Here is a 1,100,467-nt window from a genome sequence, read left to right on the forward strand (position 1 = left end):
TGGCCAAACTGTCAATAGAATTAAGTTCAAAGTCTAAATAATTGTCCACAAAACAGTCTACATTAGCAGTCCCATATTACTAACTGGAATGTTTTACCATCAGCCCACCAAAATCACCTTGTTGTCCAAAGCTCTCATTTCATTTATGGAGACAGATGCTACTCTAGTTCTGCCGCCAAGTTGCGGAACTCCACTTAGGAATTTGCGGGCAAAATCAAACAATCAGCACTTCAGAAAGCTGTTACAAACATTGCCCATCAATGATGTGCGTGTCCCTTCCACCTTGGTGACCTTCATAAGATCTATATGTTTCTTTCAACATTATTGTCTTTTAACTAGTGCCAAGAAGCTCTGTGTACTTAAAAATAAGAGTAACTGACTGTGCCTACTGTTGATGCTCAAAGTTTAAAAAAAAAAATGTTTATGCTTTTTTTCCTAGACCCTACCACAAGATGTGGAATATTGCACAGCATTTGAAACTATATTAGGCCCAAGCTTCAAAAGGAAAATGCTACGTACCAGTATGCATCTGTTCTTGGCATGTAGAGCTGCAGATTTCTACACTTTGCATTAGATCGCCAGCTGGTGTTGGGCTTGGATGATTGCATGTTGTTGTCGTCTTGGAAGAAGTCTTTGTAGTCACGAGATAGGTGACTCCTCCCTTGGACGATAGTTCGCATGGGCATCGGCTCCATCCTTAGATTGTTTTTCGCCATGATGGGAAATGATGGAGTTACTAGAAAGAAAGAAAGGATGTCCATGCGTGTATATCTAATTAAGATAAAACTTGAACAGATACTGGTCCCGGGGAGGCGGGAGGGCGTGTAGAAATCTGCAGCTCTACATGCCAAGAACAGATGCATGGTGGGGGTGGCTTGGCCAGCAATGATGGCGGTCGCGTTGTAGGTTCGCTCCGACCAGCCATCAAATATCCTGTGCATTTATCCTGCCCTGCCTCTAGACATCCCGGCAGCAAGCCTAATACCGGAGAGACCTCCGATCATCCAGCTGGTCCTCCGACAGCGTTGGGAGCCTGAAGAGTGCGGCGGCGGCGCTGGTGAGGCCCGGTGCGGAGTGGCGTTCTAGCGGGGGACGGCGGTGATAGAGCCAGGGCCTCCTGTACTGTGCCTGGCCGGCAACGTGTGCCTTGCGGTCGGCACGCCTGGGAAGGTGCGGCAGCTGAGGGCGGAGCTCTCCATTTTCCGGTGCCGGAGTTGGTTTTCTTTCCCCCTGGGACGGCGGCGCTGGAGGGGGCTGTGCTGCGGCAGCCGGAGGGTCGAGGACAAGCGGACTGGTAAGGGCCAGGCGACGGTGGCTGCTTCTCTGGGCGAGGAGGCCTTGGGGGAAGCGGCAGCCATTTTGTGACATCTCGGGCGGCCACGGTGAGTCTCCTTGATCCTGGTGTGGTGTTGTGGGCAGGGGTGAGCCACTCCTGGACAGCTACCTCACCTGGACAGCTCCAGCCCCTACTTGGTAAGCTCGGCGGTCAGTTCGGACCGCGGTGGTGAGCGAAGGGGCCCCGGGGTCCTATGGTCGGTTGGCCCCTCCCATAGTGTTGTAGTGGGCGTCCAGTCGGCCTGGCTATAGTGGTGCCTACTGTGTGATGGCAACTCTGGTGGTGGCAGAGGAGGAAGGGGCGCAGCTATCGGTCGCCATTCAGCCGTTAGACGGAGAGCTTAGGGCAGCGGGGGCTGTGCATGATCCTTGCGGGGCCCATCCACGTAAGTCGGTGGTCGGATCGGGCCATAGCGGAGTGGGGTGCGGCCCTCTGGAACTGAGGTAGAGGTGATCCGGTGGTTGCATGGGGGTCCCCGCGACAGACACAGCTCATCTGGGGCCCTCGAGGATGAGACTACTGGTCTGGTGGGCACGCCGCTTGGTCCCTGCGCTGCTGTTCACATTTGGACCACTGGGTTGTTGGCCCTTGAGCTCGGGGACACCCACTGTTTTGAGAACACGCGTGACAAAGGAGGTGGAGGTAACACCAAGCAGGGCATCATTGACAAGTATGAAGGGGCGGGGGCTGCGGCCGGGTCAGCGGGGTCGCAGAGCCAGGTCCTTGACAATGCGGCGCTCATGGCGGCCATTACCGAGTCCAGGGACATGCTGGACGCCAAGATCGGGCCGTGGGATCCGATGTCATGTTGTTGCGACAGGACTTGCGGAATGCGGTTGAGCGTATCACGGGGACGGAGACCTGCATCTCAGAGGTAGAGTACGACATCACAACCCTAAAAAAGAAAGTCGCAGCCATGGAGAAGATACAGAGAGGTCTGGAGATGCGGGACGAGGATGCCAAAGGGCGGGCTCGGCGAAACAACCTACGCTTCGTGGGATTCCTGGAGGGATGTGAGGGAGACAACGTGGAGCGATTCCTGACTCGGTGGCTAGAGGGTTGGCTCCCCCGGATATGCTCTCTCGCTGTTTTGTGGTGGAGCGGGCCCACAGAGCTCTTATGCAGAAACCTCCCCAGGGAGCTCGCCCGCGGCCAATTATCGCCAAATTCCTGAACTATTTGGACCGTGACACTATCCTGAAACAGGCTAGGGCCAAGACCTCCCTCACCTGTGATAATGCGAATATCCTTATTTTTCCAGATTACACTCGCCTGGTGCAGCAGCAGCGACAATCCTTTCTGGCGGTTAAGGCGCGCCTCCGAGACGTTAAGCTTCAGTACGCGTTGCTGTATCCGGCCCAGCTGAGGGTTAGCTACCGGTCTCGTACACTGTTTTTCGACTCTCCAGAGGAAGTATTTAAATGGACAGATGAAACTGTGAGAGTGCGAGCCCACACGCCACCGGGTAGAGATTCAGATTCCTCATCGAGTGAGGTGGCCCGAGGAGGTAATAGGAGGTCCCGGTCCAGGCGTAGATCTCGGTCTGGCTCTGCCCTCTGCCGGAGAGGCAATCATTGGCAGAATGACTCTTGGGCCCAACGGAATATGGGACTCTGTATTTTGTGACTGGATGTCTAGTTAGGCTTGTTCTTTCTTAGGGCTGGGAACACGCTCACGCAGTGGTGGACGGGAAGGAGTGAGCCCCCCCCCCAAAGGTGTGGGTATTTACTTGGGGATTCATTGGAGGGGGTGGTTCTTGTCCCCCCGGTTGGAGACTTGGCTATGTTCCGACCGCGACAGGTACTTCCATGTTTGTAAGGTATGGGGTGGGGGGTGTGGGGGGGAATGGGAGTTGGGGGGGTTTGTTTGATTGCGTACTTATGCTGATTACTTGACAAGAATTGCGCACACTGGGACATGGAGGCACCCGTGAGGAGGGCAGTGATTCTTCAATATGCCTGGCACAGAGGGGGGAGGGCGGATGGCCCCTGGCTCCCTGCGCGTGGTCAGCTGGAATGTGCGCGGGGCGCTGGATAAAGTAAAGAGAGGGGCTATCCTTCAGTATGCCAAGAGGGTCGGGCCGATGTGCTTCTGCTCCAGGAAACACACTTACTGGGCACAAAAGCTTTGTCTGCAGCGGTTTGGGTATCACCAAATGTTCCATTCGGGGTTTACACGGGGCTCGCGGGGTGTTGCGATCCTGATTCATGGTAGGGTCCCATACGTACATGAGAAACTCTGGTCGGATACACAAGGTAGATATATTATTATACAAGGCAGGATTGGGGGCGACATCTTGACACTAGGCAGTGTGTATACTCCACCGCCGCTACAGTGGTCCCTGGTGGAATGACTCTTAACGCTCTGGGGAGACATGCCAGATACTCTTTCCGTAGTGGGAGGGGACTGGAACGATGTGATGGAGCTGGGACACGACAGGTGGAGGAGTGGGGGGGTTCCCGAGGTGGGTGGCCCATCTACAAAACTCCGCTCCCTGGTTATGGGCATTGATTGGATAGATGTGTGGAGACACCTGCATGGACCTCACCGGAAATACACTTATTTCTCTACGGTGCATGATTCCTTTTCTAGGTTGACTACATCTTCGTTCCCAGGGGCCTCACGCACAGGATAATGTCAGTATCTAATCTGCCCAGAGCCTTGTCAGATCACTCGCTTGTAGCTCTTACATTTCGCATAGGCCCGGGTCGGCAGCCAATTAGGTGGCGAATGTCGGGGTGGCAACTGCAGAGGGAGGAGTACAGGGAGCACTTGACTAAGGAAATAGATAACTACCTAGCAACCAACGTAGGGTCAGTAGAATCTCCAGGGACTCTTTGGGAGGCTTTGAAACCTACGCTGCGGGGCATTGATATCTCTTGGTGCGTGGCGGAGCGGAAGGAGCGGCAACAGGACTTGGTGCGTCGGGAATCCGACATGGAGGCATTGGAACGCAGGGGTCGGGAGGCGGATGGTGGCACAGCAAGAAGACAGCTAGTGCTGGCTCAGCAGCAATACACCGCGATACTAATGGATGAGGCACGTCAGGCCTGGCTTGCTGCGCGTAGTCGGGTATATCAATGGGGGAACAAATCAAGCAAGATGCTCCACCGCTTGTGCCAAGGTACCCTGCACGCCCAGCCCTTGCCCCGAGTCCTTGACCCGGAGGGGGGACGCCTATTCTTGAGCCCTCAGCACTTGCGGAGAGTTTCACGGCGTATTATGAGGATTTGTATGCGCCAAGGAATGTCTCACAGAGGAGACTATTCAAAGGTTTATAGATGATCCCCCCCCCTGGACTGTCTCGGATGATGTGCGGGAGAAGTTAGATAGACCCCTGTCAGATGATGAATTGGGTACGGCCCTCAGGGAGCTGAATCCCGGGAAGGCTCCGGGCCCGAATGGCTTCCCTTGTGAATTTTGTTAACGATTTTTCGTGCAGCTGGGCCCACACTTTCGTCCGGTGGTGGAGGAGGCGAATGAGAGCGGCTCGCTTCCCCCGGACTGGAGACACGCGGAGGTGGTAGTGTTTCTTAAGCCGGGCAGACCTCCAGAGAGGCATGCGTCGTACTGTCCCATATCCCTTCTTAACATAGAGGCCAAGGTTCTGGCCAAGGCTTTGGCCAACAGTCTCAAGTTGCATATTACGGACCTGGCCCATCCGGATCAGGCTGTATTCATGCCTCCGAGGGCGACCCGCCAGAACATCAGACGTGCGCACGTTGCAATATCGGCCTGGAGACAGCTTGGGGAGCCGGCAGCATTATTGTTAGCGGACATGGATAGGGCCTTTGATTCCCTGAGTTGGGTGTACCTGTTCACTTTGCTGCGGCGCCTTAATCTCGGCCCACGCTTTTTGGCCTATCTGCAGCTTGTATACGGATCTTACAGCGTCGTTGCGGGCGGTGGGGCGATCTCTCGCTCCTTCAGGATCCGGCAGGGCACGTGTTAGGGCTGCCCCCTACCTATTCGCACTCGCCATGGAGCCATTGGCGGCATGGGTGCGCATTGATGCTCAGCTCAGGGGTTTCAGACGGGCACCGGGCCTCACTGATAAGATAGCACTCTATGCGGATGATGTCCTGTTCTTTCTTACAGATCTCGATAGGTCGCGCCGAGATTATTACGTATCTTGCAGATCTTCGGTGAGACCTCCGGGCTCTATATGAATCCGGGCAAATCCACACTTTGGGTCCTGGGCGGTGGACAGAGGGTTGGAGACTGGTCCTCGACTCTTCAGCTAGCATCCGGGGGATGAAATACCTAGGGGTCTATCTCTCGGATACACCAGTCTTATCTAGAGATCGCAATCTGGCCCCGGTGTGGGAGCGTACACGGGAGGATCTCAAGGCGTGGTCCCGCATGCCCCTGACGATTTATGGCAGATCGGCCATTTTCAAAATGGTGGCGCTTCCCAGTCTTCTTTACCAATTGCAGAACCAGCCCAACCAGATGTCGCCCGTTGGTTCCAGCAGGTTAATTCGGCACTGGGTGTGTTTCTTTGGGAGGGGGTGCAGTTCGGGTGGCCCTGCACACATGTTTCCTATCCACGTACAATAGGGGGCTTGCTACGTCGGATGTCCTCTCCTACTATCAAGCGACACACTTGCTTGTTCTTAACGAGTGGTGGTACGGGGATAGAGGAGACCCGGCTTATGCGGTTGAGCAGCACCTGATGGGCACTAAGTCCTTACACACGCTGCTGTTCTCCGCCCCATTGTGAAAGTGCCTTCCATCGCCCACACAGATGGTGTTCCATGTCTGGAGGCGGGCTCAGAGTAGGATGGGGTGGTGGAATGTTATGGCCTGGGAGACTCCTCTTTGGGGAAATGGGCGGTTGCCCCATCTGGCGGCGCTACAGGGCTTCCAGGGTTGGGATTCTATAGGAATCTCGTCCCTAGGAGACTTAATGGCAGACCTGACTCTCAAATCCTTTCAAGATCTGCGAAACGAATATGGGATGCCGCGGTCCCAGTTCTTCAAATACTTGCAGTTTAGACAAGCGCTGACGCCTCACCTGGAAGGTCTGGAGTCCCTTCCCGATTTTAGTCCAATAGAGGCGAAGGTGTTTATGGGGGAACTACCCGATCGCAAGATCTCTCACATATATCAGACGCTAGTTCATCATTATTCCACTGACCTACAGCGGCTCTGGATGGCATGGGAAAGGGACGTGGGCGACCTGGAGGAAGAGGACTGGGCAGAGGCTCTGGCAAGCCCGCGAGGGGCAGCAATATCCACACGCCTACGACTGGTACAATTCAAATACTTACATCGTGTATATTTCACCAGAGTGCGACTGTGGAGGACAGGAATGATCGGCTCCCCCGAGTGTCTCCGCTGTGGGACAGACAAGGGCACACTTATACATACAGTCTGGGGCTGCCTTGCTCTGCATAGGTTTTGGAGGGCGGTGCTCTCCGGTCTGCCGGAGGTGTTGGCATGGGAGCTTCCACGCACGCCGCGATTGGCCTTGCTGCATGTGATGGAGGGTATTGGGGGCAATAGATATAAACGTCATCTGTTGCTGTTAGGTCTTACGCTGGCAAAGAGGGATATAGCTAGGGGTTAGAAGGCGCCCCAGGCTCCGACACTGGCTGCATGGAGGTCTGGGATGGACTTTTGTATGGGGCTCGAGCTACTGATCTTTATTGCCAGGGGATGCCCCCGTAAACATTTTAAGATTTGGAAAAGATGGGTGGACTACCGGGGGCTGGAGCTTGACCCGCCGCCGGAGGAGGTCGCTCTTGTGCCTGTCTGATTGGGGGATGGAGCCTAGGATCTGCAGGGTGTTGGATGGACTCAGTGTGCTGCTTCGGAAATGTAATCCTTTGGCTGTGGTGGCATACACGCAATCGGGGGGAGGGTGGGTGGGGGTTTGTTTTTGTTATAAAAAGTCAACAGCATTATTGTTGATCCATGGATGTGTGCAGTAGTCTCCGGGTTGCGGAGCTATGCAGTATATGTGACCTGTGACAAATAAAATCAGTTTTCAAAAAAAGAACAGATGCATACTGGTAAGTAGCATTTTCAGTTCGAGACATATGAGCTGCAGATTCTACACTTTGCATCGATTGTGCAGCAGTGTCTCCCCTAGCAGAGGTCACCTGTATCCGTTGTAGTAGTTTGAAAGAGAGTTTTGATGACAGCTTGGCCTACTGCAGCTTGCTGCTTGGCTTGCACATCAACACAATAGTGTTTAGTGAAGGTGTGTGTTGTAGACCATGTTGCTGCCTTGCAGATGTCTTCTAGGGGAATGTTTCCTAAGAAAGCCATGGAGGCTCCTAGTTTGCGTGTGGAGTGCGCTCTAGGAGGAACTGTTAATGTGCGTCTTGCCTTGTGATAGCATATTTGTATACATTTAACAATCCACCTTGCAATTCCTGATTTAGAAATGGGGTTGCCTTTATGTGGTGGAGAGAAAGCTACAAATAGTCGCTTTGTTTTGCGAAAGGATTTGGTCCTATCGAGGTAATAGAGAAGAGCTCTTTTGACATCTAGAGTGTGTAGAGCTCTCTCTGCTACAGAGTCTGGGTTTTGAAAAACACTGGTAACTCTAAAGATTGGTTTAGATGAAAAGGAGTAATTACTTTAGGAAGGAATTTAGGATTAGTCCTTATAACCACTTTGTTACGGTGTAATTGTAAGAATGGTTCTTGTATAGTGAAAGCTTGAATCTCACTAACTCTTCTAAGAGAGGTAATAGCAATGAGGAAAGCTGTTCTCCATGTGATAAATTGCAGCTCACATTCATGTAAAGATTCAAAAGGGGGTCCCATGAGCCTGGTAAGAACAATGTTTAGTTTCCACCCTGGAGAGGGTGGTAACCTAGGAGGAATAATTCTTTTTAATCCTTCCATAAAAGCTTTATTGCTGGTACTCTAAACAATGATATATGTTGTCTGTTTTGTAGATATACCGCAATGGCTGCAAAATGTAAGCGTATAGATGAATATGCCAGATTACATCTCTGTAAATGGAGAAGGTAACAGATAATATTTTGGATGGAAGCATCTATTTGATTATTAGTGCAGTAAATAGTAAATCTTTTCCATTTAGCAGCATAACAAGATCTAGTAGTAGGTCTTCTGGCTTCTTTAATGATATTCATTCAGTCTGGTGGCAGGTTAAGGTGACCAAACTCTAAGACTTCAGGAGCCAGATTCAGTTGACTTGGATCTGGATGCCTGATGTCTCCATGGCTCTGCGTTAGCATGGATGCTGTCAGAGACAGTTTTTGGTGTGGAACTAGAGAGAGTTCTAGCAGTGTGGTGAACCACGGTTGGTGTGCCCATGTAGGAGCTACCAGGATCAGTTTGACAGACTGTTGTCTGAGCTTGCGTACCACTATTGGTATTAGTGGGATTGGGGGAAAAGCGTACGCAAATCTGCCTGACCAGTTCATCCATATGGCATTGCCCTTGGACAACGGGTGTGGAAACCTGGCGGCGAAGGTTGGGCATTTCGCGCTTTCGTGTGTGGCAAACAGGTCTATGTCTGGATGACCGCACTTGTGAAAGAATTGTTGAAGAACTTGCAGATGTAGTTCCCATTCGTGAATCTGTTTTGTCTGTCGACTTAACAGATCGGCTATCTGATTGTTAACTCCTGGAAGGTGTTCTGCAAGCAGATATATCCTTTGTGGAATGGCCCATCTCCAAATCTGTTGTGCGAGCTGGGACAGCTGCAGGGAATGTGCGCCTCCTTGTTTTTGTATGTAGTACATGGCTGTCATGTTGTCTTTCCGGATTAAGACAGCTTTGTTCTATATGTGCACTTGGAAGGACTTCAGTGCTAGGAAAATTGCCAGCAACTCTAGGTGATTGATGTGAAGCATCTTTTGTTGAGCGGTCCATCTTCCCTGAGTTGTGTGGTGGAGCAGATGTGCTCCCCATCCTGTCAGGGATGTGTCTGTTGTCAGTACTATCTGTGGAACTGGCACGAGGAACGGCTGCCCTTAGTTTTTGGTGTTTCACCACTGCAGAGAGCGATGTGTGCGGCTGTCCACCAACACCAGGTCTGTTAGCTGTCCTTGTGCGTGATTCCACTGATGTGCTATACATTCCTGCAATGGGCGCATTTGCAGTCTTGCATATGGTACAATAAAAATGCATGAACACTCTGGCTGGGAGAGAGTGTTGGTTTTGAAACCTTGTAACTAAGGCTTGAATGCGCTGTATCCTGGCTGGACTTGGATAAGCTAGAGCTGTATTGGTGTTTATGGTAGCCCCTAGGTATTGATGTACATAAGAGGGCTGGGGATGTGACTTGGTGTAGTTGATTGTAAACCCCAAGTTGTGCAGTGTTTGAATTGTTTGAGATGTGTGTTAGACGATTGGCTCATAAAAGCCAAGTCATTCAATCAGTGCGTCCAAGTATGGGAAGACGTGGATATGTTGTCTTCTGAGATGTGCTGCTACTACTGCTAGGCACTTTGTAAACACCCGTGGTGCAGTTGTGACCCCGAATGGAAGGACTTTGAACTGATAGTGTTGTCCTTCTAGTACAAATCTGATACTTCCTGTGAGAAGGATGTATGGTAATGTGGAAGTAGGCGTCCTTGAGGTCTAGTGTGGTTAGGAAATCGCCTTGTTGCAACAATGGGAGCACTTGTTGTAAAGTGATCATGTGAAAAGGATCTGAGTGTATATACAGATTGAGAGGCCTTAGGTCTAGAATTGGTCTTGTTATTCCGTCCTTTTTGGGTATTAGGAAATAGAGTGAGTAAACCCCTGTTCCTTGATGTTTTAACTGAACTAACTCTATTGCATCTTTTTGCAGCAATGAGAGAACCTCTTGTTGGAACAGCGTTAGATGTTCTGTGGACATTGGATGCTGTCTGGGTGGTATATGTGGAGGGGTACCTGTAGGCTCTAGGAAGTAACCACACTGGATAATTTGTCTTACCCACTTGTCTGTTGTGATGGAATTCCAGACAGGTAGGAACTGTGTCAGTCTGCCCCCTCCAGGAGTGGAATGCTGTTGGGGGTGCAGAATGAAGTCACTGTTTTGTGTTGGGAGAGGTTCGATTGTTATTTCCTCGACCTCTTTCCTTGTTGTAGTTGCCTCTGTAGCTCCCTCTAAAGTATTGTTTATTAGAAGATGTTTGTGTATTTTTTTTAAAGGAAGCTGAATTCTCTACTCCAGCTTGTTTGGAGCCTCCACTGTAGAAGGAGCGACGAAAGGAGCCTCTTCCTTGGGTGGACTGCAGAGCTCCCATAGACTTGGCTGTGTCAGTGTCTTTTTTCATTTTTTCCAGTGCTGTGTCTACCTCTGGACCAAACATTTGTTGTTGGTTGAATGGTTGATTTAAGATAGTAGTTTGCACCTCTTGCTTAAATCTTGAAATGCGTATCCAAGCGTGATGTCTAAGGAGGACACTGGTGTTTATTGCTCTGGGTGCAGTGTCTGCTACATCTACTGCACATTTAATGGAGGCACTTGATATAAGCTTACCCTCTTGTATGAGGTCATATATTGGTACAAAAGGGGGTGGTGATGGACGGAGCATCTGAACCAATCAAACACTCACACCCAGTCAAAAGATCTGGGTTTGATCTATCACCGTTCTTTAGCCCACTCTGCCACCCCAGTTCAGACATGGCTATATGCAAATCAGTCTGACCCTGTGCCTCATGGGAAGAGTCCAGCCCGAACTGCCAAGCTATGCCTTCCCTGGACCGGAAACAAGCATCCTGGGACCGGTTTCGGATTCATAATCCTCATCAGCCAGGCTATCTTGAATCCAGTGGCCAAGTGAGCAAGGGACTCACGTCTGAGCATACCCTGCAACACTTAGGGCGAACAAAGCGATACAAAAGGGGATGGTGGACGGAGTGTTTGAGCAAATCAAACACTCACCCCCCAGTCAACTGATCTGGGTTTAATCCATCACCTTTCTTTAGCTCACTCAGGCACCCCAGTTCAGACATGGCCATATGCAAATTAGTCTGACCCTGTGCCTCATGGGAACATTCCAGCCCGAACTGTCAAGCCATGTCTTCCCTGGACCGGAAACAAGCATCCTGGGACCGGTTTCGGATTCATAATCCTCATCAGCCACCACCCCCTTTTGTACCGCTTTTGGCCGCCATAAGTGTGGCAGGGTATGCTCAGATGTGAGTCCCTTGCTCACTTTGCCACTGGATTCAAGCAAGCCGGGCTGAAGACGGCTGTAATGCCAGAAACCGGTCCTCGGAAGCTTGTTTCCGGTCCAGGGAAGGCATGGCTTGGCAGTTCGGGCTGGACTGTTCCCATGAGGCACAGGGTCAGGCTGATTTGCATATAGCCATGTCTGAACTGGGGTGGCAGAGTGGGCTAAAGAACGGTGATGGATTAAACCCAGATCTCTTGACTGGATGTGAGTGTTTGATTGGTTCAGATGCTCCGTCCATTACCACCCCCTTTTGTAATTCTTTTTCCTGAAGCATCTATGATCTTTGATTCTTTATCAGGAGGTGGTGCTTCACCTGATGTTTGGGAATTTGCTTTTTTCATAGCGTTTGAAACTACTAGGAAGTCTAAGGGTAGCTGTCCTTTAATGTAGGGAGGATTCCCACGAGCTGCTCTGTACTTTTTCTCTATCCTTGGGTTTAGCTCTTACAGGATCTTTAAACACTTCTGGTGCATGTTTAATGACTCCTTTATTCATTGGCAGTATTTGCACAGATTTTTGGGATTGTTCAAAAGTGTCTAGTAAAAAATGTTCCTCTGCCTCATCTGAATGCATGGTGACATTGTGATAGATGGCAGCCCTATTAATTAAGTGTACAAACCCAATATTGTCTTCTGGAGGGGAAGGTTTAGATGGATATACATGTGGGTCAGAAATATCTGGTACATCCTCTTCAACATCTACATGAGCCCCTCGCCGCCATTGCACGCAGACACATCATCTCCTACGCCGATGACACCCAACTGATACTCTCCCTCACCAAAGACCCAGCCACCGCCAAAACCAACCTCCAGGAAGGAACGAAAGACGTCGCAGAATGGATGAAACTCAGTCGCCTGAAGTTGAACTCAGACAAGACGGAGGTCCTCATCCTCGGACAATCCCCTTCCGCCTGGGATGACTCCTGGTGGCCCACAGCGCTGGGCGCCGCACCAAAACCCACGGACCACGCACGCAACCTGGGATTCATCCTGGGCTCCTCCCTCACTCTGCGCATGCTCCGTAAGATCTTTCGGTGGATCCCCACCGAAACCAGAAAAACCGTCACCCAGGCCCTCGTCACCAGCCGACTGGACTACGGAAACGCCCTATTCGCAGGAACCACAGCCAAACTTCAGAAACGACTCCAGCGCATACAGAACGCCTCTGCACGACTCATCCTTGACTTCCCCCGCCACAGCCACATATCCGCCCACCGGAGAAACCTGCACTGGCTCCCCGTCAGCAAGAGGATCACGTTCAGGCTCCTCACCCACAAAGCACTCCACGACAATGGCCCCGAATACCTCAACAACCGCCTCTCGTTCTACACCCTCACCCGCCAGCTACGCTCTGCCAGCCTCGCCCTCGCCACCGTCCCACGGATCCAGAGAACCACCACCGGAGGAACATCATTCTCCTACCTGGCAGCCAAAACATGGAACTCCCTCCCCACACACTTACGACTGACCGAGGACCATCTCACCTTCAGGAAACACCTCAAGACCTGGCTCTTCGAGCAGTAGCGACACACTCCCCCCTCTCCCTCCAGCGCCTTGAGAGCCTCACGGGTGAGTAGCGTGCTCTATAAATTTATTGATTGATTGATTGATTGGTTTGGATATTCCCAGTCTGGTGAACCTGTTGGGTAGGGAAAAGGCTCATCTGGGTCTCTCCCTCCCCCCATGCTATACTCATCATCATCATCATCATCAACATTCTGAGGAGTTATATGTTGTGGAGAATGAGGAGGTGAATTCTGAGGTGAAATGTTTAAAGGAAGAGCAGGAGGAGATACTGGAGAAGAAGGGTGCATAGGAGATGTGGCAGAGTCCTTCTTCTTGACAGGCACTGGAGGTATAGGTGCTGTATCTGACTTCCTCTTCCTGGTGGGGTGGAAACATGTCCTGTTTCTGGATCAATGTAGATCCTTTTTTGTAAAGGATGTGGTTGGAAAAGCTCCTCTTCTTGAGGCACAGCCTTCGGTGCCGATCATTTCGGTTCTGAACCTGTTTGTTGCTGGTCTTTAGCCTTAGGAGCCGATGTTGATTCCTTTGGCGTAGATTTTGGCATCGAAGGTATTGTCTTTCGAGCCGAAGCCTGTTTTGTGGACTTGGACGGATCGGAAGCAGGCTTTGTTTGTTTCGGCATCGAGGGTAGTGGAAGCTGTTTTCGAAGTACCGTAATCAGGCTTCGTTGTTTTTGGAGCCACTTTGTCTCTCGGAGTCGACGGTTTCGGAGTGTCTTTTGGAACCGGGACTTCTTTTTGTTTCGGTGCCGAGGGAGCAGGTGGTATCGGCACATGCGGTTTGCTCGGTATGGAGCTACTGGAAGGCTTCATTATTTTCTTCGGAGCAGGGCTCGATGGTGGGGCTTTCGAAGTGTTTTTTCGGTCTCGACTGGGTCCAGCAGGCAGAGTGTTGACCTTTGCCTTCGATTTTGTTGTTTGGGCTGGGATAGGGGCAGTGGTACTCACGCGTTGACCCAAAGGTATGGAGTCATCGGAATCATCTGCCTCGGATACGATCTGGAGATCATCGGAATCTTCCTCCGGGACACATGGACCTTCATCGAAGATATCCACTGGTTCCGGCGCTGATCTCTGCATGTCGCGTTGACAGGCCCTCCGATCCCTAATGGGCTTATTCGATCAAAAGGATGCACAGTCTGTGCAGCTGAATTTGTCGTGATCTGGCGCTAAGCACAGGTTACAGACCTCGTGATGGTCACTGTGTGGAAATTTTGCTCCACACTCGGGGCATCTTTTGAATGGCGTCCTTTCCATGAGGTGTAGGCCTCACAGCGTGGGTAGGCCCAACGGCCCGCGTCGACAACCGGAATTGAGCTGACGAAGTCTAGTCGATGTTTATTGGTATCGAAAGTTGTTTGGTGAAGTTTGAAGACATTTTTACGCGTCGAAGTACTTGAAAAGTATATTTCGAACCGGAGCGGAAAAGTTTCATCCAAACCCAGTGGCAGAAAAAAACAATCTAAGGATGGAGCCGATGCCCATGCGCACTATCGTACAAGGGAGGAGTAACCTATCTCGTGACTACAAAGACTTCTTCCAAGACAACAACATGCAATCATCTGAGCCCAACACCAGGTGGCGATCTAATACAAAGTGTAGAATCTGCAGCTCATATGCCTCGAACCTATTGTTACGGGTATGTAACTAGTTTGGTATCCCTGTAGTGTAGCACACAGTCTACCTCTCTCTCACTTCACCTGTATATTGTTTGTTCTTCTTTTCGGCTCACTAGATTATTGCTGCATTAGTCTCCTCCAGGCATTTCCCACTTGTCATCAGGCCCACTACGCTTGGGGTCCGAATATCTACATTTCGTTAGATTTATAGATGGAGTAAGCTTTTGCTTCTCAAGAAGCATATATAATAAGCAATGAGGCATTCAACAGCAGTCCTGTTGTTCATTTAATGAGAGCACCATTAATTTTTATCATGCCCACTTGGCTTCCCTAAAGTAAAGCATTCTTTTGACCTTTTAGGCCATTTCACACCATTGTAGATCCAATGTTCCATGGACGGTGCTAAATATGTCATCACGTTTCAAACATAATTCCCTAAATGTGAAACCCATTCTTTAGGATACTAGAAAATGTTGCAGGGGATGCAGCTGAGCAATTCGAACTTTAGGAGAAAATCAATATCATTAAAGAAAACCTACTTTTCACTGTTCATATGATGTGCCCCACTACTGCCAGTACAAAAGAAGACCAACATGGATTTACAAGATGCTGCATACCATCCTGTCACCAGTAGCAAATAACCAGCCATGGAAACAAGCTAACAGCCATTTATTTAGTAGCTCATCCACCGCATTGAAAATGACTAAAACATCAGGCCCTGAGGTGGAGGTTTGCTAACATCCATTCTCCTCAGATGCCACCATATCTCCTATTTCTGCCACACATCATGTGTACGTGGAGTCATCGCTGCACTCTTCTGAGGCAGCAGATCTGATGAACAACTTATAATAAAGATTTTAGGCAGCCTTTTCTTTGAAATTGTCTCTGGGGATAATTTGAGTCTGGGAGTTTGACTTAAGGTGGTTTTCCTCAGAACTTGTGCGAGATGTGGCATAACGCTCCTCCACTCTGAGGATGTGCATAATCAAGTGCATTAAATTGCTTGTACCGGCAGCACAAGCCACAAGAGTGCAAGACTGAGAAAGCAGTGTCCCTTACAGGTTAAAAAGAGAAATTTCTTCATCTGATAAATTTCTTATAAATGCCCCACTGTCCACTTCAAAAATGTAAAAAAGTAGGACAAATCACAGCCAGAAAAAAATGTACATTCTCACATAAGTCTGAGCTATGGATGATTCTACCCCAAGGGAGTTAATTTGCAGGTGTCTAAATGGTCTGACACAAAAGCTGCAATGAGGTTTAAGGTGAGCTACTGCTCAAACGCTTTCACGCCTAAATGACTGTCGATAAAGATATCATCAACACCATCTAAGAACCCATCTCCATCAAGAAAAAAACTTGTTAAGCGATGAGACCACCATTGATGACAACTCCATCCGTGACCTCCTCATCAACAACTTTGCACTCATCAGCTGCATCCTCATAGGCAGATCCTTCAACAAACTTTCATAACTCCATTTCCTTATTAATGATACCCTCGTCTGCAGTATTTTCATAGACCTTCTTGATGACAAAATCATAACCAGCTACCAAAATAGTTCTTGCTTCTGCAGGCCCAAAAAAGAAAGGACTGGTTGCTGTTCTGCAGCGCTACGGCTACCTTAGTTACACTTTTACTACTTCTAGGGCCATTACCCTAATAGGTCTGGCACTGCCCAGGCAGCACCAGTATAAAGATCCCTTGCAAATCTCCATTTCCAATCCATTAGAACCATTTCTTCTATCCTCTGAAGAAACTAGATTATTCATCAGTATTACGTCCCATATGGGGGAGGCAAGCAGTGATTCTGTTATAATATAGCTGTGCAAAGTGGGCCAAGTACAACACTGTCAGCAATTCACTCCCATGGGTAGCATTGGTGAGCAGCCACAGACGCCTCACTGAGGTTAGTGTGGCAATACAAGCTCAGTACTCAACAGACACTGGTCGATAAAGGCACTCACCTGTGGCATGGGCATACACTTAGGGTATGCCCTTTAACTGCTGGTATAGCCTCCAGGTCCAGGCTTCAAAGCTATATTAAAAACATAGGAATCTATCACTTTTGATAACTAGGATAGCATCGTTGAAATTAATAGTATCAGTTATTAAAACATAAGCAACATGTTTGGTTATCATTCGCCTTGAAAAGTGAGTGAAAAGATATAAGTTGCGATATTGATTATTCAGATTTATTACCAGTGAAATAGGAACAAAATGCAAGTGGAGTTGAGGACGGAGGAAGTTAACAATGATTTATATTTGCATGTGTTTTAATGTGAAATACTGCAATAACGAGTGCATGATTTCCACACTCCTTTTCTGGATCTGTGAACCTCATCTTAACTGTTTGTACACCAAAAAACATCAAATACCAAGTGTTTACACAAGAAGTGGAAATGTCATGAGTGGGTGTACACCAAATAAATATCACTGTGGTAAATGCATCATTGCAATACCTGCAAAAAAAACTTTTACATTTGTGCAAAAACTTTAAAAAGTCATTTTCTATGAATAATTATATATTATATTGTCTGTTCCTGCTAATCTGTGTAGTGTGATCAGTGAGTGGTTGGAAATTGACTCTCTGAATGACCTTTTATCAGTTTCCATGTTGGACGTAACAAGAAAGCAAGATTTGACCAGCATTGTCTCTTCAAATGTCTGCTCTTTCCGAATTGTGCTTCGAGAGAATTACAAATATGATCATGTCCTGGCTCATATGTTCTAGCTAAATAGACTTTGGTATTATCTGAGCCGAGTCACACCAAAGGGGCATCTGATAATGAGCATTAACACTCCTTTAGATTGTCGTTTCTGTTTTCTCTCTCCCACTTATAATGTAGTGTCCCTTCTAGAGATCTTCTTCCTGGTCTGTGTATGAATACAGTTCATTTAGTCTATCAAACTTTGAGCCCCATTCTTTCATGTCATCGTACGGTAAATCTTCGTCCTGCGTAGCTGATTGTAGTGTGCTAAGACTTCCAGCTAGTGAGCCATCCCCTTCTGTGCAGTACAACTTCAAAGAATCAGAAAAGAATGCTTCCTGGTTCTGGTCTGCCTCCTGGACTACCTCCCAAAGATAACTACTGAACTCTTCACTGGTGAGTGAGGCCGGCCTAAGAGAGACTTCGGTCTTGTCCTTCCGACTGGGAACCACATCTAAGTCTGATGGTTGGTCCTTCTGTGGCACGTTCTCGGTCTGCTTGCAGAGGGAAAATGTTGGGCTGGTTTGTAGAGACAATTGTAGTTCGACCATGTTGTAGGTGTCCTGCAAAGGAAAGGTAAATATAAGACTTCACATGTAACTCAAAACTTCTTGCAGCATGGATGGAAGCAATTTTGGTAAATACGCAGCCAGCAAATATGAAAAAGTAGTAAAAATAGCGTAACTGCTGCACATGGTGTTCATAATATAGATTGTGAGCCTGATTCACAAAGGTAAACGTACACTTTGGTGTAAGTTTATTCTTCTTTTGCTATTCACAAACTATGAGTTAATAATAAGTTCACGACTGCGGAAATTCAGTCCTATCTTTTTATGTGCCTAGTTCTCCGCCCTGACTGAGCAGTCTCCACAGTCATAAACTTACTATTAACTCATAGTTTGTGTATGGCAAAAAAACTGTAAACTTACACAAAAGTGTAATTTTACCTTTGTGAATCAGCCCCAATATGTTAAGATATGTCATGCTGAGTTTTATATCACTGTTAAATTTCTGGTTTTGAAATACCAATGCTTATAATATATGTAATATATATTTCTGATTGATACTTCTAACTGCAGATTACTCATCGTCTGAATATTCTCCAGGCATCAGGACATTTTCTAACAGCACCCCTGTGTGCTAGTACATGGCAGCATGCAGCTCGGCGGCAACGTTATTACACCCTAGACGTGATATGCGGTGTCACATAAAAGTGCCACCAAAGCAAGCCGATGTCAGCTTTTTTCTTTCCACGCCACCATATGCGAATCTGGAGCTACACTTTGTCTCTTCACAAGACTCATTTCTCAAAATGTAACCTTAAATACCGGTGTGCAAAGGACGTCACCTCCTCAAACCAGAGGGTTCAAACCTTGTAAGGAATGTCGCACTCAAATGTCTGTAACAGATCTCCACCAGATTTGTCTTTGATTGTTGCTCGGAGTCGGACCACAGCTCCAAGGTATGTTGTGACTATGCCTTGATGAATCAGAAGGCCATCCGGGACAGTGAGGCAAAGCTACATATCGGCAAACACCAGAAGACTTCATTCCGAATTCTTATCTCCTTCAGAGCCAATTCCAACTCTCATTATGGGGCAATCAGAGTTTCCAGGTCCTTCGACGACTCCATAGCAAATCCACGAGTTCTGTGCAGCTATGCTCCTGGTGCACCGTCGGGCCCCATAGAACTGCAAGGACTTTGGACTGGGACTCTGCCAGTGGGTTTGCCCTTGGTGCCAGCTGGAACCTCTGGAGCCATTTAGGCCCCTTCACCAGCTTCAGTCCCGATGCCTGTCATGGCATTACAATTCATGCTGGACCCCCGAAGCATTGACACTGGATGATGAAGTGCAACCCATATTGTTATCTGACTTCGAGCTGTTTCCGCATTGTTCAAGGCCGCACCCTGATCTTATTGGGCACAGCCTTTCGGAAACCTATTAGGCTCTTGCATTTTGTCCTTACCTCAAAGAAGGGCCCAGATCATTAACAAATCCTTTTGGCACTAACTTTTAATGATCACTCTGATGAATGGGACGAGTTTGCTTAGCCATATACTGAAGACAATGTGTATGATGAGCTACAAGCTGCCAGCTGATTGGATCCTCTCCAGACACTAGAATGGTCTCTCACCTGGGCCATCTACTGAGGAAAGTGCATCTTTCGCAGTAGTGATGCACGGCCTCAGAGGTTCTTGATCTCCAGTTGCCTAGTATAGAGTTACGATTTCCTCTAACCCAGATAGACCACTATTGAGCCCCTATTGCCTTTTAATGAGGCCCTCACAGACACCCTTCTTGAGACATGGGCAAACCCAAGTTACGGACCTCCAGTAAGTAACTAGATGGCAAGGAGCCACAGGTGAGCCAGCTTTCGTAATGCAGCACCTGACCTCTGAAGGCTTAGTGGTGCAAGCGACCAGGAGTAGGGTCAATCCAAATGTCGTCCCTAACGGCTAACGAGTCAAAACACCTAGAAACATTTAGAAACACCAATGTTTCCACCACCAGTCTGGCATTAAGGTCTGTCAATGCCGGCTATTTATTGGATCTATACAATCACACCCTTTGGGACTCTGTCTCTCAGTTACTACCTGCTGTACCGGAGGACTTGCATCCACTACAACACATGTGATTCAGGTTGGCTGTGATGCGGTAACCTTCACAATTCCCTGTGTATTACAATTCTGTGCATCACAGATTGCCATGGTCGGGCAATTGGCACCAGTGTGACATTCAGGAGACATGCTTGGATAATAGCTATAGGATTCTCTGGGGATTTCCAATTTTCCATAGTGGACATTCTCTTCAATGGCTCTCACCTCTTCAGTGAAAAAGCAAACTTGAGCCTCAAGCACTTGAAAGACTGCCTGGCCACAGCGAGATCCAGCACAATAGTTCCACCTGGAGTTTTGACCCCTCCACGGCTATAGTAGAGGCTTTCAATACCACCAGCAGACCCTACATCATGTTTGTGGCTGTCACTGCAGCACCCACAGACAACGTGGACTGCAGGGGCAGTAAGCAGCCCAATCAACAGCACCCAGCTGACTCAGCAGCAAAGCCTCTTCAGTGGATCCTTCCAGACACACAGCTACACTGTTGTGTAGCAGGATCTGGTAATTTTTCCAAGGGTGCAAATAAGCATTCAATATAAGTAGGTCCTGTATATTGTCTGGCTGGGTTATGCCCTGCTGTTTTATTTCCACTCTACAACACCTTCAACCACCCTCATCACAGCTGATAGAGACCGTCTGTCTTTTTTACAGCAGGAAGTGTAGGCTCTTCTGGCCAAATTAGCTATGCAGACAGTGCTGGCTTTAGAAGTCTGAACTGGCTGTGACTCCCAATACTTTCTGGTGTTAATAAACAGATAAAAAATACTTTCTGGTGTTGAAGGATGGAGGTCTTGTTCTATTTTAGACCTTTGCCCTCGCAATGCCTTTCAAAGAAAGGACAAATTCATGATGTTCCTCCCCAGCCAGGTCTTGCCTGCCCTCAGCCCTGGAGGTTTGATCGTAGCATTGGACTTGCAGGATGCTTATTTTCACATCCACGTCCTGCAAGCATTACCTGGGGTTCATGGTGCAGCAAGAGCACTTTGGATTTGCTGTGCTCCCCTTTGGTCTCACCAGTGCCACTCAGGTGTTCAGAAAAGTGATGCCAGTTGTTGCAGCAGATCTACGTTGGTCGGAGCATCAGTTTTCCTCTACCTCGTCAACTGGCTTTTAAAGGCGGGCTCCCCCACGTAGTAGTCAACTAATGCCACATTATGATGCAGATGCTCATGGACAATTTCATGTGCTACTGCATCAAGCAAAGTGGGTCCGTGGACCCTGTGTCAATGCCTTTGAAAGTGGCAGGAATGGCAGGGGACTTTCTTGGTGGCACACACCTGGTGGGCTGTTTGAATCCCATGACTGATGAACTCAGCCACTAATGAATAGAGATCAGGAATGGCAGTTACACCTAGAGGTGGCAGAAATTCTCACCCGCAAATGGAAAAACCTTGGCTCGATCTCTTTGTCTTTGCCGAGGATGCCCAATGTCAGCATTTTTTGACATTGCTGTTTGCCAGAAACCCATTCCGCCTAGAGTGGAGTTTGGGGCTCATATGAAGATCAGTAATGACCGAGCCCAAGTCATCCTACTGGCACCAGATTGGTAAGGAGAGTGTGGTACCTGGAATTCTTGGGCAAGGAGCATCTGTCCTTCGATTAGTCTGCTGCTTTGGGAGTACCTTATGATGCAGCAGCAGGGCAGTGTCCTGCTCCGGGGCGTACAGAATCTTCATCTCCCTGCTTGAAGATTGAGTGTCAGCAGTTAACTTCATTCAACCTTCTTCCTGAAGTAGTTGATATCATTTTGGCAGCCAGGCGTCCCTTCACATAATCATAATAGGCCTGCCATTGGGACAGGTTTGTAGTTTGGTGTGGTGCTCTGCAATTTCACCAACTTCAAGCCAAACTATCTGAAGTATATATGTGTTGTCTCTTGCCCGATGAGACCTTGCTTTGGGCACAGTTAAAGGTTATTTGTCAGCTGTTTCTGCTTCTTTGCATTTGCTGGACCAGCTATCTATATTTATATCAAATGGTGTGATGCTTTTTGTTAAGTACTTCTACACCCTTTATCATGCCCAGTGAGACCTGCATCTTGTCCTCACATTACTAATTTATTTATTTATTTATAAAGTTTTATATAACGCGAACATGTATAATGTACACAAAGGCCTCCATTTCAAACCCCCCAGTTAACTAGCACAAAAGCTAGAATTATCCAGAGGGGGAAGACCTTCAAGGAGTGCTAACTCTCTCCTCCTGAAACTACAGGACTTTCGCAAAAAGAGATCGTGTCACCGAGCTTTCTCTGGATCTGCTCAGAAGATGTTGAACTTGCTCGCACCGGAAATACGTAGAATCTCCTCCAAGGTGCATTCAAATTGGAAGTAAAAAGATTCCTTGTGAACAATTTCTTACCTGTAAATGGGTTTTGGATCGCCTGCCCTATTGCATTGGACTTGCACCTTTAAGACCTGGGCTGGGTGCTATTCTTCTTTAACCAATCATTGTGAAGCGCTCTGATATCCTCTGGGATCATGTTCGCGCTATATAAAACTTTATAAATAAATAAATACTCCCTTTGAACCTCTGCACAGCTGTCCATTGCACTTTTCACTTTAACCCTTTGACCGTAGCTGGAATTTCCCCAGTGCGGGAAAATTCCACGCGTGTGCAGATCAGACGGCTCCCGGCTTTCCGACGCACACGCCCACCGACGCATGCAAGGGGTTAAGGACTGTCTTCCTCATTGCCATAAATAACATTGATGAAAGCTGGAGTACACAACATTCTTTCCAGACAAGCTGGTGATGAAGACCTGAGCCTCTTTTCTACAGAAAGTGATCATTACTTTCAATTTTAGTTGAAGCTTCACCCTCCAAGCGTTGGTTAACCTCACCCCTCTGCTGGATCCTGAAAGAGCTCTTAGCTTCTACATTGATTCTACTAGAGAACATCATGTAAACGATCAGCTCTTTGTAGGATTCGCTGGAATGAATAAGGCCATAGCACTGCAGAAAAGTACCATTTCTCACATGATCATTCTCCGCTTCAGACCTTGCTACACGCTGGCTAAGAAGCAGCCCCCCATAAGTCTTGTGGGCTCATTCTGAAAGAGCTAAAGTGCTATCACTGAGTTGGCACCCGGAAAACCTGTTTTGTGTATTTGCCAGGATACTACCTGGTTGTCGTTTGACACATTTACAAAGCACTGTTGTCTGGACAGCCAGGTCCAATTAGAGGGGCACTTTGTCACTTGGTCATGCAGGACTTTTTTGTTTGAGCCAGTCCACAGACCCACCACATGGGAGGTGCTGATTTGGGATTTGTTCAAAAGGTGAGGAAGCTGCAGGCAGAAATATCCATCAGAAGAACAAGTGTAGAGTATCCACCAGAAAGAGTGTTACCACCACCCGTGTGTTTGACAGAAGTTGCATAATGGATGGGAAGAAACTGTCTTAAGCTTAAGGGCACTAAGACGGAAGTGCTAGTTGTAGGAAGTAAGCCGAACCTATGGGGTCCGCAATGATGGGCAACATGTTTTGGGGCTTTCCCCTCTCCATCTCGAGAAGTTAACGATCTAGGCTTCTGGCTCGATAACAAACTGACCATGCAATATCAAATTAACAAAACAGCTGCTGGTTGCTTTGATCTATTAAGGTGTCCAAGAAAGATGCTCTGTCTATTGCCATTCGCTTCTCTGAGGACAATTGTGCAGGCTTTAATTATTTCAAACCTTTAATATTGTAATGTCTTATATCCAGGAGCTACCAAATCGCAAAATGGTATGTATGTAGGAAATCGCTTCTTTTTAGCGATTCCTTAACATTCCTAAATTGCGATTAGCAAATTGCTAATCGCAAATTTCCCCTTCATTCCTATGGGCCTCTTGGCCCATAGAAATGAATGGGAAATTTGCGATTAGCAATTTGCTAATCGCAATTTAGGAATGTTAAGGAATCGCTAAAAAGAAGCGATTGCCTACATACATACCATTTTGCGATTTCTAAATAGCGATTCCTTAAAAATCGCTATTTAGGAATCGCAAAACGGAACTATGATACATATGGCCCTAAGAAACTATTGAAAACATGGCTTTTTCAATCAATCAGGGTTTGTAAAGCACAACTACTCACCAGTGAGGGTCTCAAGGCACTGAGAGGTGTGGAAGGGGAGGCTCCGTTGAGTGCTGGGGTCATCCGAAAAGCAAGGTTCTTAGAGGTCCTTCCTTAACTGTGATAGTGTGGGGGCTTGGTGGAGGGGGAGGTCGTTTCAGGCCTTGGCTGCGAGATAGGAGAAGGCCTTTCCTCCTGTTCTGGTCCTGTAATTTCATGGGATGGTGGCTAGAGAGAGGTCGGCTGTTCTGAAGTGTCTTTTGGGTGCATGGAAGGCGGGGCGGTTGTTCAGGTATGTTGGTCCGGTAGTGTGCAGGGCCTTGTATGCGTGGGTGAGGAGCATGAAGGTAATTCGTCTTTCGAGTGGGAGCCAGTAGAGATCGTGGAGGTACTGTATTTATTTATTCAGCTACGACGAAGGATGTCTAGGATCAGTCTTGCTACAGCATTCTGTACCTGTTTCAGGGTATGTTGCCCTTCGTCAGCCAGGCTAGCTTGAATCCAGTGGCACAGTGAGCAAGGGACCCACATCTGGGCATACCCATCCTACTTAGGGCGAAAAGTGTTACAGCAAACAAATGATGGACGGAATGATGACAATGCAAACATTCTCCCCCAGTCAAAAGATCTGGGTTAAATCCATTGTTCTTTTGCCCACTACGCCACCCCAGTTTGGACCAAGCCATAAGCAAATCAGTCTTGACCTTGTGCTCCATGGGGACAGCTGATGAGGGCTGAAAGCCCGAAACCGGTCCTAGGATTCTTGTTTCCAGTCCAGGGAGGACCTGACCTGGCAGTTCAGGCTGGACTGTTCCTATTGGGCACAGGGTCAAGAATGATTTGCATATGGCTGGGTCCAACCTGGAATGGCATGGTGAGCAAAAAAACGATGGATTTAGGCCCACATCTTTGTACTGGTGTGAATGTATGACGGTGTTCTGCATTGTGTCCATCATTTGTTCTTTTTGCATGTTTTGGATGCCGGCATAGAGGCAAACATGCCTTTAGGAGGCGCACTGAAAGTGCACCACAAAAAAAGTGGTGCCCTTTCAGTGCGCCTCCTAAGGGCAGCTCTCTGGAGGTGGGTGCAGTCTCTCACGGCACTAACCTGCAAGGGAATCTCTCTCCCCTCTTGAAAGTGCAGTTGGGCTGCCAGCCCAGACTATGAAACAGGGAGCGGCTTTGAAGCAGCTGCTCCGAATTTCAATTGAATGCGCTGCCCTTGGGGCAGCACAAATTCGGGGCAGCACATTCACGGTAATACGGCTCACTGTCCCTGTTTGCACACGGCGCAGCTATTTAAATGTGAGCCGTGTTACAAACAGGGAAAGAGCACCGTCTAAGTAATATGGACAATTGCGTCCAATAAAACCTTGTGTACTACTTAGTCTTGCTGGCTATTCAGATCAAAGGTGGAGCAGGACTGGAAATCGAAATCGAAATCACCCCTGGCAAAACATTTCACGCTGCAGGAGGCAGCAACTAGAATGTGGCCCTTGGTCATGGCAGACTAGCCACCTCTGAAAGCTGCCCTACGGCTTACAGCCCACAGGCAGTTGCCAGAGTGGTGCAATGGCCAGTCCAACTTTGATCAAGCCATTAGGGCCTCAAACAGAAATGATTAAATATTGAAGAACTCGGAGTCCCTAATGACAAGTGCTCTTAGGGCCTCAGCTGATTCTTTACCTAAAACCATAACTTGTATAACTCTTATACCATTCATGCCTAATTGAAGGCACTTATTTATTTCACAATCATTCACGTGTGAGCCATCCACTACACTTGTTGAGTGATTTGCCTTTTTGAGCTTGCAATATCTATATTATAGCATCTGACACTTTAAATTGTAATTTAATACATTTATTTTAGTTCTTGTTACAGCACAATCAAGACCATGGACTCACAATGACAATGCTTTACTTGCCGACAGTGATAAGTAAATTTACATTGTAAGCGGAAACAGTATGATGAGAGAAACAGCATAGTGACATTTCGCATTGCTTGGATTCAGGTAATGGATGCAGTTTTCTAAATTGTCTCGGAACATGGCCTGTTTTTTTAGGTCTGGTGCTGGTCAAGACTGTGTGATTTTATTAAAATGTAATGTATAAACTTTGGGGGGCTGTCAGACAGTCCTCTTCATCCACTGGTATGTAATTGTGTTATTCAAAGTTTTCAGCTGCCCACTACAGCATATGGCATGGGGCAATGAGTCAACCCGCTTTAGCTATTGGCTATCTTCCCTGTGAAGGATTGCATTCTGCCTTTCACAAGAAACGCACCCACACACAAAGTAGTTCCCTTCAGTGCTAGGGACTTCAATGGCAATATGTGCCTTTTGTGACCAAAAAATATTAGTGGCATTTAGTCACTGCCCTTTTATTTTAATTCCAAATTAAGCCCAGCAACTTTTCGAAAAGTAATGTTTTGCAAAAGCCATTTTCAATAAAGACACTGACCAAAGCAAAAGGTTGGCAGCCAATGCCGGACATATTGTCTTTGCCAATGATTGTTTTTATTTTCCTACTCCATCATGGATAATTAACACTAATAGTGCTGTGACTGTATGTTGATGCTGAACTTTTCCTTGACAGTCTTCAATAAATTAATCAACCTAAACTGTCACAGACATTGAATCTCTGCTTCCAGTTTTCGCTTTCAAATTTCCTCTATTTCGTCACAATATTATTTTTTAGTCATAATTCTTATCTCATTGGCTGTTTATCCCCGTGCACTAATCACATATGTATTTCGGTTTTCAACGAAAATATGAATGACACTTTTATTAACATAGGATCATGTTGAGCATAAAGTTGAACTTCGATTTGATATGGTGTTTACATGTGGAACAAACCATCAGATCTCTCAAGAGAGGAGGCATACAGCTTTTCGCTACATAGGTTTGCACTTCGAAATGTTGGCAAATGCTACAGCCCTTACGTGGTCTTGTTCCCCGCCACCTTCTTCATTGTAGTTGAGGATATTTTCCCTTATTTCTTCTAGGTCATCATGATAAGCCGAGATGTGGTACACCCCTTCATTTAATGTGGTTTTAGTCTTCCATCGATTCCACAGAAAAACACCAACAATCAGAACTGTAAGAGAAAAGTGAATTAATATAAGCTACATTCAAATACATGAAGTGCTGCAAACATCAAAAACTCTGAAGGTATGTCCTTCTTACTCAATAAATCACCTATGAGGGAAGGGTTTGTTGCGTGCTAAATGCACCAAATGGATTTCTGGATAGCTTTGTTAACTATGAGAGACAAAACAAAGGACTTCCACATAGTTATGGATTGAATATTGGGCTAACTTACATTTACTGAACAGGGACAACATACATGGGTGGACCATTAATCCAGTTGCTTCATATTTGCAACGTCATGCTATAAAAATATGGGCAATACATCAGATATCTGAAACAAAGTGTAATTTGCCGTTAGGGTGTATTCTTAGGCAGAATGTTTATCATGATCATATTTCTGCTTACTAACCACACTGGATCTTTCTGCAGATTTCGCACAGCGGGTAGTATTAATAATGAATAACCTTTCTCAGCTGTCTAATGCGGGAACTGTCTGATTGGAAAAGGGTTAATGAGTGTTGAGACAAATTATGCCAAAGGTCTGATTGATAGACATTTGACCTGGAGCGGCTTCTCATATACGTCTCTCATGGTTATGCTTGTGCCATTTTAATTCTAACTAGAGTACTTTAGGTTGTCAAGCAGCTTGTGCGTCAGATAGTAGGTGGGACAGGCATGAAGAGGAGGGATTGACATTTAGAAATGTACTGTTGAGGTATCATGACAAGGTTTGTAATATGTGTAGATAATTGACCGCACAACATCCAGTTTAAATAGCTACCTAGAAGTGCAGAGAAGCACACACAGATGGTGAACATCGATCTGAAGCTGAGGCCCCCATCCGTGTGGAAGACTGCCAGCATGATTTCACATTTGCGACCAACGTATCCTTTGGGGCAGTGGCAGCTGAACTTGGTTGGAGATGGCGCGACACAGGTGCCATGCTTGCAGGGTCTCTTGGCACATGGCGTTGGAACACAATGCCTTCCTGTGGCATTCACCACCATGATGGTTCCCTCTGCACAACTATAATGAGACAAAAGTATACAATGACAGCAGCGCCAAAATAGTTTCTGAGGGAGATATGAACTTCAATGTTCAACTGAGTGTTCCTAGAATAATGCGGAGTGAAGACACCTAGGTCACGTACTCCTCTTTACCTGCGATCAGTGATGCAGTCTGTTCACAGAGTAATCCAAAGCGAATTGATTTGTTACAGGTGAATGCACATTGGACTAGTTAGGACTTATTTATTTCTATAAGACAGAAATACCCGGGGTCAAAATGGCAGAGGAAGTGCACAAAGTAATGCTTTGTCTATCTATCAATCAATCGTATGCTTTATTCTGTACAAAGGAAAGGTCATAAAGATTAATAAAATACATCGTTCAGTAAAGTGAACACATCCAAAGGAACAGCATAATACAACGATCTATGAGGCATACAATGAGGCAACATACATAAATATAACAATCTCTTTACAATTCAATAAGCACTGTGATCACTTGGGTGCCATGTGCACTACGGATAGCTTAGACAAATGTAACTAAAGGGGCTATACCTCAGTACACAAGAGTCTTAGAACTCTAAAAACATGGTACCCAGATAAAAAAGAGGAACCTCAACCTTGCCAGTTTAAGCTTTGGTTAGTAAAAATTGACATAAAAAGTGGCTGCAATATGGCTTCCAAAAAAAAGCCAAGAAAACTTGACCTCCATTGATTTTCTGCTCCTTACTGCTGCTTTAAGAAATGAGCAGACACTGTGACTGGCATAAGTGCTGCCTAACAGCTGGAGATAGAGTAATGATACCCTGTAGAACAAGTTACTTACCTTCGGTAACGCTTTTTCTGGTAGATACTATATCTGCCTGTGGATTCCTCACCTTGTGGATATCCCCTTGCGTCAGCAACATTCGGAAATTCTTTTGTAGCTTCGCGCCGACGTGGATCCGGACGTCACAGAGGCACGGCATCGCACGCGACTCCGCTGACGTCACCGACGCCTACAATAGGCCCACGCCGGCGTGATGACATCAGTTCCGCCCTTTTTTCCGTGCCTTCGAGCCACATGGACGGACCGATGACAGTAGACATATACACAGTATACGCAGTATAGAAATCAAGGTAACACACAGTGTGAAGCAAATGCAATAAAACATTTGAAATAGACAAATCCTTGACCATAAAATAATACATTATATAAACCACTGGCATAGAAGAGTGGACAACGGGGAGGAAGGTGGGTCAGTGAGGAATCCACAGGCAGATATAGTATCTACCAGAAAAAGCGTTACCGAAGGTAAGTAACTTGTTCTTCTGATAGATACATCTGCCGTGTGGATTCCTCACCTTGTGAATAGAGTCCCACAGCAGTCCCCACTCCCGGAGGAGGGTGTCCACTCTTCTAAACCAGGAAATCCTGAAGGACAGAGCGCGCAAAGTGACCCTCCCTCCTCACTTCGGAATCCAAGCAGTAATGCTTCGCAAAAGTGTGGAGGGAAGACCAAGTTGCCGCTCTACAAATATCCTCAACAGGCACACCTCTAGCCAATGCCGAGGTCGAAGACTTAGCTCTAGTTGAATGAGCCCTTATACCCTCTGGTGGGTCCTTACCGGCCAAAGAGTAGCAGATCTTAATGCAGAGGACGATCCATCTCGACAAAGTCCTCTTATGGACCGCTCTTCCTTTCTTGCAGCCAGCAAAGCCAACGAAGAGCTGGTCGTCCACTCGACAGTCTTTAGTCCTGTCCAAGTAAAAAGACACCGCCCTCTTGGGGTCAAGACGGTGTAATCTCTCCTCCTCCTTGGAAGGGTGTGGGGGAGGATAAAAGGTAGGAAGGGTAATGGATTGACCAAGGTGGAAAGGAGTCACCACCTTTGGCAGAAAAGCAGCCCTGGTCCTAAGAACCATTCGTTCAGCATGAATGGTCAGGAATGGGGGCTTGGAACTAAGAGCTTGAAGCTCACTTACCCTCCTTGCCGAGGTGATTGCAACGAGAAAAACCGTTTTGAAAGTCAGAAGCCTCATGTGACATTTGTGAAGAGGCTCAAAAGGAGCACCCATTAAAAATGTCAAAACTAGATTCAAATCCCACTGAGGCACAATAAAAGGTGTAGGAGGGAACCTATTAGTGAGGCCCTTCAAAAACCTTAAAACAATGGGAGACTTAAAAAGAGAAGGCTGGTCAGGCAAACAGATAAAGGCCGACAGCGCAGAAAGATAACCCTTCACCGTGGCGACAGCAAGCCCCTGCTGAGCCAGAGAAAGGGCAAACTGGAGCACATCAGATAAATGGGACCTCAAAGGGTCTATAGATTTCTCCCTGCACCAAGCAACAAATTTAGACCACCTATAAGAATAGATGGACTTAGTGGAGTCACGCCTGGCCGACAAGATGACATCCACCACATCGTGAGGGAGAGAAAAAGAAATCAGGTTGCCCCGCTCAATCTCCAGGCATGAAGGTGTAAGGTCTGGAGGTGGGGGTGTAGAACCTGCCCCTCCATCTGAGAGAGGAGATCTGCCCTGTGAGGGCGACGGAGCGGTGGGTGAGAGGAGAGGTGGAGAAGGTCCGAATACCACACCCTTCTTGGCCAATCCGAGGCGATCAATATGACTTGGGCCCGGTCTTGGCGAATGTTCCTCAGAACCAGAGGAATCAAGGGTATGGGAGGAAACGCGTAAAGGAGTTGATTTCCCCAACTCAACTGAAACGCGTCCCCCAAGGCTCCTTGCAACGGATACTGGAGACTGCAGAATGACAGGCAGTGAGCATTCTCGCGAGTGGCGAACAGGTCCACCCGAGGAGCCCCCCACATCCGAAAGATGTCGTGAACTACCTCTGGGTGAAGCCTCCACTCGTGATCGGCAGAGAACTGCCGACTGAGACTGTCTGCACGAACGTTCAGAACCCCGGCCAGATGACTTGCCATCAGACAAATCCGATGGTCCTGAACCCAGGACCAGAGGCACAGAGCCTCCTTGCAGAGACACTGCGACCCTACTCCTCCCTGCTTGTTGACGTACCACATCGCGGTCGTGTTGTCCGTCAGAACCTGGACTGACTGACCGCGAAGGGAAGGGAGGAAGGCCTTGAGCGCCAAACGTATCGCCCGCAATTCTAGAAGGTTGATGTGAAGCAACCTTTCGTCTGGAGACCAAAGACCTTTGACCTCCAGATCCCCCAGATGAGCACCCCACCCTAGAGTGGATGCATCCGATATCACTGTGGCCACTGATGGAGGAAGTTGAAAAGGCTTTCCTTGAGACAGATTGCCTTCCACGCTCCACCAAGACAGATCCGCTGCAGTTTCTCTGGAGATCTTCACTGACTCCCTGAGATCTCCGTTGTGTTGATACCACTGCCTGCGGAGGCACCACTGGAGTGCCCTCATGTGCCAGCGTGCATGGTTGACCAACAGAATGCATGAAGCCATCAGACCGAGCAGGCGAAGAACCTTCAGGACTGGAACGACCGCTCCAATGAAAAATAAAGGAATCATCTCCTGTATGTCGCAAATACTTTGAGGAGGAGGGAATGCGCGACACACAGTAGTGTCCAGTACCGCACCTATGAACAGGTTGCGCTGTGAGGGCACCAGGTGAGACTTGGGTACATTTATCGAAAAACCCAACCTGTGCAACAACAGAGTTGTCTCTTGCAGATGATGGAGCACCTTCTCCGGCGACTCCGCTTTGATCAGCCAGTCGTCTAGATACGGAAACACATGAATCCCCGATCTCCTGAGATGAGCTGCCACCACTGCCATCACCTTGGTGAAGACTCGAGGTGCAGTAGTAAGACCAAACGGAAGGACCACAAACTGGTAGTGCTGTGACCCAACCGTGAAACGGAGATACTTTCTGTGCGACTTCAAGATGGGAATATGAAAATACGCATCCTGCAAGTCGATCGACACCATCCAGTCTTCTTCCAGCAGCGCTTGAAGAACCTGTGCAAGAGTGAGCATTTTGAACTTTTCCTGCCTCAGGTAAAGGTTCAAAATCCTGAGTCCAGGATTGGCCGAAGCCTGCCATCTTTCTTGGGAATCAGGAAATACCGGGAGTAGCACCCCTGACCCCTTTCCTGCTCTGGAACCACCTCTATCGCACCTTTTTGGAACAGTGCCAGGACCTCTTCCTGCAGGAGAAGCAGGTGGTCTTCCGAACAATAACCCTGGCAAGGAGGGTAATTGGGAGGGAATTCCTGGAAAGGAAGTGCATACCCATTCTCTACAAGATTGAGAACCCAAAGATCCGATGTTATTAATTCCCAATCTTGTAGAAAATGTGTAAGCCGACCCCCCACTGGGCCCACATGATCCGGAATGGCGGATCTAGGGCTGCTTTGCTGCGTTGGCAGGGGGTTGGGAAGGAGAGGAGGAAGAGGAGGAAGAAGCTTGACGACCTCTAGGGCGGGATCTTTGTCTGCCCCTGTACGACTTGTACAGTGTATTCTGCTGCTGCTGAGGCTGCTGCTGGGACGATCTGTAAGACCGAAAGGAAGATCGACCAAATCCCCTGAAACGTCTTCCGGTAGAACCCCTGGACTGAAGACCCAAAGATTTTGCAGTGGCCCTACTGTCCTTAAAACGCTCCAAGGCAGTATCAGCCTTCTTACCAAACAACCCTGATCCATCAAACGGCAAGTCCATCAAGGCAGATTGGACGTCTGCAGAGAATTCTGAAGATTTGAGCCAGGCAGCCCTCCTAGTGGCCACGGAGGAACCCATGACCCTTGCCACTGAATCAGCAGTGTCCAGACCACTCTGAATGACCTGTCTCGCAGCTGCTTGAGTGTCCAATACCACTTCCTGTAAATCCTTCCTGTCATCCTCAGGGACTTTCGGAATCAACTGCTTGACAGAATCCATCAAAGCATGGATATACCTTCCCATCAGACACGTAGCATTGGTTGACTTTAATGCCATACTGGCTGATGAGAAAACCTTTTTGGCACTTTGGTCTTGCTTCCTGGATTCCTTATCTCCAGGAACTTGTGGAAAAGCACCAGCAGATTTCTTTGAGCAAGCAGCCTGTATCACCAAACTCTCAGGAAGAGGATGTGAAGATAAAAATGCAGGGTCCTTTGGTGCAGCTCTATATCTCCTGGCCACTGTTCTAGAAACTGCAGGAGCAGATAAGGGTTTCTTCCAGACCTCATAAATAGGCTCAGACAAGGCCTCGTTGAAGGGCAACATAGGTTCAATGATAGATGATGGTGAATGAAGCACCTCAGTCAAAATATTAGGCTTATAATCAGCAGTGGGCAGAGTAATATTCAATAGACTCGCTGCTTTCTTAATGACAGTGTGATAAGGTATCACATCCTTTGATGGAACATTTGACACAGAAGCCAATTCCCATTCAGGTGATAGTTCAAGCCCACTGGCTTCACACAAATCCTCAAACGGATCCTCAGAATCCTGCAACTCTCCTTCTTCAGTATCTGAATATCCATATTTCTCTTCTTCCAGAAGTCTCTGGGCCTTTCTCCGAGATCTTTCTTTCACCACCGAAGCCAATGGATCCGGAATCGACTCCGACGGGGTCGGTGCCGGCGTCGAACCCGAAGTCGGACGGGGTCTATCCGCACGAGGTCGGGCAGAATCCTGCCTCGGAGTCGCAGGTATCGGCGTCGATGGCACTGGCGTCGTGCGCTTCGGCGTCGACGACACCGGTGGTGTCGGGAAATGCCAATGCGGTGGTATAGCCGGCATAAAAGGCATGAAGGGTGCAGGGGCGTAAGCCTGAAGAACCCCTAAGTTAAAGGCCATAGGACCCGTGGGACCAACAGGTGCACCAGACGGGAACATTGCCCTGGAATAGACACCAAACATGGCGTTCAGGAACTGAGAAGGATCCTGACCTGGAGTCGGAAACTCAGGATATGGACCTCGTGGCTGTTCCTGAGGAGGCGTAGTCGATACGACGTCGACCTCTTCATCGGGTGCCGGAACCGGAGTCGACAAACCCTCAGGTACTGGAACTTTGGCTCCACCAGCCCCCTGCTCCTCACCTTCATCCTCCTGACCAGAAGGATTGGATGGACACGGAGAATGGACCTGTTTCTGAGATTCGGGTGAACCCGGATGCGAAGCCTCATGTTCCGATTCTGAAATCTCCACCTCTTTACTCAAAAGTTTGACCTGGGACTTCGGTCTTGAACTAGAGTCCTTCCCAGAATGATGACGCGACTCATGGCTCTTCTTCTTGTGTTTCTTCCTCGAAGACTTCGAAGCGTGAGCCGAAGATGACTCCGAGTGCGACCTCGAACGAGACCTCGATCTCGACCTCGACCGACGAGATCGAGACTTCGACGATTTCTTAATCTTCTTATTTTTAAGCTTTGCCACGAGGAGTTTCGCCTCTCTCTCTCTCAAAGCTTTCAGCGTCATCTTCTTGCAGCAAAGACAGTCCTCGACATCATGGTCGGAGCTTAAACACCAGACACAGCATTCGTGAGGATTGGTGATAGACATAGTCTTGCCACACTCGCCACAAGCTTTAAACCCAGTCTTCTTCGACGACATCTCGAAAAGTATGAAGATAGACACAATACAATGAAAATAGTAACAAAGTTACTGTAAGCTACAGTACGATCCCTGAAAACCGTTAGCGTCGACGACGCGGAAAAAAGGGAACTGATGTCATCACGCCGGCGTGGGCCTATTGTAGGCGTCGGTGACGTCAGCGGTGTTGCGTGCGATGCCGTGCCTCTGTGACGTCCGGATCCACGTCGGCGCGAAGCTACAAAAGAATTTCCGAATGTTGCTGACGCAAGGGGATATTCACAAGGTGAGGAATCCACACGGCAGATGTATCTATCAGAAATTCTTATTTAAATTGGTAGGTACCTTGCACATATCAAGCAGGCTCAGTTCCATCAGGGGTTTGGAGACGTACCCAACCAACGGAGAGATGGACCCTTTTCTAATTTAAGGCAGTCTGTCTGTTCAAACTAGCTTTTGGGTTAGTCCAAATGCTAACCCAGAGCATAAGTGGGGCTAACCTGGCTTTGTCCAATATGTACTCAAAATCTAACTCAGACTGAATGATAAAATGGGAACTAGTGACAGAAGAATGCAAGAGCTGCCTCCAGATACAATATGCCTCTATTTGTAAGGCGCAGCATCGCGATAATTCACACCCCAGCGCCATACAAATCTACTGAGACTTCTATATGTTCAAATACGGAGCAATGGATCCCCCCTCCCAAGGGTTATGGTAGATGGAATAGTATCCCAGCCACCCTACCGCACTTTAAATGGTGGCTACTGATCTGTGGCTGCCAACAAGCCCAAAGAGTTCAAGACAATTCCCAAATAGCTAAATTCGAACACACTGCCCAGGGATTGACCACTAAACGTTTGTTTGTGAACATATTTTCCTGCCTGGGACACACATCATAATATGTGACTTCCTGAAATTTGTGAGGAAATCCAGTTTTCTCATGAAAGTCACAAAAGACTCCACAAATAGAGAGCCTTTGGGGTCCATGCCATTAGTATTGCATCATCAACGTGTAATAACACAGGTACAGACATGTTTGCTATCCTTGGAGTGTCTTTAACAACGTTAATCAAAAATAGGCTCCGATTATTGATATACAAGATGAACAACTGCAGGGCCAATTTGCAACCTTGGCATACTCCTCTTGTGATTGTAAATGTATTGGACATTTCCCTCCGACCCAAATCGTTCCCTCGTAACTGTATTCTCAAGGTGATTATACAAAAAGTTCACCAAACCCACTTCAGCCCCCAAATCTAAGAGCAATGACCATAATTTGGTTATGTTGACACAATCACATGCATTTGACAAACCCATAAAGGCCAGGTTCAGTGGACTGCGCTTGACAATGTTCCACTGTACCCATCCCTGAATGGAAACCATATTGATGGGGAAACAGGATGTTATTTGAATTAGCCCAATATTTTTCACAATTGAAGATCACCCTCCCAGTTATTTTAACAGAACTATCAATGGAGTGGAGTGGTGTGGCTCACTGGTTAGAGGTGGCAGACCCGGGAGCAGAGGACGGCCCGGGAGCAGGGTTCAATTCCCGACGCGGCAGGGTCTTGGACCAGGGTCAACGGACTCGATAATTCTCACCTCGGTGCCTACTCTAACTAGGGATCACACTCGCCAACTCTGGGCATTAGCTTGCCTCATCTCCACAACGGCCCCCCCCACACGCCGGGGATGCCTGGTTTCACCTTGGAGATACCCAGTAGGGACCATCTCACAGGGAAAGCCAGGACGGGTTCCCCAGCGGTCTACAGCGCAGAGATACTCCTTCGGGAGTCGATTCTAGCGCTTTACAAACCCACAATCAATCAATCAATGAGGGAGATGGGGCGGTAACATTTGACATACAATCGCCTTTCTTGAAAATAGGGCTTATGGTAGAAAGGGCCCAAGAGCGAAGGATCTTATTGCCTGAAAAGCTGTTCAATACATTTGTGATCAATAATTCCAAGAGGTTCACATTGCATTTGAGGAGGTCCATTGAGACCCCATCCGACCCAGGGGCCTTGCAACTTGGACTTTGCCTGATAGCTTCCTCTATCTCTTGCAGGGTAATAAACAATATAGGTGAGTTAACCAGCTTGCCCGAAGCATTTCCACTAAACTCTACTCTAGTTCAGCATAATAAAATGCACTGAAGTGTGAGACCCATTTGGGGCTAGCTACATTACACTGGAAGAGTGGATTAACCAGGCCATCCCTTTGTCTCAACTTTTTTACCACGTCCCAAAACAATTTGCTGTTGTTGGAAAGCGCTGCACATTGTAAGTGCTCCCAGTCTTTTATTCGAAGCATCCCTCCTATCCTGCAAGGCATGCTTATAAATCTTCCTAGCTACACCGACCTCTACAGGATCTTTTGGTTTGGACTTCAGTGCTGTTCTTAACCTGCGATTTGCTGCGGTGCAGTGCCTATCAAACTATCTGGGACCATCGATTTGGCTTCAACAAATGGTTCCTAATGCATATGAATAGTTCTTCAGATTGATCTATCAATGCCCCCGCACTCATTTCAAACAAGGAGTTCAGTAAAACCTTTGCATGGTCCTTCAAGATTAAGCCAAGAGTAACACCTGGTTCCTTAGGATGCCATACTAACTTGGGACCATCGCTAATATGTTGAGGAGCTGAAATAATTTATGTGGAGCTATCTATCCTCAGGAAAGGTCCTACTTCTGTTAGACCATTATGGTCTCCGTACTCCGTTTCAATGATAGCACCCTATAGAAATTTCTCGTAGCAAATATGTAATCAATAATAGAAGCCCTCCCAGATCCTCTATAAGTTGCCAAAGAAGGTCCATGTCCCCTAAACATATCGATAACATCTACAAAAATCATGTGCGGCGACAAACTGGCTTAACTCCTTTACTCTGCTGTCTGGTTGACCCCTAAAGTACACAGAGCAGTTCAACTCATGCTCCTCACAGGTTTTTAACAGTTTGTCATTAAAGTCCCCACGGAGCATGAAATGGAGATGAGGACAACCCAGCCTCTAGTGGTTTGAGATCCCATAGAAATGAGAACAGTTGAGCAAAAGGAACAAGTACAGAATTTAAAAAATCATTATTATAAAAGTTAATTAAGGGGGGGCGTGGCCAAAACGGCGAGCGAGTAAGACGTGTCTGTCTCGTCCCCTCGTCCCCACCGCCTGCCGTAACCAGGGCCGAAATCGCCCACCGATATCAGCGATTACCACCAGCGGGAGTCGGGAGTGCGAGGACTCGTGCGTGGAGTTGTTTCCATCTGCCTCAGCCCAAAATACGGAGCTATCCGAGGTGAGAGAGCCAGCACTGCAAGATAACGGCTGAGGCCTAGTCAGCGGTGCGGTTTCCCGCAGGGCCATGCGCAGCCGGAGGATTCTGCTGGACCTGGGGATAGCCGACCCTTGGAGACAAGGGGCGCAGAGATTGGGCAGACCAATGTGGCAGTGGCGTAATGAAACTTTAGGGGGCCCCCCTGCACAGTACATGGAGGGGGCTCCCCATTCTCCGGAACAGTCAAGAGCTCTCAGGCCAGCGACCTGCCATACTGCAGGGGCTCACCCCAGCCATAAAAAAAGGATTTGTGTTCCTCTATTGGTCACATCAGCCCTTTCATCGAGCGATTTACATACATCAGTAAATACTGCTGCTGCTCCCTCCAGCAAAGTTACATAACACTGCCTCCAGCCGGCCCACCAAACACATCCTCCTACTTGATGACCCACCTTCAAGCGAAGCCTGCTCAGTTGACCTCCAAACACAGACCACTGCCTTCACGCCTGCTACTAACGCCGCCATTAACTCTAGTCTCACCCCTACGAAACCTGCAGTTATGCTTTTCCGCCTGCCTTCAAAACCACCCCTCAGATGTCACTATGATCCTGTGACCGCCGCTCAGTGTTTCCCTGTCCACCACCAAAAGAAAGACTGATGGCCAGTCCCCATCTAAGCACTTTCTACCAGTAAAGACAGAGCCTTTCAGCTGCTGCCTTTCCCAATGCCACTGTAGTAGTTTAAAACATGTTAAACAATCTCTTCAACTGACCACCCCAAAACAGTTCTTCCTGCTAGTCTCTACGGCATCAAAGCCGTTCCTGATACTTTTCATCCTCTGCATGATGCACACAATAATATTAAATGTACAAAGGGTCTGATTTTTGTTTGCTCACGCCAACATTAATTTAAACTATGTACCCCACTAAACCATACCTCCTGTCAAAGGCAAACCCGATCTCATATGTAGCACCAGTCAGGAAGTACCCCAATGACAAACACCAGAGAGAATGCGCGATTCATGTAATTAAACCTACAGTGAAAATGCAGCATTTCCCCATCCGCTGTCAGCCCAGCAAAATCTGCAACCTCACAGTAGCCATCAATACTGGCAACATCTAAAGCGCATTTCCACTTCCTTCAATGGCAGCTCCTGATACATATACCTATAACTTCTGGGCGGCATCTGCCACAGACCACAGCATTCTTTGTCTCCCCAAGACTAACCGAATGCTGTTGGTGAACTCTTCTCTTTCCCCTTCCTTACTAATAACTAATGGAGGATAACAAAAAATATATAGTACTTTCTTATGCAAATAGTGTATCAAGCACTTGCTGCCTGCAGTCCTCACCAGATATCAATATTCTGCTATTGCACCATCCTGTCAACCCTATTATTATCTGGAGATGTTTTTTATCCCTTCAGTGAACTGGGAAAAGCTATACCTTGCACGAAAACAAGTCCCTTTAAAACCTTTGCTACTTATACAGGCTTGCAAAGCACTTACTTGTTTTTCTAACTGTCATTGTCAAGCAAACAGGGAACTCATTCTAGGATCGGAATTACTGCTTAGAAGTGTGGAAGTTAATACTGAGACGTAGGATGATTTTTTGCATGTCTGCCAGACACACGTTCTTCCCTGCATGCGCACACAATGCTACAATACAATTTAGCTTAACAAATTGTTCAGAAATGTGCAGAAGGTAAAGCAACAGCTAATATTATTTTTACAAAGAAAAATAGACAAAAGTCCACTTTATACCCCATAACATAAAAGCCTTAGCGTGCATAGCTTGTCCAAATCCACGCCACCTAATTCAGCCCTGCTACGTACCACGCATCTGGCGTTAGACTAAAGCATTTCAGTGTGGTGATCCATATCACTGCATGCAAAATCACGCATAACAGGCATCACACCTCCTCTGGTACCAGTGCTGCTAATCAATGCTGGTGTAGTATTATTTCCATGTGGCTGCCGTTTTCTGGTGCTTCCCCTGTCTCCTAAATGTGATGCGGTAAATTTCGTTATGCAGTACAGCTGCCTGTGTGGTAGTCCTGTAATGAATGTCCCTTTCTATGCCCACAACATTTTGACGTATTTCCGTAGTATGTCCATGGAGTTTGGTCTCGCAAGGATTTGTTGCAGGCATGCCCGCGCCATGCATCGGCAGCCCTTCGATGTCAGCTGTTTCGAGTGCGCCATCTGCAAGGACTGGTTCCTGACTGGAGCTAGGGGCTTGAGAAGGGCACCGGAGCTCTGGAGTGGATGATGTGACCCGGGATAACCTCCGCCTCCTTGCTGGGAGCGATGGGCAAAAACTGCCGCTCTGCATGGAGGAGCCGGGATCTAAGATTCCAACACAATGACACCACAGCGCTGAAGTGCCCAATTTCATTGCTGTTTTGTTGTTGGGGGAACGGAAATAACGATGAGTAAGTATTAAAGGAATAACTTGCGGGAGTCTGTTTCCAAGCTGATTCCTACTTGTTTTCTTCAAATCTATCACATGGCGGTAATAGCTACTTTCAGCAGCAGAAATATCAGAATGAAAATCTAAAACGTTAATTGTGAAGGTCCTGTAACGCCTGTCACCTAGGTGTATTGGTAACTCTTACCTGTGTCAGAGCATTGATTTCTTCAGATGCAAGAGAGATATATAGCTGCATTGATTAGGGGTGTTACATTGAGTAATTGCTAAATGCGTGACAATGGTTTCCGAAAGCGTTAAAGTACCCAGGTGACATTGTATTGATACCACACAATACACTCTTGCAGTGCATAGACATACCCTCCCCTCACTGCCATGAATTATAGCTCCGCAGAGGGATAGCGCCTCCAGTCATCTCTCATAGTTCCACCCGTTACTGTGGTCAGTCACCTCGCAGCCATCCAATGCCTGGTGGCCCTCCCGCGGTCGTCAAAGCTCCTCTTTTGATTAGAGTCCATTGAAAGGTCTGCTCTAACAGTCTACTATATTTCCTCATCCAGCCTCTCAAGTTCGGGCCTCTGCCTGCTGGTCGCAGGTCTGTGATGCCCAATTTACACACACACACACACAGAAGAGGCCACAGGTCCACCTCCGTCCAGCAGGTGTTGTATTAATGCACCTAAAGACCTTGCTCCGCAGACGAGCTGATTGTGCCGAGGGTCTAGGTTCCTACCGTGGTGCAGGGAGCTGTGGCCTAACTCTAGTCTGGGAGCATCAGAGGCACCACTGCACACACTGCTTCAGGCTCGGATCTACACTCCTGGTTAAATGGACGAAACACTTCAGCCAAGGGCAGTCTAGACCACATAGTTCTAAAACATGTTAGATCCCAGTTACACCCTACCTCAGACAGAAGATCACTTAGGAGGCACTAGAGGGTAGGTCACTGGGTCTTACTGTGATTTTGGCATCCCAGGGCCCAATTCACAAAAGTAATCTAAGACAAAATCCTAACTTTACGACTTTCAGTATTCACAGAAGGCATTTAGGAGTACTAAAGTTAGTATTTTATCTCAGTCAATCTTTAAGTTTTGGTCTTAAATTAAATTTAAGACAAATTACCGAAAGTCGTAAAGTTAGGATTTTGTCTCAGATTAGTTTTGTGAATCGGGTCCCCAGAAACAGACTGATTACCCATAGATGAAAGCAGCTCTTTTTGGAAGGTTTAATCTGACACCAGATTAGCATTTAAAAAAAACATTTCTACACAGAGTAACCAGACATTATGGGAGGCCTGATTGGACCTTGAATGAACTGCCACTTTTAAAGTGCGGTAGTAAGTGTAACCTGGCGCAGGCAAACCTCAGATTTCTGCAGAGAACATCCTATGTATTTATTTTGTATAGTTACATTAACATATAGCTGATGGAAAACTGCTTGGAGCTTGCAAGTTTGCAAAGACACCTGGCAGGCTGGTCACCATGAGGGTGCAGAGGAATACACCTCAATTAGAGCACATTTTCACACTGATTCACTCATAGATGCCAGGGTTTCAGATTGGTAAGTGTGACGGTTTCATAATTTAACTGTAATAATGGGTGACAATCACACAGTCTGACTCTGCTCAGTTTTTAGTAGCCTGCTGTTAGCGCACTTTAGTTCAGTGACTTTCTTAGGAGTTTCTAGTAGCTCAAATGGGCGTAATTTCTAATATGGATTAGTTACTTACCTGTAATCCTAGTTCTCTTCCAGGGGTATCCTCATCAAAGTCATAAGCACTAGAATATTCCCGTGCATGGGCGGGAATATTCTAGTGCTTATTACTATTGACGAGGATCCCCTGGAAGAGAATTATATGTTTCCCTCCTCTTAATTGCTTGATTTTGCTCACGAGAAAGTGTCACTTAAAGTCGTTGAAATGTCACTCATATTTACACTGAAATTATGAAAATGTCACACATCGCATTCTGACACCTTGGCAGCTATGCTATGTCTACCACACACAGCACATTTGAACATCTCATAATTCCATGCCACACAATTCAACTATAAGTAATTTAACCCTGCAACATTCCATACCACATAATTACAATCCTAAAAATAAAAAAAACACATATTTCCACTTCACTCCATACCACATAATTCCACATCACATAATAACATTCCACACAACTTAATACCACTATAAACCACATAATTCCACACTACACAACACAATTCAACTACACATAATTCCAATTCAACCTATATAATTATACTTCACACAACATATTTACACTCCACTCCAAAACACATAATTAGCCTCCACAAAATACAACTCTGCAATTTGCTGCATAATTCCTCTCCGCACAATTATACACCACGCCACATAATTCCCCACGTCACACACGTCACACAATTCATGCCAACACAATTCATCACACAACATAATTACACTTCACATAATAAAAACTCACTACCACATAATTTACCTCTACATAATTATGCTGCAAATCCAGTCTATGCCACATAGCAACATTCCACATAACTACACTTCACACCATGCCTCATAATACCATTCAACATAATTTTCACTCTACATCGCACACTTCCACGTCACAAAAATTCAACTCTACACATTTCCATTCCACATCACATAATTCAACAACAAACTACATAATTAAAACCAACACAATTACACAACACACCACATACATCCAATCTACACCACAAAATTCCACATCATGCTACAATATTTAACAGCACACCACATAAGTAAACTCCACTACATACCACTCCACAACACAAAATACCATTCCAGATAATCTCTCTCCAAAACACACAATCCCACTCCATGACACACAATCCCACATAATTCCAGTACACTCAATACCATACAATTACTATCCACATAATTACACTGCACACTGTGCCACATTATTTCACTACACGGGATCCAATCCACACAACACAATTCCACAACTAACTATGCCAATCCAAACCATATATGACTTGCATATATGCAAATGCATATATTGCAAAACCATATATTGCAAATGGTGTTTACCTTCCAATGTGTCCCAGCAGATCCTGTTCCTGGAGGAAGCTGCAATCCTTCTCCTGCCCCTGTCAGATCTCCTCTGTGCTGCCTCCTGCTCTCTGGGGCCCCCACCCCCATCCTCGTCCTCTCCCTTCTCAGAGGCTGTGCCCTGTGGGGAATGCTGTCTCTGGGGCCCCCACCCCAACCTTGTCCTCTCCCTTCTCAGAGGCTGTGCCCTGTGGGGAATGCTGTCTCTGATGGCCGACTGCCCCCCTCTGTTTGTTATGTCCCTGCCTCAAACACTATAAATCCTTTTTCAACTCTAGCAGGAAAGAAGCTACAGAGTTATCTTTTTTTATTGTTCATCTCTATAGAATTTATAGTATCTAGCATGTGTTAAAGAACTCTATCTTTTTCTAAAAATAAAGCACTGGCTGGACATTGTTCTGTTAGAGTTTACAGCACTTTACAAAAAAGCACCACATTTGTTAAAGCACTCTGCAAATTGCAAAATATTACTTCAGCAGAAGGCCCCTTGTTCCTGGACTGGAGGCTGACTGAAGAGAAACAATGTTACTTTGTTTCTCTTCAGCAGGAGGAGCTCAGGGCAGACTGCTGACACTGCAGCTGCTTTAAAGCAAGCCTCGCTCCCTACCGAAAAGCTGAGGGGGCCCCCTTCACCTACTGAAGATTGGGGTCACCCCCGCACCGCGGGAGCTGCAGGGGCGTTTGTTACACCCCTGCAATGCGGGGGTGCCTCGGACCCCTGCAAAAGACAGTTTGTGAGGCCCGACTTGTGAGAGCAAGTGAGGGAGCCGGGGGCAGCGACCCCAGCGCAGAAGACGTGTACACACACAAGCGTGCTTCAGATACAAACGGACGGATGGAAGGGGTGGAGAAGACGGCGGCCCTAGACCCGTGAGCTAACGGGGGGCCCCATATTGTGTCGTGGAAGTGGAGGAGAGGCCCTACAGGGAGGCCTTGCGGGGGGCTTGGTGGCTGGAAAGCATCAGTCCACTGAGATCCAGAAACAGGAGGCACAATATAATGAAAAGGTGAGCCTGCAGAGACCATAGCTGATTTGGCCACCGCCTTGGCCCCCTAGCACTATGCAACAAAAGGCCCACAAAAGAACACAGAGGGCTGGAGGGCCTGCGACAACCTGAGCAGTGGGCCAGGTAGTGAGGGCACAGTTTGGAAATGGTGAGTGGGGTAGTCGCCCTGTCCATCGCAACTGGGGATTCTCTGAAGAGGAGAGAGGGCCCTAATTGATAAGCGCAGTAATCCCCCTGGTGGGGCCAGGTGCGGTGACCCCCAGTGCAGACCCGATGGGGGTCTACCAGCTGAAAGCCGAGCTAGCTCCATGTGAGAGACTTGGCCCTCGGCGCCTATAAGGTGAGCAGCAACCACATCACACAGACCGGGGGTGCCCCTTTGCTGGGCTGAAGTAGCAGAGCACAGTAGAGATCCCCAGTAGTAGTCACTCTGGAATCCCAGGCAGCTGAGATTGTGATACTTCACGGGGCCCACTCACGCAGCAGGGCCGCCCTAAGACAGCAGATAGAATTAACCGAGCCTGGGCGACGGCTCATCAACGAGACAAATGAGGAAGAGGGTGATCCCCCCCAAAGACATGGCATTTGTGAGGGCGAAGAAGGACCGATCCCTAAAGGACATGCTGACTAAGCTCCCTGCTGTGGCGATTGGGGACAGACAAGCAGCGCCAAACACAAGTCAAATACAGGAAGCGGAGGGAGGTGAGGTGCCCATCACCCGCTCCTTCCTGGAGGCACTATTCTCCTCCCTGCGGGAAGACCTGCAGGCCCTCAGGAGTGACCTCTCCAGCGATATAAAGGAGATTCTATCAGAGAGAGAGGGTCTCTGCGCTAGAATACCAAGAACACACATGAGATGAGGAAGTGAAGCAACTCCAACAGGAAGTGTTCCGATTGTGAGAACAACAGATCGACCTCCAGGCCCATGCAGATGACCTGGAGAATCGCTCCAGGTGTAATAACATTGGCAATAAGGGCATTCCACCTTTGGCAGAGGGCTCGGATTTGGGTCTCTACCGGATGGAACTATTCTACGTCATCCTGGCGCCCTCCCCTGACCTGGAGACAAAAATTGATCTTGCTCACAGGGTTGGCCCACTAAGGCTGGAGTCTGCCTCTCCTTCGGACATCCTGGATTGCCTCCACAATTTTCCACTGAAAGAAATGATCCTATGCAAAGCCAGGAAGAAACATCCACTATCTTTCCAGGGACACACACCCATGTTCTTCCAAGATCTCGCTATGACCACTATTCAATAGAGATGAGAATTTTGCCTGGCTACCCTACATGTACGGAATTCCTGGATAACATACTCGTGGGGCCACCCCTTTCGCATCAACTTTCGCATGGAAGGCAGGCTGTACCAGCTGCGCTCTCTTGCAGAGACCTGCTTGGTCCTTGGAATTGAAGACTCTCCTGCTGGTACCTGCGAACAGGGCTCGGACGGGTCCCCCCGCCCCTGCAGGCACCCACAATGGCAGGAGACCCATCTTCTGAGCAGAGATTGGCATTGTCTGCTCCAGAGCCTTTCCTAATCAGTTATTTTGTTCTACATTCTCTAAGAAAGAGGGGGTAGCCACACTGATCGCTAAATCCTTCAGGGGATGTGTGGGACCTAAGGTAGCGGAATTGAAGGGTAGACTCCTCACACACACTGTATACATTGGAGGTCACTAGTGCTGTGATCTATTTACGCTACTAACACGGGGACCGGAACAGTTTCTACACTCAGCGGTGCCAACACTGCCGATTCAGTGGGTACTACTTGGAGGGGAGCTGAACCTTGTGTTGGATACAGATAGATCTGGAAATCGCTTTAGTCAGGCGGGGGCTCTGTCGAATGCAGTGGGCATTTAGCTACAGGGGACAGGGTTGCTGGATCTCTGGAGGGAATCCCACCCACATACTCTTCAGTACACCATCTTCTCGCATGCTCATAAAAAAATATGCACGGTTAGATTATTTGCTGGGGATTAGGGATATACACAATCTCATGAAGGCACCAGATATAGAGCCAAAGGCACTGTCAGACCACGACACTGTCACCCTCACACTGGAACTCCCTCCGCAGGAAGAATCCTCAGGGTCATGGCGACATAGGGAGACCCTACTACAACGCCCCACGGTTGAAAACACATCACTACAGCAATACAAAGTTATCTAGGCTTTAATGATATCCCGGAGACCTCGGTCTCCACGCTTTGGGATGCTCTGAAAGTGGTAATGAGGGGAGAACTCATAGAAATCTCGGCAGCATACAGCAATACCCGTAAAGACAAGAGGGAGTAATTGACCAATCAGGTCAGAGTACTAGAACGCATTCACAGTCGAACAGGGGCCGAAGAGTATGGCGCCAACTCCACGCAGCATGCATTCAACTTGCGGGATTGTATCTAGACAGGGCAGAATATGCAGCGCTTCAGCTGAAACATTACTTCTATATTGGGGGAGATACAACTGGGAAGCTTTTCGCCAATAAGCCGAGAGCCCAGCGACAGCAAACAGGGGTCAACTCCATTAGAACACAGGGGGGAGGAAGCTAGTGGACTATAAATCCAATGCAGCAGGATTTTGGGACTTTTATGCGGAACTATACTGAGGACAGGAGTTGGAACCACAGAACATTACTTCATATGTGCAAGAGGAAACCACGTCCAGCTTCACACCAACACAGGCGGTCTCACTAGACTACCCTATTAAATTAAAGGAGATCGTTTCGGCGATCTCGTGTTTGAAGCCCTTAAAGTCCCCAGGCCCAGATGGATACTCGGCAATCTTTTACAAAGCTTTCTGTGTTAAGTAAGAAATTGTTTATTTTGAGCACAGCCCATAAAACACATCAGATCAATACAACAAGATACATTTCAGATACTTTAACAGTTATACAATATAAAAACGTAAGAAATCAAGGTACTGATGGATTACTGTGAAAGCAATTAAAAACATTGCATTGAGTTAAAAGTGCTAAAAACGGGATGTCAGTACTGAGAAGTGATTGTGGACCTGGTAAGATAACCAAATATACATTTTGATGATGAGTAGCCTAACCGATCATAAAATGTTCAAATAGTCAAACGGAGGAGAGGAAAACAAGTTACTTACCTGTAACTACAGTTATCCAGTATTGGTATCTTTCATAGATTCACATGCCTGAATCATGCCCCGTCGCCGAGGCGGGAGTCCCAAGGTAAAATTCAAAAGCAGTGCCTTAGAGAAACAGTAGTAGGCTAAAAAGAAAAGCCCATAGGCCTAAAACTTAGAAGCCTATCTACCTCATTATATAAAAAGAACTAAAAAATAGTTTCAACCAATCAGCTATCAGCACCGTCTAGAACCTTCCCAGCAGAGGCAGTTCTCCTCAGATTTTCTTAGCACAAGTGGGAAGTAGGGATCACAAGTAAAAGAACTGTCTCACCGGGGAGGAGGGTGGGTGCATGTGAATCTATTAAAGATACCAATACTGGATAAATGTAGTTACAGGTAAGTAACTTATTTTATTATCCAGTATTGGGGTATCTTTCATAGATTCACATGCCTGAATCAGAATAGCAAGCAGTAAGCCAAGTAGTGTCGTTTGCAGACGGTGGGAGACCTGGTTTGTATACTCCCAAACACATCCGGGAAGGTCAGAATATTAATAAAGAATATACAGTTTCAGATTAAAGAATGCGGGGAAAATTAACCGTAATTTAAGAACATAAACTTCATATACAAGTATAATTTCAATAGAAATCCATAATCATATTATAGATACATATACAATGCAGTATAGATGAATACATAATTCTAACCTTAGTGAAAAAGATGTTGAAGAACAGCTTGTCCTACAGCTGTATCGTCCTGCGATGCAGATTGCAGGCAGTAGTGTTTTGTGAACGCCTGGACATTCTTCCATGTCGCAGCACAACAGATGTTCTCCAATGTCACACCAGCAAATAACGCAGTAGATGCTGCCATTGTTCTGGTGGAATGCGCTTTGACCTTTCTCTGCAGAGGTTTGTTGGCTTTGTCATGGCAGAAAGTAATAGCTGAAGCAATCCATCAGGCTATAGTCGCTTTAGATACAGCAGTTCCAAGTGTGGCTTGACCATAGGCGACGAACAACTGATTGGATCGCCTGATGTCCTTAGTTTTCTGTAAATAGAACTTAAGACAATGCTTGACATCGAGCGAGTGTAACGCTCTTTCCGCTGGCGTGGTTGGGTCCAGGAAGAAAGTTTTAAGCTTTACAGGCTGATTTAAATGGAATTGAGACGGTACCTTGGGGATGAATTTGGGATTTGTCCGTAGAGTTACGCAATCTCTGGAGAAATGCAGAAAAGGGTTCTGAGATAGTGAAGGCTTGAATTTCACTAACCCTTCGAGCTGAAGTAATAGCCAATAAAACCGCCACTTTCCATGTTAGAAATTTGAGCTCAGCCTTGTGTATGGGTTCAAACGGTCTTTTCATTAATTGAGTCAACACTGTGTTCAACTCCCACTCTGGAGGAGGTACACGTATTGGAGGAAAGGCTCGAAAAAGCTCTTTCATAAATTGTTTGATAAGAGAAGAGGAACAGAGCGAAGGTTTGTTAGTGCTTCCAGAATCTGGAAATTGCTGCAAGGTGAACTTCGATAGAGGAGAACACAAGCCCAGCCTTGGCTAGAGATAGTAAATAAGGAAGAATATCCTCCACCGGAGCTTGAAGAGGGTGGACACCACTAACCTCACACCAGTACTCTGGGCTCGAGATTTGGCAAAAATTTTGTGAAAGACCTGAGAAATGTTCAGATCTTTGAATTCTAGGAAATCAGGAGCCAATGCGTGCAAGCGCAGCGACTGTGGATCTGGATGAAGTATTTGACCCCTCTCTCTTGTCAACATCGTGAGTGTTGGAACTAGACGTAAAGGGCCCTCCTGGGATAGCAGGAGCAGTTCCTGAAACCAATATTGTCTTGGCCAGTGGGGAGCAATTAGGATGAGATGGCAGCCTTCCCTCTTCATCTTTTGAAGAACTTTTGGAATCAATGGTATTGGGGGGAAAGCGTACGCATAAATCCCTGACCATCGCATGGACAGGGCATTCCCTCTTGATCCCCGTTGAGGGAACCTGCTGGCATCGTATTGACATTTCTTGTTCTCTCTTGTCGCAAACAAGTCCAGCTTTGGTTTTCCCCAAACGTGAAAGATCTTCTCCACTTGCTTCTGCTCTAACTCCCACTCGTGATAACCCGAGCGAGATCTGCTCAGGGTGTCGGCCAAGGTATTTTGGAGCCCTTTGACATGTTCTGCTCTTAGGGTTATCTTGAATTTGAATTTAAATTTGAATTTAAAAACATTTATTGAGTGCTCTTATACCAAGCGGTTTTATGGCGCTTTGAAGATTACGACCAGCAAACAGCAGCAGGAGAGGACATACTAGGTGGCAAAAGCACTAGAAAAAAGAAAAGTTTTCAAGCTTTTCCGGAACTCTAAATAAGAGGATGAGGTTCGGAGTGCCAGGGGGAGGGAGTTCCAGAACACAGGTGCAAGGGCCGCGAATTTTGCCCCGCCAGCGTTCTTTTTCTTAGAACGGGGTATGGCCAGGAGTGCCATGTGAGTAGAGCGGAGTTCTCTGCCTGGTAAGTAGGGACTGACCGCTGAGCAGATGAACTCGGGAGCAGTGCCCATCCTGGCCTGGAAGGTGAGGCAGCCTAGTTTGAATAAGGACCGCTCTCTCACGGGCAGCCAGTGCAGTGCCTTCAGCAATGGGGTGGCTCGGTGGAATTTGGGCAGTCCATGAATCAGGCGGGCAGCCTGATTCTGCACTAGCTGCAAGCGGTGTATGGCGTAGGCCGGCGCGCCGTTGTAGATTATGTTTCCATAATCAAGGCGCGAGAGCACCATAGCCATTACAATAACCTTTAGCGCCGGAAGGGAGAAAAAAACTGGATATTTTCCAGATTATCCTGAGAGAGAAGAAGCAGGAGGATACCGCCGAACTAACTTGGGGGTGCACAGAAAGTTGAGAGTTAAGCAGAATCCCAAGGGTTTTAACTTTAGGGACCGGGAGTGGGGGGGCACCAAGTGATGAGGGCCAAAAAGATGGGGACCATGGACTGCAACCACCTCCAGTCAAGACCAGCTCAGTCTTGTCTGGATTAAGCTTGAGGTGGTTGCAGTTCATCCAGTCCTGGATGAATAACATAACAGTTTGAACGTTCTGAGCGGACGAGGGGGAGTGGGAAAGATTGAAGATTAGCTGGAGGTCATCGGCGTAATTAAACACCGTGACCTCCAGCTGCTGTAACATAAAAATGAGGGGGTAGATATATAAATTAAACAGAAGGGGGGAAAGTGAGGAACCCTGAGGGACGCCACACTCCACCTTACGAGAGGCGGCAGTGAAGCCAGCAAGGTGGACCGCTTGAGCCCTGCCGCACAGGAAGGACTCAAGCCATGAGAGGGCTGAGCCCTCTATGCCCGCCGCCCTGACACGGGTGAGGAGGATGGAATGGTCCACCGTGTCAAAGGCGGCGGACAGGTCCAGGAGGACAAGGGCCTGCGGGAGATTGGTGTCAATGCCCTCGCGAGGTCCGTCCATTACCGAAATCACTACCTTCTCCGTGGAGTGTAGAGGTCGAAAGGCCGCCTGGCGGGGAGAGAGGCAATGATTTGCCTCTACATAAGTACTCAGGGTGCTGGTGACGTGGGTTTCCAAAACCTTTCCCAAGTAGGGCAGCAGGGAAATGGGACGATAACTAGAAGGGGATGAGGGATCGGCGCCAGGTTTTTTTAAGATTGGGATAACAACCGCTGCTTTGTGAAAGTTGGGGAAGACACCATTGCTGAGCGAGTCGTTAAGGAGTGTGAGGGGAGGGGTAGGGCAAGCCAGGAAAATTTCTCTGAGGACGTGGGCGGGGCCGAAGTCCAGCGGGGAGCCCGACTTTACCCGTTGAAGCAACGGAGGAAGTGAGTCCATGGTCAACAGAGGAATACTGGTCAGTTTAGAGGCGGTGGGTGGGGGAGAGGGGTTAACGAATGTTGGTGAAGGGAGGGGTATGTTGATTTTGATCTTTGCAACCTTCTCAATGAAGAATTCATTGAGCGAGTTGCATAAATGCTGGGAAGGGGGATCGTTGCCGTGGCTCTATCGGATGAGGCTAATTCGTGAACAGTGGCGAAAATTTCTTTGGACTGGGACTCTGCCGCTAATATCCTGTTGGAGTAAAAATTAGTCTTGGCCTCGAGAATGCCTTTTTTATAGGCATGGAGGGCAGAAAGATATGCAGTTTTCAGTACAGGGCAGTAAGCTCTCCTCCAAGTTCGCTCAGCTCTCCGTGCAGCTAGCTTTTTTGTCTTGAGGTCTGGGTTAAACCATCTATTAGCTGCATGGGCCCTTTTAACCATAATCCGTCTCAGGGGGGCGAATTCGTCGCCCGATTGGGTCAGCCAGTTGTTAATGGTTGCCAGCTGAACTGGAGCTGTGAGGCCTGAGAGGTCAGGGCTGGTCTCGGCCAAGGACGAGCAGAGGGACGGCATGTCAGCTTTGCCCCATTTCCTGATCCAGATATTCTTGCGAAGTAGGGGTTTGGCCTCAGGGGCTAGGGCAAGGGAGAATGAAATAACTGAATGATCAGACCAGGGGCAGGGGGAAACGATGGGAATTGATGTGGGGACATTTAAAGCCCAGATCTGGTCCAACATATGACCATGAATGTGAGTGGGACTGTGGATGTGGGGTATGAAATTAAGACTGGTCATAAGGTCGGTAAAGTCCTTGGAGTGGGAGTTTTCAGCGGGGTCATTGGGCCAGAAGTTGAGGTCCCCTAGGACTAGAACTGGTGAATTATTTATCGCCAGTGTGGCCAGGAGATCTTGAAAACTGGAATTGAAGGAAGGGGTGAGATGGGGGGGGGACGGTAAATAAGAACACAAGTCAAAGGTGTCTGGTATGAGGTCGAGCGTGCTACCAGGTAGTCCACTTCCGGAATAAGGGGGGAGGGAAGGATCTGAAAGTGGAGATCAGTGCGAGCTATCAAGGCCACTCCTCCACCCCTCTTGCCCTCCGGCCGATCAGCTCGGATGGCAGAGTATGATGGGGGCAATGTAGCTAGAATGTTGGGCAGGGAGTCAGCCTTGAACCAGGTCTCGGTTAAAAACAGGAGATTGGGCGCGTGCGTGTCAATATAGTCAAATAGCTCGTACTGATGATTAACAGCTGACCTGGTATTATCTTGTGGGCTGTAACCCACTCCCACAGTTCCTGAGCCTCCTGTGACAGGGACAGTAACCTTGTTCCCCCCTGTTTGTTGATGTAATACATGCTGGTCGTATTGTCGGTACGAACCAGCACAGAGGAGCCTGCAATCCTCGGGAGTAATGCCTGCAGAGAGAGAAAGATGGCGCACAGCTCCAATCTGTTGATGTGCTGCAGACAGGTATTCTTGTGACCATCGAGGAGGAGTTGGCAGAAAAGTGAGACCCGGAGTCAAGTTCGCTCTCTGAGACCACCAATGCAGAGAGTCTATCATGCGCCTTGTGACCTTGATGGAGTCGTCGAATGACCCTACGGTTTGCTGCCATTGAAGATGCAACTCTTCTTGCAGAGGTCTCATTCTGAGTCTTGCCAACGGTACAAGGTTTATTGCAGATGAGCACATACCCAGAAGAGAAGCAAATGTCCGTACAGAAACTGACTTTCTTTTTGAAATTGATATTGCTAATCTTTGCAGTCGTAGTTGGCGATCTTTTGACAAGAATGCTTTGCACTGTATTGCTCCCAAAAATGAAATCACCTGAAGATGACGTAACTGTGACTTGCTTCCGTTGAGAGTGAGTCCTAATGTTGAAAAGAGATGGAGGCATGTTGATATAGCATCCTCAGTTACCTGCTCCGAAGGACCCTTGAGCAACCAGTCATCGAGATAAGGAAACACTTGTATTCCCTGAGATCTCAGAGCTGCGGACACTGGCGCTAGGCATTTCGTGAAGATCATTGGTGCCGATTTCAGTCAGAATGGAAGTACCTTGAACGGATAGTGGACACCAGCCACTGTGAATCGCAGGTATTTGCGATGTTTGGGGTGTATAGGTATATGGAAGTATGCGTCCTCCAAGTCCAGAGAAGGCATAAAATCCCCTTCGTTTAGACAGCTTAAAACCTCGGCCAGTGTCACCATTCGGAAACTCTGATTCTTCAGAAACTTGTTGAGCTTGCAAAGATCGAGAATCGGGCGCCACTCCCCTGATTTTTTTCATTATGAGGAAGAAACAAGAGTAGAACCCGGTTCCCTTCTGTGGTAAAGGGACCTTCACTATTGCGTTCTTGTAGAGCATCTTTAAGGCTTCTTTGAAAAGTAAGTGAAGACGAGGGGGAGGGGGACCCTTGGGCGGGGTAGTAGGTGGTCGTTTGATAAATTCTAGGGTGTGACCCTTCTTGACTAGGTCGAGAACCCATCGATCTGAAGTGATTTGTTGCCACTGGTGAACAAAGACTGAGATCTTTGCGCTCAAAGGGAGGTAAGTATGAATGACTGGCGTCCTGCTGAACTCATTGTTTCCTGTTGGAGTTGCGACCTTGATTGTTCGATCGCCTTCATCCGCCCTGGCAAGAGAAACTGCTCGAGGATGATTGTCTGTAAGACGACTGGCCATAAGGCTGTGATATCCTCCTCTGGATGTAAAGCCACGACCTCTGGCTCCTCGGAAAGACCCAAGCTTGTACTGGAGAGCAGCTAATGATTTTGCCGTATCAGTATCAGTCTTAATGGCTAGAAGGGCCTCATCTATGTGTTTTCCGAATAAGGAATCACCATCATAAGCCATGTCAAGGCTTTTAGTTTGTACCTCTGGCCTAAAAGATGTTGCTTTAAGCCATCCTTGGTGTCTAAGAACTGCACAGCACCGGCAAGTTGTCTGAAGTTGGTGTTAGCAATGTCTAGGGCGCAGTCTATAATTTCTGATGTGGCTCGCTCCCCATCCAGAAGTATTTTTCTTGCCTCTTGTCTAGGATCTTTTGGAATGAGGGTTATACATTCTGTTAAATCAGACCACATTTGGCAGTCGTATCAACCTAGAATGGCCAGGAAATTTGCTGCCTTAGAGTAAATCTTTTTCCCAATCAAGTCCAACCTTCCTCCTTCTTTATCCGACGGTGTTGAAATTGGCGTAGCTGGATTTTTGGATCTCTGTTGTGCAGCCTGTGATATAACTGAATCCGGTCGAGGATGACCTATCAGACAAGAAGGAGTATCCGGAGGAGCACAGTACTTTTTCTCAGTGCGTGGGAGAACCGCAGGTATAGAGGCAGGCGTTTTCATGATTTTTATCCCTTCATACCAAATGTAATCAATGATGGGAATCACTCTTGTTATTTTCCTGTATTCTTCTTTAAAATCATGCAGTAAGCAATCCGTGTGCTCTATCGTGACTGGTAACTGAAATCTGGTTGCAGCACGTTGCATCAGGTTGTGAAAACCACTGATGTCCTCAGGGGGAGAATCTGATGGCTGAGGAATAGGCGGCGAAGGCATGGGAATGACATAGTCATCCCAAGGATCCGCATTGTCAGTATTGTCGAGTAATTCACCCTCTTCGACATCAGCCTCGTCCGAGGAAGAAGTATCATGGAGTGGTTGAGGTACAGCTCCAGACGGCTGAGTTAGAGAGCTAGGGACCTCCACCTGCGGTAGCGAGATAGTACTTCCGTAGGTAAGGGTGGTAAAACAGGAACGGTAATCTGCCAACATAGCTTGCAGCTCTTGTAATAATGTGGGAGGAAGATGACATCTCTCCTTGATCAGTAACCCTTCTGGGAGGTTTCTGGTAAGGAACAGAGAGGTGTTCCTGGTAAAAATGCTTCTGGTAATCCTCTTCCTCCTCATCATCCTGACACTGTATTCGAAGTTCAGAGAGATAGCAAGGTATGTCCCTCCTCATCATCTTCATCATCAAAATCCTCATCTTCCACATACGTCTCCAGAATATGAGATGGTAGCAGATGAGATATGTTGCTGTAATCTTGCCTCTGATAAGTTTTTAATTGGAAATGAGTGTAAGAAATAGGTGTAGTCTGTGAAACTGGAGGAATGGCCGTTGACAGACTCTTCGTCGACGGGCTCTTCGTCGTTGACGGAATGGTCTTCGTTGACGGTGTCGCCGGCAACAGTGTCTTCAACGACGGGCTCTTGGTCGACGGTGTCGTTGTCATCGACAGGCTCAACGTTGAAGAGATGGACTTTACCTTTGTCGTCGATGGAACTGTCGTCGACGGGGACTTTGAACTTTTCGTCGACGAAAGCTTCGTCCCACTAGATTTCTTTGATGTGGTGATCTTAGAAGACACAATAGTTGAAGAGATGGCTGTAGTGGAGACTGTAGCCGTAGATAGTGGAGCAGCAGAAGTCACAGAGACCGTATGAGAGGAAACCAGAGTTAGGGTTTTAACCTGGATTTTACTCACGGTTCTGGTGGTTGAAGGCCTTTGAGGAACCTCTGATGACTGAGACAGCGTTGACCCAGAGGATAGTTTGGGAAACCTCTGTGACTGGTCAGAAACTTCAAGGGAAGCCTTGTGATGTTTTCTTCCCTCACTGGAGGAGCTGTCATGAGATCTAGCCCTCTTGCTAGATGTTGAGGCATTGTCATCCTCCTCAGCCGAGGAGGATTTCAACCACAAAAGCAGCCTTGCTTCCCTGTCCCTAATAGTTATAGCAGGGAAGGTCCGGCAGATTCTACAATCCTTAACAACATGTTTGGGATGTAAACAGTAGATGCAGTCCTTGTGCTGATCATCTACATGGACCCTCTTCTTCTCACAGGTCCTGCAAGCTCTAAAAAGAGCCTTCTTGCCAGACATTTTGAAGAACAAAGGTGAAGAAACTGAGTAGGCACTCAGGAAGACTCCCTTACACACGACGTGCGGTGACAATCTGAGCAGAACTGCCTCTGCTGGGAAGGTTCTAGAGGGTGCTGATAGCTGATTGGTTGGAACTATTTTTTAGTTCCTTTTATATAATGATGTAGATAGGCTACTAAGTTTTAGGCCTATGGGCTATTCTTTTTAGCCTACTACTGTCTCTCTAAGGCACTGCTTTTGTATTTTACCGTGGGACTCCCGCCTTGGCGACGGGGAATGATTCAGGCATGTGAATCTATGAAAGATACCCCAATACTGAATAAAAGGAAAGAGTTGGCAGAATAGATATGTGGAACAATTCATAAACACTTGATAGTAGGAAGGGGAGATAGGGCAGATCTCTATTGGGGTTCAGATTTGCAGATAGCCTTCTTTCTTAGTGCCCAAACGATATACAAGTGCTTGGAGACCGCGAAAATAAGGTTCAGTTGTATCATTTTGGAAGAGTCTCTCTACTTCCCAGTAATGTCTCACACCCATGTGGTTACATACAGCCACCAACCATTTTATCCTAACCTTTCTGTATGAGGGGCAGAATAGCATGAAGTGGTACTCCGTTTCCAATACACTCAGACAATTTGGGCGGCAATCGGCCTGGCAAGTAGCATTAGCCCATTTGGAAGTGTGCAATCTCAAAGGCAGAGCCCTGCACCAATATTGTACATAGACATTTTAGCTGATATGGGTGCATTCTGTTCAGATAAGGTTCAAGCCTGGGCGCACTTTTATGAATCAGGAATTTTCCAGTGAGAGAGTTGGTCTGGTGTGCTTTCCACGTTTGGAGTAGGACTGCCTCTCAGTAAGACTGTTTTATTTTTAGTGCATCTCCTTTTCCTATGGTCTCCGAGGCGGTCCATAGCTGAGGCCTCCATCCATGTGGAAGACCGCCAGCATGATTACACATTTGCGCCCAAAGTATCATTTAGGGCAGTGGCAGCTGAACTTGGTTGAAGATGGCGAGACACAGGTGCCATGCTTGCAGGGTCTCTTGGCACATGGCGTTGGAACACAATGCCTTCCTGTGGCATTCACTACCATTCTGTGCATTAATTCTTTAATATGTTTCAACCATGGTGTTCTCATGTTTCTAACAAGAACCAAAAGATCTTTCACGCACTCTCTATATAGGCTGCCAATTGATTGGTGGTCCATGATCTGGCCCAGTATTGTAGTGTAGTTCCTATTATCCCAATAGGCTCTGCGCATTGGAATAATATCTTCAATAGTATAGACCTAGGGCAGAGGTTAACTAGGTCTTCTACCGACGATATTAGACTTAAAGTTTTGTGTTCGCCAGCTAGCTCAGAGTTCACTAGAAACTTTCTCGAATAGGCAAGGAGGATTTTAACCTCCCTGGATAGACAAGAAGGGATTTAGTTTCTGACAACCATAGAACATGAGAACTTTGCTCTCCCCTAATCAAGAGTGTATCTCTAGAGTCGTGTGAAAACAATAGACAACTTATTTTACTCAGTCAGTACGTGCATTCTTAGTTTCACCAGTTTGTAGAGAAATAAGAGATGGGCGTGGTTCAATAAAAGATGTTATTTATTGATCAGTCTCTTTTCTCATACAAGAGAAATGAATCGCTATTATTGCAATACTTGTAGTTAAGTAAAGTGTATACAGTAGAGACAGAATTATAAAATAATACTGTAAAAGCATTGATATGGTTTCTGAGCCATATGATACTTTAAAATGGATAAAATAGATACATAAATATATACATTTGACTAATCGTACTCAACTGGTGCTTCTAACCACGCCTACCCCAATGTACCTGACCTAAGCCTAATACGTGGGCGGGAGTAGATAAGTAGCAGTTTAAGTTAAGTTTGTTTTGCCAAGGGACTGACTCGAGAATTTTCTGCAAGGGGTTATTCAGTTCTGTACCTGAGATCTAGAATGATGGAGGGCTGGTATCTCTTATCCCAGGTCTTGATATTCCAGCTGCCTGCGAGGGCTGCTTGGAAGCGCCGGAGCTGGATTTCTCGGCAGGAGAAAGGCAGCGTCTCGTTCTCAGCGCGTCAGGAAGGCGGGGCAGCGTCTGTGGGCTTCACTCTCTGCTGGGCTCCTCAGCACGTCTCGCTGCTCCGATCTCGTCACCTCCGCATGTGTTTGCTTAAGGCAATGTCGGTAATATTTATACCTGAAAGGTGCCGAGATTGACGTAAGGATGGACATATATACGTCAATAAGGATGTCATATGAACGGGCTCGTTCGCACATTCTTTTGCTGAAGTTCTCGGTGAAATCAAAACAATGGCTATGGGAATTTCCCAGGTCGCTGTAGGTTTGATTTGTTTTGAGAACTCCGTATGCCTTATCAGGGGCTGGAGGAATATCGCTTGTCTAATTAGATGGCATGCGTTATGACCTAATCAGATAACGCGCTTCTGTGCCGTGGTGTGGCTTAATCAGATAACGGTTTTTGCACCGTTGGATGGCTGCTAGTTAATTATTAACCAGACCAGGGTCAGGAATAGGGGAATCGATACAGTACCTATAGGAATACATCACAGTATAGGAGGGGTTTTAAAACCACTGTTAAGTGCATTGATTACGAGCCAGGTCTAAGCGTAGGGGTCTAGTAGGAGAGCTTACGGGAAGCATAAAATGTGTTTTGATGAACCTATTTTCTATTTTTGGTAGACTCTCGGCATCAGCGTAGCCCCAGATCTGAGCACCATATATTGCGGACGCTACTGCTGAGGATTAATATATGATGATGCCGGAGAGACAGCACCACTAGATGCTGCTTTATACTGTCTCGCTATGGCAGAGGCTTTCTGATGAAGGCTGGTTTTCTAACTGGGGGCCCCATGCTTGGGTGTCACTTACCCTCGCCCCAAGATAATCAAAGTGGTGAAGTACCGCTAGTGGGAGCACTGCCCCTGCACCCTTTGTGTGGAGTGATCATCAGAACTTTTGATTTTGACGAGTTTAGCTCAAGGCCCCTCTTCCCGCAAAAAGTAACAAAAGCATTTAATTCAGATTGAAGGCCCATAGGGGTTCGGAAGATCAGCAGGGTATCAACAGTAAACATTAATATAGGTATTGATTTTACCGCCACTTAATGTTTGCATTCCATCATTCGCTTCACTGCGCCATTGATGAATGAGCTAAATAGTGTTGGTGCAAGAACACACCCCTGTCTGACCCCCTTCAGGATCTCTATCTTGTCAGTCATGTCACTTGTAGAGTTCCATCTGACCCTCGCGTATGTGTTATCATGTAGGAGCCTGAGTATTCGCAATAGATCTAAGGGAATGCCATACCCAACTAGTACCTACCACAGTGTGTTTCTCTGGACCAGGTCAAACGCCGCTCTTAAGTCTATAAAGGCGACGTATAGATGGTCACGCAGCAAGGTGATATATTTGCAGGTTATCACCTTGAAGCGGAGGACCTGGTCCAATGTGCTGACCTTTAATCTAAAGCCTGCTTGAGACTCTTCCAAGACATTATTCAGTAGTAACCAATCATTTAATTTGAATAAGACTTGTCTGCAGAATTTTTTGGTGAATTATCAGGTAAGCTTATGGGCCTATAATTAGAGGGAATGGTTCTGTCCCCTTTTTTAACAAGCATTTACAATCCAATAGGTCTTGCATTATTAAAAGTTTGAGTTATTGGCGTACCAAATATTAATGCAACATTACTAGCTCAAATTTTTTTAATGTAGACCTAAAGAGTGTAGTGTGGTACAGTGAAGTGATGTAGTATAGAGTAGAGGAAATTATTACAGCGTGTAGTGGAGTTGATAGTTTAGCATGGTGTGGTGTTGAGTTGAGTAAAGTGGAGGAAAGTTTATAGAGTGGGATTGTGTGTGCTTGTATTATGAAAAAATATAGGAATATTATGTAGGAATAAATGTATGAGAAATATAGGATGGTGGTACTACATTTGCTGTACCAATGTATTTATAATGTGTTTTGTTGTGCAAGGTGACGTTACTTGTATCTGCTTGTTTAGTTGCCTGTTTAGGCTTTAAGCAGTGCATATAAAAAATAGTATAATAAGGAATTTTCTAAAAGCAGAAATAATAGGGAAACATTTTGTACAGCATGCAAAAATCTGGTAATTTCGTTGGAAAGATAGCGGTTTATAACATTTGAAGTGTATAAAGGCGCATAACAGGCAAAAAGTTAGTAAACAATGTTGCGCAAGCAAAAACTGTAGTGTAATAATGTGTACAGTATAAGGTTATTGCCAGCCCCCTGGTAATACGGAGTGTTTGTAGGGTGATAGGGGGGCCTTGGGGCAGCCTATTTAAGATATAGTAGATTTAAGAAATACATGGGGAACAATAAAAAGGTGCAAGAGTTGTGTATGGGTATATAAGATAGTAAGGCGCTATTGTATGCTAAAAAGATAAAAATAAGCATATGGAAGAGGGGAAAAAATTAAAGGGCATTTGTGTGGGTATTTAACAATGGAAATGGGCTGGCATTTAATAAACAAAATAGAAGGGGGTTGTTGGAGAGTGGGAGAGAGGAGCGCCAAGGAAAAAGCATATAGTAGTGGCATGTAGTTAAAGCAGAAGGGGCCTTAGAGAAAGAGAAGAAGCGTATGTAGTTAAATCAGTAGGGGTTTAGAAATAAGGAGGCAAAAAAATGAAAGGGCATTTGTGGGGGTATTTAATAATGGAAATGGGCTGGCATTTAATAAAAAAAATAGAAGGGGGTTGTTGGAGAGTGGGAGAGAGGAGCTCCAAGGAAAAAGCAAATAGTAGTGGCATGTAGTTAAAGCAGAAAGGGCCTTAGAGAAAGAGAAGAAACATATGTAGTTAAATCAGTAGGGGTTTAGAAATAAGGAGGAAGACTCAGGGAGGGAGGGTGAGAACAAGCAAGTAGCAGTTGGGTAAAAGTAAGGCAGTATTGTGTGCGAAAGGGATGGTGTATTATAAAACCAGCAGTGGTATAAGTAAGGGTGCAATACCTTATATGGCTAATAGAGTTCTCTTTACAACTCCACAGAGGGGGCTTTCTGGCATAGAAACGCCTTCCAAAAGTGGCTGAGTGAAATCTACAAGAATTCACTCAGTCACTTTTGAGCCCATGCTGTGTCAAAACCCAGCGCCTGCTTGAAGCAGGCGTAAGGATTGACGCAGCATTGTAAAGATAGGGCCCCCCAGAGCATTGCTAACTGCAGCAATGCGCCGCCTTTACGGCACAGATGCGTCACGCATCTGTGCCGTTTTTGCCCCATGGTGCGCCGCATTGTAACTGTAGTTCTCCAGTATTGGAAGTTTTCATAGATTCACATACCTGAATCATTTCCCCGTCGTCGAGACGGGAGTCTCCGGTACATAAAAAAAGCAATGGTTAGCAGTATAGCTAACTGAAAAAGGCCTAGGCCCATTTCCCTTTTGCAACCCATAACCTTTGTTATGTAAAAAAGGACCAAACTTTTCTCTTAGCCAATCAGAGCCACTCACCCTCTAGAACCCTCCTGAGAGAACCTTTTGTTCCTCCTTTTCGGGCACTTGTGCTATAATACTTTTCGTGCCAAATCCGGGGTGAGCCTCTCAGGGGAGGAGGGTGGGCGTATGTGAATCTATGAAAGCTTCCAATACTGGAGAACTACAGTTACAGGTAAGTAACTTGTTTTCTTACTCCAGTATTGGAGCTTTCATAGATTCACATTCCTGAATCAGAATAGCGAGCAGTAAATTACAGCACATTTTGTTTTGTCACCTTCTTTTCACCAATATGAAACCCCTGATACTTGCACATAGTAGTAACCGTATCAATATATACATAGACATATTGCTCCTCAATGACATATCCAATATCAATCAACAATAAAATGTGCTTTTCTTACCAAACAAAGGAAGGAGGGATGAGAAAGAGGCTCACCGTTATTGGAAAAGGTTCCGCAGTACTGCTTGTCCCACTGCTACATCACTTCTTGCATGAGCATCTAGGCAGTAATGCCTGGTGAAGGTATGCGTACTCCTCCAGGTGGCTGCTCTGCGGATGTCCTGAATGGAGACGCCTGAAAATAGAGCAGTTGAGGTTGATAGCGCTCTTGTGGAATGCACACGAACCCGTGCTGTCAATGGCTTTCCCACTGCTTGATGACAGAACTGAATGGCACTTGAGATCCATCGTGCGATTCCCCATTTTGATAATGGGAAACCCTTCCTGGGGGTACTAAAAGCAACAAACAATTGTGTAGATTTTCTAAAAGGTCTTGTCCTTTGCAAATAAAACTTTAGGCAACGCTGGACATCTAGAGTGTGGAGAGTCCTTTCCGCCGCCGTCGATGGTTGAGGAAAGAATCTTTTTAGAATTAAGGGCTCATTTAAATGGAAGTCTGTTGGTACTTTTGGAATGAATCTTAGATTCGTTCTGAGGACTAATCTGTCTTCTCTGAATTGGAGAAAAGGCTCTTGCGTCGTAAGGGCTTGTATTTCTTCCACCCTTCTGGCTGATGTTAGAGCTATTAATAGAGCCACCTTCCAGGATAGGAATTTGAGATCAGATTTGTGTATTGGCTCAAATGGTGGTTTCATCAGTTGTGATAAGACAATGTTCAGAGGCCTGATGGGTGGGTAAACTCGAAACAACCCCTTCATGAATTGTTTCACAATTCTTTCTGACCACAGAGAAGGACGTGCTGAGTTTCTCCTGTATCTTGAAATCGCCGCCAAATGCACTTTAATAGAGGCATGGGCTAATCCAGATTTCGCAAGCCTTATGGGATGATCTGATGGGCCTCTGCCAGCAGAGGATGCAATTCATTCTCCTGACACCAGAAGCAGAATCTTTTCCATTTCATCCTGTAAGTCCTATCAGTGCTTTCTGCTCTTGCCTTTGCCAGGATTTCTCTGCATTCTGCTGGAATTTCCAAGTGATGAAATTCTCCGTAGTCAGGAGCCAGGCCTCTAATTGCAATGATGTCTGGTCTGGATGCCGCACTTGTCCCTTCTCCATAGTCAGTAGTGCTGGTATTGGCCGAAGACGTATTGGCTCGGTATCTGATAAAAGGAGCAGCTCTGTGAACCAATGCTGCCTGGGCCACCAAGGGGCTATGAGTATTCTCCTGCACGGTTCTTTCTTCATTTTCGTGAGTACTCGTGGCAGGAGGGGAATCGGCGGAAAGGCGTAGGCAAAGACGCCTGACCATGCCATCAAAAACGCATTTCCCCATGATCCCCTTTGGTGACGCCAGCTTGCAAAGAATCAGCATTTCTTGTTCTGGGCCGTGGCAAACAGATCCACCGTTGGTATTCCCCATTTGGCAAAAAGATGGTCATCAGCATGTCCTGATCTAGCTCCCACTCGTGACAGGTCGTCTTCTGCCTGATGAGGGTGTCCGCTGTTATATTTTGATCCCCTGGAAGATGTATGGCCTTCAGAGTCACTCCGTGATCTATCGCCCATTTCCATATTTTCTGAGCTTCTCTTGATAGAGAGAGAGAGATCTTGTGCCTCCCTGTTTGTTTATGTAGTGCATTGCAGTTGTGTTGTCTGTCTGCACTAACACTGATCTCCCTTCTATTTTTGGCAGGAAGGCACCACTGAAGGTCCAGCTCTTCTTGTAATGGCCGCATCCGTAAGCGACATAGGGGAATGAGTTGTATGCACGAGGACATTGTTTCCAGAAGCGATTTGTATCTTCGGACTGAAAGAGACTTTCTTTTGCTGAATTCCTTGGCTAGAGAAACGAGTCCCAATTGTCTTTCTATGGATGGGAATGCTTTGTTTTGTGATGTAAGTGTAAAATAACAGGGACCCCCTGATTCCAATATGGAGTTCCTAAGACAGGGAAAATGTAAATACAGTAAAAACTTCCTAGGCAACAGAAACCTGTCGAAAATCAGGCTAAACAGTGAAGGAAGAGCCCCAATATATTGACACAAAATGCAATCGTTTATATAGAAAATATATGTATGTATTTATTACACGATAAAAGCAGTACATATTAGTTATTCAATAGCATTAAAAAGAAAATTAAACACAACATAAATAATATAATCTCCGTAATAGTTTAAAAACATTTCAACAGGGATAACAATTGTTATACATATAATGGTGGTCAACACGTGATTATAATAACACAATTAGTCTCGACACGCGTTTCGGCGATGGACCGCCTTCTTCAGGAGAGCCAATGTATATTTCTAAAAAACATATAACATACACATTTCAGTGCATCAAAGTCAAAACAGTTGTATATTGAGGCTCATCAACGGACATACATATAAGGTATATCATAGACCAAGGGGGGAGAGAAAGAAAGAGATATGTCCTATTACATGTTGACATGAATATTAAATGCGTGCAAAAAGAGCCGTCTCTGAAAGATGAAAGCACCAAAGAAGTATATATGGATGTAAGAGAAGATACATGAAAAAATAAAATAAAAAAACTTACGTGCTCCGAAAAGAAGAAAGTGAAATGTGCCCCAGAATATAGTCATCACATAAGTAATAAAGACATGCAACCGAACTTCGAATATATAGTTTAGAAACATGAGTAAAAACAGAAGAAAAGAACAGATATGGTTTCCGTGATAAGAATAGAAAAGTAGATAAAATGCCCCAAAGTGTCCCAAAATGCCATCTTAACCCACATATTGTGTCAAAGATATATAATCTTACCAATTTAAGAACACGTTATATGTGTTCCCTGTAATATGATATGGACTGGGTAGAAAGAAGCGCAACTGCGTGACTACAACGACAAGAAGAAAAATAAGAGGCTGTGATTACAAGAGGGTGGCAGGAAAGGCGTCTTAGCCTGTTATAAAAATTCAGTTAAATGAGAACACAGTATGTAAAGATACCTACCTAAGAACTGAAAAACTGCTAAGAACAATTTAAACGGCATTAAGGGTGGTGGCCGTAGGAGTTTAAAAATTCCAAAAGATAACTTTGAAGATCGAAAAAACAGAAAAAATGATGACATCACAGTACCTATAAAGCAAGGCATGATAGGGTCTAAAATAGGTGGCCTGAAGAGGTGTTCCATACCTGAAGCGTAGAGCTGTATAGTGCTGGGGGGTATTTGTAGATGGATGCAAGGACCGATAGAATGTACCCCAGAGTTACAGAAATACGAATCTAAGGCAGGAGCAAAAGTATCATGTAACATGGACATTGTTTAAATAATTTAATAGTCAATGGTACATTGCTGAATTTAAGACAAGGTTACCTTTAAAATATTGGGACTGGATAAATGTCCAAAAGTAGAATATGACACTGGCCAAAAAGCACCTATAGAAAAGAGGTATCATATATTTAAAAACGAATACGAAATAAATAGAGTTGGGGAATTGATAACTCTTATGAATTTTCAGGCAATATTTACCTCGGTAACAAATGATAAATGCAGGAATGTGCGAGGATTCAAAGATAGATGGCACCTCTACAATATATGCAGTATCCGAAGTGTAGAATACTGCGGGACTTGCAATGGATATTCTATCAAAGCAAAAAGGGACAGAAAAATAAACAAACAAGAAAAGAAAAAATTCACGAGTTCAAATTTACTGCTACGTGACGCCCAAAGTTTGCGAATTAAAGGGGGCATATCGTAAGCTCTGTATCACTACTTACATTGGATGTTAGCGATATACGTTCAACAGGAAGCGCTGCCAGGTCGAGAATCCGAACGGAGCAAGTGCGCCAGCGCGCCATATTTAAACAAATTCAAGGGGTAGGTTACGTGACGTGACGACGTCTATGATCAGAACATGCTGCATTGCGGAACTAAATCGTGTGGTTCTGAGGTTGTTGAATGACTGTGGTCCCGCCCTAAAGAGCACTAGAGTGCTAGTTGCCAAGGGTCACCAGGGCAAAAATGAAGAAAGACTAAAATCTATAACATAAGCGCTTGTGTTTCAACTGTGATCGAGGCACAGACAAATAAAATTCCTATGTCCCGAAGGTAATCTTGCATTTGCAGTACATAGATAGATAAATCACGACTGCAGTTCATAAATAATCTTGAAAAGAATATATTTGCATAAACAGTACTTCGAGAATGGTTTGCTTGGCGTAATGACATGTGTAGCTAAAACAGGCCAAGGCAAATTAATTTAAATATCAGGTAATTTTAGTACACTATACTCCCGTCTTTATCTCTTCTGTGATACTTATATTCTGGCTCTATGGCTGGCCCAGCCTATAATATTGTATTAGATAGGGTTTTATTAGCCCCCCTCTTTTCTATCTCAATTTAAAAAAAATTGCCTTGGCCTGTTTTAGCTACAATATTTACCTCGGTAAGAAATGATAAATGCTGGAATGTGCGAGGATTCAAAGATATATGGCACCTCTACAATATATGCAGTATTCGAAGTGTAGAATACTGCGGGACTTGCAATGGATATTCTATCAAAGCAAAAAGGGACAGAAAAATAAACAAACAAGAAAAGAAAAAATGCACAAGTTCAAATTTACTGCTACGTGACGCCCAAAGTTCGCGAATTAAAGGGGGCATATCGTAAGCTCTGTATCACTACTTACATTGGATGTTAGCGATATACGTCTGACAGGAAGCGCTGCCAGGTCGAGAATCTGAACGGAGCAAGCGCGCCAGCGCGCCATATTTAAACAAAATCAAGGGGTAGGTTACGTGACGTGATGACATCTATCATCAGAACATGCCGCATTGCAGAACTAAATCGCGTGGTTCCGAGGTTGTTGAACGACTGTGGTCCCGCCCTAAAGAGCACTAGAGTGCTAGTTGCCAAGGGTCACCAGGGCAAAAATGAAGAAAGACTAAAATCTAGAACATAAGCGCTTGTGCTTCAACTGTGATCGAGGCACAGACAAATAAAATTCCTAGGTCTCGAAGTTAAGCTTACATTCACAGTACATAGATAAATCGCGACTGCAGTTCATAAATGATCTTGAAAAGAATATATTTGCATAAACAGTACTTCGAGAATGGTTTGCTTGGAGTAATGACATGTGTAGCTAAAACAGGCCATCTCTTTCTTTCTCTCCCCCCTTGGTCTATGATATACCATATATGTATGTCAGTTGATGAGCCTCAATATACGACTGTTTTGACTTTGATGCACTGAAATGTGTAGGTTATATGTTTTTTAGAAATATACATTGGCTCTCCTGAAGAAGGCGGTCCATCGCCGAAACACGCGTCGAGACTAATTGTGTTATTATAATCATGTGTTGACCACCATTATATGTATAACAATTGTTATCCCTGTTGAAATGTTTTTAAACTATTACGGAGATTATATTATTTATGTTGTATTTACTTTTCTTTTTTAATGCTATTGAATAACTAATATGTACTGCTTTTATCGTGTAATAAATACATACATATATATTCTATATAAATGATTGCTTTTGTGTCAATATATTGGGGCTCTGCCTTCACTGTTTAGCCTGATATTCGACAGGTTTCTGTTGCCTAGGTAGTTTTTACTGTATTTGTTTTGTGATGTATCCAGGATTGCACCTAGAAACTTGATTGTCCTGGATGGCTGTAGAGATGATTTTTCCACATTTAAGGTCAGGCCCAGGTCCACAAATAACTCCATGCAAGCCGCAGTTGAAGCGTGAGCTGCCTCCTGCGATGGTGCCTTTACCAACCAGTCGTCCAGGTATGGAAATATTTGGTGTTTTTGTCTTCTTAGATAGGCCGCCACTGGCGCCAGACATTTTGTAAATATTCTCGGTGCAGATTTTAGGCCGAATGGTAGCACCTTGAATTGGTAATGGTCTTTGGCCACTGTAAAACGAAGGAACTTTCTGTGGAACGGATGGATGGGGAAATGAAAATATGCATCCTGTAAATCTAGGGAGGTCATCTGATCTCCTGGGTTTAAGGGCAGGAGAATATCTTGCAGGGTCACCATCCTGAATGACTGTTTCTTGAGATAGGCATTTAGGGACCTTCGCTCCAAGTTTGGACGCCACCTGAGAGCATCTTTTCTGATCAAGACAAACGGGAATAAAATCCTCGTCCTCTTTGGGAGTTCAGCACCGGTTCTATTGCTCCCTTTCGGAGCATTGCCCGAATCTCCCGACGCATCTGAGATTGGTGTTTTGCTTCTTGATATGTGGGTGGCGTGGGAGGAGGAAAGTGGAGGAATTCCAATGCATGTCCGAATTGTGTTATGTGGAGGACCCATTTGTCCGATGTTATCTTCTGCCACTTTGGTAAATAATAAGTCACTCTTCCACCCAGGGGAACATTTGACAAGATAGGAGGGGAAGGACCTGCAATCTGTAGGTTGTCATTGTCTTTTATTATTATCTTTTCCAGAACTGCCTCCTCGTCCTCTGGAAGTGGACTTAGAGTAGGCCCCAGAATATTTCTGTCCATATTGCTGTCGACAGGGCTGTGAAGAGGAAGAGTAGGATGTGTATCTTCCCTGTTGGTAGCCACCTCTATACGAGGGTTGTCCTCTTCCACGGGCGCCTCGAAAAGGCACCTTCCGGTACTGTAACGCACCCAAGGATTTCGCTGTATCTGTGTCTTTTTCAATACTTTGAAGGGTCTCATCCACCAGGCACCCAAAAAGATCCTCCCCATCAAAGGGTAGGTCCAGAATTTTATTTTGGACCTCTGGCCTAAAGGAAGTGGCCCTCAGCCAACCCTGGCGCCTCAAAACTGCTGCTCCTCCGAGGGAACGAAAGGCTGTGGTAGCAATGTCCATAGCGCAATCAATAACTTCAGCCAAAGTTCTCTCCCCTTCCTGCAGAACTTTCTTTGCCTCCTGCTTAGAGTCTTCCGGGAGGAGGTCGACATAGTGTGCTATATCGCACCACATCTGTCTGTCATATCTGGCTAGGATGGCAAGGGCATTAGCAGCTCTGACCAGGAGCGCTGACATGGAGGAGAATCGTTTACCTGCGTTATCTAAACGCCGTCCCTCCCTGTCCGGAGGTGCTGCAATATGTGCTGCTGGATTCTTTGACTTTTGCTGCGCTGCCTGCGAGATGATTGAGTCCGGTTTAGGATGGCCCAGTAAACACGCCGGGGCGTTCTCTGGCGCCTTATACTTTTTGTCCAGCCTCGCCAGTACCGGTGTAACTGTTGCTGGAGTTATCATGACCTGTAATCCTTCTTTCCATATGTGGTCAATAATTGGTATAGACTTGATTGATTTTTGATAGGACTCCTTAAGTCATACAGAAAACATTCTGCTTGAGTTGTTTTCATTGGCAGCTGAAATCTTTTTGCCGCTCTCTGCCTTAAGTTGTGGAATCCACCAATATCCACTGGTGGAGAATCCGCTGGTACTTGGGTGGGTGATGGTGGAGCTGGGATCAGGTAATCATCCCATTCTCTGTGAGGCTCCGTTAGCTCTCCTTCTTGCCGGTCCTCGTCGTCTGTGGTCCCAGGATCCTGTTGCTGTTGGACCTGAGGTGTCAGCAGAGCAGTGTCTAATAGGCTCTACCTACTGTGGACTGGAGTGGCCGGAATCGAACGAGGACGTGAAGGTGGAACGTCTTGAGGAACCCCTGATGGAGGAATCCTCTTTTTATAATCCGCCAACATAGATTGCAAATCCATCAACATGGATGATGGCATTGCTACCATCTCTTCCTGAGGCTCTTGTTGGTAGCGGTGGTATTAGATGCTGTGATACTCTTCATACCCTTCTTCATCATCTTCCTGACATTTTACATGGAGCTCAGATGGGCTTCTGGCATACCCAAAAGGGCCCATCATCATCCTCCTCATCTGACTCTTCCTCCTCCAGAAGGTGCGACGGGACAAATGGAGTAATTTAACTTTGAAAAAAAAGAATTATTTAAGAAGTTTTCTGTAGCGCTGTCAAGACCCAAAAGTATCAGAGCGCTTTACAGTAGGAGCATAGCATATAATCAACAGAAACATGAGATGTGAGCGATATAACGATATACGAGTGGCATAGTATAGAGCGGCGTAAATGTCACTGCTGGCGTGATCATCTTCTTGTTCTTTTCCGGAGTTAGTCTCGTCGACGAGCCCGTCAACGAGATCGTCGTCGATACCACCGTCGACGAAGCTGTTGTCAGTGCAGTAGATCCATTCCTCGCCGCCTACATAGTAATCGTCGTCGATGTTCCCGTCGACGACCTCATTGTCATCACCGTTGACGACGATGCGGTCGTCGACACTGCCGTCGTTATCCTCACCGTCGTCGACGATGTCGTCGATGTTACCGGCGTCGATGCTGTTGTCGTAGACGCTCCCGTCGTCGACACCCCCGTCGTCGACACTCCCGTCGTCGACACTCCTGTCGACGCTGGTTCCAATACAATTAATGGTAGCTCTTGTACCTTGGTCGTCGCCGTAGACGATGATTTCTTCCTCGACAGTCTCGTCGACGATGTCGATTTTTTTCACCTTCTCCTCAGGAATACTAGAGGATGGCTTCTTGAATGATGCAGGAGCCAACAGTGGTGTCTTTGAAGGCTCAGAAGAGGCTCTTTTGGATTCTTTTTCTTTCAAAGTGAGTCCTTTGCTCTCTTTTGGCTTTTTCTAAGATTTTGAAGGACTACGCCCTGAAGACCCTTGGCTGGTCTTTTTTAGGGCCTTCTCAGGACGGTCCCCTAAGGAATGAGCCTAATGAGATCTTGATTTTTTTTTTTAGATCTCCTGGATGAAGAGGAGGATTCCTGGTCACAATCACTAGAAACCACCTCCTTTCTGGCCTTGATCTTTTGAAGCCAAATTAAAAGGCGTCCTTCACGATCTCTAAGGGTCTTACTAGAGAAAGTGCGACATACCTTGCAATCCTTTGCTTGGTGGTCCGGGTAAAGACAGTATATACAGTCTTTGTGTGGGTCATCGGTGTAGAGTCTCTTTTTAGAGCAGGTGGCACAGGCTCTAAAAAGACCCCTTTTCTCCTTTCCAGCCATTCTCAAGGATGTAGATGAGAAATAGATTATAAACTTCTCAAATCTACAAGAAATAGACTGATAATTAAGCTTCTATCCAGTTGGAAATCCAGAGTTTGAGCAGAGCTCAAAGGAGACTCCCTAGCACAACGTGCCGGTAGAAAATCTGAGGGGCAAAAGGTTCTCTCAGGAGGGTTCTAGAGGGTGAGTGGCTCTGATTGGCTAAGAGAAAAGTTTGGTCCTTTTTTACATAACAAAGGTTATGGGTTGCAAAAGGGAAATGGGCCTAGGCTTTTTTCAGTTAGCTATACTGCTAACCATTGCTTTTTTTATGTACCGGAGACTCCCGTCTCGACGACGAGGAAATGATTCAGGTATGTGAATATATGAAAGCTCAAATACTGGAGTAAGTGGCGCATCTTTGCTGATATGCAGGGATGCACCAGTTATTGTAAATATGCCCCCAATTTTTTGATTTCCAGGACAAGCAGGCCAGTTGGGAAGTGTTGGGGGTGTGGTGAGACGATTGTTCTGAAGGTCGAATGCTTAGAAATATAACTTGAAATAGCCTGGCGAGAATAGACAGCTGAAATGAGGCTTAAGGACGGTTTCATGGATAGCATTCAGATAGATCACAGACAGAAGGTGAAATGCAATTACAAATGCTACAGAGGGTTTTGCGCCTAGGAGGCCCAGAGGGGTGGGGCAGTTTGGGCATAGTTTGAGCTATGAATTGGTGAGGTGATTGTTATAGGCGGTAAGGGGAGCAGTATTTGACAGTCTTTTGTTGTGATTGCGCTATTTTACCTAAATGACAAGGTCCTCACAACACGTTACTGGTTTACGCTTGTTGAGCCACAACTAACAGGATTATTCTTATCTGAGTTTATATAGCCTTCCAACTTTTCATGCTATTTATTCCTGCTTGAAGCACTAGAAAACATATTCGTTATGTGGATCCTATCCGAAATGAATCACTTCAGTTATAACCAACCATCTCTCATGTAATGTGTGACACCTTCAGCCAGTACTGGCTTTTACTTCAATACCACTACACCTGCTGGGATTTTTTTTAACCAACATTTACAATGTTACGAAAAAAATGAAAGTCCCAGAAAGTAACAGGCAGTTGGTTGAAAAGTCATGACTTACTGATAAGACGTTACATGGAAATACGTGGCAGCACTGTTTATGGTGCTACGAACCAGCAAATTGGTGATTGCAAACGCTGGATACAACTAAAGCTATGCATGTTTCTACTAATCTTGCGTCCCCTACAAAAACATACACTGTATGCAGGGCTTTAAGTGGGCCGCGTCCTGCCAGTGCTAAGCAGGTGTAGAGAAGAGAGAAGAGTCCTTATTAGGCTCTCCAATTTTTGACTTCACCCTTAGGGTGAAAATAAAAATCTTCACTTTGCAGCAGTACCATCCTTCACAGGCTTTGGTATAACCTCAAAGAGACTTGTTTTACTTTTTTCACAGTCTCATGTCAGAATTGAAGCATTTTCAATATTATATACAACGGAGCCGTAGTAGTTGCTTATTTATTTTACGCTAATAACAACTATTGACAAGGCCAATATTCCCGGCTTGTTGTAGGAGTAATGTTACTTGTATTATATATCTGGATGTAGTGACAAAAGCAACAAAATGCAAGTCAGGTAGCACACTATGCTAAACACCAATTTTTAGTTTTAAGTCACGCCCATTGGCCAGGACCCTTTGAGAGACCCCCCCGCCCCCAGTTTTTTCATCCCACTTAAAGCCCCGACTATATGGTACCTGCGTTTCTTTCGCGTTTTCTCCCCACCTGACTGTGTGTGGGTCTTAAACACCAAAATACAGTCGGGGGCTGCTCAGTGAAAGTTCTACTGTATTTCTTATCCAGTCGTTTCTTGGTCCATCCGTACCACAGGCAGGACTCCAAGCTGCCCGCACCATTCCCGGGGACGATCGCCGCTTTCCTGGGGAATCTTGGACCATTTTCTTCATGAACCATATTACCTGCCCAGAACATGCATACCATTCACTGCAAGAGCTGTTGCTGCTTAGAGAAGAAGACAGAAAGAGTCCGAACCCACACAGTGATGCAAAAGGTCCAACAACGAGAAGTTTACAGAGTGCTCAGCACCGGACACCGCAAACTGTGCAGTCAGTGCCATTTAGGACTGAAAAGAGAAATAAAAAATAAAAACCACAAATAGACTGGGACATCTTTCCCCAAACTATAAAATACTGAAAATAAGAAAGGCGCGCTGCCATTGTGAAAGTATGAGCAGGCGTTGTGCTGAAACATTAACCCCTTGCCTGCTGATGACGAGCCCAGCTCGTCATGAGGCACAGTGGAGCTGTGCTCATGACTAGCTGGGCTCGTCCTAACGGCCGCGTCCACACCTGTGCGGACGAGCCCAGCTCTGCATGAGCACAGCTGGACTGTGCCTCATGACGAGCTGGGCTCGTCATCAGCACCGCGGCGATGCGCACGGCCCCCCTCCCCCCGCACAGGAGGGGAATTACCCCCGCGGTTAAGGGGTTAAGCACGTCTCCCAGGACGAGGTATGTCTATTCTCTCTGGTATGGCTATTCCTAGAAACGCAAGAGGTTGCACCAACACGGATGTGGTGGTGTCTCCTTGGGCACTGATATAAGTGCTGTAGAACAACAGCTAATTTTTAAAGTGAAACAATATGAAACATCCAATGTTCTTATGTTCTTTTATTGGCCGTAAATGATTAGTTCATCAGTTATTATATCCAGGTAAATACGTGAATTGATACTTTTTGTTCATTCCTGGGTTTTCATTTTACATTTTTTCTTTCATTCCCAATGCATTTCGGCTACCGCCTTCATCAGGGGAATATATCTAGTAAGAAACACATTGTGTCTATCACTAACAATGAATAAAACGCTGAAATATATCCATCACCTACTGTGCTTTATCGGCAAAGGTGAGATGTTAATGTGATGGTGTTCGGAAAATACTCGTGGGCACGACGCCGTGCGAAAAGGAATAACAAGTGAACATATGTTGCCAAATAAAAGCGTGCTCGAATTAATAAACATATATAAATCACGAAATCATGCTGGGATCAAAAGACATGTGATATATAGTTAAGGCGATGGTGTATGGATACAAATGATCGAAAAGTGCACAAACATAAAGTGATTACCTGGAAAGTGTACGGTAAACTATAACGCGGCGGTTTGTAAGTAATGCTCACAGCAACGAACTAAAGGCTATATTATCACCATCCCCAAAAGTGAGGGTAAAGAGGTGCAGGCAAGAGACTTAACTCTATATGCTTACCGGTAACATGGGGAATGTCGAGATTCAATACGCGAGTGTTTGGAGCGCCATGTTTTAGTGCAGCATCCACTGCAATAACCCGCTGTTTGGGACGTTTACGTGGTGGCGTAGGGGGGGTGGTCAAGTGCGTCAGTTCGCCGGGTGAAAAATTAAAGGTATACGGACTACGTGTGAACATGAGTGTATACATAAAGTTCTATGTACAACAATGGTGAAAAAAACGGAAACAAAGGTCTGAGAATAACCTCTACGTGGTATAAAGAATGACAAATGTATCAAACAATAAGCATAAAGGGAAACTAAAAGTAACTAATAATGACCAAAAAGGATACGGAGTGGTGCAAATGGTACAGAAGAATCATTAAGTAAAAAACATTAAGGAAAAAACAGCATCTCTCATGTGTAGAACTAGGCGAAAAATGTACAGTTCAAATTCATAAATAGCACGAAAATTCAACCCTTTCGTTCATGCCATTGGGTTTCAAAGTTTGAAGGTGGTAAATCCAGACATTCTCACGTTTCAGGAGAAATTTCTTTTTGTCTTTCTCATCTGATTTTTCGATGATTTCCAAATTACATGCTTTCATCTGGCTAACTTGGTGGTTAGCTTCAATGAAATGAGCCGCCACGACTGATTTCGCAGATTTGGTTCTAATGTTACTTTTATGTTCATTGAGTCTTATTTTAAGTTTCCGCTCTGTTTGACCAATGTATCCCATTCCACAAGGGCATTTCAACATATAGACGATGTTACTGGTATCACAAGTAGCGTTCACATATAAAGGAATCTTATGACCATTCATGGGATGTGTGATGCTGTTGCCTTGCAGGATATTATTGCAATTATTACAGTTCCAGCATGGAACTGTGCCTTTATATTTTTTAACACTGGCCTTTGGTGTGGATTGTTTGATGATTTCCCAATATTTTTAGCCCTGCTGAAGGCGAACACTGGGATCTCATTGAAGATATTATGGAAATCAGGTTCAGCTTGTAATAGCGGCCAATGTTTGTTGATGATCTTTTTAAATTGAGTGCTAGCTGTGGAGTATTTACCAACACATGTAATTCTAGATTTCTTCTGTGAGCTTGTCGCAGTTAGGAGAGATTTTCTATCTTTAGTGTTAGCACGTTCAATCGCTTGGTTTAGCACAATTTCTGGATATCCTCTTTCTCGGAAACGTTGTCATTTTGTGAGCTATGTTTGTGTATTCCTCAGGGTTTGAGACAATTCTTTTGACACGTAACAGTTCGGAATATGGTAAATAATGTTTCAGTGCCTGGGGGTGAACACTCTGGTATGCCAACATTTTATTGCGGTGTGTTTTTTTGGTAAATAAAGTGGTAGAAAAACCTGTAGCTGATTTGTGGATGGTTACATCTAAAAAATTGATGGAATTATCTTGAATTTCATGAGTAAATTGAATGCGTTCATCAACAGCATTGAGCTCGGGGATGTTTTTCTTCAAATGGTTTTCCGTACCCCTCCATAGTATAAAAATATCATCGATGTATCGGAGATACAGACATAGGTGGTTGTGCCATTTTGGAGATTGTAAAATATGTTGGCTTTCATACTCATGCATGAAGATATTGGCGTAGCAAGGAGCCGCACAATTCCCCATCGAGGTACCACTCTTTTGAAGATACAATTGCTCATCATACTTGAAGTAACTGTGCATCAGTGTGAAATTCAACAGCTCCAGTAAAAAGACTTTGAAGGGTTCATCATAATCCATGTGGAGTAGGGCCTTTTCAACCGCCTCTATACCCAATTGTTGCGGTATAGACGTGTATAACGACTGAACATCAATGCTACACATCAAAAGATTTTCTTCTTTTTCGACTTGTACCTCACTGAGTTTGTTTAAAAAGTCGGTAGTATCCTTAATGAATGAATCCATGTTTTGTACAAAAGTTTGGAGGTATTTGTCTAATAATTTACCCACTGGCTCATGAAGACTTCCACATGTAGATACGATGGGGCGACACGGTGGTCTAAGGGAATCTTTATGGATTTTGGGAGTCATGTAGAATCTTGGTGCTTTAGGATTGGTGGTGGTGAGATAGTTTTTTACTCTTTCATTTATAATCCCATTCTCCTTGGCTGTTTGTAGTATTTTTTCAAGAGTAGCTTGAATTTCCAATGTTGGGTTGAAATCTAATAACATGTACGTGTTCTCATCCCGCAGGTGGGATCATACTTGTTCCTCGTAATACGTAGAGTTTAAAATGAATAATGCTCCTCCCTTGTCCGCTTTTTGACAGACAATGGTGTGGTTGTTGGCTATGGATTTTAGTATGCCAAATTCTTTGTTCGTAAGGTTCTTGGTTTTAGCTTGTTTCAAACAATTGATTTTCGATAAGTCTTGTTTAACAAGTTGTTCATACAAGTCGAGTGTTTTATGACTTAAGGGTACCATAAACTTACTGGTTTTAGTTAACCTTTTAAGGGGATCTTGTGTTACCATTTGTCTTTCTTCTATGAGATTTTCGAAAAAATGTCTCAACCTTAATTTTCTCATTAATTTGTAAAAACTAATGTCGAGCTCAAGATGGTTTGTACGTGCCGTTGGAACGAATGATGTTCCTTTTTGGAGAGTGCGTACATGTATGTCAGAAAACTCTACGTTAGATATGTTAATCACTATGTTATTGAATTCTGAGTTTTCTTCTAGTCTTTTTGGGCTGCGGTGACATTCCTTGCTTGCCTCTCCTCTTTGATCTCCTGGGTCTTCTCTTTCGGTTCAGCCAACCTCTAAAAAAAGGCTGTGGTACAGTGCTGGTGGAGGCTTGTTGTCCCTGTTGTCTACGTTCTTTGTTAGATTCTGATGCATCTGTGTCAGTAGAAGAAGTGTCTGTTTGTTGGGAATATGGGCGATTCTGCCGTTTTTTTGCGTATACATCTGCCCACGTGTATACTTCGCCAAGTTTATAATCAATAGTATCTCTTCGATACTTTCTGATCTTGCGTTCATTGACCTCCTGGGTGTGCTTTACTAGTTGTGTTTTGACATCTTCCAGAATCTTGTTGAGTTCCTCAGTTGACATGGATTTTTCTAATTCAGTCTTAATTATGGATATCTCTTTTTCTAGGTCCTCTAGAATATGCGAAAGTATTCCTAGAAACGCACCTGCAGACAATACCAGTGCAGACTGCTGAAAATAAGACGCTGCCCATCAGTTACGTCACGGAAATCCACAGACTAGAAAGGATTGCAGTCAAACATGTTCTCCTGGTCCGCAGAGGTGCGCTGTCTGTGCCCATGTTTTATTTACAGAGCCCAGGTAACCAGTTCGCAGAGCAGGGACTAAGCACACCTAAGACGAGCTCAGGTAAACAGCTTGCAGGGCTGATGCATGCTTAATTAAGACATGCAAGAGGGGAATTAAGCAGGTTTGTAAAGGGAGCCTGGGCACAATAATTGAAACCACATGACGGCCGGTGCTCGTAACAGACACCAATAGGCCATGGGCGGAGCAGTGCACCTGCCTTTGGACTATTGCTTGCCGTCTTAGTAAAAAACACGCACGTAAAGCCCAATAGTATGCCCCAAAAGGAAAAGCACACGCTCGTGCGTGTGCCATTCCTAGGTCAGCTTCTTAAACCCCATTTTTACCTACTAAATGTCTCACGCTGCACGAGCAATGCTGCACACTGCAACGCTAGGCGCGAGACCTAAACATTGGTATAATAATGGCACTTTGCCATGAGGGTGGGATTATGTTCCCTTTTATTATGCTTTTTGATAAAACATTCAAATAGGGGGCCCAAATGTATGGTTCGGAGAGGAAGAGCTCTCCCGGAATGCCGTCCATCCCTGCGGCTTTACTCCTTTCTGTTTGTTCTATTGCTTTGAGTGTTTCAGATAAAGTAAATGTAAGAGTGGAGTTTGTAACTGGGGTAGAAGTTGGGCTAGTCATATTTAGGGTTTGAGCGCCATTAACCTCTTCAGGTCAAGGGGTCACATAGCTGTTGTTTTGCTGCGGGCAATCATATAGATTGCTGAAGTGTGAGACCCAGATGTCAAGGTTAATCGTTGGGTCGAGGGGATAAGGGTTGGAGGGGTTCACAGCTATAAGTTTCCAAAACTTTTTGGGTCACCCTTCTCTAAGGCTTCAGCATTCATTGGCCATTGTTCTTCCACCCATTCTCTTTTGGCTTTCGCTAGGAGGATTTTGAAGTCGCGCCTGGTCTTTATTATTTCAGGCCTTGAACCCCTTTTAATTGCAGTCAGCAGTAGGATCTTTCCTTTTCGACATGCCTTGTCATGCCAGGACGGTGCTGACTTTCTAGATGCTCCTCTCCTCTGTTCTTTCATGAAGCATGGTCTCATGAGCTCACTGTGTATGGGGATGAAATTAATATTGTAAATATTAATTGTGTCAATCTGATAGAAATTGGACACAAAAAGATCATAAATTAAAGAGAGTTTGTAATCATCTACCACCAACTCTGCCCACTTGACATTTATCAAATTGTTGGAAGTTGTAATTAGCATAGTGTATACGACCGCCTCTAGTTTTGAGTCTCTAAATCTGGGCATTAGGAAAGATCCACTTAGTCCCTGGTGGTAACTGTCTGGTCTAGAAATAAATTGCATGTCCTGCAATTATGACCAGAGGTCTTTATCCACTAGCATATAGTAAATTCTGGATTTACTAAGGCCTCTATTGAAGGTAAAGCGAGGGGGGCAATCAGATTTGGTGTTGCCACTCGCTAGTCTTAGGCCATAGTCAGTAATTAGACCAATAATCTGAGTGCCCGTCTTTGAAATTTTTTTTATTTTCTTAGGTTCACGAGGGAGGTGATAGATCTTCATGTATATGCCCTCCAGATATTGGGAGGCAGGTATTAAAATCTCCAGCTACAATTTTTAAAGATTTATGAGCAAACTGACCCAATAGATAGTCTAGCTTACTTACGATTGGAGATTGAACATTTAGTTGATCTGGCATATATATTTACTAAGATTTTGTGTGTGGGGCCTATCCCAATGTTAATCTTGATTTGCAGGTCAAGTATGTCTTTAGAAGTAGTTTGTAGGATTTTAGCCACTGGGAACAACTCCATTCTTAGCCATAATAGGTGGCAACTGATCGTCGCCCTGCCGGAGATGGAACTGTGCTTTCGTTAAAAGCAACATAACCTGGGCGATGCACTAGCTTGGTAGCCCAAGTTTCTTGTAGCAGGATAATATGGTGAGAATCGATAAACGCTCCCCACTCGGGATCAGAGAATTTGGACTTCATGCCCGCAAAATTCCATGACAAAAAGTTTAGGTATTCACTGTCCATCGCCCCAAAAAGCAGCGTAATCATCTTGGTGGGTTCTCCCTGCAATGTTACGTGCCCCCCTTTGTCATTGTCTTTAGCTTAACCCCTATGCCTTGGCAACCCATCACTACCCCACTTAGCGTGGGGTAGAGGCCTTTCGGCTGCTGTCATACAAGCTGGTTTAATTGAGGTGCACGGTGCTGGGGGCAGTGGATAGTAGGTCAATCGATGTCTGACGTGTTGGAGGTGCTAGCACTAGCGATTTCCCTAGGGTTCACCTTCAATACGCTGGAGGCCAGATTTTGGTGAGTGGTAAGTGGTGTGACTGATGAATGATACCGGGGTTCATTTTTTATGTGATATGCAAATGTCTGGTCTAAAACGGAGTTCTAATACAATTAGGTCTTTTGCTAGGGCTGGATCCCTAAAAGTCACACCTATATAGTCCCTTTCAGATGTTCCTGTTGAGAACCTCTTGACTTTGTCCTCTCTTATAATTGATCGGTAACCCCTTTTGTAGCGAATCCAATGAGTTACTTTATTCACTAGACCCTCGTATGTTTCTGTGTGGGGTCTCTGGAGCTTTGGGGCATTGATCATGTAGAGCTCAAAACCTTGAGTGTTAAGGTGTCCTTTGTTGTTGTGACCATATGGAATTTTATTTGTGAAAAGGGTATGGGGCTTATAGTCCCAAGGTGCTTTAGAAGGAATAGCGAATTGAGCAGGCGTCCATTCCCTTAGAGGAACACGGTCCCATTTGCGTATATTGTCCTCATACATAGTATTGTTCTTAGTTTGGCTTTGTGATTGGGTAGTTAAGCTTGTATGATGAGCAACAGGGGGATTAGATGGCCCGTTAATGGACCTCTTAGAGGACTCAATTGGTGCAGTACACTTGGGTTACTATACCCACGTGGCCTTGACTAACCCCGTGCTGCTACAATATCAGTCAGTGTGTCCATTTATTCGAATAACAGTTTTGCCATTCTCTCCATTACCGCCTTTGATGATTTAACTTCCTGCTTAAGATCGTTCAATTGGTCTGCCAAGTCAAGGCTAGTCAGGAACCCACCTGCTCCTGATGTGAGTGCTGGTGTGGGTGGATGTCCAGGGTCAAGTATTTGTTTGCACAGTCGACAGTGAAGACGTACTAGTAACTACCATTAGTAGGAGGGTTTGCCACACTGAGCGTAGGTTGTTGCTGATGTTCAGTACGTGGGCTTTGGCTGAGGGAGATGTTAGCTGAGCTTGAGGCTGCGCAAGTCCCAAAGTAGGAAACTATGCTTTTAGGATTTGAAGATCGTTTCTTCAAGGGACTTTTTCCCTTTCTCTTGTGCTCTGGGCCAGATGGTCTGTGATGGGAAGCTAAGAGGTCCTCTACCTCCTCTATTAGCTTATCTATTTCAGATAATGAATATGCTACTTACCAGTATGCATCTGTTCTTGGCATGTAGGGCTGCTGACATTCATATCTATAGCATAGATCGCCGCCTAGTGTTGGGTCCAGATGATTGCACATTTTTGTCCTGGAAGAGTCTTCGAAGTATCACGAGATAGGTGGCTCCTCCCCTGGACTACAGTGCGCATGGGCATCGACTCCATCCCCAGATTGTATTTAGCCATTGTGGCGAAGATGGAGTGTAACAGTGTGAGCGATGGCCATGCTAAGAGTAAGTGTAAATTCTGCAGCCGCTACATGCGCCGGGGAGGAGGGCGGGCGATATGAATGTCAGCAGTCCTACATGCCAAGAACAGATGCATACTGGTAAGTAGCATATTCAGTTCGAGGCATGTGGGCTGCTGAATTCATATCTATAGCATAGAATATATAGTAGTCCCTCCATTATCGGCGGCTGCCTGTGCCAGCTGCAGACGTTTGAAATAGTGTCTTTAGAACAGCCTGCCCTACAGCTGCTTGCTGCTTGGAGTGCACATCTACACAGTAGTGTTTAGTAAATGTGTGTGGGGTAGACCATGTGGCTGCTCTACAAATGTCTTCCTAAGGGATATTACCAAGGAAAGCCATGGCGGCCCCCAACTTGCGGGTGGAGTGGGCTCTCGGGGGGATAGTTAAAGTGCGCTTAGCCTTTTGATAGCAAATCTGAATACACTTAACGATCCACCTGGCTATACCTGCTTTGGAAATGGGGTTGCCTTTGTGTTGGGCAGAAAAGGCAACAAAGAGTTGTTTCGTCTTCCTAAAATCTTTGGTCCTATCAATGTAGTACATCAAAGCTCGTTTAACGTCAAGAGTGTGGAGCATTCTTTCAGCCACTGTCTCTGGGTTTTGAAAGAACACAGGCAGTTCAATAGTCTGATTGACATGAAACTGTGAAACCACCTTAGGAAGAAATTTAGGGTTAGTGCGCAGCACCACCCTGTTGGAGTGAACTTGTATGAATGGCTCTTGTACGGTGAGCGCCTGGAGCTCACTAACACGTCGCAGTGACGTAATGGCTATTAGGAAAGCCACTTTCCACGTCAAGAACTGAATCTCGCATGAATATTGAGGCTCAAAAGGTGGACCCATCAGTCTGGTGACGACCACATTAAGGTTCCATACAGGAGCTGGCGAAGTCCTGAGAGGAATGACTTGTTTCAGTCCTTCTAGAAAAGGGTTAATGGCAGGCACTCTGAAAACTGAGAGATGCTGCCTGTTTTGTAGATAAGCCGCTATGGCGGATAAGTGTATCTGAATGGAAGCATATGCTAGATTACATTTGTAAAGATGTAACAAATAACAAATGATGTTGTGAGTAGATGCATCTAGCGGGTTGATGTTGTGTCCTGCACAGTAAATGACAAATCGCTTCCATTTTGCCGCATAGCATGCTCTGGTGGTGGGCTTTCTCGCCTCCCGTATGATATCCATGCAGTCGGGAGGCAAGTTAAGGTAGCCAAATTCTAAGACCTCAGAAGCCAGATCGCCAGGTTTAGCTGTTGCGGATCTGGGTGCTGAATGGCGCCATGGCTCTGCGTCAAAAGTCTGGGTGTGAGGTGCAGCCTTTGATGCGGTACCACGGAAAGTTCTAGAAACGTGGTGTAACACGGTTGGCGAGCCCACGTTGGAGCAACCAGGATGAGTGTCATCGAGCGTTGCTTTAGCTTTCGTGCCACCAGCGGTATTAGAGGTGCTGGTGGAAAAGCGTACGCAAATTTGCCTGACCAGTTCATCCATATCGCATTGCCCTGCGACTGTGGGTGCGGGAACCTGGCGGCAAAGCTTTGGCATTTGGCGTTTTCCCTTGTGGCGAACAGGTCTATCTCTGGATGACCCCACTGCTGGAAGTACGGGTGGAGTACTGATGGATGTAGCTCCCACTCGTGCATTTGGTGGCTGTACCTGCTGAGCAGATCCGCCATCTGATTGTCCTTGCCTGGGAGGTGTCCCGCCATGAGAAAGATGTTCCTCTGAATGGCCCACTTCCACATGCTCTGAGCCAGATGAGACAACTGTGGAGAGTGTGTACCTCCCTGCTTTTCAATATAGTACATGGCTGTCATGTTGTCCGTCTGGATCAACACGACTTTGTTGCACAGATGTACCTTGAATGCCTTCATTGCCATGAAGATTGCCATCAGCTCTAGGTGGTTGATGTGCATCTTCTTTCGCTGTGTTGTCCATAGTCCCTGCACTGTGTAGTGGAGTACATGAGCTCCCCAACCCTGGAGAGAAGCGTCCGTCGTTAGGATGATCTGTGGAACAGGCTCCTGAAACGGTCGGCCCTTGCAAAGGTTGTGTGGATTCCACCAATGCAGAGAGTTGTATGCCCGACCGGTCACCAACACTAGGTCGTTCAACTGTCCTTGAGCCTGATTCCACTGATGTGCCAAGCACTCTTGAAGCAGATGCATATGTAGTCTCGCGTGCGGGACTATGAAGATGCAGGAGGCCATCATGCCTATCAACTGCATGAACACTCGTGCCGGAAGCGAGTGTTGCGGTCTGAATTTCTGGATCAGCGACTGAATGCTGTTGATCCTCACAGAATTTGGCTGAGCCGTGGCCGCCAGAGTATCTATTGTCGCGCCCAGATACTGCCGCACATGGGCTGGCTGAAGGTGCGACTTTGGATAATTCAGTGAGAGTCCGAGATCGTGAAGAAGGTGAATGGTGGGGGACATGTTGGCAGCTCACTGCTGTGCCGACTTCGCTTGGACAAGCCAGTCGTCCAGATAAGGATAGACGTGAACGTTTTGTCTCCTGAGGTGCGCAGCCACCGTCGCCAGGCATTTTGTGAACACCCTGGGCGCTGTGGTCACTCCGAAAGGGAGGACCTTGAATTGGTAATGCTGATTCTGAATGGTGAATCTGAGGTATTTTCTGTGTGATGGATGAAGTGGAATGTGAAAATATGCGTCTTTGAGATCTAACGTTGCGAGGAAATCCCCTTGCTTGAGCAACGGAAGAACCTGCTGCAGCGTGAGCATGTGAAAGTGTTCTGAGAGAATGTACTGGTTTAGGGGCCTGAGGTCCAGTGTGGGTCTGAGGGATCCGTCCATTTTCGGGATTAAGAAGTATAGGGAGTACACTCCTGTACCTCTTTTGTCCACCGGCACGAGCTCGATTGCCCCTTTTTGCAGCATGACGAGCACCTCTTGCTGCAATAAGTGCAAATGCTCTGTTGACATAGGACGGTGCTTTGGTGGGATGTTGGGTGGAGTTGATGTTAACTCCAGACAATAGCCGTACTGGATAAGTTTTCTGACCCACTTGTCTGTGGTGATGGATTTCCAGACTGGCAGGAACTGCTGGACTCTCCCCCCGACAGGTGTTGTATGGTCGGGGGGCAGTGACAAGGCGTCACTGTTTGTTGGTGGCGGAGGACCGGGAGTTGTTGTTTCCACGACCTCTGCCCTTGGTGCTGTTGCCGCGATAGCCGCCTCTACTCTGCTTGTTGTAAGAGGTCTGCGCCCCACCTTTAGTGTACTGTGTTTGCTGGGACATTTGGCCTCTGGAAACACCTCTATTACTTGAGCGACGAAAAGTACTACCCCTGAACTGCTGGGACTGGAGAGCCCCCATGGACTTTGCAGTCTCGGTGTCTTTCTTTATTTTTTCCAGGGTGGTATCCACCTCGGGTCCAAATAAGTGGTCAGGGTTTACAGGCTGATTGAGGCTGGTGGTCTGTATCTCTGGTTTGAACCCGGAGATTCTGAGCCAGGCCTGACGCCGCAACATTACACTTGTGTTAATGGCCCTGGCCGCGGTGTCCGCTGCGTCCAGTGCACATTTAATAGATGCATTTGAGATGAGCTTCCCTTCCTGAATGAGCATCTCCGCTGCCTCTTTATACTCATCGGGCAAGTGTTGTAACAGGGTCTCGAGTGTATCATAGTGTGCCCTGTCATATCTGGCCAAGAGTGCCTGAGTGTTTGAAATACGCCAGATATTGGACGCTTGAGCTGCCACCCTCTTCCCTGATGCTTCAAGCACTTTAGATTCCTTGTCAGGGGGAGGAGCATCACCAGTAGTTTGTGAATTTGCCCTCTTCCGGGCATTAGAAACAACTAGAGAGTCCAACGGCAACTGGCCCTTGATGTAGGTAGGGTCGCCAGGTGCCGCCTTATACTTCTTTTCAATCCTGGAGTTTATAACCCTGGCACGTGTGGGTTCTTTAAAAATGTCTGCAGCATGTTTTAAAACACCCTTCAGCATTGGCAGAGTCTTGACAGTCTTTTCAGAGGTGGAAAAGGTATCAAAAAGAAAGTCCACTTCAATAGGGTCAGCATGCAGCTGGACGTCGTGATTTTTAGCTGCCCTCTCAATTAGAGCATTAAATGCCGCAGAATCCTCAGTAGGAGAGGTTTTGACCGTATATACTTGAGTGTCCGGGGCAGTTTGCGGATCCCCCGGGTCCCCAGCATCTGCCCATGAGTCATGGTGATCCTCAGGATCAGTGTCGGCAGGGAAGTTGTACTCCTCATCGTCCCCTTCCCCAGCCTCCACATCTGAGTAAGTGGGTGAGGTTGGAGCAATGGTCTGAGGCCTGGGAGTAATCGGTTCAACCAGAACTGGGGAATCCGTAGAAGCCTTTTTCCTCTTCAAAGGAATTGTGTAGGACTCCATAGGCTGTGCCGGCGTGATCTTTCGCTTGTAGAAGGAAAGTTTACCGGTGTCGGCGTCGATAAATTGTTCCGACTGCTCCTCCAGTAGGGGTTGTCGATGTTTAGTGCTTACAGCTGCAGGGACTGGCTTCGGCCCCGAGGGCAGTCTCGTCGACGTCTCGACGACCGTTCTGGGCGCGAACGCCTTCGGTGCCATTTTCGGCGGTAGCGTGAACTGTATCGGCGCCGTCGACTTTGGCGGTTTGGCAGCAGGCTTCGGGGTGGAAGTGTCCTTCGGATCAACCGCCGAAGCCTTTTTTCTGATCGGAAGCCTTTTTTCTGATGCGTTGCAACGAGTCCGATACCTGCTTCGTGAAGGATGCGGACGGTTTCGTCGACGCGACAGGTGTTCTCGGTCCACCAGCATGTGCTGACTCGAGTGTAACAGTATCCTTGGCCTTGTCTGGTCGACGTGCAGGATCGACAGCTTTTGGAGCTTCGAGGCCTCCGTCTGTGTCGACGGCCTTCGGCGCCGACGGTTTCGGGTCGGCGGCCTTGACAATTATTTTTGGTGCACCAGTCTTTGGCTCGACGCTCTTGAGCGACTTCGGCTCGAGGCCCTTGAGCGACTTCGGCTCGACGCCCTCGAGCGACTTCACTGGATCGACAACCTTCTTCGGCTTCGGCTGCCCCGACATGGCAGAAGACGAGGAGGCGAGGATAAGTTACTTACCTGTAATCCTAGTTCTCTTCCAGGGGTATCCTCATCAAAGTCATAAGCACTGAATATTCCCGCCCATATGCGGGACCCCGGAAACAATATAAAAAAATATATGTAAAAAACACATATCTCGCTCCACATATATGTATGTACATATATTATTTTTCTCACACCAATGCAGCTCCATAACTGAGGCTAAAACAATGTAAACACATATACATGCACTGCAATTAGTAAGGAAGCAAAAAGAAAAACACATTAGGTCAAATAACCTTTGAACTTTGTGTTTTAATGAGTAGACCACTCATAAATCCTGAAAATTGCTTGTAAATAGACATTGTTAGCCCTCAGGCTGCATTTCAAAACAATAGCATAGAAAATGAAACCATTTTCAACAAAAACTGGCACCGTGCCTTTAAGGCAGCCATGACCCCAGGCTTCCCATCATGCCTCAGGGGTGACAGTTAGGTCAGTTGTTCTTTGCATAACCCTGAAGACAGGGCTCAACCACAAGATTGAAATAGTACCAAATCTCATTTACCTGGGGAGGCGGGTGGGTTGCTTATGACTTTGATGAGGATACCCCTGGAAGAGAACTGGGATTACAGGTAAGTAACTTATCCTTCTCTTCCAGGGGATCCTCATCAATAGTCATAAGCACTGAATAGAATAGCAAGCCCATCAACCACCTGCAGGTAAATGAGAAGTACATGACCCAACCAAGCCATAACAGCCAAATAACTCAGCTGTTAAACAGATTCCTCAGGGAGGCCTGGCCCACCTGGGTATCTGCTCTCGTGTCAGAATCTAGACAGTAATGTCTGGTAAATGTATGGACAGACCTCCAGGTCACCGCTTTACAAATCTCAGACATGGGCACATCATGTAGGTAAGCCGCCGTGGCCGCTCCACCTCTAGTGGGATGCGCTTTAGGAGTAAACCCCAGAGGTTTCTGCGCCAATTGGTAAGCAAGTTTGATACACGAAACGATCCACCTGGAAATGGAACGTTTCGATGCTGCATGGCCAGTTCTGATCGATCCGTAGTTAATAAACAATCGATCAGAATGTCGAATAGACTTGGACCTGTCCAGATAGAACTTTAAAACCCTTTTCAGGTCCAAAGAGTGTAACGCCCTCTCAGCTGGAGTAGAGGGATTAGGAAAGAAAGTGGGTAAAGAGATAGACTGATTGACATGAAAATCTGGCACCACTTTCGGCAGGAAAGAAGGGTGCGTTCTGAGCACCACTCTGTTCAAATGAAACACTGTATACGGTTCTTTAGTACATAGGGCCTGAATTTCGCTCACCCTGCGGGCTGACGTAATCGCTACCAAAAAAGCCGCTTTCCAGGAAATATGCTGTAAAGTAGCTTTATGAATGGGCTCAAAAGGTGGGCCCATCAACTTTGATAGTACTAGGGTCAGCTCCCAGGGAGGAGAAGGAGGCCGTACAGGAGGGTACACCTTTTTCAGACCTTGCAGGAAGTCTTTTACTGCTGGCAGCTGGAAAAAAGAAGTTTGTGAAGGTGAACGCCTATAAGCCGTTATAGCGGCTAAATGCACCTTAATGGAGTTAAACTTCAAACCTGCTTTAGCCAGGTACAAGAAGTATGGAAGAACTGCTTCTTCCTGACTCTTCACCGGATTGTGACAATTCTGCATGCACCACATATAGAACCTCTTCCACTTGCATGCTTGTGGAAGGACGTCGTGCTTCTCTCAGAATGGACATGCAGTCCTGTGGCAGTCCTAGATGGCCGTACTGAATGACCTCAGGAGCCATGCTACCAAGTTCAGTGACGGAAGGTTGGGATGGTGAATCCTCCCGTTCATCTTCGATAACAGGTCCGGCCTGCATGGAAGCCTCTTGTGAGGAGACACTGACAGGTGAAGCAGGTCCGTGTACCACCATTGCCTCGGCCAGTCGGGGGCAATCAGGATCATTGTTGTGCACGAGTGGCTCAGCTTGCTCACCACCTTCGGGATCAGCGGAAGGGGTGGAAAGGCGTACACAAATTCCCCTGACCAGTCGATCAAAAGAGCATTCCCTCTCGTTCCTGGTCGATAGAACCTTGAGGCGAAGCTTGGGCATTTGCTGTTTACGTCGTCCGCGAAGAGATCTATGGAAGGACGACCCCATGACTGGAAAATGTCTTCTAGCACTTCGTCGTTGAGAACCCAGTCTTCTTTGTCTTTGAAGTGCCGACTTAGTGCGTCCGCCCTCACGTTCTGCTCTCCTGGGAGGTGGACTGCTTGAACGGACAACTTGCGAGCCAGAAGCCAATGCCAGATACGCTGAGCTTCCAGAGACAGAGTCCTTAAGCGGGTTCCTCCCTGCTTGTTCAAATAGTACATCGTGGTGGTGTTGTCCGTCTGTACCAGAACCATTTCCTCCTGAAGCGAGGGAAGGAACGCTTTGAGAGCCAGGTGGACCGCTCTCAATTCCAGCAAGTTGATGTGATAAGTGCTTTCTTTGGAAGACCACAGACCCTGCACTTGTAAAGGACCCATGTGCGCCCCCCAGCCTTGCAACGATGTGTCTGTGATGATCGTTTGTGTAGGAGGAGGGTGATGGAAGAGAACTCCCACCTGCATGTTCTGTTTCTTTGTCCACCACTGGAGGGAAGATTGAGCTACCTCCGACAAAGTGATCTGATCGTCCCAGCGATCTGAATGCTGGTCCCATTTGTCCTCCAGATCCTGCTGAAGAGGACGCATCCGAAGTCTGGCGTTCGGTACCAAGAAGATGCAGGAAGCCATCGACCCTAAGAGTGAGGCTATCTTTCGCACTTTCTGAGACCTGTGGCGAAGAACTTGCTGGCACTTGAGCGCTATCGAAAACTGTCTCTCCTCCGAAGGAAACACTTTTCCTACTTCGGAGTCTAGCAGAGCTCCTAGGAAGTGGATCTTCTGAGTGGGTTGAGAGACAGACTTGCTGTAGTTGACATGCAGGCCTAGACTCTGACAAAGTTCTATGCATGTCTGGAATTGATTCCTTACATTGCCTGGAGTTGGACCTTTCAACAGCCAATCGTCTAAGTATGGGTATACGAAGACTCCCCTCCGGCGTAGAGCTGCCGCCACCACTGCGACACACTTCGTGAACACCCTGGGGGCCGACTTCAACCCAAACGGAAGGACTTTGAACTGGTAGTGGGAGGTCCCCACCCGGAATCGAAGGAATCTCCTGTGATCGGGTCGTATTGGAATATGAAAATACGCATCTTGAAGGTCCATCGAACACATCCAATCCCCCTTCCTGAGATGCGGATATATTTGGTGAAGCGCCAACATGCGAAACTTTTCTTTTCGTATATGTAGATTGAGTGTTCTCAAGTCCAGAATGGGTCTGTATTCCGCCTTTTGGCCCTTTTTTCTGACCAGAAAATACCTCGAGTACACTCCTTTCCCCATTTGGGCCACCGGCACTCTCTCGATGGCTGCTTTCTCGAGGAGTGTCGCTACTTCTTTCTTTAAACTTTGTAGCTGGTGGCTTGACGTTGACATCGGAGGAACGGGTGGAGGTAGACGATGGAAACGAAGACAGTACCCATTCTGCAGCGTAGACAACACCCATTGATCTTTTGTAATGGCCTGCCACTCTGTCCTGTGATGCGCAATGCTTCCCCCCACTGGAGTGGACAACGGCCCTGGGGAAAGTGAAGGCTCATTGCTTCTGCTGAGATTTATTGAAGTTGTTGCCTTGTCGCTGATTTCCATTTCCTTTGGAATTGCGCTTGCCTTTGTATTGCGACTTTTGTTGGCCTTGCTGGTTCTGGCCCTTCTGCCAGTGAGGGGTTTGAACCCTCTGCTTCGAAGAGCCCTTGTTGTCCTGGTTTGTAGCTGGTGGCTTGACGTTGACATCGGAGGAACGGGTGGAGGTAGACGATGGAAACGAAGACAGTACCCATTCTGCAGCGTAGACAACACCCATTGATCTTTTGTAATGGCCTGTAACTCTGTCCTGTGATGCGCAATGCTTCCCCCCACTGGAGTGGACAACGGCCCTGGGGGAAGTGAACTCATTGCTTCTGCTGAGATTTATTGAAGTTGTTGCCTTGTCGCTGATTCCCATTTCCTTTGGAATTGCGCTTGCCTTTGTATTGCGACTTTTGTTGGCCTTGCTGGTTCTGGCCCTTCTGCCAGTGAGGGGTTTGAACCCTCTGCTTCGAAGAGCCCTTGTTGTCCGAACGGAACTACTTCCGGAATTCCTTTTTCTTTTCAAGCCCCACGGCTTTGAGGGTGTCTAACTCAGTCTTCATCCGCTGCATCTCCTCATCAGCACTCGCTCCAAAGTGAGACGTGCCCGAAAAAGGAAGATTTAGAATTCTGGCTTGAGCCTCGGGTTTCAATGCTGTCAGGCGCAACCATGAGGATCTCCTTGCTGTGATTCCATGCACATAACCATGCGCAGCCAGCGTTGGCCCATCTGCCGCCGCTCCTATAATCTGATTGGAGACTTGACTGCCCTCCATCAGAACCTCCTCAAAGTCATTTCTATCTTCCTGAGGAAGTTTTGCAGAAAACCTCTGAAGTGGGTCCCACAGAGATCTATCATATCTGCCGAGCAGCGCTTCCGCATTGGAGACCTTGAGGAAAGAAGCTGAGGTGTTACAAACTCTTCTCCCCCATGAGTCTTGCACCTTGCTGTCCTTATCCGGCGGTACCGTGGATGAGGAAGCTACCGCATTGGATTTTCTAGCCGCCGCAATGATTACTGAATCTGGCGGGGGATCGGACGTGAGGAACAGAGGATCCTCATCAGGAGGATGATACTTCTTGAGAATCCTCGCTGGGACGGACTTCACCGTTGCCGGAGTCAGGAAGACATCATTCACTGGGTCCATTATACCCGGGACCAACGGCAACAAAGGTTTGGGTGCCGTTCTGTGTTGTAGGGTTTCAAATATGACCGTCGTCTTGATCTGCGGAGCTGTCATAGGCACTCCTAGCTTCAGGGCTCCCCTGCCCAAGATGTCTTGGAACGAGAAAATATCCTTAGTTGGAGATATCCTCGAGCGTGGACTGTTTGTCAGGGTCGGAGAGTAATCCCTGTGAGATCGGGTCCTCGAAGAACCTGAAGAGCTACGGGTCCTCCTGGACCTAGATCTTCTACTTGAGCGTGTTCTAGAATGAGATCACTCTCTGTGACGAGATCTTTTCTTACTTGAGTGCCTAGAACGAGACCGTTCCTTGCGGCGGGGAGCCTGGTCTCGATACGCCCTCAGCCGATCTGCCGTCTCCTTGTCCTTGGCCCAGTGGTGAAGAGGTTCTATACCACTTTGGGGAAAGACTAACCGGAGGAGATTTGTGGGTGGGATCCTTCACTGGTGAACGTGACCGTGGAGGATGATCCGCTTGATCATGTTGCGACCTTGCAGGGGACTTGGACCTCTCCCTATCCGAATCGCTGTTTTGTCCATCCGAGGATCTGCCACTTCGAGATGCTGAGGAGGATGAGGATAGGCTCACTAGAGATCTAGAGGAAGACCTCGACCGAGATCTCTCTTCTGCGACCCTCCTTCTCTTGGCAGGAGGATCCTGTACTGGAGATTGTCTCACCTCCGCAGCCGATGCTGATCCTGTAGAACCCAATTGAGGCCTTAGGACTTGAGACTGGTCCAATGGTTCATCCTCTTTCTCCTGCATCACCTGCTTCAAAGGCGACCTCTCCTGTGACCTTGCAGGAGAGATGTTCACTGGTTGCGAAACGCTCCGTTCCCTGGATCTCCGCTGATCCATCGATGGTGGCTGTCTCGACGTCGACCGTGATTTCCTCGACGCCGACCTCGGGTGGCGATGACTGTCCTTCGGCATAGAGCATCTCGCCGTTGAAGGTCGTCTGCTCGACGACGACGGAGGCTACTTCGACGCCGATCGCCGGTGCTCTGTCGGCGACGGGGTGTGCCTCGAGGCCGAATGCCGCTTGTCTGAATGCGACGGAGGCTGCCTCGACGTCGAACGCCATTGATCGGGCGTCGACGTGGGCTGCTTCGACGATGTGTCGACAGAGGCTCCCTTGACGCCGAACGACCATGACTAGTCGTCGACTGAGGATGTCTCGACGCCGAAGGCCGGTGGCCAGGCGTCGACGGAGAATGCCTCGACGTCACAGCATGACGATGCTGCTTCGACGTCAGGTGGCTCGCCGTCGAACTCTTCTGCTTCGACAGTGACCTATCCCTCGACGCTGTCTGTAGCGGAGGTACCTTGGATGTTGACGCTGAAGACATCTTCTTCGTCGCCGTCGACTGCTTCTCCGACACCGATCTCGACGCAGAATGTGAACCAGTCGGGGCTTCTTTCGACGTCGACCGCGCCTTCCGACTTTTCTGCTTCTTGGGAGATCTTCCTCTCTCAGAAAGCCCATAAACCCGAATTCTCTCACGTTCTTTCAGAGTTCTGGATGTTAAAACCTGGCAGTGTTCGCAGGTTTTCGAGGAATGAGAGTCTGGTAGGCACAGGATACACACTGAATGAGTGTCAGTCTTGGCCATCTTCCTTCCACATGAAGGGCATTTGTCAAAGAGGGAAGGCATCTCTGACAGAAAAATCACCTTTTTTAAGCCTAAAAAAGGTAGCAGTAACACCCTAGGTCTAAAAGACGTCGAGTGAAAGCAAAAAATTGTAGGTAACAAGAATATTTTTTGACAAAAAGCCAAAAAGAAAGGGAGCTGTTTCACCAGGGTCCTGACTGAAGGAGCCGGAAAGAACAACTGACCTAACTGTCACCCCTGAGGCATGATGGGAAGCCTGGGGTCATGGCTGCCTTAAAGGCACGGTGCCAGTTTTTGTTGAAAATGGTTTCATTTTCTATGCTATTGTTTTGCAATGCAGCCTGAGGGCTAACAATGTCTATTTACAAGCAATTTTCAGGCTTTATGAGTGGTCTACTCATTAAAACACAAAGTTCAAAGGTTATTTGACCTAATGTGTTTTTCTTTTTGCTTCCTTACTAATTGCAGTGCATGTATATGTGTTTACATTGTTTTAGCCTCAGTTATGGAGCTGCATTGGTGTGAGAAAAATAATATATGTACATACATATATGTGGAGCGAGATATATGTGTTTTTTATATATATATTTTTATATTGTTTCCGGGGTCCCGCACATGGGCGGGAATATTCAGTGCTTATGACTATTGATGAGGATCCCCTGGAAGAGAACCAAAGCGACAGGCGTCTTCTGTTTCGACGGCGTCTCTATCGCTTTCGGCGAGACCAAAGCTTTTACTTTGTTTCGATTTGACCAATGGCGGCTCCGTGGAAGTGTCCGTAGTCGGGCCCGTAGGCGAGACCGTGGATCCAGGTGCAAGATCTTGGGTAAGGCCATGTGGCGATCCCTCGACCTGAGCCTTAGTTAATGTTCGAATGGGGCATAGCTCTTAACCTGAGCTATCTTCCGTGGCCCCATAGGCCTCATTGTCGTCTCCTACCTCGTCGACGACGTCATCAGTGTCGAGCATTTCGACGTCTGCGTCGTAGTTGGAGTCGATCTCTTCCGCTGGAGTAGAAATCGGCTCTCGATGTTCCTGCTCGTCTGCTTCTTCCCCCTCGAAAATGTTCACCGGGTCAGGGGCCGACTGCTGGGCCTCCTGGCGCGCCACGCGCCGAAGTTGAATCGTCTTCTTGGATCGAAAGCGGGAACAAGCCATACAGTTGGCTTCATTGTGATCCGGCAACAGGCACTTGTTGCACACCGGGTGGACATCGATGTGGGGATACTTAGACTTGCACACGGGGCATCTCTTGAACGGGCTCCGTTCCATGATGTGGCGTCGAAAGTCTGGTTGCGTTGACTAGGCCTCGAGCACCGAAGAGCCACACGACTCCTCTGGAAGTCCGACTCGGGAACAGAGCCGGAACAGAGCTGGGCACCGAACGCAAGACAATACCAACGCTATAGGAAAAGGCTTTCGGGCCTTAAGGAAAGTTTTTATCGATTCCGAACTTGAGAGATCAAATATGCATCTGAACCCAATGGCGGAAAAAAACAATCTGGGGATGGAGTCGATGCCCATGCGCACTGTAGTCCAGGGGAGGAGCCACCTATCTCGTGATACTTCGAAGACTCTTCCAAGACAACAATGTGCAATCATCCCGACCCAACACTAGGCGGAGATCTATGCTATAGATATGAATTCAGCAGCCCACATGCCTCGAACAGTGCAGATTTCTGCCGCACGTCTCGGGATTTTCCTTACACTCCCAGGGCCCAATACTTATGTCAGACGCTTTCCTTTTTCCCCATGATGACCATGCGAGGGGGGTAACTGAGAGAGAAAGAGCCAGGAGGAGTGCAGAATACAGCAAAAGTCACAATATGCAGTACTTACGTTTTCAAAGTGCCGTCAGCATGGAACCAAGGGGGGTGGCCCTGCCCTGCCTCTGTCTGGTGTGGACAGGTGCAGACGGACCCGCCCTTGGCCCGGGCTTCACGCTGCGGCATAAAGCTCTTCACAAGCAAATTAGCAGCCTGACTGGGCCCCTGATGCTGGTTATTATTGACCCTGACCAGGTGGGGTTTATTCATCAAAGACAAAGTAGTGACAACAGAAAACAAGTCCTGCACCTGATAGACAAGGCTGATCACTCGGACATCAAGGCCTTCTTGCTTACGGTCGACGCCGAGAATGCGTTTGACCGGGTACGCAAGAATTGGGAGGGATTGGGGCATGAGGAGCTGAGATTGTTGATGGGTTGAGTGCGTTACCGGAAGCTGTAGACGCATCCCTACAATTGGGCACACTTGATTGGTTTGTTGTAATGTACAACAGACTCCAATAGGTTCTTATGGACAATATCTTTTTAATTCAAAGATTCATCGAATAGTTCAATATGATACAGTTTGTATAATCAAAGTTCATAGTGTTCATAATTTTCAACATTATTTTTTGCACGTTGTTAAACAAAAGGTGCTCCGATGCATTTCGGGCCGGGGAGGCCCTTTGTCAAGGAGCGCTGTGAAAGAATACAGAATAACGCTCACATCAATGTGTGTGAAAAAATAAACCACGAATCATCATAGCATCAGGTAAATACATTCACATGCCAGTGTTAAAAACTGTAGTGACTAATCATGCGTCGAAGAAAACAAGGTGCATATTTCATGAAGGTACAAGGAGTGTCTGGATAAATTCTAACAATTTGGAGTGCTCGTGAGGTGTGCAGGAACGGAGTAGTTGTGAGCGGAGGTTCTTAGGGTGAAGCGGTCGCCTGGGAGTGGTAGAATTGTTAGGATGCTGGACGTGTGGTGAGGGGAAGCTGAGAAGACGGTGAATAGCAGTAAAAGTCATGCGACGGTTGAAACATGCAGCTCGTGGTGAGCGAGACTTACGTGAAAGAACATCGACCACGTAGCTAGCAGCCTGTCAAAAAACAAGACGGGGGTGATGTTAATAATCAAAACGTCATCGGGTTAGCGTTCTCAGTATGGTTGGAAGGAGCTTGAACACTTACTTGGAGAACTGACGTGCAGTGATAGTGAAAGGTCCTGGGGCATGACGGTGTGCATGCAGGGTACGCGAGCCTCGCGGGGATGGGATGTGTTAAAAACTGAAGGTTCTGGGATCACGTGGTGCGTTCCCAAAGGCAAAGGTGGTGATAAAAGAAGGACTGTGATGTCGGGGGTGAAACGATCGGCCATCTTGGAAAGTGGTTGGGGATGGTCGAAAGAGTGTACTCCCAGGCGACCGCTTCACCCTAAGAACCTCCGCTCACAACTACTCCGTTCCTGCACACCTCACGAGCACTCCAAATCGTTAGAATTTATCCAGACACTCCTTGTACCTTCATGAAATATGCACCTTGTTTTCTTCGACGCATGATTAGTCACTACAGTTTTTAACACTGGCATGTGAATGTATTTACCTGATGCTATGATGATTCGTGGTTTATTTTTTCACACACATTGATATGAGCGTTATTCTGTATTCTTTCACAGCGCTCCTTGACAAAGGGCCTCCCCGGCCCGAAATGCATCGGAGCACCTTTTGTTTAACAACGTGCAAAAAATAATGTTGAAAATTATGAACACTATGAACTTTGATATACAAACTGTATCATATTGAACTATTCGATGAATCTTTGAATTAAAAAGATATTGTCCATAAGAACCTATTGGAGTCTGTTGTACATTACAACGAACCAATCAAGTGTGCCCAATTGTAGGGATGCGTCTACATCTTCCTGTAACGCACTCAACCCATCACCAGTTTCATGACGTACTTGGACAGTTACGTCACCTACTGGAGCACCTTTAAACACTTGAACTTTGAATTATAACCACACATTAACCTCAACAACGGAACCTAGCAGTGCGCCTACGCCAACACCTACCGTCTTCAATCCACATGAGCTGAGATTGTTGCCATGATTTGGCAGGTCTGGTTGACTGAGCTGAATGCCGTTCTGTGTCTTTCTGTGGATTCCCCATTTCCCCCTTGCTTAATGGAGATCAAGGATTGAAGCTGCTGCTGTCATCCCTTGCCCCAGCGAGGAGGCATGAGGCACAGACCGACGCCTCTGTCAAGGTGATCTCAGTGCTAATAATCCCCATAGCCCTGCCCAACATTCTATCAATTGAGGTATACCTCACTGGGGGAGTGGAAGCAGATTGGCTACCAGGTATTTTCTTCTTTCCCATGTATTCCACATGGTAACCGAAGCCAAGCAGAGCTAAGCTCAGAAGTACTGATGAGGCAGGCAAGGATACAAAGAAGAATTATTCTAAATAGTACCTTTAAAGAAGCACAACCAAGTGGGGTGGCCCAGCCCAACATCCTCAGGGCTTTGACTGGTGTGGATGGGCCTGCCATTGGATGGGGCTTCACATCAGCACACCCCATACGCGTCCCGCGCACTTCCCACACTACGGGTAATACGGTTTGTTTATGAGCCCCTTGCCGGGCTTGAAGGAACCACCTCCTGGCGCCTTCTGACATGTGACAGTTCCAGGGGCTTATGAGGTTTGCAGTCCACTCAGCTCCCTTCGCTCTGCACGTACCAGTCTATTAGACTGGCAAAACTCAGCTTTTGTTCGGGGTCCCTCCCTGCTTGCTGCCATGAGCACCTGGAGTTGTCCCCCCATCAAGCTCTCCAGGCGAGCTCCATGTTTGTCCCTCATCGGGATTTCACTTGCAGCTCTCGCACCTGTTTAGAATGAGATGGGAAAAGGTGGGGCCGCCTGGATCGCCCCCCCCCCCACAAGCTCATGCTGGACCCAGCAGTGCTCTCTAACTGCAGTTGCATAGCTGCCAATGTTTCAGAATGCCTATGTGTGACATTTTCATAATTTAAGTGTAAATAGGAGTGACATTCAACGACTATGAGCGACACTTTCTCGCTACCAAAATCAAGCAATGACGAAAAGGGAAACCTATAAATATCAAAAAATTACACCCATTTGAGCAAAACTCTAAGAAGATCTTAAAACTCCTGCAAAGCACCAGAAATGGGGGGGGACTTGTGAAAGATCCCAGCACGGAGCACGCCTGAGCCAGCTTCATGAACAGAACTCAACTTGTTGTGTAGACAGTCAGTGACTGCAGAGCTCTAAGCTGTTGTGTAACGTTTACTCCTTGCTCCTGGCTGTGAAGTAACTTTGTGCAGACTGTCTGCGTACGCTGCAATGTAGAGCTGAGCAGCCTCTCTGCTAAATGTAAATTACAGGCTGAATGATGAGGCGCACTCCTAAAAAATTAAAGTAGGAAGCCAAGTGATTGGTAGTGACACTCTGTTACGGTACAGCCCGACCAGCCCCGAGAACTACCCCTGGCACCTTCCGGTCTGCCGATCTGAGCAGCGCCGCACCACGGTCCAGGATTCCGTCTTGATCAGCATTCATGGCTGCACCAGCAGTGGACTGCAGTCAGTGCAGGGTGGCGGGCTAGGGTGCTAAACACACACCACCATTCTCCGGCGGTGGCTGCATGGGTCCATCCGAATCTGCTAACTGAACTCTATGCCACAGCCCAGACCCTCATCAGTGAGGTTGTGTCCTGGCTGTTGAATGGTCAAATTAAATAATGAGATTCGGTCTCGATGTGACGTCGGTCACTTTGCTGCGGTGACTTGGTGAAACATTGTAGCCAACCCAGGCCAGAGTGAGCTGCCTGAGCCAGCCCCCAAGACTGAAGCAGTTGCATGCGCTGCCAGCTAAGACCTTTGTGCAGTCAGTGGTACGTGCCACCGAGGCAAAACGGACGAACTGACCATAGAGACAATGCATACCTAGTATACAGAATTCACACAAATACACTCAGTGAATAATGAAATAAGAAATATTGCATTTCAAACAAGACAACAATAAACCAATAGAGGTAACAAAGCCTTGAGTACACAAAAAAGGCATCAAATAACTAATACGTCAGCTTTTATGGCATACAAGGGTGGACAACAGGGAGGAGGGTGGGGTGGGTCAGTGAGGAATCCACAGGCAGATACTGTATCCACCAGAAAAAGCGCTACCGAAGGTAAGTAACTTGTTCTTCTGATGGATACATCTGCCTGTGGATTCCTCACCTTATGAATAGAATCCCACAGCAGTCCAACCCACGGAGGAGGGTGTATAACCTTCTATACCAAAAAGTCTTGTAACAAGCATTGGCATAGCCAATAGGTCTCGCCTTTGGGACCTTATAAGTATTTAGCCATGCAACAGTTGATGTTGCACCAAGGATATTGTGCTGCATAACTAAATACTTATAAGGTCCCAAAAGCAAGACCTATTGGCAAGGCCAATGGGTCTCGTTTATGGGCAAGCTGTTGCCTTTGGGGCAGGGTGGTGAACAGGAGAGTGGGGGACTTTAAGGCAGGTTGTTGGTGAATAAGAGGACTAATGTAAATAAGAGGTGCTAAAGCAAAATAAACGTGTGAGAAGCAACTCAAAGGGAGGAACAGGACAGTTGATCACCACAGGAAAAAACTCGGTTAGAAAAGGGGAGAAGGAAAACAGCAGATCAGCACGGGAGAAGAGAACAGGGAGTTAAAGAAGGAGGCGGGTGGAAGAGAACAGACCGCAGAAGAGAACAGGGAATTAAAGGAGGCGAGTGGAAGAGAACAGCAGATCAGCATGGGAGAAGAGAACAGAGTTGGAGAAGGAGGCGGGTGGGAGAGAGCAGCAGATCAGCACGGGAGAAGAGAACAGGAAGTTAGAACAGCAGGCTGGGAGGGAGAGGGCTGCAGATTAGCAAGTTTTGCCAACTTGGCTCTGTCACTTAAAAGATTGGTTTGCACCTCTGCCATGATGTGCAGCCAGTAGTTTTCTTTCCTGCCGGGCTGTGTCTTCCATCCTTCAGAGGTTGGTATATGAAGTATGATTAAAAGCTGGTAATAGCTATTTACAGCACTTAGCTGCAAAAAAGTGGTACGTTCATCTATAAAAGAAGTTAGTGGTGAAACCGTGCAGACAGCAAATGTGTATTTGAAACATTTCTGCTATGTTGTGTACTATGCCTGTTGGTGTAGGCAGGTATGAATTTGTTGACAGTTAAGTCCATAATAGGGATGACAGTCAGACACTAAAAGCAAAAAGGTTGGTATCGATTTTGTATCCTGCATAAGTCATGGCGAGCTCCGGTTCCTCTAATCTGAATTTATTGACAGTCTGCGCTAAAGATGGAGGATGTGGACCAAACTTCATTTCACACCGGTATCATTGCCCACTGGTTAACCACTTCAAAAGTCATGATGTTCAGCCCTTGACAGACCTGAATTTTAAACTGCTTTGAGAACTATGTGTGCCTCGATTGGTGGCTAAAAATAGAATACAGCGCCATTTTCAGTGCATGCCTTAATTATAGGCAAGTCATTTCAAATATTTTTCTCTAAAAGCAAAGCTCTTATTTCCACCGTTAACGAAGTTTTCACCAAATCCATATAACTATTATGTGTATGTTAAATGTTGTAAAGTTGGGTGAGGCAAAGTTGGGAAAGTGTTCTGGGAGAGGTTCTCTGAAAATGCCCAGGTTTTAAAATGTGTACCCAAAAAAAATCTTGTTAAACTTGACAGATTAACAAAGATATATCATAAAGTTAAACTAATGGTCACTAAACTCTGCACTAGGAACGCAGCAATATACTGAGGGTTCGCACGTGCATGTGACGCTCAACAGGCCCCTCCAGCTTATGGGGGCCCTCTCTATGGATACCACGATGAACAGAAATGTCTTTGAGGACGTGGCACGATGAAGACGGGTAATGCTTAGATATGGGGTTTGGGCAGGGGTGAGTGGCAAACACGCCCACTTTCTGGCCAGATTCTGCGCTTGGACAGAATCTGGCAATGCACTGTTCAAAAGTAACAAAGATGCACTGGTTCCTAACACTAGCATGAAAAATTCTCATTTATTCGTGAAACTAGCCCGCTCGTCTCATGGCATAACACAAAACAGATTGCTGCAGCGCCTCACTCACACCACTTTGGAATTTGTGACCCATGAGATTGTATGAGCGAACCTGTGCCAATTGTTTAAATGGACAGTGCAAAGTGAGCTCTAAATCTGCACTCAAATTGGGCACGTTGAGTATAGAAGTGAGAGACAGCTTGACTGAGGAGTCCGGTTCGAATCCCGGCAGCGCAGAGCAACCTGTGTTTCTCAGCAAATTGCTTAATCGCGGAGTATACAAGAGAGAGAAGCTTGACTGAGGAGCCAGGTTTGAATCCCAGCTGCGCAGAGCAACCAGTGATTCTCAGCAAATTGCTCTCGTGATTCATCATGCCTATGCTGCAAGAACAGAGCGTTACCAGACTATGGGTACTTGGATCGATCATGTTACTAGCTGAAGGAGCAGGGCGGGGTAAATAATAATGAGCCATTCACATTGAGCAGCACAGGAGAGGGAGGAGTCCCAAAAGGAGTCGCAGATGGTAAATAGCACCGGGTAATGGCCTTACTCCGTCTTTTAGTTTTACTGCCATGAGTTTTGCCCGTTCTCTTTCAATGCTCCCCATCCCCCTCCCTTGTAAGACTCAACTTTAGACTACACGTCTCTTCGCAGTACAACGCTGGAGTGCCATGCGTGTGCTGCCTGAGAATAGTGCGTGGCCCGTACCAGGAGATCAAAGGGTAGGGAGAGGAAGGTCAGTGGGCAGGGGGTCAGAGGGGAAAGCCATAAGACCGGCAAAGAGACTCCCGGGGGGGGGGGCAGAGGAAACGTTGGGACTAAGTAGGAGATGAGAGCTGAGAAGACAGTGACTAAGAAGGGAGGAAAAAGGCAAGGAAAAAAACGGGATTCAGTATTCATTAGATGGGCAAAGAAACTCACAACAAGGCACTGACAGCTTTAGGAGTGCTTAGGGACGGACTGTCAGTGGACTGACAGAGATGGGGCAGGAAGCGACAAGGCGGGATTGTGGATGGTAAAGAAAACCTGAAAAGACTGCGAGAAATAAACAGACTATCACTGTATGTTGAGCACTGTTGCGACACAGAAGGCTGCAGTGACTGAATCGGAGACATGAAGACCAAAGAGAGTGGATGCACACGTGAGCATGAAAGAGACCAACACCTGCAAGGGAGTTGGACAAATTAAAGAAGCGTAGAAGAGGGACTGGCTGAAAGGTGGCATGAGGGAGTGCTGTAGGGCAATAGGTGAGCTATTAAAAAAAGACATAGCTAAATATTTTTTTACGCGGGAAATTGAAGAGACTTTTATAAGAGGCAGTTAGAAATAGAAAATGTCCTTTAAGCATCTCGGACACGAGACGCGCTCTGTGGTGGGGAGGGAAAAAGCGAGGAATTTGTATTTGTATTTCGCATTTGTAGAGCACGTTATCACGTCAGGTCTCTAAGCGCACTAAGGAATGCAGTGTAGCAGCAAAAGTGAAGAGTTTGGCTTTATAACCTATGCTTAGAAGCAGACCCAGCCACCCTCTCCCTTGAAAGGGATGCACCAGTGTCCTCTGCCCAGTTAATGGCGCATTGTAACTTCTCCAGATAGCCCCTTTCATGTTCCCCGCTCTGGTTTCCTTCAGATCTCGGAGGTGCCGCAGACGAAGTAAACTGTAAAACGAGGCTCAATAAGATTAAAAAAGTCAGATGGCGGCTGCATGCGTTCACATGCACGCAAGCTGTAGGCCAGGGGTAGCACTTCGAAAAGCCCCTTACTATGCGTGTGCCTGTGTAATCTGTGTGCAGGGGTGTGGGGGCTGCCTGTGTGCGCATGGAAATATGAGGCACGGCGACGTGCGCGCCCACGAGATCAAATCTCCGGTAGGAGAAGCTCGTAACAGTCTGCTGTCCACATTCCCCCAGAAGTGACAACATAAGTTGTCTCGCCCTAGACAGCAAAAAGCTTTGCTTTTTGCTTTCGTCTAGGCGAGACCTAAAAAGGAGCGTGCAAAATGGCCATCCCTCCTCACCTCGGAATCCAAGCAATAATGCTTTGCGAAAGTGTGGAGGGAGGCCCAAGTTGCAGCTTTACATATCTCCAACACAGGAACACCTCTGGGCAAGGCAGAAGTAGATGATTTAGCCCTGGTGGTATGAGCTCTAATGCCTACAAAAGGCTCCCTACCAGCCAGGGAGTAGCATATCTTGATGCACAAGATGATCCACCTGGATAAACTGCGCTTGTGCACTGCCTTGTACTTCATACAACCAGCATATCCAACAAAGAGCTGATCATATTGACAGAAGTCCTTTGTTCTATCCAAATAGAAGCTAATCTCTCTCTTTGGATCCAATCGATGAAGCCTCTCCTCCTTGGATGGAGGAGATCGAGGATAAAAAGTAGGAAGGGTAATGGACTGACCTAGGTGGAAGGGAGTTACCACCTGAGGCAGAAAAGCAGCCCTGGTCCGGAGTACCAACTTTCAGCATGTATGGTCAAAAAAGGAGGCTTTGAACTCAAAGCCTGAAGCTCACTCACCCTCTTAGCTGAAGTGATAGCCACTAGAAAGACCGTTTTAAATGTCAGCAGTCTCAGAGGACAACTATGCATAGGTTCGACCGTAGAACACATAGAAAAAGTTAACTCCAGATTTAAATCCCACTGGGGAATAATAAAAGGAGTGGGCGGAAACATGTTAGTAAGCCTCTTGATAAACCTTAAGACTATAGGATACTTAAAAAGAGAAGTCTAATCGGGCAAAAAAAGAAATGCCGCCAAATCCGCCAAATATCCTTTAACAGTGGCTACAGCATAACCCTGCTGAGCCAAATAAAGTGAAAAACAAAGATCAGAAAGATGTGCTTTCAGAGGATCAACAGATTTCTCTCCACACCATCTAACAAATTTCGACCACCTGTAGGAGTAGATAGATTTGGCGGAGTGTCGCCTGGCCGATAAAATAATATCCACCATGTCAGGCGGGAGAGAAAAAGAAGTCAGGTTGCCCTGTTCAATCTCCAGGCATGAAGGTGCAGGATCTGGAGCTTGAGGTGTAGAAACTGCCTCTCCATCTGAGAGAGGAGGTCTGCCCTGAGAGGGAGACGGAGCAGAGGGTGCGACAAGAGGTGAAGTAGATCTGTGTACCACACCCTTCTTGGCCAATCCGGGGCGATCAATTTAACTTGGACTCGGTCTTGGCGAATCTTCCTCAGAAACCGAGGAATCAAGGGTATGGGAGGAAACGCGTAAATGAGTTTTGAGCTCCAACTCAACTGAAACGCGTCCCTGCCTCGGAAACTAGAGACTGCAGAATGACAGGCAGTGCGGGTTCTCGAGAGTGGCAAAGAGGTACACCAGAGGAATTTGCAACGTCTGGAAGATGTGTCCAACCACCTCCGGATGAAGCCACCACTTGTGGTCGGCGGAGAACTGCCGACTGAGACTATGCGCGCACACACGTTCAGCACCCCGGCCACATGGTTTGCCATCAAGCAAATCCGATGGTTCTTCTGAGCCCAGGACCAGAGCCGCAACGCCTCTTTGCAGAGACGGTACGACCCTACTCCTTCCTGCTTGTTGACACACCACATCGCGGCAGTGTTGTCCATCAGGACTTGAACCGACTGACCTCGGATGGAAGGGAGGAAGGCCTTGAGTGCCAAACCTATCGCCCGCAATTCCAAAAGGTTGATGTGAAACAGCCTCTCCTCTGGAGACGAAAGACCTTTGATCTCCAGGTCCCCCAAATGAGCACTCCACCCTAAAATGGAGGCATCCGTTATCACTGTGGCCACCGATGGAGGAAGATGGAAGGGCTTTCCTTGAGACAGATTGCCCTCCACACTCCACCAAGACAGATCCGCTGCAGCTTCTCTGGAGTTCCTGACTGACGCCCTGAGATTTCCATTGTGCTGATACCACTGCCTGCGGAGACACCACTGGAGCGCCCTCATGTGCCAGCGTGCAAGGTTGACCATCAGGATGCAGGAAGCGAACAGATCTAGTAGACGGAGGACCTTCAGAACTGGAACAACTGCTCCATTGTAAAAACAAGGGAATCATTTCCTGAATGTCGAGAATCTTTTGCGGAGGAGGGAGTGCTCGACAGACAGTGGTATCCAGTACTGCACCTATGAACATGTTGTCCTGAGAGGGCACCAGGTGAAACTTGGGTACATTTATCGAAAAACCTCATTTGTACAACAGCTGGGCTGTAACCTGCAAATGATGACTCACCATCTCTGGAGACTCTGCCTTCAACAGCCAGTCGTCCAGGTAGGAGAAAACTGGGATCCTGACCTCCTGAGATGGGCAGCCACCACTGCCATCACCTTGGTAAAGACTTGTGGTGCGGTAGTAAGACCAAACGGAAGGGCCGCAAACTGGTAGTGTTGCGACCCAACCGTGAAACGGAGATACTTCCTGTGCGACTTCAGGATTGGAATGTGAAAATACGCATCCTGCAAGTCGATGGACACCATCCAGTCCTCTTGTTGCGGCGCCTGAAGAACCTGCGCTAGGGTGAACATCTTTAATCTCTCCTGCTTGAGAAATAGATTCAAGATTCTGAGGTCCAGGATAGGATGTAACGTGCCATCCTTCATGGGAATCAGAAAATACCGGGAGTAGCATCCCTGACCTCTTTCCTGCTCCGGAACCACCTCTATTGCACCTTTTTGAACCTCCGTCTGAAGGAGAAGCAAATGATCCTTCGTGCAAAACCCCTGGCAAGTAGGGTTAGGAGGAGGGAAGTTTCTGAAGGGAAGGACATACCCATTTTCCACAAGATCTAAAACCCAAAGGTCTGCAGTGATTAACCTAAAATCTTGAAGAAAATGGGTAAGCCGGCCTCCCACGGGACCCACATGATCCAGGATGGTGGATCTAGTGCTGCTTTCCTGCATTACCAGGAGGGGTTGGGGAGGCAGAGGAGGAAGAGGATTGACGCCCGGCTCCACGAAGGCGACCTCTGCCTTTACCCCTATAGCTCTTATACAATGGGTTTTGCTGCTGTTGCTGTTGATGAGGTTGTCTGGATCCACAAAAGGAAGACTTCCCAAAGCCACAGTATCTTTTATACCCATAACCTCTTGATTGAGTCTGCAGACCCAAAGACCTTGCAATTGCTTTACTGTCCTTGAATCTCTGCAGGGCAGAGTCTGCCTTTTCACCAGAAAGCTTGGAACCATCAAATGGCAAATCAATAGGAGCAGCCTGCATGTCAGGAGAGAAACCTGAAGATTTTAACCAAGCGTGCCTCCTTGTTGCAATAGACAAGCCCATGACCCTGGCAACAGAACCCGCTGTATCCAGACCAGACTGGATAACCTGGCGAGCATCCGCTTGAACATCCACAAACACCTCACTCAGATTCCCCTTGTCCTCCTCAGATAACTTAGGGAGAAGCTGTTTCGCAGAGTCCATTAAAGCATGAATATACCTGCCCAAGAGACAAGTGGTGTTGGTAGATTTTAATGCCATACTGGCTGAAGAAAAGACCCTTTTTTGCAGACTGCTCCAGCTTCTTAATGTCCCCGTCTGCTGGGGCCTGCGAAAACGCCCCTGTTGACTGCTTCGAGCAAGAAGCCTGCAAAACCAGACTTTCAGGAGAAGGGTGAGAGGATGGGAAAACCGGATCACCTGGAGCAGGTCTAGATCTTCTTGAGACCGACCTCGAAACTGCAGGTGCTGAAAGAGGTTGCACCACACCTCAAGTATCGGCTCAGATAGAGCATCATTAAAAGGTAAAAGAGGCTCAATCACCGAAGAAGGAGAATGAAGCACTTCGGTGAGAATATTAGGTTTATACTCTGCTACAAGAAGCTGCAAGTCCAACATTTCTGCAGCCTTCCTAATAACTGTGTGATATGGTGCAACATCCTTAGCGGGAGAAGCTTTTTGAGAAACAAAGTCCCACTCTGGGGAAGTGTCAAGTCCACTTGCTTCACACAAGACTTCAAAAGCATCCTCAATGTCATACACTTCTCCTTCCTCTCTCTCTTCATCCTGATACAGCTCTTCCTCCATTAATCTCTGCGCCTCTCTTCTCGAGGGCATCTTTGGTTGCGGCATCGATGGCTCCTCAAGAGGCGTCGAAATTGGACCCATAAGCGGCGCCGTGCGAATCCGAGAAGCTTCACGGGATGGAGCCGGAGACTGACCATACGGCGTCGACATCCTCGGAGCCTGAAAAGACCAGGACGATGTCGCTGGCATAAACGGCATAAAGGGGGCCTGAGGATACTGATGAGGCACACCCAATTATAAGCCAACTGACCCATGGGATCCGAAGGTGCTCCATAGGGGTAAGAGGCCCTGGTGAAAACACCGTACATCGCATTTAAAAAATGCGAGAGGTCAGAACCCGGTGTTGGAAACTGAGGGTAAGAAGCCGGTTCCGGATCCGATCGAGGTACCTCTGGAATCGGAGCCGCTGGAGCCACAGGTGGAACAGCCGGAGCCGAAGGAACCTCATTATCATCAGCCGGATCAATGGTGAGAATCTTGGCGTCGTTGCCTGCTCCGGAGTCCCCTTAAAGGAAGAAGAATGAGCTGGAGTCACCTGAGGAGACACCGAAGGTGAAGGAGAAACAAAGTCCTTTTCTTGACATCGAAGAGCAGGTGAAGACGACCTCAACACCACTGACTTCGGAGAACGATGTTGAGAAGCATGTCTCCTCTTCTTCTTATGCTTCTTCTTGGAGTAATGCGACGCCGAAGAACTAGACTTTGATCTTTTTCGACTCCTTTTCTCTTTTTTCGCCTTGGCCATGTAAAGTTTGGCTTCTCACTCCATTAACACCTTCAGGGTTATCTTCCTGCACGATGAGCATCCCTCGACGTCATGGTCTGAAGACAAACACCAAAGGCAGTCCTCATGCGGGTCAGTAATCGACATATGTTTACCGCCTTCTCTGCAAGGTTTAAACCCTGACTTCCTAGGAGCAGACATGACAAAGAAAGGAAGAGATACAATCAAAAATACAAAGTATCCAAACGAAGTATGGAGAGTCCCAGAAAAAAACATTTGTGTCGACTGCGCGGAAAAAAGGGAACTGACGTCATCACACCGACGTGGTCTTCTTATGGCTCCGGTGACGCCATGCGGAGCCACGTGCGGAGCCATGACGCTATGACGAACTCGTCGGCGCGGAGAGCAACGAAAAATTTCCACTGAATGCTGGCGAAAGGGATATTCATAAGCTGTGGAATCCACAGGCAGATGTATCCATCAGAAGCGGACAGCGACTACAGTTTCTCTCGGCATCCCCCCGAATCCCTCACCATAGTTGAGGGGATACACTCTGTTCCACACCCGCCTCCAGCTGCATGGCTCTGGTGCAGTGTGGGCCCCAGTCACTCTTGCCCTGCGGCTTACCTACAGTTCTGGCATGGCAAAAAGCCTCTGGTCCCTCCATCCAGTGGCCGCGCAGCTCGCATGCTGCAGCAAGGTGCTCACCATGATAACTGACAGAGGAAATTCCAAGTCCTTGTCTTGGGATCTAGAGGTGGGTCAGCGCCGCCCAGGCGGTCCCCAGCTGCAGAGGGAACACCTCCAGCACCTCTCCCACTGTTCTCTGCTCAGACCTGCGCAGCAAATATCTTGTCTTCTACATGTATTTGCTGTTTTACTCGAGCTATCATATCACACGAAAATTTCATGTGTGTAATTTCAGCAACATTGCGTAATAGTCACTCGATTTTTAACACCTCTATATGAAGCACAGGAGAACATTTTACACTCCTTAACCACTTCGGCGCTGATGACGAGCTCAGCTCGTCATGAGTTGCGCCGCTCCCACCCTGATGACGGGCTGAGCTCGTCATGTAACGCGCGTCTTTCAAAAAAGTCACGTACAGCGGGAAAAGCCGCCGCGCGCATGCGGTTAAAGCTAATGGTAAAAAATGCTTTGTCAATTAGATAAAGAACAGAAAATAAGTAAAAAGCTAGCTAATTTTCTAAAAATGATAGTGAAATTTGTAGGCTTCTTTTTTGTATTTAACACATTTTTATTGGTTTTATGGGATACAAAAAAGGAGGGGAGGCAAAAATAGGGGGGTATTGGCAGTTCATAATGAGAATAATGCTTCTGATATACAAGTACATTTAAGAGTAAAACAAAACGCAATCAGCTGGGATATATCTCAGCCACATATTAATGATCAGAGATATGAATTAAGGTAAAACCTGGGGGGGGAAGGGTCGGGAAGGGTGGGATGAGAAGAAGGGGTATAACAAAGGATACCCCAGGGAGATATATGAATAGGAGGGAGAGAGAGAGGGGATTGAGGGATGGGTAAGGGCGAGATATCCATGGTAGGCTACTGCCAGTGATGTGAGGGTAGGTATTCATTGCTAAAAAAAAACTAGCATGTAGCAGAATGAGGTGGGTTGGTTTAGTGCTTTTGTTTTTAATACAAATAAAAAAAAAGAAAGTGGTGAATCACATCCCCCCAAAAACTGGCTAGATTTATAGCTTTATTCAATTTGATAGAATGCAGCCAAAGATTAAAGATTTTATTTTCTGTAAATGTCTGATTTAGGGATTTGTGCATTTGACCTTTGTTTATACTATATTGTACTTTGGTGGTTGATCCCATTTTACATAATGACCTTTGAAGAATTTATAGATGACACATGATATTGTAAATAAGAAATGTTCAATACTGTCAGTTTGAAGCACTGTAAATAATTTCATAATTTATCACTTAAAGTTCTTGTTGTCCCACCACTTCTAGCTACACCTGGGGTAGAATGTCAATGTGGAGCAGCAACCGATCCCATTAGACCCTACCTGCATTCATACGTCCTCCAGAGATCGGTACATGAGAAAGGATGGCTACATGGGCTGGTCCCGCAAGCGTCCGATGAGCAGCCTTCTGTTACTCCATGGGATCGTAGGACCATCACTGTAGCAGTACTCCGATTATTGAGAGGCAACTGGTAGTTATTGAATCGCACGTCTTTCATACACCCTAGGTCAAAAGATAAGGGAAAGTGTGAAAGGTCATTGTAGTATACAGCTGTTTAACCATATAAAATGTAAAGTAGAATTTCACTCCAAAAACACTTATCCGTGACAGCATAATATTGGAGATGGACATATTTGTCCAATGTACAGTATTACACCTTGAATCCTCTTGTAATAAGACTTGAAGCCAGTCCCAATTCTTACCTTTTTTAATTTTCCCACATACACAACAAATTATTCTGGATTTGCCTCTCCACTCTGAAAATTATAAATGTTCAATGCATATAGTTATTTACAAATATTTAACATCTGTGATTTAATCCACACACACCAAATTTTGAGGCATGCAATGGAGAAATCTATGACCATGTTTATACCGGTCAGAGTGAGACACAAAGTATTGATGCATGATTAGAAGTACATTTTCCGAAACGTTGAATCACAAAGTGGCAAAGCATTACATTAAAGCCCTTTAACAATTCATAAAAGCCTGCAAATGAAGACACAATATAATATGTATAGACCTTAGTCACACATTCCCTTAAACTGGCAAGCCTCCTGCTTCCAAGCCCTAGCAAAACATTGATGCACAAGAAATACTGCAATAGGGTCATGGGCGGCGCAAGCACTTCTATGGTGACTGGCCCTCTTGTATGCCCCTTACACAATAGAATGGGCAGCAGTGAAGTTTATCATAATCTCTCACACAAAAGGCCAAAATAGTTGAAAATTGATGTCCATTTCCCTATATTTATATCCCAGAAGCCCTGGTGGGACGTGATTGTGGCCTTCACCTTGCCAGCTCTACGCTTTAGATCTCAAGAGTGGCTCATCTTAGTGAAATCTGCCAAACACTGCCTCAACAAGGAGGACATATGTAACCAGGTAAGTCTTATGTCCCAGGTAAATTTATGGAGAAAATAATCTATGCCTTTAGAGGTATCAACAGCTGTGCTCATCAATCTATGCAAACTGCAGTATTTGAAAGATTTCTTCACATAAGGCCCACTAATGTTGTTATCGAGATGGTAAAAGTTGTAATTCAAACAAATCACTGATCCTGGATATATCTCAATCTGTGCAGCATTCTGAAGTTCTCCATTCGTCAAAACTCCCTTACGGCATTCTGGAAGAATTTTAGTCTCAGGCTCTGCTGCAACCTTCACTAAAAAGGAAGAGATTTAATGGCTGCTTGTTCTTCCAAAGGTATTACTCGCACTAGTGAGTCCTCTACCATGAGTTACCTTAGCCAGGGGTATAGCTATCAGTGATACAGCCGATGTACTGTCACCGCAACCCAGAGGATGAGGGGAGAGGGCCAAGACTGTCCCTGATCTAAACATCCAAAAGTAGTAAACATTTCAGATGAAGTGAAAGCATTAGGGTTCCTAAAGATTGTAGCTGAAGTGTTAGCATTAGGCATTTGAAAGCTCCATAGCTCATTTGCATAGAAAGATGCTATAATTGCCATGGATGGGTGGACCTCAAGTGGCTCCTCAAAAATGTTTACCACATTGTACCACCTTATTTATGGCTTGTTCCTGGTTTCCTCTTCCCACAATTAAATTGTGGCGTGACCAGGATGCAGGCTCTGAAGGTTAGGCATATGTCAAGACGTGAGCCAGTTTGGAATAATTACATCAGGCACAACCTTTTCCTCTGAACTATTACCTATGACTTAATTATGCTCTTTGTTAAATACTAGGCAGTAACCCTCTTGCGTGGATGATAACTGTTAAAGTACTCATAAGATATGTGCAATGGGAATCTGAAGATAAGCAGTGGTTAGATTCCCACTTGACCTGCATCCAAGGGATGTGCCGAGCTGTCCTGTGAAGAACGCTTGGGACAGCATTATTCCACAAAAGCCTATGCCAAATACCATATGAATAACAAGGCACCTATTATCCAAACCTTACAACAGCCTTATTGTCACTAAAAAGACATTAAGTTGGCGCCTTCAAATCCCATCTTTCAATGCAGGACCATAGCAACTGCCCTAGTCAAAAGCTTGCGGTAGCTTAATAAATGTTATGTATAGAAGGGCGTCTTCAGGTTTACATACTAGGCACACATCACATAAAGCATCAAACATTGCTCTATTAATACTGTTTCTTTTTCATGCCTGCCTGATTCTCTGGTAGAATATCTTCTCATCCCACCATCAGCATCTTAAAGTGAAGAACCAAAGAATGGAGTTTGGAGTGGGCACCCCGCAGTGAAATTTGTTGGTAGCAGGCAAGGTCATGTTCATTCATTCATATATATAATTTGAAGGAGCAAAATGCCCCTTCATCAGGGAACATTGTCTTTATTAATATGAATTATGTGCTTTTGCTACACAAAACAAGGAGAGGATAAGAAAAGGATTAGGATTAGGATTAGTTACTTACCTGTAATCCTAGTTCTCTTCCAGGGGTATCCTCATCAAAGTCATAAGCACTAGAATATTACCGCCCATGCGCGGGACCCCGAAAACACAATCATATATGTGCCCCACATATATGTATCTATATATATATATATATATATATATATATATATATATATATATATATATATATATATATATATATATATATACATATATATATACATATATATAATAAAAAAGTAAATGCAGCTGTAGGAGAGTAGGGTCTGCTTTCTATGGTCACCACCACTTTTTGCTTTTGCTTTACTGGTTTTCGACTTAGATGTGGCTGTGAGCCTGCTAATCAGACCCACAGTCCAGATGCACACTCTCTAAATTCACACCATGTACTCTAGGTACATCCAATTGGGAATTGGTTCACCTTGCCAGCCCCTGTAGAAGTGTACCCTAGGTACTCAGGGCATAGGTGTAACTAAGGCCTACCAGGGGCTGCAGCATGTATTATGCCACCCCTGGCTGGCCACTCAAACTGACACAACTGGCTGATCACTCAGCTGGGGCAAGGTTGTGTAATCACCCCTTGCTTAGGTATAGTATTCCTATATCTGCCCTTAAATATAGACACACGGTAACCTATAAGTCACTCCTATGGCAGGCCTTAACAAACCTGGAGGCAGAGTGCTTGGTTATGTGTGAGATGGTGCTCTAGCATGAGCTGAACCTGTCTGCAGCTTTCGGAACCATGTCCTTATAGCTGTTCTATGATATTGCCATACCATATACTCTTAAGTGCATTATGAACCTTGCGGTTAAATGCTAACTTTGGTTTGGCTTTATCTAAACATGTCGTGTAAGGTGTCATACGCTTTGGAATACTACCCCCTCGCAAAGTCTGGTGACGGGGGTAGCATTCCACCCTTCTAGAGGGAGAAGACATGTAGTTGCTGACTATCCCGGTTAAAGTTAACTAGAGCCCCAGCGTCACAAAAAGGACGCTGCTGCTACAGACACAAGTCTGACCTCCTGCTGCTGGGAGTCCTTCCAGTCACGGAGGTTTGGACAATAGGTTTCCTGCCTGGAGAGGTGCGAGCACCACCCCAGACAGGATTTTGTGTATTGGGACAGGGAGGGCTGAATAGATTGAGACATGCCTGGGGCACACTAGGTGCTCCATGCATACACCAGTTCAAACCGGTTGCTGGGGCACTGCAGCCCCAACTCTGGCCCGGACCTGGACAAAGGAGAGGGGGTGTAACCACCCCCCTTCCTCGTACCACCCATAGGAGGGACCTAGAAAGTAATCCAGCCCCTTTTAGTGGTATAAAGGTAGGAGGTGAGTCCTAGGGATTTAGATTAGATCCTGAACTGAAACTTGAAACGAAACTCGGACCTTCGACGTTCTGCTAAAGCTGAAGACTGAAGAATCTCCCTTGTGACCAAGGAGTGACCACCCTGGGCAACCAGGCACCATCCAACATATCAACAGCTTGCTTTGTCGACGCTCCCGCCGGGACCCGAGCACAGAGCCTGACAAGACCCTGACTTCCAGAGCTCTCTGACCCTCTCTTCACGTCTGCAGCATAGCTGAGATCCGTGGAGGCGACGAGACACGTGGGACCGGCCATCTTGAAAAGTCCACGACTTGCTAACTGTGCAGCTCCTGAGGAATCCTCAAAGCTGTGCACTGGGGATTGAGAAGCCCCGAATCTGAAGTCCACCTGCACCAAAGATCAGCCCTCCACACTCCACGAGTTCTGCGTGCGGCCCTTCTGCTTGTGTTCTGCTCGACGCGTTGTCCAGTTGAAGGCCCGCTGGCTAGTAGTCTCTGTGACGACAATCCTTGTGAACCAACTCGCTGGTCTGGTTGCTCCAGACTGGCCCTTGCCTCCCTGCAAAGGTGAGGCACCTCGGACCTTGCTGGTCTGCATCAGAAGCCTTCCTTGAATCCTGCGTGGGTTGCCTTTGCCAAGGCTTGTTGACTCCAATCCGGCAGTCGACGCCTCCATCTGCGAGAACCTTTGTGGGACAGCTCCTCTCCAGCATCTGGTCATCCTCGATGCCTCCTGGTCCGCGTGGCTGAAGAGACAAGCTTCACGATATCACCTGATTGCTCCTCGACGTCGTCTGGTTCCTTCCTGGTTCCACCCGGTCACTGGCTAGTGACCCAGACTCTGTCCCCTCTGCTTTCAGGTCTTCTTCATCCTCGATCCACCCGGACATCTTCCTCCTGGTTGCCTGCAGCATCTTTCTTCACAGGCTCCATAGACTTCAACGGCGAAACCCGACACATTTTCACACCTATGCACCCGCTTCCTGTGGGTGAGGTAACGCGAGTACTTCGGTGCTCCCAAGGGTATTGACTATCCAAGTGTCTAGGTTTTTAGTTGTTTCCTTCTAGCTAGACCGGAAGTGTCCTAAATCCTTCTTTTTCTAAACTCTAAGTTCCCTTTGACTCAACATTGACTCTCGCGTGTGTGTAAAGACACTGCACGCGCCGCCTGTGGGCCTCCTACTCCTAACCTAAGGGTCAGATAGTGTAGCCCCAGCGATTCTCTAGGCCCTAGGCCTTTCCTTTCCTTTTCTCGTGACGTGGTACTTATACCACTTTCTTAGTATATGGTTTGCTTCGCCCCAAGGGCCTAACTGTATTTTGTGCAACTTAACGTATTCTGACTAAGTAACTTGTTATGTGCTTATGCCTCTGATCTCATAAAGAGTTCAGAGGAGTGTGTTAGTAAATAAATACATATATATTTTATATATATCCTGTGTGGTGTTCTTTCATTTGATGTTCAAGGGGTTACATATGGTAAAACAGCTGGATTTACACTCCCTCAAGAGTCTTTTAGCCTAAGACTGTTCTGTACACGCTACCTCTAGGATAGCTGGTCTATAAGGTTGACTTTACAACCACCACCATAAGGGTTGTTTGGACTGGTGCAAGGTGGTCACTAGAATAGTGAACATCATATACCAGGCCAACTTCTCACAGCAGCCTTATACACACTAGAGCTGAATTATGCTGTAAGGACTCCCCATTATATCATAAAAGAATACATTAGAAACAGGGAAAAACAACAGCAGAGATGTTTTAGAACTGTTTTAATGCTTAGCAGTCATCACAAACTCTCACATTGGACTAAAAGCATATACAGCTCACAGGCTGCATTGCAGAAACATAGCCTAAAAAGGCTGAAAAGCTAACTCATAGCAACATAGAGACAAACTGGCACCGTGCCTTTAAGGAAGTCATGACCCCCTGCTTCTCATCATGCCTCAGGGGTGACAGTTAGGTCAGTTGTTCTTTGCGGTGACTCAAAAGCCATAGCACAAAGAGTTGACATTACCTTTTTCTTAAAAATACAGTGCTCCTTTGCCCGGGGTGGCGGGAGGGTTGCTTATGACTTTGCTGAGGATACCCCTGGAAGAGAACTAGGATTACAGGTAAGTAACTAATCCTCTTCCAGGGGATCTTCATTAATAGTCATAAGCACGAGAATAGAATAGCGAGCCTCCCCTTATCTCGCTGCAGGCAAAGGAAACAGAACGGTAATGTAACCAAACAGCTAAAAAAAACTAAGCCTGGATAAATATACTACTATCCGAAAAGATTCCTCAAGGAGGCCTGGCCCACTTGAGTATCCGCTCTGGAATCGGATTCTAGACAATAATGCCTTGTGAAAGTGTGAACCGATCTCCAGGTTGCCGGTTTGCAAATTTCTGACATTGGAACATCATGCAAGAAAGCTACTGTGGCCGCTTTTCCCCTAGTTGAATGTGCTTTAGGAGACAACAAAAGGGGTTTATGCGCCAACTGGTAGGCCAATTTTATACAGGACACTATCCATCTTGAAATGGATCTTTTGGAGGCTGGGAAACCTGTTCTCATGGAACCATAATTCAAAAACAATTGATCTGATTTCCTTATGCCCTTTGTACCCTCCAAATAGAATTTGAGCACTCTTTTAAGGTCCAAGGAGTGTAGCAACCCCTCCGCAGGAGTTGCGGGATTGGGAAAAAAGGATGGTAGGGAGATTGATTGATTAATATGGAAATCAGATATAACTTTTGGCAAAAAAGCAGGGTGAGCCCTTAACACTACCCTGTTGTGGTGAAACACAGTATATGGTTCTTTTGCACACAGCGCTTGGATTTCACTTACTCTACCCGCTGGTTATCGCTACCAGAAAAGCTGTTTTCCACATCAGGTGCTGCAATGTGGCTTTATGAATGGGCTCAAAAGGAGAACCCATAAATCTAGACAGCACCAGATTCAATTCCCAAGGGGGAGAAAGAGTTCGAACCGGGGGATAGACTTTCTTCAACCCCTGTAGGAAATCCTTAACCACCTGTAACTGGAAAAAAGAAGGTTGGTTGGGTGATTTCCTGTATGCCGTATTGGTTGACAAATGAACCCTGACCGAGGCATATTTCAGACCCGCTCTAGCTAAATAAAGGAGGAAAGGAAGAATCACTTCCTCCTGCCCCTTTGTAGGGACAAAATAATTTGCAACACACCATAGGTAGAATATAATCCACTTGAAAGCGTAGGACGCTCTTGTGGAAGGCCTCCTAGCCTCTTTCAGAATGTACATGCAGTCCTGCGGCAGATTCAAGTGTCTGTATTGTAGGACTTCAGGAGCCAGGCTTTCAAGTTCAGAGAAGGAAGGCTGGGATGGAGAATCTTCCCGTCCATCTTGGTCAGCAGGTCCGCTCTGTAAGGTAGTCTTCTGTGGGGGAGTACCGACAACTGCAGAAGGTCCGGGTACCACCACTGACGTGACAGTCTGGAGCTATCAGAATCACCTTCATGTTGGATTTGATGAGCTTGGACACCACCTTCGGGATCAGAGGCAGAGGAGGAAAGGCGTATGCAAATGTCTCTGACCAATCCATAAAAAAAGTGCATTCCTCTTGTCCCTGGACGGAGGAATCTGGATGCGAAGGCGTGGCATTTTTTTGTTTTTGTTATCTGCAAACAAATCTATTGACAGACGACCCCACTGCTGGAAAATATCTGCCACCAACTCGTCGTGCAGCACCCAGTCTGGCTGATCTTTGAAGTGCCGACTAAGCGCGTCTGCTCTTACGTTCTGCTCTCCCGTAAGGTGCACCACCACTATGAAGAGGTTCTGAGCCAGAAGCCGTGCCAGATCGCTTGAGCCTCCAGGGAGAGAGGACGAGAGTGCGTACCACCCTGTTTGTTTAGATAATACATGGTGGTCATGTTGTCTGTTTGAATAAGGATCTAGTTGGACGTGATCGACTGCCAAAAAGCTTTCAGAGCAAGATGGACTGCCTGTAACTCCAACATATTTATGTGGTAGGACTGCTCTTTTATGGACCACCAGCCCCTGCATTTGAAGGCACCCCATGTGTGCCCCCCATCCTTGCAGAGATGCATCCGTTATCAACGATTGCACTGGAACTGGTTGATGGAAAGGGACTCGCACCAACAGGTTCTGCTGTCGAGTCCACCACATGATGGACGATTTTGCTGCTTGGGAGAGCACAATCCGATCCTCCCAGCGACCCGTTGCTTGGTCCCATTTGTCTTCTAGATCTTGCTGCAACGGTCTCATTCTCAGCCTGGCGTTGGAAATGAGAAATATGCAGGAGGCCATTGACTCCAGCAGAGATGCCACCTGTCAGACTGCTGGGCGATCTGTCTGAAGCAGAGCTTTGCATTTCTGCTGCATTGAGGAAAGTTTCTCCTCCGAAGGTAAACGCTCGTCCTTTGTTTGAGTCCAGAGTCGATCCCAAATAATGGATTATCTGGGTAGGCTGTTGGACTGACTTCTCCATGTTCACATGAAGACCCAGTCTGTGGAGCAGATTTAGACAGACTTGGAAATCCTTCCTTACTTTTTGAGGCGATGGCCCTTTGAGGAGCCAATCGTCTAAGTAACAGACCTTTTCTGTGTAAGGCGGCCGCCACCACTGCCATGCACTTGGTAAAGACTCGTGGGGCAGATTTCAGTCCGAAGGGCAAGACCTTGTACAGAAAGTGCTTGTCGCAAACCACAAATCGAAGGTATCTGCGATGACGTGGAATGATAGGTATATGGAAGTACGCATCTTGGAGGTCCACCGAGCACATACAATCTCCTGCTTGTAGATGTGGACATATTTGATGAAGGGCCAACATGCAAAACTTCTCCTTCACAATGACTTTGTTCAGCAAGCAAAGGTCCAGGATAGGTCTGAACTTGTGCTCCTGATCTATTTTGGGCACAAAAAAGTACCTGGAGTAGACTCCCTTCCCTCGCTGTGTGGAAAGAACCTCTTCTATGGCCTTTTTTTTTGTCGCAGAAGGGTTATCACTTCCTGCCGAAGCAACTTTAACTGGTGAGGATGAGATTTTTTCAGAGGAATGTTCTTTGGAAGCACACGAAAACGTAGTGCATATCCATTGCGCAGTATACTTGGCACCCAACTATCTTTTGTTATGCTGCACCACTCTTCCAGATGATGTGACGCACTTTCTTCCACTGGAGTCGGCAACAGCGCTAGAGGAAGCTCCTGCTCATTGCTTCCCTGCCGACCTGGCCGTGTTAGAGGACTGCTGCTGGTGATCTCCTCTACCTCTGTTGGATTTACGGCCTTGATAATGCGACTTGCCTTGGCCTTTACTCTGGAACCATTGAGGGGTTTGAACCCTCTGTTGGTAGCCCTTGCATTGGTTGGGTCTGTACCAACGCTTAAACTCCTTCTTTTCCAAACCAACGGTTTTGAGGGTATCGAGCTCTGCCTTCAACCTACCCATTTCCTCATCTCTATGAGTGCCAAAGAGGTAGGAGCCGAAAAAAGGGAGATTCAGGATCCTCTGTTGGGAATCTGGTTTGAGAGCTGTCAGTCTCAACCAGGAGGGTCTCCTAGCGCAAATCCCATGGGCATATGAGTGCACCGACAGTGTAGCACCATCCGCTGCCGTGCTGATCACTTGGTTGGCAACAAGCCACCGTTCCGTGATGACCTCCTCAAAGTCCTTTTGATCCTCTTTTGTCAACTTCTCTTTGAAGCGGTCCAAGGAGTCCCACAAGGCCCTGTCATAGCGACCTAATAAGGCTGCTGCACTGGAGACCTTTAGTGATGATGCTGCAGAATCGCAAACCTTACGTCCCCAAGAGTCCTGGGACCTGCTTTCTTTATCGGGTGGGACCTATGAAGACGCAGCCACAGCATGAGTTTTTCTCGCTGCCGCAATTATAACAGAGTCCGCAGGCGGATCTGTCTTCAAGAACACGGGGTCTGTGGAGGTCGGCTTGTATTTCTTTTGAATCCTAGCCGGTGCGGCCTTAATCGCAGCTGGCGTCAGGAAAATGTCCATCACAGGTTCTAAAAGACCATGAAGAAGGGGAACTAACGGACGAGAGGCTGCTCTCTGATGCAGAGTCTCAAAGATAACTGTTGTTGCCACCTGAGGGGTAGACATCTCAATGTTCAGCTTCTGAGCCCCTCTCTGAAGCACATCATGGTAGGTGTTGATGTTATCTATCGGAGACACTCTAGACAAAGGGCTGTCCGATAGGGTGGGAGAATAGTCCCTCTTCGAGGATCGAGTGGAAGAAGAAGACCACGTAGGTGACCTTCTTCTTTTGCGATGGGAACAATGTCTAAGCTCCCGTGATCTGCCCGTTCGCTCCTCACGTCTGGGCGAATGCGATCTGTCCACTTCCTGCACCAATCTCTGTAGAGGTGACATATGAAGAGGACTGGCGTATTCTTGCATCCGCTGTGCTACTCCTGTATCTTTACTCCAGTGATGCAGGGGAAGGAGCCATCTTGGAGACAAGTGCACAGCAGGGGAAGCCTCCCTGTGCTGTGAAGGAGACCTATGACTTGGTCTGCTTGAACGCCTTTCTGGAGAGGCAGATGGTGAATGCCTCGTTAAAGGATGTCTTGAGGAATGAGAGGAAGAATGGCGTGACGCTGTTTCTGTTACTAGAACCACTGATCCTTCTCCAGACTTCACTGAAGTGGGTCTTGAGGTCGGGCGTGCGCCTCTCTACGCCGACATGGACCTCCTTCTCAACGTCTATCTCCGGTCTGATGTTGGGCCCTGTCTCGACGACGCTTCCCTGTTCCTCGATGTCGAGTCCCTTGCAGCCGACGCCTGAACATCCCTTCGTCTCGACGTCAAACATCGATGAGCCATCGACGGCGGAGGGGTTCTACTCCTCAACGCTGAACGTCGTCGTGCAGATGAAGATAAAGGGCATCTGCTCCTCGACACCAATTATCGCCGTGTTGACGACGGCAGAGGGCTCTTCTTCCTCGTCGCCGAGACGACGGCGGAGAGCTGCTAATCTTCGATGCCGATCGTTGTCGAGATGACGACGGCAGAGGACTCTTGCCCCTCGACGTCGATGGACTGATGACGACGGAGGGGTACCTGTCCTCGACGCCGAACGTCGAGCTGACGACGGAAGGGGACTTCTACTCCTGTCGCCGGGTTGACAACAGCGGAAGATCACGATTCTTCGATGTCGACGACGTACCTGAATGACTTTGTCTTCTCGACGGCGAGCCCGCCGTCGATGGTCTTTTCTTGGACAAATGACCCACCGGTGGTAGATTTTTCAGCGCCGAGCCCAACGCTGAAGTAGAGGGGTGAGGGAGCTTGCTTCTGGATGGAGATCTCGCCCTCTTGGAGCCCTTCTTCACCAGTGACCTGCCTCTGGAAGACTTTTCTGCCAGCCCATAAATACGGATCCTTTCTCTGTCCTTCAAAGTCCTTTTGGACAGGGTCCGGCAATGAGGACAAGCCTTAGGGTCATGGTCCTTAGGCAAACAAAGAATACAGACCTCATGAGAGTCTGACCTGGCCTTCTTATTTCCACAAGAAGGGCAGGGGTCAAAAAGAGATGGCATTTTGAGAGGATAAAATGCCCAAAACTGTCAAATAAAAAAACAGAACCTTACTTCAAGAGATGAAAGACGTCAAGAATTTCCAAAAAAGTGATGATTATTTCTGACTAAAATCAGAAAGAAGTTGAGCTGTGTAACCAGGATCCTTCCTGAAGTAACCGGAAAGAACAACTGACCTAACTGTCACCCCTGAGGCATGATGGGAAGCTGGGGGTCATGACTGCCTTAAAGGTACGGTGCCAGTTTATCTCTATGTTGCTATGAATTAACTTTTCAGCCTTTTTAGCTTTGCAAGAGTCAGCATGGTGCGAAGAGCAGGCCGGGCGTCGTGGACAGACAGGCTGCAGTTTTGCACTGGAATTCTCCCACTAGTTGTCAATGGTGCTGTACACAGAGATGGGCTAGTGGGGACTTGCGCTGAATTTTGGTGCGAGCGGCGCGTTTACGGTGCAAATGGGCCTGTTTGCTGTCGCACATAGTTGTCGCACATAATTGTCGCACATAGTTGTCGCACATAGTTGTCGCACATAGTTGTCGCACATAGTTGACACACTATGTCGCCGCGTGCATAGTTAGAATACGCCATTTGTCGCTTCCCAATCCAACATGCACGCAGGAGCATCTGAGTTCCATCTGTGAGGTGCAATGCCTGTAGGAGACCAATATCTATGCCATGCCACAATAAATATGCCAGGTCTTGCCCTGCCTTAAACCTATCATTGAGGCCCCTTATATTCCCAGTCACACATTTAGGGCTAGGTGTAGGTAATTTAAATTTACCGATTCGAAAATACCTAATTTTACCGATTCGGTATTTTCAAATCGGTAAATGCTATGTGGGTAAAAAATTGGTAAAAAATACAGAATCGGTAAGATTCGGTATTTACCGAATCGGTAATTACCGATTCGGTATTTGCCATTCATTCCTATGGACCTGGAGGCCCATAGGAATGAATGTCAGTTACCGAATCGGTAATTATCAATTCGATAAAATTGGGAAAAAGTCAAGGGTGGCAGGGTGTCACTTTGACACCTTGTTGCACCCCTGATTAGTGCTTGTGTGCACATGTGGCACACATACATGCCCTAAGGGCATGTATGTCTGTCACATGGCACAGGTGTAAATGCAAACATTTGCATTTACATAGGAATTCGATATTTACCACCAACTAATAGTTGGTGATAAATAACGAATCCTTAAAGCCCAGAAGCACTACATTTTATTTACCGATTCGGTAAATACCGATTCGTTATTTACCGAATCGGTAACTGTGCCTCCTACATAGGAAAAGTCTATTACCGGTCGGTAACGGCCGATTTCGGCCGTTACCGACCGGTAATAGCCTTCCTACATCTGGCCCTTGGTTCTTAATCCATCTTGGTTTGATATGCCACTATTTGTCCTATTTTGATGATAGAGGAAAAACTGTGATATTGTAATAAAAACAATTCAGAGGAAAGATTGGGCAATCAGTCACTGAGTTGTGGACCAAATGCATAATCATTATTAACCATGGGATATTTATTCAGGTATGTAAAAGATGATTGCTGCATTGTTGCAAATCAAAGATACGTCTGCCTCATAGAAATCGTGTAACTGATGCTAAGACTGATTGAAGACCTCAGGCAGATTAGACTGAAGGCGGGGAAGCTAACTGCAGAGGAGAGTGCTGAAAACAATATAAATAATCATAAAATGAATACAACTTATAGAAAATTGTTGTCTACATTATGATAAAATTACAAAATAATGCAATAATCTGTAGATCTTCTATTGTGTACAAGTAGTCTTGGAATCTGTGTGAGACAGTTATTAGTGTCCTCTAATCATAACTAAATATATTAACTCCCATGATTATATGTAAGAAAATATGTGTAATATGCAAAGGCTTTTAATTTGAATACAAGATGTTTAATGTATAAAATGTTACATTTTAAATAATTGCTTGTGTGTAAATAACTTTCTCATAAAAGGCATAAACCCCTACAATTAAATAAGAGTGACTTGTGTGCAGATTCACTAGATAGTTAAATGTGTAGAATTATTTTAAGATATGTTATCAATGTACTGATAAACGTAGATACATTGTGGTACTGTGGAAGCTATGGCCCTGAAAAAAGTGATTCTGGCACAAACATTATGCTGATGAGAAACCTAAGAACCATCAAGTAGCAAATTCTTGAGAAAGTCCAAAGAACGCTATTGATGCATCTAGTACTGTATGTGATATCTATTACAGTTTACAACTGTATAATGTTTTTATATGATCATGAGCGCACCAGTAGCTATCTGCTGTATTAGAAAGCATATATAGGTGACGGGCCACATTCCTGACAACCTATTACCGTGCATATTAGTGTGGGAAAGAGTTTTTTTTGTAACAAGCAATCCATGCGTAGAGAAAACTCACCTTGAAAGCTTGCATTCTGCTGTGTGTGATAAAGGTTCCCAATAACCAGACTGTTAGGATCAATCACTATTTCTTTGTAGTCTCCTAATGACTTTGTTACTTCTCTCTTTCCTCCTCCACCGTCGAGGCGCAGAATGAACTCATTGTCGAAGCGCTCCAGGGTAACTGAGTGCCACTCTCCATTGTCGATAGAAAAGGATGGAAGCTGCATTCTGTAATCACCATCTCCAAGGTTGTAGGAAACTACCAGCAATCCTTGCAGCACCTGTGACAATATCAGAGTTCTCTTTTTTAGATTGCAAAATGTATAGTGTTTTGTCCTGCACTTCCCTTTGTATATGTCAGTGTGTCCCTACTCCAGCTTTCTGTTGTGTGATGCTTGCAGCACACTGTAAGGAACAGTTTAGTCAGTGTTAGTAGCTGGACTAAATGTTGGACAGTGAGACCAATGGGCTAATGGTGGGGCATCTATATGCACTTATAAGTGTAACAGGAATTGCTGTCCTGAGATTTACTTACTGATCTCCATTTATCATGAATTGTACAATGTACTATAAGTATGTGGTGTTAATGGACATTTTCTGTGGGTTTGCCTAAAACCATGTGCCTGTAAGGTGAGTGTCCTTTATCCAAGCAAATATCCAAGCAAATAAAATGACATCATATTTACTGTCAGAATAGTACCCAGTAACAGGACATCTTGAAGATAAGACCACTTTGAACTACCAATACCCTGGTAAGTCTCATATATCAACCCATGCATATAAACACCAACGCGCATCAGAAAACACAAATTATCCACGATATATCCGCCAATAAATATCATATCAGTCAATAAATATCAATCAACACACATAGCCACTATGTATCAGCCAACACACAACAGCCAATACCTTTCGCCCTACATTCGTCTGCACCTGCATATGTTGGCATATACATATGACTAATACACATCATCCACTATAGATAGGTCATTATGTATTGATCAATCCACAGTATGTACCTATCAGTTTGTACATATCCCTGCACGCATAATAGACAACATATATCAATCAATACTCATCAGCACATACCTGACAACATGTATGCGCACATCTAAAATATTCAAGCTAGTACTTGTCAGCAAGTAAATATCAGTCTGCATGTATCAGCCAATAAATACAGCCACTAAAACCTAATAAATGCTTTTAAGGCAACACGCATAAGTAAAAAAGTTACTTACCTGTAAACTGTGGTTCTCAACTATTGGTGTCTTTCATAGATTCACATGCTTGAATATTCGCCGTCGTCAGAGTGGGAGTCCCACGGTACATAAAATAGTAGTAAAAAAAATCACATATATAAAAATATATGTCATAGTAATAATAATAATAATAGAATAGAATTTAAGAATAATAGAATGCTTCAAAGAACCATAGAAATTATTAACACATAAGGAAGCATTGAGGGAGAATCACTTTACTGGCATATCCATGTCGTTATGATAGTCCAAATTCCAGCCAATCAGGCTGTCGCACCCTCTAGAACCTTCTCCTCAGAAGCTCAGGCCCTCAGACTTTCGTAGCACAAGAGTGACAAAAGAGTGGATGAAGAGAAGAGAGCCTCTGAGGGGAGGAAGGGTGAGTCGCATGTGAATCTATGAAAGACACCAATACTGGAGAACCACAGTTCACAGGTAAGTAACTTTTGTTCTTCTCCAGTATTGGGGTGTCTTTCATAGATTGACATGCTTGAATAGAATAGCAAGCAATAGCCAATATATTCATAAAAGGTTACAACTGTAATGCATGAACATATCGCATATTTAAACAAACACTATTAATGGTACACTGATGCGAAAATGCAAAAACCTTTTATGGCAGGAGGAGGGAAGCAACAGAGGCTCACCTTACTTGAAAAAATTCAGAAGCACCGCTTGACCACAGCAGTATCTGAGCGGTCAATTACCTACAGACAGTAGTGCCTTGTGAAACATACGTCTGCTGAACCACGTTGCCACTCAGCAGATCTGATGGAGAGGCACTCAAGCGAATTGGGCAGTGGAGTATGAAAAAACTGCCCTTGTCGAGTGGGCCCTCACCGGAGTAGTAAGGGCTTGCCCATCTTTGTATGACAAAAAGAGATAGCTGATGTCAAACCATGGGGTAATGCTTTGTTTGGTCACTGGATGCACTAAACGCATCCGCTCATACACAAGAAAGGTGGTCTAGCTTGCGAAGGCAGCTGTCCGCTGTATGTAGAATTTAATACATCGTTCGAAATCTAAAGAATGTAGAGTGCGCTCAGCTGAAGACTGAGGGTTTGGAAAGAAAGTTTCATAGGATGACTGGTTCATAAAGGTGAAAGTCAGATAGAACCTGTGGTATAAATAATAGATTGGTGCGCAGCACCAGAGAGTCACTTGGAAGTTGAAGTTAAATATATTTGATGGTAAAAGCTTGAACAGGACTCACACGTCGAGAAGACGTGAGAGCGAGTAGGAGGGAAACTTTCCCTGTTAGAAATGTCGAATCCGAAATGGATTGGTTCAAAAGAAGCTTAGAGAAGCTGGGCTAATACGACGTTGAGGCGCCGAGTAGGCAGGGAACGCCTGAAGGGCGGACACATCCTGTAGAAGCCCTAAAAGAACTTGCAAATAATCCGGGAGGAATAGAGAGACCTGAATCCATCATGGCGAAAACGAGAAGTGCAGCCAGTACTTTTCAAGACGAAATGAGAAAAGGGCTGGCTTTGCCATAAGGAGAAAAACAGGTAGGGTTTGCTCTGGTGTAGCGTGCACAGAATTGATGCAGACAGACTCGCACCAGATACCAAAGCATTTACATTTTAGTTTATATTTCTAAGTAGTGGAGGGGCTTTTGCGTTCGCGAGAAACCTCCCTTCAGTCTGCGGTAATGCACAAGAGAGCAAATTCAGATTGCACAGGTTGAAACCACAAGCTGGAGGCCAGAGGAATGCAGATGGTGAATCCGTCCGTACTGTACTGTCAGAAGGTGCGGCCGAGGGCGAAGCGTGATAGGTTCGCAGCAAGGTAGGTTCGCAGCAAGGTAGTAGGAGGAGACCCATGCACCACGGTCGGCGAGGCCGTCTGAGCACAAAGAGTGGGATGTGACATGGTTAGAACCTCATTTTCCGCTGGAGACGAGGAAGAAACAGAATCGGCGGAAAAGCAAATGCAAATACTGTTGACGAGTTCATCGAATGCAGTTCCGCACGATCTTTTGTGGGGAAGGCAGATTGCATAGTATAGGCATTTGCGATTGAGAGGCGTTGCAAACAGATCCAGGGCTGGTTGTTCCCCCAGGCATAAGCTGTGGTCCAGGGTCCGTTGGTGGAGATCCCACCCGTGGTTGTCCTAGGCTGATCCGCTGAGGGAGTCCGTCATGACGTTCGAGACCCTTGGAACATGTATTGCAGAAATATCAATGCGATGGTGAAAGGCCTATTCGCAAATGTGTTGTGCTTGTTTGGGCGACAGTGATCGCGTACCTCCTTGCTTGTTGAGATAGTGTATAGTGATAGTATTGTCTGTACACGCTAACACTGATTCCTCTCGCACTAGGAAGCAGAAGGCTTTCAGAGCCAGGAAACTGGATAACAGCTCCAAGCGGTTAGTGTGCGACGTGCGTTGGAAAGGCATCCATCGGCCTTTGATGGAAAAAACCCTGAAGGTGCGCTCCCTAACCTTCCTGAGAGGCATTGTTGGTAAGGGTGAGCGGTGGAGCGTCCAAGAAGGGAGCGGCCTGCTGCGACACTAGGAGTGTGGGCCAACCAGCCCAGCGGTGTCCTCATTCGAAAGTTAAATTAGATGTCGTCGAATGAGCCAGATAGCTGTCGCCACTGCTTGGCTAGCTCCTCTAGCATTTTCTCATGTGTAATCTGCAGTTGGGAACCAACTGGATGCAGGTGGAGGCTGTGGCCAGGAATGACTTTGAGGATCTACTGAAACGGACCATTTTTGTATGTAGAAGAACCACCATGTGGGAGATGCAAGCCTGTTGTACGTGTGAGACAAACACCTTTGCTAGGCTTGTATTGATTGATGCTCCGAGAAATGTTCATATCGGAGCTAGGACTAGTTGGGACTTGTCATGATTTTTTGAAAATTAGGTTTTGATACAGTGACTGACAAGTCTGGGTGTGCTGGACTGCCTGTTGATAAGAGTGAGCCCTTATGATACAGTTGTCGAAGTAATGATACATTTGTATGCCTTGCAGACGTAGACAGGCTGCCACTGGTGCCAGGATCCACATAAAGACACGTGGAGCGGACCGAAGTCCAAAGGTAGGACCTTGAATTGAAAAGGTTTGTACCTATTGTAAAGTGTAGCCACTTCCTGTGCTGTGGACAGATTGGCACATGATAATAGACATCCTGGTAGTCGAGTGTAATTATAAAGTCGTTCCGGCAGTAGTACTTCAGGATCTTCTGGAGGTACAACATTTGAAAAGTTTGCGCAAAGATCAAAAATCGGGCGCCTCCTTCCTGACATGCTTGTTGATGAGGAACTGAGAGTAAACCCTAACTCTGTTGTTGGAGATTCGGAACCACTCAGACGGTCCCTTTGTGTAACGATATAGACACTTGTGCAAACGACCCGCGTGAATGAGGAGGTAGAGGTCCCCCTTTGAAGGTGTAGCAAGAGGGAATTTGCCAAATTCTAGAGCGTGCCCTTTCGACACAACTATTAGAACCCCCAACAGACAAATGGCATCATTGACCAAATGGAATAAAAGAGAGAGAGAAATTACCCGGTCAGCCTTTTTGGAATGGATTAAGGGTGGGTTCTAAGGCAAGTCGTTGTTTCCTGGAAGAATTGCCTCCTGTATACGAGTTGGAGCCAAATAAAGCAGTTGGTTCTGATTGTAGGATTGATACTGGGTGGAGCTCCTTGGAAAAGAGAATGTGGAGCTGCAAGCTCGAGCACCACGAAAGGGCTGCTTTCTGTACTGGAGAGAACCAAAGGCGCGGGTAGTGTCTGCTCAACATGTTGGCCAAAAAGGGATTACCCATAAAAGGTACGTCCATTATTTTAGTCTGAACCTCTGGGCGAAAAAACCGAGCGTTCTGCCAACCTTGTCTATTCAAACTGCCGCTGCTGCGAGCTGTCTAAAAACTCGGAGACGCAATGTGCACTGCACGGTTTATTGTTTCTGATGCACTCCACCCATTCTTCCGCAGGATCCTTGAAGCATCAGCCGAGGAGGATTCGGGAACAAGGGCTACCTGCGCCAACATGCCAGACTACCCCAGGCAGCAGTACCTGCCCAAAATGGCTAAAAAGGTGCCTGCTGAAACTGTGGTTGCAGCCATTTTCAGGTAGTAGTTGAGAGACAAGACAAGCAGGTGAATTGTCTGGTGTTTTAAATATTGTGTTTGAGGCGTGAAAGAACCGCCAGCGCAGATCTCGGGCTCAGGAAGAGCTAAAGACCTCTTGTCAAATAAAAGGTATCAGAGGAACTGAACGAACTTGTGTCTGTAGTTAATTGTAAAATCAAAGAGAAAAACAGTCTGCTTCTTTATTCGTAATGAGGGGAAGATGAAAGCGAGCTGCCGTCCTCTCCATGAGGAGGTTTGATCCTCCACCATCCACCGGAGGCTAATGTAATGGAGACTCAGGTGTAAGAGAGGGTATAATTTCACCATGGAACAGGACATGGCAGCCTTGTCATCAGAAAAACATAATTCTGGTCTTAAGGAACCAGAGGCTGAGAGTCTGGCAAAGTTTTTTTTGTTTTTTTTGCCAGTCCAAGAAATTATGGCGTTGAGTAAGGAACCATCACACCATCACATTGATGCAGCGGAAAAGCAGTGTACGACTAATAAATAGTCTACAAAAGCACCGTGCATATAGCCAACTGGCAACTAGGTTAACCGTCGACGAATCCAATCGTTGACTGGGTCAACCTTCGATGAGGCCAACTGTAAACGAGGCCATCTGCGTCAACACAGCTAACTGGCGACAACGCCAACCCTCGACGAAGCCAACCGTCGACGAAGCTTTCCGTCGTCGACAAAGTCAATTGTTGGACAAAGGTGGTGAAGTAATTGCTGAATTGTAATGTCTACGGGCTTGACCGTCGACGAGCCCACCCTCGACGCAGCTCTGTCGTCAACGAAGCCAATCGTGGACGAAGCCAATGATCGACGAAGTTTACCGTCGACGAGAATGACTGTTGACGAAGTACACCGTCGACGAGCCCACTGTCGACAAAGCTGACTGTTGCCAATGGGACAACCGTCGACGAGCCTCATCGTCGATGAGGCATATTTCACTGTTGTCAATGGAGCCACCATCTACGACGAGGCCATCGTCGACAACGATGCCACCGTCGACGAGCCTACCGTCGACGAGAGGGCACTCTCCTCACTGTCGTCGACGGTGGCCACCGTCGACGACGAGGCCGTCGACGACGGAAACTTAGAAGTAGAAAATGGCCTTTAGACTCGTCAACACACTCAACGTCGTCGTCGACGAAGTGACGACGGAGTCTTTCATCGTCAACGGGCGTGTCGACGAGCCCGTTGACGGACTGGCACCTTTCTAAGTGTAAAGGTGGCAGTAATAGTCTGAAAACGCCAGAGACCAGGTCCCGTAGGCGTGGAGGCCAGCAGACTCCGTGTGGGAACAATATCCAGAGGATCCTACTTCATCCTTGGAAGCCAAGAAGAAGGAATCTCAGTTCCACACCCACGCTTAGAGAGGACTTAGCATGCCCAGAACAAACACTCACCATGTCAGAGACAGGGGTCACAATAAGTCTACAACTCCTGTAGCCACAGAAGGAGACGGGCCTCTCCGCTCTCAAAGGTTCTTTGAGAAAAGCGTTCCACAGAACCTGTGACTCCTCACCTGAAGTTCAGAAAAAAAACAGGACTATCGAGAGGGTCCTAAGAAAAAGGGCAAAGCTTTCCACAGGCGAAGCAGAGTTGAAAATAAAGACTTCTTTGAAGAAAAGTAAAAATACTTGCAGATTGTAGAAATTTTGAAGAAAAAACTGAGCAGAGCTCAGGGAGACTCCCTTCACACGACGTGCGGTAGAAAATCTAAGGGCCTGAGCTTCTGAGGAGAAGGTTCTAGAGGGTGCAACATCCTGATTTGCTGGTATTTGGACTATCATAACGACATGGATATGCCAGTAAAGTGATTCTCCCTCAATGCTTCCTTATGTGTTAATAATGTTTTATGGTACTTTCAAGCATTCTATTATTATTCTTAAATTCTATTTTATTATTATTATTATTATTATTACTATGACATATATTTTTATATATGTGATTTTTTTACTACTATTTTATGTACCGTGGGACTCCCACTCCGACGACAGGGAATATTCAAGCATGTGAATCTATGAAAGACACCCCAATGCTGGAAAACCAAATATATATTAGTTAACAAATCAGCTAATACATCAAAGCAAATCAGCCAAAGCTTAAAGATAGCTGGTGAATATATATATTTCAGTCAGCAGTTATCAAATAAAACAAAATGTATTCAAAGTATTTAAGTCATTATATATTGGTCCTAACAAGCCAAACAATATAATTTATCTAATACACACTACCCAATATGTATGTAGGCTAATATGTATTGACTAATGTATAAGTCAGTACATATTTGGCAACACTTATTAGACCTCACATATAAGCCAGCATGCATGAAATACCTAGCATCTCTGGTTAATTTCCTCCGGGACCTCCATTGCGGTTTGACAGTTTCAGTGCGCTGTAGTGGCAATGGCGAATGTACTAAGCACTTTGCACTCAGGAAGGGGGTACGACAGGGCTGTATTTTGGCCCTCTTTCTTTTTATTATGTATTTTAATAGCCTTGAAAAAGCACTCACAGTACAGGACATAGACGTTACAAGAGCCGGGGGCTAGGCAGATGATGCTGTTTTAATTGCCCACACTGCTAAAACCCAAAAGCAGCTTTTAGATGTGTTTGTTGACTTCATGAGTACTGTGGATTTGAACACTAATGTTAAGACTCATGTAATGATTTTAGGACCAAAAAATATGAAAAGTTAAACTTTTTCTGCGCAGGGCCACACATTGTCCAAGTTTGAAAATGTAAGTTACTTAGGTATTTTAATTGTTTTAAAACTTCAATGGCAACCTCCACTTAAGAAGAACACTGCCAATTTGATAAGAACCTGTGATGGCGTTAATAAATATTCTTCCCGCCTAGGTCAAAGGCCATTAAAAATCATGCTGGATGTCTATAGGGTAAGTGTACCCCAATATCAAGTTTTAGCAGGGAAATTTGGGGTTATGTCAATATTGATCCTCTGTGGATCACAGAGAAAACATATCTCAGATGGCTCTTGGTTTTGAGAGAATCGATTCGCCCCGAAATTCTTCATAAGGAATGTCTGGTTAAAGAGTGTGTTCAGTTTGAACAGATGAATTATATTAGATTGCATAAAATTGGATTGTGTATCTAAAATACCCTGACTGGTATGAATTTGAGAGAATCTAACGCTCCTCAGTAGTCCCGAATTATACTTTAATCCTGTCATTATTACCAAACCTGATATTATGTGGCTCAAGGAGACTTATCTCCTTAGATCAATAGCAGAGAAGGAAGCAAAGTCCTTGACCAAGCTCCTACTTCGCAGTTTTATTATGGTGAAATCAGTGCCTGGGATTGAGCCATATATACTCTGGAAAGCCTATATTTCACCGTCGTCTTTTGACCTATTTGGATTAGGTTTGCTTCACCAGCTGTTGTATCATGATGGAATGTGGTATGAGTATACTGAGCCCCCATTAAGTACTTGCAACCTGCCTTTTAAATTCAATAATCTGCACATTATGATTTGTCCTTTGTATGCACATCTTCGACACAAGTTTTTAAAACCATTCTTTAAATCATGGTTTTTAGCAGGCCAGGCCACCCATTTTATTCTTGCAACTTCTAGATTGACATACAGTTTGTTACAATGTGTAAAGTTTCTTGTGGGGTTTATAAAGCTATTCATCAGGCACAATGTTGAGTTTTGATGTCTAATGAAACTATTAGGATATGACCTTGCTTTTTATCAGTGTTTTTTAAATATATTACTGTATTACTGTTTTTACTGTATATGTATAAAATTATTGATAAAATTGGACAACGTTTAGGACGATGATGAATTAGCATCTATCAAATAATATTAGACAATATCTATCAGCAATCATATTAGCCAACTGGAAATGCAATAGCTGTCTCATCACTTTCCAGAAACTGTCTCTCATCCTTTAGAGTGTACTGGGATAGATGGATTAGTTACTTAACTGTAATCCTAGTTCTCTTCCAGGGGTATACTCATCAAAGTCATAAGCACTGAATTATCTCCGCCCAAAAGAGGGAACCCGGAACATATAGACTAATACATATATATGTGTAAAATATAATAAAAGAGTACATAGTACTAAAAGAATTATACACATATAAATGTATAAACTAATAATATGCAGCCCTAACCATAACCAGTAGGCTAATAAAGCCCTAATTACATGGCTTCTGCAGAATGAAATAATCTATAAAATCAACTGCAAGAAAAGGACCTGAGCCTTAAATGCATTCCATAGAAAACAACCTTTTATTTTCATCAAAGAACAGGTAATAAAAGGCAATTAGCCTAAGTAGGCTGCATGAATAAATAACATCCCTGTAATGAAAAGGAGACTGTCACCTCGCCTTTAAGGCCTCAGAGAATCTGAACACTTTGCCTTTAAGGCCTCCAGGGGGACTCTGCTCCCATCATGCCCCACAGGTGACAGTTAGGTCAGTTCTTTTGTACGGTATATGAAACCTTGCAGGAACCTGCATACAGAATGCAATAATAATATATCAAAACACAATGCTACTGCTCGCCCGGGGAGGCGGGAGGGTGCCTATGACTTTGATGAGTATACCCCTGGAAGAGAACTTCCCCCCTTCTCTTCCAGGGGATACTCATCAAGAGTCATAAGCACTAAATAGAGTAGCAAGCTCATACCCACTTCCAAGCGGGAGAGCAGAAAATAAAGAACCAAATACATTGACACATAGAAAATTCAGGTAGCATGAGCAAATAAGTTTCTCAGTGATGCTTGCCCAACCTGAGCTTCTGCCTGAGTGTCTGAATCAAGACAGTAATGACGTGTAAAAGTATGGACTGAACGCCACGTAGCTGCCTTACAAATTTCTGCCATCGTTACATTCCTAAGAAGAGATGCGGTAGAAGCTTTTCCCCTTGTAGAATGAGCTTTTGGTCTACCTGACAAAGATCTGTTAGCTAACTGATAAGCTAGTATAATGCCAGAAACAATCCACCTAGATATAGATCTTTTGGACGCTGCTGATCCCGTATTGATAGGACTGTAGTTATAAACGGTCCGACCTTCTCAAAGTCTTTGTCCTGTCCAAGTAAAGCTTAAGAACTCTCTTCAAATCTAACGAATGGAGAGATCTTTCTGGGGGAGTGGTAGGATTTGGAAAAAAGGTCGGCAACGTAATTGTCTGATTAATGTGAAAATCAGAAACAACCTTGGGTAGAAAAGCAGGATGTGTTCTAAGTACTACCCTATTAGCATGAAACACAGTGAAAGGTTCCTTACAACATAAGGCCTGAATCTTGCTCACTCTGCGAGCGGAGGTAATGGCCACTAGGAAAGCAACCTTCCAAGTCAGATGTTGTAAAGAAGCTTTATGTATCGGCACAAAAGGAGCACCCATCAACTTAGTCAATACTACATTGAGCTCCCAAGGTGGAGAAGGTGACTTGACTGGGGGGTACACCTTTCTCAGGCCTTCAAGAAAATCTTTCGCCACCGGCATCCTAAAGAAAGATGTCTGGTTAGGTGACTTTCTGTAAGCGGTGATAGCTGCAAGATGAACTTTAATAGAGTTAAACTGAAGGGCAGACTTAGCCAAATGCAGCAAATAATGCAAGTCCACCTGCTTTTGACTTTGGATGGGGTCATGCCCGTTGTCCACGCACCACAGAAAAGAGCGTTTCTATTTGAAGCCATACGACTTCCTCGTAGAAGGCCCGTTTGCCTCTTTAAGGATATGCATACAGTCCGGATTCAACTGTAAGTGACCATACTGGATCATTTCAGAAGCCATGCTGCCAGGCGTAGGGAGGACAAGTTGGGATGGAACACTCTCCCCTCCTGCTTGGAGAGAATATCCGGGTGACACAGCAATCTCCTGTGTGGCAATTCCGACAACTGAAGGAGGTCTGGAAACCACCACTGGCGAGGCCACTCTGGAGCAATAAGAATCATCCGGGAGGTAGTCCTGTACATCTTGTTGATCACTGTTGGTATCAATGGGGTCGGTGGAAAAGCGTACAGTAAGTTCTGACACCAATCTATCAGAAGGACATTCCCTTGAGACCCAACCTGGGGAAACCTGGATGTGAAGAAGGGGCATATTGCGTTTCCCGCGTCTGCAAACAGGTTGATGTCTGGAGTTCCCCATGCCTGAAAGATGTTGTCTGTGACTTCGTCGTTGAGGACCCAGTCGTGAGCCTTGACAAAGTCTCTGCTGAGGAAGTCCGCCTGAGAGTTGAGGGAGCCCGGCAGATGTATCGCCACTATTGATAAGTCCCTCGCCAGTAACCAAAGCCATATGGTTTGGGCCTCCATGGAGAGTGTCCTTGACCTGGTATCCCCCTATTTGTTCAAATAAATCATATGTTGTAGTTGTATTGTCTGTTTGAACCAGAAGGGACCGAGACTTGACCAATGGAAACTGGGACTTGAGAGCTAAATGTACTGCTCTTAGTTTCAGCAGATTGATGTGATAGCCTCTCTCGAACTCTGACCATAGCCCTTGTACTTGCAGAGGGCCCATATGAGCACCCCAACCCTGGAGCGAGGCGTCTGTGATCAGAGTGTGTGTTGGAGGATCTTGATGGAACAGCACTCCTCCCATTAAATGAGACCTCTTCATCCACCATCGAAGGGAATCTCTGGCAGTCTGATGAAGAACTATTTGATCCTCCCAGCTCCCTGACTTCTGCATCCATTGATCTTCCAAGCACTGCTGGAGAGGACTCATGTGCAACCTTGCGTTTGGAACTATGAAGATGCATGATGCCATGGACCCTAGAAGAGACAATACCTGTCGAACTGTCGGGAAGCTGGTATGCAGAAGAGTGTAACACTTTGTCCGTATTGATAACCACCTCTCCTCCAAAGGACACACGTTTACATTTTCTGTGTCTAAGAAGGACCCGAGGTAGTGAATCTTTTGCGTTGGGTTTAGTATGAACTTCTTGAAGTTGACATGAAGCCCCAACCTGTGCAGAAGCTGAAGACACCTCGCCAGATGCTCTTCCAGTAGAGATGGGGGTGAACTTTTCAGAAGTCAATCGTCTAAATAAGGATAAATGAAAATTCTCTGCTTCCGAAGGAAAGCCGCCACCACTGCCATACATTTGGAGAAAGTTTGTGGAGCTGACTTCAGTCCGAACGGAAGCACTGCATATTGGTAATGGCAAACAGACACCCTGAACCTCCGAAATTTGCGATGTTTCTTGGAGATCGGAACATGAAAGTATGCATCCTTTAGATCGATGGAGCACATCCAGTCCCCTTGATGTAGTTGAGGAAAAATTTGATGGAGTGCCAACATTCGAAATCTCTCTTTTCGAATGAATCCGTTCAGCAACCTCAAATCCAGTATTGGTCTGTACTCCGCAGTGGGACCCTTCTTCCTCACTAGAAAGAAGCGAGAGTATAGCCCTTCATTCCTTTGCAGAAGTGGAACTCTTTCTATGGCCTTTTTGTTTAATAGACTGTTTACTTCCTTTAGTAGAAGACTGTAATGCTGATGACCAACACCTTTTGGAGTAACAGCAGGTGGTGGACTTTTGAACTTGAGGAGGTATCCGTTTTGAACAATCTTTAGAACCCATTTGTCTTTGGGCAATCCTCTCCACTCGTCTAGATATAAGGTAATGCTTCCTCCCACCGGAGTGGACAACAGTCTTAGAGGAAGTTGTGTCTCATTGCTTCGGAGGCTGCTTTGAAACCGCAAACTGTTGCCTGTTTCCACCTCTGCCTCGTCCAGGTCGGCGTTGCTTAAACTGCGACCTTTGTTGAGACTGGCCCTGGTTCTGCGAAGACCAGTTCTACATTTGCCCACGCTGCTGAAAAGACATTTTGTCGTAGGGGCGAAAACGACGGAGAAACTCTTTCTTCTTTTCTAGGCCAACAGCTTTCAGAGTACCAAGCTCAGCTTTCATTTTGGCCATCTTATCATCCGCATGAGATCCAAATAATGTTGTCCCGTTGAATGGCAGATTGACTATTTTTCTTTGGGCATCAGGCTTAAGGCCCGTGAGGCGAAGCCATGCAGACCGTATGGAGCATATGCCGTGGGCATAGCCATGCACTGCTAGATCCGCAGAATCCGCCGCCGCACTAATACTTTAGTTTGCAACCGGTCCACTTTCTTCCACAACCTCAAGGAAGTCCTTCTAATCCTCCTTAGGCAACTTCTCCGCAAACCTAGACATAGAGTCCCATAGGAGGCGGTCATAGCGACCCAGCAGAGCCGCAGCACTAGCCACTTTCATGACGGACCCAGCCGTATTACACATCCTCCGCCCCAAGGAGTCCATGTTTTTGCTGTCCTCCTCCGGTGGAGCAGAAGAGAGGGACGTAGCCGAATGGGCTTTCCTGGCCACCGCCACTATAAGTGAATCTGGTGGGGGATCAGTGCGTAGAAAAAGAGGATCCTGATCCGGTGCCTTGTATTTTTTCACAATTCTAGAGGGCCCTGAGCCCACTGTAGCTGGTGTCAAGAAAGTCTTCATCGCCGGTTCTAACAAACCTGGCACCAGCGTAAGAAGAGGCCTAGCAGACGATTTGGGATGTAAGGTTTCAAATATAACTGAAGATTTCACAGGAGGCACTGCCATAGTTATATTGAATTTGCTTGCCCCTCGGCACAATACTTCATTGAAAGTCCCCAAATCATCCACAGGAGATATCCTGGAAGGTGGTGTTGATGAAATTGTGGGGGAATAGTCTCTGTAAGACGACCTCGTTGAGGTGGACGTGGCAGGAGATCTGTGCCTTCTCCTAGGAGTAGAAGACCGATGAGACCTACTGCGATCCCTTGAGTGTGAATGCCTCTTTACTGGAAACCTAGATCTTCTTGAAGACCCACCAGCCGGTGGTCTTGAAGCTTCCAAGGTAAGAGGCCTGCTATCAGGCTTGGGCTGCATCTTCCAATGACGGATGCTCTCCAGCCATCTAGGAGACATGGTCACAGGAGGTGATCTACGCACCGGAGAGCCCTCCGGAGTAACCTGCACAATTTGTATTCCCATCGACGATGAAGAGGAGCTCCGAATAGACTGCGGAGATCTAGACGCCGGTGTAGGCACCTCTCTGGGAACCAATTGTCTGTCCCTCGACATCGCATGCCTCGACTTCGAACCAGAATGAGCCACAATAGAAGACTCCTTATGAGGAGAGGCTCTGACCAATGGAGACCTGTTCAACGATGCCCTCGACGTCGGGTCTTTCGACGTCGATCTTGGATGGTCAGCCAATGTCCTCAATGCCGGCTCCGACCTCGACAAAGACCTCTGAGAGGTCCGAGTGGCTGAACTAGAATGTCTCCACGCCGACCATGAAGCAGGTGGCGGAGACCTCGACGTCGACCTTCTCGACGTCGAACGAGCCTTTTCATGCCTCGAGCCCGAGGCATGCCTCGACGGCGACCTCGATCTTCTTCTTTTCTCAGGTCTCAACGTCAATCCACTTCTATCTCTCGACGTCGATCTCCTTCTCACTCTCGACGTCGTCTTCACCGCAACCGACACCAAATGCCTCGACGTCGACAGACTTCTCGACGGCGATCTCGACCTCTGCTTCGACGTCGACTTGTGCCTTAAAGGCGATGTCTTCGACGTCGGCGTACTTCTCTCTACTGGTCTCGGCGTCGACATACCTGACGGCGATCTAGACTTCGACGCTGAACTCACTTTCTACAACGTCGACGCATCTTCATGTCGTTTTTTCTTACTTCTACCCTGAGGAGAAGCAGATCTTCGACGTTTTGCCGGAGAGGAGGGCCTTCCAGATGAAATCTCACTTCATGCCCCCTTTTCATGATGTCTTTCTCTCTCCATAAGCCCCAAAAGCCGAATCTTCTCTCTTTCCTTCAAAGTTCTTCTGGAAAGTTTGATGCAATGATAACATTTTTCCACATCGTGTGTGGAAGGAAGACAAACCACACAAACAGAATGAGGATCTGTTTTGGACATTTTCTTCCCACAGGAAGGACAGTTGTAGAATAAAGGTGGCATAACTGACTACAAATTAACTAAGACTTAGTCAGAAAAGATTGAAAATACCACCAACAGCACAAACTGTCGAAAAAAGTAGGAAAAAACTAAATTCCGACTGAAAAACAATCAGATTCAGTCGAGCTCCGGTTCCAGGTTCCTCACAGAACAAGCCGGAAAGAAGAACTGACCTAACTGTCACCTGTGGGGCATGATGGGAGCAGAGTCCTCCTGCAGGCCTTAAAGGCAAAGTGTTCAGATTCTCTGAGGCCTTAAAGGCGAGGTGACAATCTCCTTTTCTGTACAGGGATGTTATTTATTCATGCAGCATACTTAGGCTAATTGCCTTTTATTACCTGTTCTTTGATGAAAATAAAAGATTATTTTCTGTGGAATGCATTTAAGGCTCAGGTCCTTTTCTTGCATTTGATTTTATAGATTATTTTCATTCTGCAGAAGGCATGTAATTAGGGCTTTATTAGCCTATTGGTTATGGTTAGGGCTGCATATTATTAGTTTATACATGTATATGTGTATAATTCTTTTAGTACTATATACACTTTTTTATATATTTTACACATATATATGTATTAGTCTATATGTTCCGGGTTCCCGCTTATGAACAGAGATAATTCAGTGCTTATGACTATTGATGAGTATTCCCTGGAAGAGAAACCCTTAAATCTATCTAAAATTACATATATACTGCCAGAAAAGCATTGATATTTTAATAGTGAAGCCACTATATAAATTGTAATCATGGACAAGCAGCAAAGCATTTTAATTATTTCATCAATTATTCTCAGCTATTTCTATAACAGTATTTACTTTGGATAATTATGATTAGATACATAAGGGGCTTCTGAGACTTTCCATTAATCATGGCATTCTTCTTATGTTTTATACATTTGTTCTTAGAAAAGTAGTGTGTGTACTGGTAAGTGACTTCTCAGAGATTGTATTGCCAAGTCAACCACAGAAGGTGACAGCATTTCTTACACACGTGTGTTAACAAGCATAAACTCATTATGTTTCCCTCAGTCAGCCTCCATTATGCAGGCAATCCATTTCTGTGCGTTTTACCTGAAGAGTGATCTGCTCAGTCTGACCTCGAGAGGAGAGACTCATGATGTAGCCGTCGGAATGACGCGTCCTGATCATCACCTGTAAAAGGGTCTTGCGAGCCGAGATGGTGGCGGGAAGTCCATAGAGAATGTGACTAGCTGCCCCAAAGGAGTATTCTCTGGGAACTAAGAAATGATGACAAAAAAAAGACATCAAGGTCGGTTATATATGGGTAAAATGAAATAGTTTATCGCTCTTCAGATTATCATTATTGTTAATACTGTTATTGATTTCTGCAATGCAATGACACGTAGAAGGCCTAGGCGTGTTGTAGGTCCTTATACTTTAATATTTTAGATTTTCCTTGGAATGAGCTAACACTAGTGCAGGGCTTTGGGGACTTGTGCACTTGCTTGACCAGTTCCTTTGCTCACCTGTCTTGCCATTTCTCCTAGGTTTAAGTGGGAAGTAGGCGCTGGCACATTGTGAGAATGATTGCCATCTTGGTATGAGCTGATATTTTGAAGACCATAGCTAGTTTGAAAATGGTACTCACAGTTCCAGTGAATGTTCTTTGCTACACAGTAATTTTGAGCTTGCACACTTTCAAAGGCAGGTAGGTACTTTTATAAATTCTTCAATATGAGATGCTGGTATCGTTGTAAATTACAGAAGGTCTTCGTATGCCTCAGGTTCCTTGTAGCTATGTCTTGATATGCATTTTTGTTTCTCAATTTCTTTATTGTCGTTTCAAAGTGCAAAAAGAAAACAAGCCATAATAATCGGCAAAACAGCATTACACAGCTAAGCTGTTTTACATCTTGTAAACATACTATGAAGCATTATCCGGTGAAATCAACCATGTTCCAACGCTCCCTCGTGCTGCAGGCTCAATATCCATCTCATGAGACAACATTTAGTCATAAGACAAGAGTGAGAGAAACAATGAAGTCCAACACAATACAGCATCAGCATCTGCTTGCATAAAAATAGAAATATAAAACTCAGGATTATCCTGCAATGATCATCAATGTTACAAACATACCCCCCTGCCCTTACCCACCCCGCTGCTTCCATTCACCCAGTAAACTGCAATTCAAGGGGCTTTCATGTTCCTGTGCGTATGTTGTGAGAAGGTCACACAGACCCTGAATGTTCCTTCGGTCATGCCACTAAGCTGCTCCGCAAGCCCGTCTCAACCACCTCCGCATTTTATCAGTCTGTCGCCCCCGGCCAAGCTTCACCAGGAGACTCCAGCACAGCTTGTACCATAATCCCACAGGAAGAGTAAGTCATCTGCAACCCTGTCATCCCTACCGATTTGCCTCATGTGTGCCTCCACAGCTTCAGCCCATTTGAGTAAATCGTTCCATCAGTCTTGTCTTCTTGTTTGGGAGGGGGGTGGGGTCTAGGGCTAATGCAGCTGAATGCTATGTGCCTTTTAGCAATTATTAACCCTAACACTGTAAATCAGCAGCTCAATCTTTTCTTTGGATTATCAGGAAGGAGGCCAAGCAGGGCCAGCTTTAGAGCTGATGGCGCCCGGTGCGACAGTCACTTTTGGCACCCCCACCCCATGACCGCCTTCTTGGATTCTCTCAATACCACCGGGCAAAAGTACCCCTCATCTCTCTAATCATAAGCTTTTGCTAAACTCAGTGACCCCTCCCGGAGGTCAGCGCCCCCTTCACAGGTCAGCGTCCAGTGCGGTTGCACCAGTCACACTGCCCTAAAGCCGGCCCTGAAGACAGGCACACACTGTTTAATTGTGCCCTTCACCTCCCATCCCATCACCTCTTGAAGATGGTGCAGTATCCCAGCCCAGTATAACATTATACCCAGGCACCGCCACTCCATATTTACAAAATCAGCCAGACTGGCCCTGCATCTAGGATAGCAAAACACACAAGATGATGGAGGGAATGTTGCACAATGGCAAAACATTCACCCCCAGTCACAGATCTGGGTTTAATCATCCATCGTTATTTTGCTCACCAAGTCACTCCAGTTCGGACATGGCCATATGCAAATCAGTCTTGACCCTGTGCCTCATGGGATCAGTCCAGCCTGAACTGCCAAGCCATGTCTTTCCTGGACCGGAATCAAGCATCATAGGACCGGTTTCTGGCTATCAGCCGTCTTCAGCCAGGATAGCTTGACTCCAGTGGCTTAGTGAGTACAGGACCCACGTCTGAGCATACCCTTCCCACATAGGGTGAACAGCAAAACACACAAGATGATGGACGGAATGTTGCACAATGGCAAAACATTCACCCCCAGTCACAGATCTGGGTTTAATCCATCGTTATTTTGCTCAACACGCCACCCCAGTTCAGACATGGTCATATGCAAATCAGTCTTGACCCTGTGCCTCATAGGAACAGTCCAGCCTGAACTGCCAAGCCATGTCTACTCTGGACCGGAATCAAGCATCCTAGGACTGGTTTCTGGCTATCAGCCGTCTTCAGCCAGGATAGCTTGACTCCAGTGGCTTAGTGAGCACGGGACCCACGTCTGGGCATACCCTTCCCACATAGGGTGAACAGCAAAACACACAAGAATGAATGTATGACATTGTTCTGCATTCTGTCCATCAACTGTTGTTTTTGCACCTGCATCTAGGATAGCACGCTGATCTGGAGGGGTAGCTTGTAGCAGCCTCTTAGATGAGCGGTACGTCATGTGCACCATATTAAATTGAATTTGTTTAAACCGTGCTCTAACTGAGACCTTTCTCCTTCTGTGTGTGTCCTTGACCAATCTTTAGGCTAAAAGGTTTCTGCACTTTCACGCTGCCATACCATCTCCACACAAAGTGGAGTCTAAAACCTAGCTGCGCGGAGCGTGAGCTGTAGATATGATTAATGAACCTACGCCCCCGTCTTAGAAAGAAGTGTCACCAAAGTCTGGGTAGGCTCAAGGGGCTCGGGGAAGGACGGCCAGAGCTGTCTGGCCATGGCTGCTATTTTGCTGTATTGGAGGAATTGACCTCTCCCCAGATCAAATGTCGTCTTTGCATCCATCATGGTTACAAGTGACCCTCCAGATGCAAATCCGACAGCATAATACAACCTCTCTCCTACCACCGGTCTAGTGCCATAATTTGCGACATCTGCTCAAAAGGGCACACTATGCATATGTCTAGTACCAGTGCATATGGCGCTCTGCCTATTTACACCCCTCACTGCTCTCTCCCACAACCAGCACATCTGATGGATCAGATGCAGAAATCAATCAAGCATGACACCGCCATGCTTCAACTAAACCCCCATCTGGGAACCATCGTGATTGCACTCCAACAAGGCCCTCTCCCAATTTTGTTCCCCACCTAGCCAATGGATAGCATGTTGTAAATGCGCCGTTAAGTAATAAAGTTCCAGGTCGGATACCTCCACTCCCCACTTGTCCCATTCTCTCTGGAGGCTTCTAAGCCTTACCATGTTGTGTTTACCAGCCCAAAGGAGCTCCACCAGCAAGCTGTCAAACCCTCTTTGGTATACCATACATAGCTACCTGCAGCACATGCAAACATTGGGGTAAGACCACCATCTTAATGAGAGATATGTGTCCAATCAAGGACAACTTCAGCATGTTCCAGAATATCATAGAGGGGTGCAGATTTGCAATCACACGCCCTGAATTTAACTTGTATATGTGTTCTTTGTCGGCGATAAAAATGCCCAAATATTTAACACAATCTACCTGCCATGTTATCCCAACCTCCGGCAACCACGCAAGTGACATACCCCGCAGTTGTCCAAGTGGGAAGAGGGCTGACTTTTCCGAGTCCAGAGAAATCCCAGAATTCCACATTTCGTTAAGTAAAATGGGACCAGACATATCTGGTCTGCGCAAGTATATCATAGTGTCATCTGTGTATACCACCACATGATCCAAGTTTCCAATAATTATGCCCCACAAATATAGTGTTTGTATCTGTCGAAGGCGACACGCCAGAGGCTCCATCTCCAATGTGAATATTATGGGGCACACCTTTCTGGTGCCCCTCTGTAAAAGGATTTCAGTGGAAACATATCTACCTACTTGTACTCTCGCCCGCGGGCAACCATACAAAAATTGTATTCAACAAATATAGTTGTGCCTCTGCCCCATCCTATGCAGGACCTGCTAGATATAGTCCCACCTCACTGAATAAAAAGCTTGTTCTTTGTCTAAGAAGGCCAGAGCATACTGGTCCTCTTCAAATACCAGTGCATGCATAACATGCGTCAGGTGGCGATGGTTTCCCAGAGTATTCCAGTGTAGTATGAAGCCCGATTGGTCTGTGTGGACCACCTGGGGGAGATGCGGAAGCAGTCTAGTTGCCAGGGCGTGACTTAGGATCTATAGGCCCACATTCAGCATGGAAAGCAGTGGATATGAACTTGTCTCTAGAGGGTCTTTCCCCTGTTTCGGTATTAGGACAATGAATGCTTCATTCATGGAATCCGGGAGTACCTACCTATCCAATGCCTCATTGTAGACCAGTAACAGATGATCCACCAGTGTCCCAGCAAACGTTTTATGCAATTCTGCCGGGATCCCATCTCCCGGAGGCAATTTGGCATTTTTCAGCGCATCTATGACCATCAGCAATTCCTGCTTTGACAACAGGGCCCCAATCGAAACACGGTAGTCCCGTGAAAGACATGGCAACTGGAGGCCCTCTAAGTCCTCCGGAAACTGGGCAAAACCCTCCTCGCTGGGCGTTGCAGTATAAACTGCCTTTAAATGTGCAGTGAAAGCATCATTTAATGCCTTCACATGATGCTTTCTGCATTATGGCAGAAAGCATCATGTGAAAATAAATCACAGAGATCCCCTTCTAGGACCCTTGTAAAAGGGCAAGTGGAAAAGATATATAGGCTCAATGGAATGAGCAATCTCCAGTGGCGTCTCTAGAAGTGAACTGGGGGAAAAGAGGGCACTGATGAAACTGGTGGCACTTCCTACAAATATGTATATATATATATTTTTATGTGTATGTGTATATTTTTATTTTTTCACTTAAAACCATAGGTTTCAGGGACATTATAGTTAGTTGGACATTTCCCTCGTACAAAACCATAGAAATTCCACCGTTATAAATAGTTCAGCTAACTATAACTCGTACATCTGCAAAGCACTGCTGATGACGTCACGTATTACATCATTCATGACATGTTCAGTGACTTCACTGATGACATCTCAAATGACATCACTGATGACATCATCCAGTGACTGTGTTTTTCTCTTAAGTTTAAATATGTATTATATATATATGCCAAGGTGTATTGAAGAATGAGTGGGTGTATAAGTGTCTGAATGGAGGATTTAGTACACGCGTGACTGACTGTTTAAGTGAGTGATTACATGTGTCTTACTGAATGCATGGGTTAGTGACTAGACTTTGTGAATGTGTGTGTCAGTCTGCCTGTTGTATAAGCTGCTGCATGGGTTGGTCAGTAGCTGTATGAGTATCTATATGGGTTATCGATTGGTTGCCTGAGTATTTGTATAGGTGCCTGGGTGTGTGTGTTTGGGTGGGTGGGTTGGTTGGGAGGTGTGTGACTCTGTGCATATATGTTTGAGTAGTTGATTCACTGTGTGTATGGGTTCAAGAGTGCTTCTGGAAACAGCTGTATGGGTGGGTGAGATTGTCTGTGGGTGTGTTGGTGAGTGAATGGATGTCTCAATGGTACATGTCCAAGTAACTACATATGTAAAACGCAGTGTGTGTGAAAGTTGAAGTATATTAATGACTATACGTGAGAGTCAGTGATTGTGAGAGTGGCTGCATGGATGAGTGTGTACTTGTATCAGAGATTGTATATGAGAATAAGTATGCATTTGTTTCTGTTTGAATAAGTGATGTGGTGTGTGTATAACTGTATAGGTCAGTAAAATGGAAGTGTGATTGATTCTTTGCATGACTGACCAGGTGTGTGAGTAACTCTGGATGACTAGTGGTGTGTGAGTGTCTGTATAGGTGTATGAGTGAGTTCTTATGATAGTGTTGTATTGATGAGTGAATGCATGTATGAGTGACTCTATGGGTGCATGAGTGGATCTGTGTGTAGACCCAGGAATCAGTGCGTATGTAGTAACTGGTATTGGCGTGTCGATGGTTTCGAAAATGGTAGTCTGTATTTTACAGTGGGTGTATCAAACGTTACATTAGAGTGTGAGGAGGTGGATCAGATTTTCAGGTAGATGATGTCATCAGTGATGTTATTTGAGATGTCATCAGTGATGTCACTGACCATGTCATGAATGATGTAATATGTGACGTCATCAGCAATGCATTGCGGGTGCGTGAGTTATAGTTAGCTGAACTAACTATAACGGGGGAATTCCTATGGTTTTGTACGAGAGACATGTCCAACTAACTATAATGTCCCTGAAACCTGTTTTTTTTTGTGAATTTCTAAGGTTTTTTAAATGCTAATTTCTAACTATAACATGCCTGAAACCTATGGTTTTTTTCAGTGAAATGCAAAGGTTTTTTAGATGTAAATTTCTAACTATAACGTATATATATATATATTTTTTTTTAGGAAAAAGTGAAGTCGGCACCCATCATGCACCCATCTCGGTGGTTGTGCGGATTAAAGCCGCCATATTGCTAAAGTCGTGAAGGATGCGTATTGGTGTGCAATGGGTGTGCAGTGTCTGGCCCGAGTAATGTCATATGCGTATGGGATCGCGTTGTGTGTGCATTTGGTGTGCGATGGGTGCCTGGTGCCTGGCCCCGCGTAACGTCAAATACATATGGAATCGCACCGGGTGCGCGACCCCTGCACATTTTTTTAATGATTTAAAACTATATGTATATAACTTTCATGTATACATGAGGGCAAGAGAGTATCTAAACTATTTATAAAAATAATATATTTGTACTTGTACTAAACTTATATTATTGTTAAATATATTTTCGCGTATTCACGTCGGGTGCGCTGGTTGCGCGCCAAGTGCGCGCCACCCATCTGACTTTAAAAGAGAGCATTTGATTGGTTCATAAGGTTTCCCATTCTAACAGTTGAAGGATCCCACCCATTTTAGTCATTCTCTCTGCAGCTTCACAGGCTAGACACCTGTTGTGTTTTTGCAGCTAGTCTGTACATTTTTGGGGTTTTTTTGGGGGAAAGATTTGGCAATGGCTTCTTCCAATCCTCAGCAAGAACATACTTCTGATGAAGAAGAGATAGAACCTCCACCTCCCCAAAAGAGACCAGAATCCATTTTCTGGACATTTTTCACCATCTCAGATGGTGAAAAGAGAGTCAACGCAAGGAAGGTCAGTTGTACTCTCTGTCCACGGATTTTGTCTAGAGGTAGTGACAAAAAATACTCTTGTGGCACGTCGAGCATGTACAAGCACCTCCAGACAATCCACCCCAGACATTTTACACGGGAGCAGATGCAATGTGCACAACAAAAATGCAACAAGGTGACCAGGGAGCTGGTCCCAGCACTACAGGAACGTCAAGTACATCATCTCGAGGGCCGGGAATACACTCAGAGTTTGGAAATTTAAAACAGCTATGCATAAACTGCAACGCCATCCTATGTTGTGGTGAACAATCTGTGGATGCTGTTTTTTCTGCAGCAAGGAGCCATCGTTGCTAATTTTATTTTTTTGTTGGAATGATTTTACAATTCCAAATGTTAAGACTTTAGCCTTTTGCTTTTTTCGGTTTTCCCAAAACACCAAAATAATTTACAAAATAGATTAAAAAAAACACACAAAAAACCGAAAACCAAAAAAGAAGACTAAAAAGAGTTCTGTTCAGAACTACATTATCTAGTTTAAAAAGAGAAATAACTGCATGCTAATGTCTGCATGATTGCTGGAGTATATGTGTTGAGCATGATTGATTCAAAGAGTGCATGGGTAGCGCATGGAAATTGTATGAGTGCATGAGTACTGCCTACATGATTGTACAAGTGTATCTGTAATCCGTGAGTTATTGCATGAGTGGATGGATAATACGTTGGTGATTGTATTAGTATATAAGTGGTGGTTGAGTGATTGAAAGAGTGTGAATGAGCAGTGTATATGTGTTTAGAGGACTGCATGGATAGTGCACATGTGATTGTAGCTGTGCAAGTGTTACTGCCTGGGTCATTGCATGAGTACATGGTTAGTGACTGGACGATTAGAGTACTGCAAGGAGAGTGTATGGTGAATTTATAAGTGCTTGCATATTGACGGAGTGATTGGATTAGTACATGGTACTGGCTGGGTAACTGGAGGAGTGCACGAGGAGTAAGAGTGTGATTGCTGGACTCCATGGGTACTACCTGGGAAAATGAAGGTGTGAATGAGCAATGTGTAGGTGGTTAGAGGACTGCATGGGTAGTGCACATGTGATTGTAGCTCTGCATGTGTTAGTGTCTGGGTCATTGCATGAGTACATGGGTACTCACTAGATGATTAGAGTACTGCAAATAGAATGTATGGTGAATTCATAGGTGCTTGGGTATTGGCGGAGTGATTGGATAAGTAAATGGTACTAGCTGGGTGATTGGAGAAGTGCACGGGGAGTGACAAAGGGTTTGCTGGAGAGCATGGGTACTACCTGAATAATTGGAGGAGTGCATAAGCAGTATCTAGATACGTTAGAGGACTGCATGGGTAGTACACAGTTGATTGTAGCAGTGCATGTGTCATTGCATGAGTACATAGGTGGTGACTGGATGATTACAGTGCTGCAAGGAGAGTGCATAGTGAATTTATACGTTCTTGAGTATTGGCGGAGTGATTGGATAAGTTCATGGTGCTGGATGGGTGATTGGAGAACTGCATGGGAAGTGACAGGGGGATTCCTGGACTGCGTGGGTAGTACTTGGGTAATTGGAGGAGTGAATCAGTAGTATGTAAGTGGTTAAATGTCTGTATGGGTAGTGCTTGGAGGAATGTAACTGCATGAGTTAGTGGCTAGGTTATTGCATGAGTATATGGGTACTAACTGCATGATTACAGTGCTGCAAGAAGAGTACATGGTGATTTTATAAGTGCTTGTGTTTTGCGCAGTGATTGAGTAAATACATGGTGCTGGATGGGTGATTGGAAGATAGCATAGGTACTGACAGGCGGATTGATTGCTGGTGTGCATGCATACTACCTGAGTAATTGAAGGTGTGAATAAGTAAGTGAGTACATGGGTAGTGACTGGATGATTACAGTACTGCAAAGAGAGTGCATGGAGAATTTATAAGTGCTTCGGTATTGGCGGAGTGATTGGATCAGTACATGGTGCTCGATGGGTGACTGGAAGAGTGCATGGGAAGTGACAGGGGGATTTTTTGACTGCAAGGGTAGTACTTGGGTAATTGGAGGAGTGAATCAGCGGTGTGTTGGTGGTTAGACACCTGCATGGGTAGTGCATGGAGGATTGCAGCAGTGCATGAGTTAGTGCCGGGGTCATTGCATGAGTACATGGGTACTGACTGGATGATTAGACTACTGCAAAGGGAGTGCATAGTGATTTTATAAGTGCTTGGGTTTTGGCAGAGTGATTGGATAAGTACATGGTGCTGGATGGGTGATTGGAGGAGTGCATGGGTAGTGACAGGGCCATGACTGGACTGGAAGGGTAGTGCTCAAGGGACTGTAGTAGTGCATGAGTTACTGCCTGGGTCATTGCATGAGTACATAGGTACTGACTGGATGATTAGAGTACTGCAAAGAGAGAGAATGTTGAATTCATAGGTGCTTGAGTATTGGCGGAGTGATTGGATAAGTACATGGTACTAGCTTTGTGATTGGAGGAGTGCACCGGGACTGACGGGGGGATTACTGGAGTGCATGGGTACTACCTGAGTAATTGGAGGAGTGCATGAGCAGTATCTAGTTGGTTGGAGGACTGCATGGGTAGTACACAGTTGATTGTAGCAGTGCATGTGTTAGTGCCTGGGTCATTGCATGAGTACATATATAGTGACAGGATTATTAGTGTACTGCAAAGAGAGTGCGTGGTCAATTTATAAGTGCTTGAGTATTGGTGGAGTGATTGGATAAGTACATGGTGCTAGATGGGTGATTGGAGGAGTGCATGGAAAGTGACAGGGGGATTGTTGGAGTGCATGGGTACTACCTGGGTAATTTGAGGAGTGGATCAGTAGTAAGTAGGTGGTTAGAGGACTGTATGGGTAGTGCACAGGTGATTGTAGCAGTGCATGGGTAGTGCTTGGGTGACTTAATCTTACCTGTTTTGAAGCAGATATAAAACTGATTGAAAAATGTTTTCACTTCTTTTTTTGTAAAGTAAATTTAAAATATTTTAAACTTTAGTAGTATGGCCTGTAAAAGAGAAGACACAAATTCTGTTATTACATATAATTTGATAGTTTTAAGAACACAACATAATTTTACAATTACATAACATATTAAGTTTGCTTTTTTTGCTGTCTTGAGATTCTATTGAATTTTACCATACACAGTGATTTCAATTTTGATCATCAGTTGACAGCGGGCAAAAAAATACAATCAATAAGATTATTAAAAAATACAAATCTGTGTTCAAAATATCTACAACAAACTCAACTATTTACATTTTCACAAATGAACAGCCTCATTAAGATTGTATATAATACAAAGCTCAAATATATCAGCACCTTCTTTTGAACACAATTTTCCAAATGCAATATCAAAGAACATTCTCAATAATTTAAACCGTATTTTTCCACATCTTCCCAATAGGCCGAATGATGTTTCTAAGAACATTTGCATTAAGGATATCCAAGATAAACGTCTGAATTCATATTGACATCTTCCCAATAGGCCGAATGATGTGTCTGAAATCATTTGTAGTGAAAATATCTAAAATATACCCATTAATTCATGTTGACATCTTCTCAGAATTTTGGCATAAAAAATATTAGATATGAATTTGGTAATTCATTAGGCAACCGACATTTGAACTGTATACATGCATCACTGCTAAGTGTCCATCCTTTATTGCATTTTAAATACACAGTAAAGTGTCCAGATGTTGAAGTAGGTCCATTGTGGAAAGCAATAGCCACTGTTTTAAAAGTTCTTCCTGAAACTGACACTTGACCTGCCACAACATTTTGGTTTCCAATTTTGTTCCATCTGCTCTTCAACGTTGCAGCATTAAAATGATATATTGTCCAAATCTTTCTATAAATAATGTTGACAACATTTCTAAGTACATTCCAAATCTTGATTAGCTGATTTCACTAATTCATTGAAAGACACTGTTTTGCAATCTGGTATTGTGAAATATATGAATCTTTCAGTGTCTATTTTAGAGGTAGATGAAAATGAACAGCTGTCACATGTATGATCCCTTCTCTAACGTAGTCCAAACAGATTTTCAATTTGTATTCCTTCATCTTTCAATACTGCAAGCCTAAACATAAGAAATTCCTGAGCACCTTGCAGTGCATTCTGTGTAAATTGTGAAGAACCAGAACATATATCTAGAATATTCCTCACGCCAGAAGCAGTATGGATTTTCGTTTTATCAGTTTTCAACTTTTCATTAAACATTGATGTAACAAAGAACAGAATCTTTTTTCTTGATTTTCCATAATTGCATGCTGTAGATTTTTTTTTAAAAACACAAAGTTCACGATTACATTAGCATAGCAGTTGATACCTGAACTATTTTCTAACTGATTTCTGACAATATTAGCAACCATGTCCACTTCCATTTTCTTTCCAGCCTCCTCATTCTTTTCAGTTCTGTTCTTCTTTGTGACCTCTCTGGAATGTTTCTCATATTTTCGTTTTGGACGTATCTAACATTTTTCATAAATAGGATATTCACCTAAGTTAGGAGCATAGAGTCTTCTTAACCTATTGTACTCTTTTACAAAATTTACATCTCCACTAACTTTTTCCTCTTCAAAATCAATCAAATATAATCCAGATAATGTTCTTACTCGAGACAATGCAACATATGCCATACCCTCTTTAAACACAGAACTTCCAATAGTTACCAAAGCACTGTCAACACTTAAACATTGAGATTTATGAATGGTCACTGCATATGCTAAACAAACAGGAAACTGTTTTCTACGAACAAACAAATATTTTACAAGCAAGAAACGAACACCACAACCTGCAATCTGTTGCACCTCTTCAATCTGATCAAATTTAATCTTCAAAAATTCAATTCCATCTCTATTTGGATAACTAACAAAGTCAACAACTTTCCCCATTGCTCCATTTACTAAACCTTTCTCAACATCTAAATTACGCCGTAATATTACCCAACAGTTTAAAGATACATATAAGGTCTTTTCCAAACCAGATGTCTTAGATATTGATTTTTCCAAAGAATCTAATTTTAACTGTAATTTCTCTGACAGAAGAATAGTTACTCCTTCATGTTCTATTTTTATCAGTGGCAACCATTTTCATTATCGGTTGTTTCTCCAGTTTCAACAGTTATTCATTGAATGTAGAGCATTCTTTCAGTGTTGGCATAAGGCAAATTATAGACTTCTTTTCTGCAATTTTTTGGTAGATAGTTTCAGGTGCACTATTTTCTTTTGGAAACAAGTTTGTTAGTAGCTGAATTTCAAAAGCTTCTTTGCCATCCTTTGTTAACACACCGATTCTAATATTTTGGAGAATTTTTCCATATTCTTCGTCATTTGCTTGTCGCATGTTCCTAATAAGTTCTTTATATTCAAAATAAGTCCAAATGTTCACATTTCCAATACTTCCCAGTAATTGTTTAGTGTCTTCATGAAGAAGGATGTTAAAAACTGGTTGGCCTTTCACAGGTAGGAGTTGTAGTAGATCACCGGATAAATTACATGTTTTCCTCCAAATAAAACATTGTAATTTGTTTTTAAAATCTGCTGCATTCTCAAAGGTACAAACGCAAGCATTAAGTTTGAAACCATGCTTGCCTCATCAATTATCAGAAGTTTCATTTTCTTCAGTACTCTTGAAACTTTGAAACAAGCTTCTCCAGATAGCTTGTGATATTCCAACTTATTTTCATGTTCTACTGGTAACATAAGTAAACAATGTTATGTAATCCCTTTGATACTGTGTGTGCTGCTAATCCAGTTGGAGCAGTTACAACAAATAAATGTGAATCCGTTGTTTTCTGTAGATAATTTGACAAACATTTAATCAAGAAACTTTTTCTTGTTCCAGCTTGCCCACTGATATACATAAGAATAGGTTTAAATGGTGTACATTGGCAAACACTCTTTTCATGCAGTAGTCTGTGTTCTATTTGTTATGTAACTTGGTGATATATTTCTTTCTGTTCAGTATTCAGTTGTTCTTTTAAGTTTTTCAAATCAATATTGTCCTGTTGTGCTTGTTGCATCACCGTTTTCCACTTCACTCATTGCTATTGCTGCTTCATTTTCAAGTATGGCTTCTCCTAGTTGATCTTGACTTTGTGCAGCAGAACTCTGACTATCTTGAGAACTATCTCTAGCTATTTCAGCTGCAGTAGTACTTCCTTGATTAATCTCTTCGTTCAATATTTGGAGATTATTTGGAAAAATTGTACATTCAATGCTATCTTTACATACATTGAACGAAACAGCATAGCAGTCAAAATCTCCAAGTAATTCAATTTCACTCCGCCAAGGTTTAAAGAGTTGCAGAAGAGCTAAATAGAAAAACTCCCTTTTATCTGGAGTATCGCAACTTAGTTTTGTGTGATTAATCAGATTTCCTTTGGTATGTTTTACCAAACATCCTTCACATCCAATTACAGCATATTTTCCTTCATTTATATCTTCCGTAACATTTTTCTTAAAGCTGTAATGTTGCAGTACTTCATACAGACATATCTTTTCCAGATGTGGACTTCTATTTCAATAGTACGTATCCAACATATTTGTTTTAAGAATATCTGTACTTTCTGGATCATTTAATGCATAGTATTCAATTTCTTGTACAGATTTCAAAATTTGATGTTGTGTCGCAGCAAGACCTAGACTCATCCAGGTGTTCCTCTTGACTTTGAATATAAACTTGCAAATGTCAATCGATCCGAACAATCGTAGGATCCAATTTCTCGATGTGAAAGCATCTTCAAGCTGAAGCTGTACAATTTTTTTTCTGAGTGTCTTCTCTTGTGAAATTTCTTTTCACATTTCTTTCAATTCTGTCTTCTCAGATTTTAAAATGTATTTTTGGGTGATTTTTGAGTGATAATATGCCTAACTGCTGACATAAAACAGTTCACTCTTCCTTTGAAAATTACTGAACGTGGAAAACTAAATCAACATTTTGTGTAAAGTTTTTCCTTTGACTTGTATTTCCGTCGACAATATTTTCCACATCGATGATTTTGAAACCGTAAAACTTGCTGTCTCAAGTTATTTCCTGTTTTTTCTTTTGGTATGGTATAGGTAACATGTTGTTCAATAAAATACAAAACAGTCTCATCACTGTCAGTTCCAGATTTTGGTGCATTCTTGATCCATAACAGCATATGAATATGAGGTGCAACACTAGCTTGATATTCCTTTCTCCAAAAGAAATCAATAACTTCGCCAATAGGTGGATTCTTTTTATTACAGATGAAAGACATCATAGCTTTAAACCTATGATTAAAATATCTGCACACATTAACAGGATCCAGGGAACACAGTTCTCCTGCCTTCTTCAATTCAATATTTTCTATATTTGAATTTGCTTGTCGTAGAAAATCAAGTAAATCATCCCATGCGTACTCAGCACAATTAAGTGTAACAAACTACGTAGGAGTTCCTAAGTTCCTTAACATACATTTTAGTACTTCATGACGTCGATACCAATATTCATTAGTGCCTCGTTGAAATGCCAGCAAATTAATTAACTGTGTTTCTAATTGTTTGTCTCTTTCTTCAACTTTGTCCACGAAAGTCTTTGCAGAAACATCCGAAAATTGAATCCCTGTTTTTAATATGTGATTCACTGCATATGAAAGTGCTGAAAGGTCACTTTCAAATAAAAGATTAAACAAATATGGAATACACTGTTTAAATCTTGCATCTTCTGAGTACAGTCGTAAAATACGATATTCTGAAGCTGGAACTGGGCGTTCATCATATCATCCACCTTTTCCAGCAGGGAACAGCTGTGGAAAACAACCAGTTTCCAAACTTTTTTCCCATACACTCATGGGAGTTCCTTTTGCTTTTTTCATCTGGAACAATTCAATAATGCCTCCTATCACTTCTTTTGAGTGTAGAGGGTGTATAGTGTAATGTTCATACATTTCTGGACTTCTCCACATTTTCTACTTGTCCACTTGAAATGTTTGTTTTATCTTCTAAACATATTTCTTGTTATTCTACATTTACAGTTTTATAGTAAATATTGTTTTGCACCAGATAAAATGAAGCCTTTTAGACGTTGGTGACATCTACTAACTCTTGCCATATTTTCCTACTCTTTGTAGGTATACCATTAACAAGAATGACTACAGGTTCACTTTCCTCTCTTTCTACACCAACAGTGTCAACATTTTTCTTGAAATCTAAAGGTAAATACACAACTCTTCCTTTTAAACCTCTTTGTAGATCTGTTGGAGGCAGCTTACCTGTTTTAGGCTCCATAAGAATTATAGCCTGAAATGGGTGCACAGATTGAATAAGGATGGACTCATATGTATTAAATCTTTAAGTTCTGGAGGTATAGCTACTAATTCTAGGTCATTATGAACAGCTCTAGCTGGCATTTTGTTCTCTTCAAATTCATTGTAACAATATTTACAAATACATTGTTGAGTACCCAACTCAAACGACCTTCCATAAACAAACAGCACATTCCCTGCATTTATCATTGTTTTCCTTTTCACTTTTTAACCCTTTCGGTGCTCAGGACGGCCCCTGGCCTTCTGAAGTCACAGTGGGCGTGTGCTAAGGACATCTGGGGGCCGTCTGAATCCCACCCACTCATTAATTCTCCCGCACAGGGGGAGAATTAACACTACACACAAGGGGTTAAAAACACATCTACATTCCGAGTTTGAATTTTATAGTGAGTACATCGGCAACAAATACAAACATAGTTGGGATTTTTACCAGAAACTACTTTAAACTATGTTATTTCTATTTCAAACTTCACATCAGTAGTATCTTCCATCTCTTCTTCAAGACCTACACTTATCAAACTCTCACTTTCTCTACACTCCTCTTGACCAGAAAAGAAACGTAACTCTATATCATCACACACTTTTTTTTTACATCCAACAATCAACCATGCAAAAGAGCTGTATTAATTTCATTTAGACATAATGCAGGACTTTTCACGTAGTATAATCTAACTAACTTCCGCATTTCGGAATAATGTACTGCTAACATTCTTAAATGATGAAAACGACTTTGACACACTTTCCTAGAAAGACAAGCCAGAGAAAGACCTTGCAGCCCTGTATTTTGTCTCACGTTGCAAGGATCCAGTTCTTGTAATATCTTTATCTTCTGTTTCACAGTTTTTTTTCTTCATATTCTCTTAAGAAATTTAGTAATATATCAATAGATTCCTGTCGTACACTACAAATACTACTACAATGCCATGTAAACACTGGAGCCTGGGTACGCCTTCCTTGAACTTCCTCAGCTATTACTTCTTCCACATTTCTAGGAACCATCTTTTCTTTTTCAATTGGACAGCCATTTTTAAGTTCGTAACAACGACCACAGGTATCAACTGTGTGAACTAATGTCTTTTGTTGAAAATAGCTTTCTTCATTAAAAAAAGATTCCGTACTAGAAGTATGCTTCCACTCTCCAGAAAATATTATACAAAAGTTAGTTCTATTTACAATTCTTTTTCTTTTACATTTGTCCTTCATAGACTGCATTATTGTATTTAAAGTTTTCAATCTGTTTAAAACTAAGATAAACAATTTTCTTTTCAATTCAAATGCTTTTCAATCACACTTAAAATCTCCTTTTTTGTTTGTAAAATGCTGATCTCTATGTATTTCTACATTTTGTAACACTATTTTTATATAATCTTTTTCGAATCTCTAAAAATTGTTTCTTCCTCCTTTCAACATTTTTTTCTGATAATCCAATTTTTTACTTTTTTGTACATTTTTCTTTTCCTTTTGTTTTACTGTATATTTTTTGTGTCTCTCTTCTTTATTTTCAGACTTAAAAACTTTCTTTACAAATTCTTTACTTCTCATACCAGAAGGCTTTTTCTGTAAGGATCCATGTTGTACTTGATCTAATTGCTCCTTTGCTGTTTTCTTTACATAGGCCCCTTTTCTTTGTTTTCTTTTTGTTTGCTCTTTTCTTGTCATTGTAACTCTGTCTTAATAATTATGCAAAATATCTGTAAAAAAAGTTTTAAAAACAATGTAGTATAATTAAAATAATTATATTAAAATATTCGCATGTTTAAATATAAAAATATATACAATAATACCACAATGATTAGAGCAGTGGAACTGTACTACCTGGATAATTGGAAGAGTGCATGAGTAGTGTGTAGGAGATTAGAGGACAGCATGGATAGTACACAGGTGATTGTAGTAGTGCATGGTTAGTACCTGGATCATTGCATGAGTACGTGGGTGCATGGGTACGCTTGGATGATTAGAGTACTGCAAGGATAATACATGGTGAATTTACAAGTGCTTGGGTATTGCCAGAGTGACTGGATAAGTACATGATATTGGCTGAGTGATTGGAAGAGTGCATGTGTAGTGACAGGGCGATGGCTGCAGTGTATAGATAGTGCTCAGGGGATTGTAGCAGTGCATGTATTAGTGCCTGGACCATTGCATCAGCACATGGGTACTGACTGGATGATTAAAGTACTGCATGGTGAATTTATAACTGCTTGGGTATTGGCGGAGTGATTCAAAAACTACATGGTGCTGGATGGGTGATTACAGGAGTGCATGGGTAGTGGACAGGGTGATGACTGCACTGCAAGGCTAGTGTTTAGGGGATAGTAGCGGTGTATGATTTAGTGCCTGGATTATTCCATGAGTACATGCATACTGACTGGATGATTAGACTACTGCAAAGAGAGTGCATGGTGAATTTATAAGTGCTTCAGTATTGGCAGAGTATTTGGATAAGTACATGCTGCTGGATGGATGATTGGAGGAGTGCATGGGGATTGACAGGGGAATTGATGTAGTGCATGGGTACTACCGGGGTAATTGCAGGAATAAATCAGTAGTGTGTAGCTGGTTAGAAGTATGCATGGATAGTGCACAGAGGATTGTAGCAGTGCACAAATTAGTGCCTGATTCATTGCATATGATTGAGTACATGGGTAGTAACTGGATGATTACAGTGCTGCAAAGAAAGTGTATTGTGAATTTATAAGTGCTTCGGTATTGGCATAGTGATTGGAAAAGTACACGGTGCTGAATGGGTGATTGAAGGAGTGCATGGAGAGTGACAGTGGGTTTGCTGGACTGCATGGGTACTACCTGGGTAATTAGAGGAGTAAATCAGTAGTGTGTAAGTGGTTAGAGGTCTGCATGGATAGTGCACAGAGGATTGTAGCAGTGCATATGTTAGTGTCTAGGTCATTGCATGAGTACATGGGTAGTGACTGGATAATTACAGTGCTGCAAATAGAGTGCATGGTGAATTTATAAGTGCTTGGGTATTGGCGAAGTGATTAGAAAACTACATGGTGCTGGATGGGTGATTGGAGGAGTGCATGGGGAGTGACAGGGGGATTGCTGGAGTGCATGGGTACTACCTGGGTAATTGGAGGAGTGAATCAGTAGTGTGTCCTTGGTTCGAGGCCTGCATGGATAGTGCACAGAGGAGTGTAGCACTGCATATGTTAGTGCCTGGGTCATTGCATGAGTACATAGGTATTGACTGGATGATTACAGTGCTGCAAAGAGATTGCATTGTGAATTTATAAGTGCTTGGGTATTGGTTGAGTGATTGGATAACTACAAGGTGCTGGATGAGTGATTGGAGGAGTACATGGGCACTGACAGGGCAATGGCTGCACTGCAAGTGTACTGCTCAAGGGATTATAGCAGTGCATGAGTTAGTGTGTAGGTCATTGCATGAGTACACGAGTACTGACTGGATGATTAGACTACTGCAAAGAGAGTGCATGGTGAATTTATAAGTGCTTGGGTATTGGCAAGGTGATTAGAAAACTACACTGTGCTGGATGGGTGATTGGAGGGGTGCATGGGGAGTGACAGGGGGATTGCTGGAGTGCAGGGTTACTACCTGGGTAATTGGAGGAGTGAATCAGTAGTGTGTACCTGGTGAGAGGTCTGCATGGATAGTGCACAGAGGATTGTAGCAGTGCTTATGTTAGTGCCTGGGTCATCGCATGAGTACATGGGTAGTGACTGGATGATTACAGTGCTGCAAAGAGAGTGCTTGGTGAATTTATAAGTGCTTGGGTATTGGCAAGGTGATTAGAAAACTACACGGTGCTGGATGGGTGATTGCAGGAGTGCATGGGGAGCGACAGGGGGATTGCTGGAGTGCATGGCTACTACCTGGGTAATTGGAGGAGTGCATCAGTAGCGTGTACCTGGTTAGAGGTCTGCATGGATTGTGCACAGAGGATTGCAGCAGTGCATAGGTTGGTGCCTGGGTCATTGCATGAGTACATGGGTAGTGACTCGATATTACAGTGCTGCAAAGAAAGTGTATGGTGAATTTATAAGTGCTTGGGTATTAACGGAGTGATTAGAAAACTACATGCTGCTGGATGGGTAGTTGGAGGAGTGCATGGGGAGTGGCGGGGATTGCTTGACTGCATGGGTACAACCTAGGTAATTAGAAGAGTGAATCAGTAGTGTGTAGGTGGTTAGAGGTCCAGCATGGATCGTGCACAGGTGATTGTAATAGTGCATGAGTTAGTGACTGGGTTATTGCACGAGTACATAGATACTGACTGGCTGATTACAGTAGAGCAAAGAGAGTGCATGGTGAATTTATAAGTGCTTGGGTATTGGCAGACTGATTGGATAAGTACATGGAGTGAATGGGTGATTGGAGGAGGGCATTGAGATTGCCAGGGGGATTGCTGTACTGCACGGATACTACCTGGATAATTGGAGGAGTAAATCAGTAGTATGTAGCTGGTTAGAGGTCTGCATGGATAGTGCACAGTGGATTGTTGCAGTGCATATGTTAGTGCCTGTGTCATTGCATGAGTACGTGAGTAGTGACTAGATGATTACAGTGCTACAAAGAGAGTGCATGGTGAATTTATAAGTGCTTGGGTATTGGCAGAGCGATTGAATAAGTACATGGTGCTGGATGGGTGATTGGAGGAGTGCATGGACACTGACAGGGCGATAACTGCAATGTAAGAGTAGTGCTTATGGAATTGTAGCAGTGCATGAGTTTGTGCTGCTGCTTTACTATTTTACAACTATTTTTAATGTTACACCTAGCCAAATACAAAGCAGGAACCATTCACATTTCTCTGCTATAAGTCTCACCACATTCCTAAAACATGAATGATATCTCTGTACCACAACACTATGTACACCTCATAAATTCAGAGAACAAACTTCAAATTAGAACCAAACACCAAATGTGGCATATTTCAACGGTACCTCTCTATAGACTTATAAAAACTAGTTTAATCAGAAATACCTTAACTCAACATGTGCAAGTAGAGACATACTTCACACACAACTCCATGCACACCTTTAAACTTGACAGACTGCACTTCCAATTTGAAAGCAACACCTAAACTTATGTGGTATACTACAAATGTATAAGTCTAAAGGTAGTGCATGTGCACTGCCTATGTGACAGGGTGATTGCAGAAGTGCAACCGTAGTGTGTAGGTGAATACATAATTACATAGGTATGGCCTACATGAATTTGAAAGTGCATCAGCACTGCCTAAATGATTGGAAGAGTGTGTAGATCCTGACAGTGTGATTAGAGTAGTACACGGATAGTGCCTGAGTGGTTGAACCAGTGTATAGTTAATGCATTGATGAATCAATGACTGTAGAAGTATGTCTGGGGGATTACACAGGTGCATACGTAATGCCTAGTGATCCCATGAGTGCTAGGGTAATGTCTCGGAGATTTCTATAAATCTCACTATATTCCTGAAAACATGCATGGCTATGTCTCTACCTTAACACTATGTACACCTCATAAATTCACAGAACAATCTTCAAATTTAAATCAAAAACTAAACATTATGTGGTATATTTCAACTATACCTAGTCTAATTACTAATACCTAAACTCAACATATATACTTCGAACTTGAAAGCAACACCTAAAATGATGCGGTATACTACAAATGTACATATCCACACACTGAAACAAACTACCATAATCAGTAATCCATATTCCAAAATACACATAATACTATACAGAATCTATTGTAACCTCTTGCGTGCTGCGATAATTCTCCCGCTGTGCGGGAAAATTAACGAGCGGGCGGGTTTGGACGTCCCCTTGCTGTCCTCTGCACATGCCCACCATGATATATGACAGCCAGGGGCGGTCCTAAGCACCAAAGGGGTTAAACAACATTTAATACATTACAACAAACTGTAATTAACATTTCTACATTTAATAATATATGTCAAATTTCAAAGTTCATGATTTATATTTTACCTTTAAAAACAAAGCCAACACATAATACACCTCACAAATTTATAACTCACCTTTCAAATTGATTTGTAGATTATGAAGTATCAGAAACTCAGAAAAGATTTTCTTATGCACTCAATCAATATGTATAGCACTTCTCTCAGCAAAGCAAAACCAGAAACAGCAAAGTTTCCCTCTCTTTCTCCACACATATACATGTAAATAACAAATCACATTGCTTCCCAGATTATTTCAAATTCTAAAATATATTTCTATTGGTTACACATATCAACCCTTGCCAGCTGACTTCTAACTGAACCCAAACTGCTTCTGGAATATTTTGAAGTCGGGACTCCACCGTGCACTGAAAGCGATGGCACCGCGAATCCATAGGGAGTTCAAAAATATATTACAAATAAGGGGTGTGGAAATTTGTCAAAAATTGTCTTGCCAATGGAATTATTTTTACAGAAATCTACTTTTCATGGGAAGATATCTGGTTGCCCCAATTATTCCATAAATCACTAAGGTGGGCCTGCATGGCGAGAACCAGCACTGTAATCAGTGGAACATACTGTGCAACATTATTTCAAGCGCTAGTCCAATTATGCAGTGCATGGTCATGCATCCTTCAATGCAACTGCTGTACAGTATGTGCGTGGATGTGTCAGTGTGCACTGCACTGCACCGAATTATCAACCAGTATGCATGTGACAAAATTTCAATTGTAGAGAAAGAGTACCTAAAGACATTCTATGCCAAATATACTTCAGGAAATGTAGTCAATTACTAGTCTGCGCTATGTGTCAGAATATGAACCTGTAGGACAGACTGGTGTTCGCCATCCTAGGGTCAACTCATAGCTGTCCAGCTTTAAAAATACTAACATGTGAACATTATATGATAAACGTGTGGATGGGAATAGCTACACTTTTTGGCAGAGCTTATTAACGATTCATGGGGCAGCCAAAATTGCGTGCAGAGGTGCTGTGGCTCACTGAGGCAGTATCCACAAGTACAAATACACAGGAGGCAGTAATAGGTAGTTAAATCACTCTCACCATTTACATTCCTGTGAGGTGAGATTATACTACTGTGCACTCACTGCTAAATCTCCACATTCTTCTCCCACACAAGGAGCATTTGCAGCACAGGCAGTAGCAACAGGGTTCTCTTGTGCAGAGTAGTGGTATAGAAATGGCACCAGAAGAGTAAGCTCCCTAAACATGAATAGGTGCAGCTCCGCAATAGATGTGCAAGTTTGTCTCACTTCGATTTGTGAAGTAGTCACTTTTTTCTTTAAACTCCGAGTCTCTGTCACTTGTTTCTCTCCTTCCAATGTCCCCAACCCCCACCTACCCACCCAGATGAGCCTGTTATCCTCTGTGAAAATCCTGTAATTCTGTTGCCGGATGCTGACATACGAGTATTGGGAAGCCTGCTGAAAGATAAGGTTTTAACGTTGCAGCAACGTGTGCAATCAGTGTGTTTTCTTCAGAAGCTGAGCGTTCTGAGGGTCCACGGGATGATGCGTGGATATTTCTAAATGGGCACATGCATAAAGAAGGCACAAAGTCAGGCACACAGGAAAAACACTCCTTGTCAAATCATGTAGAGAAAGAAAAACAAGCCTTTATGTCTACATGGACGAATGCTCACACAGGTGGCAGTATCCCTTTTCCTTAGATTTGTATGGGCTCATTTGTACTGCTGATGTAACTGTGCAACAAAAATGCAACAATACAGCGGTTGCATAAAATTAAGGTGGGAACATTGTACAATTTCATGCAGTTGTCAATAATACGTGATTGTGAGACCTACAAATGTACATTCTGATAATGTCTACTTTATATTGAATTCGGTTCTACAATTTTTGCCATTTTTAATCGTTGCAAATGACAGATGGTCCCCCACAGATGGCAGGTCCTGTGTACGTGCATGAATTATAACAGAGCCACTCTAATAATGAGATTCTACAGCCGAGACGTTTTCCTCTTAATTTACTACATAATGATACTGCCTAAACTGCATATTTTAACAAAAATATTGATTCTAGCTCAACCAGATCAAAAGTTTCTAAAAAGAGGGCAACCCATCCTGCCACACAGTGAAAAGCCCATCACAAGTAGTGACTGGTCACTCTTTCATTGCTATTGCTGTATTTGGGTGTTAATCTGAAAGTAATAAGGCAAAACATTTATACTGACAGGGTTAACGTAAACTAATGTAAAAGAAAAATGAAGTAATATGATAAACAAAAATGTGTTGCCTTCTGCAACATAAATCTAATTTTTTGTGGCCATCTAATTCAGTCAACCCTGCTGCATAATTTAGACCTTCACTGCTACTTCATCACAGCGGCACTGTTTATTTAGCACAAACTGCCAGAGCACTTTGCATGGTGGGGGTGGTTTACAGTAGGTACATGAGATGAGAAATGCAACCAAATAGAGGTACAGGCTAACAGGAATGAGCCCAAAATGTGGAGAATAACCTGGTTCCTGACAGATTAAGCCTGTACAATTTACACTGATGTGAGGCTTTTTCTCTGCTGCAGTGGCAATATTAGAAAATAAAGTGCAGTGGAGGTAATGGTAGGAAAAGGCAAGAAAGTCTGTGGGGGATGGTATTAGGAACGGAGACCCCAGGCAAAAATGTGAACATTACGATGTTTCAGACGCCAAGAGAGGCCCACGTTTCAGTGAGCTGTGTGAAATACGCTGCACACATAACATTGCCTGGAACACGAAGATACTTTCTGCCTGCTTCATTATGTGCTGTTTCTTTCATTCAAATTTAGCTTTATTGTTTAACCCCAGGAAAAAGATGGTTTAAAAATGTTTCTATTTACAGCGCACGCATAAACTTGCAAAGCTGCCTTTTCTGTAAGACTGCCAGGTGTTAAAGTTTGCTCCCTGCCCCCGAATGCGGCCTCGTCCATAAAAGCAGACGGACAAAGTAAAGGTCAATGTCTCTAAATAGAGACTCCATTAGTTGTGTTTTCACTCATCAACACTGGTGGCATTGTTACATTGCAATAGGCGTCTCATTGATCAGCCGTTTGCAGTGGAGAAGTTCCCGCCTTACTGTAAATTAACATGCCACACATTTGACCCTGCCCCCACGCCCACTGATACCAGACCATTCCATGCAGCATCACAGTTAACATACTTTTCCTAAGGCTCTGACCGCTGCAAAACCCATTATCAGATTGACTTGCCTGTTGGTGAAGCATTCACTATGTCAGAGATGACGACTTGCCGCTGCCAGTAAGTGCCCCGCAGCGCACCAAAGTTGAGTGGACTGCCCTGGACAGATCCCAAAGGACAGGGCGATCGAGTGGTGCAGCAATCAGTGACTGAGACCGTCCCACAGGGCTGGGACCCAGACAGCCGCAAAAGTGTTTCCTGCCTCGGCGCCCGCCCTTGCACTTCAGCAGCTGGGCTCCAAGAGCAGTTGGGCTGCACCAGTGATGAACCCACGCTAGAACACGAACGTGTAGCGTAAGACTCCCCCAGCCAATCACTGGCTAGATAGAGCCCATTCATGGGCTTCCAGCCAGTCAAAGGCCTCCAAAGGCTTTCTAAAAGCATTTCAACTGCCTGCGAGCCCCAGAGTGCAGACAGCTCATTTTGTTTTTATGATTTAATGTCTACTTGTCCGTCAGACAAAATAGACAATAAATCTTCTTGCCCTTCATAAAATTCTAGTTGGTTCCACCCCTGGCAAATAATTGTACCTTTTTTTTTAATAACACACCACTTCTAAACATAGCACTGACTTGGGAAATCTCACTACAATAACATATTACTTTAATATTTATAACAAATTCACATTTTAATGCCACAGTTAACTTTTAACCCTACCCCCATTCTTGGAACACTAAACTGAACTCACAGGTCAGAAGTTCAGCATATTTTCAAGTTCACCACATAATGTTGCAAAATCAAACAGCAGGTGTGGTTGACTTTACAAAATATGAGCTTATTCTATATACTGTACCTTTCAAACATTTTTTACTAACCAATAAGAAACATGCTATTTAAAGACAGAAACATGCATCCTATTTTTGACTGTACAATGTTCTTAAACAACCACTCATTCCTCTTCTTTTTCAAAAACTGCATTTTATCCTCTATTTTAGATACCTCTCATTCTACCAACTGCCTACTTCAGCTACAGACATCTTTTCAGTGCATCCAGACTTTCCTTCAAGATGCTTAAGAGTGTGTGTTATGGGACACAGCTATGTTTTCTGGTGCAAAAGATATGCTGAACACAGAGGTATTGACAAAGATCTAGCTTTGCCAAATATAAACATTAAATGGATTGGGCAAAGAGGATTAAAGTGGCACCAATTGATGCCTTTGGTTAAAACCTTTTTACATTCCAACCCCCTGACCTCATGATTGTCCACTGTGGTGGCAATGACCTAGGCACATTGACTGGGGTAGGACTGGAAATGCTAATGAAGGACACCTTTGCAGAATTGTTGTTGCTTTTCCTCCAAATTGTCTTTGTATACTCTAACATGTGCCAAAGACAGAAATGGAAGTGGTCCAATCACTTATGTCCACATATTGGGAAAGCTAGAAAAAATGTAAATAAAACTGTTTCTGCTTATCTCAGAGACCATAGGATGGGCTCCATATACAACAACAATCTGCGTTTCGATATGGATGGCATCTACAGGAGTGATGGTGTACCCTTCACAGATAAGGGAAACAGAGTCCTTCTCAACAACTTAAGGCTCTGCATCGGTACTTACACGTAGCTACAAAAATCTCCCAATAAAAATAAGTGCTCTTTTTAGACCCACCTAGTAACCCAACATATAACCTAGCTTTACAATTTAAAAAAAATATATTTATGCTTGGAGTCGCACACCCATCGCGTGCACACTAGGGGTCGTGCTGAGAGGCGCGCACACACCACGTTCACACTAGGGAGCCGCGCACCCTTCGTGTTCACAGTAGGGGGCCGCGCTGAGAGCCAAGCACCCTTCGTGCTACCACTAGGGATCTGCGCTGAGAGCCGCGCATCCTTCATGTTCACACTAGGGGGCCGTGCTGAGAGGCGCACACCCTTCGGGTTCACACTAGAGGGCGGCGCTGAAGGCCGAGCTGGGGTTGCCACTCCAAATTTTTGGGGATAAAAAACATTCACTTTCATTAATTTACATTCGCCTCGGGGACCCCATCCCCCGAGGCATGTCCACATCTCCATATTATATTTAAAAGGGGAGGGGGGCTGCGTGGCCCTCCTTCCAGGCCACTTCTGGCCCCGGGGTCCCCATCCCCCAGGGCCTGGCCTCTGTGATTGGGACCGTGGGGGGAGCTCCAATGCCACCACGGTCCCACCGGCTCCCCACCTCCTGCGGGAGCCGGCATTGCTTTTGGGGAAGAGGAGCTGCTAACATGCAGCCCCCGTGCCCAAAAGCAATCCTGCTTTGCTTCATTGAAGCGAGAGCAGGTTTTCCTCCTCTCGCTTCAACGAAGCAAACCAGGGTTTGCTATGGCAGGGCGGGAGACGTGCTTCCACCCTGTCATAGCAAACAACAATGTCCCGGGGGTGGGCTCACTGGGACATTGCAGGAGCCCACCCCTTGGCTAAAGTTTCCTATGGGAAATTGATTTTTAGACTTTTATTTTTTGAATTTCTCAACAACTACTGAACGGATTTACACCAGTTCGGGCTGTAGCCTGTAATAAAATTTCCTATTGAAATTAACATGGAGAAAACACTTTTTAAGACCCCCCCTTTTTTCTGAGCCCCCGCTTGACGAATCACCCCCAAACTTTCAGGATAGGAGCTGACCTGGATAGATTTTTTTTGGGAGAATTCCGTGAACATTCGTCAAACGACGCCAAAGTTATTAGCAAATCAAAAAATGCTTTTCCTATGGAAACTAGGTTCTAACTAACTACCTACTGGCGACCGCTAGTAGGATATATATATATATATATATATATATATATATATATATCAAAGAATCTCTACCAGTTTTAGAGATGAAGAGACGCACACGGCAAACAGACTGCAGGCAGCATATTTATTTGGACAGTTTGAGGCACCTGACGCGTTTCGTTTTTTTCCTTAAAACTTCTTCAGAGGTGTAGCCTCGGTTCGTGAGAGTTCGTCATGGGTTCCAGGTAAGGTTTTAATCATTTATGCCGGCCCCCTGGTGGACACTCCCTTTATGTTTGCACGGCAAAATGGTAACTGAAGTCCCCCATGTATTGTTAGTCCCGTAACTCTCCATTCCAGTTCGTTCAAAGAGGGGGGGGGGGGTTCCCACTAATTGTACAGGGTGCCTAGAAGGATTGCATTGACAGTTACCTCTCAGCATTGCCAGTTTCCTCCACAGGTGGTTAACTCGGCATGCTGGTTCATGCAAATCCTCGTTTCTGTGTTATTTCTTGGCATCCTGCGCTGGTCGGTGAGATCATCACTGTCTTCCCTGGGTCGTGCTATTTTCACTATTCCAGGTCTGTTTGCCTCCCTAGTTGCTTCCCAGTCTTTAATGGGACTGCGAGGGATCCATGCTTTTCCTATGGAAACTAGGTTCTAACTAACTACCTACTGGCGACCGCTAGTAGGATATATATATATATATATATATATATATATATTTTTTTTTTTTTTCGGAGGTTGAACCATCAGACGGGGAACAACCTCCTGCCCCCGCAACAAAAGGAAAAACAACTAAACAACCTTTTTTCGACGAATACCAAATTATGAAGGAGACCCGCCAAAGGCCACAACAAGGGAACCATCCTCCCCAATCAAGCCAAAAAGGAGGACAAGGCGGGGCAAAAGGGGCAAAGGGAGGCACACAACAAACAACTTCACCGATGGTAACGCGGAGTGCTTCAAACCGCAAGAGAAGATAAGTGTGCTGGAAGACAATAATATCATCAACCTGTCCAAAAGAACATTAACAGAGGATGAAATCAAGGTGTTAAAGAAGGGATTAAGTTTCTGTCCTGCAAGTGAATTCAATCTTGTTGATACGAAAATAGATCTGTTCAGATACATCCGCAAACTAAAGTTAAAAAAAATCTTTCTTCTAAATCCTAAAAATACGGTTGTGGGAACGTATTTGGAAACCGCACGGAGGAATCCTTAGAAGAACATTCTAATACCCTCTTGAACGTATTAATAACTCCCACACAAGAACTTCAAGAAAAAGGGTCACAAACTGAGGGAAACGGTACTGCAACTACAACACAAATACGAGATCCGAGCAATCTGAGGAACAAATCCAAAAGACTGCCAAATGCTTGTCAAGATGCCATTGATGTTTTCAGTGAAGCGGTGTTTTCAGATTTGGAAAAAATGGCAAAAGATAAGATGGATATGAGAACGTCTAACATCACGAGAAGGGAATGGGAGGCAATAAAGTCCCTCAAAAACGACAAATCGATTGAAATAAAACCTTCGGATAAAGGTGGGAATATAGTGATTTTTAGCAAGGAAAATTATGAACAGGAAGCACTTAGACAATTGAAAGACATGGAGTGCTACATTGTCATAAAGAGAGCTGAGTATGTCAAAAGCATGACGGAATATCAAACGATGCTGACAAAATGGAAAGAAGAAGGCATGCTCAGTATGGATGAGTTTTTGTTTCTCCAATGCGAATCACCAGTACTTCCCACCTTTTACCACCTGCCGAAAATCCATAAAAAAGCCAAGAGACCACCAAGAAGGCCTATTGTGTCAGCAATTGGTAGTCTTTTGGAAAATACATCCCGCTTCATTGACTCATATCTTGCCCCATTTGTTAAAGATCTATCCTCATATGTGAGGGACACACAAGATTTCCTCTGTATGATGGACAACATTTCCTGGGAACCGGACATGCTCTTGATAACTTTGGATGTGGTAAATCTTAACACCTGCATAGCCCATGAAGATGGTTTGATGGCTACTAAGTGGTTTCTTGATAAGAAACCAGATAAATATAGGGCACATAGGAGTATGCTGTTGAACATGATGCGGTTTTGCCTGTATAATAACATCTTTATTTTTTCAGGCCAGCTGTATAAGCAAATCAGGGGTACCTCGATGGGCTCGTGCTTCTCCCCCAGCTACGCAAACTTGTTCGTTGGCTGGTGGGAGAAGCACGAGGCATGGGGAGTGACTAATGACAGATGGAACGACAAGATTTTACTGTGGACTAGGTACATAGAAGATTTATTTATTGTGTGGCTTGGCGACCAAACCTCGGTTGAGGAGTACATCGCCATTCTAAATAATAATGACCAACATTTGAGATTCACCAGCACAATAAGTACGACCAGTGTTTGTTATTTGGATCTGGAGGTATTTATACAAAATAATACTCTACAAACTAGACTCTACAGGAAACCCACGGCGGGAAATGCCGTGTTACATGCGGCAAGTTATCATCCGAAGAGTCTGATTAAAAATGTACCCTATGGGGAACTTCTACGATTAAAGAGAAACTGCTCAGCAGATATAGATTACCAACAGGCTCAAACTGATGCTAATAGGAGGTTCCAAAATAGGGGGTACTCCAATAACACACTAAAGCTGGCTGCTGAAAAAGTGGCAATAGTAAATAGGAGGGATCTCCTGATGGTAAAAAAATGCCCAAAAAGATGAGGACCAGGTAAGAATGATCACCAACTTTAACAAAAAATCTGGTGAGCTGGTCCAAAGCTTTAGGAAAAACTGGCACATTCTAGCCACTGACAACGTCCTGAAAAGACATCTCTCAGATAGACCTCTAATTACATACCGTCGCTGCCAATCATTGTCGGACCATTTAGTCCACAGTCACTTTTCATCCAAAATACAGCCCCCGAATTTAACATGCACGAAGGGGTTCTTTCCTTGTCTCCGCTGCAAAGCGTGTAAATATAGTAAAAACGTTTCTGATTATCCAGGTAGAACGGGAACAGGTTGCCAAAACAGAAAAATAACAAAACTCCTAAATTGTAATTCGGATTACACAACCTAAGGCCTTGAATGCCCCTGCAAAAAACGGTACATAGGTAGTACCATCAACCCTACTAAACTTAGCATTTTGGAACATATGCGAGCAATCGCAAACAAGGATAGATCTTATCCGGTTGCTCGCCACTTTTCAGAACATCACCAGAGCATTAGGGACCTCCTAAGTTACTTTTGTATAGATCAAGTGACCCGCTTAGAACGAGGGGGGGACAGGGAAAAGGCACTCCGAATCTTAGAGTCCAGACATATTATTGACCTTAAAACAATGACACCTTGGGGTCTTAATAATGATGAGGAGATGTGGGTTCACCTGTAAATTCACACTTGGGATCATGTGTACCACAAGCCCGTCCAACCTGTAGTATAATTGTAATTAAAATCTATAACAATAACTGTATTCTCCAAGTACCCGTATATCTAACATGAGACAGTACAGCTCAGGTCACCCAAAAATAAATCATTGCCCATACAGGGCAACATTACCTATATGAAAAATGGATTTGTGACCCAATTTTGCATAAGAAATTGCAAAAGACAGTGGGGCACATGCATCATTCATACATTTTGCATTTCTTAATTTGCGAAAATTACCGAATCACAAAATAAGAATTGCAAAATGCTATGCTTCATTTTTTTGGCTATTGATTTGGGAATCTGTAAAAATCGCAATTTTTACCGAATCCCAAATCAATAGCGAATTCCTAAGTGCATTTTCGCAAATCCCATTGATTCCTATGGGCCAAAAGGCCCATAGGAGTCAATGGGAAGGCATTTACAAATTCGCAATTTGTTGATGCATTCCAAGGGTGCAGGGGGGGTCCAAAGGACCCCCCCCTGAACCCCTGAAATGCATTTGAAAGTGCATGTTTCACACACACATGTCCTAAGGACATGTGTGTCTGTAACATGACAGTTTAAAAAATGCATTTTTTTGCTTTTTGACAGATTTTCGCAAATTAACACGAGGGTCAACCTCGTGTTAATTTGCACTTCCTATTTCATAATTCGCATTTTTTTAAAAAATGATGCATTGCATTTAAGGAATCGCACAAATGCGATTCCTTAAATGCATTCGCATTTTTAAAAAATGCAAAAAAATGCGAATTCTGAAAAAGTGTTTGATGCATCCCAAAAACGTATTTAGGAAGTGCAAACGGCCGAATTTACCGATTCGCACCGTTTGCACTTCCTAAATAGGTTGATGCATGTGCCCCAGTATGTGGGGAATACACCCCGTACAATTAAGGAATGTGCAACTATTGTCTTGCAGTTTCTGTTTATGAATGCATATGATTAACTTTTTTCTGGAATGTACTTCAATAATGAATTGTTTGTTGTTTCAAAGTTTTTAATATGAGCACTCAAGCACTTTATCACTCGCCGTTTTAACCAATGAAATGCATAGAGTCATATACACTTTAAGATGGCCACTGCTTTTACCATTGATACCATCTTCTATGTTCATGAAGAAAGCAATGATTGATGGGGTTTAAAATGGCGACCATTTTTGTACACAAACTGACACTGACGAAGCTTGTATAGCGAAACGCATCTGTCTGGGGAGAAGGGGGTTTGCAATAAATCATTCACAAAATCGGATACCAGCGTGCTTGCCATTGTTTCAACTGTATGGAGTTGATATGTGCTGCGATATATATATATATATATATATACATATACACACACACATATAAACACACACACATATATATACATATATATACACACACATATAAACACACACACATATATATACACACACACACACACACATATATATATATGTATACATATATACACATATATATATATATATGTACACACATATATATGTATACACATATGTATATATATATTTTTTTTATAGATATACACACATACATACACCACTGGGTAGTTATAGTTAGGACCACATTTACATTAGATTTTTTGTTTTGCCCATCTCATAACTTTAGTGCTGTTTTACAAATCTTAACGAAACATTAAAAGTTAGTCTACCTCAGCTCATTCCTGAAATGTTTTGGAGTGAACCGTTAACTGGAAGTGTCAAATGGGGGGTCCCAAAATGTGTTTTTGCCCCATACAATTTTCTATAGGAAAATTAGACACAACTACAGCCAAAACTACTGACCGGAATTAAAAAAAAATTGGTTATTGAGAAATTAAGTTCAAAATAGTTGTATATTTCCTGCTATGGAGGATCGGTAGATAATAGATGGAAAGGAGAGCCTTATTTTCCCAGTAAGCATCTGTTCTTGGCATGTAGAACTGTAGATTCACATGCTTTGCATATTCCTGCCATCTAATGTTGGGTCCGGATGTTTGCTATTTGTTTTTCTTTGAAGAAGTCCTTCCAGTCACGAGGTAGGTGACTCCTCCTTTCGGTGATAGTGTGCTTAGGCATCGACTCAATTGTTCGATTGTTTTCTTGCAGAGGGTGAGAATGGAGTTAGTAAATGTAGAATAGAGATGTCCATACGTATGTATGTAAAATAGGAACTGCAACAACTACAGGAGACCGGGGAGGCGGATGGGCACATATGAATCTACAGCTCTACATGCCAAGAACAGATGCTTACTGGGTAAGTAACATTATCTGTTCGAGGCATGTGAGCTGTAGATCACATGCTTTGCATAGACTATACAGAAGTATACTCCCAAAGCGGTGGCTAGCCTGTAGTTGTTGTTTGAAACAATGTTTTGAGTACTGCCGGGCATACATTAGTTTGTTGTCTAGCCAACACATCTACACAATAGTGTTTGGTAAATGTGTGCGGTGTAGACCATGTTGCTGCCTTACAGATGTCACATAGGGGAATATTCCCTAAGAAGGCCATAGTACCCCCCATTTTGTGAGTGGAATGCGCTCTAGGGGTATTAGCAAAGTTATTTTTGCTTTCACATAACATGTCTGGATACATTTCACGATCCATCGATCAATTATGCAATGCCCGATTTAGATATGGGATTGCCTATATGTGGCGGAGAAAAAACAACAAAGAGCTGCTTTGTTTTGCGAAAATCCTTTGTTCTTTCCTGGTAATATAGTAGAGCTCTTCTAACATCAAGTGTGTGAAGGGCTGGTTCTGCTACAGAATCATGTTGAGGAAAAAACACAGGTAACTCAACTGATTGATTGATATGAAAGGCAGAAACTATTTTAGGAAGAAATGTAGGATTAGTTCCAAGAACCACTTTGTCTTTATGAAGCTGAAAGAAGGGCTCTTGAATAGTTAATGCTTGGAGTTCATCAACTCTCCTTAGTGAAGGTATTGCTATGAGGAAAGCAAACTTCCATGAGAGGAACTGTAACTGATATTTGTGCATTGGTTCAAATGGTGGACCCATCAGCCTTGTAAGGACTATGTTTAAGTTCCACGCTGGAGCAGGTGGGAATCTTGGCGGTATAACTCTTTTTAATCCTTCCATAAAGGCTTTAATTACTGATACTCTACATAGAGATAAGTGTTGTCTGTTTAGTAAGTATGAAGCCATTGCTGCTAGATGTAAGCGAATGGATGTGTAGGCTAGTCCAGATTTCTGTAACTGTAACAGGTAACAGATAATGTTCTGTACATAATCATCAAGAGGATTGATATTGTTATTGTTAAAATAGGTAAGAAACCGTTCCCATTTTGCTGCATAACATGCCCTAGTAGTCTGCTTTCTAGCCTCTTTTAGGATATTCATACAGTCTGGTGGTAACTGTAAATAATCAAACTCTATGACCTCAGGAGCCAGATCACCAGATTGAGTTCTTTGGGATTTGGATGCCTGATTTCTACATGGCTCTGAGGGAGGTGATTGGAGGTGAGATGCAGCTTTTAGTGTGGAACTACTGACAAATCCAGCAGGGTGGAGAACCAGGGTTGACGTGCCCATGTGGGAGTTATGAGAATCAGCATGAGGGATGTTTGCCAGAGCTTCCGAACTACCAGCGGAATGAGTGGGAGAGGCGGAAAAGCGGCACTGCCTTTGGAGAACAGCCGAGGAACCTGGAAGCGAAGCTTGGGTATTTTGCGTTTTGCTTTGTGGCAAACAGGTCTATGTGAGGAAAACCCCATTCCTGAAAGTATGGGAGGAGACCCTGAGGATGAAGTTCCCACTTGTGTATTTGCTGCTACTTTCTGCTGAGAAGGTTGCAATCTGATTGTTTATTCTTAGAAGATGCTCTGCAAGGAGATAGATCTTGTGGTGTATCGCACATTTTCAAATGGCTTGTGCTAGGCGTGATAGTTGGAGAGCGTGTCCCCCCGTTTTTGTAGTACGTAGCTGTCATGTTGTCCATGCGGACTAGGACAGCTTCGCCTATGAGGTGAGTTGGAAAGGCTGTGACCCCTAGAAACACTGTTAGAAGTTCTAGGTGATTTATATGAAGACTTTTGTGCTTTTTGCTCCACAATCCTTGGATTGTGTGATTGAGTAAGTGAGCACCCCAAACAGTGAGCGATGAGTTTGCTGTTAGTAATGTCTGTGGAACAGGGGCAATGAAGGGTCACCTTATGGATACATGTTGTGGGTTCCACCAATGCAGAAAGTGATGGGTGCGGCCATCAACCAACACTCGATCAGTCAATTGACCCTGCAATTGGTTCCACTGACTTGCTAAGCATTCTTTAAGGGGAAGCATATGAAGTCTTGCATGAGGAACAATCACTATGCAAGACACCATCATTCCTAGCAGTTGCATGAAAACTCTTCCTGGTAATTATTGGGTGGGCTGATACTGGGTGAGAAGAGACTAAATACTGAAGATCATGGCTGCACTGGGAGAGGCTAGTGCTTTTTAAGTGTCTATGGAGGCTCCCAGGTATGTATGTGTGTTGGAAGGCTGCAAATGGGGCTCCAACGCATTCACTGTAAACCCTATTTGGTGTAACAAGTGGATTGTGGCTTGAGTGTGTTGGAGACACTTCTGGTAAGTGCTGGTTTTGATGAGCCAGTCGTCCAGGTATAGGAAGACATGGAAGTGTTATCTTCTCAGATAAGCTGTGACTACTGCCAGGCATTTGGTAAATACTCTGGGAGCAGTGGTGACTCCAAATGGTAGTACTTTGAATTGGTAATGTTGACCCGCTATCACAAATCTGAGATATTAGCAATGAGCAGGGTGAATTGGAATGTGGAAATATGCGTCCTTTAAGTCTAGGGTAGACATAAAGTCACCCTGTTGTAAGAGTAGGAACACTTGTTGAAGTGTCACCATGTGGAAATGTGCTGACAGTATGCCGAGGTTTAGTTCACTGAGGTCTAGAATAGGTCTAAATGAGCTTTCATTTTTGGGAATTAGAACATACAGGGAGTATATATCTGACACTTGATATTGTAATGGTACAGGCTCTATAGCTCCTTTTAGCAAAAGAGACTGGAATTCTTGTTTAAGCAGGTGTGATATACTCTTGACATTTTGTGAGAACGAGGTTGAATGTTTGGTGGATTGGTAGTAAGCTCCAGGCAATAATCATGTTGGATAATTCCTAACACCCATTTGTCTGTAGTTATGAACAGGCGCGGTGCGTCCATTGGGGCGTTGGGGCGTAGCCCTACTAAGCCACATGGACGCACGCCACGCACGCTAAGCAGTAAGTAAGCAAGCAGCACAAAAAATAGCATTAGATTTGCCAATGCTTCTTAATCCTCGCTCCCACCCGAGTCGGCCGACTCAATCAGTCAGTGTGCTCCGCGCTGAAGCCAGGGGGTGGGGTGGCTGGGCTGCAGCAGCTTGAGTGACAGAGTCCAGACTCAGCTGCCGCAGTAGTGCGCTTGTGCATTTTTGGGCTATGATCAGCTCGAGCATGCGCGCACATTAACCTTCCTGGGACTCAAGGGTGCTGCTTCATACAGCAGCCAGCCTAGCCAGAGCCGCAGCCCCCGGGTCTAATATGGGGCATTGGGGCAAATACTACCTGTGCCCCCCTAGCCAATGCTGGCGCTGCATGCAGCGCCAGGATTGGCTGGTTCACCGCGGTCCACCACACGCAGATCCATTATTGGGTGCCGCGCCTGGGTGGTCCCAACACTGCATTGGGATTGGTTTAGGGGAGCCGGAGGAGGGAGGCTGCCTTCAACGGGCCAGGAGCAGCAGGAGCTGAGGCGGTGCGTGATGCGGTCGTGGAACTGGCTGCCGCTAGAGGAACTTGGAAGGTAAGTTTAGGGCCCTATTATTATGCATTACGCCAGTGGTCGGAGGGAGTATCCTATAAGCAGTCCGTTTTCAAGGCTAGATTAAGAACGCTCTTCTGTGACAGGTTTGAGCGGCCTTCCCTGCTGGCTTTGCTTTCAATGATGGAAATGTCACCGTGCAATATGATGCGGGAGGGAGTCTGGAGAGGATGATTCGGTGTCTGTTGGCATCCTAAATATCGAGCTACTAATTATTAAAGTCTTCTCAATGATTTCACTGAGTGTTCCGGACTCTTCACTCTTCCCATGGGGCAGTGTATCGGGGAGTTCACTATCCGTCCATCTCTGGAAGTCCTGATGGATTTAGCCGTCACTCACCCTCGACCCCCCTCCTTCCTGTTTTGCCGGCCGCGACTGAAGGGATGGTACAGCAGGGTTAATCTCATGACACCGGGCACGGGCAGGCTTTACGGAGGTAATCTCTCGTAAAACATGTGGGCTCTACTACGGGGTAATCTCAAGACAAGGACAGGCTCTGTGGTGGTAATCGCTCTTGACACAAGGGCAGGCTCTGTGGGGGGTATTCTCTTGACACAAGGGGACTCTGCAGGAGGTAATCTGTCATGACCCAAGGGTGGGATCTGCAGGCAGTAATCTCACAACAAAGGCAGGCTCTGTGCAGGGTAATCTCTCTCTCATGAGCCAAGGGCAGGCGCCGAGGTAATGCTTATGCACAGGAGTCCTCCTCAGGTGCCATGACCTCTAAAGTCACCAGGGGAGGCTGATTCTGGGGAGGAATCGTGACACAAGAGCCCCGGCTGGTGGCACTCCGAAGGTATCAGAGTGCTTTACATGAGCACCATTTGCGTTACAGACGGACACTCTGTACTACAGTGCTGTTCAGCATTGTATGTTCTGTGTAAAGATTGTAGAGTTAGAGACGAGTCACTCATTGCATGCAGATGTGTGATAAAATAGCGTCCTCACAGTCAGTGGCTTCGATGTGCGCAGGATGGATGCAATGTGTATTTGCCGTTTCTTTATTTCCAGAGTTAAAACGCTCATGTGTAAAATCATCCTGTTTTTATGATCGTGTTGCATTGTCCCTGTCTCGCTGTCCTCGCGCAGCCTGCTGCAGCAACTTTGGGCCAGACATAGACATTCATACTGGCAGGAAGGGCGCACAGTACAACTTTGCTTTCTAAAATTTGCTTGGAAACCATTTGTCCACTCTTTTTTCAAACATTTCTCGGGGGGGAACTCCACGAATCCTCCTTATGTTGTTAAGCCTCGCTCACTACACTTGCTCGCTAAACTCTCCAACTAAAATTTTACGCCTCACCACTTTCAAATGTCACCAGCCGCCCCTGGTTATGAACTGTCAAATGGGGAGGAATTGTTGCAGTCTTTCCGCGACAGGTGTGCTATAGTCGGGGGGGGGGGGGAGTGTGGGGATGTTTGAGAATTAACTCTTTTACGAGCATTAGATACCACTAGTAAATCTAATGGTAATTGACCCTTGATAAATACAGGATCAGTCGGGGAGGCCTTATATTTTTTATCAACTCTAGGAGTTTATATGCAAGCACGCACAGGATCCTTAAAAATGTCAAAAATTTCAAAAATGTCATATGCATGTCTCATCATGCCCTTAAGCATAGGAAGTGTTTGCGACGACCTATGTGTGGACCCTAAAGTTTCAAACAAAAAATCTTCCTCTAATGCCTATTTGTGTAGTGCCACTCCATGATATTGTGCTGCTCTGGCAATGAGTTCTTGTTAGGCTACATTGTCATCTGGGGGCTATGGCTTAGCAGGGTAAAGGTCTGGGTCGTTATCTGTTGGGGATCAATAGTATAATCTGACCATGGGTCTGCTGGTATATGTGTACCCTCTTCATCAATATCATCATTATCATGGTGAGATTGTGGAGAAACCTGAGGTGTAATATGTAAAGGACCCCGTCCATGTAGCAATTCCTTGATGTCGAGGTCTATCTCAAGGTCCAATTCGGAGAAGATTACTTCTTCCTAAGCCGCAGATGCCCCCACATCGTCATGATCAGAATGTTCACTGAAGTGTGTCTTCAATGTTTTGACGCTGTATTTCTTGACGTCACCCGATGATCGCAAAGAGTTTCCTAAATGATTTGCAGGCATCACAGTCTTTCTCCTTGTGCTCCAGAGACAAGCACAAGTTACACACTTTGTGTGAATCAGTGAGTGGATACTTCGCGTGGCACTGGGGGCAAAATTTGAATGGTGTCTATTCCATCGACAGAGAGCTGACCCGACGCGGTTAGGCCAGAAGGCCATCTACCAAGCTTTCCTATCAAAAGTAGTTTTTGGTGACCGAAATGATACATGGAGAAGTGAGAAAGGCGTATGAGAACAATACCGTTGAGGTAGTGGGGGTTTCGCGCCGAGTGGAACCGAAGAATGGTTTAGAACAGGAGCGCAGCAACACACATCCGAACCCAATGGCGAAAAAAACAATCTAACAATGGAGTCGATGCCCACATACACTATCACCGAAAGGAGGAGTCACTTTACCTTGTGACTGGAAAAATTTCTTCAAAGAAAAACAACTTGCAAACATCCGAACCCAACACTGGATGGCAGGAGTATGCAAAGCATGTGATCTACAGCTCACATGCCTCGAACATGTTACTTACTCTGTAAGTAGCATGTAGTGCGGTAGATTCACATACTGTGCATACTTCTAGTGTTGGACTGCTTGAAGAAGTCTATTTGAGCTATGAGGTATATACCTATCTCTGTTAATGCTCATGGGCATCAGCTCCATTATTAGATTGTTTTTTCTCCACGAAGGGCCAAGATGTAGCCGGAGCATAGACAGTATAGAAAAAGATGACCATGCAAAGTAAAGGTGAAAGAAGAGACTATCATCTGCAACAACGACAGGTGACACACGGAGGGTGGGCACAAGTGAATCTACAGCACTAAATACTACAAACAGATGCTTACCTCGTAAGCATTAAAGGCTATGCCTAGACTATAAAGCAGTCCGCCAAGAAGTGGTGGCTTAACCTGAGGCTGTTGCAGAATATTAAAAGAGTGCGTAATACAGCCTGACTAACATTAACTTGCTGGCAGGCCAAGACATCCACACAAATATGTTTTGTGAATGTGTGCGGGATGGACCATGTAACTGCTTTCCAAATGTCAGCTAGAGGTATGTTTCCCAAGAAAGCCATGGAATAAAGGTGATATCGTGGAATGTTAATGGTCCGGGGGCCAAAATTAAATGGCCTATGGTATTACAATATTTGCATAGACATTCACCAGACATAGTTCTCCTCCAAGAGACACACCTGAAAGGCAACAAATACCTAGCACTGGGGCTATAGCAATATTAATAAAGAACACAGTACCATTAGTGCTGAACTTCACATGGTGCGATCACATGGGACGATATGTTGCTACCAGGGACGTGGGAGGGTCGAACGTGTGCTCAGTGTATATACCTCCGAGGCTACACGGGGCAACATTTCCAGAACTTAGCAAACTAATATTCAAAATGCCCGTGGGTACTTTGATTCTGGGTGGTGACAAGAACGAGACGATGTCAGCGGAATTAGACCAAGACACACAACCCAATAGAGTCAGAGGGCCAAAGCCGATGAATGCCTTCGCGAATGCACTAGAGCTGGTGGATCTTTGGAGAAGGCATGACCCTGCTGTGAGACAATATACCCATATCTCAGCGAGGCATGGAAGTGGGTCGCGGCTAGATTATATTTTTACGTATACCACTTCGGATGGACTCTTTCAGGGAGGGTGCCACAGGACTTGAGGGATATTGGACCATTCACCCGTTGAGGTGCTTCTGCATGGCCTGGTGCATGACTGGACTCTCCTATCGCGGCTGGACCACTTTAGAGACCACGAACTTAGGGAACGGTTAGAGGAACACACGGGCTAGTACTAAGCGGAAAACATGGGCTCCATACAGTCAAATAGCACACTATAGGAGTCATATAAGGTGGTTACCAGGGACTTCGTACAGGCGACAATCGGGGCTGAGCGCAAAGAAAAACATGCACAGTGTGATAGTCTGGAACAAGAGAAACTTGAATCAGAGATGGGGTCGGATTCCGGTGACTGTACCGGAAGTAAACACGCAATTAAGCGCAAAAAGAAATAAAAGATCTGGAGGAAAACGTGGCCCATATGCATGCAATAGCAACGTAAAGGCTTAAATATGACTTGGGTGACAAAACCAACAAATTAATCGCATGGCTGTAAAGAAGGGATAGGAGTTGCAATTGGGTCTATGAAATCCGGACCTTAGAGGGCATAAAGCAGGGGACAGGCACAGATATAGCTGAGGTGTTTGCCAAGTACTATGAGGAGATTTATCAACCACAGACCAAAAGAGGACTGCAATGAATTGTTAAAGGATATGGCGCTGCCGACGCTTGATGTCGAGGAAAGGGAGGCAGCTGACTTGGATTTGACCATAGAAGAAATAGAAGGTGCCGTTAGGGACCTGCCGCCTGAAAGGCAGCGGGCCCAAATGGGTTTCCAGTGGAGTTATATAAGTGTGTGTTGGGGAAAATTGCCCTGCACATGCTCAATATGTTTCAAGCAGCAAAAGCGGAGGGCAAACTGCTGATAGATCTGAGGACGGCAACCATATTAGTTATCCTAAAGAAAGGAAAACCCCACGACCTCTGCAGTTCCTACAGACCTCTCTCGCTATCGAATGTGAGGCTAAGGTGCTGGCAAAGGCAATAGCAAATAGACTGAGCCCGGTAATACAGTCCCTGATACACCCGGATCAGTCCGGTTTTATGCCGCACAGAAGCACCAGGCGGAATCTCCGACGTCTATACGGCATAATGCCTATGGTCCAAAATCAAGTAGATGAACCGGTGGCACTCATGACGCCCCTTTGCTGGGGCAGCTGCGCACTTTACAAAACTTTTTAACATAACATAACATAACTCGGTGCCCAGATGGTTTTCAATAGTATTGAATGGCCATACCTGTTTGCCTTCCTGACCAAGCTGGGATTCGGTCTGAGTTTCCAGACATGGATAGGACTCCAATATTCTGCCCCGCTGGTGCTAGTAAGGGTTATTGGGGCAGACTCCAGAGTCTTCAAACTGTACAGGGGCACGCAAACTGATACTTTTCTTGTTGGCACTCGAGACGCTGGCCTCCTGGGTATAGGGGATCCGCTGGTAAAGGGCATTGATGTAGGAGGGGTATGGGAAGAGCGTATATCCTTCTATGCAGAAGACATTCTGTTGTATGCCCACAGACCTCAACAAACATTTCATAGACTCATCCATATACTACAGACTTTCGGTGCGTACTCGGGATACTGTATAAACTGGGACAAATCCTTGGTATTCTCTCTATGGGGGGGGGGGGGGGGGCTGGCTGTCCCAGACATCAGAAAATACTACTGGGTTGCGCAGCTCATCAACGTCAATGGGTGGGTCTTCTTGCCGACCGAGGAGCCAGCATATGGGGTCAACCGACTAGCTATGAGCAAGGGCAGTTACCAGACTGAGCTTTACAGGGAAAAAAAGGGTAACACGTTCCTTCCGATTCACACAAAGACAGTGGTCACGGCATGGCAGAAGGCAACAAAAATGGCCGGCTGGAAGGCCAAGCTTACGGAACAAACCCTACTGTGCGAGGGAGATTTTCTGGGGGAGGTAAGACACCTGGAGGGATTCAATAGATGGAGCTTTATAGGCATAGACTTTCTGAGAGACGTCTGGAGAGGAGGGAATATTATTGAATTTAGCAGCCTACGGACGGAATTTCCAGATGGGAGTGGGAGAGCACTTTAAATATCTGCGACTGTGACAAGCACTGCCTTGTCACCTGAAGGAAGGGGATCCCTTACCGGAATACACACCACTCGAAGATAGACTCCTACTTGAGCCAATGATAGCTAGTGCCATAGCCCTCACATACAGGAAGCTAGTTAATAACTCCCCAGACTGCATGGGTCCCCTAAGGGAGGCCTGGGAGTCTGACATGGGTCTGCTTGAGGACGAGGACTGGGCTGAAGCCCTGCAGAGTCCCAGAGAAATTGCTATAAGGGCACGATTTAGGCTAATCCAACTCTGTATTTTGCATAGCTCCTAATCCTCGAGGACAGTGCAGTACTGCATTGGACATTGTGTGTCTGAGGAGTGTGCGAGGGGTTGTGGCAAGAGGGGAACATTCTTCTACATACTGTGGTCCTGCCCCAAGATTCAAGGATACTGGAGAGGCCTGGCCAAAGTGATGACAAAGGTGGTGGGTGTACCCAGGTCCCGGCGGAGGCAAGATGGCATATCCTGGGAGTTCCGAGAGAGATAGCCTGACCAAAATGGGCCAAGATCTGGCTCACCTTGGCAGGAGGAGTGGCTAAAAGAAATATTGCCTGAGTATGGGGTGCAGGGGAGGCCCCAACAGTGGAGTCCTGGAAATACTATTTGGATTGGTGTCATCGGGCAGAGCACGCAATCAATATATCAAAGCAGGGGCTGCCCACCCAAATGGGAATAGATATGGGGGGCCTGGGCGAAATATAGAAACTAATTGGGCAGTAGTATGAGGGACGGCTCAAAGATAATAATGGAATCACACAAGTTAACTGTACCCTCGATCATGCGGGCTGTAAAGGTGGGCTACTAGGAGCTCCGAAATGTTGAAATTATTCTACATCTGCATATGCCAAACCACCCAAAACATACAATGGATTGTTTCTATTTGAATCATATGTTTAATGTGCAATAAAAAGAATTAAAAAAAGAAAGCCATGGAAGCTCTTTTCTTGCAAAATGAGTGTGGCCTGTGAGGGATAGGAAAGGCTCTTTTTACATGCCTGTATGCAATTGACAAGTAGCATTCAACCCCCTCTTTAGAAATAACATACCCCTTGTATGGTTTGGAAAAAAAATAAAGAGCTGGTATGAATTGCAAGAGGTTTTAGTACTATTAATGTAGTACATGAGAGCAATTTTGACATTCAAATTATGAAGAGTGAGTGGCGCTACAGATTCTGGATGTGGGAAGAAAACCAGATCTTTTCTAGTTTGGTTGAGATAAAACTGGAAACTACCTTGGGTAGGACTTTAGGCCTGGTTCTGAGAACCCCTCTATCTTGATGCAACTGAAAGAAAGGTTCTTCTTAGGTGAGACATGTATTTCACTGATACGCCCGAGGGAAGTAAAGGCCACAAGAAAGGCCACCTACCAAAAAAGAAATTGAAGAGGGCAAGAGTGAAGTGGTTTGAAAAGATGGCTTGTGAGTACTATGTTAATGTTCCATACCAGACCGGGTTTCCCATTTGAGTCCTTCCATGAAAGCCTTAATGAGTGGGATCCTGAAAAATTAAGTGTGCAGTCTATTTTGAAGTTAAGCCGCTACCATGGTTAAATTAAGTCTGGTAGACGTACAAGTGAGGCCTGACTTGTGTACATGAAGACGGTAACAGTGTCCTGTTAAGAAGCTGTGAGAGGGTCAACGTGCCTAGGGAGACAGTCATAAACAAACCTTTTCCACTAAACAGCACAGCAAGCTCTAGTTGTCGGCCAGCATGCTTCTTTTAGAATGGTCATATACTCTGCACGGAGATTAAGATATTCAAATTATAAGACTTTGGGAGACAAATCACAAGATTGAGCTGTTGCAGGTTAAGATGCCAGAGAGTGCTTTGATTTTGAGAAAGAAGGTCTGGCCGTTTGGGTAGCTTCTTGTGAGGGACTAGGGAGAGTTTGAGCAGAGCAGTGAACCAGGGCTGACGTGCCCAGATTGGAGCTACTAGGATGAGAGTGAGGGATGTCTGCCTCATCTTCCGTACCACAAATAGGAGGGGTGGGAGAGGCAGAAAAGTATAAGCAAATATCCCTGACCAATTAATTCATAGTGCATTGCCAATGGATTGTGGGTGTGGGAATCTGGAGGCCAAGCGGTTGTGGCATGGGGGTAAATATACACATTTAGGAACAGAATGAATAAGGTGGACCTAAGAAGTGTGAACTAACGAATATGATAAGCACAAAACATCAATTGCAACTTGAGATAGTCAATATATGAAAAAATCTTTTTAATTCACTTTTTTATATAAATATATTTCAAAAACAATAAATATACAATAATTCAGAAAAATACATCAAGAGGATATTGTTGCTAAAATAAATCAATGGATATCAGGTCAGAGGAAAAACTGATCAAGACAAAATATATGATTATTAGACCACAATTATAGAGGGCATGGCTAGAGAATGTGTTCCTACGCGCGTTTCGGCTAACAAGCCTTCAACAGGAAGCCATGTTTTCAAGAGCAAAGAGGTAAAATAAGACAAAAATTGATGCATGTGATATCTATTCATGTCACATATTAAATACGATACGGTCCTACTCATGATACATAGAAAACATAATGCACAACATAATTGAACTGAAAATAAACACATTTGTTGCAAGCCTAATATTCAAAAAATCTAAAGAAACATATAATAAATGCCGTGATATGAGTGAGGTACTGCCACCACAAGGTTTCTTGCACTTAGGCCTGGCAAAGTAGAAGGGATGCTATAAGGTGAAAGCGAGGCAAACATTATTAGTGAGGCGGGGGGTGTGGGGGGAATGGAAGAGAAAAGAACGGAACATAAGCATGCACTAGTTCCAATAAGATATAATAGAAAAAAACATGGTCAGAGTTACCCAAGATAAAAAAAACTGTGCCAGCAGGTTGAGCAGTCATGGCCGCGAAGGTAGGTTGTGGAGTGGTAACCCCTCACTAGGAATTTCATCTTCATGGTGTCAGCCCTGATGTCATAATCAGCGACATTGGTGCAATTCCTGCGGAGTCGCAGAAACTGCCCAAACGGTATGCTAGATTTCTGCATCAGAGGATGAAAACTATCGAAGTGTAACAGAGTGTTACGTGCGGTAGGCTTCACAAAGAGGTCCACTTCCAGGGTGTTGTTGGTGTTTTTGATGACAATGTCTAGGAATTCGACTTGAGCGTTGCTACAATTCTCCGTGAACTTGATGTTGGGGTCACAGAGATTGAGCCAGGATACAAAATGGGCAATATCATCCCTCAGGTCTGTCCAGATGAAAAAGACATCATCTATATATCTGGTCCACAGATATATAGATTCACTGAACGGTGCTACCTCATTGTAGATAAAGCGGGTTTCATACAGTGCCATATAAATATTGGCGATGGTAGGTGCACATGATGCTTCCATGCTTACTCCCTTGGTCTGTTTATAGAGTAACCATTGAATTCAAATGTATTCTCAGTGAGAATGATCTGCGGGCAGTCGATGATAAATAGTTTAGGGCAGTCGATCTGATAGCTGTCCATAAACCATTTCACCGCCTCAATGGCCTCTGTCTGGGGTATATTTGAGTACAAAGCCTCAATGTCCATGGTGACCATGGTGACCATTGTGTTGGATTCAGGGTTAAAGGGGAGATGCTCAACCCTACTGATGATGTCTCGGGTGTCCCTCACGTAGAATGTAATCTTGGACACGTGAGGTCGTAGTAACGTGTCCAAGTTTTTCGAAAGGGGCTCTGTTCCCGAGCCAATCGTGGTGACTATAGGTCTAAAGGGAGGGTCCTTGGCATGCTTGTGTATTTTAGGCACGCCATAAATTGCTGCCATTTTGGGCTGTTTGATGTTAAGAAATAGCCATTCTTTTTCTCATATGAAGTTTTCTTCTAGAGCTTTGTTGGTCACTTGAAGTATCAATTTTTGGACCTGTTTGGTCGGATTCCTATGGATGGGAATATAATGGTGTTGGTCATTCAACATATCCATCCTTTTCTGAATGTATTGATCTCTATCCAGGATAACTATGCCCCCTCCCTTATCACAGGGTTTAACCGTGAGTTCAGGGTTGGTCTTGAGGTTTTTAAAGGCTTGATTTTCCTCGCAGGTCAGGTTATATTTCGGCAGAGGAATGTACTTAGTGGCAGCAACAAGTTTGTTAAAAACAACGTGTTCAAACGTTGCTATTTCCGGTGCCACCTGCTCTAGAGTGGGTAGAAACGTCGATACTGGTTTCAGGCCTGATTTGTTGTCATCCAAGTGAATACTGGAGGCGGATCTTGCGAAAGAAGATCATGAGATCTTTAAAAAATTCGAATCTGTTGATGGTACTGTGTGGGACAAATGACAGGCCCTTAGTGAGAAGATGTTCAGTATCAGTATCTAGAGACTGTCTACTCAGGTTGAAAATAGGGATCTCATTTAATCGCGCCAATACTGTGCTTTCCTTGTGACCAGGTATCTGTCCTGGTTGTGATACATCAGTTGGCCCTGTTGGTAATCGGGAGGTGGAGGGTACAGCTAGTTGTGCTGTTGTTGATAATTGCCCCTGAATTTGGGTTAATATCTCGTCCGCCAGCGGGGTTGGGAATTTCCATTCCCTGTTGGTAATCGGGAGGTGGAGGGTACAGCTGGTTGTGCTGTTGTTGATAATTGCCCCTGAATTTGGGTTAATATCTCGTCCGCCAGCGGGGTTGGGAATTTCCACACCTGGCTAAAAAAGGCTGTTGGTTAAACCTACCTGGTCCTGTCATTTCTCTCCCTATCCCTGGGTCTTGATAATGGCTATTGCTATCGCCATCCGAGTCCGATGAGTCGGAGAAGGTGGTAACCTTTCTCTGTGGTCTGGTATAGTTGGTGGCATCTTGGGCTTCCCCAGTGGGCTCCATTTGATAAAAGTTGTCCGCCAGATAAGGATAGACTTTTTCTTGGCTTAAAAATCTCAGATCCTTTTTGAGTTTGTCTGTTTTTCTTTTGATTAAATACTCATTGTAGGAGTCAATGTCTTTTTGTACCTCCTCTAACTTTTTAATGGCCTCATCTACAGCTTGTGAGTCCTTGATTTTAGATTCCAGCTCTGTGATTTCTAAGAGAAGGGTCTGTACTACCTCCTTCGCAGTCTCAATGATTAAAATCATGAGATCACGGGAACAGCGATTAGCTATTTGCGTCCATCTTTCCAAAAATTTGCAGAGATGGACAAATAATCCCGGGATATTTCTTATTCTCAGGCCTTGTGGGATAACGCCAGCCTTAAGATAGTCCAGCATGAACCTCCCATGTAGTTCTATGCGTGTAGTTTTTTTCTTTAAGGCTGTGAGTTTAAGTATGTCACTATTATCCTGGCCTGTGGAGGATGTAAGACTGGTATTGACACTGCTTTGGCCTACCAATGAGGCAAAATCCTCATCCGAGAAGCCGAATGTTTGTAATGAACAAGTTACTTACCTTCTGTAACGCTTTTTCTGGTAGATACAGTATCTGCCTGTGGATTCCTCACCTTGTGAATATCCCATGGCGTCAGCAACATTCGGAAATTCTTATGTAGCTTCGCACCGACGTGGACGACATCATAGAGACACGGCATCGCACACGACTCCGCTGATGTCACCGACACTACAATAGGCCCACGCCGGCGTGATGACATCAGTTCCACCCTTTTTTGCGTGCCTTCGAGGCACACGGACGGACCAATGACAGTAGACATATACACAGTATACGCAGTACAAATATCAAGGTAACACACACAGTGTGAAGCAAATGCAATAAAACATTTGAAATAAACAACTCCTTGACAATAAAAATACATTACAGTAACTCTGGTATAGAAAAGTGGACAACGGGGAGGCGGGTGGGTCAGTGAGGAATCCACAGGCAGATACTGTATCTACCAGAAAAAGCATTACCGAAGGTAAGTAACTTGTTCTTCTGATAGATACATCTGCCAGTGGATTCCTCACCTTGTGAATAGAGTCCCACAGCAGTCCCCACTCCCGGAGGAGGGTGTCCACTCCTCTACACCAGAAAATACTGGCGGACAGAGAGCGCAAAGTGGCCATCCCTCCTCACCTCAGTGTCCAAGCAATATTGCTTTGCGAAAGTGTGGAGGGAGGCCCAAGTCGCCGCTCTACAAATGTCCTCAACCGGCACACCTCTTGAAAGTGCAGAAGTCGAAGACTTAGCTCTAGTAGAGTAAGCTCTTATACCCTCTGGAGGATCCTTACCGGCCAAAGAGTAGCAGATCTTTATACAGAGGATGATCCATCTTGAAAGAGTCCTTTTATGTACCGCTCTTCCTTTCTTGTAGCCAGCAAACCCAACGAAGAGCTGGTCATCCATTCGATAGTCTTTAGTTCTATCAATATAAAAACTCACCGCCCTCTTGGGGTCCAGACGGTGTAGTCTCTCCTCCTCCTTGGAAGGGTGAGGGGGAGGATAAAAGGTAGGAAGGGTAATATATTGACCTAGGTGGAAGGGAGACACCACCTTAGGGAGAAAAGCAGCCCTGGTCCTAAAAAACATTCGATCAGCATGAATGGTCAAGAACGAGGGCTTGGAACTAAGAGCTTGAAACTCACTTACCCTCCTTGCCGAGGTGATCGCAACCAGGAAGACTGTCTTAAAAGACAAAAGCCTCATGGGACACTTGTGCAAGGGTTTGAAGGGAGAACCCATCAAGTAGGTTAATACAAGATTTAAATCCCACTGAGGAACAATAAAAGGAGTAGGAGGGAGCTTATTTGTGAGGCCCTTCAGAAATCTCAAAACTACAGGAGATTTGAAAAGAGACGACTGGTCCGGCAAACAGAGAAATGCCGACAATGCCGAAAGATAACCCTTTACCGTAGCAACAGCAAACCCTTGCTGCGCCAAAGAAAGAGCAAACTGTAGTATATCAGATAAATGGGCTTTCAAAGGGTCAACAGACTTCACCCCACACCAAGAGACAAATTTAGCCCATCTGTAAGAATAAATGGATTTAGTGGAGTCACGTCTAAATGATAATGACATCCACCACATCGTGTGGGAGAGAAAAGGAGTTCAGGTTGCCCCGTTCAATCTCCAGGCATGAAGGTGTAATGTCTGGAGGTGGGAGTGTAAAACCTGCCCCTCCATTTGAGAGAGGAGATCTGCCCTGAACGGGAGACGGAGCGGCGGGCGAGAGAAGAGGTGGTGAAGATCCGTGTACCATATCGGAAACTGGAGGCTGCAGAATGACGGACAGTGAGCATTCTCGCGAGTGGCGAACAGGTCCACCTGAGGAGTCCTCCACGTCCGAAAGACGTGACAAACCACCTCCGGGTGAAGCCTCCACGCGTGGTCGGCCGAGAACTGCCGACTGAGACTGTCTGCTCGCACGTTCAGAATCCCGGCCAGATGATTTGCCATCAGACAAATCTGGTGGTCCTGAACCCAGGACCAGAGGCGCAGAGCCTCCCTGCAGAGACACTGCGACCCCACTCCTCCCTGCTTGTTGATATACCACATCGCGGTGGTGTTGTCCGTCAGGACCTGAACCGACCGAACGCGAAGAGAAGGGAGGAAGGCCTTGAGCGCCAAACGTATCGCCCGCAATTCCAGAAGGTTGATGTGAAGCAACCTTTCCTCTGGAGACCAAAGACCCTTGACCTCCGGATCCCCCAGATGAGCACCCCACCCTAAAGTGGATGCATCCGTTATCACTGTGGCCACCGGAGGAGGTAGATGGAAAGGCTTTCCTTGAGACAGATTGCCTTCCACACTCCACCAAGACAGATCCACCGCAGTTTCTCTAGAGATCCTCACAGACTCCTTGAGATCTCCGTTGTATCGAAACCACTGCTTGTGGAGGCACCACTGGAGTGCCCTCATGTGCCAGCGTGCATGGTTGACCAACAGAATGCAGGAAGCCATCAGACCGAGCAGGCGAAGGACCTTCAGGACTGGAACGACCACTCCATTGTAGAATAAAGGAATAATTTCCTGTATGTCGCAAATCCTTTGAGGTGGAGGGAATGCCTGACATACAGTTGTGTCCAGTACAGCACCTATGAACAGGTTGCACTGGGAGGGCACCAGGTGAGACTTGGGTACATTTATCGAAAAACCCAACCGGTACAACAACTGAGTTGTCTCCTGCAGATGCTGGAGCACTTTCTCTGACGACTGTGCCTTGATCAGCCAGTCGTCCCAATAGGGGAATACTGGAATCACCGACCTTCTGAGATGTGCTACCACCACCGCCATCACCTTGGTGAAGACTCGAGGCGCAATACTAATTCCAAAAGGAAGGACCGCAAACTGATAGTGTTGCGATCCCACCGTAAAACGGAGATACTTCCTGTGCGACTTCAGGATTGGGATGTGGAAATACGCATCATGCAAGTCGAGCGACACCATCCAGTCTTCTTCCAGCAGCGCTTGAAGAACCTGTGCAAGGGTGAGCATCTTGAATTTCTCTTGTTTCAGATAGAGATTCAAGGTCCTGAGATCCAAGATCGGACGAAGCCTGCCATCCTTTTTGGGTATCAGAAAATACCGTGAGTAGCCTCCCTGACCCCTTTTCTGCTCGGGGACCACCTCTATCGCACCCTTTCTTAACAGTGTCTGCACTTCCTCCTGTAGAAGTAACAGATGTTCCTCCGTACAAAAACCTTGGCAAAGAGAGTAATTGGGAGGGAATTCCCGAAAGGGAAGGGCAGACCCATTTTCTACGAGATTGAGAACCCAAAGATCTGATGTAACCGATTCCCAATCCCGTAGAAAGTAGGTAAGCAGACCCCCCACCGGACCCACATGATCCTGAATGGCGGATCTAGGGCTGATTTTCTGAGGCTGGGGTGTTGGAAGAGGTAGAGGAAGAATAGGCTTGACGACCTCAAGGCCAAGCCCTTTGTTTTCCCCCATAAGATCTGTACAAGGGATTCTGCTGCTGCTGACCTTGCCGATAGTTGCGAAAGGAAGAGCGTCCAAAACCTCTGACCCTCTTGGCTGTAGAACCTCTGATTTGAAGCCCTAAAGATTTGGCAGTAGCCCTACTGTCTTTAAATCTTTCTAAGGCTGTATCAGCCTTTTTGCCTTGAGACCAGATCCATCGAACGGCAGATCCAGCAAAGCAGCTTGAACATCTGCTGAAAAGTCTGACGTTTTCAGCCAAGCCGATCTCCTTGTGGCAACCGCAGTGCCCATGATACGCGCCACAGAGTCTGCAGTAGCCAGTCCACTTTGTATCACTTGTCGTGCCACTGCCTGTGCGTCTGATAACACCTCCTCAAAATCCTTCCTGCTGTCATCAGGATTCTTAGGAGCCAAAGAACGCATTGTATCCATAAGGGCAGGTACATACCTCCGCATAAGGCAAGTGGCATTAGTTGACTTCAACGCCATACTCGCAGAGGAGAAGGTCTTTTTAGCCACCTGATCTTGTTTCTTGGCATCCTTATCACCAGGCACCTGAGGAAACGCACTCACAGTCTTTTTGGAACCAGCTGCTTGTATGACCAGACTCTCAGGAGAAGGATGAGACGTCAGAAAAGCAGGGTCTTCAGGCGCAACCCTGTACCTTCTAGCCACACTCTTGGAAACCGCTGGTGCTGTTAATGGCTTTTTCCATACCTCCATAATAGGCTCCGTTAAGGCCTCATTAAACGGATGCAATGGTTCCACCACAGAGCTGGGCGAATGTAAAACTTCTGTTAGAAGATTGGAATTAAACTCCACTGTTGGTAAAGTCAATTGCAGAAGTTCCACTGCCTTCCTCATCACCACATGATAAGGCTGGACGTCCTTTGAAGGCGCATCAGAACCGGATGGTAACTCTCACTCTGGAGAAAAATCCAGGCTACTAGCATCAGCTAGATCCTCAAAACAGCCATCCTCCAGTTCACCTTCCTCCATATCAGGATGCGACTCCATATATCTCCGCTCCTCTATGAGGCGCTGTGCCTCCCTCCTGGACCTCTCCTTAACACGCCTCGCCGCCGGATCCACCAACGACTCCGACGGAGCCTGAACCGATGTCGGTATCGAATCCGATGGTCCAGTGGGTTGCCCTCGAGGTTGATCTGGAGCGGGCGACGCCGGTACCGGTGTCGACGAACCGGTGTCGACGACCTCGGACGAGCTGGGTATTGCCATGGCGGGGTCGGAGCCGGCATGAACGGCATGAAAGGAGCCGGAGCATATGAGTGAGGGACTCCTAAATTGAAGGCCAGAGGACCCATGGGACCCGAAGGTGTGCCAGAGGGGTACCACGCCCTTGAAAAGACACCATACATAGCATTTAAAAACGCTGATGGGTCCTGGCCTGGGGCTGGGAAAGATGGCTGAAGACCCTCAGGCTGGTCTTGTGGAGGGTTCAGATTCGGCTCTTCGACAGGCGCAAAATCCTCATCCATGTGAACTTCTTCCTCTTCTCGGGCCGGGGACGGCGCCGGAGACGGATTCGAAGCCCGAGTCGGCAACTGTACTCGCGACGCCGAAAGCGAAGCCTCACCTTCCTGATCCGAGACATCCATCGTGACCACCTTGGAACGTACCTTCTTCGGTGACCTCTACCTCGAGACCGACTCCTTACCGGAATGACGCCGGGACTCATGTCTCTTCTTCTTATGTCTCCTCCTCGACTTCGAAGCATGGTCTGAAGCGGACTTCGAAGACTACTCCTCACGAGATCTGGATCTAGACTTTGATCTCGACCTCGACCTCGCCCTTCTCGAACGAGATCTCGAAGATTTTCTTCCCTTGTCACCCTTCAGCTTCGCCACCAGAAGTTTGGTCTCTCTTTCCCGCAGGGTCTTCGGGTTCATCTTCCGTCAAGATTAACATCCATCCACATCATGGTCAGAACTTAAACACCATATGCAGTCCTCGTGCCGGACCGTAATGGACATCATTTTCCCGCATTCCCTGCAAGGCTTGAAAAAGGTCTTCTTTGTCGACATCGTGTTGAAACAAAGAAGCAGAAAAGTGAAGATAAAGGCAACAAAGTCACTAGATAGCTACTGAGATTCCCCGAAACCGTTAGCGTCGACGACGCGGAAAAAAGGGAACTGATGTCATCACGCCGGCGTGGGCCTATTGTAGTGTCGGTGACGTCAGCGGAGTCGCGTGCGATGCCGTGCCTCTATGACGTCGTCCACCTCGGCGCGAAGCTACAAAAGAATTTCCAAATGTTGCTGACGCAAGGGGGATATTCACAAGGTGAGGAATCCACTGGCAGATGTATCTATCAGAATTGTCCATCCTAACAGCAAAGGATGTAGAGTGAACAAATGACTTAAGGATGTGTCCGTAGTGGGTGATAAAAAATGAAAGGGGCAAACGGAGAGTGATGAGTGAAGAAAAAACAAGGTTGAACCTTAAAGTGAAAACAAAAGGAAAGTGAAGGATGTGCTCAGGAAGGTAAAGAACGGTGAAAGGACCACAGAGAGAAGGAGAAAATAACAACTAACCCAAGGCTTGTCTACAAATTTACGACAGCAATAAGAAAAATGATAAACAAAAGCTAACCCCGCACAGACAGGCTGTGGAGACAACGGATGCGAGTAAAAGGGGTGCCCCTGAGACAGGTTCCTAAATCAGGGAGAATTACATGGGGGTAAATATACACATGTAGGAACAGAATGAATAAGGTGGACCTAAGAAGTGTGAACTAACGAATATGATAAGCACAAAACATCAATTGCAACTTGAGATAGTCAATATATGAAAACATCTTTTTAATTCACTTTTTTATATAAATATATTTCAAAAACAATAAATATACAATAATTCAGAAAAAATACATCAAGAGGATATTGTTGCTAAAACAAATCAATGGATATCAGGTCAGAGGAAAAACTGATCAAGACAAAATATATGATTATTAGACCACAATTATAGAGGGCATGGCTAGAGAATGTGTTCCTACGCGCGTTTCGTCTAAAAAGCCTTCATCAGGAAGCCATGTTTTCAAGAGCAAAGAGGAATGACCTAAAGAGTAAAATGAGACAAAAATTGATGCATGTGATATCTATTCGTGTCACATATTAAATACAATACGGTCCTACTCATGATACACAGAAAACATAATGCACAACATAATTGAACTGAAAATAAACACATTTGTTGCAAGCCTAATATTAAAAAAATCTAAAGAAACATATAATAAATGCTGTGATATGAGTAAGGTACCGCCACCACAAGGTTTCTTGCACTTAGGCCTAGCAAAGTAGAAGGGATGCTATAAGCTGAAAGCGAGGCAAACATTATTAGTGAGGCGGGGGGGGGGGGGGGGGGAAATGGAAGAGAAAAGAACGAACCATAAGCATGCACTAGTTCCAATAAGATATGATAGAAAAAACATGGTCAGAGTTACCTAAGATAAAAAAGCTACTGTCGGGGGGGCGTGGCCAGGCGCCAACGAAGATGGCCGCCTAGACCCCGAGCTCCGCAGGGACCGCGGCTGTCCCCGCAAATATCCGGACTGTATCCTTGCCGGGGCGCTTGTCCATCTGCGTCCTGAGCCCCACTAGGATGCGACCGCAATCGGCTGAAAAATCGGAGCTCTAGCCCGCGGTTACGCCGAGTCGCGGCCGTCCGCATCACCGCGGCGGGCCGGGTGCTGCTGCTGCGCTGGATCTGGCGGGCCGGGAGCCCCTCTACCCGAGGCCCCGGCTTTGAGGCCTATCCTCGCTGACCTGAACGGAAGATAATTGTGGCACCAGTGACCATCCGACTGCGCAAACATCGGGGCAGCGCCTCCCCTGCCCTTAGGTGGGGGCCCGGTGGGGCGTGAAGCCTGTGGAGGGAGCGTTGGGGCCCCCCCGAAGGCGCCGAGCCTGAGACGGACATCGCCATTTTGCGGGCCTGATCGGAGCGGGGCCCGGGGGACAGCAAGTGGTGAGAGACGACGGGGTTGGCGCATACAATAACGAGAAGCGCCCCGGGGGGCCCTGGCCTCGAGGACACGGTGACAAGATCCAGTGGAGGTACTGCGGCCTGCTGGGCACCGAGGAGCGGAATAGGCTGGGCCTGGAGGGAGTGCCCTGGGGTGATGCGCCCCGTGGAACGGGGTTCTGGACGAGATAGTGCCCTGCAACAGAAACGCAGACGCTGGGAGTGGTGTTGAGACCCAGGTTCACTGTGAGTACCGGAGAGCCCGCCATATTGTCGGAGAGCGGGGGGTCATTCTGGTATCCTAGGGGGGATCATTCCCCGGAGTGGTGAAGCACTGGGCCTACTGGCGGCAGGGACTGTCCGGTGGGGGACTGTGACAGGACTCCACTCATTGGCAGTGGCAAGTGGAGGCCAGAGGAGGTGGACGCACTGCCGCACCTTTGTTGAGAGACGAGTGGTCGGGGCCCTCTCACCCATAGGGGGGCGGCGACCACACAGCATAGGGGGCAACTACGCCGGATATCCCCACTGCGGTCCCCCTTTTTGGTGATCCGAGATGTTGGGCGGAGGGGCTACCACCAGCTCATCATGAGGCCCAAAGAAGGAACATCCACCCAGACGAATAAACTGGACAAATACGCGATGCCGCTGGGACAAGGTCAGTCGGGTGGGGCAGCCGGAGACAGGCGGGCCTAATGGAACCATCCCTGACCTCCATTATGGCGGGGAGGGACCAACCTCGAAACAAAAATGGATAAAATCTCCATCGAGATGAACTTGATTCTTACAGTCCTGGGTAAGACCACGGTCCGGTCAAAATCAAACGAAACGGACATCAGAGCGTTGCATGTTTTCTGAAAAACGGCTTGAAGGAAGGATCAACGAGCTGATACACCAACATCGTCAAGTGGCACTTCGCCTCGAGGACCCGGAAGGGAGGGCCAGGCGAAGTAACATCAGCGTGGTGGGTGTCCCGGAAGGAACAGAGGGGCAGAGTGTGGAACTCTTCCTTGAGGACCTGATCCTCCAACACCTGAAGCCTAAAAGATTATCCAAGATCTTTACGATCGAAGGGGCTCACCGAGCACCAGTCCCAAAACCAAAGCCGGGGGCCCCGCCAAGAACTATAATAGCGAAAATACTGAACTTTAGGGATCGGGATGTAATTCTCCAGGTGGAAAGGCAACAGGGCGATCTGCAATTCGAGGGAGCCACCATCCGCTTCTTTCCCGACTTCACCTTGCAGGTCCAGCAGAAACGGCGTTCTTTTCTGGGAGTGAAAGCGGCGCTCCGAGAGCGAGGAATAAAATACATGATGTTTTTCCCAGCCAAGCTAAAAATCATCATGGAAGGCAAATCTATGTTCTTTACCTCACCAGCGGCGGTCCAGGAATGGCTTGACATGGCGGCGCCGGCTGCCGATGGCCGACAGGATCGAGGCTCATGGCGAGAGCACCGGGGTCCGTCACCCGGGTCAGCATCGGACAAACCAGATGGCGACACACAGAGTCAACGGTCGTGGCGCTCCAGATCAGCCAGCCCCCGCTGGGACCCAAGTCAAGATGCAGCTGGCCGCTGAGGACCTCCAATTTGGGACACTCCACTGCTGAACTGTAATGCATAATGTAATTGTGGGGCGGCCGCGCTTCACTGACTGCGGAGATGATACTTATAGTGGCCTGTAGTCTCCGTGACTCTGAGTTTGAATTGCGGTGCTTCATACCGAAGGGGTTGTTGGTTTGGGGGCAGTGTTGGCCTGGCGGCAGGAGTTGGGGCCGGCACACGTTTCCCTGTTAGAGTTCCTCGGGAGGGAGCGGTTCCTCACTCCCGGGTTTGGGCTGGGCGAAAGGCGCTCTGCTAATTGGGGCAGTGGGTAGTTTGAAAGCTACAGAGCAGGGAGCAGGGGAGGGGTTGGTGTTGGGGGGAGGACATGGGGGAGCGGAATGGGGGTCAGGGGAGGGGGGGAAGGGGGTGGAGGGGGGTTCGGGTGTTGGTGGAAGTTGGGGAGGGAGGGGCATGGTTTGTTTGGTCACTCTTGAAAGGCACTGAGAAGGTCAGGGGACGTGCAGAGATCTCAGGGGCTAAGCAGTCTGTGAAACGTGGATATGGCTAAGAAATGGGACAAAAGCCTCAAGATCCTGAGTTGGAATGTTAATGGGCTGGGGGACAAACTCAAACGCACAATGGTACTGCAATTCGTTAAGCGCCACCTGCCTGACGTTGTGATGCTACAGGAGACACATTTGCTGGGCAACACCTGCCACGCCCTGAATAGATATGGTTACACGCTAGCAACACACTCCGGCTTCACTACGGGATCCAGAGGGGTGGGTATCCTACTGCGGCGCTCCTTCCCTTTCCTTCCGGATCGCACTGACACTGACCCACAGGGGCGCTTTGATACAGTCGCGGGTACATGGGAGGGGCGCAGGCTGACTCTGGTGCCGCATATATCCCGCCAGGTCTACAGTCACAGGCATACACTGATCTCGGTACACTCCTCCTATCCCTCCCGAACGGGCAGCTGTTTGTAGGGGGGGACTTTAATGCGGTTGCCTCCGGTAAAATAGATAGACACCCACCCAGGGACACACCACGGGGGCAAAGATGGTTGGAAGACTTCCTTGGGACGTTCGGCCTCATGGACATATGGCGCCTAGCACACCCCACAGATACGGAATACACTTTCTTTTCGGGGCCACACCACTCCTTCTCCCGCCTCGACTATCTCCTTACCCCCATGCACCAGGACACGGTGGTGCGTGCGGCAATGCATCTAGCGAGAGGTGTTTCTGACCACTCGCCGGTTCTGGCCCACTTGACGGTTGGAGAGAGGCGGGAGGGGTGCGTGGCTCCTATTAACGCCTGGCACCTCCGTAATGAGGACACACGTAAGGCACTGACTCTATCCGTGACAAACTATTTTAACAGTAATGATGGCACAGTGGAATCGGCGATCACACTATGGGACGCATTTAAAACGGTCCTCAGAGGAGAGGCCCTTTCAACAATTGCCGGCCACCGTAAAGACAGAGAGGCGCAGCTGGTCGCGATTGAGGCTGACCTGAAGGCGTTGGAGGACGCGGCGCATACTGACGGAAATCTGGGGGTGCGCCACCGGCTGTCCTTAAAAACCGCAGAGTACTGGCCAGTGGTCACGGAGGCACCGAAAAAAATGGCCGCCTCCAGGGTGGGCAGTATCTATGACCAGGGGGACAAGGCGGGTAGACTCCTAGCGTGGCTCGACAAGAAACAGCAGGCCAGTAAGGGGGTGGCTGAGATACACACGGCGGATGGGACCGTCATTACGGAACCACGCGACATAGTTACTGAATTTGCCAGCCACTTCCAGGCAGTCTACAGCAAAAGGTCAGACCGTCCAGAGGAAGACTCGGTCGCACTTTTGGCGGACCTCAGGATGCCAATGCTCTCTGACGAGGAACGTGATCTCTTGGAGGGCCCACTCACAACTGCAGAGGTGGAACGCGCAATTGGAGATCTCCGTTCCGGCAAGGCGCTTGGGCCTAATGGCCTTCCGATCGAGCTCTACAAGCTCAAACCTGATGCTATTAGCCCCTACCTAAAACGTATTTTGGAAGAGAGTAAGTCCATGGGGATGCTCCCACGTGACCAAAGACTAGCAACGATAGTGGCGATCCCTAAAGAGTGGGAGCCCCGGGAGCTGTGTGCCTCATACAGGCCTATCTCCCTGTTAAATGCAGAACCTAAGATATTAGCGAAGGTCCTGGACATCAGACTGCAGCCGGTTCTTACTACGCTGGTCCCAATCCGGGTTCATGCCTCATCGTAACACAGCACTCAATCTCCGTCGATTGAATGGGGTGCTGGGTAGATGCCAAACGATGGACGAAGATGCAGTAGTGGTGTCACTTGATGCCATAATGGCCTTCGATACCCTCGAATGGCCATACATGATGGCAGTCCTTCGTAAACTGGGATTTGGCCCCAGCTTTATTTCATGGGTGAGGCTCCTCTACTCAAAACCACTTGCCCAAGTGGTCGTAAACAACAAGGTCTCGGAGCCTTTCGTCCTGGAGAGAGGGACCCGCCAGGGGTGCCCACTCTCGCCCCTTCTATTTGCCCTCTCACTTGAGCCATTGGCCACCTTGATCAGGCAGGATGTCTCACTGAAGGAACTCCGGTGGGCTGATGGTTGGGAGGACAGGATTTCCCTGTACGCGGACAACATCCTCCTCTACCTCTCGCAAACCCCGGAAATCATTGATAGTTGCCCTTGATATCTTTACCAGCTTTGGGAGGAACTCCGGATATAGTATCAACTGGAGTAAGTCTCTCCTATATGTCCTACATTGCACCACCCCCATACTTCCACGTGACTGTCCCATGAAGGTGGTCACTGACGGCTTCACGTATTTGGGCATGTTTATGTCACGGGACAAGACAGCCATGTTTGCCAGAAACCTGCTCCTGCCCCTTCAGAGGCTCAAGCGTGACTCCACGGCCTGGCAGAGGCTACCGGTCTTGCTGTTGGGAAGGGCGGCGCTCTTCAAAAGGATGGCGGCACAGAGACACCTCTTGTGGTCCGGTGCACCTCAAATAGCTCTTCAGAAACTGACCTTGGGGTGGTACGATGGAGGGATTGCCCTTCCCGACATCCGCAGGTACTACTGGGCTGCACACCTCTCGACTATTAACCAAGGTACATACTGCAACGGTAATGACCCGGGGTATGGTATGGACAGGTGGCTCCTGCCGGGAGGGAACTACGAGGAGGCACTATACTCGCGGCCCGGCAGACACGCACTTACAGGGCCTACTCTCCACTCGGTGCAGCTGTGGCACATTGCCCAACGTAACATGGGCTGGCACAACAAGCTTACCATGGCCACTCCGCTCTGGGCCTCCGAGCAGCTTGGTCGACAGGGTCGTACCAAGGGGTTCCGGAACTGGGACCTTATCGGGATCTCCCGTATAGGAGATCTCTGGGATTCGGGAGGGGTCAAAGTCTTCTTGTCCCTGCAGACTACTTACGAGCTGGCAGATACTGAAAATTTCCGTTACCTCCAAGTCCGCCACTCTTTGGAAAAAAACATCCCGCATGGCACGGTACCCCCACAATCATCCCCCCTTGAAGACAGATTGCTAGACGGTCAGATCCAGGAACACGCAATCTCTCTTACGTACAAGAAACTGATCAACAACCTTCCTGATCTACTCCTGGGCCTCAAAAATAGGTAGGAGGCTGATGGTCTGGTAATTGATGTGGAGGAGTGCGCTGGCCTCCACATAGGAGGTGGCTATTTCAGCTAGATTACAGCTCATCCAACTTAAAATCCTACATAGAGTATACATATCGAACACCAGGCGGAAGAAGATGGGCAGGAGCGGGGATGACGGGTGTAGGAGGGGATGCGGTATGGCTGGCTCCTTCTTTCACATGCTATGGGAATGCCCACTACTACAGGCCTACTGGATGAAGGTGACGCGCTGTATGCAGGACCTGTGGGGGGTTGAGTTGCGTCCTGAGGCGAAGCGCTGTATATTGAATATATGGGAGCCAACTGACTTACCAGGTAGGGGCAGGCTCTGGGTAACGCTTGGTCAGATGATAGATAAACGCAACATAGCAAGACTATGGGGGGCGGACACGCTTCCTCGGATTGCTGAATGGAAGCGTGACATGGATTGGTGCATGTTACAGGAGAGGACAGTTTACGTTGCCCATGGATGCCCCAAGAAATGGACGGAGGTATGGGATAAATGGAACGAATATAGAGGTGGCCTCTGTGAAGGCCCCGGCGTTCGGTGCTTGAGGTAGAAGCCTAACGGCTTTGATCTGTCGCAATCTTAATGCCATGACAATTGATGTAAATTTGTGCTTCTTGTATGATCTACTGTACGCCTATGATGCTCTTATGATGTGACCATGTTGACTCTGTTTGGTTCTAATTTCAATAAAAAATAAAAAATATTTAAAAAGCTACTGTCCCAGCAGGTTGAGCAGTCATGGCCGCGAAGGTAGGTTGTGGAGTATTAATTAAAAATGGATCTGGAAAGAAGAAAACAGGATGAAGAGACTGTATGGGTCAACCTGTATGATCCCCCAGTTAAACTAGTATCCATCTATAGGAAGTAAAGGATGCGAGGTATCTCTAGGCCATATAAATCGGGCTCACTAGGATCCTCAATAGGAAAATATGAGGTAAATTTACCTTTTTAGTGCAACAGTTAATCCGTACACGGGAAGCCAAGCAAATGAGCTGGGTCCCGTGATCTCGCCAGGCGGAGCTACGATGTCTCAGAGGAGGATTTTCGAAAAGATACCGGCTCCTCGTAATGTAGAGGGGCGGGCTGTTCTGTGATTGAAATATCCAAAAACAATGTTGCAGAGTATGCCCCATATCAAGGTGGCAAAAGGTTACAGGTATGGTACATTTCAAAAGGGAACTCACCTAAATATGCAACATAGAAAGACCTATGGTATCAGGGCAAGGGCGTAGATGTCATCAAAAGGAGTGACAGGCAGATTGTAACGTGGCTATTGGCACGAGCTGAAGGATTAAAACAATACAAAAAGAATTTTAAGGGGAAAGGGCCGTCTATGGGGTATAGAGGGCTAAATTTATTTCACGGCTACCAATTGCGGTGAAGATCTTACCTGATAGCGTGCTTAATTTGTCACCATATGCAGCATGAAAAGTCCAAACATATCAGGGCAAAGGCATGGATGTCATCCAATCAAGTAACTGGCAAATTGTAACGCGATCACAGGCACGGGCTGAAGGATGTTACAGAGGAAATTAGCGATGCAGGGGCCGTCTATCGCATATCGAGGCTAAGTATACTACACGACTAGCAATGTCGGGGGGAATCCTTACCTGATGGCGTGCTCCGTTGGTCACAAGTGTAATGACCGCGTCAGGAAGCGGCGTATGATGCGCTGGCTGTTCGGTGGCCCTCTGCTCCACGACGGGAGAGCTTCCGACGTGAGGCCAGTGCAACGTAATGTGTGTACATTTATACCAGGTAACTGCCCAAGAATTAGCGCCTTTCCGAGTAGCCCGCCTCTCTGATGCAGCGGATGTGCGTGGCCAACAGAGGGAACATAGAGATAGGCAGTGATCGCCATGAAGAGGAGTACTAGGGAGCTTGCGGGGGAGGGACGGATGTTGTCTGAATGCTGCAAGTCAGACATTAAGGTAGGACTATGCGGAAAGATAACTAAAAGCGCCATCTTGCAGTGTGCAATATAGTTCAAATGCGCCGGAAGGAATGTAAGAATAATGGAAAATGCTGAATCAGAAGTCTAAATGCAAAATCGCTTAAAGATGCCTATGGTATATTAGATACCTAATGAAAAGAAAAAAGGGCCACTGTGCTGTGTGTGTAAAGGGTTGAAAAACTCGACTGCAAGGGCAGGGGAGCTATAAATATATGAAATATTTGTGGACATAGACTGAACAGCTGATAGTTGGGCAATGGATTGGAATAAATGCCGGCATGAGTACGTGGCAGGGCAAACAGGGGAAGAGAATGTCCTGGTGGAGAGAGCTAGAGCAGTAGTATGGAAGATGCCTGCTACACAATTTTTCCCAGGTTGTGCCTGATAACCTGGTCCCAGGGTACCTCACTATTCATGCCCTGGAGGTATGTGTTTAGGGTAAATATCCAAAATACCTCTCTGCATTTTCTAATGTTGGTGCTCTGCGGACTGGTATTGATGCGGATTTTCTTTATAATAAGCCAACGTATCTCATCCGAGGTGTGTTGTTGGTCCATATAGTGCTGCACCAAAGGTGCCTGAGTTTTAGCCGTCCGTATCGCTGATTTGTGTTCCGATAGTCTGGTAGCCATGGTACGTGAAGTGTAAATTTACACACATTACGTTGCACTGGCCTCACGTCGGAAGATCTCCCATCGTGGAGCAGAAAGCCACCGAACAGCCAGCGCATCATACGCCGCTTCCTGACGCTGTCATTACACTTGTGAGCAACGGAGCACACCATCAGGTAAGGATTCCCCCCGCCATTGCTAGTCGTGTAGTATACTTAGCCTCGATATGCCATAGACGGCCCCTGCATCGCTAATTTCCTCTGTTATTTTAACATCCTTCAGCCCGTGCCTCTGATCGCGTTACAATTTGCCAGTTACTTGATTGGATGACATCCATGCCTTTGCCCTGATATATTAGGACTTTTCATGCTGCATTTGTTGACAAGTTAAGCACGCTATCAGGTAAGATCTTCACCACAATTGGGAGTCGTGAAATAAATGTAGCCCTCTATACCCCATAGACGGCCCTTTCCCCTTAAAATTCTTTTTGTATTGTTTTAATCCTTCAGCTTGTGCCAATAACCACGTCACAATCTGCCTGTCACTCCTTTTGATGACATCTACGCCCTTGCCCTGATATCATAGGTCTTTCTATGTTGCATATTTAGGTGAGTTCCCTTTTGAAATGTACCATACCTGTAACCTTTTGCCACCTTGATATGGGGCATACTCTGCAACATTGTTTTTGGATATTTCAATTGTAGGCATCACAGAACAGCCCGCCCCTCTACATTACGAGGAGCCGGTATCTTTTCTAAAATCCTCCTCTGAGACATCGTAGCTCCTCTTGGCGAGAGCCACGGGACCCAGCTCATTTGCCTGGCTTCCCGTGTACGGATTAACTGTTGCACTAAAAAGGTAAATTGACCTCATATTTTCCTATTGAGGATCCTAGTGAGCCCGATTTATATGGCCTAGAGATACCTCACATCCTTTACTTCCTATAGATGGATACTAGTTTAACTGGGGGATCATACAGGTTGACCCATACAGTCTCTTCATCCTGTGTGTCGCATCCTGTTTTCTCCTTTCCAGATCCATTTTTAATTAATATTCCACAACCTACCTTCGTGGCCATGACTGTTCAACCTGCTGGGACAGTAGCTTTTTTATCTTAGGTAACTCTGACCATGTTTTTTTCTATTATATCTTATTGAAACTAGTGCATGCTTATGGTCTGTTCTTTTCTCTTCCATCCCCCCCCCCTCGCAATAATGTTTGCCTCGCTTTCACCTTATAGCATCCCTTCTACTTTGCTAGGCCTAAGTGCAAGAAACCTTGTGGTGGCGATACCTCACTCATATCACAGCATTTATTATATGTTTCTTTAGATTTTTTTAATATTAGGCTTGCAACAAATGTGTTTATTTCAGTTCAATTATGTTGTGCATTATGTTTCCTAGGTATCATGAGTAGGACCGTATTGTATTTATTATGTGACACAAATAGATATCACATGCATCAATTTTTGTCTTATTTTACTCTCTAGGTCATACCTCTTTGCTCTTGAAAACATGGCTTCCTGATGAAGGCTTTTTAGCCGAAACGCGCGTAGGAACACATTCTCTAGCCATGCCCTCTATAATTGTGGTCTAATAATCATATATTTTGTCTTGATCAGTTTTTCCTCTGACCTGATATCCATTGATTTGTTTTAGCAACAATATCCTCTTGATGTATTTTTCTGAATTATTGTATATTTATTGTTTTTGAAATATATTTATATAAAAAAGTGAATTAAAAAGATTTTTTCATATATTGACTATCTCAAGTTGCAATTGATGTTTTGTGCTTATCATATTCGTTAGTTCACACTTCTTAGGTCCACCTTATTCATTCTGTTCCTAAATGTGTATATTTACCCCCATGTAATTCTCCCTGAATTTGGAACCTGTCTCAGGGGCACCCCTTTTACTCGCATCAAGCGGCAGTGGCAAACAGGTCTATCTGCAGGAACCCCCAATGATGGAAGTGGGGGAAGAGGACTCAGGGTGGAGTTTCCATTCGTGGACTTGTTGAAGCAGCCTGCTGAGAACGGTTCTTCCAAGCTGTTGTCCATCCCAGCAATGTACAGAATCAAAAAATGCACCCTGTGATGTATCGCTCAAAGCCAAATGCCCTGAGCTAACACGGACAACTGGAGTGAGTGTGTTCCTTCCCTGTTTTTAGAGATAGAACATCGCAGTCGTATTGTCTGTCTGGGGCACAACTACCTTGCGCTGAATGAGAGGAAGAAATGCCCTGAAGGCCAGTTGGATGGCCAACAGTTCAGGAGTCAATTCCCTTTGGACACTGAGATCCTATAAGTGCCAACCCAGCTCCCTCCAGCCAGAATTAGGTTGAGAAAGGGCTGTCCCTGCAACAGATTGTTTGCATTTGTCCACTGTAGAAAGGGATGTGTACGGCCCCAAATCAACACTAGATACTCCCAATGACCCTCGGCCTGAGACCATTGCACTGCTAGGCAAAGTTCCAATGGGAAGCATGTACAATCTGGCATATGTAACTATGGTAATGCAGGATACTATCATGTCTAGTAGGTGCATTACTGTCCTGACGTTAACTGACAATCTGGCTGTAAAAGATGCAGCAAAATTTGCAATGCTTGCTTCCTTGCAGGGCTTGGGTAAGCTTTTGCTACACAGGAGTTGAGATTTCTTAATATTTCTATTGTGTGAACGTTTTAGGCCTCCTCCCAAGTATATTGATTGCTTTTTTAATTAGTTAGGATTGGGAATGTAAGTTTTTCTATTTCAGATTTAGTCAATCGTCTTTTCAAGAAAGACTTTAAGATGGAGGGTGAGTTTAATCTTTTGAAAAAACAAAACATTTTCTTTTAATGTTTAGGTTTTCCTGGAGTGTTTCTTTTTTTTAGAATGTTTTCAGGCATTAAATAAATCCCTTATTTTAATATGGCTTTTTATGGATGGCAATTTGTTTAGAAGGATTATAATTTAGTTTTTTTGAAATTTGTGAATGGGTTACTGCATGCAAATTTGTAATTTTTTTTATTTTTTAAGTTCTGTTTATTGTTTTTCAACCAAACAAAAACATCAGGAGCATCATTACGAACAGTAATTAGTACATTATCAGCGTGTTTGCATCTCAGGTACTTATAGCATTAGTCCATATCAATTAACATATCAAGGCATATCACTATATCAGCAGAACATCAAAAAGCAGAGGACATTGCATCAGGGCAGTACACAACAGTCTCATAAATAAGCTATGTTTCCATTACATCATTGCTGTGTACGTGCTTCTACATACAATAACGTACACTTTACTAGAATGCAAAAATTTTTGTTCACAGGTGGTATCTCTATCGCTCATAGTGGAGGACCCTTCAACCATTTGTGTACACTCTGGACCTGCTATTGCGTAGGTACTTTTGTGTCGTACGTTGAAGTCCCACGTGGGTGTGATAGCAGGTAACATGTTAAGGGGGCCCAGATATCCCTGGGCCTAGAGGCACTAGGTAGCAGTTCAGCGAATGTGGTGAGTCGTTCTTGGCAAACCACCAATCATCAATCCAGCTCTTAAATTTGGGTGCCCATCCCCTGCCCCATCAGCAAGCCACCCGCCTCTTAGCCATGAGCAGTGCAAGGGCAACATATTTGCGATGTGCCGCCTGTAGTGATTTGACGTAGCCAAGCAGAGCCATCAATGGTGTGGGTTCGATGTGTGTATTCGTCATCAGAGCCAGAGCGTCAAAGACGTGCCCCAAAACGCATTCACACCCGGGCATTCCCAAGCCAGATGGAGAAAATCTGCTCCAGGAGCTCGACGTCTGTCACATCTGTCCGAGTCTCGCAAATGATACCTGTGCATCTTGGCTGGGGTGTAATGTAATATAATCTATGAAGAAACTCATAGTGTATTATGCGAAGCCTGCTGCTGGCCGAGACCCGCTCAGTCTGCGAGCAGCAGTATTCCCAATGGTCATCTGTCAGGGCGAAACCCAACTCCTCACTCCATTGTGTGCGAGATAGCATAGCCGGCAGCTCCCTCTGCATGTGCACTGCCCGATATATCAGGGAGACAAGGCGTTTAGTCATCGAACTTTTAAGTATCAGCTGTAGTGAAGCTAGCACCTGCGGCTCTGCCGGGAAGTCCAAGGTTAGAGACTGGATTCCCTGTCTAAGCCGAATATATAGAAAAACGTCAAGTGGGGTTTGTTCCAGGCCCTGAAATACATGTTCAGCATTGCGGAAGTGGCCCTTATGGTATAAGTCCCCCCCGGTACTAATGCGGGTGCGCTCTCTAAAGTTGTGAAATATTGTTTCTTGGAGAAGGGGCATACTCGGATGATAAGTGAGAGGTAATAATGGGGAAGATAGTATGGGGGCATTCAACATGCGCCCTATGCGTTGCCGTGCTGCAGTTGTACATGTGAGGGTAGTCTGCGTCTTGTCTCTGGAGTTAATCGAGTCATACAACGCTCCGTCTATTGGAATGGGGTGTGCAAGCCAGTGTTCCGCCGCAACCTGTGGCATATACTGTGTAATGTAATATAGTTCGAAATTTGGTACTCCGAACCCTCCCTGTGATTATGGTCTAATAAGTACATGCCATTGCAATCTCGGATGCATACCCCCCCCAATCCCCCCCCCCCCCCTCATACAAGATGTGTCAGTTCTGATCTGATGTCTTAAAAAGAAAAAAAGCCCCTGGATAATACGGTATATTTAAAAATAGATAGAGCAATTGAGGAAGTATCACCATTTTAATTAAGAATGCCCGTCACACTATGGAGAGGGGTAAAGCAATCCAGCGGGTAACATATTCCATTATGCGGGTCATTGCAGTGCCATAATTTAAGCGCATCAGCTCATCTCTATCCCTGATGACACGGTTTCCTAAATACCGCAGTTCCTCATCACACCACTCTAAGGGATAATCCAGCGGAAAGCGAACTGCTGCGGTCATCGAAGGGAAAATGCAAGACTTCCCCCAGTTAATTTGGATCCTTGATAGTTTCCCAAAAACAATAAACTCACTGAGGATTGGATTCAAATTTTGCTGCGGGTCACGGATGTATAGGGTGATATCATTGGCGTATAGTGATATGAGTATTTGCCGCATATTACAACGTAGAGCCTTATCATTGTGGTGTTGCCGCAGCTTCACAGCTAATGGCAAGAGCAAAAATCAAGGGGGATAACGGGCACCCCTGCCGGGGGGCCCTGGTAATTCGGAATGTCTGGGATGTGCGGCCATTAATGAGCACTTTAGCAACCGGCAGTTGGTATAGTAGCCTAATCCATGAGAGGAAGAGAGGTGGGAAACTCATCCACAGCATTACCCCAAATATATTGTCCCACTCAATTGAATCAAAAGCCTTAGTGTCATCCAAAAATACAGCAGCCAGGAGCAAGTCGGGTGAGACTTTATTTAGAATAGCAAAGTGTTCTCAAATTATGGGAGGTGGCCCTCCCGGGCATGAAGCCCGACTGATCAGGGAGGATCAGATTTTCCAGAAGCAGGCTCAGTCTAGTAGCAATGAGTTTGGCCAGTATTTTGGCATCAAAGTAAAGGAGGGAGAGCGGCCTATAGGAGTCGCATTGTCGGGACGACTTTCCTGGTTTCAATAGCAAAATGATAAGAGCCTCCCTCATGGATGCAGGGAGGCAGCCAACATCCAACGATTCTTCATACACCTCGCGTAAAATGGAGGCCATTAGATCTATGTTTGTTTTGTAAAACTCTATAGGAATTCCGTCCGTTCCCGTGGCTTTCCCTGATTGCATGCTCATAATAGCGTCCCTGCCCTCGTCCAACTCGAATGGGGCACATAAGAATTCCCGTTGCACATCGCTCAACCAGCCTAGCGCCACATATCCCAAATAGTTCTCTAGATCCAGGTCATCCTTCCTATTTGTAGTGTAGAGGTGATTGTAATGTAGTGTAAAAGCACAGAGGATGTTGGCAGTGTCACGATAAACCATCCCGTCTACGTCTTCAAGTTCCAATAAATAGTCAGAGTAATGAGGTTTCCTAATTGTATGCGCCAGTGCCTCACCAGGTCGTCCTCCCTCTCCGTAACAGCGGGTCACTCAGAATCTACCCCGAAACTGTGTTTCCCTCTGTGCTGTGTCCATATAATCCGTGAGTGTCTACCTAAACTTGAGTTTGGCGAGGCTGTTTGGGTCCGCGGCTAATTTCGCTTCCAGTGACTTAAGCTCTGCCTCTAATTTGCGAAAAGTGTTAGTTATGTCTTTTAGTACACCCGACCCCTTCGATATGCAGAACCCGCAGAGTAAAACCTTGAATGCCTCCCAAATGGTTTCTACACTGTCCACTGTTTGTTTCGCACGAAAAAATCCTGTATTTCTTCCCGCAGCTCTTCCTGGAAGACCGTGTCCAGCAAAATAGGAGCATGAAGTCACCAAGTACTGAGCGGTGTGCCGAATTCTGAAGAGGACAGTGTGAGTTTTACCAGGGCGTGAACCGAGTAAGTTCTGGCCAGGTGCTGTACTTGGAATATCGCTGGGCCCAACCCTCGGGACAAAAACCAATAGTCTAGTCGTGCCCATGATGCTGCCTGTGCTGTGTAATGCGTTCTCTCTTGTGTGTGTGGGTGGGTATGTCTCCAAGCATCAATCAATTGATACGCGGTTATAGTATCTTGTATAATTGTACGCGGTTTGGTATAGTGGGGAGGGGCAGGGTGTGACCTATCCAAGCTTGGGTTGTATGTAACATTAAAATCTCCACCCCAAATAATGTGACTGGAGCCTACATCAAATATCTTAGCCCATTATGAGGTGTAAAATTCTGGTGCATCTACATTCGGCCCATAGCAACAGGCTAGAGTGACGGAGACAGACCCCAGCCGCCCCCATGCCAGGCAGTATCGTCCCTGCGAATCCCAGGTGGCTCCCGCTAGGTGAAAGAGTATCTTGTTTTTTATAAAGATTGCCGTCCCCCTCACATAAGAAAGAGGAAAAGATTCTGTGCTCCGCCCATTTACTTGCAAAGTTGTTTGGTTTCTGAGGAGTGAAATGTGTTTCCTGTAACATAGCTATGTGCACTCGATTCCTGTCCAAATAAGCTAATATATGTTTCTTCTTCCTCGGGTCCCCCAAGCCCCTAACATTCCACATGATAACATTCAGTTTCTCAGAATCTATATCAGTCATATTTCTGGACATCTGCTATCAACCTGCACTGTATCCAAAGAATTCAGTTCAAACCATGTACTCGAACACAGGATAATACCTCAGTTTGCTTGGGATGCTCAAACACTAACTCGCCTGTTGTCCTCACTGAACTATAGAGGAAAGAATCCTGGTGTGTGAATGCCATACATAGAACAAAACATACCCCCGCTCTCCCACCCCCACCCACCGAAGCAGCCCCAACTTGGCACAAATGTTCACCTACTCGCCCTCCCCTAACCCCAACCTAAACAAAAGCAGCACAACAGTCCCTGCAAGTAGTATGTGGTGGACAATCTCGGGGGATTGGGGGCCATTCCTGGTGACAACACAGATACTTCTCGCCCATAGGGCCCACCGCAGATGGTACAGCCGGGCTCTTGAGGGCAGAGGGTGCCCGGTGCCTAGTAGAGATAGCTCAAAGTGGTCCATCATCTGAATAGTTTGTGTCCCCTGAAGTAGATCCTATTGCCAAACGATTATCATGTCTCGAGCCATAATTAGAGTAGCTATGAGCAGCAAGGACTGGATCATTGCGAATCATCTTCTGCTCCCGTCGATGAAGACTGTTGTGATGCCGCCATGCCTCCATCAGTGCGATTCATGCGCCTTACATGTTCGAGGAATTCCTACACCTGTTGTGGCTTGGTGAAAAAACGTTGTTTGCCCTGATGAGTAATCCTGAGACGCGCCAGATATAATATCGCATAGTCAATGTGTGCCTTCTGCAGCTTATTTTTGACGTCCATAAACTTGCGCCTCTCTTCCTGGACTATGGGCGTAAAATCGGGGTAGATGAAGAATGTGTTCCCGTCATATGACGGGTTCTGTTTACTTCTCACAGCTCGTAGGGTCATGTCCCGGTCCTTATAGTTCAAATGTCTTGCTATTATAGGACGTAGAGTGATGCCGAGCGGCGGGCGCGGCCCAAGGGATCAGTGGGCCCATTCTTTAATGAACTGGTTGGAGAAGGACTCAGCTCTGATTGCAGACAACAATAGTTTTTAGACGTATTCTTCCATTTTTCCTGTGTTGGTCGATTCAGGAGTTCCTAATATGCGAATATAATTGCGCCTACTGCGCGCTTCTAAGTCCTCGCTCTTTGCAGCAATAAGTTTCAAGAGCTTATCCATGTGGGCAAGCTGCGTTGTGTTTCTGGGTGAGGTGTCCTCGGTGTCCGCCTCTTTTATACGATCCTCATGCCCCTCCAACTTATGTGCAATGGCGTCCATACGTGACGACATTCTGTCCACCGTGTCCACAATGGTGGCGAACCCCTGTCTGACCTCCTGGAGGATACTCTGCACATCAGCAGCCTGTGGGGTCGCACCCCCCTGGGCCTCATCTCTCCTGTCGAGGTCCTGGTCATCTTGCAAGTTCCGGGGACCTCGCTTCGCGGCCTCAAAATTCAACTTTGGTTGCCTGGTATCTTGTTTACCCAAGACAACGCAAGGGTGTAGCTAGGTTGTGTGCCCCAGATGCCTGTTTACACTCCGAACCCCAGCGGAGTGGCTCGACAGTGCCTTCAACAAGTAACAGCAAATGAAGCACCAGTGCAAGGTGGCGCAATGGTTCACAGCCGGCAGGCCGCAGCCACCTCAGGCAGCCAGCCACAGTCCAGACCGCATACTTACACTCTCCCACTCCAACGCGTGTGTGTCACCTTCAGTATGAGTGGCTCGTCGCAGGAGTCTCACAACAGGCACCGCACCACAAAGCCCGTGCACCGAGGGGCTCGCAGGCTGTCGCCAGGGCAAAGTTCGCAAATGGAGCAGGTAGCAACAGGGGTAGCTCCAGAGCACTACACGTATGGGCAGCAAATGCAACAATTTCTCCGAGCTTCAGCACGTTGATTTGACAGCAGCCCTCAACAGAGCAAGCCCCACTCAAATGTCTGATTAGTTTGGGGGGAAGTTCCGGGTGTTATCTTCAGTAGGTCGCCGTATCAGGAGCCTCCCCTCCTAAAACAACTTCACATCCAGGAATAGTTTCCCTTGTCCACAATAAAAGCAGGTGTGACAGAATCGCTTAATAATATCCCCAGCTCCTCACTTCGCAAGATGGCGACCGGCAGTGCTCTATCCCAAGATGGTGCCGAACCAGGGGACCCAACCGCTCAGTCACACAATGGAGTGGCAATAGCAGATGGCCACGTCCCCCTCCAGCTTAATCAGGGGACTCTCTGGGGAAAGGGCCAGGTCCGTTGGCCGTGCTTCCAAAGAAGTGAGCCCCCTCCACACCTCAGTGGGGGCCGCAGGCTAGAATCAGGCCATGCGCAGGTCATCCGCCGCCAGCAACGCGCCCCACCACTCACCTACCGCCTTCCACTTCAGTGCGGGCGTTGTCGTCCGCCTCCGATTGCAGCAAAGCAGAGTCACTCGCCACCAGGTACGTAGCAGTCGCGATCGCCGTTCAGGATTCCGGGTCGTTATCTCCAATGCTGCTGCCTGAGCCGCGTCTCACGGCCTGGGCATCTTGTGTGCAGCAGCGGGCTCACGTAGTGGCTGAGGCCGCTCTTGACTGCTGCTTAGCTTTCTCCCTCGGTCAAATCTTTACGATATCAGATCGGGAGCAGGGTTGGCCCAAATCAGCTGATTTTTTCAGCGAGTCTGGAGGTAGGTTAGGTCTTTCAGCAAGCAGCATTACAAAGCATCGATGAGGCCATTGAGCAGGATAAATGAAAGGATTAAGGCGCCGGGCTGCAGGAGCCTCACGCTTGTGCGGCCATCTTGCATGTGCGCCACCTAGCGCCCTCGAATTTGTATTTCTCCTTACAGTTAACTTTAAGACCTAATCTGTGCCAATATTTTCAATATTTATTTTAAATGATGTTGTCATGGAGCAATTGTTTTAGTATGTTATTGAATTTATCTGTAATGTTGTGAGATTTATGTTTAATTTCTTTAGTGTGATTTGTTTTTAAATAGTTTTCTATTTTGAGTGCATAATTACAGATAGAGGGGAATCTATCTGGAGAATTTTCAAACTGTGATAGTCATAAAATATATATTATATTTCTAATTTGTTGTTGACTGAGTTTTTTATGATATGCCTTTAAGTATTAATAGGAGAATGCATATTTTGTAAAAAATATTTTATTCAATTTCTGTCTGTCTTTTTTTATTTCAACATGTATTTTTAAGATTAATGATGTGAAGAATAAATCTTAAACAAATTAAACATTATTTCACTTTAAAATAAGAATGGATTGATGAGATGTGCTGTGGTATGTAGGATGCACCAAAGGGGTGACACTGTGGAGTCTTGGAGGCTATGGAGTATTATTTATCACTATCAAAATGTATGGGTACTAGGGCTTGAACAGCAGTTATAAATCACTTTCAGGAACAACAATTTTACTTTCATTAGAAGAGAGAGCTGTTGCCAAGCCGTCTTTATTTTTTAGTAATGTGTTCCTTGAAGGAGAGGTTGGTGTCTTGTGTGAATCTAAGTGATTTAGCATTCGGTGAAAGTTAGGGGTTTGAAGCTGTCTTGGTTCATGTCATTGAGCTAGGTTTGTACTGTTTTAGTTTGTTGTTTTTGGCAAATAACAGGAATATTGTTTTGGGTTGGGTACAGCATCAGGTAGGTGGTGGACATCCAGTCTGCATGGAGAATCTTCCGACACAAAAACTATCCTTTTAGCCTATTTCTCTTTGTATGAGCACTGCTGAATGTAGCTCACATGCAAAGAGAAAATAACATAGAGAAATAAAGATATTTCTCCTCGTTATGCTAACCTCAGGCAGGCACCCCATTTTGCTGTAAACACATGGCTATAAATCTTTGTCGATATGGGTTTGCATTAAAATGCATGGGTGGATTTATGGGAACATCCATACACCACCAAGGTGCAAAGGTAGCGCAATATCACCATGTAAATACCACAAACAATTTAGGCGTCTGTCTACTTCAAAAAAGTGAAGCAAGCCTGGCACAAAATCAGTCCTCAAAAAATAGGTATTTTCAGTGACAACAAGATCTGTTTGTCTTCTATATAGGTAGAATTGATCAGTTGCTGCAGAAATATTTTCAATGGGTGGTCTCTGAGATTCACCATGAAAAGGAAGTTGTGAGACTTCTGTAAACATTTTTTGTCAAGTAAACATGAGACTGTCAGCCCTTACTTCAGAATCTGATGATTTCAAGGTGACAGTAGAAGGGTTGGGATATTCCTCAAGTCTGTTAGGTTTGTCTGAACATGTGAAAATGTAAAAAACTCACAAAGAGCATTTTCTTTTGTATCTTTAGAAAAGACCAACATTTTTATGATAAATATGTGCTCTGTATTGTATTCTTGGATTCACTACTGGCTTCTTTGCCAAGCAGTCCTATTACCACCAGTAGCTTTACACACATGAAAACTGTTGATCAGGAAGATACCAAATGGGAGTTTCTCAAGAAGCTGTATGTCTTTATTATAAAAAATCCCAGTTTATAATTGAAGAGTTCTTGCGAGAAATGATTGTTATTTACCCTGTAAGCATCAGTTCTTGCCATGTAGTGGTGTAGCTTTGCATAAGTCTGCCATCTAGTGCTGTGCTTGGAGGATTACAAGTTGTTTGCGTTTCAAGACGTTTTCTTTGAGTCACGGGGTGTATGACTCCTCTTCTTGATAAAACCATGCATGGTTATCAACACCATCTTCAGATTCTTTTCCCGTAGGTAGGTGAGAATGTAAGGATGATATATATCAGCAATGTGATGTCCATGCAGTAGTATGATGTAAGTATATAAAGTATATGAACTGTAACTTACACAGGGTTTTTGGGGAAGAGGGTTGGCGCATGTGAATCTATAGCACTACTATAGAACTTTGGCATTGGGCATAGTATTTCGGGCGAAATATAGCTTCCCAGTACAGGCCCACATACTGACCACCGGGTCATTTAATCAAAATTTGTTGTCTTTGTTAATGCAGAGTGTGACTACAGGGAGCTGTCCTTGCTCCCCCGCCAGTTCAAGCATTTTTGTCAATGAAACTCGGTAAGGGATACCGAGTGCATGGTTGTGTTCATTCACTGAGTAATGATGACCCAGTGTGTATGTTTTATTTAAAGAGCAAAATTAGTACGCTTACACGGGACGATTGGTCCTGAATACCGGTAATGCTTACACCTCTTTATAGAATTCACCGGGTCACACTATTGGTCCAGAGGGACTAGACCACATGTTGCAATTTTTCTTAAATGTTATTATATTCACTAATATGAGCACTGTTGTTGTGTGTTTTGAATATGCTACTTACCAGTATGCATCTGTTCTTGGCATGTAGGGCTGCTGACATTCATATCTATAGCATAGATCGCTGCCTTGTGTTGGGTCCGGATGTTTGCACATTGTTGTCCTGGAAGAGTCTTCGAAGTATCACGAGATAGGTGGCTCTTCCCCTGGACTACAGTGTGCATGGGCATCGACTCCATCCCCAGATTGTTTTTAGCCATTGTGGCGAAGATGGAGTGTAACAGTGTGAGTGATGGCCATGCTAAGAGTAAGTGTAAATTCTGCAGCCGCTACAGGCGCCGGGGAGGAGGGTGGGCGATATGAATGTCAGCAGCCCTACATGCCAAGAACAGATGCATACTGGTAAGTAGCATATTCAGTTAGAGGCATGTGGGCTGCTGAATTCATATCTATAGCATAGAATATATAGCAGTCCCTCCATTAGCGGCGGCCGCCTGTGCCAGCTGCAGACGTTTGAAAAAGTGTCTTTAGAACAGCCTGCCCTACAGCTGCTTGCTGCTTGGAGTGCACATCTACACAGTAGTGTTTCGTAAATGTGTGTGGGGTAGACCATGTGGCTGCTCTACAAATGTCTTCTAAAGGGATATTTCCAAGGAAAGCCATGGAGGCCCCCAACTTATGGGTGGAGTGGGCTCTGGGGGGGATCGTTAAAGTGCGCTTAGCTTTTTGATAGCAAATTTGAATACACTTAACGATCCACCTGACTATACCTGCCTTGGAAATGGGGTTGCCCTTGTGTTGGGCAGAAAAGGCAACAAAGAGTTGTTTCGTCTTCCTAAAATCTTTGGTCCTATACATGTAGTACAACAAAGCTCGTTTGACGTCAAGAGTGTGGAGCATTCTTTCAGCTACTGTCTCTGGAGTTTGGAAGAACACAGGCAGTTCAATAGTCTGGTTGACATGGAACTGTGAAACCACCTTTGGAAGAAATTTAGGGTTAGTGCGCAGCACAACCCGGTTGGAGTGAATCTGTATGAATGGTTCTTGTACAGTGAGCGCCTGGAGCTCACTAACACGTCGCAGTGACTTAATGGCTATAAGGAAAACGACTTTCCATGTTAAGAACTGAATCTCGCATGAATGTAGAGGCTCAAATGTGGACCCATCAGTCGGGTGAGTACCACATTAAGATTCCATTCAGGAGCCGGTGGGGTCCTGGGAGGATTGACTCGTTTGAGCCCCTCTAGAAAAGCTTTAATGGCAGGCACTCGGAAAAGGGAGAGATGCTGCCTGTTTTGGAGATAAGCCGCTATGGCAGATAAATGTATCCGAATGGAAGCATATGCCAGATTGCATTTGTAAAGATGCAACAGATAACAAATGATGTTATGCGTGGACGCGTCAAGCGGGTCAATGTCGTGGTCCACGCAATAAATGACAAACCGCTTCCATTTTGCTGCGTAGCATGCTCTGGTGGTGGGCTTTCTTGCCTCCGGTATGATATCCATGCAGTCAGGAGGTAAGTTGAGGTAGCCAAACTCTAAGACCTCAGGAGCCAGATCGCCAGGTTGAGCTGTTGCGGATCTGGGTGCTGAATGTCGCCATGGCTCTGCGTCAAAAGTCTGGGTGTGAGGTGCAGCCTTTGATGCGGTACCACGGAAAGTTCTAGAAACGTGGTGTACCATGGTTGGCGGGCCCACGTCGGAGCAAACAGGTTGAGCGTCATCGAGTGTTGCTTTAGCTTTCGTGCCACCAGCGGTATTAGAGGTGCTGGGGGAAAAGCGTACGCAAATTTGCCTGACCAGTTCATCCATATCGCATTGCCCTGCGACTGTGGGTGCGGGAACCTGGCGGCAAAGCTTTGGCATGTGGCGTTTTCCCTTGTGGCGAACAGGTCTATCACTGGATGACCCCACTGCTGGAAGTACGGGTGGAGCACTGATGGATGTATCTCCCAATCGTGCATCTGGTAGCTGTACCTGCTGAGCAGATCCACCATCTGATTGTCCTTGCCTGGGAGGTGTTCTGCCATGAGGAAGATGTTCCTCTGAATGGCCCACTTCCACATGCTCTGAGCCAGATGAGACAACTGTGGAGAGTGTGTACCTCCCTGTTTTTGAATGTAGTACATGGCTGTCATGTTGTCCGTCCGGATCAACACGACTTTGTTGCACAGATGTATCTTGAATGCCTTCATTGCCATGAAGATTGCCATCAGCTCTAGGTGGTTGATGTGCATCTTCCTTTGCTGTGTCGTCCATAGTCCCTGCACTGTGTAGTGGAGTACATGAGCTCCCCAACCCTGGAGAGAAGCGTCCGTCGTTAGGATGATCTGTGGAACAGGCTCCTGGAACGGTCAGCCCTTGCAAAGGTTGTGTGGATTCCACCAATGCAGAGAGTTGTATGCTCGACCGGTCACCAACACTAGGTCGTTCAACTGTCCGTGAGCCTGATTCCACTGACGTGCCAAGCACTCTTGAAGCGGACGCATATGTAGTCTCGCATGCGGGACTAAAGATGCAGGATGCCATCATGCCTATCAACTGCATGAACACTCGTGCTGGAAGCGAGTGTTGCGGTCTGAATTTTTGTATTAGCAATTGAATGCTGTTGATCCTCACAGAATTTGGCTGCGCTGTGGCCGCCAGAGTATCTATCGTTGCGCCCAGATACTGCCGCACATGGGCTGGCTGAAGGTGCGACTTCGGATAATTCAGTGAGAATCCCAGATCGTGAAGAAGGTGAATGGTGTGGGACATGTTGGCAGCGCACTGCTGGGCCGACTTTGCTTGGACAAGCCAGTCGTCCAGATAAGGGTAGACGTGAACGTTTTGTCTCCTGAGGTGCGCAGCCACTGTCGCCAGGCATTTGGTGAACACCCGGGGCGCTGTGGTCACTCCGAAAGGGAGGACCTTGAACTGGTAATGCTGATTCTGAAGGGTGAATCTGAGGTATTTTCTGTGTGACGGATGTAGTGGAATGTGAAAATATACGTCTTTTAGATCTAATGTTGCGAGGAAATCCCCTTGATTGAGCAACGGAAGAACCTGCTGCAACGTGAGCATATGAAAGTGTTCTGAGAGAATGTACTGGTTTAGGGGCCTGAGGTCTAGTATGGGTCGCAAGGACCTGTCTTTCTTTGGGATCAAGAAGTACAGGGAGTACACTCCCGAGCCTCTTTGTTCCACTGGCACGAGCTCGATTGCCCCTTTTTCCAGCATGACGAGCACCTCTTGCTGCAATAAGTGCAAATGCTCTGTTGACATAGGACGGTGCTTTGGGGGGATGTTGGGTGGAGTGGATGTTAACTCCAGACAATAACCGTACTGGATAAGTTTTCTGACCCACCTGTCTGTGGTGATGGACTTCCAGACTGGCAGGAACTGTTGGAGTCTCCCCCCGACAGGTGTTGTATGGTCGGGGGCAGTGACAAGGCGTCACTGTTTGTTGGCGGCGGAGGATCGGGAGTTGTTGTTTCCACGACCTCTGCCCTTGGTGCTGTTGCCGCGATATCCGCCTCGACTCTGCTTGTTGTAAGAGGTTTGTGCACCACTTTTAGTGTAGTGTGTTTGCTGGGACATCTGGCCTCTGGAAACACCTCTATTGCCTGAGCGACGCAAAGTACTACCCCTGAACTGCTGGGATTGGAGAGCCCCCATGGACTTTGCAGTCTCTGTGTCTTTTTTGATTTTTTTCCAGGGTGGTGTCCACCTCGGGTCCAAATAAATGATCAGGGTTTACAGGCTGATTGAGGATGGTGGTCTGTATCTCCGGTTTGAACCCGGAGATTCGGAGCCAGGCTTGACGCCGCAACATAACACTTGTGTTAATTGCCCTGGCCGCAGTGTCCGCTGCGTCCAGTGCACACTTAATAGAAGCATTTGAGATGAGTTTCCCTTCTTGAATGAGCATCTCTGCTGCCTCCTTATACTCATCTGGCAAGTGTTGTAACAGGGTTTCAAGTGTATCATAGTGTGCCCTGTCATATCTGGCCAAGAGCGCCTGCGTGTTAGAAATACGCCAGATATTGGCCGCTTGAGCCGCCACCCTCTTCCCTGATGCTTCTAGCACTTTAGATTCCTTGTCAGGGGGAGGAGCATCACCAGTAGTCTGTGAATTTGCCCTCTTCCGGGCATTAGAAACAACCAGGGAGTCCAACGGCAACTGGCCCTTGATGTAGGTAGGGTCGCCAGGTGCCGGCTTGTACTTTTTTTCAATTCTAGGGTTTATAACCCTGGCACGTGTGGGCTCTTTAAAAATGTCTGCAGCATGTTTCAAGACACCCTTCAGCATTGGCAGAGTCTTGACAGTCTTTTCAGAGGTGGAAAAGGTATCAAACAGAAAGTCCACTTCAATAGGGTCAGCATGCAGCTGGACGTCGTGATTCGTAGCTGCCCTCTCAATTAGTGCATTAAATGCAGCAGAATCCTCAGTGGGGGATGTTTTGATAGTATATACTTGAGTGTCCGGGGCAGTTTGCGGATCCCCTGGGTCCCCAGCATCTGCCCATGTGTCATGGTGATCCTCAGGATCAGTGTCGGCAGGGTAGTTGTACTCCTCATCGTCCCCTTCCCCAGCCTCCACATCTGAGTAAGTGGGCGAGATTGGATCAGTGTCCTGAGCACGTGGATTAATCAGTTCAACAAGAACAGGGGAATCCGTAGAAGCCTTTTTCCTCTTCAAAGGAATTGTGTAGGACTCCATAGGCTGTGCCGGTGTGATCTTTCGCTTGTAGATGGAAAGTTTACCGGTGTCGGCGTCGATAAATTGTTCCGACTGCTCCTCCATTAGGGGTTGTCGATGCTTTGTGCCTACAACTGCAGGGTTAGGCTTCGGTCCCGTGGACACCTTCATGGACGTGTCGACGACCGTCTTGGGCGCGAACGCCTTCGGCGCCACTTTCGGCGGCAGCGTGAACTGAATCGGCGCCGACGACTTTTGCGGTTTGGAGGTAGGCTTCGAGGCGGAAGTATCCTTCAGATCGACCGCGGAAGCCTTGTCCTTGATGCGTTGCAACGAGTCCGACACCTGCTTCGTGAAGGATGCGGACGGTTTCGTCGACCCAACAGGTGCTCTCGATCCACCACCATGTGCAGACTCGAGGGCGACAGTACTCTTGGCCTTTTCCGGCCGACGTGCTGGGTCGACAGCTTTCGGAGCTCCGAGTCCTCTGTCTGTGTCGACAGCCTTCGGCGCCGACGGTTTCGGGTCGGCGGCCTTGACAAGCGGTTTCGGTGCCCCAGCCTTCGGCTCAACGCCCTCGAGCGACTTCACCGGTTCGACAACCTTCTTTGGCTTCGTCTGCACCGACAGGTCTGAAGACGTGGAGCCGACCGAGGCGACAGGCGCTTTCTGCATGGACGGCGCCTCTACCACTTTCGGTTTTGTCGAGACCGAAGCTTTCACTTTCGGTTTCGATTTGACTAATGGCGGCTCCGTAGAAGTGTCCGTAGCCGGGCCCAGAGGCGAGACCGTGGATCCAGGTGCAAGATCTTGGGTAAGGCCATGTGGCGATCCCTCGACCTGAGCCTTAGTTAATGTTCGAACGGGGCATAGCTCTTCACCTGAGCTATCTTCCGTGGCCCCATAGGCCTCATTGCCGTCTCCTACCTCGTCGACGTCTTCTGTATCGAGCATTTCGACAACTGCGTCGTAGTTGGAGTCGATCTCCGCTGCTGGAGTTGTAATCGGCTCTCGATCTTCCTGCTCGTCCGCTTCTTCCCCCTCGAAAATGTTCACCGGGTCAGGGGCCGTCTGCTGGGCCTCCTGGCGCGCCACGCGCCGAAGTCGAATCGTCTTCTTGGAGCGAAAACGGGAACAAGCCATACAGTTGGCTTCATCGTGATCCGGCGACAGGCACTTGTTGCACACCGGGTGGACATCGATGTGGGGATACTTCGAGTTGCACACAGAGCATCTCTTGAACGGGCTCCGTTCCATGATGTGTCATCGAAAGTCTGGCTGCGTTGACTGGGCCTCGAGCACGGAAGAGCCACGCGACTCCTCTTGATGTCCGACTCGGGAACTGAGCCGGAACAGAGCTGGGCACCGAACGCAAGACAATACCGACGCTATAGGAAAGGCCTTTGGGCCGAAAAGAAAGTTTCTATCGATTCCGAACTTGAGTGATCAAATATGCATCCGAACCCAATGGCGGAAAAAAACAATCTGGGGATGGAGTGGATGCCCATGCGCACTGTAGTCCAGGGGAGGAGCCACCTATCTCGTGATACTTCGAAGACTCTTCCAGGACAACAATGTGCAATCATCCGGACCCAACACTAGGCGGCGATCTATGCTATAGATATGAATTCAGCACCCCATATGCCTCGAACACTTGTGTAACTTTCTCATTGCTTACAGGAATGACTTTTGGAGTGAGTTACGAAATCTAATTGACCTGAGCATTCACTCAGACTGTGACTTCGCCTACTCCACAAGGTAGGAGGTAGGGATCTATTCTTAGAGTCCTGATGAAAGTTGGGGATAACGCAAAAGCCGGCTCAAACATGTCGACAGTTTGCAGAGTCGTGGAGTAGTGAGTGCATTATAGCTCCATACACCACCATCCACAGGGTTCTTCAAAACCGTTTTAATCTAACCAGGGAGTCCACCAATAAAGGTGAATCTGGAAATCCCGGTGTTAGTTTTAACATCATCTTCTCTGCACCTTTTTCCTTTTGTGATCCCGCATAATTTTTCTTTAGGTTTGTCTCGTCTCCCCTCCCTATTGCTCCACCACTGTCGCAGGCTAGCACAGAGGTGTGCTAGCAGCCCTATGATTAAGCATGCCACAGATTTCTGTGGGTGAGGGCAATTTTAACAACATGTTGTCTTGCCAACTTACCTCTGCATTGTAGCAACTTACTCAGGTTAGCCCCATTTCTGTGTGTGTAAAGCTGTGTATTAGAAGGTCAGAGTGGGGCTTTTCCTCCTACCCTTCATCTCCTGTGTGTGTGTGAAATATTGGTTTACCTCAGGGTTATTGAGTCGCAATGGTCAGGGACGCATTAAAAGTGGTTGTCAGAGGAGAGTTTATTGCTATATCGGCAGCAGACAAACTACGGAAAGAGAAACACACACCTTCAAGGACAAGTAAAAGAGTTAGAACGCATTCACCATAGTTCAGGGCCCCCCAGAATATGGCACCAAATTGAAGACGCACTGAAACAACTAGCGGGTCTTGATCTTGATAAAGCACAATACTCTGCTTCATCTTAAATATAACTTCTATGTAGAAGGGAATAAATGCGGAACATTGTTTGCTAACAAACCTAAATACCAGTGCCAGGCTACTGGTGTTACATCTTTGTTTTGAAAGACGGGCATCTTATCGAGGAAGACGGGCCAATTGCCTCTCGTTTCAGGGAATTTTACGCAGATCCTTATACAGCGCAGGACCTACAGATGGAGAACGTAGCACATTATTTGCATCATGCAAACATTACACGCCTGACAATGGACCATGCCCCAGGACTTGAACAAACCTAATTCGAATAGAGGAGGTTTAGTTGCCATTTCGAGACAGAAGCTCCTTAAATACCCAGGCCCGGATGTCTTCCCGGTGCTATTTTATAAGACTTTTAGCGATCTGTTAGCGCCCCTCCTCATAAGGGTCTTTAATAACTTTAAGGGTCCAGCTACAATCCTACCTTCGATGTTATACACCATCATCATAGTTATCGCTAAGCCTGGCAAAGATGCAAGACACTGTGGGTCATACAGACCAATTTCCTTGCTTAACGTCAATGCTAAGCTTTTCACGAGTATCTTGGTGGCTCGTCTTTACCCGTTGATGCCTGGATTAGTGCCCCCAGACCAGGCTGGTTCTATCCCCCAGCAACAATGTGCGGACAACACAAAAAGAGTCTTACATCTCATAGAAAAGGCCCATCGATCCCAGAGGGAAGTTATGCTCTTCTCCCTCGATGCTGAGAAGGCATTCGACCATGTTCACTGGCCATATTTGACAGATCTTTTAACACATTTTGGCTTTGGAGAAAAGTTTAGGGCCAAGTGCTGAGCAACTACGGAGAGCAACATGCCTCAGTAAGAGTTAATGGGACAAGCTCTTACCCCTTTCCCATTCTGCGGGTGCACGACAGGGGTGTCCTTTATCACCCCTGCTGTTCACGCTCTATACGGAGCCTTTTGCCAAAAGAGCTAGAGATCACCCAGGCATCGCAGAAGTGCATTTTGGGGATGAGGAACACGTCATTACATTATAAATGGATGACGTCCTTGTGGCCATTGATAACCTCAGAAAGGCCCTTTTACTTTTTTTAGAGGAACTGAGGAAATTTGGTGAAGCTTCAGGTTTTCATATTAATGTGAATAAATCACAGGACAGGAGCCTTTCTGTGTCACCTGACTCTTTAGCTTATATCGCCCAGAGCCACTCGATACCGTGAACACCTGGCCTCATTGTCTATCTTGGCGTACAGTTAGTGTCTACACTAGAGGAAATTAGAATTGTTAACTATCACACTCTTGATCGGCGAATACGAGCTGTCCTGGCCCACTGGTAGCTGCATCCTCTCTCTCTGCTGGGCCAAATTGCGGCATTAAAGATGGTTGTGCTTGCAAGAATTGTCTTTTGTTTTCAGACTCCTCCACTTCAGCCACCTTTGGGGTGGATAAAATCTTTGCAGACAGCTTTACAACGTTTTGTCTGTGCTGAAAGACGGCTCCATATGTGACGGGAGTTGAGTTGCTGTCCCCAGGGGGTGGGGGATTAGGCATTCCAAGGTTGCTTCACTACTGCTATGCGATGCAACTTCAATATTTGGTTGAATGGTCTCAGGCAGAATCTGAGAATGTATGGACCGGGCAGTGGCAAGCTCCCCAATGAGAAGGATTCTGTTCTTGCCTCGTATTCACCGTCCACCAAGTGTCTATGAGTATCCAATAACTGGTTCAGTGTTGAAGTTATGGGATAGCCAGGCGGACCGGCAGGGCCTCTCATCTTTTCCATTTCCCCTTACACCTGTAGTAGGCAACCAATATTTTTTGCTCGGTCTCAATTGAATGTCCTTAAGGGTATGGGAGGTGGTGGGTTGCCGCTCAATTGGACAGTTCTTTGATGCTGAGGGTCCAATATATTTTGACCGAGAGATTTCACTATCTGCAGTTAAGGCATTGGCTTGCACATATTCCGGTCAGGGAGCCTGCGCAGGCAGCTAACAAGGTATGAAAAGTGGGTTCTCACCAAGGATACAGATAATCATTTAATTATGGAACTGTATGCTATATTACTCTACCAAGCCCCGAATCAAAGAGCGTAGCTCAGGTCAGATGGGAATCAGAGCTAGGTAGACAGCTGTCCCCCAAGGATTGGCAGGATATATACTACGGAGTGGGGCATACAGCTTGCAACACTTCTAGCAGGGAAACTTCCATGTAATTTGTCACCTTTTGGTATCTGATCCCTGTCCGCCTGCATAGAGGTAACCTGGAGCATGAGGGGGGTGTTGTACACCTGGGACACTCCTGCATATTCTTTGGGTCTCTCTCCAGCTAGCCCAATTTTGGAGCAAGATTTTAAATTACATTGATACGTATTTACAAACTTAATTCCCTAGATTTCAAGCATACATTATTCTGGGTCTATCCAATTTAGTTACATTTTACTTACATCTCGCAGGGGTCCACAAATGTGTCTGTCATTGGAGACGGCACATCAGAAGATTTTGGCAAATTGGGGAACTGATAGGGTGTTGATTCATCAGTGTTGGCTTCACCGCATGTGGCATCTACTGGGGATGGATTTTCTCACTTTGAAATTAACTGAACAGGGTGATTCTTACTGAGAAATTTGAAGGCCCTTCATTTCACTCTTTTCTCAGGAGTTTATGGAACAGACCTGCACAAGGTATCTCAGATTGCTCCATTTAACTGAACCAACACCTACACCACCAGGGGTGTCCCATCTTCGTAATCTCCTATATGGATGTTGTCATCATTACTGATCTTGATCATGTGTTGAGTGCCCAAGGGGGAGGACAGAGGGAGGGTGGGGAGTTGGGATCCATTTAAAAGTTGATTTTGCAATATTAGGTGTGCACGTAGGCACCTTCTTGCTTTTGATTTTTACTATCTTTGTAAAGCAACAATAAAAACAAATTTGAAACAAAAATGAAGGTAATTTTTTAAGATCCCTAAATGAAGGAGTGTATGGGACTGTGCTACAGTACAGTCAAAAGGTCACCAGAAGGCTTCTGATGAATATAATCTAAAAAGGGTAAATGTATTTGTAAAAGCAATACATTTCCAGATGGACTCTCTTAAGAGAATAATCTACCTATTCTTCTAGTGAAGCTATTATATGTAATGATACGAAAGGGGATGTATGTAGTAGCAATAGAGGTTGCACACCAGCACACTGCAGGAGAAAGATAAAACAGATGCCTATTGAAGTTTGCATAACTTGGCATTCATTTTCAGTTTGAGGTACTGCTCCTTAGGGGTTAAATCTACCTTCTTTTGGTACTGTTTCTCCGCAGTCTAGGAGCTTGCCGCCACCATTACTTGGATGATTCACTCTTCCTGTAGGGAAGAGAATGCTGTGGATGCTCGCATGGCTTACCAGATTCTGTAGGAGAAAGGGATGCCCTTTAAACCTAAAAACGTGCAACCTCATTGATGTCCAAGATGTTGATTTCATAGGCTCTTGCTTCAGGAAGGATTTTGAGGCCATGTTTTCTCCGAAGGTATGGTCTTTTAAGCTGTTATGTCACCTTTGTCAGCTACTGCAAAGCCAGCTGTAAATCCAGGAGAACCTGGTACGTTTACTCGTTCAGTGGAAGGATTTCAATGGGATGTATGACGTTACAACGCATACTTTTACCACGCCTACCATTACCACGCATTTTTTACAACGCAGGATCCATTACAACGCATACCATTACAACGCATGTATTTACAACGCAGGTACCTTTACAACGCATACCATTACAACGTAAGTATTGGTAAGTATATAATATTTTTTTAATGTAATTTAATTAAAATTAATATAATGTAATTTAATTTAATTTAATTTAATGTAATTAATGTAATTTAATTTAATCAATTTAATTTAATGTAATTTAAATTTAATTATATTTACTTTTTACCCTGTACCCCTTTACCCAAAAACCCAAAACTGACCCTGAACCCTAAAAATACCCCTTTACTCAAAAACCCAAAACTGACCCTAAACCCTAAAAATACCCCTTTACCCAAAAACCCAAAACTGACCCTGAACCCTAAAAATACCCCTTTACCCAATAAACCCAAAACTGACCCTAAACCCTAAAAATACCCCTTTACCCAAAAACCCAAAACTGACCCTGAACCCTAAAAATACCCCTGTACCCCAAAAACCCAAAACTAACCCTGAACCCTAAAAATACCCCTTTACCCAAAAACTGAAAACTGACCCTGAACCCTGAAAATACCCCTTTACCCAAAAACTGAAAACTGACCCTGAACCCTAAAAATACCCCTTTACCCAAAAACTGAAAACTGACCCTGAACCCTAAAAATACCCCTTTACCCAAAAACTGAAAACTGACCCTGAACCCTAAAAATACCCTTTTACCCAAAAACTGAAAACTGACCCTGAACCCTAAAAATACCCCTTTACCCAAAAACTGAAAACTGACCCTGAACCCTAAAAATACCCCTTTACCCAAAAACTGAAAACTGACCCTGAACCCTAAAAATACCCCTTTACCCAAAAAACTGAAAACCCAAATAATATTTTTAATAAAATAATATACATACCAATACTTACGTTGTAATGGTATGCGTTGTAAAAGTACCTGCGTTGTAAATACATGCGTGGTAATGGTATGCGTTGTAATGGATCCTGCGTTGTAAAAAATGCGTGGTAATGGTAGGTCGTGGTAAAAGTTGCGTTGTAAAGGTTGTATACCATTTCAATGCCACCCGCAGTGGGCCACTGATGTTATCCTTGGAATATGGCCTTCATTCCTGGTTTTCTCTCTGTTATGCTGTATTGGATCACTTTGCTATGCTGCACCTGGGTTCACTGTCAAGACCTGTGCAGCTAGTTTGTAAACCCCGCTCTCAGGAATTTGAATTCTTTGATTTTGGACCTAATGCAGTGGTGGTCAGTCTTAGAAAATCTAGATCAGGGAGTCATTCTGGCACCACCCTTACACATATACTTACAGGGACCAGGGGATTGTGTTCCTGTATCTGGATCCTACCTCTCACTAGGAGTTACAGCTCCACAAGTCACACATGCAGGGGAGATATAACTCTGTATCTGCTACAGTGCACTACTAAGGTTTGCTTTTACCAATAGCGTTCTCATTTATTTTTGGTCTAATATGTAGCACTTAAAGCCATTAAAAGCTAATGAATTCACCAGATGGTTTCCATTAGATATGATCTGGTATACAAGGATCTTGAAGGCTCAGTTGTTGAGTTCAGTGGTGGCCGGTAAGGAACAAGGGTGGTGAAGCGGGGAAGAAAGAAAAATTCACTTACCTCTGCATGCTGTCTCTCCTGTGTCGTCTCTCCTCTGCTTCTCTTCCAGGAAACACCTAGGGTACCCTAAGCCAATCACCATGACAGCAGCATTGTAAATGAAGAGCATCAACTTCCAAGCATAATATTGTAGAAGCTGGTCTAATCGGGAAACAGCCTTTACAACAAGGTTTTTACCTCGTTGTACCTTTACCACACATTTTTTAGCACATATATCTTTACAGCGAATATGCATTTACAATGCATGCCAATACCACACATTTAAGGCAAGTTGGAGGAGGTGGACCTTTTTTTTAAAATGTAAAAACAATATGTGGTATTGGCATGCGTTGTAAATGCATATTCAAATTAAAAACATGCAAGCTAAAAAATGGGTGGCAAAGGCATGCAAAGTTTTTACGTGCGTTGTAGCGTCGTACAACCGTCTAATCAGGAAACACAGTGAGATCTTATTGGAGTATAAGGGTGTAAGCAAGAAGACAAGATTGTGGGTCTGCCAGTAAAACCTTCTTTGTGACAGAAAAAGAAAAATCAAGTTCCTTCTACTCGCATATTTCCTTCTCTGTTATATAATTAGCTACCTTTTCCCTGTGTGCAAGTCCTTTCAGAAGCAAATTCAGTGTGCTTCCACCTTCTTCTTGACCTTCAGGAGTCGAGGGACTCATAACGAGGTCACCACTACCTTCAGGTTTATCTTCAACCACAGCATTAACGATAATAAATATTGCCAGTAAGTCAGGCAGTGTACTTAATTGGTATTACCAAAGGGACTCCAAAGTTTCCCTGAGAGATAAGGAATTACCTGGCGAAACAGTTCTCTGGGATCTTGCAGGTTTGAGAATGCTGACATTGTTTGCCACTAACTCAATGTTGTTGTGAAAAGAAAAGCAACACACCTCTTGGTGCTCCAGTTTACTTTTCCCACAGGCCAGAAAAATACTGGCCAGGTGGCAAGTATAGATCTTTCAGCAGTAACATCACTGTGCTTCCAATCTCTTCTTTACTGTCAGGGTTTCATTTTGAGGTCCCTGTTATCTCCCCATTAAATATGACCCAGAGATAACGATAATGGGGGGTAGTGGTGACTTAGGAGGAAACGTTAACAGGGATTACAAGAGGGATTTTGATGCTCCCCTGAAATACAGGAATTCCCAGAGGAATCAGCAATTCTGTCCCGTTTCGCCTGGTAATCCCTTATCTTTCCATGGGAGAAACAACTATGAACTGAGGAGTTGCAGCGGATATCTGATTTGACAGCTAACTCCTGCTATTGCCTGAATTGCGATTACCAGGGGCCTTGTAATCGGCTCCTTGGTGGGTAATATAAAGACCCTATGACTAAGAACAACTCCAGGTTTCTCTTGCTCTTTTAACATAATACAGACCAGCGACCAAGTTCAAAACACTGTCATTATCTAGCTCTTGCAGCATGGAGGAGTGTTCCCCTGAGAGCAGTCCCTAAATCTTTGACCTGTGTTCCCAATTTAATCTAAGAGTGTACTGTGCCTTGCTGGAATGGAGGACACCATCACAGGGAGTCCACACACTCATCCACTTTGGCATGTTTTGTTCCACAGTCAAATCCCTGCTGACACCGCCTCACATTTCACCGCTGCTAACTTGATTCCCTGCTCGGAGAAGCGAGTCTTAGTAAGGGAAATTCCCCGGAAAGAAGGAATAGATCATTAAGCATTCTCAATCCTTTTAAGATGACTGCAATCCTCTGTAGGCTTCTTTGTATGCAAGCCTTTGGGATCGCCCAAGTATTTGATGGTGAGGTTTGAAAGGGGATTTTATGCCTATACATTTACTCTTGTGATTTGAGAAATTGATTGCCACTAACTCAATGCCTTTTTGGAAAGAAACATGATGCACAATTTGAGGCTCATTTTAACTACTCATACAACCATATTCAAGCTGAAATTGCTCTAAGTCCATAGAGCCAGTTGTAACCTTCTCAAATGCAAGCAGGCTGAAATCCTGCTACCGTCAGCCTTCTTCAACCCTCTTCACAACCACTACCCACTTTTACTGTTCTCTAGGCAGTGAGAACACCCTCATGTAGCCTGACTATGCTGCTTTTTCCACAGAGGTACTGTGTGACCCACATCTGACCTCCAATCCTATACCCTATTTACAGAGATGCATGCATTGCGGGCATGAACAGCATCCCACTGAGATTCTGCTGCCAAAATGACTTATCCAGGCTACTGGAAAAAGATGGATCAACTTTTTATTCAAGACTTTACTACTTGATTGCGCTCATGCAAATACAATTAGAAAACATTGTGACAGCACATAAAACAATGATAAACAGCTCATGCATCAAAGGTCATCCATTTTTAGCCTATGACAAACCTTGATCTATAAACGTTTTTATTTGTTTAATGCTATTTCACAATAATTCCAAATTGAAATCATAAACATCCTGCGTGCGTTTACAGCCCTGCAAAAAAAGGTCCTTGAGATGTGCAAACTCCTTATGGTTCAAAGCCAGACTACAAGGTTGGATGATCCCACATTGAGGCAACAATTGAGAAACTACTTTATCAAGTTTTTGAACAGGATGATAATTACCCAGATCCAAGAGGCATCACAAAACTGTACACAAACATAAAAAGCCTAATGTAAGAGAGAGATATTGATATACTGTAATGCAGTCACCTCATATTCCATAGGGCAATTGTTTTAGTGTGAGGTGACTCAACATTTCCATTCTAATGTAGTTAACTTCATAAAGATAATTCGTATTCAACTGTATATATCAGTCTGCACGGGGACAGAGAAGCTAATGCGGTAAAATTTTTGTAATCTGAAAAATGTGTAAAAAGTGTTTACTGGAGATATGTGATCTTGCATATGTCCTAATCTCTCATTGATATACCACCCTCCATTGCTCACTACGTAGGTTTGGACTATAGAAATATCAAAAAATACATACATACGCGTTTAGAACAAATACTTTGGGTGGTAAATTCTCTACCTTCATCACATTGCCGTCCGGAGAATCCTGGTTGGCAAAGACACTGGAAAGATTTCTGCTCTCCTAGACAAGTGCCATGAGGCCCACAGGTAGAGGACCTCCCAGTATCACAACCATCGGAAGGGAGGGCACATCCAGGGGAGGTGTTCAAGGACTCAGCTGGAGATCCCAGGTCATATATCTTTTAAAAAAAATAAAGCAATATATGTCAGTCAATTGGGATTTGGGCTACAGGAGCTTGGTATTCTTGTTTCAGTACCGTGAACCAAAATATATAAATTCTCATGTCATTGATGGTAATCTTGGGATGGGAAAGGGGGCTGATTAAGTTGAAGCTCGATAGAAATATAGACTGTGATAATAGGGAAGCAATTACAAGGTTGTCCTTCATAGCGTTCTTCTACATGCACTTCAGAAATTGATCCTACGTGGTCTGCAGCCATTAGCCTTGTTATTTCACTTCCATTGATCCCCTGTGTCATTTTCAGTCTTTTATGACTCCATCTAACCATAGCTGTCTTCCCCATTCCCCCTGGGATACTATTTAGAGCAGTCAGTAACATTTCATAATGCTATGTATGGTTCTCGTAGACAGCCACTAGCATGAACACTGCTATGACTTGGCAACAGTTATTAATTAAAGTGGTTACCACTGTTTTTACATCATATTCGCATACCAAGGGGCTCTGGCTGGGCTCTTTAAGAACTTGTTAGAACAATACTGGAAACCAGGGAGCACAGCTTCTGTAGAAGAGGGCACAGAGGGGTGGGGGGGGGGGCAGGAGTTCAGGTATTTATTTATTTACAATTTAGACACAGAACAGAGGACATATTATGTATGGCTCTCACATTACTCCTCTACCTCAACGTAGCAGTTGAAACCAGGGACAGATGATTTCAGGGTCATAAATTACATACAATTATAGTTGGGTAAAAAGTGTATTACGGGGCGATTTTTTCACCTTGGGTTCTGAGTAACAACATAGAAATCTCAAGTTTCGCTCTTGTTCGCTATCAGAAAGACCTTTGAGTGCCCAGTTCAGACTGTAATGTATTTAACAATATGTTCTCCCTAATTACTCTGAAGTCCTGCTCATGTACTGCCTCTAAATAAATGCCGACTGTTCCCCTCCTCGAAAAGGGTGGTGTCACTACTCTTCGCGTTATCCCGTTTTAACAAAATGGCATCCACAACACTCAATTTGCAAGTAGTTAAGTTCCCAGTGAAAACCTTATCTCCAGTTTTGAAAATATTACTGAATACCACACACTGTCATTATACTTTCATGGTTATAACGTGTACATACACCAAAGATGCTGCTTAATAATAATGTTTGGTGGTTGTCAACAACTATTACCCCATCAGGTTCTATGGCATCTTGCATGTCCGCCAAACGTATATGCACTAGTAAATTATGATTTGGGCTTAGGAGTCTACTGATCAGCCACTTGTGGTCTGCTAAATTGAGCTTATTTACTATCAGAACACAAGGCTGACACTGAGAGTTATTCTAACTACCGTGGATTAGGGGTCAAAGGGAAAGGTTTAGAGACTCACGAGGTGAAGATTCCCCAATATAGACTTTAACACACAAATTTAAGTCACCTCGAGTGTTGTCTAGAGCATTAGTGAAACCATTAATGAACTGTAGTTTGTGTCCTCACAAACATAAAACAAAATGTGTCAATCAGTAAGGGGAATTCATCCCTTAAGGATTAGAACCCTCACTCACCCAAAGGTGACATGCTTCATCATATGGGTCCTCCTTACCAGTGAAGAAATCCTAGTCAACACTGGGAGCTACTACTTCGTGATGTTATGAAGGAGCTCAGAGATGTTTTGTTTTACTATATAAGGATGGGTACTAATTCCCATATGAGAGTATGATGGGTGTCGTGAGGTTGCAGCGCCATGTGAAATAAATGAGATGGTGAAAAATGTTAAAACTATCTAGAATGGATGCACTACCTTTAGTTTTATTTTTGTGCACTACCTGACAGTATTAAAACGTAAAGAAATTAGAGTGTCAGTCCCCTGCTGACATTGCTGGCGGCAGCTTAACTGCTGGTGGCTTTACTTCTGCAATTTCGATTGCTGTAAAGGACTTGAAACCAGAAGAAGTTTCTCACCAGGCAGGAAATTCTTCAAGTGGACTAAGTTTGTTGAAACCATCCCTGAGCCTCACCACACCAACTGTACATTGAGGAAAAATGCCTTTACCACATTCAAATATACACGCCTTCTGCAACATCAGCACAGAACTTGAGAGCGCTTCGAACTTCACATATCAAGGTGGCTTACGTCAAGCCCTCTTGGAGCCTATTTCTCCGGCAGAAGCTTTTGCCCTAACTGCATCTGGTTCATTACCACTGTCACCAATCAGAGTGACCCACATATTCCTCTCACCACGTACTAGCACAAGGCAATGCTGCAGCTCCTCCTTGCACAAACAGGGTTCTTCTTGCAGCTGAAATTCAGATGCAAGATACATAACTAGAGCTTGCTTGACTCTAGTAGTAGTTAGCTGCAGTAAGTTAATGTTGCCCAGTGGTGTATGGAATGACATCCTCGACCAGTGTGTTGTCAGTACCAGGTGGCACAGAGCAGAACTGAGTTAACATTACACATGTCATACACAACAATATAACATTCTGTGATGTAACGCTTGTGCATGTTCCGTGTGAACAAAGAGCAGCCCAATACTAAACTGATGTGCAGGCATTCTCTAGCCCAAAACTAACATCAAAGGCATCGTTTGGCTGCCACTGGGAGCGGATCTAAGATCTGAATGCTGCCATTGTGACTTACATCTGGCTCGGGCTGTTTTTGTGGCGTCTGGAGAAATTATCATAGACTACGTGTATCAACCTCAACGTGATTTCACCAGCCAAAGGCTGTGCTGTCACTACTAGCAATATAATCAGTGGAATGGTAATGCGATGTCACATCTGATGTTAGGAACAAAACAGGGGCTGATGAAAAATTTCTGCAACACCAGTGCCATTTTCAGCATTAGCTAGCGTTTCTTCAAGCTTTTTTTATCTTTCAAGTCTACAATGTTTCTTTAAATAAACAGCAATAGTAATGAAGAAGAGCCTCCAAACGTGTGAGCACAGGAGCCTCCTTCTTGCATATTTTATATACTCTCTTGGACTGAGGTAAACACAGGTCTTAATGTAGTAGCTCACGAAAAACACATCTTGAAACCTGGTGAAATAGCCGCTCTTAGAAACATGTTTCCATGGTAGCCCTTTCTAAATATTTTAATCCATAGTGTACACCAAAATTGGTTCTACAAAGATAAGCATTTCAGAAATAATAATCACTAAGCAAGGATGGGTGTCTATTTTTTACGCTGCATCAAATATGGGCATGTAACCGGTCTTCCAAGAAATCCTGGTTTGTATTTAATGGAGCTAAGTAAATGAAAAGTAAGTGATCTGACAAGGACCATCCAATATTGATCAGTGGAGAGATCACAAATAGAACAGGGTTTCCGGATTCTAGATAGGACATTTTATTATTTGGGGCAAACCACTGGTTGAAAGCTACTTTGTGCATCAAACACTCATAAATAATGGTTCCTCTCACTCATCCTTAATCCGTGACTGCCCATACATTACATGCTTTCTGTATCAAGACCTGGACGTTCAACCAATAAGAACAAACAGCGTGAATCCGCAGCATGACCCAACAGGGCCTCAAGACCCTCACGGATAATGCAACCAGGCTATACAAATCCTGTTTGATTCCTGTACAATATTCAAGACAGCTCATTACTGCTTGAGTCCCCTATACAGTATGAATAATAAACAACCATAGGACACCATGTGAAAAGACATCTTCAGTGTACCAACCTGACTGTCTAAGATAACATTGCGCAGGCAGCCTGTGAAATGCTTGTGTTGTAAGCGAGGATAGGAGTAAGGGATGGTCTCCTTGACGCCACCCAACTGCAGCACCGGGTGTCCACTCCAATAGCTTTAAAAGAAGAAGGCAACTTTAGTGCATGTTCCTTAGACACTTGAATATTCTTAAGAAAAAGGGTCGTCTTGTGGCCTAGAACAAGTTCAGGAAAAGATATGTCAATGTCACAACAATCAAAGAAAAAACAAATACATTGATAAAAGCTGTAAAGAGCTAGAACCCGGGCACAGGGGTGTTCTAAACTTCGCTGAGACCTGGAGTAGGTTAATATATATCGAAGGCGCCCACAAGAATTTGCTAGTGAATAGAGAACCCATCTTGCAACACTTGAGCTAGATTTAGAGTATGGTGATCAGAGAAAATTCTCATATTTTTGCTGTAAGTAATGAAGCCTCTGTTGGAGGATTCTCCTCTTTTGATGAATCCCACACTACAATTAGTTCTGCCTTACCTACACCGGACGTAATGCCACCAGAGGATTCTTCACCAGCTGAGACACTTCTTCCAGAGGATGTATCACTTTCTCCACAAATGGAAGTGCCACTCACATACATCCAGCTCTGTCACCGACCTGTCATGATATGTTTACAATACTTAACAGTAAACTTAATTCCTGAAACGATTTGGCTTTTAAGTTCTGTTCTCTGCCACTGAATGTGGAATGGTAACTTCCCAAATGTGGCTATTACACTGTTTTTGCTGGGAAACATTCAGAACAATCTATTTAGAAGTAAATGGACCCATAAAAGCTCTAATCGTAGAGCACTATGTTTGTGACTAACTTTTAATTTCTCAACTAACTTCCCAACTCAGCCAGCACCCTCCCTTTTTGACAGGGGGTATGAAAGGACCTTTCTGAAGCTCCAAAAGCTCATTTGAGAGCTTCTAATCTTCATATCCCTAGGCATGGGCTAGGCACTATAAACATGTATACCTTGATTTCACATAAAATGTATAATTAGGTGTGTACCTTCTGTTTAGAGAAAGCATCCCTGTTGCCTCACAGCTTGAGCGATCATCGGTTGACAGCCCTTGTCCCACTCCCTCTGCCTCCGAGACAACAGCGGCCTTACAGCGGTCAAGAATGAAATAAACATCCTATGTAAACAAAATGAAGAGTTGTAAGACTATCGATGGATAAAAAACTAAAGCCTCATTATGAGGTCCCCGATAGTTGTCACGTCACATCCGTCTCCTAAGAGTTACCTATATCGGGGTTACTAATAACTCCAGAGAGGCTGAGTTAACATGGATTACGGGTTGAATCTTGAGGTTCCACTGAGAAAAAGGAACTACCAAGGAATCGTGAATCCTTGGTCTGGTACGACCAATAAGTACTCATTCTCCCATAGAATTTCATCTGGAAATTTCAGCAGGTTTCAACAGCCAGAGCCCCTGAGTGAAACTTAGCAGGTTAGTGAAGTTACTGTGGGCCTTATAATTCCAATAAGGCGGGTACCTGCCACTGCTGCCCACATCAGAACTTTTTTTTCATAATCATATTTTATTATTTTGAGAATAGTCAGTAACAGAATCGAAATTTGCCTAGCTTACGTAACAGTAAGTTTCAATTCTATTAAGGACACGGAGGCGAGGATTATGCTTTTCTTTCTCCGCTCTTTATTATCATCACAAAACACAGCTTGGAAAAGCTTCCAACAGAAAAATGCTTATACCCCAACACATAGTAAAGCATTTCACATAAACGTTGTAAAAGTCTTTGGAAACAACTCCAACTCCCAACACTTCCTCGTGGCAAGTCCTAACATTAGTCCTTCCATATGTCCATAGACGTTAGATAGGGAGTCCCTTCTCTCTGTTCCTCCTCTGTCTTCGCGCGAAACACGTTCACATCTCATTGGTCTTGCTTGGCACCATCATTTCCTGGCAGAAAAAACACGACAGAGTAAGCGCTGTAAAGAAATAACCTACACGCTTACAGCATAATTATGCAACAAAAACCGTCTATCACTACACATAGGACTTAGACCAGTTCAAAACCTGATTACTTACTGACATACGGGTGGGATGTTGTTTGAAGACGTCCAGGGCGGGATAATCCTCGCCTCTGTGTCCTTAATAGAATTGAAACTTACCGTTACGTAAGCTAGGCAAATTTCGATTCTATGGCAGGACCGGAGGCTCAGATTATGCTAGTTCAAAGCTTTCTCACCACCAAATTAGTGATATTCACCACTGGTTTAAAGTAAAACCTCTTAAACGTGGAATCCGAGGACCAATCCTCGCCCGCATTAAGTCCTCCAAACGAGCTCCTACAGAGAAAGCCTTAGAGGCCATGGCCCCCCTGGCAGAGTGAGCTCTAAAACGCTTGGTATCTATACCTGCCTCTTGCATGACCCAGCGCACCCACCTGGCTATGGTGGGGGAAGAGACTGCATGGTGTGGTTTTCGTAAGGCAATCAGCAATTGTTGCTCGCCCGGAGGACGAATCTCTAACGTCATATCTTCATAAGCATTCAGGCATTGAAAAACACACAATTTGGGAACATCCACAAAAGTCAGATACGAAATTGATCTTGAAGCAGTTTTTGTGCGACGCCCAACTGTAAAAGTGACCCCAACAGGGGAGAAAACTCGTGCTGAGATGTCCAACGCACGCACATCCGACACTCTGCGACAAGATACCAAACATAACAGCATAGCCAGTTTGGCCGGGAGTTCTTTCAAGGACAGGTACCTATTAGGCTGCCAAGATAGAAAAAGGTTAAAACCACATTGACGTCCCAAAGGATGGAATATCGAGGTTCCGGAGGTAAGGACAACCGGATCCCTCGTAAGAGCCCGCACACAAACGGGTGCTCCCCAACCGGTGTTCCGTCCACCGGATGGTGCGCCGCTGAAATTGCCGAACGCATAACATTAATTGTTCGGTACGCAAACCCATCCGTGGCCAACTCCGCCAAGAAATTCAGGATGGGAACAATTCCCGCAACCAAGGGATCCAAGTCCCGTCGAAGACACCAACGCACCCACTTAGTCCAAGCGGATTTCTAGCGCTTCGCCGTACTGTTTGCCCAGGCCTTTGACAAAAGTCCTTCAGCCGATCGCGAAAAGCCCGGGAGCGACCAGCGTCGCCGGAAAGCCTCCATGCCATGAGGTGGAGAGAACCCGGAATGATGAGATGATGCGGCTCCGGATCTGGATTGAGTAGCAGATGAGGAAACCGGGGGAGTAGGATTGGAGAATCCCAAGAAAGTTCTAGAAGAACCGGAAACCAAACTTGGTATCTCCAGAGCGGCGTCACCATCACCAGCTCCACCTTCTGTCGGCGAACCTGGGCCGCCGTCCGCATCACCATCGAAAAGGGAGGAAACGCAAAGGGTTTCTCCTGACTCCAATCCTGGAGGAATGCGTCTGTGGCCTCCGCTAGAGGATCCGGCCTCCAACTGAAGAACCTCGGAAGTTGATGGTCCAAGCGAGACGCAAAAAGGTCTACTGAGAAAGGGCCCCACTGATCATTCAGCCACTGAAAAACCTGACCATCCAACATCCACAGACTGGAGTCCCGCAGGTGTCTGGAGTGCCAGTCCACTACCTGATTGGCTTGGCCCGGTAAGTACTCCGCCGTCACCAAGACTATATGGTCGAGACAGTAGTCCCAGAACTCTTTCGCTAAATTTGCCAGAGCACGGGACCTTGGGCCTCCCAGATGATTTACTTATCGCACAGCTGAGACGTTGTCCATCTTCAACAGTACACACAACTTCGCTGAATCTCTGGTCCAGCAGCGTACTGCGAAAGAACCCACCAGAAGTTCCAAACAGTTGATGTGCAACTTCTGTTCTTCTGACGACCAGGTGCCGCCTGTGGAGAAATCTCCGCAGCATGCCCCCCAACCGGACCTGCTGGCGTCAGACTCGATAATCAGATCCGGGACTGACCCGAAGATTACCCGACCATTCCAGGCTTCCATGTGAGTCAGCCACCATGACATTCCTCCTTCACCTCCTCCAAGAGAGGAACCATCGGGTTGTATGACATACCCCTCCGAAGATGATGCACCTTGAGGCGTTGAAGTGCCCTGTAGTGAAGGGGCCCCAGGAAGATTGCCTGGATGGAAGACGACAGAAGCCCCACCACCCTGGCAACATGGCGTAAGGATGTCTGGGACCTTGCAATTGTCTGTCTCGAGACATGTCTGATTTTGGACATCTTCCGTGACGGAAGGCTGAGGGATGCCTCGACGGAGTCTATGACAAACCCCAAGAAGACGACCCTCTGGGAAGATACGAGGAACGATTTGTCTCCGTTGATGACGAATCCCAGCCCCTGCAGCCGTGTAACTGTCTGTTGAAGCTGAGAAACCAATTTTTCAGGACATTGTGCCATCAGCAGGATGTCGTCCAAATAGACGATCATCCGTATCCCCTGTCCCCGTAGATATTCCACCACGGGGTGCAACACTTTCGTAAAGTACCACGGGGCTGAGGAAAGTCCGAACGGTAGGGCGGTAAACGCGAACACCCGGTCCCTCCAGATAAACTGCAGGAAACGACGATGAGGGGGATGAATGGGAACCACAAGATAAGCATCCTTGAGATCCAACCGCACCATCCAGTCCCGTGGAAGTAGGACATCCCGGAGGAGGTGTATCCCCTCCATTTTGAAATGTCGGTAAACCAACCATCCATTGAACTCCTTGAGGTTGATTACCGGTCGTCTGCCTTCATCAATTTTGTCCACCAAAAACAGATTGCGGAGGAAACCGGAGGGATGACGAGTTGATTGACGAACGGCCCCTTTGCGAAGTAGCTCCGAGACCTCATCGTCTATCAACTGCGCATCTGACACTGAGAAGACTATAGGGCGTGGGGTACCCACCTGTTTGGGCTGGTCGTAAAACTCTATGAGGAACCCGCGGACAGTTTGCAATACCCACGCATCCGCCGTAAGTTCTGCCCATTCCCTCTGAAAGGCCGCTAGTCAGCCGCCAATTTGTACCTGATCCGCAGGGATCACACTCACGTTGGAATTCTTAGGTCCAGAGTTCTTCCTGTATCCTCGACCACCAAAGCGTTGCCCTCTTGTAGGGTAGAAATTGTTGAAATTGGCGGAGGTGTTGTACTGTCCTCGCCCGGAGCCTTGCCCTCTATTGCCGGCATTCTGTCCGCCACGGCCGGTCACGCGGCCCCTACCATGACCGGCCCCTTGGGAAAAACGTTGCTGGAAAACTCGTTTAATACTGGATTGGGCCTTATCCAGGGAAGTAAAGGTTGATACAAATTTTCCCAATTCCTTAATAAAGGGTTCCCCAAAAAGGCCCCCTTGGGCTACTGCCTCTGCCTCCGAGGAAGCCAGGTCTCCCAACTTCGGGTCCAGCTTAATTAGAAGGGATCTCTGGCGTTCGGTCGATAAGGCGCAATTGGCATTTCCTAAAAATATAATCACTCTTTGCGCCCAATTCGACAGGTCTTCGGGAGAAATGGTGGCCCCTGTTACTTTCACCTCTTCTGCCATATCCAAGATCTTGGTAATCGGCCTGACCGCGTCTAACAACTTATCTTCTCTCTCTCTCTCTCATAATCCTCCTAAGCCCTTATCAGACACAAAACTCTTGACCTCAAGGCCTTTAAGAACAGTAGCACCCATGTCAGCCAGTAAAGCAACACTGCTAGCCACCGCATACAACATCCCTGCCTCTGATTCTCCCAAATCCAAAATCCAAGTAATCACAGGTCACCGGAAAGACCCACCCAGCACCAAACCTCAGAGACACTCGGTCCTCACCGCCATACCAAGGGAGACTATAGATAATTCGGCCAGTAATCAGGAGCAATTCTCCAACTGCTTACTAATCAACTGTAGATCGGCCTCAATGCACGCAACTGAACTAGCTGAAGCCATCCTCACCCACGATATTGACATTGCATTCCTCACAGAGACCTGGCTAAATAAGATTTCCCCTCCCTGCCTTGACTTGCTGGTACCACCCGGCTTCTCCCTCATTACCAAAGACAGGTTAAAGCAGCGGGAGGAGGGGTAGCTATCATCCACAAGGACAGCCTGGACATTTCGAAAACCACCTCTTTTGATTACGACTCATTTGGATGCTTATCCACCATCATCAAGACCAAAGATATGGATTCTCTACTATGTCACCTGCTCTACCACCCCCCAGGTAAAAACAACTCTTTTGGAGAACAACTTTCCGACCTGATTGCACAAGACGCACTCGGCGACTCCAACAACCTAATTCTTGACGATCTGAATCTTCGCTGGAACGAGACACACAATCCCCTAATCCAATCGCTATCCAGCCTCCTCCATGATAACAACCTTAAACAACACTGCACCGAGGAGACTCATTACAAAGGAGCCACATTGGATGCTATCATCTCAAAAAAGAATTCAATCATGGTCAATCACATCCTCCCCGTCGACTGGTCAGACCACCACTTGATCCTCTTTCATATTAATCACCCCATTACCTCACTCAAACCTCCCCCGGACCCCCCCAAATGGACTAGAAACATCTCACAAATACCCCTGGATATCCTGGATGGTCAGTTATGCTCTCTTCTTCCGGCCAAAAAAGCAAACCTTTCCACCAATGAGCTCACCGACTGCTACAATTCCGAGCTAGTGTCCATACTCGACAAACTAGCGCCACTAAAGCTCAAAAGAAGTAGAGCTATCCCTTCCAGAACTTGGTTCAACGCTGACCTCAACGCAGAAAGGAGAACCCTAAGAGCCAAGGAGAGAAAATGGAGAAATAACCCAATGGCCATCATCCGTGATCAACTGAAAGCAGCCCGCAGGAAATACAACAACCACATCAAAAACAAAAAATCCAGCTTCTTCCGCGAGGCACTGGACAAAGCCAAAAACAGCCTGAAGGAGCTTTACAGCATCATCAGACAACAAACCTCCAAACCACTGTCCTCTTCTGTACAGGCGTCCAAAGAACTATGCGACAATTTCGCCCACTTCTTCGACGACAAGATCACAAGAATCGAACTTTCACTCGACTTCAACAATTCACACCCCAAGAAGACCAGCTCGGCCGCCCCTCAGGCCATCTCTCCCGGCGCATTGAGCACTCCTTGGCTTAGCTTTCGCCCCGTTCCAGATGCAGAGATAATCTCACTGATCGCGTCCTCCAAACCATCATCACCTATCTCTGACCCCATTCCTCCCTCACTAATCAAGAAAATGACGCACACTTTTGCACCTATATGGGGCAAAATCATTAACAGCTCCCTAAAAAGTGGAGTGGTCCCTGACTGCCTAAAAATGGGGCAAGTTACCCCCCTGCTGAAAAAATCAGGCCTTGACTCAACAGACCTGAACAATTTCAGACCAATATCTAACCTCCCTTTACTCTCCAAAATACTGGAACGCTGCGTACTTCTGCAACTGACTCAACATCTGGACAACATCAATCTCCTTGACCCCCTCCAATCTGGCTTCAGACAAGGATGCAGCACAGAAACAGCAATGCTGAACATCATCGATGATATCCACGGATCTCTTGAATCAGACAAATACTGCCTCCTCATTCTCCTTGACCTCTCCGCAGCATTCGATACGGTGGACCACAAACTCCTCACCAAGGCTCTTCAAGAGAGAGCTGGCCTCGGCGAAGTAGTTCTCAAATGGTTCTCCTCATTCATTCACAATCGAACACAAATCATAAAAATCAAGAACTTCACCTCCGAAACCCAGCAGGTCAATAAGGGCGTCCCCCAAGGATCGGTGCTCTCGCCTCAGCTTTTCAATATTTATATGGAACCACTCTCCAAATTACTCAGGAAAGCCAACATCCGCTTCCACCTCTATGCGGACGATACACAAATCTATCTGGAAACTTCCTCTCTCACTGACATTCACAGACTAAACAATGTCCTGAAAGATGTTCAACAATGGCTGACAAACAATCACCTGAAACTGAATCCAGACAAAACTGAGACACTCCTCATCTCGAACAAGGATGACAACCCTCAAATCACTGAATGGCTAAAAGCAATTGATGCCCTCAAAGGAAATCTTACTCCAGCCGACTCTGTCAAATCTCTTGGCATCATCATAGACCCCAAATTAAACATGACAAAACACATCAAGAACGCGGCCAGAGGTGCATTCTCTAACCTCAGACTTTTGAACAAGATCAAACCCTGCATCCCGAACAAGGATCTCAAAATGGCCACGCAATCTCTGGTACTGTCAAGACTGGACTATGGGAACGCAATCCTAACAGGTATCCCTAAATCGAGATTGGCTCCGATCAAAACAACATTACATGCGGCAGCCAGAATGATCACCGGCATCAAAAAATCGGATCACATCTCCCCAGCACTCAAGGAACTCAAATGGCTCCCAGTGGAAATGCGAAGCAACTTCAGAACGGCCTGCCTAACCCACAAAGCCCTCCATACCGGCAAACCCGAATACCTGGCAAAAAAACTCAAAAAAGCAGGCCAAGCCAGGAATCTGAGAAGCTCCAACTCCTTCCTGCTCATCCTACCTAAAACTAGAAAGAAAAAAAACAGCGGACTGCTCGTTCACTGGAAACGCCCCCAAAATCTGGAATTCCATCCCCCAGCACATCAGAACTATTCCATCTTTTGTGGAATTCAAAAGGCAACTCAAATCCTTGTTCCTTATCCGCTCCCTCGGTTGCGGATAACCGGGGCCAGTAAGCAACCCCTGTACTATTGTGACTACAACTAATCTTGTAACCAAAGAAGTTCGGCAGCACAATCATGTTCCGCTTACTATGTTACTCCTTGAATGCTAATACCTTTCATATGTCATGTTTATGCGGATCTCTGTCTCTCTCTTACTGTACAGCACTCTGTTACCTCCGGGTCTTGACAGTGCTATAGAAAACTTCCTAAATAAATAAAAATAAAATCTTGGCATGACCGCCAGGAGCGGTCAATGCCCTTACACGGGTCCTTCATGAACTTGGCCAGGAAGGTCGCCATCTTGCCGTCCAACTCCGGCGTCATAGCCACTTTACCTTCCAACGTGGGTCTTGGGCACTCCCCACGCAGACACCCCCTAGCCTCTTTCTCCAGAGGCTTGCGCAGGCGACTCGCCAAAAACTTTGCCACCTTGTCACCTGGGGCCCAGGCTGCGGATCACGGATGGTTGATCTCATCCGGATCCAGCATGCCTGAGCTGTCCCGAGGCAACTTGGCGGCCGAGCTCAAAAGGCGCCAGAGCGCACTGACTCCCCATCCGCATCTGAGTCCGGGGAATCCCCACCAGGGGATGAATGGACCGTCTCCGAAACCGCCAGAGGTCCAGGGTCCGAGGGTTGCCCGGGGGGACGGGGTTCGCCTTTGCCAAAAATGTGTCACGCAGACGCTCAAAGGCACCCCTATCCACCCCTTGAGCCCCCTCCGGCACCCCCTCCCTGCAGGGTTTCTTCGGGGCAGGGGGACCCTCTCCTGAGGGACCAGGGAGGGCTATTGGTGTTCCCCCTTGGGCTTGAGCGAGCTTAGCGCATTCCTCCACAATGCGCGCTGAAAGGCGCTCCTCCATAGGGCCCACCACCTCGGTGACGCAGCAGATAATGGAGCTGTCCACCGCTTGGTAGAATTCCTCATCATTTAAATAGGACTGCGAATCGTCCTCAAAGTAATCGCCCTATTCCATGGTGAAAGGGCCTAGCCCTAAGAGCTGTCCAACCAGCGTGGGAGTCAACCAAATATGGGCAGACCTAAGGACTGCAACGTTTTTCCAGAGCCAGGTAACTGGCAGATATAGGGTGCACTCGACCCCCCCACAGCACGCCAACCCTCCTCAAGGGACCACGTTTGCCCACCTCACAGCGTGCTAACACACCAAGTACTCAGGAGTGCAAGTCTTGCCCACCGGCGTTCACCGCGGTCTAACCGTAATACAGACCCCAACAGGGGCGTTCAGACAATGTTTACTAGGGGCTAGAGACCCGGTAATCTGGGCGTTCATTGAGGCGGCACAAGGGCAAGGCTCCGTGTCGGTTGATCTCCTCAGCGCGGCTCCTCCGTGAAGGAAACCGCGCTGGGAATCAACAAGATGCAGCAGTGCCCTCTAGTGGGTGACTGCGCACCGCACCGTAATGGGGAAAGAAGGAGACGCGAGATAAGCGATAGAACGCTTCCGCGGCTCAAACGGGGCTCCGTGGAAGGAATCAACAGTCCGAGAGCCCCCCCCCCCCAGCCCCCAACACAATGTAAAATATCCCTCCCACAAGTATAACGTTATACAAGGAGAGTAAAGAAAACACACTTAACTGGCTGCGTGAGCAGCGAAGAAAGAGGAGGAACAGAGAGAAGGGACTCCCTATCTAACGTCTATGGACATAATGGAAGGACTAATGTTGGGACTTGCCACGAGGAAGTGTTGGGAGTTGTAGTTTTTTCCAAAGACTTTTACAACGTTTATGTGAAATGCTTTACTATGTGTTGGGGTATAAGCATTTTTCTGTTGGAAGCTTTTCTGAAGGCTGCTGTGTTTTGTGATGATAATAAAGAGCGGAGAAAGAAAAGCATAATCTGAGCCTCCGGTCCTGCCATAGAATCAACAATCTGCCAGCATAGGAAATGTGTATCACTTCAACAGGACAGTTTGAAACAAGCCAGTTGTACATCAGCTATCTGCCACTCATCCACTATCAACAACGGCGATGCCCAATAGTAGAGGCAGATGTCTGCCATACCTATCCCTTCACCAGATAGCAATAGGGACACATTTGCTAAAGGCCACCCTAGATGGTTGGTTTAGCCACAAGAAGGAATTCCTTTTAGTAAACATTGTTTGGAACCAGTTTTGGGGTACAGGCAAGGGAAAGTTCTGAATGGCATAGAGTATTAATGGTAACATTATTATTTTAAATACTGCTACTCTGCTGAGAACATTAAGTGGAAGTTTGGCCAAATGTGGTAAGAACTGTCATCAAATTAGACATTAAAGGGTTGCAGGTTAGGTTTCAGTGCCATATATACCACTAAATACTGACAGTAACAAATACATTTTGGTTAAATAAAACCATAAATTTGCACATCACAAAGCAGAAGATGAAAAACATTCGTACAATTCTGAAACAATAACCTCATTTATGGAGATCAGTATCACCCCATATTCTCTTGTTTCCCATTGTGTCTTACACTGCCTTTTCCAAGAAACCAAGGGCCAGATGTACAATCCTTTTTTGCAGCCGCAAACGGGAGAACCTCCCTGACTCGCAAAATAGCATTTGCGACTCTTGCTATTAGGAAGGAGCGTCCCTTCCTAATAGTGAGTGAACATGCTTTGTACTAGTGTTTAGCAACCGCATTGGTAGCTGCAAAACACTTGCAGTTTACCCCCTACTTCAAGTACGTGGTAAACTGAGTATGTTGGAAAATATTTTTTAAGAGCAGGCAGTGGTCCCAGAGACACCTGCCTGCCCTTAAAAAAATAAAAAATGAATAATGTGGCCGCCTGCTTCTGGATTTTTTTCGTTCCTGCTAGGCGTTCAAGATTCGTTCGCGCCTCATTACTCGGTCGGCTCCTGTCGCACTCCTTATTCACTCTGCCACCGCGGTTCCCAACATTCTTTCTTTCTTTCTTTCTTTTTTTTAGTTATTCAGTCGACTCGTCTCGTGCATACTGATCCCAGCTGCCAGGCAGAGCGAATCTTGAACGCCTAGCAGGAAAAAAATAATCCAGAAGCAGGCGACCACATTATTCATTTTTCAAGTGGAAAATCCATGCAACACAGATACCAGGTTCGATCAGCTAATGTTACTAAGTCCCTCACATGACTAGTTGAGAGTTGTACCACTATGTTGCTGAACCCAGCAATGGTTCTTATAGAAGACCAAAGAATGTCTGCACACAAAGTGTATAAGAAGCCCTGATGAAAGTTCCTCAAGTGGGAATGGAACTAGAAATGCATCGGCATTTCTAAAAGTGTTTTTGCATCTCTAAAAATGTTTCTTATAAAAGACAAACAATAGGTCATTGGTTGACTTCCAAAGAAATGATATAATTTACAAAAGTTGCAGTGTTATTGTAAATATAGTGTGGCTAGGAATTCGTACAAGATTGCAATACTGTATATAGAAAGATTTATATGTTTAAGTATATAGTCTAATGTCAAATTGTTTGTTACCTGTTTAAAGTAAAGTTCGGTTTCACAAACCAGTAGCCAGGTAATCCCCCTATTGTTTACAAGGTGACCTTGAAAGCATTAAACTGCATCAGGCTAGAACCTTTGCTCATGCTCCTTCACATTGCTGCAGGCAAACCTTTATCAGACAGCAGCCTGTCTGCTCTTGTAATACATTTTATGAAAGCTGTAAGCACTTGGGGGCATTCACCTTTTAGACAAAAGAGTAAGGCATGGCAGCATGTTCTGATTTTTTTTTTTTTTTAAAAAGGAGTTTTATATAGTGCGAACTTGACCCGAAGGTATCAGGTATCAGAGAGCTTTACATGAGCACCAGTTGCATTACATAAGGACACATTAATTTTTGTTAGGCACTGGGAGATTTAGTGATTTGCCCACTATCAAAGGATGTTGAGTGTCGTTACCGAGATTCGAACCCGGTTTCCTAGATTTGAGGTCCACCGCCCTAGACATTAGGCCACACCCTCTTCCCTGATGCGGTTCTGATTAAACAAGTTGTGCAGCAAAGCCTTTCGTTCAGTCAAAAGCTTGGGCAAATTGATACAGTATGAGGCAGACTTTCCATATGCTGATGACTAAGGCTGCACTTAGAACATAGAGGTTTCAATGACCATTTTGGCAGGCAATCAGTAGTTTGACACAAGCCAAAACACAGGTGTAGCAACTTGAATTTTAAAAAGAATCTCATTAAAGCAGTTAAGTATTACTGCAGGTAGGGTTGTTGTAAGAGTCAATGACCGTCCATGCATGGCTCATTTTACTAAAGCCTTTCTTGTCCCTATTCCATGAGATCTTTATTTGTTTATTTAGAGATGTTTTGAAAAGAACTTGCAAGAGGGTAGATTCTCATAGTTCATTTGCTGCAAGGTCATTCAAGGCCAGATCAAAAGCCCGTGTCCAGCTTTTTGTTTTTTTGAATGGCAATTTGAATTCCAATCTATATCTAGGAACGCTGTGTCGTCTGATCGGACAGTCTTATTAGTGATATATATTTAAGTAGGGAGCCGCGTTGAGCTAACACTTGGTTAAGCCGACCAAATTCCAACCACAACCTGGCTAGGGATTTTTTTATGATAGTTGAAAAAGAATGCGAAATGTCATACTTTGTGCAGAGTTAAGAAAGGACCCAAATTTTGCCAGGAAAGTCACTGTGCCAAAACTAATTATTGGGATAAGTTTGGCTATTATCACCGCAAGAAGAGGTGTCAAAGTTGGGCTTTGCAATTTGCAGTGTAAGTACTGAAAAGTAGCAATTAAGGAGGCGGTCTTTGGTTTTAATGAATTTTGATGCAAACGATAAGGCAAGCAATCCTGCAGCCAAACAAAGATATTTATAGCAAGAGCTTCCTGAGACCGGCAGGATGCCTAGGAACCAGCTACTTTTCTTCCCAACCTTCCTTCCAAAAACACAATCTGAGTTTTTGTAAGATTCACCACCATTTCATTTTCAGCAGAGTAAGTAAGTATGGAGATTGGTTAATAGCCTCCAAACGCCCAATTCCAGTCAAGTTCATCAGAACTGCATAATCAGCAAATTGTAATGAGGTCATCTGACAGTGCCTCAGCCTTGGTGGATGGATTTGGTTGATTCAAGGTGTGCACTTAAGGCCAATGTAAACAGATTGAAAAGCTTTAGGGCAAGAACGCACCCTTGTTTCAAGACCCTCTTGACTTCTATTATGGTCGACAAGCCTTTGTTAGAACCAAGTTTGTCATTTGCCCAATTGTTTGAGTATAAAAGTGGATGGAACATAGTAATTTTGCTGGGATGTACCAGTCAGCCAATTTTCTGCATAGGGTATTACGGTTGACATAATCGAATGATTTAGAGAAATCTACAAGGCAGGTATATAAAAGCTGTTTTTTACTGATGATATATTTCTCACGATCATTGAGGGCACGACCTAGTTATCTGTGGTACTAGATTCACCTTTAAAACCTGTTTGATTAAAGGCCATTCATTTTTCTCTTACCGACCAGTGTTCCAGCTCAGCCAGCAGCAAGATAGGAAAGATTTTTGAGTCTACATCCAAAAGGGCAATCATACAGTAGCTGTCAGGGGAGCATACTGGCCTTCCTTGTGAATAGGTTAGAAAATAGAGCCACACCATGATTCTGGAACTTCCTTCTCAGATAGACATTAATTAAATATGGAATGAAAACGGGCCCACCAAAATCACAGTCTTGTTTAACAATAGCCACAGGAAGCCCATTTGGGCAAGGTGTGCATTTCTCAACTTTTTGTTTTATTTCATTCAGAGAAAAGGATAAAGGTGTTGTGTGGTGGTCCTTGTGTAACAGGAGAGGGTTTAGGTCCCGGCTTTTGTATAAAGATTCAATATGCCTCACCCATGTTTCTTCAGTGACATTATTGCCTATTGTGGCAGTTGAATCTCTATCAAGTTTGTTAATTAGAGACCGAAGAGATTTTCCAGTATTACTTTTGCAAGCTTGCATGATGTCTATCCAATCCTGTTCGGTTTGGGATCTTTTTGCTGATCAAACTGCCTTTTTTTTGTAGTCTTTACGTCGCTCACTGAATTTTTCACGCAGAAATGCGGGCTCAGGATGGGTATTAGTAGCCTTCCGTTCAGTTACCACTGCTCAACAATGAGGCTTTGATGATTTTGAGTACCATTTCCTGTTTTTCCTTGGTCGACATCTCTGCCAGGGCCATGTACTTACTAGATTTTAAGGAATACCCTTTAAGTTCATCTTGAGTCGTATCCCATGCCCTGATTGGATCTTTGAGGTCCCAGTTTAATGTTGTACTAGTCTGCCTCCACTCCTCACAACAGGCTGATGTGAGGGTGTTCCACCTGTTCCTTTGTCAATGGCAACCTGCGTCCTGTGTGCCAATAACATCATATGCTTGTACTCGCTCATTGGACTTCATGATCCTAATGATCTGTGGTGAATAGTCACTCTTGCATCTTGCAGCTATGTTGAAACTCACAATTTTATTGAAGAGGGAAAGAGTTACAAACGTGTAGTCCAAGATAGAATCTGCTTTGCAAGATTTTCTTGTGGCAGTCCTCAGAGTGTCACAGTGACAGCACCAATTGACTGCCCGGTATCCAAGAGCCTCTTGAGTGCGGAGGAGGTTGTGGTCTAATTTATTGATAAGATTGTATTTGGAAGTTTGTATCGGAATACCTCAGCGCATATCAATCCTTCTTAGGTTACAACTTCTTCTGAGGTGATTTGACAAATTGAGATTAAAATCACCTGTAAGTATTTGTGAGAATCCACTGTAGGCACCTTCCAGTTCCATGAGGAACTTTTCAATAATTGTATTTTTTGCTGCCTTTGCCTGGAGCCTGGGTTGATATAGACCTTTAAAATGATGATTGGACCAGTTTTACTTCCAAAGACCCAATTAAATATTAATAAGCCAAGTATTTGCTGCAAATTAGATTCCAAGCGGCGTAAGCTGAAAGACTTGCCCATCGTCACATAAATTGAAAGGCCACCCATAGGGTGCCCATTTTTCTTGGCTTTTTCTGCTGAGGTGAAAATTACCACATACCCTTCCAGTGGCAGTTCCTCTATTTATAATTATCTTTGTACAAAGGCTGCAAAGAACATAGTAAAATGCACCGATTTAACCACCCCAAGGGCTGAGGTCTTAAGCGCCTTTGATGGAATTTGTGAACAGATAGCAGCGGACCTGACAGTGTTATCTAAACCAAGATCTAACAAGGGGGAAAGATGGTTCGATAACAACGGTTCACGGGCCCACCGTAATTTACTTCAGGGCCTGAAAAATATACCTTGTGATAAGATTCTAATAGCCAGTCTAAGGAAGCAATATAAGTTAGCGCTCCATATACGTAAAAATGAGATCAAAGTTGAGGCATGGGATGCACTTTTATCGGTCGAAGTCCTTAAGGATAGCTCGAGATTCTGGGCTATCGTTAACACTCCACTTTTTTCTGGCCTTGAAAATGACTCTATGGAAAGCAATATTACTGAGGCACAGTGGCTTTCCCATTTTGAGGGTGTTTATGGGTCTAATGTGGATCAGGACTCCTGTGATATTTCATTATGCCAGAGGGGCTCAACTTCGCTGGTTTTTAAGGAGGAGGACAATGAAAGGGCAATAACTGAGATTTCTAGCAATAAAGCCCCTGACCGTGTGCCAGTGGATCTGTATAAATGTCACCCCAAATTTTGGTCAAAGATATTAACAAATGTTTTTAATGCTTCGGGCGCACTGGGATTCCCTGCATCTTGGTACCGGTATTTAAAAATCGGCAGAGGGGGGATCCTCGCTGTTATAGATCGATTTCATTGATTGACTCTGCTGTTGAAATACTAGGTAAGGCAATTCTAGCCAAAGTAATGGTTTGGGTAAATGATAACGATGTCCTATCCAACCTACAATACGGATTCAGGCATAACAGAAGCACCATGGATCAGTGCCTTAATCTTTATCTTTTAATAGGCAAATACACAATGGCTAAATCAGGTTCATTACATATGGCCTTTATGGACCTTTCCTCAGCATTCGATCTGGTTAACAGATCGAAGCTGTGGACCATTTTGCTTGATATGGGCATTGATCCTTGCCTGGTTTACTTTTTGGCTGATTTGCACCAGGATTTATCAGCTTCAGTTAGGGTCTCTCAAGCAGGGAATTGCACAAAGCACTTTAAATTGGGCAGGAGTGTCCGACAGGGGTGCATACTGGCACCACTACTCTTTACTCTTTATATCAATTTGCTTGAAAAATCACTAGTAGTGGCAACACCTGACGTTCCGCATGTAGAGGAACAGCAGGATGGGGTACAGTTAGCAGAAAATAGATTTCTAGGTGCCCTTCTGTCTGTACAACAATCTTCCTCAACTTTCGCTTCCCATCAGGAACTGGGGTTGGGCTATGTTTCAGATCAGTTGAGCCTAGCACCGCTGGTTTGTTGGCTTAAAACCTGGCTTAACGCAGATATTACCCTGAACCATCAGATCCCGCGGGACTGCGTTAAGCTGGACAAAGCCAGTAGTATTCCATGGCTGTCTTGTGTTAAACTCATGCTCTTTAAATTGGGGCGGCCTGATCTTTTTAATTCTCCTGAGGGGATTACAAAAGAAGATGTGACTTGGGTAAAATAACAGTTTCTGAATCTAGTGGCTTTGAATCGAGAGGAGCGGGAGCTACAGAAACCTCAGGTTAGGGCCCATTATCTGACAAAATCCTCTATGTTAATCGAGCCCTATCTGACAATTGTGACCAACATTTCCACCGCTGGCTCCTCACTAGATTTCGTTTTAATCTGATCCATTTCACGCTGGGGGATTTGCCGGGGTGGGGTAAACCAGAGGATGCTGCTCGGTGCCTGTGTGATAACCATTCCCCACAGGATACATTGCACTTTATGATGATTTGCCGTTACTTCAATGATATTCGCAGGACGTTTTTAGTCCCCTTATTGAAGGATGAAGGCTTTTTACAGGTTAGACCAGCGTTGCTTTACCTTCAGATGTTTAACAGTACTTGAGATATTTTTAATATTGCTAGTTTCCTTGTTGCTGCTGTTCGCCTCAGGAAAGGGAACATTTCTATGATAATTCATGCTTAAAGCCCATACATCTATATTTTAAGGAAATTTTATATAATTCGACACATTATGTTTTATTACTGATGAATTTTACTGTTAATGTGTTTTATTTGTCTAGTGGTTTTTGTATTTTTTGTGCTGTACTTTTATCATTTTAATTAATCGAATAAAGTGGATTGACTGACTGACTCTATTTATGATGTCTCTTGAAGACAGGCCACATCAAGCCTCCTTAAATGCGACTTGAGTTCTGGATCTGAGTTTTTTAACTACTGCTATGTTCCATGAAATAATGTACATGGATCATGGTGTCTTTTGGAAAGGCTTACTATCACAACAGATTATGTTTTGCCTGGCCAAAAGGAAGTTGTTGTGCTGAGTATTTTATCATATTGAATTTATCAGAATATTTCACAAAACAGTGTCAATCAATTTTATTTTAATTAAGATTAGATGATAGCCAGTTCCAATTGGCGGATTGGAAAATTGTAGAATTGAAAAACCAACAATGGTAGCCTAGTTAACAATTTAGTGAGATTGTAACAGAATCTATTAGGGTAGTCTGCTTAGCTCCACAAGCACCTAATGCACTTTTCAGCAATGTGGTGGTTTTCTTCAAGTTCTGCTAAGCCCAATATTTATCCTTCTCCATTGGTTTCCATTCTTAGACATCGGCTAGTAGCATAATGGAGTACTTTTCCTTGGGCAAGAATGATATTGATATTCCCCATTCAGCAAAAACGTCATGTTTTTAAAGTACCAATTTTGCTGCTGCAGCTGAAGTCCAGGTTACTTCATAGGGGTCCACTGGTTTTAATTCAACTGCTTCAATGCTCGAGGAAGAGAGATGATGCAGATCTTCCTGTGTGGCTAAAAGTCTCAGAATATTACGCCTACTTAAGATGTCACTGCTGCCCCGGGATTTGTACTGACGTTGAAATACAGTCTTAGTATTTACATTTGTAGTGCGCTACTGTTACCAAAAGGTGTCCTGGGGCTAATAACCATCTGCCTGCAATGTGAGAGAGAGATCTGGGGTTGGGAGAGGAGAGAAGAGAGGGATGGAAGGAAGGGGGTGAGAGGAAAGGGGCATGGGTAAACTGCTTAACTCTGCACAAGACCGCCACAGTTTGAAGGGACCCTTGCTGCTCCCGGCCATGGCCAGGTGAGCTTCTAATGTGGCAGCGCGTATTCCTGCGGAGTGGGAGGTCCTTCACAGAGGTTGACTAGACATCTTTCTGATGTTAATTGCTGTATTTTGGTTATAAACTGGTACTGATGGGGTGAAATCTTTCCTCAGTGTTACTGTGTTTAAAACATTTCAAAATAATAAAGCAATGCTACCCCAAAATATGCAGCATCACAGAACATTATTTACATTTTCTACTCACACAATTTAGTCAAGCCTGTCGCATAATTTGGTCCTCACCTTCCTCATAATTCCAGTAGCCCTGCCTAGAGGTTTAGAAATTTTTGTCAGGAGGGGGTCCTTACGCTTGAAAATGTTGACAGGGGGGTCTCGGCAACCAAAAGTTTGAAGACCTCTGCACTAGGGGGTTGTATGGCCAAGGCAAATATAAGGGGAGATAGCAAAAAACCTTGCCGATTGCCTTTACCAATTGAGAAAGGAGCCAAAAGGGTGCCATTGACTTGAACTTAAGCACATGGGTGTGATTACAGAATCTGGATGTACGACTGGAAGCTGAGCCCAAACCCAATTTTCATTAGTACTACCTCCAGAAAAGACCAGTCGACAGAGTCGAAGGCCTTCTCAAAATTCATAAGCAATAAGGTAGTAGGATCTCTCAGGTTGGAGAGGCTTGTTACAGAGATTTGGGCTCTGTGGATACAGTGTCTGGTGCCGCAGTGCAGCATAAACCCTAAATGATCTGGGTGGACCAGATATGGCACCAGTCTTAGGAGTCTGTTTGCCAGGACATTAGCATAAATCTTAAGCTCTGTATTGGTAAGAGATATCAGTCAATAACATGTACAGCATTCAGGGAGGTGACCTGATTTATATAACACTACAACAGTTGCCAGGTCAAGTTCCGGGGGAAATGGCCATTTGTTATCACTTCTTGGTAAATGACCAGATGGGGAGGGGTATCAGGAGTAACTGACAAAGGCAATAGTATTCAACTGGGTACCTGTCTGGGATGGGAGTTTTACAGAGTTCATATCTTTTGGAGCAAGCCTAATTTAATCTTGCGGGATAGGTTGTCAAGTGTCAGACGATCACCTGATAAGTGGTGCAGAGACATCCTGAGGGGGCATTTGGTTCCGTTGCTGCATATAGAAAGTGGGAATATGTTGCAAATGTGGCTGAAATGTCTGCAGCATTAGACCGCTTCTACCCTTGGTTTTCTATATGGATGAGATCAATCGTAAGGCTGTTTCTTTCGTCGCTAGCCAGGACAAGCAGCTAAGTGGGCAAAGGCCCAAGTATAGCACAGAGCCTGGGTGGCAGAGTGGGCTAGAAACCAGACTTCATTTAAGCCATCTAGCTGAAAACTCACTAATTTTCCAATGCCCAGTCCTCTTAATTCAGCAACTTATTACTGTAAAGTATTTAATGCTAACCTGTGCCAGGCTTGCTTGGTTCTAAAATAAAACAAGAGTATATTTTTGATACAAAAACAATTGGCCTAGAATTCAGTTCTTGAGTGTGTGAATTCATTTGCTGACTGAATGTGTACATCAAATGCTTAACATTGTCCTCTGATACTGCCTTACTGCTCGACCACTCTACCACAAATAGAGAGCAAGGTTCTATCTAACTTTAACCTCTGCCTACCTCTGGGTTCACCTGGACACTATACCGCGTTTTGGTGTAGTATATATAGAGCCAGTTTCCTACAGTGAAAGCTTCCAAGTAAACTGGGGTTGGAGTGAAGTGTGTATGGCTATGCACTGTGGTGTAACCCTAAGCCATATGGAAAAATATCTACAGCGGGCAGGTGCAAGGGACACACAAGAAATGTGAAGGAGTGCAATGAGGTATCTCAATGAATGAAACCTGGGCTCTGCACTGACTATGCGCCACCTCCATGCAAATGAGGGTGAGCTCCTTTGGTATCATGCCAGTTCTGTGCAGCGCTACGATCTATATTCCAGAAAGGGTAGCGCAGGCACCTGAGGCCAATTCTGTAATACCATAGTGCACGTTGCATGCCTAGGGAACTTTATATATTACAGCCTCTGGATTCTTTTTCTAAAGTACTTCAATCACCAAATATGTAATAGAAAAAGCATTCTCTCATGGTGCAAGGAGTTTCTTATAAAGGAATTTAGTTCAAAACATTTCAAAAGCCGAATTATATTTGGCAGCACTCAAAACAGGACTGGAACTGGCAAATGAACAGTTATCAAGCTAAGAAAATGAAATGCTGGAAGAAATAAATAGTCATCAAGTTTTGCTTTGCTTTATGAACTGCAACTTTGAAAAAGATAGACACATTGACCAGAATGCACAGGGAAGGGCTACAGGGCTGTGTTTAACTTAAAACCCACAAATGAAAATTATTAGTTAGTACCAGTTCTATTATGAGTATTGGCTAATGGGCGGTTCTGACTTTTGCATAAAATGGTTCCCAGGGCCAGTGGCTATGTACTAGCAGGACATGACATTTGCTGTAACATGCTGTTTGATGAGCAGTTAAGAAGGCACTGGTATTTAAAGGCCATACTGCTAACAGGTTTGGTACTCAGTGCCTGCTGTGTTTCACCAAAGGGCTCACAAAGAGAACAACGCATGTGTCGGGGTCTAGGAAATGAAAGATTTGAAGAAATCAATAGTTATCAAGCTGACAAAATTACATTTTGGAAGAAATTAATAGATTTCAAACGTTGCTGTACTGGATGAATTGCATCTTTGCAAGCAAAAGATGGACCACATTGACCAGAATGCCCTGGAGGGCTAGTTAGTCGCATTTCACATGAAACCCATAACTGAAGATTATTGATAAGTGCCAGTCCTGGTTTGAGTGCTGCTAGATGGCTAGTTTCTAATGTTTTCAAAGAAAATGTAAGACTTGACTAATTACAGTGGTACATGTAAAGAGGATGAAAAATGTAGTTTATTGACCTAGGATATAAGATCAGTAGATTGCCTCTATGTGGATGACATCCTCCTTTTTCTACGCCAGTCGCAAACTTCCGGGCCCCTTATCCTTCAAACTCAACACCTCTACGGTGAGGCCTCCGGGTCAACTGGACCAAATCACACCACGTCCCAAAAAAGGGGGATGCTTTGACTGTAAACTGGGAGTCTCAGCTACCAGTTTGTAGTCTTAGCTTCAAATACTTAGACATCCATGTCGCCTTCAAGTCGGTCTGAACTGGAGCCTCAACCTCTGCTCTTGAGCCACGTACCCAACCTGGCATGCTTAAATGGGCTAATCTAACCTTCTGCATTCTGAGGTGCATGGCCCTCTTCAAAATTATTAGTATGCCTTGGATGTTGAATGTCTTGCAGAATTATCCACTGTTCATACTCTTGACCCAGAAGCACTGCAGGATTGACCGGTGGGAATACTATTGTATACTTGTGCCTTAGAATGAGGGTTAGAACTATTGGCTGCACAGGAGCAATGGCTTTTACATTTACTCATCAACAGTGCTTAAGGTGTGTTTTCCCTTACATTTCCTTGTTATTGTATTCGCTACCACATCGTGGCACTTGTATAAGCTCAATAAAATCTGTTTATCAAAAAAAATCATCAGTAAATCGGTTCTTAGCAAGCCTACAGATTTGAATTTTGTTTTGGAAATATAGTAGATATTTAGAGAAATATTGTGCCTATAGCATTTTCCATTCTAAACATGCGTAGGGGTTTTACTGGGTTACACAAAGAACTTCAAAAGAACAAAGCTTTATTAAAAAATGCTTGATGGTAGAGAGAAAATCGTTTCCATATTCAGGAGCAATCTTTAACCAGTCATTAAAGATCTGCAGAACTCCTAATGTGCAATACTTATTCCATTTTTGCCCATGTTTTTGTTGAAACCATGTGAATTACAATTAAGGTAGGTATAACTAGATTTTGACATTGACATAAATATTTAGACGAAATACACTAAGATAAAGTATATCTTAAGAAACAAAAAGGAGACACTTTTGTGCTCTGTCAAGTGTTTTGTCGCAGCCCATCCAGCGAAGAAAAATTGTAGAATAGAATAAAATAAAATTGTCCCCATGTGAGAAGATTATTTGTGTCTGTGTTTCCAAGGGGCCATTGTCCTTCCCCTTTGAGTGATTCATTTTGAGGTGCTTGGGAGGACCCTTTGAAGGTGGCCTTCTGATGGTAAGCACTGCACTTTTCATAAAAATACAAAACGTCTTGCATTTGAGGTGTGGCATCAGACCAGGGTGTGCCGGTAGAGTTGAAGGTGAGTAAGTTTAATCTGAAATGGGAAGTGGTTATTCAGGCTATTGTAATCACCAATAGTAATCTGCCCAGATTCAACATGCTATTTTTTCTGATACAAGCTTCTTACTGTCAGCCACTCCATGATCAATGTACTCTCTTACTGATCTCTTTGTCGCTCTGCTGAATTCTGGATGCCGACATTACCTAGCAAACCACTTGAAGCCCTTTAAGTTTTGAGGTAATTGTCTATTGCTGTAGGATTGAGTTACTATCTCAAGTCGTAATTTACTACCATAAAAGTAATCCGGGAGCATTATCAAGCGCTGAGAACAATACACAACTATGAGGGTGATTCCAAAAAAGAAGTCCAAAGTAAAAAAATATTCTACGGTATATTTCATTTTCAGTTTCCATTTCTAATACGTTCTCTATGGTTTCCTACCAGTCTGAAAGGGTCTATATCATAACTGTATGTAGGTATATGTTTACATGGTATTTCAATAGCACTAACCTAGCCTAAAGGAAGCAGACTGCTAAACAGTGAAAGACAAGCATCAACTTAATTAGTAATAGGAGCAGAAATTGGGTTGTGGACGTTTGATGCATTGTGATGTAGTGTTTTTCAAAGACGCGAGTCTTCAACTCTTGAGGTGGTCTTGGTGGATACGGGGATGTTGTTCCAGATCCTGGGTACACAGATGGAAAAGGTCTGCTTAGTCTGATGGTGTCCTGGCTGCAGGTGTGCAGAGAACTACCAGAGAGTGTGAGATTGCCCACAAGATAAGCAGGGGTCCTGGTTGTGATGGCTTTACAGATGATGCAGCTGTTTTTAAAAAATGGTGATGCCAGCAAAGGAAGCCAATGGAGTTCCATCGGCGTGGGGGTGGTGTGATCAAATTTCTTAAGGCCCTTGATGAGATGTGCTGTGGTGTGTAGAATTCCCATAAGGAGTGCCATGCCAATGTGGCGTCTGTAAGACCATGGAGTAGGGTATTATCACTACTGAGATGCAAGAGTATCTGGGCTAGAACAGTAGTTCAAGTTCTGAAGTCACTGTCTGAAAGAAAAGTTTTACTTTTCTTTTTATAGAAGAGAGAGCTGGTACCAGGCCATCTTTGTGTTTTTTGGCAATGTGTTCCTTGAGGATGAGATTGGTGTGCAGGGTGAATCAGAGTGACATGGCAATCGGCGAAAGCTGAGATTATAAGCTGTCAAACTTCATGTCATCTAGCTAGGTTTGCACTATATCTTGCTTGTTGGTCTTGGTTGGGTTCGGCTTCAGGTAGGAGCTGGACATCCAGGTCTGGATGATTCTCAAGCACTATTTGATGCATTGGATGTCTGAAGCAGAGCAGACTTCAAAGTAGAGTTGTGTATCATCGAAATATTAGTTAATCTTGATGGTTCCTGGGAGTAGAGCAACAAACTACTCCATGTAACAGGTAATCGTAAGCAAAATTATTTAGGGGAATAATTGTATTATATTGTGTAGGAAGCTGGCTCTGTATATGGCATTACCACTAGGTGGTAATACCATGCACAAAGTCATGGGGTTCCCTAAACGTGTACAGGGCTCAATGTAAAACCCAAAGTGCTCTATTAGTGGTAGTGTTAGGGAGCAGCCTTAGGCCTAACACAGAGGAGTGTAGCACATTTATTGCACAACAGTGATCAATAACGAACACACGATTCAAGAAGGAGATCCAGGCCATTTTAAGAAAAAATTACAGTTTGTATTTTATTTTAATACCAAGATCTTCGCAATAAGGTAAGACATTTTTAAATAAAAATACTTTTCACTTTGAAAATTCGACACTTAGAAACTTTGCAGTACAGTTCAGTGTTAGCCTATGGGGAAAACAATATTGTGGTTAAACAGGTAAGTAATGCACTTACAATCCCAGTCTTTGGAACCAAAGGACAGCAAGGGCTAGGGTCAGGTAAGTACCAAAACAGCACCAAGTGGCACAGTGGTGGTCGGATGCAGCGGTCAAAATCGGACTTAGTCCCAATGCTTTCCAATGGAGACGGGGGAGCCTGGAGCCGTACTGCTTGCATATAAGTAGACCGGTTGTAGAGGCCAAGTTTGAGGGTTAGGTTAAGCACAGGGACAACCACAAAGCAGCACCAAACATAGACCACCAGCGGCACAGGGCAGGCCAGGTGCAGGGTGCAGTTTCGAGGTCTGGCACCCAATACTTTCAATGGGTATTCTTCTTTGGGCAAACAGGCTGCAGGCGTGGCACAGGATGTTGTAGGAGGGAGAAGAATGACAGCAAAGGTAAGTAGAGATGTTGGAGGTCATAGGGGAACCATTGGTTCAACTCAACAAGGCCCAGGGGCTTTGGGTGAGGGGGTGCCTTTCGACATTGGCGTCTTCTTACCGGAGGGGGGCGGCGGGAGCCTCTCGATTCACACCTCAGGTGCCGCCGTGGAGATCAGGAGAGGTCAGCCAATGCAGGACACAGGGTCAGGATCGCTGGGGAGACTTCACTGCACAGGTGAGCCATTCAGACTCGGGCCGGGGGCGTCAGGTGCAGAGTGGGCAGTGATCGCGCTTCCAGCTAGATCCGGAGCCCCTGGAGTCAGTTTCTTCGGACAGGTCCGCTGTCCCGGGGAGATTGGAGTCTTTTTCTAAGGCAGCAGTCCTCCCAGGGTTTTCAGAGGTCACTGAATCCAAGACGGTTGCAGGTTCGCAGAAGCTCGAGACTTGCCAGTAGGTTTGAGGCCAAGACTGTCGTCGTCTTCAGTCTTCTCTGCAGGGTCCCCTTCTTGTTTTGTAGGTCATTGCAGATCTAGTTCCTAGGTCTCTGGGAGCCACCTAAATACTAGGGGTGTTTTAGGGGAGTAGCAGGTAGGGCCAATGTGCACCTTACCTGTGGTGACTACATCCTCTATTATGCCATCCTCCTGTGGGAGGTATCATAGACCTAGCCTAGACTGGAAGGATCCCCCCCATCTTCAAGATGGTGAGGACTGAAAGATATGCTTCTCCCCGTCTCCCCCACCTTAGGGGTGGATTTGGTAGAGGTGGACACACCTCCTATTCTTTTGAGTTTTCCTGCCCAAAGTGGAGGTGTAAACTATGGGCTGCCATCTGCTACTAGCAGCAGAGGCTGGGGGTTGCATTACAAAGGGGGCAGGCCTTTGAAGCTTCTTCCTTCAAGCACTGGCCCATCCTGGGGGAAACCGTGTGACGCCTACACCCAGGATGTGCATTGTTCCTGGTCCCAGAGAGCAGGGGCTCTCTACCCAGGGGTCCAGAAACTTGTCTGGTGGTGGCTGGCTGCCTGAAGCCGGTCAGAGACCACACCAGGGTTGGTAGATTTTTAGGGGACACATCTCAGGTGCCCTATGAGTGCATGGTTCAATAAATCCCACACTGGTATCAGTGTGGATTTGGTGCCAAACACTCCTGTGTTCAGTGTGGCCATCATGGTGCTTTGCTGCCTTGTGGCTTGGTTTGCACTACAGAAATACTTTATATATACATCATACTACCTTCTGACCCCAAACATGATACACATTCAGTCAAAACCTTGTCACGTCCACACAAATAAATGGAAAAACCAGCTAATATCAAACAAACACAAGTTCTTTTTTAAAGTGACTTGTCTGGCCCATTGTGTGTGGCAAAGTGGAAAAAGATGTTGAAGCCTTGTCTCCAAGCAGGTGTTAATTGCCATTGATTAAGATGTGGTATCACTTTCTAAACATTATTTTATCAAAGAAACCAACCTGCCTGCTGATTCTCACATCAAGGCGATGCCATTGTCGGTCAGCGACATTTACTCCTGCAGGGAACGTCAGGACTAGAGAACCTGCTCCATGGTTCATTTTCAGCACCGGGGTCCCATTTGAAAGTTCTAACAGAGAAAGAAAATGTAATTTAAAAAGATAATGATAGTTTAGTGTTATTTATATACCAGACACATTCCATTCAAATTGTTACATGCCAGGTCCTCAAGCAATCTGGGTTACTTGCTGCCATATATAATGTTTGGGAGAGCCCGACGCTAGTCAAGCTCCCAACCAAATTGTAGGATTGTTCACATTTCAAAGTGACTTGTGTCTAAATGTGGATTAGCAGATGTTGGGAATTGAGTTACTGGTTGAGGGGGGTGAAACAATACTCAAGCAGCAACCACAATACCCATCAGGGTGAAGTCACAAGCAAAATCTAAATTAACCTTTGCTTAACTCTCCGGTAGCTTAGCACAATGCAGAAAGGCTTAAATAAGAGGCAATGTGTAAAGTATTAATGCAGCTATACAAACAGTAATACAGTGAAAATACCACAAGAAAAAAATCCTACTCCAAAGTTATGTGACAGCAAAACAACGAAAATCTAATTAGTAGACCTGGAGATATGCAGTTCTAAAGATTTAAGTGAAAACAGTGCTTAAAAGCACAAAGCGCCTATTGTGCTTGTCGGATCACGCTAGGTTGGGACAAAGTCACAAGTTCAGGCCGATCACGATGGAGTGTGGGCCAGATACAGAGACCAAGTTAGACCCGCTGAACAAAGCACCTTAAATCCGGCTGGCCAAGCATTGCAAGGTCTTGCACAGAAGATGTATCGTGCAGCAGAGGTTTTGATTAACTGCGGGGCAGCAATGCGAAGCTGCTTTGTCGAGATGCATTGCAGAGGTAGTTCCAAAGGGCTGCAATGCGAGATCCTGCATCCTGCAGTGGCAGTTCAGAGGAGCTGTGGAGCTGTGATGTGATGTCCTGCGTCAAGATGCACAACACAGCAGGGGTTCTGAGGAGCTGCAGGGCTGTAATGCAAGAACGTGCGTGAAAATGCATTATGCAGCAGCGGTTCCATTAGCGATGGATGGCGCTGCGTTGGATCTGCAGGGACCACAGCTGGACTGCCAGAGCACCTCCAGGCCCACTTCCAAGGCTCCCGGTGCTGGGGTCAAGGTGTTTGGAGCCTTTTCTGTCCCTAAGGCTCTGATCAGTAGGCCAGCCAGTAAGCCCTTGGAGTCACTCTGGTGGTCCTGGGTTCGAGATGCAGGTCCAGTTCTTTTCACTCAGACAGAATGGCAGCAGAGCAGCACAACAGTTCTTCTGAGTTTTTCATATGTCAGAGGAGTACTGAAGAGTTGGGTCTGAGGGTCCAATATTCATACTTTGGGCCAGTTTTGAAGTAGGAGAAGGTTCTAGAGGTTTCCACCCCAAGAGGTGTTTGGAATTTCCCGCCTTCCTGCCCTGGCCACGGCTTGTCTGGAGTCACAAAAGAATAGTGTCAAACCCTTGCTAGGTGAGCTCAAAGGCTTTGTGATGTGTACGTGTGGTAGGAGAAAGCTCCACCCCCCTAACAAGTCAGAGATGGCCCATTGTGTCAATACCTATTCCCCCTTTGTCTCACTGTCTGGGAGCAATATACAAAGACCAACTGCAACCCACCCTTCTCCCCAGGTACATGAGACACTGTCAAAGTGTTAGTGGATATTGTTGAGCCCTGACTTTCAGGGTTATGCAAAGAACAACTGACCTAACTGTCACCCCTGAGGCATGATGGGAAGCCGGGGGCTGCCTTACAGGCACGGTGCCAGTTTTTTAAAAATGCTTTATTTTTTCTATGCTTTTGTTTTACAATGCAGCCTGTAGGCTAACAATGTCTGATTTATTTGCAGTTTTCATGATATATGGGTGATTTGCTCAAAACACAGAGTTCAAGTGCTACTTGCCCCAATGTGTTTTTTATATGTTTGCAAATACAGTCTCTATATGGGTGATTACATTGTTTAGCCTCCTTTTGGGAGCTGCATTGGTATGAGAAAAAATTATATATGTACATACATATATGTGGATCTAGGTATATATGTGATTTCCATATATAATTTTTATGTTATATCCGGGGTCCCCGCACATGGGTGGGAATATTCAGTGCTTATGACTTTGATGAGGATCCCCTGGAAGAGAACAAATGGTTAGGACAAAAAAATGCCAACTTTATAAGAGTGACATTTTCAAAATTGTGATGTAGAATATGACTTTACCTTCTTGCAAGTGACACTGGTCACCTGAAACATGGCCGCACAGCTCTAGAATCTATCACTGATTTTTTTTTTTCTGAATAATCTTGAAACACAAAAATCTTTATCAATAGTATTCCTTTATTAATGTTAACTATTCATATTATGTATCACTGTTGAATATGCACCCGGATCTGTCTTTCTGTGAAGCATGGGCTTCATTTCGATTAAGCACCACAATTCTTCTGAATTTTTTCTTTCTGTATTTGATATAAGGCATGAAATCTCTACTTTGAGGCATGCGTTAGACCTTCAATCACAGATGTGAGTTTGCTGGATTCAATTTGTCTTCCTCTTGTAACTTAGCATAAACTAACAAGGATTTTGTGAGATTTCCTCCCTCCTTGTTGTTTATCTTTCACAGTAGCCACGCTGGACCTCTTATCACACTACAGTACTGCACACTTGGTTGTGCTCGACGAGTAGTGGCATGGTGTGGAGAGGTGGGCCTTAGAGGGAATCCCGATTTCTCGCTTCTTGTATGAAGGCCCTTCTCCCGCCGACACTCCCCCAGGTGATGCAGGTGTTATACCATATCTGGAGTGATGCGCTGAGTGGACATGAATGGGGAAGGGACCTTACAGGGAAACACCATTGTGAGACATATGCTGGCTCCCACAAGTGTTGTCATTGAAGGGTTTCAAAGAGTGGGACCTCATTAGTATCTCCACACCGGAAAAACATCATGACATGAACTAACATTAAATCCTTTACAAGCCTTCAGACGGAGTTTGAACTCCATAGAACCCAATTTTACCACTACTACAACTCAGGCATGCATTTCAGCCTTACATATTCAGCAAGACGGAACTGCCTCAGTTCAGTCCCCTAGAGGCCAAGGTACTCTTTAGCTCATCCCCCCAATGTGGGACAAATAGTCCGCAAGATACATATTATTGGTCATACACACTCCAGACTCCTCTCCATTCCTGGGAGCAGCCTGGGCGAGGGACATCGAGCAATTAGATGATGATTATGATGATGATGATGATTGATGAGAGGCCCTAAGCTCCCACAGAGAACTGGCAATAGCCGGCCAGTTTTGGCTTTTACAGTTTAAGTATTTACATTGGGCGCACTTCAGATGTGCTAAACTTTGGCATACGGGTGTTATCCCTTCACTTTTATGCCATCGCTGTACAACCCACGAGGGAGACTTCCTCCACACTTCCTGGAGCTGCTAGAGCCTTAACCCTTTCTGGACGGGAGTTCTGGCCTGTCTGGGCAAAGTCTTGGGGTGTTCCTGAGATATGTTAAAAAAGGCTACTTAAGTGGATGGCACAATGAGTGCTGCAGGACCACTAGTAGCATTTAATTTAAAGGCCCATGGTACATGTAGTACCAATTTACTAGGGTCTTATAAGAATGCCAATAGAGTGTAAGCCAATGTTACCATGTGTTAGGGAGTGAACACATGCAAGGTTGGTAAGGTTTGGGGAAAAAAAACTTTTCTCAAGCCAAACTCCTACCTTGAGGTGGTGCAAATTTTTGACACAAAGTCCTGTCTACTTCTATCATAGATAGGGTTCTGCATCAAAACCCAGGGGTTAGTTCATAGAAATGCTCATGGAATGCCAACATGATGCAAAGTAGCCCATAGCACTATTTTGCATTACTTTAGGAAACTTTCCAAAGCAAATCCGAATTTGGGTTATTAAGTAATTCCCAACAAAATATTTTGCTCTCAATTTGTGTTAATTTTGTGGTACCGATGTACAAAGCATTTTACTGGTCACATGAGGCCCATCGGGCCATTTGGGACCACAAAATGCATTTTGCCTTGTACAGAAGACAAAATGTGACTCATTAACTTGTTACCGAATCGCATTTTGCTTTTGCGATTCGGTATGAGGAAGTGGTGTGTTTTGGGTGTTCCTTCCTAATACCGAACACCACTTGTATGTATGAATGTTTTGCGACTGGGAATACAGTTGCGAAATATTTGCCGCTCAAGGGACCACTTCCCCTGTATGAATGTAGGCCCCAGAATTTTTTAAGAGCAGGCAGTGGCCCCTCAGACCACTGCCTGCTCTTAAAAAATGAAAAGGTAGCTTTTCATTTTTTTAAAACATCCAGTTTACCTATAAGGAAAACGGGCTGCATTACAAAAAGAAAATATTGCTTTATTTAAAAAGCAATCACAGACATGGCGGTCTGCTGACCCCAGCAGGCCACCAGATCCCTGTGATTGTCGCCATTCACAATGGGTCTCAAATTGCGACCTGCCTCATGAATAATTATGTGGCAGGTCCATTTGCGATCCACTGGGAATTGCTAACAGTGTCAAACACACTATTGTACAACACAGGTTGGGATTTCCTAATAGCGAATCACAAAGATGTACTATTAGGAAATCGCAAACACGCAATTTCGTACATTTGGCCCGTGGTTCCTAATATCTCATTATCTGAAAAAGAACTTGAAGTTCAAGAGTCACTGGAGTTTTGGCCAGAAGCAGTCACACATGTAGTGTATGTAGAAGCCATTTTGAAGACCTTGTTGATCATATTTACTAAGTTTTATTCATCATACTGCTTCAAAGAAGAGGAAGCAATGATCAGATGTACTTGCTGCTATAAACATTTGGGGTCCTGTGTTCCGAAACAACCATCACCACAGGGATATCGAATTCTCGATAGTAGGTGCTTTTCGACACAACGATGCCATGTAAATTGTTTCTTTCCCTTTTCCAAACTTGCAGCTCTTTACTCTTCCCCTTTATTCATTTTTTTTGCCTCCGTTGCATAAGGAACAAGACAAATTGGAAACAATTACTACATTATGCAGTACTATTCACATTACATCTCTTAATTGACTTACAATCACCTTCAAGAACATTCCAAAAACGTATTCACTAAAGAAATAAGGCTCAGCCTCACATACACCAAGATGGCAGCCCCGGTAAGGATATAGAACATCCTCTCGCTTTCTCGTCACTGACACAAAAGATGGCTTTCAAACTACCTAGAAAAATGGCGCATTAGTACCATGCCAACATACTCACTCAAGGACAGACTGCAGCAAGGGATTTGATCAAGGACCGGATAGGGGCCGGCCCAATTTAAGGGCTAGGCACAACTGGGACTTATTTATGAGCCCATTGTAACACTTTTGCGCCACCGTTGCGTCACTTTTTGTGACATAGCAGCGGCGTAAACAATGCACCACGTTGCAGCATATTTACAAGGTGACGGATCTAGGCACAGATCTCTGTACAGGGGTGAATATATGTCATTGTTCCACATTCTGTCCATCAATTGTTCTTTTTGCATTTGTCATCCCGAGTGGGACGGGTATGCCCAGACACAGGTCCCGTGCTCTCCATGCCACTGAAGTCAAGCTATCCTAGCTGATGAGGGCTGAAAGCCCGAAACCGGTCCTAGGATGCTCGTTTCCAGTCCATGGAGGACCTGACCTGGCAGTTCGCGCTGGACTGTTCCCATTGGGCGCATGTTCAAGACTGCTTTGCATATGGCTGGGTCCAAACTGGATTGGCATGGTGAGCAAAGAAATTATGGATTTAGACCCAGATCTATGTACTGGGGTGAATGTATGACATTGTTCTGCATTCTGTCCATCAATTGTTCTTTTTTGGTTTTTTTAACCTTGTAAAACCCTGCGCCATATTATATCTGCATCAGGTATAATGTATGCAAGGTGGGCATTCCCACAAAACAAAGCCTTATAAGAGTGGCCCAGTGAAATCAATCAGATTTCACTGCGCCACTTCTAGGACGCTACTGTGTCAAAACCTTACGCCTGCCTCATGGCAGGTGTAAGGGTGACGCAGGGCTTGAAGGATAGGAATACCAACCGCATTGCTGGAGTTGCATCATGCTTGCAACAACTCCAGCAATGCATGTCTTTTTCGCCAACAGATGTCGCAGGAATCCTGGTGTATCTGTCACTCCTTGCGACATGGAGCGATTTACAGTAAATACGGCGCATCCATCGTTTCGCAAGTAGAGCGCAGTGAAAACGGTCACATTTCTGTTTTCACACCATGATGCAACAGTTTTCATAAATAAGCCCCCACTGTGTTTAAAACATGCTTTACTACTCCAAGTGTGCTTGAATTGTTACATTGCAAATCTATCGGGGCACTCCACATTACCCAGGTGCACTCCAACACCAATGAGTGCATGGCATTTCATCACAACTAGAATCATTACATTGCAAATCTATTGGGGCATTTCTTTTTACCAGGGTGCAGCCTGTCACCATGGAGTGCTCGGCATTTCATCACTCAGCATCCCCCACTGAGACAAACTGGCTCTGGTGCCCGACACGCTCAGGTTTTTCTCATAGTGAACCGGGATAGGGTAGCGCATTGGGTGCCTCTCCGTACCCGGGTGCCCTCTAGTACATCGAAGTGTACAGTATTACACTCCGTAGCTATTCCTGCCATTAAAAGCATGATTAGATAATCTAGAGGCTGCAAGCGATTAAACAACTGGTAATATGTGAAAGGCGTCACTTCACTGTATCCATGTGCACTCCATTAATTTGAAGCGCAACATATCAGATTCCCTAGCTTTACCATTATAATATGAACACTTAAAGCAACCAATACTCTGAAAAAGGCTAACAACTGTGAATATGCATAAGATTTGAGTATGGATGAGTCTGTAGCACACAGTACTTGGAATCAGGATCGCTCTCTGAATATACTCCAATGCTGTTTACCTGAATGGATTATGTATCACAAGGGCAACCTTTTAACAACTATATGTGTCTTATAACCTGATAAATATGTGCCATCTTTTTAAGTCATGTACTAAATGCCCCATTTGATAAGTAAGTTCCACTCTATAGTTATGCAATCATGCAACCCATGCCTCTATATAAAATGTATCACTCACTTGCTATCCATGAAGGTGTATCTGCTTTCTGATTCCCTAAGGATTCCTCCCTAATCTTTAACATGTACGTCTCATATAATTCATTTAGAACAGTCGAGCAGGTTTTTCGTATATTGTAATAACCCCGTCCTTTTGCACATGACATTATTGTGGATATGAACCAACTGTCAAGGCATTAGAGGTTATTAATGACAGCAAAATTATACATTAATGGGGAGATGTAATGAGATACTCAGACTATGAGTTTTCCTGATATGATTAGGACAAAATTGATTTCTGTTTAGATATACTTAGTCCAAGGCAGACACTAAGAAGACATGATTGGATTTGTTATATTCTGAGCTATATTATCATTACTATGATAATAAATTGGCAAGGTATCATGCCTTGATCTGTTATCTACACACCTTAAGTACTAAGCGAAAAACTTTGATCTAAACATTAATACACACTATTGTGATTATGTTCTATCACAGCATGAGATTCTGTTTCCTTTCTTCTTTCCCTTCTCTCAAACCCCCCCCGCTGGGAATCACCAATGATCACCGCATGTGCTTTATTACAGGAGAATTGGAATGAGTAGTTCACTTTAGTGTCTGCAGAAGGAAAAAATGGCACTCCCTCACCTCACACTGTGGTGATGGTTGTTTTGGAACACAGGACCCCAAACTTTATCCACCTTTGATCTTTTCTCAGGAATGAAACAAATGTTAGCTGTTCCATATGTCATACTGTACACCAAATGGCATATTTCACCCTACACCAGAACAAGGAATGACTTACCTTAAACAAAGGAGCACATGTCAAACAATGAATGGATGCCAATTTGATTGATTTTGAAAGGGAGGACACCCCTATTCTGGTTTCAAATTGTTTGTTATTGGGGTAAAAAGGCTCCGAGCCCCATTGGAGTGTTCACCCCCAACAAACTTTGGGTAGTTCATTAGACAGAAAGAGGGTTCCGGACCTTACATATTACTAACCTGACCATGTTGCTATAATTTACATCTGGCTGCTGCTTCTCGCTGAACATTTAGCATCTCCATTGAAAAACATACGTGTCAAAACCATTGTACGTGCCATCTATCAAACCTCAGTAATCCATGGCTAATGTATAACCATTGATTTCAGGGGACATAATAACAGAATATGTCCATCACAGTCTTAGTTCTACCAGGCGTCGAAATCAGCTTCCCATTTTAAACATATCTTTCAGTCAGCACTTTCTGATGATAGATGCTGTTACCTTAAAGATAAGAACTTTTTTATTGTACAAGGTCAACAGTTTTGAACTTGTGCGTACATGACTGTAATATTACTTAATATAACCTTTAAAAAATGCAGAGGTAGTTCTTGAGTATCTGTTCTCTTGAATTACCTATTGACATGGAGTAATGTAAATACCCTGGTTCAGACAAAGGGCCACTGTAGAGAAGAAGACCACCAGGAGCCTCCGTGATAAACTCCAAGGAAAGGCGACTCTCAGTGCAAGGGCGCAGGGGCGGAAACCAGGCAAATCCATTGCCATGAAAGCTGTGCATAGTCTGTTGACAGTCTGGTCCATGGAGCTGAGGAGAACACTGACACCTGAGGAGAGCAGATTACAGGGACAATCAAGAAAAGTACATGGCAACTTATTTTAAAAAGAGTAACGTTACCTGTGTCTAAAAAAACAATTAGGCATGAGCAATGTCATTGTATTATATACGGAACCACCATGAAAAATGAGAATGCTGGTCAATAAATTTCACCCAAGTAGAAAAATAAACCAACCCTTCACAGATTGTGCTTCTGTCTGCAGAAGGAGGTGCTAAGAATATAAGGTTTAGGTGTATTACACATGCTAGTTGTTTCTTTAATATGTACAAGCTGCTAATTTCCTAAATTCATGCAGGTTATGAAGATCTTCACAAAAATAAAACACCCATGCACATGATGTAATTACTGGAGGAATAGTGTTTCTTAATAGTAAAGAAAAGTGTCCTTAAAAAACAAAATGTCAGAAATTATTTGAGGAAGGTTATATGGGGGGGAAATCATGAGTAAATCGATGGATTTATTTATCCGGGTGGGTGTATGCCTGTCTTGGTATACATGTGTGTACGTGGCTGCTTGTTGAGAGACACACAATGATCATACGGCAATTAATGCGTAAGGCCCAAGGCCAGCAGTGAAATAGACTTATTGATTGACAAAGATTACACGCCACAGAAGCTGGAATACTGAAATGTGTAAGATAATCTCTAGAACATATTGTGGCATATTTACCTAATTAGAATAGTGGAAAAAAGACAAAATCCATAAATGGTCTACTAATTGGTAAGATCTGGATAGTTTCCTAATAAGAGTCCATATGCAAAGAGGAACATTTCTGTATGACCATAACCAAACAAGGGAGAAAAATATGCACATCCCAGCCTTTGCCAAAATGTGTAGTGAAGATAGAAATCCCACTTTCATCTATTCTGGTTGTAAATACGTTGACGGAGTATCCAAAATTGCAATGGTAGTCTTTAGAAGAGAGGGACTTGGCTCACAGACTGCCCAACCAAGCATTCCACTGTGGTAAACTGGTTTTAATAAGGAAATCCTTGGCCCGCTTATTAGTTTGGCCAAGCAGCAATGCATCCTGCAGAGATAAAAGGTGTTAGGTGTAATAAATCAACCAAACAATACCACCATCTAAGAAATAAAACCCTTAAAGTCTGCAGCAAATTTTATGTAAAAAGGTAGAAAGTGTAATAAAGAAAAATCAAAGACACAAAGATTATCAGACAAGGTTAGGCCAAATGAAAAAAATGTCACATTGAAAACAAATGTGAGAGGGTGCTAAATTTAAAGTCAGTGCCAAGTGGCAACTATACCCAAACTTGTCTATAGTTTAAGATCTATATGCTGAGGACTTGATGAACAGCTTTTGCAGAAAAAACATCTCCGAACAGGACAAGATGGTGCAGTTATCTGACAAGGACTTTCCTTGACCAATGGATAATCCTACCATAGTCCTGTCATCTGGAATCAGCTAAAATGGAGCTTTTGCCCAGCAAATCAAGTAAATCTCGCCCAGAACAAAATCTCCAAGGCAAAATAACCCTCTTGAAAAGTATGTTAAGCTGGCTTACTCTGGGGTGGAATTAGGAGTTCCAGTTCTCTTGAAATTAGTTATAGGAGCCTCTCCTCAATCAGTAAATGTCTACCACTGTCACTTTGGAATCTCTCCATTAACTGGGAAATTCTAAATGTGTCATTAGTCTCCAATAGCCCAACACTTTCTCAAACCTCAAACCTCCCAGAGTAATCTTATGAAAAAGAGCACACAAAACCGGTTTGCCCTTCTGCTCAAAAGCATTGGATGCACCAAATGAGAGCTTATAGCTACAAAGTTCCCTCCTGCCATTCAACTTCCCCCGCCTCTAATCAATTTCACCTAAACAACTTTAAAGGGATTCCACTAGCATCTGTTGGTACTATACCAAGATGTGAACAAGAAAAGCCCCCCCCAACAAAATATTTTTAGTTTGGGAAATAGGGTAAATTACATAACAATCAGCAAGAAATATTCCTGTTTAACTTGTACTTCTTCACACTCTGAATTAATCAGACAAGTAATTACTGACCCACAATTATTTTTATACCTTTTTCTCAAGTTCAATATAAAGTGCAAGGTGTTAAGTGTTTCATCACATAATACTCCCAAATTAATCTTATAAACTGCATTATTACATAATAGTACCAAATTCATCATATCTTCCGAACAACAATCCAAAACTTATTAGCAACATGACTTCATCATCACAAACCTGACTAACCTCATACACTTCCAATACATGCAATTCATTCAACTTCAAACAGACACACACAGTCCCCAAATCAAGTCCTTCACAACACAGCACAGAGGTAGTTATTCCTTCCTCTATGGCTGTTGGGTCACAGCTGAGGGACTGCACAGATGATCACAGCCAATGCACGTGCCGGTGAAGACATCAATTTCCATCCACCTTCTTAGGGCCTAAGACAGGTTATTCTTTGTTTCACAATGAGTATGGGGTTTATTTTCCTCTCTGAGCTGCAAATGCCTTGAAACTGCCACAGGACGGAACAGTGAGTACACAACTCTGCTGCTGACTGACATAGTCATATGTAACTATGTGCCATTAGAAGATCCATAGGAGGTTCTAGTTCTCCAAAAAATAAGGTTCGCAACCATCCAACCCCTACCCTTTAAGTCTCCTCACCACAGTACATATATTATTTTCACAATTTCCAGATCAGAATCTTTCCTGGTGTGTCCTCTGTAGTATCCGAGTCAGTATAGAGATCAATGTATCGATTCCCTGTACTGACCCTCAAACCCCCACCACCCTGGGGATCCATTATATGTACAAATACCATATCATACCATCAGTGTTCTGGGTGCAACATCTCAGACTATTATCCTGTTGAGCATTCACTGACAGGAGCAGACACTCCCAAGACCCTTCAACAAGCCAGTACAATACCTTAAGGGTGCAATCAAGTTAAATGGTCCAAAGTCCCTCTTTCAGTGTGTCATACAGGAAGAGGATGGCTTTGCTAGTTGACTTAATGGATTTCATTACCTCCACATTCCCAGGGAGATGTACAACTGTTGATTAGCTGATGAGAGAAGCCATTGAGCAGATACTTTCCCCTCATATGCAGGGCCATTGCACCGATGAGTGCATGGTTCCAGGGAAGGATTACATATAACATACTGCAATATTTCCCACTCCCTATGCTTCTGGCCCAGCATTGTATCCAGGCCGGGAATGCAAAGGTTTAAAATGGCCAACAGCATTATTTACCAAACCAGCTAGGCTATGCCCAGCTCTGTGAATAAACCCAGGTGCAACATTCCAGCCAGTACATCTGAAACCAGTAAGAAGGTCACTTATGCACGCCAAAGGGAGCCTGGTGAGTTTGAATGCCAGGTTTAACACCCACACAGCTCTGATCGGGGTGTAGATATCAATGATGCAGTAGGGGCAGTGGCACTAAGATTGGGCGGGTGAGGAGTCACTCACTCCAATTACCATTATATTTTACTAACTAACCAAGGCCTATGGGGGCTATTTACTACTTTGCTATCGGCCCCAGACCGTACTTGCTAGGCCACTAGGCTATAAGGTAAAAACTTTGAACTGATGAGACCATTCTTTTTGATGAATAACTGAGGTCAGGGAGTAATAAACTGGGCTAATCATGGATGCATGGTCATTTTGGAAATCTGGAAAGTGGTATGTTAATAGGGGTGTAAAGATCTTTATGGAAATTTGGAAAGATAAAAATACTTGTAGTATGGTACAACGTCACCAAGACACTGCCTCTAACGACCTATCCATCTCCCTACACTCCCATTCATTTCAATCTGGCCTTCCAGCGTTACTGGAGGGTCCTTTTGATAAATGAAGGGAGGGTGGATGCCTCATGTTATTCGATCTCTTTGAGCAGGGAGAACGGCGTTCCTTTGCTGAATGCATAGCCCTTTTTAAGCTGCTGCCCACAGAAGAATATCATTACTTCCAGGTAAAACATTGGGTACAACAACCCCAGGAGCGGGCGGCCGCGACCAGGGACTTGCTCCTAATAAAGAGATTTATGCAATCTGGCACTACAACTAAGGGCTGCATATAATTTGTGTACTCTCTTTCTCTAACGGTGGGCCCTCCTTTCGCTCCGCAACACAGATGGGATACCTTGCTAGCCACCCCCATAGGAGAGAAACAGTGGGGTTCCCTATACAAAGACATTGCTAAATATAACCTATCCATGTTTCTGAGAGAAGCTCAATACAAAATTGTGTACAAATGGTATTTACACCCCCAGAAATTACACACTAAGGGCCATATGTAGGAAGGCCATTACCGGTCGGTAACGGCCGAACTCGGCCGTTACCGACCGGTAATAGGCTTTTGTTATGTAGGGGGCCAATTTACAGATTCAGTAAATACCGAACCGAATCGGTAAATGACATATAGGAAGCATTTTAAACAGTGCTCATGTGCTTTAAGGATTCGTTATTTACCACCAACTATTAGTTGGTGGTAAATAAGGAATACCTTAGAAAATGCAAATCAATGCATTTTCAACTGTGCCATGCGGCAGACATACATGCTCATAGGGCATGTATGTGTGCCACATGTGCACACAAGCACTAATCAGGGTGCAACAGGGTGTCAAAGTGACACCTTGCCACCCTTGACTCGATTCGGTAATTGCCATTCATTCCTATGGGCCTCAACCGATTCGGTAATTACCGAATCTTAACGATTCGGTAATTTTTACCGATTTTTTATCTACATAGCAATTACCGATTCGAAAATACCGAATCGGTAAAATTCGGTATTTTCGAATCGGTAATTTACAATTACCTACATCTAGCCCTAAATTCCTAAATACCTCAGACTAATGTTGGTGGGGCTATGGGCTTTTGGGTGACTTACATCATATATGGTGGGACTGCCCCTCCGTCCAACCCTTTTGGAAAGAAATCCTATCCCAAATCAAACAGATTCTGGGATATCCAATTCCAGATTCCGTAGAACACACTCTTCTGGGGGTGCGGGACCCTAGTCTGAAGAACCAACACAGGGGGACCCCTTCATTATGTGACTATGTTTAGGGGTGGCTAAAATGGCAATAGCCACAGCCTGGAAGAAACCGGAGGCCCCCTCCCTTACCCTATGGCATGCGCGTCTGTGGTGAGCTCTGGCCCTTGAACAGATGACGGATATAGTCGAGGACTCATGCAAGAGTTTCGATTACACCTGGAGTCCTTTGGTGGGTTATTTGTTGGAGGGGTTTCCCTTGTTTGCCTGCGGACCCAGATTGCGGGCCCTCTCCTCTTTCAGATATAATAGATCTGGCATCAAAGTTGACCTTCCTTGCAGTTGGGGCCCCTGGGTCCCACGACACCTCCCCTGTGATTGGTCCTGCTCCCCCTTCTGGGTTTGGTGTGGGAATTGCTAATGGAGGCACCACTGGGCTTTAGTAGAATAGTGTGGCGTACCTGTTTATCTCAAGGGCTGGACCGTAGTTGAACTTCAATGCTTTCTTGTAATTGTCTTAAGAATAGATGGCACCCTCTGAAAGACACAATGTTTCCACACAGCTTTATGTGTAGGAAACAGGTGCCTGCAGAGAAACCTTGAAAGTACAGAATGATAGCCATGATGATTTGGGCTATCTTGGCTAATAAGAATATTAAGTTCCACCATCTTGTGGGTGTGGCTAGTTAAGCAGTCTATAGGATGTGCTTTGGTGCTGCCTGTGGGGATGGGACATGGGGGGCTTCCCAAGAAGTGCAAGAGTTTTGGTGGCGTGTTCACAGGCTAAGATGGTGCCCACAATACAAGAAGAGTACTTGCCAGGCATGTGGAGTGGCGTAATGATATTCTGGAGCTGGCTTTGTGAACAACCTGCCTTGATACTGTTGCACACAACTGCTCATGTTGACTGCCTCACTGGAGGGCGGTTGGCTCTATCCGCCAACCCAGGACCTGGAGCCTCATGTGCAGCCTACAGTGCCAGAACCAGGCGGCCTTTCCCCGGGTCGCTAAGTGCAAAGTTTCCAAGTGGGTGTGTGGTGGTTTGATAAACTCCCCTAAACCCTGGTGATGATGGCGGTGTGTTTGCTGAAGCTTACGGTCTTTGCGCCTTGCTGGGACAAAAAAAAAGACAGAGGTGGTGCAAATTTGGGAAGGACTAAAGAGAGCAGATCTCGGGTAGAACTAATTAATTTATGATGGTCTGAATATGAGAAAGTTGTGTGGAAGTTGTAAATGGCATTTATACCGGATCGATCTACGTCTGTGCACCTAGTGGGGCACAGGAGATGAGGTGCTGACTCCCATGAAGTGTGGACTGGTCTGGGACATTACATCGACTCGGTTTGTACTGTTTGGTACAACAACTGGCTAAAAGGTAGTTTAAAGGTGACATGAGACAGTTGATACAGTGGTTAAGCCAAATGTAACTACAGGGCATCTGCTCAAGAAGAAGGCTAACAGGGGTACATGCCCGGAGGCACAAGGTGCATTACGCTCAATTTAGACCATTATTAAAGGGCATGCAGAGAGGATCTAGGCTATTTTGCAAGTGATACAAGGCAAAATCACTCTTTGAACACAAGTCAGACTCTGTCGCATTAGAAGTCAACTTACTGAGAACACACCAAATGAAATGATCTAGTAGGGTATCAGAGAATGAATAAATGTGGGCCTCAATTAATTCAATGGTAAAACTACATGAACAGTTGGAGGAACTAAACATAGGGCTGAAGACTTTGCAGAGCGATCCAATCATAGTAATATTCGCCTATTGGCCTCACAATCCCTATAAGCCGTTTACATGGCGATTCCGAGCAGAGTCGTTACTTGACCCGATATAGGCTGACACCATTAAAACTGCCATTATACAATATTTCGAGACAAATGTGGGGTCAGTGGAGAGTCAAGAGACACTGTGGGAGGCCTTTAAGGCCACAATTAGAGGCACATGTATTAGCACATCAGCGGGGATCCTAAGGGACATACGGGGCAGACTATCTACATTGGAGAGGCAATTAAGTGAGTTGGAAGCTCAATATGACTACACACCTTCGACAGCCACACTCACTTGTATACATGAATACATTGATGAATACAACACTCTTGCAGAGACGGAGATCAAATACCTATCGAAAAGACACGTCGCCAGGCGCTATGGCGAAGGGGGACGTCCGAGCAGGTCACTAGCCGGTAGACTGCAGAGTAGAGCAAGTCACCTCCCGGTTGAGCGAATTGTGGATGCAGAAGGACAGGCCCAATTCTCCTCAACTGACATAGTGGAGCAATTTCGTCAATTCTATGCCACGCTCTACACCTCTAAGGGCGGGATGGACGAACAGGACATGAATAACTACTTAGATGATATCGCTTGTGCGTGGTTGTCCAAAGCTCATCGGAAATACCTTAGTCTCCCGCTAGATGTGGAGGACGTGACAGATGCCATCAGGTCGCTCCCGAACGGTAAAGCTCCCGGACCTGACGGGCTTACCGCGGAATTCTACAAAGCACACGCTGCCATCCTGGCGCCTCATCTTTTAGGAGTGTACGCGGAAGCGTATGAGTCTGGCCGCCTTCCCCCCCTCTTTACGCCAGGCAATGATCATCACTCTTTTGAAAAAAGACAAATCCCCCGAATGCTGCGAATCATACCGTCCATTATCTCTCATAAACTTGGATGCCAAGACACTGGCGAAAATTCTCGCCACAAAACTACAACCTCTAATGCCACTACTAGTGCTCCCAGATCAGGCTGGGTTTATTCCCGACCGTTCTACATCCCTTAACTTGCGCACCATCTTTGCCATGATTCATGTCCTGAATCCCGACCTACCGGCCGTCGCGGTCCTATTAGATGCCGCTAAGGCATTCGATTCTATAGAATGGCGGTACATGATGCACTTATTGCGCAGAATGGGACTCCCCCCGATCTTTTTACGCTGTATTCAGATATTGTATACTGAGCCCTCCGTGAGCGGGAGAGTGGGTGGGGACACGTCTGAACCGTTTGATGTTGGGCGTGGCACACGACAGGGGTGCCCATTATCCCCGTTCATATTCGCCATCATGCTGCAACCATTAGCATGCAAAATCCGGCAGGTCCATAGAGCGGCGGCTCTCAACTTTAACAACAGACCGGTAGGGATCTCAATGTACGCGGACGATACAGTCCTAACCGCAACAATACCTGTCCCCTGTCCTCCGCGAATATGTAAAATTTGGCCTACTCTCCGGTCTTAGTATATATTGGGACAAATCCGTCATCATCCCTTTGACAGCAGCAACCGCCCCTCCTACGGTTGAGTACCCGTTGGTCTGGTCTGCGGACCCAGTTAAATATCTAGGCATATGGATCCATAGGGACCCTGAAACGGTTATCACTGCAAATTATGGTGCGGCGAATACAGCACTAGTGATGCTAGTAGACAGATGACTCCCACTGTCACTAGCGGACCGGATTTCAGTCATACCCAATTCTTTATACTTGTTATGCAATGTACCGGTTCCGTTGAGTAAGCACATTTTTAAGACTCTTTAAACTCAGTTATTGCGACTTGTCTGGGGTACCAAACAACCGAGAATTCGCTGGCGTACACTGTCACTAACGTGCCAGAAGGGTGGGTTCAATGCACCGGATTTTTACATATACTATCTATGTTTCCAGGCCCAATACGCCTACTATTGGTATAGACCGCACAACTTCATCCCACATGTTGCGGTGGAGGAGGGCGACGCACACCCGGTCCCGTTGAGAGGCATCATCACACATATGCATAGACACACTCCCAGGGCAGAAATTAATACACTCAATGTCACAGTGGCGGCATGGCAAGCGATTGGACGTCGAACGCAGAAGCTTCCCTTATATGCACCTGCAATGCCCCTAGAGGGACATGCCGCACTGTCGGTTGCCCAAGATAGGGGATCTGTCCTGGTGCTTCGTGAGGCGGGCATCACACACAAGAGTGATTGGTTCCCGGAGGGTACATACCTTACAGGGGACGATTGATCTTATATACACAATCCTACACTTCTATTTCAGTTCACCTGCTATCGATTCCAGCGAGCGATTAAGGATCATTACCCTTGTTTCCCGGATGAACCGGAGACAATGTCGGCCTTCCAATTGTTACTCACTACCCCAACTAGAAAGAAACTAGTCACCAAGTTATATAGGGTCATACGGAAGGACACATCACACAACACTGCCACCAGTCTTATCCGCTGGAACACTGAAATAGATCCCTCCATCACAGAGGAGGAATGAATGAAAATATGCTCAATTACGGGGCGCTTAACGTCCAACAGCAACCTCTGCATCATTCACCTTAAATTCCTCCATCAAACATACTACACCCCTCACAGACTATGGAGGATCGGCCTCAGGGCGACTGATGAGTGTAAACTATGTGGGCTCGGGGGGGCTGGTTTTATACACCTAGCGTGGCAGTGCAAGCAAGTGTTTAATTACTGGGAAAAGGTTCTAGCTCTTATCACTGACATGACAGGATTAAACTTACACAATACGCCGTCGCTGTGTTTGCTGGGTCATGATCTCCATCTTCGAGGTATGGTGGGAAAATTTGTACAGTTGGCCTTGCTATTGGCAAAATGACGCACTTTGTTTACATGGGATAGTCAGATGTACCCTAAAGCGGACAGCTGGTTAAAGGACATGGTGTACTGTAGGTACCAGTTGGAGACCTATGCAGAAGAACGTCCACTCTCCTCACGGCCCAGAGATGTATGGGCCCCTCTGCGGGAGTATTTAATGACTTGTACTGGTTTAGACTCTGAATGAGCACTGCAACTTCGGCCTCTGATTTCAGTACTCCTTGAGATGCCCGGACGCTACTGTTCCACCCTGGGATGTGAGAAGTGGGGGGTTCATGTGCTCTGCGACAGTCACTTTAACTCTGCTTTATGTATGGTGCTTGTATTCATATGCTAGTTATTGTGACCTTTGGCTTTGTTATGTGGGAGTTCACTGAGCGTTACTCTGCTGATATTTGTCGACCAGACATGCATATGCTGTATGAATCTTGTATGCTCAATAAAGTTTGATAACAAAAAAAAAATATTCGCCTATAGGGTGTACCCGAGGGACAAGAAGGTCAGAGAGTGGATGTATTTCTGAAGAATTGCCTTAAAGCACAAGTTACTTATCTTTGGTAATGATATATCTGTAAGAAACAGTAGTTAGTGTTAGATTCCTTACCTTAGAATATCCCCAGGCATCAGACTGGATCCGGAAAGTTTTGCGTAGCAGTCCCCTTGAGCGTCAGTAGGCGTCCTCTGCGGCTCCGCGTCCGTCATCGGCGTCGTGATCGCCGGGATGACATCGTCGGAGTACTTAGATGCCGCCCTCACGCGCTGACGTCAGTTCTGTACATAGCTATCCGCGCCAGGAACGCAGAGCCATGATAGAAACCGACACTGGTGCCATGAAACTAGGGCCTGAAAGGGATGTCCTTAACCCTAGACATTGGTTTTCAGAAAGGGGAGGATGGGTGGGGCGGTAAGTAATCTAACACTAACTACTGTTTCTTACAGATATTTCGTTACCGAAGGTAAATAACTTGTGCGTCTGAAAGAAACAGGTTAGTGTTAGATTCATTACCTTAGAATAGATACCTCAGCAATACCAACCCCGGTGGTGGGTCTGTGAACCAAGATCACACCAGAAAGTCCTGGAGAACGGAATGGCCGAAAAAGCCATCTCTCCGGACTTGGCTGTCCAGGCAGTAATGTCTAGCAAACGTGTGCAGCGAGGCCCACGTAGCTGCCTGACAGATGTCCTGCAAGGGGACTCCCCGACACAGGGCAGTAGTAGCCGCAGTGGCCCGAGTGGAATGGGCGTGCAGCCCAACAGGAGGCCCTTTTTTCGCCAAAGAGTAGCAAACCTTGATGCACAAGACAACCCACCGAGAGATGGTCCGCTTGTGCACCGCCCGTCACTTCTTAGCGCCCAGGTAACCAACAAAGAGCTGGTCATCCACCTGGAACTGGCATGTGCGATCCAGACGGATGGAGAGCGCACGTTTTGGGTCCAGACGGTGGAGCCTATCTTCCTCTTTCGAGGGATGCGGAGGCGGAAAGAAGGTGGGCAAGGTGATGGACTGCCCGATATGAAAGGCTGTGACCACCTTGGGCAGGAAAGAAGGACGAGTCCTCAGAACAACCTTGTCCGGATGGACAGAGAGGAAAGGAGGTTTAGAAGATAGAGCCTGGAGCTCACTCAACTCTCCTGGCAGAGGTGATGGCAACCAGGAATGCAGTTTTAAGAGTCAAAAGACGAAGAGGACAGTTATGTAGTGGCTCAATGGGACCGCACATCAGATACGTTAGAACCAGATTCAAGTTCCACTGAGGCATCACAAAGGGAACAGGGGGAAACATGTGTGTGATGCCTTTCAAGAATCTATTTACAACAGGGGACTTGAAAAGAGAAGGCTGATCAGGAAGCCTTAAGAAGGCTGAAATGGCCGAGTGGTAGCCCTTGATAGTGCCCAGAGCAGAGCCCTGCTGGGCAAGAGAAAGAAGGAAGAGGAGAACCTCTGAAAGGGGGCAGAGAGTGGATCCACAGCTTCTGCTGTGCACCATGCCACAAATCTGTTCCACCTGCAGGCGTATAGAGGCGCCGAGTAGTGGTTTGAAACCGATTTCTAAATTTCTACCACAGATGCCTCCTGATGCCAAAGACACCTTCTCAGATTTGATCATCAGGGAGCTGATGGCTTTTAGAGTCAACAAAATGCCAACGAGGAGGACGGACAACTTAACCAAGGCTCAACGACTGGCAGTGAAACATTTGGCAGAAGACACCGCCATTATCTGTAAACCTTCGGACAAGGGGGGGAATGTCGTGCTTCTTTCCTGGGACCAATATGTGGAGGAAGCTATGCGGCAGCTCGGAGACAGGAAATGTTATGAACTATCTTCAAGGAATGTGTATCATAAAAGCATAGAGAACTTACATAGTTTGATGAAAAAATGGCATGACAAACATATGCTTGACCTGGATGAGTATCTTTTTTTAAAAACCATTAAGATTCTACCAACCTTTTATTACCTTCCTAAGGTACATAAGAGCATGGATAAACCACCGGGGCGGCCCATAGTCTCCTCGATGGGCGGACTGACGGAGAACCTTTCTAGATTTCTAGATCACTTCTTGTTTGAGTCAGTCCTCTTGTTGAAATCTTACATCAGGAACACTACGGACTTCATCGAGCAGATTGAGAAGTTGAACTGGCAACCCACGTATTGTTTAATCACACTTGATATAACCAGCCTCTACACATGCATAGATCACCTTCAGGGCCTACATGCGGTCGAATATTTTTTAAAGAAGCGACCATTAAAGTTGGCCATGCACAATGTGATGTTATTAGAACTCATTGAATTTTGTCTCTGGAATAACATTTTTCTTTTTCAGGACAATATTTTCAGACAAGTCTCTGGTACGGCGATGGGCTCCTGCTTAGCCCCCAGCTACGCAAATTTATTTGTGGGCTGGTGGGAGGAGCAGGTAGCCTGGGCCCTGGGGAATGAGATATGGTCAGATAAAATCGTATCATGGCACAGATACATTGATGACCTGTTTTTGGTCTGGAATGGTTCCATAGAGGAGGCTGAATGTTATATAAGATTGTTGAATGATAACAGCTGTAACCTAAGATTTACTGGCCAGGTGAGTTTGGTGGCAGCTAACTACCTGGATCTTAGGGTAGAGATACACAATGGGAAAATTAAGACAGCGCTCTATAGAAAACTCACTGCGGGAAATAACACGCTGCATGCGTCAAGTAGTCATTCCCGTAGTTTAATTAACAGCATTCCATACGGGGAGTTTCTTAGACTCAGGCGCAACTGCACGATGGACCGTGACTTTGAGGAAGCAGCTAAAGGCAGTGTGGATAGATTTCTGGCAAGAGGCTACAAGGCTAATCTCCTTAAGAATGCACTCCACAGGGTGGAACGACTACCGGGGAGTCATTGTGTGAAAAGAAAGAAAGATCTAATCAGGAGGATGGGAGATTTAGGCTCATAACCACATATTCCCGTGATTCAAATTGGCTCAGGTCTCTAATGAAAAAACACTGGCATGTCTTGAAGACTGACAACATTATTGGCTCAGATGTACCTCCCGCTCCTCTGATAACTTTCAGAAAAGCCAGGTCTCTTCGAGACCAACTTGTACATAGTCATCTAGACCCGGTTGTAAAGAAAACAGGGTCGATACAAGAGGCAAGGGGTTTCTTCCCTTGCGGAAGATGTAAAGCCTCCGCCTTCAGCAGGCGAACGTTGTCTTATGAGGTAAAGGGATGTAAGGGAGGCAGAAAAATCAATAAATTCATGTCCTGCCATACCAGCTATGCTATATACTGTTTATGCTGTCCCTGTAATTTAAAATACATACGGAGCACCATCAATCCAGTCAAACTAAGAATTCTTGAGCACATGCGAGCAATCGTGAGAAAGGACTTTTCCTATCCGGTTGCTCGACATTTTGCGATCAAGCACAAAAGTAATAGAAATTTCCTTCAGTATTCCTGTTTAGATCATGTACCAAAAAATTTGAGGGGAGGAGATAGAGTGCAGAAACTTAGAAGACTGGAATCCCGATACATAGTGGATTTGCAAACCAAGATCCCTGGAGGCCTAAACAGCGGGGAGGAGATGGCAGTACACTTGGGTTAGAAGAGTCATAGATTGAAAATGTAGAAAATGTATTCTATGCAATCTGCTTCACAATTGGGACTGTTTATTTTTCGAATTCCTCAAATTCTTTCGAATTTTTCGAATATTTTCAGACATGTTCAAGTATTTTTTAAATTGTGTGTGTTTTTTAATTTCCATTGAGGGGGAATGGGGGGGGGGGGATGAAGGAGAATTGAGTTGAAATATTGATTCTAGATTGGATGAGATATGTGTCCCGTTTTTTTATCATTTTTTGATCATTTATTTGAGGAAGCTGTATAAGACTTCATGGAAGGTTATAGTCAATTGATGTATCGATTGATATTGTTGAAAAAACATTTGTGCAAGGGAATTAGCAACCCAGCAGGGTTGCCACAGCCGATCCACGGCTAGATAGTGATTTCGTCTAGGTGTGCACATAATATATTGGACTACAGAGTTAATGAAATGCTTTGTCGTTTATAATGCCCACTTTGATGTAAATATTCTATTTACAAATGGCGCTTACCACTGTGTCAACTGCGCAAGTATCCCTCGTTTGTGTTGACCATCCATGCCTGGTTTAAAAATGGTGCAGCGCGTTACTGTTTGACACCGAGGAAGAGAGCTTTCCCGAAACGCGTCTGTCTTGGTAATAAATCTCGCATTGCTGATAACCTCCCGGGAGTGCTGCTTTTTCTTTTCTGAGGATTTGGAAAGGATTTTGGAGGTCATATATACACACAGGCACATACACACACAAAGGGTTTCAGGAGTTGTAAAGGTATATGGGGGTAAAGGTTTCCGTGGTAAGGGCATATGAGTTGTAATGGACAGGTTATAGAGGCATGCGTGGTAATAGCATGTATGGTTCTATCATACAACCACAGGAATGGGATATTAGAGTCCCATGACTTACAACCCTGCCACGGTAAAGAAGTTATAATCTCTTGACCTGGAATATATGCAGCTTGGGTAGAGACGACAAGCGACACAGATTGTTCTCTGTCTTAAAGCGAATAAAGGTGGAAATTGCATTTCTTCAGGAGACACACTTAGTAAAAGAGGAACTTGATAAGCTATGAAAAGATTGGACTGTCTGCTTTGGGAAATCACTTTATCTGCATTCTCATAGGGGACACTGATATGGATACCACCAGGGATACCCAATTTTATTAGCGACTCTCATATAGATTGGGAGGGGGGGGGGTACACCATCCTGGAAGGAACAATTGAGAGGAAATCAAAATCTTTGGCAAGCATAGATTTTTGAACTTGGTGCAGGGACAATATTTGGACTACTATCTATACTAGATTATACACACCAAAGGCTTGGGGACTTCAACATGGTGTTAGATTTAAATATAGACCGGTCTATCCCCCTTTACAGGACGCAACATGTAGGTCGAATCCACAGAAATATAAAGTGCGGATGGCACAGTGGCAGTTCCTGGAACCCTGGAGGGAGCTGAACACAGAGAGTATTCTTTTTCTGGTGCATGCGATCTATTCACGTTTGGATATCTTTCTGGTCACGGCTGGAGGGGATTTGATAAGTATGACTACCTGGCATGGACTGTCTCACATCACAAACCACTGCAGTTGCAGTTTATAGGTGGCACAATGCGATCAGAGATTACAGCATGGGAGTTAAGGGCAGAGGCTCTGATTAATTCCCTCTTCTGAAAATAGATTGAAGAACAGATTGATAACTAGTTTAACGATAATGACGGGAACATCTGAAGTCACAATGCTGCAATGGTAAGCTTTCAATGTGGTGCTGAGAGGAATGCGTCTGAAGTCTAGACTCTATATACAGTATCAAACCAGTTCCAGTGATACAGAGAAAATGAATAGAAGAACTACGTGAGCTAGATAAAAGGGGGTGTTGGACCCAGGGATACTCCAGACGAGGGCATACAAGCAGAAACAGCACGCTGAGTTAATGGATAGACTCCGGGGCAATTAGTTTTAGAGTATTTGACTAAGGAAAATGGTGAGGGAGACAGCAGGATGTTTCTTTGCATGGCTGGTGTGGGGTGAAACTGACAGATTGCTTATTTGCTCCATGACAGAGTAGACAGCATCATCACACACACAGGAAAGGATACATAATCCCTTCACCCAGTATTATGAAACACTATTTGCAGAGAGGGCAGAGGGAGGCATTCTGATCTTGAATTTCCTGGAGAGTGCTTGTGTGGTTTGCCTCAACTGAGATTAGACTATGTGGCCATTGAGGCATTAGAGGCTTAACTTTCAGCCAAAGAGATAACCCTAGCACTGAGGAATCTTGCCTGGAGAAAGACATCAAGTTAAACATACAAAACAATGTTTTCTCAAAGAGTATTGGTAATTCACAACACTGCGTTCAAAGCGGGAGAGCTGTCTGCCTCAAAAAAGACAGTGATGATTGTGGTAATGCCAAAACCAGCACGAGTCTTGTATGATGTGAAATTATATTAATTACTGTCCTTGCTAAACATGGACTATAAGCTCCAGGGTAAAATTATCTGGAAAAGACTAACCCCCTATATACAAGGCTGGTGCACCCTGATCGAAATTGGTTTATTCCGAGTCGCAATACGCACTTGCACCTTTGTCAGCTCTTTCTTATAATGTATGGTGTACACTGGTCATGGTCTATTCCTGCTGTGGCCTCTCTAGACGCAGAGAACTTCCTTCACACACTTCTATGGCCTTTTCTGTTTGCAGTGCTGTATAAGAAGGAAATCAGGGAGAGGTTACTAATGTGGATCTAGCTGGTTTATATGAGGGACTTTGCAAGACTTCACACGGGACAGATATTCTCCCAGCACTGGGAAATTCAAAGGAGCACAAGACATTTGTGCCCCATTTCACCCATGTTTTTTGCTCCAGCAATGGAGCTGCTGGCGAAGGGGAGAGACTCACAAGTGGGGTAGCTGGGTCTGAATTGAGATGTACATGTGATCTCTCTGTATGCGAACAATGCACTTATATTTTTAACCTCTTGCGTGCTCATGACGAGCTCAGCTCGTCATGCAGCACGGTGACACTGTGCTGATGACGAACTGAGCTCGTCATGACCGTTACGGAACGCCCACACGGGGATAATTCCCCAGCTGTGCTGGCTGTTCCACTGGAACGGGTGTGGTCATGACGAGCTCAGCTCGTCATCAGCACAGCGCCACCGTGATGCATGACGAGCCGAGCTCGTCATGAGCACTGCGGCGCCGCGTGCGGCCCCCCGCGGCGCTGGGGGAATTAGCCCGCGGCGAAGGGGTTAAGCTGTCCAAGAGACAGTTATCCGGAGGTAATGGACTATTGAAGAGGTTTGGGACTTTTCGGGACAAGTCCTGCCCACTTAGTCGGCAACCCACACATAGGACTGCTTTACATTTCCCTTCTCCGTTGGGAAGCTGAAACATTCAAATTCATTGGGGTGCAGATTTATCAGAACACTAATAAAATGCAGGTGGATAATTTGGGTAGGGTGCTGATGCTTACTAGGGCTTAACTAGTCCTAGAGAGGACGGAACTGGGTGTATATCTGCTCCTGATTAATACAAGAGGGCAAGATACATATATGGGCTAACAAAGGAGAGATCAGAACGAATTATAACTGGGCGGTTTGAGAAATGTTAAACTAAAATATTGTAATAGAATGATGCTGTGTATTTCACATACAGATGTAATACTATGTGCTCTTTAGGGAATGGTGCGAGGTAGAAGAGGAAAGCTGCAAGGGGTAGATAGTTGTGTTTGTAGTTTAATGCATATTATATTGGTTATTGTTAGAGAGCAAACCCCCAAAAGAAATGGGATGTAAGCAAGTGAGAATTGTTAATGAACACGTTTCCATTAATGGTGTTGGTCGCTGATCTAAGCAATTCTTGGAGAATATGTGTCTGCAATGTTGTTGGTGAAAACTTGAATACAGAATGATTTATTTTAAAAGTGCCACTATCTTGGAATAGAATTCAAGAATAATCATGTTTTACTGAAGGAGAGCCCAGTCCATGAAAAGAAAAGCTTAAGGATCCTTTGGCAAATTGCCAAAACCCGACACGCTTGTAAATGCTGTCAGAGAAAACCTAGTCAAGGATAAAGGAACTACACAGCACTATGTGATATAACACAGAATCCAAGATGGTGCCTGTTGAGGATACACTAACCAAAGACCTATCTTGACTGCGCCATTGATTCAGCAAAAATTGAATTATCTCCATATAAGAAATCTTTAGAGGCAACAATTAACACAAAATATTGGATATGTCTGTTCCATGACTAGCCATAGGATGTTATACATAGTTTGTTACCAGTGTGTTTCCCTAACAGTTTTTGGAAATGAGGAGACCAAATCCCTGGTAAATGGTCTTTAACTTCTAAAATCTTGTGATTATGATTACTGGCCTACTGAGCCTAAAATGCTCTATTAGACAATTCATTTGACAGTAATTCCTTGGGGGAAGGAATTGGTATTAAATTCTTAGCAAACTTTGCTAAAATGTACTGTTTTAATGAGATTAGCTACTTGGTGCTATAATTTTCCCAGATTTTTTTGCGCAAGAACCGCATGCGTCTAGGTAAAGTTGGACAGGTTCTATCAGATTTAGAACAACTTTACTAGCCTAATTAACTTAAACATACCAAGGTGCCTCTACATACAGCAACTATCTGTTGCCTAACACCTCTAAAACTTCTATGAGCACTTTTTGAATCCCACAAGTCTGGACAAATACTGCCTAATGTACTTTGATATTAAACACGCCATTTGCTATATGATTGCTCCAAATTTCCAACCTCCACTTTAAAGCTGTGTTCACATCCTACAATGTTTGTGAGTAATACTTGATCTAATATGGGAAAGATGCACTAGATGCTGCTAAATTTCCAAGAACAATCACCAAGTCCTCCTTCAAACTGATATACAGTTTAGTCTTGCAACTTGTTGACTAGACCTACTGGTGTTAAGTCCTCAAAATTGAACAATTCACACTAAATTGCACAAGATTTCCTCGAGGGAGAATCCTCCATACCAGATATCGAACTCATAGAATATTATTTTGCTTGACTAAAACAGTTACCTCTGTTTCTAAATCAGGTTAAAACCCAGAATTAATGACTGATTAAGTTAATCGAAATTCATGTAGTAATCACCTGTGCAGCTGTATGTTCGTTCAAGGTTTGGGTGCTGCTCACCATTTTGTTTGACATGTAAATGTTGGTCTGTGCCCACAAAAGGTTGGGAGCTCTGGACAAGAACAACAGAAAAATACAATTCACAGAGAACACAACAGCACAAAAGAAAACAGTACAACAAAACATTCACATCACAGTGCAGGAGAGCATAGATTAGATCATTCTAGCATAAAATAACACTGAATAGCACAGAAAAACCCAAACACAAGCTAAGAGACAGCAAAATCTACTACACATTTTCTCTTCTCTCATTCATTTCCCCTCATCTGTTTTTATCTATTGCATAACCTGTGCTTCTTTCCCCCATTTCCTTTCTCTCACTGAAAAAATGTTTTACATTAAAGTAGTGATAACTATCTCCTTAAGTGTTTTTCATTTTTAGTGTTACAGGGTGAATGTTGGAGGAAATCATGGAAAGTACTCTAAACTCCAATCAAATAACACGTGGTCACCTAAAAGTAAATGAGATATCTGGAAATTAAAATATGAATTAAGCTTCTACATAAATGGGTTCAAAGCCAGTTCTAATAAGTTAATGGGATTGCGTGAAAACCAACACATTCATGAGTAATATGTGAAACATGAACTTAGGTACGTACAAAATACAGTTTGGTGGCCAAGTGGTGGATGTGGAAGTAGAAGATCAGATTGCTTATGGCGGCTTCCCACCTAAACAAACTATCTTTCTTGTAATTTAGCTTCATCTCCTTTTCCTAATATTTCTTCTCTTCCAAATCTGGGAATGCTTAGAAAAAGGCTGAGTGACAGTAATATCCAATAATGCTATACAAGTAATAAATTAATGTCAAATGATCAGTTTCCAAATAAGAATGGCTATAACACATACAAAAGCGTATTTGGGGATTTGAACTTCACAAAGAGAGGGAGGGGTTTGATAGACGTCCGCAAAACGCTCCAGTAAAATATGGCTCCTCTGGAATGATGGAAAGCAAGACACAAGAATGGAGGCTGACTTTTTGATGAAGGTCCTTGTCACTGTAAGCGGAGGAAAGAGGTTGAATGTTTTCCTCCATCTCATATTCCCAGACATTCTACTGGGTACAAAAAGTTGGCAAATCAATGTGGCTTTGGAAAATTATATTTTGCTTGTGAGTGTCTCGGGGATATTTTGGTTGTAGCCTCTAAAGAGTCCTGAATATTTACCTGTGGCAGACATTACTTAAACATTCCAACAATCGTTTTTTTTGTCAGTGATACTCTGCAAGGGTTACCTTTATGCCCAGATATAGGCCCAGTAGCCTACTGTGCCACAGGACTCAGGCTACATTTCTCTGGTAAAATTTGTTTGAGACTGGTCTGTGGTTGCTTTTGTTACCATTGAGAGTGGACGTGAGATACAATTTGGATTGGACTATTCTCATTGGAGTAGAAAAATGGGTGATTTGCAGATTGTTGGAAGCGGTGTGCAGTGGTACAGTGAGCAGGAAATAATAGACCAGATTGAGGCTAGAATAAGGACCTGTGTTTAAGATTATTTGAACATTTCACCTGAGTGGTTTTGGCTTCAGTCCAAAGGCTAAGGATTTAATCAAACAAAGTCATTTCTAAGTGTGAGATTTATTTAAAGGTAATGAATGTGCCCATTAAAGATGGCTAATAGTAAGAATGTGCTCCAACAGGTGAGACGGCACTCCTTGCACTTGTGAGATACACAGATAAGAGCTAGGTGGAAATGTCTACACTTCAATTGTACAACAGCAGTGTCAGAGTGCTTGCGGGATCAATGCAGTGAGAAGAATCACCTGTAAGTACAATATGTATAGGGTATATCTCAAAGTTACTTGATCTCCATCAGTTGGTTCAGATACTGTGTATTCCCGGTATTGGGTGCAAAGTACTTTTCCCAGTATAAACCCCAATATGCAAGAGACTTGATATTTTCTTTGCACTATTTTACAATCGGCCTACCTGTAGCCATTCCTGGAGTCCACACACGTTCCGCCATTTCGACAAGGGCCAGTTGCATAAGAGGTACACGACTTGTGTACTTTATCCATGGCTTCACAGGTACAAACTGTTCGGAAGGTCGGTGTAACGGACACAAGTGAAACGTTGCCAGCATCCATCACAGACGGCGCCTCAGTGACTGTGAAATAGGAGGTGCACCCACCGCCATTGCCACAGTCTCTTCGCATGCATTCATCATAACTAATCTGCAGAGCATCCACCTTCATTGCCAGCTGGATCTAAAAGGATAATTAATTCAACAATTTATTTGGCTGTATGTTGTAAACAGGAATTATTTCCTGTGATTTTTAATTCAACAATAGGTTTAAAATAATAACAGAATATAGACAGTTGGGAAAAGTAAGACATAATTTAAGTCCAAAGAGAAGCTTTCTTAACAAGGCTAATCTGCTTGAGATATGTTCCTGCTTCCTTTAGCTGTAGGCAACATTATAATCCAATGGGAACGTGATAGAAATGATGTCACTCTATAACCTCTTAGATGGTAAAGCAGTGGATTTAGGGGAAGTAGGACTACCATAAACCAATGTTTTCAAAACTTCTTCTGGAAAGATATTGGTTTCCAGAATTGGTTTTCTGTTATGGAAAATAGATAGGGTATATAAAACCTATCCTCCATAGAGCCTTCACTGTGTGAATTGTTAATTGAGTATCACATTATTTATACACAAGTGAGATGCTGCTTAACCTACCTGTCAAATTCAAACGCTTGAAACCATAAAGTGTTTGCAGAAAAACAACCAAGAATTTGCAGGGGGAAAAATAAGAACTGACCCAGTGGGGATTTAATACATGTATAGCAAACACCCTAGCTTATGTCTGTAGCTCATTATAGACTAACTCCAAAGCAATGGAGGCAGTCACCTAAATGTGTCTGAGAACAATATTTCAAGGAAAGAGATTATACACATTACAATACACCTGTCACCCAAATTAGCACAAACTACTGATAATCTACAAATAATTTTAAATGTCATTGAGAGAATTAAAGGAACATATAGTTGAGAAACTGTTACATGGGACCTTAATGACAGCCTATTTTAGAGAAAAGGAGTGAGAGCAAAATAATATGGTTTGGGATTCCACATTTCACATACCTAAACAGGTGTTTTTTAATCTCAAGTCACTCAGCTACAAGGATGGTTTTATTCTGGTAACGCCCAAAATAAGAATATAGATATTGCAGAAAGGTGCAGCGTGCTACTTTCAGGTGTAGGGCTACATCTAAAATTATTCATTCCAGAGAATATACTCATCAGCGTCACTTTACATACGAATACTACTTTCTACCAAAATGTGCAAACAACTCCTAAGGAATTGCAAAGAAGATAATAGTGGGATTAAGGAGAACCTATTAAAGGTTATACAGTCTACCACTTTTCGTTAATGACTGGATGTGGGGGTGGATTATATTTAAATATGCACTGTGTTTACCCCTAAAACTATTTAATACAATAAAATAATTTATATCATGTGATCCCATGCTCATTTGGATCTGTTTACTCATTTGCTCACCTGTAATCTGTTTAGTGTCCTTTCAAGAGTAATAAAATGCTGTCTGTGCTATGGGCTAAGGTGCTGTATGGTAAGGCTATTTCCATTAAAACACTTGTCAGCACCATTTTATGTTAATGTGTATGTAATATTTATGAAGGTTAATCCACTTCAATCCATTTCAAGTGTCTGCTGACTTATTTTTTCAATCCGTTATTCTTGGGGGTTCCGTTGACTTGATTTGAAATACTCACTACTTTGTATACTTTCTGGTCTGGCAACAGCAAGAGTTCTAAGGAGTTGGGCCACATGAAAGGGCACGGTGAAGCACCCACTTGGGAAATAACCAAGAGCTTTGTCTTCTCACGCTTGAGAATGAACTAGTTTATCTGAAATGAATTATACCAGATTCCTCTTCTAGCCTGCAATAGCCATGCACATCTTCTGCTTCAAGAGGGTTACCAGGGTGGTGGGCTTCCACAATATAGCAAACATAGCAGTGTAGTTGTTGAAGAGGACCATCAGTGGGGTTTATCCTTTGAGGCTTTGCAGCTTAATTTCACAAAGGAGCATACACGTTTGACTTATTGAGTGGAGTAGTCAAATGAGGACGAGAATCAGCAGATGACAGGCCTATCCACTGCAGTGAGCGATGTGAGCAATTTAATCAGAACACTGTATTGAATAGTTACTCGTTTGATTCCACATTACAGTAGGAAATCTGACTGATACCTACTCATCAGGATGGTGGTTAGTGTGTTTTGCAGGGAGCTCTAAGCATATAATGGTTGCCAAGGTTTTCACAATTCAACACTAGTTTTGAGATAATACTCCAGTTGGTTCAGATTTTCATAATTAGTAATGTGATTGTCACATTTAACATTGTCAAATGGATAGGATTTTTGGATGGTATATAGTTACTTCATAACTCAAACCAAAGACAATGATTGCCTTTTAGTGTGAATAGCACTCAAAGAGGTCCAGATGATGTAATCTTTGTCCTACAAGCATTTGCTTTGCAGAAGGCATCTTCACAGAATTATTTGGAGGCCCTGTGCTCTTCCTGTAGCTGTTAGGTCTTTGTAGAAATAAATACCTCTTTTGAGGAGTTATCTTTTGAGAACTGGACATGAAGTTGATCTACTGTCCTCTAGGAAGGACATGCTGTACTTTGGAGAACATATGAGACGTTTCCTGTATTCTCATTGCTGTTTTTAGTTAATCTTCACTCTTCTGATGGTTGTCATTTTCACATAATCCTGGGGAAACACTCATGGAGGGTGGTGTTTTTCCTTTGTATTGTAAGGCCTGGTAACAAAGGCTTTTAGAGGGGAGGTTGTCAGCGACTAACATTGTATTTATTTATTTGACATAAGCACAAAGGCATTTCGAGCAGTAAGAGGACAGAAACTGCAGTTAGCATCAACTATGATTATGGTCAGAGAAGATGATTAAAGAAGTGCAAATAGGCTGATTTGTGAGAGATAATTAGTCAAACAAAACATCAAATGGGCAGAATACTTGGTGTAGCGCGAAGAAGGACGTTTTCATTTAGGATGGGCAGGCAACTATCTCTAGGAAGTGTTTTCAATGTCTGTAAAGTGATGGCCACACATCTGCATAAATGAGTCTGGGTTGATAGTCTTCAAAGTTCTCTTTTAGAGGATTGTGAAATGTACAAGGACTTGGAACAGAACAATACAAAGTTTCGGTCCATTATAAGTCTTCAGCAAATATACATCTGACTTTAACTTTCTTTTATTCCTCAGCAGCCGAATACAAACAACCCTTTTATAACATCTCAAGTGATTAAGCAGATTGCCTGGCTCCCAAAAACCTGTAGCCTCTATCTAAGTTTCTCTATTCTGGGCTGTATAATGTCTATGAAAAGGTATGCATACACTAATTTCCAAGCATTTCATCGTTTACTAATTGTAATAACTTGTTTTGTATATCATACTGCACATGCAACATGCCTTAGTGCTGCAAATAATAGATATTACTGTTACCCAATATAGTGGTACTCCATTTACTCAAATGTGAAGAAAGGACGACTGAATTGGCATTGCCAGGATTCACCTTGTTACCAGCAAATTACTGCAGATGTCTGTGAGGAGCATTTACCTCATGGGAGCCATCTTGCTGGGGACTATGTCACCCTCTATTTGTCCTATTCACATATGCTTTCTTGTCATTCTGGGGGATGCAGGTACCCCAAAGGTGAACATATCCATCTGCTCATATTCACCTGTGAAAACCTGTTCATTTTACTAATAGACATAAAAAGGACCACTTCTCAACTTATAGTGAATTACATACTGTCCCTGATTTTTTTCTACAAAAGGTAACTCAATAGTACATATTAAACAAAAAGGGAGAACATGTGCCTGGGGTTAAGCTGTGGTGTTTAAACCAGTAATAGGAAAATCAATCTCTTGTGTAAATGAAGGCTATGGTTTCAGTGTGCAAGGACTTTAGGAAATGCAGGTGGTGTACGAGCTGGAAGTCATTCGAATGTCTTATGGTACTGCAGCAAGACTGCAGCTTGATCCATCTTATTAACTTTTGGGATTGGCGCATGGGCTACAACTTCATTGGCTTGAAAATTACAGATTTTATTTGCCTTTGTAAATTGCGGATCTTTAAGAATATATATTTTTGCAGGTCTGTCTGATATATAGAGCTCCAGTTTAAGGTACGTGCTTTCTAAAATGAAACAGCTCCCTTCATATGAAAAGCTGTGAGCAGGCTCCAGTAGGTGAAGATTTGATATTTAAAATAGGAATAAACAGCGCAAGGTAACACAAGACAGGTGTCTCTGACAAAAGAGAGGGACCCCAAGACCCAAAAGGGTAGGGTACCGGAAGACAAATGTCAGAAAGAAGTTCCCTTTTGGGTGCAACTCTATGTCATATACATTTTTAACCACAATAACTCATTCAAGCAGGAGCAAAAAGGAAACATTAATTCAAATTAGACAGTTTATTCTATTCAATTTGTTCAAAAGCTTGTCATTTCTTGTCATCAGACACAGTTAAAAACTACACAATTTATACAAAATAAAATGAAATCACATTACATTATACAATCAATTATTACAGGTGGCAAACAGAACTTAAGGAATAAATGAATCCTATTAACATGAGTTAAGTACAATAGTCACGCTTGTAATCGCACTCTGACATCCAACTAGTTTTTCCAGTCAGAGTTGTTATCACCTAGACTTAGAGTACTTTAACTCAAAAAAGACATTGATGCGTTTCGGTGAGCACAGTATTTAGGAGCCAACACCTTCTTCAGGATATGATAATTGAATCCCACAACAATAAAATCTGAAATGCAAGAAAGAGTGTCTTAAACAAACATAGCTACAGCATTTTACATTAAATACAACCATCACAATTATTTCAAAGAACTAATCCTAAGTGCTCCACATTGTAAACTATACACATCATTCTAACATACACAGATCATAAGGTTAAACATAATACAACATCAGGTTAAATAGCCTTTCACTATACATGACATATTATTAAAAGGTAAACATTATGCAATTTCATATTTGGCATATGTTTATAGTCTGCATTTTCATAGTGTTGGAGCACATTTAAGTGTCGCCAACATGGCTCTCTTTACTTGATATTTCGAGTACAGGGATCCTAATTCTGTCATGTTTCGTACTGATTGGGAATATTTCTAAATCAGTATAGGCACCAGGGGTAAAACCGTAATTACCTCATTCAAGGATCACATGGAATCTCATATATTTCCAGACTGTCAGATCGATGCCACTTAGATGGCTAACTAAATATTAGAAAGAGACACCATTTAGGTACTATAGTTCTCGAAGACTGTAGTAGTCTATGCATTATATCCTACCGCATCGATAGTACACACCTTTTATTTCGACAAAGTCTTCATTCAGTGGTTCTTTAAAAGGCCGCTCTTTCACCCATGGACGACACTATCGTATAGTCTAGAGGGGTAGATCACACCATAAGATGGCCATTAAGAAGGTGTTGGCTCCTAAATACTGTGTCCACAGAAACGTATCAATGCCTTTTTTGAGTTAAAGTACTGTAAGTCTAGGTGATAACAACTCTGACTGGAAAAACTAGTTGGATGTCAGAGTGCGATTACAAGCGTGACTATTGTGCTTACCTCATGTTAATAGGATTCATTTATTCCTTAAGTTCTGTTTCCCACCTGTAATAATTGATTGTATAATGTAATTTTATTTTATTTTATTTTGTATAAATTGTGTAGTTTTTAACTGTGTCTGATGACAAGAAATGACAAGCTTTTGAACAAATTGAATTAAATAAACTGTCTAATTTTAATTAATTTTTCCTTTTCTAACACAAGACAGGTGCCCAGACTTACAAATTTTTCAGGCAAGGCAACGAGGCATGGCAATTGGCAGCAATGAGTTGTGCAAGTGGACAAACACAGCACAATACCATACTGGTGCACAAACAATACTGCCTAGTATGGTGCACAGTCTCACACCATGATGCAGAGGTGAGTTTGGACTGGATTTGTATGGGAAGCATACTCCTCCATTAAAAATTCCTAAGCTTAGACAAACTCAGAAGTTTCCCCCACATGTGGTATGTGATGTGCTTTGCAACACACTTGCAATATGTCATTGTGTCTTGAGAAATTAACACATTTTTCCTTATTTGTGTCTGCCTCAAGTAGGCGTTAGTTAGTTAGAACTTTATTTCGTATGGAAATGAATGAAAGTGTAGAGAACAATACATTAAATTAGGATAAAAGTAGTAGAACATAAAATCATCACAAAATTAAAATAATATCTTAAACATTTTACCAGACCATTCTTACATCAGTTTATTCTCCCTCTAACACATTATATTTCAGAAATAGTTTACTTCTTAGGGAGGAAGTGTTATCTATTCTGTTTCTCTTAACTAAAAAATACAGCCACACTGTATCGTCATACAAATGAACATATCTAATGATATATTATATGCATTACTTAATCACTTTTATGTCAATATATTCCCCACCTAATGATTCATAAATACCTATTAAAAAGTGAGTATTCTCTATGTTGTTCCCCTCACATTAATTTTCAATTAAAGATTACGACCAAGTCTTGTCATTATTTGACTGGAGACACTCCAAAATTCATATATGTCCACAAGTTAGAGGCCCCATATACATATTTAAAAAACAAATACAAAGCTTTATCAGTTTATCCTCGACTTATCTTTCTGCTCTTCAACTTGTAGTATCGAAGAAATGACAGCCCGCAACTTTTTATAGCTGCCAATAGAAAAGAAGCCAATACAAAGCATACATAGGGCGTTTCTAGTTGTTGCAGAACGCGAAGAGCTACTCTATGATTACACAAACTGAATTTTGTTAGAAGATTAATAAACTTTTTCCTTTCGATCTGATAGAACAGACAGAAAAATAAGATATGTTCAGTCGACTGCTTTGAAATAGCATCACATGGGCAAGATGAAAGTTGCTTCAATGCAAATACATTTATAGGGTACCCCACTAATAAAGGAACGTAATTTAAACAAAATCTTGTTAAAATATACCGGTGGAGAGAATTTTTGACAAAAGCAAGATAGGAGGCAGATCCGTATAATACCGAGAGCAGAGTGTAGTATGAAATTATTGTGGATTTTTCTTTATTTCGATCCCATCTATCAAGTGAACCTTTGGCCATAAAGATCGATATCTTTTGGTCTGGTTTTAGGAAAGATTTCACAGTGAGTTGGATTATTATAAAGGTCCGCCAAACCCAAAGAGACACATAACTGCCTTTCCCTCCTCTGAAAGCGACAGGTCGATTCAGCGCTGGGACGCCCCAGGGTAGCTATGCGCTTTACAAATCTGCATTCAATTCAATTCAATTCAATTCACGTAACACAGCCAAGGAATTTTAAGGATATGATCTAAATTCATTACATCCTTTAAAATGCGCTGGTTTAACTGCACCGTCTTTCTTTTCCTAATAGACAACCATAATTAATAAAGGGGCCATTTTAATAGTATCACTAGAAAAAGGTAGGCCTAATTCTTTATGGGGGATAGAATTAGAACAGCTCAATGGGACAGACAATAATTTCTTAGCAAATCTATCCTCTATCGTTTGTAGGCTGTCCACTTGTACAGTGCCCCAAATTGCTGCTCCTTAAGTGAAAACATGTATTGTTTTTGCTAGGTAGATTTTAACCATCTCCTGCATAGCCTTATTACCTAAGTTTTTAGCAAATTTAAAAATTGCATCTATACTTTTATTCATTTGGTTGGCACTGGATGTCACCCTCTCATTTCACCTTAATTTGGAATCAAAAAGGATACCCAGCTTTGAAAAATTATCTACGTAATCTATTTTCCTACCTTCAATCTGATATTTGCCTGTCTTTTTTCTCCCAGCTCCCACTGTCATGGTGTTTTATTAACATGCAAGTCCAGATCCCTCATAAATGGTATGTAATTTGTGATACACTTCTGTAAAGACGGAGGGGTCCTTGCCACATCATCTGCATATAGCAGGATGGGGAACGGCATAGAGTCTACATAAGGAATATCCTTAGATTATTTTTTTTACCAGGACCTCATTTAATTTATTGGTGTACAGTGAGAATAGGAAAGGAGCCAGAACGCAGCCCTGTCTTACTCTTTTCTCAATTTAATTTTGAAAGATTTAGTACATTCTCCCTCTTTCCCATAAAGGATCCTCGCCGTAGCTGCTGTATATAATTGCCTAATGAAGATGATTATTGCGGGATCCACCCCCATTTCCTCCATGATATACCATAATTTGTTGTCATTAACACAATCAAATGCCGCTGACAGGTACAAGAAGGCTATGTAAAGGTTACCTTGTTTAGCTATTGAATATTTTGCTGATACATTTCCTGAAGTCATCGTTCATGCATCTATTTATATTGAAATCACCAACCCAGATGACATACACTGGCTTTGACTGTTGAAACATTACATCCTCCAGGATACTCTCTAATTGCTTAACCACTGAGGTTGGATCCTCAAAGTTATTATTATAGAAATGTATTATCATTAGGTTCATGCTGGGATCATCATTTAGCAGCAAAATATGAAAATAAGGCAAATTATTTACAAAAACAACCAATTTAAATATAGTTCTGTTAGCTAGAGAGGTTAATAGGCCTCCTTTAGCTCATCCTCTTTTCGATGGAAGGGCTGGGGTTTTGAAGCAACGATACCTGTTTAAATAAATGGAATTCAACTCCCAGGTTTCTTGTAGACATATAATATGGTGATTTGCTAATTCATTATACCACTCCTCATTACATTTTTTTATTATTATATCCTGCAATGTTCCAGGAGAGTAAGATATGGTTATCGTTACTCATTAACTCCACATTGCCGATTAATCCATTAGTATTGGGTGTGGATTAGTTCGCACTCTGCCTATTTCCTAAAATTTCTAATTGAGTGTCCGTTATCGACGCCATTGTGCTTGTCAGGTTGATTTCCCTGTTGTCCATTAAATTTGGGCGATCTGCTTAATGAGAGGTTGAGAGCAGTCTTCTGGCCATAGTTAACTGATCATATACAGAGTAGGTCAGACTGCTGGATTTTGTTAACCAGTGCCTAGCTGTATCCCTGAGTTGGATAGTTGTTTCTTGTTCACCTACTCTAAGAACCAGAACGTTTACCAAGACTATAACAAAAGAACAGGCAACTGAAGGAAAATGCAGAGATTGATAACGTGTGTTTGTCCAAAGATGCTGCCTCTTAGGAGTTGTGCTTCCATTACCATCAGAACCTTTCATCATATCCCTCCTCTCAAGCCCACTTCGGATAGCATTATAAACTTGCCGCCCCTATGGCCCCCCTAATGTAGCAATCCACAAGAGGATGGCATCGGTTGCTAAATGGAAGTAGCGGTTGGATTCAATCTCTCCTTCCTGCTTTTCTCATTGCAAGAAACCCCTTCTTAAACCATCAATGAACTAGGAAGAATTAAATGTGCTTGGGATCTGTCACACCCCACCCCCTCAGTGGCCACCTTTCCATTCGACACCTTTAATATGTCATCTATTGAGGTTAGACGTAACAATATTGGTTGCAGTAATAGAGATAGTTTATTGCTTAAATCGTCCTCATTCCAAACAGGCGATGCAGTCATCTTTCCTTGAATCTGATTTAGTGAGTCTGGGGAAGGGAGTATAGATGATGACTTTCTCAATGTTTTTGGTTTATTAAGCAAAGTTTCTCTTGGGGCATCTCTTTTCCTCTTGGGAAGGGACATTCTAGTTGGCAAAGTTATTATCTCAGGAGTGATTTGCGGCAACTGAGGTAAGTCCGTTATGATGGCATTAGAGGCGACATCCTGTAATTCCATCGCTGACAGCATAGTATCAGATGTTAAAGAGGGTTCAGTTATAGTGCTACCCAGTGATAGTCTTTTCTCTGCTAAGGCAATCTGATTTGATATTGCTGTTGTTGCTTTTACCAAGAAGGAGTCTAGTGTAGGTATGATACTCCCCTCGGGGACCGATGGATCTACCTTCTTTTTCCCCATGTCAGATGTAGAAAGGTTTCCAATGTCCTGTAGAAATCCAGCCGTTAGAGACGGGCCCAGCCCAGCCTCCTTCTGGCTCCAACGGGTGAGGACGGGCCCACACTTGGCCCCCGGCAAGACCCCGTGCGCGTACCGCTCCACGAGGCTGAAAGGCACTTTTTAAGCACGTTGTAGAGGTCACAGGAAACAAAGTCCCAAAGTGTGCAGCTGGAAAGTATGCACAGCTTGGCCCCCCTCACCTCAATTCATTGTTGTCGGCTACAGAGGCTGCGTGGCGCTTTTTAAGCGCGTTGTAGGAACCAGAGGGCTCACGGGAAACAGAATCCACAGCGGTGCCGCTGGAAAGTATTCACAGCTTGCTCCCCCTCTCCTCGATTCGGCAGATCACACAGTCGTTGGCATAGGCATTCATTTTTTATTCAATGCCCTGTCTCTCTATTTCAGTAGATCAAGCTTTGAGTGTTTGTACTACCGCAGTAACATCCCCTTGACAAAAAGCAGTTTTTGCACTTTGAAAAATGCTGCTTTGTAATGCAAAACACCTTTTGAGCTGGATAGTTGCAAGCATGAGTTGCTTTGTATCACCCTAGCGCCAACATGAAGCCTTAGTAAATCTGTGCCAATATGTCATGCTTCACAGTGACATGCTATATTCTGACTAAATGATGGCATCTATGTGACTTAAAACATGAGACATAGTCTCCACTCCTGTAAATGATTGTAGTCTTTATCTCCCAAAATGTAAGAGCACTGGTCAGTAAGCGGATTATAAAAGCTGTGGATTTTACCTTGTCCTTATGAGCATCCATTTCACCATGTATTTTCTCAGGTGTGTAGTAGGTGTGCCCTATAGAGCCCAGAACTGAAAATCGTAGGATAGTCTGTCTTCCAGCAGTGTTCACCAAGCTGAATATCTCTATATTCCTGGGACTTGCTGGCAGAATTTCGGACATCACTTCCTTAAATCTGTCAAGTCTGCTAACCCCAAATTCATCTTTGTGTAGGAGGTCTTCTGCTGTTAAATCTGAGAGCAAGAATAGGATCAGATGCGGGTTATATTGAATCAAAAACATTCACAGCTTCCTTCAGAGAAGGTCAGACGAGCATAAATGGTGTCAGATATGAGATAAGTAGATTATTGCACATGTAACACAATTTTCTATTTAAACAAATGCTATATTACTGCATTGGAAATTGCACTAATACTGCATCACACCATAGGACAACCATGCTCTTAAACAAGCAAAAAGTGGGTCCTAACATTGCAGTATACAAAGTGAAAAATTACTCAATAATACCATTTCTACATGCTATTCCACACGTAAAGCTAAATATCCCCATAGACCATGAATGGGGGATCTGGCAGTGCAATTACCAATTGACTGTATTCAGGGGTAGCCCTAGAAGAACACACACACATAACACACAATTATAAATCCAGTGCCATTTTAACGTACAGTAACTTACATGCCTCTCTTTCACACATTGAGGCAACTGAACTTAGAATTCACACAAAGAAATTATTTGAAAAAAGCAGCGCTATTTACGTTATAAGCATATGCAAAACGTGCACTTTTGCCCCACTAAGTAGTTAGAAAACACTGCATGTATTGTAAAAGTAATAGTCTTGTGTGTTAAGAGTAAAGGATGACATGCATAGGTATTACTTTTTTTAAGAAGCACATTTCATTTAGTCAGTGAAAGGGCACTAAAGGCCATTGAGGTGCACAACCTGGTGCGGATCACTTTTATATGTTCCATGAAGAACAGACACTCTGATAGGGTGAGCCTTTGAGTGGCCCAACAGTATTGAATCCTTCATGCTTGTATGTGCACTTCTAATCCATATCTGCCCCACAGATTTCTGTGACCCCAGAATGGTTGCTGGTGACGAGTCTTTGTCCACAGGTGTTGATGGTGCAGGACTGTATGCTAAGTCCTTTTTTTCTGAGAAGTGGACATCCTCCAGTTCTCTCTTCACCCTAACAGGAAGATACTTCTGTCTTACACTTTCTACATACTACTACAGTGCCACAGTTTCATCCCTTTTGTTGGGTTTCCCTAACCTTTGAAACATTATCTTGTGCCACCATCTTGTGCCACGATGCTCTTATATAGAATTGTACTTCCATCATCCCTTTTTAGAATGACACAAGTTTGGTCAGGGCATCATGGTAGAACCTCTGAACTCTTGGTGTAACTCACCTTTAAGATGTAACGTAGCAGAGTTTTGTATGATTTCATCTTGTAATGCTTTCACGTGAACCTTGACAGTAGAAATTACATCAGGCCAGATAGAATCGGAAACCCGGAATTTCAGGTCGAATATCCCAGGAGGAGCAGGATCTATCATTGTTAGGGTGCCAGTACTTTTATTCAACCTAAAATACCTAAAAGCAACCAAATAAAATAAAAAATAAATTTGGATTAAAAACATGCTAATGTTTTATGAGAGTTCCCAGGACCTGTTTTCACCCATTTAGGTACATAATGACAGGCAAGATGGTACACTGGCTGATACTGCTACCAGCAATAAGCACCCAGATCATGGCATTGGGAAGGACTGGAAGAATGGAAGAGAAGGAACAGTAATTTACTATGTTAAGTTATTAAATCCTATCTGAAGGCTTCAGTGTATCACATATTCCTGGGAATCTTCAAGTGGTTAAAGAGAGGCTCAGAAAATATGTTCTGCTGCACAGAAATATGCATTATCGTGTCCCATGCATTTGTTTTGTCCACCATCGAATTGGACTGCAGATGCCTTATTTCTGTGGTTCTCACCAATAAAAACAAATCTTACTGGATCCAGTGTTGTGATGGCTCAAGTTCATTTAGAATGGAGTACAATACCTGAGCTCTGATAGGCCAGCTGATGCCACAACACCAGCGCAATGAGCAGATGGATAAGTTACTTACCTGTAATCCTAGTTCTCTTCTAGGGGTATCCTCATCAAAGTCATAAGCACTGCATATTCCCGCCCACGTGCGGGGACCCCGGAAATAATATAAAAATATATATGTAAATCACATATAAATAGCTCCACATATATGTATGCACATATATATTTTTTTCTCACACCAATGCAGCCCCAAAAATGAGGCTAAACAATGTAAATACTCATACATGCACTGAATTAGCAATGAAATAAAACACATTAAGTCAAATAGCCCTTCTACTCTGTGTTTTAATGAGCAAAACACTCATAAATTCTGAAAATTGCTAATAAATAGACATTGTTAGCCCATAGGCTGCATTATAAAGCAATATCACAGAAAATGAAACCATTTTCAACAAAAACTGGCACCCTGCAATCATGCCTCAGTGGTAACAGTTAGGTCAGTTGTTCTTTGCATAACCCTGAAGACAGGGCTCAACAAGAAACTAGAAAACCATTGATCATATCTCATTCGCCTGGGGAGGAGGGTGGGTTGCTTATGACTTTGATTAGGATACCCCTGGAAGAGAACTAGGATTACAGGTAAGTAACATATCCTTCTCTTCCAGGGGATCCTCATCAATAGTCATAAGCACTGAATAGAATAGCAAGCCCAACCAACCACCTGCAGGCAAATAAGAAGAAAACATGACCCAAACAACACCATTGGAACAGCCGAACTCAGCTGTTAAACAGAATCCGCAAGGAGGCCTGGCCTACTTGGGTATTCGCTCTGGTGTCTGAATCTAGACAGTAATGCCTGGTAAATGTATGGCCGGACCTCCAGGTCGCTGCCTTACAAATCTCAGACATAGGCACATTATTAAGAAAAGTCGTAGTGGCCGCTTTCCCTCTGGTAGAATGCGCCTTAGGAGGAAACCCGAGGGTCTTCTGCGCCAATTGATAAGCCAGCTTAATACAAGAAACTATCCACCTTGAGATAGAACGTTTTGAGGCTGCATAACCTGGTCTGATCGATCCATAGTTGACAAATAGCTGATCAAACTTACGTACAGTCTTGGACTTATCAAGATAAAATTTCAGAACTCTTTTCAGGTCCAAAGAATGCAATGCCCTCTCAGCTGGAGTGTAGGGATTGGGAAAAAAGGTGGGTAGAGAGATGGTCTGATTTACATTAAAATCTGACACCACCTTAGATAGAAAAGAAGGATGTGTCCTCAACACTATCCTATTCAGATGGAACACTGAGTAAGGCTCTTTGGCACAGAGAGCTTGAATTCCGCTCACCCTGCAAGCTGACGTGATTGCTACCAAAAAAGTAGCCTTCCACGAAATATGCTGCAAAGTTGCCTTGTGAATGGGTTCAAAAGGTGGAACCATCAATTTTGATAGCACCAGGTTCAACTCCCAGGGAGGTGACGGAGGTCGCACTGGGGGATAAACATTTTTCAACCCCTGCAGAAAATCCTTGACAGCTTGCAACTAGAAAAAAGACGGTTGGGAAGGTGATCGCCTATAAGCTGTTATAGCAGTCAAATACACCTTAATAGAATTAAACTTCAACCCTGCTTTAGCCAGATACAATAAATAAGGAAGAATGACTTCCTCCAGACCCTTGATAGGATGACAGTCATTCTGCATACACAACATATAGAAGCGCTTCCACTTGCATGCATAAGAATGTTTTGTGGAAGGACGCCGTGCCTCTTTCAATATGACCAATTGAAAAGAGAAATTCCCTTGAGCCAAAGTACAATTTATAATAAACAAAAAATGTTTTGAGCGAAAACAATTACACAATTCGCATATGAAATAATGACCACAATTTATTAAACATACAATAATTAAAAAAAGTGGACAATAAACCACTTGACACAAGTAATAAAACAATTTAAACCATAAAAACCATAAAACAACTGACATTCAATGTTGACCAGCAAGATTGATACATAGAGACAGAGAAACAGTAAGACATAAACTTGTACAGTACTAAGCGTATATCCAGGCTCTATTTCTGATACCAATGTTATGTACACAACAATACAGTGTATCCACAGGGGTATTCGAGACAAGAATTATACTGGAGAGTGCGTCGACGCGTTTCGGTGGTTTCTCACAATTCTATCCACCTTTGTCAAGACTATAATGTTATCTGTCGTAGTTCAGGGGCCAACATAATCTCCCTTTGATTCCACTTTTGGATGGTGTCAGGTTTTCATTATTTTAAAATATGGTCTGGGCCACGAGTGTTTGCTCCATATATCCGTTTTAAAATAGTGACTCCTTATCAAGTTACAGGTAGAGGTCCTGTTTTACGAGCGCTAAACTTAAGCGGTAATCGTATCCAATAGTTAGGCCTCAAATTGCGCTTTTCTTTTCATTTAAAAAGGGAATCAGGGGCGCTTACGTCATGTCCTTGCGGTAAAAGTTAAGGTTTCACTGTACACCCGCAAAGGACTGCCTGCTTCTCTGGTTCCTCTTTCAATATGAACATGCAGTCTTGCGGCAGTCCTAGGTGGCCGTATTGTATGACCTCAGGAGCCAGGCTGCCAAGCTCAGTGACGGAAGGTGAGATGATGAATCCTCCCGTTCATCTTGGATAGCAGGTCCGGCCTGCATGGCAGCCTCCTGTGTGGGGTCACAGAGAGATGGAGAAGGTCCGTGTACCACCATTGTCTCCGCCACTCGGGTGCAATGAGGATCATCGTTGTGCACGAGTTCGACAGCTTGCTCACCACCTTCAGGATTAGCGGATGGGGTGGAAAGGCGTACATAAATTCCCCTGACCAGTCTATCAAAAGGGCATTCCCTTTCGACCCTGGGCGGTAGAATCTTGAGGCGAAGTCTCGGCATTTGCTGTTTTCGTCGTCCGCAAAGAGATCTATGGTGGGAAGATCCTAAGACTGGAAGATGTCTTTGACTACCTGGTTGTTGAGAACCAAGACCTGTCTGTCTTCGAAATGCAGGCTTAGAGTGTCCGCCCTCACATTCTGTTCTCCTGGGAGGTGGAATGCTGTGATTGACAGATTGCGAGCCAAGAGCCAATGCCAAATGTTTTGGGCCTCCAACGACAGAGTCCGTGAGTGCGTTCCTCCCTGCTTTTTCAGGTAGTACATTGTGGTGGTGTTGTCCGTCTGTACTAACACTGATGAGCCCTGAATCGAGAGGAGGAAAGCTTTGAGGGCTAAGTAGACTGCCCTCAGCTCCAGCATGTTGATGTGGTAAGTACTCTCTTTGGGGGACCACAGACCTTGCACCTGGAGACGACCCATGTGTGCTCCCCATCCTTGCAAAGATGCGTCTGTGATTAACGTCTGTGCAGGAGGAGGTTGATGGAACAGAATTCCGACCTGCATATTTTTCTTCTTTGTCCGCCAAGGAATGGATGCTCGCGCTGCGTCTGACAGTGTGATTTTGTCGTTCCAGCGTGCTGATTGTTGGTCCCACTTGTCCTCCAGATCCTGCTTAAGAGGACGCATTCGTAGTCTGGCATTCGGGACCAGGAAAATGCAGGATGCCATCGACCCTCGCAGGGAAGCAATCCTTTGCACCTTTAGGTCTTTGCTGCGAAGCACCAGTTAACATTTCTGAGCTATGGAACACTGCCTCTCCTCCGAAGGAAACACTTTTCCTACCTCGGAGTCTAGCAGAGCTCCTAGGAAATGTATCCTCTGCGTAGGCTGTGAGATTGACTTGTTGAAGTTGACATGCAGTCCCAACCGGTGGCAGAGGTCAATGCAGCTCAGAAATTGATTTCTTACACTGTCTGGGGAAGGACCTTTCAACAGCCAGTCCTCCAGGTATGGGTACATGAAGACACCCCTGCGGCGTAGAGTGGCCGCCACCACTGCGACGCACTTCGTGAACACTCGGGGTGCTGACTTCAACCCGAACGGGAGGACTTTGAACTGGTAGTGAGAGGTCCCCACCCAGAACCGAAGGAATCTTCTGTGAGCGTGAGCTATGGGCACATGAAAATATGCATCTTGTAGGTCCAGCGAACACATCCAATCTCCTCTCCTGAAATGTGGATATATTTGATGAAGCACAAACATGCAAAATCTTTCTTTCTTGACATACAGATTGAGTGTTCTCAAGTCCAGAATGGGTCTGTATTCTGCCTTCTGGCCCTTTTTCCTGACTAGAAAATATCAGGAATACACTCCTTTCCCCCTTTGAGAGATTGGCACCCTCTTGATGGCTGAGTTTTCGAGCAGGATAGCCACTTCCTTTTTCAAAAGGCTCAGCTGATGGCTTGATGTTGGCATTGGAGGAACGGGTGGAGGCAGATGTTGGAAACGAAGACAGTATCCATTCTGAAGTGTAGCTAACACCCAGCAATCTTTTGTAATGGTATGCCACACTTCCATATGATGCGTGATGCTTCCCCCCACTGGAGTGGTTAACGGCGCTGGAGGAAGGAAGAACTCATTGCTTGGATTGAGCTTTGTTGGAATTGTTGCCCTGGCGTTGATTTCCATCGCCACTGGAATTACGCTTGCCTCTATATTGAGACTTCTGCTGCCCCTGTTGGTCCTGACCCCTCTGCCACTGAGGGGTTTGAACCCTCTGCTTGGAAGAGCCTTTGTTGTAGGGGGCGAAACCTCCTTCGAAACTCTTTGTTCTTTTCAAGCCCCACGGCTTTAAGAGTGTCTAATTCTGCTTTCACCCCCTGCATCTCTTCATCGGTACTTGCCCCAAACAATGATGTTCCTGAAAACGGCAAGTTCAAGATCCGGGATTGAGCTTCTGGTTTCAATGCAGTAAGACGAAGCCAGGAAGACCTTCTTGCACACACTCAGTGAGCATAGCCATGCGCTGAGAGGGTCGCACCGTCCACTGCAGCGATGATAATTTGGTTGGAGACTTGACTGCCCTCCAATAGAATCTCCTCAAAGTCCTTTCTATCCTCTTAAGGACGTTTTTCGATGAACCGCTGTAGAGAATCCCAGAGGGACCTATCATAGCGGCCCAAAAGCGCTTCCGCATTGGAAACTTTCAGGAGTGAGGCTGAGGTGTTGCAGACTCTTCTTCACCATGAATCCTGCGTCTTGCTCTCCTTATCAGGAGGTACTGTGGAAGAGAAAGCTACAGCATGGGATTTTCTCGCAGCTGCGATGATGACCGAGTCTGGTGGCGGAACGGCTCTGAGGAAGAGAGGATCCTCCTCTGGCGAGCGGTATTTCTTTAGAATCCTCGCTGGAGCTGCCTTTATTGTGGCTGGCATGAGGAACACCTCCATAACCGGTTCTATAATCCCCGGAACCAAGGGTAGCAGAGGTTTGGGCGCAGACCTGTGGTGCAAAGTCTCGAAAATAACTGAGGTTTTGGTCTGGTGCGTTGTCATGGGAACTCCCAGCTTAAGAGCCCCTCTGCCCAAGATGTCTTGGAAGGTAAAGATGTCATCCACGGGCAATATCCTGGCTGGGGGACTCTCCGTCAAGGTCGGAGAATAATCCCTGTGAGACCGAGTAGGCGAAGAGGAAGAAGTGGGAGATCTGCGTTCTCTTCTTCTGCTCCGAGACCTGGACCTCCGTCTGCTGGAGCGCACCGGGGTGCGTGATCGTTCTGTGGGCCTGGACACTGGTCTGTCTCGATCTGCTGCCAGCCAGGCCGCTGTTTCCTTGTCTGGCGCCCAGCGATAGAGAGGCTTGTACCATCTTGGTGATAACCTGATGGATGGCTTCTGAGTATCTCTCCTCACAGGCGAACTTGTTGGCGCGGGAGATCTCCTTTGCTCATGCAGCGAACGAGCAGGAGAATGCATGGACCTCTCACTGTCGGATGAATATATCACCACATCTGGAGATCTATTCCGGTGAGAAGAGTGTGAGCCTGACAAAGATGAAAGACTCACTGGAGGCAAATTCTCTCTGGAGAGGCTTCTAGAGCAGGATCTTGAGCGACTCCGTGGTGCATGATCCGCTGGACCCTTCTTCCTTTTAGCAGGAGGACTCTTGCTCCCAGTAGAATTGTCAGTAGATCTAGAGTGCCTCCCTGAGATCATCTCTCCCTCTGCTGCCAACGCCGACTGTGGAGCTTTCTGCTGTGACGGCGGACTGCGACCTGGTGACGGAGATGGTAAACTCGACGTCATAGCTTTCTGGGTCGACGTGGACCTGGGCAGGGCTGGCCTCGACACCGATGATGGAAGCTGCACCGAGGCTAGTTGAATCTCTCCTTGTGGAGATCTATGGCTCGACGTCGAACGCCTCTGGAGTTCAGATGGAGAGACTTGCCTCGACGTCGGACTTCGATGTTGAGAAGTCGACGACAACCGACTCGACGTCGAGAGTCGATGCTTTGACGGAGACAGAGGGTGCTTCGACGTCGTACGCCGGTGGTGCGACGTCAACGGAGACTGCCTCGACGCGGAACGTTTATGGCTAGGAGTCGACAAGAGGAAGCTTCGCCGATGAAGGCCTGTGATGTTGCGTTGACGACGCCTGCCTCGAAGTTGAGCTCCTATGCGTCAACGGAGACCTTTCCCTCGACGCCGAACGTCGCCCGGTTGACGTCAACAGAGGGACTTTGGATCTCGACACTGAAGTGCTCATCGTCGAAGGAAGATGACTTGTCTTCGACGCCGTCTTGGTCGTCGCTGGACGCTTCGACGCTCATCCCGACGCCGAAGGTGAACAAGTCGGGACTTCTCTCTACGTCAATCGCGCCCGTCATTGTTTCTGTCTCTTCCAGAGAGGCCATAGATCCTTATCCTCTCTCTATCCTTGAGGGTTCTCTTAGAAAGATTCTTGCAGTGTTCACAAGTGTCTGCAGAGTGTGTCTCAGGGAGACAGAGGATACACACAGGGTGTGTATCAGTCTTGGCCTTCTTCTTCCCACAGGAAGGGCAGGTGTCAAAAAGAAAAGGCATTATTGGCAGAAAAATTCCTTTTTTTAAACTCAAAAAAGGCAGCACTAACATTCTAAGCCCAAAAGACGTCGAGTGAAAGTAAAATTTGAAGAAAATCACTAGTATTTTTTGACAGAAAGTCAAAAAGAGTGTGAGCTGTTAAACCAGGTTCCTGACTGAAGGAGCCGGAAAGAACAACTGACCTGTCACCCCTGAGGCATGAAGGGAAGCCAGGGGTCATGGCTGCCATAAAGGCACGGTGCCAGTTTTTGTTGAAAATGGTTTCATTTTCTGTGATATTGCTTTATAATGCAGCCTGTGGGGTAACAATGTCTATTTATTAGCAATTTTCAGAATTTATGAGTGTTTTGCTCATTAAAACACAGAGTTCAAGGGCTATTTGACCTAATGTGTTTTTTATTTCATTGCTCATTCAGTGCATGTATGAGTATTTACATTGTGTAGCCTCATTTTTGGGGCTGCATTGATGTGAGAAACAATGATATATGTGCATACATATATGTGGAGCTATTTATATGTGATTTACATATATATTTTTATATAATTTCCGGGGTCCCCTCACGTGGGCGGGAATATTCAGTGCTTATGACTATTGATGAGGATCCCCTGGAAGAGAAGTTTAGTTTTCATACCGTGTCTCTTACCTGGGCAATCGTGTTTCCGACTCAAATGTTTTGTTGCCCCAGTCATCATCATCTGGTGCATAGATCTGTCCAAGAATTGTTGGTGGCCTATTCCCTGTTGAAAAAAGGGTTGGAAGTTAATTTTGGAATCTCAAATTATTTCAATGTCTTCCTATTGTATTTACGAATCATTTGCAGAATGCAATTTTTTGGTTTTGTCACAATCACTTTGCTAACAAATATGCTTGTCATTTCAAGAGCTTTTAGGGTATATGGCAATATTTTTTAAATGCTCAATTTGGCATTCGGCTACTGGCGTTCATTAAGGTATGCGCAACAGGCTGGTTTGATAGCAGATTTTGATATAGCTTACAGGTATGACACACCATAATAGGTTTGGGGATAGGAAGGGCAAGAAAGCATGCAGTGGATAGAATGACTTCACATGTTTAAAAGAGGTATATTTTGAGGCACTTTCAAAAGTGGGTATGCTCTTCTTGCTCTGGTCCAGAATGAGTTGTGTAACTATTGTGAGCTCTAATAAGAGCAAAGTAAGTGCCAAACATTCTTGCATGGCAAATTCAATGCCCTTGACCTCACAATAGCTATACAAATAAGTAACAACACCCACAATGAAAATGTAACTAAAAAATACCACATCCTCAAACCAATAACTAATATTACATCCATAGTTGTCTCTGTTAAAGCGGTATGGGTAAAGTGATACACAATCTCATCTGCAAGTTGATTTACAACATTTGTTATTGCACCTGTTTCATTAAGGGTGAGGTAATGATCGTTGAGTCTGGTGTGAAAGTTATGGTTTGCATGGCTATTTTGTGATGCATGGAGTGTGCCCTAACTGTAACTTGCGCATTTCAGTTGGTTTTTGTGTTTTAATTTGTGACCATAACAGCACTATAACTGATTTTCTTAAGTCAATGTCTAAGATTTTTCTTAAACATATGTTGTGTTATAATCAAAGCTAAACATAACTTCCCTTTAACTCACTTTTTTTCACAGTGTCAGTTGTATTCCGTAGTCATATCATCTTTGTATCATAATTGTTGTTTTTTGGTGATAAGTTACTTGATTCTGGTTTACAGATGTCGGGACAAATTTGGCACATTTTATTACAATTTAATCAGAATTTTAGAGGACATTTACAACGTTGTTTGGTCAGAATGTCATCCTCAAACCAATTGTTAGTAACTGTATGCATTTGAGAACACCTGGAAGCCGATTGCAGTGCAATAGTAGATTCATTGAGGAGAATTTTATAGGTCAACCATGGAGCTGCTTTAGGGTGCATCATGTCAATTTGTGCTAGGATGGGCCTCAGTCATGGGAGTGAACGTCAGCCCCTGGATGATGTATGCACAAGTGGAGAGTCAAGATGTACACACTTGAAATCTCTTGCTGCATACTCAATCTGACAGAATCCTTCCTCACTGTGGTGGGGATTCCTGCCTGCTCTGGCTTCGATACACCTGACAGCCAACCAGGCCTATGTGGAAATATCTGGGATGAGTGATGTGGCCTTTCCAGTTTTTCAAGGTGGTAGCCTGCAAGAACATACATTTTGAGAGCATTATTCTATTCTTGCAGTGGAAACTCAAGGTCTCAAACATGGTTCTGCCAGAAGGATAATAATAGGACCTGCATGTATTTTCTCTGTTTAATGCTAGGAAAAGTTTTTTAGTGCACGCCTTGAGGAGGTGTGGGAAAGAACCTGGAACCTGATATATGAAAGGCTTTTGTCGCATACAAAGACTGTCTTGCACAAAGTAGCAGGCTTTGCAAGAATGAAAAACAATTTGAAATATTAAAAAATGACTGAGTCACAATATCTTTGCTAATCACTTTTGTAACATTGGGGCTCTTTGTGAATCACAAGAAAAAATGAGGTTGCAAAGCGACTTCTTGCTCTTCCTTGTGATTCCCCAGGAACTGTAACAGTGTTTTGTGATGATGGATGTGGTCACTAAGCATTGAGAGGCTACCTGCTGCCTTTGTCAGCCACTAACCATTCAATCTGTGAATGCTATCCATAAGGGGCAACTTGTGTTGTACGTGTGACAGCTGCAGGCTGCACGTGGAGGAGCACAGACCGGGCTTACAACATAGCACTATTGAAGACAAACGCAGAGGGGGAGGTCTTCTGTCCCTTGCAAGCCACCATCTTATTTACATACAGTCACAAGGCTTTGAAGAAGGAATTCTACCTCATGAATATTGATGAGGCAGATATCTGCAAATTTGGTTGACCAGACTCTCAGAGTTTAATCAGATTTTATATCCGGCAGAGCAGGAAAAACTGCTCAGGAGAGGGTAAAGCCCCTCATTTTGCAATGACAAAGGGTTAATTGTGCACACCAAATTTTCATCATGATTCCCTTTGCTCAAGTTGGCAAGAAAGCTCACAGTTGAGTTCCCACTTGGGTGTGTACAGGTCACAGATTCAAATCCTTTCATTCCTAATTCAGCCTTCCAAGCGTTTGACATTGATAATCAAAATGCAGTTGAGCAACAATAAATTGTTGTCTATGTTATCTACTCTGGGTTGCTGGCTGGCTTCCCAAATATTTTTGCACACATATATATTGTAAGTGCTCAAAACAAAGAATTTGCAAGAGTATAATCACATTCATAATTACCAAAATCTGGAATGGTAGACATTAACACTTGCAAATAGAATCTGCCAATATAAAATTCCAGAGGTATGGGGGAAATCTGTATTTGCACAATCAGTGTTACAGGAGGGTTTAGAGTTCTTGTGGGAAAGTTGATGAATGCTCACAAAGTTGGAATCTGGATGTATTTACCAATGCTTGGAAGGAAGTAGTTTGCCTCCCTAGAAAAGCACAGACTTGTGGCAAAGGCAGGAATAAATGTGTTTCCAGGATGAGTGTAGTGGAAGCATCTCTAAAGTTAATGGAACTGTAGTGGAAGAGATTTCACTCTGGAAAATAGTGGTTTACGTAAGGTCCCTTGCTTAATTGCATAATGATTTGAACGAGTTACACTACAGGAGCATATGTCCAACATGTTTTAGGATAACTGTGTTGAAGTGGACCCTATTTCACCATTATTTGGCTTCCAATAGAGCTCCATGGGCATTAGGCATCTATAGAGCTTTTATTTTATAATGGTTCTGTTTTTAAACTCAAACTGAGATTCTCTTTTCAGCTACCCTGACTCGCTCTTTTTCTTTTCTTACATCCTTGTGTCCTTCACTCTCTTCTACTTGTTCCCTACTGTTTCCAGTAACACATGCTTCTGATTGAGGTGCAACCCTAAAAGAATTAAACAGCTATGGGTAATAACTCCAGTCAAAAATATTTGGGCGCGGTCCTGGAACCGTGTAGACGTAGTTTCCCTGTCTACCTCGCTCTCCGCGTCCAGACCGGCCCTTACAGGACTCTCATCCCTTGATCAAGCGGCAACCATCAATGAATGGTTGCGAGCCGGCTGTGACCAAGTCGCCCCCCTAAAGCGCATATCATCTAAGCGCGCAAAAGACGCAAACCGCTGGTTTAATGACGACTTGAAGACACAAAAGCTTAATCTTCGTCGAGCGGAGCGCACCTGGCGGAGGGACTACTGCCCCAATTCAAGAACTAACTATATCACTCTTGCATCCCGTTATAAGAATTCTATCTTGGAAACTAAGAAGGCCTATTTCTCCTCAAAAATTCAGTCTGCTGAAAATCAGCCTAGAGAAATTTTTTCTATAGTTCAGGAGCTTGCATACTCGGACAGGCCCACACTCAAACCTTCTCCCCCACAGCTTCTCTGCGACTCCCTCAACTCTTTTTTCCTGGACAAAATTAGTACTATCAGAACTAACATTCCCAGCCCGTCCCCCTCTTTTATTAATCCGCACTGTCCCCCAGCAACATCGTGCCTGGATGTTATTCCGCCTCTTACCAGGGATACTTTTCTTTCCCTCCTTCCCTTGGTTAAGTCTGGCTCCCCCTTGGATCCTTGTCCCGCTCACATCCTTAAACAGATTTACTCTTCCTGTCCCTTACCCCCCCTCACGCTTCTAAATAGCTCACTGTCCCAGGGCATTGTCACCCCCTCACTTAAATCAGCGGTGATCCTACCCATTTTAAAAAAATCCGGTGCTGATCCTTCGATTCCAGCCAACTATCGCCCCATCTCACTTCTCCCATTTCTGGCCAAGATACTGGAACGCCACGTAGTAAAAACTCTGAGCTCCTTTGTGGAAACGAACTGTGTCTTGGCCCCTAGGCAGGCCGGTTTCCGACCCGCCCATTCCACGGAGTCCGTGGTTCTATCAGTCTTGGATAACCTCAGGGAAGGAATGGACATTAGTCAGCCCCAGGCCCTGGTCCTCCTCGATCTTTCCGCCGCCTTCGACACGGTGGATCATACCATCTTACTTTCCCGTGTCGGAGCGGCGGGCATCGGGGGTGCGGCCTTGGTCTGGCTGTCCTCCTTCCTGAGTGGTCGCTCACAAGCTGTTCGACTGGGGGATTATTCTGCCGACTTTCGACCAGTGCAGTATGGGGTCCCTCAAGGATCCTCCCTCTCTCCATTGTTATTTAATTTATACATTGCCCCTCTTATTTTTGCGTTACAGCAGCGTGAGGTCTCCGTGTTTAACTATGCGGATGACCTCCAGCTCATTTTTTCATTATCTTCTTCCCCTGCTTCAATATCTAATTTTCATTCAGTTATGACCTTCATTCAGGACTGGATGAACCACAACCACCTGAAACTCAATCCTGATAAAACGGAATTGGTGTTGACAGGTGGTTGCTCCAGTCCTTGGTCTTCTCTCTTTTGGCCCCCCTCCTTAGGTTCCCCACCCACTCCCTCTTCCTCTGTTAAAACTCTTGGCTTTAAAATCAATGACCAATTGTCTCTTCATTCTCAAGTCAGCACGGTGGTATCCTCAGCCTTTCTCTCCCTCCGAACCATTCGGAAAGTTTCCCGGTTCTTTTCCCCTTCTGCCCTCAAACTCATTCTCCTGGCGATGGTAACGTCCCGCTTGGACTATGGTAATGCCATTTACTGTGGCATGCCACAGTACCTAGTGAGGCGCCTCCAGATGGTTCAGAACCAGGCAGCCCGGCTAGTTTTTAACCTTCCTAAATTCCACCACGTCACTCCCCTTCTTAGATCTCTGCACTGGCTTCCTGTACAGCAACGTGCACTGTTCAAATTGGGCTGTATCATGTTTAAAGCTCGGGCTGGGCTGGCTCCAGCTTTCATCAGCTCAGCCATCCATGATTACACCCCGTCTAGAGAACTGCGCTCATCTACTCACCAACTTCTTGTGATCCCCCGTTATAAACGAAAAAAATGGGGTGGTTCCAAGTTCTCGACCTTGGGTCCTGCCTTTTGGAACTCCCTCCCGATTCACTTGCGATCTTGCCCCCAGTACTCTCTTTTCCGCAAAACCCTTAAAACCTTTTTATTTACTCAGGCCTTCCCATCTTAATGCTCCCCATCTCCCGCACTATTTCGTCCTCTGGATATGTAGCACTGTTTAGCGCCATGAAACCGCTTGGTGTACGCGCGCTGTATAAATATTTTTAAATTCAAATTCAAATTAATAGCGAAGTGTCTTAGTGTTACTAGACCAGTGTCATAAAGTTAAGAGGGATGAGACAAATGGTCAAATTATCTAGCTCACATGAAAAAGAGAATAGTCTATTTAAGCTCAGACATAGATGCCATTATTCTCTAAGTTAATTATACTTATTTTATCAACCTTGGAAGGATCTAAGACTAGTACAGTGGTCTTTAATCTTTATAATGCCACACCCCCTTCATGTAAAAAAAAAAATATCGGGGGCCCAGAGAATGGCAATTATACTTGCTCAGAAAACAAGTTACTTACCTGTAACTTTGGTTCCCCAGTATTGGTAACTTTCATAGATTCATCATATATAGATGGGAAGCACACCGTTTTTTAAACCAATTTTCCTCTTGTTTTCAACGTCCAGATCCATTTTTTCCATGTTTTGCGTGCTTTAACACCGGTGACGTGCCTAGCCCAAACGCACGTGTAAACTAAAACATCATCAACTTGGGGCTGTCTTTCAGCCCCAAAACCAGTGGCACAGCTCATATCGCATTTGCAAGTATTCTCAATGTTTTCAATGTTATATACTCCAATAAATTCCAAGTTTTTTCTCTCCATTTTCATTTACACTTTAAACCTTTCTGGTCCACAAGCAGGGACATGCAATTTTCAAAGTTTCTCATGTTTTAAGTGGGCCATCCGAACCTCTTCTTCAAAAAACACGATAAAGGCAAAATTCATCAAGAGCAGTTTATTAGCACCAATGCATTTCGGGCCACTGGGGGCCCTTCGTCAGGGTGTAACTGGAAATAATTAAAAAAACATACATTAAAAAACATCCGGTTTGTATACATAATATATGGTACAAATTTCACTCCGCTAAATGTAACATCTCGTTCCTTCTATGATGTTCTGCTTTTGTTACCCCCAATTTTATTGCAACATTGTTCCTTCTTACTTAATAAATAACTGCCCTCCTCTAACCCAATCAACCAAACCTCCCCCACCTTTATCCTCCCTTACTTCCATCTTATTAGTGCAGGCCCTCCAGTTCCGCTCTTTACTCGTCTCCTCCCCCGCTTAACAACCATCAGTCAAGTCTACTACTTCCCCCACCATCTACGCATTTACCGCTAAATCTTCAGTTCACACATTTCCTGAGCATGAATTCATACTCCGCTTTAACCACACTAGTTAAAACACCCCTCTCCCTCCAACAATCTATCCGATTTAACTGTTGCAATAAAATTGGGGGTAACAAAAGCAGAACATCATAGAAGGAACGAGATGTTACATTTAGCGGAGTGAAATTTGTACCATATATTATGTATACAAACCGGATGTTTTTTAATGTATGTTTTTTAATTATTTCCAGTTACACCCTGACGAAGGGCCCCCAGTGGCCCGAAATGCATTGGTGCTAATAAACTGCTCTTGATGAATTTTGCCTTTATCGTGTTTTTTGAAGAAGAGGTTCGGATGGCCCACTTAAAACATGAGAAACTTTGAAAATTGCATGTCCCTGCTTGTGGACCAGAAAGGTTTAAAGTGTAAATGAAAATGGAGAGAAAAAACTTGGAATTTATTGGAGTATATAACATTGAAAACATTGAGAATACTTGCAAATGCGATATGAGCTGTGCCACTGGTTTTGGGGCTGAAAGACAGCCCCAAGTTGATGAACTTTCATAGATTCCCACGCTTTGTATCATTCCCGTCGTCGGAATGGGCGCCTCGGTAAATAAAAAAAAATATCATAACCATAGAAACAAAAGAGAAAATAGGCCTAGGCCTCATCTAATTTTGTATCCTATCACCCTCTTTGTGTAAAAGAGACCAAACTTTCCTCAGGACCAATCAGAACAGACTCACCCCATAGAACCTTCCTGAGAGAGCTCAGAGCCTCAGATTTTCGTAGCCGTTGTGCAAACCGCCACTATCTCTGTAAAAAGACTGAGCTTTCCCAGGGGAGGAGGGTGGGCGCATGGGAATCTATGAAAGTTACCAATACTGGGGAACCAAAGTTACAGGGAAGTAACTTGTTTTCTTACCCCAGTATTGGAACTTTCATAGATTCCCATGCTTTGTATCAGAATAGCTAGCAGTAAATCACCAAAGCACAGTTTGCCATATAAACATAAAGAGCATCACAGGAACAAAATGTGCAATACAGGAAGGAGGGATTGTAGGGAAAGCTCACCTCTCACTGAAACAGATTCCTGAGGACTGCTTGACCAACAGCAGCGTCGTCTTGTCCTGTAGACTCTAGGCAGTAGTGCTTCGTGAAGGTATGAGTACTGCTCCACGTTGCTGCCCTGCATATGTCCTTGATCATGACTCCTGAAAAAAGAGCCACAGAAGATGCCACCACTCTTGTGGAATGCGCACAAACCTTTCTGCCCAGAGGTTTGCCTGCTTCCTGATGGCAGAATTGAATCGCACTGGAGATCCAGCGAGAAATGCTTGTCTTTGTTAAAGCACATCCCTTCCGTGGCGTGCTATAGGCGACAAACAACTGTGATGACTTTCTAAAGGACTTTGTGCGCTCCAAATAGAATTTCAAGCATCTTTGAACATCCAAAGCATGCAATGTTCGTTCCGCCGGAGTCGAAGGCCGCGGAAAAAATGATTTTAGAATCAAGGGTTCATTCAGATGGAACTCGGACGGAACCTTCGGGATGAACTTTGGATTAGTTCGAAGGATAAGAACATCTCTTTTGAATTGAAGGAAAAGTTCCACTATGGACAGCGCCTGAAGCTCACTAACCCTCCTAGTCGATGTTAGGGCTAAGAGAAGGGCTAGCTTCCAAGAAAGGAATTTCAAGTCCGCCTTGTGAATAGGCTCAAACGGAGCTTTCATTAGTTGAGCCAACACCAGGTTCAGCTGCCAAATTGGTAGAGGTGGACGAACTGGAGGATACATCCAAAACAGGCCTTTCAAGAACTGTTTAATAATTCTGGAAGACCATAGAGAAGGACCTGATGAAGTTCGCCTGAACCTTGAGATGGCTGCCAGATGCACCTTAACTGTAGAGTGAGCCAAACCAGACTTAGCCAATGATAGTATATATGGCAAAACTTGATGAGGAAGAGACTTGTAAGGATGGCGACGGTTTCTCTGACACCACAGGCAGCATCTCTTCCATTTTGCTTTGTACGTCTTATTAGTACTTGGCGCTCGAGCCTGGGGCAAAACCTCTCTACATTCCTTGGTGAGATTCAGATGTCGGAATTCTCTGTATTCAGGAGCCACGCTGTTAAATGCAGCGACCCCGGATCCGGATGGAGCACCTGACCTTGATCCCTTGATAACAGAGACGGAACTAGTTGCAGGCGAATTGGACGATCCTGAGACAGTAGAAGAAGTTCTGTGTACCAGAACTGTCGGGGCCACGCTGGAGCAATGAGAATCATCCTGCATGGCTCCGCCTTGAGTTTCCGGAGCACTCGTGGAATGAGGGGAATTGGTGGAAAAGCGTAAAAGAATGCGCCGAACCAAGACATGGAAAGCGCATTCACCAAGGATCCCTGATGGTGTTCCTTGCTTGCGTAGAACCAGCATTTGGCGTTCTCCGGAGACGCAAAGAGGTCTATGGTCGGTCTTCCCCAGACTGAGAACACTTTTTCCAGAACTGACTGGTTCAATTCCCATTCGTGATTCGCCTGTTTCCCGCGACTTAGTGCATCTGCTGTAACATTGAGAGTGCCTGGAAGGTGTTCCGCTTGTAGAGTGACTTTGTAAAGAATAGCCCAATCCCAAAGTCCTTGGGCTTCCTTGGACAGAGTTTGAGATCTCGTCCCCCCTTGCTTGTTGATATAGTGCATGGCCTTCGTATTGTCCGTCCGGATCAGCACTGTGCGGTTTCGAACTCTCGGGAGGAAAGCTTGCAAAGCTAACCGAACGGCTGTCTGTTCCAAAAAATTGATGTGGCACGGGCGCTGTTCTGGACTCCAGTGTCCACTGATTTGAAGTTCTTGGAGAACCACTTCCCAGCCTTCTAATGAGGCATCTGTTGTTAGGACCATAGGAGATGGTGGATGTCTGAATGTTAGCCCCTCTGCGATGTTCTCTTTCACCAACCACCACTCGCATGCCTTTTCTATCTGCGGTGTAACCAACATTTTGTCGTTGAACGAGCCCCCTGCCTGGCACCATTGTTTGTCTAGTTCCTCTTGCAGAGGACGCATTCGCAGTCTGCAATGCGGTACTAATGGTATGCAGGATGAAATCGATCCGAGCAGGGACTTGTAGCACCGAACTGAAAGGGATTTCTATTTCTGCACCTGGCGAGCTGAGAGCATCAGTTTTTGCTGATGTTCTTCTGAAGGACGAGCTTTGCACTGTTCCGTGTCTAAAACAGCCCCTAGGAATCTTGCGGACGTGGAAGGTCGAAGAACTGACTTCTTCTCGTTGAGCTGAAGGCCCAGGTGATCGAACAATTGGATGCAAGTTGAAATGGCTCTGGAAACTTCCTGGAAGGATGGAGCCTTGACTAGCCAGTCGTCCAAGTAGGGGAAAACCTCTAGGGATTGCTTTCTGAGGAAAGCCGCCACTGGTGCCAGCACATTTGTGAAAATCCGTGGCGCCGATCGAAGGCCAAACGGAAGAACTCTGAATTGGAAATGGCTCTTGCCTACTGTGAAGCGTAGATATTGCCTGTGAGCTGGGTGGATCGGTACGTGGAAGTACGCATCTTCTAAATCCAGAGACGCCATATAGTCTCCCGGGTTCAGAAGACGAAGAATATCCTGGAGAGTGACCATCCTGAAAGACAGTTTGATGAGATAAGTGTTGAGCTCTCGGAGATCTAAAATGGGGTGCCAAGTATCTGCCGTCTTTCGAACCAGGAAGAACCTGGAATAAAAACCACTGACCCTCTGGGAGAGAGGTACCGGCTCTATTGCCCCCTTGGTGAAAAGCTGGTGGGCTTCGAGGCGTAGCAGACCCAGATGTCTTGATTGATTGGTGCCTGGAGCTCGGGTTGGAGGAAGATCTTGGAACTCCAACATATGGCCACTCTGAACAATATTCAGGACCCACTGGTCTGATGTTATTTTTCTCCAGTTGTCCAGACAAAAAGATATCCTGCCCCCTACTGATGTAGCTGTCAGGGGAGGAACAGTAGAAAGAGCCAGGAGGCCGCTATTGTCTCTTGGCATTGCCACGACCCTGGCGATTCTGACGCCCTCCCTGAGATTGGCGAGTGTAAGACGCCGATTGGCCTTGGCGTTGATTTGAATATTGAGTCTTGTAAGACTGTGAAGTCTGCGTTGAATATCTTTGCTGGTTGCTGCCTCTATAAGCAGAGAAACCCCTGCCTCTGGCTCCTTTGAATGGGACCTTTCAATAGTTCAATGATCCCAAGGACTTTGCCGTGTCAGTGTCCTTTTTGATATTTTGTAGGGCGTCATCAACATGCTTGCCGAACAGCATTTCACCATCAAATGGGAGGTCCAGGATCTTATTTTGGACCTCTTGACGAAACCAGTTAGCTCGCAACCAGCCCTGACAGCGCAATACCGCCGAACCGGCTAAAGCTCGAAAAGCAGTGGAAGCAATGTCCATCGCACAATCAATCACTTCCGAAGATGATCTCTCTTCCTCGATCAGAATTCTCTTGGCCTTGTAGTCAGAGGCGTCGATGGGCTTTTGGATTTGCTCTGTGCTGCCTGCGAGATCACAGAATCGGGCTTAGGCTGTCCAAGAAGACACGCTGGACTGCCCTCCGGGGCTTTATATTTCTTCTCCAGCCGGGGAAGAACAGGGATGACTGTGGCCGGGGTTTGCATGATCTTGATTCCTTCATCCCACACATGCTCAATTATGGGAATGGACCTAACTGACTTCCTGTATTCCTCCTTAAAGTCATAAAGGAAACAGTCCGACTGTTCCTTTGTAATTGGCAGTCCAAACCTCCTTAATGCCCTTTCCATGAGGTTATGAAGCCCCCCAATATCAGTTGGAGGAGACACCCCCGTGTCCCGTCCCACAAAATCCGGATCTTGCAACCCACTTTCGTCGAGATGCAAGTTTGGGTCTTGCAAAGGATCAGTTAAAGGACTACCCTGATCATCGTCATCATCATCATCATCATCATCCCTTACATCCTCATTGATGTCTCTCCGAGGTTCAGGGTCTACTGGCCGTGAGACCACCACTGGTATGACAGCTGGTGGCGTCTGAGGTACCACCGGAGTAGGAGGTCGTTCTGGCTGCACTATAGACTGTGGTGGAAACCTGTTTCTGTAATCCTGCAGCATCAATTGTAGATCTGAAACTAGAGAAGCAGGCATGGCCACCATGTCTTAACCCATGCCCGCATAATGTTGTACCCCTGGGTCATCGTGATGTTCATAGTATTCTTCAGTGTCCGTCTCTTGACACTTGACAATTAAATCTGAAGGACTGTAGGCGTCCCCATATTGACCCCCGTCCTCCTCTTCCTCCGACTCATCATCCAGCAGCATTGTTGGAGGCAAGGATGTAACCCGTCTAGGAGATGTCATCTCTGGTGTTATTCGAAGTTTCTGTATTGGAAAATGCATTTTTTGAGTGGTCGACGACGGAGTCGACGGAGTCGTCGTCGAAGGAGCAATCGTCGATGGGGTCCTCGTCGACGAAGGAATCGTCGACGGCCCACCGGACCTCGTCGGCAAAGTCATCATCGTCGATGAAGGAGTGATCGTCGACGGCCTCATCGTCACCAGCATATTCGCTGTGGTCGTTGTCGTCGTCGTAGTCTTCGTCGCCGAAGCAGCTGTCGACAGTACCTTCGATGACATCACTAACGACGACGAGGCAGAAACTACTGTCGACGAACATGAAGGTACCTTAAACGTGGTCAAAGTCAAAGGCGTCGTCGCCACCACCGTCGACGGTCCCGTCGATGGCGCCAATGGAGCACTTGAACCTTTAGAAGAAGTAATTGTCGTCGACATACCAGCCATTTTCGTCGTTGACGGACGCTGTTTTTTATCAGATTTCGTCTCTGGAGTGACTGCAGAGGGTTTTTTGCTGTCTTTCTCCTTATGGGACTTCTGAGAAGTGACAGGAACTTCCTTGTTGTCCTTTTTGGCTGTGTCCATCTCAGCAGCCTGTCCCAGCCTCTCCTTTTCACCTCGGTGAGGAGATTTAATGGGACTAACCATCTCAGACCTTTCAGAGATCTTATGAGAAGTTTTAACAGGAGGCTCATTAGAAGTAGAGGGAGAAGACCTACCCCTCTTCCTGGATCTCCTGGAGGTTGAGACAGATGAAGAATCCCCCTCATCAGAAGAAAGCACCTCCTTCCGAGTCTTCATCTTCTGAAGCCAGATCAACAGTCGGCCCTCTCTGTCTCGCAAAGTCTTTGTAGAAAAAGTTCTACATAGTTTGCAATCTGTGGCCTTGTGGTCAGGATATAAGCAGTAAATACAGCTGTCATGCTTATCCTCCACAAAAAGCCTCTTTTTTCCACAGGATGCACAGGACCTGAATAAAGCCTTCTTCTCCTTGTCAGACATTGTTGATTGAAGTTGAAGAGTTGAAGTAATAAGCTGAATAGTATGAAAAACTGAGCAGAGCTCAGTGGAGACTCCCTGGCACAACGTGCGGTAGAAAAATCTGAGGTTCTGAGCTCTCTCAGGAAGGTTCTATGGGTGAGGCTGTTCTGATTGGTCCTGAGGAAAGTTTGGTCTCTTTAACACAAAGAGGGTGATAGGATACAAAATGAGATGAGGCCTAGGCCTATTTTCTCTTTTGTTTCTATGGTTATGATATTTTTTTTTACTTACCGAGGCTCCCATTCCGACGACGGGGAATGATACAAAGCATGGGAATCTATGAAAGTTCCAATACTGGGGTAATAATTGTTCTAAACAATTGTCAAATCTGACGGTAAAAAAATGAAAACATTGCAGATATGTTCACTTATTTCTTTAAAACATTACAATCAAGCACATGATTGCCAACATGCATGTGACAGCCTGGACTCCTCCCTTTAAGTGTAAGAGAATTTATAGTGTGATCCTTGATCAGAAACGGGGGAGGGACTTTGAGATTGATTTGTAGCCCCCCTCACACTTTGACACCATCATCCAGCCAATACATGAGTGAAGAAATACATTACTGATGGCCAACTAAAGAGTGTCTCACTGCCACCTCTTTTCTTTCATTAAAAAATACAACACTGTTTTAAGCACTGTTTGTCTGTTTCCTAGGGGCATAACTAATACTCCTTGTGGAAAGAGACTGGCACACCTCTCCACAAGATTATATCAGGCCCCACACTCCAGTTTGAAGATCTCCGGGCTACTATGTTATAACTATCCAAACCTGTAGCAATTATTTTAACACCATGAGAGGGTTTAAGGCTGAGATGGCTCTGCACGATACAAACCAGCAACCTCTAGTATTTACTCAGATCCCTGTAGATGGCCCTCAGATCACTGAACTATTCAATCAACAGTAGCAGGAAGACAGAAAAAAATGGTTATTGTGTGTGAAGAGAAGGTTTTTGGTAACGCATTGTAGGACAACATCCTCCATTTTACATACTATGCAAGTGTTTGTTTCGAAATTCATCAATTACATATTACCTTTGTGGGTATAAATGTAGACATCCTTATGGCCAGCTGCATGAGGGGTATCATTTTCATCCCCAATTGTTATAGTGAGTGTATTTGTAGCAGTCATAGGTGGGCTTCCACTGTCTGTTATAATAATAGGCAGGTGGAACTCCTTCTGTTTTTCCCGGTCAAAGAGTCTTAGAGCTGTGATGGTTGCAGTGTTGTTTCTATTGTCAGTTAGAGTGAAATCAGAGGAATTACAGTAGTCTGATGGCAGAGAAAATGTAAAAGGTGAACCATTTTCAGAAGTGTCACGATCAACAGCATGTACTAAGTAAGATGTCTGGTTAACCTGGACCACATGTGGTCCTGGCGTATTTTCCAAAACAACAGGGCTGTACACAGTTTCTAACACAGGCTTATTGTCATTTACATCAAGCACACTGATGAGCACTGTAGCGGTTCCAGTTTTTGAAGATGATCCTTGGTCGCTTGCAAGTACAATCAGAGTATACTGTTGAACTGTTTCTCGATCAAGTGCATTGGCAACCATCACATGCCCAGCTTGGTCAACTGCAAACTGGTTCAGGGGGTCAGACTCTGCCTGGATCATAAAGGAAACATATCCATTCAAACCAGAATCCTCATCGGTGGCTGTGAGTTTGGCTACTGTGGTGCCAACAGGTACATTTTCAAAAATAGGATCCACCTGTAGAAACTGCGGAACCAAAACTGGAGCATGATCATTTGAGTCTTCTACCATAATTACGCAGGATGCTGTGCTGGTGAAATGAAGGTCTTCCACTTTCACAGTAAGATTAAACTTTCGTTCACGGGGTTTCTCATAGTCTACTTTCTTTTTCAGTCTAATCATTGCATGTTGTTCATGCTTATTATGGTCAATGTAAAACTTCTGTTCTTCATCCCCCCCAACAATGCTAAAAGTTAGATGAGCGTTCTCTCCCAGGTCAGCATCCCGTGCTGTTACCACAAGCACTGAAGAGTGGATCTCACTTGTTTCTGGGATCACTACTTGCCAGAAACGTTGAGTGAATTCTGGTATGTGGTCATTCACATCTAAAACATGGATAGTTGCGGTTCCTGTTCCTGTTAATCCTCCACCATCGCTTGCTTCAACAGTCAGAAAATATTTATCATTCACTTCTCTGTCTAATGTTCCATTGGCCAGGTAAATAGCTCCACTTCTGGGGTTAATACTGAATAGGTCCACGTTTAACCCACTACTTACACTGTCAATGATCCGATAGGTAAGAAAAGCATGTGATCCAACATGATCATCCAAATCAACTGCGGCCATTTCCATCACCAGTGTGCCTGCCGGAGAATTTTCAAACACACTGCCATTGCATTTATCAGGCATACAAAGAAATTTTGGTGCATTATCATTTATGTCGATGACAGTGATGATGATGTCAGAAAATCCAGTTAGTCCTTCTCCTCCCTCATCAGTAGCCAAGACAACAAATCGCCAAAGTGCACGCTCTTCGCGGTCAAGAGCCTTCTGAGCAAAAATGTTGCCGGACTTTCGGTCTATAGTAAATACATTTTCGGCACCATGCCCATGAAGAGAATACCGGATGTCTCCTTGATTAATGTCATCGTCAGGGTCGGATGCTGAAACCTAGAAAAGAAAGGGCGGTATAGTGAAATGTGCTGTACCATTTAAAAGTTAACATCTTGATAATCAGGAGGAAATAGTTCAGGCATTCATGTCACATATATAAAACATTCTTCTATCTGATTAGACAAATGTGGCAGGAGGCTTTCTAGGTTGCCCATGGTCTCCATTCCCGCCAGGGCCGGCTCTAGGGTGGTGCGATCAGTGCAACCGCACCTGGCGTTGACTTGGGGAGGGGGCGTCATTTTTGAAAATGTATATTATCACTTTAAAAGCATCTGCTGCCGCGTTCCTGCCTCCAGAACTTTTCCGACATCAATTAAAATGTCAAGATAACTCCAGTGATTAATCGTCTTCCTGGAAAGAGACCGGAGGTTTGTCTAGTGGAAGTTCCGACTCATCCTAAGGTAGCGCAGAGGGTTAAAATGCCTGCTGCTAAGAACATGTACCATGCAGATACCGAAATGCATATAATGTAAATAGGTCAGTGGGTTACTGCTTCTGTAAGAGAGATCCTTTTGTAACGTTGTTTATCCTAATATAGAACATTGAGCTATTAACTGTCATCCTAGAGATGCATGCAAACTGCAAGCTATATGTTAGAGCTATATGTTTTTTGCCCAGTCTTTCATCATCCTAATTTTGTGAACCGGGTTCATTTGAGTGGAAAACAATTCTTATTATGAAAGAGAACCCCTAACAATTATTTTACGTTTTAAATTCTGTATTTGTTCTTTTCAAGAATAAGGACTCACACTACATTGCCTACCAGTATGGATGACCTGTCACTCCTACACTACACCTTGTAGTCCTGTTTGATATAACATTTCCTATACACTGATTTACACATATATGATTGTCTCTGTGCAATGTGTGTTAGGTGTAAAGTGCTCTGACACCTTACACTGGTGTGAGTGGTGCTATAAAACTAAATGAATCTGAGAGACAGTGGTTATGGAGACTTGAGAGGCACTGTTAAAGGGTGCTAGTGAGGGAATCTGTGGCAGAGGTGGTCATTGGAGGGGGGTTGCCAACAGACATTGTCGCACAGGGCGCCACCAGCGCTCCTGCTTCTGTAAAGAGGTCTGAAATGTTGGTATCCAAGTCATCAATATAACAACTCATCTTATAAGTTCTATCAAATAACTCATTTGACATGGTCTGAAATATGTCTTGCATTTGTTGAAGCAACAATCACTGCCCCCAGGCCACTGTTCCCTTTAAGCCGCGCGCCTGTGCGCCTGCGCACCTGTTGAAACTGAGCGCACAGTGACCTCTTTAAAGCGCGTACACCACCAGAGTCAAGTATTCATGTTAATCGCAGGGCCCTGTAGAAGCATGATGGGTGCTGCGATTAACATGAATACTTGAAGAAAAGCAGACAATCTGCCCCCTCCGCGGTCCATCAAGAAAAGTCATGCAGCAAACCTAAAAGTACAATGCATTCTTGTACAATCATTAACATACAAAAGTGATTGTGAAAGCACGTCGTGCTGTTAAGCTTGCTGCCCGCCTTTTATTAACAAAGCGCTGCAGTTTGTGTGTCTTTTTGAAAGTTTTTATGTTAAATGCAGCCCCTTACGTAAGCATGTAGGGAGCTGCAAATAACATGAAAACGTTCAAAAAGGCACGCAATTTGCCGCACTCTATTAATATGAGGCAGGCAGCAAGCTTAACAGCACAAGTGTGCTTTCACAATCACTAATATGTATTAGTGATTGTGAAAGCACACGTGGTGCAGTTGTGCTTGCTGCCTGCCTTTTCTTCATAGAGCGCAGCAGTTTGTGTGCCTTTTTGAAAGTTTTATGTTAAATGCAGCCCCGAGCATAAGCAAGTTGGGAGCTGCAAATTAACATGAACACCCTCAAAAAGGAACACTATCTGCTGCACACTATTAACAAAAGGCACGAAGCACGACGTGTGCTTTCACAATCCCTAATGTATATTAGGGATTGTGAAGTGCTGTTAGGCTTGCTGTGTGCCTTTTGTAGATAGGGCCACCAGAATTTTAAAGCCAAAAATTGGACATTTCACTCAAACAGAAAATGGACTACACATAGCTGCCAAGGTTTCAGATTGCTATGTGTGACATTTTCAAAATTTCAGTGCAATCAGGGCGAAGTCCTAAAGAAGTGGAGGGGACTAACCTACTTAGGCAGTATGCAAGTGACATCAAAGCGCACAACATCACAGCGCGCAACATCAAACATGGCATCACATGAATTGACATCACACATGGAATCACATGAATTGACATAATAGAAAGTGGCATCACAAGCCATGACTTTACAGGAAGTGACATCAGATCTAAAACCTTCACATATATGTTTAGCGGGTCTATCATGTGTACGTTTGAGAGCATGCGAGGATAATAGCACAGCGAGCTATGGAAAAGGATATGTGACTTCTACACCTCGCAATCCCCCAGTTTTATATTACACACCCTGTACATTAATTTACAAATGTATACCACTTATTGTACACGTAATATGCACATGTTGATGTAAAGCACTTTGACACCCTGCATTGGAATGAGTAGAGCTATATAAGAAAAAACAGTGGTACTTAAATTATTTCAACGCCACCTCGGGGGAAGTAAGCTTTATATAAATGCAATTTGCTTTGTATAAATACTGGGAAAGACCTACATATCTGATATTCTTCCATTGCATGCATAACTCCTAACCAGGGGCTCCAGGGAGTGAAAAGCTGCCTCTCTTTTACGTAAGTGTGAAGAGCTAACAAGGTTTGAGCCTTTGTTTCCCCTCCGCTTAATTTACATCAGGTGTGAGGTTCCTGACTGCTCATAGCCAAGAGACTCGAACAAAAGGAGGTCTGATGACCCCTCAAATTCCGCCTTTGTTATGGGCCCAGCAGGAGTCTTAAATAAGAAAGCCCCGTCCCCGCCTGAACGTTGTTGCTTGTTGCAGTTGGAAAGCAGACAACATGTAGGTGCTGCTGAAAGTGTCCCAGTGTTTGAAATTACACCAGGACGAGTTCAGAACATTATTCAGTGGGGCCCAAATTCTTGGCGAGGTGGACCGCATTCACCCTGTGAAAAAAGTGGGTGGCCGCCATCCACCCACGTGTACCCCCGACTTGTGCCCAGAGTGCAATTATGAGTGACATTTCAACAGCTTTGAGTGACACTTTCTTGAGAGCAAATTCAGCCTTATTCTACCCTGTAAACTCGAACCCCATTCCCAATATGAACAAACCTGCCCCACACAGTGCATTCAAACACCACACAGCCATTAGAACTAACTCCATTCATATCCACCAGAACCAACCTGCTCCTTCGCAGTCCATCTTAACCACATTCACATCTGCAGTGTTCAGCTCACCTCTGCCCAGTAAGATTCGGGCCAGGTTGAGATGGGGTTATGGGTCATTGGTGTTGCTTTGCTGATTATTGCAGGAGAGAGGCCGGGCCTGGCCTTTCAAGACTGGCCTCAGATTGTATGGTGCTTCGTTATGGGTATTTGACAAAAGAGATAGCAAGGGATAAATTGTTACATTAAAAGACTTTTAATGGAGAATATGCTTTTGACTACTGTATCCTTTTTATGTTTGTTGTAAGTTGCAAACCTGTCTTAAGACCCTTCATGTGGTGCTGTATGTGTAGAAATACACAGTCTTTTCACTTTATTACGCAAATGTTTGAGTGATATTTGCACTGATTTTTGTCTCTGCACCCACACACGCAGTTGGGTTCTTGGCGCACATAGCCTTGGCTGCAGCGCACAGAGACCTTATACTGCCGCACACAGAAGAAAAATATTAGAGGGAACATTGCCCCAGGCCCCAGCGCACTTGAGGTTGGTGTCAGCCAAGCAGCTGGACCATTGATTTTGTGACGGGCTTTGAAATCATGTTAGGAGCAACAAGGGACCCCAATTCAGTCAGCATAGGACCTCAGGGAGCATATTATTTAGATCAACAACGGTCCCATGCAAACAAGTTTATACGGAACAAATAAATATAGACAGAGTCAGATCTATATTCGGAGCGACATATCCAGCCGGACAGAGGTCTTCAAATTTACTCAATAAGGAATTAATTCTTACAGAAAGAATACCTTCAACATTTCACCAGTGTGGGGCACAAGCCTGTACCCAGACACTCTTAGATCCAATACAGAACAAAGAAAAGGGCTTTTTAAGGCAAAAGTAAAGTTTTCTGTTTAAAAGTTCAGATGTACAGAAATATCGAGAAGCACCATTTACATATACAACACATATAAATCAAGTTTTGTATATGGTGCAAGGCAGGTCGACGGCGTTTCGGTCCCACTACTAAATCATGGGGACCATCATCAGGACATTGATTAATGCCTTAACGTTTTTTAAGCCTCTAAATGCCTAAGGAAGGGAATAAAAGAGAAAAGAAGGCATATGTACATTTTAGAACCACAATCAAAAAGTTGCATCATTTATCCAGTGACTTGAGGTGAGCAGTGAACCTGATTATATACATGCGAGGTGGGATAGTGAGAGTCGCTAGCTTCTGTGACATGGAACGTAGATACCAATTGTCGTATTGTCCAATCTAATAGGTACCTGGTGGTGTATAATAGAAATAATTTTTCAGTTGTGCCGGTACAGATAAGATTTAATCTTCAAGAGGATTGGTCATCCCTCATCTAAAGTCTTTCTCACAACTGAACTGAAACTCCCTGAGCTGGTTGTCTCAGGTCATACAATGTCACGCCATGACTACCCCCCTTGTAAATCGTATCTCTGTGGTAATTAATTGTCTATTGAAATGTAATAGTTCATGTTTTAAGTCACTTTCACTCTGCACCTTTCACTTAGGTAAACCACACTCCTTTAACACCAATATGGCCGCTAGCCCCGTGTCCGTCTTCCATTTCTATGGCCATGCACTTCCCAGGCTCCACTGACCAACCAGAGCCATCCCGCCCCCTTTTTAATATCACCGCCTCCTTCCCCACGAGGAAGCCAGGACACAGACCGAACTACCGACTAATCCGGTAAGTTGTAACTTCCCTTGGGGTGCGAACTCACTTTAACTTCTTCCTGCTTCAAATCCCCTAATGGCCCGTTTTAATCTACAGGTGGAATCCTGGTACCGCCAGATTACACTATCGTAACACGGCCCAACTCGTCATGCCCCATTTTGGTAAGAACCGACCGGCGCGCACTGTTACTATGTAATTGGCTCGTGTAGCGATCCTCTTTAACACTCCGCGCGGTTTACTTACAGGGCTTCCCCGTCCTCAATAGGCCATCACCCCGCTGCCTGAATCGACCGGTTATCTAACGTGGTAAGCCCCCTAGCTCTCAGCGATTTGGCTTCGCGTACTCGCATGATCGCATTACCCCACTGGCCACACTGGCTGGTTAACCACCCTGGTAAGCCTTTCAAGCCTCAGCCTTTAGGCTGTTCGCACTCGTCTGCATATCGCATAAGTGCACACCATGTTTTTCACTGCTCCGACTTCCCACTTCGCCGTTATTCCGCCCGAATGCACGGCTAATTTCAACTTCACCATAGTACGACCCACAACTCACCGATTCGAACGTCCTTATTTCTCGCTCCTCCCCCCACTTATCTGTACCGGCACAACTGAAAAATTATTTCTATTATCCGCCACCAGGTACCTATTAGATTGGACAATACGACAATTTGTATCTACGTTCCATGTCACAGAAGCTAGCGACTCTCACTATCCCACCTCGCATGTATATAATCAGGTTCACTGCTCACCTCAAGTCACTGGATAAATGATGCAACTTTTTGATTGTGGCTCTAAAATGTACATATGCCTTCTCTTCTCTTTTATTCCCTTCCTTAGGCATTTAGAGGCTTAAAAAACGTTAAGGCATTAATCAATGTCCTGATGATGGTCCCCATGATTTAGTAGTGGGACCGAAACGCCGTCGACCTGCCTTGCACCTTATACAAAACTTGATTTATATGTGTTGTATATGTAAATGGTGCTTCTCGATATTTCTGTACATCTGAACTTTTAAACAGAAAATGTTACTTTTGCCTTAAAAGCCCTTTTCTTTGTTCTGTATTGGATCTAAGAGTGTCTGGGTACAGGCGAGTGCCCCACACTGGTGAACTGTTGAAGGTATTCTTTCTGTAAGAATTAATTCCTTATTGAGTAAATTTGAAGACCTCTGTCCGGCTGGATATGTCGCTCCGAATATAGATCGGGCTTTGAAATCAGGCTGATGGGAATAGATTCAGAACAGACACTCTAGGAGGTACATTGCTAACACTAGAATCATCAAAAGATTGTATTTCAAGGCAATCTAAGAATGCCAGCCTCATCTATTCTGCCTGTTTCCAACCTAATGTAGAGCTCCAAATGGTAAAGAAATCTACATCTTCCTTCTCGATTTACTACTGCTTTTTCACTTCTGTGTTCTTATGAAACTTTGTGCCCTGAATAATCATTTTGATTCTTTCACTCTTTTTGGGAGTAAGTTCAATGTATTTACTGCTTGTACCAAGAAAAACTATTCCTTTTATTTCATCTAAGATACATCGAGTTCAAAGTCAGGAATCTTATTGTCCTTTTTAGCTAAAGAATTGCTCAACTAAATAATGTTTGGCTTATGGGCAACTCTTATCGCTTTGTAGAGTGCTGATTGGCAAGTACATAATTCATCAACTTTTTGATGCAACTTAATTGAAAAAGAAAGTACAGACATCCATAAAGCATATTACACTTTTATAAAAACAATATGTCACTTATAAGCACTGTTCCCTGGAACGTGCGCGCGTGCCCACTGAAGTCACCCCCAGCGCGTAGTGTCCCAATTGTAGCACGCACACACACACACACTACACAGCCCGTAAAACTGTTCGCGCCGCCGATTTTAAAATGCGAATGGCGCGAAATATGGTAATTTCCTTGTAGCAGGAGGCAGAGCTGGAGACAACGGACGGTGAAGAATACACAGCCGAGCGTCAGGAAAGTGAGTCTCCCTTATGTCCTGTATGGTTAGGGAGGACTCGGGTTAACAAGCAAGTGGCGCCTGCACTTGCTTCATTGTTTTCTTAATAGTGCACACATGCAGGGCAGATTGTAGGCTTTTGTGAAAGTATTCATTTTAATCGCAGTGCCATTATGCGCTGCGATTAACATGAATACTTTTACAAAGGTCTACAATCTGCCCTGCATGTGTGCACTATTAGGAAAAGGAATGTGGCAATCTAAAGCACGACGTGTTCTTTCAGATTATTCTGAAAGAACACGTCGCGTTTGACTCTGCATTCATTTGCTAATAATGGGCATCAGTGGGGCTGAATGTGGGCCTTTGAAATAGTTTTCATGCTAATTGCAGTGCACACGGGCGCTGCAATTAACAAGAATACTATTTCAGAGGCCCACATTCAGCCCCGCACTATCAGCAAAAGGAATGCAGAGTCGTACACAACCTGTATTTTCAAAATCATCTGAAAGCACATGCTGTCTTTGAACCTGCAGTTCTTTAGCTATTAGTGGGCAGCTGCGGGGCTAAATGTGGGCCTTTGAGATAGTATTCTTTTTAATTGCAGCGCTGCTCACTGCAATTAACAAGAACACTATTTCAAAGGCCCACATTCAGCCATGTACTATTAGCAAAATATCCTTTTAAAGTAAGTAGAGAGTATCTTATTCCATATAATAAATGATCATACCATCAAAATTACCACAAACTACTTAAATCAACTGTATCTTGCACTTTTAATTGAAGGGTGCGGTATGGTTGCTGTCATGAGGACTTAAAGCAAAAGCTATATTGCAAAATTAAACACACCACAAAGTATGTAGTAATTTGCTAAATTTCATTTCCATCTAAATCATATTTAAAAAATGCAGTAGCTCAGAATATGTAGACACATGCAGGGCGAGTGATTTTATCTTTCCTGTAATTAACTGACACATACAAAAAATAAACATGTCCATAAATATGTTCTTTCTGCTGACCACACTTCTGCTTTTCTTAAATGATCAGCAGAAGGAAAAGACAGCTCTTTTTCTGATGTTTAAACCAGAGCTGCAATTGTGCCCTGCGGCCTGTCTTTCACCTTGGCTGCTAGCTCTGGTAAAAGGCATTGAGACATTAAAACTCAACCATTTAACTTATTACAGTTTAAAAGTTATTTCATTTCCTAATTGGAGGTGACTAAAGAGGTCATAACTGTCCTGTAATGAGGTAATTAGAGACATGCTTTTATACAGGGATTGCTGTCTCCTGTTTGCTATTAAATTATTTTCATCATCATCATCATGTCTTTATTGCGATCACTTAAGATGATAAAAGACATTTTCACGTATCATTAACCCAACCATTTAGGGGTAACAGCATAATAAAACATAAAATATATAAAAATGAGACCTTCTATTAAAAAAGTATTAAATGTCATAGATATTAAGCCCTCATGGTTTTACTCGCTGTACCCCAGGTAATATATTGTGTTTATTTCACCTGGCATGTATAAGGTTTACACTCACATCTCAAGCACAAGCTCTTGCAGAAAGAGAGTAGGGCCTCTGCGTGCTGCTACTTTAAAACAACACAATGGTGCTGTCTCCAGAGCAGATGTTTTCCGGAGTAGCTGTTCAGCGTGGCGGCCTGCTTCCCGACTCCATGACAGCAGGCGGCGGCAAGGAAGGTGTTGTAAATAACAGGAAACACCTCAGAGCAAATGTATAAAAAAAATGTTCTGAATTGCAATGTGAGGTATTTTACTGGTCGGCTCGTGCCCCTTAAAATGTGGCGGTTCAGCCGATGATGTAAACACAGGTAAGGAATGCAGGCCAGGCATGGATGACCCTTCAAGCCAAGATGACGTCAGTAGGGCGATGCCACCTTACATTTGTGTATCTTAAGGATGTACCGCAGTCATCAGCTAGCACTGCGAACCCTCCCAGGCGAGCGAGGGTAGGGTTTTTAACCCCTCATATAAGACATCCTTATTTGATGTACTCATAACTGATTTACAATGCTGTGAAAGACCCACGTGTGCGCTTGGCAGAGCTAACTGGAAATGCATGAAAAGGAGTGGGATAAACAGATTACTGCTAGGAAAACCATTAGAAAGTCACCCGAGCATACCTGAGTGTCTGAGCAGCATCCTGCAGCCCGTGAAGCAGCGACGCTGGAGTCTGGATCATTCATATCTGCTTCAGTATTGACCGAGGGCCTCTCTCAGACTCGGGTATAGACTCTGTAAGTCATTGTCTGCGTGAGTAATGTGTGGTATGCACAGACAGGCAATTAACGCTCGTTCTCCTAGGCCTACGGAAGCATAGTGTTTGCAGCACTAAAAAAGTCAGAAAAAAATAAATTCTTATTCACTTTTCAGAAAGAAACCCAAAACCTTTCTCTTTTCGAGGCAGTCTCAGTGCGCCAAGAGACCCTAGGGTGTATGACGCGCTTTATAAAAACCCTAAACTAAACTAAACCAAGCTAAATAAAGCACCCAAAATAGATTTTCTTTGCAGATTTATTTCCTCCAACATAAACTGTATTCCATACCTGCCACTTCTCTCGATTCGTCATCACTACTGACACCTCACTTGGGAGAGGATGTATCCTAACAGCTAGGGCGGTCGTCCTTCAATCTGGGAAACCAGGTTCGACAAGGGCGCAACATCCTGAAATTCTGGGCAAATCACATCATCTCTCCATGCCTAACAAAAACAAGAACTATCTTTTTTTTATATTCCTAAACACGCCCTTTTCTGTCACATTGTTTATGTGATTTTATGTGGTGATCAGCACTTCTCCTACGGGCCGATTCAGTCACACCCCCGGACTCCCCAGGAATCTGGGGGTGACCGCTGACGCCAGAGAACGAGACCAGAAGGCGCCGAGCCCTGCTTGCAGTCTCATGGGATATCTCATTCCCGAGATTGGGGGTGGTGGGGGTTGTTTACATTTATAATGCAGCTTTATTTAATGCTGAAAGAAATGGCTTGTGGCAAATGATAGCCAGAGCGTCTGAGCATTTCGTAACGTGTGATGGCAAGCCGCGGAGAGGCAGGCACCTATCCTCTGCTTTTATGGAGCCAGGGATACACGACAGCTATTTCCGCGCACAGCTGTTTATTGAGTTGTTTTACTAGCTGTGAACATGCCGCTTTGTCGCGCTAAAGAAGGAGGCAGCAGGGAGAGGGGAGACAGGAGGGGGCCTGCGCATGTTTCCCTTGAGGGAACGAGCAGGGGCACCATATGTATGCAAGGTAATTACAAACATATGTTGTTCTTGCTCACTCCCGCCAGGGAATATCCAGACATGCACGCGTTGCCATTGAAAGTTTGGTCTGAAAAGGTGTATTGACGGCTTTAGGTCTCTCTCCTATGCAACGCATGCTTGTTGCGTAGGTCGAGACCTAAAAAGGAATGCAGGGTCGCTGCAATTAACATGAGTATTATCTCAAAGGCCCACATTCAGCCCGCAGCTGCCCACTATTAGCAAAAGGAATGCAGCAAATGCAAAGCAGGGCGTGTGCTTCATAGCTGCCAAGGTTTGAAATTGCCATGTGGGACATTTTCATGTTTGCTTGTAATATGAGTGACATATTAAGGATCATGAGTACATAGCTGCCAAGGTTTCATACTGCTATGTGTGACATTTTCATATGTTTCAGTCTAATATGAGTGACATTATGAGTGACATTTTCTCACAAGCAAAATCAACACACTAAACTTCACGGTTTAACAACCGCCACAGCAAACATCGAAGGGGCATTAATTGGGGTGCAAAAGAGGCTGAGGAGCACACATAGCCAGGTGGCAGCGGAGTGAGCAAGGGCGCTGTATTATTGGAAGTACATTGCACGGTTCGTGAAAATTATCGACCACTAGGAACTGTGAGGTGGATGACATTTACAAAATCACTAAATCATAGGTTTTGACTAAGTTCCCCTTCATTTCCCCTTAGAGTCATAGGTCGAAACACTCATTTTGGCATTGAAATGCCCACACATGGGGAGGCATGGCCGGCTAGATGTGGACAAGAACTGCTTCATCCTGGATACCAAACTGTCATTTTTAGGTCCAAGGCTGAATCCTGCAGTCCCCGCCACCTGGTTAGGACAGAGAGCCGAAAGAGGGGGCTAACGGCAGAAACAAAGTTGTGTGAGACCTGAAGCAAAGCATTGGTGCGGAGGCCCCTGAGGAGAAGACAACGAAGTGGTGACTGCGTGAATGCGGGCTGACCCAGTATCTTTTTGCGGGGATACCCTGGCGGGCTAAATAGCCCCTGGTGAGAACTGGCTGCACTGCGGTCAAGACAGGCGATCGGTCATAACACAGGGGTCTGCCTGGATCACCCCGAGGGGTTCTGGTTATTGCCAGCCGGGGGACGTGTTTGTAATGAGCCAGCATTGGAGGCAGCCGAAAATCGCCACACTGCAGCATAAGAGGAGAGGGTGCCTGGCGCCACTGATGGAGAAAGTGGGCTGTGGGGAGCAAGATTTGAGATATAGAAAGACAATACAATATTTACCAGTGCAGGAATAATGTTAAATACTGTTAAATGTTGTCTATGCTTCAGGTATAGGAATGTTACAGCAAAAGGTCAAAGGGAGCACCGCTCGCATGTTAGTCTTTGTTCGCTCTCAACGGGAGAGGCGAAACAGAGTCAGTGACTGGCAGCCCTGTCCTCTTGCTCCGCTGGCTTACAACTGGGGCACTGATCACCCCACTTAAAAGCTAGCTGATTCAATAAAATCATACACTCGAGATTAGATCTAGATTAGGCTGAAGTCAGGAATGTTTTCAACACCAAGGCATGTTTTTTTTCTCTAAATACCATGAGCTTAAGTATGCATATTTATTAAAAGCATGCCTACTTTACCAGCGCTTTGCCCGCTTTCAAATCATAAAAACCAGAGTCCTCCTGATCACAACAAATGACTCCCTCTGCAAACGTGCCACCCGGGTTGCATTCAGACTCAGCAGCTGCACAGTGTGTGCTCTGGACTCCAGCGGCCGCCGTGGGTCCTTGGGGTTGGGTCTCGGCAGTGGCAGGGATCCTTCATGATTTTGTTTAAATTACCGCGCTGCGGTGTAAGCACTGCCCTAGCATTGCCACATCCTGCGTAATGCCGCATGCAGCCATGAGGATTACTTCCTATTTTAACTAATATATTGTAGCCAGCAGCCCACAAAGCCTACCAGCAGCAGCGCTCTCACACAGGCATCCTGCCACTCCAGTTTCAGTGTAGCAGCATTATGACTTGAGAGCCGAGGCAGGGACTATGCCTATTGTATGTGAATTTGCATTGCAGTGCGGACCACCACACTGAAATGCGTTAGCCTAACACCTGATGCGTGGTACATGGCAGCGCTATGAGTAACACTTTCTCGCCAGCTAAATCAAGCCATAAAGAGAAGGGAAACGTATATAGAACTATATGTATAGCTGTCAAGGTTTCACATTGCTCAGTGTGACCTTTTCATGATTTCAGTGTAATTATTAGTGACATTTCAACAAGCTTGTATTGCATTTCATGATGTTTCCTTTTTACATATAAAATTGTTCTGAAATTAGAAAGGCATCTACATAACACTTCAAGTATACCGAATAGTGACCAATTCCTTTGCAATACAAGGTGTTGCAGGATTTTCCTTGAAAAATACATCTTCACATCTACCTTCAATAACCACTGTTCAACTACTAACACTTGAACATGAGTGATCACTGGTATTAGGCAGCAATTAAAAAGGTATGAACCTTTTATCGCTCACAAATGTACAGATTTAAGAAGAATCAAAATTAAGCAAAACAAACTAATATGAACAGAGAACTACATTTATTCACAAAAGACTCTTTCTGAAATCTGCCACTCTTTCAACCTTTTCCATTTTAATGGGATCAAGCACAACAAATACACTTTCCTGATAGTGACTCGGAACAGAATTGTGTCAAAGGTAATTTACTGTATTATTGCTTGGGTGTTCTAACTTTAACCAAACACTGTGTAAGGCACCTCATTGACAGGCTGCATGATGCTGGGCCAGTCTCCATGTAATTACTACACACTCCTTTGGCATTGTAAGCCAATGTGTGGGGCAGTATTGGAACACGGTTTCATGCAACTCCGTGTTTAAGCTCAGTAGTTTCAGGAGCCGGAAAATAAGAAAAGGCACCGGGGTCATTGTCAGGATAGACCCAGTGCTTGCACTTAGTGTGTTTAAAGGCTTCGCAAAGCCGCCCACAGCCAGATTCATCTAGTGCCATATCCATGTGTATTGTATATATGGGATCTTGTATAGGCTCCCAACATTTTACCACCCGATGAATAGTGCTTGAGTTGAGGATCTTTAGTAAAATCTTATGGTACCATTGTTGCAGTCCTATGCTTTTCTAAACCTGAAGTGTACTTTCCTGTATAACCAATTCATGTCATGGTGTGTGTATCTAAATTGAACACCGGCCTTTATACCCTTTATGTGGTACTACAGGTGTGATATTTGGCGCTGCCCCCACATGCGCGGTCTGGTTCCTGGCGCACATAGCCTGGTCTGCAGTGCACAGAGACCTTACACTGAGGAAAATAATTAGAGGGAACATTGCTTATAAGTCCTCATAACTATACTCAAATGAACAAAATTCTGACTGAAGAAGTCTCCTACCTGAAGGACAAAGCTGGGTAATTCAGCCAACTCCTCCGTCACATTGCCGTAGTATTCATTGATGGTGAAGACTGGGGCTTCGTCGTTTTTATTGACAACCCTCACGATGACCACAGCGTAGTCTTCCCATTTACCATCCGAGGCTGAGAGTTCAAGCTCGTACCTGGGCACCGCTTCATAATCCAGTGGTTGAGAAATGAAGATCACACCTGTTTCCGGTTCAATATTGAACATACCACCAACGTTTCCGGCTGTGATCAGGTATCTTATTTTTGCATTTGCCCCTGAAAACATAAATACAGTGTTAGATAGTGCATACCTTTTTCTTTATTGAGATCACAAACACCCACACCAAAATGTTTCTCAAAGCATTATATTATGTAAGTTGTATTTCTTTATTGTGATTGTATACTGTTTTATACACTTCAGTGCTTAATACAGCTCTAAAAAGTACCATGAAAATACATACATGAATATAAGTGATCCTGCAAATTACTTCACTGAAAAAACATGTTTCCTTGAGAAGCACACAAAAACAATAAAGCTGAAGTTCAACAGAGATATTGAGCATCTTATTGGAATCTGCAGGGTAATACTGAGAGGTAATAACACCTGAATAAATACTGGTGCAAGGTGTGGATTTTTCCAGGTATGGTATCACTACCCCTTTACAAGTTCAGCAGGTCACAGCAGCCGCATATTATATTAATATGGCACATTTTCCTCCAGCTGCAAGACGTGGAATCTCACACTTCTTACCTACATACATTCTGCTAGATGTTACCTGGTGAATTTGCGCAGGGAAAGCCACCAAGTCAGTGCTAAATGAGAGTCCTATAAGAGTCCACAGTACTCCGTGGGTGAAGGATGCAGATCAGGCCTTTGGCGCAAAGGACAGCTATTATGTGGTGTACTTCTATGTAAAGTCAAACAGTTAGGAAAACACCTTCTATGGGAAAAGTAGATGTTCACGAAGGTAGATGGTTTTAATCTTCACCATTGAAATTGGAAAGGGTCTAGTCTCTCTTTCCTGTTTCTTCTCCTATTTTTACACCTTTGTCTCCCCACTGATATTCTTTCGATACCTTCCTTTATAGACTTTCCTGACTCCAAGATCCTTCCCTGCTGAACATGTACTATCCCCATACGTCTACTCCTTAAGATCCTTCTCCTCTTCCCGTATCAATTTACTCTTCACTTATTCTCTACCTCCCAGCACTACAACCCGTTTTTCTCTTCCAGCACTTTCCCAGATGCCTTTATACACACTAAAAGCATCCTTCTACTCTTGGGAAGCAAACTTTTGGCTATTCTTTTTCTGCTGATTTTCATCTCATCTCATCTCTTTACCTCTTATTTCTTTCAGATCTGACTGACCCAATGTGACACACACTATGTATTTTGATTGCCTTATACTATTTCCTTGCTACAATCTTGTGCATATCTTGACTTGCCTTATCTTCTTTGCCGCATGTAATTTTGTCTTCGTCCAGCATGCACAAGAGAAGCAGCTCTTCAGTCTGTCACAAAGTTTCTCCCTTCTGCTCCTCAGTTTAAATATTCTTCCCATTTTATTCCTCTTGACTTGTCTTTCTTTTGCTCGTATAATTGATATTCCACTTCCATTGCTCTCTTCCTAAATTTCACATCGTACCTCTTCAGTTTCATGGGCTGGCCTTGCATTTCCGTCTCTTTCTATCTCAATTGGTACTCCTCAAGGTCCACTCACTTCTTAGTCAACTCCTGTTTTGATCTTTACTAGGGTTCTTGCTTCATTCTCCGCTTTTAGTCTTCCCTGTGCTGTACATGCTGATGATTCCCAGGATTTTCTTTCTTCTTTTCTTTCTTCACTAGACTATTTCTTCTTGCCCATTTACAGTCCCATCTTGAGCTTCACCTCACGATTGACATACCTTTTTCCATGCTCACTCTCCTAATGCTTATTCCCTCGTTCTCCATTCGTTTTCCTCCCCTTCTTCTCTTCAGCATGCTCTCTGGGTTTAATTTCTGGACAAAAGATGTGATATTTCCACTCACAACTGTTGATTGAACCTATTTAAGAATCAAGATATTCATGATTTACTCTCTTGGAGACTCATATGCTTACTTTGGTGTTTCCCAACTTTAATAATTGTGAATGTACGTATATAGGGGTACTTGAATAATGTGACCCCAGCTGGGTAGCAACGGTGCACTGAACATGGCCTGTGAGTCGTAAAATGGGATTCAATCTGTTTACAATGAAGCAGTTACAATATAAGTTGCTACCATGTAGGGCAGTAGTGATGTTCAGTGCGTAATTTGTTAATAAAACGTCCTGGTGCCAAAGGTTTTTCTGAGGAGGCCACCATTAGCAATCCCGATTATCAGGGTTGCTTAATAGCAAAGCTGTCAACACCTGATTCAACCTCATGTCATTTTCTTGCACCACCCTAACCCCTTCCTTTTTCTTCATCTTACTTTTGCAGGTTCTTTTTCATACCTGCTTTCCAGTGACAAAGGCTGATGACAGAAAAATAAGTCCTGATCCCCAAAAATTAGTACCATGGCATGAATGGTAGTATGTGCTGGAAGCATACCCCTCCAGTACAAATTCCTATGCACAGACAAACTCTGAAGGTACATACATATTAGACGTGTGCTGAGCACTGCAGCACACAGATGTGTGCTGTGCACAGCAGCACACACGTAAAGCATTGTTTTTTGCAAAAATAAAACATTTACCCTTGTCTGCAGCTTTTTCCAAGTAGGCATCCCTTGTTAATGCAAAGTCCAATCTGGCTAACTTCTAGGTGGCTAAACATATAAGTGCATGTGCGGTACTGCCCCAGAGATGTCTCCTTGATGCAAAGCGATGCAAAGAATTCTTTGTGTTGTGAAAGTGCACCCTTTCAGAGCAAAACACCTTTTAGCCAGTCCCCACAAAGACAAAAGCAAACACAGAGAGGGGGTGTACTGACAGAGCAGATTCAGACAAAAAGGCTGAACAAATACTGCTTTTGATCTTAGTCAAAAGGCTTAAGAAGAGATTATAATTTGCTTCTTCAGTATAAAATCAGTTATGTGCCTTTCAGATAATGAAATGCACCACAGAAAAACGAAACCTTAGACAAACGTGTGTGCCATCGGAGAAGAAGAGATTGTTTGATACATTGTGCCTGAAATGAAAACAAGCATTTGCAATGTGCTGGCGGTAGTGGAGGAAGCAAGGAGCACTCTTGACTCTGGAGGATCAGTGGCAGTGATCCTCCTTGACTTGAGTGCTGCCTTTGATACCGTGAGTCATCAGGTGCTCCTCCAACGCCTGTCAGAGGTAGGTGTCTCAGGGACGGCCCTGAAATGGTTGGGATCTTTCCTCTCCAACCGTTTCTACCAGGTCTGGGAAGGGGCAGAGCAGTCTTCCTTATTCCCTCTTCAATGTGGAGTCCCGCAGGGCTCATCGTTGAGCCCTACCTTGTTCAATGCATACATGACTCCACTTGAACGAGTGGTAGCCCCTTCGGGGCTGAAGATCATCAGCTATGCTGATGATACTCAGCTGGTGGTGGGCCTCACTCAGCTGGCGGAGCAACCCAATGTGCTACATGACTGCCTGGACAATGTCTATCAGTGGATGTCCAACTCGGCTCTTAAGCTGAATGGAGGAAAAACTGAGCTGATGCTCCTGGGTAACTCCAGTCCCTCCATTATTGCTGGCTGTTGGCCCCGGTCTCTTGGCGACCCACCATCCCCCAAGAAAGAGATCAAGTCCTTGGGAGTATGGTTGGAGGAAGATCTGTCCTTTAGGACTCACGCCAGGAAGACCGCGGGGGTCTGCTTCGGTTTACTGAAGTCAGCCCGAAAGGTGCTACCACTGCTTCCGGATTCAGCCAAGAAGCTCCTGATGCGTGGTTTAATCCTTTCAAGGCTTGACTATGGAAATGCCCTGTTTCTTGGTGCCCCCGAAGCGACCTTTAAAACTCTCCAACAGGTGCAAAACGCAGCCGCTAGAGTCTTGATGGAGATCCCTAGAAGGCAGTCGGCTGCCCCGGCCCTTAAAGCGCTTCACTGGCTCCCTGTCAAGGAGCGGGTGAAATTTAAGGCGCTGTGTACTGCCCATAAAATCTTACATGGCAAAGGCCCTCCCATCCTTCTTAATATGGCCCGTCCTTATAAACCCTCACGCCCTTTGCGCTCGGACCAGCAACATCTTTTGCGATCTGCGAGAGTTAAGAGAGCTAGAACTGGGGGCAGGCGTTTCTCGGTACAGGTGGCATCTCTGTGGAACTCTCTGCCCCTTAAGATTCGCTCAGAGCCCAAGCTCCTACTATTCAGGAAACTTCTTAAGACATACTTGTTTCCATAGCAGTGAGTAATCGAGTCTCTCCTTCTTCTTTGGTCTGTCGCGCCGGGATGCCCCTGGGTAAGCTGAGCGCGTTACAAGTTTCATATAATAATAATAATAATAATAATGTAATAGGACTTGCATTTGGGAGAGTTCGAGCTTTTGGCCTTGTAAATGCCAATGTATTTCACCTATGTGTTTAGGTTTTAAGTGTAGTGGATGTATGTGTGGTATGTGTGAGAAGTTGGCCTGGCATATGCTGTCCACTATTCTAGTGGGCACCTTGCACCAGTCCAAACGACCCCTTATTGATGGTAGGTTAAAGACATCCTTATAGAAAGCTATCCTAGTGGTAGCTGTGGAGAGCAGCCTTCAGGCTAAGTCTTGAAGGAATGTAAAGCAGCTTGTTTTACCAGTCTATAATCTCATGTAATAACCAAATGAAAGAAGAACCACACCAGGTATATATAAAATATATGTATTTATTCTAAACACATCCCCCTAGTCTCTTTATGAGGCTAGTGGCAAAAGTACATAAGTAAACGTATTCAACACACAGTAAATTAGCACAATATATGATTAGCCCTAGGGGCGTCACAAACCATTTACTAAGAAAGTGGCATAAGAACCACGACTGACATAGATACTAGGCCGAGAGCCTTTAGAACCGCTGGGGCCACCGGGAACCACCCAAGGTAGTGACACAGGGGAAGGGAAGCGTGCAGTGTCTAAACACAGCCGCGAATCACCATTAACTTCTATGGGGAAAGTCGCGTTGGAAAATTACAGATTAAGGACACTTAGGAGTGAACTTGGAAGAAACCCCTTGAGAACTAGACAGTTCGAGAGTCAAGACCCACGGGAGCACTGGAGTACTTGTGTTACCTCACCCAGGGAAGCCGTGTGCCTAGGTGTCTTTTGGTGTCGGGTTTCGTCGTCGTTTCCTATGGCGAGCTGCGAAGAAGTGCTGCAGGCGACCAAGTGGAAAGTGTCCGGATGGATCCAAGGGTGGATCGGAGATCTGAAGAACCTGAAAGCAGAGGAGACAGAGTCTGGGTCACTAGCCAGTTACCACGAAGGCAAGGAGACGATGCCAACCAATGCAGGGTGATTTCAGGTGGAGAAGGTGAAGCTTGACTCTTCAGCCACGAGGACCAGGAGGCGTCAACGACAACCAGGAGCTGGATTCGAGCTGTCCCACAAAGGATGTCGAGTGCTGCAGCGTCGGTATCCGGATTGAACCCAACAAGCCTTGGCAACAGCAACCCACGCAGAAAGCAAAGAGTGGCTTCGGTGCAGACCAGCAAAGTCTGAGGGACTCACCCTTTGGAGGGGAGTCAGGGCACGTCTGGAGCAACCAGGAAAGCCCAAGAAACAGAGGAGTTACCTTCGTGGGGACCCACTAGTCGACGGACCAGGGATTGCGACGGGGCCTCAAGCAGAAATGCTAGAAGCAAGCCCACGGAACACTCGTGGAGTGTACGCCCACAATCTTCGGTGCAGATGGTGCTCAGGGCCTGGACTACGAGTAGCCCAATGCACAACATCGGGAAAGCTCGGGAAGGAGGTGCACTAGCAAATGTGATGGTGTCCAGGAGTTCCGGTCCCACGTCTCTCGTGATGGCTACAGGTCTCAGCTTTGCTGGGATCTCCTGTCGGCATCGGAGATGTCTGGAAGTTCCGTGTCCTGTGTCGCAAAACCTACAGGTTCCGGCGGGAGCCTTGGAAATGTATACCGGCAAGATGCTTTGTTGGTGCCTGTTTGAACAGTGGAGTCACTCCTTGAACCCAAGGGTGATTCTTCCGTCTTCTAGTCGAAATAGAATGTCGAAGTTCCAGGGTATATGTTGCAGAGTTTCGTCCAGGGTATCTACTAAGTTTAGGGGTTGGACCTATTCTAGGGTCCCACCTATGGGAGGACCCAGGGTGGGGGTGGTTACACCCCTTTCCCTTTCCCTTTTTCCAGTTTCGCGCCAGAGCAGGGGCTGAGTACCCCTGCAACCGGTTTGAACTGGGGTATGAACAGGGACACCAAGTGTGCCCCCAGCACTGTCTGAAAAAGCATTATATGAATGCACCCACCCAGCCCCAATACACTAAAGCCTGTCTGGGAGGTGGTTACACCTCCCTGTGACAGGAAACCTATTGGCCAGGCCTCCCCTGCTGGAGTTTTGTCCAGCAACAGGAGGTCAGACCCGTGTCTGTGGCATCCATTTTGTGAAGCCAGGGCTCTTTAAAACTATTACTGTTTAAGTAAGTGTGTACATGTCTTCTCCCCCTAGAAGGGTGGAATTCTACCCCCGCCGCCAGGACTGGCGGGGGGGTAGGTTTCCAAAGTGTTTTCTCCCCCTAGAAGGGTGGAATTCTACCCCCGCCGCCAGGACTGGCGGGGGTGGGGGGGCTTAGGTTTCCAAAGTGTTTGACACCAAACACGACATGTTTTGATGCAGCGATCCCAAAGTTAGCATTAACCGCCAGGTTATAATGCACTTAAGAGTATGTGGTATGTCTGTATCACAGAACAGCTACAGAGAAGTGATTCCGGTACCTATGCCCTTAGTACTGAAGGTACCATATACTAGGGACTCACATGGGTAACCCAGTAACCAATCTGGAGTGTACCTAATGTACAATCAATTTGGAGAGGAAGCAGCTAGGCTGGGGTCCTGGTTAGCAGGGCCCCAGCGAGACTAAAGTCGAAAAACAGTGAAACACCAGCGAAAAGTGGTGGTAACCATAGTAAGCAGATCCTACTCTCCTACGGTGTGGAGTGGAATTATGTGGGTTGTGTTAGAATTGTTTGTTGTGGAATTGTGTAAGATGGAATTTGGTGGTGTGTAGTGTATTTGTGTAGGGGAATTATCTGGTATGGTGAACAGATAGCGGTGAGAGCTGCACAGAATAGATAGAAAGGAAGATAGAGAGGGGTAGGTAGTTTTTTCAGGAAGTGGTGAATGAAGTCCAGAAATAGGAGCAGAAAGTGGGTGAGAAGGAAAGGGAGAGCAGGCTGCAGATGCATATAGAGGGAGCACTTGTGTACGCAGAAGACCTCCTAAGAAAAGGAGGAAAGCATGTGCTTGAGGGACGGAAACCTTGAATAGGCACCGGAAAGAAACTGTGCTTGTAGAGCTAAAGACAATTATATGAGAGAGGCGGGAACAATGCATGAGCGAAAAAGAGAGAGAGAGAGAGAGAGAGAGAGAGAGAGAGAGAGAGAGAGAGAACGAGAAAGAGAGATAGAGGGACGAGTGGGAGGGGCACCCATGGGGGGGAGGCGAGAGGTGTACCTGTGCACAGCGTGAGGATGTACAATAAGGTAGCATGGGTGAGCAGGCAGTATAGAGAGGAGACAGGGCGTATGAGGGAGGGATGAGAGGGGCAAGATGAGAGGGGTAGTGGGAGATTGAGGGAGAGATGAGGGGCAGACAAATCTGCAGTTTGCATGACAATTATTAGAAAACGAAATGAGATTGAATTTCAGAATTATTTAAAGGGATCTTCTGAAAGGCTGGCTCAGTATACGATGTACACTCATGTAAGTGGACACCTTGTACTGAACCAGACAACCCTTATGGTGATTTTAGTTGTTTTAGACAACCTTAGAAAGCTCTCAAAGTGGTAGCTGTGGAGAGCAGCCTTCAGGCTTAGTCCAGAAGGAGTGTAAAGCAGCTTGTTTTACCAGAACATAATCCTTTTAGGTATAGATTAAATGAAAAAGAACCACACAGTGTATTTATAAAAAAATATGTATTATAAGACACTCACATACAAATATCTCCTAGACGGAGATATACACAATGCACACAATACTTTGTAATAGAAACAGGTAAGTAGCACAGAATACAGAGTGCTCCGCAGGGGGAGACCAAACCATATACTATAATAGTGGTATGCGAACCACGGGTCAAATCAAGACAATACTCAGAGTTCCTATTATCCCAATAGGCTCTGCGCATTGGAATAATATCTTCAATAGTATAGACGTAGGACAGAGGTTAACTAGGTCTTCTACTGTCGATATTAGACTTAAAGTTTAATGTTTGCCAGCTAGCTCAGAGTTCACTAGAAACTTTCTCGAATAGACAAGGAGGAGTTTAACCTCCCTGGATAGACAAGAAGGGATTTAGTTTCTGACAACCATAGAACATGACAACTTTGCTCTCCCCTAATCAAGAGTGTATCTCTAGAGTCGTGTGAAAACAAAAGACAACTTATTTTACTCAGTCAGTTCAGTGCATTCTTAGTTTCACCAGATTGTAGAGAAAAGGAAGAGACGGGCGTGTTCAATAAAAAGATGTTATTTATGGATCAGTCTCTTTTCTCATACAAGAGAAATGAATCGCTATTATTGCAATACTTATAGTTAAGTAAAGTGCATACAGTAATAACAGAATTATAAAATAATACTGTAAAAGCATTGATATGGTTTCTTAGCCATATGATACTTAAAATGGATAAAATAGATACATACATATATACATTGACTAATCGTACTCAACTGGTGCTTCTAACTACGCCTACCCCAATGTACCTGACCTAAGCCTAATACGTGGGCAGGAGTAGATAAGTAGCAGTTTAAGTTAAGTTTGTTTTGCCAAGGGTCTGCTTCAAGAATTCTCTGCAAGGGGTTATTCAGTTCAGTACCTGGGATTTAGAAGGCTGGAGGGCTGGTATCTCTATCTCAGGTCTTGATATCCCAGCTGCCTCCAAGGGCGGCTGGAAGTGCCGGAGCTGGATTTCTCGGCAGGAGAAAAGGCAGCGTCTCTCTCTCAGCGCGTCAGAAAGGAGGGGCAGCGTCTGTGGGCTTCGCTGTCAGCTGGGCTCCTCGGCAAGTCTCGCTGCTCCAATCTTGTCACCACCTCGTGTGTTTGCTTAAGGCAATGTCGGTATTATTTATACCTGAAAGGTGCCGAGATTGACGTAAGGATGGACATAAATACGTCAATAAGGATGTCATACGAACTGGTCGTTCGCACATTCTTTACTGACGTTCTCGGTTAAATCAAAACAATGGCTGCGGGGATTTCCCAGGTCGTGGTAGGTTTGATTTGTTTTGAGAACACCGTATGCCTATTAGGGGGCTGGAGAAATAGTGCTTGCCTAATGAGATGGCATGCGCTATGACCTAATCAGATAACGGGTTTCTGTGCCGTTGTATGGCTAATCAGATAACGGGTTTTTGTGCAGTTGAATGGCTGCTAGTTAATTAATAACCAGACAAGGGTCAGAAATAGGGGGATCGATACAGTACCCATAGTAAATACATCACACCCACTCCACGTAATCTATGTCGATATTTACAAATCTAGGCATAGTAAACAAAACTAGTAGTGCATGTGTATACCGAACCACCCCAAAATACAATCAAATGCATTTTGAAAATTGGAAATGCGAATAGTTACTATATGCACTTCAAGCAGTATAATAATGCTAAATCTAAACGCATATTTTGAAATCAGTATGAACGAAATGCGGAAATTACACATGAAATGGCTCTTAATACAGAAGAAAAAATTCGAGACCATCCCATCACAAAATCATAAATACTTGTGAACATGCTAGAGGGTAGCTAATGTCTCTAGAGTAGCTAAAAATAGAAATGTTGTTCTCTAAGAATAGTTTTACTTTAAGCAGAAGATAAGTGTCCCAAAAAATCGTAAATATTTGGAAATGGAAGGGGAAAAAAAATATTTCTCGCTCTCCGTAAAAACTGGTGAGAAAATTTCTTATTGCTTTATTTTCAAAGTTGAAGGCCAAATTCAGGGTGTAGGGAACGCCGTGTGCTAGTTTGCTCAAAGTCATTCTTTCTGTTCTGGTGAAAACATCATATTGTTGAGACTTTCGAAAAAAATGTCAACTGCTTCTTGCGAAAGTTCCACTAACTCGGAAAGATTTTGTAACATGCATTCATGAGCATAATTGCCTTCATTGATGTTTCGATCAGCATAGCTGACAGAAGGTCGTACCTGATCGATGCTGCTTTCATCTTGTACTTCACTACTCTTCAATCGTAGTGGTGAAGTCTCCACGAATGCCGTCATCAGGATTGGTAGCCGCTGGGGACAGTACAATGCATGAGCCGTTACCGGACCCAACAAAGTCTCTGCGTCCATTGGCACATCCGATTGTAGTGTCAGACAGGTGTCCAACACGCATTCTTCGCCGCATAGCAAGCACCTTAATACAGGCATAACACAACTTTGCCACATCGGTCTAAATGAAAGAAACCAAGTCATGTTCAGGTCTCTAAGCCGGGCTATTCCAAGGACTTTAGTTATGCGGTCCCTGTAGCGTATGGCTAGGATCGTTTCTTCCATTGTCGCTGGTGTCTTGTCTGTGACGTGGTTTGCCATAGCGAAGTAACAGGATCAAAAAATAGGATGCCTGCCACTAGTCCCAAAAGGAGAGGAAGTCCGCCAAAGATGGAATGGACAAAATCAGGAAAAATACCCAGGATGGCTTTGAATGGGGTTAAAGCTCCCGAAAACACTGTCTTAAATACACTCGAGATTCCACCTGTATCAGAAATATTTAAGATTTCGCTCAGTATTTCTGCGAAATGTATGGGGGAATTGGTTGATAACAGTGAATGAATCTCAGCAGTTGTCCTTGCAACTTGGAGATCATACGTTTCTTTTGATGACGTTAACTGGGTTGGCGTCTGTAGGAGCACAGTCTTCATTCTGCTTAAAGTATCAATTCGAATAGAAGAAATTTTCAAACTGGGCCATAACCTTGCCTCCCTGTCTCGAGCATCGTTTGGGAACAATACCCGTTCACAGCACATGACCTTCGTAGTCACGGTTATGAGATAAGGTTTTCCGGGCAGCAGACTGCAACATCTGCGATCTACAATTAGAATGTAACTCCCGTTCGAGAGTCTCTTAAAGAATGGTTCTATTTGTGTTGCAGGTGTGCCTAGCTGGTGACATGAAAGGTTATTTGTAGTCCCTTCACAGGCTCCATGCAAATTAATACCCTGACACAGAAGTGTACCGCTTAGCGACCTTGCACAATTATTGCCACTAAGAAACACATTCTGGCCTTTATTACTAACACATGTGTGTGTATAGGGCAGGTTCCATGTTGACTTAATGTACCCTTTACCCAACCTTTCATACTGGCCTGCCTGTATATATTTTTGGCAGTATTGAAACTGGAAAGTTGTTATCGGAATATTTATTATCCCATGTATTATCCATTCAATGACAGGTCGTTCTGACATTGTCAATGGTAATCTCTCAAGTTTTTCAATGCTCAGAATTGTATAGTCAGCACCCTTCTGTGCCAAACTGATTTGTTCATCAGTAAGGTTAAAGATATTAAATAGTGACGTTGTGTTGATTAAACGCCAAGGCACATAGCCTGAACGCAGATTTTGTAACGTCCAGCCAAGTTGTACAATAGAACGCAATTGGGACTGACCGTGTTGTAACATCAGTAAGTCTTGCTCTATTATATCGATTGCTGAAGACACAATACTGTCCAGTGAATATATTCTGGAGGACAGAGTCATTAACCCATTGTCCACAACAGAAAGTGATTTTTCCAAATTAATACGGTCAATTTCCCATATTTTTTCTGCTGTCTCAATTTGAGTTACTTTCCAGGCTTCATTGTAAGCTGCATATATAGAGGCCGCTATGAAACGTTTTTGACGCTGTTTGCGTGGTCCCATAATGAAATCACGCAAGTCAGCACCCTCTTGAAGTAAAGTTAGGTGTTGCTTAATTTCTGCCAGTGTGGATGTTTGTAGCCATTGAAGGCAGAGCTTGCCCACACTGTAAGTAGTTACTATCCCTGGATGTTGTCGTTGGGAATATCTAGGGTCTGGCCTGGTCAATTTGAACCCCTGTATTTTGTTCAGGAATCTGTCTTGACAGTTATTTGTGTCTGTGGGCCAGATCAACCATTGTTTCCAATCAGGATGTGTTCTGTTTTGGTTTAAAATATGGTTCACGTCTATCTCAACATCTATAGAGCTATTACTGTTCGTTGTTGGCTTTGGAATAGACGGTTTGTTTAAGTCTTTGATTTTGGCTACGCCAAGACAGGTAGTTTGTTGAATAGTGTCATTCAAAAATATAATTTGTTCTAAGATCATGCAGACTCTGAACAATGATTCTATACCTTGTACTTGCCAATCTTTCGTACCCCAGTTTTTGCTTCAATGTTATTGTTCCAGAAATCAAAACCAAATGTATTCATTTGCTCAAAAAATGAATCTGAATATATCAATTTCGTGTTTGTAAGCATGGTCTTCATACCTGTCTTATTTGACAATTTGAAATAAAATGTTTCTGCATTACTTGTGTTAAACCCTGAAAAATATGAATATTTATCATAAAATGTTTTAGAACTACCCTTTGGAGGAGTAGCACAATGTTCCCATTGGTTATAATTTAAAACATTTCTAGGTTGTGCAGATTTATGGAGATAATGGTTACCATAGTGGTTGTAGCAGAACATTTGATCATAATTAGACGAACCCTGCAAATAATCATGTTCTGTAAATTTAGCAGACATTACTAGGTCAGACATCATATCATTAATACTTTCAAAGTCCCAATCACCAGCAAATGTGCTTGGTTTTACAAAGTCACTTAACGAGATCTTAAATTGATGTGGATACTTCAGGATTTCAACCGGGCCATAGATTTCATAATCAGTATTGTCCCATGCTACACTGCCTGGTATAGGATTGGCTGTGAAGTTTACTGAAGAAAGTTCTCTTTTCTTGATGTGTGAAGATGTGTGTGGTTTAAGGACCAAGTTGATTTTCTGGCTTGCTGTGTCCATTTTAGCATATTTTCCCTCAATGAAATGTCCCAAGCATAGTACCATGATGAGCCAAAGTATGAGGACAAATGCACCTAATGTCACCCAAATTTCAATCCATGGAGAAGTCAGATAGGTTCCCTTTAGTTGATGAAAAAGTTCCTTTCTTTGTCTTTAAAAGTTTTGGTTGATGGCTGTACTTCTGGTTCACTTGGATCTTCAGAAAAATCATCGAAGTTGATGAAGTAGCCGGATGCCGTTCTGTCAATTGTTCCAATTGCTTCTGGATTACTTTTTGCTTTTTGCTTTTGCTTTGTTTCATTAGAAAACTCTGTAATTACATCATCGTAGGTCGGTGTTTCTTGATGAAAAGCTTTTATTTGGGTTTTAAGAGGTTTAAGTTCCATTGCTTCATTGCATAGTCCTTGTTGTTTCACTGTAGATTGTTCAAATGTGATCAGTCTTTCAGTTTGAACCTCTGTTGATGTAGCAAACTTTGGTGTTCTGCTACTTCTTGGGAGTCCACTTGGCCTACTATTTGTTGTCGGCCACATGATTGTGGTTTAACCAGGTCGATGGATATGACTCGGTTCTCCTTTTTACCAGCAAGGGGCGGTAGTACTACTGATCTTGTCCCGTTGATAGACAAGACAGGAACTGCTTTTCTGTAAGAAGGCCCAAATTCCTTCTTTACCGCGATCTGCTCTCTGACCAGATCCCCGACTTTTGGAATCCAGACAGGCCTTGCTGGGACAGGTGGTTTTTCTTCAGTGGTTGTTGGCTGCTGTTTCAACTTTATGTTGCTCAGGTCTTTTCTTGTTTCATTTAAGTCCTGTAAAATAGCCAAGCGATCTTTGATATCAAAGCATTTTTCTTTAACCACTGAAGTCTGACTATCTAAGTCCTGGATTAACATTCTAGTCCCAAACAATAGTTCGTACGGACTGAATCCTTTCAGAGAATTTCTTGGCAGGTTATTTAGACTACGTTGGACACTTATTAAATGTTTGACCCACCCAGCTCCTGAACCTAATACCTTTGCTGTTATAGATTGCTTTATGTCACAGTTTTTTCTTTCTACGATTCCGTTTCCTTCAGGATGAAATGGACAAGAGTACCGCAATGCAATGCCCATGCTGGTCATGGCCTCCCTATAAGCTTGAGAGCTAAAAGCAGGACCCTGGTCAGAATGTAGCATGCCAATTGTGTATGTGCCGATAAAGACTCGCAAATCTTTTATAACAGTTCTGGCGTCAGCCGATCGCTGGGGCCACATCCATATGAATCTCGTGCATGAATCCACTGCGACCAAGATATATTTATAGTTACCATCCCTTTGTAAGGGACCACAGTGGTCCAGGTAAACACAGGCTAATGGTTTATCTGAGATTAGAAGGGGCGTCTGTGCTGGTCGTTTCACTGTTGATACTTTCATTCTTTGACATATTTCACATTCTAGAACATAGTTCCTTGTCTGTCTTCTCATTTGTGGCCACCAGTATCTCTGTTTTAGTAATGATACTGTGGCTGAAACGCCAGCATGTACAGAAGCAAGCCCTTTATGTGCCGCTATGATGAGTCCTAACCTATGTTCCATGTTTGGAATTGCCCTATCCCCCACTCCAGGGATTCAAGCAAACGGAACATTATTTGCATCAGTTATGTATGAGTACTTTACTGGAAAGCCTTTCGGGAGTGTTTCTATCGCATCTTTTACTGTAGCTCTGACAGCCTGTAATATTTCGCTGTCTATTTTTGTTTTCGAACGAGTGATGGCAGCTACGGAAGCCGTTTGCACAGCTGCCTTCGCGGCCTCATCAGCCAATGAATTCCCTGCAACGTGAACGCCATCACGTTGATGACTCAGTGTATGTATCACGTGAGTCTTTTGTAGTTCCTTTTGCAAAAGAACTACTTGTTCCCAAAGCATTTTATCCTTGATTGTGTTACCTTTTGCGTCTTTAAAACCATTCAGAACCCAGATCTGTAAGTATTCATTGTAAGATTGGACGCAGTAATATGAATCGCACACTATGAGTGTGGGGAATTCTCGATCGGTATTTTCAAGCGCCATCTTAAATGCTAGTAGTTCAGCTCGCTGAGCTGTACAGTCTCCTAGAGATTGCGTTTTAGTGACCACTGGTTTAAATTTACCTTTGTGCCAGCGACCTTTAACAATCGCGCACGCAGCACTGTAAGCTTGCTTACCCCCCACTGCTGATCCGTCTGTATATATTATACAGCCGTAGTGTTCTAGAGGCAGAATTTCGGTCGGCGGAGGACCTTCGAATTCATATTGGAGAAACTCTTGTGTTTTTAAGTTGGGATCAAATTCGTATGCCACGTCTGTTGCAGCAAGAGAATTAGCCCATTGTATCCATCTCGGATGGAGTGCTTTAGCATTCGGAATGCTTGCCTTTGTTACCGCCTCCAGGGCTGGTATCGGTGTCACGATGATTATTCGTTTACCTTGTGCTAGGGCTCGTTCTTTTGCTACTGCAGTCTGTACCGCGGTTAGAATTTTTTCCGTTGGGCTAAATTTCATTTCAGCTTTTGTGTACAAGTGTGATTTGTATGCAATTGGTACCTTCTCTCCCTCATTAGAGGTTAGGTACGTGAATCCGCATCTTCCTGGGATGACTCGAATCACAAGGTTGCGTGTGTTATCACGTGTTTGTAATTTTGTTTTAACTAACATATCTGTTTGTAAAGATCTCAAAATTTCTGTGTGTTTTTGAGTCCAATTGATTCTTTTAAAATCTGGTTTTATAAGATCATAGAGAGGTTTAACTCTCTCTGCATAATTTATAATGTAAGTTCTTCCGAAATTTAGGAAACCTAGAATTGATTGTAAGTTTTTTAGTGTTCTAGGTGCTTGGATTACAGCACATTTCTCTAGGAAATTGTCCGCCAGGCTTTTGCCTTCACTTGATAGTTCATATCCTAAAAACAGGACAGTTAGATGGGCAATTCTTGGCTTTTTAAAGTTGAATTTGTAACCCTCTGCTGCGAACCCAAGTATTATGGTGTTCACTCTCTTCAAGTGAGTATCCAAGTCATCATCTGTTAGATAGATGTCATCGACATAAGATAATGCCTCATCATCATATATTTGTAGTAACTCTGTTACTCTTGCTGAGAATAATCCTGGGCTATTCTTGAACCCCTGGGGCAAACGACAGAATTTTTTTTGCGCGCCATTTATTGAGAACGCGGTCAAATATCTGCTCTCTGGTGCTATATTTTGACAGAAGAATCCATTAGAGATGTCTAATGTTGTTTTGTATTTTTTGCGCACTATGTTATTCATTAGTGCAGCACTATGCGAATTTTGTACTGCAAAAGTTTTGCAACATGAGTTCAAGTGTCTGTAGTCCAAAACAAGACGATATGAATTGTCTGGTTTGGAGACAGGAAACAAAGGATTATTCATTTGTGAGGTGCAAGTTTCAATCACCCCCTGGTATTCAAGTTGATCTAGGATCTCTTTTACCCGTTTCCTAGCTTCTTGCTTAATTGGGTACTGCCTCTGTGCAGTAGGTTGTGATTTTAACTGGATTTTGTGAGGAGGAGAGTCCTCATCCCATCCCACATGGTTTTTATATAATGCAGGAGCTTGGGCTACTGCCCACTTTCTTGCAAGTGTATATTTTTTATGAATTGGAATATGATTTGAGAAGGCAGGCATAATTATTTCTTCGCCATGAGGGCACTCCCTGACAAACTCTGGTGGCCAGTCTCTTTCAGCTAGAAGGATGTCATAGCCCTTGGAGAGATTATCCCAAAAGAGACCCCTTATTTTCCTAGTCTTATCCCCCTCTATACGCAATATTATTTCATATATTTTATGAGGTTTGCTAACTCTGGTATCTGCAGTTTCCACCTGAATGTATTCATTCGTGTCCACTGTCTCCAGATGATTCATAAGGATCTTGCGAGCTATGCTCACTTCTGCTGCGCTGTCTAGCATTGTCTGAGCCCATTCTCCGTTTTTCAGCTGTGTCCTCAGTATTCTCGGCATGGTTGATTACTTTAATACTGGCTACCTTCTTTTTTGGAAACTGTAATTTTTTATTTTGATGAGCAGGTTCCTTGTCTTTGGACTTGACGTGCTCTTCCCTGTGTTCTGACCGTCCTCTTCTTTCCGATTTCTGCGAGGAAGTCTGAAAAGATTGAGAGGGACGTGTATCAATATCTTGATATCTATCAGGTTTCTTCAGATTATCCCTATTTCTAAGGTTGTATTTTTTCTCAGAGGGCTCCCTCTGGGGAGACTTGTGTCCTTGGTCCGGAGATCTTTCTCTCTGCCGAGGAGACCTTCCTCTGGACTGGAATCTTTTTTCTTTGGGAGTGGATTGTTTATTTCCATCCCAGCTCTGTTTTTGAGTGTTTAGATTATTTTTAATAAATACCTTTTCAGGTTTTTCTATTAGTTGGGGTTTCACTGGTTTCCCACCCAAACTATCTCTTCCTAGTTCTTCATAGGATTTTTCTATGATTCTGGCAATTTCAAAGGGTTGGTCTGCTATATCTGTCTCTTTCAACCTCTGGCGGATCGCCACATTTGCGGCTTCTCCCTTTATATTGGCTAATAATATTGCCGAGACCTGCTTGAAGTCTTTTAGTAATTTCATACCTAGAGTTAAAGCAGGTTCTGGACCGTATTCATCTTGAATTTGTTTTAGCACATCTGGTATTACTGACATGGATGGAACACCATGTGTTTTTGTGTAAATGGAAGCAAAGACTGTACCGCAAGTGTCACAGTCCTCCACATGTGGTGCGATTCCCATTGGAAGACAGATAGTCAGAATCCTGTGTTTCTCAACCGGGGTGGTATCTGGAAATACCGCCTCTATTTGAGTGATTTTTTGTGCTAACCAGAATGGAATTTGTTCCCGTTTTGCGGGTACTTTACCTAGACAGGACTGTATGTTCTGTGGTGTAATTTAATTTGTGTTCCCCTGGTGAGGGATCAGCTGTGGAATTTTAATAGCTGGTTGGACTGTTGAAGTCCGCATTACATATTGGACTAATTGTCGATGTATTTTAATTAATTGTTTTAGCTGTGCTAAAAGATCTGGTGCAGACATTTCTTCAATGTCTGGATGTGGTGTGTATCCGGATAGGACCGGCCACGTTGCTCCTGGTCTACCTAGTGGACCGAGCCTGGTGATGTGATTATTATGTTTTAGGGCGCCATTAAACCAGAGCAGGTGCTCTTGGTATTTGAGTGGTATTTCCACCTCTTTGAAAGGAGTGTACTCATTAGGAGGTTCCTCTATTTTGTAATAGTGGAAGTCCTTTGTTACAGCGTTTGCTGCTGGAAAGTTTATCCATGAATAGAATACCTCTGTCTGCCGATATTCGTGTGCCTCAATTACGAATATGACTGTACCACCTCTCAGTGTCAGCCCATTTTCTATAAGTTTTAAAGTTATAGATTTTCTTATGTTGACCGGGATGAGTATTGCATCCGGGTCTTGCTGTAGGAGACTATTGTCAGTCGCTAGCAGTTGAGCTGCTATTCTAGCTGTCTCCCTTTCTTCTTCAGCTTCTGACATTCTACTGTCAAGAAAGTTATTTTGTTTATTTGCAGATCAGGTTTCTATGGAAACAAAGATTAGATGCACAATATTTTGGAACAGTGTATCCTTCAACGTTGAATAAACCAAGAACCATACATAGGAGGCTCCTCCTACTAAGTTTGGCGGATTTAACCTTTCACCCACTCCAGACGTCTTTGGAGTATTATGTGGAAAAAGGGGTCTGTGTGAAAAAGCACGACTGAGTTACTCTAATGTCTTACGTTAGATTTATCGCCTATCCAAACAGTTGGGCGCCATGTAGTGTAGTTCCTATTATCCCAATAGGCTCTGCGCATTGGAATAATATCTTCAATAGTATAGACGTAGGACAGAGGTTAACTAGGTCTTCTACTGTCGATATTAGACTTAAAGTTCAATGTTTGCCAGCTAGCTCAGAGTTCACTAGAAACTTTCTCGAATAGACAAGGAGGAGTTTAACCTCCCTGGATAGACAAAAAGGGATTTAGTTTCTGACAACCATAGAACATGACAACTTTGCTCTCCCCTAATCAAGAGTGTATCTCTAGAGTTGTGTGAAAACAAAAGACAACTTATTTTACTCAGTCAGTTCAGTGCATTCTTAGTTTCACCAGATTGTAGAGAAAAGGAAGAGACGGGCGTGTTCAATAAAAAGATGTTATTTATTGATCAGTCTCTTTTCTCATACAAGAGAAATGAATCGCTATTATTGCAATACTTATAGTTAAGTAAAGTGCATACAGTAATAACAGAATTATAAAATAATACTGTAAAAGCATTGATATGGTTTCTTAGCCATATGATACTTAAAATGGATAAAATAGATACATACATATATACATTGACTAATCGTACTCAACTGGTGCTTCTAACTACGCCTACCCCAATGTACCTGACCTAAGCCTAATACGTGGGCGGGAGTAGATAAGTAGCAGTTTAAGTTAAGTTTGTTTTGCCAAGGGTCTGCTTCAAGAATTCTCTGCAAGGGGTTATTCAGTTCAGTACCTGGGATTTAGAAGGCTGGAGGGCTGGTATCTCTATCTCAGGTCTTGATATCCCAGCTGCCTGCAAGGGCGGCTGGAAGCGCCGGAGCTGGATTTCTCGGCAGGAGAAAAGGCAGCGTCTCTCTCTCAGCGCGTCAGAAAGGAGGGGCAGCGTCTGTGGGCTTCGCTGTCAGCTGGGCTCCTCGGCAAGTCTCGCTGCTCCAATCTTGTCACCACCTCGTGTGTTTGCTTAAGGCAATGTCGGTATTATTTATACCTGAAAGGTGCCGAGATTGACGTAAGGATGGACATAAATACGTCAATAAGGATGTCATACGAACTGGTCGTTCGCACATTCTTTACTGACGTTCTCGGTTAAATCAAAACAATGGCTGCGGGGATTTCCCAGGTCGTGGTAGGTTTGATTTGTTTTGAGAACACCGTATGCCTATTAGGGGGCTGGAGAAATAGTGCTTGCCTAATGAGATGGCATGCGCTATGACCTAATCAGATAACGGGTTTCTGTGCCGTTGTATGGCTAATCAGATAACGGGTTTTTGTGCAGTTGAATGGCTGCTAGTTAATTATTAACCAGACAAGGGTCAGAAATAGGGGGATCGATACAGTACCCATAGTAAATACATCACAGAAGTACCAGGGACCCAAGGAACCACCCACGGTGAGTATCTAGGAGCCCCATGGTGGTTGTGTGTAGTGTAGGGACACCACCGCGTTCTCTGTACAAATCAACATGTAAGATAGGTTGAGATTTTAAAGAAGAATAACCCTTCCCAGTGGACCCTGAAAACCCCTTTGGAAGACAGAGGGTTGGAGAGCCACCCCACCCATGGATACCTTAAGAACAAGGATACCTGCCCCAGGGAAGCCGGGGGCAAAGGTGTGAAGTGGCATCGGAAACCGCAGGCGGATTCAAGTTGAGAAGTACCTGAAAGCAGAGGGGACAGACTCTATGCCACTTGCAAGTGAACTGGAGGGACGGAAGACGAATGCCCACTGATCAGGGCCGGACTGGCCGTAGCGGGCACTGGGCAATCCCCCGGTGCGCCGCATGGGTGGGGGGCCGTTTTTGTTACAGAGCCGTTTTGGCAGCACAAAATTGGCCCTGTAACTAAATCGTCTGAAAACCGGCCCTGGCAAAGAGCTCGGCGGCACCCACCCCGGGGGGGGGGGGAGCACTTTGCCAGGGCCGGTTTTGGTTCCCAGTCCGGCCCTGCCACCGATGTCGGGTGCTGTAGGAGAGTTGATGGTGACCTTACAGCTGCTGCTGTGGGGATCAGGCGATGCTGTGGAAGACCAGGAGCTGTTTATAAGCTGTCCCACGTCAGATATCGAGAGTTGAGGGGTCTGTGTCCATCGGGAGCACCAAGAAGCCTTGGCAACTGCAAACAATGTTTAAAGCAAAGAAGGTACAGTGTCAGGACCAACAAGGTCCAGGAGACTCACCACAAGTAGGGGAGTCAGGCAGGCCCGGGCAATTAAGGGAGCCCAAAGAATTCAAAGGTAACCCTCAATAGGACCCTCAGTCCGGAGGCACTGGAGTTGCAAGAGGGCCTCAAGCAGCTCACCAAATAAGCGGGCCCACAATGCAAGTGATGTGGCAGGACGAAGATCTTGGTCACTGGAGATGCATGAGGTTAGGGCTACTTGGAGTGCGAAGATCTTGGTGAAAGAGAGCCAAGAAGCCTTAATAACTGCAAGTTGACGTGGTGCACAGGGTTTCGCTTCTTGCGGTACCGACCAGGGATACTGGCCTCAAACTTGGTGAGAGGACAGGGCAGGCATCGAGGGATGTGAAGAACCACCACCTGTGTCACTGAACCTTTCGGAGTCCGTGGGAGCTCAGGATCTGCAGACCGGTCAGCTTAGTTGCGATGCCTGCAGATGCAGGGAAGTGACTCCTTCACTTCAAAGGAGATTTCTTCAGGTTTTTTGAATGCCCATAGGCCTTAGAAGGATTCCTGTATGGAGCACAGGTACGGACGTTGCAGCAGACGAGCAGGGCAAAGAGATTAGGAGCAGCAGGAGTCTTCCCGGTTGCAGCCTAGATACCCAGAGCGAAGTCTAGAGTGCCCAGACAGTCAAAGTTGAAGTGGTGTCTGAATTGAATTGTGTCCCACGACGAATCTAGGGACCCACCCTCAGGTAAGCCCTTAAGTACCCTAAGGAAAGGGTTGGGACAATTCAATGTTCCCTCCCAGGAGGGGTTGGACAGTGAGGAGGATACTTCCATGTCCTTTGTCCAGTTTCATGCCAGAGCAGGAGCCAACAGCTCCCTGAGCTGGTTTGAAAAGTACTATGCAAGGAGGGCACCAAATGTGCCCTTCAAGCAGACTGGGTGGCACTGGCAAGCACTCTTACCCAGCCCCAATCCCCTAAACCCTGTCTGGGAGGTGGTGACAGGATATTTATTGATCTGCCTTCCCCTGCTCGAGCTTGGCTCAGCAGCTGGAGGGCAGAATCATGTCTCTGGTCGGCAGCAGCAATGTTGTGCTGTCTGGGTCTAGAAGACTGGTACCTGGAGCCCTGAGAGCCTAACAGAGGTCCTTTACAGTGCTTGGAATCATACCTACCACACCGTTTATGGTGTGGGGGGTAGGATTCCAACCTGTTTGATACCAAACATGACAGGGTTCGTTACAGCCAGTTTTGAGATGGTCACCACGTAATGATGCAGTGCCCTTCTATATGTTATATGGCTGTCTCACTTACAACCCAGGAGAATGGACTCCGAAGGCTGTAGGGGTGTCCTGCTCATGCAGGGGCACCCTCACACTTAAAACTGAGCACCCTGCTTTCAGGACTGAAAAGGCCTGCTGTAGGGGTGACTCATAGGTTTTACGTGGAGTGACTCTAGATATAGGTAACCTATATCTGTCGTAAGTGGTGTTAGTACCAGCTTACACAGGCTGCAATGGCAGGCCTGTAGTGACAGTTTGAATGGTCTCTCATAGCTGGCTTCAGCCTATGGGGGACACCTGGGGTACCCTATGCCCATGGTACCATATACCAGGGACTTATAAGGGTATCCCAGCATCCAATCTGGGGTGTACCAAAGTACTTACCATAACAATTTAAGGGACAAAGTAGAGAGACTGGGTTCCTGATTGTCAGTATCCCAATCAGACTATTCAGAAACAGCATAGCACCAGGCAAAAAGTGGGGGTAACAGTAAAAGCAGATCCTACATTCCTACAGCTCTCACTTGGAGGTCCCGATAAAAATGACAACAAATTTTGATGAAAATTCAACATTTTGATTTTGTAAACAGTGAGATTTTATTGTTTCAACCATGCCATTTAATAGAAAAATTAACATCCATTCTACTGTCCGAGGCAGTTCAGTAAAACCATAGAATGTTGTGCTCTAGTGTAATCATAGAAAGTGCTATGGCAGCCACTTGCCATGGAAGTGGGCCTCTTGTGCTGTACCAATAACAAGCCAAATAGCCGTAATCCCTCAAAAGTGTCAGAAGTGCATAAGACATCAGTGAGGTGGAGACCATTGCTCAACGACAAGAGGCATTACAAAAAGGCAGCTGTAGAGATGTGGGCAAAGCCCCAGGCCACACCGTGCTTTTGGAACAGCTAATAGGAGGCTTTTAGGATTAAGCATCACCTGCCCACCCATGAGTAAACAAACACAGTGTTATTAGCATTCTGCTGTGGACTGCCTCCTCTGAGGTGTGCTTGCCCAGCAAGGCCAGAGGCCCTTCCATGGCCGCCATGTGCAGACCCCGAAAAGAAGGGAAGGACCTGGTAGGTTGGACATAGCACGCGCTGAGGAAGAATTGCAACGTTTCAGAAGGAAGTGATGCAAAATACCAGAACTCTTGATCTACAACCTATCGACGTGGTAGTAGCTAGATTCTCTCGAAAGGTTAATCCTTAGCAACGAGGAAAAATAAATGGTCTATTTTTATTAAACAGGTAATGGGGAGTGGGAGAATGTTGGCTTTGATTATCACGTAGCTGTCCTTTCCGGTCAGATATCCCACTGTAATTACAAAGGAAAAACTACACTATCTAAGACTATGTGAATAGTTTGCACTACTAACCTTCTAGTCATCACAAAAAGAAGAAGCATTTAGCAATGCAGGCACATAGGCACAGAAATGTGTACAAAGCGTTACCCAATGTCTTTCTTAGAGCGGAAAATTACACAGTCTAACATACAAATCAGTGAAAACAGGACTAAATCAAGTTACTGGTGGCCAGGTAACCTATTAAAATTCCCAGCCAGTGTAAAACAGACAGTTGTACATACAGAGAGGGGCACATGCTGCTGCTCTATCGGTGCCCAGTGTCTCATTAGACCGTAGAGCCCAGACTCAGAGGCCCACTTGATGATGACAGCTGTAGTTAGACCCTAAACTATTGCAGAAGTAAAACCCAACCGGGTTTGTAAACATGGAGGGTCCTTGCTGGAACAATAATCCTGTTCTCAGAAAGAACGAAACAAGAGTGTTTCAAGCCAGAGTTGCAGAGACTCCCTATGGATTGAACTTATTCCCCCCCTTCTCTCAGCTCCGGATGCCATGCCACACAGGAACAGGCAGCGGAGCACTCTCGGAGCGGCATGACGACTTCAAAATATTGCGAGATCTCGATCAGTCACAGGCAACCCATATGTTTACATCATAATTTTTTTGTTGTTTTTTAAACAGCTAAATTCATTAAGAGCAATTGCATTTTGATAGCAATTAATCTAAATCAAATATGTGCAATGAATATGAATTTGATAATGTTAGGTTGAATGGAAATAACACTAGTACTGCCAGAATAATTCGTTGATACTATAAACATCAAAATGCTAAACTATTTTGGTTCAATTGTAATGCTCATGTAATATTAAAAACATAGTTAGAAAAAGTAGATGTTTCAGTTAGTACAACAATTTTACCCCGAATTTGATATTTCAGTCCACTTCTAAGATGGGTGCCACGTTTGTATAGAAGGAGCCCATTTCCGCAAGTCCTTTAAATACACACCTTAGCAAAGAGGACAGGGAGAATGGGAGGGAGTAGAAGAAATAGTACCTGCATCGCAGCAGATGAGCACTAATCAAGAGGAATTGTTCTGTACTTGGCCAGTGCTCCTCAGCTAAGAATGGAAGTGACGTATCGGCTGTGTGAACCAGTTAGGAGGACGCAAAGAAGAGCGACACTGGAGTCAACCTATGGTAAGCAGAAGGTGGGATCAAAGTCATTTTACTGAATACAGCATGTCTCGCAGTCAGCGCAAGTGTGCTGCTTAGGCTCAGCCTAGAAATGGCTATTGCAAATTCTTTGCAAAGAGAAATTACATGCATTTCATATACTGCATCAGGGGCTGTAATGCTAATCATGTATCGAGCAGCCAAGTGCTGTACATAGCAGCATGGGGGGGGAAGCTTAGAGTGTTGCAGATCGAACTGGGAAACTATTTCTGATCAAGCTTATTAAAAGACAGTGGGCAAGGGAGAGTTTTTCATTATTAGTTCAAAATGAGCTGGGTGGTCTTTAACAATAACTGAAGAATAAATAAATCCTCATTTCATTAAAGAGATGAATCTTTAATTCCTTTCTGAGCTCCACTGATGTGATGTAGTGAGAGAAATATGTTGAAGAGCAGTGGCCAAATGAAGGAAACTTTGTTTTGACTGGCGCATAGCTTCTTTATTTGGCTGGGAGTTATAATGATCACCTGTGATGTAGGGGACTGTATTCATTGGCTCCTTTCCCCACAATGTCAGGGTCGAGTACTGTCTCCCTAATTAACATATATGCCTATAGAACAATGGCAGAAGTTGGATTTGGAGGAAGGGAGAACCAAGGTACTACGAATAGTGGTGTGCAAGGATTTGTAGACAATGTGTATAAAGGCATGGAAAGAAAGAAAATGTTGTAAAGCTGTGAAAATCGTGACTTTTACAACAACTCATTTTGCATATATTATATTCTTAATTAACACTACAAAAATGCTTTCAGATAATAAATACTTTGAGGAAAAAGTTAGGATGCCTTCCTAAAAGGCTGATCCCCTCTTGTTTCTTTATGTGCTTGAGCTTCTGGGAGGACTGGGGCATCACAGTGTAAGCAATGATATGTTAATCCAAAACCCAAAATTCACCCACAAAACCGCCCTTGGTTTACCAGGGGCCTATTTCAATTTAACATTCTGCTACTGGAGTCCCAATTTTCCAGGAGTACTACGATGTGCAAACCGTACACATGTAGAATATCCACGAGGTTTGAAAATTGTACATTGAAAAATTTGACCCACATGAGAATGTGCACATTCAATTTTACATTTCTTAATGGGCAACATATCATGCCTCATGGAGAAATCTCTTTCCCTTCGCTTCTCATTAAATTGGGGAATTGTGCCCTCTCCCTTATGATTCAGGAAAACCTTTTGCTTCTGCCGCGTTTGTTGTTGGTTACCTATTTTGCATTGGAACCATCAAGGAACACCTACAAACCAGCCAACAGCAATTAATTTATGATGGTGGAAATCACACCACATTGGTGGACTTTCCAAATAGACAAATTTCATCATTCCAGATTCTTTGAATCAGAACTGAGATTTCCTCCTGATCACTGAATGTATGTGTGCACCTGTCTATCTGCTCAGTTGTTGCCTGGAATTCATGAAAGAGAGCATGGAGAGTATCTCACAACATGAACCATTTTCAGTATTTTTCCGCTTTTTATAAATAAACACAGACAGGAAACACATTGTTTTCTGTCTGTAGTATATTTATCTGTAGAAATGAGTAAAAATGGAAAAACAGAAGTCTTAATTATACGGTATAAGTTCAGACATTGATCAATGGTACTCCAGCCCGCCCTAAAGCCTTACTAAACATCTAAAATGATATGATTCTTCTGTGTCCAATCAGTGAGTCTGGCTAAGACCACATGTCCAAAGATCTTAACTGTCGAACTGATCAGAGAGATAGGTCTGTAACAATGGGGATCAATCTTGTCCGTTCTCTTTAATAAAGAACTATCTCTGTGAGTGCTGGTGCACCATAGCTGGTCCAATGCTTCCTTCCTTAATTGCGCTTTTCTCTCCATTAGTGATTCTTTATATTTCCATTGACTACACTATTTTCCCTAGGAATGGACCTCAAAGCCTTATGCAGCTAGAGCAATTACTGTTTAACCATCTACAGGAGTGATCCAAGTTGATTTAACATGGTTGCGTTAGCTCCCCCTTAATCTTTTCACAAATATTGGACAACAAGGTCATAACTGCAATGATTGAACTATTCTCAGCCAGACAGACCTTGAAATCTTGGTTCGCACTAAAAATAGGTTTGGGGTACAATACCTCATGGATTATTTTATCCCACTTTAGCCTATGATCTTTATCCGTTGGGCTACCTCTGTGACATACACTGAGGGGACTCAGAGCATCCCATAATTATATCCCAGTTTAGCATGAGATTAACTGAATTATGATTGCTATAGCCTCAACTAATAACCTTATAAGAATTAATTAGCCTGGAGAGCGAGGCCGAGACGGATTATATAAATTAAGCACCAACAAGTTGGATGGTTTGGGAAAAGAAAGTAAGCCCTTTAAGACGTCTGGAGAGTGACTATCATAAACTGTGATTTTACAATATAGGTTAAGAGAAATTAGTGTAAGTGAGCCACCCTTAGCTCTACTCATCAAGACGGGAGTTGCTGGTAAGAAACAGGAAATAAAACCCTCCAAAAACAATTATTTGAACACCGTCCAAGTTACAGCATACATAGTAGTGACTGGGAGTGAGGGAGTTTGGTAACCTGGTTCGTTTAATACAAGGTGCTTCATCCCGAATGTCAGAAGGGCTATGCGGGAGTCTGGGAGTAGGGGGGGTTAGTGGGAGATTAAAAAAAACAAGTGGGCAAAGTTGAATCGTGGAGGGTCGACTGCCCAAATAGTAAGGCACTGTAAGCAACCTTTCCACAATTCTAGGCAGATTGAAATTTATGACCATTCAGTAGCCGTTACTGGTCTCGGGGCGCATCTCCACCTAGTCGACCCGCATGGCTATAAATTATATTGGTCAAATAGAGAAGGTCCACTCCCACTACGTTCACTGCACCAGTGAACAACTTTATTTTTTAGCTGTTCACTGCTTTCTATGCACCCTGCTTTAAGGTGAGGGGCCTCTACCATTTTTTGTTTGAATCTCTTTATTGCATTTTAGTGGTTATCTCTTATGCAATATCAGCTCATATGACAATACAGTAAACAACATATCATCTGCTTCCGATTACAACAGGTACGTATCTCATATGTGAAATTCAGTAAATGACAATTTTAGTATGGAACCAGGATTACCATAGGCAATTGCCCCCTTCCTGCCTGTATTATCACGGCCTTTGACATATATACTGTGTAGGCATCAAAACAATGGTTTGGCCCAGCGTACATTGCAAGATTCTTGATTATGTTAAGAAGAAAACTTCAACCAAAGAGACCAATTTGAGTCCACAAGTACAGTGATGCACAACTGTGCCATTCCCCCCCACCCACAACCATTAGCGCTGGCGCATGTTCATGCTCATGGATGTCAGAGCGGCGCCACCCTCCCGCATGCCTGCCATCAGCAATGCAGTAATTTTAGCTCCTAACGTCTTCACAGACATGGGACAATATCTTCGTTTACTAAACCCTAGCCCTCTTCTCAATCGTGTGTCCCCCTCCTGTGGTGCCTGTGTCACTGATTGGAAATCTACCAGCATTGCGTCCCAGTTTTGAACTACTGGATATTTGCGCAGCCCTAGGGTGTGTTCCCTGTGTAGTGCCGTACTCTCCACCTGCACCCACACAAGGAAGTAGCCAGGCTATAATTGGGGGACTTCCACCAGCGAGTAATAAGCCGCTTAGAAGTTATGAAGCCCAGATCAAGGAATCGGGAAGTGACCCTGTGTCTTTTAGGTCTGGGGAACAGACCAGGCACACACGCCTCCCAAGTGTGTAATGCTGGAGGTTCCGTGCAGGGAGATAATAGAGTTGTGATATCTTGCCAGTAGGCGTGTAATGCAGGGCAGTGCCATAACATGTGGAGCAGGTCATCCCCAACTAGTGCACATCGGAGGCAAGCAGCCTCTGACCGATGAAAATATCGATTAGTTTTGGTGGGGGTTAGATATGTACTGTGTATGATATAAAATTGTATGAGCCTGAAATTCACATTCCGTGGGGTGTGTGTGGGTCTTGGCAAGATCATTGTCCACTCCCTATCTTTCCAGGGACGATCATGATCTTCTACCCAACGGGCCTGCAAGCGCGTCAGTGGAGGTGTTGTGTGAGTCAGCAACGAGGCAGTTAACCAATGCACAATCTGACAACCTGTCCCCTTAACCTGTAACAATTGTACTACTAAATGTGACTGCGGCTCAGACGCCATATCGGCCCATGCACGTGCCAGCGTGGCGAGTAACGAGTTGTGTAGTAAAAATTGACCCAGGGACAAGTCTTTGCTTCCCGCCAGGTCCTCAAATGGCGGAAAGACACCATCGCTGTACAGGTCTCCCAGTGTATGTAGTCCAGCCGCATGCCAAGCGGTGAGCTCAGCCCAGATGTGATGGCTGTATGTCTAGGTGTGCCTAGGAGGGGCAGCGCAGGAGCATACAGGGTCACCAAACGTGTCAAGTAAAGGCTCCATCGGTAGCAGCGGTGTGTGACAGTTAATAACCAGGGACCTGGTGTGACAGTTATAATGATCGGTTGAAATAGGTGGGAGATATGAGGCATCCACCTAGGCGGGAAAGTGGTGGCTCTGTCAGTCAGATGCAATCCTGAGAGCCATCTGGCCACCTATGGCAGCTGGCCGCCCAGTTGTCTAGTTCCACATTTGGTACTGCACACCCTCCCTGATCCAGAGGTGCATACAACTTTGCCATTGCTACCCTGCAGCACCCAGCATTCCAAATGAATTCGCACAAATGTTGTTCAAGGGCTCAAATGAGTTTAGCTATTATGTAAATGGGTTAGCTTGAAAAGTAGTACAATAGTCTAGGATGGATCACCATCTTCAACAATGCAATCCGACCCATCTCAGATAACGGAAACGTCCTCCAGAACACCATCTCAGTGCGGGTGGAGGACACCACCCGTGTAAGGTTGCCGTCTAGTAGATCATCTGAGGAGTGATATATACGAACGCCCAGATACCAAAACGTGGTGGGCTGCCAGGGCACCACTGTTTAGTTAAAGGCTAGCCCTGGATCCGGAAGATCCAACACAAAAGGAAACAGGCAGGACTTCCTCCAGTTTTCCTGAAAAGCCCGACAGTCCAGAAAATCAGTGCAATATTTCGGCTATCACACCCAGTATAGTGTGGACATCCCGTAGGTACAACAGCAGGTCGCCTGCATATAGGGATACTACATGTAGGCCATCACCCAGCTGTATGCCCCAGTCCATGCCCTTCTTGTGAAGTTCTGCGGCCAATGGTTCAATTACCAGAGAAAATAGCAAAGGCGAGAGAGGGCACTCCTGCCGGTTGCCATGGCCAGTCGGTATCAATTCCGATATTATTAAACCAGTCCTGACCCTAATGAGAGGCTGTCTATACAGTAGTTGTACCAGATGTATGAAACACGCTCCAAGAACAAATTGATGTACTGCCAAGAATAGGAATGGCCATTCCAGTGAGTCGAAGGCGTTCTCGAGATCTAGCAGCAGGCATCTGGGCTGAGCCTAGGAGTGTGGTGCGTAAGCCTGAACTCGGAAAAAGCGTAGCATGTTGTGTTGCGTGCTGGCACAAATCCGTTTTGATACGGGTGTAGCATGGTCGGAATTAAGGGAGTCAAGCAGGCCACCAGGACCCTGGCCAGGATTTTGTAATATGTGTTGAGTAGCACAAGTAGCTTGTAGGACCCCAGTTCCGTCGGGTCCCTTTCGAGTTCAGGGAGGAAGACGAGTAGTGCCTCGCGCTGGGACTCCGAGAGAGTGGCAATTGAAAGGGCTTCTTCGTATAAGAGCTTCAACTGCGGGGATAAGCATGCAGTATAGGTTTTATAAAACTTAGCTGGCAGCCCGTCAGGACCCTGAGATTTCCAGTGGCAAGGGCCCGGAAACTGAGCAGAACCTCTTCTTGAGTGAACGCAGCAGTTACAGTGCAGAGGAATAAGCAGATCTCGAAGGGGGTGGTCACGGTGGATGACCGATACAGGTTTGAGTAGTGACGCATAAGCTCAGCATGCATCTCTTTTTATGTGTAGAGTAATGTGCCGACAGAGGAGCGGAGCACCATGATAGGTGTCCGAGAGACTCCCTGGCGTATGATCCAAGCCAATAATCGCCCAGCTCCGTCAGCTGTAGTGCGTGAGCGAGCCGAATGTGCTGTGTAGTTTGCGCATCACAGCCTTTCCAGCAGGGACTTATGTTCTGAACGTTGTATCACCAGCCAGCGTATTTCTGCTTGTGTGTCCACCACTCGGCCTTCCTCTCTGAGGAGCCCACTCTCTGCACACTTCAATAGTGTAATGTAGAACCGATTCACAACAGTGTCCATAATATTACTATCAAAATTATTAAAGTCCACAGAATTCCAGTACTTGCAACAGGTCTAATAGAGGCTCCCACCTCAGCCCCAAAACAATATACTGACTGCTACGGACATTCTTTGAATTACAGTCTCTTTTTTTCTCTTACACCCAGGGCACCACAGTGGGTATGGGAAATGAAGGAATGGGCAACAGCCGAGATGATCCGTATTTAGCAGACATGACATGACGAAAAGTTAGAGGATGATCTGCAGGTGTGGAGCGTGAAGTTGGAGGAGCTGTAAAGTGAAGAGACGAACAGTGAAGAACAGGAGGAAGCTGGTGGGACTACACGGATAGCAAGTGGGCTGGAGAGAACTGGAGTAGAGGGAGAGGCAGATTATCAGGAATAGTTTGGGTAATGGTGGACATGTACTGTAAGGGCAGAGGTGGGGGTCAATAACATGAGACTCACACCAGACATGGATAAAGGGGGGGTTGTTTTAGTTGAGGATGGGGAGGGGGGTTTTGGGATAATGTTGTTGACATTGGTTGCACGCAAGCACTGGGACTTAACCCAAGAAGATCCCTGAGGTTAGAATCTGTCAAAGTAGCATGCATGATTATGGAACCAAGTTCCTGAAGGGAGGGACATTACAACTGTATGGAATGTATTCAATTCTCTAACCTGGTGCTCACGGATTTTCAGGAATCCCAACTGAATGACTACAGAACGATATATGAGGATATTGTATGATTGTTTCAAATGTCAATAAAGATCACCCCTATCACAAGCTTTTGCAATCCTGAGGACATGGTGCTAGGTTCTAAGTGAGAGGGTGCCACTGCATGAGCAGGACACCCCTGCAGCCTACGGAGTCCATTCTCCCGGGTTGTCAGTGAAGCAAGCGGCTGCAACGAATCCTATCATGTTTGGTATCAAACATGTTGTAATCGTAGACCAGAGACACATTTCTGCCCTCCTGCTGCTGAGCCAAGCTCGAGCAGAGGAAGGTAGATCAAAAGGCATTCTATCACAGGGAGGTGTGACCACCTCCCAGACAGGATTAGTGTATCTGGGCTGGGTGGGCTCGCTTGCCACCTTCAGAAAGTCTGCATAAGGAGCACACTTGGTATCCTTGTGCATAGTCCAGTTCAAACCTGCCCTGGGCTGGGACCCGTTGCCTCCCGCTCTGGCACGAAGTGGTCAAAGGACATGGGAATAACCTCCCCCCTGTCCAGATCCTCCCATGGGAGGGTCCCCGGAATCTTCCCAACCCTTTCCCTAGGTTACTTAAGGGCTTACCTGGGTGTAGGTCTTTAGATTCGTCATGGGATAAGATTCAGAACTGAAACCACTGCCCCGCTACCGTCTAGGCACTCTGGACTTTGCTGGACTTTGTTTGGGCCTGACTTTGTCTCCCTTTCAGTCTGCTGCATCGTCTGTGCCTGTGCACCATACAGGATCCGTGCAGGACCTGTGGAGCATCTAAGACACTTTAAGGAATCTCCCTTAAAGGGAAGGAGTCACTTCCCTGCATTCGCAGGCACCTCAACACTGCTAACCAGTCTGCTGATCCTGAGCTCCTGCGGACTCTAAAGGGGTCAACAACACAGGTGGTGGTTTTCTACGTCCCCGAGGCTTGAGCTGCCTCTTACCAAGTTTGAGATCGGAATCCCTCGTTGGGGCTGCATTAATTGAACCCCTGTGCACTGCGTAATTTTGCAAGTGCAAATGCTTGCTGTCAACTCTGCGACAAGTGCATTGGGCTCCAAGCAGCCCCAACCACCGGCAACTTCTTCCACCATGACCTTCAACCACACCACCTTGTGGGCACTGTGGCCTGCTCCTTTTGGTGAGCTGCTCGAGATCCTCTCGCGACTCCTGTGCCTCCGGCCTGTGGGTCCATTTGAGGGTACCTTTGCTTTCCTTGGGCTCCCCTGATTTCTCGGGGCATGCCCTGACTCCCCTGCTTGTGGTGAGTCCCCTGGACCTTGCTGGTCCCAACGCTGCACATTCTTGACTTCCTGCATGGGTTGCATTTGTCTAGGCTTGTTGGTGCTCCCGCCAGACACCAACCCCTCAGCACTCGACATCCTTTGTGGCATAGTTTGTATCCGGGTCCTGGTCATCCTCAGCATCGCCTGGTCCTAGCAACTGCAGAGTCAAGGTCATAGTCATCTTTCCTGAAGCACCTAACAGCAGAGGGCATTTGTCTTCCAAGGTTCCTTGCCACTCCCGAGGGACAGACTTTGTCCCCTCTACTTTCAGGTACTCCTCTTCGAGAATCCACATTTTGATTTCTCCAGATACTTTCTCATCTTCCAGCAGCGGCACCTTCCTGAAGTCCTTCATTGGGTTCGACTGCAGTTTCCGACACCACTTCACACCTATGCACCTGGCTTCCCTGGATAGGTAACTTGGGTACCATGCTATCCACATGAAGGGTGTCTCGCCAACCTTCTATCTTCCACGGGGTTTCTTTAGAGCCCATTTGGAAGTGTCCTTAATCTTTAAAAATCCAACCGCGACTTGCACATAGACTTCTACGGAGCACATGGTCATGGTCACACACTGCACACGCTCTCCGTGGGGTCCCTATCTACTTGCTTTGGGTGGTTCTATGGGTCCCCAGCAATTCTACGTCCTCTCAACACTGTCCTGACTCGAGTCATGGTTCTTATTTCACTTTCTTAGTATATGGTTTGGTACCCCCCTGGGGCCCACTGTGTATTAGTGCTACTTACTGTGATTTCTTTGCTAAAGTATTGTGTGCTTTGTGTTTTTCTCCATGTGGGAGATACTATAATGTAATAGTGTTATATAATAAATACATATTTTTATAAATACTTTGTGTGGTTCTTTTTCATTGAATCTATACTATAAGATTGAAGTCTGGTAAAATAAGCTGCTTTACACTCCTCAAAAACTAAGCCTGAAGGTTGCACTACACAGCTACCTCTTGGATAGCTTTCTAAGGTTGTCTGAGATGTCTTAAAAGACCATAATGGTTGTCTAGACTGGTGCAAGGTACCCACTTACATTAGTGGATATCATATACCAGGCCATCTTCTCACACCGCAGATTTACCCGGCTGAGATCCAGAGGCACTCCCATCCCTACTTTTCCCCAAACCCAGTTCTTGCTCTACTGATGAGATCGCTTCAGAAAACAAGCTTACAGCAGAGCCAAATAGGCGATTATCAAGGTGCCCAAATGTGCAGTCTTCGGACCAGTAGTGGGGTCGCATGGAGACATTTTCCTATTACTTATGATCTGGTCAGATAAAAAGGACATGGCCTGACCTCATTTGGGTGTAGATGGATGCAGATGGGCCCGATCTTGGCCCAGGTATGTGCCTGGGCAAGACCCGTACATGTCTCAAGCTATGAGACTAAGTGCGTTTAAAAGCGCAATGCCAATCTGCCAGGCCCCCTCTACCTCCTGGCAGCACGAGGAATTGTGGGTGATGCAATCCTGCCAGGTGCCATGCTTCTCAAACAGCCATCAAATAGATGGAACACAAAAAACAACATAAACTGTGAGCAATCAATAATTATTTATTTTTACACTAGGTGATGGCCAAGAACGGTCCCCCTACAGGTATTTGGAGTATGAAACACGTGTAACTATTCACAAACTAATGATAAGGCCCTCCAGAAAGCCCACACCTGGATGCTGCATACCCCCAAGGAACTCAAGGTGTACCCTGAGAGCAAAAGCACCCTGCACACAGAACACAAGGGCATCCACCTACCGGTGACTGCTTCATGACTTGAGCTCTGCTGAGGGGAAGTGGGACGACAATTGGGACCTTGAGAACTTACTGGGGATACCAGCAGTGATGTTTCTAGAGCCTGGGCTGACTATGCAGCAGTGAACCCTAGGAGCGAGACCTACCACCAAACGCCCATAGTGAGTACTCACCTGTGAGAATGCGCTGAATCCTGGGGCCCTGACTGAGAAGTGCCAGTTTCTCCCTTAAAAGATACACAGACAAGAGACTGCCAGACCCTGGGAGGCGCAACCCCTCAGAAAAGACCTAAGGCTTGCAATTACCCCATTCCCCAATGTGGAGGTCCCACTGCCCAGGTGAGCCAGGAAACGAGGGGGGAGGCAAATCGTCACCCCCACTTTGTCCTAGCCAAAACGCTATTCGGGCCACCCTCACCACTCTCAGTATGGGGAAAGACTAACAGATTTTGCAGGTCAGGCAGGGTTACTTGGACAAATTTATGAGGCTCACCCGCATCCCAGAGAGAGACTCACCCACTCTGCAACAAACCCCTATTGAGTTACCTCCTGACTGCGCAAAGTCAATTCTCCTGAAGATTCAAGACTCCCGGTCATCCCTAGAAGCGAGGATCGGAGAACTGAGTGTTGACCTTCCCATTTTACGTCAACACTTACGAAATGCAGTAGACAGTCACAGGAGCAGAGTGGCGCATTTCTGAAGCTGAAGATATGATAATGAGACTATAGGAGCATGTAATGCAATTGTGAAAGGCCATCCACCCACCTGAGAGGCTAGCTGAGGGTGCTGAGGGTTGCTCCAGGTGCAACAATATCCGCCTGGTGGGTTTCCCTGAGGGCATGGAAGGGCCTCGTTTTGACCTAATTTGTTACTTAGTGGCTGCAATCCTAGGTACCAGCAGAGGAATTGTCCACGTGCTTTCCAGCTGAATGGGGACATAGATCCCTATCCCCTGACTATTCCCCCAAGGTCAATTATAGCCTACATCTTCAACTTTGCTGACAGAGACTCTATAGTGCGGGTCGCCCATAAAAAGGAAACTCTCCTTAAAAATTATTATATTTCCAGACTATATGCTACAGATACAACAACAATATCAATCCTTTCTCAGTGTTAAACAAAAACTAGGACTCATGCAAATCCAATACACATTGCTCTTCCCAACTTGTCTCAAAGTTCATGCAGAGAGAACTCTTTTTTTTTTTACACCCCAGAGGGTGCGTGGCATTGGATCAAAGAATGGGGAGAAAACAGACCACAGAAGGGGTACAACAATCTGCCTGTAGTGAAGTTGCCAGAGGTGATGTCGGGGGCGGGGGGCGGCAGACGCAGATGGTAATTGCCCAGCATAGAAGATCAAACACTGACCGCATCGAACAATAAATAATATCTATTGTGGTTTGCTATACTGTTACACCTTAAGCTGGATTTGACAGTTTTACTTTGATCTTTGCATTATTTTGTTAATGGGTTGTTTCAGGGACTGTTTAAAGGGATGTTGGAAGATGGTGATGGGTTGTTGTTTCAATTGCCTGGTTGACAGTTGCCCCCACCATTGTCTGTGGCATGTCCAGTTTTTGAAGTATTGTGGGGGGTACAGTTTAACACATATCCAGAATGACACCTTTCCCCAGGCACAGACCCTTAGAGCAACAAGTGAGGGTGCCACTGGTCCCCATTGATCACTCAAGCGGTTGCATGGGCCATCTGCTTCCCTCCTTGATGGTCCCCAGAACCTCTCCTAATGAGGAAGGCTGGCTCAAGCTCATCACTTTGGGACAGAGATAAAGTCCTACCTGTCACACAACCAAGGTATGGTTGCCTTACCCGAGACACTGTGGGAGGCACTTAAAGCCACTATACTAGGGGTCATCATCAGTTACTACACAGGCAAAAAATGGAAGGGCATTAAGGAGGTGCCGGACTGGGAAGCGAGCTTTAGTGACAAGGAACAGACTTACACAGCTGCCCCAGACCTGACTCTCATCCGCAATATAGCACATATCCAATATCTCACAGATGAGGTGCAATTGAGCTGGCTTGCGATGCAAGCGCAAATCTACCATTGGGGGGACAAATCCAGTCAAATCATGCACTGCCTCTGCTCCACTGCTGCCTCATGAACATCAATATGCCACTTAGAAGACGATGAAGGAAACGTCATCACCACTGAAACCATGATAGTCTCAAGTAGACAAGGCCATTGAATCAGCCTTGCCTTTGTTCATGGGCGGCATACCTACTTAGAGCCTTCGTACTGAAGGCATGACCTCACTAGAGGGCGATGTTACATTGGAGAAGCTGAGTGAGGCCTTGACCCAACTTCAATCGGCTAATACCCCAATCCCGAGCGGGTAGCCGGTAAAATTCTACAAAGCAGACTGGTCCCGGCTGGGACAGACAATGACAGACATATATACCGCAGCCCTCATGAGCGCACAGTTCCCATTGGACCTCTGATTAGAAGATATAGCCATTATCCCTACTACAATAGACTCCTCGTGGGCCCAACTCCTCAAATCCGCCACGCCACCCCAAAGACAAAATCTAATCTTCACTCCCCCACAGACTATTGACCTTGGCTCTAATCATCTTGCTGTCTGAGGCTTAATGGCACTGAAACCCCATTTTGGGCTCCATAGGGGTCCATCCCCTGACCCCCTCCTCAAAATGGCAGGCTAAAACCTCTTACACGGAAACAGAGGACGGACCAACACTCCTGACACAGATTCATGGAAAGAGACATAGGACTATGCACCACTTCATTCTACAATCAGGAATGAATAGGACCTAGCACCCCACTCTGCCTATGGAAAGGGACATAGGTCTACCTCTCAAATAGTAAAAGTACAGGGAAAGAGTTAGAGGATCAACCTCTGTCCTGAGTAATCATCATATTTATCGTGTTTGTTTATCAATTTAATTTGCTCCATATTAGTGATGTAACCTGTTTTGCTATCTAATCTGCCGCTGACTTTAATTCCTCGTTTGTTTACCCTACCTCCTTATCTTGCCCCTATTTTAATCATCATATTTATAGTGTTTGTTTACCTGTTTAATTTGCTCCATATTAGCGATGTAATCTGTTTTGCTATTTAATCTGCTCCTGATTTTAACTCCTCGCTTGTTTACCCTACTTCCTTATCCTGCCCCTATTTTTCTAACCTTCACTCTCCCAGCGCCCACCCCCCACACTTTTTGGTTACCAATCCTCCTCTCCTCCTCTACACCCCGTCTCCTTAACTTCCCTGTCTTCACTCTGTCTTCCTCCCATGTCCACCCAACATGCACCCTCACAGCACCAACCATCAACCCCAGGACCCTACTCTCTCCAAACATGGCCCCAAATCCTGGACCATTCTTTACACCCCTAATCTCTCCAAACATGCAAGGAAAAACTTCAAACATAAACTCCTTATTCGTAACCCTGAAACACTCATTGTTGATAACTACCTCAGCCTCACCTCCCCCATTATCACCAACTACATCTTTTACTCCAAACGACCTTCCAAATGGAAGTTTTGAACCAGAGGGGGGTCTTATCCTTCCGAGACCAGGTAGGACAGCATCTAAGCAAAAAAACAAGTAACCTGGTCTCGATTTTATATTGTTACTTAGAGCCTATTGTCGCTTGTGGCCCTGGTTAAATACTGAATAGAATAAACTTCTAAATGAATCTTTAGAATCGATTTTCTGAGTGAAATCAGACGGACTCTGTTTGACTGAGTAGATTATTGCCGTATTATTAATTTAACTGTTGGGAGTCGGTATTGCTCTAATGGGTCATCAGTACAGGGGACTCATCGGATTATTTGTTGTACTAACAAAGGGTCATTAAACAAACAGTGTGCATCCTAGTGGTGTACACTTAGAATAAAGTGATATTCCTCGGAAGGTATCCCTTGTGAGCATAGTCCTAGCACATTGTGATATAATATATATATAGGACTAATTTGAGAAAAAGAACTGGCGTACTGTTGTTATGAAATGTTATACATATTTGGTGTACTGTTGTTATGAAATGTTATACATATTGTTTTGTATCAAATTGTTTGCAACTATTTCTACCCCTTCGGGTGCATATATATTGTTTTTCTTAAATATGTTTACTAATTCAAATGTGTTGTAGTGCGTCAATCATGGACATATTAAAAATTGAAACTGTGCAAAATTATGTGTTGTAAATGGATAAAATGGAATAAGTGCCTAAGAAATAAACAGTTTAGGTACTGAGTCTGCCTTCCAAATGGAAGACCGTCTTCCTTCAACACCCCCCTATCTCTAAATCAACCAAAATACCATATGGATTCAAACTTTGCACCACTCCCTCCCCAGCCTTTCATGGTGATATTGATATCTCCATCTTCAAAACAGGTAAGATCCTCAATCAAGCCATGGCACCCCACCTTTCCATCGTCATACACCACTTCACCACTATGTGTCTCCTCCTTGACCACTGGGCACACCACTCCACCTCCCCAAACGAATAGCACCCCACATACCTCTTCCTCCCCCCCTGCTCTACCTCCACTCTCAACCAACCAGCTAACACCATCCTCCAACAATGGACTTCACCATCTCCCTCCTTGGACCACTCTACTGCCAATGACATCCCCTATCACCTACTTCCCATCCCCCTCTAATCTCCCTCTCTCCCCCTAACCCCCTGAACTGCCACTCCTCGGACCCCTCTTTGAATAACGGTAGCCCCCAATCCCGATCACCCACTTATCATGACCCCCCCACCCCCTAAACCCCACCCTTCCTCCCCCCGACCAAACCACTCACGTACTCCACCGTCCTTTCCCCTCAATCACCTAGCACAACTCCCTACCCCTCTACTTCTACCCATCCCATACACCCTCTTCTCCTCCCCATCCCTTCTATCCTCCCCCATCAGGCCCTACCAACTTCTCCTCCCAACCCCTGATAAACACGCATCTCCCTCCCACCAATATATCCGTTGCTCACTCGCTTTATGGCCTTTTATCCTATCTGATACAAAAGGGGATGATGGACGGAGCGTTTGAGCAAATCAAACACTCACCCCCAGTCAACTGATCTGGGTTTAATCCATCACCATTCTTTAGCCCACTCAGCCACCCCATTTCAGACATGGCTATATGCAAATCAGTCTGACCCTGTGCCTCATGGGAACAGTCCAGCCCGAACTGCCAAGCCATGTCTTCCATGGACCGGAAACAAGCATCCTGGGACCGGTTTCGGATTCATAATCCTCATCAGTCAGGCTATCTTGAATCCAGTGGCCAAGTGAGCAAGGGACTCACGTCTGAGCATACCCTGCCACACTTAGGGCGAACAAAGCGATACAAAAGGGGATGATGGACGGAGCGTTTGAGCAAATCAAACACTCACCCCCAGTCAACTGATCTGGCCATGTCTTAACTGGGGTGGCAGAGTGGGCTAAAGAACGGTGATGGATCAAACCCAGATCTTTTGACTGGGTGTGAGTGTTTGATTGGTTCAGATGCTCCGTCCATCACCACCCCCTTTTGTACCGCTTTTGGCCGCCATAAGTGTGGCAGGGTATGCTCAGACGTGAGTCCCTTGCTCACTTTGCCACTGGATTCAAGCAAGCCGGGCTGAAGACGGCTGTAATGCCAGTACCCGGTCCTCGGAAGCTTGTTTCCGGTCCAGGGAAGGCATGGCTTGGCAGTTCGGGCTGGACTGTTCCCATGAGGCACAGGGTCAGACTGATTTGCATATGGCCATGTCTTAACTGGGGTGGCAGAGTGGGCTAAAGAACGGTGATGGATCAAACCCAGATCTTTTGACTGGGTGTGAGTGTTTGATTGGTTCAGATGCTCCGTCTATCACCATCCCCTTTTGTACCGCTTTTGGCCGTCATAAGTGTGGCAGGGTATGCTCAGACGTGAGTCCCTTGCTCACTTTGCCACTGGATTCAAGCAAGCCGGGCTGAAGACGTCTGTAATGCCAGAAACCGGTCCTCGGAAGCTTGTTTCCGGTCCAGGGAAGGCATGTCTTGGCAGTTCGGGCTGGACTGTTCCCATTAGGCACAGGGTCAGACTGATTTGCATATGGCCATGTCTTAACTGGGGTGGCAGAGTGGGCTAAAGAACGGTGATGGATCAAACCCAGATCTTTTGACTGGGTGTGAGTGTTTGATTGGTTCAGATGCTCCGTCCATCACCACCCCCTTTTGTACCGCTTTTATCCTATCTGGCCACTTCACCTGAAAGTCTGTGCCCCTTGGATAACCTAACCCCATCACTTACACTTAACAGCTCCGTCACCCCTCACCCCACACCAACCACCCTATCTCCCCCCTAACACAGCAGGCCACTATCCGCTAATAATCAAGACCACTCCCTTTCCCCAGATCATATTCCTCCCTTCTCCTATGCCCCTTCAATCCCTCCCTGTACCCGGATGGCTCCGAACCTACACAACATCAAACTCGACCTATCTAATTTGACTACCGAACCCCTCACTACTCCCAGCCCCGTCACCCCTAACCTTCTACCCCATCTCCCCCCTCACACACTAGTCCACTCTCCGCAAATAACACAGACCGCGCCCTCTCGGTACCTCCCCTCACCTTAATTGCCCAGATCCTACACAACATTGAACGTGACCTTTCTAATTTAACTACTGAATTTGCCCGACTCAGGAAAGATTTTTTCCTCCTCAGTTCCAAAACCCTCCCTCACCATAAAATCCCCACCCACCCTCCCTCAAAAATCCTTTACACCGCACACAACCGTTGGAGATCTCGCCCTCTCCGCTGCCGTACGCATAGACCTCTCCGCACCTCTAACCATCTCTCCCCGTCCAACCTCGCAGACCTATGCAATTCCTACCTTCCTAATGTACCAACCACCCTCCACTCCCTACACCCGCATCCCTGTTATCATAGGGACAAATAGAACCCCCCTCCTCCCTCGCTTCCCCCAGACCACCGCCCCAACTCACGTCGATCCACTCTTGCCCACCCTCCATATACAACACCACACTACTGAAGTGCATGCTCATCAACTGTCGATATTGCATTCCTCACAGAAACCTGGTTCAATGGCCACTCAACGAGCATACTTGACCTACTCTGACCTCCGAGATACTCTATTCGTAGAAAAGATAGACCAGACAGAGTTGGTGGTGGACTAGCCATTATCTTTAAAAATGAATTTCAGATATCCCCTGTCACTAACCCATGCTACTCCTCTTGCGAATACCTGAAAGCTGAATTGTCAACTCAAACTCCCTCCAAATTCGCCTACACAACATCTATCGCCCCCCGGGACCACCACAGCCCTTCATTGAGGACTTTTCTGAGCTTCTGACGAAATCCGCATTATCCAACTCAAAATCTTGGGGATCTTAACCTCCATTGGAATGATACCAATGATACCAATGACCCCACTATCTCCCTCCTCACTACTCTTCTTGAGATCAGTGAACTCACACAACTTTGCGTATCCCCAACACACACTAAAAGAGCCTTACTTGACGTAGATCTGACCTCCGTGACCAATATCATCCCCGTTGACTGGTCTGACCATCACCTTAAACTGTTCACCATTTCTACCTCAGCTAGCCTCCCGGCCTCTAAAATTAATAGACCTAAGAAATTGACCAGAAACCTAAAATGTGTCCCCCCCAGATGTTCTCCAATCTGAACTCCAAGCTCAACTTCTCATTTCCCCCTTACAAAATGTGAATGAGCTCACTGAACTCTTTAATAATACTGTCACCTGTATTCTTGACCAACTGGCCCCGCCTAAACTCAAAACCCAAAGAAACACCCCCTCAACTCTTGGTTTAATACCGAGATAAACAATAAAAGACGGGCACTCAGACTGTCAGAAAGAACCTGGAGACACCATCCCTCAACCTCCCATCTTGCACTTCTCAGATGTGCTAGTTCCACGTACAAAAAATACATCCTCACGGAAAAGGAATCCTTCTTCCGCACTCAACTTGATCGTGCCAAAAACAGACCCAGGGAACTCTTCAAGATCATTCAAAACCAAACTTCCCCTGCACCTCCAAATATGACAGCCTCCTCAGCCAGATGTGAAGAAATTGCCCACTTCTTTTAGGAAAAAATTGCCAAAAGTTGATCAATCCTTCCTTCCCACACAACTACCCTCCAACTCGCTCCCTAACGACCCTTTTCACCCACCCACTTCCCTACCCCCCAACCACTCCACTGGCCTCTCTCCTACCACCTCACTGGTTACCAACTCCCGTAACTCACAACTAAAGAACAATGCCTTCTTGCTCAACTTCCTCCCCGTCGCTGAGCTAGAAGTCCTTAAAATAATTGGCAAACTTAAACCGTCCTCCCACACAAAAGACCCTCTAACCTTGTCCCTACCCTTAAGCACATCATCGCCCCATTCTGGACCACAATCATCAACACCTCTCTCTCCACGGGCTGTGTCCCCACCTCCCTTCAACTTGGACAAATCTTGCCCATAATTAAAAACCCTAATGCTGACCCCAAAATCTCCGCCCCATCACTAACCTCCCCCTTCTCTCAAAGGTCCTTGAAAAATGTGTCCTACTACAACCAGACAAACACATCGAAAACTTCAACCTACTTGAACCTCTTCAATCTGGCTTCAGGAAAGGTTGCAGCACCGAAACGGCAATGCTCAATGTCATAGATGACTTGATAATGGCGAGACCTGCCTTCTTATCCTTCTTGATCTCTCCGCAGCGTTCGGTACAGTCAACCATTCAAACCTACTTAATGTTCTTAGGACCCGTTCCGGCCTTAATGGTACCGCCTACAAATGATTCATCCCTTACCTACAACACCGAACTCAGCAAATCAAAATTAAAAATTGTCTCTCTAACCCCACTCCCGTCTCCCTTGGAGTTCCCCAAGGATCTATTCTTTCTCCCTCCCTTTTTAACCTCTTTATGGAACCCCTCACCCTCATTCTTAAACAAGCAGGCATCAACTACCACCTCTACGCCGATGACACCCAAATCTATTACAAGATTAAAACTCATGCTGACATCTTACACCAGAACAACACCCATGCCAAGATCCAAACCTGGTTCCATTCAAATCATCTCAAACTTAACCCTAATAAAACCGAAATCATTCTCTTCTCCCCTAAAAAATAACCCTCTCCCAGTTCAATCATGGATTTCTGACCTTAATGCGCTCAACTGCTCCTTCTCATTGTCAACTCCATCAAATCTCTTGGCATTTCTATCGACAACACCCTAACCCATAACGTTCACATCAAAAACTCTGGCAAAGTTGCCCTCTTCACTCTCCGTCACCTCAAGAAAATCAAACCATTCATACCCACCGATGATTTTAAACTTGTAGTTCAGTCACTTGTTCTTTCACGTATTGATTATGGTAACACCATTCTCAACTGAATCCCCAAGGTCCAGCTTGCTCCAATCAAAGCTGTGCTCAACCTTGCAGCCAGGCTAATCACAGACTGCAAACGCTTCGATCACATCTCCCCAGCCCTCAAATCTCTTAAATGGCTCCCTATCAAAGGCAGATCTGCTTACAAAACTGCCTCTTATCATCATACTATATTTGTTCAGTAATGTATGTCCTTCTTCCTCTACTCCATTCTACCTAATTACTTGAAATATATAGCTCCAGCTTCTGTTTATCTATCTTGATTTGTATAATGCTCATGTTGTTTTTACTTTGTTTATTTCACATTGTTGTTTCCTAACCTTTTATATGCTTGTATACCATGTTTGCCTTGTACTATCCTAATCATGTAAAGCGCTCTGATACCTCTGGGTCTAGCCAGCGCTATATACAACTTTTAAAATAAAATATAAAAAAAATCCCTAAACCAGGTCTACCTGCTACCCGTTGTTCGTCTTTACCGCCCCCTTTCCCTTCTCAATGTGGAGGTAAAAACATGGGCAAAAGGCTCAGCCAACTGGCTGCTGAAATCGCAGGCACTTTGGTCCACCCAGACCAATCCTGTTTCATACCAAGCCGAGCCACGAGGCACCACATCCGGTGCATACAGAACACCCTTGCACTAGCACCCAGACTACCAGAAGAGAAGGGACATACCTAGTTGAACTCCTTACTAAAATGAACTTTGGCCCCCAGATACATAAGCTTAGTCAAACTGTTCTATGGCAACCTTATGGCATTTGTCAGTGGCTCAATGGCCCCTATGTTTCCAATCCTGTGGGGCAATTCACAGGGGTGTCGCCTTTGCTTTTCGCACTTGGTATTGAGCCCCTGGCAGAATGGCTAAGGAAAGATGTGCTAGTTAGGAGGTCTGCTTGGAGACCTGGTATGTTAGATGAGATTGCAGCACATGCAGACAGTGGTCTCATTTTCCTGGCGGACCAACAATGGTCAGGCCAGTGGACCCTCCAGATCCTGTGGATCTGTAGGGACCACTCCGATCTATGCATCAACTTTACAAAATCCTTAATGTATCTCCTGGGAAACAAGATGCAGTCTACATCCTGACAAAATAATTCAAAATAAGTACAACTGGGTTCCAGTGCCTGGAAGTCTATGCTACAGAGCGCATAAAAGGGACTTGGGGAACAAATCTGCAACCCCACCTCAGGTGACTTTTTATTATTTCCCCTGTACCTACAGCTGTGTCTGGGAGGGAGAAGGAATGAAACAATGCTAATCGTTTGGACAGTGTTGTATTTAAGTTTGAGAAACCCAATAAAATATGTTATAAAGAATTCTAATAAAATATAATTAAAATGTCCTGGTTACATCCAGAGCAGACCACTTGACTGCCTCACTACTGTCTGTCAACATGCATTCCATCTGGTAGGTAGTAGAATTTAACCTCTAGTCTGTTACAGACAATAGGCCCAATTCACAAAGATTTTGCTGTGACATACTTGTGAAGTACTTTTGGATTACTACTGAATTCTAGGAGTAAACCATGAGGACTTCTGACTTCCTCCTGGATTTCAGAAGTACAGGCTCCTTCCAGGTACAGGCGGCTCAACTGTGGAACATTCTGCCACTGGAACTAAGACTGATGCAAACCTTCTCGCGTTTTGGAAGTCATTGAAAACCTGGTTATTCCAGCAATTATATTCAACTTGGTCTCCAAAGCACAGGGCTACGTTGTCACTACGCCTTCAGCGCCAGGATACTCTATTGAGTAGCTGCGCACTTTACAAATACTCATTTAACATAACATAACAAGTACTAAAAGAGTAAGACACACCTATCCATGACCAGATCTATGTGAATTACACCTACAAAGATTAGCATTGTCATAAAAGCTTTTGAAACAATTGCTTGTCCAAGAGACCAGTGATATAGCTGATTGATCTAGAAGCTTGTTGTCATCTTCTACTCAGTTTTCAGGAAGTTGGTTAATAACTCTACTCCTTTGCAAGGAATGGGGTGCTGGATATGACAATAAACGGAAGGATGCGGGCACCGGCCTACAAGCAGTGTGCACTGTTCCTGGAAAACTATATTCCACTTTATAAGTAATAACAAATTGATCAAATAATCTGCTTGACTGTTTTGCTTTTTACTTTTGTTAAAAAACAATTCACATAAATCAAACAATTACATCATTGTTTCTGCATATTTGGTACATATTTGTATACATACTACATATATTCTCACTAAATATATGTCTGTGTAAATTTATACATTTGTGTGGCTAAACATTTCCACAAAACACGTTTCAAATAATACCAGAAATCTCATAAATACACAATATGAAATAATCATATGATTGTTATTGTCATAGAATCCGGAGCCCAATGCATTTCGGGAATTGAATTTCCCTTCGTCAGGGGCGATTTCCTAAAACATAAATGAGCAGATATGTATCCGTGTGTACAACAATAATCAAAACAAGAAACTTACGGGGGAATCCCTGTATTGTAAGTAAGTAACACAAAGGAATATGTTGTGCTGATTAGTCAGATCAAGGTTCAAAGATAGAGTGATTGAATCATGCGAACATGTAGGAAATGATTAGGAGAACCAAGACAACTGGCCACCAGTGTGAACTAGGATATCAATCTCGGAATATACATGCCTGTGCCTACGTAATACTAAGGACCTCTTCCCATACACCCATGTGAATAGACTTCTGCAAAACAGCTCTGAAACTCATCTACCTGAACTCAATATGGATATGACACCACTGATTCAAAAGTTCCAAATTAGTTCTTCTGCATAAACCAGCAGTTGATCAATTTGAAAGCTGTTTTTTCTCTGAAAATATCTGGAGATCATGGAAATAATTCAACTTACGGCACAAGTGAAGGTGCATGCTGTACTTTTTCATTGGAAGGAGATCTTGCTTTCAATTGCAACTAAGAAAGCAACAAAACAGCCTTGCAAGGTATAGTGTAAAACAGACTAAACTACCACTATCTACTTCTCTGACAAAGCTTGGACTGTACATCTAAATCTATTTTACATGAAGGGGGACCTCAAGGTATTGAACAAGGTAATTTTGAAGCATACAAATGTGGGCAAAATAGCTTTTTTCTGGACTGACAAGGTAGCAAAGAAAAATTAGAGTTTGAATTAGGGACTCATGGAGACTTGGCTGAGTGTTTAATCTGTTGACAACTACCAACAACCTTATATGCACATCCTGGAGAACCCCCAACAAAAACGACACTTTGCAATGTCAAGATGCAGCATGCTGCCGATGGCTAAGAACTTGGCAAGGTATAACCTGGAATCGTCAGAAAACTGCAGCTCCAGTTAAGCTAAAACACCCAGAAAGCTTCTAATCAGTCCACTATATACAGTGATCAGAGGAAAGGGAATAGCTCCTTGGTTCAAAAGAACTAGAGTCAGAAACACAGTCACTGGAATGTTACTTCTCTTTAGCAACCAAGAAACATATGTGATGTGCATGGTGGGATAATTTCTGGAAGTAATCTGTAAAATACGCTCAAGATTCCACAATGCCAGGTACTGGAGCAATGGAAAGAGCCAGATGCTACAATGTGAAACTTAACCACTTGGGAGCTAGTAAACAAACCTCCCCAGTGCTGCGCTGTCCATTATCCGGTGCTGAACTGGACGTCCAGCGGTCGCACGCAGCACTGGGGAGGTAGTGCCCGTGACGACCGTTGGCCGACGGCAGCACTTAAGGGGTTAAAGAACTATGGGGCGCATGCATCAAGCTAATTACCAGTCGCAAACGGGCCGATTCGCTGAAGTGGCCCCTTTGCGACCAGTAATTAGCCTTTTGGGATGCATCAAGCCCAAAGCCATTTGCAAAATAGGTAATTGCAAAATTTCCGATTACCTATTTTGCGAATGCAGTTAGGGAATCGAAATGCAATGTAAGAAGCATTCTCAGAATGCGACTTTGCATTAAGGAATCGCAAATTACTATTAAGTTGAAGTTGATGGTAATTTGCAATTCGTTAGAAAAATGCACAAAATTGCATTTTTCTAAGTGCCATGTAGCGCAAGGGCATGTGTGTGCAGCACATGTGCACACATGCCAATTTTGGGACATCAGGGTGGCCTTTTGGCCCCCTGGCACCCTTGAAATTGCATTCGCAATTTGAGATTACCCATTTGGTAATCGCAAATTGCAAATGGTTTCCCATTCATTTCTATGGGCCTGTATTCCCTAATTGCGATTCTCAATTTGCAATTCGCTATTAGGATAATTTGTAGGTATTGTTTTTTTTTAGCGAAACCTACATGCATAGGCAGCGATTCCTTAATAATTGCTATTAAGGAATCGCAATTGCTTAGCTTGATGCAGGGGCCCCTATAAGATATGAAGGGTTGGGAAACTTCCCAAGCTCTTAAGTTAGAACATACCCACACTGAGCAAGATAAAGATTCACGTGGATGAATAAGAAGATACCCTCTGGGACAATATATCTTTGTTTCCCCAAACTGTGGAAGGTTAGATTCTTCACTGACTATTAATTTTGCACTACTTAAATTACTTCTATTACTTTTCTGAGTAATTGTCCCTAACATACACATGAATTATGTTTAACATTTGAAGTTTTTACTTCAGTGTATGTAACAGATACAACCCCCCCCCACCCCCAATTGGCATCGCTACAATGAATGTACACAGTTCGACAACCTCATTATGGCACTTAGGAACGTAGGTATCATCCAGAGAGGTACGGACACATGAGGAACAACAGACTAGCAGGCAAATAAATAACATCGTGAGGAAGCAGCCAAGCACAGCACAACTCCCGGTGATAGATAACTCTAGTGGTCCCCCCTCGCTCACCCTCAGATCCCGACCTCACTGGCGAGTACATCTCATCACTTGCCCCATCAAACTCGCTCTGGGAAGACCACCCCTTCTCCGTTAGTCCCGAGGCACACATGATGCGCCAGGCGAGTAAATCATCCTGTAGTTTCTCATCTTTCCAGATAAGTTGCATGTGAGTTTCCTCAGCCAGGGACCACTCTCTAACATCTTATAAGCCAGGTGGGCACCTCCGGAGCCCTCTGATCCATCCAAGGGATCGCCACCCTGCGCCTGGCAAGCACCAACATCAATTGTAAAAGTTTATAGAAGAGCTTCCTTTTCTTGGGCTTGGGGACTAACGCCAGTAAACAATGCAAGGGGTTAATTGCTATCTGAAGGCATGGCCTGGCGACTATACGATCTACCACCCCCACCCAGAAACTACTGATCAAAGGGAAGTCCCAGGCTAAGTGTAAGAAGCCCGCTCCCGCTGCAATACATGTGGGGCAGCTATCTGCCCTGTCCCCAGAGATGCGCTTCAACGAGACCGGGGTCAGGTAGGTGCGGTGTAGGAAGTTAAAGTGTATCAATTTGAACCGTGCGTTGCACGATACCTTGCGCGTAAGGGAACCTATACGCTTCCGCAGCCCCTGTTCCAGCGCAGTACCGAGATTCGCCTCCCATGCCACCCAGGACGGCGGCACCGGTGGGGTGGAGTCCTGATTCATAGCGTTATACAGCAGAGAGATTAGTTTACGCCCCTGCCGCAGGAAAGAAGAATGTCTAAGGTGTGGGTCATTGGTGGTGCGTCCGGGCACTGAGGCTAGGTAACCTTCACCACATCCTGAAGTCCCCAATAGTGTAGGTATTGCCCTCTCCCAAGGCCAAAGGCCTTCTCCGCCTGTTCATAAGTCAGGAAGGGCTTGTTGGGGTAGAGATCAGCTAGAACCCCGCATCCGCCTTCCCGCCAAGAGTGGAAAGACGTGTTTCTACATGGCCACGAAAGGGGCCAGTATCCAGACCGGTAGCTCCCTATGGAAGGGCGCCCTCCGCAAGACCCTCTCAACAAACCGCTGCCAGATGCCCGCCGTGTGACGCACAACATAAGGAAGAGTCTCGTCCGCTACCCTGCCGTGCATCAGCGCTACCTGTAGCCCCTGGATGTCTGCCCTGCCTGCCAAGAGGCGCGTCTCCCAGTTATCAGCGTCTGTGAACCACTGGGCCGCAGGCTGTAGCTGCGCCGCATAATAATATAAGTCGAAGCGTGGCGCTTCCAGACCTCCCTCCTCGTAGCTGCGAACGATAGTGTGGAGTGTGGAGTGCTACCCTGCTGCGCCGGCCCTCCCAGAGCAGGGACGTGAGCAGCATGTTAAGAGTGCGAAAGACTCGTAGGGGAAGAGGACACAGTGAATTCTGGAGGACAGATAGCGTCCTGGGTAGCATTACCATCTGGCGACGGCCAGCCGTCCCATCAAAGAAAGTGGCAAAGAATTCCAAAAGGACACCGACTGCTGTAAGAACTTGAGTATCCGATTCATATTCCGGACCAGCAGCTGTGAATCCGTTGGGGCCACCTGTATTCCGGGATAACGGAAACCCTCCTGTTCCCAACGCAGCCCGAGGTCCAGCAAGTCTCCCAATGGCACCGAGTCAAACCCCGCAAGCGGGAAGATCAAAGACTTGCCGCGGTTAAGTCTCAAACCTGACGCCTCGCTGAACCGATACAGGTGGCGCAGCAATATCGGCAGTGCCTCCCGTGGAGCTGTCAAATAGAACAAGGCGTCATCTGCATATAGAGAGATGACGTTACATGTGTCTCCCACCGTAATACCCCACTGTGCCATCTCCGTTCGGACTCGGACAGCAAAAGGCTTTATGGCCAGGGCAAACAGGAGCGGCGAGAGGGGACACCCCTGGCGTGTACCCTGCCCCAGACGCCACTCCTCTGATCGTGCAGCTCCAAGTCTCACCCTGGCGCGAGGGGCCATATATAGGATGCGAATCCAGCAACAAAAGTTGGGGCCCAACCCCACTGCCCGAAGGACCTCTAGTAGATACCCCCATTCGACTGTAACAAACGCTTTAGCGAGGTCGACCGACACCAGAACCATCTGCTCCTCCCTGCAACTTACCTCATGCATAATGTGATTCAACCGCCGCCGGTTCATGGCCGTGTTGCGCACTGGAATAAACCCGAATTGGTCTTCATGGACCAGGTGAGACATATATGGCGCCAAGCGCGCGGCTGGTAGCTTGGACAAAATCTTTACGTCGTGTTGATCATCGTGATCGGACGATACGACGAAGGGTCATGCGAGTCCCCTCCCCCCGGTTTCAGGATCATAAATATTTCCCCATGTGTCATACTCAGCGGGAGAGTGTCGTGTTCAAACGCCTCGAGAAGGACCTGCAAACCATGGCTACATTTTTTACTGATTTGTACAGTGTCTGATTTTTTATCGAAGTCCACTTTTTAATGCTGAATAGAGGCCTGCTCAGTTGGTTCATCCCTCTGGGCGACCAACATCCCTGTAAGCTGTATCTAACCCCTTGTTCAGGGGCAGCACTGCCCTAGTGGCATTCTGGCTCTTTGGGCAGGCATGTAGTTCCTAATGCAGACCTCTGGATTGGAGTAATTTAACTAGCCCCAGGTGGGCATGCCCCCTCTTGCATTTTTGGGGATTTTTATTGGAGAGCTTGCTGGGGAACTTAATAGGTGAGCTCTTTCTCCCCTAAGGCTTACCCATACGAGCTAAGAAGAGGAGATGTATTGTAAAGTTAGAATCTATAAGAAGAAAATGTAGTGGCTTCTAGCTGGCAGACAAAGACTTAGTGCCTGGCGCACTTGACACCCAACACACTGGTCATAGACTTTCCTTTGCTAAAGACTTGCAAGTGGGAGAATAAAGAGAAATACCCTATCTGGCTCGAGTTGATAAATCACAGGGGTGCTCCTACAGAGGAGGCAGCCTATACTCCATGCCTTAAAGAAAGCAAGTAAAAAACACTAAAGCTCTTTGGTTGGAAATGGTCAAAATAATATGCAACTAGAAAATAGGTTAGCATGCGGTTAAAAAAAAAAAAAAAAGAGTCATTGCACCGCATTGTGGGTCTCTTTGGCTGACTGATCCTTTGGTCAGTAGCCTTTCTTGCAGTCTGTACAAGCTACCCAAATCAATCTTTTCCTCAAATCCGGGTAAACTGGGCAAAGTCATACTTGTTCCCAGCTCGACCGCGCAGAATATGCCCACAGCCCTCGGAGGGGGTGACATGGGAGGGGAGGAGCCTGCGCTACCTCGGGACCTCGATATTTCACGACAAAGCGGATATTCATGAGGGGAACGTCGGTTCGGCAATCAGACACGCCAAAGAGAACTTTGAGTTTTGGAGTACACTCCCGTTGTCGCTCATGGGGAGAGTGGCACTTCTTAAGATGGTGACCCTACCACGGCTGCTTTATCTCTTTAGGACCCTCCCGATCTGGATCCCGGCGGGCTTCTTCCGACGATTAAGATCGTTAGTAATCGGCTTTCTGTGGGGGACGGGCAGACGCAGAGTGGCACACAGCACACTTCTCCGCCCTAGAGAGGAAGGGGGGCTTGCGGTACCAGACTACGAGCTGTACTACCTGGCGGCTCAGCTGCAGTGGCTGACGCAATGAGTCGCACGAGCCAGGAGAGAAGGCGATGAATCAGGAGAACCGGCGGGCCCGGTTCAGGTATTAGCCCAGATTGTTCTGGGGCTCCCGCTGGGGGATTTTCATCTCACGCAAGAATTTGCGACGGCCCGGAAGAGCTGGAATAGATACCGCCGGAGGGGCCGCATTGGGGTACCATACGCCCCTGAGATCCCGCTCGGCTGTGCGGGGCACTGCCGCATGGGGGCTCATGGCACGGACTGGGGGATTGGGAACAGCAGGGACTCAAGTCCATGGGGGACCTCTATGAGGACGGGGCGATGCTGCCTTTCGACATACTGAGAGACCGCTTTGAACTGTCGGGGGGGGACTTCCTCCTTCACGCAGCGCTAACATCGGCAATCCGCAAGCACTGGAAGATGGGCATGACGGAGCCGCCACTATCTCTGGGATGCCAGTACGTGGTGATGATGGCGGGGACGGTCAAGGCAGTCACGTGCCTATACAGACGCATGGTCTCGGAGACTGTTGCTCCTCTGCTGGCCCTGAAGGCGAAATGGGAGGCGGATCTGGCGATGGAGATCCCTGACGAGGCGTGGACTGGCATAGTGGCGCGGGCCCGAGACGGAACGCGCAACGCTAGATTTCAGCTGATGCACTTCTATGTCCTACACAGAGCCTACCTGACACCTGACAAATTACATAAATACTTCCCTACTCACCCAGCGACCTGTCCGCGATGCCCGGCAACCTTAGCTGATTTCCAACACATGTTCTGGTCCTGCCCAGAGTTGAGTCCCTTCTGGCGGGAGGTAGTAGACACCCTGAGGGAGGTCACGGAGAGAGACTTACATCTATCCATAGCACACTGCATCCTACACTGGTTCCCACACACATCGAAGAACAAGATTACTAGCAAGTTCTTGGACCTGGGTCTGCTCCTGGCGAAACGTGCCATAACATCACAATGGAAAGCGAATAGGGGCCCTGTAGTGGAGAGGTGGAAGGCTGAGCTGCTCAAATGGGCCAGGTGTGAAGGAGAACTCCGTATGCAGGCCGCACTTAGAACAGATAATGACACGGCGATGGAGAAGGCCAGGGCATGGGAGGGGCTGATCTTGGACCTCACACTTTTGGGCCTGGAGGAGGAGGACACCCCGGCACATAGCCCTGCCCCGGCGGACCACTTGCCCAGAGAGGTGGCGACTTAGACTCTCTCCCTTATTCCCCTACTTCCTGAGTGAGAACTACGTATCATTTGTTGGATACTCCTGATGGGCTACTTCGGGTCTGCATTGGTCGGGATGACTGTGATCTTACATTGGTGATGAGCTGGCACGCTTGGGAGGGTGGGGGGTGGAGTTGGGGGGAGGGGGGATAGTTCGGGAGGGGGGGAAGAGGTGGAGGGGACAGGGTGGGTTGGGGGGGTAGGGAGTCCTTGCTTAGGCATATATAAGAAGAGACCTTCCTGCTTTCTCTAGTCTACGCGATTCGGGGAGGGAGCGTGAGGATTGCAAAGCAGCACTGTCTTGCTCAGGAAGCTGGTAACAACTGTTCCGTGTTATTCCATCATACGCACGTATTTATCTACTATTGTGCTGCTCGACCTCCGGGGTGTGAGCTAAAGAGCTGTGTAGCACGACTGTTATTAATTCGTAAAGGGAATGTTTACCAGCAGAAATGACTCATACGATGTGAATGTACCACTAATCTCGCTGCAATAAAAAGATATTTACAAAAAAAAAAAAATCAATGTTTTCCTCAAAATAGGGAATCATTTTAAAGCAGCTCCTGGGGATTCAATAATGAAATCCCGAAGACGGCTGAGTTTGGCTGCAGGAAATTACGAACTTCGGCATGTTCCTCCATCACTTCGGTTGCTTATGCACATACTGGCAGACAACATCACAGCCTTTTCCTGACCTGTTGTACTGACTTCTGGCTACTTCTTCTACCACTTCTCCCATACAATCAACCGTTCTCTCACATACACTCGTTCACTCCCTAGGCCAACCACCAGCCCTTCAGAAACGCCCCCATTCTTCATGGTGGCCAGTGCTGCAGTCAATTTCCCTTCTTTCTCCACATAAGGTTCACCCTCAGTAAGATCTGCAAAGCTCTCCAGATTTCTCCCTCTGATAATTAATTCAGCCTCCCATCTTCCACATGAAGGGAAGAAACTCATACAGAGAGGACAAAGGTGGTCTATCAGACAGGGTTTTACTGGAGAGAAGTTCAACTGCTAGTGAAGCTTGCTTCAATGACTTAAGGACTTCCCTACTTTCTGAATATAGGTTCACTTTTAATACAGCAACTACAAACAGATACTCATCAATGATTGTGTCCAGGTCAAGCAATAACAACAGAAAGCATATGCTACAAATACATCTGCAGTAGTTAAATGGGAGGAGGGAGGTCGGCAGAGCTTAATTTGAGCCCTTATGTTTTGGACCCAGTGCTTATTTATCCGAGCACAAAGAGGGAAAAACACAGAAATCTGTAAGACAAAGGATGAAAAAGATGGAAAAACATCACAAAGGGAGAATGCAGCAACCTGCAAGAGTAAAATAAAGGGCAGGTGAGTGTCTGGTAGTGGATTACTGAGGCATTCAGTGCATCGACATTAACTTGCACCAGCCGCAGGCTTCTAAGCAGAACTTTGAACACCAGCATTCTTTCTTTAACAATTTAAGCACTGGAGGTGGGTGCACTTTGATAGGGAAAAAACTGCACTTTCTTGCTTAAAAACTGCATACAACCATCAATGTACTGATGTGTGTTATGTTAAGTGACATTATATGGATGAACTCACACCAAGAAACAGTAAGGATTTTGTGAATCGTACTTGTGAAATTCTTACCACAGCTCACAATCTTTATCATTAACCAAAATCAAGGCTGAGGGTAGATGATGGGTGTGTACATGCTTTGCTTTAATTCTCAACTGCACAAGTTGGTTCAATAGGAAATACATTTTTTAAAAATCAAGATGGCTTCCAGTTTCTAACTCCTTAACTTCTGAAGCTTTTTCACCCCGGTGCGGAGACTTTTTCTGGCTATTTGGGTAGTTCTCACTTAAGCATTTATAAGTTGTTTTCCACATAAGGTATCCAAGCTAAATTTGCGTCCTTTTTTCCAACATGCTGAGGATTCTGTTGGTTTCTTGGCTTTGTGAATTCACCAGGAGAGAACAGAGAAAATAGCCAAAATATAGCTACATTTTGAGGTTTTGGGAAAAATAGGTAAAAAGTGTTTTGCAAAAAAAATATTTTTCTTCCTAAAAATGGAAACAAAGAAAGGTTTCCTGAGCTAAAGTCAACATCAGGATCATGCAGAGCTGGAAAAAAAAACAAATTTTTTTTACCACATTTTGGGCATTGCTTCCAGCCTATTTTCAGTTTGTTGTGGAAACCTGTGTGAAACCCATGGGTGATCCCAGAAGGCTATAGATTTCTGAAAAGTAGGCACGATTTTCAATTCAGCGAGGGGACCATTTGTGCAGATCACCCAAGGTTTTTGCCACAGAAACTAGTGGTTGAAATATAATAGGTATAGAAAATTAGTAGGAAAAAACTGCCATTTGTGACAACATTTTCATCTGTAACTTCTTGTCACGATGGACAATTTACAAAAGCAATTTATCACTACGTCTGCAAGACCCTTCAGGATCGCAGGACATTTCGTTTTGGAGGGTTGTCCAAGAGGCAGAGGTACCCAGAGACAACAATTGTGCTGCACCTTAAAATGGTTTTTCATTGTGTACCGAATATTGAGAAATTCATATGGTAAAACACGAAGAGTGAAAAATGAGTATCAAGGAAACCTATGTATTTCTGAAATGGACACCAGCTACGAAGTTTAGCAGCAGTGGGTATTTGTACATCTCTGAATTTGTGGGTACCCATACTAGCATTGGATTAATTGGGGCATTTCTCAAAATGTCTTCTTTCTTACACACTGGCTTACATTTGGAAGGAACCAATGCAGAGAAATCCAATTGGCAAAAAGAAATGTTCTGCTATTCTGTATTCTTGATTACAACCTTACCTCACTTGTGTGGGTAGGGCTAATGCCTATGACAAGAAAGGGCCCAAAACGCAACATGGACAAATCAAATTTTTACACTGAAAAAAACGGAGTCTTTTTTTTTTGCAACGTGGGTAGCAGTGGATTTTGGGCCCTTGTTCAGCCAGCGCCTACAGAAACCTAGAAAACCTGTACATTTTTCAAAACGATATACCTAGGGGAATCAAGGATGAGTGGACTTGTTTGACTCTCACACAGTTTTCTTACCCAGAAGCCTTTGCAAACCTCAAACTAAAAACACACATTTTCTTCACATATCTGTGCAGGAACGTTCTGGAATCTGTGGGGATGCACAAATTTCATACCACTCAGAATTCCTACATGACTCCTGATAACAGAGGCACCCCAGCTATAGTGGTAGCTGCAGTATTTCTTGGGACTGGTAAGACTCCTATTGAACCTGGTTTGATCTGTTCCTGTCACGGTCACTAGGCCCAGACACACAAGTAGTGTAGTGTTTTTATTGGGACAAGTGGGGAACGCTGCCCCCCTCCCCCGGGGGGGGGGGAGGCACATTTGGGGCAACTTCCCCAATTGGGACATAACTCCTATCTGCCCCCAGAAGGATAGAAAGGCAATATTGCCCTTACTGGGGCGAGGGTATGGATCGATGCCAGGATAGGCGGTCCCAGCCTTTTCTTTGTTTTGGCACCATTTTAAAATCGCTGGTGTCTAGTGAGCTTTCTGCCCATCCAGGGGCATTTGGGGCAAACCCTATCTACCCTGGGTTGGGAGCAGAAAAACTGGTTTGACCCTTTTGGGATAGCGGTATGGCAATGCCAGAGTGCCAAGTCCACACCACTTGCTTTTGCCCCAAAGTCAAAATTCCCAGGGGGCAGAAAGACACTGATGCCCCTCTGGGGTGGGGGGTATGGCTCGAGCCAGGGTAGGCCATCTCAACCATTTATTTTGGTGCCATTTTGTAATCTCTGGTGTCTAATGGGCTTTCTCCTCCCCCCGGTAGTTTGCCGGATACCCTTTTCAACTCCTCTGGTACAAAACGTCAAATTGGCCCAGGGGTGGAGGGAGCAAAAGCCAATACCTATGCCCAGGGGGGCTGCTATCCCCCCAAAAAACATTGCATAAATTAAGTCCCTTATGTCTAGTGGGCGTTCTACCCTGGAGGTGGCAGATTGGGGGTGAACACCCAAATGCATTCCACAGGGGGACAGAAAATATATTGAGTATATTAAGCCCTGGGTTAAGGGCACGTGGGCCTAGCCACATACACTTTCATCAACCCACCAGATGCCTACATTCTGCCTTATTCTAATTTGCACATACTCCCTGCATCTGCAAAAGCAAAACTGGAGGATGCTCATTCTCCTAAATCGCTCCCAAGACATGGAACGACCTCCCTCAACACATCAGAGTCTCCTCCTCACTTCTTGAATTCCACAAGAAGCTGAAATCCTGGCTCTTTGTATAAGCACCTTGGGGACAACATACCTACACACCTGCCCAAGTGCCTAGAACGCCTCTTGGATGATTAGTGCACAATACAAATCAATAAAACATAACATAATAATATAATAATATAAATGTAGTCCCTGGTGTCCAGTGTCTTTCTGATCCCTGGGGTGGGGAGCTGGCAGATTGGAGGTGAATACTTCCATCCATTCCCCAGGGAGCGCAGAAAGTCTAATCAATCCAGGGGTGGGGGAAGCACAGGCCCAAGCTCAGGGGGCCTGCTCCTTGCACATAAAATACTGCATAAATGCAGTCCCTGGGGTCTAGCGGGCTTTCTGCCTTCTCCCCCTGAGGCAGATTAGGGAGAATATCCATCCCGCCGGGGGAGCAATAAGTCTATTGGGCCCCAAGGTGTGAAGCGGAGCACATGCCCAATGCCGGGGGCTCACCTTCCTCCCCCCCCAAAAAAACCAAATACTGCATAAATGCAGTCCCTAGGTTCTAATGAGCTTCCAGCTCTCATCAGGAGCAGATTTGGGCTGGGTACCCCTATCCACTCCCCAGCGTTGGCAGAAGTCTATGGAGGCCCAGAGTGGGGTTGAGGGGAGACATGGGCCCATGCTCAGGGGGCTGCTTCCCCCCCAAAAAAACGATACTGCATAATGTCAGTCCCTGGTGTCTAGTGGGCTTTCTGCCCCCCCCCCCCCCACCCCGGGATAGACTGGGGAGCCACAATAATATCCTTGGTGTTTAGTAGGTGGATTCCTGCTCGGGGGTTGCCATCCTGCAGGGACCCCCAAGCTGGAATCCACTAGGAAGAGATTGCATTGAAAAGAGGAGATTCTCCCCTTTCCAATGATATCTACCCCACGGCAAACGGTGCTTGGGTGGCGGGGATATACCCGAGCACCGATGCAATGAAAATGAAATGAGCTGACCAGCTTATTTCACTTTCACATTCTCTACAACGACGTCAGTGTGAATGCATGATGATCGCCATTACAAAGAAAAAAAAACGCTTCAGTTGCTGTGGAAGCTGAAAATACAACAAGCACTGGTAAAAACTAATAGGTCTCGCCTATGAAAGTGCTATTGGCTTTGGCAACATGTTTTAGCCATGTTCCATGTTGTACACCAGTACGGATGCCATTCAGCAGGGCTTAAAGTTAGTGGCGTGGAGTGAGATGGGGTGGGGCAGATAGGAGTGGGGTAAGTTGGATTGGGGTGGAGTTGGTCGATTTGGGGTAGAATGTAGTGGGGTAGATTTTAGTGAGATAGACTGGAGTCAGGTAGACAGGGTAGATTGGAGTTAAGTGGTGTAGACTGGTATGGGGTAAAATAGATTGGAGTGGGGAGTGGGGGAGACTGGAGTGGAGTGGGGTAGATTGGCGTGAGTGGGATGGATTGGGGTGGATTAGAGTGGGACAGATTGAAATGGGATAGTTTGGCGTGGGGGAGAATAGGGTCGATTGGAGCGGACTAGGGTGGAGTGAGGTAGACTTCAGGTGGGGTAGACTGGAGCGAGGTAGATTGGAGTATTGTGTGGTAGACTGGAGTAGATTGAGTAGGATTTGAGTACACTGAAGTGGGGTGGAGTAAATTGAAGGGGTATATCTTGGAGAGGGTAAGATTGGGGTGGGGTAGACAGGGGCAGAATGGGTGTAGATTTGAGTGGGGTGGATTGGGGTAGATTGGAGTGGGTTTGATTGGAGTGAATTGGGGTAGATTTGATGGGACTGGGCAAGAATGGCGTGAGGTAGACTGGCGAGGAGTGTGGTAGATTGGGTAGATAGGGGTGTATGGGAGATGGACAGATTCTGGTAGGCTGGAGTGGGGTAGAATGGAGTGGAGTGAGGTAGAGTGGAGTGGAGTGGAGTGGAGTGAGGTAGATTGGAGTGGATTGGAGATTGGTGTTGTGTGGAGTAAATTGGAATGGAGTGTGGTTGGGTGGCGTGGCGTAGATTGGAGTGCAGTGTGGTAGAATGGGTTAGGAGTTGGTTAGATTGAGGTAGATTGGAGTGGGGAGTATTGGGGTAGATTGGAGTGGGTTAGATTGGGGTAGATTGTAGCGGAGTGAGGTGGATTTCAGTGGAATGCAGTAGACTTGGGTGGAGTGGGGGATCTTACTTTGTCTACCTGCTGGTCAACGGAGGTCTGGTTTGCTGCTTCTGCCCGGGTGTTGCCTCTGAAGGAACCCACATCTTCGCGGCACCCTCCGTGAGCTGTGACTAAGGAGGAGGGGCTGAGTCTCTGTACATTGCTGCTTTGGGCTGTGTGGCTGGAGGAGCAGGGCTGCGAGCGGTGTGGTCAGGGACTCCATCTCCCAGGAGCCCCTGACAGTCTGACCCGAAACACCTGGGCCGCTCTCCCTCCTTGCCACGCCCCTGCATATTCACCTTCAAAAACCTTCCCCTCCAAGCGCTTCCTGGGAATCTTACTTTGTCTACCTGCTGGTCAACGGAGGTCTGGTTTGCTGCTTCTGCTCGGGTGTTGCCTCTGAAGGAACCCACATCTCGCCGGACCCGCTTCGCGGATCCCGCTTCGCGGCACCCTCCGTGAGCTGTGACTAAGGAGGAGGGCCTGAGTCTCTCTACATTGCTGCTTTGGGCTGTGTGGCTGGAGGAGCAGGGCTGCGAGCGGTGTGGTCAGGGACTCCATCTCCCAGGAGCCCCTGACAGCCTGACCCGAAACACCTGGGCCGCTCTCCCTGCTTGCCACGCCCCCGCATATTCACCTTCAAAATCCTTCCCCTCCAAGCGCTTCCTGGGAATCTTACTTTGTCTACCTGCTGGTCAACGGAGGTCTGGTTTGCTGCTTCTGCCCGGGTGTTGCCTCTGAAGGAACCCACATCTCGCCGGACCCGCTTCGCGGATCCCGCTTCGCGGCACCCTCCGTGAGCTGTGACTAAGGAGGAGGGCCTGAGTCTCTCTACATTGCTGCTTAGGGCTGTGTGGCTGGAGGAGCAGGGCTGCGAGCGGTGTGGTCAGGGACTCCATCTCCCAGGAGCCCCTGACAGCCTGACCCGAAACACCTGGGCCGCTCTCCCTGCTTGCCACGCCCCCGCATATTCACCTTCAAAAACCTTCCCCTTCAAGCACTTCCGGGGAATCTTACTTTGTCTACCTGCTGGTCAACGGAGGTCTGGTTTGCTGCTTCTGCCCGGGTGTTGCCTCTGAAGGAACCCACATCTCGCCGGACCCGCTTCGCGGATCCCGCTTCGCGGCACCCTCCGTGAGCTGTGACTAAGGAGGAGGGGCTGAGTCTCTGTACATTGCTGTTGGGCTGTGAGGCTGGAGGAGCAGGGCTGCGAGCGGTGTGGTCAGGGACTCCATCTCCCAGGAGCCCCTGACAGCCTGACCCGAAACACCTGGGCCGCTCTCCCTGCTTGCCACGCCCCCGCATATTCACCTTCAAAATCCTTCCCCTCCAAGCGCTTCCTGGGAATCTTACTTTGTCTACCTGCTGGTCAACGGAGGTCTGGTTTGCTGCTTCTGCCCGGGTGTTGCCTCTGAAGGAACCCACATCTCGCCAGACCCGCTTCGCGGGTCCCGCTTCGCGGCACCCTCCATGAGCTGTGACTAAGGAGGAGGGGCTGAGTCTTTGTACATTGCTGCTTTGGGCTGTGTGGCTGGAGGAGCAGGGCTGCGAGCGGTGTGGTCAGGGACTCCATCTCCCAGGAGCCCCTGACAGCCTGACCCGAAACACCTGGGCCGCTCTCCCTGCTTGCCACGCCCCCGCATATTCACTTTCAAAAACCTTCCCCTCCAAGCGCTTCCTGGGAATCTTACTTTGTCTACCTGCTGGTCAACGGAGGTCTGGTTTGCTGCTTCTGCCCGGGTGTTGCCTCTGAATGAACCCACATCTCGCCGGACCCGCTTCGCGGGTCCCGCTTCGCGGCACCCTCCGTGAGCTGTGACTAAGGAGGAGGGCCTGAGTCTCTGTACATTGCTGCTTTGGGCTGTGTGGCTGGAGGAGCAGGGCTGCGAGTGGTGTGGTCAGGGACTCCATCTCACAGGAGCCCCTGACAGCCTGACCCGAAACACCTGGGCCGCTCTCCCTGCTTGCCACGCCCCCGCATATTCACCTTCAAAATCCTTCCCCTCCAAGCGCTTCCTGGGAATCTTACTTTGTCTACCTGCTGGTCAACGGAGGTCTGGTTTGCTGCTTCCGCCCGGGTGTTGCCTCTGAAGGAACCCACATCTCGCCGGACCCGCTTCGCGGCACCCTCCGTGGGCTGTGACTAAGGAGGAGGGGCTGAGTCTCTGTACATTGCTGCTTTGGGCTGTGTGGCTGGAGGAGCAAGGCTGCGAGCGGTGTGGTCAGGGACTCCATCTCACAGGAGCCCCTGACAGCCTGACCCGAAACACCTGGGCCGCTCTCCCTGCTTGCCACGCCCCCGCATATTCACCTTCAAAAACCTTCCCCTCCAAGCGCTTCCTGGGAATCTTACTTTGTCTACCTGCTGGTCAACGGAGGTCTGGTTTGCTGCTTCTGCCCGGGTGTTGCCTCTGAAGGAACCCACATCTCGCCGGACCCGCTTCGCGGGTCCCGCTTCGCGGCACCCTCCGTGACCTGTGACTAAGGAGGAGGGCCTGAGTCTCTGTACATTGCTGCTTTGGGCTGTGTGGCTGGAGGAGCAGGGCTGCGAGTGGTGTGGTCAGGGATTCCATCTCACAGGAGCCCCTGACAGCCTGACCCGAAACACCTGGGCCGCTCTCCCTGCTTGCCACGCCCCCGCATATTCACCTTCAAAATCCTTCCCCTCCAAGCGCTTCCTGGGAATCTTACTTTGTCTACCTGCTGGTCAACGGAGGTCTGGTTTGCTGCTTCTGCCCGGGTGTTGCCTCTGAAGGAACCCACATCTCGCCGGACCCGCTTCGCGGCACCCTCCATGAGCTGTGACTAAGGAGGAGGGGCTGAGTCTTTGTACATTGCTGCTTTGGGCTGTGTGGCTGGAGGAGCAGGGCTGCGAGCGGTGTGGTCAGGGACTCCATCTCCCAGGAGCCCCTGACAGCCTGACCCGAAACACCTGGGCCGCTCTCCCTGCTTGCCACGCCCCCGCATATTCACCTTCAAAAACCTTCCCCTCCAAGCGCTTCCTGGGAATCTTACTTTGTCTACCTGCTGGTCAACGGAGGTCTGGTTTGCTGCTTCTGCCCGGGTGTTGCCTCTGAAGGAACCCACATCTCGCCGGACCCGCTTCGCGGATCCTGCTTCGCGGCACCCTCCGTGAGCTGTGACTAAGGAGGAGGGCCTGAGTCTCTCTACATTGCTGCTTAGGGCTGTGTGGCTGGAGGAGCAGGGCTGCGAGCGGTGTGGTCAGGGACTCCATCTCCCAGGAGCCCCTGACAGCCTGACGCGAAACACCTGGGCCGCTCTCCCTGCTTGCCACGCCCCCGCATATTCACCTTCAAAAACCTTCCCCTCCAAGCACTTCCGGGGAATCTTACTTTGTCTACCTGCTGGTCAACGGAGGTCTGGTTTGCTGCTTCTGCCCGGGTGTTGCCTCTGAAGGAACCCACATCTCGCCGGACCCGCTTCGCGGATCCCGCTTCGCGGCACCCTCCGTGAGCTGTGACTAAGGAGGAGGGGCTGAGTCTCTGTACATTGCTGTTGGGCTGTGAGGCTGGAGGAGCAGGGCTGCGAGCGGTGTGGTCAGGGACTCCATCTCCCAGGAGCCCCTGACAGCCTGACCCGAAACACCTGGGCCGCTCTCCCTGCTTGCCACGCCCCCGCATATTCACCTTCAAAATCCTTCCCCTCCAAGCGCTTCCTGGGAATCTTACTTTGTCTACCTGCTGGTCAACGGAGGTCTGGTTTGCTGCTTCTGCCCGGGTGTTGCCTCTGAATGAACCCACATCTCGCCGGACCCGCTTTGCGGGTCCCGCTTCGCGGCACCCTCCGTGAGCTGTGACTAAGGAGGAGGGCCTGAGTCTCTGTACATTGCTGCTTTGGGCTGTGTGGCTGGAGGAGCAGGGCTGCGAGTGGTGTGGTCAGGGACTCCATCTCACAGGAGCCCCTGACAGCCTGACCCGAAACACCTGGGCCGCTCTCCCTGCTTGCCACGCCCCCGCATATTCACCTTCAAAATCCTTCCCCTCCAAGCGCTTCCTGGGAATCTTACTTTGTCTACCTGCTGGTCAACGGAGGTCTGGTTTGCTGCTTCCGCCCGGGTGTTGCCTCTGAAGGAACCCACATCTCGCCGGACCCGCTTCGCGGCACCCTCCGTGGGCTGTGACTAAGGAGGAGGGGCTGAGTCTCTGTACATTGCTGCTTTGGGCTGTGTGGCTGGAGGAGCAGGGCTGCGAGCGGTGTGGTCAGGGACTCCATCTCACAGGAGCCCCTGACAGCCTGACCCGAAACACCTGGGCCGCTCTCCCTGCTTGCCACGCCCCCGCATATTCACCTTCAAAAACCTTCCCCTCCAAGCGCTTCCTGGGAATCTTACTTTGTCTACCTGCTGGTCAACGGAGGTCTGGTTTGCTGCTTCTGCCCGGGTGTTGCCTCTGAAGGAACCCACATCTCGCCGGACCCGCTTCGCGGGTCCCGCTTCGCGGCACCCTCCATGAGCTGTGACTAAGGAGGAGGGGCTGAGTCTTTGTACATTGCTGCTTTGGGCTGTGTGGCTGGAGGAGCAGGGCTGCGAGCGGTGTGGTCAGGGACTCCATCTCCCAGGAGCCCCTGACAGCCTGACCCGAAACACCTGGGCCGCTCTCCCTGCTTGCCACGCCCCCGCATATTCACCTTCAAAAACCTTCCCCTCCAAGCGCTTCCTGGGAATCTTACTTTGTCTACCTGCTAGTCAACGGAGGTCTGGTTTGCTGCTTCTGCCCGGGTGTTGCCTCTGAAGGAACCCACATCTCGCCGGACCCGCTTCGCGGATCCTGCTTCGCGGCACCCTCCGTGAGCTGTGACTAAGGAGGAGGGCCTGAGTCTCTCTACATTGCTGCTTAGGGCTGTGTGGCTGGAGGAGCAGGGCTGCGAGCGGTGTGGTCAGGGACTCCATCTCCCAGGAGCCCCTGACAGCCTGACGCGAAACACCTGGGCCGCTCTCCCTGCTTGCCACGCCCCCGCATATTCACCTTCAAAAACCTTCCCCTCCAAGCACTTCCGGGGAATCTTACTTTGTCTACCTGCTGGTCAACGGAGGTCTGGTTTGCTGCTTCTGCCCGGGTGTTGCCTCTGAAGGAACCCATATCTCGCCGGACCCGCTTCGCGGATCCCGCTTCGCGGCACCCTCCGTGAGCTGTGACTAAGGAGGAGGGGCTGAGTCTCTGTACATTGCTGTTGGGCTGTGAGGCTGGAGGAGCAGGGCTGCGAGCGGTGTGGTCAGGGACTCCATCTCCCAGGAGCCCCTGACAGCCTGACCCGAAACACCTGGGCCGCTCTCCCTGCTTGCCACGCCCCCGCATATTCACCTTCAAAATCCTTCCCCTCCAAGCGCTTCCTGGGAATCTTACTTTGTCTACCTGCTGGTCAACGGAGGTCTGGTTTGCTGCTTCTGCCCGGGTGTTGCCTCTGAAGGAATCCACATCTCGCCGGACCCGCTTCGCGGGTCCCGCTTCGCGGCACCCTCCATGAGCTGTGACTAAGGAGGAGGGGCTGAGTCTTTGTACATTGCTGCTTTGGGCTGTGTGGCTGGAGGAGCAGGGCTGCGAGCGGTGTGGTCAGGGACTCCATCTCCCAGGAGCCCCTGACAGCCTGACCCGAAAACACCTGGGCCGCTCTCCCTGCTTGCCACGCCCCCGCATATTCACCTTCAAAAACCTTCCCATCCAAGCGCTTCCTGGGAATATTACTTTGTCTACCTGCTGGTCAACGGAGGTCTGGTTTGCTGCTTCTGCCCGGGTGTTGCCTCTGAAGGAACCCACATCTCGCCGGACCCGCTTCGCGGGTCCCGCTTCGCGGCACCCTCCGTGAGCTGTGACTAAGGAGGAGGGCCTGAGTCTCTGTACATTGCTGCTTTGGGCTGTGTGGCTGGAGGAGCAGGGCTGCGAGTGGTGTGGTCAGGGACTCCATCTCACAGGAGCCCCTGACAGCCTGACCCGAAACACCTGGGCCGCTCTCCCTGCTTGCCACGCCCCCGCATATTCACCTTCAAAATCCTTCCCCTCCAAGCGCTTCCTGGGAATCTTACTTTGTCTACCTGCTGGTCAACGGAGGTCTGGTTTGCTGCTTCCGCCCGGGTGTTGCCTCTGAAGGAACCCACATCTCGCCGGACCCGCTTCGCGGCACCCTCCGTGGGCTGTGACTAAGGAGGAGGGGCTGAGTCTCTGTACATTGCTGCTTTGGGCTGTGTGGCTGGAGGAGCAGGGCTGCGAGCGGTGTGGTCAGGGACTCCATCTCCCAGGAGCCCCTGACAGCCTGACCCGAAACACCTGGGCCGCTCTCCCTGCTTGCCACGCCCCCGCATATTCACCTTCAAAATCCTTCCCCTCCAAGCGCTTCCTGGGAATCTTACTTTGTCTACCTGCTGGTCAACGGAGGTCTGGTTTGCTGCTTCCGCCCGGGTGTTGCCTCTGAAGGAACCCACATCTCGCCGGACCCGCTTCGCGGCACCCTCCATGGGCTGTGACTAAGGAGGAGGGGCTGAGTCTCTGTACATTGCTGCTTTGGGCTGTGTGGCTGGAGGAGCAGGGCTGCGAGCGGTGTGGTCAGGGACTCCATCTCCCAGGAGCCCCTGACAGCCTGACCCGAAACACCTGGGCCGCTCTCCCTGCTAGCCACGCCCCCGCATATTCACCTTCAAAAACCTTCCCCTCCAAGCGCTTCCTGGGAATCTTACTTTGTCTACCTGCTGGTCAAAGGAGGTCTGGTTTGCTGCTTCTGCCCGGGTGTTGCCTCTGAAGGAACCCACATCTCGCCGGACCCGCTTCGCGGGTCCCGCTTCGCGGCACCCTTCATGAGCTGTGACTAAGGAGGAGGGGCTGAGTCTTTGTACATTGCTGCTTTGGGCTGTGTGGCTGGAGGAGCAGGGCTGCGAGCGGTGTGGTCAGGGACTCCATCTCCCAGGAGCCCCTGACAGCCTGACCCGAAACACCTGGGCCGCTCTCCCTGCTTGCCACGCCCCCGCATATTCACCTTCAAAAACCTTCCCCTCCAAGCGCTTCCTGGGAATCTTACTTTGTCTACCTGCTGGTCAACGGAGGTCTGGTTTGCTGCTTCTGCCCGGGTGTTGCCTCTGAAGGAACCCACATCTCGCCGGACCCGCTTCGCGGGTCCCGCTTCGCGGCACCCTCCGTGAGCTGTGACTAAGGAGGAGGGCCTGAGTCTCTGTACATTGCTGCTTTGGGCTGTGTGGCTGGAGGAGCAGGGCTGCGAGTGGTGTGGTCAGGGACTCCATCTCACAGGAGCCCCTGACAGCCTGACCCGAAACACCTGGGCCGCTCTCCCTGCTTGCCACGCCCCCGCATATTCACCTTCAAAATCCTTCCCCTCCAAGCGCTTCCTGGGAATCTTACTTTGTCTACCTGCTGGTCAACGGAGGTCTGGTTTGCTGCTTCCGCCCGGGTGTTGCCTCTGAAGGAACCCACATCTCTCCGGACCCGCTTCGCGGCACCCTCCGTGGGCTGTGACTAAGGAGGAGGGGCTGAGTCTCTGTACATTGCTGCTTTGGGCTGTGTGGCTGGAGGAGCAGGGCTGCGAGCGGTGTGGTCAGGGACTCCATCTCCCAGGAGCCCCTGACAGCCTGACCCGAAACACCTGGGCCGCTCTCCCTGCTTGCCACGCCCCCGCATATTCACCTTCAAAAACCTTCCCCTCCAAGCGCTTCCTGGGAATCTTACTTTGTCTACCTGCTGGTCAACGGAGGTCTGGTTTGCTGCTTCTGCCCGGGTGTTGCCTCTGAAGGAACCCACAACTCGCCGGACCCGCTTCGCGGGTCCCGCTTCGCGGCACCCTCCGTGAGCTGTGACTAAGGAGGAGGGCCTGAGTCTCTGTACATTGCTGCTTTGGGCTGTGTGGCTGGAGGAGCAGGGCTGCGAGTGGTGTGGTCAGGGACTCCATCTCACAGGAGCCCCTGACAGCCTGACCCGAAACACCTGGGCCGCTCTCCCTGCTTGCCACGCCCCCGCATATTCACCTTCAAAATCCTTCCCCTCCAAGCGCTTCCTGGGAATCTTACTTTGTCTACCTGCTGGTCAACGGAGGTCTGGTTTGCTGCTTCCGCCCAGGTGTTGCCTCTGAAGGAACCCACATCTCGCCGGACCCGCTTCGCGGCACCCTCCGTGGGCTGTGACTAAGGAGGAGGGGCTGAGTCTCTGTACATTGCTGCTTTGGGCTGTGTGGCTGGAGGAGCAGGGCTGCGAGCGGTGTGGTCAGGGACTCCATCTCCCAGGAGCCCCTGACAGCCTGACCCGAAACACCTGGGCCGCTCTCCCTGCTAGCCACGCCCCCGCATATTCACCTTCAAAAACCTTCCCCTCCAAGCGCTTCCTGGGAATCTTACTTTGTCTACCTGCTGGTCAACGGAGGTCTGGTTTGCTGCTTCTGCCCGGGTGTTGCCTCTGAAGGAACCCACATCTCGCCGGACCCGCTTCGCGGGTCCCGCTTCGCGGCACCCTCCGTGAGCTGTGACTAAGGAGGAGGGCCTGAGTCTCTGTACATTGCTGCTTTGGGCTGTGTGGCTGGAGGAGCAGGGCTGCGAGTGGTGTGGTCAGGGACTCCATCTCACAGGAGCCCCTGACAGCCTGACCCGAAACACCTGGGCCGCTCTCCCTGCTTGCCACGCCCCCGCATATTCACCTTCAAAATCCTTCCCCTCCAAGCGCTTCCTGGGAATCTTACTTTGTCTACCTGCTGGTCAACGGAGGTCTGGTTTGCTGCTTCCGCCCGGGTGTTGCCTCTGAAGGAACCCACATCTCGCCGGACCCGCTTCGCGGCACCCTCCGTGGGCTGTGACTAAGGAGGAGGGGCTGAGTCTCTGTACATTGCTGCTTTGGGCTGTGTGGCTGGAGGAGCAGGGCTGCGAGCGGTGTGGTCAGGGACTCCATCTCCCAGGAGCCCCTGACAGCCTGACCCGAAACACCTGGGCCGCTCTCCCTGCTTGCCACGCCCCCGCATATTCACCTTCAAAAACCTTCCCCTCCAAGCGCTTCCTGGGAATCTTACTTTGTCTACCTGCTGGTCAACGGAGGTCTGGTTTGCTGCTTCTGCCCGGGTGTTGCCTCTGAAGGAACCCACATCTCGCCGGACCCGCTTCGCGGGTCCCGCTTCGCGGCACCCTCCGTGAGCTGTGACTAAGGAGGAGGGCCTGAGTCTCTGTACATTGCTGCTTTGGGCTGTGTGGCTGGAGGAGCAGGGCTGCGAGTGGTGTGGTCAGGGACTCCATCTCACAGGAGCCCCTGACAGCCTGACCCGAAACACCTGGGCCGCTCTCCCTGCTTGCCACGCCCCCGCATATTCACCTTCAAAATCCTTCCCCTCCAAGCGCTTCCTGGGAATCTTACTTTGTCTACCTGCTGGTCAACGGAGGTCTGGTTTGCTGCTTCCGCCCAGGTGTTGCCTCTGAAGGAACCCACATCTCGCCGGACCCGCTTCGCGGCACCCTCCGTGGGCTGTGACTAAGGAGGAGGGGCTGAGTCTCTGTACATTGCTGCTTTGGGCTGTGTGGCTGGAGGAGCAGGGCTGCGAGCGGTGTGGTCAGGGACTCCATCTCCCAGGAGCCCCTGACAGCCTGACCCGAAACACCTGGGCCGCTCTCCCTGCTAGCCACGCCCCCGCATATTCACCTTCAAAAACCTTCCCCTCCAAGCGCTTCCTGGGAATCTTACTTTGTCTACCTGCTGGTCAACGGAGGTCTGGTTTGCTGCTTCTGCCCGGGTGTTGCCTCTGAAGGAACCCACATCTCGCCGGACCCGCTTCGCGGCACCCTCCGTGGGCTGTGACTAAGGAGGAGGGGCTGAGTCTCTGTACATTGCTGCTTTGGGCTGTGTGGCTGGAGGAGCAGGGCTGCGAGCGGTGTGGTCAGGGACTCCATCTCCCAGGAGCCCCTGACAGCCTGACCCGAAACACCTGGGCCGCTCTCCCTGCTTGCCACGCCCCCGCCCTCGACCTACCCTTCATAACTGCTCCAGCTTTCCGCTGCGCGGGAGCGTCCCTGGAGAAGCCCGGGACAAGCCCGGGACAAGGGTGGGACCGTCTGTGGCCGTCCGTGGTCGGACGAGGTTGGGTTGGGCCATCCCCCTGATCTGGCATATTAATTAATTTATTATACCCCCCATCTATTATTATTGGTTTAAATCATGCCTTTACGCTCTGGTAAAGAACGGTCTGTTCAGCTGCAGACATCTAAGGGGGTGGTTTCAGGCCCCTTGGACGCATTCATCACTAGGGCAACAGGTATCTTGGAAAAAGAGATAGCTATGGCCGAAAAACGGCTCTCAATTGATTTAGTCAGTGGGAAACGCTCCTCGCTGGGAAAAATTGCCACAATACCTAGCCCAGATGCACCGGTACCGAGTGCTAGCCCCCTTCGGGTTGTCGCACCGGTGGACGTGCATCGAGAGGCGGAGGGTGAGGTTTCGTCTCTGGCCTCCTCTGACAGTGAGATCAACCCTGGTAATTTACAAGTCAGTGGGGCTGAGGGTAGTGTGCTTCTGGCTAGTCAATCCCAGCCGGATTCTTCCTCAGACGAGGACTTTACGAGAAACCTATCTCGTAAGAGGAAGAGACGCAAGGGCCGTCAGAGGAGAGGTGTAACCAAGATTTTAAAAACTAATGGCCTACCTCACCTAACCACCACACCCGATGCAATCCCTACTGCACCCCCTGCCCTGGTCTTAGATGATCCCCCGTACCCCCCCAAGTATCCCTTTGGGCTTTCAGATCCTTGTCCTACGTGTTATAGTAGCGACGATGGCTTGTTGGGTAAAATGGAAGCTTTATTTAAAACTCTTTTACTGCCCGTTTTAGAAAGAACAAGATTGATGACCGCAAAAATGGATGCACTTGAGAACCTTGTCAACACCAACACAGGTCTTTTAAAAAAACTAGTTTATCCACAAAGTGCTATGGCGAATTCCATTCCCCCTAGTAATTCCATTTTACAGGGAGTAGTGCCCGCGGGTAAGTTGCCTTCCTTATTACCCGCTAAGCCAGCATCCATAAGACCCGCTTCAAACAAACCCGAGGGGACGAGGGTAGGGGGTCGAATCGCGAACAGCGTAAACCCACCCTCATCGGCCAAAACTACACAGGTCTTAAAGAAGGCTAGCTCTAAACCCAATCCCTTGGGTCAGCCAAGCACCCTGAAGCCCGCTGTGGCTATGCAGGCCCAAGCCTCTGCGAGGGGTGATCCTAACTTACTTACACAGCCCAATAGAGCTAATGGAGCACTGGGGAGTAGATCCTTCAATCTTCCCATTCCCTCTCTAAAGGTAAAAAAACGGGCCCCTCGAGTATAGACCTTCCTGTTGAAGCCACCCCATATACGATCGTCCTAACAGGAGTTGCACCCCTTAGGGAGGACCAAACTGAATACTTTGGGGATCTCAAAAACAAAGTTGTATTTTGGTTAAATAAACATCGTCCTCTCCCCCCTTCCTCATCCACAGACATATTGAACGTGCGAAGAGTTGATTGGGTGGGTCACTGTACTAAAGACTTAGAAGGGGATTGTATTATCATATCCTTCAAGGACCCTTGGGTGGTGGACTTCATACGCAGGGAAGCTAGGTTTGGCAGACAGGGTGACATGCAGACATTGGGTCTTGGGTATTTTTTCCCCCATCGATCTTGTGAGCTCCCCCCCAACTTCATGATCCCAAGAAGACCCATTAGGAGATACCATGCAGATAGAATTCCCCCTACTCCGTATCTTCCCACATTGTTCAACCGCTTTGAATCCCTTTCTGGCCTAGAGGGTATTGATTGACTTTATTCTGCTACTAGGTGTAGGAATGATCCCAGCAGCTATGTAGGTGGGCCAGAAGTAGTCTGTACTATGGCACCGAGTCCGGGGGGAGGCACCTTGGAGATAGAGAATAGGACAACCCCAACACATAATATGGATGCTAATCTCGAGGGGGGCCCCCACCTCTTTAAGTGTGAGAACTTGGGAGTGGACCATTGCGTTCAGAACGCCACAACATCTCCTAGTCAAGAGGCGTCGCTAAAAATAGCCTCATGGAATATAGCAGGGTTAAAGGGGCGTCTGGGCTCAGAGGATTGGGTAGAGTTCATTGACACCTATGACATCCTATTATTCCAAGAGAGCTGGGCACTTGGTCCAATCCATAGGGTAGGGTTTCTGAACTTTTTCAAACCAGCGGTGAAGGGACACAGAGGTAGAGCCTCAGGGGGCCTAGTTATCTGGGTCAAACAGTCTACTGGCTATCGGCCAGTGGAAATTGTTGTGGACAACCCGGACATGCTGGGAATTAAACTACGTAAAGAAAACTGCCAAGATGTTGTAGTCATTAACATCTATGCTCGAGGCCGCCCAGTAGGGCGTAGTCCCATCATACTAAACATACTTGAATCGTACCTTGAGGGGATTGGGAGAGATAAGTTTCTTATTTTAGCGGGTGACCTCAACTGCACCTTTGAACCCCTGCTCAGTGCGGGGGAGGACCTGGGGTTGGAGGACGACACCGTGTGGAATATCCCGATGTTGTCCCTGAACAATATTAAAAGAGGCACTGAGGCGGCACTACACTGGGCGGGATTGTGTCTGGACTGGGGTCTGAAAGCCGTCAATGGTCGTACGGCCTCTGATAAATCCGGCAAACCCACCTTTGACAACGGGGTTAGTAAAAGCAGAATAGACTATATTCTCCTAAAAATAGAATATTGGCCATTTCTGGACGACATGGAAGTCATGGTTCGCCCCGAAAGTGACCATAACCCTCTGTCACTTAGTCTAAGACTTCCTGGTGTCCCCGGCAGGCCTACCTCTGCTGTATATATAACGGGTGATGGCATCCTGACCAATGACAGAAGAAGGCTTAAATGGACAAGGGTTGTAGAGAATACCTCCCTCCTAGATGGCATTACAGAGGTAGTATTGATAGAGCAAGATTTCGCATCGCGACTTGCTCGAGTCAAGAACCTCGGAAAATCTATTATAATCTCATAACTTCAATTGTTCGTTTTACTAATTTATGTATTTTGAATGTGCGTGGGTATCATAGAGATGCTTGCCTATGTGTTTTACTAATACGATTAATCCTTGTTCCTAAAATGGCCGCTGCTTGACTTTCCTCTTCTGCGCATGCGTCAGTCACACTCACGTGACTTCACGTAGAGATAGTTTTGGAGGGAAAGGGTGCGCATGCGTAATCGCCATAAAATGGCAGCTTAATGTGATAATGAAGTGAAGCTCGTGCTATTGCTCATCGTGTCGTTATGTGTAGCACTTACCCGTAATTGCATAGTATATTTTTATGATGATAAATCTGAAGTACGAAATTTTAACATGAAATACCTTCGTTTATTTCTATGTGCTAATTTGTTTTCGCTTACTTTTCATGTATCCTCGGCACGGAGGGGTGATGGGGGCTTGGGAGTCCATCTTGGAGGGCAGTACTGCGCAGAAGCAGCCGAGGCGAGGTGGCATTGAAACCAAGCCAACAGAAGGTTGCTGCCAAAGTCATGCATGGGAAGATGCACCTTCACCCAGCCAGAGGAATAAAAATGCTACATTTATTACATTGTATTCTTCTCCATTGTATTCTGTGTGACTTCTCGTGAGAACCCCAATCTTGTTAGGCGGTGCCCAAACATGTAAATAGGGGCTTAGAAAAGCCTGTTTTGATTGGTGTGTTAACCAAATCCTACCTTAGGACCAATCGAAATTGGGGATTCTGACACTTTGCAACATATGGGGGGTGATACACTGTCCCAAAACAGTATATCTAGCCTAGGTTCACCTAGGGAATTTGTCCGACTTGTCTGAATAGCTGACCTGTCACTGACCCAACGCACTCAATAGGTGACTTGATACAGAGGTGCTGCGGAGCTCTCTGTCCGAAATTTGACCATAGACTCTAAAGGTTTTTACTGAACCTTAAGTGCTGGCGGAGCACTTTGCTGGGGAGTTCGCTAACCCAATCGGGGTTCTGACTGATAGCTGCAGAGAGGGTGGAGCGCAGGCGTTGCTTCCGAACTGCGGGTGCTGGTCGTATCCTGGTGGTCCTGTCCTGATCCTAATCTGGGTTTCCTGTCCTGTCCTGAGGTGTCCCTACTGCACCTGCTGTCCCATTGATGACTGCTATTCCTTGGGGTATTTCCTGTCCTTAATTGACCCGTGGCCAGGGTTGGTTTTCACACCAGTCTAGGTAAATATCTTGCAGAAAACTCTAAACTGCACCTTTCTATTTTTCTGTCTTTGCTTCAATAAAGACATACCTTTGCATATGATAATTTTCCATGTTTTTTTCTCAAAGCAACCATTGCATCTCATTAAAGTCATTTGCCTTTAATTTCATAAGCATGTTCCTATGTTCCCCTGCCTTTTTAGTATAAATCTTTCCATACTGTTTATGAATTAAATATGTTTTACAATTTTCTCTTAAATACTGAATTGAAGTAATAACGTTAGAATTATAGCGTGTTGCATTTTTCTACCCTTCCATAGATGTATAGGTTTCTCTGGTGTCTTTTCTCTCGAAATATGACCCATTGATAAAATTCCTAATACGTGCATAAAATTCCTAGCATTAAGTACACTCCCTTGAATTCCATTTTCGGTTTTTCTGAATTCCCTCATTATTGGGTTAGATGGTTACCTGTATACTCTTCCTATATGGTTATGTGCTCTTCGTTATTCTGATTATAGATTGCCTCATTACTATAAACTGTATGTTTGCAGAATCTGAAATCTAAGATAAACTTTAAAAACTTCCCAGTTGTCCGTGGTCATTTGATGAAACATTGAAATAATTTTTATGTTGGGTTTTGTATTTTTGCTGCCTTTCCTTTTACAGCTAGCTCCCTGACCCATCGTGGTCATAGGTACCCATAACTGTGGATGGTAAGTTGGGTACACTGGAAGTAATCGAAAGGGACCCACAATTATTGGTAGTAGATTGTATGGTCATCCGATCAATGTATATGGTGAAATGAAATATATGGGCCCGAAACCTGAGTGGTGAAAATATTGGTTGGGTGACCTGCGATCTCTATCAGTAATTTTCTGGTAGCATCGAGGATGGTTAGGGAATAGCTAAAGGCTAGGTAGGACTAGTTAGGATTAACTAAGTTGGATGCTGCTAATGAGAGTAGACAATTCGAGTGATTTGATCACTCACTTGAAGTGTTTGCTTTAAAAATTATGAAATGTTTTAAAATCGTTATTCTTGTTATTATACTGTTATATGTATTAATCCATTCGTTTGTAAAACGTTTTATGTGTTGTCGGAAATCCCCGGGGAATTGAATAGCGAGTGGTGAATAGAATCCACTTGCTTTGAGGTCACTGGCTTTCAAGGAAAGTTGGTGCGGGTTAGGCAGAACTGGAAGCACTAACTAGGGTTTTCTGAATGCATGATTGAATAAATGTTAGTAACGAGGTTCATTTGCAAAATTCCTATTGTGGCATAACCTAGTGAGGGTCACACCGGGAGAGTAGCAGGTTCATCGGAGCTTGAGTGAAAGCAAAAGGGCTCCCTGGTGAAACTTTAGACTTGGATATATCCCGGAAAGGTGGATGAGTCTAGGGAAGTAGCAGGTGCTCCAATGCTAGTGTGAAGGGTAGGCAGAAGAGATCTACCCGTAGTGTGTGAAAAGTAAATGGAAGTAGTTTACTTGCAGTAAAACACAAGCTTTTCTGTCTAGACACTTGAGCACAGTGGCGAATGTGTATTCGTTGTTAAATAACCAAGCACTAGCACTTTAGAAAGAAAGAAAGTTTCCGTTACCTTGTGAAGGAGGGAGTCAGTCGCGAAGCTGCTCTGACGTCACTCCGTGCCGCGCTGGGATTGGTAGGCGTAGCGAGCTGGTAGCAGAGCTGAATTATTATAAAGGAGGGGTGAGCGCCGGAGCGTGGGAACTGTCTCGCGAAAGGGCCGCGCACCCATTGGTCGAGATTATTTGAACTCGTGCATTTCATTGGTCGCACGAAAATAATAGACGCACTCGGATTGGAAGTGATTTTGTAAACAAAGTCACTCGTAAAAATCGTATGTGGCATTCGTATAGACCACATACCAGACCTGATCCACGGCATATGGGATTTGAGGACGATCAGTGGAAAGGCGTTAAAAACGACATTATGTACGGAAATAAGAGAAAAGTGTCTCTTGTAAACAAAGTGAAGAATTATTTCAAAAAGGACAAGCCGATTAAAACTAGAGAAGGTGTTGTCATACCGCAACCCAACACTCCCGCATCTTTCATGATGTTCGATAAAGGGTACAACACATGTGTATGGTTGGAGAATTGGGTGGAATACACGAAGGATGACGGAGTATTGGCTTTTCCGTTAGAGGGTACCTTTAACAGTAGGATTCTATTCAATCTTAGAACCCGAATGAATGACTTACATCCCAGACCTAGGTTAACACAGTATGAAGCACTAGAGGAATGGGAGATTGAGGCTTTTGAGAGAGATAAGCCCCGAATGGATAAAGGGTTAACTAAATTTTATCCAAAATTAAAGCAGGAAGCCCGAGCCAAAAAGATGAAACAGTGGAGACAGAATATGATTGTAGAAGGACTGTTTCCCATGTTGCCAGCATGTGGTCCTCCTGGGGGGGAGAAGAAAACAGAAAAATGCAAACATTGGGTACCTATTGGAGAGTCGGATGATGAATTATTAGATGACCTGTTTATGAGAAGTCCGCCTCCTTATAATGAAAGAAATAGACCTTCCAGTGAGGGGGATAATTCCCGAAGACTTCATCTTCAGGATGAGGCCCGATCAGCCAGTGCAGGAGGGGGTTGGCCCATACCTCCTTATACCGAGAGCTTAGGTCCTGTAGATACAAGAGATATCTATCCAAGAATATCAGCTGGTGGGTGTTAGACCTGTCTGGATTTTTTTGCGTAGTCCCTCCTCATTATTCTTTATTTTGTCCCCTTTTTGCCCCTCATACCCTTAATATTTTTTGTGTCTACTACTTTTTATAGGTGTTGGTCAAGGGGATAGGTGTTCTTTTCCCCCCCCATAGTCTTTTACCTCAGGCCCAGAGGCCTGTTCTGACAGGAAAGTTGGAACCACACAAAATGGTGGCTTCCAACTGCCCTAACTGTCACACTCAGAACCTGGCCATAGCCTAACATAGGGCGTTCTAGAACCTTCTGGTCCACTCTGGACCACTGAAGGGCAGCCTATATAAGGCGGAATGCGGGGCAGCCATTTTGTCTACCTGTGAGAGTCAGCTGGAGGACAGGCTATCCTGGCAGGTGGGAGGAGACTAGTGTAAGGGTTGAACTCCTGGACTGGGAAGCAGCCTAATAATTCCACTTCTCTATTTCTCCTGTGGGTTCCTTGTCCTGTCCCCGCTGTGGAAGTTTAAAGGAGACCCTGGGCGCCTGACTGACCCCTAGCTTCAAAATAGTGGGGTGTAGGCAGGAGAAGGAGACTGCGGCGCTGAGGAGCGCAGTCCTCTGCCCAGTGGTAGGAACTGAACTAAGGAGGGCTCCTGTTAACTGTCCAGTAAAAAAGGAGCTGGGGTCCTAGAGTGGAAAAAGCGCCCTGTGGCTTCATCCTGTGGAAGCCTCTTGGATCCCCCCTTTCCCTGTTGAGGGCAAGAAGTAAGCTTGTGACCTGGGTGGCACTGGGCATCTCTTACCTGTGTCAGGACTGGCAGGGAGCCGACACTTTACTAATTGAGACTGGAGGAAGATTCCTTTGAGCCTGGGCAGCCTTGTGAGGCCAGCGCCGTAAACGGGACCCCGGGGGCACCTGTCGCGCTCTGTGTGCTATTGCGTGAAGTTACTTTTGGGTGGTCTGCAACCTTCACACTGTGCCTCTAGAATTGCATGCCTTAACCCTAGGCCAGGCTACCCTAGGTAACCTGTCATCCCAGGTTCCAACATTTGGTGCCTAGCGGTGGGATACTGACTTGGTTGCAGCTACTCACTAGTAATCCAACGCAATACACTGACCTACACCAGGAGTTTTCTCCTTGCGGCCCTCCTAATTTGAATTTTGTTTTTTCTAAATTTATTTCTGGTGGTGGGTGGAGGTTAACCCCAGGTCACTTCTTGTTTTTCTCCTGTGAGTTGATTCTATCCCATAGCGAAAGATGGAATTGAATTTTAAAGAGCTGGAAGCCAATACTGTGGCCCAACTCAGAGATTGGTGTCAGCATCAAGGGGTATTTTTTAATAAAGGTGCCAAGAAAGGAGAGTTGCTGACAAGCATAAGGGCATGGGTGGAAGCTCATATAAGGGAGGAACCAGAAACTGAAGAGGGTGATGAGGACACTGTCCCTGAGGCTGCATTGTTGAACCAAGTGGGAAGTGGGAATCTGCTGACAGGTCCCAGGATACCTTCAAGGGCAAGCAGCAGCGTCTCAGACAGGGGTTTAACTGAAGCCGAGCTAGAAGATAGGAGGGAGGAGAGGAGAATGAAGTTGGAATTAGCTAGGATGGATATGGAAAGGGAGGAAAGGAGGTTAGCTCATGAGCGAACCATCAAGGAGATGGACCTACAAGCCGTACTAAGAAGGTCTCCCAATCCTGATAATGGTGGCAGCGAAAATAAAGTGAACACCAGGGAATCCAGACCCTATTTACCCAAAGATGTCATTGCTAGCTACACCCCAGGTGATGACATTGCCAAATGGTTGGCCGCCTACGAAGTTTCTTTAAGGGCTCACGGGATCTTAGAAACTCACTGGGGAGGTGGGCTGTATAAATACATGCCACCTGCTGGCAGAGACACCTTGTTGGCTCTGGAGCAGGATGAGCAAACCCACTACCCTGCAATGAAGGTGGCATTGTGAAAAAGTTTGGACTTACCCCTGAAAGGTACAGACAGAAATTCAGGGGAAGTCACAAAATGAGTACCCAGAATTGGGTAGACTTTTTAGACTACGCCAAGAAAGCTTTGGAGGGTTGGGTCAAGGGCAGCGGAGGTGAAAGACTATGAGGGGCTGTACAATCTATTTTTGAAAGAACACCTCCTCGAGAAATGTTTTCCCGAGTTGCGCCAACACCGGGTGGACAGCAAGCTGACCGATCCCCGGAAGCTTGCAGAGGAGGCGGACACTTGGGCAAGTACCCGGGTGTCCTCAAAGGGGACTGGAGGGGATTCTCAAAAAGCCGGACAGGGTGCCCCTCAGAAGAAAGAGGGAGGAGATAAAAAGAAGGAGTTCACCAAAGGTCCCCAAAATAATTTCCAAGGTAAGGGAGCAGGTTTCACCCCTAGGGCAAACCCGCCCAGAAACCCTAATCCTGGCCAAAGCCAGCAGCCAAGGGTTCTCCACTGTTTTGAATGTGGTGGTGTTGGACATTATAAGGGAGATGTCAGATGCCCAAAGAGACCATCCCCTCCCACCGGAGGAAAGTCACCGGGAGTAGCTAGTGTAGCGCTCGGGGAGGAGTTGCCCTTAGATAAGGGGGGTGAGTGGGCGGGTGTCACCTTAGTGTCCCTGGGAGAGCGGGAGATGGTACCAAAGATCCAGGTGCCCCCAAATACTACAAAGTATGGGCAATGGGTTACCATCAATGGCAAGGAGGGGAGGCTCTGAGAGATACAGGAGCCAGTATGACTATGGTGAGAAGTCAACTGGTGTCTCCAGGGCAGGTTGTTCCTAATGTACTCAACCCCGCCGCGATGGCTGACGGCAGAATGGGCCACTATCCAGTGGCTGAGGTTCCCTTTGAGTGGGAAGGGGTTGCAGGTTCACTTCTGGTTGCCGTAAGCCCTGCCGTGCCAGTTGATTGTCTGTTGGGGAATGACATGGAGCACAACACTTGGAGAGAGGTGGAATACCGGACGCATTCTGCGATGCTGGGTACACCTGACTGGGCCTGTGTAAGCACACGGTCTGCGACTGCCCGGAGAGGGAGTTCGCCTGGGTTGGAGCCTGGAACAATGGCCCAACCCGCTGCCAAAAAGGGACAGAATCGGAGACAGGGACAGCCTGCTTCGGCTTCCACGCCCCATGTGACAGATCGGCCACCTGCGGTGGTAGGCCAGGAGTCCATGGAGGGGGGAGTAGACTCTCTGGAGGATTTACCCATCCCTGCTGAATGGCATGTGGAGGGAGGTCCTACCAGAGAGGAATTCTGTAAGGGGCAGAGGGAGTGCCCTACCCTTGAGGGACTGAGGCGTCAGGCTGAAGCCCAGGCAGCAGGTGATGCTACGGGACACCACCATATTTACTGGGAGGATGGCCTCCTCTACAGTGAACCTAAGGTACCTCTACCTGGCTCATCAAGGGCCTTGGTGGTCCCGCAGCAATACCGAGCCTTTCTGCTGGAATTGGCTCATGCGATACCACTGGCAGGACACTTAGGCCAGGACAAGACCTTTGCACGGCTTGTTCTCCACTTTTACTGGCCTCAGATGAAAGCGGCGTCCAACACATACTGTAGGACATGTGTATCCTGCCAGGCCAGTGGGAAAACAGGGGTGAAGCTAAAGGCTCCCCTGGAACCACTTCCTGTCGTTAGCACCCCCTTTGAAAGGGTGGGCATCGACATTGTAGGGCCATTGGATCCACCAACAACAGCTGGTCACAGGTTTATCCTGGTTCTGGTGGATCATGCCACACGGTACCCAGAGGCCATCCCTCTGAGGACTGTTACTGCACCTGTGGTGGCTAGGGCCCTGATGGGAATCTTTACCCGGGTAGGATTTCCCAAGGAGGTTGTGTCTGACAGGGGGACCAACTTCCTGTCCGCTTACATGCGGACCATGTGGAAGGAGTGTGGGGTGACCTACCGGTTCACCACTCCTTATCACCCCCAGTCCAATGGACTGGTTGAGAGGTTTAATAAGACCCTGAAGGGCATGATAAGAAGTCTGCCGGAGAGCTTACGGAGGAAGTGGGACGTCCTCCTACCTTGCTTGCTGTTCTCCTACAGAGAGGTGCCGCAGAAAGGAGTGGGCTTCAGCCCTTTCGAATTGTTGTATGGGCACCCTGTGCGTGGGCCTCTCAGCCTGGTGAAGGATGGATGGGAGAAGTCTCCCAGAAAACCTCCCCAGGATGTGGTGAGCTACATGCTGGCCTTCAGAAGCCAGATGGCCAAGTTGTGGAAGCAGGCTGCTGACAACTTGGAGGCCAGTCAGGCAGTCATGAAGAAATGGTACGACCAAAATGCTCACCCGGTGGAGTTGGAGCCTGGCCAGAAAGTATGGGTGATGGAACCTGGAGAGCTAAGTGCCCTTCAGGATCGTTGGACAGGCCCATTTGAGGTGTTGGAGAAGAAGGGTAAGGCCACTTACTTGGTGGATCTTAAGACCCCGCGGCAGCCCCTACGGGTGCTGCATGCCAATCGCCTCAAACCCCACCATGAGAGGCCAGAGGTCATCCTGATGTTGGTGACTGATGGTGCTGAGGAAGCAGAAAGCGAGCCTCTCCCAGATCTCTTTTCATGCCAAGAGAAGGATGGGTCGGTGGAGGGAGTGATTCTCTCCCCATCCCTAACTCCTGAGCAGCGAGAGGATTGCCGCCAGGTATTGGGGCAGTACTCTTCGCTGTTCTCCCTTGTCCCGGGAAGAACCCACCTGTGTACCCATGATGTGGACACAGGAGACAGCCCCCCAGTGAAATCCAAGACCTACAGGCTGTCGGACAAGGTGAAGGCTAGCATCCATGGCGAAGTTGCCAAGATGTTGGAGCTAGGAGTGATAGAACCTTCCAGCAGCCCTTGGTCCAGTCCGGTGGTGCTAGTCCCAAAAGCCGCCCCACCGGGCACCACACCAGAACTGAGGTTCTGTGTGGATTACCGAGGACTGAACTCAGTTACCAAGACTGATGCTCATCCAATCCCTAGGGCAGATGAGTTAATTGACCGGCTAGGAGCTGCCCAATACCTAAGTACCTTTGACCTCACTTCAGGGTACTGGCAGATCTCCTTGACAGATGGAGCAAAGGAAAGGTCAGCCTTCTCCACGCCTGAGGGACACTTCCAGTTCTGTGTGATGCCCTTTGGGCTCAAGAACGCCCCTGCCACATTTCAGCGGCTGGTGAACCAGGTCCTCTCTGGAATGGAGAGTTTCTCTGCTGCTTACCTGGATGACATTGCTGTCTTCAGTAGCAGTTGGGAGGACCATTTGCAACATTTGCAAGCAGTTCTCCAAGCCCTGAAACAAGCTGGATTGACCATCAAAGCCAGCAAATGCCAGATTGGGCAGGGGTCGGTTGTGTACCTTGGACACTTGGTGGGTAGGGGGTCAGTGCAGCCCCTGCAGGCGTAGATTGAGGCAATCATGGCCTGGGAACCCCCCAAGACACAGACTGAGGTCCGAGCTTTCCTGGGCCTCACAGGTTACTACCGTCGCTTTGTGAAGGGGTACGGCACTATTGTAGCGCCCCTCACAGAGCTCACCTCTAGGAAACAACCTCGATGGGTAGTTTGGACAAAGGCTTGTCAGCAAGCCTTTGAAAAGTTGAAGCAGGCCATGTGTGAAGCACCGGTCCTGAAGGCTCCCGATTTCTCCAAGGAGTTCATTGTTCAAACAGATGCATCCGAACATGGCATTGGGGCAGTGTTATCGCAACTAAATGAAGAGGGCCTGGATCAGCCTGTAGTCTTCTTATCCAGGAGACTGCTTCCCCGGGAACAGAAGTGGAGTGCCATTGAGAGGGAAGCTTTTGCGGTGGTGTGGGCTCTGAAGAAGCTGCGGCCATACCTCTTTGGCTCGCACTTCCTGGTTCAGACTGACCACCGCCCCCTTCGTTGGCTGATGCAAATGAAGGGGGAAAATCCCAAGCTGTTGAGGTGGTCCATCTCCCTACAGGGAATGGACTTCCGGGTGGAACATCGGCCTGGAGTGGACCACGCCAATGCAGACGGTCTCGCCAGGTATTTCCGCCTTAGTGAAGAGGACTCCCAAGGGGTTGGGTAGTTCTCCCCTCTTTCAGCTGGGGGGGACGCGTGTTAGACCTGTCTGGATTTTTTTGCGTAGTCCCTCCTCATTATTCTTTATTTTGTCCCCTTTTTGCCCCTCATACCCTTAATATTTTTTGTGTCTACTACTTTTTATAGGTGTTGGTCAAGGGGATAGGTGTTCTTTTCCCCCCCCCATAGTCTTTTACCTCAGGCCCAGAGGCCTGTTCTGACAGGAAAGTTGGAACCACACAAAATGGTGGCTTCCAACTGCCCTAACTGTCACACTCAGAACCTGGCCATAGCCTAACATAGGGCGTTCTAGAACCTTCTGGTCCACTCTGGACCACTGAAGGGCAGCCTATATAAGGCGGAATGCGGGGCAGCCATTTTGTCTACCTGTGAGAGTCAGCTGGAGGACAGGCTATCCTGGCAGGTGGGAGGAGACTAGTGTAAGGGTTGAACTCCTGGACTGGGAAGCAGCCTAATAATTCCACTTCTCTATTTCTCCTGTGGGTTCCTTGTCCTGTCCCCGCTGTGGAAGTTTAAGGGAGACCCTGGGCGCCTGACTGACCCCTAGCTTCAAAATAGTGGGGTGTAGGCAGGAGAAGGAGACTGCGGCGCTGAGGAGCGCAGTTCTCTGCCCAGTGGTAGGAACTGAACTAAGGAGGGCTCCTGTTAACTGTCCAGTAAAAAAGGAGCTGGGGTCCTAGAGTGGAAAAAGCGCCCTGTGGCTTCATCCTGTGGAAGCCTCTTTGATCCCCCCTTTCCCTGTTGAGGGCAAGAAGTAAGCTTGTGACCTGGGTGGCACTGGGCATCTCTTACCTGTGTCAGGACTGGCAGGGAGCCGACACTTTACTAATTGAGACTGGAGGAAGATTCCTTTGAGCCTGGGCAGCCTTGTGAGGCCAGCGCTGTAAACGGGACCCCGGGGGCACCTGTCGCGCTCTGTGTGCTATTGCGTGAAGTTACTTTTGGGTGGTCTGCAACCTTCACACTGTGCCTCTAGAATTGCATGCCTTAACCCTAGGCCAGGCTACCCTAGGTAACCTGTCATCCCAGGTTCCAACAGTGGGGATGCCAGACACTCCCGTGAAAGCGATTTTTCCCCGAGACCTCCCTATGAGGGTGAGCCAAGACCCTCAGGTTCAGGAATGCCATTTTTACAGCCTCTATATGAAAGAGAACCAAGGTCCCTAGGTACAGGAAGTTTGTTCCCAAGACCAAATTATGGTGAAGGACCTAGTGAGACTCATCCCACTGCCCCGAGTTATGCTCCCACTCTGACCCCACAGGTGTTACATGACAAATCCGTAGAAAGATTATTGGAAGAAAAGGAGCGAGAAATTCTAGCAAGGCAGAGAGCTGAGATAATTCAGAAAATGTCCCAGTTAAATACCAGTCCTGAGGCATTGACAATCCCAGTAACAATCGGACCCGTGGTTCCATTGTATGGGGATCGGCATGAGAGTCCAAACCCTCCAGTCATTTCCCCAGTCATAACCCAGCCAAGACCAGAACCCTTAATTGTAGATAAACAGACAAGCGAGGGCAAGTCTGAAGTCTCACTAATGGATCTGCCCAAAAGAAATACAGGGAAAAGAATGCAGAAAAGGCATAATCCTTTTAATGCGAGGGAGATTCAAATGGAATCGACTTCGGGTACTAGAATTGTCACTTTGGTCACACCTGAGGAAATCGAAAGATGGAGCCAAGAATTAGAAAAACAAACTTCGCAGACGAAACCTTTAGATCTCTACAAACTGAGAGTAGAAATAGAAGAACTAATGGCAGGAAATGTGGGATTAGACAGATTAAATACCTACTCTGAAGAAGAGCTGTTGTTTATTTGCAAAAGTCTTACCCGAAATGCCCGAGTACTTCATGAAAAATTGACAGATACTGCTGCTAGCATGGGAATAGATATTTCAAAATCGAAACCCTTGCAGAAACCATACAGAGCAGAATTTTCAGACAAAGATTTGGAAAACCTGAATATATCAGGGAAAAAGGCACAGGTCAAGGAACTATTGACAGTGTTACAGAAATGGGGAGACGTAGAAATATGGAAAGCCAGATGGGCTAGGAAAAAAGATGAGGCCAGGTCTAAGCAGGTAACTCCCGGATTCGTTCTAAAAGAAATTGACAAACCAGAACAGTTATGCCCTATGCGCGAAGTGCCAGGAGGAAAATATGTACATGTTCCATGGTCCAGACAGGATATTGTGTCCTTTACCAATGACTTCCCGAAATTACGAGAAAAGCCCGTCGATTGGTACCGGCAGGTAGAAAGATTTGTAAAGGTACAAAAATGCTTGTGGAAGGACCTGGATGGATTCTTCGACATAGTGGTACCTGTAGATCTGTGGACTGAGTGTAAAATCGCCATAGGTTGGCCTAGTGAGGAATACCCGAGGGACTCAGCAACAGGAGAACCATCTAAGGAAGTGATGAAAAAATATGATCAGGTAATTCAGCATCTGAAGCTAAAAGTGCCCGCAAAGGAAACTGATTGGACCAAGATAGATAGAACCACGCAGGAAAGGGACGAGACTGTGCACTCCTTTTATGAAAGGCTGTTGCTGGTGTTCAAAACGTACAGTGGTATAGATAACATCGAGATGAAGGACATGACGCACTTCATTTACAGGTTTGTAAACGGTTTAAGACCAGAAATTTGTCAGTGGATAAAAGATAACAAAATCTGTTGGCAGTCCAAGAAAATGGACGAGGTCCTACGGTACGCAAAGTACTGTGAGGACGAAATGGCAGAAAAGAAAAAGGCCCTGAAGGAAAAGATGATGTGGGCTCAAGTAAAGCTCGCAGAACAGCAGGAAAAACAATTGAATAAGCTAAATAAAACTACTCAGAACCAAGGCCCTGGGGGTGGGGGTGGAGGAAAGCCCCGAGCAAAAATGAGCAGAGAGGAAGCCAAAAAGAAATTTCCCTGCCACCAGTGCGGGGAAATTGGACATTGGAGAGACGAGTGTCCGTATTTACAGTCCGATAATACCCAAACACCTGATTTAATTCCACAGACGCAGAATGAAAAGCCAAGAAAGACCCAGCAGCAGGTAAAAATGATTCAAATACCCCGAGCGCCAAAGCCAACTTTTAAGGGAAAATCACCGCAGGGAGATGATATAGAGATTTGGGGAGGCAATGAGAACAGAAATGCAGCAACTTCGCAATATTTGTTAAATGACACTTTTTTCTGTGACGACGAGTACTGACGGGGCCTGAGAGGGGAGGACAAGGAGTGCGTACTTGGCGCCTCTTTGCCGGTAGACCAGTCAGGGCCATACATTGAAGGAAAGGTTGATGGAAATGATGTCACCTTTCTATTGGACACTGGTGCTACCCGTTCCACTGTAAGAACAGCAGACGTTCCAAACCTACCCCTCTCGGGAGAAGCAATCCAAGTAGTGGGAGTATCTAATCAATTGATTAGTACCCCCGTTACCGAGCCCATGGAGATCTCAATAGGGAACTTCAAAGAAATGCACAGATTTGTCGTCTGTGATACCAGTCCAGTGAACTTACTGGGACGTGATTTGCTGTGCAAAATGAACTGCACTATCTTTTGCACACCAAAGGGCGTTGAGATTCAAACCCCAGACGAAGATGGTATTTACAAGCTAATGTTAGTCAGACCTGACTCAGAAATTAAGCGAATGACTATACAAGACTTACCTGAAGAACTCCAACAGACAGTAAAGCCAGAAGTATGGGACTTTACTGGAAAGGATGTAGGATTAATGGCCAATGTAGATCCAATACAAATAGCCATAAAGGAAAATGCAGCCTACCCCAATACTAAGCCATACAGAATGAGTGCCGAAGTGAGAGCAGGAGTTGCCATTGAAATACAGAAATTGCTAGAAGCAAACATCATACAAGAAGTGATGAGTAGCCCGTGTAATTCCCCAATAATTGGAATCAAGAAACCTAGTGGCAAGTACAGAGTAGTGCAGGACCTGAGAAAGGTAAACAAAATTGTGGTTCCTTGTTGTCCTATTGTCCCAAACCCAGCTGTGATTCTGTATCAGATTCCCTGGGATGCTGAATGGTTTACTGTGATAGACCTATGTCACGCATTATTTTCGATCCCATTGCATCCAGATAGCAAATTTCTTTTCTCATTTGCTTTCAACAGTCACGTGTACGTTTGGAACAGGGTCCCCCAGGGGTACACAGAAAGCCCCTCTATCTTTAATCAGATCTTGAAAAAATGCCTGGAAACTTTAGTCTTACCTAGAAAGTCTGTTTTGGTGCAATACATTGACGACCTCTTGGTGGCGTCCAAAAGTCATAGGGATTGCGTGATTGACACCATTGCCCTACTAAATCACCTAAGTGAAAAGGGACATAAAGTGGCCCCTGAAAAATTACAGTTCTGTTCAAAATCAGTGAAATATCTGGGGCACCAGATAGAAAAAGGAATCAGAAAAGTCACCTCAGAGAGAGTCAGAATAATTCAAAAGATGCAGTTACCCCGTACTCAGAAAGAAGTCAGAATGTTCCTTGGATTAGTAGGTTACTGCAGGCAATGGATTGTGGGATTCGCAGTCCATGCAAAGCCTTTAATAAAAATGACAAAGAAAGGAGCACCGGACCATGTAGAATGGGATGATGAAAGCTTAACAGCATTTACTAAATTAAGGGACTGTCTGTGTACAGCTCCTTCTTTGGGAATGCCAGATTATTCCAAGGAGTTTGCTTTATTCTGTGACACACGAGACAATTGTGCATTGTCGGTCCTAACTCAGGAACATGGCTTAACTAGACGGCCCGTGGCATATTTTTCTGCCACTTTAGATCCAGTGGCTGCTGGATTACCTGGATGTTTGAAAGCAGTGGCTGCAACATGCACAAGTTTAGAACAGAGTGAATCTATTGTCATGGGACATCCTGTAACTGTGTATGTTCCACACGCAGTTGTGATTTTACTAACAAGAACCAAGACTCAGTATCTCACCCCTAGTCGGCTGACTAAATACGAGAGGATTCTCGTGGGTGCTGCAAATGTGGCCATCACTCGGTGTAATATACTGAACCCAGCCACTCTACTCCCTGACTCAATGGTTTTAGAAGACCAGGGGGAGAATGAGCATGACTGCATTGACCTGACAGAATTCAGTACTAAACCCCGCCCAGACATTAAAGAAACACCCTTGCCTGTACATGATGAAGAATGGTTTGTGGATGGTTCATGCATGAGACACGAACTTGTAGGCCTAAGTGCTGCCTATGCTGTGGTTGCGTTAGACAAAGTTAAAGAAGCATCCTGTTTATTTGGAATAAAGTCTGCACAAGTAGCCAAACTAATTGCCTTGATAAGAGCTTGCAAATTGGGAAAAGACCAAAGAATAACAGTGTATACTGACAGCCAGTACTGTTATGGGGTTGTGCATGACTTTGGCCAATTATGGCTACAAAGAGAATTCCTGACTTCATCAGGTACCCCCATTCGAAATGGAAAAGTTATCCAAGACCTTCTAGAGGCAATCCAATTGCCAAAGGAATTGGCAGTGGTCAAATGTGTTGCTCATAAAAAGGGCCTTGACCCTGTGTCATTGGGAAATGATTTTGCTGATGGGTAGCAAAACAATGTGCTATGGATCGCATGTCAATGAACATCAGACGGGGTGGGACTGGAAACAGCTGCCAACTTATGGTGTTTGAAGAAGTGCCTACCTGGGATGAAGTGAGAGAATGGCAGCATGCTGTGCCTTGGGAAGAGAAAGAGAAGTGGAAGGGACTTGGTTGTCGACCAAGACGTGAGGATGGTGTCATGGTGGGCCCAGATGGTATGCCTGTGTTACCTAGGAACCTGCTCGCCCCTATGGCCAGACTGATACATGAAGGATCACACATTGGTAGGGATGCCATGGTTGTGGTATTTCAACAAACATGGTATAACCCGAAGTTCAGGAAAGTAGCAGAATCCCTTTGCCAGAGGTGCATGACGTGTCAACAGTTCAACGCTGGCAAAAGAACAGTAGTTGAACTGGGGAAAATTGGGAAATCAGGGGGTCCCTTTGTAAGAATACAAATTGACTTCATCACCATGCCACGCTGCGAGGGAAAAAGATATGTCCTTGTAGTGGTCTGCCTATTTTCAAAATGGGTGGGAGCTTACCCTGTCCCACAGAGTGATGCCTTAACAGTAGCCAAATTGTTACTACGAGAATTGATACCTAGGTTCGGGGTGCCAGTCACTATTGAATCAGATAGAGGCGGACATTTTCAGAATGAGGTGTTGGACCAACTCTGTAAAGCGTTTGGAATCACACAAAAATTGCACTGTGCACATCGTCCAGAGGCTTCTGGAGTGGTAGAGCAGATAAATGGCACTATTAAATCAAGGTTGGCCAAAATATGTGACTCAACTGGAATGAATTGGATTACTGCTTTGCCTCTTGTTCTGATGGGACTCCGAAGTATTCCTGATCGGAGAACAGGCCTGAGCCCTCATGAAATATTGATGGGAAGAGTGATGAGACAAGCATGGGTACCAGGAAACAAACTGTTAAGCATTTCTGATGATTTGGTACTTGAGTATTGCAGGAAACTGGGTGACCAAGTGCGTTCTATCTCTCGCCAGATTGGGAAAGACGCCGTCGCCAACCCGACAACTCCAGTTCACAAATTGGTTCCAGGCGACTGGGTTAGAATAAAGAAGCATACTCGTTCGAGTTGCCTTGCACCGAGGTGGGGAGAAAAACGCCAAGTAATACTGGTGACCACGACAGCAGTGAAGTGTGCAGGCGTTCCCAGGTGGATCCATGCCAGCCATACTCAAAAGGTAATTCCAGACAAAGAGCCTGGAGCTGAAGGTTGTCCAGCTGAGGGATCTGCGGATGTCGGTCCTGAAGTAGCTGAAGACGAACAACCAAGCACCAGTCCAGCTGAGGGTCCTGTAAACGTTGGTCCGGAAGTAGCTGATGACGAGCAACCGAGCACCAGCCAAGATGATTGGATACCTATAATCGATTTCATTGAAGACCCAATCAGAACAAGAGAGCGAATCTACGAAGATAGAGAGTGGATTAGAGAGGTCGAGACAGGCACAGGCGAAGACCCTCAGATCATTGAGATTCACATCAAATCTGAGGACGAAGAGGGAGGTCAGACAGGGACAGAACAAGTGATCGATACTCTTCCACTGACTCCTGATATTGAAAAGGGACAGACTAGAACTAGTGCAAAGGTTCGAGCAGAAGAAAATCAAGAAATCGAAGTGCTTGAACAGGATCAGACAGAACTAGAAGAACGTGTTCAGGACATAGAAACAGAGACATTTAAAAGCCAGAACCCAATTTCACCTGAACGAGGCCAGTTTAGTAACCAGGCAGAAGAATTAGATACAAGACCTGGGACTAGTAAGACAGGAAGGGAAGAGACAGAGGAAGTGCCACAAACGAATGAAAACAAAAGAGCATTAGAAGAAAGTCAAATAACAGTGCCAACCAAAAGACTCAAGAAAAAGAAAAATATCGAACCAAGATACATTAAGAGACTAAGACTGAGAATAAAAACAGTAGAAGAAAAACTTGCTGACAGAAGAAAAAGCATACGAATAGCAGAGCAAGCTGGAGAAAGCTCCAACAGAAGGAGTGATCGAATAAAAAGACTAAATGAGAAATACCAGGATCCTGAGTGGACATATCTGATTCTGGAAAATTTAGAGGATCTTGAAATTACTGACGAAAGCGACAGGGAACAGATTACTGATTACTCTGCAGAGGAAGAGGACGAACCGCCGTGAAATTGCTCAGCATAAAGGTACCGGTGCAAGTCCACAAAGAGGGGTTGAAAACTTCTTCTGAGCCAAAATGTCTGATTCAAGCGTGAGTGGTAGACCTAGCCGCAGTTGTTGCAAAACATGCTGCAAGGTATGTATATGTAGTATAGTTATAGTAATATTAGTTTGGATAGGACTAACAGTTTTCATTCCCTTTATGGTAAGCAAAAATACTAATATTGACCCTACTCAGATTACCGACACTGAAGAACTGACAACACGAAGTGTAGAAAGACGTGAAAAAGCACTCAGACAGACAAAACGAGACTTAGAAGCATCAGATGAGGAAGGACTACATTACCACGGAGTTAGAAACCAGACACACTTAAATGTTTTCCCAAATCTGTTAGTGCATTATGTAGAAACTATGGAAATAGAAGATTGCTATGTCTGCATGAAGCTACCTACTTCTGTGGCTGAAGGCGTGACATATCATCACCTACCTCTGACCTATGGAATCTCCTGTAGTATTTTAGCAAGCTTATTTTACAAAAGAGGACGGTTACAGTACTATTACTCTAACAATGACGTGATCTTTTCTGAACTTCCTATACGTGGAAATCTGAATCCTGTACATACCAAAAGTGACGTAACACGTTATATGGGAGAATACTTTCTGACTATAGGTACAATAGACTTAAATGAAGCACACAGAGACAACTTGACCTGTTCATTACATGAACAAGAAAAGATATTTTTGAACATGGCAGAGAAGAGAAGGGAGAGATTCCAAAGAAAAGCAAATGACAAAAGACAGAAAACCCCAAAATGGGCTGAAGACATGGAAAGCACCTCAAATGGCGGGGCAGGGCCTGCTTTGTTGCTGGATTTCGAAAAGAAAGGGAAACTCTGTCTTCATCGCGAGAAGACTAGTTATTATAATAATATTTTCATTGGTTCCAGTCAATGTGAACACAATTACAAGGTAATTGGAGGTTGGGGTTTCAAAAATGGGTCAGAACCTGTGTTTCCCGGAATTTATTATGTATGTGGAAACAAGGCTTATTTCAAATTGCCGGATCACTGGTATGGAAGCTGCTATTTTGGCATTGTTTTCCCGAAAATATACCACGTGAATGAAATTGCTGGAAGCAACGAAAACACTAATGGCTTAGTGCGTAGTAAAAGAGAAAGCGTAGGTGAAATAATGGGTAGTATTTTTAGTGCACTGATACCTGGAGTGGGAGTGATTCTGAACACACACAGAATTTGCAAATTATCCACAATAGTGGATGTGCTGTCTACTGACACAGCTCATGGATTTCTGTTGGTCAATACCGAAATGGTTGCGATCAGATCAATGGTTTTGCAGAACAGACTTGCTCTTGACACCTTATTAGCAAAAGAGGGCGGAGTCTGCCGGATGTTGAAGGCGCAACATTGTTGCACTTACATTCCGGACAAAAGCGTACAGCTCAAAAGATATGTGAAAAACATTACTAATTTGGAAAAGGAACTCAAACCACTCGAGGTTGACAGTGCCTGGAAGAGACTAGTTGATGGTCTCTCCAATGTAGGTCATTGGTTTGCTAGTTTAGGTAAAAGCTTATTACTTAAGGTACTGATGCCAATTGGAGTGATAGGTCTTATCTTATTTCTCATATTCGTCTGTTGCAAATGTCGCAAACACACAAAGAAATATCAAGTGAATGCAAGAGGAGTGAAACGGAGTGCGGATGAGCTTGAATTGGAAGAAATGAATAATCAGATTTATAAAAAGGTGAAAAATTCTCACCCTACCAAAAATGAGAAAGAGAAACTGAATCGCCTGTTAGAAGAGATAGAAATGTACAAAGTGTGAAAGAAAGTTGGCATCTGGTTCCATTATTTTGTGATGATAGTAAATATCATCAAAGAGGGGATTGATAGAGCAAGATTTCGCATCGCGACTTGCTCGAGTCAAGAACCTCGGAAAATCTATTATAATCTCGTAACTTCAATTGTTCGTTTTACTAATTTATGTATTTTGAATGTGCGTGGGTATCATAGAGATGCTTGCCTATGTGTTTTACTAATACGATTAATCCTTGTTCCTAAAATGGCCGCTGCTTGACTTTCCTCTTCTGCGCATGCGTCAGTCACACTCACGTGACTTCACGTAGAGATAGTTTTGGAGGGAAAGGGTGCGCATGCGTAATCGCCATAAAATGGCAGCTTAATGTGATAATGAAGTGAAGCTCGTGTTATTGCTCATCGTGTCGTTATGTGTAGCACTTACCCGTAATTGCATAGTATATTTTTATGATGATAAATCTGAAGTACGAAATTTTAACATGAAATACCTTCGTTTATTTCTATGTGCTAATTTGTTTTCGCTTACTTTTCATGTATCCTCGGCACGGAGGGGTGATGGGGGCTTGGGAGTCCATCTTGGAGGGCAGTACTGCGCAGAAGCAGCCGAGGCGAGGTGGCATTGAAACCGAGCCAACAGAAGGTTGCTGCCAAAGTCATGCATGGGAAGATGCACCTTCACCCAGCCAGAGGAATAAAAATGCTACATTTATTACATTGTATTCTTCTCCATTGTATTCTGTGTGACTTCTCGTGAGAACCCCAATCTTGTTAGGCGGTGCCCAAACATGTAAATAGGGGCTTAGAAAAGCCTGTTCTGATTGGTGTGTTAACCAAATCCTACCTTAGGACCAATCGAAATTGGGGATTCTGACACTTTGCAACATCTGGGGGTGGTACACTGTCCCAAAACAGTATATCTAGCCTAGGTTCACCTAGGGAATTTGTCCGACTTGTCTGAATAGCTGACCTGTCACTGACCCAACGCACTCAATAGGTGACTTGATACAGAGGTGCTGCGGAGCTCTCTGTCTGAAATTTGACCATAGACTCTAAAGGTTTTTACTGAACCTTAAGTGCTGGCGGAGCACTTTGCTGGGGAGTTCGCTAACCCAATCGGGGTTCTGACTGATAGCTGCAGAGAGGGTGGAGCGCAGGCGTTGCTTCCGAACTGCGGGTGCTGGTCGTATCCTGGTGGTCCTGTCCTGATCCTAATCTGGGTTTCCTGTCCTGTCCTGAGGTGTCCCTACTGCACCTGCTGTCCAATTGATGACTGCTATTCCTTGGGGTATTTCCTGGCCTTAATTGACCCGTGGCCAGGGTTGGTTTTCACACCAGTCTAGGTAAATATCTTGCCGAAAACTCTAAACTGCACCTTTCTATTTTTCTGTCTTTGCTTCAATAAAGACATACCTTTGCATATGATAATTTTCCATGTTTTTTTCTCAAAGCAACCATTGCATCTCATTAAAGTCATTTGCCTTTAATTTCATAAGCATGTTCCTATGTTCCCCTGCCTTTTTAGTATAAATCTTTCCATACTGTTTATGAATTAAATATGTTTTACAATTTTCTCTTAAATACTGAATTGAAGTAATAACGTTAGAATTATAGCGTGTTGCATTTTTCTACCCTTCCATAGATGTATAGGTTTCTCTGGTGTCTTTTCTCTCGAAATATGACCCATTGATAAAATTCCTAATACGTGCATAAAATTCCTAGCATTAAGTACACTCCCTTGAATTCCATTTTCGGTATTTCTGAATTCCCTCAATATTGGGTTAGATGGTTACCTGTATACTCTTCCTATATGGTTATGTGCTCTTCGTTATTCTGATTATAGATTGCCTCATTACTATAAACTGTATGTTTGCAGAATCTGAAATCTAAGATAAACTTTAAAAACTTCCCAGTTGTCCGTGGTCATTTGATGAAACATTGAAATAATTTTTATGTTGGGTTTTGTATTTTTGCTGCCTTTCCTTTTACAGCTAGCTCCCTGACCCATCGTGGTCATAGGTACCCATAACGGTGGATGGTAAGTTGGGTACACTGGAAGTAATCGAAAGGGACCCACAATTATTGGTAGTAGATTGTATGGTCATCCGATCAATGTATATGGTGAAATGAAATATATGGGCCCAAAACCTGAGTGGTGAAAATATTGGTTGGGTGACCTGCGATCTCTATCAGTATCATCGACTCTGGCTGAAATCTTGAAAGTATCGCCTGCTGTGGCAGCCTTAGATCGGATCTGCGACCTACACGAACAGTGCTTTGACAAACTTAAGGCCCTCTTAACCCTCCCATTAACACGAGGCAAAGCGAGGGCACAGGGTTGTCAAGAAAAATGGTATAATAAGAATTGCAGGGTCGCGCATAGCGAATTAATCAAAGCTGTTAAATCTAGGATCACTAGCGACATAAAAGAGGCACGTTTAAGGTATAAAAAAGTTCAGTGGGAGGCGAAAAAAGAGTGGGATGAACGCCATTGGCTAGATCTCCTAGAGGCCTGCAGTTCCTCCAATCAGGTCAAATTCTGGGAACTAGTGAAGTGGGGTAGGAACCCCGATTCACAAATTCCTGCTAACCATGTGCCTGTGGAAGCATGGGTTGAATTCTATTCCAGCCAGTTTTTGGATCCTGACTTAGAATCTAGTACCGGACAAGCCACGTGGGAAAGTTCCCCCCACACTCATAACCAAGTGTTAATGTTTACGCCCCTAGATACTGAGTCAGCAATCCGCTTGGTCCAGTGTGGGAAAGCGCCAGGGATGGATTCCATGCCGGCCGATTTATTTAAAATCAATCTCCAACTCTGGGTCCCTTACATAACATCAGTAGCGAATGCCATCTCAAAGGGGGCACGGATTCCAGCTTCCTGGAAGGGGGCGGAAATCCTTCCCATCTTTAAGAAAGGGGACCGATCAGTCCCGGGTAATTATCGCCCCATAAGTTTAATAGACTCCCTTCAAAAAATCATTGCTAGGATGGTCCTTGCTACGGTCCAGGGCTGGTTGGAGATGCAAAGCATTCTTTCTCCCATTCAGGCCGGCTTCAGATCAAGCACCAGCACCATCGACCAAGTATTCAGATTTACTCTGATATACTGGATGGTGATGCTGCTAGGCGGCGGATCCATCTATGCCGCCTTTGTAGATCTGCAGTCGGCCTTCGACCTCGTGCCTAGAGCTAAACTGTGGGCTGTCCTAAAAAACCTGGGACTGCCGATGGAATTGCTTGACCTGGTAGTAAGATTACATGAGGGCAACTTCGCTAGGGTGAGGTGGGGAGGTCAAGGGCAGGTGACGGATTGCTTCCCCGTAACACAAGGCGTCCGCCAGGGGTGTGTATTGGCACCCACGCTCTTTCTGTTGTTCATCGACCAAGTAGGGAAGTTTTTTGCCGATACCCCCACTGATGCCCCCTCACTGGGTGGGAGTAAGTTCCCCATGCTCATCTTTGCAGATGACACCCTGCTCCTCTCAAAGACCCGCAGTGGCCTGCAAACTGCATTAAATAGATTTGAGGAGTTCTGCTTGGCTAACGACTTGAAAATCAATGTTAGTAAGACCAAATTTATGGTCCTAAATAAAAGTTGTTCAATTAAAAGTCATGTGAGGATGAACGGAGTAAGTCTAGAACAAGTAGAGGTCACGACCTATCTAGGAGTAACCTTGAATCACCGCCTCAGCTGGAAACCACAGGTTGACACACTTTTTCTAAGATTTGCACGTCTTACTGGCTGTCTTTTGCAGGAGCAAAAAAGGTCCCTAACCAAACGGGTTAAGCCCGCCCTCAGGATTTATGAAGCTAAGATCAGCTCCGCAATCTTATACGGGGCTGATCTTTGGGGGTTCATGGACCTTTCAACTCTGGTTAAGGCTCAAAATAAATTTTTGCGAAAGTTGGTTGGACTTCCCCAATCCACTCCGACAAAACCACTCTGTTTGGATATGGGCTGTGCACCAATCAACGAGTTGGCCCGATATCGGCTAGTAGCCCTGTGGAGAAGCATTTGGACATCTCCAGATTTAAGGCTCTTTGCTAGGGAATTAGAGGAAGTGAGATCGATTCGGGGGTCCGATACCATACCCTGGCTGCGTGAAGTTAAAACAATTTTAGAAGACATGGGCTGCAATCAGCTGTGGGTCTCCCCGCAGTCTACTTCCTTTCCCTCCAAGAAAGACTATAAAGCACTATTCTGGGCCTGTGTTCGACAGGAGTCTGTTATAAGCTCAGATGCCACCAGTTTAACTGGGAGATTCCTGTCCCATAAACTAGACCCCTCCTTTGAGAACTACTGGGACCTCATAACCAAGCCACTAGACAAAAAACTGTACCATCAGTTCCGAGTCGGGTCCCTGCCTCTAAGGTCTTTCACTAAGAAATGGTCCGCCCTTTCGAATGACGGTTGCCCTTGGTGTACCGACCATAAAGAGAGTATTGGTCATTTTCTATTTGCTTGCCCCGCCTATTATGCACCGAGAAACAAATGGATTAGGCCCATCTGCCTCCTCCTCAAAGTACGAGGGAGTGCCGAGGCGCTGTGGGCGCTACGTACCACCACCTCCGAGGCGGTGGTCGTAGGTGTTGCAAAATTCCTGGGGTGGGCATGGGTTATTAGAGCAAAACAGCTATAGGCATTTGATTCTTAATGGGTTTTTGTAAAAGTGGTCTTTATTACATTGTTTAATTCCTTTTTAATGATGATTTGTATTATGTAATAATGATGTTCTTAAACTCAGAACTGTGTCCTTTTTTATCTTTTTAATTGTTTTTTATGATGTAAAAATCGAAATAAAGACTTTAAAACCTGAACCTGAGTGGGGTAGATGGGAATGGAGTGGGGTAGACTGGGGTGGAGTGGAATGAAGTAGATTGGAGTGGATTGGATTGGGATAGAATGGAGTGGGACGAATTGGGGTAGATTGGAGTGTATTGGAGTGGAGTGAGTTAGATTAGGGTACATTGTAGCAGTGTGTGGTGTATTCCAGTGGAATGCAGTAGATTGGGGTAGAGTTGGTACACTGGAGTGGGGTAGACTGGAGTGGAATTAGGTAGAGTGGAGTAGTGTGCGGTGGAGTGGGGTAAATTGGTGTGAAGTGGGGTAGATTGGAGAGGAGTGAAGTAGATTGGAGTGAGTGGGATAGAGCGGAGTGGAGTGGACTGGGGTGGAGTGAGGTAGACTTGGGTAAAATGGAGTGGGTAGAGCAGGGTGGTGTGGGTTGGATTGGGGTTGATTGGAGTGTGGTGGATTGGGATAGAATAGAGTGGAGTGGGGTAGATTGTTGTAGCTAGGAGTGGAGTGGGGTAGAGTGGGTTACACTGGAGTGGTGTAGATTAGAGTGGGCTAGATTGGGGTAGAGTGGAGTGGGGAAGATTGAAGTTGAGTAAATTGTGGTAGATTTGAGTGAAGTGGAGTAGACTGGGCTACACTAGAATGGTGTAGATTGGAGTCGGTTGGGTAAATTGGGGTAGACCAGAGTGGGGTACATTGGGATTGAAACGAAGTGGGCCAGAGTGGAGTGGGGTAGATTGGGGTAAACTGGAGTGGAGTGGGGTTGATTAGGTGGAATGGAGTGGGGTAAAGTGGAGTGGGGTAGACTGAAGTTGAGTAGACTGATGTAGATTGGAGTGGGGTGAGTGGAGGGGCGTAGAATGGCATGGAGTGGTAAGGGGTAGTGTGGAATGGAGTGGTGTGGAGTGGCGTGGCATAGAATGAGGTAGCCCATAATGTTGGGGCTTAGAGTGGAGCGTCATGTCGTTAAGAGAAGTATCATTGAATGGAATGGCGTGGCATAGAGTGGAAGGGCATAGAGTAGAGTGTTGTGGAGTGGTGTAGTGTGTAGTATGCATTGTATGGTAAGGCACTGTCACTACAGATGACACATATTCAATTGGAATGACCATTACGTTTGCACAGACACAGTTTTACTGCCCACAAACGATAATGTGTGGAAATGTCATCACCTGAGTGTATTGATGTGTTTTGATCATATTCAAATATTTGTTTCCCCCACACTTCAGAATTACAAATAAAATATGCTTCATTTGTACTTTCCTAATTCTGATATATTCTGAAATATCAGAACAGTTCATTTTTGTTGTGTGCTAGAAAAAATAACATCCTGCAGCATCTTCTCTCACATGGGTACCAAGCAGGATCTTTCTTTTCTTTCCTTACCACACCCTGCTCAACTATTGGTTTTATGAGACCTCTCTTAAAAACACTGAAAACATCCCTGAGCTCCTCTGGCTCAGACAGGGGGTTGTAGCCCACACTGCAACTAGGTTTGCAATGCAAGAAGGTTTCCCAATGATCAAGCATGCCACCTGCGGGTGGGTGAGGGGAATTGTCCCGTAAAAGGGACAGCCCAGCACTCTCTTGTTCTACTTCTCATTTCTCTTTGTAGACCGAGGGGTCTTGCTTTATTTTGTTACTACTAATTTTAGGGAGTTGGTCCCTGCATGTCTTTAAACCTCCTCAGTCTCTCTTTTGTGTGTTAATACCCAGCAGGATTGTCACATAAATTCTCTCACTTTGAAGTGGAGCAAGAAAGTGATCACCAAGCTCCCTCAGAAAGCAGAGCCTGACATTTGACCTCTGTCTTTGAATGCACAGCAAATGTGACAAGATAGGAACAAGATTTAAAGGTCTGTTTATAGAAAGTGAGTACTCGGAAGGATATAGTAAACAAAGAATGCTCCACAGAAGGGATGAACTCACCTGGACAGCCTAAAGCAAATAAAGTTTGCAAATAGAAAGCAAGCAACTGTGAGTTGCAACAAAGCCAACCGTAAACAGTGGGCAAAATACATTCCCAGGGAGGCTTGAATAGCCACAAGACTTTGTTAGCAAATCAGACAACTGAGAAAAGCTTCGACCTAAAAAAGGAAATGCACCAGAGGGTCCTGTTAAATGCTCCCCAGCAACGGCCAATGACCGTCAAACGCTCTGGGGAGGGCGTGCAGGCGTAGGCCATTGGCAAAAGCCCGTCCTTAATGGGTTCAGACCTCTTCATCTCAGTAGATAAATAAAGGCACTAGTCAGAAGATGTATTGAACATGATATGGAAGGAGTTGTGGGGTGAAGACAGAGGCAGATACTCGCATAGAAAAACAAGCATTGTCAAAGCCATTAGGTCAGGCGTTGTGGTTTTTTTGTCATTGGTTTTACAAAACGTTATAGCTGGGGACACTAAGAAAACACTGGCTAAAAGGAAAATATTTTTAGTCTACAAAACCACACATTACCATCGTAGTTCCTGGCACTTAAGAGAACTACTTTGTATGTGCTCCTTGTAAAAGGGCCGAATCCCATCACTCACAGTGAAGTTCGTCAGTGACTAAAGTGCGTGAACACACAGCTCCATGATGTATGCTGTAGTGGGCGAAGGAAAAATGTGAATGATACAATAACAGAACAATTGATGAAGAAGCTGGCTGAAAGGCCCTAAAACTGAGAATATTACATATATCCAATCCAAAAATTCTTTATTTCGGCCATTGAGGCCATAAAAGATACATATGATCATTCATTAAAAGAATACATATTAGTAAAACATCACGTAAAACCATTCTTATAAGAGATAAATAACTAAGAACAGCAATCAATTCCCAGATGTTAGGCCAGAGATACATTCACAACACTGTATATATAACAGAGCCATCCTTAAATAATCAGTTTTTTAGTAATTTCCTCCTGGTATGCCACATGGCCATTAGAAATTTTGCAATTGCGAATACTATGTGAGGGGAAGTATTGGTTTTCAATATTCTGTATGAGATTGCATAGCTCCTTATGCCCAAGTTCCTACACAGAGGCGCTAGCCAATGATTCCTGGGTCTGTTGTATGCTGGGCAGAAGAACAGAACATGAATTTCCTCCTCCTCACAAAGATCACAACCGGGACATGTTTTATCTTCCCCCTTGCCCCATTTACACGTAAAGGATTTGAGTGGCAAAGTACCAAGCCTCCATTGAATAAATAACTTTCTAGCCAATAATGGGAAACATTTTACAAAAATCACGAGGGCTTGGTTCACGGGAGACATAAAAACACATTAATAAACGGCAGGGATTCCTTACGTAAATGACGCCTACAAGTAGACATTTCGATTTGCAGAACGATAAAGGAATGGTGCATTGAGAATCTGCGATAATTCGCAAACCCATTTTGATTGACATGTTTGGTCGCAAAGGCCCTCTTCTCAGTGCACAATTTCAAACTCTGGAACACGTTACTAACACACGATTTCCTTTATACCTCAAGGCTCTGCGCGAGAGCAAGGCCAATGAAGCATACGGAGATTTCAATTACAGCGTCATCTACGTAGTTACCTCCCTGACAGACCATTAAATTCATCTCAGAATGCTTAACCGAACCAATTGCTAATGGGACGTTACCTTCATCCTCGTCGTTGGCGCTGACCGTGATGACGGCGCTGCCCACGTCCTGGTCTTCGTCCACGCTCACCTCGTACGCGCTCTGGGTGAAGGCGGGCCTGTTGTCGTTCACGTCGCTGATGGAAATGCGCACGTAGGCCGTGTCTAGAGAGGCACGAGACAAGAGACGCAAGGGCTCAGCTGTGGCTGCGCTGTCAACTGCGATCGCTCGCGCCGAGGGCACCCACGCGCGCAATACAGAAACGAGCCCTCGGGCTGCAGGCAACCCATGCACCGACATTACTCAAAAGCACTCGGATTTCAAACAAACGTCAAACTCGTTTCGCCTAAACATAAAGCATGTGAATAATTGATGCCAGAAGTCATAACTTTGTTCTTTTCTTTCAGCTTCGGGCACCAACTTTAATTCTCCGTTCCAGCCCCAAAATAAAATGATAACTAATCAAATTCCGCTTTCATTTGTGTAACCCTCACTTCCTAACTGAATGCCTGGATGACTTCTCGAGCAGTAAACAACAACCCCCATTAGCTTTGGAAACAATGCAGCTAGGGCTCACCGAGTTACATTAGCTAATGCTCGTTTGCTGCCAAGTTCCTAGGCTCTGTCACTTGATAAGTGTGAAGGGATCCATGCCAGAGTATTTCCCCCTTTCACTGCTGATATCTGCCCTCTTTAGTTGTCTTTCCCTTAAGTGTTCCTGAAACTACAGAAATGTGAAATGGCTGGCAGCAAGAAAAATAAGGCCACGCACAGTCCTTTGCAAGCCTAATTCCACCAATTATCTGGGGCGGACTGACACAAGACGAGGAGCCATGTTCCTAACCCTTGAAAGTTCCACAATTTGCACTAGTCCTTATTTGTTGTAATCTTGGAACGATCAAATCCATGCACCACTCGAGGCCAGAGTGACACAATGACGGGCGGCCTAAACCCTACAACTAGCAATATGAAACCCGAGTTTATAAGGACTGGACAATACTCAGATTTCTCACATGTGGCTGTGAGTGTAAGACACTGGGATCTTTTTTTAGTTTGGTGGGAGGGCTACTCTGTTACAAAAGAGGTAAAGATTCCTTCCTCCATATTACAAGTGCATTATAGCTTTTTTTGCAGATTTATGTAGCGCAAACTCAATCAAATGTATTGGAGAGCTTTAAATGAGCCCCAGTTAAGTTACACACGGACACATTCATTACACTTATAATACAGCAGACAGGATATCCGCCACATTTGGGACAGAGTATCCCACACTCTAAACTCAAAATAAGGTCTTATGAGTGGATAACATCAAACCAAAATATTATGCATTCAGTATATTGCCTACCATTACATCTTCTAGGTATGCATTTTATTATTTTCATTTTGACTACCTAATTCCATTGACTGTTATATTCACTGATTACTCCTACCTTGAGATGCAATGGTTAGGTCGGTGTATTGAAGGGCATATTATTGCTGTTTGAACTCACACATGATATAGTGTGGTTACACTGCACCCTGTATGTACAGGTCTCTGTTAACAATGATGCAGGATATTTGACTGTTTTTAAGGGTTGTGGAAGACATACATTCATCCCCAGCCCTTCAGCTGAATACAGTTTCCTTTGTTCCAATGTCTCCTCAGTGCTCTTATGGCAAAGGGTAAATTCTGCGTAAGTAGTTTCTGACTAGGAGAGCTGGACTTTTACTTGACATCATAATCACCATCAGCACATTCTATCTCTGCCAATAGAAGTCAATCAGGAGATTAAGGGTCCTTCCAGTATATTCCACTAGTCCCTTTTGGGGTCTCGCAACAGACAGATTCAGCTGCCTGTTGTAGAGAGCACCTTACACAATACTATATGGAGTTGGCTTTGAATCAGCCCTATACTAGTGATTAGATGTCTTTTTAGTCGATTTCAGTTCCGTGCTCTTTATTGGAAGGCTTTCTTCCCTATACCTGTGTTAGTCTTAGCCCTGGAGCACAGATTTTTCTCCCCTTGCTATTAATTGGAGAAACTGTATCCTTTCACTGCCAACCTCATGGAACTACTGTTCTTTTTTCTCAACATGTTGTTTCTCACTTATAACTCCATAGGAGTGAATGTTTGTGCTATTTCACTCACTGCTTGAACCAGTCCTACCTCACCTTCCTCCTACCATCCCTTTCTCCCAGTAGTCCTCCTCGATGTGCCAGCAGCTGTCCTGAATATTGTCTTGTAGCTTATCCTATTTCCTCTTGATTCCCACTTTTCCTATGTTCTCTCCCTCCCTTGCCACCTTTGTCCTGTTCCATGGTGGTCACCTCTATTGCCTTTGGCAATGGCAGATGCTTTTAAAATGCACCGGCACTGGCAAAGTCAGTAACGCTTTCCGACGACGTTAAATATACAGAAAACTTGATTGTCTATCTAAAACAGCATATAAAATATAGTTTTATATACTGCCAAGTTGTATGACAATGCAACCTGGTGGCATCTTGAAAGTGTAGAGGACAATGTTTTCATACTTTCAAGATCGCTGTTGCGTAGAATCGTTTCATTGTCTCACACAATGTGGCAGCCATCAATTATACATTAAAGTATAGAAAAGATGGCTGCTGCATGTGTCCCACATTGCATCAGGTAGTGTGGTGGCCATATTTACAATATGCATACATTGTTTCCTTTTCTTTCAAGATGGCTGCCATGGTGAGACGTCATGTTGCATCACGCAGTGTGGTGGCCATCTTGGAATGACAGAAAATAATGGTTTCTACAAATTCAAGATGACCAGTCACCACTATTGGCTTTGCCAATGACAGTGCATGTTAAAAGCAAAGGGCATAGTCAAAGCCAATAGCAGCGACCTCACAGCATTGTCAAACTGAGAGCGATTAGCTTTGCCTGGCACAGACTACATCAATAACACAGCTGGTGTACTATCATAGATAACAGTTTAGACATCTTCTATAAGAAGCGATTATATTTTACAAAACCAACATAGAAAGATTTATGTCTCACCTGAATTAGGCTGCCCATGTTTTCCGGGACGAGCAGATTCTGAGCCATCTGTTGACTTTAATTCTAACAAGTAGGATCCCTTTATCTCTCTGTCAAAAACAGTGGTAGTATAGACTGAGCCAGTCTCAGGATCGATGCGGAAAAATGTGTTATCCCCGTTACGATCATGCAACAAAGAGTAGGTTATCTGAAGAAAGAGAAACAACAGCATTGATGAAATCTGTTACAACTGTCCATCTGTACTCAAGTAACACAACGAGGAATTGACAGCCCTAGCTAGCTGCAGGAGCTCCCTCTTGTTGCCCCACCATGTCTCTTTTAAGCAGTAAAGGCTTTCAGCTGGGAAAGGTGTCTACTGTGGACTAGATCACAAGAGACCACGTGACACGTAGAAAAAATGCTGAATTCCCACAACTCACCATGCATTGGTCCGGCAATGCTTACCAATTTACAAACAAATTCAGAGGGAAATCAAGAAACGGAGAGAAGGAACCCATAAAACCTTTCATAAGACTAAACCCCAGTAAGACTTGATATTAATATAAAATGAGGTTATTTATACCTTATTTATATGTTCCCAGGCAAACCATGTTTTAAAGCTCACATAACAAACAGGTCTGCATCTTGGGTTTATGTAGGAGATGTAATTATGATCCAACTCAGTAGTAATTATTCTCAAGCTGGTAGAAGACGGACACAGGTCTCGGACAGGGACACTCGTTCCTCTGGCTTACACCACCAGATGCATGAGAAGTGCTGGGCTGGGCTGGGTAGTATGAGGGGTCAGGGGGAATGAATACATCAGGAAAATATATTCCATGCTCTTTTTCCATTCATTGACTTCAGCTCCTTTGAAAAAACTCCAATTGCCTCTCAAGTTATCTCAAATCATGTATTTCCTATACCAAATATGATGTATATTTTGAATATATGACGTTATCCCGCGGGTGAAAACCCCGCATACCATTACCCCGCATTTTTCATAACGCAAGTGTGTTTACTCCGACATACCATGACTCCGCAAATTTTTACTCCGCATATGCCTTTACCACGCATGCCATTACAACGCAAAGGCATGCGTGGCGAAGGCATAAACTGTGTGAAAGAGCTTAAGTTAAATATATATATTTCATATATATATATATTTAACTTAAGCAGGTCTTTTATGCTGCAGTCTGCCTGAATAATAAAGTATACGACGCCATGTGGGTGCCTTTGTCTTTCTTTGAACTACATTTGCAATATAAAAATATGTATGTATATATACATATATATATATATATATATATATATATATATATATATCAATTTGTTTCAATTATTTTTTTATCAATTATCCCCTAAAACACATATTTGCCCATTTCTATCACATAAACTTTATTCCCGCAAAAATGGTAAATTACACATACCACCCCAATGCCCATTACCACTAAAATCTTTAAATACCCTTTGCACCCCAAAACTACCCTCTACCCTAAATTTTTCCTCTGCACCCCAAAACCTAGACCCACCCTGACCCCCAAAAATACCCCAGCACCCCTAAACCTAAACGCACCCTGAAGCCTAAAAATACTCCCTGCACCCCAAAACCCTAACACACCCTGACCCCTAAAAATACCCCAGCACCCCAAAACACAAAAATACACTTTACATCATAATTTCCCCAGAACCCCAAAACATATACCCCTATACCCACACTTACCTTATCCTTACATATAAAAAAAACATATGCTTTTTCCATTCATGCATTTACAACGAATTTCGTTGTAAATGTATGCGTGGTAAAAGCATGTAAAATGTAATGCCATGCATTGTAATAGCATGGCGGAGTCATGGTAGAGGAGTTATAATAGTATGCGGAGTGATGGTATGCGGTGTGAAAGATTCGTGATAATGGGTGTTTACCACATATTTTACATTTAATTCTAAATGTGAGCTGTTATGTTATGCCTCATCAGGCAATAAAGTACATAAATGGTCTGCTAAGAGCTCACCTTTCCATTTAGATCAAGATCTAGGTCTGTTGCAGACACCTGAAGAACGAATGTACCGGCTGGAGTCCCCTCTGTGACTGCGGCTTCGTAAATTGAAGAGGTAAAGAAAGGAACGTTGTCGTTCACATCTGGAAAGAATAAGAAAAAGGTGTGTCATTGACCATCAAGGCAAGCAGCCATCTTCACCGTCCATATATCTTTGGCAACACGTCAGTGATCATCAATATAAGCAGCTATCAGTGCTGCAAACATTTTTGCATCAATGCATCAATGAAAACCAATGGAAACAGCTATTAGTGCTGGACGGCTCTGTGCAGCTTTACTTCACTAAGAATCAAGGCAAGCAGGGATCAGTTTTGCACGGCTATGCAGCAGTAAATCACTAAGAATCAAGTCAAGCAGGGATCAGTGCTGTACCCGTATGTGCAGTAGTACGTCACTAAGAATCAAGGCATTCAGTGCTGCACACCTCTTTGCTGCAGTACGTAACTAAGAATGAAGGCATGCATGCAGTTATCAGTGCTGCATTGCTCTGTGCAGTAGTACGCCACTAAGAATGAAGGTAAGTAGCTGTCAGTGCTTTCCACTTCTGCAGTATTATGTCACTAAGAATCTAGGCAAACAGAAATCAGTGCTGCACACCTCTGCAGCCGTACGTCATTAAGAATCAAGGCAAGCATCTCTTAGTGCTGCACACCTCTGCAGCAGTCCGTGACTAAGAATGAAGGCAATCAGCTATCAGTGCTGCACACCTCTTTGCTGCAGTACGTGACTAAGAATGAAGGCAAGCAGCTATCAGTACTGCACACCTCTGCAGCAGTCCGTGACTAAGAATGAAGGCAAGCAGCTATCAGTGCTGCACACCTCTGCAGCAGTACGTGACTAAGAATGAAAGCAAGCAGCTATCAATGCTGCACACCTCTGCAGCAGTCCGTGACTAAGAATGAAGGCAAGCAGCTATCAGTGCTGCACACCTCTGCAGCAGTCCGTGACTAAGAATGAAGGCAAGCAGCTATCAGTACTGCACACCTCTGCAACAGTACATTACTAAGAATGAAGGCAAGCAGCTATCAATGCTGCACACCTCTGCAGCAGTCCGTGACTAAGAATGAAGGCAAGCAGCTATCAGTGCTGCACACCTCTGCAGCAGTACGTGACTAAGAATGAAAGCAAGCAGCTATCAGTGCTGCACACCTCTGCAACAGTACGTGACTAAGAATGAAGGCAAGCAGCTATCAGTGCTGCACACCTCTGCAGCCGTACGTCATTAAGAATCAAGGCAAGCAGCTATCAGTGCTGCACACCTCTGCAGCAGAACGTGACTAAGAATGAAGGCAAGCAGCTATCAATGCTGCACACCTCTGCAACAGTACGTGACTAAGAATGAAGGCAAGCAGCTATCAGTGCTGCACACCTCTGCAGCAGTACGTGACTAAGAATGAAGGCAAGCAGCTATCAGTGCTGCACACCTCTGCAGCAGTACGTGACTAAGAATGAAAGCAAGCAGCTATCAGTGCTGCACACCTCTGCAACAGTACGTGACTAAGAATGAAGGCAAGCAGCTATCAGTGCTGCACACCTCTGCAGCAGTACGTGACTAAGAATGAAGGCAAGCAGCTATCAGTGCTGCACACCTCTGCAGCAGTACGTGACTAAGAATGAAAGCAAGCAGCTATCAGTGCTGCACACCTCTGCAACAGTACGTGACTAAGAATGAAGGCAAGCAGCTATCAGTGCTGCAAATCTCTGCAGCAGTACGTGCCTAAGAATGAAGGCAAGCAACTATCAGTGCTGTACACCTCTGCAACAGTACATGACTAAGAATGAAGGCAAGCAGCAATCAGTGCTGCACACCTCTGCTGCAGTACGTGACTAAGAATGAAATGAAGTGAAATACCAGTATTTGTAAATCACACAGATACCTCTGAAGTGGTATCCCGGCGCTGGGGGCCCTCAGGAAGATTAAGCAAGCTATTGGCCAGAGTCACATGGTGCTGGGCTAACCTGCTGCTGGCACCGGGGATCGAACCGTGAACCCCGTAGTCAGGTGTCAGGCACCCTGGCCGCTGCGCCACGCCTCTTCCACCTGAATGAAGGCAAGCAGCTATCAGTGCTGTACACCTCTTTGCTGCAGTACGTGACTAAGAATGAAGGTAAGCAGTTATCAGTGCTGCACACCTCTGCAGCAGTACGTGACTAAGAATGAAATGAAGTGAAATACCAGTATTTGTAAATCACACAGATACCTCTGAAGTGGTATCCCGGCGCTGGGGGCCCTCAGGAAGATTAAGCAAGCTATTGGCCAGAGTCACATGGTGCTGGGCTAACCTGCTGCTGGCACCGAACCGTGAACCCCGTAGTCAGGTTTCAGGCACCCTGGCCGCTGCGCCACGCCTCTTCCACCTGAATGAAGGCAAGCAGCTATCAGTGCTGCACACCTCTTTGCAGCAGTACGTGACTAAGAATGAAAGCAAGCAGCTATCAGTGCTGCACACCTCTTTCCTGCAGTACGTGACTAAGAATGAAGGCAAGCCGCTATCAATGCTGCACACCTCTGCAGCAGTACGTGACTAAGAATGAAGGCAAGCTGCTATCAGTGCTGCACACCTCTTTGCTGCAGTACATGACTAAGAATCAAGGCAAGCAGCTATCAGTGCTGCACACCTCAGCTGCAGAACGTGACTAAGAATGAAGGCAAGCAGCTATCAGTGCTGCATACCTCTGCAGCAGTACGTGACTAAGAATCAAGGCAAGCAGCTATCAGTGCTGTACACCTCTGCAGCAGTACGTGACTAAGAATGAAGGCAAGCAGCTATCAGTGCTGCACACCTCTGCAGCAGTACGTGACTAAGAATGAAGGCAAGCAGCTATCAGTGCTGCACACCTCTGCAGCAGTACGTGACTAAGAATGAAGGCAAGCAGCTATCAGTGCTGCACACCTCTGCAGCAGTACGTGACTAAGAATGAAGGCAAGGAGGGGCGTGGCTAGCAGCCAAGCATGGCGGCAGCGTGATGTGAGAGCTCCCTGAGGCGACACAGCCTTTTATAAAATCCGACACACTGATCCGCTACACTGCTCACCTGAAGGAGAGGCTACCGGGTCCGGGACCGATGTGACGCCGTCCGACCCTGTCCAGGTGAAAATCGGGTGCCGGGAACAGCATCGGCGCACCCTGCTGCCACTGGGCCTATAACAGAAATGCAGCACCGACCTCGAGTGGCTGCTGGATCCCGGCGGAAGTGAGGGCTAGTCGACCTGCCCACGGGGGAACCTCCCGCCCCCCTGACCGGATAGGCGCGGCGGGAGCACCACGCGCCACACAGTGAGTTTCTGGGGCACCACTGGAGCGTGGATAGGCGGACAGCCTACCGAAGCCGACAGTCGAAGACTGGGGGCTGCAGCGAGGGCGCTATCGCGCAAGAGACCGGACTGCCGGCGGCGCCCCACGTGTGCGTGCACCGCCCCGGAGGGGCCGAATACGGGACAGAGGCAGCGCTTGGGTGCAAGGAACCACCGGACCCCCCCCTTTTTCTTCAGCGGAGCTACAAATAAAAAATATATACCACTGAACACAGAATAACGCATTGGTGCCCCTGGGGTCAATAGGAAGCACAGGAGTTTTCTCGGAAGGGCCAGCGGGAGCCGGGAAGATCACAGGAACAACAGCGCTCCCAGCCTGAAGAGAGACAAGCGAGAAATACTCATGACGAAATAAGCCCCTGTGAGTCCCTACCCAGGCGAGCCCGCCTAGCAACGTGAGTGACCACACTGTAGGGCCGGCACAGGCAAACGCGGCACACCCTCAGGATCTACTGGGCCTGTGGGGGACTGAAGCACACTCAGCGGTTCGGTGCGCACCGTGGTTCTCACCGCTGAAGCACGTTCCTGGCCCTACTGCGACGCTGCGCGATAACTGTATGTGAGGAGCGGCATTGTGGGTCGCAGGCACCTCACACAGGCACTCGAATTGCAAACCGGTACAAGCCCTGAAGTAACGCGCAGTCCCCGGGGCTGAATCACACGAGCAGCTCTGTCGTGAATAGCCCTCCACGTTCGGATGGCCCCACCAGCTGCAGGGTAACACAGATTTCCGTAGTGCGGTACAAGGCTAAACTCACAGAGAGACTGAGACCACGATACGCTGCCCCTCCCTGGCTTCCACTGAGCACGGCAAGCAACTAGGCATACAGTGCCCACCTTCCTACCTGACACAGGGAACGATATCCAAGCCCCTCGAGCCATGGCGGGCAAAGGAACCAGGAGTGGGTCGACACAGGCCATGCTGGATAAATTCGCCTATAGCCAACATGGACAATCACAGGTCACTGGGCGCACCTCAACAGGCGCTAACCAAGAAACAGAGGGGACTAAGAGAGTGACACTGGAGGACATTATGAAAACCCTCTCTGAAGTGCGAACAACAGTGGGCTCCATTTCCTCGGAGGTGACTCTACTGCGAGCAAAAATGACTGAAAGGGTGTCCCAGGTAGAGGTTGTTACGAAGTCTCTCGTGGAGGACACCTCGGACCTGCAAGTGGCTATGGAGCATATGGAGAAGGTCACCAGGCAGCTGCAGGATAAGCTGGACGACCAAGAAGGGCGTTCGCGGAGGAATAATATACGCATCCTTGGCCTTCCGGAGACAGAAGGTAAACAGGCGATGGACCTCTACGTCGAAGACCTCATCAAAAATGGATTGCAACCTAAAGGACTATCGCACTTCTTTTCGGTGGAAAGGGCGCATAGGGTGCCTGGCGGCACACCCAAACCAGGAGCGGCGCCGCGACCTGTGTTGGCAAGACTGTTCAATTTTAGAGACAGGGATGCAATTCTTCAAGCGGCAAGAGTCTCCCCACCCATTAAAATCCAAAACTCAACCTTGGCTTTCTTTCCGGATTATACGGCGGAAGTGGCCAGACGCCGGAAGTCATTCAACGAGGTGAAGAAGGCGCTGCGAGACAGGGAATTGCCGTACTCAATGTTGTTCCCAGCCAAATTGCGGATTGTGGCCGAGGGTAAGACATGGTTTTTTGACAAGCCGGAAATGGCTCAGGAATGGCTTGACGGCTGGAGGCAAGTGGGACAACCTCACCGTCCACCTAGGGATCGATCGAACCGCAACGACACAGGGAGACGAACTGACCACCTGGAACAAAGAGGCGACGCAACGAAAATGGAATCCGAAGTGGACCGGAATCCAATTGACTCTGGACAACCGGCCCCAGTCTGAAGACAGAATAAGGACGGGATGGACTGTGGGCGTTGCATTGGACCCTGGGCCTGGTGAAGCGGAGTAGGGTGGGCAGAGCCGGTGCCTGTAGGGGCCTCACCGACCCCATGAGCAAGTAAGACAGTTGGGAAGGGGTTAAAGCACTCTGCGAAGTTGGGGATGCGGGCGGGGATATGTCCGTGGAGCAGGGGAGCAGGAAGGGGGGAAGGGAGGGGAGTTTTACAGTTGATGTTAATGTTAATAGTCATCACACATGCCACAAGGTACACGACTACATCTGATACAAAGCTATACCTTTGCACTGTCCTGAACCGACGCACCATGTTGACTCCGGTGACATCCTATCCAGAATACTAACCGGGCGATCCAATGGCCCAGCGGTTACACACTACACCCACTGAGGGCGCCCCTACGACGATAGATGTGCCCCCGCTGCGCCTGCTCTCTTGGAATGTCCGGGGACTGGGGGACAAAATAAAGAGGGGTTTAGTCCTGCAAGCCATTAAGCGCCAGAACCCTGACCTAATAATGCTCCAAGAAACGCACCTCTCTGGAACAACCTGTAAGGCGCTTGATAGACGCGGATATGTAATGGCAGTGCATGCAGAATTCACGACGGGCTCCAGGGGGGTGGGGATACTTATGAAAAAGTCGTCACCCTTTATGGTAGAACACCGCAAGACGGATGACCATGGTCGATTCGCAGCATTAATCGGCCAATGGGAAGGGAGGCCCCTCAATGTGGTGTCCGTCTTTGTCCCCCCAGCGCTCCATTCTATTACATTACCCGCCCTAGGTAAATTCCTCCTGGACCTCCCTGACGGGGACACAATCATAGGTGGGGACCTCAATGCAATTATCGACCCCACGTTGGATACCTACCCCGTCAGAGACCGCCCCCGGGGAACGGCCGCGCTCCCTGACTTTCTCGACGCCATGGGCATAACGGACGTGTGGCGGCAATTGCATCCCGCGACGACACAGTACACGTTTTACTCCGCTGCGCACAATAGCATGTCACGTATCGATTATTTTCTGTTCCTAGGGGTTGAACTGGGGACAGTAGACAAAATAGAGATCCTGCCAAGGGGCATATCTGACCATTCACCCATATCTCTCTCTCACTCACCACCAAAGAGAAAAAATGTGCCAGGCTCTACCCGCTATACCCAAACTATTTAAAAATCCCTCAGATTAGGAAGAAACTCAAGTCAGCAACCACACACTACTTCACAGAAAACACTGGTACGGTTTCCTCCCCCGCAGTCCTGTGGGAGGCGTACAAAACGGTCCTAAGGGGTGTAGCAATTGCGGCAGTCGCAGGTCACAAACGAGAATCCCGACGGGAACTCACAGAGCTCGAGCTGCTACTTCACAACGCGAACACCACTCACATGGCGAACCCCACACAGGACACAGCGCACTTACTACAGCTGCGACAGCAGCAATACCAGGCCCACCTTACAACGACAGTTCACGGCTGCATCGCACACACGACACATTGAATTTATGATGTAGGCGATAAAGCCGGAAAAATGCTGGCGTGGTTAGATAAGAGAGGAGGGAGCAATAGAGGGATACAAAGGCTTCACACGCAGGACGGACAGCTGCAGACACATCCGGAAGAAATAGTGCGCACCCTGGCGCGTCATTTTCAAGCGATATATACCCCAGAACACAACATTACCGCCTCGGCGGCGTCCATCTCACTCGAACACATTGATATCCCCAAGCTCCCACAGGAAGCAACGCGAGAGCTGGAGGTTGACCCGACTGAAGATGAAATTCAGTTAGCGATACAGGCGTTGCGGTCAGGTAGAGCGCTGGGCCCTAACGGATTGCCCGTGGAATGGTATAAATCGATGGCGTCCGTCCTCAGTAAACCACTACTAGACATGTATCTGGAGAGCCGGGATAAGGCGGAGTTACCGCTAGACCAGCGTACAGCCTCAATTGTGGCTATACCAAAGACGGACAAGCCCCCGACCGAATGCGCCTCGTACCGCCCAATTTCCCTCCTGAATGTGGAGGCCAAGGTTCTGGCAAAGTTACTAGCTAGCCGTCTGATGCAACACCTGCAGACACTGATCCACCCTGACCAGTCGGGCTTTATGCCTCACAGGAGTACGGCACTGAATCTTAGGCAGGTCCATGGGGTCCTGGCACGTGCACACCTTCTCTCTGAAAGGGCAGTGATTCTCTCCCTTGATGCCAAAATGGCTTTCGATCTAGTAGAATGGGAGTACCTTTTTGCAGTCCTAACACGTATGGGGTTTGGACCGAAGTATGTCGCATGGATATGACTACTTTACACAAAACCAGTGGCGCAAGTGGTAGTGAACGACAACATCTCACACACATTCCCGCTGGGACGGGGGACTAGGCAGGGGTGCCCGCTATCGCCATTGCTTTTTGCGCTAGTGCTGGAGCCCCTGGCAATTCTGATTAGAACAACGCCGTTGCTTAAGGGCATCGCGTGGGAGGATGGATGGGAAGACAGACTCTCCTTATACGCGGATGATATGCTCATATACATGGTTGACCCCGACAACGGAATCCCAGCCCTGCTGAATCTCTGTAACACACACGGGAGGTCATCAGGTTATACCCTGAACTGGTCCAAATCGGTGATATACATACTGAAGGGTCCGGAACCGAGGTTGGAGGCGGACTGCCCCCTGGCACTGACGTCGCACTCCTTCAAATATTTGGGCATCACCATTACAAATAACGCCACAGAGTTCTTTGAAGCAAACTTAAAACCGCCTCTAGAGCGCCTACGCGCAGACGTAAAACACTGGGCAACCCTGCCGCTGACCCTCCTCGGAAGAGCGGCTTTATATAAAATGATGGCGCTCCCCCGGTTCCTCTACATGCTAGAAAACACCCTGTATCTGGTCGCGCCACGATACTTCAAACAAGTAGCGGCTCTAGTCTCGAACCTGCTGTGGAATAATGGCCCGGCACGTATAGCTTATGATAAGTTGGTGAAAAGTTGGTATGAGGGAGGCATCGCTCTACCCAACGTTCAACTGTACTACTGGGCAGCCCAGCTTAAAATCATAAACTAGTGGATCCACGCCCCGAGAGCCGACCCGGCGTACAAGGCGGACTGGTCACAGCTGGGGACAGAAGGCATGCTTACGGTGCTATATGACAAGCCGCGCGTCAGGAGACTGGTGGGACCGACGCAGCACACAGCGGCCCTGGGGCATGTTGCACTAGCACGGTTGGGCTGGAAGGGGAAGATCACCAAAATGACACCGCTGTGGGACACGAAGTCTCTAGGGAACCTCAGATCGTGTAAAGGATTTACACAGTGGGATTACATAGGAATCTCCACGGTTGGGGACCTGTGGGACAAAGGGACGGTGATTTCCTTTCCACAGCTCCAACACCAGTATGGCCTGAGCCCCACCGAAACATTTCGATATGTACAAATTCGGCACGCACTGCTACAGTCTATCCCAGCGGGCACTGACATACCGGGCTCCTCGCCGCTAGAGGATAGACTACTGACTGACTTTATGCAACATAGCGCAACTTCCCTCATATATAAAAAACTGGTAAATAACTTAGAGGATCCCACATTGAAACTGCAAGAGAAATGGGTGGGAGAATTGGGCGGAGTTGATGAGTCAGAGTGGAATGAGGCCCTGGCCTCCCCGAGAGAGGTTGGCATCTCAGCTAAATTTAGGTTGGTGCAATTGAAAATCTTACACCGCATTTATTACACTAGGACGCTACTTCACAAAATACATAGAGCACCCCACCCCTTTTGTCTTAGAGGTTGTGGGGAGGAGGGGACACTGTTTCATACATTGTGGGAGTGCCCCAAGATACAGGAATTCTGGAGGCAGGTTATGCGCACTGTCTCGCAATCACTTAAAATCTCAGTACTACCCGAACCTCGCAAATGCTTGTTAAACATCTGGGACCCCAATGATCTGGATAGGTACGGGCTGCTGTGGGCCACACTGGCCATTACTGTAGCGAAACGAGACATTGCACAGAAGTGGGGGGCACCGGAACTTCCGACGGGGGGCAGGTGGGCTAAAAATATGGACGTGCTGATGGTATATGTCCTCAGAGCATGCCTCCGCAAATGGAACAAGGTATGGGCAGCATGGAATGTGTATAGGGGAGAGCTCTGTGAACCCCTGCCAGAAGGCGAAGACCTGGACTCAGAGGGGGAGGATGACTAGACCAATGGGTGTTGGATCGCTCGACTTCCACAAAACGAGCGAGTTACCATGTTGTACCGGATTTACAGGCGGGGAAGATGAGGGATTGACGGTGTAGCTGTCACCTTGCTGGACAAAAGTGCAAACTGTCAAATTGTGCTGACTCATGTTTACTGTTAAGTGTTAATGTTATGTAAATTAGAATACTGTAACGCAGGAAATGGAAGACATATTCATTGTGATGCAATCATTGACGTATGGATGCGTAGTTGAACCCATGTAGCTTATTGTTTAAGTAATAGTCATTATATGAACCGAATGTAATGAGGACGTGACACATACTATTTGAACGGATACTCGATTGTCGGATTACGGTTCACGTATTATCAGATCTGTACTAAACATGCCTTCATGCTAATAAAAAGAATAAAAAAAAAAAAAGAATGAAGGCAAGCTGCTATCAGTGCTGCACACCTCTTTGCTGCAGTATGTGACTAAGAATGAAGGCAAGCAGCTATCAGTGCTGCACACCTCTGCAGCAGTACGTGACTAAGAATGAAGGCAAGCTGCTATCAGTGTTGTACACCTCTTTGCAGCAGTACGTGACTAACAATAAAGGCAAGCAGCTATCAGTGCTGCACACCTCTGCAGCAGTACGTGACTAAGAATGAAGGCAAGCAGCTATCAGTGCTGCACACCTCTGCAGCAGTACGTGACTAAGAATGAAGGCAAGCAGCTATCAGTGCTGCACACCTCTGCAACAGTACGTGACTAAGAATGAAGGCAAGCAACTATCAGTGTTGCACACCTCTTTGCAGCAGTATGTGACTAAGAATGAAGGCAAGCTGCTATCAGTGCTGCAAACCTCTGCAGCAGTACGTGACTAAGAATGAAGGCAATCAGCTATCAGTGCTGCACACCTCTTTTCTGCAGTACGTGACTAAGAATGAAGGCAAGTAGCTATCAGTGCTACACACCTCTGCAACAGTACATTACTAAGAATGAAAGCAAGCAGCTATCAGTGCTGCACACCTCTTTGCAGCAGTACGTGACTAAGAATGAAAGCAAGCAGCTATCAGTGCTGCACACCTCTTTCCTGCAGTACGTGACTCAGAATGAAGGCAAGCCGCTATCAATGCTGCACACCTCTGCAGCAGTACGTGACTAAGAATGAAGGCAAGCTGCTATCAGTGCTGCACACCTCTTTGCTGCAGTACATGACTAAGAATCAAGGCAAGCAGCTATCAGTGCTGCACACCTCAGCTGCAGAACGTGACTAAGAATGAAGGCAAGCAGCTATCAGTGCTGCATACCTCTGCAGCAGTACGTGACTAAGAATCAAGGCAAGCAGCTATCAGTGCTGTACACCTCTGCAGCAGTCCGTGACTAAGAATGAAGGCAAGCAGCTATCAGTGCTGCACACCTCTGCAGCAGTACGTGACTAAGAATGAAGGCAAGCAGCTATCAGTGCTGCACACCTCTGCAGCAGTACGTGACTAAGAATGAAGGCAAGCAGCTATCAGTGCTGCACACCTCTGCAACAGTACGTGACTAAGAATGAAGGCAAGCAGCTATCAGTGTTGTACACCTCTTTGCAGCAGTATGTGACTAAGAATGAAGGCAAGCTGCTATCAGTGCTGCAAACCTCTGCAGCAGTACGTGACTAAGAATGAAGGCAATCAGCTATCAGTGCTGCACACCTCTTTGCTGCAGTACGTGACTAAGAATGAAGGCAAGCAGCTATCAGTGCTGCACACCTCTGCAGCAGTACGTGACTAAGAATGAAGGCAAGCTGCTATCAGTGCTGCACACCTCTTTGCTGCAGTATATGACTAAGAATCAAGGCAAGCAGCTATCAGTGCTGCACACCTCGGCTGCAGAACGTGACTAAGAATGAAGGCAAGCAGCTATCAGTGCTGCACACCTCTTTGCTGCAGTACGTAACTAAGAATGAAGGCAAGCATCTATCAGGGCTGCACACCTCTTTGCTGCAGTACGTGACTAAGAATTAAGGCAAACAGCTATCAGTGCTGCACACCTCTGCAGCAGTACGTGACTAAGAATGTATGCAAGCAGCTATCAGTGCTGCACACCTCTGCAGCCGTACGTCATTAAGAATCAAGGCAAGCAGCTATCAGTGCTGCACGCCTCTGCAGCAGAACGTGACTAAGAATGAAGGCAAGCAGCTATCAATGCTGCACACCTCTGCAGCAGTACGTGACTAAGAATGAAGGCAAGCAGCTATCAGTGCTGCACACCTCTTTGCTGCAATACATGACTAAGAATCAAGGCAAGCAGCTATCAGTGCTGCACACCTCTGCAACAGTACATTACTAAGAATGAAGGAAAGCAGCTATCAATGCTGCACACCTCTGCAACAGTACATTACTAAGAATGAAGGCAAGCAGCTATCAGTGCTGCACACCTCTTTCCTGCAGTACGTGACTAAGAATGAAGGCAAGCAGCTATCAATGCTGCACACCTCTGCAGCAGTACGTGACTAAGAATGAAGGCAATCAGCTATCAGTGCTGCACACCTCTGCAACAGTACGTGACTAAGAATGAAGGCAAGCAGCTATCAGTGCTGCACACCTCTTTGCTGCAATACATGACTAAGAATCAAGGCAAGCAGCTATCAGTGCTGCACACCTCTGCAACAGTACATTACTAAGAATGAAGGAAAGCAGCTATCAGTGCTGCACACCTCTTTGCAGCAGTACGTGACTAAGAATGAAAGCAAGCAGCTATCAGTGCTGCACACCTCTTTCCTGCAGTACGTGACTAAGAATGAAGGCAAGCAGCTATCAATGCTGCACACCTCTGCAGCAGTACGTGACCAAGAATGAAGGCAAGCTGCTATCAGTGCTGCACACCTCTTTGCTGCAGTACATGACTAAGAATCAAGGCAAGCAGCTATCAGTGCTGCACACCTCGGCTGCAGAATGTGACTAAGAATGAAGGCAAGCAGCTATCAGTGCTGAATACCTCTGCAGCAGTACATGACTAAGAATCAAGGCAAGCTGCTATCAGTGCTGCACACCTCTGCAGCAGTACGTGACTAAGAATGACGGCAAGCAGCTATCAGTGCTGCACACCTCTGCAGCAGTACGTGACTAAGAATGAAGGCAAGCATCTATCAGTGCTGCACACCTCTTTCCTGCAGTGCGTGACTAAGAATGAAGGCAAGCCGCTATCAATGCTGCACACCTCTGCAGCAGTATCTGACTAAGAATGAAGGCAAGCAGCTATCAGTGCTGCAAACCTCTTTGCTGCAGTACGTGACTAAGAATGAAGGCAAGCAGCTATCAGTGCTGCACACCTCGGCAGCAGAACGTGACTAAGAATGAAGGCAAGCAGCTATCAGTGCTGCACACCTCTGCAGCCGTACGTCATTAAGAATCAAGGCAAGCAGCTATCAGTGCTGAACACCTCTGCAGCAGTACGTGACTAAGAATGAAGACAAGCAGCTATCAGTGCTGCACACCTCGGCAGCAGAACGTGACTAAGAATGAAGGCAAGCAGCTCTCAGTGTTGCACACCTCTGCAGCCGTACGTCATTAAGAATCATGGCAAGCAGCTATCAGTGCTGAACACCTCTGCAGCAGTACGTGTCTAAGAATGAAGGCAATCAGCTATCAGTGGCACACACCTCTGTGCGGTATTACATCACTACGAATCAAGGTAAGTACATGGTGAAAAGCTCTGTGCAGCAGCACTTCACTAGGAATTAAGGCAAGTAGCTATGAATGCTACTCACCTCTGAGTAGACAGCTGTGCATCAAGGAGAATCAAGGCAAGTAGCTATGAATGCTACTCACCTCTGGGTAGACAGCTGTGCACCAAGGAGAATCAAGGCAAGTAGCTATGAATGCTACTCACCTCTGGGTAGACAGCTGTGCACCAAGGAGAATCAAGGCAAGTAGCTATGAATGCTACTCACCTCTGGGTAGACAGCTGTGCACCAAGGAGAATCAAGGCAAGTAGCTATGAATGCTACTCACCTCTGGGTAGACAGCGGTGCACCAAGGAGAATCAAGGCAAGTAGCTATGAATGCTACTCACCTCTGGGTAGACATCTGTGCACCAAGGAGAATCAAGGCAAGTAGCTATGAATGCTACTCACCTCTGGGTAGACAGCTGTGCACCAAGGAGAATCAAGGCAAGTAGCTATGAATGCTACTCACCTCTGGGTAGACAGCTGTGCACCAAGGGGAATCAAGGCAAGTAGCTATGAATGCTACTCATCTCTGGGTAGACAACTGTGCACCAAGGAGAATCAAGGCAAGTAGCTATGAATGCTACTCACCTCTGGGTAGACAGCTATGCACCAAGGAGAATCAAGGCAAGTAGCTATCAGTGCTGCACCCCTTTATGCAGCAGTACATCAATAAGAATGAAGGCAAGCAGCTATCAGTGCTGCCCTCCTTTTTACACCATGTATCATTTATAATCCAGGTGAACATATATGAGTTCTCAACAATTAATGTCATTCCTTGCCCAATCATGTTTTTGGTGGGAGTAGTCTATGAGCCTAGAGGGTCGAATTGGGCCACAAACTAAGTGTGCCTTATATGAAATTATAAGACCATAAGCTGGTACTCCTTTTTAGCCTCCTCCACCAAGACCATGTGGTTATATTTGCTTTGAACAACTCTAAATGGGACTATGGGAACATGCTCTATTCTAGCCTCCAACATTATTAACCAAGCCGACTTCAATTGGAGCAAAGCAGCTTCTCCTCTAGTTTGTACTCTTTCTAAATGCTATTCTAGCTTCAAGTCTGAGATGACTGCTTCACTGGCTACCCGTGCAACTGAAAATTCTATTCAAGATTCTGATCCAGGTTTACCAAGAATTTGCCTCCGGGTTGCACCACTTTTGTAGCTCAGCCCTGAGGCAAAATCGATATTGGGATTTACCAATACTAAGCCGCAAAAATCAAGATCTGAGTGCCCTTGCACAGGATTTTATCTCAGAAGTATAACTCCCGCACAGGCCAATTCCCGGATGACCTGCCAACTTCCTTACATACGTAGTACTACAAACACAGCCAACACGAGGTGTAGTTTTGTTGTGGTCGTTGTTGGCCGCAGATTTATTACCATCATATACCAACTCACTTTCTGCCCCTTGAGCATAACTTTTTTATGGCCAGGGGCATAAATCATTATCATGGCCTAACATAAATCATGTGCCATACCTTATCCGTATGTCATAAATCATTTTGTGTCATGAAAAACTGGACGTCATACATGATTGGCGTCGCTTGTCATAAATCATTTGTCATAACTCATTTTGCCGGTCATAAATCATTTGTCTGTCATCACTCATTTGCATATCATAGGATCATACATCATGTGTCATAAATCATTTGTGTACCATAAATCATTTGTGTCATGGACCGTCATAACTTGGACATCATATATCATTTGTGTTACATTGTCATAAATCGTTTGTCATCCATCCTTCCTGGTCATAAATCATTTGCTTGTCATACCTCCTTTGTATCTCATAGAATCGTGAATCACCATGACAGTTCGTTATTCCGCTCTCTTATGAGTCCAACTTGTTCCGTTGTTTTCTACGCTCCTTTGCGTGTGGGGTGTAGCCTCTCCCCAGAGTTAGGCCCCAACTCGCTACCTTGCTAGTCTCTTTTTGTGCCCTGCCGTCTGGCTGGGTCTGGGCTGCGAGCGTCGTCTCTGTTTGCTACCCCTTTTTGTCAGGCCTACTCACCCTGCCGTTCGGCATCCCATAGTGAGTGGCCCTCCTTCTACACACCACCCCGTCGGTGTGTCTCCAAAACCAACCGCTGTACCTCTCTTATCCGCCAGCACTGCAACACTGCTGGTGCATAGGTGTGGGTGGGTGGGACTTGAAAAACATTCTGTGCCGCTCCCCAACTCCACGATGTAGTGAGGAGCTGCAGTATGGGGAGCAGCGTCTTATCCCCCGCAATTTTCCCGCCGTGCAACGGGCGGTTGCTGCCATCTAGGGAAGGGTCCAACCTCACCTGGCCCCCCCAATTGGCCAGGCGACTAGGCGCCAACCTGGCACAAGTTTTGCCGCGCTGAAAGTGCCCCTTCTGCTTCTGGGCGCTTTCCGGCGGCTGGAACAGGATCCTTCCTGGGCTCTGGCGTCCGTTAAGGCACCGGCCCTCGAGGCCCCCTGCGGGGGCGGCCTCTGCAAAAACAATGCAAAGCATAATGCTGCCTTGCATTATCTTTCGTTCAGGAGGCGTTACATGGGTGGAACATGAGCATCCGCCCATGTATTTTGATGCAAACCTATATTACCCAAAGTCGCTAAACATGGGTTTGAGCCAAAGTCGAGCGCCTAGTCAAGGCTCACATAAGGGCCAGAAATAGCTTTATTTCTCCTCGTTACTTCCTCTTTGAAGAGGAATAAGCCTCTAAGAATAGTTTTCCTGCAGGAAAGTATCCCTTCTTGCACAAAAACTGTTCTGACCACAGCGCAGGCATCCTTGTGTCGTGGTGCAATGGTGCCTGCGTTGGCGCTAGGCTGCCAGAAGTGTGCCAGTGCTAAGAGAGAGCAGCAACGTGCCATATCTTAATGGCACATTTCTGCTCTCGCAGTGCAGCAAATCCCCTTGCTGAGCTGCGTTAACGTTTAGTAAACCTGGGCTTTTATGTTTAATCTACAAGTGTCTAAATGGTGCCTAACTGGGGCACAAGTTTACCTAAAGCAGTTTGATACTGCTCCTCATGCACCATCTTAAGAAAGAATTAACGGTCCAATTCACAAAAGAAATCATAAATCCGGACTCACGGAAGTACTGTTCATCATGGGGCAGATTTACAATTGTCTCCCATTCACAAAACTCTGCAATACTATACCTCGAAAATTGCACATGTCGCGACTTTCCTGACATACTACTTACTAAGTCAGGTGAGTTTTTGGAGACTATTTCACATTGAAGAACTGTACGTAGGGTACGATTATGATCTATGAACAGGCTGCCAAATGTGAGAATGCACATTTTTTTCTTTCTGCTTTTCTCCATGGTGAAAACAGTTTCCTCTTCGTTGAACCCTGTCCCCCTATTTACAGACCATTTTCTCTGATCTTTCCCAAGATGGCAAAATGTTGATGTCTTTTCCAAGATGCCAAAGGGTGGGAAAGGAGTTAGTGAAGGTCCACAAATTAACAAGTTTATGGATGTTTACAAATGTACATGGGATACTACACCATGATGCGCCCATCCCTTGCTTGGACTTACTCTGCCTATTTGTACACACTTGTGGCATACAACTACGCTGTAGTAAATACATTTATAGCGGTTAGATCAACAACTGAATGCCTTGGCAGTCGTAAATTGGGCCCTAAATTATCTACCCTATAGTCTACTGTGAACCCTTCAACCATTTCTCTTCCATAGTTTCTAGAGATACTATTTGGTTCTCCTTGTTCAGACATGCTTGCTGCAGTCAAAGGATATTGAAATCAAATTAACTACATGGTGTCCATCCTTCTGTAGCTGCATGTTGATGACCATCTAAACAAGGACCCATCAGCACTGCCCACCCTTTCTGCAGTAGTCTTTCTATGGCCACAAAGATAGGCTACCATCAGAGCAGGTCCCTAGTTGCCATATTACATGGCTCTCAGCATGTTACACGTCTCTGAAGAGGATGTCCATGCATCATTTGATCTTCTTACCTGTTAAATTGATGTGGATGGTCGCAAACGCGGCCAATGGCACGGTGGCGACATTCTGCGCCCGGACCTTCAGCAGGAAATTCTTCGTGCTCTCGTAATCCAAAGGCTCAGCCACCAGCACAGAAGCAGATCCGTCTTCTCTGTTTGGGGTCAGGTAGAAGTGGATGGGCATGTTTGTTTCCGGAACAAGCCCCTCCTCCAGAATATAGGTCACACGAGGGTCGCCCAGAGGAGAGTTTGCTTTAATGGTCTGTCCAACGAAAAATAATAAGCAGATATTTAGGAACTCCTTTTCTTACAGACATAGGCTAATATAACAAGAAAGCACTTGCAAATATGCAAAGGTAAAAGTAAAGCATGCTTTGATTACATCACATATTAAACCCATGGAACGCTGAGCATTACATCCACTTTCTAATACAAATTTTTCATCAAGGAATCAATAATATGTGGGATAAAGTACCCTCTGTAATGATATTCTAAGTCACCAAGGATTTGTTTTCGGCTTTTACAGAAAGGATGCCGAAGACCAAGTTTCTTTATAAAGACATGGAACTCTGAGGAGACGTATAATCGCCTTATAATGAACGACAGAGGGTATCATAATTAAGGTTCCCTGTTTTCCGCTTTTACTTTTTTTTACGTTAAATACAGACAGAAAAACATTTATTTTCTTGTCTGTATTTATTTTTAAGTGTGGATAAAAATAGAAATTGGGTTGCTTTTTAAGTGATTCTAAATACTGTCTGCCATGACACCCAGATCAATAGCTGTGTGGGTTGATAGATGAGGAGGGTTAAAAAAAAAAAAGGAATTTTAGAAAAGAGGCTTAAACAGCAGGAGATAAGCACAAGGTTGATACTTAAATTTGCATATGTTCATATAAGTGCATTGATTTATCTTCAGCGGATGTTCATATCAGTAAAACCTGGCGGACATTCAAGCATGGGTGCATATTTATCGGTTCAATAAATGTGGAAATAATCCTGTTACAGCTTAATTTTTTTCACATAACCCAAAAATATTTATAGATAAATACAGATAAAATTTGCAAAAAATAAATATGGATAAATACTGAAGGAAGTGTCAAGAAAAAAATAAATACCATAAAACCGGGAGCCCAAGTCATAATCTATATGATAAAGGGTCACAGCATTACCCTTCCCCAAAAGAAACTTATTTTTTTGATCTCTTGCTGATTAATATGAAATAGTATGATTGCAGCTATCTATACTATAATATAATAAAGAGAGATCCCAAACCTTTGATGCGGGTAATCTCAGGAACCACAGCACCAATCACAACACCCAATACAGCGTTGGAAAGGGCAGTTGCAGCAGAAGGACATGGGCTATGCAGACGCCCACCATATACATTTAAAAGGTAAAAGAACCGTGCCAGCAAAGTAGTCCCTTGTGGGCGTGTCTGCGTTGTGCTGTGGGCGTGTGCTGGGGACGTGACAAACGCTGGGGGCGTGTCGCACGTTCCGCCCTTCATGCCATGTCTCATATCGTGTGCTAATCCCACCCTGCTCCCTTTAAATACCCCTGCATCCCATAATCATAACCCACCCTTACTCCTTAAAATACCCCAACACCCTTAAACACTAACCCATCTTAACCCTATAAATGTACCCTGCACCCCAAAACCCAAACCTATCCCTAAACCCTTAAAATACCCCTGTACCCCAAAACCCAAACCTAGCCCTGAACCCTATAAATACCCCTGTACCTCAAAACCCAAACCTACCCCTGAACCCTAAAAATACCCCTGTACCCCAAAACCCAAACCTTGCCCTGAACCCTAAAAATACCACTGTACCCCAAAACCTCCCCTGAACCCTAAAATACCCCGTACCCCAAAACCCAAACCTAGCCCTGAACCCTTAAAATACCCCTGTACCCCAAAACCCAAACCTAGCCCTGAACACTAAAAATACCCCTGTACCCCAAAACCCAAATCTAGCCCTGAACCCTAAAAATAACCCTGTACCCCAAAACCCAAACCTACCCCTGAACCCTAAAATACCCCTGTACCCCAAAACCCAAACCTAGCCCTGAGCCCTAAAAATACCCCTGTACCCCAAAACCCAAACCTAGCCCTGAACCCTTAAAATACCCCTGTACCCCAAAACCCAAACCTACCCTTGAACCCTAAAAATACCCCTATACCCCAAAACCCAAACCTAGCCCTGAACCCTAAAAATATGCCTGTACCCCAAAACCCATACCTATCCCTAAACCCTAAAACTACCCCTGTACCCCATAACCCAAAACTATATCTGAACCCTTAAGAAACCCAAACACCCCAAAACATATACCTCAGTACCCCAAAACATATACCCCTATACCCATACTTACCTTATCCAAACATGAAAAAAAACATGCTTTTACCATTCATGCAATTACAACGAATTTCGTTGTAAATGTATGCTTGCTAAAAGCATATAAAATGTAATGCCATGCGTTATAATGGCATTGCTGAGTCATGCTACTTTCGTAATGAAAGTATGGGGAGTGATGGTATGCGGAAAGAAAGTACATTGGTGGCACGGCGGCCCACATCTCCAGCAACATACTCATATTTTTTCACCACCCATTTGAAAAATGCACAGGTCTCTCTCATTGATGGCCAGCACCGACATACACTTTTAGACACACCTTCCACCACACGTTCTAGAACTGCGAACTTTAGAGCTGGGGAGCTACGTTCGAATCTCGGCATCAGCTCAACATCCTGTGATTCAGGCAAATCGCTTTGTCTCCCCGTGCCACAAATGAATGTGTTCTTCAGTAATGTAAATTGTGCTCATGCCATGTTGTCGAGTTCGCACTATATAATATTGCAAGGAAAAATAAAGTAGGGAAACTCGAGTTCAAACACTACTGAACGCGCACTCTTAAGTGCATCAGCAGTGCACTGTGAATCGGAGCGTTTCACAGGCCTGTCACAGATAAGAAATGCTATCAAAACGAAATCCTACAAAACAATATACTACTGGCCGGCAGCAATTCATACCCGGACAACGTCGGGACGGGCTGCTACTATCAGTATAAAGTGCTGTAGTTCAGAATGTATACTAACTTATGGGGCGATTGCTGCTTCCTGTAATGAACGATAGTTGGGCAAGAAATTAATATCATCTTTCTGATAATGGCTCTTTGTTTTCAGGAAAACAGATCAGAAGAGCTTAAATGCTAGTTCTCATTTTTTTCATTGTTGAAACAGCAGGTGTAACTCTGTTCGAAGATCTGTTGCTTTTGGCAGAAGAGATAGTGACGTCACAACACACCTTTAATAAGTTATTACCATTAGCTACACCATTTTCTTTTACAGGTTATCGCAGTGATACCACAGCAAAACTGTAATAAGAAAATTAGAGACAGGTTTTTATAAAAGGATTGCAGGCTTCCATGTATTACAATTTTCTATGAACAAATTGATAGCCCTGTTCCCAGGTTAGCCTCAAATCCCCTCTTTTTTTGTGCGGCCCATTTTTAGAACAGAGATTATAGCATGCACTAAATTGTACGATACTTACAGTGGCGGCAAACACAGGTTATGGAGGATAACAGAATACGAATTTGCTGTCATTACTTTAGGGAAAGCAGAGCTCATTTTACAGAACAACCATTCAACCACAGAAGAAGGTTGTTGTGAAGGGTGTTGGAAAAAGAAGTGAAGGAATATGGTGAGGGATATCTGAAGCTTCTGAGGGGGGCTAAAACTGAGAGAGTGATGCAGTGAATGTATCTGTCAAAAATCAAATAATGTAAATTCATGTTGTAGTTTGCCATCAGTCAATTTAATATTATACCATTTCATTGGAACTCAGTAGGATAGCTCAAGTTCAACATTGTTCTAGACTGGGAAAAACAACAATACAATAATGTGAGAACAACACAAAACACAATTGTAGAATACAACACTTTTCTCAGAGGTGCTAAAATAAACTAAAAAAACAGACCCAATCAGACCACATAAAAGGCAGAATGAAGGACATCTAAAAATTTTAAATTCCTACCATGTGGTCAATAAACGAGCCCAATGAGCTTCAGGGGCCATTATATGACCTCTGTGTGACCAGATTCAAGGCAGGCTTCATTGTTTAAGTGTATAAGGATGCAAGTGATGAGCATAGAGCTATGGGCAGTAGGCGTAGAAAGGCGACCCAAAGTTCTTACCACAATGGCCATGTCTCTCATGGTGTTCTCCGGGATGACTATCTCGTAACTGTCCTTCTCCCACACCGGGGGCTGGTTCTTGGCATTGGTAATGGTCACCGCCAGCTCCACCTGACTGCTCCTATTACCTCCATCCGTGGCAATAATCCCCTGAGTTATGAAGGATCTCTGAAAAAGAAGAGCAAACACATCTTCGGGTACTGTTTGAGAGGCATGTTGTGGGCGTGAAGAAGAGTGATCGGCCCAAAGTGCGAAGAGTTAATCAGTGAAGGAGACGTGGAAGGGCAGGAGGGCACTTCTTGCCCTGTCCTCAGAAGGGGTGCCTGTATTCTTAAAAAAACAGGCAAATTGTCCACCCTTTAAAGGGAAATTCCACCCACGCTTTTGCCTCGGTGTTGCCACATTTCTCATACTTCCCTGTTTTTTGGGGTGTTCGAGGAGGAGGATAGAGATGCTTACAGCCTTCTTGAAGCTTTGACGTAGGAGCTTTTTCCCACCAGAACTATAACAGACTGAGTGCCACTTAAGACAGCACTGCAAGCAGGTTAAAGGAAACAGAGGAGTGGAGGGTTATGGGAACTGGTAAGGAGGATAAGGATAAGGAATCTATGCTAATAGGAGGGATCCAGATGAAAGTGAGGAGGACCGGAAATGCACTTTGCTATGAGTGTGAGTGTGACGGGGAGGACTTGGGGCCGCCTGGCTTACCTGTCTCGCCTCTCTTTGACCAGCATGCAGGGGCCTGGAGAGGAACAGAAGACCAGAACGACACGGAGACAGACGATATTGGAGGTCCCTGTTTCTTTAATTGGGCGGAGCTGGACAGCGATATCGTCACCGGACACGCCCCCTCGGCTCAGGTAAATGCTGCCCAGGAACACTCACAGGTGTGTTATGCACTCGGAGGAGACAGAGGTGAGAGCGACGGCGAGCGAAGTGAAGAGGAGGAAGAGCGGAGATCAAGAGCGGAGACGGAGAGGCGGGAGCAGAGGAGAGAAGGAGAAGGAGGAGCGGAACATCGGAGGCAGGAGACGGAGACGGGAGAGGAGACGAGAGACCATCTGAGACAAGAGACCGAGACGAAACCGGCGGAGAGAGGACGACGGGGAAAGCCAGGAGGCCAACAAGAAGGCTCTTCGCCCAGCCACACTTCATCGAGGGAAGTGTGGCTACCAGAGGTACGGTCACGGCTTGCGGGCTGGGCGGGCTTTAAGTGGGCGAAACCCCCGTAGAAATACCACACTCACACTCTAAGCACTACCCCCCCCCCTCACTACCCAGCACCATAGAGCCGAGACGGAGAGTTGTGCACGTGTGATTCCTCACCCCTTTACCCCTGTGATATCGGTCTGACCAGCATTCTAAAACGCTGTTGTCTTTTCTTTCTACACGAACGAGACGGCAAGACACCGTGGAGGAAAAGGATCGGACCCCCAGTCCCAGAAGACACCGGGACGAGAGGAGAACAGCGTCAGAGAAACGCCTTCAAAGATTCACTGAGGAGGCAGAGACAGCGCTTCCTTACTATCGCAAAACCATACATCGTAAATGCACTTTTAAGCTAATAAAGCCTGCGTTACCCAGAGTACCGGTGTCTGTTAGTCTCTTTGAGGGGACCGTACCCCTGCCCCCACACACGCCCACTCCCACGCCTACTGGCATAGCTCAGGACAGCCCCGAGGCGCCACAAGTGGTGGAGAATGCGGGCATTGCGATAGCCATCTGGGAACAGAAGATGGAGGAATTGCTGCAACGGCTAGTGAAAGGACAGGAGCAGTTGGGGTGGGCCATAGAACAGCAGATAGCCACCGCCCAAGCAGACAGAGACGTTCTCAGGGACTCTGTGGTGAAGAGCCTGGGGGAGCTGCAACCGGTAAGGATTGATCAGGCCGGCAACCCGGTGCGGGAAGCAAGACAACACCCCCCCACCCCATCCGGCATATCCCTGCAAAAGTATGTTGCAGGAGAAGACCCAGACGCCTTCCTCGTAAATTTCGAGAGAGTAGCCCTTGCGTGCGGATGGCCGTTAGAGAAATGGCCGTTCTTTCTGGCCCCTCTGTTGACAGGAGAAGCCCAGGCCGCTTACCAGGTGGCCAATGGGAACGGGCAGACGCCTTATGCACAGATAAAAGTCATTATACTGGACCACCTAGGGTTAGACGCAGAAGCATATCGCGTACGCTTCCGCAAGGAAAGAGGGACCCCAGGCGATAACCCTAAGACTTTGTTCTTCCACCTGAAGGCAGCAGCCGATAAGTGGCTGACCCCCGCCCAGAGTACCAAGGAGGCCATAATGGACAAAATCTATCTGGAGCAATATCTGGAGGCTCTGCCATTCGGGACACAATGTTGGTTAAGGCAGCACTCCAACCTGACCACCGCACAAGCCATAGAAATGGCCTCAACGTTCTCAAGGGCTCAACCCCGGCTACATCCTATGGAACCCGAAAAGAACGTAAGAACTCCACTTCGAGTGGACCGGAAACCCCGACCCCCTCCCGGGCTACCTGCACCCAGACCTCTAAACCCTGACTTGGCCCCTATGAGAGGCCCGCAATGCTTCGATTGCGGCACATGGGGACACATTGCTAGATTTTGCCCAAGGAAGAGGATACAGGAGGAACCCATGGATGTTGGCTATCTACCACAAGCAGTGATGTTTTCAGCGGAGCTGGGAGGGGCATACCACGTGAGTGTCCAGGTGAACGGTAAGAACGTCAAGGCTCTATTGGACTCGGGGTGCAAACAATCGGTGATGCAGGGTAGGTTTGTGTGTGATTCCCAGGTAATACCCGAGTCCCGTGTACATATTAAATGCGTCCATGGGGACGTGAAGAGCTACCGGGTCGCTTGTGTCCCTCTAGAGTTAGAAGGGGGGCGGCGGATAGTGGTGAAGGTAGGGATATTGGACAGCCTACCAGAGGAGCTCATATTAGGGACCGATAACCCTCACTTCCTGGACCTTTTTTCCGAGACCCTGAAAAGAGGGAGGGCGAACCCAAAGACAGTACTCATAGCCCCTGAACCCTGGGAGGGCGACCGTAGCTTTCAATTCGCCCAAGCCAATGACTCTACATTGTTTAATGCCTGGGAACAGGCCCATGCAGAACAGGATAACCCAAATCCCAGATATCCTCGTTTCCTGATACAGGAGGACTTACTATACAGGCAGGCGAAGCAGGATGAACCCAAACAGCCCCTTGTCCCAGTATGCTTTAGAGAACAGGTTATGTTCTATGCCCACACCCATCTCCTAGCAGGACACACAGGCAGTGAGAAAACCACTCAGAACATCTTGAGGAATTTCTACTGGCCAGGAGTCTATCAAGATATCAAGACCCACTGCCAGACCTGTGACGTGTGTCAACGCAAAAACATACACAGGCCCCCGGCCGCACCTTTGCAGCCACTACCGATCATAGGGACCCCATTTGAGAGAGTGGCGATGGATCTCATCGGCCCTCTCCCCAAAACCGGTAGAGGAAACCAATATGCCCTGGTCATAGTGGATTACGCCACCAGATACCCCGAGGCTTTTCCACTAAAATCTCCCACCTCCAAGAATATTGCGGAGAAGTTCCTGGAACTGTTTACTCGGGTGGGTTTCCCAAAGGAGATACTCACTGACCAGGGCACTCCCTTTATGTCACGTGTGATGAAAGAGGTGTGCCTCATGTTAGACCTCCATCAAATCAAGACATCGATTTACCATCCCCAAACAGACGGTCTTGTGGAGCGCTATAATGGGACACTAAAAAGCATTTTAAAGAAGATGCTTGCAGCCAACCAGACCGATTGGGACCGTTTGCTTCCCCTGGCCCTATATGTTATCCGAGGGCAAAAACAGAGCAGTCTTGGCTGCTCTTCCTTTGAAATGTTGTATGGAAGACAGCCCAGGAGCCTTCTTGAAATGACCAAGGAGTATTGGGAGGCCGAACCCACAAGAGAAACGAAAACGCTACTTGAATATAGCCAGACTCTCAAAAATCAGATAGGAAAAATAAGGGACCTGGCTTATTCCCAACTGGAGAAAAGTCAAAACAAGCAAAAAAAACACTATGATAAGGGGAAGAAGTGGAGAAAGCTAGAGATCAACGATTGGGCCTTGGTGTTGCTCCCCTCAACCACGAAGAGGTTTCAAACAGAGTGGCAGGGGCCTTACCAAGTCCTAGAAACCATCGGTAACACCACCTACCGGCTACGATTACCAGGAAGGAAGAGTCAAATATTCCATATCAATGTCCTGAAGAAGTGGCTAGGGGCCCCTCCCCTCACAGCCTACACAATCCCCGACAAGGAATTCAAGAAAGAAAGCACGGTACAAAACCTGGTCATCAATGAAGAGCTATACCAAGAACAACGAGAAGGACTACAAAGAGTCCTACAAAGATGCGCAGGCATCTTCTCGGACCTCCCTGGATCCACGAACCTGGTTGAACACCGAATCGAGACCCCTAAAGGGACCGTCGTCAAACAACGACCCTATCGGATACCAGCTGCCAAAAGAGAAGCCATAAGCTGGGAGGTGAGAGAAATGATCCGCCTAGGAGTCGTACGTCCATCAAAAAGCGAATGGTCGTCGCCCATCGTGATGGTGCCTAAACCAGACGGGAGCAGCAGGTTCTGCATGGACTTCAGGGCCCTGAACGCGGTCTCATCCTTCGATGCCTACCCCATTCCCCGGATCGATGAGTTAATTGAGAAGTTGGGGGAAGCTAGATTCATCAGTACCCTGGATCTCACCAAGGGTTACTGGCAGGTGCCATTACGCGAAGAAGACCGCAAGAAAACCGCTTTTTCAACCCCTGACGGTTTATACGAATTTACCGTACTCCCCTTCGGGCTGCATGGAGCCCCTGCAACGTTCCAGAGGCTGATGAATGAGGTGCTCCGGGAACACCAGGCCTACAGTTCAGCTTATTTGGACGACATCATCATCTTCAGCCCCGACTGGGAGACACACCTCAGACACCTAGAAACCATCTTGTCTCAGTTAACCAAAGCTGGCCTCCACGTCAATTCAAAAAAATCGAGGATCGGATTCCAAAAGGTAAAATACCTGGGATATGTGCTGGGTCACGGACTCATTGAGCCCCAAGACGAGAAGGTCCGGGCCATCGCAGACACCCCGTTCCCCACCAACCTCCGAGACATGAGGGCCTTCTTGGGGTTGGTGGGGTACTACCGAAGATTCATACCCTCCTTTTCGGACATTGCAGCGCCCCTCACCGATACCTTGAAAAAACAAACCCCGAAAACCGAGCTTCAGAATCCCACCCCTGCGATGAGAAGGGCCTTTTTGTCCCTCAAAAAGACGTTAACCTCCCGCCCGGTGCTCTCGTCTCCCGACTTTACCAAACCCTTCATTTTACACACTGACGCCTCCGATTTCGAGATCGGGGCAGTTTTGTCACAGGTGACAGAAGAGGGGCTTGAGCACCCCATTCTGTACATAAGCCGGAAATTGTTCCCTAGGGAGGTGAGGTACCCCACAATCGAAAGGAGTGCCTGGCGATCAAGTGGGCGGTGGATAAACTGCGGTATTACCTGGAGGGTCACACATTCAAACTGTACACTGATCATGCCCCTCTCCAATGGATGAGCCGCAACGCATCCAATAACCCAAGAGTCATGAGGTGGTTCTTATCGCTGCAGCCCTTTTCCTTCCAAGTCTTGCACAGAAAAGGGAAAGACAACACGAGTGCTGACTTTCTTTCCAGGTTTCCTCTTCCCGATCGGGAGAATCGTAGGGGGGAGGTGTGTGACGGGGAGGACTTGGGGCCGCCTGGCTTACCTGTCTCGCCTCTCTTTGACCAGCATGCAGGGGCCTGGAGAGGAACAGAAGACCAGAACGACACGGAGACAGACGATATTGGAGGTCCCTGTTTCTTTAATTGGGCAGAGCTGGACAGCGATATCGTCACCGGACACGCCCCCTCGGCTCAGGTAAATGCTGCCCAGGAACACTCACAGGTGTGTTATGCACTCGGAGGAGACAGAGGTGAGAGCGACGGCGAGCGAAGTGAAGAGGAGGAAGAGCAGAGATCAAGAGCGGAGACGGAGAGGCGGGAGCAGAGGAGAGAAGGAGAAGGAGGAGCGGAACATCGGCGGCAGGAGACGGAGACGGGAGAGGAGACGAGAGACCATCTGAGACAAGAGACCGAGACGAAACCGGCGGAGAGAGGACGACGGGGAAAGCCAGGAGGCCAACAAGAAGGCTCTTCGCCCAGCCACACTTCATCGAGGGAAGTGTGGCTACCAGAGGTACGGTCACAGCTTGCGGGCTGGGCGGGCTTTAAGTGGGCGAAACCCCCGTAGAAATACCACACTCACACTCTAAGCACTACCCCCCCCCCTCACTACCCAGCACCATAGAGCCGAGACGGAGAGTTGTGCACGTGTGATTCCTCACCCCTTTACCCCTGTGATATCGGTCTGACTAGCATTCTAAAACGCTGTTGTCTTTTCTTTCTACACGAACGAGATGGCAAGACACCGTGGAGGAAAAGGATCGGACCCCCAGTCCCAGAAGACACCGGGACGAGAGGAGAACAGCGTCAGAGAAACGCCTTCAAAGACTCACTGAGGAGGCAGAGACAGCGCTTCCTTACTATCGCAAAACCATACATCGTAAACGCACTTTTAAGCTAATAAAGCCTGCGTTACCCAGAGTACCGGTGTCTGTTAGTCTCTTTGAGGGGACCGTACCCCCGCCCCCACACACGCCCACTCCCACGCCTACTGGCATAGCTCAGGACAGCCCCGAGGCGCCACAGTGAGGCAGTGGATAAAGCAGTCTAAAACAGTCCTTCAACCTGAGAATCTAATTCATCCTCTACCCTTCGAAAAAAAAATATTTACTAATTATAAGTGAAAGGTAACCCCAAATATGTCAACAGTGCTGTTTGCCGATATGATTTAGTATTGGCAATTAAAGAGGGAACGTCATGGTTGTGTCATTCTATAGGCATGTGTCTTTACATAAGCGTGCACCTACAGACTGATGTGGGTGCCATTTTCTTTTACATTATATTGACTAATCTAAAATGGCGGGTACCACTTAGATTGGTCAATAAACATTTTTAGCAGCTGCGAAATAAACTTTTGTGTAGGATGACAGCAATTTGTTGCATGGCACTCCCCCCAAAAATATTTTAGGAAAAATAGTGGAGCTGGGTGGGGCCTGGAAGTAGGGGGGGGGAGCAGGTTGGGAAACAGCGACGACAAGTGGTGGGGGCACGAGATTGAAAGCAACGCATTGGTGGGGAAGACGCACATGAGGAAGACAGCCATATAGGAAAGTAGGTGGAGAAGCACACAAAGGAGACAACAACAAAGAGGGTGTCAGAGTGTGGGGTGAGACGTACTTGGGAAAGAGAACGTGAAGTCTCAAGAGAGAGCGAGAGTGCACCCAGTAGGTATTTTGGGGGAGGAAGAAAGACAAGAGGGAGAGAGCAAGAAAGACATGCACTGTGATAAAGTGCTTAACCAAAAAGAAAAAGATAGTTCACTAAAAGTGAGCAGTGGAAGGACGCAAGTCAGCCAGACAAGGAGAAGGGAAAGAGGCTGGGCTCCAGGGGGAGGACAAACACAAGATAGACAAAGAAAGCCAGCAAATAAAAATCAAGCACATAATAGTGACAATAAAGACAACCAATGGTAAACAATGGGTGGGCTGTAAGCCTCTGTAAACTCTTGTTAAGCCCACAATAGGCCTTGACAGCTTGGGTAGGATCAGCCTAAAATAGGCACATAATTAGTATTAAATCTGTTTATTAACAAATGAGTGCACATACAGACATAATATTTTCCCATTAGGCCCCAGACTTTCAGTACAACAGAAGCCAGTAAAAGAAGACCCTGATAGTAACATGTGCTGAGCCAAACATGAATATGAGGCCAACGCCATAGCTGGATAATCTGTATGAGCAAACAAACGTATAAAGAAAGCAAAAACAATAACCAACCCCCAAGCCCCCACCACCCCCGACTACCCACCCGCCACCCATGTTCCAGGTCCAATACCCCGCTATACCAACATGACCATCCACCTTGGAGTGCCTCAACACTCTCCCTGGGACAAACGCAGCAAACGTAGATATCGGGGACATGTCACTTCCCTAAATTCCGTAGCCAGTAGAGACAAAAACGGCTGCCACAGTTCCGAGTACTTGGCACCCTCCCCCGCCCTAATCAAAGACAGCTTTTCCATAGCCAGAACAGTACATAGGCGATGCAACCATCCTTGAAATGTAGGGACATGTGGAGTTCGCCAATAGGATAAAAGATTCTGTGTTGCAGAACCCAAGGCAATGGCAATCAAACGACCCCTGCGTGATCGCAATGGATAGGTGATAGCGTTAGGTAAACCTAGCAAAACATAGGCTGGGACCCGTGGGATTTCTGTATCAAAATGTGAATCTACCTCAACAAGGACTAGCTTCCAGTACTCCTGGAGCTGCGCACAATCCCACTATAGATGGACCAAAGTGCCCCTCTCCCCACACCCGCGCCAACAGGACACCTCCCTCGTGTGATCCATCTCGTGCAGCTTCTCTGGAGTGTAGTACCAATATGACACAATTTAAGTGAGGGTATCAGTCAGTCCCATATGATAAGCGGAATGCCGCGCTCGATATAGGCACGTAATTAGAACAAGCTGTTACACCTGTAGGCAATACCTGAGACACTGTGGCCAATGATTGCAGGCATCTTTCAGAAGACTTTTTCCCTGCAACATAATATTTGAAAACTTGACAGAGGCTTAAGAAAAGGTGTAAGCATTATGATCATCTACTGCATAGAGAAACATTATGCAGGGTCCCTGCCAAATCTATAATAATGTGGAGATTTTAGTAGAGAATTTAAAGTTACCAAGAGTCTATAATAATGATGTCGCACTGATCTACCACCATCCTAACACACAAACCGTTGTTGGAGTGATTGTAAGATATGTTGATTCATCTGGCAACTGGGATTGATTTTAGGTGACTTTAATCTACATGTGGATGATGCTTTCTGCTCACAATTAAGGGCCCTAATCGTATTTATGAATGTCCTTGATCTTTCATAACTGGTGAAGTTCCCTACACACACAGCTGGGTACACCATTGATCTTCGTTACGTCAGTCACACCTATACCATGGTCAGTTCACAACCTTATCCTATTCTTAATTCGTGGTTATGTTAATTCCGGACAATCAACTTGAAACCAGGTGTGAGAAGTTGGCCTGATATATGATGCTCACTAGTTCTAGTGATCACCTTGTATCAGTCCAAACAACCCTTATGGTGATTGGTTGTAAGTCAACCTTATAGACCAGCTATCCTAATGGTAGCATGGACAAAGCAGTCTTAGGCTAAACTCTTTTGGCATGTGAAGCCAGCTGTTTTACCACATATAACCCCTTGAATACCAGATGAAAGGACACCACACAGGTTGTTATGAAAATAAACAGTATATTTATTAATAACAAACACCTCTGAACTCTTTATGAGGTCAGAGGGCTCAGCACATGACTCTCTCTTAGGAAAAATACGATAAGTTGTACAAAATTACAATGGTGCCCTAGGGGCACGACAAACCATCTACTAAGTAAATGGTATAAGGAAATCGATAGAAGGAATGGAGTTGTCCAGAGGCTGTAGGTTCGCTGGGACTACACTATCCTAACCTCAGGTAAGTAATAGGAGGCCCACGGGACGCGTGTGCAGAGTGTGAACTCACACGCGAGATGCGGAACAAAGTCAATGGACAGTACAGTTAAAAAAAAAGGTGAGTACGGACAATCCTGACTGGTTAGGACTAAAACGACTGTGAATCTGGACACTAGGAGAGTTAATCTACCCTTGAGCACCGAAATGCTCTTGTTACCTCACCCACGGGCTGCGGGTGCATAGGTGCGAAGTCGTGTCGGGTTTCTGCGTTGAAGTCTATGGAGCCTGGAAGAAAGATGCTGCAGGCGACCAAGTGGAAGATGTCCGGTGCGATCCACGGATGGATCGAGGAAGAAGAGGACCTGAAAGCAGAGGGGACAATGTTCAAAGTCACTAGCCAGTGACCGGAGTGGAACCAGGAGGGAACCAGATGCTGTCGTCGCGATCAGGTGAAGAGTGGACGCTTGTCTCTGCAGCCACGTGGACCAGGAGGTGTCTTCGATGACCAGGATGGAGGCAACAGCTGTCCCACGCAGGCTCTCGCTGTCGGCGGTGTCGGATCCGGATTTGGAGTCAACAGGCCTTGGCAAAGGCAACCCACGCGGTGAGTGGAAACGGCGTCTGGAGTGGACCAGGAGGGTCCGGGGTGCTCCTCTTTTGGAAGGGAGCAAGGGGCCAGTCTGGAGCAACTAGACCATCAGTGAAGATTTCAAGGATCGTCGTCTAGGAGGCCACTAGCCAGCCGGCAAGTGACCAGACAACGCGTCGAGCAGCAACCAAGCAAAAGGGCCCCACGCAGATCTCGTGGATGCTGGAGGGCTGGTCTTCAGTGCAGGAGCTGCTCGGGGCGGGGCTTCTCAGTCCCCAAAGCACTTCATCGAGGTTACCTCAGAAGTCGTGCTGGAAGCGAAGTGCAGCTTCTTTCAAGATGGCCGGTCCCACGTGTCTCGTCGCACCCACGGATCTCAGCTGTGCTGCAGATGTGAGTTGAGGTCGGAGAGGTCTGGGAATCCGGGTCTCGTCGGGCTCTGAAGTCTGGATCCTCGAGGGAAGACGACAAAGTGAAGCCGCTGGACGCTTGATGGTGCCTGCAGTTGCAGGGTGGACACTCCTTGTCCACAAGGGAGATTTCTTCAGTCTTCTGGGGAGCAGAACGTCGAAGTCCAGAGTTTCTTCTTGTAAAGTTTCAAGTCAGGATTAATCTAATTTGGAATGGGACCAGCTCCTATCTTTATTCTCCTAAAGGGGGCTGCACTACGACTAGATCCCTCCCATGGGTGGGACCAGGAAGGGGGTGGTTACACCCCCTATCCTTTGTCCGGCTTCGCGCCAGATCTGGGGCAGGGGTCCCCCAGCAACTGGTTTGAACCGGTGTATGCACAGGGCACCTTGTGTGCCCCAGGCATGTCTCATTCCTTTCAGGCCGGTCCTACCCAATACACAAAATCCTGTCTGGGGTGGTGCTAGCACCTCCCAAGGCAGGAAACCCTTGGTCCAAGCCTCCCTCGCTGGAAGGACTCCCAGCAGCAGGAGGTCAGACTTGTGTCTGTGGTGGCAGCATCCATTTTGTGATGCTGAGGCTCAAGTTAACTTTAACCGGGGTTCACAGTTACATACATGTCGTGTCCCTCTAGAAGGGTGGAATGCTACCCCCATCGCCAGAACTGGCGAGGGGGTAGTATTCCAATTCGTATGACACCTTACTCGACATGTTTTGATAATGCTATCCCAAAGTTAGCATTCAACCGCAAGGATTATAATGCATTTAAGAGTATATGGTATAGCGTTATCATGGAACAGCTATAAGGACTTGGTTCCGCAAGCTGCAGACAGGCTCAGCTCATGCTAGAGTACCATCTCACATAATTCCAAGCACTCTGCCTTCAGGATTGATAAGGCCTGCCATAGGAGTGACGTATAGGAGTATATGTGTCTATTTTGGGGTTAGATATAGGTATACTATATCTACAGCAAATATCTACACCACCTTGCCCCAGCTGTCTTAGCAGCCAGTTGTGTCAGTTTGGATGGTCAGCCAGGGGTGGCACAATACATGCTGCAGCCCCTGGGAGGCCCTGGGTACACCTATGCCCTGGGTACCTAAGGTACACTGTACAGGGGCTGATAAGGTGACCCAGCATCCAATTAGGTATGTACCTAAGGTACATGGAGTCCATTTTACAGAGAGAGCAATTAGTCTGGGGTCCTGAATAGCAGGGCCCCAGGCCAACTAGGTCGAAAACCAGCAAAACACTAGGCAAAAAGTTGGGGGTAACCATAGTCAGATATCCACCTTTCTACACCAGGCACCATGTTAGCAGTTTTTGTGACCCTGAAAAAAAACATTAAAGCTCCAATCTTGACTTTGGCATGAGAATAAAATAAAGAACATTCTGCGTCCCCACTCTCCCAATGATCACGCTCTATGTTTAGATTTTTTTTAAATGAAGTTATGACCTCTGTTTTTGTTGATCTCCTTCAAAAGACTGTAAAACACTAAAGGATAAATCCTTCATTTGGAAATGGGTTACCCCCATGATTCAGGCAGAAAAAGCAATTCTAAATCACTTGTAACACTGCTAGAGGAAATCCTATGTCATAGACGGTAAATCTTTGTATACACGCCTACTGTGCAACCACTGCCATCTAGTCAGGCCAGCAAAGAGGAGATATTTTTCTTCTAAGATCAACTCAGCAACTTCATCTGTAAAATCTTTATTTAGAACAGTTCAAGATCTGACCTTGGTGGCCAAGGAATCCATAACAGAGATCCCGGTGCAGCTTTTAGCTGATTCGATGCCTGGTCTCTTGCATCAATAAGGTGAGACTTACCAGAGAGGAAACTCAATCAAATACCGAGGGTCTGAATAATCAGAGTCTGCCATTTACGCCACTAAGGGGAATAACCCCTTCGCCGTCTTTGTTTCACTTTGCGTCATTACATTATTGCCTCAACAAAAGGAAGCAATCCACTGGGTAACCATTAGACCTATTCCTGTGGAGGATTCTGAAATATACTCCTGAGGTCTTTGCTCATAGTATCTGTTCCATAGTCCACACTACTATGACTTCACGTATTAACCTTGATTTAAAAAAAAAAAAAGATTGGATTAGATCCCACTGACACAATACATTTTACGCATATTTCATCGCCGCCCAATACCACAAAATATACTGATAGTGTTGTCACTATTTAAAATTTCATTGAATCTAATCACATATTACAACCTTTGTAATTCAGGTTTTGCCCAGGTTACAGTTTCGAGATGGCCATCATTTCAATTTTAAGTTAGATATGTTTCATTGTAGGCAATGGTATTGTTGTGGCCCTCAACACCGTTGATCACAATGTTCTTCTCACTTGTCTCTCAGAATTGGATAATGGGGTTACTGGACTGGGCTAAATCTTTTTTATAAGAGTGCTTGGTACCAGTAAAGATTGGGCACTATTCGTCGAACTTGACGTCTGTCTCCGGGGGTTTGCTCCATGGAACAACTCTATTGTCTTTCCTTTTTAATACACACATGTTCCCTTTGGTCCTCGTTTTATCAGAACTAGGAGTGTCATTTGCACTGTTTAAAGATAAGACACAGATCCTTCTGGAGATTAGGGAAGGCATTACATAAAGTACTTTTTACTCCTGCAAGCCCTGAAACTCACATGATGGATGTGTCACGACTATATCAAACCGAATCCATCTAAAACAAGTTATATTAACAAATAATCCAACCAATCTGTCGAAAGCTATTTTACAGCCTCCCAACCTAGGTCCTGCCCTGAGCCAGTCTCAGTGGTAAAAACAAAATGGGTATTCTCATTGTTTAAGAACAATCCTTGGATTATCAGCTAAAGTTATTTCTTCTCCCTTTTCTCCCTTTCCCACAGAAAGTTGTAGTGATCAATATATTTATCCATTCCACAATCCACTGCTGCAATGTAGTCTTCTTGGGTTTGTCAAAAACATATCTGATCACACTTCAATGCATCCAAAATGCTACAGCACCCTTGATTTTTGGCGTGAGTAAATCTGACCTTGTGTACCTATTCTCACACCAGTTAAAACACATTGGCAACTTGGGATTTTAAATATACTCTGAACTCTTGTCCTCAACACAAAGTAGGGCAGTAGTACAAAGCTTCTTCTTTCTGCTACACATCTTGCAAAGGCATCTGCGGTACTTTATAATTCCCCCTGAGTTTCTGTGAGAAACTCATTTCTAGCATCTAAGTCATAACACTGTAACCAATTGAATCTAGTACTTCCTAAGACTGCAGTCATATGACTTCAGAAACTTCAGAATGAGCCCGTCCAACTTCTGCTAAATTTGAATCGCGTTATAAGCATCAGACGAGCAGTACTCTACTCGTACTCGTGTTCCAGTGGTGTGGTGAATAATCTTTAAATCATTGCGCTTTCCTGCAATGCTCTTTGAAAAAAGGCGGTTTCTTCATAGACAACATTTTTGGCTGCTGCCCTTCCTTCCTGATGTGATCAGCCGGTAGACGTCTTTCCAATCGAGGTGCCTATTCTCATTCATTTGTGCTATATTATGGAATTGGTTACCTTCTATTATTCCCTCAGACTGAAGGAATATATCACATTTGAACAGGGCATCCAGGCCTGGTTGTTCCCTACACAATAATGTATCTTTAAGAGACACTGGGTTTGGGAGGAACTCAGAGGTCTAGCCAACGTGTGCATGTGCACTAAGCACCCAGGATGTTAGAAGTGGGCCCTGCTTCAATAATGCCTTTGCTGCACTCCCCACTAGTTGATGTGGCAGTACTGAAACATCCACAAAGCCTAAGAGGTGTGGTGGTCGCTGCTGGGCGATTTTCCATGCAGGTCCCAAAGGTAGGGTGCACTGAGCAGATAGCAAGAAGAATTTGGAGATGTTGGCTCTCAGCTGTGGTAAGCATATAAACAAGAGGGGCCAGCTTCGCCGAACCAGGTTGGAGGTTTGAAGAACTGGATGCATCATTATCTGAAAATGCATCTCAGAATCTGTCTAAAAGGTTTTCTGAGAGTCACAACCCATATCGGTTGAGAGAAAATTCTGTCCCATCCACCAGACTGTGGGACAGAGAGGATGCGCACAGTCATGTCAACACTTGCAATGGGATAAGGGGGTCCCATGTACTCGCCCGCAGACTGTACAGTCGCTCACTGCACCCACTTGCAGGGAGATCTGTGTTCCCCTTTAAACTGTAGACTGGATACGGCTAAACTGCGAGAGAAGGGTAGCTGCTTCAAAGAGCCTGTTAGACCTGACATCATTGTGTGAGTCTCCCTTCCATTTTTTGACGGATTGCCTCCTCTGTTTTGACATATTTTTGCTGGTTGTATGTTTTGGGCCCTGTGCCACTGCTAATCAGTGACACAGCCCATTTTTCTACAGTCGAATATTTGCTTAAGACTGGTATATTGCACTGTTCTTGATTTTAACTAGAGGGAAAGGCAACTTTCTGAATAAATTGTTCCTTTTTCTGTCTCTCCACTCTATTTTATCTCACCACTATTTACGTTTGCACTGCACATATTCACATACGACTCTATCTTGCTCTTGGTCAGCACAGTGCTTGTGGGCTAGACTCACTGAATATTCTACCAATTGGATGTGGTATCGGTCTCAATGATCTAGAGACCAACCACTCCATGACCTTGGATGACCAAATGAGAATATAGATCAACACAAGACATTTGATGGGAATCCATACACATTCGCTCTGAGTCTCTCCAACACTCACTTGTTCCTTGACTATGTTTCACTGATATGTTCTCCTTTTATAGGCTTTATAGGAATTCTGTATCCTTGACTGATTTGTTGACGGTTGTGCCTTCTTTATAGTTTAATACATTCAGTTTTCGATTAGACCCCTGGTTCTTATTGGTGTTATTAATCAGTGACACAGTGCAAGTGCTCCCTATGTTAAATTGATATACTGGTTGGATTCCATGATTGGCTTATTTGATCTACTGTCAGCCCCTAGTACAGTGCACCATGTGTGCCCAGGGCTTGTAGAGCAAATGCTGCTGGTGGGCTTGCAGCACTGGTTGTGCCACCCACAGAAGCAGCTTGTAAAGTGTGTCTCAGGCCTGCCATTGCAAGGCCTGTGTGTAGTCTGTGCCTACCATGTCGACCTGGCCAAGTGCACCTACTTGCCAGTCCCTAAATCTTCCCTTTGCTTCATATTAGACACCCCTATGGTAGGCCTAAGGGCAGGGTGCATTGTAAGTATAAGGTAGGACGTGCTCTGATGTGTATAGCATGTTCTAGTAGTGAATCATAGCCATTTTCGTTTTTCACTATTGAAGGCTACCTGGTCTCATAGATTAGAATGGGCATTGAAGATTGTTACATCCCTACAATCCAACTGACTCAGGGAACATGGTAGAAATTCGAGTTTAGTATGCCTGAACTCAGAATAATAAAATACATCTTTTAGTAAAGTTTATTTTAATATTCTGTGTTTGCAAATACCCCTTTTAGAAAGTAGGTATTTGCTTGCCTAACCATTTGAGCCCGCCTCTGCTGACTGTATTCCTTGTCTGGGTTTGTGTGTGACAGGGCTGGGGAAATTCCAGGAGACAGTCTGGGACAGCCCAGTGGTGGTTAGAGAGATTTACATCCAGATGGGAGGGGGAGAGTGCACCTGGGACCTGAATAGGGCTGGGCCTTCCCTCAACAATGCTGGCTCCATCCCCTGTGGCTTGTCTGATGTCTCTGCCCTGCACAGTGAAAGGAGAAGGGGAATCTTGTCAACAGAGTACTCCAGAGCTGCATCTTCCCTCCCCTGTGCTGGCTCCACCTCCTGTGGGGCGTCTGATGTTTCTGCCCTGCACAGTGAAAGGAAGAGAAGAGTCATGTAAACACAGTGCTCAGGAACTGATTTAAACTAGACAGGGGCCTCTCCTCCGCCTTCAGAGAACAAAGGATTTTTTGGTATAAATATTGGGACCCAGTCCCACAGACTTTAGATCACTTCTGGAATAAGAAACCTTTTTGCCAAGGAGAAGAACCAAGGAAGCTGCAGGAGTTTGGAATGCCCCACTGCCAGTGTGCTGTTTGCTGGGTTGGCCTGCAGTGGTTGCTTCATTGCCAAGGGAAAGGAGAAGGAACTTTGTAAGGACTTTCATCTACAGAATATTCATCAAGGGCGGGCTTGAACTGTGCTTGCTTCCTGCTGAAGTCTCAGGGCCAAAAGACTTCACCTCCAGCTCCCTCCTGAATTTCCTTGCTGGGAATATTCTGACTCCAGTCACTTGCCTGCCACTGGGGAGCTGGAAGCGCGATGCATCGAGAAGAAGCGTGTCGCCGCCGCAGCGGAAATCATCGCAACGCTGGAGTAGCGAGAGTTCGTCGCATCTCCCTGGAAGCGTGTGTTCATCGAAGCTGTCTGCTGTCGCATCGCCGGAGAAGCGCGACGCATCGAGAGAGCTGTCATCGCATCACTGGAGAAGCGCATCGCAGGGCCTGTCGCGGCTCCAAAGTACAGAGTCGTCGCAAGGCTGCCAGGGCGTCATCACATCATCATCGCATCGCCGCATCAAGGGCGCCATCTTCTCGCATCACAACTGGATCATCGCATCGGCATCGCATCGCATCAAGGCGCCATCTTGCGCACCGCAACAGGTCGAGAATCTACACATCACCTCTGAACCGGTAAGGCTCATGACTAGTCCCCTACTCTACGCAAGCATTGAGGAAGGACGCAACCGTTCCCCTGGATCACGGAACCGATGCATCTCCCCCTTTAGCGAGCCTTTTGTTCACTTTGCGTGCCGCATCCAAGAACTTTGTTGAGAACTTTGTGGCATTTACCATCAACTTGAATTAAGAGACTTTTATCATCTTTTGAGTAACCTTTAGTATAGTATTGTGGATTTTTGTCGTTTGTGGTCTTGTGTTTAAGTCTATATAAAGAATACCTATTTTTATAAAAACCTGTGTTGTGTCCATCTGTAGTGCTATCACTGTATTACTGTGTATATTCACACATACTTAACACACTGCCTCTGAGACAAGCCTGTCTGCTCGTGCCAAGCTACCAAGGGGGTGAGCAGGGGTTATTAAGGAGAGTAATCCCCGTGTCCTGACTTAGAAGTAAGGGTCCCTATTTGGACAAAGGTGATAACCATTGCCAACTAGAGACCCCCAGATCTAACAGAGCCTATCTGCCTTTCACCAGTGTCTGACTCCAGACCAGTCGTGAGTTTACAGCTACCCTGGGGGTAGGTTATTATCTGTAAAAGGGTGCACGGTCTCTGTTTGCACCAGGCGCAACCTGTCTAAAAGTGTGCTACAACGCAAACAGGTATAGTGTACCTTAGCTATAAAATTACGGCCCCCTGGTTCATAGCTATCAATAGTGCAGCAGGCATGGCATTATAACTAGGGGTTTAGAAAGTACACTAAAACTCCAGGTACACCTGTATTTCATTACCCAACCAGTGGGTGGAGCATGTATTTGCTTACACCAGGGCCAATGGCAAACTTACTGTGGCACTGGGTCCAATGATCTGAGACATCAGGCAAGGTTCTTAGTCTTAATAATAGCAGTTTCTTCCACTTAGGAGCAAGTCTCCCAAAGGATGCACATAGCTGTCAGATGGGCCAATGCTGCGCTCTATGACAGTTTCTTTTCCTAGACCCTGTTGAAAATTCCCTGCCCTTTAAATCAAGTTGGCACCCCCAATACAGAACATAAATCTTTGTTGCAAAGCAAGGAACCAAGTCCAGACGAGTGACAGGTTTCAGGGCTTGTGATCTAACTTTGTTGTGGATCAGTAAAAAGGCAGTCCATCAGCTAATTCTCCAGTCCCCACGCCATAAACTAACCTCAATGCCAAATGGGGGTCAACTCAAGGCAATAGTAGACAGATGAGTGTTTATCACAATATACCCAGCCAGCCCAGCAACCCAGAAGCAACTTTAAGCTAGCTTCCCACTAGACAACTTCAAAATTCTATATTCCAAATCCTGGAGTACAAGCTTACCTTTGATATAGGGCTGGCCAGATAGACCCAGCCCGTGGTGGGATTAATTTGGAAATACTTTGGTTCTTCACCTGCCGCGGAGTATGTAATCGCAGCATTTGTTCCATAGTCATCGTCATGGGCAGCAATGCGGAGAAAGCTGGTCCCAACTGCAGTATCTTCATGTAAGAAATCTGAAAGAGGGAACAGCTTCAAATCAACGATGCTAGTGTGTGATACTGGAACCAGTTTGAAAACCCTGACCAGGATAGTTACTGAAAATAACAAAAAGAAACTAAACTTTGTAAGAGAGACGAAGATGATTTGTTTTGCTCTCATAACTGCCAGGTCTACCCTACACATAACTTGACGTTAAAACATTTGGGAAACAAGCCATCTTTTTAGCTAAAAGGAGAGGACCTTTTGAGAGCAATAAGTCATGAAAGATTATGCACACCCGCTAGGCACTAACTAACTTCACTCTCCGATTGGGCAAGGGCAGTATTACTGCACACGGATCCTGATTGGTAAAGGGCACGTGCATGCGTGCAGGAGGAGGGCCGGGCCCGCCGCGGAGCGTATCAAAGCCCAGCCCTACATGACTACTTAAGCAGGATACATGACCCCGCTTCTTTTGTATTAATTGGCTACCACGTGCTGTGTGAATAGCGGGACATGGGCCATCTCATGTCAGCAAGACACAGCCCCAACACCCTTCAAGCTCAAGGAGGAAATTGCCCTGGAAGGATCACAAAGGGATTACCCCTAGTTATCAAGATTCCAAATTAAATCCTTGCATGAGCGTTGGTATATGCTCCTGCAGTGCGGGTATAAGCCTACATATCTTCAGTCTGCAATGCACTTTATGCTATGTGAATGCTGCAGCGGGTCAGGATTCTTACAGGAAAAAGGATAGCGCAGAGCCGTGCAATCCTCTGCGAACGAGAGATGGTCAAGTCTACTCTGCTTGTACGCAAATGATCTTACGCAGAAGCACAACTTTTGACACATTTCCTTTTTACTGGACGAAATAGACCTTTTTCCAATCTGCCCATTACTTTAAATCTGGGCGTTTGTACTATGCCCCTTTTATACCCTCGAGGAGGTTTAGTGACATGATAAACTTGGAGATCGATGCCCATTCTGAGGTTCTTGATATTGAAAGGCAAATGAAAGCACCTTCTTCCGTAGTCAAATGAAGTGCTGATCATATACGCTTAGGAGTTTTGATTCAGCATTGTCTTTCAAAGGGGGTTACATATTTTTAATAGAACTAAGCACATCTTTAAAATGCTGGTGCAGTTGGAGTTCGAGAATAGTGTTTTTGCATTACATTAATATTGTTAAAATCACGTTGTAACTTTTCAATGCATTACCGCCGACTACATAACCAATTAGCCCATAACTACATTAGGTATTTGTCATATTTCACAGCTCTTAATATATTTACTTATTTTATGTTCAGGTTAGTTGAAAAAACACACACTTCATGGATATTACAAGGCATCTGTGAAATAACTGCTGCACTTCACAGGTAGAAAGACACAAATGGTCCTAGCAGAGACCATATACATTTAAAAAAAAAAAATTCAAAGATCAAATTTTCGCACACCCAAGAATGAACAGACTATATACAAAAAAGGATTCATTGCATGTTTTCTTTTATATTGAAGATTACTAATCAGACAATCTAATTAACAATCTCCAATATAAAAGAAAAAATGCAATCAAAAATGCAATCAAGATAATCTGATTAACAATCATCAATATAAAAGAAAAAATGCAACCAATCCTTATTTGTATATAGTGTGTTCATTCTTGGGTATGCAAAAACTTGTTCTATTAAAAATGTGTTCTTTGAAATGTTTATGGTCTCCGCCAGGACCACTTTTGTCTTTTAACATATATTACCCAAGTTTCACCATTTTTGTGTAATGGTAGTTCACAGGTGTGGCATAACTCCTGGAAACTGCGGGGCTTAAACCAGTAGGAAACAGGAAATAAGCCACAGGAATAATGTCTTATTTTCATGGATTTAGAACTGGGCTCTTCATTCCCCAGGACAGTTAAATCGAGTCAGGTTTTAAAGAATCGATAAATGTACATATACTGAATTACAGTGGAGTCCATTTTGCATAATTAGTTGATCATTCCCAAATCTGACGTGATTTTGCTATTTGGTTAGTTCCCGAGTCCAGTTCAATTTAGATTTGATTTATTTTGGCACTTAGAATCACATGTGACTTAGGGACTGAATAATGATAATTTGAGTGCTTTGGACTGATAATTGATTCAGGGTGTTAAGAATCTCAAGGATCCAAGTAGGCAGCTCTCTAGTCAACTGAATTAGTTACGTTCATAGCGGATGTTTTCAAATCTGGGGTCATTGTCGTTTTGGTCCAGGATGACGATGTTTATCTGGCAGATCCCGATGAGCGGCTCTGTGGCTTGGTCTGTAGCGGTCAGGGTGATGGCATACTCCCTTTGTTGCTCACGATTAAACCTCTCGAGTGTTGTCAAAATCCCTGAAAAGAGAAGTAAATCAATGTTCACTGAGAAGATTCTGGCAATGGAGGCATCTGCAACTGTATTGTATCTAAATTCTGAGTCAGGCACCCCATGCTAAAGATACCGTAAACAGGCTGCTAAAGAGGGTCAGAAGACTGCTGCGAACACAGGCTATATAGAAGAACACTTCCATAGCAGGAAAGGCATGACAAAATATGACCACATTGCACTTGCTACAGAGATATGACTGCAGCATGGGGTTTAGAGTACCATTTCCAGTCAACAAAATACTCTTAAAAGGTTAATTCCCCCTAGAAGCAGACCAGTGTAATTCTACGGTTCAGGTAGGTAAATTGTTTGGCTTGTGTGCTCAGCTGGCATGTTTACATATCCATTTCTTTGATTGGAAATTGTGCATCACTCTGTAGGACTAGCATGACGTCTTTTGCACCCAGCCTTGTCCCTGAGTAACTTACGAGAAATCTAGTTTTGACGCTCATTAAAAAGTCCTCCCTCACTTGACCTGAGGAACTCTGCTTCTTGTAGACCAGTCTACAACTTGCCATACTCCATAAACTCTCAGAAAGGCCAGTGGCCTGTACAATTCAGTCTAACAACGAACAGCATGAAATTGTTGATTATTTTCCAGCTGGTTTCTGGGCCGAGGAATCTGTTCTATGTTTTGCACTCAGTCTCTGCAATGAGGTGAACCAAGGATTTACTGAAGCTCTACCTCATTTCGGCATCTCTGTGACATTTGACACAATGCATCACTATCCGACATTTGACACAATTGATCACTCACCGACATTTGACACAATGGATCACTATCCTTGGGCATGTTGCTGATGTAGGTATAACAAATTGGTAATCCAATGAGTGAAATGTTCCTTAAGCATTAGAATTGAACCTGTCAATATTCCTCTTCATTAACCAGTACCCTAATCACCATACTTTAATGCCAATTCTAGTGGAGTGACTCACAGCTCTTACCTGTCCCCTCTCCTATTTCACACTTACATTCTGCCCCTAAACCATCTCCTTTTGAGAATTATGCAAACAAGATTCAGATTCTTCTCCAATTTATCTCAACACCTGGTCGTTCTGCAAATGCTGTGCAAGGCAAATGCCTTGTTAAATGCAGGGAATATTGAATTATGGAAAAAGTAGAGCTTTGCATAACTTTATGTCTAAATGATGCTTACAATGGCCTTGTCATCCAATGACACAATAATTGAGATGCAATTGGTATTCCTCTACCTGTGTCCGGGTGGATGCTAAACGCCGGGACAGTGCCATCTCTGTGCATGATCCCATACTTCACTCTGCCATTTGGCCCTTCATCAGCATCTGTTGCCTCCACTTGCAACACAACGGTCCCAGGTGCCTGGTTTTCCATGACAGAGGCGTGGTCTCTGTAATGCTGACACTATACAAAGAGTAAAAGCAAATTACTTGCACTCTTTCTTATGCTAACATTTGAAGTAGTACTAAAAATGTATGTATCAACATTTTATTTTTTCATGGAATTTGTAAGATGCAACCTTTGTGCATGAAGCTAGGTGTAAAGGATTTCCCATCCAGCCCAATCCCTGACAATGTTTTTTCCACTATCTGGATCCCCCTTTCACCCATGCAATATTCTAGCATCAAAGGTTTTGACTGAGACATTTAGTTTGGTTTAGCTTTACACAGGAAGAGAACACTTGCAGCACAACATTCCATGCGTTGTCAAAGTTTACCACTTACCACTTTGTAGGTGTGCCAAACGGTACAGCATACAAAAAGTTAGAAAGGTTTGGGGAAATCTAATCTTATCTCCAACTTTACACCTGCTTGGAGTAGACATAATTTTTTAATGCAAATCCCTCTTTACCAAAGTTAGTTGATCAGAATTATCGTCTATCTAAATCCATTGGTGGGTGCATGGGAATACCTATATACCACCCATGGTACGCCTCCTTGACGCAAAATAGTACATAGTGCTACTTTGTGTTTCTTGAAGTCCACTTTCCAATGCAATTCAGAATCTGCACAGGGAAGTATATCCCAAAACAACCCCAAACATCAGGTTTGTGTCAGTTTTGTGATGCGGAATAGGCACAACGTGTTAGTAAATACACCCCATAAACTTCGTACGTGAAGTGTTACAGAATGATTAGGGAGTCGTACTAAAATATTTCTATTACTACCCAGAGGAACCCTTGATAGCATCCTTAAAATAACGAAAAATAATTAAAAAATTAATAATTAAGATTATAAAACCTATGCCTTGCAATTTGCATACAGCTCTTTGATGCCAATTCATAGCTCAATGTGTTTGTAGCTTATTTATTTAACAAAAGGATCTCCGTGACAAAATCAGTAATCCACTGAGTCACATAAAACACAACCCTATGGTCTGCATGTTATATATACTGTGCAGCAGGAACTTCAGCCCTCTATTCTACTTTATCTTGAGTCAAAACTGTCATTAGACAAATGCCACCACCGGAATTATCAAGCAGTTATTAATCTCCCCTAAAAATGCCGTGCACACAAATATATCAGCAGGCTACTCTTATCTAGCCTTAGCTTGTCATGCAAAGGGCGCCGCCTCAATCTTGGCGACCAGTGCGGCGGCACAGGGCGCACTGCCCTAAAGGTCTCGAGGCTTGCTACTGGGAATGTTTGGGAATAGAGAAAAAACACAAAAGTACATCAAGGTAAGGATTTGCGCTCCTACATAGCATTCAGTGCGTCCCAAACATGCCACAGCATCAATGCTTAAAATATTACACACACACACACACACATGCACACACACACACACACACACACTGAAGAAGTAATTACATTATTTTTTTTAATTGCATGGGAAAACACTACTTTAAGTGTTAAATAACTTAGAGAAGCTGCAGCTCTATTCTAATACACTATGCCTCAAAATGTATGACTTATAACTGTAACATACCGACATACTGCCATCTCACAAAGAGGGATCCCGGTCACCGCCAGCATCCTTGCCTTAAAATGAAAGTACCAACCATGGCGATAGCATCGTTCGAATGAACCAAAAAACATTTCCAGCACAATCATAACATCATCATCTCAGCATACAACGTGCAGTCCCCAATAGAGAAGAAAATATATTCCAAATTTGATGCCGGCGACTATCCATCCAGCATGGAGGAGGAGTTCCCAATTTTTGTTTTCTTTTTAAATAGTGCAATTGCGCAGTTTTTCTGAGGAGCCCACTGTAGCGCTGCCAAATGCCGGGGTTGTCCAATACCAAGCCTTGATTGCAGCTAATGTCTCTATTCTATGACCTTACGCGTCGTGTCGCTTTCCTTCATTCTTGCAGGTTCTTTTTCATCCTAGGTTCTTCCTTTGTCACAGTTTCCCTAACTTCTGATTCCCCCTTCTTTTGTGAAAATTAAAAATAAACCCCTATTCTCAAAAACGAGGTGCTGATGCCCACCGCCTACATTCACTGGCACAAATTAAGCACGGGATGCTATTACAGGTGACTGCAATCGGCACATAGGTAACACTCTGCTATCATGCCTGCATAAACATGCCCTCGCATGCTGGGTTACACATCTGAATAAAACAGATCAGGCGCTGGCAGTCTCTCTACACCATACCCCCAAGGACAACCAATACACCCCATCCAAACCTACTGGCAGTCTGTTCAAATCAAACACCTCCACCAATCACTATTAATTCATGTTCACTAGTTCCATTGCCTCTCAATTAACTGCACACCAGGTGCATAATGCTGAATTCAGGCCAAATGGACCAGTGCTAGAGATGGGAAGCACCATAAAGAAAGGAACACCCAACAGAAGGTGAACACGAGCAGCACAAACAGAAAGGGCTATGGATGGAAACACCAACAGGCATGCCCAACGACACGCATCAGAAGATAAGTGGGTGCCACACCGCAGAATTCAAAGATCCACCAGAAGTTGCTTTAATTGACAAAGCAGACAGCAACAGTGATACAAACCAGAGCCCAAGCAGCAACCAACAACTGAGTGTAGTCAAGTATGAAAGTCTAAAGAGGAAGATGGAAACTGGCAAAATGCCAAATTTCTCTAAAGCCTGATTCATCCATGGAATTAAAATATAGCCACATCTTTAGCTGTTGTACCACTCCTGAAATTACCAGAGAACTCTGTAGAAGTTCAAAGGGGCGGGCCTTTGCCGGCGAATCAGTAGCCACACCCTACTAAGCCATACAATGATGAAGTTCAAGATAAAATGTCTCCAGTCAAGAGGCGGCAAGTACTAAGATGTGCTTGGTTGACTGTGATTGGCATCGCACCCAAATGTAAGACGGAATAACCTACTCATGGTCGAGAGGGATAGGAAAAGGGAAATGGAAAGGTAGCTAGAGAGAGCTTACAATCTACTCATCAAGCAACACCTTAACCCGGTGTGACCTTTCTGGATGTTTGGTGCCTTCTAGAGAGGTTCTCCTTCTTGTACCACCCGATTACTTCTGAACCCACTTGTGAATAAACTCCTCATATCCTGTCTGTTGACTGCTTGGAAACCCTCTCCTCACCACTCTTTCTGATCTGTTGGTGACCCCCTATTATGTACCTCCACCACTGTAAGGTGCGATGATGCTTTGTAGCTAGTCTGCACTATATATGACTCCACATACATACGTATATTCATGCATGTGTCCCATGGCTCTTGAATGTAAATTCCTTTGGGAGTGTTTGGCAACAAGGGTTCTTAACACAATATGGGCTTAATAATCGTTTGTTCCGTCTGTGCCTGCACCTGTGATTTAAAGGTGTATGTACTATGAACTATTATTTTTGCTGTCTGGCTGGGTGTTGGTGTGTGTGGGTTTTTGTGCCCATGTGATAGTTGACCCTTACCTGCCATTTCACTTGGTGAAGACACGGCCACTCAATGTGTTGTCAGAATTGTTTGGCCTATGGTCTCACCTACTGATTCTGTGGTCACATTTCTACATGACTATGTTTATGCTAGACCAAACCCACAGCACATTCACCTCCAATAAACATTCATAATTCCCTTTGAAGACTAATACAACCCTTACACCAGCTGTGCAATAAACAGAACTCCAGATGAATACACTTTTAAAGAGTCTATTTGGACTTTAGAATTATGAAACTCTATTTATTATTAAGCAAACAGAGTGGCAATGCAGAAACCACGAAGGTATGGAAGAAGCCTGAAGTACAGGGTGGGGTGGTAAACTGGCTGGTCAAGTGTGGGAATGGGGAATAAGGATGAGTACAATGTATCAAACAATGGGGCTTGGAGGATTTAGGGGCAAGAAACCAGACAAGGCTAAAGATGGGGACAAAGGAAAGGAAAGCAGTGTTGGGGAAACTGTTGGAAAATTGGACCCCGCCAGCAGCCGCAGGTCTGATATATCAGACCTAGAAGTTGACAAATATTCGAACATGTGTAGCAGAAGATGAAAATCGGGCATGCAGGAGAGTTTCAATGAAATATTTTCGCTAGTGACATTTGGAACTTGTGTGGCAGAATTTCTATTCTTTTTTTTTTTTAATATTTTTTTATTGGATTTTTTATCCCATTTTATGCAAGAAAGGTAGAGTAGAAAACAATAGATATTACATGAGAAAAAAAAAATTAAGCTTCAAGGACAAAAAGCAAATACACAGACAAAACAAGCAATTTCCCTTATATCCAGAATTTTTTTTCTAGTGCGCTCTCCAATGCAACACCACTGCAAACACAGTGTGGGTGATATTAGGACACAAAATACCTTCCATACAGACTCCCACTTAAAAACATGGCAGTGCCTGTGTCATTGTTCCCTGATATGGTGTCCACCAAACTGGCTATTAGACCAAAGTGCTTATAAATACCCACCCAGCAGGTCTACCACCCTTATGTCAATAGCCTCTTTTCCAGTAACCATTTTAAACATACCTTTTGGAACAGCGGCTTATTATTATTGACGTCATTGATTCGCACAATCACCATGGCGCTGCTGGATAAGGAGCCAGGGCCACCAGACGCATTGTCATCAGTAGCAGTCACATTAAGCATGTACTCTGTGCCATGGAATCTGGAAACCGCGTTTGATCGAAGGCGAATCAGTCCTGGAAAGTAAATCGAAAGGTGATAAAAAATGTAGCCTATTTCATTGCCTGCTCAAACATCATAGACCATACTTAGTATCCAGTTATGTCTTGGGATCCTAGGAGTAAAGAGAATTATTGGGGATACATCCACACATTCCCTCACTTCAGAGCACAAGCCATAATAGTGCTAAACATAATTCAAATAGGTCACTTCATGGATTCCCTTTCCCCAGAAACAAGAACATTCCGACATTTCCAGAGATTCTAGTGCCCTTCTAGCTCTGATTACAAATGGTTGATACATAGACAGCTGTAGAGCCTCACAGACATCTGCATTACAACATCTAAGAGATTGGGAGTGCAATGTCTTAGGGGCTTTGCACAAATACAATGAAAAGACATTTCATAGTTCATTCATCTACTCAACTCCTGCTACTAACTTAGATAAGAACATTGGAATGGCGGGAGCTCCATTCAAGACTGAAGGCCAGCAGATGCCCGGAGCTCCAAATTCCAATGTTATCGTTCACAGCTGTTGCTGTGAACAAAGGCCTAATGGAAATCCCCTCGGGCTCCGTGAGGCATTTGTTTTATTTGTTAGAACATTCTGGCCTCTAGTGGTGGAATGTTCTAATAGGCATATAGTCTGCTGTAGCAGGCTATACTGGACAATAAAGGTCCGCTCCCTTGTTAATGAGTCCTCGCCTTTGTCTTGGGCCTTTAACGCTGGAGCGGTTCTTCAATGGCCGGTATAGCCCATTATGGCAGGCTATAAGGTTATATTCTAGCTTAGATTTCAAATCTTATACTGTGAGGCTTGGCTTTTGTAAACTGCTTTGCAATACCAAGTGGCTGCTGAGTTGACACCAATTTGACAACAGTTATGTAAGTTTGGTTTTTTCCCTCCATATTGCAATTAATAATTATTTTGCATAAACTTGACAAGATCCCTGCCTAAGCCAAATGTTGTTTGAGGTTAGTGGCGTTTTTTTTGTACGTGCTCAAAATGTGCCATTCTACCCTCAAGTGTTTTTTTTCTTCTAAATCTATCGCTTGGACTGCCACTCAGTGGCATTATTAATAGCCTTCTTGGTGCCTGATAAGACACCCCTGCTACTTTGCATCTTGTCAGTCAGGCACACAGGCAATAATCAGGGGGGTGGACTGGAAACAAAGGCATTAATACGTAAAGTTTGGGTTTCGAGGTCTCTGAAAATCCAATGAAGGGACAGTTTACGTAGAGCCCAGTTCTAGTCATTTCAACAGATCTATTTCATATGTTTGCCCAAATCTGGCCAATGCAGGGTTCCAAAAATACTAATGATTGACCCATTGTTGCAATATTGTGGGGTTATCGTTTTGGATGGTGTACTTCCCAAAATATGAGCCTTTTTATTTTTGTTTATTACCTTTTTGTGGATCAATAACAAAGTTTCCTTCTTTGTTCCCTCCAGTTATTTCATAGATTATCCCATCTCCATCAGGGTCGGATGCGTGCACGGTGGCCACCAAGGTGCCGGGACTTGCGTCTTCTGACACAAAGGACTTGTAACTGCAGGAAAAGGATAATCTCAGAAACAATCCACCAAGCAAGATACATCAAATATAAATCAATGGCTTTAGATTTATCGAGACCAAGCCGTTTAGTTGTTCAAAAATACAGAATAGGAAAGACTAGAAATAGCCAACTGATGCGCATAAAAACATTATTCACTGTGGCATCTCACCTTTAAAGTCTGCAAAGAACACATTTTTATCCCTGTTTTAATGTTTTATATTGTTGGGTATTGCATTTTAAAGACTAAGGTCTAAATAAACATTGCTTTTGACTGACATTTTTTAGAACCACATTGAGATATTGTTTCTCAGTGCAGTAAACCATTTGCACATATTGTGTGAACACCCAGGAAAGAACTCACAGTCTCTTACAGTTGTAATAACTAAACACTCTCTGTCTTACTGTCTCTTCCAATAAGTAACTATTAGTTACTACTTACATTCACTTATAGAAAGCAGAAAATGGGCCGTTAGGTACATCACCGGACCCCACAGACGTGAATATTAGCTCTGTCTTTTGTCCACATAACAAAATGTCCATTATCCGTAAGCAATGTTTTATTCGGTCAACTCAGTGAATAATTTCTCTTCAGAGTGATGGGGAGCTTCTGAGGTGTCAAAACTTGTTGAATGGAGGAAGGGTATGGATTTATTTATGACAGCTGAAAGAGTAACTTATAAAAGTAGGGGTTGCCCACGCAAATTTGAATTAATAATATAAACATATGGACTTGCTGAAGATGATGATGATGCTGCTGCAGTGCTTTCTGTATAATTATACTGTGCAAATTATGATAATTTATTGAAGTCAAAATGATCATGACCGTGTTAAAGTCTCCCTTCCCACTAGGGTTGTCTAATAATCTAATAACTTTAATACACTGCTGTCCTACCTCCATGTTTCTATGTTTTAATCGGAGTACCCGTCAGTACCACTCTTGTTACTCTTCATAAAAAATGTAATTAAAATATATATATATTTTTAACTCTTTCTCTTCAGGGTGTAAATACAGTATGTGGCCTTTGTTGAGTTCTATGCATAGCAGCTCAGTCAAATCCTTCTTTAAGGAGCTATTCATCTGCTGCCAGATCACACCTGTTACCTGGTAATTTTTGTGTCACATAATTCCATTCTGTTCTCTCCTAATTTGCTTTTTCTATGCATAATATAGAGAATTATAGAAGGGTAACAGTGAATAAAGGGAATGTTTTTCATGAAGGGGTTTCTCAGTAACAGCAACAGACAACAAAAGCGAAGTCCATGCTGATGGTAAGACTACATTTTGATCAGGCCAAGACTAAACTTTTTTTCATTTTTGCAGAATCATCAACATGTCTGTTTTAACGCAGGTGTCACCTGTCCTGATCTTTCCAAAAACCTTGAAATTGTCAAGTCACTCAAACAATGACATTGATAATACAACTGATACAACATCAGTCCGTGCCTTGTTATCTTTATTTCAAGGTCAGACAAGAACAGTAGCCAAAAAAGTGGAGTTTGAATTGTTGTATTTTTACCTTACGTGGTAATAAGAATGCATCTTAGACTAGCACCTCAGATAGGTATGATATAAAAGGCCCGATCATTGACCACTTGTCATGAGAGGTTTTTCACCCTCGGATTATAGCACAAGATACTTCCAGAGACGAAACTGATTGCCAGAGATGCTGCCGCATCTCACTTTCTCCTGAAAGCTGATTGCCAGCCCAAATCCAGGAGGGGAGGAGCTGATGTGACTTATGTTTACCTTTCACAGGGAGCACCGTCTCCCTGACTTTTAACAATGACAGCCCATTGCTGTAAAAAGGTATGCAGTGAGCTTATTCCCAACAAGAAAATCTAGATGATACTACTTCATGCTCTCCTAGTGTAGCGCATAAAGTAGGTTTCAGGATGTTAGGTTTTTAGATGACATTTTAACTATGGTGGAAATGTTTATTTTATTCTTTTTGTTTGCAACATTCACATGTTATGATATTATGGGTTGTTATTTTAAATGTGTTAAGCAACAGATTGAGACTGTTAAAAGAAAATACTTTTAGTTAAAAGTTAATTTTTTCCTAGTGCAGTTTGTGTGTGTGTGTGATATCAGAGAGAACAAAATAGATTTGCAACCTTGGTGTCCGTGGATCCTTGTTTAGGGACTGTGCGTAACTCAAAAGCATCAATGCCACTTCAACTGTGTATTGGGTGGGGTCATCGAGGGCAACGAAAACCTGTCTTTCACATTCAAGCATTGGTGCATTGAACTACGTTTGCCCGTGCCACCCATGGGTGTCAAAACAAACCGTTTAGAGCTGAGCCAAACAGTGTACACAACAGAGATGTTTATGATGTCCTGCAGAACCCCGACTTGGCACTTGTGACCGCCAGGTTGTGCTACAGCCTGAAACAGGAAAATTCTTTAAGCGGTATTTAATGAAATGGATTGAATTGTTACTCCTTAATATTGGTCATTAGTGGAAATTAGTTCTACAAGATCCTTCAAGCCTTCATTACAGTAGCTTGAAGAATTGGCCAGAAAACAGAGAAGGTCTGATTTGTCTTAGATTTTGGAAACAGTCTCAGTGAGGGCTAATCCAGTGCCAAAGAATAGGGTATCTTGAGGTGGGGAAAGGAAACCATTTTCCCAGGGTCTTATGGAGACCAAACTGGAAGATTTCAAGAAAAAGTTGATGTGCTGCTCAATATAACTATGAACAATATGCAGCAAGTGAGACTATAATGTAAAAACAAAATTCTAAGTGTGAAGAAACATCTGTGCATGGCAACTTGGCGAACAAAACGTGGGATGTCAAATCTTTGTTATGCACCCTTCCTGCACAACCGACTGCACATAGGACTTTTTGTGTGTTCATAAAAATTGACAAGTAGTGGGTGGTTTCCGCCTAAAGTATAATCTTTGTATTTACGTATCATGGTGCGTTGTAGCTGCCAAGTTGAACCAAGGATGTTGAGACTTCTGTGGACTCACTCTGTGACCAGACCCTGCTTCACAGAGCTTCATTTGGGGAAATCACTATCTGCAAAGTTTATTATATCCAACAGGCTCAACTTAATCTCAAGGCAATTCATACTGAGTAATTTTCTTGATAATTTTTCTCCTGCAATAGATTTTTGTGCCGCCTGTAGGATCGCTTCCTTCGTTGTGAAAGAGTGCAGCTTGATAGCTCGTCTCATGTGTGTCTCTGCTCTCCCATTTGTTGGTTTCCCACAGGATGCACCCTGTCGATCTTAATCGTCAGCTGGCGTGGGCTCAATATCTCAGCTAATAGGCCCTCCACAAAGGCTCCCAGGTCTGGTCCCTCTGCTCCTTCCTCCAGATCTCGGATGCTTATGTTCTCCCGTCTGGATCTGTTTTCTAGATCCTCCGTCTTTGTAAATCTTCCCCTCACCAGTCCTTTGCACTCTGCAGTCCCCTATTGTGGTACTGAAAACTCTTTCTGGGCGCTATTTTAGAGTCAGGCAAGGCCCTGGCCTGGCCTTTCCGTGACTATCCAGGCCTCTCTATGACCCCAGGACAGAGCGCTGCTTATGAGGGATCCCCAGGAATGCCCCAGCTGATTAATTTTGGTGTGCCCTGGTGCCTCGCTCACCTCTGGATCCCGTCGTCGGCGTCAGGGCGATTCCCTGCTGCGGCATTATTTACCGTAGTTGTTCTTCCCTCACATCACCAGGGGCCTCAGCAAGGGCGCAGGAAACTTGCGCAGCATCTCCGATTACAGCAATGGAGGTCAGGTAACTGCTCCCAATATCAGAGCTGCTAGTGTTGCCTCCGCAGGGCTAAGCCATTCTGGGATCCCACTGGAAAAATGGCTATGGCCCAATCTTGTCTCCGAAGAAATGTGATGCCTCAGGCCGCGCCACACAAAGCTTACAAAATGGTTCTAACGCCGCAGCGAAAGTGTGCACCAGGCTTCCTACTGCCTCACACCTCCATCACGATGTGGTACCGGCAGTTTCAGCTCCTCGGCTCAGAGAAAACACCGTCCGGCAGTTCCGTGGCTCCGGAGCTGAGGTGGATCACGTCCACTCAGCCATCTCGCCTGGCCACGCCCCCCCTGCAATCGATTCTAATGGGGCCCCTGAACAATAATTTATTCTAAGACTTTAAACCGACTTTAAAGCTGAATAGTCACTCCTACATTACTGTGTGGGTTTTATTGGAACTTTTTGTCTCTAGGTAGTTTGTACTAAATACAGTCTGGATATGTTTAAGATGCACCTTGTCTGGACATCAATTTTTTTTAAATCATGAAAGCTATCTGAAATGTGTTTACTATTTGGTGCATTCCCCATCACGAAAGATGGAGCCTAACTGTCAAAGATGCTGACTTTGGACAGGGGCAACAGGTTCAAGACCTGGCAGAGGCTCCACATCTTGTGCTTCTGGGCAAATCACTTAAATTCTCTGTACCCAAAAAAAATCTGACTGTGTGCAATGTAACATGTTGCTCTTGTAAAGTGCTTTAATGCCCTTGGGACACATTTGTGCTAAATAAAACTGCACACAATAAACAAATAAAAAAAAAATTAAGCAGAAGACTCAGCCAAGCTACCAAATAGTGAGCTACGGAAACATTAGGAAGACATTAGTTAATCTTTGCCCACAGAAACGTGTGTCTGGGTGCTTTGAAAGCTCAGCTACAGTGTGCTAGGCCTTTACACCTCTTACCTTTACATCTCTATCAAGCCAGTGATATGCTTGACGCTTGATATATTGTTACTGCTGGCACTGAGGTACAAATTCCTGATTTTGAAGAAAACCTTTCATACCTTTAAAAACGCTTGTCTTTTTTTTGGTCATTTTTTCGCTTCTTCAATTCGACTCTCCTTCCATATATTTTTGTTTTCCATGAATTTTATAATACCTAAAGTTTCAATTGGCCAATTAGGTCGCTAGGTGCTTTTTTTAAATGGTATTTCTAAACAAATTCTCAGCACACACTGGAATTACTGTGTCATTGGCAAATACCAAGGATGGTACCGGTCTACTTGTATGCTTGCGATATGTGCTCTGACGTTAGCCATCTTCTCTCCAAACAGCATCACTGCTTGGGATGATCTTAAACTATGTCGCACTTTTGGAGATGCTGGAGGGGAGGAACTAGGCATACAAGATGTAAATGTAAAAAATCCAGTATTTGTAAAGCGCGAACAGCTACCCGAAGGCATCCCGGCACTGGGAACCGTCGGGAAGATTAAGCAAGCTATTGCCCAGAGTCACATGGTGATGGGTTGACCTGCTGCCGGTGCCAGGGATCGAACCGCGAGCCCCAGATTCGAGTGTCAGTTGCCCTGGCCGCGGCGCCACACCTCTTATGGTCCTCCATATGTCGTCAATATCTACCCATCCAATCCTCTACCAGTAACCCTACACTATTGTTGCTTCACGTTCAACGTTTTTGCGTCATGATGAAACCCTACCTCTACTGTCAAGCTCAAGTCAACTTCAAATTATTAGCAATGCCTATAACTATGGCCCTATACACATTTTTAGATCCATGAAGCAAAGTAGCAACTGCTCTTACTGGCTCTCTTGTGGGGTCTTTGACACTAGCCAGGATCACAAAGTGCTGATCTTCGAAATGTGTTCATGAAGAAAGGCTGTGTCTCCTTCTGAAGCGATAATCTTCCCAACACTGAGCCGGTATACATATATTGCACCAGGGGGTATTCATTTTTTTGCCCTAAATGGTGTTGGGTGGGCTTTTTTTCTGTGCACTGTAAGATGAATGTCACAATATTTTATACTGCTAGTTAGCACTAGTGTATTGTGCACACAATTCTTCACGAGAGAGAGCTGGGTTATTTTGCAAAGTACATACAGCTTTTTGCAGGTGCAGTTTGTAGGTCATCATCATACAATTCAATATTTGGATGCCGAGGTGTTCATTTTAGAAGTGGTGTTCTAAAACCTCTAAAATGAACACCCAAAACGTTTTTGTGAAGTTCTCTGGTTAGTTTTGTCCTTAATTCTCAAAGAGAGTTGCAGTTCAGCATGCAAATGATGAACTGAATGCTGAATTAGTTTATTAATATTTGTTTAATATAAAAGCACATATCAATATATAAAACGTTATCAAAATAAATAAATATGTTTTTTTGTGGATTTGACAATCTGCATGTAGATTGTTCTGGAGACTCCACCCCAGAATTTAGTAGGCACATTGTAGACTGCGGGGGATGGCACCGACTAGCGACCAGGGACCTTGTCAAGAATGTCTGGTGTCAGCCAAAGGCTACTCCACATTTCTTGAGCTGGTGATACCTGTCTCTAGAGTGCTGCACATTTTAAAGGGAGCCTGTGCTTTGTCAGCCCAGGCTAGCTGCCAGTGCCTCCAAAGAGGGGTAAATAACCAGTTCCAACCAGCCTGTAGTTGGATTTTATCCTGACGTATATAGGAGACTGTCCAGCTGAGAGAGGCGTTTGCCAGAAAGAGGAACCTGCTGGATGCTGCTTCTTTCAAGGTCGCAACTATGCCTAGGAGTAAGGAGAAACCCTGCTGCTGCAACCTACTTTAAAAGAAAATGAAGATGTACTGCCTACTGTGGGGAGACGAGTCGCCTCCTGACCTGAAAGACAATAGCAAGGTCCAGCAGAAGGAAGCATGCGTGGAGGCCACAGCGAGGGAGAGAGCCATCCATGACATCAGTAGCTTGCAGCCCAGAGAGCCAAGGCTCTCCTGAGAAGTGTATATATGATTGGGTGCTGACCAGTACATTCTTCGACTTTAGGAAAGCCTACAACCGCTCGTCTTCATCCCCAAACAGACATGGGATTTCTCTTCTGCACCACAGGACGTGGAGTGATGCGCCATTGGTTGTAGTTTGCCTCCCTAATTCTTGAAGCATTGATTGTGCTTTGGGCCCCAGCTCTTCATCACAGTTCCCCATTCCAAACTGATGAGGCTTTGTGGTACAGGAAACTGAAGTTTGGAACCCAAAGGAATCTACATTAGATACTACCAATGCCAGGACCAGTACTCACACTGCCTGAATACTGCACTGAGGCCAGTTTACAACAAGTCTCCCCTGAACTGTGTCTCAAATATAGATACCAACTACCACATCACTGTATAGACCAGTAACATGTAACTTGTCCCAATGGCACCTTAAGTTTCACTCTGGACTTAGGAAGCATTCCTGTTCTTGTTTGGATTTTTGGTGGAATTTTTCAGCAGTAACAATTTTGCTGGAAAGTCAAACAATGGTTTCAGACCCACTCATTTGTCCATTGCACAAGGGCTACAAAGAATTAGCGCAGATGTGTCATGCGCAGTATCCATCCGGTCTCTCAACCCCGGCATGAGAGTGAACAATGTTAATGTAGAAAACCCTAACTGTTTCCCTTAAACTACGGTTGGCCATTGGACTGCATGTTAATTTAATATACTGCGTTTCTGCACATGCACTATAGTATTGGTTGGGGTTGTAGCATGGCCTCGAAAGATGCAAGAACTTTATTTTTTGTGTTTTTATTTATTTTAACTGTTGACCTCTAATATGTGTACATAAGGAACTATTCTTAAAAGCTTTATTTCTGACTGGACATTGAGAGAAATTACTTGAGTCCTTTCGTGTCTGAACAAGACAAATTGAAAAGGAGTGTATTTTTTATGCATCTATTTTCAGCCGTAATTCAAGCTATCAAAAAGTTCAGAAAAATATTTAATATGATCCAATTCAGTATAAGTCAATTCTCAGGAGTCTCACCATTGTGTTTCAGAATTCCAACTTTTATCCTTTTTTCCAAACAACACTTTTCAATCAGCCCAGCCAACGCGTTTCGTCCGATTGGATTTCATCAGGGCTGTGCGTTTTTCTTTTCCGAGTAGCTCCAGTCAGGTGCAAACCTTTTGATTAACTATTTTGTGGAGGGTTTTTGTATGTTTTCAATGACATCCTCTCCAACAGATCCGAATCAATTTTTTTATTTGCTTCTCCAGGCCTGTCATTGTTAGGAAACACATGCTTCCATGCTGCCACCCAGCTTCACGTGGTCTGTTTCAGGCTGTGGCTATATTTTATTTTGCTAAATGCTAGTGTGAGCCTAAGGAATGAACTGGACTTTTCCTTTCTGTCGAGGGTGCTGGCAGATGGGAACTGCAAAGATCAGACTTTTCCTTTCTGTCGAAGGTGCCGGTGGACGGGAACTCCAAAGATCATTTGTGTGGTTGAGTACTAACAGAAACGCAAACTGTGCCTATAGGACGAAACGCGTTGGCTGATTAAAAATGTTTTGTTTATAAAAAATTAATAATGAATAGTTGAATTCTGAAACACAATGGCGATACTCCTGAGAATTGAATTATACCGAATTGGATCATATTGGATATTTTTCTGAACTTTTTGATGGTTTGAATTACAGCTGAAAATAGATTTTTTTTTTTTTTTTTTTTTAAAGTGCAAAACATTTATTTTAGCATTGCCAGGAGTACACAGCGTCTCACCAACAACCCGGAGGCCGGCCGATATCAATGCACACAGACATATATAACATAGCAGATGTGCATGAGTGTGATAACAATCACGGCATCAGTACAATCAGAGCGGCAAATGCAGCGTCAGTACAGCGAGCTCTAAGAGTCTTGCAAGTTTTCAAATTTTACCTTAAACGAAATATGAACAGTAACATGTGCAATAACCATGCGAACCCAAGTAGGAGGGGGGGGAGGGAGGGGGGGGGAGGCACATCGGGCATACCCAATCTTGAGGGGTGTGTGGTCAGGAGAGCCACAGAACCACAAGCCAATTGCGAGGCGGGTCATATTATCAGAGGTAGGAGGCCGTTCGAGACTTGCGGGAGGATGCCCCGGAGGCCGGGGCCTCACATAAAGAAAACATCAGAATAGGGAGACCGGGGGGACACAAAGAGGGAGGATGCGGGGAGGGGGGGGGGCAAGGAGCAGCTCACACAGCATGTCAGATACATCAGGCCAGGAGCGCCAAAGTGAGAGCAAGAAACAACACCACTCAATATTTCAATATCACAACTTCAAACGTTATCTCCCTCTAGCGGGTCAGTAACCAAATAACATTGCAACGGGGCCCAGATGTCAGTAGGTCTAGAAGTGGGCGGCAGCAGTTCGGAATAAGTATGTAATTGCTCCTGGCAGTACACCATGTCACTCATCCAGTCCTTAAATTTGGGCGCCCTTCCCCTCCCCCATCTACAGGCCACCTTGCGTTTAGCCAGAAGCATAGCCAGCGCCACATATTTACGGTGAGCCGCCTGGAGAGGTGCAACATACCCCAGAAGCGCTACCAACGGGGATGGATCAATCCGCATGTGTAACATTTTGGATAGTGCCGTAAAAACCTGAGTCCAGTACAAGTTCACCGCGGCACACCCCCAGGCAAGGTGAAGGAAATCCGCCCCCGGGGCCCCACACCTGTCACATGTATCAGTAGGCCTAAGCTGGAACCTGTGGAGGCGCGCTGGAGTGTGATATAGCCTGTGCAGGAATTTATAATGAATTATCCTATAACGGCTATTGGAGGATATGCGCTCGGTTTGTAGCAGGCAAAAATCCCATTGAGTGTCTGTGAGGGTGAAGGCCAGATCCTGTTCCCTGAAATGCGGCATATACTTCTGCTGGCGTATCCAGAAATACGCATAATGGGCCTGAGCAGCTCGGTAATAAAGCTCAAAGTCTGAGATTCCGAAACCCCCCTGGGAGAATGGTCGGATTAGAATATCCCACTTGAGTCTGGGTGACTTACCACCCCATACTAGGCGGAGCAATTCCGAACGCAGTAACCGAAAGAAATGGGAACCGGGGTGAAATGGAATGTTCAGAAAAAGGTATAGTAACTGAGGGAGTATGACCATTTTGATCAATGAGGCACGCCCCGCCATGGAGAGGGGGAGCGTGATCCATCTAGATATATTGTCTCGCATCTTGTCCATTACAGTGCCATAATTGGCACGAATCAGCTCCTCTCTGTTCTTTTCTACATGTATGCCCAGGTATTTGAAATCTCCTGAGCACCATGCAAGTGGGAACTCCAGCGAAAACGGGCATGTCGAAGCAGTAAGAGGGAAGATACATGACTTCCTCCAGTTAATCTGAATCCCCGAAAGGACACCAAATCGTATGAACTCCCTTAGAATGGGATGTAGGTTATCGCTAGGGTGGCGAACATAAAGGGTGATGTCGTCCGCATACATTGAGACGAGTAACTGTCTCTGATAACAACGCAGTGCACTATCCCGGTGCTTCTGCCTCAATTTGGCAGCCAGTGGCTCAGTGGCTATGGCGAAGAGGAGGGGGGACAGGGGACAGCCCTGCCTCGTCCCTCTGGAAATCGGGAAGGCCGACGACAATTTCCCATTTATAAGGACTCTGGCCTCCGGCTGGGTATATAGTAACCTAATCCAGGATATAAACACACTCGGGAACCCCATTCGCTCAAGAACCCCGAACACATAATCCCATTCGAGCGAATCGAACGCCTTTGTGGCGTCCAAAAAAATAGCCGCCATAGGGAGGTCCTCATGAACGGAATCATACACAGAAAAAAAAGTACGGAGATTGTGGGACGTCGCCCTGCCAGGCACAAACCCGGCCTGATCAGGAAGTATCAAGGTCGGTAGGAGGAGGCTGATGCGTGTTGCGACCAGCTTCGCAAGAATTTTAACGTCACAATTTAGCAGGGACAACGGTCGGTAGGAATCGCAACTAGAGGCGGGTTTGCCAGGCTTAAGCAGCGACGTAATAAGAGCAATTCTCATGGAGGCCGGTAGGTGTCCCACCTCCAATGCATCCTCATAAACCTCCCGCAGCACTGGCGCCATGAAGTCAATGAATGTCTTGTAGAACTCAATGGGTATACCATCTAACCCAGTGGCCTTACCCGACTTCATGCCCATGATAGCCTCCCTGACCTCATCCAGCTCAAAGGGGGCGCTCAAGAATTGTCGCTGCGCATCGCTCAACCACCCTAAAGAGACATCAGTCAGATAGTCGTCGAGTGTGAGTCCACCCGTACCGTTAGAGGTGTATAGCGTACTGTAATGCTGTACAAATTCATTCAGGATGTGGGTAGTGTCCCTGAGTACCAACCCCTCAGCCGTTTCAAGTTCTAGTATGACCGTCGGCGATCGCATCAGTTTGACCGTCGCCGCCAGGGCCTTCCCAGGCCTCTCGCCCTCACCATATCGCCTGGCCACCCAGTACTTGTTCCTAAATCTAACCTCTCGAGCAGCCTCCTCGGAGAACTCCGACAACTTCACACGAATGGTAGCAAGGGTAGCATTGTCAGGATTAGACCTAAGGCGGGCCTCGGCACTGCGCAGGTCATCTTCGATAGAGCGCAATTTAGCCAGTATACTCTTGAGTACCCCCGAGCCTTTTGAAATACACAAGCCCCGGAGCGTGGCTTTGAAGGCATCCCAAATGGTTTCAACGTCCTGGACAGAGTCTTTATTACGCTTAAAGAAATCAAGACATTCATCTCGGAGCTCTTCCTGGAATACCGAGTCCAGCAGCATAGAGGGTTGCATACGCCACGCTGTTACTGGGGGGCCCAGCTCAGAGCCGGCCAATGTAATAAGCACAGGGGAGTGGTCGGAATACGTCCTAGGGAGGTGTGACGCGTGTGTAAGCGCCGTGTATAGTTGTGAGGTTAAGAGGAAGTAGTCGAGCCGTGCCCATGACTTAGCCTGCGCCGTAAAGTGTGTACCCTCCTGTTTTGTCCCGCAGTGTGAGCGCCAGGCATCAATGAGATTGTTTTCGGCAATGGTCGCACTAAGGACTTCTCGCCCATTAGTATAGTGGTGTGGGGCAGGGTGTGACCTGTCCAGAGGGGGGAAAAGGGTCACATTAAAATCCCCCCCCCAAATGAGGTGGTGTGGCCCCGTCTCAACTATCGCAGCCCATAAGGATGTAAAGAAGTGTGGGTCATCCGAGTTGGGTCCATAGCAACATGCTAGCGTCACTGACATATGCCCCAGCCTGCCCCATAACAAACAGTACCTCCCCTGTGGATCAGCCCTAGAGCCCACCAGCTGAAATGGTGTGGATCTTTTAACTAGGATGGCTGTACCTCTTGCATACGAGGAGTAGTTGGCGAATACCGAGTGAGAGGCCCATCTATTCCCAAATGCGCATGCTCTGTGGGGTGCAAAATGCGTTTCCTGAAGGAAAGCAATGTGGATGCTATGGCGATCAAGGTACCTCAATATGTGTCTCCTCTTCCTATGGTCCCCCAGCCCTCGCACATTCCAAGTTACAACATTCAGGCGTGTATCAGCCATGTAGGAGGTGAGATGAATAACAGCAAGAATAGAGTGTGGAAACAGCTACCCAATCTACAGTAAACGACATGTTATTGGCCAAGTGGCTCAGGTCAATGACACCCCCCGTGATAGCAGAATGGAACAGCAACGAAGCGCCTCCACCTCCCGTGCCCCCCCCAGCCACATAGAACGCACAAACCACCCATCCCACCCCCACAACCCCCAGTGTTGTCCAAGAAGCTTCCCAAAGGACAGCAAACAGAGTTCAGACCATATCACGCACATGTCAAAACTGGAAACCCAACAACCTTCCCAAACGTGCACCCACCCCACCCCCCGCCCAACAGCCTCAACAGCCAGCCGCAGCTGGAAAAAGGACAAACATTCCTCAATACAAACCCACACAGTTCTAATGTCACCAGCTCCTCTAACAGAAGCCTCATCTCGCCTAGTGCAAGCTCGAGTCTTCCAATAAGTACCCCACCACCCCCCACCCACTGAAGCCACCCCAACCAGCCAGTACCTTAGTCCCGCCCCCCACCCACAGACAAAAAAAATACTAAAAACCATCCAAAAAACATGAATCCAAGGAAAAGGCATTGGGGAACACCCAGTGGAGGTCATCAGAGGTGCACGAACCACCACCCCCTGCTATCCCACTCTGTACAAGTCCACCCTTGGAGTCTCCATCCGGAGCAGAGAGGGAATAAGGGGGTGGGGGCCTGGCATACATTACCACCTGCAGTCCAACACCTGTCCGTGGCACCCCAGAGGCGGCCGCAGCCACCACCAAGTAGAATGAGTTCCTCTCCTCAACGAGGGAGGTGAAGGCAAATCATTGAAATGCAAGAAGCGTAGTCTGAGCATGCCAGCAGCGGCCTACTCAACATCAGATGCATTCAAGTCCGCAGCGTCCGCAGCTCTCCTGGGCCGTTTGGGCAATGTTTTAAGGTAGTCCTCAACCTGCTGCGGGTTAAGAAAGAAGTGTTGCGTTCCCTGATGTGTAACACGTAGTTTGGCTGGGTACAGGAGAGCATAGTCAATGTTTAAGTCTCGTAACTTCCTTTTGACCGCAAGAAATTTCCGTCGCTGTTCCTGGACCACCGGGGTAAAATCCGGGTAAATGGAGAAGGGCACGCCGTCGTATGTTAGGTTCTGGTTCGCTCTGGCAGCCCTGAGTGCTGCGTCTCGATCCCGGTAGTTGAGCAGGCGCGCTATGATGGGTCGCGGCGGGGCTCCGGGTTTGGGCTGAGGACCAAGGGAACGATGTGCACGTTCCACAATAAATTGGCTCGAGAGCGCGTCTGCCCCCACCGTCGCCGTCAGCAGTTTCTCAATGTAATGCTCCATCCTCCCAGTGTTGGTCGATTCGGGAATTCCTGTGACGCGAACGTTGTTCCGCCGGCTCCTCGCCTCCAACTCCTCGTTCTTGGCGGCAATCACTCTCAGCACATTGTCCATCCTGGCCAGGCGAGCGTCATGCGCTGCAGTCAAGTCATCAGACACCGAGATCCTGCGTTCCGCCTCGGTTATGCGCTCTTCATGTACGTCCATTTTCTGGACTATTCCATCCATCCTAGATGTCAGCCGGTCTACTTTGTCAACCACCGTCGCGAAGCCCTGGCGCATCTCTTGCAGCATGGTGGCCATATCTGGGGTCGGCGGGGCCGATGTCGAGGCCCCCGCAATCGGGCTCCTGGGTGGCGCCGCGTCCCCAGTGTGTCGCGACGTCTTTTTCTGCGCCGAATTGTCAAATTGCAGCTTGGGTTGGCGACTGTCAGGCTTGCCCATTCTGTCCGCACGGAATGGGAGCCCACTGCGCCTTGCGTTGTTTGCACCGCCGCCAAAGGGGAAGTGGAAAGAGGGACAGTGCACTCTTACTATGTGGCCCTGTAATGTGTGGTCGGCAGCCAAGGCGCTAGTCAATGCGGGCGGCACAGCAATCCCCAGCGAGGCTGTCAGCAGCAAATAGGAGTGCAGGTCAGGAGGAGAAAGCACAGCGCAGGCCACTCAGCCAGGGGCGTAGCGCTTAGAGGAGAGGAGTCAGGTCCCACAACCGGGTCGGCTGCTCACCAGGATCCCAGCACAGGCAGTGTCCGAGGCTTGAAAGTGGTCGGGCTAGCAGTCCCGTGGCAGCGCCGACCCCCACCAACGTGTGCAGCCGGTTCACAATGGCGCCAAAACAGAGCGCTCAGAAATGCAATCTTAGAAGGCTTAGGAGCACGAGTCTCGTGGGAGGCTCACACCGTCTCTCCCCACGTGGAATAAGTAGTGTGCCTCACTAAAATTATACAGCAGCCGTCCTTCGGGAGACCCAGCGCCTCCGCCGGCCGCGCCTCCTACGCAGTGTCAGAGGCCTACCTGCCTCGCGCACGTCCAGGCGCCGGCCGCAAGCCCCGTCTCAGCAAAGCTCGCGCCGGCCGGGGGGCTCCGCAGCTCGTATCTCCGGGGCACAATGGAGCAGCTGCACAGAACTTGCACCGATTGTGGAGAGTGGCTCGCCGCCCCTCCGTGGGGATTTTCGGGCAGGTGCGCGCAAGAAAAACAGGATAAATGAAGGATCGTTATGCCAGGCAGCTGGAGCCTCACGTAAGTGCGGCCATTCAGCAAGTGCGCCCTCTAGCGCCTCCCACAGCTGAAAATAGATGTATAAAAAATACGCTCCTTTTCAATTTGTTTTGTGGTGGTTCAATATTTGGGATCTCAAAGCAGTGGGGTCATGAAAAATAGAGCGTAGCAATTCACGATATTTCTAATAATTAGCACAGGTGCGACACAAGGGCCCACACTAATTTTGTTTGTTTCTGGCCTTATAGTATCTTAGTTAGAAACCATCAACCATCTTCTGGAGTAAGACTTCACTGTTCGACTTGCCACCCTTGGAAAGTAAAGTGTCATTGTAAGTGCGCCCATATGGCACAAGTGCTTAACAGTAGTCCCCAACATAAGCACTACATAGGCAGTTGCCAGTTGCTTCCGTAGGAGTTGAAGAAAAGCACTCACATTTGGTGCAAGAAGGTCGGCTTTAAATGAACGGGCATTTCTTACTGTCATGGCACACTATCAATAGCAATGCGCATTGCAAAAGCGTTCAAGTGTGCACAACATTGGGCATGAAAAAGGAACACACTTGCAAATGATCCTTCCCCTGTCTCCAGTGATCCTGATGCATTGCGCATCTCAAACTGCTCCCTAAATAAATTCTGCTTTTGAAGAGCTAAAGCTACAGCTGGATCCACTAATGAAGCAGATGAAGAAGAAAAACGCCACATTACTATGTGCACCCTCACTTGTTCCAGATCCAGCTGCCTGTCCCTCCCAGCTACCTCCTCTGATGACCCTAGCTCCGCTGTCACATTCTGTGAAACAATTAGCTCAATGCTCAGATCTTCAATTACAACAATGCCGCTTCATGACATCCTGGTAACACCGCTAGACTAACATGAACTAACACAGCCTCACGTTTATCACAATCATGTCTAAAAACCGTTCATGTGTCTTTTTTAGCGTAGCCAGCAAGACTGTTGAGCACAGGCATGCAAGTCAACGAAAAAAAACCCAAAGAAACGCGACAGAATACATGTCAGACCGTAAGAGTGGGCCTAACTGGAGGAAAGCCTGGATGATTCTGACCTATATGCTCTGCTGGAGTGGAAAGTCCTTAGCGGGTTTGGTAAAAAGGACCAAAAGTGACAGGCATGGAAAGCCAGTGGAGTATGACACTGTGCGAGCGGCACGCTTCTAGGGACACGTCTCGTTAGTAAAACTGATACATCTTTAGGGATTCGATGAGCGACTTCCTGATAAGACTAAATAACAGGCAGCTAAATAGAGGAAATGCATGCTCAAATTGAGTTCAACCATCCAGCAGCAATGTCTAGCCCGAAGGCACAACCTTCGCAACATGGAATCCAGAGGACAATGATCAACATCGAAGATTATTAGAGAGAGGGAGGCGAGCGAGTTTGAACCTTTGCAGTGAGGTCTCTGGAAGGTTAGAAAAAAAGAAAGAAATTGCATCCGCAGCAAGATTGTATTGAGATTGCAAATGACAATGTCAGACTCGGCTCTAAAGGTGTTTCTGTCACCTTGTCAGTCCCCTGGAACAATGCCATTAATGGTCGTCATTGTTCTTGTTCCCTACTTGGCTTCAAGACTGGCAATTTACCAAATAAATGAAAACTAAAGAGAAAAGAACTGGAAAAAAGTTTTATACTCAAAAGTAATTGGTCCTTTTCGCTGACAGAGACAGATAATGGTGGGGGGGAAACAAATTTTAGATATCTAACATTAATAGCTAATCTCTACAGACATATTCAAGGGTCTCCCATGACCCAGTGGTGCCCCTGTGGTGCGGGTGGCCCCAGAGCTCCAGGGGGTTCACTCCCATACTGCGCACGGGCAGGGCGCCCCTGGAATAAGAGCTCCTGACTGGGTCTGGGGGGTGTGAGGCCCCCTCCATGCACTTTGCAGGGGGTGGCTCAAATTTGTTACGCCACTGCCATTACCCTTTTAAAATAAACTTTTTCAAAAGTAGAAGCAGGTAAATAAAACTGGGCAACTGTTAACACCAGCGACTCTACTAAGGAGTCCTTCGCCAGTATCTGTAAACAAAGGACATTTCTAAAAAAAAAAAAACAGTGTGCTGTGTTGGAAGATATATAATAAGTTAAAACTTTGTCTTAATGAAAGAGAGTGTCCTTAAGCCTCATTGTAAAAAACAATAATTATGTTTTGATTTTCTTGTTTCACCAAATGCCCAATAATCGTGGCTTCACTTTAATGAAGATTGGACTATGCACAAATTTACAGAATATCCCTCATTTATTCACAAGATCCCCACAGCCGAAGGAGAGTGCAAATTAATCTTGACTAGGGTTAGTGAAAATTTGCTGCACTGTTTCATAATGCTTATAGAGGACTCGAAAGTGACACTGCTCTTGCTACTAAGCCCTAATTTTACATGGTGTTTTACCAAGATGGCCGCGATCGCACAGTTTTTGTAAACCATCTCTGTAAAGAAAATTGAGGCTGCGACATGTTAACAAACTGGCAGGCTTATTTACTAAGTTTGCTTTTACCTACCACGTCTGTCTCTGAGGATACCAGAGGGACTCTGCTGCAGTGTTTGCCTTTGTGGAAGCCAGAGGGGTTTTGCTGGAACTTTTTAAACTGCTCACTGCTCCTGCTTCCCGGGTGCCGTTCACGGGGCTTGGCTGTGGATTCTCTACACACGAGGGACTGCGAGGACCAGCAGGCTATTCCAGCCACACCTGCAGCCTCTTCCCTCGGTGGTTCCGCCCCCGCCTGCCTCCTTATTACTTTTCGCGGACCCCACTCCGCGGGTGCCGCTCATTGACTAAGTTTGCTTTTACCTACCACGTCGGTCTCTGAGGATACCAGAGGGACTCTGCTGCCGTGTTTGCCTTTGTGGAAGCCAGAAGGGTTTTGCTGGAACTTTTGAAACTGCTCACTGCTCCTGCTTCCCGGGTGCCGTTCACGGGGCTTGGCTGTGGATTCTTTACACACCGAGGGACTGCGAGGACCAGCAGGCTATTCCAGCCACACCTGCAGCCTCTTCCTTCGGTGGTTACGCCCCCGCCTGCCTCCTTATTACTTTTCGCGGCCCCCGCTCCGCTTGAGCCGCTCATTGACTAAGTTTGCTTTTACCTACCACGTCGGTCTCTGAGGATACCAGAGGGACTCTGCTGCCGTGTTTGCCTTTGTGGAAGCCACAGGGGTTTTGCTTGAACTTTTGAAACTGCTCACTGCTCCTGCTTCCCGGGTGCCGTTCACGAGGCTTGGCTGTGGATTCTTTACACACCGAGGGACTGCGAGGACCAGCAGGCTATTCCAGCCACACCTGCAGCCTCTTCCCTCGGTGGACACGCCCCCTGGTTGGAACATTTAAAGTTATATTACTTCTCCCGCGACGCGGGACTAGCCGGGCTAAGCCCGGGCAAAGGGCGGGCTGTCTAAGGCCGTCCAAGGTCGACCAAGGCCGGGCCCCCTCTCCTTCATTTGGCATCTTGTTTGTTAGTTGTAGATATCTTTAGCTCTTGAAAATTCCCTGCCGAACTAAGGTACGATTCTGATTGTTACTTTAAAGTGTGGGTTGGTTGTGGATAAAGTCATCATGTCCTTGCGATCTGGAAAAAATCGTCATGTTTCAATTCCTACGTCTGGAGGGGTGGTTACAGGTACTCTGGATCACTTCTTTAAGAGAGCCTCCACCATACTTGAAAAGGAGATTGCCTTTGTAGAAAAGCATTTGTCTCTGGATTTAATAACGGGGAAACGATCTTCTTTAGGTTGTATAGGGTCGGTGGTATCTCCGGCGCCTACAAATTGCGCAGGGGACGAAATTAGGTTGGCGGATGTTGGGGATGATTCAGATAGTTCTAGTACAAATTTATCTTACCTGAGTTTGTCCCGTAGCAGTGGTAACACTGGTTTGCATACCTCCCCAGGGCTAGTTATGTCATCTCCCCCCACCTTGACCCAGGGGTCCCCAGTTAGGACGAACCCCAATAGTAAGAAAAGAAGGGGTAGCCCTTTGAAGGGCCGTCATGCTAAACAACAAAAGAAGATCTTAAAGCCGGCCCCGACAGTTGTTTCCCAGCTCTCTACTTCTTCTAGGGCTGACACAGAAGCTATTAGCCCCCCTGATTGCCTTACTGTTGCTGAGGGTGACCTCTTGGGGAAAATTGAAATCTTAGTGAAATCCCTGATGCTGCCACTCCTAGAGAAAACTAGGATGATTCATTCTAAGTTAGATCAGATTGAAAAGCAGGTCGGAGAAAATTCACTTTTACTAGTTGACCTGGCCAAGGGTAATGTCCTTATTAATTCCCCGGATATTACCACAAAGGGCCTGGGTCCCAGTAATATTGTTAGGGCGGTTGTTGAGGAACCTAGAAAAAAATCAGAAAAAAATCAAATATATCACCGTCAAAATCCCACCCGAAGAAACAAGTAGGCATATCGAGGCTCGGTGGGAAGGTAATGGATTTGGTTCCTGTACCGCCGCCTGTAGCTAGCGGCCCATCAGCTCATAGAAAGACTAATGGGCAACTGCAGCAGGATAGGGAAGTCTGCAAAGACCAACTCCCCAGTTTAAACCTTCCCCCAGAGGCGGCACCCTATACAATTGTCCTAGTGGGGGTCCGAACCCTGGGGGCAGGAAAATCAGAATCTTATAGGGAACTGAATAACAAGGTGGTTTTTTGGTTAAATAGGAATAGGACACTCCCTCCCTCATCGAACACAGAGATTTTGGGTGTTAGAAGGGTGCACTGGGTGGGTAATAATCCCAAAGATCTTGAAGGGGATTGTATTCTAGTGAATTTTAGGACACATGGGTGGTAGACCATATTCGGAGAGAACCTAGATTCGGCCGAGAGGGTGACATTCAATCCCTGGGCCTTGACTATTTTTACCCAGGGGTTATGAATAATGGGCGCCACAATTCTTATCCTAATTTACAACAAGGGGTGGTGATGGACAGAGTCTCTGAATTAAGCAGAGTACTCTCACCCAGTCAAGAGATCAGGGCTAGATCCAACACCGTTTTTTAGCTCATTGCACCATCCCAGTTTCAGAACCTGGCTGTATGCAAATTAGTCTGTCCCTGGCCCAGTGCATCATGGGAACAGGGCAGACCAGACTACAAAAGCCAATTCTTACACTGGGAAGGAAACAAGCTTCCGGGGACCGGTTTCTGCCATTTCAGGCGTCTTCGGCCCGGCTTGCTTGAATCCTGATGGTGCAATGAGCAAGGGACTCACATCTGAGTATACCCTTCCACGCTTAGGGTGGACAAAATAATTTACAACAAGGGGTGGTGATGGACAGAGTCTCTGAATTAAGCAGAGTACTCTCACCCAGTCAAGAGATCAGGGCTAGATCCAACACCGTTTTTTAGCTCATTGCACCATCCCAGTTTCAGAACCTGGCTGTATGCAAATTAGTCTGTCCCTGGCCCAGTGCATCATGGGAACAGGGCAGACCAGACTACAAAAGCCAATTCTTACACTGGGAAGGAAACAAGCTTCCGGGGACCGGTTTCTGCCATTTCAGGCGTCTTCGGCCCGGCTTGCTTGAATCCTGATGGTGCAATGAGCAAGGGACTCACATCTGAGTATACCCTTCCACGCTTAGGGTGGACAAAATAATTTACAACAAGGGGTGGTGATGGACAGAGTCTCTGAATTAAGCAGAGTACTCTCACCCAGTCAAGAGATCAGGGCTAGATCCAACACCGTTTTTTAGCTCATTGCACCATCCCAGTTTCAGAACCTGGCTGTATGCAAATTAGTCTGTCCCTGGCCCAGTGCATCATGGGAACAGGGCAGACGGTAGCTTGTCTTCTTTCTGGTGAAGAATTGGCTTGGTAGTTTGGTCTGCCCTGTTCCCATGATGCACTGGGCCAGGGACAGACTAATTTGCATATAGCCAGGTTCTGAGCTGGGATGGGGCAGTGAGATAAATAACGGTGATGGATCAAGCCCTGATCTTTGGACTGGGTAAGAGTGGTCTGCTTAATTCAGACACTCTGTTCATCACCACCCCCTTTTCTGTATCGTTTTTGGCCACTATAGGTGTGGCAGGGTATACTCAGACATGAGTCCCTTTCTCACTGCTCCATCAGGATTCAAGCAAGCCGGGCCGAAGAGGCTGAAATGCCAGAAACCGGTCCCCGGTAGCTTGTCTCCTTTCTGGTGAAGAATTGGCTTGGTAGTTTGGTCTGCCCTGTTCCCATGATGCACTGGGCCAGGGACAGACTAATTTGCATATAGCCAGGTTCTGAGCTGGGATGGGGCAGTGAGATAAATAACGGTGATGGATCAAGCCCTGATCTTTGGACTGGGTAAGAGTGGTCTGCTTAATTCAGACACTCTGTTCATCACCACCCCCTTTTCTGTACAATTCTTATCCTATCCTTCGACAGAGAGGATTTTTGGGAGCAAATCCATCTCGCAGGATAGTGCACCCTTTCCCAGTGTACAACAGGTTTGATCCCCTAACAGATTTGGAGGGTGTAGACTGACTCCCTAAGGCAGATGGTGAGATTAATGATGATGATAGTCAACTAGGAGTATTGGACTCTCCCCCAGATAGTAACAGTGAGGATACTAAACATCCAAGTGGACCCAGTAGCCCAACTACAACCCAGGCACTACCATCTCGGGTTGCAAACGGGGTAAAGAACAATAGTCAAAGCGATAATGGAGAATTAGGTCCCCTGTCAATCGTTTCCTGGAATCTGGCAGGGATATCAAATAAACTTGACTTGCCTGAATGGGGGTCATTTATTGATACGCAAGATGTCTGCCTATTTCAGGAAACTTGGGCCAGGGAGGCCTACTGGCGCACTGGTTTTGCCTCATTTTCAATCCAGGCAAAATGGGGAGGGAAGGGACGCCCATCGGGTGGACTACTTATTTGGGTGGGTTCACACAAACTCTGAGGATATTCAATGTGTGGCATTGGAATGGCCAAACGCGGCAAAACTAGTACTAGTCAATGTATATTCAAGACCAACAGGCGTAACTAATGTTTCAGGAACAATTGAGGATCTATCCCTCTTTCTCGGTACCATCCCCCAAGGCACTCCATATCTGGTAGGGGGTGACTTTAATTGTCAATTTGAGCCGCTGCCAGCCTTCTTGGAGGGCATCACAATGGAGGAGGATGATCAATGGAATATACCACCTGTGGGGGGTCCAACAGTGAAGTCCTGGACGCCGCTGGCTACCAAAATTATGGCCTTGACTCTTAATAACTCTATAAGGGCCTGTAATGGGGGGGTCAGCGAGGATATTCCCCCGAAACCCACCTTTAATAAACTGGGGCAGGAGTCACGCTTAGATTATATCTTTGTGGAAATGCGTGACGGGGCCAAGGTAAGGAGCTTCCAGGTAACCCCACATGACGAAAGCGACCATAATGCGCTGATCCTGAAATTCCTGGTGCCCGGTAAGTCTACTGAGGATCATATGGCTAACACTTCCCCGGATCCTAGAGCGATCCTATCTAGTGATAGACGCAGAATCAGATGGGCTAAAGTTATAGGGAACCCAGAAGCTATCTCTCGGCTTTATGCCACGATAGTTCCGGTGTTAGAAAGAGTTGAAGAACTTAATTTACTATGCCCGTCTGTGGAGAAATACAATAAACTCGGGGATCTCCATTTGGAGCTCATCAGTGCACTAGCGGAGGTATTGAACCCGCGAGTAGTGAAAAGGAATGGTAAGCCGATGAAAGCCTCATGGTACAATACAGCCTGTAAGAAGGCTAAAGCTGATCTCCTCGAGGGGGGTGTGGCTAAGCTGGCCAAGATGGCGGACGGGCTCCCTTAGAGCTCCGGTCAGCCACCCGCCACGTCGACGATGAAAGCTACCACCACGCACCTGTGTCACCACCGGCTGCCGTAGGAGACTATCGGGACCGCCTGGGGAGCCTCGAAGAGGGACGGTGTGTCCGAGGCGCGCCCGCACTGGCCCCAGACGACCTCGGCTGCCCCTCCCCCAAAATGGCGGCGCCCAAGGTCTGACATGGAAGATCCCGGGTGACCGACGCGGTCCTTCTCATTGCTGGGACCCGGAGCGCCCACACGCCTCGCCGGCCATCCGCTGCACCCGGAGAGCGCTGCCGCATGCTGGGCGCGGCGATATCCGGAGGGGAACCGTGATCCCCGGATCCGCCGAGGAGACCTGGCGGACTGACGACTGCACGGGACCCCACCGTCGCGGGAGGCTTGGATGGGGGCGGCCCCCGGTGACCCATCGCGGCGAGAGCACGCGGAGGCCGGTGCGGACCCGGCCGTTCAGCGCTGGAAGCCGGAGAAATCACCTGCAGGTGACCCTGAGACTTTCCCAATTCAAAATGGCGCCATCGGAATGAGTCCGCGGGGGAGAGGTGTGGAACGGCTCTAGCGACCTGCGGGGACCCATGAGTCTGGTGCCCAAGAGCCAACACCATAGAGCGCCACCTAGGCGCCACGCGGCGGAGGGTGCCAGGGAGCAACAACACGTGCACCCCCGAGGTGAGCTCAGATGCCCGACCCGGGCCCCCGATCCGGGGCCCTCTAGGGAACACTGACCAGCTGTGACTGCACCCGGCGGAGGGACCGGGAGTGGCGGGCGGCGGTAGGGGAGCGCCCCGACCACCCCGGCGGCACAACAGAGAAGCAGAAAGTGTGGGGTGCGACCACACGGAGAGCCTCCCGCCTCCCATATCGAGGGCACACCACAGGCCCCCGCGACCGGGCGTCAGGGGGCCCGCATGGAAGAGCAGCACTAGACGGAGGGGACCTCGGGAGCCCGATCTGCTCAGCGCCGCTACAGACAGGGGATTGAATTACTTCTGACAGGCCGGATCGGACCGATAGGTCACCCACACCACCCATGGGACGAACACAGCGGGCGGTGCCCGTGACGCCGGCGCCAGCACAGAGAAGATCACCCTCCCCGGGCCCCTCACGTGGATTGAAAACCGGGGGTCCTCCGCAGGAATCGGACATGTCCACGAAGCTAGACAAAGTCCTGGCGGCCATCGAGCACTCACGAGTCTCCATGGAAACCAAATTCGGGGAACTGGCCTCGGACATCACCCTATTACGCGACGACCATAGGAAGCTGGCAGATAAGGTGAAGCAAGAGAGTCACACGCTCCATGAACTAAAGCCTCAGGTCCAGCTCAATCAAAAAGCCATCAAGGACCTACAGGAGACGGTCAATTTCCTGGAACACAAGGCGGACGATTTAGAGGGACGCTCCCGCCGGAGCAACATACGTCTGATCAACCTGCCGGAGGGAGTGGAGAAAGAAGACCCTATTCGATATATCGAGACTTGGATAAAAACGTTCACCCGGGCCCAAGACCTAACGCCGTTCTTCTCAGTAGAAAGGGCACACAGGGTCCCGACTGGACGACCTCGAGCTGGCCTCCCGCCCAGACCATTCCTTCTGAAACTCCTGCATTATCAGGACAGGGACACGATCCTACGGGCGGCCAGGCAAGCGAAAGTCCTCAGGGTGGAAGACAAAACTGTGATGGTGTTCCCGGACTATTCTCAAGCAGTACAACGCCAACGCGCCACATTCCTGGCAGTAAAGCAAGCCCTGCGCCAACTTAAGATAACATATGCCCTCCTGTTCCCGGCCCGCCTCAAGATCATCTATGAAGATACCACACACTTCTTCACGGACCCCGCGGAGGCGAGACACTGGTTGGATCATCGCAGTCAGCCTCGATCAGACAGCGAAGACACACCGTCGAGTTCGGCGTCCAGCAGACGGCGGCGACTCCGTGCCAGAAAGGTCACTCTCACACAGATGAACCGACCGCCGTCGCCCAGCGTCAAACGCGTCCCGGACTTGGAACAAATCATAGCAGACCGACGGAAAGCCATCCAGGCAGCGGCGGAGGTCGGGCAACTGGAAGCCGAACAGGAGGCGGATCGAGGCCCCCACATCTTTACATCCGAGGATGAAGGTCAGAGTGACGTCCGCACCTCCAGAGATGGTTCCGCCTCCCCGCCACTGGTGACCCCACAGACGGCGGATACACTCATCTGATGGCGACTGACACATCCAGCGGTAAGGTTGCGATGACGGAGCAACCAGCCGACGGCGGACGCCGGGAAGACACGCCTAAGGTATGGGTGGTAGCATACACACACACAGAGACACAATACGGCGGGTGGCCTTGACCCGAGATCGGGGCTCCACCGCTTCACCACCCCCTCACACCAAACGAACTAGAGACAGTACGAGATGTACAGTTTGGGCTCATCGTGCCTTGCAATGGGCCCCTTTAGTTGGGACTGTTTCCCATATGTTGTTACCATGTTACGCCCCTTCCCTTTTAACCCTGATACCTACACGGGAGATGGTGATTTGGTCACGGTGGAATCAAGTGTGGAGGGAGGTGATGCGAGCGAGAGTGACTCTGGGTGTAGCCGAGAGATGGCAGGTACACCGACCAATACGACTGACGCGCTCACATGACAAAACCCCCTAACATGGACTTTACCTTTATCACACTAAACGTCAGGGGGTTGCACACGGCAAGCAAACGATATGCAGTTTATGCCTATCTAAAGAGACAACAGGCACATATAGCTCTCTTACAAGAGACTCACCTGACGACAGCGGAAGTCGGCAAGTTACAGAGGAAGTGGAAGGGTGTGATCTATGCCACGGGGTACTCCGCATTTGCCAGGGGCACACTAATCTGGGTCAGACCGGGAGTCCCCTTCCGTGAACAATCCAGGGCGGTAGATAAGGAGGGACGCTATGTATTACTGGAAGGACAACTGGATGGGCAGTCTATCCTGATAGGCAGCATCTATGCCCCCAATGTAGAGCAGAACGTCTTTTGGTCTCGCCTCACAAACACGCTGGCACATTACACCCACACCCCTTGGCTCCTGGGAGGGGATTATAACAGTGTCTTAGTCACGATCCTCGACCGGTCCCGCCCCCCACCACCACGATCACCGATATACAGACAGACGGAACTCTTTAATGCGTGGGTTCGACACTGGACACTGACGGACACGTGGAGAGCGTTGAACCCCACGACAAAACTATACTCATTTCACTCCATTCCACACGACATTCGTGTGAGACTTGATCGATTTCTCTGCTCACCTGATATACACGCCAAAACCAGTCACACAGACTACCTAGGCAGAGTGCTATCGGATCATGACGCCCATGTCCTGACCCTTCGATGGAAACCGCCACATCCCCCAGTACCGACCTGGAAGCTCCCTCGGGAGTGCCTCACAGACCAGGCATTCACACATGATCACGGGGAACACCTGCAGGAACACTTCAGACTCAATGCGGGCTCGGCGTCCTCTAGTCTCGTGGAGTGGGATGCACACAAAGTGGTAGCGAGGGGACACTGCATCCAGCAAGTGCTAGGGGTACGACAGGTACTAGAACGCGCATTACACACTACAGAACAGAAGCTGGCAACCATGCTGCGAGCGGATGATCGCGGCGAGGTGACCCAGCTGCAAATAGCAGAGGCTAAGACAAAATACGCTGAGACACTGCGGGACCTGCGTAAATACAACTTCAGAAAATACACCGGGAGGGCAACAGGGGTGGCACACTCTTAGCATGGATAGCTCGACAGGACCCCGACTTGAAACCTATCACGGAAATCACAGACCAGACCGGTCACCTCCAAACATCCCAGATAGCGATCATGCAGGTTTTTTACACATATTACTCGCACATATACCAGACCCCTAGCCAAGGCGACACCCTCGTGGCGTCCAACTTCCTAATCCCGTTGCCTATCCCCCAAGTCTCGCCAGCGCTCCGGAAGGACCTAGACAGGAAACTAACACAGACCGAGATCAAGGCAGCGATAGGGATGCTTGCCAGAAACAAGGCCCCAGGCATGGACGGCTTCCCCCTCGAGTATTACCAGACTTTCTTAGCTTACCTTGCCCCACGTCTAACGACTATGTTCGAAGATGCACTCAGGGCGGGAGTCCTCCCACGCTCCCTCAGAGAATCATTGATAGTGTCGTTCCTAAAACCACATAGGGACCCCCAGCTCCCATCATCCTACAGGCCGATCACATTACTGAACTCACACTGTAAAATCCTAGGTAAACTGTTAGCGACGAGGTATGCCCAGGTCATGCCCCAGTTGGTCCACCCCGACCAAAACGGATTTGTACCAAACCGCAACACATCCCAAAATCTCCGTAGGCTCTTCCATGTCCAAGACATAACTCGAGCCCAGTTCCCGAATGCAGCTTGCCTCATACTAGACCTCGAGAAGGCATTTGACACCCTCCTATGGCCATATTTGTTCGAAGTCATCGCCAAGAACAACTTTGGCTCCCGCCTAATCGCTTACACCAAGCTCCTGTACACACAACTCAAGTCCAGGGTCCGGATCGGCACCTATACCTCCTCGGAATTCACCGTAGACAGAGGGACTAGACAAGGATGCCCGTTGTCACCCCTCTTGTTCGCCTTGGCGGTCGAACCTTTGGCGATACGCCTAAGACGAGAGGGTGAAGACTGGGGTATCCCCCTGGCGCACTCGTGGCACTGCGTATCTCTGTACGCAGATGACCTCCTGATTTATGTTAGGGATGCCACGAGCGACCTGACGTGCATCTGGAGGACACTGGAGGAGTTTGCGACAGTGTCGGGCCTAAGGGTCAACTGGGGGAAATCATCCATATACCCGTTTATTTATTTATTTATTTTATGGAGTTTGTAGAGCGCGCAGCTACCCCCGAGGGGGTGTCCCGGCGCTAAAATCCAGGGGTACCCAAGTGAAAAAAGGGAAGAGAAAAAGAAGGAGATGAAGGGGAAACTAGAGTCCGGAGAAAAGCCAGGTTTTAAGTTTGGCTCGGAAGATGGTTTCAGAGGGACAAAACCTCAGTTCAAGCGGAAGGGAATTCCAGAGTCTGGCAGCAATGACACCAAAACCTCTGCCACCGGTTCTGGACAGTCTGAAACGGGGCGAGATTAGGAGGCGGAGGTCATTGGATCTCAGGGATCTGGTGGAGCGGGATATCGAGACCCGATTTTGCAGGTAAGTAGGACCGAGGTTGTTGACGGCTCGATAGGTAAGAGTGAGGACCTTAAACTGGATGCGGCTAGCCACAGGGAGCCAGTGGAGTTTCCTCCGGTATGCAGAGACAGATTGACGGTACGGGATATTACCGATCAGTCTGGCTGCAGCATTCTGGACGATCTGCAGCCGACCAATCAGGTACTGGGGGGCCCCTGCATAAAGGCTATTGGCATAGTCCAGGTGGGACGTAATAAGGGCCTGGGTAACTGTGCGGCGGGAATCCATGGGGAGGTACGGAAGGATCTTCCTTATCATGCGAAGTTTCATGAAGCATGCGGAAGTAACTTTGTTGATCTGAATTTTACAAGACAAAGAGTCATCAAATTGGAAGCCAAGGTTCCGAGCCGAGTGAACCGGGGATGGGGCAGGATCAAGAGCCGAAGGCCACCACCAAAAAGAGGGGATAGAGGTTTTCTGATTAAAGAACAGAACCTCTGTTTTGTCTGCGTTCAATCTAAGGTGGTTCGTAGTCATCCAGCCACTGATGTTAAGAAGGCATTGGCGGAAGTTGAGAAATGCGGAGTCAGAGTGGTCCCGAAAGGAAAACACCAGCTGTGTGTCGTCAGCGTAAGAGACCACCCTGACTCCGTAAGATTCCACCACGTCCGCCAAGGGGGCCAGATAGACGTTGAAGAACAGGGGGCTTAGGGCGGAGCCCTGCGGCACCCCACAAGACAGAGGTTTTTTCTCTGACTTAAAAGGGCGTAGCAGTACCCTTTGACTTCTGGATGAGAGGAAGGACTCGATCCAGCCGAGGGCAGTGCCACCGATGCCTATCTGCTTGAGACGATCCAGGAGGATAGGGTGCGAAACCGTGTCAAATGCCGCGGACAGGTCGAGGAGAACCAACATGGCCTCCTCGCCCCTGTCCACGCACTCCCGGATGGTCTCAGACACCTCCAGCAGGGCTGTCTCGGTACTGAATCCTGCTCTGAAACCGGATTGGGATCCATGAAGCAGAGAGTGGTCTTCTAGATAGTCCGTAAGTTGGAGCTGTACGGCTTTCTCCAGGACCTTGGCGGGTTGAGCCCCCATATGGCCCCCTTCGAAATTCAAATGGGTACCCAATCACTCGCCTGGAATGCCCACGCCCCCCGATACCTGGGAGTACGGTTGTACCACACCCCGGAGGACCTATACACAGGGAATCATCGTAGAACGCTAGCTGGTCTCCGATCAGCGGTCAACTTCTGGAAGACACTCCCACTGGCGCCAATAGGCCGAGTGGCACTGGCAAAAATGGTTATGGTCCCCCGCCTGCTGTATAGCTTTGCGAATCTCCCAGTGATCCCACCTCGATCATTCTTCGGAGAACTGAACACTCTTCTGATAGACCTGATATGGGGAGGGGCTCGAAAGCGGGTGGCACTCTCCACGCTCTACCTGCCTACCACGGAGGGGGGACTGGGAGCGCCGGCCTTTGAGGCATACTTTCTAGCGGCCCAGCTCCAGTGGCTGTCCTACTGGACGGCAGGACACCACACAGGAGAAACCATCACAGCTACTGGTCCTATCTCGCAGGCCGCGATCGTCAGACTTTTGTTGCCAGGCACTAAACCCCTGCGGACTCGTCCACTGCAGGTGTCCGTTGCCCGGACGTGCATGATGCGTATACACCGCATGTCCAAAACACAGCCACCATATTCGCCTTTGTTGCCATTGGTGGGTTTCCCTCGCAGGGATTTGTATTATTCCCCGGGCACGCTCCGGATCTGGACAGAGCTGGCGATCACGGAGGTCGGATCTCTGTTCGAAGACGGACAGTTGCAGACGTTCGAGCAGATGATGGACCGATACGACCTGCCCCCGGGACAGTTTTTGCTCCATAGGCAATTATTAGATAGCAGCGGTACGCACTGGAACTCGGAGGCCGGCGAACCCACAACACATCCAGTGATTCACACGATCATGCACATGGGGGTGGGGAGACACTTAGTAACATGGCTCTACAGAGCGGTGCGTTCGCTACTCCTCCCATCCCTCCAGTCTCTACGCCAGAAGTGGGAGACAGACTTCGGCAGAGTGGTCCATGACGGGGAATGGAGGTCAGCCCTGGAATTTCCCAAAAAAGTCTCCAGAAACGCAAGGTTCCGCAACATACAATTCAACGTCCTACACAGGGCCTATCTCACACCGGGCCGCCTCCAACGATTCTTCCCGGATACCCACTTCGAATGTCCCCGATGTCGAACCCCGGGGGCAGACTTCAGGCATATGTTTTGGGATTGCCCCACTCTCCGCCAGTACTGGGACACGATCCACCGAACCCTAGAAGAGGTCACGGGCATTGCCACCATGAACACATGGGAGGCTTGCGCACTCGGAATTTTCCGCAAACGGAAAACTGAGAAAACGCAATGCCGATTCCTATCACTAGCAATCCTCCTGGCGAAACGCAGTATTGCCATGCACTGGAGGGCACCTACGGGGCCACCGGAGGCGACATGGATCGGCGCGGTACATAAATGGGGTAAGGCGGAGGAAGAGATACTCCGGGAGGAGGAGGTACGGGGACACCGCAAACATCCCATATCCCTGGAGTGGGCTCAACTACTATATACCTTCACACAGGCGACACGCCCTCAGGAGTCACCTACAACCTCGCAATCCCAGGTACGACCGACGGCACCAACCCCCACGCTTACATAAACATATCACGGACTCTACATACATGTCGTGAGCGACCACACTCAGCGACCCTCCGACACCCAGACACAAATCACCGACGCTCGCTATAGGCCTATACCTAACGACCTGAGAATATGTACTCTGTGCTTGGACACGGTGACCTAGAAACCTCCCCCTTCCGTCTTTCCCTCGCTTCCATCCCTCTCCCAAGTTAATCGGTTCACCCCCATAGTTCCTGGGTAAGGAGACAAGATCGATTTAGACAGAGTGCTACTCGTATATATTATTCACAGATTGACTTTACGCATAGAGACACCGCGATGCCACATGTTATTGCGAATCACACCCACATAGCTGATGCCCATAGCGCCGTCCCCGCAGTGCCTGACACAACACGAGTTCACCCCCCCACGGGTGCAGTTCACAGACTAACATGTTAGAGACGACCCTGCCCATGGGATGTGCAGATGCTACGATGGGATGCCGCGTGATATGTGCTACCAAAGCACACAGAAAGGGACGATAGACAGACAATGGCCCCGAACTGTGAAATGCCTAACAGAATCTACGTCTCCAATTGTATCCCAGTGACTTTAATTTTCGTAATGCCCGTTTACCTCGATTGATCACTGTAGTATTGTTCATGTAAATGCAACCAAAAACCCAATAAACAAATTCAAAAAAAAAAAAGCTGATCTCCTTGAGGCCATGAAACAAAGGGGTAACACTGTGTTGATTAGGGCTAAGAGGAATGAATATAAACACCTAATCCAAACTGCCAAGATAGAGTGGGACAATGAAAATTGGTCTGAAATGGTGGGTGCCCGTTACTTTAGAGATGCCCGGAAATTTTGGCAGATAGTTAAAAATGGCTCTGTGGATCTAACACCAGCAGCAGAAGCTAATATTGCTCCTAGTGTCTGGGAGGCTCACTTCCGTACCCTATATTTACAGGCTAGTACAGATTATGTAGAAGACACAGGCAATCTAGTGGTAGACCCTATTCCCTTAGTGACCCAGGAAGAATTTACTGTGGCGGAGGTTGGTGTTGCAATTGCCAAATTGACAGCGGAGAAAGCCCCGGGATTGGACAAGCTCCCGGGAGACCTGTTCAAACATGAACCAATTGTCTGGGCCCCATATCTACAGGTCCTTTTTAACTCAATTCTGGGTGGGATGGAGGTTCCTAGTATTTGGCTGGGGGCAGAGATTGTACCCATTTTCAAAAAGGGCTCTCCCCTGCTCCCAGCCAACTACAGGCCTATTAGCCTCATAGACGTTCCACAAAAGGTCTTTGCAAGGCTGATTCTGGACCGCCTATTAGAGTGGATGCTTGATCATTCAGTCCTGAGCCCTTATCAAGCAGGGTTCAGGAAGAAAGTCTCTACCATAGATCAAATTTTTCGCTTGGCCCTTTTATATTGGAAAACGGTAAAGTTGGAGGGTGGTAGCCTCTATACCGTTTTCGTAGATCTACGGGCGGCTTTTGATCTCATACCCCGTAGAAAACTCTGGTCTGTCCTATCCAACATGGGGGTACCGCATCATCTCCTAAATATGATTGTCCGTCTACATACGGATAACTATGCGCCGGTCAGATGTGGCCGGGATGGCTCTCTATCTAATAGATTCCCCGTTGACAGGGGGGTAAGACAGGGCTGTGTTCTGGCACCGACCCTGTTTTGCCTCTATGTCAACGGGGTAATTGCTCATCTAAATGGGGTAGAGGATGGCGATGCCCCCAGACTTGCTGGCAGCAGGGTGCCGGCGATTATGTTCGCGGACGACACCCTGCTGTTGTCTAAATCTCCTATGGGGATCCAACGAGTCCTTAACGGATTCGAGGCATTCTGTGGAAATCATGGCCTTGAGATTAATACTCCCAAGACCAAATATATGATTTTTAACCCCCCATCAAAAATACGTCCCAACCCATGCATTGGTGCATATATGCCAAAAAGGGTCCGAACCTTTGAATACTTAGGGGTGACTCTAAATGAGAACATGTCTTGGGGTCACCACCAATTAAAATCCCAACTTAAACTGGCCCAACTGGCGGGAGGAGTTGTTAGCCTTATATATAAAAATAAATCTACTATCAAGGCGATTGGTCCCCCATTAGAGATATATAGAGCGCAGGCTAGGGGAGCGGTTATGTACGGTAGTGAACTCTGGGGCCACATGTGTAAACGCGAGATGGTGGTAACTGAGAGCAAATTCATCAGGCAGCTTTTATCACTCCCCCAGCACCCCTTTGCTGCCGATGAGGCTTGATTTGGGATTAAGGCCACTTGATGAAGATCTGGGTGTTAGGCCCCTAATTTTTTGGCGCAGGGTTTGGATCACACCAGTGTTGGTAAATTACAGGTCCGAGCTCCAGGAAATCCTGACCTATTCGATTGTAGGGAATATCCCCTGGTTTCAACACATAAAAAATGAGCTTGTGGGTCTGGGACTAGCTAATATGGGGTATGATCCTGCGACTGCTTGCCCTATGGTCTCTCGGAAGAAGTTGCTTTCAGTGTACCATGAAAGTAAAATCGCGGCACACAGACAGGGCATACAGTCTGGTACTCTGACTGATTCTTTCTTAAAGACCAAGGATACTTATAAGCTTGAGGGAATCTTAGATGTCATATTTCCAACTAATACCAGGAAACTGTACCTACAGTGGAGGTACGGAAGTCTACCAATTCGAGCCTTCACTAGTAAATGGACTGAGCCCTCTTTGAGTCATTGCCCTGGGTGCAACTATGAGCAGGAAACTGAGCTGCATATATTGTTTTTTGTCGAACTTATGCGCAGGCAAGAAGGCACTGGATTGTACTGGCCTGTAAAAACTTGGTCTTTACCCACGGCCTGCAGGCATACAGGGTTCTTAAAACGGATCTCTCTGGCATGATTGTGTTTGCGGTAGCTAAATATCTGGAAACTTTCTGGCAGAAGAGAAGACGTTTAGTATCCAGGGCCACAGAATAAATGTCAAATTTTAAATAATATCAACATATAATCATCATTTAAAAAAATGTTGGGGTTCCTATGGACTAAATAAAATTGTCTGTATGATGCTATGTATTAAGGAATCATGCTGCTGTTTTTATGATCTTTGATTAGTTGTCCATGATGTAATTAATTGTTTTATTTGTATTATAGTTGTGTTTTATCTTTTATGGCAAATGTTGCCGAAATAAAGATGTTGATGATATTTACTAAGGGTCGCATGGGCGCATGCGCAGTGCTGCACAATCTTGCTCTGTGCCCGAAGGGTTTTATAATGATAAGTAAATGAAAACAATGCTTTTTGTTGCTTTAGGTCACACACAGAAACCCTTAGTAAATAACTCCCAGTGTTTGCTAAAAGGTACACATAATTTATACAACTAGTGACAGACAAAGGCATACTCACTTTTAAAAGATCAGTGGGCAGTTTAGTTTAACAATAGGGGAGGACTGATACAAAATGACAGGCTGGTGGAACTGTAAGTGAAAACACTCCCTAGGGCAAAATAAACACAATTCTTGATTTTGTGTGTCAGGAGCTAGATTTTGCCATTGTAAATACTACTATTTGCAGTCTTAAATTAGATTTTTGAAGATGATATAGCTCCCACAGTGTTAAGATGTTGGGGTGGGGCATTTAAAGTTTGGCGGGTGAGGGGTATCAGCAAAAAACTGCAGATCCTCCATCTGCCAACTTCGCAGTTCCTCGGCTAGAAGTTGAGGAACCACTCGGTTTCAGATGGCAGAACCTCAGCTGGCCCCAGTGTTGGAATCCTTTGACCTAACATCCTGTCCTCCACAAGTCCATCAGTTAAGAGGCAACTGTTACTAAATTTCTCTGCCTATGTTTCCAGTTATGGTAATCAATTAATATCCCTGTGAGAAAAGGCCACAGACTTCTACGTTTTCAAAGGCACACTGACCATTTGGGTTTTTGGTTTAAAAAAACAAAAAACTTTGCAAAGTGAGCAGAACAAACATGGCACTTTTTCTGCAAAGTTCTCTGCCTTCAGTGCTCCAGCTGCACTGGTAGCTGCGTTGAAGGCTTTAGCGATCCTTACCAGGCAGCTGGGAATTTCCTAATTGGACAGGAGATCTTCTGACCTGACAAACCAGGAGTCCACGTTGGTTTATCACTGGGTGATGGGTTATAGATTCTTCTTGGAGGTTGTCGGATTCCTTTATCTAGAATACCCACTCTAAAATGCCCAAACCTCTTATTGAACGTGCAAGGGGAGAGACGAAACCCCAAGAAGTGCCATGGAGTCATGATGCATGACTGTAGGGAAAGGGGGCAGAGGGAGGTTACTAAACATACAAGTGCCACTGAACAGCACAACTAATACTAAGAAACGACTGGGAGTGTTAGTCCATTAACAACCATTTGATTAGACTGGATTCGAATCTTATGGCCAAAGAATTGGGTGGCTCAATTTCTTATGAGAGAGACCCCAGAATCAACTTCCATCTACAGTGAAATGATAATTGAGAACTGGATCCAAATGATGAAGAAAACTGTTTGACAGTAGAAAATAACTTTGATAAGCCCTTATGGTTGAGCGATGTGTTCAAACTGACAGGTTTCAAGAATTGGTAGACAAAAGAAATCATTTATAGGTTGGCCCTGAGAAGCCAGGATTGTGCTTGACACTTTTAGAAAAACCTTCTATCAGAAGAGTGGATCTAACCAGAAGGGTGGATATCAATGGTCAGTTAAACCTAGAAATTCGAACAGTTCATAATTGTAGAGCCTGGATTGTAACCAATATCAAATTTGCATGTGGTTTCTAGTCCCTCCCCCAAATCTCACTGGATAACCATTAAAGAAGACTAAAAAAAGGACTCTTAATGAAGCACAAGCAGAGAAAGGCCTTACATTGTGGCCATAATCTCCTGATTAAGAGAGACAGAAAACAAATACCTCAATTGATATTACTCCCCATCAAATGGATAAAGGTGGGACCTCAAATTCACATGGTGTGAAGCAAAAATATGTTATTTTATCCAAGAGTTTGGAGGGGTGCTTGAGTATTTAAAATTACAGTGGAACCAAAAACCAAATTAATTATTTTCAGAATTTGATCTCATCAGAAAACTACAAGAAATGCAATGAGAGTAGTAAATAGCGTTATTGATTAAAGGATGACTGATAAGGACGCAGTTGTTTTAAACATACATTAACTGTTTACAGAGACACATTTGTTGATGTCTCCTTAAATTGAATGCAAGTACCTATGGGACTATTCAACTCTTTTGCTTGTAAATCTCTGAAGAAGGAAGTAATATTTATGAAGGTCTTTGGCATTCAATATGTAGGCCCACCCTGGAGTTACCAATACAGGGGTACCAGTAACTTCGGGGGATGTGAAAATATACCCCATTACAAGTCAGACCCTGATGATCCACTAAGAATTGAGGAATTACGTGGGGAATTGGGAATTCTGGGCCTGATTCCACTAGTTATTCCCCATTTCAGCCCGAACTTTCAGCAGCCAAAATCTCTGGCTGAAAGGAAATAGATTCATCGTGTTACCTGAAATCTCATAATTCTGAGGGATTCTGCATGCCACATGTGTAGGGTTTTGCTACTTTGAAAATGCTAAATAATGGTGAATTTTACTATGCTTAAACCTGGACCACTCAACCGTGAGCACAGAGGCCCACATAAGTGTGGGAAATTATTTACACATATTTGTGAATATCTACAAAGTAACAACTGTATAGGGGACCACCTCCACCACAATGCAATTTCCGGACTTGGCCCTTGACACTCCGATAAGAGCGTTCAAATCTAGTCATGGTGAACACTGCATTAGTTACACAAACTTTGGACAAATTCCACAAATCTAGATAGAACCTGCATTTTCACGTGTATGTTCCAGACTTTGTGAATCACCTGTAGGTGTTGCAGGTGAAGGTACAACTTTTTCCATGCAAGTCTCTTAGGATAGAACTGCAACTGACAGAACTTCAGCAATGCACAATGTCATATTGCCCATTGGCTACATCTCCATTGCTTTCAAAAAAGGGAAAAAGAGATGGTTGGGGTGTGCCACACCTTAACTCTTTTCACACTCTAGATGTAAAGCCGCGAGTCCTTGCATCATTGCAGAACTCTCAACAGGATTCAGAGAAGGTTCTGATCCAGGCTGTGCTTGGTCATGCAACTGACAGTCCTTACCACATGGCAAAGTGAGACAAGTAAAAGACAAGCAAATACAATAGAAAAATTAAGTAGTAAAAGTGAGAAGTAAAACATTTGTTCATACAGTCAGCAGGCAGCCTCATATTTTTAGGACTAAAATGTAAAAGCATGCTTCACATTTGCAAAGGAAGAAAAGATGTGGAGCAATTTAATGTGTATGGGGCAGCCCTATTCTACAAAGAGTCTCCAAATATAAAAAAAAAATTATAAGCTATTACATTTATTAGGTAGATGTTTTCGAGGCATGTTACAGAATTAAGCATTTAGGTACCTGACTCACTGGTTGATAGAGTGAGAGAATTTCTAGGTATTTCACTGAGGTCAGTTTCCCACCAGTCAGTTGTGTGGGCTGGTTTCTAGAGCCTGGTCATTTTCTCTAGACCAATAAGACTAAAAGCTGAGACAGTGAAATTGCTTATGTGTCTCAAAGCAGAAAGAAAATAAAGTTTTAAGTCATTCTTACATTGGCTGAGAAAACTCTGGTGGCTCATCATTCACGTTTGACATGCGGATTCTGACTGTGGTTGTCCCAGTCTTCGGGTCTAGGCCCTTGTCTGTTGCCATGACCACAAACTCATACAGGTGATTGGCTCGCTCGTAGTCGAGAGGTCTGGCTGGTGAAATCGTGCCATTGGCGGAGATGCTGAAGTCAGGGCTCAGGGTGTGGTACAGCACCTCTGAGTTCGGCCCTGAATCACAGTCTTTGGCTGCCACTAAAAACAAGAAGAATTACAGAGAATCATTCCACAAAGGAAAGTCCTATTAATGAGCACCAGAAGCATATAACAATTAACAGAGTAGAAGGTTATGAAGAGTGTCTCTATACAAGATTCTTTCAAAAGTCAAACTTTCAAAACACCATTTTGATGAGGGTATTAATCATTGAGGCAGCAGATACAAGTGAGGGTTACTCAACAAAGAAGCCTGCAAGCAAAATCATTCAGTGAGGTAGAGAGAGATAAAACACCCAGATCAATGCCTCACTAACGTGCACTTAAGTAGGTGAGATATGCCATCTCTCCACTGACAAATAATGAGACAGTTTGACCAACCAATTAGTCAAATTCTAGTTCATGAGTGCAGAGCTTTTTCCAAATGCTAGACTACAATATAAGATGCAATAAATAGGGTTGACACTCACACTTGACCACTGAAAAAAGCAACAAAAATGTATTTTGCTGTACAAAGCAATTGAAATAAAAGGTTGGATGAGCATGCGATATAGCATTAATGACCAGATCTACTATGGCCTTTTGTGTTCAATAAGGGTTCGATTCCCAAAATCAGGAAGTTTGTGATTGCAAAAACCCTTTTGGTATGTAGCAAACACAAATTGCGATTCGCAAACATGTAACCAGATATCAATTTTGGTTTGCAACTACATACCGAATCGGTATTTGGAAGGGGCGTGTTTAGTGCGCCCCTTCCAAATATTAATTCAGAATGGGAAGTATTAATGTTTTGCGACCAAAATATGGTCTCAAAACATTAATATATTACTGCCTACACAAAGGAAGTGGTAACCCATTCACAAACAGGAACGGGTCTCTAAGGGACCCCTTCCCCTTTGTGAATGTTGCTAAAAGTATTTCTTAGCAGTAGGCAGTGGTCCTATAGACCACAGCCTACACTTAGGTTGAGCATTTGAAACCTCTTGTATATACTTTAGTATATACTTATATGTGTATGTACGTTGTGGGCTCTGGAGATCCGCCCTAGGACTTGTCTGCTTCCGCTTAGGGACTTTTTTTTCTGTTCAACTGCCTCTATTTAACTGTCTTGATAGAAAACGACCAGTAGAGGTCAGTAAAATACCAGAATTGCTTTCGGCTTGTTCAACTGCCTCTATTTATCTGTCTTGATAGAAAACGACAAGTAGAGGTCAGTAAAATACCATAATTGCTTTCTGCTGAGGAACTTTCCTTTTTTAAATTTTCTGGCAACAGCCTCTATTTAACTTTCCTGATAGAATACGACCAGCAGAGGTCAGCAAAATACCAGAATCACTTTAGCATTCTCTACATTCCAGTCCATAGAAATTGTCTTCTATGAGCACCTGTAGACAATACTATTTTTTTTCAAATCTAGTATTTTCAGTGATATGACCACCGAAGGGCCTGATTTTATATTAAAAACAGAGCTTTGGACTATACACTTTCCAGCTGAAAGGCAACATTTCTCTACATGTGTTCCCATACCTTGTGTGTCACGCAGTTTGGTGCTTCCTTGCCCTCCAGGGTAAAGAACTGTAGATGTTTCAGCACCCAGGCTAATATGCTGCATAGCTAAATACATATAAGGTCCCAAAGGTAAGACCAATTGCATTGCTTGTTTTTTTTTTAACACATCCCATTTTCCTTTAAGGAATTAAAGACATCATGGTCTGCTGGCCCTGTAGGCCGCCATTCCTGTGATGAATGTGAATTAAGGTAGGTCGCAATTTGCAGCCTACCACATTAATATTCATGAAGTAGATCAATTTACGACCCACAAAGATTCGGTGTTTGGAAAAACGACCTATTAGTATATAGATTGGTTTGTAAAATAGTACAGTGGTCTGTTTTGTGAACAGTTCTTAGCACATCTGGTCCTAAAGGTGTGAATAACAGTGTACCTCTTAGATTTAAAATAGTCCCTCATGCACTCCAATGGAATGGGAAGGATACATCCAAATAGCCATGAAGGATGAACTAAGGCTCATCCAAGATGCGATTAACAATGTCTCCTGCTAATGGCTAAAGGTTCATGAGTCAAAGAAGTCAATACCTGTAGGAGCCTTAACTGGAGCACCCTCATAGTATTTATAGAATGCAGCATTTCTGTCATGATTGACACAAGCAACATTAAACCTCAAACTTACAAAGGTCAGTGAGCCAGAAGCTTCAAAATTAGGAAGAAACAATCTGTCATACGCTTTATTTACTTTATGACCAAGCTTAATTTCAACAATTTGCATCAAATGATTACAACATGAAGCAAATGACACCACAAGCACTCATGCACAAACAAGCACACAAATCCCCTTTCTGAATATAGTGAAAAAACGTACCTTGCAGAAGAGAGACAGCAACAGGGGCTGTTTCTGGGACATTGTCTTTACTATAGACTGACTGCTGAAATTCCGGAATGCAATCATTTACATCTGTGATGACTACCAACACCTGCAGAGCAAGAGAGCAGTGATTAGTTTATTTTAAAAGAAAAGGTGGTACTAAAAGCAAAATGAACTGTACTGATGTTGAAGACTGTATCACTAGCCCTATGAAGGTCTGCCACAATTTACTAATGCTGTTTATATGACCCATAAAGACCCCCAGACCTTAAAATTATCCCACATGAACACCATAGTCTAGGCATGGGATTTATATTTCCAAGGAGTGTGGAATGTGTTGCTCTCTGCAATGCGCAATTTATATTGCATTTTTTTGCCACTGCTGTTATCATTGGCATGGTTATGACTGTGTTAAAGCTTGTGTGTGTTTAAATCAAAATGTGCATTATTAATAATGTTCAAAGCACTTAATTTATATTTGAATTCATGTATGTACACTAACACGCAGCTATCACAATTTAAGCAAATTTGCTATGACATATTAAAGTGTGTTTTTCTGGCTTAAATAGACCTCAGTTAGGCCATGATGCCATCTTGTTCAAAATGGATGTTACATCATACAGTTCTCTGTTTATATTTCTTCTTGACACGACGTGCAGTAGTAATAGGTAAAGGTGCCTACAAGGGATTTCATTCGCTATTCTTAGTCAAATTTCATACAAACTCATTATTTGTGTCAAGCCCCAATTGGTGATTCAACCATGAAAAAAATCTAAACATCAGTGAAGTCGTTCATAACATGAACATTCAGCAGAACACTTAAAAAAGGGTATATCTTTTTTTCATAAATACACAGTTTTAATGTGAACAAAAATGCAAAGGGTACATTCAGAAACAATAAAACACCATGATGGAGGGTACATGAAAGAGACTACAAATCATAGGTAATAATAATTATTCGATTTGAAGCGCAAACCATAAAAGCATATAAAAAACAGTCGATAAAAGAATCACAAAAATACATTTGACTAAAAGGACTAAAATACAATATCATTACTAAAAATCCATGAACTACTATGTATCACCAGGGAAATAAAACTCATTAATATACTCCATCCCCCCTTGTTGTTCGTAACTTTAAAGCGGCTCTTAAAATGTTGCCACACAATAAAGAGTAAAAACATCAGTTAACAATTTTAAAAACAACAAGGCTACCTGTGCCTGTCTAAATCTAGCTTTTCTTAGCAGACCTTTTAAAAACAGTTTCCTGGGGAAGGTATAGTATGGGCAAAGTAAAACTAAGTGAAGGGTGTCCTGCGGAGACTTGCTGTTGCAGCTGCAGGACCCCCTCTCTTCTGAATTTATGACAAAACCTGCCGGTACTGTCAATAAGTGATGTATATAATTTAATCTAAAGCGGGAGACCAAGAAACGATCCTGGGCACTTGTCATTAGTGTTAAGTAAGGTTCTATGCCCTGTGTTGTTTTGACTAAGATGAGATCTCTCACCGAGTGTTTCCTCAGTTCGACGGTTTCGTGCTGCGCCATTGCAAACGTTCGATACAGTGTTTTAATATCACCTATGTCTTTTAACTTTATTGTCTCTGGATTGTCAAATAGGTCTGTGCGACCTCGGTTAACAAAAGAATCCCTGACGTATTTCAACCATGGAATTTTTCTCACATGCTCCAGGGAGAGACAGTCCTTGTCAAACCCACCTCGTCATTAGTCTAAATCTTCAACCAACATACTAGAGGCTTCACACCCTCGCTGTCTGATATGTACCTCACCCCCAACTCCTCATGTGCACAGTTATGCTAGCGTGCTATGTGGGACTTTCAGCATACGTCTTAGATATTTATTCTCCTCCCTTTGCAAGTTGATAGGTTTAACAAATCCCCACACCTCGCTACCATACAGGACTTTGGCACAACAGATGGAATTATACAATTTTACAATCATGCCTGGGGTCCAGCACCCCAACCTCTGGGCATAAATTGCAATTAAACCCGTGGATCTAATCAGAGTCAGACATTTTTCCTCTATTAGATGTTTAAAATTAAGATGGTTGTCAAAAAGACATACCCAAATAGGTAAAGGATGGGACTTTACCCAGGGTGTATGAGCCTATGGTATAATCGTATTTTTTACTAGGCTTCTTACCCATCTCTAAATTAGAGGACATGTCCAAATCATTCATGAATTTCACAAATCCATCTATTAGAAGCCGTAAGCTATGTGGGGTGCAGGCCAAAAGCACTGCGTCGTCTGCGTATAGCAGCACCAGGACTGTTCTGTCCCCTATTCTGGGTATGTATCTGTCCCCTATTCTGGGTATGTAAGCCTTTATGTTCCGCAGGGTGGCATCAAGCCCATTAATATATATAGTAAACAGAAATGGCGCTAAGATACATCCTTGTCTACCCCCACTAGAACACTTAAATAACTCCGTGATTTTCGCCTCCTTTGTGTATCTTAGAGCTGCTGTCGTATTGGAATGCAGTGACTGAAGGATGTTTATTATGGCTGAGTCCACCCCAAGGTCCCTCATTAGAGCCCACAACTTGTTACGGTTCACATGATCAAATGCCACGGTGAGGTCCATAAAGGCTAATGATAGGTGTAAACATCTATTCCAGATAAATATAGGGCTGGAAAAGGATCAAAATCAATAGAAAACAATTCCTCAAAAATATAAATTGTTAAGGAAATAGATGTGACAGTCGACGTTTCGGTCTGTTTTGGCAAAATTGTCCATCAGACCATCTTCAGGACATACAGTTGATCATTAAAAATAATCTCTTTTTTGTTGATCAATTTGGAACCAAATCACTCAAATATTGAAACAACCCCAATGGCCTTTCAAATAGGCTCCTATATTTGGTAACAATCTCTATCACGACTGAATATAGGGGAAGCATCAAGTTAAAACTAAAATAGAAAGGCAGTTGTCTCTTTCCAAGTAATATGGCAAGTGTGAAAAATCAGCACTCCCGAAAACAGGTATACAATAATTCGTTGTCTCAGACGCCTCCCGCATATAGACACCAGACACTACATGCAGAAAGATGTGAGTTTGTTTATTTTGAATGGCACTGCTCTCGAAGAGAGACTGCTAGAGAGGGCTTCAGTGACAAAAACCAAGGATCTTCCGCTTGTATGCGGTATTGCAATTATTCACAATGGTTCACTGTTGTTCATGTAACTAATTTGTTCTGACACTTTGGGGTGAAAAAAGGTCAGAAGGGCTCAATCAATATTTATGTAGTGCTAAATAGATAGGGCTGTGTGACGTTTTTAATTGGAAAACTGTGATTTTCTGGAGCAATGATCATATACCATGCTGACTTTGCAGTTCTGTGTAATTTCTAGGCAAGAAAACTGTATATAAACCCTTGTATTTGAGGGTGAGCCAGAAGAGTCTCCTGGACCGCTAGGGATGCTGCCTGATTTCTTACTGATTTTGCTGCACAGTTGGGACTTTCCAGTCCAGGGAAGATATGGCTTGGCAGTTCGGGCTAGACTGTTCCCATGAGGCACAGGGTCAGACTGATTTGCATATGGCCATGTCTGAACTGGGGTGGCGGAGTGAGCTGAAGAATGATGATGGATTAAACCCAGATCAGTTGACTGGGGGTGAGTGCTTGCAATGTTCAACACTCCGTCCATCATCCCCTTTAGTTTTGCTTTATTCGCCCTAAGTTGGCAGGGTATGCCCAGACGTGAGTCCCTTGCTCACTTTGCCACTGGATTCAAGCTAGCCTGGCTGATGACGGCTGATTTGCCAGAAACCGGTCCCAGGATGCATGTTTCCGGTCCAGGGAAGACATGGCTTGGCAGTTCGAGCTGGACTGTTCCCATGAGTCACAGGGTCAGACTGATTTGCATATGGCCATGTTTGAACTGGGGTGGCGGAGTGAGCTGAAGAATAATGATGGATTAAATCCAGATCAGTTGACTGGGGGTGAGTCCTTGCAATGTACAACACTCCGTCCATCATCCCCTTTGGTTTTGTTCAGTTGGGACTTTGGGCATTATGTTCTTACAATGCATTCAGTAAAAGTGGTCGCAACTTGCGAACCTACTTTTACTGAATACATTGATTCTTTCCAAACCAACATATGTTCAAAAATTAGCAAAATTCGATTTGTAGGGCGTTGCAGTTTTTAACATTAATATGCATGAGGCAGGTTGTAAATAACAACCCACTACGAATCGCTGCAATCAAAGGGATGGAGGCCTACTGGGGTCAGCAGACCCACCATGTCTGGGATTGCTTTAAATAAAGCAATATAGATTTTATTTTTTAAAGTGGCCTGTTTTCCTTTAAGGAAAATGGGAAGTGTTTAAAAAAACATAAAAGTTTCAAACACCTTTATTTGGGGTAAGCAGTGGTCTCAGGGACCAATGTCTACTACTAAAAAAATAGTTTTTACAATATTGACTAGGGACTCCTTCCCATTTGCGAGTGAGTTACCACCTCCTTTGAAGGATCGGTAACCCATTAATGATTTGCGACTGTGAAACCATTAATACGTGCCAAAAGAAATTGTGAATTGGAAGCGACTCTCTAAACAAGCTCATTCAATTTGCCATGTAGTATGTGGTTGTAAACCTATTTTGTGATTCGGAAGCAGTTTGACCTGTTCTCAGGCCAAGACGCTCCCCCGCCGCCCCAGCGCTCCCTGCTGGTGCTATGCCCCTAGGCTGCTGCCGCCCGTGAGTTCGAGGCCCTCCTCCACCCGCAGGCTCCCGCCTGCGACTCATCCCTGGGGGCCCAGTGGTGGGCAGTAAGTATTGGTCTGTTGTTGTGTGCCTTGTAACCTTTTTTTCCTTCCCCCTGTGCCTGTATTTTTGCTGCTCTTCTCTCCGTGTTTTTTTCCCTCTCCTCTGTTCCCTCTGATTTTCTCCAGTTTTTCACTACTGTATATCGCTGCCTGCTTTTTTCGTGACTTTGCCTGTTTCCTCTGTTTTTGCGCCTCTTTCCTTTTCGCCTGTTTCCCCGCTTTTTTTCCCCACCTCGCCCCCTCCCTCTCCCCGCTCGCCGCTTCTGTGCCCGTTTCCCGCTGCTGCGTCCCCGCCCCCCTCCCTCCTATTTGCTCACTGCCACCCGCCTCCCAGCTGCTCCTCCCTTCCTCCACCCCTTCTTAATGCAGGTCGCTGCACGACTGCGCAGCGGGCGCGCTGCTGGACCGCCGTCCGCGCCTAGACCGCACCCAGCGCCAGAACCCCTGGACCCCGCGCACCCCACCGCATCAAACCCAGCCTCAGCTACGACGCCGACTCCCTCCACGCACTCAACACCAGCCGAAACCAACACTGCAATCAAGCCGCCCCGAAGCACACCCACGGACCCTTCTCCTGCCGCAACTGCCACTTCACCTGCGACCGAACCACCAAACCTACAAAGGCCAGACCCAACCACCTCCGCTGCATACTCCTCAACGCCCGCTCCGCACGCAAACACGCCATCGAGCTCTGGGACCTGCTCGACACCATCGCCCCCGACGTAGCCTTCCTGACCGAGACATGGCGGAACGACTCCTCCACGCCAGACATCGCCATCGCCATCCCAGACAGCTACAAGATCTCCTTTTTGGAGAAGGGGGTGGTGATGGACAGAGTTTCTGAATGATGCAAAATACTCTTACCAAGTCAAGAGATCATGGTTTTAATCCATCACCTGTTTTTTAGCTCATTGCACCATCCCAGCTCAGAACCTGGCTATATGCAAATTAGTCTGTTCCTGTCCCAGTGTGTAGTGTAGCTCCTATTTTCCCAATAGGCTCTGCGCATTGGAATAGTACCTACAGCAGTAAAGGCCTAGGCCAGACGTTAACTAGGTCTACTACTGTCGATGCTAGACTTAATTTTTGGGTTTGCCAGCTAAGCTCAGAGTTCGCTAGAAACTTTCTCGAATGTTCAAGGAAGGATTAACTCCCCTGATTAGACAAGAAGGGATTTAGTTTCTGACAACCATAGAACATGACAACTTTGCTCTCCCCTAATCAAGAGTCAATCTCAAGAGTCGTGTGAGCACAAGGCAATTATTTTACTCAGTCAGTACGTGCATTCTTAGTCTCATCAGAATGTAGAGAAAAGGAAGAGACGGGCGTGTTCAATAAAAGATGTTATTTATTGATCAGTCTCTTTTCTCGTACAAGAGAAATGGATCGATATTATTGCAATACTTATAGTTAAGTAAAGTGCATACATTAGAAGCAATAGTATAAAATAATACTGTAAAAACATTGATATGGTTTCTGAGCCATATGATGTTTAAAATGATTAAAATATATTTACATACACATATACATTTGACTAAACGTACTCAACTGGTGTTTCTAAATACGCCTACCCCGTGTACCTGACCTAAGTCTAATGCGTGGGCGGGAATAGAAAGTTACAGTTTAAGTTAAGTTTGTTTTTGCCAAGTGAATAACTAAAGAATTCTCTGTGAGGGGTTATTCAGTTCTGTACCTGGAATTTAGGATGGATGAGGAATGGTATCTCTTTCTCTGCTCTCGATATTCCAGGCTGCCTGCGAGGGCTGCCCAGAAGCGCCGGTGCTGGGTCTCTCGGCTTGAGATAGCAGCGCGTCTCTCAGCGCGTCAGGAAGGCGGGGCTGCTGCCTGCGGGGTCTGCTTCTGCTCTCGGCTTCGGCAAGTATGGCTGCTCCGTCTTGTCACCACGCGTGTGTTTGCATAGGGCAAGGTCGGCAATATTTATACCTTAAAGGTGCCGAGATTGACGTAAGGATGGACATAGGTACGTCAATAAAGATGTCATACGACTTGCTCGTTAGCACATTCTTTTGCAAAAGTTCTCTGTGAAATCAAAACAATGGCCGCACGGATTTTCCAGGTTGTCATAGGTTTGATTTGTTATGAGAACGTCGTATGCCTTATCAGGGGCTGGAGGAATGTCGCTTGTCTAATTAGATCTCAAGCGTTATGACCTAATCAGATAACACGTTCCTGTGCCGTAGTGTGACTGCGTCAGATAACGGTATCTGCATCATGGGGGATTTCTTGCCTCATGGGCTGACTGTTAGTTAACTAGCTAGGTAGTTTAACCAGAATAGGGTCAGGAATAGGGGGATCGATTCAGAACCTATAGAAATACACGACACCCACTCCACGCTAACTATGGTCATATCTACTAATCTATGCATAGTATAACATAGTACAACATACTATAGAGTATAGTGTATACCATACCACCCCAAAATACATAAATGCATTTCGAAATTTTCAAATATACTGAAAAATTGCAGTCATATATATTGTATGCACTTAAGCTATGAATTAAATGCAAAAGTAAACACGCATTGTAATGCATTATTGCTTTTTGGTATATGAGAAATACACATGAAATGGCTCTTAATATAGCTATACAGAAAGGAAGGTCGAGACCATTTCATCACATAATAAAATATTTGTGAACATACCAGCGGGCAGCTAAAGTCTATATAAAGTATCTAAAATAGAAATCTTAGTTCTCTAGGAATAGTTTCTTACTTTAAGCAGAAGATCAGTGTCCCGGGGAAAAAATATATAGAAAAATATTTTAAGGGCTTGCTGAAAAAAGTTGCTGTCCGTGAACTGGATTGTAATTGTTCATGTGACTTTATTTTTAAAGGTTGAAGGCCGAATTCAGGGAACGCCGTGTGCGAGTTTACTCAAAAGTCTCTATTTCTGTTCCGGAGAGAACATCATATCATTCAGGCTTTCGAAAAAACTGTCAACAGCTTCATGGGAAAGTTCCACTAAGTCGGAAATAGGGGTAACCATGCATTCGTGCGCATGATTGTCTCCATTGACATTCTGATTTGCATTGCTGACAGAAGGTCGTACCTGTTCGATGTTGCTTTCATCTTGAACTTCACTACTCTTCAATCGTAGTGGTGAAGATTCCAGGAATGCCGTCATCAGAATTGGCAGCCTTTGAGGGCAGCACAGTGCGTGAACCTTGGTAGGAACCAACAGTGTATCTGCATCCACCGGCGCATCCGATTGTAGCGTCAGACAGGTGTCTAACACGCATTCTTCTCCGCATAGCAGACACCTTAGTACAGGTAAAACACACCTTTGCCACATTGGTCGAAATGATAGAAACCAAGTCATGTTTAGGTCTCTAAGCCGGGAGAGTCCCAGGATTTTTGATATCCGGTCCCGGTATCCAATGGCTAGGATCGTATCTTCCATTGTCGCGAGAGTTTGATCTGTGACATGGGTTGCCATAACGAAAAATAAGGACTAGGAATAGGATTCCTGCAATTAGTCCCAGGATCAGGGGAAGTCCGCCAAAAATCGAATGGACGAAATCTGGAAAAATACCCAGTATGGCTTTGAATGGTGTTAATGCCATCGAAAATACTGTCTTAAATACCTTTGAGACCCCAGTGGTATCAGAAATATTTAAGATTTCGCTCAGGATTTCCGCGAAATGTACGGGGGAATTAGTTGATAATAATGTATGTATCTCTGCAGTCGTCCTTGCGACTTGTAGATCATACGTTTCTTGAGATGACGTGAGCCTTGTAGGCGTCTGAAGAAGCACTGTTTTCATTCTGCTTAAAGTGTCTATTCGAATAGAAGTAATTTTCAAACCGGGCCATGCCCTTGCCTCCCTGTCCGGTAAGGAGCTGGGGAACAAAGAACGTCCACAGCACTTGACCTTCGCCGTCGTGGTGACGAGATAAGGAGTCCCGGGCATAAGACTACAACATCTGCGGTCTACAATAATAATGTAACTCCCATTATAGAGTCTTTGAAAAAATGGTTCTATTTCAGTTGCAGGTGCGCCTTGCTGGTGACATGAAAGGTTGTATGAATTCCCTTCACAGGCTCCGTGCAAACTAATACCGTTACACAGAAGCGTGCCGCTTAGTGACATAGCACAATTGTTGCCACTAAGAAACACTTTCTGTCCTTTGTTACTGACACATGCATGTGAATAGGGCAGGTTCCAAGTTGTTTTAAGGTACCCCTTTCCCAATTTCTCGTACATGCCAGCCTGTATATATTTTTGGCAGTATTGAAACCTGAAGGTTGAGATTGGAATATTTATGATTCCGTGGATTATCCATTCACTGACAGGTCGTTCTGACATTGTCATTGGTAATCTTTCTAGTTTTTCAATGCTCAAGATTGTATAATCAGCACCCTTCTGCGCCATACCGATTTGTCTATCAGTAAGGTTAAAGATTTGGAATAGTGACGTTGTGTTGATTAAACGCCAAGGCACATAGCCTGAACGCAGATTTTGTAACGTCCAGCCAAGCTGTACAATAGAGCGCAATTGCGACTGACCATGTTGTAATAACAGTAAGTCTTGCGATAATATGTCGATTGCTGAAGACACAATGCTGTCCAATGAAAATATTCTGGAGGACAGAGTCATTAACCCATTGTCCACTACAGAAAGTGATTTTTCCAAATTAATACGATCAATTTCACGTATTCTCTCTGCTGTTTCAATTTGAGTAACCTTCCAGGCCTCATTGTATGCTGCATATACAGAGGCTGCTATGAAACGCTTTTGACGCTGTTTGCGTGGTCCCAGTATGAAATCACGCAAGTCAGCACCATCAGTAAGTAAAGTTAGGTGTTGCTTAATTTCAGGCAGTGTGGAAGTTTGTAGCCATTGAAGGCATAATTTGCCCACACTGTAGGATGTTATTATCCCTGGGTGATGTCTTTGAGGATATCTAGGGTCTGGCCTGGTCATTTTGAAACCCTGTGTTTTATTCAGGAATCTATCTTGACAGTTATTTGTATCTGTGGGCCAGATCAACCATTGTTTCCAATCAGGATGTGTTCTGTTTTGGTTAAGTATATGGCTTATGTCTATTTCTTCATCTGTATCAGAGTTATTGCTAAACATTGTTGGCTTTGGAATAGACAGGTTATTTAAATCTTTGATTTTGGCTAAGCCAAGACAGGTGGTTTGTTGAACAGTGTCATTTAAAAATATCATTTGTTCTGGGATCATGCAGGCTCTAAACAAAGCTTCTATACCCTGTACTTGCCATTCTTTTGTACCCCAAACACTTTTCAAATCAACATTTTTGTCCCAATAATCAAATCCAAAAGTATTCATTTTTTCAAAGAATGAATCTGAATATATCAATTTCGTGTTGGTTATCATGGTTTTCATCCCTGTCTTGTTTGACAATTTGTAATAAAATGTTTCAGCATTAGTTATGTTAAAACCTGAAAAATATGAATATTTGTCATAAACGGTTCTAGAGCTCCCTTTTGGAGGTGTAGCACAATGTTCCCATTGATTATAATTTAAAACATTTCTAGGTTGTGCAGATTTATGCAAGAAATGGTTACCATAATGGTTATAGCAATACATACTATCATAATTTGTAGAACCTTGCAAATAATCATGTTTTGTAAATTTAGCAGACATTACTAAGTCAGACATCATATTGTTTATACTTTCAAAGTCCCAATCATCAGCAAATGAGTTTGGTTTTGCAAAGTCACTCAAGGAGATCTTGATTTGGTGTGGATATTTCAGGATCTCGACCGGACCATAAATTTCATAGTCAGTGTTGTCCCAGGCTACCCCACCAGGTATTGGAATTGCTGTGAAGTTGGCTGAAGAAAGTTCTGAAGAAAGTTCTCGTTTCTCGACGTGTGAAGATGTGTGTGGTTTGAGGACCAAGTTGATGTTCTGACTTGCTGTGTCCATTTTAGCATATTTTCCCTCAATGAAGCGTCCCAAGGTAAATACCATGATGAGCCAAAGTATGAGGATAAATGCACCAAAACCCACCCAAAATTCAATCCATGGAGTAACCAGATATGTTTCTTTCAGTTGTTTCAAAAGTTCCTTAGCTTTATCTTTAAAGGATTTTGATGATGGCTGTGTCTTTTGTTCGCTGAAACCTTCAGAGGAATCATTGAAGTTGATGAAGTAACCAGATGCAGTTCTGTCAATTGTTCCAATTGGTTCAGGATTTTTGTTTCTTGCATTTTCACTTGGAACTTCATTGTAGATTGGTGTGTCTCTGCTAAATGTCTTTATTTGGGTTTTCAGAGGTCTGAGTTCTATTGCATTGTTGCATAGTCCTTGTTGTTCTTCTTTAGGCGTTTCGAATGTGATGAGCCTCTTTGTTAGGACCTCTGTACTGGTAGCAAACCTTGGTGTTCTGCTACTTATTGGGAGTCCACTTGGCCTACCGTTTGTTATCGGCCACATGTTGTGGTTTTACCAGGTCGATGGATACAACTCGGTTCTTTTTTTTTCCAGCAAGTGGCGGTAGTACAACTGATCTTGTCCCGTTGACAGACAAGACAGGAACTGCTTTTCTGTAAGAAGGCCCAAATTCCTTCTTTACCGCGATCTTCTCCCTGACTAGATCCCCGACTTTTGGAATCCAGACAGGTCTTGCTGGGACAGGTGGTGATTCTTCAGTGGTTGTTGGCTGTTGTTTCAACTGTATGTTGCTCAGGTCTTTTCTTGTTTTGTTTAAGTCCTGCAAAATAGCCAAACGGTCTTTGACATCAAAGGTTTTTTCTATTACCACTGAAGTCTGACTATCAAGGTCAGAGATCAACATCCTAGTTCCGAATAATAATTCGTACGGACTGAATCCCTTCAGAGAATTTCTTGGCAAGTTATTTAGACTACGTTGGACACTTATTAGATGTTTGACCCACCCAGCTCCCGAACCTAATGTCCTTTCCATTATAGATTGCTTTCTGCCTTGGTTTTTTCTTTACACCATCCCATACCCTCAGGAAGGAAGTGAGAAGATTCCCGCTGGGCTGTGCTCATTTGGCCATTCTTTCCCCCCCCAGGCTGGATTGCCTGAGTGAAAAAAAAAAATGGTCGAACGTAGCATGCTCTTAGCGTATATGCCATTTAGACTCGCAAATCTTGTATAACAGTCCGGACGTCAGCCGAGTGCTGTGGATCTACATTATAAGTGGAACTAGCCTGTGTATGTTAATCGCAAGCCATTCTTTTTGTTGGTAATATTATCTGCCTTGATACGACGAGGTATTAAACTGCTTCTCTCCCCACTACGATCTCTGTTGCAGTTTGGGCAGTTTTTTACAAACATGGTGTAGTGCAGGCTCATGCCTGGCCACCAGTACCGTGATTGTAATTCTTCCAGAGAATCTTTTAATTTAAGGTGTCTGAGACCCTCGCCCATGTGTGCGTCTGCGATTAACAAGTTTCTCCTGTCCATGTTTGGAATCACTCTATCTCCCACTCCAGGGATTCGAGCAAAAGGGACGGAGTTTGCATCGATTATGTATGTATAATTGAGTGGATAATTGATCGGTAACGCTGAGCAGTCGCCTTTTGATGACGTTTTCACCGCCAGCAATGTTTCGCCGTCAATGTATTTTAATGTACGCTTTTTTCGATCTACGGGAGCCGGTTTACTGGCTGCCGCTGCGGCTGTTTCAGCCAATGAATTCCCTACAACGTGAACGCCATCACGCTGGTGACTCAGTGAGTGTGTCACGTGAGTCTTTGGTAGTTCTTTTTGTAAAAGAGCTACTTGTTCCCAGAGCATTTTATGCTTGATTGTGCCACCTTTCGCATCCTTGAAACCATTCTGAAGCCAGATCTGCAAGTATTCATTATAAGATTGAACGCAATAATACGAATCGCACACTATGAGCGTGGGGAATTCTCGATCGGTATTTTCAAGCGCCATCTTGAATGCTAGTAATTCAGCTCGCTGAGCTGTACAATCTCCTAGGGATTGTGTTTTAGTGAGGGTTGGTTTAAATTTCCCTTCGTGCCAACGACCTTTAACAATCGCGCACGCAGCACTGTAAGCTTGTTTACCCCCTACTGCGGGTTGTGCTGATCCGTCTGTATATATTATACAGCCGTAGTCATCTAGAGGCAGAATTTCGGTTGGCGGAGGACATTCAAATTCATATTGGAGAAATTCTTGTGTTTTTAAATAAGGATCAAATTCGTACATTACGTCTGTTGCAGCAAGAGAGTTAGCCCATTGTATCCATCTTGGATGGAGTGCTTTAGCATTTGGAATGCTTGCCTTTGTTACCGCCTCTAAGGCTGGTATTGGTGTCACGATTATTATTCGTTTACCTTGTGCCAGGGCTCGTTCTTTTGCTATAGCTGTCTGTGTTGCTGTAAGAGTTTTTTCCGTTGGGCTAAATTTCATTTCAGCCTTAGTGTACAAGTGTGATTTGAATGCAATTGGTACCTTTTCTCCCTCATTAGAGGTCAGGTATGTGAATCCGCATCTCCCTGGGATGACTCGGATCACAAGGTTGCGTGTATTATCACGGGTTTCTAATTTTGTCTTAATTAGCATGTCTGTTTGTAAGGATCTCAAAATTTCTGTGTGTGTTTGAGTCCAACTGGATCTTTTAAAGTCTGGTTTAATTAGATCGTAAAGGGGTTTCACCCTTTCTGCGTAATTTGCAATGTATGTTCTTCCGAAATTTAGGAAGCCTAAAATTGACTGTAGGTTTTTTAGTGTTTTAGGAGCTTGGATAACGGCACATTTCTCTAGGAAATTGTCTGCCAGGCTTTTACCTTCACTTGATAGCTCATATCTTAAGAATAGGACCGTCAGATGGGCAATTCTGGACTTTTTGAAGTTGAATTTGTAACCCTCTGCAGCGAAACCAAGTATTACGGTGTTCACTCTTTTCAAGTGAGTCTCCAAGTCATCATCTGTTAAGTAAATGTCATCGACATAAGATAATGCTTCATCATCATATAGTTGTAGTAATTCTGTTACTCTCGCTGAGAATACCCCCGGGCTGTTCTTGTACCCCTGGGCTAACCGACAGAATTGTTTTTGAGTGCCATTTACTGAGAAAGCTGTTAAATATCTGCTCTCTGGTGCTATGTTTTGACAAAAGAATCCATTGGAGATGTCCAAGGTTGTTTTGTATTTTTTGCGCACTATGTTATTCATTAGTGCAGCACTGTGTGAGTTTTGCACTGCAAAAGTTTTGCAACATGTGTTAAGGTGTCGGTAATCCAAAACTAGGCGATATGAATTGTCTGGTTTGGAGACCGGAAACAAGGGATTGTTCATTTGTGAGGTGCAAGTTTCAATCACCCCCTGGTATTCTAGCTGATCTAGTATTTCATTTACTTGTTTTTTAGCTTCTTGCTTAATTGGGTACTGCCTTTGTGCAGTTGGTTGTGATTTTAACTGGATTTTGTGAGGAGGAGAATCCTCATCCCATCCTACATGATTTTTATATAAAGCAGGTGCTAAGGCCACTGCCCACTTTCTAGCAAGTGTATATTTTTTATGAATCGGCATTTGATTCGAGAAGGCAGGCATAATTACTTCTTCGCCATGAGGGCACTCCCTGACAAACTCTGGTGGCCAGTCTTTTTCAGCTAGAAGGATGTCATAACCCTTGGAGAGGTTATCCCAAAATAGTCCCCTTATTTTCCTAGTCTTATCTCCCTCTATACGTAATGTTATCTCGTATATTTTGTGGGGCTTGCTAACTCTGGTATCTGCAGTTTCCACTTGAAGGTATTCATTCGTGTCCACTGTCTCCAGATGATTCATAAGGACTTTGCGAGCTATGCTCACCTCTGCTGCGCTGTCTAGCATTGTCTGAGCCCACTCTCCGTTTTTCAGTTGTGTCCTCAGTATTCTCGGCATTGTTAACTACCTTGATACTGGCTACCTTCTTTTTTGGAAATTGTAATTTCTTTTTCAGTTGAGCAGGTTCCTTGTCTTTGGACTTGGCGTGCTCTTCTGATCGTCCTCTTCTTTCCGATTTCTGCGAGGAATTCTGAAAAGATTGAGAGGGACGTGTATCAATGTCTTGATATCTATCAGGTTTTTTAATATTATCCCTATTTCTAAGGTTATATCTATTCCCAGAGGGATCACTCTGGGGTGACCTTTGTCTCGGGTTTGGAGATTTCTCTCTTCGCCTAGGAGACCTTCCTCTGGACTGGAATTTCTTTTCTTTAGGATTGGATTGTTTGTTCCCATCCCAGTTCTTTTTTGGTGAATTATTATTATTATTAAAAAACATTTTTTCTGGACTTGTAGTCAGTTGCGGTTTTACTGGTATTCCACCTAGACTATCTCTGCCTAGTTCTTCATAGGATTTTTCTATGATTCTGGCAATGTCAGCTGGTTGGTCTGCTATATCTGTCTCTTTTAACCTCTGGCGGATCGCCACGTTTGCTGCTTCACCTTTTATGTTGGCTAATAATATAGCCGAGACCTGCTTGAAGTCTTTCAGTAATTTCATACCAAGAGTTAAAGCAGGTTCTGGACCGTATTCATCTTGAATTTGTTTTAGCACATCTGGTATCACCGAAATGGATGGAACACCGTGCGTTTTTGTATAGATGGAAGCAAAGACTGTACCCCAAGTGTCACAGTCCTCAATGTGTGGTGCGATTCCCATTGGGAGACATATAGTCAGAATCCTGTGTTTTTCTAATGGGGTGGTGTCAGGAAACACCGCCTCTATTTGGGTAATTTTCTGTGCCAACCAGAATGGTATTTGTTCCCGTTTAGCTGGAACTTTACCTAGGCAGGATTGGATGTTCTGTGGTGTAATTTTATTTGTGTTCCCCTGGTGAGGGGTCAGCTGTGGTAGTTTAATCGCTGGCTGAATTGTTGAAGTCCGCATTACATACTGAACTAATTGTCTATGAATTTTTAGTAGTTGTTTTAGCTGTATTAATAGCTCTGCTGCAGGCATTCTTTCGATGTCTGGATGTGGTGTGTATCCGGCTAGGACCGGCCACGTTGCTCCTGGTCTTCCTAAAGGACCGAGCCTTGTAATGTGATTGTTATGTTTTAGGGCGCCATCAAATAAGAGCAAATGCTCTTGGAATTTGAGTGGTACTTCCACCTCCTCGAAAGGAGTGTACGTTTCAGGAGGTTCCTCTACTTTGTAATAGTGGAAGTACTTTGTTACAGCATTTGCTGCTGGAAAATGTATCCATGTATAGTATACCTCTGTCTGCCGATATTCGTGTGCCTCAATTACGAATATGACTGTGCCACCTCTAGGTGTCAGTCCATTTTCTATAAGTTTTAAGGTTATAGATCTCCTTTTGGCGACCTGGATGAGTATTATATCCGGGTCTGCTGTTTGCATGGTAGCATCAGCATCTGCTATTTCAGTAGCTAATCTAATTGCCTCTCTTTCATCATCACTCTCTGCCATTTTACAGACAGGATGGTATTATGTTTGTTTGCAGATCAGGTTTCTTATGGAAACAGAGATTAGATGCACAATATTCTGGAACTGTTTTATCCTTCAACGTTGACTAGACCAAGAACCATACATAGGAGTTCCCTCCTGCGAGGTTTTGGAGGATATAATAACCTTTCACCCACTCCAGACGTCTTTGGAGTATTTGGGAAAAGGGGTCTGAGTGAGAAAGCACGACTGAGTTACTCTAAATGTCTTACGTTAGTTTTATCGCCCTTTCCAAACGCGTTGGGCGCCATGTAGTGTAGCTCCTATTTTCCCAATAGGCTCTGCGCATTGGAATAGTACCTACAGCAGTAAAGGCCTAGGCCAGACGTTAACTAGGTCTACTACTGTCGATGCTAGACTTAATTTTTGGGTTTGCCAGCTAAGCTCAGAGTTCGCTAGAAACTTTCTCGAATGTTCAAGGAAGGATTAACTCCCCTGATTAGACAAGAAGGGATTTAGTTTCTGACAACCATAGAACATGACAACTTTGCTCTCCCCTAATCAAGAGTCAATCTCAAGAGTCGTGTGAGCACAAGGCAATTATTTTACTCAGTCAGTACGTGCATTCTTAGTCTCATCAGAATGTAGAGAAAAGGAAGAGACGGGCGTGTTCAATAAAAGATGTTATTTATTGATCAGTCTCTTTTCTCGTACAAGAGAAATGGATCGATATTATTGCAATACTTATAGTTAAGTAAAGTGCATACATTAGAAGCAATAGTATAAAATAATACTGTAAAAACATTGATATGGTTTCTGAGCCATATGATGTTTAAAATGATTAAAATATATTTACATACACATATACATTTGACTAAACGTACTCAACTGGTGTTTCTAAATACGCCTACCCCGTGTACCTGACCTAAGTCTAATGCGTGGGCGGGAATAGAAAGTTACAGTTTAAGTTAAGTTTGTTTTTGCCAAGTGAATAACTAAAGAATTCTCTGTGAGGGGTTATTCAGTTCTGTACCTGGAATTTAGGATGGATGAGGAATGGTATCTCTTTCTCTGCTCTCGATATTCCAGGCTGCCTGCGAGGGCTGCCTAGAAGCGCCGGTGCTGGGTCTCTCGGCTTGAGATAGCAGCGCGTCTCTCAGCGCGTCAGGAAGGCGGGGCTGCTGCCTGCGGGGTCTGCTTCTGCTCTCGGCTTCGGCAAGTATGGCTGCTCCGTCTTGTCACCACGCGTGTGTTTGCATAGGGCAAGGTCGGCAATATTTATACCTTAAAGGTGCCGAGATTGACGTAAGGATGGACATAGGTACGTCAATAAAGATGTCATACGACTTGCTCGTTAGCACATTCTTTTGCAAAAGTTCTCTGTGAAATCAAAACAATGGCCGCACGGATTTTCCAGGTTGTCATAGGTTTGATTTGTTATGAGAACGTCGTATGCCTTATCAGGGGCTGGAGGAATGTCGCTTGTCTAATTAGATCTCAAGCGTTATGACCTAATCAGATAACACGTTCCTGTGCCGTAGTGTGACTGCGTCAGATAACGGTATCTGCATCATGGGGGATTTCTTGCCTCATGGGCTGACTGTTAGTTAACTAGCTAGGTAGTTTAACCAGAATAGGGTCAGGAATAGGGGGATCGATTCAGAACCTATAGAAATACACGACAAGTGCATGATGGGAACAGGGCAAACCAAACTACCAAGCCAATTCTTATACTGGGAAGGAGACAAGCTTCCGGGGACCGGTTTCTGGCATCACAGCCTTCGTCGGCCCGGCTTGCTTGAATCCTGATGGTGCAATGAGCAAGGGACTCACGTCTGAGTATACCCTCCCACACATAGTGTGGATAAAATCGATTTTGGAAAAGGGGGTGGTGATGGACAGAGTTTCTGAATGATGCAGAATACTCTTACCAAGTCAAGAGATCATGGTTTTAATCCATCACCTGTTTTTTTAGCTCATTGCACATCCCAGCTCAGAACCTGGCTATATGCAAATTAGTCTGTTCCTGTCCCAGTGCATGATGGGAACAGGGCAAACCAAACTACCAAGCCAATTCTTATACTGGGAAGGAGACAAGCTTCCGGGGACCGGTTTCTGGCATCACAGCCTTCGTCGGCCCGGCTTGTTCCCATCATGCACTGGGGCAGGAACAGACTAATTTGCATATAGCCGGGTTCTGAGCTGGGATGGTGCAATGAGCTAAAAAACAGGTGATGGATTAAAACCATGATCTCTTGACTTGGTAAGAGTATTCTGCATCATTCAGAAACTCTGTCCATCACCACCCCCTTTTTCCAAAATCGATTTTATCCACACTATGTGTGGGAGGGTATACTCAGACGTGAGTCCCTTGCTCATTGCACCATCAGGATTCAAGCAAGCCGGGCCGACGAAGGCTGTGATGCCAGAAACCGGTCCCCGGAAGCTTGTCTCCTTCCCAGTATAAGAATTGGCTTGGTAGTTTGGTTTGCCCTGTTCCCATCATGCACTGGGACAGGAACAGACTAATTTGCATATAGCCGGGTTCTGAGCTGGGATGGTGCAATGAGCTAAAAAACAGGTGATGGATTAAAACCATGATCTCTTGACTTGGTAAGAGTATTCTGCATCATTCAGAAACTCTGTCCATCACCACCCCCTTTTTCCAAAATCGATTTTATCCACACTATGTGTGGGAGGGTATACTCAGACGTGAGTCCCTTGCTCATTGCACCATCAGGATTCAAGCAAGCCGGGCCGACGAAGGCTGTGATGCCAGAAACCGGTCCCCGGAAGCTTGTCTCCTTCCCAGTATAAGAATTGGCTTGGTAGTTTGGTTTGCCCTGTTCCCATCATGCACTGGGACAGGAACAGACTAATTTGCATATAGCCGGGTTCTGAGCTGGGATGGTGCAATGAGCTAAAAAACAGGTGATGGATTAAAACCATGATCTCTTGACTTGGTAAGAGTAGTCTGCATCATTCAGAAACTCTGTCCATCACCATCCCCTTTTTCCAAAATCGATTTTATCCACACTATGTGTGGGAGGGTTTACTCAGACGTGAGTCCCTTGCTCATTGCACCATCAGGATTCAAGCAAGCCGGGCCGACGAAGGCTGTGATGCCAGAAACCGGTCCCCGGAAGCTTGTCTCCTTCCCAGTATAAGAATTGGCTTGGTAGTTTGGTTTGCCCTGTTCCCATCATGCACTGGGACAGGAACAGACTAATTTGCATATAGCCGGGTTCTGAGCTGGGATGGTGCAATGAGCTAAAAAACAGGTGATGGATTAAAACCATGATCTCTTGACTTGGTAAGAGTATTCTGCATCATTCAGAAACTCTGTCCATCACCACCCCCTTTTTCCAAAATCGATTTTATCCACACTATGTGTGGGAGGGTATACTCAGACGTGAGTCCCTTGCTCATTGCACCATCAGGATTCAAGCAAGCCGGGCCGACGAAGGCTGTGATGCCAGAAACCGGTCCCTGGAAGCTTGTCTCCTTCCCAGTATAAGAATTGGCTTGGTAGTTTGGTTTGCCCTGTTCCCATCATACACTGGGACAGGAACAGACTAATTTGCATATAGCCGGGTTCTGAGCTGGGATGGTGCAGTGAGCTAAAAAACAGGTGATGGATTAAAACCATGATCTCTTGATTTGGTAAGAGTATTCTGCATCAGAAACTCTGTCCATCACCACCCCCTTTTTCCAAAATCAAAAAAAAAAGCTACAAGATCTCCCGCAGGGACCGCACCAACGGCATCGGAGGAGGAATCGCCATCATCCACAAGTCCACCCTCAGGGTCACCGCCCACGCAGACGACCACCTCAACGCCGCTGAGCACCTGCACTTCCGGATCCACACCGACCTCAACACCACCCTCAGAGGAACGCTCGTCTACAGACCCCCCGGACCTCGGGCCCAGTTCAGCGACGCCATCGCCGACCTCGCCAGCACCCACGCACTCGCATCCACGGACTACATCCTCCTCGGGGACCTGAACTTTCACCTCGAGAACAACAACGATGCGAACTCCACCACGCAGACGGCAACCTCGTGAACCTCGGCCTCAGACAACTCGTCACCACGCCGACCCACGCCGCCAGCCACACGCTGGACGCCATCTTCTCCACAAGCAACCACGTCACCTTCAACTACACCACCGAACCCTACTGGACTGACCACCGCTGCATCCACTTCACCTACAGAAAAAACACCTTACACCACCACACCCTCCAGCTCCCCCACCGCGGATGGAGCAAAGTCATCGAAGACCAGCTACTCACCACCCTTTCCCAGAACCCTCCAACCAAACCCACTGATCCAGACTCCGCAGCCAGCAACCTCAGACAGTGGATCAACGACTGCGCCAACATCCTCGCCCCACTGAAGAAACCCTCCAACAACCACACCAGCAAGAAAACCACTTGGTTCACCGACGAGCTACTGGCCTCCAAACACGCTTGCCGGAAGCTGGAAAAGAAATGGCTCCACGAACGCACACCGAACAACCACGCAGCCCTCATGGACACCACCCGCAGACACCACCACCTCATCAGGTCAGCCAAGAGGTCCTCCTTCAAAGACCGCCTGGACAACAACGCACATGACAGCAAAGAGCTCTTCCGCATCGTGAAAGAATTATCCAGCCCCAGTGCCAACATCAACAACATCCCGCCCTCACAGGAACTATGCGACTCACTGGCCAACTTCTTCCACCGCAAGATCGCTGACATTCACAACAGCTTCGACACCACGACCACGGCAGTCCCCACCGCCCCAGCGAACACAAGCAACATCAACCACCACACCTCCTGGTCCAACGTCAACGACGACGAGACGCGCAAGGTCATGAACTCCATCCACTCAGGATCTCCGACAGACCCCTGCCCCCACCACATTTTCAACAAAGCAGACGCACTCATTGCCCCCCAACTACACAAGATCATCAACGTACATCCCCGGAAAGCTGGAAACAAGCAGAAATCAACGCCCTTCTCAAGAAACCCAAGGCCGACCCCAAGGACCTCAAAAACTTCCGACCGATCTCCCTCCTCCCGTTCCCGGCAAAGGTCGCAGAGAAAATCGTCAACATGCAACTGACACGCCACCTCAAAAACAACAACATCCTGGATCTATCCCAATCCGGATTCAGACGAAACCACAGCACCGAGACCGCCCTCATCGCCGCCACAGACGACATCAGGCTCCAACTCGACAACAGCGAAACTTCTGCCCTCATCCTCCTGGACCTCTCAGCAGCCTTCGACACGGTATGCCACCGCACCCTAATGACACGCCTCCAAGAAGCCAGAATTCAAGATAAAGCCCTAGACTGGACCACATCCTTCCTCTCCGGCAGAACCCAGAGCGTCCGCCTCCCTCCATTCCGCTCAGAAGCCACCGACATCATCTGCGGTGTCCCCCAGGGCTCCACTCTGAGCCCGACGCTATTCAACATCTACATGGCCCCCCTCGCACAAGTGGCCCGCCGTCACGACCTCAACATCATCTCCTACGCCGACGACACCCAGCTCATCCTCTCCCTCAGCAAGGACCCCATCACCGTCAAATTCAATCTCCACGAGGGAATGAAGGCCGTCGCCGATTGGATGAGGAACAGCTGCCTGAAACTGAACTCCGACAAGACGGAAGTCCTCATCCTCGGACCTTCCCCCTCAGCCTGGGACGACTCCTGGTGGCCTACCACCCTAGGAACGGCACCAACCCCCTCCGACCACGCTCGCAACCTGGGATTCATCCTCGACTCTTCTCTCTCCATGGCCAAACAAGTCAACGCCGTCTCCTCCTCCTGCTACAACACCCTCCGCACTCTCCGCAGGATCTACAAGTGGATCCCGACCGAAACCACAAAAACTGTGACACAGGCCCTCGTCAGCAGTAGACTGGACTACGACAACGCACTCTACGCAGGAATCCCAGCCAAACACCTACGACGACTACAACGCATCCAAAACGCCTCCGCCCGACTCATCGCAAACGTCCCCCGCCGCAGCCACATCACCCCCCATCTGAGAGAGCTCCACTGGCTCCCCGTCAACAAGAGGATCACCTTCAAACTCCTCACCCACGCACACAAAGCACTCCACAACGCCGGACCAGCCTACCTGAACAGCAGACTCAACTTCTACAACCCCACCCGCCAGCTCCGCTCTGCCAGCCTCGCTCTCGCCACCGTTCCCCGCATCCAACGAACCACCTCCGGCGGCAGATCCTTCTCCTACCTCGCCGCCAAGACCTGGAACACCCTACCCACCTACCTGCGTCAGACCCAAGACCTACTCGCCTTCAGAAGACTCCTCAAGATCTGGCTCTTCGAGCAGTAGCAGCCCCCCCCCCCCCAGCGCCTTGAAACCCTTACGGGTAAGTAGCGCGCTTTACAAATTTGGTTGATTGATTGATTGACTAAATCGCAACTTGGGTTTTGATCATTCCTAAAGCTATTTTACGGTTGCAAAAGCTCTGAGCTTTGTAGATAAGGCCCTAGGCCTGTTTTCTGATTACGCATTTTTTTGTGAAGAGTTTTTGTAAAACTTTATTACTAATCCCATTGAAAGATTGTTGCCTGTGTATGCATATGCTCGAGCGGGAATACATAAGCACTGGTAGCCATCATGAAAAGGTTTTTGTAATAAAGTTTCACAAAAGGTATTGAAAGATAGGCGTATAGGCATGCAAACATGTATGTCTGGCTGCCCATCTTTCAATGGTTTTTAAACTTGTAAAAAAACATTAAAGATGGTTGTTTAGGCACGTGCATAAGAGTGCATGCAGGGTCGGTCAATCCAGAATTTTGTTTATAAAAGTGACAAACATTGAATGGTTGGCAGATGTGCACGCATGCGCTTCCAAAGGTGGCTTTAAAAAAAAAATTGTGCAAAAATAATGAGTTATGAGAGATGCATGAATATGGCATGTAACACACGAGCGGCCCAGTAGCAGTATTGGGAGGACTAACCAGCCCTCGCCAAAGTAAAATAGGCATTATGTAAAATATGCATTGAGTAAAAGGGAAAAAAGTATGCAAAAGCACACACTGGGTCAGCAGTCACTGGCACTAAAGGGGACTACTTAGGGTGAGGATGTACACAATGTGCAACAGTTGAATGCATCCTACACACTCAGGTAAGCCAATGGCTGAAGGAGGCAGTCCCATACTGGTATGTTTAAGATGAGTATAACTCGGGAATAGCTAAAGAAGGTTGATCGCTCATGATAGCACTGAAACATCTTCAAACCTGACTTCTGATTATGGTAGGAATGCAAAGCTGCAGTGCAACTGAAATTGTGTTATTTTGTGCTGTATACTCTACCGCTTTTGAATTTATATTCAAGTCACACTGTACTCATTGTACTTTTCTCTCCTCATCAGCAGAACAACTTTGCTGCACTAGTATTTGGTCATATATACATTTTATTGAGTAATTTGCATTTTTAGGCAAAGATTAAAATACTTTTACTTGTCACATGACATCACAGTATTTCTTGTTCCTTAAAAGAAAACACCATACAAGTCGTTATCCTTTCTGGATATAACTGTGGCTACTAAATGCTTTGTTCACAAACAATCTTACAAAAGGTTTACAACAATACATACTTCTGCTGTGCTCGTGAGCTGCTCCAGGTTCTCTGTCACTTTCACGAGCAGCAGGTACTGATGCGGGTTGCTCTCATAATCGACACTTCGCGTTAAACTGATCTCCCCAGTTACCTGGTGGATTTTAAAAACGCTGTTGGGGTTCAGCAGCAAACTGTAGCTAAGGGGCTGCTTCTGGAAGGACGAAGCAGATACAGTGATGATCCTAGGTAGAGGCAGGCAGGGTGAAAGAACAAACAAAAACATGATATAGTCAGAGACACATTTAGCATACACCAATGTTATGTCATCAGCACTTTTATACCATATTTCCAACATTTTCATGACATTGCAACACTTTCGTACTCTGGGTCTCCTTTCCATTTGATTCTTGGATTCATTTCCATTGGTTGTGTTTGTATCGTGAAACTTGAATTTCCCACATATTACTTATTTAAAACCAGACAGCCGTGCACTACCAAAATGCTGCATTTAGATTGTATACTAGCCATTGCTTAATTTGAGCCAGTGGTTTACTTAATTATCAACACCAGCTCTTTTCATGAGCACCAGTTAAGGACAAATTCATCTATGGTAGGCATGGGGAGATTAAGTGATTTACCCAGAATTCCAGGATATTGAGCCGAGGCCAGGACTCAAACCTGGTTCCCCAGCTCCGAAGTCGGCCACTCTGGCCATTACGCCACATCCTCTCCCCACTTCCATGGTTAGTAGTTGGTTCTGTTTCAGGCAGCGCTAACAGGAGAAATGGGCTGGTACAAGCTGCCTCCTGACGAGAGCCCCGACACTTATTTTTTTTTTTTTACAAATTAACCACTTATCCTAGCCAGTTGATAATAACACAAGAAATGCGTAGCTAGTACCCGAGACATATCCTGCTTATCTGTGTACCCTATCCTAACATCTGCTTGTGAAAATGTGAGTCCTACTAAAGAACTAGAATGTTCACCTAGCTCTCAGAACTTGCCTGCACTGGAAGACATACTACAGAAGAAGCAACCTTAGACCCATTCACTTTGCAGTTCAGAAGGCTAAATTCAGACATACATTTTTTTCTTTCTTAGTTCCCGAATAAGCCTCTAAAGCATTCCCTTGCATTTATCCGTACTTTCAATCAATCAATCAATCAATCATGCGTTTGTTAAGCGCTACTACTCACCCGTACAGGTCTCGGGAGCTGGGGGATGGGGGGTTTAACAGGTTGCAGTCCATCAAGGAGGGGATCTGTCGAAGAGCCAGGTTTTGAGGTTTCTTGTGAAGATGGGGAGCGATGTTGTCTGTCTGAGGTAGAGCGGGTGGGCATTCCAGGCTCTGGCCGCGAGGAAGGAGAAGGATCTGGTCTTTCTGGTGCGTGGGGACAACGGCGTAGGAGAGCTGGGCTGATTGTAGGGTCCTTTGGGGTGCATGGAATTTGAGTCGGCTGTTCAGGTATGCTGGTACTGTGTCGTGGAGGGCCTTATGAGCGTGGGTGAGCATCTTGAAGGTGACTCAAGCTTCAATGCAGAGCAAGTGGAGTTTACGCAGGTGCTGGCAGTGTCTTGGCAGGTTGAGGACCAGTCTTGTGGCGGCGTTCTGGATGTTCTGTAGTTTGCGTATAAGAATTTTGTTTATTCCGGCGTAGTGTGCGTTGCCGTAGTCTAATCTGCTGGTGACCAGGGCGTGAGTGACGGTCTTATTGTGTTCGAGGGGGATCCATATGTATATTTAAAATGATCCAAGTTGTTGGAGACTGTGCAGTTCCTGGCAGTTTGTGTTTAAAATAGTAGTCCCTTTGTTCTGCCCGAATTAAAACGCTACTTATTTAAATATGTTTTAATTAATTACATGAACATGTAATCCTTTAGACTAAGAACATCTATTTTGAAACATGTTTATTATTTCTTTGTATTTAACTCACAATACAAATTAATTTTAGGCCTGTGCATGCATGACCAAGAGAATTGGGAATTCTTTTTTTTTAAATTAAATGTACAAACAGAATCTTTTGTGAAGGGTTTTTCTACCCATGGCAGCACACATCTAACCATTTTAAATATATCAGTCTAGTCTGAAAATATGTTACTGCACCTCTAAAAAAAAAAGTCTACTCCACTACATTTAAATGGACAATTAAAGAAAAACATTTAAGTCTACCAAAAGGTTACTATTTTAAAATTAAGGAGGCAATATTCAACAAAGAGGATGGACAATCTGAGAGGGTAAAGGGAAGTGGATTTAGCTAGGAATCTCTCTCAATATTTCATTCCAACCTGATCCACAGGAAAGGCTATAAATGCAACAGCTCCTATCACAGCAAAGCGGCATTCAGGATCGCCTCACTTTTGCCATAAAGACAGAATGATAGCACTCTACTGGTTCATTAGCACTTCATTGTGCAGCTATTGTAACACACTGAGGACCAACTGACTGACTGCTGCTGCTGCTGAAGGTTTCACTCAGCATGCTCAACGTTTTTTCTGACATGAGTGGGGAGGGTACTTAAAAACGTATACAAAATGTGTCGTCATTTTAGCTTTTAAGACCATTAACCAAAATGTGTATAGCAAAAGATCATCCCTCATTTAGTTAATTTACTATAGTCTCCTCCATGGAAATGATTTAAATTCTACAGCTCCAATTCAAGCAACATGGTAGTCAGATGCGTTCACGATTACTAAGATCACAGAAAGGTAGCGACTGTGATGAAACTGTAAAAGAACACTGGAAAATCAAGTGACAAGCTGCTGATGCTGTGGGAGTATGTGTTTTACTCCGCATGCCAGACTCATTTTATCACAGGATAGAGGAAGATATACTTTGATTTATAGAACATACATGTCCTCATTCTGTCTTCTTGAGCACTTACCATTATTTCCAAGACGAAATAACGAAAAAAATCACTTTTTATCAAATTTAAACAGTAGATCAGCATTTTTCACAGAAGTAAATCATCCTGTAACTCACCATAATTTCTAACACGAATATGGCTTTACCATCAATTATTTATATTCTAAATGAAATCTGTTATCATCCTTTCTTTATGTTTTTTTTTGTGACCCTCAAAACCAAGCATCCACCATAGTGTATTTCAACGTGACAACAATGGTGGAACCTTACCTTCAAAAACAAAAAGGTATGCTCTTTGTAACTGTAAGGAATTGGGTCATTCGTTGCGAGGGGTGAGAGCTGTAGTACTGAAAATTCTGGACTCGTGTAATGTGTCTGCACTCGAGAATAAAACTTCATCGTAAATTGGCGAATTTGGTATCAAAAGACCGAGAATGACGGGTACATCATGTACATATATTTTCAGCATATTCGAGTGACGATTTCACCTTTTAATCGTCACTCTCGTTCAGAACCCTCGGCTTCCATTTTGTGTATGGCAGCCATTTTGTGAGTTGCCCTTTACATAGGCCTTAATCCAGCTGAATTCAATTCCACAAGGACACATACTCCTTAATCGACTTTTCCATGACCTGTGCAAGTTGGAACCATTGCCCCAGGCCGAACTCGTTAGGTCAGTTCCCCTCCAGTGGCCAAGCAAGATAGCATCAGGGTTCAGCCGGCCATAAACCTCCTCATTGCGCACACACCTGCCGTATCTTGCTCACATCTGTCTTTACTCTTTTGCTTCACTTACTTTATGATGGGGAGGTGCCCGTTTTTATTGGGGGTCCAGCGATATCTGATGTAATGTTGGCCCTTGCCGGATGATTTGTTGTAGGCAGCACGAAGTGAAATATGGACATGTCATCATGACTCTGCTTTTTCTTTGTATTGGAAATATGTTAATGATTTACTTTACAACCAAGAATGTTTTGCCTGAAGCCTAAAATTGTGTATAAGAAGAGAAGCCTGACTTTGTAAATTTGAGCAGTCTCCTGAGAATATACTTCCCCGTGTTGTACTTCTAGGACACTTGTTACCTTGGTTGCAGCCAATAAACTAATCTTTGACTTCACCTAGAAGACTCTGAGTTTCTGTGGTCTGAATCAGGAAAAGGACTCGCGGTCTTTGGGTGTGTATTCCCTGACACCGCTGGGTTACAGGTTAAGTACCGGTTCTGAAAAACCCAGTACCTCAGTGCCGGACTCACGTAATAAGCACAATCCTTGCCAATGTAAAAATTCACTCAAAAAACCCTGTGCCTAATACCCTGGTAGCTTGGCACAAAAGTATTTAGGGTTAACTAAGAGGCAATGTGTAAATATTTATGCCGCACTCAAACAGTAATAAAGTGAAAACACACAAAAAATCCCAAACCCGTTTAGAAAAATAAGAGTACATTCAAATACTAAAATAACACCTAAATCACAAAAATCCAACAAGTAGATATGAATTTTAAAAGTTTTCGATAAGTATGGTGCCAAAAAACACAAAACACTAATCTTGGTTATCTGGACGCGCTATACCAGGCCAAAGTATAATGTTAAGACGGACTGTGATGGATCCAGGTCAGATACAGGGATCAGGTTCATCTTGGTGGAAAGTTTTCCTTCTGTTTAGTCCAGTTCCAAATAAACAGCCTCAAGCGGAGATTCAGGTTAGTCCCCCAAGAGGCCGTTGATGCTGTTAAGAGCTGCCTGCCCATCAAGGTTTGACCGTGATGAGATTGGGTGTGGCACAAAGAGCTGGTCATCGGTCAGACACAGGACGGTTGTTGCTCACGCAAAGAGCACCATGCGTGGTGAAGTCTGGAGTCTGTAACCAGGAAGGTTGCATTGACAGTCGGAATGCAAGTCCTGTGTGGGCTTTGGTGAAGTTTGCTCCTGGTTGCGAGGAGATAGAGGACTTTATTTTCTACGCAAACAGCCTAAAACGTCTGGATTCCCACCTGGAGTCCAAATCATTCTGTGTTGCTGTAGGAAGGGTAAATTCTGGCAACAGCCAAGGGCCCAGGACCTGGGGAGAGACCTCTTGTGGATCAGGGCTCACTCCAGCACAGGCCAGCAGCAGGGTCCATGCAGGTCCAAGTTTGTGCTGGTCAGCTGGGCAGTTGCAGGGAAGTCCTCTGAAAGCTCTTGTGTCCCGGAAGCCCAAATGGAAGCCAGTCAACCATCAATCAATCAATCAATCAAACATATTTGTAGAGCGCGCTACTCACCCGCTAGGGTCTCAAGGCGCTGGGAGGGGGGGAGCCGCTACTGCTCGAACAGCCAGGTCTTGAGTTGTTTCCTGAAGGAGAGATGGTCCTGGGTCAGCCGTAGGTGGGTGGGGAGGGAGTTCCATGTCTTGGCCACCAGGTAGGAGAAGGATCTTCCTCCGGCAGTGGCTCTGCGAATTTGTGGGACGGTGGCGAGGGCGAGGCTGGTGGAACGGAGCTGGCGGGTGGGTGTGTAGAATGTGAGGCGGTTGTTGAGGTATTTGGGGCCCATGTCGTGGAGAGCCTTGTGTGCGTGGGTGAGGAGTCTGAACGTGATCCTCTTGCTGACGGGGAGCCAGTGCAGGTCTCTCAGATGGGCGGAGATGTGGCCGTGATGGCGGATGTCCAGGATGAGTCGTGCAGAAGCGTTCTGTATGCGCTGGAGTCTTTTCTGTAGTTTGGGTGTGGTTCCAGCATAGAGGGTGTTCCCATAGTCCAGTCGGCTGGTGACGAGGGCCTGGGTGACCGTCTTTCTGGTTTCGGTGGGTATCCACCGGAAGATCTTTCGGAGCCAACTGACCCTTGAAATCACTTCTGGGCCCTGGATTTAAGACAAGCAGGCCCAGTCTTTCTTCAGGCTTCAGACAGCAAGGCAGTGCCTCTTCTGGGTCTCCACGGGCCCAGGAGTGCTGAGGCTCTGAGGGTTGCACTTTTATACTCCGAGCCAGTCTGTGTGTGGGTGTCTACCCCTGTCTCTAACACTAACTGGTTCAGGTCATTTCTTCTCCATCCCCTGGGTCTGGCTCCAATCTGTCTAGGATAACAAAAGGCAGGCAGGCATAGGTATGGGATGCATTTGCCACTGACAGGGCAGGTAGCTGCAGAAGTTAGGAAGGGTGTGGGCACGGCCCTCAGGCTAGCCGTTGAAGCCCAGGAAGGCTGAGAACAATCCCACAAGCCACCCTATACAGTAGACAATCACCCTTCGCCACACCCAAGGCCGTTTTGTCCCCTGTCCGGAAGATATATACATCAACCCGCAGGAGAGCCATTAACAGTCTTGTGACCTTGACACTGAAAGAAAGGCACATTTGGTTTTGGCAGAAATATACCAACTTTCAAAAAGTGGCATTTTTAGAATAGTAATTTTAAATACAACTTTACCATTAAAGATGATTTTGAATTACAATGTAAATGAGTAGAAGTAGTATTTCTCTATCTGCTTCTACACTGAAGATGTCACTTATTAAGTGTAATAAGGGAATCCAGTGTTAGTCTATGGGAGAGGTAGCCTACTGCAGTGAAAAACGAGTTTGGCAGTTTTTCTCTTTTAGGACATGTAAAACCTAGGTACAAATGTCCTACATTCTTAAAAACATGCACCTTGGCCCAGGACCTTTAGGGTCTGCCTTATGGGTGACTTATAAAGTATTAACTATGAAGATTTAAGCCTGGCAAAAGGTTTATTTTGCCAGAACGAAATGGCAGTTTAAAACTGCACTACAAGCTGCCGTGGCAGGCTTGAGACATGTCTTTCTGTTTCTCCATTTTTAATTTAGAACAACATACTTTCAGTGGGCAGAATATTCTAACAGCCTATTAGCCCTTCAGCCTCGGGCTATGCTGGTTGTTAAAAGTGCTCACACTTGTTATAAGCCCCCACATATAGCTCAAGCCTATAATTCAGGTTCAGGGCCTTTAGCAACCGGTGTAGCTGACGGCAGGGGGTTATAATGCTATAACAGTGGTTTGCTTTGGCCATAGTACGTAAGATATGTCCGATGGAATCAAGACACTTCGAAATAGACTATGTTTAGGAATGCATGTGTTTAAGGACTTTACATTCTATTCATTTCACTGGGTTGAACAGTTGCCCATTGGCCCAGGAAAACAGTTCCCGAGTCTATCACTGAAAGCCAATTACATAGCTGTAATGCAGTGTTGTGCATATGACAGTGTAATATGTTTAATATAATGTGTACTAAATGGCTCTAAGATATATGTTTTTGTGGTGAGTGGGATAGGCTGTTGAGTTGGATGTGCCTAATCAACACCTTGGCCCTCTTTATGAGTGAGCAGAGTTTTCTGGACCCTACGCTAACCACTATTTGTGCAGTGGTCAGAATTGAATATATGATCTTACAACGCTAACAAGTACCACGCATGGCATTACTACGCAAATTTTACTTCGCATGTGTCTTTACCACGCAGCATTTTACAACGCATGTTTTTAGACCGCAATAATAACGTTACGAAACATCTCACGTCCCATTGAAATTTACATAATAATACTGATAGGCTACATAATTATTCAAAACTGCAGTACGAAGGAAAAGATCGATGTTTTAAACAATAAAAACCAACAGATTCCCTTACATTTAATATTTCTATTTTTCATAATGCGCTTATATAATACCTTTATTAACAAAGTTTAGATTCTTATCAGCCCTTTCTTCCACCTACCATGGAAACAAGCGTCAAAACACGTCTATCAAAACTGATAAAGGACTTCTATTATGACGTACACGTCTCCTTGTTGGTGAGGCTCTTTCCTTTTTCGTTTTGAGGCATTGTAGAGCGTTTTTTTAAAGTTTTCTTCTAATTTATTTTTTAATACCCGCTTGTTTTTTTGTGGGGGGGAGACCCCCCAGCCCTCCCCAAGCCCCCGTTTTTTTATTGGACCTTTTACTTACACGACACGCAAGACGAAGGAACAAAATCTGGAAGTAATTAAATTTGCGTGGTAATGACGGTCGTGGAATGCACCCGCGTTGAAAAGACGTTTGCGTGGTAAGTGTGCCGTAGTAAACGTTACGCGTGGTAATGCCTTCGTAGTAAATGATGTTTCCCGTCAGAATTATGAGCTGTGCAAAGTTAATGCACCTGGTAATAACTGGGTGCAATGAAGTCTGCATCCGTTGTTAAAATGTAACAGTTCAGACTTGCCAGAAAAAAAGTACAGTATTTAACATGAAATGCAGCTTTTAGTGCGGTAAGCACTAAAATCTGCATGTTATTCTCCAAAGACCCGGAATTGGTGCAATGTAGAAATTCCAACCCATGGACAGATGGATTTTATTGTGTGCGAACACCCAAGTAATAACTCTTCTGAGGAAGAGGAAGGTTTGTAGGGAGAGGCTCAGTTCCAACATGTATTCGGACACACATTGCATTCTTCTCTTCATATGGAAGGTGGTGGCCTTCAAAGTGATAGCCTTCAATGTCAGCTTGAGAGCTTCCGATATTACAGCTGGTGATACACAGTATAGCAATCTTCTTTATACAGATCTTCATCTGTCTTCAGTTGTAAACAGCAGGTGTTACTTTAGCCCCACTCGGTATTACTCACAACATCAACCTAAAAATAAGTGAAGTTCTAAGCAACACAGCCAAGAGTCAAACGGCTGACAAGCAAGCTGGCCAAAAATCTCTGCTGCAGACGCGTAAACCCACTGAGTGTTCTTGAACTTTTATGGAATGAATGAATGAATGACTGGTATTCATAAGGCACGCAGCTACTCCGACCGGAGTGTCCCGGCGCTACAGGTTCACACAACACTGCCCTTGAGATGATTTAGCTCCTAGGCGCTACAGGTTCACACAACACTGCCCTTGAGATGATTTAGCTCCTAAAAAGCCAAGTTTTCAGCAGTTTTTTTAAGTTAGTCAGATCCGTAGAGGTTCAGAGGGCCACCGGAAGTGTATTCCATGTTTGAGCCCCCAGGAGCCTAAAGGATTTACTGCCCCTACGTGTCAGGCGTACCTTAGGGACACATGCATTAACCGCGGAGGATGAGCTGAGTACTCTTGTAGGTGCGTAATGGCAGACCTGTTTCCTATGATAATTGCCCCCCTTACTGTAGAGGGCTTTAAAAGAAATTACCATGGCCTTAAATTTAGTCCGCTCCCTCACCCGGAGCAAATGAAGCGCCTTGAGATGAGGGGACATGTGGGACCTAGGTTTAAGATGGAGAATCGCCCTAGCTGCTGAATTTTGCACTACCTGAAGGCACTGCAGGAGGAAATCTGGCAGGCCCAGGTAGACGATGTTTGCACAGTCCAATCGGGACGTGATCAATGCCTGGACTACTATCCTCCTGGAGTCCAGTGGGAGGAGCAGAAGGAATTTTCTCAACATCCGAAGTAGGCCAAAGCAGGACCCCACCAGGGCCTGAGCTTGGGAGCGCATAGAGAGGGCATTGTCAATGTAGATTCCCAGATTCTTCACTGTGGATTGGGCAACGCCGGGAGGAGAGAATTCCTCCGGCCACCATTAGCTCCAGTCTTGCACTGAGGGCAGGCTGAAAAAAACAATTTTCGATTTGTCAGAATTGTAGTTAAGCTGGTTCGCTTCTAGCCACCTGAAGAACTCTGTGAGACAAGATCTAATTGCGCCATCAAACTCTGTGCCTTTGTTGCAAGAGAAAATCAACTGAGTATCGTCAGCGTATGAAATTATCTTGGCCCCATAGGCCTCCACCTGCAGTGCTAAGGGGGACATGTACAAGTTGAAAAACGTCGGGCTAGGAGAAGAGCCCTGAGGGACTCCCACCTGCATACTGGGAATGGGAGATGGGAAAGGGGGAGTCCAAATTACCTGTTCTCTGTCCTCCAGAACGGATGTTATCCAGGCTAGAACCCTAGCTCCAATACCCACGTTCTTCAGTCTTTCGAGGAGCCTCCTGCCAACAGGTTCAGCAATATGAGGATCGCTTTACCCCCCTGATCCAGCTTCTCCTTGAGATGTTCTGTCACTTCCAACAGGGCTGTTTCAGTGCTATAATTGGCCCTGAAACCTGATTGTGTGGGGTGCAAGAGGTTATGATTCCCTGCATACACCATGATCACTTTATTGACGTGCTTCTCCAATACTTGGAACAAGGCTGGAAGGAGGAAGATAGGCCTGTAATTTGTGGGTATATTTGGACCAGCACTCGATTTTTGTAAGAGTGGCAGGATTTTTCCCAGAGCGGCGGCACTATGCCCGCTGCCAGAGATGAATTCAACACTTTATTAATTGGCTGGTTTGTGGTGGGTGCAAGGGCCGGTAAAAGTTTTGCTGGGCACGCATCTGCTGGTGATCCAGATTTAAGGCTCATCAGGTAAGTGAGTGAGTCCCTAATTTCAATGGCCGGAAACTGTAATAGTTGTGGGCCTTGTGAGAGTCCCACGAAGGACGGAGGCCTAGTTGTTTCCACTTCCATACTAAGTGAAGGCCTAGCCTCTCTGGACGTCACAGAGAAGTACTGCTGGATTGTCACTATTTTACCATGGAAGGACTGGGCCACCTGGTTAGTCCAGTCTGCTGACAGTGGGGCTACTTTACTGATTGCCTTAGGGGCCGTAAAGGACTTCACTATCCCAAAGATCTCCTTGCCCTTATTATTAGTGAACGCAATTTTAGTCCGCAAATAGCTTGTCTTGGCCTCCTTCACCATTTTATAATATGCCTTTAATGCTGCCCTATAAATGTTCCTATCCTTCGAGAGATAATGGTTACACCACTTCCTTTCGACAATTTTAACTTTCCTTTTGCTGACTCTCAGGGATTCATTGAACCAGGGGGCTGAGTGACACACTTCTGTGGAGGTGAGCACTGTCAGGGGGCATGACCTGTGTTCATAGAGGTAGTGTTACCACTTACTGGAGGGTGGGGGGCATAACAATTACATAGACTGATGCAATCTAGATCCACAATGGAATGTCCAACTAGGCCAATAGCAGCTTCCTGTACTTCAACAGCTCCTGCAGGCATATCCCTAGTTCCAGCTGATGCCAAGCAGAGTAGTAAGCACCAAGGGTGTCTTTGTGAAAAGATGTTCTAGCTTCAGTATTTCCAAATCTGGGTTGTATATGTCTTAGGTCACTGAAAAGGGTTTAGTGGCGGCTCTTGTTGGGTTTAGGCGCATCATCAGCGATGAAGGTTTTTTGTATAAAAACCCCTTAGACTGCAGAATAAGATGTGTAAAAAAGAAAAAACAAGACAGCAGGCCTTTTCCATCTTTGCATGCTGCATCTGGGACCACCTCACTGAATCTATCAGGACTGCCTCAATGCTGCTTCAGTTTAGGAAAGAGCTGCTGATGCGCTTCTTTAAAAACACTACCCCGGACTGCGTTAACCATCAAACTAACCAGCTATCTCTACTATCATTCATTGACTTTATACTATTCTTTGACCCTCCTAAGCGCTCCTCTGCCTTTGGTTAGATTTGCACTAGAGAAATACCACATATATACATACTTTTTTTATTGCAGAGTTTTATATAGAGCGAACTTGACCCGAATCGGGTATCAGAGCACTTTACATAGCACCAGTTACGTTACATGAGGGCAATATAGAGGATACATATGTGCAAATATACATACATACATACAAATATACATGGAAGCTCTTATTCAGGTCGGTTTCTGCCTTTTAGCAGAGGGGATAAAAAGCTATACCCAATAAGCTTGGAATCGGAGACGAACCTTAAAACAATACAGTTTTTGGTTACAACCTATATTATGGGAAGGACTTGTTTAAGAAGATATCTTTTATACTACCAGCCACGGTCCATGCAGGTAACAGTGGTGGGCTGTGTAAGGGGGGATTTCGAGGGACGATGCCAAGGGAAAATTAATTACTTATTTAATTTTCCCTCTGCATACCTGCACGGACTGCGGCTGCATACTACTGCATTTTCAAGGACACCAATGTAAGGTCAACACCGCATGTGGGGTGTGCGAAGTGGCAAAGGGTTTTTCCCATACCTTCATGAAATTTTATTTAAACTTTTCAGTCTTTATAATCTTAATAGTTAACTTTTTTGTAAAGTTGTTTAAAAAACGGTGAAAAAACATTTATTTTTGGTCATTTGCATTCACGTGCATTTGTTTTCCGAAACTGAAAAGTTATCAAGTTTGAAGTTTGTCAATTTTAGACGCAACATTTTATTTTAACTCATCTCTAATATTCTACCTTAAAGATTCATTTAAATGCCTCCGGTTTTGGAATATATTCCCTTGTAAAACAGCCAGGGAGTGAGTGACCAGTGATGTCAGGGTATCAGATGCTCCCTTCTTGATGTTTCAAAGTCCCCTATATTTGAGATCCTCTGCTAAAATTCCCCTATGTGAATAGAAACTTTGCTCACAGGCCTAAACAAATCTCCCCTTGCCCCTCCATAAACATTAGTTACATAGGTTAAGTTTTGACAGCACAGCTGACAGACAGACCTACTGCTTCAAGTCTACAAGGAGTGGGCCATGGGTCCGCCGCTTTCAACCACCTTCATCGACCAGCCTCTTTCAGACATTGGCTTGAGACTTTGCCAACCACGTATTGACTCAACACAGTGGCGCGTTGATCTCGCCCCTTATGCTATTGCTCGTCTGGGTGCACCCAACCTTGGAGTGTTTGCATTGAATTGCACTAAGGAATACATACAACTATAGCCCTTTCTCTTCATTCCGGTTGGCTCCCTCCCACGTGCACCACTCTGCTTCTCTTCGCCCTCTCTGATCCTCGTCATGTCTCTCTCTTTCTTCTGTGTGTTCTTTGTTCCTCCTGCCCTCCAACCTCTCATATCGCCCTCTGTCATAAATAAAACAGCGGTATTATTAAGCATTAGCCGAAGCCATAATGCATTAGTCCAAATATCTAGTATATGGATTCCATTTTGTATTTCGAGTCTGCCATTTTTCATGTCCTACATTGCCATGTGCTCAATGTTCTGATTGTCCTACCTCTCTGCCAGTTACACTGTGGATTCTACCTAGCAACAGTTATTATTAGTCCTTCTTGAGAGTGTAGCGCATGCTCAGCAGAAGTAACAGCTGTTCCTTATTAGCATAGCCCTCCCATGTTCTAGAAATACTGTTAGCTCCACCCACTGATATGTTTAGAAATGTCCTTATGTGGTTGTAACCTCTGTCTAAACTGTAAACTGAACCCCTTCCACTGTGTATAAAAGGGGCCATGTGCTTGTATTCAGTGTGCTACTCTGTACAATGCTGTAGAAGTGTTGTGGAGGTTGTATCACCACCTTTAAAGGTTTATTAAACTATGCTTTTGTATTTCCAGTTTCCTTGCCAACTTCATTTGTAAGTCTAAGGACTTTGTACACAGAAGGGCGAACCCTTTCGGTACCTTTGGGCCTTGCTGAGGTCTGAACTCATCACCTCTTTCCCCTGTGCACCCCTCGTGCCCCCTCCCAGCTACCCTTTTGTACCTTCCTCACACCCCACCCTCCTTCCCACGCGCACACCTCATTCCTTGCACTGGACAGCTCTTCATACCACCTCACTCCAACCCTCCCTCCTCTAGGTGCTGGTGCTTTTTTTCCAACCCACCCACCTTTCTCTGCCAGAGGCTTCCGGGGGAGAAAGGCAAGAGGCACTGTGCTTAATTTGAGCCAGTGCTTTCCGGCGCTCAACACCGGCACTTAATAGGTTTCCAGTGTTCAGCACCGGCACCTAATTGTCAACACCATACTTAGAACAGTCTACCATATGGTGGCACAGCTCATCTAATTTTGAGATGAGCAGAACAACGGTTTAGGAATATAATATACATTAAAATTGCTAATACATGCATCCCCAGCTATTCCTTTAGCTTTGGGGAACTGGAATAATCTGCACTGTTGCATTTACATGGGAGAGAGATGGTTAGTAGTTGTTTTGGCAGCATGACAAGGGTGATGAGTGGTGCAAGCTTCAGTGGCCTCCTGGTCAGAGCCCTGGCACTTAATATTTTAAAATTAAGCACTGTATAGTCATTTAAATTTTTCTGCATGGACACAAAAGGTATCTTCAATACCGTCCTCTTTTTGTTTGCATGTCAAAATAAGACCGGCTTGGAAAGAAGACTTCATTAAAGCCCTTCCTTTTTTTCTAGCCATAAGAATTCAAGGATCACTATAATAATCTCTCCATTGACATCTGACCTCAAATAGAAACAAAGATAGGACTCTACCTAAGGCAAGGGTGCCCTCACTCCAGTGGGACTTTCCTTTCATGCCTGCCTTCAATATGTTTACTTTGCAATTGTAGACACAGTAAACCCAGACCTACTGTCTTTGTCAATGCTCGTTTGGTACGCTATTGCCCACAAACATGTGAAGAGACAATTATTCTCCTCAAACTTGATTAACTTGCAATAACACCTAATGCATGGAATAGTAGTGATAGCATGGGTAACAAGGGTACTCCCAATGATACTTTCAGGTCTAGAGCGGGGAGTGGCAAACCAACAGCAAACTAGAAAACCTCTATACTGACCTATATTTGTTTACAACTAGGCATGTATGCTCATTTACAATTTACATAGGATGCAACCATAACTATGAAATCATTCACATAGATTTGGTGTTCGATTTCTTAATTTCTTTTATTTTATATCATCCTTATAGGATTTTTGTTTTTCTCATTTTTTAGTGACAATCTTATCAAAAAATGTTTTATACAGTGACATAATGACATATGTACAATAAATATACAAATACAGAGTTAATTCTTTTCTTGTCAAGAATCCCAGGGCATTATTTCTGTCTCTCATACCATCAGTCATACATACTCAATCTTTCATACTCACTATCCTAGCAAAACTTACACAACATACACAGTGAAAAAAGTGAAGACATATATTGTGTCCTTTTGTAGACTCCTCACGGTATTAATTTTGTGCTAGGAATTAGTAGTCTTTTGCACTATATTCCTTTCTTTCTCCAAAGTTTTGATTATGATTTATGTGAGGGTCTCCGGTGCGTACGGCCTACGTACGTTTCAGAGGTATCATTGCTTTACATCACCTTCCTCAGGGCCAACATGTAAACTGGACAACATACTATTAAAAACAGGGGGTTCACATTTATCTGTGACTCTGCTTTATCTCTCCGCTACGCCTTAGCGGTATATCTCTACTGGTCTCAAATATTATAACTCAGTTGGCAGATTTATATTCCCGATTGTGTCTGGTCCGTGTGAGTGGCAGTGACATCGGCCGGAGGCGCCTTTCGGGAGACGTGATTATTTACGATCAAAGATATGCCTTGCCAGAAAGGAATTTGAACAGCTTCGCAATATTTCACCTCGCTAGCTACAAGATAGGACTACAAACTACCACCGTCCATCAGGGTACGAGCCCCGGAAATGATTAAAACTATTAAATAAGCACACAGGCTTCACACGGACCAGACACAATCGGGAATATAAATCTGCCAACTGAGTTATAATATTTGAGACCAGTAGAGATATACCGCTCAGGCGTAGCGGAGAGATAAAGCAGAGTCACAGATAAATGTGAACCCCCTGTTTTTAATAGTATGTTGTCCAGTTTACAAGTTGGCCCTGAGGAAGGTGATGTAAAGCAATGATACCACTGAAACGTACGTAGGCCGCACGCACCGGAGACCCTCACATAAATCATAATCAAAACTTTGGAGAAAGAAAGGAATATAGTGCAAAAGACTACTAATTCCTAGCACAAAATTAATACCCTGAGGAGTCTACAAAAGGACACAATATATGTCTTCACTTTTTTCACTGTGTATGTTGTGTAAGTTTTGTTTGGATAGTGAGTATGAAAGATTGAGTATGTATGACTGATGGTATGAGAGACAGAAATAATGCTCTGGTTTTCTTGACAAGAAAAGAATTAACTCTGTATTTGTATATTTATTGTACATATGTCATTATGTCACTGTATACATTTTTTTTGATAAGATTGTCACTAAAAAATGAGAAAAACAAAAATGCTATAAGGATGATATAAAATAAAAGAAATGAAGAAATCGAACACCAAATCTAAGGGAATTATTTCATAGTTATGGTTGCATCATATGTAAATTCTAAATGAGCATAAATGCCTAGTTGTAAACAAATATAGGTCAGTATAGAGGTTTTCTAGTTTGCTGTTGGAATAGTAGTGATAGACAGATATTTTTAGTTCATTTAGTAATAAATGTTAAACCTGGTAGGTTACAGGCACTCCACCAACACTTAGCAACAGACTATCGGTTTATTTGCCCTGTCTTTCATAAAAGTTGGTTTATAGAAGGCTGCAAACGATTTCAGAACTGCAGTATTCTGCCCTCTAAAACTGCTCTCCTGATTTCAGTTCAACAACTAGTGTTGGATTCACAGTATAACTTGCTGCCGCTGTAAAGCAGCTCTATAACTCTAACAGATGTTAGCAGTATCCATCTGGGTGGAAAAGTCTGGAATTCTGCTGGAATTCAAATTTGTGATGTGCAACTTGGGAAGAAAAAAATTAATGAGGAACTGAAGTTAGGAAAGCAAACGTATGTTGCATAATATAAGCGGTCTAAAAAATGCAGATATTCTGAAGAATTGTTTCTTAGGTTTTGGACCCAGTCAGCTTGTTGGCAGACATTGTCTTCAGTAGATAACTTAGAATGAGCTTTGGAGCAAGCAGCCCCTTGCTCATAATTGAACGTTTTTGTTGTCTACTCTGGAGCTGCTCTTTATTTAATGGCGTTCCTCCCTATTCTTGTGCTTATCTCACAGAGGAGCAGTTGGGTTCACAGTGCTCTAATTGGGTACATTAAATCCTTCACTGCATACTTGGGAGAACTCTTTTCTTTTTCTGTAATCAGTTCTCGCTGGGGTTCATGTGTTTCCTTTCTCTTTCCCCCTGTTTTTCACTATACCCAATGCTTTCCTGTACGCTCTGTTTCCATTGTTTCCCTTCTCTGATGCTCCCCGTCCTGCCCCTATGTTATGATTTTTGAATTTTATTTATTTATTTTATGTGGGCCAGGCAGCTGCTGGGCTGATCACTTCTTTTTTTGCTCCTTACACACACTTCCCTTTTCTTGTTTTGTAGCAGCAGTTGTAATATACTTTTCTAACACACCTATCTGCCTTGGTAGAATGGTACATTTAAAATGTCCGCCATGCATCAAGATGCAGGCAGGCCTCAAGAAGCATTTATCATGGCACACGTGAATATGCACCACAGTGCATCGGTGGCCATCATGAAATAGGTTTTCTTATATAGAAAGCCCATTGCAAGAGTGGCTGCCAATCGTGCACATGTGTCTTGATGCGTGCGTCTGCATGCTACTAGTACAAAGCATTGGCAACGTTAACAGCTGAGACTTTTGGGGCTGAGACCTACTGGTTTTGTCAGTATTTGTGTTTTTTGTGGCAGTAATTTTTTTCTAATTTTCAGCGTGGGCCGTCTGCGACCCTTCTTTTTAAGATGACAGGTGATTAAGGGTGGAAATACTGTGCCTGTTGTTACTGATTTTATCCATTATCTCTACCCCAGTTATTGGCGAACATGAGTTTTTGGTCTGGAATTGGTAATACTATGGGAGCTCCAGAATTACCAGGCCATTACCATCAGCACGAGCAATTCTCGGACTTTGGTCCCTTTTCTTCTTGCTTTCAGCAGAGGGACCAGGTACTAATTGATTAGCACCCCGTCTTTGTACTTTGACTTTGAGGGACTAGCGAGGTCGATCACTCACGGCTTGGTCTCAGAGGGCGGTGTGGGGATAGAGCACTCAGTTCAACCAGAGCATGCATCTGGCAATAAGCACTGTTGCTCTTTTTTACAAATGATATAAGACATGACTTATATAAAGAAATATGCCGATCGTGCTTCGATTCTCCGGGGTAAGGGAGGTTGCACAGTCAAGGACTAATCCTGAAGATAATCTGTGGTCCAGATTGTTTTCTTCAATGTGCATGCACACTGAATCAGTATGCAAGCAGGCTATCTTCTTAGGAAAAAAGGCTTTATTTCTATCAAATATGCTTTGGTTAGGGATAGGCCTATCCAATATGTCATCAGTTATGAATAAGGTCCAATAGATACTTTGTGTTATCTTCTGCGCAATTGGACTATGCATAATCATACTGTGTCTCAGCAAAGTTTACAATCTGAAAAGTACAAAAAACACATTTGTTTGGGCTTAGGGAGATTAGAAAGTGTCAGCTGCATGAAAGTCTGGCTCAATGTTTGGTTACGTGCTTGGAATAATTCAATTCTTCTTAGGAGACTGTGGTGTTTGAGCATTGTTCTGTCACCATTCGGCAGTTTGTTGAGGACATGACGCGAAGTGCTGTTTGATCCTCCGAGTTCAGTTCTTCCAGTGGGTGGTGGGTACAGGTCCTCTGCTCTCTGCGGTGCCCAAGGTGGATCTCATGGGCCTCAAGAAGAAGTCAGCTTCTGGCATGCCTTAATTTCAAACAGGTGTAGGTGCATGGAAGTATTCGGCTCTCACTGTGATGCCAGCACTTCTGGTTGATTGCGACACCAGCGAGTCCCCGCAAAATGAAAATCTGAGAACATAACCAGCCAATGGGGTATCGGGACCCTCTAACGCTCTCTGGGAGGGGCAGCACAGTTCAAGGCGATGCAGAGAACAGAGGGAGATCTCTGACAAGCCACACTCCATTTGCAGGCAGCCCAGATGGCTTAACCTCTCTCTTTCCTTGATCATGGCACAACAGCCACAATCTTGGTTGAGCTGGAGAGCACTCGCAAGCCATCAATATTCAGCCTCTAGCACACTAAACTCCTTCTGGCAGCATTCTGGAGCTGGTGTCTGGTTCTGCGCCGCACCCAGAAAGGTTCTCTACATGCCAAGCATTCTATCTCCTTCTCTTTTCCAAGTTGCAATTCAACACTCAACCTTTGAGCATGTGCCCCAATCCTTTAGGTAAGAAAGCCAAAGGTGTCTGTCTCTGAACCCAGCCTTTTTCTGCATAAGCGTTCATAAGCCAAAACGGATACATATTCAGGAACAGTGACAGTTTGGCTGAAGTCAATCGGCCTATTAGATGATTTGAAGTTGGGCTCATATTTCTGGAGAAAACCAATCATTCAAAGGTGGATTTCCTTTAGGTCTAAACCAGCCTCCTAGGTGAACTATCACTCTGTTTTTGTAGGTTGGAACATGTCTCTGGAAAACAATGCAGAATATGGGAATTACATGTGAAAACTGATGCAGAAATGTCAATTTCTGCAGTAAATCCCCATTCTTCATGGGATAACTCAGAATAGGATAGTAATGCTACATCAAGAATTTACCTCACTTGTGTTGTTGTAAGTTTGGGTGCAGTATTACCACACAAAGTCATTCAGCAATGTGAATGAGGGCCTTAGTTAGCCGGAAGCTAATGTTCTGACGGGTACAGTGCTAATCACTTAACCATAAAAACACCAAACAGATCCTAGGCACCAACACAGAGGTGCCTCCAGAACATTATTTGAACATAAAATGGTCAATGGAAGCAAAGGGGCAGTGGGGTATCTCCACGAATGCTCACGTGAAGTGGAAATAGTGTACTTGAAGGCTGCCCAGTACATCTTGCTGACAGTGATTCAGCTCCTCAGGTAGGCAGGCCTCTGAGGTAGCCCACTGGACCCTATTGGCAACTGTAGCACAGTGAAGAGGCAAGTAGGACAGATCTACCCGAGGTAGCTGGGATTCAAGCAAAAATCTCTTTAGAAATAAAATCAGATCAGGAGGAATTTACTAAGCAGATAGACTTCAGACTAGAAAGGTACTGTACACAAGAAAACAGGTCGCGAAATAAGGATGCCATTAAAAACAAAGTCAAACCTGAGCTGGCAGTACAGGTGAAAGTCCAAAGTAAAGTTGTGGCATTATAAATGTCTTATTGTTATTTTTAATGTAGTTTTCTCTTTCTCCACAAAGGGCATTAGCATCTCCACATTGTCTGGTGCCAGTTATTTGAAAGAAATGTTAAGCTCCTTCTTGGGTCGTGGAAGGAATGTAGACATGATGGGAAGACACCTTGCTTTCTGTTTTGTGTAGATCCCATTCTGCAAAACCCTTAATCCATCAACAGTACCCCAAATGCACAGAGATCCCGCCATGTTTCACTTTCTCTCACACATTTCTATCAGTATTTCTGTGCTTGAGGTCTCATAGCAGGAAGGATGGTTATTTCAATTTTCCAATAAATAAGGGGATCTCGGAGTAGAAAAGTCTGCATCAACACAGAAGTTACCAGTGCAATCTTGCGATCGAAAAAGGACTTCTCCACATGGGAGGATGATATTTAAAGTTAAGTAAAGGTGGGTTTGTGTTTTGGAAGAAGAAATGGATTCACTTGGGAAAAGTTGGTGTGGTGCGGTTCGGGTAGTCGATTGTTTGAGTTGGCATCTTCAGCAGTAAAATGCAAGTCAAAGCAGTTGGCCGGGACTCCCCTACATTACTACCTTAGCCCGAGCCGTCTGCCTCACATGGGCAGGTCCCTTTCAATTTCTGCAAAGGATACAATCAATCAAGTTGAGTATGTGGTTTGTCAGCGGGGTTCACCAGATATATGATTCGCTCTTCCCTCTCACTCCTTTATTCAGAAGCATTGATCTCCCAATTTCTCATGAAGCCAGTCTACATTAGCTCAAGGCACTCTAATGATCACTTGAGCTTCCAGAAAACACAACAGATTCTAACTCCAAATGCCCAGAGACTGGCCTCTGCACCTTCCTCCAAGCACCTTGGAAGGTCAGAGATGACAGTGCCAAACACATCCATCAATCTCTCAACCACACACCTGAGTCCCATCAATACCTGCAAGCAACAAAGTCCTGGTTTACAATACCTAGTATTATGAACGTGTCTTCCTCCCTGCTAAGGTCAAGTATTCATTCATGTCACATAGAAACTAAAGAGCATTTCAACTCTGATGTTTATCCTATGCATTGACTTGTGTCTGGTTATAATTCCTTTTCAAGTAAACTAAACGCTCTTGCCTTCACTTCATGCTTATCCTTCGTGAATCATATTTACAGTTACCAGTAAGCCTTTTGTGGTCGATGAAGTGACTTCACCACCAGGTAAGTCTGAGGCGCTATATAACTACTTACGGCTCTCCCTGTGGTGTGTTTTCAGGTACGTGCACAGTATATGTGGCATTTCTGAACTGAGGTGGTCGAAGTCCAGCGATAACAGATACAGAGGCTGGTGGTCCTTTTTCTCCAAGCTTATCGGAAGCTTGCACCGTTAACAGGTACTCCTTATTCTTCTCCAACGACAGACCCGTTGTACGGATCCAGCCAGTGTTTCTATCGACTTCAAATCTGTCTTCTCCACCTAATGAGAAATCAACCAAAAGAAAAACATTATTTCTGTGGACCGGCCATGAGATGAAGTACTTTGCATCCAAACCTATGACAAATGGAACATACAAAGTACACTAAAGTAAAGTTCAGATACTTGAGAACAACACTTAATGTGAAGACAGAAAACAGGAGCTAAAGCAAGATAGCGTGGAGCCATTGAAAAAGGTAATTTACAACAGTAAATGTATGTCAGAACACGGTGGGACAACCAATGTGTTCTTTATATATATTTACTCGCCTCTACTAAACCTATCTCTAGCTTATGCATGAAGGACAACTATAGCCACTGGCAATTGATGTGACAGAACGTTTTTGTAAGGCTGAACTTTCTTCCCATTGGCTCCCTCTTAAGGGTATGGTGGCACAAACAGATAAGATTGAGTGCATGAGTCATTCAGCAGAGGCACAGGAGGTGCTCCAACAACGTGATTTCAATGGTTTATGACAAAGTATACGTGACCAGCACTATGATCTATGCAATAGTTCTAAGTAGTGGTTTAAAAATAGGTTTTTCAAGCAGAGGGGTAACTTCACAGATACAACATCATTCCAGTGAAATATGAATTTCATCCAATTGGAAGCCTACTCAGACTGATTCACTTCCCTTCTGCTAACCAGTATCTAAGAATGACAGTACAATGAAGTAATGACAGCCCCAAAACACTAGGCTAAGGTTTTCCATTGTCCTTAGATAATAACCATTCTCTTAAAAACAAAAAAGGATGACAAAACCTGAACTGTCTAATTGAAATCAGGGACATTGTTAGCTTAAACTTTCACAAAAAGCCCGAGTTGCAAAATCGGGCCATTTGCGATGGCAAAAATACTTTTCCTGATGTACAAGCACCCAAACTGCGATTCTCCAGAATCACAGTTTGGGTTTTGAAATCGCTATTTGAAAGGGGCATGTTAGGGCGTCCGTGTTATGTATCAAGGTTTTGTGACCTAAATGCAACTCAAAGTTGGTGGTAATGCATTCGCAAATTGGAAGAGACCCCTTCCCCTTTGTGAATGTTGAAAAAAATATTGTGTACCACTGCCTGCTCTTAAAAAACTAAAACAAAACGTTTTATTTTTTATTGTTGAAACACATCCCGTTTTCCTTTGAGGAAAACGGGTTGCATTTGAACCAAAAAAACAACTTTATTCAAAGGCAATCACAGACATGGTGGTCTGCTGACCCCAGCAGGCCACCATCCCTGTGATTGCAGGCATTCCTAATGGGTCGCAAACTGCAACCTACCTCATTAATATTCATGAGGTAGTTCGCTTTGCATCCCACTAGGAATAGCAAGTATGAAACAAAAAGTTTCATGCATAAGGAATAGCGATTTCCAAGTAGCGATTCGGAATAATTGCTATTCAAAATCGCTAATCCTTCTTCTTGTACCTCTGGCCCATAGAGAGCAGCTTCATAAATCTCTCACTTCTACAGACAAAACAGATTTTCACTAAGCTAAAGGTGCTTTTACAATCCTGTAAACAACGGGACTCCATAATGAAACATTTTCTTTTTTTACCATAGATAAGTAACATATATATTATGCTCCAGTAATGCCATCTCGAGGATTAGATGTCATTTTCAAAGCACTTGACCTTTGGCCTCTTGGTTTATTGTCACCAGAGATCTACAAGTACTGTATAGTGCCATATTACTGCTACTTCCCGTTTATATATCAAATATATGTGTGTAAACATTTACCTCCAACATTATATGACCCTATACACAACCTACTCACTCCCCCTAAAACCTCCATATTCCAAAGCAATAGTAGCAGGAGCTTACCTTCCAAGAGAAAGTATTCTACTTGTCCATGCTCCCCTTCATCAGCATCTTGGGCTAGAAGCTGGTAGACCTTGGAACCACCAGCAGCCACTGGGGAAACCACTGCCAAGTACGGGAAGGGTTCCATGGTCCATTCCGGTGCATTGTCGTTCACATCCAGTACCGTAAGTTGTAAACGAATTAAGAACCAGTTCATGCCTGAGAGGAGAAAGGTAACTTTGAGAAAAAACACTGACCAGCCGAGCTAACAAAATTTAAAATAAAGTTGAAAGATATTCAAATACTTTAACCAAAATAACCACTGTGCCAAAAGCATGACTAAACACACTCACAAATTACACATTTTCTAGTCCAATGCACAAATGGTGCCCGAAATACCTCAGCAAAGTAATCTATGAAACTTAGCTTCAGGTAACTTTTAGACATTGAGATTTGTCATATTAACCAAATATTGAACCACATTTGCATCCCATCCTGCCATCAGAGGTGTTTTAACTTGCGTCACAGCAGACATATAATACGTTTAGTTAGTAGCAGTGATAGCTGCAAACATTTTTTTTATTTTTGTACTAATTTATATAGGTATAGACCCAATACACCTCCATTAAGCTCTTCATTTCCTCTACCAGGTAGTTAAAATGATCACATTTCTCTTTAGTATATTAGGTGGAAAATCCCACCTCAGATGTTTCTACATACACCTATATAGAAAGGACATTTTTATGTCTTGCCTGGGCAGCGCTTGCGCTGTCTCTTCGAGACATGCTGTATTCAGGATATGTGCATAAAGCTCTGCCTACTTTCCGCCCATCTTTTTAATCGGCTCCTGTCCCTGTTCTTTGTAAATGGTGGATTTTCATTGGTCATCAGGCTTAGTAGTCCCTCCTTAGTACCACCGTGTCTCTTCTTGTAACTTTCCATTAGGACATCCCCTGTTATATGTGTTGTTACGCCCTTGGTTTTATTTATTTATTTATTTATTATTTTTTTATTGACAGCACAAGCAATCATTCATTACAGAAATAAAGCATTTTCAAAAACGTTATAGTACACACAGTTCCTTAAAAGCTTAATCAAATAGCAATAAACAATGAATATACAATAGGTCAGAAAAAAATACATCAATTTCATTTTAAAGAATTATCGAGTGTGCTCACAGCTAGCTTGAAAACCAACAAGTCAATCAACTGAATAGGGGTTCACCAATATTAGTAGCCGAGTTTGTTGTTTTCCTAGCCGAAAGAAAGACCTTATTCGGCAGATATCATCCATCAGATTTACTAAGCAGCGTAATCAGTTTCGTGCCAGATAATTAAAATCTTGCGCGAAAAGAATATAAATCAGATCCTTAAATAATAAAATGAAAAAATAGAAACTTTTCCAAAATCTTATATAGCAGAAAAAAATCATTCATTCGTTAAGAGGAAACAAAATATCCCATGTTTTGTTCAATTTCTTCAGGGATCGTTTCCCACGAAATTTCGCAGAGGAAAGTTCCATATCGTGTATCTCATTTATCAAGAGCCACCATTCAGTTACCAGTGGTGGTTTATCTGAGATCCCAGCCCTAGCAATTATCAATCTAGCACAAGAAATTAAAATAAACATTAAGTCTTTGTGGGCGGTGATATTTGGTTGTATTCCCAAAAATATCATCTCGGTAGTTAGTTTAGCGAAGATCATTTTTTTCAGTTTCAACACATTTTCTACGTCATCCCAGAATTTCTGCAAGACCGGGCATGAGAAAATTATATGAACTAAATCAGCAGGTACTAAGTCACATTTTGGGCATTTTGTGCGTTCAGAAGATGCATTATTCCCAGACCGTTTATAAAAATGGAGTGACGTATAGTATAGCTGACATACTGTTTTATACGATTGGAGTTTTAAGCTAGAAGAGTGGGTTAAAGAGTTACTGTTATGAAAAAAAGTGGATATGTTGTGCAGGGAGATAAACGTACCTAAATTAGTAGTCCATTTTTGTGCAAGTTTAATACAGTCGTTAGGTTTGTGTTGACATAAACATTTATACCCCAAGCTAATTATATCTTTATTAGTTTCTCCATAAATGCAAGTCCATAATTCTGAGTCTAAAATTTCCTTTAATTTCATTTTATTCACGAAATAATCATGTATCTGTATATACTTAAATAGAGCATTTTCGGGGAGTTTATAAAGTATTCTTAGGGTATCAAATGTTAAAAAACCTGATGCACCGTATAGGTCACGGAGATGATTTATACCGTGAGTAGCCCATATTTTAACTATTGGGTCGCTAAAAATCTCCGGTAAGCCCGGGTTGTTCCACATGCTTAGCTTAGGGTGGAAGAACGTAGTTTTATAGATAGCCAGGATGATATTCCATATATGGACCGCGTCTTTAGCGGTCTTGAACTTGATTCGTTTGAAATAATTCGGGTCGTTGCTTCTAGCTAGAAATTGTACAGAGTTTGCCCCAAGCATAAATTGGTGAAAAAAATAAGGATAGCTCGAAGAAAATAGGCTGCGTATCCTACCCAAAAAGGAAGCGTAGAAGTAGAATTTATAATCAGGGAATTCAAGGCCACCCTTACTAGCTGCTTGTTTAAGAAAAGAAAAAGCTCTTCGGTTTTTCTTGTAGCCCCAAATATAACTGCCTAGAATACCATCCAGTTTTTTAAAGAATAAGTTGTTAATAAAAAGAGGGATGGACCTAAATAAATACAAAAATTTAGGCAGGATATTCATTTTTATAAGGTTTATTCGGCCAAGGAGATTTAAAGGAACCTTATGCCATTTTTTAAGAAGCCTTGTTGTGTCTTTCAGTAAAGTATCATAGTTTAGAGCCATAATTTCTTTTAAATTAGATGTTATTTTAATACCTAAGTAGTTTGCTGTATGACATACCCCCGAGACTGAGGCTGGCAACTTGTAGTTAACAATGATTTACGTTTTATTCAAATTTAATTTGTATCCTGAAACCAAGCCAAATTCGTCAGCTTCCTTAACGATACCAGCCATAGCTTCCGGTACATCAGTTGAATAAATTGCCAGATCGTCTGCGTACGCTGTAATCTTGAGAGAGTTATTGCCATAAATAAATGGTTTAATACAATCTTGAGTTAGTATCGCATTAATGAAAGGCTCCATTGAAAGAGCAAACAAAAGTGGTGATAAGGGACACCCTTGGCGTGTACCTCTTAAAACCGGAAAAGTGTTAGAAAATAAATTGGCATATCCTATTTTTGCATTGGGGGAATCGTACAGTGCTTGAATCCTGGTTAAAAACTGTTTCCCAAAGCCCATCCTCCTTAGTATAGCCCAAAGGTAATCCCACCCCACTCGGTCGAATGCTTTTTCTGCATCTAATAACACCATACCGAGTGGAGAGGAATTAGTGATGGCAACGTCAAATGCAGTAATAGCAGAATTAACATGTGCTGTTGTGTCTCTGCCCGTTACAAAGCTGTGTTGGTGTTGACTTACCAATTTAGGCATTAGCGGGGCCAATCTCATGGCTAGTAACTTAGAGTAAACCTTAGCATCGGCGTTTATCAAGGAGATGGGCCTGTAAGACCCACACTCTGAAGGTAACTTATCCTTTTAAAAAAAAAAGATAATTTTGGCAGTTTTCCAGGAGTTGGGGGCTTTGCCTGTATCTCCAATTTGATTAATCACTGAGCAAAGTGTAGGAAACAGTTCCTCACTGCAACATTTATAAATTTCAATTGGAAGTGTATCGTCCCCGGCGGATTTCCCCGATGGGATAGAAGAGATAGCCAATTGTAATTCGGAAAGTGAAAAATGTCTATCAAGTGGTTCCATTAAATCAGGTTCCCTATCTAATGTCCAATTCTTGATTATATAATGTTGCATGTTTTCTTCGGTAGGGGTAGATTCGGGTGTATAAAGGTTGCCATAATATGTTACAAATTGATGTAATATCTGTTCCGGTTGGTAATAGCTAACCCCATCTGCCCCTTTAATGTTTTTAATCAAAGTATTGGCCTTATCTTCAGCAACTTTATAAGCAAGAATCTTAGCAACTCTGTCGCCACTTTCATATTGCGACTGTTTATATTTATGTAATTTCAGACTAACTTTCTCTCTTAAAAATGTTTTAGTTTTGGATCGGAGGGTGTTCAATTTAAGTTCCAGTAAAGGTTTGTTTTTTGAAATACGTCCCCCTAAGTTTTCTTGTCTCATAGCCTCAGCCAAATATTCTTCCAGTGACCGTATTCTAGAAGTCATTTCCAAAATCTCATTTTTTCGTTCTTTATTTTGTCTTATAATGTACTGCTGTGCGAACCCTCAAATGCTAGCTTTGCATGCATCCCATACATAAATGGGGTGAGCTGATTCTAAATTGAATTCCAAGAATTCTTTGATATGTTTCTTCAATTGAGAAACAAATAAAGTGTCTGTTACCAAATATCTTGGGAAAGAAAATAACCTAGCAGCCGGATTAATAGATAGAATATTAAACCGTAATATAATGGGATTGTGGTCCGAGGTTATTTTTGGGAAAATCTCCATTTTACAACCCTCCAAGACACGATCTGTCGTCCATGCCATGTCAATGCGGGAGCACATTTGGTGGGGAGCAGAGTAATTTGTATATCCTGCAAGTTTCGGATATAGATTCCTTCAAGCATCTTTTAAGTTATGAATGCGCGATAGCTGCCCTAGTTTTACGCATACGTTGTGAAGGATTCAGCTTTGTCGTATCCTTGGCATTGTTCATGACACAGTTGAAGTCACCCATCATTATTATGTCCCCTTCCCAATCTAAAAGTTCAATATTAAGACAGTCAAAAACACATGCATCGTCGATGTTTGATCCGTACAAGGCACATAGTACATATTTTGAGTTCATTAATTTAATTTGTGCTAATGCCTATCTACCGGCTCTGTCTGCAGCAGCTCTGAGTACCTCAGCCTTAAAAGTTTTCCTCTTAAGAATAGCGACCCCTCTAATTGGTGAGTTCAAGGCATTGCAAGTAATTAGTTCGAATCCCCCTTGTTCCATCATTTTACCGTCCTGAAAACGAATATGGGTCTCATTTAAAAATGCAAAATGAGGGTTATACATTTTCAACTCTTCGAAAACTAGTTGTCTTTTGATTCTATTGTTGAGCCCGGAAACGTTCCATGCTAGGCAGTTTATTTGATACATTTAATCAATTTTAAACGCTGTAAACAGTTCTCATTACGTTTATTCTTTAAATCATTATATAAGTCTGTACATATGCTTGTGCTGTCAGTTTCTCCCTCATTTCCCCTTACCCTTCCCACCCCAACCTTTCCCCCTTGAGCTACACCCCCTGCTCTAGAGGTCCCACCCCAAGTACCTACTCCTTGGTTTTAATTACAGCCTAAATGCACTATTTTCTTAAAGGCCTTCAGACAGGACACTCACTTGGTCCTAAACTAGGTTGGCACTGGTTACTTTACTCGCTAGCACATCTCACATTTATATTAGACCTTCTATAAATTTCCCGTCATCAGCTCCACACAGAGTACAACCTAATCCGGAATTAATGTAATCATTCTTTTGTCACATTTCAAAGCTACTAATTGTATATATGGACATAGCTATTTGAATGTACTTGTGGTACTGTCTTGCATGCAATGCATTATGGGCAGGGTGGATTTACCATATCTTCTGCAGGGTGCAGTACCATATGTGACCAAAAATGTATGATGCTCACTATGGACCTCTAGGAGCAGTTTGCGGTACTGCGCCCAGACAAGCAGTGCTGGTTCCTTGCTCACTAGGGACCTCTAGCAGCAGCTTGCGGTACTGCACCTAGACATGCAGTGCTGGTGCCTTGCTCACTAGGGACCTCTAGGAGCTGCTTGCGGGACTGCACCTAGACATGCAGTGCTGGAGCCTTAGTCACTACGGACCTCTAGAAGCAGCTTGTGGTACTGCACCTAGACATGCAGTGCTGGTGCCTTGCTCACTAGAGACCTCTAGGAGCAGCTTGCGGTACTGCAATGAGAAATACACTGCTGTTTCCTGGCTCACTACACAAGCATTTGCAATGCACTAGGTCTCGCATTAATGAAAGTATGAGCTATACGCATTGCATTATTATTTGCAACGCCAATACCTCAAACTATCAGTAATGCGAGACCTATTGCATTGTAAATGCTTGTTTATATCATCAGAAGGTGAAAGGCTTGCATTTTAATTCTGCATGTTTAACCGTAGGTCCTGTGCAAATATTTACAGAAGTTTAAGTTGTTTTGCATGCTAACATCAGAGGAGCAATTATCTTACACCGTGTGATGGTTACCAAACACGTAACTTAACATTTCTGAAACACTGACCACTTTTGTGAAACCCACTTTTCAAGCCAGGCTTTTTTTTAGTTTAAGAAGAAAAATAACAAGGGAATAAACACTGAAATCGCTTAAGATACGGTTGGCAGAAAAATAATTATGCTTAGAGTTATTTTTCAATCGATAAACAGAACATTAGTTCAAAAATATAATTTTCCTTTAGGGCCTTGGACACACCAAGTGGGAACCTATATATATTTACATATATATTCAATGAAAACAACAAAGGTTACAGGGATAGTAATAGTTAGGATCAGATTTCACTAGTACAAAACCATAGGAATTCAGCAGGTATAGTTACCTGAGCTAACTATAACTTATGACCCCACAATGCACTGCTTATGACCTTACATATTACATCACTCATAACATGGTCAGTGGCATTACTGGTGACATCTCAAATGACCACCATGCCTCGTGGGTGCCCTGGAGCTCAACCAGGGCACCCAGTGTGCAGCATGGGGACCACAGGGAGAGCCTCAAGGCCTCCATGGTCCGAGCTGCCTTGTCAGCTGGCAGAGAAAGAGATGAAAACTCAGCTTTCAGGAGATGTGTGCACTTTGGCAGCTCCAGCCTGCTGGAACCGGAGTGTTTGCCTTTGCTTGGTTGGAGCTGTGGGCCTCTGTCAAGCAAAAGCAAACAGCTATGTCCCGGGGGCTGGCACCCCAGGACGTAGCAGGAGCTCGCCCTGGGGGGTGGCGGTCCCTAGGGTCATAATTGGCTCTAGAAGGGGGGTCACATGTTCTCCCTCTTTAATAGTAATTATATCCCCGGGAAAGTGGTAGTCCCCAGGGCTTGGGGAGTCTACGCGCCACCGCCTATTTATTTAATTTACAGCCCTGGCAAGGTGCTGATCTCCAGGGCGTGGGGTGGTCCATGAGGCCGTGACACATTTTTTATTAAATGAAACCCTGGGGAGGTGATGGTCCCCAGGGCCCAGGAAGAGGTTCAGCGCTTCCCCTTGCCATCATTTTAACATAAGCCCCAGGGGAGGTGGTGGTCCCCAGGGCATAAAAATGCCAGTGGAGGGAGGCATGCCCCCATCCTGGGGCTTTATTAAAAACAAGCTCAGGAGCAAAAACCAGGCAGGAGCAAAGTAAGCTCCCGCTGCACCCAGGATGGGTACATGTTGGGGGGCCCTCTGGCTTCCCCCACAGTAAGTCTCCGGGGGTCATTAAATCCATGTCCCTAGGAGAACTGACTATATGTTTTTAAAACTCTCCCTGCTAGAGCTCTATGCTCTTCAGCTAGAGGGCAGAGCCCCCTTGCGGTCAGTCTACGATTGCACTTTATGGGTATACAACCTTTACAACTAAACTTTTACAACGAACTACCATTACAACGCAACTTTTACAACGCAAACTATTACAACGCATTGCTCTGGGGGGCGCTCTAGGATAGGGAATAGGTTAATTTACTATCCAATAACCTTCCCTACTATCCACAGGGACTGGAGTTGGAATAGTAAATTAAACTATTCACTATCCAGCGCCCAAAAGCATTATGCGTTGTAATGGTATGCGTTGTAAAACTTACGATGTAAAGGTAGGCGTTGTAAAGGTAGGCGTTGTAACGTCATACATCCCACTTTATGACTTGAAAAAAGTTTAAAAAAGAAATGTTGCTTTTTTTTTAAATAAAGTTAAATTAGATTTATTAATGACAATCACTTTAATTACACATTGACCTGTGTGAATTAATTGAATTTAAAAAAAAATAATTAATGGTCACTTTTTTGACAAAGACAATAGGCCCATTTTCTTTATGTTGATATTGTAAACCTTTGACAAAGTCAAAAGCTCATCCTTACTTAAAATGGCACCACTTCTGTTCAGCCATGAGCACCAGTGAAAGTTTGGGCACCATCGTGGGTGGGTGCGGGGATTGGCCCACCCATGGCCGAAGGCTGTGCGCTGCGTGGGGTTGGCTGCCCGCCAAGATAACTATAACTATTGAATTTTAGTTGTTTTGATAGTTTAAAACAGATGTTTTAAATGCCATTTTCACCTAACTATAATATCCCTTTAACCTGTGTTTTTTTTAGTATATATATATATATATATATATATATATATATATATATATATAATACAACAATACTTCAAGACTGAAGTCGGAGCTGAAGACTGACTAGAGCCGACAATGTTATAATACGTTGAATATAAAATGTAATCATACTGTGAAAGCCAAGACAGCAATGGAGACTGAATTATGTTGACAGTATTAAGCATATGTTAGATCTTTAATGCAGTCTTAGTGCGAATGCAGAGACCTCAAGACTGATTTGCATGGACAGTATTGCAGATAATATTGCAGGCACTCTATATAATACAATGAAACTGCAAGAGCAAATACAGATCTAGAAACTCAGAAGAGTGACATTACATGAGATGAAACTTTACTGCACAGTCTTGTAGAGTAGGGTTTACCAAAATATGGGTCAGGACCGATTTTTGGAGGGTCACAAAATTCAATTAATTCTGAAGTTATCTCATGCAGTGCAAGACTGGACGATGCTAGGGATCATGCTTGCCAAATGCAACATAGCTAAACACTGGGGAGCTCCGACATACCAAGAATGGCGCAGTGATATGGACAACGCAATGGTGGCAGAAAGGGAGGCATATACACATTGGGGGTGCCCGAAGAAATGGGAACGCATATGGGGAAAATGGAACTCATATAGAGGGAATATATGCACTCCACCCCCGAGTGAGTCGACAATAGACTCTAGTTGATCAGATGAGGGGCGAGAATACTCTAAGCAGTGCACTGTGTTAATAATTGAAGTACTGAAGTAGCTAAATCGGATGTCACAATTGTATAGAGAAGTGTAAATGGAACAACAATGTCATGTTATATAACCATGTTGTGGAAAGATGAACATGTATTCAATAAAAAGAAATGTAAAAAGAAAAATCTGTTGTTATGTCACGCTTGCAGCGCTTCAAAGACAGAGGTCAAATGTCAGGCTATGTCTTCTGACAAATTGCTGCTTATTTGTTTTAACATGGGTATTGGTGTTTACAAACTCCTCTCACTTTGCAGTCAGAGAAAGAACATTAAAGTGAATTATGTGACAATCTTGCTGGTGCACAGGTGTATGAAGGGAGAGACTGTGGGATGACATTTTAATGAATCCCAAAACAAAATGTAAATACCTATAAATGAACTATGCACATTCAGAAGTTAGGAAAACAAAAAATTAAGCCCATATTTTTTGTAATTCTGAAATGTGATGGGAACAAAGATTTTAATAAGATCAAAACAAATCAAGATACTTTAATTGGTGATGAATAAATGATATATATTTACCGAAACTCAATTTCCATGCTATCATTTATGTGCAATATAGTTATATCAGTAAAACTGTATGTCTGTGCAAATTTAGTGACCATTTCTATGGAAAATGTGCCGTTTGTAAATGACAGTGCACCACCACACAATGCTTTAGTTACATTAAAAAATGGTCTGCGTCATGTCTATTAAAGCTAGGTGGGTCACAAAGGTTTGTCGATCTTAAAATTAGGCTATGGTTCTAAAACGTTTGCGAGGCACTGATCTAGAGTGTATAGCGTTGCATACACTTTACATAAAAGCATCATACTGCAAGAGCAAAGTTCGAATTTTCTTCTTGCCTTTGCATTCAAGTTGAAGTGGGCCTTTAAACAGACATACCCTGTGGGATGTGCAACCTCTTGCAATTGTTATATAGTTCTATTGTGTGCTAAACCGAACACTGTTTGGTCAATTATGACTAATAGGCACTGGTGTAATGGCTCTGAAATGCCCTGAGACCTCCTAATCAGGACTCAGAGAATGTGCTCTGACATTTAAAAAGGTACATGGTTGACTCACTTATATCCACATGGCATAGCCTAACTTACTTGGAAGCCCCTATTATATGGCACCAGGTGTACCCAGGGCCTGTAAGTTAGTATCCCCTCAGGAATGGCAGCACTTGTTGTGCCACCCTGAGAAGGATAAGGAAAAACATGGCTCCCAGTCTGCTACTGCAGACTGGATGGGCAGTTTATAACTGCTCACTCAACTTTGGTATTCAAGATAATGGCAAAGCCAAGACCCCCCTTTTTAATATAAATATGTAAGTCACCCCTAAGGCAAGCCTGTTAAGCCTGAAAGCAGGGTGCTGTATATTAAAAGATGGAACATGTACACTAACATGTTCCAACAGTAAAAGCCCTAAATTATTGTTTTTACTGTGGAAAAGGCTAGTAGCCCCTTTGGCGAGAGTAGAGTTAAAGGCTGACCCCTCAGTCCTGCTAACATCTGACTAGCACTACAAACGTTTGTACTGTAAGGTTTCAAAAAACATCAGTGCAGTAAACGTGATTTAATGGTTACATCCAATTTAATGTCACTGGTGGGCAAAGTGCAACTTTAGAAGTTGCCATTTTAGTGGCCCAAGGTATCCAGTGCCCGTTTATAGTTGCACACAAAATTGTCCTCACAGATGGCCTTCTGCCCTCCTGGGGACACATGTGAACAACTCCCTCAAGAGAACACAATAGAAGCCTAAATGGGGAAGAGTGGTGACCGCTCCCTGACAAGAAGTCAAATGGGTGTTGGGCCAAAAGGTGAGCTTCAAAGGGAAAGCCACTTTTGAACGGCGAATGGCAAACACTTGGGAAAGAGGCTGCTCTATTCTTTAGGCAGACAGGCTGGCACTAGGGACAGAGAAGGGAAGCCAGTTGTCAACCCATTTTTTCAGGGCTGTGTAGCCCCCTTGGTAGCCACACCCTGGGCTGGAGGTAGAGAGCTATGCACACCAAGAGAGGGGTTCTGAAAATGTTGGGAGTGGGCAGAACAGACTTCTGGGATAGCTAGATGCCATACTTCAGAGGAAGAAGTCATCAGGAGGGAGGGCACCTTGTAGCCTATTGGCTAGTACCTGTGACCTCCTCTAAGGGCATTTTATGGGCAGATAAAGGGCACCGCTGGCATCCAGAACTCAGATATAATTGGATTGGATAAGTTAACCGAAGAACGACTGATCTTCTGCACCAAGGACCCGGCGTAGAGAGGCTGCACCGGCATCGACTTCACCTGGTTGCTAGCAAAGGAAAGGGACTGTGCCTGCTGTGTCCTGCTCATGGAGAAGTTGATGCCTGAGTCCAGCCGAAGTGAGAGACTCCAGGTGTCAGTTGGCTGACCACCCGTTCACAGCACAGGTCCACAAGAGCTGAAGAAGCCTGCAGGGGAGAGTTGTTAGCCTAGATCACTGGATCACCAGTGCTCACTGCTGTGCAGAACCAGGGACCAGGACCTAATGCTCAAAAGATGCTACCTAGTCTACTTGAACTGGGAGAGCCATCAGAGTGCAACTTGGTTGCCCAGAAAGCAAGATAACACCAGAAGAAGGGAACCACTAAAACCGCTATACCCGGTGACTGGTAGCCCAGTGGTGACTGGACTTCTGCCAAGCTCAAGGGGACTTCGAGGGCGCCAACCTCTGTGGCCAGGATTACTTCATCAAGCTCACAGACCAAGTAGTCGTCAGAGGAAGATCCCCAACGACTGTGCAGCATTTTTAGCATTCTTGAGCATCTTCACCATCCTGTATTCCTTGCATCAGGACCACTCCATAGAAGTCAATGGCAAGGAGCCACTAACACCGGATCTAGATTGGAGACTGCTTCTTTTGTAAAGGTAATTGTTTCTGTGCACTTTGCTGGTCCTTCTAACTGACTTACCTTCCACCATTGGTTGCCAACAGTAACTTTAAGGGGTCGATTCCGATTCGGGAAAAAAAACGTCCGTACGATTTGTATCCGGAGCCCTCTCCGTACGAATCGTACCCGTCCGTCCGAGTCGCGAAGTACGATCCGTATTCCGTGAATCCGTCTGAATCGGCGCGATCCGTACGTATTGCAAGGCTGAAACCGTGAACTGTACGACTCGTACACATGCCGTATGACCCGACGAGTACGATCCGGACCGGGGTATGAGGACGCGATTCGTACGGTCCACGTCAGGTAAGGGCGAGTCGGACGGAAAAGCACACAAACACATACACACCGTACGGTCCGTACCCCCCATAATCGCAGGGGTACGCAATGTACCCCTGCGATCATGGGGTGTACGAGCCGTACCCCCATTGTACCATCGGTGTACGAGCCGTACCCCCATTGTACGATCGGTGTACGAGCCGTACGATCGGTGTACGAGCAGTACCCCATGTACGATCGGTGTACGAGCCGTACACCCATCGTATAATGGGGGTACGGCTCGTACACCGATCGTACAATGGGGGTACGGCTCGTACACTGATCGTACATGGGGTACGGCTCGTACACCGATCGTACAATGGGGGTTCGGCTCGTACACCGATCGTACATGGGGTACGGCTCGTACACCGATCGTACAATGGGGGTACGGCTCGTACACCGATCATACAATGGGAGTACGGCTTGTACACCGATCGTACAATGGGGGTACGGCTCGTACACCCCATGATCGCAGGGGTACGGTGCGTACCCCTGCGATCATGGGGGGTACGCACCGTACCCGGGGGGCCGTTCCGTACCTGTTTCGGCGCGAACTCTGCTTTTACGGCTGTTTTCAGCTCCCGTAGAAAAAGGGTCGTACGGTGCATACCCGACACGTATCGTACTTGCTGGGTCGTAAGAACCAGCCGTGAACCGTACAGATGTCGCGTACAGCGGGTTCCGAGGGAGAATCGTACGGAGATTAGAGTCGTACGCTGTCTTGTACGACTATTACGGAGTACGGCTCCTGGTACGAATCGTACTTCGTCGTACGTACAGGACGTTTACAGGTACGATTTGTACGGGGAAAAAATGCTCTGTACGACGATTCGGAGCGCTTTTTACCGGATCGGAATCGACCTCTTAGTAAGTGCATTGATAAATACCCAAGTTTTCTTGAAAAAGTGGCACATTTGTTACATTTGCCAGCAATTGTTTGTGGTTAAGTAAAAAGTGTTGATTTGCTATACCTTGTAAATTCTGTATCTGCGGAATGCTCCAGTGGATCTTTTTCATTTTGGTGCCAACAATTATATAACAATCTACTTTTTATAATTTAGTGTTGGATTACTTAAGTGTCTCATTTATCTCTTCTTCAATTGTTTTGGTGCTGTTTAAATGCTTTGCGCTTATTTTGTTTAAGCCGGACTGCTCATAGCCACAACTACCCAGGGTTGAGCTAAAGGTTTAACCAACGTGGTCCTAAAGGGGTTGGTAAGGATTGGTAAGTCTATTACATAGTAAAGTCTCACAAACCCAACATTTAATACACCCCATTTTCTCACACCTACCATATGCATGTTTGTGTACATGGCTTTCCATATCCGCCTAGTTCTAGTTATTTAAGACTTCAATGATTCACACTGTGTGCTTTTATGAACATCCCTGTCCTTTGGCATTTGTGTACAGATTTTGTGTAGCAAGAATATGCTTTGTGTTAACTTACATGAAATATGCCTTGTTTGTTGTGCTTAGTCTTCCTTCCCTGGACAGTTGACTGCGCACCAGACACTACTTCATCTTCAGAACAGTAAGTGGCGATTCTTTGTGACTGAGCATTGCGCGGCTGTGATAACTGCACTCCTGAGAGTGCCTCACATAGTGCTGTTCATCAAGGAGGCTGTCACACAGCACTGCACTTGTGAAAGCGTTAACTTTGCACTGAACTTCCTGGAGTGTTCCACATACTGCTGCACCCCTAGGAATGTTACATACAGAGCTGCTCACCCATAACGGTTCTCCTTATCACTGCACTCCTAGGAGCACTCAACACGGCGCTGCACTTCTAAGTATACAAATAAATCAATGGACGGAATGCTTGAATTAATCTCAGCCGCTGGTAATTACTCAAGGGGAGCATCACAGTTCATCGTTATTTTGCACACCATGCCACCTCAGTTTGGACCCAGCCATATGCAAATTATTCTTGACACTGCTCCAATGGGAACAGTCCAGCTCGAACCGCTGGCCAGATCTTCCCTGAACCGGAACACAAGCAACTCAAGACCAGTTTCACCCTTATTAGGGCTCATCAGTCAAAGATAGCTTGGCTCATGTGGCAAGCTTTACCTGGCTAATGAGCCCTAATAGGTGAGAAACCCGTCTTGGGTTGCTTGTGTTCTGGGTCAGGGAGAACATGCCCTAGCATGGAAAATTGACCTTGACTTCAAAGCAGCAATTGTTCTCTCACCTTTCTTTCTATTGAATCTCTTTCAAATCTCTGAGTGCAAACTACTCTAAGTTGCATGCCTGTTTGCACGGGTAGTAGATGTTAGATAAATGCAATTACCATGCAGTACAATATAGTCATATATGGACATCTGCTCAGGGATATGACCACTTCAGCCATGAAACAGGCTGCAACTGATAATGAAATGCAAATGCCACAGTGCCAGGAAATAACCTACACCTTGTATTTATTTATTCACTACCCCCATATAGGTATGTGAACATGACAAAGAAATACCTACAGTGAAAGGCAGCTGCAAGGCCGTAGCCCACACGTGTAAGCACTGAAGGCCATAGTAACATTGATGGAGCACAACACACACATTGTGACATTTATGAAAAAAGCAGTTGAACAATTTATAAAAAGTCATAGGAATGGCAACAGCACATCATGCGCATGAACACATGGAGACAGGGAGTAATACCTACCACTAAGACCTTAGAGCACAGACGCATTGCAGTTGTCAAACCAGTAGGTTTGGCATCATCCATTTCATCTTACTGACAGAAAAAGACGGGGTGAGAGGTCCCATCCTGGTGGGTGAGTGAGGTGACTCTAAGAAGCAGGGGTGCTGGCCCACAGGGATGTCTGGGGCCTACACAATCCTATTGGGTTGGCAGCCACGTGTTGCACCCAGATCATCAATCAGTTTGGGCTACATGGAGATCCAATACAAAGGCAGCAAGTGTAGGATCACCGGGGAGGTGCTTAATTTGAGGAGGTGGTTTTAAGTGGTGCCCACCGGCATGAATTTTTTAGGGATCAGCACTTTTTATTCCTCCTCAGACTGACTCAGAGCAAAGCCGTGAAAAACACACAAGGGAGAAAGAGAGAAAAACTGTGACAAACGAGAAAGCTTGAACATACAAGAGAGATTATATGGCAGCGATTGTCTGGTGGTGGATGAATGAGGTGTGAGGTGCAATTAAGATCATGCAGACCTGGCATGTGACAAGCGATAGCTCTGGCTGCGACTTCTGAGAAAACGTGTGCTTATTATTTTACAAATTAAGCACTCCACCAGGGCCTTGTGCAGTGTATTGCTCATTGGGGTGAAGGTCCTTCCAATTCCCCCTCCCTCTAGGGCGGTGACCAGAGGTCTCATTAGAAAGAGACAATGGAACAGGAGAACTAAAGTCAACAGTACTAGGAAATAATATTGAAATCGTGAATAGTGTGGGAAACAAGATACAAATCTAGGCCCAGAGCCTTGATTTCTCTGAGACATCTGTATTTATATTTTTAAAGATTTAACAGGTGGTTGCAACCTCCAGGTGAAAGACTGTTTGGATCAAATCTACTTATACTCCTCTTTTTCTCTTTCTTAACGAGGCATAGATATGTGATCCTGTATGAGCGAGCAGTACAACTAGAACCCCCCCTCCCACCATATATTTGCTTGCTGAATATTCTATACATATCATTTAATTCCAATATCCTTTCAGCTTCATTCAATTGTTCGCTCGCCAGACTTTGGGGAGAGCTCTAGCTGGCTTCATGCAGACCTTTTCTCTTTTCAGTGTAGTGACCCCTTCCTGTGCATGTGAAAGACATGTTGGCTCTGCTAGGACTCCCAACTCTGTCCACCTTTCTGGTCTGTCAGGGTATTCTCCTGTGAAATCGGTATTTTGGGCTCTTCCCATTGTGCACAACATGTCACTTCAGGTTTAAGAACCTTGACTATGTCTTCAGCTGTAACCACAGAAGAGTCAAGACCGCGCTCATCAGGTTTACGTTCTGCAAAACCAATGGTGATGTTTTTGGTCTGGGACACAGTACAATGCTTTCTGAATGTCTTTTAGTTTCTTGACTGTAGAATTAGTGGACAATTCAATGTTGGCTTCGTGGCATTGCAGATGTCCTTTGGCTAACGCTTGCACATTGTCTGCAATACAGAGCTTTAACCGTCCAATGTCTCTCAATGGGCATGACCGGATCACTACGCTGGACACAGAATTATATATGGGTATCAGTTCCCAAGTACCTGGCCTTTCACATAACACTGTACTCCAGGTAACCATGTGGTTCTTCCAGCACACCGTCAAATACAAGCACGCTTGGGGAAAATGGGTTCCATGTTTGATACGTAAACAGTAGAACACCTGGCACCCATCATATCAGATTCTTTAACTTCACTCATTTTCTTAAAGTGATACCTCATTATCATATCACGAATGAAGACATACACAAATGAAGTCCACCTGACCCTGTTCTGACCTTATCAGGCAAACCAGGGAATGACTCCATTACTTCAATGCTGCCAACTGGAGTCAGGCAGTCCACCTTGATCACCAGCTTTCTCAGGTCCTCCTCTCATCGAGTAGCAACTCTGAGGAATGGAGCATAGATCAATTAAACCCACTTGCAGCCTCTGGAAATTGGGATCACTCTAAGGATATGTCGCAGAGAGTTAGGGTAGCACTCAAAATATGAATTACCCCAAAGGCCACTTAAACACTCTTATCTGTGTTACCTGTGTCAAACTACAGCCCTCGTATTCGGTCTTTCTGATCTGGACTCCTCTCTCTTCTCCCTCTAGTCCTCAACATGTCCACACACTCCTTCACCATAGCAGCAGTGCCAACATTCCAAGGGTGACATCACAGAAGCTTCGTCTCTGGTTGGCATAGTAACCTTCTGTATAGCATCAAACACAGAAACACCTATCATGCATATACAAAAACAGTGGAAAATCAGGAGGACATGCAAATCTTAACCAGTAAATGATCCACTGCCACTGTAAAGGCTGCACACCAAGTAACAATGAACCACTAAGCACTTATTCCCACATAGGCACTAGATTTGTTTTCATCATAGGCGCTAGACACAGATATGAAGACCTGCTCTGACACTGTGGCAGTGAGTACCAACAACCGCGAAGAATGAAAGGCTCAGGGAATTGGTGGCACCTCTATGCATGAACAGGTATCAGAACTAGAAGGGAGACTCAACATCTAAGCGATTTTGATAATAGATTTGCTTAGATTAGTGTCTTGCTGGAAGAGGAAGGGTAGACCCAACGAGAAGGGGCAATTATGGTTAAAGACACTGTCAATCTCTTCTTTGCAGTGAATGGAGGTTGGGACATGATCTGTATTTTTCATAGAAGGGTAAAACACCTTGTGTGGTCCCATAATTCTTATCGCAAGACAGCATTATTTCTGGGAAATGTCCAGAATCTTCTCTATATTGAAAGGATGGAAGGCTATGTGACATAAGAGTTCAAGGGTGTTAGTCTTTGAGGACTTCCCCACACGCACCGCCTCTAAACTTCAAGCACGCAGGTCACCGACTCACTGACTGTGGAAAAAACAAATTAGGAATGAATTGAAGTTCCAGATCTCCATTTCTTTTGAAGTTTACGTAGAAAGCTAAGCCTGCCCTTTTCCACTCGATTTAGTGATAATCACAGAGATGTCGACATGAGGTCAGGCCCTTATTCAGAGAAGTCCATTGAAAAGGGAGTGAGAGTGGGTTGCAGGATTGCCCAATTGGTTTCTGCCTACCTTGTGAGGAGGGGTTTCTCCGTAATTTATAGGCCTACTCCAAGGCAGTCTGATGTACCTTTTTGGCCCCATAGGGAAAACAATGGCACGCAGTGGACAGACCTTTTGGGTCATCAAGATTCCTGCTTCTGGGTGAGCGACTTGGTGTAATGTTCCAACAGGGAAATACCAAGGATTGTTAGGGGTGATCCTACCCTTGAAGACCTTTGGTAATTCAGGGCAGATGGCCACCTCTAACGCCAAGCTTTAATTCAGGCCCTCCTGACAGCTCTCTATGGTGACCCACTTTCACTGCTTATAAGACCGTGCTAGCGATCTATCACAAGCTTTTAAAAGCTGGCCTGGACAGCTTTTTGGGAGAAACAAACAGACATTGCGATCTGGAGTACAGAAATCAGAGTTGATCTCCTTTTTCATACGAAGAGTGAGCAGCATTAGAAAAGATGTGAGAAAACGTGAAAGAAAGCTTTGATTCCACTTGAAGATGAGCTTGTTGGAATTTAGAACCGAGGATTTATTATAACAAGAAGCTTTCCACTAAAGTATAGAACAAACTGGGACAGGGAGGATCTTCGAGATGATGCCTCTACCGTCGAAAAGGGACACCCAGCCAATCATGCTGCTCTGATGGGGTCTGCCGTGTAACTGAAAATGAGCCTGCGGTCCACGGCCAATGACCGACTGCGCTTCCTGGTAATTAGCCCTGCATGGCTGACACTTTGCTATCAGCCACAATGACTTGTTTTTAGTCTGCCGCTCACAGCCAGCTGCCCAAGGGGGGAGTGGGTACAGATTAGGAGGCAGCAGCTGCCCACGGTTATCAATGAGACCAGGCTGCAGGCGCGTCATTTTTGGAGTTGGAAAAGGAAAACATGTAGGAGCGTGTAGAACTGGACCGGGTGTGTGGATTTTTCTGGTTCATGTACATGCGTCATTCAATGCTTTCGTGCCTCTGCGTTTGTGTGTGTCTGTCTGCCATGTGGCCACCCCAGGGTATCTGTGGCCATTCAGTAATATCTGGTAGCAAAAACCTGGTACGTGGTAGCTACTCATTATCATCTCATTTGTGGCCACTAGCCTTAGGCAAATGGTAGTCAGTACCCCTGGCAACTAGGTGTATTTTGAAATACTGGTGGCGTTTTATGGATTATGGTGATCCCTGAACTCTTGCAGCCACATTGTGGACAATCTACGCATAATGCAGATCTTATTAGTACATAATGGACCTCCTACTCTGATGCATTATACTGCTTCTTCCTTGTGGTCGCCACCCACGGCTTCATATCGGTATTCTCATGTAAAATGGCATCTCCAACACCCAGTGACTGCCACCTGCAGACACCTGTATCCACGTCATGTTGTTTGAGATGTGCCTGTGAGGCACATTGGAAGTGGAGCAAAGACAGCGCAGCTCCCAAAGGAGCCTTTGATAAAGGGCACGCGTGTCCCAGTGATCCTCCCAGGCGGGGCACCACCATGACCCAGGTGCAGTCACATGCTTGCCGGCATGCAAGGGGAGGGGCGATTCTCACCCGCTCCCAATGGTCAAGCCAGTCTACTGGGAAAGAACGAGGAAGGGTAGTTTGAACCTGCCGCTCTGTCTTCAGCGCAGGTCGTCCCTGTGCAGCGGCGAGCTCATTGTTGAGGTCTGTGTCAGCCGGAAGATCTTTCTCTTAAGGCTGCCCTTTTAAGATGTAACAATTTGTCTACCAGCCACCAAGCTGCATTCATCCCTAACAAAAACCTTTACAAGTCATATTTTGAGTGGTGTATGTTGGATATTTGTCGTTTTGGTCTTGTTTGGTTTAGATAAAGGTAGATACTCTATTTCTCTAAACTGGTGTGGTGTCCATTTGTAGTGTTTTCACTGTGTTACTGTGTGTGCTATGTCAAATACTTTACATATTTCCTGATAAGCCTGACTGCTCGTGCCAAGTTGCCAAGGGGGTGAGGAGGGCTTATCTGGGTGTGTAGCTCCCTTATCCTGACTAGAAGGAAGGGTCTCTACTTGGACAGGGTGCATACCGTTGCCAACTAGACATCCCCATATCAAACACTGGGTTCTATCTTGTCCCTATTCATCTTCAAATTCTACACATAGCCCCTTGAGACTCTAAATGCTGGCAGCCCTTTCTCTCTGGCTGTCAAGCTTAACACCCCAGTGGCTCTGGGCACACCCATTGCCAGGACAGTATCACACTGTATACAATGAAGTGCAAACAAAAACAAATAAAATATGAGAAAGCGACCATCCTCATGAGTGCCAGGCACCAACAGCTTGGTGCGTACTAGGGTATGAGGAAACCCCTTTGATATTTTAGTTTTCACCAACAGCAGACTCACTGCAAAGTATGCACTGCTCCAGAAATGATCCAATACACATACATTGTGGATCTAGAGGGATTCATTCGCACCCACCCAACCCAGTATGTGGAACAACGTCCCTTTAGCCATCAGAGCTGTCCAAAACATACTTCAATTAAAGACAGAGCTGAATATACATCACTATATCATGACACAGTGGCAGCCTACTTCCAATCTCAAAACCCAGTTACCCCTTCAATCTCTGTATTTTGTCTTTGACCCCGTAGAGCACTCTCGCATAAGAATAAAAACAGTAAATAGAGCTGTAACTGTACCTGGGAGAAGCAGGGACAATCCACCAAATCTGATGTTGCAAAGATATTCTTGTTTTCCATCACAATCAGGACTGACTGTATGTACTAATAAAAATACTAGTTGACCACGTACGAACTGAACCCAACACTATACCAATGTAATTCTTGTGTTCATAAGGATAGGTACAATCTTTAATGATCTGAAGAGAAGTGGAAAGACAGTGAGGCACCAAGCCTAGTCCATAGGGAAATTGGTTAAGATTATTATATTATTATTATATTTATTTTTATAGAGCGCGCAGCTACCCGGAGGTTTCCCGACGCTAAATACACTTTAAGCGAGAGTGCAGTAGGGGGACAGAAGGGCCTAAAGGAGGATTATTGGTTAAACAACCATGTTTTTAGGTTCCTACGGAATTGGAGGTAGCATGGGTCTGTGCGAAGCTGGATAGGGAGGGAATTCCAAAGTGAAGGGGCAAGGTATGAGAAAGAACGTCCACCCATTCTTGCTCGGTTAATCCTGGGTGCCTGAAACTTATGTTGGCTTGAGGAGCGGAGGGTTCTTGGGGGGCAGTATTGGTGAGCAAGGGTGCTCAGGTAGGATGGTGCTCTGCCTGCCTTGATTTTGTGCATGAAACACAAGGCTTTAAATTTTGTGCGGCTTTCGATTCGAAGCCAATGAAGGTTACGTAAACCAGTAGAGGTGGAAGATTTTTTGGGCAGTTTGCAAAGCAACCTAACCGCTTCGTTTTGTACTGCTTGAAGTTTCCTTGTGACTTCCTTACAGGCTCCTAGGTACAAGATGTTGCCGTAGTCCAGTCTAGATGTAATTAGAGCCTGGACTACGGTTTTTTGTGTGTCCTGGGGAAGCATCCATATGATTTTCCTAAGCCACTTGAGGATAGTAAAACAAGTGGCTGCAACTCTGATCGCTTGTTGTTTTATAGACATTTGGTCATCAAAAATGATGCCAAGATTGCGAGCGGTTTTGGAGGGGGATGGTGTGGGTCCCATCTGAGATGGCCAATGTGCCCCTTATTGTGCCGTATAAAACCATTAGGAGTGTACTTAAACATGTCTTCATGAGAATGAGATTTAGGAATATTGTGTTTCTGGCAACTACATATGGAGCTTGTGGTTCACAAGCCTCTGAACTTGGAGGTAGATGCCTGATGGCCTCCGACTAAGAGGTTGGTATTTGCGGGCCCGGTAGAATGCAGCAAAACACGTCACCTATGGGGAAACAGTTCTAAGAAAAGATGAAGGGCCCAATTCTTAAGTGTGTTTTTTAATTTAAATGTAACTGCCAAGTGCAAAATAATGCAAATTGAACTCTGAAATCCCCAATCCTAATTCACAAATTTATGATCTGCACTCGTTTTATTGTGGAGATTTCACGCACGCCTGTGAAAAATGTCCACGATGTGCAGATTTATTTGGAGTCATACGTGTGTGGTGTACAATGGTGTTTTCAGCTGGTAGTGTGGTGGGAACTGGCAATGCGCATGTAGTGAATACTCACAGCATGGTAGCTCTTTGGGTGCATGTTGTGATTATAACTTTCCTCTGGCCTTCTCACACTTACTGTACTTCTCAATTTAAAGCAGGTGCAAATTGTGTAGTGAGTGTGCGTAAATGCTCGAAGAGCCATAATGCATTCATGCCAATAGACCCGATTCAGGCAGGAGACGCCTGATATTTTATAGCCAAAAATGGCTTTATTTTGGCTGTCTCCCGCCTGAAACTGCCTCTGCTTCAATCGAAGCCAGTGGGGGAAATACATTTTCCCGATTATATTTTAAATATTTCCCACGTTCCTCTTCTAAAATGCTGGCATGTATGATGAAGATTGCGAAGGGAAAAAAAGATTATAAAAGCAAGCATTGGCAAAGCCACTAGGTTGGCACTGGCAAGCGTGCACATTTTAAAATTGTATTTATTTATTTTATGGCAAAAGAGCAATATATATTGACAGAAATATCAGCATAAAGAAGAGGTCCAGCAGCACAGGCATACCAGTACTGAAGTGCACTCCTTTTCTGATAGCTGTGCAGCACGTGTGATTAGGTAAATATTGTGATCCACCGTCTGAAGTGTGCTGCCCCACCTCCCCATGGTGTATGTTGTTGTGGCTGAAAGCAAAACATGAATCACTCTTGAAAAGACCAATGTAGAAAGAGGCCCGACCGAAAGCCATTATATTATATGTACGTATTTTAATTATGATTATTTTTAATTTAATCACAAGACTGGTAATACTGCTAAAACTGTCTCTAGGCCAGATCTAAATATTGTGCCCATGCATATTTTTCCTAACCTTGCAGATTTGATGCCTTCGTTAAAACAAATTGTAGGATTGGTGGAAACCGGATTACACATATAAATCTGATAAAATGGTAGATTTCACTAAAAAAGTTGTAAATGTCAATAACTTGCGAGGCTACGTCACTGCATCTGGAATTTGACTTTTTATGTGAATCTGTTGGAGGTTCATGAGCTCAAAAACATTCTATACTGCGCTAAACACGGGCATTTATTTCCCAATATCTGCTTAATGGCAGTGGTAGGCCTTCAGGTCAGAGACGTCTTAGTGGGTGCCTAATGATCCGTGTCTAACCTGCAGATCACACTCTGATACCCCTGCAGGATCATCTCACACTCTCCTTCTGGACTATTGAGCTGCAATGGTTCTACAAACATTTAACTAATAATGCAGGAAAAGTGTTGCAAAAAAAGGAACAGTAAAAAGTAAAGAGGCCGGCCAAATTGTATATAAAAAGCTAAATGTATACGCCAATTTTATATCTGTACTCAGTTGAGCAGGTAAAAGGTGACACCCCAAGTTGGCCAAATTATGGGATTTACACTAAGGAAGTGAATTGTAATGTTATAAATATCTATGACTTCATGTGTAATGCAGTCCTCCCACGGGCCCATCTGTCCACCTCTTGTCGAACACCAGCCATTACTTAAATAAAGCGTTTTCAGATGAGAAAATCAACTGTGGGATACCTGTTTTTGTCTACAGGTTTCTATTTATACAGCTCCTTCTCTGAAATATTAATTAAAGTGTTTTTTTCTGAATTAAGAAAAAGACTACTGTCTGCTACAGGAAGGTGGGGTCTAGCAGAATACCGGGGCCCTTTAAAAGGGTGGGGCTTGAAACACCTCCCATGTCAAGGGGTGAGACTGCATAAATAGGTATGACTTAGGAGCTAGCAAAGCTTTCATTTCAGAGCTATCTATTTAAAGGTTTCCAGCTCAGCTTGGTGACCACTGTGTGAGCAAGCTACTTAACTGTAGCCCATGTGAAAAAGCCTGAACCCAGGGCTCCTGGAATTAGGTGATTCTGCAGCCGTTTAGGAATGATATTGAATGTACCCCACTTGCCCCATAATTAATCACCTGCTGCATAATTTGCATAGTTCATCAAAAATAAATCTTGCTGGCTCAAAAACCCCAAAAGTTACAAATTAAAGAGCAGTAGCAGACCCTTTGCATAATTTAGGGGAGCCTAACTTACCGCCGCCACTGCCGAGAGTCAACGAAAGCTGCCACAGGTACCAGCCACCACCGCCAAGAGTCACGAAGACCACAAACACCGCGCCGCCGCTCCGGGGACTACAACACCCGGCAGGCCACGCGGCGGCGCGCAGGAGGTGACGACAAACGCGGGGAGAACGCGCCAGGAGGCGCAATAAATTCCCTGACACCCCGGCAGAGCGGGGGAGCCTAACTTACCGCCGCCACTGCCGAGAGTCAACGAAAGCTGCCACAGGTACCAGCCGCCACCGCCAAGAGTCACGAAGACCACAAACACCGCGCCGCCACTCCGGGGACTACAACACCCGGCAGGCCACGCGGCGGCGCGCAGGAGGTGACGACAAACGCGGGGAGAACGCGCCAGGAGGCGCAATAAATTCCCTGACACCCCTGCCTCGCGGGACGCCCGGGGCGAAGCCCGGGCAAAGGGCGGGCCCTCTACGGCCCTCATCGGCACGAAGAGGCAGGGGCAGGGCCTACAACTCTGTGCAAAAGCACTCAAGTAAGTTGTATTCTCCCACACCCTATGGTATGTGCCTGTGATACCACATTGACGTAACATCCCACGATCCTGCATAGTTGCATATCCTGGTAAAACTGTTTGGAAAATGTCTAAGTCCAAATCTTCCACAGCTTCCATCAACACCATAGACAATTACATGGTTCAGAAAGTTGCCAAAATTAATTCTGACAGGAGATCATCCCTGGGATTGAGTTACTCGCCAGACTTGCTTATTGATAACACGTCTTTAACTACTCCTGCTCTTGATATTAGTAATGAGGTGTTCCAGATCCCGGATAACAATCCACTGACCCAGCTTCTAGTAGCCATCTCTGAACCAGCACCTGAGAGTGTGCAAGATATTGACATTATTGCTCTAGAAGAGGAGCCCTCTATAACGGTCCCAGCCCCAAGAGTAACAAAGGGGGGGGGGAAAAGAACATACCTAAACGGGGTGGCCTTCGATCAAGTAAAAAGCGCCCCGATGCTTCCCCCCAGGGAAATAGTGGAGATGATATAAGGGGTAAAGCAGGAGGAAAGATCTACCTGGACGAAGACCAATTTAAGAAGTTAATGAATGCCATGGATAACAAGATCAAATCTATAACCAAACCGCTCCTAAGCAAAATAGACCAGCTCACAGAAGAGGTTAACAGATTGGGGTACTTCTGCAAAAAACATTAGAGGAAACATCGAAAACCCCCCTACAATCATCTAGAGTTGATCCAAAAACTACCCAAACTGTTCCTGGGTCAGACTTACTTGTAAACACTCCCCGAAACACCACGAGGAGATTAGTGCAAGGGGGGGGGATTTGAGAGTCCCAGATCCAGATATTAATAACGGGGACTCTGCAGGGCCGAGTTCTAGAGGTATTAAAGAAGATGACAACTTAGAGAGGGGGCCCGTTGAATTAATTGTGGAAGCCTCCCCGCTAATATTGGTCCTAGCAAATGTCCCTCATCTGGAACCAGGGCAAGTAGAGAACATCCCTTCTTTGATAAACAAATCACTCCATTGGTTATCTAAGAACATGGCTTTTAAATCGGGTGGCAGGGATCAGCTGGCACAGGAAGTAGTTAAAGCTAGAAGAGTCGAATGGATTGGGGGTGGCAGTAAAAAATTTAAGGGGGATTGTGTGGTGCTACACCTCTCAGACCCAGAAGTTTTGCCAAATATTCTAGCTAATATATACCCCCCTCAGCGTAGATCCACTGAAATAGTGCCATTAACGTTAGATTTCTTTTATATAAAAAAAGGTAACATCTTAAACCCAACAATGCTGAAAACGAAGTGGAACCCTGTACTTAGAAAAGCCAAAATCCCAGAAAATAGAAATAATTGGGGTATTTTGACGGATAATAGGTTCTCGGCCCTTTCGGGTCTAAGCCAATGTGATTGACTGGAAGAATCGTGGAGCATAGGAAAATTTAAGGTTGTAGAGGTTAACCACAGAATCAATAACACTTTAATGAAGCCAGAAACAGATTGTTGTGAGGGTAAGATTCCTGTCCATAGAGATTACACTCCTAGCTTGGTAGCGTATAGCCCACTAGATATTCATACTATTACCATTAATGAGGAAATTAATTCTCTATCCCCCTTGCTCCCTCTTAATCAGAGCATATTTCCTCAAGAGGCGAATACTGCATCGAGAGGTAGTATCAAGTTCATTTCATGGAACATAGCGGGTATCCACCATAAATTAGAGACTCCCGAATGGTGCGAGTTCATTGACCATCATGATGTTATCATGCAACAGGAAACATGGTCAGTAGCACCAGTTTTTCGCCAGGGCTTTTTAAATTTTTATGTACCTGCGAAAAAGAACACTAAGGGGCGGCCTTCTGGGGGTCTTATTATATGGATACGCCAATCCCTGCAATGTACCATCAAGCAGAGTCATACTATTAACAGTGACTTACTCTCTATAGTGCTCACCTGGGCTGATGGTTATAACCTGGCAATATATAACATCTATGCCAGGGGAACCCAAGGGGGCACAGTTTCTGATGTGATAGGAGCATTAGATAATGATATAGAGACCCTACCAACGCAGTATACTATCCTGGTGGGGGGAGACCTGAATACAACATTTGAACCCCTAGGATGCGAGGATAATGACCTGGCACAAGAGGAAGACACCAAATGGGGAATCCCCCAACTAGACCTCCCGCTGGTAAAAAAGTGGACAGAAGTGGCAATACAGGCTAAAAGTTTATGCCTATCCAGAGGACTGAGGGCAGTAAATGGCCGCACCTCCTCTGATTTACAGGGTAAGCACACCTTTGACAATCTGAGATCAAGTAGTAGGATAGATTATATTCTTATAGATGTCAGAGGTTGGCATAAAGTGGTCGATATGCAGGTGATTCCAAGATTGGAGAGCGACCACAATCCTTTGTGCCTGCTCTTCAACCTGGAACAAGGTGTAAACTCAGTAAACCCGGGTAGGGATCTTATGTCATTAGACGTTGTTACTTCTAACACTCTCCGTCACATTAAATGGACAACTTTGGTAGACAAACCTGGGGATATGCAGGCCCTGGAGGGGATAGTTACTGAAGAGGTAACCAGACTACAGACCTTTACTAATGAAATAAATTTTAAACAATTGATTGAAGAGTCACAGCCAAAGTTCTTTGCAAATATACAGAAGTTATTTTTTTTTAAAACTAATCAGAGGAACGGAGCTAGACTACCAATAAAAAGAGGATGGTATGACCATTCCTGCAGATTAGCGCGACAAAATCTTAGTGTAGCGCTGAGATCGAAAACAGGAGTTTTAAAGGCCAGGGATGAATACAGAAAAATACAAAATAAGGCAAAAAAACTGTGGGATGAGAATATATGGTTAGACCTGAAGAAAGCATGTGCCGATAAACATCAGAAAGAGTTCTGGGCCATCCTAAAGTGGGGCTCTGGGGGAGTAGCCGATTGTCCGAAAAATCATGTAGCTAAGGAGGCTTGGGTGGATTTTTTTAAACCTCAATATGCAGACAATTTGGTATCACAAACTGAATCCCTTCCAGTAAGGGTACTTTATACCCATGAACTATTTACACTGAAAGACGTGAATGAGGCAATGGATGGAGTAACCAGAGGAAGGGCGCCAGGAATTGATGGAATACCGGCGGATGTGTTTTTATCGGACAGGGCTAATTGGTGCAAATACTTTGCATGGCTTGGTAATGCCATCGCACAAGGAGCAAAGATTCCAGCAACATGGAAAGGAGCGGAAATAATACCTGTTTACAAAAAAGGGGACAAGGCTTTACCAAGCAACTACAGGCCCATCAGCCTTATCGACTGTGCACAAAAACTGATGGGCAGGATGGTACAAAACAAAATACAAGCCTGGATAGATGATAAGGATATCCTTTCCCCGTATCAAGCTGGTTTCCGCCCTTTAACCAGCTCTGTCGACCAAGTATTCCATTTCTTAACTATGTACTGGAAAAACGTAACCTTGCTAAATGGTCCACTATTTGCTGTTTTCATTGACTTGAAGTCAGCGTTTGATTTAGTCCCCCGACAAAAGCTATTCGTTGTCTTGCGGGATCTCGGAATAAGCCCCGAGCTATTGACTTTGCTTGTAAGGTTGCACGAGAACAACTATGCCCGGATTAGATGGGGTGCACAGGGAGATGTCACAGAACCCTTCCCTGTGGACAGAGGAGTGAGACAGGGTTGTGTCCTGGCCCCCACTTTATTTTCCCTCTATATTAATGGCATAGTTGACTTTTTGAAGCAATTTCCGACAGATGCCCCATTATTAGATGGGGAGCGAGTTCCAGTGTTAATGTTTGCAGATGACACCTTGCTGGTCTCGCGGACCCCTAGCGGATTACAAAAGTCAATAAACGCTTTTGGTGACTTCTGCCGGATTCGGGGCTTGGAAATAAATACATCAAAGACTAAATTTATGAACCTGAATCCCGCAAAGAAATTCAAGGGGAAAATGAACTACAATGGGTCCTCACTGGAGGAAGTGAACGCTTTTACCTACCTAGGCATCTCCTTAAATGCCAACATGAACTGGAAATCCCATATGGACTCTGTGGTGCTAAAATGTAATCAGCTGGCAGGGGCAATAGCCCAAAAACACAAATCTTCATTTACAAGACCTATCCAGCCAATAATGGAGATTTACAGTATGAAAGTGTTGGGCGCCTGCCTTTATGGATCAGAATTATGGGGTTTCACCAACTTGAATTCATTAGTCGTTGCAGAAAATAAATTTCTTCGCCGAATAATTGGTGTCCCCCAGAGCACCCCCTCGACCCCGCTTCAATATGATCTCGGGAGGAAAAAGATCGAGGACACGGTCAGACTGCGTCCCCTCCTTTATTGGAGGCGTGTAAAAACTACTCCTGAACTGAGTCACTACGCAGCTGCCCTTTTGGATGTTGTTAATTCTGATAGGTTCCATAAAGTATCGTGGCTCAAAGAAGTAAGGAAATTACTTCAAAAATTGCACCTTGAGCATCTGTGGACTGCAGTAGACCCACATGTTTTTCCATCTAAGATTCTATTGAAAAAAATGTATTGGGATATGATAAATAATACTGTATTGATTTCCAATCAACTATCCGTGTTGACATCCCAGTTTTTGGAATTTAAAACTACTCCAAAATTAGAACAGTACTGGGATTTGATTGCTAAGCCTCTAGACAGGAAACTGTATTTTCAGTTTAGAATTGGCTCTTTACCCCTTAATGCTTTTACGGCCAAATGGTCTTCCGGTAATGTAAATACCTGCTTTTACTGCAAAGCACATGTAGAGGACATCCCACACTTTCTGTTTGTCTGCCCATTATATGCTGCCCCAAGAAGTAGATGGTTAAAGCCGGCTTGCAGGAATTTGGGGACAAGGAAATATATTGAGGCGTTAAGGATTTTAAAATCAAATTGTGCCCCCAGTCTTGCAGTCGCTGTAGCCAAATACATGGGGTGGGCCTGGATAATACGTACACGCACTTTAAAACTGTAATTATCTATAATGACAATTTATTCCTCTAAGATTTTGTGCTGTGACTTGATTTTATAAATGTACAATTTTACTGAGTTATTCGCCAACAAAGTATAAAATTTAATATGCATTTTAATTTGTTCTTAAAAAATCTAGCGTAGTATTTATTCTGTTTAGCTTAGGGATATATGCTTTTATGACAAAGTTGTCGAATAAAGTATTTAAACTTGCAAATAATTTAACTAGTTGTCTTTCAGGTGACGATTGCCGCATTGAGGTGTTAAACTAGTACTACTGGGATGAAACCTTTGCCCAGACAGAATTATTGTGTTTTAAAATGACAAAATAGTGAAATAATAGTTCCACACACTGCATGCGTCTTACTTTTCCCTTTGTTGCTGCAATACGTAGCTAACCCTACCACATAATTTGGTTATCCGTTGATGCATAGTTCCAGTAATCTTGTATGTCCTGTGTGACCCACACAGGCGCAGTGCTAGTTGGCAGGTCTAATACCATTAAGTAATATGAAGAGATGTTTTTGAGCTCTGCACCCTCCCTCCCCCCAAGCAACCGAAGACAGTTTTGTTAATGTTGCTAACAATCCGCAATCTATGCGGATATTACCACTAGTGCCTTTATTCTCCTTATTCACACTATGTTAGGCTGTTCATAATGAAACATTCGTGCTTAAGTATGAACTAAACTGAATTAGTCAACCAAAAATGCAGAAATATACTCAAAAGACAGCTGTTCTTCTCATTACTTTTATGAGGGTAACCCAAGACTGGAAAATGAGGCTGAATCATTTGCCAACATCCTCCACAGAAGGTTCCCCCTCTCCTTTTCTGTAAGATTGACTCATACACATCACTATTTGTTGCAGGGAGCGGTCTCCTCAGCCTCTATATAATTGAGAGAACTGACACTGCCGTTTAGACTGAGAACACAAAGATGTGACATTGCTGCAAATATACTCCAGTGAGCATGTCCATGTGAGTCAGTTCTTCATGGCGTGTCAAAAGCAGAAACGCGCAGTATTATTACGATTACACCATCCTGGGTGAGAAGACCGGCTGCTCCTGGCGTTTGTAGGTCAGATCAGCTTATTGAAGGACGACCCAATGAGCCTTGTGGGACTCGGACTCATGGGATCCCACAAACCATACCTTAAAACGGATCACAGGATACTGGGCTGTCGACCATTGGTCAACGAAGGGCTTCACTGCGGATTCCACGTTAGAATATTGTATAGAAAAAGGTTGTGCTTCAAAAATATCGATTGCCACAATATTGTGATGCTAAATACATATAGTTAAGTATAGATTTACTATTCCTAGCTCCAGATCGATGTACTTCAAAGGTGTGTGTATGCATATATATAGATATATAGGCTTCAGTCCTTCTAAAAGTATGTATACAATCAAGATATATGTATGCAACTTAACCCCTCCCATGCTCATGACAAGCTCAGCTCGTCATGAGCCACGGTTCCCTTGTGCTCATGACGAGGAACGCTCACACGCGGGGGCAATTCCCCTGCTGTGCTGAGCGTTCCATTAAACGGGCGTGGTCGTGACGAGCTCAGCTCGTCATGAGCACACGAGAACCGTGGCTCATTACGAGCTGAGCTCGTCATGCGCACCGGGGCGCTGTGCGCGCCCCCCTTCCCCCCAGCACAGGAGGGGAATGTGCCCTGCAGCCAAGGGGTTAAAAAGAGTAAATCAACACTTGCCTATATATATTCTTATCTTTAAGATTTTGTGGTAGTTGATATTTTAGTTATGAAACTTTTTCAGCACATTAAAAATAAGATATGTTTGCACATTCACTCTCTCCACATAAGAGGATAAGCTGCATTTACACACAATAGGAATCACTTCCACAGGCAAGGCCAGATTCATAAAGGTGAATCAGGCACAAGTGTTTATCCTGAAACTCCAGCACAAATCTATTACTTCTGGAAAACAACTAACAAATAAGCGAAGGTGATTACCAGAGGGACCAGAGGCAATATGATTTCTACCGTTTGAAAGTCATATTTTTATTACTGTATTGTGGATATTTATCGTTTTGGTCTAGTTTGCTTTAGATAAAGATTACTTATTTTTCTAAATTGGTGTGGTGTCCATTTGTAGTGTTTTTACTGTATGGGTTCACAAATGCTTTACACATTGCCTCTGAGATAAAACTGTATGCTCGTGCCAAGCTACCAAGGCTGAGAGCAGGGGTTATTTTAGGAGTGTATCCCCGTACCCTGACTAGAAGCAAGAGTCCCTATTTAGATAAGGGTACCCACCTCTGCCAACTAGAGACCCCCATTTCTAACACCCAGCGTCACTGGAATTATGTGACTGTGCGTCTGCAGCAATTTTCGCATTATTATAGATTAGCCACATTTGCCACATAATCCATCACCTGCTGCATAAACCGCACATTTGAACGAAAACAATTGTTTCTAGCTCAAACAGTTATAAAGTTACTGAAAATGCAGCAACATGTGTTGCTGCGCTGTGAAAGGCCATTTGAAAAGGTTACCTGGTTGCTTATTGCTATAAATGGGTGTTAAAATGAGGTGTGCAGCCAATGCCCAGACAGTGTTAACAAGTGTAAAAATAACAAAATAATGAAGTAATACTATCACAAAATGTGCTGCATTACGCCGCTTAATTTGCCTTTTTTTGCAGCATAATTTATTCAACCTTGCTGCATAATTTGGCCCTCCTCTGCTGCATAATTCCAGTGGCCCTGCATAGCCCTTAGGGTCACTGAGATATCCCTTTATTTGTAAGTGCAAGAGGTACACTTACATCTGAAAGCTGGTTCCAGAAGAATGTAGGGTCCCTACACCCTAACTCGAGACAACAAATTTCAGACGTATGTGTGAGGTCTCTACGGGTCCAAGACTTTCTTCAGGACTTTATCTAACCCCCGGGTATGCGCTCAACAATGGAAGCTGTCAATTAATGACTTCTTCCCCACGCCACATTAGCAATATTTCCTAATATTTTTTTTTATTGGCTGTGTTCTGCAATGAACATAACATCAAAAAGGAATGAATCAATACACACTTTCATAAAACCTCCAAAAAAGTGAAAAAAGAAGTTGTGATACTCCCCCCATGCTAATTTAGTGTATTCGGAGGTGCCCAAATGAGAATGTATTACCTAGTAGCATGTTTACTATTGTGGGTATATGTGCTGGTTAAGGCTTCCATTACGAGCTAAGAGGAAATCCTAACACTGCTGGTAACCGAGTTTTTTATAGCCGGAATCAAATTACAGTTTGTTTGATAATAAAGAACCGAAATGAAAATAGCGAGAAACAACACAGACAAAAGCGACATCTAATATTGCACAGAACATTCGTAGAGCAAACATTTTAATTTCAGATAATCTGCAAATGGCAAGATACACAACAAATTAACTGTAAGGGCTTTAAGCTATTGAATTAAAAATGAGGAGAGAGCAAGAGAAAAGGAAACAACTTCGGAGTAAATAAAAAAACAAAAACCTACAAAAGGTATCGGTAGGACTATATTTTATATGTTGTATTATGTTATTTTTTTATGTCTTGACTTTGTATAAAGTGCTTCGAGAGTTAGTCTGGCCTCACAGCGCTAGTTAGTGTATAGACATAAATAGAATAGAAAGAACTATATGCAATGAAATGTTATACAGCAGAAACCACGGTGTGTTGTATCTAAAATCCGGGAATCAGCTCTAGGCCAGAAAGATTGTGGCCATATGTTTGCTCCCTGAGGCAGATTAACAGATTTGTGCCGAATGTTAGGGCTTTTCAAGATGCTGACTTCGTCCATGGAAATTAATTGCATGGGATGGGAACCAGTAAGCAATCTTAAACAGCTTTAGTGCTCAATTCCTCCAAGCAGACACAAAATGCATGTAATCCTTTGCTTTTAACAGAAATCTTTGCCTCCCGCGCCCCTCTCTGCATCAGATTGTACTAGTTGTCAAGTTGCGTTTATCTTATAAAAATATGCATTTCAAAATCGGAGATATTTAGGGCAGAGGTCTGTAAACATTTATTGTAATACAAAGCAGGGTTATATACTTTTTTTTGACACAGGGATGGTTTCACCATTTTGACAGGAATTTTGAATATTTCGAGTGTGCTGTCAGTTTCAAGCAGTTTGGAAATAGGTCAGTGGGTTAGTTGTCTGCTGCAAAGACATTTGTTTAACCTCCTGCTCCTAATCCTGACAAGATATGCCCACCCCTTTACCTTCCAGAGGTTCAGAAATGGGGTCAATTGTGTTTATTAAAAATATCACCAGTCAATTAAGTATGCGCCAGCTGTAAACAGACGATGCTCTGAATGTGGATGAGATAATGGAGGAGGAATGGTGCAGGAGCAGATTTATTATACCCGTCCAAAACAACGAACATCACACACGGATGAGAATCACCAGCCGCCCTCCTCAAACACTGCACCCATTTTAAGAAACAGTTTAACTGAACACATATCTGCGATGTTACTAGTTGCCCCCAATAAGACGCTGCAGCCTCTGTGTGGTTAAATCTATTTATTAGTAATTATCCCTAAAGAGCGCCGAGCCTGTCCTGCTCGTACCGACTCTTCGCACCACTCTGCCACTGTGCGCGCGCAGCCTAACATGGCCGCCGGCGTGACGTGCAACACTAGACCGCGCTACTACATATCTCCCTTTTTTTCCCAATATACAAACAAAGTGACTATAGTCCACTGCTCATCTCATAGTCTCTGAACCTGGCTGGCTTAACCACCACTCTACCCCTGCGGGTCAGTCTTACCGGGGTGTTGAGGTCGTCTCCATCACTTCTTCCTCTATTTCCCGGCTGGGAATGGCCTCGTAGAGCGCTTTAATCGGGTAATGATCGATTAAAGCGCTCTACGAGGCCATTCCCAGCCGGGTGGTAAACGGAGGTGTGTCTGGGTGTGATGCCATTCCGCTGCATGAAGCTGTTCCATTTCTCTGATCTGAATTGCGGCCCATTGTCACTGAGAATCGCCTTCGGGATTCCTTCTCTTGTGAACGTATCTGCCATGAGTTTTATGATTGTATCAGTGTCCATTGTTTATTCTATTTTGAGTTCAGGCCACTTCGAGTACCTATCCACCATGACACACACATACTTCTGTGTGCCCTGTGTGTCCAGAACCGGACCCAGGATATCTACGGACAATTCCTCCCATGGGTTTTTTGGTAGGTCAAACTTTCCCATTGCTGGTCGCAGGGGTTTAAGTACCTTGTCTGCTCCTTGGCATCTGGTGCGGTTCCTCACATGTCTTTCCGCCCTGATGTCCATTCCTGGCCACCAGTAATCCTGCCTGGTCCTCAATCTCAGTTTGCATATTCCAAGGTGCCCTTCGTGGATCATGCTCAACAACTTGTTGATGAGGTTAGCCGGAGGGATCACTTTCTCCCCCCTGTGTAAAAACACTCCTCGGTCCTCTATTGATAGTTCTTCCCTGACTTCAAAGTATGGCTTCAGTTCTCCACTGATCAATCTCTTTTCCGGCCAACCTTGGGTGACATGTGTTTTCACTGCCATTAGGATTTGGTCCTCCTCATATGCTTGTCTCCAATCCTGGAGGCTGATGGTGGTTTCCAAGTCTTCTGTTAGCGCTACCCATTCTTCTGTTCCTGCCTTGTCATCTTCGCTCGGTTCCATGGCTGCCGCCCTACTCAGGTAGTCTGCCACCCTGTTCTTGCTCCCAGGGATGTGCTCAACGTCATATCTAAACTCCAGTAGTTTCAGCGACATCTTGGAGATCCGGGGTGTTGCTTCGGCATGCCCACTAGACGTCAAAACCTTTAGCAAGGGCTTGTGGTCCGTCCTCAATTGAAACCGAGTGCCCCACAGGAACTGCCTGAATCTTGTTGTGGCCCATACCACCGCCAGCATCTCCTTTTCTATCACGCTGTACCTTTTTTCCGTGTCGCTCAGCGTGCGAGAGGCGAAGCTTATCGTGTCCAGCTGTCCGTGTCCCTGGTCTTGCATGAGGACGGCGCCCAGCCCCTTGTCGCTCGCATCTGTGGTCAGAACTGTCCTCCCTTGGGGGTCGTACCCCTGGAGTGGGATGGCTTCTGCTATTTCTTTCTTGACCACCTCGAATTCACCTTGTGCTTCCTCGGACCATTTGAATTCAGTGTTTTCTCGGGTAAGTAACCTCATGTGGTGTGTCTTAGAGGCGAAGTGCTGCATAAATTTGCTGTAATACTCTGCCATTCCGATAAACGATCTGACCTCATCTTTGTTGGTAGGTGGGGGTGCCTCGCATATTGCTTTCACGTTGTCCGCCTTTGGGGTCACTCCTCCTACGCCGATCTCATGCCCCAGGTACGTCACTGACTCCATCCCTATACGGCATTTGGACCACTCAGCTGTGAGGCCTTTTGTTTCCAGAATCCGCAACACCTCTCCTAGTTTCACATCGTGGTCAGGTTTATCTTGGCCCATCACTAAAATGTCATCCTAGAAGTATTGCACTCCAGTTGTTTTCTGAAATAACTGGTGCATCAATTTCTGGAAAACGGCTGCCGCCGAGGCCAGCCCAAACGGCATTCGGCGGAACTGATAGCATCCAAATGGGGTGATGAATGATGTGAGGTGGCGGCTTTCCGGGTGTAGAGCTATTTGATGGTAGGCGGAGGTCAGGTCGATGGTGGAATACCATTTGATCCCCCTGGTGTTGGCCAGCATCTCCTCTATCCTGGGTAGGGGAAACCTCTCCACCACAATGTTCTTGTTTAATTCGCGTAAGTCGACACATAGCCTGACCTTGCCACTGGGTTTCTTTACGACCACCAAGGGCGCCAGCCATTCGGCGCATGTTATTGGCTCGATGATCCCTTTTTCTTCCAGGTCATGAAGCTCTTCCCGAACTGCTTCTCGTACCGCCAAGGGGATATTCCGGGCCTTGTGTGCTACTGGCACCGCATTCTCCTTTAGAATTATTTTGTGTGCGAACTTTTCTAACTTCCCCACTGTTCCTCCGAAGACTTTGGGGAATTCGCTTTTCCACCTTTCCAGGTCTGGCCAGTTCCCTTGTTCCGTCAGTAGTATTTGCTCCTTCCCTCCCGGATCGAGCTTGATGCCTAGGTCGCCCTGGTCCAGCCATCCCAGGACCGAGGGGCCTTTCTCGGACACATAGAGTTTGCAGTTGGCCGACCGGCCGCGGAACTCGAAGAGTAGTGGTCTGAACCCTGCCATAGGGATTCGGTCCCCGTTGTAGGATACTGGCCGAATGTCTAGCTTTTCCAGTGCTGAGCCCAAGTACGGTGCAAATTTCTCCTCCCATACTGCTCGTTGGACGATGGTGTATGGTGAGCCGGTATCCGCCACTACGCTGATCGTGACGCCGCCTATCGTCATCTCCAGTATGGGCTTCAATGTTCTTTTGCCATCGATGCTGAGCACTTGCCCCTCAGCGCCTGATAGTTGATCGTATATGCACAGAAATGTAACCACTTCCTGCTCCGTCGTTTCCTCTTGGTCCTCGTTGTCTTGACCTACGTATCTCACTTCGCCTTTGGAGGCCTTCTTTCTGCATACCTTCTCGTAATGGCCTGTTATGCCGCAGTATGAGCATTTGGCGCGAAACGCCGGGCATTTTCTGTCGTGGGCCTCGTGTGTCCAACTTCCACACCTGTAACATGGCTTCCTGTTGTTTCCCGCCGATTTTCCTTGAGAACCGCCATAGCTTTGCCATTTGGAATGTCCCTTTTCTGCAGGCTTCTTGTTCCATTGATCCTTGCAGGGCCCTTCATCATCCACTCTGTTCACCATGTTGCTGGGTGCAGTTTCTCTCTTCGTCGCTTCAGCGCACCTCTTTGCCAGCTCTGCTCTTTTGGCGATGACCAAGACCTCTTTCAAGGTGGTGTCTCCGCTGGCCCATAGTTTGTCTTGTACGGAGGTGCACGTGGTGTGCATCACCACCTGGTCCTTTATGAACTCTTCCTCCCAGTTGTCGTATTTGCATGTGGCCGCCAATCGTTTCAGAGCTGCCACGTATTGCTCTACCGTCTCACCCGGGTGCTGTTTTCTTTGTTGGAAGTTGAATCTATCCACTGACACGCATACCGCCGGCCTGAAATGTTCATTGAGGTCCTCAATGGCATGGGCGTATACGTCGTTGTCTGTGCTTGTTCTCTGTTTTGGCACTAAGCTCTTATACACTCTCAACCCCTCGGGGCCCAAGTTTAGTAGCAAAATGCGTTTCTTCCGCTGGGGTTTGAACACTTCCTCGTTCTCGTCTTCTAAAACCCCTATGAAATTGTCGATGTACTCTCGCCAGTCTTCCCACTTCATAAGTGGTTCACCGGGCCTGGGTAGGAATTGCACCGGTGCCGTCGCATATCCCGCCTGCGTGCTCATCTTCTCGCTCTTGACTTTGGGCTCTGTGTTTGCTGGGCCCCTGGGGCTCCCGGGTGCGCTGTCTTGCTCTTCCTCGCTCGCGTGGGCCTGGGGACTACCTGCGTCAGCCCCCTCGCTCTTTTGTGCAAAAGCCAGCTCTGTGCCCTCAGGTTGTGTTTGGTGGGTGGGTCTGGCACGCTTCTTGTGCCTACCCGGGTCTGTCCCTTCCTGTGGTGGCTGCCTTGTTCTTGCAGGTGTTTTATAGGCCCTGCCGCGCTCTTTAGGGTACCTGGGTGGTGCTCTGGTGACTGCTGGCCTCTTCTGGCCACCGGTGTGTGATTGTGTCCCTCGGTGGTCTTTTCCTTTCTGTGGGGGGTTGGGGGATCTGTCATCCCACCCTCGTCGCCATTGTGATGTTACTAGTTGCCCCCAATAAGACGCTGCAGCCTCTGTGTGGTTAAATCTATTTATTAGTAATTATCCCTAAAGAGCGCCGAGCCTGTCCTGCTCGTACCGACTCTTCGCGCCACTCTGCCACTGTGCGCGCGCAGCCTAACATGGCCGCCGGCACGTCACGTAGCTACGTGACGTGCAACACTAGACCGCGCTACTACAATATCCATCTCTGAGGAACAGCACAGACAAGTCCTCCTATTAGCCACCCGCTACTATAGCCATGTACAAGGAAGTAGCTTGGTTAGTAAGCTTGGTGGAGGGGGGTGAGTTTCGGATTTTCCAACAATCACATTGGCATACAATATTAAAAAACATTATACGAAAAGCAGGGCGCATGAGTGAGGCTAAAGAGGCAGTGGAAAGGGAGACGAATGCAGAGCTGGACTGGGAACAGAAACTGGCCCTGGCAAATAGCTCGGACGGCCCGCTGGGTGCTAGCGGAAATCTTTGTGCCGCTTTTGTTGCTGGGGGCCGATATTGCAGCTGCGCTGCAAAACAGGCCCCGGTAACAAAACCGCCCACAAGGGGTCTAAAACCAGCCCCCGCCCTGGCGGCACACTGGGGAAATGCCTGGTACCCGCTACAGCCAGTCCGGCCCAGGACAAATGCGGATTGGTAGAGGTACGAAGTGAGTGAAAAAACAATATTTTGTCAAATAACCAACATTTTGGAAGATTTTAAAACAGAGAGGGAGAGTGTGTGTGCGTTTTTTGTTTGTGTATGGAACAATTCCTGGTGAAATCCAACAGACACCTCACCATACCCGACTGCAAGTACCTGTACCCAACAATTTAACAGAAAATGCATTTACTAGGGGGGTGAACACTCCAAACATCCCACCTGAAACTACGCCCCTGGCTGTGTAGACTGCAGACCTGTACTGGAGAGGAGGTCTCCTTGATCCTGGAATAGTTTTCACCCTATGAGCGTGCGGGGAGAATTGGACGTGGCCTTGGTAAGGGGGTGGGGCCAGTGGTTAATTTGAGCCGGTGGTTGCATACAAGTTCCATCGGCACTCACTTTTGGGAACTGGCCAGCGTTGGATCCTCCATAATGGCGGAAGAGTGTCGACCCATTGACTGGATCAGACACAGCAAATGAAAAATAAAACAATGCCATTGTTTTATTTTTCGTTTGCTGGCGCTGAGCCAGCTTGTGCAGAAAGGGGCGGGGCATGGCGAGGAGGAGTGCTATGTGCACTCCCTCCCTAAGCGTTCATGTGTTTGGCCTGCTGTTTCGGACCGACCAAAACACACATGCACATTTAGGTTTCACCAGCCCGGCTGCATTCAACAGCTGGGCTGGAGAAACCCTCACAGACTCCCTGGTCTGAGCAGAGCATCTTTCCAGCCTGCTCAGACCAATCTCCGTGCTACTCTCACATGAGAGCAGCACAGGGATTCTAGGAAGTCCGTGACGCGGCCCCAGTGCTTGCCGGGACCAGGAAGGGCAAGGCCGAGCACACCGCAGGAGGTGGGCGGCAGCTCAAGGTAAGGGTTTTTTTTTTTTGTTTTTTTTTTATTAAACCCCCCTGCGTGCTCCCCCTCCTACGCACCCCCACCACCCACCCACCATCTCTTTATTGTTGCGGCAGCCACTGGGACCGACACTCAATTTTCCTCAACAACCTTTTGATCTAAAGCACGAAAGAGAAACACACAATAGGAGAAAAGAAGAGGGAAGAGAAAGATGGAAAAACAGTTACAAAGGGGGAAAGCAGGGATGAAAAGAACCTGTAAGAGTGAGATAAAAATACAGGGAGAGTCTGGTGGAGGGTTAAAGATGCAGGAGGTAGAATCAAATAATGCAGCATGGGCATGCAGTTCCCTGACCTTCAGTAGCGCAAGCCACAGGCTTCTGGACAAAACTTTGTGTAGCAGCATTTATTCTTCCGCTACTCTCCCTCGCACCAAGAAGGAACTCATCTTGTGCTGTGGAGGTTCTAAGTTGGAGCCCACTAGTGTAGAGAGTTCACACTGAGCTGGAAACCCCTTCTGTGCAAGGGTTTCCACCTTAATGTGTGATTGTGCCTCTTCACCGTGTGGCAGCGTGATGAGGCATGAACCTGTGTAACTACATGACATGACCATGTGAGTTGGCAGACCTGAATTCCATATGCAAACACCAGGAAAGGGCCAGCAAGGCAGTGGACCTTGACAGGTGTAGTGTGGATTTGAGTTGGGGCTTGGGTTAGCTGGCTTGTGCACTGTGATAGAGAAGACTACTGCACACTGACCTACCCCTTGACAAGGACCTCAGTGTAATGGCTACGCTTGCAATATTGGCTGTGGAGTCACAGAAAATATGCTCCATTGTTTCGATAATTTTAACAATATGCCGTATAATTTCATGTTGGCAAGGCCGCGCTATTACCTTTTAAGGAAAGAATGAAGATGATTGCATCGTTACATCAGCACGGATAAGAATAATGAAATCCATTTTAGATTAGTGTCAGGTTTCTGTGACCCACACACTCTTGCAGATGGGAGAAATTAGCTCTTGGACTGATGACAGAGAGAACACACAGCCCACAATTCAGTCAAAAACTTGACTGTACGGAAATGTAGCCAACTAACAATATCAACCACCAACCATTCGGCCATACGTTCAAGGTAGGCTTCAGGCACAACAGAGAAGTAATCAGCTGAGAAGAACAAACAGTTATGCTTGGATTATTCACTGAATGCACTGTAAGTGCCCTGCAAAGAAGAGTCATCTAATTTGCAACTGCAGAGCCCGCGCAACACAACAGGGCTCAAAAACCAGTGAGGTGACCAACTACCATAACATCTTCAGCCATCTACAGCTGCTTAAAAATGTATCTTATGCTTCCCAATGGCAATGTGAAAACCAGGAGATATTTTCAATACCACAGCAGTGAAAATGTGCCATTGTAATTGTAGTTGTATTTATATAGCCCTTACTACCCCTGATGAGGCGTCAAAGTGCTTTTCGACGAGTAGCATGCTACTCTGGAACCCAAAAAGGATTAGTAGTAAATTAGTATAGGGAAAAATCAGTTAATTTTGAGCGTTGGACATGTGAGTCTGTTAGTTGGGTTTAAAAGGATAATAAATGTATAGAAGAGGGGACCTGGGGAAGAGTCTAGAAAGTGTTTATTGGGAGAATCATAGTAGTAGGAGGAGTTTTGGGATGAGTAAAGGAGAGATGGAGGAGGGAAAAGTCTCTGTAAATGGATTAGGGAGATTATAGTAGTAAAATGAATTTTTGGATGAGTTTAAAGGAGGGATACACGAGGGAAGGCTTTAGAAAGGGTTGTGAAACATAGGGTAGTGCATTAGAGAGACTCAAACCTTTTTTTTGTTTTTATTTTATTTAACAGCAGGAGTAAAGTAATAAATATATAGATGCATAAGTACATAGAGGGTATACATGTATAAGGAAGGTAATCATACCATACAATATAATGATAGGCCACACCATATAATACCATACTATATGATAGGCCAAACTTCCCATACCACACCATGACATGACGGCCCGTACCATATCATACCACGCCATACCAAACCATACCACACCATACCGTTCTGAGACCTATTGGTATTGCCAACGCTTGTTTTTTTTTGGGGGGGGGAGGCTATCTCCAGTTTGTAGGTGTGCCAGGAACTAATCAACCTGGTCCAACTAAAGCCTTTTGCTATGCGGCATTTTTTAACTGAAGACATCTCTTAAAAGCACTTTAACCCCTTCCACAATATAGCCTCTTGCACCTGCCACATTGCAGATGCTCTGAATCCCATCTCAGGCCATCAGCCACTATTCATTGATGTACTTATGCATGAACATGACTCAGGAGTTAAAGCACTTTACAAGACGAAGGGAAAAAAACACAAAGTTACAGTAAAGCCAGCACAGCAATACCAATGAAAGAGCACAGTGACTTCATAGCTGAGTGCACTATACAAGAGTTAGTCCAAAATGTATATATACCAGCCGGCCTTTGCCATGGGATGAAAAGCGCCACTCCTGCCGGTCTAGTGAGTCTGAAATAGTCAGGTAGCACTGGAGACTTAAACAAGGTTCACCTGTTTACTTAGCAGTGAACTGAGCAGACCTTATGGGCTGTGCTGGCTTTCCTGTTGCCGCATTTGACCATTTAGAAACATACTTGATTTCAACAAGAGGAATGTACTTTTGGTACACAACCTTCCATTTTCCCTTCCTTTACCACACCAGCCATGCAATAAATCAGATACTGACTTATGCCCCACCTCCATAACCCACCCTCCTTCCTCGTCTGCAGCGACTAAATCTTAGCCAATGGCTGCACATACTGTGTTCAAGGAACAGACCATACACTCCGGTCCAGAGCGTCCAAGGATTACTGTCCCTAACTCTACTGCTAACATCTCCTAAAGTCCCCTCTCTTTACGAATGCGATCTCTTTACGATGAGACCACTACCACCCAGACTCTATGGAACACATCACGAAAAGATGCCGGAGGAAACACTGGGCATGGTTTTAGTCCCACACTCTGAATCTGTATTATTGTAAACCAACTCCAGAAACCAATACTCCTCCAGCCCATCAAGGTACCTAATAATGATTCCTGTCTATTGGTGTGTTAGAAAGGCATTTATTCACATTATTGGCAACCTGACCTCTCAACCTATTACAGTCGGATAGGCATCGCCACTCGGATCCAGAACCAGCTGCTCAATAAAAGTGTATGAAGCTCAACTTAGATATTGGGCCTGGGGTGGACACCCAGGAGCATGTGTAACTATAAAAGTCAGATAAAAGGTGCAGAAGTGGGCGAGGGGGGGGGAGTTTAGTTGAAGCAAAATGGAAACAAAAGTAAATCTATAGTGATATCGATGTCATGGGGGGGAGCAACACTAACGGAGTAAATGGAAAAAGGAGACGAAATGTATATATGTGTAAGGGTGATCTTGCTATGACAATAAACATACTTTCAAAAAACAAAACAAAAAAAAGGTGCAGAAGTGGAGTGTACTTACAACTGATAAAGCAGATGGCAACTGCTTAATGGTAACAAGGCTCCTAACAGCATGTAATCAGTAAAGCGCCAAGTGAGGCAGCCAAGCCCAGCTCCCAGGTGAGGCATCATCAGACTTCTTCCAGCCCAGCTCTGAATGATCTCTTCAAAGTTCCCTCTGAGATGATATCACAAAGGTCCACTGTGAGGTCAAAGGCCTACTGTGAGACCCAGAAGACTGCTGCAGTGTCAAGAGGGTAGCCTGTCACAAGGCTTACTTTCATACCCTGCAGCTACTGTGACGTCAGCATCCTTCTGGCACAATATCAAACACTAGCCTGAAACTGCCTTGTTCATAGGACTGATTACAAACTGGTTGCTAGGCATGTACGGTGAAGTTTGCATACCCTGTGACAACATTGTCTTTGGGCCTTTATCATTATTTCTCTCCTTTTCTTCTTTTTCAGAGGTATCTTTGGATGACTTCTCATCTTCTTTATCAGATGGTCAGAATATGTGCAGCTAAATAATTTCCTGTCTCTACATAACAATTATCCACGTATCCTTCCCTCTGACCATCAACCTGCTTCACCAGTTTAAGAATGCTAGGTCATCCTTCAAACATATGGCCTTTAAAAGAAGCCCCAAAGGTGGCAACCAGGATTCAAATACATTTAATGAGTCATTCCACTGCCATTAGAAGGGTTTTGAGAGGTTTTCCTGATATGCTTTCCAGTGGCGGTTGCTCCCGGGAAGCAGCAGTGGGCCAGCCGCCGCCTCTCCTCCGTCTCTTCCTGGCTTCTCCTGTGCAAACAGGAAGCTCCCAGGCTTCTTATAGTCAATTACAATGCTGCAATGCAGCGTAGTGATTGGTCTGAGCACTGTGGTTCGGCGCCCAGCCAAGGAATGGGGGCCTGGGCATGTTCTCCACCCAGGCTGTAATGCAGCCTGGGTGGAGAACATGTAAAGTGTGCATCACTGTTCGGGCCGGCCAAACATTCATGTGCACTCACATAGTGTTGAGAACAGTTTAGGTTATGCGAGCTGACACGAGCGTGGTGGTTGTCATGTCACAGCTCGTGACGGTCTCGTGTTGTGGGTATCCGGGGAAGAATGTTATGTTTCGAAGTGGGGGGGATTCTGGTTGTAATGCGGCTATGTGGAATGTGTTACTTCTGACTGGACTTCATTGTGAGCGGATGTTATAAACAAACACCGTTTCTCACTACTTCGTTTCCTGCCTTCATTTGGATCTTCCTACACTGGCGACGGGCGGGATATATTTACCGCGCATTTTTTTTCTTTACATTTATAAAAAAGGAAGATTTTTTTTTTTTTTAAAGAAATTTATATTTATCTGATGAGGCAGAGAATCGTTTACCTTAAGGTGTGTTGGGAACTGTTTAGGTTATGCGAGCTGTCACGAGCGTGGTGGTTTTCATGTCGCAGCTCGTGACGGTCTCGTGTTGTGGGTATCCTGGGAAGAATGTTATGTTTCGAAGTGGAGGGGATTCTGGTTGTAATGCGGCTATGTGGAATGTGTTACTTCTGACTGGACTTCATTGTGAGCGGATGTTATAAATAAACTCCGTTGCTCACTACTTCGTTTCCTGCCTTCATTTGGATCTTCCTACACATAGTGCTCACCACTCCTCCCCCTTCTCTGAAAGCAGAGCAGATCCGCCTGCCCGCCCGTCCGCCCCGCCAAAACACTGCAGCAGGAACAAATAAAATGATAATAACGTTGAGTTATTATCATTTTATTTTTCCATTTTTTCACCGCGAAAAGCAGTGGGGTGACGCTCCTCTGCCTTAGCGAAGGAGCCGCCACTGATGCTGTCAAGAAATACATTTCCTCAATCACATGAGCTATGACCCACACTTAGATATGAAGTCATCTTCTGGGAAGAATTCCTCATACCAGATGGCCTTGTTTGTATGTGAGCGTCCACATCTCTTCAAACCCAAAGCCAACCTTACACTAAAAACAGGCAGATGAGATGTTGACCCGGGAAAAGGGGAATGGGACAAAAGAGAGAAACAGAGACACTGGATATTATCACAATTGAATGGTTGCAGATTTGGGCTTAATCTGCACTATCATATCATTGGTATATACAAACAAGAAAAAACTGTGGTATCTGTGAACAACACTCTGAATTAATTTATGCTATTTGCTAAGAGAGATACTTTGATTGTTATGCAGCTGCTTTTGACAGTTCTGATTATATTCTATGCATCGATTCGCAGCTGTAGTATAAAAAGCATTGATTAATAGGTGGTTTGGCTACACACTTCAACAAGGTAACGCCTATTCTAATCAACACTCTAATACCATACTTCTTTTAAGAACAATCAATATTGCACTGGCTTCTCTAGTTGAACTAATGTGAAGGACTATGCAGTTCTTAATCTTAACAGATGATTTTATGTCGAATAACCAACTGCAAACTAAGGTGGATAATCTTGACGCATAACTTTGTGAAAACTAGCAAAGTGGAAAATATAAGTTTATAATCCGGATGAGGGGAGGGGGGTGGCTTGAGCAATTCACCAACAACTAATCATTCTATAAATTGAGATTAAAGCAATGCAAGCCTGTTAGCTACTCTACTCCCGTTACTGGAAAAAACGTCCAGGCTCAGGAGTAGCCATGAATATATTTTATTGAATCCGTGTACCACAGTCCATATTTATTGAATTTTCAAAATAGTGTAGAATAAGGTGTTTGTTAATTCAATTAATTATATGTAAATGAGCACTTTGAAGAGTTAATTAGACACCATATCGTGCTTCTGTATTAATACAATAGAACCTTTATAAATACATGGGATGGGTGTTTACATTTCACCGTTAAATCCCTTCCTATATATTCCATGAAGGAAGTCTGTTTAAGTGAGAACATACCCTGATTCCTTGGGTTATATCCCCGTTTTGTGGCCTTAAACTTTTTGTTTGGGGAGCCAGAAGACTTCAGTACATTGCCTTCCCTACAGCCTTCCCCCATAAAGGGGTTCTTTATGTCTCCTGTGAAAAACCCTTTTACCATAGCCATGTTTCTAACACAAAGTCTGGTAGCTGGGTTAGCTCTCAATTTACATGTGCGCTTTATTTCTATCATAAACTCATAAACGGGGCATGAGCAGTTGCAAAGTTTTTTTTTAAATCTCTGTGGTTTAGGGGAAAATGTGCACTTAATGTAGTTTGCAGATTTGTTCACTTTTCTTCCATTTAAATATCATAACCGTTACAATAATGTATGTTGTTTATATCCTTGTTTGTTGCTACATTAGTTCTGGTGAAGACATACTTTGCAGAAAACAGCTAGTGTTCTTCTCCTCCACAATATGGTGGGTGCAGAAAAGTTCTGCAAAATGTAAATTTACAGAGAAAAAATATGCTAAAATGTTCAAGCATGCAATTATGATATAAATATGCAAGTAGTGTGGCTCGTGCATTTTGAATCATGTTTGTCAGGGTAGTCACCTAACAGCATGGCAATTACATTGCAATTTGGATTTTTAAAAATCAATGGGCAAAGTAGAGCCAGGAAATTTTGAAGACTATCCAAAGGACATAAGCTAAAAAAATCACACCAAACATTGTACACTCTTACTCATTAAGGCAGTGTTTCCCAAACTGTGGGTTGCCAGCCAATTACTGGTGAGTCGCCGAAAGAGAAATAAATAAAGATGCCTTTAATTTTGTATTTATCTTGTAACATTTGCTGTGCTTGAAAGACAGAGGTTAAATGTCAGGCTACATCTTCTGACAAATTGTTGCTTATTCTTTTAACATGGGCATTGGAATGGTTTGTTTTTCTTTCTCTGACCGCAAAGTGAGAGCAGTTTTAAAAGTGAACTATGTGACAATCTTGCTGGGATCAAGGGCGGCTCTAGGTTCATGGCGGCCCTGGTCAGGGAGTGTAGGTAGGGGGCTCCGGAAGAGGTGGTCCGGGCGGGGCAGAGCAAGGAGGCCAGTGAAGAGGAGGGGTCAGGGTGGTTGGAAGTGGAACAGAGCCGGAGGCCGCCACACAAATATGTATCCATCCTCAGAGGATTATTATATCAAGGATATATATTGGTGTGGTTTGGCGGCCCTGTGCAGGTGCACAGCTTGCACATGCCTAAGGCCACCCCCGCTGGGATACATGGAGTGTTAAAGGAAAGGCTGTAGGATGTCATGTTTGGTAATACACAACAAAATTTACAAACCTGTGTAAATAAAATGTACACATAATAGGAATATATCAGCAATTAGGAAAACAAAAATGAAGCACTTGTGTTTTGTAATTTAGAAGTTATTACATTTTGCCGAAATGATTTGAAATCATCGTCATGGCATAGATGAGCTGGAAGGGCATTCCAAATAGTAGGAGGTTTAGCTGCAAAAGACATTCCTCCGGCTCTGCATTTATGGAATTTAGGCACCATCAGATATTTAGCCAATGCTGATCTTATATTGCGATTTGTAAGATGGTTATTTAATTTCCTGGCTAGGAACAGTGGGCCCTGGCCAGTCAGGCTCTTGAAAGTAAGACAGCTGATTTTAAATTGAATGGACTGTGCTGCTTCATTTTTAATAAACTGGAATGTTGGTAGTGCTTTATCACGGAAACAAAGATAAACCAAATTAGCACAGTCTAGTTGAGATTTTATTATTGCCAGGATAATCATGATACAGGCCCCCAAAGGCAGAAGTGGAATAATTGTCCTCAACATCTTAAGGGTAACTATACATCCATCTTGCGGTTACAGAGTTTACATTAGTTTTTCATTGAGACATTGCTGTCAACAATCACTCCAAGTCTTTAATCAGACGGTTGAAGCTGTGGAGTGTTTTCCAGTTCTGCAGGCCAATATTGGTGTTGCCAGAAATTAACCTTATTCTGTGTAATAACAATTTCGGTTTGATCAGAATTAGGTTTTAGGGAGTTAGCATATATCCAGCTTCCAGTGAAATGCATTACATTTTGAAACGCATATTGGAAAGCCTGGGTCCCACCTAGATACATCAACAGTTGCATGTCATCTGCAAAGTTATTGGGGTCTGCAACCAATGGCAGCAACTTCATCTATTAAAGGTTTATGGCCAGATGTATGACCATTCCAAATTGCGGCTCGCAATTTGCGCTCAATTGCGAGTTGCAAATTGCGACTCGCAATTTCGAATGTGCAACAGTGTCAGAGACACTGATTGCAATTCCCAATGGGGTCGCATAATGCGAGGCGCATGAAGATTAATGAGCCAATCGCATTTTGTGACCCCCATTGGGAATGGCTGGCCATCCCAGATGGTGGCCTGCTGTGCTCAGCAGACCTCCATGTCTGGGACTGCTTCGTAATAAAGCAGTTTTTTTAAAAAAACAGCCTGTTTTCTTTATATTAAACGGGATGCATTTAGAAAAAATTATTAAACGTTTTTCTTTCATTTTTTTAAGGGCAGGTAGTGGTCCCTTGGACCACTGCCTGCCCTTACAAAATATTTCAGAGCCAGTCAAAAAGGGGAAGGGGTCCCCTGGGGACCCCTTTCCATTTGCGACTGCATTACCACCCTTTTGAAGAGCGTGGTAATGTGCGAGTGTTTTGCGAATAACGTCCCTTCCTATTAGGAGTCACAAAACACTATTTTGCGAGTCACAAATTATTTGCAACTCGCAAAATAGTGTTTGTACATGGCCCTATCAGAATTAGCATGTGCAAATGGGTCACAAACCCTCGTTGTACATCGGGCCCTTAGTATATAAGTTGAATAAGTGGGAGGATAGAGAGAATCGTTGAGGGACTCCACAGTCTAATGCCACAGGTTTTGCTGCAAACTCCCCAAGGGGAACTGTCTGGGTCCGATTTGATAGAAAAGATTTGATTCAATTCAGGGAATTTCCCTGAATGTCAGCTTCCTCCGCATTGGCGACCAGGATGTTATGGCCGGCATTATTAAAGGCTGCAGACAAATCTAAGAGTACCAGCACAGAAACCAGCCCCTGATCAACTTCCCATTTGAGATCATCAATTATGGACAAGATGACCTATTCAGAATTATGCAAGGGCCAAAACCCAGCCTGAAGGAGGAAGAAAAGTATGTTGCTTGTAGGTGTCAACAGATTTCTTGTGCCACATGAGGCTTCAGTACCTTAGCCGAATAAGGGAGCAGTGAAAGAGGCCGGTCATTTGTAGGCAGTGGTGGATCTTCTACCTAACTTTTTTAACAACCCGAGCACCACCGCATGCCTAAATGAATCTGGAACAATGCTTTGAGTTATTGATTTATTTAAAATGAAAGGATTATTCACTGCTTTGGCCAAGAATTAAAAAAACTCTCAGGGAACAGGGGTTAAGTGGAGAGCCTGATATCCCATACTCCATTAGTTGCCTCAGGCATTTTTCCTCTATTTCTAGGAAGGCGACTGAGAAGTTCCTTATTACTTCATTAGAAGTAGTGGAGTGCCTTATCAATTCCGTAACTACTTCTAAGGATGCATTATGTATACTGTCTCTGATGATCTTAATTTTGCTTACAAAAAAATCATTCAGGTCACTGCAGAATTCTTGAGTAGAGACTACCATTAATTCTTTCAGGGAAAGAAAGTTCTTCAAGGATTTAATAAATCTCCTTGTGTTTGCTGTCTGCTTCTACTTTTTTATTAGAGTATTACTTGGTTTTAGTGGCAGCCAATTTTCTTTTATAGTCCCCTAATCTTGCTTTAAAGCTCGTTCTACTTATTTATTTTAACGCCAAATTCCTTGAAAGCGTCAGATTTCTAATTTAGCCTCTTTCAATACAGGTGAAAACCTAGGGGTCCACTACGAGGGCTGGAGGACCATAGGGGAGCCAGGGACCGACCGCCGAAGTCGCGGCGGTCCCGCCATATAAATTGGCTTGGAGAAGTGGGCCCAATGTGACCCTCCCCGCATTAACTAATTTGTTCCTGGCGGATGGAGTCCTGGGGCCCTTTTGAAGGCATAGGGAGGGAGTCCCATGCCCCCTCCAAACAGTTCCCCAGTATAAAGCCCTAGGGCCCTTCAGAAGCTTGGTGAGGGAGCACATACCCACTACCCCAAAAAACTAAACATCTGCCCCAGGGGATGTGGTCCCTGGGGCATTTAGAAGGCTGGGTGAGGTGGGACACCCCTCCCAACATAAACTAAAATAGTTTATGGGAAAGGAGTGGAGTAGCTGCTCATTTCAAGTTCACTTTTCCAGCTGGGAGGCGCCCCATTATGCCCTGCAAGGCCTTTTTAATAAATATTTGTAGATCCTGGTGGTCCTCGTAGCAGGGGTACAAGGGCACCACCAGCCCGTTTTGTAATGTTGTGGAGAGCTGCAGGGAGTGCAGCAGCCCCCAGCAACATTAAGAAAAAACACAATAAGTCTTCCTGGTCATTGAATCCATGACCACAGGAGACCTAACCATATTTTTTTAAGTACCCGAGCAGGTGTTGCATGCTCTTCAGCTGGAGTGCAGAGACCCCTTACGGTTGGTTGCACTTTGTGATTTGAAAAATGTGAAAAAAAACTTAAAGACATATGTAATGCTTTTTTTTAAATAATGCTTTCTTGACAATATTTTGTGACAGTCAATATTATAAAACAATGCAATATGTCAATTTATGAGATATGCTTTTTATTTTAGTTATTGGTGACTTTTTGACAAAGCCAGCAGGTCTACTGTATGTATGTTGATGTGTAGACCCCTTAATAAAGCCAATAAGCCAGCCGCTTTTTGTATTGTGGTATTTTGATGCTTTGACATAGCCAGTAGGTCTGCCTTACTTAACCCCTTCCACGCTCATGACGAGCTGGGCTCGTCATGCAGTAGCCTCCTGCTACGCTGATGACGAGCCCAGCTCGACATGAATAATGGGGTTCATGGAGTTCCAGCACAGGAGAAAAATCCCCATAGCATTCAAGGTGTTAAAATGACACCCTTGATATTATTACATTATTATGTGTGCAACAAGTGGCTAAAAGCCCATGTCATGCACTGCTAATTATCTAACATATTACATCACTCATGACATGTTCTATGACATCATTGATATCATCACTGCAACATCTGAAATTACATCATTGATGGCAACACTGTGCATGATGAAGCAAGAGTTATAGTTACTTTAGGGCACAATTTATGGTTAATTTTCTTTTATGGACTTTTAGGTGGAAATAAAGGTATTGATTGGTTAACTGAGATAACTATAACGGGTCAATTTCAGCGATTTTGGATTTTTGTTGTTTAGTCTTGCTTTATTTATTTAAAACGTACTTTATGTTTTTTAATCTGGTGTGGGATTATTCTTGTGTGGTGTTTTTAATCTATTACTGTTTGAAATGTTGCACAAATACTTTACACATCGCCCCTAAGGTAGGCCTGCATGCTCTGTGCCAAGCTACCAGAGGGCTGAACACAGGTTTATTTGGGGATGCTTGTGACTGCACCTTAACAGAGAATCATGTTTGCTGTTTGAGTAGGGTTTCACCCCTCCTTAGTCAGTAACCCAATTTTTTACGAGGATTTATCCATACTCTGCTGCAGAAGGTTTTTTTTAAATTTACTAAAATCCCTGATAGCAATATCAAAAATGTTCAGAAGCCTTGTGAATGTTTTGAACAGCTGCAACAGGCCAGCACCTCACTCTGAAAAGTGTTGTAGCTCCAATGCAGTTCACCCTCTGGCACTTTTATGGCCACATCAATATATTTATACAAAAAAACCTTCAAGGTGCTCCAAAATTCCGTGATAAATCCAAAAGGAAATTGAGATTCTGATTCAAAGGGTGAGTCTATCTGTCAACAATCAAACTTCATGTACGTCCACAGAGTCTGTATAATAATAAGTGGGCACGTACAAATGCCGAACACGGGTCAAAAAGGGACGGGTACGTCTTGTCGTTAGTATTAAGGATCTGAAAGGAAAATATCTGTCCTTCGTGCCGTGTACAAGGGTTCAAAACATGAGCACAATAAGGGACCCCGTCTTGGCGTATGTTCCGTCTGCCCGAATGCTGTGTGACACACAACATTCGGGCAGGTCCTTGGTTAATGTTGTACAGGTTTGGAGTTCCAAACACTAGTTTAGGGGTTGTTAGGGTCACCCCTTGCCTGTTAGCACCATAGTACTTGAACGCATGTAGACCTGACAGCCAGATACCCAGCAGAGCGCAAGTTTCCATTTACACTAGAAAACCCTACTTGTGGATAACACATCAATATATTTGCCACAGTGTGATAAAGACTTATCAAAGGTGTATGGTGAAGGTCAGGACATTTACAAACAACTGCTGGTAGGTGGAGAGGAACGCAAAAAACTATAAAAAGTATGTTATTTGTCATAATTCACAGAATTTGACAAAGCAAGTCTACTATTAAAAAGGAGTTTATTGTTCTAAAACTTGGGTCATGGTTCTATAAAGTTTGAGTAGCACTGCTTTAGAGCATTAAACCCACAACCTTGCTTCAGAAACCATACTTTTAAGTTTGAGGGTTTGACATAAACTGATGCTTTGCAAAGAATAGATTTACATTTGGAAGGAAGCAAGTTAAAACAAAGTTAAGCATTTTTTTTAATTGACCCTTCACTCTCGCATATATAGCAGTATAATTTTGCTTACAGAAATTAAAGTATCATGCTCAGCCACATTACCTTCTCAAAAATCTCCTTTTAGACCACCTTATACAGTTGACAGTTCATTTAAGATTTACCCTCATATGTTTCCTGACACTTGCAGACTTCTGTAGCCTACCTATGGTATTCTTGCCACAGGATGTACACCTCATACATTAACTGACCTATGCATGGAGGTGAATACCTCAAGCTCAAGGTGTGCTGTATGGGATGTCACTGACTGAGTAGCAGAGAGGACTCCAGGGCATCTCCTATGTAAAAACGCCCTGGTCAATCTATTCCATCCGCAATCCCAAGTGAATATGTAAGAAGCCCCTGCCAGATACGGCTTTCTTCATCTCCCTCCCCAACACAACTGACAACGCTCTTAATATTTAATTCAGGTAGCTCATTAAAAATGATTCCATATCAAAAGATGAAAACAAAGCAAATATATCATGGCGCAAAAACACAGTAGCCAAAATATCGATTTTCAAACATTTTGAAGGCAAATATACATAGATAAGTAGATTTACTATTCTTAACTCTATGTCTCCATACCGTGAAGCAATACATTGTCATGGCACATTGAAGCAGAGTTAAGTAAGGCACATCTATCCATACCTACATACACTTACCTTCAAGATATTTTACAAGTTCGATAATCTGGCTACCATATTTTTGTAGCACAATATTTAGAACAATACTCTGCTAATGTACCCACAAAGTAGCCAATCAGGACACTTCTACGTCTGACGATATAAGTCCAGGTGGCATAACCTTCTAAATGGAGCTTCTTGTTTATTTATGTATTGAAATCTTTTGGAAGGTGTCGCGTATTACAGGAGCATCTTAGTAGTGCCGCAGAAAACGACACTATAGTTCTTCAATAGCCCTTTCATTGACCTCCTTCCTCAATCATGAGGAACGCTGCCTGTAGATGGTACTTTTGAACCCTTAGGGTTGCTTTTCCCCATAGGTAGAGTGGGTGGTCTCAACAACTTTAGAAGGACAGGAAAGACTTTTTAAACTGATGTATTTTCACTTTATTTCGCTGCAAGAAGATTTCCAAGATTGCATAGCATATTCCAGCTCGAGTGCCCAAATGAAGCACAGGTTTACCTTCCTCCACGCTTCTCAATATTGTAGGTGTATGGTTAGGTCTGCCCATGTTTGATGTCAGGATACGTTAGTGCTTTATTTGAGCCGGTGGTTTCCGGTGATCGGTACCGCCATTTAATTGTCAACTCTTGCACATATAACATTCTGCCACATGGTGGCGGTGTTTGTTTAATTTAGAAATCAGCACAACAACAGCAGTTTATTAATTAAATATACATTAAAAATGACTAATGCCTGCCGCCAAAGCCATTCCTATAGGTTTGGGGGCCTGGAATAGTCTACAACGTCAGACTTGTAGGAGTATGATGGTCAGTAGTTGTGTTGGTACTGGCAGCGCCGGTAGGGGAAATGGAGGGGGCAAGCTGCAGGCGCTTCCTTACGAGGGTCCTGGCACTTATTTATACAAATTAAGCACTGCTAGGAGTGTAGTGATAGAATATTTCTGTAAGTATTTGGGGCAAAGACACTCCTGTGCTTTGAAAGTGGGAATTAGACGCTTGACTGGTATTGTTTGTGCCACTGGAAACCAGTGAAGAGTTTTGAGGGCTAGAGAGATTAGATCTGATTTTCTTATTTTTTTTTATAAATCTTTTTATTATTTTCAAAACAAAGAAGGAAATAGACATACCAGTTGCCATACATTCAGACATAATAATAAGGCGAACAGGCGTAGAAACAAGATAGATACTAAGCAACGAAAAAATGGTTGAGACGCCTACGCTAATGTTTGAGAAGCAGGATATGCAACAGTACAATATACGATCCACATTAAGCGCAAGTCCTCAGAACCTGCCCACCCATAAATCAGGATAATAAAAGAAGCATGAGCACCAGATACTAGAATACAATCAGAGTCAGGATGTTCCACCAACTACACTTATAAAAGGAAAGTGAAAGAGAGTGCGAAGAAAAAGAAACCATAAAAACAAAAATGAAGACAAAACAATAAACCCATACCCCCACCCTGCACCCCTGCATATGGCTGTCGCCTAACCCCAACTAGCAGCGTGCCTGTTGCCCCAACTAACTAAATACTAAAAAGTAAAAATGGAGGAGGGCATCTTCATACATGCCCCCGGTCTCCCCTCCCCCCGCCCGAACCAAGAATCCCCAGACTGAGGTCAAGAAATCTATTAGGCTGCAAATCCGTATCGCAACAAGGGAAACTTCAAACACCGCCCAGCCTCCCGAAAGCATCATATTAGCAAACCCCATGTCCAGCAAGACTCGATGTCAAACCCACTCACCCAGTCTCAACCTTGACCCTTCCGATCAGACGTGTGAGCCCCTTCCGGACGAACTGTCGCTTCCGCAGGATAGTCAAAGTGCGAAGAAGCTGTAGCAAAGTTCAAACCGAGACGTAGCAGAGAGATGAAAGTGCTGAGAACTCTGTCAGGTCCATAGACTCCCCTCACCGTTATGAACTCCCAACTTTGTTTCTTCCGCCATCTTAGCGGTGCCGATGTATAGGAGAGAGACGCAGTTTCCAACCAATAACAGTTCCCATCAAAAGTCTCCGGAAAGGGAACATCAAGTAGTCCTTCCATAGTCGGCAACGATCGTAGGCCTGACAATCCATTTGCGGCATCGAGCTCACTCTCATCAACCAAAACACTGGTCAGAGGCTTCGATACCTCCCATAGTACGGGGTCTGCTTCCTACATCGAAGTGGCCATCTTGGGTATCTCGAGTCGTTCCATTTCTTGTAGTGGAGCAGGGTCCAGTGCAATCCGCCCAATTTCAGACAGACGCGCTATCATTTTATGAATGTGGGCTTCAACGCAAACATGAAGTGACCTTATGGCTGCCAGCACAGTTCGTAGTGACGGGTCACTCTCGGTCCGTTCCACCACTCCTCGCTCGGTTTCGGTCATATTCACGTCCCCAGAGAGCCCGGTCTCCCCGGGGGGAACAGGTGGATGTGGAACGGACGACTACAGAGGGGGACTTATCGTTGGTTACAAGAACAATCCGGACTCCGCCACCACAGGCGGAGATCCCAACACAGCGAAAACCGGCGAGGCCCTAACCGGGCCACCGGGCCAGGGACCCCCGTCCACTGCTTCAATTGTGCATCGTCACCCCTCCTTCGATATTCACCAATTCAGCCAATCGTCGTCAACATCAATCCAAGAAATCTTCCACTTCGGTAGACTGGACCCTGTCACACAACTACAGCCGATGTTATTCAACTGAAACCCGGCTGGGCCAGTACTCGAGACCCCGGCTTCCAAGCTGGTTTAGGCCGCAAACTGCCACACGACGTATCTTTGTCTACCAAACAGGTAGAAATCTCGTGATCGCTCAATTAATCTCTAGTCTGGTTCATACACATGGAGGCAGGGCGCAAAAACAGGATAAATAACAGGATCTTCTGTCAGGAGTCGGAGGTCGGCGGAGCCGGGAGCCTACGCGGCCATCTTGTTTGCTAGCGTAGCTCCTCCCCAGATCTGATTTATTTAATTAAAGCAAATCATGGCTACTTGGTTTTGGAGGCTTTGTAATTTTGCAATTTCTTACTTTCACAGTCGGCCAGTGACACCAGTTAACCTAATCAGCACGAGGGGGGGATGGGGGGGGGGCTCACTCTGGCTGTCACTGGAAGTTACATCCCATAACTGTCGTGCACTTTGACCGCACAGGAAGTACCAACACGTGGGCCCTGAATCTTTTGGCATCACGTGAAACGTTTTTGGAAACCTGAGTAGGCCATTGTCAGCCCTCTGTTATAATGCAGTCAGGTGGATACTTTCAACTGAGTTAGAAGTCAATTACTGATACATTGTTTTAAATTACCCTTTTCACGTCTAAGTGAGTGGAAAAAGTCTCCGAAGTTTATGAAATTTAAATGGATTTACTTTTTCCTCTTTGGCGATTTCATCACCATGTTTGGTCCCCATATTTCGCTCCTCATTGCATGAAAAGGCACTAACTAGAAAACCATTCAGTGTGATTACTCATAAAAAATGGTGCAGGGGGAGTTTGGGAAAGAGTGTTAGTGACTGCGGGGCATGTGTCTATGTGCTTTAGAAAAGTACAAGAAAAGAAAGATGGATGACATCTCAGAAACATTACAAACAAATAAGACTTGGTAAAATTAAGCAACTTAAATCCTTAAAGGCAAGACAGTAGAGACCAGCTAAAATCAGAAAATACCCTATTTCTGGAAAATACACCTCATGTTAAAGTGGTATGTATTCCTTTTACTTGCATTTAGTCTCTCAGTGTGATATTGTTTCCTGCTACACAGGATAGTGCTGAAAGCATGCAAAGTTTTAAGGTTACTGCTGCCTAACTCTTGCTCACATTGAGGGTTTCTGATTTGATTGCATTGGATTAAAAGCCCACAAGCCCTCTTAGCACTAACTGTATTTTAGGTCTTGCCTACTAGACAGTGCATGCGCCGTCTGTTGCGAGACACATTGTTAGTTACGGCGGGCTTAGATCTTCATTGTATACTTGCATCTTATCTGTCTGTTGCGCACGCCATCAGTGGACAACACCATCACCCAGGCTCACATTATACTCTGTCACACATAAGCTAATACCTTGGGACTGTCCATATAAACAAACAAAAACCACCCTATATTATTGTATATTTACAACAGTTTATCTCATGTACTTTTATGTGCACCTGACAGTCATTGCCTAACTGGAATGCTCCCCTTTGCATTACCTTCATACACTTCCAAGTCATCTGAGCAATGCGCCATATCACTTTAAACCCTTGTAGCACGTTCTGTATAATATGCATAAATATATACTGTTCCATCCCGGATTTGTCTTTGATTCTTTAATTGACCAGTAACTAATATTTTTCAAATGTATTTTGTAATTGCATTACATTCTCTTGTGTCCAATATGCCCAATTGTTTTCTTACCAGAGTATGGATTATGCAATTTACTATTCAATATTTTGACAAACAAATTGCATTTCTGCTTCTTGAGATACATCATCTATTCCCTATACATCTGCTCCAGAAAGAATCATTCTTCTTGCATAGCACTGTGCCCAGGTCAATTGCAGATGTTCTGATGCACAAACCATCACTAGGCCAGTCACTGGACCCCTCTATCACTGCTGGAATAGGCCATGCATGCTGCATTACTGAACCCAACACTATTGCAACTGAACGTCTCATTGCACACGCCATCACCGGACGATACTCTGTCACGCGCCAGTAGCGGCGCTATTAGCGGTGCTCACATTGTCCCGTGTCACACAGACAATCACCGGGCCTATAACTGGGTCACATTACCTATGATGGACTCTGTGCTCCATGCCCCATCAATGGTAAACATCACTTACAACGAAACTTTTACAACGCACTACCATTACAACGCGGTCATTACAACGCAAACTATTACAATGCATTGCACTGGGGGGCGCTCTAGGATAGGGAATAGGTTAATTTACTATCCAATAACCTTCCCTAGTGTCCACGGGGACTGGAGTTGGAATAGTAAATTAAACTATTCACTATCCAACACCCAAAAGCGCTATGCGTTGTAATGGTATGCGATGTAAAAACCGCGTTGTAAAGGCATGCGATGTAAAAGCATGCGTTGTAACGTCATACATCCCCCATCAATGGACCAAATACTATTCAACATTATCACTGGTGGACTTTCCGCAGCGCACACGATCGCGCACCCCACATAGTAGCATTGCCACTGCTGGGCTCTCTTCTTCATAGTCTACCACTTGTCACCACACGGTCACAAACCATGCCTACTATGTTCCATATGACACATTCCATCATCAGCCCCACAAAATAATTGCCTCAGTACATACAAATCTTTGTTCGTACACTGTCCCCCACATATACTGCTAGGCACTATACTGCACACTCCGTTGGTGGGCCCCAAACTTTTCCACACTACTATTGTGGGAAACCCAATGCGCATACCATGACTGTATCCTTCACTGCCCCACACTCCCACTGCTGGATTGCTCATTGTACCTATCATTACGACTTGACCCACGTTATCCCACAATCCGACCAGACAATACCTAGCTCAAACTACCTCTTAGCACAAGATGTTTTATACCTAAGAAACTCTGAGACAACCAGCAAAGCCCTCTAACTTGAACTCTCCTGACAGCAATACCATACTACACACAACTCAAAGGCAAGATTGCCACTTAGCCCCCCAACATAACCTCAAATGATACCTTTGCACATGAACTTCAAAGTGGACTAATATTTATTAATGTTTACTTCATCATGAAAAAGAGCGCTTTAATAAAGCTGTTGAGAGATATATCAGTTGTTAAAGGCCCTCAACTCAACATATACGTCAGAGCCTATAACAGACGGCAAGAGGCGATGATGCCCTTAGACCTGTGAACTCACTGATGGCTGAAACGTTCTACATTAAACAGTGGGAAGGAATAAGAAAAGCACTGGAATGTTGGAGAGGAAGTCTATACTGGCCATTATTGGCCCTCTGCTGCTCCATTGTGTTCTCTGGAGCTTGCAATATGTCAAAGTACTAATGATCTTTTACTGCAAGAGATGCCTCATTCAAAAGGCTACCTACATAACATTTCTCTTAACAGGAGAAAGGTTCGGCCTCTTAACAGTAAGGCTAGGCCCATATAACAACAACACCACTACAATTGCCAATACTGTTTTCCACTTATTACCCTACTTACTTATTCAGTCGCATCCGTGAGTCAATGCCAACCAAGAAAAATGAATTACATTCCTTTCGTTTATTTTTCAATTGATATTTGTTTTTTCTTAGTATCAAAAAAATGAATGTTTTAAATCACACAAATTTCATGTCTACAACCCACACCCACAATTTACAAATGTATGCAACATAGAAAACAACCATAATGATTTTGCGACATTACCTAGAAACAGTACAAAGACAAAAAATATCAACAATTTTTGAAAATTAAAACATAAACATGAAAAAATTAAACATGAAAAAATTACATACACAGAAAAATTATTGTTTTCTTTCTGATTGACTATACAGTATTAGAGTCAACAGTGCCTATTTTTAATATATCCCTCTATGTATACTAATTATTTCATTAGCTTCATATAGTATCTCGGACACAGGGAATTTCTTTTTGGTAGCACTTGTTGAACTAAACCACAGTGGGTTTTTTGATACTAAGAAAAAACAAATATCAATTGAAAAATAAACGAAAGGAATGAAATTAATTTTTCTTGGTTGACATTGACTCACGGATACGACTGAATAAGTAAGTAGGGTAATAAGTGTAAAACAGTATTGGCAATTGTAGTGGTGTTGTTACCTACATAACATAGCATGGACAGATAGTGAGGCAGGTGAGAGGTGAACATGATCTCTTTGCAGCTGCTGCCCGAGTCACCCTCCCCCAGGGTTACCTCCCTGGTTCTGTGATATGGCATCAGATCATCACATCATCTCCTTGTGATGGCTGCACCACCTCTGAACCGATGTACTGCTGTAACCGGGACACTTATCACAGCTAAACCCGCGTGGCACATCCTCAGAGATCAGCGTCCTTCCCATGATGCGCCGACAGGAACTGACAGCGCAGTGACGCGTATGCGTGGCGGTGGGATACAACTGTCGGATCTGTAGGACACATATCTGGCAGAGGGTGAACCTAACCCGACATCAGCGCATCAGGAGAACTGTCAACCTCTGATGTAGAGCAAGCAGGACACGATTCGGTCCACCAGAAGAGGGGAGTGGTGTAGAGTACACCCACAGACGGGATCTGTAAATCCACAAACACAATTTGTTGCTCTTATGTTTTTATGTATCTCAGGTGCTGCTGCAAGGCCTCGTTAGAGTGGTTTACAGAGAAAGGGGCAAATACAGATGAAGCCCCTAAACCCAAAAGTCTTCATAAAATAAGCATTGCGAAGCTGGTGAAGCTCTCAGTTAAGAACAAGCCTTGTAGAAGAGACCTGACTGAACAAATTCATTTTTTGAGTTTTCTTTTACTTTCATGAAGTGTGCTTTAAGGCGAAATCCTAGTGAGCATCCAGAGGAAAACCGGGCAAATAGGCTTGCTATTTTGCTGAGTGGACAGTCAGCTTATTTTACAGATATTTATTTGGAGCTTTGGACACCACCACCAACGCTCCAAAACTGCTCACCACAAATGTCTGTTTGTCTAGCTAGGTTTAGCTAGTACCATCCATCCCAAGCTGAAACAAGTGTTGGCATAGCCAATAGGTCTCACCTTTGGGACCTGCTGCTTAACTAAATACTTATAAGGTCCCAAAGGCGAGACCTATTGGCTATGCCAATGCTTGTTACTTTAATGGCAGCAATAAATATTATACTCTATGTATATCTAGTGAACAATACTCTATAAATGACAGACTGCCACTAAGAAGGAAATCTATCTTAACACCAAAGAACCAGGCGAGGGTACTCAGCCATGGAAGATGACACGCATCTTCACTGTAGGCTTCGGTCTGGTGCCCTGCAGAGCGAAAATCTGATTAATTGGGGAATACAATAACAAATGTACAGGGTGTAACCGAGGACTCAGTGGATTTGAACTTCCATCATTATCCAAGTGCTAAACATTTTCCCACAAACGTTCGAGGACTGAAATTAGAACAGTAATGTGTCTGATCTTAGGCTATCATGGGAACCTTATATGCTATGCATCTTTTTCAGGCAAGCCGCTAGAGACTTGCTTTAGCCAATTTAGGTCTCTCAAGGGAGAGAGATTTAAAGGGGAGGTAGAAATGGATTAACGTAGACTCTTGCAACTCACAGAATGACAGACTATGAAGAGAGAGGAAGGGAACTTAGACACCTACTGCACCACTTGTATTCATGCATTGGGACAGCTTCTGCTTTCAGTGTGACTCATCTGGGCTGTTTGTGAACGGCGAAGGGGGACACAACACACCAAAGTCAGGCGAAAATCAAGTAAAAAGAAAAAAAGTGCCCGAGCTTAAGGAGCTGCCCAACTGGAAACTGGGCGACAACCTCTTTCAAATATATCGTAGTTGTAATGTACGCACTAAGTAGGACACTGAAAGAGTACTAACAATCAAGTAGGTTCAAACAAGTAACTAAACTGAAGGTACGACACATATACAATCTATGGACCAAATACCCCCCAAAATTCTGTCAAAGAACAAGAAGACCACACCTGTGGCATATGAGTAAAGCAGAAACAGCAAAAGCTCATCCCAGAACCCACGTTCAAAACGACCAAAAAAAATGGTCAGACAACCCAATGTAGAGAGCATCTGGAATCTGATACAGACTCATGAATGCAAAACACCGAACCCAGTTTTTTTAAAAAGCCACGACCAGATCACACATTATTGTTTGCATCGCATACAGTATATTATTCTGACGAGGACTTCTTAAGGACTTTGGGGGCTAGTTTAGGTCCAAGTACTCTGAGAGAGGGCATTGACCTACATCACACGAGGAAAAGGAGCGGATCACTCGGACCCGAGTAAATCTAGGCAGTGATTTATGGATCTTGTAACAATGTATCTTCCTCTCAAAAAATGCGTGGTTACTCATTCAACACTATCTTGAATTCATGGGCAACCCTAACATATTATTCAAGGGATGGTGGGGGTGGGAGCTGCAACTCCAATTATCCTCCTGTGGAGAAGTCTCTGAAGATCTGCGTTCAGTAGGTAATAATCTCCTGTGTGGAATGTAGCAGAAGCAGCGCGCGAGTGGCCCACCCCCCCATAGGGCCCTCTCCAGGCTGCTAACAATGGCACTGTGTCCGCGCGCTCCACAGAAGGGCATGCGCGAAGACAGCCAAATCTCGGGGTCAAGGCAGGAATTTGACAACGACAGGCCGCACACCCCCGACCATGGCAATAACTGAATGCGCACTGTTCGTTCTGGTCCACACGACAAGAGACAGCTCTCTCAGGGCTACCAGTATCGGAATTTATTTTGGGATATCCCATTCGGATAAACAAACGCAATCCCTCTGGGGCATAATTTAGGTTTATATTGCCATACATACGGTAGGGCGATCTACGACCAAGATATTTGCAGTACGGAAAAAAACTATCAAGACCAGGATGAAGGTTGGAACAGAGCTAACTCATTCACTTGCACATTCTAGGCTCCCAATGCGAAAATAAGTTTTAAAGTCAATAGAAGAGCGTTTCCTACAGTAAAGAGTGAATGCGTGCTGCATAGTGCTGCATTCAGGCGTACAGAGCGTGCGTTCCCAAATGTGTGAGCCCGCCCAGGCTCTGCAGGCATCCGAGGTAATGCTCTGATGACCCGGACCGAGGGCCCTGCGCCCTGCTTATTTATGCCTAGCAGTCGAAGTCATGCCACTCTAGGCCCCGGTTCCTCTTTTTGGAGTGACTGTGAATGATCGCGGGACTAGGACAGGAAATCCCCGAGGGCTGCTGCGGCCTGCTTCAGAAATATGGCACTCACTTACTGAGACCGCAATCATGGAAGCGAGAGTGGCGAAACGCTTACAGAAGGCGGAAACACTATTTACTAAAAAAGGAATGAGGGACAATCTAAGAAAAACAAGCTCGCGCGGCAGCAGAGGGGAGGAGGGGGGCCTGCACTTGCGGGAGCGATAATTGCTGCAATTTGGCGGCGCACTCTCCTGCAAGTAGATCACCTCACATGCACGCTTTGCCATTGATGGCAAAGGAACGCGTGCACGTTTTTGGCTAAAAAGACAAAGCGATCGGAAAAGGTATTTTTGCCTATGCAGCGCATACACGCTGCATAGGCGAGACCTAAAAACCGCAAAAGCATTTAACCACTCCAGGCACAGTATTACAGGTTTGGAGAGGTAAAATACATTCCAAGCCAACGTGCAATGAATAAAAACAGCCCATGATACGTGTTTTGCTCTCATTTGAGCTCATCAGAAAGGCATAGCTTAGCCCAGACACAAGGGAGCACCCAGTACAAGTACAAACCAATACTCTTTCAGGCTTATAGTGCAGCATAAATTATGCACACAAAAAAGAAGTGGGGAACCCTGGGTAGTTGCCAAGTTTTAGATGGAAAGAAGCTCCTTTATTTGGAGCACCCTACAACACTTCTGATACTTCAAAACTGTTCAGCGTAAACATCTGTTTTTGTAACTAGAGTTTTTAAGCATAAGAATAGCATAGTGCCAGCTGCTAAACTGTACCTGGAGTGATAAAAGTCTTTTGTCATTTTCCTAGCTCCGTGTGGATGTAAACTATGCTAATACATTATATATTCTCTCTTATTTTAGTTGGCTCTATAGGTAGTTACCATGGAAGCATTCATTTTTCCTAGCAAGTGTCTGATGGTTCATTGGGCCCCTGCTAGTCTTCCTCTCTGAAGGAACATTATATTTGGTAGTCAGTTACACCCTCTTCATGATTTCAACATCAGAGAAGGGAACTCTGCACAAACTCTCCCTGATGCACTATTATTTCTGTTTACTTCTTCATGACCTCTCCCTTTTATTGGGTTCAAGCTATCCCCTAGAAACTTAGCATGAACTCCTGGTTTGCCCTTGCATCTCTTTCAAGTTCTCCACCTACCTCTTGCACTGAGCTCGGACATTGCTGAGTGGTTAAGTAGAGTTTAAGTACAGCAATAACAAAGCAGATTCGTAGTGTGTGGGCATTCTTTTAATAGATTTTAGTGCAACATGCAAATTTGAAAGTTTAATAGGTAATTGAATGACAAAACAAAAATACAAATGTATGTGAAAAGTAACTGCTTCCTGCATATTAGAAAATATTCTTTAGAAAGGATAAATATAAAAGGGCAGAAGTTAGTTCCTACCACTTGTTGAGAAAGAATACCGAGCTTGTAGCCAATGAATCTGTCTGCAAAGTATTTGCCTCACAAATTCACTGAGTAAAGATAACGCCCTTTATGGGAGATACCAGAACTTTAGCATGATCTGGAGGAAGGCTGCTTTAAGGCAACATTGCTAAAAAGGGCTGAAGGATGAAGTTATCATTTGTTCTTCCATTTCTACTTAATATTTCTGTCTCTCTCTCCCTCGCTGTTTTTCTTCTCCAGGTAGTGTATGACTTTATTTCCCTAAATCCACCTGTGACTATTTTCTCCTCTCGCCTTTCATTCACTTTCTCTATGATCTCCATTTTCATTTCTACTTCCATCAACCTGCCAATCGTAGCATATGTTTACTGACATCACCTTAGAGTAGTTTCTGTCTTTGTTTCGCTTCATTGCTTTCAGTACTTCCATCATTGTTATTTAAACTCCCTGTCAGGTTTGCCACTTTCTTTTGCATGCCCCTGAGTTCCTGTTTCCTTTCTACTCCATTGTTACCTGGACCCATAATGTCCTATTTCCACTTAACTGCATGCTACCAATTTCCCGGTTGTTTCTCCCATTATTTTTCCTGCACTTCAAGGCTGTCATCCCCCTGCTTCACCTCAACTATTTTAAACAAACCAGTGTTCCCAAAGAGCACTCCTAATGTGGCATTTTGTGGGAAACAACACATTTGGACATGTTTGTCTTCATTAGAAACAAACACACCCCAGCCAGACACAAGGGCCAGATGTTCAAAGCCAACCTCCCTGACCTTGCTCAAGGGACAATGAAGAGAAGGAGTAAATCCAATCACCTTGCCCAAGTTAGGGGAGGGGGGTGTTTCTGTGGATTGCTGTCCACGCATTAGCACCACTTTGTCCAAGGTTGAGAATGTTATGTCATGTCTACCCTCCTTGCCCAAGGAGGAGAACATATTTGTTAGATCCCAGTCTTGCCCAGGAGTAGTGTGAGATTTCATACACCTCCCACGTTGAGAAATGGTGGAGGGTAGTTGGTTACCCTCTGCCTTGCCCACGCACTGAGGGACTAATTGTTTCCCCTGCCTGTAGCGGCTCGAGGTGCAGGGGTGGGTGGAAGGGGGTGTCGGGGACAGGTGAAAATAAAAGATGAAAGGAATAACCTGATTGGCCGGCTGCCGCCTTCTCCTCCGTCCTCTTTTTACTTCCTGTCTTAGGTCTCGGCCGGCAGCAGGAAGCACCCAGGCACACAGTCTCCCCTGATCTAATCACAACACGGCATTGCAGCATTGTGATTGGTCTGAGCGTTGTAGTTCGGAGCTCAGACAGGGACAGAAAGCCTGTGCATTTTCCTCACAAGCTTGTGTAATGCAGCCTGGTGGGGAACTTGCAAAGTGTGCATGACTGTTTGCCCGGCCAAGCAGTCAAGCTCACTTAGAGAGTGCAAACCACTCCTCTCCTGCTCTGGGCAGCACCGCCCGCTACTGACTGCAATAGTAAAAATAAAATGATAATAACAATATGTTGTATTATTTTATTTTTCCTTTTGAGCAGTGGGGCGACGCTCCTCTGCCTTCGTGGAGGAGCCGCCACTGTCCCCTGCATTGATGAGTGGTGGAATTTTGTGCTACACAAAAATAATGTTTTGCTGAAACAGCTGTCACCTGCCTTGGTAGAGGGTTCACAATTGCAAACAGGACCTCATGGGGGCTATTATCGGCCCGTCATCCTTCACCTTAAAAGAATGAATGTGAAGGAGAATGGAACAGATGGCAACTGCTCCAGTAATGTATGTGCAATTGCAAACCTAAATGAAGTCATTTCATTACCCATATTAGAAAACCTTTCTATGCTAGGACTACTGCTGTTGGACACCACAGCATGTAAGTTAGGTATAATCTGCATGCTCCCTGAATCTGTTCTATATCATGTAGCAGCATCACTGCTGTATGAACCTGTAAGATTTCTCTAGCTCTGCTATCTATGACACGTGATTGTGAGAGCTGTGGAACTTTGATTTCTCCACACTGCCCTTTCCAAGTAGATTCACAGTCATAACATATGATTTAAAATCTACTCAAAATCAGCAACTGCATAAAAATATGAAGTGAAAAAAGATATACATATATTTTTAAAAGTAGGCCATGTGAAATTGCATTGTCACATCTTAGTCACTGCCTGTAATACATACAGCTATTAAATAAAAAATGTAATGGAAATGTACACCATTTTCCAAAGACTTCCTTGGGAGGGAAACCCCCATTAACCCATGTAGAGAGTGTAAACATGCCTAGAACAGCACATACTTGCAGACCTACTTCTTGACCTTCCATGTAGAACCTCTGGAAGTTTAGTCAATTTATGTAAAAATTGTGCGTAAAATGCACAATTTAAATAAAAATACAAATAAAATTAATAGGGGCTGAACTCACCCGAACCTCTTTCAGGTCAGTTTCCTTTGCTTGTATTGTCATATTGAGGCAGAAATTCATGCCCCCCCATCTTAAAAGTTTAACAAATGTCATTACTGCAGAAGGACACCCAAATGCATCAATGTTTGCCTGATTTTCTGGTGCATGACATACGCAAAATGGGAGCTAAAAGTCTTTGTGTACATTACTCTCCAGTTTTCTTACGCCAATGTGTAAATCAAATAAAAAAAAGAAACCCACACCCGATACCCAGCACAAATATTATTTGTGCTAAGGAGTTTTGGTGCCCAGTTTTAACCCAAAGGTCTGAAGAACTCCTTTTGAAAAGTCAGAAGACTCCCTAGATGTTCAATCAAGTGAACTATATATCCAGAAACGGACCTTAAACTGTTCTAGTGGGGACTGAATACCATTAACACTATGATAGTAAAAAAATAAACATATGTACATATCCAGTCCAAAGAAGGCACCTGTAGATCCAAAGAACGAAGGTATTAAACATTAGTATGCAACAGTGTCCCAAAAGGTATCATTAAAGATCAAAATCCAACATTTATGCAATACCAAAAAATGTATTGTACAGCACAAGTCAACAAGGAAGATCCAACTAAATAATTCACTTTATACAAAAAGATTTCTCTTGACCAATTGTATGGGTATGCAGCATACACATTCATTAAAACCAGTGCAATGAGTGCTCAGTGCTGTGTGCACACGGAGTGCTCAATTAAATGTGCATGCTACGCAAAAAAGTTGATTACAATAAACACACAAAGCCGGCAGAAAGATCCCAATAACGTGCAGTTTCCACAACATATAAGAAATTAAAGTCGAAGAGTAAACAAGGGATTTCTGCATATAAAGATCATTTAATGAAAGTCTCTGTCAGACAGGTAGTTGTTGACGCATTCCAATGTGTATCAAATTTAGACTGTGCACATTAAATCAAAGATGCTGAAAGAAAACTGCACAGATACGGCTTGATCTATTAGGAAACTTAAACAGCCAAGCAAAAGTAGATGCATAAAACAAGACATACGATGAACCATGTGAAAAAAAGGACCCAGAATATCCGTCAACACATAAAGAAGTAGGTGTGTAGATAACCAACATCAGCAGTCAATAAATACCACCAAGGGTTATAACCACAGTGGGTAATGGGCGAAACACACTCATGAGGAATGATATTTTAGTAGGAGAGGAACTTAGAAGAGGATGGTGCAACACTTTGTATGCAACAAAATGATATCTGGACAGAAAAGGCACTCCTAATTGTAGCCAACGCTACAAGGCTAAAAGTTAGACCTTAAAAAGATGTGATTGTAAGTGGATGGCGAAATTCCGAACGGCCTAAACAGTTACTAGAATATGCTGAAAAAGTTAACACACACAATGGTGTTGAAATAGGATATTTTAACAATAATTTAGATTTACTGTGTGAAAAGTACGAAGCAGATTTTTTTTTTTTTTTCCAAAACCTTTATTGGAGTAAGCATAGAAAAGTACAAGAATGGGCCTACAACCTCACGGGCTGGCCGCTAATAACAAGGCAAAATGCATGCAAGAAAATATACACCCGTGGATAGGTACAGCTCAAGTACAGAGCGTTACTCTATAGACATGACAGAACAATTTGTATTTTTATTTTTTACAAAAAGAAAACATAAACACTAAAGGCGAATGGACGATAATTAAGGTCAGCCCAAAGAGCGGAGGGGACGGTTCCACGATCAGGAGAACACACCCAGAGCCCGGAGGCTCCAATCAAGTCGGGGAGGGGGGGGAGGGGAGCAGCGGGGAGAACCGGAAGTATAAAAAACCTTACGGAAAGGTTCCGGGAACTCTAGTCTAGGGAGAAAGGACAATCTCAGCAGTGTTTTCAAGGGGAGGGGTGCAAATACCCCCACGATAATCATTCCACTGGCCCCAAACCTTCGTCCACGCCCTGGGTCTGCCCCTGGCCACATAAACCGTCTTTTCACGAAACATGGACCAGTCCATATTGTCTTCCCACCTCGAGACCTCAGGGGGCCTGGAAGCGCCCCAGAGTTGCGCGACATCCCGCTTCGCAATCATGTAACCAAGGGTAGCCCATCTGGTCTGGGCCACAGAGTAGTCAGTGGGTTCCCATACATTCAACAGACATCTGCGAGGCTCCGGTCGCAGGGCCACCTCCGTAACAGCAGTCATCACCTCAAGCACAGCAGTCCAATAAGCAGCTATAACCGGGCACTCCCAAAGGATATGCAAAAAGGTCGCACTCAAGCCACATCCACGCTTGCATAGCCCATCCGAAGAAAAGCCCATCGTAACCAGACGCGGACCAGTGACATAGACTCGATGAAGAATCTTAAGCTGAACCAAACGGAGACGGGCAGGAATGGCCACCTCCTTGGGAGAAGAGAGCGCCGATTGCCAATCCTCGTCGTCCAGTTCCAACCCATCGCGAACCCAAGCCTCCCGAAGTCGGATCAGTAAGTCCACCCGATTATTAATCAATTTCTTGTAAATCAGAGAAATAGTGCTATCGGGAAGATGCCCATCAAGGACACGGTCCTCGAGGGGGGAAGAGTCAGGCAAGGCCTCATCAGGAACCAAGACTGAGACTAGGGCATGTCGGACCTGCAGGTAGCGAAAAAATTCCCTACCACTCAAACCATATTCCGCCTGGAGGGCCTGGAACGACTTCACACAACCGTTCGAGTACACGTCACCCACCCTACAGATCCCAATCACATCCCAGCGGTCGAAACCCTTGGTAGACCAGAGTCCGCCCAAACGTTCGGATGCATAAAGCGGTGTCGCTAACGTCAATCGATCCTCCCACCCCAAACTCACACTCGCAGCCCGCCACACCGTTACTGCAATCCTGGATGGGCCCACAAGATGGCGCCCGGCCGATCAGGAATAAAGCGCTCTAGTAAAGTCCCCACCCGGAAGCTGGAGTCTGTCCATCTCGAATGCAGGATTACGACCCGGGGAAAACATCACATGATTAATGGCAGACAACTGGGAAGCCCAATAATATCGCTTGATATCGGGGAGCGCCATGCCCCCGCCATACCAGGGGATGGTGAGCTTTGCGAGTGCGATACGGGGTCGCCCATCCCATATCAACTGCCGTTGAAGACTCTCAATCTCTTGGAAATAGGTCTTAGGGATAGCGTCATAAGAGTTGTGAAGCGCGTAAAGGAATCGCGGCAAGGACATCATTTTAAACAGGGCCGCCCTGCCCAGCGGTGATAAAGGAAGCTTGCGCCAACGGGCCACATCCAGTCGCAGTCTAAGCAACGGTGGGAGGAGATTATGCTCAAAGCGGAGCGTCGGGTCCAACGTAATAAAAATCCCTAAGTATTTGAAGCCTGATTGGACCACTTGAATGGGAAGTCTACTCGGCAAGGGGGGCAAAACCCCCGAAAGAACATATACACAGGACTTGGCCCAATTAATAACGAGGCCCGAGTTGGCCCCAAAAGAAGCAAGAACATCAAACAGAACAGACAGAGATTTACGCGGGGAGGTGAGGTATAAAAGGATATCGTCCGCGTAAAGCGAAACGCGGTCCTCAAAGTCCGGAGACCAGCGAATCCCCTTGAGAGACGGTTCCCACCAGAGCCAGGCAGCCAACGGTTCCAAGGCGAGAGCAAACAGTAATGGAGACAAGGGGCATCCCTGATGGGTACCCCTGCCGAGGGTGAAAGGAGCCGAGACCCTACCATTCACCACCACTTGCGCCAGAGGTGCCGCGTACAGCAACTTGACCCAACCAATAAAATCAGGCCCAAAACCAAATTTCTCAAGAGCCGCCCAAAGATAGGGCCACTCCACCGTGTCGAAGGCCATGGATGCATCCAACGATGCCAAAATGGCCGGCTCCGTCAGAAGCCCCGCCCTCGCGATCGCGCCATGAAGACGACGTAGGTTCAGAGCCGTGTTGCGATGTGGGATAAATCCAGATGGACCAAGTCACTAATGACCGTCAAGAGACGGGTGGCCAGGAGTTTCGCCAACACCTTGGGTTCAACATTTAGTAGGGATATAGGTCTATAGGAGGAACAAAGATCACATGGTTTGCCCTCCTTGGGGATGACAACTATCGTGGCTAGTCTCTGATCATAAGGGAGAATACCCCGTTCCCGGGACTCCAGAAACATGGCGCGGAGATACGGAGCAAGCCTATCCGGACGCAATTTGTACAATTCGATTGGCAACCCGTTCGGGCCCAATGCTTTGCCAGAACGGAGGGAACGGATGGCAGTAGCTATCTCATCAACCGTAAAGGGGGAGTCCAACGCCACACGGTCCGAATCAGAAACAATGGGCAGGGCTATATCACGCAACAGAAGGCGAGAGTCAACCACATCCCTCACAGACACAGGGGTATACACCACACGGAAGTACTCGGCAAACCGGTCAACTATCCCAATCGGGTCCGTTACACTCACACCACAGGCAGACTGAATCACGGGTACCACACGATTAGCTCTCTCCTTCTTATCCAGCCACGCCAGCAATTTACCCGCTTTATCACCCACATCATACAAACGTCCCTGTTGCTCCCGAAACATCACTTTGGCGGCATCCGTGACCAAGGACTTATAATGAAATTGTTTCAGACCCAGGGCATGGAGCTTCTCAGGCGTGACACCAGATTCCAAGCCCTCCTCCAGTACAGAAATTTCCCCCTCAAGATCAACCACTTCTCTATTCCTCGCTCTCTTAGCCTCAGCAATAAGGGAGAGGGCCTGCCCACGAATCACAGTCTTAAAGGCCTCCCACAGGGACACAGCAGATGAAACCGACCCCTCGTTATCCAGAAAATACGAGTCGAGGGACTTAAGTAAAAGGGTGCGGGTCTCAGAGGAGGTAAGGTACCACGGATTAATGGGAGCCACCCTGCCCGCTGCTTCTACCCCAACCTCAAAACGAAGCCAGAGCGGAGAGTGGTCAGAGATACCCCTGGGCAAGTGCACAATCTCACGCACAGCCGGGGACTGAGCCGCAGGCATCAGGAAATAATCCAGCCGAGACAAACTCCCATGGGCCCCGGAGTGAAAGGTGTACTGCAGCTGCGTAGGATGCAAAAGCCTCCAGCAGTCCACTAGGCCGAAGGTATCCAAAAAGCCACCCAACCACTGCTGAGCCGCCGGGGTATCCCTAGGAGGGTGGCGATCATGAATGCCAGAGACTACCGAATTGAAGTCACCAGCCAGAAAGAGAGTACTATCAGGAAGGTCCAACAAGACACGGCCCAAATCTGAAAAGGTGGAAGTCTGCAAGCCGGGGGGCACATAAACAGTTAATAAGGAAAGGGTACGGCCTTCATACCGACCCACAAGGACAGCATACCGCCCCCGGTCATCCTGTATAACATCATCAATAGCCAGGGGGAGGGAGCCCGAATGAGGATACCCACACCTCTGGAACCCGAGGTGAACCCCGAATGTGCTACGAGGCGATAGCCCCACCTGTTCATTGCATGACAGACATTGCCTATCAAATGAGTCTCCTGCAGGAAAACAACGTCAGGAGATAAACGTCGTATACATTTCAACACCACACTGCGTTTGATACGATCACCCAGACCATTAACGTTCCACGAAACAAATCTCAACCCGCTACCCCCCATCCCACCCGACAAAGCCCAAACCCCCCATCAATGAGCACGACCACAAAAAGCAATTCAAATACAGAATAAAGTCGCCTTGAACACAGAACATACAAACAATGAACTTCCCAACCACCCACCCCCCAAATAACAGGAAAACACCCCCCACCCTGCACCCCTGCAAAAAGCTAAAAAGCCACCCCAACCTGCAGTGTGCCTGTCGCCCAAGAACCCCTATTCTACACGAAGACCCCGGAGGAGGAAAGGCTCCGTCCCACCCGCCCCCCGATCAATAAATAACGAGAATAAGACCATACATCAAAACACATATGAGGTGGAGGAACATAGGCTTACATCCCTGGAAAAGTCATACAAAACAAGGCATCAGTCAAAAACGAAACGTTTAGCTCTCAACACCACCTTCAGCACCGCCCGGGTGGGCTTCGGACTCAGTCTCAGGAGGTCGATTAGGCAGGGAGTCCAGCCAGTCATTCACAGCCTCTGGCCGATCAAAAAAGAAAGTCCGATCATCATGCTCCACCCGCAGCCTGGTCGGAAAGAGCATTGCGTAACGCATCCCCAAGTCCCTAAGACGTTTCTTGGCACCACGAAATCCCATCCGCTGCTTCTGGACCTGTTGGGAAAAGTCCGGATAAAAGTTCACCGTGGCATTTTCAAAGGCTACTGGGCCCTTCGCCCGCGAGGCCTGCAGGATAGCGTCCCGATCTCTGTAGTGGAAAAGCTTGGCAACAATAGGTCTCGGCGGGGCGCCAGGCTTGCCCTGGCCCCCCGGAACACGATGTGCGCGCTCCACTGCGAAAAATTTACTAAGGCCAGACGGTGAAAGGTGATTCTGGATAAGATCTTCAACCAGGAGATCAACCGAGTGGGGTTCTGGATTCTCCGGCACACCAACCACGCGAACATTACAGCGACGCGCCCTGTTTACGAAGCAGATTTGATTTTGTTGGTAAGAGATTTTAATCATAAACTCAACCCAAAGCAGTTAGATTTCTTGTATTTGGAAATTTTGGAGTCCTATGATATAAATCAAGCAAAGTTTCCTGAAAGCCTTTGTTCAATGCATGATGCAAGATTGGGAAATTACCTAGTGACAAAAAGCCTCTTTTGTTTGAACGGTAGGTTACCCCAAGACTGCCCGGCAAAGAAAACTTTTAAACAAGAGACACAAAATTGCCCCATAGATTATGTTTTTATGCCAGCATGGAACTTTAACTTAATAAAGGGCTTCAGGGTTAACCATATAGAAGGCAGTGATCACAATACTCTAGAATTGGAGCTGGTATATTTCCATCAGATTGTCTGTGTGATAGTAATTATACAACAGATGGATTACCCAAGGCGCATATCAACACGGTTAACCGAAAAATATAAAGAAAGGTTAACCAGACTCCAACAAAACGTCGATCTAGGATGTGTCAGTGGATTAAACCTGGCCTGGTACATTGAAAAAATAAATCAAGTGGTACAAAGTATTAAGGTTGAACTTAGAACAGATGCAAGGGCCACTAAGAGTAAACAAAATACACAGGTTAAGCAAGGAAACTGGTTTAACATAGACTGTTTAAATAAAAAAAGAGAATTAAGGAGAGAAGTGCGCAGCTTGTGTAAAAAATTAGATAAGACTAGGGCAGAAAATCTTGTCAAATTAAAGAAAGAATATACCACGCTTCTCTATAGTACCAAAAGAGCCCATAAGGAAACCTGTTGGGTGAAACTGCTGGAGGCTATTGAATCCAAGAACATACAACTGTTATGGAAGCTAGTACAATCATCAACAGAGCCCTCAGCTGCCTCAATGAATTGTGTGGTAGAAGAGGGTGCCTGGGAGGATTATTTGAAAGAATTGTATTTTCCGGGGAGAGAAATTGAAGAGGAAGTATTAGGGGATTGGAGTGGCCTGGTAGATGATCTAAAACCAGACCTTTCAGTAGAAAATGTTCTTACTACGATAAAGACCCTAAACTTAACAAGAGCTGCTGGTCCAGATAACTTACCAGCTTTGATAATAAAATCACGGCCATCATGGTGGGCTGAATTTTTCTCCCTATGTTCTCAGTAATCCTAGAAACAGGGACGACTCTGATTAACTGGAAGGGTGCGATAATTTGGCCAATCTATAAGAAAGGGGATGTTTACGCACCCAGGAATTATAGACTAATTAACCTACTTGATATTGGGTAAAAGATTTTCGCTAAAATAATATTAGGTAGGTTAAAAACTTGGGCAGAAGAGGGATCAATCATCCCAGTTGAACAAAGTGGATTTAAAGAAGGCCATTCCACAATAGATCATTGCTTTGCCCTATGGGCCCTGGCCCGGAAGTCGATAGAGCAAAATGGGAAGTTGCATTGTTGCTTTGTTGATTTTCGGGCAGCCTTTGACTCTGTGGACCGTAATAGACTCTGGGAAGACATGATAAAATATGGAATCCAGGAAGATTTATTGATGATCTTAAAAGAGTTACATAGAGGGAACTGGGCCCAGGTTATTAGAGACATGCAGGGGTCATTAACTCATAAGATAACTGTAGGGAATGGCCTCAGATAGGGGTGCGTCTTGGCACCCCTGTTATTTTCAATTTTCTGAGCAGATCTAAGCCGGAAGTATTAGAAGTTGAAAGAAGCGCAAGTCCAAGAATGAGTGGTCACAAAGTGCCCTGTCTCCTATACGTTGATGATTTAGTGATCCTTGATCAAACAAAAATAGGACTCCAAAGGAAATGAAATGTTTTTAAACCTTATTGTGATAGAAGATTTTTGACCGTAAATATGGAAAAAACAAAGGTTCTATGTTTTGGGAAGAGCCATAGGAATTTTAATTGGTTTTTAGGCCAAGACAAATTGGAGGCAGTTAAAGAATACAGATACTTAGGCCTCTGGTCCGATAGTGCGCTAAAATGGCGCAGTCACCTGGAGGCTCAAAAAGCAAAAGCTTTTTCGTCCGTATGTGGGCTAAAAAAGTTTAATAAAGAATATGGCGATATGTCACACAGGCCCACGTTAAAGGCATTTGAAGCAATGATCCCCCCGCAAGTACTGTACGGGGCTGAGGTTCTTTACCTGAGTGGTAAATATGGGTGGGATCAGGAAGAAGGAAAAATTAAAAAAATATTAATGTCTTTACCTAGCTGCACAATGATCCAAGCAATCAGAATGGAGCTAGGGTTAATATCATGGAATGTGCAGTCTCAAATGGCCCTGTTAAGATTTTGGAAGTGTCAGGACACCGGAGATGTACAGAAGGTCTCACAATGGTGCAGAGAGGAGATTCAAACAAGTAGCCTTAGTTGGGCAAACGATGTGAGAAGAATCCTCCAGAAAGTAGTAGGGCGCCTTAACGTGAGACTCTCCCAGCACTCCTTGGTGGTCGATTTTACAAAGAGAATGCTTAGGGAACAAGGGCAGTCTTATTCAAGGCCACAGGACCTTGATTATATGTCAGGGAAAAAATCGGTCCAGTGGTTAAAAAGCTCATAGGCAAACTACAACAGAGGGTAAAGTTCTTAAATTGAGCCAATATTTTGTTCAGATGCGCCACTGGATTATGCACAGATACGAGTGGACCTGTATACGTTTGAATGTAAATTGAAACTATACAAAGCTAGTGCCCTGAAAACTCAAAGGGGACACACACAGACATCTGCTTGCCAAGTAAGAAAAAGATCTGACTTATTAATTGATGACATTGAGACACTCCATATTTTATTACAATCTGGGTAACTCTGGGGAGGACACCACCCCAGGGGAACTCTGCGATTCATTTGATCTTAGTTGTGTGACTAATTTACCCACTTCATTTGGCATGGATACAGGTGCTAGCATTGATACGACATTTATCAACCATCAAAATATGTCCCACAGAGACAATATTGATGTCTTCTGTGAAGGGGTCGCCAATTACATCCTTAAACTATGTAATAAGGTATCACACACATGTAATCTGAATAAAAAACTGTGGGAAGCTGTGACTGCATTACAGAAAGACTACTGTACCCCATTCAGCGCCACTCTACACCATTCAACGCCACTGCATGCATCTCTATGCCACGCCACTCTGTGCCATGCCACTCTGCTCTATACCATCTCACTCTATGTCACTCCACACCACTCTATTCTAAGCCACTCCCCGCCATTTCACTCTATGCCACTCTACTTCACTTGATGCCACTCTATGCCACTCACTCTACTCTATGCCACTCCATGCTAATCCACTCTAGCCCTCTCCAATCTACACCACTCCACTCTACGCCACTCCATTCCACTCTATGATCTCTACTCTGCATCACTCTACTTCATTCAATGCCACTCCATGCCACTCTATGCCAGTCCATGCCACTCTGTCTTAATAGCATTGCAATGTCATGTGTGTGCCCCTAAAAGTTCAAGCTCAGGCCGCTGGATACATAAACAAAATGATTTCAGCTGTGTGGAGGACAAGCAATTTTTTGAGGATGCACACAAATTCTGTCCAATCAAAACATGTACTCCTGACTCCAATATGTGAGCAGGACTAAATCCCTTATCCTGGTGATTCTCACATAATTGTCGGGCAAATAGGTTACCAGCTAATGCCAGATTTATTGGCTTTGCCAATGTGTCTTTCATTTCTAGGCTTCATCTACAGCTTCTGCTGGCACGTTGATTTTCTTTTACATTTTTGCTCATTATGGACACATGGACAGCAGCTTCTCATGTGCCCACAGTTGAAATGAAGTAATTGTATTACAATCAACAAATGTGTAAAAGCATTACCAGCAGAGGTGTAGCTATCAGTGGTGCAGTGGCACTGGGGCCACAGCCTGAGGGGCCCAATAAACCACAATTATGGATGTATTTTAACAGTTTCATGACCCATTTTCATTTCTTGTACTGGGGCCCCTGGCACATTTGCTACACCAGTGATCACCTGCTGCTTAAAGCACAAGGGCTGTACTGGCCTACAGGGCAATCTGGCAAAGGCCGAAAGGCTGGTCTGACAGGCCAATCACTGTGTGGGGTCATGGGCATGTTTTATGGTCTGGTGGGCTGTTTTTTTAGGTCAAAGCGTACCAGACAACGCAGCTGTATGGCTTGATAACAACATCTTGGGGACGTTTGCAAAGCTTCCCTGGGAATGCATTTCGTCTGTTGTTTACCATTGGCTTTGTGGTTTGCTACTAACATTTGTTTACTTTCTCTTTGCTGACTCTGTTTTAGGATGTCCTCCTCGAATTTGTCCCTTCCCTTGCCCAAACCTTCTTTACAGTATCCTTCCAAGTGCTCCCTTTCTGTAAACAGGCCTATAAACTGTGTTATTATCTTGTAACATTTGCTGTGTACTCAAAGACAGAGGTAAAATGTCAGGGTCTGTCTTCCAGGCAGTTTGGTTTTACTTTTCTTTCTCTGACTTCAAAGTGAGAGGATTTATATGATAACCATGCTGGCTCTGGAGAGTGCATGAGGAAGGCTGTGCAATGTTAGTTTTTATAGCACACAGCAAAATATAAATGTCTTAAATAAACTGGGCAGATATTTCAGAATTAGAAAATTCCAAATGAAGCACGTTTTTTAGTAATTCTGAGGTTTGGTGGAAACAAATATTTTAAAACGATTAAAACAAATCAATACACTGGGTGATGACATTTCCATACATTATCGTTTGTGCGCTGTATACTTTTATCAGTGAAATTGTATGTCTGTGCAAATGTAACTGTGATTTCAATTAAAGGTGTGTTGTCTGTAATGGAAGTGTGCTACTACACCATGCATTTTTCACTCCACTCCACACTGCATCACTACACTCTACTCTCCACCTCTCCACTCTACAACAGTTCACTGTATGCCTCTCTATTCTACACCACTCAACTCTATGCCAATACAGTCTACCTCACACTACTCTACTATGCACCACTGTATTCTTCGCTGCTGCACTCTACACCACTCCACTCTATACCACTCTACTCTAAGCCACTCCACTCTATGACACTCTACTCTACGACACTGCACCCTATGCCACTGCACTCTACGCCAATGCACTCTACTCTGTATTACTCCACTCTACGCCAGTGCACCCAATGCCAATCCACGCTACGCCACTCCAATCTACTCTGCACTCTATGCCACTTTACTTTACCATGTGCCACTCCACTCTACTCTGAAACAGTCTAATCTACGACACTCTACACCACACCACTACATTCTACACCAATACACTCTACACCACTTTACTCAAAGCCAATGCACTTCATGCCACTGCACTCTGCAACTACTCTGCACCACTGTACTCTGTGCCACTATACTCTGCAACACTCTGCGTCATTATATTCTTCTCTGCAACACTTTATGCCTCTATACTATACGCCACTGCACTCTTTGGACGTCCATCTTCCCCTTTGATATTGCTTTGTTCGCCCTAAGTTGGCAGGGTATGCCCAGACGTGGGTACCTTGCTCACTTTGCCACTGAATTCAAGCTAGCCTGGCTGATGACGGCTGATTAGCCAGAAACCGCTCCCAGGATGCTTGTTTCCGGTCCAGGGTGGACCTGGCCTGGCAGTTCGGTATGGACTGTTCCCATGGGGCACAGGGTCAAGACTGATTTGCATATGGCTGCATCCAAACTAGGGTGGCGTAGTGGGCAAAAGGACGATAGATTTAACCCAGATCTTTTGACTGGGGGAAAATGTTTGCACTGTCAGCATTCCGTCCATCATTTGTTTACTGTAACACTTTTTGCCCTAAGTGGGATGGGTATGCCCAGACTTGGGTCCCTTGCACACTGTGCCACTGGATTCAAGCTAGCCTGGCTGAAGAAGGGTGACATACCCTGGTCCAGGATAGACCCGGTCCATGATGGTTTGCATTGTCAGCATTCCGTCCATTTGTTTGCTGTAACACCTTTCTACTCTATGCCAGTGCATTCTACTCCACTCTACTATGCACCAATGCACTCTACACCACTCCAGTCTAGGCCACTCCATTCTACTCTCCACCACTTCACCCTTCGCCACTCTACTCTGCAACACTGCACACTTTGCAATTGCACTCTTCACCAATGGACTCTATGCCACTGCACTCTACTTTACACCATTCCACTCTACTCTGCACCACTCCACTCTACACCACTTCACTCTACTCTAATACAATCTACTCTATGCCACTGCACGCTATGCCACTGGACTCCACTCTACTCCACTCCGGACCACTGCACTCTTCTCTGTACCACTCTACACCACTGTGCTCTGTGCCACTACTCTATGCCACTGCTCTCTACTCTGCACCAATGCACATTGCCCTGCACCACTCCACTGTATACCTCTACACTCTACTCTGAAACAATCTACGTTACGCCACTGCACTCTGCTTCACTCAGTACCAGTCCAGTCTGCGCCACTCCCTCTAAACTACTGCCCTCTACGACAATGCACTCAACACCACTTTACTCAAAACCAATGTACTCTATGCCAATGTGTTTTACACCAACTCCTCTGCACCACTGCACTCTATTCCACTATAATCTACTCTGCAGCACTCTACCCCTCTGCATGCTACGCCCCTGCACTCTATGCTGGGTCACTCTATGCTAGGTTGACATACCCTGAAACCGGTCCCAATATGCTGGTTTCCGGTCCAGGAGGACCTGGCTTGGCAGTTCGGTTTGGACTGTTCCCATGAGGCACAGGGTCAAGACTGATTTGCATATGACTGGGTCCAAACTGGGGTGGCGTAGTGGGCAATAGAACAATGGATTTAACCCAGATCTCTTGACTGGGGGAGAATGTCTGAATCATTCAGCATTCGGTCCATCATTTGTTGCAGGTACACTTTTCGCCCTAAGTGGAATGGGTATGCCTAGATGTGGGCCCCTTGCTCACTGTGCCACTGGATTCAATCTAGCCTGGCTGATGAAGGGTTACATACCCAGAAACCAGTCCCAGGATGCTTGTTTCCGGTCCAGGGAGGACCTGGCTTGGCAGTTCGGTCTGGCCTGTTCCCATGAGGCACAGGGTCAAGACTGATTTGCATAAGGCTGGGTCCAAATTGGGGAACAATGGATTTAACCCAGATCTCTTGACTGGGGGAGAATGTTTAAATCATTCAGCATTCCGTCCATCATTTGTTGCAGTTGCACTGCTCTCTACCCTGCGCCAATGCACTTTGCCCTGCACCACTCCACTGTATACCACTTCTCTCCACTCTGAAACAATCTACTTTACGCCACTGCACTCTGCTTCACTCTGTACCAGTCCACTCTGCGCCACTGTGCCTTATACCACTCTCTCTGAACCACTACACTCTACGCCAATGCACTCAACATCACTTTACTCAAAACCAATCTACTCTATGCCAATGCGTCTTACGCCAACTCCTCTGCACCACTGCACTCTATGCCACTATACTCTAGTCTTCACCACTCTACACCTCTGCATGCTACGCCCCTGCACTCTATGTTGTGTCACTCTATGCCAGTCTACTCTGCAGCACTCTACACCAATGTACTCAACACCACTACAGTTTACATCATTCTAATCCACTCTGCACTACTGCATTCTATAACACTGCACTCTATGCCACTACACTCTAAGCCTCTCAACTCTATTCCAGTGCACTCTACACCACTCTACTATGCACCAATGCTCTCTATACCACTCCAGTCTAGACCACTCCACTCTACGCCACTTTAATTTACTTTGAAACAATCTACTGCACGCCACTGCACTCTACGTCTCTGCACTTTATGCCACTGCAGTCTACTCTGCACTACACTTCTCTATGCTACTGCACTCTACACCACTCTACTGTACATCACTGCACTCTACTCTGACATTCTAATCCACTCTATGCCACTTCACACTACAACACTCTACTCCACTCTATCCCACTCTGCAAAACTACTCCACTCTAGGAGGCAGTATGCAACTCCCTCTATGCCACTTTACTCCACTCTATTTTATGATACACTACTCCACTCTTTGCCACCCCATGACTCTCTATGCGACTCCACTTTACCCCTCTTGACTTTACAACACTCTAGTCCAGTGTATTATGTTCTACTCTCCTACACTACTTTACAACACTCTACTCCACTCAAAGCAACACCCTCTATGCCACTCCAAAATACTCTATGCCACTCCACTCTACGATATTCTACTCCATCCTGACACTTTACGCCTTTCCACTCCACTCCACGACACTCCCGCAACCCAAGGAGCAAATCAAGAGCCTGGGCATCTGGCTTGACCACACTCTGTCCTTCAACCATCAGGCCACTAAGCTAGCTGCGACCTGTTTTGGCCTGATGAGACTGCTCCGCAAAATTCTCCCTTTGCTTCCATTCCACTCAAGACGAATCGTGGTTCAAGGACTGATCCTCTCCCGCCTCGACTGTGGAAATGCCTTATATCTTGGAGTACCCCAATCCACAATCAACAGACTCCAGGTTATTCAAAATTGCGCAGCAAGAATTCTTCTGGATATCCCCCGCCGAACGTCAGTAAGAGCCAGACTGAGAGATCTTCACTGGCTCCCGGTGAGATCTAGAATCGAGTTTAAGAGCATGTGCATTGCACTCCGCTCTTACTGGGGAACAGGCCCCCCCATTAACTCTTCCCTTGTGAAAACCTACCAGCCCACTCGTTCTCTCAGATCTGCGACCTCCTACCTCGCCTCAGTACCACGCATCAGGAAGGCCAGATGTGGTGGTCGTTCGCTCTCCTACAACCTGGCCAAGATCTGGAACTCCCTCCCTCTCAATCTCAGATCCGAACCCAACCTCCTCACCTTCCGAAAAACTCTCAAAACCTGGTTATTCAGCAAAACCTCTGTTTAAAACCAAACCTAGCCTCCCTCTTCCTACCCCTCCGGATTAGCTCAATTTTTCTACAGCGCTGGGACGCCCCTGGGTAGCCATCGCGCTCTACAAATCCTCATTCCATTCCATTCCATTCCATTCCACAACACTCTACACCACTCCATGACACTCCAGTTCACTCCACTCCATGACACTCCAGTTCACTCCACTCCATGACACCCAGCTGAACTCTAGGCCACTCCACTCCATAACACTACACTCTACTCCACTTTACGACACTTCACTCCATGTCACTCTCCTTTACCCCACTAACATTTAGCCATGCTAAACAGCAGCCACAGTGGTGTACAACATGGCTAAAATATATTGGCAAAGTCAGTTGCTCTTGCATAGGTGAGCCCTATTGGCTTTGCCAAAGCATGTTTTTTTACAGTTATTCCTCTCATATTACCACAAACATAGCAGCAGCAAGCAGAAATGCGCTGACTTTGTGGCGCAGTTTGGCAGCCAAATAAGGCTTAGCCAGGTCGTCACAACCTTTCTCTATAATCTGTTCCTTTATGGCAGTGGTAGAAGTGGGCGGGATCGGAAGGGCACGGCGTGCCCCTACTTAAAAAAAATATTTCGGTCCGTTCCCCTACTTCTTTCATTCCAAAAGGCATCCCGGGACGGAAAGAATAGTCCAATTTAAAAAGGACAACTTTTTCTTTCTGCTTCCAGGGGCTGCTCGCACTTCTCTGTTGAACTCCAGAGACTGCAGCAGCCCCTCCCTGAGCTCACAAAGACTGAGGGCAGGCCCATTGTCATTCCGATTGAGGCCGATTATCCCCTTTGGAATGACCATGCGCCGCCTTCTGCCTTTAGCATATCATGTTGATTTACCCAGAAACAAATATAGGTGTTAAGCCAATACCAGGATTCAAGCATATATACACATTTCCTCTTTACCACTGTGTGTCATCTGTCTTTACATTCGGCACACTTATTTGTCAGGTGTGAAAAATAGCACCTTTTGGTAAGTTTTTGGGGAGTAACATTCAGATTTGGTGCTTAAACCGCACCAAACCTGCATGTTAATTTATATAACTTAATTTTCCTATGTTCAGTTTAGGCAGGTTTTCCCTACCGACATTTAAGGAATGGTGAGTTTATCGCACCCTCTAATTAACAGATGTAGTAAATGCCACCCAGCTCATAACTTCCAACCTTCTCAAATGTGTTTAAACAGGTGTCGCAAAATACTGACCTGTTCGTAATAGAGGCCTAAGCAGCATTGTGCTGGGAGATGAGTAGGTTATTTAAAAAAAAGGAAGATAACTGGAAATAGATATGAATAGTTGTAGTAGTCTGCAGTGGTATTCAGATTATAATTTTTGTGGGCTGGACTTAACAATTCTGAAGTCTTTTTACTGAGCGTAATTCGGCACTAGTTATTGGTCATGTGCAACTTGGAGAATGAAACCTTATCTACCATACATAAATGGAACATCTCACTAGCTCTCTGATGCTGTTTGTCCTTCCTCCGGTTACACAAAAAACTAGAAGCACACTACCTCAACAAATAGCACCACCATCCCATATGTTTGAGGATTGGACTTTCACATCCACTGTATGTTTTTTTTGCAGCAATTAGGAAAACCTTACTTTAAAGCAAGGCAGTCGCGTATAGCCCTGCTGCATGCTCAACAGGCCTGAAGTAAACCTACTTGAACTTGTGGCCATTGCAACCTCGTCAAATGGACCGCACAGCTGTTATCTTTTTGATCCGATAGACCTAGAAACACTTGTTGAAATCTGTAAATTATGCATCTGAAGATGGATTTATAGAAAATGAGCTGACATCTTATAATTGAGTTAACTAATTTATGTGGAAATAAAAGGCAAAAAATGCAGGTTAACGCTACACATGTTGTGGCAGCATTATTTCACCATTTTGTCATTTTTATAATATTGACACCTGGACAGAAGTTGCACCTCATAAGTATCATTTTAGATCCTAAAGGGAGCAATCAACAGACAGGAGAAGTGATGGGGCAGGAGCGGTGATCGGGCAGGAGTGCTGACCAGACAGGAGCAGTGAACGGCAGGAGCAATGAACGGGCAGGAGTGCTGACCGGGCAGGAGTGCTGACCTGACAGGAGCAGTGAATGGCAGGAGTGGTGACCGGGCAGGAGTGGTGACCGGGCAGGAGAGGTGACCAGGCAGGAGTGGTGAGAAGTGACGAGGCAGGAGTGGTGATTAGGCATGAGCAGGAGCGGTAATCGGGCGGGAGCAATGAAAGGACAGGAGCGGTGAACGGGGCAGGAGCAGTGAACGGGGCAGGAGAAGTGAACGAGGCAGGAGCAGTGGACGGGGCAGGAACAGTGACGGGGCAGGAGAAGTGACGGGGCAGAAGAAGTGACAGGGCAGGAGCGGTGAATGGGTAGGAGCGGTGAATGGATAGGAGCGTTGTATGGGGCAGGAGCGATAGACTGGGAGGAGTGGTGACGGGGCAGGAGTGGTGACAGGGCAGAAGCGGTGACGGGGCCGGAGAATGACAGGGCAGGAGAGTTGACGGGGCAGGAGCGGTGATGGGGCAAGAGCAGTGACGGGCATGTCGCGCTGCAGCCCGCCCAAATGAGACACAGGACTCAGAGCTCAAGCACAGGGTAACCTTCTTTATTCCCTGCCAGGCAGTTACTGGCTTACAGACTACTTCTCCTCCCTTTCCTGTCCACGCCCTTTCCGCTTCCTTCTTGCCTGATCTGTCTCTGTGTGGTCAGGCATGACAACACGACATCTCCCCCTTTTGTACAAAGAAATGTTGCTACATTTCTTCGACGAGTCGCCGGGGCCTCCTCACCTGACGTCTGGGGCGAACTTCTCGGTCTGGCGTTTGACTGCGTCGATCAGGGCCACTGGTCGTTCTTGGAGATTGATGGTAGTGGACATCGTTGCTATCGCTTTGACTGGCGGGGTCACTTGAAGTTTGACCTGAGGACGTTTCTTGCCTGTTCACGGGAGTGTATCTCTTGAAGTGGGATATGTTCCTCGTTATTTGTTTGTGATCAACTTTGGCTGTAATCATAGTTCCTTTCCTCTTGTGGACCTGTAAGGGAAGGTTCAGGTATCGGCTGTCCGCTTTTGTTCGCCGGTCACCTCGTACTATGACCCAGTCTCCTTCATGGATGTCGGCATCTTTGGCGTGTCGGCGACGATCTGCATATGTCTTCATCTTCTGCTTCTTTTTTCTGTCAATGTCAACCAGCGTGTCATGGTCAACAGTGATGGTCCGTGGTTGAAACGTTGTGCTTATCGTGGGTAACCGTGTCCTGGGTGTTCTTCCCAGCATTATTGTGGCCGGGCACTGATTCGTGGTGTTATGGGGAGTGGTCCGGTATGCCCTCAGTACTTCGTTTAAGGTTTGCTGGACGTCTCTGTGTGTCACTTCCGCTTGCTGGATGGCTCTCTTTAGCGTCCCCATGAAACGCTCCACCATGCCGTTGGCTTGTGGCCATAGTGGGGTGATTTTCTGATGTTTAAAATCAAGATGCTTCGCGAACTCTGCGAACTCATGGCCATTGAACGGGGGTCCGTTGTCAGACTTGACTCTTGAAGGGACGCCCCACGCTGCGAAGATGTCATCCAGTATGGGAATGACGGCTGTTGCTCTGGTGGATGGTATCATGTGTGCGAAAGGAAATCTTGAATACTCATCCATAACAACCATGATGTATTGTCCTGATTGTAGTGGTCCAAAGAAGTCAACCGCGATTTGTTGCCACACCCCGTCTGGAAGTTCGGACATGTGAAGTGGCGCTGGGGGTTCTTCGCGACTCACTAGCTGGCAGGTCATGCAGTCCTTTAGAGTTGCCTCTACCATTAGATCAAGAGAGGGGAACCAGACTCGTTCTCTCAAGGTTTTCTTTGTGGCGTTCATGCCTCTGTGGCCTTCGTGGGCTAGGTTGACAATTCCTTGGCGTAACTTGTGCGGGATCACAATCCTCCCCCCTCTCAGGAGAAGACCATTGTCACTGATGGAAAGTTCATCATGAACGCGTTGAAACGCCGTGAGGTCACGGAGGTGTGTTTCCGAACCAGGGGCCGTGGTCTTGGCATGTCGCCAAGAGTTGGCGCGTACGTGGGTCATGACTGCTTGGATCAGTGGGTCTGAGGCAGATGCTTCTTGGATAGCCTCCAGGGGAACTGTAGGAGGGCACGCGGCATCGATGACGAAATTAATGTAGTCATCTGCTAGTGATTGCGCAGTCGTGACACTCGGCAGGGGGTGTCGAGACATATAGTCCGCTGGGTTCTCGGCATTGCCCGGTTTGTGGACAATCGTGTATATATAGTCTTGGAGTCGCAAACCCCACCGCTCGATGCGAGGTGGCATCTTGGCGTTGGGATTGCCAAATATGGTGAGTAAGGCTTGATGGTCGGTGATAATGGTGAAATGTTTTCCGTAACGAATAGGTGAAAGTGCTCACACGCCCATACTACGGCCAGGCTTTCCTTCTCTGGCTGGGAGTATGCTTTTTCCGTGTCCGTGAGGCTGCGACTGGCGTATGCAATGATGTGGCGCTGGTCAGAGTGTTCACGATACTGAGCTAGAATGGCGTCTAGGCCCACCGGACTGGCGTCAACAGTGATCTCTGTCCTCTTGTTCGTGTCAAAGTAGGCTAGGTTGATGGCAGAGCTGACAGCTTGTTTGATTTCCGTGAAGGCTTGTGCACATGCTTGTGACCACCCAAAGGGTTGGCCTTGACGTGTGAGAGCTCGAAGCGGGTAGCTGATGGTGGCGTAGTCCCGAATGTAGCGCGCGCAGTAGCTCGCCATTCCCAGGAAGGAGCGGAAATCACTCACGTCTCGGGGTGTCGGAGTGTCAGCAAGCGCTGCTACCTTGTCAGGGTCTGGCGTCATTCCTTCACTTGAGAACGTGTGTCCATAGAATTTGAGGGTGTTTTTGTGGAACTCGCACTTGTTGGCATTCAGCGTCAGGTTTGCCTTCAGTAACGCATGGCATACTCTGTCCAGGGCAGTGTCGTGCTCAACCCGATCCTTGCCAAAGACTAATAGGTCGTCACTGTAGTTAAATGAGTTTGGGATCCCTTGAATAATCCTTTGGATTGTTTCCTGGAAGATTTCGGCGGCTGATGAAATGCCGAAGTTTAGGCGTTTGTAGCGGAATAGGCCTTGATGCGTGGTAAACGTTGTGATGTACCGTGATTGTTCATGAAGCTCTAATTGGTGGTACCCTTTATTCAGGTCAAGTTTTGAGAATATTGTGGCACCATTCAATTTTGTGATCATATCACTTATGTGTGGCCCTGGGTGGCGCTCTCGCTCAATAGCGGTGTTGGGCGCTCTCATGTCCACGCATAGCCTGACTTTGTTGTCTTGTCCTTTCTTTGGAACCACCACGACGGGGGATACCCATGGGGTGGGTCCAGACGTGCGCTCTATGATGTCTGTTTGTAAGAGGTCTTGTAGCTCGTCATCAACGGCCTGTTGTAGGTGAAAGGGTACTTTCCTGTGGTGCTGGGCAACAGGTGTGACGTTTTCATTGATGTGGAGCTTCACTTTGAAATGATTCAACTTGCCCAGGCCCTTGAAGAGTTTTGGAAATTTCGCCACGATGTCGGGGGCATCTTCAGTCATGTACAACAGCTCTACCAGTTTCAGTCTTTCAGCTGTCGGCAAACTGAGCAGGCAGTCGGCAAAATCAGGTCCTTCCACAACATGGACATATGCTGGAATTTTCCTGTTTTTGAAGGTCAGTGTGGTGTGAAACCGACCTAGACATGGTAAGGGTTTCCGGCACATCCACGTGAATATGCGAACCGCCGCTGGCTCCAGTTTGGGCCGGGTTTTCATTTTGTGGTACTCTAGCGCACAGATGTAATTTAGCGAGGCTCCCGAGTCCAGGATGAACTTTGCAGGGTGATCCCCTATCATAATGTCTAGCTTTGGATATCGTTTTAGCCGGTCCGGGTCAGCCACCATACAAATGTACTCATCACTGTGCTGTGACCCTGTCGCGTGTGACGATGAGTCAGCCACCATGCAGATGTACTCGTCACTGTCTTGTGACACTGTGGTGAGTGACGATGAGCCGCTGGATGAGGATCGGTGGGCTCGACGTGATCTCGTGGTGTGATGTCGAGGGCGAGGCGTGCTTGTGGATCTGCTTTGCCGTTGGTGAGAGTGTGTCGAGTGGATACTTGAGCCCGATGAGTCTGATGAGTGGCTCTCTCTTCTCGTCACGGCACGTGCATGATGTCGGGTGTCGGATCGTGGAGCGGGAGACTGACGGGTAGATTGTCTTGCTTGACATGCGACCTCAAAGTGGTTGTCCTTCCCACAACGGTGACACCGCTGGCCAATGGCTGGGCATTGTCCCGAGTGAGGATAGTCTTGGCCACATCGGTAACATGCAGGTGCAGATCTGGTGGACTTTGTGTGCCTCGATTCTCGTCTGGGTGACGTTTTCCGGGAACTGTGGTGATGCTTGCTTGTTCTATGCGTGCTCAGCACCGGTCGGGTGGCTTTGCGTGTCTGTACTCGGAGGGCGTGCTCTTTGTGCTCTTTGTGATCGGGCTTGTGTGTCTCTATTCGCTTGGCATGGTCTTCTGCTTGATCGTTGATCCTTGTGAGTTCTTCAATCTGTTCTAAGGTATATGATTTCTTTAAGAGGCGTCTGCGTAGTGACTCTGAGCGGCAGCCGTCAATGATGCGGAGCAGCAGCGCGTCTTCCGTTTTGAAATTTTCGAAATCGCAATGGCGCGTCATTCTCTTGATGCGTGTGATGAAGTCGCCCATGCACTCTCCTTTCTCTTGAGAGGCTAGGTTGAACACGTAGCGTTCATAGTCTACGTTGCGTTTGTGCAGAAATCGCCTATCAAGGGCAGCCTTCACTTCGTCATAAGTGGCAGTGGCAGCGTCGGGCATTTCTTTGATTATTTGTGCTATTTCCTGGCCTGCTAGATTTCGCAGTGCAACCAGCTTACGTTTTGAGTCTTGTACCAGGGACCCTTCCATGTAGTCTTCGAAGTCCTCGCTCCAGGTCTTCCAGGCGGGCCCCATGGTGTTACCAGGCGTCAGCACCAGCGGCTGTGGTTGTCGCATGAAGGGTGCTCCTACGGGCGCTGCTTGAGGCATCATTGTTGTGCCGGACTGCGCTGGTGCGCCTCCGTTTGTGGAGGTGCTCTGAACGTCGGTGTCAGACATGCTGTCTCTGCACTCTTCGGTAGTTATTTGTAGTGTTGTTCACTCTATTGTCTTTCTTTTGCTCGTAGCTGAGGTTAGTAGTGGTGTTCCCGCTCTTTTCCACTTAGTTATGTGGTGTGGAGTGGTCGTGCCTGACTCTAAGATGGCCGCCGTTGTTGGAGCGTGGGTTTTGTAAGGGCTGGCGCCTGACTTAAAGATGGCCGCCGTGTGAGACGTCGTCTCCTTGGCCCCGGCAGTCTCTGTCGTGCATTCGGGCCACACTCCACTTATCCGGCGGTCGCTTGTGCGGCGGGACTCACCCTCGTGGCTCTCTGGTCATGGGAGGGGATGGGGCGTTCGCGCCCACCGCGACGCCGCTCCGCAGGGCTCCTCGCGTCTTCTGTCGCGTGACCACGCGGTGCTGCGCGAGCACTTTCCCAGTGCGTGCTTCTGCGAGCGCTTCACTCGCTGCGCTCCCTTGGATGGCAGCGCGACGTCGGCGGGCCAGGGTAGCGGTGCAGGTGTCGGTTCACTTTCGCGCTCTTTCTTCGGAGCGGTGCTTCCTTGGAGCTGCTGGCTTGTCGTTGGGGCCGTTTCCTCAGCTGGGCTGCGTGACGTTGTTTGTGGGGTAAGCGCATCCCATCCTCGTCGCAATTGTCGCGCTGCAGCCCGCCCAAATGAGACACAGGACTCAGAGCTCAAGCACAGGGTAACCTTCTTTATTCCCTGCCAGGCAGTTACTGGCTTACAGACTACTTCTCCTCCCTTTCCTGTCCACGCCCTTTCCGCTTCCTTCTTGCCTGATCTGTCTCTGTGTGGTCAGGCATGACAACACGACAGGGCAGGAGAAGTGTCGGGCAGGAGAAGTGACTGGGCAGGAAAAGTGACTGGGCAGGAAAAGTGACAGGGCAGGAGAAGTGACTGGGCGGGAGCAGTGATTAGGCATGAGCAGGAGTGGTGAATGGGTAGGAGCAGTGATCGGGCAGGAGCGGTGAATGGGGAGGAGCGGTGAATGGGCAGGAGCAGTGAACGGGCAGGAGTGGTGACGGGACAGGGGAAATGACAGGGAAGGAGCGGTGACGGGGTAGGAGAAGTGACCTGTACTTATGTGCCATGCCTATTTATTTATTTACTATTGCATGACATCCACTGATGTGTCTGCAAAGCATACCTGTTGCCCCGAATTTTTGTCCTGAATTTTGACCCCTTGTCCTGAATTTTTACACTCGCCATCCTGAATTTGCGCCCATGCCATTGTTCCTGCTTATATTTCGCACGCTCTACATAAACCTGTATTCCCTATGAGTATTTGCTTTTTCCTGAATTAAACCTCAAGTAAACATGTTTTTCCATTGTTTGAATTAAATAACGTTATAAGTTGTAGCTGGTCAATGAAATGCTAAACGTACTAAAATTGGTATGTTTTATGATTCCTAGCCACACCCCTGACTCAGCCCACTGATCCAATCTTCGGTTATTCCCGCCCCTTGATTCTCCACCCACAGTTCCCCTACTTTTTATTCCCCACTTCGACCACTGCTTTATGGGCATCTTCTGCAACTAATACAACTGACAGATTCATCGCAGCAGCTGTGCCACCTCGAGCAGCGCGCGAGGAGCGCGCGCACCGCCAAGAAGGAGCCGCAGGGCACGAGGACAAGTCAGGTCTCTGCTTCTCCGCTGCGTGAGTGGATTTCGGTGTAAAACAGAGCAATCGCGCCGTCCGTCCCACGTGCAGTGATTACTTGCTTCACTGGGCGCAGACATATGGCGCAGATTAGCGCACGCATGGGGCCGCTCAGCTTCCGGTCACAGACACCGAGGGGCTTATTTTACGGAAGGGAAAGCTTTCCTGCTGGATAAGTCTTCGGAGTTGATGACAACAGTCCAGGGCCTGGGCCGAATATGCGCAAATCACTAGAAATGGCATCACCACAGATGAGGGGGGCTGCCTGCCGCGAGCGCATGCCAGCATCTGCGGAGCACTTCCGCCCTCCAAAAACGCAATGACAATAGCAATGTTATTCTAGGGCCCCATGAGTTAGAGCGCACCAGTGCAAATATTTACTTACATCTGTGAATTACACTGACTGTGCAGTCGCAACTGCCCTGGCAATTATTTTACTCTAAAAATGTAGCATTCATTGACCAGTGCAAAAACATTTTACATCAGTTGGTCAATCCAAATGTCGATGTAAACCAACCGTTCAATCTATGTAATCTGGTGCTATCTGACGCGATTTAGGTCAATGAAGGTTAAAACAGGGCGGACTTTAGTATCGGGAAATATTTGATGCATGTGAAGTACAATCTCATTGCCTGGTGTTCTGTGCCAACTTCAAGTCTGATGCTTGCCTTGGAGGCCGGACCGGATCGGATGTTCCTTGGCCCAGTCTCAAATGGGATTGAAGAATGACCTCCCATCCATTCTGTCTGCCCCATCCAGTACTAATATTGGGCAGTAGTTCTTGAGATCTACACATTATCCTTTTTCTTGCCTTCTTTTGTTCCTTTTTTTCTTTTTTCTTCTCTCCATCCTTCTCTTTCTTTTTTATTCTTCCCTTCTTTCTTTCCTTCTCTCTTTCATTCTCTCGGTCTTTCTCTATCTTTCTTACTCTTACCTTTTTTCATTCTTGCATTTATTCTTTCCTTCTCTTTTGCCTTCTCTTTCGTTTTCTCTTTCCTTCTCTCTTACTTTCCATTTCTTTCTCTTTCCTTGTCTTTCTGTCATTCTCTTTCCTTCCTTTTTTCCCTCTCTTTCATTCTCTCCTTCTCTTGTTGCATTTCCCTATCTTTTTCTTCACCTTTCTTTTGATTTCCTTCTTTGCCATTTTACTTGCTGCCTTTCTTTTTAGCCATTTTACTTGTCTTCTTTTTTGCCATTTTACCCGTCTTCTTTCTTTCTTGCCATTTTACTTGCCTTCTTTTCTGCCATTTTAGATACCTTCTTTCTTTATTGCCATTTTATTTGCCTTCTTTCTTTCCTGCAATCTTTCTTTCTTGCCTTCTTCCTTTTTTCCTTCTTTACTTCCTTCTTTCTTTTTCATGCAAGAAGCTTGCAGTCGTTGCCAGAATGATTGCCTTTTTTTAGGTCTACATTTGCCAAGACCTTTTGATATTACTAAAATTATGTGTAAAACATAGTTTCTTATAGGAATTTCATCCAGACTTCATTCAGTAGACTGCGGTTCGTGCCATTCACATCTTTCTTCTATTCACCCCAGCATGGCCTAAGGAGCAATGTATCAGCCCACCTCAGCCATTGGCAGCCTAAACTACGATTTATAGCTGGCAGCCCTTTGACAAGGAACACTTCCACACACAAACTAGTTCCCTTCACTGCCAGTGAGTACTATGGCAATGTGCGTGTTTTTAGACCAAAAAAACGGTTTTGCCTGTAGCAAATGATTTCTTTTTTTGAGCTTGACAAGTGGCAGCATATGCCCAAACAACAAAGGTTTGCAAGAACCTTGACAAAACAAAACAAGCATTGCCAGAAGCGTGGCAACCAATGCCAGACCTATTGGCTTTGCCAATGCTCGTTTAAATATTATACCTATGACAGCCGCCCTCCATGACTCCAGAATTAAGCAAGTGAACCAGATGACATTGTATACTGCCTTAAGGATAGCAGCCCACATAGAAAGATTGTTAAAAAAGACGTTGGTGGAAACTGTTGGGACTGGGAGGCCTTGTTCCTTTTCTGGAAACTAAATGCCTATCCTACTTCTTCAGTTGTGAATTTGTTGTCTGGTGTTGACTCCTGGAGATAAGGTTTTTCAGTTTGATAATTAAAGTTACTATGAGGACTATTGTAGCTGTCATACAAAGTGGAACATGGTTGAAGCAAATTTATATCTCCCACTCCCTGGTCTATGTTTGTCAGCAGACCACCACGTCTCCATTTGACTATCTTCCAGAATTTCTTGGAGTCAATTTACTTAGTGCTATTAGCATACAATCCCAGACTATGTGTTAGAGCGGATTCTTCTTGTGCTTGATTAAGCTTTTATATGTTCTCCTTAATTCCTCAAGAATCATCTGCCCATCAGGAGCCTATTGCCTCAGTCTTAGAGCGGGCAAAAGTGTTTTTTAGATCTTTTCACAGTCAGTGTCGAGCCATTCATAAACATTGGATGAGGTTGCATCACTAAGTGATGAGTCGGGCTCCATAGTCCATTCTCATAGAGTCATCTCTTTAAAGCCACACCAGGCCACTCATTGTTGGTGGTCCAGGTGCAGGCTAACCTCGAGGAAAACAGATTGCCCCATCACTCCTCAAGCGAAAAAGACCACTATAAAAGACCTGGCCATGGGTACGACTTCAGCCTAAATGGCCTCTCTATTGAATTCTACAAAATCTTACTCCGCCTCAATAGCTCCCAGATTGGCAAAGCTTGGCCAAGAATCCCTGGAGGAGGGTAATTTGCCGTCACTATGAGAGGACTCTTTAATCCCCATTTTAAAGCCATATAAAAAACCTGTCCGGCCAGCTTCATGCCATTTTCAATGCAGACTATAGGATGCTCAGTAAAGTCTTGCCATACGATGTCCACAGAGTCATGGCTCTTCTGGTTCATGCTGACCAGAGTGGCTTCGTACCTGGAAGAAGCACTTTGAATACCATCAGGAGGCTTTATAAGGTGGTGGAGGTGGCTCCAGGGCTGTAGCTCTACGCAAAAGCCTTAATTCTGGGTTTGGAGAAAGCTTTTGATACGTTTAATTGGAGCTACCTCTTTGCAGTACTTCATGAGTTAGGATTTGAACCCTGATTTATACGCCTATCGCAGTTGCTCTATAGTGAACCTGTGGGTAATTGGCAGAGGAACTAGGATAGTGGTGCCCGCTCACCCCCCTCCTGCTCACTTTAGCCATGGAGCCATTCGCGGCCCACATGCAACAGGAAGGACACAGTTGGGGCATCTCTCTCCCAGGTGGTCTCCATTTGATCTTTCTTTACAAGGATTACGTCCTCCTTTACTTGAAGGACCCTCACTCAGGCTTATGCCAAGTAGTCCATATATTGGACGAATTTAGGTGGGCCACTGGTCTACTGATCAATAAAGGAAAATCAAGTGTGTTCCCCTTACGTTGAGGCCTTTTTCCCTTTGGCTGCATTCCTGGGAGAGGACTTGATAAAGTAGGAGGGTACCACACACTGATATCTGCTTATAGATATGCAGATAATCCCTGAAAGGGGACTCTGGTGTGCTGTGTTATATCTCTCAAAACTCAGATACATTTTTGAACACTCCCGGTCTCTGTTATGGGTTTACTCGCGGTTTTAAAGATGGTGATGCTTCCGAGGCTCCTGTGCTACTTTGCCAATCTCCCAACTGATCTGACTTGGCGATTCTTTCATGATTTAGCTGTCCTCCTGGGAGTCTGATAGGGGCTGGTGGCCACCGGAGAGTTGCACTAGCCACCTTGAGCCTCTTAGTCAATCAGGGGAGTCTGAGGCCCTTAATTTCGAAGCACAGTATGTAGTGAGTCAGCTGCAGTGGTTGGGCAGGTGACTGAGCAGCAGGCCTCGGTGAGACTGGTGCAACTGATAGGCTGTTACGACTGCCTGAAATATTCAACTTTGCTCTCCCTGGTTCCAGACCTACATTGGTTTGAGTGGCATGACACTCCATTGGGTGGCTCAACTCTGCCTGGTCATGAGGAGCCTGTCCCCCTACGCCCGCAGTAGCCTCTTTTGGGTCTCTCCAGGGAATATTTTTTCCTTGACCTGAGGACACTTATGCATTGGCGTTCAGCTGGATTGGACTGATTGGGAGATGTGAATCAAAATGGCTCCCTTCAATCCTTTCAGACCTCCCAAGGCCAACATGCACTCCATAAGGGGCAATGCTTAACGTATTGTCTAATATCACATATTGTGCGCACGCGGAACCCAACACATATCAACCGACTCAAATGTGGTACAGGACAGGTACTGGCAAATACCATCACATCAATGCACCTCCGGCTCCCATCCTCATGCCAACACTTGCAGGATCTCTGGGAGGCTGTACTGGAAGGCCAATCCATGAGAAAGAATGGGCGAGGGTGTCAGAATATCCTTATTCGATCTTTTGGAACGCCAGGTTGAAATTAATTCTGTTCTATTTTTTTACATAAGGCTCACCTTTCCCCTGTCAGGATCAAGCAGATTTTTCCGGGGGCTGCTGCTTCTTGCGCCTGTTTTTTCACTGACGCTGACTTCCAGCACGTGCTCTGGGGCTGCGCCGCCCTCTATTCTTACTGGACCCAAATCTTCCGTGCATTGCCTGCTTGGACTGAAATCCCTTCACAAGCCCCCTTGAGAAGCTCCAGCGTCCCAAGAAGCGCAGCACCCAACACGTGCCCTGGATCTCTGCCCCCTTCTGGCTAAGAGGTCAATTTCCCGTCAATGGAGGTCACCCACCCCTTGCACCTTCTTCTGAATCAGGACGCAATGTGGTTTACGCTGGGCCCAGGAATAAATAAGGCCCTGCTTGGGAAGAATAACAGAAGGTGAGACACTGCGGGGTTGGGGACGAGGGGAATAACGGGGTTCCCATGTTTAGTAACTGCATTGAGAAAAGGTAGGCCCCACACTATGGGAAATATACATGGAGAAAAACGAGTTGCAGGTTTGATGTCAGGACTCAAATAAGAGGGGGGGAGCTTTATTCATCCATAAGGAAAGGGCAAGCATGTCTTGGAGCTTTAAAAACAAGCATTTACAATGCAACGGTCTCGCCTTTGCAAAAGTTAGAGCTATTGGCATTGTAAATGACATTTTTATTTATGTGTTGGTATTGAAAACAGATAAATAAATGGCATTGTCATTTACAATGCCAATAGCTTAATCTCTCGCAAATGCCACACTGACCCACACACACACAGAGCCCCGCACACACACACACACATAGAACCCCGCACACACACACACAGAGCCCCGCACACACACACAGAGCCCCGCACACATACACAGCCACACCCACACAGAGCCCCACCCACCCACACAAAGCCCCACCCACCCACACAGAGCCCCACACACCCACACAGAGCCCCACACACCCACACAGAGCCACACACCCACACAGAGTTACACACCCACACAGAGCCACACACCCACAGAGAGCCACACACCCACGCAGAGAGCCAGACACCCACGCAAAGAGCCACACACCCATGCAGAGAGCCACACACCCACGCAGAGAGCCACACACCCACGCAGAGAGCCACACACCCACGCAGAGACTCACACTAGCATCATTGCTATACACAAGTCAGATGGCACGCTGCAACCTCATTGTCACAAGTTCACGTTTAAAAACACAATGAAACAAAGCATTGAAACCCCCATAGGGGGTGTGGAAAGGGGGAGGAAGGAAGGTACGCGCACTGATGTACGAGCAGGGAGCCTTGGGAGGAGGTAGAATTAGAACTCCAAGAAGTAGATAACATGGCGCTGGAACAAATTGGCCCCAACCGTAACCCAGCGTGTAGGCTGTCTTGAATTTCACAGCTCATGAAATACTACACCCAGGCAAACACGCTGCTCTGCTCCAGCTGACTGGGAATGCACTGGGCAGTATGATTTTGCTGCCACGTGCTGTTCACCTTCGACAGAGTGCGCCCGTGTGTCAGCGTCGCAGACTCAGGGCTAAGGCTACACCGGGCCAAGGAACAGTACATATTTCCAGCCAGGTATTCTACCAGAGTCGGCCAGTGGGTGTGGTGGGTCTGGGTGCCTCTTTTCCAAGCCTCCATGGCAGGCAACAATAATTTTTGCCAGCAAGCGACGATGTACAGTTCAATAACAGCACGGGCAGGTCCCAGTGGCCATATTTTGCAAAATATAAAGGTGAGGCGAGTTCATGCAAAAAAAAAAAAAACATTGGCAAAAATATTTCAAGCGTGTAGAAAGAAAGAAAACTCATATGGCTGGCCACAATGCCCTCTTGGGGCGGGGGGGAGATTGTCACACACAGGTCAAGCCCATCATATATGCACAGTTGGCTCAGTGGTTCATCATTCCAACACCCCAAACGTCCCGGGGTTTGGCAGTCGAAGATCAGATTCTTGAAAGAGCCATGAGGCAGGCCGCAGCAGTCCTCTGCCCGCCCGCCCCCTCAGCGAGCGGCGTGATGCGTGCTCCCTTATGTAAGAGCCAGCGCTGCCCCAAACTCTGGGCTTTGTCTTTGTGCTCCCTGTGTCGTTCCTCCACACACAGCCACTCAGCGCTCCTGGCACCGTGCCAGTGCTCACCGTCGTCAGCTGCTCGGTCCATTCACAGAGCATGCTCGGAGCTGACATGAAAGAGGAGGGGTGAAGGAAGGAGGCGGCGGCGGGCTGGCGATCGACCTGTTACATCAATCCATCAGCGCCCATAGGATATTTCAGAAACAAAAGTAACAAACTCTCAGAAAAGCACAGGGTTCTCTCCGTTTGTGTTTTAGTAGCCCAATGTCACTTTGGCTTCCTGTATTTTGCTGAAAGCTTTGCTTGCAGCTTCTGATTATGAGGAAGCAGAGGAATGTATATTGGGGCAATATAGATAAACTTATGTGAGTGTAGGCCAATGTTTAACCCTCGCAATCGCTGATAAGGCTTGAAAAGAATCTATATGGCATGCACTTGGCAACCGAGCTGCCGCTTGGACCATGACCTGCAGGAATCTGCGATCAGTCGGGTGTGAACACGCCTACAGATATGGGGAAAGAACGAGAGAGGAAGTGAGCGAGCGAGGTACATTTCTTAGGCGCCTTATTGAACACGGTTGCAAAGGCGTGCTGAGCAGATGTGGCCTAAAGACCAGAGCTGTCAACTTTGGGACTGGGGAGCCAGGCTCAAGTCCCGGCGTCCTCTAAACATCCCATGATTCTGGGCAACTTACTTAACCTCCCCCAGCCTAAAAAAGTGAATGTGACCTGAACAAAAGTTTAGTCGGACGCGTGGGGTTTAGGAAGGCTGGAGTGGCGAGGGCGGCATGGCTTACAATGGCGGGAGTGCTTTGCCTCCCAGTGCCTCTATACCCCCATGAGCAATGTCACGGAGCGCAATAGGGGTAGGGAAAGGGGGAGAGAAGTTCTGTGTGGCCACAGCGGCCGCAACGCTTCTTCACACTAGACGGGACACGGACAGCGGGAGGGGGGCGGGAACGGAGACACGGACAGTGCGAGGGGGAGGCGGGAACAAAGATATGGACAGCGGGAGGGGGGCAGGATACAACCACGCGGGACCGGGACGAGGTTACAAATGACAAAAAACATCCGTGTAAAAAAAAAAAAGTAAACGCCCACCTCTGCATGATGGAAAAAAGGGGCGGGGCTTAAAAAAAGACAGAAACGCCCACGAATCTGCTCCCAGAATGATTGACACATCTCTCTTCCAATGGCTAGCCTCCATTTATGGAGCTAGCCAATGGAAGAGAGAGGCGGGTTAAAGCCCCAGTACTGGAAATCAAAAAATCTCAGCTGCGCGACACTGCTGCGCAGTGAACGCCAGTCGAGACCTAATACAATGACACCAAACTGTATTTCTGTGAAAATATATCTCCTTTATATATGTATACTTTAAGCAGGCTTGTAAATACAGTCTTCAGGGTGCAAAACACGGTTCCAGTTACTTTTAAGGATGCCACAGTTCTTAATGGTCAATTTCAGTTCTCTATGGGTAATTCTGAACGCTTTTTCACTTCTTTGGGGGTCTGTGCGCTTCGCAGCGCTCTTGGTACGTTTCTTATGACTTGCGGGACGGGCCCTACTAAACCTCACGCATCTCGCGTGAGCCGGCGTACGACGCGAACTCTGTAAACCCAGGAATACGAGGCGTACCAGCCTCAGCAGAGCCGCAGTATAGGGCACACAGGTTCGAAGTAGAGTGCGAGGCATACCAGCCTCAGGAGAGCCGCAGTACGGGGCGCACAGGCTCGAAGTAGAGTGCGAGGCGTACCAGCCTCAGGAGAACCGCAGTACGGGGCCCACAGGCTCAAAGTAGAGTGCGAGGCGTACCAGCCTCACAAACACAAGCGCACAGTTCTCCTGGCAAATAAGGTACATTGTGCACAGTCTATGTTGAAAGCGGAGCACGCTGTACCTTTACTGTTGTGTCCTGGGGATCTTCGAGGCGCACGGCGTTGAGGATGGTTGTCCCACGTCGCGGTGCTTTCCCAGGGGGTGAGGCGCGCTGCGGCTCGAGGCTGGGCAGGTCACGGATCACTTGGATCGGCGTTGAGTTGTGGGGGGCGGTCCTGGCTCCGCATACGCCTCGATCCTGAAGGGGAGAGCGGCTGAGTGGGGTGCAAGCGGCAATACAGTCCCCAAGTGTGGGACGTACCCAGCCACAGTGTAGAGTGGATCAGCCGGAGATGACCCAGAGCGGGAGTCCGTCCTTACTGCGCGATGTAGCGCAAGGGGGGGCGGGAACAAAGACATGGACAGCGGGAGGGGGGACGGACAGTGGGAGGGGGGCAGGATACAACCACGCAGGACCGGGACAAGGTTACAAATGACAAAAAACATCCGTGTAAAACAAAAAAAAAAAGTAAACGCCCACCTCTGCATGATGGAAAAAAGGGGCGGGGCTTAAAGAAAAGACCGAAATGCCCACGAATCTGCTCCCAGAATGATTGACACATCTCTCTTCCAATGGCTAGCCTCCATTTATGGATCTAGCTAATGGAAGAGAGAGGCGGGTTAAAGCCCCAGTACTGGAAATCAAAAAATCTCGGCTGCGCGACACTGCTGCGCAGTGAACGCCAGTCGAGACCTAAAAAAGGAAAGGGGGCAGAATTGGCTTAACGGCTAGGGCCGGTCGTCCTCGAATCTGGGGAACTGGGTTCGAGGCAAATCACTTACAGCCACATGCATCAAGGTGTTTTGCATTCGCAAACGGTGCGAATCGCAAAATTCGGCCGTTTGCGAATGCAAAAACCTTTTTTGGGATGCATCATTTTTTTTTCTTTTTTCGCAATTTAAGAAATCGCAATTTTTTGGGATTTCTCAAATATGGCCTCTAGGCCCATAGGAATCAATGTAATGCAATTCCTTAATTGCGATTCGCAATTAAGGAATCGCAAATAAAGAAAATTAAGGAATCGCAAAAAGTTTTGCTATTTCTTGATGCATAGGATTTTGCAATTCCTAAATTGCGATTCCTTAATTTTCGCAATTTAGGAATCGCAAATTCCTACAATGATGCATGTACCTGATAATCTCCCTGTGCCTAACAACAAAAATGAATGTGTCCTCGTGTACGCACCTGGTGCTATGTAAAGCGCTCTGATACCCGATCCCAGTCAAGTTTGCGCTATATGAAAGATAAAAAATAAAAAAATGCCACTTGGAAGGTATATTCACTGTCAGGTCAGACAGGTCAGTTCGTTCATTTATCGTCCCTGGATTCCTCTCCCAAGGCTGCCAATAACCCACCTCAGTCCTCTGTTACTTTCTATTTGTCCAGATGGCGTTCTCATACACAACTTTACTCTTGGGTACTAATTCCTGTATTGAGTGCCCCATCTTTTGATGCATGGGGCCGCACAACGGATATTTGTTGGTTCAGTGACCCACATCTCACCAACAGCTTGGATTTCACTGAGCCCAATACACGTCACGCCAGGATTTATACTCACTCACATGTAGCGCTTTGAGGAGTACTGCAGCTACGTTGTATATGCTCTTTACTGAATTAATTTGATAATTGCAACATACGTATCAGAGGCATATGCTGTAAAATGCTTGTTAAAAACAAGTCCAATAAAAATGAGCGTTAAAAAACACAAAAACAGTACTCGATGTGAGAGAAAATAAGAGATTGGCTGTGAAGTTCTGTAATGAAAATCCAGAACTTCACTTCACTGATGGGGGGGGGGGTTTGGGGGGAGGGTTGAAACACTAAGGAGATGTAGGCAACAGATCCATAAAATGCATGAAAACCACCAAAGTCACCCACCTATAGCTGAAGTGTTCTATCAGGAGAATGAACGAGGCAAATGTCTTCTTAGACCTCAGAGGTGAGAGTGGTACAATAGGAAAGGGGGGGGGGGTACATGTTGAAGATGTGACAAAGGCAGTGTACAGACATCTAGAGATGCCAAGCAGGCGACCAGAGAGGGGATTATGCAAAAACTGAGTTAAAGGCGGAAGGAGAAATATTCAGGAACTGTTTAATAGATATGAAAGAAGTAATTGAGATGTCCTGCTATGTTGGGTTACATTTTATTTGAGGTCATGCTATGTTCTGTGGTGTTAGGTTATACTATGGAGTGTCAGAAATGTAACGGGCAGGGGAGAAATAACTCATTTAGGTAGAAAATAAAAATATCCCAGACATGCCTCTGAGGGGGCTGTGGAAGAGCTGAATCCGTCTGTAAGAGGTTATTGTTAGGTTCAGATGACAGCCGGGATTGCCCCGTACCTATTATTTGTGCAGAACATGGACGAACGCAACTTACTGTCTCATTTTAGGTTAGCAACGAGATCCTGGATGCTGTTTTTCCCCTAGGGCAATACTTCTCAAACAATACTTGTATTTCACTGTGTGACGAGCATTCAAACTAGACCTTATTGCTCTTTGGTTTCTTTTGCAATTTTTATCTTGCCTGTACCAGGAGAGTTCTATTGCCTCTATTGTGCAGGCACAAATTTATTAAGTGCAAAGTTGCTTTGCTCTTCTTACAGCAGCTAAATAACTAAGATACCTCTTATATGGTTGCCTGTTTTTTGAGGGGCATTTTATGTGCGCGAAAGGCAATGTTATTCAAACCAAAAGATGCTCAATTCTACTTATATCTTTTGTCCTGACTTTTATGACTGTATTGTTTTACATTATTTCACTTTTTTAGAATAGGTCTTTTTTAAGGCTTTTGTGCCGGGTATGCATGCCATATACGTTCATGTATTTTAAAAAAAAAATCATTATTTGACTGTTTTATATTAATCCGTGAGTGTTTTAAATCGTGTACGTCTTTCCTGATCATCTGGGAAAGGATCGAATAAAGATTATTTGATTGATTGATTGAAAAATATGCCCATTACTGGCCCTGGGTAACCCGATCAATAATGGGAAAATCACGATTGCCGAAAAAGAGGTTTTTAAAAGCAGAGGCTGCCCCAAAACATGGGTAAAAAGTGGATAAAATGGAACTCATACAGAGGAGAGATCTTCATCTCCCCTTCAATCGAACTAGCAGGGGGGCAAGAACAGGAACTGACTGTCACAAGACCCTTATAATGCCGTTGTCACTGGTGTCTTTTTTATGATGTGAACCAGCTGTTGTTTCTAATATGGAAAGTTATTGTGACCTATACTGTATTATAAACCGAAATTAATAAAAACGATGTTAAAAAAAGAATGGGAAAATAAGGAAAAGAGTTACATCACTGCACAAAATATTAAAGAGATGAAAACCACAACAGGACCCTTGTCCACAGATGCCCAAAGAACAGGGTGTCAGAGGTCATAGGATGGTACTCTGTGATATTTATTTAATTTGGATCCTGATACAGAGTATTAAGACCCTGAGCCCAAGGTGGCTGAACAATCTACAGAAAGCCATGGGATAGAATTGAACTTACATCCAGGTCACAAAGCAGGAAATTAAGGTAATCAGAAGATATGGTGAATTTAAAATGCAGCAAATATCTTGTGTTCCAATATGACTTGAACAAATTGTTCTAAAGATGCTGGGATACTGAGAAGATGGGGTATTTTTAAATAGCAGATAGTGTGTTGGGTCGTGACCTGGGTGATGGTCGAGGTTTGTTACAGCCACAATAATTACAGTTGGGGTTTGTTCATCACATGTATGTAAGACACAGGGTTGGCAGGGTCACGTTTCTTACCTGTCCTCTCGTGCACTTTGATGATGAACTCCAGGTGGGCCGCACTCTCCCTGTCCAGGGTCCTGGCGAGTGTCACTTGTCCGGTCTCCCTATCCACGTGAAGAGCAGAGTCCAGAGCCGGAGGGGACAGCAGCTCAAACCAGGCATGAGGGAACCAGCGGCCAGGCGACAAGGTGGTCAGCAGGGAGCCCGGCGCTGTGTCTTCGGGCACGAGGAGGGCCGTTTGGGGCTCTGGCCCTGGCAGGGGGTCTGCGTTGTATGGCCTGGGATGGGTCAAGGTGCCGTAGAGATGGGGCTGGATACTGTGATGCTGATCCTGGGGATGGTGGCTGTGGACTGCTGCAATGGAATGGGAGAAGGTCCTATGGAGACCAGGATGGGGAAGTGATGGGGCGAGGTCATGCCCTGGATGTGGAACAGGAAGGGGTCTGTGGGACTCAGGTTTGGTGCTGTCACTGTAGACCTTCTCAGGTGACATGAGCTTGGTCTTCTCGTTGCGACCCTGGTGGAGGAGCGATCTACCTTCTCGCTTCCGTGGTGCCACCTTCATGGGAAGTTCTAAGGACTTGGGGCAGATCTCCACCTCAAGGGGTGCGCTGACCAGCGGTGGGTGCCCGCGGTCCCGGGCATACAGAGTAAGGTTGACTGCCACCTTCATGTTCAGAAGTGACTCAACCAGGATGACTTGCCCAGTCTTGGGGATAACGAAGAAGTGGGTGCTGGTGGGCTCCGCGTAGTAGACCACCTCAGCGTTGGTGCCCTGGTCTGGGTCCTGCGCACTGACCCGGCCCACCACCGAGCGGAGCCCGGCGGTCTCGTCCAGGCTGAGGTGGGGGCCCAGGTCATTGCTGGCCGTAAAATGCGGCGCGTTGTCGTTCTCGTCCAGGATGCTGATGGAGATGGTGGCCAGCTTGGTGAGCATGTTCCCGGGTCCCTGGACGGCGAGCAGGCGGTGCTGGCAGCACAGCACCAGGTGCAGCCGGTACTCGGCCCTCTCCTCTCGGTCCAGGGCCTGGGTGCTCCGCAGGGATACCCGGCCACGCCGCGGCTGTAGGAAGAGCCCGAAGTCCCCCCGGCCCTCTCCCAGCAGCTGGAGGTGCCACCGGTTCCCATGGACCACAGCACACCAGGGCTTGGGGCTCAGGCGACTCAGAGGCATGTCCAGCCCATGCACGGTGCTGCCAGCCGGGGAGTTCTCCTTGATGTGCCCGGAGAAGGAGGGCGTCCGGAGGCCGGTGGTGCCCTCCATGGACACCAGGGTGAGCATGGAAGTTAGGAGGACAGACCTGAGGGTCGTGGCATCAAACGAAGCTGCTCTCCTGTTGAAGCCCATGCTGCCAACCTCATCAAGGCTGGGCTTTGAAGGGATATCAGTGCCCTGGACCCGAACCTGCTGCCACCCAAGGGCTCAGTGTGCCCTCGGGGAGGGGTCTTTGGAAGTAATGGGGGCTGCTTACCACCAGCTGCCTGTGCTTCTTCCTCTCAGTTCAGGGCGCTCCTTCTCAGAGGACCTTATGTCTCTGGAAGTGATGGCCGGGGAGGCAGCCGGGAGCTTTAACAGTGGCTGGTGGCTGGCACCATCCGGGCACGGGGCTGAGGATAGGGTGAGCACGAGAGGGACAACCCTATCCTACAGAAGCCAAGTGCACTCTGAAGCTCGAGTTAAGGCAGGTCTGCTCCCACACGAGGAATACCTCTGGCTAAGAGGCTGCTGTAAAAGTCCTGCCCCCTGCTGATCTTCTCCTGTAAGTGTACTGCCCCCTGCTGGACTGCTCCTGTAAGTGTACTGCCCCCTGCTGGACTGCTCCTGTAAGTGTACTGCCCCCTGCTGGACTGCTCCTGTAGGTGTACTGCCCCCTGCTGGGCTGCTCCCGTGTGAGTGCTACTTCCAGTTGTAAGGCTCCTGTAGGAGTACTGCCCTCCTGCTGGCTGCTCTTGTCAGAGTATTTCTCCTCGCTGGACTGCTCCTGTAGGAGTACCGTGTCTCACTGGACTGCTCCCTCAAGAGTACCGTGTCTCACCGGGCTGCTCCTGTAAGAGTACCGTGTCTCACCGGGCTGCTCCTGTAGGAGTACCGTGTCTCACCGGGCTGCTCCTGTAGGAGTACCGTGTCTCACCGGGCTGCTCCTGTAGGAGAACTGACTCCTGCTGGGCTGCTCCTGTAAGGACACTTCCGCCAGTTGAGGGGTTTCTGTAAGAGTACTACCCCTGCTGTGCGGCTCGCGTACGAGTAATATCCTATACTGTGCTGGGCTGTTGTAAGAGAACTGGGCTGCTCCTGTAAGAGTACTGGCTGCTCCTGTAAGAGTGCCGTATCCTGCTTCTTATGGTGCTCAGCTGCTCGTGATGCAGTGCTTAAATCCTCTCTGAGTAGGACGGCGGTGCTTAAAATTTCTGAGATTGTCTTTCCCTGTCCAGAGGGGTCTTGTTTTGAAAGGATCTCTTAGTGCCCCTCTGAAGGATCCCTTGCCCTCACGCCTCCTGGCACTGCAGCGCTGCTCCTGTGTGCTCTCGGCTCCGGACAGGACCGTGCAGTGCAGCGCTGCTCCAGTGGTGCGAGTATGTGCTCCTCTTGTGAGGGCCCCTTACTCCCTCCACCCTGACAGTGCAGCGCTGCTCCTGTGGTGCGAGTTTGTGCTCCTCTTGTGAGGGGTGCGTTCCTCCCTCCACCCTGGCAGTGATGCGCGGCTCCTGTGGAGTCCGTCTGGGATCCACCTGTGAGAGGTCCCTTACTCCCTCCGCTCTGACAGTGACGCGCTGCTCCTGTGCTGCGAGTTTGTGCTCACTCAGCTCCTGACAGGACACAGTGCAGTGCAGCGCTGCTCCAGTGGTGCGAGTATGTGCTCCTCTTGTGAGGGCCCCTTACTCCCTCCACCCTGACAGTGCAGCGCTGCTCCTGTGGTGCGAGTTTGTGCTCACTCAGCTCCTGACAGGACACAGTGCAGTGCAGCGCTGCTCCTGTGGTGCGAGTTTGTGCTCCTCTTGTGAGGGGTGCGTTCCTCCCTCCACCCTGGCAGAGATGCGCGGCTCCTGTGGAGTCCGTCTGGGATCCACCTGTGAGAGGTCCCTTACTCCCTCCGCTCTGGCAGTGACGCGTTGCTCCTGTGGTGCGAGTTTGTGCTCTCGGTTCCTGAGAGGACAGTGTAGCGCTGCTCTTTTGGAGTCCGCCTGTGATCCTCCAGTGAAGCCCTCCCAGGGCTCTGGGCGGGGGCGGCGCTCCTTCTGTTAGGAAGTCTGTCAGCCTCCAGTGAGTGGTCTTGCAGTGACTGCCCCTTGCCCCCTCAGCTCCTGGCAGAGGAGCGTTGCTCCTGTGGAGGGAGTGTGTGCTCTCAGGTCCTGGCAGAGCAGCGCAGCGCTTGTCCTGCGAGTTTATGCTCCCCCTGTGACGAGTCCCTCGCTCCTTCGGCTCTTTGGAATGACGCACTGCTCCTGTGGAGTCCGTCTGTGATCCTCCTGTGAAGGGCCCCTTGCTCCCTCTGCTCCTGTGGAGTCAGTCTGTGACCCTCCAAGAGTGACCCGTGCTTCCTCAGCTCCTGGCAGTGACGCAGTGCTCCTGTGGAGTCCCTCTATAACCCTCCAGTGAAGGGCCCTCGCTCCCACGGCTCCTGGAAGTGACGCACTGCTCATGTGGAGTCCGTCTGTGATCCTCCTGTGAAGGGACCCTTGCTGCCACTGCTCCTGTGGAGTCAGTCTGTGATCCCCCTGTGAAGGGACCCTTGCTGCCACTGCTCCTGTGGAGTTAGTGTGTGGTCCTCCGGCGAGAGGGTCCCTTGCTCCCTCTGCTCCTGTGGAGTCAGTCTGTGATCCTCCTGTGAAGGGCCCCTTGCTCCCTCTGCTCCTGTGGAGTCAGTCTGTGATCCTCCTGTGAAGGGCCCCTTGCTCCCTCTGCTCCTGTGGAGTCAGTCTGTGATCCTCCTGTGAAGGGCCCCTTGCTCCCTCTGCTCCTGTGGAGTCAGTCTGTGATCCCCCTGTGAAGGGCCCCTTGCTCCCACTGCTCCTGTGGAGTCAGTCTGTGATCCTCCTGTGAAGGGCCCCTTGCTCCCTCTGCTCCTGTGGAGTCAGTCTGTGATCCTCCTGTGAAGGGCCCCTTGCTCCCATTGCTCCTGTGGGGTCAGTCTGTGATCCTCCTGTGAAGGGCCCCTTGCTCCCTCTGCTCCTGTGGAGTCAGTCTGTGATCCCCCTGTGAAGGGCCCCTTGCTCCCACTGCTCCTGTGGAGTCAGTCTGTGATCCTCCTGTGAAGGGCCCCTTGCTCCCTCTGCTCCTGTGGAGTAAGTCTGTGATCCTCCTGTGAAGGGCCCCTTGCTCCCACTGCTCCTGTGGAGTCAGTCTGTGATCCTCCTGTGAAAGGCCCCTTGCTCCCACTGCTCCTGTGGAGTCAGTCTGGCATCCTCCTGTGAAGGGCCCCTTGCTCCCTCTGCTCCTGTGGAGTCAGTCTGTGATCCTCCTGTGAAGGGCCCCTTGCTCGCACTGCTCCTGTGGAGTCAGTCAGTGATCCTCCTGTGAAGGGCCCCTTGCTCCCTCTGCTCCTGTGGAGTCAGTCTGTGATCCTCCTGTGAAGGGCCCCTTGCTCCCACTGCTCCTGTGGAGTCAGTCTGTGATCCTCCTGTGAAGGGCCCCTTGCTCCCACTGCTCCTGTGAGGTCAGTCTGTGATCCTCCTGTGAAGAGCCCTTGCACCCAGGGCTCCTGGCAGTGACGCACTGCTCCTGTGGAGTCAGTCTGCGATTCTCATCCGAAGGGTCCCTGCTCCCTCAGTGACGCACTCACTGCTCCTGTGAGGGGTCTCCTGCTGGCAGAGCGGCGCTGCTCCCGGGCACAGCTGGGGCACTCCGTGGCTCTGCCGCTCCTCGTTCAGCTGCTGCAGAGTTGGACAGCTCCGAGGATGCAAAGGGAAGGAAGGGAGGGGGGCGTGAAGAGTCCTGGGAGACCCAGCGCGTGCAAAACTGGATTGGAGGGCAGGCAGCTAGCTGCTTGAAGCGGGTTCATTCACTCATTTCACAGCCTCCCAAGCACAGACAAGGTAGGCCATTGGCAGCAACTATGCCAGCTTACTACACTCAGTGAGTGGTACAGGCGAGATAGGAGTGCAAGGCAAGCTTCCCCCTCACACACACATATTAGGCACAGACAGCAGCCGTGCAAACTTCCCCTCACGCACACAGATTAGGCACAGACAGCAGCCGTGCAAGCTTCCCCCTCACGCACACAGATTAGGCACAGACAGCAGCCGTGCAAGCTTCCCCCTCACGCACACAGATTAGGCACAGACAGCAGCCGTGCAAGCTTCCCTCTCACACACACAGATTAGGCACAGACAGCAGCTGTGCAAGCTTCCCTCTCACACACACAGATTAGGCACAGACAGCAGCCGTGCAAGCTTCCCCCTCACGCACACAGATTAGGCACAGACAGCAGCCGTGCAAGCTTCCCCCTCACGCACACAGATTAGGCACAGACAGCAGCCATGCAAGCTTCCCCCTCACGCACACAGATTAGGCGCAGACAGCAGCCGTGCAAGCTTCCCCCTCACGCACACAGATTAGGCACAGACAGCAGCCGTGCAAGCTTCCCCCTCACGCACACAGATTAGGCACAGACAGCAGCTGTGCAAGCTTCCCTCTCACACACACAGATTAGGCACAGACAGCAGCCGTGCAAGCTTCCCCCTCACGCACACAGATTAGGCACAGACAGCAGCCTGCAAGCTTCCCTCTCAGGCACCCAGATTAGGCACAGACAGCAGCCGTGCAAGCTTCCCCCTCATGCACACAGATTAGGCACAGACAGCAGCTGTGCAAGCTTCCCCCTTGTGGTATATAAATAAATAATACCGGATCTAGGTTTGACTGGACATAGCAATAACAGATAGCTCAATAAATAAGAGTCAAGATTCGAGGTAGTAGGAGTTTGCAGGTTTAATACAGCATAAAGGACAGGAACAGGACAACCTGCACGGGAACAGGATGGACAGCGCTGCCGGGGGCAGGATCAGAATAGGCGTAAAGGAATGGGGTTAACATTTAATAACAGTGCACAAATATATATACTAAAACAGTTACATTACAATGAATTACAGTAGGTGGAGCAGTGGGTGTGGTCAATAGCAGTCGCGAAAGATAAGGGTGAAAATGGGTGTAACAGGGGCGTATACATAAACATGTGATGCAAACGTAACAGAATATGTCATAAATGGGGCGGAAACATGGAGGGGGCTACCTAAGGAGCCGGGACCTCTAACCTAATGGTGCGCGCAAGCTGACAATGACGTGTTACTAGGAGAAGCTGGGGGCTATGAACTCTGTGCTAGGAGCAGAGACTGAAGTCTGGAGAGTCAGGGCGACATGTACCTAAACAGTATCTAGTATCTGATGTTTAGAGAACATGTTGATATAAACTAAGAGTCAGGAGGGGAGAGGCTAACGGACTCTAAGACTGGAGCATGCATTATTCTACATGTAGTGCGTGATGAAGAATATGAAATGACCATTAATACAGTATTTCTCTTACATGGAGACGTAAAGGCTAGACAATGACGGAAACTATTGATGCGATTCAGTAGCTTAGGAATGCAGAGAAGGAGGGCTGGGCTGATAACTAGAATCATAACATACTCTTGGCAGACTCGTAGGCAGAGCCAGGCTGAACCGGGCACTGTGAGGCAGGAAGTAAGTGAAGGGTCGAGGATACAGGTGGGGGCTGTATCGCTCCTCAGCGAGGCTCAGGAGACAGGAGCTGAATCTGGTGTCCGGGCCCTTTTGAGGCCTAGAAACGGGGACTTTACAATGAAATAACGTGCACACTGAGAAACGTGGCAACGTAACTTTACATAGGCCTGATATTCATAGTATTCACGAGAACTGGAAACTGGCATACTAGTAATGGACACAACTGTAATTGCGTCTTTAATCAAACATGGGGGATACATATGCATATTTAATCATGCACACATAACATATGATGGAGGACGCGTAGGGACACAGAACACGGCAAAATTTACTTTTCCACATTCCCTCCTTGTCACTACGCTTCCATCAGGAAACATCAATATTCATGATACCATCTATCATTTCATACAGTATCATTTGCTCGTCTCGAATTTTCTTGGAACGGGATTTAGGACGGGACTTGGGACTAGGAATACAAGATGTAGCACAAATGCCGCAAATCGCAGGGCCACATTGTAAACAGAGGCAGCAACTGAATATGATCGCTACTGCAATACCCAGAAATGACAATACTTTCCATCCCCAGGCGGAAATTATATTCCAGAACCAACCGGACCATGTCCAGGTGCCTGGATCTTGGTGTAACATATGGGCAATTTTATGGAGTCTGGTAATAGCTGAATAAACAGACGGTGCGTTATTAGGAATGAAAATGCAGCAACTAGATCCGATGACTCTACATGCCCCGCCCCTATCGGCCAGTATGACGTCAAGGACGAGACGATTCTGGAGCACGACAATTCTCATAAAGGATTGCTCTTCGGTTAAGTTACCTAGAGCAGAAGTAGTCTCAATCACTACTGCTTCAAGTGTTCTGGTTAATCTACGTATCAGTTTACTATTCACGACAGTACCTAAGTAGGGGAAGACACCTTTATTGATATCTATGTATTGTTCTAGAGCAGTTTCAGTATAATCGACAATCGGGAGATTTCTCTTGTGTCTAGTATGTACTAGGTGGGAATTCCTATGATAGTCAGGTGGGGCTAAGAAAACTGGTGGCAGTAGGAAGGCAATGTAACATGTTCCCTCCCAATCGAGGGGCAGACGAACATATGCGGTCTGACCACAAACAAAATAAGAATGACGTGAAGCTTTGAAAATAGATTTCCCACTGTCACTATACTTGACAATAGTAGTACAATCACTATGACCTACATGTACGGAACCATTATTTCGGACACATAATTCACCTTTGACTGGTAGTACTGAAATAGCAGGTAAGTCTGGAGTAGAATCAGACTGAACATTCAGGACCATAAAACTCGAAGAATAATTACCCAAATTATAAACTTCATTTTCTAGATCTAACCCTGTTCTGTGGGGAAGACCTTGCTTGTCTGGGAAACATATACTGTTTAGAAAAGACATATCTGTTGAGGATGACGTTAACGTGGACCATGCTCCACACGAACCGTTATGTGAAAATGGATAAGGAAAGAGTGGCAGAACTCCCTTCGGTGTCTGGAAAGGGGGGAGTCGACCACACACCCAACAATTTGTGGCATTGCTGGTCTGGTGTGAATAATGTAACATGCGGACAAAAGAATTATTTCGCATAGCAAGACGATATGAGAGTTCATGAGGAGGCAGATCACTAAACGTGTGCTCTACTGTAACATTGGCAGACTTATTTACATGAGAAACTGAAAAACACAAATAGAATGCATAACTGGTGCAGGAAATCATAATGCTGAAATATAGCAGAAAACATAAAATAATAGTGCAACTTCTAGAGTTCTCACTAACTCTCTCTCTGTGGGGGTCTATTATATACATGTCAGAAACCGGTCTAACCGTTTCACCTAGGGGAGGACTTAGACAATCAAACTGGCTGACTTATTTTACTAGACCTTAGTTTAAGCTTATACTCCTGCTGCGGAGTTTTCTCTAACAGGGAAGGGTTCGTAGCAATGTCTTTTGCGGGACAGTCCTTAAGAATAGTACTTTGGCAGTCTTTAAGATCCTCAGAAATGTTCTTTGAAACAGGTTTCAATCCAAAAAATCTTTTCACATGTGACAAATGGACCCAGCCCTTCCTGTCTTCCAGCTTGACGGCAGTACGGGTGGCCAGGAGGACCTGTCGGGGTTCCTTCCAGCGAGGCTCCAGCGGACTTGAACGATCAAAATTACGGACAAGAACCATGGATCCGGGAACGATTTCATGCGGTGCCACCTCGGTATTGTCTGGAAATGCGGCAGCAACCTGTGAACGACAAGAGTTGAGGGCAGACATCAAGGAAGCTAGGTAATCTGTCAGCATATTACTTGAAACATCGGTAATACTTCGAGGTCTAGGTGTACCCCACATGTTAGGGGGGCGGCCGAATACGACCTCATAAGGGGACAGACCTGATCTGGAATGTGCGACCATGCGCATATAAAACAGAGCAACTGGCAGAGCTACTAGCCAGTCTACACCCTTCTCTTTACATACTTTTGCAATTCGGATTTTCAGGGTCTGATTATGTCTCTCTACTAGACCGGCTGCTTCTGGATGGCGTACACAATGGAACTTCCACTGGTACCCTAACAACAGGGAAATATGTTTCATGAGCTCAGATGAGAATGGCTGGCCGTTGTCAGAATACACGACTCTTGGGAGTCCGTAGCGGGGGAAGAATTCACGAACCAACTGTTTGGCAGTGGTCGCGGCTGTGTAATCTGGGACTGGATATGCTTCTGTCCACCTGGACAAAGCACATACAACTACAAGGACATACTTGAAACCTCGACATCGCTCCATCTGAATATAATCCATTTGGAGGACTTCAAAAGGGTGGTCAGGGGGCTGGAATCCACCTTGTTCCACCGGGACACTTTTACCTGGATTAAACTGGCAACATATCATACAAGTACGGATCTTCTGCTTGGCTGCAGCTCGTAAATGCTTGTTGAACCAAATGTTCTGGATGCTATCTAACATAGCTTTTTCTCCTAAATGTGCTGGACTATGTGCGGTATTGATAATGACTTGAACCATAGAATCGGGGAGAAACCATGTGGCTTTACCCTTCGTTACCCATCCCTGATCTGTCTGGACCCCTCCTTGTTCGGACCATTTCTTGATTTCCTCGGGAGTAGCATGTAACTGGATATCTATGACATCTTGAGTAGGGTCCTTAACTGTCATACAGGTAGTCGGATCTGGAGTAGGTGTCTGTGTTGGATTAACTGAAATGTCTGGAGTCTGTGCTGTAAGCTTGGCTGTGCGATCTGCTAGATCATTACCTTGAGAAATAGTGTCGGTAACTTTCGTATGTGCTTTGCATTTCATGATAGCAATAGATGTCGGTAAATGTATGGCATCTAACAGAGCTTGAATAAGGAGACCATGCTGAATCTTGGTTCCATGAGAAGTCATAAAACCTCTCTCCTGCCAGAGCACTCCAAAGTCGTGTACGACTCCAAATGTATAACGTGAATCTGTGTAAACATTAACTTTCAGGTTCTTGGCGTGTATGCAGGCTTGTGTCAGAGCAACTAGCTCTGCTGCTTGAGCAGACAGGGTGTCAATACGGTGTGTTTCAATAACTTCAGTGTCAGTAGTCACTGCATACGCGGCTACTAGTTCTCCTGTACTTGTTCTCATACATGAACCATCCACATAAAGTGTCAGGTCGGGATCTGGTAATGGAATATCTGTCAAGTCTTGTCTTGGCTTAGTCATAATGTTAACTACTTCCACACAGTCGTGTGTGGCAGGATTCGAATTAACTGACGGTAACAGTGTAGCAGGATTTAAAACGTTGCAGCGTCTGATTTCTATGTGTGGCTGGAACAGTGTCAGTTCATAACCTGTTAAACGTGCAATTGTCAAGTGCTGAGTCTGTGTTCGGTTTAAAAGAACTTCCACGGAGTGTGGAACTTGTACTGTCAAGGAATGTCCTAATACTATGGAATCACTTTGTCTGATAGCTAGTGCTGTGGCTGCAACTGACTTGAGGCACGCAGGCAGAGCCTGGGCTACAGGATCTAGTGTGCTCGAAAAATAAGCACAGGGCTTGTATTGTCCTGCTTGATCTTGTGTGAGAACAGATAATGCTGTACCTTCACGTTCAGTGACGAAAAGTGTAAAAGGCTTACTGTAGTTCGGTGTAGCTAGAACTGGAGCTTGGCATAGGGCTTTCTTTAACTCATTAAAACTAAGTGTATGTTCAGATGTCCAAGGGAGGACAGTCGATACGGCTGCCTCCTGTGTCGTTAACTGTATCAGTGGCTTAGCTAGAAATGCATACTGAGGAATCCATTGTCTGCAGTAAGAAGTGAGGCCGATAAAAGCACGTACCTCCTTCTGGGTCTTGGGCTGAGGAAGACTCGCTATTAACTGGATACGGTCGGGTGTCAACTGCCTACCCCTCTTGGACAGCAAGTGGCCTAAGTAGATCACTTGCTGGACACAGAATTGAAGCTTAGAAGGGGACACCTTGTGCCCCATCTCGGCAAGGAAATACAGGACTGTAAGGGATGCTCGCTCGCAAGCACGTTCAGAACGGGCTGTGATCAGTAGGTCATCGACATACTGGAGCAGGGCAGTGTCAGTTGGCATGTGAATGTTGTCTAGTTGTCTCTTAAGTGCTTGACTGTAAATACTAGGACTTTCTGTGAAACCTTGAGGAGCTCGTGTGAACATATAGCTCCTTCCATTTAAACAAAATCCGAAAAGGAACTGGCTGTCTGGATGAATGGGGACACTAAAAAACGCGTTCTTGAGGTCTATGACTGTGAAAAATGAGGCTTCGGAATCAATGGCTGTCAATAGGGAAGAGATATCTGGGACAACTGGGTACTGGGGAATAATACATTTATTAAGTTCTCGAAGGTCAATCACTAATCGATATACTGGGGGTGCATTTGGATCAGTACGTTTCATGACTGGAATGATCGGAGAATTACATACATTGGAGTCAGTTTCTACAACTACTCCTTGAGCGATGAGCTCGTCAATAATTTTGGATAAGGCTGCTACAGCCTCAGGTGGCAATCTGTACTGTCTGATTCGTGGTAACACTACACCTGGTTTGAGAGTCACACGATGGGGTGTGATTTGCATATAACCAACATCAGTAGGACCTTGTGCCCATAGATGCTGCGGAACATTAGACAATCTCGGATCAAAATCTCGTAATACATAGTGACCCTTGAAGTCACGTAGGAACAAGCGTATTCCCTCTGGGGAACAGCAAATAACTGCACCTAATTCTTTCAGTGTTTTAATGCCTAATAAATTTTCTGGACATGACTTCGTAAGTAACAGATCAGTAGTGCGGGACAATGGACCTACTTCTAGAGTAACTGGCTTAGATATCTCGTTTACAATAGGTTTTCCTGAAAATCCAAGGGAAACATTTCTTGAGCCTGAGAGCGGAGCCCCTGGAACTTCGGCGTGACTAATGGTGGTCCTACTTGCCCCTGTATCAATCAGAAACTTTCTGTCTTTCCCTAATACTTGACTATGAACATAGGGACCCTCTTGATCTACAGGTATCTCGATGAGAGGCAAGCCTACCTCCCTCTCTAGGCTGTTTCATGAATATGGCTGATACTCTGGATACTCGGACTGCGCATACTGGTACATCTGCTGTGTAACATGCTGTGTTGCAGCAATAGGCTGCGGTACTGGAACTGTCTGTTGTGCATTCTGTGGCTGAGAAGTCTGTGAAACTTGTTCTTGTCTAGGCGGACGTGGTCTTTCTTTAGTCTTACCGGTAGCTATATTGTGTTTCAGAACTGCACACTCGTTTATGAAATGACCTGGCTGTTTACAATAATTGCATGTCCCTTTAACGGGAGCTGTAGGATGACTGGCTTGATTCGTACCCCTCTTCTGACTGTCTTGAGGAACAGATTGTGCAACTGGTACTTTCATTTTCGTGTCTTTCATACGTTTCCTTTCGTGATCTTGCTCTTCTCTGATTCTATTCTGGTGGTATTGAAGCATCTGTAACATCTGGGACGGGGTATTAGCTTGCCAGGTACTTTCGACTTTTAAAACTCGATTCTTAACTTGTGGACTTGAATTCTCGACTACTTTAGTAACAAAAAGATGAGGGTATGACTCGCTACTCGTCTTGAGGCCACTGTTGATACTAAAACATTTCTCGAATCTAGAATAAAAATCACTAGTGTCTTCGTCTTGTTTCTGTTTACAGGCTGAGATTGCATCCCAGTCTTCCTTTTTAGTTGTTAATAATCTGGGTAAAACTTGAATCAACAGTTCTGGTAATTCTTTACATTTCTCTCCTAGACCGGTACCTGGTACTCGTGCCTTATCTTCGGCTTCTAGAACTGCCCAATCGATCTTTTTCTCTCCCACCTCCCATTCTTTTTCCTTGAGTTTCTCGTATACCCCTGCGGGCAACAAGACTTTTAACATTTTAATTATATCTGGATACGTGTATTCTCCCATACGGAGCATGTCCTTTAATTCTCGGTGGAACCCTGCTGGATCTTTGTCATGACAGGGAATTAACTTTTTCATCTCTAAGAGTTCCATCTTTGTAATCGGAGTGTAAACAAACACTCGTTGCATTTCACCATCTGTTGTCCTGACTGGGTGTACTTCTCGTAACGGGTTCTGTCTGTCTATGTAAAAGGGTTTACTTTCTGGAGGTGAGACATGAACAAAATGCGGGTTCAAAAACGTTCTATATTTGTGGCGCTGTTCTAGGATGACACTAATTAAATCGGTACCTAAACCTTTCCATCTATACTGGAGTAACTCGTTCAGGACATCATGTAACGGACCTGGATCAGAATGTTGACCCTCATACAGAGTAATGAGGTGCTGGATCATATACATACCCACCAGTCGCTGCTCGGCTGGGGGCAATTTCAGGAACATTTGTGCCACTATTTCGTCTGGAAAAGTGGTAGAATCAGTAATCCATCGGACCGCTGATCGGACTAGTTCTTGTTCATGCATAGTACTTAACTCGCTATAACCGATTCGTGATTTCAGAATGTGATCGGTAGCTTGAAATACTTGTTCTAGAGAACCTTGTTCTGGTGCTGGATGAGGAACAGTTTTCTTGTAGTCTAGACGTGAATGTCGGTCTGGAAATCTAGATTTTCCTACATACGCTATTCTGGCGGGATTCTCGTCCTCTACCTCTTCAGTAGAAGAGTCATTTTCTTTCTCGTTTACTTGTGCTGCTTTACGTTGTTCATGTAACTTTATTATTTCTTTACGAATTCTCTTGTACATACTCTCTATACTACTGATAGTCTTGTGCTTACCCTCGGCTATATTATCACTCCACCTTGTCAGGACTTTCATTTCGGCTTGATCTTTGGTCGGATAATCTTGTTCCCTTATTAGACAATTAATCAGAAACTTTAATAGCATGAGCTGGACTTCAACTTTTCTTTGGCACATGACGTCACTAATACTTTCTGGATCATTCCCTGTACGGATGAAACGATATATTCTGTCTAGATCTTCTTTCATATCTGGTAGGGTGACTAGATACTCGGTCACCTTTCTTACGCGTAATGAATATAAAACCATATTATCCTCGCCTGGGACTGGATCATAGCCACATTCGGTAAGGGCTTTTCTTATTTCTGCAACAGACTGATATCTGGGCGTACGCTGTGACGCTTGTGCATGTAATTCGGCTAACGTTAAACGCTTCTGTGGCGGCGGGGTTCCTGGAGGACCTCCCCCTGCGGCCCCTAAACTAGAATCGTCGACTGATACTCTTCGTGCTGGCAGAGTGGCAAATTGAAATGCGGGCTGAACTTGTAGGACGGGCTGGACCGGGGGTGCCGTAGCAGGTACTGCAGTATCTGGAGGAGCGGGAAGTGCCTGATTTACAGGGACTGGCGGAGCAGGAACAGGATTTGCATATTCCGGGACTGTGTCGTCCAAATAGGACGAAATGAAAATATCAGCTGCGGTCGGTTTGTGACGTAGCTTGGTCGGAACTAATAGTGGCGGAAAGTTACTGGATGCCTCCGGGGTCGCTTTTGGCAAGCCCTCGGCAAGAAGAGGATACATACCCTTAATGAGGGCGTTCCTCTGTCTGTTTGACTGTTCGGTTTTAACTCGTTCACCTATCTCGATTAATTCTTTTTCTTGTGCTCGTTCTAAGGATTCTCTACTTAATTCAGACTTTCTGATTTCTTTTTCGGTTCTTTTATGAGATTCTTTGCGCCATAACTCGATGGCTTCTTTCTGTGACTGTCTGGCTTTCTTTTTCCATAACGCTTCTTCTACTCGCATGATGCACTCGGCATCCCACGTACCTGATACGGGCCATCTATACTTTTCTTCTAACACCTTGGTATACTCTACCCACAAATCTAGATACAATATGGCGCTTATGCCATGCTTCTGATACATAAAATGACCTGGACTGTCCCTAGGTGGGACAGGAACTGCTGCTTCCAGCAGACCTTTTCTGGTTTTTAACTGACGCAGTTTTGAAAAGAGCGGCATGACTGAACTATAATCTGGACACAATACAATACACAATAAACACGATAATTACTTCACACTCATACCACGACATCAAAATACATGAAGAATATTTAAAATATCAGTTCGAACAGAATACTACCTGGAATACTGAAAACAGAATACATGAATTTCTCGAGAACAGGACTGGCTAGAACAGAAACTAGATGCACTGCTGAAACAGTACGAAACTTACCGGTCTCATAAAGAGACACGTCAGGACCCGCATCCACCGAAGTGGACACTTCGTTTGTGGGTCTGTGTACCACCAACCCACGGACCAGAGTCAATTAGATTGACCCTGTCTAGATACTACCCCAGCAATGGTACTCACCGGGCAGCAAGAACGGAAGGCCTCGGACTGGACTGGACTGCTTCGACGCCGGACGGACGAACTTCGGACTTCTGTTACGGGTGGGCCTCCGGATACCTCGGACCTTGGACTCTCGGCTTGGGCTCTGGTCGGGATTCGCCGCGTTCCTCCACCGCCTCGTCTGGATGCTGGACCGCCACCTCCGTCTCCTCCGTGGGCCTGAGGGATACTTGAAGCAGAAATATCTGCACGTGCACGGTATGGTTCCGTCACGGCTGCAGAGGGTCAGGGGGCCGGCGTGGCTTCACCGGTGCGTGGGGAAAGGGCAAGTCCCTGTTCGGGCGTCATTATGTGGTATATAAATAAATAATACCGGATCTAGGTTTGACTGGACATAGCAATAACAGATAGCTCAATAAATAAGAGTCAAGATTCGAGGTAGTAGGAGTTTGCAGGTTTAATACAGCATAAAGGACAGGAACAGGACAACCTGCACGGGAACAGGATGGACAGCGCTGCCGGGGGCAGGATCAGAATAGGCGTAAAGGAATGGGGTTAACATTTAATAACAGTGCACAAATATATATACTAAAACAGTTACATTACAATGAATTACAGTAGGTGGAGCAGTGGGTGTGGTCAATAGCAGTCGCGAAAGATAAGGGTGAAAATGGGTGTAACAGGGGCGTATACATAAACATGTGATGCAAACGTAACAGAATATGTCATAAATGGGGCGGAAACATGGAGGGGGCTACCTAAGGAGCCGGGACCTCTAACCTAATGGTGCGCGCAAGCTGACAATGACGTGTTACTAGGAGAAGCTGGGGGCTATGAACTCTGTGCTAGGAGCAGAGACTGAAGTCTGGAGAGTCAGGGCGACATGTACCTAAACAGTATCTAGTATCTGATGTTTAGAGAACATGTTGATATAAACTAAGAGTCAGGAAGGGAGAGGCTAACGGACTCTAAGACTGGAGCATGCATTATTCTACATGTAGTGCGTGATGAAGAATATGAAATGACCATTAATACAGTATTTCTCTTACATGGAGACGTAAAGGCTAGACAATGACGGAAACTATTGATGCGATTCAGTAGCTTAGGAATGCAGAGAAGGAGGGCTGGGCTGATAACTAGAATCATAACATACTCTTGGCAGACTCGTAGGCAGAGCCAGGCTGAACCGGGCACTGTGAGGCAGGAAGTAAGTGAAGGGTCGAGGATACAGGTGGGGGCTGTATCGCTCCTCAGCGAGGCTCAGGAGACAGGAGCTGAATCTGGTGTCCGGGCCCTTTTGAGGCCTAGAAACGGGGACTTTACAATGAAATAACGTGCACACTGAGAAACGTGGCAACGTAACTTTACATAGGCCTGATATTCATAGTATTCACGAGAACTGGAAACTGGCATACTAGTAATGGACACAACTGTAATTGCGTCTTTAATCAAACATGGGGGATACATATGCATATTTAATCATGCACACATAACATATGATGGAGGACGCGTAGGGACACAGAACACGGCAAAATTTACTTTTCCACACCCTCACGCACACAGATTAGGCACAGACAGCAGCCGTGCAAGCTTCCCTCTCACACACACAGATTAGGCACATACAGCAGCCGTGCAAGCTTCCCTCTCACACACCCAGATTAGGCACAGACAGCAGCTGTGCAAGCTTCCCTCTCACACACACAGATTAGGCACAGACATCAGCCTGCAAGCTTCCCTCTCACACACCCAGATTAGGCACAGACAGCAGCCGTGCAAGCTTCCCTCTCACACACACAGATTAGGCACAGACACCAGCCGTACAAGCTTCCCTCTCACACACCCAGATTTGGCACAGACAGCAGCCGTGCAAGCTTCCCTCTCATACACCCAGATTAGGCACAGCCAGCAGCCGTGCAAGCTTCCCCTCACACACAGATTAGGCACATACAGCAGCCGTGCAAGCTTCCCTCTCACACACCCAGATTAGGCACAGACAGCAGCCGTGCAAGCTTCCCCCTCACGCACACAGATTAGGCACAGACAGCAGCTGTGTAAACTTCCCTCTCACGCACACAGATTAGGCACAGACAGCAGCCATGCAAGCTTCCCCCTCACGCACACAGATTAGGCACAGACAGCAGCCGTGCAAGCTTCTCTCTCACGCACCCAGATTAGGCACAGACAGCAGCCGTGCAAGCTTCCCCCTCACGCACCCAGATTAGGCACAGAGAGCAGCCGTGCAAGCTTCCCCCTCACGCACCCAGATTAGGCACAGAGAGCAGCCGTGCAAGCTTCCCCCTCACGCACAGAGATTAGGCACAGACAGCAGCTGTGCAAGCTTCCCTCTCACGCACACAGATTAGGCACAGACAGCAGCCTGCAAGCTTCCCTCTCACGCACCCAGATTAGGCACAGACAGCAGCCGTGCAAGCTTCCCCCTCACGCACACAGATTAGGCACAGACAGCAGCCGTGCAAGCTTCCCTCTCACACACACAGATTAGGCACAGACAGCAGCTGTGCAAGCTTCCCTCTCATACACCCAGATTAGGCACAGACAGCAGCCGTGCAAGCTTCCCCCTCACACACAGATTAGGCACAGACAGCAGCCGTGCAAGCTTCCCCCTCACGCACACAGATTAGGCACAGACAGCAGATGTGTAAACTTCCCTCTCACGCACACAGATTAGGCACAGACAGCAGCCGTGCAAGCTTCCCCCTCGCGCACACAGATTAGGCAAAGACAGCAGCCGTGCAAGCTTCCCCCTCATGCACACAGATTAGGCACAGACAGCAGCCGTGCAAGCTTCCCCCTCACGCACACAGATTAGGCACAGACAGCAGCCGTGCAAGCTTCTCTCTCACGCACCCAGATTAGGCACAGACAGCAGCCGTGCAAGCTTCCCCCTCACGCACCCAGATTAGGCACAGACAGCAGCTGTGCAAGCTTCCCCCTCACGCACCAAGATTAGGCACAGATAGCAGCTGTGCAAGCTTCCCTCTCACGCACACAGATTAGGCACAGACAGCAGCTGTGCAAGCTTCCCTCTCACGCACACAGATTAGGCACAGACAGCAGCCTGCAAGCTTCCCTCTCACGCACCCAGATTAGGCACAGACAGCAGCCGTGCAAGCTTCCCCCTTACGCACACAGATTAGGCACAGACAGCAGCTGTGCAAGCTTCCCCCTCACGCACCCAGATTAGGCACAGACAGCAGCCGTGCAAGCTTCCCTCTCACGCACCCTGATTAGGCACAGACAGCAGCCGTGCAAGCTTCCCCCTCACGCACACAGATTAGGCACAGACAGCAGCCGTGCAAGCTTCCCCCTCATGCACACAGATTAGGCTCAGACAGCAGCCATGCAAGCTTCCCCCTCACACACACAGATTAGGCACAGATAGCAGCCGTGTAAGCTTCCCCCTCACACACACAGATTAGGCACAGACAGCAGCCGTGCAAGCTTCCCCCTCACACACACAGATTAGGCACAGACAGCAGCCGTGCAAGCTTCCCCCTCACACACCTAGATCAGGCACAGACAGCAGACGTGCAAGCTTCCCTCTCACACACCCTGATTAGGCACAGGCAGCAGCCGTGCAAGCTTCCCTCTCACACACCCAGATTAGGCACAGACAGTAGCCGTGCAAGCTTCCCTCTCACACACCCTGATTAGGCACAGGCAGCAGCCGTGCAAGCTTACTTCTCACACACCCTGATTAGGCACAGACAGCAGCCGTGCAAGCTTCCCCCTCACGCAGACAGATTAGGCACAGACAGCAGCCGTGCAAGATTCCCTCTCACACACCCAGATTAGGCACAGACAGCAGCCGTGCAAGCTTCCCCCTCACACACACAGATTAGGCACAGACAGCAGCCGTGCAAGCTTCCCCCTCACACACACAGATTAGGCACAGACAGCAGCCGTGCAAGCTTCCCCCTCACACACCCAGATCAGGCACAGACAGCAGCCGTGCAAGCATTCCTCTCACACACACAGATTAGGCACAGACAGCAGCCGTGCAAGATTCCTTCTCACACACCCAGATTAGGCACAGACAGCAGCCGTGCAAGCTTCCCCCTCACGCACCCAGATTAGGCACAGACATCAGCCTGCAAGCTTCCCTCTCACACACACAGATTAGGCACAGACAGCAGCCGTGCAAGATTCCCTCTCACACACCCAGATTAGGCACAGACAGCAGCCGTGCAAGCTTCCCTCTCACACACACAGATTAGGCACAGACAGCAGCCGTGCAAGATTCCTTCTCACACACCCAGATTAGGCACAGACAGCAGCCGTGCAAGTTTCCCCCTCACGCACCCAGATTAGGCACAGACATCAGCCTGCAAGCTTCCCTCTCACACACACAGATTAGGCACAGACAGCAGCCGTGCAAGCTTCGCCCTAGTCAATTCGTGAAATAATTAGTGCGACTTCAACAGATTTCCTGAGATCCTGGGAAATAAAAGGCATGCTTTTGCGCAGGGTCTTTAATAGTAAAAAACAAGACGATGTCAAGAGGTTAATCTGTCCTGAAAAGTTTAGTTGGTCATCAAACAGGAAACCTAAGTTCCTAACTTTTACCGAGGTGTTCGGGCAGAGACCTGCTTCTATGGCCTCTAAAATTGTTTCCAAAGGGGTGGCCCTTTTCCAAACTCCATGACCTCTGTTTTGTCTGTATTTGATTTGAGGTAGTTCTGATGCATCCACCCCACAATGTGCTGCAGACAGTTGCGAAATCTCCCTGCCACGGTTTCCACACTCCAAGAAATAGAGAAAACAATCTGAGTGTCTCCGGCATACTATACCAACGAGAAAGCGGGAGCCATGGTCAGCCTGGCCAGAGGTGTGACATAGATGTTAACCAAGGTTGGCGACAGTGCTGAGCTCTGGGGAACTCCACAAGGGAGGGAGAACCTCTCGGATTTAAACTTGTCCCAGCACACCCTCTGTTCCCTAGAAGTGAGGAACGAGGTGAGTAGAGTTAGGGCCTCCTCTTTAATTCCTATTTCCTTCAGCCACTGCGTTAATATCAAATGGTTTACAGTATCAAAAGCTGCTGATAGGTCAAGTAGGATAAGGCCGGCTCTTCCTCCCCGTCCAGCTGTCTGTATCTCCTCATTGACCCTATTTTAAGCTGACTCCGTGGAGTGTCATGGTCTGAAGCCATGTTTGGTGGAATCTAGAAGGTCATTGGCGTCTAGCTAGCCGGTTAGGTCTTTGTTGATCGATTGTTCTAGAATTTTGGTCGCTAGCAGTAGGCAGGATATAGGCCGGTAGTTTTTCACCTCAAAAGGGTCTAGAGATGACTTCTTCAGACTGGGTCTAATACATGCTTTCTTCTAGGAAACGGAAAGGTCACTGTCCTGATGACATTATTCAGGAGTGGGGCCAATTGAGTACTAACCTTATTTGAGACCAGGTGTATTATAGTATGGGGACAGGGGTCTGCCGGGGACCCTGATTTAGTGGATAATAGCATATTATATACTTTGTCCACTGTTAAAGGTGAGAAACCGGTCAGTTGGCTGGGAATAGTCTCAGTGATAGAGTCCTCAGTAGGTTGCGTAAGAGCCGTGATGGAGGCGGGAGCATTCCCTGCAAGTTCGTCATAGACCGTTTGAACTTTGGTCTGAAAGAAGTTGGCCACATTGTCACAGAAGGCTTGATCAGGTGCAAATTGATTCTCCCTTTTCAATTTGGACAGAGCTGTGACGGTCTTAAAAAGCTCTGTCGAAGAGTTTTTAGCTGCCTTGATCTTGCTTGTAAAATAGTTAATTTTAGTGCTTTTAATGGCTTCCTTGTATTCAGTTAGTGCTTGTTTAAACATAAGTTTACCCTACTCACTATAGTTTGCCCTCTTTGCGCGCTCTAAGCGCCTACACTTAGATTTTATAAGTTTAACATCTGAATTATACGAAAAGACTGGAGCTTTATTTCTACATTATTATTTTTTTCTGGGTCGAACTAATCAATAGCTGATCTGATCCAGCCATCAAGATGGTCAGCCGCCTTGTTATTGTCTAGCACTAGCAAAGGTGGATTTTTATTAAGAGTTTCAACTAGATCCTCTATATTGATTTTATGCCACAATCTAAAGTTGGCAGGGGGGCAGCCTCTTTGACCGTTCATGTTAGAAGAAGTACTTAGTCCACTGTAATATTGGAGTTGTTAGTGAAAATACCGTCCAGAGTATGACAGGCATTATGCGTTGGCTCTACGATTCTCTGGGTCGGTCCGAAACTCGCCATATTACCTAGTAGAGTGGAAGTATCTGCATTGTTATCTCATTCAAGGTAAAATTAAAATCACCCAGTATCGTGAAGGTAGGGGAGTCCAGACTAGGATTCCATGAATGTCTGTAGATCCTGTATGAACAGGGAAGGACAAGGTGTTACTGATTTTAATGTAGATGGTCATAGCTTCTGTTCCTGGCTGCTGAGTGGTCCCAAAGGTTGCTTTGAAGCCAGACCGGTATATGATTGCTATGCCTCCCCCTTTTGTCCTATCCTGTCTACAATGGCCAATGCATAGCCAGCCGGTAGCGCTATAACCCATTCAGGTTCAGACGTTTCATTGGCCCAGGTTTCGTTAGGCAGACGGATTTATGTCCACGCATGGCCATCACTGCAGCCTTCTGTATCCCTAAGGATATCTGATGGAGCGAGTTTCAGAATAATATTTTGTTCTGACTCGCAAAGTTAAACTTCCATAATAAATAATCATATTAACTGATTGGTGATGAATTATTAACCAACCTAGATTAAAATGCATTTACATGACACGAGGGACTAATATATGTGCTCTATGTTGCACTTGTAAGTGTGTCGAAAATAATAAACTAACCTTGTCTATTGTCTTTGTCAGTATTAAATGCGGCTGTTTAATTAATGGCATGTGCTTATTTATGTGCTTTGTTAAGTCTTTCTGTCTTATATGTGGCATAAGTTTGTGGAGAATTCTGTGGCATGTGCTTAAAGCTAGGTAACATTTATTAATGGGTTAATAATTAGCAATGGGGGTGGGTAACAGAATGGGTCTCAATTCTCTAATTAATTGATGTCTTGTGTTTGTTTGAATACTAGTTACCAAGGGAGAGGCCTAAGGCCTAGCGTTTTAAAGATGGTGTTTAGAGTCCTGTCCAGAGTGGAGCCGCCCTGCACGTATTCAGAAGTGGAAACTTTACCACATCGACAGTTGTCAAAGAAATATAATGTATAGTTTTCTGTTCAAGACGTGCTCTGAATGTGACAAAATCAAGGACAGGATGCGGCAAATCTGCCAAGTTAAGGAAGTATCGGACTGATACTAAAAGAATGTTGCATTTCCGAGGAAGCTGAGAGACATGTATTTTGTCGGACAATGGAGCTTAAGAAAAGGCTTGATTTTGGGATGGGAACATGATGAGCTGACATGGACTGACATTTGTCAGCCAATAAGGACTCTGGATGGCAAAAGAAAGAATACATTTTAGTGAGATTAGCTAGACAGAAAAGGTATAAAACTTGGCCCCTTTGACAGGAGGGGGCTGCTCGCTTTCCGTTCCAGAAGGGCGTGTCGTGCTGATGAACTTTCTTGGCGCACGTAAGGATAATAGGCCTAAATGATTTTTCCCTTACAGGTGGAGCAAAGAATAGTTAGGGAAATAGCTTGAGGGTTTGGAAACTGTTATTTGCCTTAATCATGCTAACTGATTTGCTTTGAAATGTCAGCCTACTTGATCATTCCTCATTAAATGCTGCTTATTTGCTAATAAAACAATGATATATTAAATAAAAGGCTCTCTCTTTGAAGAATAAAATTAATAAATTAGATTTTGATTTAACAAGCTGGTCTTGTTTATTCATGTTCTAGTTACCATCAGCTGATCCATTTGCCTAAGTGACTTAATTAATATGATAAATGCATAAAAACCATGGTAAGAAATGATAAACCGCAAATGTATATAAATGTGTAAATAGTTTGTGAATAGGTTCTGATTAATTAGGTCATATGATTCAGATGCCCAAAAAATTGTCTCGTTAGTTTATTGGCCTTGTGAGTGATTTATGATTAATGGTGAGTATCATGGTGTTGGGTAGCGTTGTTAAGACAGTTTTTCTATAGGGGCGCTGGATCAATTCCTTGGTAGCAGAGTTACGGTTGCTATGGTAACTGTCATGCTACATGGTAATTACATAGGATCGATGTTTAACATATATTGAGTTTGTTCAGTTGTTATATGTAGTCAAGAGGTTTTTTCCAGAAGTGTGAAAAATCCTGGTTTTGTACTGGTACAACAGTAGTGTAACAGGTGAAGATGCACAGTGCATTTGTTCTGTTTCAAAATAGTGGTATTGTCATATATCACTAGTGTTGTGGACGTACAGCACAAGTTTAGGGATTCTAGGTGTGCAAGGTAGATTGTATAGTGAGGATTGTCTATGACATTCTAGCTTTGAGTATAGGGACTTGGAGCCTGTTTTAAAACTCACTGTGAAAAGAGTAGTAGATTTTATCCAAGCTTGAGAGAAAGGTAAGGTAGCGTTGTCTATTTCTTACTGGCAAATGAGGATTTCATTGGTTGGTTAAAGTCCTACCAAGATTCATGTATACATGGTTAGGGATATTTTCCGTTTGAATGTGCGTAAATGATTTAGTAATATTCGATTGAGTCAAACTTTGAATCGCCACTTTATGTGCATTCAGAGGGAAACGAGTTCGTTATTACCTGTTAGAAGGGTAGAGTAAGGCTATTTACTTTATCAACAAATTTAAATATTCTGTGAGAATAGCGTCGTCTATTCCACGCAAAAGAATATCTGAGTGACTGAAAAAGCTATCACTTTATTTTAGCGAATCAGACAAATGGTTTGTTTTTGTGGAGTTACTAATTGATTTTCATTGAAAAAGTTTCGTTAAAATGGCGCTGTGAACATATTTTGTGAAGGAGGGGTGAGCTCGAGGAGCGAGAGACGAGAAGCTGCAGCGGCAGTATACGTCACAGGGTTCGCGCTGTGATTGGCTAGCATACGTCACAGCAAACGCACTGATTGGCTCACGTGACTAAGACGAGCTGACAGCTGATTGGTTCATCCTGAAAGCAGTAATCCTATTGGTTGAGCAAGGTGGTGACGTAGCTTAACCTGATTGGTTTGTTGGTGTGTTTCGCGCACGGATTGGTTGGTTTTGCGGAACAACCAGGAAACATTTACGATCTATTCTAAGTAAGCAGAATCGTTTAAAAACATGGATTATTATTATATTAAGCAGAAAAAGAAACTTTCATGGTTTCAGAAATTGAAAAATAAATTGAAATCTGACAAGAAAATTGAAACGCGAGGTGGAAGATTACTTCATAAGTATAAAACACCTGCAGCTTATATGGAAGGTGAATATGGTTATCATACTTGCCTATGGTTTGAAAATTGGATGGATTATACCAAGAATGATGGTGTTTTAGCATGGCCGGAAGATGGTTCTTTTAACATTAACCACATGGATGCTCAGCATATTCCCCTGCTGTGCTGAGAAATCGGAAATCCCACACAACATGACGAGCTGGGCTCGTCATGAGCGTGCGAGGAGGCTACTTCATGACGAGCCCAGCTCGTCATGAGCGTGGAAGGGGTTAAGGTTATGAAAAATTTAAGAGACAAGATGATGACACTTGAACCAAAGCCTAGACCTACACAATTTGAGGCTTTAGCTGAATGGGAGGATGAGATGTTTGAATTGGAACGAGAGAAAAAAGGCATAACAAGAGGTACCAGATTAGACATAAATAGGGAAACTCATGAGGATAGAATGCGTCGATGGAGACGTGGCGCATGTGATGGTTTGTACCCAGTAAGAGTGATGGTTACAGAAGTATCAGGTCAAAAGAATTCTCAAAAGAAAAATAATAATGCTGGAGAAAGTGAATTAGAAGATTCAGTCTTAGAAGAAATGTATATTACGAAACCAAAAAAGCCTCCTCCTTATCAACCAGCTTGTACATGGTCTTCCCCGATGGTTCCTCCAGGAACGTCACCAAGTGCACCTCCTAGAGAAATTATTGATGAGGCATCACCCAGATTATACCCGAATAATGCACAAACTCCTGAAAGAGTAGAAACAAGAACTAGCTCCAGTATATCTGGAGAAAAAAGAAATTATGCTGAAACCCCAGTTCGCAGAAATGAAACCCAAAGAAATGTAATAAGAACAGAAGGTTGTGGGGAAATGCCAAATTCTTCAGAATATTTCCGATCAAAAGATGAATTAATACAGCAATTAACTAAAAGCATGGAAGCAGTAACGGTACCAGTAACGATTGGACCTGTTCAACCAGTATTTGATCAAAGAGAAGTTAGACATTCATCTTTAACTATTCCATTAAATGCAGAAATTCAGAAAGTGGCTGAAAAATTGTATTCAGATTTATCAGAAATTCATCGAGAAAAAACAATGATGCCTGATTTAACTTTTAATCAAAGTCCGTTATGTAAAACACCAACAGGTGCAGAATCTGATGCCGATTCACCGGAAAAGAGCTTAAATAAAATAGATTTAACGCATACTCCAAAGACTCCAGAAATTAAATTACTTGATGTTGCAAAATTAAAAGCAGATTTGGAGGAATTAATTATTGGCACAATTTGTCCTGACAATTTAAAGCTGTATCAGGATGAAGAATTGTTGTTTATTTGTAAAAGCATACAATGGAAAACTAAAATAAAATATGAACAGTTAGAAGAATTAGCTACTGAATTGGAAGTTGATTTGACCAGGCAGAAGAATTTGGGAAAACATTACAGAGTAGATTTTACTGAAAAAGACATTGAAAACCTGAACACTACAGGAAGAATAATACATATAAAATAATTAATTGTGTTTCTAAAAAGATTAGGTGAATTAAGTAAATGGAGAGTAAAATGGACAAAGAAAAGAGATGAAGAGAAAAGAGAAAGAGGTGAAGTAGCAAACCAGTTTCCAATGAGAGAAATAGCAGGTGGTGGTTATGTGCATGTTCCTTGGTCAAGGCAGGACATTTTATTGTTCACCACAATTTTCCTCGGCTGAGAGAAAAACCTGTGGAATGGTATCGACAGGTAGACAGATTTATTAAGGTCTCAAAAGTTTTGTGGATTGATCTTGATGGATTCTTTGACATTGTTGTCCCATCGGATCTTTGGACAGAATGTAACATTTCTGTAAGTTGGCCCAAAGAAGAACCTCCTCGAGATAGAATAACAGGTGAACCATCAAGAGATGTTATGGATCTTTATGACAAAGTAATTGTGTGGTTGAAAACCAAGATTGCCCCAAAAGAAGTTGATTGGGTTAAAATAGACAGAACAAATGAAGAGCCAAAAGAATCAGTACATTCATTTTATGAAAGGTTATTATTAGTTTTTAAACAATACAGTGGCTATGAAAAATTAAGTGAAAAGGACATGAGCCACTTTATATACAGGTTTGTTTATGGCTTAAGACCTGAAATTGGTGACATGATTAGGAATGGAATTGTTGGTTGGCAATCACTATCAGCTGATGACATTTTGAGAAAAGCAAAATATTGTAGTGACGAAATAGATGCAAAACAGAAGAAGCTTAAGGAGAAAGCTATGTGGGCACAGGTGAAGGTAGCTGAACAACAAATAGCAACTTTGGAAAACAAAAATGTTAATCAGAATCAAGGTAAATTTAAAAGTAATAAGCCTAGATTGATGGGAAATATTGAAGAGCTTAAGCAAAAACTCCCAAGTTTTAATTGCGGCGAAATTGGACACTGGAAGCGCGAATGTAAAAATCCGCCCAGAAATTTTAGAAATGCATCATTAAATCCGCAGATGCAGGATGAGATAAATCTGCAGCAACAGCTACAGCAACAGCTACAGCAACAGCTACAGCGACAGGTAGTGAATCAGCAGAGTCAGATTCCACAACCGCCACTTCCAAATTGTGTAAACGTGCAGAGATACAATGCAGAAACGGGATTCTGCGGTGGAGAGCAGGTAAAAAGATCGCAAAGAGTGAATGTGCAAAATGTTTCGCAACAATATTTGATGAAAGAATATGGAGGGAGTGATTCTGAGGATTACTTATGACGGTGCCTGAGAGAGGAGGAAGAGTGTGTGCTTGGAGCCACTCTTGAGGTAGACCAATCAGGTCCATTTGTTAATGGTAAAGTGAATGATATAGAAATCACTTTTCTTGTGGACACAGGTGCTACCCGTTCTACTGTTAGATCAGTGGAAATAGAAAACCTGCCTCTCTCTGGGGATTCCATCCAAGTAGTTGGTGTAGCTAATCAGAAAATTAAAACAGATTTAACAGAACCTGTCAAGGTTGAAATTGGTAAATTCAAAGACAAACACAGATTTGTGGTCTGTAACAGTAGTCCTGTGAACTTGTTAGGAAGGGACATATTGTGCAAAATGAATTGCAAAATATATTGCTCACCGGATGGTATCAAGCTTCAAACTCAAGAGGAAGATGGGCTTTACAAGTAAACAATGCTAATGGTTGAAGCAGAGGAAAGTAAATTATTTCCTGCTTTTGATAAAAACAATCTTCCTGAAGAATTAAAAGAAACAGTCAATGCTGAAATTTGGGATCTTACAGGAAGTGAAATGGGTTTGATGAAAAATGTAGACCCAGTTAAAATTACAGTGAAACAAGGAGTAGATTTTCCAAACATTCCTCAGTATAAAATGAAGGCAGAGACTATTGAAGGTGTTATACCTGTAATTGACAAATTCATAAAACAAGGTGTTTTAAAAGAAATTGAAAGTAGCCCATGTAATTCACCGATTATGGGAATCAAAAAGCCGAACAGAACTTACAGGATTGTTCAAGACCTGAGAAAGGTTAATCAGATAGTTGTTCCATGTTGCCCTGTTGTTCCAAACCCTGCGGTAATTCTTTATCAGATTCCGCATGATGCAGAATGGTATACAGTCATAGACCTCTGCAACGCATTCTTTACTGTTCCATTGCATCCAGAAAGCCAACAAAAGTTTGCGTTTAGGTTCCAGGATCGCATATTAGCATGGTGTCGTATCCCACAAGGGTATACAGAGAGTCCATCTATTTTTAATCAGTTGCTAAAGAAATCCTTGGAAAACTTAAATTTGCCTGGAAAATCAACACTAGTGCAATACATAGATGACCTCCTTGTGGCTGGAAAAACGAGAGATAATTGTGTAACAGATACCATTACTCTTTTAAATCATTTGGCAGATGAGGGATATAAAGTGTCTCCTGCAAAATTACAGTTTTGCAAACAGGAAGTAAAATATCTTGGTCACAGGATTGCAAAGGGAATCAGGCAGGTAACAATTGAGAGAATTAAAATGATTCAGGGAATGCAACCTCCAAAGACACAGAGACAGGTCAGAACGTTTTTGGGAATGGTTGGTTATTGTCGCCAATGGATTAGTGGATTTTCAGTAATTGCAAAACCACTTCAGAGACTGACAAAAGCAGACATAAAAGATCCGATTACTCTAACAGAAACTGAGTTAGAAGCTTTTGAGCAGTTAAAAAGAAGTTTGTGTGAAGCACCAGCATTGGGAATGCCAGACTATGAGAAGGAATTTGAGCTGTATTGCAGTGAAAGAGAAGGGTGTGCATTGTCAGTTCTAATTCAAAGACATGGAAAACTAAGAAAACCAATAGCCTATTTTTCAGCAGTTCTTGATCCTGTTGCAAAAGCATTACCTGGCTGCTTAAAAGCAGTGGCTGCAACAAGTATAAACCTTGAACAGAGTGAAGGAATTATAATGGGATTTCCTGTAAAAATGTATGTACCTCATTCAGTTGAGATTCTTCCAGAAGCAAAACACAGCATTTGACAAGTAACAGATTAACCAAATATGAGAAAGTAATTTTGGGATCAGATAATGTCTCAATAGCAAGGTGTGTGAATTTAAATCCTTCCACATTGTTGCCTGATGGTACAGTAACAGAAATCAAAAATGAGAATGACATTGATCATGAATGTCTGGATGTTTTAGAATATTGCACCAAACCCAGGCAGGACATTAAAGATGTCCCTTTACCTGAATCAGATTTTGTTTATTTTGTTGATGGTTCATGCTTAAGAACAGATGAAGGTGTTCTGAGAGCAGCATATTCTGTCTGCACAGTTGCGGATGTAGTTGAGGCTTCTTGTCTCGAAGGAATTTGTTCAGCTCAAGTAGCAGAATTGATTGCTTTGATTCGTGCATGTGAAAGAGCAAAAGAGTTAAGAATTACCATAGTGACTGATAGTCAGTATGGATACGGTGTGGTCCATGACTATGGTCAGCTCTGGTCTCAAAGAGGTTATCTAACTTCTGCAGGAACGCCAATAAGGAATGCAAAATTGATCAAGAGATTGATCGATGGCATTCAGCTGCCAGAGAAAATTACTGTCGTGAAATGTACAGCGCATAAAAGAGGCGACGATTATATAACTAAAGGAAATGCTTATGCAGATGAAATACACTCGTGGTAAGAACCGCCAGGACTACAAATTATGAATGTTTTAGAATCCTCATAAGCACCAAAAGTAACTGAGTTTCCTTTGCTTTCCTTTCTTTCAACCAGACCCCCGACGAAGGGGCCTTAGCCCCGAAATGCATTGGGTTTTTGATACATTCGTTTGAATTATGTTTTGATTATATAATGAAACAATGAAAGTACAAATTTATTTTGTGAATAACTTTCAATGTATATGCGAGAAATGAGAAATTTTTAACATTTTTGATGGTCTATTTGATGTGATAAAACTGTATTTAAATGTACAATTGGAGAATTTGAATTTATTGTAGTGCGCGTTAGAGTCCTGGTGACCTTTTGGGACCAGGCCACATATTTTGTTATGCAGATGAAATAGCCAAGTATTGTGCAAAAAATAATTTTTCAATCAACCGGGAGAAAGACAATGAACATGTTTTGAACTCACTTATGCTAATATCTGTAGTCGAGACATGGCAAGGAGTAAAAGATTTACAAGATGAGGCAGATGATGAGGAAAAAGACACATGGTTAAACGCAGGTTGCAGACAGCGAGAAGAAGATGAGATTTGGGTTTACAAAGATGACAGACCAGTTTTGCCAAATAGCATGGTTGCTGACATGGCTAGAATGTATCATGGTCCAGGTCATATTGGAAGGGATTCTATGATCAGATTGTTCAGGCAAACATGGTACAACCCAAAGTTCAGTCTAATTGCAGAATATTTTTGTCAGAGATGTTTGATCTGTCAGCAGATCAATCCAAACAGGAGAACAGTTGTGAGCATGGGAATCATATATCGGGAGGGTGGTCCTTTTACGAGATTGCAAAATGGATTTCATTGACATGCCACCCCATAACAAGTTGAGATATGTCTTAGTGATAGTCTGTCTGTTTGCAAGATGGGTGGAAGCGTTCCCAATACGTCACAATGATTCAGTTACTGTCGCAAAATTGCTTTTAAGGGAGATCAGACCTAGGTACGGTTTTCCAGTGACTGTTGAAACTGACCGAGGCACGCATTTTGAAAACAGACTATTACAAATGATTTGTGAAGCATTAAATATAAAACAGAAGCTGCATTGTGCCTACAGACCAGAAGCATCAGGTGTTGTTGAGCAAATAAATGGTACAATAAAGAATAGACTAGCTAAAATGTGTCTAGCTACAGGAATAAAGTGGCCTGACGCACTTCCACTTGTTCTGATGTCTCTGAGAAGTACTCCTGATAAAAAGACAGGTTTGAGCCCCCATGACATAATTATGGGTAGAGTCATGAGACAAGCATTTGTTCCAGTAGGTAAATTAATGAGTATAAATGATAGTGTTATTTTGGAATACTGTAGGAACCTTTCTGACGTTGTAACTTCTGTGTTCCATCAGGTGGGAACTGAAGTGATAACAAAAGAGAAAGAAAAAGCTCATGATCTGTTACCAGGAGACTGGGTGAGGACAAAAATACACCGGAGAAGAAATTGTCTAGTACCCAGGTGGCAGAAAGCAAGACAGGTGATTCTTGTCACAACAAATGCAGTAAAGTGTAAAGGTTTGAAAAGGTGGATTCATGCTAATCACACCATTCGTGTGCCAACACCAGAAAATCCAGACGAAGGTGACACTACAGCTGATTCAGATTCTGAAGAAGAACCTGAAAGAAATCCAGATACTGACGATCGACAGAAAGGTCGACATCTGGAAAATTCAATTGCGAATGAAGCATTGAATGAAGATAATGAAGAAATTGTGATACTAGACTCAGAAGATGATGAAAATCTGCTAGAAAAAGAATCTGATCAAGTTCAAAATCAGGAGAGTATTGAAAAGCAGGTTGGAAGCTCTGAAAGCGGGAACGGTAATTCTGAAACTGGGAAGTTGGAAGTTTTTGCAGAAGAAGAAGACGAAGTTCCGAGTACCAGCTATAAGAATGATGTTCCTAACGGAGTGAAACTGACGAGTAAAGAAGAACCTAGATTCAGATTTGAAATCTCAGATACTGAATCAGATGTAAGTGATGAAGATTCAGAAATAAGAAATTTTAGAAAAAGACTTGGAGAGAAGAATGTAACTCAAATGAACCAAAGAGGAAAATATTGAGAAAAGGAGATAATTGGCCAACTCCAATTGAAAAAGAAGGTCTGAAATTCAAATTGGTAAACAGATCAAAAGAGCAGATTAATGAAATCTCGAGTCAGAAAGGAGATTCTGATAAGAAAACTCAAACAGGAAAGAAAATAGAAGTGATTACCAGTAGAGCAAAGAGAGTAGTAAAGCCTAACCAGAAGTACAAGTCCCCTGAGTGGACCTACATGAATAGTAGTAGTCAGGAAGATTTGGATGATACCAGTGACATTGATTAATTTTGTTTTTGTTCTTGGCATAAGGCTGAAGAAAATGTGTTAGGTGACACAAGGTCGAAGAAATTGTGTTAGCTGAAAAATACATTTGATGTAAGACGCAAGGTCGAAGAAAAGCTGTTAGAAAGTAGGGTTTACTTAAAAAAAAAATATAATAATAAATTAAAAACAGGGGGGTATATTTAGATATATTTAGAAATGTTTAGATTTTTTTTTTTTTTTTTGTAAGGCTCTTGTCTTATAGTAAAAATGCCTTATGTTAACAATAACTCGAGGTGTTCCATCTTAAGGAGATGTTGCAAAATATCTTCTATTTGTGTGATTTTAATAGTTTTGGTCTGGGTAATTTTAGCTGTCATTTTCCCTTTTGGAGTTGACAAAGAAATGTACAAGGCTAACATGACAAGTAAAGCTGTGGCTAAACAAGATAACAAAAATGTTGTAGATAAGTCTAACAGAGTTATTGAGCACAAACCAGAGATCCACCAAGATAGATCTGTTGGTAATTTTTCTAGTAATACTTTTTCGAGGCTTTTATCTGAATATGTTAAGGTTATGGATGTCAAGGATTGTTACATTTGCGTGAAACTACCTGCTTCTGTTTCTGAAGGGGTAACTTATAATATGCTTCCCCTTACTTATGGCATTACTTGCAGCGTAATAGCTAGTCTGTTTTATCAAACAGGTCGTTTAGAGTATTATTATTCTAACTACGACGAGATTTTTGCAAACTTAAAAGTTGACAAAGGCTTGAATAAGCATAAACAAGCTAAACAGATGAGGGAATTCTTCATTGTAACTAATGAACTCACCTAAGAGTATGCTTTTAGAAATAATTTAACTTGTAAATTGAGAGCTGAAGAGAAGACTTTCTTAAACGTAGTTGAAGAGAGAAGAGCAATTTATAAAAGGATTGAGATGCTGAAACAAACCAAATCTAAGTTTTGGCAGATTGAGGACGAGAAATTCAATGGTAGAACTGGAAATGTAGCTATTCACATAGATAAACCTGTTAGTGGAAAGCTTTGTATTAGGCGAGACAATACGCTTTTTGACAATTATTTTGTGGGTGCTAGTCAATGTGAAGACACTTATCAAATCCTGGGTGGATGGGGATTTAAAAGTGGTAAAGATCCAATTTTTCCTGGAATTTATTTTGTATGTGGGGACAAAGCTTACTATAATCTCCCAGACCACTGGTATGGGACCTGTTATGTTGGTTTAGTATTCCCAAAGATTTTTCATGTAGATAGAAATACAAAAGGTTCATTTGAAATTAGCAATCATCTGAATAGATTCAAAAGAGAAAGTTTTTCAGAAATTTTGGGAGATAATTTTGGTGCAGTAATACCTTTTGTGGGTATAACCCTGAATGCAGTAAAAATCAGAAAATTGTCCACAAATGTTGACAGATTGTCTACTGATACTGCTGGTGGTTTTCAGCTAGTAGATACTGAAACTATTGCTATGAGATCTATGGTTATGCAGAATCGTCTTGCCCTTGACATTCTGCTAGCAAAAGAGGGAGGGGTTTGTGGGATTTTACATGTCCAGCATTGCTGTACTTATATCCTAGATAAACGCCAGAATATTGAATTGTACATTAAAAACATTACAGAGCTTCATTCAGAAATTGTACCTTTAGAAGATGAATACTTTTTTTAACAACGCTTGAGCAAAAGATTTGCAGCAATCAAAACCTGGTTTCAAGAGATAGGTAGTTCAATTCTAGGCAAAATACTGACTACTTTATTAGTTATAGTTTTTGTGATACTTTTGTTGAAAATTAGTTGCATGCTTCACAAAAGAAAGAAGTATCTAAGGGAAAAGAAGAGGATTTATAAGCTCAGAAAAGAACAAGATAAGGAAATAGAATTAGAAGAGTTACGTAGATTACAATATGAGAGTTACAAGCAGACAGCAGAAACAGAATTTTAGAAATACTAATACAGTGAAAGTCAAAAAATGTTCTAGGATTAAAATTTTGCTAAAATTTTGGGTGTAGTTTGGTGATTTTGAAATCACCAGATGAGGGAGTTGATGGAGCGAGTTTCAGAATAATATTTTGTTCTGACTCGCAAAGTTAAACTTCCATAATAAATAATCATATTAACTGACTGGTGGTGAATTATTAACCAACCTAGATTAAAATGCATTTACATGACACGAGGGACTAATATATGTGCTCTTTGTTGCACTTGTAAGTGTGTCGAAAATAATAAACTAACCTTGTCTATTGTCTTTGTCAGTATTAAATGCGGCTATTTAATTAATGGCATGTGCTTATTTATGTGCTTATGTTAAGTCTTTCTGTCATATATGTGGCATAAGTTTGTGGAGAATTCTGTGGCATGTGCTTAAAGCTAGGTAACATTTATTAATGGGTTAATAATTAGCAATGGGGGTGGGTAACAGAATGGGTCTCAATTCTCTAATTAATTAATGTCTTGTGTTTGTTTGAATACTAGTTACCAAGGGAGAGGCCTAAGGCCTAGCGTTTTAAAGATGGTGTTTAGAGTCCTGTCCAGAGTGGAGCCGCCCTGCACGTATTCAGAAGTGGAAACTTTACCACATCGACAGTTGTCAAAGAAATATAATGAATAGTTTTCTGTGCAAGACATGCTCTGAATGTGACAAAATCAAGGACAGGATGCGGCAAATCTGCCAAGTTAAGTAAGTATCGGACTGATACTAAAAGAATGTTGCGTTTCCGAGGAAGCTGAGAGACATGTATTTTGTCGGACAATGGAGCTTAAGAAAAGGCTTGATTTTGGGATGGGAACGTGGCGAGCTGACATGGACTGACATTTGTCAGCCAATAAGGACTCTGGATGGCAAAAGAAAGAATACATTTTAGTGAGATTAGCTAGACAGAAAAGGTATAAAACTTGGCCCCTTTGACAGGAAGGGGCTGCTCGCTTTCCGATTCCAGAAGGGCTTGACGTGCTGATGAACTTTCTTGGCGCACGTAAGGATAATAGGCCTAAATGATTTTTCCCTTACAGGTGGAGCAAAGAATAGTTAGGGAAATAGCTTGAGGATTTGGAAACTGTTATTTGCCTTAAACATGCTAACTGATTTGCTTTGAAATGTCAGCCTAATTGATCATTCCTCATTAAATGCTGCTTATTTGCTAATAAAACAATGATATATTAAATAAAAGGCTCTCTCTTTGAAGAATAAAATTAATAAATTAGATTTTGATTTAACAAGCTGGTCTTGTTTATTCATGGTCTAGTTACCATCAGCTGATCCATTTGCCTAAGTGACTTAATTAATATGATGAATGCATAAAAACCATGGTAAGAAATGATAAACTGCAAATGTATATAAATGTGTAAATAGTTTGTGAATAGGTTCTGATTAATTAGGTCATATGATTCAGATGCCCAAAAAATTGTCTCGTTAGTTTATGGGCCTTGTGAGTGATTTATGATTAATGGTGAGTATCATGGTGTTGGGTAGCGTTGTTAAGACAGTTTTTCTATAGGGGCGCTGGTTCACATCTAAAACACGTTACTATTAAACCTACATATCAGTTATAGAAAAAAAAGAATAAAAAGGCCGTAAAATACGATTGTGTTGTGAAAAGTGAGTACTCTGTTCATTCTAGGTCTAAATTGCCTTTCCATTTATCTTGAATTTGCACTCTAGATATGTAGGGAGGCGCCGAAGAAGGGAACAGACTTTTTATGGGGTCTTCTCACGAGGTGAGGGCTGCGGTGCTGCGATGGTGCTCTTTGCAAATGAAATCTGCCAGAATTTCTTCTGCAAGTCAGTAAAATCGAGGAATCCCAGAGTTTCCATCAGAGGACACCACACTGAAATGATAGGCGGGCATGCCCCAGTCACTCTATGTCCTGCTCCTGGTAGACTTGTTTCAGTCCGTGAATGCCAATATGCAGCCGGCAGCCTGTCCAGAAGCGGCCATTTTGAGAAGCTAACAACCTACTCAAGAGACATTTTAGGACTTACAAACTGCACCTCAAAACCACCATTTGGGACAGATCCACACGCTGCTCTAGGGCTGCAATTATGGCAGAGTCCAGAACCTTGCTCAAGTCCTAAATGTGCACTCTCACCTTTGGTGACAGACAAAGTCCTGTTCCAAGCAGAACCTCAAATCCTACAAAACAGCACTTTGTGCTTTAACAATCTCTTTGCTTCAGCCACATCAGAGTATTCTCTAACCTCATCTTCTCTCTTGGGCCCGTGCCAGAGTCCATCACACACACCTACCTCCCTCTTGAGTCTGCTTTGTACCTCCACCACCATGTCCAGCCTCCCAGATAGCATCTTAGCATCCTATTCTTCTTCCACAATCACTACAATATGAAACACACACACCTCCCTACTCACCGCCCCTCACCGAGATGCACCATTTCTCCCTCCCTACCTTCTCATGCCAGCCTGGCTCAATTGATCCAATATCACAACTGAATTAATAGCTTTATTCTAATTAGCCAAATATCGGGGGTCACCTGACCAATAATTTCACCATATAGTTTTCGGGCCCATAAATTTCAATTCACCATATACATTAATCAGGCGACCTCACAAATCTACCATCAGCAACCCTGAATCCTTCCTTTTATTTTAGTGTACCCGACTTACCAATCCACCGTTACGGGTACCTATGACCACAATGGATCAGGGAGCTAGCTGTGAAGAAAAGTAGACAAAATACAAAAGCCAACCTAAAATACCTTTGATATTCATAAAATGACCACGGACAACGGAGAAGTTTTAAACGTTTTATCTAGAAATCAGTTTCTGTGAGTATTAGGCTTACAGTTAAAGGCAAATCAATAATCAAGATAACAAAAAGAACATAACCATACAAGAAAAGTGTAAGGGCAATCATTTAAGTTATTATATATAAATAATAATATATATATATATATATAAAAATATATATAAAATATATATAAATTATAACATGTGCAACGGTGTGTCTTTATTGAAGCAAAGACAGAAAATAGGAAGGTGCAGTATAGAGTTCTCAGCCCTATCTATATATTTACCTAGAATGGTGTGAAAACCAACCCTGGCCACGCATCAGTCAAGGACAGGAAATACCCCAAGGATTAGCAGTCATCAAAGGGACAGCAGGTGCAGAATGGACACCCCAGGACAGGACAGGAAACCCAGATTAGGATCAGGACAGGACCACCAAGGCACGACCAGCACCCGCAATTCGGAAGCAACGCCTGCGCTCCACCCTCTCTGCAGCTATCAGTCAGAACCCCGATTGGGTTAGCGAACTCCCCAGCAAAGTGCTCCGCCAGCACTTAAGGTTTAGTAAAACCTTCAAAAGTCTATGGTCAATTTCGGACAGAGTGCTCCGCAGCGCCCTGTAAATTCAGTCACCTATTGAGTGCGTTGGGTCAGTGACAGGTCAGCTATTCAGACAAGTCGGACAATTTCTCTAGCTAAACCTAGGCTAGTTATACTGTTTTCGGGTCAGTGTACCACCCCTAAATGTTGCAAAGTGTCAGAATCCCCAATTTCGATTGGTCCCAAAGTAGGCTAGGTTAACACACCAATCAGAACAGACTACTGTAAGCCTAAATTATCATGTTAAGGAACCGCCTAGTGAATTTTGGGTTCCCATGACCTATTCTACAGAATACAATAGCAGAGTATACATTTGTAGCAAGTGTAGTACAAATTCTGTTTCTCCGGCTGGGTGAAGGTGCATCTTCCCAGGCACATCTTGGCAGGGACCTTCAGTTGGCACCTTGTCAATGCCACCAGCCGCATACTGGACATGCGCAACAGGGACCTTCAAGATGGTTCTCGGCTCATCCAGACCCCCCAGTTATCACGGTACATGAAAAGTAAGCGAAAACAAATTAAAACATAGAAATAAATGCATGTATTACATATCATGATCTTGTACTTAGGGTTTACCATTATAAAAATATACTATGCAGTTATATATTAGTGCAATACACAATAACACGAGAGCATCTGCACAAGCTTCACCACATTATTACACAAGCAGCCATCTTGTGGCTATTACGCATGCGCACCCTTTCCCTCCAGAATTACAACTACGTCACGTGAGTGTGACTAACGCATGCGCAGAAGCAATATTCTAAACGGCGACCATTTTAAAGACACAGATTAATCGTATTAGTAAAACACATAGGCAAGCATCACTAAGATACATGTATATAGTAAAAATAAAGGAAATTAGTAAGACGTACAATTGGATTACAGAGTTATACATGAATCGAGGTTCTTGATTTCAGCAAGTCGCGTAATGTGCGAAATCTTGCTTCATCAAGCCAAGCCACCTGTCTCCCTTCTGATCCCTTCACCTACAAACTTCTACAACCCCTTGTCCTTTTATCTACAGTTTTGTTTTGTCGGTCATTCTTCAACCACTCCACACCTTGAGTGTTTAAAAGCTCAAGTTTTTATTTTTCTACTGAAGAAGCCATTGGCTGATCCCCTCTTCCTACCCAAATACCAACCTAGCTCTTGATTCTCCTTTTTCAAAACCTAAGAGCATATGACAGGGGGTTTTAACACACTATCAGAGTTATGATTTAGACCGACACTTATATCAAAGCCACAATATCGACTACCACAACATCGTCAACATAAACAGATGTGGAATCAAGAGTAGTAAAAATATAGTTGATATATATACCTAAGCTGATAATATGTTGGTAGTTGATATTGTTGAATCAATATATCTGCAGGTCAATGCTACTGTCCTCGATATTAAGACATACAACTGTTCAATGAACTCCACCACTAAACCCCACTCCCCCACACTTTTCCATCTGCTTATCTTAAATGGCTGTGTAGGATAACGCCTCTTTTTGGATGTTCACCTTCATTTCTTCTGGATTGATGCTGCTGGTTTTTTGACTCTGCAGTCTGGGACACTGCTAACCAGACCCCGGTACACGTACTCCGACCATAAAAACATGTAGAAATTGCCCACAGTCTTGCATATTTTACCTACCTGTAAGTCCCCCCTAGTATCTGGTACATTTATTCCTGCTGCCTGGGTATTCGGGTTTAAAAACTGCCAATTCGACCTAGCAAAATAGACCTTTTGCCAGGCCTAAACCTTACTTGTCAATACTTAGAAGTTACCCCTAAAGTTGGCCCTAAAAGTCCATATGGAAGGCTACTTGCTATTTAAAAAGTAGTGAAATTGTTTAATTCAGGTGCACAGCCATGCTTCAAATTAAAGTCTTAGGAAGTTCAAAAACAAATTAAACCAAATATTTTAGGTGCTCCACGGGTGGCGTCCTCCGACCAGTGACGTCTTTAATAACATGAAGATGTGCTTCTAATGAACCATTAGTCGCATCCCCATGGGCACACAGAAGTATCTCCTCTATTAGAAAAAATGAGGATTCCACTCAATTTCGACTTCAATTTTTTGAATGAAAGAAATTCGAAAAATTGGAATGAATAAAAGAAGGATTAATTGAAGTCGAAATTGAGTGGAATTTGTTTTTGAACTTCCTAAAACTTTAATTTGAAACATGGCTGTGCACCTGAATTAAACAATTTCAGTATACCAGATTTCTGCCCGCACAGACAGGTGGCACGCAATTAAGAAATTAAAACGAGTAACACTACATATGATGAAATTGCCAAAAGCACCGAGGCTAGAGCTGATACATTTGCATTTAAGGAGGATGAAGCCAACAGGATTTATGCACTAATTACAGATGAAATATCACAGGAGTCCACAAATCATACCAAGGAGCAAATTACTAGACAACTCATATATTTATCAAAAAGGGAAGTCAATCAGAAACTATATGCAAGTACCTTAATAAAATATCACTGTTCGCAGCGTATACCCCGGGGTCTACGGATAGCTTTAAAACCCTCACTCTGCAAAAAATTACAAACGTTTCCAGGAGAAATGGTATGCAATTTTAAATAAATGCTCCATGGATCTGATCTTACTAATCATAGAAGAACTCTCAGATATTTTGGAAGAACTCTCAAAAGAGATTGCAGAAGTATCCATGGAACTTCCCAGTATGATATCTGAAGAAGATTTGGCAAAAATATTAGAAGATATTAATGATCAAATTGCAAAACATTCTCGAGAAATAAATGAAAGAAAAATAAGAAAATTCAAGAGGGACACCCTCGATTATAAATTAGGGGAGGTGTACACCTGGGCGGAGGTTTATGCCCAAAAAAGAAGGAACCGCCCATACACACAATACACGGATACCTCATCTTCTGGTAGTGATACTTCACATAGAACACAAACAACAAGAGTTCAGATGACACCAAGAACCCAAGATACGGTACAAAGTGAGGAACCATCTGCAAGCACTACAGCTACAACGAGTGCTTTTTTAGAGCAAGTCCAATCTCAAAAAGGAGACCCAGGAGGGGAAAAAAGAAAAGAAAAGGAGAAGGAACATCCCAACAATAGGATACAACAATTCCGAAAAAAGACAAAGAAAAGAAGAAGATGCAAACCTAGACCAATTGGTCATAAACATCTCAGACTATAAGCTCACAGTTAAGAAAGTTAAGCTATTACAAAAGGGTACATCATTCGTCCCTACCACCAGCACAGATCCTCTAGAGTTGGAAGTGAGCTTTTTCAAACTCATGAGAAAATTACGGTTAGGGCATTTTTTTTGCCAATGTTTTGCCTAAACAGGATTCACGAGAACCGGATCAACTAATGGGGTTAAGACCCAACAGTACTTTCCAGGCTCCTGTGAGCCACAAAACATTAGATCTCTACGAAAAATTGGTCAAACAAGATCTGGCTAAATTGAATTTTGGACGTTACAACAAGAAAAACGTAACACAAAAGGATCTAGATACCCTAAAAAAATTGGCAGATAATGATAAAATCATATGCACCAAGGCAGATAAGGGTGGAGCATTGGTCATTATGAACTCTGCAATGTATGAAAATAAGGTGATGGAACACATATCGGATCTCACTACTTACATGAAATTAGAGGAGAACCCCACAGTAAGATACATGGAAACTTTGCGAAACATCATAAACAAAGCCTATGAAGTAGGAACAATTAATGAGAGAATCAAGAGTTTTTTGATAAAACAATATCCGAAGAGTCCGGTATTCTATATGATACCAAAAATTCATAAAAATCTCAAAGACCCACCCTTACGACCGATTGTATCCACATGTGGTAGTTTACATGAACCTATAGGACAACTATTGGATAAGTATTTGCAGCCAACGATGAAGAGTATGGCAAAACATGTCAAGGACCCTACCGATTTTCTATTGAAACTGAACTCTGTTTCCATTGAACAAGGAGAGAATCTAATCATATGTACAGCCGACGTGAAGTCATTATATACGTCAATCCCCCACTCACTTGGAATAGAGGCTGTGGAACAAGCAATAGTCAACATGGATCTACAACTTCCTATGCAAACTTTTCTTATGGAATTAATGATGTTTACTCTATACCAGAGTTACTTCAAATATAACAATGACTGGTACCAACAACTGGTGGGAACCTCCATGGGGAATCCGGCTGCACCGGTATATGCCAATATTTTTATGAAACAGTATGAGGAGGCAAATATTTTTTCGAAGGCAGAATGGTGCGACAATTTGAAATTGATTATTAGATTCATCGATGATATCTTCATAATTTGGAAGAATTCGAAAGAAAGATTGGAGGCAGCCTTAATTGAACTCAATCGCATTGATGAACGCATACAACTAACATGGGAGATTTCCAAAGAGAAAGTCACATTTTTGGACGTGGAAGTCACATTGACGGAAAGTGGGATAGAAACTGACATATACAGAAAATTGACTGACAGAAATAATTTGTTGCATTTTTCAAGTTTTCATCAAATCAGTTTAAAACAGCATCTCCCATTTTCCCAAATGACCAGAGTTAAAAGAATAACCTCTGATGATACGAAAGCAGTGACAAGGATTAATGAAATGGGAACAAGATTTTTGACCAGAGGATATCCACAGGAAATGGTTGAAGAATCTAAAAAGACGCGTTGAGAACATTAGCAGAACAGATTTATTGAAAGAAAGAAAGAAATCTGATGATACCAGAATAGTGGCAGTGTTCAAATACTCAACACTTAGTGGAAAATTCAAAAGGATTATTACACGACATTGGTCAATCTTAAATCTTGAACCAGATTTTAACATCATTTTCACTAAACCTCCGCTTTTCGCTTACACAAGAGGAAAAAATCTGGGAGAAATATTGAAACAGAAGCCCATGACAATAAAAACATACAAAGGAACCAGACCATGCTTAAACTGTGGAAATTGCAATAACATTATGAAAGGCAATACTATCAACCTTCCCATGAAGGGACATGAAATCAAACTAAAAGTCACTGCAACCTGTGACACATCAAACGTGATATATTTACTCAAATGCCCTTGTGGGAAAGTATATGTCGGCAAGACAGAAAGGAAAATAAAACTCAGAGTGACTGAACACAAGTCGAATATCCGTACACACAATTTGAAATCTTCGATTGCTGCTCATTTTCATGATGAACATCACAATATATCTCAACTAAAATTTCTAATATTGGAATGTGTTGAAAAGAAAGAAGGAAGGGACAACAATAAGCACTTATTACAACGAGAAAATGTTTGGATCCAAAGACTGTGTTCAAGCAAACCCAATGGTCTTAATGATCGAATTGAACTGGCATGCTATCTGTAATGAATCATAATGAATTGGTTTCTGCATCCTTGGACAGATTTGTGAATTATGTTATTGTTTATCTATGTCATACATGACTTAATAAGGTGCTATTTTTTGTTTGCAGCATACACATTTTTTTCGCAACATACACATCTCAATTCTTTGTTTGCAGTACGCATATTACATTTTTTTTGTAACCGTTGGTTCTCATTCACTTTTCGGGAGGTTTGTGTCACTCTAAGTTTTTTTGTCTAATTGCCACTCCAATCAGTTTTCGTGGTTTTTGAGTATTTACTAATTGGGTAATTTGAATTTCAGATAGTTGTGAATATAAAGTGGCATTTGAGCGGCACCGGTCGCGTTACCGGCATGTAGTCTTTCTTTCACACTTTTGATGACTAACCGATCATGTGATCGGGTATTTAACCAATGAAAGCCATCGGGTTAAAAAACACGGAAGCGCGATCTGCGTCCCGGTTCACTTCATAAGTGTATTCCGATAACGATTTACGAACGAGAGGAGTGTCTGATGTGCAGGTCAGTTAGATTAGTTTTGAATTCCTGGTTGTCAGAGAAAAATTCGCTATAACCATGAATACGCTTTATTTACTTCTGTTATTTCGTCCATTTCAGATTGGTGTTTTTGATGACACTAAGGGATTTCATGTAAGTGTTTGAGCTGTGTTTGTAGATTTTTTTAGTATGGTTTTCACTGCACATGTAATCACGTTTTGTCAATGTTATGGTCTTTTACACTCAGTAAACGCGTGATGAGCACTTGGGTATTATATTACTATTTTTTTCGCAAGATTCTTGTACATCCACTTTCTTGTTATACATTTACTTTCCTGCTATAATGTACCTTATTTTGATTTTTTTAGTGCTACTCCCTGAGGAAGGGCCTTCAGTATGCCCGAAATGCATAGGAGTTATTATAGCAATGATGTCATACTATAAAATGTGATACTTACAAGAATGAACTTTTGAATGAAAGAAATTCGAAAAATTGGAATGAATAAAAGAAGGATTAATTGAAGTCGAAATTGAGTGGAATCCTCATTTTTTCTAATAGAGGAGATACTTCTGTGTGCCCATGGGGATGCGACTAATGGTTCATTAGAAGCACATCTTCATATTTAAAAAGTAGACATGTGTACATATATTTTACATGTCCTGCAAGTGAAAAACCTGTCCCTTCAATAGAAAATAACTGATTTGCATTATAACACCTTGTAATGCATAACTTCAGTTTCGGAGTAGCTAGAAAATTGATTCATTTTCATAGTAATATCAAATCCAACTTAGTGGTCAAGTCAGGTTTTATATTCCTGTTTGAAAATCATACTTTTAGACATTTGTTATTTTCTTGCCTAAGCAAATGTGCCTCTCTGCCAGGGTTCAGTGTCACCTGACTGGTAATGGCTTTCTTGTATTGAGATGTGCATTGCTCCCAGACAGTGGACCATGGGCTTGGGTGTGCAGAGATGTTTTTCTCCCTGAGTCGGATGGCCTGATGGGCTGTGCCCAGCCCTTTTCTGAGCTTCAAAGGAAGCCTACCCTATCACTGGCAGATGTAGCTCACACCTAAGCCTTTGCTCCATTTTGTCTTAATAGCAAACCTCTCTCCAAACTCAGTGGGAGGGACAGCTAACCCAGAACTGGTTTGAAGGTACCAGAAGGGAGGATATGCCCATTATGATAACCACACCTTTGGGTGGGCAGAGGGTGCTCTGCACAGGGGAAGAAAGGTTCTGCCATCTTAGTTTTAGGTAGGGAGGGGCACTGTGGGATAGTTTACAGCAAAACATACAGGATGTGCTCCAATTTGTGGGTAGGGTCACTCCTGAGAACCTTTACCTCATTAGTTAGGGAGTGGCAAGGAGCTTCCTCTATCAACAGTCTGGAACTGGGCATACATGTGGTCCCCAGTACCCTCTTCAGAACACTGCTCGACCTGTGGAAGACAGAAGGACGCCACCTGCGGTTGTGGCCTGTGAGGAGACCCCCCAATGGTTGGACCTGCTCCCACTTGTACCCAGGAGGAGAAGTGGATTCAAATATTTAGTTTGCTGAGCCCCTGCTAAGGTACAGGGAAACAAAAGCTGCAAGAAGCTCACTTTCCTGATGAGCCCTGCTGAGCAGTTCCAACTAGACCTGCCCTGAACACTGCTGGTGGGTTCTGCTGGAGTGGGTCCAGGCTTTTTTTAATTCTATGTCCTAGCTATAATGTCTCTGTAACCTTTGTTTTTTCAGTAAAACTCTACGTTTTTTTTAACACACACTCGCCCACACAACCACTTACATACCCATTCATACATCCATACAAGCACTCATACATCTGCTCACTCACCCATACATCCATTCACACAGACCCTTATTCTACAATACAGTCACTGACACACATCTCACTTAACCAAACAGCAACTCACTCACTCATACAGCCACTTACACAGCCAGTCACTCACAAATACAGCCCTTCAGACACCTACTCACCCACTCATAGTTACCTACACAACCATTCAGCCACGCACTCACCCATACAGCTGCTGAGACACCCACTCACTCGCCAATACATTCACTCACACAGACACCCACACAGCTACTCACACACCTATTTATACACCAACACAGGCACTCAGAAACCCACTCACACACAGTGACAGAGCCACTCACATAATATATGTTAGAGATAGTTTCACTTATTAGTAGTATAGAAAGTATACCATTTTGAATTTCACTGGGTTTGTACGAGTAAAATCTGAGCCCAACTATAATGTCCCTGTAACTTTAGTTTTTTTCAGTGAATTTCTAAGGTTTTTTAAAATCTATTTCCTAACTCTAACGTCCCTGTATCCTTAGGTTTTTTCAGTGAATTTCTAAGGTTCTTTTATGTTGTTTCCTAAGTATAATGTCCCTGTAATTTTTGTTTTTTTCAATGAATATACATCTATATATATATATATAATATATATATATATATATATATGTATATATATATATATATATATATATATATATATATATATATATATATATATATATATATATATATATGTATATATATATATATATATATATATATATATATATATATATGTATATATATATTTCAAATTCAAAAGGTTGCCCCTGTGAACTATTTGCTAGATTTCAATCAACTCACCAAGAGTCTAAAAACACCTTGCACTACAGGTCCCAAGATGCCAGGAGCCATGCCCACAGGGCAGGACCTTAGAACCAATATAGTGCAAAGGTGCAAGAACGAACTCTAGCAGTCAGCACATAACCATTGAAAAAGAGAACAGGAGTTCTTGAAACGCGTCTGGAGTTTGTGCAGAAGAACCTTTTAAAGAAGTGGGAATCACGCTGCAATTTACCAGCAGATGTAGTCCAATAAAAAGGAAATAAGAAAATTTGCGTGAGGATTCTTTCACAGGGGCAACCTTTTGAATTTGATGTTTAGTGGCTTTGCTCAGCCGCGAAAGGATCCCGCTGCCTGAAAGGCAGACCAGCGCTGCTCCAACAAGAATAAGCGCGAAATGGATGCAAATATTCCGGGACTTGGTCGGAAAGCAAGGTAAAAGGCTGAGATGTGTGACCCCTTCAACCCACTTGGGAATTATTGTGAACTATTTGCTAGATTTCAATCAACTCACCAAGAGTCTAAAAACACCTTGCACTACAGGTCCCAAGATGCCAGGAGCCATGCCCACAGGGCAGGACCTTAGAACCAATATAGTGCAAAGGGGCAAGGACGAACTCTAGCAGTCAGCACATAACCATTGAAAAAGAGAACAGGAGTTCTTGAAACGCGTCTGGAGTTTGTGCAGAAGAACTTTTTAAAGAAGTGGGAATCACGCTGCAATTTACCAGCAGATGTAGTCCAATAAAAAGGAAATAAGAAAATTTGCGTGAGGATTCTTTCACAGGGGCAACCTTTTGAATTTGATATATATATATATATATATATATATATATATATATATATATATATATCCTGTACACCGTTTGTCTCCAAACTCGCGCGTTCGTGCAACACAGCAAGCAGACTCCGGACACGGACCTCGAGGTGTATAAAAAGGTTTTATTCAGCAGAAAGAGTCACCGACGTTTCGGCTCAGCGGAGCCTTGATCACATGACAGCGTTTACTTGGTTAGGTACACCTTTTAAAGTGAAAGCGAGTGGTTAACTAAAATCACCTGTGCAAACTCCGTAATAAACATAGAAAACATACTTTGCATCGCATTCAACATTGTATTGCAATTATATGTTTCTTAATAAATGTAAAATACATTCATAACCCTATCATATTTACAAGGTTAACAATAGATTAAATAAATTGAATGACTAGAAAAAAAAAGGGGGGGGTTATTATTGTAAAATACACATATCAATTGTTCAAACCCGTTTTAAAAGCCCTATTTACAAATAAATATATATATATTGAACCCCTAATCATTGTATATACATATTTGTAAACATAGTTTTCAATTTTGCCTCCTACTTCAGGAGCCTCGGTACAATAGTTCAATCCCTATAAAGTGCTACGTGCTTCCTTTTTAAAGTGCGAATAGTGCTTCAAAAAGTGCATCAATATGTGCAAAATTAGCATAGTGCAAATACGCATAATACAGAATACCAAGTTCCTGATCCAGTTCACTTATATACAGTATATGTTTACCAATAAAACAATTGCTCAAGAGGGGAGAAGTAATTACATTTTTTCTTACAATATTCATTGCATACTGTCTTATTAGGGCTTCTAATACTTTGCGGGTAAGTTTTCATTTACAAAAGTCAAACAATTCCATGTTAAAAACTTCCTGAGTGAATGCAACTTGTTACTATGTTTTAAAAAATAATTTTTCTCAAGTGCTGGAACGAGTTAAAATAAATAAGTCAGACCCACAAAGGGCCTGAAACCCAAAACCCAAACTAATCCAAAAGTACAAATAAACAAACAACCTAATGGAAGAGAACCTATACATTTCATTATAATTCAATGGTTCTTAACCTGGCTGCAAAAAAACGTGCACAGTGAAAAATAATAATAAATAGACAAGCATTGTATTCACATAGCAGCATTAATTCTTTCAGTGATGGTTCATAAGGGTTGTGACTGCTCGCAGCCCCCACGGGATCCGTCCCGGCCATCTCCCAGCCGGGTGAGTGCCGTGGACATTATCCACGTGGGGGAGAGCACACAGTCCTAATACCTTGAGTCTACTAGAGCAAGCATGTATGGAGATCCTCAGTCACATTCAACCCATGAGGCACCTTAGTATTGAGCAGGAGGATGTATTTTGTCTCAAGCTTTCTAAGCCTGGTCTCCCTGTCTCCGCCTCTTTTTGTGTTGATGACAGAATCAATAACCCAGTACTTTAGACCACTGTTATTGCTTTGGTGGTGGTCCTTGAAATGGCGCGCAACAGGATACGTGCTGTCCATATTCGTAATCGCTCGCAAATGTTGCAAAATGCGTTTGTGGACAGCATTCCTGGTGCTGCCCACATACTGCAGGCCACAGGGACAGCGCAAAACATATATAGCGTATTCTGTCTTGCACGTTAGTACTTGGGTTATTACATGTTCCTTCCCTGTGAATCCATCCCTATAGGTTTTGGTGTTTTCACCATGAGTACACGCTTTGCAGATTTTACAGTTATAGAACCCCTTATTCCTTTGCCACCACTCGGTTCTCGTAAAGGGATCCGGGTCGGTTTGGACTATATGGTCCCTTAAAGAGGGGGCTTTGCTGTAGGTCAAAGAGATTGTCTTAGGTAGGCTCTCGCCTATAACATTGTCCCTCAGCACAATGGGCCAATGTTTATTCACTATTTTCTTTATTTGCTGGTGTTGTCTAGTGAATCCTGTTATTAATCTGAAGCATTCAGCCTCAACTGTATCTGATTTGGTTTTGGCCTGACTGGACAGCTCTCTATCCGCTTTTCTGATTAGGAGCTCCTCTCTACTCATTGATAAGGATTTCTGCACAGCTCTGTCTATCACTTCTGCGGAGTATCCTCTTTCAAGGAATCTCTCCCTGCTTTCCTTTTGTGCCTGTTCTAGTTACACGGGGTTGCTGCATATGCGTCTTAACCGCAGCATTTCCCCGTATGGGATACTGGAAATGAGGTGCGCGCTAGCAGCATGTAAAATGCTGTTGCCCGCTGTCTTCTTCCTATAAACCCTAGATTCCAAACGGCACCCATTGACGTAGAGCTCAGCATCTAAAAAAGTGATTGCTTCCTGACTGAGTGTTGCAGTGAATCTGAGGTTCAGGGGGTTATCATTGATATCCTCAATGAATTTGAGGGCCTCTTCCTGGCTCCCTCTCCAAATGACGAACAAGTCGTCAATGAAGCGGAACCATGCTACCAGGTTGTTCCTAATGATGTGTTGGAAACCAAGCCCCAGGACCAGTTCCTCCCAAGCCCCCATGTGCAAACATGCGTAACTTGGAGAGAAACTGGCCCCCATTGCCACCCCCTGTTTTTGGCGGTACAACTGAAAGTTGAACAGAAACACATTGTTCGACAAACAGAAATCCAACATGTCCAACAACATTTTGCTGTGTTTTTCATTGCCTGGTTCTCTTCTTGCTAGGTAATACCGTATTGCCTCAAGACCATCACTATGCGTTATACTAGTATATAAGGCTGTTACATCTAGGGCTATCAGCCAATCCCCTTCCTGAATCTGTACATCCTTGATTTTAACTAGGAAGTCCCCTGTGTCACGTATGTAGGACCCCAATTTTTGAACATAACCTTGTATAAAATGATCTATATAAATTGAGGTATGTTCAAGAAGGCTCCCCCTTGCTGATATTATTGGCCTTCCCGGTGGATGGATGGGGTCTTTATGTATTTTAGGTAAAAAATACAATATCGGTGTTACAGGGTGCTCAACCTTCAGATAATCAAATTCATTGTCAGTAATGAGTTTGGCTGACCGCCACTTACATAGTCTTCGATGATATTCTTCCTTGATGGTCAGGAGCTCACGGTTGTTGATTTTTTCATAACAATCACAATCATTAAGTTGGCTGTAGGCCTCTTTGTCATAGTTAACTTTAGTCATGAGGACCACGTTACCCCCTTTGTCACTGCTCCTGATTACCACATTTTTTTCCTTGTTGAGTTTCTCAGTCAATGCTTTATATTGTTGTTGCTGGGCTGAATATCTGCATTTTTTGCTCCCAATTTTTGCCTGCAACTTTTTCAGATCCATAACCACATTTTCTTGGAAAATATCTATGTTGTCTCGTAGAAGGATGGGATAGAAGGTAGATGGTGCTCTAAAATCTGTAATTGTCGATATTCTATTTCCGCTCTCATCCATCCCTTTGTTAGCTCCATTGGAACTGTGGGTTGCTTCATAACCCATTCCTTCTGTTTCCCAAAGTTCACTTATAATGCGTGTTCCTTGTGATGCCTCAGGTTGCTGAGTTTCCACATCTAATGTCGTTCCGTCTTTGTTTTTTAAGGCATAGAATTTGCGCAATTTCAATTTTCTAACTGCCTTGTAGACGTTACATCTGGTATTGGTGTAATCAAAGTCGCAGGGGGGTGCATATGACAAGCCAAGTTTAAGTATGTTCTCCTCCTTTTCTGTAAGTTTTAATTCAGTAAGGTTAACAATAGTGCGATTGGAGGCTGGTTTTACTCCAGTTGTGGGGCATTGTTCCGTCCGGATCCCCCACCTCTTTTCTTTTGTGTTCCTCTTTTTTGCCATCCGCGACCTCTGGCGGCGCCTGTAGTTTGCCCTGCATTTTCTTGACTGTTTTTTGTGTAGGATCTCAGGGTATTCCGCCTGTCCTGGCCTAAAAAAATCATCTCCTGGCCAGGCGTAAGCTTCGGTAGTGTTGCTGCTTCCGCCTGTCTACGGCGGTCTGCTTCCAAATCAGAGTCTGGATCTGAACTAACTGTGGCATTGGATGAATCGCTTGCTTCACCTACTCCTTTCCTTGCGGGGTTGAGGTGGCTCGGGGGGTTCCTTTTATTAGATTGTTGTTGCTGTTTGGCACCACCCCTGCGAAGAGTGTCGAATTTCCGCGCAAAAGTAAAAATCTGGCCCAACTCGTAGTCATTCCTGTCCCTTTGGAATTTGTACGATTTCCTTGCCACGATTTTTGCCTCCTCTTTCTTCAGACGTTCTTGCATGATTTTTAAAAGTCTGTTCTTTTCCTCCTCTTCCCCCAGGCCATCAATTTCTTCATACAAAGTGGCTATTTCCGTGAGGAGTTTGGCTCTGTCAATATCTGCATATTTGATAAGCACCTGTACTTGGCGTCGCGATGCTTCTAGATTTATTTCTGCCCACTCCTTCATCAACTCGGCGTTTGGGTTTTCATAAGTGGGGGCTGTTAATATTCTCAAGCCCCGTGGGATGCGGTTTACCTCAATATAACGTTGTAGTGACTTAGACTCCCACCATTTAGCTTGTTCCTGAAATGACTTTTTTTCTAATGATTTAAATAATTCCTTAATTTTGGTTGTGTTGCTGCTGCCACTGGCTTCTGCATTCTTCCTCCCTTGTATATTATCAGGGATAGGGGTGTCATCGGAAAACGTCGTTGCAGCTAATGTTTCCCGCGCCCTTACGCTGTCACCCGACATCTTTCTGCAATGTTCTTTGATATTATACCGGTACCGTTTAGGCTGGCCGTTTTCCAAATTACCGGCAAACAAACCGAGGTTCCGGGCTTGCCCTCTTCCCTCTCCCAGCTGTAGCACTTGCAGGTGAGCTTACTTGATTGAGCGTCCTCGCCTTGCCAGACTGTATTCTTCCGTCAGACTCGAGCCCGAGCCGCATACAGTCCAGGACGCCCAAATCCTTCGCTCAGTATTCCGGTCAATTACCGGAAGCCGGGGGTCAGACGCCGTACTCCTACCGGAGCTTGTAACTTCCCTGAACGCCGTTCAGAGAAAGAATTCGATTCCTGAGCGTCGACCAATTTTCAAGGGGGGTCCCGTGTAAAGCCAGGACGAATCCCACTGGCTATATCTCCTGTACACCGTTTGTCTCCAAACTCGCGCGTTCGTGCAACACAGCAAGCAGACTCCGGACACGGACCTCGAGGTGTATAAAAAGGTTTTATTCAGCAGAAAGAGTCACCGACGTTTCGGCTCAGCGGAGCCTTGATCACATGACAGCGTTTACTTGGTTAGGTACACCTTTTAAAGTGAAAGCGAGTGGTTAACTAAAATCACCTGTGCAAACTCCGTAATAAACATAGAAAACATACTTTGCATCGCATTCAACATTGTATTGCATTTATATGTTTCTTAATAAATGTAAAATACATTCATAACCCTATCATATTTACAAGGTTAACAATAGATTAAATAAATTGAATGACTAGAAAAAAAAAAGGGGGGGGGTTATTATTGTAAAATACACATATCAATTGTTCAAACCCGTTTTAAAAGCCCTATTTACAAATAAATATATATATATTGAACCCCTAATCATTGTATATACATATTTGTAAACATAGTTTTCAATTTTGCCTCCTACTTCAGGAGCCTCGGTACAATAGTTCAATCCCTATAAAGTGCTACGTGCTTCCTTTTTAAAGTGCGAATAGTGCTTCAAAAAGTGCATCAATATGTGCAAAATTAGCATAGTGCAAATACGCATAATACAGAATACCAAGTTCCTGATCCAGTTCACTTATATACAGTATATGTTTACCAATAAAACAATTGCTCAAGAGGGGAGAAGTAATTACATTTTTTCTTACAATATTCATTGCATACTGTCTTATTAGGGCTTCTAATACTTTGCGGGTAAGTTTTCATTTACAAAAGTCAAACAATTCCATGTTAAAAACTTCCTGAGTGAATGCAACTTGTTACTATGTTTTAAAAAATAATTTTTCTCAAGTGCTGGAACGAGTTAAAATAAATAAGTCAGACCCACAAAGGGCCTGAAACCCAAAACCCAAACTAATCCAAAAGTACAAATAAACAAACAACCTAATGGAAGAGAACCTATACATTTCATTATAATTCAATGGTTCTTAACCTGGCTGCAAAAAAACGTGCACAGTGAAAAATAATAATAAATAGACAAGCATTGTATTCACATAGCAGCATTAATTCTTTCAGTGATGGTTCATAAGGGCTGTGACTGCTCGCAGCCCCCACGGGATCCGTCCCGGCCATCTCCCAGCCGGGTGAGTGCCGTGGACATTATCCACGTGGGGGAGAGCACACAGTCCTAATACCTTGAGTCTACTAGAGCAAGCATGTATGGAGATCCTCAGTCACATTCAACCCATGAGGCACCTTAGTATTGAGCAGGAGGATGTATTTTGTCTCAAGCTTTCTAAGCCTGGTCTCCCTGTCTCCGCCTCTTTTTGTGTTGATGACAGAATCAATAACCCAGTACTTTAGACCACTGTTATTGCTTTGGTGGTGGTCCTTGAAATGGCGCACAACAGGATACGTGCTGTCCATATTCGTAATCGCTCGCAAATGTTGCAAAATGCGTTTGTGGACAGCATTCCTGGTGCTGCCCACATACTGCAGGCCACAGGGACAGCGCAAAACATATATAGCGTATTCTGTCTTGCACGTTAGTACTTGGGTTATTACATGTTCCTTCCCTGTGAATCCATCCCTATAGGTTTTGGTGTTTTCACCATGAGTACACGCTTTGCAGATTTTACAGTTATAGAACCCCTTATTCCTTTGCCACCACTCGGTTCTCGTAAAGGGATCCGGGTCGGTTTGGACTATATGGTCCCTTAAAGAGGGGGCTTTGCTGTAGGTCAAAGAGATTGTCTTAGGTAGGCTCTCGCCTATAACATTGTCCCTCAGCACAATGGGCCAATGTTTATTCACTATTTTCTTTATTTGCTGGTGTTGTCTAGTGAATCCTGTTATTAATCTGAAGCATTCAGCCTCAACTGTATCTGATTTGGTTTTGGCCTGACTGGACAGCTCTCTATCCGCTTTTCTGATTAGGAGCTCCTCTCTACTCATTGATAAGGATTTCTGCACAGCTCTGTCTATCACTTCTGCGGAGTATCCTCTTTCAAGGAATCTCTCCCTGCTTTCCTTTTGTGCCTGTTCTAGTTCCACGGGGTTGCTGCATATGCGTCTTAACCGCAGCATTTCCCCGTATGGGATACTGGAAATGAGGTGAGCCGGGTGCGCGCTAGCAGCATGTAAAATGCTGTTGCCCGCTGTCTTCTTCCTATAAACCCTAGATTCCAAACGGCACCCATTGACGTAGAGCTCAGCATCTAAAAAAGTGATTGCTTCCTGACTGAGTGTTGCAGTGAATCTGAGGTTCAGGGGGTTATCATTGATATCCTCAATGAATTTGAGGGCCTCTTCCTGGCTCCCTCTCCAAATGACGAACAAGTCGTCAATGAAGCGGAACCATGCTACCAGGTTGTTCCTAATGATGTGTTGGAAACCAAGCCCCAGGACCAGTTCCTCCCAAGCCCCCATGTGCAAACATGCGTAACTTGGAGAGAAACTGGCCCCCATTGCCACCCCCTGTTTTTGGCGGTACAACTGAAAGTTGAACAGAAACACATTGTTCGACAAACAGAAATCCAACATGTCCAACAACATTTTGCTGTGTTTTTCATTGCCTGGTTCTCTTCTTGCTAGGTAATACCGTATTGCCTCAAGACCATCACTATGCGTTATACTAGTATATAAGGCTGTTACATCTAGGGCTATCAGCCAATCCCCTTCCTGAATCTGTACATCCTTGATTTTAACTAGGAAGTCCCCTGTGTCACGTATGTAGGACCCCAATTTTTGAACATAACCTTGTATAAAATGATCTATATAAATTGAGGTATGTTCAAGAAGGCTCCCCCTTGCTGATATTATTGGCCTTCCCGGTGGATGGATGGGGTCTTTATGTATTTTAGGTAAAAAATACAATATCGGTGTTACAGGGTGCTCAACCTTCAGATAATCAAATTCATTGTCAGTAATGAGTTTGGCTGACCGCCACTTACATAGTCTTCGATGATATTCTTCCTTGATGGTCAGGAGCTCACGGTTGTTGATTTTTTCATAACAATCACAATCATTAAGTTGGCTGTAGGCCTCTTTGTCATAGTTAACTTTAGTCATGAGGACCACGTTACCCCCTTTGTCACTGCTCCTGATTACCACATTTGTGCAGAAGAACTTTTTAAAGAAGTGGGAATCACGCTGCAATTTACCAGCAGATGTAGTCCAATAAAAAGGAAATAAGAAAATTTGCGTGAGGATTCTTTCACAGGGGCAACCTTTTGAATTTGATATATATATATATATATATATATATATATATATATATTCACTGAAAAAACCATAGGTTATAGACCATATATAGTTAGGAATTAGCATTTACAAAACCTTGAAAATTCACTGAAAAAACCATAGGTTATAGACCATATATAGTTAGGAATTAGCATTTAAAAAACCTTATTTTACTCACACAAAACCATTGAAATTCCATATATAGTTAGTTGCACTAACTATATATCGCGCACCTGCAATCCACTGCTGATCATGTCACATATTACATCATTCATGACATGGTCAGTGACATCACTGATGACATCACTGATGACATCTCAAATGACATCACTGATGACATCACTGATGACAACATCCAGTGACTGTATGTTTCTGTAAAGTTAAAATATATCTTACATATTGAAGAATGAGTGGATGTATAAGTGTCTGGATGAAGGATTTAGTAGGTGCGTGACTGACTGTATGAGTGAGTGATTAAATGTGTCTCACTGAATGCATGGGTTAGTGACTAAACTGTCTTAATTTGTGCATCATTATGTCTGTTGTTCTGTAAACTGCTGCATGTGTTGATCATTAGCTATACGAGAGGCTATATGTGTTATTAATTGCTTGCCCAAGTATTTCTATGGGAGATTGAGTTTGTGTGGGGGTGGCTGGAAGGTGTGTGACTCTATGCATAGATGTGTGAACAGTTTATTCACTAGGTGTATGAGTTCAAGAGTGCATGTGGAAACAGCTACATGGGCAGTTGACTGTGTGCATGAGTGTATTGATGAGTGAATGGATATCTCAATGCTACATGTCATAGTAAGTACATATGTAAAACACAGTACATGTGAGAGTTGGCATATATAAATAACTGTGCATGAGAGCCACCGAATGAGTGAGTGGTTGTATCGATCATTGTGAACTTGTATCAGGGATTGTATAAGAGAGTAAATATGTGTTAGTATATGTTTCAATAAGTAAGGTGTGTTTAACTGTATAGTTGAAGAAATGGAGATGAGATTGTTTCTTTGCATGACTGACTGGGTGTGTGAGTAACTCCATGGATGAGTGGAAGTGTGTGAGTGTCTGTATACACTGAGTGTATCTAAGGTTATATTAGAGTCTGAAGAGGTTTATCGTATTAGCACAAGAATGATGTCAAATGAGATGTCATCAGTGATGTCATCAGTGATGTCATTTGAGATGTCATCAGTGATGTCATCAGTGATGTCACTGACCATGTCATGAATGATGTAATATGTGACATGATCAGCAGTGGATTGCAGGTGCGCGATATATAGTTAGTGCAACTAACTATATATGGAATTTCAATGGTTTTGTGTGAGTAAAATAAGGTTTTTTTTTAATGCTAATTCCTAACTATATATGGTCTATAACCTATGGTTTTTTCAGTGAATTTTCAAGGTTTTGTAAATGCTAATTCCTAACTATATATGGTCTATAACCTATGGTTTTTTCAGTGAATTTCAATGGTTTTTTAATAGCAAATATCATAAGCTGTCGAATGTCAAGTACGTGGTAAGTGAAAACATTTTCGTGTTTATGCACACTGATCTGCTTTGAATGGTGCCCCCCCCCCCCTCATTTCTATTAGGAGTACTCTCTCTTTGCAGATAGTGAAAGGTAGTTAACGCAGGTCTTTGCCCCCATTGTAATCCGTCGTGCCTGCTTCTCTCTCCATTTGATTGATTGTTATCCAAGTATTTACTGTTTTAGAATTAGTTCTCTTTGGTTCATTCTCTATTTACAAACAAACACAGAGTCGCAATACTCTGTTTAGTCTTTGCAGATAACGAAAAATCGTGTAAAAAAAAAAAAAAAGGAATCGAGCAAAATCAGTAGGCCACTAATGGGATCTCTTTTTGACCTCGCTAAAATAGAAACATTAGGAACAACCCCTCATGACAAATACAAAACTAGTGAGATGAACTGAACTCCACACAATGATGGCTGCAAAACAGCTCGGCTCCGCCACCCACCCCGCCCAAAATAACGATAAAGAACGGCTGCCATGATTGGTTGCGGAATGACCACGACGGAGCTACGAAATGGTGCTGCTCTCATGCTAACCCCAGCTTCAGTCTGAAACATCCAGAAACACTGTAGACTACCAATTCGATCAGTTCCGGTAGCGCCCCAATGTAACCCGGTAGAGAAGAACTAGCTCTCCCCTCTTTGACTGATGGTTCTTGTTGCCTGTCCCTTCTGTTGTCATTTAACAGAACTATTTAGCCTGCTGAAAGGGGTTGTGTTCCGACCGCTGGTTGGTGGAGACATTTTGACTATATTCTGTACCTGCGTTGTCGCGTAATGCGTCATATGACGCGCCGCGTTAGCGCATCCGGAAGTCATCCGGGGCGCGCAGCGCGTAACGTAAGCATAACAAGTCATGTGACTTGTTAATAAAACTTTTCATTGGTTCATTTTACTTTTCTTATTGTAATGATGAAAGGCTTGGTCATATGACCTAAAAATTACGCTTTTCATTACTTCCGAACATTATTTTTTCTTAAATATATGTTATAATGTTCCAGGCTAATGTACTTTCCCGGAAATTTTACAACTGTCCTGCAAGTAAAATATATTCTTTTTTCGAGAAAAAGAGCGTTTCTTCGTCCCATGACGGAGCCGTTGAGCAAAAGAGGGTCGACCTGCTGTCTTAGTCGCCGATACGCCTGAATATGAGATTCTTATCGATCACTTTATGTTGCAGGAATAGAAAACACAACAGCCCTTGACCATTTATCTTTACTGCGTTCCTTCGTATTATACCTTTTACCCTTCATGTAATTGGTCTGCTTTATTTCACTTGCCTTTTAATGATTCTAAAACAGTCACTATTATTAAAAACTTTACCAATGTATATACTACTACCATGTTTTCTTTTAAAAACCTTTATTGAGAAAATTTCATTATACAAATACGAGCCTATAACCACGTGGGCCTGCCACAGAGCAAACTGTAATCGTATATGATGAATAGACATTTACACTGTAGAGGAACGTAACGGGCGGGCCATTAGGTTGCAAGAACTAAGGTGTCTAACAGTTACGGAATCGGTGGACGTACATTTTATAATTAAAATACGACAGGGCCAGTTACAATAAAATTATCTAGATATACATTTGCGGGCAAGTACCATGGGTGACGTTAATTCGAACTTTCAACAGTACAGTAATCAATAACACATCAGAACTTAATATCAATAGGGATGTCGAAATATTCAATCAATTCTCGTCCCCGCCCGCCATGTGCTTCAAAACTGCATACGTATCTCGTGATTTCAAGGTTCTGCAACCAGTACACAACAAGGAGTTACGAGTCCCATTTATTCTGGCGCCATTTTGGGCGAGGACGGGCAGGTCCAGGATATAGTCAAAATGTCTCTACCAACCATCGACTATGATGATGTTCATATGCTGTATTTATTAGAGTAACACTCATCTGTCCACATGAAATTAATTTGCCACAATCTAAACATGTCATTTTAATCTTTCCAAAGTTCTTCTAAATATTTGGGACCGTTTCCCTTGCCTCTGAAGCTCTCAGTGCCACTTCTTTGATGAATGTACTAGCAGGTCAGGGGTTCTCCTCCAAATCTCTCTTTTATGCAGCACTATAATTAATTGGTGCCACCTCTCCATATGACGATGCATGGTATAGTTACCACAACTATATTTTTTTTCGGTTCCTCTGGAGAGTTCATCGTGGCAGATGAAGCGTGTAACGTACCGGGCATTTACCTTTTTTTGCATGTACAGGAAAGGAAAAAAAAATCGAGCGTCCGAGTTCTAAGGTGTCCCAGGGCCATTTTGGTGGACCAGGCCCAAATCCAAAGAACAGCCATCTCACAGGCTAATGGGGCGACCCACGCCGAGTTTCAGCATTGTAGGATGACCACACAAGTACAGCAACTTGCTAGACATCACCTCGGTGCCATCCGGATCTCGGCGCCCCACTGCAGATGAAGTGCCTCTCAACTATGAAACCACCACGGTGACATCCGGATCTTGGCGCGTTGTGCTGCCTTCGGCCTATTCGCACATCGGTCCGCTACTGACGCCATCTCACAGGCTAATGGGGCGACCCACGCCGAGTTTCAGCATTGTAGGATGACCACACCAGTACAGCAACTTGCTAGACATCACCTCGGTGCCATCCGGATCTCGGCGCCCCACTGCAGATGAAGTGCCTCTCAACTATGAAACCACCACGGTGACATCCGGATCTTGCCGCGTTGTGCTGCCTTCGGCCTATTCGCACATCGGTCCGCTACTGACGCCATCTCACAGGCTAATGGGGCGACCCACGCCGAGTTTCAGCATTGTAGGATGACCACACCAGTACAGCAACTTGCTAGACATCACCTCGGTGCCATCCGGATCTCGGCGCCCCACTGCAGATGAAGTGCCTCTCAACTATGAAACCACCACGGTGACATCCGGATCTTGGCGCGTTGTGCTGCCTTCGGCCTATTCGCACATCGGTCCGCTACTGACGCCATCTCACAGGCTAATGGGGCGACCCACGCCGAGTTTCAGCATTGTAGGATGACCACACCAACTTGCTAGACATCACCTCAGTGCCATCCGAATCTTGGCATCTCAACGCCTAGTGGTATCTTCCATACAAAAAATATTGTTACGCTGCCTTTGGCCCCATTCGCACATCAGTCCGCAACTTAGACATCACCTCGGTGCCATCCGGATCTTGGCATCTCAGCGCCTTGTGGTGTCAGTCAGAAGATATTGTTGTGCTGCCTTCGGCCTATTCGCACATCGGTCCGCTACTGACGCCATCTCACAGGCCAACGGGGCGCCCCACGCCGACTTTCAACATTGTAGGATGGCCACAGAAGTGCGACAACTTACTAGACACCACCTCGGTGCCATCCGGATCTTGGCGCGTTGTGCTGCCTTCGGCCTATTCGCACATCGGTCCGCTACTGACGCAAACTCACAGGCCAACGGGGCGCCCCACGCCGACTTTCAGCATTGTAGGATGGCCACACCAGTGCGGCAACTTGCTACACACCACCTCGGTGCCATCCGGATCTTGGCGCGTAGTGAAGCTGCAGCAGCTGCAAATAAGCTTCAGACAGTGTTACAACCGCTGCTCAGAACTCTCAACTATGACACCACCTCGGTGCCATCCGGATCTTGGCGCGTTGTATTGCCTTCGGCCTATTCGCACATCGGTCCGCTACTGACGCCGCCTCACGTGCCAACGTATTTTCTCCGCATTTTATACCCTATGCCGCATAACAGGTCATGTGACTTGTTTATAAAACTTTTCATTGGTTCATTTTACTTTTGGTTTCCGAATGATGGAAGGCTTGATCATATGACCTAAAAACAACACTTTTCATTGGATGAAAACTTTTTTTTTCCCCCAAACGATGAAAGCCCCACCTTGTTTCTGGATGTTTCAGACTAAACTGGCGTCAGCATGAGAGCATCACCATCTCGTAGCTCCGTCGTGGTCATTCCGCGAGCAATCATGGCAGCCGCTCCCCACCAGAAGCCTGCAGGAGTCGGGGCCCCCAAAACTTTTGATGAATTCTCAAGGCGGAGGGGACGCTTTCGAGAATGGGGTCCAAGACCTAGCAGACAAGCGTCCGATTTCCAAGGTGTCCCAGGGCCATTTCAGTGGACCACGCCCAAAAAGGAAAGAGCCTGCCGCCATTTTGAGAGTCCTGTGGCAGCCGCCTATCGCTGCACCGCAAGAGTGGGCGCAACTCAGCTGAATGGCGGATTTTGACACAGTGGACCAAAAGCGGACGGAATGGCAACTGAAACGGTAAAGGGTCGCCCCACTAAATCAGATGAGACTCCACCTGGAGAGGCCCGTTCACGCCGCCTCCCCCGGGGCGCTCCACGCCGTTATTCGGAGCAGCATTGTAGGATACCAAAACCAGTGCGGCAACTTACTGGACATCACCTTGGTGCCATCGTTCTGCTGCCTTGGAACTATTCGCACAACAGTTTGCTACTGATGACCCACCCCCCGCGACGCCCCACGCCGTTATTTGCTGGGTGGCAACTTACTAGACATCACTTTCGTGTCATCTAGATTTCGGCGCGTTCTGCTGCCTTGGAACTATTCGCACAACAGTTTGCTACTGATGACCCACCCCCCGCGACGCCCCACGCCGGAAATCTGGACGTTGTGCTGCGTTGGGACTATTCGCACAGCCGACCGCTACTTCGTTGTTTTTCTCTAAAAATGTTTATATGTTATTACTATTTTTGTTTTCTTGTATATATTTATAAATTATTAAAGTTTTATAATCTTACTACTTTGTCGGAGTGCTATATATTTTTAATGTGACACATAATTGTAAAAACTTTGATGTACAAAGAGTCATCCCTGGAATCTTCCGCTTCACGCTCGGTCCCCTCCCCAATCACAATACAGGATGGTTTTCAGATAATAGCAACGCTTCTGCTGTGACGGATCTCATCGAGTGTGGGCCTTGATCTACTATAACTCCTTTGAAGAGGGGTGATTCTTTACAGCTGTGGCCATAAACTACATCTGCAGGGCTAGCTGATAGCCTAGGACCGGCCTGGACAATCGGACACAGAGGAAAAGGAGTGTCAGAGGGTGCGGTAGTGAATAGGGCGAAAGGGAGGTGTCGGGCGGGCACAGGGTGTGATTCTCAGGGAAGAGCAGCGCAGATGGGGGGAGGTTTATTACCCATGCATAAGACAGAGAGCGGGGGTGACCACTGCCTGGGTGAGATGCTTGCGAGGGTGGGGAGCCATGCTAAGGATCGACAGCGTGCACAGAGTGGGTCTGGTCAAGGCATCTAAAATGGCTGCCGTGCACGACAAAAGTGTGGCATTTGAAAAAAGACAAGATGGCGCACACAATGTTTTTCAACAATTCCTGATTTCCTTCGAATCGAACGTTAACAGACGTTGGGGCATATTACCAAAGTTAAGCGATATTTATCCCTAACGATGCATTGCAAAGATTTTTTTACCGTCAGAAATTATCGCAGATAAACCTTGCTATTATCAAGGTTTATCGCAAATACGATAAAAAACGAGCGCAATGCATTAATATCGCTGAAAACTCCGCGATATTCATGCATTACCGAGCTAATGCTCTTAGCCATGTTATCCACCTCCCATTGGATAACATGGCTAAGAACTGCTCAGGGCAGCTGTTACTTTTTGGAGATATTCGCGCTTATCTCGAATATTTCCAAAAGTTGATAATAGGAGATAGCGATGTTAGCGACTGTTTCCAGTCGCTAACATCTTGGCATGCCCACTTTGCATGTCATTAGTGATAAATATCACTCACATGCAAAGTGGGACCCAAGATGGTCGCTATCTCCTACTAGCCGTCGCTAACTGGTGTTAGCAACAGCTAGGTAATACAGATATAATTTTATCTCCGCGAAGCGGAGCGCTGTTACAGATATATATCTTGTTTTTGAACGTTAATTTCTCAAAATGCACTGAAGCACATATATTGAGACATAGCAAAGGCACATCGGGCTACCAGTCCCTAATATTTTACCAAGTTTCGTGCAAATCCATTCAGCCGTTCGATTATTATTATTATTATTTTTTTTGCCCCGCGGGGCCCTTTTAAAACCTCCACATCAAACCTAGGGGGTCAGCGAGGATCTACTATGCCCCCTTATGGTCATTTGCCCCTTCGCTTTGGCCTCCTCTTGTCTCTCGATCCTACCGAGAGACAAGATGGCGGCCGCTACGTACTGTTTGGAATGTTTACAGACACCGGAGAGCCAATCAGCTTCGCTTCGCAAAGCTCCGTAACGCGAAAAGTACGCGAAGCGGTGCGCTGTTACAGATATATATCTTTTTTTGAACGTTAATTTCTCAAAATCCACTGAAGCACATATATTGAGACCTAGCAAAGGCACATCGGGCTACCAGTCCCTACAATTTTGCCAAGTTTCGTGCAAATCCATTCAGCCGTTCGATTATTATTATTATTATTTTTTTTTGCCCCGCGGGGCCCTTTTAAAACCTCCACATCAAACCTAGGGGGTCAGCGAGGATCTACTATGCCCCCTTATAGTTATTTCCCCCTTTGTTTTGACCTCCTCTTGTCTCTCGATCCTACCGAGAGACAAGATGGCGGCCGCTACGGACTGTTTGGAATGTTGACAGACGCCGGAGAACCAATCAGCTTCGCTTCACAAAGCTCCGTTGCGCGAAAAGTCCGCGAACCAGTGCGCTGCCCGGTCCGCTGTTACAGATATATATCTTTTTTTAAACGTTAATTTCTCAAAATCCACTGGAGCACATATATTGAGACCTACAAAAGGCACATCGGGCTACCAGTCCCTACAATTTTGCCAAGTTTCGTGCAAATCCATTCAGCCGTTCGGGCTAAAAGTGAGGCCAACCGCCCTATGGAAAACTCAATGTTAAAAACACGTTTTGGGACCCCCCTTTTTTCTCGGCCCCCACTGGACGAACCCCCCCCAAATTTTCAAGGGCTGCTCAGAAACAAAATGTGCCATTTTCCTGAAAATTTCAGACAATTCCGTCCACAAACGCCAAAGTTATTAGACATAGAATTTTCAAAAAACCCATAGAGAAAAAATCCTAACTATATATACCTACTGGCGACCACCAGTAGGTAATATATATATATATATATATATATATATATATATATATATATATATATATATATATATATATATATATATATTTATTTATTTTATTTATTTATTTTTTTACTGACCCCAACTCAAGAAATCTTGGATAGGGGATTAACAGGCGCGCAGGGTGGAGATGTATCTATTAAACAAGTGCGAGATCCGAGCAACATGAAAAGGAAGTCAAAAAAACTGCCTGTTGCACCACATGATGCAATTGATGTTTTCAATGAAGCGGTACTTATGGACTTGGAAAGACTATCTAAAGAAAAGATGGACATGCAATCGTCCAATATCACGAGGATAGAATGGGAGGCAATTAAGTCCCTAAAAATGATCAAACCATCGAAATTAAACCCTCGGATAAAGGAGGAAATACTGTGATTTGCAATAAGGAACAATATGAACAGGAGGCACAAAGAGGATTGAGAGATAGAGAGTGCTACACGATTATACAAAGAACTGAATATCATAAGAGTATAATGGAATATCAATCAATGTTAAGCAAATGGAAGGAGGATGGCATGCTCAATATGGACGAGTTCCTTTTCCTAAAATGTGAATCACCAATATTACTTACCTTCTACCATCTTCCGAAGATCCATAAGAATGCCAAAAGACCACCAGGGCGCCCGATCGTATCTTCGATTGGGAGTCTTTTGGAAAATACGTCACGCTTCATTGTCTCCTATCTTGCTCCAATAGTAAAAGACTTACCTTCATACGTGAGGGATACACAGGATTTCCTCCGCATTATGGACAATATCTCTTGGGATTCGGACATGCTTTTAATAACATTGGATGTAGTGAATTTGTATACATGCATATCCCATGAGGATGGCTTGATGGCGACCAAGTGTTTTCTAGATAGGAAACCAGAGAAATACAAGTCACACAGTGAAATGTTGTTGAACATGATGCGTTTTTGCCTATACCATAACATCTTCCTCTTTTCGGGCCAATTATTCAAACAAATCAGGGGTACCTCTATGGGCTCGTGCTTCTCCCCTAGCTACGTGAACTTGTTTGTGGGCTGGTGGGAGAAGCACGAGGCATGGGGGGAGACCAATGAGGCATGGACAGACAAAATTTTAATGTGGACAAGGTATATTGTCGACCTTTTTATTGTATGGCGCGGCGATCGCACCTCAGCTGAGGAATACATCGCCTTCCTTAACAATAATAATTGGAACCTGAAATTTACTAGCACAATAAGTGCAACAAGTATCTGTTACTTGGATTTGGAGGTTTTTATTCATAACAATACCCTCCAAACAAGACTCTTCAGAAAACCCACGGTGGGTAATGCCGTGTTGCATGCGGCGAGTTACCATCCGAAGAGTCTAATAAAAAATGTTCCTTATGGCGAACTACTGTGCTTGAAAAGAAACTGCTCAGTAGAATCTGACTTCCAACAAGCCAAAGCTGCCGCCAGCAAAAGATTCCAAAACAGGGGATATTCCCAGACTGTACTTCAACAGGCTTCCAATAAGGCAGCGATAGTCAACAGGAGGGATCTCCTGGTGGCGAAGAAAGTGCCAGAGGTGGAAGATGAGGTGAGAATGATCACCAAATTTAACACCAAATCTGGAGAACTTGTCCACATTTTTAAGAAAAATTGGCACATTTTAACTACTGACAATGTTTTGAAGGGACATCTTCCTAAGCAGCCTTTGATAACTTACCGACGCTGCCAGTCACTTTCCGATCATTTAGTCCGTAGCCATTTTTCCTTAAAAACCCAGCCTATCGAACTCAGTAACATCAAAGGGTTCTTCCCCTGTTTGCGCTGTAAAGCCTGCAAAGGCAGCAAGAAAGTTTCAGATTATACAGGCAGAACAGGAGAGGACGGACCAAATAGGAAGATAAAGAAACTCCTAAATTGCAATTCAGATTACACCATATACTGTCTAGAGTGCCCCTGCAAAAGAAGATACATTGGGAGCACCATTAACCCCACTAAACTCAGAATCCTTGAACATATGCGAACAATTGTGAATAAGGACAAAACCTATCCGGTTGCTTGTCACTTCGCAGAATGCCACCAAAGCAATAGGGATCTTCTGAGCTTTTACTGCATCGATCAGGTAAAACGTCTTGAACGAGGGGGGACAGAGAAAAGGCACTTCGAGTCCTGGAATCGAGGTACATAATAGACCTCAAAACAATGACTCCCTGGGGCCTTAATAACGACGAAGAATTGTGGGTCCACCTCTAACTACACATATGGGATCATATATATTAACACCTGTATATGCCCTTACTGAGATAAAGAAATACTGCCTGCCAACACACAGCCATCCTACACCTGATACCATTGCTTACTGAATCACTTAGCAAGGATACCGTTGCCCATACAGGGCTACAAAACCAAAAAGACAAAAAATGAATTAAAAAATGAAAAATATAATGGTAGACTTCCTGGTCCAGAGTACGATTAACATAATGAAATTGGGGATACACCCCCAAAAAGTTAAAGCATTAACAGAATATAAGTTTATAGTGTGATCATATAGGATCGTTATGTCTACCAACTCGGTATCAAAATGAAAGTATGTATTTGAAACATGAACTGTTTGTTGTAAAAATGTTTTTTATTATGTACTAAGCACTTTACTTTTCGCCATGATAAACATTGATGATATATGGAAAGACATATGTTTAAAGATGGCCGCCGGTATTGACAAAATTTAACATCATTTATGTCTATGAATGTAGTAGTGACCGGTGGGTTTAAAATGGCGATTGTTTGTTTTACACAAATTGACACTGACGAAGCTAGGGTAGCGAAACGCGTCTGTCTGGGGTGAGGGGGGTTTGCATTAAAATATCTTAAATCCGGGTACCAGCGTGCTTGCCGTTTTTTCGACTACATAGTCGGATTGTGTTGCAATATATATATATATATATATATATTCCTGCTCCAAGGACACCAGATAGCAAGTCACTCTCAAGACGGGTGCCGTCATGCGTTGGTGCATTCGCGTAATATTCAAGCTTCAAAGTTTCTCCCATTTGCAAGGAAAAAGAGACAGCACTCGCAGGATACTATGGCAAAGCAGTGTTCTTTATTTCACTGACAAAACAGACGCGTTTCGGTAATTCCCTTCTTCTGTGTCTAAGCGTGCCATGCAGCGCAGCGCCATTTGTAACTCAAATAATGGAAACAGAAATAGGACTATTAGCAACCCACAAAATTGTGGGCGCCATCTTAGAACGTTGTTCAATTCATTCTTTGTACATTATTAACACATTTATATGGCTTTCATTCATCATTACATTTGTAAGTGCCATTTACGATTATCAAATGTGTTTCAAAACCGCCAATTTGGCAGATCTAATCTCGCCGTGGATCGGCAATGGCAACCAACCTGGTTGCCTACATGTCCTATTGTTGTCATCCAACAAACGAGTTGCATTTTTTACATGTTATACCACACATTGTAGCTACCTATATCTCAGTCTTTTAATTAAATACGATCTATATCCCATTCTAAGCAAGAAGGAAGAAATTCACACATCTAGGAAATCAAAACACAAACTACCAAATGCTATGATTTTTCAAGAGTACTCGTCTTGCAGTGCAACAAATAATTAATCATCATTGTTATTCAAGTCCATATTCTCTTAAACACCTAAGTGTACTGACAATTCTTCCCCCCCGTTGAGGCCCTCGGGCTTTTAGTTTGCAGGTCCACAATATATCTGGACTCTAATCTACGCAGCCTTTGAAGTCTGTCCCCACCCCTAGCATTTTCAGGTACATAGTCCAGGCAAAAATATTGTAACAGATTCCTGTCACTCTTGTGCTTAATGAAAAAATGGCGAGCCACCGGATAAGTAAAATCCTTATTTGCGATGGCACACATGTGCTCTAAAATTCTCAGCTTTACACAATTGATGGTGCTGCCCACGTATCTCATCCCACATGGGCATTTTAAACAATAAACTGCGAATGTGGTCTGACAGGACATGAATTTATTCATCTTTTTACCATCCTTCAGGCCCTTTACCTCGTAGGACAAAGTGCGTTTGCTGGCCGAGCTTTGCACCTTCCACAGGGAAAGAACCCTTTTGCATCGTGCAGTGTACCTTTTTTCTTTTTTACAATCGGTTCTAGGTGGCTGTGGACCAAACCGTCCCTCAAGGAGCGTGCTTTTTTAGTAATCAGAGGGTTCACTGGTACATCATTTCCAATGATATGATCTGTTTTTAAGATGTGCCAGTGTTTTCTTACAGTCCCTCTGAACCAGTCAGCATCTTGTGAGAATGTGGTTATCATGCGAAATCTACCATCACCTGGTATTTAACTGTGGTCGTCTTACTTACTGACTGTCTGTGAGCAAGGGCGGATGCCCGAAACGCGTCAGATTTTTGTTAGGCTCAACTTTTAAATAAAACTTTGTGCCTTCATTTACGCTGGATTCGTGTGGGTTTCCTTGGTCGCTTTAACACGGAGCTCTGGGAAGCTGCAGCTTTTGCATTCAAATTTCGGAAGGTGATTGCTTCTGAAACGAATCCACTCCCCTCAAGCCGGCTGCGGTGTGCAATCAGTTTCACTTTTTCTCCCGGAAGGAATTACGTCAACTGAAGCCCCTGTGTTTACAGAGCTCAACCAGCGCATGACCCTGAGAGCTTCACTAGCTCGGGTCGTCGGACGCTGATACACTTGAAAGTTATCTTTGAGCCTAACACAATGTCAGCTGAAATTCTTCGTGGCAGAGAGGCGGCGGCTGCTGCACTTTATTCTAACATGCCGAAAGTAACACCGAATTCGGGAGCAAACAACAAAGCGGACCCAACCGCTATTGACAACACAGCAGAGAGCCAAATACGAGCGGCGCTCAAAAAACTTGAAAAATGCATGTACCAAGAGATGTCGAAATGGTGGGAGCACAAATCCCTTTCAATGTATTTAGAAGAAAATCTTGTACCACGTGGGTTGCGTATTTTAATAGCACCCAGTTACGAGAAGCCTAATCCCAATATGCTAAAAGAGTGGGGCCAAACCAACTTAGAATCCTCCACTAAACTAATACAAATCCTGGTAAAATACGCTTCCATCGACAGGGAAATACTAATGAAGGAGATTGAGGAAATCAATGAACTGTTACTAAAATTTGAACCCCACGAAATTATCACTAAGACCCGCAAAGAAATTGATGAAAGATTACTTAAACAAGAGGAGAAAATGAAAGCAAGAAAAGTTTATAAGTTCACCAGGGATAAGGAGGACTATGCCCAAGGCAGAATTTATACGTTTGCACGTAAATTTGAAAGCGCCAAACGAACCAAATTGGCGCAACAAGCTCAGCAAGCTAAACAGGGTAAGAGCACAAGTCAAGCGGGAGCTTCCACCTCGGCCCAGGCACCATCTACAATGAGTAATAACCAGGAAATAAGCGACAATGAATCGCTAACAAGTGGCCCTACATCAGATGAGGATGGGAACACTCCGTGGAATGCAAATTCTTTGATCCTTGATCTTGGTGAGGAAGTGGATTTTTTAGTTTCGGATCGGTTACAGACATTAAGGCCTCGGACCAAACATCAACAAAAGGGACAGCAACAGCAGCTAAGCGAGCCAGATGCAATAAAAGGAGGGGCGAGCGCCGGAAAAAGCGGAAAATCGCCAAAAAAACCAAAGCGACAATATTGGCGCAAAAACAGATAAGTGATAACACTGTTATTAATTTATTTACTGTTACCCTAACTGAGGCAGAAAAACAACTTTTGAGCCTGGGGTTAACATACTGTCCAGCATCTGACTTTAACTATGCAAAAACCCGTGTTGATGTTTACATAAAGGAAGGCTTAAATGAAAAGGAAAAAGAGCGATCAGGCAATAGTGAGATTGATAATGTACCTCTGGCATTGCCTGCTAAATACACTAAACCTTTGTTGGCACTGCATCATCTGGCCTCTGACAATACAATATCTCCTGATATAATATCTACTCAGGAAGAATTGAGAGCGGCATCCATTCCGCAAGTAGGTGCTAACATCAGCCCCTTTAAACCTAAGTCTAAATTCAATCCCACCATGCTTAGGGACTCAATTGATGTATTCCAGGACGTGGTGGTTGAGGACCTTAAACAATTACATCACAAGATTAAACACAAGAAACGCTACAAAAGTAAACATGAGAATGTCTATTTTTCGCTCATCAAAAAATTGGGAAATGACCACAATATCATTGTTGCTACTGCAGACAAGGGTGGCAATGTAGTCATTTGGCCTCAAGAAGCTTATACTGAAGAAGCAAAGAGACAGTTAAACGATCCAACTTGCTATTCTAGAACCAACATTAAACAATTTATTGATGCTAAGGACGTTCTAAAAAAGTTGCTGTTTAAATGCAAAAGAGATGGCATGATCTCCTCTCAGGAGTTTGACTTTCTCCATGTTGAGTTTCCAGTATTTCCCAAGCTATATCTACTCCCAAAGATTCACAAGCAGGTGACACCTGTCCCTGGCCGGCCTATCATCTCGGTCATTGGGGGGGTGGCAGAGCATGTCACACAATATATTGACTATTTCCTGCAAGTCTTAGTTAAAAATGTACCTACCTATGTTAAGGACACGGGTGATTTCATTGCTAAAATTAACAACATCCCGTGGAGCAATGACATGTTAATGATTACTTTGGACATAGAATCGCTCTACACGAGCATAGAGCATACAACTGGTCTTAAAGCCCTTGATTTCTTTCTTGGTAAAAGACCTATGAATTGTTATTGTCATAACAAAGTATTGATGGAGTTAACCACCTGGTGTCTTAACAACAATTTCTTTTTATTTGGGAGTGATATTTATGTTCAGAAGCGTGGAGTTGCTATGGGGGCCTGCTTCTCTCCCAGCTATGCGTGTTTACACGTGGGCTGGTGGGAGGAGCAGGTCCTCAGGCAACAACATGCGATTACTTTTGATGAACATGTTTTGTTGTGGATTCGCTATATTGATGATGTTTTTGTTTTATGGCGTGGGGTTTTCATCAGTGCAGACAACTTTATTACAAATTTAAATACCAATCATGAAAATCTGAAATTCACTAAATCCATCAGTAATTGTGAGGCAGAGTTTCTGGATGTCAAAATATTTGTACACAATGGGCACTTGGCAACTAAACTACATAGAAAAGGCACTGCTGGCAACAGTATCCTCCATGCCAGCAGTGCACATCCACGACATGTAGTAGACAATATTCCTTTAGGTGAGCTACTCAGGATTAAAAGAATATGTAGTACAGAAAATGATCTTGAAGTCTGCACCATGGAAGCTCTGGATAGATTCAGGCAGAGGGGTTACCGTGAATCTGTCCTAAAATTGGCAGCGCAGAAAGCCAAGAATAGAACCCGTGATTCCCTGCTTGATCTAACACATAACAACAAATCAGGCAGTGTCTCTGACGATAACACCGAGGCACCAAGACTTATAACTGCCTACAGCAGACAAGCTAGACAAATTAGATCCATTGTAACACAAAGATGGTCAGTTTTAAAAACTGATTTGGTATTAAAACCCAGACTGCCTGATGGTCCAACTGTGACCTTTCGGAAGGGCCCTTCCCTTAGGACACATATTTGTCATGATATCCCTGAACTTAGGAGAAAAGTTGAGTGGATGAAATCCCGTTTTGGGTTCAAACGTTGTACCTCCTGCAGGGCGTGCAAATTTGGTAAAACAACTACCCAATACTATACACCTTTCAGTCCTGACCCAGTTAACATCAAGGGTCAGTTTACTTGCAAGACTGAGTTTGCTATCTATGTCCTGACATGCACATGTGGACTAAGATATGTCGGCAGTACACGACAGCCTGTGCATGTCAGGATTCTCCAGCACCTTCGTGCCATCGTAAACAATGATCCATCATATCCGGTGGCCAGGCATTTTAAAACTAATCACAAAAATGATCTACAATGCCTGACTTATTTTGTCATCGCCTCAGTGAATAAGCCTCTCAGGGGCGGTGACAGAGATAGGATGCTTAGGAGACTTGAGACTCAATTCATTTTGGAACTAGATAGCAAATTTCCAAACGGGCTTAACACTACGGATGATTTGCATGTTTTCCTGTAAACTTTTTTGCTTATTATTATGGGTTAGCCTAAGTGTCAGCCGCTTACACCTTCACGTTCTAATTTTTTATATACAGAATTTCGTTCATTTATCACTTCCCGTTTTTCCATCACATATGGTTTCATGGTTGTTATCATATAAGCTTTCTCTTATTTTTATTTGGGTAACACTTTATCTCATTTACATTTTTGGACATAGCCATTGGGTACTATCTGTTAATTTCTGTTTTTTACCTACAACTGTTTTGAGAATACTCAACAGTGGTCTTTTTCCACTACTAATCCACTCTTTCCAATTTGGCATTTTGACCATTGGTCTTATCTGCATTATAGGCATTCATATTTGTTGTTGCTATATTACATTTGAATACATAAGAACCTTGTCTTCTTGGATTATATCCAATTGTTTACATTTTTGCATAATTTGCACTAATTGCATTTGTCACTTTATTTAACTACATAGAGAGTTGTGGTATTTGCACTATGCATTGGCACTTTATAAAGATATTTATAAAATACACTTTATTGCTTATTTGCACATTGACAAGGTCCTATTTACGACACTGTATTGTATTTTAATGTTTTGTAATATAGCATTACTTAATTGGATTTTTATGGCATCATATGCAGTTATGTTGTTTGTTCTACACCACTGAGTGTCTGATCTACTTTATGCGGGTCACAAGATGCATTTTATAAGAAATAATGGAGTCATTTCTTTTTTCTTTTATAATAATGTGGATTTTAACCATTTTGATAAAGTGAATAATAGACCGTGATAAAAAATTTGTTTGGAAAACAGACCCCATAGTACTAAAAATGTAGTATGTCCTCCACTTCTATGATCACATGGTGTAATGTTAGAGAAAGAAAAAAATGTTAATTGAAAAAAACTTTGAAGCACCTGGTATTTAACTGTGGTCGTCTTACTTACTGACTATGTGAGCAAGGGCGGATGCCCGAAACGCGTCAGATTTTTGTTAGGCTCAACTTTTAAATAAAACTTTGTGCCTTCATTTACGCTGGATTCGTGTAGTATAGATGGAGGTGCCGTTACAGATGGACTGAAGTCCCACCAATAAGGATGCAGAGAGGATTTAAATATTGGAGGCTGACCAGGGCATTAACAATTGGTTTGGCACTGAGGAAGGTACAATTACCGAAATGCATTTGCCACATTAAACCTTAATTTTGTTAAACAATCCCGCTTGTGCTCCGTGTGTTTGAAGTTGCTGGCGAGGCGAAAAGCAGTCACCTACCTGACGGAGGCACCCGCTGCTGTGTTCGACTGCCGGTGGACTGGTGTTGTGGAATATATATATATATATATATATATATATATATATATATATATATATATATATATATATATATATATATATATATATATATATATATATATTTATATATATATATGTGTGTGTGTGTGTGTGTGTGTGTATATGTATAAGTATATATGTATATATGTATATGTATATATATATATCAAAGTTCACACAGTTTCCCACTGCGAGGTGCACTCTCAGGTCGGCTCCAATAGGGTCAAGGAAGGCACCACACAAATCCACCGTCAGCAGTTACCTGACGCGTTTCAGGCAACGCCCTTAATCATAGGTTTCACTGCACCACTGAACACCAACAGACTCTCCAGCTTTCTTCCCTTTTTATTATCATTCAGGTGAGTAGTCTCGCAAAGTAACCTGGGACTGGTAGTCTATACAATCAGGGACTGGTAAGCTGTAAATAACACCCATGTGGGCTGTTGGCATCATGCTGGTAAATATAGCTAATAGTCTGGATATGGACAAGGTCTTCCCCCATTCTGCCACCTCACCATTTAGATCCGCTTCGCTATTTCAACAGAGACAGCAGCTGAACCGCTGCTTCCGCGGCGGTGCTCCTCCCGACCGGGATGGCCGGATACATCAAAGTTCACACAGTTTCCCAGTTAAGTTCAGATTTTACAAACGCAAAACCATACAAATTCTGCCGTTATAGTTATGCTTATCTCAGAAAACTATAACTTGTACCCTAAGGTAACTATAGGTTGTGGCTCTTCATGCACAGTTTTCTCATCAATAATTTTGTTGGAACTGTTACAGTGTTACAGTGATAATATCAATTATGTCATAGAAGGTGTCATGAGCGATGTAACATGTGGGGTACTTAGCAGTGCATGGCGAGGGCACAAGTCATAATTACTATAGGGCACGAGTTATAGTAACTTGAGATAACTCTGATGTGGCATAATTAGCAGTGAATGGCGAGGCGTGCGGGCAGGCCCTGCAGCCAACCCCTCACTTGCAGCCAACCTAGGAGGGTGGAAAGCAGCCCCCTCCCTGGGACAATTTTGGCCCCTGGAACCCCATCCCCGGGCTAGCCACATATTTCTAGGGGATGGGAGGTAAGTGGCCCCCTCCATGGACCCTTTTTGGCTCTTGGGACCCCATCCCCCAGGGCCCATCACTGGATTTATGCAGGGGGCACCCAGCCCCCATCCCTGGCCGACTTCTTGCCCCAGGGACCCCATCTCCTGGGCCTGGCCATATTATATAGGGAGGGTCAGGCAGCCCTACTCCCCAGGCAAATGTGGCCCCTGGGGCCCCATTCCCTGAGGCCCTTCACTTTTTTAAATAGGGAGGGGGCACTCAGACTGGGGACTCTATCCCATGGGGCCGAGTCAAAAAAAGGTACCCTGGTGCCCACTCAGGGCACCCACCATCTCCTTGTAGGGTTACAGTGAGGGGAGGCCCAAGGCCCCCGCTGCCCCAGCTGGCTCCACACCTCCAGCGCCCAGCGGGAGACAGCATTGCACCTACCTGCAGGGAGCAGCTAAAAATGCTTCCCCCTGTGGGCAGGAGCAATATTTTCATCTTTTTCTCTGCCCACTTCAGTGCGGGCAGGGAAACGGATAAAAAGTCCGCTTCCAGCAGGCAGCAGCATTTGTCATGCTCCCGTCCGCTGAATGGGGACTTACTGTTTGCTCTCACTTGGTGGGAGGTTTGAAATTGCTCCCGCCAAGTGAGAGCAAACACAGGAAACCCCTATGTCCTGGGGGTGGGCACCCGGGGTCAATAATTGCTCCAGGAGAGGGCCCTCCTCACTACTGGAAGAATAGTCGGGCCCTAGGGTATGACACTTCCTGGGCCGAAATTGTCCCAGGAGGGGGGCCAGTTGACCCCTCCCTGTTTTCTAGATCAGATGGGTCACTGGGAATGGGGTCCCTGGGGCCAAAAGCGGCCCGGGAAGAGGGGACGTGTGTGCCCCCTCCCCATTTTATAATAGTTAATTCCACCCCGGGACCTGGCCCACCCAGGGGGCTAGTAAAAACAAGCATGGGAAACTGTGCTTTAAAAAAAATATGTATATCTATACATATATTTATTTTTTTCCAGTGGATCCTCCATGAATTCGTGGGAATAAAAAAAAAAAAGAAAAACCTTCTTGCTCACTGTGGTACCCCACCACCAGGCTTAGGGGGTCAGGGTATTCCTACCCTGCCCACTTGTCCTTTTTGTATGTTTTTGTTGGTACTCGGCTGAGTCCAAGTCCAAAGAGGGCTGCCACTTCCTGGTTGAAGTGGTGGCAGCCAACCAGATCTCACCATGAGAGCTGTTGGATCCGCGGACCCTCTGTGTCTCTAGATATACAAAAATCTTTTTTTTTCAATAACTCCAATACTACTGAACGGATTTACACCAAATAACAAAGATATTTCTTGACCAAGAGCTAGCTTTCTGCCAAATTTAGACTAATTCCGTTCAGCGGTTCGAGCTGTAGTCGTGTCTTAAAATCCCTATGGGAAATTGCATGGGGAAAATGGGTCTCCTCCCTTTGTCTTGGGCCCTGCTTGACGAATCACCCCAATACTTTCCAGACAGCAGCTGAAGTGAGTGGCAATCTAGTTTAGAAAATTTCGTGAAGATTTGTCAACGTTATTAGCAAAACAAAATACGCGTCTCCTACGGAAACTAGTTCTACTTACTGGCGACCCCTAGTAGGTGGTTGTAAAAGGCTGAGCCCCTGGGATTCCTCCCTTACCTGTTAATCGTCACATCCTCCTCACGCCGTTTTTTTTTCTTGGCATCAGAAAACCTGTAAAATAATGAGAAAAGGGGTTAAACTGTCCCACACTACAGTCACCAAAACAGTGAAAGACAATGGTTTCTATAAACGGGAAGCAACCTTTACAATGCAACCATTACATCGCACTACACTTGCAATGCAGGCATTACATCGCAAAATCCTTTACAATGCATGACATTAGAATGCCTACCATTACAATGCATGACAGTACATCGCATTTCACTACAATGCAGGCATTACAATGCATACCGTTACAACGCATACCATTGGAGTTACAATAGTAATTTTTAACCCCTACATTATCCAACACTCACCCTACAGTTGCACCCCCTGGAGTTAGAATAGTAATGTTACCCCTACACTATCCAACACTTACCCTACTGTTGCACACCCTGGAGTTAGAATAGTAATTTTTACCCCTATATGATCCAATACTTACCTTTAAATGCAATGTAATGGTAAGCGTTGTAATGGTATGTGTTGTAAAGGTAGTATGCGATTAATGGAATGCGTTGTAAAGGTAGTTTTTAAAAATGCGATGTAGTGTCATGCGACGTAATGGAATGCGTTGTAGTTGATGTTGCGATGTAAAAACTGCATTGTAAGGGCATGCATTGTAAATGTATGCGTTGTAACGTCACACATTCCTATAAACACAGAGGCTGGTTCAGGGAAGGAGAGAACTAATCGTGCGGAGGCTGGCAAGAGGAAAAGGGAGTAGGGAAACCAGAAGGGGCGACGCACAAGGAAAATGCAGACAACAGGAGAGAAGAGCCCAGAGCAGCCAGAGAAGAGTGGAATGTTTCTCCCGATACTGCAAAGCAGAGGAAGACTCCGGCCATCCAGGAGTCCAGTAGAGAAGAAGTTGAGCAGGAGAGACCGGAAGCACCCCGTACTCGGCAGAGAAGAAGACGAGTTTGGTTCAGAGGAGTGGTGGATCGCCCCGGAAGATGTTGGGCAGCCACTGCAAACCCTGGAGAGTTGCGGCGTAGCACATGAGTACATGTGGCTGGAATTGCTGGAGTTATTTACAAGGAGAGAGGAGGGAGGGGCATTGGGAGGGAGTGCTACACACAGGAGGTATTGTTGGAGGGGATACTTTGTTGTATTACTTTTTTTACTTAACGCGCAGAGCACTACCTATCCCGGATGGCACTGTGGTAGATGAAGAAAAGCAGATAACCGTTTCCTTGCTTTTGTTAAACAAGAAAACACGAGCACAGCCAGGGAACAGAGGCAAGAAAAGAAGAGCACAGCCAGGGAAAAGACGAGCACAGCCAGGGAACAGAGGCAAGAAAAGACGAGCACAGCCAGGGAACAGAGGCAGCCTCATTACTAAGATGAGCTGCTTTGTAATAGGGATGTTTCCGAATAGTTGTGCAAATGAGCACAATGACAGGAGTGGGGGTGGTGAGGCGGATATAGAATATAAATAGGGTGCAAGGCTGGTATTCCACGCTTTGCAAATGAGTGGCTATAGACGCCTGAATATAGTAACTATAGCTCATTTTACATGAATTTCGATACCTTTGCAAATACACCGATGACTAATGCTTTCTCAAGGGCTGCTCAATATCCCTATCTGTAGGCTTGACAGCTGAGTGCAAGATTACAGGAACGCCGCCCTATTAAAGCCCTTTTCTGCCATATTTCTGGATGAGGACAAAGCCCGGAAATAGAAAACCTCTTAACTGACCTATTGGTTTTACAATTTATGGACTAAATCTCATCAATTCACATAGGATGCAACATGAGAAATAAATTTTTTCAAAATAGCATGTTATTCTTGAGTTTTCTATTTATTTTCATTTTCATAATTTAGGATGAGAATACATTTTTGTAACATTTTTCATATTTTTTAAGACAAAGAGAAATAAATAGAGTGCAAAAAGTTCATTATTATCGATAACAAGTTTGATACGAACCCCACAGAGAAACGTTATCAAGTGATATTAATCTGTCCATCAGTCATGCAACATCATTCATTCTCAATCATACATACTCATACTAGTGACAAAAATACATATGAAACAAACAAAGGACAACATTACATCTGAGATCCTATTTGATCTTAATAATTAAAAAAAATAACCATTTTTCTTTCGCTTAGTGACATCCAATTTGTAGGTTATTTGATTGTAGGTTTCGTTTTCCTTTTTATCGCCTTTATGAATGGGTCTCAGGTGTATAGGGCCTACGTACGTTTCGGTGGATTTATTTTATCACCTTCATCAGGACCTTCACATATACAAACTAGTACACACATATATTTAAAAACAGGGGGTCCTGTGCATCTGAAAATAAGAGTATAATATATTGTATGTTAGTTTAACAATTTGTAATGCATCCTATTTACACGAAGCGTTAATTTACAAATTCATTTATAGAGTGCTCCTGAGTGAACAAGGCTAAGGTTCGCGTAGCGATACCTTTTTAGTGGGAGGTGTTACTCCAAAGTGGTTAGGGTGACTAGATAGGTGGATTGCTGACATACACCAAGAGTTAGAACAAGTGGTAAATAATTTGAACCAAGAATAATCAGCAAGTGAACGAGTAGTAAAGAAGGTAAATAAAAAGAATACTCATGCTGTGTGCCCAAAGACAGAGTAGAATTATGTGTTATAGTACGACCACCTGGTAGATTTCTACTGATATATGCATACTTTAAAGGTAGATGGGCCGTTTTTCGTAAAGCAAATCTTCGCTACTGTTAGAAAGTTTTAACACACTGTTCTGAAAGGAAGATATGCATGGTTAGGACTGTGCTATAGATATTTTAATCTCTGTGTTTTCTCACTCTAAGTTGAGTTATTACCTATTTAAATATTCTCGGTAAACAGCAAGAAGACTCCTGTTTAAATTTTCCCCAAGGATTTTTCGGTGCTAAAATGAACTTTGCTGCTCAGAGCCTAAAAAGACCAAGAAATTGCCCTTAGTAATTATATAGCCTGAATTGGAAAGTATTGTTATTGGCTATCTAAGGTTTGAGTGGAGGAAAAAAAAACTTTCTTACCTGTTTGCATGTGGCGTAGAATTCGTCATGAAATATTTATTGTACTTCAGGGGGTGCTTATTCTATCAGTCTTCTACTGCTCTGTGTAATTTATGTCTGTTTGAAAAAAACGGAGACTTAAGTTACAATACTGATGTTGACATAAGTTGTATTCAATGTGTGTATCTAGCAATTTGAGATATAACGGCTGTGCATTTTGGAATATAAGGATATGTTCTCTTCAGAATGCACAAAGAAGTTTCTATAGCGACAGCAGGTACTTGAAACTACTGCCACTTCAGCTACATTGGTGCCTCATGCGATTTTAAGGGTTTAAATCGAGCCCCAGGAATGGTAGATGAAGCGCTTCTTACACAATATCACAAGATCGTGATATTTAAATGGGTCTAAAGCCGGCTATGTGCTAACGCTAAAATGCAAACATTCTCTCACGTGGTATTTATGGATTTTATGCCATAGTTATCCGATTAGTCAAAATATAATGTTGCCACTCACAGCAGTGTTTAGACATTATTACGCGCATTTGCAAAAGAGAGTGCTCTATTATAATGAAATGTAGTTTTGACAAAAAAATCGTGCATGGCTAGTGCTGCTAGGCCTAAACCACGTACCTTGTCTGAATCGACTATAGCGATCTACATCGCATCTCCTCCAGTGCCGCAATGGGGGCGCTTGAGGATTTCTGCCGGCTTTTAAAGCTCTCTATGCGGCTGGGCTCATTTCCGGTAATTGACTTGGGTTTGCCTTCTCACATGTCGAGGACATAGTGAAAGGACTTTCTACGTTGGTAGAATACTCGATCACTTAGCATTAAAGAGATAGGAGTTTGTTTTTACAAACATATTACCAATACAAGATGGCGCCCAAATACATTCGCTTGCCTCTCGTGAGATGGGTTCAGTAAAGATGTATTTATAATACTGTAGTAGGCTATATGAGTGTATATTGGGCGCTTGAATCTCATATAGATGTAATACTTTCTACTCTTTAAATATTAGTGGAAATGAAAAAATATGATCACTTTGTTTTGATAACCTAGTGGGTATTATAATACAGTAGCCATAATTAATCTGAAAGGTTAAAGCTCTATGCAGTTACTATCCATATAATTTCTTCATTATGTCCATGGCGGACAGTATTCAGATTGTATCTCTACCAGGGATTGTATGGATACGTTCTAGGATCAACCATCGCAGATCTTTCTCTGTGTGATGGAATTGTTTATAGTGTGCCACCATTGGGGCATTGGCTTTACCTGTTCTTATGGCAGACAAAGCCCGGACACACACAATGGGCAGCTTCTGCAGGCAGGTAGTGCTGCGGGATTTACCGGGGCAGGCTCTCCGCCCAGCTCTCAAGTTGGGAGTGCGGGAAGTAGGCTATCGTAGGAGGGGAGGTTCCTCTGGTCTGCATGCAGGCTGGAGAAGGAGGAGGGCGGCCTTACCTCGGAGGTTGTTGTCGTCGATGTACGGCGGGGCGGTGGGAGTCACTTTGCCCGAGCTGGCTGCGGACAGCAGCGGCGAGCGCTCATCCACCCCGTCGGCAGCCATGACTGCTGCAGCGGCAGCTGAGCCTGCTCTGTCGAAGGGGGAGGGGTGAGGCAGGACCGGGAGACAGCCTCAGTCTTTAAGGTATTCTCACAAGGGCAGCGGGAGATTTTGGGGGAGGCCTCGCCGGAGAGGGACTCCCGGGACAGCCCTGGTGGAAGAAACCGGAGAAAGATCACACGCTCCCCCGTGTGTCACAAGGTCACGGAGTGAGACGTAAACACAGAGGGCAGGCGACAGGCATGGATCCCTATCCCTGTTGGAACTGTGTGGTGCCGGTAAAGGAACAAGCCGGGCCCCATGGGACAGACACTCAGAGAGCCCCAAGAACAGCGCAAGGGGGAAAGGACCACCATGTTTCTCCGAGGCCAAGCAGAAATGCCTCGGAGAAACACCCCGTCATTTTCGGATTATGGGGCGTGTTTTTCTTTCTCTCCTCTTCCCATTGGCTGGAATGTAAAATTCCAGCAAATGGGAAGAGGAGAGAAAGAAACTAAAAAACACACCCCAGAGTCCCAAAAAGACGGGGCTTAAATGGACAGAAGCCCCTCTCCTCCAATGGCTGGCCTCCGTTTAGGAAGCCAGCCAATGGAGAAGAGGGGCGGGTTCAAGCCCCACTCTGAAAAACATAAGATCTCGCCGGCGATACTGCGCAAGCACAGCCTACGCAGGCCGAGACCTAAAAAGGACAAACTTATTGAGGAAACCTCAGAATCCCCTGAGCCTCCCTTTAAGTATTCCCTAAACTCCCATGACGCAGAGAGATAAAGAGTCGACTTTCCTACCCTAAATAAAAGGAGAATGAAGGAAAGTATAATTTAAAAGAAAAAACTCCTAAAAATTGCTCTCTACCTTTTCTTTATTTCTTACTTACTATAAGTTGTTATGCACCATTTCCAGCCTGAGCACCAGAGTAGATGGTGAAGGGAGATTATTGAATTTCCACTGAATAGATAATTACCACTGCTTTCTTTTGTCTGAGATTTCAGGGGTCCCGCCACACCTGAAGACCTAGAGAGAGATAAAGAAGAAGATAAAGGACTTTCAGAAAGAATACTCACAGCTCAATATATATGTTTTCACACGCAATAAACTCAAAATTAAGACACCATTGCGAAACAGACCAAGCCTCTTCCCTTATAAATCCGTCCCAGTCTCCTACAGTGATAAATACATATATATATATATATATATATATATATATGTATATACACATACATACACACATATACATAAACATACGCACACATATATATATATAAACACACACACATATACACACAGACACATACACACACACACACACATACACACATATAGATATATATATATATATATATATACACACACACACACACATATATATATATCTTTTATTACAAGATCCTGCTAACAATCAAGCCTGAACACACACAAAAGACGAAGGGAGGAATGCTTGCAATTTGTCTAACCACTGGCAATTCCTCGGGGTAGCATCCCAATCCATTGTTCTTTTGCTCTCCATGCCACATCAGTTTGGACCAGCCATATGCAAATCAGTCTTGACCCTCCTCCTCATGGTAACAGTCCAGCCGAACTGCCAGGCAAGGTCCTCCCTTAACTGAAACACAAGCACCCCAGGACTCATTTGATCCTAGTTACACACAGGTACCAAGGGCATTGTGACCAGGGAAGGCCCCTAAGGGCTGCAGCACATATTGTGCCACCCTTAGAGGCTCTGTACCTTTACACAAACACACTGTCTTTGCAGGCTGCGTGTTTTTGTGCAGAACAAAGTGAAGAGTCGACATGGCACACATCCCGGTGTGCCATGCCTACAACCCACTGCCCTCGCAAAGGTCAGCCACCCCTCTAGCTGGGCGCACTATACCAGTGGTGAGGGTATAGGTGCATGAACCCTGTACCCTACAGTGTCAAAGCCAATTCTTAAACATTGTAAGTGCAGTAATGCCATTAAGAGTATATGGTGCTGGGAGTCTGTCATTACCAACTCCACAGTACCATAATGGCGTTACTGAAAAGTGGGAAGTTTGGCAGCAAACTTCTCAGCCCATTTAGCCCACACTGATGCCAGTGTGGGATTTAATGAAAAATGCACACAGAGGGCATCTTAGAGATGCCCCTGAAAAATGACCTAATACTAGTGGCTGAGTGGCTGCTCGCCAGCTGCCACCACCAGACATGTTTCTGGACCCCTGGGTCGAGAGGCTGCTGCTCTCGGGGGTCTGAAACAATGCACATCCTGGGATGAGGTGCCAAGCTTCCTGCCCACTGACTTGGCCCCAGCCCTACCGGCCTGTCCCCACCTCGAACCTGTAGAAGCGAAATCCTGGTGTGTCCTTCAGCGAGCAACCTCAAGAACCCCAAGGACCTGCCCTTCCTTCCACAGAAAAGACTCTGTCTCCCATGAGCACCGGATTTGCTCACCCACAGACTCTGGCTCCAGCCAAATCTGCGAGTCTGCACCACTCTGCACACACCGCCACGGCCCGAGTGGCCCAACACCACAAGGAGGTCTCCCCGGTGATTCTGACCTGAGATCAGGTGATCTCTGACCTGCCTCGACCCTCTCCATGATGCCTGCAGTTTCTTTCTGGAGCCCCCCCCCCCCGACTGCGACCAGAGCTGGTAAGAAAACCCGACGTCTAAAGACACCCCTGCATCTGCAGTCCCACGGCCTTCGGTGACCCAACCAATGGTGTCCCAGTATCCCAAGGCATCCCAACTTACCTCTACAATCGGTGGTCACCTCCAAAAAGATCTTCGTCCCCGAGCCTGCAGTCTTTGTCCTAACGGGAGAATCCCCACTGAAATCAACAGGTCACCCAACGCCAAAACAGCCCCCTGTACCCAGCTGCACTTGCACTGCTGTGGGTGTATATTGGATGTTAACTCGGATCGCCCTTTGCCCTGGGCTTTGCTCCCACAACCCAGTGGCCTGCCCGTGAGCAGCCACCAACCAGAGGCTCCCTATCCCCCATTGGATAACACTGGGCCTCGGCACTCTGCACCCAGTCGCCCTAGTGCCGCTGAGGATGCTTTGACGGTGCATCCTTGACACCGGGGGAACTCTTGCTCTAACCCCAGAAACTCAACCCCAAAGACCGAGTACTTATCTGTTAACCGATAACTTCAGTTCTCTCCATAAGAATACATGGACTGTTTTTCCTTGAAAAGTGTGGAGTTGAATTGTATGAAAACCTGAAAAACTACAAACTGTACAAAACTGATTTTACTTACCTTTTCTCTAGGAAATGTCCCAGTGTGATATCTAGGCATATCACACTGAGTAGAAAAAGTAACATAAAAAGTAATTTAAAAAGTAAATGAAAAGTAATCTGCACAGTAATTTCGAATACTTGATTTACCTGTATTTCAAACAACTGCCTTTGAACTTGCATTCAATTGTAAACACTGCATAAAATTTTGCAAAGCATCTATTTCACTTACCTGTGCCACGCTTGGCTTGGTTCTAGAAATAAAATAACTCAATAATATTTTTATTTTAAAAAAACGGATCGGTCAGAGTTCTGTCTTTGAGTGTGTGCAATCATTTGCTGATTGATTGTGTACAACAAATGCTTAACACTACCCTCTGATAAAGCCTTACTGCTCGCCCAAATTACCACAAATAGAACGTAAGGTGCTATCTACTTTTACCTCTGCCTACCTTTGGGGTTCAATTAGACGAATTTCGTTGCGCGCTCTGCATCATATTTGGTGAAGCAGTGCGCCCAACAAAATTTGTTTTATTTATTTAAATGTTTACTTACTTGTTAAACTACGTAATCCATACATTACTACCCCCCACCCTGCCCCTCCCCCTGCCCACGTCACCGCCCTGCAGTAACTCCTACTGCCGACCGCTACTGCTGATTCCGCTGAGCTAGGGATAGGAGCGGTCCTATTCCAAATCAATGATGAAGGCCAAGACCAACCTGTTGCTTTTATAAGCAGAAGGCTTCTCCCCAGGGAGCAGCGTTGGAGTGCCATTGAGAGGGAGGGCTTTGCTGTGGTTTGGTCCCTGATGAAGCTGAGACCATACTTGTTTGGTACACCTAGTTCAAAGTGAGCACAGACCTCTCAAATGGCTAATGCAAATGAAAGGTAAAAATCCTGAACTTTTGAGGTGGTCCATCTTCCTACAGGGAATGGACTTTATAGTGGATCACAGACCTGGGACTGCACACGCCAATGCAGATGGACTTTCCAGGTTCTTCCACTTGGACAATGAAGACTCTCTATGGAAAGGCTAGTCTCATCCTCTTTTGTTAGGGAGGCGGAGGTGCAGGAAAATGTCCTCTTTTTGCATGGCTGCCCCCACTTTTTGCTAAACTGCTGATGTACTTTGACTTAGTGTGCCCTGGGCTCCTGCCAAGCAGGTACCCAGGGTCTATGTTCTTTCCCTAAACTGCATTGAAGACAAAACCCAATTGGCACTCTTTGGCCACAGGGCAGTCCCTTGTAAATGGTACCACAGGTACCAAGGGCTCTGTGGCAAGGGAAAGCCCCTAAGGGCTGCAGCACTTATTGTGCCACCCTTAGAGGCCCTGTACCTTTACACACACACACACAGAGACTGCCTTTGCAGGCTGCTTGTTTTGGTGCAGAACAAAGTGAAGAGTCGACATGGCACACATCCCGGTGTGGCATGCCTACAACCCACTGCCATGGCATAGGCCAGCCACCCATCTAGCTGGGCATACTATACCAGTAGTGAGGGTACAGGTGCATGAGCCCTGTATCCCTACAGTGTCTAAGCCAATTCTTAGACATTGTAAGTGCAGTAATGCCATTAAGAGTATATGGTGCTGGGAGTTTGTCATTACTCCACAGTACCATAATGGCTTTACTGAAAAGTGGGAAGTTTGGTATCAAACTTCTCAGCACATTAAACCCACATTGATGCCAGTGTGGGATTTAATGAAAAATGCATACAGATTGCATCTTAGAGATGCCCCCTGTAAACGACCTAACACTAGTATCCAGGCTGAGTGGCTGCTCGCCAGTTGCCACAACCAGACCTGTTTCTAGACCGTTGGGTCCAGAGCCTGCTGCTCTCGGGGGTCTGAAACAATGCACATCCTGGGACAAGGTACCAAGCCTCCTCCCCCAGGATGTGCAGGGTCCACGAAGGGGAAGCTTGAAAGGCTTGCCACATTTGTGAGCTTCCCCAGGCCTTGTGCTGCTTCCAGCAACTGGCCCCCACCAGTTCTGACCCCCACTTAGGGTGGGAGAATCGGCGGGAGAACCAAGTGAGGAAGGAAGGTGTGCCCACCTTTGCCAACCCCACCCCTCACACAGGGGAGGTGAGGTGAAGCACAACTCTGTCCCCACCATCTTGCAGATGGGGGGACCCAGCCAACCAGAGTGAGGCATATGCCCCCCTCCCACTGGAGGGTGGCATAATAGGGGGTGTACTCACCCCAAGAAAGGGACCCAAAGGTTGGTCCCAACCTTTACTTACCTGTAACACCCCTAAATTTTGTATTTAAGGGCAACCCTAAACCTTGCCTCCTCAGACATTAACCGACTAAAAAGAAAAGAAGAAGAAGGACCGAAGAAGCTGTGCAAAGCTAAGAAGAGGAGGACACCCACTGACTTGGCCCCAGCCCTACCGGCCTGTCCCCACCTCGAACCCGCAGATCTGAAATTCCGGTGTGTCCTACAGCCAGCAACCTCAAGAACCTCGAGGACCTGCCCTGCCTTCGACAGAAAAGACTCTGTCTCCCGTGAGCACCGGATTTACCCACCCACAGACTCTGGCTCTGTCCAATCTGCGAGTCTGCACCACTCTGCACCCGCCGCCCACGGCGCAAGTTTGAGGGCCCAACACCACGAGAAGGTCTCCCCGGCGATTCTGACCCGAGATTTGGTGATGTCTGACCTGCCTCAAGCCTTTCCACAACACCTGCAGTCTCTTTCTGGAGGATCCCCCAGACCGCGACCGGAGCTGGTAAGAAAACCTGACGCCTAAAGACACCCCTGCACCTGCAGACCCACGGCCTTGGGTGGCCCAACCAATGGTGTCCCAGCATCCCCAGGCATCCCAACTTACCTCTCCAACTGGTGGTAACCTCCAGAAGATCTTTGTCCCCAAGCCTGAAGTCTTTGTCCAAACCAGAGAATCCCAAATGAAATCAACAGGTAACCCGATGCCAAAACAGCACCCTGCAACCAGTGGCCCCTGCACCGCTGTGGGTGTACTTTGGGTGCTAACTCGGACCCCTCTTTGCCCTGAGCCTAACACCTGTAGCTTTGCTCTCACAACCCAGTGGCCTGCCCTTGAGCAGCCACCAACCAGAGGTCCCCTACCCCCCATTGGATAACACTGGGCCTCGGCACTCTGCACCCAGTCGCCCTAGTGCCGCTGAGGATGCTTTGACGGTGCATCCTTGACCCAGGGGGAACCCTTGTACTAACCCCAGAAACTCAACCCCAAAGACTGAGTACTTACTTGTTAACCGATAACTTCAGTTCTCTCTATAAGAATACATCGACTGTTTTTCCTTGAAAAGTGTGAAGTTGAATTGTATGAAAACCTGAAAAACTACAAACTGTACAAAACTGATTTTACGTACCTTTTCTCTAGGAAATGTCCCAGTGTGATATCTAGGCATATCACACTCAGTAAAAAAGTAACTTAAAAAGTAATCTAAAAAGTAACTGGAAAGTAATCTGTACAGTAATTTCCAATCCTTGATTTACTTGTATTTCGAACAAATGAATTTGAACTTGCATTCAATTGTAAACACTGCATAATATTTTGCAAAGCATTTATTTCACTTACCTGTGCCAGGCCTGGCTTGGTTCTAGAAATAAAATACCTTAATAATATTTTTATACAAAACAAATTGGTCTGAGTTCAGTCTTTGAGTGTGTGCAATCATTTGCTGATTGAGTGTGTACAATAAATGCTTAACACTACCCTCTGGTAATGCCTTACTCCTCACCCACACTTTCACAAATAGAGAGTAAGGCTCTATCTACATTTACCTCTGCCTACCTTTGGGGTTCCACTGGACTCTGTGCACACTATACCTCATCTTGGTATAGTTTATACAGAGCCAGCTTCCTACAACCCAGTAGATAAGTTGGTGATCCCCGAGAGTTCTACAAAGTACTTGCAGAGGATCATACTGAAATGGATTCTGGTCACTGCTATGAGGGATACCTATGCCAGATGGACCCTGGTAGTCGAGACTGTGGTCTCCCATGACAGTGTCTAACGGGATACATCTATGCAGGTACTATGACTGCCCCTAGATCATGCTCTCTTTGCAGTGGAGTTGGGTAGTTGCCTCGAGGAAGGTATTTTTGCATCCTCGCTTGACCACAGATTGTATACTTGGCAGTGAACTTCCACAGGTGGGAAGAGAACCATTGACTGAGAGGATCCAAGTTGCCAAACTGCCAGTCTCTGAGGTAATGGTGAAATTGTATTTTTGTTAACTTAGGCCCTAAGGTTAGGGTACAAGGACCCAAGCAGGAGGACTAGTGGTCTAGAAGTGGCCCAAAAAATGATTTCCCAGACAAATTATTTGAGATTATCGCTCCTCAAGTACTGGCCTCTGACTCCTTTTTCTTAATAGGAGATTTCAATTATTATGCTGAGATATTACAGAACTCTGATACTGATTGGCTCATCACAAACATGAACACATTAGGATTAGCCCAACTGGCAACAGGTCCCACCCACATAGCAGGTCATATGCTTGATCTCTTTACAAACTCTCCAGACATCACAGTAGAATCTCCTACCCCACTGTTATGGACAGACCATTATTTACTAAAAAATCTCATATCTGTAAATATGATCAAAGTCAACCCTAGAAACGAACTAATATCGCGAAGGTCATGGCGCAAAGTCACTCCATCTCCTATTTCAAAATATTTTAGTTTTTTCCACACAAGCCAGGAGGCATGCATCAATCTGACAGCAACCACCTTTGATAAAGCAATAACAGCGCATTAGACAAAATTGACCCTCCTACCAGGGTCAAAGTTAAATCTAGGACCGCCCCCTGGATGACGGAGCAACTAAAAACAGCTAAGCTATCCTGCAGGACAGCAGAGCGGAAATGGAGAAAAACCAGAGACTTAACCGATCACAAATTGTATAAAAACATCCACCGCAGTTATATGGAGGACCTCAGACAAGCAAAAAATTGTTTCTCCTAAACAGAATAGATAAGGTGGCAAATTTGTGTAAGGAGCTCTACCAAATTCTAAAAGAATTTACAACACCTCCCACTCAGTCACTGACCTCCAACTCCCAAGAATGGACTGACTCTCTCTCTAAATTCTTTGATGACAAAATCATTGCCATCCATAACTCTGATCTTTCTGAGTGTTACATCGAAGGAGTGGGAAAAGCAATGCAGACAATAAAATCAGGCTCACCTACTGATCCTGTGCCACCAAAATATTTCCCAATCTTAGCACCAGTACTGTTAAATAGTTTAACTGACCTATTTAACAGCTCATTATCGCAGGCTGAGTTCTCGAAAGCATGGAAAGCTGCCAGGGCCAGGCCAATTTTGAAAAAACCCTCAGCCGATCCCAAAGTCCTCCTGAACTATCGTCCTATCTCGTTGCTCCCTTATTTTGGGCAGATGCTGGAATCTCTAGTAAATCAACAGCTCGTCACCCATCTCGAGAGTCATGGGCTACTGGATCCCTCTCAGTCGGGCTTTAGGGCTGCCCACAGCACGGAGACCGCTCTGGTCGAGGTAACAGATAACATCAGGCTAGCTTTGGACAGAGGTCAATCATTAATCCTGGTCCTGCTTGATCTATCCGCCGCCTTTGACACCATCTCCCACAGCATTCTAGAACATCGGCTCTGGGAGGTTGGTGTCAGGCGGAACGCCTTAAAATGGCTCAAGAGTTACCTAACAGACCGAATTACAACAGTACAAATGGGAAACACCGTCTCCTGTAACAGACCAGTAAAGATGGGAGTGCCACAGGGCTCCATTCTTAGTCCTACTCTTTTCAATCTTTATATAACACCTTTGGCCCAGGTGATCAGATCTTACAGCTTTGATGTCGTATCATACGCCGACGATACACAGATCTTGGTCACTCTTGGCCCAGACCCAGCAGAAACAAAGTTGTGTTTCAAAGAATACATGTCCTATGTTGATAGGTGGATGAGCACAAATCACCTTCAATTGAATGGAGGAAAGTCCGAGATTGTGCTTTTTGGCAAGGCCCAAGAACACTGGTCCCATGACTGGTGGCCCTCTAACCTGGGACCCTGTCCAACCCCAAAACAGACGATTCGGAATCTGGGGTTCCACATGGACAACAAACTATCAATGCAAAGTCAGATTAACCATCTAGTAGGCTCCTGTTTTGGAACGATGCATAGTCTGCGAAAGGTTTTCAAATGAATCCCTACCGAGGCCAGGAAACCATTAGTCCAGGGACTAATAATGAACCGTTTGCACTATGTTGTCCTCAATTAATGAAGGCCTTCTCAGAAGGCTTCAGATTTTGCAGAACACCTCAGCTAGGCTGGTTTCAATCTTCCGCCCAGATCCCCTTCGGCCCACAGCCTAAGATGTCTACACTGGCTTCCAATTAGAAAGCGGATTCAATCTAAAATCCTCTGTCTAGTACACAAAAACATGTACGGAATTGGCCCGGCATATTGGTCTAAACAACTAAGCTGGTACCAGCCTTGTAGGTCCCTGATATACTGTAATGAATCATTACTCACACCTTTCAGAATCCGCACCGCCAGAAGCAAAGGAAGGTCCTTTTCTTTTCTTGCCCCCACATTTTGGAACAAACTTACCAGAAATCTGCGCACAATGACTGATCACAATGGCTTTCGTAAGAAGCTAAAATCATGGCTATTTGACAACTAACCAAGCAATCTTTCAGAGCTGTCTGCAAGGGCCATGAGACTTCCGAGTGATATGTGCGCTGAACAAATGCCCCTGATTTGATTTGATTTGATTAGAGGTTACCTGATCTGACATGAGAGGATCCTAAAACTGGCACTGGTAAGGTTAATTCTGTCCTGGATGTGCTGCCTGTGCTCTCACAGAGAAAGGTGTCCTGGAACAGGCAAATCCCTGAATGACACAAAGATAATGTGTGACCCTTGATGTGGACAGTGTTACCAAACTGAAAGTCCTGACCTGCCTGACATGTGTTCATTGTCAGGTACAAACCTTGAGCTGAATACTAGTCTCATTTTATTACCCCTGAGATAGAAGGGAGAGTGGAAGGAGGGTGTCTGCACAATGGCGATGTAACCACCCACTCTGAAAGCCCTGGGAGGTCTCAGGGAGGTTCCATGACTAATGACTTAGGGACAGGAGAGTTTGCCAACGGAAAGAATGTCATGAGTGAGCTGCAATTTCCTTCCTGGACACTTTCGGAGACCATAGTGTGGGCGTAGGGGGTGGCAGGCAAGACGATAGTCTTAGGCCACGTGCCTGACTTTGGCCTCAAAGGCTGGGCACAGCCATGTGTGGGTCACTTAGGGCTATGTAAGTTGGAAGGTCCTGGACTGCATCTGGATAGGCCCCTTGAAACCGGTATGTGACTATTTGTCAGGCCACAGGTTGGAGGAGTTGCCTACACAAGGCACTGGTTTTGAGCATTTACCTGTGAGTGGAAGCCCAGTGACCAGCTCCAGTAAAATGACAGCAGTCAGTGATCTCTGATTGTTTTTTGCCATGTGGACAGAAATTACTGTTGCTTGAGAACAGAGATCTGATTACAGAGTGGGTCACATAACCTGGTTGGCCATGGTGGGACTATTCACATAGTAGGATGCATGTATTGGTCAGCTAGGTGTAGTCCTCTAACAGGGGAGTCTGCAGATGACAAGGGTCTCCCATGTATAGGGTTGGGTCCTAGGTCATATCTTGACAGAGGTTTACTGGCAGGTTCAAAGGTGCTTAGAACATACAAGTGACACTGCAGAGACTTTGAATTGACCTTGTGAGCAAGGAAGTCCATCAAGTGATTGATTACTCTGCCATGGTTCTCAACTAAAGGGTGGCCTTTACAGCAAATTCAATTTTTTGCCATTTCCAGGACCCAATTTTTGCTGATGTAAAGACTGTGTATCCTGTGATACTGTTAATCAGTGCTACAATGCGTGTGATCTGGTCCTAAAAGGATTGTGGTAAAGTTGATTTCACCTAATTCGTTTATTTAACAGACCCTTAAGAACATTGTAGGTGGCTCAGAAAAAGCACTTACGGCGTGGCTATATATTGCAAATATATACATGTGCCAAGAGCATCACAGTATCTGGTTGGGCTGCAGTTTAAATTTGGCAAGGAAATGTGTCTTGACCCTCTAGGTAAAATCTAGTTTTATATATTCATAAGTCACACGTAAAATATGCCTTGTTAGTCCACATGGCAAGGTGCAAATAAATAAAAATAGGGCATGCTACATATTGGAGTTAGTGTGCTCTCACAGTGAAATAAAACCTGACTGTGTAGGCGCTACTAAACTTTTCCTCAACAGGCCTAGTTAGGATTTAAATATTTAATCCGTATTCACATTAATCTGCATCCACTTGGGGAAAGCCTAGAAAAAAGCTTCAAAGTTATTTCCGACTCAATTTTGAAAATCTGATTTAATGGTGAAATCAGATTTTTGTAGAAAAGTAATTGTAAAATTGTACTTTAGGCTATCTGGGGCAGAACTAGCTTTAAACCAGTTCTGTCACTCATCACACCTTCAGGGATGGAATATACATCCTTGGCTGGCAGAGTTAATGATTCTTGCTCAGAGGACAATACCCTGCCTCTGAGCCCAGGAAGAGCAAATGGGTGTTAACTGCTGAACACTTGGCAGGCATTAGTCATAGGAAGTGGACAGGAACTGCTAGCAGAACAAAGTGCAGCTTTAGCACTACCTTTTTTTTCACTTGGATATGCAAAGGACGAGTTCTCCTATTCATTTCCAGGCAGCCAGGTTCCAATCACAGTAGGAGGGAGAACCAGTGTTAACCTGGGAGGAGGGCTCATCTAAATTGGGGAGTGGCTAAAGGAGTAGAAGACGAGCCTGACTGCTGGCCTTTGATCTTGAGACAGAGGCTCCTGGGTAATTGTACAGTATGACAATGAGGAAGTGTTGAAAAGGGAGGCAAAGGGACTGTGAGAAAATAGGACTGGGTGGTAGAACGTATCCAATCACTGGCTAGTGAACAGTAAACAACTAGCACCTTAACCACCACTTACTTCCTCAGAGCATTCTTGAACCTGGGAAGACTCCATCTGAAGAAGAAGGTCCAATTGGAATAGGATCCCTGGCAGAAGAAGACTACTCACACAAGGACACAAGGACTTCTGACTCCTGCTGGCACACAGGGACTGGAATAGACCTCCAAGGGCCAATTTGCTGGCCTCCTGCTTACCTGCTTCAGAGGCAAAAAGCAGTAGAACTCCTGGACTCTGCATTAGATGTGGCTGGAGAAACCTGGTGCCCAGAAGCCTGCCCTGAGGAGCTAGGGACTGCAAGACTGATCAGTAGAAACTTTCCCATCTGTTGTACAGTTTGGAGTTAAAATCTTTGACTGGCTTGATGCAACCAATCTCCACTCTGTTACAGTTGGCCTGAAATAGCACCTAATCCTTGTCCATCACAAACGGTTGTGTTTCAAGGTCACTTTACTTCTTCTAGACACCATAAGCATTAAAACTTCAGAATGTCATTGCTCGGTTCCCCTTAACCTATTTAAATGAACTTGGTGTGTCTCCTATTCATTATATCTTTCTTTATTCTTCTAAATTGGTTTATTGTGTTGTGTTCTTTACGTTGAAATCTTTGCTACTGCTTGAACTTAAAACACAAATCTCTGTGGATTGCCTGCTCATGTGCAATAGCTACCAGGGGTTGAACAAGAATGATCTCAGAACTGCGTTTTGACATAACTAGAATGGGTTTATTGAGTTGGTGGGGGTACCCCTCCCAAATGAATTCCCCAATCATTACACTGCCTTTGTACACCTTTTCATAATAAACTGATAGGACCAATGGCATTTAAAATAACTTTCCCCAATGAACTAATCAGGTAAACAGCCTTTATCACTGCCTTATCACCCAAAAATGCGTACACTTTCTGTATTGAGCATAAGCATTCCCACAAGGCAACCATTGAGTTTAGCATAATTAAATTACAACTATGCATAAAAATACAAAGCAATATAAAATTCCTCCCAAAAAGGCCCAACAAGGATTATATTAGTGCAAATCTTCCACCCCACAGTCTGTTCAAGTGGGCCCTCAACATCAAAACCATTGGTAGATAGGATAATACATGAAACATGCATCAAAATACCTACAATACCCATCTCGCATGATCAACAGCCCAGATCATAGCTCTAACCAGGGGGCCAATTCCTTTGCCAGCAACAGACCCGTCTAAGCAGCGGAGATTGGTGGGGAGGGGCAGACGCCCCTGGAGCAGACTTCAGCCCATGGCACAGTAAGGGAAGAGGAGCCATCGTACTCGCCAGCACCCGGGCCCCCTCCAATACAGGCCCGCAACATTTACACAAGATCGGGGGAGGTAACAGCACGCAATGGCGGCATCCAAGGGCCGTAAAGACAGATTAGTGAAAGACATGCTGCTCAAACCAACCACCACGCAGCCCGAGGGCCAGACGGAGGGAGCGGAGGAAACGGAGGCCCCGCTCAGCCGATCCTTCTTGGAATCTCTCTTATCCTCACTCTGCGAAGACCTGTCAGCCTTGAAAAGGGACCTCCAGGCCGACCTGCGGGAGGTGTGCCGGGATGTGGACTCTCTGGGAGAAAGGGTCAACACCCTAGAGGAGGACGAAACTGTGCGAGAGAAGAAGTTTAAGAGTCTCCAACAAGAAATCATCCGGCTACGGGAACAGGACCTCTACCTCCAAGCCCACACAGAGGACTTGGAAAATAGGTCCCAGAGGAACAACATCTGCATTTGAGGCACATCGCATGGGGAAAAGAACATAAACATCGAAGCGCTAGTGGCAGACCTCTTCTGCACTCTTCTGGGTCCACAGAGTGGGACCCCCTGCAGATATCTTGACATGTGTGCGTGATTATCAGCTCAAGGATCGCAAACTTCGAGCGGCCAGGGGCAACTCTACCTTCCAATACAAATGCCAGAAGCCCACACTGTATCAAGACTTAGCATCCTTACCCTTGGTCAAACGTAAGACTTTTCGTCTTATAACTGCACACCTCTGGGAGGCTGGTATCGCGTATTCCTAGGGGCACCCCTACCGACTGATCTTCACCTTTAAGGGGGAGCTCAGGCAGATGCGCTCCCTTTCGGTGGCTTACAAGCTCTTGAACATCGAAGAACCCGCAGCTGAGAAGGAGCAACGCAGCACCGCCGGCGGCAGACACCGTAGTGGCCACAGACGGAGCACCATCAAGATGTCAACCCCACCATCACGACCGGACTCAGACACCATGGCCAGAGAGCGACAAGGGGTCCTAGCATCCTTGTCAGGAGCCTCCTCGGAATAGCCCTTGTGAACTGAAAGATCTAGCGAATACTTGCTTGTCCCCTTCCTGTCATCATAGCCATTTCTAACATAATTAAGGGGCTGTGTCTGGGGGAGAGTGGGGGTGTGGGAGAGTCACCGTCCAACGGTACCCCAAAACTTGTTTCCCGGGAGTTGTAAGCTCTGGGCATTTGACTCTTAAGTGACTTATTCTTGTTTCCGTTCAATTGTTTGGTTGGGGTTTTCTTTTCTCTTTGGGTGCATCCCCTAGAGTCCTGACCCCGCACATCTGCGTGTGTCCCAGGCTGGCCTCACTCCACAATCTTTTGTGCTCACCTGCAAGAAGAGGCACTGGGCACAGGCCAAAGCCTTACTCTAGTGGCATCTCCTGATCTCAGCCCATATGCCAGCAAACATTAAGGTCTTATCCCGGAATGTGAAAGGGCTTAATAACCCTGTTAAGAGAAGGCCCATCCTGTCATACCTTTAGAACTCAAACGCACACATCTGCCTAATCCAGGAGACTCACCTCTGCTCCAAGGCTTTTCCACAGCAATATTTCTCCTCACTTCCCACCAAAAAAGCAGGAGTAGCCATCCTCTTCTCTCGCAATTTCAGGGGGGCGTTGGGAGTAAGGGTATCTGAGATTAAGGACGCCTCTTGGCCTTCTCCATATCTATAGGCACACACACATTCACGTAAGCCACTATTTACGTACCAAACGAGACCCTGGAAGTGTTTTTCCGCAAAGCGGTTGCAGACCTGGCGGCATCCCCAGACAGACAGATCCTCATAGGTGGTGATCTAAATATCATGTTTAATAGCCAGCTTGACCGCTCAGCCCAAAGACAGGGGCAAACTAGGGCTCTATCTGAAAGTGAGAAGGCATGTCTGCAAGAACTGGGGATAGTTGATTTATGGTGAACCCTGCACCCTCACACGGCAGACTACACATTCTTTTCCCATGCCCATAGGACATACGCTAGGATTGATTATTTCAAAGGGTCTCAACCCTTGCTCCCGCTGGCATGTGGCTCCGACATCGAGCCTCCCGCGCTATGGGACAATGCAGCACTGACCCTGACGCTGGCGATTCCCCCAGCAGACAGACCACCTCACTCCTGGTGGCTGCGGGATACTCTTCTTCACCGCCCAAGGTGGTATCGAGATTGACCAAGACACTAAAGGACTTTCTATCCTTTAACAACACCCCAGATACCTCCAATAGTGTTCCTATGGGAAACGCTTAAATTAGTGGCAAGCGTTGTTTTCATCACCATGTCCTCGCAGACAATAAGTTCCGCAGAGAAAAAAGCAAAGAGCTTGCCAAACAAGTGCTCGAAATAGAAGGCATACTCAAATGGACTGGGGCGGTAGGTTCCCAGCTAGCTAGTCTAGACCTCGATAGGGCGGAATACACTGCTCTGAGACTGATGCACTCAATCTACACCAGAGGAGATAGATGCGGGCGCCTGCTGGCCCACAAATTGCGTGCCCAACTACTGGTTGTCACGGTCCAAAGATCCCATGGCTCTTAACATACCAGGGATGCGGACATCTCCTGCGCATTTCGAGACTTTTATGCTGGGCTATATGTTGCTCAGCAGCTGCCTGAGCAGAATACTTTGGGCTACTTCCAGGGTATAACCCACTCACGGCTGATCCCAGAACAGGCTTGTATCTTAGACAGCTCAATTTGCATTGAGGAAGTGATCTCAGCCATTGCCCGACTTAAACTCCTAAAGTCTCCGGGCCTGGATGGGTTCACTGCCATCTTTTACAAAACCTTTTGCACCATTCTAGCCCCATACTGACCCGGCTCTTCAACGCAATTGGGGACACCTCCGATATCCCACCCACGATGCTCCTGGCTTCAGTTCTCATCCTCCCGGTAAGGATAGCCGTCTCTGTGCTTCCTACTAGCCAATATCCCAGTTGAACATCGATCTAAAGTTATTCACAGGAAGCCTGGCCGCTAGACTGGGACCACTGAGGCTATATAGACCCAGACCAAGCGGGATTTCTTGCGACCCGGAATGTGGCGACAACACAAGGAGATTACTTCATCTCCCGGATAAAGCCCATCACCAGTCAAAGGAATGGGTGTTGTTGTCCGTCAATGCTGAAAAAGCGTTTGACAGATTGCACTGGCCATTTCTGGAGGCTACTCTGGAGCGGTTTGGGTTTGGGTTTGGGTTTCGCAAATGGGTGTTTAGCAGCTACAGCCGCCCATCAGTCACAGTCTGTGTAAACGGATCCACCTCAGAGCCCTTGCAGATAGCGCGGGGTATGAGGCAGGTTACCCTCTCTCCCCGTTGTTATTTGCCTTCTATATGGAGCCTTTAGCTCAGAGGGTGCGGGAGAACCACCAGATCGCCGGGATACAGTTTGGGGGAGAGCGCCACACCATGAGCTTATATGCAGATGATGTAACCACTACACTCGAGGACCCTGCGACGTCAGTACCGGCCTTCCTCACAGAATTGGAGACATTTGGCGCCTCCTCAGGTTTCCGGGGCAATGTATCCAAATCACAAGCCCTGGGGTTTTCCCTATCGCCGTCCACTATGGATGCCCTCAAACAGGTATGTCCAATCAGTGGGACCAGAAAGCTATACCGGCAGTGAATACAACTATCAAGGCCATTAATAAGCTGTGCAACAGCACGGCTGTGCTGTCCCGCAGGTCCGTGTCCCTGCAAGTGGACCTAGGTCATTATTGTGGGGATGTGGCAAAGGCCCTTGAGAGGGTGACCACTGCAGTGGAGCAACTGCAGCCTGGGTCAGCCAGTGTCAGCAGTCTGGGAGCGGAAGAGGGGAGTGAGGCAGCCTCCAGTGTCAGCAGCGTCTCCCTGTCGGAGACCAGAGGGAGGAGGCGCAGTGGCCGCAATGCAACTGCCACTGACTCCCATCGTGCAGAAGCCGAGGAGTCACAGGACAAGAGACTGGGGGTACGCGGCAAACGGAAGTGAACATGTGGCAAAGTCACACTGTCCTTGGTGACGTAACCATGGCCAGACTAAAGTGCCGCACGCATCACCCGTTCTGAGAAGGGACAATTATATTTTGACTTTAACTGCAGCAGCAGCATGTTTGTGTTACGTATTTCTGCACCAGTCAGGTGTCCATGCCCATTAAACCCTTGCAAATCTGATCCTGTTGTCAAGTCACTCTCTTACCTGTCTCAGAAATGATTCCGTGTGATGTATGTCCGCCTCCTTTGCCCTTCAGCTGTGTTGGGCACATGCGCCTGTCGGTGTTGGGGGGGGGGGTTGCTGTGCACGTAGTTCATCCTCTCCGTCCACCTCTATGGGTATCCCCCTGCGTGTGGCGATGTTGTGCAGGATGGCACACACAGCAATGATCTGGCAGCAGGTCACTGGGTCGTACTGCAAGGCACCTCCAGTCTTGTGCAGTATTCGGAAGCGGCTCTTGAGGATGCCGAATGTACACTCTACCACATTCCTTGTGCTGATGTGTGCTCTGTTGTAGCGCTGCTCTTGCGGTGTAGCTGGGTTGAGATAGGGAGTGAGGAGATATTCACGCAATGCGTATGCGCTGTCACCTGCAGGATGGGGAGAGAATGGTAATCAGCATGAATGAAAATATACATGTGGGGATGGAGTGGATGGAGAGTACGATGATGCATCTAGATGTACCTAGTAGGTGTCCCTCTCCGAATTCACCGTTGATCAGGCGCCTGTGGAGGCCACAGTGACGGAATATGTAGGCGTCGTGTGTGCTCCCGGGGAATTGGGCTACAAGGTCCGTAATGATGTACTTGGCATTGCACACCACCTGCACATTGATAGAATGATATGACTTCCGGTTGCGGAATATGTATTCGGTGGCTGATGGAGGACAGATGGGGACATGTGTGCAGTCAACACACCCTATGACATGGGGGAATTGTGCCACCTGGTAAAATTCCCGTTTGGTGCGGGTCAGCTTCTGGGGGGTTGTGGGGAAGGTGATGTGGCGATTTATTAATGTCAGCATAGCCTCTAGGAACCGGTGGAAGAAGAGTGATAAAGCACTTTGCGACACGCCTCCAGTCTCAACTATTACCCCCTGGAAGCTTCCAGACGCAAGCAGGTGCAGGCAGCATAGAACCTGCACATGGGCTGGTATGGCATTGGTCCTACGGGTCTCGTGCTGCAGTAATGGTTCCAGGTCTGCTATTAGGCGCATTATCATAGCACGGTTGAGTCTATACTTGTCGTACACCTGTTCCTCGGTCTGCCCCAGCAAAGTGATGCGCACCCTGAAGATCCTGTCCTGTATCATCCTCCTGCGCTGGGCCTGGGCGTTGATCCTCCTCCTCCTAGCAAGCACGTAGAGGGCAGCCATTTTGGTTGACATGTGGAGTTTCCCAGGGCATTTATGAAGGGTTACTGATTGTCAGCACCTGCTGATGGGGTTAGAATTTTTTTTTCTGTCCTTCAGTTAACTTTACCTCCTGATTGTGATTCCCCTTATTTTGCTCATGCTAAATAGCGATTTTAGGGATTTTCGGTATTAGCGACTTTTTATGCATACCATTGCAATTCGTTAATAGCGATTCGGTATTTCCGAAGTCAGCTTTGGGGTTCGGTAATTCCGATTGTCTGTTTAGCGATTTGGTAATTTACAGCGGGGGATTTTAGCGATTCTTTATTTTTTTCCGATTTATTGTTTGATGCATAGCATTTTCTGGTTTTGCGTTCGGTATCGGCCTGTTTTACCGATTCGGTGTTTTACCGGGAAGTATTTTCGTTGATGCATCTGCTAGTATGTTGTTAGTAACTGCCTCATAGTTAGTAGTCTGTGATTGCTTATATTGGAAAACCTAGCATCTGGAGCCAGGGTTCTGTGTTACTTGTGGGTCAGGGCTGGAGTTATTTGAGACTTGACCTCTGGATAATTGACTTCTGATGGAGTGTTGTATGCGATGAATGATAAGGAACAAACAAATGTTAGCTGGGTTGGTAGTAAGGAACAGACGAATGTTAGTTAAGTTGGTAGGGATTCCACGCCATGATAGGATTACATGTAAAGCAATCATATCTTCACTGTCTTTTTACTGTTTCAAATATATATTAACTACATACGGCCTTTTCACCATTGAACCTTTCTACATACAGAGTTTTCTTCGCTTTCTGTTTTGTCCAGAGACTTTTTTTTAATGAATCTCCTTAGATCTTAAACATTTACAAATGCAAAATCAGTTTTGAGATTCACAAAACGTGATTTTACAGTCGAAAATCTATATACTCACATTTAATATTAACCAAATGCTGTATTTTTAAAATACTCTCAAAAGTTTGTCGATCAACACCCCATGGCCTGACTCACAAAATAAAGAGAGAAATATAAATTCCTAGATTTACATCTGTGCCTGGTGTAAATTTCTGATTTCCTCGGAAGCTGAGATAAGCCGCGAGAATCTCAGTTTTCCAACAGTACTCACGTGCATAAGCAGTTGTACTTGTACATGGTATATATTATGCATCTGTGTATGCTTAGCGAACTGGCCCCCGCACCCCGACAGCCTACCTACCGGCTGTCACTGCCCCTGAAGTTACATGTTTCTGACCGCTAAGGACCGAAGACTATGCTTACCAATCATGACCTTACCACCTAACCGGAGACGCACACAACTAAATGCGACATTATTACCTGAAATCAAATAACATGTACTGACATTTATTCAACGTTACACACTTCAATTACATAACTCTGTATTAACCAATCCTGTACTTGACAAGCTTACAAATAATGACACTTTTATTATAAATTCACCAAACATCATATTTACATTAACTCTATCTCCTGTGATACCTGCAATAAAAGTAAAAGAACAAAGCAAATACATTACTGACAAACACATTTAAAATGTACCAATCAACAACTTTACATTACTTCTATCTCCTGAGATACCTGCAATAATAGTAAGCGAACAAAGCAAATACAGTACTGGAAAACACATCGCCCTGATGCACATGCGCGTGCGGGGGTGGCCACAGGCCCACTGGGAAGAATGACTCCCCGGCCCCCGCTGCCCGACAGCCTACCTACCGGCTGTCACTGCCCCTGGAGTTACATGTTTCTGACCGCTAAGGACCTGGCCACTAAACTCGAAAGTCGTGGCTACCCCAAAGCCATCATCCGTAAAACCCAGGAAAGGGCGAGAAATCAGAATTGCGACGCTCTTCTTGAGACCATCACAAAGGAGGATCAGGAACAACCCATCACCTGTGTTACTACCTACAACACAGCGTCCAACGAAGTAGCAAAAATCATTAAAAAACATTGGAGGATAATTAACTCTGGACAGAGAAAATGGGACACACCGAGATTTGCATACAAGAGATGCAACAATCTAAAAGATCAACTGGTGAGCACCCCACCCAGATCACAACCAAAACAACCAATGAACACCGTTCTGAATGCATGGGGACTGCCCAAGATCACTGGACACTACCCCTGCAATGACTGTAGTGTGTGTCACCTCACTACACACACCAAAACCTTGAACCTTGAGCCCAACAAAATCTGGACCCAACGCAACCACACCAACTGTAACTCACGAAATGTGATATACCTTCTCACTTGCACGTGTGGCCTCCGCTATGTGGGGATGACAACATGCAAAATTAAAACCAGAATAACTGAGCATCGAAGCACCATAAGATGCAAGAAAAATGTGAGCAGACTAACTAACCACTTCATTACCCACTGCCATACACCCAATGACTTAAACTGGACAATCATTGAGCAAATCCCTGAAAGCACAATTGATAATGACAAGAAACTTCTGGGTAAAGAACAGCGATGGATATATCGCCTTTCTACAGCCACTGAGGGTCTTAACGACGCCATCCCCTGGAACTCCCTGACATACTCGTGACCCAAGGGCTATATCTCCAATACCATCCTGATCCACCTGCTGAGCCAACCCTACTAGGAACCCCTTGTAAATATCCCCTTGAGGATAGAGCCCTACAATTCTAAACACTGAGGCCTTGGAACTCCACCCATGAATATGGCCAAAGTATCGTTGTGGCATTGTGCCACGAGGGTCCTCTGATTATACCCCTAATGCGCCAGTGTTATACTTATTCCAATCCAGTGTACTTGTAAGCCCCTAACACAATGAGGGCACTAATCATCCGCCAGCACATGCGCGACTATACAACATGCGCGCACTCCCCCAACGCGCATGTGCGGACATAACACTACCGTCCACACATGCGCTTTACGAGCGTTTAGTACCACGCATGCGCGAACGCTCGCCACTTCTCCTTACGCACCTGGGCGCCCTCGCAAGCGCAATGACTCGGCAGATCGAGTCTCTCTACCCTTTCCCCTACAATGCAGATGCGAACAATTATTCAATCAACCACAGTATAAAACCCCAGCAGCAATGGCCATTACTTACCGGTACTGCGAAGGAGGCAGTACATGTCCAAAGCAGGCTCTGCCCAGTAATTCTGTGAGTATGACGAACCACCACCTTCATCACGGGTAAGCGCTTTTCTCTCCCACAGGTCTCCTCAATCTAAGTGGCCAAAACCTTTTTTCTCCCCCACAGGGCCAACCCTTGCCACTTCACAGCCTTGAAGTAGCATACTACTCAAACTAGCGTAAGAAAGAATTCTTGTGTTTTCTTTTCTTTTACCACTCATGCACTAATGTTGTGAATACCGTGTTTTAGCCACTCCACCCCCGAACTTCCAGTGCGAACCTCACCATAATGGTACCACCAATACCATTACACTGTAGCCGCTTATAGCCTGCACCCACATCGCTATAAAGTCGGCAGCCAGATGTATATAATGCAATACATTCAAGTGACTCTCTTTTCCCCTTGTATGTTTTGTCTTTGTCCTTACATGTTATATGTACAGGTGTTTTGAGAAGGGAATCCCCCTCTCACACATAGAAAAACACTTTAGGGCGTGTATACACATAGTGTGGTAAATAAATAAATAATACCCTATTTTTGAGTGCATGAATGAATAAATAACAGATAGCTCAATAAATAAGAGTCAAGATTCGAGGTAGTAGGAGTTTTTGCAGGTTTATTACAGCATAAGGACAGGATCAGGACAACCTGCATAGGATGAGCAGAACGACAGGGCCCAGCAGGACAACTGGGACCCAGTAGGGGAAAAAGATGCCCAGCAGCTGCTGGGGCTAGGTCTGGGATGAGCGCGCTAACATTCAATAACAATGCAGGAACATATATACATAGCGCGAACACATAGCATTACATTGCAGTAGGCGTAACAGTGGGTGGAGCAAAAGACATGACGCGTAGCAGTCGCGAAAGATAAGGGTGAAAGTAGGTGTAACTGGGAGTGTACATAGACATGTGATGCGAAACGTAACAGAATATGTCATGAATGGGCGGAAACATAGGAGGGGGCTACCTAAGGAGCCGGGACCTCTAACCTAATGGTGCGCGAAAACTGGCAATGACGTGTTACTAGGAGAAGCTGGGGGCTACGAACTCTGTGCTAGGAGCAGAGACTAAAGTCTGGAGGGTCGGAGCGACATGTACCTAATCCTATCTGGTATCTAATGTTTAGGGAACATGTTGATATGAACTAGAAGTCATGAGGGGAAAAGCTAACCTGACTCTAAGACTGGACCATGCATTATTCTACATGTAGTGCGTGATGAAGAATATAAAATGACCATTAAATACAGTATTTCTCTAACATGGAGACGAGAAGACTAGACAATGACGGAAACTATTGATGCAGTTCAGTAGCTTAGGAATGCAGAAGGGGAGGACTGAACTGATAGCAGGAACTATAACATACTTTTGGCAGACTGAGAGGCAGAGCCGGGGTGCACCGGGCACTGCTAGGCAGGAAGTAAGTGAAGGGTCGAGGATACAGGTGGGGGCTGTATCGCTCCTCAGCGAGGCTTTCAGGAGACAGGAGCTGAATCTGTGGTCCGGGCCCTTTTGAGGCCTAGAAACGGGGACTTTATAATTGAATAACGTGCACACTGAGAAACGTGGCAACATTACTTACATAGGCCTGATATTCGTAGTATTCACGAGGACTGGAAATTAACATACCAGAGGTGGACACAACTATAATTGCGTCATTAATCAGAAATGGGGAATAACATATGCATATTGATCATGCACACATAACATATGATGGATGGGGCGTAGGGACACAGAACATGGCAAAATTTACTTTTCCACATTCCCTCCTTGTCACTACGTTTACATCAGGAAACATCAATATTCATGATACCGTCTATCATTTCATACAGTACCATTTGCTCGTCTCGAATTGTCTTGGAACGGGATTTAGAACGGGGCTTGGGACTAGGAATACAAGAGGTAGCACACATGCTGCAAATCGCAGGGCCACATTGTATACAGAGGCAGCAGCTAAATATGATCGCTACTGCAATACCTAGGAAGGACAGGACTTTCCATCCCCATGCGGAAATTACATTCCAGAACCAACCGGACCATGTCCAGGTGCCTGGATCTTGGTGTAACAGATGGGCAATTTTATGGAGTCTGGTTATAGCTGAATAAACAGACGGCGCGTTATTTGGAATGAAAATGCAACAACTAGATCCGAGAATTCTACAGGCCCCGCCCCTATCGGCCAGTATGACGTCAAGGACGAGACGATTTTGCAAAACGACAAATCTCATAGCAGATTGTTCTTCGGTTAGGTTACCTAGAGCAGAGGCAGTCTCATTTACTACAGCTTCAAGGGTTCTTGTTAACCTACGGATCAGTTTACTATTCTGGACAGGTCCTATGAAGAAGAAGAAACCTTTATTGAAATCTGTATACTGTTCTAGAGTAGTTTCAGTTTGATCGACAATTGGGGACTCCCTTCTAGGTCTAGTGTGTACTAAGAAAGAATTCCTATGATAGTCAGGTGGGGCTAGAAAAACAGGTGGCAGTAGGAAGGCAATGTAACAGGTTCCCTCCCAATCGAGGGGCAGACGGACATATGCAGTTTGACCACAAACAAAATAAGAATGACGTGAAGCTTTAAAAATAGATTTCCTACTGTCACTATACTGGATAACAGTAGTACATTCACTATGACCTATATGTACAGAACCATAACTACGGACACATAATTCGCCTTTAACTGGTAGTACTGAAATAGCAGGTGAGTCTGGAGTAGTATCAGACTGAACATTCAGGACCATGAAATTCGACGAATAATTTCCTAAATTATATACCTCATTTTCTAAATCTAAACCTGTTCTGTGGGGAAAACCTTGCTTGTCTGGAAAACATGTACTGTTAAGAAAAGACATATCTGTTGAGGATGACGTTAACGTGGACCATGCTCCACACGAACCATTGTGTGAGAATGGATAAGGAAAGAGTGGCAGAACTCCCTTCGATGTCTGGAAAGGGGGGAGTCGACCACACACCCAACAATTAGTGGCATTGCTGGTCTGGTGTGAATAATGTAACATACGGATGAATGTGTTATTACGCATGGCAAGGCGGTATGCATATTCGTGAGGAGGCAGGTCACTAAACGTGTGCTCTACTGTAGCATTAGCAGACATATTTACATGAGGAATTGGTAAATACAGGAAAAATGCGTAGCTGGTGCAGGAAATCATTAGGCTGAGAAATAATATGAAACACAGAAAAACGATACATTGTAGTGAACTGCGACTGACTCTCTCACTATGGGGGTCTATTTTATACATGTCAGAAACAGTCTAACCGTTTCACCTAGGGGAGGACTTATACAATCAAACTGGCTGACTTATTAGACCTGAGCTTTAACTTATACTCCTGTTGCGGAGTTTTCTCTAACAAGGGAGGGGTTGTAACAAAGTCTGGTGCGGGACAGTCCTTTAAAACAATGTTCTGGCAATCCTTCGAATCCTGGGAAATGTTCTTGGCAATGTCTTTGAAGACTGGCGTTGGTCCTTTGAAAAGTTTTACGTGAGAAAGGTGGACCCACCCCTTCCTGCCTTCTAACTTGACGGCAGTTCGGGTGGTCAAGAGGACTTGACGTGGCTCTTTCCAACGTGGTTCCAGCGGACTTGATCTGTCAAAGTTGCGGATCATCACCAACGATCCTGGAACGATCTCGTGCGGTGCCACCTCGGTATTGTCTGGAAATGCGGCGGCAACCTGTGAACGACATGAGTTGAGGGCAGACATCAAGGAAGCTAGGTAATCTGTCAGCATATTACATGAAACATCGGTAATACTTCGGGGTCTAGGAGTACCCCACATGTTAGGGGGGCGGCCGAAAACGACCTCATACGGGGACAGACCTGATCTGGAATGTGCGACCATACGCATGTAAAACAGAGCGACTGGCAAAGCTACTAACCAGTCTACACCTTTGTCTTTACAGACTTTTGCTATACGGATTTTCAGAGTCTGATTATGTCTTTCTACTAGTCCAGCTGCTTCTGGATGGCGTACACAATGAAATTTCCACTGGTACCCTAACAACAGGGAAACGTGCTTCATGAGTTCGGATGAGAATGGCTGACCGTTATCAGAATATACGACTCTAGGGAGTCCGTATCTAGGGAAAAATTCACGAACCAACTGCTTGGCAGTGGTCGGGGCTGTGTAATCTGGGACTGGATATGCTTCTGTCCACCTGGACAAAGCGCATACTACTACAAGGACATACTTGAAACCTCGACATCGCTCCATTTGAATATAATCCATCTGGAGGACCTCAAAAGGGTGGTCAGGGGGCTGGAAACCACCTTGTTCCACCGGGACACTTTTACCTGGATTAAACTGACAACATATCATACAGGTACGGACTTTCTGCTTGGCTGCAGCTCGTAAATGCTTGTTGAACCAAATGTTCTGGATACTGTCTAACATAGCTTTTTCTCCTAAATGTGCTGGACTATGTGCGGTATTGATAATGACTTGAACCATAGAATCGGGGAGAAACCATGTGGCTCTACCCTTCGTTAACCATCCTTGATCTGTCTGGACCCCTCCTTGTACAGACCATTTCTTGATTTCATCGGGAGTAGCATGTAACTGGATATCTATGACATCTTGTGTAGGGTCCTTAACTGTCATGCATGTAATCAGATCTGGAGTATGTGTCTGTGTCTGATTAACTGGAATGTCTGGTGTCTGTGCTGTAAGCTTGGCTGTGCGGTCTGCTAAATCATTACCTTGGGAAATAATGTCAGTAACTTTCGTATGTGCTTTGCACTTCATGATAGCAATAGATGTCGGTAAATGTATGGCATCTAACAGGGCTTGAATAAGGAGACCATGCTGAATCTTGGTTCCATGAGAAGTCATGAAACCTCTCTCCTGCCAGAGCACTCCGAAGTCGTGTACAACTCCGAATGCGTAACGTGAATCTGTGTAAACATTAACTTTCAGGTTCTTGGCGTGTACACAGGCTTGTGTCAGAGCAACTAGCTCTGCTGCTTGAGCGGACAGGGTATCAATACGGTGTGTTTCAATAACTTCAATGTCAGTAGTCACTGCATACGCGGCGACTAGTTCTCCTGTACTAGTTCTCATACATGAACCGTCCACATAAAGTGTCAGGTCAGGATCTGATAACGGAATATCTGTCAGGTCTTGTCTTGGCTTAGTCGTAATATTAACTAATTCCACACAATCATGTGTGTCTGGATTTGAACTAACTGATGGTAACAATGTAGCAGGATTCAGAACGTTGCAGCGTCTAATTTCTATGTGTGGCTGGAACAGTGTCAATTCATAACCTGTTAAACGTGCAATTGTCAAGTGCTGAGTCTGTGTTCGGTTTAAAAGAACTTCTACTGAATGTGGAACTTGTACTGTCAGAGAATGTCCTAAAACTATGGAATCACTTTGTCTGATAGCTAGTGCTGTGGCTGCAACTGACTTCAGGCACGCAGGTAACGCCTGGGCGACTGGATCTAATGTGCTCGAAAAATAAGCACAGGGCTTGTATTGACCTGCTTGATCTTGTGTGAGAACAGATAATGCTGTACCTTCACGTTCTGTAACGAAAAGTGTAAAAGGCTTACTGTAGTTCGGTGTAGCTAGAACTGGAGCTTGACATAGGGCTTTCTTTAACTCATTGAAACTAAGTGTATGTTCAGATGTCCAAGGGAGGACAGTCGATACGGCTGCCTCCTGTGTCGTTAACTGTATCAATGGCTTGGCTAGGAATGCATACTGGGGAATCCATTGTCTACAATAAGAAGTAAGGCCGATAAAAGCACGTACCTCCTTCTGGGTTCTGGGCTGGGGAAGACTCGCTATTAGCTGGATACGGTCGGGTGTCAACTGCCTACCCCTCTTGGACAGCAAGTGTCCTAAGTATACCACTTGCTGGACACAGAATTGAAGCTTTGAAGGTGACACTTTGTGCCCCATCTCGGCTAGAAAATACAGAACTGTAAGTGATGCTCGCTCGCAGTCACGTTCAGAACGGGCTGTGATCAGTAGATCATCGACATACTGGAGCAGGGCAGTGTCAGTTGGCATGTGAATGTTGTCTAGTTGTCTCTTGAGTGCTTGACTGTAAATACTAGGGCTTTCTGTGAAACCTTGAGGAGCGCGTGTAAACATATAGCTCCTTCCATTTAAACAAAATCCGAAAAGAAACTGGCTGTCTGGATGAATAGGAACACTAAAAAATGCATTCTTGAGGTCAATAACAGTGAAAAACATGGCTTCGGAATCAATGGCTGTTAACAGGGAAGAGATGTCTGGGACAACTGGGTACTGAGGAATAATACATTTATTAAGCTCCCGTAAATCAATCACTAATCGATATACTGGGGGTGCATTCGGATCAGTACGTTTCATGACTGGAATGATCGGAGAATTGCATACATTGGAGTCAGTTTCTACAACTACTCCTTGAGCCATGAGCTCGTCAATAATTTTGGATAAGGCTGCTACAGCCTCAGGTGGCAATCTGTACTGTCTGATTCGGGGTAACACTACACCTGGTTTGAGAGTCACACGATAGGGTGTGATTTGCATGTAACCTACATCAGTTGGACCTTGCGCCCATAACTGCTGCGGAACATTAGACAATCTTGAATCAAAATCTCGTAATACATAGTGACCCTTAAAGTCACGTAGGAACAGACGTATTCCCTCTGGGGAACAACAAATAACTGCACCTAACTCTTTCAGTGTCTTAATACCCAATAGATTTTCTGGACATGACTTAGTAAGTAACAGGTCAGTAGTACGGGACAATGGACCTACTTCTAGAGTAACTGGCTGAGATATTTCATTAACTATGGGTTTTCCTGAAAATCCAAGGGAAACATTTCTTGAGCCTGAGAGCGGAGCCCCTGGAACTTCGGCATGACTAATTGTGGTCCTACTTGCCCCTGTATCGATCAGAAATTTTCTGTCTTTCCCTAATACTTGACTATGAACATAGGGACCTTCTTGGTCTACCGGTATCTCGATGAGAGGCAAGCCTACCTCCCTCTCTAGGCTGTTTCATGAATATGACTGGTACTCTGGATACTCAGACTGTGCATACTGGTACATCTGCGATGTAACGTGCTGTGTTGCAGCAATAGGCTGCGGTACTGTAACTGTCTGTGGTGCATTCTGTGACTGAGGAGCCTGTGAAACTTGTTCTTGTCTAGGCGGACGTGGTCTTTCTTTAGTCTTACCAGTAGCTATGTTGTGCTTCAGAACTGCACACTCGTTTATAAAATGACCTGGCTGTTTACAATAATTGCAGTTCCCTTTAACGGGAGCTGCAGGATGACTGGCTTGATTCGGACCCCTCTTCTGACTGTCTTGAGGAATAGATTGTGCAACTAGCACTTTCATTTTCGTGTCTTTCATACGTTTTCTTTCGTGTTCTTGCTCTTCTCTGATTCTATTCTGATGATACTGGAGCATCTGGAGCATCTGGGACGGACTATTTGCTTGCCAGGTGCTTTCGACTTTCAAAACTCGGTTTTTAATCTGTGGACTTGAATTCTCGACCAATTTGGTAACGAAAAGATGAGGGTATGACTCACTACTTGTCTTGAGACCACTATTAATACTGAAACATTTCTCGAATCTAGAATAGAAATCACTAATATCTTCTTCTTGTTTCTGTTTACAGGCTGAGATTGCATCCCAGTCTTCTTTCCTAGTTGTCAATAATCTTGGCAAAACTTGAATCAATAATTCTGGTAATTCTTTACATTTATCTCCAAGACCGGTACCTGGTACTCGTGCCTTGTCTTCAGCTTCTAGAGCTGTCCAATCGATCTTTTTCTCTCCCACCTCCCATTCTTTTTCCTTTAACTTTTCATACACCCCTGCGGGTAACAGGACCTTTAACATTTTAATGATATCTGGGTAAGTGTATTCTCCCATACGGAGCATGTCTTTTAATTCTCTATGGAACCCTGCTGGATCTTTGTCATGACAGGGAATTAATTTCTTCATCTCGAGGAGTTCCATCTTTGATATCGGAGTGTATACAAACACTCGTTGCATGTCGCCACCCGCCCCTTGGACTGGGTGGACTTCTCGTAACGGATTCTGTCTGTCTATGTAAAACGGTTTACTTTCTGGGGGTGGGACATGAACAAAATGCGGGTTCAGGAACGTTCTATACTTGTGGCGCTGTTCTAGAATGACACTAATTAAATCGGTACCTAGACCTCTCCATCTATACTGGAGTAACTCGTTCAGGATATCATGTAACGGGCCTGGATCAGAATGTTGACCCTCATACAGGGTAATGAGGTGCTGGATCATATACATACCCACCAGTCGTTGCTCGGCTGGGGGCAGTTTCAGAAACATTTGTGCCACTATTTCGTCTGGAAAAGTGGTAGAATCAGTAATCCATCGGACTGCTGATCGGGCTAGTTCTTGTTCGTGCATAGTACTTAGTTCGCTATAACCGACTCGTGATTTCAGAATGTGATCGGTAGCTTGAAATACTTGTTCTAGAGAGCGTGGCTCTCGTGCTGGATGATGAAAAATAGACTTAGGTTCTGGACGTAAATGGCGATCTGGAAATCTGGATTTTCCTACATACGCTATTCTGACGGGATTCTCGTCTTCTTCCTCAGGATCAGAGGCACTTTCTTTCTCGCTTACTTGTGCTGCTTTACGCTGTTCGTGTAACTTTATTATTTCTTTACGAATTTTCTTGTACATACTTTCCATAGCACTAATGGTCTTGTGCTTACCCTCGGCTATATTATCACTCCACCTTGTTAGGATTCTCATGTCGGCGGGATCTTTAGTCGGGTAATCTTGTTCTCTTATTAGACAATTGATCAGGAACTTTAATATCATCAGCTGAATCTCGGCTTTCCTTTGAGACATAATCTCACCAATACTTTCTGGATCATCCCCTGTACGGATGAAACGATATATTCTGTCTAGATCTTCTTTCATATTTGGTAAGGTGACTAGATACTCGGTCACCCTTCTTACGCGTACGGAATATAAAACCATATTATATTCGCCTGGAACTGGATCATAAACACATTCGGCAAGGGCTTGTCTGATTTCTGTAACAGACTTATTACTTTTAGGAGTACGCTGTGATGCTTGAGCATGTAATTCGAGTGCTGATAAACGCTTGTGTGGCGGCGGGGTTTGAGGAGGACCTCCTCCTGCGGCCCCTAGACTAGAATCGTCAACTGACATTCTTCGTGCTTGCAGGGTCGGTAATTGTAACGTGGGCTGAACTTGTATGGCGGGCTGACCCGGGGGTACCGTAACAGGTACTCCGGTGCCTGGAAGAGCGGGAAGTGCCTGATTTACAGGGACAGGTGGAGCGCGAACTGGATTTGCATATTCTGGAACTGTGTCGTCCAAATAGGACGAAATAAAAATATCAGCTGCGGTCGGTTTGTGACGTAGCTTGATCGGAACTAATGGTGGCGGGAAATTACTGGATGCCTCTGGGGTCGCTTTTTGCAAGCCCTCGGCAAGAAGAGGATACATACCCTTAATAAGGGCATGCCTCTGTCTGTCTGACTGTTCGGTTTTGACTTGTTCACCTATCTCGATTAATTCTCTTTCTTGGGCTCGTTCTTGGGATTCTCTACTTAACTCTGACTTTCTGACTTCCTTTTCCGTTCTTTTATGAGCTTCCTTACGCCATAACTCGATGGCATCTTTCTGTGACTGTCTGGCTTTCTTTTTCCATAATACTTCTTCTACTCGCATGATACATTCGGCATCCCATGTACCCGATACGGGCCATCTATACTTTTCTTCTAACTGTTTGGTATATTCTACCCATAAATCTAGATACAATATGGCGCTTATGCCATGTTTCTGATACATAAAGTGACCTGGACTGTCCCTAGGCGGAACAGGAACTGCTGCTTCCAGCAGACCCTTTCTAGTTTTTAACTGACGTAACTTTGAAAAGAGCGGCATTCTAAACTTAAATCGGAACACAATACAATATACGAAAAACAATAACAATTGGGAAAACAATTCAGGCATACCACGACATTGAAAATACATTAAACAACATCATAAATAACAGTTCGAACAGAATACTACCTGAAAAATACTGAAAACAGAAACAGAACAGAATTCTCGAGAACGGAACAGACTAGAGTTACTGGATGCACTGCTGTAACAGTACGGAACATACCGGTCCCATAAAGGAACACATCAAGACCCGCATCCACCTAGGTGAACACTTCGTTTGCGGGCTTGGGTACCACCAACCCACGGACCAGAGTCAATTTAGACTGACCCTGTCTAGACACTACCCCAGCAATGGTACTCACCGGGCAGCACGGAACGGAAGGCCTCGGACGGGACTGGACTACGACGACGAACTTCGGGCTTCGGACTTCAGTTACAGGTGGACCTCCGGATACCTCGGACCTTGGACTCTCGGCTTGGGCTCTGGTCGGGACTCGCCGCGTTCCTCCACCGTCTCATTCGGATGCTGGACCGCCTCCTCCGTCTCCTCCGTGGGCCTGAGGGATACTTGAAGCAGAAATATCTGCACTTGGCCAGAAGAGTTCCGTCACGACTGCAGGGGGTCAGGGGGTCGGCGTGGCTTCACCGACGCGTGGGGAAAGGGCAAGTCCCTATTCGGGCGCCATTATGTGGTAAATAAATAAATAATACCCTATTTTTGAGTGCATGAATGAATAAATAACAGATAGCTCAATAAATAAGAGTCAAGATTCGAGGTAGTAGGAGTTTTTGCAGGTTTATTACAGCATAAGGACAGGATCAGGACAACCTGCATAGGATGAGCAGAACGACAGGGCCCAGCAGGACAACTGGGACCCAGTAGGGGAAAAAGATGCCCAGCAGCTGCTGGGGCTAGGTCTGGGATGAGCGCGCTAACATTCAATAACAATGCAGGAACATATATACATAGCGCGAACACATAGCATTACATTGCAGTAGGCGTAACAGTGGGTGGAGCAAAAGACATGACGCGTAGCAGTCGCGAAAGATAAGGGTGAAAGTAGGTGTAACTGGGAGTGTACATAGACATGTGATGCGAAACGTAACAGAATATGTCATGAATGGGCGGAAACATAGGAGGGGGCTACCTAAGGAGCCGGGACCTCTAACCTAATGGTGCGCGAAAACTGGCAATGACGTGTTACTAGGAGAAGCTGGGGGCTACGAACTCTGTGCTAGGAGCAGAGACTAAAGTCTGGAGGGTCGGAGCGACATGTACCTAATCCTATCTGGTATCTAATGTTTAGGGAACATGTTGATATGAACTAGAAGTCATGAGGGGAAAAGCTAACCTGACTCTAAGACTGGACCATGCATTATTCTACATGTAGTGCGTGATGAAGAATATAAAATGACCATTAAATACAGTATTTCTCTAACATGGAGACGAGAAGACTAGACAATGACGGAAACTATTGATGCAGTTCAGTAGCTTAGGAATGCAGAAGGGGAGGACTGAACTGATAGCAGGAACTATAACATACTTTTGGCAGACTGAGAGGCAGAGCCGGGGTGCACCGGGCACTGCTAGGCAGGAAGTAAGTGAAGGGTCGAGGATACAGGTGGGGGCTGTATCGCTCCTCAGCGAGGCTTTCAGGAGACAGGAGCTGAATCTGTGGTCCGGGCCCTTTTGAGGCCTAGAAACGGGGACTTTATAATTGAATAACGTGCACACTGAGAAACGTGGCAACATTACTTACATAGGCCTGATATTCGTAGTATTCACGAGGACTGGAAATTAACATACCAGAGGTGGACACAACTATAATTGCGTCATTAATCAGAAATGGGGAATAACATATGCATATTGATCATGCACACATAACATATGATGGATGGGGCGTAGGGACACAGAACATGGCAAAATTTACTTTTCCACACACACATATTTTAATTCGTCCTGAAGAAAGCCAGCATATTCATAAGGCACTGGCTGAAACATGTTGACCCGTCTCAGGATGTGGGAGGTCGTAACTCGCCTCTAACATCCAACAGCCTTATTTTTAACCGCTGACGGTGGCCCAGGTATTAAAGTCTAATTTACCTTCGGGTACTGGGACCCCCGCCAAGCCGTTTTAATCCACATCCCATAACACTCTTCACCGCACACTCAGCGATATACCTGCTCCGCTGTAATCAGGCATCGAAGCACACCCGGGACACGTTAGGTGTCACTGGGTGGGCCCGATGATGAAGCATGCCACCAACTAGGTTGGTGGGTGAGGGCTTCATGAGCACACCCACCAGGTGCCACTACCCCCTGACGAAACATACTTGAGTCCTTGAATTAAAAATTAATAATTTTTGTTAACCCTTTTTACTCGAGCTAGTCTCCTTTTGATTAACTTCATATAAACCCGGGGATACGGACTAGCTTTCTGATCCTCTCTCTCCCTCTTGATACACGATAATATTGGCAGCGCACAGCTGCGAGAGTGTAACCTAAACCATGGCGGAAAACCATGGCCTGACCTTTACTGAGAGTGACGTGGCAGATATACTATCTGACCCGTCCTTCCAAGCGGACTTCAACATCGCTAATACCATCGCACAAACTACCGATTGGGAGACCTTAACTGAGAAAAAGCGCAACAGAATACGAACCATCCTTCATGGGACTATCCTAGCCCAGTACCTTAGAACCAATATGGCTCCAAGGGGCCTTCTAGTAACCAACGCACCCAGAATCTTCCTTGATGACCCCACCTTCAGGAAGGACTGGGCCCAGATCGCCTGGCATTGCACCAGGGACTGGATGATACTCATTATCAAAACAGCAAAGCGACTATCGGATGCTATCATGATTGAAATCCAAGCCACAGAGAGCCACTTCAAAGCTACCATCACTGCATTCAAGAAGAAGCTAGATGACCAAAATAGAGAAATTAATGAGTACAAGGAATACCTGACTCAAACCAAAATCAAAAAATTTGACAAAGATCTCAAAAAATTCAGTTATGCAAAAGTGTATCCATACTCAGAAGAGGACTACACACCGCAAATCAAGGACACCAATATGTCCAACTCTTCAGGTGATGATAGTTCTATTTCCAGCGACTCCAGCAGCGGCTCACAAAAACGAGGAGGAGGAGGAGGAGGAAGAGGAAGAAGAGGACAATGCTGGCCTAACAACTGGCAAGGAGGGCAACAAGGCCCCTTCTACGGCTTCCCACCAAACTTTGGTCACATGCAGAATCCCTATTATGGTTTTCCTCCCATGTATCCCCCGGGACCAATGCCATTATTCGCAGGCAACCAGGGCCCACACATTCCTTTTTTAGGACAGGGCCGAAGAGCTCGGGCCGACGAAGACCAAATCAACAACACACGCAGGTCCACTGGGCCGAGGAGGAGAACCCAGTGAGCTCGAACACACGCCAGAAGGCGAAAGAAGCAACGCCAGGACCGAGCAAACACTGAGCCCTACTGACCGACCATCACTGGTATTTAATCTATCCAGCACCCCACTGTCCCACAGAGAACAGTCAGTCCTGGAAAAAGGACTGTCTTTTGTGCCAACCACCAGACTCGACAAATTTCAACTACACGTTGAATTGGCGCAATTTTTCCAGAAAACTTAAATTGAAATCTTTCTTTGAAAAACCAACTCCAGACATTGAGCAACCCCACGAGAACCCCAACATCACTGGCCTCAGAACCAAATCCACGTTTGTCCCTCCTCCCTCCACCATCCCTCCCGAAATCACAACGTTTGAACAAGCTGTATACAATGACATTGAGAACCTCAACCCAACCAATCACTTCAACAATCTGTCCTGGGAAGACAGACAAACCATACAACGCCTACAAAACAACCCCACACTGGTCATAAAACCAGCTGACAAGGGGGGAGGCATCGTCCTGCAGGACAAGACAGACTACGACACTGAGTGTCGCAGACTCCTAAGCGACAACAGGAACTACCGCAGATTGGAACAGGACCCAACCGAAGGACTACGAACAACAATCCATGCACTTGTCAAGAGGGCAGCAGATGCGGAGCATATTTCCAAACAGGAAGCAGAATATTTATGACCGGTACACACCAGGACCCCGTACTTTTACACAGTACCCAAGGTACATAAGGGTAAAACTCCCCCTCCTGGCAGACCTACCGTGTCAGGCATAAACTCCTTGTTGGAACCACTATCACGATATTGTGACTTTTTCCTAAACCCCTTGGTGCAAAAAACACCCACGTACATAAAAGATACCAAACACCTTCTACAGGTCATAGACAATATGGTTTTCAACCCTGACACACAACTTCTGGTAGGGTTAGATGTGGAGAGCCTGTACACCAGTCTCCCCCAGGATGCCACCTTGAAAGTCCTCCACGACATCCTAATGGAATCCCCTTGGCCCTACCACACTCCGAGGGATTTTATACTAGCATGTGCAACTCTGGCTCTCAAACAAAATTATTTTGAATATGAAGGAAGCTTCTATTTACAAACGAATGGAACATCCATGGGCAGCGTTTTCACCCCAAACGTGGCAGGATTGTATGTACACCACTTTGAACGCACCAATATCGCTGTGGAAACTAACCCGTTCAATCATCACATCCTGAAATGGCACAGGTATATTGATGACATTCTGGTAATCTGGCAGGGATCTCAGACCGACCTTGACAGATTCATGACCTGGCTTAACACCAGGGATCAATACTTGAACTTCACCAGCACAGCAAGTAACCACCAACTTCCCTATCTAGATTTGGACATCACAGCCAAAGACGGGGCCCTGATCACAACAACATACTACAAACCAACCGCGAGAAATGCATTGCTCCACTTCACGAGCTTTCACCCCGCCCTCTCAAAGAGAATCTACCATTCGGCCAGTTTTTACGCATACGGAGAAACTGTACCAACATGAGTGATTACAAATCACAATCAGCGGACCTGGCCACTAAACTCGAAAGTCGTGGCTACCCCAAAGCCATCATCCGTAAAACCCAGAAAAGGGCGAGAAATCAGAATCGCGACGCTCTTCTTGAGACCATCACAAAGGAGGATCAGGAACAACCCATCACCTGTGTTACTACCTACAACACAGCGTCCAACGAAGTAGCAAAAATCATTAAAAAACATTGGAGGATAATCAACTCTGGACAGAGAAAATGGGACACACCGAGATTTGCGTACAAGAGATGCAACAATCTAAAAGATCAACTGGTGAGCACCCGACCCAGACCACAACCAAAACAACCAATGAACACCGTTCTGAATGCATGGGGACTGCCCAAGATCACTGGACACTACCCCTGCAATGACTGTAGTGTGTGTCACCTCACTACACACACCAAAACCTTAAACCTTGAGCCCAACAAAATCTGGACCCAACGCAACCACACCAACTGTAACTCACGAAATGTGATATACCTTCACACTTGCACGTGTGGCCTCCGCTATGTGGGGATGACAACACGCAAAATTAAAACCAGAATAACTGAGCATCGAAGCACCATAAGATGCAAGAAAAATGTGAGCAGACTAACTAACCACTTCATCACCCACTGCCATACACCCAATGACTTAAACTGGACAATCATTGAGCAAATCCCTGAAAGCACAATTGATAATGACAAGAAACTTCTGGGTAAAGAACAGCGATGGATATATCGTCTTTCTACAGCCACTGAGGGTCTTAACGACGCCATCCCCTGTAACTCCCTGACATACTCGTGACCCAAGGGCTATATCTCCAATACCATCCTGATCCACCTGCTGAGCCAACCCTACTAGGAACCCCTTGTAAATATCCCCTTGAGGATAGAGCCCTACAATTCTAAACACTGAGGCCTTGGAACTCCACCCATGAATATGGCCAAAGTATCGTTGTGGCATTGTGCCACGAAGGTCCTCTGATTATACCCCTAATGCGCCAGTGTTATACTTATTCCAATCCAGTGTACTTGTAAGCCCCTAACACAATGAGGGCACTAATCATCCGCCAGCACATGCGCAACTATACAACACGCGCGCACTCCCCCAACGCGCATGTGCGGACATAACACTACCGTCCACACATGCGCTTTACGAGCGTTTAGTACCACGCATGCGCGAACGCTCGCCACTTCTCCTTACGCACCTAGGCGCCCTCGCATGCGCAATGACTCGGCAGATCGAGTCTCTCTACCCTTTCCCCTACAATGCAGATGCGAACAATTATTCAATCAACCACAGTATAAAACCCCAGCAGCAATGGCCATTACTTACCGGTACTGCGAAGGAGGCACTACAGGTCCAAAGCAGGCTCTGCCCAGTAATTCTGTGAGTATGACGAACCACCACCTTCATCACGGGTAAGCGCTTTTCTCTCCCACAGGTCTCCTCAATCTAAGTGGCCAAAACCTTTTTTCTCCCCCACAGGGCCAACCCTTGCCACTTCACAGCCTTGAAGTAGCATACTACTCAAACTAGCGTAAGAAACAATTCTTGTGTTTTCTTTTCTTTTCTTTTACCACTCATGCACTAATGTTGTGAATACCGTGTTTTAGCCACTCCACCCCCGAACTTCCAGTGCGAACCTCACCATAATGGTACCACCAATACCATTACACTGTAGCCGCTTATAGCCTGCACCCACATCGCTATAAAGTCGGCAGCCAGATGTATATAATGCAATACATTCAAGTGACTCTTTTCCCCTTGAATGTTTTATCTTTGTCCTTACATGTTATATGTACAGGTGTTTTGAGAAGGGAATCCCCCTCTCACACATAGAAAAACACTTTAGGGCGTGTATACACATAGTCTGAATTACACACCCACTAGTTTTAATTACACACTCATATTTTAATTCGTCCTGAGGAAAGCCAGCATATTCATAAGGCACTGGCTGAAACATGTTGACCCGTCTCAGGATGTGGGAGGTCGTAACTCGCCTCTAACATCCAACAGCCTTATTTTTAACCGCTGACGGTGGCCCAGGTATTAAAGTCTAATTTACCTTCGGGTACTGGGACCCCCGCCAAGCCGTTTTAATCCACATCCCATAACACTCTTCACCGCACACTCAGCGATATACCTGCTCCGCTGTAATCAGGCGTCGAAGCACACCCGGGACACGTTAGGTGTCACTGGGTGGGCCCGATGATGAAGCATGCCACCAACTAGGTTGGTGGGTGAGGGCTTCATGAGCACACCCACCAGGTGCCACTACCCCTGACGAAACATACTTGAGTCCTTGAATTAAAAATTAATAATTTTTGTTAACCCTTTTTACTCGAGCTAGTCGCCTTTTGATTAACTTCATATAAACCCGGGGATACGGACTAGCTTTCTGGTCCTCTCTCTCCCTCTTGATACACGATACGAAGACTATGCTTACCAATCATGACCTTACTGCCACAGGACAGCATAGTTGCCCGACTATCTGTCCTCCCTCCCGGGTGCTGTGCCCGTGGGGAGCGTAGGAACAAGAGACTGTTCTGCTCCCCACACCCCCTTTTAAAATATATTTTTATTAAACAAAGGAACAACATAACAATATAAAAGCATCAGGTGAGCAAAATATGACAACATTGCAGGGTTAAAACTGTCAATCGTGCAAAATCGTAGTCACAGTATACAGAGTATTCGGGATCACGGGGATTCCAGTGTTGCACCTTCTCTCAATGTCTTCGGGGGTGTACATAATTCGCCGCGGTGGCTATTCCAAGCCCCCCAAATCTTCCCCCATTTCTCCGGACAAACCCTAGCCACATATACCGTCCTCTCCCTAAACATGCACCAGCCTAGATCTTGGGCCCACTTGGCAGGCTGGGGTGATTGGCTGGCTCCCCATAATTGAGCAATGTTACGCTTTGCCACCATACACGCCAACGTCACCCACTGTTTCTGATATCCATTCAAGTCCGTGGGTTCCCACACATTCAATATGCATCTGTGGGCTTCCGGTCGTATCACCTCCCCCAGCACATATCACATCATGTATTTTCATCCAATAGTTTTGTATCTCATCACAGTGCCATAAAATATGTATGAAAGTACCCAATTCACGGCACCTCCTCCTACAGTCTCCGCTTGTCACTCTTCCCATTTTTACCAATCTGGGCCCTGTAACATATGATCTATGTAGAATTTTAAGTTGCACCAATCTAAGCCTCATCTGAACCGCAACCACTTTTGGGAAAGAGACCGCCTCTACCCAATCTTCATCATCCAACTCCAATCCATCTGCACTCCACGCAGTTCTAATACTACCGAGCGGATTTTCCATGTTATTGATTAGCTTCTTATAGATCAGTGAAACGGTCTTTTCAGGGAGGTGCCCATCAATTACTCGGTCTTCAAGGGGGGAAGCCTCCGGAGGTTCTGTGCCCGGTGGCATGTGGGCGAGAATGGCATGCCTAATTTGCCGGTATCAGAAGTTTTCATTGTCATGCAGGCTGTACTGTTTTTGGAGAGACTCGAAGGTCTGCACACAGCCCTTGCACCAGATATCTTTGATCTGACTGATTCCGATAAGGTCCCACATATCAAACCCTTTGGTCTGCCACAGGCTCCCAAGCTTCTCCGAATTAAACAAGGGGGTCGCCATCTTCAGCTTCCCTTCCCATCCCAAACCTCTGGTAGCCGCATGCCAGACATGCACCGCATGTGCCGTCGGACCCGACAGTGTAAATCTCCCCGGTCTGGCATATAACACTCTGACAATATCTCCACCTGGGGCCAGCCCACGGTCCATGGCAAAGCCAGGGTCTCCCAGAGGGCCATAGATCATGTGATTCACTGCCCCAAGATGAGCGGCCCAATAGTATTTCTTCAAATCCGGCAGTCCAATTCCACCATCATACCAAGGAAGAGTAAGTTTGACAAAGGCAATGTGAGCCCTGCCGTCCCAAAGAAGCTGCCGCTGGAGCTCTCAATCTCCCTGAAATAAGTAAAAGGCACCGGGTCTATGGAGTTTTGGAGTATGTATAAGAAGCGGGGCAAGGCCATCATCTTGAACAAAACCGCCCTTCCAAGCAATGACAAGGGGAGAGCTCTCCAACGTTCCACATCCCTTCTAAGCCGGCTCAAGGGGGGCTCTAAATTATTAGCATATCTCGCCCTTGGCTCCAATGTTATATATATGCCTAGGTATTTAAATCCCACTAGTTCGATCTTTATAGGGCACGCCTGTGGGACCACAGGAGGATCACCGGATATGACAAACAACACTGACTTCGTCCAATTTATTGCGAACCTGGAGTATCTACCAAATATCGTCAGCACATCCAAGAAATTACTCAGGGACACTCTGGGTTTTGTAAGATACAGCAAGATATCATCTGCATAAAGCGAGATTTTATCCTCCCAGTCTGGTGTCCACCGCAGTCCACTTATCGACTGGTCCCACCGGACCCACGTCGCCAGCGGCTCCAACGCTAGCGCGAAAAGAAGTGGGGACAACGGGCACCCCTGTCTCGTGCCCCTTCCAAGGGCAAAGTCGGCTGATTTACAGTTATTTACGATCACTCTAGCCAAAGGAGCGGCATACAACAATCGAACCCACCCGATGAATTCCGAGCCAAAGCCCAGTTTAGTCAGAACCGCAAATAGGTAAGCCCATTCAACTCGATCAAATGCCATGGTGGCATCTAGGGACACCAAGACCGACGGTTCAGTATTTTCGGAGAGCCGCCCAAAATCCTGTGAAGCGTCCGCAGGTTCAGGGCTGTATTCCGACGTGGCATGAAGCCAGACTGATCGGGGTGTATCAGAGTTGTGATGACCTTGACCAATCTAGTGGCGAGCAACTTTGCCAGTATCTTGGGTTCAGCATTGAGGAGCGAAATAGGCCGATATGAGGAAGGGGACGTCCTAGCCTTGCCTGCTTTATGAATGACTACTATGTTTGCCACCCGTTGATCATATAGAAGTTGTCCCAGGTCTCTGCTTTCCAGGAACGTAGCACGGATATGGGGAGCGATTTTATTGGCATTTAGTTTATATAATTCTATAGGCAATCCATTAGGACCCGTCGCCTTCCCAGACTTGATGTTTCTAATTGCTTGTGCAATTTCGTCGTCTGTAATAGGTGAGTCTAAGTATTCCCTATTTTCTTCTGAGAGGTTAGGCATGGCTATATCTCTAATTATCTCTCCATTCTCGATCTCAGTAAAACCATCGCTGAGGTGTACACTTCTTTATAATACTCAGAGAAGGTGTCTGCCACTGCCCGCGGGTCTGTGACGTTCTCAGGTCTTGACCCCTCTATCTCCGGCACCAGATGAGAAGCTCGTTCTCCACGCTCCAACCAAGCAATTAACTTACCGGCCTTATCCCCGTGTTCATACACTCGACTTTGCACATCATTATTATGACTGTCCAATCTCGAGTTGCAACCACATCGGGGAATGGTCTGAAATACCCCTGCCCAGGTATCTTGCCTCTCTTATTGTGTGTGCCATGGCCGCTGGAACCAACATGTAGTCCAATCTAGACATGCTATTGTGTGCGGCCGAGATATGAGTGAAGCATTTCTGAGTCGGGTTACGCACTCTCCAGCAATCTACCAGTCCCAGTGATTCGAGAAAATCAGGGAGCCACTTCTGTGATGTCGCATGTGGATGTGGCGGGAATCTATCCATTCCACCATCTAGTACGGCATTGAAATCACCCCCCAGCACCAGGAGACCCAAAGGCAGGGTTAGAAAGATAACGCTCAGATCTTTAAAGGTGTCAGATTGAAGGCCCGGCGGCACATAGATGGATAAGAAGGTAACTGTCCTACCCCCCAGCTGCCCCGAAATACCTACATATCTGCCCCTGTGGTCCGACCATGCAGCCTGTAAATCAAACGGGAAGGAGTTTTTAAGCAGGATACCTACCCCTCTAGAACCAGATTTAAACCCAGCATGTCCTACTAGCTTGTATCCCTCTCTATGTAGGGCCATACACCGATTTCCAACAAGATGTGTTTCCTGCAACAACGCTACCTCCGGGGAGTGCCTTCTGATTAGCTGATTCACCATCCCACATTTGATCTCGTCACCCAGCCCATTGACGTTCCAACTCAACACTTTCATCTCCGATCCCTGATTAGCACGGGACATTCACCGCACACCACTAGCATAGAAATAGGATACTGTCACCTGATGCAAAGAAAAAAGGAATAAACAAAAAAGGAACCAAAACACAAAACGACTCACAAAACTGAGCCCTCCTCCCCCCAACCCGCACCCCTGCATGTAGCTAACGCTAATCCCCAACTAGCAGTGTGCCTGTCACCCCCAATCTAATCTAGTGTTAACTAAAGGTAGAAAACAGAGGAGGGCCAAAGGGTAAACCCGCCACTCCCTCCCGCCCAACCCCTCATCGCCACCCCTGTACTGTATAATTCACCAACTTAAATACAAAACATAGCTAAACAGGGGATCTTTTTTACACACCCCATTCAACCCCATAGCAACTTACAACAATTTAAACCCATTAAGTTCCATATTAACAAACTCATTGTTCCTCCGCCTCTGCTCAGTCTTGATTCTCCGTGTCAGGCATGTGGGTACTATCCAACCAGTCAGCCACCACATCAGGATTGTCAAAAAAACAGGCCTTCCCGTTGAGTTCCACCCTGAGGCGGGCCAGAAACATCATGGCATACTTTATACCCTTGTCTCTCAGTTTCTTCTTCACCGCCAGGAAGCCTTGTCTTTGCTTTTGTACCATTTGAGTGAAATCCGGGAAAAAGGAGAGAGTTGCATTCTCAAATTAAAACGGAGCTCTGGTTCGTGCCGTCTGAAGGATCACATCTCTGTACCGAATGTTCAGAACTCTAGCAATCATAGGACGGGGGGAGCGCCCGGTCTAGGTCTACCTCCCGGGACCCTGTGGGCATGTTCGGCCGTGAAAAAATTGCTAAGACCCTTAGGTTTGAGGTGATTGAGAATGAGATTTTCCACAAATAGGGCCGGAGTTTGTCCTTCCGACTTCTCTGGCACCCCCAGTATACGAACGTTGTTGCGCCGTGCCCTTCCTTCATAATCATCGAGCTTGCAATCAGTGAGAACCCTTGAGGCCTTAAGATCACGCACCTCTTGCTGCAACAAGTTCACATCGTCTATGAGGCTGGCTGTTTTGACTTCTAGCGATTTGACTTTCTCACTTGCTTTTGTGAGATCCGCTCTTATCAGCCCCACCTCAATTGTGACGGTATCGAGCTTATTGTCCAAGGCCTCTATCTTCTGGCCCAGGGATGTCTGAACTCCAGCGATGGCCGCCATGAGATCTGTCAACGTCGGCTCGCCGCCAGTAGGAGCGTCTTCTGCCCCCCACTGGGCCCTTTTTCGAATCCATCGGGGACCCTTTAGGTAGAGTGTAGCGATCCAATTTGTTGGGCTGGATGTTTCTGGCACCTCTAGTGGACTTGGGCAGGGATTTATCTGAGTCGGTTCTTGCTGCCATATTGCCTTCCAATAATACGTGCTACTTCTCCACCCCTGTCGTTAGAGTCGCGTTTTCACCGCCTGCTCCAGTTATCAAACAAAGGGCTGACTCCAATCTCAACGCACTCGCCTCCCTCCGCCAGGCCGAATACAGTCGCCTATTCCAGGTCACTCCCTTTGGACTGCCCGACTCCCGGGGATTTGCAGCATTATCCAGGGGCGCTGTACCGCTTTAGATTCTCCCCCACAGGCAAGAGTCGTGTCACAAAGTAATTGCTGCGACTAGTACCCCCACCGGGACAACCCTCACTGTCCAGCCGATATTTCCCACACCTCTCCCGGGTGGCTCTGCGCCTAATATATAATTCAGCACCACACCACTCTACCCGGCTGCATCTGCTGGCACTCAGGCATCTCTTACTCCGGGTGGGTCTCGAGGTCTCCCTCCGCAGTGTTCCTCCGCCTCCGATCACACATAGGATACCAGCAAGGCCCCCCCCAGGGCAAGTATCGCTATCGTTTTGTCAGCGCGGTCTTCCTCACCGCCTCCAGCAGCAATTATCTCCTCTGTGGGACACACAGTCTATGCCCTCTGGAGCCATGCCGCCATTCAGAGCCCCAGGACCGGGTCGCCGCGTTGCCCAGCGCCCTTTTCCCCCAGGCCTACTATAAAGAATAGCCGGTGGGGAGCAGGCACTCTCTGTTCCTTGGGAGGGAGGGGACCCCCACCCACGTGCGGGTCTAATCCACACGGCGCAGTCACAGCGCCCACCGGGCAGCCCCCAAGCCCAGATTCACCAGGGCTCCCACTGGCAAACAGTCAGGCAAATCCGGCGGGGGTAGCTCCCTGTCAATGCCCCCCCGCCTCCGTCCAGCCGACGCTACTTTGCTACAGGGGCCCGCCTCTCACCTCAGGACAACAGCGGTTCACTTTGCGATCGTTCCAACCCCACCCGGCCCGCGGCGGCCGATGTTGTTGCTCTGGCGGACGGCCGCGTCACCACGCGAGGCCCCGGCTTCGCAACGATGTAGGCCTCAGTCTTTGCGACGACGTTTCTCCGCCGCCGGAGCTCGGAGGCAGCTCAAACTAACTCCCGCGGGCGTCGCTGTAGCTCCCCCACAAGGGAGTACGGTTGGGGCTCAGGATTGGGGCCAGGATGCCGAGTCAAGAGAGGTGGGTTGGCGGAGCCGAGCCCCTAAGCGGCCATCTTGGTCGCTGACCTGGCTCCTCCCCCACACCCTCTTTTAAAGGGGGGGCACGGGCCAGTCTAAACAGGTCGGACCCCGCCTGCTGGGTGTCCGTGTGAACCGGAAGCACTAAGTGCTTCCGGTTCACGCCCCACAGTAACCCGGCTACTGGACGCTTTTGGGGGAGGTGGGAGTGCACCCACCTCCTCCTTTCCCCCGGGGACCGGTCTGACCGCCATAAGGGCGCCACACGCTACTTAGCGCTCGGCCTTGTCCATTCTTTTCAAAGTTTGCCATCTCGGCCTGGAGTTTGATTCAGTTTTGTGAAGGTGTGCGACCATATTGTGGGCATGTCAGTTTTAATAAGGGGTTAGTTTATTGGAGGGTGAGACTGAAAGGCTGACCTAGATACGTCCCATAAATCCAATGTCAACATTAACAGTATTATTCTGTATATTTATAGGTGTGTATTCATTTTCACCACAAAATTACCTATATTGCGCCCCTTTAATTTCCATTCACTTTAAAGTCGGTGCCTTGGCTTGCGGAGGGAATCCTGGCCTTAGCATTTGGCGTCACAGTTTACCAGATAAATCCAGATTATCAGGGACACAACTTGCCAGTCCTGGACTTTCCTTTAATAAACTCTGGGAGTTGTATTCCTGGTGTATGTCACCTGAACCAGTTGATCTAACGCAGCTGAAATCAATGATTTGGGAAAGTAAGCCCAGGGCTGTAACATAGCTTCCCTGATGACATGGGCACCTCCAGGAGCTTCGGTACTGTAGAAGTTATCATTTCCTCGTGGCAGTAAACTCACGTCTGCATACATTAAAAATAGAACAACTCTGAACTCATGCTCCGCACACAGTGCCCTGTGCTGAACTCCATGCGTGTCATGTGCGTGACCATCACTACAGCAGGCCCACAAGGACTGGTAAACACTGACACGCGCGTGCATCCGACAGGCCTCGTGGTACCCAGGGCCTGGGAGGGGGCTGCAGGTGTCCACACTAATCAGTGCGCTGGTGACTTCCGGGGACGGGGCCGGGTGCCAGGGCACGGCTGGGGAGCAAGATGTCGGTTAGAATTAAGGAACGAGGCCCGGTAGTCCCCTGGGTGCTTACAGCTGCCCCCTGCTCCCCTCTGTAGGATCAGAGCTCAGTGCAGGCCTCCAGCCAGCAGCCTGGTGCCCTTTTAACCGGAAGCAGCCTACTTCCCCCATAGAGATCTCTTTCAGGCCAGCACTCGTTCCTTTTTAAGGCTTTATTGTTGCAAATATCGGAAACCATGTAATCGGAAAGATATAACTCTGTTAGGCAAAGTTTGAAGTCTCATTAATGAAACTATTCCAGCAAGAAGCCAGGAATCCTCATTCTGCTGTCTCTCAGCTGGAAAGAAATCATTACTTTTAAAATGCAGTTCAAAAACAAAATATTCGCATAGTGATTTAGGGCACTCGTAAGTCGATCACCGAACCCTTATTAGATATACACTACTGTGATATATTTAGATATATTTAAATAGTGTGTCATCTCCATTCGAACTACATCTATTGTATACGGAAAGAATCATGTGTAAGGAGTTCTCTGGAATGCAAATGGAATCCTACTTTCTTTAGATTCTCATTGGTTAATTGTATGGTGGCTTTCTGATTGGTGGGATTCAATGCTGCACCGTGAAAATGTGCCTGCTTGTGTGCATACATGGACAAGAGCCCACACAAGTGTGTGTGTGTACACACACCATTCACGGAAGTGGTGCATGCCCACTGCACACCTCACAGAAGTTGTCCATGTCCACAACACCATCCTACATGAAAACATGCCTCACAAAGTAGCACTCACCCCCACCAAGACATAGCAAACATCATATAACGATAACACACATTAAGACACATTGGTCGTCTTTCTCCCAACAAGCCCGATTATGCTGGTAACTTGCAAAGCACACAACAGCACTAGCTACTAGCAGTTATTTATCATATATAAAACATCTGCTGGTCAATGCGCACTTGCACCAAGTGAGAACATACGGGGATTTTGCTATTACAGAACTAATAACTCATGAAGCTGACACACTCAGCCAGCTGACCGCACCCCACAACAAAACCAAAAGGTGAACGGATGCCATCATAGTGGCAGAATGTGAGCTAAACGTGCTGGGGATGGGACAAAAGGGGGTGTGAGGGGGGAGAAGGCGGGGCTGGAGAAGGAAAAGCCAATTCAGGAGAGGGCAAACAGTGGAAGGGGCAGTAAGATAGAGGAGACCGTGACTGAGTCAGAACCCTCTGAGGAAGATCGCTATCAATAAAGAAACTGCCTTTGGGGGCAGCAACAAAACGAAATTATGAAAAGAAGAATTTAGGGATTTGTTTTTTTTAAACAGCAGCACCGAGAGGTGTAAAGGAGGGTACAAACAAGGAGAACCAAGGAGTGGACGAAAAGGACTTATTTCCTACTCAGTGTATAGAGTTGAAAAACAACTTTCCTCCCATCCAGGAACGTATGGCGCAAGTGTTGTCAAGAATTCGAAGATTGGTGATCTAAGTATATTGTTGCGATTAGAAAGGCATAGGTTAACTTTAGTAGATTGGATTCAGTGTGATATGACCAAGAGTTTCAACAGAGGGTCTGGGACAACAGAATTGAAATGGGGTGAGCTAGATAGGACTCGTGGCATGAAGGCCACCGCCAGTAGTGAATGGGGCCAGCTGGTTCACAGTTCTGTATCAGTCCTTTCTTTGTTTTCTTTAAATGCTTTTTATTTCTTTTTCATTTCATAAGATGAAAAGCAATTATTTCAGAAACATATGAAAGCATTGCAGTACTTGTGTCAATTTGAATCAGAATACGTGCATAAACAGTAATCTACTGTTATGCGCAACATCCAGGTGTTGGACTGTCCCTTCCAAATAAATGTGTTGATGTCACACCCTTCTCCTAAGATTTCAGACAGCTTAAGAAACCAGAGGATGACCAAGACCCAGTGACTTACTCACATTTTCATAACCTCCTGGGACAACCCCATTTCTCATTTATATAGCGCGAACTTGACCCAGAGGTATCAGAGCGCTTTACATGAGCACCAGTTGAGTTGGAGACGGATATATTCATTTTTGCTAGGCAGAGGGAGATTAAGTGATTTGCCCAGAGTCACAGGATGTTGAGTGTCCCTGCTGGGACTCAAACCTGGTTCCCCAGCGCCGACGTCGACCGCTCAAGCCGTTAGGCCACATCCTCTCCCCTAAATGAATGTATCCACTATCTTGCTTCCGTAGACCAGCATAATCCTACAGCCCCAGACTGTGTGCAATAGATTTCCCATCCCTCTACATACTTCAGGCATCTGCCATTTGTAGCTAGACCCACTTTGTACAACCTGTACTTGTTATAGTAAGCTTTCTACAGGAATTTTAAATGGATTAAACTTAGTCCTGCCCTTCTTGCCACCTTTCTGGGATGCAGCAGCAAAACCTTCCAACTTACATCCTTGAGGAGGCCCAATTATTTTTCCCCACAAGATTTCAAAACAGTGTAGACAGATGAGGTAAGCTATTTGTACAGCGGTTAGTCTTCTCAAGAATACCCTGTATTCTAAGGGACCACCTCTTGTAACACAGTATATGATTTTAGCTGTGGGTGGTCCTCCATTTTATCTGGCTTACTATTTTTGTTATGTTTGGCTTACATTGACTTTTTAAGATGGATTATATTGGCCGATTTCAAAGAGAATGAAGTTGATTTACTGAACTGTTCTTCCTCTGAGCTCATCCCATGTAGCCTCAGCTAAAAGCATATATTGTGTTGAAACACCTGTGTGAGAGCACCTGAAGCTCTATGAACAACTGATGCAGCAAGTGGTATATTAGTAATTGTATTCCAGCGTTTGAGACTGAGTAGAAAACTCACTGACAGCAAATGCTCATATAAATTGCAAAGTTAAAAAAAACAACTGCATGCATGTAAAAAGTAGCCAATCTTCTATACCATGGGTACTCTTCTATACCATGGGTGTTGCCTTGTGTGAGGGAATTGCTCCTTCACATGTGTCAGGGGCAGTTCCCAAAATGATAACCTCAAAAACTTCTATAAAGAGACCAAAAATGGATGCTGATTTCCTTTCAAAGTAACCACTTGCTCTGACATTAGATTTTCTCGTGGAAGGGTTTAGAGTTGTAAAATCTTTTGTAGTGGAGACCAATGCTTCCTTACAACGAATGAAGTAGAACTGGTCAATTTTTGAGCATTTAGCCTGCATTATTGAACAGGGGATACGTGATGTTGAGGATTCTGTTCCTGATGTTTCTCATGATAAAAGAGACTGAATAGCTCAAGAAAACCACTGAGGATTTAGAAAATAGAAACAGGAGAAATAACTGGAGGCTATATGGTATATCAGAAGAATCTGAAGGCTCTAATTTTATCTCCATTTTGCAGAAAACTATTCCTGCTATTGTTCACCTAGAAAGATGTAACCCGCTTTGCATTCAAAGAGCTCGTTGTCTAGATCCAAAACACTGCTCTTCATCGAGAACAAATCCTAGAGGGATTATTATCTTTTCTTACAATTCACTGAGCTCATAGAGGTTCTATGTGCGGTAAAGTCATTGAAAGATTTCCAGTGGTCAGGATACAAGGTATATTTCACAGGATAACTCAAATGCAACCACCAATCACTGGAAACAATCCTTAGTGTTGCAACTTCAACTCAAGGCTATGAATGCAAAATATGGTCTTGTTCATCTTATTTCTCTAAAGTGATGTTTAAGGATAAGACTACCATGTTTGAAGATTCTCACAGTTTGAATGATTTTATTCAACAACACAAAGTTGAAGGTACAGATTGGGAAGGAATGTTGATACATGACTGATTTCTCCATTTTCTTTATTGATGCTGTATAATCACAAGAAAATCATGAACGTTTTGTATTAATTCATTATTGCAGGACTAGGTTTATATTTTCTATTTCACTTTAGTTCCTTTTTCTCTGTAGAAATATTTTCAGAATAGATTGGTTTCTGATTCCCCTCATGGTATGTGGTCATGTCTTCTTCCTGGATGGATCCCCATTTGTCTTGAGTTGACTATGCTTGATCCAGTCTGTTGATATCCTAAATATGTTTATTCCTGATTTGATTCTCTGTTTCTTACTCAAATTAATTACAGAGAACCTTAATACATTTAGCTGGCTTAGAAGTAAATTGGAAACTAAACTGTCAGAGTCTGACACCGCTAAACTAAAGAAAAAGTGGGTCATCAAATCAATGTGTTTCACTAAATTCCCAGGCTGGAGGAATGTATGGCAAATGGTTGATTGTTAAACTTAAAACTGATAAGTTCCCTTTTTCAATTATGAATGTTTATGGCCCTCCTCACCCTGCCCCTGAATTCTGGAAGACAATATTCCTCAAAATCTCAGAAAACACAGATGAAAATTATATCCTAGGCAGAAACTGGAACCTATGAATTGATCCCTTTCTTGACGAAAAGTATTTATTCAGATCTATTCTCAATGGTAATGTTAAGACTTTTAAAGCCACAGTTTTTCATAGAGATTTATCTGATTCTTTGAGATTGTTTAATCCAGACCTTAGCTGGGTCTGGTGGCTTAGTTGACTTATGTGTCCTCTGCAGGGGTCTGTGTTCGACCTCATGGTCACAGGTTCGAATCCCAGTGGATCCACTCAGCCTTTCATCTTTCTGAGGTCGATAAAATGAGTACCACTGAGTTGGGCTGTTATTCAGCACCACGATACCCTTGGTTGAAAGTGAGCTTTACAAATACACATTATGTTAGGAAGTATTCTTCTTATTCACCAATTCCTCATTCTCATACCAGGATTGACAATTTATAATAGGAAGGTAGTTCAACACTAATGAATTTAGAGATTGGTTCAATTCTTATATCAGATCAGGCTTCAGTATGGCCAGACTTAGATATTCTCAATTAAAATATTAAAAGCTCCGGAGGCGCTAGGGGGCGCACAGCGGAATGGCTGCCTGACTGTGCAGCTCCGCCGGGCGGATCAAAACCGCGCCGTAAAACTGCATTAAAACGGACGAAATCGGAGAAACGTGCACACCAGCTTACATGGGAAGGTAGTGGCCTTACGAAAATGTGGTCGGATGTAGCTTGAAGGCGCCACAATTCTGAGGAGGATGGCTAAACCCAGCGGTCAGTCGGACGAGCGGTAAAATGGCGGCTGGAGCTCGGGTAGAGCCGGAGAAACCGTGACAGCTCAGCGCGCCCTACGGACACTGGGCGACGCAAGAACGGCTCCCGCGGACTGGACCGAGAAACACAGGCAAGTGACCATCCCGCTGAGGAGGAATATAAAACCGCTACTGGCGATGTGTTTATACGGGGGAAGGCGGGAGACAGCGGACACCATGGCGGCACCGAGGTCCAGCTCACAGCGAGCATACAAAACGCTGCGACACACCAGGGCTTGAATAGGAGCGACTCTGACTGTACCGAAAACCACTCTATTGGCGCCCTACAACGTATAGGGGAGGCAATCACACAGCGGGCGCTGGCCTTCTGACAAAGCGTATCCCTTTACTAACTGGACACAACTGACAAGATGGCGGCGGCCGTAGTCGGATTGCAGTGAATAAGCTGGAGGGCGCGCTGGGAGTAATTAGGGTATGCCGGGGATGCACACTAGCGCTACCGCTGTTATGAACCAGACACACGGCTCTCTATAGCGTATTGAGAGCAAAAGCCCGTACTTGGTGCGTAGACGCTGATGGCACAATTCGAAGAACAGTCACAGGCTGCATGCTGACACTGCGACCCGGCATGAAACGAGCATTTGCAGCGCGGGCTCCTAGGGTGCATTCACGTACAGGGAGCCTCACCAGGACTTAAACACAATCCCCAACGGCGCTGTGGTACAGAAAGCAGACCACTGTACAGCAGACCCATGCGGCTGACGGCAATAAATCTACATATCATAAACAGTGGCCAGGAGAATCGCGCCTGGAGGCCGAACGTGTAGTATGCATGGAAAGGCGCGAGGCATATAACGTAATAGAGCGGGACTGACCATCAGTGAGGACACAAGAGGCCTTGTCGTGTAGTGTAATCCACACACTGTGATCGGAACGGGGGAGAGAACAGTGGGCCACGGCTGCGCACGAAGCCCCATGGGGAAAACATGAGAATCCACGGAACTGTAGTGTGGGCAGCGACAAGGTGTAAACCCCTCTGACCTCAGGAAACACGCAGAACGCTTCCCGACCGTAACAGAGGAAAGGTTCACAAGGAACTCTACGGAATACCTAGCACTCTGATCCTAACATCCGCCTACGAGTGCAATAGCCCCACTTCGTGGCAGATGCTCCGTGCCCATACAACGTTACTATAGTCACAACGCTACTGGGTCGTTCGAGATGGGAAAACCAGACAAACAACAACCCACCCTCTCCTTTGAGACACGGAAGACAACGAAGAACCAATCTAAAAACACAGAGGGTGACCAAGGGGCTGAATCCCCGGAGGAAAATGTTATGGAGAGTATTCTCAAGGCCATCCAAGCGTCCAGGCAAGAAATAAACGAAAAATTGGACCTCCTAACAGGAAGAGTGGACAACCTAGCTACGAAACTGGACAAGCAGGGAGAGAGGCTGGACACGGCCGAAAATAGACTTTCCTCGGTCGAAAATGAAGCGCATACAACGTCAGCTAAATGCAAGGGCATGGAGAAAGTCCTGGAAGTGATCAAGGCCAAGTCGGAGGAGTTGGAAGCGAGATCGAGAAGGAACAACATTCGCATAGCAGGCCTGCCAGAATCCACAAACACGGGGCGAATGGAGCCTTATGTTGAACAATTGTGTAAAGACCTGTTTGGCGCCGAAAACCTCTCGCCCATATTTATAGTGGAGCGAGCACACAGATCCCTGGCCCCGACTCCAAAACCGGGCGCCACACCTCGACCAATAATAGCAAGAGTCCTGAACTACCGTGACAGGGATACTATACTACGTCTAGCTCGAGAGAAAGGTGAGATCCAACACCAAGGCAACAAACTAGAATTCTACCCGGACTTTACGATAAATGTGCAACAAGCACGGAAGGAATTCAATGAGGTCAAAACCAAACTGCGGGAGCTGCAAATTCCGTATGCCATGTGTGAGAAGTTGGCCTGATATGCAGTGCTCACTATTCTAGTGATCACTATGTATCAGTCCAAACAACCCTTATTGATGATTGGTTGTAAGTCAACCTTATAGACCAGCTATCCTAGTAGCATGGATACGAGCAGTCTAAGGCTAAGACTCTAGAGGGCGTGTTAAGCCAGCTGTTTTACCATCACATTACCCCTTGAACACCAAGTGAAAGGACACCACACAAGTTGTTATGAAAATAAACAGATATTTATTTATAACAATACTACCCTGAACTCTTTATGAGTCAGGGAGCTAAGCACACAACAAAACTCTTACGAAAATACTTTAAGTCGCACAATTTACACAAATGCCCGAGGGGCACGAAAAACCATATATTACAAAAGTGGAATGCGAAATTACTAGCAGGTAAGTACTACTCTCATAGGCTTTGGGATCGCTAGGACTGGACTACTGAACCTTTAGATTACTAGCAGGAGACCTAGGGACGTCGTGTGCAGAGTGGGAACTCTCACGCGTAATGCGGAACAAAGTCTATGGATCCTAGTAAATGCAAAGTTAGTGTTTTCGGGCGAACCCGACTAGGTAGGTCAAAAACGAAAGTGGATCTAGACACTTAGAGAGTGGGCCCACGCTGGAGCACCGGAGTACTCGGTTTTACCTAGCCCAGGGGCTGCGGCTGCATAGGGTTCAAGTTGCGTCGGAAACCCACGTTGACGGACCAGGAGCCTAAAGAAGAAGTTGCTGGCAGGCGGCCAGTGAAGAAAAGTTCGAAGAGATCCAAGCCTGGATCAGGGAAGAAGAAGACCTGAAAGCAGAGGGGACCAAGTTCTGAATCACTAGCCAGTGATTAAGTGGGCACCAGGATGGCACCGGGCGAAGTCACCGCAGTCAGGTGAGTGGGCGCTGCTGGGCTCTGCAGTCTCTCGGACCAAGAGGCGTTGTCGGCGACCAGGATGGAGGTGCGAGCTGTCCCACGAAGGTTCTTGCTGTCGACGTCGCTGGACCCAGGATTGGGCAACAAGTCTTGGCAAATGCAAGGCCCACGCGGTGGACCTAAAATGGCGTCTTGAGTGGACCAGGAGGGTCCAGGGTGCTCCTCTGTTGGAGGGGAGCAAGGGCTAGTCTGGAGCAACCAGACCAGCAGTAGTTGTCGTCGTGGAGCGTCGTGAAGGGGCCACTAGCTAACGGGCAAGCGACCTGGACAACGCGGTGAGCAGCAAAGAGCAGAAGGGCCCCACTCAGATCTCGTGGATGCAGGGGGGCTGAACTTCGGTGCTGGAGCTGCTCAGGGTCGGGGCTTCTCTTACCCCAAGGCACTCAGTCGAGGGTCACTCAGGCGTCGTGCTGGACAAGCGTCGTGCAGTTCTGAAGGTGGCCGGTCCCTCGAGGTCTCGTCACACCCACGGATCACAGCTGGGCTGATGATGTAGGTTGAGGTCAGAGGTGCCAGGGAAGCCGGTTCTCGTCATGCTGGAGCAGTCTTGATCCGAAGGAGAGACTGGCAACAAACCGCGATGCTTGGTTGGTGCCTGCTGCTGCAGGGTGACTACTCCTTAGTCACAAGGGAGAAATCTTAGGAAGAGTCTTGAGTTCCTTCTTGAAGAAAGTAGTTTCAGGATTCAAAGATGATCTGATTTGGAAGGGGGCCAGTTCCTACCTTTATCCTGAAAAAGGGGGCTGGCACGCGACTAGGTCCTGCCCTATGGGTGGGACCAGGAGGGGGGTGGTTACACCCCTCTCCTTTGGCGGGCTTTCCCCAGGTCAGGGGCTGGAGTGCCCCTGGAACTGGTTCCAGCCGGCCTATGCACAGTGAGCACCGGGGTGCCACTTGCAGTCACCTTCCTCTAAAGCCCTGCCTACCTAGAATACACAAAACCCTGTCTGGGACGGTGCTGGCACCGCCCCTGGCAGGAAACCCTTTGTCCTTGCCTCCTGTGCTGGGAGGACTCCCAGCAGCAGGAGGGCAGACTTGTGTCTCGGTGGCAGCATCCATCTTGTGGAGCTGAGGCTATGTCTGACTTTAACCGGGGTTACAGGTTACATACATGTCGTGTCCCTCTAGAAGGGTGGAATGCTAACCCCGTCGCCAGAATTGGCGAGGGGTTAGTATTCCAATTCGTATGACACCTTACTCGACATGTTTTGATAAAGTGATACCAGAGTTGGCATATAACCGCGAGGATTATAATGCACTTAAGAGTATATGGTATGCGATATCATGGAAACGGCTAAGGGATGGATCCCGAAAGCCGCAGACAGGCTCAGCTCATGCCAGAGCACTATCTCACACGATTCCAAGCACTCTGCCTTCAGGATTGTCAAGGCCTGCCATAGGAGTGACTGATAGGAGATCTGTGTGTCCATTTTTAGGGTTAGATATAGGTATACTATATCTAAAGCAAAGGGTGATTACACCACCTTGCCCCAGCTGTCAAGCAGCCAGTTGTGTCAGATTTGGATGGCCAGCCAGGGGTGGCATAATACATGCTGCAGCCCCTGGTAGGCCCTGGGTACACCTATGCCCTGGGTACCTAAGGTACACTGTACAGGGACTGATAAGGTGACTCAGTATCCAATTAGATATGTACCTAAGGTACATGGAATCCATTTTACAGAGAGAGCAGTAGGCTTGGGGTCCTGAATAGCAGGGCCCCAGGTCAACTAAGTCAGAAAACCAGCAAAACACCAGGCAAAAAGTTGGGGGCAACCATAGTCAGGGATCTACCTTCCTACACCATGTTATACCCGGCACGCTTGAGAATCACCTGGGAAGACAAACCTGTTTTCCTGGCGACGCCCAAAACGGCGATGGATTTCATAAAAACTACTATTATGAAGGGAAGAAAGGGCAACCGCAAAGATAGACATATAGACTCGGACTGAAGGTAAGACTATAAATTGCCAAATGTTATTCTGGGTGAGTGGGTTCCATGTACGGGAGGTCATAATCGCGAAAGTCCATGACCAAGAATGGACACTTCTTGCGACTTGAAGTGGACGCTCACCTTGCCGCCCGAAGGTGCACTGTTCAGAGACTTTAGAACGTGCCCGAAGGCTGACACCCCATGTCTTACAATTATGCAGGACTTTTTCGGTGTGGACACACACCCCACATAGATGGTGTGAGTTGGCATGGTTAACAATATACTATAAGTAATAGGTGAAATGTAATGACTATACACTTAGGATGTTACGCGGGGCCCCTGCTGGGCTCACCATTCGCTTACTCAACACTAGTTAGTGCTGATTTCGGATCACGAAAAGACGTTGAAACGTTTTGATGATGTAATCTGTTTACAGTTTATTGATCTGCCCCCATCCCCTTTTAGGGATGGTGGGATGCGCCCTCGGCGGACCTCTACCAGGGTGGTCCCCAAACAGTTCTGATAATTAGAGAAGTTATGAGGGTAAAATGGCTTCGGCAAAATTGGGATGCTGGAGTGGGTGGGAAGGGGAAAAGTTGGGGTTTGTGGTTATTTCAAGTGCTACAGGTGCAATTAAGATACACTGCTGACTGTCATATTGTGATGTATAATAATCCCGATGACTGTCCCACGATAAAAATCTACGTGAATGTGCGATATTCAAGGAGTCAACTAAGCACTGGCAGATATGCGGCTCTAGGCCTCGATACCGAAAATACTATCACACCGAAAGCTGGGGATGGTCTGTCTGGGGCTGGCACAGGGGGGAGCTGGGTGGAGGTAACTGTCGCAGCACAAAATGAGAGAATTGTGGTGCCATGGTGAATGCTCATGATTTGAATTTGATAACGTGGAATGTGAGGGGATTTACAAACCCTAAGAAAATTAGACAGGTTTTCGCTGCTCTTGATAGAAACCACGTAGATATTGCTTTGATCCAAGAAACCCATATAGACCCTAAGACACATAGAGCTATTGGCACACGCTGGGCAGAATCCACTTATGCAGCACATTACTCATCATACTCTAGGGGGGTCATGACTCTCGTGAAAAAGGGAACCAACTACAAAATCACACGTACTATTGCCGACGCTAATGGTAGGTACGCAATTGTGTCTGGAACCTTGCGAGGTCAAAATGTAACGATAGTAAACATTTATGGCCCAAATGTGGATGCGCCGGAATTTTTTCAGGAAGTATGGGACCATATGCTGGAATTTAGTGACACTACTATGTTATGGGGAGGGGATTTTAATATAGGGTTGTGTGACGAACTAGATCGCTCCACGTCTTCTATAGAACCTCACAGGAAAGCCCGGGAAAAGCTAAGGGATGTGATGGAGGAAATGGCGCTGACAGACATTTGGAGGGCTCGACATCCAACAGCGCCTGGCGCGACACACGTAAACCTAGCACATAGGAGTTGGTCGAGAATAGATTACTGGATAGGGACTGACAACACAGTGCAGTGGACAACAGACCTTGCACCATTACCGCGCACCCTGTCTGACCACAATCCCGTGGTGCTTACGCTGCAAATGCCTCACTACACACCACCACCTTTTAGCTGGTGTTTCAATGCACAGGCACTACTAGAGCCAATATATCTCACAACCATTACAAAGGCCATTCATGATTACTTCCAATTAAACACAGAGTCAGTAGATGATCCCTGCATTGTGTGGGAAGCATTCAAAGCAACTCTCAGAGGGGTGTGCATCAGCACGACAGCAGGGATACTCAAAGACATCAGGGCGCAGATCACCAGACTGGAACGAGATATGCCGTCCCTAGAACAGGAATATGCCCGCACTGGGAGTGGGGAACTACTGGGTGAACTAAAACTAAAAATCCCGAGGGGCTGTCCGTTAGCGTACACTGCTGCCCCCTTTAAATATCTGGGGGTCTACATTACTCCTAGTCCGGACGTATTCCACACTTTGAACCTGAGACCCCCCCTGGAGCGGTTTGTTCGGGATGTCAGGGTGTGGCGCTCCCTTCCACTTACTCTTTTGGGCAAAGCTGCCCTGTTTAAAATGATGGCTCTGCCTCGTTTTTTGTACCTCCTGGAGAATACGCCGTTTCCGGTGCCCCCCGCCTACTTTAAGGCCATCTCGGCGGCAATTTCTAATCTGCTCTGGGATGGAAAGCCGGCCCGCATTGCGCAGAGCAAGCTGGTGCGGGACTGGTACGATGGGGGGATAGCGCTCCCTAGTATTGAACTGTATTACTGGGCTGCCCACCTTAAACAGATCAACTACTGGTTACATGTCCCACACACAGACCCAGCCTACATGGCGGACAGGCAGAATATCGAACCCAGAGGTCTGCTGAGGAACCTCTATAGCCGCAACGTCCCATCAGGGCTACAGGGCCCGACACGTCACACGATCCAACTCTGGTATAAAGCACACAGGCACCTGCACTGCGCACACACTGTTACACAGATGACGCCCCTATGGGACTCACACAGGTTGGGCTACATGGGCAATACCAAAGGGTTTAAGGCTTGGGACGACATTGGAATTTCAGTGGTGGGGGACCTCTGGAAAAATCACAGAATCGTAGATTTTGGGTTCTTGCAGGCCAAATATGGTATGGGAGAGTCCGAACGATACAGATTCATGCAGATACGGCACGCACTGAGGGCGGCCATTCCGGCAGATGCGACTCTGCAGGAATCTACCCCTCTTGAGGACCGCCTGCTGACGAGCACATGCCCCAAAAAGCCACTTCATACACGTACAGGAAACTAGTTAACAATCTCCCTGACTTGTTGTCCAAATTGCGCTCCAGTTGGGTAGCGGACATAGGAGACCTTGATGACTCGGAGTGGCAGGAGGCTCTCTCATCACCTTGCGAATCGGCGATTCCGTCCAGGCTTAAGCTGGTGCAGTTGAAAGTCTTGCACCGTACGTACTATACCCGGACGGTTCTATACAAAATAGGAAGGGCTGATCAGGAGTACTGCCTCCGCGGATGCGGAGAGCGGGGGACATTCTTCCACACCATTTGGGATTGCGGGAGGCTGGCAGGGTATTGGACAGCAGTGTTCCGCACTATTTCCCAGACTGTGAATGTTTCCCTGCGGTTAGACCCGCGCTGCTGCTTGCTGAACATTTGGGAGGCCACGGACTTGACCCATCGGCAGCGGGACTGGGTGGTGTTGGGCCTGATGGTTGCGAAGCGTAATGTGGCTAAATTGTGGGGATCACCTGTGGTGCCCAGGCTGAGAGATTGGTGCAGCGATATGGATGACGCAATGGTGGCGGAGAAAGCGGTGTTTGTCCGGAGAGGTTGCCCCAGGAAATGGGGTCTGATCTGGGGGGCGTGGAACAAGTACAGGGGAGACATCTGCGAACCTCCGGGAGATGATTTGGATGAGGGTTTGTCGGATTGAGTTTTAGAATTTTAACGAGGGAGTGTGTGCTGAGGAGTTCGCTAGCCTTGGTGGACGCCTGCTGTTGCTTGAAAGGGGGGAGCCGGGAGGGGTCATAGGCTACGTCACTAATGTTCAGATGTTTTGATGACGCCTATGGATCTGTCTACCCTCTGGGTACACTTTGTGGTTGTATTTGATGGCTGTGCTCTTATTGTTTGGTATTGTTTGGTTCTACGGTTAAAATGCAGACCTTTGTGACTTCCGACAAAATTGCCAACGTAAAGATGCACGCATGGAATAGTTGCCGCCGGGCCTCAGGGATGCCGGCTAAACGGCTGTGTAAATTTCCAATTTCCACCATTATCGCTGAAATGTTTGAGGCCGGCCCCAGAGGTTGTAGGCATTCAACTGTGTCTTGATTTGAGTGAGCAATAAAGGTCTTTTAAAAAAAATAAAAAAAATAAAAATCACTGAACATCAAAACTTCGCGGAAGATGAATTGAAATACATTACCAAACGACCACTGGCCAGACAATTTGGAGAGGGGGGCAGACCGGGAAGGGTGTTGGCGAGGAAAATATGTAAAGGGAAAGGCCCACAGATAATAACTCAAATTAGGGACAAGAATGGGATACTGCACTCACATCAAGAAGAGATACTTCGCGGGTTTGTAGATAGTTACACAGACCTATATACTTCACAAAAACCTGCTCCACCACAGGAAACGCTTACATATTTACAAGACATAGCAATAGCGTGGTTGTCGGATAATCAACGCGAGTATCTAGCACAACCGATAACGGTCGAGGAGGTTACCGCAATAATACACGCACTCCCCAACGGAAAAGCACCGGGACCCGATGGATTCACCTGTGAATTCTACAAAAAATTTGCTGACATAATTGCCCCACATCTGGTTGCAATGTATGGTACAGCGTTTGACCAGTTGATACTGCCCCCAACACTGAGGGAGGCGGTGATTATCACCCTATTAAAACCGGGAAAGAACCCAGAGATATGTGATTCTTACAGACCACTATCACTACTAAATGTAGATTCCAAAATATTAGCTAAACTACTGGCAGAACGGCTTCAACCCCTGATGACAAACCTGATACTACCTGACCAGGCGGGCTTCATCCCCACGAGAGCCACATCGCACAACACACGAACGCTATTCGCGCTCTCCCACTATCTCACACCTCAAACCAAAGCGGTGGCGGTCATGTTAGACGCCGCCAAGGCTTTCGATTCTATTGAGTGGTCGTACATTAGCACGATATTGCAGAGAATGGGCTTTCCTCCACGATTCATAACATGGATTGCACTACTCTACACAAAACCAGTAGCGAGAGTAAGAGTTAATGGGTACATATCTGAGCCGTTCACCATAGCGAGGGGAACGAGACAGGGATGCCCTCTGTCACCACTGATTTTCGCATTGGCATTAGAACCGTTAGCATGTATAGTTAGACAGACCCATAAACACAAAGTTTGGCCCAATACAACACACACTCACTATATGGCACGCGGCACTGACCAGGTTGAGATGGCAGGGAGTGTTGACACAGTTAACTCCGTTATGGGACACAAAGAAGCTGGGGAAACTCAGACAATCCAAGGGCTTTGATCGTTGGGATGCTGTAGGCATCTCAACCATTGGGGATCTATGGCAAAAGGGACACATGCTACCCTTTGAGACACTGCGACAGCAATATGACCTGACACCGTCAGAACATTGCAGATACATGCAGATACGTCATGCATTAACAACGGCACTGACACCTGAAAAGGGCATCCCAGAGGCATCCCCTCTCGAGGACAGAATACTCACGGACTATATGCCATCAAAGGCGACGTCATTGATGTATCATAAGCTAATAAATAATTTACCTGACCCACTAGTGGCCTCACGGGAGAGATGGTCGCATGATTGTGGAGACATTAATGACTCGGAGTGGCAAGAGGCGATTGCGTCTCCGAAAGAAGTGGGCATCCCCTCACGTCTCCGCTTGGTGCAACTACGCATATTACACAGATCATATTACACTAGAGACACATTGCATAAGATGAAACGGATTGCACACCCATACTGCCTGCGGGGATGTGGTGAAGTAGGGACCTTCTATCAAACAATATGGGACTGCCCAGGAATTGCACACTTCTGGGTTCAAGTGTTGCGAACCATGTCTCAATCGGAAGACATTTCCATACTGCCAGACCCCAGACGTTGCCTTTTAAATATATGGGAACCTAATGACCTCACACGTTTGGGACAGGGCTGGATGACACTGGGTATGATGATGGCAAAGAGGAATATAGCGCAGAAATGGGGCGGGATGGAGTCACCTACACTAGCGGCTTGGAAGCAAGATATGGACGCAGGGATGATTTCAGAACGGGCAGTGTTCTGCAATAGAGGTTGTCCCAAAAAATGGAGTAGGATCTGGGGGGCATGGAATAAATATAGAGGGGACATTTGTGAGCCACCCTGAGATAATGATAGTTCCAGCTCTGACTCGGAATGATGCATTGGAACTAATGCATTTGCTGACAGCCCATGTTGCGATTGATGGAATGAGATGTAATTATACTTGTGATATAATCATAATGGTTTCTGTTGAAGGACTACTGTGCTCAATTTACTCTGTATCTTTTCCGGACAATGTGTCGCACTGTTTTAAAAATGCAAATAAAAATATTTCCAAAAACAAAAACATATAAGTAAGGGAAAAAGAAGGCAAGGGGAGAGATTCAGGGGAGAGAGAATTGTAGATGCTGAATGGTCTCTGCCACCTCCTGAGGGGTGACACTGTCATCTTCAGTTCCTCTATCCTTCTATTTTTGCCATGGGATATGTAATCTCTCCAGAAAAGTAGCTAATCCTGCCTCACTGCCACTTTCCTTCACTTGCTACAAATTAGCAAAACTTGTCATGTTTCACAGTGTATGGCAACTTTCACCCCTACCTTAGTACAGATCTCACCAACCCATCTAGCCACCTCATTCCTTCTGCCTCTCCAAACCAGTAGTCAAATCAAAATGTCTCACTTTATTTAGTTTTCGTAAGCATGTTTAAGTAATGTACTTTTGCCGTTTAAGTAATGTATGTTTGCAGTTTAAGTCACCAAATATACTGTTCAGACCAGTGTCAAGTGCCTGCTTGCTGTTGTATCAGTCAGAAGATTGGTCATTAGCCTTTCTGTCTTTGCAATCATCTCTCTTTCAGTATGTTTTTATGAGAGTCCAGTCTTCTTTTTATAACTAATTCTATCCTTGGCTCTATCCCTAAGCACCATTTTCTATGCTTCCCAGGGTGTTATTTGCGATGGTACAGACCCAGCATTATCTGTAAAGGGGATGTTTTGATTATTAATCAGAGTAGTGGTTGTCTCTCCATTTCCAAGTTCCCAGACATCTAGTCTCCATGTGGCATTGCTGCATCCAGACAGCATCCCAACTGATTGGTATGCCTCTCGCTGGATACTCTACTCTTTCTATGTGGGGTATCTCTATGATTCAGGAGAAGAATTATCCCAATCTAGAGAATGACCTGTGTGCACAGAAGTATGAGTAACTGTTGTGAAACATGCTTTTGCCTCCAAATGACAATCAGTTTCATGGCCTACCATACCGAGCCAAGAGTATTGGTGCATATATGCTAGCAGAAGTATCTGTCATTCTATCCCTCTCTGTCGACTATGTTGTTGAAGTCTGTGCCTGTAATGTGTAAGGTGGGCGGTACTTCCAAGAGAAGGTCGCTAATTTTGTTTAGTTTCAGTAGCCTCAGCAGCTCATAAATATTAATGATGGAAATGTCCTTCCTGCCCCAAAGACCATAGATGCTCACATAGTACCCGTTAGTGTCTATTCATATTGTTCTAACCACAAAGGGTGGGATCTTCTTAGCCACTATGCCTACCCTTTTTAGGTCTCGCCTACGCAGTGCGCATGAGCTGCATAGGCAAAAATACTTTTTCCAATCGCTTTGGTTTTTCAGCCAAAAACGTGCACGCGTTCCATTGCCTTCAATGGCAACGCGTGCACGTGTGGTGATTTTATTTGTGGGCGCGCGCGTGGCGCCATATGGGAGCAATTATCGCTCCTGGCGCTGCTCGCTCTGGCAAGTGAAACGCTTTCACTCGCCCTTTCCTCCTGCCCCTCCCCCTGCTGCCTCCTTTTAGCGTGAGGAACGCGCTTGTATTATTAGCATATTTGCGAAAAGAATAAAAGTGGTGTGCAGATATTCAAAATGAGATCACATAGAATGTTGGATCATGATCTTGGTGTAACACGTATTGTGACGTTATTTAGAAAATTGGAATTGCCGGGATTCCGTTGAGCCAATAGGGCAACAGTGAGGTGAATGACAACAGAATACGATATCATAGAATGAAGCGATGTCACTCAAAATATAGCGATGTGCATGTGGTATGTATAGCGTATAATAAATGAGGATACAGTGATATCACTCAGGATACATCCCCAGCACGGGTATCTAAGGCACAACCCAGCCTGTACTGACCAATGGGCAGGCAGAAAGAGGAGGCCAGCCCCTACTGGCTCCTCCCATTGTGTGGTGCGCTCAGATACGGTAGGTTGTGTCTCAGAATGCATTCTGATCAGGCTTGATTTGTGCGCAGCACTGATCTCTCGCTGCCTGCTGCGGGCGTCCACGGACCGCTGCTGTACTGTCCCTACTCCTCTGCGGGCTATGCTTCTTTGGCGGCTCTCTCTTCTCTGGACTCCGTTCTCGCCATGTTAAGCTGCGCCTTCCAGCATCTGTTGCTTTTGCTGCTACTCTCCCCGGCCTCACTCATGCAGCCGTAGAATGCACTCAACTCTGCTGCACTGGTGCTGCTACCCGCTTGTGGACTCACGGGCTCACTATCTTCTTAGCTTCCTCCCCCAACCCCTCAAACCCTCACATTACTCTTACGGCTGTATCTTCGCCAGAACCGGACCTCGCAACTGTACAGTAAAGTTGCACCCGCTTGCCCCGTCCCCCAACCCAGCCTGCTCTCCACCGCATGAAGTGCTCCCAAAGTAACTCACTAGAAAAGCCCTCTTCTCTGGCTTATCAGCTGTGGATGCAGAAGTAGTTTTTGGCGCATCTCCCCAATAAGGGGGGGGGCATAGATAATCGATACCTCCAGCTTCTTTTTAACTATATACTCACGCATTTATTTCGCTCTCTAACACAAACTTGGTATATGTTGGGTCACTTCTTCAACCGTAATGTAAAAGGGCTGCTTGAAGCTGTACATGCCAGGCACGAGGTTCTGTGTCTGATGCAGTGCACGACAACCACTGGGGGCTCTGAACGTCTGTCACTGCCCTTCTGCTTCGTGTGCTCTGTTGTCACTGATGCAGGGCTCGCCTGACACGGGGAGGCTTGTATGATAGAGTGCAATTCTGTGACTGTGGGGTTATCTATAGTGCAGGGCACGTCAGTCACTTGGGGCGAGAGTTGGTTTGTCTGTGGTACTGTGAGGTGCTGTCTCTGGTGCTGCGCAGGACAACCACTGGGGGCGGGTGGATTATCTCTGATACATTGCTTGGCATAGCCAATAGGTCTCGCCTTTGGGACATTTTAAGTGTTTAGCCATTCAACAGTTGTTGTTGCACCAAGAGTATTGTGCTGCATTACTAAATACTTATAAGGTCCCAAAAGCGAGACCTATTGGCTATGCCAATGCTTGTTGAACATGGAGTAAAGCTTGCACATTCTAGAGCGGTATATGTCCCTCTCCTGACAAACTTCCATTTGGTACCCAGTAAGTAGGTTTCTTGTAAGAGGATCAGCGCAGGTTCTTGCCATTTCAAGTACTGTTCTATTATTCTCCAATTGATATTGTGCCAAGTATATGAACATTTTAGGATATTTTCAATTGTTTGCCATACCTTAATATTGCTGCCATGGACCAATTCTGTGTACGAAAAATCATGCACTGAACCCTGTCTGCTGGTTGTGCTTCCAGTTCAACCAAACCATAACATGATTAACAGTGAGGTATGCAAAAACCACGCCACCCCACGCACATTTCCATTCAACTGTCCACCACCCCAATATAGGAAAGGTCTGTTGACCACCACCCACCATAGTTACATTATAACTAAACTTCAGAGGAATGGGAGAGATTGATACGGTAGCATGTAAGCACTTGGTGTAAAGGTATATGGTCAGGAACATCTATTAGTCTGTTTTAGGATACACCTTTGCGGTATGGATTAAATCCCTGGATAGAAGTGATATTGACCCTTATGTAATCTGTTGCAGCCAAGGAGTTTTTCCATGAAGGGTGGGCAGGAGGACCAGGTATATAGAAGGTTATAGTAAATGTGATCAGTAGGAGTTGAATAATATATAAAGTTGTGACCTAATAGTGGCTATTATGGAAGAATATGCCCACCGATAATAATGACGATCTAATCACATAAAATAATTTGGGCTTGAGAGATTAAGTGAGAGGGAGGCCAAAAATGTAAGGACCCCAGTAGAATGGTTCCTTTACAAATGGCTGTGGTAATACCTTTGGGACTACTTTTCCGCGCCATATTGTCTTTTTAGCATATGAGAAAGTGGAGCCACCAAAGGGCATTGTTTATAGCATGCGGAAGTGCAGTTAAATTCAGGAATATTAAAGGATACCTGGGGACCAGCAACAATAAAACAATGTTTAAATAAGCCATTTGCCTATAAGCAATATGGCCACTACATGAGACTAATGAGCAGTGCGCATGTACCATTTGACGTGCGGTGGGACACGGTATATAAACCAGATGTGTTGCAAAATGGTGACAATAACGAAACACGAGATAGACGCCAGCTGTATGAGGTGAGCATGCATTAGAAATGTGGGTAGAACTATGGGGCAGCCCTGGGTCCGTGTTGTTAGTTATTCAATTGCACAGGAGGCCAGACAGTGAGGGTTTAGATTTTAGAGCTAAATATTGTGTGACGGGAAGACACAATATATAGAAGTAAGAGGTGGGTCCATACAGCGTGGGGTAGTGAGTATTATAGTGAATTTGGCTTGAGATCCTACTAAGGAGGTGTTGCTGTATGGTCAGAATTAGGACCTAAAGTAATACAGGAGGGGGGTGCTTTACATTCATAGAGGTTTTTTTAAATATAATTCAGGGTGAACAGGAAATGGCAGTTGAAGTTGGAAAGGTTTACAATTATTCAATTTGTTCAATCCATAGCCCAAAACTGGATAAGTACCAGTACCTGTAAAAAAAGAAGGCTAGTTGTCTCCTAGAAGATTGAAAGAAAGGGGGAAATATTTTAATAAATCAGCAGGCACAAAGATAGGCTCCTCATATAATAACCACAAGGGATAGATAACCCCTAATGAAATGGGGTGCAATATAGTATATTACACAAGGGAAGGACCGGAGGAGGTTTAAGAACCAGCAGAAGCCGACTTCCAAATATCGCAAACTAGAAAACACAAAAATTGGCCCCTGGGTCTAGATATCTAAGAGAGTGCTGGGATGTCCCTTTCTTAGGACAGTTCCCCCTCAATCACCCGTAGGTGGCATTCTTCATCATCGGGCAACCTCCTCGCACTATGAACCTAGTCGAAGAGCCAGCTACAACCCCCTCACTGAGAGGGAGGAGCTCAGAGATGTTTTATTTATGAAGAGGAGAGGTATCCTAAACCTCTAGATGAGCAGGTGTGGTGAGAGGTGAAGTAAAGAAAGTGTAAGTGGACTAAAACTGGGTCTATGGTATGCCAAACAATTTTTTATAGGGAATCCAAAGGTCAGGATTAAAAAGTGTGGCAATGAAAGAGGGAGATTCAATCTATCACAGAACTCTAAAGGTCGACATGTTTCAGTCTATTACTCTCACTAGAGATGTAGGGGCTTTCTTTAGGATTTATATGTCAGGACTATTAGGGCCACTGAGCAGATGACAGGGACAAAAAGGCCAAAGAATATGCGCTTGAAGACATTGGTGAAATACCCTGGCACAGTCCTACAACACCAGGTGGTAATTCTATTCCTCTGACACTGCGTGGAAAGAATTAAAGACTCATACCATAAGAAAAGCGGTTCTGACACGAACCACCAGGTTTTAGTTTGCTGTCTAGTGTTTTTTGAGCTCGCGACCAACACAGTGGCTAATGCGTATGTTCCGTAAAGGAACAGCGTACTTCAACCGTCTTCGTGCGTGGAGTAAGTGCCTCCTCTTCGCACAGGAATTTTTGTGAAGAAATAAGCACTCTTTTTGAGGCGCGAGTAACGTCTTTTGTTTCAGGATTAGTGTTAGGGTTTATTTGGCAGAGAGAAATTCTAACGCATGCGCAACGAGGGAGTTTCTGTCTGAAGAGGCTCCGTGTGGCAAGTCCGTCAGAGCCTATTTACATCAGCTTCGGAGGTAACCTGTTGTCTAGGAGTGAGCTCTTGGACTTCAGAAGTTTTGATTCAGGATAAAGGCAAGCCAGTATTCAACAAAATTAAGGTACAGAGAACTTTCTATTTTTATTTGACTCGTCATTTTCAGGAGAACTATCCCAAAGGTAATTAACCTTACAGAGAGTATTAAGAAGTTATTGGTTCGGAGGAACACATTTTCATGTGATTAAAAAAACTGTTAAATACAATTTAAATTAACAACTAAGGAGAACAGAGTCAATGAGTTGAAGGTAAGATCACGACTTGAACTAGCATAGTAGTAGTGTCATTAGAGGAGAGAGTAAGGGATAAACATATTCTTGTTATCCTATGCAGGTACACCGTGGTTTACATCCTTTTCACCTTCTGTGTGTAGAGAGCAGCAATAGCCTAGGTCATAAGGGGTAAATATTAATCTGATAACCTGTATTAATAATCAGACAAGAGACAGTTTATGAGTGTGTATTCATGCATGTTGTTTCCACAGGTGCAGTTAACAAAGACGCCCAATCACATTGACCAGAAGCGGACAAGGACTCACATTCTTCTACACGGAGGCTGTCTCTCTGTCTCTCCCATTCCCCTTTCCCCCATACTTTTGCTGTGACCCTGAAGTTTTGCTTTGTTTTTTCGGGAGGCAATTGAGGCGTGGGGGCTTTGGGAACCATGGACGACTCCTGTGGTCTGACTCTGAAATCTGACATTATGTGTGAAAAAGTGAACTATCCACTCACACCAAATTATGTAAGTGTATGTGGTATACAATCAGTAGTCGGAGTGGATAACCACTCAAGCATTGATTGTACTGGTCAGAATGCTCCCTAGAAAGAGGCAAAGTGTTAAGTGTGAAAAACACAGAACTACTTATTATTATGCACTCAAGTCTTAGAGCAACACAACAGTACAATTAAACAAATCATCAAAAACATTTCAACAAATGTTGGTAATGACCTACCCGAAATGTAGGGCAAGCTAATTACACCTTAAACCTCGGCATACAAGACTCGAGGTGGCATCCAGTTCCTGTATAGAAACAAGAGTGGTGATAATATATGACTGTGCTACATAGTCATAGAAAACAGAGCATGCCACTTATGGGTGGATGAGGGGAACCGCCCTAAGAAACGGACCTCCCAGCACACCCTTAGATATCTAGACCCAGGGGCCAATTTTTGTGCAATATAGTATAACATATATATTTATATATGGTTACAGGTACCTTCCCACAAGAAGTAACTGTGGGTAATCGAAACAGAATATACTAAAGTATCCATCATATAGAAATAGTAAGTTTCAACATGTGCTGGGTCTGCATAATGATAACAATTTATGAATTAGGTCTGACTATAGGCATCTCCTCCTAATATTGTGTAATAAATTCTAGGAGAGAAAGCGTCTTGAGAGTCTTTCCAGGAAACCATCAAGTTGTTTGACTATGGATAATCAATGATTGCAGCAAAAGGAAATACAATGTAGACAACCCCAGCAGGGTGGGCATTAATCGTAAACGTGACCCACAGATTTTGATTTAGTTGGCATGGATGGTTTGCCCATAATGTCTAGAGCCCATGAAAGAATTGGTCTAACTATTATGCATGATTATACAAAAGAAGGTGGGATGGAGTCTGTAAGCTGAATGGTTTGCACTAATGTACAGTTGAGCTGGATATTGTGATGTCTAATACTTTTTAAAATGATTAAGACTGATATGAATTTTTATATTTGCCTGTCTCCCAGAATTTTTGTATGATTTGCAAATACTTTTCCTGACGAAGGAGGTGTGAACCATCTTGAGTGCCACCAAAAAGCTGCATTAACAGAATCTTTTGAGTTGTTTTATAAATGGTTTTATTGGAATGAAAATATTCTTTGTGCAATAATAATTTTTAGTAATTGTATTAGAGAATTATGGACTGTGAACAGTCCACTTTTTAACTTGTGTATGTTTTTAATTCTCGTATGTTATGTGATGTATAGATGACACAATTTATTGTATTGTACACAAATGTATACGAATGTTTTTTTTTTTAAATGGTGACAGAGCCAGGCAGTATTTGTGATTTTGGTAAGACTTTTTATTGTATATAATCATTTAGTGCATCTCCATTTAGCCTAGGGAAACAAAATTGGGGTTATGCAGAGCAAGGTTGCACAAAAGGGAGTTTCTTTTGTTCTAGATATAAACCACCCGGCCCCTTTTGGCATTGAAGGGTGCTTGGATTTCTTAGAAAGCCCACATAAACCCACACTTCACCGATTTATGTTTCAAAAACAGTTTTTGTGTCATTAGTGTTCTGTAGAATGTCTATGGACGAGGATTCCTCCAATGTGATCTTATCACTCTGACTACACTTTGGTCTCCTTTTGGTCCTGCATTTCTAGCACTCATAAAGGACCTTCCTTGTGTACCTTCTTCAGATGATTTTGCAGCTGGCTACCTTGATTCTTCACCATCTGGTTGTTAAGAATATGTCTCTTCACTCATATACCATTATCCCGCATGCTGTCACAACATAGTCGTAACAACGACCGCGTTGTGACAACGCATACCATTACTTCGCAAGTCGTTACAACGACTTGCGGAGGGGGGGCGCTGGATGTTGGAATAGTAACATTTACTATTCCAACTCCAGTCTTTGCAGACTGTAGGGAAGGTGTTGGATTTTAAATCCAACACCTTCTCCCCCCCCTCCGCAAGTCATTGGAACGACTTGCGGAGTAATGGTATGCGTTGTCGCTTCGCGGTCGTTGTAATGACTGCGTTGTGACAGCATGCGGGGTCACGATGCGGGGTGAAGGTGGTTTACCGGTTGTTAAACCGTTGATAACTTAATGACTGGTGGTCTCTGTCAGCTAAGCAGTGCGGCACCAATGAGACGAGTCAAGCAGTTCTGATTTTACCATCAACTCCTTGTTGTTAAAATCCTGTCGTTGGGTATGAGTATGTATTTTAGGTTGGCTGGCGAGGGTATACCCTCCTTAAGGGCTTTGACACCGCCACATTAATTGGCAATATGGAAGGCATCCACTCCCCTCAGGATGGGGACAAAGTGCCTCGCATGAGCTGACAGAAACAAGACGGCAGGCCTTTCCATCTGTGCACCCAGGATCTGGAACAACATCGCTGTACCCATCAGGACCGCCTCAACGCTGCTCCAATTTAGGCAAGGCTTCAAAACTCACCATTTTAAAGAGCATTACATTACAATGCATTAATCAACTGCAACTCTGCTTCCTCTCCTGCTATTCGCTGACTTTAAGCTCGCCTTTGACTATGTACAGCACCCCGCTGCCTTTGGGCTAGATTCATGCTCCAGAAATACTATATACATAAAAGGCATCAGGACCAGCAAGGGTATATGGAAGGCTGTCTTTAGCTACCAGGTTAGCAATGAGATCAGACCATGGGCAGCGTGACCCTTTTCAGCTTTGGTGACTATACAATGAACACCCCGTTAACAGTATTCAGAGGCTGGATAAGAAGAGGCTAAGGCTTTCACTCACCCATCCCCCTCCGGCCTTCAATACATGCCGAGGGACAAAGGCCGTAGCAAGAGAGGCCATCAGGCACCTTCGTTTGAGTGCCCAAATCTCCCCAGGTTCAAACCAGAAAACAGTTCCCCGTGTCATGTCTCAAGACTAGCTTCCGACATCAACGGTCTGCTGGTATGAAAGGATGGGAGCATGGGGGTGGGGACTCTTGCCAGTTGAACTACAACAAGCATTGGCATAGCCAATAGGCTAGCCTTTGGGACCTTATTAATCAAGGATCTCTAAAGTTGATCCATGACAGATTTTTAAGATAACTACATTTATCTGAATGGGGATATGCTAAAAGTCTGACATGGATACGGCACTGCAGGACCGACTTTGGAGAACCCTGTTATAAGTGTTTAACCATGCACCACATTAACCTGGGAGCCGTGCCGCCAGGAATTAGAAACCTATACAAATCTCATGTTGCAAGGTAGAATAGAAATAACACATCATTGAACAACGTTTTATTTACCAGTACTAGAGACTGGTTAAAGGAGAAACGTGTAGGAAGTAAATTAATTATTTCTAGAAATGATAGAACAGAGCAATTAAATGCTTGGTGTGAAATAAAGGCCTTTACTGCACTCGAATATCTCTTTCAGTTGTGACCCAAATTTGGGCAATCAATCACAGAACTAGCAAACAAGAGCTAAGAGAAACACTGAGAATCATAATGAGGAGTTACGGTATGACAGCACAAACAGCTCTAGTATTTGCTACCAAGATCTGTGTAACCTTTAAACCACGAGTTCAAATACCTAAACAGTAAATTCAGACTTTCATCATTCAGTGGATGATAACATAGGTTCTTCTGAGACTGGTAATTGTGACTTGGTATTCCTGAGTTTAATGTAGGTGCTAGATAAAAATTAATTACAAAATCCTAAAAACAAAGAAGTCAGATATGGTGCTGCCTTACACATTTATGGGAAATCAGACAGAAAACTGCAAATTGGGTAATGTCTTCCTAATCCTTCATGGCTCATCTTTAGACTGATATGCTACCACAAGATGATGATGATCACGAAAGCTATTTGGCAGTCTCTCACCGACTTATTTTTCGATTTGTAAGCAATGAATGAAGTGTTTAAGCACCACAAATGTGTCATAACAGAACAAAATTAACAACCAAAGCCTTCATATATGGAAAAGGAGCAGCCCGCCTAGAACAATACATGCCTATGTCAATGTTTTAAAGTTTGTTAAATCCCTTAGGGTTCCTGAAAGTGTATTTTTGGACTCTATATTGCCTCGACTGACTGTTTCATCAAAATATCTAGCGAGTTAGACAATTATTTTTTCTTTGAGTATGGCTGTACCCAAAAAACAGACGCAAAGGGGAAATGCAACTTTTATAGGAAGATCTGCTTTTCCAGGAAAAAAAGCTTGAGCACTAGATGGAAACCCAAAATTATAAATCCCACACAAATGTATCGCAATGTTCTCATGTAGTGTCTACCCGACTGATCTGTTCCTGCCAATTTGTGGGCCAGTGAGAAATATGGCTCCCAGTCATTGATGTGAAAAAGGCAGTGATCGGGAAGGGTAAAAATTGCCAAAACAAAAAAACATTTGAGGTCGCCCTGCGAAGAACACATCAACCATCAGATTTTAGCCCCATTTCTTGCTGTATCAAACACCATTATTGTCATGTCCGCAGTATAAGATAGTTCCATCATGTTATATTATCCATACAAAGCATATATTAGACAATCCACCACACAGTGCTTCAGCCAATGTGTGTGTGAACTAATTGTAGAGAGCAGACTGTGTGAATATGGGCACGCTCGAAAATAGCCTCACATCTAGTACCCTCAATATTGGACCCCATCTCCCCCCTCTACTACAACCACAAAGGACCATGGATACGGGATATTGACGTGGAATACCCAGGAATACCCAGGAATAGGTCCTAAATTGAGCCATCGGTCTAAGTCGTGGCTCCAAATTACTACACACTTAACATGTACTCAAAGCTGGGATTTTTTTTTTCTGCAAAGAGATTTTATTCACTTTTAACTTGTCAATTAGTAGCAGTACATTTCAACAATGGTGGGACACTATTGTTGAAATGTACTGATACTAATTGACAAGATGAAAGTGAATAAAATGTTTACAAAAAAAAAATCTATGTCAATTTATATCAAACACTGGTTTTGATAGGGTCAGGAACTGTGCTAAGGTAGTTGTTCTCTTCAATCCACTTTAACACTATAGACCCACCAATTGCGTGAGAGACATGGATGCCCGTGGGCCCCATTACACAGCTAACCTTAGTCTAGACGTGGGTCTGCCACAGTGGTGCCCCCATGCAGTTTAGATAAATCCCAGCTTTGAGTACATGTTAAGTGGGGAGTAATTTGGAGCCACTAATCAGACCCATGGCTCAATTTAGGACCTATTCCTGGGTATTCCACTTTTATATCAAACACTGGTTTTGATAGGGTCAGAAACTGTGCTATGGTAGTTGTTCTCTTCAATCCACTCGGGCTGCGTTCAAAGTAGAATCTATGTCAATTTATATCCAAGCGAAATAAATTGACATAGATGCTACTTGAAACGCAGCCCGAGTCCACATCAAGGTGTACGAGGGTCCCGTGGAGATAACTGGAGAGTGTGGCTACCCTTGGCCTCAGTTAGCTGCCCACTCTCCTAATAGTGCCTGGAAACCCTTACCATCTGGCCGTAACTCGACCTCAAGGAACTCATGACCGAACTTTCCCTTCTGGCCTACGAAGTATCGCATGTAGAAGTCGCTACCCATGGCCACCACTCTCAGATCTACAAGTAGAGCAGCCCCGCCAGCATAACACGCACAGGCAGTAACAGGCGCAGCATAATGATGTCAGAGCATCGCAGCGTCAACATATAAAGAAGGGCAACAAGCCATAGAAAAATTTTCAAAAGTAGGAAAACGTACCACTAGCAGGCAATAGTTTTAAAAGGACACTGAAACAAAAGAATGAAAAGCAGTGGGCAGGCTGTATGCCCACAAACTAAATACAACCAGTCTCAATTTGCGACCTAAAAATGGTCACGTCTACCACCACCACAAGTGAACAAGGCCTCACTGAAGCACTTGAGCTTCCCGCACTACTCCTTCCTTCAGCTCTTTCGATTGATCATCTGGTGCCCTCTTTGCAGGGATGCTGACCACACTCCATTCTCATCAGACTCACTTCTCACCCCCCACAGTGTATGAATCTATTGAGTGCAGGGAAGCTTCCTTCCAGTCTCACTGCTCTGCCCATCCATAGCACCACAATCACTGCTGCACAAGTTATTCAGACTTGAAATAGGTTCCACATGAAGACACATCAGAAATTTCTTGGGGCCCTGCAAGCTCCTCGCCTCCTTACGTCACAGCTCAGGGGTAGGCCTCACCACCCTTTCCTCATCAGCGGGGAATCTAGTCTTCATGACTACCTCACAGTGGCATTTTAGGGCCAGTCACTGCAGCAAAACATAGGGCACCCACTTAACTATAAAAATCAGGCATAACAGATTTGTAGAACAGGATTATGAATGCTATTTGGGGTTTAAGCCACAGCCTAACAGGAATATGCGTGCTATCTTGCACTACAGACCACGCCCCATGCCCCCTTTTGTATCAGCCCTTTCTTGCGCATCACATCCAGTTTAGGGTCAGAGGATGGCCATAGAACAGGCCCACCCAGCAAGACCATTATGGCCATTCAACATGGGTTATGTATTAAGCCATTCATGAACATTTGACATACACGTGTAAAACATGTGGCTGTGCTGAATTTGAGAGTTTGAGGGAATATCACAAGGACAGCAGGGTAGAGGAAGGGGTAACTAGAGAAATGTGAGAAAAGACCCACACGCTATATAAAGGGGTAGTATTAGGTTCCTGATAATATTTCGGTCTAGAGAGGGAAGAAGCAGGGGTATGCAGTGAGGATTTTAGAAAGGGATGTAAGTTGGAATACCAGGGCTTGTGTGGCAGGCATTAGACTGAAAATCTGAGGTCAGTGATGGCAATGTCATAGATTGTGAGGAAAACATTTAGAAGGCACAACATATCCTGGGTTTGGGAAAAAAGACTTTGCTGCCTTGTCTCGTTTACAGTGGAAAAGGTTCCATGTTCTAGTGCTAGGACAAGGTAGAGATGCCACCAGAGAACCAGGAGGTGGGAGAGTGTTCCAATTAACAGAGGGGACTTTGGCACCTTTAACAGACATGCCTATAGAAAAGACTGGTAGGATTTTTTCACAGGTGGGGGAACTAGGAGCAAGTAAGTCAAGATGGATGCTGTGCAGCAGAGGAAAGCTGTGTTACAAAGCATCAGGAAAGGGAAGGTTATATATGTATCCATTCCAATGGGCTTCAATGGATAAGCTTTTAGCATCTTCTGGTTTTAAAGTTTTACCTGTTTAGGTTGGGGCTAATAGGATGGCAATATTGGCCACATTTTTCAGAATTGCGGCTGGGGGGGAGACAAACAGCATTGGCTTGCCAGATTGAGAACCTTTGGGGATGGGGGTAGACCGCAGCAATACACATGTGTCCAGAAGGAAGCCTAATGATATTTCTAAGCACTAACCCCTCCCTTCTCCTATTCTCCTATTCTCCTTCCATTACTTCTACTTCTCATCATTTCATGCCATGCAGTTTGAATGCAGGACCGGCTGTGCCAAGAATGTGTGCCTGGACATGCTGAGATCCTTTGTGAAGCGGGTGGCAAAACACCAAGAAAAGGAATGTTTGGAAAGGATGTCGGTGGAGTGGTTGGGAAAGTGAGGGATGCGCTGGGGCAGCTTCTACCTATATTAGCGAACCCTCATAAGGGGAGAGGGGCCTAGTCCAGATGATGGGGTCATGCTGCATAAACTGATAGGAGTTGAAGGAGATCAAGTGGCATTTAGCCGGTGTGTTACAGACACAGTTGGCACTGAGGCGAATTTGGAGCAAGGAACAAGTTGAATTGGGGGGGCGGTTGGTCTTTACCGGCTCAGGTATAAGGAGATAATAACATTTAAGGGATATGGTAGGTCTGAGAAGGCAGAGTTATTTGGTCTTTTCCGGGAAAAAAATAGTATTTATCTGAACTGAGGGGTGTCCTGGCGAGACTACTGGGGAGATACCACGTGGCTACAATTCAGAGCGCTATTTACGGGATAGGTAGAGGGTACGGAAGCTGGGGTGAGGCAGGTAACATGAATGGTTGCGTGGAGGAGAAGCGTAAGGAGTGTTTGGCTTGGCCGCGTCTACATGTGGGGCTGCGGGAGTAAAGTAGTCTTCAGCCAGGGTGCTCTTAGAACGACAGAATGGGGAACTGTAGAGGAGTTTAAGGGTGCAAGCCATGAGCAGATGAGTGCTACTAGGGAAGGTCTGAGGGGTTAAAACTGCTAGAAGGACAACTGTTAGATTCATGGGGCATGTGAGGTATGTAATTGATGGGTGGTTAATGTATGCTCAGACGTGAGTCCCTTGCTCACTTTGCCACTGGATTCAAGCAAGCCGGGCTGAAGACGGCTGTAATGCCAGAAACCGGTCCTCGGAAGCTTGTTTCCGGTCCAGGGAAGGCAGGGCTTGGCAGTTCGGGCTGGACTGTTCCCATGAGGCACAGGGTCAGACTGATTTGCATATAGCCATGTCTGAACTGGGGTGGCAGAGTGGGCTAAAGAACGGTGATGGATCAAACCCAGATCTTTTGCCTGGGTGTGAGTGTTTGATTGGTTCAGATGCTGCGTACATCACCACCCCCTTTTGTACCGCTTTGGCCGCCATAAGTGTGGCAGGGTATGCTCAGATGTGAGTCCCTTGCTCACTGTGCCACTGGATTCAAGCAAGCCGGGCTGAAGACGGCTGTAATGCCAGAAACCGGTCCTCGGAAGCTTGTTTCCGGTCCTCGGAAGCTTGTTTCCGGTCCAGGGAAGGCATGGCTTGGCAGTTCGGGCTGGACTGTTCCCATGAGGCACAGGGTCAGACTAATTTGCATATAGCCATGTCTGAACTGGTGTGGCCGAGTGGGCTAAAGAACGGTGATGGATCAAACCCAGATCTTTTGACTGGGTGTGAGTGTTTGATTGGTTCAGATGCTCCGTCCATCACCACCCCCTTTTGTATCGCTTTGGCCGCCAGAAGTGTGGCAGGGTATGCTCAGACGTGAGTCCCTTGCTCACTTTGCCACTGGATTCAAGCAAGCCGGGCTGAAGACGGCTGTAATGCCAGAAACCGGTCCTCGGAAGCTTGTTACCGGTCCAGGGAAGGCATGGCTTGGCAGTTCGGACTGGACTGTTCCCATGAGGCACAGGGTCAGACTGATTTGCATATAGCCATGTCTGAACTGGGGTGGCAGAGTGGGATAAAGAACGGTGATGGATCAAACCCAGATCTTTTGACTGGGTGTGAGTGTTTGATTGGTTCAGATGCTCCGTCCATCACCACCCCCTTTTGTACCGCGTTGGCTGATTACTGTTTAAGTGAGGTGTTGGCATTAGGCTGTGGGGTGTCATTGTTAGTTCTGATCTATCTCATTAAAGGGGCCTCTTCCACACTTTATCTCTAAGTCTGTAGAGATGATGCTGTCTCACCCGATGCATACTGTGCATATTTTGACCATTGTTTTAAAAGGTCATAGCAAAACCCTTGGAAATAAAACAATATTTTCCATTGCATATTATCTTTTCCTTGTTAGTTGCAGCCCCCCTGTTTCCAAACATCAAGTCAACTCAAGGGCAAAGTTTTTTTTCCTGCAATTTTGCAAATTAAAGAAGCAGTAATCGCATTAAAAACTATGTGCATTAAAACATTGTTGTACGTTAGGCTTTTAGCTGATGATCCGTTTACAGAGAGTTAATCAAAATAAAGCTCTTTCAAGCACTGTATTTCTGACAGCGAAGCCCCCACTAAAAACCCGCCTCCACGCTAAGAATTGTCCATGTATGATTAACTGGGGGGCATTTGACGTCCCCTGAATAATGCGCCCTGAAGGCAAAACGCTCTCTGCTAAATTTGTAAGCACCCAATTTACTGGAAAAAGCATTACGTTTACCCGACTGTCAGAATATATTGTACTGGACACGGCAGTCACGCTTCCTGTTTTGCACCCAGTGAGCAGCATAACGCGATATTGCCTCCAGTACAGAATGTCACGTGATGTAATTATCCATTCATACCTATGAGTTTCACAAATCGATTAAGCACGCTTACAATACTGAAGCCTAAAGTCCATGGGACACTTGCTCTGCCTGCGGCTCCCTCGGTGGAGCGATTGTGTACCCCAAATACTGACACAAACTCACATGAGGGAATGCTCTCGACTTCCGCTTGTTGCCAGGCAATGACCTCTGCTCATGATCAGTCATTTGCACGGTAATAATGAAAGTTCCACGACCACCGTGATCGAGAAAGCTGAATTCACTTGCAAAGCATCACTTCGAAAATATGCAAGTATTTCTTTCACTGACGCAGTCGTAGAAGGCCGGAAAACATCTCGAGATGTTACCTCTGACCTTGCCCCATCGGGGTATAGTTGAGAAGCCAGCTCAAGGGTTATCAAACTGCAAACTTTAAAGGGTATACCCGGGCGGTATACTGCACAGTGCCAAATATAGATTGCCATCATCTAGATTTCCCGGCGTTTGAACTCCTGGTCTACTCTTACCGCCCAGAAAATCTGGCTGATGAAAGCACGTGCAAGCCCAGCCAAGTCTTGACCCTGCCCAGCCCCTTTCAAGAGCACGGGGGGGGGGGCTGGGAGCTCAAATCAGCCCTTGCCAGCATACAGCCTACCGTGTCATCTGCCACCTTCCCAAACCCTCACATGCCCCCAGTTCCATTATCACTCACTTGCTTAGAGGAGGTGACACATTGGAGTGCATAAATCCACAAGGAATTGGAAACTCTTGCAGAATTTGACCCCAAAAATTATTCCCTTGGGATTAACTCATAACAGCTGGATAGAAGTACCGAAATACCAGCTGAAAATGTTATTTTCAGCCATAGGGTATCGAAGCATCTAAACCCAGCCCACTTGTAATCCGGCTCTAATGCTACACAGCCATACGGCAGGAAAGGCACTTTTAGACATACTGAACTGGAGCCAATAAACCCCAGAGAGCACGGCAGGAACAAGACTTGGTAATCCCATGGACTGATGGAGGAGCCACAATGGCACATGCAGCCCTAGCGGGCAGAGACCAAGAGTGGAAATAGAAGAGGGGACACCTAACCAGCAATTCCACTGTTGACAATGGGACAGCAATGTAATGGATGAGAAGGTGGACACGGTCAAGGAACCAAACCTTCTGCCAATAGCAAACTTGTAAAAAGAGGTATTGAATAGACAAGGGGATATACAAAATGCAACTGAACAAACAATATCTTGTTTACTGATTGAACTCCACACACACACATATATATATATATGACACTCAGTTCCAAAGGAAACACGCTACACTCGTGGGGCAACTTCCCAATGATTTTTTCACAAGGGCGCATTTCACCGCTTAGCCTTCTTCCAGCTTGCATATGAATAAAACAGCACTGACGTGGCAGTATCTAAAACAGATAATGTGATTTCATTGGATGCAACATATTGAAGGTAAAAGAGGACTGCTCGGTCTCGGACTTATGTCCTTTCATATTCCGAAAGGTAGAGATCGAGCAAGAGAAAGAGATCAAGAGAGAGATCGAGAGATAGAGAGAGAGAGAAAGATCGCAAGAGAGCTCGAGAGAGAGACAGATCGAGAGAGAGATCAACAGAGAGCGATTGAGAGCTCGAGAGAGAGAGAGATTGAGAGAGAGATCAATCACAAGAGATTGAGAGAGAGATCGATCGTGAGAGCGAGAGATTGCGAGAGATCGATAGAGGTCGATCAAGAGAGACTGATCCAGAGAGATCGATCGAGAGAGAGAGAGAGACCGAGAGACAGATCGAGAGAGAGAGAGATTGAGATCGAGAGGGAGAGAGAGAGGGAGAGAGAGAAAGAGAGAGAGAGAGAGAGATCTCCAAATGGTATCCTGGAACCTCTTTACTTTTAGAGAGTCACCTGGCATAACTACAGGATTAGAGATCCAACGTCTTATGTTTGTTATTCTTTCTCAGCCCCTCTCACTCACTTGACTTCCTTGATGGATACATGAGTGGTTGCAGCTGACAAGGGCTGCACTGAAACATATTTATGTCACATACAAAAGAGGACAGATGGAAAGTCCCAAAAACCAGAGACATTCTGGATCAGAAGGGTATTTATTAAAGGGATCTATGGAAAAGCAGGACAGGAATTCAGACTTAGGTGCTACAGCAAGAGAAACCAAATTCGGGACTGGCGCTACTGGGTAGAGGATGGCAAAGAGCCTTATAGGGGATCACATCAAGAGAACTAAAACACGATGCAACAGAACTTTATGTACCAAAATGGAACTGGCAGAGAAATGCAGTAGTTAGGCAAAAGTTATCCTGGAACTAACACAAGAATCTGATAGTTGTGTAGAAACTGCCCTTGAACTAACACAAAAATCTAACTGTTGGACAGACACTATCTGGAATGAATACAAGATTCTGCTAGCTGGAGAAACTATCCTTGAGATAATACAAGACGGATAGTTAGGCATGTGAACAAACAGAATAATACATACACTTGTGCAGTGTCATGGACAACACTCAACAATAGCATGCTAGGGAAGAAGGAGACTTTAACAAGGTTTGAGTTATAGAAAGTAGGGCACATCTTAACGAATTGGTCAACACAAGTTGTTCATGTAGACTTTGAAATAGAGACAGACAAACATTTTACATATCTTAAAGGAGATAATGCTGCCAAGAGAATCACATAGTCTCAATATTTAAGCTCCTCACATGTGGTCCTGCAGGAGCAGCGACAAGACAGTCCTCAGCACTCCTCCGATACTTCCTTGGGCCTTCCACAAGGGGGCGGAAGGGAAATCCAATGCTCCTGGTGCTGTTGATCTGGATGATGGTCTCTCTCTTGCCTTTTTCCTGGTGGCCCCACCTGGCATATGGAGTCAATACAGGTTCTCCGTCCTCACTCCGCAGAGGCTATGGATTGCTATGCTTGGCACAGCAGTACTCATCAAAGTATCCCAACCTGTCATATGGGGTTGCCTACTTCACTCCCCACTTGGGCTAAAGCCCAATTTGTACAGTAATAATCTTCATGGCGGCCTCACCAGGCATACAGGGTCGATGACTTCACTCCACACAAATGTGCTACGGCCTGATTGGAACAACAGTAATCTTCATGGCAGCCCCACCTGGCACCTCCAACTCTCTCCTCTTCCTCATAGCCACACTGGTCTTGGCAAACAGGCAGGCACTGGTGCCCCAAAGGCAGGTCATCTTGGATTCTCTGGGTAATATCCCCTCATCCAGCTGGGAGACTGGCAGGCCTGAGCCTCCAGCACTGGTCACAGGCAGAAGTCTTGCAGAGCTTCTCCTCGCACAGCCCAATTGGCTGCTCCACAGTTGACAATTTTGGGGGCCTTGAGCTACCCTTCTTATAGTCCATTTCCAAACACCAATTGTGATTTGGAGTCTGAGTTTCTGAAGTTTATGTTGGGGGTCTGCTTCCTTTTGAAGTGCCTTCTCCTCTGCCCTGCCCTTCCTCCAGAAAGCAGACTGTCACAGCAAGAGCAACTCCAAATCTGATAGCCTCACAACATAGGCCATGTATGTCAGCCACAGTGATATGTGCAACAAAATGGTACCCCAGGGTCACTGCCCTGCGCTTTATGATTCTCTTATCAGCTCTATCTGCTTCTTGAGAAGTGCCCAGCACCCTTTCAAGTGACCTCTCTCTGAATCAAACAAAACCCTTTGTAGTATACTGAATAATCTGCCTCTCCCTTGCTCCAGTGTGTCCCACTTACCTCACAGGAATGTAGAAATCCACAAATCTGTCTCTGGGATTCCTCTACCTCCTCATGCTCCTCCAGCCAGCACTGGCTCTCCCAAAATGGAACCCAGAATTTTCCATATATTGTACCAATCACAGGCACACATAACCCTGCACATGTATATAACATACATGCATTGCATTGCGCTACATCTTCCATGTATTGCACAATTCACAGGCACACATACACCCAAAATGTGCATATAACACACACACACTCTGCAGCACTACACACCAATCTGATGTAGTCCAAAGGTGAGTAAAGCACACAGCAGTGGAAGTTTAAATGAGAGAGCCTGTAGCCCCACTGTAATGACAGGTAAAATGGCTTGTTCACTCCTAATGGTCACTACACAGTATGCTGTCACCACCACGCTCCTGTTGCTTAACACCTGGTAAAGGCAGTAACCTTTCACTACTATAAGGATAGCGCTTTGGGTGCCCCTCCCGGTCCAAGATTACCAGTATCTGTGAGTGAGGCCTATGTCATGGCGTATGCACGTAATCCATGTTCACCCATGATAACAAAAATCAGTACAATAAATCCAAGAATCATAGCCGCTGAGCCTGTTACCAGGCGAGGTCGCCCCCACACACCGCTGCTCCTGCCTCGCTAGCCGCTGCTTCTGCCACGTGTTTTACTTCGTTTTTGCCTGCTTTTCCACCGGACGACCCAGCCGCCGCTGAGCCGCCCTCTGACCTTTTTCCCGCCGCTGCCTCCCTGCGACCCGCCCCCCACCTGCCCATTCGCCGCCACCGCCACCCAGCTGCTCCTCCCTCCCGGCTCCCTACTTATGACGCCCACACGCACACGCAGCGTTCACGCGCAGCGGGCGTGCCGATTGTGCGCCGAACGCAAGCCCGTCTGCGCCCATCCGCGCCTGGCCCGTGCCCAGCGCCAGGACCCCTGGCCCCCGCCGATTTAAGACGACCCGACAGTCCTACGACGCCGCCGCCCTCAACGCATTCAATGCTGGCCGGAACCCCGCCTGCTGCCGGGCCACCCCGAAACGCACCCACAGACCCTTCACCTGCAAAACCTGCAAGTTCACCTGCCTCCGAACCTGCACCGCACCCGCCAAGCCAAACACCTGCAGCAACCACCTCAAGTGCATCCTGCTCAACACCCGCTCCGTCCACAGACACGCCGTGGAACTCTGGAACCTCCTCGACACAACATCACCAGACATCGCCTTCCTCACGGAAACCTGGATGAACGTCTCCTCAGCCCCCGACATCGCCATCCCGGACGGGTACAAGATCATCAGGAGGGACCGCGTCAACCAGACCGGAGGAGGCATCGCCATCGTCCACAAGAACACCATCCGCATCACGACCGACTCCAACGACACATTCGCCGCCGCGGAGCACCTCCACTTCCAGATACACACCGACCCAAAGACGACCCTTAGAGGCACCCTCGTCTACAGACCCCCGGGACCACGCACACAATTCAGCAAAGACATCACGGACTTCATCAGCTCGCATGCCCTCCCCTCCGCCAACTACATCCTCCTAGGGGACCTCAACTACCACCTGGAGAACAACAAGGACCGCAACACCGCCGCCCTGCTGGAAAACCTCGCCAACCTCGGACTCAAGCAACTGGTCAACACCCCCACCCACTACGCCGGCCACACGCTTGATCCCGTCTTCTCTTCCAGCAAGCACATCACCTTCAGCCACGCCACCGGACTCCACTGGACCGACCACAGCTGCGTCCACTTCAGCTTCAGAAGAACCACGACCCACCACCACCCGCAACAGGTTCCTCACAGGAGCTGGAGCAAGATCACCGCCGACCAGCTCACCACCTCCCTCAGCCAGAACCCACCCGCCAGCACAACGGACCCCAACGAAGCAGCCCGCAACTTCACTCAGTGGCTGACCGCCTGCGCCGACGACCTCGCCCCACTGAAGAACCCTCCCAGCAGACCCAGAAGCAAGAAGGCCTCCTGGTTCACCGACAAACTCAAGGACTCCAAGAAGACCTGCCGCACCCTCGAGAAAGCCTGGCTCCTCGACCAGACCACTGACAACATGACCGCCCTCAAACACGCCACCCGCAAGCACCACCAGCTTATCCGCACCACCAAGAAGAAATCACTGAAGAAACGACTGGACAACAACGCCCACGACAGCAAGGAACTCTTCAGCATCGTCAAGGAGTTCTCCAACCCCAGCACCGGCAACAACGACATCACTCCCTGACAAGATCTCTGCGACTCTCTCGCCTCGTTCTTCCACCGCAAGATCGCCGACATCCACAACAGCTTCGGCGCACAATCCACGCACCCAACCGTCAAACCAATGCCCCCCACCGCCACCCTCCGCACCTGGACCACGGTGACCACCGAAGACACAGCCCGCACGATGAACACCATCCACTCCGGATCTCCGACCAACCCCTGCCCCCACCACGTCTTCAACAAGGCCGACTCCACCATCGCACCCCAACTCCGGAACATCATCAACACCTCCTTCAACACCGCCACCTTCCCGGAGAGCTGGAAGCATGCCGAGCTCAGCGCCCTACTGAAGAAATCAACAGCGGACCCCACCGACCTCAAGAACTTCCGCCCCATCTCGCTCCTCCCCTTTCCTGCTAAAGTCATCGAGAAGATCGTCAACAGACAGCTGGCCGCCTTCCTCGAGACGAACGGATCCCTCGACCCCTCGCAGTCCGGTTTCAGAGCCAACCACAGCACCAAGACCGCCCTCATCGCAGCCACCGACGACATCCGAACCCTGCTGGACAACGGGGAAACAGCGGCACTCATCCTCCTGGACCTCTCTGCAGCGTTCGACGCTGTCTGCCACCGCACCCTAGTTCAACGCCTCAGCAACATCGGCATCCAAGAGAAGGCTCTGGAGTGGATCATCTCGTTCCTCGCCGGAAGAACCCAGAGAGTCCGCCTCCCCCCGTTTCGATCCGAGGCCACGGAAGTCATCTGCGGCGTACCACAAGGATCATCACTCAGCCCCACCCTCTTCAACGTCTACTTGAGACCTCTTGCAGCCATCGCACGCCAACACAACCTCAACATCATCTCCTACGCCGACGACACCCAGCTCATCCTCTCCCTCACCAGAGACCCCGTCACCGCCAGAACCAGCCTACACGAAGGGATGAAAGACGTCGCCGAGTGGATGAAGCACAGCCGCCTGAAACTGAACTCAGACAAGACAGAAGTCCTCATCCTGGGACCATCGCCCTCCGCCTGGGACGACTCCTGGTCGCCCCCCGCCCTGGGTACCACTCCCAAGCCAACAGACCACGCACGCAACCTGGGCTTCATCCTGGACTCCTCCCTCTCGATGACCAGACAAGTCATCGCCGTCTCCTCATCATGCTTTCACATCCTACGCATTCTCCGCAAGATCTTCCGATGGATCCTGACCGAAACCAGGAAGACGGTCACCCAGGCACTCGTCACCAGCCGACTGGACTACGGAAACACCCTCTACGCCGGAACCACAGCCAAGCTACAGAGGAGACTCCAACGAATCCAGAACGCCTCCGCCCGACTCATCCTGGATATCCCCTGACGCAGCCACATCTCCGACCACCTGAGGGACCTGCACTGGCTCCCCGTCAACAAGAGGATCACGTTCAGGCTCCTCACCCACGCACACAAGTCTCTCCACGACCTGGGCCCCAAGTACCTCAACGACCGCCTGACCTTCTACACGCCCACCCGCCAGCTACGATCTACTAGCCTCGCCCTCGCCGCCGTACCACGCATCCGAAGAGCCAAGGCCGGAGGCAGATCCTTCTCCTACCTGGCGGCCAAGACATGGAACTCCCTCCCTATCCACCTTTGGCTGACCCAGGACCATCTCGCCTTCAGGAGACAACTCAAGACCTAGCTGTTCGAGCAGTAGCGGACCCCTTCCCCCAAGCGCCTTGAGACCCTCCCGGGTGAGTAGCGCGCTATACAAGTGTTATGATTGATTGATTGATTGATTGATTGATAGCAGCTGGGGCAGTCAGGGGAGGGATAGGCGTCCAGGCGAGGGACTTTTCCATCCCAACACATTCCATCCGTGACTTTTTGTATATTCTATGACTTTACAAGAACTAAAATGCTCTGCTGGTAACAGTACTTGCTGATTGGCAGCCACCTTCTACTTTGTTTTCAGTGCTTAGCTTTCATATAAAGACGGTGCACAGCATTACTTACCATTTAAGCTTCCACAAATGTTTGCTCATGCTGCATACACTGCAAAACCAAAGGCGATGATGGCCGGAGTGTTGAACAATGCAAGCACTCACCCCCAGTCAACTGATCTGGGTTTAATCCATCATCATTCGTTAGCTCACTCCACCACCCCAGGTCAGACATGGCCATATGCAAATCAGTCTGACCCCGTGCCTCATGGGAACAGTCCAACCCGAACTGCCAAGCCATGTCTTCCCTGGACCAGAAACAAGCATCCTTGGACCGGTTTCTGGCTAATCAGCCGTCATAAGCCAAAGTGAGCAAGGGACCCACGTCTGGGCATACCCTGCCAACTTAGGGCTAACAATGCAAAAGCAAAGGGGAGGATGGACGGAGTGTTGCACGATGCAAGCACTCACCCCCAGTCAACTGATCTGGATTTAATCCATCATCATTCTTTAGCTCACTTCGCCACCCCAGGTCAGACATGGCCATATGCAAATCAGTCTGACCCTGTGCCTCATGGGAATAGTCCAGCCAGACCTGCCAAGCCATGTTTTCCCTGGACCGGAAACAAGCATCCTGGGACCGGTTTCTGGATAATCAGCCGTCATCAGCCAGGCTAGCTTGAATCCAGTGGCAAAGTGAGCAAAAGACCCATGTCTGGGCATACCCTGCCATATGCAAATCAGTCAGACTGATTTGCATATGGCCATGTCTGAACTGGGGTGGCAGAGTGAGCTAAAGAATAATGATGAATTAAACCCAGATCAGTTGACTGGGGGTGAGTGCTTGCAATGTTCAGCACTCCGTCCATCATCCCCTTTGGTCATGCTGCATACACAACACACATGCCACAATCAATGCCACAATCCATGACATTTACAAGGGATCAAGCAGAAGACCTGTTACTAGGAATTGCATCAGTTGGGCGACAGGAATTCAGATGGAACTTCCTATGGTTTCGCCAATCCGGCGACCCAACCTCTCCAGATTAGGAGTTGGTTTGGGGTAACCTGATCTGGGAGGAGCATCTGTTGGAAAGGAAAAGTCCCCTGTACGAGAAATGGATGTACAACCCCACCCTGAGTGCCCCAGCTGCAGCGATATCTGGGTCTTTGGTACCGATTATTCATCATGGGCGATCATGGATCATGCTTGTGCACCATGATTTGAGCCTGTCTCACAGATTGCGTTCATGTTAGACTGGGAGCGGTACACAAAACATTGCCCTAGTAGTGATAAAGGGCTTCTGCCATTGCCCAGAGTCAAGTAGTATGAGCGCCGTGATTGCAGGATACCGTTTTTTATGACAATGATCAGTAAAGTGAGCAGGCCTTTTCTTACCTGTGTCACTGGACTGAGGCCTTTTATCCCACTAATGTAAAGTTCTGCAGCTGTGTACCTACTTTGTCCTTGACCTCCATCATGTTAGTATATAGCGCTGTGCTGTGCATGAGATTGCATGTGTGTACTATAATGTATGTGTGTCTGTGTATGGTACAGTACATGGAGGCATTCAAGTTCCGAATTGGAAGCCCAGGGTCTTGGAGAGGCATGTGGAGGTGGAGGAGACAGCCCAGACAGATTTGCAGATAGCCTGCATTCCTGAGAGCTGGGTGGGACACACACACACACACACAAACTGGAGGGAGAGCCAGGCTCTCTTATGAACTTCAAAATAATTCTTTGATTCAGAAAAGGTCATGAGGCAGTGGAGTCTGGGCACTTCGCAGGAAGGAGATTGGGGCCAATAAGGGAATCATAAAGAATAGGGATAGGGGGCCTTGGTAACCTTTAGATTAGCATATATCTATGAAGATGACATCCATGTGTGATCCTCTAGTCACTTCCATGGCCTGTGTATGTCCCTATCGAATTACGAGTTGCTCCTGCTGTGACAGACCGCTTCCTGGACAAAGGACAGGACAGAGGAGTGTTCGCTTCAAAGGGAGCAACCCCTACATCACAAAGAAGACTTCAAAGACTAAGACACTACTAAGACACTAAATCACTTCTTTGTCTGGAAATGAATTATAAAACAGAATGCTTGAGCCTCCCAAAATTGTCAAACTGGAGCTAGCTAGGAGAAGCTCAGCAAAACTTCTGCCTTAGTGTCTCCAGGACTGGGGACACTAAGGTTTAATAGTTGAGGGGAACACTCCCAGGAGAATGAAGGTCATATGCCCTGGAGCACCAGCATCTGCCTGTCAACCTAGACCAGAGAACCCTGTAAGGAGGGGGGAGCTGCCTGGAGGGAGCCAGGTCCAGTGGATATCCTGTTGAGTGGATCCCTGAAGCAGAGTGTGAAATTTTGAGTCAACGTTTGGGACCCTTGCACCAATCAGGCCATCTATCCGAGCGCCTCTGTTTATTACCACTATATGTCAGGTGGAGGGTCATGGTGAAAGTTGAGGATAGCCAAACCAATCGGGCCGTCAGTCCAAGTATTGCTGTTCCTGGCTCTTATATGCCAGGTGAGGGCCAGTGAGATGAAAAGGGCAATTGTCCTGGTGAAACAGTGTGACAATAACAGGGTTGTTGCCCCAGTGCAGTGTTTTGAACTGAAGGGGCCATCACCTGCCACGTGTTCGCAATCTCCGTGTGCCAGATGGGGCCATGGAGAGGATAAGGCCATCGGCCTGACATAGCACTGTGACAAGAAGATGGCCATCGCCCCCATGCAATGCTGTGACCCGAAGTGTCCCTCACACCCCAGATATGCCAGGAGATGATGTAGTGAAAATAAGGACTGAGGCCCTGTGGCTAGTGGGAGAAAAGCATTGGTTCAAACACCTGAACCCAAGAGATCCTGAGACCAACCACCAGAATCAGGAATGCTTACTACAGAATCAGGGCAGCATTGTGGATGCCTGCTGCCTCGCCGCATCCAGACTTCTGCTCATAACCGGGCCTGCCAAACCACAGCTCCAGCAAGTGCAGGTAAATATGACTGCTGGGCTACCAAGCTTCTGGGACATCTTACTTTGACTAAAAGCTCTACGGGGCTGGGACACTTTGATTCCTAAGAAGCCATTGTGGCACTTCTAGGTTCCTAGCGTGGCCTAATTCAAATAGTCACCTCACGTGAATTTCAAATAAGCACCTTCATTAGCTTGGAAGTGGGACTCAGAGACTTACTGGAACAATCCTAGAGTGCCAGCCCTACGAAGACTGCGTGTATTATTTGCTATGTGCCATATTTCATTTTGTCTTCATAAATAAGTGCTACTTTTTGTCATTAAAGTGAGTATCTGGCTTGACATTCATTTGCTGGGGTTGGTGAGCGTGCTTTGAACTGGGAGTCTGTGCACACCTTGTATCTACCGCCTCCTAGATAAGCCTTAGACTGCCTAGCCTGCGCTACCGGTGAGAGTAAACTGCTGAAGGGCACATCGTTGGTTGCGCCCCCTGGACATCAGGAGTAAAATCCCTCAATCACCACAGCTGGGCCCAATGACTCCTGTTTGCCCCATCGTCCTCAGAAAGGAGTTCTGACAGAGCTCAGTCGGCTATGAAGCCCAGCAATATTCATTCAGGAAGCGGGTCCATGCGAAACCATCTGAAATGGGAAGGCCCCAAAGATATTCTGACAGAGGAATGGGGAGGACCACTTCGGAGAGTTCTGGAAGATGAGCTGAAAGGAATTAACAGGTTCTTGAGGTTGGTGAGGGATTGGCAAAGGCTTCCCGATACACCTACATCATCGGTCAACCTCAGAGTCAACTAGAGGTACAATTCTGTTAAAGAACTGGCACTGGAATTCCTGGCAAAGGGGTACTAGTAGAGCTTTGTTTGAACAAGTAGAGGATCAGGAGGAAATTCTTTGACCAGTGAGAGGAAGATTAGGAAAAGGAAGGATGCAATTTGAAGGAGGGGAGGTGAGGGAGGAAATGACAGCGTGGCAATGGCGGAGCAATACATTAGACGTCCACGGAAAGCCTTGGGCAACCTAGGATCTGATAGCAAGCTGGAGCAACCCAGCGGCCCCATGTCAAGTGGAACACCTTTGGTTAGCCTTCGCTCTAGCCAAAAGCACTTTTATCCTCATTCCAATCGATGATTGTCCCTACACGACCAGGGAAAGTGAGAGACAAGCCGAGGAAAAACAGGTTGAGAAGACAGTCCTCGTCCTAAGTGCTGACATTAACTTGGAGCGACTCAGTTTGACGAGGAGTCCCAAAGGCACAAAGGGAGCGACCTATGTAAAATGGAAGGGTACCCAACTCAAGAGTTCAGAAAGTTAGCACCATAATCTCATGAGAATTAGAACCTGCAAAAAACATAACGGGGGGAAAAGGTACAGAATGAGGCGTATCTGATTTAATAATGCTGAGAAAGAAAGCCACACTGATAAAAGGAAGCTTAAAGTTGAAAGAAATTGGGATTGTCGTAATTGAAGCCGCCTGGCACTATACCTGCCTGAAAAGGGAACTGAGGTTTGATTTTGATCACATTTGGTGTGGCTGCTGTAGTGTCTGTGTCGGTCTCTCTCTCCTATTTGGAACTGCAGTAAGATCTGACAGACACTCGGTCACCTCTGAACTGTGCTGGACTCTGTCACTGAGCATCATTCTAACTTCTCTCTAACGACCCCCCCCCCTCCTCGCGTTCTAACGTCATACATCCTTTGAGAAGACGTTAGAACGCATACATTGACAACGCGTACCTTTACAACGCGTTCGTAACAACGAAAGTTGTTACCACGCATTGCGCTGGGGGGCGCAAAATTGATTAATTTAATTTACTATTCCAACACCAGTCCCCGTGGATAGTAGGGAAGGTGTTGGGATAGTAAATTAAATCATTTACTATCCTTGAGCGCCCCCCAGTGCAATGCGTGGTAACAACTTTCGTTGTTACGCCCGCGTTGTAAAGGTATTCCGTGGTAATGCTTGCATTCTAAATGCTGCATACCAGATTTTCTCTAGTGTAATACCAGGAAAATGCGGCAAAAAAATAAACAAACCAAGGAAAATCATTTAATCTAGCTGCAGAGCATGGTGATGAAAGGATAAACTATTCCACTTGAACTGCAGCAGCCATTGCAGTTGAGGGGGCGGGGGGTCATCATGATGTCACCGCAGCCATCCTGTCAGAGGAATAGCTGGAGAGAATCCCCACATTAGCACCATCAGGGCTAGAAGACAGCAACCTGACAGCACGAAGGCCATTTTGCCAACTTTCAGATTCCTTCTGCCCTGCATCTGCTTGGCAGTGCCCCCCTTTCCAGCATGAACGAATATTGGCAATCGCAGGGTGCACTACGTTAAGAGTGAGTAAATAGTTCAGTGTAGTACTTAAGAGTTCTGGGTGCCCTCGTAGGGTGGTGTTATCCGTCTAGAACACCTTCGAATATCAAGACTGTTGTGTATGCGGAACTCCGCAGGAACATCCCCTGATGAGGCACACCAATTAAGATCACTCGCAGGTGCTTCAAAGTTTTTTAATTCATTTGTATAGTTGTATAGTCTGAAGTAAGAATCTGAACTATTGTTAAAGAATATACTGATAGTTCTCCCACGTTACTAGCGGTATTACTCCCACCACCTACCCGACCCAGCACCTTAATCTCGAGCACCTTTACCAATTGCCCACGCACTAGTGCACTTTAATTTGTTTTATTTTAATCTCTCCCCGACCCAAACGCAATATTGTTTAGCACGTTTTCTTACTCGTTCCCCTGTTTCGCTTCCTCCTCAGCTCTCCGTGACCAAGGGCTGCTAAGCCCGAAATGCATTGGAGTTCAATGTTTAAATGCATATGGATTATGACTTTGGTCACCTTACGATATGATGTTAAATATCGAAGCTAATCACCCCTTTCCAGCATCACACGAGTTTAAAGTCACACAACAGATAAGAGTCAGGGAGCAGACCATGCCACAAGAAGAACCCATTTTGATGAGGGTAAACCCAAGTTTGGACCCCTGCTGAGAAATATATTTTGCAAAAGGACCATTTAATATGAACGAGTTCAATCTCTTTTTTAGGTTTTGCTTGGCAATGCGTACGAAGTACGCATGCGCTAGCAAAATCTTATGTCTTACAGTGGGGAACAGGGACTCGCCCCCTACTCGCCCCCTGCTCCCATTGGCTAGCTCCATAAATGGAGGCTAGCCATTGGGAGCCGGATCTGTCCGTCAAGGCCGGACCAGATTCGGGGGCGTTCCCGAGAATTTTTCCCTTTTGGCCACGTCATGCGGCGGTGGGCGGGGCTTTTTTTTGGGCTCGTTGAGGTTTGTTTATGCCATTTGGCGGCCGACCGGCGGCCGAGGAAGAGGTTTTGCCCTAAAACCGTGTAAGAATGCCGTTTTAATTACCCCATCTACCGTCTTGCCGCCATCGAAGAGTGCCCAGCAGAGGAAAGTCGGCCCCTGCCGGGGCAGGGAAAGTCGGAACATGTCGGACGGAGGCCGAGGTTGAGAGAGGCAGGCATGACCCCCAGCTCCCCAGCCAGCATGTGAAGGAGAAGGCCACCGGCAGCCGGCGCCGAACGCAGCGATAAGGTACGGTCTCCAAGAGCGAGATGGGGCGGCGTGGCATGCCACTTTCTCCTAGAACTGTGTGGGAGAGTGAGGTTATGGTGCGGAAATAGTTACAGCTATTCCTAATAGCTAGAGGCTACTTAAATGTCGCTGCCGCCATTGGTATTCTAAGAGGACCCCTGAAAGGCCTCTGTACACAAGTAGGTTCGAGGCAATTCGGAATTATTGTGGCCAGGAAGATCTGTGATGAGATTTGATCCTAAGCGTGTCTGTAAGCAGCCGAGTTCACCGGGCCCGCCACGGCACTCCTCCCCCCAGCCTCCAATGATCTGCCTTTATGTTCTTGGCAGGGCTCCAGCGTTTGCAAATATTGATAGCCAGCTTGAAGTTTTAATTTAATTGCTTCCCTGGTGCAGGACAGAATATCCCTGGTGTTTTAAGAATGTCTTATTTTCCGGGATCGTGTCACTCTGACGCTACTGAATGCAACAGATAACGGACTAGGAAAGCATGAAATAGAATAATGCTTGTAAATATGTTCTGTTAATTCGCGATACTGGTGTATAAAACACGGAGATTTAAATTCTCGGAAGCTCGTGCTCTTTCATTTAAGTGTCGCTTATTTCTCTTACGGTGACTCAGATTTCCTGTTCTAGTTGCGAGATATCTCACAGACTTACTTTAGTGAGCGCATAAGGTGGTTATGTGAGGCAAATTTTCAAGAAGTGTTTGAATTGTAAACGAGTGCCTCGGCGTTATCAAATCTGTGTGACAACATCTTCCTCTAGGCAGCTGACCTGGCATTCAAGTAAACATCAAAAGAGGGACCAAGCCAGGCAGATAAACATTTAACAAAGAAAATTCTTTAATTTTTCCCCTTCTCATTGAGGCCATTAAATTCCTGTCGGGAACAAGAAAAGCGAAGTTAATGGTAACTGTGTCACACAGCGGTCTTGTGCGCAGATTCCAACTGCCCCACTCATGTCATTGCATGCAAATATCCTTCATTGTCCCTTTCGTCCCTCGCAAAGGCCAGATGAGGTTGGTTTCCCTCTTGGCCTCTTTCCCGTAGTTGTGCAAGCAGCAAGTGTTGCACTGCACCACAGTTGTTCCCTCTGAATAAACTATTCACAGCCTCGCATGCCTAAGAACCCCACTGCAGTGCAGGTGGCTATGGCGGAAGAATGTGTGCTTAGGCATTCACTGAAACGGCACCTTGCAAAGCCATAAACGACAACAGAGCATGCAAAGAATCAACTAGCTTGGTTTTGGTCGTCAGGGAGTGCACGTGATGAAAGGTAGAAATAGATTGTTTCTACACGTGATGAAAGGTGACCAAGGGGTAGAAGTTATAGCCTTGCGTGCAGCGCTCCGAGCTTTAGAAACGCAAGGCCAATGCTTGACTCTCGGCTCCAGGGGCAGAGTCGGCGCAACATCCGGTGATTCTGAGTGCATCGCAATCTCTCCCTGCCTACAAAAGATTAAAGTGCCCTGTGGAAAAAAGGTGGTTTTAGTGCGCTGCCTGATATAAATAAGCCTTTCATCTGACCTAAATAGAGCATGCTCAGAGACGGAAATTAACGCATTTCCGTTCGTTGGTTTCTATTGTATTACTTCTATGATGATACTTTGTGAATGTTTGTGCCTTGAATGACAGTTTGGGAGTTCCTATAGCTTAAGCGGGAATAGGAGGGGCACGAGGACAGAAGGCAGAATTTTAAAAACCGCTATAGCGTGAAAGATGTGCGATTCGGAAGCAGATGAGGAGGCAGTTGTTAGTACCCGTTTCCCACTATAGAGCGCAGACAAAGGGAAAAAATGCACAGATGCCACCAACACCCTAAAGAAAAAATATGGTCAAATCACTATCCCCAGTGCCTAACGTAGAAGGCCCCCAGCATGTCACACAACCGGGGCTCATGTAAAGCGCTACGGAATCTTGAGGCCTAGTAAATAACGAAAGTGACATTCCTATCAGTTGAGACCGAACACGCCCTGGCTTCACGCATGCTGCTGCTCAGCTCAGGGCCGGCTCTGGGGGGGACCGACCGCACCGGGTACTGATCTGTCATGGGGGTGCCTGTTCTGCCACTATATATGGGAACAAAAGGCCCTGCTGCCACTTCCATATCCAGAAATTTGTGGGGAACAATGTTCAGGGAACAGTGATTAACATTACGCCTGTCTAGAGCAGAGGCTTGTCTAATAAAGACTTTGACTCTGGAAGTTTCTATTCGTGGTATGCAGCACTGAGGGTTAAGATGCCTGCTGCAAAGAACAGGTAACATGCAGACAGATCCGTCTTCATGTTAGTAGCGATTAACAAGCAACGAACTGCGTGCCCCCTCGCATTACACTTTGGATTCAGAGTTTGGGGCTCCGCCAGAACAAGCACCCTTACTAGGGCAGCTTTAAATGATGGGGGAGCAACTCAATGTATTGACAAGGGACTGACAATGCCATTTATTTATGTTAAAAAAAACATAAATAAAAATAATGTCGAGCTATGCCAATAGCTCTAACTTTAACAAAGGCAAAACCATTGCATTGTAAATGCTTGTTTACCATTTGGCTTAGAAGGTATATTAGAGCCGTTTGTGCCAAACTTACTGTCTACGAAAAATAATATCTTAGGAGCGTAAAGAAGGTATATAGTTTTCTTTCAATATAATTGATGTACTGCATACTGAATTTCTGATTGGTGGGCCTACAGAGGTTGCCGATTTTCACTATACTATCCTACAAAAAAGTATGTCCAGCAGTGCAGCGCTTCTTGAATTGGGAGCTGGTTGTGCAATCCATTGCAGACATCCATGGAATACTATTTTTCATAATTGACATTTAGTGTTCATTCCAGACATGTATCCTGAATTTAATAATCTTCTCAAAGGATTGTGGCTCCAGGTTTATGGCTTCATAAAATTGATTTTACTCTCAGAATAAAGATTTTACACTTAATATTTGTATTTTACTTCTATTTATATTTGAATTATATTTGATCAGTGCATTTTTTCAATCGGATGAACTCCTTCTCTAGTCTTTCTATGTATGTATTGATTGGTATTAAAAGGATTGCACCATTATCCTGAAATCCACACTGACACACCAAAAGTGCCTACCTCTAGAAGTTGTTTTTTTTATATAAACATTTTATTTTAATTTTAATGAAAAACAATACAACCAGTTGCTCATCTGGAACACACAACATGTACATGAAACAGCTCAGTCCCCACCCCCTTCAATCTCATCCCATGGATAAACAATCTTGCATGATTCCCACCATCGTCATCCATCTTGTCCATGATATGACCACCATTTTCTCCAGACATTCTCGTATTTATGAGGGCATCTCATCTTCGCGCACAAATCCATGACATTTGTCTATGCTGCAATTGAACGGGCCACAGAAGAGTTCCAATGTCTGACTATATCCCTATTAGCCTCCAGTGTGCCCAAACCCACTAGTGTTCCATCTCCACAAGGACCCCCCTAGATCTTCTAGTGTGCCCAACAGCACCACCCTCGGATGTGCCTCAATAGGTCTTGAAAGGATTTAGTATGGTCCCAGTCATGTATATCTCCCAAACAATCCCATCCTTGGAAACCCTCCAGGGATGTCACCTGCACCGGCCATCTGCCATCCCACAAGGGGGTCGCAAGTGTGAGCCCACCACATCTGGAAGACCACCTGGGTCAATTCCAGAAGGGTCGCCGGAATGGGTGTCCTATAGGATGCCCACCACCCAATTCAGGTCAATGGGGACAACTCCCCTTGATATGTTTGGTCGCCCATGCAAACAGTCATTAATGGTCAGTAATTGAGCCGCTCAGTAACAGAGGTCAACATCTGCCATAGCAAGTTCTCACGCATACACAGAGCGGACACACTTGCCAAAAGCCACACTCAGTAGCCTGTGTACCCAGATAAACTGTTGAGTCATGGCAGCCATGGCATTGAACCAGGCCTGCGGAATGTGGGGGAGATCATTCTGAAGGACGTAAAGTAATCTTGGAAGGGTCATCGTTTTAAAGAGGGCTATTCTACCTATAATGTTGAGGTGGGAGCTTGCCCCACTGAAACTTATCTTCACATGCTTTCTTGGTCACAGGGCTAAGATTGAGACTCCAGGTAAGTTCTGGTTCCCAGGAAATGTATATGCCAAGATGTAAAAAGCTCAATCGGCGTATGGGGGATCTCGGGATGCCAGATTTCGTTCTTGGCGGTCACCCCAAATGGGCACCAGGAGGGATTTGTCCCAATTGACCTTCAAAAAGGAGGCTGCCCCAAAGGTATAGAGGATACGGATCAAACAGGGCCCCGTCTCAGTGCGACAAGAGAGCAACAATAACACGTCATCAGGATATGATGCTATTCTGTCTTCCGCCGCCAGTTCCCAGTCAAACCCTTATGCCTGTGAACCAGAGGTTTAATAGTTAAAGCAAATAAGATGAGGGAGAGGGGATAGCGGCAGAAACCTGTTGAACGGCAACTTAGCCCCTGAGGCGGCTAATGGACCTTAATGTATGCCTGATATTTGGGCCTGGGCCTCATCTTGGCAAGTGTTTCATCTAGGAATGACCAGCTTAGGGTGTTGAATGCCTTTTCGAAGTATATCAACAAAAGAGCTGCTAAAACCCTCGAGACCTAATTTGATCTAAGGCTAAGTGTACCCTCCAATGCAATGACAGGTGCTACGATAGGGAATAAACCCGCATTGGTCCGGGTGAACCATTTGGGGTAGCACCTGCCAAAAAAAAACTGGTTAGGCTCTTATATAATTTGCCCTCCGTGTTGATGAGAGAAATGGGCCTATATGCGCCCCGGTTTAGGTAGGATGACCAGAGTACCCAGGTCGTTCGTCTTGTGGGAATTGACCTTTGGTACTTGCCTCATTAAATAGGTCCAGGAAGGGGGGGGGGAATATCGGGTCAAAGCTTCCGGTAATATCCCACCAGCTCGCCATCAGGGCCTGCCATTTTCCTGGAGTTTAGGCCCGCTAGAGTGCTCCTTACTTCCTCAAGCATGAACATCTGATCTATGGCCGCTTTGTCCGTAGCATTCAGATAGGGCAGTGGGAAGACCGCTACCAAGAGGGCGGTGGACTCACATTCAGAATATACACTTTTCTGCGCAAAGCGTTTCAGAGTATTTAGCAAATACAGACGCGATCTCCTTGGCCTTCAACACCACCTGACAGTCTCCATTTAGTACACTGGCGATCACACTGGACGCTGTCTGTTGTAGCTGACCAATGGAGGAGATTGCTCCAATTTCCCCCCCCCCCCACTCATACACCCTCCGAGCAGATGCCATCATTTATTTGCGGCCCACCTCCATACATAACTGACGTAGGGTCGCCCTATCGAGTGCTAGCTGACACTGCAACAGAGCTGACTGCCTGTCCGGCTCCCCTGTTCCCGGGCCAGCAAGGAGGCCTCCAGGTCCCGAATGTGGACTTGCTTTTTACGGTCCACTCCCCTGGAATAAGAGCGAGCTATATCCCTCACTGAGGCTTTACATGCCCCCCACAACACCCTAGCCGATTCCACCGAGCCACTGTTTAGGATAAGGAACGCTTTCAGTTTCTCCGTTAAGTACTCTGAGAACTCCCCATTGGGAGGAGCCATGCATTGAGACGCCACACTGGACAATCCCCAGTATCCGCAGTCCCAAATTTAGTGACCCCTGGAGCATGGTCTGGTATATCCCAGGTGAGGATGCGTGATCCTGTGGTATGTAGAAGGTTTGATGCTGGTAAGAATAGATGGTCAATGTGGTCTGGTGAGCCGTGTGCCACAGATGTGTGTGTGTAGTCACAAAAATGCAAGGTTCCAGATACGCCAGGAGTTGCTCATGCCGAGGCCAACAGCCCAATCTGCCAATTCCCATCCCTGCCTGAAGCCCACTTGTCAGTCTATGCCAATCCTGTGGGTCAATAACGTTGTTAAAGTCCCCTCCCACAATTTTAGCCTCATGGGGCAGGAAGCCTATTAGCTCCCAAGGTGTCAGCAGTGTGGACTGGTGTGTGCTCGGTGGGACGTACACACTGATTACATTTTAGGGGGTACCTTCCATAGAGCCCTTGAGGATTACAAATCTACCTTGAGCACCCCTCATGACACATGATATCACCAGAGGCAATGTCCTGTGTAAGATGATGGCCACCCTACCTGAACCTCAGGAGTATCTTGCATGGTATACCCTATTGTAACCCCTAAGAGCCAAGAACAACAGTTGTGCCCCTGTAGGTGGGTGCTTCAGGTGGGAGCTTCAGGATACCCTGGGACTGTATATATATATATGAATTGTCGAACAGCTCCCCTCTTAATCCGGTCCACTAGCCCATTAAAGTATGAAGCCACGACCGTTAAAGCCCCCATAGTGATCTTGAAGGTGCACAATACATCTCCGTCTACAGTTTGTGCCCCTCGTAGTGGGGAAGACTCAGCCGGGTTCATGCAAGCCATGGTGCAGACTCAAGATCATGGACAAGGGAAGGGTGGACTGTACATCTAAAGATGTTAATCAACACAACAAAACAAATAAACAAGCAAAACACAAACACGTAATGGAACTTTCTCCCCCCATCTTATACTTCCCACCCTGAAGAAGCATCTGTTGCCCATGCCCAACTTAACACAGGTGATGTTAAGTTGGGGGGATGTACTCAGATGGCCCAGACAGGTCCCCCAACCACCGCCCGGAGGAACCATAACTGACTGACTCAGCTCAGGATACAGTGGTGCTGGTGTGTTGAAATGAATGAATGGAAACTGAGGATTGTTAGTCTTCCTGAAGGTTCTGTTCTGGACCTCTGCCCCCATCGTCAGCTGGGCCACTCCGAGGCTCTTCCCGGTCTGTGGCTCCTCTGGCCATGGAGGGCTCCCAACGCTCCTCCTCGGAGAAGATTCCATAAAAGCATCCAAATCGTAGACATCCCCCACCTCTTTTGGGATCATTTGCGTCGTGCTACAGCTTTAGCCCAATCGGGCCTGCGCCTGACATGCTTAGATGGGGTGGCCGATTACCACTGTTGAGGCTGGTTCACACTCAGGGGTCTCTGTTCAGTAAGCTAGGCCCAAGCCTCCTCGGGGTTGTCAAAAAATATAGATTTAGATTTGTGGAGTATGTGTAGTTTGGAAGGGTACAGAAGCATGTAAGTTATGTGCCTGGAGCGTAGTTTTTGCTTCACTTGGTCGTAGGAATTGAGTCTCATCTGGACCTGTTGGGTGTAGTCAGGGAATAACATGATACAACCAGATTGAAACCATAATTGCCCTTTCACCCATGCTCCTCGCAAAACAGCATCCCTTCAGGATGGACCTCCACCCCACGGACTCAGCAGAACTTCCGCTCAATTGCACAGATGTGAATCGGCCCGGGTGGGTGGGGTCCCATTCCTTCAGCCGCAGTTGGGCTCGAGGTACCAATCTCTCCTATCTGGCTTGCCAGAATGTTGCTCGAATAAGAATTTATCTTGAAAAAACAGAAAACAAGAGGCATTTGGCAAAACAGGAACAGTTGGTTTAATTAAACTCTTCCGCTGGAAGTACAGCATGCAGAAACAGGTCTGAGGACTGTTGCAAAGTGCAATGAATCTGAGCGAATTTTATACCGTTTTGGGTGTCATAAAAGTACATTCAGCGATCCTTGTTTGAAAGGTCCCTGAAAACAAATGCAGTTGGGCCTCGACCTTGCATGGACACAATGTGCCCCAGTGGGTAATGTGTCCAGATGTCCAGCATCAGGGGCACGTGGTCACTGCGTGTAAGGTGTGTACGGTGTCCTGATTGAATGCGTGTTCCTAAATCCATGCGGCATCTGACTTTATGGTGGTTTGGGAATGCATGCACCCCTCTGGCCATGTGTGCTTTATTGGGGTTAATTTTCGGGACCATTGTGGTGCTGTTGTGCTTATCTGGAGGATGGACCTGAGTTTCCTGTTCACACGTTTGTCTGTCAGCTACATGCCACCCCACCTGTGACCTGTCAATCAGCTACTGCAGGACATCATTTATTTCTGAATCGGGGATGATGGAGAGTTCATGATTGGTGAGTTTGATAATAGTGATGCGATTTCGGTCATGTATGCGGGTGTATCATTATAAGCATTGGCACAGTTTTCATCAATATCAACACCTTGTCCCTGTAATTCAGGTATTTTGCCATCATCGGTCGCAGAGGTGCCCGGGGGTGGTTTTTCATCCATGGACCAGTGGGCCCTCTCAAGGATAAAACAGGGCGACAATTCTGCTGCAATCCAAGATTGCAAGGTTTTAAAGTTCGGGCCCTCAACTCCCCTTCGGAAAACCTATGAAGCGGATGTTGTTATATCGGGCTCTGTTCTCAGAATCTTGTAGGATTTAGAAGATTTGCGACAGTTGGGACACCTCTGAAGAAATATTGTGCATGGTGTCTTCTAATTCAGATATCCTGCCCTCAGCTTTGACAACATGGTCCAAAGTCTACCTGAGGTCCTGGTGCAGCAAGGCCATGTCTCCAATTTTAGTCTTTAATGCCGCCTTTGAATCTTGGATGGCTTGTAGGATCACTGCTGGAGTTATCCATATTTTGCGAGGTCATGCACCCTGCTCACCTCCAGGGGTCTCCTTTGCACTCCAGACTGGGATGGTGTATTTATCCATTTTGTCCTGAGGTGCCTTGTCCAGGCCCATTACTTAAGGGACTGTAGCACTTTGTGATCCCGGAGTAGCCGATCCCAGGTTGAACCCAGGGTCACTTGGATCCCCAATCCAGCCGTCCTATATATGTTGATGCTAACGGCCAATGGCCAGTGGTGGAGGGTCCCAACCCACTTGCCCATTCAGATTGCACGTGGGTGACACAAGCAATCTGCCCCATATAGGTGCGTCATCATGAGTTCAAGTTGGAGGTGAGGCCCGGCCCCCAGGCCCAGTTCTGCCCCAGGGCCCTTATATCCACTCACTCCACTGCACTAGAGCAGGAAGGATGCAGGAGCTGTCAGAGACGGATGGGGAGGAGGGGCCATTCCTCTCCCCAAACAGTTCACTTACTCCTGAAGCATTGTAATACTGATTAAAGCTTTACTGCCCCACATAGGTCCCAATTTATCTTTATAATTAAGTTGCTCACAGAGAGCTTACTGTTGGACAAAAGCTATGTCAACCCATTCCACATGTACCCACAACACATACCACACACATACACAAAGATACAGAAAGGGACTTTGGACAGTCCATTTCAGCCATGGCCTACAGACATCAGTTTGCTTTTGGCAATGGGTAATAGGGGTGCACCAGCCCTTGCATAAGCACCGAGGATTTTGCAAATGTTAACATTTTAAAAGTAGTTCACAAACGCAACGATTTAATTCCTTTATTTTCAATTTTTATTTCTCAGGTCCCCCACACCTGCACGCTGTTTGGGGGATATCTAACTCCTCTAAAGCCCTCCTGCCTGCCTTCCCACATGTTCCACTACGGTGCTTCCCCACCCCGCATTTTAGTTATGCTTCTTTTTCTTTGATGACCTGGTAGGTGCAAAGTGCCAAAGGGCTGCTAGCTCCACAAATGTGCTAACGCAGTCGTTCTTAACTTGTAGTCCAAGGACAACTCAATTGGGTCAGAGCTATTGACTGCCTGCACACTATTCCACTATTTTTGGTCTAGTATCTGGTATTTCTGTAGCCTGTGCGTATAGGTCGAGGGCGTGACCCGTAAACACCCCCTAAGTTATGATGAAAAACATCACATCCAATAATAATAGCAAGAAAACCCGCACCAGGCAGATTATATATACATTGTACTTTTTGCTCAGTAATGCAATAATGTTAACATAAATAAAACTAGAGCGCTTTCCAAAATGAAGTGAAGTCCAGATCTTGACAGGTATGTAGTAAAGCTTTTTATTCAAAGATAAGCATGGTGTTCAAGATATTGCTAGCAGCCAACGCGTTTCGTCACCACTGTGACTTCTTCAGGGCTCTACAGGTGATTGAGCTGTAAACCATGCACCTTGCGTCTTTTTGCACCAAAATTTGTCAATCTGAACACAAGATCAGGGAATATGTTCCTTCATTCAATTCCTTATATTGTTGACTTGATATATCAGTCTTTTCTCTGGCGTGTAGATTTTAATAGTATTCCCATCTGAATCACCGGGATAGTATCAAAGGTAGTATGATGTATTGAATGTAGAGTCTCTCGTTTTCTATCCTCCAAGTTCAATAAGTGTAATTTATAGAACCATCAAAAATTTCTCCATTAGGTGTTAGGCATATTCGCGGTATCCCGGATTCGGATGTAACGTCCCTTCCCAGTGAATCAGAAATTTCCCGGTGATTCAGATGGGAATACTATTAAAATCTACACGCCAGAGAAAAGACTGATATATCAAGTCAACAATATAAGGAATTGAATGAAGGAACATATTCCCTGATCTTGTGTTCAGATTGACAAATTTTGGTGCAAAAAGACGCAAGGTGCATGGTTTACAGCTCAATCACCTGTAGAGCCCTGAAGAAGTCACAGTGGTGACGAAACGCGTTGGCTGCTAGCAATATCTTGAACACCATGCTTATCTTTGAATAAAAAGCTTTACTACATACCTGTCAAGATCTGGACTTCACTTCATTTTGGAAAGCGCTCTAGTTTTATTTATGTTAACATTATTGCATTACTGAGCAAAAAGTACAATGTATATATAATCTGCCTGGTGCGGGTTTTCTTGCTATTATTGTAGTCCAAGGACCCCTGGGAGTCCATTATGACTCGGGGGCGGGGGCGTGACTATTTTACAAAAGTGTATAACATTAAAATTAATAACGTTTGAACAAATATAGAAGCAAAATTGAGAATTTCAAAACTTTTTCTATATTTGATTGTGAATGAAATAAAATAATACAATAATGTAATCTTTAAGCATTTGTTTGGTGCAGACTGTGTTTGTATTTAGGTGTATTGTGTTGATTTCCAAATGATAGAAATTGCTTATGCTGAGGGTCCCCATCTTCTGATAAGGACTCAGCGGGGTTCCGAATTCCAGTAATAATTCAGTGGGGGTCCACATAAGTCAAAAGGTTAAGAACCGCTGTCGCAATGGGCTTTATTTTTTATCTTTAGTTCATCGTCCCGCAAGGCGAGTGGCAATGTTGGGAAGGTAAAGTAAAACAGGCATTAGCAATGCAATAAGTCTCGCATTACTGAAAGTTTGAGCTATTGGCTTGGCTAATAATAATGCAACGCCAATAGCTCAAGCTTTTAGTTTTCTTAGCTGCCGTTTGGTCTCTGCATCATGCCCAAAGCAAGTTCCGTTAGAAATGGGGAGCGGAAAAAAATATGTAGTTAAGAGCGAGTGCATTACAAGTGCTATATACATTACATTATGAATTGGGGAACAGCTTAAGCAAAAAGCCATTAGGGAAGGTGGGTCACTAATGCTGGAAAAGAAGAGGTAACATGGAGCCACCCATGCCTGCCAAGAAGTAGTACTGATACGAGTTTGGGAGCTATTCCTTAGTCTTACAGAAAGGGGAGCACTGAAGACACAGAAGTAAAACACTGCGGATTGGTAGAACTGGGATGCCATGTCCTGGGGAAACCGGGAGGGGGGCACCAAAGGAAATCAATTAAGCCTGTGCAAAGCAGAGAAAAGTAAACAAAACAAAACCATATGCTAATAAAAAAGCAAACCCCCTCCTCAAAAAAACGAGGGCTAGAAGTCTGGAGGTCAAAAAGGGGTAGTAGTAACGAGTCTCTTTAAAGTTACATCAAAGGCAGTGAAGGGCGGTGCTGCTGCAGAGTTAAGATGTATCTTTTTCACCCTGAGGGTGAGGGCAAAAATGGAGAGCCCGATAGGGACCAGTCTCAGCACCTGCCTTTTAGAACTGCTGTTGCTGAGCACCGGCAAGACCTGGCCCACTTAAAGCCCTGTGTATTAGGATGCTAAAGAGGAATAAGGGCCAATCTGACACATGAGAGAGACACTGGGGGCGACATGGCAAATACATTCTAAATAAGGGAGCCAAAGGCACGCTGAGTGACCAGTGGAAATCAAGGCGGCACAGTAAAAATAAATCGGATCCCTGGGCAGGAACAGGGTACACGGGTAAGGGAAAGATCCATGGGCCTTTTGGCTAGAAATTTGAGTACAATGACTTTGTGGTGAGGTAGAAAGAAGCCCTGACTGGGTGTTTGAGGATTTAGGGCCTTATTGAGGCAGGGAAGAGAAGCCGAAATGGGACTACGGCCTGTGCTGGGGAGTCCGTACCAGCTTACCTTGTAAGCAGACAAGAAGTGTGAGATCTGTGTGTACAATTGAGAAATGGACTTATGAAGGGGTAGTGGTTGTGACAGTGAAGGCTCCCGCCCGCCCGATCCGCGGCCTTCGCACGCTACAGAAGCACTTGGCGTTTGCTGGCAGCATGCCGGCAGGATGGCCTCACCTGCTCCAGTAGACTGCTGGCGGACATGACGGCGGGAGGGCGGCTGAAGAGAGTTGGCGGTGGAAGGAGAAGGCTTGCGCTCTCACTGTAGCTCACGCTGCTGCAGTGCTGATGCCTCGCGCTCCTTCTGCTCTGATCCTTCTTGGTGTGTGCAGGCCCTGGAGCTGTGCGTCTCAAGCGACAGTCTTGCACAAGTTTCCTTCAGCAAGGACGTGCATGCTTACGTAAGTTTGTGCCCAACTGTGTTGCCTCCTTTGCCTTGCACCTAAGCCCCAAGAATAGGCTTCTCTGGATGACATGTTGGGGCCGGGCAAACCCAAACGCTGTACGTGTACCTTGGATTCACATCTTGACTGGTTTTGATATGGAACATTTGACAAACATATGCTCATTGAATGTCATAGTTGTTAAACGCAGTGCCTCGCTCGTCTCTTTGACTTTGCGTGTGCGAAAGAAAACGCACGACAACTCGAAGCAATCGTGGCACCAGCGCCAATATAATGAAAGTGCGGCATGTGTGTGCTTTGTATAAAATACTTTGTTAATGAAAATACGGCGAGCCACTATAAAGAAAGGTGAGCAGCTGCCACTAAAGTGAAAGCGCGACATGGTGCGCTTTAAAAAAAAAAAACTTTGTTAAGTTAAATAGGGGCGAGCCTCGCATAAAGAAGGTGCGCGGCCATAAGGTGTGCAGCGCTAGTTAAAAAAAAAAGCTGTTGCGGGAGAGCATGTCCTGTATGCAATGGCAGGCAGGACAAAGCTATTTAAGAAATAGTGCTTGAAGGCTGTAATTAAAGCCTACAAGTAACAACACATGAAAAAGGGGATGTCCTCAAGGGAGGTTACAATAACAGAAAAGGCTTTACTAAGGAGGGACTGCTAAGCCTACTGAGGAATGAAAGCTACCATTTGCAAAGGACAGGGACAGGAGCCAATTAAAAAGATGGTCGGAGCTTCATGCCCTATCTTGAATACAGTATGTCCCGATGAGACAGTGCAAATGCTGCCTAGGCGAGACCTAAAAATACCCACTAGCATACTGTGCCACATATGTGCACCTGCCATGCACTGGAAAGAAGCGGCGTGCCAGCAAAAAAAAGCCAATAGGCCAGAGTTGGTTTTCTAAAGGTGAACCTTATTAGTTTTGCCAGAGCTTGCCTCTGTACTATGTGTACAATAGTATGTTAACCCTTCTGTTTTCTTCACTGTTGTAACGCGCCCCACCAAGGCTCTTTAACCAACTGCTACTCAATCTAAACGTGGATACGCCGTTTTTGGAATACAAGTTGTACACCTCTTTTTTGCGGGCAGCACCATCTGTGTGCACAGCTCCACTCTCCTTTGAGTTGTATTCCTGTGTGACAGGAGTCCTGCAAAATATCCCATCTAAACCTGCTTTGTTATGTGTGTTAGCCAGTAACGTCTGGCTCAGTTCCATGCTGCAGACACAATCAGCCTCAGCCGCCTGACGCTCACGTTTAGAATTCCATGTCTGAGTAGCTCATCCAGTCTATGATTTAGGTCTACATTAAAGAACCTGTAGTCTAGATGTTTTAACTACTAGTCCCAGAATGCAGAGCAAAAAACTAGAGGGGATTAGCTACCCACACATGCACCTCAGAAACTTGAGAGCGCCGCATGCTGAATGTCAGAGAGTTGTGAAATGAGGGTTTCAGGCAAATTGTGTTCAGTCCTGGGAAGTTTCCTGTTTGGGAGGGAAGGGGGCAAGCCAAACGGAGTCAATTTTGTCTGTGTAAAATACTGCTTTATTGAAACGGGTGCATATCACAACTTTATTAACACTGGCACTTGCCTTACAAAACTAAAACCTTGCTATACATAAAATACCTGACCCCTTGTCCCCCCCCACCCCTACAATCCCCACATGAGAACCACCACCCTGCAAAATACAATAAATAACATTCTATAACAATAATATACACAATCTTACACAATATAGCATTTACAAATCCTAACCTCCCATGACCCAAAGCCCCTACCTGCCTTTATGCAACTGTAACTAATGAACCTCTAATCTAAGCTTATCCTACCAGGTTACCCATTCCCTGCTCCTGTTCACAAACTCCCCACACTTAACAAGAAACTACCAAAACTCCAGCCAAACTTGGCCAACTTTTAAAACAACCCTGCCAGCACCTGCTCCGAGCGACAAGCATACAATACATCAGACCCCTATGGACCTCTTCCAATGAGCGCCTTTATGAGAAAAAAACATGCTAATAAAAATTCTTCCCCATAAACCCCAAAAACCAGGGGAGGGAGGGCGGGGACAAAATACCTGACTGCGCAGCGCTCCCAACCACCAGGTCACCAAACCTAAAATGGTGGCTGGGAGGGCGCAAAACCCCCATAAATACACTTGGGCTACTTCTCTAAAATTGGGCTACAATTGGGCTACAATTGGGATAATCCCAATGTAGCCCAATAACTCCAAAATGGCCGCGCTCTGCAGGCCCCTTCCCCTTCCAATCTACCCGGGGGGCAGACCTCGCACTGCTCAGCAGGCCCCCAAACCCTCCTTGTATAAAACGGTGTTCACTGCTGTTGAACCCAGGATCTTGTGGGTGCTCATGAAATGGAAAGCTGCTCATTGGACCTGAGGGTAGTTTGCTGGTTAGACGTATCTGTTTCCAGGCTGTGCTGGTTTCTTTAGTGCTCTTCTACTTTAGAACGAATAAGTGAAATGTATAGAGTGCTCTAACAGTGAAAAAAGGAGGCCCTGGTGCTTAAAAAAAAAAAGAGTTGAGGATTCACGGCGGAACCTAAATTAAGTTTAAAAGAGGCATGCAGAAAGCTGTTTCCTAAAGTTAGAGTGCCTGAAGATGTTTCTGAGCTGGGCAGGAGTGATCACGATAAAGGTTTGCAGTCAGTGAAACACAAAACAACTATTTCTATATCCATATGTTCTAGTCACAAAAGGTAGAGAACATTGTAATTTTCTACTCAATTGCTTAGCCGGTACCCTTTAGGTTTCTAATTTACAGTTAATAAATATAAATTACCACACATCTACGTGACATAAGCAAGACATGATGGTTGATTATTATTTTTATCACAATGGACCTCTTTAGATTTCCATGAGCCATGCAACATTTTCAGCAGACCTATCCTTACCCAACAGGCGTGTCACTGACTTATTTTATCAATCGCTGTAGGATGAAAAGCAGAGTTAACCTTTCATATTAAAAACTGAGATCCATGCTGCACACACACCTCTGTGGTGAATGCCATAATCGCATCGGTGTCAAAATCGTGAACGGTAGAACCCTTATTTCATCTGCCCACATACCAGGTATTACCACAGTTCTTTTTGTGTCCCTCCATTGATGCTTTGTTTGTCTCCAAGGTGCGACCAACTCTCTTCTTACACACACTCCTGTACAAGTCCCCACCTCGCCTCCCACACACACCCACTGCAGATCCCACCTCATCTCCCAAACACACCCCTCTGCAGATCCCACCTCGTCTCCCACACACACCCCTCTGCAGATCCCACCTCATCTCCCAAACACACCCCTCTGCAGATCCCACCTCATCTCCCAAACACACCCCTCTGCAGATCCCACCTCGTCTCCCAAACACACCCCTCTGCAGATCACACCACGTCTACCAAACACACCGCTCTGCAGATCCCACCTCGACTCCCAAACACACCCCTCTGCAGGTCCCATCCCACCTCGTCCCCCAAACACACCCCTCTGCAGATCCCACCTCGTCTCCCAAACACACCCCTCTGCAGGTCCCACCTCGACTCCCAAACACACCCCTCTGCAGGTCCCATCCCACCTCGTCCCCCAAACACACCCCTCTGCAGATCCCACCTCGTCTCCCAAACACACCCCTCTGCAGGTCCCACCTCGTTTCCCACACACACCCCTCTGCAGATCCCACCTCGACTCCCAAACACACCCCTCTGCAGATCCCACCTCGACTCCCAAACACACTCCTCTGCAGGTCCAACCTCGTCTCCCAAACACACCCCTCTGCAGGTCCCACCTCGACTCCCAAACACACCCCTCTGCAGGTCCAACCTCGTCTCCCAAACACACCCCTCTGCAGGTCCCACCTCGTCTCTCACACACACCCCTCTGCAGATCCCACCTCGACTCCCAAACACACCCCTCTGCAGGTCCCACCTCGACTCCCAAACACACCCCTCTGCAGGTCCAACCTCGTCTCCCAAACACACCCCTCTGCAGATCCCACCTCGTCTCCCAAACACACCCCTCTGCAGGTCCAACCTCGTCTCCCAAACACACCCCTCTGCAGGTCCCACCTCGTCTCCCACACACACCCCTCTGCAGATCCCACCTCGACTCCCAAACACACCCCTCTGCAGATCCCACCTCGACTCCCAAACACACCCCTCTGCAGGTCCAACCTCGTCTCCCAAACACACCCCTCTGCAGGTCCCACCTCGACTCCCAAACACACCCCTCTGCAGGTCCAACCTCGTCTCCCAAACACACCCCTCTGCAGGTCCCACCTCGTCTCCCACACACACCCCTCTGCAGATCCCACCTCGACTCCCAAACACACCCCTCTGCAGATCCCACCTCGTCTCCCAAACACACCCCTCTGCAGATCCCACCTCGACTCCCAAACACACCCCTCTGCAGGTCCAACCTCGTCTCCCAAACACACCCCTCTGCAGGTCCCACCTCGTCTCCCGCACACACCCCTCTGCAGATCCCACCTCATCTCCCAAACACACCCCTCTGCAGATCCCACCTCGTCTACCAAACACACCCCTCTGCAGATCACACCACGTCTACCAAACACACCGCTCTGCAGATCCCACCTCGTCTCCCAAACACACCCCTCTGCAGATCCCACCTCGTCTCCCAAACACACCCCTCTGCAGGTCCCATCCCACCTCGTCCCCCAAACATACCCCTCTGCAGGTCCAACCTCGTCTCCCAAACACACCCCTCTGCAGGTCCCACCTCGTCTCCCACACACACCCCTCTGCAGATCCCACCTCTACTCCCAAACACACCCATCTGCAGATCCCACCTCGACTCCCAAACACACCCCTCTGCAGGTCCAACCTCGTCTCCCAAACACACCTCTCTGCAGGTCCCACCTCGAATCCCAAACACACCCCTCTGCAGGTCCAACCTCGTCTCCCAAACACACCCCTCTGCAGGTCCCACCTCGTCTCCCACACACACCCCTCTGCAGATCCCACCTCGACTCCCAAACACACCCCTCTGCAGATCCCACCTCGTCTCCCAAACACACCCCTCTGCAGATCCCACCTCGACTCCCAAACACACCCCTCTGCAGGTCCAACCTCGTCTCCCAAACACACCCCTCTGCAGGTCCCACCTCGTCTCCCACACACACCCCTCTGCAGATCCCACCTCATCTCCCAAACACACCCCTCTGCAGATCTGACCTCGTCTCCCAAACACACCCCTCTGCAGACACACCACGTCTACCAAACACACCGCTCTGCAGATCCCACCTCGTCTCCCAAACACACCCCTCTGCAGATCCCACCTCGTCTCCCAAACACACCCCTCTGCAGGTCCCATCCCACCTTGTCCCCCAAACATACCCCTCTGCAGGTCCAACCTCGTCTCCCAAACACACCCCTCTGCAGGTCCAACCTCGTCTCCCAAACACACCCCTCTGCAGGTCCCACCTCGACTCCCAAACACACCCCTCTGCAGGTCCAACCTCGTCTCCCAAACACACCCCTCTGCAGGTCCCACCTTGTCTCCCACACACACCCCTCTGCAGATCCCACCTCGACTCCCAAACACAACCCTCTGCAGATCCCACCTCGTCTCCCAAACACACCCCTCTGCAGATCCCACCTCGACTCCCAAACACACCCCTCTGCAGATCCCACCTCGTCTCCCAAACACACCCCTCTGCAGGTCCAACCTCGTCTCCCAAACACACCCCTCTGCAGGTCCCACCTCGTCTCCCACACACACCCCTCTGCAGATCCCACCTCGACTCCCAAACACACCCCTCTGCAGATCCCACCTCGACTCCCAAACACACCCCTCTGCAGGTCCAACCTCGTCTCCCAAACATACCCCTCTGCAGGTCCCACCTCGACTCCCAAACACACCCCTCTGCAGGTCCAACCTCGTCTCCCAAACACACCCCTCTGCAGGTCCCACCTCGTCTCCCACACACACCCCTCTGCAGATCCCACCTCGACTCCCAAACACACCCCTCTGCAGATCCCATCTCGTCTCCCAAACACACCCCTCTGCAGATCCCACCTCGACTCCCAAACACACCCCTCTGCAGGTCCAACCTCGTCTCCCAAACACACCCCTCTGCAGGTCCCACCTCGTCTCCCACACACACCCCTCTGCAGATCCCACCTCGACTCCCAAACACACCCCTCCGCAGATCCCACCTCGTCTCCCAAACACACCCCTCTGCAGATCCCACCTCGTCTCCCAAACACACCCATCTGCAGATCCCACCTCATCTCCCAAACACACCCCTCTGCAGATCCCACCTCGTCTCCCAAACACACCCCTCTGCAGATCACACCACGTCTACCAAACACACCGCTCTGCAGATCCCACCTCGTCTCCCAAACACACCCCTCTGCAGATCCCACCTCGTCTCCCAAACACACCCCTCTGCAGGTCCCATCCCACCTCGTCCCCCAAACACACCCCTCTGCAGGTCCAACCTCGTCTCCCAAACACGCCCCTCTGCAGGTCCCACCTCGTTTCCCACACACACCCCTCTGCAGATCCCACCTCGACTCCCAAACACACCCCTCTGCAGATCCCACCTCGACTCCCAAACACACCCCTCTGCAGGTCCAACCTCGTCTCCCAAACACACCCCTCTGCAGGTCCCACCTCGACTCCCAAACACACCCCTCTGCAGGTCCCACCTCGTCTCCCACACACACCCCTCTGCAAATCCCACCTCGACTCCCAAACACACCCCTCTGCAGATCCCACCTCGTCTCCCAAACACACCCCTCTGCAGGTCCAACCTCGTCTCCCAAACACACCCCTCAGCAGGTCCCACCTCGTCTCCCACACACACCCCTCTGCAGATCCCACCTCGACTCCCAAACACACCCCTCTGCAGATCCCACCTCGACTCCCAAACACACCCCTCTGCAGGTCCAACCTCGTCTCCCAAACACACCCCTCTGCAGGTCCCACCTCGACTCCCAAACACACCCCTCTGCAGGTCCAACCTCGTCTCCCAAACACACCCCTCTGCAGGTCCCACCTCGCCTCCCACACACACCCCTCTGCAGATCCCACCTCGACTCCCAAACACACCCCTCTGCAGATCCCACCTCGTCTCCCAAACACACCCCTCTGCAGATCCCACCTCGACTCCCAAACACACCCCTCTGCAGGTCCAACCTCGTCTCCCAAACACACCCCTCTGCAGGTCCCACCTCGTCTCCCACACACACCCCTCTGCAGATCCCACCTCGACTCCCAAACACACCCCTCTGCAGATCCCACCTCGTCTCCCAAACACACCCCTCTGCAGATCCCACCTCGTCTCCCAAACACACCCATCTGCAGGTCCCACCTTATCTCCCAAACACACCCCTCTGCAGATCCCACCTCGTCTCCCAAACACACCCCTCTGCAGGTCCCATCCCACCTCCCCTCCCAAACACACCCCTCTGCAGGTCCAACCTCGTCTCCCAAACACACCCCTCTGCAGGTCCGACCTCGTTTCCCACACACACCCCTCTGCAGATCCCACCTCGACTCCCAAACACCTCCCCTCTGCAGATCCCACCTCGACTCCCAAACACACCCCTCTGCAGGTCCAACCTCGTCTCCCAAACACACCCCTCTGCAGGTCCCACCTCGACTCCCAAACACACCCCTCTGCAGGTCCAACCTCGTCTCCCAAACACACCCCTCTGCAGGTCCCACCTCGTCTCCCACACACACCCCTCTGCAGATCCCACCTCGACTCCCAAACACACCCCTCTGTAGATCCCACCTCGTCTCCCAAACACACCCCTCTGCAGATCCCACCTCGACTCCCAAACACACCCCTCTGCAGGTCCCACCTCGTCTCCCACACACACCCCTCTGCAGATCCCACCTCGACTCCCAAACACACCCCTCTGCAGATCCCACCTCGTCTCCCAAACACACCCCTCTGCAGGTCCAACCTCGTCCCCCAAACACACCCCTCTGCAGGTCCCACCTCGTCTCCCACACACACCCCTCTGCAGATCCCACCTCGACTCCCAAACACACCCCTCTGCAGATCCCACCTCGACTCCCAAACACACCCCTCTGCAGGTCCAACCTCGTCTCCCAAACACACCCCTCTGCAGGTCCCACCTCGACTCCCAAACACACCCCTCTGCAGGTCCAACCTCGTCTCCCAAACACACCCCTCTGCAGGTCCCACCTCGTCTCCCACACACACCCCTCTGCAGATCCCACCTCGACACCCAAACACACCCCTCTGCAGATCCCACCTCATCTCCCAAACACACCCCTCTGCAGATCCCACCTCGTCTCCCAAACACACCCATCTGCAGGTCCCACCTTATCTCCCAAACACACTCCTCTGCAGATCCCACCTCGTCTCCCAAACACACCCCTCTGCAGGTCCCATCCCACCTCGCCTCCCAAACACACCCCTCTGCAGGTCCAACCTCGTCTCCCAAACACACCCCTCTGCAGGTCCAACCTCGTTTCCCACACACACCCCTCTGCAGATCCCACCTCGACTCCCAAACACACCCCTCTGCAGATCCCACCTCGACTCCCAAACACACCCCTCTGCAGGTCCAACCTCGTCTCCCAAACACACCCCTCTGCAGGTCCCACCTCGACTCCCAAACACACCCCTCTGCAGGTCCAACCTCGTCTCCCAAACACACCCCTCTGCAGATCCCACCTCGACTCCCAAACACACCCCTCTGCAGGTCCCACCTCGTCTCCCACACACACCCCTCTGCAGATCCCACCTCGACTCCCAAACACACCCCTCTGCAGATCCCACCTTGTCTCCCAAACACACCCCTCTGCAGATCCCACCTCGTCTCCCAAACACACCCCTCTGCAGGACCCATCCCACCTCCCCTCCCAAACACACCCCTCTGCAGGTCCAACCTCGTCTCCCAAACACACCCCTCTGCAGGTCCGACCTCGTTTCCCACACACACCCCTCTGCAGATCCCACCTCGACTCCCAAACACCTCCCCTCTGCAGATCCCACCTCGACTCCCAAACACACCCCTCTGCAGGTCCAACCTCGTCTCCCAAACACACCCCTCTGCAGGTCCCACCTCGACTCCCAAACACACCCCTCTGCACGTCCAACCTCGTCTCCCAAACACACCCCTCTGCAGGTCCCACCTCGTCTCCCACACACACCCCTCTGCAGATCCCACCTCGACTCCCAAACACACCCCTCTGTAGATCCCACCTCGTCTCCCAAACACACCCCTCTGCAGATCCCACCTCGACTCCCAAACACACCCCTCTGCAGGTCCCACCTCGTCTCCCACACACACCCCTCTGCAGATCCCACCTCGACTCCCAAACACACCCCTCTGCAGATCCCACCTCGTCTCCCAAACACACCCCTCTGCAGGTCCAACCTCGTCTCCCAAACACACCCCTCTGCAGGTCCCACCTCGTCTCCCACACACACCCCTCTGCAGATCCCACCTCGACTCCCAAACACACCCCTCTGCAGATCCCACCTCGACTCCCAAACACACCCCTCTGCAGGTCCAACCTCGTCTCCCAAACACACCCCTCTGCAGGTCCCACCTCGACTCCCAAACACACCCCTCTGCAGGTCCAACCTCGTCTCCCAAACACACCCCTCTGCAGGTCCCACCTCGTCTCCCACACACACCCCTCTGCAGATCCCACCTCGACACCCAAACACACCCCTCTGCAGATCCCACCTCGTCTCCCAAACACACCCCTCTGCAGATCCCACCTCGTCTCCCAAACACACCCATCTGCAGGTCCCACCTTATCTCCCAAACACACTCCTCTGCAGATCCCACCTCGTCTCCCAAACACACCCCTCTGCAGGTCCCATCCCACCTCGCCTCCCAAACACACCCCTCTGCAGGTCCAACCTCGTCTCCCAAACACACCCCTCTGCAGGTCCAACCTCGTTTCCCACACACACCCCTCTGCAGATCCCACCTCGACTCCCAAACACACCCCTCTGCAGATCCCACCTCGACTCCCAAACACACCCCTCTGCAGGTCCAACCTCGTCTCCCAAACACACCCCTCTGCAGGTCCCACCTCGACTCCCAAACACACCCCTCTGCAGGTCCAACCTCGTCTCCCAAACACACCCCTCTGCAGGTCCCACCTCGTCTCCCACACACACCCCTCTGCAGATCCCACCTCGACTCCCAAACACACCCCTCTGCAGATCCCACCTCGTCTCCCAAACACACCCCTCTGCAGATCCCACCTCGACTCCCAAACACACCCCTCTGCAGGTCCCACCTCGTCTCCCACACACACCCCTCTGCAGATCCCACCTCGACTCCCAAACACACCCCTCTGCAGATCCCACCTTGTCTCCCAAACACACCCCTCTGCAGATCCCACCTCGTCTCCCAAACACACCCATCTGCAGATCCCACCTCATCTCCCAAACACACCCCTCTGCAGATCCCACCTCGTCTCCCAAACACACCCCTCTGCAGATCACACCACGTCTACCAAACACACCGCTCTGCAGATCCCACCTCGTCTCCCAAACACACCCCTCTGCAGATCCCACCTCGTCTCCCAAACACACCCCTCTGCAGGTCCCATCCCACCTCGTCCCCCAAACACACCCCTCTGCAGGTCCAACCTCGTCTCCCAAACACACCCCTCTGCAGGTCCCACCTCGTTTCCCAAACACACCCCTCTGCAGATCCCACCTCGACTCCCAAACACACCCCTCTGCAGATCCCACCTCGACTCCCAAACACACCCCTCTTCAGGTCCAACCTCGTCTCCCAAACACACCCCTCTGCAGGTCCCACCTCGACTCCCAAACACACCCCTCTGCAGGTCCAACCTCGTCTCCCAAACACACCCCTCTGCAGGTCCCACCTCGTCTCCCACACACACCCCTCTGCAGATCCCACCTCGACTCCCAAACACACCCCTCTGCAGATCCCACCTCGTATCCCAAACACACCCCTCTGCAGATCCCACCTCGACTCCCAAACACACCCCTCTGCAGGTCCCACCTCGTCTCCCACACACACCCCTCTGCAGATCCCACCTCGACTCCCAAACACACCCCTCTGCAGATCCCACCTCGTCTCCCAAACACACCCCTCTGCAGGTCCAACCTCGTCTCCCAAACACACCCCTCAGCAGGTCCCACCTCGTCTCCCACACACACCCCTCTGCAGATCCCACCTCGACTCCCAAACACACCCCTCTGCAGATCCCACCTCGACTCCCAAACACACCCCTCTGCAGGTCCAACCTCGTCTCCCAAACACACCCCTCTGCAGGTCCCACCTCGACTCCCAAACACACCCCTCTGCAGGTCCAACCTCGTCTCCCAAACACACCCCTCTGCAGGTCCCACCTCGTCTCCCACACACACCCCTCTGCAGATCCCACCTCGACTCCCAAACACACCCCTCTGCAGATCCCACCTCGTCTCCCAAACACACCCCTCTGCAGATCCCACCTCGACTCCCAAACACACCCCTCTGCAGGTCCAACCTCGTCTCCCAAACACACCCCTCTGCAGGTCCCACCTCGTCTCCCACACACACCCCTCTGCAGATCCCACCTCGACTCCCAAACACACCCCTCTGCAGATCCCACCTCGTCTCCCAAACACACCCATCTGCAGGTCCCACCTTATCTCCCAAACACACCCCTCTGCAGATCCCACCTCATCTCCCAAACACACCCCTCTGCAGGTCCCATCCCACCTCGCCTCCCAAACACACCCCTCTGCAGGTCCAACCTCGTCTCCCAAACACACCCTCTGCAGGTCCCACCTCGTTTCCCACACACACCCCTCTGCAGATCCCACCTCGACTCCCAAACACACCCCTCTGCAGATCCCACCTCGACTCCCAAACACACCCCTCTGCAGATCCCACCTCGTCTCCCAAACACACCCCTCTGCAGGTCCAACCTCGTGTTAGAAAGGCGACCCCGGGGGAGGCAGAAGATGTCTGACTGACCACCCCTAGGTCCACCTCTCCGTCGAGAAGTAGCCGAGCGTTTACTGAGAGGCCTCCTGAATGAGGGTCCTCTCCTAGGATCGTACAGCAGAGTAATCACAACACTACAGATGGACACCACACAAGAGGTCAAGTTCTTAAGCTTTTATAGCTAGTAAAAGGTTGCGGGTTCTTGGTAGTATGTACAAGCAGATCGAGGGATCTGTAAAGTCTCGTAAAGAGGGGTAAGGTAGCGGGACAGTCTTACTCTGGGCGGAGGACGGGATACCCTACGCACAGCTCTCAATCCTCGAGCCGGGGGGTTCCGAGAGGTCGAGCCGCGGCAGCGCCAGCAGGCTAACAGATGGTTCAGCAAGGTAGGCCGCGGCAGCGCCAGCAGGCTCTCGGAAGGTTCAGCAAGGTAGGCCGCGGCAGCGCCAGCAGGCTCTCGGATGTTTCAGCAAGGTAGGCCGCGGCAGCGCCAGCAGGCTCTCAGATGTTTCAGCAAGGTAGGCCGCGGCAGCGCCAGCAGGCTCTCAGATGTTTCAGTAAGGTAGGCCGCGGCAGCGCCAGCAGGCTCTCAGAAGGTCGTCGGGTTACGGATGAGTTCGTCTGGTGTCGGCCGTGACAGCGTCAGCAGGGCTTCCAGTCCAGGATACAACTGGCGTCCTACTCCGGGGCGGGCCCAGATATAGGACGGAGGTCCTTTGATGTCCGGACCCTCGCACCTGGGGGCCAGAGGGGCCGAGATGATGGTGTCCAGACACCCAGCAGGGGGGTGGAGCCAGCGCCCAGGGAGGCCGGAGGGCGATCGATACCGGGCGTCCGGGGACGGCTGGAGGGCCATCGAAGCTCCTCTCCCTCCGGGATCTGTCGAGTGGCCACTCGACCACCTGGGTGGATCTTGGTGCCTCGATGTCTGGGCTTCGCTGGGGCCGAGGCTGGGGCCGAGGCCACGCGGTCGTGACGTGGTGGGCCCAAGATGGAGTCGGGCCCGGCCTCGTGCTAAGGTCGTGAGGGGCCTACGCTGGGGCCAGGCCGATGATGGGGGTCCGGGATGGTAGCCGGATCGGTGGTGTTGGGGCGTGCAGGGTCGGGCAGACTGGCCCGCCCGAGGTCCGGAGGAGGGCTGATGTCGTCCTGGGCCCGCCATGCGGGAGGGGTAGGACCACGCCATGAGGCCGGGTCCAACACGCGTCCCCCCCAGCTGAAGGCAGGGGAGAGTCACCCATTTTCTTGGGGATTCTCCTCGCCGAGGCGGAAGAATCTGGACAGGCCGTCGGCATTGGCGTGGTCGTTGCCGGGGCGATGCTCCACAGTGAAATTCATCCCCTGTAGAGAGATGGACCAGCGCAGCAGTTTCGGGTTTTCTCCCCGCATCTGCATCAACCAACGCAGGGGCTGGTGGTCGGTCTGGACTCGGAAGTGGGTGCCGAAGAGGTAGGGCCGGAGCTTCTTGAGGGCCCACACCACGGCAAAGGCTTCCCTCTCGATGGTGCTCCACCGCTGTTCTCTTGCCAGGAGGCGTCGGCTGATGAAGGCCACAGGCCGGTCGATTCCTTCGGGGTTAACTTGGGACAGGACCGCCCCGATGCCGTGCTCCGAGGCGTCGGTTTGGACTACAAACTCTCTGCTGTAGTCGGGGGCCTGGAGCACAGGGGCGGTGCACATGGCAGTCTTTAAAGTCTCAAAGGCTGTCTGGCACGCGGGGGTCCAGTGCACCTTCTGGGGTAGTTTCTTTGAGGTCAGTTCTGTGAGGGGCCCCACAATGCTCCCGTAGTCTTTTATAAATCGCCGATAGTATCCGGTGAGCCCCAGGAAGGCTCGGACGGCGGTCTGGGTGACCGGGGGCTCCCAGGCCCGGATGGCGTCTACTTTTGGTTGGAGGGGAGCTACTTGACCGCTCCCTACTTGGTGTCCTAGATAGGTCACGGACCCTTGGCCTATCTGGCATTTGCTGGCCTTGATGGTTAGTCCAGCCCGCCGGAGGGCCGTCAGGACTTCCCAGAGGTGGGACAGGTGCTCACCCCAGTGAAGGCTGTACACCGCAATGTCATCGAGATAGGCGGCGCTGTATTCTTCTAGTCCGGCCAGCACCTGATTTACTAGCCTCTGGAAGGTGGCCGGCGCATTTTTCATGCCGAAGGGCATCACTTTGAAGTGATAGTGGCCATCTGGCGTCGAGAAGGCCGATCGTTCTTGTGCACCAGTGGTAAGGCCGATCTGCCAATACCCCGCCGTGAGATCGAAGGTGCTGAGGTATCTGGCGGCCCGAGGCGATCGATCAGTTCATCCGCCCTGGGGATGGGATGTGCGTCGGTCCTGGTGACGGCATTCAGTCCCCGGTAGTCAACACAGAACCGGAGCTCAGGCGCTGCTCCGGGGGAAGCAGCTTTCGGGACCAGGACAACGGGACTGGCCCAGGGACTGTTGGAGGGTTCGACTACCCCCAGGGCCAACATCTTGGCCACCTCGGATTGGATGCAGGCCCAAACCCGGTCGGGCACTCGAAAAGCTCGTTGTTTCACAGGGGGGCTGTCTCCGGTGTCCACATCGTGGACACACCACCGGGTGACCCCCGGCGTGAGGGAAAACAGATCCGCAAACTGCCCCAGCAGCTTCCGACAGTCTTGTTGCTGCTCTGGGGTCAGGGTAGAGGAGAGCCGGACCCCTTCGAAGGAGCCGTCTTTCTCGGTGGTGCTGAGGAGATCTGGTAGTGGCTCGGAGTCATCTTCAGCTCCGTCATCGGTCGCCAGCAGCAGGCTCAGTTCGGTGCGTGCAAAGTGCGGCTTGAGCCGGTTAGCGTGTAGAACCCGGAGGGGGTTCCTGGGGGACTCCATGTCTACCAGGTAGGTGACGGGGCTCTTGCGCTCCACCACCTTGAAGGGCCCCGTCCATTTGTCCTGGAGGGCACACGGTTCAACCGGGGACATGACCCAGACTTGCTGGCCCGGCTCGAACTCGATGGACGAGGCGTTCTGGTCATACCAGCGTTTCATCTCCTCCTGACTGGCCTCCAGGTTGGCCTCGGCAAGTTCCCTGAACTTCCGAGTCTGATTGCGGAGTGTCAGGAGGTACCGGTAGACATCCGGTGGGGCATCTCGAACTGCTGTCTCCCAGCCTTCCTTGACCAGGCTAAGGGGGCCTCCAACCGGGTGTCTGTACAAGAGTTCGAACGGGCTGAACCCCAGGGATTTCTGGGGTACCTCTCGGTAGGCGAACAGGAGGCAGGGCAGCAGGACATCCCATTTGCGCCGGAGGGGCTCTTCTAGGCCCTTGATCATTCCCTTCAGTGTCCTGTTAAAGCGTTCCACTAGTCCATTTCCCTGGGGATGATACGGGGTGGTGAACTTATATGCGACCCCGCACTGTTGCCATAGGGACCGCATATGCTTCGAGATGAAGTTGGACCCCCGATCACTCACGACTTCTCGGGGGAAGCCGACTCGGGAGAAGATGCTCATGAGGGCTCGGCCCACCACGGGGGCCGTGATTGTTCGGAGAGGGATGGCCTCAGGATAGCGGGTGGCATGGTCCACCAGGACGAGGATGAAACGGTGCCCCTGCGAGGTGCGAGGATCCAGGGGTCCTACGATGTCTATTCCCACTCGCTCGAAGGGGGTGGTTACCACAGGGAACGGCTGGAGCGGGGCTTTGACTTTCCCCCCGCTCTTCCCACTGGCTTGACAGGTCGGGCAGGTCCTGCAGTGGTTCTGTACATCAGTGCGCATTTTTGGCCAGTAGAAATGGGTCACCAGGCGGCTGTAAGTTTTGTCCTGGCCCAGGTGCCCGGCGAGGGGCACATCATGTGCTAAGTTCAGGAGGAAGTCTCTGAACCGGAGGGGTACAACCAGCACCCGGCCGGCCCCTAGCTCGGCAATCTTCTGCTCCCTGTAAAGGAGGTCGTTGTCCCAGTAGACCCAGTGGGACCCCGCGGGGTCTCCAGCGGCTTGCGTAGCGGCTTGCTGTCGCATCCCCTCGAGGGAGGGGCAGGTTTTCTGTTCCTGCCGGAACTGTTCGTGGGTGGGGCCACCTTCTTGGCGCCATTGAGCGAGTTCCGGGAGGCGGTAGATCTCGGTGAGATCTTCTTGGTCGGGCCCTTGGGGGCCGGGCCCGGTGTCGGCGTCCTCGGGGACGACGGGCGGCGGAGGTGCGGGCCATTCTGGCTCCTCTGTTGGAGCTCCCCCCGCTGGAGCGGAGGCTCGGGCGGACATGGAGCGGGTGGTCGCACAGACCCACTCGGGAAGGCCTAGCATCCCCAGGTGCTCTCTTCGTTCGACGCCAGCCCATGGGGAACTTTCCAGGTCGTTCCCAAGGAGGCAGTCCACGGGGGCATCGTCACGGACAGTCACTTTCAGCACGCCCGACACTCCCCCCCACTCGAAGGGGATGTGGGCCATCTGACACATAGTTTCGGAGTTATCTGCGGATCGGACTGGGCACAGGACGTTAGGAAGGATCTGTTCCGGGGTCACCAGATGGCAGCGGACCGCTGTCACGCTGGCCCCAGTGTCACGGAGGGCTTCGGTCCGGCGACCGTTGATGGTGACCCACTGGCGGTACTTCTGGGTGTTGCCGGGGATCGGCCCTCGGGGGATCATGTCGTGAGTACCCAGGCAGGCTAAGGTCATGGCGGCGGGCTCCCACTCGGCCTGCTCGGGGTCGTCGTCCTCTTCCTCCCTTCTTTCTTCACCTAGGGCAGCTGCCGTGATCTGGCGGGCTGGGGGCCCGGTGGTGCCGGGTCGCTGGTTCATCGGGCAGAGGGGGTCATTCGCATAATGCCCCTGTCGCTGGCATCTGTGGCACGTAACGTTCGGGCGGGGCCCCGGCCTGGCTGGGGGGCCCCCTCTCCGGGCCAGGGATGGCGACATGGAGGTAGGGGATGACCCCTGGGGGGTGTCTCGACCCCGGCTCTGGCCTACTCCGCCACCTCGTGGTCGGTGGTTCCCCGGGGACCCCCGGCCGTAATCTCCCATCATGTTCCGGGGAACTCGGGTGCTGGCCCATCGGTCTGCCTCGACAGCAAGTTTTCGTGGCTCAGTCAATTTGCTGTCGAGGAGGTGCTGCCGGAGTTCGACGAAACAGTTATTGGACAGGTGTTCCCATAGAATGAGGTCGACCAACTGCTGGTAGGTGGTGACCTGGCAGCCCCGAGTCCACCCCTCGAAGGCTCTACTGTAATAGTTCACGTATTCTACCCACGTGGTACCGGGGATTTTTTTGCAGTCTCGGAATCGCTGCCGGCACATCTCGGGGGTGAGTCCGTAGCGAGTGAGGAGGGCGGTCTTCATGTGCTCGTACGAGGTCCTCTCGGCATCAGGGAGCTCCAGCAGGGCGTCTCTCCCTTCGTTGATAAACTTCCCCCACAGGCCGGCACCCCACTTCCCTCTCGATGGTGCTCCACCGCTGTTCTCTTGCCAGGAGGCGTCGGCTGATGAAGGCCACAGGCCGGTCGATTCCTTCGGGGTTAACTTGGGACAGGACCGCCCCGATGCCGTGCTCCGAGGCGTCGGTTTGGACTACAAACTCTCTGCTGTAGTCGGGGGCCTGGAGCACAGGGGCGGTGCACATGGCAGTCTTTAAAGTCTCAAAGGCTGTCTGGCACGCGGGGGTCCAGTGCACCTTCTGGGGTAGTTTCTTTGAGGTCAGTTCTGTGAGGGGCCCCACAATGCTCCCGTAGTCTTTTATAAATTGCCGATAGTATCCGGTGAGCCCCAGGAAGGCTCGGACGGCGGTCTGGGTGACCGGGGGCTCCCAGGCCCGGATGGCGTCTACTTTTGGTTGGAGGGGAGCTACTTGACCGCTCCCTACTTGGTGTCCTAGATAGGTCACGGACCCTTGGCCTATCTGGCATTTGCTGGCCTTGATGGTTAGTCCAGCCCGCCGGAGGGCCGTCAGGACTTCCCAGAGGTGGGACAGGTGCTCACCCCAGTGAAGGCTGTACACCGCAATGTCATCGAGATAGGCGGCGCTGTATTCTTCTAGTCCGGCCAGCACCTGATTTACTAGCCTCTGGAAGGTGGCCGGCGCATTTTTCATGCCGAAGGGCATCACTTTGAAGTGATAGTGGCCATCTGGCGTCGAGAAGGCCGATCGTTCTTGTGCACCAGTGGTAAGGCCGATCTGCCAATACCCCGCCGTGAGATCGAAGGTGCTGAGGTATCTGGCGGCCCGAGGCGATCGATCAGTTCATCCGCCCTGGGGATGGGATGTGCGTCGGTCCTGGTGACGGCATTCAGTCCCCGGTAGTCAACACAGAACCGGAGCTCGGGCGCTGCTCCGGGGGAAGCAGCTTTCGGGACCAGGACAACGGGACTGGCCCAGGGACTGTTGGAGGGTTCGACTACCCCCAGGGCCAACATCTTGGCCACCTCGGATTGGATGCAGGCCCAAACCCGGTCGGGCACTCGAAAAGCTCGTTGTTTCACAGGGGGGCTGTCTCCGGTGTCCACATCGTGGACACACCACCGGGTGACCCCCGGCGTGAGGGAAAACAGATCCGCAAACTGCCCCAGCAGCTTCCGACAGTCTTGTTGCTGCTCTGGGGTCAGGGTAGAGGAGAGCCGGACCCCTTCGAAGGAGCCGTCTTTCTCGGTGGTGCTGAGGAGATCTGGTAGTGGCTCGGAGTCATCTTCAGCTCCGTCATCGGTCGCCAGCAGCAGGCTCAGTTCGGTGCGTGCAAAGTGCGGCTTGAGCCGGTTAGCGTGTAGAACCCGGAGGGGGTTCCTGGGGGACTCCATGTCTACCAGGTAGGTGACGGGGCTCTTGCGCTCCACCACCTTGAAGGGCCCCGTCCATTTGTCCTGGAGGGCACACGGTTCAACCGGGGACATGACCCAGACTTGCTGGCCCGGCTCGAACTCGATGGACGAGGCGTTCTGGTCATACCAGCGTTTCATCTCCTCCTGACTGGCCTCCAGGTTGGCCTCGGCAAGTTCCCTGAACTTCCGAGTCTGATTGCGGAGTGTCAGGAGGTACCGGTAGACATCCGGTGGGGCATCTCGAACTGCTGTCTCCCAGCCTTCCTTGACCAGGCTAAGGGGGCCTCCAACCGGGTGTCTGTACAAGAGTTCGAACGGGCTGAACCCCAGGGATTTCTGGGGTACCTCTCGGTAGGCGAACAGGAGGCAGGGCAGCAGGACATCCCATTTGCGCCGGAGGGGCTCTTCTAGGCCCTTGATCATTCCCTTCAGTGTCCTGTTAAAGCGTTCCACTAGTCCATTTCCCTGGGGATGATACGGGGTGGTGAACTTATATGCGACCCCGCACTGTTGCCATAGGGACCGCATATGCTTCGAGATGAAGTTGGACCCCCGATCACTCACGACTTCTCGGGGGAAGCCGACTCGGGAGAAGATGCTCATGAGGGCTCGGCCCACCACGGGGGCCGTGATTGTTCGGAGAGGGATGGCCTCAGGATAGCGGGTGGCATGGTCCACCAGGACGAGGATGAAACGGTGCCCCTGCGAGGTGCGAGGATCCAGGGGTCCTACGATGTCTATTCCCACTCGCTCGAAGGGGGTGGTTACCACAGGGAACGGCTGGAGCGGGGCTTTGACTTTCCCCCCGCTCTTCCCACTGGCTTGACAGGTCGGGCAGGTCCTGCAGTGGTTCTGTACATCAGTGCGCATTTTTGGCCAGTAGAAATGGGTCACCAGGCGGCTGTAAGTTTTGTCCTGGCCCAGGTGCCCGGCGAGGGGCACATCATGTGCTAAGTTCAGGAGGAAGTCTCTGAACCGGAGGGGTACAACCAGCACCCGGCCGGCCCCTAGCTCGGCAATCTTCTGCTCACTGTAAAGGAGGTCGTTGTCCCAGTAGACCCAGTGGGACCCCGCGGGGTCTCCAGCGGCTTGCGTAGCGGCTTGCTGTCGCATCCCCTCGAGGGAGGGGCAGGTTTTCTGTTCCTGCCGGAACTGTTCGTGGGTGGGGCCACCTTCTTGGCGCCATTGAGCGAGTTCCGGGAGGCGGTAGATCTCGGTGAGATCTTCTTGGTCGGGCCCTTGGGGGCCGGGCCCGGTGTCGGCGTCCTCGGGGACGACGGGCGGCGGAGGTGCGGGCCATTCTGGCTCCTCTGTTGGAGCTCCCCCCGCTGGGGCAGAGGCTCGGGCGGACATGGAGCGGGTGGTCGCACAGACCCACTCGGGAAGGCCTAGCATCCCCAGGTGCTCTCTTCGTTCGACGCCAGCCCATGGGGAACTTTCCAGGTCGTTCCCAAGGAGGCAGTCCACGGGGGCATCGTCACGGACAGTCACTTTCAGCACGCCCGACACTCCCCCCCACTCGAAGGGGATGTGGGCCATCTGACACATAGTTTCGGAGTTATCTGCGGATCGGACTGGGCACAGGACGTTAGGAAGGATCTGTTCCGGGGTCACCAGATGGCAGCGGACCGCTGTCACGCTGGCCCCAGTGTCACGGAGGGCTTCGGTCCGGCGACCGTTGATGGTGACCCACTGGCGGTACTTCTGGGTGTTGCCGGGGATCGGCCCTCGGGGGATCATGTCGTGAGTACCCAGGCAGGCTAAGGTCATGGCGGCGGGCTCCCACTCGGCCTGCTCGGGGTCGTCGTCCTCTTCCTCCCTTCTTTCTTCACCTAGGGCAGCTGCCGTGATCTGGCGGGCTGGGGGCCCGGTGGTGCCGGGTCGCTGGTTCATCGGGCAGAGGGGGTCATTCGCATAATGCCCCTGTCGCTGGCATCTGTGGCACGTAACGTTCGGGCGGGGCCCCGGCCTGGCTGGGGGGCCCCCTCTCCGGGCCAGGGATGGCGACATGGAGGTAGGGGATGACCCCTGGGGGGTGTCTCGACCCCGGCTCTGGCCTACTCCGCCACCTCGTGGTCGGTGGTTCCCCGGGGACCCCCGGCCGTAATCTCCCATCATGTTCCGGGGAACTCGGGTGCTGGCCCATCGGTCTGCCTCGACAGCAAGTTTTCGTGGCTCAGTCAATTTGCTGTCGAGGAGGTGCTGCCGGAGTTCGACGAAACAGTTATTGGACAGGTGTTCCCATAGAATGAGGTCGACCAACTGCTGGTAGGTGGTGACCTGGCAGCCCCGAGTCCACCCCTCGAAGGCTCTACTGTAATAGTTCACGTATTCTACCCACGTGGTACCGGGGATTTTTTTGCAGTCTCGGAATCGCTGCCGGTACATCTCGGGGGTGAGTCCGTAGCGAGTGAGGAGGGCGGTCTTCATGTGCTCGTACGAGGTCCTCTCGGCATCAGGGAGCTCCAGCAGGGCGTCTCTCCCTTCGTTGATAAACTTCCCCCACAGGCCGGCACCCCAGTCCCTGAGGGGTACTCGATGGGCGGCCATGGCGACCTCGTAAGCTTTGAACCACTGCTGGATGTCGTCGTTCTTATAGTACTCTTTGACGACATCCTTGGGTATGTGCACCTTCGTGTCCACCGGGGGAGGTGAGGTCTTCCTCCTGGAGGTGGTAGTCTCGCCTGCCTTGGCTTTAAATTCTAGTTCTTTGAGGACGCGCTCGTGCTCGAGCATGAGTTTCTTCTCCTCGAGGTCTCTTTGTCTTCGCTTTTCTTCCAGGTCTCCTTCTAGCCGTAGCTGCTCGAGGGCTAGCTTCCTTTCTGCCAGTTGGATCTCTCCTTCTTGTTTGAGTCGAGCAAGCTCCAACTCGTGGAGCCGGTTCCTCACTCGTTCTCGGGCGTCTTCGGGGGAGAGGCCCGGGTTTGGGTTTGCGGGTCTCTCTCCCGCTGGGTTCAGCTGAGCCTCCGGGCCTCCGTTCGGGCCCGGGTTATCTTCCCTCGGGGGTGGCGCCTCCCCGGCGTCCACCCAGGCCTGCAGGGCCGATTTGAGATCTTCTTTGGTGCTTAAGCCAGTGGTAGCGATGCCTAGATCTTTGCAGAATTGCTTCAGCTCCTTGTGACTGTAGTCTTCCATTTTCTCCTTCTGGAATTCTGTGTTCATGGTCGCAGTGGGTTTTTCTGGGTAGCGAGTGAATCACTCTCTGTACGATCTGCGTGGGCTCGGATCCCAGCGCTTGCCACCAATGTTAGAAAGGCGACCCCGGGGGAGGCAGAAGATGTCTGACTGACCACCCCTAGGTCCACCTCTCCGTCGAGAAGTAGCCGAGCGTTTACTGAGAGGCCTCCTGAATGAGGGTCCTCTCCTAGGATCGTACAGCAGAGTAATCACAACACTACAGATGGACACCACACAAGAGGTCAAGTTCTTAAGCTTTTATAGCTAGTAAAAGGTTGCGGGTTCTTGGTAGTATGTACAAGCAGATCGAGGGATCTGTAAAGTCTCGTAAAGAGGGGTAAGGTAGCGGGACAGTCTTACTCTGGGCGGAGGACGGGATACCCTACGCACAGCTCTCAATCCTCGAGCCGGGGGGTTCCGAGAGGTCGAGCCGCGGCAGCGCCAGCAGGCTAACAGATGGTTCAGCAAGGTAGGCCGCGGCAGCGCCAGCAGGCTCTCGGAAGGTTCAGCAAGGTAGGCCGCGGCAGCGCCAGCAGGCTCTCGGATGTTTCAGCAAGGTAGGCCGCGGCAGCGCCAGCAGGCTCTCAGATGTTTCAGCAAGGTAGGCCGCGGCAGCGCCAGCAGGCTCTCAGATGTTTCAGCAAGGTAGGCCGCGGCAGCGCCAGCAGGCTCTCAGAAGGTCGTCGGGTTACGGATGAGTTCGTCTGGTGTCGGCCGTGACAGCGTCAGCAGGGCTTCCAGTCCAGGATACAACTGGCGTCCTACTCCGGGGCGGGCCCAGATATAGGACGGAGGTCCTTTGATGTCCGGACCCTCGTGCCTGGGGGCCAGAGGGGCCGAGATGATGGTGTCCAGACACCCAGCAGGGGGGTGGAGCCAGCGCCCAGGGAGGCAGGAGGGCGATCGATACCGGGCGTCCGGGGACGGCTGGAGGGCCATCGAAGCTCCTCTCCCTCCGGGATCTGTTGAGTGGCCACTCGACCACCTGGGTGGATCTTGGTGCCTCGATGTCTGGGCTTCGCTGGGGCCGAGGCTGGGGCCGAGGCCACGCGGTCGTGACGTGGTGGGCCCAAGATGGAGTCGGGCCCGGCCTCGTGCTTAGGTCGTGAGGGGCCTACGCTGGGGCCAGGCCGATGATGGGGGTCCGGGATGGTAGCCGGATCGGTGGTGTTGGGGCGTGCAGGGTCGGGCAGACTGGCCCGCCCGAGGTCCGGAGGAGGGCTGATGTCGTCCTGGGCCCGCCATGCGGGAGGGGTAGGACCACGCCATGAGGCCGGGTCCAACATCTCGTCTCCCAAACACACCCCTCTGCAGGTCCCACCTCGTCTCCCACACACACCCCTCTGCAGATCCCACCTCGACTCCCAAACACACCCCTCTGCAGATCCCACCTCGACTCCCAAACACACCCCTCTGCAGGTCCAACCTCGTCTCCCAAACACCCCCTCTGCAGGTCCCACCTCGACTCCCAAACACACCCCTTTGCAGGTCCAACCTCGTCTCCCAAACACACCCCTCTGCAGGTCCCACCTCGTCTCCCACACACACCCCTCTGCAGATCCCACCTCGACACCCAAACACACCCCTCTGCAGATCCCACCTCGTCTCCCAAACACACCCCTCTGCAGATCCCACCTCGTCTCCCAAACACACCCATCTGCAGGTCCCACCTTATCTCCCAAACACACCCCTCTGCAGATCCCACCTCGTCTCCCAAACACACCCCTCTGCAGGTCCCATCCCACCTCGCCTCCCAAACACACCCCTCTGCAGGTCCAACCTCGTCTCCCAAACACACCCCTCTGCAGGTCCCACCTCGTTTCCCACACACACCCCTCTGCAGATCCCACCTCGACTCCCAAACACACCCCTCTGCAGATCCCACCTCGACTCCCAAACACACCCCTCTGCAGGTCCAACCTCGTCTCCCAAACACACCCCTCTGCAGGTCCCACCTCGACTCCCAAACACACCCCTCTGCAGGTCCAACCTCGTCTCCCAAACACACCCCTCTGCAGGTCCCACCTCGTCTCCCACACACACCCCTCTGCAGATCCCACCTCGACTCCCAAACACACCCCTCTGCAGGTCCCACCTTGTCTCCCACACACACCCCTCTGCAGATCCCACCTCGACTCCCAAACACAACCCTCTGCAGATCCCACCTCGTCTCCCAAACACACCCCTCTGCAGATCCCACCTCGACTCCCAAACACACCCCTCTGCAGATCCCACCTCGTCTCCCAAACACACCCCTCTGCAGGTCCAACCTCGTCTCCCAAACACACCCCTCTGCAGGTCCCACCTCGTCTCCCACACACACCCCTCTGCAGATCCCACCTCGACTCCCAAACACACCCCTCTGCAGATCCCACCTCGACTCTCAAACACACCCCTCTGCAGGTCCCACCTCGTCTCCCACACACACCCCTCTGCAGATCCCACCTCGACTCCCAAACACACCCCTCTGCAGATCCCACCTCGTCTCCCAAACACACCCCTCTGTAGATCCCACCTCGTCTCCCAAACACACCCATCTGCAGGTCCCACCTTATCTCCCAAACACACCCCTCTGCAGATCCCACCTCGTCTCCCAGACACACTGATCTGCGGGTCCCACCATGTCTTGCACACACACCCCTCTACAAGTCCACCTCACCTACCACACACACTCCTCAGGAGGCCCCACCTTGTCTCCCACAAATACTCCTCTGTAGGTTCCTCCTCGTCTCCCACACATACTCTTCTGCAGGTCCCACTTCCTCCACGTGCACTCTGCAGGTCCAGCCTCGTCTCACACACACTTCTCTGCAGGTCCCACCTCATCCACACACACCCTACTGCAGATCCCACCACGTCTCCCACACACACCCCCCTGCAGATCCCACCACGTCTCACACACACTCTCCACTGCAGGTCCCACCTCGTCTACAACACACATTCCTCTGCATCCCACCTCATCCACACGCACTCTGTAGGTTCCACATCATGTTCCACATAGCCTCCTACACGCAATCCTCTGCAGGTCCCGCCTCATCCACTCACACTTTGCAGGTCCTCCTATTAATCTGTTTTGATAATTAACACATAAATTAAAGGCATTGTCATTTACAATGCCAATAGCTCAAACATTTGTAAATGAAAGACCTATTTCACACACTGTCCTCTGCAGGTCCCACCTCGTCTACCACACACACTCCACTGCAGGCCCTGCCTAGTCTCCCACATACACTCCTCTGCAGGTCCCACCTCGTCTCCTGCACACACTCCTCTGCAGGTCCCACCTCGTCTCTTGCACACACTCCTCCGCAGGTCCCATCTCATCCATTCAGTTCTCTACAGGTCCTGCCTCATCCACATACACTCTGCAGGTCCAACTCCTCTCCCACACACACTTCTTTGCAGGTCCTGCCTCATCCATGCAGTTCTCTGCAGGTCCCGCCTCATCCACATGCCCTCTGCAGGTCCCACCTCATCTCCCACACACACTCCTCTGCAGGTCCCACCTGGTCTCCTACACACACTTCTGTGCAGATCTCACCTCGTCAACCACACCCACTCCTCTGCAGGCCCTGCCTCATCTCCCACACACACTACCCTGCAGATCCCACCACGTCTCTCACACACACTCCTCTGCAGGTCCCACCTCACCTCACACACACTCTCCACTGCAGGTCCCACCTCGTCTACAACACACATTCCTCTGCATCCCACCTCATCCACACGCACTCTGTAGGTTCCACATCGTGTTCCACATCGTCTCCTATACGCATTCCTCTGCAGGTCCCGCCTCATCCTCTCACACTTTGCAGGTCCTCCTATTTATCTGTTTTGATAATTAACACATAAATTAAAGGCATTGTCATTTACAATGCCAATAGTTCAAACATTTGTAAATGAAAGACCTATTTCACACACTCTCCTCTGGAGGTCCCACCTCGTCTACCACACACTCCACTGCAGGCCCTGCCTCGTCTCCCACATACACTACTCTGCAGGTCCAACCTCGTCTCCTGCACACGCTCCTCTGCAGGTCCCACCTCGTCTCCTGCACACACTCCTCTGCAGGTCCCACCTCGTCTCTTGCACACACTCCTCCGCAGGTCCCACCTCATCCTTTCAGTTCTCTGCAGGTCCTGCCTCATCCACATACACTCTGCAGGTCCAACTCCTCTCCCACACACACTTCTTCGCAGGTCCTGCCTCATCCATGCAGTTCTGTGCAGGTCCCGCCTCATCCACATGCCCTCTGCAGGTCTCAACTCATCTCCCACACACACTCCTCTGCAGGTCCCACCTGGTCTCCTACACACACTTCTCTGCAGGTCTCACCTCGTCAACCACACCCACTCCTCTGCAGGCCCTGCCTCATCTCCCACACACACTACCCTGCAGATCCCACCACGTCTCTCACACACACTCCTCTGCAGGTCCCACCTCACCTCACACACACTCTCCACTGCAGGTCCCACCTCGTCTACAACACACATTCCTCTGCATCCCACCTCATCCACACGCACTCTGTAGGTTCCACATCGTGTTCCACATCGTCTCCTATACGCATTCCTCTGCAGGTCCCGCCTCATCCTCTCACACTTTGCAGGTCCTCCTATTTATCTGTTTTGATAATTAACACATAAATTAAAGGCATTGTCAATTACAATGCCAATAGTTCAAACATTTGTTATGTTATGTTATGTTATGTTATGTTAAAAGGGATTTGGTACCGCGCACATACACCAATTGGTTTCTTGGCGCTCAAGACCAGTGGGTTAAAGAACAAAAAAGGTGAAAACAGCTAGCCGTGAGCAAGACGAAACAGATGAGTTTTCAAAAGGTTACGAAAAGTTAGATAATCAGCTGAAAGACGAATAGAGAGAGGAAGGGAATTCCAAGTAGATGGTGCAAGAAATGAAAAACAGGCACCCCCGTGTTTCTTACGGTTAAACCTAGGAGTGATCAAGAGATTGTGGGCAGAAGATCTGAGGTGTCGGGAGGGAGCATAGGAGTGTAAACATAAGGAGATGAAGACAGGAGCGCAAACGAACAGGGATTTTAAGATGGTGCAGCCCATCTTAAAAATGCACCGCTGCGCAACCGGAAGCCAATGTAGAGTCTTCAGCAACGGAGTGACATGCTGGTGTTTGGGCTGCTGGAAAATTAATCTGGCTGCCTGGTTCTGTACCAGTTGGAGTCGGGAGAGATGACAGGCAGGGACCCCCACGTATAGACAGTTGGCATAGTCTAGACGTGAGGTAATTAAGGCCAGAATAACAAGGGTGAGGGCCTCTTGGGATAGAAACCTTCGGATCTTCCCGATTCTGCGAAGATGATAAAAGCAGGCCGAGGTAACGGTGTTGATGTGCGGCCGCATCGAGAGGTCGCTGGAGATGATAACACCTAGGCTCTTCACAGTATTAACTGGACAGGGAGGGGAGCCAAGGGCAGTGGGCCAAAAATTAGAGGTCCAGGGAGTTTGAGGGCCGCCAGTCAGAATCAGCTCTGTTTTGCTAGGATTAAGCTTTAGCTGGCTGAAGTTCATCCACTCATAAATGAAAAGCATAGTGTTTTGGAAATTAGAACAAGAGAGGGGAGAGGGGTCAATAGGGAAAATAAGCTGCAGATCATCTGCATAGTTGAAGGCAGTAACAGAAAAATGGCGGAGAGAGGCGAGAAGGGGCTGCATGTACAGATTAAACAAAAGCGGGGACAAGGCAGAACCCTGGGGGACACCACAGGAAAGTGAAATTAAAGGAGCAGAAAAGGAGGATAACTGAACCGATTGGGAGCGGGATTGGAGGAAGGATACCACCCACGACAGGGCCGGACCAGAAATGCCAGCGTTTCTGACACGGTCGACCAAAATTCCATGGTCGACCGTGTCAAATGCGGCCGATAGATCTAAAAGTACAAGGGCCTGGGCTAAGTTCTTATCAGCCCCCTGTCTCAGCGTGTCCATAACTGCCACCACCACTGCCTCAGTAGAGTGAGCAGGTCTGAAACCTGCCTGTCGATCATCAAGGAAATGGGTTTCCTCGATAAAAGTACTAAGGCAGCGGGTGACGTAAGTCTCCAAGACCTTCCCCAAATAGGGGAGAAGGGAGATGGGTCGGTAGTTGCCCAAAATAGCAGGATCAGACCCAGGTTTTTTTAAACTAGGTATCACCACAGCGCTTTTGAAAGCATTGGGAACAGAGCCTGTAGAGAGTGAGCGATTTAAAAGATCGAGAGGCGGGCCGGGGCTGGCCATAAAGGCATCTCTTAGAATAGATGGGGGGCAGCAATCATTAGGAGAGCCAGAGGCCACAACCTGGAGTAATGAAAGAAAAATGTCCAGGGAAATGGGAGGAAATTCAAACAGGGAGTGAGGGTTCGGGGGAGGAAGAACAGTGTCCTGGGACAAAGTAGTGGGGGGAATGTTGTTTTTAATCATGGATATTTTATCCGAGAAAAAAGAGTTAAGGGAATCACACAAAACTTGTGAAGGTAGAGGCTGGGGTGTGACACGATCAGGTAGGGAGAGTTCGGCAACAATAGAGAAAATTTATTTTGTCTTAGATGCCGAAGTCATAACTTTCAGGGAGAAATAAGAAAGTTTAGTCGAGATAATCGACTTTTTATAAGTTTTTAGTAGATCAGTATAGGTGGACTTTGATAAAGGATCATAGTTACGCCGCCAGCGGCGCTCAGCCTGTCTAAGAAGGAGTTTATCAGCCTTCAGTTTGGGAGTGAACCAACGCTGAGCGTCGTGGGGACGTTTGGACTTGACAATTTTGATAGGAGCGACTACGTCACTGGCTGAGGACAGCCATTGGTCGAGTGAGGTTGCCTGTAAGTTCAGGTCGAGATGGTCAGGGGGAAGTGTGGAAGCAAGGATCGAGTGAAGACAAGAAATGTCAGCATGCTTCCAATTACGGGCCATAAAATTGAGAAGTACAGGGGGGCAAGTAGGGGTTGATAAGTGTAGGAAAAAAGAAATGAAAAAATGGTCGGACCAGGAGCAAGGATAAACCAAAGGAGGGGAAATATCGGAATTAATAGACCATACCTGGTCCAAGGTATGACCCTTATTATGTGTAGCAACAGAAATATGTTGGGAGAAATTTAAACCGAGTAATAGACCAGAAAATTCACGAGAGAGGGAGGATTCAAGGGGGTCTGATGGCCAATAGTTAAAATCGCCTATAATCAGAACCCTGGCGGAATTGATGGCTATTTGCGAGACTAAGTTACTAAAGAGGGATGGGAAGAGAGGCATATTAACAGGCGGGCGGTAAACTAATATACAAATAAAAGAAGAGTTAGGAGAGGTAAATTTCAACGTGAGAATATCCGAGTTAGTTATAGTTGGGGTTGTGAGGGTAGTGAATTGTAAATGAGAGCGAATAATGGCGGCGACTCCACCTCCAGACCTACCAGAGTTCCTGTTAGAATGGAGAATATAATAACCCGAAGGTATGGCGGCCAGGATGTCAGGATAGGAGCCAGCATGTAGCCAGGTTTCCGTAAGTAGCAAGATGTCAATAGTGCCACCTTCTAGGAGTTGGTATATTTCTAGTTGATGTTTTGGTAAGGAGCGGGTATTGAGATAAACTAGTGAAAGGGGATCCTTACCACAAGGACTAGACTTAGTCGACAGAGGGGCAACAGGATTAGGGAAACAAGTAAAAGGGGGAGGGGCCAAGGGAATACTGAACGGAGAAGGAGAAAATATATTATATTTCTGGGCAGTAGCAATAACATGAGGGGCAGGTGGGACACAGTGAGATAAGGCACGGAGAGCTTGTGAGGAATAGATAAGGCGTTGCACAGCATGCGTGGCCCCGGGCCTCGTTCGGCCGCGGACGGGCGCAGACGGGCTTGACTTGTGCGCGACTTCGGCGCGAAGTCGGCGCTCCCGCTGCGCTTGTCCGCTGCGCTTCCTCCAGGTAGCCATTTATACTGATCAACGTGAAGCACTAGACCGCTCACCTGCACGGTCTGGAGGCAGGGCGGAAGTGCTGTAGAACCGGAAGTGGCGCTCGTGCAGGGACCCTCCGCAGCAAACGGCACACAGCCGGGGCGGACCGGGGTCAGGAGCAGGTAAGTAGAAATAAGCGTCACAACATGAATTATGCTAGTAAATGAAAGACCTATTTCACACACTCTCCTCTGGAGGTCCCACCTCGTCTCCCACATACACTACTCTGCAGGTCCCACCTCGTCTCCTGCACACACTCCTCTGCAGGTCCCACCTCGTCTCTTGCACACACTCCTCCGCAAGTCCCACCTCATCCATTCAGTTCTCTGCAGGTCCTGCTTCTTCCACATGCCCTCTGCAGGTCCCACCTCATCTCCCACACACACTCCTCTGCAGGTCCCCCCTTGTCTCCTACATACACTTCTCTGCAGGTCCTGCATCATCCGCACAGTTCTCTGCAGCAGGTCTCACGTCGTCAACCACACCCACTCCTCTGCAGGCCCTGCCTCATCTCCCACACACACTACCCTGCAGATCCCACCACGTCTCTCACGCACACTCCTCTGCAGGTCCTGCCCCCTCAACTTCCGTTATGCCATTGTTCAAGTCTATACTCAAATAATACAGCATGCCCTGCATGTAGAAACGTAGAAATGTGTGGTTTGTTTTCTCTCTTGCGGGAACGGTCATTATTTTCTTGGTTTAACAGTTGTGATGTTTGTGATGTTCACATGCCTTCACATGCCTATGCCTTACTCGACTGATAAATGTAACAGTTCGATCTCTATTTTCTCAAATTATAACGTGGCAAGGGTGGGGGGGTGGGGGGTGGGGGGGGGGGGGGGGGCTGGTGCAGGCAAGGAAGCCGAGTCTCCCTTCCATTTTTTTTGCAGAGTTTTATATAGCGCGAACTAGACACGAACCGAATCAGGTATCAGAGCGCTTTACATAGCGCCAGTTACGTTACATGAGGACACACTTTCATTTTTAGGCACGGTTAAGTGATTTGCCCAGAATCACAGGGGGTTTTTGGCGTCGTTACCGAGACTCGAACCCAGAATCCGCAGGTCCGAGGTCGAGCGCCTTAGCCGTTAGGCCAACCCCTCTCCATTGGTCGAGAAGTAGAATATAACCATAACAGGAGCTCAGACGGTCACTAGCCCTCCTGAGCCCGGTGCCACTGCACCTGCTGCACTACTGATAGCCTGCGACACAAACGTGCTTGTGGCTGGACAACCTACTCAGAGCAGCCTAAAGGGATATTACTTTTAAGCATTACAAGCAATGTTGAAATATAAAGCATTCTGTAATCTGAGATTAAACTAGAGTGAGATATGAGGACTGATCAGCTTTCATTGCATGAATGAATCAAAGCATATGGTGGTATCATGGATCGTGAATTTATAGCAACACAGACATGCAAGGAAGATTAAAACTTAATCTGACTGCAGGACACATTGTACAGACCCGCAAATGCAGCCTTTGCTGATATGGCGGTCTAGCACGCCCTCTGCTGGCTAGCATGGCGTATAGCAGAATATGTGAGAAGCGTAATAGACCTCGACAATGGCATCTGTACACGGCATGAGCCCAAAGAACAAATCAACACATAGAGCATGCACAGGAATCAACACACACACACACACACACACACAAACACAGTTATTTCCACAAAATCGGGCATCTCAAATGAGTTTTTTTCTGTTCACTTCCGCACAATTGATTGCTGTTCTTTGTTATCTTGCCCATTCGGTATTAATAAGAAGCCACGCCGGCTGCACATATTCTGCTTAAACCAGTGCTTTAAATGGGAAAAAATAAGTGCAGGTACTCATTAATATGAGCTAGAGGTGTGGCAAGTGGACGGGCTAGGGGCGGGGCTAAGAGAAACATATGATGATACATAATGAATTCTGTACCAGTTGCAGCCACTATCAAAACACATGAAAATATGTTTATGTAAATGAAACAGGTTAACTCGTTACACAAAATGAAATCCAAACAGGATGATATGTGAACAGCTCGGCGTTTTGTAATATTTGCTGCTTTTTAATGCCATACTGTTATTTGTTGTTGTTTGGCACAATACTATCTACTCTCAGGCATACACTCACACACACTCACACTCTCTCTAAAATCTCCTGAGTGTCCTGATTCTCTCCCTCTTTCCCTCAATTTTCTCTCACAGAAAAACAGGCACACACAAGTCGGCAAGCACACAGACATAAGCAAACACTCGCAAAAAGTCTCAGGTGGGATTAAATCCATTTTAAACTCCTAACCTCCAATGAGTTTCTAAATTGCCTCTGTCCATGTGCTACCTTCATACCTGCGTTTGCCCAAATGCACACAATAGTGGGAATGTGATTAACAGCACAGGGCCTAAATAGGACCTCCACTGTCAATACAGTGTGATGGTGAACACAGGGACATCATGCAAATGATCCCACGCTGAATAGTTCAACAGCGGCTCTGCTCAGGACTATAGAAGCGCTCTGGCTATCAAATAGGTTCCAACCATGACAGCCTAGTGCTCACCAGCACTAGCAGCCAGTGAGCCTACCTTTCATGAGTATTGGTACTCTCCTCAGCAGTAGAGAAGTGCCGGTACTAACAGGGATAAAAATAATAAGAAGTGCTGGTACACAGTACCTGTGAGTACCAGCCCACTTAAAACAATGCCACTGCCCTTTTCCCTACAACAAGGCTCTTCCTGGTTCCATGCCTTTACATAGGCATGTCCTCTCCATTCGCCTTTCATCTTTACCCAGCCTCTAAGCTTATCTCCCTAGTTCTGCTACTCTTCATCCCACCTTTCGCTTACTCTCTCCACAAGTCTTACATTTCCTCACTGGTTTTTCCCCTACTTGTCTCATCCCCTAAGTTTGCCATCTGGCCAGTATTTTGTTGTGTGTGTGTGTGTATCTGTCTGTCTGTCTGGGTGTGCGTCTGCCTGGGGGTGTGTGTGTGTCTGGATGTGGGTGTGTGTCTGGGTGTGCGTGTGTCTCTCTGTATGTATGCGTGTCTGTCTGTATGTGTGTCTGTCTGTATGTGTGTCTGTCTGTATGTGTGTCTGTATGTATGTGTGTCTGTATGTATGTGTGTCTGTCTGTATGTATGTGTGTGTGTATGTGTGTCAGTGTTTATGTGTCTAGGTGCGTGTGTCTGGGTGTGTGTGTCTGGGTGTGTGTCTCTGTGTGTTTGTCTGTGTGTGTGTTTGTCTGTCTGTCTGTCTGTATGTGTCTGTCTATGTGCCAGTGTGTATGTGTGTGTCTGTGTGTCTGTATGTGTGTGTTTGCGTGCGTGTGTGTGTGAATTATAAGAAATGCAACAGATTTATGACTTTACAGAAATGTGTGTTTAAAAAAAATACAATTTCTAAGACGATTCATGAATACAGAATTCAACAAATATGTGGTATTTTTATCTGAAAATAAGTGGCAAACCTATCACCTCACTTCTTTACACTCATCCCACCTCTTTCCTGCTATGTTCACCTCATCTTTATCCCCAACCAAAGCCATTGCCAGTTGTCATGTAGCTCATTCCTAGAGTGCTGCAGCGTTTCCTGCTATTCATTGCCATATGGGTGGGGCTACCTTCACATCCATAGAGCCAGTACTCAGGTCCGTCACTGGTATCTTGTAAATACGGTGATTAATGCTGGAGGGGCTCACAAAGAGAAGCAGCTCCTGTCCTGAATAAAAAAATGCTAAGAAAACCGGCTTTGGCGAAGGCAGAGGATTTTTAGGGGCTGCCACTCGCTTTAGTACAGTCAGTGCCATCAACATTCTAAATAGGACTGGATTACTGACTGTCTTTATTAACCCATTTTCACACCTGATTGAGAGGGGCGGGGGTGAGGCTAAAGCAATTTTGGCTGAATAGTCGTTGCGCATGTGATCGACAGGGAAGGGTCTGTCTAGACCGGCACTGTTAATCACTGCGTGACGCACAGCAAGCCCTCTTAGACCCCTGCGGTCTCAGGCCATTCACATAGGTGCTGCTGGAATCTCAAGCAGGGAGAGGCTTGGCGCGCTTACAAGCTCCTGTAAAACAGAGTTGCATCTACCCTGTGCAATAGGAGAGACATAACCAGAGCCTGCAGTCCCATTTATTAGGGTACTGGTACTCTCCCTTGGCTAATGAGAAGTGCCGGTACTGTGGGCCTAAAAATCCAAAAGTGCCGGTACTCAGTACCGGTGAGTACCAGCCCATTTAAAGCACTGGCTTAAGCTATCGTCTTAATTGTTAGGTATGCTGTTATTATATTCTTTTGGTGTATATGCTCATAGAGCTCTGTTACCCCCACTTAGGTTTTCGCTATACTGATATTTATAGGCCTCATAAGACTATGCAGGTGCGAGATTTAAACACTTGACACCAATCAATAAGGAATGCTGGGGCACAGATGGCACCACACCCTTGTACCAGGCTATCGTTACAACAGAAGCCCTTACATGCACCTACACCACACTTTCAAACAACTACCCTAGCGCCAAGGGGGATACAAATGGTAATGCATTACTGTGCGACAACACATAAACTGCAGATTACCCGAGGAAGTGCCAGGCTACATGCAAAAGACAAAGCAAGGGGGCAGAGGATGGTCTCTGAAACTCAACTGGCATATCCTCTGCTGCCACACCTGACACCAGCAATACAACAGGCTGGCAAAGTGTTGTCACCATACTCACAAAACTCGTTTTGACACCTACTAAACAAATTAGACACACACAGGGCCTAAGTACTACTATCAGCAAAGCAGTGCCACTCCAAAAGCATAACACCCTCAAAATAATTACACCCCAAAGATGCAATCAGAAGATGCTGCCTATAATATATAGAACACAGAATAGGGCAACCCAATATTCCCACGGAACTGGGTATAATCAATAACATACAAAAAGGTTCCAGAAGGAATTATTTCAAACTTATTTATCAATTGAAAAAGAAGTCACAAAGTGAACATAATTCAATAAATCACCGGAGATTATATTTGAATAAGCAATACATTTTTTATCTCATTCAATAAGATATACACAGTCATATATCCTATTGTTCAGCATAGGTCAAAATCCATATGACAGTTCATGATTGGCAACAAAAATCATAAGACTGCTCCTTTAAGTTCTTCGTATAAGCAGTGATGTTAGACACTATTGCAATTTATATGGACAGTATACAAAATATCAGCCATATATACACTATTTAACAACTATATACATTTGTATAATACATAGTTCAACGATATTCGCAAAATAGTGTCAGTTCGTCATTGGCAACAAAAATCATAAGACTGCTCCTTTAAGTTCTTCGTATAAGCAGTGATGTTAGACCCTATTGCAATTTATATGGACAGTATACAAAATATCAGCCATATATACACTATTTAACAACTATATACATTTGTATAATACATAGTTCAACGATATTCGCAAAATAGTGTCAGTTCGTCGACGTTTCGGTCTCACGTCTCACAATTTAAACGAGACCATCCTCAGGACAACAGTTGCACCATGAAAAACGGATGATTCGCAGTAGTCCTGTCCTCCTAACTTTTGGATTAAAGGGGAGGCGGATCCACGCTGTTACTGTTACTTGTTTTTTTCTGGCATATTAAAGCCCAACCGGGATTTGTTAGGGAGTTAAGCACCTCACACCATCACCGCTCGCTGCAAAAGACGAGTGGTGATGTTGTGACAGCTCTGAGTGGGAAATACAAACAATGAATAGCTAAGGACATCAGAAACAGTGCAAACTAGGCCAGTTTTTGATTATATAAACTGCTGCTGACATTTAGCTTATCAGAGGAGCACTTCCTTGGATTATCCTGGATGTTTCCCATTGCTGTGTCCCAGCCCTGATGAATTCTGTCACCATCCTGTAATTAATAGAGGCCCCTTCCACGCCAGGCTGGCTTACTGATACATCACTCATTTGGGTAAATGGGGAGTTAAGTGACTCCAAGAGATCTGGCAGAATGCACTTTTTATTATACTCTTTAGAGTAGAGTTAAGGTAGGTAGGGTTTTCATTATGATATATATATATAGTTTGGAACCGTGATCAAGGACAGCTTGTCTGTCTGAAACGCGTAGGTGGGGAACCTACAGGAATAAATTTACAAGTCATATAATCGAGGTAGTGTGCGGCGTCTTCTTTTGAAGAATCTTTGCTGAAACATTGTTTTGCGAGGGTGTCCTGAACCTCGCCGCCAGCACCAGCTATTTGTTCGCTCCTCTCATATTGGGACTTTTGCTTTGACATATATATATATATATATATATATATATATATATATATATATATATATCCTTGCTCCAATTGCGCCAAAAAGACGGGGCTCCAGCGGTGGGTGCCGCTACACGGTTGGTGCACCGTGTAATATCAATGCTCCGAAATCTTCTCTCCCAGCCGAGAGAGAAGAAGAAAAGCAGCACTCGCGGGGTGAGTTTCAGAGTTTCTTTAATTTAATCCTGGTGCAGACGCGTTTCGGGCCAAGCCCTTTGTCAATGTAATTACAAAAACGCTATTGGGAAGACATTTTATGCAGCGCGGTGTTTCTGATGGAAACTGAGAATGGACTACCCGTCTCAAAGCTGCGGGCGCCATATTGGAATGTGCAAAAGTAACGTTGTTACATTCATCATGGGGCAAAATTACATTTTTAAACAACATGATTCAGTTGATTTTCGGAGCCGTGGATCGGCTCACCAATTAAATTCTATCAACATCTGTTGTGACATAAAATTGATCAAAAACAAGTACGTTTCAAATATACATTGTACATTTCAAGATTATTCAAACAGTCCTTTTTTTTCCCTTATTGAGTGTACATGTTTACGCATTTTATCTCACATATGTGAATGAAAGCGCCCAATGAATCAAACATTCCATTATTATCTTGCCGTGGATCGGCTTAGGCGGCTCCTATCACTAGAAACCGCGTACCTGTACCCGGGGGCACCCCCCCAGGTCAACACAGATTCCAACAGATTTAGATGAGATGGCTGGCTGTTTACAGATTCAATTCATTTACCCAGGTGGATGGCTAATTCCTCCCCACTATTCAGACCTGTTGGAATTTTTGTCTGTAGGTCGATGATATACCGAGACTCCAAACGTCTCAACCTCAACAGTCTGTTGCCACCCCTTTCATGTTCCGGTACTTGATCCACCCCGAAGTATTGTAACAGATCCCTATTGCTCCGATGTTTGATGGCAAAATGTTTAGCAACAGGGGATGTCAAATCCTTGTTGGCTATTGCCCTCATGTGTTCAAGGATTCTTAACTTCACGCTCCCTATGTATTTTAGGTTGCATGGACATACTAGGCAATACACCACATAGGGTGTTTGACATGTAATGAAGGACCCAATGGTTTTCTTCCTCGTGACCCCAGGGATTTCGTAACCCAAGACCCTTTTGCTATATGCGCAGGCCTTGCATTTTCCACAAGGATAGAATCCTTTCATTTCTGCCAAAGTATTCGTCCTAGCAACGGGAGTCTCGAGGTGGCTGTGTACCAGTAGATCTTTAATGGACTTTGTTTTTTTGAAAGTTACTAGTGGATTATTGGGGATATCTGCCCCGATAATGGGATCAGTCTTTAGGAAGAGGTCGTCAATGTGGTTAAATGGCACAGGTACATTGACAACCTCTTCCTAGTGTGGAGAGGGTCAGAACAAAGTGCCAGAGATTACATTTCACATCTGAATACTAACAATGTCAATCTGAAATTCACCGGCGAGGTTAGCTCAGTGGCAGTGAGCTACCTCGACCTTCGTGTAACCATTATTGATAACCAAGTAACAACATCCCTATACCGCAAACCCACCGCCGGCAACAGCGTTTTACACGCTGAGAGCGGACACCCGGTGAACCTGAAACGAAGTATCCCTTACGGGGAGCTATTGCGCCTCAAACGCAACTGCTCACGAGAGGAAGACTTCCAGGATGCAGCCAAAGATAGTGTGGCCAGGTTCATACAAAGAGGCTACAGCCCTGCTCTCTTGACCGAGACTCTTAAACGAGTGTCCGGGACTGATAGAGCTGAACTGCTAAAGGAAAGAATAAATCACAAAAAACCTGATGAGGGCAAATTCCGTCTAATAACATCTTACAGCAACGATGCCAATAAACTAAAAGGAATTTTACGCCATAGTTGGCATATTCTAAAGACTGATCCCATTATCGGGGCAGATATCCCCAATAATCCACTAGTAACTTTCAAAAAAACAAAGTCCATTAAAGATCTACTGGTACACAGCCACCTCGAGACTCCCGTTGCTAGGACGAATACTTTGGCAGAAATGAAAGGATTCTATCCTTGTGGAAAATGCAAGGCCTGCGCATATAGCAAAAGGGTCTTGGGTTACGAAATCCCTGGGGTCACGAGGAAGAAAACCATTGGGTCCTTCATTACATGTCAAACACCCTATGTGGTGTATTGCCTAGTATGTCCATGCAACCTAAAATACATAGGGAGCACGATAAAAAGCGTGAAGTTAAGAATCCTTGAACACATGAGGGCAATAGCCAACAAGGATTTGACATCCCCTGTTGCTAAACATTTTGCCATCAAACATCGGAGCAATAGGGATCTGTTACAATACTTCGGGGTGGATCAAGTACCGGAACATGAAAGGGGTGGCAACAGACTGTTGAGGTTGAGACGTTTGGAGTCTCGGTATATCATCGACCTACAGACAAAAATTCCAACAGGTCTGAATAGTGGGGAGGAATTAGCCATCCACCTGGGTAAATGAATTGAATCTGTAAACAGCCAGCCATCTCATCTAAATCTGTTGGAATCTGTGTTGACCTGGGGGGGTGCCCCCGGGTACAGGTACGCGGTTTCTAGTGATAGGAGCCGTCTAAGCCGATCCACGGCAAGATAATAATGGAATGTTTGATTCATTGGGCGCTTTCATTCACATATGTGAGATAAAATGCGTAAACATGTACACTCAATAAGGGAAAAAAAAGGACTGTTTGAATAATCTTGAAATGTACAATGTATATTTGAAACGTACTTGTTTTTGATCAATTCTATGTCACAACAGATGTTGATAGAATTTAATTGGTGAGCCGATCCACGGCTCCGAAAATCAACTGAATCATGTTGTTTAAAAATGTAATTTTGCCCCATGATGAATGTAACAACGTTACTTTTGCACATTCCAATATGGCGCCCGCAGCTTTGAGACGGGTAGTCCATTCTCAGTTTCCATCAGAAACACCGCGCTGCATAAAATGTCTTCCCAATAGCGTTTTTGTAATTACATTGACAAAGGGCTTGTCCCGAAACGCGTCTGCACCAGGATTAAATTAAAGAAACTCTGAAACTCACCCCGCGAGTGCTGCTTTTCTTCTTCTCTCTCGGCTGGGAGAGAAGATTTCGGAGCATTGATATATATATATATATATATATATATATATATATATATATATATATATATATATATATATATATATTCATATATACATGTAATCATTGCAATGTTATGATGGTTGAACTATTAATCTTTTTCAACATTCTTGTAATGCTGGTAACAATGCTTTGTTTCCTTCTACTAATAATTGCAGCTCATGTATTCTACACAAGAATGCAATTGCTTCAATAAATGTTTGAAATGAACATTTGTGTATTTATCTTGTCTCCCTTTGGGCATCACTAAGGTAACCACAAAAGGGTAGATCTGTCTCAATGATTTCCTTGGGGGGGAGTCATAGTGGTCATGTACTAAGTTTGCAGACACCATCCTGTACCATGTCAGGTTTAGGAGTGCAGATGATGCACTGTGAGCTAGCCAGGAATTGGGCCAACATATTCTGATGATATGCATGGACCACGTTCCCATATTTTGACGCATATGTTGTCCAACTGCACAGTCTTACTCGATTAGTAGGAACCGTACCACATGGCAACACCAACGTTATAGGTCAGGTACTTATTCAATGAGTCTCCTGAGTAGATCTTATATGTGCTCAAAGCCCAGAGTCACTTAATATAGAGATGTCTATGGTGCTAGGGAATAATCCTCCTCAGCTTATTAGGAAACCACTAATTGGGATGGTAGCTTCTTTCCTTGAAGTTAAACTTGTAGCCATTTTAATGGCTACAAATTCAACTTCAAGAAAACTAAACTTGCCCATCTCAGTGTCCTATTCTTGGGACATGAGCTACCGAATGAAGGCAAAAGCTTAGCATTAAATTTCTTAGAGAAATGTGGGCTACTCCAACCACCGATTACTTTTGGGGTTTATCAAATTTGGTAGAACATACATACCAGACTACACCCAACAGATAAAAAAGTTTTATGATTTCATAAGTCCAGACTTTTAAGTACACACTGGACAACAGTACATACACAGATTCTTAGATCACTGAAAACAAACATGCTTGCATCAAAACATTTGCACACACATGTGTTACCACAAACTTGGTGATCCGCGAAAACGTGGGGACCACAGGCTACACATATGTCACTTTTAATGAAGGTGTTGCAGTACACTGCATTTATATTCCAATGCAGAAATGAGTTTTGCAACTACTGAAAAAATACTGACTGCAGTTCAAACGACTTATCAAGGAAGGATCACTGGATCAGGGAAAGAGCATAATTGTCATGACTCCCATCCCAACCTTAGAAGCTGTTACAAAGGCCAGCATTCCTAACAGGAAACCATCACGTCCAAGCTGGACACAGCGGCCACTTCCTTAATAGCTACTGACACAGACTATGTCTTTGACCCTACACTACAAACACAAGAATTCCTACAATATGAACAAGAATACCTTGTGCCCAATTACGTTTTGCCTCTTGACCAGCAGGACTTCACAGTCTATACTGATGGTCCTGCCCGGCCCACATTCGGAACAAATCAGCAACAATTCGCCGCCTGCACCATGGTGAGAGGTAAAATGTGAGATGGAATATTCCATCCTATCAAAACATTTACACAATCACTAGGTAATTGTACTGCACAGCTGGCTGAAATGGAAACTCTAATTCTGTCACTTTGGAATATTAATCCTGAATTCCCCACACTAATAGTGTGTGATTCATATTATTGTGTCCAGTCTCACAATGAGCACTTACACTATTGCCACATGAATGGATTCAGAGACTCTAAAGGGAATACCTTCAAGCACAAGTTGCTTTAGAGAAAGATGGCACATTTAAAAGAATGCTTTCCACAGGCTCATGTGATTCATATAATGAGTTGCCAACATGTTGGAATACACTTTGCTGAAAATTTACTGGCTGATGAAGCCACAAAGGCAGCAGTTCAAACTGCTGACGTAGCTGCAATTACTCGTTCCCATACAAGAATGGAGGGAGACATCATGGCTGCTGTCAATGCATCATGCACTGGCACAACATTACTGAAAAAAACAGCGGTGGACGCTCCATTAGAGTGGAGGAGCGCCGCACCCCTCCACCACCACCAGCAAATAAATCAATAATAAAATGGGTTTTAAGCCTGTTTTATTATTGTTTCGTTTTAATCCCTTGGACCCATGCACAGGACTTTGACGAGTTTTGGGGGCGGGCCCAGAGGATGACATGCTGGTGGAAGGGTGGCGGGCACTCCCTTCACCGTAACGCCACCACCGACTTTCTCAAATATGCTTGAAAATGCACCATTTGACCACTATTTTTTCAAATTTTTCAAAGGGGGATAAGAAACCCCACAAACCCTCCTTATGGCAGTCAGGCTGACTCATTACGCTCGCTCACCAGCGGGCAGTCACCCTGAAATTTTGTACCTCACCACTTTCAAATGTCACCAGCCACCACTGGAAAAAAAATATCCAGCAAAATACTCCCACCTATTAGGTGTGCTAAAGATACCTTTTGCTCTTATCCCCAGAGTGGGAGATTGAGAGATTCCAAATTCAGACCCCAGACTAGAATGGATCAAAGCTGCACATGAGGGGTTGGCTTCTGCCCATGCAGGTGTGGTGACTACAGTTTAATTACTCCAGCAACGCTATTGGTGGCCAGGTCTTTACAATCACATCAAGCAATGTGCCTTAGCTGTGACATTTGCTAAACAAATAAAAGCTTCCACCACAGCGCGCCCACTGCATGCATGCCTCCCAGTTTGTAACAAGCCGTTGACTTGTGTGTATCTCGACCACTGCAGGCCACCAAATTCTGCTGGCAACTTCAAATACATCTTGTTAGCAGGAAAATTGTGTACTCGATTCCTATGGGTATGGCCACAGTGATCGGCTGATGCTCGAAATATTATAAAATATTTGCAAGTCTTTGTCTGGCTGTGCATTATTACTCCCTCTACCATCCTGAGGGACATTCAATAGTGGAGAGGAAAAACAGTGACTTAAGCAGTCTTTAAGAGCTAGAGTATTAGGCTCAGGTCTCAGTTGGATCTATCATCTGTATGGAGAACAGTGAGCTTAGAAGATCCGTGAGTGGCTGGATGCCCTATAAAGTCCTGTTCGGCATCCAGATGTGTACCCCAGACCTTGATAAAACCGGTACAGTGGCAGCAAATATGTCTTTTGACATCAATGAACGTTTGGCTGTCTTACAGGAACTGAAAGCCTTCTGAGATGACCATCGAATGAACACATGAAGTGTTCTGCCACTGGAGAAGTGAAGGTGCAACCAGCTACTCCTGTCTGGGTTCCAAAGATTGGGGATCTATTTTGAGAGAAGATTGTCGATAAGAAGGGGTTTGGCGCATGTTACAGAGCACCGGTGCCAGTCCTGGCAATTGAAGGTACAACAGCAATACATTTGCAGCGCCTTGCTGGTTATAAACACGAGATTTGTATCCATTGATCCAATAAAACCACACCCTGTGGCTAGTTTTACACAGTAGGCACCAAGGGCTCCAGGGTAGATACCGGTCTCCTCTCACTACCATACAGGAAATCCTTTTAAAGTATTAAATAATACGTAAATGTCCACTCCCCGGCAGAGAATATCAGACATTGTATTGTACTACTTCCAGTTACTTCTCCCAACACCATACACACACTGTTTGTGAATTTACAGCCACTGACTGCCCCCCTAATAACAACGTTATTTATTATGATCCACCTTTGGAATTATCCACCAATTCAACACTGCCCTGTGATTCATCAGATTCACCATTGCATGGGATATGTGCATTTATTTTTTGGCTTAAACTTAATTCCATCTTGGATGTATATTTGGATTACAGCTGCATTGCTTTTCCTTTGGATTGGATTTTTGACCGTTTTCTTTCTGCTCCTAAATGGACATTATCTCCCAGAAAGCTCTGCTATTGAACTGGTAACAGAGGTATTGAAACCTCATTCTTCATCCCATAAAGTGCGAAGAGACCTGTCCTTTGTGAACACTTCTGCATTTTCTGTCCCGAATGGCATTGTGTGGGTTAAGGTCCCATTTCATATTTTTGGTCCAATAGAGACTTTATGGATACCTTATATTTAAAAAATGCTGCTAGATGATATAATAGTTACGGGCAGCCAGTCTGATGATTGTAACATTAATACTGTGCACTCTATGCTTTGTGATCTAGAACATTATACAGTATTTGAAAGTGAAGATATGTATAGGGAACAACTAATTATGGTGCAATGTTCTGTTATTATCATTATGCACATCACTATTTGCACAGAGATGGTACTCCACATGCAGCTTTTAATTATACATAGTGGAAATACTGCCCGACACAACCAGTGGGTAGCTGAAAAACATACAAGCAGAGGTTTGCATATCTTTCTGGAAACAAACCAGCATACACAGTGTCTTAATATTTTAAACTTTCCTCTTTCCCAGCAAAGAAAAATATGTTTACTGAGACTAGATTGATTTATTCTGCTTCTTTTATTTCCCAACGGTCTTTACAAGGTTATCAATTTTGGAAAGACAATGTTAATATGAAAAGTGTTTGAAGAACAAAAGAGTGGCAAGCACAAGATAATGACGCTTTCTTTGGAGCATGTCTGATACCAAGACAGATGATTTTTCTAAACAGAATGGTACAGCAACCATCATGCCTCAGCTTGGCTAAAATGACACACATGAACGCACCAAATATTTCCGCATTTGCACGCTTTGATAATTGGCAACAGTTTACTAATTACAGTGAGGAACAGCTCAACAACATGATACAGAATGGCAAATACAATTCTTCAAATTCGAGTTAAGATGGGTGGCTACTGTGGTTATCAGATACTAGTGATTTTCATGCACGTTTTTTAAAACACTGCAAAGGGTTTCACGATAAACAGATCAGACCCACGTTATATGCAGAAACAATACTCTAGGATTGTCACAGTTTGGGAAAGTTATGCCAGCAAGGGTTACAAAATTCCACTCTAGATACAGTGGAAGAACACTTGTCTCTCCTGTCTGAGGATTTGGATTTACAGGATTTCTTGTTAGGTCCTAGAGCACCAAGGCAGAAAAAAATTCTATATATCATATATAATGAACTTTAGAAAGTTTCCCAACAGGAAGCTGCTGAGCTCATACGAGAAATTGACAAGGCTAATTTACAAAAGGCATTTTCTGTTGTTGATAATGGTATGACTACTTTATCAACTACAATTTATTCTCTGAATAATATTGTGTCCTTGGCAATTTACATTATGCAGAGCGACATGTCCCTCTTACAACAAGGACAAGCCATCTTAGATCAATTATGGAATTGAGCTGGACGTTGCAAACTCTGAAGTCCGGTCCAGTATTATAGCAACACCTGAATGTAACAGACTTATTTGTGCCTTATAATCTATCACAATCACAGAAGATAATGGCAAAAAAGGATGCAATCTACACAATGTTAAGTATTAAACACCTAGAGAAGCTGCCTTTCACAGTTGCCAAAACGCCGTTTGCTGAGTGGTTAATCCACAGATTAATTTCTCTGCCAATTTCTACATTTCACTTCACATCATGTTTAAAAGATTTTCCATTAGGCAGGTATGGGGCATTAGGGGAGAGATTTGTACATGAGCCATGGGTCCTACCATTCGATTTTAGATGTAGGAAAGGGGAACCAGGTATTCCTCGGTGGAAACAAATGCAAAACTTTGTTTGGCCATTCTCTTGTTTGCAAGGAGGTCACGCTTAACGGCATGTGTAATGCATCAAGGGCCAACTTAGCATGTTTTAAAGCTAAATGAACAAGGTTATTGTGAGAACAAACCAGGAGTACCCAATGTGGGAACAGTTTGCAGGGTCATGACTTGCTATAATATTATGTTATTTCCGCCCACACGTGCAGTCGTAGAGATGACAGTTTGGCCTTCAATAGCTATTTTTTATGTGCATTTTGATACGTTGAGCATACTCAAAGCCTTTTTGTTTCAGAAGGAGGTTTCTTTAACATCTGATAGAGGAATGTTTGATCTCCAAGTACCAAGGTCTTCCTCTGAAATGCCATCCCTACTAGTCACTAACCTCCCTCAACATTTCAGAGAACTTGTGCACCACATATTTAGTGCATCTAAGACTGCAGGAATAGTACACTTTTTTAAAGCGATTGGGTCTGGCTTGGTTAGCACGTTCCAGACTGTCTTTGAAGTGATTCCATCTTTTCTACACTCTCAGATTTCCAGCATCTTTGGAGGTATACTGCTGGTACTTTTTCTGATTATCAGGATTTTGGTCCTATTTTTGCTGCTCCGCAAAGGCTGTTCTACTTTACGGCCAAATAGTGATGGAACAGTCACTTTCGCTACTGTGTCATGAGCGTATGATGCAGTGCTTTGGTGCATCTGTGCTTCGAGAACTGAATGACAACTTGTCTTTATCCTTTCAACCTGTGTGGTTACATTGTGTTCAGCCTGTGTTCCACTGTCTCATGTGCACTTTCTAGTATGCTATGGACATATGAAATATTTATAAAGCACACCTATTGCCCAGGCGTCTTGGCGCCGAGCTGCAATGGGAGTGGTGACTGGTATGTGGTAGGCAGAAATTCGGAAGATGTAGTTGGAAACAGCCAGGTCTGCTAAACAGAGCTCTGTTCAGTTGTAGCCTGATTGAGATTGGCAATGTGTTCCAAAGTTTGGCTGCCCCGTAAGAGAGGGTTCTCCCCCCCCTCCAATCTCGCTCTACAGATATTTGGGACCTGGACAAGTCCTTTATTGGCCGACCTGAGTTCCCGATACGGGATATGCCAGCGAAAAAGTTGCTGAAGGTTCAGAGACCCTCCTCCATACAGTGCCTTGTGCACAAAACAAAGTGCTTTGAATTCGATGCACTTCTGGACCGGGAGCCAATGGAGGTCCCTAAGCCTGTTGGAGATGGGGTAGTATTTAGGAATGGCCAGAAGCAGCTAAGCTTGTGGAACCTATTCGCCACTGTTTCCACATTAGCGGATATAGATATCACTATCTGTGTATCATCGGTGTACGAGATCAGAGCAAAGCCATGTGCTTTGATCAGTCTAGCCAGAGGAGTCACGTAAATGTTAAACGGGGTCGATGATAAGGCTGACCTCTGTGGGACTCCACATGGAAGGAAGAAGGCCTCAGAAGTCAGGTTACCTCAAAACAACCTCTGTACCCTGCCAGTGAGAAATGGAGTAAGTAGGGCCAGGGCCACCACCCCTCCACTCCTAGACTATCCAGCCTGCGTACTAATACCTGATGGTTGACAGTATCAAACGCTACTGAGAGATCCAGTAAGATGAGGATGGCTTGCCCCCCACCCCCTATCAACTTGTTTGCGGATCTCCTCTGTGGCCAAGGCCAGGTCTGACTCCGTGAAGGGACACGATCTAAAACCGTGTTGGGCGGGATCAAGACGATTGGTGGAATCCAGGTAGCTGGTTAGCTGCTGGTTGATAGATTTTTCTAGGACTTTTGCAGCCAGCGGTAAGCACAATATTGGCCGGTAGTTCTTTACTTCAGTGGGATCTAAGGAGGATTTCTTCAATATGGGTCGTATGGATGCTTTCTTCCATGTAAAGGGGAAGGAGCCAGATAGGCAGGCATTGTTTATAAGCGGGGTCAGGTATGTGCTTGCCCTGTCGGCAACCATATGGAGAATGTGAGGGGGGACAGTGATCCACGGGAGCCAGATTTTGTTATTTTTAGCAGTTTGCATACAGTCTCCTGTGTTAGTTCCGAAAAAACTGATAATCGACAAGTGGGGGGTTTATCCAAGGTGGCACCCTCTATTCTTGTCCTGCTATCTGTGTTAGAGGTATTTACTGCAAGCTCATTGTAGATGGTTTTGACCTTGTCCTGAAAGAAGTTAGCCAGCTTCTTACAGAATGCTAAATCTGGAGAAAATTGATTAGTTTGCAGCAGTTTAGAGAGAATGGTAATGGTTCTGAATAATTCTCTGGATGAACTTTTACCAGCCTATATTTTTGTGGTAAAATAGTTCTTTTTAGCGTGAAAGATTGCTTCTTTGTATTCTGCTAAGGCTAGCTTATAGCTCAATTTATCTCGCTCACTGTAATCGTCTCTCCAGGCGCGCTCTAGGCGCCTACATTTAGATTTAATAGTTTTAAGTTCTATGCTATACCATGGCGCCGACGGTTGAGCTCTTTGTTGCTTGCTAGTTGTTTCTGGGGCCAGACAATTTACTGCAGAACTAATCCATTTGTCAAAATTGTGTGCAGCCTTGTTATTATCTAAGGCTGGGCCAATAACAAGAGCTTCCTCCAGGTTAGTTTTATTTATTTTATGCCAAGGTCGAGACTTAGCCATTATTGTTCTGTCACGAGGCATCATTTTTCTTTCTGGACAGGGGAGTGTGAAAAACACTGCCGTATGATCTGTCCATGTGAGTGGCAGAATTGTGTCAAACCCAATAAGGGGGTTGTTCGTGAATATGCCGTCCAGAGTATGACCAGCATCATAGGTGGCTCCAGTGACTATCTGGGTCAGACCAAGGCTTTCCATATTATCTAGCAGGGTGAAAGTATTTCCACTGTTCCCACATTCCAAATGAAAATTAAAGTCCCCAAGGGCTGTAAAGCTTTGGAACTCGAAGCTAGATTCCTTGAGAGTATGCAGTGCTCGAATGAAAGTAGCACGCGGCCCTGGTGGCCGGTATGGGAGCAGACACGGAAGCTGTGGGTTTTAGCAATTTCATTATTAAACACCACAGCTTCTGCGTCCGTCAGCTAGATAGAATTGCAGGGGGCCTTAAAGCATGAGCAGTAGATAATAGCAATACCACATCCCCTATTATCTTTCCTGTCCATGCTGTACAGTTCGTAGCCTATTGGCAGTGCCTCATTCCAGTCTGGCTTGGACGTATCTGTGGCCCAGGTTTCAGTCAAGAAAACCAGTTCAGGATTATACGTCTGCATCAGGTCCTCGAACTCGAGTCTATGCTTAGTTATGGATCTAGTGTTCAGCAGGAAGCCTGTTCGATCCCGGGCGCCGGTGGCACGTTAGCCCATAGCTCGCTTAATCCTCCCAACGGCCCGAGCACCGGGACATCCCGCCTGAGTTAGCTGCGAGCTTCACAAATGCTGGCATTATTATTTTTATGTCAGCTATGCAGTGTTCTATTTTGGGTGGTCTTTATCAGACCACCGAATGTGTACCAGAGGAGTAGAGGGACCTGTTGCGTGTCCTCCTTAACCTGCACATATGTATGTATTGTCTCAATGTCCCACTCGGCAGCTTCTTATTGTCATTCTATTCGCTGCCGCATGCTGGCAGTGGGGTCATCGTTTGAAAGCTCTTTCTTTTTTATTATTTCATAGAGTTTTATTGAAGAATTTTTATAGTACAGTACAGTGGTAATGCGGGGCGATACAGGTGAGATACAAATGCCTTGTGGTTACATTTAGGCATCACCGCAGGGTAGGCTGATATTGGTAGTTGACTTATCTGTAGGCCCCAAGAGAAGGGAAAGGAAGAGTGAAGAAAGCGTAGGAAGTAGAGGATAGGGGGGGACCGACCTTTAGCATGGTGATTCTCCTCTAGCCTGCAGTAGGTGCTCGTGGCGGGAGATGGGTGGGTGTCTGCCTACGGGGGTTTCTGTGACCCTAAGTGTGCGTCCAGGGCGGCCCACATCTCACTTCTTGCTGTATGACTGGTTGAGCTCCTTGCCGTGATGTTGTCCGCCCCCCTGAGGAAGGTTACCCAGTTGACCCAGCTCTTAAATGTCGCCTTGCCTGTGTTCTTCCAGTTCGCTAAGATTGTTTTTACTGCCGCTGTGAGTAGGAGGTCAACCAGTTCTCTGTCTTCCTTGCATTCTAGATCTGGGGCCATGAATGCGGTGGCTAGCCCTACGAGTGCTTGCTGTATGTTTTTCCCCACTACTGTGTTGATGAAGTCATTCACCTTGCTCCAAAAGGACCTGACTTTCGAGCAGTCATAGATGAGGTGGGCAAGGTCCCCCTTTGCTTTATTGCAATTCCAGCATGTGTCACTCTCTCTGATACCGATTTCAGCTAGGCGAGCCGGCGTCCAAAATGCTTTGTGCGGTAGCCAGTATTTTGTTTGCGCCAGTTGGGGGGAGACTTTGTTCTTGGAGGCTGAGACCCAGAGGCGGGATTTCTCTTCATCACTAAAGTGTCTGCTGTGCAGTGCTTCCCAGAACGTTATTGTTTTAGTGTTAAGTGTTGTCGTGTGCGGGCTTAGGAGCTTGTACAGATGGGCGGTCTGGTGTCCGATCCTATTCAGATTATGTATGTATTGTATGATGGGGGGATCCCTTTGGTCAGGTTTGCTTTTGTGATAGCTGCTCTGATTTTTAGGAATCCGTAGAATTCTATGTTAGGTAGGTTGTAGGCCTGTTTGAGGGTATCAAATGTCAAAGGTGTGTTGTCCTTTTCTAGTTGTGCAGGTGTGGTGATCTGTATTGTATTTTTGAGTTGAACCAGATTGATTCCCATCTCGACCTCCTGATACTTTGCTCTATTCTCCGGTCTACCTTCAGGAGTGCCGTTCTGGTGTTCTTGAGGACTGCATTGTTGGCTTCAGGGTGCTTGTTGGCTGTGAGCATGGCTATGGGGTCTAAACCTTCTAGGATATCCCTTTCAAGCGTTAGCCATACTGGTGTGTATTCCTGGTTCTGGATGAGCCAAAATATTACATGTTTGGCCAGGCAGGCCGTTTGGAATATCTTGAAGTTCGTAACATTTAGCCCCCCAGGTTCTTGCTCAACCTCAGGTTTTGTAGGCTAATTCTAGGTTTCTTATCCCTCCATAAGAACTTGTTGATCATATTGTCTAGCTTCTTGTGGAATTCTTCAGTGAGTATTAGTGGTAGCATACCTAGCATGTAGTTGATCATGGGTGTTATCATCATTTTGATTGTCTCCAACCGTCCCCACCAGCTGATGAATTTGGGGGACCAGGAGTCCAGTTTCCCTTTTACTTTTTTCAAGAGGGCTTCTTCGTTGTGGTCTAGGGTTGACCTCAGATCCCTGCCGAAGAGGAGACCTAGATATTTTAATGGCTTCTTTTGCCATGCCAATCCAGAGGTCCCCAGGACCGCACTTGTTGTGTGACAGTTCATGGGTTTAATTCTGATTTCTCCCTATTTAGCTTATATCCTGAGACTAGCGCGTACTCTTCTATTGTTTCCATCAGCGCCACTATTGAGGTGGTCGGGTTTTTTGTTGTGATCAATATATCGTCCGCGTATGCTGCTAGTTTCACTGTGTTGTTCCTGACACGAACGCCTTTTATGTCTGGGTTGTCTCTGATCATGACTAGCAACGGTTCAAGAGCCAGCAGGAATAAGGCTGGGGAGAGTGGGCATCCTTGTCTCGTGCCTCTTTCTAGGGTGAATGGTTGTGATGTCCCCCCATTTACTACCACTCGGTCTGTTGGTTTGTTGTATAGCACCATCACCATACGTCTATATTTGGTCCCTAGTCCAAACTTTTCCATGCATAGGTCTAAAAAAGACCCTGTCGAAGGCCTTCTCTGCGTCCAGCGCGATCATGACCGCCTGGTCTTCGCTGTTGGTGGTGTGATGGATGAGGTGGCATAGGAGTCTGGTGTTGTCTTGAGACAACCTATTTTTAAGGTATCCTACTTGTGAGTTGTGGATAAGAAGGGGCAGGAACGTATTGAGTCTTGCCGCCATAATTTTGGCATATATCTTACAGTCCACATTTATTAGGGAGATTGGGCGGTAATTTTGCGGGTATTGTGGGTCTTTGCCTTCTTTTGGTATGACTATGATGTTGGCCTCGGCCATCGAGTCTGTCATTCGACCCTTGCGGACACAGTGAGTGAAGACCTCGACCATGGTAGGTTTCAGCAGCTGTAGGAATTGTTTGTAGTATGCGGCCGTGTAGCCATCTGGCCCCGGTGCTTTGTTTGCTTTGAGGGATGATGTAGCTCTTTCCACCTCCGCCCCGTTATGTCATCTTCAAGGGCTTCTCTCTGTTGTTCTGAGAGCTTGGGTATCTAAGGGGGTTGATTGTCTGTTTTAGTTTGCACTGCTAACATTCTCTCCCAGTGTATTAATCCGGTGACGCCCTGTCACCCCTCCCCACAATCGTGCTTTGTAGCACCATTATCTCAGCTCTCTCCCATTTCGGGACTTTTTCAACCACTTTTAAATGACCCGGTGTAGTCGAGCCTTCCATAACATCACTATATCTTGTTTCACGAGTATGAGGCCCAGATCTAGGAACAGAATTGTAAGTTTGTATATTGCCGAGCGCTGCACCAGTACCAATAAGCGGGTCTCAATGGCTCATGAAAGTGACCTATTCGCAAGTTCCTGTAATCTCACTGTGATTTGTGGTCAGAACTGCGCCAGTACTGTACGCGACCATTCCATCTGGAAGACGTCTGCGCCCGGAGTCTGGCTGCTGTTGCATAGAAACGTGTGGCCTGATACGAAAGAACTGAGCCCACACACTTTACTTTCAGTTTCTGACCACGAGGTCAAGGCCCCGGGCCTTTTATTTCCTTGCAGCACAAGTCATGGCCAATCCATTTCAGTCATGCATGACAGGGTTACCCATTATTCTCCCACCACCCAAATTACTAAATGGAATGGTCCAAATCCCCAACACAACATTCCTCCTTTACCCAAACAAAACGAAACAAAAAGTTATGCTGTAGCGTGCATGTGAACTTAAAATTTGCAACCAGCCTGTGCAAAACCTTACTACGAACGATTCAGTCATCATCACATTTTAGAAAGTTTCTTCAACCACCCTATCATGAGCATATCGTCCATGGACATTTCTGGTATAATAGGTGGTGGTGGTCTAGTTGTTGCACCCACGCACCCACGACATCCGCAGGCCAGGCGTGGCCTGCGGGGAGGTAGTAAATGAAGGACGGCCTCTCGAGGCACGTCACTTCCTAGCTGATGACTGGTGTGGTCTCCCCTCTGTGAGCACTGCGCTCCTGCCCCCGCGCTAGGCCTCTCGCGTTCAGCAGGGCCAGAGGTCGTCCCGAGTCCTCCACACCACACTGGCGACGAGCGGAGGGGGCCCAACCCTCGCTCGCACCTCGCGCTGCCTAGGAGGAACGACGGACTCCGGTGCGCGGCAGCGCCGGTGTGTGCCGCCTGTAGCCTGAGCCGCCGCGCGTACACGGTGTGCGTGCATGCTGCCCCCCCCCACCTCAGAGGCGGTTGTGTGTGCTGCGGAAAGCATCTCGGTGAGCTGTTGCACTTGGGAGCTCTATGCCTCGGCAGGCCCGGACTGGGCCGTCTGATGAGCCACGACACGCTGGGTGTGGGCGCTCCGCCTCTAGCCTTGGAACAGGTGCTGCCTGCAGCCTCCCAATCACCGAGTGGCCCTGCCTCTGAGGACCCCTGTTCCTTTTGCTCCACAACACACTTGCACAACCAATGTGAGCCAGAAGGGCATAAAGACTAAGCAACCCCAAAGTGTACAGGAAGGAAACAAGCACTGGTACATCCCAGAGGTGAGAAAAAAAAGGAAACAAATTGCAGCAGGGCAAGGGGAGCCTCTGGCAAGCAAAGTAAGGAGAGAGTGGGGACACCTGGGGGCTGGAGTACCCGGAGCGTACAGGGAGCTCACGACACAGCACCACAAGGGGGCCCACGATGCCATTTTGTTATGTGATCCAGCCAGTACACTCACAAACACTCAACGCCTAGAGCCATGGGAGACGAAGACAACACCGCTGCACCAGCCCGCATCAATAACGCCACAGCGCCAGTCCACATCCCGTTCCAGCACGCAGCGCCAGGAGTCCTACCTCCCTTCAGCGAACTACAAGATCCCGCATCAGCCTCCCCACAGTGGAGAATATGGGTTGAACGCCTAAACAACTACTTTGTCGCGACCAGGGAGACGGACAAGGCGGTGAAGAGATCTCTGCTGCTTCACTATGCTGGGGACAAGATCTTCAAACTCTTCAAGCATCTGCCCAATACAGGGGCAGCAGATGACTACGACGCGGCTGTGGCGGCACTAAACGGTCATTTTGACCCGTAGCTGAACCCAGATTTCGACGTCTTTAAGCTCGGACAATCCCGCCAGAGGGACGGAGAATCTATGGACATGTTTTACGCACGTCTTCGGGAACTTGCCAGCACGTGAACCGATGAAGACCAGCCTAAGGAAATCAGGAGACAACTAATTCAGAGGTGCCACGACAAGACCTTGCTTGGGCTCATACTGCGAAAACCAAGAATCACGCTGGAGGACATACTGATATTAGCCCGATCTCACGACCTGTCCGCGGCTAGGGCACGTGTAATGGATCAAGCCTTGACGAAGTCCCAGGGGAAGCCAGACCCCATCAAGACCGAGCGAGCTGACGCGGTGAGGACCAAGCCTTCCCAAGGGAAGACCTGCACTAATTGCGGAATCCCCAATCACTTTGCATCCGTCTGCAGGAGACGCAACAAAAACAGAGAGTTCCGAGGGCAGAAGTCCCCAACGCGAGCTGTACGACAACTATCAGTGACAGACACCGGGCCACCTGACCACACACCGAGGAGACCTGCAAAACTCCTGCCAACCGTAGAAGATTCGTCAGAGAACGAGGTATATATTGTGCCTTTTGCAAGAGAACTCAAACAGCAGCGCCGACCACAGCCCACGTGCATCGTCCAGGTCGCTGGGACCGTAGTGAAAGCGGTCATTGACACAGGAGCGACAGTAAACGTCATGGGCCTAGAACAGTACCGGAGCCTACGCCCTCGTCCTCCCGTGGTGCCATCCAAGACTCGAATGTATGCATATGGAGCGGACACACCCCTGCCACTAAAAGGAAAGATCTCGGTACCCATCAAGGCTGACGACCTGGAGGTAATGGCAACAATCCACGTCATTGACAGGGAAGCCGATACCCTCCTGAGTAGCCACACTGCCGAGGATCTGAAGCTAATTACCTTCGCAAAACGAATCCGGACATACCAGGTAGAAGAGCTCCTCTGACAATTCCCCGAGCTATTTCAAGGCCTCAGATGCATCAAGTGTGACCCCATCAAGCTACACATCGACAGGACAGTCACACCCCCGTCACCCTGTGACACAGGAGAGTCCCATTCCACCTGCGACCGCTCGTGGAGAAAGAGCTAGAAGCCCTGGAGGAGCAAGGAGACATCGAGAAGGTGTCGGGCCCAACACCCTGGGTATCCCAGATGGTCATCGCGGAAAAACCTAAACAGCCAGGAGCCATACGCCTATGCATAGATATGCGGCTACCCAACAAAGCAATTAAGAGGGAATGCCATATAACGCCAACAATGGATGACATCATTGCGGACGTCAACTAGTCGAAATGGTTCTCAAAAATGTACCTAAACGCAGGGCATCATCAACTGCCCCTGTCAGAAGAGAGCAGATTCATCACCACCTTCAGCACTCACTTCGGGCTCAGGAGGTACAAACGGCTGAACTTTGGGATATCCTCGGCGGCCGAGGTGTTCCAAAACACAATACGAGAACTATTATCAGGCCTGCCCGGAGTACTGAACGTGAGCGACGACATCCTCATTCACTCCACGATGGCCGCCGACCACCACAAACACCTCCGCAACACACTAAAATGCCTCAGCGAGCACGGAGCCACCCTGCATAAAGACAAGTACCAATTCTTCCAGCCCTCCCTCGAGTTCTTTGGCTATGTATTCAACCAGGAAGGCATACAAGTAGACCCAAGGAAGTCGCAAGCCATCAAGAACGCCCCTGCACCAACGACACCGACGGAAATATGGAGCTTCCTGGGAATGGCCACATACTGTGGGCGTTTCATACCGGGCCTGGCCACCCGAAGCGAACCGCTGCGAGCCCTCACGTAAGCGGATGCATCCTGGCACTGGGGCCCAAAGGAAGAAGCCACGTTCCAAGGAATCAAAGACGCCCTCCTAGGAGAAGCCGCGCTAGCATACTTCGACCCGGCAAAGCGAACGGAAGTACTAGTAGACGCAAGCCCAGTAGGACTCGGCGCAGTGCTGGCTCAAGAGCGTAAACCAGGCCAGTGGGCCGCTCTGGCGTTTGCCAGCAGATCCCTCACCTCTACAGAAGCAAGGTATGCCCAGATCAAGCGTGAGGCGCTCGCCATCAAGTGGGCCTGCAGCCACTTTCATCGGTATCTCCGTGGGCACCCATTCACAATGGTCACGGATCATCAGCTACTGATTCCCCTCTTCAAGGGGACAGCGCCACATCCACCCCCACGCATCGAACGCTGGGCAGTCCAGTTGCAGCCGTTCGAGATGGAGGTTTTCTATCGCCCGGGGTCCAAGAACCTGGCCGACTTTCTCTCAAGACACCCCGTTCAGTCAGAGAGGCATGAATACGATGAGGATGGCGAAGAATATGTCTACTGGGTAGCTCTCACCTCATTCCCCCAGAATATGTCCCTAGACGATGTCAAGGAGGCAGCTGCTACCGATGCCGTCTACGCCAAGACACTATGCACAGTGCAAGAAGGCTCGTGGACGAACTATCTTCACCAGGCCAATTCGTGGACCCCCGAAGATCGAGAAAACTTGACAAAAACGTGGCGAGTCCGCCATGAACTGAGCACCACCGGAGATGGTGACCTACTGAGAGGACCCCGGCTAGTCATCCCTCAAAGCCTCAAGCAACGGGCAGTCCAGTTAGCCCATAGAGGGCACCAAGGAATCACAAAGATGAAAGCACGGATGCGAGAAAAGGTCTGGTTCCCAGAACTTGAGGACATGGTAGAAGAGTATGTCCGACGATGCTCAATGTGCCAGCTGACAAGTGGCCCGGAAAGGCCTATCCTGGTCATCACAGAAGAAGCCTGCACCGTCCCGTGGTCCAAAGTAAGTGTGGATTTTGGAAGTTTCCCAGGAGGAGGACACACGCTTGTCATCATAGATGCCTACTCGAAATACCGTGTGGTGGAACCCGTACGGTCGACGGCCTTCAACCATATTGGACCAGTGTTGGAAAGGGTCTTTGCCATGTATGGTTTTCCTCAAGAAGTGCGCAGTGACAATGGTCCTCCGTTCCAAGGAACCGAGTTTGCCACATTCCTCCAGCAACGAGGCATAACACATCGCCGCATCACCCCTCAGTGGCCCCAGGCCAATGGGGACGTCGAAAGCTTCATGCGCACGCTGAACAAGATGTTCCGCATATCGGTCGTGGAACAGTTGGACCCGGAACAAAGGCTCCATGAGTTTTTGAGAGAGTACCGAAGTACCCTTCACTGCACGACACAACGGAGCCCGTCGGCCCTCATGCTCTGTGGCCCCCGCCGTGACCTGCTCCCAACCTGCCTAGAATGGTCGTCACCCCAACTGGATGGTGAAGAAGTGCAGGAGAGAAGAATGCGCCAAAACCATAGTGCAAGCGTCCGACGCCGTGCCACTCCAAGACGACTTGGCTAGGGAGCAACAGTCATCCTACTGAGCCGACGCCAAGGAGGAAAGTTCCAAACAAACTATGAGCCGGGTGCCTGGACTGTCACGGCAAACCATGGCACCATGATAACTGCACGCAAAGGAGCAGAGGAAGTATCCAGAAACATCTTGTGATTCAAAGAGGTCCCGCCAGAACATCGCAGGGAGACCTCAAGTGACCACACGAGCCCCGTGACAACGGAGGCCCCCGGAGACGGGATGGAAGAGTCGGCAAATGGCCAAGTAGATGAGGCCCCAGCAGAAAATTGCTCATCTCCACGCAAAACTTGCTCAGAGAGCCCAGGCCGGACCAGCGCGGGAAGTCAGGCCGGCACCCAAAGATACAGCCTGAGGCCGAACCCCCACCAAGTCAGCGGTTGAGAAACTATGCATGCTGACGAAGCCAGGAGCTCACCAACTGAGGCTCATGCAAGTACTGTGGGTATAAATGTTGAGCTAGTGAACATTTGGGGACTGTCGTAAGGTTGTTCAACTAACTGTTTTGACAAAAAGATTGAGTTGGATAGGGCTGTAATAGGTGGTGGTCTAGTTGTTGCACCCACGCACCCACGACATCCGCAGGTCAGGCGTGGCTTGCGGGGAGGTAATAAATGAAGGACGGCCACTCGAGGCACGTCACTTCCTCACTGGTGTGGTCTCCCCTCTGTGAGCGCAGCACTCCTGCCCCCCGCTAGGCCTCTCGCGCTCCTGCGGGGCCAGAGGTCGGCCCGAGTCCCCCACACCACACCTGGGACTTGGGGAACATGTTTCGTCAGCTTGACAGATATACATACACAAGTGGTTAAAATGCACACTGAAGGCTCGCTTCAGAGTAGTATATGTAAACGGCAGGCCAACCTCCACTACAGATTTCACCAGCTTGTAAATGGCTGCAGGAGCATGGGGCAACAATGTCTGTCGTGTTCTAAGGCCACTGTAGCAAAGTAGTTTTCTGGTCTATCCAACTAGCAGGCCTTCCACCACAAAAGGCTCAAGGGCTGGTACTGAAGCCAACACAGGTCAATTGGGGGGGGGGGGCGATTTGTAGGAAGAACTCACGGTGCAAGAAACTCACCAGCCAGGCGAAAAGTGATGAGAGGGACATCCACCAGGCAGAGAGCACACGCTTTAGACAGTGAATGGGGCCCCACACACGAATACCAGGAGCCAGGTGGGCAGCAGGACTGGATGAGGGTGTAAGGGCGAGGAAAAAGAAACTCCCGCTCGTCGCCAATTTGTATGTAGAGACAAGTGGCCTGATCTGATAAACGCCATACGTCTAAACAACTGAGCCCAAACACCTTACTTTCAGTTTCTGACCACGAGGTCAGGTGCCCGTTTTTTTTAGGTCTCGCTGAGTCAGCGCATGCGCTGCTCTGCGAGACATTTTGTAGTGTGCTTTTAAAAGTGCTTCCCCAGGCTTCTGCTGGCCTAGCGCTTGCGGTCACGTGCGCCTGCACGCACACAGCCGCCAGCTTGCTCCATGTTACTCTTTCCCTGTTAGTTTGATTCCCTTCCCTCCACCCACTATGTTGCTCCCCTTCCCCCTACGCATTCTTTGCCCTCTGATGCTTCCACCGCTCTCCTATTGCTCCCCTCTCCCGTGGCGTTTGTAATCCTGCCCCCTGCGTTGCCCCCTCGCCCTCCACTGTGCTCGCGTCTTCTTTTTTTTTCTGCATGCTTGTTCTTATTTCGTAGTGTTGTTCGGAATTGATTGAAGATGGATTTAACACTGGTCTCACATTCATTGGAGAGAACAAGGTATTGCTACTCTGGTCAGTAGGCCCTTTTCAGATATTCGTGACACGATTCATGTTTTCGTCAGTAAAATGCATAAAGGCAGATTAAATGCCTGTCCTTTTCTTATCCTTGACTTTAGTGAAGTCCAATATATTTATTGTACTACGGTAACGGATATGTATACATTTGTTTCAGCTGTTATTTGTGTAACCTTAAGCACCGAACACTGTTCATTTGATTATCGCACACAAGGTTAAAGTATTACACTGAATTTCAATCCTACCATCTGGATTTTTGCAAAACCTGTGCTGGTAAACAAATCAGTTCTTACTGGAAGTTGTTGCGAAGATTTTCAGAAAAGTATACAAAGTTAGAACCATTGTGAATAGCACTTTAAGAATTGTTTTGTAGTCCCATTGTCTCTGCTTGAGTTGCCCTTTGTGTACTTATTTACTGTAAATACCTAGAGGCAAAACTGAAAAGGTAAGACCGACCGTTAATGGCGTTGATAATAATCTGTCAACTCTAACAGTCAATTAAGTCGCAGTTTAAGACACATGTCCTGTTCTACGTTTTCACTCAGATGACCTTCATGACAGTTGAAGCAGAGTGCATTCCAACATTGTTTCGCCAGCTAACCAAACAATATTTCTATTTTCTGCTGCACCCCCGTTTTCCTAGGGTTATTAGTTCCGCGTTTCGTGCTGAAAGATCAGGTTTTCGGCACTAGCCAAGTGTCAGACCTTTATTACTGTATGTTACTACACAGGAACAGAGATGCTAGTTCCCAAATCCACCCCGACAGCAACCTAGAGCTTAGTGTAACAAGTCTCTAAAGAGGCTATCATGGGGGAAGGGGGAAAGTGGATAAAATAACAAAAGAGAGAAGAGACAGTTCTGGTTGGTTTCTTCCGTAGTCCGTCCAGCAGACTTCTACTGTTGCTGAAACCTGCGGGCAAGAATTAACGTCAACATGAATCAATTACTATTCTATCCTGTTCTTTTCCTTCTTGTACTCTCTATGTCTCACTTCCTTACCCTATGACTTCCAGAACTCTTCTGCTCTTCTAATTCTTATTTTGTGTTCAGTTGTTGTGTGCTTTTATTCTTTGATGAAATCTTTCTTCTGTAATTAGAAAATAACCTTTTAGTCACTGTTAACCTTCTAACTGTTTAACCCTCTTCTCTACGTTAAGCTCACTTACTTATCTATTTTCAGTTTATTCTCTTCTTTTAAATCTCCCTCGCTCTCTGCCTTTTCTCGCAGTATTTTCCTCTCTTGCACACCTGTAATATATTACTTTGGTTGGTTAAACGCCTTACTCTCTTATCAAAACTCTGGATTTTTATATTCTTTCTAGGATTTAACTTACTGTGTTTTTCGGGGAGGGGGGGTTTGTCCTATTGGTAATTATTCATCTGTAACTTCTTTTAATGTCTTTTCAGGTCCTGCCTCATTAGCGTTTAATCCCTTTAATGCTGGTTGACAGAACGTCGTTTCTTTCTCCTCGGTGAGAATTATTCTTTATTCAACAACTATTTACAGCTTGCGCCTGGTATTTCTGCCATACATTAACTAATACTTCTTCTGCTTGTTTAAGGTCCTGACTCCTCAGGTTTCGATCCTATGCTGACTGACTGGAAAATCGTTCTCTACTTGGTAAGTATTGGTTCACTATTTACATTTGTACATCCGTCTCTAACTCGTATTAACATTGGTCACTTAGCTCATGTTTCTTCTTTCACTCCCAGATGCTCAGGCGAGAGCGCCGCATCGTCTCCCTCACGCGGTGAAATATGCCTCACAGCACGAAGACCTGCCGCTCTCCACATTTTCCGTTTGTCTTTTCCTCTTCGTGGTGGCTTGAAATGCTGTCCAAGATTCTCTGAATAATTCCTGACAACTTCTAAGACTTCGGTTTCTCTAACTAAACGTAACAGTTGATTTTCTACAGCACACTTAACTACACTCCCTAACGCGGTCGAATCCTTGGTGAAGTGCGCAGTTCTCCGACAGCGCGAGCCTCACCTGGATTCCGCCACGTTCTCCGCTGGGAACTAGAACGTCAACTGTAACTCGATTCTGGCGACCTCTTTAGGCGCCATTTTCGAGTTAGCTCCGACCAGGTGTCCTCCATAGCGTGGAACATTCTGTTTTTTATCTTCCCATGTGCAATTAATCCTATCTGTAATCTTGGAGTCCACTCCTGACACCAAACACAGCTGATGGAGCCGAAGTGTGGACAGCTGCTTCTGTAGTGACGAGACGGGCAGTTAACATGTAAGACATACCTTTTATTAAAGAGCAAGCTGGGGCACAGCCTTCACCCCCACCCCTGTCCTCTAGCTTCTAACATTCTATAACTACATCTATGGTAACCTGCTACCCTGGATACCCCACATCCTCCCTTCTTACAGTTCACACTAGAAGTAAACCACAAAAGCATAAAATATTGACCTTAAAAGGACTAAGGAAAAAACCCAAAATAACGTGCAAACCAATATCATAATTAGACAAGTAACAAGATGCAAATAAGACACAAAGCAATATACACTATCTCCTTTTTAGCATGCTATAAATTAATAAAATTGAAACATACAGTACAAAAGTGTTTCTAAGAAATCACCCCATTACATTACAAAATTGTGAAACTGTTTTGGTAAAGCAGTCCATCTCGCCACCTGAGTGTAAACTCCTGCTTTTGCAGAAACACCACCAACATCACCGCTACCATTCATTCTCTCATCTCTTAAACGAGCGAACTCTGGCAATGAATTATCAGCATTCCCAGTACTTCCTCTCGCAGTGTTCGAATTAGCATTCTGCATTCTCAGTACACCACCACCACCACTTCCACCACCATGTCCGCCATCACGTCCACCACCACCACCACGTCCACCTCCTCCACCACGTCAACCTCCACCACCACGTCCACACCACCACCAAGTCGTCCACCACCACTGCCACCATGTCCACCACCACGTCCACCACCACAACGTTGACCACCACCACGTCCACCACCCTATCCACCACTACCACGTCCACCACCATATCCACCACTACCACGTCCACCACATCCACCACCACCCGTCCATGTCCACCACCATGACGTCCACCACCACCACCATGTCCACCACCACTATGTCCACCACCACCACCACTACATCCACCACTGCGTTCTCCACATCCAACACTCCCACCACGTCCACCACCACCACCACGTCCACCACCACAACGTCCACCACCACCACCACGTCCACCACCATATCCACCACCACCACGTCCACCACCACTGCCACCACCACCGCCACCCTGTCCATGTCCACCACGTCCACCACCACATCCAACACCACGTCCACCACCACCACTACATCACCACCACCATCACGTCCACCACAACGACCACCACCAACATGTCCACCACAACCACCACCATGACCACCACCACGTCCACCACCACCACATCCACCACCACCACGTCCCCCACCCCACCACGTCCACCATCACCAAGTCCACCACTACGTCCACCATCACGTCCACCACCACCACATCTACCATGTCCACCACCACCACCACGTCCACCACCACCACTACATCCACCACCACCACTACATCCACCACCACCACTACGTCCACCACCACCACTACGTCCACCACCACCACTACGTCCACCACCACTACTACGTCCACCACCACTACTATGTCCACCACCATGTCCACCACCACTACGTCCACCATCACCACATCCACCATAGCCACGTCCACCACCACGTCCACCACCACCATGTCCACCACCACTACATCCACCACCACTACTACGTCCACCACCACTATGTCCACAACCACTACTACATCCACCACCACTACGTCCACCACCACCACCATGTCCACCACCGCCACCACATCCACCACCACCGTGTCCACCACCACCACCCGTGACGGGTAAAGTGTCACTGGAGGGCAGGGGTAATAGGAGTGTCAAACCCGGCTGTACATGGGACATTTAAGGATGCATTGGGTGCGAGAAGACAGGAATAGGGGCTAGAAGTATTACACCAGACCCAAGATAAATTTTGAAGAGGCGCAATGTCATAGGGGCTCCTGTAAAAGCACTCGCAGCATCTCTACCTCACAGTGGCATACCTGCACGACCCACTCACTCAGAACAAGCATTGGCACAGCCAATAGGTCTCGCCTTTGGGACCGCTTAAGTGTTTAGCCATGCAACACTGGATGTTGTTGCACCAAGGATGTTGTGCTGGATAACTAAACACTTATAAGGTCCGAAAGGCGAGACCTATTGGCTATGCCAATGCTCGTTATTTTCTTCCTGTACATATCATGGCCGATACCATTTCGGTCATGTGTGACAGCATTACCCATTATTCTCCTCTCACTCAAATTATAAATGGGATGTTCCAAATCCCAAACATAACAGAGGTGTGGGCAAGTATCTTACGATCTTGGGTACGTTTTTGCTACCGGGTGTCAAATATGTTGACGCAAGTAGTTGATTTTGGTATCCTCAAAGTGTGGATTTCTTGTGATGGTTTTCGTATACCTTAAGATCTTTTCTCAGGCGCGGTATGTTATTTCCTTACCCAGTGCCCCCTCCCACTTCATATTAAGAGGTTCCAAGGTTGTGTACAATGCTGCGGAGTTTGCCCCATAGAAAAGAGTAATCACTCATAGTTCTGTTCCGCGTGTGAGGACTGTGCGTAGTGTATAATTGATAGGGGGTTCTATTTCACTCACCCCCATGTGTTCTTGATTGCTGTCCCGAAGAGCGTGTTATTCATGAGAACCTGACTGGACCCCAACTCCAAAGCGCCAATCAACGTTTCTTAGAAGTGAAGAGTGGCGCTAGAGAACAGGTCTCCCACTGCGAGACCCCCGCATCACGCCATGCCTGGTGATTACGGGGTGCTCGACATATTGTTACTAATACTTCAAAATATACATTGAGTACACTTTGGATTCGCCCAGAAAAGTATTTTTCTCTTACCTCATGCTGTTCGCTGTTGGGTCTCATTCTGCCTCCTCGGCTGTGCTTGCAGTGTGAGGTGTATGGGAATATTTTACATCTCAATAGTACAGTGAATCACCACACTTTACATCGTCTTAGAGATATAATTAAATAAAAAGTCATAGTTTAATTTTTTTTATCCCGGCAGTGGGGTTTTTTAATGTTTCAGGCAGGACTCACAACGCACGGACTAGGGAACACCCGCACTAAGAAACACAACGTGCAGTTGCCCTATGAAAATATATCAGTCACGGTGTTTATAAAAAGTATTTACATATACATCAATAAAGAGAGGGGGGAGAAAGAAAATGAACGAAATAAATTAGATTTGTGCTACCACGAGTAACTCACCAAATGTACGCTGAAGGGTGGCGACGAGTTAAAGTTTTTCTGGCGTGTCTAGCCTTGCATTAGCGCGGGATTCGGAATCCCAAATGAAGACAAGCACCCCTTCCACGCTGGCCTGAATGCATGAACGCAATGCTTCTCATGGATTTATTACAATAACATAAATAAATATAGTAATTTTTCTTTTTACTTTAAATGTTTTTATTATGCATTTTTACAGATTAAATACACTCCCCCCACCTCCTCTCCCTCCGGGAGGGGGCGTGGTTATATTTAAATATGGCAGTTGTTCATAAAAGTATGAGATAGAGCACAGCACATTTCCTACATTTAGTCATCTACGAAAAACATTGTAGATGCGGTTCCCGGGCATTTTCCATTGAGTGGGTGAGTACAACTCTGCATCATTGACCTACGGCACTCAACCCCAATAGGCCAGGCATGAACACTCTCCATGACACACAAGTGTCGAAAAGTGAAAATAAAACTACTAAAGCAATGGTGCCATCTAGAGGTACTCACACTACTACAAACAACATTGCGGTTTGAGAATCAACATTAATATTATTTAGGTCGCTCTGCATGCAGGCGTTTTGCGGAGGCTCATAATGCATGGAGTAAAACGGTCATTCACAATTCAATAGTGCGCTCACACGTGCCACTCGCTGCGCCCCACTGCATCATTCCCAAGGAAAATGGACAGAGTCTTTACTGTGGTTTAACCAAGGGCGTAGCCTTTTAATCACATAGACACAACGCATTGTGGAATGATAAGTGACAACCTTCGTCATAGTAAGGCATACATTGTTATGAGCACACTGTTCATAAGATCAGCCAGATCATACATAATTGTTTAAAAAGCCAGATATAGGGCAGATTAACAGTTCATCGATTGTGTAAGCAACACATCAGTATCTTGACCTTCCTCTACCAAGGAACCTTTCCAAGGTTAATGGCAAGTGCCAGCAGGCCCCTTTACCTTATCCATCGCCCTCACCTTCAACAGAGGGTATACATTTATTAATAACTTCCAGGGCACCGCATCGCGGTCCAACCCTGCCAGGGGGTACCTACCACTAGGCAAACTCCCCCAAAAGGTTCAACTTTCGGGCATCCCGGAGTAGGGCCGAAAGGTGCGGGACCGCCAGCAGGCCAGTCCCCCCTCCTGCCTGCCCAGTGCTCATATTAATAAAACCCCCCTTCCAAGGGGAAAGTCCAGTAAATCAGTCCACATTTTTGGGGTAGCCCCCATTTCTGCTGCCAGAAATTCCGCCACATTCTGCCTTCTTGCCAGGGTGGGTGGGTGGTTGTGCGAATCCGGTGTGATGGATCTCAGAGCTCGGTGGAGGGAAAAAGAGGCCGATCCCTTGCTTGCGGGGCCTTATAAGCTGCTGCCCCCTCTTGGCGCCCTCAAATGATGTCATGGGTGCGACACCTCCATTGCGGCGACACCGAGGAAGGACGACTCTCCCCTCTGGCCGCTCCTGCCCGTATCGCGACTAAGGGCGCCCCTCTGCTATGCGCCGGGTGCTTCTTCATAGTGCGCTCACACGTGCCACTCGCTGCGCCCCACTGCATCATTCCCAAGGAAAATGGACAGAGTCTTTACTGTGGTTTAACCAAGGGCGTAGCCTTTTAATCACATAGACACAACGCATTGTGGAATGATAAGTGACAACCTTCGTCATAGTAAGGCATACATTGTTATGAGCACACTGTTCATAAGATCAGCCAGATCATACAGATCATACATAATTGTTTAAAAAGCCAGATATAGGGCAGATTAACAGTTCATCGATTGTGTAAGCAACACATCAGTATCTCGACCTTCCTCTACCAAGGAACATTTCCAAGGTTAATGGCAAGTGCCAGCAGGCCCCTTTACCTTATCCATCGCCCTCACCTTCAACAGAGGGTATACATTTATAAATAACTTCCAGGGCACCGCATCGCGGTCCAACCCTGCCAGGGGGTACCTACCACTAGGCAAACTCCCCCAAAAGGTTCAACTTTAGGGCATCCCGGGGTAGGGCCGAAAGGTGCGGGACCGCCAGCAGGCCAGTCCCCCCTCCTGCCTGCCCAGTGCTCATATTAATAAAACCCCTCTTCCAAGGGGTAAGTCCAGTAAATCAGTCCACATTTTTGGGGTAGCCCCCATTTCTGCTGCCAGAAATTCCGCCACAGGGCGAGTCGGCTACTGTCGAAATCGCCCTCCCCCCGCTACCCCTAAAGGGCCTCATTAATACCCCTACGATTGTGCTGTTGCCCACAAAAGGGGTTGCTGGCTTTCTCCAAACTAGGGGTTAATAAGACTCTACACCTGTTGAGTCCCTGGTAGACATACTCTTCTGCGTCCTCTTCCCATCCTCATATCTTACCTACGATTTAGAATCCTACAGATGTGCGTCCCTGCCACTGGTTGGTATGCTCAGCTAACCTGAACCTAGAGTCCTTCCTTTGCCTGCTGGGAACATAGCTGCCGACCCAGTCGGGCCGTGTAGTTATGAGGAGGGTGCAGGCTGCGGAATCCTGGATACTTATTGAGTGACCTCGCACAGATCCAGGTGCTGCCACTGACTCAGCAAGGGTTGATTCACCACATTTCTTTAGTGCGTGAGCAGCACCTTTCACCTCCCCCCCGAGTCAATTGTTTCCCCCCAAGTCCCTAGCGATTCACCCTCCGGGCGAAAAATGACCTAGGACCCCAGCGGAGCTCTGAAATGAGGAAGCCGAATTCTACTGCAACCCTGGTGTCCTACAGCTAGTCCTGACTCTCCTTTATAGAAGGCTTGTAGGCCCGCCTACTTAGTCCTCAGTGACGAACCCTCCTTCTCCCTATTCCACTCAAGGCGCCTCTGACTTCGAACCTAGATGTCCGCAAACTGTAGACTGTAGGACCAGCAAAGGGTCCTTATTACTATTTCATTGCACCCAATTCGTGAGTCTTGAGGGCCCCTGCCCCGCACCAGCCCAGCGCGCTGCTGAGGGCCACCTGGCTGTTCCCCATGCCATTATGCGTTTCAAGGTGGTATAATTCCTGTTCCCTACCTAGACTAAACGCTCTTAAGAAATACCTGTTTTCCTACATGAAAGATTAACACCTCACGCCCCACAACTGGGCTTGGACCTGCCCTTGGGCTAACTGGGGGGGGGGGGGGCCGCTCTTTTCCCTGAAGTGATCATCTGCATCCCAGTGCTGTAGTGCGCAGACTATACATACATCATGCCCCTACAAGGCTCCAATGCCTCTGATTAATATAGCTAAAGGTGGGGGCGGGGGGCGTATGAGACCCGCCAATACTGCAGTCATCTATACTACCCTTTCCCTGCATCTTTAAAGGTCCCTTGCCTATCGATGCTTACCCAGCCTACATTAATCCTGGCCTCCTGGAGGCTGCTGTCTACATGAGTCTGGTCTTGACCCCTGCTTATTTGTAGGATTGCTAACAGCCAACATATGCGGGCCTCTGCCAGGTGTGGCAACCATACTTCGATGCTGTATCCCCTTTTTAGCCTATTGAAATCTCCTGAGCTGCTTAGCCTTGTGTCTCTGTCTCGCACTGGCCCTGCTTATGGCCTATTATATTGGCCGCTGCCCTGGCGCATCAAGCGACAACCGTCTGCAGTAGCACCACCCTGACGCCTATACTATTGAATGGCACATATCCCATTCCACACAGTGCTAGCGACTGCGTCCTGTGAAGTGAAAACATGGATGTTGTCTAGTCTAACCCTTGACCGGTGTTTCCGTAGCACTAAAACACCTCACTCCTCATTCCTTAGGCACCGTGGCCAACCTGCCACACCCTTACTTTGCCCCCATGTCCCTTAATGTTCAGGGGGTTACCATTTCACTCCCAATGCCACTTGCTTTGGGCCCGCTTAAACCTTTCGCCCTTAAGACTCTCTGGTTTACTTGCCGCAACGCACATACCTGCGGCCCCAATTCTTGAACAAACCTGGTAGCAACGACCCATGCCCGCTGTACCGGCGACATCTTAAATACCCATGGCATATCCGTGCCCGGCCGCCGGCATAGTTGATGGCAGTCTTAATTCCCATCTTCTTGGCTGCCGCAAGTGTAGTTGATGGTTGCCTCGCTTCCCCCATCACTTGAGGCAACTCCGAGACACATGTGAAAACGACAAGAAAGCAACTGGTTAGAGTTTAACAAAGACCGACCAGCATGAATACAGCTTATATGTTGCCAATTGGTTCATACTCTAGATTTCTAGGCTTCAACTTATACATCCTCTTGCTTCTGATATTACAGGGCCGCGGGCTATATTCCGTCCATCAATATACAAGCCAAGCCGCAAATCAGAAAATGCCCCGCGTTAAATTTACTGAACACATAGTTCCCCGACCCCTTGGCAGGCCCTTCCCGCAGCCCATCAACCATACCCTCTCACGATGGCCTCCTCACGGAGGTCAGCGGGTGGGGCTGCCTATATCGCCTATGACTGACCTGCTTTCCTAAAAGGATGTTGTATTGCACATGCACTTTACGTAAATTACATAATATCAGACTTGCTCTCTGACCCGCCCAGGCAGATGGGGGTAAACTGGAGCTCTGTATGTATTATTTATACTAACCGCTGTTTTTTACCATGGAATAACCCTTCCTTTCCTCATATGGATTGTACCGTATGTTATCTGTGCTTTTGGGGCCGCTCAGGCCGAAATGAAGAACCTGATTGACTGTAATAAATCCAAATGTTATCCTTGTGACTTCTAAAGGCTGTGGCTCATGAAACACAGTGTTGTGTACATTAACACGTCTTGACGGGGGACTTGTGGACGTACGGTTTAGTAGTGTGTCACGCTGCACACTTTCAGGGCAATGTATGCATGGGGCGTATTTCAGAGCACCTTGCTGCAGTGACATTGCGAGCAGAGAAATAATTCTATGTGAATGAGAGCGTCTCGCAGCCTTAACTAAATAAGAACGAATTAAGGAAGTAAGCGGTTAGTTCATCAGTGTAGCGCATAGCTGTCATGTCTATGGATTCGTAGCACTCCATAATTCTGCCCGGAAATGTGGAAAGAAATGGTCAATAAAGGCCCTTTGTATCGTTGACTCAGGGAGTTCCCTGTCACTTTGTATCTCATGCCTTGTCTCTGGTCCGCTGTCACTTCGTCTCTCCTGATATCTTGCTTCTAGTCCGCCTTCGCCCTCCCTCTCTCGGGTTTTGTTTGTCTCCTGGGCTTGCCTCGCGGACGTGGAGGATGTCTCCTTTCTTCTCTTTTTGTTTCCTGCGTCCTGGTGAAATTCTTTGGATGCTTTCCTCGCTGTGACCCGCTCTCCAATGTCGGCTCTCCTGATGATCTCTTTTAGTGAGAACCGCCCTTGGATGATCTTGCGCTTGGTGTCGGGTTTTGAACAGCCTTCAATCACCCGCAGTCGGATTGCATCTTCGTTTGTGAAAGTGTCGAAGTGGCAACATTTCACTAGACGTTGCAACCGGGTAATGAAGCTTGGTAAGGATTCTAATGGTTCCTGCCGTGCTGCGTTGAAAGCAATGCGTTCATGATCCACGTCTTCCTTTGTGTAGAAATAAGCGAGCAGTGTCTCTCTGAGTTCCCTATATGTCTCTGTGTCTTTTGCTGAAAATGTTTTGATTAGGCGTCGGCCTTCGTGACCCACCAGCTGAAGCAATAGTAGTCGACGTTTGCTATCCCTTCGCTCGCCAGTCGTTGCGAGGAATTCGTCCAACGACTCCAGCCACCTTGACCACTCGGGACCTAAACAGTGGTCGCTGGTCTGTGCCACTGGAGGAGGTGCTCCGATGCAGGGGTTGGGTCTATGCGTGTCTTTCCTCATTGGCATGATGGTGGAATGCGCAAGCTTCAGTTGGACGGGCTTGGTTTCTTGAGATCAGCTTGGTCGTCACTCACCCGCTGACGGTATGTTTCTTTGTTCGTATATGCTTATGCTTGTTTGTACTCTTTTGTTGTTTCTCGTGCTTATTCTGTTTTGGTTGCCAAGACTTGTTCATCGTTGTTCACGCGCCGTTATCCACGCTTATTCATTTACCTTACCAATACCGGTTTCTTGGCATTTACCAGTGCTTGTTTATCTGTACCTACCAAGGCTTGCCGGCGTGCAGGTACCAATGTTTGTTTATTTGCATGCACCAATGCTTGTTTATTTGCATGTATCAATGCTTGCTTGCTTGTCTTTGCCGATATTTGTTTGGTCTTCGCCAATGCTTGTTTCATTTGCATATACCGATGTTTGTTTCTTTGCATGTGCCAATGCTTGTTTATTTGCATGTATGTTTATTTGCAAGTATCAATGTTTGTTTATTTGCACTCACCAATGCTTGTTTGTTTTTGCTAATGTCTGTTTGGTCTCCGCCAATGCTTGTTTCTTTGCTCTCGTCAATGCTTGTTTATTTGTTCTTGCCAGTGCTTGTTTATCTCCATTCGCCAATGCTTGTTTGTCTTTTCTTGCCAATGCTTGTTTGTTTGTTTCAACCAATGCTTGCTTATCGCCTCTTGCCTGACTTCAAAATGGCCGCCTACAGTTCACACAGGGATGGTGTCCCAAGAGTTGCCTGACTCAAAGATGGCCGCCGTGGTTATCTGCAGGCACTACTTTCTCTCTCTTCATTCAACCTGATTCTTCACACGGGACTCACCGGCAGTTGCTTCCAGGGTCAGCATATTCCAGATTTGGCTCCCTCTGGTCACTGCTACAATCAGGTGAGGTTGGGGTGGGCTCCCGCCTTACTTTGCAGGGTCCTCGGCGGTGACTTGCCAAGTCTCACGCATCGGGGGTGAGGTGCCAAAGCTCACGCATCGGGGGTGAGGTTTTCCGACGTCGGACCTCACCCAGGCTCAAATTTCAGCGCGCTCAGCAGCGCTTAGCAGTAGACCATCGTGGGGCGATCTTCACTACTTCTGCCGCCGGGTGGGCTCCGGTGGGCACTTTTGCTCGAGCCTCACACGTGGGGCGAGCTTGGCTTCTTCAGCCTCTGCACGGCCTTTCGCGCCGTTTCTTTTCTTCCGGCCGCTTCGTTTTGAAATGCTGACGCTCTGGACGGCCTTCCGAGCGTACGGGTAGCTTCACTTTACCCACTTGTCAGGTCACTGGTGTAGAGTCCTAGCATGAACACGGTCTAGTGTTCAGGAGTGATGTAACCCACTTTACACACACCCACCACAGACGTCATGGTGTCACATGACGCTGCTAATAAAAGGGACCGAGCGCACGTGCTCGAGGCCATTCCCACTACCCCTAACTGGTGTCTGTGTCCACATCATTGCTGCTATCTACCATGCGGGCCTAGGGCCCTTCCCAACACTACACTGGCGACGAGGCCGGTGGTGTAGCCCATGCGTGCCACTACCCACAGCTACACAATAAGAAAAAGGGGAAGAGAGCTGCCCGCCTAGAGGGCATCCCCTGCAGCAGGGCGCAGCGCGCCGAGAGGCCGGTGGGCACGTCGGAGCCCCGCAGCGACCGGGAGCCCCACAGCAAGCCGACCAGAGCCCACCCGCGTCGACCGCCACCAACGAGTGCCACCTGGAAACAGCGGACCGCCCAGAGCCCACCTGCGACGGCCGCGAGGCTGAAACCCCCACCGGAGAGGTGCACGGGCCGGGCGGAGCCCACCCGCCACGACCGCGACAAAGCATCTGGCCCGCCGGCCGAAGGTGAGCCCCAGGGGCGAAGTGCCCGCCATGAACTGTGCCAATGTGAAAGCAGGACCGGCGGAGCCCACCCACGGCCTGCCCGAGTCGTCCCCTGCCCCCGCCGCGTGTGTGCTTAGAAGCGGCGGGGCACAGAGACAAATGACCGCGTGAAAAAGTGCGGCCGGACCCGCAATCACCGAAAACAACGAGGGGGAGGGAGCGGAGTAGCTAACCGCCTCCCGACCCCCCTCGCAATGTGATCCGGGCCAGTGGCCCGCCAGTAGCCCCCCCCCCCCCAAAGGAAGACTCTGCAGCGCCAGCGGAGCCCACCCGCGGCCCGCCGGTGGCTCCCCAACAAAAACACTACAAGCCGTGCCAGCGGAGCCCACCCGCAGCCTGCCGGCGGCACCCCCGACAAAGGACACGCACTGCAGAACCAACGGAGCCCACCCGCGGCCTACAACAAGCATGGCAGGTCCCCGCCGCGCAGCGTGTGCAAAGTGAAGCTGCTGCGGCGGGAGACCGGAAAGTGGAGCCTGCAGGGCCGGATCGTTACCGGCGTGTAAATAGGCAGAGCCGGCGGAGCTCACCCGCGGCCTGCCTCAAGCGCCCCCCTGCATTGGCAGATGAGTGACCGGAGCGACGCGCTCAGAACAGTTGCCCCCCCCCCCCCCTGCCCGCGCGAGGACTGCAGAAAGCTGCCGCGGGCCGGGAGGGCTGAAAGAAGTGAAGGCAGGACAGGCGCCGGCAACAGGAGTGTGCCCCCACCTCTTTGTTTCCCCGGCAGGGCAATGAAGCGCTGATAAGCGGCCAACGCCGCCGAAATTACCTATCTGTGCCCCCAGGGACACTGGCTGCCAGAACGCTCACACACAGGAGAAAGTGACAGTGCTGGTGCACCCGGCAAGATTCAGAACACTTGCATCTCTGGCCCCAAAAGTGAAAAGAAAAGCGACTCACCCATTCACAGCAGCAGCTCCAGCCCCTGTGTGCACTGAGGGACAGACAGTAGAGTGCACATCAGGGGAAGACAAGACAGGCTGCTAACAAATCCAGCAACACTGCCACCCAGTGGCCAAAAGCAGAAGTGCACTTACATCCACCAGTACTAAAACAAGCATTGTACAACGCAAGATAAATTAGCAGCATCTAGAGGCAACAGACTGAGTAGCGCCCCCAGGGAAAGCATCTGAACTCCCACAGCAAGAAAGTGCGCAACAGCGCAGAAGACACCCACACACACCAGCAAGGAGTCGGCGGCTGCCACTTCCAACGCGACGTGGGAAGAGGCACCAATGCCTCACTAAGCATCCAAGCACTGACGTCTGGAGAAAAGACTGCCAAGCACTGGAAGAACGTCCAGGGAAAAGACTGCCGCGATCAAAGGACGGAGAGAGCAGCGACGCCTTGTGGCCACAGGCGCTCACCGCAGCGTCAACTACTCCCGCCAACGGTCCAAAGCATCAAGTACCTGACGACAGCCAAAGCAGCAAGTACCCAACGTCATGCAACAGGCGTCCCAGAACCCTAAACAGTAAGTGCGCAAACAACGCGCCACGTGGCGACGCAAGGCCACCGCAAGCGAAAGAAGAGCGCAGGCAGCGCCATCGCGCAGAACAATTATCACGCACGACCACACGACGTGGCGCCTCCCAGGAGCCGATCCGCAGAATGATCGCCCATCAAGTGCTGACCCACAACGGGTCCCCAGGAACTGTTGTAGCGCAAAGTCCGACAGGACGACCGAAAGCAACCTGCCAGGCATCGGCAGAAGTGGACCACCAACCGGTCCAGGACGTTCAACCATGAAGAGGTCTACGGACGTGGACCCCCACCACAGACGTCATGGTGTCACATGACGCTGCTAATAAAAGGGACCGAGCGCACGTGCTCGAGGCCATTCCCACTACCCCTAACTGGTGTCTGTGTCCACATCATTGCTGCTATCTACCATGCGGGCCTAGGGCCCTTCCCAACACTACAACTGGGGCAGCATTCAGGCACAACGCGTAGCGCGTTTCGTTTTCGCGCTTCCGACGCGCGGCGCTGACACAGGCTGCAGGCTCTCTCGTCTCGGGCCGTTCACACACGGCAGGGGTTCGGGCAATGTGGGTTTTGCAATAATCCCACCCTCGTCGCCAGTGTCATGCCCCCCCAAATATGACAAGAGCCAGGAGCAGTATTCGACACACCTTTATTCTTCTGTGTCCTACTCATCCCTGACCTCTCGGTCCTTGCCCCTCCTGTTCCTGCTTTTTCAGCTCCGCCCCCCAACCACTAGACTGCATCACGACACGACACTCATAAAGACAGTGTTGTCTACATTAAAATGCGTTACTTGCATAGTGCTCCTATGCTGCTGCTGAGAGCCTTGCAGCGTTACCATAATGGGTGACTTGTAGACATTTTCTCAAATGCAGGGTATCAGAGCCTTTACATAGCGCCAGTTACATTACACACGGACACACAGTCATTTGTTAGGCACGGGGATATTAAGTGATTTGCCCCCGAATCACAGGAAGTTTAGGACATTAGTGAGACTCGAACCGTGTTTCCCAGGTCCGAGGTTTAGCGCTCTGGCCGTTAGGCCAACTCCATAATCCTATGCCTGCTTGCAAATGTGTATTGAAATGGCCAATAAAGGCTGTGGCTCATGAACCACAGTGTTGTGTACATTAACACACCATGACGGGAGACTTGTAGAGGTACGGTTTAGTAGTGTGTGACGCTGCACACTTTCAGGGCAATGTATGCATGGGGCGAATTTCAGAGCACTTTGCTGCAGTAATATTGCAAGCAGAGAAGTAATTCTATGTGAATGAGAGCGGCTCGCAGCCTTAACTAAATCAGAACGAATTAAGTTAAATAAAGTGCCCATTTCCGGTTCCTTTGGTGACCAACAACTCCAAGGAAACGTCTCACTTCCAAACAGGGAAAATTCTTTCCACCACTTGATTTAAGATCGACGATGATACATATGGCCCTTAGAAGGATTGGCTATTATACTTTTTTATTGTTCACTCGAACAATATAGGAAAACATTCTGAAACCCTTTCGGTCATGGTGTACTTTTGTAGAAACAAATAAAATAATAATAAGATCTGAATCGGTGTCACGAGCGCGATTGGATGTATTTCCCCAAGGGCCCTGCTTAAGCTTCTGCATGTCACCTTAATGAATAACAGTTATTGCACTAAACATTGTGGTTAGTGAAATCATTTCTCTCTTGTCAGAAGCCTGGATTCCATGCAGCACCCACATGAACCGCAGCTGTCCTCTACATAAACAATTTACTTAAGGGATAATGTGCAAAATGTGATTACTGTCTTGCAAGCCATGAGGGCTGGTTCAATAAACTCTAAGCCCTGGCTTCGGTTGATTATGATACCTATTCATAATTTACTCCGGGCAAGCTACAGGCCTGCGTGGTTCAAACTGCTATAGTGCTGCAGTCACGATTTTCCCAAACGGTCCTGTGATGCATTCTATCTGAAAGCTGAATGGAAGTGCACCATTCTGAGAGGCCTCAAGGGTGTTCGTAATAAATGGCTCTGCCAGAAAATTTTGGGGAAGGACCACTTGTTATGCTCCAATATATGTGGGAAAGGACACCTCTCCCCTCGTTGCACCGTTCACATCTCCCCGGAGGGCATGTGCTCGGACCCATTTTAGTCCCACAGCTCCCTCTACTGGTTGGAAGCACTCCTACTTAACTCGCTCCTGACCGAACAATTAAATACCTTTTCCCAAGACCTTCCCTCTTCTAACCCGTTGGTGTACTTGTGCATACAGCGGAAGTTACACCATAATGGTTAAAAGAATTTCACATATCTAAAGGAGCATGAAGTCTAGATTTTATTTAGGAAACCGTCGACCAAACCGTGCTATTATTTCGGGGACTACGGTCCATTGATTTTCCTGAAATATATGCCCCCTTCGTAACAAGAATTACCGTTGTTGTGGTCACCATTCTTCAGAAACATGGGAGAAATTAAGATACAGCAATTTGCCCCAAAACGTAGAGAGGAATTAGACCTTGCATCGTGCGCTATCACTTGCCACTTCATTGGCAATTTTTTAACGGAATATTTTCAAGACAATGTCTGTGAGCCCTCTTACCCCACTTTGATGACGCGAACCAGCTTCTTATCCTGCATCCTTGCTGATACCCCTCGCGCCTTGCCGCCTCTCGGGAAGACACCATGGTATCCTACGTGACGACGATAACTGGCTGCTGGTCCGGCCTCCGAGGGAGAGGGCAACAAGGAATCTGGCCGCCATGACGCTCTTCGGGTCGCTTGCCTCACGCGTCTTACTGGCCAACGTCCTCCGGATGTGTCGGTCGACTTCTTGGACTTGTGCTACCGCGGTGCTCTCGAGGTGGTCCCGACATGTAACAAAAATAAAGTAGGAATTATCCTTGGCAGCCTGCTTTTCACTGAAACAACACGATTTTAATCCGAAAGCTACAATACATTTTTCATGGCTACGCTATTGGTCGTCCCCCCCACTGTGCCCCGCCATCTACCGGGCTCACCTTTTGTGCCCCATGCGCACAACTTTGAAAATTGTGCGAATCCGGTGTGATGGATCTCAGAGCTCGGTGGAGGGAAAAAGAGGCCGATCCCTTGCTTGCGGGGCCTTATAAGCTGCTGCCCCCTCTTGGCGCCCTCAAATGATGTCATGGGTGCGACACCTCCATTGCGGCGACACCGAGGAAGGAAGACTCTCCCCTCTGGCCGCTCCTGCCCGTATCGCGACTAAGGGCGCCCCTCTGCTATGCGCCGGGTGCTTCTTCATTTTCCTTACGGATGAGCACGGTGTCTACAAAACCTCCTATGTGAAGGCTGCCTTTCCTTTTGTATTTGCGCCACTAAACACGGGTGGGCTGGAGGAGCAACCTTGGACTGTATTGAAAAAAAAGCTTAACTCGGAGTAATTAAGATTATTGGTAATTTTTTTTATTCTTATTTTATGTATTGATGAGATACAAACAAATATATAGGGCCAGAAGAACGACCATTGGAATTTGCGACTCACAAATTGCAACAAATTGTGAGTCGCAATTTGCGAGTCACAAAATCCAATGTACAACAGTATCTGAGACACTGTTTGCGATTCCCAATAGGTTCGCAGATTGCATGCCTTATGAATATTAACGAGGCTGTCGCAATTTGCGACCCCATTGGGAATGGCTAGCACTCCCAGGGATGGTGTCCTTCTGGGGTCAGCAGACCACCATGTCTGGGACTATTTTTAAATAAGCAGTTTTTTTTTTAAATGCCGCCCGTGTTCCTTAAAGGAAAACGAGATGCATTCAAAAAATAAAAAATAAACTTTTCAGTTTCACTTTTTAAGGGCAGGCAGAGGTCTTGGGACCACTGCCTGCTCTTAAAAACATTTGCACATCTATTCCCAAACGGGAAGGGGTCCCCTGGGGACCCCTTCCCGTTTGCAAGTGATTTACCGCCCTTCTGAGAAGAGTGGTAAACTGCGAGTGTTTTATGACTGCAATTGCGGTCGCAAAACATTCCTACATGGGTTTTTGAGTCGCTGTTAGGAAGGGACGCCATTGCAATGCCCCTTCCTCATAGCGAGTCACTAACCCTATTTTGCGAGTTGCTAATTGATTAGCAACTCGCAAAATAGGGTTAGAACATTGGCCTGACCTATTTTGCGGTTGCAAAGGGGCTGAAAACCCCTTTGCAACTGCAAAAATCGGTCCTACATCTGGCCCATAGTCTGTCTAGTTACATCATGGGAACTTGCACATAGCATTTCTTAGAGTAGTATGGAGTGACACAGCTATCGTAACTTATTAAGCACTTCTCACAAGCGGCTGACGACCAAAGCAGGTAACTAGAAAGTGAGACCACGGGTTTTACACAAATTACAAAAGGATAATCACAGTAAGCATTCCCATTTCCAATACATAAAATGTTCAATATGCAGTAATAGCTTTTTATAACATGACATTACTCTCCCCATCTGTTTCTCCTGTCTCTTTGCCCACTAAGTACATTTGATATGGGCCCCAAAAGCCCCATAGCGGCTCTGGGGAGGGAGCGGTTTACTATAAACATCGGTTTGTATATCACAGTATAGCCTGTCTTTATGCCAGTCTTCCAGAGTCGGATCTGGGCCTCAAGCCCATTGCATTGCAACCCGGCGTTAAGATGTTTGGTAATTAACCGTTCAATTCTGTTCATGAGTGCAGCAAAGGTTTCAGGTTTGTCGACATTGAATCGACTGATTAGTGTCTTGTAAGAAAAGTTGCGGAGAATATTTTTTCTAAGTATCGCCCCTTTTCGGGTACCACAACACACGTTTACAAGGACACATTTAGCGATGACCGTTAGAAGTGGTGCAGCAAACCCCTGAAAGCGAGGGTGTAAAATGCAAAAACCGTCACTGACCTAAGCTCAATTACTTCATGCTACGCCATGATCTAAGCACATAAATGATGCTCACAGATGTGTGCACCTGCAAGCTGTCAGAGGATGAGTTAAACTCTTTTGGGACTCCACCTCTCTCTGCCCCGAATCCTACGGATTCACTAACACATTGTAACTGTAGTGCTAGAGGCACTCTTGTGGTCTGACACCCTGTGATGACCTTTGAGTACCATTATTTTAATTGAGTGTGGTGTGTTATTTTATCCTAGCCTGAATGTACGACATCCTGCATATGCCTTGTTTCTCTTGAAGGTGTCTTTCTCGTAATCTTGCATTCTTTCAGTGGGAGCTGTCACAGAGTAGACAGCCTTGCAAAGAACAGAACGTGTGGGATGTGCATTTGAAAGCATGAGAGAGAGAGTGGTGTGGAATGTACTTTTTGGTCTCGAAGTGCAGTGTTATGAACATTGGTGCACCAATGTGCACTGTGTTGGACATTGAGAGATGAAGTATGTGATGCTATAAGCAGTGGTGTACAAATATGTACTGTGTTAAACATTGAAAAGTATTATGTAGTTCTTACTATTGGCTTTGACATGGCCTCATGTCATCCTGAATTCTGACTCTGTCTGGCTTGAGCTTTATCTGCGCGCACAGCCACGCTCACAAGTTGTTTGGGTTAATCACATTTAAGGATTGTTTTTGTGGGAGATTGTTTAATGTGCACTGGAAGGCTTTAATAAGCTTCGTTAAGATAAAGGCTGTAACATGTGAGAATGTAGAGGTAACGTGGGAACTCCTTTCTGCTGTGGAATTCCTGCCTGTAAGCTTGCCTGTTCCAGTAAGATGCCTTTAGCGTGGGGGGGCTGGGAGGGGGTGGATACTCGCAAACCTGCTAGTGTGTGTTTTGATACTATGAAGCGGAGGTTTGTTGACAGCTGAGGTGGGAGCTCACTTACAGAGTAGACGTACTGCTGTAAGTCAAACACAATCAGAGCCCCAGTCCAGTGTCCAAGCCAGCTGTGAAAGGGCCCCCCAGCGTGAATTAGCAAGGATGTCGAGTGAACGATCAGGTGATGTGACTTGTTTCTGAGTAGTGCCATTGAGATGCATGGTTCCAGTGGCTGTGGTAATTTGAGGTGTTTGAGTTTTGATTATTGCCATTGTGATGTGTGGCCAGTGGCTTTGATGATTTGAGGTGTTTTCTTTGTGATTCAGTGTATATATCTTTCTGATCTCTTGCAGGACGTCCAATATATATATATTTGTTTGAGTCTTATCTCAATATTTGCTGCTTGTTTATTCAGTAGTATTATTCATGCATTCAACAGTCGCATTTATCGAGTGTGTTATTCTTGCTTGCATATAAATATATATCTATATGTGTATTTGAACGTGATTCATTTTGGCATCTCAGAAAGCCTTTTTGTTAGAGAGCATTGCTTAAATAAACCCCAAGCCTTATTCTAAAAAGAGTCTGCATTTTGTGAAATAAAACCCTTTTCTAGGTGTTATTGTGTTTTATGTCTCCTGCTTTGCCGTGTTTGAGCCACCATGTGGGGGATTCTGTATTATCTGAAAGGCGAAGCAAAACAGTCACGAACGTTGAAGGCCCCCCTGCAAAGTACGTGGATGGGCACCCTCCAGACTCAGTCAGGAGCTCTCAGGCCAGAGTACTGTGCTGAGGAGGCCCCATTGTTCTTACAGACCCTGCCTATCTCATGAAACAGCACAACATCCTCAACACACCTGCTCTATTGTTCAATCAGAAAGTCAAATGTGCCTGGTCAGCTGAAAGAAAGTCAGATAATGACTCCATTGAGAAGCCAGCCTTCTAACTTTTACCCTATACCTAACCACCCTGTGCTATCAAAAGGTATTGTAATGATCCATTATTAAGCAAGTTTAAGTCTGCTTGGAAGAGCATACAACATTCTCAGTTGTGCAATCCGTGTTTGGGGCCTGACATGGACCAAACACCCCTCTTCTTGGTTTTTTTAACACCACCTTGGGCTTCATAGATGCAGGCTCATATTCTCTCCTAGTGCTCCTTTACATAAAAATATCAAAATTACAACATTGATCCACATCGTGTAATTTCAAGGAGAAATTGTAATGCAAGATGTAGCATTTGGATAGTCTTTTAAGACAAAAAGTATTTCAGGTAGAATTCTTTACTTGAATGGATCCTTCGGATAATTTTTGAGCACAAATAAACAAATTAGAATGCAAACAGCATTGTTTTGAACACGAGTGGCAGCTCCTTTAACCTGGGCAGCTATCAAACATTTCAGGTAGATTTCTTTACCTGAGCAGAACGTTCAGTTTTTTAGTTCAGTAGTTTAGTGCAAACCTACAAATCCAAAACCAGAGCAACTGGAAATCCACTCAAAATTACATTTTCAAGTTACATTTTTACATGAACAGGCCGTTCAGCTAAATTTGAATGTGTGATGCATTTTGCATAATTATGTGTCATTTTGTGGTAATTACGCTACACAAAATTATGTGAGTTACGCCCACTTCAAATAAAAACCATGCTGTGGCACTTAGGAAAACCTACACATGGTTTTATCGTTTCCTGGATTATTATTAACATGTTAAATTTGGTCTATATCTGCCACAGGTAAGCAGTTTTACGTGTGAGGTTCCCATGGCTTGCTGTTGTCTCCTATATTGCTCAACATTTACTTGCACTACCTATTTGGCCTCATCAAGGGATCCAAGGTTCATGCATATCCTTATACTGATGACACGTAAGTATATTACATTCTCCTATAACTTGGTGTCCATCCTCTGTTGAAACCTCTTTTAAACAATTTCAAGTCATTACATCATCCAACTCTTCCTTGGTCAACTCAGGCAAAACAGAATAAATTATGTTTGTGTGAGACAGGAAGATCATCTTAATTGAAAGTACCACCTGTTGCAAAGTGACCACTTTTTGGGTGGTCACCCTCAGTTTGTTAATTTCTTGAAACTTACCTGTTGGTAATCTTGAACTCTAACTGCTATCCACTGCCCTATCTACGTGCTCTGACCCCAAAAAACATTGAAATTGGATTAAAACCTGACTGCACATGTCATTTTTCTAAAAGGCCATAGTATCTGGTGTAGAAGTATACCCAGAGCATGGAAAGTTAAATACCACTTGTAGACTGCAGCACCTATTGTGCCATCCACTACAGTGGAGTATAAAAAAATGGATTCAGAACAATCCTGTGCAGTCCTGACAACAGCAGTTTGAAGCCTACTGTACAGACTGAGCAAAATAATCTTTTCACTGGCAGGAAAACCGGATTAAAAATAATAAATAATAAATAAGACACCTCTAAGTACACCTTGCTGCCCACAACATAGAGTGCTTATTATTAAGGATGGGACAGGTCCGACATTCAAAATGGCATGTCCCTCCAGTGACAAGGCCCAAAACAACCCAGCCACAGGTTCCATTCTAACACTTATTTTTATATTTAGTAAAAATCCAATCAATTGGTGAAGTCGTTTTTTAATTAAATATATTGGAAATGTTACTTTTAGAAAGTTATATAACACAACAGAATTGGGGAGGGTCCAAGGGGAACTGTATTTAGAGACCATACAAGCCAGTCTACACCCCCAAATTAACTGATCGCAAAAAGAAAAAAAGACTGGTAGCGGTCTGTGTTAAACCCTCAGGATTGAAACAAAAATCTAATTGTTTGAAGGTGTGTGTTATTTAGAACCTAGAGATGTGTGAGTGAGAGGAAATGAATCCCATCAGCCCACCCATATGGCGGATTATCGTCATCTGGGATTAGGAAAGGTCACAGTCCAGATAAGGAGACACACCTGATTGAATTGTGTGTGTACTTCTCCAATTCTCCAGGACCAAAACAGATGGATCAGACCCAAAGTGATATACGTGGGTATCTATGGTGTGGGACAATAAATTGCAGTGAAAAAAGTGTAATCAAAATCAAAAACAATACATGAGTGCTAGTTAAAATTGGCTACCATGATATGAGGAAAATTTTATTCGGGGTAAACCATGGTGTCAAGATTAAAAGAGAGTGTATAACAGTCTGAAATAATGACTGTCCTATATAGTTGGTGTCATGGTCAACATGTTTCTGCCATGCAGGGGCATCTCCCCTACTTAGGCTTTCATCAGGACCAAATCAAGATACACTACTGCAATAACGTACATATGATCAACGAATCACAGGAGAATTGTTACCAAATAGTAATACTGGATATTGTGCCGCCCGCTAGTTACTCACTGCGTCGGTACTTCCAGTTTTTCAAAGGATTCTTTCCCAATAATGCTTGGGAGTAAGCCTCACCTCTCCTGGCCACGGCTCAGGAATTAGAGGCCCCGCTCTGTGCCTCCAGGTACCGACGGACAGCGCGGGGCCTCTAATTCCTGAGCCGTGGCCAGGAGAGGTGAGGCTTACTCCCAAGCATTATTGGGAAAGAATCCTTTGAAAAACTGGAAGTACCGACGCAGTGAGTAACTAGCGGGCGGCACAATATCCAGTATTACTATTTGGTAACAATTCTCCTGTGATTTGTTGATCATATGTACGTTATTGCAGTAGTGTATCTTGATTTGGTCCTGATGAAAGCCTAAGTAGGGGAGATGCCCCTGCATGGCAGAAACATGTTGACCATGACACCAACTATATAGGACAGTCATTATTTCAGACTGTTATACACTCTCTTTTAATCTTGACACCATGGTTTACCCCGAATAAAATGTTCCTCATATCATGGTAGCCAATTTTAACTAGCACTCATGTATTGTTTTTGATTTTGATTACACTTTTTTCACTGCAATTTATTGTCCCACACCATAGATACCCACGTATATCACTTTGGGTCGGATCCATCTGGTTTGGGCCTGGAGAATTGGAGAAGTACACACACAATTCAATCAGGTGTGTCTCCTTATCTGGACTGTGACCTTTCCTAATCCCAGATGACGATAATCCGCCATATGGGTGGGCTGATGGGATTCATTTCCTCTCACTCACACACCTCTAACTTTTAGAAAGTTGCCTTTACCTTGCCTGTCAATGCTGGAGGCATTCCCTGTTGAGCAACTGCCCAGCCAGTACTTGGCCTGAATTAACTGTGAAAGAGGTGTGAACACTGCTCCCAGTGCAGAGTTGGTGGCCTGGGAGTGGACAGCAGGTGTTTTTCGTACTCTGGAAGTAAGACTAATTGAGGTAGGCCCAGGAACTTAATTTATTTCACAGGGGCCTTCCCTCTCACAAGTAAATTTTAGGTGACACCTGGAAAGGAGACAGTCTTTTTCCCCTTAGTCAGGCTGACACCAAACCCAGCAGGAAGAAAGCTACCCCAGAGCAGGTTTTGAAAGACGTTTAAGGGATTGCTCATTAACCTGGCCACACACACCTCTGGGTTAGCACACAGTCTCTGCGCAAGTGGAGAAATATTTCCCCATCCTTGACTTTTTGAGTCAAGGCCACTGTGGGATGTTTGCTGTAGACCAAACAGGAACTGCTGAAATAGTGGGTAGGGTTGCTTCTGGGAAATTTTACCCCATTGATTAGGGAGTGATCAGGAGTCGCCACCACCAACTAACAGGTACCAGCCATAAATGTGGCAACTCCAGGCACATCCTCAGAACACTTACTGGACCTGCCGAAGATCAGAGGATAACTAGAATTAGAATTTGTGACCTACCTAGGAGGAGCTCTGAAGGACTGCACGTACTGCCTCTTTTACCAAGGACAAAGAAGTGGACTCCATGGGTCAGTGGGCTGACCTCCTGTGCAGCAAAGGGATGCAACTAGCTGCAAGAGGCCTTTTCCAGGAAGTACCCAGCTGACCAATGGCAACTGGACCTGGACTAGACTTTGCTGTTGGCCTGTGCCTGACATCCTGAGAGTCTTTAAGTGCACTCCTGTGTTTCTTTGGGCACCAGAATAAAGTTTGAAAACACTGAAAATGTTTTCCTCCAGAGCTTCAGGGATCCTGTGGGAAAAAGTACCTGTCTGGAAGTTCCTCGGCATCAGGTTGAATTTCAGCTTCATCCAGGGCTAACCAGTGCTACAAAGCGGTCGGCCTCAAATTGTGCCTAGGTCTCGGCTACCTCTTCCATAGACTAATATTGACACTTTGTGCTTTTGGAGGTATTTTCACATAATATCTTTTAAAAATTCATGTCTCCTGTTCCCTTTATTGTCTTTTTGTCATTTTGTTCTTATTTTATGCCTAATTTTGGGGTTTTTTCAAAATTAGTTTGTGGAATTTTATTTTGTTTAGTGTGACATTGTCAACTGTGCATGCACTCCTTAAATACTTTACACATGTCTTTTGATTTAGGCCGGACTACTTTGAATCATGTTACAAGTGACTGAGCACAGGTTTATTTTAATTAGTTTGTGTGACATCTAGCAGGTCGTGGCTTTTCCTTTAAGGTGAACACTTGTCCACCCAAAATAATCCACTTTCCTAACCTCCGCAAAAAACTTTAATCTTCGATTGCCTCCAACAAAAAACGTAAAGAATCTGGACATTCTGCTAGATTTCACTTTGGCCCTTCTTGGAAAGTATGCAACAAAAATATTTTTTGTAATTACAAAAGTAAAACTCATTCTGTCTTTTCTAATAGCACAAATCATGGCATTAGCTGTGAGAGCCCAGATCAGCTCAATGCTAGAATAATTCAAGCACTCTATATTCAGTTCTTCCAGGCTCCTGGAGTGGTTGAATTCAGTGAGCTCAGGATACTGCAGTAAGAGCTGTGTTTGACCGCAAGAAGTCGGACCATGTCTTTGCGGCTTGAAGGCTGGCTTCCAGTAGATCTGCAAATTAGATTTATGATTGCCTGTTTTGCCTACATGTGCCCATAGTACTTGGCCCAACCCTTTTATCCAAAGGTAGGTCTTCTATTACTCACAATAATCTGTATAGCCAAAACAAGCCAATCTATACAATTCTATACACTGTCTCTGCGCAAGCTCTCTTGGTTTTGAATGCTCTTCTATTAAGATAGAAGACTTGTTGCCACACTCCCTAGTTTCAGGAAAATGTTGAAAACAATCTTATTTGGCTAGACATGTTTGGCAAGACTGTCGCCAAGAGACCTGAGGTCTGATGTATCAAAGGGTTTTCCCCATTCTATGTCAATGGAAAAAAGTGTTAGCTAGTCGGGTAGGGTTTGCTACTCTGGAGCCATGATAAGTTCCATCCGCAAACGCCGTGCGCTCAACCGACACACGGTTGAGCGCACGGCGTTTGCGGGTGGAATTTATCATGGCTCCAGAGTGACAATATTGGAAGGACTACATCTACTATTTTGCTTTTTGGAAACGTTGGATTTAATAAGCAGACGAATCGTACTTTTAAAGTGGTGTACTTTGACAAACGTTAAGAAACATATAGTGCTAAGATCGTTGGAAATCGGCCTTGAGGAAGCCCGGAAAGGGCGAAACGCGCGTCGGCTGTGAAGCACTTGATTTTTCAAAAAAGAAATAAAGTATTTTGTCTACACTACGTGATTCCTTTGGATTGAGAAGGAGTGTCTGGGAAAAGAACTTGCATTGAAGCTTTGTGCACAAGGCACTGGGATAAAAGTGATTTGATGTGATGTGCATGGGTGCTTTTTGTATTTTAAACATATATAACTTGGATAAACCATTTATAGACAACGTCATGATGTGGAAGCGCTACATCAATGATGTTCTGATAACTTGGACAGAAAGTGAACTAAATCGGATTGATTACACCTCCTGGTTAAAAGGAAGGTCCCCAGACATCAATTTTATGATGCCCTATGACAGGGATACCATCTGTTTCCCTGACCTCTCTCTAAGGATAGAGGATGGATGCCAAGATCTATACCACTCTCTTTAGAAAACCCACAAAATGAAACACACTTATCGGATATTATTCCCACCATCCTAGAAGCTTACGAGACAACCTACCATATGGGCAGTTCTTAAGTCTATGACGTAACTGTTCACACAGAACTGACTTCTTATTGAAACGGATACACTTATTTTGAGACTGAGAGAAAGAGGTTACCCAAAAGGTTTATTACACAGAGCAAGGAAGAGAGCATGGTATTGTCCATGTGACACCGTTTTAGAGCTCAAACCCAAGGGAAACACAATGAACAAATGAGTGTGTTACCACATTTAATACCAGGAGTCATTATATCAAGAGAGTAATCACAAAATACTGGAGTCTTGTGGCCACTGAGATTAATATTACCAAAAAAACACTGTTCCTATTTGGAAACTACGCGCATGCCTGATATAAGAGTACAGCTGAGTCTTCCACCACTAGTAGGACATTTCAAATGCAGTCATTGTAAAGCATGCAAACTTACAATAGAAGGTGGTATATTCACGCACTTTGGCCGTATACATAAATTGACATCATACAAACTGTAACAGTTCTGATGTGATTTACACAATCAGATGCCCCTGTGATAAGGTATGTGTAGGCCAGACGACACAGAAGAATTTTAAAATACTGCAGTAGGATTCGCCGCAAAGTCCAGGGTGCTCCGCTATTCGAGCTCAGAATACAGGCCACCCCGCAAAGAGTTTGAAATGGTGGGTATTGGAAAATATTTGCCACCATCCGAGAGGCTGTAACATTTCATCAACACTGAACATGAGAGAATGTAGGTGGATGCATATCCTTGACACGGTTGTGCAGGGTCTCAATGAATTCGAAGAGACTAATATACAGAAGGGCCAGATTAACCACCCATAAAGATTTCTTGTTCAATGTAACCTACAAGTCCGACTATGAGTTGCATTTACTGTGGATGTATGTTGTGTCATTATTCCAATGAGATGCTACTGTTCAAACTTTGTAATATTTAAGCCCACACTGTCTGTACAATATAAGCTTCTCAGGTGCCTACATTAATTAGATGCTCCTTTGCCCCACTTAGGTGCTAACATGAAAGGCATTGTGTATCCCTCTCTACATGCCCTTGTATCAAAATTAAGTACTTAGGGCATTTATCGTTTCTATGTACACGTGCCTTACAATAAAGTCTTTTGTTCCTCACAATTGCCACCATATGAGACAGCACATGTTTTCATTTTGTTGAAAAACTGACTGCACTCTCCAGTACTGACATATATCTCTAAATGCCTGTGTACGACAATTAAGCATTTGGAGCCTTTTTGTTTCTAAGTATACGTGCCTTCTATGTTATGTCTGGTATGTAAAAAGCTTGTTCATCACAATTACCACCTTATGAGACAACAAAGGTTTTCCTAATGTTAAAAAACAGACTGCGCTCTCGAGTAACGTTATAATTGTAACTGCACTGCAAAGTACCTTGTATAATTAGCAGTTTTCAAACAACAATAAACGTGTCAAGATAACACCAGTGATTAATGTACCTGCTGGAGAGAGATGAGAGTTTTGTCCAGTGGCAGCTTTGAATTATCTAATGTAGCACAGAGGGTTAATATGCCTACTGCAAAGAACATGTATGATGCTTTTTAAAAACAGATCATTGTGTTACTGTGCAGTTCATAAGTGACAATTGTAATCTATCACTGTGACCTATAAACTGTCATCAAGGACCTGCTTGCAAACTGCAAGGTACTGTTAGTGACATGTTTTTCCCATTATCCTGATGCTGCTAAAAAGGTTTATTTAGGTGGAAATACATTTTTATTGTTAAAGTCAATGCTAACCACTGTGTTATGTTCTGAATCCTGAGTTTGTGCTTTTCCAGACCACGCACTATTTAAAAATGCCTACCAGTATGAATGACGTGAATTCTATACCTTGTAGTCCTCTTTGCCTTATATGACTTTTTCTATACACTGATTTACATGATTCACTGTCTCTATATGTGTATGATGTAAAGTGCTTGACATGCTACAATGGTATGGAAGATGCTATAAAAAATGTAATACATGTGACAGAAGGGCTATGAAGAGATGAGAAGCACTGTTGGAGGGCGATAGTGGGGGTATCATTGAGGAGCCCCAAAAAAGATTGTCGTATTCTGGTGCATAGTAAGGACTTATTTTACTATTCTTTAAAAGCTAATACAATTCAATATGCAATGACAGCTGTGTTGTAGACTGAGCCATTGTTTGCTAAATATTTTTTTTGGGGGGGAGCATCCCAAAGCCCCCTTTGTAGTGGCCAGGCTCACTCACTGCACTTGGTCTGCACCATATGGGGATAGGTCTGAAAAGATTTGCCAGGGCTGCTTTGGGTTTCCAGTCTGGCCCTGGCAGGAGCAGGAGCCTCATACTGCGAAATAAAACCAACTATTTAAAAGTTAGTCACGGAGATGCAGCACGGACCTTCCCATAATTTTCTTCATTTTTTGCAAATTCTTTCAATATAAAATACAACAGAAATAGCAGGGAGTGTCGTTAGCCTCCTTGGCTTAACGACATGCTCCGCCACTTCAGAAACGCAGGGCTGCACCTATATTTACAAGAATATGGTGCAGCCCTGTGCTTCCCCTGCACTCGCTCTACACTTAACTTTGTGGCGCCAACGCAGGCACCCTTGCACCATGGTGCAAGGAAGTCTGCGTGCAGGGGAAGAATGTTTAAGAACAGTAAGGTCCCCCCTCCTGCATATAAACAGTTTCGAAATGCCCTTTTGTCACTTCTATATGTGCTGCTTAATGAAGCACACATGGAAGTTACAAATGTCATTTTTTTAAAAGATTGTTGTGTGCAGGAAGGGTCACCTTCCTGAACATAAACAATCGAAGGCGTTTCGCAAAAACGAGGAGAATTAAAGCATTTCTCGTTGTTTAGCCAAGTTAAGACCAGGTTTTCCCTGGTCTTAATTTTGGCGCTGCCTCCCATTTACGCTGCCCTTGTTAATAGGGGGCAGTGCCAAAATCAATGGGTGTTGCGGTGGAACACCCACCGCAACAAACACTGCCCATCCCTTTCACGCTAAGCATAGAGTGAAAGGGGGTGTTATTTACAAGCCAGCGTTAAGCCATGTTAAGTGGCTTAATGCTGCCTTGTAAATAAAGCGGAGCGCTTGACGCCACGGGAACATCCCAAAAAGTGATGTTCTCATGGTGATAGAGGCTTGTAAATATGCCCCTAAAATACTTACTAATTTGAGTATTTGTTTTGTGTGCAGAAGTGTTTTTTGGGGGGAATTACTGTTTTAATGTTTGAATTTTAAATCCTACAAATTGCTTGGGGGTCCCCGGCTTCCACTGGTGACTAAATGGGGGTCTACATGAGTCAAAAGTTTGGGAACCACTGCTGTAGAGGTAAGCCATGATTATTGCTTCGTAACTTTGATTAATCTGGGAAAAGGTTTCTTTGCTAGTTTTTAAATCCTCCTTCCTTCATTCATGTTTTAGATTCCAACCAGATGCTGGAAATTCACTGTTTGAAATCCAGGGATTTATTGCCCTAATTTGAAAACCAGAATTGCACTTGTGGTAAGTCCCCTACCATTGTTTTGTCCTTAGTGGCCAGTGAAATTCTCCTTAAAAACGTATATATATATATATATATATATATATATATATATATATATATATATATATATATATATATAATATATATATATATATATTACCTACTGGCGGTCGCCAGTAGGTATATATAGTTAGGATTTTTTCTCTATGGGATTTTTGAAAATTCTATGTCTAATAACGTTGGCGTTTGTGGACGGAATTGGCTGAAATTTTCAGGAAAATGGCACATTTTGTTTCTGAGCAGCCCCTGAAAATTTGGGGGGGTTTCGTCAAGGGGGGGGCCGAGAAAAAAGGGGGGTCCCAAAACGCGTTTTTCCCATGCAATTTTCCATAGGGCGGTTGGACTCACTTTTAGCTCGAACGGCTGAATGGATTTACACGAAACTTGGCAAAATTGTAGATATTGTTTGCCCGATGTGCCTTTGCTAGGTCTCAATATATGTGCTCCAGTGGATTTTGATAAATTTACGTTAAAAAAAATATATATATCTGTAGGCGCGCCCCGGTTAGCGCCCCGGTTCGCGTACTTGACGCGTAACGGAACTTCGTGAAGCGAAGCTGATTGGCTCTCCGGTGTCTGTCAACATTCTAAACAGTCCGGAGCGGCCGCCATCTTGTCTCTCGGTAGGATCGAGAGACAAGAGGTGAAGAAAAACGAAGGGGGAAATTAATGAAAGGGGGCAAGGTAGACCCCTCCTGACCCCCTAGGATTGATGAGGGGGTTATTAAAGGGTCCCGCGGGGCAAAAAATAAAAAAATAAAAAATTTCGTTTTTTCGCGGTAGAGGCGCTACCCGGTATGCGAACCGGGTAGCTTACCGGTAGCGTAACGGGAGTCCGCCATCTTGCGTTAAGGTCTAATTTGGACACAAGATGGATGCTAAACAATGCTGGGATTGTGTAAAAGGGGGCAAGGGAGACATATCCTGACCCCCTAGGTTTTGTGAGGGTGGATGAGGAGACCCATATATGTCCAAAAAAAAAAGAAATGTTTTTAATTTTCGCGCGGTTAGCGTCCGGTGCGCGAACCGGGTAGCGCTCCGGAAAGCGTAAATCATGAAAATTATTTTAAAAAAGTTACATTTAAAATTTGTTTAGAGTGATCATAGTTAGGGTAGCTCTGAGAAGAGCTTTTGGGTATGTGTTAGATTTAGGTACTTATAAGTAGGTACCAATACATAGTCTTAAATTCAGGATGAAAACTCTGTTCCCCTCATCTGAGAAGTGAACTCCATCTCCTCTGTAGATATCTTGCATGTAGTAACGCAAGTTATTGTTGTAGATGGAGCCCATTCCATGGTCTCTCATGTAAGCTGAAACAGACTTATTTACATGCTTCCTCGATTTCTCAATTTGTGGACAAAATTGGTTGGACCACGTCCATTTCTGTCTTTGGCATATATTTGAATATACCAAGGCAGTTTGAGGAAAAAGTGCCATCAATTGCTCAAAGGTGTCCTTTAAAAGCATTTCCAGACCTACCCCAGTCAAAGTGCCCAAGTCATTTCCTCCACAGTGCACAATTAACAGGTCAGGGTTTGGCAAATGCAAAAAGGTTTTCACCAATGGTATCAATTGGTGACATCTTAATCCTCTGTGACCAATCCAGTTGATTTCCACATTTTGTAAATTGAGGTTGTGTAAATTTCTGTTATCAGCATACCTTTGAGCCCAGTGGATGTAACTATGTCCAACAATCCAGACAGAAAACATGGTGAGAGGAGGTTCTGCTGCAGTCAGATGAAGTGTGGGAATGAAATGGCAGTTGAAACAGTAGGAGTATGTAATGAAAAAAACTGTGGAGTTTCTGTGCTAATGATTCAGTAGCAGTGATTGGTGGATTTTGATTGCTGAAAACAGAAAGTTAGGGTGCATGGATGAGTTCTTTGAAAGATGTAATTTGAATGGTCAAGAAAAAATCATTTTATGAAAGATTGCACTGGTGCCGCTCGCCGAGGAGTTTGTGAAGTTTGAAGTCTGGAAACTCTGTGCCTCGTTTTGCCTGCCAGGAGCCCCGTAGGGCATTGAAGCTGCGTGGGAGAGTGTAGGCGCTGGAGGACGGGACTGCGAGGCCCATCAGGCTGTGCGTGTTCCAGCGAGCACACCTGTTGCCTCTTCCCGTGACTCCGCCCCCCTGACTGTGCCCTTATACTCCTCGCGGCCCCCGCTCCGCGGGTGCCGCTCGCCGAGGAGTTTGTGAAGTTTGAAGTCTGGAAACTCTGTGCCTCGTTTTGCCTGCCAGGAGCCCCGTAGGGCATTGAAGCTGCGTGGGAGAGTGTAGGCGCTGGAGGACGGGACTGCGAGGCCCATCAGGCTGTGCGTGTTCCAGCGAGCACACCTGTTGCCTCTTCCCGTGTCTCCGCCCCCCTGCCTGTGCCCTTATACTCCTCGCGGCCCCCGCTCCGCGGGTGCCGCTCGCCGAGGAGTTTGTGAAGTTTGAAGTCTGGAAACTCTGTGCCTCGTTTTGCCTGCCAGGAGCCCCGTAGGGCATTGAAGCTGCGTGGGAGAGTGTAGGCGCTGGAGGACGGGACTGCGAGGCCCATCAGGCTGTGCGTGTTCCAGCGAGCACACCTGTTGCCTCTTCCCGTGTCTCCGCCCCCAAAACCAGGTTCCGTATTTAACTTGGGCAGACCACGCGTTAGCGGGACGCGTGTGCGGGACCTATCCCGGGACAAAGCCCGGACTAAGGGCGGACAGTCTTAGACAGTCCGAGACAGACTGAGACTGGACTGGGCCCGCCACTCTGCCCCTGCTGAACCGGTTTTGTTTGGTTGCAGTAAGACTATGTACCCCTGATTATAATTTATACCCTGGATATACTTGCATTGTATTACGTATGCCCTCTCTTATTTTCCGATTGATAAAGAGTGGGTATCAATATTAGTATAAATAAGAATGCCAAAAAAGAATCCTGTGGTGGGGGGTAATACTATGGACAATTATATGGTTCATGTAGTGTCAAAGATTAATAACGAAAGGAGACAATCCTTAGGCCTTAGTCAATCCCCTATTCTATCCCCCCTAAGCCCATCACCAGACTCACCGTGGATTGATATACCTTCTCAGGTTGAGGGAAGTGTAATCCTAGATACTGATACACACGATAATGGTACCTTAAACCAGAGTGTTCACATAACACAAGGACAAGACTCAGCTCTGGAAAATGACTCCGATTCCCAGATAGTTGATACTGAACAAGATTCAAATGTGCTGGAGAGTGAACAGATAAATAACGATGCTGACCCCCCAGCTCAAGTCCCTGCTACTCGTGCTATCAGAAAGTGTAGAAAACCACAAATACATCGTGGTGGAGCTCACTCTGGGAGGAAGAGGGTTACGTCACCTGTGAGAAGCAAGGAAAAAAGTAGGGGGAAAGGAGAAGATGCTGAGAAGTTAAACGTGGACGAAGAGCTACTATCCAGGATAGCAGAATTAATTGATATTAAATTTAAAGCTTTAATTAAACCAGTAGTGGCTAAACTGGATAAGCTATCTGCGGATGTAAAGAAATTAGGCGCAGACCAGAAAAAGATAGTAGAAGAGGTGTTAAACATATCTGTAACAGTCACAAATTTGGCTTCACCCGTAAAAGAGGCCTTTGGACTTGGAATAGAGGGAGGCATAAATTCCAATACTACACAAGCAAATCTATTGGAACAGACCCCAAATACCGTGTCTAATCATTCATTGCCAAGAGAGGTTCAGCCCCTAAACCCTCCTGTATTGTCCGCACCAGGAGTAGAAGAAGATACACTACACTTTATAGAAGATGCGGCACCATTAGTGCTGGTACTGGCAAATGCCCCCCCACTAGCAACAGATCAATCAGAATCCCCCACGGCGCTAACAAGTAAGGCCCTGCATTGGTTATCTGGAAACATGCAGTTGGCCCCATGGGGGAAACTCAGACATACAGAAAAGCAAATCCCTGTTCAAGTAGTCGCAGGCTAGGATTGCTGTAAGAGAGCTGAACAGGGGTGTGGGGCTAGTCTGATACTCAGCACATTGTCCAATGGACACAACAGACAATAATGCAGGGCTGAAACTAATCAAATTCACACAACATATAAAAGTAAAAAACGCTAGTACTAAACTGATTAAAAATTTGTACACAATTTATTAGGAAACCTCCCAACTGGGTTACAGTCTAAAAAAATGCAGCAGCATATACAAAATAAAAAACCATTAAAAAATGGCAACCTTATAAAATTTATACAGTCAAAGTATTGTAAACAAGTCGACGCGGTGTTTCGGTGTTATTGGTCTTGACACCTTCTTCAGGACACAAACATTTGACTTCTTTATCTATAAACAAATAACAAGATTTTAACATCATGGTCTATTAAAATATAATTACGTTTTCTACATACCCTGCTTTTTTTGCATTGATTGTCTAATCTTCTCATATTTATTATGATCCCCCTTTGCCAGCCTCTAGTTAGTTATAGTCCAGTAAGTCAAATCATACAGGGCTTCAAATGTAAATTCAACCCTTGCCCTATGGGCGGTAAATGAAGAAGAACTGATATACCTTTTATCTTGATTTGAGGAAGCTTTTCAATTGCTCTCACTCTTTCTGATTGTCATATCACCAAGGAATCTTCATGATATTCCATACATAAACGAAAAATCTAAGTACAATAAAAAAAATGGACAGTGCCACTCCTTAGTATTAATACTAATACTCCACTTGCCTAAATTCATTCGGCAGTGGCAGATTAATTTACCTTATGTTGCGGACTGAGGATTGTCGGTATGCACGGAGGAACCACCGTTTTTACTAAAGGGTGCTCCTTGTGGTGTTGGATTTAGCTCATCCCTTTGGAGTCTTTATCTTTAAAATCTCGTCCTAAACATGAGAATAATACAATTCAGGGGACTCCTGTGTTTCAGCAATCACACAAATATATATGTAAGGTCCTTTTTACATTACTCACCCTTTACATGTGGGTAGAGATTCTGGTTAAAACTATCCGAGAATTCTCAAATTGTTCCGGTCTTTTCTCATGTATAACCCGGAAAAAACTTAATCTACAGACATAAACATTGAAAAAGAATTTTTAGCTCTCATTATGTAGCACACCTCGAGTTGATATTCCTATCACATACTAGATAGGTTGTGCTTCTGTTGTCTGCATCTCGCTTACATATTCAGATGGTTTAAGGCATTTTAACCAATATATAATAACAATAGTATGTTTTAGCTTAAAACTTGACGCTCATTTTGTATAATCAGCGTTCTATTTGGGCGGGCTGTACTAGACCACAAGTTATCTTGCTCCCACTGTCTTAATTACACAAAGCTAAATCTAAATCATAGGGATGGCATAATCTTCCATCTTGTCTGATTATCCTCCAACAAGCTACCGCCTAATTTATGTCTAAATACAAGTGTCTAGGGGCTCATCTCTACACATACCTTATTCATTCAAGTCGGCCTCCCTGTTCCTCCGTGTCCTCCTCCTTCGCGTCAGTCGAAAGGAATGAACGATACCTTACAAAGCCCTTATATTCGGTTTCGGACCGGACTGACCCGGAAGTGATTATATTTAATTACTGTGCGGACTTTCAAAGATACAATTATTTTGTGTATCATAGTTTATCACATAATGCACTCGTTCGGATTTGATTCAGGTTATCAGTGCAATCTGTTTCCTTTTATGTTAATTCTTTGAGACACGACCCGGGGCTGTGGTACCGGAAGTGTTGCAGCTATGACCGTTCGTGGCGGCTATAGCTAAAGTGGTGTTAAGTTTATCGATAATAGTGATCTTTAAAATGACATCTATCTCAGAGACCTATTAAACATTTTTTCTGTGTGCTGGTTATTTATTATGGATTGCCCGGTCTACTGTAATCACGAACGACTGGGTGTGGCGGCCATTTTGGTATGGGAACACAGTATACTATGTGCGGAACAGACATTCCTGTATTATTCGAGAAGTTACTTGGCAATATTGATAGTGATACAGTGTTGTCAACTCCGGCTCCATAAACATAAACTATCTTTAAATAAAATACTGGCTCACGGGGTCAGATGTTCACTATGTTTCCCCGTCACATTTGAACACCGGACAATAAGTCTATCAAACACCAAATTTGGAGCGAACACGCCATTGATTTGTGGATCTATACAATAAAAGCGTATATGCAAACAGACGTGACCATGCATAACTTTTCATCTGTATTACAATGACGATACTTAAACATATTCAAACATTATATAATCATTATGATACAGCCAATTCATAATATTCTTGCAGATGGTAATTCAAGGTAAGTATATTCTCACTTGGTGTTTCTCTTCACCACATTGTACTTGTATCCCCACTTTTTTTCTTTTCCTCCATCTGGCATATAACGTTCTCATTTTTCATGTACTATCGTGTCCTTGATCTATACCCCTATTTGTAACTTATCATCTGTCTGGTTATTCAGGAAGGAACTTATCATACAGATTTACAATACATTCCAGTTTCAATTTCAGGATTTTCATTTATCTATAGGATTAGTCTTTCCCATTCCTCTCTGTTATTAAGTCCTGTTCTGAAAGTATTAAAAAGGGACATGTAGAACTGTTCTCTTTTCTTTCTTTTGATGTTCTCGTTACCTCCTCTAAAATTATGGGAGATAGCTTCTACTCCTCCCCATTTTAAATCTTCTATTTTATGATTATGTTTGATCCAATGTTCCACCAGGGGAGCAGTCAGTTTTTTGGTTCGGATTGCAGATTTATGTTCTGTTATCCTCACCTTTACTTCTCTCGCTGTCTCTCCTATATATGCCTTATCGCATGGACATTTTATCATGTATACCAAATTTTTGGTTTTACAATTGATAAAACTTTTGATTTTATGATCAATCCCGTTGTGGGTGATCCTGTTACCCTTCATCATTGATTGGCAATTTGTGCACATATTACAGCAAAAATTCCCGGTGGGCAATGGGTTCCTATCGATAGTTCCCTGACTGTCCTTGATATCATCTTTGAAGGTATGTACTAAGCAGTTTTTTATAGTCTTGTTCCTTCGGAAGCTAAACATAGGTTTAGGAATATTCACTTCTTGCCTGTCATTGAGCAATGCCCAGTTACGGTTAATGATGTTTTTGATCTTATTACTTGCTGTACTGTAGTTTGTAACGAAGATTAATTTGTCCTGGTTCTTATCATTTCCTTGTTTATCTTTATCAAACAGAGTATCCCTGTTATAATATTTGGCCCGTTTGTAGGCTTTTCTAATTAGACTTTTGGGATAGCCTCGAGTTTTTAATTTCTCTGACAAGGCATCGGCATGTTTGTTAAAATCAGTTATATTGGTGCAATTACGCCTAATTCTTAAAAATTGGCCGAATGGTATATTATCCTTTTGGCATCTTGGGTGGTTGCTTTCGTAATGAAGTAAAGTATTTCTATCCGTGGGTTTGGTGTAAAGATCGACACCTAAAATTGCATTCTCCACACGGATTTTGATATCCAGGAATTCTATGCTTTCTTTATTATAATTGGAGGTAAAGCGAAGATTATTGTCGCCTAAATTTAGCCAAGCAATGAACTCCGTAAGAGTTTCAAGATCGCCGGTCCAAATAAAAAAAATATCGTCAATATACCTCGACCAGCATGTTACATTCTCGCTAAATGGTGCCATCTCATTAAAAATGTGTTGGTCCTCAAAGGCCGCTACATATAGGCATGCCAGACTTGGGGCACAGGTAGCCCCCATGCTGGTCCCTTTGATTTGTTTATAAAAATTATTTTTAAATAAAAAAATATTATTTTTTAAAATTATTTCGGCACATTCCAAAATAAATGTTGCGTGATTGCTAAGATCTTCATATCCTGTTTGTAAGAGACCCTCCAACATTCTGATGGTATCATCCTGCGGGATATTAGTGTAGAGGGCCTCTATGTCTAAGGTGACTAACCACTGGTTATTTACATCATATACTAACCCTTCAATTTTGTCGATCATGCAGGTGGTGTCCTTAATATATGCTTTTTGACTCGTTACCATGGGTTGAAGGAATTTATCAATGTATTTACTCAGTGGCTCAGTCACAGAGTTAATGCTCGAGACAATGGGGCGCATAGGTGGATTGGAAAGACTCTTATGGACTTTAGGAAGTCCATAGAGTGCTGGAATAACAGGAGCCTCATTTTTTAAAAACCTGTATTCGTCAGGACAGATAACTCCGTCTTCTTTGGCGAAATCCAGTAAGTTATTAACTTTTACAATTAAAGCATTCCATTCTTGTCTGGAGGATGAACAATAATGCTCAGTATTATTTAAAAGGCCCATCATCCTATTATTATAATCATCTGTTTTCATAAGGACAATGCTACCCCCTTTATCCCCTGGTTTAATAGTTATGTTCTTATTATTTTCCAGATTTGTAAGTGCTGATCTTTCAGCAAAGTTTAAATTATTGTGACCTACCACAGGGTGACTTAAAAGGTTAGAAATATTGCTCTCTACAACTTTTTCAAAAAGGTCTACTTGTTTGTGGACCATATTTATGTTGGGGGTCCACTCAGATTTTGGCTTTAAGCCCGATTTATTTGTGGGGCCTTCCTTTGGGGGTTTATCTCTAAAGTAATCCTGGAGGCGGATTTTTCTAAAAAATCCCTGTAGGTCTCGTTCTAGGTTATATTTGTCAACTCTTGTGCTAATGGCAAATCCAAGCCCTTTTTCTAGAACATCTGTTTCTATTTTATTTAAGGTGGAATCCGAGAGATTTATGATCGCAGCTTTATGATCTAGTCCCACTTGGGTTGACTCCTTGTGTAATACCTCCTCTGCTGTTGAGGTTGAGGGAAAAACTTGCCCCTCCCATTGCCTTGTGACTGGTTTTGGTGATGTTGTGGATTCCCTCTGCCTCGCTGTCCTAAAAAAGATAGTGAATCTCTGTTAGGTGTTGAGGTTGATTCTCCTGATTTATTCTTATCATGTGGGTTTTCATTTTCAGAATCTGTACTTGTGTAGGATGAATCTGTAAATGTCACCCTTTTCTTGGGATATCTATGCCTAGGTTGTTGCCATTGATTCCTGTTAGAGTAATTTTCCCTAGGGCGGTCAAAGAAGTCTTTTTGGGTGTATGGGTAGACTATCTCGGTATTATAATTGGCCACATCTTTATTAAATTTGTTACTTTTTTTACCAAAAAGGTAGTCCCTGTAGCCAGAGACGTCCTTTTGGATCTCGTCTAGTTTTTTCTTGGCGTCTTCATACGCGGATGTGTCCAGTTTTGCTTCTAGGTCTTCTATCTCTCTTCTCTCTATTATTAAAATGGCATTGGCAGTTTCAATTATTAACAGCATCCAATCCCTGCTGCATCTATTGGCAATCAGGGTCCAGTTTTCAATGAACTTTTCGTGCCGTATAAACACTCCAGGTTCATTTTTCACCTGTAGGCCACTCGGAATTATACCTTTTTTAAGATAGTCAATTAAGAAATCGGCATGGAGTTCTGTGCGGACTAATTTCTTTTTATTATTCCACAATTCTTTCCATTTTTCCTCATCATTATTAGAGGTGGCTATAGATGTAAAGTTTTTAGAGGTGCCATTTACAATTTTATTAAACTCCTCTTCAGAGAACCCATAGGTTTTTAAAGCATCCATTAGTTAATTAAGATGCTTATGTGGGACTATGCCTCGATCTGATGTGATCAGAAAATATATGCCTCCCAGCTAACAAGCTGTACAATTCAGATTCAAAAAGAATGGAGGGTCCCCTGTTTTGTTTTCAGGGTGGGGGAAATTCAGACATACAGAAAAGCAAATCCCTGTTCAAGTAGTCGCAGGCTAGGATTGCTGTAAGAGAGCTGAACAGGGGTGTGGGGCTAGTCTGATACTCAGCACATTGTCCAATGGACACAACAGACAATAATGCAAAATAAAAAAACATTAAAAAATGGCAACCTTATAAAATGTATACAGTCAAAGTATTGTAAACAAGTCGACGCGGCGTTTCGGTGTTATTGGTCTTGACACCTTCTTCAGGACACAAACATTTGACTTCTTTATCTATAAACAAATAACAAGATTTTAACATCATGGTCTATTAAAATATAATTACGTTTTCTACATACCCTGCTTTTTTTGCATTGATTGTCTAATCTTCTCATATTTATTATGATCCCCCTTTGCCAGCCTCTAGTTAGTTATAGTCCAGTAAGTCAAATCATACAGGGCTTCAAATGTAAATTCAACCCTTGCCCTATGGGCGGTAAATGAAGAAGAACTGATATACCTTTTATCTTGATTTGAGGAAGCTTTTCAATTGCTCTCACTCTTTCTGATTGTCATATCACCAAGGAATCTTCATGATATTCCATACATAAACGAAAAATCTAAGTACAATAAAAAAATGGACAGTGCCACTCCTTAGTATTAATACTAATACTCCACTTGCCTAAATTCATTCGGCAGTGGCAGATTAATTTACCTTATGTTGCGGACTGAGGATTGTCGGTATGCACGGAGGAACCACCGTTTTTACTAAAGGGTGCTCCTTGTGGTGTTGGATTTAGCTCATCCCTTTGGAGTCTTTATCTTTAAAATCTCGTCCTAAACATGAGAATAATACAATTCAGGGGACTCCTGTGTTTCAGCAATCACACAAATATATATGTAAGGTCCTTTTTACATTACTCACCCTTTACATGTGGGTAGAGATTCTGGTTAAAACTATCCGAGAATTCTCAAATTGTTCCGGTCTTTTCTCATGTATAACCCGGAAAAAACGTAATCTACAGACATAAACATTGAAAAAGAATTTTTAGCTCTCATTATGTAGCACACCTCGAGTTGATATTCCTATCACATACTACATAGGTTGTGCTTCTGTTGTCTGCATCTCGCTTACATATTCAGATGGTTTAAGGCATTTTAACCAATATGTAATAACAATAGTATGTTTTAGCTTAAAACTTGACGCTCATTTTGTATAATCAGCGTTCTATTTGGGCGGGCTGTACTAGACCACAAGTTATCTTGCTCCCACTGTCTTAATTACACAAAGCTAAATCTAAATCATAGGGATGGCATAATCTTCCATCTTGTCTGATTATCCTCCAACAAGCTACCGCCTAATTTATGTCTAAATACAAGTGTCTAGGGGCTCATCTCTACACATACCTTATTCATTCAAGTCGGCCTCCCTGTTCCTCCGTGTCCTCCTCCTTCGCGTCAGTCGAAAGGAATGAACGATACCTTACAAAGCCCTTATATTCGGTTTCGGACCGGACTGACCCGGAAGTGATTATATTTAATTTCTGTGCGGACTTTCAAAGATACAATTATTTTGTGTATCATAGTTTATCACATAATGCACTCGTTCGGATTTGATTCAGGTTATCAGTGCAATCTGTTTCCTTTTATGTTAATTCTTTGAGACACGACCCGGGGCTGTGGTACCGGAAGTGTTGCAGCTATGACCGTTCGTGGCGGCTATAGCTAAAGTGGTGTTAAGTTTATCGATAATAGTGATCTTTAAAATGACATCTATCTCAGAGACCTATTAAACATTTTTTCTGTGTGCTGGTTATTTATTATGGATTGCCCGGTCTACTGTAATCACGAACGACTGGGTGTGGCGGCCATTTTGGTATGGGAACACAGTATACTATGTGCGGAACAGACATTCCTGTATTATTCGAGAAGTTACTTGGCAATATTGATAGTGATACAGTGTTGTCAACTCCGGCTCCATAAACATAAACTATCTTTAAATAAAATACTGGCTCACGGGGTCAGATGTTCACTATGTTTCCCCGTCACATTTGAACACCGGACAATAAGTCTATCAAACACCAAATTTGGAGCGAACACGCCATTGATTTGTGGATCTATACAATAAAAGCGTATATGCAAACAGACGTGACCATGCATAACTTTTCATCTGTATTACAATGACGATACTTAAACATATTCAAACATTATATAATCATTATGATACAGCCAATTCATAATATTCTTGCAGATGGTAATTCAAGGTAAGTATATTCTCACTTGGTGTTTCTCTTCACCACATTGTACTTGTATCCCCACTTTTTTTCTTTTCCTCCATCTGGCATATAACGTTCTCATTTTTCATGTACTATCGTGTCCTTGATCTATACCCCTATTTGTAACTTATCATCTGTCTGGTTATTCAGGAAGGAACTTATCATACAGATTTACAATACATTCCAGTTTCAATTTCAGGATTTTCATTTATCTATAGGATTAGTCTTTCCCATTCCTCTCTGTTATTAAGTCCTGTTCTGAAAGTATTAAAAAGGGACATGTAGAACTGTTCTCTTTTCTTTCTTTTGATGTTCTCGTTACCTCCTCTAAAATTATGGGAGATAGCTTCTACTCCTCCCCATTTTAAATCTTCTATTTTATGATTATGTTTGATCCAATGTTCCACCAGGGGAGCAGTCAGTTTTTTGGTTCGGATTGCAGATTTATGTTCTGTTATCCTCACCTTTACTTCTCTCGCTGTCTCTCCTATATATGCCTTATCGCATGGACATTTTATCATGTATACCAAATTTTTGGTTTTACAATTGATAAAACTTTTGATTTTATGATCAATCCCGTTGTGGGTGATCCTGTTACCCTTCATCATTGATTGGCAATTTGTGCACATATTACAGCAAAAATTCCCGGTGGGCAATGGGTTCCTATCGATAGTTCCCTGACTGTCCTTGATATCATCCCCATGGGGGAAACAACAGCTTGTTGGAGACATTAAGTCAGCCAGACGGGTTTCGTGGATAGGGCAAAACCCCAAAAAATTTAAAGGGGACTGTATAATTATAAATTTTGTAAACTCTGCTGTTTTACCAAACATTCTACCAAACATCCTGCCGCCACAGCGCAGGAGAGGTACCATCATTCCTCTCACCCTAGAATTGTTTGGCAAAAAACAACGGAGTATGACATACCCTAAGCCAAGTCATACCCATATCAGGCCAATTTGGCCAGAAACAATTAATGGCTGGGGTTTCAGTGCACCAACTAACAACTGGGGTTACAGTTTGGACAGAAGGGAACGTCCAATATGGACACATCAACAAGATCATCAACACCCTAGCCACTTCAATAACCGATTTAACATCCCCATTTCCAACAGGTATGATGTCTTTCTTGATGAGGGGTGACTACCTGACACACCTCTTAATCCTGACCACAATGATCGCCTGCCAGAAGACGTAGGTTTAGGAAATGACAATCAAATCCTAGAATTGCAAGGTAGTAATGTTGCGATGTTGGGAGTTGCGAATCAGTTAACTGATATAACTAGACCACATAATGATATAAATTCAGTCCCCTTCCCAGTACATACTACGGCCAATTCTGTGATAGAACGGGTATGTTGCAGTACAGGTCCAATACCCACTAGTTTAGATGTATATGAGAAAGCTGACACAACACAATGTGTACTGCAAAAATGCAAGGAGAGGTTATTATCGTGGAACATAGCAGGACTCCATGACAAATTGAGTGATAAAGGATGGTTGTCCTTTGTCAAAGAATATCCGATAATATGTCTCCAAGAAACGTGGGTAGCAGGAAAAAATGTACATATTGAAGGCTACCAGAGTTTTATTATTCCTGCAGTTCCATCAGCTAGCGGAAGAGCAAAAGGGGGTTTGGCAATTTTTGTTAGCTTGACACTTGTATGCCATAAAGTTGAACACCATTCTGGTAACAGTAATATTCAGGTTTTAGAGTTCAAGAGGGGTAAAACAAAACTTGTACTGATCAACTTTTACAACGCAGTGAATCAGTCCGGAGATTGTAATATTGAGTCTTTGCGTGAATTCCTAAGGGCAAATGTCGGTTCTTTGCCTCGCCAAAAGATAATAGTAGGTGATTTTAACACACATTTATGTGGGAACCCTAGCATGACAATAGTTGGTCAAATGGGTTGTAATAGTACGGAAGGAATTCATTTTGATCACTCACGGAGGGGAACAGAACTAAATGAATTGTTGAATGAAAATAATTTCTTTATAGCAATGTCAATAGTATCGGAACTAACTGTTTTCCCAACCCCCACATTTAAAGGTCACGCGACAGGGACATACATAGACCATATTTTACTATCGGCAGACTTTGTTAATATTGTTGAGGATTTCTCGATTCAATTGAGCATTTATAGCGACCATAAGCCTATATGCTTTCAAATGGGTGAGAATACATTTGAAAAACGCAATCCCCGTGAGGATCGAGGTCTTATAAAATGTATTAACGGTAACCGACGCTTAAAATGGTCAATGGTGGATTGTGAACAGTTTTACTCCTCTATTAATAATGTGTGTAACTATGAACTGTCAGTATGTACATCTCCTGTATCAGCGCCTTTACAAATCTTAGCATCTTTCATGGAGATTGCCAAAAAGGTGGAGTCAATTCTAACGGTACCTACCAAAGGGAAAGTCAACCCAAACAGTAGTCCAAAATGGTTTGACAGTGATTGTTCGAAGGCCAGTCGTGAACTTAAAAAAGCCCTAAAAATAAAACCTAGAGACCTAATGCTTGTCAGGGACTTGCGGGTTAGGTATAAGAAGTCATGTGCCAATCGCAAGCGAGCGGTAAAAAAAGTCTATGGGAGTCTGCTAGACCCTGAGACTTTGAAAAACAGCTCGAAGTTCTGGGAGATTATTAATAAGCCTATATTTGACCATACTAGCATTTCCAATGTGGGCACTAACATCCCAGAGGAAGAATGGATTAACCACTTCAGCTCTATTTTTAAAAATAATGAGTCGCAGGCAGAATACAGATTAAATGAAAGTAGTGAAAATGTATTGCTCTTCTCAATTGATGAGGTAATAAAGGGAATTGAAGGGCTAGCAAACAACAAGGCCCCAGGACCTGATGGTCTTCCTCCTGACCTTTTTAAATCTCGTATAGTACTTTGGGCACCGGTCCTTACAGCAGTACTTAATGCGGCTGTGTCATGTGGATGCCCAAAATCATGGGGGGTATCTACTATTGTGCCCGTATTCAAGAAAGGAGACCGTAACAGTCCTCTCTGCTATAGACCAATATCACTAATAAACTCCGTGGTTAAAGTCGTGGGAGGAGTAATTTTGAATAGATTGGTCAGGTGGTCGGAGGAAAACAAAATAATATCCTCAATCCAATATGGATTTAGGCCTGGGCATTCTACGATCTCTCAATGTTTAAATTTATACCTTATCATTGGGAAGTATACTAAGGCCCGGCAAGGAACGATCCACATGGCGTTCATGGATCTTTCCTCGGCTTTCGATTGTGTGAGTCGCGGGAAGCTCTGGGGCGCCATGGCAAAAATGGGTGTGGACCAGAACTTAGTTAATTTGCTAGAAGATATGCATTCTGACACTAAAGCGAATGTCAGATACACACAAGATCTAAATGTGACAAAAGACTTTGGAGTGTATCGGGGTGTTCGACAAGGATGCATTCTGGCCCCGTTCCTTTTTAACCTCTACATAAATGATTTGGAAGAGCACCTTTTAAGTACTAATACAGACTACCCGTACATTGGCCGAAAGGGACTGCCGGTTCTGCTATATGCGGATGACGCAGTCCTTTTATCTAGGACCGCCAATGGACTTCAAATTTTATTAGACTCCTTTTTTTCTTTTATGAAACACAGAGATTTAAGTATTAATAATTCTAAATCCTACATAATGAAGGTTGGCCAAGCAAATAAAAAACCAAATCGCTTAAATGTAAATGGAGTACAAATCCCTGCAACAAACACATTCTCTTACCTTGGGGTCCTTTTTGACACTCAATTAAATTGGGGACCCGTGATTCAAAAAAAGAAGGGAGAGGTTATCAGGGCAAATGCGGCTATAATGGACTTTTCCAGGAAAATGGGAAACAGTCCAGTTGCTGCATTACTCCAACTCTACCAGGCCAAAAGTGTTACTATAGCATGCTACGGTAGTGAAATATGGGGATATGCTCCTCTGGAAGCCCTAGAGATAGTTGAAAATAACTTTCTAAAACAATTATTAAGGGTTCCCAGGGGTACGGCAAATTTCTCTGTGCATGAGGAATTGGGGGTCCCCTTTATATGTGACAAAATTGCAGTAAATCCCCTATTATGTTGGATGAATTGTTGGCTAAATGACAACATACCACTCACCCAGCTTATATTAAGAGAAGCACTTACATGGGATAACAGGATGAAGGTTCCCTGGTTAAAGTACTTGTATAAGTGCTTTACTGATTTATGTCGTCCTGAACTTTTCTTATTTCCTGAATCCATTACTAAATCGGATGTTATTGCGGCCAAGAAGGCTTTTATTGATTCTAGATACCAGGATAGGGAGTCATGTGAATTAAAAAAAGATAGTGTACGAAATCACGTACTAATAAAAAGTACATTGCTTTTGCAACCGTACCTAACATGGCAAATATCTAGTTATGACCGTTTTCTATTGACAAGGTTCAGGTTTAACCTGTTTCATTTACTGTTGGCTGTTCCTAGGGGATCTCATCGTGGGCAAGTGTTGCCGGCTTGCGGCTGCGACGATAAGTCTCCGCAAGACCTGGCACACTTTTTGTTTTTTTGTCCCTATTATGTTATACCGAGGAAGTTATATTTAAAACCCTGCTTGAAAAAGCTGAATTTTCTACAATTTCGTCCTGCTCTACACTTCCTTCAGCTGCTAAGAAGTGAATACACCTTGTATATATGTAGTTTTTTAAAACTGGCAATGAAATTCAGAAACAGTATGGAAGGATAAAAGTATTGATACATGAATTGCTATTTCCTGTTTCTTTTAAGGATTTTTTTTAAACATTCTGAATGCTTAATGTAGATCTGTCTTGTTTATGACTCTATTTTTATTTGATTTCTTCTTTTAATGAATAATCGTGTTAATAATTGTATAATGTAAATGCTTTTATGGTTGTCAATAAGAACAACCGAATAAAGTTTCTTGACTTGACTTGACACTGGATACGCAGGTGTACTGAGAGTTCAGAGTTCAATTGAAACATTGTTGTGTGAACTTGTAAACATGACAGGTCTTTCAGGAGGTGGTTGCTATGGAAAAAAGGCAGAAAGGGCAGAGGGGGGAGGGGTGTTGATTTGAAAAAAGTGAGGGAAGAGTTTTGATTGGGTGACATGAGAGATATGTGTGATGAATTACAGCATTTCTGTGCCATTGTTGGTTGCAGCCTCTGGAGTGCATACCCTTTGCTCTGCTAAAGAAAAATTGGTGTGTGTCTGAGACTGTTTTGAAACTCAAAAAGTATTTGCTAAGGTGAGAAAAGATTCATTTAATTTAGATAGAGAATAGTATGCTTTAGGGATAAATTGTTGAAGAAAGTTGTGTATTTAAAATGTTGCTTTGTGTCAAGTGTTTTACAAATAGATTTACTTTCTTTGAGTTTCATAGCCATGTTAAAAGTGACGCAAAAGTGGTGGAAGGGCCTTAAAAATACGCTTTCATGTGTGTTAGGGCATTTTAAGTCACTTCCCCATGAAAGTGGGTAAATAAGTGATTTACTTGATGTGTTTAAAAAAGTTTTTTGAAATCAATTAGGTTTCTTGATATGTACTGCTAGAGTTTCATAGTTGGGGCATATTTACAAGGCCTTTGAGTCACTTTGATGTTATTTTCCCCATTTTAATTTAAGACATTTCCCCGTGGTGCAAAGTCCTTGTAAATACGCCCCAATGTGTGCTTGACAAATTTAGACTTTGTTTCTTTGAGTTACATAGCCATGTTAAAAGTGACGCAAAAGTGGTGGAAGGGCCTTAAAAATACGCTTTCATGTGTGTTAGGGCATTTTAAGTCACTTCCCCATGAATGTGGGTAAATAAGTGATTTACTTGATGTGTTTAAAAACGTTTTTTGAAATCAATTAGGTTTCTTGATATGTACTGCTAGAGTTTCATAGGCTGCTTGGGGCATATTTACAAGGCCTTTGAGTCACTTTGATGTTATTTTCCCCATTTTAATTTAAGACATTTCCCCGTGGTGCAAAGTCCTTGTAAATACGCCCCCATATGTGCTTGGCAAATTTAGACTTTGTTTCTTTGAGTTACATAGCCATGTTAAAAGTGACGCAAAAATGGTGCAAGGGCCTTAAAAATACGCTTTCATGTGTGTTAGGGCATTTTAAGTCACTTCCTCATGAATGTGGGAAAATAATTTGTTTTTTTGATGTGTTTAAAAACGTTTTTTGAAGTCAATTAGGTTTCTTGATATGTACTACTAGAGTTTCATAGGCTGCCTGGGGCATATTTAGAAGGCCTTTCAGTCAGTTTGATGTTATTTTCCCCATTTTAATTTAAGTCATTTCCCCGTGGTGCAAGGTCCTTGTAAATACGCCCCCATGTGTGCTTGGCAAATTTAAGTGCTGACAGGGTGTACTTCTACATAGGACCTGTGTTGTGTTTTCAAATTATGACCAGAAAATCGTTTTTTAAAAAAAAGAAATGCTTTTCACATTTATGACAAGGTCATATTGGTGTCTGCTTCTTTAAATAAATATTTCACTTTCCACCATGAATATGTGAGAATAATTTTCTTTGTTTGCCGGTTTAAAAACACGTTTCTTGCAGTCATTAAGGTTTCACAATATGTTCTGCAAGAGTTTCATAGTCACTATGATGATAATGATATACATTTAGAACTGTGTAGGAGGCATGGAGAAACTGAGGCTTCTGTAAGTGTCAAGGGAGGTGAGTAATGTACATTGCTCTGTTGCATACAGTCCTCATCTTCTGCGTACTCTTAGATATGCTACACTACATCTGCACAATGAGATACCTAAGCTGAGGATTGTGAAATGAGCAAAAATATTTGCACGTTTTTTAATTACATCACCTGTGTTTCCTAACATTACGAATCACATTGTGCAGATGAGGTTTACGCCTGTCCAGGGAGACAGAGAAGGTCTGGCGTTTGTTCAAGAGTGCAGTGGACATGACTCACTTCAATGGTAGGCCTGCACATGTATTATCTCCTCTGTACTCTTCAATAAGCCTAAATTTCATCTGCAACCCTGAGTAGGCCTCACCTCAAACAAACCTCTGGATAGGCCACACCTTATCGTCATCCTGATTCAATCATTTAAAATGTTAGGGGCAGATTTATGATGGCCGTGCGCCTCTTTTGCGCCGCTGTTGCGTCACTTTTGTGACGCAGCAGTGGTGCAAAAGATGCACCATGTTGCAAGATAGGCCTCACTTCATCTGCAACAAGATACCGTCAGTTTAAACTGTATACATTTAGGACAGTGTAGGGGGCATGGAGAAGCAGAGGTTTCTGTAAGTGTCAAAGTTGTTGCATACAGTGCTCACCTTCTACGTACTCTTTCATATGCTAGACTACATCTGCACAATGAGATACCTAAGCAAAGAAAACACAGGTGACGTGATTGTGAATTGAGCAAAAGAAATTGCAAGTTTTTCAATTACATCACCTGTGTTTCCTAACATTACAAATCACATTGTGCAGATGAGGTTTAGGCTTGTCCAGGGAGACAGAGGAGGTCTGGCCTTTGTTCAAGAGTGCAGTGGACATGACTCACTTAATTGGTAGGCCTGCACATGTACTATCTCTTCTGTACTCTTCAACAAGCCTAAATTTCATCTGTAACCCTGAGTAGGCCTCACCTCAAACAAAACTCTATATAGGCCACACCTTATCGGCATCCTGAATCATTCATTTAAAATGTATGGGGCAGATTTATGATGGCCGTGCATCTCTTTTGCGCCGCTGTTGCGTCACTTTTGTGACGCAGCAGTGGTGCAAAAGATGCACCATGTTGCAAGATAGGCCTCACTTCATCTGCAACAAGATACCGTTAGTTTAAACTGTATACATTTAGGACTGTGTAGGGAGCATGGAGAAGCTGAGGTTTCTGTAAGTGTGAAAGTTGTTGCATACAGTGCTCACCTTCTACGTACTCTTTCATATGCTAGACTACATCTGCACAATGAGATACCTAAGCAAAGGAAACACAGGTGATGTGATTGTGAAATGAGCAAAAAAAATTGCACGTTTTTCAATTACATCACCTCTGTTTCCTAACATTACGAATCACATTGTGCAGATCAGGTTTAGGCCTGTCCAGGGAGACAGAGGAGGTCTGGCCTTTGTTCAAGAGTGCAGTGGACATGACTCACTTCATTGGTAGGCCTGCACATGTACTATCTCCTCTGTACTCTTCAACAAGCCTAAATTTCATCTGTAACCCTGAGTAGGCCTCACCTCAAACAAACCCCTGGATAGGCCACACCTTATCGGCATCCTGAACCAATCATTTAAAATGTTAGGGGCAGATTTATGATGGCCGTGTGCCTCTTTTGCGCCGCTGTGCATCACTTTTGTGACGCAGCGGCGGCGCAAAAGATGTGCTATGTTGCGACATATTTACAACTTGATGCATCTAGGCAGATGTGTCACGGTGTAAAGTCCTGTGCCACATGAAACCTGCGTCAGGTTTCATGTGGGCGTTTTGTTGCAGGGTGGGCATTCATTTGCATGAAAGCCCTGTAAAACTAACACAGTGAAATTTAGAAGATTTCACTGAGTCAGCTTTATGGCATTGCTGAATCAAATCCTTACGCCTGTTTGAAACAGGCATAAGGAGTGATGCACCATGCAATGTGTTGCTTGCCCCTGTGCATTGCAGTAGACATGTCGCGCTTAAGACGTGATTCCTGCAATGTGCCGCTTTTGCGGCACAGATGCGTGACGCATCTGTGCTGTTTTTGCTCAATGGTGCTCCACATTGTAAATGCGGCACATCATGGGTGGCAGAGCAGCAGCGCACGTTAACTGGTGCATCCCTGGGGATGCGCCAGTTAACATAAATCTGCCCCTTTACATTTAAGTATGAGCAGGGGACACAGAGTTGGTGAGGCTTATCCAAGGTTAGGAAGAGATGAGTCCTGTTCACTGAAAACTTAGACATAGGCCTCACCTCCTCAGCATCGCTGGACATGGTTAAATAATATCTGCAAAATGTTACTCTTGTTAAACAATTTTACTATTATAGTCTCTGAGATTTGTCTCTTACTCTGCAACATCTCATTGTTGTTCTCTTTCTTTAAAGATAACGACAACATCAAGCATGAGTGATAATGAGCAATCTGTTGATTTCGATCTTATCATTGAACTTGTCATTGAAACATCAGTGGAAGTAGATCCCTTGGATGATTTAAATCCTGTGGATGATGAAGAATATGATGAGGATGCCGATTTGTCAGAATTGTATGACATAGGGTGGGAAGCTGACCTGCTCGAGCCTATGGAACTGTAGAGACTTATTTTTAAAAGTTACTGGAAATGAAAAGTAACCATGTTAACCGTTTCATTTAAAATTAAAAACAACTTCAAAAAAAGCTTGTGTGAAGTGTCTTTAATAAAATAGTGAAATATGCTAATAAAATTAGTTCAGATTGACATATAAAAGAGCAAAGGTCAAATGTAGAAGCATTCCATTTCTTTGCTACTATTTGTGAGTTTTAAATTTGCCAATGCACTAAAAATTATTGTATGTAGAATTGAAAAGTAGTGTGTTAATTTTTTGACGACTGTTATTGATTCACTGTTTGGTAATAGTGGTTAATAACATTTTTTATTATATTTTACCACAGATTCAACTGCAGATCATTTCAAAATTACAGAATGCCTTCGAAGCAAAGAAGGAGAAAGGCTACAAAACGTCAAACACAGCAGCTTACTACATGCTTGCAGCAGTCCTCTACAATAAAAACTTGTCAAGTCACCAAAAAAGGTCCGGGTAAGAGAACGAAATCTTTCCTAAAAAACATTTACAGAAAAAAAAAATCACTACAGAACATGTTTTAGTCCAGAAAAAGAGAGCCAATTTAAACGGAAAGGAAAGGCCACTCAAAAATGTTACTGCTAGAGCAGGAGATAACTCTGTGCATGGTAGTAGAAGGAAAAATCAGTTTAGGGACATTTGTAGACGAATGTTCCGCAACAGGATAATTGGCAATTTGTTAAAAAATATTAAGAAAGGTCAACAGAAAGTGGCTTTTTATAAGAGAAAGAGAAACATTGAGAACATTATTGATCAGGCATTCGAAATTAAGCGAAAGTTATTTATTTTGATAATCAATAGAATTAGGAAACTAAACAAGGTAATTTATGATTTCAAAACAAATAGTAGATGGAAGAGAACAGTTAATCGTAGTAATTTTTGTGAAGTTTTTTCAGGAGAATGGATGCATAGTTCAAGTTGTGAGGCATTTTTTAATGAGGAGAGTTATTTCCAGGATAATGATTTGGTGCATGCAGTTGACACCAGTGGTCGAGCATATGAGGTGAAAGATGGCTGTCCGGTTGAAAAAGAAAAACTTGTGTCAACAGAGGCAGAAGAGTTGTTAGGTAATGAGGTTTTAGGAAGACGTCCTAAGGGACCAGTGTACACCTGGAAGTGTAGTAGTATTTGCAGTGTGCGACAGGATTCCATCAATTTGCTTTGTGATTTTGTACGGACATTTAATAAGAAAAGTTTAAAACAGAAAATGAAGTTGTTGCAAGAATTAGATCCTTGCAGAGTGAGAGAAGTGACAGGTTTGCATGGTCATTCACTGGCTTGTCTATCCAGGAGAGTATGCCAGAGTGTTTTTCATCATTTCAGGATGCTAGCAGTGCATCATAATAAAGTGAGGAAATTAGTTAGAATGTTGTATTATGCTAAGAGTCCAGCAATTATGCTTAAACAATTATGCACTGCTCTTTTGCATGGTTCTGAAGTAGATGTGAAGAATATTTGTGAAGAAATTGAGTTTTGTTACTTTGCAAGTAAAGAGAAGAATGTTGAAATTGACCCAGAAGAAGAAGGTAATGTGGAAGAGAGTGTACAGGTTTCCAGTACAGATAATTTTCAGAAGGAAATTGCCACGTTTCAGGTGAAATCAAGTGAGAGGCCTAATTTCACTTGTGTGTGTTGTCGACGCACTTATTATAAGAATCAGGCTAAGTTAGTGGATTTATATGCAAAAAGTGAAAGGGAAAATAATAGTGAATGGAAGGATTTCGCAACATACTTGATGGTAGAAAATTGTTTTGATTTGGGATCGGATCAACGTGTGTGTACTTATTGTTGTAACAAATTAAATCAAAACCAGATGCCTGCTAGAGCGGTTCATAATAATCTGGAATTGGTTGACATTCCTTCTGAATTGAAGGATTTAAATACTTATGAATCTATTTTGATTCAAAGTGTCCATCCCTTTCAGGCTATTGTACGAATGGAGCCAAAGACAGGGAAATTGCCTCCATCAGATTTACAGAGAGGATTAAAGGGAAGAGTTGTTTATTTGCCTCTAGATTTGAAGGAAAAAACATTAATACAATTGGAGTAGAGAAAGTGGAAGAGGAACCTCTGGTTATCTTAGTTAATGGGGTTCCGACAAAGAGTAAGAAAATCTGGCAAGATTTAGTGGATGTTAGGAAAGTCAAAAAGGCAACATTGTATTTGAAGAAAAACAATAAGTACTACAAGAATGTATATGTTGCAGAAGAGGAAGTAAGTGAAGAAGAGGACAGCGATTTGTGTACTGGACAAATTGAGAAAGTAGAAGCCTCTAAAAATGAAGAAATATATGAACATTATAGTGTTCATCCTTTGCATTCCAAGGAAGTCATGGGGAATGCTATTGAGTTGTTTCAAATGAAACAAGCCAAAGGGAGTCCCATTAGTGTTTGGGAGGAAAGTTTGGAAGCTCGGTGTTTCCCACAACTATTTCCAACAGGTCAAGGAGGAAGATATGATGAGCGACCTGATCAAATTCCTGCTTCTGAATACCGGACTTTACGATTGTATGCAGAAGATCCTAGGTTTCGTCAATGCATTCCCTATTTGTTTCATCTACTGTTTGAAAGCGATCTGTCGGGACTGTCATATGCAGTGAACCACATCTTGAAAAGTGGTATACAGATGCAAAATATCTCAGCAAGGGACTTTATGGATAAAGTCAATGTGCAAGACAGTATTTTGGATTCTCACCTGATTAATCTCATGGCATGTCAGCGTGGTACTAATGAGTACTGGTACCGTCGACATGGAGATTTAAAATGTATGCTGAGGAACTTAGGAACTCCCACATGGTTCCTCACTCTCAGCTGTGCCGAATATGGCTGGGAAGACTTACTTGAATTTCTACGAGAGGCAAATGGAAACATTGAAAATATCGAATTCAAGACACCCGGAGAACTGTGCTCTTTGGATCCAGTGAATGTATGCAGGTACTTCAATCATAGATTTGAAGCTATAATGTCTTTCATCATGAACAAGAAAAATCCACCTCTTGGAGAGGTATTGGATTTCTTCTGGAGAAAGGAGTATCAAGCAAGAGGTGCTCCTCATATACATATGCTACTATGGATCAAAGATGCACCCAAATTTGGAACAGATCCGGATGACTTAGTGATGAGTTTCATAGAACAGTATTCTACATGTGCTGTTCCAAAGACAAAGGAAGACAAAAGCCTAAGAGAACAAGTTTTACGCTTTCAAAGCCATCGTTGTGGAAAGTACTGTCGTCGTAAATTCAGAAACAAGGACAAGTTCTGCACAAAATGTCGTTTCGCCTTTCCACGACCAGTGATTTCTAAAGGAAGAGTGAACAGTTTGATGTCTTCGCTGCGACATAATGTGACAAGGAAATCACCCAAAAATACATACAATTTGAAAAGAAACGAAGAGTCCAAGTACATCAACGACTACAACCCAGTGATTTTGTCCATGTGGAATGCTAACATGGATATACAGTTTGTGGCTGATAACTGTATGGCTGTGGCTCGGTATGTGACATCTTACATCACAAAAAAAGAAAAGACAGAATTGAAGGATATGTGGGAGGACATTTCCCATGAAAAGAGCCTCAGTAAGAAGTTGTACAGTTTCAGTCTGAAGATGTTGTCGCATCGAGAAATCGGAGCTTACGAATGTTCTGACCGGTTATCTTCAGCAAGTCTCTATGCCAAATCTAGGAGTATCATTTGGGCGAGTCTTGGTCTTGCTGCAACACGTAATCGAGTTCTGAAACCTGTACGGGAAATTGAGTATTTGGCGGAGAAGGAGCCAAACAGTACAGATATTTTGAAGACCAACATGTTGGATACATATTATCCAAATAGAAGCAGTCACCTCGAGAATGTTTGTCTGTATGACGTTCTACAAAATTACATATTCAAGAGGAACATCAAAGAAGATATTGATAAAGGAGTTTATGCTGTAATTGGAAGTGAGGGATGTCTGGTCAAGCAAAGAAAATGCCAATTGGTAAATCATCGAAAATTGAGTGGCGAATCTCCTGAAGGAAAAGAGTTTTTCTATTTAGCTCTTTTGCAACTTTTCAAGCCTTGGCGTGCAGAAGAGGAACTGCTTGGAGATTTCCTCTGTTACGAAGACTCTTTCAATGCAGCCAAGGAGACTATAGAATGTCCTGTTTTTCCAAAATATCTAGAAATGTTGAATGCGGAAATCGAGCAGGAAGCAACAATTGCAGCCGAGATTGCTAGAGACAGTTCTCAGGACAGTCAGAGTTCTGTTTCATTGAGTCAGGATCCACTAGGAGGACCAGTTTTCGAAAATGAAGCTGCAACTGCCATGATTGAAGTGGAAAGAGCCATGGCACATGCTCAGGAGGATGCAGTTAACTTAGAAGATTTGGAAAGACAACTCAACGTTGAGCAGAGGAAAATATATGACGAAGTTCCCAACCAAATTGATCATGGATTAAGTCATGAGAAGAAAGAGTTCTCATGTACGTCGTTGAAGCCTGTCCGACTGTACGTGAGTGGAGAAGCAGGAACTGGAAAAAGTTTCCTCATTAAAGCAATTTCATGTTATTTGCAGAAAAGGACTGAGTCATCGCTGTCTTGTGTTGTCACTGCTCCAACTGGACTGGCAGCACATAACATTAAAGGTATTACTTTGCATCGTCTACTGATGCTGCCAGTGGAGCATGATAACAAATTACAATACCACAAGTTATCTGGAGATGCATGTTGTGAAGTTTCAAGAGTCTTGAGGAAAATGAAACTTCTTATCATTGACAAAGTAAGCATGGTTTCCAATGTCATGCTTGCCTTTGTGCATTTGAGAATGCAGGAAGTTCTTAAAACAGAGTATGATGTGTTATTTGGTGGCAAACACATCATTGTTTTCGGTGATCTTCTGCAGCTGACACCAGTGAAAGGACAACCAGTGTTTAAACTACTTACACATGAAGATACCAGGAAGTGCCTAGGGAGCATTGGCAACGTTAATATATGGTTAAACTTTAATTATGCTGAACTGCGTGAAAATATGCGTCAATCGAAGGATGAAGATTATAAGAATATTCTACAAGATGTTAGAGTCGGAAAAGTGACCGAGCATGGGAAAGAAACTTTACATGCACAATTACTGTCAAATTTGTATCGAGAAGAAGACGTTCTGCCAGAGAATATTTTTCGGAAAATTACTGAGAAGAAATCTGGAATATGTTTGATGCCAACTCTTGCAGAATGTGCCATCTTCAACAACAAAATGTTGAATTTAGAAAACCAAGAAATTGTGAAACTGGAAGCTATTGACAGAATAGAGCATATGGGAGCTACAATTATTTTGTCTGAGAATTTGAAATCTAAATTGGATTCATTAGAGAAGACTATATCTAAAACTGCTGGTTTTAAAAAGACTCTGAATGTGTGCTTAAATTGCCGTATCATTTTGAGAAGGAATTTACAGGTTGAAAGAGGTCTGGTAAATGTATCAATGGGTAATGTTGTTGATTTTGAGAAATACAGAAATAGAGATGGAATTGAATTTTTAAAAATTAAATTTGATGGCATTGAGGAAGTACAGTTAATTGGTCGTTGCTCTGCTAGATTTTTGCTTGTAAAAGACTTATATGTTTGCTGTAAGCAGTTTCCTGTTTGCTTGGCATATGCGGTGACAATCCATAAATCGCAAGGTTTAAGTGTAGACAGTGCATTGGTGAATATTGGCAGTTCTGTGTTCAAGGAGGGAATGGCATATGTGGCATTGTCACGAGTCAGAACTTTATCGGATTATACTTGATTGAGTGTGATGTCACAAACATTTGTGAGGATCTAGATTGTGTTAAGGAATACAATAGGTTAAGAAGAGAGTATGCGCCACATTTGCCTCAATATCCTTTGTTTGAGAAACGTGTGGTAGGCCGGAAACGAAGAAATGTGACCAATAGTAGGGAGGTTGTAGCAAAAAGACGAAAAGTCGATGAACCCGAAATTATAAGCAGAAAGAAAATGGATTCTGTTGAAGATGTTGTTGGTTTTCAATTTGAAAATAGTTCTGGTGTCAACTGCTATGCTAATGTAGTGGTTAATGTTGTGTTTTCTCTAGAAACTTTAAAAGAACAGATTGTGATCAATTCGGATCAAAGTTTTTTCTGTTTACTGAACTCTGTGTTAGAGAAATGTAGCACTGATAGAACAAAAATAGAAAGTGTGTCTGAAATTCGAAATCTGTTAGACAAATGTTCAGGTCAAACGCAATTCTCTCACAATATTCAGCAAGATTGTCAGGAGTTTTTAATATATATTCTTGATGTATTGTAAGATGAAGGTGTAGATGTAGATCATCTGTTTGGCCTTTCTTATCAATGGCAGCATGACTGTGAAAACTGTAGGGTATCAAGTACTACTAGTGTAGACTCAGAAAGATTTATATATTTAACTTTGCCAGACAGTAAATCAGTGTCCTTTAATAAGCTAGTAAAAGCAGCCAATCACAACATGGAGTGTAGCCAATGTAAGTCTGCAATGATGTCCACATTATTTATACGAACATATGGCCAGTATGTCATTTTAATGTTCCAACGATGTAGGCCTGATGGAACAAAATTGACAACTTTAATTAAAAATGTTGTGGCTTCGCAGTTGTCAATATCAGGAAGGACTTTTGTAACTACAGCAATTATATATCATGACGGTCCTTCAACAACATCAGGACATTACACAGCTTATTTGAAGTCTAGAAACGGCTGGTCATTCTGCAATGATTCTGTTTTAACTTTTAAAAAGAAATTGACTTTTGACCTTAAAAATTCTTACCTGGTGTTTTTACAACCAACATTTTAGGGAAAGAATCTCGGGATTTGCTCTGAGGAATTTCAAGAGGTTCTAATGGCTCCTACACTATTTGGCCTTGAGGATAAGTGTAGTACAGAGTAAAAAGTTATTTTTGAGTTTTAAGTAGTTCCTGAAAAAAAAGAAGGTTTTCTTACAGAAAGTGGTGGGCACGGATTAGTTAAAGGACAACAGAGTATTCCCCAAAGCAAACAGTGTTCTTACCATAACACTTGACGTCATGGAAAAATAACTGCACTTTGAAAGAGTTCAGAAAAACAGTTTCTTTTAATAAGCTAATTCAAGCAGCCAATCAAAACATGGAGTAGAGGTAATGTAAGTCTGCAATGCTGTATACATTATTTTAAAATTCCAACTATAGAAACCTGATGAAAGTAAGTTTTCAACTTTAATTACAAATGTTGTGGCTACACAGTCGTTGATTTTAGGAAGAACATTTGTAACTGCAGCTATTATATGACATAATGGTCCTTTGACAACATCCGCTTATTACACAGCTTATTTAAAATGTAAAAAAAGCTGATGTTTCGGAAATGATTCACATTTGACTATGAAACAATGTTGCCTTTTGACTTAAAAATATTCTTACTTTCTGTTTTCAGAAGAGAGAATTTTGGGTAGGTAACTGGCCTATAATGATTCTAGGAGTTGATATAATTGTATGTACTGATTTAAATTGCTTTGTGATTAAAAGTGATGTAGAGAATTAAATAATTGTAGTAGTCATAGAGGTAGTGTAAGTGTGCCTCATAGTAAGGAGTATCAGTGTCATAGGAAATGTGGAACATGAGTGAGCAAGAAGGGTGAGATATTACTAGTACAGGATTGATAAAGTGATCTTGAACGTTTTCTTTCTAAAAGTTGCGGAAAAAGAAAATGACGGGATTTGCTTAGAAGAATTCCAAGAGTTATAAATGGCTCTTACACGATTTGACCTTGAGGAGAAGTGCGGTAGAGAGCGAGAAGTCATTTATTGTATGTAACATATTTGTCAAAACGATGGAGCTTTTCTTTCAGAAAGTGGCGGGCTGAAAATAATAACAGCACAACAGAGTATAAGCTGTTCATAGGACATCCTTCGACGTCATGGAAAGTAAGTTACTTTTAAGGAGTTCTGATTTCTGATTGGTTATGTTATATGGGTTTTTTAAACACAATCATTTTGATTGTGGTTTTTTTTTCCCGCTGTTATATGATGAATACCTTCAACTCACTGTTTTTAGTGAAATTTGATATATTCTGAGAACAGCAAAAATAAACCATTTAACATGTATAATTAATTCTGTACTTTGTATAGTGAATTTTAATTTGTACTCGTCTTATCTCATGCTCACTCATCTTTTACTACCTTCTATCAATCCTCCTTACATACTCACATTGCCTTTTGTTTTATTCTCTTTCACCCTTGCTATCTAACTCCACTTATCTTTCAACCTTTGTTTCCCTAATCCAACTCTACTTTTTTCTTTTCTCCCTTGCACCATTTTTCAGCTTTTAGACCTTGTGCTTCGCTTGTCTTTTCCATCTTTCCTCCCTTTGTTTTCTAAATTAAATATTTTTGGGTTCTCCTTTTTTGGTGCAATCAGTTAATATAACTCACCCTCACTCATTTATCTTTCTTTGTTGCCTCACTCAGTCTGTAGTGTAGCTCCTATTTTCCCAATAGGCTCTGCGCATTGGAATAGTACCTACAGCAGTAAAGGCCTAGGCCAGACGTTAACTAGGTCTACTACTGTCGATACTAGACTTAATTTTTGGGTTTGCCAGCTAAGCTCAGAGTTCGCTAGAAACTTTCTCGAATGTTCAAGGAAGGATTAACTCCCCTGATTAGACAAGAAGGGATTTAGTTTCTGACAACCATAGAACATGACAACTTTGCTCTCCCCTAATCAAGAGTCAATCTCGAGAGTCGTGTGAGCACAAGGCAATTATTTTACTCAGTCAGTACGTGCATTCTTAGTCTCATCAGAATGTAGAGAAAAGGAAGAGACGGGCGTGTTCAATAAAAGGTGTTATTTATTGATCAGTCTCTTTTCTCGTACAAGAGAAATGGATCGATATTATTGCAATACTTATAGTTAAGTAAAGTGCATACATTAGAAGCAATAGTATAAAATAATACTGTAAAAACATTGATATGGTTTCTGAGCCATATGATGTTTAAAATGATTAAAATATATTTACATACACATATACATTTGACTAAACGTACTCAACTGGTGTTTCTAAATACGCCTACCCCGTGTACCTGACCTAAGTCTAATGCGTGGGCGGGAATAGAAAGTTACAGTTTAAGTTAAGTTTGTTTTTGCCAAGTGAATAACTAAAGAATTCTCTGTGAGGGGTTATTCAGTTCTGTACCTGGAAGTTAGGATGAATGAGGAATGGTATCTCTTTCTCTGCTCTCGATATTCCAGGCTGCCTGCGAGGGCTGCCCAGAAGCGCCGGTGCTGGGTCTCTCGGCTTGAGATAGCAGCGCGTCTCTCAGCGCGTCAGGAAGGCGGGGCTGCTGCCAGCGGGGTCTGCTTCTGCTCTCGGCTTCGGCAAGTATGGCTGCTCCGTCTTGTCACCACGCGTGTGTTTGCATAGGGCAAGGTCGGCAATATTTATACCTTAAAGGTGCCGAGATTGACGTAAGGATGGACATAGGTACGTCAATAAAGATGTCATACGACTTGCTCGTTAGCACATTCTTTTGCAAAAGTTCTCTGTGAAATCAAAACAATGGCCGCACGGATTTTCCAGGTTGTCATAGGTTTGATTTGTTATGAGAACGTCGTATGCCTTATCAGGGGCTGGAGGAATGTCGCTTGTCTAATTAGATCTCAAGCGTTATGACCTAATCAGATAACACGTTCCTGTGCCGTAGTGTGACTGCGTCAGATAACGGTATCTGCATCATGGGGGTTTTCTTGCCTCATGGGCTGACTGTTAGTTAACTAGCTAGGTAGTTTAACCAGATTAGGGTCAGGAATAGGGGGATCGATTCAGAACCTATAGAAATACACGACACCCACTCCACGCTAACTATGGTCATATCTACTAATCTATGCATAGTATAACATAGTACAACATACTATAGAGTATAGTGTATACCTTACCACCCCAAAATACATAAATGCATTTCGAAATTTTCAAATATACTGAAAAATTGCAGTCATATATATTGTATGCACTTAAGCTATGAATTAAATGCAAAAGTAAACACGCATTGTAATGCATTATTGCTTTTTGGTATATGAGAAATACACATGAAATGGCTCTTAATATAGCTATACAGAAAGGAAGGTCGAGACCATTTCATCACATAATAAAATATTTGTGAACATACCAGCGGGCAGCTAAAGTCTATAAAGTATCTAAAAATAGAAATCTTAGTTCTCTAGGAATAGTCTCTTACTTTAAGCAGAAGATCAGTGTCCCGGGGAAAAAATATATAGTAAAATATTTTAAGGGCTTGCTGAAAAAAGTTGCTGTCCGTGAACTGGATTGTAATTGTTCATGTGACTTTATTTTTTTTAAAGTTGAAGGCCGAATTCAGGGAACGCCGTGTGCGAGTTTACTCAAAAGTCTCTATTTCTGTTCCGGAGAGAACATCATATCATTCAGGCTTTCGAAAAAACTGTCAACAGCTTCATGGGAAAGTTCCACTAAGTCGGAAATAGGGGTAACCATGCATTCATGCGCATGATTGTCTCCATTGACATTCTGATTTGCATTGCTGACAGAAGGTCGTACCTGTTCGATGCTGTTTTCATCTTGAACTTCACTACTCTTCAATCGTAGTGGTGAAGATTCCAGGAATGCCGTCATCAGAATTGGCAGCCTTTGAGGGCAGCACAGTGCGTGAACCTTGGTAGGAACCAACAGTGTATCTGCATCCACTGGCGCATCTGATTGTAGCGTCAGACAGGTGTCTAACACGCATTCTTCTCCGCATAGCAGACACCTTAGTACAGGTAAAACACACCTTTGCCACATTGGTCGAAATGATAGAAACCAAGTCATGTTTAGGTCTCTAAGCCGGGAGAGTCCCAGGATTTTTGATATCCGGTCCCGGTATCCAATGGCTAGGATCGTATCTTCCATTGTCGCGAGAGTTTGATCTGTGACATGGGTTGCCATAACGAAAAATAAGGACTAGGAATAGGATTCCTGCAATTAGTCCCAGGATCAGGGGAAGTCCGCCAAAAATCGAATGGACGAAATCTGGAAAAATACCCAGTATGGCTTTGAATGGTGTTAATGCCATCGAAAATACTGTCTTAAATACCTTTGAGACCCCAGTGGTATCAGAAATATTTAAGATTTCGCTCAGGATTTCCGCGAAATGTACGGGGGAATTAGTCGATAATAATGTATGTATCTCTGCAGTCGTCCTTGCGACTTGTAGATCATATGTTTCTTTAGATGACGTGAGCCTTGTAGGCGTCTGTAGAAGCACTGTTTTCATTCTGCTTAAAGTATCTATTCGAATAGAAGTAATTTTCAAACCGGGCCATGCCCTTGCCTCCCTGTCTGGTAAGGAGCTGGGGAACAAAGAACGTCCACAGCACTTGACCTTCGCCGTCGTGGTGACGAGATAAGGAGTCCCGGGCATAAGACTACAACATCTGCGGTCTACAATAAGAATGTAACTCCCATTATAGAGTCTTTGAAAGAATGGTTCTATTTCAGTTGCAGGTGCGCCTTGCTGGTGACATGAAAGGTTGTATGAATTCCCTTCACAGGCTCCGTGCAAACTAATTCCGTTACACAGAAGCGTGCCGCTTAGTGACATAGCACAATTGTTGCCACTAAGAAACACTTTCTGTCCTTTATTACTGACACATGCATGTGAATAGGGCAGGTTCCAAGTTGTTTTCAGGTACCCCTTTCCCAATTTCTCGTACATGCCAGCCTGTATATATTTTTGGCAGTATTGAAACCTGAAGGTTGAGATTGGAATATTTATGATTCCGTGGATTATCCATTCACTGACAGGTCGTTCTGACATTGTCATCGGTAATCTTTCTAGTTTTTCAATGCTCAAGATTGTATAATCAGCACCCTTCTGCGCCATACCGATTTGTCTATCAGTAAGGTTAAAGATTTGGAATAGTGACGTTGTGTTGATTAAACGCCAAGGCACATAGCCTGAACGCAGATTTTGTAACGTCCAGCCAAGCTGTACAATAGAGCGCAATTGTGACTGACCATGTTGTAATAACAGTAAGTCTTGCGATAATATATCGATTGCTGAAGACACAATGCTGTCCAATGAAAATATTCTGGAGGACAGAGTCATTAACCCATTGTCCACTACAGAAAGTGATTTTTCCAAATTAATACGATCAATTTCACGTATTCTCTCTGCTGTTTCAATTTGAGTAACCTTCCAGGCCTCATTGTATGCTGCATATACAGAGGCTGCTATGAAATGCTTTTGACGCTGTTTGCGTGGTCCCAGTATGAAATCACGCAAGTCAGCACCATCAGTAAGTAAAGTTAGGTGTTGCTTAATTTCAGGCAGTGTGGAAGTTTGTAGCCATTGAAGGCATAATTTGCCCACACTGTAGGTTGTTATTATCCCTGGGTGATGTCTTTGGGGATATCTAGGGTCTGGCCTGGTCATTTTGAAACCCTGTGTTTTATTCAGGAATCTATCTTGACAGTGATTTGTATCTGTGGGCCAGATCAACCATTGTTTCCAATCAGGATGTGTTCTGTTTTGGTTAAGTATATGGTTTATGTCTATTTCTTCATCTGTTTCAGAGCTATTGCTAAACATTGTTGGCTTTGGAATAGACGGGTTATTTAAATCTTTGATTTTGGCTAAGCCAAGACAGGTGGTTTGTTGAACAGTGTCATTTAAAAATATCATTTGTTCTGGGATCATGCAGGCTCTAAACAAAGCTTCTATACCCTGTACTTGCCATTCTTTTGTACCCCAAACACTTTTCAAATCAACATTTTTGTCCCAATAATCAAATCCAAATGTATTCATTTTTTCAAAGAATGAATCTGAATATATCAATTTTGTGTTGGTTATCATGGTTTTCATCCCTGTCTTGTTTGACAATTTGTAATAAAATGTTTCAGCATTAGTTATGTTAAAACCTGAAAAATATGAATATTTGTCATAAACGGTTCTAGAGCTCCCTTTTGGAGGTGTAGCACAATGTTCCCATTGATTATAATTTAAAACATTTCTAGGTTGTGCAGATTTATGCAAGAAATGGTTACCATAATGGTTATAGCAATACATACTATCATAATTTGTAGAACCTTGCAAATAATCATGTTTTGTAAATTTAGTAGACATTACTAAGTCAGACATCATATTGTTTATACTTTCAAAGTCCCAATCATCAGCAAATGAGTTTGGTTTTGCAAAATCACTCAAGGAGATCTTGATTTGGTGTGGATATTTCAGGATCTCGACCGGACCATAAATTTCATAGTCAGTGTTGTCCCAGGCTACCCCACCAGGTATTGGAATTGCTGTGAAGTTGGCTGAAGAAAGTTCTGAAGAAAGTTCTCGTTTCTCGACGTGTGAAGACGTGTGTGGTTTGAGGACCAAGTTGATGTTCTGACTTGCTGTGTCCATTTTAGCATATTTTCCCTCAATGAAGCGTCCCAAGGTAAATACCATGATGAGCCAAAGTATGAGGATAAATGCACCAAAACCCACCCAAAATTCAATCCATGGAGTAACCAGATATGTTTCTTTCAGTTGTTTCAAAAGTTCCTTAGCTTTGTCTTTAAAGGATTTTGATGATGGCTGTGTCTTTTGTTCGCTGAAACCTTCAGAGGAATCATCGAAGTTGATGAAGTAACCAGATGCAGTTCTGTCAATTGTTCCAATTGGTTCAGGATTTTTGTTTCTTGCAATTTCACTTGGAACTTCATTGTAGATTGGTGTGTCTCTGCTAAATGTCTTTATTTGGGTTTTCAGAGGTCTGAGTTCTATTGCATTGTTGCATAGTCCTTGTTGTTCTTCTTTAGGCGTTTCGAATGTGATGAGCCTCTTTGTTAGGACCTCTGTACTGGTAGCAAACCTTGGTGTTCTGCTACTTATTGGGAGTCCACTTGGCCTACTGTTTGTTATCGGCCACATGTTGTGGTTTTACCAGGTCGATGGATACAACTCGGTTCTCCTTTTTTCCAGCAAGTGGCGGTAGTACAACTGATCTTGTCCCGTTGACAGACAAGACAGGAACTGCTTTTCTGTAAGAAGGCCCAAATTCCTTCTTTACCGCGATCTTCTCCCTGACTAGATCCCCGACTTTTGAAATCCAGACAGGTCTTGCTGGGACAGGTGGTGATTCTTCAGTGGTTGTTGGCTGTTGTTTCAACTGTATGTTGCTCAGGTCTTTTCTTGTTTTGTTTAAGTCCTGCAAAATAGCCAAACGGTCTTTGACATCAAAGGTTTTTTCTATTACCACTGAAGTCTGACTATCAAGGTCAGAGATCAACATCCTAGTTCCGAATAATAATTCGTACGGACTGAATCCCTTCAGAGAATTTCTTGGCAAGTTATTTAGACTACGTTGGACACTTATTAGATGTTTGACCCACCCAGCTCCCGAACCTAATGTCCTTTCCATTATAGATTGCTTTCTGCCTTGGTTTTTTCTTTACACCATCCCATACCCTCAGGAAGGAAGTGAGAAGATTCCCGCTGGGCTGTGCTCATTTGGCCATTCTTTCCCCCCCCAGGCTGGATTGCCTGAGAGAAAAAAAAAAAATGGTCGAACGTAGCATGCTCTTAGCGTATATGCCATTTAGACTCGCAAATCTTGTATAACAGTCCGGACGTCAGCCGAGTGCAGTGGATCTACATTATAAGTGGAACTAGCCTGTGTATGTTAATCGCAAGCCATTCTTTTTGTTGGTAATATTATCTGCCTTGATACGACGAGGTATTAAACTGCTTCTCTCCCCACTGCGATCTCTGTTGCAGTTTGGGCAGTTTTTTACAAACATGGTGTAGTGCAGGCTCATGCCTGGCCACCAGTACCGTGATTGTAATTCTTCCAGAGAATTTTTTAATTTAAGGTGTCTGAGACCCTCGCCCATGTGTGCGTCTGCGATTAACAAGTGTCTCCTGTCCATGTTTGGAATCACTCTATCCCCCACTCCAGGGATTCGAGCAAAAGGGACGGAGTTTGCATCGATTATGTATGTATAATTGAGTGGATAGTTGATCGGTAACGCTGAGCAGTCGCCTTTTGATGACGTTTTCACCGCCAGCATTGTTTCACCGTCAATGTATTTTAATGTACGCTTTTTTCGATCTACGGGAGCCGATTTAGTGGCTGCCGCTGCGGCTGTTTCAGCCAATGAATTCCCTACAACGTGAACGCCATCACGTTGATGACTCAGTGAGTGAGTCACGTGAGTCTTTGGTAGTTCTTTTTTTAAAAGAGCTACTTGTTCCCAGAGAAGTCTCTGCTTTATTGGTGCATCTGTGTCATCTTTGTAACCGTTCTGAATCCATGTCTGCAAATCCTTGTTATATGCTTTGACGCAGAAATATGAATCTGACACTATAAGCGTCGGGAATTCGCGATCCGCATTATCTAGCGCCATTTTCAAAGCTATTATTTCAGTTTGTAGTTCTGAATTAGTTTCTACTGAGTGTGATTTTGTTAATAGAGGTTTTAATATACCTCCGCGCCACACTTCTTTTGTGATCTCACATGTGGGATTGTATGCATGTTCTCCCCAAACGGAGGGTTGAGCATGTCCGTCTGTATAGATTACACAGGCGTAATGTCGTAGAGGCAGAATGTCGATTGGCAGAGGATACGTCTTTTCATATTTTAGATTTTTTAATTCTTCTAGTTCTGGATCAAAGTAGTAGTATACTTTGTCCGTTGTATTTGAATTCACCCATTGTATCCATTCTGGATCTAATGTTGTTGATGGTAAATTACACGGTGTTGTTAATGCCTCAAAGGCTGATTCAGCTGTTCTGACTGTGATATGTCTACCGTCAGCTATGTCTTTTTCTCTAGCTATTGCGGTTTGAACTGCTTGAACAATTTTTCCTTTGTTGCTGAATCTCTGTTCAGCTTTTGTGTACAAATGTGATTTGAATGTAATTGGTACCTTTTCTCCCTCATTAGAGGTCAGGTATGTGAATCCGCATTTCCCTGGGATGACTCGGATCACAAGGTTGCGTGTATTATCACGGGTTTCTAATTTTGTCTTAATTAGCATGTCTGTTTGTAAGGATCTCAAAATTTCTGTGTGTGTTTGAGTCCAACTGGATCTTTTAAAGTCTGGTTTAATTAGATCATAAAGGGGCTTGACCCTTTCTGCGTAATTTGCAATGTATGTTCTTCCGAAATTTAGGAAGCCTAGAATTGACTGTAGGTTTTTTAGTGTTTTAGGAGCTTGGATTACGGCACATTTCTCTAGGAAATTGTCTGCCAGGCTTTTGCCTTCACTTGATAACTCATATCCTAAGAATAGGACTGTCAGATGGGCAATTCTGGACTTTTTGAAGTTGAATTTGTAACCCTCTGCAGCGAAACCAAGTATTATGGTGTTCACTCTTTTCAAGTGAGTCTCCAAGTCATCATCTGTTAAGTAAATGTCATCGACATAAGATAATGCTTCATCATCATATAGTTGTAGTAATTCTGTTACTCTTGCTGAGAATACCCCCGGGCTGTTCTTGTACCCCTGGGCTAACCGACAGAATTGTTTTTGAGTGCCATTTACTGAGAAAGCTGTTAAATATCTGCTCTCTGGTGCTATGTTTTGACAAAAGAATCCATTGGAGATGTCCAAGGTTGTTTTGTATTTTTTGCGCACTATGTTATTCATTAGTGCAGCACTGTGTGAGTTTTGCACTGCAAAAGTTTTGCAACATGTGTTAAGGTGTCGGTAATCCAAAACTAGGCGATATGAATTGTCTGGTTTGGAGACCGGAAACAAAGGATTGTTCATTTGTGAGGTGCAAGTTTCAATCACCCCCTGGTATTCTAGCTGATCTAATATTTCATTTACTTGTTTTTTAGCTTCTTGCTTAATTGGGTACTGCCTTTGTGCAGTTGGTTGTGATTTTAGATGGATTTTGTGAGGAGGAGAGTCCTCATCCCATCCTACATGATTTTTATATAAAGCAGGTGCTAAGGCCACTGCCCACTTTCTAGCAAGTGTGTATTTTTTATGAATCGGTATTTGATTCGAGAAGGCAGGCATAATTACTTCTTCGCCATGAGGGCACTCCCCGACAAACTCTGGTGGCCAGTCTTTTTCAGCTAGAAGGATGTCATAGCCCTTGGATAGGTTATCCCAAAATAGTCCCCTTATTTTCCTAGTCTTATCTCCCTCTATACGTAATGTTATCTCGTATATTTTGTGGGGCTTGCTAACTCTGGTATCTGCAGTTTCCACTTGAAGGTATTCATTCGTGTCCACTGTCTCCAGATGATTCATAAGGACTTTGCGAGCTATGCTCACCTCTGCTGCGCTGTCTAGCATTGTCTGAGCCCACTCTCCGTTTTTCAGTTGTGTCCTCAGTATTCTCGGCATTGTTAACTACCTTGATACTGGCTACCTTCTTTTTTGGAAATTGTGATTTCTTTTTCAGTTGAGCAGGTTCCTTGTCTTTGGACTTGGCGTGCTCTTCTGATCGTCCTCTTCTTTCCGATTTCTGCGAGGAATTCTGAAAAGATTGAGAGGGACGTGTATCAATGTCTTGATATCTATCAGGTTTTTTAATATTATCCCTATTTCTAAGGTTATATCTATTCCCAGAGGGGTCACTCTGGGGTGACCTTTGTCTCGGGTTTGGAGATTTCTCTCTTCGCCTAGGAGACCTTCCTCTGGACTGGAATTTCTTTTCTTTAGGATTGGATTGTTTGTTCCCATCCCAGTTCTTTTTTGGTGAATTATTATTATTATTAAAAAACATTTTTTCTGGACTTGTAGTCAGTTGCGGTTTTACCGGTATTCCACCTAGACTATCTCTGCCTAGTTCTTCATAGGATTTTTCTATGATTCTGGCAATTTCAGCTGGTTGGTCTGCTATATCTGTCTCTTTTAACCTCTGGCGGATCGCCACGTTTGCTGCTTCACCCTTTATGTTGGCTAGTAATATAGCCGAAACCTGTTTGAAGTCTTTTAGTAATTTCATACCAAGAGTTAAAGCAGGTTCTGGACCGTATTCATCTTGAATTTGTTTAAGCACATCTGGTATTACCGAAATGGATGGAACACCGTGCGTTTTTGTATAGATGGAAGCAAAGACTGTACCCCAAGTGTCACAGTCCTCAATGTGTGGTGCGATTCCCATTGGGAGACATATAGTCAGAATCCTGTGTTTTTCCAGCGGGGTGGTGTCAGGAAACACCGCCTCTATTTGGGTAATTTTCTGTGCTAACCAGAATGGTATTTGTTCCCGTTTAGCTGGAACTTTACCTAGGCAGGATTGGATGTTCTGTGGTGTAATTTTATTTGTGTTCCCCTGGTGAGGGGTCAGCTGTGGAAGTTTAATCGCTGGCTGAATTGTTGAAGTCCGCATTACATACTGAACTAATTGTCTATGAATTTTTAGTAGTTGTTTTAGCTGTATTAACAGCTCTGCTGCAGGCATTCTTTCGATGTCTGGATGTGGTGTGTATCCGGCTAGGACCGGCCACGTTGCTCCTGGTCTTCCTAAAGGACCGAGCCTTGTAATGTGATTGTTATGTTTTAGGGCGCCATCAAATAAGAGCAAATGCTCTTGGAATTTGAGTGGTACTTCCACCTCCTCGAAAGGAGTGTACGTTTCAGGAGGTTCCTCTACTTTGTAATAGTGGAAGTACTTCGTTACAGCATTTGCTGCTGGAAAATGTATCCATGTATAGTATACCTCTGTCTGCCGATATTCGTGTGCCTCAATTACGAATATGACTGTGCCACCTCTAGGTGTCAGTCCATTTTCTATAAGTTTTAAGGTTATAGATCTCCTTTTGGCGACCTGGATGAGTATTATATCCGGGTCTGCTGTTTGCATGGTAGCATCAGCATCTGCTATTTCAGTAGCTAATCTAATTGCCTCTCTTTCTCCATCACTGTCTCCCATTTTACTGACAGGATGGTATTATTTTTATTTGCAGATCAGGTTTCTTATGGAAACAGAGATTAGATGCACAATATTCTGGAACTGTTTTATCCTTCAACGTTGACTAGACCAAAAACCATACATAGGAGTTCCCTCCTGCGAGGTTTTGGAGGATATTATAACCTTTCACCCACTCCAGACGTCTTTGGAGTATTTGGGAAAAGGGGTCTGAGTGAGAAAGCACGACTGAGTTACTCTAAATGTCTTACGTTAGTTTTATCGCCCTTTCCAAACGCGTTGGGCGCCATGTAGTGTAGCTCCTATTTTCCCAATAGGCTCTGCGCATTGGAATAGTACCTACAGCAGTAAAGGCCTAGGCCAGACGTTAACTAGGTCTACTACTGTCGATACTAGACTTAATTTTTGGGTTTGCCAGCTAAGCTCAGAGTTCGCTAGAAACTTTCTCGAATGTTCAAGGAAGGATTAACTCCCCTGATTAGACAAGAAGGGATTTAGTTTCTGACAACCATAGAACATGACAACTTTGCTCTCCCCTAATCAAGAGTCAATCTCGAGAGTCGTGTGAGCACAAGGCAATTATTTTACTCAGTCAGTACGTGCATTCTTAGTCTCATCAGAATGTAGAGAAAAGGAAGAGACGGGCGTGTTCAATAAAAGGTGTTATTTATTGATCAGTCTCTTTTCTCGTACAAGAGAAATGGATCGATATTATTGCAATACTTATAGTTAAGTAAAGTGCATACATTAGAAGCAATAGTATAAAATAATACTGTAAAAACATTGATATGGTTTCTGAGCCATATGATGTTTAAAATGATTAAAATATATTTACATACACATATACATTTGACTAAACGTACTCAACTGGTGTTTCTAAATACGCCTACCCCGTGTACCTGACCTAAGTCTAATGCGTGGGCGGGAATAGAAAGTTACAGTTTAAGTTAAGTTTGTTTTTGCCAAGTGAATAACTAAAGAATTCTCTGTGAGGGGTTATTCAGTTCTGTACCTGGAAGTTAGGATGAATGAGGAATGGTATCTCTTTCTCTGCTCTCGATATTCCAGGCTGCCTGCGAGGGCTGCCCAGAAGCGCCGGTGCTGGGTCTCTCGGCTTGAGATAGCAGCGCGTCTCTCAGCGCGTCAGGAAGGCGGGGCTGCTGCCAGCGGGGTCTGCTTCTGCTCTCGGCTTCGGCAAGTATGGCTGCTCCGTCTTGTCACCACGCGTGTGTTTGCATAGGGCAAGGTCGGCAATATTTATACCTTAAAGGTGCCGAGATTGACGTAAGGATGGACATAGGTACGTCAATAAAGATGTCATACGACTTGCTCGTTAGCACATTCTTTTGCAAAAGTTCTCTGTGAAATCAAAACAATGGCCGCACGGATTTTCCAGGTTGTCATAGGTTTGATTTGTTATGAGAACGTCGTATGCCTTATCAGGGGCTGGAGGAATGTCGCTTGTCTAATTAGATCTCAAGCGTTATGACCTAATCAGATAACACGTTCCTGTGCCGTAGTGTGACTGCGTCAGATAACGGTATCTGCATCATGGGGGTTTTCTTGCCTCATGGGCTGACTGTTAGTTAACTAGCTAGGTAGTTTAACCAGATTAGGGTCAGGAATAGGGGGATCGATTCAGAACCTATAGAAATACACGACAAGTCTGTATCTGACACTCTTTCCTTCTCTTCCTCTGTCTCCTCTCTCCCTCACTCTATTTTCCTTATTCACCCTTTCCTTATATAGTTTACCTTACTCACTTTCTTTTAGTAGCTTACACAACTTCAATTTAGTTTTCTCTTTTATCCTTCTTTTCTGTCACTGAAAGTATCTTCCTTTTTTTTCTCTTAGTAATTTACTCTATTACAATTTCTTTTTGTCTCTGACTGTCTATCACCGTTTCTTTCTCTTTTTTTCTGCATGTTTATCTCTAACTTTATTTCTTTGTAAAATTGGATGATTTTCAATCTTTTCCCTTGTCTTTTCTAATTTTTAAATACATGTTTTAATATTTTTCAAATTTTTGTTCTTTCTTTCACAGATTGAAAATATAAAAATAACAAGTGACTAAGTTAACGACAATTATAAGGTAAGTGTTTTGTACTCTTTTCGTTACATTTCTATCACATTTAACTTCTATTAGTTCCACTGCTTCATTTCTTTAACCCTCAGTTTCCTGCCTTTGCTACTTCCCTCATTCCTTTCTCTATTACTTACTTACTCTACTCCTTCCACTCCTTTTCTCAGTCCCTCTGTTCTCATAGTTCCTCACTCCTGTTCACTCACTCCGTCTCTATTACTCTTACTGTCTCTGACTGATCACTCTTTCACTACTTGTTCATTATGCTTTCTCCCTGTAGTTCAAGCACACTATGTTATTTACATTTCTTTGCTGTTTCAATTATTCCTTTTCTCTCACTTCTGCTTTTCTGCTTTCTGTTTTTTCTCTCTGTTATTCCACATGTTTTAACCTTAGTCACTGTCATACATCTTGTTTTATTCCTATTTACTTTCGCTCACTCTTTTCTTAACACTTTCCCTCAGGGTTGTTCTTTTAGTCCGGTTCTATCCCTACCTCTCATTCCACATCCTTTACTGTTTTTCTTCTTAATTTGAACATTCACTCATATTCTCCAAGAAACTCTTGTTTATTATTCTTCTACTCTCCTTTTTTTCTTTCACTTCCTTATCTATTTTGTGTTTCTCAATTATACCCTCTTACATCTTTTCTTTTGTAAATAGATGTATTAAACAGTATCTCTGTGTTACTCCCTCTAGCTGTCTTTCTTTTAACATTACTCTCTGTTTCCTTCCCTTATATTCACTCTTCCTTTTTTTTTTTTTTTTTTTTATTTCGCTTCCGGTTCGCGTACCGGCGCGCGAACCGGGAAGCGAATCAAAAGAAATAGAGGTTGCCAGAGTGCTAAACATTCTAGCAATTTTTTATAAAGGGGAGGTAGTTCTGAAAAGAACTTTTTTTTAAATTATTTTTGTTGTTTTATATTTTTTTTATTATTTTTCTGAACATTTTTTTACTTTTTTTGTAATTTTTGAACGGTTTTATATTTTTTTTGTTTTTATTGGGGGGGAAACGAAAATGATTCATTATAAAGGGCTCAACAGGAGCAACAAAAAAAAAAGATAATTTATTTTCTGGGGCGTTTTGGACAATTATGATTGTCAATAGCAACATTGATTAAATTTATGCTACTTTCTCTGTAGCAAATCAATTGGCCGCAATAAATGCACACTTGTTTCACATTCCCAAACTTCAGCTGGATATTTGAGACCGTCTCCCTCGCCTCTGGTCCCGTCACTGCCTCTCCAGATGATGTACTGGCCACAGGAGGGGGGTTATCCTGCAGGTGACATACCTGCGCAGCACTATAATTAATAGGGTGCCACCTCTCCATGTGGCGATGCATGGTGAAATTGCCATAACTATATTTCTTATCAGTCCCTCTGGACAAATCTTTTTTGCAGATAAGACAAGTAACATAGCGGGCATTTACTTTCTTTTGGCCCCGGGGAAATGAATAAAATTGCCAGATGTAATCCTCTTTTACATGGGACCTCCTTGGTTCTTCAGGCAAAAAGTGCCTCTCCACTTGATCCTCTTCCTCTTCTTCCTCTTCTTCCTCCTCTTGCTGAAGGATAACCTGAGGAGGTGGTCCTCTCTTCCTAGGAGGTGGTGGTGGTGGTGGGGGTGCACCAGCTGCAGCTACTACTGAAGCCATTTCTTAGAGAGCAAAATAGGTCTTCCTCTCACAAAGTTGAAAGTCAGAGTGAGAAAAAAGGTGTGGGCTTTCATCATTTTGGAAAAAAAATAGTTCTAAACCAATGAAAAGTGTTATTTTTAGGTCACATGACCTAGCCTTACATCATTAGGAAACCAAAAGTGAAATGAACCAATGAAAAGTTTTAATAACAAGTTACATGACCTGTTACGCTTACGTTACGCGCTGCGTGCCGCGCCCCGGATCGCGCTCCGGAGCACTTCCGGGTGCGCTAACGCGGCGCGTCATAAGACGCATTACGCGAGAACGCCATACGTCGCGATTACGCGACGCGTCACGATGTTGTTTTCTAACGCGGCAGTTGCGCAAACGGAACGTTTACCGGTTCGCGGACCGGGTCGCGGCACCAAATTGAGCTAACGGGAAGCTACCCGGTTCGCGGACCGGGAGCGAAACAAAAAAAAATAATTAAAAAAATACATAAAAAAATTGTATTAAAAACATATAAAATATATTTTTCGAATTAAAGAAGAATCCATTCCTTCCAAAGATAAGGCAATAAAATTCTCCTTCTTTACAGACGTCCGTCGACGGTGGTGCACTCACTCCAAATTCATTAAAGCTCCAAAACACCAAATGCGTGAGTCACTCTCAGGGCGGGTGCTGAGTAACGCGATGGTGTTCGCGTAAAATATGCAGGCTCCAGTTTCCCAAAAATACCCAGCCGGGTTATCAGGAAAAAACAGCACTCACACGGGCAGCAGCAGTATATTTAGCAGAGCGGTTTATTCAAAAAAGCAGACGCGTTTCGGGAATAAAATCCCTTCGTCAGTGTTACCGTCAGAGCGCCAAAAATTACACTTTAATTATGCATTTTTGAAATGCCTTGTTTCTCAGGTACGTGTGTGTTTTTCTGGACTTCGTTGTCCATTATAACCTTTGCCGATACACAGCGAGATTGTTTAATGTGCAAATGCACTAACGTCTTTGCGGATGTTTTAAATACAATTCAAATATTGTGAATTTTATTATCTCATGCTGACAAAATGTATAGAACGTATGCGTTCAAAGATGACGCGCTACATACACCTAAATGTATCAGTCCTTTGTTTATGTTAATGTATAGCATGAACACAGATAAGGGTGTAATTTTTGGCGCTCTGACGGTAACACTGACGAAGGGATTTTATTCCCGAAACGCGTCTGCTTTTTTGAATAAACCGCTCTGCTAAATATACTGCTGCTGCCCGTGTGAGTGCTGTTTTTTCCTGATAACCCGGCTGGGTATTTTTGGGAAACTGGAGCCTGCATATTTTACGCGAACACCATCGCGTTACTCAGCACCCGCCCTGAGAGTGACTCACGCATTTGGTGTTTTGGAGCTTTAATATATATATATATATATATATATATATATATATGAAAAAACAAGAGTTGTCCCAACACGAAGAAGCCGCACACTCCGAGCTTTTTACCATTTAATTTGGAGATTGCAAGAGCTTGCCACCGGCATTTCCAAACACTATGAGTGCCAGACGCGTTTCGAGCAACCTCTGCTCTTGATCACTGGCATGCACTCCAGACAGCAGAAATGAAAAGCGCCCCACACCCCAAGGTTATAAATGTCCCGCCCTGATGGGCGTATCCGCTGTTGCACCCTGGTCGATGTAGTTCGCCTTTTAATCCAAACCCCAGTGGGCTCCGTCATGTCCCTGTAATCCCAAGTGGGGTGTTCAGAATAAAACAGGCACAGGTTCCGCCAATACAACATCACCAAATCGGACTCGAAGTTCCAACAGTGTCTAAATGTTCGTGACACTGCGGACCTGCTTTGGTAGGCAGTGGGGCTCCTTCATGGCTCAGACCAGCCGTTAACATGAAAAAAGAAGAGTTGCCCCAACACGAAGAAGCCGCACACTCCGAGCTTTTTACCATTTAATTTGGAGATTGCAAGAGCCTGCCACCGGCATTTCCAAACACTATGAGTGCCATACGCGTTTCGAGCAACCACTGCTCTTGATCACTGGCATGCACTCCAGACAGCAGAAATGGAAAGCGCGCCACACCCCAAGGTTATAAATGTCCCGCCCTGATGGGCGTATCCGCTGTTGCACCCTGGTCGATGTAGTTCCCCTTTTAATCCAAACCCCAGTGGGCTCCGTCATGTCCCTGTAATCCCAAGTGGGGTGTTCAGAATAAAACAGGCACAAGTTCCGCCAATACAACATCACCAAATCGGACTCGAAGTTCCAACAGTGTCTAAATGTTCGTGACACTGCGGACCTGCTTTGGTAGGCAGTGGAGCTCCTTCACGGCTCGGACCAGCCGTTAACATGAAAAAAGAAGAGTTGCCCCAACACGAAGAAGCCGCACACTCCGAGCTTTTTACCATTTAATTTGGAGATTGCAAGAGCCTGCCACCGGCATTTCCAAACACTATGAGTGCCATACGCGTTTCGAGCAACCACTGCTCTTGATCAACTGGCATGCACTCCAGACAGCAGAAATGGAAAGCGCGCCACACCCCAAGGTTATAAATGTCCCGCCCTGATGGGCGTATCCGCTGTTGCACCCTGGTCGATGTAGTTCGCCTTTTAATCCAAACCCCAGTGGGCTCCGTCATGTCCCTCTAATCCCAAGTGGGGTGTTCAGAATAAAACAGGCACAGGTTCCGCCAATACAAAATCACCAAATCGGACTCGAAGTTCCAACAGTGTCTAAATGTTCGTGACACCGCAGACCTGCTTTGGTAGGCAGTGGGGCTCCTTCACGGCTCGGACCAGCCGTTAACATGAAAAAAGAAGAGTTGCCCCAACACGAAGAAGCCGCACACTCCGAGCTTTTTACCATTTAATTTAGAGATTGCAAGAGCCTGCCACCGGCATTTCCAAACACTATGAGTGCCAGACGCGTTTCGAGCAACCACTGCTCTTGATCACTGGCATGCACTCCAGACAGCAGAAATGGAAAGCGCGCCACACCCCAAGGTTATAAATGTCCCGCCTTGATGGGCGTATCCGCTGTTGCACCCTGGTCGATGTAGTTCGCCTTTTAATCCAAACCCCAGTGGGCTCCGTCATGTCCCTGTAATCCCAAGTGGGGTGTTCAGAATAAAACAGGCACAGGTTCCGCCAATACAACATCACCAAATCGGACTCGAAGTTCCAACAGTGTCTAAATGTTCGTGACACTGCGGACCTGCTTTGGTAGGCAGTGGGGCTCCTTCACGGCTGTGACCAGCCGTTAACATGAAAAAAGAAGAGTTGCCCCAACACGAAGAAGCCGCACACTCCTGTAGTACTTGAAATTCTGGAACCATGTTATAAACAGCATCGTATCATGAGGATTTTTTTTTTTTTTTTAAAACCTTTATTCGTAAAATAAGGACATATACAGACGTACAGCCACCGAGGCCGGTCAGCAACACAAAACAGCAAAAATAAAGCAGTACACAGCTCATCAGCCGACAGCCCGAGGGTCCGGCAGCGGAAAAGCAGGACGTGGTGAAGAGCGTCTGGTGAATGAGGAGGAATAAAAGGTTTCCATTTTATAACATACAAACAACAAAAAGGAAAACCCAGAAGAAAAAGAAAACGAGGCGAATATACCAATATAAGGGCTGCTACATTCGGCATGAGGGGGACAACAAAAAGTAAACATCAGGAAATCGTGTAGGTGGGGAGCGGGGACCCAGAGCGAGCAATGCTTGATAGTGACCAAAAAGCAAAAATACTGGAACGTACGATCAGGGAAATCCTGTATCACCATGGGGTTCTGTAAAAGGCGGGTCACAAATCTCACCACGATACGAATTCCACTGACCCCAAATCCTACCCCACTTCTTAGGCCTACCCCGGGAGACGTATACAATTTTTTCCCTAAACATACATCAGTCCATGTTCTCCTCCCAGGTCGAGACCAGTGGTGCCCTAGGAGACCCCCAGAGTTGAGCAATGTCTCTTTTTGCAATAATGTTTCCCAGCGTGACCCACTGAGTCTGGGCAACGGTGCAGTCATTCGGTTCCCAAATATTCAGCAAACAGCGCCGGGCCTCAGGAAGTAGCCCGACGCCTGTCACCTCTCTCATCACCTCATGCACTCGAGTCCAAAAGACCACTACCTCCGGGCATTCCCATATAATATGGAGGAAAGTAGCAAGCAAACCACAACCACGCCAACATAACCCATCCTCCGAATAACCCATATGTATCAACCGTGGTCCCGTGACATAGGTGTGATGAAGAATCTTTAGCTGCACTAGTCAGAGACGCGCCGGAATAGCAACTTCCTTTGGGGAGGAGACTGCTGCCTGCCAGTCTTCATCGTCTAACTCCAGCCCGTCACCAGTCCATGCCTCACGCAGTTGTATAAGAAGGTCCGAACGGGCATTAATACGTTTTTTGTATATGAGGGAGATAGTGCTGTCGGGGATATGGCCATCAAGCACTCTATCCTCCAGTGGAGAAGACTCAGGGATCGAGGTGCCAGCAGGGATATCATGACGATTTTGATATCAGAAGACCGAGAATGGCTAGTACACTATGCACAAGCATTTTCGTCATATTCGAGTGACGATTTCACCATGAAATCGTAGTTTTTCGTCCTGAACCCTCGGGTTCCATTTTGTGTACTGGATCCCATTTTGTGAGTTGCCCTCTCATAGGCCAATGATTAAGGCCAAACACGATCCTGAAGGACACGTACACCTTTCCTGACTTCTCTGCGACCTGGGCAAGCTGACTCCACTGCCCAAGGCCAAACCTGTTCGGTCAGTTCCTCTCCCAGTGGCCGAACGAGATAGTATCAAGGCACATCGTGCCATAAACCTTTCATCGCACACAAACCATGCCTAATCTTGCACACACCTGTCCCTGTTTTCTACTTTATGACTTGCTTTACGAGGAGGAGGTGCCCGTTTTTATTGGGGGTCCGCCGATATCTGATGAAAATACTGGACCTTGCCGGGTAATTGATTGTGGGCTGAACAAACTGAAATGTGGGATTGTCATTATGACTCTGCTTTTCCTTTGTAGTGAAAATATGTGAATGATCAACTGTAAACTAAAGAATGTTTGCCTGAAGCATAATATTTTGTATAAAAAGAGAAGGCTGGCTTTGAAAGATTGAGCAGTCTCCTGAGAATATACACCGTGTTGTACTTCTAGGATACCTGTTACTTGGTTGCAGCCAATAAATTCGATCTTTGACTTCACCTAGAAGACTCTGTGTTTCTGTAGTCTAAACAGGAAGGACCCGAAGTCTTAGGGTGTTGTCCCTGGCACCGCTGGGTTACCGGTTTATTACCGGTTCTGAAAAACCCAGTACTTCAGTTGGCGCCCAACGTGTGGCGATATCAGCGGTACCGGTCCAAGCCAGAGGTTCGTGAGGAGCTTCGTGTGAAAATTCTGGAGGAAGGCCGCCACTTCATCGACCCCTGCATGTCGACGTGGTCCGAAAGTCTTTGCTGCGAGGTTCCCCGCTTCCCGACGGCTACGAAGGACTGCTGCCCTGACTATCGCCTTGATTTGGACCCTTGATGTGTGGTAGAGCGAAACGATAGACAAGTCTTCTGGTGACGTCATCGATACCTCAGTTAAGTATAAGTGGAGCGTCTCCCAGTCCTTAGTTTGGTTCTTAGTTTGGGTATCCTTTGGGATCTTTTGATTTGAAACTTGCAAGTACCAAAGCCGAAGGACTCGTGTATTCACGAGAATATCGTATTCGATAATCCTTTGAAGTTTGAAGCTAGACTAGTGAGCGAAGATGCCTGGTCTTAGCAGACTTGGAAACTTGCTTTGTCTTGGTTGTAATAGGGATTCCCGATTGGAGGACTCGTGTCCGGTTCCTCCGATTGGAACTCCAACATATGAACTATATGTGAAACATGGAGTGGGCCCCATCACATATAATGAAGTATGGATCCGAAACACCAGAAAGGATGGTGTTTTAAAATGGCCCCAATACGGTAGCTTTGACACGGAAATCCTAAATAATCTCGAGGTTAAACTTTTCAAGAAAAAAGCCCGGCCGGCGATGTTTGACTCTTTCCGCCTATGGCGTAAGGAAGAAAAACAGAAAGAAATTAAATTAGAGAAGAAAAATAAGAGGGAAAGGGGTATCTCGATAATGCAAGCTGCTATGCAGTTTAAAGATAACAAAGAGGAACAGATGAGCGAACAGTTGCACAGGCAACGTCAAATGGTCATCGATAAATGTTATCCCGTTTTGCCGCCTCTTCAGCAAGATGCAGCAAAAGATCTTGAAAATGACGCCCTAATGTCGCATTTATTGAGTTCGCCACCCCCTTATGCGCAGAGTGCTACTGCACCTCCGCAACCTTTAGTTGTGCAACCCCCGATTGTTGTGCCTCAAGTTCTTCCACAGCCACCAGCTGCTCTTCAGTTGGTTCCTATTCCTCCGGTGCAGCCTCCTCAAGGGCCACCGACTTTGACATCTGCTCTGCCTTTACTTCCTACAACTTTGACCACTATATCGACTACCATTCCTGGTATTCCTCCTGACACTGCCTCTGCGTCTGCCTTGCCTCATTCTGCTTTTCCGCCTGTCCTTTCATCGACTTCTCCCTCTGTTCGCCAGAGAGTGACTAGCACTGCTGCTAGCCTTCTATATCCTCTCTTCGGAGCAACAAGTGCAACTCCTGTTTCAGAGCGTAAACAGTTACGTAGCCAACTGCCTGATTCTAGGGAGAAGGAAACATTGAATTATTTGGCACATAAATGGGTTACCGACCCGACAAGATATGAGCTAGAGTCTGTTATGGATGTCTTCCATCAGTGGGAAGAACCAAAACAGAGGTACGTTTTTGAGAAAATGTGTACTTTTCTTTGTGAGGATTTAGAGGAGAATGATTTAGAGCCTAATCCGCCTGAGTTGTGCCGTGTACGGTTCGAGTTTGCAAAGGGAACAATTGTGGGTTCCGATGTTGAGAAAGCAGTTGCGACACTGTTATCACTCAGGAGTGAAGGTGTTTCTCGGTCGTTGTTTGAGTCTGATTCCTCTGTTAAAAGGAAGGTGAGACAGTACCCATGAGAGAAGTTCCTCCAGTATGGAAGGAAGAAATACCTGCTGGTGCTAATAACAACCCCCCATCTATTACAGCACATTTTCAGCGTGTTTGGGTACATGTTCCATGGAAGCGAGCTGAAGTCTTGGCCCTTAAACAGACATTGCCTGATCCCCGTAAAAATCCTGCAGGATATTACAAGGAATTGTCACAGACTGTAGGCTCTTGCATTATGAATTTGGCAGATATAGATATGTTGTTTGGAAATGTTGTTCCACAGCCTTTATGGGGAAAGATTCGACATGCGGATCATGATCAAGAGTTAGGTGACTCATGGGCTAATATTAGTGCTGCAGATGGCCGACAAGTTGGTGGTGCTAAACCCGAGCCTTTAGTAGCAGACCTACCTGGTAGGATCATTAATTACATGAAGACTTTAATGCCGGCGATGCGTGTGAATTGGGATAAATTGTCTGCGTGTAAGCAGAAGAAAGATGAAACAGTGTCCGATTTCTTCACCAGGTTTGAAGAAACGTTTATCGACCACAGTGGTCAAGATATGAGTACAGAAGGTGGTCAACGGTTGTTCGTTGACAAGTTTGTACACAATTTGCTTCCCGAGTTGTGTAAGAAATTAAAAGATTCAGAAAGTTCTTGGGCCGTGTCCTCTTCAGCACAGATATTGGCTTCTGCACAGTATTATGAAAATCGAGATAAAGATGAGAAGGATAGAGCAGAAAAGAAAACTAAAGAATTAAAGACGAAGGTTCTGTTACAGCAAGCGTATCCGCCACGTGATGGCCAGAATAACTATCAGCAACATCAACAGTATCAGAGAAACTCGCAAAGGGTCGAGTTTTCTCAACCACGTTTTCCTGTAGGCCCTAATCAGTGTGCATATTGCAAAGAAAAGGGTCATTTTAAAGGTAGCTGCCCTGCTTTGTTGCAGCGTATGAATGGTGTTTCTAGCGCAAGAGGTCGAGGTACACTACAAGCACCTAGAGGCAGAGGACGTGGAAATTTCCCCCAGAACGCGCGTTCCCTTCCGCCTCAAAATTCAATGAATAGGTTTGATCAGCAGAATAACGCGTCTGGTAGGACAGCTCAGTACTATGCTGATGACTACTATGCAGAAGATGAGCATATGGAAGGTAATGATTACTAGGACAGCCGTAGACAAAGAGAGGGAGTTGTTTCAGTTCCAGTAGATCAGAGTGGACCTTATGTTGAGGTGATTACATCAGGTGTGTCAGAGCCTTTTCTGTTGGATACTGGTGCTACAAAGAGTTCTATTATGCACACAAAACTCCCTGGCGCACCTTTGTCTGGCGAAACGAATGTTTCAGTAGGGTTTTCTGGCGCCCCGGTTAGAAACCCAGTTTTTAGTCCTATGGCCCTTTCTGTTGGACCTTGCGAATTTGAAGCACCCCTTATTCTGACGACAGGTTGTGGTGAAAACTTGTTAGGATTGGATCTGTTGAAAAGATTGTATGCGACTCTGTACTGTTCTCCTTCGGGAGTACAACTTACACTGGGTAAGAAAGTGATCTCTCCAATGTATTTATCTAAGGACAAACTTCCGACAGAATTGTCATTTCTTCCTGATATTCTTTGGGCTACTGGTCCTAATGATGTGGGTCTTTTGGAAATACCGCCATATGTCGTTACATTGAAAGCCAATGTTAAAATGCCACGCATTCCCCAATACAAGATTTCTAGCGAAGGTGAAAAAGCGTTGCTAGCGATCATTTACGACCTGATTGAAAAGGACGTAATTGAAGAGACAAGAGGTAACGTTTGCAATAGTCCTGTTCTGCCTGTTTTGAAGCGTACTGGCCCTTCTCAGCCACCTGTTTACAGATTTGTAATTGATCTTAGAGAGGTGAATAAGATTGTTGTGCCACAATTTCCAGTTGTTCCTGATATCACTGCCCTATTGACTAGGATTCCAGCTTCCGCCACTTGGTTCTCGGTGATGGACTTGAAGAATGCTTTCTTCAGCATACCGATAGCAGAGGAGAGCAGGGATATTTTTGGCTTCAGTTTAGGAGGCCGAAGCTTCCGCTTCAAACGCGCTCCCCAAGGCTACTGTGAAAGCCCATCAATATATAGTCAAGCTTTAAAAACATAACTTGATACGATTGTTTTACCTGATGGCGCTACCCTTATTCAGTACATTGATGATTTACTTGTTGCTGCAGATACTGAGAAAATCTGTAAAGAAGCCACGTTGTCGTTGTTGCGTCATTTGTCTGATTTGCACCACAAAGTGTCTCTTTCAAAATTGCAATATTGTCGACAAGAAGTGACCTACTTAGGTCATCTCTTATCGGAGGAGGGAAGGAAACTGACCCCAGAAAGAATTCAGGCAATAGCGAAATTGAGTGTACCAAAGACACAGAGAGAAGTGCGTTCTTTCTTGGGTATTACATCATATTGCAGACAATGGATACCAAATTTTTCTTTGCTGGCCAAACCTTTGGTAGTATTAACCTGTAAGGATACACCGAACCCCCTTCCATGGTCTGAAGAGTGTCAGAAAAGTTTTTCCGAATTGCACAATGCATTATGTTCGGCTCCTGTGTTGGGTACCCCCGACTACAGTAAGCCCTTTACATTGTATGTCCATGAGAAGGAAGGTTGTGCATTATCAGTGTTGACACAGTTGTTTGGAAACAAGCAGCGTCCATGCGCGTATTTTTCGTCAACTTTGGACTCGGTAGCTAAAGCATTGCCGAGTTGCTTGAGAGCCACAGCGGCAGCAGCTGTTTCTATTCGACAGTCTGCTGGTTTAGTGATGAATAATACATTGATTGTGGGGCTGAGATTTGGGGGCCTCATTCAAATCAAAAATTCTCCACTGATGAGAATGTGTTTTTTAGACGCCTATTAAAATTATCAGTAAGAACGCCTCTAGTACCTGTCTATTTAGACATTAATTTAAAACGCACAGATTATTTGTGTTGGTTGAGGCCACTGATCTATTGGGTAAGAATATGGTCTACCCCGGAACTCGCTGACTATAAAGCAGGCCTGCTGGAAATTAGGGAACTGGACACTTTCAATTCAATTAAGTGGTTGAAGCATATATCTACTTGGTTTACAAAAATAGGCCTTTCAAACTTTTGGAACACCCCGATCACGTCAATTACCTCGTTAGTTACCTGTAAAGAACTAGTAAAATCTGCTTATTGGAACTATGTGAATATTAATGTATATGAACGTGCTACTGGTTCTCTAACTCATAAGTTCCTGCAATTCAAGGATACCCCTCTATTCGAACAATTAATGGATGATGTCGAACCACCCTTGGCTAAAACCGTATATCTACACTACAGATATGGGGTTTTACAGATAAACGCTAATACTTGTCGATGGGGAAATTCCAAAAAAACCGACTCCCTTTGTAAATTGTGTGACTTAAACCAAAAAGAAGACGAGGCTCATATCCTTTTTTTTTGCCCGTTGTATAAATTACATCGTATGAAATGGATCAGACCCCTTTGCAATAACTTAGGTACACGTTCGTATAAAGAGGCAGAAAAGATACTTAGATCCTCAACTACTAGGCTGATAACATTTGGAGTGAGCAGGTACCTTCTAAATGTCTGCTTGATTAGAAAGAAAATAGGAATGAAAATTTAGTATTTTAGTGTTTTTTTTAAGCTGGCATTTTTAATATTTTGATTATTTATAACTGTATTAACTTGTTTTAATAATTGGTCTTGTATTATATGGAAGAAAGGTTGATTGTATTGGAACAATTAATCTACTGCCCCAAAAATTGTAATTAAATTGTGATGATGGTTATGGTTTCGTACACAATGCACTTTTTGCACCTATTTGTATTGTGAATGTATTGTTCAGTTTTTAATATATGACTATGTGTGTATTTTTATGTGATGGCTTAATGACAAATTGTCGAATAAAAGCTTTACTACTACTACTACTACATTGATTGTGATGGTTCCACATGCAATGGAGACGTTGTTAAACAGGACCAAGACACAGCACTTAACTAGTGCTCGGTTGTCAGGTTACGAGTTGACACTTTTAGCGAGTCATGTGCACATAAAGAGATGCAACACGTTGAATCGAGCTACGTTGTTGCCGATTGTATCAGAGTTAAATGCTTCTGAACAACATGATTGTTTTCTCAGAACAGAAGAAGAAACGAAAGGGAGAATAGATCTTAGTGACACTCCTCTTGCAAAGTGTGATGGTACCTTATGGGTGGATGGTTCATGCTTCAAGCTTCCGAATGGAGATATGACTGCGGCATATGCTGTTACGACTTTGCATACGATTGTTGAAGCTGCACGTATCCCACACAATTCAGCTCAAGCAGCAGAGTTGATTGCACTTACGAGAGCGTGTGTGTTGTCGAAAGGAATGAAAGTGAACATATATACCGACAGCCAGTATGCGTTTGGTGTGGCTCACAGTTTTGGACGATTGTGGAAAGAACGTGGGTTTCTGACTTCGCATGGAGCTAAGATACAGCATGGTCAGTTGGTGAATGAGCTTCTCGAGTCACTTACCTTGCCGTTGCAAGTTGCGATTGTAAAATGCAGTGCACACAAGAAGGTGACTGATGATGTTGGTCGTGGAAATGCATTTGCTGACGAAGTCGCAAAAGAAACAGCGAGGGATGTGATGAGTCGAATGTATGTTGCAAGCCCTGCAAGATGGATTGGTGACGTTGGAATGTGTGAAGACACGATAGAGAGTGTGAAGTCTATTCAAGCTGAAGCTACAGAGAAAGAGTTGAGTGTGTGGAGAGAGAGTACGGGTAAATTGGATGCAAATGGTTCTTGGGTTGAATTATCAGAGCATCAAAGATGGTTGTCACCCGATGCGTATGTGCTTGCAGTGGTTACAATGGCCCATGGAATGGCTCACATCAGTGTGAAAGGGATTTGTAAGTTGTTGGCCCCGGTATGGCAAAATGCTGGAATTCCTAAGTGTGCGGAGAATGTGGTCAAGAATTGCATGGTGTGTCTGAAATACAATCCTGGTAGGAGAACCCCAACTCCAGCTGGTGATTTTGCTCCTCCTACGTATCCGTTCGAGGTTTTGCAACTAGATTTCATCCACATGGAAAGGTGCAACAATTTGAAATACGTACTCGTTGTTGTTTGTGCCTTTTCAAGATGGGTAGAAGCATATCCCCTGAAAGGCAACACTGCCTTATCCACAGCTAAAGCCCTTGTGAAAGAGTTTTTCCCTAGATTTGGAATGCCGAGAATGGTCTGGAGTGACAATGGGAGTGAATTTGTGGGTCGAGTGATGAAGAAAGTATGCGAAGGGCTAGGCATCCAACAGAAATTCCACGCTGCAAATCACCCCCAATCAGCTGGACTAGTAGAATGTTACAATGGCACGTTAAAGCTAAAGTTGGCCAAAATTCAAGCGAGCTCTGGTCTTAAATGCCCTGACGCACTGCCTTTAGCAATCCTTTCAACAAGAATGACTGTGCATTCGCGAGTGGGACTTAGTCCGTACGAAATTGTGTTCGGCCATCCGGCCAACATATGGGGAGTGCCAAGGCCGACAAAATTCAGCGAGATCGAACACCCTGTCCTGCTTGATTATTTGTATGAATTGACGGCTAAATTGCGTGTTTTACACCAACAGGTTCACGATACTCTGCCTCAGGTCTCTGAAGCTCCAGGTCATCACATCGACCCTGGATCCTGGGTGCTGGTCAAGAACTTCCAGCAAACAAAGAATGACCAGCCCCGGTGGTCCGGCCCTCATCTAGTTCTTCTCTCAACAAGATCAGCTGTTCGAGTGGAGGGGAAGAAGCACTGGATCCACGGTGTACACTGCAAGAGGGTGCCTTTGCCCCTACCGTATGACCGGTGGGTCCAGGAGGGTGTCGCTGACTCAGAGACTGAAACTGTGCCTCGATTCCTGCCTTTCAGTGATGCACGTGTAAAAGGAACAATTTCTGAAAAAGAAAGTGACAATCTCTTGCAAGAAGCTGTGCCGCCGTCAATTCGATTGGACACTACAGAGCCTGAAATCCTGTTTCAAGACCAGACAGTACCTGGGAAGAAACGTTATAATCTGAGGCCGAGAACTATGGACAAATAAATTCTTTTTCTTTTCTTTGCTAAAATTTGAAAGTGCAGCTCTCTCATCTGAGAAACTTTTTTATTTTTGTTTTTCGAACCACCATTCGGGTTCAGCTGTAGGGTCGCGGTTGCCCAAGTCTTTGGGATGCAGCTGAAGACGTTAGGTCGACAGTTCTGGTTGGTCTAAGGGAGTTGCCCTGGACTGACAGAAGCATTCCTTAGCATAGAACACCCTACCATCGCGAGCAGCATTTTAAAGAGGATGGAGTTTTTCGAGATGGAGAGACCTGCCAAAACAATGAACTTTAAAGCCAGAATATGCAGAATGATGACAACGAAACACTTTTTGATATTGTGCATTTTCATGTTGTTAAGTGTAATGATGTTTTTTATAGGATATGTTTTATCCTCTTTTCGAGTGACATTTGCACCCACTTCATCGCCCATACCTCCTTCTTCTACTGTTTCCTCACATTCTTTTCAACCTCTTCCTGAACATGAATCCGCTAGGAGATTAGAGTTTATTAATAACTCATTCGTTCAGCTTTTGCACCAACACCAACTAGTAATGAACACGACTAACTGTTGGGTGTGTGGTCTTATGCCTCACACAACGGATAAAGGTATCCCTTATCTGGTTCTGCCTTTCAGCCATAATGGTTCTGTGTGGGCATAAAGAACAATGTTTATCTACGCACATGAGACCTACCCCCTACGTTCTGTGACAGACAATCCTAAGAATAGTGCTCTAGTCAAGGGTATAGTAGACATGATTAAGGAAGATATCTCCTATGAGACTATCCCGAGAGATGAGACACTAGTATATATAGGATGGAACGTGACCGGATATGGAGTTACTCTGAGTGAGAAACAGCAAGCTAAGGGATCTTCCCCGATTTGGATTGTACCCCATCAGGGTCACTTATGTCTGCAAGGTATTGGCAAGAATCCCAGAGCTCAGTTAGGGAAGAGTACCTGCACTGAAACGTATGTTTTTGCGTCCCAGACTTCCCCTTCGTTCCTAGCAGCTAGGGGCACCTATTTCATCTGCCACGATAGAGCCTATACATGGTTGCCCCCTGACTTTTCGGGCACATGCTTTGTTTCGTTCCTGTTGCCTCTCACCTACACAGCTGCGGCAGATTACCATAAGACAAGGATAGTTAGAGGTGTCCTCAGTAAAGAAGACACTGCAGGACAAGAATTTGGAGACTTCGTAAAGGGTTTTCTGCCGTTCTGGGGACCCATGGTTAACAGCAGGAGCATAAGGCAATTGACAAGGGTGGTTGAGTCCACCGTAGTTGAAACTGCCGGTGCCCTTAGTAACTTGACTGCTGAGCTCCAGTCGGATCGTCTTATGACCCTTCAGAACAGGGTCGCGTTAGACGTCATCCTTGCAGACCGAGGTGGGGTATGTAGAGTGATCCAATCGAGTTGCTGTGTTTTCATTCCAGATAACGCTCCAACAGTATACCAGGCCATCTCCAAACTGCATAAGATTTCCGAATCTATTCATGTGGACAAAGGAGATTGGTCATTAATGGGATGGTTCTGGGAACTGTTATCCGGCTGGGGATGGAAAATTCTGATGGTCATGGGATGGTCTTAGCCATCCTTTTCCTGTTCTGTCTGTGCGTACAGTGTGCTCCTGCTATCTGTGGCCTCTGTGCTGCATCGTGTGTAAGGAAGCCTGTATCGAGGGACGAGCTAAGTAATATGATGATGCTACAGCAACATCTCAATGACTTTACGAATATAGACCTGGACTCAGATTAGCATGAGTATAGGTTATTGCCTATGTAAGGGCAAAAGGAGAGTCTGTAGTACTTGAAATTCTGGAACCATGTTATAAACAGCATCGTATCATGACGATTTTGATATCAGAAGACCGAGAATGGCTAGTACACTATGCACAAGCATTTTCGTCATATTCGAGTGACGATTTCACCATGAAATCGTAGTTTTTCGTCCTGAACCCTCGGGTTCCATTTTGTGTACGGCAGCCATTTTGTGAGTTGCCCTCACATAGGCCAATGATTAAGGCCAAACACGATCCTGAAGGACACGTACACCTTTCCTGACTTCTCTGCGACCAGGGCAAGCTGACTCCACTGCCCAAGGCCAAACCTGTTCGGTCAGTTCCTCTCCCAGTGGCCGAACGAGATAGTATCAAGGCACAACGTGCCATAAACCTTTCATCGCACACAAACCATGCCTAATCTTGCACACACCTGTCCCTGTTTTCTACTTTATGACTTGCTTTACGAGGAGGAGGTGCCCGTTTTATTGGGGGTCCGCCGATATCTGATGAAAATACTGGGCCTTGCCGGGTAATTGATTGTGGGCTGAACAAACTGAAATGTGGGATTGTCATCATGACTCTGCTTTTCCTTTGTAGTGAAAATATGTGAATGGTCAACTGTAAACTAAAGAATGTTTGCCTGAAGCATAATATTTTGTATAAAAAGAGAAGGCTGGCTTTGAAAGATTGAGCAGTCTCCTGAGAATATACACCGTGTTGTACTTCTAGGATACCTGTTACTTGGTTGCAGCCAATAAATTCGATCTTTGACTTCACCTAGAAGACTCTGTGTTTCTGTAGTCTAAACAGGAAGGACCCGAAGTCTTAGGGTGTTGTCCCTGGCACTGCTGGGTTACCGGGTTATTACCGGTTCTGAAAAACCCAGTACTTCACTCCAAGCTTTTTACCATTTAATTTGGAGATTGCAAGAGCCTGCCACCGGCAGTTCCAAACACTATGAGTGCCAGACGCGTTTCGAGCAACCACTGCTCTTGATCACTGGCATGCACTCTAGACAGCAGAAATGGAAAGCGCGCCACACCCCAAGGTTATAAATGTCCCGCCCTGATGGGCGTATAGGCTGTTGCACCCTGGTCGATGTAGTTCGCCTTTTAATCCAAACCCCAGTGGGCTCGGTCATGTCCCTGTAATCCCAAGTGGGGTGTTCAGAATAAAACAGGCACAGGTTCCACCAATACAACATCACCAAATCGGACTCGAAGTTCCAACAGTGTCTAAATGTTCGTGACACTGCGGACCTGCTTTGGTAGGCAGTGGGGCTCCTTCATGGCTCGGACCAGCCGTTAACATGAAAAAAGAAGAGTTGCCCCAACACGAAGAAGCCGCACACTCCGAGCTTTTTACCATTTAATTTGGAGATTGCAAGAGCCTGCCACCGGCATTTCCAAACACTATGAGTGCCATACGCGTTTCGAGCAACCACTGTTCTTGATCACTGGCATGCACTCCAGACAGCAGAAATGGAAAGGCGCCACACCCCAAGGTTATAAATGTCCCGCCCTGATGGGCGTATCCGCTGTTGCACCCTGGTCGATGTAGTTCGCCTTTTAATCCAAACCCCAGTGGGCTCCGTCATGTCCCTGTAATCCCAAGTGGGGTGTTCAGAATAAAACAGGTTCCGCCAATATAACATCACCAAATCGGACTCAAAGTTCCAACAGTGTCTAAATGTTCGTGACACTGCGGACCTGCTTTGGTAGGCAGTGGGGCTCCTTCACGGCTCGTTTCGAGCAACCACTGCTCTTGATCACTGGCATGCACTCCAGACAGCAGAAATGGAAAGCGCGCCACACCCCAAGGTTATAAATGTCCCGCCCTGAATGGGCGTATCCGCTGTTGCACCCTGGTCGATGTAGTTCGCCTTTTAATCCAAACCCCAGTGGGTTCGGTCATGTGCCTGTAATCCCAAGTGGGGTGTTCAGAATAAAACAGGCACAGGTTCCACCAATACAACATCACCAAATCGGACTCCAAGTTCCAACAGTGTCTAAATGTTCGTGACACTGCGGACCTGCTTTGGTAGGCAGTGGGGCTCCTTCATGGCTCGGACCAGCCGTTAACATGAAAAAAGAAGAGTTGCCCCAACACGAAGAAGTCGCACACTCCGAGCTTTTTACCATTTAATTTGGAGATTGCAAGAGCCTGCCACCGGCATTTCCAAACACTATGAGTGCCATACGCGTTTCGAGCAACCACTGCTCTTGATCACTGGCATGCACTCCAGACAGCAGAAATGGAAAGCGCGCCACACCCCAAGGTTATAAATGTCCCGCCCTGATGGGCGTATCCGCTGTTGCACCCTGGTCGATGTAGTTCGACTTTTAATCCAAACCCCAGTGGGCTCTGTCATGTCCCTGTAATCCCAAGTGGGGTGTTCAGAATAAAACAGGCACAGGTTCCACCAATACAACATCACCAAATCGGACTCGAAGTTCCAACAGTGTCTAAATGTTCGTGACACTGCGGACCTGCTTGGGTAGGCAGTGGGACTCCTTCACGGCTCGGACCAGCCGTTAACATGAAAAAAGAAGAGTTGCCCCAACACGAAGAAGCCGCACACTCCGAGCTTTTTACCATTTAATTTGGAGATTGCAAGAGCCTGCCACCGGCATTTCCAAACACTATGAGTGCCAGACGCGTTTCGAGCAACCACTGCTCTTGATCACTGGCATGCACTCCAGACAGCAGAAATGGAAAGCGCGCCACACCCCAAGGTTATAAATGTCCCGCCCTGATGGGCGTATCCGCTGTTGCACCCTGGTCGATGTAGCTCGCATTTTAATCCAAACCCCAGTGGGCTCTGTCATGTCCCTGTAATCCCAAGTGGGGTGTTCAGAATAAAACAGGCACAGGTTCCGCCAATACAACATCACCAAATCGGACTCGAAGTTCCAACAGTGTCTAAATGTTCGTGACACTGCGGACCTGCTTTGGTAGGCAGTGGGGCTCCTTCACGGCTCGGACCAGCCGTTAACATGAAAAAAGAAGAGTTGCACCAACACGAAGAAGCCGCACACTCCGAGCTTTTTACCATTAAATTTGGAGATTGCAAGAGCCTGCCACCGGCATTTCCAAACACTATGAGTGCCAGACGTGTTTCGAGCAACCACTGCTCTTGATCACTGGCATGCACTCCAGACAGCAGAAATGGAAAGCGCGCCACACCCCAAGGTTATAAATGTCCCGCCCTGATGGGCGTATCCGCTGTTGCACCCTCTTCGATGTAGTTCGCCTTTTAATCCAAACCCCAGTGGGCTCTGTCATGTCCCTGTAATCCCAAGTGGGGTGTTCAGAATAAAACAGGCACAGGTTCTGCTAATACAACATCACCAAATCGGACTCGAAGTTCCAACAGTGTCTAAATGTTCGTGACACTGCGGACCTGCTTTGGTAGGCAGTGGGGCTCCTTCACGGCTCGGACCAGCCGTTAACATGAAAAAAGAAGAGTTGCCCCAACACAAAGAAGCCGCACACTCCGAGCTTTTCACCATTTAATTTGGAGATTGCAAGAGCCTGCCACCGGCATTTCCAAACACTATGAGTGCCAGACGCGTTTCGAGCAACCACTGCTCTTGATCACTGGCATGCACTCCAGGCAGCAGAAATGGAAAGCGCGCCACACCCCAAGGTTATAAATTTCCTGCCCTGATGGGCGTATCCGCGCTTGCACCCTGGTCGATGTAGTTCGCCTTTGGACAAACCTGGGGTCCTTTACAAGCATATAGACTGCATCTACCACAATGCAATGCCTGAACACGCCCACTGGGGCGGGTCCTCAAGCAAAATAAAATGGTTTCCTGATACTGCCACTGCCTCCGTGTCTCAGTCTGCACCAGTGATCAAGGGCTCACCGCCCGAAACGCGTTTGGTGAATCGAGGGGAATGAGCTAAGGAAGCAACTTTGTCACCGCCGGGGATGCGAGTGCGGTAACTCTTCACTGAGCGACCTTTCCTTTGGGGGCAATCTTTCTTCTTTGATGTTATGCGGCCGGCCCGGTCGCGGAGAGGTCCCGCCGCTAATCATAGCGGATCCTGGTGTTCAAACACAGCACCATGTGGAAGTGAGGAGGCCTCATCTTCGGGGGACATTGGTGCCAAAGGAACTACTTTAAGCCCAATTTCATACTTGCAACGGGGGCAGCGACGCCCACTTGGGTGTACTTTGGACAAACCTGGGGTCCTTTACAAGCATATAGACTGCATCTACCACAATGCAATACCTGAACACGCCCTCTGGGGCGGGTCCTCAAGCAAAATAAAATGGTTTTTTGATACTGCCACTGCCTCCGTGTCTCAGTCTGCACCAGTGATCAAGGGCTCACCGCCCGAAACGCGTTTGGTGAATCGAGGGGAATGAGCTAAGGCAGCAACTTTGTCATCGCCGGGGATGCGAGTGCGGTAACTCTTCACTGAGCGACCTTTCCTTTGGGGGCAACCTTTCTTCTTTGATGTTATGCGGCCGGCCCGGTCGCAGAGAGGTCCCGCCGCTAATCATAGCGGATCCTGGTGTTCAAACACAGCACCATGTGGAAGTGAGGAGGCCTCATCTTCGGGGGACATTAGTGCCAAAGGAACTACTTTAAGCCCATTTTCATACTTGCAACGGGGGCAGCGACGCCCTCTTGGGTGTACTTTGGACAAACCTGGGGTCCTTTACAAGCATATAGACTGCATCTACCACAATGCAATGCCTGAACACGACCACTGGGGCGGGTCCTCAAGCAAAATAAAATGGTTTCCTGATACTGCCACTGCCTCCGTGTCTCCGTCTGCACCAGTGATCAAGGGCTCACCGCCCGAAGCGCGTTTGGTGAATCGAGGGGAATGAGCTAAGGCAGCAACTTTGTCACCGCCGGGGATGCGAGTGCGGTAACTCTTCACTGAGCGACCTTTCCTTTGGGGGCAACCTTTCTTCTTTGATGTTATGCGGCCGGCCCAGTCGCGGAGAGGTCTCGCCGCTAATCATAGCGGATCCTGGTGTTCAAACACAGCACCATGTGGAAGTGAGAAGGCCTCATCTTCGGGGGACATTGGTGCCAAAGGAACTGCTTTAAGCCCATTTTCATACTTGCAACGGGGGCAGCGACGCCCACTTGGGTGTACTTTGGACAAACCTGGGGTCCTTTACAAGCATATAGACTGCATCTACCACAATGCAATGCCTGAACACGCCCACTGGGGCGAGTCCTCAAGCAAAATAAAATGGTTTCCTGATACTGCCACTGCCCCAGTGTCTCAGTCTGCACCAGTGATCAAGGGCTCACCGCCCGAACCGCGTTTCGTGAATCGAGGGGAATGAGCTAAGGCAGCAACTTTGTCACCGCCGGGGATGCGAGTGCGGTAATTCTTCACTGAGCGACCTTTCCTTTGGGGGCAACCTTTCTTCTTTGATATATATATATATATATATACACACACACACACATATTTTAGAGGAAAACTTTTACCTCATCATTGTTTTCATATCATTTAAGGGTTTCTTCACTAACTGAATATTCTCCTCCTTAATTTATTTTTGTAGATCCCAGCTGGATGATTGAGTCTTTTGTTTGAAATCTATGAATTAATTAATCATTTCACTTGTGTTAAGTTTACCATGACATTTGCCCTGTATTTGAAATAGGCTCCTTCTACACGGTTGTTAGACCTGGCCCCATTGGCACGGATCTCCCTTCCATTTTTGCCTTTGCCTCCTGTATTTTGCTATGTGTTGGACTCCATTTTTGCTGGTATGGAGGCTTTGGTCACTTTGCCACTGCTGTTCAGTGCCAAAGTGCATGTGCTCCCTTTTATAAGTGTTGTTATGGATTAGTGTTTTCATGATTGGCTATTTGATTTACTTGTCAGACCCTAGTATAGTGCACTATCTGTGCGGCTAGTGGGCTGCAGCAATGATTGTGCCACCCACAGAAGCAGCCTGTAAAATGTAACTCTGGCCTGCCATTGCAGAGCCTCTGGGCATTCTGGGAATGCCATGTCGACTTGGCAAGTTCACATATTTGCCAGTCCCTAAACCTTCCCTTTTCTACATATCAGCCACCCCTAAGGTAGGCCCAAGGTACCCCTGTGGGCAAGGTGCATTGTATGTGAAAAGTAGGACATGCCCTGATGTGTGTGGCATGTCCTGATAGTGAAATACTGCCAATTTAGTCTTTCACTATTGCAAGGCTATCTGTTCCCATAGGACAGAATGGGGAGTTTGTTTATAACATCTTAAACATAACTGACCATGGGAACAAGATAGAAAATTAAACATTAGTATGCCTGAACTCAGAATGTTAAAGTGCATCTTTTAGTGAGGGTAATTTCTACATTCTGTGTTTGAAAATACCACTTTTAGAAAGTAGGCATTTTCTTGCCTAACCATCCAGTGTGCCTCTGCTAGGTTTGTGTATTGCATGTCTGGCTTTTGGATGACGGGCTGGAGAGGGGCAGTGACTCCAGATGTGTGATGAGTCAGGGCTGGGCTGAATAGACCTGGGCTGCAGATTTCCTTTGACCTGCATTGGTCTGGTCTGCCTTCAACAATGCTGTCTTCACCTCCTGTCAGGCAGCTGCAACAGTGAGGACATAACTGGTTTTGGCTGGGTACAGACACTCTCTGCCTTCAGAGAACAAAGGATTTTTGTGGATAAAAAAAGGGGCCCAGACCCCGGACGTTTAGATCACTTCAGGGAAATAAAGAGGAATCTTTTGCCAAGGAGAAGAGCCGGATAAGCTGGGGAGGAATACTACCGCTGTGCTGTTTGCTGGCAGGGGTTGGCTTGCATTGGCTGCTTGCTGCCAAGGAAAGGAGAAAAAGGAAGTTGCGGTTTGCTTTGTCATCTGCTTGAAGAAAAGATCTCCATGTGCTTAAAACTGAGCTTGCCTCCCGTTCTAAAGTCTCAGGGACACAAAGACCACATAACATCTGTCTCCCTGCATCTTGAACTGCTGTTTCAGCTGCCCAGAAGGAAACTGCAACACCGATGCCGGCGAGCGATGCCGTACCTGCACGGAAGCTGCGGGCACCGCTCATAAGGAGCACGACGCACCGTCCCAACTTGCACCATAGGCCGGATGTCTGCCAACGCTGTGCCGCATCGATTCCGAAGCCGTCATCGAGGCCGCTGCCTGCACCGAAGCCCCGACTTCAACGACGCCGTTGCTTCATCAACGCAGAGCCGATCCTCGACGTGGGCGACTCCCGAATCCATCGACATTGCACCGTTGCAAGGAACTGACGCCTCACCGCCACCCGTGACATCACCTCCCGACACAGTAAGGACTCAATGTCTCTCCTCCCCTGCACTGCAGTAAGGAACAGAGGCATCACCTTCCCTGTTGTCGTAAGGAACCGACACCGCAGGTGCCAACGAAGCATCACCTCTCCAACGCCGTGCACCATCTTTGCTTTCATCAAATTCAAGGTACTGTTCTTTGTGGGTCTGCTGGACTCCAGGCCCGAAGCCACGCACCTCGTGGTCGCCGCCGTTCTTTGGGATTTTCATCTGTCACGACGTCGTAATAACTCTAAGTGGAGTTATTGGTTGCTAAAAGCTTGATACTAGCAAATAACCTATTTTTAAGGATATTTTTGATACTGTATTGTGGATTTTTGTCGTTTGGTCTTGTTTTGGTTTAGATAAAGATGATTTATTTTTCTAAAACAGTGCGGTGTCCATTTGTAGTGTTTTCACTGTGTTACTGTATGTGTTCATAAATGCTTTACACACTGCCTCTGAGATAAGCCTGTCTGCTCGTGCCAAGCTACCAAGGGGGTGAGCAGGGTTATTTTAGGAGTGTATCCCCCTTACCCTGACTAGAAGCAAAGGTCCCTATTTGGACACAGGTACTCATCTCTGCCAACTAGAGACCCCCATTTCTAAGATTGGTGGTTAGCGGTGAGGATCTGGACTTGCATTTGTGACTTACATACAGTGATTGGTGTACACTACTAGTGAGTGCAGAACATTACACAACCACATACATTTTTGTAGTTTTTTTCCTTGGAATTTTTTGCATCTTGAGAACTCCCAATTTTCACCATGAGTAAAGCAGCATCAGTTGCATCATAGATATTGAATTTGAAGAGAAGAGGGTTGATACCTACACTGTGCCACAACTTAAAGCCATCTTCTTTGAGAGGCCTCACCAGAAAGGAGGAGATCCAAAAGGTGCTGAGGGCCTGGTTGGAAACAAGGAATGCCAGTGGGCAGACCGAGGAGACTATGGTGGAGGGGGGAAAATTCAGATGAGCAGCAGGATGGACTTTTGGACCTGACTGGGGGGAAGTTGCCTTCCAGGGTGGGTAGCAGTGTTTCTTCAAAGGGTCTGTCTCCAGAGGAGTTGGAGGACAGAAAGAGAAGCAGAGTGCATGAACTGGAATTTGCTAAGCGTAAGCTGGGGTACCAGGGTGACTTAGAGAATAAGAGATTGGTGTTGGAGAGCATGTATCTGGCCATTGAGGAAAAGATGCTTTTAGAGCATGAGATAGTGTTGAGGGAGTTGGATCTGAATGCAAAGAAATAAGAGATCAATCCCTCTGGTGGCAGCACACCGTCAGTGCCTGGGGAAGGAAAAGTATACATTCCCAAAGATGTTATCAAAGATTTCATGAAGCATGAGGACATTGGGCGGTGGTTTAAGGCGTATGAAATAGCAATGAAGTCCCACCGGGTCCCCGAGAGAGATTGGGGAGCGGGGTTGTGGGGCCGCTTCATAGGTGAAGGGAGAGAGACCCAACTGGCTTTGCCCACTGAGGATCAGATCTTATTTTTGCAGAGCACTGGATGGATGGGTGAAGGGTAGCAAGGTAACTAATTTGCAAGGGCTCTATGATTTGGTTGCATGGGAGCACTTGTCCAGTAATTGTTTTCGAGAGGTATGCCAGCACCTGATTGATAGTAAGCTGACTGACCCCAGGAAGCTTGCTGTGGAGGCGGAGTCAGTACCAGGGTCCACAAAGGTCCGGAGGGAGACTCCGCCAAAGATGGGCAGGGTCCCCAGTAAAAGAGCGGGGGGGACAAGGGTAAACAAAAGGAGTTCCAAAAAGGGCCCGAAGTAATCCCCAAGGGAACTAAGGTAAGGGTTCCCAGCCTCCAACTGAAAAAAAACATGGGTCCCGACAGGTAAACCTGTTCAGAGGGGTCACAAGACCCGTTTTAGTTTTTGGTCAGGTGGGCCAGGGGATCCTAAGTGTCCCAACCCGGTTACCAACGCTCCCACTGGTGCACCACCCCGGGAACTGGTGTAGCCTTGGGGAAGGAGTTGGGTGCCCAAGGTGGGTGGGGTCCAGCATAGATGCCCTGGTCTCTTTAGGAGACAGTGAGATGTTCCCAAGGACTCACCTACCTGTCAACACTAAAAAGTACAGGCAGTGGATGACCATCAAGGGCCATAGTGTGGAGGCTCTGAGAGATACCGGAGCCAGTGTGACAGCTGTCAGATGTCGGCTGGTGTCTGAACAGCAGGTGGTCCCCAATGCATTCTACGCAGTAGTTGCCGCTGACAATTCAGAGTGCCTCTGCAAAGTGGTACAGGTTCCCTTTGAGTGGGGAGGGAGGTCTCAGGTACCTTGAAAGTAGCTGTGAGGCCAGCCATGCCTGTCTGCTAGGCAGTGATTTGGAGAACTCACTTTGGTCGAAGGTGGAGCGGAGGTCTCATTTGGAGATGTTGGGTCTGCCTGAGTGAGCGTGTGTGACCACTCAGTCAATGGCAGCCGGTAAGGGCATTAAAGATTACCTGGAGCCTAAATGAGTGGCCTAGTTGCCAGCCAGGAAGAGAAGAGGCAAGGGGTGTGGGAAACCGGCCTCCAAAGTTCCCACAGTCCAGGAGCAGGCAAACCTTGAGGGGGATGCCCTGGAGCCTACAGGGGAACAAATGGCTGAACTAGGGGACCTGCTTGAGCTGAACCATTGGCAGCAAGAAGGAGGGCCCACTAGGGAGGAATTCTCCCGGAGCAGCAGAAGTGCCCTTCTTTTGTTGGTTTGCGGCAACAGGCTGCAAACCAGGTAGCAGGTGATCAGTCTTGATCACATTGGATATACTGGGAGAATGGTCTCTTGTATAGCGAGTCTAATTTTGCTGAGACTGGGTAAGCTGGTGTGCTGGTGGTACCCCAGCGCTTCAGAGCCTTCCTACTGGGTCTGGCTCATGATGTGCCTTTGGCAGGGCATTTTGGGGCAAGGGAAGACCTTTGAGAGGCTTGTCGTCCACTTTTACTGGCCCCAAATGCGCAAGCATTCTGATGTTCACTGTAGGTCTTGCCAGACTTGCCAGGCAAGTGGTAAGAGTGGGAGGAAGTATAAGGCTCCTCTCCAACCTTTCCCTGTGGTCAACGCCCCCTTTGAGAGGTTGGGTATTGCCATTGTGGGGACAAGCAAGAGGAAGCGTTCTCCCGGTGTAGTTTTAGGTCCAGAGGAGGGAGAGAAGAAAACCTAGGCAAGGGGGGGTACCTCTGAATAGACCTATATTTACTTTATTGCAGAGACTTATCACAAATACTTTGAAAAAGGATGCTATAAGTAAGAGAAAGTCCTGAAATTTCTTCAAAACATTATTTTATTATTTTTCTTTTTTGGTTTTTTGTTTTGCAGTTTGTCTGTTTATACATAGATATAAATTATTTTGTGACACGCCGTTGCCTATCGGAGGACCCCCAGTAGCAGAACGAACTCTAAACTAAAAAGATGGCGATGTGATATGTTATTACCAGCTATTTTCAAAATTGGGACAGGAAGAAAATTCAAAACCTGCCACCTTTGATAGGACAAGAAAGACTATCAGAATTATCAGAAGAACTTTGCTGTAAAACACTCTGCTGTGAACACTGCGCCCAACTGATCCTTCCTAAACTCCTAGCATCTAAGACAATAGACAGGAGATACCACTTAAACAGATGCAGCTGCATTTGGGACAAACGGTGCCCTTATTATAGTCCACAGAGTAGGAGACTGCGGACTCTTTCCTGTCATTACAAATAGAAATTGAAGAACCCCCTGTTTTTAATTGATGTATCTATGTTTTGTCCAATTTGTTCTTTCTATGTTTTGGCCCTGAAGAAGGTGATTTAAATCTCAGCTGTCACCGAAACGTACGCATCAAAGACCCGGACATGTAATATAAATTTGTAAACAAAGCACAGATTAGAAAGTCATTAATTGGTAGGATTTTTCTCTTTACAGCCACAGCGGTCTAATTATTTGAATATTTTGTGTTAGTCTTATGTGAGGTTTTGTTATTATGTTTATATCTGTCTTTTTAGAACGGGTAGTGAATGTTGAGGTATGCATGATGGAATGAATGACAATAGGATAAGATGAACTGTTTGGGGTTTTTGCTTCAATTGCACTTTATGAAGTTATTATTTCATTCAGACAATTTGTTATTTAAGATTTCTTTTGCGTGTCACAAAATAATTTATATCTATGTATAAACAGACAAACTGCAAAACAAAAAAACAAAAAAGAAAAATAATAAAATAATGTTTTGAAGAAATTTCAGGACTTTCTCTTACTTATAGCATCCTTTTTCAAAGTATTTGTGGTAAGTCTCTGCGATAAAGTAAATATAGGTCTATTCAGAGGTACCCCCCCCTTGCCTAGGTATTGCCATTGTGGGGCCTCTGGATCCCAAGACAGCCATGCGCAGCAGGCTCGTCCTGGTCTTAGTGGACCATGCCACCTGGTACCCAGAAGCCATCCCTCTCCAGACTGTGACGGCCCCCGAAGTGGGTCGTGTGTTGATGGGGATTTTCTCCCATGAGGGGTTCCCCAGAGAGGTGGTATCCGACCGTGATACCAACTTCATATCGAAGTATATGAAGTGCCTGTCGCAGGAGTGTGGTGTAACCTATAAGTTCACCACTCCTTACCACCCCCAAGGTAATGGGCTGGTTGAAAGATTCAACCGGACCCTAAAGGGCATGAATATGGGTCTTGGTGAACGCATGAGGCATAAGTGGGACGTCCTCTTACCATGACTGCTGTTTGCTTACAGAGAGATACCGCAGAAGTCCTTAGAGTTCAGTCCATTTGATCTCCTCTGTGGGTAACTGTAAGAGGACCTCTGAGTCTGGTGAAAGAAGGCTGGGAGAAAGCTCCCAGTAAACCTCCCCTGGATGTATATAGCTACATGCTGGCCTGCAGAAACCAGACTGAGCGCTTCAGGGAACTCGCTCAGCCGAACCTGGAAGCCAGCCTGAAGGAAATGAAATGCTGGTATGATCAGAATGCCATTCTGATTGAGTTTTAGCCTGAACAGAATGTTTGGGTCATGGCCACTGTGTAGCCTTTTGCGCTCCAGGATAAGTGGACCGGACCATTTGAGGTGGTGGAGCGCAAGAGAAACGTCATCTACTTGGTGGACTTGCAGTCTCCTAGGAACCCTGTGCGGGTCCTGCATGTGAACCGCCTGCAGCCCCACTTGGAGAAGTCCGATGTGGGCATGCTCCTAGCAACAGATGCTGGGGTGGAAGAGGAGACTGATCCTCTTCCTGACCTCCTGTCTGCAAAGGAGCAAGATGGGTCAGTGGACGGTGTGTACCTATCTACTGCCCTGACCCATGAACAGCAGAGTGACTGCCACCAACTATTGGAACAGTTTGCTGATCTGTTCTCCCTGACCCCTGGTGTCTCTCAGTGGTGCGTCCATGATGTGGACACTGGGGACTGTCCTCCAGTAAAACATAAGATTTACAGAGTTACTGACAGGGTCAGAGCTTACATCAAGGAAGAGGTCTCTAAGATGCTGGCACTAGGGGTGATTGAGCCCTCATACAGCCCTTGGGCTAGCCCAGTGGTCCTGGTCCCGAAGGGTGCCGCACCCGGTGCCACACCAGAACTCCGGTTCTGTGTGGACTACCAAGGGCTCAATTCAGTCACCAGGACTGACGTGCACCCGATCCGCAGAGCTGATGAGCTAATCGATCAGTTGGGGCATGCACGGTACCTCAGTACGTTTTACTTAACGTCTGGGTACTGGCAGATTACCTTAACTGATGGGGCCAGAGAGAGATCCGCATTCTCCACACCAGATGGGCACTACCAATTCAGGGTGATGCCCTTTGGGATGATGAATGCCACTGCCACCTTTCAGAGGTTGGTCAACCAGATGTTGGTTGGGCTTGAGGATTTCAGAGCCACTTACCTGGACAACATTGCAGTGTTCAGTGCCACTTGAGAGGGACGTCTGCACCACCTCTGGGAAGCGTTGAAGGCGCTGCAGATGGAAGGTCTCACGATCAAGGCAAGCAAGTGCCAGATCGTGCAGGGTTCATGTGGTGTACTTGGGACAGGTGGCACCCCTACAGCCCACGATTGATACCATTCTGGCTTGGAAACTCCCCCTCCCCCAAGACCCGGACAGAGGTGAGAGCCTTTTTAGGACTCACCAGGTAATACAGGAGATTTATCAAGTGAGATAGCTCCATTGTTGCCCCCTTGACAGAGCTCACGTCCAGGAAGCAGCCCAAGAAAGTGAATTGGACTGACGCCTGCCAGAAGGCTTTTGATGCCCTGTAATCTGCCATGTGCACGGCACCCGTGATTAAGGCACCCAACTTCTCAGAAGAGTCCATTGTGCAGGCTGATGCTTCACAGCATGGTATGGGGGCTGTGCTCTCACAGCTAAATGAGGAAGGCCTAGTCTAACCTGTAGCCTTCATTGTTATGTTACTTCCACAAGAACAGAGGTGAAGTGTGATTGAGCGTGAAGCATTTGCTGTAGTCTGGGCGCTGAAGAAGCTGAGACCACATTCGTTTGGTACTCACTTTCAGGTTCAGAGAGACCACAGGCACATCAGATAGCGGATACAAATTAGGCGTTAGAATCCAAAGCTGTTGAGGTGGTCAATTTCCCTACAGGGGATGGTCTTTACAGTGGAACACCGCCCTGGTACAGAACACGCCAATGCTGATGGTCTGTTCAGTTTTGTCTGCCTTAGTGAAGAGAACTATCAAGAGGATGGGTAGTTCTCCCCACATTTCAGCTGGAGGGGACAATTGTTAGACCTGGCACCATTGGTGTGGGTCTCCCTTCCTCTTCTGCCTTTTCCTCCTGTGCTTTGCTATGTGTTGGACTCCATTTTTGCTGGTCTAGATGTTTTGGCCACTTTGCCACTGTGTTCAGTGCCAAAGTGCAAGTGCTTTTTTTATAAATTGTGCTTATTGATTAGTGTTTCCATGATTGGCTATTTGATTTACTTGTCAGACCCTAGAATAGTGCACTGTGTGTGCCCAGGGCCTGTAAATCAAATGCTGCTAGTGGGCTGCAGCACTGATTGTGCCACCCACAGAGGTAGCCTGTAAAATGTAACTCTGGCCTGCGATTGCAGAGCCTGTGGGCATTCTGGGACTGCCATGTCGACTTGGCAAGTGCACACACTTGCCAGTCCCTAAACCTTCCCTTTTCTACGTATCAGCCACACCTAAGGTAGGCCCAAGGTACCCCTGTGGGCAGGGTGCATTGTATGTGAAAGGTATGACTTGCCCTGATGTGTGTGGCATGTCCTGATAGTTAAATACTGCCAATTTCATTTTCCACTATTGCAAGGCTATCTATTCCCGAAGGACGGCATGGGGAGTTCGTTTATAACATCTTATAAACATAACTGACCCTGGGAACAAGATGGAAAAATAAAATTTAGTAAGCCTGAACTCAGAATGGTAAAGTGCATCTTTTAGTGAGGGTGATTTTACAGATTGTACAGACATTCTCTGCCTTCAGAGAACAAAGGATTTTTGTGGATAAAAAGAAGGGCCCAGTCCCCAGACTTTTCGATCACTTCTGGGAAATCAAGAGGTACCTTTGCCAAGGAGAAGAGAAGGATAAACTGAGGAGGAATACTGCCCCGTGCTGTTTGCGGTCTGGGGTTGGCCTGCAGTGGCTGCTTGCTGCCTAGGAAAGGAGAAGAAGGACTTTGCTGTTTGCTTTGTCAACTGCTTGAAGAACAGATCTCCAAGGGCTTGAAACTGAGCTCGCCTCCTGTTCTGAAGTCTCAGGGACACAAAGACTTCATCCCTTCTGTCTCTCTGCATCTGGAACTGCTGTTTCAGCTGCCACAGAAGGAAATTGCAACACCAATGCTGGCGAGGGCCGCCGTACCTGCACCGAAGCCATGGGCAACGCTCGTGAGGAGCACGATGCACCGCCCTAACTTGCACTGTAGGCCAGACGCCTGCCAACGCCGTTCCGCATTGATTCCGAAGCAGTCATCGAGGCCGCTGTCTGCACCGGAGCCCCGACATCATCAACACCGTTTCTTCATCAACGCAAAGCCGATCCTCGACATGGGTGACTTCTGAATCAATCAACATTGCACTGTCGTAAGGAACCGACGCCGCACCGCCATCCGTGACGTCACCTCCCCGACACAGTAAGTACTCAACGTCTCACCTCTGCAGTAAGGAACAGAGGCATCACCTCCCCTGAGGTCGTAAGGAACCGACGCTGCAGGCACCAACGAAGCATCACCTCCCCGACGCTCTGCACCATCTTTGCATTCATCAATTCCAAGGTACTGTTCTTTGTGGGTCTACTGGACTCCGAGCCCGATGCCATGCACCTCGTGGTCGGCGCTGTTCTTTGGGATTTTCATCCGTCATGACGTCGTAATAACTCCGGGTGGAGTTATTGGTTGCTAGAAGCTTGATTTGAGTGAATAACCAATTTCTAAGGATTTTTTGATAGTGTAGTGTGGATTTTTGTCGTTTGGTCTTGTTTTGGTTTAGATAAAGTTTACTTATTTTTCTAAACTAGTGTGGTGTCCATTTGTAGTGTTTTCACTGGGTTACTGTATGTGTTCACAAATGCTTTACACACTGCCTCTGAGATAAGCCTGTCTGCTCGTGCCAAGCTAGCAAGGGGGAGAGCAGGGGTTATTTTTGGAGTGTATCCCCCTTACCCTGACTAGAAGCAAGGGTGCCTATTTGGAAAAGGGTACCTACCTCTGCCAACTAGGGACCCCCATTTCTAACAACTGTTAGGTGTATTTACACATTCTTTCCCTTTCCAGATTGCCTCAAGTGATTCTTGCTGGGTGACAATGTTCTCCACTTAATCAAGCCAGGACTTTCCTTGTGGGAAGTTTGGCCTCATTTACACTTGGTGTGTCCACCATCATTTGTTGCTACCATCTTCATATTTGTTGCTACCATCTTCATTAACGTTGTCCTGCTTAATTGTCTAAATTGCGTACAATAGTCAGACATAACACACCTCACTCACTCTGGATTATCTCATTTTACATAGGCCGTCCACACTTCGTTTACCTGGCCTGAGGAAGACCCACTGTGATGCTTATTCAATTGTGCATACCCTTTGGGTTGAAACGTCAACGCTTCTTGTTCTGTTCATGTCCTTAGCCTCTTCACCACCATACTGAGAAGAAGAAATACTTAAGGGCGTTGATAGAACTTGATATATATTTATAGAAGGACAGACTTGCATTGATTCATATTATGTATACATGGTTCTAATTTGTATGTCTTGCATCTATTTGTAGCACCCATGCAACTCATGTAACTTGGCTCACTAAAGTCACATTATCTATGTTGTTTATTTTTCAATATTTTATGTGACAGCCATATACTGAATTCATTATGAAAAATATCATACATGAAAAATTGAATCTGTGTTTACAGTGTGTTTTGACTTTCATTAGTGTCGAAAGCACCTATCAGACATCTCTTGAACATTAATTGTCATATAGAAAAAGGCATTGTTAATACGTTGTTTTTATTCTATTGTGTTTACTAAGTAATTGTTTCACCCAACAGAACTCATTGTAGATTAGGTTACCAATAACCAAGTTATGAGGGACACAGGGTTTACCCCATTATTGCGCAGTGAGACAGAATGGGTATCACACATCTTTGGGATGTCTGGAGACGGGAAACCATAATTTCCTTCAAGGAAATACAGGAACACTAACAGCTCTCCTGCACAGGGTTTCATAGTTATCTGAAATTGCACCACGTCCTACTAGTACACTTTACATTGTGCACACACATTTCTGAATTCAATCCCCTTGAGGCCAAGATCTTAATGGGGAGGCTGGGAAAGGGAGCTATCTCTACGATCAACTGCTCCCACATCCTCAACGATCCAGACAACTTTCGTAGGTTGCGTGCGCAATGGGAGGCATGGGTGGGAGACCTTAACGATGATGACTGGTGTGGAGTCAGATTGGCCACTTGGGACATGGCTATCTACCCGTGCCTTCGCATGATTCAGCTAACTACCTGCATCTTGCCTATTTGACCCCCGGTGTCTTCACCAAGCCTGCAGGGTTTCCCAGGTATAGTTTGCATGCTGCTCTCTGGGGGAGGCAGACTTCTTTTATATGATCAGGGCTTGCCCACAGCTGTTCCCCTCTTGGGAAAGGGTAGGGGAAGAACACTCCATGGTTCTGGCTCGATAGACTGATCTTACACCTGGGGTCGCCCTGTTGGGCAGATTGAAAGAAGTGTTGGAGGGAGTGGAGGATGGAGCGGACCTTTATTGGGGCAGCAACACTGGTGGCCAAACAAGATATTGCTCGCAACTGGAAGTCCACTGAACCCCCTTTGATGGAAGAATGGAGAAGAGGAGTGGACCGGTGTGCTCACCAGGAATGACTGATCTATGAGGCACAATACGGCCCCTGAAAACATGAGAAACCTGGGGCAAGTGGTGGGAGTATCATGGTTTGGATGTGGGAACTTTATAAATGCATATTAGAAAGATGCTTACTGTATAGACGTGTGGGGCCAGTCATTTGTGTGTCTTTAAAGTTGTAAAAAATCAATAAACCTTGGTTATCAAAAATATATTGATACAAAATTGAAATGTGTGTATTTGAGACAAAAATCTGTGTATTTTCATAACTCATAAGCTGATGTTTATGAGGAAAATGGCTGAATTTCCAAAATATATTTTAAAGCTGATACTTGAGTGACAAATCATGTGGCATTGTGGAAATATTCGTATTATTAGTGCTACAAGTAGTGCATCTATGGCTGTAATGTAGTGTCTGTCTAAAGACATTCCCAAGTGACAAAAACCTTTTTACATTACTACTGGCCATTCTGGTTGAAGCACTGAGGTGATCACTGGTGATAATATAGGATAGGATGGCCACTAATGTAATCTTATCTGATGTGGTCACTATTACAATGATATTAGTAACTCTGGACAATTGTCATTGAACACAGGTAGCTTTTATTATAGAAAAGGTTAGAGACCCCCTGGTTTGGATAGATAAGTGCATAGATGGACGAGTGGGTACGTGACTGAGATCATGAAGAAGTACAAATTGAGTTCATGGATGCATGAATGGTTGAATAAGTGAGCACATTAATGGATGGAAGAGTTGGTGAGTGCATGAATTCATTATCTTTTCATGGATGGATGCAGACAGGTTATACCAATCATAAGGTCTCAGATAGCAGTGGTAATACGGTTCTAAAAATGCCAAGAAATACGAATATAATGGCAGCGTAAGCATAAACCGGGCTGAGCACTATCAAGATTGCACACAATGTACATAAAGAACGCCTACAATATATGTCAGGTTTTACCACCATTATGGCAGTACGAGCATTATGCAGTAGGGGGCACAATCATTCGAAGAGTGCCCAAACATATGCCTAGAGTTACCATTATCACTTCAAATCCCAGCAAGCTGTACTGCGAGTTTAATGCGGATACTTGGTGAGTGACCGGAAGTAGTGGTGGCAGTGCATTGAAGGGGCCAATGCACATATGCCACGCTGGTCAATATTGTTCTACTGTGGTACTTGGAAAACATTTATTGACTTGTTGATTTTCCTTCTCAATTATCTGCAGTCTCATTATGGGAGAATTGTGTTCCCTTTCCTCTAAAATTGTAGTAAGTGTAGATATGGCTCGTAAGTTCACTTAGATCTGGATTCAGTAAGTTTACCTTTGGGCACGATCTCTTGAATATTATATAACACTGTGTCGGTCGCCACTGAGTAGTAATAGTTAGGACAGAGTAACCACAGGAAAGGACTGGAATAGTGAACACCAGGTGAAAACTCTACCATGTCACATAAGACAGGGCATCCAACTCCACGACTTATAACCCTGACACTATGGATAAACCCCTTAAACTTGAGCATCAAACTATTGTGAAGGGTTAACAACAGCACCTAGAGTGAACTACTGTACTTTAAATGTACTGATAAATTTAAATTTACCACGAGTAGCAAGAAAAATGCATGTTACAAATAATAATGTGTTTCTTTTAGCTTATGAAAAAGCTTCAGGAGAGAGAAACACGTCAGAAAATTGAAGCACCACTGGCACAAAAATATATGTATATAGGTTATTATTTAAAGTAGAACTAATACCTGCCCTGCGCTTTTCAGTTGCGTGTACCAAATATTGGAATATGATACTATGAAAATCAAAAACCCGAGGATTACAAAAGACCTGATTAAACAACATGATGAAAAGTATTAATATTAAGGTACAAACATAAAACTCGCATTTGCCAAAAGTTTCCCTAACGACATTCATAACTGAGTGTTTGATAAAACTGAATCCGAAACGCGGAATCTGTCAATCTTCTCATTTGTTACATCGTAAAATGCCATGATCAAGTTCCAATTGACTTATGGTTGCCCATGTAATGGCTCAAAAAAGAAAGAAAAACGTTGATCCTGTTTAAGGACAATTCCTGCAGGAAGTGCTTGATCGGTTTTCTTAGCCTGAAGATGGAGTTTTTTTGTTTTTTTTATTTCAAAGGATTTTATAAATTTTTATAGACAAGACATTAGCATCTCTGTTACAAGGTTAGCCAATCGTAGTTTGTACAACAGTGTTAACAGTCACTTCGAAACATATGCTTAGCTAACCCCACCTGACGTGGTTTAGTGAGAACAAGAAAAAAGATGATAGAAAAAAGCAGAAGAGAAAGTGGTGAAAGTAGGACACAAGAAAGGTTCTGTAATTGTGTGACTTATAAATGCCTGACCATGCTGCCACATCACTGACTTGCTTATGGCGAGATAGGGAGACATGTCAGTCCAACTGATCCTTGGGGCCCTAGTGATTGCGCTCAGTTACATTCTTTTTACCGCACTTGAAGGATCAGGGGTGTGTGTCGTTGGGACGAATTGGTTTCATGGGGGTTCGTAAAAGTCTAGGTGTTTTATCCCGTCATTACCACTGTGACTTTATATTAAAAAATGTTTGGGGGATAATCAAATTGATTGGTTTTTCCAGAACAAAAGTACATCGGTAGCAAACCAAGCACATTACTGAGATGATTACATTCGATAGAAGCCGACAGAAACCCATGAGGCACTGGTGGAATGAGCACGACATTCGCTTACAGATATACATGTACACGACACAATCGAACCCTTCAAGTGGGTAATAAGTTGAACCATTTGCCCCACACCTTGCCGAAAAGTTCGGGGCAACCCCGGGCCTCGAAGAGGGGCTCCTCCTGGGCTCCACACCAGTCCACTCCCTGCCTCCATTTCCTCACAGTAGGTGGTTGGGCCTGGGACCAGAGCGTTGCTATATACCGCTTCGCCACCACCGTTCCCAGGAAGCGCTTATCGGCCCTGGATCCATCAAGGCCATCAAACACCCCCAAGAGCAAGCGTAGTGGGTCGTGGGGAACCTCCCACCCAAGGGCCCGTGTGAGCTCAAGCTCCTCCCCTCTCCAGAACGGCACCAGAAAAGGTCTCTGCCAAACCATGTGGTGAAAATCTGCTGGAGCATGACTGCAGCACGTGCAGGCCGGGGAGTGTCGCATGCGGCTGCTGTACAGGCGTGCTGGGGTGAGGTATGCCGTATGGAGGTAGTAGAGTTGGACGAGACGCAACTTGGAGGAGGTTGTCAAGGTCTTGGGGGCCATAAGGGCGTCTCTCCAATCCGCCTCCTCCTGGGGACCCAGCCACCCCTCCCTTCGGGCATGGAGCCAATCTAGGGACGCGGGACCATTGTTCACCAGGGAATGGTAAATCCTCTACACCCCCCCTCTACCTAGGTTCCCCATCATCACCTGGGCCTCCAAGGGGCTAAATTCCGGGAAAGAGGTGGGAGACGGAATATGTGTGGAGGGCATGCCTGAGTTGTAGGTACTTGTAAAATTGGGAGGGAAGGAGGGAGTGGCATTGTTGTAGGTCTGAAAAAGATCTGATATGGTCCCCCACCCAGACATCTCCCAAGTAACGAGATCCCGACGGGATCCCACCGACGGAAGTCTTGGAGGGATGAGACCTCCCTCACCCAGGCTCCACTCCACAGAGGCATCTGTTTGGTGAGTTTCTGGTCCCACTTTACGTGGCGGAGGGCTGTACGCCAGGCCATAAGCACCGTCCTGGTGACGGGGGGCAGAGCCTGTGGTACGGGGCTCCCGTACAGGTATGCTTGGATCTGCGCAAAGTCCATTACCCTGAGTTCCACCTGGTACGCCAGTCGTGGATCACAATGAGCCTCGAGGCCAGGTAGCAGAGGTGGAGATTAGTCACCCCAATGCCCCCGTCAAAGGGGGGAATGCGGCAATGTGCTAGAGACAGGCGCTGCCTCCCGCTTCCCCATAAAAACCGGGTGAAGATGCCGTCTAAGTTCCAAAACCAGCTGCCTGGGAGGTGAGTGGTGGTATTTTGTAAGATGTATCGGAAGCGGGTAGGACCATCATTTTAAAGAGGGCACTCCTGCCCAGGGGGTTGAGGGGGAGGGACTGCCATTTCCTGAGGTCCGCCTTGGCCCTAGCAACCAAGGGCGTAATGTTCAGAGCCCACTCAAGTTCCGGTAGGAGGGCGATCCACACACCCAAGTACTTGAACGATTGCCTGCGGAGAGGAATAGTTGTTTGCCAGTCAAAGCACGCCCGGGATGGATGTAGGGGGAACAGGGTGGATTTCGCCGAGTTGAGTCTGAGGCCAGAGACCCGTTCAAAGACAGAAAGGGCGTCCAAGCATCTGGGACCGGAGCTCTCCGGGTCCGCCAAGATTCCGCATGAAAAGGATTACATTACATTTTAACTGATGTAGTCAGTCAAGTGCAAACTGTCAGGTGGTGTTGGCTTGTAGTAGGTAACGGATGTGGACCATTTTCCTGTGCAACATTGAGGCTGTCATAAGTTTGTACCACTTCCGGTTGTCACTGCCAGTGGTCACACGGTGAACACTCCGGATCAGCAGTAGGACAGCAGGTTTTGCTCTTCCAGTGTTGCTGGATAATAATATAACTAGCTCCATATTACTGAAAATGGCAGCCAGTGTTGTAGTTCTTGGGATTAACATGTGCAATACTACTACTGTTGTCCATGTAATGTCTTGTTGAAATATTCAGTTATTTTATATGATCTCTGCATCAAAATCTTCCCCTTGATGTTGATATGTAATGATTTGTTACTGCTTATGTCTCACCCCAGACAGGGCATGCATTGCAGTTTGCCAGATATTGTGTGCTAGCATAAAGGGGCTTTGAGCGCGCCCATTGCTTACCATTCATTGGATTCAAGTAATTTCTATTTGCTTTCTCTTGATTGGTAAGTGCATTTCGGTTTCACTTTCTCTTCATTTCTCCATTCCATGGAACATGGCTCAAGTACTAATTGTTTTTTTTAATTTTATTAGCGTCTTTCTGCTGCTTGTGCTGGGATTCAGGTACTTTTATTATTTATTTTCCCTGTCATCGTTGCTGTTGCTTGTTTCCTTGTCCCTGCGTGTCGTTGTGTGTCTCCCTCCCCATTGTTGCTAGCTCTGATGTTGTGGCTTCCCTTCCTGCATTGTTCTTGCTTGTTTCATGCCACCTTACCCTTCTGTGTCATGGCTTTCCCGTCCCCACCTCCCCTGTTGTTGGTTGCCCTGACATCCACCACCAATCCTTTCCACCTGTTGTTGCTTACCCCATCCCTTTTGCCCTGCTTCCACCTCCCATCCGTTATTGCTTCACCCCCCACCTTGTTGCTTGCCCGTTGCCTATTGTTTTTCCTTGCCCCATGACCCTTCTCGTGTTGCTGCTTGCCCCGTGACACACATCACCAACTCCCTTTTACCCACTGCTGCTTGACTCGACCCACCCGCTCTCCTCCCACCTCACCCATTGTTGCTTGCCTAGTCCCAACCGCATCCCTTCCGCCACATAAAAAGCATTAACAAAGCCAAATAGCTTTGCCAATTCATGGCACAAAGCCTTAACCGATGGGTGGGGATGAGGGTGAAGATCGTACTGAGACCCGGAGGCTCCCTGCGATCCAGGCTATGTCTTAAGTGTGCTTTAATCTGTTGGACACTTCTCTCTCCATGTCTAAATAACCATCACTCCCAAGGGCTACATTCACAGATGGCACAACATACCCTTAGTGATTGTAACTGTCACCATCAGGTAGCTCTTCTGAATAGTCCTTTTCTTCCACATCCAGTGGTTTCTCTCCTCTGAATGTTTGAACCTACATATATATTTAAAGAGGGTGGTTTCAACCCAGGCTGATGTCAACATTGTGGCATTAAATGATGTCAGCCAGGTGAGGATGTTAAAAAGGAATGCTATCTTCTCTACCAGTGGTTGATAAACAGGTACCAAGTTACTAGGTCAAATTTCAGATACTCAGGCTTCTATCTGCTTGTTGGTTTTATCCTTGTTCTGCTTTCTCGCTCTCTCTCCCTCTCTACTTCAACGGTTAGGGATGCATGGAAGCTTATGGTTTGGGACAGTGAAGGATCAATAGGAGGTTAGGCTACAAAACTGGGCACTGGGGCACACACTCAGTTAAAATATGCGTGCTGTTTCTATATTTTCTGAGGAAGCATAACAAAACCCAGTCAGTATCAATTATTTGCCTTTCCACAATTCAAACCACTTTCTATAAGTCTCAGGTCAACCATGTCTCTTTTCTATTTGTTTGTGGTCAATGAGGTGCGATCATGCAATATTGATTTATTCAGATCTTTAGATAAACCTTGTAAATCACATCTCTGGAAGGATTGACCGTTTTCTATTTTAATATTTTGAGGTAAGTCATGTGTACTGGCATCTTTTCCAGTTGTGGAAGGACCATCTCAGCTGATGTCAATCGTACCGATTTCTGGCTTCTCCCCCACTTTTGGCCCCTCCTCCAAGCCCACTGGATTCTACACTGACCAGTCCCTCTTTTCTATGGAGCTTATAGAGGGAAATTCCCAAATTGTTTGGTGTTTCTGCTGTAAGAAAAAAGTCTTCTTCCTGGTTCAGATCTTCTCAATGGTAGTACAGACCCTCATCTTCTCACACACACTGGCAGAGCCAATTTTCAAGTTGCAGGCGCAGAGGGGCTTGATCTGGAGGCTTTCCTGGTGGGACTCTTTGCAGAGGTGCTGGTCCCGCAGACTCTTAAAATGAAACTGGACAGAGTTCACTGAGTGGGGAATCTACAGCATGGCGAGAAGAAAAGACCCCGCGACATCCTGGCAAAATTCCACTCTTATAAATTTAAAGAGGCAGTGCTCCAGGCGGCTAGGACGAAGGACTCCATTTCCTTTCAGGGTCACTCTTGCACCATCTACCAGGACGTAGCACCGTCTACTTTGGCACGAAGACAACTGCTCAGACACGTCACCACTAACATACGAGACAACAAAATCAGGTACAGATGGACCTTCCCATTTGGACTCAGTTATGAGTTTCAGAACAAGCGCCGCCACATTATCGACTTACAGGAAGGTTTGGATCTTCTGGACCTCCCCTCCGAGGAGGATGGCCCCACCCATGGTGAAAAATGGAGAATCTGCCTTAGGATCTACGTCAACTTCCACCTGGTCTGTTGGAACACGCAGGGGGCGCCGATGATCTCTTAAAGACTGCACCATGAGACTAAGCCTTGCAATCTTTTGTATATTTGCCACAGAGGCCGACGTCTCCAAAAGCATCCAGTGGCAACCGGCAGGGGCCTGCTCATATTGGGAAGGTCCCACTCCCGGTCCCTCTGGTGCCCTTTTATCTGGTCAACAAAACAAATGCCTGCACCCTTCTTATTTAGTGTAACATGATTATTCCAATATAGACCAAACCATTACTTAATTTCGGTTGATCAGGTACTTTAATTTGTACCATTCACTTTTTATTTTTGAAAGAATTTCATACGTGTTTTTATGCAGAAATAAACAAATACACTAACACATCTAACTTATTAAACACACATATATATACATTTCATACAAAATAAAAATCACAAATTAAACTCCATCACATCCTAACAACATCCTAACGACAGTTTAAATACAATACAAATGTTATTTTCTCAAATTAACTTCATGATTTATCACCAGACAACGTCAAATGCCCAGGGACATTGGAAAGTTATTCTCAAAGTCCTAGTGTATATTTAATATACTAGTGTGTTCCCATTGGTATGCCGACGCGTTTCGAGTTGGGGCCACCAGGGTTCCCGAACTCTCATCAGGGCCTTTTAATTAATCTGTGTAGGAAGTGAAAAAATGAAAATCACTATTCGTTGAAAAATCGTCAACCTCGTACAGCTCTTATGCCATACCTCAGTGATTGCCTAATTGTACCTGTAATTTGATTCACAGTGGAAGCGGTGTATTCGAGGACTTCTCCTTGGGAAGGGCTGTTTCTCTTTACTCTGCCCGTATCACCATATCATTGCGCTGCCGCTTCTAAATGAAGAGATGAATATGTCTGCCAATGTCAGTATGATAGACTAAAAAGTTAATCTTTGCAAGAGGCAGAAAAATCTCAAATTGTCCTACCTCATCTCGAGTAGTTTGAGTTACTCGTGATCGAATAGTTGTACTGGTAGCGGCTTTCGTGTGTTCGTTACCTATTTAATAAAAATGTGTGTCAAGGTTTAAACGGCAAATTAAATCGTGGTTGCTTAAGGATTGTTGGAGGTGATGCATTAGCTTATTAGCGCACAAATTCATACCTGCGTTTCTACGCGCTTGTCATGCAGCTTGAATCCCTGTAGCGTTCGTCACTCAGGAACTGGAAATCAATTTCCGTCCAGATTAAATACACGGACTGCAATGTTTCTGTAAAATATGGAAAGCCGGTGAGTGACTCGCGCGGGGAGCCAAGTTTTGGCTTTAGTTAAAACAAACGGACGGAGGCACCAAGCTTACTTGTTCATTTGATCTTGACAAGCACTCAGGCGTGCGCTTCCGCATGAAGTCAGGAACCGTCTGACTGATTGACAATGCGGAGAGCACCATTTTGAGCTTGCATTGTGGGTGAACGCTCAGCCCTCTGGGATTGTGGGAGATGTAGTTTCTCGTGATTTGTGCCGTTACAACATTTTAAAGTACATTGATGTGCTCGTTCCATAGAACAAGCTGTGAAACTACTCATAATGAAACAGGCGAACTGAACTCCTCGACATTGCAGACGCGGTCACACTCTAGCCAATTCAGACATACTGTTTAGTCCAGTTAGGGTGGTGTTAAATTTCAGAATTAAATATGCTTCTTTCTGAAGCAGCATGCTGTCGACATCACCACGGCACTGTGTACTGTTTATGGTAAATAGTACAGACCATTTAAAGTCATTTTCATTGTGCGACTTTTCAATGAAGTGCTCGACCATAGGGGCATTGAGCACCTTCCTTTTGAGTCGCGATTTATGTTGACCTATGCGTGCATTGACCTGTTGGTTCGTTTTGCCGATATAGATCTTCTGGCACGGACAAATGACCACATAAATTACATTTTTTGTTTAGCAATTCGAGAAAGCGGAGTGTTTCCATTTTACATTCATATGTTGAAATTCATTCCCGTCGATAGTGTTGGCACATGCCACGCAATTGCCACACCTGTGGTGTCCTTCCAATGGTTTCATGTTCCAGAGAGATAAAAGATCATGTTTCTGTTTTGGCCTCGAAATGTCTGCACGGACAATTTGTTGCCCCACACTCTTGTTCTTTTTGTAGGCGAATATTGGGCGCGGGAAGGAGCATTCCAATCCCTCTAGAAGATGCCAATTTTTCAGTACTGTCTGCCGCATTCTCTGCGTATCAGGGCCAAAGGTGGTCACGCAGACGGGCCGATCTAGTTCTTTCTTCTGTCTGGTCTGTAAAAGGCACTCACGTGGTGTGAACCGTGCCTTTTGTATGAATGTTTTAAAAGCTTTTTTGGATATCCTCTGTGCTTCATCTCTTCACAGAAAGTCTGTGCATGATTGTCATAATCTCCTATTTCGCTACAGTTTCTACGTATCTGTAGCAGTTGTCCGTAGGAAAGATTTGCTTTGAGGTTTCTCGGATGATGGCTTCTATGGTGCAGAATTGTGTTTTTGTCCGTGGCTTTTTTGTACAGGGATGTTTTTAAGCACCCTTCGGTACAAGTCAATTCGACATCTAGGACTGTCATTCGGGTCGTGCTCGCCTCAATTGAAAATTTAATGTCTTGATGTCTCTCGTTAATCCAGCCATGGAACGCCAATAGATCGGTCTGGCTCCCCTGCCACAGGAGCCAGACGTCATCTATATAATGCAACCATTGGACAATGTTTTCAGAAAAGGGGTTGTTCCTTTCGACAAATCTCATTTCGTATTGTGCCATATACAGCACCGCCATCTCTGGGGCATAAGGGCAACCCATCGTGGTCCCTTTTATCTGCATGTAAAACTGGTCGTTGAAGACAAAATAGTTCTTTTTATGCGCTATTTCGCCTAGTCTCAAAATGAACGATGTGGGCACTCTATGTGGCCGTGGCCTACTATCTAGGTAGTACTCCATTACTTCTAGGGCCTCGTCCTGAGGGATCTGTGTATACAAGGACGTTATTTGGGTAGATGGATCAAATGGTATCCCCTCGACTTTTAATAAAAAATCGGTAGTATCCTTTAAATAAGATCTTACATCTTTGATAAATGGCTTGAGAAAAAAGTCCACATATTTAGATATAGACTCGAGGCAAGAGTCGCAACCCGATACTATGGGTCGACCCGGTGGTTCATTTAGACTTTTATGGATTTTTGGTAATAGATACAGGACTGGGGTCCTGGGGAATTTCTTATTAAGGAACTCGAATTCCTTGTTTCCCAGAAAGCCTTGTTCCTTTCCCATCTCAAGGACGACACTAATCAGCCCTTGGATCTCCTTTGTTGGATCTTCTGGTAGCACCCGATACCATGTCGCATTTTCAACCTGTTTAAGTCCCTCTGATAGATACATGGCACGGGGCCACACCACCACCGCACCCCCTTTTATCCGCCTGCTTTATCACCACTGAGGTGTCATCCTTCAAACTCTGTATTGCATTGCGTTGTCCTTTGGTCAAATTATGCTGCATGTACTTCTTATCTTTCTCCATTTTATTAATGGATGACAGCAGGATTTGTTCAAATGCTTTTATTTGTTGAGGGATATTTTGATGGCGTACAAATTTTGACTTATTCCTGAAACCAGTGGTTTCGTTATTAGGAATTGCTGGCTGGTTAAAAAAGAATGCTTTTAGTCTTAATTTTCTACAAAATTCCAAAGTCTCTACCTTCAATTTTGTAAAATCCGTTTGTCTGCACGGGACAAACTTCAAGCCTAGATTTAGTAAGGATTCCTCATCCTCTGTTAAACTTTTCTGAGACAAGTTGACAACCGTATTGGGCTTTATGATTTGTAGAACCGGTTGCGCGTCCTCATTTCCCATGGCGCTTTGAATCTTGTTTTTGTTTGTGGGCCCCTTTCTAAAAAAGCAACCTGTTTCCTAGAGTTGCCTCTCGAGTCTGAATCAGAAGATTCAGACGAGGAGGTCTCTGAAAAAGTGGTGAAACGGTTTCTTGATCTCCCTTGATAATTAGACAGTGCCCTGCGTGAGTCAGACGAGGTGTAATAGTCCTCTTTCAAGAAGGGATACACTTGTTCGATCTTGAAGGACTTAGTGTCTCTGTCGTATTAGGCAGTTTTGTCGTTTATTGAATTATCTTTAAATGCCTGTATCTCTTTATCAATTTTTTCTAGAAGTGCTTTGGCGTCTGCAATTGTCGGGTCGTTTTGAATAGCTTTCGTTAATGTTTCAATATCCTCCTCTTCTTTGCGGCACAATCTTTGGGCAGTTTCTATAGTGTGGACCATCAGGTCTCGGCTGCATTTGGTGTTTATGTAGCTGAATCCCTTCTTATACTCTTCGTCCTCTGTGAAGATGACGGGTGTATTTTTATTCTGCAGACCCCAGGGGATGGTTCCACCCTTCAGATGTCTCAGCAGGAAATGTCCGTGAAGTTCTGTCCTCACACGCTTTTTGCAAAGTCTAACTAGTTTGTCTGAGTCATTCTGCTGTTTAGCACTAGTGCTTAAGGCAATCGAGGAGAAAGGTGACGAGGCGATAAGTGACTGAATATGACTTTCACTAAATGAAAGTGTATCTTTATCTGCCATAATTTGTGAAGGACAAAGTGTCCTCCAACACACAAATGGAAATTCTTATTCCCTAAATACTCTCACAAACTGATGTCCGGTCTGAACTTTGGTACCTGAAGGAGTTAGGTCCTTAGGCGGGACAGGGGCGGGCTGGACCTTTCATAAATCAGTTCAACAAAACAAATGCCTGCACCCTTCTTATTTAGTGTAACATGATTATTCCAATATAGACCAAACCATTACTTAATTTCGGTTGATCAGGTACTTTAATTTGTACCATTCACTTTTTATTTTTGAAAGAATTTCATACGTGTTTTTATGCAGAAATAAACAAATACACTAACACATCTAACTTATTATACACACATATATATACATTTCATACAAAACAAAAATCACAAATTAAACTCCATCACATCCTAACAACATCCTAACGACAGTTTAAATACAATACAAATGTTATTTTCTCAAATTAACTTCATGATTTATCATCAGACAACGTCAAATGCCCAGGGACATTGGAAAGTTATTCTCAAAGTCCTAGTGTATATTTAATATACTAGTGTGTTCCCATTGGTATGCCGACGCGTTTCGAGTTGGGGCCACCAGGGTTCCCGAACTCTCATCAGGGCCTTTTGATTAATCTGTGTAGGAAGTGAAAAAATGAAAATCACTATTCGTTGAAAAATCGTCAACCTACTACAGCTCTTATGCCATACCTCAGTGATTGCCTAATTGTACCTGTAATTTGATTCACAGTGGAAGCGGTGTATTCGAGGACTTCTCCTTGGGAAGGGCTGTTTCTCTTTACTCTGCCCGTATCACCATATCATTGCGCTGCCGCTTCTAAATGAAGAGATGAATACGTCTGCCAATGTCAGTATGATAGACTAAAACGTTAATCTTTGCAAGAGGCAGAAAAATCTCAAATTGTCCTACCTCATCTCGAGTAGTTTGAGTTACTCATGATCGAATAGTTGTACTGGTAGCGGCTTTCATGTGTTTGTTACCTATTTAATAAAAATGTGTGTCAAGGTTTAAAAGGCAAATTAAATCCTGGATGCTTAAGGATTGTTGGCGGTGATGCATTAGCTTATTAGCGCACAAATTCATACCTGCGTTTCTACGCGCTTGTCATGCAGCTTGAATCCCTGTAGCGTTCGTCACTCAGGAACTGGAAATCAATTTCCGTCCAGATTAAATACACGGACTGCAATGTTTCTGTAAAATATGGAAAGCCGGTGAGTGACTCGAACGGGGAGCCAAGTTTTGGCTTTAGTTAAAACAAACGGACGGAGGCACCAAGCTTACTTGTTCATTTGATCTTGACAAGCACTCAGATGTGCGCTTCCGCATGAAGTCAGGAACCGTCTGACTGATTGACAATGCGGAGAGCACCATTTTGAGCTTGCATTGTGGGTGAACGCTCAGCCCTCTGGGATTGTGGGAGATGTAGTTTCTCGTGATTTGTGCCGTGACAACATTTTAAAGTACATTGATGTGCTCGTTCCATAGAACAAGCTGTGAAACTACTCATAATGAAACAGGCGAGCTGAACTCCTCGACATTGCAGACGCCGTCACACTCTAGCCAATTCAGACATACTGTTTAGTCCAGTTAGGGTGGTGTTAAATTTCAGAATTAAATATGCTTCTTTCTGAAGCAGCATGCTGTCGACATCACCAAGGCACTGTGTACTGTTTATGGTAAATAGTACAGACCATTTAAAGTCATTTTCATTGTGCGACTTTTCAATGAAGTGCTCGACCATAGGGGCAGTGAGCACCTTCCTTTTGAGTCGCGATTTATGTTGACCTATGCTTGCATTGACCTGTTGGTTCGTTTTGCCGATATAGATCTTCTGGCACGGACAAATGACCACATAAATTACATTTTTTGTTTTGCAATTCGAGAAAGCGGAGTGTTTCTATTTTACATTCATATGTTGAAATTCATTCCCCTCAATAGTGTTGGCACATGCCACGCAATTGCCTCACCTGTGGTGTCCTTCCAATGGTTTCATGTTCCAGAGAGATAAAAGATCATGTTTCTGTTTTGGCCTCGAAATGTCTGCACGGACAATTTGTTGCCCCACACTCTTGTTCTTTTTGTAGGCGAATATTGGGCGCGGGAAGGAGCATTCCAATCCCTCTAGAAGATGCCAATTTTTCAGTACTGTCTGCCGCATTCTATGCGTATCAGGGCCAAAGGTGGTCACGCAGACGGGCCGATCTAGTTCTTTCTTCTCTCTGGTCTGTAAAAGGCACTCACGTGGTGTGAACCGTGCCCTTTTGTATGAATGTTTTAAAAGTTTTTTTGGATATCCTCTGTGCTTCATCTCTTCACAGAAAGTCTGTGCATGATTGTCATAATCTCCTATTTTGCTACCGTTTCTACGTATCCGTAGCAGTTGTCCGTAGGGGAGATTTGCTTTGAGGTTTCTCGGATGATGGCTTCTATGGTGCAGAATTGTGTTTTTGTCCGTGGCTTTTTTGTACAGGGATGTTTTTAAGCACCCTTCGGTACAAGTCAATTCGACATCTAGGAATGTCATTCGCGTCGTGCTCGCCTCCATTGAAATTTTAATGTCTTGATGTCTCTCGTTAATCCAGCCATGGAACGCTAATAGATCGGTCTGGCTCCCCTGCCACAGGAGCCAGACGTCATCTATATAACGCAACCATTGGACAATATTTTCAGAAAAGGGGTTGTTCCTTTCGACAAATCTCATTTCGTATTGTGCCATATACAGCACCGCCATCTCTGGGGCATAAGGGCAACTCATCGCGGTCCCTTATATCTGCATGTAAAACTGGTAGTTGAAGACAAAATAGTTCTTTTTAAGCGCTATTTCGGCTAGTCTCAAAATGAACGATGTGGGCACTCTATGTGGCCGTGGCCTACTATCTAGGTAGTACTCTATTACTTCTAGGGCCTCGTCCTGAGGTATCTGTGTATACAAGGACGTGACGTCCATTGTGGCCATTATTTGGGTAGATGGATCAAATGGTATCCCCTCGACTTTTAATAAAAAATCGGTAGTATCCTTTAAATAAGATCTTACATCTTTGATAAATGGCTTGAGAAAAAAGTCCACATATTTAGATATAGACTCGAGGCAAGAGTCGCAACCCGATACTATGGGTCGACCCGGTAGTTCATTTAGACTTTTATGGATTTTTGGTAAAAGATACAGGACTGGGGTCCTGGGGAATTTCTTATTAAGGAACTCGAATTCTTTGTTTCCCAGAAAGCCTTGTTCCTTTCCCATCTCAAGGACGACACTAATCAGCCCTTGGATCCAAGCCATTTATCAAAGATGTAAGATCGTATTTAAAGGATACTACCGATTTTTTATTAAAAGTCGAGGGGATACCATTTGATCCATCTACCCAAATAATGGCCACAATGGACGTCACGTCCTTGTATACACAGATCCCTCAGGACGAGGCCCTAGAAGTAATGGAGTACTACCTAGATAGTAGGCCACGGCCACATAGAGTACCCACATCGTTCATTTTGAGACTAGCCGAAATAGCGCTTAAAAAGAACTATTTTGTCTTCAACGACCAGTTTTACATGCAGATAAAAGGGACCGTGATGGGTTGCCCTTATGCCCCAGAGATGGCGGTGCTGTATATGGCACAATACGAAATGAGATTTGTCGAAAGGAACAACCCCTTTTCTGAAAACATTGTCCAATGGTTGCGTTATATAGATGACGTCTGGCTCCTGTGGCAGGGGAGCCAGACCGATCTATTGGCGTTCCATGGCTGGAATAACGAGAGACATCAAGACATTACATTTTCAATGGAGGCGAGCACGAGCCGAATGACATTCCTAGATGTCGAATTGACTTGTACCGAAGGGTGCTTAAAAACATCCCTGTACAAAAAAGCCACGGACAAAAACACAATTCTGCACCATAGAAGCCATCATCCGAGAAACCTCAAAGCAAATCTCCCCTACGGACAACTGCTACGGATACGTAGAAACTGTAGCGAAATAGGAGCTTATGACAATCATGCACAGACTTTCTGTGAAGAGATGAAGCACAGAGGATATCCAAAAAAGCTTTTAAAACATTCATACAAAAGGGCACGGTTCACACCACGTGAGTGCCTATTACAGACCAGACAGAAGAAAGAACTAGATCGGCCCATCTGCGTGACCACCTTTGGGCCTGATACGCATAGAATGCGGCAGACAGTACTGAAAAATTGGCATCTTCTAGAGGGATTGGAATGCCCCTTCCCGCGCCCAATATTCGCCTACAAAAAGAACAAGAGTGTGGGGCAACAAATTGTCCGTGCAGACATTTCGAGGCCAAAACAGAAACATGATCTTTTATCTCTCTGGAACATGAAACCATTGGAAGGACACCACGGGTGTGGCAATTGCGTGGCATGTGCCAACACTATCGAGGGGAATGAATTTCAACATATGAATGTAAAATGGAAATACTCTGCTTTCTCGAATTGCAAAACAAAAAATTTAATTTATGTGGTCATTTGTCCGTGCCAGAAGATCTATATCGGCAAAACGAACCAACAGGTCAATGCACGCATAGGTCAACATAAATCGCGGCTCAAAAGGAAGGTGCTCACTGCCCCTATGGTCGAGCACTTCATTGAAAAGTAGCACAATGAAAATGACTTTAAATGGTCTGTACTATTTACCATAAACAGTACACAGTGCCTTGGTGATGTCGACAGCATGCTGCTTCAGAAAGAAGCATATTTAATTCTGAAATTTAACACCACCCTAACTGGACTAAACAGTATGTCTGAATTGGCTAGAGTGTGACCGCGTCTGCAATGTCGAGGAGTTCTGCTCGCCTGTTTCATTATGAGTAGTTTCACAGCTTGTTCTATGGAACGAGCACATCAATGTACTTTAAAATGTTGTCACGGCACAAATCACGAGAAACTACATCTCCCACAATCCCAGAGGGCTGAGCGTTCACCCACAATGCAAGCTCAAAATGGTGCTCTCCGCATTGTCAATCAGTCAGACGGTTCCTGACTTCATGCGGAAGCGCACGCCTGAGTGCTTGTCAAGATCAAATGAACAAGTAAGCTTGGTGCCTCTGTCCGTTTGTTTTAACTAAAGCCAAAACTTGGCTCCCCGCGCGAGTCACTCACCGGCTTTCCATATTTTACAGAAACATTGCAGTCCGTGTATTTAATCTGGACGGAAATTGATTTCCAGTTCCTGAGTGACGAACGCTACAGGGATTCAAGCTGCATGACAAGCGCGTAGAAACGCAGGTATGAATTTGTGCGCTAATAAGCTAATGCATCACTGCCAACAATCCTTAAGCACCCACGATTTAATTTGCCGTTTAAACCTTGACACACATTTTTATTAAATAGGTAACGAACACACGAAAGCCGCTACCAGTACAACTATTCGATCACGATTAACTCAAACTACTCGAGATGAGGTAGGACAATTTGAGATTTTTCTGCCTCTTGCAAAGATTAACGTTTTAGTCTATCATACTGACATTGGCAGACGTATTCATCTCTTCATTTAGAAGCGGCAGCGCAATGATATGGTGATACGGGCAGAGTAAAGAGAAACAGCCCTTCCCAAGGAGAAGTCCTCGAATACACCGCTTCCACTGTGAATCAAATTACAGGTACAATTAGGCAATCACTGAGGTATGGCATAAGAGCTGTACGAGGTTGACGATTTTTCAACGAATAGTGATTTTCATTTTTTCACTTCCTACACAGATTAATCAAAAGGCCCTGATGAGAGTTCGGGAACCCTGGTGGCCCCAACTCGAAACGCGTCGGCATACCAATGGGAACACACTAGTATATTAAATATACACTAGGACTTTGAGAATAACTTTCCAATGTCCCTGGGCATTTGACGTTGTCTGATGATAAATCATGAAGTTAATTTGAGAAAATAACATTTTTATTGTATTTAAACTGTCGTTAGGATGTTGTTAGGATGTGATGGAGTTTAATTTGTGATTTTTGTTTTGTATGAAATGTATATATATGTGTGTATAATAAGTTAGATGTGTTAGTGTATTTGTTTATTTCTGCATAAAAACACGTATGAAATTCTTTCAAAAATAAAAAGTGAATGGTACAAATTAAAGTACCTGATCAACCGAAATTAAGTAATGGTTTGGTCTATATTGGAATAATCATGTTACACTAAATAAGAAGGGTGCAGGCATTTGTTTTGTTGAACTGATTTATGAAAGGTCCAGCCCGCCCCTGTCCCGCCTAAGGACCTAACTCCTTCAGGTTCCAAAGCCCTTTTATCTGGGGCTTCAGACACATGTTCAGGATGTGGGGAAGACATGGACATTGTAGGCTTTATAAGTAAGATCAGTGCTGCTTCCCCCTTTTTTATTTTCTTATAGTAAAGCAGGTTTGAAGGTTGATACTATTACTGCTTTTGGATAAGTACTGTTATCTGGGGTTCTGCTATATGTGCTATTAACCATTGGAGATAAATTACCAGTGACATTCTTCTAGGCATGGATCTATATTATGGCTTGCTTTTCAGCTGCACAGATATGTTTTCATTTGAAACTTCCACCTGGAGGTGCGTGGATGGGGTCCTCAGACCCGTTGTTCCACCTGGTCCCTGAAGAGTCGTTTTAGCCCCACAAGGGGACCAAATAGTAGTTTTTGTATTGTACATTTGTTCATGTTTGTTTTCATCCTTTTAGGGGTTTAAGGGGAGGGATCAGGAGGGTCGTGGTGGCGGGGTTTTAACAGTGACTTTGAGGGGCTCTCTGATATTTGTAAATGCACAGTCGGTGTGAAATGGCACTACACACTCCTTAAGGGACAGGCTAAGATTAGGGATATGATGGGACCTCTGGAGCTGTTTGAGAGATGTTGTTTTCCCTATAACATAATAACGATCACTATTGGAACGTTAAGTGTCTTAATTCCCCCCAAAAGCGCCACAAAGTGTGGAAATACATTATTGACCATCACCTTGACATAGTAGCCTTACAAGAGACGCACTTAGACAGAGCCGAGGACATGCGCCTCAGACACAAAGACTTTCCACTAATTTATAGATCCCCAGCTCATACGAAACACAAGGGGGTGGCGATCATATTTCGTTCTTCCATACAATTCCAACCATTGAAAGTTCAGAGTCATAAAGATGGCCGCTGGGTTATGATCAAGGGACGCTTGAGAGGTAAAATATGCACTTTCACAGCGTATACGCCCCCAATACTGGCCAGACGGTTTTCTTACACACATTATTGGGGAAGTTAGCAGGCTTTGTAGAGGATCCATTAATCCTTATGGGTGACTTTAATTTGATATGGCAGAAGGAACTGGACAGTACGCACTCGCACAGCTCGGACATGGGCTCCTTTTCCGTGGATACACAACAGCTAATGCATGACATGGGCCTCCTAGACACTTGGAGCACTCTCTACCCGCAGACCCGAGACTACATGTTCTATTCATATGTCCATTGTACATACTCTCGGCTTGAATACATTTTTATTAACCAGTCCCTGCAAGGTGCCCTACAAGACACCAAGATACTACCCCTCTCAGTATCAGATCATAGCCTACTCTCTATTAGTCTCACTTGGTGTGGGAACGCCCCGACTACCCCAGGTGGTACTTCCTGGCGTCGCTTGCTCGGGACAAAGAATCCCGTAGGGGGCGTGGCCAAGCAGCATGGCCGACAGGACGTGAGCTTCACCAGCTCCGTCTGAGGACCCTTTATATCCTGCCAAAAAGATCCTTGCTGGACCCTCCCAAGGGGTGCTGACGGTCCGGATCCTTTCTTGTCCCGTCTGGGACCACCACATCGCCAGGAGAGCCACCAGTGCCCCGTCAACGCCGCCGGAGAACAACGCGGCGCTCGGAGGGCTCCGCCGGTCTCTACGCGAGACCGCGGACTGGGCCTGCGCGAGAGAGTAGCGGTGCGTGCGGCCCGCTTGCTGAAGACGTATCCCGGCTGGGGAGGTGCTCGCGTGCACGGCGGACCTCCCGATGATCGGAGACCTGTAGTGGACGTCCTGAGAGGCCAGTGGAGGGCTGAACTGGGGTCCGGTGACTCCCGCTGACCTGTGTAGGGGGTTGAGGTGCTGGCCCCTCCCCCCACCGACCCTATCCTACACCGGAGCTCCCGGCTGCGGAGAGCAGCTCAGGGTGAGTGATTCCCCTGGTGCCTGGGGCTCTACGCGACTCCTGGGGGACTGAGGCAGTGAAATCACCGAGAGCTGGACGCTGGCCCGCCGGAACTATTGGCATTAAGGCCCGCCTCTGCAGTGGGAGCCGGTGCGGCCTGCTCGGACTGTCCCCTGTGGTTTCCCTGCAGCTGTGGGGATAGCGGCCTCCGCCCCTACTACGGAGCGCTACAGAGACCCTTCCACGTGGAACTTGCACTGGCGCTGTACCTGGTGGCGTCCTGCGGTGTCGACCCCTGGGGGACACGGGCGACTTGGGGCCCCCCCATAGACTACGTGCTATTTTCCCCGACTGCCGGAGCGCCCCCCCCTGTGTGGCAGCGGACTTCGGACTGTGCTACCCCTAGAGGCTTGAAAATCGCCCTGTTGCACCTGGAACTGGAGGGGGCTCGCCCGAGGTGCGCTGGTTGGCGGTACGCTGCTTTTGATCTGATTACTAGCTCGGTGAGTGCATCTTGCCCACTGGTTGCCGCGCTCTCCCTGTGCTAGTGGTGGGGGTCGCTGCTTGGGCCGGAGCTGCCTGGTGCGCCCTGCTGAATTGTCCTCTCCCCCGGTCCTCCCGCCTTCGCTCTGCTGTTGGGCTCTGTGCCTACCCGGTGGGACCGGGCGAGTCCTAGCTGAGGCGCCTCGAGGGGGCTTCCGTTCTGCCCCCCGGGATGACGACCCGCAAGGATAGGACTGCGAAATCCTCCCAACCCAACACCATCGTGCAGTATACCACCCCAAGACTGCCATCACAGAGGATCACGCGGCAGACGGGGCCGGACGATGGGGGCGATGACCCGCATGAACCTTCCCGAGCGGAGATCCTGAAGGCTATCCAGGGATCCCATTCTGCCTTGGAGAGGCAGATCGAGACTGTGTCGATCGATGTAAACCTCCTCCGGACGGACCTCCGTAAGGTGGCGGACAAGGTCTCAGACGCGGAGGGCAACATCGCACAATTGCAAACTGAAGTGGCCTCCCTGCAGAAATCGGTCGCGCACCTGACGTCCACTACCCGTGCACTGGAGAGAAGAGCGGAAGATGCGGAAGGCAGGGCCCGTCGGAGCAACATCAGGGTCCTGGGCGTGCCGGAGCGCCTTGAGGCGGGAAACGCTGAACGCTTCTTGGAGACGTGGATCCGTACCCAGCTATGCCCGACCGGCCTGTCCAGTGTCTTTGTCATTGAGAGGGCACACAGGGCCCTGGTTCCCCCTCCACGCCCAGGCGAGTCCCCTAGAGCCATCATTGCAAAGATCCTAAATTATAAAGATCGTGATTGTATTCTACGGGCCGCGAGAGAAATGGAGTCCATCACCATTGAAAATAGTCGTGTTTCCATCTACCCTGACTATACTCAACAGGTGCAGGAGCAACGGAAGTCCTACCTGGGAGTCAAGCAGAAACTTCGGGACATGAAGCTGCAATACATGCTCCTTTACCCGGCCAAACTCAAGGTGCTCTCCCAAGGACACGCCCACTTCTTCGAGTCCCCGGCGGAGGTGTGGGAGTGGCTCGAGATACGGGGAGACGACCTACCCCCTGGTGAGCGAGGTGGCCCCCGCGAGACCTGGGGGACCCGGGCGCCGGCGAGGCAGAGGGAGGCGCAGGTCTGGATCCCGGGGTTCTCCCGAGCCCCGGATTACCGTGGGAGAGGATGGGGTGCTCCACGTGAGGCCATCGACGGCGGGGGCCGCTCCGGAGTCACCTGAGGCACCTGCACCTGGTGAGATCCTGGTCCCAGATACCTTGCAGGAAACTTTGCCGGATGTACACTCTGCTCCCCCGGTGATACCGGAAACTGCCCTCTCCGAAACACGGCCTGAGTGAACTCTGATATGAGGTACTGTCTTGTTAAAATGTTGTTGCCCTGGGAGGTTGGGTGAGTCGCCCCTCCTGGCTTTTGCCTACCCACTGCTGTCTCTACCTGGCGCTGGGAACCCTGGTTGGTGGGCTGAACAGAGGATGGATACCATGTTGGCCGTGGCGATGTGGTGCGAAGTCCAAGAGTTTATGGTGTACCGTCGCCCAGCATTGGAACTGTCTTTCATGAACATTTCTGGAGACTGTCCTGGAACATTGGGTCCTCGGGGAGTTGGGGGGAGGGTGGGTGGTTTTGGTTGGTTGTGTGTGAGTGTGGGGTGCGTGTGGTGTATGGGGTGGCTGTGCACGTCCTGGCACTGGCAGGGGAAGGGCAGAGTAGCGTTCTTGGTTGTTGCTGTCCTCTTGCTCGCAGGTGGGGGGGGGACTGGTTCTGATGGGGTGTTGAGTCCTATTGTTTTTGGATGGCGCTGGCGTGAGATGAACGGGATGGTGTGTTTTCCTGTTGCGTCATTCCTGCTCATGGGTGGGGGAGGGAGGGACTGTTTCAGGGGTTGGGTGGTTGCGGGTAATGTGGGGTTGGGGGGAGTTGTGGGGGGAATTTGTTTTTGGCATAGTGTGTACTACTGTTCGCGCTCCTAGGAGGCTGTTTGCAGAGGTTAAACTTGGGTGCCCGGATGGGCAAGACCAACGCTTATGGGATTCAAATTTTTAACTTGGAACGTGCGTGGCCTGGGTACTTGCTCCAAGCGGCATAGGGTGCTGATCTTCCTTCGTCGGCATGGAGTATCGGTGGCGTGCTTACAAGAAACGCATATGAATGACGAGGGTGCTCTTAAATTGGCAAGGAAGTGGAGGGGTCAGGTGTTCCATTCCTCCTTCTCTACCTATGCTAGGGGGGTCCTGATCTGGGTGGCTCCGGGGGTTCCCCTAGCAGTCCAGTATGTTGAGGCTGATGTTGAGGGCAGATATGTTCTTATACGTGTAAAACTGGATGGGAGGGACTTCCTGCTGGTGAACTCTTATGCACCTAACATAGATGACCCGAGTTTCTTTACCGGCCTGCAGGAGCTTATAGCGACGGACCTAGATGCCCCCCTCCTCTGGTTTGGAGATTTTAATTGCGTACTGGATCCGCTGCTGGACAGGCATCCCCCCGGGCGGGTACAAAACCTCAGATGACGACACGACTCCGGGAGGTGATGGATAATCTGGGTGCTGTCGATGTCTGGCGCCTCGGCAATCCGGGACTGAAGCTGTACACTTGCTATACCCCCACACACAACACTCATAGCAGGCTCGACAGGGTCCTTGTGGCCAACATTGGCGCATCCCTTGTCTTATCGGTTACACATCAGGCCCGGTTCTTATCCGACCACTCGCCCGTGACGTGCACGGTACAGTGGGTGGACCGATCCTCCCGCCCAAGGACCTGGCGGATGCCAGGGGATCTTCTGCAGGATCCGGTGGGACGGGACCATGTGGAGACGTCCCTGCGTACTTATTTGGACCTGAACTGGGAAGTGGGTGATATCCCTTTTGCGACCAAATGGGATGCCCTTAAGGCAGTCGTGTGAGGCGCTTGTATGGGTCTGACATATGGAGTCCGTAAACAGCTGCTCCATGACCTCGCGAGTGCTGAGGAGCGCCTCAGCCACTGCCAGTCCTTACCGGACCCGGATGGGTCGAACATGGACTCTGAGCGGACGGCCCGAGAAGGCGTCCATGATATCCTGGACCGGCTAGATAGATTCACTCTTGGTCGATACCGCCAACGCCTTCACCGTGAGGGGGACAAGTCGGGCCGATTGCTGGCCTGGATTCTCCGAAGGGAATCGGACCCTGCGCGGATTGTTGCGTTGAGAAATCCCGCTGGGGTCCTAGTACACTCGGAACGGGACCTTCTTGCGGTGCTCCGCACACATCTGCAGAAGGTCTATACTGCTGACCCCCTGGTGACAGAGGCGTCCTATCAGCCATACCTCCGGGATTTGCCCCTTCAGACCCTCTCTAAAGAGGATGCAGAGGACATGGATACTCCAGTGACGCTTCATGAGGTCAAGGTGGCGGTGGCCGCCCTGCCGAAGGCTAAGTCGCCGGGTGGAGACGGTTTTCCCCCAGAGTTTTACCAGGCGTTCGCTGATACCCTCGCGCCCCATCTCTTGCAGGTTTACCATGAAGCGATGGAGCGAGCCGCGCTCCCGCCCACCATGCAGCAGGGTGAGGTCTGCATGCTCCTGAAACCGGGTGGGGATGACTGCGATCCTGCGGCCTACCGACCAATCACTTTAATCAATACCGACGCCAAAATTCTTACTAAGATCTTGGCCACCCGGCTGGCTTCACATATGACGCGCTTGGTTCATCATGATCAGTGCGGGTTCATTCCGGGCCGCAACACCGCCATGAATCTTCGGCGCCTGAACCACGTTCTACATGAGGTGCGCGATCGGGAGGATCTTCAGGTCCTGGTCTCGATAGACCTGGCTAAAGCCTTCGATACAGTTAGCTGGGGGTACCTATTAGAGGTGCTTCGGTTGGCGGGGGTGGGGTCCCTTTTCTGCACTTGGATTCGTATCCTTTACAGTGCGCCTACGGCCAGGGTCAGGCTCGGAGCGGCCCGCTCGGAGGAGTGGCGGTTGGGCAGGGGCACCCGCCAGGGGTGCCCCCTGTCACCGCTCCTGTTCGCTCTGGCGATTGAGCCCCTTGCGGTGACACTACGTGCGGCGATGGCACCCTGGGGAATACGAGTACACCTGGTTTCGCTTTATGCGGATGATGCGTTGTTCTACCTGACCTCCCCACGGGAGTCGCTACCGATCCTGTTATGCCACTTGGAACGCTTTGGTGCAGCTTCTGGGCTGCGTCTTAATCCTGAGAAATCCCTGATCTGTCCCCTTGCGGGATGCGGTGAAGACCCTAGTGTGGGTTTCCCGCCCCTGGGGCTGCGGTGGGAGATGGAGGCCTTCCGCTATTTGGGTATTCAGGTGGCTGTTTCTGATGAACAATTGCTGGCCCGAAACGCCGACCGTGTGCTTAGTTCCCTACAACAATCTGTATCCTTTTGGAATACGCTTCCACTCTCTCTCATGGGACGATTGGCCGTCTCAAAGATGGTGATGCTGCCTAGAATATTGTATATCCTACAGAATACCCTCTGTCCTCTTCCTCCTCGAATTTTCAACAAGCTTAATACGATGCTTACCTCCCTGCTTTGGGCAGGCAGACGCAGCAGAGTTGCGCTACGTACGGTGGTCAGACGCTGGGAGGAGGGGGGCTTGGAGGCCCCGCGCTTTGATTTATACTATTACGCGGCCCAACTTATACCGGCTGCACGCTGGTTCGCGGGTGCGGAAAATTGGGAATTGCGACTCCTGGCTGGTAGCGCAGATGAGAAGGCGTTGCAATTGGCTCTGATGCGTGGCAGAGGAGCGGATGGTGACCTGCCGTATAATGTTTGGCATACTGCGGGAATCTGGCAGCGAGTGGTGGAAAGGGTGCTGAGATGGGCCCCTTTTCATAGGGAGCTGCCAATATGGATATTGGCACCGGTCACACTAATGGAAGAGCACATGTCGTTTCGGGAATGGCGTGAAGGTGGCTGCGACACATTGGCGGACTTGTATCCGGACGAGTCCTTTGTGACCCTGGAGAGAGCTATCGAGGCCTTCAGTCTTACTGGGGGCCAATACCTTCACTATGGAGGCCTGCGGGACATGGCGAGAGCGACGTGGCCACAGTTCCCTGAGGCGCCCCATGTGTCCCATACTTTGAATATCCTGCTATCGTGCGGCGCGGGACGGCGATTGATAACGCTTTTATATACAGCGATGAGATGCGACTCGGCGCCTCCGGTGTCCCCGTCCTGGGCGTCGTGGGAGGCAGATTTAGGGGTTGCCTTGGACCCGGGACAGCGGGGGCGGATAGGGACGCTCACCAAGAAGGTGTCGTGTAACGCACGTTTCAAATTAATCCATTTTAATTTCATGCACCGCACTTATGTAACCCCAGTTGCTCTGCGCCGCATTGCGGCGGATAAATCGGATGCCTGTCCTCGGTGTGGTTCAGTAGGAGCCGGATTTCTCCATTTAGCTTGGGAGTGCCCGCTGGTCGGGGACTTCTGGAGGGTAGTAGTAGCCCACATCCGGAGGGTCACGGGACTGCGTCTTGACCTGACCCCGATCCATTGCTTGTTAGCCCTGGTCCCCAAACCTAAAAAGAGGAATCTGTCATATAAGATGCTGCAGCTGCTCTTAGTGCTGGCTAGACGGCGGGTGGCTATCACCTGGATGGGACAAAGGGCGCCAGATATGACATTATGGCTTCGGGATGTGGGGGAATGGACATTAGCTGAAGAAACGCACATGCAACATACGCGTAGAGATGAGCGGCTACAGGAGGACTTGCTTGCATGGCGTATGATGTGTGCTGTGGGGTCGACTGACAGCGACTCCGATGCTACTAGTGCTGCATTGTTCTCGTCCGAGGAATCGGGACCTGAGGAAGGGGTGGCGGGTGATGAGGAGGGAGAGTAGGGGCTGGGGTACTACCCTAACGACTGCGCACATGTTACCTATTGTGAGTTTCTATACTTGCACTGTATCCCGTGGATCTGATTCTTGCATCTCCTGTTCTATCTGCAACTGTTGAAGCCGTGCTGGGAGTGTGAACTGCATACACTTGTATTTTCTATGCACTGATGCCAATTTTGGGGGGGCCAGTATTGTTTATTCTGCTGCAAAAATAAAGTTAAAAAAAAAAAAAAGAATCCCGTACCAAACTAAGAGAAACCATTACTGAATTATTCGCTATCAATAGGCCGGAGGACACGTCAGAGTATACCACCTGGGATACCTTTAAGGCTGTCGTTAGAGGGAAATGTATTGCCCTTAATGCAGCACTAAATAAGCAGCGCTTTAGAGAGAGGGAACAACTGGTGATTGAGCGGTCTTCTCTTGAACACACCCATAAATTAAACCCCACAAGGCAGACTCTACGCAACCTAACAGCGCTCCGAGGTAAACTCCGGGCTATTTATAATATTAGGGTGGAGTTCAAGCTTCTCAAACTACGGCACTTATCATATACTCAGGGCAACAAAATTGGTAAACACCTTGCCAGACAGCTAAAAGATAAACGAGAGAGGGAGTACATAGATGGCATTCAGGGGCCTTCTGAGGAAACTACACATAAAGTCGAGGACAAGGCTGAGATCTTTGGTTTCTTCTATGAAAACGTATACTCTGGGGAGGCCTTAGACTCGGACGCCCAAGAGAACTATCTCCAGACATTGCCCCTGCCCCAGGTCTCTGCTGAATGGAACAAATTACTCGCAGCTCCTATTACCATAGACGATGTCACTGCTGCTATTAAACCCTTAAAACCCCAGAAAGCTCCCGGGCTGGGCGGCTATAACGCCCTCTTCTATAAGACATTCGCCCCAGACGTTATCTCCCACCTTGTACAACTTTTTAACAAGATGGCAGTGGAAGGCGCAACCTCCGGCACCATGTTAGAGGCCGTGATCTCGGTGATACCTAAACCGGGGAAAGACCCTCATCGCTGCGCTTCTTATAGGCCAATTGCCCTACTAAATCTAGAGGCAAAATTGTACTCCTTTATTATAGCCAAACGACTAAATGACCTCATGCCTGACCTCATACACCCTGACCAGTTGGGATTTATCAAAGGACACCAAACACGATAACACCCGTCGAATTATACACCTGATAGAGAAAGCCAACAGACGCCAAATCCCTGCTGTTTTAGTAGGATTGGATGCTGAGAAAGCCTTCGACAGGGTTGACTGGGCATTTCTATTCCACACACTTACAGCATTTGGATTTTCCCCTAAATTTCTTAATATGATTAGAGCTAATTATCTCCACCCCACTCTAAAGTAGTGGTAAACAGGGTACAATCATCTTCCTTTATCCACTCTAGAGGCACTCAACAGGGGTGTCCCCTCTCATCCTTACTCTTTGCTCTCAACATTGAACCGTTAGCACTAGTGATCAGGGGTAATCCTGGAATCCAGGGGTTACCATTCACAGGGGAGTCACATAAAATGTCCTGGTTCGCAGACAATGTCCTCATGCCCCTCTCTGAGCCTGCTACGTCCCTCCCACACTTGCAGTCTGAACTTGAACGCTTTGAAGCAGTGGCAGGTTTTAAAATAAATTTAGACAAATCGTATATTCTCAACCTCCCCCTTCCGTCTGCCGAAGTCCACAGACTTCAGTCTCTTACTCCTCTACCGTGGGCTGCTGCTTCTATTCAATATTTGGGAGTCCAGCTGACGCCAAAAATAGAGGGGCTATATGCTGCCAATTTTCCTTCCATCCGGCGTGCATTCAAGCAGATCTCACGAAGTGGAAACCGCTCTTCCAGTCATGGCTAGGCCGAATACACGCTGTGAAGATGACACTTCTTCCTAAGCTCCTTTACCTATTTCAGTCCTTGCCCATCGAGTTGGAGGGAGACTTCGGATGACGAGTGAAGGCTATGATCCTACACTTTATTTGGCGGGGGGGCGCGCTCGCTTCTCCTTTTCCCTATTGTGTCGTTCTCGCAAGGAAGGGGGAGTTAGTCTCCCAGACATTCACTTATATTACAAAGCGGCACAGTTGAGAGTCTTGGTTGAATGGTCGAAGCAGGAATCCAATAAACATTGGTTACATATGGATCGCAGTGTAACGGGGAGGACCATATGGGATCTGGACTGGCGGCCCAGAAAGGACAGACCTAAGAATACATACATCAGCACTCCCACACGCACCACCTTAAGAGTATGGGACTCAACCTCAGGTGATGACAGGTGGACTTTGTTCCCCTCTCCATTTACACCACTCCACTTCAACCTAGCAATCCCCCCGGCCCTACATGAGGGGCCCTTTGACGCCTGGAGGAAGGGAGGATGCCTAGCCCTGACACATTTGTTCCATAATTTTGATCCTCTCACTTTTGATAATTGCAAACGGGACTATGAAATAAGGAACACAGAAAGGTATCACTATACTCAATTGATGAACTGGGCCCTTACTCCTCAGGTACGAGGGGCAGCTACTCGGCCTCTCACATAATTCGAGGCCTTCCTCACCAAGACTACTTCTACGAAAGGGGTGATTTTGTTTATATACATCTTCCTACTTCAGACCACGCTATCCCCGCGCCCATGGTATATGTCCATGTGGGAAGATTTGCTACAGCGTGCTATTTCAGATGAAGAATTGTCGCATTTATGGTCTGACATCATAAGATTCAATCATTCCACAGAGCTCCGGGAAGCGCACCTGAAGACCATGATGGACTGGTACCTCCATCCGTCCAAACTTAGGCAGATCTTCCCCACCACCTCCGATAGATGCTGGAGAGGGTGCAGATTACTTGGGGACTTTCAACACATATGGTGGGATTGCCCGACTATCCGCTCCTTCTGGGTAGAAATTCTGGCACATATGAAGGACATGTTGGGATATCCCATCCCCTCTACTATGGTGGGTGTCCTTTTGGGGCTTCGTGACTCTTCCCAAGAACACCAGACCCGAGCTGACAAAACGATCTTGTGGCTTTGTATTGGAGCAGCTAAGATTACCCTGGCAGCCGCCTGGAAGAGGAAGGAGGCGCTGGCTATCTCCCTTTGGCACTCTCGTTTATGGAAATTGCTCAGCCTAGAACGCATGTCTTACATTTTCTGGGATAACTAGAAGAACTTTGAATTTAAGTGGGGCCCCTTAGTCACTTTTCTTTCACGAGGCCTTCCATCGGCTGTTTGTCATTCTACCATTAGAACCCTTCATCTCTTTCAATTTTGATTAGAAGTCTAGTGTCATAAGATACCTTCACTGTATGAATGTTGCCGCCACCATGGTAGGGGTGGGTACAGGGGGGGGGTTATTTTGTTTTCTATTTACGTTATATCACGTTTGGGGACTGTTTGTATATGATTTATGTTAACTCCATGTAACACCTTCCAGTTGGAAGGCGTAGGAATGTTACTGTCGCAGAAAATAGATGAAACATCTGTAGAATTGTTTGCTCTCATTTTATGCTTGAAAAAACCTACTCCAAGCTCCAATATTACTAGAAACTGTATCCTACATTTGAGCCACTCATTGAGAAAGGAGTTTGATTTATATTGGGCAACGCACCTTATTCAGCAATTATAACTCTGTTGAATTGTGCTGCTCCCCTGCGAGGGATGCTATGATGGTACTGTTTCAGATTGTATGCTGGAAAAATTTAATAAAAACACCTTTGAAAAAAAATAAAGAAAGAAAGAGAGAAATAATAATATATGAATTCATACACATATTCTTTTTTAAATACAAAGCTTTGCCAGACTTTTGTGTGCTTCTTCTATGTGCAACAACATCACCAACAACACAGCATAATGAATCTTTCTTCTTCTGGCTGGCATCCGACATTGAAGAAAAATTAAGTTTAGCAGCTCTATTCAAGTTCCAGATTCAGTGATAATTTGTTTTTCAGCATTTTTGAACATTTTCACCACTTTGAGTGGATTGCTATATTTTAAAAAACTGTCACTTCTTTTGGGTGATTTGATTTTCACTCAATCTCCGACAAGCACAGGCGTTGTTTTTACAGCTTTGCGAATATCAAAATCCAACATACTTTTCACTAATTTTCTCTCCTATTTTTCCCAATCCTCATTTTTCAAATGCTCTCCATTCCCACACAGTCACTTCTCATTCACCCAAGCCGGACTTATTTGACACTTCGCTTTTCTCAAACTGAACAATTCAAAAGGTGTCATACCAGTGGTGGAATGTGGCATCAATCTGTACGATCTCATTTTGTCTTAAAATTGAAGGGGGAACTAATCGGTTACCTCTCATTAAAAAGTCACCACTCACTGAAAGTTCTTCCTTAACATTAAAATATGACGTGCCTTCCTCTGAGCACTTGTTTTTGGATTTCCAACCTTTGATTATCATAGCCTTAATTTCTTGTAAAATTACATCTTTATTCCATTCCCATTTCCATTAATCTTCTTATAGCACTTCACCAGTGACAACAGACCCAAAACTAAATCCGCCATGGCACCATTATCAAAAAACTTAATTTTTTATAAGACTCTACTTTGTTGCAACTCAATCTGGAAAAACAATCTGCTATTTTGTTGACTACACCACGAACAAAGACCAAGAGGCTGATTGCAACTTTGGCGGTGCAGGAGCGGAGCGGCACACCACCACCCGCACCGCCAAAGTTGACCACAACCCATCTGCCAGATTAGGAGTTTTCGCCTGGTCTGGTGTGTGGGCCTTTGGCATTCTCAGAGCAGTGCCTCTGAAATAGGCGAAAGCCAAAGCATGTTCCTGCAAGGCATGGACTGTTTAGTCCATGCCGTGAAGGAACTGTGCTTGAATGCACACAGTGGGTCACACCATGTGCCCCCCTGCATGCATCCATCCCAGTGTACAGGGGCAACAGGGGGCCCTGTAGGATCCCCTATGCTTCCCCACCACCAGCCTTTTAACAGAGGGCTCACTGCCATGAAAAGGCTGGCGGAGAGGAAACTCAGAATATGCTTGGGTGTGCCGCAGCGGCACCGCCAAGCATATTGCTGTCCCAGACTGCCTCAGCATAGCAGGGGAACGTGGTTACCTGGCGGTTTCGGCAGTCCTAATACAGTTCAGCCGCTGTACTTATATTACGGCGGTCAGACCACTGGTGCATCTATCCCCGACCGCCACCGCACCTGCACAATGGGATTAGCAGTCCATTGGACAGCCCAACTCATAATCAAGCCCTTAATCAAAATCTAATTCACGTAAAGCCACAACTAGGGTGACCAACCGTCCGTAAATTTCACGGACAGTCCGTAATTGTAGCCGTCTGTCCGTTGTCCGTGAAGGATTGTTTAACGGACGCCATTTGTCCGTAATTTTAACCAGGCACAGCTTGCCGCCACCTCCCTTCTTGACACCGATGCTGTCCAAAGCTCAAATACCCCGCAGCATTAGAGAGGCACAGCGGGATGGCAACCCTCACACCTTCAGCCCTTGACTTCAGCCCTTGATGAGCTGTTAAGAGGTGCTTGAATGTGACAGAGGGGGGCTGCAGCTTCAGGGGCAGGGGCATCTATTCAGATGCAAACAGCCCTGAATGCCTCATGTCTCTGCAATTTAGAGGGGGGCTCACACATTCCATTTCTACCCAGGGCCCCAAACATCCTGCACACAGCCGACAGTCTGTCGCTTCAGGACTGTAGGCCAGTAAGCTTTATGAAGGTGAAAATAATTTTCTCGTCAAGTTTGTGACTTACTGTAGCTTAAGTCGCTTTCAGACTGCGTCTCTGTCAAAGGTGTGAGTCAATATGATCATTTGTAACAGAACATAAAAATGTTGACATACTGATGCAATCTGAATGGATATCTCCGAACACTTTGCAATAGAAACAAAGCTCACCGAAAAAGGTCACAAGTGTCACCCTGTAATCACAGGAAATTCGAAAATGGTGACTTTGACCCTTTTTACATAAAGGCATGCGATACTGGAGTAGAAATATCGAAGTGATAACTACTTCATATAATATCAAAACCGAGCTTTTGAAAGGATATCGAGGCCACTCCTGGAATGGGCAAATTCACATCGCCAAATCACTGCATGGTGTACTCACAGAAAAAGTAAGGGCTTACTTGTGAAATATTAACCTCTCCCAAAAGCCCTAAGGTTGGAAAATAATATTAATTATTATTCATGCACTATTTGGAGTAACGGCCAAATAAATCATTGTAAGCAAATCTCGGTTCTTCAAACATGCGGTCTATAATGGAATACAATTAAGAAATGGCACAATCGCACCCACACTGATTAACAAAGTGTGGAGGACAATCAGTTAAACCAGTTCTCTTAGAGTATCTCCTGTAAGTACTGTACATCAAAGTGGGGGGTGGCATTTTGGACAGAGAGCCTGTCATCTCGTTGTCTTGTGCAGGAGGGGGCGAGGAGCCCAAGATGATACTAGAATACTGCATGCCCACCCCTGTGTCCACCCTGGTGGATCCTGTTTCCCCTCCTGTGATAGCTCCTGTCCCCCTCCCCTCCGCCTGTAATGGCTCCTGTCCCCCCCCCTGTGAATGCTTCTGTCCCCCCACTATGGCGGATCCTGTCCCCCGCCCCTGCCTGTGATGGCTCCTGTCCCCCCCTGTGGTGGATCATGTCTCCGCCCTGGGTGGCTTCTGTCCCAGTCCTGGAACGGCTCCTGCAGCGAGGGTGGAGTTCTTGATGGGCCTCTTCTCAAAAGGGCTCGGCTCAAAGTAATATGGAAAGGTGGGCGAGTAAGTAAGTGAAGGGATGGGTGGGTGGCTGGATGAATTAGTGAAAGGGTGAATGTATGAATGAAAGATTGAATAAATGGATTATGAGAGGATTGATGGATTGATGAGTGAGGGGAAGGATGGATGAGAGAAAATGTAAATAGCTGGATGTACGAGTGGAAGGGTAGCTGGATGATGGATGAGGAGAACGATGGATGAGTGGAAGGATGGATGGATGAGTGGAAGGATGGATGGATGAGTGGAAGGATGGATGGATGAGTGGAAGGATGGATGGATGAGGGGAAGGATGGATGGATGGATGATGAGGGGGTGGATGAAAGGATGGATGATGAGGGGAAAGATGGATGGATGATGAGGGGAAGGATGGATGGATGATGAGGGGGTGGGTGAAAGGATGGATGGATGGATGGATGATGAGGGGGAAGATGGATGGATGATGAGGGGATGGATGGATGGATGATGAGGGGGTGGGTGAAAGGATGGATGATGAGGAGAAGGGTGGATGGATGGATGGATGATGAGGGGGTGGGTGAAAGGATGGATGATGAGGGGAAGGACGGATGGATGATGAGGGGATGGATGGATGATGAGGGGGTGGGTGAAAGGATGGATGGATGGATGATGAGGGGAAGGATGGATGGATGATGAGGGGAAGGATGGATGGATGGAGAGTGGGTGAAAGGATGGATGGATTGATGATGAGTGGGTGGGTGAAAGGATGGATGAGTAGGTGGGTGGATGGTGGGTGGGTGAAAGGATGGATGAGTTGATTGGATGGTGGCTGGGTGGGTGAAAGGATGGATGGATGAGTGGGTGGGTGGGTGGATGGTTGGGTGGTGGGTGGGTGGGTGGATGAGTGAAATGATGGATGGATAGATGGATTGATAAGTGCAAGGGTGAATGAATGTACATATGAGTGAAAGGGTGGATGTAAGGATGGATGAGTGAGTGAAAGGGAGGGTAGATGGACAAAAGGATGAATAGATGTGTGAAGGAGTGAAATGATAGATGGATGAGTGATAGGGTCAATGGATGGATTCATGAGTGGATGAGTAGATGGATGGAAGGGTGGGTGGATGGATGGATGGAAGGAAGGATGGCTAAGTGAAAGGGTCGATGGAGAGAGAAAGGGAGGATGGATGGATGACTAAAAGAGTGGATGGGTGGAAGGATTAGTAAGTGAAAGGATGGCTGGATTGGTGAAAGGGTAAATGGCTGGATGGATAAGTGAATGGATGGATGGGATGAAGAGTGGATGGATAAGTGTACAGATGGATAGGGTGAAAGGGTGGATGGATGGATAATGGATGGATGAGTGAAAGGATGGATGAAGGGATAGATGAAGGGATGGGTGAGTGAAATGATAGATGGAAGGATACATGATGGATAGGTTTGCAAATGGTTGAATATGTTTGGAAATGGCTGGGCTTAATTATATACTATTGCGTGACCTCTGACGTGTCTGTAAAACGTACCTATTGTCCTTAAGTTTTGTCCTGAATTTTGACCTCCTGTCCTGAATTTGTGTCCTGAATTTTGACCCTTTGTCCTGAATTTTTACACTCACCGTCCTGAATTTGCACCAATGCCAGTTGGTCACCCTAGCCACAACCCAGCTTCTAATTCTTCCTGAAATAGCCTAAATTCACATCTTCATGAATACTTCTTTCAAAGGTTTGTTGTCAGAGTTAACGATGAAGGATCTGCTCCACATGAATTTGCGCAGCTTCCTCAATGCCCAAAACACAGCCAATGCCTTTTTTTCAACTACGGAATAATTAAGTTCCACATCACTGAGACATTGAGGAATAAATAAAATAGTTCTCTCCACACCACCACGCCGTTGCGTCAATACTGCACCTACACCACTTGCTCTGGCATCCGTCGTTGAAACCATTTCATGACCTGGTTCAAAACTCGCCAAGTTGTATGCATTACTTAAGCATTATTTGACAGAGTTCACTTTCTCCTCACAAGTCTCATGCCACCTGAATTTAGAATTTTTCTTCAACAATGATCTTGAACATTTTTTTATTGAAAAAGAACATATGAATTAACTGTAAAATTCGGACATCCCTAAGAACTTCATCAACTCTTCTTTATTCCTAGGCACTGGCATGTCACTATTGGCATTAACCAAATATTCTTTAGGACGGATGCCCCTAGCTGATATGGTGTGGCCTAAGTATTCTATCTCTGAAACATTACATTTGCATTTTTTAAGCTACAATGTCAAGTCACTACTTTCAATGTGCCTGCAAACTTCTTTGAGTCTGCAATCATATTCCTCAACATCGCTGCCAAACACAAACAGATCGTCCTGGTAAATGTTCACACTATTCACCCCTTTCAGCACTCTTTCCATGGTCCTCTGAAAAATAGATATTAATCCAACGGGAATCCTCAAACATTTAAATAAACCAAAAGGAGTGATAAAAGATGGGCAGGCATACGAATCTGGATGCAATTTTAGCCCGTGATATGCTGAGGCTAGGTCTAATATTGAAAAATGTTTAGCCTCAATTCAAAGAACAAAACATTTCAGTGATGATGGGAAGCAGGTAATGGTCAAGCACCATACACTTGTTAAGTTCTCTGAGATCAATTCAAAGTCTGGCCTCCCTGTTGACGTAAAGTACCATTACAACTGGGGACAACCCTTCAGAGGCTTCTATCTCTTCTATTATACCCTCACTCAACATCCTGCCAATTTATTTCTTTATAGCTTCTTTAGCCATGATGGGCACACTTCTCACTTTGTAAACCGTGGGAGCAGCGTTCGATTTTGATTTGATTTTATGCATATAGTTTTCCAAACATGCCAACTTATGTTGGAACATACTAGGATCATTTTGTTTATAAACATCATGACTTTCTTTGTCATCCTGTACTACCGCACACTTTGGTGTACAAGATGGTTCTTAAATGATAATTTTGCACACACAAGGACTAGCATTAGGGTCTAAGTAAACATGCAAATCTCTTTGAAGAAGCCAACTCAAAACAAAATCCCCTTTGCTGTACGCGTACATTTTTCCAGGTATCGCTTTTTTTCTAAATTCATTTGTGTCCCAAAAATAACCTGCCAGTTAGATTGGTTTTCCACCATAACCTTTGGGCTTAATATTTGGTTTGTGAAGTTTCATTTTTTCAACCAGCTTAGCTTTAAAAAAAAAACTGTCTGGGTGTTAATGTTATTTTAGCCCCGGAATCAAAGAACACTTTCAGAGGTTCATTATTAATAAGTTCATAGTGTGGCCCCTCACAATCATGCTCCCCTACTTGCAAAATCATATTCATGGTCATCATCACCTTCCAATTCACAGTCTTGATCGAAACTAACTTCTTGTACTTTTCTCTTGTCTTTTGTGAATTTACAACATTTGGCAAAATGACCCTTCTTTCCACATAATTTAGATATATGGCTTTATATCCTAGACATTCTTTAACGTTTGCCATGTGAAACACTTCCCTTGAAATTTCTTCCCATGTTCTTACCATCTTGTTTGAACATAGAAACTTTTCTTTTAAACTTTTGTTTGGTAATGAAAGAGTCTTTAACTACAAATACCTTGTCATTCTGACCCCCATTTTTCACCTGACTATCCTTCTTAAAGACATCCACAAATGCTTTAGAATGCTTGTTTGTTTTAGCAAATGTCAACACTTCTTAGAGAAATGGATTATCTTTTCCCCAAAAGACTTCTTTTGCCTTTTCCAGCAAACAACCTAATATAAGTCGATCACACAGTCTCTCTTCAAAGAATGCACCAAAACTATAAGGAGCAGCTAACTTTCTGAAAACCATAATGTAATTTTCTACCAACCCTTCAGACCTCTGCATTCTTTTCCACAATGATCAATCTTAAAAACGGAGCTCATCTTGGGTAAAAAATAGATATCCTATTTTTAACACGTTCCAAATTCATTAAGACCATCTGCATCTTCAACAGACAAATCAGGAAGATGTTTGTAAATCTCTTGATCTGTTGCACCTAGGTAGTGCATCAATAAATATGTTTTTATTTCTCAAAGACGTACCACAAACCCTGGCATAATGATGGAAGACCCTCTTCCATTTTTACCAAATAATAGGTGAATTATTCCGTACAGCTAAAAAGAAAGGAGGTGCGGTTAAGTTTTGCATTGTGATCACTATTTGCCCAAGGGAGAAAAAAGATCTGCAGATATTTAAGAAAAAAACGATGGTATCCTGCTGCAAAATATATTTTCTTTTTAAATTTTTTTTTATTGAATTTGAACATTTCAGAAAACATACAGGATAGAGTGATACAAGTCATGTATATCGATGTACACACGCAATAATATTACAGCTGACAATCTACCGCAAAGCTTTCAGAGGCCTTGCAGGTTAGGCACGGTATAGACTATACATCAATGTTTGTCATATGCATCATACTGTGTCAAGGTGCTCCAATCTTCACGGCGGCAGAAGTGACGAAGGCTCCCAATGCCCCTCCGCCGGTGCCCTCACTCTAAATACCGAGCAAGTACACCAACAGAAGGGAAAGGGGAAGTGGAAGAGAAAGAAGAGACAACTCCTTCTGACACTGTTCCTCTCGCTCGGCTCCATGACTGTCTTCGTGTAGTTCACGGGAAGGAGGAAGATACCTAATGCACACAGGGACAGAAGATAAACAACTCTCTCCTAACACTCTAAACACCATATAAACCTTAACTGAGAGTTTCCTACCAGTATAAGAAAGAGTTATGGCCCCTCTTCTATGATTTTCTTGTGTAGTAAACTGACTCCCAACAGCTGTAAATGAACATACGGAATTAGTCTTTGACTATGCAAGGATAGGGAAACATCACTGGATAACAATACTGGAATGCATTGTACCTATATATCTGACGGGAGTTCCAATAAACCTACTGCAACAATGTATATATAAGTTCCGTATCTGAAGCGAGAGGTCCCACGAAGGTTCCAATTGCAGATAACAAACGGGCAAAAAGGAACAAGGAAGGGGAAAATGGGGAGGAAAGGAAAAGGAGAAACGCAAGGCTAGTCTCAGTCAAGTCCTTGCTGGGGGGAAATTATGCTGCGGAGCTTGGCGCGATAAGCAATGCGTCTTACTTGAAGGTTGCACACTGTCCGTTGACTCTCGCTGCCTTTTGCACTTGCTCGAGGTTCAGAACTTCACTGCCAGTTCTGGTTGCGACTGCTTCGATACGGAATTCATGAAAACGTCAGATACCTCTCTGCACGCTTCCGGGGATATCCGTCCGGGCTCTGGACTCGTCGGAATTACTCTCTAGTAGAGTCTAAGAAAACTATGAATTTCTTCCTACGCACTAGGATTAAGTGCGGGGAAACGCGAACTCAACTACTCTCTCCGGAATTCAGTTGAAGTGCGCCGCGGAAAGCGCGCGCACCTGTTTTAACCATTAGTAATTGCTCAGGTGTGTTAAAAATGAACACTAGACTGCAAACAACTCGGTGGCCATCTTACTGAGTGCAATTCTTCACGCAAAGGTTTTCCCAAACATTTACCAAGCTAGGCTTGACAATAGTTCGGAACCTCCTCGTGACTTGATGTTTACTTTGACCCAATATAGAGGCAACCACCGGATTCCTGACAGTACCCCCTCTCAAAGACCGATTTATCGGTCCTGGCTTGTGGGGATGCTGCGAGTGAAATCTCTTCTGCAATTGAGGGGCATGAACATCTCTTGCCGGTTCCCAAGACCTATCCTCAGGACCATACCCCTTCCAGTTAATCAGGTAGTAAAGCTGTCCCCTAGTGTATTTGGAATCTAAGATGCCCTTTACTATGTACTCTGGATGCCCATCTATGACCAGGGGTGCTGGAGGTTTCAGTAACCTAGTGTGTGGTGCAGCTTTCTTCAAAAGCGAGACATGAAAAACTGGATGAATTCCTAGACCAGGAGGTAAATTAAGTCTCACTGAAACTGGGCCTAACACTTGGTCAATCCGATAAGGACCAACAAATCTGGGTTGAAATTTTCGATTTCCTTTCAAATGAAGATGACGAGAGGATAACCAAACCTGGTCCCCCACCCGGTATTCAGGGGCCTGTCTACGATGCTTATCTGCATGTTTCTTATAAAGCTCTTTTGCCTTTAACAAATTGTTTTCCGCTGACTTATGGATGGAAGTCAAGTGTCTCATGAGCCCCTCCACAGCTGGTACCTCTACATCAATATAAGTCTGAAATGGATTCGGATGTCGCCCATAGTTCAAGTAGAAGGGAGAATATCCAGTGGATATATTCTTAGCATTATTAAATGCGAATTCCGCCATCCACAACAACTTTGACCACTCTTCCCCTTGATCTAAAAGAAACGACCGAAGGTACTGTTCTAACTCTTGGTTCACATGTTCTGTCTGACCATCGGTTTCTGGGTGGTAAATAGTAGAATGTCTAACCTCCACTCCCAACCCTTGTAAGAATGCCTTCCAGAAATGGGACACAAACTGCGAACCCCTATCTGAAATGACTACCTTAGGGACGCCATGCAGTTTAACTATGTGTTCACTGAAGTGCTTAGCAAGCTCAGAAGCAGTGAGTATCCCAGTCAGTTGTACAAAATGACTCATTTTAGTGAAGGTGTCAACCATAACCAGAATAGTATTGTACCTTTGACTAAGAGGTAGTGTAGTGGTCGGTCATAAATACAAAGACGTCAAGTGAAAGTAAACTTGTGGAGTTTATTAATAACGTAATCCAACGACCTCAGCCACAGACTCCTTTGACAGGGTGCTTCGCTCAAGCCCCCGGCGCTCGCCTTGGAACGCTGGTCGCGGTGACATTCTAAGTGATGTCACCGCGAGCAGCTCCATTACATGCGGAGCCGCCGGGGGGTTTGGTGGGAGATACCACACATCCCCCTTCCTTGCGGAATGAAACATGAGAATTAGACAACAAGAACTGACAGCATATAATTAATTTTTTGAGAATCACATCATAACATATTGATCAAAATGTCTAGGGGGTCTGGTCGCTCTCCTGCTAGGTCTTTCACTTGGGTGGGGGACCGGCAACAGCATCTTTGTGTTAGAACCTTTGCTCCCCACCACACTGCCTTCACCCTCCCTTACACAACTGGAATCATGCCCGGGTGGGTGAAATCTCACTACTCTTCCCAGGTTCCAGATTTTCCCCTCTTGGGTCTTCACAGCATTCCTGAACAATTTGGTGATCTTGGTTGGCCTACTATATCCTGACCAACTTGCTCTACCAGTAGGGGTCCTGATCTTAATGTCGTCCCCTACTTTTAACCCAGCCTCCTGTGTGGATTTGAGCCTGTCATATCTTTCTTTCCTCCCCATCATGGCTCCCTCTTGTCTCACCAGGCTTTCCGCTTCTTTGGTGTGATCTGACCATCCCTTGTGCCACCCCATCCATCCTGGGGATAGCTTGGTGTTTGGTATCCTTGCCCGGAGCAGTTCGAAGGGGTGACGCCTGTTGTTTGGTGCGGGGTGAACCTGTATGCCTCCACCCGCTTCCATACTTCTTCCTTCCAGCTTAAGCCACCGGCCTTGGCTAGTTGGATGCTTTCTTTGAGAGTTTTATTAAAACGCTCGACCATGCCATTGGTCTCGGGGTGATACAGAGCACAACATTTGTGTGAGATACCTCGCTCCTCAAGGAAGTCTTCCATCTCTTTTGAACACAATTGCACCCCATTGTCCGTGAGAAGGCTGCTGGGTAATCCTTCCCTGACAAACAACTCTTGCATGAACTCGATGACGACCTTAGTTGTGACTTCACTCACTAATTTCACCTCCGGCCACCTGGAGTACATGTCCATGAGCACTAGAATGTACGGCGTGCTCACTTCTCCCGTCAACGGACCCACAATGTCCAGCGCTAATTCCTCCCAGGGTCCTGATGGTTGCGGCCTGCACACCATTGGAGGTGTCATTTGTTTTAGAACTTTGTCGCTGTTGTTGCATGTAATACAGTCTCTTATCATTCTTTCAATGGCAAGGTCCATGCTTGGCCACCAATAGTTCTCTCTGAGTCTTTGTTTAGTCTTGGTGATGCCCATGTGGCCTTCGTGAGCCATCTCAATCAGGTTCATCCTCACAGCCATGGGTGGTACTAATCTCGTCCCCCTGAACAGGCATTCATCGACTATGGACAGTTCGTCTTTGACAATCCAGTATGGCCGCAGAGCTTCTTCGCGTTTGTCCTCGTGTTTCCATCTGTCCTTTACTCTTTTGCACACCTCCTCCAAGATTTCATCTTCCCTCAGTGCGTTTTTCCATGTTTCCTCTCCTACTGCTCTCTGGATTGCGCAGACATTCTATATCTGATTTTCATCCTCTTCATCTTCCACCCTGTCGTGTGCTTCCTTTCCCTCATTTCCATTTACCAACCTTGACAAGCAGTCTGCCGCAAGGTTGCGCGTTCCCGGGACGTACTCGATACCGAAGGTGTACTCCTGTAGGCCGACCACCCAACGTCTTATCCTGCTGGAGATGGCATCCAGGCCTTTCTTGCTGAAGACTTCAACCAGCGGTTTGTGGTCAGTACGAAGGGTGAACTGTGTGCCCCACAGGAAGTCTCTGAATTTCCTCAATGCCCAGGATACTGCCAATGCTTCTTTCTCAATCACCGAGTAGTTGCTCTCTGACTTCTGAAGTGATCTTGAGGCGAAGGCTATCGTTTCTTCTCCATTTTTCCCCACTTGGGTGAGGACCGCTCCCAGCCCTTTTGCGCTTGCGTCGGTGGTGACCAAAGTCGTCCGGTTGGGTATGTAGGACTGAAGGCTGGGGGCTTCAGCAAGTGCCTTCCTCACGTCTTCAAACTCTCTCTGGCACTCCAGACACCAGTTGAACGCCGTCTCTTTTTTCAGTAGTAACCTGATGGCATATGTCCTTCCTGCCAAGTTCTGTATGAATTTCCCATAGAACTCCAGCATTCCCATGAACGACTTGATCTCGTCCTTGCTTGTGGGGGGCGCCAAGTTCACGATGGTGTTCTGGAGCTCAGCTTTGGGACAGATTCCTTCAGCAGTCACTTTGTGCCCCAAGAAATCCAGCTCTGCACAGCCAAAAACACACTTCTCTCTTTTTACTGTTAGGCCTTGTGACCTAAATCGTCCCAACACACGCCTCAGTGTCTCATCGTGCTCCTTATGGTTTTGACGATTCAGAAAAGGGGGTGGTGATGAACAGAGTGTCTGAATTAAGCAGACCACTCTTACCCAGTCCAGAGATCAGGGCTTGATCCATCACCGTTATTTAGCTCACTGCCCCATCCCAGCTCAGAACCTGGCTATATGCAAATTAGTCTGGCCCTGGCCCAGTGCATCATGGGAACAGGGCAGACCAAACTACCAAGCCAATTCTTCACCAGAAAGGATACAAGCCTTATGGTTTTGGGCAAATACAAGCACATCGTCCTGGTAGCATATGACACCACGGATATCCTTCAATATATTCCCCATGAGCCTCTGGAACACGGCTGCCGCCGAGACCAAACCAAAAGGCATACTCTTGAACTTATATGCACCCATTGGTGTCACAAACGCTGTGAGTTCTTGCAACTCTTCGTGCAGTTTGACCTGAAAATAAGCTGAGGTGAGGTCGAGTGTGGAGAACACCGTTGCCCCTTCTAGCATGCTCATCATCTGGGTGATGTTAGGTAGTGGAAATCGATCGACCACGACCTCCTTGTTCAATGCTCTCAGGTCGATGCAGAGCCGAACCGACCCATCCTTTTTCTTTGCGGCCACGATGGGTGCCAACCATTCCGTTGCTTCCACCGGTTCGATGATGCCTGCCTTGCACAGTTTCTCTAACTCTGCCTTCACCTCTCCTTGTATGGCAATGGGGAGCTTCCTGACCCTCGCCACAACAGGCTTGGCGTTCTCTTTTAGCTTTATCTTGTGACAGTAGTTCTTCAAGCACCCTAGTTCCTCCCTGAATACTTCTTTGAACTCCGTCACAACGTCTTCATTTTGTTCCTGTATCTCCTGTATCAAGATCTGGGGGTTACTATTAGGGTTGAGATAGACCCCCAACTCCTTCTGTGCTTGCCAACCCAAAATGTTGTCCCCTACCGTAGATACATACACCTTGGACACGGTTGTCCTGTTCCTGTACTCAATTTTGTCCCAAAAGTAGCCTTTCATTGAGATAGGACGACCTGCATACCCCCCGGGCCTCACATCCATTTTCCTCAGGATTACCCTCCCCTTAGATACTTGGGAGAATTCTTTTGCACTAATGATAGTAATCCTAGAACAGGAATCAAATAACGCTACTAACTCAGTACTCCCCACTTTTATGGTGTCACTGGGGCTACTGACTTGACCTTCATCAACCTGCACTACAATTTCTTCACAAGTGGAGTCATTAAGGCTTTGGGTCTGACTTCCGTTCACCTGCACTACAATTTCATCACACACCACATTCGTCCTGTCTCTGTTCTGTCTACTATATCCTTGTCCACTCTTGCAATACTGTTTGAAATGTCCTTTCTTTCCGCACTTGTTACATGTAAACCTAAGTGCAGGACAATCTTTGTCATTGGCTAGATGCCCCTGCTTGCCACATCTATAGCAGGTGCCCTTGAATTGTCCTCCCACTTTGCTCTCTTTCTGTTCCTTACTCACAACTTTTTGGCCTCTGATCACAGAAACAGCCTCACACTCGGTCAATACTTCACTCACACTGGGTTTCTCTTCGACTCTTTTCTCCCCAGTGTCTTGTTTTATTTCCTTGATGCACTGTAACATGTGCTCAACTTGTTTTGCTATAATTAAAACTTCCCTCAAGGGTGGGTCATCCTTAAGCCATAACTCCTCTCGTACCCGCTCCATTCTGCAAGCCAACACAAACTGGTCCCTGATCCGTTCTTCACTCGCACCCCCAAACTTGCATGTTGCAGCTAGTTTCCTTAATTCAGAGACAAAATCTTCTATGGATTCCCCCTCCTTCTGTGCTCTCTTCCCAAAATGATATCTTTCCATTATGGTGCTTGTCTTAGGGAGATAATGTAAATCTAATTTCTTCAGACTTACTTCTAGCTCGTTGAGACCCCTTGCTTCCTGCGTTCCTAGATCCGGGAGGTGATCTAGTACTTCCTCCCCTTCTGCTCCTAGGTAATACGCCAATAGTGCTACCTTTCTCTCTAGTCCCAGGTTTGGCCCACACACACTGGCATAATTCAAAAATACTTTCTTCCACTTTTTCCACTGGATCGTGGGTTCCCCGGGGTTGGTCAGAAAAAAGGGTGGGGGCGTCACACTCTGCATGGCAAGGCGTAAAGGAGTGCTAGAACAGAGAGAAGGAAAATGAATATGCGAGTGAACAGCTAGTTGTTAAGTGTACTAGTACGGCACGGTGTACCTCTCAAGCCACAGGAGTGTCTAGGTATGCTATTCCCACCAGGCAGTTTGCTCCCCGAAAACTAACGCTCTATCACACATTAATAGTTCCTTGAGCATATACTACAATTGTAGGCACAATGGGGTGAGTCTGCTTTTACGTAAGGATTACACTGTCAAAAGTCTAGCACCAACAATCCCCACCGCCGTGGAGGGCTCAAAGTTCCGGTTCTTGACACGTAGAGAGTGTCTATCAGCGCCAAAGCCCCAATGCTCTGGGAGCTACAGGCTCATGAGGGTTTCTCCTTACGAGTCCCAAAAATCACCAGCAGACTGAACTACACGAAGCCATGTTACACTGTCTTATTTCCCTTTCCTTAAACAACACACCAGAGAATAGGATGCAGTGTGCGCTGTCAGTCACATGGACAGGTGCATGGGAATGAGGTGATGACAACAATTAGTTTACGTGCACAGTCAGGATCCTGGTGAGGACAAAGTTATCGTTGTTGGGGAACCAAGGCTAGTCAGGTGTACATCACGCCGCTCCTGCCTCACTCTCCCGTCGTGTTACTTCTGCGCAGATCTCTCAGGCCATCCCGTGCCCCTATGCCTTTCCGCCGTGGGCCTGCGCTGCACTGGAGACGATTTTCACAAATGTCCATTCACCACGCCAGTGTGTGTGTCAGTCACGAGTTCACATGCAGCCTCATTTTCCCGTACAGGCAGGACGCGCTAGCCTCTTTATGTCAGCTGGAAGTCAGATGCCGGTTTATTTACGTTCCAAGCTGTCTCTTCCTATGCTGTTAGTCAGCCACCCTCTTCACAAACCGCAGAACACACCTTTGACCCCAGTCACAGTTCATGCATAGCCGGATACCTTACTTTCTTTTCTTCTCCGGCACAGGCACCTTCACCAGTCTGGCCCGCAGTTGCTTCACACGTTCTCCGCTCCGCGCTTCTCACTGTACATTCCTTTTTCTTGTACAATGTCCCACCAGCTTTTCTTTCCGCCCCTTTTTGCAAAACTTCTTTCTTTCCTCGCTCTGCCTCCTGCGCGTTAAGATGTTTTATTCTTCAAGCAAAGCTCATCTTTTCTTCCGTGCGTGTTGAGGTCGTTGGAAATGACCCTCGTCGCCAGTGTAGTGGTCAGTCATAAATACAAAGACGTCAAGTGAAAGTAAACTTGTGGAGTTTATTAATAACGTAATCCAACGACCTCAGCCACAGCCTCCTTTGACAGGGTGCTTCGCTCAAGCCCCCGGCGCTCGCCCTGGAACGCTGGTCGCGGTGACATTCTAAGTGATGTCACCGTGAGCAGCTCCATTACATGCGGAGCCGCCGGGGGGTTTGGTGGGAGATACCACAGGTAGCTCAACAATTAAATCCATTGTGACAGTATGCCATGGACGGGAAGTTGTGGGCAAAGGTTGCAATAACCCCTGAGGTGCCTGCCTAGCGGGTTTACTACAAGCACAAAGCTCACAAGTCAGAACATATTGTTTTACTTGGGAGGACATACCAGGCCACCAAAAATAGCGCTGCAACAAATCTAGGGTTTTAGCAATGCCTTTATGCCCTGCCAAAGGTTGATCATGACATTCTTTCATAGCTTGATTCTGTAGAGCCTCAGTGGGCAAATACAAGGCGTCCTTGAAATAGGGGAGATCATTTTGTATTCTTCTTTCAGGCCCTTGCGAAGCCCAAAGTGCCATCGCTTCAGGAGATAGTTCATTTCTAATCTCCTCATACATGCTGTCTATGGACATGGCACACACAAACTTGGTCTCAGGAATGATTGGCTGAGGATCCACTGCATGTTCCTGCTCCTCCGTTAGAATCCGAGATAAGGCATCCGCCTTCCCATTTTTACTTCCGGGGCGGTAAGTGATTACAAAGTCAAAGTCAGCAAAGTATAGGGACCAACGAAGTTGCCTAGGGGTGAGTGTCTTGGCTGACTTCAAAAATTGCAGGTTCTTATGGTCGGAAAAGACTGTCACAGTATGCCTTGCCCCTAATAAGTAGTGTCTCCAATCTTCAAAAGCATCCTTGACTGCCAATAATTCCTTTTCTGCAATAGTGCAATTAATCTCGGCCACACTCAATTTCCTGGATCGAAAGGCCACCGGATGCAACTGTCCAGTTTCCTTGTGACGTTGGGACAGGACCCCTCCGATGGCTTGATCCGAAGCGTCTGCTTCCACAAAGAAAGGCTCCGCTGGATCAGCATGCAGTAGAATGGGAGCCGTGGTGAAACTCTTTTTGAGAAGGGCGAAGGCTTGCTCCGCTTCGGCTGACCATTGATATTTTGCTCCCTTCTTGTGTAAACGTGTAATAGGTACAATTAATTGCGAGAACCCCTGGATGAAACGTCGGTAAAAGTTAGCGAAACCCAAAAATCTTTGAATTTCCTTTACGTTCTTGGGGGATGGCCAACTCTCCACTGCCAACACCTTCTTGGAATCCATGGTTATTCCCTGAGGGGAAAGAACAAACCCCAGGAACTCCACGCTGGGTGAGCTGAAGACACATTTTTCAAGCTTAACGTAGAGGTGATGGGAACGGAGACGACTAAGTACCATTCTTACATGCTCTGGATGCTGCTGTGGATCTTGGGAGAAGATCAAGATATCATCCAAGTAAATCACCGCAATCTTATCAATGAGATCTCCCATCACATCATTGATTAAATGCTGGAACACAGCTGGAGCATTACAGAGCCCAAAGGGCATCACACAATACTCGAACAATCCAAATTTGGTTCGAAAGGCCGTTTTCCACTCATGACCTGCCTTCATTCGAACAAGATGGTATGCCCCCCTAAGATCCAATTTCGTAAAGATTCGAGCTTCCTTTATCTGATCCAAAAGGACCGAAATCAATGGAAGAGGGCAACGATTCTTCACTGTCACTCGATTTAGAGCACGATAGTCTATACTCGGTCTCAAAGTGCCCTCCTTTTTAGGAATAAAAAATAAAGGAGACGACACCGGAGACTGTGAAGGTCGAATGAACACATTGGCAAGGTATTTATCCAAATACTCCTTTAGATGGCATTTCTCAGCCTCAGTCAAGGCATAAATGCGACTGCAAGGAAGGACGGATCCAGGTTCCAGATCTATGACGCAATCATAAGGACGATGTGGAGGCAATTGCTCGGCTTCCGCTTCACTAAAGACTTCTTGAAAGTCTTGGTACTCTGCTGGAATCTCCACAGTATTTATCACTCCGATAGATTCGCCTCCGTAGGATAACAGGGACGCTTGAGAAGGTTCTCTTGAATCTTTAACTGTACAATAGCAATTTTTGGAACAAAAGGTTGATCTCATTTCCACAGTTCTGTTTTCCCAATCAATGGTAGGGTTATGCATCGCTAACCAAGGTAATCCTAGAATAAGTTGAAATTGAGGTGCATCGATGAGATTAAATTGCAAAACTTCCCGATGTCCATCGGCCTGGATAAGTTCCAACGGCTCTGTGTGACTGATAATTGGACCAGACGATAAATTGGTACTGTCGACTGCACGCACCGGTTCACTTTTTTCTTTTAAAATAGCACAAATGCCCATGCGCTGAGCATACTTGAGATCACAGAAGTTGCCAGTAGCACCTGAATCAATCATAATAGCTCCTCCCAGAATCTGATATTTACGGAATTTAATTGTCATGTGAAGAATCAAATGCGGAGCTAAAGTCTGCAAGGTATTAATTATTTGATGAGTTTCTGAGATCGTTTTGTCTTCTTGCGCCACCAGAGCGATCTCGTCTACTGGTGGTTTTGGGCGTTTCCCTTCACTGGGAACTTTGGCCGCTTTGGACACTCTTTAACAAAATGGCCACTGATACCACAGTACAAGCACAGCTTCTTAACCCGGCGTTGTTCCTTTTCTTCTTTACTTAGTGGCCCACGAACTGTTCCAATCTGCATAGGTTCCCCTTCAGAAGTAAATCCTGACGATTTTTCCGCTTCAGGGCGAGTTCTATCGAAACGAGGGATGTTCCACTTGGATTCCTTTCTTATTTCTCCCTTCCGTTCCGACCAACGAAAATCTATCTCCAACACTAAATCTACTAGAGCAGATAATTCCGTTGGACGGTTGGGAATTTGTGCCAAGGTATCTTTGATTTCATCCCTCAACCCTCGATAAAAAAGGGCGGCTCGTTTCTCTTCGGGCCAATTAGTTTCAACTAAGAGCTTATTAAACTGTGTTAAATATGTCACCAAGTCCTTCGAACCCTGACGTAGTTCCAGCAGCTCATTATCAGTGGCCTGGGAAATTCTCCGTCTATCAAAAATTCTAAAAAATTCAGTTTTAAATAAGTCATAATCATACAGAAAGGGCTCATCCTTGGACACTAATGGCATTGCCCAGTTAGCTGCATCTCCACCCAAGTAAGACAAAATAAAAGCCACCTTAGATTTAGCATCGGGGAATAAATTGGCTCGACACATAAAGTGTAATGAACATTGTGTCAAAAAAAGTTGGGCTTTTTGTGGATCCCCATAAAACCTTTCTGGGGCAGCTAAAGGAATAATCGGGGAGACAGAATGTATAACCTGTGCTACCGCCTGCTGATTAGCTTAAAGCGAGGTGGGAATAGGAGGAGCAACAGGATTACCCAAAACCAACCCTTCAACCTTCTGTGTTAACAAATGTGTTTCCTGTCGTGAAGCGACTAACTCATGTCTCAAAGTCTTGTTTTCCTCTCTAACTGAACCTATTTCCTTCTGAATGCCCTCTAATATAGCACCTAACGCCTTTAGGTCTAAGACTTCCGCTATTCTACCCGGGTGAAGTAACTACGTGGGCACTTCAATCTGTCAAGGTGCTCCAATCTTCACGGAGGCAGAAGTGACGAAGGCTCCCAATGCCCCTCCGCCGGTGCCCTCGCTCTAAATACCGAGCAAGTGCACCAACAGAAGGGAAAGGGGAAGTGGAAGAGAAAGAAGAGACAACTCCTTCTGACACTGTTCCTCTCGCTCGGCTCCCTGACTGTCTTCGTGTAGTTCACGGGAAGGAGGAAGATACCTAATGCACACAGGGACAGAAGATAAACAACTCTCTCCTAACACTCTAAACACCATATAAACCTTAACTGAGAGTTTCCTACCAGTATAAGAAAGAGTTATGGCCCCTCTTCTATGATTTTCTTGTGTAGTAAACTGACTCCCAACAGCTGTAAATGAACATACGGAATTAGTCTTTGACTATGCAAGGATAGGGAAACATCACTGGCTAACAATACTGGAATGCATTGTACCTGTATATCTGACGGGAGTTCCGTTAAACCTACTGCAACAATGTATATATATCAGTTCCGTATCTGAAGCGAGAGGTCCCACGAAGGTTCCAATTGCAGATAACAAACGCGCAAAAAGGAACAAGGAAGGGGAAAATGGGGAGGAAAGGAAAAGGAGAAACGCAAGGTTAGTCTCAGTCAAGTCCTTGCTGGGGGGGAAATAATGCTGCGGAGCTTGGCGCGATAAGCAATGCGTCTTACTTTAAGGTTGCACACTGTCCGTTGACTCTCGCTGCCTTTTGCACTCGCTCGAGGTTCAGAACTTCACTGCCAGTTCTGGTTGCGACTGCTTCGATACGGAATTCACGAAAACGTCAGATACCTCTCTGCACGCTTCCAGGGATATCCGTCCGGGCTCTGGATTCGTCGGAATTACTCTCTAGTAGAGTCTAAGAAAACTATGAATTTCTTCCTACGCACTAGGATTAAGTGCGGAGGAAACGCGAACTCAACTACTCTCTCCGGAATTCAGTTGAAGTGCGCCGCGGAAAGCGCGCGCACCTGTTTTAACCATTAGTAATTGGTCAGGTGTGTTAAAAATGAACACTAGACTGCAAACAACTCGGTGGCCATCTTACTGAGTGCAATTCTTCACGCAAAGGTTTTCCCAAGCTAGGCTTGACAATAGTTCGGAACCTCCTCGTGACTTGATGTTTACTTTGACCCAATATAGAGGCAACCACCGGATTCCTGACATACTGGTCCGATTTCCCATCTGTAGTGGCTCTCATATTGGGGCGTTACCTGGTGGATGGCCACCACCCGGGAGTTGCAACTTCGCTCCCTCATCAGCATCACTGTATTGTTACATGTAATGTAAGGTGCCTGCGTTTTCGTGGGTTGGTATCGGTTCCTAAACTACTGATGTACTTTTGGTGGGTATCCTGCTGCAATGTATATAATTCTAACATGTGAAAGGAAACCATTTGTTGAAAAGACCAAACCAGACAAGCAATACATAAGAAAAGAATTTCTTTGTGAATTCAGATTAAAGACATTTCCAGTAAGTCGCTCCTTAAAAACGGCACACCAAAATACAGATAATTGTCCGTTAGTCAAGTAAACACATGAAGAGCTGTGTGACTTGCCGTCCCTTTTATCGCCCAAACTGGTTGATAAGAATATTATTCAAATAACTGTGTGCACAATGCAAATCCTTTTCATGCACTCTTTTACTTGTTCTGTCAATTTCCAAATTAAGCTCCTCCCCAAATTATTACATGATTGTATGTTGAAAACGCACAATGTAAATTATCCCTAAAATGATGGCTGGACTAATAAACTGCAACACCTTAGTTCATTATATTTACTTGTAATCAAGATGGCCGCCTGGCGCGTGCTGTAACGTGCTTTTTATAGGGAGCCAGTCTTGTTTTTTTAGAAAATTAAAGCTTTCAAGAGGGCTGCTAAGTTGCAGGACAACATTGTGCTAGCTGATCAAATTGCACTTGTGGTATGTTTTCGCAAAGTTGGCTGACAGGAGCGTTTTGCTGCATGCTTTCTACAGTAAGTTTCCCTTATATATATTAAACAATTACTACCAAGATGGTTGCCAGGTTAATCTAGACTGCCACCAACCACCATACGATTGGATTAAACGTGTTTAAACATATTTAAGGTGGTGGATTAAAAAAAAAAACTGGCAAGCTAATCATTCGCCATGCCATGATTCAAAGCTGTGCCTTCATGCTGCATATAACACATATAGCCGCCAGACAAATCCTGCTCATCAGCACGCGTCGCACACTGTGATTGTAATCAATCAGGTGTCTTAAGGTGAACGCAATGAGCTCTTCCAAGCAATCAAGTTTTAAGTTTAGTGTGTTACTCAAAATACCCACAACACAATGTAGAGGGGGGACAGGGAGCTATTAATGAAAAGTAGACCCAGCACCCGTGCTCCCAAAGGTAAATGTGGTATTCACTTGGGGGTAGCTGTTCCTTATAATAGAGAAGAGTAACCACCAATTGTGGTTGAAGATGCAATACGTAAGATATCAATCTCAATAAAGTCGGGTTATTTTACAAGTGATGGGGAGGATCCCTCCTTTTAGGATATAGTGCCCTCACACACCCTTGCGAGTGTCATGCTTCATCATCGGGCGTTGCTCCTCGTGGGGGTGGCGCTGCTGTCCTCCATGGGCCCCGCGAGATGTCTCTTTATCGGAGATCTTTTAAGGCGACGCCGCAGTTATGCATGTGGGCTCAAGATGGTAAGAAAGTGAGTGAGTTAAAATTGCCAAACGATACCCAGAACCCAATTTTATTCGGGGGTCTGTGTGGCAAGGTTAAAACAAGAGTTAGAGACTGGAGCTACCTCTGTGCAACAAATAAGGAGGGGGGTTGAATGTCTTCCCCCTGCTCTCAGACTCTGTATGTGTGTGTGTTCAAGAGAAAATGGTCAATATGTTTTGCGCTTCTCGTAGGTCCATAAGGGATCCAAGGGCGCTTTGTCAGGACCGTAAAGGGTGCAAATAAAGGAAAGATGTTTGAGGAATCAGGGAAGAAAGATCCCTGTATACCTGTGGTACCCTTAGTCAGGTATGAATGCGTCTGCGCGCTGGAACAAACATGTGGTGCAGGTTCCTAAACCCAACCTGGTGAGAGAAAAAGAGACAGACGTACAGATATATATATATAAAATTACATACAGCACATGTAAACAGTGGATTTCACTGGTACTTTGATATAATTGTGATCTGGCATTCCACACTGCATGCGAGCGCGTGTGCATGCTAGAATAAATGTGACTCACTCCACAAAATATGACTCAATTGAAATAAAGTGTAGTTTAGGTCAGAACCAAACTCCAGCCGCCACCGTTACCTGTGTGGATGAAAGACATATACCTGGTGTCTGTATCGGTTGGCTGAGGTGGTGTACATGGCGTGATATACAGGCACATTCAAATCACTGATGTCAGATCAGCCCTGAGGGAGCGGGGAGATAGTAACGGAAGTATGGACAACGATGGGGGTGGTCAACTACTCCACATCGTAACAATTGTAATTTGGGTCATAGGTCGTAAATGGTTGCTTTTTCTGCCATGAGGAAATCATCTGCGAGAGGCTGCAGTATGGCTAAAACTGAAGTCAGCGGCAGTACAGTGCTTTGCTGAAATTGGCACATGCATTAAGGTTATGAGGGTAAATACGGGTGTTAAGATATGCCGGATGCTGGCTGTGTTCATTAACTTAAGGGGATGACGTGAACGGTTAGAAATGCACAGCCTGTCACATAAACCACGTAAAGAAACAGCATCTCATAGCGAAGAGCTAAGTTTGAAGCCTACCCCCAAATTCCGGAAGGCGGGCCACGTCAGTGTTCTCTAAGGTCAAGAGGCTGAGTATCTGTGGGTAGAAAGCACGACATGCATCGTTACCACCCCAAAGTCAGAGATCTGCTCGTACATTTAGAACCCACGTTACCTGGCGTTGGAGATTCGGGAGACACTTACAGTAGCTCCCCCCTTGTGACGTCCGAAGACCTACCCCTCCGTCTTAGTGGCGCCGGGACACACTGTTGGATGGAGGTTGCCAAAATATATCTCCCAGGCTGTGCACCAAGTGGACGTGGCAGGTCGGTGGGCGGGGCGTGCGTGTGACGCGGCACGTCAAAGGGGAGAGTAACAGAACTTAGTGCTGGCTGCCAGAAAGCGGAAGTTAAAGCGGCGGCCATATTGGAGAGGGATAGTCTGTGCTCTTATCTTTATGGAAACGGTGTGCTCAAAGTATGAATTATAGCCAGAACAAATATGTAGCATATCGGGTATCACAAGAAGGTGAAGGAAAAAATAGGTCAAAGGTTTGCTGGAACAATTGGCCATTGGTAATAATGAGTCGTGTGTTCACACTCTCATTAATACCATTCCTACCACATTGGCAAATCGAACTGTAGGTGTACACGGGGTGGTACGTGTCATGAGGTGAAAGGGTAGTCATAATCACAGTGATGGCTAAGGTGAGAGACGTATGTTCATGAAGTATGCTTACAATGCCTCTGAGTGACTAAAATAAAACAGTGGTGACTGAGTAGATAGGATATGGTTGTAAGGAGACTACTCCGTATGTCTAGGATCCAAATCAGGCCGTCCTGCCATATGATGTGTTTATATTTGGGGATAGCGTGCTGTGTGCTGGGTGCCTAGGACATGGGAGATTGCAGAATCTCAGGGTGAGTCAGGTAATGACCCTAAATGCCCAATTTGGCCCAGGGTATCTCATCATTCAACCGCTCGGTGTCGAATTTCAATCTGTGCACCCAGCGTTGTTCCTGCCTGAACAGCGTGCTTTGGGTCTATTCAGGATTGGATTCTATAATCGTCCAGCTTATATTATCAGGATTGTGATCCTAGAAGGTTAGAGCACTTTACATAACATACACATTATCCATTCCGAATAGATCATGCAAGTTTGTAAATTAATGGACAAGTTGTGTTACATGAGACAGTCAGGGTTACAAGGTGCAAGAGTCAAATACCATTCATAGCTCACTGTAGTCTACTAGAAGGATTACACGTTATTAACTGCAACTAACAAAAGGATCTCTGTGTTCAAAGCAGTAATCCAGTTACCCATCTACATAAAATAAAAATCTTTGATCTGCATGTTACATTCTATGCTTTGCAGGAGATAACTTTTTTTAAAAAAAATACATTTTATTGCATTTTCAGTTGGCATATGTTATAACATACACATATCAGAGCATGACTTCCAGTGAGGTCACTTCCTGTGAAGCCAAGTGGAATGTCACGCGTCGTGACATCCTGTGCTTTGATAGCACGCATCATGATGTCACTTGCATATTGCCTGACTTGGCACGTCCTCCCACTTCTTTTTTTAGAACTTGTGCCCTGAGCAAGCCTCTCAGTGATAAGTAAGAGAAAGGACAGTGACGAGCAAGCCTGCCAATAGTAAGAAATGGGTGGGCTCTAAACTTGGCCGGCAGCTCAGACATCCGCTGCTTTTACATACTTTAAAAAAAAAAGAAAAATAGTATCAGCTGCGCTCTCTGGCGAGACCTAACAAGAAACTTTGCATGTGCTGACTCATGCAACACTTAAAACGGGGGAAATGCATGGAAGGGTGTCTGTTGAGGACAAAACTAATCGCAATAAACAAAACAAGCATTGGCATAGCCAATAGGCCTCGCCTTTGGGATCTTACAAGAGAGCAATCGCACTTGACACCCCCGCGAGGATTGTGTGAGACAGCCTGTGGATTTCGGGTGAGTAAAACCTAGCATATCAGAAAATGGATGTGTAGCTGAAAGCACAAAGACCAAGCACTACATGCTGGACTGTGAATGAGACAGCCTGTTTAAGTGTGGCAAAAGGCTTGTTTTTTATTTATTATATAAGCAGAATAACAGCGCACAGTCTTTTCCGAGCGGGGGCAATAAGGCGAGGGAAGACAGGACTTATCTAAACCGCCAAACCCTCCATCGCTAAATCTAGTAACAATAACCAACTACCACGGCTGTGGACCCACTGCAAATATAGTTTTTAAGAATGTATTTTAGCACATTTCCTTCACACACAAGTAACATTTTTATTCACGTTCTGCTGCCATTTCTTAGAACTTCTGACTTCAGCAGATTATGGAACCAAGGCAGATGTAGACGAGGGAACGTGCCTAGGATCACACACTTTTCTTTTTAAACTGGAATGCGAGCATAGGTTTCTGGATGTGTTGAACGTCAACCTTCAGCAGCCTGCAGAGGAGTCAAGAAAGGACGGACACCGGGTGTTACGCTTTCATTCATGCCCTCTCATCCGCACCGGTTTGTTTTGATAGCAAAGTGAAGCAACGTATTTATCTGTAACATGGCTTCAAACAGATGCGACCGGTCTGGTGCAGAGATGAATGCGCACACGGATCCACATCATGGGTTTTGGAATATGTGACACCGGCGTGCTCTGCCTGGAGGGATGGTAGTAATGTGTCATGGGTTCCGCACGGGGGTGGGTACATGGCGCTCTGCGACTGCTAATGCCCGTCGCTGCCCTTCATGATTTCACCCAAAGCAAAGTGGCAGCATCGCTCCCAGCAACATCATTAAAAAAAAATCACATGGTTATTTTACGATGTTGCTGAGAGCAATGCCGCCGACACTTTGCTTTGGTTGAAATCATGGACGGGAGACAGGCGTGTGGCTGCCATCATTTTATACAACAGGGAGGGAGGGCGGTGGGGGGATATTGAAGGCACAGTCAACAAGGAGGGAGGATGGGATATTGAAGGCATGGACAACGGGGACGGTGGTCAGGCGGGATACTGAAGGAACGGTCAACTGCGGGGATATTGAAAGCACGGACAACGAGGTGGGAGGGCGGGATATTGAAGGCACGGACAAAGGTTAGGGAGGGTGGGCGGTATATTGAAGGGAAGGTCAACTGCGGGGATATTGAAAGCACGGACAACGAGGAAGGAGGGCGGGATATTGAAGCCACGGTTAACGGAGAGGGAGGGGGGATATTGAAGGCACGGTCAACGGAGAGGAAGGGAGGGCGGGGGGATATTGAAGGCACGGTCAACGGAGAGTGAGGGAGGGCGGGGTGATATTGAAGGCACGGTCAACGGAGAATGAGGGAGGGCAGGGGAGATATTGAAGGCACGGTCAACGGGGAGGAAGGGCGGGTGTTAGACGGCACGGACAACACGAGGGAGGGTATTGTAATGTTTCTCATAGACCACAGGGAGCCAGCAGGTTTGGTGTAATTGTATTTATTTATCTTATTAATCTCTATCATCCGAGGAGCGCCGGCCGGCGCTGCTCTCGCTGTAACTCTCGGCGCGTAATGGGATGCGCGCGCATCCGCGCCAACATGGCCGACGCACGTCACGTCTCCGTGACGTGCATAAACTAGAACGCTACATATCTCCCCTTTTTACCAAACTTTAAACAGTCACTAACAATCATTGTCCAATTCAAAGTCACGAAATCTGGAAGGCCTCACCACCTGCCTTCCGCTCCTGGTAACCCTGACAGGGTTGCCCAGAGTCTCTTGGCACTGCATATCAGTTCCTTCCGTGTCTTCACTCACCGCTCCATCATCATTCACGCTTCTACCTGACCAGTCCATCTCAGCTCCTCGACTCTCGCTCACTTCTTCACCTTCTCTCACCTTCTCCGTACTTGCTCCATCGCATTGTTCATTTCCATCTTGTTCCCTTTCAGTATTCAATCCGTCCTCTTCTTCCCATTCCAATTCCGGTTGTTCCCATCTCAATATTTTGTTGCACCGGGCCATGCGGTCCTGGGACCACACGTTCCCATCGCTCAGCAGGGCCGCTCGATCATACACTTCCTTGACTTGCATAGGCTTGCTATACTTGCTGTCTCCTTTTTTCTGAAGGGTGGCTAGCTTGACTCTCACCCACTCTCCCTTTTCCAGGCCGGTCCCTTTCACATTCCTTCGTTTGTTGTAGTGGTTGGTGTAGATTGTCTGTGCTCTTTCCAGGTTGGCCCGTACCACTGCAGGGGACCATTCGCTGGTGACGACCTTTTCCTTCCAGATCCTGTTGTCATGTGTGAATGGTTCTCGGCCCCTTAGTATTTGAAATGGGCTATACCCCGTACCAGTGGGGGTTATTCTGTAGGCCCACACCATGTTCTCTAGCGCTTTCTCCCAGTTTTGTTCGCTGGATATGGCGGCTTGTATGGCTCCCATCACTACCCTGTTAAATCGCTCCACTAAGCCATTTCCCGCTGGATGGTAGATGGCTGTATGTTTGATGGTGATGCCATTCCTTTGCATGAACTTGTTCCACCTCTCCGACGTGAACTGGGGGCCATTGTCACTCAGGATGGATTTGGGGATTCCTTCCCTTGTGAAGGTTTCTGACAGAAACTTCAAGATGTTATCTGTGTCCATGGACTCGTCCACCTTTAACTCTGGCCACTTGGAATATCGATCCATGAGTACACACACGTATTTCTGCGTGCCCTGGTCATCTAGGACGGGTCCCAAAATGTCTACAGATAGTTCTTCCCACGGATTTAAGGGATGGTCAAACTTCCCTAGCGCTGGCCTCAAAGGTTTTAGAGTCTTATCTGCTCCTTGACATTGTGGGCACTCCCTGACATGCCTTTCAGCCCTTATATCCATGCCTGGCCACCAATAGTTTATTTTGGCTCTCGCTTTGAGTTTCCCTATGCCTAGGTGGCCCTCGTGTAGCAGGTCCAAGAGTTTTGTGGTGAGGTTCTTTGGGGGGATCACCTTGTCTCCTCTGTAGATGAATACCCCCTTGTCTCCGACGGACAGTTCTTCCCGCACCTCGTAGTATGGTCTGAGGTCCGCCCTCACATTTCTTTTGTCTGGCCATCCTTGTACAATGTGCACCTTTACTTCCTTCAGGTCGGTGTCCTCCTCGTATGCCTCTGCCCATTCTTGTTGGCTGATTAACTTCTCTTGGTCTTCTATGAGAGCTACCAACTCCCCACTGTCTGCAGGGTCCTCCTCTCCGGGCTCCATGGCGGCTGCTCTACTCAGGTAATCCGCCACTCGGTTCCGATTCCCCGGAATGTACTCCACGTCATACCTAAACTCGAGTAACTTTAGAGACATTTTGGATATCCTGGGTGTGGCACTGGCGTGTCCGCTCGATGTTAGTACCTTTACCAACGGCTTGTGATCTGTTTTGAGTAGAAATCGGGTTCCCCACAGAAACTGCCTGAATCTCCTCATGGCCCATACCACCGCCAGCATCTCCTTCTCAATCACACTGTATTTGCTCTCTGTATCCGTCAATGCTCTGGACGCAAAACTGATTGTCTCCATTTCTCCTCTTCCTCGATCTTGCATGAGTACGGCGCCCAGGCCCTTGTCGCTGGCGTCAGTCGTAAGCACAGTGGTGCCTTGTAGGTCATAACCTTTGAGAGGTACAGCTCCTGCGACGTCCTTTTTGATGGTTTCAAACTCAGCTTGGGCTTCCGGTGTCCACTGGAACGCAGTACTCTCCCTGGTCAGCAGCCTCATGTTGTGGGTCTTGGAAGCAAAGTGTACCACGAACTTGCTGTAGTACTCCGCCATCCCCAAGAACGACCTGACCTCTTCTTTGTTCTTGGGGGGTGGTGCTTCAGCGATGGCTTTTACATTTTCCGCCTTGGGTGTGACGCCCTGTTGTCCAATCTCGTGGCCTAAGTATGTTACCGATTGCAGGCCCAACCGGCACTTAGTCCATTCCGCTGTAAGGCCTGTGTTCTCCAGCGTTTGTAACACTTTCCCCAGCTTTTGATCGTGGTCCAGCCTGTCGCGCCCCATCACCAGGATGTCGTCCTGGAAATACTGGACGTCCTTGCAGTCTCTGAATAGTTGGTGCATCATTTTCTGGAATACTGCAGCCGCCGAGGCCAGCACAAACGGCATACGACAGAACTGGTAGCACCCAAACGGGGTGATGAAGGATGTAAGGCTTTTGCTGTCCGGATGAAGTGCTATTTGGTGATAGGCCGAGGTCAAGTCGATAGTGGAGTACCACCTTACCCCTCTGGTCTTGGCCAACATTTCCTTAATTCTGGGGAGGGGAAATTTCTCTACCACGATATTTTTATTCAGTTCTCTCAGGTCCACACAGAGCCGGACCTTCCCATTGGGCTTCATCACGACCACTAAGGGCGCCAGCCATTCTGCGCAGGTGATCGGTTCTATTATTCCCTTCTTTTCCAATTCTTGGAGTTCCATCTGGACTGCCTCTCTTACCGCAATTGGTACGTTCCTCACCTTGTGAGCTACCGGGATGGCTCCTTCCTTGAGCACGATCTTGTGTTGGAATTTTTCCATCCTTCCCACCGTGCCTCCAAACACTTTTGGGTAGTTCTCCTTCCATTTGTTCAGGTCTGGCCATTCCTCTTGCTCGGTGAGCAGTATTTGCTCCTTTCCTCCTGGATCCAGCTTGATTCCCAGGTCGCCCTGGTCCAGCCATCCTAGGACAGAGGGTCCTCTCTCTGCAATGTACAGCTTGCACCATGCTGATCGGCCCCTAAATTCAAACAACAAGCGTCGGAACCCCACCATTGGAATACGGTCGCCATTGTAGGTGACCGGCCGAATGTCTAGTTTCTCCAACTCTGGGCCCAACTTGGGTCTGAACGCTTCTTCCCACACTGCCCGTTGGACAATGGTGAATGGAGATCCAGTGTCTGCCACCACAGTGATGGTGATTCCACCCATTGACATGTCCAGGACGGGTTTTGTTGACTTCTTCCCTTCTACGCTCAATACCTGGTCATATATGCATAAGACGGTGACCACCTCTTCCTCTGCAATCTCCTCTGGATCTTCTTCGCTCTGATCGACACATTTCACCATGCCCTTGGGTTGCTTCTTCCTACACACTTTCTCATAGTGGCCTAAGATGCCACAGTGTAGGCACTTGGCTCGGAACGCTGGACATCTTCTATCACGCGCGTCGTGGGACCAACTTCCGCATCTGTAGCACGATTTCTTGCCGTCATTGCCTGTTTGCTTCCCTTGCCATCTGTTGGTTCCTCTGGCCACTGGGTCCTTGCCTCTCTGGTCTTTGCGGTGGTCTCCCTCTTGTATCCTGTTCACCATGGTTGGGGTGGCTACGTCTTTCTTGGTTGCGTCAGCGCACCTCCGTGCGAGTTCCGCCCTTTTTACAATGACCATTACGTCTTTGAGTGTGGTGTCGCCGCTTGCCCATAACTTGTCTTGAACATTGGTGCTCGTAGTGTGCATCACAATCTGATCCTTTATGAATTCGTCTTCCCACAGTGCGTATTTACACGGGGCCGCCAGCTTCCTCAAGGCCGCTACGTATTCTTCTATTGTTTCTCCAGCCCGTTGTTTCCTCTGCTGAAAATTAAACCTGTCCACTGACACACAGATAGTGGGGCGATACCGTTCATCTAGGTCTTCCACTGCATGGGCCTACACATCGTCATCCGTGTCCTCTCTCTTTTTGGGCACCAGACTCTTGTATATCCTGAGTCCCTCCGGTCCCAGGTTTAGTAACAGGATGCGTTTCTTTCTTTGGGGGGTGAATTTTTCTTCATTTTCATCCTCCAGGACCCCTATGAAATTATCAATATATTCTTTCCAATCCTCCCACTTCATGAGTGGTTCGCCAAGTTTCAGTAGAAACTGCACAGGA

General features: G+C 45.8%; 1 protein-coding gene across 1 annotated transcript; it reads right to left on the reverse strand.

Moving 5' to 3' along the window:
- Positions 1-16,813: 16,813 nt before the first annotated feature.
- Positions 16,814-583,697, reverse strand: LOC144798008 (neural-cadherin-like). Its single transcript, XM_078668798.1, has 32 exons — positions 583,502-583,697; positions 581,461-581,686; positions 560,544-560,748; positions 536,762-536,873; positions 534,176-534,425; positions 496,863-497,005; positions 495,299-495,471; positions 490,631-490,799; positions 489,217-489,387; positions 486,884-487,056; positions 468,228-468,395; positions 464,044-464,293; positions 446,952-447,079; positions 444,958-445,144; positions 441,973-442,116; positions 340,798-341,081; positions 325,572-327,190; positions 311,463-311,549; positions 303,250-303,434; positions 301,833-302,068; positions 290,937-291,214; positions 269,957-270,165; positions 261,411-261,538; positions 235,589-235,716; positions 234,549-234,672; positions 230,691-230,871; positions 139,782-139,948; positions 123,418-123,682; positions 109,585-109,765; positions 27,892-28,136; positions 26,963-27,117; positions 16,814-17,908 (listed from the first exon to the last, which is right to left on the reverse strand). The coding sequence occupies exons 1-32, from the start codon at positions 583,695-583,697 to the stop codon at positions 17,492-17,494; spliced, it is 7,584 nt and encodes a 2,527-aa protein (XP_078524924.1). The 3' UTR covers positions 16,814-17,491.
- Between the last annotated feature and the right edge of the window lie 516,770 nt (positions 583,698-1,100,467).

The sequence above is a fragment of the Lissotriton helveticus genome, chromosome 12 (genome assembly GCF_964261635.1).
Source record: "Lissotriton helveticus chromosome 12, aLisHel1.1, whole genome shotgun sequence".
Taxonomy (NCBI): Eukaryota; Metazoa; Chordata; class Amphibia; order Caudata; family Salamandridae; genus Lissotriton; species Lissotriton helveticus.

What these genes read in the sequence shown, in the direction of transcription:
- LOC144798008 (XM_078668798.1), bottom strand. Translation starts at nt 583,697, where the DNA reads ATGAACTGGTTCTTAATTCGTTTACAACTTACGGTACTGGATGTGAAC. An exon ending in CGCCAACGACGAGGATGAAG is followed by an intron (nt 341,082 to 441,972) that starts GTAACGTCCCAT and finishes TTATGTTTTCAG; the next exon opens with GGGCAAATGCAAAAATAAGA. An exon ending in GACTCCAGGAATGGCTACAG is followed by an intron (nt 270,166 to 290,936) that starts GTAGGCCGATTG and finishes TGCTCTCCTCAG; the next exon opens with GTGTCAGTGTTCTCCTCAGC.